Raw genomic sequence first — 1,028,988 nt, 5'->3', positions numbered from 1 at the left:
AGTCTAGCGGCTGGGCTTCCTCACTCTGCGGCGATTGTTCTGCCTCAGCTATTTGAAATTTCGTCTGGAAACAGTTCCAAGTCCGCTTCGAAAACATGACTCTGCCTGATATTGAGGGAGAAGCCGACAGTATCCTTCCTGGTAAATTATTATTCTATGCTACCGAGGCGGCCCCAAAAAAGGATCGAAAATCATTAGGTGTGATTGGTCGGATTTGTTGGCGGAGTGTCGATTAGTGTTAATGATTGATGAGGCAGCACCGGACAGAACGTCCCAGACAGGTTCGAACCTGAAATAAAAATCGCTACAACTTTTAATGTGCCCTGTTAAACTCCCTTATTCCGTTTCTCTCTCTCTCTCTCCCCTTCTTCCTTTCAAATCTGATGCGATTTTGCGAAAAACACGTAATTTTCACGCTGACAAACCTGGCTTCTTTATTTTCGAGACGCCTGGGCCCCCATTACTAAACCCATTACAGCGTCCTTCCACACTGCCTAAACTGCTAAGGAAAACGCCGTATGAACCTTTCGGCGTTGCCAAATTTCCTGCCAAACCCCCCCCCCCCCCCCTCCGTGCTTGGGGCCCGGACCTTAAAACTGGTACCAGGGCCCGAGATGGGATGTGGCGGACCTGCCTCCTGACGTAAGGGCGTATCTCGATTTCCTCATGAGCCCCAGAAAGCAGCATTCATGTGTAAAACAGGGTTCGCGTTGAGAATGAGATACGCCCTTACGTCAGAGGAGCGGCGAAATATGGAGCTGATCGATCATTACTCACATCGGTTGGCAATTTCAGAGCTGCACTTCGACTTCGTGACACGCTGCGGCGAAATCCATGACGAATCGACTACATCACAGCTAACGGAAAAGTTTAATAATCACTTCAATTTTATTTCTAATCCTGAATCCGATTGCATTGGTTTCATTATCCGCGGTCGGGCGACGACGGCAGTGATGCTAGCGGCATGAATGTCAAGCCACGGGGGCGGCCACTGGCGGCAGATAGTGCTAAAAAAATCAGCAATTTTCAACTCCATGGAGAATAGAGTACCTGTATATGGGGGAGTATTGTCATCTCAATCCTTTGACTACAGAAAAAGTGTGCCGTTCTTTGATTGGTCAGCTATTATGGAGCCCCATAGTTGGCCCAATGTAAACAAACCCCAGCCCCTCCGCTCCTAGTTTGGCCCAATTGAACAAACAAGAAGGCGAGAAAGTTCTACGAAGTTCTAGACGTGATTTTGGATGTGATAAGACTTTTTTAAGATCAACTTATGAATTTACTTCGGATCGACCTTTAATGGTTATTTTTGCCGATAGTTAACTTTTGAGTGTGATCAGCATTCATTTCTCAGCCGATAATACGTATTCCTCTGGGCTGGGTTTACTTACATTGGGCCAACTTTGGAGCTCCATGATAACCTACAACTGATGAACCAATCAGAGAGCGGCACAAAGATGACAATACTTCCTTCTGAATTGACTTCGGATCGACCTTAACAGGTTATGTTTGCCGAAAATTAACTTTTGAGTGTGATTAGCATTCATTCCTCAGCCGATAATACGTATTCCTCTGGGCTGGATTTACTTACATTGGGCCAACTTTGGAGCTCCATGATAACCTACAACCGATGAACCAATCAGAGAGCGGCACAAGGATGGCAATACTCTCCCGTATACAGGTACTCAACTTTGGAGCTCCATGATAACCTAAAACCGATGAACCAATCAAAGAGCAGCACAACGATGGCAATTCTCTCCCGTATACAGGTACCCAACTTTGGAGCTCCATGATAACCTACAACCGATGAACCAATCAGAGGGCAGCACAAAGATGGCAATTCTCTCCCGTATACAGGTACCCAACTTTGGAGCTCCATGATAACCTACAACTGATGAACCAATCAAAGAGCGGCACAAGGATGACAATACTCTCCCGTATACAGGTACCCAACTTTGGAGCTCCATGATAACCTACAACTGATGAACCAACCAGAGAGCGGCACAAAGATGGCAATACCCTCCCGTATACAGGTACCCAACTTTGGAGCTCCATGATAACCTACAACTGATGAACCAATCAAAGAGCGGCACAAGGATGGCAATACTCTCCCGTATACAGGTACCCAACTTTGGAGCTCCATGATAACCTACAACTGATGAACCAATCAGAGAGCAGCACAAAGATGGCAATACTCGCCCGTGTACAGTAGAGTACCTATATTGAGAGAGTATGGCCACTGCGCCTCATGGAGAGGCTTAGGACCCAAAAATGGCGGTGCTTTGTTTTGGTTTTTGTGGATGGGAGGGGGGGGGGCATTGCCAACTTTTGACGGTTATCACCAGTTATCATCAACCGCACTTGCTGCCAACCTTACTACATCTAAGATACTTTTTCTCAAAAATTGCACACGATTAGCCTTAAAAATATGTTAAGAAGTCGCAATAGTGCATTTGGGTAAACTCGTTACAATAAGCGAAGAAAACTACATTTTGAGTCATTTTGCATTACATTAATTTATGGCGTCCGCCATTTTTGGATCCTTAGGGCTCCATTCAGCCTAAGATGGCTGAGCCAATCAGAGGTGGTAACACCAGTGGCCATACTCTCTATCAATATAGGCACTCTAGTGTACAGGTACTCTAATGGAAAATAACCACTTTTTATCGCGTAGCCTGGCAACGTCGGTGGCGGCCGAAGAAAAGCGAGTTGGCGCGGCGCGTCGCGTCGTCGTCGCGTCGGGACCGGCTCGGGCCGGGCGCAGGCCACGCAAGCGCGGAGAATGTCCGAGCCCGGGCAGGGTTGTCCGATGTCTGATCGGAACAAACCGGTCTGCCATAAACCAACCCGGGTTCGCGATTACGGCAGCCAGATCCCAGATGACAGATACCTTCCGTAGCGCTGCAAATCTAGGGGTTAAACTCCAGCAGGGCGTTTCAACCTTGGCGTTCTAGGCTCTCAAGTCGGAGTACAATCGTGGCGCTGAACATTTTGCATGCAGCGGAGAGCTCCGTTTCAACTGTCAAATGCTCCATCGAATCCCGCTGGAAACACTATAGCGGGGGGGGGGGGGGGTGTCCGAAACTTGGCGGAAACGGGAAAGCCTCGAGAAGGGACTTCTAAAGAGAAAGGACCCCGAACAGAAGTCTTCATAATGAGAGGGTCAGCGCCTAGCCCCCCCCCCCCCCCCCCCCTTCAGCTCCGCCCATAGGTCCATGTAATAGGCAGACCAATTTGAAAAATGAGAAGACTAAAAATTTTCAACGTCCTTGAAATGAAATTTTCAAGAAATTAGCGAGCGTTCAGTTTTGGTCGCCCGGAAACTGATTTTCCCTCTCGGGGTGAGATACATAGAGATTTCCCGAAACCGGCAATATGTGGATTAAGGGATCATTAAAAACTTCCTTGAACTTCCCCGAGTCAAAATGAAAACCATACCTTTCCGGAGAGAGAAGCTATTTGAGAAAGGGCTATGAACACGGTCCTGACATTTTGAGCCGATCTAGGATACATTTGAATACGGCTCTAAAACTCTTAGTCGATCTAGTGATCAGGGTGTCTACTAAAACAGGCTGGCCAAAAATCAGGACTTCTACAGTACTTTTTCAGTACATTATTCAGTACCTCCTCAAGAGAAAAATTCAGTACTTTTTCAATACCGTCAACTGACGAAATTCGAAAAACTTCAAAAATTTTAATTTCCCGCTCAAATTGCGACGAAAATGAAAAAAATTCCGGACTTTCTTGCAAAATTTCCGCACTTTATCAGTGCTTCTGGACCGCCATTGAAAAATCAGTACTATTTCCGGACTTTTTAGGAAATTCCGGACTTGCAGACACCCTGGATACACTCTCCTTTGAAAATGGGGCGACTCACGGTGGTGCTTGGGACTCGGTTGAATTTCCCGATGACTAGGATCTGCGGAAGAAGTGGGCTTTTACCCGGGCTCTACACCTCCTAGGCGGGAGGACTCAGCCGGGCCGCGGAGCTCCGGGGGGAACCGAGGGGGGCTCGGAGGTGACGGCGGCTGCCGGAGTCGGGAGTTCATCGACCAATGTCGTTTCACGCTGCCCCATTCCCCGGCCGGCAGAGCATCGCATCGCCGCGGCACCATCCGTCGAGACGAAGACCCAAGCCCCGCTTCCTTGCCAGTCCCGCGGTCCGCTCCGGCAACGGTATAACCGCCGCCGTCCCCCAACATCACTGCTGCCAAATTTCTCACCAGAGACAATATATCTCACAGACCCCGCACTCCTGTCTACTGCACGGAAAAAGCTACTCGAGGAAGTCAAATTTTGTGTTGATCAAGTGTTAATTTCAGTGCAGTGGCTGTTTGTTGAAAAACTAAGGCCAAAGACTCTAAAGAGGGCGCGTTAAGCTCCTAAAAGAAAAAAAAACGCTCAGGTTCGCCTAATCATGACTCATGACCGAGCAGCTGATCCATTGGTGTAACAAGCCTAAACGCGGGGACGAATACGAGGGATCGACCCTACAGGAATCCGAATTTCACCATCTTGAAGCTCCCTCCCCCGAACCCCTGAAATGGAGATGTTGCATGTGTGAGGAATTTGCGATTTGACTGTTGATTCTTATGTAAAAGTTTTCGATAAACATGATGGTGCCACTGGTTTTCTCTGAAATCAACTGCCAAGCTCAAAAAAAGCTCTCAAGTTGAGGCCAAAATGGCGGGGATATCCCACGCTATCCTGAGAGTCCACCTCTACATCAAGACAAACTCTCCATGCAAAGATAGGGAGCAAATACATTGACATGCAGGGCTGCCACTTTATTTGGGGACTCTAAAACTGAAATCACGGCAACCCTGCTAATGTATTTGCTCCCTATCTTCGCATGAAGAGTTTGTCTTGATGTAGAGGTTAACTCTCAGGATAGCGTGGGATATCCCCTCCATTACAGCCTCGACTTGAGAGCTTTTTTTGAGCTTGGGAGTTGATTTCAGAGAAAACCAGTGGCACCGTCGTGTTTTTCGCGAACTTTTACATAAGAATCAATGGTCAAATCGCAAATTCCTCACACATGCAACATCTCCATTGGGGAACAGAGTCCCCTTTTATAAAATGCTGGGTCAGTATATGGAAATGGGGGCCTGAAAGGTGTTTTCGCGGGTGATGCCGATCTGACGGTCTCGAAGTCTCCCATCACTGATAGGATACTGGACAAACCCTACGCCAAATTGAGCTCTGGGCCAAACTTTAACACGGAAAAAAGTAAGCCATGAAGCGGAGTTTGGCATCTTAGCCGCGCGTCTCAGCGCTGCTGCCTCCGGTTGTCGCACGATCCTGAAGTCCTGTGCAACCACCCACCTATACCTCCCTTTGAACCTGAAGCGCGTCCAGTTGATTCAGCACAAAAGCTGACAATTATACAGCGTAGTTGCAGCGGCCCCACTCTCCTGTCTTTTCCTAGCAATAACGGTGTACTTTGACTAAAGACAGCTGAAATAGTTTACGGTTGGAGTTTTTCAATTGTCAATTACTGAATCCATTAATCGAGTCTGCCTTTCAATTCGATTAAATAATTGGTTGTTAAAATTTCGATTACGGCTGATTTTCGAATAAAAGTTCGGTGCTGAATAATTGTTCATTACCGATTAATCGAAAATTGAAACTTTCCACTTTACAGGTCAAATCACTAAAAATTGGCACAAAACCTCTAGAAATTTCAGCTCAAAGCCCAAAAGTGTTGTTATTCAATGGAAAAACAGGATTCCAGGAGAAACTTAACTCGATTAGTTGTGCCGAAATCTACAAAATTATCGTAGAAAATTTTCAGCACACGTGCAGGACTTTTAACTTTCAATTTTAGCAAAAATGCTGATTTAACAACTTTGAAGCATGAGTGGTATACCAGGGTGCAGGTTGATATTTTTGAAATTCACCGTTTGAAAATATGCGCATTGATCAATTAATATAGATAATTCGATATAATTTGATTCGAATACTGAATTTTTGATTAGCCAGCCATTTGATTAATCGATGCATCGAATAATAAAAAAAAAAAAACTTTAATCCGAGTGGATGACACGGTTGACTCACCTTCCATTAGAAATTTTAGCACGAGCTTTCAGCTGTTTTTTCTATTTTTTTCCTTTTCATTTTTTCTTTTATTCTTTTTGGTTACGAAACGGAATCTAAATGGTGCTCGCCTATCCTTCATAAGTTATCTCAGAGATATTCATTTATATTTAGGCGTATTTAGGCAACATCATGCTGCGTTATACTGAGCCGCGCCCCTAACGTCCGCCCGGGCAACCGGCACCCACATATCCGGACCTCGTACGATCTGAATAAAAATGACAAATTGCACGCCCCAAACTGAGAAATTAACGGGCAAGTTGCTAAACTTGCCACATTTTTCCTCCTCAACACTTGTTACACGGAAAACACTCGGTAGATCATCTCCATTAGTTTTTCACTGAAAAAAATTCTCGACGTTTTTACCAAGGTCCGTTGGTACCTTTACCATCTCAATTTTTTTCCCAATTATTGGTAATTTTACCAAGACAGACTGGTAAGCTTACCTAAAAACCGGAATTTTTTACTGATTTTTGCAGGTAAGAAGACCATCTTTATTAGTAATCAATTCCCGGTAACTTTGCCATTTCATCTCGGTAATTTTACCACAGTTAATAAAAAATATTGGCGTTTTTACCAAGGTCCAGTAAAATTATCGAGAAAGTTCAATAATTTCACCGAGATTTCTCGCAAAATTACCAATTCCATAAATGGTAATTTTACCAAGAAAAAACTGGGATGAAATAGAACCCTGAATTCTTGGTAATTTTACCCTTTTCTCAGTAAATACACCGAGATTTTTTTTTTCAGTGTATATATAGGAACGCTCCATTTTCCCTTCGTCATCCTTGTCTATGGCTTTGTCTATCAATTTTAATATCCGGCCTCCAGGTTTTTTTTAGTAATGAGCTCTCGGAAAAGTACGTTTGGTTTTGATTCATCTATATCTAAAATCTATATGCGAGTATAGACCGATACGGGGAACCTCGCAAGGCGAGAACTCGATACGATTACATTTCTACCCACGCGTTCAAGTCTCCGAGTTCGATTTTCCAAGCAAAACTTTTGATTGCACCGGTGTTTTTTGGCATGATAAAACCTGTTGTTAAATTTTTGTTTCGGAAATTTTTTAAAGAATATCCTCCACAAACCGAAAATTTCGCAAGAGGAATACTATGGAAATGAGTAATACCTGGACGCGCAAAACATCGGTAAAACAAGGCCAGAACCTAATGACAACCGAACCGGCCAGAAATGATCGATCTTCGAAGTCTCGTGTTTTTAATATAATGATACTCTCGCAGCAGAGAGCTAAAAAAAATTTGCCCTCGGTTAATTTTTAGGTTTGGACTCCCTCCTTTTCGCTGGTTCATCCTATTATTGCTCCTATTATGATCCTAATTAAATAAATAACTTGGCCATTCTTTCTTTTCCGCTGCAATGTTCTTTCCCCTAAAATCTGGTGCAACCTAGGAATTTAAGTTAAAAGCTTATTTATAATATAGAATGTTCTTTACTTACATTAATGAAACGGCTTCAGCTTAACTGGAACATCCGACTGTTACTTTGTCTGAAAAAGAAAGATAATTTGCATTAGTCGACATCATGTCGTGCACTGGTAGAAAATCTGCGACTTAAAACGGTTTATCCAGTCAAAACCAAATTTTTCGCAGAATTTTGCAGGTTGCTTGGAACTTTTTGACTGACAATGCGCAAATTCCTCCGAAATTTTGAGAGAAAATTTTAAGTACAGGTGATAGTGCCCCTCTGTCCGTCTTTGCTCTGTTTTTCAGTTTGTACTGATTCCTACCTCGGTCAGTTGCATGCTCATTTTCTCGTTTTAATTTTTACATTTTTTAGCTTCTGTTCCAGTTGAGAATGGGCGCATGTAATTGGCCCGAAACGTCCTGGTTATTTTACGTCTCCTCTAGCCTTGAAAACCAGTGGCACCATCGTGTTTCTCGCGAACTTTTACAAAAGAATCAATAGTCAAATCGCAAATTCCTCACACATGCAATATCTCAACTTCAATAATTTTGAATCATTTGCTTCCAACGCCTGAAATTATTTTGGGTACTATGAAACCTAAGATGCCTCCAATTAGAAATTGCGCCTCCCTGAATCCGCACATTCCCTGGGGCACTCTAACAATAAGTGTCACGATTTTAGAGTTAGCAGGTGCTCGTGGCTGAAAACTCGTGAATTTTTTAGCCTTGGAATATTCGGGCGACTTGCAGTTGCCGATAGGTAAGTAATGGCGACAGCGCTGGAGGACGGATGGAGCAGTGAGTCACGACAGTGACATTATATCCGATGTTGCCTACTTGTGCCTCCAGCCTCTATTTTGCCGCACCAAGGAAAAACGTCGTATGAACATTTAGGCGCTGTCAAATTTCTGTTAGTAAATCACGGATTTTCGAGAAAATTTCTAAGCATTTTTTTTCACATTTTTCACATAATTTTGTTCGCAATTTCACCAGAAGTTCCTGAAAATTTAAAGGAAAAATATGCAAAGCTTTCCTCAAAAATAAACATCTTATCGAAGAAAATGTGGCAACTCTCGAATGTTCATACGGCGTTTTTCCATAGCACGGCGGCATTCGTCCCAACTCCTCCCGCGTACCAGCATCAACCTGAGGTCGCAAGTCGCAAGCACAACTCTGCCGTGCTAATATGTATAAGGAAAAACGCCGTATGAACCTTCAGACGTTGCCAAATTTCCTCTGATGAAATACGAATTTATTGGGGAAATTGTAAATATTTTTCTTCCAATTTTTCAGACTATTTTGTTCGCAATTAAATCTGAAATATCTGAAAATTTCAAGGAAAAACATGCGTAAATTTCGTCAAAAATACATGTTTTATTCGGAGAGATTTGGCAACTCTCGAATGTTCATACGGCGTTCTTCCTTAGCGCAGCAGAACTGCAACTGGATCCGTTGTTTCGCGGATGAGCTCGTCTTGCGGTGTTCCCGCGATTCCAAGTTCGACCTCTAGTCGTTCTATCGGCCGAACGGCTGCAGGAGTCGTGGCTTTGCTGTCGGGCGATTTCGTTCCCCTCTTAGTTAGCGGGCGACCGACCATCTGACGGAAATGAAAGAGCAAGAGCTTCTTTAGATGTTTCTTCAGAGTTCCCATAATTGACCGGCATTGGCCAGAAACAATCCAACCACGTAACACGTTGCCAAATTTCTTGACTTGCTTAGTTTTTCAGACAGAAAACGAAGCGATCGTCTGAAACGAAATATTTCGAGAACATTTTTTTAGAATCCGAAGAGTAAATTCCAAAGAAAGTTTCAGAGCTTTGTGTTCCTTGGCTTGTGCGGTTAAAAAACGAAACGCGAAGAGAAATTTTGCAGCGTGAAACGCGGCTGAAATGACTCTTATTAGGGTGGAATCTTAGCTTTTGTGCAACGCATTCAGGGTGCGATCGATAATTTGTACTTTTAAGTGGGGATTATTTTAGAAAACTTGAAATTTCAGTCCGTGGATCAATCACAGAATGGAATGTTCGTTCATAATGTCTTGACCTCCGAATTCCCTGACTTTCTTTAACTTATATTCAGTTTTCGAAACTCACAGGCGCCAAATGCTGATAAGAAATCGGTCGTGGCGCCTAAAAACTGAAGGCTCTCCGCCAACGTGTCCCCCTAAAAATCCCCCCCCCCCCCAAAAAAAAAGCCGAATTTTTCTGTTGGGTGATTTTTTGAAATTTTTATGCACGGCATCGGATTCTGACTTTTCACTAAATGCGCCGTGATATGTAGGCAAAAAGTCAATTTGACCCCTGAAAGATCTTCAATGACCCCTAAAAATCGAGCTTGATGGGCCACATGGCTCCTGAAACTCAAAGGTGAGTTTCGAACATTGCTTTTATTGCTTTTCCCGGACTCAAAAATGTTTTGCTTCCCTGACTACCAGACCTTAAAATGAAATTTTCACAGCCTTTATTTCTTTCTTTTTTTAAAGAAAAAAAATAATTACAGTTCCTTTCAATAAATTTTGGACAAATTTTCCCTGTTAAGAGATCAACTTATGGCGGTAGGCTTTCTGTAGCAGGTGAAAAGATGACAAGCCTTTAAAAAGACCAGAAGGGGTAAATAGTTTAAACAGTTGAAAGATCAGTGATTAGTAGATGAATTAGCAATTAATTCCTTGGCTTTTCCCGACGAATTCCCTGTTATACCCTGAATTTTCCCGGTCGCCACAAATTTCCTGACTTTCCCTCTTTTCCAGACCGCCGGCAACCCTGCCGATCCCTTTCTTCTTTTCATTCTTCATTTTTCTTTTAGAGAGAGAAAATTGTGCCACTTATTTTGCTAAGCGCGGCGCCGATGATCGACCAGGACAGTTGGACTTGAATTGGGTTCAGCACTTCGACAGAAGTATTAAGAGACCAACTCTTCACACTTACTTCAGAAATGTTTGTCTTTAATTGTGGTGCCCAAACGAGTGTTTGTACACACGTGTTTATATACGTGGTTGCTTCTCGGTCCAGTTACTCGCACTGAGAAGTAGCGGAACAGCGCGAGACTTGGCTCATGCGGGTAATCGGATTGAACTTTGTCGAAGCTCAACTCCTGGCGGCGGCCGCGCCGCTTCGGTCCGTTCCAGGTTTCAGGACTCAGAATTGCGCAAGCGGCGATTCGCCAAATACTCCAGTTTCCTTTTCAAACCTCGTTCGTCTCTCATTCCTACCTAGCGGTGCTTCGCAAGCAATGGCCGGATTGGGCCAGGATGCACCGAAAAGAAACTGAATTCTTCAGCAGTATACGGCACGATTTGAGAGAGGACTCAAAAAGAATTAGTATCAATTCAATTTTGCTCTCGAGCACCTCTCAGAGAAACCAACTAACGAGTTGGCTCCGAAAATGACTAAAAAACACAATGGACCACTAGACAAGGTACGAATTTAAACAACCTGATACATGTTTCTTAACCAGAATTTCACGTAGAACACGATTTACAACACGAAAATTACTAAAACCAACTCCTAACGAAGATATTAACGTTTTTATTTCACATTGGTTACAAGGAATTTGAACTGCCCGCTCACAAGAAACTCAAAGCTCTACATGAGTCAAATCGCGCGCTACAACGGTTTCAGCAAGCTTCTCAATCGAGCAAAGTTCATTTCCCTGAGCCAAAGCATCAAGATTGAGGTTGCCACATTTTTATATTGCAGAGACTGTCATGATAACGTTTATCGCGCGATGTGAATCACGTAGAGCATTGAGTTTTTTTGAGCGGGTGGTTTGAATTCACGCACCAAGAATCATTAAATATCTTCGTAAGGAGTTAATTTCGGTAATTTTTTTTTGTGCGCATCGTGTTCTACGTAAAATTTTACTTACGAACCACGTATCAGAATGCTGAAATTCGTACCTTGTTCAGTGGTCCATTCAAAATGTTCAGCTATGAATTCGCTGAAGGATCGCACTGAAAAAAAAGATCTCGGTGTATTTACTAAGGAAAGGATAAAATTACCAAGAATTCAGGGTTCTATTTGGTCCCAGTTTTTTCTTGGTAAAATTACCATTTATGGAATTGGTAATTTTACCTAAAAATCTCGGTAAAATTATTAAACTTTCTCGGTAATTTTACTGGACCTTGGTAAAAACGCCAATATTTTTTATCGACTGTGGTAGAATTACCGAGATAAAATGGCAAAGTTACCGGGAATTGATTACCAATAAAAGTGGTATTCTTACCTGAAAAAAACAGTAAAAATACCGGTTTTTAGGTAAGCTTACCAGACTGTCTTGGTAAAATTACCAATAGTTGGTAAAAAAAAGTGAGATGGTAAAGGTACCAACGGACCTTGGTAAAAACGCTGAGAATTTTTTTTCAGTGCGCTCCATTTTCCTTTTATCTTCTATGTCTATAGCTTCGTCTATCGATTCCAATACTCTGCCCGCACGTTTATTCAGTCATGAGCTCTCAGAAAAACACGTTTACTTTTGATTGATCTAGTCTAAAATCTATTTACAAGTAAATGACTGATACGGGGAACCACGCAAGATGAGAACTCGATACGACTACATTTCTACCCACGCGTTAAAGTCTCCGAGCTCGAATTTCCAAGAGGCTGTTCATAAAGTACGTTACGCTCTAGGGGGTGGGTAAGTCTTCATCTTTTGAAACCAAGCGTGACAGAAGTTGAAGGAAGAGTCTCAAGCTCAGCATTACGTAACAGTCTAGGTACCGGATTTTAACTTTTTTTGGTTCTCTTTCTCTTCAAAATTGATTATGGTTCCACAACCATTATTTATTCTCCTCATCATATGCATTTCCTAGGTGTGTTTTTTGCGGTGTTACTTCTCAAGTACTCTTCCCTTAAATTAAAAAATTCCCTGATTTTGTGCTGCAGACATTTATTTTTCTTATCATATTTGAATTCAACATCTTAGCTTGCCAATTTATGGAGACCATATATATACAAACGTAGGCTTATTTTGGGGGTTTATTTGTGAGAAAGGGGAAGGGGAAGTGTCGAGACGAATTTTCAGGTGTTTTTGAGGTGTCTGGACCAGCATTTCGATCGCGTTGCGAGGGGTGGCTGGGTGTCGAAAAATCGGAAAATCGCATTACACACTTTATGGACAGCCCCCAAACGAGATTATCGATTGCACTGTACACTGGAAAAAAAAGAATCTTAAATTTGCCGCCAAGAAGTATTTCTTCTTAAATTAAGAAGTTTGCTGATTAATATAAGCTACTTTTTAGCTTAACTCATGCATTATTTTTCTTATATCAAGAAAAAGTCAGCTTAAAGCAAGATAAAAAAATTCTTGCCGGCAAATTCAAGAATAATCAGGCTTGATCCAAGCTACTTTTTTTTCCAGTGTAGGTTTTCCCCCTTTTTTTCCTCACTTCTTGCTTCATCCATCAATTACATTAGTCAGTCCGCACACTCAAAGTAAGTACATGAGACATCCCGAAACTTCCTACCGCGTTTTTTTTTTCGTTCAGAGGAATTGCTGAGTGTGCGTACTTCAAATCAGGAGTGTTCTGCTACATTAGCTTAATGTTTTCCAACAGAGGGAAACCGGTGGCGTTTTGCCGACAGGCCTGATTTCTTCGCCCACATCGAACCTCCTCAACTGAGAGTCTCAAAATTAAAGGAGCGCTTTATCAATAAACTTTTTGATTGCTGGGTAGAGTGAAAAATATATTGGTCAAACAATACACATACAACCACAAAGCTACACTGGTAAAAAAAAACCTCTTGGTTCAAGAGTGCAGTTTCTTGTCGCCGGATTTAAGAGTCTGGACTCTTGTTTCAATGCGAAATCCGCTTGAATCAATGCAAAATCCGCTTGAAACAAGAGTTCAAGACTCTTAAATCCGGCGACAAGAAACTGCACTCTTAAGTCAATGCAATGCGGCATTGGTCCAAGAGGTTTTTTTTACCAGTGTACTTTTCTCTCGGTTTGCTAAAAAAAAAAGCATGCACTTGACATCTTTGTCTCCGAGTCCTTAGCCTTGTACATGTTCATGCTCAGGCTTTGACTGATGAATTTCCCGTTGCAGATTAGTCTTGGCCTCTTATTCCCGGGCAAATACGCTGGGCACGCACTTGACCGACATACGCACACAAAGGACTCGTTGGGCTACAGGAACAAACACGGCGCGAGCCACGCGACAGCCAGCGCAGCCGGAAAAAATCAGCCTCGGCGCTGTCATTATGAGAAATTGAAACGGCAAATCGAACGGTAGTATAGGAGGACGTTGCGCTTGCGCTGACCACTAACCTAATGGTCAAATCAGGCTCAGACAGATTTTTAGAATTTAGAGTATCGAAAATCTCGGGATTTTGGGATTGAGCAGATATTGGCTCTTGTTATTGATGCCCCTTTTTAATGAGATAAATGATATTTAATGAGATTAAATGATATTCGACTTCTTCGTTGGTCTCGCCTAAGACCGTTGAAATCCATCCGTTTGAAATTTCGAATTCATCTCGGGACTTGAAATCAATTTTTGAATCGATGCGATCGATGCCAGAAACTTCATCCTTTACCAGAATTTTTGTTTCGTCATTTTTTTCTGTATTTGTGTTTTGTCAATTCAAGTCTGCTGCTTTTGCAATTACCTGTGTTTTAGTGTTTCGTTTCTTCGTATATTCTTCTTGATTTCACTTACTTACTTAAAAAAAAAAAAAAAAAAAAAAAAAAAAAAAACCTCCGGTTTGGCTCCTACTTTTTCACCGATCATCGGCATCACTCAACACTGATCAATTCGTTTGATGAATGATATTCGATCGCGAAAATTCGCTTATCTACTGCGCTGATTTGTGGGCAATTTAGGCGACGGCGTTCCGGGTGGTGACCTGGTGTAGTCGGTCCCGTTGCTGCCGGGTCACGGACCCGGGACCCACCCGCGCCCGCTACCCCCCCCCCCCCCTCCTTATACTCTAGCCCACATCGCCCCTCGCCGTCGAGATCACGTCTTGGCGAGTGATGTCGCATGATCTGCATGTCCCAACGCCGACTACTCCTCTGCATAGCGCGCCAGCTCTTCTGACTCCTCCCGATTTTACCCACCCCGGGCACCGGGCGGGCGCGGCGCCCCGCTGTCTGACCCCAAACAACACTAATAACAGAACGTTCGGAGTCTAGAATGAAGAGAGCCGCCACAAAAAGGAAGAAAAAAACCGAGACGTGAGTATTGACACCCAGAGCGATGACACCTTGCTGTCTAGGAGACTTGACCATCATGCTCACTCCCTGATTTTTCTCTGATCTGCAGGAGCTTCATTTCCCGAAGAGAAGCCGAAGTTTCCTCCCACTTTCTCAGGTTTGTCTAGGAAAATCGTTGTTCAGCCGATTTTTTGGCGCACATTCAAATTTTCAAAAATCATATACTTATAGCATCGCTGACTGCGCCATCGCGGAACACTGGGAAAAAAAACAAATTGGATCTAGAGTCCAGACTCTTACAAACATCGACAAGAAAAAATACTCTTGATTCGATCAGATTTAAGCTAAAATCAAGAACTCAGCCTCTTAGTTTGAGCGGATTTCCTTTTGATTTAAGCTAAAATCTGATTGAATCTAGAGTATTTTTTCTTGTCAATGTTTTCAAGAGTCTGGACTCTACATCCAATGTGTTTTTTTTCCAGTGAAGTGCTTTTCAAAGGATCCGAAGTAACGCCACCATTGTAAACTCCCTTCTCTGCATTTAAAACTTTCCATCTGGCAGCTTTGGTGAGAATGGAGATTGGCAGATTCGTATACACATCCAACCGAGGCGGTTCACCGTTGGTGCTTCGTGTGTCCGCACTACCCAGGGCCCGGGAAAAAGCGTTTGAAACGAAGGAAGTTGAGGATTACGTCACTGCTTTGTTGAAGCGTTTCGAACGCGCTGCGTCGCTACGTGGACTTTCAGTTCCGGCCGCGGCAGTGACAGGAGTACTATTATCATACCAATTAAGCAAACACGGACGTCGAAATCGGACGGATTAACATAAGAGTAAAAGGTGTAATTGCTGGCATGGAGCTCAAGAGAGGGCCTCTACTTACCACCACTATTTTTATTTTTCAATTTAAAAAGTGAACATTCAAAACCTGATAAAAATCGCCATCAGCCATTGCTAAGATTGTGCAAGGTGTACCTTAGTGGAAAAGAACTTGACCGCCTTCGCTCGATGGATTTTTAGGGGGAAATTTTCTCTCTTATTATGTTAACGGCCAAAATCATTACTCATGAGGTTCTCATTAAATGAGAGGAATAGTTGCACAATGTTGGCAACACCTAATGGCGCTTACCAGCATTTTGAATTTCAACTCTTCGTTTACTAGTAATAAATTAACATGGTGCGAATTTTGTTTCAACCGTGATAGTTCCTGTCAATTTGGGTACTTCACCTCTCTGTATTTACTGACTTTCGCCAATCTCCTTACTTATCTCAAGATTGTCCCAGAAATAGACATTTCCAGAGGGAACAAAATGTATCGAAATTCTGTAGTGAGAGGAGTGTAAACTGAAAATCCGGTAAGCGCCATCACGTGTTCCTAGAGATAGAGTCTGATACTTATTTCTGTAAAATAACCGAATGAAGAAATGGTAATTGCTTCATGAACCTTTAAAACTAAATTTTTAAGATAAGAAGATAAATTGAGCAACAAAATATGTATACCAATATAAATTACATAAATATAGAAACTGTGCGCAGTGTGCGCATAAGATTTGTATGTTTCATACATTATTTTGAAAGAATTAGTTTGTACATTGTTCCTTTTAGAACAAACACGCCCTTACATGCAGCACTTCTCAAGTCTAAACACCGACCCCACACACAGGGAAAAAATGAAAGTGTTGGCTTAGTCGGGTCAGTGGGTCAAAAATAAAAATTAAACTCTCACGTGGGTGCATATAGAGGTTTTCAGCACATCGAAAGTGCCTACGCTGAGAATATTGTTCCGAAAATTTACAGTTAACGGCTTGACCGATCGCTCAAACAGCCATTCTTTAACGTCCGCGGGATGGAGTAAAATGTTTGGCAGGGCATCAATTATGGTGGCGAGACAATGGCTTCGAGAATAATAAGCAGCTGCACGGACGCGTTTTTACCACTCATCACGTTTTCAGCTCTCGTAGTCCTCAATAAGTCCCCCATATTCTACTTTTTAACGGCCGGGTCATCCATACGCACGAAAAAACTTCACTCCAGTACGGCACGGTTAAGTTTTCGGATATAAGGTCAGACAAGTTAAGGTGACTTGTCCCCGGTGCTGGCATGGTCGAATGGCGTGCGATATGTTGCATCAACTCAATAAAGAAGCTCGGAAGATTTTGATTTTGACTCTTCACCCAGAAACAGGGCGAAAGCACCGGCGCATACGAGCCAAAAGAATCAAATTCAGAGATATGAATGCGGGGTTCTTTTTGGGGGGAAAAATGTCGCTTTCGATACAGTGATCGACCTCAGTGCGACGTTTTTTTTCAAAGAGTCATGCCTTCATTTCTTTGGATTTTGCCAATTTTTGGGATGGAAAATGATTCATTCGGCTCATGCGCCGCGGTAATGGTCCTTTTAACATACATAAAAGTCACTCCTTCGACGCACTCTGCGACATCCAAACGCCACATGTGTGCCTGTCTTTCTGGAGGATATCGGGCAACTGACACCGCAACATCTCTTCGTCAACGCGTGCGCGTGAGAGAAGACACCAAATTTTAACTTGCGAGGTTCAACATTGACTTGTAGGGGTACTTTTTTAAGGGCTGCCCTCAAATCTTCTGATGCGGACTGGCAAGCAGGCAGGAACAATGGAAAAATTCCTTGTGGACAGGTTGATATTTACAGTCATTTTGAACTAGTTTATCTCATCCACATGGGAAAACAAACTGAAATGGCCTGGCGAAGCACTGCTGGTATTCTTGATGACTTTTTCGGTCCCAGTCTAATGGCCTGGTTACACGATCAAATCCCCGTCAAATTCCGATCAAAATGATGACCAAGATGGCGGTCGAGAGTTATATCTAGATTGATGAGTAAAATTAATTAAAACAGCGTGTTGATTGAAATAAGCAGGAAATAAGCACGGTTGTGTGGAAATCAGATGAAGGATGAGCCCCACAGCTCCATCATCTACCATCAAATTTTTGCAGGCCGCAGTTTGGTGGTAGATGGTGCGCACCAGTCACCATTTGATCGGAATTTGACGGGAATTTCGTCTTGTAACCAGGCCATAAGTACTTCTGTTCCCATTCGTGCAGAAAATCGTCGCAATTAATTAATGAGTCACCAATCTATAATCAGGTTGTGCGTCAACCATTGAACAGGGGATATGTTACTCAAGCTGAGCCAGCGGGTGCACTACTTTTTTCAAAGCTCTCCGAGTCGATGGATTTCAGATGACGTTCGATTCTCAATGCTTCACACTTGGGATCCCTTCCCTTCCCCGTGGGAATAATGGGATCCGAGTCCGTGGAATGAGCCGGAGCTTGGGACCAGGACGCTAGCCGGGATCTAGGATCTAGGTTCCGCGCAGAAGACGAAATGGACAAACTCTCATAGGAAACCACCGTTAGAAGCCTTATTGTCTGTCCTCGCCATTCCAAAGCTCCTCGCCCGCAGCTGCCGCGCCGCCGCACGAAACGTTGCCAAGTTTCCTTCGATAAAATACGAATGTTGAGGGAAAATCATGAGTAGGTATTCTTCTTTCGATGTTTCTACGAATTTAACCCGCAATAGGATTTTCGAAGGATGTCGAGGGAGATGCGAACAATATTTCCTCAAAACAAGTATTTGATCTGTACAAATTAGGCAATTTTGGAATGTTCATGCGGCGTTTTCCTTGGAATCGCAATACCCATCCGGATCAAGAGGCTAAACTCTAGTTATCTAACTCCCCCCAGAAACCAATACTCCGAGGAATTTCGCCGGAAACGCTTAACGCTAACAGTGCGAACAGTAACTAGCCACTGGATTTAAGGTAGCTATAGGGAGGCTCCGGGTTCCCCTGGAGGGGGGGGGGGGGGGGGGGTGTTTGGAAACATCCACTTTGGAAACTCCATATCACTCGACCCTTGAAATTATCTTCTTGTTGCCTGATGAGTGACATCTCAACCAATTCTTTTAGGGACAAATAAACATCTGTTCGGAAGATTTGTATGATATTGATATGCTACTACACACTACACAGAGAAAAAGTTAAATAAAGTTACTAAAGCAGAAAGGGCCCCAAAAAGTCAAGACAGTTCACCCAAGTAATCATTTTAATTGAATAGTTTGCTATTAAGGAAAAGGTTCCCACTTAAAAAAATATATAATAAGAGATTACTCCTTTCACCAGTGCTATTCATGGCATATTTTGATAAAAAAAATATCCAATGATTTGGAATGAAAATTTCATGAACTCCTTCCATTCATCCTTATTTTTCATTTTTCTGTTATACCTACCTCAACTAAGATTTTTAAAAATTTATAGAATTTTGGAATACTTCTGTATCACTTTACAACGGCCGCTTACTTATAGATTCTGCTGCACCTGCTGACACACAGGCAGACCTCCCAAAGCTGACTTCAAGGAAAAGTCCATCTCATTGCCACCTTAGTGAATGGGTTTTGCTTGACTGGGAAAAATGCATCGACCAGACCCTTAACAGAATGAATACGAGAAGTCATGCCACAACCTGGTTTTAGATTGGTGACCCATTCACTAATTGCGACAATTTTCTGCACGAATGGGAACAGAAGTACTTAGACTGCATAGAGAAAAAAAAAGAGGTGTTTGCATTTCGGGCATCTTGGAATTTTTTGATGACTTGATGACGTAGGTGGGTAGAACGACGTTTTTATACTGTCGATTTTCTTGGAAATGGTGTAATTTAAGGAAAAAAGTCATTCTATAAAAAGTGCTTGAAATTATATAATGAGTTGATTTAAGTAAAAAATCGGACATTATGGTCCGTTTTTCATATTTGGCTAAACGTCGCTGTACCCACCTGCGTCATCAAGTCATCAAAAAATTCCAAGATGCACGAAATGCAAACACCTCCTTTTTTTTCTCTATGCTTAGACTGGGAACAAAAAGGCATCAGGAATACCAGCAGTGCTTCACCAGGCCATTTCAGTTTGTTTCCCCATGTGGATGAGATAAACTGGTTCAAAAGCGTCACCTGTGCATTCCCCAGAATATAATGAGGAGGGGGCATTACCTGTGGGTAAGTATGCACCTTAAGTAATATCACAGCGCTGCTCACACCAAAACCCAGATGCTGAATCCAAAGAAAGCCTAGCTTTTCATACTAACATTGGAGCGTCAACCGCTGATAAGGAAGCTGCTTGTATACAAACTATATGCCCAGTGACGTCAACACAATGACTTCTGTGGACTGAGAGCCAGCCTCCGCTCGAACATTGTCGCTCCAAATTAACTACAGATAGATTTTGGCCAAAGTAAAGTTATTGCCACCGTTAAGAAAATTGCAATGGATTTCTGAGAGAATCCCTATCAATACCCAGAATTGGTTCATCAATAGATACACTGCAAGGTTTTCTACATCAGCGCATGTACTTCATAAGTGATACATACATATTTGAGAGGATGAGGAGAGAGATATATGTACCTGGTTCAGTATTTGCAGAGCCTTCATGACATAGCAGAGACTTATCAGCCGAGAGAATACCTCTGAAGAGGATATACTTAATTTTGAAAAGAAGAAAGACACTGAAGTACTTAGTAATTAATTGGTAAGAGATGACAGACAAAAATGCAGCTTACCAAGTTTATCTCCATGTGTTCACTGTAGGAGGAGAAATAATCCAAAATTATAACGAACAACACAGTGTAAACCTCAAGAGAGGACAACCGATACACATCACGCTAATTAGGTATGAAAGTAGACGCGATTTGAAGACTAGAGTAGCCTCAAAGACTAAATGCTGAAGGTGTGGGAGGGAAAGGAATCCTTTGATCAAAGATGCGGATTTTCTGTTATCACTGGCAAACTTTAAAGAGAATATCTGTAATGACTGCAATTACTGAAAACGCATTTAAACATCGCTGAAAGTCGAACTTTAAAACACGAACTCACGATAATAATAAAACCTACATCACAACAGAAGACACGACCAATCAAATCGCTGCAAGAACTTTTCACGGAATGCGAAGCGGCACGACCCCCGTCGCTGGACAAAGATCAGAAACTGAGCTTCTGAACTTTCTTTCAATAAACCAGTCAGCGCCACCAGCGGCCAGCAACCAGTCCGGAGTACATGAAATTCCGTCTGTTGAAATATAAAATGGAATGAACTAAGCTCTCTGATTGGCTGTTAGATGTTCATTTTGTCTACGAGGTCCAATTCCAAATTCCTGTATCATTCGGCCATTCGGGTTTGTTGACACGCCGCAAAAGTACTCTTCCCGAGGTGTATTTTCTAATTAAAGTCTAAATCCAGTTAATCGGAGGTCTCTGATGTAATCAAAGTGTTGTAAGTTCCATAAATTTCCATTCGTGTCCAGGAAAATATCTTTGATGGGTGAAGAAAATGAACATGGCTCAAAACCCTACGATCGTCCTGCGGTGAGGTCCAAAGAAACTCTCAACGCATCGCAGTCCTACAAGCAAACCTACCGGAAAGCCTGGGAAGAACTTCCAGATTTCAAAGGTGTGTATCAATTCTTTCTCTTCACTGCTCAGATATACAAGAAGCCCTGGTAACATATGTAACTGCCAACAGCCTTGGAGCTGGAGTCCCCCCATAGTCCTGCAGCGAGCAATATACTAATCCCGTTTCTAGATCATCAGATGAGCAAATATCATATTCCTGTTTTTCAGACGTTCAGATTTCTTACTGCCTACCCTGCTGATGGGGATTCACCATCCCATTTGCCAATCTTAATTAATTTCCACCCTAAGGATACACCCAAATAGAGTCCACGCCAAGTAAGTTTAGAGGTGTCGTCAGAAAAGTCGGCATTTGTTTACTTTCGATTTGTAGGCACAGGCCAGGAATTTACGCCTCTGAACCAAGCTTCATCTGCTGCTATCCACCTTAAAAATGTCTGTCTCATGATCGTATCATTTTACAACTACTTATCAGCTCTGCGCTTCTTCCGCAACTTTTATGTGGCTGTGATTTCTGTGTGACTAAAAATTTAAACTTGTCAAGTATTGAAAGCATTTAAAAACCTACTGAAGCATGTGTTCTTGCTTCTACAAGAGTCGGATGTTTTCATGTGGAGTTGTGATGCGAAAACGCCTGCAAACCGAAAGTGATCAAATGTTAACTTATCCGAGGACACCTCCACGCACTTCTAGATTTTCGACAAAAGATTGTCCGACGTCACTTTTACATGTAAAGTAAATAGTAGAAGCAAGATGGCAAATCTTCTATTTCAGTTTAAAAGTCAAAAACTTATTTTCCTTCAACTCAAGTGGTCGTTATTACTAGGAGGTATGTCCCATGCCCTCTTAGTGGCTCAATCCCCCCGTAGGTGCATTGCGGGCCCTTCATGATTTTTTCTAAGTAAAGGAGGCTCATTGTTTGTATGGCTTGCTTTGAAGACTGTGCAGCTTTATTAGTACATTTAGTTTCATCTTAAATATTTTTGCTGGTGAGGAGAAAACCAATGAAGATATTTATGTAAAGATTTCTCAATTTTTTATCATATGGTGGTAATGAAAATTTGGATGGTCTGTATCAAACTTCATATCTCAACCACTGCAGTAGGAATTGTGAAAGCTCTTAGAAAGTTTTTTAGGAAATGAAAAGAACAGGACTTGCAAAATATTTTTTAAAAAAAATACAGAAGTTCTAAACAAAAATTGGCTTAGATAGAAGTAGGAAAGTGTTTGGGAGAGGGACTGATGAAATGATGCTAATAAATGGAAGGAATACTCAGGAGGAAAGAGTATAGAAGGTTAGAGGCCGGACTCGACAGAGAAGAACTAAATCACAAGTTTGCTGGGAGCCAGAAATCGGGTACGTTGCCAGCGAGCTCCTCTGTTTCTATTTTCTAGCATTGAGTCGAGCCTCTAATCTTCGGTAGGTACTCTCTGCTCAAGAAGTAGAGACTGATATAAGGAACCAAAGTTGCGAAGATTGTAAAAACAGTGACTATGCGAAAAATAAGACTAAAAATTTTAAAAGAGCTTTTGGGAGTGTGTAGGGCTTAGCTAATTACGGAAATGAAAAGGATAGGAATTGAAGAAGAGTTTCAAAATTACCTGACAAAGAACCCTATGGATGTAAATCTACTTGTTGCCTGTCAAAAGCTTATCTTTATAAATAAATTCCTTTCCTTTATATCCTTGGAAGTCTAAAGCTGGCCATTCTAAGAAAATCATAAGATTTACACAGGGAGTTACCAGGAATTTAATGAGATCCTCTTGTATTAGTGGTTGATTTTGCAATCTGTATGATAATTTTATTATGAATCCAAAACTTCAATACAGGTATAAGTATAATGACAAACTAAAATTAAGTCGTATTTTTCCTCTTTTTTTCATTTTTAATGGACAACAACAGCTAATCTTTTTTTAATTTAAACCATGTTACCTTTTCTACAAGTCAGTTAATGTATGTTATCTGAGATAAATCTATGGCCCCTTTGAAAAAACAATTTTTAATTGAATATTGCTTATGTGGAGCCTCCCTTTCATTTTCTCAGGGGAGGGGGGGTTAAATTTTAACATTTTTTGAATAACTATTAGTAGGCTGAAGAGAAAAACATTATCTCTGTATGTTTAAGTTTAATCAAGCTGTCTATCCTTATCAAGGAAGATAAATGATATTTTTCCACTTGCGTCATATGACGATGTTACTTATCTGTATCTTTGTTCTTGTTTTGCAATTTTTATTCATTCCGGGTCACTCTTAATCTGGAACCTAGTTAATTGAAGTCTCCTCACTGTACACAATCTTTCTTCAAATTTTTGCCTTTTGAAAGTGAGTGATTGATTTTCAAATTATTGAGAAGTGTGATAAGTCTTCATTCATTTATTTGTCTGGTTTTCACATTTTATTGTAATGAGTTACTATTGTTCCCATTTTTATTTTCTGGTCCAACAACAATGATATTTTTTAAGGACTGCTGCCAAGCACCACAGTCAGTATTTTCAGGGAGATTCCAAGAATCATTTCATAAACTTATTATTGAATTTTAATTTGACCCTAGCAATCAGGAATCAAGCATTGAATCAAGACATTTTTCAAGGCAAAAATCAAGCAAAAAATTAAGTCTTCAGGAAGCTAGGCCTTTAAGTCTAAAATGCTTTATGCCCAAAAATGTTCTATATTTTGCAACAAATCAGGAACAGCTTTTCAAGGCAAACAGGCAGGATACTCTGGACAAAAGTTTAAAGATCTTGTAAGTACAAGTAGTCAAGTCACAAACAAGGTTATAAAATTGAACTTGAAAGACTCTTTTTTTCTGAAAATGTCATGCTTTCTGCAAAAAAAAAAAAAAAACCCTGTTTTTCTCTGTTGTTATTCTGGTGTGTACATGTTATTAAGAACTCAATGATATAAATAGAAGATTGACATTGTCAGCTTCTAGAGAATAAGTTCCCCGTGAAAAGGGAATTTACCTTTTTGCCTTCTACCGCAGAATTCCTAAGTCTAGAATAATCTATATTCTCAAATAGTTTAAATTTTTTTATCTAGGTAAAATGAGATTCCTCGGTCTTTGAAATTATATTTATTTTATATGTTGCATATTATGGTATTTTTTCTAGGGTGGTTATCTGCGGATCCTGAAGGCAACAAATCTCGAGCTTACTGTAAAGTGTGCAATAAGACACTTCATGCCCATCGAATTAGTTTACTGAAGCACACTGTTTCCTTGAAGCATACAAGAGCTTTCCAGTCTTATGCAACATCATCCAGCAGCATTGAGATCTCTTACCCTGTTGATGTGAGTTTTTTATCTTACTCATTGATTTACTTAAAATTCAGACATTCATTTACAAAACTCGTAATCTGACCAGCCAAAAAAGTCAGTACGTAAGGCAAAAAAAATCTCAGAATATGAATGGTGAATTTTGTTTGAGGTAACAAAAATTAAAAGCCTTGGTGTTTTTTTCACGTTCCCTCTCTTTCATCCCTGTGATTTCACATTTTTGACACAAAACTGTCGAATATAATTTCCATTGCAGAATTGCATGGTGACTCAATTGAAGCTGCTACATGATTCAACTTTGAAGGTCATACATAATGAGTTATTTTGCTGTTCTTTCCATTCAACTTTCTATAATTTACTTATAAGGCTTTATTTATCACTAATATGATGTGATACTCTCACCCTCTGAAACCAGCATTTCACAACATCTTAAACATGATAAATCAATGACTATTATAGATGAAAACAAAACAGTTCTCACTGCCTTTCTTTGGAAAACTGAATATGGGGTTAAAGCACTAACAACTAACCAAGTTGAAAAACTAAAACATGAGAAAGAACTAAAAAACCACTGAAAGTCGATTACATGGGTCAGTAGCTTAGTCATCTTTTGTTTGCTTGAATCGACTTGAAATTATTTTAACATATAATTTTTTTTTTTTTTGCAGCATCTTCGGAAAGCGGCAGAATCTGCTCAAATTCTCGAATATCAGACGGTTAGTGAAGGAGATTTCAACGAGTCCTCTCACAGTAATTTGAACGAAACTCTAGAAGGGGAATGTTCCAGTAATCAAAACATTACTGACACAGATGCCATAACAATCCAAATCATGGACCCTTTGCAACAGAACCCCCTTGAAGCCCATAATTCACAAGAAGAAACTGCTCTGAACAGAAATGAAGTAAGCTTTTGGGTTATTAGTTTACTTTTGCCTCTGTCATTGTTCAATAGGTGTTTCCTACATCACACAATACAAATATTCCTTGCATTTACAGTGTAAACCATGAAAGTGGCCTATTGCGGCAACATAGTGCATAGTAGCCAAAAAGATAATATTTCTTTTCAGTAACATACAAAATATATTGAATTAAAACCAGGCTTGACAACTATGAATTTCTTATCTTAAATCAGATTACACCATTCGTGATTTACATATTATCAACAAAAATGACGTGTCTCCTCAATGGGCATTTTCCTTTTTTGGTGGACTTCTAAATTTTTATAGAATAAATCCCTGACAAGTGTGAGCTGCTCTGTCCGCTCTTTTGGTACAACCCTTTTTTCTGTGGTTATTTTTCTGTCAGTTCATTATCAGTAAAATGGTCATCACCTGTCTTCACGTCATTGCTGCACGTCATGCTACTGCTGATGTATTGAAACCAAAATTGGTGAATATTACTCTATCTTGATCTTACTTCTTCAGCCAATCTTGTTTTTTTAAAAGTTTATTTGACCCTACAAGTATCCTTGAAAGCTCCTCCTCTTGGAATTGAAAGAAAGTTCAGAATATCAAGTGGTGATTTAGTCATTTACTCTAATCTCTCAAAAATTCATTATAATCTAATTTTCGCGGTGTCCAAAAGCATCATACAGAAGGGTACGCTTCAAAAGTATGCCCCCAGTTAAAAATGTATGTCTTTTCAAATGTTTTTTCTTCAAATTTAGCACTGCTCATTCTAAGACCTTTCTAAAGAAAAATACTTCCACTGCAATGAATTTTATCAATATTTTGATTTTCGACGATACAATTCCTGTTTTAGAATGTGAAGAATATGATACCTTTCATTGTAAATAGCTCTAAAGTGGAGGCCCATGTATAGGGAAAGTGGATAATGTATATGAGGACTTAAATGTAACAATGGGCCTGTCGTAAACTTTTACCAGAGCAAGACTAAGAGTCGTTTCCTAAAAATAATGCCTTAAAAATCACGATGAGCGCATCAGCAATGTCTAAAATGTACTCATAACTTCACAATCTGCGCAAGAAATGCATTTTTTTTAGCTTCCCTCTTCTAAAACAATACTTCGGCACAGGTGAACATTTTGTCAAAAGAGTCCCTCCATATTCGGCAATATTCATCATGGCCGACGCTTCTGCAGTTCCGCGTGTAATTCAAGGAGAGTTAAGGTCAATCAAGGAGGGCGAGGAAAATGTGAATGTAAACACGCCGATTGTTACCAGGTCTTATCCTGGTCAGGTGTTATCTCATCCCATTACACGTGTTTTGGCGGATTGAAGTCGACCATGATGAATATTGCCAACAATGGAGGGACTCCTCTAACAAAATGTTCACCTGTGCCATAGTATTGTTTTTGAAGCGGGAAGCTCCAAAAACTGCAAATTTAATACGCAGATTGTAAAGTTATGAGTACATTTCAGACATTGCCGATGCACCCATTGTGATTTTTGAGGCATTATCTATAGGGAACAACTCTTATTTTTGCTCTAGCAAAAGTTTGCAACAGGCCCATATCGGTCGCTGACATCCGCCATTTTTAGGAAAAACAGTTTTTTCGAATCCTGGAGTCCTCAAGAATGTCTGTGCAAAGTTTTAGACTTCCAGCGCAATTTTTGGGCAAAATATGAACTGAAAACCGTGTTATTTGTAAAAACAGCGGATATGAGAATCCACTGTTTTCCCCGGCTGGTGCGGCAAGACATCATGGAGATTCAAACGCACTTGGGATAACTACCCGCACACCGGCCATGGGCTGCAGCTGACACTCAAATGATACGTATCTATCGGGACAGTCTCGGCAGAACTGTTGATTTTTTAACTGATTTTGTAATTTTTTTCCTATTTTTGTTGTAGAAGTTACAAATGGTTTAGTTTTTTGTTCAATTTTATCAAATGACTCAGCCTTGACTTACTTTGGGTTCATTTCAATCCTTTAACCAGCCTTACCCTTCCTGAAGACTTTGATGCATGAAAAAATGTTCTCAGTAAAAGTAGTGGATGTCACATTTTTTTCAAATCGCGGTTACTCCCTCAATTTTCACTTACATAAATTGTAAAACGCATGTTTTTTACAGGAAGAGTTGCCCTTCATGAAAAGCCTTATAAGAATCCTCTCAGTTCTATGGGCGGCAAATTGCAAAGCTTCGAAAACTTCAAACGCGATTTTCTCACAATGTGAAAACTCGACACCCACTATTGTTACATATAAGCCCTCATATGTCAATAGCTTCAGTCTAAAAATGCACCTTGGTGTTTCTAACCAATTTTTTTAATGATATTATTTTAGATGGCAGTAGATGTGTCTCAGACTCCCGCTATCACCAACACAGTCTCTTTGCAGAAATCCCCCATCACAACACACGTCCTGGATTTATCAAGAGGCCTACCCGTCAGTAACCTATCAGTTTCTTTGTATCAATTGGTCGATGGCAGGTGGACCCATATCAGCGATGAGTATGTCCTTTTCTATTGCTTCTAGCCATGAACAGATAATATTGCGAAAATATTCAATAGTTAAAATACAAATAAAAATTTTCTGAATTTGATGACATCAAACTTCGATTTGCTACAATATTTGATGCCAATTTTGATTCGAACCATTCAAGTATTATGATGATTCAAAGCAAACCAAAAAAACCATAACTTAAAATGATCCATTATAAATCTGATTCAATTTTTAATTAATTTTGAGAAGGTTAAAAGTAATCGATACACCTGAAGAAAATTAAACATTGGACCAGGTATCAATTTCTTTCATTCTTTTCGAAATTGATCAAAAAATTTAATCAGATTTATAATCAACCATGTTGAGTCAATGGTGCTTTGCCTTGAATCATCGTCAGACTTGAATCAATATCCAGGGTCATCTCAAAATTGGCATCAATTTTTTTGCGCATCAAATTGTAGTTCAAATTTTGATTTAACAAAGGAAAATAATATTTTCAGATGAATGACTTACTTTATTACTTTTAGCTGGCTGACAAAAAAAGCTGTACAAAAAATTTATCTCATGATTGAGATTAAAAACCAAAAAATTGGAAAGTAGGGATTGTTAGTGCGGGCAAAAAGCTGATACAACCATCACATAGACTAAAATTAGCCATTTTGTCACAACTTCGTAAGTAATAAATTCCTATCAGAACTTTCTTCTCTAAAGTTTTTTCTCCCTCTTTTTCAATTATTACAGTGTAACAAATGGTGATGGACGTGCTAATAGTCTCCTTTTAAAACCAAAGGAACTGAAACCTGGACGATACAAATTACACTTTGATACAGAGAGGTATTACGCGATACGAAATATCAACCCTCTGTATCCATTCATTGAGGTAAGTGTCAATTTATTCCTATCTTCTTGAGGGTTGAATTGTTCTCAAACAGGACCAGGAGAGCTTTATGACTTGGAATTTTGGATTTTCTTGTGGTCAACTATGCAGAGGTATAGAAAACACGATATATTGATCCATGGATAGCAGCAGATGCTAAACTTTTCAGTTTGAGAGAATATCCAATGAGTGATACATACATATGAGTCGCTTTTATAGCGCTCTTTGGCGCTTTACGATGCCTAATCGCCACTAAGGTCGGTCTTCCCACAGGTCATCAGGGAGTTGACACTCCCTCATCTCACTCAACACCCCCTGTCGCCAACCTCTCACTGGGCGTCCTCTACGTCTCCTCCCAGGAGGAACCCAATCAAGCATCTTTTTTGGCAGCCTCTCTTCAGTCATCCTATTGACATGACCATACCAAACAAGTTGTTTGGTCATGACGTCGAACACGATGTTAAATGGAATCCTCTGGGATCAGCGGATTTCCAAAGATAACAAGAGGAGGATATACAACGCTGTATTCAAAAGTATATTAACATACGGATGTGAAGTTTGGCAGCTGAAGAAACGGACACAGGATATGCTAAGAGCAACGGAGATGGATTTCTGGAAAAGGTCGGCAGGAATTTCTAGGAGAGATCGGGTCCATAATGATAGAGTGCGTCAGATAATGGAAGTCCAATGAGTGATACAATGAGTAATTTAAGAAATGGAAGCTGACATTTTTGGGGGCTTTTGCTGAAAATTTTGACGAAATTAAGAAATTTTGGTAAAAATTTTGAGCACACCTTCTATTACCTGGGATTATCAGGGGTGCAAAAAATGTTCTTTAGCCGAACTTTTCACGCAATCTCAGATTTTTTCTGTATCCCTTTCCCAAAAATTTCCTCTTCGTCCCAAATTTCTCAAGGCGACAATTTTTTTTTCCTATCCCAAAGATTTTTTTTGGTGTTGTTTTGGCCAAAAATAGCTTCTTTTTCCCAAAGGATTTCTCACGGATCATGTGATCCATGAATTGCATGATTAGACAGATTTTGCAACCCTGGGGAGTACTATCTTATAGGGATTCAATATAACTGTTGACTCAAAGTAGTATATCATGGCTAAAGGCACACTGCCTCTCCTCCTTTCAGAATTTGTATTTCATTGTATGATAAGTCAATTTTTATTTTTTAATGAAGATAAAGGTTAAATTTTTCGTACCTCTTGATTTTGAAAGAATCCATTCAACATTAGGCTAGTAACCTTGGCTGTCAAGGTGAAGATACCCTTTTTTAGATAATATTTAGGGAGGAAGACTTAAGAACTAAAAAATTTGGATTCTCTTGTGAGCTGACACCATATTCAACTTTCTGAAGAACCAAGTCTATTAAGGGTGTACTTTCAATCGGTTGCTATGCAGTATAATTTCTTTTCAGTTATATATTTATATTTTTTTAAAAATTTTTTTCCCTTTGAAATTTGGTTTCCCAACATTTTATATTGTATACAGTTATTTTTGAGGAACCATTATCAATCGAATACCTGTCTGTTTCAGATAACTTTCGATGTCCGATCACCACAAGGGCACTATCATATTCCCCTCTTGATGACTGGTTATGGTTATACAACTTACCGGGGGAGCTAAAAGAAGCCTTCTTCTCGTTATTTTGTTTCTTTCTCATCCTTTTCATCAACAGGATAATTTAAACTAATACTGTTGAGCGATCCAACTAGCTGAAAAAACTGAGTTTTCCACTCTCAGCTTATAGTAAATAATGTAAGCCTGTGTGTAATGTAATGTTAAGAAAACCTGTGAGTGCGCATTCAGAAATTCAAAAGGACGTTTCATACACTGTCGCCCTCTTTAGTCTCGCAAGTAATCATTTTTTTGCACTCATCTAACATTTAAACAATTTAATGGTGTTTTTTTGGTTTCCCATTTTTCTATTTTTATCTTTTCTAGTTAGATTTTAAGTGAGTTGGGAGGTAACTCCTTGGAATCTTGAGTATTCTTTCTGAAAGTTAGGAAATTTTATACATGGTTGTTTTTAATGAAGTTTTGAATGAAAGGTAACTGTAGACAACGTCCTCTTACTTTTCCCCTCCTCCTATTTTTCTTTATAATAGTGATGACAAACTCATTTTTAAGTCAATGATCTCTAGAATATGTTGAAAAAATTATTACATTGATCTTGTCTAGTAATTTCTTGCCTGACAGTGCCTGGTACCTGAAACTGTAAGGCCCATCCCTTCCTACCACCACTGTAAAAAAGTACTTGGTCAGTAACTGCGGGCACTTGATAGAGTGGTCCACAAAAGAAGTTGGGCACTTTCGCTAATTTTTGACCCCTCCCTCCCCCCATGTCAAGTTTTTTCTCCCTCTACTTCCCGCATTTAAAAGGGTTCGTAAAATAGCTCTACACCCGCCTCCCCCTTGAGCACCTGACGTCACTTATTGTAAGCCCCTATTTTGTTGAAGGACCTTCAGTTGACCTTCAATTCACTCTGCTAGTTTGTACTCCTTTACTTGTTTGATTTTTAAGGAGAATTTTACACTTTTTCAATTAAGTTTAAGGGTGGGGGGGGGGGTTGTTAAGCAACTCAGTGTAAAAGTAGATGGAATTTCAACCGTGTCAAAAGCTGAATTTCTTTGTAATGATCTCCTATTGACTAGTTCTAAAAAGACAATCAATGGCTCTGATTGGTGCTGGCACAGGAACCCAGAGCAGAAGCCTGTAATTTCTGAAAGGAAGTAAAAAGAAGATAAACAAAAAATTGATCTGTTTTCCATTGGTTCACTCATTCAATGTCTTTTCCTCCTTTATGAACAGGCTTGAAAAGAAGCACTGTCCACAGGGAAATCAAATTCTTTATAAAGAAAAAGGAGCTCAAATAGGAAGTGCCAGTTGAAAAAGTAATCAATCACCCATATTTTTGCTGTGCAAGGAGTGATCCCAAATGATGATCCACCGTATTAGACTAGTTTTTTCCATTCTTAATTTAAGTTTCCTTTCTGTGAATCGTGACTTGTCAGAATCGCTGTTTTGGTCAGAGAAATTCATCAGGGGAAATATAATAACCTAGATCATGTACTTCTCAAACTTTGTTTATTCTATTCCTCTCTTCAAACTTCAAATAAAGCAAAATACTGCTCTAATGTTTTGTTTATTCTTTCCATTTTTATTTTGATATAAGTCTAGTCCACAAAGTGGCATGTGGAGCAACATGTAAAAATTATACACCATTTGGAAGCACAGTAAAGACCTCAATTTGTAAGAGATTGAGAGACTGACAAATCGATCCATTAAATTGCAGAATCTATCCATTCATCTTAGCTGAACGTCTTCGACAGGATCGAAAGATCCATCCGATAAATCGAGGTCTTACTGTAAGAAGGTATAAATAAGTGACCCTGGCTTTGCAAGAATGTTTATAAATTATTTCTATAAAATGGTAACTGTTTTCCTGCTGTCATTTACTGACTCAAAGTAATGACTGACAGAATGAAAAGTGTTTACAACATTTAACACGTTTGCGACCGACTGGTAAATATTAGTCTAAAGAATGGTTGATCTGTGTCACGACAAGTTATGATCTCACCACTCCACAAATATCTCGAACATCAAAATCTGAATTTTTAGGAAGTAAAATTCTTTGTGATGTCCGATAAAGGGTAAAAACTAAAGTTTCTAGCTTTTCCACCTTTTACTGTCTAAGAAATTTTCTGAAGAACAGTACGACTAGAACAATACATGGTCATAGTCCAGAACTCAGGGGCAGGAATGAAAGGAAAGGGGTGAACAGCCTTTATGATAGTAATATTCACAAAATACCCAAGCAAATTGCCAGGGTCACAAGCTCAACCCTCTCATTGATCAAGAAATCAATAATAAAATTGTGAGCAAAGTCCTCAATGATAACGGGAAATTTTTATTTAGTTAAGTCCTTGAGAGAACCTAAAACGAAAACCTCAGACGTCTCCACGTAATTTATATTGAGCGCCAAAGGATAGCTTGTTTGCCAAAATGTAAGAAAGCCCATGAGTTGTTATGTTAAAAAAGAGACTTTTAGTATTAGCATGGCAACGTTAATTATTAAGTTTGGCTTTCTTTGTCTCTTTTCCGTTGAGCGTTGAGTTCCTGCTTACGTCATCAGCAGTTATTCACTGTGGTAGCAATGAAGAACAAACACTGCGTTGACCTGCGATGAACATCGATGAGCTCATCAGAAAATTCTGTTGACTGTGGTTATGCACCTGATGTCCATAAGATAATCAGCTGATCAAAACATTAGAACCAAGGGTGTTTTTCTCCAACCACATCGCAATTACATCGTTATCGTCACAACGTACAACTAGTTGAGAAAGAAGTGCAGGCAAGTTAGGCCAAGTAATTCGCGTGCTGTCCGAAATTTTGCCGATTAATTTCTACAAAGTACTCGTGATTTTGTGACTCATTTTTCTATTGATCACTTAGCATCTGAAGTTTAGTTTACCGTGAAATTTCGATCCACTCGGCATTGAGCATCTAGATGAGGAAACTTCCCACTAGCTGAGTCTTCCAGTTTATCAGGAATCACTCTTGTCTTCAGCATCGGCCAAAAAGTCATAACACAGCACAATGATTTACACTTGCAAGTGCCTGAACGTCGAGATTCACGCAAAATGCGTCAAGCTGGAGTCAGTTTATGAACTGTTTCCAGATTTGATTCTGGAGAAAAACGACCCGTTCTTCAAAGAGGTATATGTTCGCTCAATTTTTTACTATTGTATTTTAGCTCCGGTTGTCTATATGTCCATACAGCTCTTGCTAATGCTCCTGATTAATACTTCCAGGGATCAGCATTCTTTGTAGCGCTTCATGTTGTGCTCCCAATCATGAGCGAACATCAACGTTTGATCGGCCAAGTTTATGGATTGCCTCCCCTTCCCTCACCATATCCGCTTTAATAGGAGTAAGGGACCGAGTCTTTCTGATGATGCGTATTCTCTTCGAATGCTTGATATATTTTGTTTTTCCTTCTGCTAGTTGGAGCCTACTCTTCCTTTGTTCTCTTACCTAACTATTCCTTAGTATGCTGTCAGCATTATTATTCTGTATTCGGAGGTTATCTACTACAATGTTCAATGGGCAATTTTAAGGCCGTCAAAATTATGTTGTCTCGCCCATCTTACACTCAAGGGAGGGTCTCTGAAGGATCTCAATCCAATAAGTACTTACCTACCTGCTTTCTAATGCAACTTCACTGTTCAGGAACGTATTCTCTACCAATATTTTGAAGTTGATGATAGTTTTTCCATCCACCCACAACTCCTTCAAAATTTTTTTGCCTGATCAATATATTGATTTTAAGTTAGCCTTCTTCACCCAAGTTGAGGTCCTCATGCTCCTCATGATGTAAGACGCAAGACACAAGAGTGTAAACCCTGTAACTTATTGTTTCGATCAGTTCCCGGTATCAAAATTTTCATGTCTACATTGGTTCAAAGCATTTTAGAGGTGGAAAAGTCCAATCTCTGAGGAAAAGATCTCTTTTCAATCTTGAGGTAGGTAGTAGGAATTGATCATGAATTATGGTCAAAAGTGAGGCAAGTCCCCTAGAAGTTGATTACTTGGAAAGGCTTGAAAATTTCTACATTGCAAGTGGGGAACTGATTTGTAATAGTCAAAACTTCTCATTTTTTGTGTGAAACTTTCCGTAAGATGAATCCAGAACTGTAACTTGTACAGTCCATCAACCTCATTTTGATATATGAGGACTTATCTGTAGCAATAGCGGATGTGAAAAATTACCTTTTCGAAACACATTAAAAAAACTGTTATGGCATCGAGAAAATTTTGAGAAAATACTTGAGATGTGATCTTCCAGATCTGTAAATTATGCCAGAGCCAAACATATTAAATTTTTGTGTGAACAAAACAGTTTTTTAAGCGTGTTTCGAAAAGGTAATTTTTCACATCCGCTATTGTTACTGATAAGTCCTCATATTATTAATCATGAGTTATCTGGATTTGTTTAAAAAGATTAGACCAACAGAAAGTAGATCCTTATCCCAGGAGTGCATAATTATATTTTGGAATTGATGAGTCCAAAAATGAAGTCTAAAGTATGGCTAACAAAATTACTTCGGCTGTAAGTATTTTTGACTCCATGATTGAGCTAATTAACTCCAAGATATATCTTATACTTTTGAGACACGGATCCACTTCATGCTGATTGGAGTTTTTGAAATCAACCTGCGAGTAAAGCTCAGAATAATCATTTATCAAAATTGCGTCGAAAAAAACAAACATTTTGCAAGTCTGGACTCACCATAATTTCTGCTCAACTGATAATGAATGTCATTGAAAGTGTAGCAAATATTAGACCTAAATTTCATCTGCAAATGGATAAAGAAATGGATTTTTCTGTCTTGTTTCCAGGATCTTGTAGGAATTCAATTTGAGAAAGTCAATGTTCAACAATGCAATTTGGTCTCAACAAGGGAATGCGGGTCTTGGATTCTGAATTACTGTATTAATTGCTCAACGAATACCCATGCTGTATCTCTGGAAAAGAACACTGTAATCCTACTTGTTCACAAAAGTCTCATGGTAAGTCCTAGGACTCAGCTCCATCCTTCTTTCTCTCCAGGCATTCTTGCTCCATGAAATCTTTTCTTGGCTTCAATGATAAGTTTTTAGAATGTCATCCATTTAAATACTTTGCATTATTACTGAGAAAAATTTAAAAAAAAAAAATTATTTCACTTGTAGGTATGAGGAGGTATTGGTATCAAAGAAGAGGCTGAAACTGAACTTTAATACTTATCATTTTCGGGGTGGTTGCTTTATTCTTTTTTAAATTCACTTTGTGACAGTACCTAAAGAATGAAAGTACCTGGGTATGTACTTCTTTTTACAATTCATTTTTCATGCAATCAAATTTGCCGAAGTTCTTTTGCCGAATTTCAAGAAGATAAAGATTTTGTTGTGCCAACAGACTTCGTGGCATCACATGGAGAATTGACAGGGATGCACCCTCTTTTTGTGCTTGTTCAATTACTCTCTGGTTGCAATATTGTAAATGAGGGGCTTGGAAGACAAGACGCATGAGTACAGTTTTTGAAAATATTGAGATATTAATGCTTTCAACTAAACCTAGTCTGAAAATATACTCACTAAAAAATTTATGACTAGGTACAATCCAATTTTTAAGTATAAAAAAGTGAGTTTGACCTGTCTTTCTGTCATATGGCTCCATGTAATTTTGAAACTTTAAACACGCGCTTCTCGAAGTAGCAAAAACTGCACGAATGTGCCTTGTTCTCCAATCCTGTCAAATGTACCTCCTCTCTTAAAAACATGAAAATAACTGGTCTGTGTGCCAAACCTATAGTTTCAAGAGAACACATTTAATTTACACACAAGAAACATTTAACAACATTACATTTTACATTTACATTTTACATTTAACATTTACACACAAGAAACATTTAATTTAACTGTAGAGTTCTGAATATCAATAAATCGCCAAGCACCAACATTTTCTAAGTCTCTCTCCTAAGAAAATTAATTAAAATGTTCTTGTAAACACAAAAGAAGCACTCTTGCTTGAGGTTTTAGTTACCAAAAACTGTGACTATTCAAGTCATGCATAAATTGTTTGTCCTTTCTTGGTTTTCAGCGCGATCCATCAGAAGTCTCTCTCTTAAGGTTATCTGAAAACTTCTCTCCGGTCTTCAATATTATTGTTGATCCTGTGAGTGATACTTTGTCTCCCATTCCTGCCAAACTCTCTGGTGAGTCATGCTTGATTTCTACCGCCGAAATTTCTATTCATGCCGGTACCTACAATGCTGACATTTATTTACTTTCCCCTTGAAAGCAACAAGGCTATCAATGTTATCAATAGATGCCACACCTGTGAAAAATTGAGTATGAAACATGAAAGTCCTTTAGGTGACAAAATTCATAGAAGTCCTTAACTCAATGAAAAAATCACAAGTTCGGCACATAAAATTAAGGGCTTCAGCCAGAATGTGTGAGTGCTTTCACAGTGCTAGACATCTCAACAGAATTTTTTTTTTAAATACTGCTCATAGTCAATTATTATATTTGACAAATCAATAATGGTACTGTGGATTATTTTAGGCTACATTCGTGGCAAGCTAAAGTGCCTTTTGATTTTTACTTTGAAGAGCTACACTTCATTCTATTGTTTTGTTTACAAGTGTGGAAAATCCTTTGCTGCTGCAACCGTTCTTTATGAATAATGTTCCTGAAGATTTTTTGAGCTTATTGCTGGTCAATGCTCGTTATAAATCAGTCTGTGTCCTAACTTGTTATAGTATTCAATACAATGAGAAAGATAAGTCATTTTTTCCCAAATTCTTTGTGTTAATACGACTTTCTTGCACAGATCTGTTCGATTAATCTGTGCCCACCGACCAAAGTTTCACAATCTGATGATGGTTTCACCTATCAACTAAAATTAATTTCCCACAAAAAATAATTAATGCATTGTTTCTTTTGTTCATGAACAGTTTCAAAATCACTGCAACCGGCTCTAGCTACACTCCACCGTCAGTTGGAAAACTACATTCAGCAAAAAACAGTAGAAACAGAACAAACAATTCAAAAATTCAAGGAAGAACAGTACTTGAAACTGGATAATATGAAAACTCTAGCTCTTCAAAACCACCAAGCTCTAATGAGGTATGCTGCAAGGAATTTTGAGAGCCTGCAGAGACAAAACTTGCGACACAACTAAATTGAAAACTCCATCCTCTGAAGAATTATTCTAGATATGTAGCATTGATTTGACCTATCAGTTAAGCACTTGCTAGTTCTTTCTGTAAATAGGCTGCCGAAGCAACTCAATTCTTCCTAGTCTGGAAAATTTCAAGATAAAAATTAATTTTTTTAGGAAATAAATATGCAAAAATTTGCTGGTCAAACAATAAAATAAGAACATATCAAATTGCTGTGTGACAGCTAAGCCTTGGAATTTGAGGATTTCTCGGTTAACTTCACTGAAGTTTTCACAGAATTTTAGACTTGTTCCTAAATGGTTCTGGAATAGAGGACCGTTTGCTTGGTCATCCCTGTGCACATCTAAGGATAGAGTTCTGATCTTGGCTGCATCTTAAAGTAAATGAAGCAATATCTGGAAAATCGTAGCTGAGTTATTTTTGAAGGACTTATAAAATAGGTGAACAAATTAAAAAACATCCAATATTGAAACAATTCCTTCTGAAAAAACATGCCTTGCACCAAGTTTGAGTGCCTTTGACTCCCCTGTTCATGATTATTTAGTGCTTGGAAAAGTTCTTCAGAAGTAATTCAATGATGCAAATCAATTTATTTTCTGTACATCTTCTCTTGAGACGGATTAAGTTGAAAGCTTTATCTTCAAGTGTTCAAATGTTAAACGCAGCAAAAGTCACTTTTGAAAATAGCCTTTCATCAAAATTTAAGACTGTTTCATTGATAGCGTGCTTCATGATTTATGACAAGCTTTCAGGTGTGACATGTTTCCATGTCTTAATATGCATCTAAATTAATACATTTTTTTTGTTTCTCTTTTAGGGTACTAGTGGAATCAAACTCATCATCAAATAGTTCCTTTGAATTGAGTACAGAAGACTGGCAACCTTTAAATCCTGCACCTAGTAAAGTGGAGAAGCCTCAGGTAAAGTTTTTTAACTATCAATAACATTCTTATTCTTAATTGCTGATGCCTCCTGGCATCCAGGACCTGTGCCAACTTTTAAATGCTGATTGGAAGTTCAGAGCGCATTCAAAGCGAATGCTTTTAGAATTTCTAGAACCATCCTGAGTGTAGCTAGTGGCTGTGGCTTGCCCTGCCCAATCCTTGGCCATATCGTATCTAAGCTTATACAAGAAGAAAGCTTATTTACTTACTTTTCACAGATAAATCATGGCTGAAAATCTTCAGTGTCACTTGAAAAATATTCTATGCATTCATAGTTGCCTATTTAAATCAAGAAATTGAGCTCAGTCGAAAAAACAGATTTTTCCTAATTTTTTAAATACCTCCCATCAGCTTACTCTTTCGATTACCAAAACCCACAGCTGTGCGTCATGACATAAGGGTAACATGTTTTTGAAAGGCTGGATGGAACTCCATTTCAAAGTGCCTCTGCACTTCTAGAGTTTTTTTTTTCTATGTTCCTGTCCTTTGAAAATGTTTAAAAAAATACAATGAACTTTCTAAATACCTCCAAGTTTTAGGAACTGAATGGAAAATCAAATTAATGCAACAAATCCATTAGATTCACAAATCTAGAACCGATGTATTACATAGTTGTTGTTTCAAAAATTCAAAGTGGAGACCTCATTGATGAGTGATAAATTTCTGTTCGATTTCTTTCAGGTCCTGAAACAAAGTTCGTCCATTCAAACTCCCAGTAAATCGGAGATGAATTTCTCACCAATTAAAGGGAGTCAGCCAATGGCTATGGCTAGACCGAGAGTATTGTCAAACTGTGTTGCTGCGTCGCTTGACTCAGAAGGACTTTTCACGCTGGAAGGGATGGAAGACGAGAACACAAACATCGAGCAGCCAGTTGCCTCTGAAGATGAGCTGAGCGATACTGACGGTATGTCTCTTTCACTCTAGGTTTTCATTTATATGACTGTTTATAGAAAAAGGAACTTCAGTTCATAGCTGTAAATGATCCAGGAGAGTGATTTTGGTCAGGTTGAGTCTAAAACTCATTTTTTATGGAAAACTCTCTAGTGCCCCAAAAAATGAGTCGCAAGTATTTTAGCTTATTATTTTTCTTTAGAGGTTGTAAAACTGCATTATTAACAGTTAAAAACTTCAAGCAGCCTTTTTTTGATCAGTTTTTTTTTTTCTAAAAAGAATTAATTCTTTTTTTTCCTGAAGGAGCTTAAAACTGTCTTAAATTTCTCTGCTATACCATGCCAATTTTAAGGAAATAATTTTTTCTTTCAAATGTTCCAGATTCAGGTAGCCATGATGAAGGCATCCATATTCCCCGCCGAAGACTGTCCTCCTTTGCAAAGTCAATGCCAGTCAACGTTCCAGTTTTTGATTTTGAAGGGCATGATGACCGCAAGAAACTTAATCGACCTAAAGTTAGTATTTCCTTTCTGCCAATCATTTATTTTTTCTGTTTCTTAAGCTCTGGTTTTTTACACTCCAGCCTTTTCATGGTAACAAGGTCTAAAATGTTGATACAAAATGGCGCATTTAATCAAATCTGAAATACCTATTACAACAGTGATAAGAAAATCATGACAATGATGAGTACTATTCAGAGGGCAAAACGAGCTGTTTTAAATCAGTCTTTACATCTCAAAAAAGTTGTTCCCTATTCAAAAAATTTTCATGTCTATTATATGTAAATTCTCAATCCAAGTAAACCAGCGAATTTCTATGATGATCTCTAGTTATCATGCGGGAGAAGAATTCATGCGTAGGTAGTGACTGCAGCACAGGAAGCTGCACGAATGTAAATCATTTTTGGGTGTTCAACTCTCCTAGGAGGATCATGTTAAGAATTACCCTTTGCCAACTTGAGAACCTTCATCCAACTGTAAGGTCAGAGCACTGGGGTGGCCGAAACCTCCAGATCAAAAGCTTTATTTATTCAGCAGATTTTTTCATCAACAAGACAAAATATAATGATTAGAAAATTAAAATATGGTACTGCCATGGGTGCAGAAAGTTCTAAGCTTACCTTCATTTTCAACCAAAATTCATGATCCCGTCTCATTATAGACGGAAAAAATACCCCTTTTGCCCCAAAAATAGGATTTTTTCAATGCCTAAATGTTATATTTTGCACTAAGTTATCTCATTTTACCCCGTTTTCCCCTTTCTGGTTAGTGCTCCCCATTTTACGCGACTGGCACAAAACTAAGCTGGTTGCATGGTTGGGGAATTTCTGCACCTCTGTCAAATATTGTGTTCCCAAAAGCGTAGTAACTATTTTCAACTAATCCTCAAAAAATTGTTTTTTTTTACAGTCACCAGCCAAGCCTGCTGAGATAGCTGCCAGCATGAAAGCGCTCGCTAAAAGTGTTCATGGTGACACCGTTTTCGGAGATCTCCCACGCCCCAGGTTCAGCTCTCAGTTATGATAACCTTCATTTGCCCTAATCCGCATCTGTACCTCTGTCCGCTGTATCAACTTCTCGACCATTTGCCTGTCTCACCCTAAGCTTCTACGTAATTTGTCAGTTAATTTGTGCAAGGTTAAGAAATCATTATGTATTTTATGCACAAACCCTCTCCGATAAAAAAAAAAGACCGTGAATTTGTATTTTAGATGGTAGTCAAAGAATGCTGGGCCTCAGTCAATTTTTTAAAAGTCCCAGGTTGAATGATGTGTTGACTTTTTTTTTCCTTTTTTCTGAAAGGAAGACTAGTGACAAAGCAAATGAGATAATTTCACCTGAGAGGATCGTATCTCTATCTAAGTTATTCAAATTGTACCTGTGTTTTAAATATTTCTAATATCCATAGTCTCCCTTAACTTTCTCAGTCTGTGTTGAGAAAGCCTCTAGACTAAGGTGAATCAGTTAAATCCTCTGCTCTAAAAAGTCGCAGTAAAAAACCTTTGTTGGCAACATTGTACATTTTCATATCCATGTATTCTGTGGTGTAAAGAACTATGTAAAAATGAATTTAAACAAAATTTAAACGAAAAAGAAAACTTAATGAAGCATGCAAATACTATGTATGTATTTCTTTTTTATTCAATTAATTTATACATAGTTCTTTTCATCTGAAGTATGTCCATGTAATGACGTTGAAAGCATTATCGATGATGGAATAGGAAAACAACTTGTGCATTTGTGATGTTTCAGAATAATCAGTCATATTATATTTTTATCAGAGATTGAACAAGGTCACACTTTACAATTTCTTGTGTTCTTACTTATCAATCAGCCTCAAAGAAATTAAAAATTAGGTCTGTAGAAATCTACAGCACTTCAGGTAAAGGTGCAAATTTTTCTAGTTTTGCCTTTGGAATGGTTAAAAAAAAAAATTGCAGATTTGTCTCATATTTTAGTTTCTGAATGAGCATTTGAGGATTTTGAAGTAAACCCTTCCTTTCATTTGTAATTGGTGGTTATTTTTAACAGGACAGGTCACTCTTAATCAGTGATAATTTTCTTTCCTTGTGTGTATTTGAGGAGGGCTCTTCAAAGTATGTGCACTACATTCTCAACTTTTCAATTATCAGATTTCCTACATAAGATAAGAGAGGAAAGCGTTTGAAAACTTACAATGAGTCTTGATAAGCTAATGTTTCAGAATCTCAAGAGGCCTAATTTTGAATAATTCATAAAGATTTCTCAATTCTGTTTTCCGCTCTGTGAGTCGGAAAGAGAGCTCCGTATACCCTCGAAAATCTCAGCTTTTGAATGATTTTGTCATTGTAGACCAACAAATGGTGCAAGGAGACTCTCCTGGAAATGTTTTAAAGTCACCTTTTCTCCTTCTCCTTCTTACTCATCTTGATAGGTGGTTGCATTTGCTAACAGTGAATCAGTGCCAAGCAATTTTTCTAGCTAAAAATACATATTTGCATAATGCATAATTTTTCATAAACTGAGCTTCATTTTCAAGTTCTCTTTTTTCAATCAAGGTACAATGCAAGCATGAAACAAGGATCTCTTCGGCTATTTGAGACAAGACTATCTGCTGGTTATCAATCAAAATACTGATAACATACCCGCACAGGCCTGTAGATCTCTTTATGGCTGAAGTCAGCGTAAATGATAGTTCTATACCGAAGTTTTCCTCAGATGCCTCTGTAAATCGCCCAATTTTTTGCGACTCCTCGTGTAAAATAAATTATAAAACTCCAAAATGATTAAAAATCTGAACTGCCAAGACTTCTCATATATGTCCAATAAAATTTACAAGTTATCAATTAACTGTAAACCATTGTGTGCGTTTTTCCAGCATTTCGAGGCTGAACGAATTCATTTGTTGTGAGGAGTCATAGCAGATTTGACAATGCGTAGCAGAGCTCTAATTTTTAGGATTTTTCAGTCTCTTATCAATGAATAGCAGAAAGGCTGTTTTGACTGCAAATCAACTAATTTATTATTTTCATACGCTTCGTAATGCTTTCTGAGATAAATAGCAAAACATCATTAGTACCCCCTCCCCCCCTCATAAAACGTACAGTTGGTACTACTTTTGTATCCTTCTTGCACATTTTCTATGCCCATTTTTAGTCCATGCCAACCACCAGCCAATGTCCCTCCATTTTCTTCCGTTCAAAGATAAACTGTTTTTTTGCCAGTCTCTCTCTGTAGAATGTATGCGTGAATGTATGCTTTTTCTAATCCTACTATCCCCCTTTTACCTAAAAGATTAAGGATGTTTCCTCCTGCATTTACCGAACGCCAAATTCCTCCTTTTTTCCCCAATATCCTCGAATCGATGAGCCTGTGCAACGCTTTCATGCATTTTTTTCTTCAATTGTATCCGTACAATGGCCCCTGTATCTAGAAAATATTTACGTTGAAATATTAATAAGTTTAGGGCCTCATTGGTATTGTCTCAATAACTAAAGAATAAGTGAGAAAAACAAACATGATGTCCCTTGAAGGAAAGTAATGTTTTTCACTGAAGATATTATCTTTTATCTTGTCTGATATCTTTAATCATATGGCTATTATTTGCTGCTATTTTTCGACATCAGCTGTTAATGGTGAATTGACATACTCCATCCATGGATCATACATCTCTTGGATGTATATCTATTTGATTGTCGTGTAGAATCTTCTTATTGCCCTCCTATTTTTCGTGCAAGTAGCGAGAATACTGTTGAGTTGACTGAGCCTTTACCTGTCAGATTTTCAGACCTTCAATCTCCAGCAAGAAACTCATAAGTACACTTTGGCTTGAGTGATAATATAACTTCTATCGCTCTGAAAAATAAATGCCATCAGAATCAAACATTCGATGACACATCCAGGAAATCTACTTGTTATCTTGCATAAAATGCTCCTAATTTTATGAAAGTTTCTTCCTCTATTTCTTCTCAAATTGGAACGTAGACGACTTTTGGAGTTTCTAATTTTTTTTTTCTTCAATGAAATTTCATCTAAATGGCCCATGAATTTTAATGAAATACTTTGGTTGGCAGGAGTCTTGAGTAAACAAATATATACATCCTTAGGGGCGATGACGAGTCTTTATACTAAGTGGACCTTGAAGCACAAAAATCTTTATCATCCTAATTTGAATTATGATATAATACTCGAATATAGACAAAACAACGGTTTTGCGTTTAACGTACTGAAATTTGGTATAATCCTGTGACATTCACCTATGTAAACCATGTCTCCAATTTTGTACCTGAAAAATTAACAATTAGACATTTTACATGCATGCACCACAAAATTGCTTCCTTGAGTCTTCGGTAAATCAATGATAATTTATTTATTTTTTTAAGTTGAATTGCCTGTGTTCGCTTTAGTACATTTTTCAAAATTAAATTCATAGTAGTTTTGGTAAACGAACTTGACTGTGGAAAAATGTTAAGTGATATTGATGAATGTCAGTCAAAGTGAGCAAATTTAAGTGGGTTATGTGGGAAAAAACTGTCAAAAGAATGTTTTTTTTAATGTTTGATCATTAATTAAGGGGCATTCATTGATTTTGTGTTGTCGTCACTTTCATTCTGCTGTATGAAAGGCTGCCTCTTTTATTAAAATAAAAAAAAATCATCCGATTTCTTGTGTAATCATTTCCTCTACCATTAAATCTTAAATTTTTACTTTTTCTGGACCAGAGAATTGAATAGAACTTTTTGGGAAAATGATCTCGATCTACTTGGTTTGAAGAGAATGCTGTATGGAGAATATTACATTTTAAGTTCCTTTTTTAATTTGTTTTAATTTCATTGACTTTAATTACATGCATATCTACCTACATACTTGCGTCACTTAGGCTCAAACGTCCTCAGTTAAGTGACTTACAGTCAATTTATTTGAATTTCTCTCGTAAATTATGACATGTACTGCTCCAAGCAGACTGTCCATCATCACTCCTTAGGTATCAAGCATCGTATCTAATCAAACAAACTGGTGAGATATAAAGGAAAGTCTTCGCATGACAAATGTATATGTTGCTCTCTTAATTCTTTTTTCATTATCTCCTTTTAATCTTGATGCATCAATGGTGAGCACAAATCATTTTGAAAATGGGACTGTTTAAATAAAAAAAGTAAAAAAGTTGTAGTGCACAACATTAATCTGATTCAATTCTAAGACATGTCAAGGCTATATTTTGTGCTGCTAATTGCTTGTTCGCTAACCTGATGAATCTTTTCCAACATTTCATTCATAACTGATTATCGCTGTATTATTTTTATGGTCTCGTTTTTATAATAAAAGTGAATTTTCTATTTGTTTCTATTCTGTTTTTCTCATTTGCGTTTCAAAGAAATTCTGTACTTTTCATCCAGAAAATAACTCTCTTATGTAAACAAATTCATTTTAATTTGTTTCATTGGACGGATAATATATGTAACAAGTCAGAGATAGACAAGCTTGATTGCATTGCGAAGTTTCACCTTGGAAATCCATTTTTTATTTATCAACAGGGGCATATTCATGTAGCAAATTTCAGGGAATTTCAGTGAGACTATAGAGAATATTCACAAAAAAAAAGTTTTTAACAAAATTTGCGACTGTTATTGAGTAAATAAATTAATAGCCCCATGAAACTTTGCAAAGCTACAATTACGCCCCTTTGGCTACAATGGTCATCCAAAAAATAAGATCATACACTTTATACAGGAGCTAAAAATGATAAATCACAATTGTAAGAAGATCCTGACTATATATTTAGAAATCTCCAGCCAGCACAATTTGGATTAGGAGCGAAAAAATTGTGCAGAAAACTACTACCCAACACCAATATACATTTCGCAGCTGCTTAATCATGGTCCTTGCTGTCTTTGTGTGAGGAATCAGTAATGAGGAAGGATTTTCCTGATTTTTGCAAAAGAGAAGAATTTAAACAAAAATCTAAAGTGCTCGATCATGATTAACTGGTCAAAGTATCAGTGATAAGAGTCATCAAATACTGTTGCAGATTGTAGATTTCACATTGTCATTTGTTTTTTGGCTGTGGAAAATGAAAATAGCGCTACGTTTGTAATAATTTACTCCCAGTTTCAGTCCAGAGTCAGACGATATTTATTGACAGACTTATGACACAAGTTTTGACGACCTGCGAATCGATAGTCTTATATGCACTGACATGAAAAATGGTCGTCAGCCACATTGTAGTGTGTACCATTACGTCGTAGAAAACCGTTGTCTGTGTCAGTGCAGATTAACGCAGTCAAAACTTGTGTCACAAGTTTGTCACTAAATATCATCTTGCTTTTGGACTGTGTTTGAATTTTTAAAAATGTATCAATGCATTAATCTCTTTGCGAGAGGACATAAAAGCATGCACAGGACGAATATTGGTTTGGGTCTCTTAATCATTCTAGAAGAGAAGATTAAACGGGAAATGCTATTTGATGATTATTTTAAGAAAACTGACAGTATGTAATTGACAAGATGCATGAACTTTTGCCATGAAATCTAAAATTTGACAATCAAACGCTTCATAAATTTTTAAATAAGTGCTCATGATTAGTTTCAAGAGAGAGTGTCTGCAATAGGGTTACTCGTTTGATGGACAGAGCTTTGGGGGAGGGGGAGGGGTTCCTGCCTAAAAAAAACAAGAGTTCCTTGATAACTACTGGTCCAAATTTAAAAAACTTGGCTCTTAGAAAAGCTCTATACATACAAAATCAGGAACTTGTAACATATTGGATTTATCCTTTTAAGTTTCTGAGATGTAAACGACAAAACTTACTTTTAGGATGACTCTCAGTTAAAAGAGGAAAACTGAAGAAAAAAAGAAGATAACTTTCACTGGGAATGTATATAATTGCAACTTCCTTCAAAAAAAAGGAGAGAATTGAGATTCTTCTTAGCACAAACTATGGACTAGCTACAACAAAAACAAATACTTGTCATATTTTGAGACACCGAAAGCACGCTTTGTTAAAAATGAGCCGCTGGCTGGTTGAACCAAAGACTCATCCAGAACATACTAAGAGTTAAGCTACACTTGGAAGTTAAAAAATATTTCAGACTAACCGTTGTAACTTAACGATAAAGTAACTTAAGTAAAATAAATTATTAGACTGTGAGCGACAGAGTAAAACTAGACAATACAGTTGCTTTGTAGACGGTTGAGAGCTTGTTCGTCCAGATTTTGTTGTGGTCTGAGACTGTTGGATTCAATGTCCGAGTCGGAACTTATACCATTTGCAGTTCTCTGGAAATAATAAAACAAAAAAAGAAATTGAAATTGAACTGGAGATGAAGAAACTCTAATTACGATAGTTCATATGAAAGACCTTTAAATGGATGCGAGTTGTTTAAGAGAACGAATAAGGACCTTTATTTCACACTCCTAAAAGAAACAACATATTTGCCATAGGGTTTCTTATGCAGGTGGGTGCTCTTGTAACTGAATCAAAGATAGTGGTTTCTTATTGTAAAATGCAGTTCTGTCCATTTTTGGGCTATAATAGGGCTCAAAGGCCCATTTTAATTCCGCAATAGTGAACCTTTCCAGCATCTTGAGGTTTAGAATACCTTTCGCTTGAAACTACATTTTTGAAACAGCAAACTTCAAACATTATAACTGCAAGTTGCTTCCAGATTTCAAAGTGCTAAAATGTTGATAAATTACTCCTCCAAATAGAGTAGGTATCAATGCCTCAACTCTAAACTTTCCTGCACTAAAATCTCTTTCCCCTGAGACAGCCATAGTTTGATATAATAAAAATGAAACTCAACACAGTTTTTCTGGGGATCTAATGGGGCTGCAACAATTATTAATAGAAAAAAAGAACAGTTGTCCCTTGATTAAGATTGCTCAAAAACAGGATGAATAAGAAGAGTCACGAGTCATGAGTTTACACGTATACTCACAATTTAGAAAGTACATTTATCCTTATTGAGCTTTGAAATGAATTTAGTACAGGTGAGGAGCAAACCAGAGGGATACCATTTTTAAAAAATAAAACTCAATGAATGAATGAATGGAGATTACATTAATGTTGGCATGGGACTCAAAATGGGTGCCATCGTATGAAACCTTTCTCCCAATAAAAATGAAAAACTGAGAAACTTTCCCTTTTTTAATGCAATTTAAAAAGGAGAAAAGTAGACGGATAAGATCCTCATCTGCAAAGAAAAAAAAGATGCAGAACGAAGAGGGAAGGAATTGAGGAATACCTTTTGAGGTTGTGAGTCAGAAGAGATTGACATTTTATCGGCATTTTCATCATCTATTGCACAGCGAGTGATTGAAGAGAAGGAAGACCTATGATGCCGCCTGATTCTGGAACCGGGTCCTATGGGTCTTCGTCCTGAGCTGTAAAATAACACATTAAAAATTATAAATTAAGCATTAAACCAAATAGATGTCAATCAACCAGTGGGATTGACCGTCGATCACCAAGTGAAAATTTATGTCATCCGACCATTCCAATTATCTCTAGAATAACCATTCCATTGTCTCAAATTACCTGCTATGCGACCAGTTGATCAACAACTGTTTTGACTGGTTAATCAACCAAGGATTGGACTGGCTCATCCATAGCTCTTCCACTAATCAATCGACAAGAAATTCCACCGGTCCATTGACAATTCGAATCATGTGTCCCTCAACCAGTAAACTCATCTGTCGATGGACCGGAGGTATTAACTATGGATTGACCAGATACATCATAAGTTTGCGACCACAATCGAAGGGGGATTTTTCATGCAATCAGATTGCAAAGGGAGTCATTGGCGTGCTGCAACAAAAGAAATTAGCGCTGAATGCGCAGACGTTTTTAAGTATGCATTGATATTTACTCATTTTCGTTTATTTTCATATTAGTAGGGGCTTGGGGGGTCGAAGCCCCCCCCCCCCCAAAAAAAAATCAACGCGAAGTGCCGGTTTTTTATATCGGGTTGTCACATGGATAACTTCAAATTTCAATCAATTGTAACAAGTGAGTAGAATTATCGCTGCACAAATTAAAAGACTCGCTTTTGATTGCAGCAGTCTGGAGTAGTACCAGATTGCAAGGCATAAGTTTTTCATTTTATGCAACATCAGTTTCAAAAGTTTCATTGTTCATACAACTCCATCCATCGATATTCATTGACTGTGGTTTCAGTGACTTTCAAAGTTGAGAGTTCAAATTGAAAAAACTTCAATACCTTTTTCGCCTGAGAATATAAACTAGATGATTTGAGTTTGAGTCATCCTCGTCTCGCCCAGAGCTGTCTTCCGGGTGGTGGGATGAGTTAACGTTTAAAATTTCAGTCACTTTCCGCCCAAGGCTTTCTAGATGATCATCATCATCGTCACTCGGCCTGTCAGCCCACTTTCGTCCCGTCACCTGGCAAGCAAAATAAACATATTTTGATTATCAAAACACAATATATTTCAGACACACTGAGTCAAATATAGAATATAACCGCCTGAAAAAATTGGGAGGAAATAGTCATAGATTACTTTTCACAGTTACAATTTCCTTTTTATGAGGAGACTGATCTAGCTGAGGTAAAAGTTTTCACACCACAATTTTAAAGAAAGTGACTAAACACAGGAAAAGGGACACATCCCAAGTGAACATCCAACTACTTCAAATTTTTAAATTGTTGGGGAGAAAAATACAGTCTTGTAACTCAAGGTTGTTTGGTTCAATTTAGAGTTGATAAAGATCATGAAGTTGCATATTAACGTGACAATTTAGAGCATGATGAAACATACCAGTCTTAATTTTTATGACTTTTTCGCAAAATTATTTGTTTTGGATTGCTACCTTCTAACAGTCCTAGTTCTGGTTTGGTTGGACTTTTCTTCTACCGTGATCTGGGCATTAAATTAGACAGAGTAAAAAAAGGGGGCATTTTTTTGTGGACAGAGGGTCGCAACATCTGATTCTAGCGAAGGGTTGAAATGTAAAAACCCCCACAGCCCCTCATTTTCAATTCAATAAAATCATTCACCATTTATTGGTCTTTAAAAAAACAGGCGAAGCGTTACCTGATTCATAAAAATAGTGTTTCCATTGAGACTGTCCGTTGGACTCCCCATGTGAATAGGCGACGGAGATGTTGTCCGGCTTATGCCCCTTGCGATAGGAATCTGACAAAGATCCAGCGATTCTGTTTGAGTCTCTGTGCTTACCCTAGTATTATTGCAGATCCAGTTATCAACCTGTCAAAAATGGCCACTTTTTAATCAAGATGATACTCAGTAAGTTCTTATTATTTTTACATTTTTGGCAGAAAATTCACATTTACTTATCCCAACTATCCAACCAGTTTTGGTCAGCCAATTTCCACACTCTTGCTAATAATTACGAATTAACTGAACTACATTGGTTAGAAAAAAGGCAAATTGTTGAAGAGACAGAAGGTCTGTGAGGTAGTTAGTGGTGAGCATTATTTTGAATAATGAATTCTTTCGATGAATTTTGCCTACCACTGATGAACAAGCAGAATGCTGATTCAAAAAAAAGAATGTATTCTTTTCTGCTTAGTGATTTTTCTTACCTCAGTTTCTGGACAAAGCGTTAGGAACATATATTTGGAAGGGTTGGTTGCTCGTGTCTTAGGTTTACTTCTACGAGGCTGAGTTGGAGAGGTTCCAACAACAGACTCAGGTTTTGAGATTCGATTCAACTGAGTATATAACGGCACTTTCACAGGTGACAGCATTTTGTCATTCAGCTTCATCTGCAATCAAGATTGCAGGTTACTGACAGGAAAGCCATGCATAGATTTTGTGCTTGTGTTAAAAGTCAAATTCAACATGAACTGTTCAAAAACTTTTAGGAGAGGAAAAAAGATAATTTTTTTAAAAACGCTGCATCTTGGAAACTAAAGAGGAATGCCCCGTAATGATAATTGATTGGATCTACTGTTCAGGGCATTCAAAATTTTAAAATGAAATTCAGGGAGCAAACAGATATCTTTCTCTCAGTTTTTAAACAGCAACTTTCTATTGTAGGATTGGAATTTTCTTTGGGACAGAACAAAAAAAAAGACCTTTCTCAGCATAAACTTAAAATCTTTCAAAACTTTAATTCCTAAACTTTTGGCGGTTAACACTCGAAATGGATATGTTTCCGAAAATATCTATTGTTAAATACTTCAATGATGAAAGCTCATAATGAATGCAACTATGAAAGTTTATGAGTTCAATTTGACAATCCTCATGGAGGTATTAAAGGCGGTTTCATAAATCTGGTTTGTAAATATATTACAGAAAATATTACAGGTCTTGAAACTTGTCATAGAGGCTGAGCACTTAAAAACTCAACGTTTTAAAATTTATTAGTTGGCATAAAATATTTTTCATGTGGTAAAATCTGTTCCTGCAGAGCAAGATGAAGATCTCAAGAAGCTTGGGAACTAAATGAATGGTAAGGTACACCACCAGGTAACCAAGCTATTCAAAATAAATGCATATCATTCACCAAGGGTATCGGAATATTTCCCATTTCATACTTCTCACCATGCCTGCCTGTTCTTTATATGAAAAATGGCTGGCACTTCTGCATTCGACATGGGATGAACAATTGAAAAATTTAATTATTCTTGGGATATTTGCTGAATAGAAGTTAGAAGTTTTATAAGTTAAGACTTGGTAGAATGCTTAGATTAGCATAAAATAATTTGGCATTGAAAACAATTGGCATGAAAATAAAAATAGAAAATTACCTGACTTGTGTAGTTTGTATTGAAATGAGGGTAGTCTGGAGAAGATGGCGTAGAAGATTCAGACTTTCGGTGCTTAGGATACCTATCGCTATGCCTTGACACCGGTTTGAAACAACGTTTCTTATTCATTTTAGCTAGCTGCTTTTCACGTCTATAACAATAAAAGAATCTTGCTCAGAACAGAATTACAATGATTACAATGATTACAGATGGAATACAGAGAATTTTACGGTTAAAACTTTTCATTTTCTAAAATGCTGTATACACGTCATAACCTGTTAATACTTTTTCCTGGTTTAGAGAAAACTGGGAATCAAGGAGGGTGATTGATTTATTTAAATGTGATGAGAGTGTGAAATGGCCATCATAAATGTTGGGCGATTTGGGACTTCATTACTACACGGCAGACTGTTGGAGCCATCTAAAATGTAAATCTAAAATGTAAATAAAAAGAAAATTCGATTGATCACACAAGTTATCACTCCTCATATATGAGGGCGTAACTTGATTTCTGCCAGGGCCTTAGAAATCATAGAGCTATGTGGAAAACAAGGCTTACATGGAAATTGAGATACACCCTTAAGTCACAGGAGTGACGAAGTAAGCTAGCTTACATATCTTTGAATTGGATAATGACTCTCCAAATCATGCTTAAAATATCTGGTCTGTTTCACCTGCGGGCTGATCATTGAAATTGATGGACAAAACTATAGACAAAGATGAAGAGAAAATAAAGCAATCCTTTTGATGGAAGCCGGTGGTTGCGATGGAAAAAGAAGGTAAGTGATGGCTTATCTTACAGCAACTTACGACAGACCCTACAGTTAGTCCATCATTTTCCTTCTTAGTCGATAATAACCACCCTTCTCAAAAAATAGGATCGTTTTATTTTCCCTTTGTTTTCCTTATTCATCGCTTTGTCTATCAATTCCAATAATCAGCCTGAAGAAAAACCTTTCATCATTTCCCTAGGATTAGGGTTTTTGGCTTCCTATTATTTTAAAAATACTATTCAATACACTATGGTGATGATCTCAATTCCGGCTGGACTTAGAAAGAGATAGAATTCAAGAAATCAAAGTTGGATCTTTATTTGAACCATATCTAGGCATACAGGTGGTTAAGCTAAAAACCACAACTCTTTTGAGAGACTTTCTCTCATGCTGTGCTGCTTCAACAAGAGGAGAAAGAGAGGAGGAAGAAGATTTTATACAGATTTCTTACTTGGCTACTTCTTTCTCCCGTTGCTCAATTTGGAACTTAGCCGCACGAACTTCCAGGTAGAGATCATGAACTTTTTCCAGCTTGTGCTCATAAAGTTCTCTAATGTCTTGAGTATGTTTCAGTTCGTCATTGATTTTCTTCGCATTTGCTTCCTCAAATTTTGGAACGCTGCTGCCGTTGGTTTGCATTTGCTGCATATGAGATTGCACTTCCTCCTTCCATTTGACCTGTTGACAAACGTCACTTGGTAGAATGGAGCTTAATTTTATTTTAAGTAAATTTATACAATTAAATATGATTTGTTTTTAAGACCAGCTGTCCAAGATTGCTGCACCAGCTGCTCGGCCAGGGATCAAACCTGGGACCTCCTGATTATGGAGTGCTACAACCACTACACCACAAGAGGCCGACTGTAATACCTATACATTGTAACTGAAAAAATTGTGAAATGATGCTTGATGGTTAAAGACGTCCAAAAGGATGATACCAACAGCTGCTTAACAGATCAAAATTCCTAACTTCCCTGACCAAGCTTTGTTGATATTGATACTAGGAGCGGTAGCGACCCTGTTGATATTACAGATGGCTGCTCAATAGATTCTAAATCATCTGCGGCAAAAAACATGGCGGATGACTTCATCCATCACAGTAGTGCACACTATGGTTTCTTCCACCTTGGTATTATCCGTGTTTTAAATCCAGCAACCAAGGCAAATGTGTGTATCACTTATTGAGGAATCCAAGGTGGGTGAGAAAAGGCATTTGGATACTTAATAATGATTATTTTTTACTGATCTTTGATCACAGAGTCAACATGTTAATAAAATATACCTGAGCTTTAAAGTACTTTTCTGGCGACGTTTGAAGAACCTCTGCTCCTGCAATATTGAGATGCAGGAGGATGTGTTTGAAGGAGGGTCGGTTCCGTGGCTTGGCACTCCAGCACTGTTTGACAAGGAGCCGGAAGCCCTCAGGACAGGACGACGGTATCGGAAGGTGTAAAGAGCTGCTACCAACACCCCAGATTATTGCCGATGAGTCAACATCTTTGTATGGCTTCTCACAGAGCAACATTTCCCAAAGAACAACACCATACGACCTGAAAACCGAAGTAGAGTTAGGGAGTCAGTCTCAATTGCCCATAATTTACTATTTTCTTTTATGGGGAATTTTGCTTTGGCAAAACGGACCAATTACCCTGGTGAATGGAGTGAGTGCAGGGCAAAACATTTGCCGAGTACCATGGAGAAAAGGAGGGCAAAATGAAATTTTCAAGATTTTGAGAAAAAGTTGTTTTGAAAAAAATCCTGTCCCATGGTATTTATGCACACCAAACTAATACCAAGAAAAATAAAACACTCCAACAACATAGACTAACATCAAATATTGGAAAAAGACTCCATCTGTCCGTCACCAGTGACCTACTTGATGAAATAGATGAGTTCCTGTAAAAGTTTGTGGTGGTAAAAATAGTTAGATACATTCCAATTCTCGTATAATTTCACACAATTCTCAGTCTAGGTTTAGAAAGACAAATAACTTACCAGATATCAACTTTTTCAGAACATGGTTCGTTGCGAATAATTTCTGGAGCCATCCATGCAACAGTGCCGGTAAATGTCATTTTTGTACTGATGTCATTCCACTCGCGGCTGGTGCCAAAATCACTAATCTTCACAACTTCTCCCTGACCAATGAGAACACTATAAACAAAAACAAAAGATTCATGATACCTACTCAGAAAATTCCAAACTCATCAATGTTAAAAAACCAAAAGCATGCAGAAGCAGATTAAAGTACTGCTTGGAGAGGAATAAAATCAGATGATCCTATGCGATGAAAATTAACAATATAATTAATGTAAAGAAACAAACAAAAGAGAAACCAGAAAATTTGCGCATGGGAAAGAGACATGCAAATGTTCATTCAAAACCTTTGCAAAAACTTGATAAAAAAGTTAAGAATTGTTTCTTAATTTACAGTCTATTTATTTTTCTCAGTAGTTGTCTCTAAATAACATGATGCCCTTTCAAACAAGAGGGAATCATTGAAATACTCTGTATCTAACTTAAAACATGACTTCTGAGCGATGTCAACTTGTGTGAAACAGCTTAACAGACCCCGTGTTCAAGATGGAGTGCAAAATTGGTTAACATACTTACTGCGGTGATTAGAGAAAAAGAATAATAGATCCTTACTTGGGACTTTTCAGGTCCCGATGTATGATTTTGTTTGAGTGCAGGTAGTGCATGCCACTAGCGATCTGCTTCGCCCATGAGACCAGCCGCCGAGGTGGTACTTCTTCCCCATTCCTCAAAAGACTGTGAAGTGGACCAAATGGACAGAACTCCATGATAATACAATAGCACGGAGCTTGTGTACAAACACCTCTGAAAATAAAAAAAAATACAACACTGAATTGCCTATCAAGGGAACTAACTTGGATTCTTCCATTTTCAAAATAACCTGTTGGAAGTTTCATATTACGGAGATTTCAGTTGACAGAAACAGCTTGCTCAGTATTTGTGATGGGCCTGTTGTAAACTTCAGCCAAAGCAAAAAGAATAGATAATTCTTGTGGAAAATGACTGAAAAATCATGATGAGGACATCAGGAAAGCCTGAAAGACACTTCAAACTGCACAATCTGCGTAAGTAATAGCACTATTTTTTAAAAAATAGGTCCTGCTTTCTAATATTCGGTAACGTTTAAACATAATAGGAATGGTATACTGTCACACATTGTTACTGATTGTTAAAATATGTACATCTGAAAACATTCCATTTTGACTACCAGCACTCACTGGCTCTCTCTCTTTTCCAGCATCACTGAACCAATGGAGCCTGACAAGTGTCCTATTAAGAATTTTTTTTAAAATAGATATAAGACCTGTTGCTTCAAGAGTGAAAATGCGTAAGGCTTTCAACAAAAAAATTTTACATTGACCTTGAAAACAGGGTAAAATAATCCTGGAGCAAGTTCATTGTTTGGCAGGTGTTGCAAGCAATTACTTAGTAAAGACTGAAAGCAACTCAGCGGATACTTGCATATTAAAACTGTGAAAGCAGTACTTACTTAAACTTAATTATATTTTGATGATTCAGCTTCTTCAAATGCCTAATGTCAGTTTCTTTTTGTTCTTTAACTTTTTTAACAGCTACAATTTCATTTTTCAGTTTCCCACTGAAAACAGCACCTTGTGCCCCAGATCCAAGCCATTGCAGATCACTAATGGTTTCGAAAGCAATCTCCCAATCATCTGAAACAAAATCAGTTTAACTGATGGTTCATACTCTCTCAGTCGGTGATCACAAGAATACGAGTGATCCTTTCCTACAGGTTTGTGTAACATTCTGCAGCGTTTCCTCTTAAATTCAATATAATAGAAAGAAAAAGGTATTAGAAAAATTCAGTAAAACTTCTTCTTGTTTAAAGACATTCAGAGGGATGGTTACAAGTTTAATGACAATTAAAAGGAAAAGAAAAGAAGCAAATGCACAAAAACTTGATACTATTACAAAGTTAATCATTGTATTATCTGACATTACCCTGTAAATTTATTGCAATTTGTTTAGTTTTAAATCATGTGGGTAGATACAAGAAAATACTTGTAGTAGTTACAATACATTTAAATAAATAAAAAAAAAAAAAAAAAAAAAAAAAAAAAAAAAAAACCAAGTTAAGAAAACAGGCAAACCCCCAACAGGCAAAAATCTAGCCAGCTAGATAACTGCACCGTCGATTTTTCCTGCCATTCGTTTGAAAATGACGATAAATTCGCATTTCCCAGGGAAAAAATTAAATTTCGCTCCTCACTGAAATATTAGAAATCAGGCCTTCATATCAAGAAAAAGCTGGATCCCAAGTTTTCATAATTCAGACAAAAACTATTTGAGGGGTATTGCCTAAAGTTCAATACTCACAAGTCTCTTTCTGTTACTCGAGAAACAATTGTGCAAAATCTCTCTTCGCCCCCTTCTTTTTCACAGTTTTGACATGAATAAACGATGTCAAGGCCACAAACATTGCGAAGAAACAATTGTATATTCATGATAATTCTTAAAAAGACTGTACACAGGATATCAAATGGTAAAATGTAAGTGATACTCGTCTTGCACCAGTCTTATCCATAGTAAAAGATGTAATACTGTACCCTGGAGTGTTGCTTTCATTTCATTGGTCGTCACTTTGCCAATGATGGTCCACACAGGACGCAAACAACCCAGTAGACCATCAATCCAACCCATTTCATTGGTCACAGTGTTTCTAGGATCATGTTCTACTTGAAGAATCGGGCCTACTGGCAGCTCCTCATCCACAGAGGAGTCCGTCGAGTCCAGCGGTGGTTTTGATATTGAATCAAGACTCATTTTCTCGACATCATCTTCAAGACATAGCACTCTGAAATGTAATCGGATTTTAATTTAAGTCACATATTTCAACACAAAATGTTTGAATCTATTTATAATTTTCAGGAAAAGGGTTTTGCGTGCAAAAAACCTTGTAAGTCTATCATTCATATCCTTGTCAAGAGGAGTGTTTTATGTTTTCTTGGGCACAAATTATTTCACGGAATAGACTAATTCAGTGCCTGCACCATTCTTGCAATATTTGACACAGTTGATTTGTGATGGTTTGAACCAAAACACATAACATCACATAAAACACAGCCTCATGTCAAAACTTTGTGCGAGTTGCTTATGTTAATTCATAAGTATTTTGTCATCAGTAAGTCAAAAATCAATTAAATCTCAATGGCATGAATTGATTTATGATTCAGAGGGACACAAATCTTTGCTGTAGCTTTCATATAGACATTCAGTTTCATTTTCATCTTTCAAAATTTAAAAATTATAGTATTAGTGCAACATCATGCCGCAAAGGAATGATTCTTTTTTTAAGAAACCCTAAAAATACACAGTAACAAAATCGTTACACCATCCCATAGAGGATTACAGACTCACTGAAGAAGCACGAGAAATTTCAATTGCAAGAAACACCTGCACGTATTTTACCACTATGAATACAACAAGATTACATTAGGGACACTTTGGAAAATATTCTCTAGGTATTGTTAATTTATAAAGCCTAGGTGTCTTACCGATTGGGAATTGCATCTGGCATTTGGGCCAAGTCAACGCTTTCCAATGAGACTTTCGGGTCAACAACTGCTGGATGCATTTTCGGATTCTATGAGTTTTCTGGGTCCATTCGGCAAATCATCAACCTTCCTGAGGGCATCTGATGATATAACAATGGTTATGCGATATTTAGCTTGACAATCTTAAAATTCTGAAATCATTGACTGATTGGATAAATGCTTTGTTCTGGTGACAGGTGAGGTATTCAATGATTTACAATGGCAAAAAGTACTATTTAGGCTTTGGTCCATGAAATTTCATCATTGTAAAAGGAACAGCCGGACTGTGCTGTTTCAATTTGGATTACTAGACATTAAGACTGGATAGCGACAACGCCAAAATAAAATTACGCACTTGAAGACTGCGACAAAGGCTTTGTCATCTTGATTTTTGCATTTACTTTCAGTGCAAGTCAGACATTAGAGCATCTTCTGTCGTAGTTCAAAAGTGCATGAACTTATTTGACGTAGACTCTGACAGTTGTGCGATGACATGATGTAGGAAACAGCTCTCTGTCCCCTACAAATCTTAGATTCTGCATGACATTAGACAATGAAAACCCACTTCCAGAAGGGGGGGGGGGGCGGAATACAGGTAATCCAACAAGAAAACTTCTTGTGTGACGCGGTAAACAACAGGATGACCTTGGAGTGGCAGAAAGATAATGTCATGTGTTGATAACTAATTCTAGCTAAAAGCCGAGAGTATAACATAAGTTTTTAATGCACTAGAGAGGTAGACCTGCCATCGGGAAGGTAATTTCCTGCAATGGTTGTTTGGATTATTTCATTAAATTAAACAGAATGCTCAAAAAAATAATATTGAGGTTAGGTTATGTTTGATGCATTGAGAGTTGGAGAAGGGTGGCTTATTGAATGAAAACCCAAAGAGACTAGAAAACGCTTACATGATGTGAAGAATTGAACCCCAAATTGATGAGATAAATGGGAGGATGAGCGTGTCACTAGCAAAATCACAATCGGTCGATCATTACTAACGGTAGCGGGCTGAAGACGTCAAACACAGAAGACACAGAACTTCATAGAACACTTTTGTCTCTATCTCTAACACAGTGACTGGATGACATTTACAACTTTAGAGAACTACAACTCCACGAGACTCACGAGACCAGAGAGCATAAATCAAATTTAAATGAAATCAGACGCGAAAACAAGCAATGACGCCACCCACAAGCCAAGACGAAAGCACAACAAGAAGCCAATAAAATCCATATGGAGAACCCACACCACTGTGCGCCAAGAAAAAGCTCTGCAGCTTATGCGCCGAATGACGTCATGAAAGTTCGCTGCGATGACGTAATTATTACTTTGTTTACTTTTTATCCCGCGCCGCGCACCGCTGAAATTCTACAGGTTATGAACTTGTTTACTTTCCTTATCTCCAAAAGATTGCATTTTTCACTTTTCTTTTATTGAGAACAAGAAGGACAGTGATCCTCATGGTGCACCTTTTTCATACAGACTCGTATTTATTTGTGTAAATTTTGAGTGTGTTTCATTTCGATGTTCAATCATGCTCATCTCTTGTACTATCTGCAGTGACTTGTTCACAGGGAATGACTCCGAGTCAATATGCTGTACTCCGTGTGGTCATATGTTCCATTACATTTGTCTCATGAATTGGTTTGAAAGGTAAAATAATATTTTAAAAATTAACTTCCTTTTTAATGGGAATTTCTACCTGAAACTGAACCTATCTGCCCGAAGATGTCAGAAAAATCTGCCTTAAGATTTTCACTCTCGAGGTCCCTGTGATAACTCTTGTCGTATGGTGTTAGCTCATTTTATCCACTTAGGGCATGCAAGCCAGCAGGCCGATTATTGAAAGCTTAAAGCAGCCTGATAAGACATGGGATAGCGTTTATATCGCATGGTTAAGATAAGGCTATGTCTTGTCATATCGTATCGACATAGTTTCAGTAATCAGGCCGCAGCTTGCATCCACTGACTTGTGACTGAGTGTCTCATACATCTTTGGTTACTCTCTTCAAAGTAGGTGATGTAGATACAGATGTCCTTTGCAAACCCTCATCATCACACTGTAGGCACTCAAAGAGCTTGCCCTATATGATCAGAGAGAAATTAAGTTTTACGTACGCAGTGGTTCCAACTGAACAAATATGTTGATTTCTTACGAAATTAAAAGTAGAGCCAATTTATAATTAGAAAAATAATAGTTTAGAGCTTTCCTATTCACTATAGAATTTCAAAGGCTGATTTCTCTGCAAATCAAAATTGTCGAAGGCAACCTAAAAAGAAAGAGGAAGAAAAACTGTTTCATTTGCCTGTTCAACTGGGTGATTTTTTCATTGCTACACTCAATTTTTTTCCTTGACTAATGTTACACTTTCATTGATTGAAGTAACCATCATGATATCTCTGGTGTCATCAAAAAAATAGTGTAACAAAGGAACAACATGCTAATCAAGGAGACAATTTTTAGCCAGTTTCTAAGTAAATCCACTGAATCCACAAGAAGGGCAATGCAGCTCCCTACATTTTTTCTTCTATCATCAAAGAGAGGGCGGAAACCTTGTCTTGATCGGGTAAGCAATCTCAGTGACAAACAAACTTGCACGTCATCCGGTAGAACTGGGGAAAGATAAGAAGAGACAAAAATCACATCAGTCTGGATGCATCAATCATCACTTGGCCCATCGGTTAGCATGTAAATATCTGTTAAATGGTGCAATTTTTGGATGTGACATTTGTCTCTTCTTTTCTTTCCCCAGTTCTAGGTAAATAAAATATCTCAAGGCGCTAATCAAGCTCATTCTATGAAAACTTTCCGATTTATACTGACTCTAAACCTCGAAAACAAAATACATTATTTCTCTGTCTCAATTTAGAATGAAAGATATATTCTTGTAGAAACCATTAATTAATTTATCCTTAAAATATCTTTGTTGTTTCTTAGGGTGAAAAGTTGTCCGCAATGTCGACAAAGAGCCTCTGAAAACAATATTGTTCGCATGTTCCTCAGCCTTGGGACGAGTGGTGGAGATGATGAAGAGGCACCAGAAAAACTGAAAAATAGATTGGATAACCTCACATACCAAATTAGACTGAAGGATTTGGATATTAAAAACTTGAAGGAAGAAAATGAAAAATTTAAGTCTCAGAACAAAAATCTGCTGTAAGTGCCCCTTCCTCCTGGTCTATTACTTGACTGAACTAAAATATGTCAGTTTACAAGTTTTTAAAAAGACTCCAGCAGAGATGAGACATCATCTCTGATGATGATGATCAGATCTCTGATCAGATGATCTGATGATCTCTGATCTCATGATCTGATCTCTAATCAGATGATGTCTCATCTCTGCTAAACTGGATCTCTTCTTTAATAAACTGCTTCTTTACTATTAAAGTTCATCATTGTAATTATAAAATCAGGATGCAGCCTCTTTTTCCCATGTTGATTTTTTTCTCTCATCTAAGCACTGTTTGTCTGTCAGAATGCAATCCTGAAATTTTTTAAATGTTTTGGAAAGAAAAAAAATTTTATTCTCGAAGGTGTCCATTGCATTAATAGATGTTAGTTTTTTTTACCTTTATGTGTGCGTTTGCGTTCACGTAAAATAAAACTACCAATATGTAGAATGAATACAAGTGTCCACTAATTTTTCTTGTAAACAACTTAAATACTTTCTTTCAATGTTCTCTCCAATTTTTTTTTAAAAACCACTGTAGGGCATTGTAATTCCAAAATCTGAGCGAAAGGTCCATTTTATTAACTGTACATTACTTAAGTATCCAACATGTCTAACATGTGTAAGAAGTTCTAACATGTCTGGCTCTTGCAGCACATATTCCATGCACCGCAGTAGAGTGGAATCAGTGTGGATTTGGTTTGAATGTTCGTTTTCAATTTTGACTCAGTGGCATAGAATTCTTATGTAAGCATTTATTCTAAATCTATATTGAATTGACATGGCTGTGTCTGAATTGGATACGCAACGGTCATCGGTGTTGATTGGGGCTTGTAGACAGTCTGTATCAAATTTGAAGTAAATGTCGGCTGATATAACTAGGCTGGTGTGCAAAGGACTGTACTCCTTGACAGCTGAAGTGGGAGTTCGAATTCGGCATAAAATGCACAAATAGACTCATGAGCAGACTGCATCAAGGCTCTCGCTACCTGGCGGCCGGTGTTTACCCACTGTTGCAGGTGCTTATATAGTGTCAATTCCTGCATTTTATTAAAAATTTGACCAGCTAACTTGGCTGTTGGGAAGTATAAAAAGGCCATGGATAAAGGCTTCATCCTCTATACAAACATTGTGAAGTGTCAAACTTCATTTTTCTCCAAACCAACGGTCATGATCTGCTGAGGAAACCCTTCAGCTTACTCCCTCAATTTTTTATGGCATGGGTCGAAAATCCTATCCCTGTCAACAAGCCTAGAGGATCATATGACCAAATTCATAGTTTTGTAGTTCATGGCAAGGTCCCATTATTTTAACAATTGAAAATGAAAGGTGCATTTCCAAATGGATTCAATGATGATTCCATTCCATTTGTGCTCCTTGTATAGTTTTAAAAAGTATATTTCTTCCGCAAGATGAGATTATTCTCTGCCCCTGTGCCTCAACACCCATTCACTGACTCTATCATTTATTTTTCAGAGCTCATGTTAAAGAGGTTGAAGATCAAATTCGCTTGAATAATACTGTCGTCAAGTCGATGCAGGACCAAGTAAAGCTAATGAAGGCAGAGTGCAAAGAGCTATCATTGAAAAGGCTTGAAGTAGAAGAATATAAGAAAAAAATTGAGTCTTTGAAGAAGTAAGTTGCAATTTTTTTTTTTGTTCATCTTAAATTAGTGACATTGAATGCTTCCATAAATAATCATTCTGCAGATTGATACTGTTCCAAGTGATTGTGATCCTACTTAATGGGGAAAATAATTGCCCTTTTTGTTGAAAAGAAGAGATTTTTAAATAGCTGTGTATCATATGCTGATAATTTCCAAATACAGTCACACAATCGTAACAAAAATTACAGAATCGGTTTTTCAAAAGGTGGCCATTTTTTAGACTGCAAGGCAACCTTTAAAATGAGCTGGCAGTTTCAGGATGAGTAGACAGTAAGATTCAAAAAGTACTAACTTTAAAAATTGCAAATTTTCCCATTTGTTTCATTTTTGATTTATCCTAATAAGCACTAAAAAGTGCCGCTTTAGCCAAAGCCCTGTTTCTTGTCATAGATTTAAATTTAAAAAATTTCTCTCTTTAATGGGCCTGTTGCAAACTTTTGCTAGAGCAGAATGAAAAGTTGTTTCCTACAGATAATGCCTCAAAAATCACGATGAGCGCATCGGCAAAGTCTGAAATGCACTCATAACTTCACAATCTGCGTAAGAAATTTGCGTTATTTTGAGCTTCCCGCTTCAAAAACGATACTACTGCACAGGTGAACATTTTGTTAGAGGAGTCGCTCCATCGTCGGCAATATTCATCATGGCCGATGCTTGCGCAGTTCCTCGCGTAATTCGAGGAGAGTTCAAGGTCAATTAAGGCGGGCGAGGAAAATATGAACGTAAACACGCCGATTGTTATATGGTTTAATCCTGTTCAAGTGTTATCTCGTCCCATCACACGTGTTTTGGCGGACTGGCGTCGGCCATGATGAGTATTGTCGCCAATGGAACGACTCCTCTAACAAAATGTTCACCTGTACCGTAGTATCGTTTTCGAAGCGGGAAGCTCAAAAAACCGCAAATTTCTTACGCAGATTGTGAAGTTATGAGTGCATTTCAGACTTTGCCGATGCGCTCATCGTGATTTTTGAGGCATTATCTGTAGGAAACAACTCTTAGTTTTGCTCTAGCAAAAGTTTGCAACAGGCCCATTATGACTCTTTCACTTTTTTCCCTCTTCTCTTTCCTTAGAGCAAATTCAAGTGCTACTATTTTATAATGCTTTACCTCTTTTATACAGCGTCCAGAGACTGCTTGATGGATCACAGGAAGAATGTGAGGAAGTCTTGAAAGAAAACAAACTAAACCATAATCACCTGGTTAGATCTCTGAATCTGTTCAAACGGTAACTTTCTCGATCTTCTAAGCATAGTTTTATCCTCAGCAAAAGATGATATTTTGAGGTTTTGATATCAAAGCAGGGTTTTCAACCATTTGTAGGATGGAAGATTTTATTTTACTGAAGATAAAATCATAGGGGCGTCCAATAACATTTTAACATTGCCAAGTTTCACTCGATAAATTATTTATTCACCCTAGAGTGATTGCAAAGTTTTGTTCTTAATTTTTTGTGAATTTTCTCACAATCAAACGGAAATTCCTCAAATTTTCCATTTTGAAAAACGCACCCCTCCTTTTTGAAAGAGTTATAAAATTAATGCCACTAAGTACGTCTCACTGTATTTTTAGTTTCATTAACTTCAATACGCCTATAATTAGATCTCTGATTTTGGGTGGACAGATGGGGGGAAAATAATTTTATATTAACAAAATTGTTGGGGTATTCGACTACAGTTATTGTTTCTTACATTTTTTAAGGGTGCAGAGATAACAGTGGAATAACAGGGTGGCAAGCAAACTAATTTGATCTGCATTTCGTCTTTTCCAACAGAGTACGTCTGTTTATCATAAGAATTTAAATGAAATTCAGTTGTATGAGTAGTAGGTTTGGTCTAATTATTTCCAAGAATCCCTACACAATAGTATATAAAAAATATTAAAATTAAAACAGTCTTTTGGAAGGCCTTGAGCAGTTAGAACGACTTTCCCTCCACATTTTTACAGTTTTGACTGGTTTATTTAATACTATCCAAATTTCAAACGTCATTGTCTACAATTATTAGTAAAGTCAAAAAAAGTAAATTGAGGCTATGATTTCAACAAAAAAACCAGCTCTTAAATTCAACCGAAAGATCAAGAAAGTAGATTTGAATTTTTGATAATGCAAGTTTTTCAGCGTGAATTAATTATTTTTCCTTTCTTTCTTTCTTCAGGGAATCAGTAGATCTGAGGAAAAAACTAACATCTTTGAAAGAAGACAGAGCATCCAGAGAGAAAAAATTAAATGAGCTAGTTTCAAAGCTTGCGGTTATGAAAAGTGATTATCGTAATACTTTAGCCATAAAAACGTAAGTATGCTTTCTAAGCTTCAGGTTAAAGATTTCCATCCATATCCAATGATGATTAGATAATAGATCAATGATAGATTAGATAATGATAGATAAATATCCATATCTAACGATGTTGTTATTTATGTTCATTTCACTTTTTACTTCAAACATAAGTCTTTTACCCAATTTAAGTATTTCAAAACCACTTCCTCTTCTTTCAACAATTAAGGCATGGCCTTGTTTATTAAGCTCTAATACCAAATACAAGAAATAAACAAGACCATTTGTTAAATTAAATAATGAAAAGCAGCATCCCAGATGAATCAATCATTTACAAGAGAGGGTAGCGAGCTTTATGCCCATCTCTTAGCAAGGGTGCAGAAAGTTCAAAGGCAGTCAGTCCTCTCCCTCTCTTTTAATCCAAATTTATGATGGGTTTCCTCTAAATACTGTTTTAAAAAAAGCTCAGCTATGCCAGAGAAAAGAAACACTGCAAAAACAAGAACATTGAAAAAGTCTGACAGAATGACTGGAATTTTGAAAGTTTCTGCATCCTTATAGCAGTCCAGGTAATCTTGTCTCTTGGGGTTGTCCAGTCATTCAAAGTTTTTCCATTCTCTTCTTATCCATCGGTCATCCTGCATACTGTCTAGTGGGCTGGGTTCCATAGCTTCATAGCATGATCTACTCAAAATGTGGGAAGGTTAAAAATCTTAAATTTTTGCATTGGCACCGGTCGGACAGTAGTTTTAAGTAACACGAGAACAGAAAGTATGTGAAAATATTGAAGCAAGAATTTGATGTTGTAAAACATATAAAACTCTGATTTCAAGGTAATTAAATAGTATCATTATTGTTTCAGTTAAATGAGATCAAAACTGAGCTTTACAAAATTCCTCCCTTACAAAGTTTTTTCAGAAAGTTAATTGCCTTGAACAGGATCGTGAAACCCCTTGAACTTCCTTAAAAAGTTCTTTGTTTATTCCTCAAAGCGTGAGTGATTACCGTTTATGTCTGTGCAAGGACTTTTAGTATGTGTGTTTCTATTTCTCCATCAAAATTTCCTGGTAAAATAAATATCGGTGAAGAATTTGCAGGAAAGTCACTGTCTCTGGGTGAGAGTTTTCCGTTTGGATTCTATAGCGCTCCGCTGAAACGTCCATAATCCGTTTTGATACTAATTTACTTATGAAGAGCTGTTATATAAGTTTGAAGAAGAAAAAAATTCCACTCCGGCATTTTGGGAAGGATGTGCAAATTTCTGTGCTATGCAACAACGACCGCAATTTATGCAAAATCTGAATCTAAGAAGATGTGGTTACAACTTCAGTTGCTTACGGTTGGCATGGGCGTAGCTAGGGGGGTCCTGGGGGGAGGGGGCCTGGCCCCCCCCCCGAAATCTCGTGCCCCCCCCCAGAAATCTCGTGCCCCCCCCCCCAGAAAAACGGGATCCTTCATTCCTCACCCTCCCCGCGCTCTCTTCACCACGAGAAGTGGTCCCATAGCCCCCCCCCCCCCCCCCCCAGAGAAATTTCCCAGCTACGCCCCTGACGGTTGGTTACTATCTGATTCGACCAGTCAAGGACCCAGACAGTAATAGTTAGGAGCAAAATGAAGAATGAACAGTTGAAATTTTTCCCTCTTTTTTAAGAAATTTATTTGTTTATTAGGACTTCCTTGTTCTTATTCTTTTCACTCTTTTCATGAAAACTTGTATTCTCCACCCTCAGACAAAAAAAAAATTGTTTACTTTATGACTAGTGCTTTTATTTTTTCAGGAGATTAGAAGAAGACTTAGAGCATGCTGAAAAGGAGTTAGTGAAGTGGAAAAACAACTGTTTGACTCTTCAAAAAACCAACGAATCTTTAACAAATGCTAATAGTCCAAAAAGTAATCTACGAAAGCGGATGATCTTCGAAAGCCCTGCTCCAGCTAATCTCATCGGTCGTAATTTAGATTCTGATTCTCCGGTAAGAATCTTGAATATAAAATTTTATTTATTCAAGTCCTGTTTAAGAGGTTCAATTTTGAAAGCAATTTCAAGCACTCCTGATCCGTTATTGCATGGGATCTACTTTCCTTGTCTCTGAAAAAGGGGAAAGAAAAATGTTGACTATTACCTCAATCTCAGATTTTTTTCTCATTTAAGCTATCACTGATATTTCTCAAAGGAAATGTGACAGTTCTTTCCTTTGTCTGTATTCAATCTGTTTAAAATATGTAAGCTTTTGATTATGGAAAGTTTAAGAAAGCGCTTGAAAATCTATGAAGAAAAGATCTATCTTTGATAATCCATCCTCAAAATTGGAACTGATTCCCAATTTTGCAATTTTCTGATAACGATTATATTACTTTTTTCTCTCATCACTAGCCAAGAGAAATGCTTTATACTGTTGTATAATGTTCCTATTCTCTCTGCTCTTTCAAATACTCTGTCAGAATTTTGCATGGTTATGAATATCAATTGCTCGACTTTGTGTGTATGAACTTGTCCAACAAATTTCGGATTAAAAGAATTTGTTTGCTAAAAATTTTTGAGTATTTTCTAAAAAAAAGGTACTCCTCAAAAATCTTGGAAAACTCATCAAAATTCTGTGAATGTATGGTTGAAAATCCTTGAATATTGTTTAAGCGACACGAGTCCTAGATTATTCAAACTCAGATAATTTTAACTTCTACTTGAAGTTTTTGGAAATAACCAGCTCACTTAAACTTCCTGGCAAAGTGGATCCAGTTTTTACTGAACATCAGAAACATATTTTTAGGAAAACTGGTGTGATATTTGAATGTTTACTCTTTGCCAATAAAAATTCACCTGAAAATTATCGATTCAAAAATATCTAATAACTTAGTTCATATTTTTGTTTTGTTTTTCCAGTTTAATGTCACAACATATGATATAACCACTCCCTCCCCAGTCGAAGCCCCAAAAGTTAGACCCTTCATGAGCAAATTGGCTGGCGAAGGTGCTTCCTCCTGCTCCTCGTCTCTGTTGCAAGCTTCAACGAGCAGTTCATCTACCAGCTCATCCAGTAGCATAAAATCTCCACGTAGTACATCTAGCATTAATACGGTCTTGAGTGATAATAGTAGTAATCGAAGCTTTGGGCGAGCAAACCGTTTCACAGCAGACCCATGGAAAAATATTGGAATAATTCAAGGATGCACAGCTGGACCGGATAAAGTTTACGATGGGCTTGGCGGTCACTCAAAAGTAGACCTTTTCCCGCAACCGAAGTTGGGTCCTTTAGTAAAGAAAAAGAAAGTTTCAAATTTGAAAGTGCAGTGCAAAAAACAAAAAGTGGACAAAGATCTACCCAAAATTAGCTCATTCCTAAAAACATATGACTTGACTGGTGAAAGCGATGATGAAGTGTTGTAAGAAGTTCAGCTTGTAAGTTCTTTGAATACATTGACAAGGAAATTTCAGCGGTAAAGTAATCTTTTCAAAATTAATTATATTCCTATGTTGGGATGGTTTTTCAGAAACTCTAGCTCAATGTAAATTTTGAAGCATTTAGATGATGCAGTACCCAAGAATTTCAAGTCATCTAATCAGGCTAAAGTCTATCAAATTTATCAACTGGTAAAAAATGTCCCTTCAAGTTTGTCCTTTGGACGTGTATCAGTTCTATTTTTATTTCGATTTTCAAAACTACTCTTTGAGAGTTTAGAATTTTTATTAGGGACCCAAAGGTGTTACAGGAGAAGATCACTACACCAAACCTAGTGTCAAACTTTTTGAATTAACTACATATTACTTCAGATACACCATTTTTATGAGGATATTTTTATGTCCTGCTCCGCTATTGCTCTTGTTATTGGTAATTGTCAGTCAACTGCCCAATATTTGGGCTTGTTGAAATGCCTTTATGCAATCAAACCGTCTATTCTAATATCATAAGTCATCAAGGATTTACATTGGCTTATTGATTTTCCTCAACTTTAAAGAAAAGAAAACAACTGCTTTCAAGATACTCTCTCTTAAAGCTAGGTGGATTTATGAGGCTAAGATTTGATTTCAATGTTGCCTTAAGCGAGGAACTGCTGAACCATCTCACAAATACAAAATCCTAGTTTTTTCTACCTATGGTCGTTTTAAGATAGCTGCCATGGTTGTGTTTTATTTATAGCTGGCTTAACATACCTTATTATTCTGTTGATTGAATTTAATTTGGGTTGTGTTAATCTCTCTCAAACCCTCAATTGTTAAAGATCGTGCAGATTCTACTCAACAGACACTCAACTTCTCAGCCATCTTTCAATGTGTCGTTTGTGAATTTGTGCCATGGCCTAGTGTGAATGATAGTGTAGAAGAATAAGTAATAATGCCAAAGCTGTGTGTATTGGTAACTTTATCAGGTTTTAAAATTCACGGTGGTAGTGATCACTTTACTTTGTCCATCTTTAAGTATCGATGATTACACAATGATTATTTCAAGCTATGCGAGTAAATATTCAAGCCTATGCAATGTATGAAATATTATCAAGTACATGCAAACATATTAGTAAGTTAAAGAACACCTAATCTGTAAATTACAATTAAACTGAAGTGTACTCAATAAAATATTTTCTATGCAGCTTTCTGCACTTAAATACAACAACGCATCAGAATTAACAAAATATAATGAGCACTAACAATGCAACACTAAAGCTGTGCAACTCTTTGAGTCAAATCTTAGCCTGTCCTGTGTATTGTTTCGGTCGTTAAACTATTGTATTAGAGAACGACAGACGGCTCTTTATAGTTTTTTTTTGCAACAATTAAAAGTAATAAATTTAGAACTATGCAAGAAGTTCTCCTACATCTTCATGCCTTATTTTAATGTTTGTAGTAGGAAGACTATGCTGTGATATTATTCGTAAGTTTCCAACTGATTTTTTTCTATTTAAACAAATATAAAAAAATAAAACAGTCCTGATCCTACGCTTTTCTATGCTATAGCTGCATTACCATAGACCCTTTAGACTAAATCAAACAGGTAGGAATCAATTCACATTTTGGTCACAAATGATTCAGGAGTAGTTTTGAACTCATAGACTTTCGGAGTTTTCATAGTAGGTACCTTTTGCATTGGAGTTCTTGCCCTGTTACAAGTAATGAACAATTAATATACCTTTGGCATCCCAGAAAACGATTGCCATTATTTTGCGCCCTGACACTCTTCCGTCAACCGCCTTTGATTTTTTGGGTCTGGATAAATAGAGACCAATCGTGGAAGGAGGTGAGCGCAAAAAAAAGTTAAATATAACAACACAATGATCAAATTTCAAAAACTTTAAAGCGATAGAAAACTGTGAGTATGACCAATAAAATTATTTTTTTGATTTTGCTCTCTCTATTATAGTTATTGAGTCGTAAAATGAGGAAATGTAATTTTTGGAATACCCTCGTATTTTAAACAATGAAATCTCGTTAATGTGAGTTCCTTGTTTCAGTGAAGATAAAGAGTAAAAGTAAGAGTTTTTAGTAAGTAAATAGACTTCTACTGAAAAATCACTGTCCTTCCCCTAAGCTCAGATCACTGAGGCATTACCCAGTGCATGGTAGTGATAACAAAAAAGGTTCTTCATCTCCTGTTTTTTTGTTCTTTTTTTGCATGTTTTAATTTTTGTCCTGCTCAATTTGGGAAATTATTTTTGTACCTGTATTGATTTTTACGAAGAATGTAGTAAATAGTAATGTTACGTAAAAAAGCTCTTTCGCTCTTTATTACTTGTACTTAATTCTAAAATGAACGTTGGTCGTTTTCAATAACTACTGAAAAGGAAAATGTATAATTGTATTCGCTCTTTTTTAATTCAGTCATAAAATGGAAGATGTTAATTTCGAAAAATTTGCACCAATGTAAATTGGGGTGAAACTGCAATACTACCTAGCTGGACTGCGGTGTTTCAAAATCTGCTCTCTTTTCATTTTATAGAAAGAAAAAAAACCAACACAGTTGCTTGAAATTTTCACAGAATATACTTCCCATGAATATATAGTCCAGGAAGTTTTCAAGATATGACGTTGAGTCAGTAATTTTTTATTCAGAAAATAAATCATGACAGGATCCCTGCAGCATCGCAAACTGAGACTCTCGTTCTTGCAGTTTCACCATTGATATGATACCAGATGATACCCACTGGTGGTATTTTTTAAAATCAGCTGTACTTATTAAAATCGTACATATTTATATAGCCCGTGTAAAATTTTTCGTTAGTGCAGAAACTGTGGGTCACGGAAGCCTCAAAATGCGTCTAAATAGATTACAAATTTCAAAAATTGTCAGGATCTTTTTGAATGCATCTATGCATTTTTTGCTGAGTGTTCAAAAAGGAAACATATTTATTTTATGCTAAAAGAAAAAAAAAAGCGTAATTTTTATGCAGAAACTGATGGAAAATCTGTGTCACGGAAGTCTCGAAATACGTCCAAATCGAGTTAAAATTTCAAAAATTTTCAGGATCTTTTTGAATGCATACTTGCATTTTTTGCTGAAAGCTCAAAAAGGAAACATAATTTTTCTGCAGACATTGATGGAAAATCTGTGTCACGGAAGCCTCAAAATGCGTCTAAATAGATTACATATTTCAAAAATTTTTGGACCCCCCCCCCGGACCCCCCTCCACACTGAGGGGTATTCCATACCTCCAGACCCCCCGGTAGTAGAGGGACCACACAAGCCTCCCCCCCCCCCCCAAACAAAATCCTGGCTACGCGCCTGATGTACCTATCCACTTAAATTTGTACTTTTCAACTACGAATATTAATGAATCATAAACTATGCTTGTCAAGTTGTTGCAAAAGAAAAATTTGTGATATTAAATTCATTTCCATGTGAATATGAGCCATTCAACTTTTTGTCAGAAGGACATAATTTTGATGCAGTACATACTTCTTAATATAAATTGAAACTGACACGGTATTTACATTAAGATGATGAATAGATAGGTTGGAATAGATAAATCAGGAAGATATTTTAGTCAATGACCTTTAAAAATTATATAAAACATAATCGCAGATTTTTGACGGTGCGATAGAAGTGCGCATTTTTTGAAACTTATTTGGAAGGAAACTCAAAACGCGCTCTGTTAGTTTGCTGGAGAGTTTACTCTAGTGTATTGCAGGATTGCATACCTTGCAGGATGTGATGTGTTCTTTTTCTTTCGTGGTCTGCTGTCTAGCTGCATCAGCATCTCAGTCCGTGTTCGTCCCGTCGTGACTCGTAAGTCGTGACCTTGAAGATTATTGATTACAGTGGTTTTGTTTATTTTTCAGGCTCACCTTCTCACCCTTCCTCCTTCCCTCCCTCCGCGGCATCCATTCATTTCACTTTTTCACCGGGAGAGAGATCGAAAGTGGTATTTCATTTCATATTTCTTACAAATTAGTGTTAGTTTTTCAGTGAAAATTCCATGCCTTTTTCGTTACTGCACTCTAAATCTCGTCTGCAATTTTTTAATTTTAAATCCCCTCTTGTAGCTCTTTGTTTTTCATAATGCAATCAGTGTGAGTAAGCTTTTTTTACGTATTTAAATTTAGTGTCTTTGTATTTTAAGATCATGCCTGTGACTAATCTAAGGATATGTATTATTCGTCTCCGTCTGCTTGCTGTTCTTTTGGAGATTGATCTGAAGATTTGAAAATTGGATCTTCATACTCAGCTAGAAATTGATGCCTTCTTTGGCCAAGAGACCTGTGAGGGGTTTTTTTATTCCGAGAAAAATGCGTTTGAAAGTTGGAAGTACTGCAACTTAGAAAGTACCCGTTACTTTTTCAAGAAGTTCGAAGGAACTTCCTGAGGGACATTCTGAGATTGCTGAAACTTAATATTAGTTTCCCTTCATTTTTTCCTACCAAGTTGTTAAGTTGAAATAAATTCCGCAAGGAGGCCGTATCACCCAAGATTGAGTTAGTTTTACTCTTTTTGTTTCAGGGGGGTTGTCCTCAATGAGGACGAACTGAAATATTTTCTCACTATGTATTTAACTTGAAATAAAACAAATTGTAGGCAATGAATATGGCCAGGCGTTGCCTACGAGAATGGAGAGGCCGTAACTAGTCAGTTCTGTGACGTCAAGCTAGTAGATATTTACCGAAAACAACAAGCATCTCCGGGTCATCAGTGCATCGATGAGTGAGGCAGTCGCTGCGTGGACCAATCAGAGTCGCTCTCGATCGGCCGAAGTTGCGCGAGCGGCCCGTTTGAATCTGAGTGGAGTAACGATTTTCGGTATTACGCATTCATTTCCTCGATATTCAGACAATGTCACAAATGAACTAGTTAGTTTTCTAAAGTGAAATTTCATCTTCTTTCTAAACGGTTCTTATGAAATTTTGCATCAGATCAACCCTGAAAGAGATATCGGCGAGAAATCATCGCGCGGCAAGCGTTCTCCCATAAGAACGCGTGTTAAACCGCGGCCGAGTTTCATCTACTAGTGTGACGTCACAGAATCGTAGTTACGGCCTCTCCATTCTCGTAGGCAACGGGCCAGGTAGTAATCTGCCAGGATTTTTTTGTGTTCATTTGTAAGGAGGATGTCTCCTTTCACAGGTTAACGTTATGTATCGTTTCCCATGGAGAAAGCTAAAGATGTCATTTGAGGCAGAAAAACTGACTCAATATATTTTAGTTACTACCACATCTATTTATCTTTCAACCGCCTGGTTTTCTGACAGTCAAAATTCCTTCTTTTTGGCAGCATGGACAGAGTCAGCGACGGAGATAGGGCGATTTATCAGTCGATGATGCATCAACACATGGCTGCTCAGCAGGTTGCTGCAATGCACCAGCACAAAATTAAATTGGACAACCCGTACGTTCCTCCAATCAAAGTGCCGCAGATTCCAATTTCACAAAACGGCATGGAGAATTCATATGCCAAAAATCCGGTCGATCAAGGTTCATACCAGCTTCTACCAGATGATGGTCTTGGTTTTGATGATGGTGTACGCATGCTTCGATCAATAGGAACATGGTAAGCTCTAGAGTTAGGATTCATACCCAAGCACACAGATTTAATTATTTGCTTTGTAACTAAGGTGCTGCTTCACTAGAAGTTGATTTACATCAAGATATAAAATAAATTTTGCTCTAATACCAGTTTTATTTCCAATTTGTAGCAAGTTTTTAAGGAATCAGTCTAGGAGCATGTCTGAGACATGTATTTTCAAAAAATCTCTTGCTAATATAAAATTGAAGCTGAAACATGAGGAATTGACAGAACCGTACAAAATATCATGTCAATGGTAAATTTTTATTCTCAATCACCTATAGTTGAATCAAGGAATGAGAACCTAAAATGTTCAAGTTTTAGTGATTACTTTAACAAATTGCTTTTCATTTCTGCACTATTTTTATATTTTTATTTTTTTCCAAATGTTAGCTTTTAATTGAATCGGCTCATGCAAAAACCGCTAATGTCCATTTTTTTCAAGTTTGAGATTTTTGGGTTAAAATACCCTCAGAGATTAGACACACTCATTAATGTGGTGAAAATATTTGTGCCTTAGGTTTGAGTCCCTTTTCAGGAGGGGCCGCGGTCTGAATCATGCGAAAACCGCTAATGTCCATCTTTCGTTATATGCCTTATAACATTGTGCAACAGATCAAAATGAAAAAATGTCTCCTGGATGACATAATGTGATCCTTATGCATTTTGAAGTGCTGAATCCGAAAATGACCTCCATTTTTTCAATCCCCCCCCCCCCCCCCCCAGTTTTGCGGGAAAGCCTATTTTACGCGGAAAAATTGGCATTTTTGGTGTTTTTCCGACTGTTAACCCTTGCAGAGTCTAGGTAAAATGTTTCTCATTTTCGTCGGACATTTTTAAAATGTATTTTGAATACACTTTGAGTCTGGAAAAGCTTTTACGATACACAAGTTTAGGCTTGAAAAAATCGGCGTTGCCGGAAATCTGGAGGCTGTTAGAAAGAAACCAAGATCATATTCAAATTCAACAGCTCAAAATACATCAGTTTCATACTACCATGGGTCCAGGAAAATTTATAAAAATAAAATGCATGCACAACAAATACACGTCGAATTTGTTCATCTTCCTGAGAAAAAGTTGCTTTTCCGGAAAACCGAGAGGTGAATGGAAAAATTAAGGTCATTTCTGAACTCATCAGATGCAAAGACATCGGTGAAATTGTATCTCATACCTGAGAAAAATTTTACCTAGATTCTGCAGTCGATAACAGCCGGAAAAACACTAATAATGCCCATTTTTCCGGGTTAAATCGGCTTTTCCGGATAATTGGAGGGTGATAGAAAAAAATGGAGGTCATATTCGGATTCAGCGCCTCAAAATACCTTCTGATAACCTTACCCAGGAGGCACACTTAAGCATATGCGTTTGCAATGTTTTAGAACCATCGCACAAATCATGCGAAAACCGCTAATGTCCAGTTTATTGCTGGTAGTTTCGTGGTGAATATGATATGATAAAATAAGATATTTCATTTATCATCTCAGCAGTTGAGGAAATCGACTCATCATACATATGAAGCCCGATCTAAATGAAGTTGTTAAGAACCAAAATGTTGACATTGTTGAATTCACTTGAAGTACATCCCAAGTCTCAAAAACAAAATCTGCCTATCTTTAAATTTTCAACTATCCAAACCTGATTTGAGGAATTGAGTACTACTTAGTTGTGTACTGTTAATCAACACATATTATAAAAGAACAGCCTCTCGCAGACCTATCATTCTGCAGAATCTGCTGCAACCTGAATGCAAATATCAAATTTTTCATTCTGGTAACATTCTCTTATCATTTCTGGATATGTCCTACAGGGGCACTGATTTTACAAACCACCCCAATCCATCTTTTATGGATCAGATGAATGGTTTTAACAACATTGAGGCAGAGCGTAAAGTGCCAGACAATCAGATGCCAATCATGAACAATTCAGGACCACCGCCTAGCAAATTGAAGACGAAGGGAGAGAACAACAATAAGTCCTTCACTTGCACTGAATGTGGGAAAGGCCTTGCAAGGAAAGATAAACTCGTAAGTTCTCTTCTTTGATTTCAAAACAAAACCTCCGGGCCTAAATTCATTAAAATGTAATTTAAAAATTATTTGTAAAAATTTCTACGTATGTGAATTACATCTTGCAAGCTGCATGAGAATTTCAGTTTTTGTATACTTTTCTTGAGCTGACTCAATTGAAGTAAAAAAACTAGTGGAAAGTACTCATAATACGTTGTGCTAGAAGTTTTTCCTCTTATGTGCCCAAATCTTCATTGTGATATCCTTAACATTTTCCATCAAAGAAAAATGTACATATATTGTTGAACATATAAGTTGTAAAAGTTGACAAGGGTATGTAGCTCATCTCTAAGTTTCATTGGAAATTGACAATTGAGCAACATGAGAAAATGTCATGTTAGGTGAATATGGGCAAGACTGGGATCGACTCGTATGTCAGGAAAAAGGGATCTTCGGAATAATTAAGGCCCTCCAGCTGTTGAGCATCTGACAATTCGAGGTGACGTAAGGGGTCTTGGAAACGATTTTATGGCTCGACGTACGTCAACATTGTGAAGTGAAAAATGGATTCTATGACTAGTTTGCAGCTTTTGGAGCTTGATTGCTTAGCTATGAGCGATGGCAGAATAGTGAAACAGACGTGGAATCATCTAAAAGGAGGAAAGCACCCAGGAAAGATGAGATCTCAAAGAAAGATGGGAGATGTTAAAAGATGGCAAGGAATTGTATGATAGAGAAGAGCAGAAGATGTATAAAATTTTAGAGGAAGGTAGAGAAAAAAGGAGCATTACGATAGACAGAGAGAGACAAGCCAGAGGACTTGGGGTAGTTAGACTATCTAAATCTGAGACTTTCACCCTGCTAATGGTTTGCAAGGGCTTCGATTGATTTAAAAAATGCCTTGCAATTCTGGCAAAGGTTACTAAATATAACACCTTTAAGTTTAAAGAAATACTCCCCTCATCCGTGATAGCCTTGATTTGGTTGTCAGTAAGCTTTGATGTTGAAAGAAAGAGTGAAGGTTCTCATAATCTACTCACTTTTGTTAAGGTGATTCATATGCGTATTCACACGGGTGAGAAGCCGTATGTCTGTGAAGTTTGCAAAAAAGCATTTGCACGAAGGGACAAACTTGTCATCCACATGAACAAGCTGAAACATATAACGCCGAGCAACCTGGCTCCACTGGGAAAGCGACTAGCAAGTACGAGCCCTGCGACAGCAGACAAAGCGGTCAACGTCACTGAGAAAAAATTAGACGCCATCTACAATCCAACTACTCCTCATCCACAACCCACCTCAACACAAGTGACACAAGTAAGAATGAACTAGTAACTACATTAATTCAGATTTTTTAGTTTGATTTTTTGCTCTTTTTGCGAGTAGAAAAATATTACTTTGTCCTTGATTATGCCTAAGTTCTGAGGAATCAATAAGCACAGGGTATTTTTGAAATCTTTTGAAGTGTCAGCAAAGAAGGGCATGAGCTGGACCAAAAGGATAAGTTGAAAAGAACTCAGAGAATGTTCTGAAATTATATCTCCTTATTCTCAGAGAATGCGTGAACAAATAAACAGCGCACGGAATACGGAGAGATTTAGCGCTGGGTAAATTTTGATATGATGTTGCTGATTGTGAGCCCCCTGAACACAATAAGCTTTTGAAATCGAACTTTCTGTGCGCCAATCCCTAGAAGCATGCTGAAAAGTGAATACGACCTTCTTACATGCAGTATCTGGTAGATATGTTGCAACTTCTTATTGTTGATCAAGGCTTGCTTTTATTTTCTTGCAGACTGGCAAGATAGGATAAACATCACAAGAATCAAATTCCTCCGTTTGATAATAGTGAGGGGCGTAATGTTCACATAGCTGCACAGTTCCACATTTCAATCAGAAATCGCTGTTAAAAAGGCTAAAAAATTCACTTTTCAGCCCTGCTTTTGGCAGATTGGCATATAGTATGATTGGCTCTAAAAGCTCATCATGCTCAAGAGGATGTGAGAAACACATAAAATAATATTGAAAGGCTGGCTCTCAATTTCTTGGTACTCTTTGAATAGTCCTTTGCATGCAAGTTGCAGAGTTTTTAGGAATCAAGTGGGATGAGGAGCATACCTGTATCTGCCGGAACTGTTAGAGGTGTCATCCACTGCTTTCTACGTCTTGCGAGCTTATCTAATACATTAATGTACACTTTTCAAAATGAATAAATATGTTTAATGAACACCTGTAAATATGCCTTATGTTCTGTATACATTCAATCATTCTTGAAAAGTCGTAAAAGTAGCGCTTGACAGGACCTAAATATTCTTCAATTTTTCCCAGATCTTTTAACCGATATCTATAGTTATATGTGACTTTAATCTCCAACAGTTGAGTAACAGACCTCTTCATTGTTGTTTTAGCCTTTGAGTTGGTGTTGCGATGTTTGCGGAAAAGCACTATCATCGCGCGACGAGTGGGCTGTCCATGTTTGTTCACATCAAACTCAAAAATTACCACCAGAAAACCACTACTGTATTGTTTGCCATCAGTCATATGCTGATCGTACGCAATTTATGTTCCATCTCCGAGCACATTTCAAACAGCGGGAGATGACAGGTCTGTCTACCTAATACACTTTTGACCAGTTTAACACAAATCAACCATCAAGGAAAGGGAAATATTGGTCATCAATCCTGAAATTGGGAGTCAAGCTTCATCTTTAAAACATTAATGTGTTGGCCTAATGACATAATTTATGGAGAATTTTTGAAGATGTTGATAGTTCTCCAATTTCCTATGATGTCAAAATTATTTTTACCTTCAAGACCAATTTTTGTTACCAAGTTGCATATCAATAGTGAAATTTAACACACAAAAACGCTTGCACCGTGAGGAGATGCAAAAGTTTTTTGTGTCAAAGGGCGTCCATAAATTATGGAACTTCCAGGAGAAGGGCAAGGGCTCTGCTATCGTTATGCAATGTGACAGGGTTTGATATGGTGTTTGTTAGAGCATCCTTTTTTTCATTTTTTCATGCTTCATTCACAGTAACCTTTATCTATTTGACCGATTTAAAATATACGTTATGTAACTTAATACGCGTAGTGTAAACATTACACAAATTTTAAAGAGAGTTTTTAACGCAGGATAAAAAGGAACCCAGGGTTGAGTGGGTGTCCTATAATCCCAAGTATATTCCTAACTTCATTATTGATTTTAATGTTCAATAATTCTTTTACTTTGAAAATGGTAAACATTAACAATTCAATTGAGCTGAACGAAGTTGAACCTATACTTTTTCACCTTTTGAAGGATGCCTCCACAAAATATTTAAAATTTTCTCAAGATTTTTAAAAATCTAACCAGAAATTTCCTATTCCTTAGATGAAAGTCTTTTCATACCTACCCTAATGAACATTTTTTCGCCAAGAATTCTTCATCTCTCATGTCATTCAAAACATAACCCTTCTGAATGGTAATCATATATTTTATGTAATTTACTCTTTCATACGAATTTCATATCACTTGTTGATCATTGCAAATTTTGCCGTAGTTGCTCAAACTTCAGGGAGTAGTTATTAACACAACGTTTTTCCGCTTATTTTCCAAGCTTTTTCCGCGTAATGTGTTTTTCAGAAGATGAAGAATCGTAATTACTTGGAATAGATTTTTTTCTGTCCGGAATCCTAGTTGCTCGATGGATTCACGTGACCCCATGATTTTTTTTGATAGTGGGTTTTTTTATCTCTATTGAGTTTCCATGTCCGAAGGTCTACAAGTAGAAGTCATATCACTCATTTTATTGATTTAATTTTAATTAAAACTTAATTAGTCACTATGATTTTTCAGAGCCACGGACAATTATTCAGCTATCCGCAACTCCTAACAGTATGAATGAGCGAGCATCTAATCTAGCCTTAAATCTAATTAAAGGCAATATCTACTGATAAATTGATCTCAGGTGTAACCTTTTTTTCTGAAGGTTAAGTTTCTCTAAAATTTGTTTCCTATTGCAGATTCTGAGACTGATTTTTAATCAAATTCTTAAGGAATGTTAAAGAAGACTGTATTTACTAATCTAAGCCAACAGAAATTCTTGTACTGTGTGGTAATCAAGAGACGTGTATTTGTGTGTCCATATCTTTACCTCACATACCCAACAGCGCTGACTGTGAATCAAAGAAAATATAAAGGGCGCATCACCAAATTTTTTATTATCTTTTAACTAGCTTCTCTACAAGTAAGATTTTCTGCCCTGGAGTTTCATTGTTGTGGAACAACAGTTCAATGTATTGTAGCAATTTGATGCAAAATCTTGAAACTTTAAGCCAGACAGCTTGAAGGGTAAAGTCACAACCCTTTGGCTCTCAATAAAATTTTAAAAAAATATTCACAAGATCTATCCACAAAGATAGTATTCTATTTGATCTAACAGTGCAATACTCTTTTCCTAATCAAATCCTGCATTTATTTCTTTTTTTGACTTATTTTATTTTTGTGTCAATGTTTCTCCAAACTTATGAACAGGGGCAATGTTTTTTATTTTTTTTTTCAAAATCAAAGTTATCTTCAAATTTTATCAGATCAATGCTACATATTTTATGCCAGTTTGACCACAATCAGCACAATCATATCTCAAGACAAATCACATTAATGGTTCAAAACCCAACCTCACTATTATAGGTTGCGGTAAGTTAATTGCTGTCTTCCAGTCAAAGTTTAAGAAATATAAACATCTTGTATACGTTCCAAATAATTTTTTAGGACACTAAAACAGGAAAAGAATTAAGTTATTTGCCTTATCATGCATTTTTTAATTTATCATTGATGAGGCTTAAACTTTTTTACTTTTTTTTATTACTTTTGAAAGGACTACACACACAATACCAAGAAATTCGACTCAGGTTCTTGGAGATTTTTTTATATGGCGCTCCCTATGATCTTTTGAATAAAATAAGCTTATAAAATCGAAATTTCTCGATGCCAGTTTTGAGAATATTGTTTCTGAAAAGAACGTTCTTCAGCACTTCCACAGGCGTAATCAAGTTGGAAAATGTAAGTGAAATAGGAGTGGGCCTAGAAGTGCATTTTGTGCTGGCCTGGGAGATAAGACTCAGTTCAAAACCAGAGGCTTTGCATCCTCAACTCAGCAAAAGTGTCATTTCTCACCATGATAGCAGGTGTTAAATTGCCAAAAAGTGCACTTTTCAGATTCAATTTTCTTGAGATTGGCACTTAGACAGTTTGACAAACCTTAAGAGATCGTAAGGAATGTCAGATAAAACACTTTTGAAACATAGCAAGCACTGCATTTCTTGATATTGTGCGTGTAGCTCTTAAATACAAATTGCAATATTTACTTTTCTTACTTTACTCTAATTAAAAATTTTCATGTTTTATTTTTCAAAATGTATTACAATGGTCCAGGTTATTGTTTAAACCATTCATTGATTTTCACTCTTATAACTTAGAAAACTTCTTTACAGTTGCAAAAATCTCAGGTGAATCATCAGTAGCACAGAAAAAAAGTCTTATTTTAGGACGATAGTCATTTTGATGAATAGAAAACACATTCTCGTTTGTGTGTATCATCTACTCTGTAGGAGACTTTAGTTGTGAATAAAGATTCAAATCGGTACAATATTTGTATGCAGTATCATGTAGTACAAACTGTTACAAATTCTTTTTAACTATTTTTTTACACCATTTCTAATTTGTAGGTAGGGAAGTATTCTCAGGAAAGTAACTCAAAATTTTTGTACATAGGTCATTTTTCTCATATATTTTTTATTTCAGTGGCCCATCTTTCCCTTCTGGTTAATTTTTTATTTATTTCTTTAAAATTCATAACTTTGCCAATGATGTTCCCTTATGTAGAAATTTCTCCAGGCAGAGCTTGATAGGAAGGTGCTTCAATAATTTTACACCCTTAGCAGATCAGAATGTATTCAATTTTGCAAACTTATGTGTTTGTTGTGCAATGTGTTTTATTGTAACAATATGAAAAGTATTATGAGAAGTAGTGAAGAATAATTTTTTAAGTGATTTTACAGAGTTGCAATTCCTCATCTGCAACTTCTTAAAAGAAATTATTCTTGATAGCGGAATGAAGCATCCATCCAACATTTTTTATTGTAGATTTCATGATTTTAAATGTTTGAAACTTTGACAGTTGACAAATACCTTACTTTAAGTGTGAGAGGAATATTCAATATGGTAGTGGTTTCTCCGCCTTACCATGTGAATTGTGTAAGGGGAAAAAATACACTGGTTTTTTTTCATTTTCCTTTCTTCATAATTTTTTACAATTACCTTTCACCAGAATATTAGTTTTAAAATTAAACAAAAATTACCAGACTGATGAATTAACATTATCATTGCTCATGTAGCCTGTTTTATGTGCTAATGTATGCACGAATGAGTCCTTATGTATATGTATGATGTAAAATTGTATCCTGAGGATGTAAATATTTATTTCTGGGAATAACTGTTCTCATCGGATCACTTAGCCGTAACTTTGATAAGCATCTAATGGAAGAAGACTTATCTTGCCATCAAGAATTCAAAATGGAAAATCTTCTTTCCTAAAAATACTTGTTATCTTAGATGAATCACACTATATCGATTTTTCGTACAGTCAACTCTGCTTGATTGGGACACTGGTTAATTGGAACACATGGTTGGCATTTGCATAGGTGAGAGGTTAAACACTAAGAAGTGGCCCGAATTGTATATTTGTATAGGAAAAGTAAGAAAGGAAGAAAATAAGGCAAAAAAAATTTCATGGTGAAAAAATTAGCGCAGACATGGCTAGGGCTGATCAATGGAAAACAGAGACACTTCCTAGCATTTTAGAGAGGCATTGTGCTGCTTACATTTACAATGCTGATGAATTTGAATCGTTGTATAGGGCGACTTCAGATGGCTCTCTTTGTTTCAAATCTGAAATTTTTGGTGGCGCAAAGAAGGCCATGTACAGAATTTCTGTGCTGACATGTATAAATATGGCTGGCACCAACAGAGGAGAGTATTTTTATACTGATGGTGCGGAGCTGGGACAAGACCAGTGTTGTTTTCTGTAATTTTCTCCAATTTGACCATTTCCTCGCTTTTTGCGATGTCTCCAGGATAACTTACGTTTAACGGGACATCTGCATTGCCAGGAAGAATGTTTCCCAACTAAGGGGTGTTGCCAGTACTTTTTTTAATTTTTTTTTTCGCGGTAGATTTTAATATTTTTCCAAAAGATAAAATTTTGAAAACTTGACTTGTAGCTTTGCTAAGTTAAGGTCTATTTGCTCATGGTTCATCACTAGAAGATTCTTAAATATTATGTTGTAACACCAATGTAATCATGATTTATTAGGCATAATACTAAAATCTTTGGAGTAATTATGATGAAGCTGTGAAACAACGTGTTCACTAAGTGTTCCGATGAGTGAAATAAAGTTTCGACTCTGGATGTTCTTCCAGCAATTTTTTATGAAATCATTTTTAAATCTTTTGTATTTTAGTTTTATGTATCAAGTTAGTTAATCTATCCGTGATATCTGCAATTGAAGACAGTGAAAAAGGAGGAATCATGAGAATGTATCAATAGTTCATATTAATTATTTACCTTTAAATATTTTTTTGGGGGTAATTTTTGTAATTCTATCTTTGTAATTTTTTTCTTTGTCATGCAGCTTTTAAAACAATCATTGCAAACATTTTTTCTAGTCTAAGAGACTTCTAAATTCTGACAACCCGCAATTTTTTTGTTCGGAATTTTTGAGATAAGAGTGAAAGTGTTTGGTTTGCTTAAATCATCTAATAAGATCATTTTCACCCAAATCTGCTCTTCCAGAAACATTTCGAGTAATTTTCAAGGATCAAAGTCAAACGCTGTTCATTTTTCTAAAGCCCTGATTTATTAAAAGAGACAAATGATCATGCCTATTCATTTTAATTAGTTCATCATGAAATCATAAGCGTTATTAGTTTTTCATAAACTTTAGTTTGAAGGCCACTTTGTTTTTTCAGAAATCTACCTCTAGCCTTTGTTTCAAGGTCATCTGGTGGAGATTACGTATCGCTATTGCGGTGTCTCGAAATTTCTGCTCCTAATTTATATTTTCAAAGAGAAAGAAACCAACTCTATAGCATCAAATTCATACAGAATAATTATGCTACCAGAGAAATTTTTAAAAAAATAAAGTCGAACAGTTTTCCAAAAAAAAATGAAGACTGGAATTTTGCATTTCGACCATCAATATACACCTACAAGAAGCCAATCTCCGTTAGATGCCTTGTATAGATCTACTTCTTTTCCGATAGTTTACCCATTTGTCTCAATGATACTGTGACCAAACTCTTCAGCTCTTTTGACACAAGCAGTTTAGATTGTTCTGATGGTTCAGAGAGAGTTATTGGCATCCAATTTGCCATCAGTTTGCAAGAAGGGTTTCCTCTCATTGCATGAAATCCACCAGCTGCAATTTTAGAACTTGGTTTATTGCAGTTGCCCCTTGAATCAACCAAAGGTAGAAGGTTTTCTCATGGTTAGGGTGAATTGAACAAATCAGCAATAGCTCTGATTTCCAATTGGTCGAGTAGTAGAATCTCTAGCAGTAATATCAATCACTCCGACTTGTGACCTCAAAAAACATCTGCAGTTGTCAGTCTGAACAGTGTGTGTCAGGTCAGGAGTAATTTACTCTAAAATCACAATTGAGTGCAATATTCCAGGAGGATTTCTCTTGCTTTTTTTTGTTTTCCACCTTAATTACATGTATTTTTTTTTTTTTTACCTCGTGGTTTGAACTGTTATTTATGCCCCCTTTATCTGTAGTTGACTTTTTGTTCATTTTTTATTCAGAAGAGGTGCATTCACTCCTCAGAGAGGTAATTTTGTATTTCATTCATAAATATTGTTCATGTTTTGTTCTTTGTTCTTTTTTTATTTTACTTTTCATTATCTAACTTCATCCATAAGAAATGCAGGCAGTTATTCCTAAGGAAAGCACTATCCTACTCAACATTTTACTCAATCAAGATTTCAACTTCCAGTTTCCAGTCTTGTTGGTTCAGTAGAAGCGCTAAATAATCCTCTCCGGTAATTTCCTTTTTTTTTTCAACAACAAAAACCAATTATTGAAAATGTTTAGTCCTATAGATTTACCAGTGATAAGTTAGCATTGAAGGACAGTAAAACATCAGTGAAAATATGAACCTCTACTTTTATTATTAGCGCTGTTGAAACTATTTTGCACTGAAAAAAACATTTTTTCCTGTTATAAAATGCCTCCTTGTTTTTCTCGGCTTTATAAGTGTACCCAGGTGTCACTGTTTTACCCAATGCTGTTGCTATTCTTGTCGCAGAACACAAATGAATGTATTTTCCAAAAGTAATATTTACTGTACCGCATTAGTAAATTATGGACTAAGTCATTTTGTAATGAACCCTCTCTTCTATACACATTGTAAGAAACATACAAGGTTAGGTTGGCACCCGGTAAACTGTTTTTACTGGCTTTCGTCTTTACCACCACACCAGTTTACAAATTTTCAACAATTTTAAAAAGCCATAGATACATTAGTCTCGAACATGAAAAAGTCTTCATTAAGTGAAGTATTAAAAATCATAAAATAGTCTAAATTAACTGAAATTGCCACTTGTCACTCGAGCCATTCATGCAGAGTTCATTTAAACTATTTTATGATGGAAGTTAAACGCATTAAAATATGTTCTTTGTGCAACTGTTTCTTCCTGAAAATTTCAGAACACTTTGACTAAGCCTTTTTAAGTTTTTAAACCTATGCCAAATGAGTGTCCAATATCCCTGGTACTAGATACAAAACCCAACTGCATTGGGTGTTAGAATTTAAAAGACCAAAGAATTTGAGAGTTTCTACGCTTTATTCTTTCATCTGAATCCAATATTTCTTTCCTTACTTTTGGGAAGACATTAATTCATGTGTCAATCATCATTTTTGTATGTTTCTTAATCAACAATACCCTCTGTATCATTTGTATCCCAAAAGTGCGCATCCCTTGTGTATTTAATTCTTTAATCATGTAATTGTTATAAATCTTGTATCTAATTCTTGTACTCGCAAAACAAATTGCAGAATCTCAATATAAATAGTAAGAACATAGACCTTTTGTCTTCTTTAATTAATCAAACTCATCGCATCTTCAGCTGCAGTATTGTGGAACTAGGCGGTCTCTCCGTGGTTGCTACTCTGCCTAACCTCTGGCAAGCTCTCCGCACTTTGATGAGAGCCTCTGCAGCAATACTAGATCTCAATTCAAAATACTGAAGGCAGCTTGTTCATCTACAGATTATTATGTGCTAATAGCCAACAAACCATGAAGATTAGGACGAGAGGTCTCTAGATTAGACCAACTATGACAAAAAATGAAACTTCTGGAAGTCAGCGAATTAACAGGGATGATAATGATTAATGGCATTAGCTCTCAGAAAGCACTAATTATCCAAGAAATTCTCAAGTAGTCAAGGAAAATTGAGAATAAGGAGAAGATGTCAAGAGGAGAAGGAAAAAATTGAATTCTTGAATCAGTAGGTACTTTAGCATGTATGTGCGATGCAAGAAGAAAATTTACCAAGACTTAGTCAATAAATTGACCGATTAAGCACAATTGAGGTGCTTGGAGGGCAGAAAAAATAAGTAGATGTAGTATTTTTCTATTTCAAGAAATGCGTTTTTAACGTTTCAAAATTACGTGGAGCCTTTGGTATGGCGTAAAGATAAAGTTCAAACTCACTTTTTTGACGTTCTGAAAATTGGATTTTAGAGAGAAATTTTTCTCAGAATATGTTTTCAGACTAGTTTCAGTTTAAATTATTAATATTTCAATTTTTTCAAAAACTGCACTCATCCCACGTGGGATGAATGCTTGTCTAAACTCCTCAATTTTGACAATGGTGGCCATGCAGGGTTTCCTGAGTTGATATCCGAAGATTTAAATATTAATTTCGTAGGCTGCAGTTGGCCTTTTTTGCCACATGGGATTTTTCTTTTTGTCTTTTTAACGGAGTTAAGGCTCTTCAAAGTTCTTTGAAGAAGTACAATTTCTAAATCACAACACAGCTATCAATCAAATGATAAGAAATTAAGTCGGTGAAGGTAATTTTATGTCTTCTACCCATTATTTATTTCTTCAAGGATAACTAATCAAAGTGTTTCCTTGCAATTTTAAGTCACATTTTCAGGATGAGGGAAGAAAATCATAGAAAAATGGGCTAGTTGCTAGTTAATCATAAAAAAAAACAAGTCGGTCATTTTGAGTTCACGAATGACGTTTCCAATGCTCATGCTGGGCATTGGATGTTCTCCCAGTAAAGTGTAAAGTCTCCAAATACGTACTTCACTTCAAATTAATTTTTTTAAATTATAAGGGTTCGAAAAAATGAATGATCATTTAGGTATTCCTTTGTAACCACCACAGTCCTTTTCTTTGATTATTGTCCCAGTTTGATTTTTGTTGCCATCTTGAAGTTTTGTGACGTCAGGCGGGTACCACTTTTGCCAGGCGACTACCGAATCCGAATCTGTAGCGCGCATTTCAAATCTTCGCCTGCTCTCAACAAGATTAGAACAAGATGAGGACGAGAAGCATTGTTTGATAAGTGAGATGACGATGAGATATAAATTAGATATAAATGATCCGTCACATTCCTACCTAGAAATGTGCCTGTTCCAGCTGAATTTAGTTTTTTATTTCTGAATGATGAAAGAATCTCAAAGGATCGAAATATGACTAATTACTAGCTCTGTAGCTTGCAAGATAACGCCCTTACCTGAGTTATGAATTTTTCCAGTATCGTTGAAATATAAGTAGAGTACCTAGTAGCGGCACCCAGTGTCACAGTATGTCATACCTATTTGATGTACCTAGGTAATTCTCATCCAAATAAGAGAAGAATAAATATTTACCTTCATTAACACCAAGTAGACGAAAGTTCCACTGTGAACTTAGTTGGCCAATAAAAATGCAAACAATGAAGCAATTATTTTTATTTCCTGACTCCAAATGGTAAGAATTATGGTAAGAACTCTAAGGCATAGTAAAAACTGTATTTATCATTCCTTAATAAATACAAGGTTGACTGTTTGCATGGAAATGATAGTACATTAGTTGGCGGCTTATCTATTATTCTAAACTTTAGATTAAGTTGATGAAGGTAGCAGGTTGTTGTCAGCAAGAGCTGTTGATATGAGTATGTAGTTTAGAATGGTCAATTTTTAATTCTGCCAGAGGAGCATCATTAGTATTTAATACAAAACTCTCAGGGGTCTCTGGATACTATGCCACCTCTTATCAAGAATGTTTATGCTAATTTTGTTGCTATGTGGTGATGGGAGAGATAATTTCAAGATTATTTTGGTAAAAGTCGGACAAATATGAGGATGCCAAGTTTATAAGAAAATCTCACAAACCAAAGTGAACATTGTTTCATGCCTCTGCAATTTTCAGCTTCGGGCTAGGTTCTCGCAAGAAGGTCAGCACAACGCGCTGATCAAACTTTTGTGGAATTTCTTGTTAATTTTAGAATGTGTGCCAAAGTCACAGTAAGTATTCCACAAAAATTGCAAATCTGAAAAATCTAGAAAAATAACAAGTACCTCTCAGCCTCCGCGCTATTCGCACCCCTGCTAATAAATGTTGGAGAATAGAGAACACTTTACCCTCAAAACATTACTCGCACTGATTTTAAACTAATATGTAATTATATGTGTACGATGGTGGATCTGAGCTGTACTTACTTACCAAACTTTGTTGAGCGAAGTTGTTACTTAGGGGAAATTCATTAACTGCTGCCAAGGATTCACAAACACTGACCTTGATAAATATTTCCGACATATACTTGAGATACAGTCAGATGTTTGGAATTCTGGACATTCAGTTATTGTTCACATACAAAAGAAATTGACTAACAAATACAACCGTTTTATATTTACATAACTGCTCAACAGAACATACCGACAGTTGTGATTAGTTTCTCGACAGCACTCTGATAGCGGTAGGATAGCTAAAGGATCCCTACCCTGCGGCAAAAATGGAGTTGATTGAAATTTTGATTCACATGGTGCTAATGCTGTCAAGACTCAAGACAAAATTACACTCCACGCACAGTCAAAGAGTATTTTGATAAGTAAGATTATCCATTAAGGAAGTTGCACAAATCAAAATCAAACCGAAGGACACGGACAAACCAAGGAGCCAGCCATAGCCAGCTCAGAAACTCGGCAATTCAGTTTCTCTCACTGCAAAAGGTGGAACCATCCAAAGTACCATCAATGTTAAGTTGAAGGGGTGAATTACTTATTTAAAGAGTGCTAAGTCATTTTGGGACTTTTTCGAAGAGATTTAAAGGAAAAAATTGGAAAATGCTCAACTATAAAATGAACGTAAACAATCCGCCATTGTATCAAAGCTGACGCACAAATGAAACAAGCGCTAAACACAAGGGTAAAAAGTACATACGTAAATTGATTTTGTTTTATAAGGAAAATGGTGAAAAAGTTAGGAAATTCATATTGGAAATTGAAGCTTTAAGATATAAAGAACTTCAGATAATTAATACAGTTTATTTAGAAACGGAGTTAAAGAAGGCAAAGTTAAGGAAACTCAGAAGGAACAGGGTATTTTGGAGGAAAGGGTTGGTATGTCTAGAATTGAATCGACGTATCGACGTATCGAACAGCGACTATCGGTAGTCTCGAAAAACCCCTGTAAAATACGCACTAACACGATAAGCGGTTACATCAGATCTTATGGGAGCGCACTCACACATACAAAAAATCGCTTTTTCAAGCGATTTTTTACAAGAGAACAGAGGAGAATCTCACTAGCGATCGAGATTTTTCGAGATTTTACATTGATTAAATAGGCCAGACCGAAAGGAAAGTTCTCTCCAGTTGATCACTGGGAGAACAAAAAATGATCAGAGACTTTCAACATCGCAATATGAGACCTGCATTTTTCAACTTCAACCATAAAAATTAAAATTGCAAGTTTTTCATGATTTGCTTAACGCTGCCACTGACTGCTGGAATTTTCGTCGAAATTTCCAGAGGTAATTTTTCATCCCCTCCCCCGCTCCTTCCCAGAATGTTAGATTACCATTACCCACAGAATATGCTGCAAGAAATTAGCCCTTAGGCTGAACTCAAATCTTAAGGCGCATGTTTTCAAAGGAGCAGGCATTGTTTTTATCGATGCTTCCTAAACCCTTCCATAAATTCTGTAATATATCGTTGATACTTTTTTTTTTTTGCCAATTTTATAAAGGCAATAATTACTTCATTTCCTTACCTACAACAACCGTAGATTCAAATTGTTGTTTTCACCCGCCGATACTCTTCAGACCAATCATGGAGTAGAGGGTTCATGCTCACTTCTGATTGGCCCGCTCCGTTTTCTATTGGACAGTTACAGGTAGAGAACTGATAAGAAAAAAAACCGCCTGAAGATGTCTTTACTGTAAATGTTTACAAAATATGCGTCAAATTAAGGTTATAAACCCTTGAAAACTGTAGTTTGTCCAGCCCGAATGGCTTAATTATACATATGTGGAAAAATGTTCCATTACCTTAGTGCCTTTTTTTACTCCCTGAAAGATTTTCTTGGTAAGTAGTTTCTTTTAATCAATTAATCCTCGGAACATACATTAGTTGCTTGATCCTAGAATTGAGTAACGCAAACTACAACAGCTGTTCTGACGAACTAATTCTTATTTTTTAATTTAGCGCAGGACTGAGCAAGTTAAAACTCCTAATTATAACAGATCGTGCATTCATTGTTGTATATTTGCGCAATAAGCTCTCAAGGTGTCAGCTTATTGTAACAGTTCAAGTTCATGTTTTCAATCGTTTACCATAGCTCGCTCATCATATGTTGAGACTAAAGTCAATCTCAGATAACTTCGGAATCAGCACCACTCAACAGCTTCATACGTGCAATCAGATAGCATCATTGGTGAACGCTGACATAAAAAGAGTTGAATTTTGTCTCAAGATCTGACGTACGATCAGTTAGTGCTATACCTTAAAATTTTGACAGCTGTTTGTTTGATATCTAAAGATGCAATTGAAAGCTTTGACCGATGATCCTCTAAACAAAAATTGGACCAGTACCCTCCACAGTAAAAGTTTTTTGTTTGTGTTGTTTAAGTAATTGATTCACTAATTCAACACCTCCTAGCTGATTTTTTTGGAAATTGCCAGTGCATAGATGTAAAGATCCGATGCTTCTCACTAGTAAATGTGCGTGGCAATAGTCAACCAAATCTCCTCGTTGTAATTCAGATTTATTCAGATGAGAATTAGGAAACAATAAAATCTATACCAAAATGACCTGTTTCCCTGAACTGTTACCTTGGCTGGTGGAGAGGAACAGAAAAAATAACTAGAGGCTCTCCTGCTCACTTTTAAAGAATTTGGAATCTTTAATCCCATGCGATCAACCAATTTTCGCTTTACTACTCAAATAATTTCACTTTGTTGCAGTGGAATATGTAGATATCGACTATTCTCTATGGTTAACCTGGGTCTTGACGCCTATAATAATCACTTTCCTTCTACCAGCCGTTATTATCTTGCTCCTCTACATGTCAGCCATCATATTTTTCATCTATAAATGGCACAGGTAAGAGAATTTCAGGTAGACAAAAATGGAAAGAATTTTCACACTCATCCCTGGTAGCAGTGGCTGTTGAAAAAAGTTGTAAAAAACTCGTACATTTTAAGAGATCTCTTAAAATTTACTTTAAAACCACTTGAAAATTACGTAAAAAAACTCTTGAAATATTTGTATTAGGAAACCCTTTTTGGGGCTTTTTTTACATAAATTTGGAGAAAAATTTTAAGTAAATTTTTTACGTAAATTTTAAGTAAAATTTACGCATTTCTTTTTTAACTTCCTGCGGGCAAAAATGAGGAAAAAAAGTGGTGAGCAAAAAAGTATAAAAGGGACAGTTGCAGCCCCTAAAAATATAGTGTATTGATTTTTATGTAAATTTTACGTTTTCTTTTAATTAAAGTAACACTATTTTTTAACTTAAAAGAATTCCCCACCAGGGTTTCCTAAAACGAGTATTTGAAGAGTTTTTTTTCCTTAAAATTTACAAACGCTTAAAATTTACAAGTTTTTTACATTTTTTGGACAACTTTTTGTAGAACTTTTTAAGAGCCATTGCTACTAGGAATATGGATATAATACTTACAAGAAAATAAAACAGGGGCACAACAAATTTTGTAGGAGTTTTCAGGGGTTTTGAGCTTTTGATTTACTTCCGATAATTTCTAAATCTTAATTTTACGACTCATATCCTGTAGAAAATGTTCCTCATCACTGAGAAATTAATGTCAAAGCTGTCACTAGGAACTAGGAAACTTCCTAAGCCCCTCAAGAAACAAGGACACTTTTCAAATCTATTTAAAGGTCTTCATTTTTCCCAGGACAGAACTTTTTCTCCTTGCACACTGAAAGCATGCCAAAATATATTTATTGATTTTCACCGAGCGATTTTGGTCAAGGCATGTTTACTAGAATAAAAGATAACGTTAGCACTGTCCTATCCAGAGGACCAGGGACATCGTAATTTGCAGACCACATCATTGAGACTGGGCACAGTTTCAATGAGAGTTTTGCCACACTGGAAAAGAAGTTTAAAAAGGACATAAAGCTCTATGTGCCAGAGCAGAATGAGTTGATGAAAACATCGAAGAATTAGCTCCTGAACTCGCAACTCAAGCAATGAGTCGCTCTCGTAATAGTTCCCTTCTTTCTACTATTACATGGTTTAAGATCAACAGCGGCCATCACAGAGAAGCTACATTTTGCAATTTGGACCTACAAATTCCCGCCCAGTTTTAAAACAGCGTATGTACCATTAGTTTCCCTATGCACATAAGTGTTTTTTCAGATGAGCCAGAATTTATAGGTCCAAATTGCAAAATGCAGTCCAATTAAGCCTACCCCTGCTCTGACTCTTTCATATGTGGAGTCATTTTTTCTTATGAATGTTATTTCTCTTATCAGCATGCAGTCTCCATCCGAATGAAAGGCTCACTTTCATGTTTCTCTCTATTGGAATGCATTTCTGTAAACATTTCCCATTTGAATTTTCTCCTACCCTGTTTCAGAGAGCGGTTAAAAGATGCTTATGATGATAACTTTTTTCATGGTGCTATCAAGACTGTTGCAGCTGTCTGGGATGCCCACGGTTGGCTGTGGCACGGTGAGAATCCACTGTTTTTTTTTTAGATCGTAGAAAAATTAATATTTACATCTTTCAAAGAGGGAAAAAACATTAGTACTCAATAATTTTTGTTTAAATACATGAAAACTTTCATTCTCATAGCATTTGTCCCATCCAAGCATTAATCCATTTCAATCGGAAGGAAATATATTTTGCATTATCATGATTACTAACTGTTTATTAGCTAAGCAAAATGGCACCACCAAAAGCTGGAATGTATCCTGTTGAGCCTAACCAATCTGCACAGGTCGTTCTTTGACTAAATCTTGGTCGGGCAAAAGTGCAAGAAATAGGTCCAAAATAATCACTGTTGCGGTAGTATTTCAAATGCTTTGTACAAATCATTGTCTCAATGTATCAAATTTTATGGCAGTATTCCCTCCACCATAAAACCACCATTTAATCATGTTTTCAATTTAATCAATAGCAACTTTTTCACCAAGTGGGTACAAAGCCAAAAATAGGCATCTTCTAAAAATGCAATTTTATCATATTGAATAGCAATTGATCACAACTTATTCTGATAATAAGGGTGAAGTGCAGTCGAAAAAATTGCAATAATCCGCTGATAGAATCATAATTGATTCTGACCACTGCTATTTGTGTCAGGAATCTTTTTTTTTTTTTTTTTATTTTTCAGAATATGATACAACCACCTTTTAGAAAGTGTCAATTATCTTCTTTTTATAAATATAATAACCTACAAATTGACTAACGTCTAATTTTCATTTTTATAACCCATTCATGCACAACACCCAGACTACATGCAAACGTCTTAAAACTATGTGAGTAAGGTAAGAAAAAATAAATTGAGAAGCGATAAAAATAGGAATCCTTAGTAACTTATTTATTAACTTATCAACATCCAAATAATAATTAAATTTTGTTTTATTATTCACAGGTTGGGAAGTTGTCGGCGAAGAGAATATCCCGAAAGATTCCGGAGCCTTGCTCATCTACTACCATGGTGCTCTTCCGATTGATGTGTATTATTTACTTGCTAGAACGTACCTCAACCAAAACCGACTAATTCACACAGTTGGGGATAGATTTTTATTTAAAATTCCAGGTTAATTTATACTGTTATCATTTTTCTAAGCAAATCAGTAACTTACATAGAGAATGAAAGAGAGATCAAACCCAGGAGAAAACACTTTTTGCAAGATATTTTGTTCTCTGACTATGATTGATACCATAGCAGGTGTCAAAAACTTCAAATTATTTTTGCTAAATTTGTGTTTTCCAAGAGCCTTTCAACTTCATTATCAAAACTGCAATTTTTATAAACCGAGGATGAGTTGGTTAGGTACTATCCAGAATGCAGTAAGATTTATAAAAAGAGGTTCTAAGTTTTGTTTTCTTTCGCAGCAAGAAGTATGTCAAGAAAGGAGGAGAGTCTTAATGGTTCTAAAGTAAAATTTGTAAGTTGTTATTGTATGGATATCATGATTTTTGAATTTCGTTATTTTACAACTTTCTTTGTTCCATGCCATGTCCTTTTTTTTACTAACTGATGAATATCAACTATCAAAACCAAATCTTTAATAATCCATCACCTGAAAAATACACCGCCTCATTGCGTTTGTAGAATTCTCACAGCAAATCTTTCAACAGCAGTTAAGAAGCATTTTCGCCTCTGGGAACTGGCAAGCAATAGTGGGTGAATCATTTGATTGCCTCCACAGAAAATGTTGCTAAATTTCTTCATAAAAAGACAGTTCAGTCATTCGTTTTTTACCACAAAGTGCATCACTACGAGGGTCATCCAAAAAATAAGGTTCCCCATCTTGTATCTTTCGAACGAAAAGAGAAAAATCAAATCGGTAAATAGACACATATTAGGCATACTCTAAGCTTTAAAACAAGCTCAAGTTTTTGAAAATCGGTAAAAGGGTTTGCGTGGAAACTTAATTTTACTGAGACAACCTCCTGTCGCTGCGTGCCCACCCTGGAGTCAGGATACGCGGAGAGTCGATTATTTCAGACCCGGGCATTCGCCTCTAAACATCATGTCAAGAAGGAAGTAAAAAGTTTTCATTAGGTAGGTCTTAACTTACTTTTTGACGTAGTCTCCACATCTTTTTTGACATTTCTGGTATCATTACAGCAGCTTCTTGATGCCGTCCGCTTAAAAGCTCTCGCCTTGGTTTCGAAGTCAGTCATTGACAACGATCTTTCCCTCCAAATCAGTTGCTTTGCGTCGGAAAATTTTCCCCCAATCCTCCATACTTGCTTAATTAGCCTCACGTAACTTTCATCTGTTCCTGAGAGGAAAAACTTCCATGATGAAAAGCGATTGCCAACCGATTCAGGGGTACAGATCGCTGTCAATGACTGGTTTCGGAGCCAAGGCAAGAGCTTTTACACAGACGGCATAAAGAAGCTGCTGTAATGATACCAGAAATGTCAAAAAAGATGTGGAGACTACGTCAAAAAGTAAGTTAAGACCTACCTAATGAAAACTTTTTAATTCCTTTTTGAAATGATGTTTAGAGGAGCATGCCCGAGTCTGAATTAATCGACTCTTCGCACATCCTGACCCTGGAGGTGGGCACGCGGCGACAGGAGGTTGTCTCAGTAAAAGTAGGTTTTCTCGCAAACCCCTAAACCGATTTTCAAAAACTTGAGCTTGTTTTAAAGCTTAGAGTATGCCTAATATGTGTCTATTTATCGATTGGATTTATCTCTTTTCGTTCGGAAGATACAAGATAGGGAACCTTACTTTTTGGATGACCCTCGTATCAGTATCTTTTACTCACTGAAAATATTATCCATGCAGAATATGTTATCGAACAAACACAACTTTCAAAATAGGAGGTTTAGAATGGTCCAGGCAACTTTAGTTTACAGCCTATATCACTGTTGTCGAAAAAAATCGATTTTTTTTCCCAAGGATATTTATAGAATTATGTTTTTATTTAAGGCTGGAAGATATTGACAGAGGTTCTGAAAATCATACCTGGAACAGTGCAGTCCTGCTCGGCTGTTCTGAAGGAAAATAACATGCTAGCCATTTCACCAGGCGGAGTTTACGAAGCTCAATTTGGCGATTGTTACTACCATTTAATGTGGAAAAAAAGGCTTGGCTTCGCCAAAGTGGCAATAGATGCTAAAACTGTGAGTTTTCAACCCACTTGGAGTTCTTCTTCACATTGTGTGATTTCTTTTGTTCATTTATTTTTTTCAAAAAGTCCTGAAGAGCATTGAACTTTTACTCTATCCATGTTGGTCAGTTTTTCCTCTTACCCATGGCTCTTTTACACATGAACCATTGGATCTAATTCTCCAATTATATTACATTTTTGTGATATGGTGTATTTATCATCCATACCAGTTAAATGTCAACTGAGGAAGCTAACTATTCAAATTCTTGTATACTGAATGAACCACTGAGATGAAAATTTGAGTCAAGGCTGGAGTACCCTCCATGAGGAAGTTTGAAAGTAAATCATGAAGAGAGAGAGGGAAAAAAAACCTTTTTGGTTGTTCCCTCAGAAGTTAAGGTAAATATTCTTGATTGTATGCAGTTTGCTTCTTTTCAGTGTCATGATGAGCACCTGTTTTTTTACAGGTTAAACCCCCACAGGCTTTTTTTTGAACCATTGGAAATCCTTAGTTCAAGTTTTACAGCTGATTTTTACAGGGGTTTTTTTTTTCGGATGAATGGCTCTGTTTTGGGTTTGAGTGTGATAGAATTGCTTTGATAATCGCACTCAAGTGTTTAAATGCAAGCACAAGTAAGCTGACCCCAAAATATAATTCAAGTTCAAAGAGTTAATTTCAAGGAGTGAAATAAATCAAAAATTTGAAATTGTAACCAATTTTTCTTCAGGGAAAAATCAAAGCTCGTCTTGACATCGTAGACAAGCAAATAGCAATAGATATTGAATTTTCATCTACTTTTGAGCGGCAAACCAAAAAATCATTTCATTTGCGTTATCATCAAAAACTGCATACAGCAAAGTAAGCATACCTTCACCTTAATCCTCAGGAACCAAATTTATCAATTTTACAAGTCTTCTTTGTTTATAAAAAGAGACATTATCTCTTTCGTTTTAGGAAAGGAAACATTTTTTTACAACTCACCAAGTAAGGAAGTATGTTACTTGTAGGTGCTGCAATGAAGCTTCTTGTAAATGAGAATCTTCTGTTGTTCTCCTCTGTCTAGTTTTATTTTGATCGAAAGATTTCATTTTTTGTGATTTCTTTTGTCAATCAGTCAAGCAACGAGTCAGTGTTGACTTTTATTAGTTGATTACGTCATGTATTGTAAAATATTATAATGTCGATTCAGTAAAAATAATTAACTCTAGAGAAGCAAGTAAAAAATATTTCACTTATTTTTTTTCTTTCTCTCTGTATAATATGTCACAGGACATTGCTCAGTCCAACATTTTGTATCAGAAAAGTATTGCACTGTTATAATTTTGTTTATTTTTACGGAGGATTCAGGCTCTCGATCTGTTCTGATAAAGAGGAATTTATTAAATAAAATTCTGGTCTCTCCTGGTGTAATTTTCCAGGTTTGCACAATTGAAAATTTCTTATTCTAACCTGTTGCATAACTTTATTTTCAGCCTGTCATTCCATTTTTTACTGAAAACATTCGAGAAGCATTCCGATGTCTTGGTATTGGTAGACGCTTACTGCTGCGACTCTACCTAGCCACAAAAATACCATTAGTTCCTATCTATGGAGGCTTCCCAGTCAAATTACGGACATACATTGGTAAACCCATCATTTTCGAAGATGGAGTCACCCCAGAAGAGGTCCAAATTAAGGTACTTTGGATATCACTTCTCTTCATTTTGATACTGTTTCCATTTAACGTTAACTGTATACAAGGCGCGGCTGAAAAGTAACGCCTTCAAGCTCATAACTTGAGAACAACTAAAGATTTCGACAAAAACTAAAGATATTCTGAAAGTAGACGTAATTACCTTTCTGATGGTTTATCAGTTTGCAAAACGGAACAATTTTTGATGCTACAGCGTTTGCTAAATTTCTAACATGTTCTCTCACCATGTTCAAGGAAGATATTGCGGGTGACGGATAACTCTGTCAAACCTTACAGGTGCAGCAGATATTGAAATAACTGAAAATATTACTGTAGGTAAATTTTAGAAGACATTACAACTTTTAAAATCCTGTCTGCCTAAAGTTTGTTTGCAAAATTGAACAATTTTTGACGTTACAGTGTTTGCAAAACTTTGAATGTGTTCTATCATGATGTCGAAGGAAAATTTGAGGAATGGAAATTTATAACTAACTCTGCCTTACTAAAATTGGACGAATTTGAAAAAAACAAAGAAGCAAAAAAAAAAGAACAGTGTATTAGAGAGGATCACAGAGTATCAAAAATATTATTTTTCGATATCATCTTCATTAACTTCAGCGCAATTCTACTAACATTCAACGAGTTGTGGAATCCTGTCAAGAAAAAAAATGAATGTGGTTGGTTTTGAATCCTTTTTACGACTGCAGTTTTAACTTTGGCGTCTGATGAGAATGAAGTGTCTTTGAGGTCTCATTTCAGGTTCAGAAAGACCCAAAAATCTTGTACTGCCAAGTCAGGACTGTATGAAGGATGAGGAATGGTCTCCAAGTCCAAGCGTTCTATGTTGGCAGAAGTTTGACCTTAAGGAACACAATGTGTTAAGATTGCCACTTTCCCCCATATATTGCTTAATTTTCTCATAAGCAACTTCTCCACTCTCAGTTGTATGTGCTGATATTCACAATGACATTCTTGTTTTAGGTTGCCGCTGCAATCGAAGAGCTAATCCAAAAACATCAGAGAGTTCCTGGCTCGATTACGCGAGCCCTCTTTGATCGCTTTTATACAAATCCCAAAGATAAGAAAACCTAGTTCTGGTCATGAGGATGATGAATCCAAGTTCGAGTCCACACTCTTACATGTTTGTATTCCATGTTGCATACAAATAATTTCCAGTAAGTTCTTAACTATGTGATATTTTTACTTCAGTGCAAACTTTGAACTGTATCTCTGAGGCCATGGCTTGCTTGATGACAAAATAGACAAAAAAGTTAATGAGAAAATTTGCTCAAAGAGAGAGGAAGTTTTGAGCTCTCTTCCATTTTCAAGAGTATCATGCTTTCAAACCAGTATTAGTGAAATTCAGAAAAATACCATTCTTTTTTCGCTCTAACAAACCTTGAAGTAAATCAGAGGGAAACGTATTCAAAATTTAAAAAATACCAACTTGTCTAGTGACTTTAGGATATGTTGCTGGTTTGTTTGACTCTCTGATTTTTGATGTTTGAAAAATCAAATCAGCATGCGCAAACAGCCTCTTGTTTCTATGTAAGATTTCATTAAAATTTGATCAAAATTTCAAATCTCAATCAATATTATCACTTTGATGCTGTTAAAATCAAAGATTTGTTAAAAGTTTGGAATGCTTACATGGAACAGCTCTTTTTCACCTTTTTTAAAAATGTAGTAATTTTATTTTTACAATGATATAAAAACTATAGATTGGCTAATCCTATGCTCTGTGAACAGTGAGCTTTGTACCCTAGGAGCAAAAGTTAGGTTGAGACAAAGATAATCTTTATTTCCTTGGATTCCATTATTTTCATGCGACTCTCCTGAATTCGGACTCGCATCAAATTTAAAAGAAACCATTTGAAAATCTGTGTCCATGTCTAAAATTTAGTTACGCTTCAAGTGGGTTTATTTTGAGAATTTCAACAATGAATTCTTCATTATTCAAAAACTTCCTTAAGAGCTCATGCTATTTTTAGGTTTGGTGGTTAGGACGAGAACAGCTCGCACCCCTGCCTGCATATTGAAAGTCAGCTCCATATCGGGTACATTTTAACAGGCCCCCATAAACCTATAGTCTTTATATCGTTGATCTAAAAATGATACACGAAAGAAGCACTTTAATTCAAGTGCAGTTAAGGGAATCTTGCATGTTTGTGGTGAGAAAAGTTTTAATTTTAACAAATATGCATGAAGTGTATCTAAGTCATAAATTCTATGATCCTTTGACGGAAAAATAAACATATTTGAAGTGTCAAAAAGGTATTCCTTTCCGAATTTCTGCCATAAAGTATGTCAATTTTAGGAGGATATTCGACTCTCTGTCTTTTTAGCTGAGACACTGTACGAACGGCGCACACGCGTTTTCCTCACCCTTGAGAGGGGAATTGAATGGTTCCAAATTGCAGGCAAAGTTATAACTCACTCCATCTCTGAATCTTAATCCGCTTTGTGCGTTCTCTCTTGACCCCGCGAAGCTGTGCTGTATCGGTAGCGAATTCTCGTGGCGAAAACGTGCATGCGCCGCTCTTGAGGTGTCACAGCTACAAAAGCCTAGGGCAGCGTTCCTGAGTATCTTCCTATTATGGAAAGAGTCTATGAAGGATTTTTAGAAACGAATACCTCTCTGATAGAGGTATATTGTGACAGAATGTCCTGATTATCCTCACCTTGTTTGATAGAAACTACTTAACCAGCAAGGTTAAGCAAGGTTCAGTTTGATGTTTACCAGCATTTTTCGAGCTGAAAGGTTTGTAAAATACTCATCCAAACACTCGCATCAGTATATCAAATTTGAATTTATTTACTTCGAGGTCCCTTCTTCTTATGGACATATTATGATCCTTTTCATATTTTTTGTCACAGCAAGACTTGGTCTTCAGCATAGGATGCCTTCTTTATTTTAAGTTAAACATTTTTTCGAATTTTTAATCTTGACTTAAGGTCTAAAGACTGTCTCCAAAAAGAATCCTCACAATATCAAAAGTTTGTCTTTGTAATTTAAGCCCCCCCCCCCTCCCCATAAGCTCGTTTGATCTTTTTACTTTTATCTCATGAAAGAATGTCCCAAGGACAAAAATTATCATAACACATCTGTTAAGATCATATGAATACTTAATTATCGTATCTCAAGTTTTTGTTTTATGTTAAATTGTTTCCTCTTTTTACTCTATCTCAAGTTGAATTTTTCCTCTTTTTCCTTCTCTGTCCTGTGTTAAGTTTATTCATTTTTTAAGTCTAGCTATACATTTTTCTACGGTTTTTATTGGTGTTTTTAAATGCAGTGTAGTTCAATTTTCATTCGGTCATTGTTTAATTTTCTTTTTGTCTTGAGGGATAGTGCATTCTGGATTAAGGTTTAATAATGAAAATTTAGGCATAATTGTAGCTAGACGTTATACTAAGGTAGCAAACTGTTCATGTTCAATCTAAATGAATCGCTCTTTTGAAGGATTCATTTCTATCTGAAATTCGTATTTAATTTTTTTAAAGGGGGCTGAGTTTTAAATTTTAAGACATGGTTGAATGTAGATCAATGAGTAGCCTAATTTTGAAGCGTTGAACCCCCAAAAGTCCGCCTTATTTAAAGTCTTCGCAATGCGACTTTTTAGACAAAGTGATCAAGGTACACTTTACCACAGGTATGGACAAACGGGGTGCCGAAGTGGCAGCGCTGAGAAAATGGGCGATCGAGTGACGTATGAAGTCGTACCGTCCATTTGCCGCGCAGGTTTTCGCAGTCGTACTCTCGATGCTGTCAAATCTACGCGTTTTGACGACTTTCTAAAATTCCATTTGTCCATACCTGTAGTTGAGTGTACCTTGCAAAGTGATCCCTTTTTATGTATCCAATATTTTCATTCCTTTTAAACTCAGCATTATATTGTTAGGTCGCATAATATTGAACAGTATTTTAGAAGCGTTAGTTTTCACACAAAAAATTGTTCGCGCATCTCATCAGAATTATTTGTGCAATACTTATTAGAGAAAATGCGATTATTAGGGCTCATCTTTTCCCCTCCCAATACTTACCACTCCAAAATCCTCAGTTCCAAAGGACTAGAGGAAATAGTCTACTTACATTTGTGAGAGGCTGAACTACTTTAGGTCTAGAGGGTTCTCTCCTGAGTCAACTAAAGTGCTTATTGCTAGTGGCTGTATATAAGTAATTCTGCCGCAAAGTCCATTGACAAGATTTTTCCATCCAGTTTTTTTTTTTGAGTTATCAACTGGCCTCCCAAATTTTGGTCAGAAAATGTATCTGCCATGGTTTTTCTCACTGTCAGCAAGATGGTGTTACTTTCGTTATTTTACCTTGAATGAACCAGGCATATTGTGCATTATTCTTCTGAAATGATTCCATGGAACGGAATTTTTTGGGTCCCGGCCCTTGATTTTCACTCAAAGTCAGTTCCAACCAATGCATTCTAGACTGTTCGAATTTTCTGTTTTGACTCTAACACATTTTAATGCATGTTCTTGAGTCACACAGACGAGAAAATATGGAAATTTTTAGATGGAAGGCCCAAGATTCAATGGTTTATTGTTTTTAATCACTGATCAGGTACACACATTCCGCGTAGGTACCGTTTAATTTTTCTTGCATGAGAGCGGAGTTACTGAGCAGTCTTCAATCATTGTTAATATTTCTCCTTAGATGTGCGCATTAGACAGCGTGCTAGTTGCGGGCTGTCCCGTTCGCTTGACCAGTCTCAGTTTTATTTTGAAAACTGTTCTAAGAGTGAATGGAGTGCATTGTATTATTAGTGGTTCCAAATAGACCCTAAACGTATCCATAGCTGCTTTCTGGTTAAATGTAATTAGGTTTGCGCCAAACAGCACAACTCCAAAGGAAAATTGTGCTCAAATGAGTTTTTCCATTAGTGGTGAGAGAATCTGTGTAATGCAGAGATATGACATCACCTTATGATTGCAAACTGTGTCGAAAAATATTATACCACGTGAAAGTCATATTTTGACCTCTAGAATCAAATTGTGAAGTTTTGGCCATTAATCCTGTATCGATATCCACTGAAATCCAAATAATCTTTACAAGTATGGCTTCTTTACTTGAGACCATCCGAAACTTTCTAGATTTCTCCTCTTCAATTATCTGTAAGTGGTCAAAGGTGATATTATGGAAGTGGGAATGTAAATTTTTTAATTTAGTCAATACACAACATTACATATTTACTGTCCATATTTTGAACACAATCTAGGAGTACGTTTTGTCTAATTTCAGAATCACTGTTAGCCTGATCGATTATCAAAAACTTTGTCTCCTTGAATTTTATATATATATCTCAACTATCAATTTTTCTTCTTTATAGGAAACCAAGCAAATAATAACCCCTTTGCTTTTAAGTTTGATACTTTCAAGCAGTGGGTCTGTTTGACACAAAAATACAGCCAGCTAAGATTAAATTAATAAAATCTAACAAAAATCAATTCCTTAATGATTCCTTTCCCTTTTCCTTTTCCTTTATTGTGATCTGCCCGCTCCATTCTACGCATTTTCAAATTCACTGCTCCTGCAGGGACTTTTTTCAGGCACTGGCAATGGGGTTTGCCCAGAGAGAAATATAAGAAATTCTAACCAAGTCAAAGAAAAACCTCACAAACTGTTTTTTCACACATACTTCGTGAATGATGTAAATTGTTTTGGGTTCTAATTTTCTTTTGGTTTCTCAATTGGAGCAGTAAATTTGGAAATGGGAAAAACAGACTGCTCAATTTGTGCATTTCCAAGTGAATATTTAATATTTCTGATGTTCTCGATACGATTTTCAGTTGATTTTCCAAGAAAAGTCCTCTCAGTTGGTTGTATCTCTTGTGTGTGACAGCAGACAAATTATTGAAATTGATAGACTAAATGATAGACAAAGAAGACGAAGAGGAAATAGAGCGATCCCACAGGTTGAAACTGGTGGTTGTTATAGGCTCAGAGAGAAAACGATAAGCTAACTATATGGTTCCTAGTGGATTAATGTGACTTAGTCCGTTTCTTACTTTCGTTGGCCATTGAAATCACCCGCTTTCACCAACAGGACCGCTCCACAATCTATTTGGGTTCTTATTAGTCTATCGATTTCAATAAGTAGCCTGCAGACACATATTGAATAATTCGTAACAAAACAGTATTTTTTTTTCTTAAATTGAAGGATATTGTTTGATTTTTATAAAGTATTCGAAAACACTGAAAGTATTATGTCATAGTCTACAGTATTCCGCAGGAAAAAATAAAACTTCAAGGTTTTGTCAACAATTTTTATTTTTAAAATCTAACGGTAACAAATGAATTGAACAATCTTCAACAATAATCAAGAGCAACTTCATTTTTGTTAATTACATCTTAATGTGTCCTAGTATCAGAAAATAATTATCACACGTGAATTAGCAAATTTATGCAATAGGAGCCTATCTGCATAGAATTCCCACTGCAGATATATGCACCTAATTTACATTGATTATATCCAATGAAACGTCGGATATCAGAGCCTTTCTTGAGCATTTGATACACAACAAAGGCAGGAAACACACATATTGTCACCTGGACTTGAGCCGAAACTTTCTTAGCTTCAGGCTGATTGGGGGCCACCCACAAATTTTGTGACGTTAGATTTAGTTTTTGACCCCACCCACTGTTACGCTTCATAATGATTGGAAACACACACCCACCTCTCTGAACAGCAAATAATCAATGGCTGGCCCTTTAGACTCATCAGGGGAGTATTCATTAACAGATTAGATTCAGCCCTTTACATACTGCAAACCTCAGTTACAACAATAGCTGCTACATCCTTTGATTATTCATGCTGGCAACAATGATGGCCACATCCAAAATTTTGGATTCATCTATGGAAGGGAGCTCTAAAGTGAACTAATGCAAATGGTCTTCGTCAATCATCGAACCTTGGGGTTGTCCATCTGTATTTTTTTCAAGGATTGAAACCCTCTCTGTTGGGTCTAAAGAGTGAACCAAATCTATTTGCGAAAGTGTAACTTTTCAATTATTTTATTTTAGAAACAACTTTAAGAGTTTCGAGGAGTTCTTTCTGGAACTTCGCTGCTGGCACACCAATCAAAAGCTCTTCGAACAAATGGACTAAATTTTGCGATAGGGAACTATTTCTGGTTTATTTTAGAAACAACTTATGTGCCATTGGTTTCCTTATGCAGATAGGTGTTTTTGTGGAAAATTCAGAAGTTGGTACTTCTTCTTGCAAAATGTAGTCCAAATTTAATTGAGTCTTTCACAAAATGGGTCTGATTTTAATATTTAAGAATAGCTTACCCTGTAAGCCTAGACTTTTTCTGTCTGCCCCAAAGAAGACGAATATCTGTAGAATATTTGCTCGATTGTAAACTGTGTTAAAATATTTTGTACTTCAGTGAGATAACAAATATAAGTAATTATGATAAAATCATAATTTTGCTTTATTTTTTTACCTCCTCAAAATGATACCTTTGATAGAAATTAGATTTTACCTCTCTTTTCTTACATTCTGTCCAAGAGAGATGAAGCTATGTGATTTGGTTAGTTTTTTGTCAGCTAAAATGTACAGATTGTATGGACCAACATTAAAAATCAAATTGTCATTTTGTCAAATTCAATATTCAAGCCGCAAATGCATAGCTACAAGTAACACCTACTTCATAACAGTAACTTATCATAAACAGAAACTTGATATGATTAAAAACTTTACAGCACATCTTCTTTGATTTTAGTACAACCAAAAGCAAATTTTCATTCGTGCCCCCCCCCCCCCAAAAAAAAACCCTCTTTTGTATCTAATCAGTGCATTGTATTACAGGGCCCTTGTATTACCTGCAGCCCTCAAGTTTTACCTACATCAGCCTCTGAAAAAATTAAGCTTTTTGTCCATACTTTTAGGTATTTTCCTCCCATGTGACAAAAATTGAGAACTTGCTCTTCAAAATTAATACATTTTCTAGAGAATTTTTGCAGTAAATTTTTTGGGGCAAATGTCTTCAAAAGTATTTAGAGAAAAAAACTTTTGAGATTAGCATGAAAAATCCATACTTTTGAACAATTCCTGACTCATCTCAAAAAGTTTAATTGTTTCTAAGTTTACTTGACTGTATAAGTTCTTGCGGCCATCTAGCGTTTTTATTTATGACAAATTCAAAAATCTCTTTTGTGAGTGTAAATGTACAAACTTGGCACTCCTGAGGATGATAAAATCAAAGAATACATTTACTAAACATGGTCAGTCTCACAGAACAGAAAAATGATAATTATATTTTGCACTGCCATATTTAGCTACTGCAAGCAGAGAATGCTCTGGATATTCCAATTAGAAAAAATAAAAATTTGTGCTAACCAAATCTGGGGCCTCAAGCAGATGAGGCTTTCCGCATTTTAATGATACTTGAGATGAAGAATTCACCAGCTTTGTAAGAACTGCGAACAAGGGGTCCACTAGCAGTGTAGAGGAAACCCATTTCATTGCCAACCTCTTCCCAGTGCTTGAATCTTTCAGGTCTTACGTACTCGTTGACCTTCAAATGCCTTTGGGTTGGCTGCAAGTATTGGCCTAAGGTTACACAGTCCACTCCTGCAGTCCGCAGATCTGATAAAACAATGCAAAGAAACAATCATTAGATAATTCCTTGACCGGCTTTTCTGAGAGTCTCGCTCACGTTATTCTCTGCCAAGAGGCTCTTGGATTTTCTTACCGTTGGACCAACAGGCCCAAAGACACAAAAATGAACATTTGTATCTAAAGGAACAAGGAAAAAGTAAAGCTGTCGTAGCGCTGTGTGCTCAGGTGTAAACAAACCATTTTTTCTCCCAAAGCCTTTAACCACTCGTTAAATGCCAAATAAAATGGCTACATTAAAATTTTAATTTTATTGTGAATCAAAAATTGAACAAATACATACACAAAACACAGCCTGAAAATCATACCTTGGGATTCTCTCTTCCAAGAATCTTGAGAACAATTGCATCTGATTTTTAATGAAACGCGAATTTCAATATCTTAATCCATTCTGGAGATATTATGGTGTAAAGGCTCTGACTTTGTCCCCTCCTCCCAGTGTCAAAAAGAAGGGCTCAGAGATGAGTAATTGATGGTTAAGGTCTGAAGGAAATCCAGAGGGGAAATAAATAAAAAATGTTGTTTTTGCAATAGACTCCTGTTTTGAATCATGCTGACACCAGTTCCAATGAACCAGCACCACTCCTTCCTCATAATTCGGAGGGTTTTGGGAAATGAAAAAGTGAAAAGTTTTATGCAATATCAAACTTATTGTACTATTGTGCAATAAGTGAATTGGCGGTTATGCTGGCGGTTTGAACCACCAGCAATTGACAGCGCAAACATTTTCTCCAGAAAAGACACCAAAATATATTTTGCCTGATATTCAAAAAATTTCTAGAGACTAAGAAACAATTAATTGCATTCCTACCTTCCATTGTTTGCCTAACTTGTTCATCTGTCTCTCCAAGACCGAGCATAATTGATGATTTGGTGACTAGATCCGGGTTTAGCTCTTTAGCTAGCTTTAGAACATCCATCGTTTGCCTATAGTTAGCTCTGCGATCTCGAACAAATGGTGTGAGAGATTCCACCGTCTCAACATTGTGAGCGAAAACATCCAGTCCTGACTCGGCAATTGTCTTCACGCAATCTGCATCACCACGAAAATCCGGTACCAGACACTCAACTAGAATACTACTTTTCCTGCATTAAGAAAAAAAGTTATTGAAAATCAGAACAGTCAGGTTGAGACTAGAATGATATGAATTTACTTTTGAATACAAGAAAAGAAATAGTAAGCAATAAAATAAAAGAGAAGTGATTTTAAAAAAAGACTTCTGAATATACCTAAAACATTTAAAGCTTAACTTTGAGCACTACCATAGCATCAACAAAACCGATCGACTTTAATAACCAAGAACAACAACGTTGGTGCTAAACTGATAAGAATTTCTTTTTGGACAGAGGTAAAGTAACAGTACCTGAGCAAAAAAATAATGATTATGAGATTATAAAATAAGCCTTCTGAACGTCCCTGAAGCAGGTGAAACTTAAATTTGCGCACCACCAAACCAATAAAATTTAATAACCACTAATTGGAATTACAAAAGAAATATCTGCCAGAATTTTCTTCTATCTAAATAAAGTCATAGTCTTTATGTCAGCCATGATGTCCAAGTCACTTTAATGCCAACTAAGAGATTATTGATTATTTTCAAAAATAATAACTTTTTTCAAATACTGGTATTGGTAACAATGACATTTTGGATGTTTTTTTGAAGACCTTAAAACAATTCTAATTGAAGAAATCGTTGAAGAACATGTTAAAAATTTGTAAGAAAACACGTATTGAACAAGGAGAAGCCCTTTAGAATAGTGTACTGAACTTACTGTCTCTTGATTTCTTTCACAGTCTCTGCAAAATGTTTGGAGCCTCCATCCGGCAAATCTTGAAAAAAAAAAAAAAAACAATATTTGATTAAAATACATTTGAAGTTTAAGAGACAGGCACTAAAGGTTTGCATGCAAGTATGGCAATGTTAGCTACTGGATTTACATTGGAAATGATGGTCAGTCATTAATATTAATGCTCAATTGGTCTGGTGCAAACTTTTGCTTTAACGAAGAAAAGAGTGGCTTTCGTTCCAACATCACGATGAGTGCATTGGGAAAGTCTGGAAATCATTCCTAACTTCACAGTTAGCATGCAGCATTTGCACATTTTGGAGTCTCCTGCTTCAAAAAGTACACTAGGTACAGCAAATGATTTTATACAGAAGAGTCATTCCAGTTTCACAAAACCAGGTGAATTTAAAATGGTTGCTGTTATGTGTTGCAATTTTTCCATTTAAAAACACATAAAACCGCAAACTACTTAAATCCGATATCTCCTGCTGCTTTTCACATTACGTTTAATACATAGAAGTATTTGAGTTGTTTGTATTTTTTACTTAAGGGATTTTGTCACTTGACTGCAGCCATTTTTAGCTTCGTGTGGTGTTTAATTATTTCCAATTATTAAATCATATTGATTTCATAGAAAAAATCAAATTGGTCCACAGTGATTTACTTATTATTTTTTTTTTCAAAAATCACTACTCTATTTACAAGTCTGGGAAGCACATCTTTTAGTGTTAAATATCTATCAAATGTAGTAATTAAATTTTTATGGCCAAAAAGTAGATTCAAGCAGAATAATCCTCTGAAATAAGCATACGAACCATCTCTATCAACTGATGTGAGGACAACATAGTCCAGCCCCCATTTTACGATAGCAGTGGCTGTATTGACTGGCTCGTTGGGGTCCGGTGGAGGTGGAGCTCGCGCTGTTTTCACACTACAAAATCTGCAACCTCTTGTACATGTGTCACCTAGCAACTGAAAATTGGATTAAGAGCATATAAAAGGCACTTACTTGAGTTTCATCACAATAATTTTTACAAGTTTTGTGACTCCCAAAATTTTTCTACCTTTTTATTTAACAAAAAGGTTTTCTTTTTTCTCCCTTACTATTCACCATAAAAGCTTGATAATTGATTGTTCTTTTCCCATCTCAACACAAGGCATTGTTTAAAGCAGCACAGCTCCACTTTCATTCATCAATGCAAGTATGAATGTGTAAGTATGTGTGTGCAAGTATCAGTGAAAGTATGAATGTATATACGAGTGAGCACCAACGGTGCGAACCAAATCAGAACCTGGAACCTTGAAACTCTTCATTCCAATTGGACTCAGGACTGGAACCCAGATCATGACTTCATCAGAATTGGAATTATTAGAAATAGAATTTCTAGATGTAGAACTGGGTTCCAAATAGGTTCTACATGATGCAGAAATTTTTTTAAAAATAAAATTGCTCTCCACTTCTAGCTGTTTGAAACAGTCAGTTACCAACAGGTTTAAAATCTACAGGAATTTGTTTGCATGAACGGAATCTTGCAATTCGGAAGAAAAACGAAATGAGTAGGGAAAAAGAATGGAATTTATCAAAGCCTAGTTCCCAAGTGGAAACTGTGGGCCAAGACCACAGTCTGGGTGTACATATGAAGAGCTGTGTTGGCACGAGTCATTTTTTATTCGCAGTAGGGTCTGAGCATCGAGTTACACCATATGATTAAATTTACATCAATGCATCCTTTGAATACCTGCATGGACTCTTTTCAAAGAAGCTCAATGGAAATATTGATAATGAAACTGTGGAAGTGCTTATCTCCGTTTGCAGCATTGTAGACTTCTAGTCTTATTTATTTTCTACCTACATGGAAAATCTTCCATTATCATTTTTTTTAAAACTTCGATGATTTTTCTCCCCTACGAAAAGAATATTAAATGCAAATTTTGGGCCATAATGTTGGTTTGGTCTCCTTTTAAAAAATAAAATAGGAGAAGAGATTTAAATACTGCAACCAAGACTTGCATTTTTTCAGTTCCACCATCGATATGTCCCGATTGCTACATTTTAACAGGAGAATTATTAAGTGAAAGCAAGTAGATACCATGATTGTGGCGGTGGCTGTGCCATGACTACCACCACCCCAGCATTCTCCAATGTTGGGACAGCGTGCCTCCTCACAAACTGTGTGCAGATTCAAATTTCTTAGCTCATCCCTGATTCGAGTAAAATTCTGACCACTCGGCACTTTAGTTTTGAACCAAGGTGGAAGTCGCAGTCGTTCAGTCTCTCCTTTCTCTCTGCGCAGCTTCCCATCATATTGTGACCAATCTTGTGGCTCCTTGTCTTCGACTGACCCTTTGATGAAATGTCCTAAGTCTGGACCATTAGCTATTTTTTCTCGTAGCTTCTCGGGAAGAGACGACTTGCTACGCAAACTCTGAAAAATAAATAAGATGTTTAGATACAAACGACAAAAAATGGAGAAAGTCCTTAAAATAATACACGAATAGCTCAACTGAAAACCATGTAACTTGCTTGAAACCAACGCTGACTTCTTGTCATAATTTTGTTTTGTTTAAATCCCTGGGTGTTAGACATCAGGCATCTTCGTTTTGTTCTGTAGTGCAGTTCACTTACCCTCTCAGCCAGATCACAGGGTAATGCATTCTTCTTTTGGAATCTGGCATGTTAAGAAAATGGCCTTAGGTATTAATGATTGTCAAGTAGGTCTCCCCTGCTTCAACTCCAACTTGGCCTGGCTCTCTAGAGCAAAACTTACTGGAGCTTTGATCCTCCACTTATACACATCACTTGTTCTCAGTGATCCCAAGCGCGCGGATTTTTCCGTACCGCACAGACATTCCCTATACCAACACGGACCGCGTAAGGACAAAATCCTCATGGGAAAACGCTTCCCTATCTTAAAATGTCCGTACACGTAACGTCACAGAACGACGCAGCAGCCAATAAAAGCACAGAGGGCGCCAGAGCGTATGGATCTTGCACACGGAGCACCCGGGAACACTGCTTGTTCTCAGTAAGCCTTGAGGTGCTTGTGCTTGAGATATCAATGCCGCAAAGAGGCCACTCTGATGCACAGAATTTTTGACCAGTTTCTTAACATGCCAGAACTCTCCATCAAGGATGAGGCCATGATAGGTATGCGTTTCTCAAGGCTGTTCAATCATGTGAGGACATTCTCAAGTTCTGATGAAATAGGCGTAATGACATAACCCTGAAACTGAACAGTAAGGGAATACTACGGAGAAACCTTGCTTTGTTAGGTACAACTAGTGAGTCAAGACAGCAGAAAGGTTTTTACTCTGCTGATACCTGTCGTCCCAAGATTGCCTTGTTAAAAATATGCTTGCTACATGAATTGGGTGTGTGTCAATCCTAAAATTTTGAGGAAACTACATAAGAATGATGAAACAAGCAAAATTTTGACACATTCTGTCTCATTAAAAAACAAGAATGCGATTGACTCAAGGTAGTAGCTGACCAATTCGGGTGATTAGATGGTCATGAGGCAACTAAGCGTTTAGGTAGGCAAGTGAAGAAGACTAAAGGGAGAATTTCTTACCTCTAATTTAGAGCCACTGACCAAAAGTGGAGCGCGACATTCATTCGTAACTCGTGATAACATGATTGTTTGATAAAAAGGACCTTCGCTGAATTGGAAACTACAGAATATGAGAAGCAGTGCAGTGGTTACTCACTTCATATAAAATCTAGGGAAAAATTAAATCACCTACTAGAAGTCAGTAAGAGAGAGAGGGAAAAAAACACGTTTCTATAAGATTTGACATTTGTTATCATTCACACGTATCACCAACTTCACTCACAACGAGTTCTTTCTGGCATCAAGCGAGCATCAAGCAAGACGGGGGATGATAGATTGTGACGTAGCACTTGTAATATGACGTCATCAGTATCACCAGAGCTCTGTTGTAAGACTTTCAAATAATTTTTTCAAAATATGTTTTTGTCAGTTTTTATTACACAACAGTTGTAACAACTTGGCAACATTCATAGAAACCAATCTACTCGAGCGCTAGGCGGGAAGCTGTCAGCCAATCACGGTGCTCAAAATCCAGTCTCGCCTCGGCCTCCTTGCGTGCGGGATTCCATGGAGCCTGCTCGTCAGTGAGTTCTTTGTGCGTAATATGGCGGATGGTGTTTGCAAAATGCCCGAGAAAAAGTCAGACTTAGCTTGCAAAACGGACAAAAGTGACCGCAGTTCTAACGACAATGAAGATTCCGAATCATCCGAGGAACAGCCGCTCGATGTTGGAGAACATTATCTCGTTCGCAGGTCCAACGAATCTTGGCGTAAGTGTTTTCTCTCATGACGCAATACGATGTCTCGGTTTCCATTATGGCAACCGGCTTCTAGGCCGGGAAATCAATTCCCGTCAGTCTAGCCCTCTTGACGGCATTTCCCGTATCACACCATTGACATCATTCCTAGTTTTTAAGTCGGTATGGCTTGCTTTATCTGCTAGACTAGGGGCGCCGACTGTTAGATCATTTTTCTGAATTTTAGTTGCCCAGCACATGGTTGTATCTGTAGTGGAGGGGGGAGTGTACTGTAGTACTACTCCCATGCCCCTCCTTTCATACCCTTTATGCTGCATTAGCTACATACTCACCTCAATGATCTCATGTGCAGTTTTCCTGGCCCCCCCGCTGAAAGTTGAATTTGTTATTTTTCTTTTCATTGATCCGATGCTTAATCAGTACAATTTTTCTAAGAGTTGATAACATCTTAAAAAAGTTGTTCAAATCATGTACTAAACTTTTTTTTATCCATCAGCATGTTCATACTTACTGATGTTGCATTGACTGGCAAATTTTAAAGAGCGCCAAAAAACTTAACATGTAGTTACAATTAGGTAAAAATTAACAAAATGACAAATTGACAAAAAAGCTTATTCTTAAGAAAATGTCACAATTTTAAGTAGAAGCTACTGCTATCAAATTGTTTTTTCTCTCCGTTTTCTTAAATTTTGTTGAAATCCCATCATGATACTACTTTTTTTCTCTTTCAGATCCAGCAGAAATAATCCAGACAAGGTACAACGATGCTGAAGGCCACTATGAATATTATGTCCATTATGAAGGTTTCAACAGGCGATTGGATGAGTGGGTTCCACGAGGAAGGTAAATATTTAATAGCAGTATTAGTAGTAGTAGTTATTATTATTCATAAAGGACACAGATACAAGAGACAGAAGAAAATCACTGGGTGGCCAGTTTTAAGCATACGTTTGTGTGGCGGGCCCTGTTTTACAAAAAAAGAAAATATCAGTAAGTACTTTTACATTATAAAATTTTACACAACTTCGCAACTGCGTATCAAAACTTTTCTTCATAATAAATTTCAAAGGTTTCATTATTACATATTTTAAAGAACCCAGCACAGTCCTTATGGGAAATGGCTCTCTACAATCTGATGAAACTTGGATATGTTGCTCAGCCAGTCATTCTGATCAAAAGTTCTCATGGGCCAAAAGAGATCCCACGAGCGGTTTTTGAGATATCCGCCGTTTTATGTGCGTAAATCAAGGTTTCGCTGGCCGGACCATTGTGCGGTGCTTCTTTTGCCCTTCCCTTCAAGTCCACTCCGGCCGCTCTCCGCCTCCCCGCTACCCATACCCGAGGCTCGGACTCCGACGCTCACAGTGATAAGACCACCCGGTTCGGCTGCGATGAGCAAAGGCCCATGAGCGTCGGAGTCCAAGCCTCGGGTATGGGTAGCGGGGAGGCGGAGAGTGGCCGGAGTGGACTGGGAGGGAAGGGCACAAAAATCACCGCTGAATTGTCCGGCCAGCGAAACCTCAATTTACGCACTTAAAACAGCGAATATCTCAAAAACCGCTCGTAGGATCTCTTTCGGCCCATGAGAACTTTTGATCAGAAGACTAGCTGAGCAACATATCCAAGTTTCATTAGATCATAGAGAGAGTCATTTCCCACAAGGACTGTGTGGGGTTCTTTCAGAAGAAAAAATGTACAAAATGAAAAAAAAAGACAAAGGAAGATGAGAGAGAAAGAGATAAGGTAGGAGAGTTTTTTATTATTATTTATTTTTTGTTTCCTTTTTTAAAGAGATAAATTATATTAACATTTTGTTATTTACTCGCACATATGTGTGTGCAAAAGTCTGCATTTTTTTATTTCTGCTAATTCTTGGGCGCAGTAATCATGACCGGATTTACATTATTTACAACTTGGCTGTCAATCTTTTTCTGGCCCCTATCTGTTGCTGCTGGGGAGTTCAAGTTGTTTGTAAACCACGTAACCTTGTGTCATTCAATCTTTCCAATAGAAATGTTGAATACATGCCGGTACATTGTGTCACCTTAGGATTCAAGTATTTTCAGACAAAAGAAAGGCAATGTTGTTACTTAGAATGATGTTAAAAATATAATTTTCCTGGGATCATTTGTTTTTTCTAAAAGGGTATACCGAAAGGTCAGCCTATACCATTCCCAAGAGACCTGGTTTTGATTCCTCCTTTTTCCTTCATTTTTCAGGATAATGAGCTCACGGTTTGACATGTCGGAGCAGAACTGGAAAAACAGCGATAAAAACTCAGTTGATCTGCTAGATCAATGCGACAGAAAAATAACAAGAAACCAAAAGCGAAGGCATGATGAAATTAACCATGTTCAAAAGGTATGGGGACTTTTCCAGTATTTTAAAACTTACATAGTTCTGTTTATTTTACTAGTTTGTAGCCCCCTTAATTTTACCCCAGCTGAAAAGGCACTATTTTATATTTATTTAGTTAGGATACCTTAAATAATTCAAATGCATCGCTCACAAGACAAATTCAAATCAAAATGCCTCAAATGGCCCTGAGGCCATTGTAAACAAGTTCGTGCTGGCTAAATTACCTTAATAGGTAAGTCAATCTCAAAAAAAGCCCACAAAAAATTATAAAGGTAGAACACTTGTTAATTATTGATTGCCTAATATTTCAGCATTTGCTTCGTGAGGAGTTTAAGTCACTCAGATTTTTTTCGGTTTTTTTCATAATTCAGCTTAAAGTTTTGGACCTATAATGCAATTGACTCTCTTAAAAGTTGATTTTAAATCAATGTTATGGTGCAAATCGTATTCTATGCAAACCTGTAATGAGAAATTTTGCAACCAGTGGTCAAAACCCACCAGCACCATCGTGCCAAATGCTCCTAAAAAATCAGCTTATCGTCACTATACTACAGATTTTGCGCCGTAACATTTAGGCATAAATTCAGTGTGGCTCCCAAAGGGTCTTTAATAGCCCTTAGAAATTGAGCTAAGTGGTCTAAATAAATCCAAAAACTTAAATGTGAGGTTGGGAACTCTAATACAACTGAAAGCTGGACATACTCCCTGCTACGTAGTATGCTCTTGCACATATTGACGGTGTAAGTCGGCAATCACATAACTCGGTTTGTGAAGACACAGACTTCCTGTCATACTTTAATTTTTAAACAGAACACTACTCAATGGCAGTTCTTTAAAACTGCCATGATTTTTCTTCCCTGTGCGAAGAAAATAATTTTACATAAACTTCAAGGAATGATGTCGATTTGTTCTCCTTTAAAAAAATAACATAGAGGCGGAGATTTTCAGACACCGCAAACAAGTTATGTGATTGCCGACTTACACCGTCGATATGTTCTAGTAGGCAAAGAAATTATGTCTAGAAATAGTGAAATGTGACAGCTGTGAAGTGTGAACTTCTATTTCTAGAAATCAGTGCCAAGCACCTGTTCACGCTCCCTTTCAGTTGCATCCATAATGAATACTCACTTCATGTTTAGCTCCGTAGGAGACCTTCAAATATCATTCCTACAGTCTGACAGCGCCATGTAAATATACAAATATATGTCATATTGTAATTTGTCCGCGGAAATATTCCGTACAGAAGGCTGATAACTGTAACCAGTTCGGCCAACCATTCACAATCATATAAGAAATCGTAACTCCAGACATTTTAAATTCAAACCCCATATAGAGGTCCACTATTAACCCTTAGGAGATCAAAGCAATTGTTAGAACAAGTTAAACTTGAAGCCTTTGAGCCAATCCCTGGTGTGGCTAGGACTTGGGATATTTGTGGCCACTGATGCGATCTTTTTGGTTTTGAAAGTTATCAGTTCCCACTGCTCTATATTTGCCATAAAATCTTGGCGGGAAAAATGGTGAACATTCAAGAAGGAACATGGAGTTAAATTCCCCAATATCGTTTAATCTTAAGCAGTATAATTTGTCACTCCTCAGTTTCAGTCAACAATCCTAAAGAACACTCAAATGCCTGTCAGTATTACTAAAGTACTTCTTTGCTTTCCAGACGTACGCTGAAATGGATCCTACAACTGCTGCCTTAGAAAAAGAGCATGAAGCTATTACAAAAGTGAAGTACATTGATAGGATCCAAATTGGTCGTTATGAAATAGACACCTGGTATTTTAGTCCCTACCCTGACGATTATGGCAAACAGTCCAAATTATGGATTTGTGAATTCTGCTTAAGATACATGCGCTTAGAGAAAACATATAGGTACCATATGGTAAGTTTATTGGTTTTCATCAATATCTCAATGAAAATTTCTGTCATAGAAAAAGAAGAAAATAAAGCATTTTGGGTTTGAGGTTTCAATTTTTTCTCTTAACTTTATTTTGCACTTTTTAATACTGCTGATATTACAAATAAAAATGAAGAGGAAAAGAGCAGTAAACGATAGCGAAGGTAATCTTATTCTGGACTTATTCTGGACTTACAGAACTAGTTGCTCCTGCCTAATTGCAAAGTGCTCAAAATTTAATTCTCAGCATTAATTTAGTGTTTTCATTTGAATAAAATTTTTGATTACAATTCACATCAGAAAAAAGCAAAAGACTATTATCATTTTTCCACTAATCTCAAACTGACGTATGGTTGCACAAAATGCTCTATCTTGTTAATCTGTGCAACAAGAGAGAGCAGTTGGGAGTTTAGCCGGCGATCCGAATTAAGTGTTTCTAAAATCACTGCCTCCTCCAGCAAATAATCTAATATTGTTTTCCCTTTGCCTACAGAGTGAATGCATCTATCGACAGCCACCCGGAAAGGAAATCTATCGCAAAGGAACTTTGTCAATCTACGAAGTTGATGGCAGTGTAGAGAAAACGTACTGTCAAAATCTATGTCTCCTGGCCAAATTGTTTCTAGATCATAAAACTCTTTACTTTGATGTAGAGCCATTTCTGTTCTACATCTTGTGTGTAGTCGATAAACATGGAGCACATCTTGTTGGTTATTTTTCAAAGGTAAACTCTTGTTGTACTAGCTTTTATAGCGCTATTGGGCGAATTAGATTTTTATCTTTTTGAATCTAAAAGGAATCATCTATGTTCACTTTTAAGTTATCTGAAATATCATCATCTCAAATTGGAAAGTCACGTGTAAGATAACTATAAGTAAGTCAGCAAACTGACTTGTTCGAGTGCATCGATTTTTTGTCTTCAGTGCTTCTAGTAGTGCCCAAAGAGGACCTCCACCAAATTGCAAGCAAAAAGTCATATACAGGGTGTCCTAAAACACCTTTACTGGACTTTTTTCTCGGTTGTTTTACGTCGTATGAAGTCAGGGATTGCAAGATTAAAAAGAAAATCGACCCCAAAGAATCAAAATCTCCTACTCCAAAATCCCCAGCCGCCCGTGTGGCTTAAAGGTTGGTACGTGATCCTAAAAGTCAAGGCTCCTGATGGAATTGCGATTCAACTACATTACGTAGAATTGAAAAGTATGAAACATTTCACATTATATTAACTCCTATGAATCCTAAATTGCCCCACCCAAGGCCCAAGAAAAATTAGGGAATCCCAATCTAGGAAAATCAGGGGAGCTCTGAGACCATGAATTTTGGTTTCTTGGTGTCAGTTACTGGGGATACCCTTTTTTTCTCCAGAATCTACATCAATATTGAGGCCGAAGACCAATTTTTGGAGGGAGCACCACTCCCCTCTTCAGAGAGTTACTTTGGGGCGTCAAGCGAGTTAATTAGAACTCTTTGGGGTCAATTAAGATTTAAATTTGTTGTGCAATTTGGAAAAGAACCCTGATTGTTAACATGGAACCCCCCTGTTTACCCCCCAAGAACAGGAGGGAGGCCTTGGGACCATGAAACTTGGATTTCTTTGGGTCCATTACCTGTGGTGCCCTCTCTTGCCGAAGAAGATATGTCAATTTTGCGACCAAAGAATAATTGTTGAGTAGGTTATATATGGGCCTAGGATGGGCCAATTTTGGATTCCTAGGAGTTTTTTGTACTTTTCAATTCAAATGCAATTTAATAGCAATTTGATTGGAAACCCCCATTCTTAGGATCGTGACCTTTACCCCCAAGGGGGACTGAGAGGGGTTACAGGATTATGAAATTTGGATTCCTTGGGGTCTATTCCTTATTCAGCCCAGCGGTCCTTGACTTTGTACGACTTATACCAACCGAGAAAGAAGCCTGGTATGAGTGCTCTAGGACTCCCTGCATGTTCTTCATAAATGGATGCATTTATGCTGAAAGGAACCAGGTTGCTCGCAAACCCCAAAGACAGAGATCGTTAAGCATTAATACGTCCAAACAGAAGTTCCTGACCTTAACATCAGCCTTAACCTTTGGCAACAAACCTATTTTCAATAAAACACCACAAACATTGTCGTTTTCTGTGAACTGGCAAAGAGGCAGGCAGTGAGGTAAGGAATGCAGAATAGTCTGGCAGGAATGCGAGAAAGGGGAAAAAGCCCTGAACTCGTTAAGGTGTTGATAAAATTTGTTATCAAGAACAATATTCATCAAGATCCATGGAAAAGTTTGCATTATGAGTCCATTCTTGTGGATGATTTGAACAATTCAATTCTGGCATAAGTTCCAATTATTGAGGTGAACCTCTGGAATTATGTAAATGTTCATGGAAAGTATTTTGACAGTGTGTATACATTTGTTAGAATGTTCCGCTTCCCTAAAGAGTTAAAGCTGTAACAGAATTTGTTTGTTATTTTGAAGTTTTCAGTGCCAAGAAACATCCAAGATGTTCATTTTTTTGGTTTGGTTTTCAGGAAAAAGAGTCACCAGACTGCAATAACGTAGCATGTATTCTGACTTTGCCACCATTCCAACGTCAAGGCTACGGGAAGCTATTAATATCCTTTAGTTATGAACTTAGTAAGATGGAAGAATTAGTTGGAAGTCCAGAGAAGCCTCTGTCGGATCTTGGGAAGCTCTCCTACCGTTCGTATTGGTCATACGTCCTATTAGAAATTCTGCGACATTTCCGCGGTTCTTTATCCATCAAAGACTTAAGGTAACTTATAGCACTAAACTTCAATTTCTAGAATTTGTTAAAAAGTGCACGTATTCATGTTGTTTTTGGAAGTAACTTTTTTTTTTATTTATTTCTTCAAATCATTACTCAATAAGCGAACAAGAACAACAGAATTCTCAAAACCAAGAAAATTGTGAATTATAAGAGCCATGTCTGAGAATAAATATATCGATGACAAAGTTCTGCTTCGTTGGAAAGTGTTTTGACTACTTCCTTTAATTTTTTATTTGATCAAGTAAAATTCAAAAAGTTGTGGAAAAATGCATGTATTTTGAATGCCCTGTAATAAACGTAACATGCACCAAGTATGCTACACTGTAATAACAGAGTACTCTTTGAACAAGGTTCCCTATGAGGCTATATCTGTATGAACTGCGGATATCAAACATCCGCCATTTTTGGGGATAATGGTTTTTTTAGAATCTGCTAACCTTTAAGAGTGTCAGTGCCAAGTTTCTGACTTCTGGCATAATTTTTCATCAGATATGAATAAAAACCCGTGTTATATCTAAAAACAGCGGATGTCAGAATTCATTGAAATACTGAATATTGAGCTATATAATTCTCTGAAGCTAATTAATTTCCCCAAGGATTGTGAGAACCTAGAATTTAACCTTAGAATTTAAGAGACTTTGCAATGGATTTTCCTCAAAAGTTACCATCAAGGCTCAAACCTCACTTTGAAAAGAGAAAAATTGACAATTTTATTTTAATTTGGGACAAATGTAGAAAGATTCAACATTAAAAACCGGAGTTTAAGGTTTGGTGCTGCTCACTATGATTCTCTTCATGTTGTTTCAGCGAATTGACAAGCATCGCCCAAACAGATATCATCTCAACATTGCAGTCAATGAACATGGTGAAATACTGGAAGGGTCAGCATGTCATCTGCGTCACATCCAAATTGGTAGAAGAGCATATCAAATCAGCGCAGTATAAAAGGCCAAAACTTATTGTAGACCCGACAGCTCTCAAGTGGATCCCGAGGAAACGAGAAAGTAAGACAGGAAAAAAGTAAGAGGATAGCGGAAGAAATCTCCCACTTGCAGAGTGCGTGTTGAATTAGGATGTTGTATTCACTTCTTCCTTAAATGCTGTTCGTAATAGGGTTGTTTAATGGCCAACAGTAGGTGCCAGGCTTGAGCTATCCTGGCAATTCCAGTAGTGAAGCTCTGTTTCTCAGACCGAGTTGGAGCATTCTTATTTTCAGGCATAATCTGAGTACTATTGGTCTTACAAGACATTTGACCTTCTCCAAAGAAGTTAGTTTGATAGTAATTGTCAATTTATGCTCAGTTTTGATATTGCTGTGCTTTTATTTTTTTTCTGTGGGCAAAAAAAAACGCTGAATTTTTGAGAACTGCTGTGAAAAGACGAACAAGAACCCTAATAAAAGGTTATATAAGTAAATATCCTTTCAGAGGAAATAAGTATCCACATACATTGGTGGATATTGTTTGCATTCATTGTGAATTAGAGGATTCCTTAGTTGCTAATTATGTATAGTTTTGGGTTGCTCTCGTCAAAATGAACTTCATACATACGTTTTGCAAGTCAGAAAACATCTAGAAGTCCCTTAAACGAATAGGTTAAATTTTCAAGTGTTGTGAAGCAAAGTGTGTTTGAGAAGTTCCTGTTCACTAATGTTTATACTTGTTTTCTATTAGGTTCTCTAAAAATTAAGATACTCTGAGCAAAGCCTTTATTAAAGGCTTTTTAGTGACTGAGACCTCTCGTAATGAATCTACAACCTGCATAAACATCCGCAGAAATTCTGGGTTTACATTTCCCTTGCTGTAAAAATTAGATTGAAATCAAGCTGAAGCAAATCTGGAGCTTTAGTAACTCATGATCAAATGTATCCCAGTGAAGCAAAATTATAACAGAGGTGTCTTCAAAATCATGTCTCGCAACTAGTAAAGTTATATTGTATCAAGATTCTAGCAATTTACTAGTTAAACCTTGAATCAGTAGGAATTAAATGAGATCACTGGAATGGAGAATTTGCACGCTAAAGTTTCTTTGCTACTTCTGAAAGTGCTTAGAGAGCTGATTCCGCAGTATTTTTCCATAATTTTTTCTGATATGGGAAATAGTATAAAAATAGATTTTAAAAGTTAGAAAATGTATCGCTTAGTGATGTCATCTGGCAGCATTTTCTATTTAAACGCATGTATATTAGTAGATTAGATCATTTTATCATACCTCCTCCAATAATCGTTCAATTTATGAACCAAGGGTATCCTCGTGTTCTGCTCACTCGGTAGCATTCTTTTAAACACGGAATTCATCAAATTTCAGACACCTGCAAATTCTCCATTGAAGACATTTCTGGTCTCAGAATAATTTCAATCGTGTATCCCCTTTATTTTCATCTGATTTCTACCCATACAGAAGTTGAACTAAGAATCCCAGCAAAATAATCAAGACGTCGGGTTGTCGTTTTTAATTGATGATTGACGAATCGATATTTTGGTAGAAACGCACCTGAGAGAATCTGTTTGATTTTTCAAGTTTGTTTGGAAATTCCAATTAGTTTTTGACCCGAAGTTTCAAGCTCATCAAATCTAAGAAAGTTCAGCAAAGTTTCGGCCAAAATTATAAATAAATGATAACTTGTATTTTCCTCTGAAATTTGTTTATTTATTTAATTAAAATAATCTGAAAAAGTTTTCCTCATCGTTTTTTTCTTTTTATCATACCTAAAGTTATGAGGCATCCAAGGGTACTTTGATCATCCTAGATTTCCAATGGAACAAACATGTAAAATTTCTAACTAGTATTGTCTGTGCGGAATTTTTGAAGTGTTTTTTTCCATGTCTTTTTTGCAGTTTTTACACCCCAACAAATTTCTTCATCTTAAGTAGCATTTCAGTATTTTTAAAAACCTGTTTCCTTTGCCATCTGTGACGTATCTAGATGCTCGCATATGTTGTCACTCGGGAGCGTCATACTGTGGTTTCATGTTTTTTCTTTTTTTTTGTGCAGAATAATCCTTCGCTTTCATTGGCTGTGTATACCACCATTTTATTTTATCAGTAAGAAAATTAGAAAACTTAATTTTTGAAGTAACTTCATCTGTATCTCCTAGGAGAGCATTAAATCATTAAGTTTAGTTCTAAGTCATTGGCTTCTTTCAAGAGATTGATCATGTACGTCCGTAGGCCTGACGTTCCGTTACTTTTATCCGAAGGTCTCTAAAATTTCATTGCAGTTCAGAGGTGCATTTGCAGTTTTAATTAAATGTGTGTCAAAAAAGTCGATCCTATCTCAAATAATTTATTTTTTCATGTATTTATTTTTTTATCAACAGTTTAAATTTATATTTTTGTCTCTATTGGCTGGTGATGTAGTCATCCCGGCTTAAAACATTGTGAGGAGCATCTTATGATATTTTTTACTAAACCGATGTAAACGTTTTCCATTCTTCTATGAATGTTTTTTCTCAGTTAAAATTGTTTAGATTCAATAAAGAGTTAGTTTTGACTAGTCATTGTATGCGTTCTATCTTGCCCGAACCATCCCCCCTTCTCTGCCTTCGAGCCAGTTAATAATTTTGAATTAAACTTCGATGCTTGCCCACTTTGCGCATTGTTAATGACTTCAAACTTTGACATTCATGCATTGGTGCTGGATGAGAGGGAATAAAAAGACAAAAGTTTGTGAACAATCGCTTTATTTGTTCTTGTTTAAAATTATCATTACATCAAATAAATACTGCTTGCTTCGTAAATAAAAACGTGAATTCGAGAAGAGCCTTTTTGGAAAGAATTTTCCACTAACGGGAGGTGTCTATGAGGTGCAGGAAAGAAGAGAAAACAAAAGCTTATCAGAGAACATCATGATAGCTTTGGAAATATCATTTCCAGCTTCGTAATTACTGCATGATAAAAAGGAAGCATGAGGAGAAGGTACCCAGAAACAGGGTCCAATCCTTGCAGATAAAAGTAGTTAAATTGAAGACGAACAACCAAAATTGCGATGTGACCCTACTTTCAACGGCTTTTAAGCTTCATTACCAGGAAAAATTTTGGCAACAAACCAAATTGTCAAGTGAGGGAAGCTGCATATATCCAATCTTAGTTGAAGTAACCATACAATAAGTTGGCCGAGTTTCAGAGTGAGACAGAAGATCTGCCATCTTGAATCTTGCTTTGAGTTTTGATGCAAGAAGAAAGAAAGTATATCTTTTGGTGCCGTTTGAAAGACGGTCAACTTGGCGTAGATGAAAAGACTTTATCTTAAGTATTGTCACCAAAACAAACCGATCATTCATCCCCAGATTTTAAATTTTACATACTTTCGTATCCGTAAAACTGTCTCCATTTGAATTTGATTACTAGGCACAACGAATAAAAAGCATTCTCAATACTGAGGGACCAGATTGCAAAATCACACTGATGTAATAAGTAAGAAATTAAGGAAATATCCAGCAAACAACCTACAAAACAAATACTTGAGGCAGCGAAAACCGTGAAGTAAATAATCTTAAAAGACTGCTGTTTCCACAAGTAGCAGCCTTTCCGCCAGTTATAGACCTATTAATTTCTTATAGAGGATCTAGAGCTTCCTCATATGCGCTCATTGTTTTTCGCTGGTGCATATGTTTTCAGCATACGTGCAGTGCCAAGGACGTTTACGATCCACTCCCCTTGTCATTTGTTGATGTTCCAAAACTCATGCATTCAGTGGACTAAAAATACAGCAACTTACAAACAAGAAACTCTTCCGCAAGTTAGGAAGCGCTGCAAAACACAATTGTCTTAGATATAAAAATAAATGTTCCTGACACTTATTCTGAACCATCTACTGCCAACTTCTCCAAATTAAATCATATGCAGGTGAGAGAAAAAACTGGATGTTTCAAAATCCCTTTTCAGTGAGGTCCCGAACATAAATAAAAATTAACCTCTTTCTTCTTCTGGAGATCTCCCCCCCCCCCCCCAAACAACTTGCTATTTCCACTAACATGACAGTTGCTAAAATTCGAGCAGTTCTTAATAGTTTATTGTCGATGGAAGATGCAGATGAGATGGTAGACAACTGTAAAGGATGACTTGAGCTGTCCACGTCTTTCTTGGAAGAAATGCCAAACACTAAAATGGCTCAATTTTGATAGAAAATTGAATGTACAAATTATTAAAAAACTTAAGAAGAAAAACTGAGATCATTTCAAGAGAAGCTTTAAAATTAACAGAGATAGATCTTGAAATGTAGCTTAAATTAATATTTACAGTTGTCTCCAAGTAGAGTAAAATACATTAATCTTATTCTTAGTGTCTACAAGGATAAAACAGGGTTATAATAGTAAATCAACCAAAAAGATCACAGGGCTGAAGATTTAAAACGCGATAAAAGATCTATCGAAAATAATAGCTGATGACTGGAGGCTGTTTCACCGGGCTTAAAAGCTTGACGTTTGGTCCTTCCTGAAAAATAATAGATGAATTAATATTAAGTTAGAATGATGGAAAAGATACTCGAGAAAGGGATTGGTTTTTGGTCCGGAGAAGGAACTTCAGCATGCTTGCAACTCTGGTTCTTTCCACAGTCTTGAATCATGTAAGCTTTATGGAGAAAATTAAGCACGCTTAGAGCATCGTAAGAATTTTCACTTCCCCCCCCCCCCTTTTTGAAAGGTTTATTTCTCCAAACGGAAAATCGGAAAATAAAGAGAAAAAATAATCCAATTTTGGTCCACCGTTCAAACATAGTGTTAAAACCCACTTGAATGCTGATCCTCTCGAACAGTCGAGACAAGCACTTCAACTTTTAAAAATTAAAAATCTGTTTTGAGTTTGAGGCTGAGCAACTATTACAGATACTCCATAACTGTGGAAAGTTGAATAATTTATCCTTTAATTCTGAACTATTATCGTTATTGTTCTCTTGAGTAATATTACTAGCCTTGTAAGTATCTCATGGTGAAGAGGTGGATGGTTCAAATTTTCAGGTTAAAAAACCATTGCACCATTTGCTGTAGTGGTATATTAATGTTCAAGTAACAAAATCTGTAAAATTAACGATTCCCTGATAGATCATCTGATCCCCCAGCCTCCTTGTTTCACTGATATGAAGGTTCAAAATATTTTATAGGTTTCTTTTGCTTTACATGCTTTTTACTTTCGTGTAATACACTTAAGAATACAAGACAGAGCAGAAATGCGCATTTTCATGAAGCATTGTAAATCATAATCTCTTTATGAAATTTTTGAAAACTTCTACAATGGACTCAGTATGCTATAAAACCCATATAAACAGTAAAATCTTAATTTTGAAAAGAAAAGAAAAGAATATGATACCAGATTCAAATTTTGAACTTCTTTTTTTTTTTTTAAAAAAAATCAAATTCCTGAATAATTATTGCGGGTGATACATGCAGCCCCTCGTTAAAATATAATCGTTAAAATATCATGGAATTTAACTCTTTTCAGCTAAATGAAATTTCATTACCAATTTCATTCCACATGACTGGACAGAGGCCAGCATTAAAGCCATCAGTGGCGTGGCGTGACTTTATCCGATAGGTGTTCGGTAGGAGTGTCAACCACCTAAGGGGGGGTCAGGGGGGGTTTACCCCCCCCCCCTCCATGAAAGGGGGGTCCGGGGGACCTCCCCCGGAAAATTTTTTAAAAAATGAAGCCGCAAGAACACAATTTTCATCCTTTCTGGTGGAACACAATTTTCATCCTTTTTGGTGAAAATTGTGGCAATAAATTGACGTTTTATTTTATTTTTTTTTTCACTGATCGTTTTCCTGTAATTTATTTATTTTAGTGAATTTTAGTTTCCCCCAAATTTATAGTTGTAATTTTGGTGAGAGAGTTCTTTCACCTCGACGGTGCTCATCTCCTGCATAGGAAACTTAAAAACGCGCCGAAAAACGACACAGAAAAAAGCCGAGCACTTCTCGAATACGACAGTATTAGAACTTTCCCGCTTGTTTTTTTTTTGTTTTTTTCCCCTTTTTTTGTTTTTGTTTTCATTTTTGTTTTATTTTTTAAATTTTTTTATAGCTTTTTTTATTTTTTTAAGGAATATTTGATTTATTTTTTGATTAAATGAATGAAAAAAAATTGTTGAAAAAGTTTTTATTATAATTAAAATTTTCAAAAAGTATTTATTATTTATTCAGTATTCTTCTGAAACCATAATTCCAGCTTCTTGAAAGGGGAGAAGATCACGTTGAATTGCACAACACGCACCTGCGAGAATAAGTGGGTGGGAGATGGAATGTGGAACTGAGAGATGCGGCCCGCGCGCTGCCCGCAAGCGAAGAGGAGAAGCGTAGGACGAATTGGCAGAGGGGAAATTCGGCCGTTCGCAGGGACCTGCGGACCACTGGTAAAGGAAACAGCTGGACTGATGAGCGACTCTCGTCTCTCGTTCTCTCCCTGTTCCCTTTTCTCTCTGCTATGTTCACTTCGCGAGCGCGGTCCGCACTTGTCGGCCGAACTCAATGCTCCCGCTCCGCTCTGTCCTCCGCGCCGGTGCCTCCCGCTCTCTCGTCTACCGACCCTTCTTCATCATTGCACCGAGGTTCTCTCTTCTCACCGAAGTGGGCAGCTCGCCCCGCCCGTTCCCCTCTCACTCTCATCCAGGATCGGAGGCCCCTCGCGGACCCCGCGTCTCAGGATTCTTTCTCTCCGCCACGCCGCATATCGCCGTCGGAAGAAAATCTCCCGATAATTATTTGCGGTCTACTATTCTGTATTGTTTCCCACATTGTTAGCCATAATTTATCAATTGTCTCAAAATATTTTAGGGTGTTCGGCGAACACTGCGAACCTATGGACGCCACGCCACTGAAAGCCATTCATATGGTGGAACTGGGGAAAAGACATAAAAGAAAAACGTCACAACAACCTAAATGCATCATTCAGTTGATTCATTGGTAACCTGACGAATTTATTAATGGTGCCAGTTTCCGATATGACATATGCTCTTTTTCTCTCTCTGTTCTACAAACTTTAAAGTTTTACCCGCCACAATAATATGGTGCCAAAATTACTTGTGTCACAAGGGATTTTCCCAACGTCTCTTTGCTATTTCTGCTATATTGAACCCTCTACATTTTTCTTCCTTGTAGGGAACTCTATGATACAATCCAGATATTTTCCCCTTCATTCCTGATCTTTTACACTCTCCCTCATGATAGGCACCCTTAATCAGGTTGAAATGAAATGAAATGAAAATTGGCCATCACTCACCACATCTCACACGCAGTTTGTTGCTGTCTTATTCTGTAACAGGAGATTAACTTTGTTCAAGGCATAGTCAAGGCTCTTATGAAGATCTGGTGTGCAGCCGAATTCAGCGACTGTGGTGAAACGGAAGGTTCTGAAATTCTGTTTGGCATCGATGTACGTCACGGCTCCCATCAGTGGACACAAGATCAATTTTGTGTGATCCATGAAGTTGATCTGAAAGCAAAGACACAAAATCTTAGACATTTCTTCCCGACTGAAAAATAACTCTCGACTAAGTGATCACAGAGATTTGGAATTAGAATTTTCTCACTATTCCCGGACTTATTTTATTTTAAGGAAATTATCTTTAAGTATTTTCAAGGAAAGTTGCAATTACATTATATGACAAACACAAATCTACTATTTTTCTTAGACAAAATTTTTTCCTGACTTTCTGTAGCTTTCTCACGTTTTGCAAAGTGCCACAACAGTGACGAATCTTTGTAAAAAATTCCTGAGCATTTAACACAATCTTTCTCGTGGTTTATTCCTGAAGGCAACCTTTTCTCACCGTATCTTGACTCCGAGTTGGCGATTTTTGCCTCTCTTTGAATGTGGATTTTTTTATTACGTGAGTGATGTTTACCTGTAAGGTTCCGTTAGTGAGCTGCATGACAACAGCACTGGTCGTTCTGTGCCACTGGTGCAGATGCGGGATACGACTAAGCTGGTCGGCTTCCTGTAACTGAAGCCCTGCTCCTCCCTTCACCAGATGCTCGCTCATGTAGCGATTAAAGTAAGACAACAATTTCATTTTCTTGTCTAATGTTGGAGGCGTTTTGTTCATTGTGTAATACTGTTCAGACCCATCTCTTTCTATATAATGCACATCTCTGCCAAATAAAAGATAAAATTACTTTCATACTTGGGAACCCCAAAAAAAAGATCAATAGAGTCGAATTCCTTGAAATTTTCAACTCATTCTAACGGGGCATTTTTGAGAGTCAGAAATTGTTCAGTTTTTAGTTAAAAATGAATTTCCTATGTAAATTGAGAAGAAAAATATTTTGGTCCATTTCGAGAGTTATCAACAGACCAAGAAATATCTTCCGCAAAAAATTATATTATGTCATTATGCACAAAGAGAGGAGTTATACAACTCTTAGTGCTTGGCAACATTGAGACCCTTGATCGATTACCACCACCGAAATTTTTTCCAGCTGTCTTTACAGACTTTAAGTCTTTACTCAAAAAAAAGGGGGGGGGGGGAATTTCAAAATTTTAGATTCAAGTTACTGGCCCATTAGTAAAATAGAGGAATTACAAGAACTTGTAGACATTTTTAGGAGCCTTAAAAATGAAGAATTCTTCATTTGGTTCCTTTACTTTTTTCTACCTGTACAAGGAGGAAAATTTTTGATGTGATCAAAAGAAGACCCATCTTGCAAACAGCCAAAAGTGAAATCACCAAATGATACCAAATTTAAGGACTTTTGGAAGCACTCTGACAATGTCTGAACCGTTATGGATTTTTAAGACAAGAACTTAAAATATAAGAGAGGGAGATAAAAAAATTAAGCTTCATTAGTATGTCATTCATCCAGCTGTCAAGTAAAAGAACGTTCTATATTATCCTATTTTCATAAAGCTTCAAAATTTACGTGCACACAAGAAAGGCAAAACCCACATTTAATTTCTTTCAAAAAATGTTTGCACTTTCTCTTGTAACAGTCAACAGAGAGAAAAAGGACTTACATTCCATTGGCTAAGAGGATTAATTTAGTACTATCATTGAAAACAACGCCAACGCCTTCGTCACAAAGCTGATAACCAAACCCATATTTATCCGAGTAGTCGACCCATTTGCTGATCCATACAAGGGGCTGTGCTGCTGGATCAGATAGGTCCTCTGAAAGGAAAAAAATAAATGAGTTCATAGACAAACATAAGGGATCCAAATAAAATGGTGCTAATAATGTGAATCAAAACTATTATTGCTATTCCAGCTACCCCAATTCTGATTTTTTATCATAATCAGGTACATGTATTCAGAAAACTATCAGGCTGTTCTTAAAAAAATTCTCAGACAGAAAAATGTGGGGGAAGAACAAATGTTGAAATTACAGGATCATGGAAAACCAGGAGAGATTAGCAAGGGCATTTTAGAGAATTCCAGAGGTTGTCACGAATTAATAATTTATTAAGTTATGAAGCAGGTTATCATTCCTAATTTTTAACCATTTCTTCTGTTTGTTTGAAAACAAATAAAATATTTATTAAAAAAAATGGAGGGGGGAGGGGGGGGGGCGTGTGTGTGTCTGTTTGAATCATTGAAAAAAAAAAAATATTGCAATAAAAATGAGGCTCCCATAATGAAAGCTGATCGAGTGACATCAAAGAGAAGTTTACCTAAATTGGAAGGAATGGTAGCAGGTCGCTTTCTTAGCGTATCTTTAAGTTGACTATACAATTTTGTGAGGTTCTCAGTACACTGGGCAGTGGTTGTAGTCGGACTTGATAGTGGGAACCCGTTCTCTCCGATATTGTTTCCGTAAGGTTTAGCCGTAGCTCCAGGAACTGGCTTGGTGCTGACTTTGTTGATAGGACTATTTTCCAATTCTCCTGAAAGCAAAGCAATTCACTTAAAAGACATTACTGATTTGCGCAGAATACTTCCTAGCGCCTTGTTCACTTCATGAAAAAAAGGCTACCATTCTTCACTTCGATAATCCAAAGCCACTGTCTTGGTTTTTAAATGATTGTTGTCTATTTAAAGCAGGGCTAGAGTATGTATAGAATTATCCTAAACCTAGCTGCAGGACGACTAAATTAAAACCAAATTTGTCCGCAAAATAAATACCCTTATTTAATAGGACTTAAAGTAGATTTATCCATTTGTTTGTTGGTTACATATAATTATAAAGACTTATGTAGACAAATACATGGTGTTGTATCATTCTGAAAATTGAGACTTCAACGTTTCTTGTTTTGAAAAGTATTTCTAATACTACAGTTGAACCTCGGGTATCTGATGCTCAGTTGTACGGTGCTTCAGTTATTTGGCGCTTCAGTTGTCCGGCAGACATTTTGGTGATTATAGAGGACATTTTTTTCAATCCTCAGGTCAGATTCTTCAAGCATATTAATATTTTTAAGTATTTCATGGATTTCTTATCAAACAGTGTTTCCAGAAACTGGCACAGGTCCCTGCAGCATCGTTCATCAACAAGGTTCAACTGTGATACCGAAATTAGTTTAAAATCAATAAATGCAGTCAATGCTACGATTTCTTTCAAGAGAGGTTAGTTTTCTGTGGCTGGGAAAATAAGTTCAATGGCTCAGAGCGTTGTGGCCACAACACCGATTTAAAAATTAAATCATAAATCAGTCATGCTATGTGCTCCTAACTGCAGTCTTTCCTTGCCAGTATGTGAATTCCCAACAACTTCATGGGAGACCAAAAAACAACTTCTTTCATCAAATTGATATGAATTTTCTTTCAATTTGTAGTATACTATGATTTATTCAATATTGAACTTAAATGGCAACATCAAGCAATTCCGTTGCACCAAGAGAAATAGATTAAGGTTGAGTCAGGTCAGGGGCTAGAATTCATCAATCCTAGCTTTTACAAAAAAAGTGATGCTCCTTCAGCAACATTCTTAAAATGTATCAGCCTAATTTCAAATGCTAGACATGTTTCAGTTGAATATTCTCAGCAAAAAAATGCTGTAAGATAAAAATGACTTGTGACCTAAATTGAGGAGTTCAATGATTTTGAAAATGTTACGCAAGCTGACTTGATTAAGAGCACATACACATAAAAATTGAGACGTCAAAACTTACCGTTGACTTCAAGGAGAGGTTTCCTCTGAGCAACCTTGTTGTTACGTATCTGCAAGGCGTCAAATCTAGGTGCCATTGAGAGGCATGAGACTGGAAGCTGAGGAGGCAAGTATCCTGGAGGAAAAAATTAAAAATCAGTTAAAGTGCAAATATTAAGGGATACTGGTTTGGTTATCACTTTAATCCCTTCATGCTTACTATAAGCTATTCTTAAGGCTGATTAAGGGCTGTTAAAGTTAAGTGTCAGTTAAAAATCAGTTTCAGCACCAGCTGGTCTTTGTTAAGGTAGGACCAACAAACTAAGACAAACGGAGCAAGAATTAAGGAGGGGAGGTTTGAAATAAAGTTTGTCAGTGTATTAATCCGAAATTTCATAGATTTGTTGCACAAAATATGAAGAACAAAAGTAGATGAAAAGTCGTCGAGATTCCACACAATAATGCAATTCAAGTGTTGAGAAAAGGAACACTCGATGAAAGGGATTTCAAAATGGTCACTTGAAACTGAAAGATGTGAGAGGACCACATTCTTCATTCCATTTGGCCATTCTTTCATTGGAAAGTTATTCCTCTCTTCACTATTCTGATGGTGTGTGAAACTCAGAGCATTAAATTCCAAACCAGACTGTACCTCAGTTTGATTGTGTCAACAGCACTAATTTTTTTTTCTAGATTTTAAGTTTCAAAATTTATGAAATTACCAGTCTTCTTTCAAAAATTCTCTTGATTTTTCCAGGATTTTCCTGAAATAAGATACCTTCCACCAAACCTGTTGAAAGATAAAACAAAGAAAAGGGTTACCTTTGGTCATGAAGTCCATATTCATCAAGGCTCTGACGGTGGGCCTCCTTTTGGGGTCCGAGTGGAGCATGCTATGGATCATCTTCGTTGCTTTATCATCCAGGGTTGATGGAATCTTGTAATCTCCGCGCTTAATGCGAGCATACGTCTCCCTCAATGACTCAGTCTCAAATGGAGGCTTGCCTACCAACAATGTGTACCTAAACATACAGAGAAAATTTTTCAACACTTCAGGTAAAACTAAAGAGGTTTCTTCTTGTGGAAGAACTGAATGTCCTCTAGAAAGCTAATTTTGTGCAGGACTGAAGCAGACGACAAAAACGAAAAATTAATGGCTTTTTGAGGACTTACACTGGAAGATATAAGGACTAATCGAGACTTTTTGGCAAGTTTTCTGAAAAAATTTAAAGACTTTGGTAACAAAAATTGCTCTGCCAAAAGTCCACGTGGTAAGTTATACTCAAGCAGTACCTTCAAATTCACTGGAGTTAGCGTACATACAGTGAAGAACCGGATTTTTTTCAGGTTCAAATTACTTAATACTGCGCAAAAAAGAGGAACATTGTCAAGTTGAAGACATTTCCATTACAGCTTACCCTGAGGGAGGAACATGCAATGCGGCTAAACGCAATTCTCAGGAATCAGTGTTGAAATTCTAAAATTCAAGGACCGACAATTGATTTCATTAGTTTTCCTACGAATCAAGTACAGAACAGCATCGATTGTCCATGTCTTGATTATCCTGCTCAACTTTTTCACGATTGAAATGTTGCATTGCCAGACACGACACAGTGTAAACCGGATTTTAGAGCAAAAATCGAAGCTATGCCTGTGTTTTTAAAAAACATTTTTCCGTAAATGACTATGTTTGACAAATACCTACGCTAGAAACTTGACCAAACTCATACTTTTTGGTCACAAACAGAGCCTGAAATGACATTTTTTCAAAATGGTTTCGATTATCCTTCATTTTCGTTTTCTGGCACAGATCTCTGCCACATTACATCGGATAATCAATGCTATACTTCATTGTTGAGAACTCGAGAATCAGGAGAAAAATGAAGGATGTTCAGAGTATTTTCTTGATAACACAAACCTTCTTCAGGGATTTTTTTCTGGCAAAACAGAGGTGACATTTCCTACGATGATAATTTCAAGCGAGTATTCAAGACATGCCTGATACCATATGATATAGAACTCACCTTGAATCATTATTCTATGGATCTTTTAAGAATAAAAATACTATCAGAAAAATATGAGGAATTTCAAGTACTTACATGATGCATCCGATTGACCAAACATCAACTTCGAAACTATGTCCTGTCTTAGTAATGATTTCTGGAGCGATGTAGTTGGGCGTACCGCACACTGTCCTAAAATACCAAGATGCAAAGACATTAGAAATGGGAATACTACTGTCATAAAACTGGTTTTGGCTTAAGTTAGCGCAGAATCAATAAATATTGATGAATATCGAATCAGCCATCTTCAAATATCTAATTTCTCTTTTTTGGAGTATTTTTTTTTGGGGGGACACAATGTTCAATGTTGCAGGTTCTGGATTACTAATAGTTTCTAAGTATGATAATCAATTTGGCTGCCGATACCGGAACTGAGATGTGTAGTTGGGTGCAATGGAAAAAGTTGAAGAAAACTTTGTGAAAAAGGAGATAGATTATTTTTTAGATGGTTCATAAAATTCTTGAGGTCTGGTTTAGCTTTTAAATTGCGAATTTTTCGTTACATAGTTTGCTCTTTAAGTAAAGTTATAAAACAAACCCTAGTGAAGTAGCTCATAAAACTTAAGGTACTTATAAAAGAAGAAACATGGCAGCATGTGTGGAATATGAGTTTTTTTGTGTCAAATTAATAACCTCATGAGAGAGCAATAACATAATTCTTGGAGCAACAGACTTTTTTGGAAATCTGATGAATTTATTTTTTGTACTCCTGCATTATCGTCTGTTATGATTATTGTTGCTGAACACTAATAGTATTTTACGTCCAATCCTATATTTTTTTGTAGGGAGAGTATCAGCCTATACTTAAAATAGTTTCAATTTAGCTAAATAGTTAAAAAAATAAAAAAAAGCTCATTCAGGAAACTTTTAACAAGTTAGTATTTGGTACTATTAAAATTAATGCTTGAAATTTTATAAAAATGACAAAAAGATTGTTGATAAAAAGAGATTTTGAACCTTCTAAGTTATCTTGGATAAGTACTTTGGTTTAAAAAAGCCTGAAGAAGGTTTAGTTAAAAATCAACTTTTAAGCGAGAAGAGGTACTTTTGGAAAATTTTTAACTAATTGTAAGATTATTTATTTGTTTTCTGACAAATTTTCCAATTCCAGGTGAACTTCCGGCAGGAATTTTTTTTTATAGATTTGTGACAAAATCTGGAGTGTCTTTTAAACAACTTTATAAAAGTTTATAAGTTGGACACTTTCAGAAACAAGACTTTGGCTGATAGTAATACAGTCCACTTATAAGTGAGAGTTTTACTTCCTTAAAACAAAACTATATCCAGCAGAACTTGCATGAGTAAATAAAGATAAAAAAAATGATGTATAGGGTGACTGACATGTCTCATGCAATGTCTTTGAAATAGGCTGCATGGGCAATTACACGGAGAGAAAAGACAATCGACTCTCCCTCCACCCTTCCCCGAGGGCCCACAGTGGGACAGGAATAAAATAAGCTGATGAAAATTGATTTTCATGACTTGCAGACAGGAATGCAAGCCCCAAACTGGGTGAATGGGGCATAGAGAAGGTGCACCCAGCTTTGCTAATAGGGGGTTATTGATTACATTATGGCATGCTAGGGCTAGGGCTCACAATGGGAGTTATATCCTAACTTCTGGAAATTTACAACTGTAGTTGTAAGTAACCAGTGCTTGCCACTTGGAACAATGGAGGCTCAAAAAGAAATGGGCAAATGAAGTTTTAGCTGCCCCAAGATAATAAGAGTCATTTAGCCAGCAAGCCTGATGAACCTCTAGACAGGGTAAGAAATCAAGGACTACAGCATACGTTTTCACTTAAGATATCGAACATTTTCAAAATTAATTCATAAGTGGGAAATAAACGAGAGTTGTTTACATTATAGACAGAAAATTATAAATTCCTGCTTCCAAAAATACCATAATTATTGTAGACGTACTTAGGTATTGAAATCAACCTATGCCTCAGGTAAATAAATAGAGCTTCTTTCATAGTATGTCCTGCCTCTTTTCACACGAGTATCTTTCATTATGTGAAAAGAAAGAAAAAAAGAAGGAAAAAAAAAAGTTAAAATACCTACACACAAATTCTTCCATTGTAAAATATACCAAAATCACTTCAGTGCTCGCTTTGGCTCGAGTAAACTCCAGTTTTTCTATTAATGGGAAGTGTGGATTAACTTTGACAAAAATCCTTATTTTCTAACTTATGAATTGAATTTGGAAAGTTCTAATGCTTTGATACAGTAATGTGTATTGTGGTTCTTACTTTATCCTATGTGTTTGCTGATTTTTGAAAGAGCTATTGCGACTTTTGATAAGGCAGCAAAAAATACTGCAAGTAAAGAGGCTACAGAAATCGGGGCTTCATCAGTTTTTTAAGAACCACATCTAATCAACACCCTTGATTTCAGGCACTGAAGCCTGATTTTTCGACGCATTTTCGACAGGGAACACTGCTGGCAAGTAAGGATTTGAGGTGTGAAAAAGAAGTATCTTTGCCATTAACAAATTTTCAGTTTTTCAACATTCATGCATTACTATTATATTGATCTCAAAATAATATTCAAGTCACATAGATGATGAAATTTGATACTTTTCCCTGAAAAATTCCTAAAGTCTTTTCTTTCTTTTCTTGAAAACTTTCCTTGAGAAGTTGAGGAAGGTTTCCCAAAAATGGATCACAATGGTAATAAAGTAGCTACTTACATTTTCCTCTGCCCTTCGAATTCTATCTTCGTTGCCAGTCCGAAGTCTCCGATTTTAACTTCCACATTTTCGTTCAGGAACAGATTACCAAGCTTGAGATCTCTATGAATGATGCCGTTGTTGTGGAGGTACGACACGCCATCTAGTATTTGTTTCATATAGTAACGAGTCTCAGGTTCTGTTAGTATCTGTCGTCGCCTGTAAAAATAAGCAGAGGATTTGAAAAATGCAGTTCCATAAAAGAAGCAAGAAGTTAAGGTCAAGAACACTTTTACAGAAGATTACCAAAAAATAGAGGGTTCCGCACTTTTTCAGTGCTTCCGGACTGCCCTTATAAAATCAGAACTATTTTCGGACTTTCCAGACTTGTAGACACCCTGCTTAATTTTGAGAGCTTGAAGGTGGGTAAGACAAGATCTGCTTTTTAGTATAGGCCTACAAGAAGGGGCACTAAAATGATTTGAAATAAATTTTTCCAATCTTTTCAATAATACAAGACTCTGGAATTTCATGTTTAAGCTCCAATTATTCATCCTTATGCTTTCAAGCTTGGAGCTCTCTCTAATAGTTCACACTCAGCTTTATTGTGAAACTGAATCAGATTCAAGTAAGAGCACCATTTCAGAGGCGATTTTTAAGGGGCGTTATCTTACTTGTACAGTTCCATCATTGATCTTCTGCGGCACAATTCAAGGACAATGTAGACGAAATGCTTGTCTTCGAAGAAACCATGGAATCCAACTACATGTTTGTGGTTGAGAGTTTTGTGGATGCTTATTTCTTGCGACATTTTCTCCCTGTGATTGCTTTTGACCAGTAGCTGCTTCGAGACAATTTTACCAGCGTAGATTTTTCCATTTGTAATCTTTTTAATCTCATAGCACTTTGCAAAACCACCCTACCAACAAAAAAAGAGTAAATGATTAGCTCAAGAGAACAAGCAAAAAATAAATAAATAAATAAAAATGAATACGAGCAGGAAATAAATTATTAACAAGAGGAAATTCACAATAATTGAAGGGTGCAGAATATTAAAGAACGTTTCATGGTACCTACTACAGGAATGTGAATGCTAGCAAATAGTGATTGTCGTATATTTTTGGTGCTGCATGATGCCAATGTCCCTGATAATTACAATATCTCGAATAAACCATTTTACCATATTGGAGAAAACTGATTCAGCTTTTGGTAAGTAAAATCCATGCATCCCAAGGTCAGATTTTATTTCTTACAAGAGTGGCTGATTAATATAATACTTTAAAAACGGGTTTTCGGAATATGCAATCAACTAGGACAACCAGGACTGGGCATCGAAACTTATAAAGCGCTGGGGGAAAGCTTTTTCCGTAGCACTCAACATAAATGCTGCAGCAAAATTCATGGTTTTCTCTGAACACTAACTGAAGATATGAAATTCAAAATTGTAGAATCTGCTACCTGTTACTGACCCTAAAAAGTACCTATATCTTGGACCGATGCAGGCTGATTTGATACTTCGTAGTTAGGTGGAATCAGTTTCAGGTAAGTTAACCTTTTCTATCGACTTGTGCAGATGCTATGGCTGTTGTCTCCCCACGCAGATGAAAAAGGAAAACGCACCTGAAACAGGGGCTACGAGGACAGTCTTCTACTATTATTTAAAGCTTGGGTTTCCGTGAAGAACGAGAAAACTTGTTTTCAATAAAGTCAAAAAATTAAATGGGTGCCGAGTAGTTGTAAGATGAGAATTGTGATGTATGACTTTTTAGGATTATTTTCTGGGTGCCGAGTAGTTGTATGATGAAAATTGTGATGGACAACTTTTTAGGATTATTTTTTAGTAACACCTGAGGACGAGAAAGAAAATCACAAAGAAAGATTTCAAAGCTAATCATCAAAAAAGATGCTTACTGTTCACTTTGGATAATAACTTAAGATACACTGCTCGTGCTGCTTAAGGTTTTTTCTCTTGGCAAGTATTCGTGTAACATTAATCTGACATAATCTATCTATGTATTGAAGAAAGCATGCGTTAGGGCTCCAATTAGCAGCGCTAAGATAGTCAGATCCACTGAAACTGCGAAATAAACAGCACATGACCGAAATGTAGAGTGCTCATTGGTTGGAATGGGGATAGCCACTTTGCCGCCGAATTTTCAATGGACAGCGTTGAGTCTTGTAAGCGCGTATGGAGTTTGGTTGCTTCAACGAATGAAGGCGTAAGGGACAGCGGCTTGAATGCGTCGTACCGTTGGAAAGTTTTATTTGGCAATTTGTTCATTTACTCAAGTACGGTTGCCAATTATCTTTAAGATTTGGCAAAATTTTCCAGAATTTTTTTGCGCAATACATCTGTTCAAAAATACAAAAATTATCTGTCAAGTAATACATTAAATAATACGTCGTAACTTGTAATGCAATGCAATGAGGCCTTCTCGAGCGATTTACTCAGCTTCGTCACCCAAGTCTGGTAAAATAAAGTTACCAAAACTCATCGTTTCCCAGACGAAGGAGGTTCCATACCGAGGATGCAAAATTGACTCAAACGGTTAGCAGTTTCTTTTACAAGAATATTATGCTGTTTTCGTCGAAAATTTTTCGATTTATGCTCGAGATCAGAAACAAAAATTGCCGAAATTTTCAGTTAGAAATGCCCAAAATTCTATACAACGTGGATACAATACAAGATACAATAGAGGGAAATACGACAAAGACATCCAGTTGATGTGCTCACTATTTTATTGGCTGTATATCAACGCAAGGCCAGGTTACCAGGTGATCGAAATATTGGATGGAAAACCTTACATGGATACCTACAAAAAAATGCTGGAGCTTCATTTGTCGATGATGAAATCCAAGACTTGTGCCCCCCCCCCCCCTACCCAAAAAAGGTAACATGTTGATTTTTAAATGAGCCCCCAGGTACATTGAGACACTGCCGTTTCGCAGCGTACCTACATATGAGCGAACGGTATTCCTTTGAGAAACGATCTCGTTCAGATGGGTGAATACTGCCCTGCTGAAGAAAAACGCCGTATTAACCCTCAGGCGTTGCCAAATTTCTTTAGATATAACGCGAATTTCCTGGTAACCTTATGCATATTTTCCTCCTAATTTTTCAGATAATTTTGTTCGCAATCTCACCTGAAGATTCTGAAAATTTAAAGGAAAAATATTCACAACTTTCCTCGAAAATAACAATTTTTTCGAAGGAAATTTGGCAACTCTCGGATGTTCATACGGCGTTCTTCCTAAGCACGGCAGGATAGGATGTAATGATTAGACAGCATAGGCACGATGCTTTCTTCTGATTTCGTTGCGTGATTTCCATTCATTTTGTTTCCACTGCATCGTTCAGGTTCAGGCGTTCACACGCGGAAGACAGAAAAATTGTGTCACTGCTAGCAAGGACGCTCCCTTTCCTCCGAGAGCCCCTTGTCGCGCGAAGGGAAAAAAACGCTATAAAAACAATTCGACGCTGCCGAATTCTCCCCGAAAAAAAGATGTATTTTTTTACCCAGAAAATGGATATTTTCCCTCGAGATTGCCGGATACTTTGGACACAGAGAATGGCTACAGTTGTTCGTTTTCGGGGGCTCACTATGTTGCATTTACAATCGTGTTTATCGTGAAATCCTCGAAATACAGGCAAGTCGTTCAGCATTATGGTGGCGTTCCAAACGGTGCAAATTGTAGAAATGTTATCAGAGTTAATTTGCGGGATGGACATCCGCGATGCCTGAGTGGAAATGTTTTTGGTGAAAATTTGCACCACTTGACAACGCTGCCGTAAAGCGACACGGCAATGGAACTCCAAGGATTACACGATAAACAAAATCATAAATACGATCAGTACAGGGGTCGATAACATTAGCGGTGATCCATGGCACCGAATGCTTCCACAATGTACACACTTTCCACAGAAAAAGTGGCATGATTATTTCTGGGGGGGGGGGGGGGAGGAGGAGGGGGGACGGCTGTGAAAGGCTTTCCTGTTACAGATTTTGAATTTGAAGCGGCAATTGTAACTTTTGCATTTTACACAAAATTTTCGAAAAGTGTGGAAACAGTGACGGTAAAACTGTAGTGGAGTTTCAGGTTTTTTTTCCTTCTTTTTTTTCTTCTTTTTTTTTTAATAATTTGAAGCAACAATCGAGATTTTCGCATCACCCAGAAGAAAAAATAAAATTCGAGGGCTTTTCACAAAAACTGCGATCCTAGGATCTGAGATATAATCGACCCCTGAGTGCAATGTAGAAAACCTTCCCTCCAGAACTAACACGAACACCCGCAGCTAAACCATACGTTGAGCTCAAGAGAACCAGAGCGCCTGCAATTATTTGTACGCAACACAGACGTCCCGAGATCACGAATAGTTGCGTCCAGACCTGGCCATTTTAAAAGCCGGATCGAATCGCCCTCAACTTTTTCCGGTTGTAATAACAAAATGTGTGAATCATTGCATTCGTACATTGCTGTTGCACAAAGATAAGCGGGGTTGAGTATATAATCAAATAAAAAAAAAAATAAATAAAAAATAAGTGAACTAGAAATAAAAAAAAAAAATAATATATTGTATAAATAAAATGAATACTATTTGTGCGGTATTTACTTACGCGCCTGATCTGCCTTCTTACCAGAAAATACAAATTTTACCTCCTACTGATTCTTCTCGTTTAATTTACTTAGTGATATGACAAAATCGAATCCTATCAATTATTTGCCATCCTCCTACTGTTGCAGCGTTGCCAAATAGTACTATTTACAGACTTTCCGGAAATTCTGGATTTGTAGACACCATAGGATTTTTCGACCCCCCCCCCCCCTCCACTTAAGCGTCACGTATTTTACGAACCACCCCTGACAGATTTATGAGAAAACAGCGTTGAAGCAGCAAGGTGGTGAGGAATTCCCGAATGACAGCTTCGCCCACAATCTACCGCCGAACTTATCTCACTTCCTCCCAACTTCATCAAAGTTTCGCGAAGCTCCGTTAATTATTAGGACTTGTCAGCGACTTAACTCACACGAGAGGGGGCGGGGGGAAAAAGTTTCATAGCCGCTCTAACGGTGTGTTGCTCGTCTTCGGATCAAAACTATTCTAGCCGAGCATGGTATAAAACAACAGTTCAAATGCGAAAAGGATAAATACCCTGAAATAACTCGGTCAGGGCGTCTACCAAAACAGGCTGGCCAAAAAGCAGCACTTTCACGGTACTTTCTCAGTGCATTCCCAAAAAATTCAGTACCACATCAACAGAAAGTACCTTCATTTGACGAAATTCGAAAAATTTCAAAAATTTGAATTGCTCGCTCAAATTGCGACAAAAATTTCGGACCGCCCTTGAAAAATCAGTACTATTTCCAGAAAAAACCCTGTCGGTCCCGCTGTATCAGTTTATGTTACGGTAAGAAGATACTTCTCACTAAGTACCGCATCCCCCCTTCGGTATTTCAGCGCTTAAGTACACACGAATGCAGATGGAGCTCTTGCATGTGTCAGGAATTTGAGATTTTATTGCGAACTCCTATGTAAAATTTCGCGAGAAACACGATGGTGCAGCTTGTTTTCTCTGAAATCAACTCCAAAGCTCAAAAAATGCCCTCAAAGTTGAGGCTGTAATGAAGGGGATACCGTGTGTTACTTTTCACCTCTATATTCAGACAAACTCTCCATGCAAAAGAAAGGGAGCAAAGGGTGAAATGAAAAATATGAAATACGAAAATTTCCGTGATGCTACACGCACTAAAAAACACCAAAAAGCAAATACCAGTTGCCTTTCATTTCATTTCGAAAATTATTTTCCGTATTTTTCGGAAATTTCATGAAATTTCAAGATTTACGTAGTCATGAAAAATTGCAACCCTGAATACAGGCAGGGTTGCCATGTTGTCGGTTTTGGAGTCTCCAAGCAAAGTGACAACCCTGTTAATGTATTTGCTCCCTAGAGTTTGTCTTGGCGTGGAGGGGGACCATCAGGGTTGCGTGGGATACTGCCTCCGTTACGCCCTCTACTTTCAGAGCTTTTTTTGAGCTTTGGAGTTGATTCCAGAGAAAACTTGTGGCACCATCGTGTCTCGCGCGAAATTTTGCGTTAGAGTGAGTAATTCAATTGCAAATCCTACACACATGCAAGAGCTCCATTGCTCACAACCGCGCGGTCGTGACCGCATTAAGAATGTGCCCTAAAAATTGAGAGGCTGAGTTATTTTTGTACGAAGATTTTCGGATTTTCAACTCTTTTAGGATGCTATCTGAAAAATTGAAAGCTACCTTAGGGCCATGCACAAAGTGCGTAACGCTCTAGGCCAAGGGGGGGTGGGGGTGGTTTGCGCCATTTCGTTTTTGCGTGTGAAGGGTAGGTACCTAAGTACGCAGAGCAAAGATACAAAATTTGAATAGACATTCCATCATTAAATTTCGTGAAAGTTTTCGTAACTTCTGCAATGGGCTCAGTGTGCCATGAAACGCACAGAAATGGTGGGTGCTTAAATTCTTAATTTTGAAAAAAAATATCATTGGTCAAATTTCGAAATTTCAACTTCTATGAAATTTTTAATACTTATTTACACAATGGAAAAATGACCAACACGAATTAATAAAAAAAAATCATCATGCAAACATGTCTTTAATGTTGATCAAATTCCAGATAACACCTAGATAGGTAGATTAATTTTTTTCTTTCCCATGCAGATACAGACTGCCCAATGATGCAGTTTTACAGTGGGTGCTCACTAAATCAGAGTTACTGCCACAGTAATAAACACAAGTTATGGTCAAAAGAAGCAACCATAAGAGTGGAACCTATGCATTCAATGTAGGGAAAAAATAATGAATGCACAATGCAAGATGCTCAGAAAATTGGTTCCAGCCAAATTTTACAGGACCCACAGAAAAGGCGTTGTTACTCATGCGATAGGAAAATTAAAAATAATACTAATTTTTCTTTAATAAAAAATAGGAAGGAATTTTTAGGGTATTTTACTCTCTTCCAAGTGTGACTGATAATACCAGAACTTCTGTTTTCTAGATACCTATACGGCCTTGTCTCCACGAGCCGTTTCACGAGATTTGTCCCAGGGAAAAATCCCACTTACGAAGTTGGGAAAAATATTGAGTTAATCAATATTTTTCCCAGTACCAAGTATGGTACTTGTACCCCTAGGACCCACTGAGAGAAGAAGAAGAAGTGAAAACGAATTGTGCGATATTTTGTTCATTACTACATTGTTAATGTTTGTTTAGTTAAAATAATGTGTCTAATTGTCAATTGAGTGCACTTATTATTTTAATCCCGGTTAAACACTCGACTTTAACCAATTTATCTTCCTGCGAAAACTAGTCGCAGGACTGTATGAGCCCCGTCCCGTGGAGACGGTAACTGGGAAAAATCCCAGAAGTTTCATTCCTGCGATTCGAACTTGGGACAAATCCCATGAAAACGTCCCGTGGAGACAAGGCCTACCTTACACTACTTCCTCAAAAATTGTTCAAAAATTAACCCTGAGTTGAATGGAAAGAAGCAAGAAAAGTGTATAAATGTAGCAGCAACAGCCGAAGTTTAATGGTTTTGTGAGGTGAGAAATCCTCATCGGTAACGCCAAAAAAGACCTGTTGAATGCTGTCAGTTCTCATCAATTATATCCACTCCAACTTTCACACATCACCTCAAGGTACTTGTACTTAATGAGACTTTCTACGGGTGAAACTTATAAATTAAGAATTTAAATAATTTGACAGTCATAGTTGGTAAGTACAACTGCTACCTAACAGACGTGAGGTAACATATGTGTTCAAATATCACTCATCACGTCACGTATACCGTATACCAGGGCATCAGACTGAAAGGTGCTGTTGGGTAGTGAAAATTGGGAGGGCACAAATTTTAAAAATTTGAATGCTTGGAAATAAAAACAGGAAAGCTCCTCTGAATTAAAAGCACCTAGGTTGACAGGGAGAAGAAATTCAAGAGATGCTCCGAATAGGCACAACCAAATACATTCTGACTTCTGCTCAATACAATATCGATTCAATTTAGAAATAAACTAATGAGATATGAAAAAGCATAAAGTACAAAAATTCACAGGGACCATGATCAAAAGAAAGTTTCCGTAGAAGGAAGCATGCAAGGAAGTTTAGGCACATTCATCAACAAGCCAACTGTCATTTTGGCTGCTTTGTAAACAACCCTCTTACGCCACCTAAACTCGAATCTTGTGAAAATAGAGAAAGTTCACTAAAAGCTTAGAAAACTGATAATAATAAGGAACTGTACCTTGCCGAAATATCGTCCTTTCACGTAAGTTGTTTTGGTGCCTTCGTCTACAATGGTATCCGGTATGGGGTGATCTGGTTCTTTGTTGTTCGACATTTTATCAGCCTTTAAACTACGAGAGGGAAATTAAATTGACTATCACACACTCCGCGACCAGGACGAATCGAACTTGAACTGCAGAAGTAATCAATTCGTGGAGCACATTTGGGGTATAATGAAATTAAGAAAAGGAAAAGGAATCGCGAGGGCGGCAAAAGCATCCACACACTCGTTCTCGTTCTTGTTTTCGGCTGATAAACGGGTATAGGAGGTTCTAACGGCTTAGGAGTCCGTTAAAATTCAAATTCCTGCGCTGACCAATCACGGCAGTGCTTTTTGTTGCACTGAGGTTGTAGTTTCGGTTACGGTCGCTTGTCAGCGCTAGTTGCGCTTGCGTGTTTACCTTTCACACTGTTGCCTAATTCAAGTATTATGATCATGATTTTATACTTTATAGCGGAAACGGAAATAGAGATTATTAGACAAAGCGCATAATAAATCAGTTTTTGCAATTTCGAGAACTGCGTGTTTCTGAAAGTTCAAACTGGCTTTGTGATGCTTAAAAATTAGAATTTGGGAGCGAATTTTGCACAGAATATGCATTAAGACTAAGTTTTACTTGACATCATTAATACCTCATTTTTTTCTAAAACGGCACTTATGCGCCTTGTCCTCCAAGCCCCTCACTTTAATACTATAGATCGTATTCGATACATCAAACGGCTGAGATTGTATCGATATCGATTGGTTCAAAACATAAACATAGCCTCAAAAGTAAATTCAGAAATCTGAGAGAACGGGTCTTTTGTAACAGATTTTTTATTCTTTTGCGTACCAAATGCCAATTTTAAGTGAAATTGTTAGGAATTTTCTCATTTTCAGCTTTTCCAACTTAAATCCTTACAGTTTGGTTTGAGGTTATGTGCTATTGTTTTGAACCAAACGATACATCGAACCGTTATCGAATACGGTCCATAGAGTACAATAGAGTCGCAAAGTACTGGATCGCCGATGAAGTCACTTTTCGAGGCTGTTTTGTCCAGTTCTCCGGTGACTAGTGTGCGGCGACTAGCGATGACGCATACGCAGAGACTCGCGCTCAGCGCTCCCCACTCCCGACAGTCCCGAGTCGGCTCCGTTCGTCGGCTAGACACACACTGAACCAGCTAAAATAAGTAGGCCGGTAATAAGTCTGAAATTGAGTCCATATATGAATATTATCTCGGAGTAACATACATTAATGGATTCATTATGGCTTTGAATATCTATTTCAAGCAAAATTTGCACAAATTAATACCGATGGAATTAAAAAAAGTCGAAAAAACACAAGCAGTCGCTGATTTCTCCATAAGCCACCGTGTAAAAAAATGCCGGTTGGTTCACACTTGGTATAAGTCAGAAATTAAATTCCTATATGAATTTTATCCAGGAGTAATATACATCAATGGATTCATTATGACTTTGACTATCTAATTATAGCAAAATTTGCACAAATTAATATCGATGAAATTAAAAAATGTCGAAAAAACACGGACAGTCGTTGCTTTTCCCGTAAGCCGCCGTGATAAGAAATGCCGGTTGGTTCACACTTGGTATAAGTCAGAAATTAAATCCCAATATGAATATTATCCAGGAGTAATATACATCAATGGATTCATTATGGCTTTGACTACCTTTAAATAGCAAAATTTGCAAAAATTAATGCTGATTGAATTATGAAATACCTAAAAAACACAAGCAGTTCTTGATTTCTCCATAAGCCGCCGTGTTACAAAATGCCGTTGGGTTCGCAAATGGTTCACTATTTTCGGAGCACACGCGGCTCGGAAACGCCTGTTCATGGATTGGCTTCATCGCCGCTCCAGTACTTTGCGACTCTATTGTACTCTATGATACGGTCTATAAGCTGCTGTGCTCAAGAAAAATACCGCTGGAGACTACAGATGTTGCCAAATTTCCCTTGACCTGTCACAAATTCTTAGGAAAATTTGTAAATATTTTCTCATCCGATTTTTAGGGAATTTTGCTCGTGATGTTACCGAAAGTGTTTCAAATTTCCAGGAAAAATATTCCAAAATTTCTTTAGAAATAAATATTTACTGGGAGGAATTTTGGCGGACTTGAATGTTCATACCTACGGCGTTTTTTAATCTTCTTTCCAGGTAGTAGGAAGGTCGGTCTCAGAAAAATCAGGGAATTGCGCGAGCAGCATTTGAGTAGAGGTCCTGTTTGAGGGTTAGAGAAAATTAGAGAGGCAGCAAAAAAGTCAGGGAATTGGAAAATGAGTACACTTCTAAGTATATTTTTATTTTACGATCCGTCTAAATGCGAGAAAAAAGAAAACCCTTTGGCACCATCAGCAAAAGCCGTGTAAACATTTCTAGTACTTAGGTACCTAATCCGCGATGGACCCCAAATATATCTTTTCGTAACTCACAAAACCACGGAGAGAAACCGCAAATAATCGTAATTAACTTTTTAGGCTCGCCAAAAAACAACTCACACAAGTGCTCGAAATAGCGGAAAACCATCAAGTACAAAGGATAATCCCACTGCTAGGTGTATAAATAAGTTAGGGATGGAACTTAAAAAGGCGTAATCGTTACCAAATCTAAAGATTCGGTAAAGATCATAGATGCGTTTTATGGCGTTTAGATTCTATTGAAGATCTCGATTTTTTTCCTTTTTTTCCCTAAGAACCCTAGCCCACAGTTTCTAATAATGAGTTCTTTCCAAATTTCCTTCCGGACGAGGAAAATTCTGTGAAAAATTCGGGAAATAAAAGTGATAATGTTCTACTTCAAAAAATTAAATGGGAGTAGAGATTTTAAAATACCACGAACTTAAAGACGTTGTTTGGGACCTTCACCGTTAGAAAAATAACTAGAACAGGTGTGAATCCTTTAGAAATACACCGAACAGGTATCACTGAGATGTTTCATTGTCGAACTCTCTATAAAAAAAATCGTGAGATAACATTTTCTAACAATAAAACTGCACCTGCTTTGAGCTGAAATTATTGTTGTGCAACGTAAATAAGAGCGGTTGTATAGGTTCGCCATCGAGAATACAGGAATATTAAACGAAAAAAAAACCCCACTTTAGTTATGTAGATGTACCCATTAGAAATTGGAACTCACTTTTCAAATACATGCACTAGTCCAGTTTAAATTAATATTTCCTGTAATTCGCTGCTCTGCAATTGTTGTTTCCAAAATGTTGTGTGTAAAGTATGACTAGCAGGCGTTTTAACCGTTTGGTGCTTTACAGCTGCTCTAGTGCTCTATACTACTTTTCTCAAAAACATTTACATGTAAACAATGGTGTGTGATCTGATTATCTTTCGCGATGTCGCAATATCGTATTGCATTTGGGTGGTTGTGATGTGATGCTTTTTATCAGAAATTGATTGTTTCTTACATTCATTTTTATATCTTCATTTCAAATCAAATTGTTTCAGTTTCTTGGACCCGCGGTTTTTTCATTGTATTTCTGTAGATGTATGAAGTGTCCCACACATAGGCGAAATATTTTGATCATGTTCGAATCTGTCCTCTGCATTTCTACTTTTTGAGAAAAAAATTTGATAACTTTATACTCTATTTTCAGTTGATTTGACATGGTGATCATCTTATAATTTCTGTATTCTATTTTATCTCTATAATCTTCTAAACATGGGAGTTGTATCAAGTACACTGAATACTTATTGTCCGAAAGTAGTGCACAATTTCTATTCCACCCTCGCCAAGAAGAGGAAAAGGAGCTACGACTGTTACGATGATGATGAAGTGGATTTAGAAGACATTTTGGACAAACCAAAAAGGTTTGTATGTGTAGTGTGCTTATGTTCGTGATATAAAAGCAAAGTTTAATGGCAGGGTTGTGCATCAGCTACCGATCAAGCATAACCTCTGTAATGCAATTTTTGGTCATCGGACACCCACCTAGAGGTCGCATCAGAAAAAAAGTAAAAAATTGTTGACGTCTATTTTGCCAGCTGGGTAGCACCATAGACGCTCTTAGTGGCACGTCACAGAAAAGCGATATACATCGATTTTTTCGCATTGGTAGCATTGATTGAGGTTATGCCAATGTAATTGTTTGGATCCAATTTGATATAATAGAGAATCCCTAAGATGACATCGCCACTAATAGTGTCTATAGTCCACTCAATCTAAGCGCTACTAGCGACTCCTGAAACTAAAGATGCAGGTGTAAGCAAGTAATTTGTCATCCTCCTTAAATTTATCTTTCAACTGTTGACAGCGTGGAAGGAATGAGTTACATTTTTTAAATGAAAATTTTTGGTCTCATTTTCAATAACCCTGCGCTTGTAAACTCACCGATAAATCTCTGCGGAAGATTGATCAGTGAGGTACCCATGTCATGCATCTTGGGGAAATTACTGAGGTAAAGTCAGCCATGAACAAGTTTTAGTAAAAATTACTTCATTGTCAACAATTGCTTCCTTTCTATTATCTTCATTCGGTTTTGATTTAGTGAAACAGTAAACATTTGATATGGTTCAACAAATGTTGAAGGAAACCTCAACAAATCAGATAAACTAAAATTTATCAAAATGACAAATGGAAATCTGTCCCAAGATTATTTGCTTTCAGTCGATGCAACCAAATGATCTGAGAAATCAGTCAAATATTTCAGTTCCAAAATAGAAATACTAAAATACGAAACCCAGAGAGTTGTTCCGTAACCCATGGAACAGATTGAGTACTTTCTTACCAACACAAAGCAGTTAACCAACAGTGCCTAAAATTTGTTTTCCTCCAAAAAAGATCATTTACCTAATTGAGCTCTTCTGCTTTGTTTTTGCAGGACAAAGTTGACAAGTACATCACAGTATATTTACAACACACTGTTCCTGGAAAGTCGGGACCATGATGTTGAGGTCGAGATGCTTGGCAAAGTATGGAAGCTTCACAAAGTCTACCTGTTGCAAGTATGTATATTTATAACCTTACATCGTATCCAATTTAGTTTAATTTGCGCAAAGAGGTCATACTGAATTCAAGCAGTCTCTATTAAGGTTTGCCATAGTCAGGAAAAACAGGGAAATATCAGGGAATTTTAAAAATTCAGGGAAAAATTGTAACTTCATCTGAATTTGCTTTCTGGAGTGAGTGATGTTTCAAACAGCAAAGTCCTCCTGAAAACTATTTCTAACTATATCTTTTTAACAATATGACACTTGATCAATTGTCAATCATCGTTCACCAAAATGTGTCAGAGAAATCAGAGAAATGTCAGGGAATTTAATTTTCTAAATTGTGTGGCAACCCTGTCTATTATGCTGCTCCGCTAATCTGACATTGTAACAGCAGTGAAGATAGCAATATTATAACGGTAAGGAAGAACATGGATCGATTGGCCAGAATCTGCTTGAAGCTCTACTTGAAGAAAGTAAACCGTAATCGGAGTTTTTTAAATGCTGCCCGTGAGATTTGCTTTTTTTGCATCTAGCCATCAATATGTCATAAATTTTCGTATAATATTTACTGAGAACCATGGTATATTATAGTCTTAATAAATACTTTTGTGATTCCCTATAGTTTTATGTCTAAGTTATAAATTACATTTCCTTGTAGTTGTGTGTTTGACTTTTTTCTGAAATTATTTAACTTTGAATTTCGACTCCAAATTATCAATTATCATGTCAATTTTCTTGTAGAATCTTGTTGTTAATCAGGTTATTGGTTCATGATTATGAGATTACTGTGTGTCTAGCAACCAGGTTACTCACAAGCTCAGGAAGAAAAGAGAATATAGGTAGAATCAAGACAAGTAATAGTTTGTCACCTAAGGCGTTTACAAAATAAATGGTTTGATTGGCTTGGTGCTCTACTTTTATTTATTTTCATTTCAGAGTCCATATTTTGCAAGTATGTTCTCCGGATCGTGGAATGAATCTGGGAAATCACAGATCAAAATTGACTTGACTGATCAAAATATCACCGAAGACGGTGAGTATCATTTCTCAGTTTTCAATAACTTATACTGTGGGTGTGGTGATCAGGAGGATTCACCTGTAAGTTCCCATAGCGCGTCAGTCGGAAGCGAAAATAAAGAGATCTTTTCCTGCTTAAAACCCACCTTTTCCAGTGATAGTGTGCTGACTCAGCTTCTTTTACCTCTGCCTGAAGCATTCAGAAGCACTGTGAATCTCTGATCATATCATCAAAATTTGACAGCTCAGAGCTTTGTTTTCTGTACAGGCAGACCCCTTGTCAAATGCCTATTTTTGAAAGATTTTTGGAAGGTTGGATTGAAGAGAGTTCTTTTGGTTGTGTAAGGGAGGGGGACAACTTTTTCTGAGTTTTACTGAGTTTCTGGTATTCTGATGTTAATCATGATGCCTTGTCTCTACTTTTGCAGCCTTAGAAATCGTGTTAGGGTCCTTATACCAAGACAGAGTAACATTGAAGCCACGCAGATGTGAAGAGATATTGGCAACTGCAGTTATGTTTCAACTGGATGAACTCATCAACAAAGTTTCTCGATTGATGATCACGAACACAAATGCATTGGTAAGTTTCAGTGGTCTTATTTCTCTCTCCTGAATGTCATTTGACACATAAACAAAAATAAAGTAATTCTCAAGACTGTGAAGTATCACCTGCCACTTGAATTAGTGAAAAAAGGGTATGACCAGATGAAGGGAGTATGTACAATGGGTGATTAAGCAGGGTGCGCAAGTAAGCACCACAATACATGTGTCCTTTCACAATTTCTTTGATTCAACTCATGAGTCAGAAAATGATGGTTTATGTCTACGTTCATTTTTACTTTTTGCTCACAAAAAAAGCAGAGTCAAATTGAACTCTAGACTAACAAGTAATGTCTCAGTATATTTTATGATAAAAGAATTTTCCTGTGCACTAACTTCTCTTGATAAGATTAAAGTTCTCTTGTATTAAAAAAGGAGGGTGTGAAACCAAGCTCTTCTTATTTCTGTAACTTATAGGTTGATTTTAATGCCTAATTTGGCCCACGTCAATTATCAATGGCTGAGTAGCAATACCGCCTAACTAAAAATTTTGGTTAAAATGAGTTAGCAACTTTGCCGCCTCCTACAGTATAAAATAGGCAAGCAGATGTGTTTAGTTCCTTCCCATTCTGGATGGGAGCGTTGTAATGATACTATTATGTACCAAAAAAATTGCAAACCTAACCTCAAAATTACAAAAATGACTGAAGTTTTTTCTTCGTCCTGTAAAATCGGTCAGTTTTCTGAGAGGCGGTCTTGTTCCCTAGCCATCATCATGCTTTTTTTGTTAGCTGGAAATTAGAATTTACTGCTACAATGCACACTACGCAAGATTAATTCTCACTTTTCAGTTAATTTTGGAAGTTTTGATGTGCTCAACATGAAATTTGGATCAGAAGATATGTGCTGTACCTAGTGTTTAATTTCTTACCCTGTCTAGTAGTCCATTTATTTGAACAATTACAGCAGTATTAGAGAGGTGATGATTCATGTAATTCCTCTCACATGCCAGCTTACCTGAAAAATATTCAAAATATAGGGCTCAAAAAACAATGCAGTTTTCCAGAACTAAATTTTTCCTTGCAGTGTTTTTCCACTCGTATGATCTTCAAAAGGGTATTTTTAAAAAAATGAAACTCAATTAACTGTTTGTGTGTTTCAGACTGTTCTATCATATTATGAAGTTGCATGCATGTATGGCATACAAGACTTGAAAGATGCAGCTTTTAGCTGGCTCTTGTTAAACCTCATCACTTACTACTCATGTAACTTTGACAGATTACAAAAAATAAGGTAATATTCTCTTTTAATAAATATAAATTAACTGAGTGAAATTAAATCAATCAATCTTTTTCAATCAAATGAGTTTGCCACCTTTTATGTAAAACTCTTTGAATGGCTTCAGCCAAAATGGCTGAAAAAAGTTTTCACAAAAGTGTATTCAGAATTTGTTTTTATATTAGACTAGTGCAAGAGCATTCCAAAAATTCAGATTTCTATGTTGGAATTGCTGTAGGCTCTTCAAGCCTTAAATCGCTGCTGAGTTCAAATTTGTGTGATGAGGTCCTCATAGTCTGATTCAGCCAAAATTCTGAACATGATTGAGCTCAAGGCGGATAAAGAATGGTGGTCGCATTTCGATTTTGGCTGCCATCTTGAAGCGATGTGACGTCAGGAGGGTACGGGTTATGCCGTGCAATCCGAGGTTGAGTCGGCCCCCCCGGCCTCGGCCAGCTCATGTACCCGATGTACCCGATACCACCCGATACCGTGTGACGTCCAGAGGGTACGAAATGCGACCACCATTCTTTATCCGCCTTGGATTGAGCTGTCTTATTTTTGGTTCTCTATCTATACTTCATTCGGTTTTTTTTCTTTTTCAGCTTGGAACTCATGATATCACTTTTGACGCATGACGATTTGTGTGTGGTCCAAACAGAATTTTCACTTTATCTACTTCTACGATCCTGGTTGTTCATGCAGATAGAGAAAGACTTAGAATTTCAAGCCAACAGTTTTGACGAAAATGCAACTGTCCATAATTTTTTTAGAACACTTCCTAACGGTCAGCACTGTCAATGTTATTACCTATTATGAATGGGAGCACATAGATCTCAGAGATTATTTATACATGAAATTGATTGACTTGCAGTAAAAGCAAGTTTTGCTCTTAAATACACTTAGTATCACAAAAAATAAAAGATCAAAACCAAAATGTAACATCTTTCGCAGTGATTTTCAATCGGCTATTTCAAAATATCAATATTTCGGGAAACTTTAGTAATAATTGATCAAAATTAATTATGAATAAAAATTGATCAAATCAAATTCAAAATTCCAAATTTGAACTCAAGTAATTTTTAATCAAATTGTTGGTCATAATTTTGAAGGAGGCATAAATGCAATGAATTTAATTTTTTAATTTATTTTCAAGTCCTAATTATTAAAAGAATTAATTTTCTTTCTTTTTGCATTCTGCTGTTCAAGTAATAATTCATCTTTAAATTCTGAAAATGAAGGAAAAAAATTAAATAAATTTAAATAGATATAATCAGGAATTAAGGCTAAAAGCCAAAGTATTCACCCTATCAGGGGTGCAAAACTTCTGCAACTGAACAACCCATCCAGTCGCGATAAAAATGCGAAGGTCATCGAAGAGGGCTTTTCATAAATGTGAAGGCACTGGAAAAAGGGGAAAAATTGTGAAGGTGCGGCTTTTAGTAAATCAAACTATTGAACATGTTATTCTTTCAGAGGGGAACTGCTAAGGGCATTACTTTTAGCAAAGGAAACTGTGAACTTTGCTTTTTATGCAAAGAGAATAGTGAAGTGTACAGTCTTGTGTGAACAGTAATGTGAAGGCTGTCTCAAAAAATGTATAGTGAAGGAAGTCTTATGTGGACAACAGTGTGAAGGCAGCCTTTAAATATTTAAAGGCTATCAAAAAAAATGAGGAGGCAAAAAAACTTATTGTACCCCTCCCTTATAGATTCATTATTTTTTGTCTCTCTCTCTCTTTCAGACGGTGTCGCCTATCTTGACACTGCAGATGGCAAGCAGTACGTAGAACTATTCAGGAGCATTCATTTGAGAGACATAGTTCTTCATTATGAGGATATTGAAATCTTGAAGGAAGATAACATTTTACCAAAGTCATGGTTCAGTTCATATTTTGAGGAACACTGGAAGGACCTCCTCAAAGTGAATCAAATTGTTGCCCGAGTACCGAGGTATATATGCACTCTAATATTTTAATATATACTATAAATTTTTGATGAAATAAATAACTTTAAAACTATGTAATAAACTTTTTAAGTAATCGAAATAGAGAAAGGATGAGTATGAAGACCTTTAGGCCCACAAGGATTATTTTGATTCTGCTTATCCCATAGAATATTGTCTACGCTCTCAACTTATGCTGTTTCTCTCTCAAAGAGCATGATGCAAAAACAACCTCTTTTGCCACCCCTCTTGAAGTTCTCCAAATTTTATCATTGATTATTCCTACTCGAGCCGTTCCTTTCCTAAATTTTCAGATTTAAAACAAATTCGCAAAGGGGGGCGTTAGGGAAAAGGCTGAAAGTCAAAACCTTTGAACTCATTATCCTCTGAATGATATCAGATATTGAGGTACGATTCTCATCAAAAATAGTCTAAAATTACGAATTTCTAGGTTTTTGTGGTGAAAATCGAAAGGTATTATCTTCAGGTTGTGTTCGGTGCATTTCTTCAATTTTTGAAGTGAGGAAATTTTTTTTTTTGAAGAATCTTAATCACCAAGATATTAATTATTGATCTGAATCAAAACTAATTTTTTTAAATTAGTAATCTTATTTTGAATCTATTGAGTGGTTATTGACTCTGAGGAAAAGTTTGGCAATGATGAAGAAGCGAAGTTAACAAAACTTGAACCCAGAGGATGTTGAATTGTTTTCATTTGGTTTTTGCTTTTTATCAATTTTGACTCTTTGTAACTGCTGAACTGTCTGTTTCCTTAGAATCCATGACCATGGACCATCCATTCAATGAGGAATAAAGCAGCCACTTTAAAAAACTGGTTTTAGTTTAGATCTATAATTAAGATTTTTGTATTTTAGATGTTGAAACAAAATATCTTTATTCCGAAAACTGGATAAATGTACAGGACCCAATCTGAATACAAAACCTCAGTATTTTTACTTCAAGAACCTTAAGAAGCGCTATTGTAGGTAATATTTAGTGAAAAATGTACTCTATATCTTGTTTTGCTCAGAAGACACCCAGTTGTACAGGTTCTAACTTTCATCCCTTCCCCTAAATTTTTTATGATTCAAAAATTTGGAACAAGAAGGGATCAAGTATGAGTAATCAATCAAAACAATTTTGAGGTCATCCTAGGGGTGTTCAAACGAATTCTTGCCGGAACACTATCAACATCGTCTCTTATTGAAACTGGCGGCAGTACCGACAGTGGCGATGATATTGACAACAGCTGGCCTTATCGGAGTTTTAAGAGCTAGCGTTCAATGCATTGTTGCCCCGTTCAGGTTTATCAGATTGCCTGGCGCGGCGGCGTGTAAAATAGATGTACAAATGGCAACAGCTTATTTTCGCCAGCTCCGAAAACTCTGATCGCTATCGGCAAGAGCGCTCTTATAGTAACTTTTTCTAAACGGAACTGTTTCGGTAGCTTACCGACTACCGATAGAACAGCCCTAGGTCATCCAAAGGAGTGTCAAAAAATGTTGTTTATGCATCATGCTTTTTTTCATGCTCCTCAATCTTTCAAACTTAATAATTCTATTTTTGTTAATTTTATCATTTGCTCCAGAGCCCCAGACGTTCCTGAAGAGGAGTTCAACACAACTTGCTTACGCTATGGTCGAGTCTTCACTTACACAAAGTGTTGTTCTTGGAAGTGGAATAACTTTGACCATGGTCTCCATTTACTGTGGACAGTCAGTCAAGATGGCATCGCAGTTGGGCGAAGCTATGCTTTCGATAACTACATGCCATACAGAACTGGTTACCTAAACACGTTCCTGTTTTATAAGTAAGCATTTTAATTTATTCTCAATCTGTATTCTGTGGTCTTTGGCTGTGTTTTTTGTGGGCAAGTGAATCACATTAATTAATCTTACAATTCTTACTTCATTTTGAAGGTAAACCGCTTTTCATCTATGATTCTCAATCTGAGGCAATCTTCCAAAGAGGAAAGAAGAGGAGCAATTTATCAATTGGCTAGATGGTCACTCCAATCTTTATTAATAGAAAGAGGTTGCCTGTGATTGGTGGCGGAGTCTTGCCACTTCCAGCAACCAGTAAGGGCCAAAATTTCCAGTCCCCAAGAAAAACATTTTAAAATTATACCCCTTGAAGTAATTTGAGAATATCGACGGTGAAAGTCGGCAATCACATAACTCGGTTTGCGACGTCGCAGACTTCCTGTCATACTTTATTTTTTAAATGGAAAACTATTCAACGGCAATTCTTTAAAACTGTCATGATTTTTCTTCTCAATGCGAAGAAAATTCTGCAAAAACTTCAAGAAATAATATCAATTTGTTCTCCTTTAAAAAAATGACGTAGAGGCGGAGATTTTCAGACACCGCAAACGAGTTATGTGATTGCCGACTTTCACCGTCGATATGTATGTTACAATGGAAAACTTCAGATGCATTCTCGAGAGTTTTTTAAAGAAAATGGTTTGTATTTAAGGCCACTTTTTTCTCACAAGAACGGGGAAATTCTCTATTAGAAATTCTCAAAATTGTGGGAGGTGGTAAGAAACAGCCATCAATCTTATTTTTTGTTTGACGGATTTTTAGGAACAAAGTATCTTGATATCCTAAGCAAGAGTACTATTGATTTCTCAAAAAAATTCTTGAATTTGGATTTTTGAAGTTTTTGCACTGTGCTAGTGAATCTTACATGATTATTGATTATTTGTTGTATTTAGGTATCTTACTCTAAATAATATTCAAGTAATATTCAAAATATTTGTTTTTCAGGGTGTCAGCGTATATTGTTAACCAGCATCGTCAGCTGGTGAGACAGGTGTCCTCTGGGTATGAGAAAATCAATCTCTATTCGCATATGAAGCTTCTGGAATTTCCTAAAGCGTTCCTCAAACTGAACTCCACACTAGTCATAAGTGTCAAAGTGCTCATCAAACCTAGCGAACCAAACAACTAACACAATGTTCCCTTAAATTAAGGCATTTACAAGCCCCAGATCAGCCACCATTACAGTGGTGTATTTCACCAATGAGGCGAGTCGTGTCATGGCTAACTTCAAGTATTAAGAGTGTTTTCTTTTGCTGTGATCGTAAGAGGACATCCCTTGACTAACATTTTTTTCTCATTTTATTCATTCATGTTGCTTTCATGTGATATTAGAAGGGTTGAAATATTACATGAAATGGTGGAATTTTTGTGAAACATTTCTGGAAATGTATGAAATACAATGAAAAAGATGTACTTTTTGGATTGCAGATTGTGTCCCAGTGCTAAAAATATTCGGAAGTCTGCTAGAATTGCTCTGTAACTTTTTTTTCGTTTTTTAATGTTTCACACACTAAGGGAAATGAAATTCCAAGAAGTAAGGTGTTTCTAAATCTAGTTGCGCACCCAACTCCTGAGATGGATACTTCCCATTTTTCAAAAGTCTCACAGTCACATGAAATTTCATACAATGTTTCACAAAAGTTTTCAATTCACATTTCTGTCTTCTATTTCATGCCATTTAATATTTATGCCCAATCAGCTACTTCATCACTCTGTTACTGTATTAGCCTCTCAAATAAGTTCTTGTGTAATTCAAAGTCCTGAAGTAATTCTTCCTGAGGTCTGCATGTGGTTAAAAAAGCCTTCAGTGCATCAATAGGTGGTATGAAACATCTGCAAAGCAATCATTATGCAGATTCTGGATAGTAATAACCTATCTAGTATTGGAGGTCACACCTAGATGTAAAGGTACTCTACTTTTACGCAATGAATGTAAATTAATGGATGCATCAAGCGCCCATACCAAGAAGAAGTGAAATTTTCCACCAAAAAAAATCTATTTTGAACAGTCGTAACAGCAATTTTAGCTTTTTACAACAGTAGTAAGGGTATGTTCTGATTTTCATTGGAACTTTGTATACATTTGTTGTTTTGGGAAAAAAATGGACCTTCCATGCTTGGACAGGGCTTCTATCAGAATATTTTTTATCTATAATTTCGCCAATTTCTGAAAGTTATTTCTGTTGAGGTGAATTTTTTATCCTCCTATCAGCCATTTGATACAGCCAAGCAATAGGAATCTCTCTACACAAGTATATTTATCAATATTGAGCATCCAACATGTTAGAAGTTTTCTATTATTATAAAATTACTCGTAAGTTTAGAAAAAACTATAACTCAGTTAATTGAAATTTACCAAGGTTTATTAGCGTGTCAACCTAAGTTTTTTTTTTTCTTTTTACAGTACTGCAGGTTATAAAATTGATTTAAAGTAAGCAGATGTTTCTTTAAATAGAAAGAGAGTTCAGATTTTAGTCAGAAAATCTTTTGAATTAATTGACAATTCCAAAAGTAGAAGTTTTTTGTATCCCCAAAAATTTTTCCAGGATATTTTTAATTTATTTAACGATTGGCATGTAGACATATTTTTTTAATTAATATGAATTACAGTTACAAACATTTGATTTGAATATTGTGAGAGGAAATATCAAGCCGGCTAAAAGGGTTTTTTATCCCAATCTGCTGTTCGCCAATAACAGTCTCGTTCAGATTGCCAATGGCTGAAAGTCATGCAGAAGGGCTCTGATTTACTTATTTTCATCATTATAGGTTATGCTTATTTGATTTGCGGACAGCTGCAACCAGCAATATTTGGGCTTAAGGGAGTTTTCTGTAAACTTCCTCTACTTTTGTGGACTCCAAAACTAGGTTGAGGGTGAGAGAGCACAAAATCTTAAGGGTACTGCCTTTGAAACAAGGCTGTCTTTCCTTTGTCTTCCTTTTGATTTTTCAAATAAATCTTTGTTGTTTCTGTCTACCTTCATTTCCAAAGAAAAAAAAAGAAATATGTTCCCCAAACGGAATACCAAGACAAGTCGATTTGTAAATTATTCAAGTGATGTTTGATTGAATTATGTTATGTCTTTCAGATTCCTCTTCCTTTAGTTTTTTTTTGAGTTTTCAGTTTGATTTTTATCTGTATGAAAAAACCCCCGTCATGTTGATTAGCTCTTGACTTCAGAGAAATAATTGTGACACGTTCTTTTTTCCTAGAAACGAGTGACTTTAGACTGGATAAACGTGGGAAACTTTGTTATTAATTTTTTAGTCCTCTTAAATAAATGTATTTTTTCAATATTTTTTTGAAAGAGTTTGTGTTGGATGCCTCAGCCAAAATACAAACCCCAAACCCAAAAACCCCCCTGGGTGTCCCAAAAACCTTGGGCCTCTACCTACGAAGACAAAGCCTTGATGACCTTTTCAGCGTCTGTTCACAGCCGAGAGAGAGACTTGGTGACAAGACTTTCAGGACACCCTAAGCATATCTAAGAGAGGAAGTCTTCACCCACTTCCGAGAGCTGCTAGGAAAAAAGTTTGTGTCATAATTTGCCAGTGGTTTACGCTTGTATGACTCAAAATGAGTAGACTAAAAGCTCCAATCCTGTTCTTCTATTTCTTTGTTTATTTTCGCATTTATATTAACTTAATATTTTCTGTTTGCGTATTTTCAACAAATGTGTGCCTGTTATTCTTATGCTTTGAAAAGCTTTTGGAACCGCAACTAAAAACCCAAATAAGCCAAGTTCGTGTAACTATGGTGTCGTTGCCTCGACCGGGCCGTGCTGTGTTGCCAATTGTTGGAGGATAGGTTACTTGCCCGGTGGTGGCTACCGCCACTCATGATGTTGGACATAGTCTGAACCAAACTCAAAATTCGGGAAAAATTGTGTGCAATAGTTGAAAATCAGACTTAGGAGATCAGAGCCAATTAAATTGTTTCTTCAATTTCAGTAAAAAATACTCAATTGAAATATGGGTTAAAATCTGAAGGACTTTCGGCCCCTATTTGATCTTCTCTTTTCAATCAATGTACAATGCATTTGGTTATGCTCATACAAATGGTTTGAGCACAGGAATCTTGGAGACCATTAGTTTCTTGACATTCGTATTTTCTAAAAAATCAGGAAATTTTCTCATTCAGATAAAAAATTGTGTTTTGCAAAAACTTTTCCTCCAAGGGATCTCCCATTTGGTGCACCACCAATTGAACCAGCCAGGAGAGTAACTACGGACGCATTTTAAGTCTAGTGTTATTGTAGCCTCGGGTCTTTGCGATTTTTCTTCTACATAAGAGAGTGTCTGTTTTATCAGAAAATACATGCACATTAGCCAAGAAACTAACTGCCTGTATTTTTTTTTAATTTATTGTCCATTCTCAAAATAACATTATACTTACGACACCTTGGTGTTTCCATTATTTCCTTGATATTGTTTAGATAAATAATAAACAAAATAGATTTGTTTCCATTTTGTTAGTTTAAGAGGTCTTCCAAACTACACATTGTTATCATTGCAAAGTGCCATGAAGGAATGAGATATCTTCGTCCTATGAACACAATATTTTCCAATATTTATAATTTTCTGTCAAACTTTACGCTCTAGCAGAGGTAATGCTGCACTATATATTATCATATTTTCATTCGCTCCTTCTCTTCCTTTTAACGGCTCCATAATTTTTCCTCGTATTAGGAAGTAATCTAATTGTTATTCAAATTATTTATGTGTAATTATTTCATCGTAAATTTACTTTAATGTCTGAACGTTGTATTATTTTTCCAACTCTCAATTTTTTATCACTCTATAGTAAGTTTGCACCTTTATATTATTATCTTTCTGTAAGTAGCTATTCATAATTTAGAGTTTAAATTTGTTATTTTTGAATTTAATTTTTATTGAAATGTATATGATGCATTGTTATAACTTTGAATCGAGGCGTTGATACTTTCCCTCTTTGAATAAAGCGGACTTCATTGAAAAAAAGCTCAATTTAATTGTTCATTCTACCTTTCTTTGCCTAAGAGACAGAACTATGTAGTGAGTAAAATATTATAAAAGGTACAGTGCAGTGGTTACAATAAAGTGAAATTCAGAATAAAACATTTGCTGGAACAGAGGAAATAAAAGTCTTGTTAAGTTCATTGGTAACATTGATAAAATTTTAATTTTATTCGGAGACATTGGAAAACAAAACTTAATCCCTAAATGAAATTTGACTGGAACACCTTCACAGAATCACTGATAGTATGTTTCTTCAGTGATGAAACACTTCACGACATTTAAAAGCTTGTGAAAGCATCTCCATAATCCATAGTTCAAAAAAAAACCTACAATTGTGGATCACATATCACAACACAACTAGATTTCTAATGGCACTGAAAGGAGGACTTAAAATAAATAAGAGTAGAAAAACTTGAAAAGAGAAAAATAAAGTGAAGAGCTAATCTAAGATTGAGTATTTTGTTCCAACCGATAATTAGAAAATAATTTTGTTTAATTGTTTCAAGAGCAACAACTAATCCGTCAATAATGAAGAATGGAAAATCATCCGTCTCAAAATTTGTTTTGACCATAGTGGAAAGGAACTGGTATAAACTCGGAGTTTCCATTTTGTTTAATCCAGAACAGAAAATTACCAAGAAACTTTATACAGTAATAGAAGTGGAGTAGTGTGATACAATTGTAACAGAAAGGATGACCTCCATAGGAATTTTCAATTTTCACTTCCCTCCTCAGATTTTTCAGGAAGTTTTTATAAAAAACTATGAATTTCTCCATGTGAACTTGAACTCTTGATAAAGATACTTTTTAGTAAAAAATACATGACACACACATGTTATGAATGATGTAATATTTGTTTTTTCAACAAGGAATGGATTTTTTCCTAAGAACTTAAGATTAAAAAGATATAGACGATTTTTTAGCTCATGATTCAAGCTGTAAGAGGAACTTAATTGCTGTGTTGCTTAAATCCTAAAAAAATAAGTGCTCATAGGTGAAGTCTCAAATTTAATTTCTTTGATAAAGTAATTTGTTATTTCTTTTACAGGCAACTCAGCGTTTGTAATTACAAAGAGCCTAAAAACTTAAAATGAATGAGGACTAAGAAATAAAACTACTAAAGAATAAAAATAAATCCCATTTTTGAAATGTGTGATTTAAAAAGTCTAAAACGGATGTAGAATCTGAAAGAAAATAGTGCTTTGCAAAATGATCTGGAACTTCTCCGTAGGTTCAGTTAAAAGTATGTATTCTTAAATTATTTTCTACACTATTTGCTAGCACCACAACAAACCTAGAAGTCTAGGAGTACCTACTACATAGAGCTTTGAGGGCTTATCCATATGATTCCCCTTTACTTCTCAACCCTTAGGACCAAAGCACGAACTCTCCTGTTCCCAGAAACATAAATTAAACTCACTATTTCAGGAGCAGCTAGAACTGTCTTAGAAATTTTCAACTTCTCTTTTTTTTTGTTTTCTTTCGAATTTGACCTAACTTCCTAACCACAAACAAAGTCTCACTTATTATCACAGAAAAGGACAATTTATCACAGAAAAATGGTGAGATTTTGATGAGAACAGAAAAGGTTTGGGCTCACTGGCAGAATGATGTACCTGAACTAATACAGCTTCATACCTTCTAGACCTTCTAGAACTTGTTCAGCCTCCTCTTGAAGTAGTTCCGCTTTTGCAAGTAGCAGCAACTAAAACATTTATAAAAAATGACGAACATATTATTCAAAATTTTCATTTATGACTATTTTTTTATGACATGGTTTATGGCAGCTCCTCGAAACCAAAATTAAGGACTTTTCGTGAGTTCCATCTTATAAAAATACGCTTTCTGAAGGACTTTCGAACTTTTTTTAATCAGCATCAAAATAGGACCAAATTTGGCAGAAAAGCATCACACTACATATTGACGGTGCAAGTCGGCAATCACATAACTCGTTTGCGGTGTCTGAAAATCTCCGCAACTATGTTATTTTTTTAAAGGAGAACAAATGGACATGATTCCTTGCAGTTTTTGCAGAATTTTCCTCGCACATAGAAGAAAAATCACGGCAGTTTTAAGGAATTACCGTTGAGTAGTTTTCCGTTTAAAGAATAAAGTATGACAGGAAGTCTGCGACGTCGCAAATCGAGTTATGTGATTGCCGACTTTCACCGTCGATATGAAGGTCAACTAGAAGGTCTCCAGTAGGCCTCGCATGGATTTTCTCGCTAACCGTTGATGTCAAGGAACCACCAACTGAAGGGCTTGGAGGCCAAGGTGTCTAAGTGCAGTTCCTGCTGTTTCAAAAAATTCGTGTTTGAAGCATAGAATAATAAGGCTACGCCTATAGAAAGGACACTCTCGCAGATTTCGTGACGAAGAAGAACAGGGACCTGGAGCTCTTGAGCTGGAGCTGGCGGGTATTGTTTACATTCAGAAATGAAAATGGAGGCAATAGCCAACTGTAACACTCTAACTGTAGCTGATCACATGTGATTTTATCAGTCATCTGGCCAGCATGAGCACGACGAGGCTGTGGAAATCGTTTTCGTTACATAAATTTTGATACTTAAACTCTTTTACTCCGTGGCAGTGACTTTTACACTTGCAAAACATTAGACTCTCCTTTGGCACCACTGATTACATTTGGCAACCCTGCAATTAGCTGGGCCCTACTATTACATTTGACAACCTTGCAAAGAGGTGGCGGGTTCAGAAAAGTGTAGGGCAACGAGACCTAACCAAACCTGGACACAGCAGGCGAGAGTCACAACGGCCGCTTACGCGAGTGTCCCTTCTATAGGCGTTAGCTTTATTATTCTATGGTTTGAAGTTTCAAAATTACATGAGCCTTATATGGCCGTAAGGATGTTAAAACCTACTTTTTGATGTTTTTAAATTGGATTTTAGTGGTGAATTTTTCACAGAATATACTTTCAAACTAGATTTAGTTGAGTTCATAAATATCTCAATTTATTTAAAATTTTGCATTTAGGCGCCTTGTCCTCCAAGTCCCTCAGCTGCATTGTTGAATGTTGCATCCTCTCAGCTTTTCTTTAAACTGTCACTTTTGAATATTTTTTTTCCTTTTTGCTTTGAAAGCGGGGAGAAAACCGAGTTCCGGCAACTACTGCTCGAGTGCTCACATGTGCCAGAAACGGGCGGCCAGTTCCACCCCCCGACAGCCACAATCAGCTAACAGGGGGTTCGAGAGGGCCACTTTTTAAAATTGGATCACGGAAACACTCAGGAAGATAATTTTCCTGTCCTACCGTCACCACCCTTACATTCGGGTCTGAGTACCCCAAATATGTAGTATAAAAACTCCTTGAGTTCATGCGTGTACCTGAAAGTTTGTTGCAGGGAAAATAATTCAATTCCTTTTAACTTCCTTCCTTTTAATATAACCACCATTGATATTCAAGCATTTTTGAAATCTTGGCCCGAAATTGGGAATCTGTTTGTCAAGGAACTCAGCAAGTTGGCTATTGAATCAATTCATCACAATGTTTCGCACCTCACTGTCAGTGTCCATCATCTACCCAGTGAGAGTCTACTGTAATTTTTTAAAAAAAGATTAAAGACTGGTGGATTCTTAATGAGATTTCAAAGCAGAAAAGGCTCTCGGTGTATTGCAAGTGGAGACTTGACAATAAGGTGCAAAGCTTTGTGAGGAATTGATTCAATGGTCAACCTGCCAAGTTCCTTGACGGCGAGATTCCCAAGCTCAGGCCAAGACTTTAAAAATGCTTGAATATTGATGGCAATGAAGTCGTCAAGTGAAATGAAAGGTTAAAAGTAAACTGTAATGTTTTTCCTGCAACAAACTTTCACACGTAAATATGAACTCAAGGAGGTTTCATACTTTTTCAGTGCAGTTTTGAGGTACACGAATACAGCTGAGAGAGAAATAACAGCAGCACGGGATAGCCCTGTTTCAAATTTTCTCGTGCCAAAAGTTCAAAGCCAAGAACAAATAAGTTAGTGTGAATAGAGGTAAATTCGACTTGAATCAGGCCTTGAACTTGGTCCAGTTTTGAAAGTCTCTGAATTTTTAAATTTTCCTCACTGTAAAGCCAACTTAGTGAGAAAAAGAGTTACTTCCAATATTTTCCATTATACCCTAAATCTAGCATTTGCACTAAAAAGCAAAACAAAAAAAAGCTTGAAAAATGGCAAAATTGTGTTGAACTGAGGGTTCATAGCTTTTTAAGCAAAAAAATCACTTGACAGGGTAAGAAATTTAGCACACTAGCACATGTCTGTGTACAAATTTCACAAAAAATTCGCCGAACATATCAAAAACTTCTGTTATTGATTCCAAAGGGATATGTAAATAAGCTTTCCTAAATTACATTATAAATAGTAAATTCAAAGAGCTTGATGCAAAAACGGCTTTTTTCGCCCCCCTCTGGAATTTCTTCAGACTTTGTCTATTGATTACTCATACTTGAGCGCTTCTTTTCCCAAATTTTCAGACCCCCAAAAAATTTTGGGGGGGAGCTAGGGGGGGTGGAAGTCAAAACCTGTGAACCTCGATATCTCTCGAACGAAGAAAGATATCGAGGTTCGGTTTGGACGAAAAATCGTCTAAAATTGCATACTTTAAGATTCTAAAGGTCGAAATCCCGATATCGCATTTTTAAGTCAACATATGTGCTTTTTTCCAGTTTTTAGGTCTAGATAATTTCTTTTAAACGAAAATTTTACAAAGATCTCAATTTTTTATTTGAACCAAAACCAGTTTTTTAAATTGTTCGTCTTTTTCCGCATCCAACGAGTGGTCCATTAAGCTGGGGAACCAAACGGTTCCGGAGTTATGATCGATTGAAGTTTCCGCTCAACGCGCGCCGACCGATTTTCGCGCGCAAAAAAGTCGGATTTGACTGTTATTAAATCAGATTGACTGTTCAAACTGAGCGAAATGCATTATTAGGGACTCTTGAGGGTCGCTGAGTTCAGAAATTACAGATACTTCCAAAAAATTCACGTTTTTAAAATTACAGCTCTGTAGCGCTATTTTAGAGGCCCACTGAGCGCCGACCGGCCGCTCAGTGGTCCTGTACGGAGCTGTAATTTTAAAAACGTGAATTTTTTGGAAGTATCTGTAATTTCTGAACTCAGCGACCCTCAAGAGTCCCTAATAATGCATTTCGCTCAGTTTGAACAGTCAATCTGATTTAATAACAGTCAAATCCGACTTTTTTGCGCGCGAAAATCGGTCGGCGCGCGTTGAGCGGAAACTTCAATCGATCATAACTCCGGAACCGTTTGGTTCCCCAGCTTAATGGACCACTCGTTGGATGCGGAAAAAGACGAACAATTTAAAAAACTGGTTTTGGTTCAAATAAAAAATTGAGATCTTTGTAAAATTTTCGTTTAAAAGAAATTATCTAGACCTAAAAACTGGAAAAAAGCACATATGTTGACTTAAAAATGCGATATCGGGATTTCGACCTTTAGAATCTTAAAGTATGCAATTTTAGACGATTTTTCGTCCAAACCGAACCTCGATATCTTTCTTCGTTCGAGAGATATCGAGGTTCACAGGTTTTGACTTCCACCCCCCCTAGCTCCCCCCCAAAATTTTTTGGGGGTCTGAAAATTTGGGAAAAGAAGCGCTCAAGTATGAGTAATCAATAGACAAAGTCTGAAGAAATTCCAGAGGGGGGCGAAAAAAGCCGTTTTTGCATCAAGCTCTTTCCAGTTCATGTGAGAAACATCATCAATGTAAAATAAAATGAAATCAACTTATAAAGGATGATCCAAAGGTCTCACTCCATCAGCATTAGGCATCACCCCTGTAACTTTTGAACAAAGTGAGATAACAATTTGGAATCTTGCAAGTGCCCCTCGATCAAAAGAAAAGACTTCTGGGGTATCCCAAAAAAGGGGATCCCTCTGAAAAGGGGTGAGAACCCTAGGGATTATAGGTGCGGTGTGGGACTTCTGGATCGTCCTAGGTGTTGGGCAAGTGAATTGAGCTTAAGTTCACAGAAATTTCCTTCTTCTTTTGATACAGGATGATTTTAATTTTGTCGAAAAAAAGTTAGTAAACAGGAAACTTCTTCCATCGTAAAAAGTACCAAAATATTACTTCAGTGCTCCATTTGACTGAAGTAGACCCTGGTTTTTTTGAGCAGCAAGTGTGAATCATTGTGGTTAAAAACCGCAATTTTCTAAGTTATGAGTTGAACTGAAAAATTTTCAATGAGTGCGAAAAAAAGAGTACTTTTACTTGAGTACTTGTAATGAGTACTTGTGCGTTAAATTTGTAAACTGTAACATGTATCGTGGTGCTACATTTTCTACCCTGTCTTAGAAGCCATTAAGAAACTGCCTTCCTTAGAAAAAGGAGTTGATTTTCAATTTAAACAATGAAAAGTGGATTAAAAGTATACGAAATATTCTGTGCAGCACAAGTATTTACCTTGGCTGCTGCTATTATTTGGCAAGCTACTCGCTTAGGAAGATGATCGATTGCTCTGACCATCGAGTTCACATCTGACCGGGCTATTAATTGAAGATTCTTGTAACCTGCACGCAGTAGCTGTTTTGCACGTCCCTGTGAATGCACAATGAATAAAATGAGAAAAAACAAATTTAGAACAAAATGAACTTCAAACAGAGATTTAAAGGATAATATATTTTTCGAAGGATAAACGCGGGTACGATTTAACTGTAATTTTGGCTCAGAGGTAGTTTTCCTAGGAGATAAATGCGCTTGAGTCAGAAAAGGCAAAATTCAACTACCCAGAGACTAGATTATAGAAGCGGCTGTTCTTGAAATCTTGGTAAAACGATTGAGCCCCCAGGTCTAAAAAATAAAATTAAACAAACTCTTCTTATGAGATCTTGCAATCAATGTAGTCTATCCGAAAACAATAAAAATTACAAAGTAGATCAAGCTTGATGTTTACTCGAAATGTTGAACAATTCAAACTCTATTCTTGGGTTGAAAAGTTAACATTCAAAACATTTTGAGTAATTTTTTCTGTATGTATTGCTTAACCACCGATTTCATTAATGAGAAATCGGTGGTCTGAACAAATACACCAAAAGGAATGATTTCCTTTTGTTGAGTAGTAAGAGTACTTTTATGAGCACTGGTATGAGATTTTCAACTACACTCTACGTTGGAAACAGGAATTCCGTGCTTTTTTGTTCTAGGTACAAAAACTTTTAGCTGCGCTCAAATCAAAGCGTGGCTTGGAACTTATGTACCAAAAAGTTGAGTTAAAAATTTTGTCACAAAAAAAAAAAAAAAAAAAAAAAAAAAAAAAAAAAAAAACAGGCTCAGCTAAATTCGATTTCTCTAATTAACTGAGTCACTAACAGGACTGTACAATAAATATAATCAGAATGAGAAAAAAATCAGATCATGCTATCTACAAACCAAGTACATAATTGGTAAAAAATCTGATTATGCATTAAAAATCATGGGCAATATTACGGCAGCTAAATATATTGTGCACAGTATTGAACGATACATATTGGAGAAATTATTGAAAGTTTGGGGAGACAGGTCATCAATCAAAAATTAGGGATGGCGAGAAAATTTTGTAGAAAGTAAACTCCACATGATGTGAAATTTTATTTTTGTATTTTATTTTATTTATTTGGAATTTTCTAGGAATAATTAGAAATCAAAACTGATGCAAAAATATTAGTAAGCTTTATCAACAGTTTAGAATCCTCTGATTTTGACATTTTTTTCGTAAAAATTGAAATATAGTTTCATGCTTTTACCATTAAGGTTTAAGGGGAAAAAAATTAAAAAAAACTTACAAGCTTGACAGACGGTAACTCCATGAGGGGTAATAGCTCAGCAGAGCAACAATGGACAAGTCTCTCTGACATCTCTTTCAAGAGGACAGCAATCGAACTAAACTGAGTCAGCTCCTAGAATCATGATTATTCAAACCATCACTAAAAAGTTAAATTTTAGAGTGCGTTGAATGATTCACCGTTTTCACTTTTGCATGAAGGAGTTAAAATGGACGATCTCTCGTCTCACTCTACAAGTTGGTTAACTTGAATTCAAATTACAATTTCGTCTAGAAATGATGGCTCTCGCAAATAGCAAATGACCGTTTTTAGTCGCTAAGCAGTTAAACTAGAGTGTTCGCATCTGGACATTACATCCTTAAAGATATTCAAAAATGCTGGGTGTGTAGCTGGGGTGTTTAAAGTTTGCTGAAGTTGTGGAATACATTTTCTGGGAACTTTTTTGTTGACCATGATGCTTATCAAAATTATGAATACACTTGAATCCTTCATCAATATTAAACATTCAACGATGAAACTCCTAAACCATGCATCTTGCTTACGGTGTTTTATAATCTCCGCTCCTACTTTTTTACTTCCTTACTTTATTTTTTTATGGAGAAAAAATCACCATCATTCCAAGTTTTCACAAAATTTTCTTTGCCGAGAAAAAAAAAATCACAGCAGTTTTAAAGAGTAGCTATTGAGCAGTATTCCATTTAAAAAATAAAGTACGACAGGAGGCATCCCGAGCTTACTATCAGTCATAATCAGAAATTTGGGAGTTTCATTGTTGATATTTTGCACTCAGCAGTAAAGGTGCTAAGATTTGGACCCTAACAAAATAAGTAACATCTTAGGAGTAATCCTCGAATAGAGTCAGGGTCTTAAAGGTAGAGAAGGTCAACGGGTGCCTAAATTGTACCTTTCAATACATGATTCAGTCTATAGACAGCAAGTGAATTGACGAGTTAAAAAAATTGCCTAACCTAACTACATTTTTAAGGTACACAAAATGATAATAATTACCTCACAAAAGCGAATGACACTGGAATTGAAACTGGCTGCAGAAGTTAGGAGAGAATGCACTAATCCTCTGGGAATATTGAATAAAGATCCAACTTCCCATACATTCCTGTTCATCCATAATTTATGGAGAATCAAAGTCAAGTAAAATCGATGCATTATATGTGATACGTTGTCCTGAATAAAAGAGCAGAAAAAACAAGTATTAAGGACAAAATTGTATGACTCGTCAACTCTTATGAGTGTAAAACTCCATCTTCTATTCTCTAATGATCCACCATTTTAGACTAGAGAGGCTAGCAAGCGTCTAATATTGACCTGTAGACAAAAATTAAGGACCACAATGTAATGTTTCCTTGCAAAGCTTTTATGCATAATGTGGTGGGTGCATTGAATCTGTTTAAATTTACTCATATGTGAGGGAATGCGCTAAAAACAATAAACATTCCCAAATTCAACTTATAAATAGGATTACATACAGCATTTCTCATTTACGTCAATTCAAAATTCCCGCCCTCGAATAAACCAGTCTACATACAAATCACTAAATTTTTCTAGTTTTACAATATGAAATAATTTTTCCTTAAACTGGACACGTATTTCCGAGGCAGTTACAGGATCTCACAACAACCCCAAATAAGTTTTTTTAGGAAAAAAAGAAAGAAGATGAGGTAATATTTGCGTAAAATATACTGAGGACACCAAAAACTTACGGTAGATTTTCTGCCTGACATAAACTTCATTATGCAGCCATCATCAATGCCAATAATTTTAGCAACGTTCAATTCTTCAGTATCTAGAGCCATGTACTGAGAGGAAAACCACAAAATATGATTAGTCAAAATCAATTTTCAGTTTCAGATTTCCTTCAAACTTGGCAAAAACGAAGCTAAGAGCCACCGGAACATGCCTAACAAATCAAATATAGAAAAAAAGGCCGCTGAAGCCCAAAAAAGAGAAAAGTTGTTTCTCCCTATAGTAATGCATTGGGGATACAAGGCTGTTTACGCACACCGTGCTGAACAGGTTCAATTAAGTCGCGATACATTACAACATTATAGACGAAATTTCAGGTATTTCAGGTAAGGGGTATTTTTCGAGGGATTTTTGTAAAAATTGGTGTCAGGGGGTACTTTCCGACAGAAAACTCGAGTTTTTAGTCGGATTTTCAAAATTCCAAAATCCAAGATGGCGGCAGTGGCCAAAGTGGCGAAGGTGTCTTCCCATTACTGTTATTTTGAAAGTTAATTGCCATGAGGGGCGGCTTGCGGAGCGAGTCGCAGGTTCATCAAGAAGCGAGGAACCAGGGGTCCAAGGGCACTCCCCGGCTAGGCGTCACAGCTTGCATAGCGAGCTAATCACCAGCCTAATTTCATTTATAAGTGTTCATTGAACATGAATGTTTAGAATATTTCTCTGATAAATTCATGATAATTTATGATAAGTTTAAACATCTTGAAGCTTTTTTATTAGCCTGTGAAAAAGATAAAAGTTTTATCCAGAGATTTTCTTTCTTCATCTTTACTTAGAGAAGACATGACACAAAATTAGAAAGGCAATGACATTTTTAAAAATCACTGCATTATCTTGTATTTGTTAAAATATTCAACAGATTCCTTCGAAATTTTGTCTCTTACACACTAACACTTTTAAGCCAAACAAACATAAATATATTAAAAATGAAAGATAGTCTTACCACATTGAAATAAATGTCCTTGTTAATAGGAATTTGACAGGCCATGGAATAGGGCGTGATTAAGTAAAGTCGGTGCAGATAGTTGCTCAGAGAGACACATTTCAACGCAATCTTCAAATCAGCATATAAAACTTTGGCATCATCGATTGTAATGTTAGCTGATACAAGGGAGAAAAATTTAGAAAAAATTAAACTATGAACAGACAAATAAATGGACAAAAGAACAGATTACAAAAGACTCAGATTTAACTGTGTGGACCTTATTGAACCCGATTATTAATATAAGATGACATTATCTATAAATTACCTGTTTAAAGAAACTGAGATTATGCTCAAAATAAATTCTTAAACTTGCTATCTGTTGAACTGTGAAATTTTATCGGCAAGAAAATTTCTGAATCAGCCGCATTAATTTTTTTTTTTTTTTTACAGATCAAAAATTCCGAGATCAGATGTTGTAATGGAAATTTTCTATAACAAAATACACAAAATTTGAAGAATTGTTACAAAGGACAAAAACACTATGAGTAGGACCAAAAAAAGGGATGGAATTATTCAAAGCTCAGGAGTCAACGTTACCTTTCACAGCACCTCGCCCCAGATCACTTAATTGGTAAACGCTCATGTCCCCATGCTTTTTTGTTTGGAGGGCACCAACATCAAGCAAGTCCTTGATTGATTTTTCCAAAAAACCATCAAAATCGGCATCAAGGTCATTTTGGGCGTGAAAGAGCGTGTTATTGAAAAACAATTTGATATCATCTGGTGAACTCACCAGACCAAGACCGACTGCACTTAAGATTAAAGACGGGAAGGCATTGGTCTCTTTCAGTTGACTATCACAGGAATTAATCTGAGAGTTAAGCAGAGTCATGATCTAAAAAAAGAAAAAAATCAGTAAAAGAAGTGAAAGAAACATAAATGTATTAACCTTTCACAGGAGAGTACCGAAACACTAAAAATCAGATTTTGTTGTCACTTCTTTCGGGAGTGGTACACGAAAAATTTGTTACAAAAATTGCCAAAAAATGTCATGTGGAACTAGTGCAAATATGTTTTTAAGTTTGAGGTTCAAAATAGAAGCGGCCATTTAAAATTTTGACCCACCATTTTCAGGAAGCAAGGGATAAACAGGATGAGGTCAGTAAAGAAACTAATGCCAATTTTTTAACTTCATAGCGTTTTAAAATAAGCATAAAAGAAGTCTTGGTACCTATCATGCTTGCCTGAAAAATTTCCACGATGAAATAAGGCCTCTAATCCTGCCGACGTTCACTTAGATATAAATATAAAAATTATAAAAGTAAAATTCATAATAGCACCTCAATAACAATTTTTTTTTTTTTTTTTTTTTTTTTTTTTTTTTTTTTTTTTTCATACACAGATTCCGATTTTTACTTGTTTCTATGACTTTCACCTCCTTCCAAACAAAAATTTGAGGAATCATCTTTTGCAAAGCAAAATTTAGAGTTTTTTTTCTTGTCCTGCCTTCATTGATTTAGGTGGAAAATCATTAAGTTTTTGGGGACACAATTTCAACCGACAAACAGCTTGCCTACCTTCAGAGCATCATTCTTCTGACAGAGCAAAAAACTTTCACCGTCTTCATTAAATCCAGCTCTCCCAGCTCGACCGATCATCTGCTTATACTGGCTGAGCGTGATAAATTTATTACCGACATACGGAGATCTAATGATGACCTGAAATTAGAAAGATAAAACAAACATTCATTAAAACATTCATAGCAAAATTTAGTGAGAAATCGCTAAAGAAAACTCAAATTCACTCACTGAAGATCAAAGGACAACTTATGGGACACCATGTCGTCTACCAACTCGGGTGGAAAAAGATTTCCTCACCAAGTGATCATTTCCTTATAATTTCTGGGTTTTCAGACCTGCTGACACCTTGGGCACATATTACGAAAAACATTGATTAATTCACAATATTGTAATGGACCTGGGGTGAGTCGGGTGTTGGGTTCTGGAGCCCTGAGTCTATCTGCTTTGGGGGTGCAGCGTAGCTCTATACAGGGGAAATAACCTCTAACACGACTTTGTTGGGGATCACACTTTATTCCCTCAAACACTTATGAACTTACAGAGACACGACAAACAAACAAACTTCGTGACCACAAAAATGCACTCGATACGACTAAGCAGGCAAATCTCTGAGTGCTTGGGGCATCGGACCTCGGCGAATGTACACTCTCCCAAAACGCGTAGCTAACTGCCCAGAGTCAAAGCTGAGGCCGGCCATGAGACCTCACTCGCAGCAATCCGAAACCCAAAACACTGGGTACAGAGGACACACACCATTTCCCCGGAAATTGGGTGTGATCCATTGCAATATTCTCGGGTTTTTACTTTGATTTTCATGAAAAAGAGGGTAAAACAAGTGAACTAATTTTCTTCATTGATGATGTTTCATATGACTGACTCCAATGAGATTTCGTATTATCTACAGGTTAAAAAAGATAGAACATACCCGTTTGGCCGGTAAATTGACTCCTGCTGCAAGAGTTGAGGTGCAACAAATACAGCAAATGGTGTTTGAACAAAACGCTTCTTCGAGCAGTTTTCTTTCGGCAATCGTCAAACCTAAAAATCGAAATATGCTTGATGACAATGACTTTTTCTAAATAATTGAGACTTTGATACTTTGAGTAATATCCAGTTTTTCGAATTACTTTGACTGGTGGCTTAAAAAATGTGAAAAAATTTTCAACTGCAGCGATAAAATATAACAAAATTAGGCTCTTTGTTTTTCCTCACTACACAATAGGTTTCAACTTTCAAGGGAACTTATTATTTTTTCGCTCAATCGCTACTGATATTACACTTAGTTACTTCACACAAAATCAATGAGCTGTCATTAAGGCAAAGATTATAATTTTCCGAGAGGCTTGTTGCATAGAATCACCTCAAATCCAGGAACCTCACAACTGAAGAACCTGGGCGAAAAAGCTGAGGGATTGTGCGTCAGCTAAATTTTGTTATTATTTTATTAGAGTGTCTTTACCACTTCTTAAACAAGATAAGATTTTAAAATTAAACCTTTTTATGTTCAGCAGACCGGAGCTCAGGATTGGCACATAGAGACTTGGATTTTATTAATCTCATTGTGTTCCAAAGGTTTCAAAAAATATCAAATCAAATAATAATAAAATTTGGCCTGCCCTGAATCCCTTGATTTTCCATGCACAGTTCTTTCTAATAAACAGAAATGGACGTTCTAAAAAGTCAAGTATTAAATATATTCTGATTTCTCGGTTGCATATGACTACAGATTTGTTTCTGAATCGGAAATACACATGGGAATGAAGTACTGTTTGATGAAAAAAAAAGTTTGTACCGGAATGATGATATGCAACTCCAAACGGAATTGTTTGTTTCAAGATTTTACAAATATCTCCATTTCCTTCCTCAGCTAAGGCACGGAGTAAAGCATGTCTTATGTCTTTTTTTGGCTCCTGGAAGGATCTGAAAAATATACATAGAAAATGAGGAAAAATGAAAATAAAAACCATGACAATGGTTTAGACTGGAGCAGAGAAAGAGAAAGGTAATTATAGTACAGGGATGAACAAGCTGCGCACCAAGTCAATTTTTCAATATTCTAAGGAATTACATGATATTTGAATAGTGTCTCATTTCAGTATCCAATTTCACTGCAAAACGGTGAACAGCATCTCCTTTGCTGCACGACCAACCCCTTTACTGCAGGAATGGACATCACCGTACCAATGGGCCTCTATAAATAAGAGGGTATTGAAACAGCGGACCCGGGAGGTTTTAGAGGCAACTGAGATGGACTTCTGGCGTAGATCCGCTGGTATTTCCAGAAAGGATCGCGTCAGGAATGAGAGGGTACGGGAGATCATGGATGCCAAACAGACCATCGTGCATGACATTATGACAAAACAACTCATTTGGTATGGTCATGTCCAGAGAATGGCAGGAGACAGGTTGCCGAAGAAGGTCCTTGACTGGGTTCCTCCTGGGAGAAGACGCAGAGGGCGCCCAATGAAAGGTTGGAGGGAAGGGATTGAAGCGGAAATGTTAAGGTGCGCAATCCCCCAAGATTTGTGGTTTGAAAGAGAGCAGTGGAGGTTAGGAGTCGTAGAGCGCGAGGAAGTGCTGTAAAGCGACCTTTATATATATATTGAAACAGTCTATTGGAGATCGTTCACTGTTTTTCATTGCCTCCTCCACCTCATCTAAGAGCGTAACGGAGCAAAGCTTAGCCACATTAAAGGCTATGGATGCTACATAGGAGACATTTGATACATTAAAAGAGAGCAACTGCAGTATATGGACCATTGCAATAAACAAAAAGCATATACCAATGACTTCCTCTGCACATGCCATTACTTCCTTCAGAAAAACCGTGGCGAGCACACACTGGGAACGTAGATCCGTCTCAAGATAGTGAGTGCTCCACCAGAGGCCAAAACCATTCTCTTGGGTCAAAAACAAAAATAGGGCGGCCAGTAAAAGCCCCGCGTGGATTGTTGGTACAATACTAACACATTTCCATCATAGTGATCTCAAAACTTTGACGAGCTTGCCGGCACAATTTTTAAGGCATTATTAGACTTTCCGTACCATTCTACGTGCAGGTTTTTTGCGCGAAAGAAGATTATTTTCCTGGGCTTCAATTTCTGCACCGTGGAAGTATTCTATTTTTTGTTGACAACTTTTCTTTTCCATGCGAACTATTTTCCATTTTGTTATTTCTCTTTCCATTCCGTGAATTATTACGGTTTCTGTGCAATCTATTTTTGACAAGTACAATGAGAGAGTTAATTTTTGCGTTAATTTAAACTTTTTTTTTGCATGCCGATAAATCACACCCTCTTTTTATTACTCTGACTTTTGCAAAACAATGGAAAAAATCTCTATTTCTGAACATCCAATTTGAGGAAAAAGGTTCACAGAAATTGTTCCTGCTCTTCGGAATGGCACTAGCTGAAGTTGCTGAGTCAATACACAACTAACAAAACTATCCAGATTTTTAGATTGCTTGAAACCCTTAAATTACATATGGACATTGAGGAGAAACATATCGACGGTGTAAGTCGGCAATCACATGCCTCTGTTTGTGGCGTCAAAGACTTACTGTCATACTTTATATTTTGAACGGAAAACTACTCAACAGCGATTCTTTAAAACTGCCGTGATTTTTCTTCTGTATGCAAAGAAAATTCTGCAAAAACTTCAAGGAATGATGTCAATTTGTTCTCCTTTAAAAAATAACATAGAGGCGGAGATTTTCAGACACCGCAAATGAGATATGTGATTGCGGACTTACGCCGCCGCTATGTTCCAGTTCGTGTAATTTAGTCGGAAAACTTATTTATCTAAAATTAACAAACCATAGTAAATAAAAAAATAGTATATTTCTTTCAGAAAATATGCTAAAAATGGTACTTACTCATTTAGAGTCCTACAGATAAGCAAGGCAACGTTCTCGCAATTTTTTTTCGATGCACAGAATACTAAACAAGAATAATCAGGAATGACTTCTCTCACTAGACCAGCTACAAAGTCAGGATCATTAGGCTGCAGACAAAAATTCATTGAGCTATTAAAATCAAAGGCAAAACTAAAGGCGAGCGAGAGGGCCCCCATCTCCCCCATCAGAAATCTATTTAGCCCCTCCCAGAAAATTTGATGAATTTTACTGGATAAGAGCAAGATATGTCTCTTATCCCTGAAATTGTATTCAAATCAACTTTTTGATAAGAGACGGTTAACATAACTCTTAAGAAAATTTCTAAAAAAATTTCCAGAGCCCCCTGGACCCCCTTTTGGAGACATGGAAGCTCCTTTCAGACCCCCCTTTGGGTCTGATAGAGCCCTCCAGATGCCCCTTGCTTGAGCGCCTTTTCAGTGTCCCCCAGGCTCCCCATGATGAGGTGCTCTTCTGACCTCCTCCATAAAAAGTCCTAGTTCCGCCCATGGTTTAAACAGTTTCTTTGTGGGCCTGAAATGAGAAAACATGTAACATATTTACAAAAAGTATAAGAATCTTCGAAAGGATTTGCGTGACTAGGAAAACTGTTCCAAGATTCTGCCCTCTGTTTTAAATTTAAAATATTGAATTCTTTCGGCATCATACCTCATCTATATTGTGGGTGATTTTGTTTGCTAAATAAAGGGAAGTAAAAAAAAAGAGTGGGATAAAGATAGAACATTGTACACTAGGCAAATCCCAAAGTAACTTGCTAGGAGAGTTACTTTGATGGAAAACAAAAATTCAACACTGTTAACAAGAAAATATTGCAAGACTAGAAAATATTCACCTGCAGTTTTACTTGTCGCAGAGGTGTCAACTTTTTTCCTTCTAAATCACTGGTGATTGAGTAAACTTGAGACTCACATTTAACATATTCTGTGAGTTCTACAGGCCGAAAGTTATGGGTGAAAACTTCTGCATTCAAAAAGGTTGCTAGTTGAAGCAGATTACCTATTGTTGCGCTCATTCCTACGATGTGAATCTGCACTGCATGGGACAAAAATCAGACATTGAGAATTTTATAAAACAAGACGGATGTAAGGCTATTGAGAAAGTAAAAAAAAAAAAAAAAATTAAAAGTCTATGGAAAAGGTAATAAAGAAAGGAGGGGGGATTTTAACAATAAAAAAAAAATTAAAATTCTTTCTAGATATGTCAAAACAGAGCGAGTCCTTTGAAAGGACAAAAAACTTCCCCTTTTGAAACCCATTTACTTTGACTTGCTCTCGGTACAAACATTTCATGGAGCGCATCACAAAACAAGTTTATCTTCATCGTTCAGTTTCAGCAATTCTACATTAAGGTGAATCCAGGCTTAGAACTTCGCGATTTGGCCACCACGTCGCACTGCTCCGAATAGCCGCATATATTCGCCAAGATAATAAAAACCGTATCACTTATTCAAGATTGGGGATCCAGGGGATATAGCAACATACTCGAGGAATCCTCAGTAAAAAAATCTTCTTAAAATTCCCAAAAATGAAGTCGTAACTACGGCGGAAAGTAATTTCCATTGCTGCAATGGGAGAGAGAGAGACAGAACATGAGGGATTCGGTTGCGCGCTCGGCCGCCACCTCTGAGCTGAAAGTTTCAGCCGTACTTTCTCTGTGCTTGTAATTCTAATTGCCAATATTTTTGGCTCAAAAAATCAAGCAAAAATAATCTATGTCTTGTGGATCTGCTTTTTGTAATTTGAGGAATATTATTTCAGTAATCGTCGAAGGAGAGTGAAATTCTCAGTGGCGACTGGTGGCGCTATCTCTAATCTTGAATTATTTCTAATCGAACCCTGGATTCACCTTAATGCGCTCTTTTTTGGCTTTCTTTCAAGGCTGTTTGTGCAAAAGCGGCTATCCGCTTTGGAATGGAAAGACTTGTAATACTGTGCTTATGGTAAGACAGTACTTGCAGAGAGTGGACAGTGATCTTTTTCCAGAAATAAACAAAACCCCATCTTTAATTTCATTATGATTTGACTGATAAATGACTAAATTGAAACTTATGATTCCTTCACTGTCAATATAAATTTCAACTGATTTCCTGTTGAAATTATTTTGTTTGTCCAATTTAATAAAACGAGTAAATTTTCATAAGTTCTTTCCCCTCAATGGGGGTTCTTTCCCCTGTTCTGGTATTTTCAAGTGATAAATTTAGTCCATTTCAAGAGTATTAGCTTACACTTACAATTAGCATACATAATTTTCGTCAGAGTTGCTTCAAGGATGGCTCCCCTTGGCTCACCAATCAGGTGCAGTTCATCAATAACAATGAGCCCGATTTCTTCCTCAAGTCTACCTGTTTCATATAGGTTGTTCACAAGGCCTGATGCTTTTTCGATAGTAGCAACATAAATTATCCTCTTCCGACGACGTTTAACAGGAGGAAACACGCCTTTTCCACCAGCATACTCTTCAACTACAAAATTCAGCTCAACTCCAAATGGCGATAGAGCTCGTACCTGAAAATGGAAATTTCAAATGAAAAACTTGAAACCTTGAGTTATTGATGAAATCTCAAATGAAATTTTAAATTTAGACAGTTCATCTTAATCGTGTACTTCCAATTTGCTTCCCCTTTCAAGGACACAAACAATCTTGTTGCTATTACTATTTTGAGCATTATTTTAAGAATGAATGTATGTGGTGAGGATTTGATAACTTAGCAAAGTTTCCCTCTGAATGGTACAGCGGTCAACACCTGCACCAGTTCGAATTTCATATGGGGCACAGCAAGATGCTTTCAATAAAATGCAAGCAATTAAGCAAGTAAGCTTCATGTCAGTTTAAAGGGATGAAATACCGTACAAAAATTAGCACTTTCTCGCTCATGTAGAGCTTCCTCCAAAGTTAAGGCTATATTAAAAGAGAGAGAGGACAACAATTACACAGAAATGCATCAAACTATGCTTCAGTCTATCAAACATTGGACGAGTGGGAGACACTGGCTGCATAAAAAAAAGAAAAAGAAAATTAGCCGAGCAGAAACTTATGTAGCCTTTATAGGATATTCCATTTAAATATCTCTGAGAGTTGTAGGGAAGCCAAATACCTTTTCTTGCACTATGGAAACATAGGGTAGAATGAAAATGACATTCTTTTCGTGGATGAGCATTTCCCTGAACATTAGTATTTCAGCTACCAGAGTTTTTCCACCGCTAGTAGGAAGAGCATAAATTAGATTCTTCCTTTTCTTGATGGCCTCCAAGTTCAAACATTCCTTCTGCCAAGCTGCAATGAAACAAACCATGTACATGAGCAACAAAAAAAGTACAACAGAAAAAAGAAAACGAAAAATAACCTGACATTCTGAAGACAAGGTTTACTTCAGTGAGTTACCTTAATTATTGTTTTTCAAGAGAGAAGAAAATCAGGAATTTACCCTGAGGTAAATTTTTTTGAAAGACAAATACTTCAATATATTTGCTCTCAAGATGTATTTCAGGATTCTATTTTTTCCTACCGGCAAAACTTCAGCGATTTTTTGAACAGTAAAATAATTAATTTTAAGTTCCTTCACACAATGGTGCCTTTGCTTGGCGATGATCACATACTGAAAAAATATTTTTACGGAAGGTAATTATTGTTTTGTTTCTCACTTCAGTGATGCGCTTTTTAAATTTGAAATATGAAGATAAGAATTTGCTTTTAAGTAAAAGACAGAGTTGCACTGAGGGAGAAGACCAGTGAGTCCTGGCATGAGAAAAAGACTCATGTGGAAGACCGACTTACCATAAAGATCAGGTATTCCTTTGTACTTGCTTATCAATAATTTGACTTTGTAAGGAAGACCGAAGAACTCCTCTGAAATTCTCAGGACATTACTTTTTTCTTGACGTACAGCACACTTTTCTCCGTTATTTGCTTTCAGCTGCTCTGTGATATTTTTACTAACCATCAGCTTGGAAGTTAACCCTTTGGCGTCGGAGTAGTTAAAGATTTGTTGAAGCTTTTGTCACAAGCTGCATTATTGTCTTTGGAGTCAAAAGAGACTCCAAGGCCTGAATCCCGGGATTTTAATGGAGGGGATATGGAATAATCAGCTCCTTTGGGCGTTGAAGGAGTGGTGTCCCATGAGTTTGCATCATCTTGACTTAGTACCAAAGTAATGTTATGCACATCACGCTGGTTGAAATTATTCGCACTCTCATTTAAGGCTTCGCGCAGACAGCTTGTTTCCATCCGTTCCTGGTTGTCAAGGTTTGAGATATGCAATTTTTTTGAATCTGGACAGGATGGCTGTAATTGCCTTAAGCAATACCTGCCATCAATTTCATTCTCATCAACAGTTTTTCCCTCAGGATCATATTGATCCTCTGACGTCAGGGATTTGACTAGTAATTCTTGCTTTTCATTCGTCTTTCCAAGTTTTTCATGGATCTGACGAGAACGATCAGCTAAAGCTGAGGTCTCCACTAGCAATTCAATATCTTCTGGAAAAGAACCATCAGCATTATTCCAGCTATCTGACGTTTTTTCTTTGACTAAATTATCTGGATCAAAATTCTCTAGAGCAGAATCGTCTGACATAAATTTGTCAGAGTTTTCAGTTACATTTGAGGCTGTATCAGGATTAAAATGATCCAAATCTGAATCATTAAATTGATCTAAATATTGTTGGCTAGTTGATTTTTCTAATTTAGTCGGCTTAGGAGTACTCATTGAATTAAAGCTCAATTGTTGATTAAAAACTTCACGTCCACTTATGAAAGGACTATTTGATAGTGATTCAGGATTAAAATTCTTGACCGGCGTTATTGGTGATGGTTGCTGGACAGGTGAGGTAAAGGTACCAGGGGTAGACTTTTTTGTCTCCTGCAGACTGATATTTCCAGTCCTGTGTCTAGTTACAGGACTACACCCCGGCACTAAGGGTCTGCTCTGACAGCTTGTTTCTACCCTTTCCTGGTTGTCAAGATTTGAGAAATGCAATTCTTTAGATTTTTTAAGTTTTTCGTAGGTCTGACAAGTACGGTCAGCTGAAGCTGAGGCTTCCTCTAGTAATTCAATATCTTCTGGAGAGGAACCATCAGCGTTATCCCAGCTATTTGAGTTTTTCTCTTTGATTACCTTATCTGGATCAAAATTCTCTAGAGCAGAATCATCTGACATAAATTTGACAGAGTTTTCAATTACATTTGAAGCTGTATCAGGATTAAAATTATCCAAGTCTGAATCATTTAATTGATTAAGATTTTTGTGGCTGGTTAATATATCTAATTCAGTTGATTTGGGAGGACTCATTGAATTCAAGCTCAATTTTTGATGTAAAACTTTACGCCCACTGGAGGAAGGACTACTTGATGGAGATTCAGGACTAGAATCCTTGACCAGAGTTATAGGTGATGATCGCTGGGTGGGTGAGGTAAAGGTACTGGAAGTAAGCTCTTTTGTGCCCTTCAGAGTGCTTTTGCGGGCCAGATATCCTGTCCTGTGCCTGGTAACAGGATTACATCTCAGCGATGGTGAGACATGATTAAAATGTTGGGATACCTTTAAAGGCGATGTCGATGGTCGCTCATTTTTCCCCCTTTTTTTACGAACAGGGGTTGCTTCTAGATGTTTATCATTGTACTTTCGTTTAGAGGGCTGATCATCCATATTCAAGTTATTTCATGTACTTAAAAATTAAGAGAGGCCTGTTCTTCAAAAATATTTAAAATTCAATACTTCCTTTGACGATGATTTTGGGAAACGATGATTCCACTAGGGTGTAATGAAGTATGTACTGTCTGAAGAGCTGGAGCTCACATACTATTTGCTGAGACACAAAAAGAAAACTTTACAAAATTTCGATTTTTGGATTAAATAAGTAGGTAAAACTAATGGAGCGGACGGTTTCAATTCAATAGGTAATATATATAGGTATCAGTTTTTGGTTTTTGGCATTTCAATTTAATTCGTAAACAAAACATGAACACACTCACACTGACACGACCGTTACCGTTACAGCAAACTGGCAACCACGCAACGGCGTGTTTTTGATGACGTCATATTATTTAATCTGGTAAACATAACCTCCAAATTACCATAGAATTCCTCAAAAAACAAAATTACAAAAAATTGATAAAACCAGGAATTTTAAACCACAAAATTAGATTAAAATTGTGCTACTATTCATCTAATATTATTCGTAGTCTAAATTCTGGTTTGAATACTCAGAGAAATATTCAAATGTAAACTCAGCCGATTCATGCAAGTATTTTTTCACCAACTGCAGAACAGGTAAAGTTCATTTATTCATCTTGCCCCTAAATTTCCCATGATTAATCTGTAACGATTATCTTGAACTCATGCACCTCTGCTCCTCGTTCAAATTTAATGTAAGTCTTCATAAAGTTTAGCCATCTTTACCCAACGCTCACATCATGTTTGTTAGTTCATTCAAACACACAACATGTCAACGACTGAATGATGGGAAGCAAGCCAGTAAAGATATAAGACACTTTAAGTGATTTGTCCGTAATTCTGGCAAGGTCGATCTGGCATGTGACACATTGGATTGGTTAGGTTTAAAATCTTGGCAGACATCGACTTTTTTGCCGGAAAAAGTACGATAACCCCTGGGCAAGAGTCCTTAGAAGCATTTCCAACTAAGAAATCAGTAAAATTCTGAGAGATGTAAGTAGGATACTCTTGGGGGAAAAAACCTTGCATTCTATACAGTAATTAGCCTGCGTGCATCTGCATAACACCATGGTGGTTATTTCTTGAAAAGAAAGTCCCAACACACCTTCATGTCAAAATTATAAACCATAATGATGGGTACCTCTCCTTGCAAATTCCTAAGATCATTGAACTACCATCTTGTTTTCTTTTTCACAGTGATTGATCTCCAGAATGGAAAATCAGCTGGACATTATCGACAAAAGGCTCAGAACATTGGAAAGTAAGATTTTTGACTCAGATGATGTGAAAGAAGAATTCAGCAAATCAAAGTCAATCTTACAGGTGCTCAACGATTCGCAAGAAACTCTCTCCTCTGCTCTAGCTGGTCAGTCAAAAATTCAACAGTATCTACAATCATTGGATAAACTAGATGCCGTTCTAGACCCCAATTATGAGAATAAGTTCATTGATTTGGAAGTCAAAATATCTTTAATTTTAAACAACCATGAGAATATTATAAAGTGTGCTAATTTGCTAAGTGAATTTGATAGGAAAAAAGACACAGTACTAAGTGAAAATTTGTCGAAAATTATTGCCGACCAACCAAATTTGAGTAAAGTTATAGATCAGCAAATTGTGGTGAAAGGAGCGGTAGAAAACCAAACTAAAAAAATCAGCGATTTAATGTTGAAGTACACATCATTTATGGAAAGTTTAAGCAACTATGTTTCGCTTCTTGATAAAAAGTTAACAGAGTTGGAGAACGCAAAGATTTCAGCAGAAGCAGAATGAAGGCAAATTTTGCCTATTTTTAAAAGTTTATTTAACTTTTTTTGTAAACTTGCAAAGGTCTAACAATTTTTGAGGGGATCTCAGAAAATGTGCCACTTATTTTACTGTCCATTTTGATGCATAATAAAATTTGCGAATAACTCTATAACTTTTCTCTCAAAACTGTATAATTTACGTATTTATCGTGTTGCATATATTATTTCACCAATTTATACTTTGCTAACAATCCAAAGAAGAGAGGAAAAAAGAATAAAATAATTTAATCAGACATTTGCACACACATTTTGCTTTCCCGTTAATGCACCCATGCTTTTTGGCTATTTCATTATAAGAAGCCTAGCAATAGTAACATCATTCCACCAAAACCTTTGGGGGGGGGGGGGGGGGGAGAGCAAGTGACCTGACATGACCCATAACATGATACATAAGTAAATAAATGACTAGCTTCATGAAGGCATGTGACGATAACTTAATAAAAGTTAATTAATAACTACTAATTTTATGAACATGAGTTCAATATGTAATTATAAAAATAGGTATGTAATTAGAATACCTAACAAAGATTGTTCAAAAATCAAGTTTTCAGCAATTTGATCAGTTTTCTCGTCTTTTGTCGTCTCGGTCTTCTCAAACGCTGGTAGGACGATCTCCCCCCCCCCCCCCCCCTAATGACGTCACTGCATGGCAATGGCTGAACTTGGAAAGGATGTTTTTTTATTGTTGAGTCTCAGAATTTTTCAAGGGAAACAAATCAACCTCTTCGCTTTAAACTCTTACAGGATATTCTTCAAATACCTAGAGAGGTAATAAAAAACTAAAATTTTTAATAAATTATAAGTACTGATTAGTTTTCTGATAATAATTGAACTGTTACAGAAAGTATGTAATGTCACTAAACGAGGTATGTCGTTTTCGAGTTTAGCCATTATTATCGATGTTGAAATCAGAGAACCTGCAGTTGTTTCAATTGCTGTGGCTCAGAACAGCTCTTCTTTTATTTTTTGTGAAAATTTTCTCAGAATATTTTCAAATGGACAGAGAAACAGCACGTCCAAACTAGGGATGGTGGAATATTTAGATAATCGAATATTCGATATTCAAATTATCGGCACCGAGATAATCGCATCACATTCGAATATTCTTTTGCGAAGTATTCGAAATTGCAAATTTGAATATTTGAATAATCGCATTCGAATATTCGAATAATCGCATTCGAATATTCGAATAATCGCTTTCGAATTCGATAATTGTCCATCCCTATTGTCAATCTCGTTATTAATTAAAATTTGTCCACAACTCCACACAGGAATGACTGACCGTCCCGTCTTAGTTAAAAGTGACATTTATCTCTCATGGTTCATATAAAATCAAAAATCGAAGCAATAATCGAAAATATTCGAATATTCGCTTTCGAAGTATTTGCAATCGCAAATTTGAACTCTCAAATAATCGCAATAATCGCATTCGAAAAGTTTCGAATATTCGAATAATCGCATTCAAATTCGATATTTGTCCATCCCCACTCCAAACTCATAGCAACAAACAAGATTGATGGTCCCTCAAAATAATAAAGTATGAGAAGAAGGCTGCAACCTTGGAAACCAAGATACTCATGTTTTTTTCGTTTCACCGTTAACAGACAATAGCAATAAATGCATCTCATGGAAAACTTAAAATGAATCCATGAGATTTTGTTGATTATCTTTTTGTCCGCCTCATGAGTGTTTATTTTAGTTGTGAAGGTTGTGTGATCATTTCCGAACCAAAGCCGGGTTCCTAAAGGAGTAGTGATGCGACCATGACTGATATCAGTGGCCAAACTTAGAGACCAGGTACCTTGATTGCCAAAGTTTCAAAATTTCTCCTTATTTTATTCTTTTTCTAAAGGAAACAGGCTAACTTTCTTACAAGTAATTTTCACAAAATTATTTTCAAACGGAGAAGAATAATACAATACAAGATTCCTGAAATTACTTACTTAGCTGTATAGATTTGTGTATTTCTAGAAACAGATTAAATGGATAACTTTACTGGCCGTTTTCAGAATTTTCTTTTTAAAAGTGACTTTTTACAGAAACATTGAAAGGTCATAAGTTCCTTGTCAGGGGGACTAAATTTTATCGCTAAGTTTCTCTTGACAATTTATTTATTAAAAAATGGTTGAGTTTTCTCGGAAAATTTTTGGTGAATTTTCTTTTTGATCCGACGATAATTCCCCTCATTGTTCAATGTGAAACAACCTCCGGTGAACAAGTATTGAGACAATAAGATCCCTCCTCACGCTTGTTTGTTAAAATTCCTGCAAAATTAGTCAATTCTACTCTCTTCTCAAGGGAAGTTTAGATGTATATATATATTTATAAATATTATATTTGTATATTATATTTTATTTATATTTTATTTGGTCCAAAACTTCAGTAAATTTTTACTCTTATATAGTTAGAAGCTATATTTTATAAAGGTTTTCGATTTTAAAATTATTGAATTCTAATACATTGAGAACAAAAATTCCTCGAAATGAGACCGTTAGTTCCGCAGGAGGGGGGGGGGGGGGGGTCATAAAGTGTCCCTGAACATTCTGAAACTTCAAAATGGAACTGTGTTTTTAATTTCACGTCTACTTACGTATGCGTTCCCGCTGGGAAAGCGCGCGCGCATCCAAAACAAAAGTTTTTTCCCTCGCTCGGCAACCAATGAAAAATTATTGCCGCGCGACCGCGCGACCTATCATTTTCGACGACCTTAAATCAGTATTTCGCGGGTCACCCGGCATCGCTGGGAACTAGGAAACATGATACATTGTTGCCATAGCAAGTTAAATGCAGTGTCTGTTCCTAAACAGTCTTTCATTCTCTTGAATTAACACAAGTGATACTAAACACGTCAAGAATTTAAGTTTTAGTACTTTTCAGCATTTTCCGATCACCTCAGTCGATTTTTCGACAATTTCCGCGGCGATGAGTAATCTTCTGGTGCTTGGTTTGGCATCGCCGCACGTATGTCAATGGAACGTGACCGGAGTGCGCCAGCCAATCGGAGACGCGCTAGCGTTGAAGTCACGTTGTTCAAGCGCAGAAAATTATCGCTACTAGTGTCGTGAGGTTTTGTCGAATTTTCGATCCGTTTCTTACACTTTTTTAAGTTTATTTTCGTTTTAATTACATCCCTTAACTTCTTGCTCTGAAGCGCACGACTTTGCGCTTGACAGTCTCCCATCTGACCGGCCGACGGTAAACCAGCCCGCTTTTCCTGTCTCATACTGGCCCGAGAGCTATCGGTTCAAGTATCGCCCATGCATTAATCTGTTGAATTATGACATAACTGATATGTGTAGCAGTGATAAGCTATTATGTAAAAATACATCGTTCCGACTGTCTGCACGCGCCGTAACAGACAAAGTTTCGTTTATTTGTTGCCCGACTTTTTTATCCCTTTAAACCCGGGGCTGACTAATTGTTTTCATCAGAATCTCAGAAATTGTGCAGTGACGCGAATTTTACCCTGGACTGCCCTGACAGGCCCCCCCAGGCAATCAATTGGGAAATCTTTACTCATCTCCTTCTCCTCTGGACCTCTCATCAGTATCTCCTCATAATTTCATCGGTGCTTATACTTTCCTCATGGGGTGAATCAAGTGCGAGTGTTGTTTTTTCAAAAAAAAATTTCAGCTTTTTCACCCTGTCAAAGGGACAATGACTCTCTCAGTGTTAGAAAATGTAGTGTGCTATAGGTAAAAGCGCATCATATTTGAACTATACACCAAGGCTATGCTTGATGACAATATGGGTCAGACGTCCAAACATACTATGCATTGGTTTCGCAAAGGGCTGCGATTGCACGATAATCCAAGTTTGATGGAAGGACTGATTGGAGCTTCGACTTTTCGCTGTGTCTTCATCATTGATCCCTGGTTTGCCAGTACTTCAAATGTTGGAATCAACAAGTGGAGGTAATGATAATTTTTCTCTCGATAGTTAACCTACCGCCGCATCCTTTTTTAATTTACATTGGAAGCTTCATAATAGTGAAAGCTTTTTAGAAGGGCTACTTCCCCCTACCCCCCTATTCTACAGATCTAAATATGGACGGTGGTACTACCAGGTAGCGTATGCTGATCTACTATGTTGCAGACTCCCTACTTTATTTTTCAAATAGAAAACTACAAAATGTCAATTCTTGAAAACCTCTGTGTGTTTCCTTCTCTGTGCAAAGAAAACTCTGTAAAAATTTCAAGAAATGATACTTATTTGTTCTCCTTGAAAAAATTAAAATGAAAGCGGAGATTTTTAAACTCCGCAAGCGAGACTTGCAGTCTGGTAGTTTCACGGCCAATATCCAGTATCCATACAGGTAAGAAGGACCAAAAGCAAGGATAAAGGAGAAAGAGTTCACCTCTTTCTTTTCTCCAAGGTTGAAGTTTAATCACTTGATTGAAGCAAGCAGTTTGTCTGGTATGGACATGTTTAGAGAATGGCAAATGGTTGTCCAAGCATATTTTTGAATGGACTCCTCCCGGAAGGAGTTGGTATGGATGTCGCACGAAAGGTTGGAGATCAGGAGTGGAGGAGGATATCAGAAGATGTCAATTGCCTGGTGATCTGTCGGATAGAGAATGGTGGGGATTGGGTTTCGCAGAATGCTGCGCTATCAAAGCAGGTGTTTTACATATAAGTATACTGAAGTAACATATTGCAGCCATGAGTAAATTTTACAGAAAAATTTTTATGATGTTTGCCTTTATAATTGCAGATTACTGTTACAGATAACAAATACATCTCAATGAAGTTACCTGTGCTTCACAGCTAGAATATCTACTAACTAGCAGACTGTTCCACTTCAAAACGATACCTAACTGAATTTTTAAATTGAACTTCGCAGTCAAAACTTGAAATTATGACTTTCTTAAAACAGCTTTATGCTGCTTCTAAAATCTGAAACATAGCGGCGATAGGGCACGGAAAAGTGAGGTTTCCTGTTTAGTGTCTCTAAAATAAATTCACAGCGTATTTGCCTTGAGTTTAAAAGAGACTGTCATAAAAATTTGTACTTATGCATTGCTGCTATCTGCATCTTTGAATGAGGACAAAATTAGTATTGCTAAGAAGCGCTGAAACTGTCAGGACCTCCTGCTGTTTTACAGTCTATGCAGAGAGATAAGTATTGTCTTGAAATTTTGTTGGTTTTTATGTCTTCCCTTGAAAATCAACTCTGAAACTGCAAAAATGAGAATCTCGGTTTGCAATGTGGCAGATTTTCTGTCCTAATTTATTTTTTACCTAAAATACTTCTCAACAGCATCTCTTGGTGAAGCATATTTCTGTGTATACCTAATTTCTAAACGATAGTGTTGGTTTGTTTTCTTTTGATAAAGTAAAATGGAAGTGGAGATTTTGAAACACGGCAAACAAGATTTGCGTTTTTGCAGTTTCACGGATAAAATGGAACTTTGAATATGGTTGACTAAACTTTCACGTCACTGCTCTCTCACTGAATAGATAGTGAATCATGCTCACAATAAGGACAGTGGTTGATGACTCAAACTTGCGGTGTACTTCTTATGCTGTTGGCGAGCGGTTCTTAACCTATGCTGTTACTGAATGGTTTCATTCACCACCTGGAAAAAAATTCCAAGGGGACCAGTTGTTATTCACATCAACTGTAAATTGTAAATATCCACAATATTTATGGCTTTTTAAAACTGCCACTTGCGTTGCCGGATTCTGTCATGCGTTCTTAATGAAATTAGCCTTTGGCTATTTTTTTTTATTTTATAAAGAAAGAAAAGCCCATTTCTCTCCCTATTAGGTATAGCACCACCTTCTTGTTAATGCAATGCAAATTTAATATGCATCGTAGTACCTATGAAGATGATGATGAAATTATGAAAATAACACACCTTTAATTGCAATGTCTAAACATTTCTACCCATTCTTTGTTATTTCAAGAGAGTATTACCTGACTATTTTGTACAAAACTTTTGGGGAGTTTCATCAGGGGACAAGTAAAAATAGCCCAGAACTAAGCCATCCCTATCAAGAATATGCAAAATTTGATGGGAAAGGAATCTGTAATGGTGCAAAGTGGAGCATGTTGTCTTTGTAGCTTTACCATTAAGTAACCTGCATCATATTCACCTGCCAGTCCCTATTTTATAAAATCGGAATGGCTAGGCACTATATGGTCATAAAATAGTTATCAAATATGTTAGAAATAGTTTGTTTTACACATTATCGGTTCAGTATTGGAGAGATTTTTACTCATCCTCTCAAATGCAGAATTTTGCTCATTTCCACTATTGTATTTTTGAGTTGAATGGAATTAAGATGTGGCTGATGAGCAACGAAACTGGAAGGAAAAAAGATGATCGGAATAAATTCATCCATCACTGTAGGTATATATTTCTCATCTGTATTCCCGCCCGGCAAAATTACGTTGTGGCAACGTTGCCAAAACGTTGCAATTTCGCCATTTACGTATTCGGGCAACGTTGTGGTAACGTTGCCACAACGTGTAATTTTGTCAGCTTGCATGAACGTAATTGGCAATGTGTCTGCAATGTGTTTTAGCAACATAATGGGAATGTTGCAAAAATACGTTTTAGCAACATAATGGGAATGTTGCAAAAATACGGTGAAAAAATTTCGGTGATTTATTTTAGGAGTACTCTGCATTTTTACTCCTAGAATTCAATGTGGACCGCAGAGAAGCGTTTCTTAGGCACCCGAAATTCACTCTAAGTCCGATTGTAGCCGCGCTCCGCCCGGGTTCCCAAGCGGGCTCCCATCGAAGTACTAACTACGCCCGACGTTGCTGAACTTCAGTGATCGCCCGTGTGTCGCTGCCACTCAGCTACGGACGCTCGCGTGATAGAGTTTGGTTATTTAGCATTAATAAACATCCCTAGATCTGGTTCAATGATAGAAAGCAATGATATTCTTGCATTTCTGTGCATAATTCTACAACGAAGGATACTGAACATAATATTAGGAAGATCAAGTTTTTAAAAAAAAGGAGTATGAAAAAAAATTAAAAAAGAATTGAATAAATATATTCATTTTATATAAATAAAATTATTATTATTTTAATTATTTATTCAATTATATTAGAATTATTTTTTATTATTATAATTATTTGGTATTTTTATTTTGTATTAAATTATTTTCTAATTATTTATATTTATTTTTTTTATTTTATTTTTTATTTTTAAATTATTTTTTTATTTTTTTTCATTTTATCTTCATTTGTATATTTTTATTGTTAATTTTTTTATTTTTTGAATTATCTATCAATTAATTTTTGTTTATTTTTGTATATACATATACATATTTTTGCGACATATTGTATGAGGGCGCATTCCCTTATATTGATTGGAGAAAATCATCTGTTGAGAAACAACAGAAAGGAGAACACCTGAAACAGTGGAAAAGTGTCCCCTCCGATTTGCAGCACAGCATCTGCTTGACCTCATATCTGAGTTCTACGACCAAAATTACACAGGGATTGATACCTCACATGACACTATATGCGCATTTTAAAAAACCGAAACCCAGAGGCCTTATTATGGCCGCCATTTTGAAATTTAGGCATTTTGGGGGGTGTTCCGGGGTCGGACCGTGGTAAACTTTTGGTATGTTGTTCAGGAGGACCTACTGATGACGTTTACATAGGAAAAGTTTGTTCAGCAATTTGTTCCGGGTCAAATCGTGTTTCTCCCTGACTAATAATGTTTAACAACGTTGTCACAATATATCTAAGAAATATTTATTGAAACGTTTTTTAATAATGTTCCAGAAACATTTCTAAAAACGTTTTGAAAATATTGTCTAAAATATAATGTCAGGCAACATTGCTGAAACATTGCTTAAACGTTGCTGCTTTACCTTTACAAAGCAATATCATCAAAAATGTTGCCTTGCAACGTTGCGGCAACGTACACATTGCTCCCTTGCCGGGCGGGTTAGATTTTAGAAGCTAGTTTTTCTTGAATAGTTGTTTCCTCTTTGCAGATTCTTATTGCAGTGTCTTGAAGATTTGGACTGCAGTTTAAGGAAACTCAATTCTCGGTTGTTTGTGATCCGAGGTCAGCCAGCAGATGCTCTTCCGAAACTTTTCAAAGTGAGTTTTTTAACACCTAATACCTATCTCATTGCTGTCTCAGGATAAGCTATGTAATTTTTCACTCATAAATACATATTTCGCAGCAGCAAGGGGAATCTCAGTGCCGGCAGTCACTGTTGCCTGATGAATTTGGAGAACTGCATCTCTTTTGCCTGTAAATTTTTATTACTCCATTCTTGGTGCAAAACTTTTTAGAACCCCTAAGATCAATTAGCTGAGCCACGAGGGACCACCCGCAATCTTTTTCAAGATCTTATTTCAATTTTATAAGCATCAGTGACAGAATTTTAAGGCATATCCTATTGGAACTGGTTTGTTGATTAATGTGGGAAAAATAATTTTGCCTATCAAATTGTTGGTGTTATTGTTTTTTGATAATGTTTCATTTTTTATCAGGAATGGAACATCACATGTTTGAGTTTCGAAGAAGACCCAGAACCATTTGGGAAAGTGCGGGATCAGAACATAATGGCCCTCTGCAAAGAACTAAGTATAGAAGTCATCTCTCGAGTCTCTCACACCCTCTATAAACTTGATAAGTAAGTCAATCCTTTCTAGGTTGGTCAAGTGCATTCATAGATCGCAAATTGTCCATCAAGTATCAATCAGTAAATCGATTTGGTTATTTGGTGGTAACCTACCACATTGATTACTTTGAAGTTAGTAGTCTCAGAGCACCTGAGCTAAGTTTTTTTCATGGTATTGAAACTTTTTTCAATGACTCTCAAACTCTCATCTTCCAAGCTTTAGGATGATGAAATTAGGATTGGAATTTGATTTGCATTGCAATCCCCATGTCCATGCCTCAGTTCCCTACAATAATGTATTACCAACAGTTGTGACATGGCTAATCAGTTGTTTAGACAGAGATATCTATGGTGATTTTGCCATCAGATGTGAATAGGTCCTTAAATAGAAAATAACAGAAATATACTCAATGATACTGAAGACTCACTCGTTTCCTTTCGAATAGTAAGTAAAGCATCCTCATAATTCCCCCTAAATATCTTTATTGGAATTTTCTCTTTCTCTGCCTGGGAGGGAGGCAAATTTGCTGTTTTTGCAAGGAACACTTTGCCCTTGCCACATAGCCCTGACAATAGTAAAATAACTTTATTAAGGTAACAATCAGGTGTGAAATGTATAATTTGAATGGGGAATTTTTCTTTTATTCTTTTCAACCAAATCTTAGTAAAAAATTATACCAAGTTTTCATTTTTTTTGTCATTTAAATATTTTTTTGTCTTTAGGATAATTGAAAAAAATGGCGGGAGAGCCCCATTAACATATCACCAATTCCAAACAGTCATTGCACAGCTAGATCCTCCGCAGCAGGCGGAATCACCTGTCTCTGTTCGACTCATTGCCAATGCGTTCACTCCAATTTCAGAGGATCATGATGAAACGTATGGGGTCCCAACACTTGAAGAATTAGGTAAGTCAAAAATCATACCACAAAGTCGTATCAGTTGTTGAAACAAAAATTTTCTTCGTTTTTTCGAGTAATTTTGAGCACATGTTTCAGTGATTAGTTTACAGGGTTGCCACAGTCAGTGAATACGAGGAAATCTGGAAAATGTCAGGAAATTTTAAAAAGTCTGAGAAAACATGAAAATGACGAAAATGTCAGAGAACATTGTCAAGTCACCTTTATTTCCTTTTTAGAATGGGTTTGACCTTTTGAACGACAAATTTTGCCTGAAAACTAGTTCAAATCATGTCTTTTCAAGCATCTGGCATATCCGAAATTGTCAGGGAATTTGACCAAAATGTGAGGGAGAAATCAGGGAAATGGCAGAGAATTTAATTCTCTGAATTCTGTCGCAACCCTGCAGAGGGATTGAATCACTGTGTAATCACTGAGGATGGTGAACAACTGGTCCAAGAAACGTTCGCACAGAAAGTGTCAAGTTAGCGGTCAGGTCGTTACAGCAGGGACTAATTTATTGCCATTTATGGATTTCAATCATAATCTTACCAGCGGAGGTTTCGTGGAATGGACTAAGATTATCTAACAAGTGTGTTCATGAGTTTCCTCGGATGCTGATGATTGAGCATGAGGAAGATATCTAGCTTTCTCATCTCAAATTATTGTTCATGCTTAAAATAAGAAAAATCTAAATAATAGGAGTCTCCATCTTTTTCAGTAACAGGGAATCAAATTGACTTTTTTTTGTCTCAGTACAGGGACAATTAGCGAAGAATACAGCTGTTAAATCAGTGAAGGAGTCTGATTTGAGCACTGCAAGAGTCAGAGGAAACTATTTTGTGGCGTTTGTATTATTTTTTTAGTTTTGAGTTTTGTACACAATCATGTTAACTCAGTACAATCCTAATAACCTTTGCCTCTGATTTTTTACAGGTTTCTCGACGGAAGGTCTTTTGCCTCCTGTATGGCTGGGCGGTGAGGCAGAAGCAATGACCCGCTTGAAACGGCATTTGGAGCGAAAAGCGTGGGTTGCGTCGTTTGATCGCCCAAAAATGACCCCGGAATCGTTGCAGGCTTCCCAGACTGGGCTAAGTCCATACCTCCGCTTTGGCTGCCTTTCAACGCGGCTTTTCTATTACCAGCTTAACGACTTGTACAAGAAGGTCATTGATGTAATATTTTTGTCATTTGATGATTTTTACCCATAGATTCAGCCAGGAAGGAATGATAATGTAAACTATTGCATCATGGATTAGTATAACTCTTTCCACCAATGCTATTCCATTCCGAAGCTTTTTCCCGATTTTTCCCTTGATCATTGAGGCCTGAATAGATGACTTTAATGTGCTGGCACATTTAGTGAAATAAATCTCCAAGATTCAGTCAAAGGACCATGCTTATGCCTATATTTTTACTTATTTCATATTATATTTTTTATGACCTTCAAAACTCGATAAGTTTTTGAAAAGAGATTCTCTACTCCAGAAAAATAGGTCTAAAAAGTGAATTTTTCTGCATTTTTATGTGCTGTATCTAGCGAAAATGTTGCAGCACCAATCTGGTGATGGAAGAAAGCTCTTCTTTCTGCCCTGCAGCTAGAAGATGAGACATATCAAAAGAAGTAAAATTCTCCGAAAGATATCCAAGTCAGTTACGTCAACTGCTCCTGAACAAAGGTCCTGCTGTTCGACACTCCCGTAATGCCACATCTTCCTGAGCAAGTGTTTGAAAATGAAAAAAAATTCACTTCTTAACCTTGCCTTTCTCCAAATTTTGAAGGAGATGGATTTAATTTTTAAAGCTTGCCATGTCTAGGAAATTTTTAAGGACATTATATGAAAAAATTACAAAATTTAGCCAGAGCCAAATTCCTTAGTTTCATGTGCAGAGGCCTTTAAATCGAGGAAAATAACTTTTGACGAGTTTGGCATAAACAATCAGCTTTTGTTTCAGACATGAGATGCTTCCTAGCATTTCAAAGAATAGGTTGCAATCACCTCGATTAATTTATGTGAGAATAGTAGATGTTAGGTTGTATTTTAATTCAGCTGAACGCCGCAAACATGGCAGGTCAACATTTTAAATTTGTAGTGTTTCCTTACAGCCGCTTCCTACGAATATGAAAACTCCAAAGCGTCCAAATTCCAGTTTGAGCTGACATTTTTGAGCAATTTAAATGGTTGATTTTTTAAAACATTCCTATATGCTATGAGATCAGTATCTCAATGTGAGATGCTGATCCCACTGCATAAGGGAATGTTTAAAAAATTTGATCATAAAAATTGCTCAAAAGTGTTGCATCTAATTGGAATTACGATGCAAGAAACGATCAAAAATTTCAACTTAACTGAAAGTTTGATAGTTTGAAATTTTCAATTCAAAAACTATAGTTTAGAGAAACCGTTATGTACAGCTTTATTCTACCTTATTTGGAACTCTTTTTCCTCAGTAATGTAACTTCACACCCACCAATGGTGCAATAATTAATCAAATCACCTTTTCTAGGGGTACTGTGAAATCTCCTATCAAAAACAAAAAAAAAACCAATTTCTTTATTAAAAAACCGCTATCCTCGTTAATTTGCTTCTGTAGATTTATGGGATCTCTTTTTCAAGTTGTAACGGGTAGGCTTTGGGCAAAAGGTCCATGTCATTCAGGGTGTTTTATAAATTTAATTTATATTTTAAAACTCTGACACTTTAACTAAGTATTGCATTTTTTTGCTTGACTTTTGTTACTCTAGATCAAGAAAGCGGTCCCACCATTATCCTTGCACGGTCAGTTACTATGGCGTGAATTTTTTTACTGTGCTGCAACGAATAATCCAAATTTTGACAAAATGGTCGGAAATCCGATCTGTGTACAAATACCATGGGACAAAAACGCTGAAGCTTTGGCTAAATGGGCAAATGTGAGTGTTCAAGTTTATCATTGAAGAAACTACCAAACCTATCTCTGTTTTGGACGTTATGGGTTTCCTGTATCATTTCACTTATTTGGGAAACAACTTATCATCGTTATCAAACAAAATCTTGTGTGAGATGTCTGTGTTCTCTTGTCAACATTCTCTAAAAATCTTAGAAGAAGGATGTCATACTTAATTATAAGTAAGGTTTATGGAATTTTGGTCCATTTTTGTCAACCATCCGGTGTGACCTGCCCCTTTTTTATTTGCCATCTGTGCGTATTCAACTTTTCTACAAGTATCATTAGCAGGGGGACTGAAAACTAGTGTTTGGCCTTTAGAAAATACCCTAAAAAGTGAAAATCTTAGGTGTTTGTAGGGCGATGACATTAGAAATTTGCCGGATTAGTCTTACGCTGGGGCAGCTCCTCGTTCCTTTTTACTCCACAACTAAAGAGGGAGGGTCTACCATCTTCTGTTTGATCTCCCCAGTGTTACGACAACTTAACATAGTCAAATTGAATTTTTATTGTTATGAAACCATATTATGCTGTTATGATTATTATTCCAGGCACAAACTGGGTTTCCGTGGATAGATGCCATTATGACTCAACTTAGAGAGGAAGGGTGGATTCATCATCTTGCAAGGCATGCTGTAGCTTGTTTCCTTACCCGCGGCGACTTGTGGATGTCTTGGGAAGAAGGAATGAAGGTTTGTATTGTGGGAGGCCTTTCATTTTTTCACTAAAATTGAAGCTGAATTGTTATACGAGGTCTGTTAGATTAGAAACCGGATTTTGGTCATAACTAGCCCACAATGCGTCCGAATTAGGTTTTCTTGAGCTTTCTTGATAGCTGGAAATATACTTAAGAACGCTATGTTCACAGATTTTGTTTATCCTGATCAGTGCTTATTCTGTGTCATCTTGAATACGAGTAAGTCAGGTGCGTTTTGCGATTTTTATCATGCGATCACTGATAGAGCAAAGATTCAACATTAAATTTTGTTTTAAACTCGGTATACCTTGCACCAAAACTTTTGGTATATGCTAAGTAAAGTTTACCATGATCATTGTATGAGATGTTCCCACTGTTTTGAATGGGTTAAACGATTCAAAACTGGTCAGGGGTTCGTCAAAGATGAGGAGCATGGGAATATACCCTCAACGGCAACTGACATTTGTCACGTGGAAGAAGTGCGGGCAAAAGTGCTCGAAAATGGTCGTTTTAAGCTTGTTGAACAGAGTAATATTTCTGAAGGCTCTGTACGTACAATTTTGATAGAATATGTAGACACGCATCGAGTTTCAGGTACACTTGCCCCTTGATTGCTGTCCGTTGAACGAAAATCCAACCAAACGTCAATTTCCCTTTAGCTGCTTGAACGTTCTAACAATGATCCTACATTTTTGGATAGGATAATTTTCAGTGACAACACTTTAGTGTACGGCTACGACATGGAGACGAAACTCCAATCGTCCTTGTGGGTTGAAAAATGTAATGCAAGACCGAAAAAAGAGAGACAAGTTCGGTCAAACATGAAAATCGCAAAATACCCTTGAGGTTGCCTTACTTCAAGCCACATACCAACGAAGCTAATTAGGATTTTTCAAATTTGTGAACGTAGCGTTCTTGAGTATATTTTCAGCTATCAGAAAAGCTCAAGAAAACGTAATTTGGACGCATTTTGGGCTAGTTATGACCAAAATCCGGTTTCTAATCTAACAGACCTCGTACTCTCGAACGGTTTCGATGATGTAGAACGCTGCTGTGTTACCAAAGAGAGCAGAAACGCTCAAACTTTTTAAATTGAATTTCCTTCAAAATTTGTCCAGTCTAATTTAGATGAACCTAATGATTCATCTAAAACAGGAAAATTTCTCTTATATTCTTAAAAACGAGACCTACCAGAGAGCTGTAAAGGTGCAAAAAGTCATGTTGTTTCAGACAGAAGAATAGTAAGAGGTATTATTACTCTAGGATTGATACTAATTGAGTAAAATGGTGCCCTTTTCTGCAAAATGCCAATCTTCCAATCTTAAAATTTGTTTGTTGTGTGTCCAAAACTCAACCATAAAAGCAATATAGTCATTTAAGGCAGTCATGCCAAACATGAAAATGAAAAAGGCTCCTTTTATGTAGTTGAAAATAAAAATTTTCAATCAGTAAACTGATTTTTGAGAGTTCTCCAGATGATCAGAGGCAATGGGCCTGTTGCAAACTTTTGGTAGAACAATAATAAGAGTTGTTACTCATGGAAAGTGTTTCAAAAATCACGATGAGTGAATCAACAAAGTCTGAAATGCACTCCTTTCTTCACAATTTGCATAAGAATTTTTGGGTTTTTTCGAGCTTCCCGCTTCAAAAACGATACCACGGCACAGGTGAACATTTCGTCAGAGAAGTCATTCCATCCAATCCCTGCTCACAAGGATACTACGCAATATTCAACACAGCTGACGCCAATCTGCCAAAACATGTGTGACAATGATTCTAACCACCTGATAACAATCAGCGTTTTTACATTCACATTTTTCTTGCGTTGATTGATATCCGCCTTGATTGACCTCGTGCTCTCCTCTACTTGCGAGCTTAAGCGTCGGCCATGTTGAGTAGGGATTGAATGGAACGACTCCTCTTGCAAAATGTTCACCTGTGCTGTAGTATCCTTTTTGAAGCAGGAAGCTTAAAAAAGCGCGAACTTCTTACGTAGATTGTGAAGTTAGGAGTACATTTCAGAGTTTGCCAATGCGCTCATCGTGATTTTTGAATCATTATCTACAAGGAACAACTCTTACTTTTACTCTAGCAATCGTTTCCAACAAGCCCGTTTGACGAAGAACAGAGACTTCTTTCAATAAAATTTTCCCTTTGGACGTTACCCAGCCCATTTTCTCAAAACTTCATTTTTGCTTTTACTCCTGTCCTCGGTGACATGGCATAATGGTCCCCAATTACTTGCAACCTTTTATAGAAGATAATATTTTTCTTTGTTTTTTCTTATTTCTAAATTTTGAAAAGAAGATTATAGTATTTCACAAAATAAGCAATAGACTATTTCAATGAGAATTCATCCAACTGCATTTCACATTACCTGATTCCCTCCAATGCTGTATGATTTTTACCGAAAACGGAACTATGTAATATTTAAAAACTCATTTTGAATTTGTTTCCAGATAATTTCAAAATTTGAAGGTAGAATTTTGCCTTATTTTTCATAAAAAAAAAAAATGTAGTCGGTGGAAATGAAGCAATGTTGAGCTGATTTTAGTTAAAGTTGTCCCTCCAGTAAATTTCTGCACAGATTGCAGATAAGGTCGTGGGTATTTTTATTTATTTTTTTTAATCGTCGTCATGAGCATCCATTCCCATTTTATAGAATACGCTGCTTTATTGATTTTGGACCTATTGGTGTCAGTCATTTTCAATGAAAGCACAAAAGCCAAGGTGTGGATCATAAATATGTAAAATATACTTAGTTACTTACAATTCAAAATGGTGTTGTTCACTTAGAACTCTATACATCCTCATCAGTCCCTCAAAATCATTTACCTAGCCAAATAGCCTTCCTAGTATCTGAGGCCAATGGAACTTTGATATTTGCTCACAGGTCTTTGAGGAGTTACTTCTGGACGCAGATTGGTCGGTGAACGCTGGAATGTGGATGTGGTTGTCTTGCTCATCGTTTTTCCAACAGTTTTTCCACTGCTATGACCCTGTCCGCTTCGGTCGCAAAGCTGATCCAAATGGAGATTATATTAGGTTTGTTCATAATTTTACTGATTTCATCTAGAATAATACTTACCTAAATCATAATGTCTGTCAATGGCTCTTGGAAGGTGTGAAAATCCAGTTGTTCGTTTCCCAGCGTAAAAACATCCAACAAATCAGTGAATATTGAGTGATGCCAATGCTTGGTGGATTTCAACGAGGAACAATATGGAAGTCAAAAATGAATGAGTCACTCACGATGAATGCCTCTGTCATATCATAGATGAGGAAATGAAATTCAGTAGTAAATGGGAAAGCAAAATTCATGATGTCATAAATGCGTGCATCCATGATGTCATGAACCAAAAATACTGGAATTAATTCCTGGAGCAACAGATAGTTGACACTACCAAGGGATGAGGGGGAGAAGTAAATAGCGGGTATAAAAGTAGATCAGCAGTTCTAAATACAGCAGAATTTGCATTTATAATGATTAGTTATCCTACAAAAGAGTCATAAGTGTTAGAAAACATGACGATGCAAACCGAGATAAGTGAATGGCAATTTCATTGTGGATGAATTAAGTTGAAACATTCTTTGCAGTTTGAAAACAGATGAAATATTTGAAGGCTTATACCTTGTCTGTTTCTATTTCAGGAAATATTTACCGGTTTTAAAAAATATGCCAACAAAGTATATCCATGAACCATGGATAGCTCCTGGTCCTGTACAGAAAGCAGCCAAATGTTTGATTGGAGAAGATTACCCACTACCAATGGTCAATCATGCGGTCGCTAGCAGAATAAACATTGAGCGCATGAAGCAAGTTTATCTTCAACTTAGCAAATACAAGAATTTAGGTAAATTATTAACTGACACATTTCTTACTAGAATTGTTTTGTATGTATTTCCATCAGGCCGTAAATATAGAAGAAAAACATCAGTTGGAATATCAAATTCTTTAGCAGGACTTAGTGCATCCTGAGCACTGATAGGATTGCAACATCCTGTAGGTTGTTAAATTCGCTTGCTAGCATTGATGTGAGCAATATTGAACATGGAAGCGGCAGCAACGTTGAAACAATGTTACTCATGAGACAGAGGGCATCCACTGGGGGATATCACATCAACTTTGAAGGTTAAAATTAGCGACAATAGTCTTTTTTTTTTACATTAAAGTTATTTTCTACTGTGTAGTGATGCCTTTAATGATTATTTTTGCATTGTTATCCAGCAGTATGTACAACGCTGATAGTGTTGTTCTTAACTTCTAGGGATGTCACTGTGAATATTTTTCAGACGATATTTTAACATTATTCCCTAAAAATATCGCTTTATATTGCACTGTGCAATAATGACCTACAGGAGTAAAGATGAATTCTGCTATAAGAAACCAGTTTCAACCAATAGGATTGCTCCATATGCCTGCCAACCTCTTTTTCTATCTTTTTGTCTATCAATTTCAATAATCAGCCCGCTGAACTTGTTGCTCTAATATCTCCTTTGAAGGTCAAATATTTATCTACCTTGTTTTCCATTTTTGCAGGTCAGCATTGTATGCCAATAAGCACAAAAGAGTCCACCAAGAGTATAATGAATTCAAACATTCCAATTCCGCTCATGGACTACAGCTAATTATTCGTTGTGGAGTAACAACTTGACCTTGCTGTGAACAGTTCACTCAAGACATTTTTTGCCTTGGGCAAAATCGTGACGTGCCATTTTTTTGTAAGAACAAGGTCCATGAGTCCCTATGAAGTACAAAGAAATGTCTCAACAAGTCTCTTGGATTTGTGCAAGTTGAATCCAGGGATCTTTTTTGATAGATAAAGAATCATTCAATCAGACTTCAAGTTTTTCTCAACTCATTCTCAAACGATTGGAAGTGGATATGTTGAAGGTCAAATCAGTCATTTTTTCGGTCCCTGAACTGTCGGTCGAATTTTGAAAATTTCTAATATTTTACACGTTTTTAAGTAAGGACTCTAGGTTTTTATTATTTTGAATGCAAATATTGATCAAATCACAAATTACTCTTTAATATTACTGATTAATACTTGTTCATTCTTTCACTTTTTAGGAAAAAGACATTGAAAGAAATCAGTTCAGACCAAGATTGGCTTAACGAAACAAAAACTGTCCAAGAAATGGTAAATTCAGTGCAGGAAATTATCGGCAGTTTTTATCAAAAGTTACTATCATCGAAATGTGCCTATTAAACTTCCCAGATGCTCTTTTCCCATCAAAAACTGCTTGGCAAGATTTTCGTAACTTGTCAAGGTTGTCTGGTTGTTTTACACCTTTAGGTGTCACCATAATAACAAAGCAAAAATCTGTGAAATTGGTCGCGCAAAAAGAATTGACACAGTTTCTGCTGGATTTATTGTTTTAGTATGCATTTGTATTTTATGCAGTTTTTTGTATTCTCATGCCACCTTTGCAAACTTTTTTCAAGTATGGATAAAGACAAAAAAATAAAAGAACAAATTAATTAAATTTTAGAAGAAGCATTAAAATTGTACCGTTCTTTTATTAGTTTTGTCTTTATTCATACTTAAAAAAAGGTCTGGTGGCACAATCTTCAAACTAATCCTTAACACCTCCTTATCCCTGCGGAACTTTCAATACATCTTGAGGTTCTTCTCCTTTCCTACACCCTATCCCATTTATGTCCCCTGTGCGTTTCAGCAAGACCAGCCGTTGGCTTTAAAATGTAAGCATAACGACCTATGGCTAGCATGTGCGGCGGCTGATCTCTGTATTTCTCTATTAATTTCTATCTATCCTTACTTAAAAAGAGTTTGCATAAAAAGCATGAGAAACGATGAAAAAAAGCTACACAAGACGTGAACACACCAGAGAAAATCCTCAAGGCAGAAACTTCGCCAATTATTTTTGCGTAAGCAATTCATTCATAGATATTTGTTAAAATTTTAAATTTTTCTTAAATTACGTTTTTAATGCAACAAAACAAACAAACAGTATCATTATGTCGTGTTTGATTTTGCCGAGCAGAATTTGTTGGTGAAAGCGCATATGCTAAGTTTCAACAGCATATTTCTGCAAGTGCAAATTGTAAAAAAGAACCTAAAAGGATTACCATACAAACCTCAAACTTTTTTTCTTAACTAAGGGACTGTGTCCTTGGTCCTATGCTTTGCAGTTTTTTTTAGCAATATCTGAGCTAAAATGAAATATGTGTTAGCGGACAAACCCGATTTCAGGACGAACTAGAATTTCCTAGGACGAACTAGAATTTCCTAGGACGAACTAGTTTGGCCTAGTTACCGCGGGCCCTACTAGAATTTCCTAGGCCAAACTACTTTATCCTACAGCACGTAGGCGAAACTACTAGGCCGAACTAGTTCGTCCAAACCCGTTCGGACGAACTAGTTTGGCCTAGGATTTTGAAGAAACGTTCGGCTATCAATTCTATTGCAAAAATCGGTACTTATCTATCGAATTAACTATCGATAAGAGTCTCAATCAAAACACCAGTCCACGCTGAGCAGTGATCACCAGTCCATGCTGAGCAGTGATAAGGAGCACGTTAATGTTCGCGACATTACTTTGTGTTGTTATTAATGCCGTATTCAATTTAATTACTTTCTTTCATTTATAAATTTAGTTGTTATGAATGTATAGTCGTGTCGTGCAGTGCTTTTTTACGTGCGAAGTCGTTAAAACGTGAAGTTTTCTTCCGAACAATCACATGATAGTGCCGTTAAAATTATAACTCGAGGTTTTTCCTAAAGCACCTAGGACAAACTACTCTGGCCTAGGACAAACTAGTTTATACTAAATTGCTCAGGAAAAACTAGTTTCGGCCTAGGCCAAACTACTTTATCCTAGGTGCTTAGGCCGAACGAGATTTCTTCCGGCAAACGAGTTTGTCCTAGGAAATTCTAGTTTGTCCTAAAATCGGGTTTGTCCGCTAACATATGCAAAAAAATACGATTGAAGTGCATCAAAACAGATAAAATATCATAATCGCGTGACATTTCCTAAATCTTGCTGTAATGGTAATTTCAGGACAGCATGCCCAAAATCTCTACAATTATCTTAGGAATTTATAATATAGTAAGATAAGATTTAATCAACTAATTTCTTCTAACGTCTTCTCTCAAACAAAACCAAGATAAATTTGATGGGTTGCAAGGTTTTTAAATAATAGCATTAGTCCAGATCACTCGTCCTCTGTGCACTTGAACAGAGGTACATTTTTAGGGAACTGTATTCTTAAAGTGAATGTAAACTTAGTTGGAATCCAACAAACTGGAAAAAAGCAGAGTAAAATAAATCAAGATCGTCCTGATGTTCAACAAATTTTGAGAGCTGTCAAAGGTCTGTCTGGATTCGTCCTGATGTTCAACAAATTTTGAGAGCTGTCATGGGTCTGTCTGGATCCACCTTATCTCCTACTTTTTTGCAAATGGGACAGCATGAAACCCAGAAAATGGCTCTCTAGACAAATTTTTGATTTGTGGGCTCTCAAAATCCATGCCTCTCCCTTGAAATTGTAATAGGTTCTGAACATGCAAAAGAATTGTCTATAGTAAAATGTTAAATTCCAATTCATTATGCCAGATATCAACTCTTTCTCTTACTTCCTATTTATTTGATAGTTGTTACTATTTTGGAATTTTTACACCTCTGAAACAATTAACAACGTGTCAAAAGTTGTACGTTTTATGATACCAGATTTATACTTTCATTCTCAACTTAAACCAGTGTCCTTCCTTAAGATTGTGTCATACATTGAAAAATTGCTCTCTTAAGTGCCGTTATGTTAAATTTCCTAGGAAATTTGTCAATATGTCCTGCTGTGTTCTTTGCTGTACTTGTTTACTCATCAAAATTTCACGCAGAACATGGTAGACGCATCAATAATTTACAAATCCACTTCCTAAGTGAGGAATTAGCGTTTTTTCTTCTTTGTAAATTCAAACTTCTTGCTTCCCCAAAAACCAAGTGATAACCAATTTACTGTATCAATTTCAGCAAAGCTTAAAATGGAATAATTTTCTCGAACTGCTTGACAGCTATGCAAGCATTGAGCATCATAATGTGAGGAAACTCAACACTACTTCTTTACAGAACCATAAGTTGGTTTTCTATGGCTACTCTCACGTGCGTTGATTTTGAATGTTTTTTGCCAGCAGGAAGTTTGTATAATGTTTGAGATTCAAACTAATTTCAGTGTAAACCATAAATGCCAAACTCTTATTTAAATGTTAATTCTTAAATATTTGGATACATCCAGCGTGTTGTGATAACTTTTGAAGCAGAAACATCCCTAGTAGTAGTGACTGTTGGAGGAGGTAGAAAACTCCTAAATTTCAAAGAGGAAACTCATTAAAAAAACTGTTAAAATATCTGAACAAGGAACCCCTTTTTGTGCTTTTTTACATAAATTGCAACCCTGCACTCCTGCATGTTTTTTATCACTTTATTTTAGTAACTTTTAACCAAAAAGTTAATAAAATTTTAGTATTTTAAGTTGCTTACTTTCGAATAATTGCGTTTCGCATCAATATAAGCAACTGTATATTAGACTGTAACAAAATTCCAATGCCTTTTTTTCTCATAATTTTTCTATCTTCCTATTGTAATTTTTACATAAATTTTATGTAAAGAGGAACAAAAAGGGTTTCCTATTTTATACATTTTTATAATTTTATCCTTTTTTCAAATTATACATTTTAACATTTGTTTTAGGTTTTTTTCAAAGCCCCTAAGGATTAGACAACACTTTTCAATTTCGAACTACACTTTCTAGCCTAGTTTAAAATAAACGTATGTACAATTACTTCCCCATAAACATATAAGTTTTTACTACTGAGCCAGAAATTGTAGTTCTTTACCGCAGAATGAAGTTCATTCTTCACCTTATCTTGTAGCTCAATTTGATTGGTCTTTTCTTTTTGCCTCAGATCACTGAAAATTCGACGTTTCATTTTCATGTGGGAAAGCAACTTATTTTTATCGTAATTTTACAGAAAAACCAATTTCTGCAACAACTAGCAATTCCTTTTAGACTTTCTGTAAAATTCCTGTGGAGTTCTAATGGTTTCAGATCGATAATACCTCCAGAAGGACTTTACTTCTATTAGAGATGTGCTTAATGTTTGATGAAAAAGGAAGATGTGTTTACCTATACGTAATTTTACATGTGTTGAAAGTGAGCATAAATGAAGATATCTAACAAGTACCACTTTTAACTGGCTTAAAGCTCACTTCAGTTGGCCATTCTTGAATAAGCTCAAAGTATCTGGGCGCATAAAAGCACCATTAAAAGTAGTAATGGTGGACATGGAAGTTACTCCTCCCAACTGTCTCCTTTTCCCCCAAAATCAATACGAACATCGTAATAAAATACATACATATTTTTAAAAGAAGAAAATTGCATTTTTTCCCCCACCCTTTCAGACAAACAACAAAACGCATGGTTAAAAAAATTATTCTCTCTCTTCTGCTTTTGAACCTCTACTTTCGCATTTCTCACCACTACAGTTAAGTTCAGCACACTCATCCCAAATCTCTTCTTTTTCTATTCCAACATTAATATCGATTTCAGGAAATTATGCACCGGCAGACCAGGTTCAAATACTCAGTAAAAAAAGCACCAAAATCAGCATCAATATCACAAAAATAACCATCAACTAAGGAAGGTTCAGTGAAGAAAAATTTAATCTTTCTTTACTACTTATTAATTTTCTGAGATTTGGATCACATATTAATCGTATTCACAGAACATCCTCCCCCCCCCCTTAAGTTGAGGAATTATCTCTTTGGAGGCGCCCTTCCCCCCAAAAAAAATGTTTCTTTACTTTGGATACAATAACCGTACAGTACAGTAGGTATCATATTTTGATAAGATTCTCTCATGTCAAACTCAAACTGAAACTTTTTGGTTTCCAATTTATTTACTGAAATTTTGAATTTAACATCTCTATTTTACTAAAAATCAAATTTCTAGAGAATTATTCGAAGTTCATTCATAATTTTCCTGATTGGTCGCAGCATTGTGTCTCTTTTTAATTTTTCTAAATTTTGATAATTATACGTAAAACCTTTTATTTTATTCTTATTTTGATCTAGACTAGTTTTATGGCATTAACTCACAGGATCAATCATCACTCATAGCCTCATGAACTCATCTTTTTGGAACTCATGAGTCCACCCAAGCTCATCACCTACCTGTCTGAACAGTATTTTTTTTCGTCATTTGAATAAACCACAGAATCTGTACCCCTATAACAACAGCCGTACCTAGCTCATCTGATATTTCGTACAATCTTTGTCTCGCATTTGCTGTTGTGAATAAAGCTATAGAAATATTAGTATTTGCATTTTTCTCGACGTGATAAACCTTAAATTTATGACTCATCTGTACTGTTTCTTCTATCAGATAATTAACACTTATATCTGCCAATCTAACATCTACTAATATCTCATAAACTCCTCTTACATTAGCCACATATTCCGTTTGACTCATACTTTGTTTGTCCGAATTTTTCCCACTGACTATTCAGACAGATTTCAGCCTCTTTTTTCCTAGGGTTTACCTCAATTTTATTACGTTTCAAGTCAACGGCTAATTTTTGTTCTATATTCTGTAAATATTCTTCATTTGAACCGTAATTATGAGGATTAGCTTCCGATTTTATTTTCATAAAATTCTTGACGTACTTTCTAAATAATGTATCACTTGTCTTTTCAAAATGCCAAACTTCAGGAAGGAACCCGCCTACTCCTCGTGGGAAAGTGTGCCCTGTCCGATTTCAAATTTTGTAATTGCAGTAAACTCGTCTGTGGATGCTGATCAAAAGTCATCATTGCGCCAACTTTCTTGGAAGCACCGTTTTCGCATAATCTGCCCCCCGGAGGTTTTGATTATTCCTTGAATAAAACGAGTCAGGGCGGCGGCGATTATAGTGCTGGAGTACAGTCGGCAGCCTGTGTCAAGAAGGAAATCTGGAGGCAGTTGTAACTCGGATTTCTCTAGCTTTTTCGCTTGACCATCCAAATCAGTTTCTCTCTCTCTCTCTCTCCCACTCTCCTCTTTACCTCTCACTAATTGGGGTTTTCCTCGTTTTTACCTAAAACGTTCTCAAGTTGGTGAAAGAAAAAGGGTCTCTCTGACTCTTTAGCGCTTGCTGCCTTCTTATATTCAAGGAATTAATGAAACTTCAAGGAGCAGATTGTCCGAAAACGGTGCTTTAAAAAAAGTTAGCGCAATGATGCCTTTTGATCAGCATCCGTAGACGAGTTTAATGCCTTAAAAAAAATTCAAAGGAAATCGAACAGGGCACTCTTTCCTATTAGGAGTGTGCGGGGTCCTCTCTTGAACCTTACTTATGCTGAACACGGGTCCACTTCTGCAACAGAAAATGGACCATCCGTTGTGTAAGCAGAGGGTGCCAAATTTTCCAGCCTTTTTGAATAAATTGAATTCTGCATTTAGTAAGGTCGTAGCAATAAAAGTACCACTTGCTTTTGGTTGCTGAAACAGTGTAAAGTTTGCAGTCTAACCAAGGATGACACGAAAATCAAAATGATCCTGGAGCTTGCAATCAAAGGAAGTAAATGTATTTTAACAATAATTTTGGTCTAAGCATCATTGCTACCTGTAAATTTCGATAAAAAGACACCTCCCCTATTTGAAATTGTGGTAAATGGGACCCCTTGGAAAAGGATGTACCACAGCAAAACCAGCTGTAAGCGCATGGAGGCTGATTTGCTTATTCGTTAGGAATCGATTCCTGTGGAAAACTTGATATGTTCAAATTTTGAAGATGGTCCCTTTTCGAAATTGTCAATTTAATCAAGTAGGAAGATGTTATTTGTGCCACTCTTTCCCCATTAAATGAAAAAGTTGCAAAATCTCAGCAATATCTGATTCCGCTTAGGATGTTCTGACTTTCGCCCAACTTTCCAGCTCGGTCAAGTTATTTGTCAAATGAAGTATCAAATTTTAGTTATTGGCTTATTGTGTTATCTCAGAGAATAGCCACGTCAAAATAAGTGTTAAGAGTTGGGTACCTAATTTAGATTTCCAAATTTATGACAAAAAAGAGACAGGATGAACACCAAATTATTTTAAATGGAGTTTCTCACAATAAGCCACCCAATGCAAGCATAACATAAATCCTAAAATGTTCCCATTCATCACATCTTTCATAGAATGGGACATGATAAATTCTTTTGAGAGGCTTCCATGTTTGTGACTGTTCATGGGAAATCGGACGTTTTTAAACGGCGAACTTATCAGAACTGCAAACTTCAAATCATCTAACCCCAGTTCAGTTCGACATTTTTGGATGTCTTCTGTGTTAAAAAGAATAATGAAAATTTCTATCGGCAGTGATAAACATATCTCAAACTGGCATTCAAAAGTCTTTTTACACTTAACCATCACAAATGAACATGATAGGTCTTAATACTGCTTGATTTGCTTGAGAAAGGCAAGTCAAATTTGCAATGGCACAGTGGCGTGCGGTGGGTTTAGTGACAGGGCAAGCTCTAGCGTTCGCCATCCGGCCTCCCTAGAAAATTGTTAAAATTTTACGATATTTGCTCTATTATTCGGATGAAATCTGATGGAACGTCTTGAAAAACTGTGGTTTTATTACTTTCTCTCTTACTTATGATTTCGTTTACTCAACTTGTTTCGAATGTTATTGAGCATTAGAAGACGGCTCCATGCTCTTAACTCCTAATTTTGCCACTTATTTGAGATATTGTAGTCTTTATTCTACATTATTTAGAATTTTTTGAGTTTAAAATTAGAAGTTAGAAAAATAAGTTAGAAAATTAGAATTTTCTGCATTTTAAACATGTTTGAGAATTTTCTAATTCATCACTAATTAGATCAAGTGAGCGAAATTTTATAGAATTTAAGGGCATTTGCTCCGAAGGAGCAGCTACAACCGCGACTGAAAGAGGGAGCAAGATAGCGCATCGGAGCACAGTGGGGAAAACGACCAATCTAGCCGCTCAAAAGTCGTAATTTCAAGTGTTTGGTAGAAAGCTACCAGAGGCTGCATTTCATTCTCAGATATCCACTGACACCAAATCAGTGATTAAATTCACCAGAATCTTGTTTGTTATCAAAAAATTGATGATGAACCGTGAGCGTAAACAGGTAAGACTGGAAGCCCAGATGGAAGGCGCACCAAATGCGTTCCGTACTGATGGTGTTCACGCAACAGGTTATGCAATTGATGGTTTTCCAGCATAGTAGAGCCCCTGAGAAGTAAATCAAATCATTTATTTCATTTCCTCATCATTTTTTCTCATAATTTCTATTTCTTTAACACCTGCTCTGAAAAATCTGTGTTTTTGAACTTCAGAGGATTGGAATGTATCAAATATCGGCGAATTGCAATATCAGACTTGGACTAGGTGACGCAGAATTTCATGTAGTTTCATAATCTGTAGAGATATCTTGCGGTTTTTTGCGGTTCAGAGAGATAAACGAAGATTAATGGCCCGGCGTCGAGGCGTTTTTGATGCACTAGGCGCGTTGCACATTGGTTCCAGAGCCAGATCTAGGCGGCATTAATTAGAGTATCACCTTTGTTGGCATGCAATACATGTTTTTATATGTTTTTTGGGTCGCTGATCACGAATCTGAAGTCAGTTTTACTCCATCGTTAACTAAAACATGGTAAATTTGCGAAAAATAGCAAATTCACGCTCAAATACCGGAATAATTATTTGACAATTTGGCTTGGAGCTTGAGCTATAATAAATGTGACTAATTTAATGATTAATCATCCAAAACGACCAACGATTTTACTATTCTTCATTTTTGGATGGTTATTTGAGAAGGGAGGGAGAGGGGTTGCCACGTTGAATAACTGAACGAAGTATACCTGCATGCAATTAACACGATCTGTTTTCGGAATCTACTTCCATAATTTTGAGGTATACGAAATGGCAGGATGAAAATAAAGTAAAAAGCGTCCTAATAATACTATTGGACAGGGAGAATAGGCATTGAACGTGTCGGACACTGGTCCGTTGTTTTTTTAAATTAAAGAGGTTTTAATGTATTTTTTTTTCTTCTTCTTCTTTTTTTGAAGTACCTATGAATATAATCAAGAAGAGCAAGAGTCAGTTTTCGTCCGAAATTCAAGAAATATATTCAAATTCAAAATTCATGTATATTAAAATGTAGAACAACTAAATCTCATATAAATTTGATGAATAATTAACATCATGAACACATTTAGCAATCAAAATAAGAGTCACAAAAAATTACATTGAAAGAAAAATTTCACTGGCTACGAGAGGAGGTGAATATTCTTGCGGGTAATTATCACATTTTATAGATTCAGACAATGGTATGCAAAAAAAAGTAGGTAAAAGTCGCAGCTTTTGTGATTTAGTCGCAGCTTTGTTGCATTTATATTTTTTTCTTTTATTCCTTTTCATTGTTATAATTATTGTTTAAGTTATTCTTAAATTATTCTTATTTGTTGTTTTTTGTTATTTGTTGTTTATAAAATTATTTAGTTATAATGCTATAATTTCTATCTTTTCTTTCTTTTTTCTCCATTAATTTTTCGATTCTTCTTTATTTCTTTTTTCCTCTTCTTTTCTCATGCTGTTTCAGTGTTTGATTTCATTGTCTTTTCACAATTCAAAAAGTATCTTAGTATTAAAAAAACGCCTGTATCGATGAAAATAAATGTTATTGTCTTGTAAAACTGAATAGATCTACTAATTTTTAATTTCACATTTTCACTGTACGTAACATTCAATTTTTCAGTGTACAATGCCATTAAGTGATGTTATAATTGATTAGATTGTTTTGAAAGAAGTGCAACGCAATACAGAAAATCAGATAATTAAGAAAATTCACGTAAAGTGAACCAAAAGTAGGTGTAAAAAAATGGTCCACCAAGCTCTTTGGATTGGGCCATTGTGCGGCGAAAATATAGCCCAAGGGGGGTTGACAAAATATTTTCTTGCCTCAATTTGGGTCCCCCTATCCTTTGGCTACATTTTTAACCCAAGAAACACGAATAAAAATCAAGAGCGTTGACACAGGGACTTTTGAGCGGCTAGATTGGCGTTTTTCCCCACTGTGCGGAGGCAGAAGCAGCGCGCTGCGGTGCGGTGACGGGCCAAGACATGGCCAAGAGAAGCGAGCTGCGATCGCGCAGCGAAGGGCTCGGACTCGGAACGTACCGCCCTACCCGCCCGCCATGATTCCGCCGCCGAGCAGTGGCTCTCCGCTCAGCTGATCGCAAGCGATTCTCCAGCGCATGAGTCGGCCCGTGTTCAGGCCGCGCAGCGCGCTGCGCCACCTCCATCCGCTCTCTCTACGTATTTCTGTCTCTCTCTCTTTCTGTTTTCAATGAAATTTACATACTGAACACCTTTTATAAATTATATTTGCTAAAATGTAAAAAATGCATGTAACAGGTGTAATTTTCTTCTTTCTTTTGAAATCTTTGGGCAAGCAGTGCTTGCCTTGCTTATCCGGACCGCACGCCACTGCAATGGCAATATATGAATTGATAATCAGCAAGATTACTCAATGGTACGATATATAGGACTTTCTACTGTCAAGATGAGCATTTATGAGATTCCAAGTGACAAATTCTCTGTTGAAAATCAATTAGGTTTTAATTGTTTCAATTGATTTAACAAGTCAGACAGAATAAGAAAACAAAAGACGTGGTTCATGTCAGCAACTGAAATAATCTTTACTTGGTTTCAACTTAAAAAAATAAATAAATCGGGAAAACTGAATGAATTAATAAATAATAATTTACAATAACAAAGACAATATGATAACAAATACATAAAAGTAAAATGATTACGTGATACGCTTGGCGCTTAGTACACAATTTTTCTTTCAAATTTTTTCCAAAATTCTTTATCGTTTTTCTTTTCTTGACTCAATTTTTTAACATACTTAAAATTTGTATCCATTCATCTTTAACTTTGATTACAATGAAGAAAAAAAATAAAAAAATGTAAAAACTGTAGGGTGTCTGTCCCTAATCAAACACCGATGCAATTTTCATTCCCAATACATACTTTTTTTCAACTCAATACAATCTACACAGAATAACTAACTCGCTAAATAAACTGAAAGTCCTATAACAATACCTTTAGGGTGTCCCAAAACACTTAACACTGATGCGAATTTTATCACGCATGATCATAAAAGCCAGCCCCTTAACACCGCAACTTCCTTCACCAAAGAGAACTGATTGAAAACAAAAATTTCATCATGCATTGCTTTGAGGTGGAGTAAACTGTGACACTTTCAAAGTGTGGTTCTGCAATACCACTGTACGGGCCGCTAAATCATAGGATGAGACAGTAAACTTAATGAACCTTAAATGTAAGAGCATCAAACATTTAATCAGGTACTAAACTATAACAGACATAAACACAAAACCGGTTAAGTATTTAACTAATGACATAACACTTTCATTGCCTACTGCTTCCATCTTCATATTGAAACGCTATCATTCTCTCTAGCAAACATATTTGCATGACAGATTTCTTACACAATTTTCAAAAATTGAGGTGAAACATGGATAACATCATATAAAGGAAAATCTTCAAGTTGCTTTTTATTGTAATTAGCCAATATCGTGCAATTTGCATTTCATGGAAATGATATGGTTATTTCATCAGGGTGACAAGTTTTTTTGAAATTATAAAAATTCAAAATCTGTGAGCTTGAAGGCTTAAGTTCTAATTTTTGTCCATAGTGCGGAAAATAATTAATATTACAGCCAGAGGAAAAAATTTCAAGCTTTCACAATAAAATTAAAAAGGGCACAGTTGATCGATGAATTTTTCCCTGATTGACATGCTTTTTTGCTGATTAAATGTTCCTAAAATCAAGATGAGTAAAAAGTACCTACTTCCTATTTTTTAAATTAAAACAGATCATCCAGATTGGATAACTTAGTCATATCTTTTACATAGATGATGATGAACGAAAATGGCGACTAAAATTCAGTCTTGCACCACGAGGACCAAAAAATAAGTTAACAGTTTCTGATAATATTGGGCTTGGTAAATCATGTTGTTCCAAAGAACAACATGATTTCTTACACAATAAGAATTACGCACTGAAGATGTTTCAGGAATAATACAGCGAAAAGCATGCAAAACCGGAGGAAGGTTTTTCACCTGCCATGAGGACAAGTTAGGTTAGAATGAGAACAAATTTTGATGAACTGCAAAAAGGTCACTAACTAGCATTATTTTGCAATGTGATCAAACATGGAACGAGAAGCGAAGTCAGTAGGCAAACATAAATCCATAGAGGAAGCAAATTTGAAGGGTTTTTGGGGAGGAGGATATAATATAACAAGATAAACATTTGATGCTCTGCAGAAAAAGAAGAAACAAATAAAGACTTTGAAAACTTAATATATTACATATATATAAAAACGAGTATATATATAATATATTAACGCTAGTGAGGCACGCACACATGCACTTGTCGTCACGCATTCACTAGAGAATTATATTCAGAGGTTTGAAACAGTTAGGGGTCTCCAGAATAACAAGTCGTAGACTGTATACAAATAAACAAAGTTTTCAGCAAATTGATTCGTTTATCCTTCCATCAGAATGGAAGCAATCACAATGACGCATTAAATGCGCTGTCCCGTTGCGCCGTATTTAATACGTCACGAGAGACTAAAAATATACTTTAATTTTTTAACCATGTAACAAATATTTAAAATCTTATTCCCACGCTGTTTCTCCCCCCAAAAAAAGGGATGCAAATTTCCCGATGTAGTTGCCGAGTTTTACGAACAAAAGGTCTTTTGGATGTGAATAAGCTAGCATTAAATTGTCAGGATCCTACAAGACAAAAAAACAAGGGGGAGGGGGGATGCAAGGAAATAACAAGACAGCAAATGAATTTCTGAAGACACCCATAACACGACAGTGTAACTTGTAGAAGATTTCAAAAGTTAGTAAGAACCAGCACAGCGAATCAAAACATAAGGTATAACACCATAGCAGAATCAATGGGGATGTGTCTGTGATGTGTTGTAGTGGACGGAGGGTAGGGTTACATAGAGACCTGGATTATGAGGAAAAAACGCAAAGACACGATAAGTTGTTAATAGGGTGGTTAGCACGAAAGCGGCTGTCAGAAGATCTGAAACACAGGTTGTGATGGTTTTCAACGGATATCAATGGTGGGCTTTCTAAAATTTGTATCAAAAATTTTGATTTGATATTTTTTAGGGTTCTTAAAGTTATCAAAGGGAACGAATTTAAAGGCATGACACACTGCATGAATTTAACAAGTTCTGGAAGTAAAAACCATGAACGAACTAAAAAAATAGAAAAATAATAAAAACAAAAGAAACTATAAAAAAGGAAAAATAGAAACTGTCAGCGAGTGCAGATGATACAATAAAGAGTTGAGATCTTGAATTTGTACAGCTTTCCAGAATTACCTTCAAACATCATCCGTATGTGATGATTTATTTTGATTCGCAGTTTTAATTTAAGCAAAGCTTTAGATTTGTTTATTCCAATAGAGGGTGAAATCTCCCCTCGCACTGAAATCGATAATATGAGAGTGAATTTTCGGGCATAGCTGTCTACTTTCTTTTCAGAGAAACTTTGAATGCTGAGAGTAGACACTGGCAAAGGAATTGATATTTTCACAATATCCAGCAGTTTTTTAATTGGATTCAAAGTGAGGAAAAATTACGGACACTCTGTGCCTACTTAATTTTGACACTTGCTGGATTTTTAAAAAGGTGAGTTAGAAACTACGTTTTGGTTGCATGGGTTCCAAAAGCAAGGAAGTTTACAAAACTAAATTGCATATGAAGCTTTCCTTCAAGGTTCAGTTTTTTTTTTTTTAAATTAACTGGCAGGTTTGATGGAAAAAATATGTACCTATATAATCTTCACCTGAGGAAAAAGTCCATTGTAACACTTTATCAATTTTCTCATGACATTTGTAGTTTCCAAAAAAATAAGGTAGACCCACTCAAAGTGGTCTGAAAACCAAGCTGACCCACACAAAGTGTTCTGAAAATTAAGTGGACTCCTTCAGAGTAGATCTCCAACAACAGCAACGAATTCAAGCAAAATTTTGAAAAACTTGAATATTCAAACGGCAGATTATTGGCAGTCATTTTTGATGCAAGCCCTAGCTTTTAAAGAGAATAGTTGAATACTGGTAAAAGGAAAGCTTACAGATGGACTAAAATGATTTGAGAGTGAAGAGTAAAATAGACGAATCGCACGATAGAAAAAGAGAGAAAAACTAAATTAAACAAATTACAGCAAAGGACTGCGCAAGGAACTTGTTCAGGTCACTGCGACCATTTGATAATGGCCCAATGAGTATGAGTGAATTGAAAGGCAATTTCGCTGCTTGGCAGTTATCCTTACATAAGAATGTCAACTAGCGAGGGAAGCAAGTTTTTTCGTATGGTAGTCAAGGGATCAACACCAATCCTTCATTGTAATTTGCGAGCAAAAACAAAATTTTCTTGCGTTGAGGTTCAACATAAAACGAGCGAGATCAAAGGCTCAAGGGTAGTTAATGGTTTTTGGTGAAAGGTTGGCTCGTTCAAAATGCTCGGAGTCGAGTTGATTCCCATGAAAGGGACAAAAAATAGTTCCACAAGAATTTAAATTAAATCTAAAATCAATATCACAATAGAGAAAAAAAAGAGACTTAGTTACATAGAAAATAAAGAGCAGTTAAAACGAACAAAAATCAAAATAAAACAAGGAAACTGTGAACGTTCATGCTTTAAAATCTTGCCTTTTCCAAACAGCGCTTTCGTCCCCGACTTACTTCCTAACGTCGACAGCTTAGTAACTTAGCAACAACAGAAGCTAGGAGTGGGAATCTAACAAAAGATTTGGGATAGGAGAAAATTATAGGTACTTTCCAGAAAGCCGAAAAAACACCAGATACCGCATTTCCATTCCACCTAATGGAACGACCCGACTTTGAAAGTAAATGCGGGAAATTTTTTCAAGTTTCCTGATGAAGATTTAATGCACGTAGAATAGGATGAAATGCGGTGTCAGCTGCTCGATAATGTATGCAGAAATTGTAACGTGGAGGAAAACAGAAATAACATCTTAGTTCGTTACCAATATCAACAAACGATAAAATATGAACTTATTAATTATCAATGTTAAATACCTACCCATAACCCAACGACAAACAAAAAATATACTATTTATTACTTAAAACATGACTATAACCATTGGCTTCCGTCAATTTAATTGAGAGAAGAGTAAATAAGTAATATCTTTCGGATAAACCATTACGTACGTCTTCGATACAGACATCTTTGGGGGCTCTGAAACTTGTGCCTCATAACAGGGAGACCAGCAACTTGCGTTTTGATCACTGGTTTCCAGAATAATGCTGATGAAATCCAACTTTATCACAACAGCGCTGATTTAGAAAACTAATGGAAAATAGAGACCTGCCAAAAACATCACATTAGCTTTAACTAATGTCAAGTTTCCTTACTGGGATAATTTTGAAAAAATAAATACAAAATAGCCTCACAGAAATTGTCTTCAAGGAATAAGAACGGGGTGCAACATGCAAATCATAAAAGTATTTTGGCTTCAGACTCGTAACGAAATTTGATAAATCAATGTACAGCCTCTCCACCATGAAACGATTTAATTGCGGCCGATTTCGTCAGATTGCAAACTTTCACGGAACTACTACTTTTGAGTTAGAAAGTTTATAATCCGCAAATATTAGCTACAGAGATTAGCAACAGAGCTATTACGGACTTGCAATACAAAGAAAACGAACAGAATTTGAAACTTCTTCCTCCTAGAAATACTGAGTTACTCCACAATGAACCTGTTATCATATAAACTGAAAGGCATTCGGATTTGGCCATTTCTGAAACTTAAAGACCCTGAAACTCAAATTTTTTCTGCAATTTGAAAAAAGTTAATATGAACAATACATTGAGAAAAAAATTTAATGTGTACTGTAAAAAACTGAGAATTGAAAAAAAATTATAAAAACAAAGAAAATGAAAGAATAACGCTGATAATATTGTAATTGACAGAAACAGATTTTTTTGGGCATGCTACGGTCTAGCAAAAAAAATCCGATTTAAAGTGTCGATTCGCATAGAAAAGACCTAAAGAGAGAGAACTCAAAAAGTTCTTCGTAAAAATTACTCGAGTTGACATTTTATGTCAACTAGCAAGAGACTACAACAGATAATTCGAGCTTAGATTTGATCTATCGTTGAGTACGTAATGATTTATAATTTAAAAATATTTAACTCAGGTGGGCAGTGATTTCATTCAGACAAGGGTTGTCCAGAGCAAAGACTATTCTCCACACAAAGGTTGCCAAGGAAACTACTTCTGAAAGCATTATCCAGTAAGAGCAGAAAAATGCGGCAGTTATGTCAGTCAGGTAGAACAGATTCCTATACGGATCTCCCACGTTTACAACGAGCTGATCAAATCTGCTGAAACTGCAAGTTAGATGCTTGAATCTTTCTGCCGACAGTAGATCAGTCTGGCTTAGACGGCAAATTATTGAGGAAAGCTGTAGTTATGACCATTATTTGAAGGTTTTTGTGCAAGTTTTTGATGAATTCACTAATTAAAATACTCGACAGATAGTGCCGTAAATGAAACCACTACAGCAAGACCTCAAATTTAATCCAGTGAGGGAGAGCAATTTACACAGCCGAGTAGGTAAATGCATTTAATAATAAATTAGGGTATCGAGCAGTTTTTAATCAATGTTGGTTTGAAAAGGATATGCGCCTTAATAAGGGAACCTTTCAATTGCCTTGAAAATTGATCCTTCACAAAAATAAACTCAGCTCTGATGCTCAACACCTCTTTCATTAAATGCACTTTCACAAAAACACAGCAGCAAACAATTCATAAAGTAGCGATCTTTACAAGAATTCTCCCGAGTCATAGATTTTGGTAAAGATTTGGTCAAAGAAATAAGAATAGGACTAAGTTTGGGATAGCCCTCTAAGTGAGGAAGCAAAAGTGACTTGTGTGGTGCATTGGTTTCCAAGAATTTTGCTGACATGCTAGACTATTAGTACTCTACGTATAGATCGCTTTATAATTCATCAGCAACATATATAGGTAAAGAATTTGGATTGGTATTGTCTTTTAAGAATGAACTAAGACACGAGTTTTGGGACAGAAGATTTTGGTGAAATGACTGGGACTCTGATTCTTTACTCTCGTTCTTCTGATGGTTAGCTAAGGCCTTCCGCGGAACATAACACGCAACAACACCAGTCGAAGGGAGAGAAGAATTAGTCTGGTTCTGTGGCACACATGATACAACCCTTGCATGGTCTACAAATAATTTCACTTGGTTCGAGGAGAGAGGAAGAGAAGAAGGAAACTATATAATATATACATTTCATGTATATCTTTCTATAACTACATACTTAACGTACATGCGTAAAAGCCTTTTGAGTGAAACTAAGGTCACAGTTGATATAAAAAGATTGAAATACTGAGAAACCAACAGACCCAGCCTTGTCGGCGAAAAATAATTGATTAGTGGAGTTCAGACCTTGCTGACATCGAGTGATACTACTGAAAGATGATAGGAGACAGATTGCTAGCTTAAACACGGACCAAGATTTTAGAGCATAGGCATTAAAAATAATTATGAATCTGTGTTTTGTGTTTTTGCTCAAGTTTTGGTTTAATGAAGGCCCTAAAAGTTTTCTCTTTGGACCATGTAAATTCTTGTGTTTCGCTGAAAGCACATTTGTTACAGGCTGTAACTAAGTGACAAAAGAAAAACAAATAAAATGATCTAAACTTTTTTCTGGCCTGGTGCGTAAAATCTGGGTAGAATCAGCGCAACTTTTACAGTCAGTCAAGGTGACTGGGGTGGTTCAAATGGGTTAAATAAATCCATGAGTTGGGTCTGTTAGTTTAGAAATACTGTTGGCTACAATAATGAATCGCACATTCTGATGACCTGATTTTATGGCTTCAAAATTTTGTGACACGGTAGCAGCAATTACGCAAGCACGAAGAACAAGCAGCATCTATTAGTTATTACATATTGTGCACATGGTGCACAGCCGAATTTACGAGGGTTAAACGTACTATTCTTTACATTCATAATTTATTATTTATAATTGAAAACTCCCAGAATATAGTTCGTTCATGCACGCAAGTCCAGCATTTACAACTTAAATAAATATGTCTGCATAGTACCATATACAAGAACATATACGTATGCATAAACAAATATAAATATTAAGGTATATACATAGTAATTATGTATATAAGGTAACTAATGGATATTAGATACAGTTTTTCATTGTCGAGTTGGCGGTTTCAAGGATCGTAATTGATTGGAATTTTTTTGTCTATTTTTTTCAATTTTTTTCTCAGTTTTGGGGGGGTTTATGGAGGGATTTTCATTCTAATCTTTTGTAAATAAATCATTTCTGGATCCCGTTGCCACTGTTTAACGGATTTTGAAATTCACTCTTTACTTGTCCTTCCTTACATTAATCAAACTTTTAATAGAAAAAAAAAGAAAAAAAAAGAATTGATTAGTTATCTAATAGTAACGTGGTCACTTGCTTGTACTGGTTTCATCTTGTGATGCGTTCCCTCCCGATGACTTATCCGCGCCGTCTTTGATTTTATTACAATAGTCAGCGAAGATATCTCGAAAGCGGTACCATGATTTCTCTGGAATAGTTATGGCGGTTCGGAAATTTGTTTTTACCTGAAACACATAGAATGAAGACTAAATAATAAATAATTGTAGAGATTTTTAGTTCTTCACAGCGGTAGTTCAGAGGATTCACTCAAAGGATGATATGTGTTCTAAGTAAGTATTGCCATCTTCCTCAAGAGAGAGATCCCAGTGCCACCAAATAACTCAAGACTGAGATATGAGTACCACTGTGCGTAGAGGCGTTTTGAAGAAAAACCTTTGGAACAAAAAAGGCTCACAAATTTTCAATCCAAGTTATGATCGTTTAAATTTTGCTATTCAAAAAACGTTTTCTTTCTATTTATGACTTGAACTAAAGCTCTATTTATCCATTCTCCATATTTTATCATCTGAGAATTTTTTCATTGAGCATGAATTATTTTTAGGATTGAGAATACAGTTGAATATATAACATTCAAAGAAGGAAGAACTCGCGTTTTTCACTATCTGACTCGAACTTCAGGAGATTTGAATACTCTCAATTCAAAATTATATTTTCAACTTTTTAGACCTGTGAGCTCTTCACTGAATATAAATTGTGCGGCAAGTGACATACCTCCGAGATACGCATGTAGACGCCTCGTTTGTTTTGACCAATGTCAAAGTAAAAGTTCTTGGAATCAACCCGCATGTGTTTTCCCTCGGGTAAATCGCCTTTGAAGCCTCCATCTTCCGTTCCAAACTCTTCCAGGAGGTCTGTTAGTGCATCTCTGAATTCTATCATTCCTTGTGCCGGTATTGCAATCTGCGATCTAGGCCCGCCTCTTGACATTGTTTGTGATACCTAAAAACATAGAAAAAAACCTTTATGATTCTTCCTGTGACTCATGATAAATCCTGGAAGAAGGGGGAGGGGCCACCTAGGGTGAGCTGAAGTCAGAGAATCATTATTGTGGCCATGAAACTGAATGCTTAATTGTTACCACTACGAAGAGGAATACTTAAAAACACAAAGTCACATAAATTGTTGAACCCGGCTGGAGCCACAAGAGTTGTCGATGAGCCTTGTGCACCAAGTACTAGAAAATTCTCAAACTTAAAATTAGTGTATTTTTGATAAATTAATATTTAAAATTTCTAAGACTCCAGAAAATTTCTCTTTGTGTTTTGTAATGCTGTTTCCGAGATGTTAAGGCTATGGAAAATGCAGTGCTGAAATCACGATTACAAGTCCAGTAGCTAGGATGCGGCAACAAAGCCCATCAACAACTGGTCATTGAGAGTAATTTAATTGAAAGCCAAATGGGAAAAGGTAAACTCGCTTAAACCACAGTGCGGCATGACCATTTACCAGGCCAGGAAAATAAAAAATTCCATCAATGACCAGCTCCTGACTGGCATTGTTGCTGAATTCATGCATGAAACATCCGCTAGGCTTCGAGATGAAAATCGACCTAAACTTTGACCATTCTCCAGACATAATTGCCTGGCCTTCGTCTTTGATATCTTGTATCTTGGGGTAGCATGATGTCTCAAATGTGTTGTCAAGTAATTTATAAAATTACTCGGCAGTTTTTGACGACAAATAGGCCCTGGGCACTGGTTTGAGAGATGAATTCATAAGAGGTAAAATGGCCATTAATTCCCATAGGCAGCCCATATTTTTTGAAAATCAAATTTTCATAACTTGATCATTTTTTTATCAAATGTCGTTTTATTGATGTCAATGAATAGAAGTTGACTTAATCTTTCATATGAGACAAGGATCAAGTTTGGGACTATTGAGGTTTTTTAAGCATCAGTCTCACTTCAGTCACTACTTTTTGGACAACATTTGGACTGTCCTTCACTCATGACTTGGTATGATGAAGAGGGGAAAACAACTGTAAACGCAACTTCCTTAACACGTGATCAGTTTTTGGCAAAACTGAGTATCTAAGTTAAGATTTCTGAAGCTACTTCATCGCATGATTGTCATACAAAATTTAGAATTTTACATTGCAATCCTTTAACACTGAAAAAAAAAAGCCGAGAATTTAGAGCTACAACAAGCTCACGGGCAGTTTTGGATTCAACTTCAGTAAAGGACTGAAGAAAAACGAAAAAAAAATTCACACAGGCATAACTACATTGGATGGACACTTACTACACTTACTCTTAGGAATCTACCACGTTGATTTTCCTTCAGGTCAAGATAGTATCGGCGGTTTTCTTTCACCATCACTTCCGACTTCAACTTTCCATCATCTGGCACTGTGTCAGGATTAGGTGGACCTAGAATCACACGAAAATTGAAAAATTAGGCCGTTAAAACATTTCTGCTTCAGTATTTCAAATAAAAATATAACATCTAATGCACTTTGCTTTGGGGCTGATTAATATAATAAGAAACACAGCTTCGATTGATGAATTACAGTGGCGACGAGTTTTTTAGAAGCCAGAAGCCTAATAATGAAAAGAGAAAACCGAAATTAAAAAAACTCAAATTCACAAAATAAATTAACCTAAACCCCAATGTATCATTGGACTCTGCGATCATTTCCTCAAGGCTGAAATTCTAACTGTTGTTTCTTCATTTACATCTTTTTCGGTTTGATTTCTTAACAAGGGAAGATTTTCTACCATAAACAAGGAAACAAGAGTCAGAATTTCAACCTTGAGGAAGGGATCGCAGCATCCTTGAATGTGTTGGCTTTCTTTGTTATTTCACTTTAAGAGTTGGGGGCGAGAGAGCAGAAAACAGAGAGTAGTAAGTTATTAATTGTTTTTACTACATCATACATATATACTAGATACATTTTCACCACAAACACGTCATATAGTATTACATCAGCATGGAAATGAAGGTTTAAGTTACACAAGTCAGCACTTAAAAATCTTTAAATACAAAGAAAATAAATGTATGATGAATTCAAGTTTCACATATTCTTCTTGAAAGAAGGGCAATCAATACGGAAAGAAGTTCCGTCCACCTCCTCTCAGCCTTCTATTTTTCTAAAAAAAACCGAATTCATACACCCTCGCTCCAATTGTCTCTTCCTGAGTATCGCTAGTCATTCACGACAACATGCCAAAATCATTGTACCTCCATGCAGACAAAAGAGGCTTAAAATAATGGCTTAAAGAGTTCTTAAATTTTTCAGGCAAATATTAGAACAAAAATTATAGGCATGAAACAAACTTTTGAAACACAGGAACTATAATAATGTTTAGATAGTTACCCAGAGAAGCGTAGTAGTCACTGAATAGATTCAAGTGGTCGCGAAATTCAGCAGCTATAGATAAAGCAAGAAATACTTGACTTCTTCTACCATCAGGTCCAATCTAAAAGATAAAAGAAAAGAGAAAATTATTAAATTCAGATTTAAGGGATGAACGCATGAACTGACAATGAGTGTAAAATTTTCATGTGATTTACCAAGGTCTTCCGGAGAGTGAGATTTGACTGGGATCCATAGAGACAATACAAACAACTGATACAAAAAATTGCAAATTCACTATTATCAGCTTTCTTACTACAGTTTCCTAAAATTTCTTCATTCGATGATTCCTCGATTTTCCCTGACTCCAAAATTTCCAAATTCCCCGACTGCTCTTGACTTTCCACATAATTTTTTTCACCAGTGTTTTTAACTTCTTCTAGCAATTTATTTTTATTTTTGGTAACGCGCTGATGTGCCCACACTTAACTCTCCTCAACCGAGCTGCAGCGCTTAACCAAAAATAAAAGAAAAATGGCTGGAAACATTTAAAAATATTGGTAAACAATACATATACAGCCATGTGTACTCGACTGTGAGAACAATATATCTTGTAATGAGTGTAAAAATAAAAATGGTCTTTGCTGTATTTTACATGAGATTCACTCTTCCATGAGTCACTATAATCTCACCATAGAAAAGCTAAATTTTACAAACCCTGAATTGCCTTTCATACTGCCGTCATAGCGAAGAGAGCTGTAAGTGCATGCTGGGATTAACCTCGTTATACATGAAAGCATGTGTTAACCATGGCTCATACGGAAATGCACTTACTGCTCTCTTCGCTATCACGGCAGCCAGTGGCGTGGCGTGAATTGCGATGTATCGATTGTTATGCCATTTAAACCTAGGGTAAAGAATCGATTATTAAAGTGTTCGCTGCAAACACCCTATTTATCGATCTTTTTCCATAGGTTTAAATGGCATAACAATCGATATATCGCAATTCACGCCACGCCACTGACAGCAGCATAGTATAGTTTTGGAGATAGGGTAACCCATAACAAACGTGGGCGCTCACATAGCAAAAAATGAACCATCCACTTGTCCTATTCGTTGGAAATCATGAGTATTTAAATAGGCAGGGCCGTTGTTGTTGGTCGGCTTTTCCTTAAATTTTAATCATTTTTTTTTTTACAGTTTTATTGATTTTGTCAGCATTTTGGTGCTTTCATCTTTTGATTTTCAAAGTTTTAGCGAATTATATTCGTAGGTTTTCGGGTAATTTACCTTAAAAATCCCTCTAATGCAACGTTCCGTTTATGAACATATTTTCGCGCGTTTTAAATCGCGTGACCGGTCAATAAAATGGACTATTCACCTCCAATTGTTTCTTACATGGTGATCCCATAACACATTCCATGGACGATCAATTATTTGACTGGTCGATCGCTTCTCTGTGTCGTTTAAGGATGTGATCACCCACTCTTATTCTAGAGTACCCTAGATTATAATAATTTGCAACTACAAAAAATAAGAATACTTCAAACGAAAATTCGCTGAGAACGGCAAATTTGGAGGTGAGCGTTATTGATCAATACTTGATCGTGAACATTCGTTTAGAGGCTCTTCAAATCATGGAAAAGGATCTACTTCTGATACAAATTAAAAATGAACTTACTTCGGCTATTTTGATAAATTTTCCTCTCATATTTTGTTTCACGTCTAGATAGAATCTTTTAGATTGAATATGAAGCATTTTTGATGCCAACTCCTGCTCTGATTGCGGCTGTTGCTGGCCTGAAACAAGACAAAAGAAGAGAACGAATGAAAAAGACAAATCATCACAGCTATTGAACTGATAACACAAAATTGCAAAGAAATACTTCAATTCAAGGAATTGCATCGTTTCTCTTAAGTTTTCCCCGTTATTGAAATTTCTAGAACCTCCCGCCCCCATACAAATTTTGGCCCCTTTATGCACCCCTAAAAATGATTGAAAATGACGCCTCCATGTGCACGTGGATTTCTGAAATTTTTTGATTCCTCGTGAAAACTCAGGGTTTTTCTCAATTTCCTCTTGACCATCTGAGGAAAATCAATATTTCTTAAAAAAACTTAGAAAAAAGAGAAAATTTTTTTTCGTATATTATTTCGTTTTTGAAATTTCCTTTCTAGTCTGCCAAATTTATGAATAACAATCCCTTGCAGCGGAAAGAGAGCTATCCCCACTTTAGGACATTGGTCCCCTGATTTTTCTGGATGTTTACTGTTTCCCGATAATGATAGCGTTTTCCAGGTTCTTGACATCATGGCTCAGAGTGATATTTGGATTTTTTCAACGGAAAAACTAGATTCGAATAATTTCGACACCTGTTTTTGTCCCAATCCCCGAGTTACTAGAATTTGAAGGTTATCGAGAAAATGAGCCAGGTGGTAGGCTAGTTTTGGCGGATTTTGAGGGCTCTCAACATTTCGAGGCCCCCGTCGGGATATTTTTGGAAATTTCCGCGTCCACGCCGACGTCAACGTCCACCCTCCCAAGTCCAAACGGCTAGAAATTAAAGGCGGTACCGGCGTCTATGGGAACCCCGAAAAATCCCCCGTTATTTCGGGCCCGCCGCACCACGCCGCGCCGCGCCGCTGCGCGGCCCTGGATTCAAGGTTGCCCAGAAACACCCCCTCCCCGCCCCGGCTGAAAGCGCGTATCTACACGGGGTCTGCGGCGGAGTTAGGCGGTTCTGGCCGAGTGCGGCCTGAGGGTCAACGACCCGGGGTCGGACTCGGATACCAGCGGATCGATACGAGAGGCAGGGCGGGGAGGCTCCGAGCCCGACCCGGGTTAACTTCGCCTTCGGATTGGGGTGCCGCAACCCGCGCAACGCGCATAAAGTCCCCTTCAAATCCGACCTCCGCAACCCGCCGGGCGCCGGGACACGTGGACTGCAGCAGCCCTCGTCGCCGGATTCCACGTCTTACAAAGCTGATCTACGTATGGTTCAACGTGGATCGATTGTTGAATCTTTATCGGACGACATTGATAGATAAATATCATTTCTACACTAGAAAAAAAAAACACATTGGATCTAGAGTCCAGACTCTTGAAAACATTGACAATAAAAAAATACTCTTGATTCAATCAGATTTTTGCTTGGATCAAAAGGAAATCCGCTCAAATTAAGAGGCTTGGTTCTTGATTTAAGCAAAAATCCGATTGAATCAAGAGTATATTTTCTTGTCGATGTTTTTAAGAGTCTGGACTCTAGATACAGTGTGTTTTTTTCCGGTGTACGGTAAAGGTTTGTCGATCAAAGTTATTCGATACCGATTAAATTGATCGTTCATCACTATTAAGTCGTGAGAATCGACCGTACGAACGATCGAATGTTGCCAAATTTCCTATACTAAAATACGAATTTTCTGGGAAACTTGCAAATACATTATTTCCAAGAATTTTATTCGCGAATTAATTTGAAATTTTTGAGAAAAAGTATTCATAGAGTTGGTGAAAAACAAATACTGTATCGGGAGATATTTCGCAACATTCGAATGTTCATGATGATGACAAAGGTCATTCAAGAATGTCAAACCAAATCAGAGTTAAGTTAGTTTTAAGTTGGCAGTTCGAAACAAACTTTTCGGGAAAAAGTTATTTCAAATTCTTGGCTGCCATGCCCAGGGTGCGAAATTACCGAACTATATTCAAACTTTATGACGCCCTTGAATATAATACAAATCAACTGATTCGCTCACACTTTATTATGTGGGACACTACGGAAATGAACTACATTTTGAAATAGGGAGCTACTGTTTCTGACTTATCCATGAAACCATCTATACCTGCATAGGATTACTAATACACATGTTTATTCTCGAAAGAGACCCAAGCAACATTAACAGTAACACATCGACGGTGAAACTACCAAACCACATATCTCGTTTGCGGTGTTTAAAAATCTACGCTCACATTTTATTTTTTTGAAGTAGAACAAATCAATATCATTCCTTGAAATTTTCACGGAATTTTCTCCGCACAAAGAGGAAAAATCACAGAAATTTTCAAGACTGGATGTTAAGTAGTTTTTCATTTAAAAAATAAAGTATGACAGGAAGTCTGCGACGTCGCAAACCGAGATACGTGGTTTGGTAGTTTCACCGTCGACATGGACTTTAGAGAACGATTAATGGATTCTCTTGAAAATTGCATAGTATTCGCTTTCCGCCACGATGAAAATGCTTGTGTGTCAAATGAACCGGGGCAACGTTGATTAGGTATCGACAAACACTTCCCAACTGTGATTAATAATAATTATTAAAGAAAAGGAGTGCAAAACCTCGTAAACAGCGTCAGGTGTTGCACGGTGTTTCTCACAGAAAAAGAGCGTAGATGCCTTCCCTACATGGACTTAACTTCGGAAAATTGTCTTTAGATTTTGGTTTCATTTTCATGAGCAGAATAATTGTTATTCTAATTGTAAGACCACTGGATTACTACTAGTTTTAACTGAAATGGTTGTACACTCTTGTAGCAAGACCTGGTGGTGCTTACCAGGTTTTGAATTGAAACCGTCTGAAAAAAGACGCCTTCATTCAAAAAATCCGTTCATTTTTGAGCCCTAGGCAGCCTAGATGGGGTCTTGTGTCCATACTACTGCTAGGAGGGTGCACGGAGAAAAAAACTTCGTGAGTTGGGACCCGAAGTTCAGGTCATAGGGATCTCTAAAGTTTTCAGATTGAGCATCTGAACACTTAAGGTCCAGCTGCTGAGGTTTGGATCACACATCTGAAACCTCAGTTCTTACATCTGAAGTGCTTCGGTTTTCACATCCGAAAAACTTCGGTTCTCACATCCGAAAAACTTCAGTTCTTACATCTGAAGTAGATGTAGGAACTGAAGTTTCAGATGTGTGATCCGAACTTCGACAGCTAGACCTTAAGTGTTCAGATGCTCAATCTAAAAACTTCAGAGATCCATATGACCTGAACTTCGGGTCCCACGCACGAGGTTTTTTTCTCCGTGTGCAAGGGCGATTTTACAAGTTCGCAACACTGTTTAAGTCTATTAAAAATATCGATCATCAAGAATCGATTGTTTTACATACATTCAAATGAGTGTTGCCAACTTACAAGAATCGCCGCCGGGAGGGTGAGGAGTGAGTTTTGGAGTGTTACCTGGTTGCCTGGGGAGCCCCCGGATCCAGGAATAAATGTCCATCCTGGGTCTTCCGCGACCGCGTCCACCCATGAGCATGTCGATTACCGTCGACTATCGTCGCTTATCGTCAATTTCCGTCGATCGCCGGAATTTTCGCGCCCCGCGCCGCCGAGGGGGGCCTCTCAACTTCAAATCCGCGATCCGCCCTGAGTTCCCAGAACTTCGGTGCAACGGCTACCGAGCTTTCGGATCAAACACATGAAAAGTCAAGGGTCCAGTCCATGAAACTGCTGGGTGACATTTGGACCGCGTTTAACAGAAAGGAACCAAGCCACATCAGCTATTGCCAATTTCAACCGGGCAATTTAATTTTTTACGAGAAAACGTTTGTGCGGATCCCTTTGAAAATGTTAAGGAATTTGCTTCGTAGTATGGAGTAAATTCACTGAAATTTGCACGAAAACCGCACAACTGTTTTCATGTAAAACATTGAATTAGCCGATTAAATTTGGCAATAGCTGATGTGGCTTGGTTCCTTTCTGTTTAACGCGGTCCATTTTTTCCGACAAAAATCCAAATGAGACTGTTTTCGGCTTCTCAACGAGGCGCTTCATGATAGACACACCGAGTCCAAGGCAAAAACACGAGGATCGGCTCGCTATGAACCGCTTATGAATCGTGAGAAACGGACACCTTCCGCGATAAAGTGTAAAACATCTTCGCCTTTGGTGTTCGATTGTCTCAAAATGTAGAAAATATACTTGACAGGTTCATGCATTGGCCCCTTAAAACAGACCCCGCACTAGGGGCCTTTCGTTAGTAGGGGCCATCTTATCCAAATGGGTAACGACCAAATTTCTCACGGCTAACTTTCTTAGAAATGCAATGAATGTAATTGAAACAAGCTCAATGATTCCGTTCGAACTGTGACATTAAAATTACGTTATAGAATAGCGATGGATACATCGATTTCATTAACGTTGGTGACATCGTGGGAGGTGACGTCAATGTTATTGTTTAGAAGCGTATTTTCGTTGATGATCGGTAGAACGGTTTCATATTTTGTTTTGACGCGATCATAATTTTTCGGAAAACCACCAGGACTCACCAGACAGATAGAGGGCGAAATTCTTACACTCGTTTGAGCCAAAATATCATCTCACAAAAAGTAGGGTTCAGAGATGACCTGATGAAGACGATGGCATCCGACCAGCATTAATTTCGAAAGTCTAACCTCATCGCGGCATTTTGGCTCGACCGATCATCATCGAGAATACGCTTTGGATCCCATTGGCTACAATAAGGAACCCCTACACATGACGTCACCCCCAAGAGCATCTGTATTGGAGCGATGCGGCGATGCGCGGAACTAAAAACCGGTGGAAGCCGGGGGAGGGGGCGACCGGGGGGTTCTGGAAAACGACCCGTCCCTGTGTTGGACGACCTAGTTTGCACTTGCTCGTCGCCGCATCCCCCGTCTTCGAACGCACAAACCGGGTGAGGCGGAGGGGAAGGGAGGCGCGCGAAACTTGCACCCTCCTTCGCGGTCGGCACTACAGCTGCAACCGCTACCGCCGCCGCGCCGCACAGTGGATCGAGTCCAATAGAGAGGTCGGACATAAAATTTTTGACTAGAACTGCAAATTTTTATGTGAATTTCGTCACATTGTAAATTTTAAGGGGTGGTTCTGGAAGAATATTTTACGAAAAAGTCAATGAAACCACTTTTCGAACCTCAAACTTTTGTTTCAACGGAGTCATAAGCGTTCAAAGTTTCCAATCTTTGTCCGACCTCTCCTATGGACTCGATCCACTGTGCGCCGTCGTTCAAACGGACATTCGCCCAAGTCCGCCGTCTTCGATGCGATCGGTGAACTTGATTCTCAACTCCGGCCCTCGGCTCGGCTCTTGGTTTGTGCGGGGAGAAGGACATTTTTTATTTCTACCCTTTGCGACCGAGACTCGGAATCAACTCAGGGTCCCATAAAGGCCTGAATGAGAACCTTTAAAATTGCGGCGACTTCAGATGAGAGAGGGTTGACGCTCGTCAACTGCTCCACACGTTGCCAGGCCTTCCCACCGTGGAGGTCCGGGAAGATTTTTTTTCGAACGATGCGCACAAAATTGGCTTTAAGACACGTTCAAGATGATACAAGGAGGTATAACCTCATTTTCTAACATTTTCAACCAACGTTGCAACTTCGGTCATTCTGTAGGATCTTATGAGCTCCATAGAGCCTGAGGTGGTCGAGCACATCACTAAACCATCCCTTCCTGCACAGAGAAAAAAAGATTGTGCTTGGAACCTTAATGGAGATGTTGCATGTGTGAGGAATTTGCGATTTGACTGTTGATTCTTCTGTAAAAGTTCGCGAGAAACACGATGGTGCCACTGGTTTTCTCTGAAATCAACTCCCAAGCTCAAAAAAAGCTCTCAAGTTGAGGCCAAAATGGAGGGGATACGCTATCCTGAGAGTCCACCTTTACATCAAGACCAACTCTCCATGCAAAGGTAGAGAGCAAATACATTGACGGGGCTGCCACTTTATTTGAGGACTTTAAAACTGAGAACACAGCAACCCTGCTAATGTATTTGCTCCCTATCTAAGCATGGAGAGTTCGTCTTGATGTAGAGTTGGACTCTCAGAATAGCGTGGGATATCCCCTCCATTTTGGCCTTAACTTGAGAGCTTTTTTTGAGCTTGGGAGTTTATTTCAGAAAAAAACCAGTGGCGCCATCGTGTTTCTCGCGAACATTTACAAAAGAATCAACAGTCAAATCGCAAATTCCTCACACATGCAACATCTCCATTCAGGTCATATGGATCTCTGAAGTTCGAGGTTCACCTGCCGAAGTTCGGGTTGCGCATCTGAAGTACTTCGGTTGACTCCCTAAAAGTTCCGACCGAAGAACCGAAGTACTTCAGATAAGTGACCTGAACTTTGACAGCTGAAAATCAAGTTTTTAGATGCACCGTCCCAAAACTTCCGAGATCCACATGACCTGAACTTCAGGTTCTGTGCATGAAGTTTTTTCCCCCAGTGAGAACGGTGCTCGAGGGTCATTCTCTTGTTGTGACGAGGGTTGTAGGAGCTTCAAAAGGACGAGAGCCTTCAGACTGGCGCTCCCGGTCCGTAGCATAGACGCTATTAGTGCCGCGTCACAGAAAAGCGATATACATCGATTTTTTCGCATCGGTAGCATTGAAAGAGGTTATGCCAATGTTATTGTTTGGATCCAATTCGATATAATAGATCGTATTCGATACATCAAACGGGTGAGATTGTATCGATATCGATTGGTTCAAAACATAAACATAGCCTCAAAAGTAAATTCAGAAATCTGAGAGAACGGATCTTTTGAAACAGATTTTTTATTCTTTTGAGTACCAAATGTCAAAGCAAAGTGAAATTGTCAGGAAATTTCGCATTTTCAGCTTTTCCAATTAAAATCCTTACAGTTTGGTTTGAGGTTATGTTCTATTGCTTTGGACCAAACGATACATCGAACCGTTATCGAATACGGTCTATGGAGAATCCCTATAATGACGTCGCCACTAATAGCGTCCATAGACCCACCGATTCCACCTTTGAGAACAGACGACACAACGCGGCAACAGCGGAACAGGGCACGATGGCCTCACGACCCAGTTTATCAGCTGTTCGCTGTCATTGATCAATGTCTCTGAATGAACACCGAGAAAAAACCGGTAAAATTACCAATTTCCCCGTAGGATACTCGGTAATTCAATCACACCTTTGCCAGTACTGCTACCAGAATTTCTCACTCATTCCACCGCTTACCAACGATTTCGCGGAGTCGTAATGATAATTTTATCGCACTCGTGAAAAACATGTCGGTAAAATTACCGAAAATGCTCTTTAATCAGTGACTTCGGTAAATTTTGGTCGATGTCGCGTTCGATGAGTCGGTAAAATATTGGAAACACGGAATATTTGGAATATTGGAAATCTCATCGATTGATAACTACAAGAATTTCCGGTACTACTATTGTGTTCGTAGTAAAAGTAAAATTCTAGGAATGTATAAAATTAATAATAAATCCCGTTTATCTACAACTGCATGGGAATTTCCGGTAATTTAATTCTGTTCGTTATAAAATATCGGTAAAATTCCTGAGAACACGACGAAAGTGTCCGAAAATTCAGATTATTTAATGACCTTGAACATTTTTCGTGATTGTATCGCGTTTGTAGAGTCTGCAAAATTATTAAAAATACGATCAAATTGCTAGAAAATCTCCTTCGCCATTACCTAATGATACTTTCCGGTATTTCTGTAGTGTTTGCTATGTAATAGAGTCCGCAAAATTACTGAAAACACAATAAAATTACCGATAAATTCCAGTAATCGACGAGTTCCGGCAATTTTTGTCAATTCCCGGCTTGCTTCCGGTAGTTCAGAGCTTACAACAGATCCTTCCTTCCTTACCACTACCACTGCGTGTACTAACGCACCGTAAAATAGAAACAGTCAACCCCCCCCCCCCCCCCCAAAAAAAATGCGTGGTTTTCATGGTAATGAGTACTACCGTGCTGAGGAAGAACGCCGTATGAGCCTTCAGACGTTGCCAAGTTTCCCCCGATAAAAACCGAATTTACTGGGAAAATTCTGAATATTATTTTCCAAAATTTTCAGACAATTTTGTGCGAAATTTAATCAAAAATATGCATGAATGTTGTTAAAAACACATTTTTTATCAAGGGAAATTCGGCAACTCTCGGAAGTTCATACGGCGTTCTCCCTTAGCACGGCAGAGTGCGACAACGATGCCTAAGCCGCAACCCCTGTGGCGCCCTCTGGAGGCCCGACTCGGAGCTAATCGGGGTGAGAAGTTCAAAAACTGAGGCCGGTCGCGGCCCTGAAATAAGGCCGTTTCGAAACCGTACAAAGGGAAGATTAGACTTAATACGAGACGATCGCTATAAAATGTCCTCTTTGAGTGGTCACAAGAGTTCGTTCCATACCTTCTCGAGACGAATGAGGAGGTTCAATGACCACTCACTCCTGGCCGCAGGGATGTCTTTCCGCAGCCCCTCTCGTGCCCTGACCCGATGGGCTAACTCCCATTCCGGATGAGCCTTCTTGTCTATACAATTCCGTGTGATTCCGTGGTTCACGTGAAAATAAAGTTACGCCCTCATACGCTGGAGGAGCAACATTTTCCCCGCCGACGAGCGTATTCGTACGGCTATGTATTCAAGGCTTCTACTTGGCACGTGCAAAACTCTCGTGGAATATCTACCAACTTCAATATACAAAAAAACTTCTTACATTTCGAAATGATTCTCGAGGGGGCGAAAAATCCACGACTCTTAAAATTCGCCGTCAGGGTGTCTACTAAAACGGCTGGCCAAAAATCAGTACTTTCACGGTACATTCCCAAGATTTTCAGTATCTCCTCAACGGTGAAAATTCAGAACTTTTTCAGTACCTCCAAATGACGAAATTCGAAAAATTTCAAAACTTTGAATTTCTCGCGCTGATTGCGACAAAAATGACAAAAAATTAACACAATTCCGGACCTCCTTGTGGAATTTCCGCACTTTTTCAGTACTTCCGGACCGCCCTTAAAAAATCCGTACTGTTTCCGGACTTGTAGACACCCTGACCGTCTAACTGCACGTAATGAAAAATAACGGGCGATCATTCTCAACAAAGATTTGTTTCAATTGAAGCGACCGTCAAATCCTCCGAGATGGAGACATTTTTTGGATTTTCAAGCCTTTGGATGGCGTTCATTCGCATAACATCGACTGAGATTCCAAAACAACGTATCTTATTTGGTATATTTTTAAATTTTCGCGCACCTCCGATTTTTTGGAAGGAAAACAGAGTAACCAGATGCCTGGATTTTCTCAGTCTTTTCTTTGCGATTGTATGGTCAAGTAATGAGCGAAACGTTGCACGTTTTATAAGGCACCTGGATTTATTAGCTGATAATGTTGTACAGGGATACGCTTTTAGATTCTGAGACATTCTACAGTTTGTGTCACTGTACGCTCGATGCAGTGTTCAGAACACTCGGTAGCGTCTATCTAATCAAAGGGAAACAATGGAAACATTGCAGAAAAGGGGAGAGGGCTAGGTGGGTCTCATACAAATGATGAGCATAGAGGTAAACCTATGACGTGCGAGTAACGTTCCTTGCCTTGCTGAAGTTTTTGATGCATCAAGGACTACCCTGAAAAAAAGTTACGGGCTGTATAGACATACCGTCCGTTCGGGGCTCGGAGGACGAAAGTTCCGGATGTTGGAGCCGTAGCTTCATCTGCTCCGGGTGCTACGCCCGGTACTTTCGGCCTCCGAGCCCCGAACGCGGACGGTATGTCTACATAGCCCGTAAGTACGGCTTTCACGGCCAGGGTTTGATTTTTCAGTGTATCAATTGCACATGGTCACAGCTTCAAATTTCAAAAATATTCAGAGTTGTAATTTCAAAAAAATATTCAAGTACGATCAAGTACTTTTCAAGGTGTCACAAAGTTTACTTAAAATGAAAAATTATTAGCAAAACGAGAGGTTTGGAAATCGATTCCTTGAGAAGCTGTAGGGATATTGATGGTTAACATTTTAATTAGGGTTAAAAGCTGTTAATGCCTTGCTTACGTGTTCCTTCCCAACTTCCCTTTCCGCGATAGCTTTCTGCGTGAAATTCTTAGTAGAAAATGTATAATAAGGTACTTTATATCTTGTCAAGCGGCTCATTAGTTCCGTAAAGATAACATAAAAATATCTTCGGCTTTGCGCTTCTCAAAACTCGGTATCGAAACTCCGGGACGGGGCCGTGGAGATGGCGATAAAAAAAAAAAAAAAAAAAAAAAAAAAAAAAAAAAAAAAAAAAAAAAAAAAAAAAAAAAAATAAATCAATAAATTCTCGGTAACTAAAAGTTGCACGAGGAAAAAAGTCCGGTAATGAACAAGAAAACCAAATCTTCTATTAGAGACGTTACTAAAAATGTTCTACTAAATCAGACATTTTTTAGGAAAACCTGCTGGCATGTCATACAACTTGACGTAATTCCTCTATGACTCTGAGAATGCTACCTTAACATTTATGCATCCATGATACTTGTTGGAAAAATAGAAATGAGAGGAGGGGCACCGTTCCTTTCTAGAGATTGTGGGCTATGAAATTTCTCTCGTCAAGTAAAATGTGATTGGAAATTGTAATGCACCGCTTTCGAGATAAATATTTTCCTCATTTCGCCGGCGCGATTCAGGACACTTTACTTTTTGGTGTATCTTTATTTAAATTATGGTATTCAATTTACTGTAGTTACTGTTTTTCGACAGTTATAACTTCCCTTTGTATGCTCAAGTTAAGTTTAAAAAAAAAAAAAAAAAAAAAAAAAAAAAAAAAAAAAAACCGTTAACTGATTATTACTTAAGATCCACCGAAAAAACTGAATTGTGCAATCGGTCATAATCTGGATCACATGATTTATCTCCGTCGGCTGATCGGCCGACAGCGAGTGCCGATTATCCAAAGTTCGCGTGGCTGACATATTGCCGGCCTCAAGTGCGTGAGCTGATCTCCATTGGACATGACCCCTTCATATCCTCGGATACTCAAACAGCAAGACACGTGACCAATCCTGACCTTCTGACGCCGAGTCCAAACTAAACATCGCGCCTTCTTTTAAAGTAGACGCAACCTGCAAAGCACGTTTCCTCTCTATCAATCAACATTATCCGCAAACGGCGTGTACCGTGCAAGATGAACCGATGAGGCTCACTCTTGGAAAAATACTCGACCCAACAAAAAAAAACAGGGTGACTCGGCAGAAAACAAGGGTAATGTACCTGGTCCTCCGCCAACATACTGCGGAAAATCGGCGCGGAAAACTCTACTCTGATACATATTTCAACGCTCGCGGAGGCGGTCCACCGAAGAGAGGGGGGGGGGGGGGGACGGCTCGAGAGGAGGCGGGAGGCGGGATGCTGGATCACGAAAGCCACGACATCCGAAAAAACCGCGTAATGGCCGAATTCGAGAGAAAAAAAAGGCGGCGGCGCGACGGGAACCTCGACTGGAGACTTAACGGTAGAGTAAAGGAAGGCACATGTTGCGGCGGCGGGGGTGGGGTTATCGTCGCATGTGGGAGCGGGGGCGGGGACGCGGGAAGAGACTCGAAATCCTTTCCATCCGTCGGCGTTGGCGTTTCCGGTTGCGTCCGAGTCCGGCTGGCCAGTGCGCGTCACCTCGGCCCGGAGCACACCTCGAGCGCCTTGCGTCCGACCGATGCCGCGCTCGATGCAGCACTGAGTTGCCGGTTGCATAGCCCCAACCGAGCCGGGGCCGGGCCGGCAAATTGATTTTGTGACCTAGCGCCGGAGCCGGGGAGATGCGCCGAGCCACGCCGACGCCGCGCCGACCCCATGCCAGTCCGGCTTCCGCGCTCACGTGTCGCCGACGTCGACCCCGAGGCGTCCACCGACAACGGCCCAGGGGTCGCCGAGGTCAAGAGCCCCCTTACCACTGACTCCTCATCTTAAAACTCGAAATTGCATATTTTCCCCGACGATTCTGCCGATTCCTGGAGGTCGCCCGCAAAGATAACGCCAACGAACTGAACTGCCGTGCTAAGGAAAAACGCCGTTTGAACATTTGAGAGTTGCCAAATTTCCTTAGATAAAATGTTTATTTTTGAGGAAAGTTATGAATAATTTTCCTTTAAATTTTCAGAAGTTTACCAGGAAATTCGCGTTTTATCAAAGGAAATTTGGCAACGCCTGAAGGTTCATACGGTGTTTTTCCTTAGCACGGCGGTAAACGTCTAGAATTGGCGCCAGATAGGGAGCCTGCGTAACGCGCATGGGCCGGTTTTGATGGCTGGAGGGGAGTGGAAACCCAAGTATACCTACCCTCAATCTCCATTTCTGCCGCGTCTTGCCCATGAGGATTACATGCGAAAATTTCCACTTTTGTGAATTTTAACAATTTTGAAGTGCGCTTTCGAAGTTCCTATTTTTTGAGTAAAACAGACCTTGTGAGATGCAATTATGCGATTAAACCGAACTAAGTTTCAATTCCATTGCATGAACAGCGCCGGCGTTTTTTCACAAGTCAAAATTTTACATATTTTCCAATGTATTTCATAAAATTTCCTGACCTCATGAAATTCTCAAACAATTCCCAGTTTTTAGACATGTAGACACCTTGCGTTAGTTAATATTTTGATCGGGGGGGGGGGGGGGGGGAGGGTATTCAAGACTGCCTGACGAACCTCTGGAAAGGAGAATTTGTGGGAGGGGGAGAGTGAGGACATGTCATGGCAGGCGCAGGGATCAACAAATCGAAAAGTGTGCCGGACGTCATTTCTAAGCGGCCCCTGAGGCACTTACCGAAGGGGATTCTCGCGCTACCTCACAGCTGCCTTACGCAAAGGGTGGGGTCAAGCTTTACGCAAAACAGGGTGTCTAGAATTTCTTAATTTTGAAAAATCCTGATATTTTCCTGATTTTTCCTGATTTTTCCTGCTATTTTATAAAAAAATCCTGATTTTTTCATTTTGAAAATTCCTGATTTTTCTCGACTCCTGGCACGGTAGGCAAAAAGCAGTAAGACTTTCTCCGCTGAGGAGATTCGCGTAAGAAAAATTCCTGATAAAACGTCTGATTTTTCCGATTTTCCTGATATTTTCCTGATAGGCCAAAATTCCTGATATTTTCCGGTTTTTCCTGATGCTAAACACCCTGGCAAAAGCTTCCAATTACCCTACTTAAAGATGATTCATTTAAAAGAGGTAAAAAAAGAATCGCATGAAGGGCGGAAACGTCTAAAAATATTTGTAAAAAAAGTACGGAGAGCCTTCGAGGGGCACGGATCCGCTGATAGCTGGGCGTCGAACCGCGTAGGGATCAAGGGCCGACTGGGCCCCTCGTCACTCACCGCATTTTCTGAAAAGAGCACAAGGAGTGCGGTCGCGAATCGTGTCCTAGCTCTAATCGGCTCGGACTGTTTGAGGCGTCGCTACGAGATACGCCTTGCTCAGCGCAGCGGCATCGGATTTGCATAGCAACTAGAAGGAAGGCGCTCGGGTTTCGATCGGGCCGAGAGCGACCGCCTTTAAAAATGCAAGCTTAATCCAACACCTCTATCACCGAGCTAGGGAAGAACGCCGCATAAACCTTCAGGCGTTGCCAAATTTCCTTTGGTAACTCACGAATTTTCGGGGAAACTTGTGAATATTTTTTCTCCAATTTTCCAGATAATTTTGTTCGCCATTTCCTCTAAAGTTCCTGAAAATTTCAAGGAAAAATATTCATAGCTTTCCTCAAAAATAAACATTTTATCGAAGGACATTTGGCAACTCTCGAATGTTCATACGACACTTTTCCTTACTATGCACGGCTATCACCGTGCTACCCTCGCACAGGCTCATCAGAGGAACCACGCGTGGTAAAGGGAGTTTATACGGGACAGCCCCACTTCAACTTACTCCACGCCCCCACACAACCCATCACGACATGCTGCTAAAATTCGGCATCGGAATCAGCGATTAGTTCAATACTTACAATGGCGAGGCGTGAATGATCGATTATCGATATTTCTCCGTTTAAAGCTACGGTGAAGAATCGATTATTGAGGTGTTCGTTGCGAACACCCTGTATATCGATCCTTTTCAATAGGTTTAAATGACAGATCAATCGGTGTATCGCAGAGCACGCCACGTCACTGAATACTTATGCGCGTAAAAACGGCTGCCTTTGAAATTAAAGCGAAAAGATAAATAAATTGGATTACAAGCGCGCACGGAAATCAAAAAATAATGTTTGAATATTTTTACTCGGTAATACTCCCGTGAAAATTCAAAAGCGTTGAGCATAGATATGACTATAATACCCCTAAATTGTTCGGATAATAAGCAGCTTTCATGTTGGCTTTCGGTCCCAAAAATTAAATAAAAGCGATAAAGCCATGCAGAAAAAAAAAAACAACAAAAATTAACAATTTAAGGCCGACCGAGAAATATTAGAAAGTATCTATTATTTAATTTCTCAGGATTTTTGTAGAGCTGAGTCAAATCTGACTCACCACACGAAATAACGTGTTGAACATGCCCGAGTTTTATGATTCTGATCGGTCACAGAGCTCGGGAACCGATCGTAACAGAGACAGGTTGGGTTAAGTTAGGTCACGCAACTAAACTAACTCAGCGGCAACGCGGGAAGTATCACTCGAATTGAAGGCGCCCCAATGCTGAATTTGTTCACACTATTTCTACAACTTTGATCAACAGAACATTTAAGGTCCTTCATCTCGCTCAGAGCACTATAGGCAGTCATGCTGCGAAAAAAACAGCTTCTAGATAATTATATGTTGCCAAATTTCTTCTGATAAAATACAGATTTTCCGAAAAAACAAGTACATGGACAAGAGGAGTCGTGTTTTGTTATGTTTAAGGGTCCTGTTTTGCAAATAGACCCATGCATTCTGGGGTGCATGTGGAAATCAAGATAAGGGTTTATATGCAAAACAGGGCCCAAGTGGAAATCGAGATAGGTCCTTGCGTTCGAGGGACGATTCGATTCAAATTGACGGCATTTTCCGATATTTGTTATAAATCCTCCTCCTTTCTACCAACCATTTAACAGGGTGCCGTGCCTAGCATCAGGATTTTCCCGATTTTATCAGGATTTGAGGTCAATTAGGATTTAATTCTGAATTCATCAGGATTTGAGGAAAAATCGGTCGTAAAATCAGGATTTGAGAAAAGAGATTTCCAGAGTTCTGCTTTTGCATACGCTTATCGTCAGAGGCACGAGGATTTGGCCAGACCTAGAGTCCCTTTATACTGAGAGTCAAGACAATTCGGCTCATGGATGTCACAAACGGGAATAAAGATTACAGAAATTGAACGTTTTTCGTAATCTTTGATCGGCCCATTCTCAAATGCCTTTCTCCGTTCCTCCTCTCATTCCGTTTGTTCCTTGCCGAACCCGTAATTCCCTGGTCCATTCTAGAATATAATCTTTGCAATTGGTGAAAATGTAATCTTTATTCCCGTTTGTGACACTGTGGAGGCCTAAAATACGGGAACCAATCAGAAATGGATTCAAATTGTCTTGACTCTCAGTATAAAGGGACTCTAGCCAGACCTTGCGGCCGAACGAACACCCTGCAAAGGGAACATTGCGAAGGCGGCGGACGATGAAACATGCACTCACACAACGACACACGCTCGGGCGGCTCGGCTCGGGGTAATATGCATGCAGCGACCAGGTAACCCCCAACTTTCCCCCTGCCCCTTTCCCCGCACGGAGGGCGGACTCCTCGGCTATCGACCATGCGCCCGCGAAACTGGGTTACCCGTCGCGATCCTCCTGCACTTCCGCAGTCTCCCCTCCCCCCTCCCTTCGCCCCCGGGGGGAGGCAGGCCTAGAGCCCTACTTGCCACCGGAATCGGAAACGCTCATCGGTCATCGGACATTAAAGCCTGCCCATGTTAAGAACTTAATTAACAAGAGGATTATCGTCCCGCCAGCGGCTCCCACCGCCGCGCCGCCAAAGGCTTTTCTCGCGAGTTGACAACATCGTCCCTTTAAACGGATTTGGAACTATCGATATCAATCGATTATTAATGATGGGCCTAGGTGGAGGAAATACACCGAATGCCGAGCCCGCCGGGAAGAGGAACAGCGCCCTGTCAGCATTCCCATGCTCGGTGGGCATTCTTGCGCGTTGGCAAAACTGTTTTTCCTCCGTTTCATTCCATTATGAAACATCGCTTCTCCACGTAAAATCCACTCGATGCCTCCGTGGAAATGTTTTTGATGGAAAATTTGCACGATTTGGCAACGCTGCCGTGGTGCAAACCGGCTCATTCGAACTCCGATGATTTCAGGGTAAAAAGACTATGCATAAATGTTACAGGTGGAAAACTATCGAGAACTAACGATAAACACGCAGCCATACGTTGTGCTTGGGAAAATCAGAGCGCCTGCAACGCCCGTGTATCACGGAGAAAAAAACTTTGTGCATGGGACCCAAAGTTGAGGTCGAGCTGCCGAAGTTTTGGTCAGACATCGAGGCACTTCGGTATGTACCGGAGTACTTCAGATGTGTGACCCGAACCCTTCGGTATATATCGAAGTACTTCAGATGTCTGACCCGAACTTCGGTAGCTCGACCTCAAGTTTTTCGATATATGATCCGAAAACTTCAGAGATCCATATGACCTCAACTTCGAGTCTGGAAAGTCGAGAAGTTTTTTTATCCTGTGCAACACGAACATCAGTGGCGTGGCGTGAATGATCGATTATCGATATCTCGCCATTTGAAGCTATGGTAAAGAATTAGGATCACATACGGAGAAAAAACCTCGTGCGTGGGACCCGAAGTTTAAGTCATATGGATCTCTGAAGTTTTCAGATTGAGCATCTGAACACTTTAGGTCTAGCTATCGAGGTTCGGATCACACATCTGAAACTTCAGCTCTTACATCTGAAGTACTTCAGATGTGAGGACCGAATTACTTCGGGTGTGAGAACCGAAATTTTTCGGATGTGAAAACCGAAGTACTTCAGATGTAAGAACTGAAGTTTCAGATGTGTGATCCAAACCTAAGCAGCTGGACCTTAAGTATTCGGATGCTCAATCCGAAAACTTCAGAGATCTATATGACCTAAACATAGGGTCCCACGCACAAGTTTTTTTCTCCGTGTAAAAGAGGGGTTATCTTCAGTTTTCTGAATTCGAAGAAATCTCCCATATGTCCATCATCTTGAAAATGCAAGTTAAAACTTTGACACCCCTGAGTAGGTTCTGAGAACTCTGCGACTTCTTTGCCAGACGAGTTCGCTGGCTACTAATTTTAGAACGGCATAGACTCTTATTTATTGGCGCGTGGCGGCGGGCGAGAAAAAGAAGAAACTCTTCACTTTTCCCTGATTTCTGGAAGTTTTTCGAGGTTGCATACACGTAGTTCAGGAGCAAAAAATCCGAGGGCGCTGAGGACGAAGGGAGGCTTTGAGCGGACCGTGGACTCGCCGACGAGTTGCGAGTGTGTCCGCGGACGTGTTGCGCGGCCGTGGATTGGTCAGTTTTCGTCGGGGTTGGGGGTCGGCGACCTCTCGAGGATGCGACAACAAAAATAGGTGTCGCCAAGGCGAAGGTAAACAGATGATTGATTGACGAGAGCCCGTGCGAGGGGGTCCGCGGTCGCCGTGAAAAATCCCCCGCCCTCCCCTCGAGGGTCGCTCCTTCTCTCTCTGTGGCCAGACATGAGAATCGACCGGTGCCCGAACGTCATCAGGCCACTTACAAAAGAAACATCCTGGATTTTCGCTTTCCAGGTCCCGCCTTCACGGCAGTGGCGTGCACTGGAAAAAAAAAAATACATTGGATCTCGAGTCCAGACTCTTGAAAACATTGACAGGAAAAAATACTCTTGATTCAATCAGATTTAAGCTTAAATCAAAAGGAAATCCGCTCAAATTAAGAGGCTTGGTTCTTGATTTAAGCAAAAATCCGATTGAATCAAGAGTATTTTTTCTTGTCGATGTTTTTAAGAGTCTGGACTCTAGATCCAATGTGTTTTTTTTTTCCAGTGTGGCGTGTTTTTCGATAAATCGATTGATCTGCCCGTTTAAACGTACGGGAAAGGACCGATAACAGTGTTCGAAACTCATGGGCGCTAACGCGCCAAATGCGCCTAAGAAATCGGTCATGGCGCTTAAAACATGAAGGCTCTGCGCCAACGTGGCCCCTAAAAATCCCCCGCCCCTCCCTAGAAAAAAAATCCTAATTTTTCTGTTCAGAGATTTTTCGACATTTCTCCCAAGGTTACAGCTGCTTGTTCTGTAACTAAAACATCTTGCGTCGAACTTTTTCACTGAATGCGCCGTGATGTAGACAAAAAGTCGATTTGGCCCCTAAAAAAATTTTCCATAGCCCCTAAAAATCGAGCTTGATGAGCCACATGGCTCCTGAAACTAAACTATGAATTTCGAACACTGATCGATAAATAGGGTACACCTTAATAATAGATTCTTTTTCATAGTTTCAAGTGAGAAAATGTCGAAAATCGATTGTTCACACCTCGCCACTGCTCCAAGGGTGGGGCTGTCGCATTGAAAATCATGACTTTAATTTAAACAAATAAATGAACCAATTCCTGATCACTCTCTCAGGATCGATAGGCATCGAAATTGAAGGGACGGAATGGGTCGATTCCGCTAATCGTGTGATCATTTTTTGACTGCTGAAACTTACACAGAGTGTTTCAAGGGTTACGTTAAGAAGGACGAACAAACGTACTTTTCTTCTTCTTTCTTTTTTTTGTGCTCTTACAGGCTTGATTCTTCTAAGAATTGGCATTTTTTAAAAAAAAATTGAAAGTAATTTTCAGATTCTGTAGTAAAAAGTTTAAGGGACGGGAGACGTCAAAATTCGTTCATCCTTCGTTTTACACCCGAAACTACCGCATAAGATTAACATGCTGCTGACTAGCGGATTTTTTACAATGAGGGCAGTTCAACTGGAAAAACTTCGCAAACGGGAGAAGTGAGTGAAATCCCTACAGATATAGAAGGGCGATGCTCGTATAATTTTTGCTGTTCAATCCAAGGATGAAATTGGCTTTTTCCTATCATGCATTCGTTTTCCGGAAAATCGAATTTCGCCGGAAATGTCCATGCACGAGGGAAATTCGAATTTTCCAAAAACGCCTACTGATGGGATGGAATTCCTCCGAGCTCCCGTGCCGAAGATTACATCGAAATTAACTCGTAAAAGTGTAACGCAGTCCAAAATTTGCAAAGCTCCATTTGTTTGATTTCGAACAGTGACAAGGCAGCAAAAAATTTACGAGTTTCCTACATGCCTCCCATAAGGTGTGATGACGTCGAGAAACCTTACGCTAAAACCCCGGAAATGTCCATGTGCGTGGAAAATTCTAATTTTTCGAAAACGCCTAGTGATGTGATGGAATTTCTCCGAGCTCCCGTGCCAAAGAATACATCGAAACTAACTAAGTCACCCCTAAAAGTGTAACGCGGTCCAAAATTTGCAAAGCTCTATTTGATTTCGAACAGCGACAAGGCAACAAAACATTTACGAGTTTCCTACATGCCTCCCATAAGGTGTGATGACGTCGAGAAACCTTACGCTACAACCTCATGGGCATCCCTGAAGCGCGCGTGAGAATCGGGTGAAAAACAAGCGCAACTGGCACCCCCGGTGACCGCCGAAAACTTTCGTCATCCCCGAGCCCGCGCCCGTCCCATCCCTAGCAGTAGGGGATCCCTGCCTGGCGCCCCATCCGCCGCGCCGCGTCGCGTCGGAGCGGCAAGAGTAATGATTGCCAGACAAAATGCAAAATTGAGCAAGAGCGAATAATACAGGCCTCCGGAGGCCCGAGGAGGATGGGGGAGGGGGGGGGGGGTGCGAAAAACGCGACGCTGCGCCGCGCCACGCGCGCCGCCGTGGCATAGATCGTGTTAACCCCCGCCACGCTGTGCTTCGGGAACCTGTCCCCCGCGACTCCGCGCTTCAATTCCAATCCAACCAGGATAATATCTTCTGACGCCTCTCCTCTTCTGAGACAAAAAAATAATTGTAGAATAAAAGGGGTTACAGATTTTTTCGTAGTTAAGGAAACATGTTGATCCCCCCCCCCTAAAAAAAAAAAGTTTCAGGAAAGCTGAGAAAGGAAGAGGGGAGGAGGAAAAGAAAGAAAAGAGGCTAAATTTCTTAAGAATTGCCGATGAGGCTGACCAAAGAAATGAGGACGGGAGGAACTTTATGTTACCGAAGGGATATAAAATAGCTTCCTGTGCCAGAAGGCCGCGAGGGGCAGGGGCCTCCCCCGGAAAATTTCGAAAAATTGACTGCGTTCTAGATGCATTTTGACGCCACCCTGCCGTAAACGAACATCAAATAAGGAGACCATAGATATGGTGTTTTCTGCAAATTTTGAATAAAATCGAACAGATAGATTCTGAAATATAGCTGTAGACGGATTTGGGGGACGCCTGACGGACAGACACACATTTTACCAAGTACGGTTATTTTGACTCCTGGGACCTTAAAACGTCCAGAAATTATGCAATTTCAACACCCCCCCCCCCCCTTGCAGGATGACAATACTTCCTCTACCCTAGGGGAGCGAGAAAGTAAAAATTTGTGGGTTTCGTACTGCATTAAACTGTACTCCTCCTTTCTTCTCGTTTTGCATTGTGTAGCATGGCAATTTTGAGTTGTATTGTAGGTCCAAATCGGGGGCTAGATTATACTACCAGTTCCGAAATTTGTGAAGAGGAAAAAGGATAAAATTTCAAATAATAGGGGGCCAAAACCACCCCCACTTAGTAGCCCCGCCGATGCATCTCTGCGAGTTAACTACTTATGGACGTCTCGGGCTCCGCTCATCGGGCCCGCAGGCGCGAACTCTGGATACGGGGAGGCCGGACCACTGTGCGGAGGGGACGGCAAGAGGGACCAGAAATGGTGCAACGTTCGACGCGATGAGGGAGGTCGATACCCAGACCCGCTAGGGAGGCCGCGTTGCCGCGTCGAGCGCCCCGCGCCCCTCCCGAACGTTCGACCTCGCGTCGCCCCCGCCCCGTCGGGCACCGCGGCGCGCCCGCCACTTGCGGCCCACCAGCCAGCTGGTGTGACGTCAAAACAGCTGTTGGTTCCGCTGCCCGCCACCAGGGCGCGCCCCGGTCGCCCGCGCCCCGATCCCGGAATCCGCTAAATTCCGCTCGCGCTCGCAGACCCTATTCCAAGAACCCGATCCCGGAAACCCGTGATTTTATCGTGCGGGGCGGGGGGGGGGGGGGGGGCACTAGGAGGCGGCGAGGAATTTTTGCGGATGGGGCACCCCAGTCTCAATATGGAAACGCTGAGATCCCACTTAGGAGTGAGATCATTAATAAAAGCTCCAGAATCTTTGAAGGACTACCGTAGATGTCTAAGTGGTCACCGCATAAGTATCTACGGGGGATTCTAGGTGGCGGTAGCCACCCCGACCCAATCCTAAAAAACTCCCCCTAAAAATTTGACAACCTAAAAAAAAAATATTTCCTACGAGAATTCGGTTATAAGCAATTACGGTGGTTGGACTGGATATAGAGGTGAACTCTCTCATAACGCCGGAAAGTACCCCCCCCCCCCCTTCACCCGAAAAAAGAAGGGAAGGAAGGACGAAACAAGGGACGGAGTAGAGAGGATGAAAGGACGCTTGTATTTGGTGATTGTTCATGCTGAAATGAACTCAAGCTGCATAATAGATTCTTTAAAATTTCGAAAATTTTCTTGGATAAGCCCCCCGGGCCCTCCATCCGCCCCTTCCCCTCGCGAAATTTTCTATAGGACCGAGTCCTTAAAACGCAAAGCCTTAAAGGGGCGCAGGAGCTCCACGTTTGACAGTTACAATACGCCCCAATTTTAACCGTGACTTCGAATGATCGTTATAGGTATTTCACACGGGATTAGGATATTAACGGGTCCAAACTGAAGAGAAAAGAACTTGAAACAAAGCTGTAATTTGCCGCGCATGCATTCATTCCCGCGCTCATTCGCAGCCTCTCTTTCTGCTCGATGTATCGACTGGTTGAGCGGCGCGGTGGGGAACGGAATGACTAGTGTCGCGGATTCTGGGAATCGGTGACTTAAGCGGTCATGACGTCAGACGTCACGCTGCTCCGGCCGCTCGAGGCATCCGCCGCGTCATCCACGCCCCCCCCCCCCCCCCCCCCCCCACCACCCGCTGTCATGACGTATGAGTGACCCCCGGAATCACATAATTCACCGGTGCGCGGCAAAAGATAATAAAAAAAATGCAATAGTGTATTTCCTTCGGAAAATACACTAAAAGTGTCTAAAAATGCTCTAGGGTGTCTAAAAACTGCGCGGAAAAAACTTCTGGCTTTTCTCCGAAATCCCTAACGGTACAGAGTTTTCTACACCTGTAGAAAGTAGGCACCATGAGCCCGATGCAGATGGGGAGGGGGGAAAACAAAAATTAAATTAGGCAAACGACTAAAATTAGTGGTTCCCACAGAGAGTTCAAACTAAAAAAGAAAAAATTGTAAATGTAGAAAAAAAGAACGCAAAATCAAAAATAAAATAAACATAGATAAATATAAATAGAAAAACAAAAACGAATAAAATTCAATAAACTAACTTGCAGTAGCCGGATTGTAGAAACTTTAACTGGCTATGTCGGCACGATGAGACAAGACACAGCCCTATCTGCGCCGTGTAAAATATCGATTTTCGATTCTTGTCATGCCGACATAAATTTCAACAATCAGGCTGCAGAAATACTACACGCATACTTAGGACACCCAGTAACTACGTCCTTTTTACTTAAAAAGATATTCCGCCGAGTTATTGCGGCGAATACAAAAAAGGAAGAAGGGAGGGGAAAAAATTGAGTAGAAATACATATTATTACTGGTATGATATGAATGGAGTTTTCAGTTTTCTTTTGGGATAATGTTAACACATTGGATTTGCAACGGAAAAATCAAGTGAAATGACGGTAAAAGAGTCAACGGTGTTAATGACGGTGCTGAGCAAGAAGAAGTGTTGTAAATGTCCTGGTATCGAGCGATGCGAGGCTATGGGGAATTCCCCGCATCACCGCGGAGAGTCCACTTTCCCATGGTTTAGTGACCCGACGCGACGCCCAACATGCCCCCCCCCCCCCCCTTCTTCCTCGACCACCCCGAAAAAAATTAACGACTAACTAATCGGTTGTTGCAGCCGTGATGCAACGGGAAAATCCGACACATCACCGACTCAACAACTTTACGCGGAAACGTAAGTAACACGATAAATAAGTCAGGACGATTGAAGAAAAAAAAATCCCTCCTTATGGTAGGCGATAAAAAAGAAGAAGAAAAGCTATTAGAGTGAATTTAAAAGGGTGAAAATTGATAGAGGCAAGTTGGATTCTTTTACCACAATCCACGAAAAGACCAGGGGGTTTCATCCTGACACTTATACTCAACTTGTGCGAATTAAGTAATAGAAAAACGATATGAATACTCGATTAAGACAATGCCGATTTTTCCACCGAGAGAAAGTGCGGATATTGCGGAATCCTTCATTATCACATGCACAATTGCACACGCCGTTATCCTCCGGGACTGATCGTGAGTCATTCTGATGTGTTAACATGGGATCGACAGAGAAACGAAATCACGAATTTGGCGGATCTGAATCATCAGCCTGCAAGTTTTCCGATCGAGCTGAAAGTCGTTGGGTCCAAACGAGATGTGTCGCGTGAAGGATGCAACAAGAAGAAAGGAAAATCTTGTGCGTGCTTACTTCGTACAGCACTACGATATCAAGATAAAAGGTTTTCTCTTAATTCTGATAGGTCTTGTTCACCTACTTAATAGCATGGGATTTCGATTGGGCCGACACGTATATTTTAGTAGTTCAAAAAACAACTGTGTGTGACGACTCGAGATGCGGCGAGCTTCTGCAATAAAACATTCTTGAATTTGAGAAGGACTGCGATTTGGACAAATTCCGAGCACTGATGAGGCCTCCGGAAATTGAGAAGAACGGAGTTAAAAAGGGATTTTTTTTTAAAGAGCTGAAAAACTTGTGAAATTTTATAGATAAATATTTCTTGAATTTCGAGCTTCCGAAAATTGTGAAAATGGAACACCGACACAGGATTTTTTCTTCTTTTTCTACTTTTTAAGAATAACTTTAAAGTATGTTGACTGAGTGCTGGGTATATAATAACTGAGTTTAAAAAAGGGAATTTTTTAAAATAAAGCTCGAGAACTTTTGGGCACTGACTTTTTTTTTATTTTTTTTTAACAAAAGCAAAATCCTGGGAATATGTTGAGAAAAGCATAGGAACACTGTTTATGGGACACACAAATTTAATGAAAAATGGATAATGTCACATGTTTTGCCCCCTTGTAGCATTTTTCGAATTTTTCAAATTACTATTTGAAAAATTAACACTTTCCCGATCTAGTTGTACATTAGATGAATAATACGAGTTCAGGTACCTATGATTCTTAACAAAGTAGGAGGGCTGGCATGAAAAGAGAGGAATTAATCACGTGACATGGAGCGTGCAATGTACATGGACTGAACTTTCAAAATAATAAAAATTCCTAACTTGACCCTTATGTTTGTGAAAAAAATGTTGGTTAATTAGGGAATCGGTGACTATACAAAAACCGCGTGAACCCTACAAAAAACGTGTAAACCCTTGATTGATTGTAGGGAAACACGGATAAACGTCCCTGACTTCTCGCAGTTTTAGTTATGAATGAACTCTTCTTCCAGTTTTCCAGAATTTTGAAACACTGAATTTCTACGGGGATTTCTTCTTAGGATTCTCAGCAAAATAGAAAGCAAAGCAATATCGGCATCTGTGAAGTTGGTTCTGAGTGTTTCAGTAACCTTAAATTCATATTTCAAGATTGTAAAGAGTTAAAAATAGGTCTTAGCTTACCCTCGAGCACTCGTTTGAACTTTCATGGTTTACTCAGTGTGAAAGAGATGCCCCATTGTCGCAAGAGCAAAATTAGAGCCTCGAATGCTTCTAGGGCAGAAGTTCCGGGATACTGGAGTTCCCAGAACTGGATACTTTTTGACATTGAAAAGAGAATTAAATGAATTCTGTTTTGAACTGTAGTTGAAAACCTATCTTGATATGTTTCGGACTGGATTGCAACGTGATTTTTAGCCCCACGTCACAATACAGATCAACCCCTGCGAGCGCTCTGCGCTCTAGAAGAGACGATTCGCGGCACCAATAGAAACAAAATGGAGTCATAATTTGAAAATCAGATGACACCGAACCTATGTCTACAGGCCTACCAAAAGCTATAGTACCTTAGAAATCGGTCCAGTAGAGATATCTGAATATGGCAATGGCACGAACTCGAGATTTGGGGAGTCTGCTCTGAGAGCTGCCAAAGGTCATGATGGGAAAAATCCCACGCCCTTCAAGGGTAATGCACGGATTTTTGATTAGTAAAAAGAAGAGGAAGAAAACAGAAAACCGCGAGCATAAGTAAACTTTGCAAGGCTATAACAATAGAATCATCTAAAATTATTTCCGATCAAATCGTGCCCCAATATTTTTTTAGTAGACCGGACCTGCAAAGGATGCCCCAGGGTTAACGTGAGAAAAAATGAGGGGCAATTCTGGTGGTCAAAATGTCACTTTTAGGCTCTTAGAACATAAACCCCTCCAAGCTAAATGAGTTGCGAGACGTTTCGATTGAAAGACAGAAAAAGAGAAACAAAACTTGTGAAAGGACGTGCAAGATACTGAATTTTCAAAATGTTTACGGGTCTTCGGACCTCTCTCGGCAGGTTGGGGGAATCGAGAGGCCCCGCAGACCCCCTCATTTCGATTTCCCAAAGTCCGCCAACAAGTGGCCCCCAAGGAAAGAGTTTTTGGAAAAAAAGTTGGACCACGAAAACGTCTTTTTTTCGCCCAAAGAATCGGTTCCTTCAATATTCGTACATGATCCTGGGACACCCTGTATTACACTAGGGAATTAAATCGAGAACGCGCGATCCCTAGAATATTGACTCAGAATTCGAGCTACTCTGAGGGCTGATGTTTGACGAAAGGAAAACCAATTATTCTAAGACCAAAAAAGAGGAAAAAGAAACGCTACCTGGAGGAAACCAAATACCGCCGATTCTGCTGAGATCATTGATTGAAGGGGTGAGATCTTCGGACAGGGACACGCTCGGGCCCTCCGAGTGGGAACAGGACACGCGGAACTCCGGTGCGTGGGCCGCGGGCGCCCTCTCGCGGGAATATTCATCGTGATCGAAATCTTCGTGGCCGGCCTCCATTTTCAGGAACGTCAACACCATGCCTTGCTCCTGGCGCCAACTGTCTCAATAACCGCGGTCGATCACAAATCACAGCACTTGGTCGTTACAAGCTCAACTTCAGGAAAGTTCTACGGGACCAGGAATTAACACTCTTCAACGGTGAATACTAGAAATGCTCCCAACGTGGAGCGAATTTACCATGTTTTACCCTATTATTTCCCCACTTTTCGAGACATATTGACGGGGGGGGGGGGGGGGGGGGGTGCTAAAAAACGATTTTTCAACTTTCAGTATAACAAGAAACCCGACAACGAATGCTTGGGTAAATCTCGCCGCACGAAGGTATGTCACGAATCAATAATAATGGGAGGGTCCTTCAGGCACAGTTAAATTTCTAAGATACTAAAAAGTAAACAAAAAAAGAGGGTAAAGATGAAAAGGGTCGGAAAACTCCCGAAATTAAAATAATGTTTTTTCTTGCAGCTTGATGAAAAGTCTTGAGAGAAAAAAAAAAAAAACCACGGACTCTTTTCTTGATTCCGAATAACCTTTCCACCCCCTCGATCTTATATTTCACCCGTAGTAAAGAGAGTGACAGGAAATGCGAAAAAAGAAGACCGAGTCAATAATTAAAAATATAAGAAACGAAAACAAATCGGAGGCGAGGGAAACGAGGTTATGGGCGAAAATCCGGCGTGGTCGCGAACGCGATGCTCGGGCGCACGTGACGAACACGTGAGGACACGCGTGGAGCGACGGAACGGCAGCACGACTCGGTGTGACCACGACGAAGGCGTCGGATGGATTGACTCCGAAACCGGAGGAATTCCACGACTGATTTTACCGGTCGCCCGGACGGTGAATCGTATCCTCGGAATGCGTATCGCAGACCGACCGGCCCCCTCCGCCTGACATCATCACTCACGGCGACGTACTCGTCCATTCATGCCGTATCTCCGAGGGGGCGGAGTCCCGGCAGATAGCGAGTGACGTCACGCCTCGCGCCGAATTCGGACTCGTCTTGCGGACTCGGAGGTGCTCCATTTTCGAGGGTTTTCGCACTCGAGACTCCTTCGCGGATTTCCGCACTCCAACGGGACCGGAAGTGAGGCATACCACTTGCTCTTCACGACGAGTGGCGAGATCGCTGACCTGGAGCAGCTTCTTTCGTTATCGTCGAATCTTCACCGAGTTACCGTAATTTAGAGTCCCTTGATACTGAGAGTAAAGACAATGCGAATCCATTTCTGATTGGCCCCCGTATTTTAGGCCTTCATTGTGTCACAAACGGGAATAAAGATTACATTTTCATCAATATCAAAGATTAACAACTGGAATGGACCGGGGAATTGGGGGTACGTCAAGGAACAAATGGAATGAGAGAGAGAGAACGGAGATAGAAATTCGGGAACGGATTGATCAAAGATTACAAAAAACGTCCCATTTGTGTAATCTTTATTCCCGTTTGTGACATCCATAAGCTCTCTTGCCTCAACTCTCCTTATAAAGGGACTCTACCGTAATTTCTTCATTTCTTTTGCTTTCCTCCGACCCTAACATTTCCGAATTCCCTCACTTTCCCTGTCCTTCGATAAAAACCCCACTTACCTACATTTTTTTTTTTTTTTGAATTCCGTTGACTTTTACTAGTATACGGTCAAAATCTGTTTACCTAGAGAGCTTCCCAGAAATTGTTTAGCTGTTCAAGCTTCCATTTGATTCACTCCCCCAACCCTGCGCTTTCTTTTGAGTATGACTTAACCCCTCCCAGAGGACGACTACGACGATTTCCTTCGAATAACGACAGCTCGGGAGACAACGGCCAGACGGTGAGTGACTCACGGTTCACTTCTCGGAACTCCAGCGCCGGCCGGGGTCGGGGCGGGTGAGCAATCCGCGACGCGTGGCGCGGAGGAGGGGGCCCGGGCCCATTCATAAAATTCGCATAACAAACGCGCGTATTTAGCAAGGTCGAGCCGCGAGCAGCTACGCCATTGCACATTTAATTAGTGGGCTATAGTTGGTTCGGAATTTCGGACGCCCTTGCCAAACGGGGCCCAGGAGCGACGATGGGCCCGCGCATCGAAATCTCCGTCGAAATTATGAAATGATCTCGTCCTTGAGGTTTTCGCGGGGGAGAACTGAACGTGACAACGTGACAAGACATGACGTGGCGCCGGAGATCCATAACATCCTCCGACATGAGGACGCTCGTACGGTGCCCCCTCCCCCTTCCCTTCTTATTGTTCTTTTATATTTTTTATTCGAAGTAAGTTCGAGAAAAAGATGAGTTTTCGCTAATTGAATGGTGGATTTAAAACACAAATATCCGGCCTTGCAGCGGAGACACGTCGTAACTAAGTTCCCTCTGAATTTTCGGACGCGCTAGCTAGTATTGCGAATGAAATCCTAACAGTTTCATAGGAAAACAATGTACGGGAGAGAGGCCCGTCAGACTAGTTCATAGAGTACATTGAGACGTACTGTAAACGGGAGAGCTGGTGCCATGTTCTGGTCGACAAGTTCCGAGCCCGGTGTGCGCTGAGCTTCGGTCACTTTTTCGATCCATCGGTTCTACACTAGACAGCGAAAAGTTTAAAATAACGACAGTTGAACGATTGGGTAGTAGAAATCTGGTTTAATTTTCAATTCTGATAAGAATTTGTAGGTAGAAAAAAAGAAAATGGGAGAAAAAAAACAAACAAAAATCAATATTAGGTACCTAACTTCTCGCATTTTAAAAGGAAACTCCAGACTTTTGTAAGGTTTTAAATCCATTTCTTCTCCCGACGATCCCGGGTTCGTCAGACTGTTGGAAACCCTGAAGCGAGATGGTCCAAAGCGAAGATAGCGGAAATTCCGATTTTTGAGACAGATTTCCTGATGAGTTCTCTAATTTGTGAGGGTAATTTCTGTCCTCTGATAGTTTCCGTTTTTTGAGGGTTCTAAAAACCGAGAGCGAAAAGATTTGGATGGGAGGGGGGGGGGGGATAACTTCTTGAGTGGAAATTTAAAATCTGAAGAGATTCATCGGATGTTGGCTAATGAGATCGTGCGACTCTTCCTCTAAGTCACTGAGAATTCAATAGCCTGAGATTAACAATCTGTTCGTGACGATTCGACCAAAATTCGATTCACAGCAAGTTATTTTCACGGAACCACAAAATTCTACGGCATGGTGTATTTTGAGAGCGGTCCCTTCACTGGAAAAAAAAAACACATTGGATCTAGAGTCCAGACTCTTAAAAACATCGACAAGAAAAAATTCTCTTGATTCAATCAGATTTAAGCTTAAACCAAGAACCTAGCCTCTTAATTTGAGCGGATTTCCTTTTGATTTAAGCTTAAATCTGATTGAATCAAGAGTCCTTTTTCTTGTTAATGTTTTCAAGAGCCTGGACTCTAGATCCAATGTGTTTTTTTTTTTTTTTTTCCAGTGTAGTAACAGGCAACACCTGGTGGTGCTGAGCACATTTTGAGTTTCCTGAGGTGAAATTCTTGCGATTTTCACGGGGCTTGTGAAAGAACTTTCGCTCCCGAACACCGTGCGGGGAGGGGGGCGGGGGCTCTCGCGGGAATCCACAATCCGCTCGCATTCTGGCACGGATGAGTCATGGGGCGCCCCGTGCCCTCACCAGAACGGGGCCTGGGACAGTGGGGAGGGGGTACAGCTAGCTGCGGTCACGGCCCGACGCCCCCGGTGACGTCACTCAGCGCACCGACCGCCACCGGCCCAGTGACTCACCCCAACTCCCGCTCCGGAAATCGCGCACGCACCGCGTACTGCGCACAGTGGGCTCTGGGCTGTTTCAAGTGTGTGCGAGGTGAATACCGCCATGCCTTTGCTGCTCTCTGGTTGGTTCCCCGTTTGCGGGTCTTTCATTGAGCTGAAAGGGCTCAATTTAAACGAACCCAACCTGAGGTAATCCATATTTAAATTTAGGAATGAATAACACAGGGTGTCTAGTATTTTTTAATTTTGAAAAATCCTGATATTTTCCCGATATTGTATGAAAAATTCCTGAGTTTTTCATTTTGAAAATTCCTGATATTTTCCTGATTTTTCTCGACTCCTGGCACGGTAGGCAAAAAGCAGTAAGACTTCCTCCGCCGAGGAGATTCGCGTAAGAAAAATTCCTGATAAAACGTCCGATTCTTCCGATTTTCCTGATTTTTTCCTGATCGGCCAAAATTCCTGATATTTTCCGATTTTTCCTGATGCGAGACACCCTGTAACACTACAGAAAAAGCGTAGTTCCCGACAAACATATCCAGGGTGTCTACTTAAACAGGCTGGCCAAACATCAGTTCTTTTACAGTGCTTTTTCAGCACATTCCCGAGAAATTCAGTACGTCCTCCACAGAAAAATTCAGTTCTTTTTCAGTACCTCCATTTCACGAAATTCGAAAAATTTCAAAAATTTGAATTTCTCGCTCAAATTGGGATAAAAAAAATGGAAAAAAATCCGGACCTTCTTGCGGAATTCCGCACTTTTTCAGTACTTCCGGACCGTCCTTAAGAAATCAGTGCTATTTTCGCACCTTCCTTAAATTCCGGACCTGTAAACACCCTGATATCCACCAAAGTTGGTACTGTGCTCATTTCGGATCATTTACATGTAAAATTACTCATCACGTCTAAAACAATGTCACCATCTTCTTGGTTTATATTCTGTGCTCGGGGCTCCGCGAAACCCTAAAACTCTCACACCAATCAGCAAATGGCACAGTTGAGGTATATGTAGATAGTTCTTCACAAATGATGATTACGGACAACACTGTCCAGCGATTTGCAATCTTCGACGCAAAAGAAAACTCCGAACTGTCTAAAAACGAAATCATCATAAGATACATCCAAGATGGGGATTCATAAATTCTTTCAGGAACTCACCCTGTGAACGGGTCGAAAACTTGGATTTCCTCCCCTCTCCACTTCATTAGCTCACTGAGTTCATCAGACGAAAAAAGTGGGAAATTGCCGAAATTACAAATGGCTAGATACGATCAGGAATGAAAAAATAGTCAAGCAAAGAAGGCATTCCGTGGGCAGCTCTTGGTTCATACAGCATAAAAAATCAGGCACTGTTTGAAAAATTTTCAAGCACTTTGCAAATTTTTTTTCATAATTTCTTCCTGGATGCACAGTTTTCTCCCTGTATCGTGATTATGGACTATGAGGATTTCATATAGGTTTCTTTTTCTTCTGCTTCCTTTTAGGTATCATTCAAGGCCGGATTTAGGGGGTGGCCATATGGGCCGCGGCCCATGGCGGCAAATTTAGGGGGCGGCAAATTTTGCACTTTCTTAAATGTGGGTATAAAAAAATCGGATAAAGAAAAAAATTTGCAAACGAGAAAAGGCGACAAAAACTCTCATTTCCTGAGAGTATAGTAATTTCCAATTTTGTCGTCTTTCGATGATATAAGAGACAGCACCTTTGAGTAGTCGAGTTAAGAGAGAAACCAAACACACAATTTGGCCTGAAATGGCGCGGTGCAGAGAGCAATGATGACGAGAACTTGAGATGAAAACGAGAAGCCCTCGGCGCGGCGGTTGACATGAAATACATATTAGCGCCTACAAGACTGCATGAATACTCCCTGCATTACGTCAAATACAGTGCGGCCAGCAGCGGTCGACGCGAAACGCATAGCACCTACAAGACTGCATGAATACTTCACGCATTACGTCAAATACAGTGCGGCCAGCAGCGCAGCGGTCGACGCGAAACGCATAGCGCCTACAAGACTGCATGAATACCTCACGCATTGCGTCAAACACACTGCGTTCAGCAGCGGTCGGCGAGAAACGCATAGCGCCTGCTAGACTGTGGGAATACTTCACGCATTGCGCAAAAACACAGTTCGGTCAGCGCGGTGCGGCGGAAGTTAAAATTATTAAACCATATTTATGTTTGTTCTTTCATAATTTTTTCGTTAATTTTTATTAAACCTAACTTTCGCGCAAAGTTCCATGAACTTTTGCTAGTAGTGTTGACAGGGCTTTTGCAAAAAGTGTGTGCAACACGAGTAAACACGTCTTACGCACCCCTCCCCCAACGGCACGTTCACTTGATGGTTTTTATTGATGTTTCAAAACGAATGAGAAGGGGGCGGCAAAATACAGGCGGCCTATGGACGGCAAATAGATAATCCGGCCCTGGTAAGTATCATTATTAACTCTCCATGCAGAATGAGCATTTACTTATCACTGACAATTACTTATTGAAGGGTAAAATTCAAGTTTTCAAGCAATATCCAAAAAATCCAGAAAAAAAATCCGAGAAAATCCAAGTTTTCAACCCCTTCATATATTCAGGGTGAGTTCCTGAAAGAATCCATGAAACACAATTGAGGAAGTATCTCATGATGATTTCGTTAACACTCTCAATGCCTCAAGAAAAAAATTCAGAATCTGGCAATCTTTAAGGTTGAAATAACCATGCAGCTACAAAGAATTTTATATTGAAGCGAGAACCCCCTCTAATGAAAGCTACACTAAAATATTCCTACTGTTTTATTTCTTCTACCTTTTGTGCAGAAAACTTATGAAAAATCTGTACCTACTAGGCAACCTTGCCAAGCTGAGAAAAATTTGTTTGACAGGTTACCAAATTAGAATAGTTTTGAAGTGTGTCGATAATATCACAAAGCACTAAAAGAGTCAAATGAGTTTTGTCTTTTACAGCTGGATACCAATTTCTGACACTTTGAAACAACCCATATACCACTACAAGTTATATTAGTTGAGAAGAATAAGGTTGTGACTGGAAAAAAAATTAAATATACAAGAGACTCACCATCATGGCTGCCGCCATCTTGACCATACTTGTCTGAAAAAATAAATAAATAAATAAATAGGTAAATAAGTAAATGAATAAAATCTAGATCAATGAAGCTATTAATTGTCCTTAAGAACTGGTTGCCATTAGTGAGATCAGATGGGAAAAGTAGACATTATGATGAAAAAGGTTATAAAGGCAAAAAAATAAAACTTAATCAAGCACAAGGAAAAAAAACCGACATATCAAGCCAATTTGTCAACTTAAAAACTTAAAGAATAACACAGAACTGTAAACTGTGTGTCTTCTTCAACCAGAATTGATAAATCTAAAATTGCAGTGCGCCGCAATTGGTTTTCGTTCAACTTCTTTCGTTTTATATGGGTAACTATCCATAAGTGCTATCCATTCATTTGGTATGTTTTGTCTGGGTGAGATGGTTTAAAAAAGTCATAAGTATCTTGTTAACAATAATTGAACAAGGTTACATACAGGATCAAATTGAATTTTTGAACGATTAAAATTTTAGACCATTCTTACCTGACAAGTACCACACAAAATAATTCTGACAGAGGCCATAATCACACATGCTTTATGTTTGTTTGCCTACTTTATCATCAGAGTTTTCATAAGAGAAATTAATTACCACTTCTTGTCACATACACTAGAAAGAGTCTATTTTTAAAACAAAAATATTTGCAGGGAAACTCCTCTGGTAAGAATTTTTGAAAAATTTACAATTTCACATTTGGCGACAATGGATTTTACAACATAAGGTGATACTTGAGAAGCCAACAGTTAAATCAGAGAAGCAAAAAGCCCAATTACCTACCCATGGAAATTTCATCGGGCTTTGATCAATGTCTGATAAATGTAGCAAAAACATTAAAAAAATATTTGTGACTGGACCAATTACATACTGTAATATCAGTTGTTTCTGTGTCATGAAAAATGAAAAAGACAACTAGGTAGATAAGATTAATCAATTGCCTAAATTGCCTTGTCCTATTAGAGTGAGCCAAAACAATGCTTATGAAACAGATGGGCAGTTGGAACCTAAATCTGGAAAGGAGACAGCTTTTCAACTTGCTGTTAGTCATTTATGGAAACTCTGTCTAGACGGAGGCGATGAATGAAATAAATCTTTGAAGACAGGAGGTGGAATTTAGAATAATTAGAAAGGAGAGGAGGGGGGGGGCCGAAAGTTCTCTTCAGGAGAAATTTAGACACCCTTAATTTTCTTTTCCTTCCACGGTAAGATAACACCCTTTTCTCTTTTTATTTTTGGGGTTCCGAGGGGAAGAAATTGCAAGAGGGTACAGATTCAATTGACATGAATCGATCGAAAAATGATAATGTGAATCAATTGACAAATTATTAAAAAACCAATGTCAATTCAATTGACATGAATCGATCAAAAAACCAAAATGTGAACCGATTGACAACCGTGAATTGAACAACAAATCTGTGAGTCGAATGACAAATATGTAGGTGGATTGAATTGGTGTCAATGGAATCATGTTGATCGGTTCACGTTTTTGTTTTTTGATCGATTCATGTCAATCGAATCGACACTGACTTTTTTAAATTAACTGGCCATCGATTCATGTCAATGGAATCGACGGTGGGTTTTTTAAATTAATTGTTCATCAAATCGGTGTCGATCGATTTGTGTTTTCACTTTGAGATCGATTCATGTTTTCACTTTTCGATTGATTCGTGTCAATCAAATCAATACCCTCCGAAATTGCATTATCATTCTCAGATTAGCACCCATTGAAAGAATATTAATATCTTCCTGTCAAGTATTTTCACCAAATGTTTACAATAGGTGCAAGGTGCAAACTTACTTCAGAATCAAACGCCAACTTCATTGCAGATTTTTCAAGAAAATCCCCCCCCCTCCCACACATATTTTCTCAAAAAATCATTGACAGTGTTGACATTAGATGCTGGAATAAAGAACTGTGTGTACAGGGCACCACTGTAAAAATATCGCCTCTATGTAAAGATCACTCTGATGGAAAGAATGAGGTGTGCTGAATCAAAGGACCACTTAAGAAGGTGGGTGGACATGGTAAACCTCTAATTCATGGGTGTATCTGCCCCCACCCCCCTCAAAATCCCGGGGGAATGTTTGCCAACAATAGCTCTTTGCGAAAATTCCAAGCATTTCGAGCTGAAAATACTTCCTTAGAACAGAGAAATTTATGTGCAGAAATCAATGAAAAATTTCTATTGCGGAGGCCTCAAAGTGTGTCAAAATAATTTTGAAATTTCAAAAATTTTTGAGCCCCCTTCGGGCTCAGAGATAAGCTGTTTTTCTTCCTCATAAAGACCATCCCACACAGATCAATCACTACACATCTATTTGAAATTCACTCCTTTGCCTGGCTCTCATTCAACTGCACTTAAGTAGTATCATCTAGCATTGGCTTCTCCTGAAAGAAATGCATTGCATTTAAGTTCATGACCACCAATTTGTAGTAGGATTTCCAAACTCGTCGGCAGGAATGACTGACCCGTGTGAATCGGCTTTATTGCATACACAATGCACTATTTTCAATTAGTTCCACATCCTGAACCAAGCTCAATGTGGAAATAATTATTATAAAATTTGTTGATGTATTCTTCTGCATAAACCATGTCTCTCTATCTAGAACTGGGGAAAGAAAAGAAGAGACAAATGTCACACCCAAAAATTGCACCATTCAACAAATATTTGCATGCTAACCAATGGGCCAACTGATGATTGACGCATCCAGACTGATGTGACTTTTGTCTCTCCTTTTCTTTCCCCAGTTCTATCAGACATGAAACCCTGATTACCATTAAACTTCATTTCATCACTTTGGGCTGAAAGGTGCTTACATACACTTTTCTGACAGTATGAAGTGGGAAAGAAACTTGTTTTTCATGTCATGAAACATGCAGTCAGAAATAAATATGTAAATAAGTTACTACATGTATACTAAGAACGGCAGATCTCCTGCCAAACACTGATTGGCATTTACTTATAAAGCATGACATTCTAACGATAATTAAAGGAAAGAATGCTATCACTGGTGGGATAGGTGCGCAAAGTTTAAAAGAGGCAGAAGATATTTCTTTTAAACCGAGTTTCAGTTGCTCCTACAGTTAATCAAGGAAAACCACAAACAATAAAGCCGCTCCTTCCCTGTCGAATCTGGGAAATTGAAGTTCCTAGAATTCCCTCTCCTTAATAATTGGGTCCTTAAGTACTATGTTTCATAGGTTGATGAGAAGATTACGTCTAATGGTAAATTCAAACGTATTACTAATAATTAAAAGATCCTTATAAGCAACAGGAAAATAATATGCATAATAAAACATTCCTTTCGGATTAATACTCAACAAAGATTCCAGATGGTTGGTTTTGACTCATCATTGGACCATTTATGGCAATGAGAAGAGCATGTAAGTTAAAGAGTGAAGTTTGTTGAAGAAATCAGTCAGGGAAAATTTAAGAAAACAAATTGATGAGAGGCAGATTCGGCCACGGGGTATTCAGATCAGGGGGCCACAACATGAAAATGTTGAAGGCTGAAATAAGAGTGGTTCTCAAACACAGAGGGAATGAATGTTCCTGCACAGAGGCTCAAATCTTAAGATATGTTGAGATGCTAGGCACATTGACATTCACCTACTATCGAGGAATATTGGGAGTCAAGGAATTGAAATTGACAAAATCAATGGCCTGGATTCCAAGAGCAGCACCATTGAATCAATACTCACTTCACAGGGGCACCTTGAAAGGAACCTCGACAGATTATGGAAAGCCAAAGTGGCTTGGGGAAAAAGGCAGAAAAGTTCTTTTTCTAACCTTAACAACCGTAAAGAAACGTAAGTAGAATTGAGTCGTGATCCCTTAAATATGTTTGATGGGTACTGGTATCTAGGTGGAAAGGGACAATGTCATCTACTTGAAGAGAATACTACATTGCAAGGAGAATATTTTTGAGATAGCACTGACATAAGTAGAATGACTACCAACAGGCTAAAGAAAAGGATGAGCTAATGGGTCCAGAGGAAAAAAGGGCGCGTAAGGGCTGTGAATAGGATTCACAATTAAGCACAAAGATGTCTCAAATCTTTTTATCGAGGAACATAAAGTGGGTAGTAAATGCGTGTGAAAACTTCAGGCTATTATGAACAAACAAAACAAAGTATGTTGAATTTCTTCTTTGTTAATCCGTCAAGTAATCCAAAAATAGCCTGAACAGTCTAAAGCAAAATCTGAAGAATAGGGGTTAGGGAGGAGGATGCTCAAATTCGTGAAATGATAAGGAAATGAAGGACGAATCTACAAAGTGATAAGATGTGAAACTAAATGGAGATGAGAGTAAACATCAAATTAAAATTTTAGTTTTGAAAGGTGCAGAGTTCGCCATTTTGGATTTAGAATATGGAAAAAGAGGGGGTCAAAGAGTGCCAATGTAGCGATTAATACGGAGGAAAAGTTCTCCAAATGGATTTGCATCTTATTCACTAGAGAAATGAACATTTTGGTGAACTTACTTTGACCCTGAGGTGCTTCATCTCCGCTCTCTCGGTCCGACATATCCTAAACCAACTCAAAGATTTAACCCTAATTTTTCACCAAAATTGATACTGAACAACCGGAAATTCAGACTGCAAATGACAGAAAAAGTAGCTCCACAACCGAACACAGATTCGCCAAAGACGGACGCACTTCTCTCAAATCTCAGAATGAACTTGACGATTAAGGAACTGGTAAAGGTTTAGGGTTTTCAAAGTATCCCTGAAAAACCGCAAACCCTAATTACAGCTTGAAAAGGTACAGTGACGTAATACGAACGAATGTATTCCTGAGCGACGCTCGCTCAAAATGGTATACCTAGCATAGATTGCTTTCTTGATCTAGAGGCGCCACTACTATAATGGTCGGAAAGGGCAGGACTGCTCTGACGCGCGCCGTGCTACACTGCAACCGAGCTGTCTTTGTAGGTCAACCTATCCCACATAAATTAAAATAATGTAGTTAGCTCAATCAATCTGGCATGTTTTTACTATGGTGGAAAATTTTTATCTGCGTTCCTCTCTGGATTTCTCTTCTCTTCCCAGATTTTACCTCTCACTTTGGCGTTTCTCCTCTTCTGGGTTTTATTTTCCACCTCCGATTTTCGGCATCCGATTCAGGCTTTCACTTATTACTTCCGGATTTCACTTCTCATTTCCGATTTTCACTTCCTCTATCCGGTTTTTATTTTCCATTTCCGCTTTTAACTTTCCATTTGCGCTTTTCCCCTCTCATTCCCGGTTTTTGCTTTTCACTCGCGGCTTTCCCTTCAACCTCGAATTCGAACTTTCTATTTCCGGTCCACCTTCGACTTTTACTGCCGATTCTCACCACTTTGTACCTGGTTTTCACTCCCTTTAGCCTGTTTTTACTTTCCACTTTTGATTATCAACTTTTTTTTTCAGGTCACTTTTAACTTCCGGTTTTCTTTTCCTTTCCCGGTTTTTATTAATAACTTCCACCATTTGTATCTGCTCTTCAACTTCCGGTTTTCACTTCCTGTTACTGGTTCTCACCTTCAATTTCCGGTTTTCACTGCCCTTTGCTAGTTTTCACTTCCGTTTTTAAGTTTTCACTTTCCATTGCCAGTTTTCTCTTCCGCTATGAGGTTTAACTTCCCATTTAGGGTTTCTCCCAACCATTTCCAGTTTCCACTTCCCAATACCGATTTTCACTAGTTTTTACCTCCCTTCTCCGGTTTTCACCTCCTCCGTTTTCACCTCCTTCTCCGATTTTCACCTCCCTTCTCCGGTTTTCAATTCCGACTCATGCCGCAATGAGACGCTGAATTTGGCAGCTGAATGTGGCAGTCATCAGTCAGCGCTCAGCAGCTGAAATTTCACTAATTCGAGTTATTATCATCCAAATGTGTATCCAGGCCCGCCACAAGGGGGGGGGGGATACTGGGTCACTGGTACCGGGGCCCGGGCCCCGGAGGGGGCCCGTGTTACCCGTGAAAAACCACTATGAATTCACATGCAACCCTTGTTTCGTAAGAAAAAGTGAAAAATTTACCCTAAAAATTTCGCAAAAGGTGAATAGATTTTCAGAAACACGCTGGGGCACTATAGAATTCTTCTTGAATTTTCAAAGAAGTATACTTCTTGGAAAATTTCTGTCTATTTTCAAGAATTTCAGTACAGAGGGATATTTTTAGTAAATGCGTTTCATTTCCTTCCGTCGTCAGATGCTAAGAGTCTCCAGTTTGGGCATCCTCGACTTCAATGGCTCATGGCTCAACTCTCTTGTCATAGACAAACGAAGGGCGAGTCCAGGGGGGCCTGGCCCTCATAGAACTGAAATTAGCATCATATGCCCCCCCCCCCACCAAAAAAAATAAAAATTTTCCAGATGTTTTGAATGCAACAATTCGCAAGTAATTTGTGCTGAAAGTATTAAAAAAAAAAAAAAAAAAAAAAAAAAAAAAAAAAAAAAAAAAAAAACATAATTATTCCGCAGAAATTGATGGAAAAATTCTTTGTGGAAGCTTCAAAATGCGTCCAATTAGTCGTATAAATTCTAAAATTTCTCGGGAGATGCCCCTAGAACACCCCCCCCCCCCTTGCTTGGAGCCCGGACCTTAACCCTAAGCCAGGGCTCGAGATGGGATGTGGCGAGCCTGCATGAAGGCTATTTCCATTTAAATCTTCCGTCGCATTTCTAAGGCGCAATGATACAACTATTTTAACTCTCCGGAATGCGTGAGGTATCACGCCGCATTTGAAGGCGTTTTAAAATCAGCCAAGTTCCGTAGTCGGAATAATCGTTTTGCATAGTTCAAATTCTTTTGTTTTATTCCGTGCCACTTGTTTATTTTTAATCCTCGTAGAAAAACCATCCATTTGTAGATTCAATTCTAGCTGAAGCGCATTTCAGCTATGCATTCACCACTGCAAAAATTTCAGAGGAAATCGACAAGCCCAGCGTGCATGGTGGCTATCTCCATTTAAATCTTCCGTCACATTCTTACGGCGCAATGATACAACTATTTGAACTCTCCGGAATGCAAGAGGTATCACGCCGCATTCGAAGGCGTTTTCAAATCAGCCAAGTTCCGATACCCCTATTATCGTTTTGCATAGTTCATATTCTTTTCTTACATTCCATACCACTTGTTTATTTTTAATCCTCGTAGAGAAATCACCCATTTGCTAAATACAATTCTAGCTGGAGCGCACTTCAGCTATGCATTCACCACTGCAAAAATGTCAAAGGAAAGCGACACGCCCAGCGTGCATGGAAGCTATTTCCATTTAAATCTTCCGTCACATTCTCACGGCGCAACGATACAACTATTTGAACTCTCCGGAACGCGTGAGGTATCACGCCGCATTTGAAGGCGTTTTCCAATCAGCCAAGTTCCGATATCTGAATAATCGTTTTGCATAGCTCATAGTATTATGTTTTCATTTCTAACCACTTTTTTATTTATAATCCTCGTAGAAAAACCACCCATTTGCTATGTACAATTCTAGCTGTAGCGCACTTCAGCTTTGCATTCACCACTGCAAAAATGTCAAAGGAAATCGACAAACCCAGCGTGCATGAGGGCAGGCCCGCCACAAGGCGGGGATACTGGGTCCCTGGTACCGGGGCCCGGGCCCCGGAGGGCGCTCGTTTTACCCGTGAAAAACCACTATGAATTCACATGCATCATCCCTTGTTTCGTAAGAAAAAGTGAAAAATTTACCCTAAAAATTTCACAAAAGGTTAATAGATTTTCAGAAACACGCTGGGGCACTGTAGAATTTTTCTTAAATTTTCAAAGAAGTATAATTCTTGGAAAAGTTCTATCCATTTACAAGATTTTCAGTACAGGGGGATATTTTTAGTAACTGCGTTTCATTTTCTTCCGTCGTCAGATGCTAAGAGTCTCCAGTCTGGGCATCCTCGACTTCAATGGCTCATGGCTCAACTCCCTTGCCATAGACAAACGAAAGGGAAGTCCAGGGGGGCTGGCCCTCATAGAACTGAAAATAGTATCCCCCCCCCCCTCTCAAAAAAAAAATAAAAATTTTCCAGATGTTTTGAATGCAACAATTCGCAAGTATTTTGTGCTGAAAGTAGAAAAAAAACATAATTATTCCGCAGAAATTGATGGAAAAATTCTATATGGAAGCTTCACAATGCGTCCGATTAGTCGTATAAATTCTAAAATTTCTCGGGGGATGCCCCTCGGACCCCCTCCCCTCCGTGCTTGGGGCCCGGACCTTAAAACTGGTACCAGGGCCCGAGATGGGACGTGGCGGGCCTGTGTGTATCAAATCTATTGGAGTAGTTCAGAAAAATCCGACATTATCCGATGGTCGCTGAGAATCGTTGCTGAGTTTTGCGCGTCACGCACAAAATTCAGGCATCGGGCCGATGACTTCCACATTCAAGCCACATTCTAGCCCCGAGAGTGCCAGGGCGGACGAAGCTCAAATATTGCTAAAGTGAAGGTGCATCATACTTTGTAACTTCAAAAACACGAATGTTTAAATTATTTTGTTTTATGCGCCGTTTGACTGTAATTATAGTTTAAAATCGGGGGGGGGGGGGGGGGGAGTAGTTCCGATCGGCTATGCCAAAACAAGTACCCAGAGCCAGAGTCGGAGCCCAGATTGCATTAGTAGCAATTAAATTACATAGTTCAAATATAGCGATTCCACTGCATGCAGTGTATGTTGCCTAGCTCCTATTTGAAGGGGCCCCATATATTGAAACTTATTGCAACACAATTGAGATAAGTTGCTATTTTTCATTGCATTGCATATTGCCTAACGTTCTGACGCAAGAGGCTCATTTTGTTGATTGTTAAAAATCGGCATAAATCGACTAAATAATGTGAAAATATTGCAATTAAATGGTAAAAAAAAATTACAATTTCAATATCTTCGTTGCACTGTGCTACTTGGGTCTCCGTGTTTCTACCGTATTTCGTAATTGCCAACATTATTTTGCTAAATACGTTAAGGGACTCAAAAAGTAAGTATCCCATTCTTCACATTTTCACCAAGATTTACGCTTGCATTGTCAACTTGAAGCAAGTTAGGCAACTTGTTTCACTCTCCTGAAAAATCGTGTTTTCGGCGATAAGCACGTGTTTATGGTCCATCACTCATACCGAATATTTTGCCACGGATAACACCCAATGAGCAGGGCCGGATTTAGAAAGTAGCCACATGGACCGCGGCCCATGGCGGCAAATTTTGCAATTTTTTATAATACAGGTATATAAAAAAATCTGATTCAGAAAAAGAGAAAAGGGGACAAAATCTCTCATCTCCTGAGAGTGTGGTAATTTCTAATTTTGCCGTCTCTCGGTGATACAAGAAATAGAACGAAAAAAAACACTAAGAGGTGGCCCGAACTGTATGTAAGAAGGTGGAGAAATGGTGCTGGGTTCACACCATTTCGCGGGGAAAACAAAGCCAAGAAGTTCCAAGAATTATAATTAGAGTCAAAATTAAATTTGTTGTACTCTAATGTGCACCAGTACGAAACTGAGGGGGGGGGGGGGGGGGGTTTGTTCAGCTCAGACAGTTTCCATTGGAATATTAAGTTGGAGCGCTGATCTGCTGATGAGGTCTAAAAAGGCCCAAACCGGTATAGATCTCTCGGCGTGACTCGGGGAGAGTTTTCAGCTCAGGCAGTTTGCATAGGAATATTACGTTGCAGTGCTGATCTGCTGATGAGGTCTAAAAATGCCCAAACCGGTATAGATCTCTCGGCATGACTCCAACTTAATATTCCAATGCAAACTGCCTGAGCTGAACACTCTCCCCCCTCAGTTTCGTACTGGTGCTCATTAGAATTCAAAAAATTTAATTTTGACTCTAATTATAATTCTTGCAACTTCTTGGCTTTGTTTTCCCCGCGAAATGTTGTGGACCTAGCACCATTTCTCCACCTTGTTACAAGAGACAGAACCTTTAATTAGTCGAGTTAAGAGAGAAACCAAGCACGGAATTTGGTCTGGAGCGGCGGTCAGCATGTAACACATATTAGCGCCTACAAGACTCCATGAATACTTCACGCATTGCGTCAAATACAGTGCGGTCAACAGCCGTCGGCGGGAAACGCATAGCGCCTACAAGACTGCATGAATACTTCACGCATTGCGTCAAATACAGTGCGGTCAACAGCCGTCGGCGGGAAACGCATAGCGCCTACAAGACTGCATGAATACTTCACGCATTGCGTCAAATACAGTGCGGTCAACAGCCGTCGGCGGGAAACGCATAACGCCTACAAGACTGCATGAATACTCTCTGCATTACGTCAAATACAGTGCGGTCAACAGCCGTCGGCGGGAAACGCATAGCGCCTACAAGACTGCATGAATACTTCACGCATTGCGTCAAACACAGTGCGGTCAGCAGCGGTCGACGTGAAACGCATAGGGCCTCTAAGATTGTTGGAATAGTTCATGCATTGTGCCAAACACAGTGCGGTCAGCGCTTCGCGGCGGCGGGAGTTAAAATGATTAAATCACATTTATGTTTGTTCTTTCATAATTGTTTCGTTCATTTCTTATAAATGGAAGGCCTTGTTCACATAGAGATAAGTTTATGGAACTTAACTTTCGCGCAAAGTTTCGTGAAATTTTGCTAGTGTTGACACGGCTTTCAAAAAAAATGTGCCCAACACGAGTAAACGTGTCTTATGCTCCCCCCCCCCCTCCGGCACGATCACTTGATGGTTTTTATTGATGTTTCAAAACGAATGAGAAGGGAGCGGCAAAATACGTGCGGCCAATGGGCGGCAAGTAGGTAAATCCGGCCCTGCCAATGAAGTCTTTTCAAACTGGAGTAGAGTTGGGACATTTAGACGTTTCCCATTAAGAAATACTTGTCAACGCATGACTCTTTGATACCTTGACGGTTGACTCTTCAAAATCTGACGAGTTACTTAAGTAAGTAAGGTATCAATCTTGAGTTTAGTTCATAGAAGGTGTTTTAAAAGTAACCCCTCCCCCCCCCCAGATTCTAAAAATGTTTGACACTCACACTAAACGCAAAATTAACTGCAATTTATGCAAAATACAAAGCTGACAATGTTTCTTGAATTTTTGTTCAAAGAGGGTTGGGAAACGCCAATATCCCCCTCCTTGGATCCATCTGGAAATTGAAATGTTGTTTCCTACCACAAAACACGCCGTTTTTTTCGATGGCATGTTCAAAAAAAAAAAAAAATTTAGCGATTAAAGGTTTTTCCGCATTGATTGTTACAAGTTTTTAAATGTCATTGCTACTGGATCTTTCAAAATTTTTAGAGCAAGGTCTTCTTGACTTTTGTTCCTTCTATAGAGTACGGGGAAATTGAAATAACTAGAAATCAAGAGTAAATTGTGGGTATTTTTCTTTTAATTTTTTCAAAAAGATTAAATCTTATTCATACATAATTAAGATAACGTAAGACATTTCTTCATTTATAAATTCATATTAAATACTTAAATAAATTATACAAAATCTTATTCACAGAAAATATTAAAATCATAGAGGAAATCAAATAATACTTGGAGACCAAAAGAGACTACGTTTGCGTTAAAAAATACAAAGTTCTACACTTAGAGACAGACTTTTTTATCTTTATGTTAAGTGTTGAATTATCATTGTTTGAACACTCATTTCGATTTTTCTGAGAAGGGGACCGAGATTAATTTTTACTCACTAGCAAGCAAGAAAGAAAGGACTGAAAGGACGAGAAGGCTTGTGAAGGCCCTTTTTAGAAGGGTCCAAAATCGAGAGATCAGACTCAGTTTAAAAAGAAAAGAGCGGGAAAAGAACATGATTGGAGGGATGGAGAAGGGTTTTGGGATTAAATTTCATGGCCTAATCATTGGATTTGTGCTTTATATGATCCAAATTTTACTATCTGAAGCACAGAGGATTTGGGAAGTTTCTGTTACAGATTTGAAAGTAGCCTCAGAGGGCTTTTTTATGGGCTCCAGGAAATTATGATGAATCTCTTCAAAGATGACTCCTTTCATTTTAGAAACCCAAACTTTTAAGGATTTTTCGAGGTAGTAACTGATTTTGACCCCTTGAGATTCTAGATAATTTGTTAAGAACAAAAAAAAGGAGAAAAACTACTAAAGGAGGAAAACTTAACATCACAATATGTATTGTATTGATGAGTTTTCATAATGCACTGTTCTTCCTTATCAGAGGATATACTATCTTTTTCATTTTTTTGATTTCGCAAATTGATGAAATGAGCCTTTCCATTTGGAGTGATTGATATGATCAGTGTGAATCAGAGTGATTGTAAATATTAGAAAAGATAAAGAGTTGGATAATATTACAACTTGGGAAAAGAGAAACACGCTTGGTATTTTCTTGTTTGCATGCTAAGTTTAGTATAAAAGTAGTCCGGTCCTGGGGTGGAGAGAGTACAAACTTCAGTACAACAGTAGAACAAACGTACACCTAGAAAATGAGAAATTTAACTTTCACAGTGTATCTATGAATCTAATCCTCAAAACTACTCGAAGGGCACGTGTGAATCAAAAACTTTAGTTAGCTAAAATAAAACTTTTAAAACATTTAAAAGACGAAACCACGATTTGTTTTTTTCACAGGTGTTTTTGTTTGTCGTAAAAAAATAAACAGCGCTTGGGTGTCACATTACTTTCACTTCAAAAACTAATGACTTTTTTTCTAAAGCGAAGAATCATTTCTAACACAAGCAAGTTAAATTGCCTCGCACATATAATGATTACAGAGATTAGTACTTTAGTCACCGTAAAAGTGTTTCACGATGAATGGTGTTCCTCCACTTGGGATCATATAAAACAAGAGAAAAAGGCTTTTACATTCTAACGATTGTTTAAATACGCGCTTTGTCACTCAATAACACTTAGTGCAAAATCTTTAGGCCTCAAACTTGGGCTACAAGGCGTACACATTATAAAGATAGCCTTTTTCAATGAAGGATTGGAAATACATAGAGTTAAACGAGACAGAAAGGTGCTTACTTTGCAGATCAGCTTTACCTTTAAAAGAAGAAAGAAATACTCCCCAAGTATCACTAGGAACTTTCCCTATCTGACAAAACAGTCATCTTTAAGCGGAATATTAAGTTTACAAAATTTAAAACATATGGTGTTTATCGATTTTTCCATCGCTAGTAATCTATTGAAAATGTAAAAAAGAAAAAAAAATTGGTCGAATCTACCAAGCCTCTGTCCCAATTTATTAAATTCATACCACCAATTCTTGACAAAATGGAACAAAACTGGTGTCATTATAATGAGATCTTACTGAATTATGATGAAATTTGATATAAATGACCGAAATCTTCCATTCTCTCTACAAAGAATTAATGGCTTCAGTGGAAGAAAATTTCTGAGGGAGGAATTCTAAAGATCCTTTGAGGTTTACTTACGGGCTGAGGTTTATTATTTAGACAAGCAATAAGATATTTTCTCTGTGATTCCGTAACATAAAGAGCTTCCATTGCATATGTCTCCTTAAAAAGTATAATAAATTAACAAATGATTGGCTTGTTCGAATACACTTGAGAAGAAATAAGACTTACAAATAAAAAAAGAAAAACCACCGTTCAGCTATAATTTACTCAAGTTAACAAATTTCAGATCATGAGTTATCTGCCGCTATTTGAGCGGATGTTCCTTTCAGCCTTCAATTGCAGAACAAGAAGCATTAGATCAAATTATTTTTCCGTACAATTGATGAAAGGCTATTAATCTCAATAATGAGAGCGAATGAATTGCTGGGTGGTTGAAAACGAAAGAGGATTCAAAACTCAGATGATTTAAACTTTCATTGAAAAAGGCAGATGAAATTGAACTGCATTTGAATACATAATTACCCGAGGCAAAAATCCTTCGAGTGTAGTACTTTAAAAGGTGCAAACGAGAACACGAGAACAATCAAAGATAACTTTGGTACAGAGTAATTAATTTTTCTTTTGGTGCAACAGTATATTATTCTAGTTACATACATTGTAAAACTGAACAGGATAGATTAGTTAAGACGGGAAACTATTTAAGTACAAAGAAACTTGAACAACATTCAACTTCTGTTAACAGAATAATAGAGTTGTGGGAGGAATAGTTTCGAATCATAAATTCATATTCATACAGGAATAAAAGGAATAATGATTAAATATGAGAGTTATGTTTTTTGGAACGATTCAATTTTGCATTGAAATCCTTTTATACTGGAAGAAATTGTGCAATATAAGATGAGAGCTTGACTTGGAAAAAGAGGATTCTTTATCAGGAATAGCTTAATTGAAAATAAATGCAGACAGAAGAGAGTTCATTTCCCTTTTACTGAATTTCGCTCTTATCATGCTTCCATGTTATACATTGCAAAAAGAAAAAAAGATAACTTTTCTTTTATTTGACGTCCAAGTGAAAATAAAAAACAGGAGCTCATTCATTAAACATAATTGAAACAAAATGTGAGAGCAGGTTCTAGGCACAATCAAATGTAGCCTTCCTTTGAATAAGCTGTCTGTTAAAAGGAAAAAAAAACTCCTGACAACTTCGATCAAAGATCATACATTGGTTTTAATGATTTTAAAAATTGTATCTTCCTGTTTGGATATTTGATGAGGAGAGTAACTGCTATTGTTCTGCGCGATTCTCTCAAATTCCATTTCAGATTTCTGTCAAAAAATTCAAAAGAATGGAACAATTCAGGAGTTACATCATTTGATGATTCTATCTAACCAGATTCTCTCAAATTCCATTTCAGATTTCTGTCAAAAAATTCAAAAGAATGGAACAATTCAGGAGTTACATCATTTGATGATTCTATCTAACCAAACAGCTTGAATATATTTTATTCATTGTACTGTGTTTATCAAAAGAGATTAAAGTCAACTTCAATTAATCAAACAATACGACCACTAAATCAGATGCTACTCAGTTTTCCTTAACCAGAGAATAGTCAAGACATTGAAATGTAACAGTGCTGATGCATGTTCTTCAACATCAGCTATCATATAATTTTGAAAAAACAGTCAATGATAACAAAGACAACTTTCTTGAGGTGAAAATACGAAAAGTTTTGTTTGTATGGCTTTTAACTTGAGATTTGTGCTGTAAAAGTAAATTTCAGTACTCGCAGCCCCGCTATATAAGGGACATGAATCAGATTTCATTCAATGATTTTCCAAAATAAATTTTGAAAACTTGTGACACCTAATTAATCATAGTAAAAATTCAATAAAGTCACTCCGTAAGATTAAAAATAGAAGTGCGATTAGAAAAAAGCAGGCCACAGTTGTTGGACTTGACAGAACAATTATTCAACTCAAAACTGAAAAATAAGGATTCTGTTCACCTTTCGGTGAAGTCCTGCAACATTTGAGGTTCCTGCCAGAAACATCCAGAAACAGATGTGTTGTAGCTTGAGGAGAGCGAGAAAGACGATTATGTTACATACAAACATAGAATTGATGGAAACTATACTTTCAGGTTAAAATTATCTCATTTTTACACAATAATAGAAACATGACTAGATGTAAAATTGGGTCGGTTTGCTTAAAATATCAGTTTTTAGGGACAAGAAAGAAAATTAATTTTGAGTCTGACAAAGAGGGCAAGAGGCAGGTGTTAAAACGAAGTTGCCTTCTTTGTCTAGTCTGACAAAATTAATATATGCAAGAGATTCAGCTCCAAGGCACCCAAGGATGAAGCCAAATTCAGCCTTAAATTACTGAGTCAAAAAATTGGAGAGTTCAAATTCTTGGAGATATAGCATTTCATGAGCCACAAAAGATCTAATACTCAAACATTCTCATCGCAAATTCCCCCAACTTTTGCGCTCCACCTGCGGGGCGATTATTGAAATTTCTTGTTTGTCGGGACGACATAGATGACATAGGTTAAAAGGCGGAGCGTGATTGGTCGGCTATGTCTTATCGCTGCTTTATCGTGCCTTTGTCAGGTGGAATGATCGACATACTGTCAGAAACTTAAGAGGTGCCGTTAGCTTGTCGATCATTCCACCTGACAAAGGCACGATAAAGCAGCGATAAGACATAGCCGACCAATCACGCTCCGCCTTTTAACCTATGTCATCTATGTCGTCCCGACAAACAAGAAATTTCAATAATCGCCCCGCTGAAAAGTAAGACGTTTAATAATTATTTGTAGACCTTCACCCTCCTAAGGATTTAAAGCATTCAACTGACTATGTCTGGAAACGCTGCCTTGTTGTACAATTTCTTTAATTTCTCCCCTTCTCCAGATGTTGCAGCAATATTGCAGAGTCATGTTATAGTGATATAGGGGGCGGTGAATATATGAAATTAGGAATTGGAAATGAGAGATTTGATTGAGTACTAATCATCTGAGGGCAGGTGGCATGGAGGAATTTGATGAAAATCGACCTGAAACTCGTTGTCTAATTTCCTCTCAGGTTAGGTTTTTTTAATCCCAAACTGAATGATATAGTGCCTTGAAACTCTCTATGAATTTTCGCTAGATTGTAAAGGAAATTCTCACAAAATTTCAAGGCAGAATATTGTTAGTTTTTCCATATAGAGTAACATGAAAAAATATTAGGCAATGTACAATGAAGTTAGGTTAACTCTGGATAATACAGTCCAAATAAACCGTCTTATTCCACTGGATGGACATTAATATCAACTGCTTGTATTAAATCCATGAATTAATCTTAGATCTTCAATTGTACCCTTTTTCTTTTTTTTTTATAAAACTTTAAAATTGAAAAGGAAGCTGGAAATCAGGCCTCATCTAATTGCAAATTTAATTATTGATTTGGCTTCCTGGTTGCAAAGAATCATTAGAAAACTGATTAAATTAAGATTTTAAGAGATCAGGATTCATGAGTCAAACAAAAACTTTAGGCCTCTTCGAGAGCTGTTGTGAGATTTCTATGCCTTGGGTTCCAGGCTTGAACTCTCATCCAAATGCAACAAATTATTAGAGCTTTTGCACCCACCTAGGTTACTAGTTTTGATTGTAAGAGAAATTACCGAGGAAAAATAATGATAACCTTAAAATATGTAGCAATGAATTCAATTTTGAAATTACTAATACATGATTTTAGGGCAACAACTGAAATCAAAGTGTTGCTTGAGAAAGTCCGTTAACTTGAGAGCTCTCAACAGTAAAAAGACAATCCTAAGGTGACACTAAAACATAGTTACTGTGCATGCTTGGTATTGGGAATACCCTAGGGCTTGGCTGTGTTTTCTTTCTTTTATTTTTTCTCTTTCTGAGGGATTTTCAATGAATGTTGAGAATTAAAGTAATTTTCAATTTTGAAAATACAACTACAGGAAAGATCAGGGAGGGTACAAAAGCTCTGTGCATAATAGAGGATCAACCAAAATCTTAAGCAAAAACAAGCCAAGGAAATTCCAACAAAAATCCAAATAAAATTATAAAGAGAAAACAAAATAATTAAATTTATAAACAACTCAGAGTTAACAATAAATCAATAGAACTATGATACAAGGTTTTTAAAATAATTTGAATTCAATAACATTTCGAAGGAAAATACAGGGTCGGTCAATGTACACTTCCAGTAAAGCAAAACACAGGGAGAAAAATGAGGTTTACATGCTGCACAGTATACAAAAATGATAAGTAAAAACTAGACAGTGAAAAAAGTAACACGAGAGGATTAACTAGTCTCTTAGTAAAAATGAACAAATAGTTTCATTAGGTTTTAATTAAGTTAATTCTTTTTAGTTCTTAGCATAAGTTTGGTTAATGATTCAAATTAAAGATAAAAATTGTCAACTTTCACATCTTATTCGCTAAGAATACTAGGTTTGAGTCTTCATGGCAAGTTTTCAGAGGCATGCTGAAGTTAAGCTGTCGTTGAAAGAAAAGAAAAGAGCTTGAGCAAATGCAGCGCGCATACTTTCGGCGAGATTGAGATCAGTTCAGATGAAATCAGTGAAAAGTGGGAACTGGGATTGAGTGTCCCTTGAAGAGAAACAAAATGAGGTAATGTTGAGAAGGATCATAAGAGATTTTTCAAGATGAACTCTTATGATGATCGATTAAATTAATTAAGTACATTGAATTCATTAATCAATTAATTGGACTACATTTTGCAGTTTGGAACCATAACTTCTAGCTCATTTTTAACAACACTTATGCCCATAGGAAAACTAATGACACATACGTTGTTTCTAAACTGAACCAGAAATTATAGTTCCTAATTGCAAAATGTGATCCAATTTATCAAAAGTACTTCGAGGAGTTCAGCTATCCTCAAAATCTTTTATGAGTCATTCATATTCTTAGTTGATCATGTTTGGAATAAATGATCTTGAAACTAGGAGAGAAATTAGGAATGGTTGCCGGCGGAAAACATTGAAAAGATTCTGAGCATTGTGAGCATTGCTCTTGAGTTTGGTTAAAACATTTTTTTTCCATCAATGGATTACAACATGTGGAGACTCTCAGAAATTCGTGAAAATATGTTTACTACATGTCTATTGAGGGCCTGTATTTTTCATTATACTTAAAGCTGCTACGCTTTCAGACGAAACCTTGAAAACTTTGGAAACACGATAATCGCCCAACAGCAAAGTTAAAGGCAAAACTCAGCAAATGAATAAAGTGCATGAAACTTCTTGTTGCATACTCATGTTTCATCTTCATATAGTTCCACTAAGAGGCTGATGCAGAAGGCATTCCAGGGTGATATCTAGTAATAATACACCTGGCAATACAGAGGAGGTAAAAAATTATACAGAATTTGGGAATGAATGCAACTGAAATTTTTGAGTTGCACGCTCCACATAAATAAAAAATAGAGAGAAATACCCAAGAGGAAAGAGTTACATTAAAAAAATATTTACAAAGATAAAGAAATGTACAAGGATTGGATGTGTCAGAAAAGTCGCACATCAAGTTACTAAAAGTAGTCTCGAATACACGGTATTACTTGAATCACAATACAAGTTAACGTCCAAAGGAATAAAAAAATTGGAACAAGGTACTCTAGCCTTCAGTAAATCGATCAACCACATAGTAGCAGAGTAAAGTGGCCTCAGCTCTTTGAAAACGACAATAATAGATAATTGAAAAATCCATTTTAACGGCAATTCGTTAACTGATTGATTGAAAGGCGTGAAAAAGTCCCTGGCACAATTTGCTCTGCCAGAAAATTGAAGCAATTTTAATACTTTCATTTCATCGATTCGACCAATACTCATGGCACTTATTACTTAGCTGCACAGTTGAATTAATTTAATGTTTTGGAGATGAAATTGAAAACAGAGCTTTCCCTGAATACGCGCTGTACAGACAACTTCCAAATTGCACAAAGAGAAAACCGGTAAATAATTTGATAACTCATGTTTGTATCAGCACAAAAACACTCTTCAGACTCTTGGAAATGGCACTAAAAGATTTAAAATTATAAATAATTAACTTTGTGAATTAAGAGCACTTTTCCTCTCAAGCGAACAGCTGAAACTTAACCAGAGACACTTAGCAAATCAGTTTTACTTTTTGTAACAAATTTGATATGCAGGAACAATAAAAAAGGTCCTGAAAATTCAAAGCTTTCACACAGATTTCTCTAAAGTTAGTAAAATATTATCTTAATTCCTGAAACATCAAGTCAAGAGCTCAAAGAGGAACAGCGTAAACAAAGAATAAATGGTTTGGAAATTTCCTACATCAGACATTAAGAAGAGACAGTTTCTCATCTCCAATCATAATTTTGTCGGGCTATGCTCCGGAGAGAGGCCAGCTCTCCTACAAATCTGGTCTTTGTGAACACGATAAACTTAAACAATATCAAGAAACAAGTTTGAAAAACAATGATCTTAACTTAAAACCTCTTACAGCAATACATAACAACAACGCGGATGGGCAGAGGAGAGATAAAGACATCCGCAGTAAAATGATGTATAATAAATGTAGTCATGAGTGAGTTGTTTTATACATACAAACGTACCTAGATACAACTACAACAAAATCACAGTTGCATTTTCATAATATGAATAAATACAGAAATTCATGAAACCGTTCTTCGTTCCCTTGCAAATTCATAGTTATTCTATTCTCCCAATTTACTACTAAAATACTCAGAGACCAATAAGTAATATTAGGCCCAAAACCGTTTTTAGGTTCCTAAGACTATCCATTTCAGTCAAATATTTTACATTTTTGTTTACAGTTTGATTTTGAATTAGCATGGGTGGAATTAAAAATTTTCCGCGCAAAGGGTGGACCAGGCTTCTACAAATACTGCCTCCCAAAAGGAAAAAAATCTCTTTAAACTTAGATTTGGAAGAGCACCACTAACTTCTGGGGGAGGACAGCCTCCTTCCTTTTGCCCAGTGTGACATAAATATTTGAAAAAAGGTTTTCAGTTTTTTATACCTAATTTCAGTAGCCACAAGTTGGATGTGTACTTCTGTTTTCTGAAAAGAACAGCAAAAGGGCACTACAGGCAGGAATTAGTGGTCTACAGTGCGAGTGGTTAATTCACCGATGAATTTCTGTTTTCATCCAGACATATGTGTACATAAATGTAAATAAATATGGTTATATTACATATGGTTACATTAGATAACAGAACAGGTGGCTGAAAGGGGGAAAGAGAGCATCTGCAGCGAAAAAATGTACAATAAATAGATGTAAATGAATTATATAATTGAAATAGTCTTGAAACTAGTCGAAAGGATAGACCTAAAACAAGTAAGTGTCTTTAAACGTCAATGAAAATGAGCCATGATCTCATATTATTTGTGTGCTGATGGAGCGAATGAGAATGAAGGCGAATTTGCTGAGCGGTGGAAGTGGACGTTTTGCCACTTGTTATCACGTTTGTGCCAGACCCTCGTTTCCTCGCACTGCTGACTGTGCGCTGTCCCTTGCCTGGAAAAGAATGAGATAGATTTTTGTCTTTTAGTAACAGGGCTAATGCACATGTTTTGTTGTTTTCCGTTGGGAAAAGCATTTATAAAATAAGGTGCCATACTTTGTTGGTTTTCCATTCATTACACTACCTTCTGACCTGTTATAAAATAATAGTTTCCATCAGGTTACAAACAAAAAGACGAAATTTCAATACTTCAAACCACAATTCCTATCGATCAATGTAGTGCTAGCGCTTCTTGTTGGTTGCGTATATAACTACTTTCCTTGAATTAGTTCCATGGACGACCTGCAGATAGCAGCTCTGACACATAATAGTGCAATGAAAACTTTCTATAAAAACTGTTGGCCACTGTGATCTTTTTGGCCTGGCGTAACCATCAGTTCACGGGCTATCATGACCACAGCGTACACAGCTGTGGATGCATTGATCAAATTTGGGCCAAGAAAATGCAATTTAAAGTCACAAGAAATTCAACTCAATTATAATAAATTAAAAAATTATTAATAATTAAATAATTAAATAATTATTTTAATAAATTAAAAAATATTGCACCATCGATTATGAAGTCTAATTTAAAACTGTTTACGGAGTAAACTAAGAATGTCTAATTCTCAAGTATGTGTTGATTTCGAAAGTATGCAATATGTTCTGCATTAAATTTTCATGAGAAAACGTGAGCTCTAGTGCCTAATTTCTTACTCTGCTTAGCGGTTCATTCTAAGTTAAAAGTAAAAAAAATTACTAACTTGGAAGACTTTGTGTAAGCTTTGAAAGCAAAAAATTGATTATTCAGAATTCACTAGCAATCGCTTGTCTGGCACTGCCTTTAAAAATCCACTCAACTTGGCTTTTTTGCAATTTTTAAAGGAAAAATTCGGGAAGTTGGAGGCAAATTGAACCTTTTTCAAACTTCTGGAGCTGTCAGGAAAAATCTGACTTAAACTGGATTTTTGGGACCTGCGGGCTGATAATTTAAACTGATCAATGAAGAAGACAAAGGGCAAAAAGAGCGCTCCTATTGGATGAGACAGGTGGTTGTAATGGACAAAGGGAGTATGAAATAGACTAACTAATGGTGACCCTTGAGAGACCCTTTACTTAGTCCATCATTCTCCTCCTTAATACATAACGACCACATTTCAACTAATAAGATTCCTCAATATTTCCTCTGTCTTCTTTGTCTATCACTTTTTTCATCAATTTCAATGATCAACTGCTGTAGAGTAAACACCTTACCATTGAAAATGTAAGCAGGGCATATTTACAATATTCAAATTTAAAGTACTTTTTTCTGTATTTTATCAACGGACCAGAAAAACAAAAGAAGCTAGCGAGGGAACTTACTTGTCCATGTACTGAGTAAGTCTTACATAGGCGATACAAGCTGCATCCTCACCCAACATATGTACATTTGGATTTAGAATAGTAGTGTTGATTGCCTTACAGTTTTTTCCTACAACTGAAACAAATAATAATGAGAGAATGACGATGGAAAACGTGTAAAAATGCACTCCTGTAAACTGCATGAGAGGAAAAGGAATAGAAAAATGCAGGTATCATTCATTCCCCTATCAATTTCACTTAGAATGCAATGGTTATAATTTCATAAGTCTGGGATTCAACTTGATAATTAAATATTAGTGACATCACAAACATGTTGTCAAATTTTATTAAAGTTCAGGAGGCCCATCCTTTTTAAATGTGTGAGGCTTGAAGTTTCTTGAACAATTTGAAGGCACTCTTACAATGTTGAGAAAAAAAACTGTGGCTACTTCTTGGTTAAGGAAATAATAGATAAGAAATTTTAACATTCATGGTAAAGATACAAATTTCTCCAATATGAGGATTGATTTTTCATAAATATACGATATACCAACATGAAATGTATTGAAAGGCAGGTAAACTTTCGAAACTGAAAACGGGGTACATTACTAGGAAAACTCAATTATCATTAGATTCCCATGACAAAAGCAGTAGCATGAAATGCAGTTGAGAGAGAGGTATACCTGAGGGGAACACTTGATTGACTTACCGTTTTCAAAGTAAAATTTATGGAATTCCATTCCCTCCACTAAATTACCTAATGCTTCAGGCTCAAAAGCTGTCAAATGAGGGTCACATATTTTTCTGAAATCATAACAGAAATAACCGGTTAAGAAAATTTAAACTCAAAGGATACAAAATAATTTGGAGGGGAAATGTCAGTAAACTTTGTTTAATATAAGGTTTTAATTTGAAGTGGAGGATAAAATAAGGATTATATTACAAATATGAGTTTATTCCAGAATCGCTAAAGATCATGTCATCTATAAGAACTAATACCTCTCAAACAGATTATCAGATGGAGAAAATAATTTCAATTAAATTTCAAATTAGTTTCTTAAAATGATTAATTGTCTCTCCTCTCTGTATTCAAACCTTGTTTTTTGACGTGGAAAAGACCCATGAAGAAACGCTTAAATTTAAGCTCCTGCTTTGATCGAGTGAGCAGGCCATTTGGGACATTGCATTATGTTTTTAATCAATCATTTTAACTCCAATTTTTTTAATGAACTTGAAAAATCTGCTATTTTAATGATAGGACTACATTCTGAAATAAAGGACCACTATTTTCGGCTAATTTTAGACACAACGTACGTGCCCTAAACAAATAAGTGTTTCAATGGATTTGCAGAAAATAGTAGTCCCTCAGTGCAAAATGAAGTCCAAAGTTAGTTCTGTGCACGGTGGGCTGTTACAAATACACGACAAAATTTCAGGCAGATCCAGGATCATAGCGTCACGGCTGGCTGAGCTTACGGAGACAGACTCCTGGGATTTTTTGAAAAAAAAGTTGCAGATACTTACGTATAGGCCTCATAGTCCCCTGTATTGATAGCTTCGATTAGTTGTTCGGTCATTTTAATAATTTCCTGCTTGCGTGCTGAAACAAGCAAGTAAAGAACAAGTGAGATTTTTTTTTATGGAACAGACTTTATGCCTTTTTTTTCTCGACTAGATGACCATTGAAAAGGCGTCGTAATTGAAACCATTATTTCAGAGTTTGGTTAAAATTTTAACAATTTTCTACTGGAAGATAGATAAGCATAGGAAGATGTTAGAGGACGTTAAACTCATTATGAGACTTAAAATTTTTCCATAATCCCAAAAAGACCAAACTTAGGGTAAGTGCATATTATTTGCTTTCACTATACTACCTGCATCTTCATATTCTGCATTACATATCCTTGTTTTGATCGTATTTTTGAATAAGATGTTGTTATTATATTGTCATGATGTTGTATGGATTTTTACTAATTTGTCTGTTAGCCTTTATACATTTTCTGTCTTATTGTGTTATATCATCTGCTGTGTAAATCTGGATTTAGTTTTGGTGGCAAAAGAAATGCACAGAAAGTTTTCTTTTGTTTGAAAAGTTCTCTTGAGACTTTCCCCAAGAATTTCCGCTCTTCAATTTTATGGAGAACCAAAATTTGCAGATTCTTTCAATTGCTCAAGAGTTTTATGAATATGATGGATTTCAAACGTGTGAAAGTGGAAATCCAATTAGGTTTTCAAATAAGTCTGAGTTCCTAAAAATTGTCCAAGACAGCTAAAGTTGCCTACTCTGTCCGCACTTGGAGCTGGTGCAGTGCAGATACGTGATCAATTTTGAATGGTTTGATGACCTACTTTTTTACATGGGGACTAACTTGGAATGTATCACCTGCTGCATGAAATGCACGTCATGTCTTCTTTGGGCCATCTACTTAAACTTACTTAGATCTCAATATAGCATGCCTCCATTCACTGAGAAATGTAAGTGCATCTCTCAGTAGAGAGTACAAATTTGAATTTAACAGGAAATATGTGCCTGTCCTGAAATATTTAGAGGTTAAATACTAATAATACACAGAGTAAGTATTTACTTTTCTCGTCAAGACAAAAGAAATAATGGTGCAAAAAATTTGCTTCGGCAAATACGTAGCACACGTGAAAAAATGTACATAAAATTTTAATTTTTAAGATCCTTCTACCCCTCTCTCGAAAAAAAAAAAATGTGGTCTGGATTGCAAATCAGACACAATTTTTTTGACTTTTTGAATAGTGTCAAGATTGCTTTGTATTATGCCTCTTTGAAGTGTAAAGTAACCTAAAGAGAACGCATTAATATCAATTCTGGGATCTCCACAACTTGATGAGATTGCTAAAGCTGAGGTGACAGCACAGATTCGCAAAACTGAACCTGGTGAGTGAGGAATGGAGACTTAAAGAAATTGTTACTTTTTACATGGCTTAACACCTGACATATTTACATGACTGAGTCGACAATAGCAGTAAAACACAGGACAGAACACTCACACCACACACCTAGTTGGTAAAACCATGCAGTCTATTTCAGCCGCACTGGAATCACCAGACAATTAGCAAATTAGGTAAAAGCGAAATTCGCCAAAAAGCATGCAAAGTAAAGTGTTTGCAGTTTGATTGAGTCTCATAATGGTGCTATTACTCTGCTGAGAAGGCAGCCTGGGATTCAGTTCATTGGTATTTTTTTGGCTGCATGCTTAGCTAACTCCAAGAATTAATTAGCTAGCATAAAAACCTCAATTCATTTTAAGAATGTGTACACATCACTGTGCAAAAAGAAACAGAGGGTAATTCTGCCAGTTTAGAAAGCAGGAAATCTGCCGAAGTTAAGTTTTTCAGTTTCGAGGTGAAAGTAAAAAATACCATAAAAACTTGTAAGATTAACAAGAAAATTTTCTAAAAAAAAAATGGTTTAGGTAGTATTACAAAATACGGAAAGACAAAAACTTGAAAAAATTAATTTCAATGTATTCCATCATACTTCTGAGCTTCTGCTCACCTTGGAAGACTTTACTCGTTTTTAAATGGATGTTTTCACTACAGCTTCAGTTCCAAAGGAAGATAAAAAAAATCAAATCAGTACAGTTTGTGCGAGATGTAAGTACTAATACTCTTTAAGTATGGTGAGAACAGAATAAAAGGTCCGCAGAAACGATTATTTTATTCCATTCTTTTTTAAATCCTTCGGAAATTTTTTCACTACCCAACTGAGGGTGTACTGAATTCACTTTTACACCTGGTCTTGGCGCACCAAATGCCTGCTGAAAAGAGATGTGATTAAATTAGCGGAGGCAGGGAGAACTTACCAGAACCATAAGAATTATTTGACGATAACTGGGAGAGGGTCTTGTTGGAACATAGTACTCTCAGCTCTATAATACAAAAACCCAACAAAGTGTCAGATAATCGATTAGACATCACAAATTGGTGAGCGACTGCCTTTCAGTAAAGAAACCACTTCATAAAGTGGAAGGGTAAAATAAACTTGATTGATAAATGAGTGACGATTTGATAAAACAAGATTTAGGTAGTGTTGAGAGAGAGAGAGAGCACACTGAAATTTTGGCCCTAATCCTGAAATGGTAGTTCGAAGGACCGATTTAAGAACTTTTATCATCCAACCATTATTTTATATTGTGAAGCATTTCAATGTCCGTTAATTAAGAGTGAAATGATTCAAACTGAGATGGCAAAGGTGCCAGAAGTCCACAGGAGGGATGATATGGTGAGTAAAGAGTGACGAGGTGAATGATGAATGAATTGAAAGAAGAAGGATTAATGCCAAGAGAGGATTTAATGGGTGATGATTCTATTAGGCAAAATTTTCCTGGAAAAATGAAAAATCTTAGGAATTGTCCTCCGCATTTATCGATAAGCGCGCCGATTGAATAAAAAAGAGAGAAAAAAAAGTTTAAAATATTGTATGTTCTAAAATATCCCAAAGTACGCTGCTGCACCCTATAGTAGGTACAATCTCCAAACCTCGAAATGCATTTTCCGATTTTGGTGAAGGAAAAAGAGCCTCCTTCAAAAAATGGAGTGTCAGAAAAAAGAACACCTGAGATACCTGTGTCAATATTTTACAGGTAAACTAAAAATAAAGGGGTGTAGTTGGGTCGAAGACTGAAGTGGATAAAGAAACAACTCGAATGGATTCCTATCCTACTTTCTTTACAAATGCACTTTCAAAGCTCTGCTTGATGTACCTATGCTCTAGCTGTCAGGAGTTGGAAAAAAAATCTGAAAAATTAGAAGGATTCTTACCATCCATATCTGATGAATCTGCTCTCAGCCTTTGATAACTGATTTCCGTTTCTTCTACATGCACAAACAACAAACGCATGAGCAAAACATTTACATGCAAAACTTATATTCCTATGGAAAATACTGACACTTATATTATTATCAATGAGGTTATCATTCAAAGAAAAGCAAGATAAAGATAAGAAAAAAGAGTCAACATCATAAAATTAGATTTGAGCCATTTCAAGATGAAGTTAATCCTAAACGAACAAAAACTTGGCTTGAATTCAAACTCAGCACTTCGAAAAAAGCCGAGTCTTTCTAAAGCTTTGAACTCCAAGTTGTAAAATAGGGACTATTTCTAATAAAAAACCTTGCGAAAGGTACATAATATTTACAAATTAGAAAACTCTTTTTGCATGCGTTTTAAAGTAGAGAATAAGTAACAGAATTTCACACATTTATGTAGGTACTTACTCTTTCCCCCTTACGTTTAATTCTTAATAATTTTATCTTGAGATAAAAGTTAGAATTTGGAATTAGAGCTCAAAAAATAATTTTGAGTCTAATTTTAATTTTTGGAGTTTCTTGGCTTTGTTTTCCCCGCGAAATGGTGTGGACCCAGCACCATTTCTCTACCTTGTTACATGCAGTTCGGGGCACTTTTTAGTGTTCTTTTTTTATTTGGTTTTATTTCCATCCATAAAAATTTTCGATATAAAATATACTTTATATATACTCTTTTTTCTATTTATTTATTTTTTTATTTTAAATGAAAATATTACTTCCTTATAAAAACATTTACAAGTTTAAAACGTGGCATTATTGTCTGGCATCTCTGTAAACGCCGCGCCGCGGCGGGCGGCTGGCCAGCACAAAACGCGCATTGGCGCCTACAAACCTAGAGGGATACTTCAAGCGTTGCGCAATGCGTGAAGTATCCCTGTAGGTTTGTTGGCGCCAGAGCGGGCGCCTTTCGCGCCAGCGGCAGCACGCCGCTCCGCTCAGTAATAGGCTCTAATTTTTAAACTCGCGGAGTCAGCGTATTTTTATCATCGTTTTCCTCATTGTGTGATTTTTTCTGGAACTTTATCTGGACTTCCGCAAACCTCCCCTTCGTTTTACTTTTATGTGACCAGAAATGGATGGATTGGCATAAAATTACCTCTGAAAACTTACTTTCACGTCATTGGGCGAATAACTGTTATTGCAATTTGAAAATTCAGTTTTTTCACTAAGCCTTGGGATAATATTCATAGTCGTTCCTTGAACGTTAAGGCCCCCTTATCCGATGTAACTTTTAAGACTCACGGAGGCCTTACGGGTTGAGGAACGACTATGAATAATATACGGTACTTAAGGGAAGTTATCTCTTCCTTTAAAATGGCTTAAAGGGGAAAATGATGTGGGGCAAAAAAAGTTTCATTCTCAACAAAACCTAGACAAAACCCATTTTGATTGAAACTTTCAGTACATGAGTAGGTACTTCACACCCCTGATACATTGAAACACCTATTATGGAGGTATGCAACTTATGGGTTGAGTCACTTTCCTCAAAAAGGATCGATGTATCTCTGCAACAGGAGTCAGAGTTTGTTCTACACCCAAGTAGCAGTGGTCACGATAAATAGCGATTTTATCGGTTGATTATCGCGATTATATCAGTGGCAATTTATCGCAATATTATCGAATAAAAAATTGCGATTTATGTCGATTAAATCGCTATGCATCGCAATTTTTTGTTCAATAAAATCGCGATCAATTTTCGTCGATAAAATCGAGTTTAAATCGCCATATCGTCACCTTCCAGGCAAAGTATCACAAGCGCCATGCGACGTTTAAAAATTTCCGCCGCCATTTTATTTTTTTACAGAGAAATTGTTCAACGAAGCTGTCCGAAAATTTCACTGAATTTTCTTTGCGCTGCCGATAAAATTTAGTGAAATTTCCGAACAGATTCAACCAACAATTTCTCAGTAAAGAAATAAAATGGCGGCGGAAATTTTTAAACGTCGCATGTCGCTTGTGATACTTTGCCTGGAAGGTGACGATATATCGCGATTTTTGTTGCGACAATATCGCGATAAATTGCCGGGCGATAAAATCGCGATTTTATTGCAACAAGATCGAGGATAATCGCTCAGATGTTGATGATCTTAGCGATTTTATCGCCGACAAAATCGCAACAAATCGCGATTTTTCCGTTGAAAAAAGCTACTTGGGCAGTTCCCCTCTGCAACCTAGATTTTAGGAATCAATTGAAGGACTATTAGAGCTCGTTACACATGTGGCTAAACTTGAAAGGGACAAATTTTACCTGACTTATTGGAGACAGCACGGTGGCTAAAATGAGGCTTTGGCGGCTCATGCTGTTTAGTGGCACAATTACCGGGTTGCGGCGAGCAGCAAGTAGCGCTGGAGGGTTGTGGTGAGTAACTAGTGGCACTAGTAGGTTGAGGCGAGTAGCTTGTAGTACTAGTTGCTTGCGGTGAGTGGCTAGTGGTAGAGGCATGCGGAGAGTTGATCGACGTGCTGTAGTTAGGGTGAACCACCGTTGCTGAGTACCAGTCAAGGCGACTTGAAAAACCATCTACCATGCAAAGTAGTAAACATGCAGATTGGATAAAAATCAACACTTATCACGACACACAGCACATGCATTTAAAATCAAAAACAATGATCCCTTCTTTTAAGTCTCCCACCTGCAGTGGAATTTTCTGGATTCTCCAAGTATATCCGGACTGGGAAAATAAATGCTCTTGAGGGTCTCTCAGATGATTTTTGACTGATTTGGACTTGACAATCAACGTAAGAAGAGTTATAAATCAGATTAAAATTATAAAGGAATTTTTACTCTGTGCAATCGAGCAGTAAAATTCGGAGCCTAAATAATGTCACATCCATTTTTGGACATGAGTACCTATCGAAAACTAAAAGCAAAAATCAGAAAATGAAAATATATGAATTTTGTTCGGCTTTTGTAAAGCTCCTTTCTATTAAATTGAATGGCTGTACAGCAAAAATACAGAACTGAATCCTCTCCTTTCTTTCGCCTCTCATTGAGATTTGTCAAAAAATTAATCAAAAAATAAATCACTGTTAGTGTTCTTTCTTAGCATGCATAAAATTTAAGGTAAAGTGAAAGAAAGAAATCAAGAAGGATGGGCCTGTTGCAAGGTGCGGGGATTTGCAAATTGATGCCTGATTCCTATGGCAAATTTCACGAAAAGAACGATGGCGCTACTAAACAAACTTGAAATGACCTCTCAAACTCAAAAAAAGCTGTTTTTGGAACCGACCCATTCGAAACGGCCACTTTTACACGGTAACGGATCCGCCATACTTGTGACGTAACATCGCGCGACAGACCTGGTCTTTTCATTACTTACAATGTATTTTCCCATTAGGAATTGGCAGCCGCTTTTCAAATGCAAATATCGAGTCAACAAAACGCGATATAACAGTGTTTTTAGAGTAGTTTGCCCAAAACACACAAGGTAGGTACATTTTTAGAATAGTCCTTGGCAATATTGCGAGCAGATCTAAAAGTAAAATAACATTGTAACTCAGCAATGTTGCTGCTCATTCGGCAATGTTGTAGCAATGGTGTTGGTATCGGAAAATTAGATCTTATTGAGTGACCAGAAAATACGCAAAACGATGCATGCGATGACATATCTAGAAAAAATGATGTGCTAGTAGTAAATAATCGTTCACTGGATTGCTATTGCACACATTCCATGGTATACCGATGTCATGTTACACGATTATGATAGGTTATTGGTGTTAGAGGTTGGCCAAAAAAATGTTAGTCCATACGAAATAAAAGGTAAAATTCATGCATACCTCATAGAAAGAATAATGTATATCGTTGAAAATTTAAAAAAGGAGCAAAGAAAAGTTTAAGTGTGACGAGAGGAAAAAGTACAAACGAAACTTCCTAGTCAGTCTGAATGCTTTTAAATTAAAACGTCTCGATTTAAATTAAAGAACCAGCCGACTCCAATATGAATTCTTGGGGGGAGATGCACACACCACGCATAACTGATCCGAATCTACCTTTGAGACTGCGAGACACTGCAGGCTTAGGTTTTCGGGATACTTTCAACTTTGGTTGTTTGACAGCAGTTTTCTTGGTTGGTTTAGGCTTGTTCAGTTGACCAGAAACTTCTAAGTCACCATCACCATCAGTTTTGATTGTTTGTCTCAGCATGACAGAGTCCTTGAGAACTATCTCTTTTATCTCCGTGCCATCTACTTTGCTTACAAGTGAATTGGAAATGCCTAACTGCAGATTTCCACCAGATTTCCTTCTCGGCTGGAAAACTTGAGATTCATGAACAGTGCTTATGGTGGCACTCTCGTCATTTTTATTGCTCACAGGTATGGGAACATGAGACTCGCTAGCTGTGACCGAGCTTGGTTCGGTAGCATGGTTGATTGTTGGTTCCGAAACACAAGGTCCATCAGGCACTTCCAGCTTTGTCTTCCCATTAGACTCGCTTGTTTCGGAAGAAGGGGGTTCAGCAGAAATGTCCAACTTTGGCTCTTCCTCGTTTGGTTTGTTTGTTAGTTTGGACACAACGGCAAGAAAAGTGTCAAGAAATTGTTCAAAACTGTTTTCAGCCGGTGGTTTTAGCAACCTGTGCGGATTTTCGCCCACTAAAATGAAATAGTCCAAACTTCAGAGTAAATTCAGAGAAGGCCCTCTGTTAAATGATAAGGAATTGTGAAAGGGTAGCACGAGGCACAATCAGAGTATGCATCGAGATTGAGTAGATATTTCAAGAATGGATACTTCAGAGGCGGTGCATGAAGATAAAAAAATCGGATGGAACGCATCCTAACTTTCTATTAGATTTGAATGACAAATTCTTCGACAGAAGAAAAAGAATCACTCTGTGCTATATTTAAAATTATTTGGAAAAAAGCTTGTTTGTCAAAAGAATCGAAATCTACTTATTTGAACTTAACTAAAATACCCGCTCTTTTGATTTCACGGCATTCATCAAACACTTGGCACTAAAACATTTTGTCTTCTCGAATTTTGAAATTTCTTTCCCACGGGGTCTATACTAATGAAAATTAAGCTGAAATTTCATGAACTAAATTTTCTTGTTTTTCTTCGATTTCAAATGGAATGAGTTGGGTCTTTAGAGGCTTGTGCGTGAACAGGTTCAAATAAGCAATATGAATTATAAATAAACTCCATGGATATTGAAGACAATGTTGAAAAATTGGAGATTGCTGAAGATTTTAGTTGCAATAGGGTAGCTTTAATGATTAATTTAGCTACAAAACATAATTCTCTTTATTGCAAAAGAAATTTAATGATTTGAGAAGCTCAGAAAAATTTAGTGACCCTTAAGCAGTCTGAACGTTGCGATATTGAGTCATAACTAGACATTTCATTTTTAAGTATACTTTGCTGAAAGGAGGAACAAGTCTGGAGGAATGAATCTTGTCAGAGATAATGGAAAAATTTCCTCGCCTTGATCATTTGCCTTCGTTTTCAATTATTGCAAGTTTGGATTGAATAAAGGAAGAAATAATCCAAAAATGTAAAGTAATAATTTCCGATAACTTTTCAAAGTTTTAAGGATTCAGTGGGGAGTTATCCAAGAGAAAAAGATATGCAAAAGATAGGCGAATTTTATTTACTCATAGGATAATTAGCTGAAAAAATGCCAAAGGAATTTGAATCTATGAAAAATATGCACTACGGCTGATCTAAAAAAATCCGTTTGTCCACCGCTTAAGAGCCTCTTTTTTTAAGTAGAGAAAAAAGAGAAATATTTACAAGATAGGTAGATAAGAAGAGAGGGAATTAATAATCGTTGCCAGCAAAATCGTCAAACCCAGGTCAAATCACAGTCTGTACAGAAAAAGAGAAAAGCTACACGCAACATAAGATAGACCACAGGAAGAAGTCAGGGCTTTTTAATTTTCAATGGGCTAACTTAAATAGTTCTTATCACGAATAATTTGAGAAAGTCAAGGTAATAATTCTAATGAATCTAATGAATTTCCTCAGCGTCTACCGGAAACACCTACTTGGTTTACAAATTCAGATTCGAGGAATGGATGGAGAATGTTAAAGGAATGAGCTGGAATACACAGAATCTTTCAAAAATTTTGCAGGAACATGATTAAATGAGATATGCAGAAAAATTGGTTATTTTTACCGTTGAAACTATTTTCTTTTGTCCTGCAAATCCTGTACATTCGTGCTAAAATCTTGATTGGGAGTTGGGTTCTGACTCCAAATTATGCTTACCTTTTTCACATGGAATTTTGAAATATTTCAAGAAGAGCTGTAATCTGCACTTTGCGAACAGACTCATTATATTCTTCTGTTTTCGTCATGAAGAGTAAATTGCTAAATTACCATTGAGACACTAGATAAGATTATATTGAAACGAAAGTTTTAGGTAAATAAGCCCATCGAAAAACTAACTACTGACATGCAAGTTAATAACGTCAAGAGGTTCGTAAATTAAGATTGATAATACTTACCCCTACAAGGTGCAAATAACCACATGGACGGATAGGCTATGATTAGGAATTAATACCCCTCCCCTCCCCCCCAAGACCTCAGAATCAAAAAATATTTCCCTATTGAAATTGTCCCGAAAGAAATTATCACAGGAGCTATAACCGACAGATGGTACACGGCGAGCATTTTTGTTACTCTTCCTTACCAATTGATACTCCATTCGATCAATGTTGAGTGCGAAAATTTAGTGGTTCCTCTCAGAAAATAAAATACAAGCAGTGGACAGACGCCAGTTAGGGCAAGAGCAGGACAAGCGCGAGTCATACCTCTCTTGGACTTAGAGAAAGAAGTAAGTGGAATCGACAAGCATCAATTTATCGATTAGAATCGATGATATTTGGTTAATTTTTAGGTATACTACTGCACTTGGATATATTTGAACTTTTCCAAGTCCTATCCAACCATATTTTGACCTGAAAACGGTACATTTTGAGATAAATCATCAGAAGTAAACAAACATCGATTTAAGGAGGAACTTTTGCGGCAAGCCAGGTGTCGTTTTTAAATCGTCATTTCACTTTTAATCTCTGCGATATCTCCAACAAAAATCTTCAAGGAAGCTTCATCCGAAAGCAAAAGATTTTATACAATCATTGGTCTCATTGTAGTAAGCATATCGAATTAAATAAGAATTGAGCTTGTAGGTGCAACACCTGAAACGAACCTGTAATCTCCGCTTATCTGGCGCGACTTCAAAGCTGAGAATCACAAAAGGAACTAAATTCAAGCCACGATTAGAATTATGGCGCAGCGAACGTAGAACATGATGAACGAAGTAAGAGATGCCTCATTCAAAACCGTGTTAATTGCACCCAGCGTTTGCACAACTGGTGCTGAAAGGTGCATTACGGCTCGGCTATCGTTTTGAGTAAAGACATAAGCCCATGGACACCAGTGGCGTGGCGTGCTTTGCGATGTATCGATTGATATGCCATTTAAACCTATAGAAATAGATCGATAAACAGGGTGTTCGCAACGAACACCTTAATAATCGATTCTTTACAATAACTTCAAATGGGGAAGTATCGATAATCGATTGTTCACGCCACGCCACTGATGGACACAGCACAGCAATCACTGCATCGAGCACAAACGCCACATCATGATGCGAGCGTAATGAACGGAAAACCACAGTAATAATACTGCATCACAGCCACAACATGCTAGAATAGTAGAGAAAATGCACGGCGTTCGTGAGATAACTAAACGAGCACGAGTGCTTTTAAAATTGCTGTTCGCTGTAATTGAAGGCGCTACTTACACGAACGACAACTCATCGGGATTGTGCTCGAGGTAGACGAGGAAGTAATGCAAAAGTGCGCGGTGTCTGCGAGACAACACTGCTCCGGTGCGCGTGCATGATTGTATCGCCGTCTACCGCATTTGAAGGAGTGACATACGCGGATGACAGCTGGTTGTGCTCGAGCTCGAAGTATGCGAGTAACTGAAGAGAGCACAGCGTGCGCGAGATAACTATTCGAGCACGCGTGTTGGTCACATTGCTGTCTTCGAAAATTGAAGGCGCAACATACACGGAAGATTTCTTATGGTCTGTGAGCTCACTACGCCAGCAGACGCGATGCGGGAAGTGACAGCAAATCGACGGTGTAAGTCGGAAATCATATATTTCGGGTTGCGACGAACATAGTGTCACCGCTAGTGCAAAACGTATATTAGCGCCTGCAAGAGTGCGGGAATACTTCACGCACTGCGCCAAACACAGTGCGATCGCTGGTCGGTGCGGAAGCATGTTAGCGCCTACAAGACTGCAGGAATACTTCGCGCATTGCGCTAAACACAGGGCGGTCGCTGGCCGCCGTGAAACGCATATCAACGGTTTAAGTCGGCAATCACATAACTCGGTTTGCGACGTCGCAGACTTCCTGTCATACTTTATTTTTTAAACAAAAAACTACTCAACGGCAATTCTGTAAAACTGCCGTGATTTTTCTTCTCTCTGCGAAGAAAATTCTGCATAAACTTCAAGGAATGGTGTCAGTTTGTTCTCCTTTAAAAAATGACAAGGAGACGGAATTTTCTGACACCGCAAACGAGACATGTGATTGCGGACGTACGCCGTCGAAATGTAAAAATATACGTGACCCGAATATTAAGCGAACTTTCTTCTCGAAATTTCGATTTTCTTAGGTGAAGCGAGGACAAAATTTGATTAATTTGGAAACGAGCATGAAAACACTTTAGATGGTGGACTTGAGGGTTTGTTAGTAGAGGGGGGATGAGGGAGCGAAACCGGTTGAAAACCAAAACGAAAACGGAACTGCACACGGAAGAGAAGTTTGTACCTTGATAACCTTGGACACCTTGCAAGAGGGCGGCACCCAAGTTGAGCCCCGTTTTCGAGGAGGAAGGCGACCCGAAAACTGCTACCGGAGCTTTCGTCGTCAACGCGGGAGACGGGGGAGGCGTGCTACCCGTCAAACCTACAAAATTTAGCACAATATTTACATACACCCATCTGTGAGCACCACTCAAAAATGATATGAAAAAAAAAGAAACAATACAAAGGGGGATTGGAAAAAAAGTGGAGGAATAGAGAAAGAAAGACGAAGAGAGAAAAGAAAAAAGAACGAAAAAGGGGGAAAGAAAGAGAGACAACAAAAACAGAAAAAAGAGCAACAGTAATAAGTAGAGTCCACGCCGAATAAGTTTGCGCACAGACTACGACAGGAGATCGTCTGGCGTCACTTTTGTATGGAAAGTAAATGGAAGAATCAATAATGGCGGATTTTCAGTCGCAATATAAAAGTGCATAAACTTATTCGGCGTGGATTACAGTAATAGTAGAAATGGTAGCAGCAGGAGTCGTAGTCGTCGTAGTAGTAGTGGTAGTAGTGGTAGTCGTAGTAGTAGTAGTAGTAGTAGTAGTAGTAGTAGTAGTAGTAGTAGTAGTAGTAGTAGTGGTAGTAGCAGTGGAAGCAGTGGCAGCAGTAGTAGTAGTAGTAGTAATAGTAAGAGTAGTATTTGTATAAGCAGTGGTAGTAGTGGTCAAAGTGATATGCGTTTATCTCAAGGCGCTCCTTCAGCAACTATGGCTGATAAAAGAAAGAAAAAAGTGAAGTGAAGAGAAGATAGTGGTAAAAATAGTAATAGCAGTAATAATAGTAGACAAAAGAGAGAAAATAAGAAAGAAAAAATAAGAGAGAAGGAGAAAATGGAGGAGAAACCCCCTGGGGGAAAAAATGAAGAATTCAAGAGAGGTGTCTCCTACTTTTTCTCATTCGAAAATTACATGTGTGCTAAACTTCAGGTCTGCGGCAATGTGTAAAATGAAGTCCTTTGAGGTTGAAACTCGCTTTATCAAGTCTGAGGTCTTTAGGTAGTGTGAGTGGGCTATGTTTCACGAAACGAGACAACAAGTTCTGTTTCACTCATTGAAGCACCTGTCTGCATTGAGAAAATAATGAGGTATACGCTGTTTCTGAAATAAGCCGGAAACAGTGGTTACTTATCTACTTCAAAATGTACTTAGTTCAAACGTTTCCCCCATTCTTCTCAGAGACAATCGAATCTACACTGATCGATTCTCCGAGAATTACGGTTACATCAACAATTGAATGGGCCTGTTGCAAACTTCAGCTTGAGCAAAAAGAAAAGTTGTTTATTTTTATAGGTAACGGCTCAAAAATCACGACGAGCGCATCGATGAAGTCTGAGGTGCACTCTTAACTTCACAATCTGCGTATGAAATATATGTTTTTTAAGCCAACCCTAAAAGGGCGCACATTTTTTACGTAGATTGTGAGGTTAGGAGTGTATTTTAGACTTTCACAATGCGCACATCGTGATTTTTGAGCCATTATCTATAAAACATTCCTCTTATTTTGCTTTAGTTGAAGTTGCAACAGACCCATTGGTCACGAATCTCGGTTTGCGGCGATGTTTACCTCCTATCACGCATCATTTTTTAATTGGAAAACTAATCGACGTCATTTTTTTTGAGATCCGTGATATTGTCGCAATAATTATCGTAATGTGCAAGTTGATGGAAGAAACTGACCCATACGCCCAAGTAGCAGTGATCGCGATAAATAGCGATTTTATCGGTTGGTTGACGCGATTATATCGGTGGCAATAAATCGAGATATTATCGCATTCAAAATTGCGATGTATGGCGATTAACTCGCTACACATCGCAATGTTTGGTTCGATAAAATCGTGATCAATTTTTGTCTATAAAATCGAGATTAGATCGCCATTTACCGCGATTTTTATTTCGAAAATATCGCGATAAATTGTCGGACGATAAAAGCGCGATTTTATCGCGATGAGATCGAGGATAATCGCTCAGATGTTGATGGTCCTGGCGATTTTATTGCCGATAAAATCGCAATATATAGCGATTTTTCCGTTTAGAAATGCTACTTGGGACCGTATGTAACAGCATTATTGTTGAAAGAAATGACATTGAATTTGTGAGGTATCATTGAAAAATATCGAAGACTACCATAACGGACGTTGCTCATTGATTCAAGGTGTACCCTGGTAAAAATTGGCAGTAGAATCTGTGTTCCAAAATACCATAGACCTACAGCCGGCTGTAAAATTTCCAATAGCTTCCATTGCCGGCAACACAATTTCTTATAGCCTTTTATAGCCGATGGCGATTAAGAAACGGCCTGGCGATAAAGTGTACGCTAAACGTTACTAATTACGGATGCAAGGACTTAGTAACTTTTTGGACTACCGCTTTCTTTTTGGGCCGTAGTACCTCGATTTATTTTGCGAGGAAAGCTCCGTACTTTTGAAGGATGCCGATGCCTGCCATTCCTAATATGTTGGAGCGCCTTCAATTTCGTATGATACTGTGCAATACTCTGGTGTGAAATAGTTGCTTCAAGCGCCGTGGTACGCAGTACGCTGCGGCGCGGCGCGGCGGGCGGGCAGCCAGCGCGAAACGCGCATTGGCGCCTAGAAACCTAACAGGGATACTTCACGCATTGCGCAATGCGTGAAGTATCCCTGTTAGGTTCGTAGGCGCCAATGCGCCGCCGCTCCGCTTTGTGTTAGGCTCTAATATTTAATCTCGTGGAGTCAGCGTTTTTCAACTCATGACTTTGAAATGTTTGCACACTCTGTATGGATTATTCTCATTTTAATTGATGAAAAAAAATATGTAGTAAAGGAAAATATATTGTGCGTTTTGTAAATATTAAGGTGATTCCGTACAAACTTAAGGATTTACAAAGCACACGAATTTCTACACAATTTCTCATAGCCTTTTATAGCCAATGGCGAAAAAGCAATAGCGAGGCGATAAAGTGTAAAGCCCGGCGATAGGAACTATAGCCCGGCTGTATACTTTTTTATCGCTTCGTGTAGCCCGGCCGTAAGATTTTTCCCACTTCCTACAGCCAGCTATATGATTTTCTATCGCCTTCTTCAGTCGGCTATAAGAATTCCTATGGTATTTTGAAACGTAGCTCCTATCGCCAATTTTTACCAGGGTAAGAGAGAGACATCATAAAGCTATATCTTTCTCTTACACATTGAGTAAATGGACAACGCCCGTTATCGTAGTTTCCTATATAAATTTTCAACGAATCCTCCAGATTTTATGTTCCTCTTCTCAGTATTCATGCTGCTACACGTCATGGATCAATTTCTTTCATTGATTTGAACAATACGATGATGATTGCTTCTTGTAGGGCGACAGATCTTGTTGCATAGTGCAACGTAGTGGCAGATTTCGTAGAATCAGCTCAATTTAAAAGACCGAGGTCAATCAGATAACGGTTAGGATCCTTTTACCGGCAAATATCTTGGCTTTGTATTGGCTTTTTGCACTGGGAAAAAAACACATTGGATCTAGAGTCCAGACTCTTAAAAACATCGACAAGAAAAAGTACTCTTGATTCAATCAGAATCTAGCTTAAATAAGCGGATTTCGTCATGATTCAAGCAAAAATCCGATTGAATCAAGAGTATTTTTTCTTGTCAATGTTTTCAAGAGTCTGGATTCTAGATTCAATATGTTTTTTTTTCCCCAGTGTGTATTGACAAGCGAGAGATCTCTTACTGGCTGTTCGAGCGGGCTGTCTGCTGGTACACGGTAGAATAACGCATGACGTCATCGTTGCCGGACTTGACGCGAACTTCTTGACCGAGCGCAGCAGGCAAAGGAGGACCAGAAGGATCAGCAACAACAGCAAACAGAGGAAAATGGGCACCAGAGCTATATTGAAAGCCAGCTCGCACGGGAGTCGATTCACTATTAAAGCTTTGCCTGATTATTCTTCATCATCGTACCGAATCATCGCACGATAACGCAAGTTTCCCACGGATTGAACGACACAATCTTCACGATGAAAATACTGTTTTCCAACGAAAGTGTCGAAAAAACAGATCACACTGCGTCGTGCGAGGCCATCGCAAGGCCAGGCCAACCAAAGACCGACTTTTAAATCGCACAGAGGAATAAAGGGCAAAAGAACATAGATGAGACGTTGATTGACATGTCTTCCCAGTGCCTTGAACAGAGACAATGGACCACTTGGCAAGGCACGAATTTCAGCATTCTGATACATGTTTCTTAACAAAAATTTCACGTAAAACACGATGCGCACAACGAAAATGACCGAAATCAACTCCTTTACGAAGATATTTAATGATTCTTGATGCGTAAATTCAAACCACCCGCTCATGAAAACTCAATACTCTACGTGATTCACATCGTGCGCTAAACGTTATCATGACAGTATCTACGATTTAAAAATCTGGCAACCTCAATTTTGACGCTTTGGCTCAGCTATAGCAAATTGCTTATAGTTTGAACATCACATGGTAAGAAATGAACATTGCTCGATTGAGAAGCTTGCTGAAACCGTTGTAGTGTGCGATTTGACTCACGTAGCGCTTTGAGTTTCTTGTGAGCGGGTAGTTCAAATTCCTCGTAACCAATGTGAAATAAAAACGTTGATATTTTCGTTAGAAGTTAGTTTCAGTAATATTCGTTGCGCTAATCGTGTTTTACGTGAAATTCTGGTTAAGAGACATGTATCAAATTGCTTAAATTCGTACCTTGTCTAGTGGTCCATTATTACAAAGATTCCACACTCCCAATTGAAGCAAGGATATCGGATGGTTGAGCTCGGATATCAACAGTATTTTTCGCCCAGTGGCAATTGATCAGAAACTCCTTGACTCCTTGAGCATATTACTGGCCTCATGGTGTCAGTGCCGGATCAAACAGTTTGCGAAGCAAATTTGTCAAACTGGGTCTAGATCAATTCAGTTTAGACGTCATTCTTCGATTTAAAGAGAGTCAGTTGCGCTTCTGACAGATGAGAGCTGAATCTTACACTAATAGCCCGAAAAATGATGAATCTCTCTAAACGTCGAATCACCTGCGAAACGGCAAAAACACGTATTTTGGTTGCGGTATATTTCAGAATTATAGAGTTCACCTTATTTCTGCGCGAGAAATTTCAATACTGAGAAAATTAAAAAATTCCGAAAGCACGGGACTTCAAAAACGCACGTGTTGAAGACCACACGGGGCACTAGCGCTGGAAATTTGAACGGACCGCCGCGACACCCCTTCAAGGCTGCCAGATTTCCAAAATGAAATTCTCTCTTGTGCCATTCTTCAGGGGTACTGACGCCCAAGTTGGCAATAAGAGCCGAAAAGTATACTAGCTAACTCTAAAAATACCACGGCTCCGCAATGCCAAAGCGGGGGAAAAAAGCTCAATTTTCTTCGGGAACAGTGCTATGTTGAGAAGAAACACCTTTCGAATTTTCGGACGTTGCTAAATTTTCCGGATTATGATATTAATTTTTATGCAAAGTAACGAATAATTTTCCTTGAAATTTTCAGGTACATTGGATTTAATTGCGAGCAATATTTTCTGATAAATTCAGCAAAAAAGGCTCAAAACTTTACAAGAAAACACTAGTTTCATCGGGAGAAATTTAGTGAGGTCCGAATGCACAGATGTCGTTATTCCTTAGCTTGGAAGAGAGGATCACTAGCGGAGGGAGAGGTGAGGTGATGCGTTGAGTGACGCTCCTAAATAGATCGGATTCAACTGAAAGGAAGCTGCTCACATGCTAAAAAAAGGTGAATTGTTCCCAGCCCAACACGAAAACAGGTTTTCAGAGCGTGTTTAATGGGTCAGTTGCGCTAGTCATTGAAATTCACAGAAAGTGTTCAACATTTTCGGTTACATCAGTTAAAGGCCGGAAACACTATCCGATTGCGCGCGAAAGTATACAGCGCCAAGTTAATTTTCGACGAAAGTATTCAGCATTTCCGATTACATCAGCTGATCGTCGAAAACGCTTCAATCTGACCGCGCGACATAGTTATAGCGTCAAATGGATGTATACCGGAAGTATTCAGTATTTCCGGTAACATCAGCTGATCACCGGAAACACTCTCTGATTGCGCGCCAAAGATACAGCATCAAATGAGATTTAACCTGACGTGTTCTGTACTTCGGTTTAAGATGTAGAGGAAAAAAAGAGGAGGGGATAAGAAAACAACTGCAAAAATTTATATTTTATCGATTGCCGTGTTTCAAAATCTCCGATCCTATTTTAGTTTTTAAAAGGTGACCAAACCAACGCCATGGCTTGCATATTTCACACAGTAATCTTCACGCATAGTAGAAAAATCACCGAAGTTTTTCGAAAATATCGTTCAGTAGTTTTAAATTTGGAAAATAAAGTAAGACAGAAAGTCGGCAATGCCGTAAACCGAGATACGCGTTTCTGCAATTTCACCGCCGAAAAGTTCCATTGAATTCCTTGTACAGATAGGTGCTTTCATGAATGAGCCAGAAATAGTTGTTCCTTATTGCAAAATGTGGCCGAAATGACCTGGATCCGTTTCTCGAGAAATGCATGGCCTACGATGATTGGGGGTTCCATTGAGTGTGTTCCGGGAGCCAGAATAAAACACCAATTACCCCTATAAATCATGCCCCCCTCCCCCTTCTCCTCTGCAGGGGCTTCTTTCTGTGTGTAAAAATAGAGGCGCGGGCGGGGAAAGGGGTGGGGAAACAGATGAACACATTTCCCGGAGGAAACGATGCGGAGCACAAAGAAAGTTGGAGCTCATGATAATGGCGCGGCGCGATTAAGGAGCGCTGGGCTGCCGCGCCCGCGCTAGGCAAAAACGCCATATGGGAGTTCCAACGTTGCGAAGTTTCCCATAATAAAATTCAGATTTTCTAGAAAACTTGCAGACGTTTTTCTTCCGATTTTTCAGGGAATTTTTTCAGCGTTCTGATCTTAAGTACCAGAAAATTTCGAGGAAAATTATTCGTAACTTTTCTCAAAAATAGGCATTTTATCAGTGGAAATTTGGCAACATTCAATTCTTGAAACGACGCTCTTCCTAAGCGAGACAATGCTGTGCCTATGCTGCCGTGCTGGAGAATAACCTTTACAAGCATCCGGAAGTTGCCAAATTTCTACAGATAAAAATTTAAGTTTCTTTGAATTCTTCGCATAATTTTGTCCACAATTTAATGTAGAGCGTCGGAAAATTTCCGAGAAAAATTCTCTCTTGTCACAGGAAAATAATTTTTAGAGGAAAATTTAATTCTTCACAATGTTTTTCCTTGGCAAGGCAGTGTGGCGCGCGCGACCGAAAGCGGAGGGCTCGTCTTAAATTTCAGATGAGCACTGCTGTGTGTAATGATGCCATTAGTGATGAAATCACTCGAACTCGGGATGATTAAAAATTCGAACTTTCATTTTGAAAAACGATAATTGGAATAAATCTAACTACATTACACATGGCCTCATTTCTTTTCAAGTTCTATTTCTTTTCAGCATAGCTCCTTGAAACTTTCTGTGAATATCCCTCGGATTAAAGAGAACAAGCTTGTAAAATATCATAAAATTTTGCTTTATCTCTTTTTAAGAGAATAAAAAATGAGAAGAAATTAGGGAGTATTTTATGCGATTAGGTTGATTTGGGTCGATGCCGTCAAATTCTTCTTCTAAAAACAGAGTAACAAATGTTACAGAGTTTCAAAAATAGAAATTCAATGCCAATAATTTGCAATTAAGACTACCTATATTAGTGAGGTGAATCCATAATATTTGCAAGATTCTGAGTTAATCGTTTGGTAACATCTAATTATGAAAGTAAATGGTAAACTGTATGATTGCCAATGCAGCCAATACGTTTTCTTGAGTGTCCAATTAAAAGTTGGTACCTATAACATCCATGATCCGTACAGATTTGATCAGTAAACATTTATTCGAATGAGCTCAGATTGAGCTGTGACAAGAAATGTTTGATGAATGTTGTAACTTACTATTTTAAAATTTACAATAACAGATATGGATGGATAACACTGAATAATCATTACATGAATCTTTGACAGATTATATTTTGAAGATGTTGAAACTTCAACATGACAACATGAGAAAAAGACGTCTGAAGATAGTAAAAAGAGAGGGATAGTGCAAGGATCAGACTTGCAGATAAATATATTTACAAGGGAGGGGAGCCTGCAATAAAACAAAGAAGCGTTGGCTTTAAAAAAGCAACGAATTTAAGACGTGAATGCCGCAGGGTTGGGCAACGTGAGAGGATGATATCGGACATAATGCATGAACATTTGTTTCTTGCGAATATATGTGGTATACAAATGCAGAAAACGAGGGAAAAAATGAAATGATCTAGATCGCATAATGCATGAAAATGGAAAAAACAGAGGGAAAACAAATGCATGCTTGAAATGTTTTCAAAACGCTAAAAAATGGACAAAGGTGGATGATACAAGACATTAAAAATGTCTAAAAAGTGATAGAAAAAATGGATATGAAAAAATAAAGACAAGAAAAAAAGAGAGACAATCTTTGGTTGAAATGAAATATCTTTTGAAGATTCGAAACGGCTCTGAAATTTTATAGGTTCAGGACCTAAATTGCACTGGACAACGAATAGAAAAGGCTCCAGGATACCAAAAAGTGTGTTGTTGAGGTTCTCTTTACTGACATAAGTAAGTTCGCTCTTTTTTTAGTTCCTGATTGAGGAAAAATGTATTTAGTTGTTAAAGTTTTAGTTGTGAGCAAAGGTAGTTTATAAGATTTTTGAGTTTAATTTAACGTTAATCTGCTGAATATGCATAAATAGCCATCGTGAAATAATTATTGCTTCAAGAAAAATTGTTATTCATTTTATTGGAAGAGAAGGTGAAACATTTTCATTAAAAATTAATTATTGAGGCGGGATAATTTATTTTTGAGTTTTTAACCATGCCCTCTATGAGAGAGTCATGGGTGAATCTTACCTACATTCAACTTGCAAAATGATGTTGGTCAATTTTTGGCTGCTTTAAATGACTGGGATTTGATAATTTTGTAATGGAATACTAGATTAGACAGGGCTCACATAGAATCATTATGAGACACATTTTTTCATCATGATTTCACTTAAAACACATTGAACATGATGGGAATTTTTTAAATCAATTTGTGCTTGAGAAATTAGCGTTGATATTCAAATAATTTGCATTAAAATAAGACAATTCAAATTTTCTGTGCTCCAATCTGTGCTTGATGTCAACTATCATAGATTAAATTTACTTTTGCAGTTTTAAATGTATATTAAATGGTTTATTGAGAGCTTGGAACAAAATTCCGATAAAAATTCTTGACTAAAATGAGCTCTCTTGATCTTGAAAATACGCTGACATCTTTGAAGCCTTGCTGATAAGGCAAACAACCAAAGATGAGTATAATGTAGTCATTAAAATGAACAGAACTTTTTTAAGGTATTTACACTATTGCATTTTCCCACAGTATCAGGATCCGGCCATGAGACTTTGTAAAGAGCACCTATCTCATTAATAACTAATTCCCTTTGTATCCAACTATTCCTCCCCAGAATAAAAGCAGTTACTTGTATTAGGTACCTAACTAAAGTTGTGGTACCTACAATTCAAAGAACTTTCAATCATCACTTAGATAAGTAGAGTACCTAGTCATTACATGAAAAGACTTGTAGCTTGAGAAAGATTAATGGTTTTCACACTGGCATCAATATACTCAATAAATTGCAAGATTCTCATCAGGTGCTTTGCTATGAATTTTTCAGCACTTAATCCTAAATTTTATGCTGATGATACTAAGGGGCTTAACTGAAAGTGTTTGACAGGAATTTGAGGTTTTGATCCAAGCAGGAAAGGAACTGATATCTGATCCTTGGAAGTAAGCAGGTAAGGAAAGTTATGTTAGTCAGCGCACCCTGGTTACTGGCAAGTGACTTAAAAGGATGATAAGAAGCGCCACAGAAAAATGAAGAGACTAATAGTCATATCATGGTGATAAAAAGAGGAGGCATGAATTGAAGAGAGATTTAGGAGCAAATTCAGTTGAAATTGGGGGGAAAATACTTTTTTCTTTAAAAAAAAAAACAGAGCCCTTTTTAAAGAGCTTTCGCGAGATTCTCTACTTAAAGGCAGTCACTCAAAGTAAAAAGTTAAGCATATTGAAAACTTAAAGTTGATTTAAGTTTAAATACCTGATGAAAAAGACTAAACGAAAGATGAAGGTCTGATTGACATGGGATGTTAATTGCTGAATATCAGTGATTGAGAATATTCTGTTCTTAAATTTAATTAGATCTCTTAAAAGTTCCTTCATTGAGAAGGTCCTTCTACAGTCTCAATAATCAATACAGTAATGGCATTGGGCGACAGTGCAAACAATAGTTGAACTTATAAGATGGATACTGAGAATTTTTGTCGCAAGAAAAAAATTTAAACATTCATTTTGATATATTTCAGAGTAAAATCAGATGACGGGATACCTTCTACTATTCAACAGTCGTTGCTTATTTATCAATAAAAAGGGGCATTAAAATAAACCTCAAAATAGGATTTTTTTTATTTTTACATATGGATTACTGATTAATGGCTAGCATCCTAGTGGATTTAGTGGTAGGTCTAGCTCATCACAAAAACGAAGTCGATATTGGTGGCAGCTTATGATCAGAGTTTTATCTCAGTGCTTGACTAATGATTGAATATCAGTACTATATTGATATAATATGCATCTGACCGTAACCGACAAAAGGTTGGGGCAATTGTGTCCTTAATGTTTAGCAAAACATGGATCCATCAATCTTGAAGAATCTTTCAGCTGTAACTTCCCATAAGAGCCATGCACAGTCCCCTAAATTTAAATGAAATTATTGGAACTAAGAATTGATGGTTTGATTTCACAGATTGAAAAAAATTGATAGGTATTTCTTTTTTGAGTTGTTTTAGCTTGGATACATCATTTTTGAAACAGACTTTTTGAAAATTGACAGTTGATGTATGTTCCTGGGTCAGATGATTGTATTTTTCAATTTTCACCAAACAATAAATATGAGAGGAGTTGGTGTCTGTGACCATTCACAGGAAAAGAGATCTTCGTGCAAGGAGAGCAATATTTCTTGAAAACCATTTCTGTTTTAGATTGAAAACTCAGACTGCAGAGTTTTTTATCAAAAATTTTGTCTAGTATCCTAGAAAATAGGTAGCCAAGGTTTTAGTTACACCAATAAACTTCAAGGATAACAATATAGCATATAAAATGACGTTCTTTGGACTGAAAAATTTGTTTGGTTTAAAATTGTTTCTCATAAAGTCATCAAACTTCATAAATTGTTCAGCTACTATTGGTTTTAAGTCACTTGGCTCTCGAATATTCAATAGGAATCGAGTAATTCTGATCATAAGTAGAGGTTATGAGGTGAGAGAGGTCATGTTTGGATCAAATCCAATAAAATTGATGGTATCAAACTGGATCAAATCAAAGACATAAGCTCTTTAAATGATACTGCTGAGAATAAATGGACACTTGAGGAATATCCTACATCCAATGTGCAGTATGATCAGTAGCGCCTACTGACATTAGGGTCTCCTTTCCTGTAGATTATCACATGTTGTCGTTTCCCTGATGAAAGGAACAAAACTCCGTTCCAAGGTTGCTAAATTGACTAAAAAATTCAATTTTTTCCAAGAATATGACTATACAGTTTTTCCCCCAAAATTTTGCTGATTTTTGCATGCAATCGGGGGAACAATTGGCGAAATTTTCAGTTAGAAATTCCCAACAGTTGCCTTGTGAGGGTTCAATTTTCAAAATAAAATTTTGCAACGTTGAAATCTGGTTAGGTTGTTCCTTTGAGGAACAACAATTTAAGAGACGCTTGTTAGAGATTTTAATCTTTGTTTTTCTCTGGTAGGAATTCACCGTTTAAGATCCTTTTATCATCTACGAAGATGCTACTAAAATCTGAAATTTATCAAAATGAATGGAGGAATTTGGGACTGGGTAATTTGTGCATACGCACAGAGATATAGTCAAAACTCACAGGATAATAATCGATAAATCCAGAGGAAATTACCTTCAGGTTCTTTAGCAATCACTGTCGAACTACGGTCCACACCACCCTTTTTGTCTTCTGCTCAGACAAAATTACAACGGTTAACAAGAGAAAAGGCCCAAGTGGAATCATTATTTTTTAAAACTAGGAAAAAAATCACACAATAAGAAAGACGGTGATAAAAAGGCATGAGGGAGGACAGAGTTGCCATTTTTAACCTGATTTTAGAGTTTCTTACAGTGTACTGGAGCACATCTGCGGCTAACTTGAAAATGATGTGCCTCAATTTGCTACGTTGCAGACTACCAGTCATAGTTTACCTATTAGCTTGAAAATTAATGAAAATAATTTCTTGAAAATATACGCAACTTTCCTCCTCTGTTTGTAGATTGTTCTTTTAAAATTCCAAGCAATTAAGGTAGCTGATTACTCCCCAGAAAATTAAAATAACAGAGCAAATTTTCAAACAACAGAATTGAGATGCATCATTTTCGAGATTAGTCATTAGTACTGTGAGCACTCTAACAGCATAATGCAGAGCTAAACTTCTGATGGATGCTAACTTTGGACTATCTGTTTACCAAAATGTTAGATGTAAGCAGCAAACATAAAAAAATAAAATAAAATGAAAACATTGCAAAAATTTGCTAAACTTTCTTTGTCACAAAGAAAATTGAACGACAAATAAGAATACCGGAAATATTGATGGTTTAATGTAAGTTTTTTCTAAAAAAATTTTGAATGGGATTTTAGATTTTTTTTTATGTTTTATCACCCTCGAGGTAACTTCATTTCAATTTTTTCCATATAGGTTCAGCAAAGTAACAGCAATCAGATCAATGAGTTAATTTTAGAACAGTCAAAAGTGGTTCCGCAAAGGTTACCTTCACTGTACTTAATTTTGCCCCAAATCCACTCAAAGTTTACCCTAGAGAGGAAGCATAAGAAATATTATTCTATGGCTGATAAAAATATTCTTTGAAAGATTTTTTCCAAATTTGATGAGAGATACATCTGCACTTCATCGTTTGATAAAAGGATCGTCCAAAGATAAATACACCAAAAGAAACCTGAGCGCTCAAAGTAACTCTAAAATTACTCTCAATTTCCAAACTCATCACAAGCTGAGTAACTTTGCATTAGGATGAGACAATTGAGATGCAGATTCAAAGAAACTATATCCATCCAAGAAGACATTTCTACCACCTCTGAGGAGTATTTTAGAAATATCGAATTAATTGTTAGTCCCTAATCTATCCAGAAGCATTAAAAACTTTTTGCAAGCTTGTGAAAAATTAATTTGAAAAATATCAGATTTCCTTCCTCTTTAAACATTGGAAAATAACGGCTACCTTAATTGTGATCAGGTTCTAACTAAGAAGTCTATGGAGGAGCTTCTAATGATGAAAATAAAGATCACTTTTTAACAAATTAGTCTAATCTGAAAATGCTGCATGGAGAGGTTATCTCTGTTTAAAAAAAATTAATAAATAAATGAATAAATATAAATTCTCAGCAGAATTCAAACTTAGTGCAGCGATTATTTAAGTTCTGCATAAGCTGCAATTCAGTCCCCCCTCCAAGTAGCTTACGTAACTGTGATATATTCGGCATCGTTTAAAATTTAAGGTGTGTTGAAAGGCCTATCTATAAATTTAGGTTTAATTAAGGTTATGGTGAACCTACTCAGTGATAAAAATATGCAAGGAGAACATAGTCTGTCCCAGAAATTTTAAAAAGCTGGAATGTCTCAAGTGAAAAACAGCGGGTTCGTTGAGATTTTGACCAGATAAGGCTGTTATTTTGAAATGGCAACAGATGGGAGCTTTGGCTGGACAGTAAGAAATTTAGTGCAATGGGGTGCCTGATAAAATAGGAGGTTGCGACATGAACTTTCTTAGTTATAATCGGCCCATGTTAAGCATGAGGAGGCTGAAAGGTTGAACCTCTAAAGGGAGCATAAAAATGGTCTCTTAGATAGAGAAACCTCTCAACGATTTTAAACTTTCGAGGTCTAAATTTTGTTGATCACTAAGGACAGGACTTGTCTAAACCTGAAAATCTGTCTGTATCCCATTTCTACAGTACATCAAATTTTTTCGACAGGATATATCAAAGAGGTTCTTGGGACATACTAAATTAATTAGATTCAAAGTTAAATAAACAGTCCGAACACAAATAAGAGGAAGTGATCATTTTATGAATAAAATAATGGTAAGCAAACTTAGGGATATAAGCGCTTTAGATGCTTGAAAGGAGGGAATTGCTTGGAGAGAAAAAAGTGTTACTACTTTGGAATTTTGTCATGAGCCAACTGTGAAAACACATTATGATGGGTCTCTATTACCTCTGTGCATGCTGTGGGAAAATTAATCAGCCTCTAAGTAGTGATTAAAAATGCCCCACGCAATTTGGGAAAAGTAATTTGATGCGTCAAGAGCCACTAAAAATTACAATGCAGAGGAGAGAAAATTCAGTTGAAATCCGAGTGAATGGCTTCATACCATGATGGCCAAATTCCATGCAATATCCATTGGACATTAGCTGATTTAGCACTTAGCCATTCTGATAACAATGGTAAAAATATTTAGAAATTGAGTTCTAATTTTGGTTGCGATTGATGCAAATCCAAAAATTGCCATAAAAAAAAAGAAGACTGAGAAAAACTAAACAAAAGTCACTAAACGATTGAATAAAGCATATTTAAAAAAAGACACATGGAATAATTCAACTAACATGACACAAGTGCAAATTGTTGGCTGCTAAAATCGGACATGGCAGGTTTTCATTTCTCATTATTTACATGGAAATTTTCTCATGGGGAGAGTGAAAATATGTTTCAGAAACGAGGAATATTTACAAAGCAGAGGAGAGAGGTTCATGAGAGAAAAAGGAGCATAACATATTTACAGAGTTAGAAAGTCTTGTATTACCGAAAACCAAACAATGAAACTACATTTTTATGGTGGATGCAAATTCACCAATATTCCACAGAAATAGAAAGGTCGTACAGCTCTACTTGTGGGAGTAATAAATAATTATTCACTTGACTGGAAAGATCTATTCCTTACATATAAAAAAAAGATTGACAAGTGTAAACTTATCTTGGGATTGTTCAAGTAAAAGAGCACGGCACTGGAATCACTAAGTTCCTAGGGGGGGAAGGGGGAGGGATAGAATCTCGAAGTTGACTAACTTTATTAAGTTAATGCAAATCACACTGTAAAGTAAGTACTATTGTAGAGCATATTTGAGGACTCTCAGCTGTGAATTACCGAAATGATTATATTTAAGGTGACACACAAGTGAAAAACGAGTTGAATAATGCAACATATTGAGGTACCTAAATCTTGAGTTTGGGGTCATTGTTTTAGGACAATAGCATTGAAAAATGAATTTCAGTGAACTATGACGGTAGTACTTGATTATCTGGGGAATAAAATAATATGAAGAGGGTAGTTTTATGCTCGGCAAAAATGTTTGACCACGAAAGTAATTGTTACACTTTGATCAGATGTTTTCCAGCAAGAGGCTACTATGTGCTTCAGTTTTCAAAAAAAAAATTTCTGACAACTCTGCCAGTCTCTAGGCGTTAGTCTTATAGTGAATATTTCAATTTGGACACTGCACCGACCTGACTTAAAAATTTGCAAATCGTTATTTTATATTTATCATTGACTAATTTAAAAGCCTAATTTCAAGCACGCTGCCTGACAGCTAAGATGATGCAATCCCTAAAACGTTTAATCCGGCGCTTTCTCACAGCAAGATTGTAGCTGGGGAGGATACGAAGCCTCCTCGCTAGAACTTTTCCTTAGGTGATTCCTTCTTCGTAGGTGAGGAATAAGGTTCAGAATATTTAAAAATAATTTAATTCACGAAAGAATGTCTATCAGATGGAACAGTAACTGAACAAAGACAGCACGAATTCTTGGGTAATTTACATACTAAATTTCTTTCATGGTTTTTAGAAAACCAAAAATGGTTACATGCAGCTTAATTTTAAATTCAAAACTCGGTGGGCAGTATATAAAGTGTGCCTTCAGGTGGAGGGTGTGAGTAATGACTTACCTTTTAAGTCATCGTCCTCTAACGTTGTACTGCTATCAGTTGATTCTTTGACTTGAGATCCGTCCCCTTTCTTAGTGATAATGCTTCGGCCTGAGGAGAAACAAGCGAAGGGATATCAGTTTGCGATTACAAGAAAAGGATGAGTGGTGCAAGAGAAATTAGAACCACACCATTTAAACTTGATCACTCCACAGAGGAGCAGAAGTCACCACTTTAATCCTCAAAAAGGTTTCAAGGATGCGTTAAAGCTGCTGTCGAAGTTTATGAGCAATGCATCCAGGGTTAAAGTGGATCTGTAGTACCTACTCATGAGAACAATTCAGCGATCGATCGATTGATCAAAAATATCTGGATTTCAAAGGACATTTTTCAGAGAATCTCTGACGGTCACATCATATTGTTGTAGTCATATTTACAATTTGAGTGGAAAATACTTTGAAATAACTTTTGTGGTTTGTTCCTGGTGAGAATTGCAAACTGTTAGCTTTAACAATTTGCCGTTTTCATTCAAGACTTAGGATACAATTTTGGAGTTACTTCTAATTATTTCTTGATCAAATTGAATTGATGGAAACCTGATGCACCACAGCATGATGGGACTATCAGGGATTTTCGAAAAAATTACTTAAAATCCAGAAATTGTCGATTGATTTATCTACAATCGAATCATTATGCTTCAAAAAGCATACAACCCTTGGTACAAGAAACGTTGGTATGCTCTTGACAATGTCTTTGGCTGAAACGCAGCTTTTAGTCCCCGTTACCAGAACAATGGCGCAAGATTTAAATTTCAAAAACTTTGCAGTCTTGGCCGAAAACAAATATGACCGTCTGCTGTTGATCAAAATGAACAAATTCAGAGCAAGCAAATTTGTTAGGAAAAAAAATGCATTTGCTTTTGGTGAGGTGGCTGCTTTTTCATTTGTTGAAATTCAAGTCTCGCGTGGCAGCTTTGATAGCGGGGACAAAAAGCTGCGTTTCAGGCAAAGGGGTCGGCAAGAGCATACCTCCGTTTCAGTTACCTTGCAAACAACCACTTTCAGTGAGATGATTTTTGGTGTCGATTCTTCAGGTCAAGATACAAATTATTCGCTACATTATTATTATACAATTCTTATTATTATAGAGTTTGATGCCCGGTTCAAAACATTTTGAAAAAAAGTTGGCATGAGAAAACCAAGCAGGAGGAGAAGAAATCCGCGATCCATATGACAGAGATGAATTGAAAACTGATGGTGGATCAGTTATACATATAGTTTCTGGCCTCTCTTTGCCTTCCTACGTTGGAACATTATCAACTGCTAACCTTTGAGATGCCATGGAAAATTGCTGAAGGTGGTCGTATATTGTCACAATACTTCTCGTGAGACATCTGACGACTTATATGTAACAATGGCGGATGTGAAAAATTACCTTTTCGAAACACATTAAAAAAACTGTTTTGGCATCGAGAAAATTTTGAGAAAATACTTGAGATGTGATCTTCGAGATCTGTACATTATGCCAGAGCCAAACATATTAAATTTTTGTGTGAAGAAAACAGTTTTTTAAGCGTGTTTCGAAAAGGTAATTTTTTACATACGCCATTGTTACATATAAGGCCTCATCTCTAGATATATCTAGTTTGTACTTTTGATGAATGGGAAAACTGAATTCTAATAGAGCTCAAGGTTGTCAACCCCTTCACCAGGCAATGATATTGCCAGGAATGTTATTCAATAATAAATCACCTATTTATGTGCCAAAATTTTAGAGGCACACTATAAGGGAATATTGCAAAAATTCTCATAGGAAATAATTCTGCTCAGTCACTGAGAAAGTATCGAGACAACAGAATCCCCTCCTCATGGCTTGGGTTAGAAAGTAATTTACAAACAAATAGGGCATCTGTAAAGGAATATTTTTTTAGGCAACTGTTCAAATTAAAAAAAAAATATTTGAAATATATTTTTTAGATATTTCTGGCATTTAATCTAATCCCTGAAAATATTTGAAACAGCTTTATTTCCAAAACATTGAGAGAAAGCAAAAACATGAGAGTGAAACAGATTCTATTCATGGTGCAAAAACAGTGTTAAAGGTAATGATCAAGATCTACCAAGTTCACCGTTCATTAGAGTTTCATTAAAATTTTCATTCCAAGCATGAAGCAAGAGTAAAAGCGGCGGAACAAATGTGCTTTGTACGTTCAGAATTGAAGAAATTTTCAAAAAAGGATTAAATCCTAAAACAGGCCCACACTTAAAATGCATGTGAGGTAGTGCATTAAAGTAACAACTGTGTATACGAACAGAAATTTCTTGAACTGGGTTGCATTTATTTGGAGGCAGAAGCCAGACTTTGATTTGTAGAGCACCACAGAAAAAAAACTTTAACTTCTCGAGGAAGCAAAAATGAATAAATGGGTCGAAATACAACTTTGGCATTAAATACTTATAGTTTAAAATTTATAGGACAATATGTAGGCATAATATCGGCTCATATTATCATAAAGGGTGTAAAAATAATTATTTTGTGACAAGATGATGGTGGTGGAATAAAACGTTAGCCACACCCTTTCCCCTCAAAATAGTTCATTTTTTTAAAGCTCTAGATCAGTCCTAACATGTACTTTTTTAATTACATTTTTTTATTTTCAGTTCAGTTTTTTTTCCTGTTTTTTTTTTTTTCAATTACATCTAAGAGCTCTGTAACAATTTTGCTAATTTCCTCAAGTAACTGACAAAAATCAGCAAATCATTCTTGGACTTCCTTAACGGTTTTTCAAACTGTCCATTAAAAAAAAGCTTGCAATTAAAACTTCAGAAACGTGAGAATTGAGTTGAATGTTCATTAATTTTTAAGTTAGCACTGCAAGAAAATATGATTAAAAACTCAAAAAATTTTTTTGGATTAAATCCTATTTGCCTATCAAAGACCACAAATGTATTCAAAAGTATTTGTATGAATTAAAATAGATCTCTAAAGAACACAGGTAGTTGTCTTTAATAAGTTTAAAACATTAGGTTTGCCCAACCTAAAGCTTTATGAGGTTAAACACACCTTGAAAACATTAGGTCTCTGAAAAATTTTAGCATAAAAAGCCTGAAAGATTTTGCCTTGATAAAATATTCTTTAGGAATATGAATTTTTAACAGAAATGATGTTAATTAAAAAAAAATAAATAAATTAATCAATGAAATATAATGATGTTAATTAAAAAAAAATAAATAAATTAATCAATGAAATATAAAACCAACAAATCCTATCAGTTCCCTTTCCTACGTTTCACATAACCTCATGCAGAAGATTTTGCAAATCAATTTTAAATCATCAAATGGTTTTTGTAGAAATTTTCAGGAGTAAAACGTTCTGCTAGAGAAAACTCCTGTGATTGAGAGCAATGATATCATTAATATCCCAGAATGGTTTATAAAAGAAGAAGAAGAAGAAGAAGAGAAAATTGGAAAAATTTCCCCTTCATCAATATTCTATAAAAAATTTAGAAGCTCATGACATCCCTTGAATTGTTGGGAAAAAATGTCAGTTAGCATGATTGTAAAAGTTGGCTCCAATCCTTTTCACACCTTAAATTTATGAAAAAATTGGAGAGAGAATTTCTCTGATTTGTATTCAAAACTGATAGAATTAGTTCTTTACAGTACATTGCATGGATAAAATTCACTTGTATGAAAAAGAAGTAGTTTTAAAAATAACCATAAAGAGTATCTGGTTCAGAATGGCCAAGCTAATAATTTTCTGACTACATCAAAATTTTGACTCGTCAGGTTTTCAATGCAAAAGCATATTTCTGAGATTTGTAACTAAAATCAGTGGTTAAAATAGATCAACTTAAAAATTTGCAAGTAAATTTGAAAAGATGTGAAGTGGAGAGGGCGCAAAAAAAAAAAACTATAAAAATACAAAAAATAAAAATTGTCAAGCAAAAGCTTAAAGCACAGAACAGGTTAGAGGCTGTTTGTTAGGTGATTTACATGTAAATTATGTTAGTCTCAAGGTTTGAAATTTCTTTTAAGGGAAATGTTTTGCATTTTCGAAAAGGGGGTGGAACAGCTGAAGATACCGAACGCATCAGAAATTACGACAATTTGTAAAATCTGTAAATTAGTTAACAAACAGAAGTGGAAAAGTTTGTGTAATGATGAGGTACTTAACTTGCGGTTAAATTAAAAAATCAATCACACAAAAAGGACTCAACTTCTCCAGTAAAATTTTCTGAGAACGCACCATTAATGGGTTAACTTTTGAAAACTTTCCTCGCGAAAGAAAACTAATTGTTGAACGATTCATGATTGAATTCTTGGAGGGATTTCAAAGCATTCAAAATTCTAAAATAACTGTAACTATGAGAGGACAAAAAATGACCGACTTCCAATTAAAATAAAAATAAAAAACGGCAACAATGATGCTATGACGGATAGTGTTTTAAAAACAATGTTCGGATGACTTTCAATCACTGGTACTTAGATCCAAAAGTTTCGTACATTGAAACTAAGTAATGCTCCAAACAAAAGGAATTGAACGAATGTCTTTCATTCTATGCCCAAATCTTGTTAGTGGCGGTTGTCTACAAATTGAGTCGACATAACTTCCAAACTAGGTTAAAATTGGCGTAAATACTGTTTCACAAAAATGATGTTTGCGAGTTGATTTTTATTTACAGATAGTGTATAATGCCAAAAACCATCAAAAGTTTAAAATATTAAACAACAGGAACCTCCAATTCCCATTGAAAAAAAGCAATCTCCGAGCAACTGGACAAATTTTTCAGGGGAGTGATTTCAGCTGAGTCCCGTAAAAAAATGAGGATTTGAATTTTTGACAGGAAATACTCTCTAGTATTCCAAATGATATGCAAACGGATTAATTAGTTTTAGTGCTAACAGGAGACGAGCAGTTGCAATTAAATTGGACAAATTTTAAGCTTTGTTTAAGCGGCTTAAAATTTATGGTGGCATATTCTTAGCATTAAATTGGCAATTTCAGATAGTCATAATCCCTTTCAGTTAGACATTTTTGAGAATTATATGAGCCAAAACTGTCGTAAACTTTACAGCAATGGTACCAAAATCTCAATTTTGAGTTCATCATTTGCATTGCGTTTCCTTTTTCCTACGACGGTTAAATTTAGTGAAGGTACACAAACGGCCGCAGATTGCAAACAATTCCCGGCCAACAGAATTTAGGCACTGCAAACAAGAAACAAGAGCTCCACGCAGAGGGTAGATGTTAATTGGAAGCTGAACACGCGTTAATCACCAATGCGCAAACAAAACTCAAAAACAAAAAACACTGACCAGTCGTCGACGCTTACCACATTCTGATTAGAGGATGGATAGAGTTGGTCAAGTGAACAGCACCACAAAATTTGCGAGAAAACAGGGTAAAAAAAGAGAGAAACAGCACAAAATTAATAAAATGTAAAATGAACTGTTTTTCTGACTGGCAGACTAATCTCACTTCCATAGTACACTTCAAACCTTGTAGACATTTTAGGTAAAATCTTGAACTTAAACACTTCTAAACGTTAGGACTGCATGTTTCCTCGGCTACGTGTGTGAAACATCATGATACTAAAAATGGACACACACACCTCAAGAACAAAAAAGAGTGAATTTTTATGCATTGAAAATTACTGGGAGATGTTCCATACTTTTTGTGTGATTGATAATTCTTTTAAAATTGAGAAAAACAAATTTTTCAAAGTGAAAGAAAACAGCTCAATCTTGAAAAAATCCCTTGAATTACAATGATTGGTTGGGCTCACTAAGCACAAATTTAAGGAGTTAAGATCTTCATCAGCAGAAACTGAAAGCCACCTACACAAATGACTGAAAAATCGCAAATAAATGAGCATGCAATAACTAATTAATGATTATTGTGAGAGCAATACTGAAAAAAATCCTCTATTCAATTCATCTTTATTACTCTCAAAAGAATTATTTGAACAGAAGGAGGATTTCTCGTAGTATAAGGACAAAGGAAGGCTGAAAAAACAATGTCCAAAATTTGTTTTGGGGAACCGGTGATTTTTCTCTGCACATCAAAAAAAAAAAAAAAAAAAAAAAAAAAACCCAATCAATTTTCTTGACTGTTTGACAAATGATGTACAAAGCAATAATCAGGATTCTTAAGCTGTCAGAAATGTCATTTCATTTCATTTTAGTCATTTCATCTACGTTCAAAAATAAATTCAAACTTGTGCGTGCAATGCTTGGTTTGCAGTGCTAACCATAAATAGAAAAAGAAAAAAAAGTATCTGTAGAGAGAATTGGCATCAAAAAAGAGAAAACAAACTTTACAAAAAAAGATTCACTGAAATGTGAATGCCATTTTGCAATCCACCAGCAACGCTAAACTTTAGCTTTCACGGAACACGAATAGGTGCACAGCATCTCTCGTATTTCAAACGCTTTCATAATCAAAAAGAAAAGTTCTAAAAATACAAAGAAAATGATAGTAGTACCTCAAGAGCCTCAACGACAGAGCTCAATTTAATGGAAACAGAGCAGGCCTTAAAAAATCAAGGGGATCAAATATGTTAGTCACTAGATAATGGTGGTCCCCAAAATGGTAAATCTTGGTAATGGTGGTAAATCTTTAAATCTTTGCATGAATTATTAAAAAACCATGGTTTGGATGAAGCAAATTAGTCACTTAAGTTAACTACGTTTCAATGGTTTAAGCTATAAGTTTATTATAGAATTTTCAAATCTGTCTCAGTCCAGCTTCGTGAAATCCACACTGATCACTGATTTATGGAATTAAAGAGAATGAAATTATGATTTGGACGATGCAGATAATGATGGTATTGTCAGTTCCTTAAAAAGAACGATATCTCTGTAAATGCTGAGGTCAAATAAGTTGCCAGCAGTTTAAACTCGACTTTTAGGAGTCATTGGACTAAGTCTTCTGTGCCAAGTAATGGCTCTATTTTGACGCACTTGGAATCTTTCACAATGAACGATTGGAAACTGAAGTAGGTGATGATGCTAGTTCCAATGCTGGAAGTAGAAACTTCGCACTAGGATGGATCTATTCATATTTCACTGATCTTAATGTTGCAACCATCAAAAGAAAATTTTGTAATCAACACAACCGACCAATTTACAGGAAAATTGATATTTTGAGCTACATATTAGGAGGAGCCCATGGTAAATTTAATTTTCCCTACTTTCTGCGACTTTAGAACAAGTTAGTTGTTTGTTTAATCATTTTTAGAAAAGAGCTTTCACCTGTCAAGTCGAAAATTTTGCTACTTATCTCAAAGAGAGCATGGTTGGTTTCTTAACTTTTAACACCCACAATAATGTTCCTTGGCAAATTTTAAAAAGAATACTGATGTTAAAGTAAAAATATTTTGTTTTTTTATCGTCCGGATGTATAAAAAACGATTTTGATGCATTGTCTAATTGAAAGAGAGAAATGGGATTCAGATGGATTAGGAGAATAAACAATTGCAGTAGATGTAGGTATGAATACTTTTTGCAAAGGAGAAGTGGAAGTGTCAAGTGCGAAAGGGCAGGAAGTGAGGTTAAAAAGGAAATTGGGACAAGAGAAATACTGGTGAGTACTCCAATTTTGTTACTAACATGGGTAATGATTGAGGCATTTACACAGGTAATTCACAAAAATTGATTTTTAAAATTACAGGGATAATTTAAGAGGTGGAAATGAAAAACGTGGAAAATATATGGAACCGCTTGTAAAAGCAGTTTGTTGTGCCTTTAAAAGTCTACAAAAATGAAATGTGAGATAGAGGTAATAAAATGCATATTCCTCTTTTAATACTTCACTTTCAAAACCTATTTTACAACAAGGTGACACTGCTTAAATTAGAAATATTCTAATTAAAATTCTTAGAACTTTGTAGTTGATGACTTCTCATAAATTTTCAGTGGGAAGGAAAGGGTTGAAAACGTGTCGCTTTTATGGCAGGGGCTATTAAAAGCTAAAAAGGCCACTAAACTATTTTCAGGGATATATTTAAATTTAGGGTAGAAAACTAAAAATGAAAGAAAAGAAAAATTAGCACACGGCTGAATCCCAAACACAAATTCTTGCAATTAGATGCAGTTACTTTTCCTGATCATGAAAGGCAGTAACCAATCTGCAAGAAAAATTGGTGACTTAAGTCGAAGATAGAGCTCCGTTTTCTACTACTTCATGTTCAATGATTGTACCAAATCAAATTTGAATTCAACGAGAATGAGAAAAATTAAACAGACTGTTGCCAACAAGATAATACAATATTTAAGTTTTTCACAAAATTTAAACCACCTCAACTACACTTCCGTTGAAGGGAATTTTGTTTTGCTGTAACGCAGAATTATGTTACCTCTCATGTCCGACCGTTTGAATTCTCTTGATTTACCTGTGATTTTTAAAAAATGACAAACCTGATTTTGCTGTTGATAAAAAATGTGACTCGGTCTGTCAGTCTTTCAGGATTTCACTATCTATACCTGGACATGCCTTCCTATTTAGTTGTCAATAAAAAATTGCCGACAAAAATGTTTTTAGGTTTGAATACTATGTGATGGATATGGTAAAAGTGTAGGGTAAAAGGCAGGTTTTGAGCCAAACTTCAAGATGCTCTCAAGATGGGGTTTCAATTATGGAATTAAGAGAGAAAAACAGAGGAAAGAAATTGATGAAAATAAATAATTCCAGAGTAAAGAATACAACATCGGTTTTTTCCATTAGTTTCGATGATGGTTGATTATTACTAAGAGTTTAGGGAACAAAAACCATTTCATTTTGTACAGCAAGAAGACTAAAAATTGTTGTAATCACAAAAAAATAATTGGAGGGAAGTTTTACATTTTATGGTAGAATACAGACATTCATCATAACCTGCACTGCATACAGTTGTATTAAAATTGCACTGCAGAGATCAAAGCTGAAAAATGTAATTTCAATGTTTGATTGTTCGGTCTAGATATATGATGGTTTTTTGGACACAAAGCAGCATGTGAACATCTCAACCTGGATCCTGGTATAAATAACCCATTAACAACAAGCAATTGTTACATCCAAAATTACACTTAATTTTGCCTTAAGAAATCACTTTTTCTGGTCCAGGGTGTCCAAAAATGCTCGATTGCCGAAAAATGCAATCCTAGGATCGTAGGAAAAAGTAGGTAGATCTGGGGTCAGGAGGAAATTTTTAAGAGTGATGACCTTTGTATTTTTGTCTCCTCTTAATACCTTGAAAAGTGAGACAAATCGCTTACTTCACAGTGGAAGGAGGCATTCTTGGACAATGAGCATGAGGTAAAAATGCAAGATTGCAGCAAACAGTACGCTTCTTGGAACTTTCTGTACCCTAGTTTGTGGCTCAATCATTAAAGCACAGGCAGAACCTATCTGCACAGGCAAACTAGAGGCAAAGATTTTGTTTAAAACACATGCCAGAAATAAAGCTTCTTTATTGCAAAATTAAAATAATTAGTTCTCATTACTATTATTTAGTAATTACAAAGGAAGTAACTTGGATCCAACTAATTTCAATGAGTATTTCAAGGATGTCGCACTGGCCTGTTGAATATGGTCAAAACCTGAGCATACAGAGTGAGTCTAATATAGTGCTGAGACTAAAGAACCCTGTATCATGACTGCAGTGTTTCAAAATTACCATTCTTGCTTTAGTTTTTGCAAAAGAAAACTCATAGATATTTTTGAACGATATTTAGAGAGAATATTTTTAAAATAGGTAAAAGCACACTGAAGTCAGATTACAGTCATATTATAAAAATGGTCAAAATTAACAGGCAATAGACAGATTTAGTGGCTACCTACATCACTTAAATGATATTCTACACATTGATTTTTTGTGGTTCCAGTAAGAAAGAGAGAGAGAAAAAAAAAACATAAAACACAACGCTAACCGTCTAAAATATAAAGCTATGTCTATATTCTATGTCAAATATTTATGGTGTTAGTTAATTACTAGTCAGCTCTTGAAAGATTATAAATGAAGAGCCCCGCACAGATCTTATGGGAAATGGCTCTATCTACAATCTGATGAAACTTAGATATGTGGCTCAGCTAGTCATTCTGATCAAAAGTTCTCATGGGCCGAAAGAGATCCCACAAGGGGTTTTTGAGATATTCGCCATTTTATGTGCGTAAATTGAGGTTTCGCTGGCCGGACTATTGTGCGGTGCTTCTTGTGCCCTTCCCATCCAGTCAACTTCGGCTACTCTCCACTTTCCCGCCACTCATACCCGGGGCTTGGACTCCGACACTCATGAGGCTTTGCTCCGTCGCCAAACCGGGTGGTCTTATCACAGTGAGCGTCAGAGTCCGAGCCTCGGATATGGGTGGAGGGGAAGCGGAGAGAGGATGGAGTGGACTGGAAGGGAAGGGCACAAGAAGCAACGCACAATAGTCCAGCCAGCAAAACCTCAATTTACGCACATAAAATGACGAATATCTCGAAAACCGCTCGTGGAATCTCTTTCAGCCCATGAGAACTTTTGATCAAAATGACTAGCTGAGCAACATATCCAAGTTTTATCAGATTTTAGAGAGAGCCATTTCTCATAAGGTCTGTGCAGGGTTCTTTATGGTTTTTATTGATCAAACATTTTGATATCTAGAAGAACTTGGACATATTTGCTCACCCTGGCTTAAATACAATGATCTTAAGTTTCAATTTACACTGGAACCATCAAATAGCATTGTATCCCGAAGGATGTAGTCACTAAATTAGTCTATAGGAGAGTGAGTCAAGGCTAGATAACACTGGTGCCTTCATTTTCAGGTTTTCCTGATCATTCAGTTCAGACAATGCCTCTGACTGAGGCTCTAAGCATGTGTGCAATAGTGGAGGTTCGTTGCTGGATGGTAAATTTGACCATTTTCAAAGTGCCCTGATTCTCTAGCTTAAGTGTGCACGGCTAAAATGAATGCTGCTGGTTTTCCTTCATTTAAATATTTGTTGGGAAAGTTCCCACTACACGAATGCAGATACGAGTTTTCTTACTTCACCATCGATTGGTACTGTGGCTTCTAGCCAGGTATACTTCCACCCCCCCCCCCCTCAAAAAAAAGAAACACAGTGGAAGGAAAGGAAGAAAGAGAGCTATTCACAGAAAGACAAGAATTGAGAAAGGAAGGTCAGAAGAATGATGAGTGTGTCAAAACTAAAGTTTTTACAGTGTACACCAACAGACTGGGGTTTGTACAAGGGGCCATTGTTGAAACCAAGAGAGATCGCTACGACTACGGGTAAAAAATAACATTGACTGGTTCGGAAAACACAAGATCCGAGAACACGTCACAACCACAATTATCAAACACAGTGTACTACTAAAATATTTCCTCAAGATTTTCTTTTTCAGAGAAAGTTCAACTATCTTATTTTGTAAATATTCAAATTGCTACGAGCTTCACCAGCTTATTTCCCACAGGGTTCAGAATTTGTAAAAACCAACGATCTCAAGGTTTCTCAGCTCACAGGGTACATAAGGACAAAGGAGAAATATATATTTTTATTGTGACTCCTTAAAACTCTTGCTAATAATAAACTGTATATAATGCCCCTTTAAAGAACTCTTAGAGAAGGAAAAAAAATCTAAGAAAGTGTTGAGGTGAAAATTGGATGGGATTTTTTATTCATAAGAATGAACGGTGATGGAGGAGTTATTTTACAGAGAGAATAAAGATGTATGCCTCTCGATTTTACCCCCTGATGAATGCATTACATACAATTTACAGTTATTGCAACACTATGGATCTGTGTGCCCTTTCAGCCCTGAGCATCTCATTTAAAAGATATTAAGCATGGTGATATGAAAGGGCTGAGCTAAAATTATTGATGCCACCAGTAGCAATGGTGAGGTCATTTGATAATGTTAGAACTTCATTTCATCGCCTAAGAGTGAAGAAAATTATTTGAAATGCTGAATCATTAGAGAAAGGGGAGACCTAAATATGACGTTTAGAGAAGTTGCTTGAAACAGTTAAGAGAAACTTCTTTGTAAGAATGAATGATAAAATGAAAAATGTTCAGAAACTTGAAAATACTGATTTTTTGTATGGACTAATGATCATTGTGAGTGCGTTTATTTGGTTACTTCCAGTTTTGGGGGAAAAAAGGAAAAACAAATTTTATCAAATTAAAGGAATTTACACACTGATTCTAGCTTTAAAAATGACAAAATGATGGAACTAGGTATTCCTTGCTGAACTGGGAAAAATATTCACTAATGTTAAAAAATTTAAGGGGATGCTGTCAGCGTGAGAAAACAATGAATGAGCACCGATAGGGGAGGGAAGGTGGGAACAAGGATTCTAATTTTTACATTTTTGATGCATCAAAGTCAGTTTTGTTATGAAGTTTAAAGAGCCAAGCTCCTACGCCTAAAATATACAAGTACCTTAATTTCAGTTCTTTTATTCAATACAATTAATGAGCAAATAGACATGACTTTCTTCATTTTTGCCTCAGCTATTAGTTTAAAATAATAATACATTACGAGGCTCTCCAAGTCCCATTTTCGAATCCCTTACCTATATTAATAATGTGTATTTAAATTCATTTTAGCTCCTTTACGATTTACATTTAAGATAACCATTTATAGCAGCTACTCCCATGGAAATAAATAGAAAAAAGATTCCTACTTTTTTGTGTGGGCACGAAAGTTTTACTTGATTGATTCAACTAATGAAGCAACGATGTTTGATGTTGAACTTTTGTTTGTTTCCCAAATTGGCTAGTTTCCACAACATCGTTACGGACATGCAGTAATTACGGGGAATGTAATTTACACAGAGTTGAGGTATCGATGTGAGATGAGGCTCCTGAGGTACTTACCATGAACATCATACTTACTGGAGAAGTTCCGCGTTGCCAGCATTGTCGTCAAAATTGCACCCTGGAAAAGGGACACCCGTTAGTATGATTTTCTGGTTAATGTCACATGGAGGAAAAAGTATAGTTTTTTCCTATATTTCAGGTATTTTTCCTGTTCTTGACTCAGAACAACCTCAGTAGTAGCCTAGTAGTAGTAGTAGTTTTAGTAGTAGCCTACTAAAAGTCTTTAAAAATTTCCTTAGAAATACTGAAAAAGGAATCCTTTCATTTTATTTAAACACAGGAATTATGTAAAATTTATGGAAATAGAGAGAGCGAAGTCAGCATCAAAATTTTACTCCATTCTCAGAGACATTCATTACAATAAGAAAGATGAAGTAATAGTTCAAGAAATGAAACAGATTAAACTAAAAGAGAGCGCCAAAATTTTGTTACAGTTCACTTCAATAAACTGGTGGAAATTTGTAAAAATTGAACAAAGGTGGTTCCAGGGGTATCTGGACATGTTTTTTGTCATTCATTTAAAGATTACTTATTAATAAAAAGTATGAGTTTTTCAAAGCTATTTTTAGTAGTCACTGCTTTTAGAATGAGGTAACCTGCGGCAAATGTAAGCACTCTCATGGCTGGGCACAAAGAGGGTTGTTCTCAATTAAACAAATTTACATGATTTCTATAAGGCAACATTATATGGCCAATTTCAAGTCCAAATTTCATTGGATTTTGTTGATGTTTAAATGTATTAATCCCAATTTCACGAGGTAACCTGTCTTTTAAGACTTACATGCACCAAATGAGCAGAAAGGCAATTGAATATGTCACGTATTGACAGATTGCACATTTGCTTTAATATTTAATTTCAGTTGAAATTTCTTTTGATCAATGTGACCTGCAGCGGATGAACACTCGGCTACCCTGCAAAATAAAATCAACATCTGAGGAAGTAGATTGTAAATAGTAACCACAATACTTACTTTAAGTTTACGCCTAGCATTGAATTTCTTCAAGCAATCCACAGTCTCTTGTCTATGAACAACGGAGGCCACTCGTTCTCTTTGCTGTAAACAGAGAAAAAACAAAAGCAATTAGAATAGAAAAATAACATTAAGAATGTGAAGTATATAGATAATCTTTCAGAAGCATCACTGTCCGTACCTAAATGAAGCTCAATAGAATACATGGGCACCACTAGCTAATCAAACCCTGAATTTAGAACTAACTGCCTCTGTTCCTCATGGATTTAATAGGTAAACAGACGATGTTAAATTTGAGATAATGTGGGCAATTACTTGATAAAAATATGATGGTATAGTGCTACTGAGACATTGTGAACGATTTAGAAATATACTGATTTAAATGAGTAGGTATTCAATCAATGTTGAAAATAATAACCAACTGATTTCATCCACCTTTGCTTAAACTATCTTCCTCCTAACGAGAACAGAATAGCTATACCTATTAATTTGGTGAAAGCATGTAAATTGAAACTGAAAGACTATCAACTATGGGCCAATTAAGGAAAGTTTAAAGCAGCCCGGTGAGACATCGAATTGCAATACATTGCATGGTTATGTCTTGTCGTGTCAGGCCGACATAGTCTCAGTAATCGGGTTGCAGGTCAGCTTTCTCGTCTCATATGAAGTATATATGGACGAAAGTCCAACTTACAAATGTGGCCTGACAACGATGCCAATTTGGTAATAATTTCAATCTAACTAATTTTAGCATTAGCAGAGTATAGTACAGACTTGAGGGTAAGAAAAACAGAGCACAGATGATTAATGACAAGAAGACGTCAAAAGACTTTGAAGGAGGATGATCCACTAAACGCATCAACTCGAGAGTAATTCAGGGCCAAGAGATAATGTAAATGGTTAACTGATTTTTAAGGATGGATTCAATCCTGGTAGTAATAGCGAATAAGTTGAATGAAATATTTTAACTGAAGTTGTGAGGATTTTGAGTACCTTGACGTGCAGAGGAACTGATGGACCAAAGTTTGTCACTGAACAACGGTCACCACTGACAGTGATGGATAATAAATATAGGCACTAAGGTGACTTACATATAATATTATTTATCTCGAGACAGAAAAGAACGGATTATATTCATGATAAGCCTTCGATCGAAATACTCCAGAGCCAGGTATCTGTTATTTTTTCTATCACATATTTTAACTTTTAGGTTAGAAGTTCAACGCGGAATCGACGAATCAGCGCGCATCACGCTGGCGCCAAAATTCTTTGAGCGCGCATTCAAAATATGGCGGGAAGATTTGAAATGACGGGGAAGTCTCGGAGGTGCGACAGTGGAGCACAGAATAGGAATCCCCGGCCACCGCGCACCGCCTTCCTCCCCAATTTGTTTTGGATACATCAGTCGTTCCGATGGGCATTGCGTGCTAGAACTTGGTGAGCCCCTGGTATTTGGATCGCAGAATTCATTTTTAACCTTAATTTTGATAATTTATCGACACAAAAACAAATTTTTGGATTTTTTTTTTCAAACTTTCTGTTGGAACATCCAAAGAAAAATTACTCAACGGTAGAGATAACTCGTTCTGATTGGCATTTCTTGTTGAAACTTAATGACCATGGTATTTTGATCGAAGAATTCATTCTTGATCTTATTGTTGTAAATATAATGGGCGCACATGCAACATTTTAGGTTTTTTCGAATTTTCGGTAAAAATGTATACAGAAAAGTAGAAAGATTTTACTCGTTCTGGTTGGTATTTCGTACTGAAACTTAGATACCCGTGGTATTTTGATCTTAGAATTCGTTTTTGACCTCACTTCAGTCCATCAGTCAGTTTAAATCGGTCCATCTAGTATTTTGAGTCGCGATAACTGAATTATTTTTTAAATCGATGAAAGAAAAGGATAAAAACGAAAATTGAAAATCCGTTCGGACAAGGTAGCACGTAGAAAATTCTTGTGAGTGAAAAAACTACGTTTTTAATTGGAAAACTTACACAAATCCAAGGATGTTTGAGTGCTTCTAAGGCAGTGATTCGCTTTGCGGGATTGACTGTTAGCATTTGATTGATGAGGTTTTTTGCTTCTGGTGTTACGGTGTCCCACTCTGGCGAAGGATACTGCAACAAATCAGCTCAATTTGAACTAACAATATTACTTAGGCGGATAAAGAAATCGCGATAAAAAATATATTGCATCGTATAATAATGCTTATCGGGCATAGGTCCAGGGTAATCCTAATGGCCCGAGAGAAAACGATCGCAAGAAATTGAGATTCTATTGGCTTCCTCGATCATTGCAATTTTATCTAAAGCTATTAATTGCAAAATTCCTTTGACCCCTTTCCCCTGCCCCTTTCCTTCATAATGCGCCCAATCTGATTTGGATGAACTCACCGGCTTAGCTAAAGCAGCAAAATTTGTTCGACCTGTATAAAAATCTGCCGTGAGAGCACAAAAATTGACACTGTTTCGGGCAAAACAGCAGTAAAGGCTATTATTCTACCGGAAAGCTGTACTTATTGAGTAGAATGGTGCCCTTTTTGCCAGCTGGATTTGGAATTGGATTTTCATACTCACGTCGTAGGCTCCATTTTTTATTTGAGAGTACAGCCGGTGCTGATCCTCGTCCCAAAATGGCGGGTAACCAACTAATAAAATATACAGAATAACACCTGCAAACAAACCAAAAGCACCCAAGTTAATTATCGAGAGACTCATTTCCCGAAATAAAGTCGATAAAGTTCATTGTTCGTCAGGTTCGTCTTATGCGTCATAGGTAAAATCATTCAGATAAAATTTGAACGTAAAGGGTTTGATGCTGCAAATTACGCGGAAAAAGGATATGATAATTTCAACTTTATTCCTGGGTGATGTTGGCGCCAGCCAGGAGTGCGGTGGAGTCAGCTCGGATGAGGTTCATTTAGCCAAATTTTTGGCTGACTCGACCATACATCTGGCTGATGTAACCCCTAGTAGCAGAACATTTTTTTGTTTTTCTAAAAAAAAGTATTAAAAAAAAACATATCTGTTATCTAAATGGTAGTTTTATATAAAAAAACGTGTAACGCTTATCGTAGTGCAGTCGATTTCAGATACGAGTATTAGTGAACAGTTCCCTCCAGTCGATTCAAAATTTCAATGCATGGCTGGGTTTGAGGTTTTCCCTGTCTAAAAGTCCGTTACAACTTTCACGTGGATGCTGAGAGCTTTAGGAGGCTTGAAGAGAGACCGTATTTTCGGCGTTAAAGCAATTTGCGCCGGTTAGTCGGGCTCGCGGGAGTAACAGTTTAGCGATTTCTTTCCACTTCAAAGAGCTCCAGAGAGGAGTGCTTTGTGCTGCTAAAATGAAAGCCACTCTGCAGTTCATGATACACTTACGAGGAAGCAACCTCTGGAAGAAGTAATTTTAAGAAAGCGCGATTCCGTACGAAGCATGGATGGAGCCGCTAAACATATTTGTAAACATGTGCACCTTAAGCGTGTTCGTTCGGGTATTTTTATGACACACCGAACGGTGGAAAGATCAGAATCTTTCAGAGGCAGAAGACGGAAAATAAGTTGAAGGGAAATAGGAAACTGATGAGAAAAAGGAGAGAAAGCGGAAGCGAGAGAGGGAGAGGTAGAGAGAGAATCAGGGATTGAAAGAAAGAGAAGATAAGATAGAGAAGGAGGATGAGAAAGGGGAGAATGAAGAGGAAGGTGGAGAAATAGAGGACGGGGAGGAGAGAGATGAGCAGGAGACTAGAGAGAAAAAAGGGAAAGCAGGAGAGATACGGAAAGAGGGATGACAGAGGAATAAAACAGGAGAGAGGGAGAGAAAGTGGGAGAGGAAAATGAATATAAGAACAGGAAGAATGATAATCATAGGTATAAGAAGAACTATAAAAATAGGATACGCAAGAGGAAGAAAGATAATATTAAAAGGACGGAAGAAGCTACAGTTTTTTGGAAAATGCTTCACGCTAAGGGAAAACTGATAGGAAATTATTTCTAAAACAATATGGCAAAAAGTTTGCACAGTCGTAAACGACATTTCGCGTTTTTCTAGTTTCATCATCGATATGCGTGAAACACTGGATTATGTGAGTGCATAAACCGCGAAGTATACCTACAATTCTTTGAATAATTATCAAAATTTTCGAGGGTAAAAAATGCTTCGCAATTCTGGCTGGAGTATTCAAAAGTTTTGATGGATAAAATTTACGAATTTTCAAGAAAAAATTTAAGGAAAATAAATTTTACGCCATCAGAATGCTCGTATGGTGTTTTTACGTGGTGAGAAATTCAAGATTTTGGCACCCGATGCTTCAATTTTCGCCCACTGTTGGACGGCATGCTGTAAATGTAGCAGATGCTTTACGATCAAATTATGACGGCAGACAGCAAAAGGGAAGGAGCTCCGTTATGGGTTAGAATTATGAAAATTCCTGGGTTAATGAGACGTACATTTTTACTGCCACCTAAGTACCGAGCATCGCACAGCGCCCGGGAAACATTGTCTGTTCCTCAAATCGCGTCTGCAGTCCTTCTACCGGGGAATCTTTCCCCCATAAACTCAGCTCAATTTCTCGAAAAACGAGGGGGAGGGGCATTTAGAAAAGAATGAAATAATTTACACGAGAATTTTTTTCAAAATTTCTCGTAGCACTTTGAGAAGAGAGCAAATATAATTTGGAGACCCCACTCTGCAGCTTTCTCGTCTAATGTGTAAAATTTAATCTCACAATGGGTCAGTTGCGCCGTTCACAGAGATTGTTAGTGCGGAGTCCGTGAAATATTTTATCTCTCTCCGAAAGGTTAACACTTTCAGGAAGGATTACAGATGGGGGAAAAACCTTGATCATTGTGATCTGGTTTCTTTTTATTAAAGACTTTCGTTACTTTATTCTACATGGAGGATTGGAAAAAATTAACTTACCACATGCCCAAATATCGACGGGTTTGCCATAAGGTTCCTTTTTTAGAACTTCTGGTGAGAGGTAACCAGGAGTTCCGGCAAAACCTGCGAACAGAGATTAAATTCATTACGCTGAATTCGGTGACTTTTCGCTGTATTTACTACGAATGGAATAAAGCAAACGTGACAAAATTAGCCCTTTTTAACCTAATCGAGGGGTATTATTTTTGATCAAATGGGAGACCCAAATCTGATGGAAAATTCCAAGTAAGACGAACAAGCAAAGAAACTACCAACGAGGTTCATCCAAAAAGTGAGGATTTCTGAGTTATTCATATCGTCCCCTTTCAAGAAAAAATCAGAAGGAATCTCAGTATTTAACAGATGTGGCGTCACAAGGGACGAATAAGTTCCCAATTTTAAGGCAAAAGTGCACGAGACGAACATTAACGAAAAATCTAGTTCGGGAGGCATGGAAATGGAATTGAATTGCGTGACAATTGTGCTACAGGTTGACAAGTTTCCTTTGATTTCAAATTGTCTTACTTCAACTGAAGCCGCAAGGTTTTGGGGCAAGAATTCTCTGACTTTCCAAGGTTTTTGCAGGTTTTACTGATTTTTTAGGGAATCGTCACCTTGTACGACGTAGAAACTTACTGAGTACAACGGTTTTTAATTTAGATCAATTTCTGTCTGCCTTCGATCGAAATCAGAATATATAAAATAGGATCGTAAGCAGTTCCTTACCCGCGATCACATCACTAGGTACCTTCAAAAGGGCCATAATCTCCGATAATTTTCCTGCGGTTTCAAATGAATAAGCGGTCCTTCGTGTTAAGTCTCAATAAATAAGAAAATATGACTTACCGAACCATGCTATTTGATCGCCCGTCACTTCGATTGCCAAACCGAAGTCAGCTAATTTGACAGCGGCGCCCTTGGCTTTACTGGCTAATAGAAGATTTTCAGGCTGGAACAAAAGAAGCAAAGAGTTTTATTTCCACTTACTCAGTTACTCTCGAGCACAGTGCTTGGAATGCTTGATTTTCTTAGCTCCCTTTGACTAAGACATAAGCTCTATTTGTCCAGCTATTATCGTATCAGGCAAAGGAATAAAATGGATACACTGGAAAAAAAAACCGCTTGGATCTAGAGTCCAGACTCTTGAAAACAATGACAAAAAAATTCTCTTGATTCTATCGAATGTTTGCTTAAATTAAGAACCTAGCCTCTTAAACTATAGCGGATTTCCTTTTGATTCAAGTAAAAACCCGATTGAATCAAGAGTAATTTTTCTTGTCATTGTTTTCAAGAGTCTGGACGCTAGATCAAAGCGGTTTTTTTCCAGTGTAGAAATTGATAACATTGATAAAAACTGATGATAATTCTCGCTTATCCTAACGATAAATCGTCAGAAATTATGACATGAGCCTATTCATTCATTTTCTGGGGATGAGAGGTAGCCTGTGTCCATCTCTTGGGTGGTCGTGATTTTTTCGGTCCCTGCTACTCCTAATTTCCGGGAAAAATTCCCTGATGAAGTCCCAGGGTTTCCTCTTATTCTCTCCTGATTCCCTTTGGAAAAACTAACATTCCTCCACGGCTTAGAATAAAATACGTACCGATTTTATGGTAAATTTTCATCGTACGGAATATTTTGACTTGGAAGTCGATATGAAACAACTTTTTCCCACTCCCTTCGACCAACAACACTAAACTTTAATTCCGAGAGCGCTAAATTCACTTAGACATTTTTCAAGGAAAGAGCCCTCCGCTGATGGCGTAATCGTTAGCGGCCCTTTTAATTCGCTGCCCGGTCCAGGCTTTGGTCGGCCTCAGCGTTCAGATAGGCGGCTTGGATCGCATTATTTCAACATCGTTAGGAGAAGTTAGTCTTTAATGAGGTCTTTGTACCTCTCCGATGCTGCGGAAAAACGACGCATGAACCCGCAGATGTGGCCAAATTTCTGCTCGTAAAAACCAAACTCTCTCTCTACTTCATGTTTATATTCTTTAAAAGTTCACACAGAACTTTTTTCATAGTTTCATGCGGCCTGTTTGAGAATTCCAAAGAAAAATATACAAAAATGCCCTCCAAAATAAGTATGGCAACCTCCACTTGCTCATAAGTCGTTTTTCCTTAGGACGACTCGAAAGGACTTAATTCTTTCGCCTATTCCCAGTCCTTCCCATCAACTTATAAGCCGTTTGAGCTGGGAAGTTGAGAACTTTTTATTTTGTTTCCAAGTTCCCGGATAGAGTGTTTTCCTCTGGATTTTTTATTTCCCGGCACGTAAGCACTAATTTCCGAGAGACAGTGCAGTCTAGGGCTCCGTTTGCTCGGCGAGAAAGAAGATTAGGACTTCCTTATTATGGCTCATGATGAAAAATCACCGCCGTGTTGCAATACGCAATTTAGAGGATTTACGATACGTGAATATTTATTTACAGAGGCATAATCGATAATAATCGATCTATACCTTCAAACTGAGAAAAATTGGATTGATTCAAGCGAAGAAAATCGAGTTTTACGTCTCGTTGAGGAAAATCATGGATACGTCGAGGTAAGTAGCGAATCCTGGTGCGGAGTAGAATTTTCCTTGTGTTGACGCGAAACTCCCTTGTCAAAACGAGATTTGGTCGTTGTCTCAATCAGAAATATTTCTACATGATACGGAGACATACGTTGCGGCAAAAAAAAAAAGTTTTTAAAACTATCCATCATTAACTTCCTAACCTTATACCCTCCTTAACCTTGTATAGTTGGTGGTACTATGATGAAACAACTATTTTCCTGGACGCCATGCCAAGAGGATCCGTTGACATATCATGAATTGATTAAAAGAAGAAAGAGCGCCTTCAGTTTTTCGGGTATGCAATACAGACATCCACTACGCACGAATAGTTGCATCGCCAGAAGAGTGACCTCTTCTGTATCCATTTCGCGTTTATTTATATCGCGTTTTTGCTAAAATTTTACCGTAATACTTAGCTAAATTTCGGCACATACGACGAGGAAAACACCGTAGAAACTGTCGTCTCAAAGTCAAATAACGGATAACTTTAAATATATAGCAACGTTCCAAAGGAAGATATGCATTCCTGTAGTTTCACGGTTATCGTTATGCTTTCTTGAGTTTCAGATAGTTATTCTGTTCATTCCAGATGAAAAAGTTCAGGAAAGGTTTCGAGTGCTTACCTTTAGATCCCTATGAACAACTCCAGTTTGGTGGCAGTGGTTGACACTTTCAAGAATTTGTTGTATACAATGCGAGGCGTCAGCTTCGCTATAAAATTCTCTAGCGACGATGTCTTCGAACAGTTCCCCGCCGGTCACTCTGAAACATGCGGAAAAAACCCACGTATTCAACATTGGAAAGTAATGACTTATAATGCAGAGGAAGGAAAAAACCAAAAAGGGGTTGCACACGTTATGAAGGCAGATGTTGCTGTTGAGTATGTTGATGTACGTTAGAGAGCAGCACTTGTTGTAGTCAGAATTGTAATGGCGTCAGACGTTCGTGTCCTGAAATCTGCCCCGGTTTAATTTACGAAATAAAGAAGAATTAAGTACTAAATCTGTTGTTCAATGTATTATCTTAACAGTTGTTTCATATTCTATCATAAGCTTTGAGTTTTAAACAAATGGATCACTGGACAAGGTATACGAATTTCAGCATTCTGATACAGGTTTCGTAACTAAAATTTCACGTAAAACACGATGCTCCCAACAAAAATTACCGCACTTAACTCCTTACGAAGATATTTAATGATTCTTGATACGTGAATTCAAACCACTCGCTCATAAAAACTCAATGCTTTACGTGATTCACATCGCGCGCTAAACGTTATCATGACAGTCTCTGCGATATAAAAATCTGGCAACCTCAATCTTGACGCTTTGGCTCAGCTATAGCAAATTGCTAATAGTTTGAACAACACATGGTGGGAAATGAACATTGCTCGATTGAGAAACTTGGATTCGTCTATTTAAACACGCAAAACAATCGAAACAGGCTGCCTCACTTGGAATCGATCATTTACGTAGGATCCATCCATCGAGGAGAAACAGTGCAAAGCTTCGCCACTTAAACGCATGTAAAATAATCGAAATATACAGAACAAGTTGCCTCACCTATAATCGATTATTTACAGTGGATTTAAATGGGGGGGGGGGGGGAGAGTTGCTCCAACCTGAGAGAATCTTCATAAAACAAAACCGGTGGCACCGTCGTGTTTCTGGCAAAAAACATAAGGGCGGTTGAATGGTAAATCCCTCGCTCTACAGGAACTCCATTCAGTCCTGAGAACACAAAAGGGACTTCAAGTCGCGCTCCTAATTCCTAATAATCACCTCGGGGCCCGGACTAAATTACAGGAGAACTTACCCCCGCACCCACCCCCTCCCCCTCCGCATCCATCTATTCGCTTAGTCTGCGAGGCTGCGCTACGGACTGCGGAGGCAGAGACAAATGTATGCTTGGCGTTGCGGATTGGTTAGCTAAAGTTTACGTATATTCACGTCTCAAGGCACTTCGACGGTGTGAGCCGGCAATCACATAACTCGGTTTGCGACGTCGCAGACTTCCTGTCATACTTTACCTTTTAAACAGAAAACCACTCATGAAAAAAACTCGTAAAATTACTCAAAATTAATTTTACCCGGTCATCCTTCAAACTTATTATCTCTCCTCTGTTTCTGCAGTTTCTTTCAAATCTAATGCTGTATCATCGTTTCCAATCTCGCCGAACATAGTGTCACCGCTAGTGCAAAACGCACATTAGCGCCTACAAGAGTGCGGGAATACTTCACGCATTGCGCCAAACACAGTGCGATCGCTGGTCGGTGCGGAATCATGTTAGCGCCTACAAGAGTGCGGGAATACTTCACGCATTGCGCTAAACGTAGGGCGGTCGCTGGCCGCCGTGAAACGCATATCAACGGTTTAAGTCGGCGATCACATAACTCGGTTTGCGACGTCGCAGACTTCCTGTCATACTTTGCTTTTTAAACGGAAAACTACTCAACGGCAATTCTTCAAAACTGCCGTGCTTTCTCTTCTCTGTGCGAAGAAAATTCTGCAAAAACTTCAAGGAATGATGTCAATTTGTTGTGTTTTAAAAAAAAGGCGGAGATTTTCAGAACCCGCAAACGAGATGTGTGATTACCGACTTGCACCGTCGATTTACGGCTTAGTCATGAGTTAGGCAAAATAATGCATGGTAGGAAATCGGGTATTCCTCATCATAATTTTTCCACAGTGGGTGGGGGGGGGAGGGTTGGGCATTCCCGGATCTCCGGATTCCCAAAATTCCCTGATTCCCGGGGCCGAGACTGGAACCGGTTCCAAAATTCCGCTGGGTTCGTAACCCTGTTGAGCGGCAACTTGGGGGACCAGGGTCGATACGAACAGAACTAATTTTCCCGGTCGAAAGGAGTAGACACAAGGGGTTGATGGGGTGGGGAAGGACGGGGGTCGCGGAGCCATCTCATTTTTTAAGTGTCTCCCATAAAACAAATCTGCGAGGCGCAACATAAATCCTAATTCACTTAGTTGCCATGCAGCGCCACCGGCGGCGCCGCACAGAGGAGCGAGTAAATGGGAGAAGGCGGACAAAATAACGAAAATGCAAAAGCTTACATCTTCCTCAATACGAATAAGCATAGACGTGTAATATTGGTATCGTTGGTTTTTCCTGAAAATTCCTTCCAGAATCACCCCCCTATAATGGAGATGTTGCATGTGTGAGGAATCTGGAATTGGCGATTTGACTGTTGATTCTTATGTAAAAGTTCGCGAGAAACACGTGGCGCTACTGGCTTTCTTTGAAATCAGCTCCCAAGCTCGAAAAGCTCTCAAGTTCAGGCCAAAATGGAGGAGATATCCTGCGCTATCCTGAGGGTCCACCTCTACATCAAGACAAACTCTCCATGCAAAGATAGGAAGCACATACATTGACAGGGCTGCCACTTTATTTGAGGACTCCAAAACTGAAAACACGGCAACCCTGCTAATGTATTTGCTCCCTATCTTCGCAAGGAGAGTTTGTCTTGATGTAGAGGTGGACTCTCAGGATAGCGTGGGATGTCCCCTCCATTTAAGCCTCATCTTGAGAGTTTTTTTTTGAGCTTGGGAGTTGATTTCAGAGAAAACCAGCAGTGGCACTATCGTGTTTCTCGGGAACTTTTACATAAGAATCAACAGTCAAATCGCAAATTCCTCACACATGCAATACCTCCATTAGTAATCTGACAAAATAAACATCTAAGTTTCCGGTTTAAGCCAAAAATATTATGCCCGACCTCTCTTCCACTGTGCGCCGTGCGATATTGTAGCGCTACCCGGGAGTAGCAACCGCCGACTCTCTCGAATAAATTTTGCATTGCATGTCGCTAGCTAATTGATAACTTTCTTCGCGTCCTCGTCCCGATGTTGCCGATCTTCAAATGAGCTCTTGCCAAAGATTTGCGATTTAATTACCGTACCCCACGTAAAATTTAGCAAGACATGCGATAGTGCCACTAGTTTTTTTCTGACACGAACTTCCAAGCTTAGAAAGTTGCGGCCTTGAGGCGGGGGATCTCTTACGTTATGAGAGAGTTCACCTCCATATCAAGTCAAAGTCCCCGTGGACAGATAGGTAACAAATGCGTTGTCAGGGTTGTCATACCTGCAACCTTCACTCCTCACGCATAAACTCGCACGTCGTCCTCCTCACGAAAGAACGTAAACGTCGTCCTCCTCACGAAAGAACGTAAACGTCGTCCTCCTCACGAAAGAACGTAAACGTCGTCCTCCTCACGAAAGAACGTAAACGTCGTCCTCCTCACGAAAGAACGTAAACGTCGTCCTCCTCACGAAAGAACGTAACTGCATTAAAGAGTTGCCGAAGTTCATCTTGCAAGGTGCCTTTTCACCAGGAGAATCTTGGGCATTTTTGAGTGAAAATTTTTCTTCTGATCTCGTGCAAAAGTTAGGAAAATTTTGGACGAAAATTCTACGTGTATATTCTTGTAACAAATTGATTTTTCAAATTTAATTTTGCAATTTTGGAATTAAGCTACGTTCTTTCATCCTGAAAACGAAAAAGTAACGACCCTATTTACATGTTCGCTTTCTTATCAGTGTATGGAAAATCTGGTGGGGGAATGGTGGTGGACTCTATCAAAACGCGGAGGATCTCAACTTGGATACCTCTTCTGTTCTCGGGACTTCGTTTCAGAGAAAACCAGCAGCACCATCTTATTTCTAGCGAAATTTTGCGTTGGAGAAGTACTGGTATCGCAAATCTCCGTGACATGCAAGAGTTCCAATACAGCTCCTTCGAGAGCAAGAGCTCAAAGTTCAACCGAGTGAAATACTCCTCGGGGCTAAGAAAAAACGTCGGGTGGCATACCAGATTTTCCCCAATGTCCGCCGATAAAAAAACCGAAAACGCTTAAAAATGTATGCACATTTTTCTTGAATTTTATTCCTAATTTAATCTGAAGTATCTAAAAATCCAAAAGACAAATATTCAAAACGTTTTGAGGGTGCATATGTTTATCAACAAAATTCGGCAACGTCCAAATGTTGATATGACGCACACTGGAAATGCCACAAGGAGAAGTCTGACATGGAACCAGCGAATGTCAATGATTACTTCGACGCATGTTAACTTTTATGGAGTGTTTCTGCCGGTAAATTTTGTTAGGAAACCAATAAAACCACATAAAGTGCCTTGATTCCACATAATTGATGCCACATAAAGTGCCTTTGATTCGAGAGAATTCTGTACGTACATGCCCGTAATTCAGAAGCGTGAGCCTTACGGGAGCCGCATTGAAGCCGTGACGCAACAATGCTCGCTCAACGGTCGTGCGTGTTGTGGGACGGAAAAAGTCAAGGCGCTATGGCTTCGCTCACACTTGCGGTACGCCGCGCCGCACAGTGGATCGGGTCATTTAGAGGAGTCGGACAAGAAATTTTTGACTAGAACTGCAAATTTTGATGTTTATTTCGTCACATTTTAAATTGCAAGGGGTGCTCACAGAAGAAAATTTCACGACGAAACCAATTAAACCCACTTTTAGAACGTTCAAGTTTTGTATGAACGGAGTTATAAGCGTTTACAATTTCCAAATTTTGTCCGACTCCTCCTATTGATTCGATCCACCGTGCGCCGGTCACGATAAAGCCACACGCCGCCACGGGGTTCGACGCGCAACGATGCCGCACTTCCGAGTTGGTACTTCAACATCCTAAGACCGGCCAGCGAGTTAAGAGCCGTGAAAAAGCCACGTTTGGTCAAATCTTGAGGCAACTTTCGGGTGTTCAGGGTACTGCCGGGAAAAGGATTTTTTACGGAAACTTGACAGCGCCACGCCGCCGCGGAGTCGGAGAAAAGAGACGTCTCCGAAAAGTACAGGCATTACTCAGGGCGGGCGCGAGCACCCCATTTGCCCTTTCGGCACGTACGCCGCCGCCGCACCATAGTACAATGATCCTTTGGTAGAGACTAGACATATAATTTTTGACTGAATCAGCAAATTTTCATATTAATCGTCAAATTATAAGTATTAAAAGGGGGTTATCGTGAAGACAATTTTACGAGAAACCGATGAGGCCATTTTTAAAACTTTTACGTTTTCTGTCAACGAGGATATAAGTTTTTAAAGTTTTCACATGATGTCCGGTCTCTCTCGCTCCATTGTGCGCCGTCCCGCTGAACTTAGCCAAGAGTTGGCGACTTGACGCTCTCGCTGATTTCAGCCCGGGACATGGGATGTGCGAATCAAAACGCTGCCAAACTTCCAACTCGCACGTTCCCTGAATAAAATTAAATTGCTGGAGGACTTTCATCAAATAGCTTAACCAGTCGTCCGACATCCGAAAAGAAGGCAACGGGCCTGTTGCCCACGGCAGAAATAGCCAACTAAGTGAAATTTCAGCGTGAGTAGAATCGCACTACAATCACTTCGAGGCAAATCAGGAAGGTTAAAAGTATGCTGTTCCATTCACAATGATTATTTGCGTAGTTCGTACGACGCATTTACAAATTTATAGGGCTGGCCCTTTTATCCTCATCGCCATTAATCAAGTTTGCCTGGGGCAAGAGATATCGATGGCCGAAGTATGGATCCACGTAGTCGTTACAGACTTCCTGTCATACATGATTTTTTCTTTGGACAACTATAGTCAACCCGATTTTTCAAAAACTTCCTTGATTTGTCCTCTCTGGTAGCAGACTGTTCCACATTTTCAAGGTATAAAGTTTGCTTGTTTCTTTTCGGGAGCGCAAATTTTGGAAAATCACAATGGACTTCGCACTTTGGCCATCGACACGCAAGAGAATCTAACGTAAGTTAACAAACAACATCATCTTTTGTCATCACTCATATGATACACGTACGACGTTAATCGTTTTGAAGCATTTACTGCAGCATTTTTTCTTCGTGGGAGGGCGAAAAGTTTACTACGTAAGTTGTCCGTATCATTGTGTGCAAGAGACCTAGTCTTATGCCCGCCCTATAAAAAGAAAAAAAAGGAAAAGAAACAAAAAAAGTGATGAGAGATTTGAATCTTTGCAAAGGGCGACGAATGATAATTTGTGCGATAATTTCTCCGCCGATAAGTGACATGAGGACTCCGAATTCGAGGACGCGAGGTAAGAAGATAACATTTGAGCCAATCGCGCTAGAAGTACCACTTAACGAGAACTATTGTATTTGGCGACGGATTACAGGATGTTTTATCGAAAAAATAAAAAAAAAATTGGTAATGTCTACCCTTATGAGGGAGAGAGTCCGAAGGCCACTTTTTCAGATTGAAATTTAACATTTTATCCATTTCGCAATTTCAAAAGTTTGGGTAAGATTCCTCCATTTAAATGGAAAAAAGGGCTCACATTTGTTGATTGAGTGATAGATCCCCTACAAGATCCACTAACTCTAAGGTTAAGTGTACTATCTTCGAGAAAAATTGTTAAAATTAATCTCTATAGTTGCTCTTCAGATTCCTCACATACTGTGCGTAGCTGAAACAATTTTTTTGGCTAAGCATTCATATTGTAATGCAATATCACAAGTAGTTTACAACGTCGCAAACTAACGGACGCATTTTCGTAGGTTCACATCATATTCATAATGAAAAGAAAACGAGGAAAAACAAAAGTACCACTCGAAAAAGTTGCTGGATCATAGCTTTGAAAATGATCTATTTCCTAATCTCGGTGCGGAGCGTCTTCATCTGTGAGAATACTATACGCTCCATCTCGGAGTTAGTTTAGTTGCTTAACCCAACAAAACCCAACTTAGATTTTGGTGAACACTTTTTATCTTGGCACAATGATAAAAAATAAGCGCATTCAAAGAACTTAAATGGGTTTTTGTTACGATGTGTTACATTTTTATCTACTTTTCATAAGAATAATAATTTAGAAATTTAAGCACAGAAACAAACCGCGCCGTGTCAAAATCGAACCGAAAAAAAACACGTTTTGAATGCTATACCTATTCCTCTTCAAGACTTCTATAAGCAGTTGTGCTGTTAAAAGTGATTTCCGACGATAAACCGTGGAATCAAACAAAGGTATCTGCAAAAATGTCATTTAAAAACCGTTCTATCTGCATGCACCAATTCAGAGTTTTTCTTTTTTACGCCAAGTTATTGGTTCGGTTATTTAGAACTGTCTGAAATCCAGCTTTGATTTAAGCTTAATCCATCATTGAGAAGGTTTCTTTCGTTACTCAAAAGACCGAATTGAGATAATTTTTAGCTCCCGAGTTGAAATCTCAACGTGGCAACAGAAACTGACTCGTCTGAGCATATTTTAACTGGCTGCTTTCATCCGCTTTCTTCCGCCGTCGACATAGTAGCTGACAGAGAGGACAGATATAAATGGGCAGTGGCGCCATCATTTTTTGACGCTCAAATTCAACCCGCGGGTATTATATTGTGCATACCTCCGAGACTTCTTAGCAGATACAGTGCATGTATAATAGAGTCTACGCAATAGCAACTCGGAGGAAAAAGACAGCGGGATTTGAAATTTTCTCTGGGGCAGCAACATTCATCCTCGCCTCATGATAACTACTGCCGTGCTAAGAAAAAACGCCGTATGAGCCTTCAGACGTTGCCAAATCACTAATTTTTTAGAAAATTGTTGAATATTTTTCTACCCATTTGTCAGACAATTTTGTCTGTAATTTGATCTAAAACTTTTCAGAGTTTCAAGGAAAAATACATTATTCATAATTTTCCTCCAAAATGGACATTTTAGCGAAGAAAATTTGGCAACTCTCGAATGTTCAAACGGCGTTATTCCTTGGCACGGAAGACTAGGCGAGTCGTGTGTTTACGAGTGAACAAATGGACTAAAGTAGAATTCAAGCACAGTGATATATACTCCCTTCTTAAAATTTTATTGGAAATACGTAAAACGAGTAGAGAATGAAAAATTAGCCTAAATAATAAAACAAAAAGCAAATACAGTAAATGGATGGATAACCAAGTCTGAAAATACAACAAAATGCATGGGACATAAAAAAAGAAAACGGCTCGATTACTGAAACTTTGCCGGCAGGAGAAGACAAGACAAAGTCCTATCTGAACCATGCAATATTTGGATTGAATTTTGCAAAAAGGAACCAGGAGCATCACAATATTGCTAAGATTGTGCAGCCCCTTTTGTCTTGGAAGGAATACCTGATTATATCTAAACAGTTTCTATTTAACTCGCTAAAAACTGTAAGTTTAGGACAAAATTTACCGCGTAAATTTCATATTTTTTCAGGATATAAATCGTTATATTGCAATGGGTGAAGTTGCACAATCTTAGCAACATTGCAATGCTCCTAGTTTCTTTTTGCAAAATGCAATCCATTTGGTATTTCAATGTCTTATCGGGCTGCTTTATTTCTTCTACGAGTATAATCGGCCCGCGGGATGAAATGCATCAGTGGTGAGGCATGAATGTTCGATTATCGATATTCCTCCATTTGAAGCTATGGAAAAAATCGATTAATAAGGTGTTGGCTGCGAACATCCTATTAATCGATCTTTTCCCATAGGTTTACATGGCAGATCAATGGATACATCGCAAAACACGCTACGCTACTGAAATAGATGCATGGATGAGACAGGGTAAGTAGTATGCAGTGAGGAGACAGGGTAAGTAGTTCAAAAATAGTACTTACAAATCGAATACTAAGAAATGACAATTTTCTTCTTGTATACTATCGTGTAAACGAACTGAAACAGACAAGAAAACAATCATAATGTTAATTACGTAAGAAAACAGTATCCACAGGTTAAAAATTTAGTTTTGCGATTACCACACGATGAAAAAAGCCGAATGTATAGTTTGGCACAGCATATCTCTTCGAAACACCGCACGTACAACCGTTCTGAAACATGCCTTCAACTTCAAGCGGATTTTCGCCATCAAATATGACATTTACTTTGGCATCATATTCACCGTCGCTCATTTAAACCCCACGTTAAATTCCTAGAATATTCATTAGAGTTTCATACTCTCAGTAAACGCGGACCTGTACCTTAAGAGACTGGTCTCGGAGCGGAAAAAGAAGAAATTTCTTGTTGTCGTGATCGATTGTTTGATGAATATAAAAATTTTGCTGGAAGACTTAACATTCCCTGACGAATTCCGATCTGTCTAGGTCCTGAACGTCATAAAACAATATTTCGACGGCGTAAGTCCGCGATCACATATCTCGTTCGCGGTGACTGAAAATCTCCGCCGTTATGTTATTTTTCTAAAGGAGAACAAATTGACGTCATTCCTTGAAGTTTTTGCAGAATTTTCTTCGCACAGAGAAGAGAAATCACGGCAGTTTTGAAGAATTGCCGTTGAGTAGTTTTCCGTTTAAAAAGTAAAGTATGACAGGAAGTCTGCGACGTCGCAAACCGAGTTGTGTGATTGCCGACTTACGTTGATATGCGGATCAAGGCGGCCAGCGACCGCCCTGCGTTTAGCACAATGCGTGAAGTATTCCCACAGTCTTGTAGGCGCTAACATGCTTCCGCACCGACCAGCGATCACACTGTGTTTGGCGCATTGCGTGAAGTATTCCTGCACTCTTGTAGGCGCTAATATGCGTTTTGCAATAGCGGTGACACTATGTTTGGCGAGATTAGAAACGATGACACATCATTAGATTTGAAAGAAATTGTAAAAACAGAGGAGAGATAATAAGTTTGAAGGATGGCTGGGTAAAATTAATGTTGAGTAATTTTCCGAGTTTTTTTCATGAGTGGTTTTCCGTTTAAAAAGTAAAGTGTGACAGGAGGGCTGCGACGTCGCAAACCGAGTTAAGTGATTGCCGACTTACGCCGTCGGTTTGTTGCCGACGTTAAGTCACGTTATTGCAATTAATAGAAAAAGCGATGGATAAAGGAGACAAAGGGGAAATGAAGCGGTCCTTTTGGTTCAAACTGATGGGCTTCATCGACTTAGAGGAGAAATGATGGAAAAACTGTAGGGACTCTCATCGGTAGTCGTTTAGTCCATTACTAACCTCCTTTGTCTATTGCAACTACCCACTCCCACCAACAGGACTGCTCAATTTTCTTTTGTCCTCTTTGTCTATAGCTGTATCTATCAAATTCAATAATCAGCCTGCTGAGCTCTAAAAAAGTCCTCGCTAGGCGGGCAACACGCTTAACGCGGGAAAGTAGGAGCGCATCATTGTTGCTGGGCAAGATATTAAATTACTGAGGGAAAGGAAGGGGGAGATACTGCAGCGAGAAAACCAGGGGGGTGGGGAGACCGGGGAGGACGATGTGCATATCGAATACGACAAAGGGTGCGCCACGGCCCCCTCCACTTCACCCCCTCCGTCTCCTAGCGCCGCACTGCCAGGACAGCAATCAAAGTTGCCACTTGTTGCCACGAAATTTCCCAAGAAATATATGTTGTTTTTCATTATGCCGCGGAGAAAATAAGGAAACCCCATAGAAATCACCATTAAAACGAGGAGTTACTGATGACCGGTAGTGCCTGGCAATTTTACCAGTTTTCACCCTTAGTTTACCGTATATGGTAAAAAAGAGGGTAACATTACCGGAGAGCAATGAAATGACGTGCAATCCCCGTGGTGACTTCTCTGAATGCTTGGTAATTTTTTTAAACTTTAACAAGTCTTGTTACCAGCTTTTTTTTCATCGGTAATTTGGCTGTACATGGTAAAAAGAAAAAAAAAAACGAATAAAATAGTCAGAGAACGGTAAAATTACCCAGAAATCCCCGTGGTATACCAACCTTGATGACTTTATCATGTTTTCTCAGAGCAAGCGTTGAGATTTTAATACTTTTTTCCCTGAGTCACAAATTAAAACTTTGTGGCGCTGAATGTTTTTTGTAACACCAGCTCACCCTCGAAGTTGCAGGCCCCCCTCCCTTCACTCAAATTTAAAACGGTAAATTGATTTTAACGTTATAGCAACGTTTATGGCTGAACAGCATGAAAAGTAGTATCCAAGAAATTTTTTTTCCCCGCTCTGGTTTCCTCCAAAAAAAGATTCGCGCCGTTCGGTTCAGTGGCATGGCGTGCTTAGCGACGAATCGATTGATCTAATATCATTTAACTTATTGAAAATGGACCATTAGACAACGTACGAATTTAAGTAATCCAATACTAGTTTCTTAACCAGAATTTCACGTAGAACACGATTCACAAAACGAAAATCACTGAAACCAACTCCTAACGAAGATATTAACGTTTTTATTTCACATTGGTTAAGAGGAATTTGAACTGCCCGCTGACAAGGAACTCAAAGCTCTACGTGAGTCAAATCGAGCACAACAACGGTTTCAGCAAGCTTCTCAAACGAGCAATGTTCATTTCCCACCGTGTGTTGTTCAAACTATAAGTAATTTGCTATAGCTGGGCCAAAGCGTCAAGATTGAGGTTGCCAGATTTTTACATCGCAGAGACTGTCATGATAACGTTTAGCGCGCGATGTGAATCACGTAGAGTATTGAGTTTTCATGAGCGGGTGGTTTGAATTCACGCATCAAGAATCATTAAATATCTTCGTAAGGAGTCAATTTCGGTAATTTTTATTGTGCGCATCGTGCTCTACGTAAAATTTTGGCTGAGAAACATGTATCAGAATGCTGAATTTCATACCCTGTCTAGTGGTCCATTATCGATTTATCAAGGTGTTCGCAATCAACACCTTGAAAATCAATTTTTTACAATAGCTTCAAATGGGAAAATATCGATAGACGAGTTCATTCTTGTAACAACGAAGAGATTTAAGTTGGACAATAATCCGAGAATTTCATAACCTCAACATTCTTTTCCGAGACTGCATTTTTGGAACTGGAACCTGAGGGGGCTTCCTGGCGTGAAATTTTCGTGGAAGGCTTCTCTGGTATGTATGATTCCAGGGTGTCTACTAAAACAGGCTGGTCAAAAATCAATACTGTTACAGTACTTTTCCAGTCCATTCCAATAAATTCAGTACCTCCTCATAAGAGAAATTCAGGACTTTTTAGTGCCTCCAATAGACGAAATTCGAAAATTTTCAAAAATTTGAATTTCTCGTTCGAATTGCGACAAAAATGACACCAATTCCGGACCTTCTTGCGAAATTCCGCACTTTTTCAGTACTCACTGGAAAAAAAACACATTGGATCTAGAGTCCAGACTCTTCAAAAAATCGACAAGAAAAAACACTCTTGATTCAATCAGATTTAAGCTTAAATCAAGAACCAAGCCTCTTAATTTGAACGGATTTCCTTTTGATTTCAGCTTAAATCTGATTGAATTAAGAGTTCTTTTTCTTGTCAATGTTTTAAAGAGTCTGGACTGTAGATCCAATGTGTTCTTTTATCCAGTGCTTCCGGACCGCCCTTAAAAAATCAGTACTATATCCGGACTTTCCGGACTTGCAGACACCCTGTATTCGATTTTTAGTTCTGGTTGACTTTAGGAGCCCTTCTCCCGCCGACGATGATCCATCCATTCAGCGGAGAAAAGTCTAAAGGATTCCATGAGATACTGCAACAGCGATGGGGATGAGATATGCCTACGGACCTGCGGCCTAGTTACCGGGGCCCGTGACGTTACAACGCCCCAGCTTCCCGAGCGACGATGCCGTGCTCCCATCGCAAACTACCCTCCCATGCGCCATCCTGTGGAAAATCAGGCTTTTCATAGCCAACTGACAGCGCCGCTCATCGACTAGGCTCTAATGAATTGGGCTCTGAAATACTCATTGAACGGTGGCAAATGCTCATCGAATCCACGGTTATTTCATCGTGGGTACAGACAGCACTGTCATCCCGTTTCCATGCGATTACTTAGTTTATTTATGCGTAAAAATTAGACGTCATTATCGGTAGAGATTCATCCCCGAATGGAGTTTTTGAAAGCAGCTTACTCACTGCGGCACTAAAATATACCGTGATTTGTTTTTCAAAATATAAAGCCCTTCTGTTAAATTACGATCAATTGGACTACATATTGCGATGAGGAACTAATATTTCTGGTTCATTTTAGAGACAACTTCAGAGGCATTAGTTTTTATAGGTGCTTTTATAGATGACACAGAGGTAGCAGTACCTAATTGCAAAATAATGTCTAGATAATGCTCCATAATACACTCATTCGGCGCAAACTACCCTTATGTTGCCCAAAAAATTTTGCCTTAACTGGAATTTGTCTGTCATAATTGAGTGCGTTAGATCAAGCAGGTGAAAAATGACATCATATTCGATGTCATGATCGAACAGCTGAGCTATTATGGTCATATTAACAGAATGATAGAAAAAAAGTTGCCAAAAAACACCTGGTTTGGGTTCCCCCTGGGAGGAGACGAAATGGAAACCACTCGAAGGAATGCGATGCCTGAGGGTTTTACGAGATGTGAGAGAGTTCCGACCCTTTTAGGGCCTTTCAAATTGTGGCTTTTAGGCGTCGTAGAGCGTCAGGAAGCGCTGTGAAACCCGCTTTTAGGGATATTTTATGTAGCTAGAGAATACCATTACAAAAACTGAAAATTTATGGAATCAAAACTTACATAAATGCAGGGCCGGATTAAGGGGGTGGCCACATGTGCCGCGGCCCACGGCGGCACATCTAGGGGGCGGCAAATTTTACAATTTTTTTAAATGTAGTTGTACAAAAAAATCGGATTTAGAAAAAAAAAAATTACAAACGAGAAAAGGCTACAAAATCTCTCATTTCCTGAAAGTATAGTAATTTCTAATTTTGTCGTCTTTCAGTGATACAAGAGGCAGCACTTTTAATTAGCCGAGTTAAGAGAGAAACCAAACACACAATTTGGCCTGGAACGGCGCGACTCAGGGAGAAATGATGACGAGGACTTGAGATGAAAAGGAGAAGCCCTCGGCGCGGCAATCGGCATGTAACACATATTAGCGCCTACAAGACTGCACGAATACTTCACGCATTGCATCAAACACAGTGCGGTTATTGTGGTCAGCGTGAAACGCATAGCGCCTACAAGACTGCGTGAATACTTCACGCATTGCGCCAAACACGGTGCGGTCGGCGCGGCGCGGCGGCGGAAGTTAAAATCATTAAACAAAATTTTGTGTTTGTTCTTTTATAATTTTTTCGTTTATTTCTTATGAATGGAAGGCCTTGTCTATTTGAGATAGGTTTACGAAACTTGACTTTCGCGCAAAGTTCCGTGATCTTTTGCTAGCAGTGTTGACAGGGCTTTCCCAAAAAATGTGTTCAACACGAGTAAACGCGTCTTATGCACCCCTCCCCCGCTGGCACGTTCACTTGATGGTTTTTATTCATGTTTCAAAACGAATGAGGGGGGGATGGCAAAATACAGGCGGCCCATGGGCGGCAAGTAGGAAAATCCGACCCTGCATAAATGATAGTTTAATTTTTTTTTATTTTTCTCTGATCTTTTTTTTATTAATTTGGCTGCACGTGGCGATGCGGGATGAGTTTCCTTGGATCGCGGGCTATTTGTAGAAAACTGAACCCATTTACGCTAGACCGGCAGACCGGGTCAAGATACCGGAGAACCCGTGTCGGGCAACTTATCGACTCATTAATAACTGTCGAGCGATAAAAAGTTTCGCGACGGTTCCAGCCCTACGCTGCAACTGCGACTGCATTACAGCGCACTCAATCCGCGTTGTCGCACAGTCATGCAGATCAGGGACAAAAAGGACAGACTAGCAGAAAGGGCTTAAGTTTTTTTTTTTTTAAATTTTTGTATACATTAAAACAAGGGGTCTGTTCAATATGAAACTTCTTTTTCATTTATCCTGAAACAATTTTTATTTAAACTTTTAATTTACCTTGCAGGAGTTTTGATTGTTCATTTCTGACCATGAAAGTTATGACAAGCTTATTAGGAAACTGTAAAAAGTCACTCACATTTATGATTAACCAAAACGTTTCGGACTGCCGCGCGGGTTCATTTTCAGTAGCGCGACTGATCTGCTCTTGGATTTCAAGTAGGAACAGGTAAGTTGCGCCACCGAAGATGGGCCGCCAGCCTGAAACGCGTCGGGATTTTTAAAATTTTACATGCAAGTGAATTTTTAAAGTTTTTTGAATAAATTTCAACGGTTATTTTTTAATGAATTCGCCAAACGATGACTGATGAATGATAGGTTAGGACTGCTGAATCAATGTCTCAACTCTTTCGGCGAACCTAAGCGCTGACTTTCAAAATTACTTTATGCACTAAAAGGAAGGATAGCTATGCAGGGTCTCTAAAATATACTTGTCTCCGCCCTCGGTTCTTCTAATTGTTGGTTATGAGTTGAAAACCTGTGCGTCGGCGGAAGATCGCGCTTCTAGAGGCTCCACGGAGGAGGGGTGAAGAGGTACTAGGGAAAAAAGTTGGGAGCAATTAATTGAATTTCATGTGCAGGGAAAGCAGGGAGGTCGCGAGGGGGTAGAGATGAGGAAAAAGTTGTCATAAATAACTAATAACGAAGTATTCAAAATGTATTGCGCCGAAGGGGGTTGTGGGCGGGGCCGGGGAGGTTCCCAGGTTGCAGGGTTCGGATCAGTGATGCCAGGCGTACGGATTTATCCGTGCCGCGCGGACATTCCCTATACCGACACGGACCGCGTACGGACAAAAACCTTATGGGAAAAACGCTTCCCTATCTTAAAATATCCGTACGCGTGACGTCACAGAATGACGCTCAGCCAATAGCAGCACGGAGAGCGGTAGAGCGTACGGATCTCGCACACGGAGCACCCGGGAACACTGGTTCGGATGAACTCCCCAGTAGTTTCGAGCTCCCGTGACACGGCGTGGCGCCACGCTCCGTTGTCTTTTGCTCAACTGCTCCTTGTTTTTCTTTTATTGCAGTTTACTTTTCTCTCTAATTGCAGGCAGTTAAAGTTTGACCCTGCTTGGTCTGACGGACTCGGGTCTTTAAAGCCCGAACAAGAAAAATGAGGGAAGGAGATGAGGGGAGGGAAAGAGAGGAATAAAGAGGAAGAAAAGGAAAAAAATTAAATTCTTCTTCCTATTCATTCTCGCTTTTATCCTTTCCTTTAGTATTTTCCTACTTCGAGCCCCTACACTGAAAAAAAATTCTCAGCGTTTTTACCAAGGTCCGCTGGTACCTTTACCATCTCACTCTTTTTACCAAGACAGGCTGGTAAGCTTACCTAAAAACCAGTATTTTTACTGTTTTTTTCAGGTAAGAATACCACTTTTATTGGTAATCAATTCCCGGTAACTTTGCCATTTCATCTCGGTAATTCTACCACAATCGATAAAAAATATTGGCGTTTTTACCAAGGTCCAGTAAAATTACCGAGAAAGCTCAATAATTTTACCGAGATTTCTCGGTAAAATTACCAATTCCATAAATGGTAATTTTACCAAGAAAAAACTGGGATCAAATAGAACCCTGAATTCTTGGTAATTATACCCTTTTCTTAGTAAATACACCGAGATTTTTTTTTTCAGTGTATTGCAGATAAGAATTCTAAATATAATTTTGTCTCGAAATGAAGTTCTTTGAACCGCATACCTCCAAACACCGCCATAGTCCATGTTTGTTTTGACACCTGTAATCGTTCTTTCGCCCAAAATGATAGTGGAACACTCATCTGTGCTCTGTACCGGTAGTTCAATTTTGAGGTTAGCCGGCCAGGTTGGTCTAGTGGTCAGCGCGTCTGACTCTAGGCCAATAGGTCCCGGGTTCGAATCCCGGTGGTGGCGACAAATTTTCATGGAACTGACGAGTGGATCTGCAGAAACAGATTCCACTCGGCCTTAATCCGTGTAAATTTGAAAGCCTGGAGCATGGATGTGCCTAAATCCCATGATGTCTAAGGACAATAAATACTGTCTATCGATGGCTGTAGGTTCCAACGGAATATAAGCCACTAAACCAGCAAAAAAAAAAAAAAAAAAAAAAAATTTGAGGTTTTGTTTACTAGGAACTAGGATCCGTTTTCTCATGGACGGGTCCATGGTTCATACAAAGATTATTTTACATGCGGTTCAGTGGGCGACACCCGGTTCTGTCAATTTGCGAGAATCGCCCTGCTGAAAACGATCATATTGGTTCCATGTTGAGGTCATAATGTTACCGACACGGTGCCAGCAAAGTGCAATGTTCGCGAGTAAAACACGGTACCAACGAGGTACGAACTTGGTCTCAACTTTGTTCCATGTTGGTACCATGGTGGTCACCGTTGGTCAATTCGACCAAGTTGGCACCACGTTGACACCAAGTTGAAGTTAACATGATACTATTATATTACTCACCAACATATCGAGGGTGTATAACTCCCGAACCACTTATCTCAGTTTGCGACGGTACAGACTCCCCGTCATACTTCATTTTTTAAATGGAAAATTACTCGACGTCAATTCTTCAAAACTTCCGACATTTTTCTTGCGCTGCGCGGAAAAAATTCTAATGCCGCAATCAGACGCTGAATTTAGCACCTGAATGTGGAAGTCAACAGTCATCGCCCAACGGCTGAAATTTAGCTAAGTCGAGTTATTTTCATCCAGATGTGTATCAAATCTACTCGAATAGTTCAGACAAATTCAAAATTGGTCCGATGGTTGCTGAGAATCGTTGCTGAATTTTGCGCGTCACGCGCAAAATTCGGCATCGGGCCGATGACTTCCACATTCAAGCCACATTCACTCATTCAGCTCCCACATTCAGCGTGTGATTGCGGTGTAAGAAAACTTCCAGGAATAATGTTGATTTTTCCCCCTTTAAACAAATGAATTGGGTGCGGCAAATTCCAACACCGTGGTTATCCAACATACGTGGTTTGAGAGTTTCATTGTGGATATTCGTTTTCAGCAAGGCGCCGGCGATCCACTGCGGTGCTTTTTTTGCGAGCTCATCGTTCACATTCGAATGGGATTAAACGGAACATGGCGAATAAAACTCGAGTGGTTCGTGTTCCGAGTCTCGTGAAAAAGAGGAAAAACAAATTCCTCCACTTTCCCGGGCTCCTAATGTAGTCCGCGGAACAAATCCACTGGGAAGAAAAAGGACGTGGCGTGAAGGGAGAGGATTAAGAGATAAAGGGAGGAAATGAAAAAGTTAGCAGGCATCTTGCGTCTCTCTCAGCTTCCCCGCGGGCAGAAGTAATGAATAAACACCAAGACCATAAATTACATTTTCACAATCATACCGCGAACGGCGAGCGGCGCTTACGTAATGGCGGCAGGCTAACAAATTGACTCGCCCCTACGCTCTGCGCCCTGTGCCGATGAAGTCACTAACCGAACCCATACTCCCGCTCCTCGCAAAAAAGCGAGGAAAATTAACTTCACACCACCGTCTCGCTCCAGCCTGGATCACACATCTCTGTGTACAGGGTTCGCATGTAGCATATTCCTTTTTTAGCGTAAATCCGTCTTTAGGGGTGGCAATATAATCATTAGCTTTTTACAAGTTTTCAATCCTCTTGAAGATATGCTCAGTTTTCTAAATGAGATTATAGCTTTTGCGACATTTACCAATGCAGGCTTCTGCATATATGAAAGCAGACATCATGACGTGCAAACGGTATCTGAAATCGTCCTGTTTGCTCAGGGCTCAGGGGTGCAGGGTTGCAATTTTTAATGAAAAATAAAATCTTAAAATTTTAAGTTAAATAAACTCTTAAAAAATCATGTTAAATAAAATCTTAAAATTTCATGTTGAATATTTCATAAAATTTCAAAAACATATGAAACACATTGAAAAATATTTGTCGAAATTAAATATGAAAGGCGACTGGTTTTTGCTTTTTGGTTGCATATACCCAGTTTCTAAAAAAATATATCATATTTTTCACAACTTAGTGAAATTTTATGAAATATACCACGGAAATTTTCAATATTTCATATTTTCCACTTCACTCGTGTAACCCTGTCACCTCCGCAAACATTCGACGCTCATCTCTTATTATTTGCTGAAAGGATTTGACACAGCCTAAATCCAACCTCTTTGTGGCTAAATTAGAACGAAACTCTTTCAGATAACAGGAGAGCTCTTTTTGAAAAATCCCAACGTAGATATTAGCTACATTTTGCGATAAGGAACTACCTACTATTTTTGGGTCACCAACAAACGCATCTATATGCATAGAGAATCTAATGGCATATTCTCGTGCGTTGCTTTTACAATGAGCCAGAAATATAATGCCCTTTTTCAAAATGTAATCCATACATCCCTATTGTTCAGTTCCATCCAATTTGGATTTTTGCATTAAAGTGATTCGTCTCAAGCTCAAAGGACGTGGTCGAACTGGCATGCGATTTATCGCATCGATTAGGTCAAAAATATCGGCAGATGTTGAATTTTTAGCAAAAACAAGGACGGTGGAGCCTAAAGAATCATGCTATATCCAAAAATCGGCAAAATTCAGAGAAATGAAAGCAGAATAGTGTTAGGAAAAAACCTCGCATTCGATACCGAAATCAATTGCTGAATCGAATGCGAGGTTTTTTTCCAAACACTACGCAGCTTTCATTTTTCTGAATTTTGCCAATTTTTGGGTTAAGAACACTGAAAAAAATATGCCGGTAGATTTTACCATCTCTGACACAGTGATACGAATATGGTAATAAACACCAGACTCTATGGTGGCATTTACCATACTATGGTAAGAATCACCAGAGTTCTGGCGAATACTACTATAATTCTGGTTATTTCCACTAAATAGTATCACTGTGTAAAAAATCAAGTAGACTCATAGTAAATGTCACCATACTTTTTTTTCAGTGAATGATTCTTTAGGCTCATGCGCAGGGGTTATCGTCCTTTGCTTTGCTAAAAATTCAAAATCTGCCGAGATATTAGACCTAAAAGATGCGATATATCGCATGCCAGTTCGACCACTTCTTTTGAGCTTGATGAATCACCTAGGTCCAGTTAAACGGGCCGGATACGACCAAGTAGCTCCAAAGATCAAATCGAGCCATCAAATCTTCATTGTTAGGTGTTGTGATTGGCTTATTCGATGACTTGGACCAATCATAGCACTTGAATTTGACCTATTGGTGTAACGGTTTGATCGTGTGACATTGGCAGCTAATGTAAATTTACGGTTTTTGCTTCATTGGATACAATCGCGTATAACTGCAACGGAAATCGAACGAAGATGCGCGGTTTGGTGGTGTGTAGTGCTTTGTGATGTATTGATTGATATGCCATTTTAACCTATGGAAAACGATCGATTATCAGGGTGTTCGCGACGAACATCTTACTCAATTTTCTACCGTAGGTTTAAATGGGGAATACCTATAGCCGATGTTTCACGCTTCGCCATTGCGAGGTTTCAGCACGATTGTTGCCAGATGGTGCTGAAAAATCAGCATATTTTCCCATGCAACCCCAAGTATGATATCCACATTTTATCATGCAATCTGGCAACATTGCCGAACGGTTCTCTACCCACGATGCAAGCTTCAATGAAGACGGAGCCAAGCTGGCGCAGGCTTCAGAAATGGATTACATTTTGCAATTGCGAACTAATATTTCTGGCTCATTTCAAAAACAACACATACGCCATTTATTCCCCTATGCGGGTAGGTGCTTTTGCGGATGAGCCAAAGACGGCAGTTCATTATTGCAAAATGTAGTCCAAATGACTTGCGAGCAAATCACCGGGCGATTGAAATGGCGGTCGTCAAACGAACCGGCTCTTTCAAGGGTCGAATTAAGCGCTATTCACCATTTCACCGATCGACCCGCCCGGAGACGAGGTTTCGTCACGCTTGGCTCAAACGGGGGGCATGGGGAGGCGCGGGGGGAGGGGCTCATAGGTGTATGCAGCGCCTGCAAGCGAGAAGCATGCAAACCGCTTACCGCACTTCACGCGGCCCCGCCCCGGCCACGGTGGAGCTTCGCGATCTATCGATATTTCTCCATTTACAGCTGTGGTAAATAATCGATTATTAAGATGCGAACACCCCGCTTATCGATAATTTTCCACATGTTTAAATGACCGATCAATCGATATATCGCAAAGCACGTCACGACTGATTTCGTGGCTACTTCATTCGATCTACCTTCGTTAAGATTTGTCACTCTTAAAGAACGCGGCAGATAGGTCAGTATTATAAGCGACAGTTTGTTCTGAGTGGAACTATCAAATATACCTAGTACGGAAAGACACAGTTGCGGAAACAGTCTGTTTTGACAATCTATTGTCTCGATTAGTCGAAATTCAAAGAGAGGGGAATAGTTAGGCAGCGCAGGGCACGTTACCTCATCAAAAATTCATGGAGAGGAAAATCTGATGGTTTAAAAATTCGGAATCACTTGATAGGTGAGAAATCAGATTTTTTAGTAAGCACCAACAATAAGATTGGTAAACTCTTTACTGCTTTTCCGAAAAAAAAAAAACAAAAATGAATGTAGGTCTTGTAAATAAACAATGATGATTGACAAATTGCTAAAATGTTTTTGGAGATGACTATTCCGTTTTCAGTAGTACAATTAAGTTCCAACTAACTTACAAATTTAGCTTACTATACTCTTGAAGTTTTACATGAACAAAGTTACGACGAACACAGGAGTAAATTTGACATGTGAGGAAACTTGAAAATAACAATCGGGAATTGCAAAGAACTATGGAATAACGGTGTTATCATTATAAAATCCAAGTTCATATCCGTATAAAACGCTGGAGGCCGAAAAATTCTAAAAAAATGAAATTATTACATTTCATTTAAACCACCGTGGATCTCCGTTGATTGTATGTTCCTACATTTAATTAAACTCCCTACCTTCTACTGAGAGAGGAATAAATGAAATTCCGAATGAAACTGTTAAGGATCGTCCTGTTTATATTCTTCTTATCGGATTTTTGTTGTAAGAACCGGAATTCCTGTCGTCTCGGCGGAATTATACTTGGCGTAAAAAGAATTAGAATAAGTTAACGATCCGGTTATTTTAAAACAAAATCCGATGGGAAAAATAATGACAGGACGTTCCCATAGATGCTCAGCGGGCTGATTATCGGAATTGATAGATAAAAAGATAGACAAGGAAGACAGAGAGAAAATAGAGCGATCCCATTGGTGGAAGTGGGTGGTTGCGATGGACAAAGGAGGCAAGTAATAGACCGACGACAACCCACGAGAGACCTTTCAACAGCCTGATTGTTGAAATGTTGCGTTTGTCGACCTGCTGTGGCAAGATTAACGAGAACAGAGTCATGTGATTGGCCGGTGTTTTGAGCCTTGCATCTTGTCGTGCCGATAAAGGATTGATTTGAGTAGGATGGGATTTGAAACGATGGATATCAGCAATTTTAGAGGTATCTTTAGCTTCTCGTTGATTGCACCTTTTATCAGCACGACAAGCCGCACTACTCGGAGCACCGACCAATCACGAAACTCCATTTTCCTTAATATTATCTTAGCCGGTCGACAAACACAAAAATTAAACAATCAGGCATTAGTTGGTTCATCATTTCCCCCTTAGTCTATAACAACCACCCGTTTTAACAGAAAGGATCGCTCCATTTCCTCCATGTCTTCTTTGTCTATCAATTTCAACACTGAAAAAAGGAATATGCTGTTCTAGCATCAAGGATGTCAAAAATGTGTCTGATGATCTCAAGATGCTGCCTTTACTGCCTACACACTTATCTTTACATCCTGTGAATGCAATTTAGTTGCGTGGGCAATCAAGGTAGCATCTTCGGATCGCCAGGCACATTTTTGACATCCTGGGTGCTGAAACAGCATGCCATTTTTTCCTGTGAATAATCAGCCTGCTAGAGGGCTTTTCTCTTGGTTGCTACTATAATGTAGATCATTCGTAGAAGGTAGCTATTTGGTCGACCTGACCTGCGAGCGACCTGCCAGTGAGCCACGCATAATAAATAAAATTTGGCAGCCGCATATTCACATAGACCATGAGGCTCTCGTAGTTGTTGCCAATAATCATGGCAAGGTCAGGATACTCGGAGATGTGGTGGGAGAGGTTCCTCACCATCCGGATGAGATCTCCGAGGGAATTTCCATTATACCTGCGGTGCCCGGCCATGCGCGCCACAAGCCCGGTGTCGAGCAGGGCGGTCCAGTCGCCGGTGAACGCCTGCGCACGGTACGTCTCGAAATTGAATCCTCTTGGGGCGCTGTTGCTCAGGACCTGGATGAACTGCACGCATTTCTCCGGGTCCCAGAACGCCGGGTGGACGAGGATGTCCGCGGCGGAGGGTCGGGCATCCGGGTTGCGGGAGACCATGGCGGCGAGGAGGATGCGCTGCGTGCCGTTCTGGATGGCGTTGAGGTTTCCCAGCCCGCGGGCGACGGGGCCGCCGTTGTTGAGCACGAAGTAGAAAACGTGTCCCAGGGAATAAATATCCGCTTTGGCGGTTCTCCGTTCGCCCGGCTCGAGGAGTTCGGGGGCCGCGTAGGACAGCGACCCAACGGTGGAGGAACTCGTGAAAGATTCAGTGTCCTCCAATATTTTCGTGATCGCGTAATCGGTGATTTTGATCAAGATCAACTCCTCCGTGACTGTGACGAATAATATGTTGCTCGGTTTGAGGTTCCGATGGACCATTCTGAGGCTGTGAAGGTATGAGACGCCTTCCGTGATCTGCAGGCATACTTTGTTCGGGGGGAGGGCCTCGCGATACCTGGGCAAACATGAGAAATGCCATGAAATTCATTCCCATGACAATTTCGGAATATCACAATATTGTATTAAAAATAGGGAGACTTCATACAATTTTACGAAATATTTCGAATCGTTCTCAAGAGACGTTAAATTACATTAAACATGTGATAGCTCAATTTGGACACTTGTCATGACTTGCTGATTATAAATTCAGGGCTGCCACAGAATTTTAGACAGTTAAATTCCCTGACATTTCCTGATTTCCCTGACACATTTTGGTTAATTCCCTGCCAATTGAACGAATGCCAGATTGTCAAAAAGACATAGTTAGAAATAGTACTCAGGCAAAATTTGTTGTTCGAAACGTCAAACCCCTTCAAGAAAGCAAAAAAGGTGCGACTTAACGATTTTTCCCTGACATTTTCTTCATTTTCCCTGACATATTCTGCATTTTCCCTAACATTTACGTCATTTTCCCTGACATTTTCCCGGCTTTCCCGGTATTCCCTGACTGTGGCAATCCTGTAAAATACATAGTATGTATTACGAATCAATAGGATCTCTCAATTTTCCGTTTATCTTCAATTCTATCGTTTTGTCTATCAATTTCGATAATGAGCCTGCTGGGTACCTGGGGGATAACACGTAGTCGTTGAGACTCCCAGCGGCCAGCTCGAGCGCCAGGTAGATGTAGTTCGTGTCCTGGTGGTGCTCGTAATAGCGGATAACGTTGGGGTGAGCGTCGTTCTCTTCTAGGATCTGTATCTCGTGTTGGGCGAGTTCCACGTTGGTTAGGGGCATCCGTTTCACTGCGATTGGGCGAATGCCCCGGAGCCCGCGCATGATGCAGGTGCCGTCCCGCCCGGAGCTGATCACCTGGCTCAGGTCCCACGTGAACGGAGGCGTCCCCGCCTTCCCGCCGGCCATTTCGCCTGCTCCCGGAGCAGTGGGCGCGCACTCGCAGGGTTGGCCCCGCCCCGGGACCCCAGCCACCTCACGGGGGGCTCACGCACCCGGAGGGCGCCTCGAGGGCTCCTTCTGAGGGGGAAAACGGCAATTTAGGGACCAAGCAGCAAAGGTGAATCAAAGCGCTGGGTGCAGGAAAGGCATTTCTTGGTTTTTTTTTTTTATTTTTTTTATTAGTATTAAGTGACCTTTCACAAGAAAATATACACTTTGTCTCTAAATTTCAATAAGGTAGAAAATACAAACGACCGAGTAGTTTGTAACTTATCTAAATATGTGAGTGTTAAAAAGTATTAAAATTAATGGTTCAAACCAAGGGGCTGGCCAGTTCCCACGGTATCACAAAATCTCCGCCAACGTTTCATCCATTAAGATTAAGGCAAATCGACGGTGTAAGCCGGCAATCGCATAACTCGGTTTGCAACGTCGCAGACTTTCTGTCATACTCTACTTTTTAAACGGAAAACCACTCATAAAAAAAACTCGGAAAATTACTCAACATTCATTTTACCCGGTTATCCTTCAAACTTATTATCTCTCCTCTGTTTCCATAATTTCTTTCAAATCTAATGTTGTATCATCGTTTCGAATCTCGCCAAACATAGTGTCAACCCTAGTTCAAAACGCATATTAGCGCCTACAAGAGTGCGGGAATACTTCACGCATTGCACCAAACAGTGCGATCGCCGGTCGGTGCGGAAGCATGTTAGCGCCTACATGAGTGCGGAAGCATGTTAGCGCCTACAAGAGTGCGGAAGCATGTTAGCGCCTACAAGAGTGCGGGAATACTACACGCATTGCGCTAAAAACAAGGCGGTCGCTGGCCGCCGTGAAACGCATATCAACGGTTTAAGTCGGCAATCACATAACTCGGTGTGCGACGTCGCAGACATCCTGTCATACTTTACTTTTTAAACGGAAAACTACTCAACGGCAATTCTTCAAAACAGCCGTGATTTCTCTTCTCTCTGCGAAGAAAATTCTGCATAAACTTCAAGGAATGGTGCCAATTTGTTCTCCTTTAAAACAGAAACATAGAGGCAGAGATTTTCAGACACCGCAAACGAGATATAAGATTGCCGACTTACACCGTCGAAATGTAATTCTTTGTTACTTCTATTTTTCATGATTTTACAATGCTGGAGAACGTAAAATTTTAGAAAATTCACCTGATAGTTTCCGCTTCAAAACAAAAATTATCGATGGTGATTCTAAAACATCGCAATCGAGAAATGCCCTTTCTGCACCCGACGCCACAATTTTCAAAATCGATTTATTAAAGAGCCTCTAAAGTCGTAAATAAAATCCTTGTGTTTTTGGAGATGCCTGCAATATATTCTGTACCAAACTGAAGACACTGAATTGGGCTCAACCCACCATGCTTCACTAATGGCGCATGAAAAGCACTTAAAGCTTTATACACGGTAGGTACAATTTTCATGCATATCAAGCATGCTATTTAGTAGATCCCGTTCAATTGAAGAGGTCACATCAGAAGGGATCAAATTAAAAATTGTGAACTTATCAACTAAGAAGCAAAATTGCAGATGCATCCTAGTAGACGAATACCTAAAATATGACATTCGAGTAACTCCACTAAATTATAAAGAGTAACTCCACTAAATTATAAAGAGTTACTGGCTTCAAGTGGTGCATAAAAATGTCACGAAAGTTGCCTTCTCTCAATGTATGGCAGTGTCCTATTCCTTAAGGGAGTTTCCATCACCAATGTATCAATATATTTGTCCTACGAAGATCACGTCAAAGTGACACACACAATAATGTAGCCTAGAATAAAAGACTAAGAATATAACGTAGAGTTGCGAGTTGAATAATTACAAGGGAAACATCACTTACGATTTGAGCACGGAAGTGCTGGAGAAAAACTGACGGAGTAATGATTCATTTCTTGCTGTGGTGGCATTTTTTAAGTTATTGTTCTTTCACTGGAATTTGGACAAAATTTAGAATTTAGAGATGTTGTGATCAGAGAATAACCTCTAATGGAACTTGAAAATAAATATTTGGTAGCTATGGTGACGAGACATTTGATGAGATTAAAACTGACATGGAATGATAATTAATGTACATAAAAAAGGGAGGTAATCTATCTAATATTTATATTAATGATATAGTCTGTTAAATCTGTTAAAGTCTGGTTGAGAACTGGCGCTCGATCAACTTCTAAACTTAATGTGAAGGTGACAATTAAAGACAATATTTCGGGATGACAAAATTCTGGATGAGAAAACTCGGTCTTAACTTTACGCGGGCGGAAGATTCGTCCACACCGATTGAACTCACAGCTGATAATCTTTTCAAAGTTTTAAGTGTATTTTCCAGGTACAGATAATTTAAAAAGTGCGTTGAGCCCCTCCATTAATCAAGTAGCGTGCTTTATGGTAGATTTCCGCATCCCCTCTCTTCTTGTAGAGAATCTATCATTTGTCACACTCACTCTAAAAATCATCATCATATTTAGATCATCATTATTCGTCTTGATTCTACAACCTTTATTTAGCTTAGCAATTATTTTATGTTCTACGCTATCTTTTAAGGGATGAAGGCCATGAGAAATCTACTTAAGCAAACCCACCTTTTTTTTAGATTCTACAACCTTTATTTAGCGTTAGATTAGCAATTATTTTATGTTCTATGCTATCAAATTTTCAGGGACGAAGGCCGAGACAAATTTACTTAAGCAGAACCACCTTTTTTTAGATTCTACAACCTTTATTTAGCATTAGATTAGCAATTATTTTATGTTCTACGCTATCGAATTTTCAGGGATGAAGGCCGAGAGGAATCTACTTAAGTAGACCCACTCATCAGAGCCAAGGACATTTTGAACCACCATCGGGCATCTACTGACTTGAGTCAGGGCTGTCGTTCTAATGACCAGGTTAGCCAGAGGCGAATCCAGAAATTTGGCAACATCTGATTTCCTCCATTTAAACTTATGTTAAATAATCGATTCTTGTACGTGCATCTAGCCCCTTCAAGAATCGATACATTCCAATAGGTTTAAATGGAGGAAAGACAATGTTGCCAATTCGCTGGATCCGCTTATGAGACTAGCAGACCACTCAAAAAAAGGTATGACTCTGAGACCCATAAAAAATGGCTCGGAGATCCATAATTTCTAACCAAAGTGACTTACCGTCTACAGTATGGCTTTCTGAGCCATACTTTATTGGTCGTGAACCTATAAGAATGGTTCCACGAACTATATTTTATGGCTCCATGATCCTTAACTCGGCCGGTAAGTCACTCTTCCCATACTTGTTTTTTGAGTGACTGATTTTCGTCTCAAGCGTTACACTCATTAAGCTTGATTTCATAATTTGGAGTAAAATAATATTAATGTTTCTTCACCTCAAGAAGGACGCGGTGGAGGGCACTCGAAGGGACCGGGCGTGGAAGGGTACTCGTAGAAGTGGGCGAGGTTCTCCAGCGAGAGTGTACCTTTGGCGGTGAGCCAGGCGTAGTAGATTAGGTTAGGGATGTTTTCGTCGATGTATTGTACGAGTCGTTCGTTGGAGCTGCAAGCGTGGGGAATGAGATCTCTGATGCCCGCCCGGTGCGTCACCAAATTCCGCACAAACCGCAAAAGGTGCCTCATCGAACACCCGTCGTACGGTTTCGGTGTCCGACTTGACATTCGATTCACCAATGTCGGGCACAGTAGATCCTTCCAGTCGCCCTGCCATACCTGCTCGTTGTACACCTCCAAATCAAATCAAATCAAGCGGGTCAGATCCTTAGTGGACGTACATAAATCTCTCAGCGTATCAGCTTCGTAAGTTATGCCCCCCCCCCCCCCCCCCACCCGGAAGGCTTTAGCACTCAATACCGAAGTATTTGTTGCTCCAATGAAGCTTCAGAACGGTCACCATTGCATCAAAATTTGGAGATAACGTTGCCAAAAAGGCTTTGATGGCATTTGAGCTGAGGACATCTGAACCTCTCGGTAATGAATACTGGGGACTCTAAGGGAACCGCGGATCACCAAGTTTGGAGGATTTGCTGTATAATTGATTACTTTTGATTAATCTTCTCTGTTTGAGTATGCTATTTTTTGTCAAACAGACGGACACCTTATAACGAATGAAAACATGGCGGTACAGTTCCCCTCATTCCCAGTACTATTTAATGTTTTCTTCAGGGAGTATAACCAGCGTAAATGTGTCTATCGCTTCTAATTAATCAACGATTGACGAGATTTGGCATTTAACACCGTGATGAATGGCATCATACACCGTGCTTTTCGGCGAACGGTATCCTTGTTGATATATTGAATTTAGAAATCGGCATTTGATTAGATGACATGATTCCAAAAAAAAGTCTTTATTTATTTCTTAATATTGTTTTCTCAACAGCATGCAGATGATCAATTGGCCATCATGATGATGTTTTACTATTGCTGAGATGACGTTAAGGTGAATAATTTTGACATCAGCTTGAACGAGTCTGACGTTAGACTGACGTTATCGTGGTATCAGACTTGGTTAGTACGATGTGAGAGCGCTCAATAGAGGTCAGGTCAGCGGGCTGATTATTGAAAATTATGGAAATAGCTATGTTCAAAGAAGACACAGTGAGTAAAGAACGATCTTATTGGTTAAAACGGATGGTTCTGATAGACCAAGGGGGAAAATGATGGACTAAATGCAGGGTATCTTGTCGGTTCCCAGTAGTTAGTCTATTACTTACCTCCTTTGTCCAATTGAAACCACCCGCTTCCATTTAGAGGATCGCCTCATTTTCCATGTGTCTTTTATGTCTATCGCTTTGTCAATCAATTTAAATAATCAGCCCTGCTTATTTACGATAAACTGCTTCACGAAAAAAAGTCAACCCGATCAGGCTGACGTCAAGGCCTAGATACACACGGCAATTAATCGCCGCAAGTGAAAGACGGAAGCCAATGGAGAGCCTTGATTTCGATACATCGACGACAATGGATCGAAATTAAGACTCTCCATTGGCTTCGGTCTTTCACTCGCGGCGACTAATCGTCCAGTGTACCTAGGCCTTTAGACTGATTTACTATCGGACGAATGCAGGACGATCCCACCGATGCTACGAATTACCTCGAAATTAAAATCAGGCGGCGCGAGATTGAAGACCTCCTGGAGGAAAGACAGAACCTTTTCAGGGGGCCAGAAGGCGGGCTGGACTAGGATCTCAGCGCAGGTTGGCCGGTTTTCGGGCATCAGGTCCAGCATTTCCCTCAACAAAAGCCTCTGAGCCCCGTTGAGGACGTCGCTTAGATTCGCCAGGATCATGTCCCTGGTCACTGCGCCCCTGTCCCTGGGGCGCCCGAAGGTAAGGACGGTGAAAAATACGAGCCCCAAGGAGTATATATCCGTTTTGAGGGTTTTGCGGTCTGGGCGACCGCGCATTTCGGGCGCCGCCCACGAGATGGACCCCACCGTGCAGGAGCTCGTGAACGATTCGCGATCCTCCAACGTCTTGGAAATGGCGTAGTCCGCTATTTTCATCAGCATTTCGTCCTCCCGGATGAGCAGGAAAAGTATGTTCGAGGGTTTTAAGTTCCGATGTACGATGTTCAGATCGTGGAGGTGCTTCAGACCCCGAGTGATCTGCGCGCATACCTGATGATAATTTTGATTAATGATACTTATGATTTACGAGAGATTTACCAAACCGATTTCACTGCGAATGGCTATTCATTCTTAGTCAGGTCGATTCGGGTCTTTTAAGAAGACGAGAAAGAGAAGGAAGAAAAAGGAGAAACAGTTGATGAAGAAGAGAAAGAAGAAGAGGAGTAAAAAGGAAGAAAGAGGAAGATGAAAGGAATCATTTTTCTCTTTCCTCTCTCCTCTCCTTCTGTTTCGCTACCTTTTAAGAACTTTAACTATGACACAGGAGGATTTTTTAAAAATTTTTAGGGAGCCGTTTTGGTGCTACGTAAGCCACCCAAAGAGGAGCTTTTCTTGTGGGGTCTTACGAGAAGGAAGGAGAAAATCAAGCGTGATCTACGCACACCTATTGATTAAAAAAACATAATGTTTTTAATGTACATTAATGTTTTTTTTAACTATTGTTCAGGCTTTCTCCACTGTTTCCTGGAAAATGGGGAGGGAAAGATCGGGCCAATCATCAGATTCGTAACAAAAGATAGAAATGTTGGCCAAAATTCCTTACGTGATACTTAAATGGTTCCTCACATACACGATATACATAATTTACGCTTTGTCACTCTTCAAAGATAGGTGTAACGGCCCAGTCAATCTTGCGTTTTTTGGGAAAATCGATATACAAAATATTTCTTCGCGGGAAAATGTTGAAACAAGCCACCAGAACAAGATAAACAAAAGTTTCCCAGAATCGGCTGTCCGCTAAAGGCCGCCGTCTTGAAAACAGGCAGGCTGGGGACCAATATACGCTGCCGGCGACCGGTTTTTCGCTTAAACCTTAGAAACAAAACTCTTCAGTGCAATTCCTTACTTAAAAAAACAACGCTAACTCAATACGTCAAAATTTTCATTCGATGTAACTTAAGTCTCTTTTACACGAGCGAACATTTACCTGTATTAGCTTCGGCTACTTGTTTTCATTTAATTTTCGATGGACTCTTTATTCGAATATTTTTGCCTACACTCTGCATGAGTCGTTTCATTATTTTACCCAGCCATCCTTCAAAATTATTATCTCTCCTCTGTTTCTACAGTTTCTTTAAAATCTAACGCTGTATCATCGTTTCTAATCTCGCCAAACATAGTGTCACTGCCGGTGCAAAACGCTTATTAGCGCCTACAAGAGTGCAGGAATACTTCACGCATTGCGCCAAACACAGAGCGATCGCTGGTCGGAGCGGAAGCATATTAGCGCCTACAAGACTGTAAGAATACTTCGCGCATTGCGCTAAACACAGGGCAGTCGCTGCGCTGGCCGCCGTGAAACGCATACGAGCAATTAAACGAAAACTACCTATACTGTAAACTTGTAATGTGTTCTTCTGATGGCCGATTGCAGCATGTTCCCGCAAAGACACTCCTAGATATTGATTTTCCTAGATTGCCTTTTTTTTAGAGCTAAGTATAATTTCACCAATTAACGTAATAAATATTTCTTTTTTTATAGAATGGGCCCTTAGCCAATGTCTGAGTCAGAAAAAAGGCACATGTGTCCTCTTCAAATTTTGCGTGGAAAACAATTTACATGACAGGAAGTTTGGAAATTAACTACTGAACGAAAGTTATACAAGCATTTTTAATGTAGATCAAATGGACCGCGTTTAACAGAAAAGAATCAAGCCGCATCAGCTATTGCCAAATTTAACTGGGCAATTTAATTTTATACGAGAGAACGTTTGTGTGAATTCCTCTGAAAATTTTAAGGAATTTGCCTCGTACTATGGAGACAATTAACTGAGTGTTTATGAAATCGTCCATTATGATTAGTAACACCATTTGAAACATGATTAATGTAAGAAGAGATTAGCCAAGGTGTTAATTAACTGAGATTTCCACAAAAATCCGAAAGACCGTTTTCATGTAAAAAATTAAAACGCCCCCTTGAATTTGGCAATAGCCTATGTGGCTTGGATCCTTTCTGTTTAACGCGGTCCAAATGGAAGTTAGATCATAGAAATGACTCGCACTTATTTTTCCCGTTTGACTATTGTTAATTGTAAACATTTACATCTCGTTTGGGAGTAGAGTTCTAGACTTTCCGTCGTTCTTCGTTGTCCTCACGACATTTTGAAGAAGCATGCAACCAACAGTGCTATAATTCATATACCTCATCTAGACTACCTACATAGGGAAAGTATGGACATGTCGGAAATTTTGAGGTTAGGTGATGCAGCTCTTAGGGCCCAAAAGGGTAGGCAATCTATGAATTCAAATTATCCAGAGTGATTTATTATTACAATTTTAAGGAAATTTCGTTGGTGAAGCACGTATTTAACTTGGTTTTGGCACAAACTTACTCATTTTTGCGGAAGAATGCTTACTCATGAATTTTCTTGTCCATTTTCGTTTGATATTGAAGTCTAAAGATTGACAGTGACATTTTTCGTTTTCAAAGGTTACCTACCCTTATGGGCCCTACAAGCTACATATTTCGCGTTGTCCATACTCTCCCTCTAGTTTTGGTATCACAAAATCTCCGCCAACGTTTCATCCATTAAGATTAAGGCAAATGTAATTTTTTGTTACTTCTACTGAATATTCTTCATGATTTTACAATGCTGAGAACGTAAAATTTCAAAAATTCGCCCAAAAGTTTCCGCTTCAAAACATAAATTATCAATGGGGATTCTAAAACATCGGAACCGAGAAATGCCCTTTCTGCACCCAACTTTCAAAATCGCTTTATTACTCTACTATACTCTTCCTATATAGGTACTCTAACCTCGTCTACAAGGCAGTTGGATATTTGTTATTACCTCTCTGGGGGCGAGGACGTTCATATACTGCGGCGAGTCGCAGTACTCACTAAGGTTCCCGGTGGCGAGTTCCAGTGCCAGGTAGACGAAGAGAACGTTCCGACGATGGCCGAAGTATCGGAGGATGTTTGGATGGGCATCGTGAACCTCGAGGAGGCGGATCTCCCTCTCGGCCAGGGTCACGCGGTCGACGGACATCCTCTTAACGGCGATGTCTCGCCCGCCCAAATGACCCCGGAGGATCACGTTCCCCGAGGCACCCTCCGCGATCACGCTGTCCTCTAGGTACGTGAACGACAAAGACATTACTCATGTATCCGACGCCCTTCTGCTGAGAGATTCCTCCATGGGCCAAGCGTCGCTCCAAGGATATCGCTCCGGTACGTTCCGGATATTTCTATTTGTACAACAACGAACTGATTATACAAATTGATAGACAGAGCGATGGAGCAAAAAAGGAAAGAAAAAACTGAGTGATTCTTTTGGTTGGAACGAATTGGAGTCTTTATTCTCCGTGATTTCTCATGGAATTCTACTGCTTTCAGGCTGTTATCAAATTCATAACGGACTTCAAAAACTAGACTACTAACTAGACTATCAAAAACCTGTGTCAAACTATGTAAAAGCTGCGCATGATTCAGGTGAGTTCACGATGGGAATTTTAACGTCAAACCATATTGTGAAAATTCCCATAGCAGCCTACATTATTTTTTGATAGAGGTTGAGCCGAGGATAGCTCAGCTCCACCCTCGCCCCGGTCGCCATTTAAACTATCACTAGCTCCGTGTTGGGTACGCTCACGTATGGGCCATAACCAAACTATATTCTTATTACACTTGAAATCGAAGATTCTACTGAAATATAGAATGAGGTTAAATGCTGTTGCCGAGTTACCTGCCTACTCAATATAACTGACTGCTGACGAGCTATGAAATGAAGTGGAACAAAGGTGCATTGATTATCTTCAGCCAAAAATGACGTGGTGAACAATTTTGAAACCGATAAAAGCATGGGTTGTTATCCATCTCGCGAGGCATTTTTTTGAGTTTGGGATTAACTAAAATTTTAAAAAAATATGACTTGAAATTTTAAGACGCTAAAATAAAGTAATCTACGAGAGGACTGAAAACCTCAGTAACCGGGACAACGTTTTGAATAAACTGCATTTTTTCACGCCTTGCTATTAGGAGCGTTAATTTTTTCTTTCTCACTGGATTATTGGATTTTTCGTCAAGAACAAACATCCATTTATAGACTCTGTCTAATGTCATTAGACTTTAAAGGATGTAGACAGATTTATCCTTTTCCAATTTTTAGAGATTAATACCTAGTGGAATTGCTGTTTCTGCGAAGAAAGTAAAGTTACATTCTTGCTTACTTTTTCTGCTTAGCTTGGGAAGTGGAAATGCGAGGGTGCTCTAACGAGTTGCCTATTAGTTTACTAAAATCCTAATCCGAATATTTAAATATTTTTAAATTATTGAGGGAAGAGGGTATGATGATGTATCCAACCGATCAACTATCTTATTCCAAATCCACGATTAGGAAGCTCAAACGGTCACAATTACTTTGCATAACAGAAGAGATTGAAAATAAAAAAAAGTTGCAACACGAAAATGTTATAGACTTATTTACAGAAAAGACTTAAAGATTGAAGAATAGCGAAATCGGGGAAAATTTGCCGTCTCCTCACGGTATGATAACAACCTCTTTTCATTAATGCCTACAAAGTAAATAACTTTGCCAGTAAACATTCACTTTGAATGCAAGGCACTTGATGGCGATTAAATCGAGTGCAAACGACGCTAAAATAAATGTAATAGTAAGAACTATTGATTTGATTTACACAATCTGATAACGGTGTAGAAAATTTACTTTTCAATTTTTCAAAGAGAGCCATTATTTCATTACAAAATTATAGAAACTTGAAATGGCTGGGTTGAAGTGGTGCGATTATTCGAAATCAAAGAAAGCGTGATTTAAATTTACAATTTTAAAATTCAGCGATAATAAGAGGAAGCGGAAAAAATGGACAGAAGAGGACAAAAGTAAAAAAAAAGAGCGGATTATACTAAGAAAACCTTGAAAACTTGAAACAATACAAATATTATAGAAGTTTCAGTCAAAAGTAAGTCAGCGCGGTCTACACGCTCTAAATCGCCTTCAAATAGCAGGGTAGGCAATTTCGCGACCGCAGAGTTAAAATAGTTGTATCTGAATGTTAGATGCCACTTTAACACGATCGAATCACACTTTACTGCATTAGCCATTTTGCCTTATATTCAACTTTTTAAACTAAGATAGAGTTGAATAATCCTCATACTATTATGCTCAGCTTTCATCTTCTTTTTCTCTTTTTTTTTTGTATTCCTCTCCATCAGATTTCTAAAGCATCTTTATGAGACACATGTAGAAGTCCAATGCGACGGTGTCTAATGTAGGTGTCAATTGCAATCTTTTAGACTATGGTTGAAGACGTTTTCGAAAAAAATTGTTAAAAAGAAATACGTCTTATGATGCATAAGGTAACAGACAGCCTGTATCTCACAAACCGATTAAGATATATTGATGGAGGCCTCTCAACTCTGACCACGTATTTCACAGTCGTCTATAAATATCGAAATGATTTAAACGCACTCAGACTGAACCCTCCCCAATTTTCACTCGCTCGCGTTCCACAACCCCTACCAAAACTTCGGTCAAATGTTGACTGCAGAGTAGCCGCATCTCATAGACACGTGTAAATCGATGTACACGAAACGTGCGCATCTTCAAACGCGAAAAACAGCGTTCCCCCTGCTCTTCAAAACACGGTGAAAATAAAGCAATACTTGTTTAGAAAAAAGACACGCCAGGTTTCGAACGGACCCTGAGATGTGGACGAACGCTACATTTCTAGGGTTCATCGAAGAACGGACTTGCGTCCTTTTGAAACAGGCCGGGCGAAAATGTCACACGGAGACGAATCATTTTAAAATCAACACGCGAGGGTCCGCCGGGTCACTTTGGATGGGTAAAAATTTAATTAACTCGGAGTGGAGAATCATTGCCGGATCTCCACGAAAATCACCGGCCTAATTTCGACGGAATCTGAAGGATCCGTTGTTTTAATGTAAGTACTGCTGGCAACTGCGTCCTGCCGAATTTCGATTAATTTTAAAAGGCCACGCGTGACGATGCAAAACACTGCCATGCTACGGAAGAACGCCGCATGAGCCTCCAAACGTTGCCAAATTTCCTCGACCTCTGCGTGTAACTTCAATACAACAATACAGCAAGAAAGATAGCGATGTGGGGTCTCTGAAATGTTAAATCTCTGAGCACATTTGACCCATTTTTACTTGTTTATGCGTTGATTTCGGAAACTGCCGACACACTCGCCGTGTTCGTCGTGAAATGTTGATGAGCTCTGTGGTGCTTTAACTCTTACCCTGTTTAATGGTCCATTAAAGGCACTTTTCATGGAACCATGAAAAACCGCCGCAGACAGTTGCCAAATGGTGCTTGTTCACAATTTATCAGAATACGGATGACGGGGAAATATTTCAAGAATGACTTCCGACAACCGTGTTCAAACCGGCCTAAAAACGGTCGGAAAGGGTCGTATCGTCTCCCTTCGTTAATTATTATCGTCAGGGCGCCCGAAAATTACTGCCGCGCGATTCGGAACCGCCAATCTCTACATAATTTTACGAGACTCGACGGCTGCGCTGCAAAGGCTAAAGTTCACATTCGATTACGCCTTTTGACCTGCGGTCGCCTTCCTAGTTACGCAGTGGAACGTCCGTCGAGCTGAGATTAAGTTCAGTCAGCTTTTTAAAAGCTCAATTTTTGGTACGCGTAAGTGTTCCTTTTCAGCATTAATATTCATCAAATGAGCCTTTAAACACATAAAACAACCATCCATGGGAAAAGGGACGATATAGTTCGCGAGGGCAAAATGTTTAGTAATGCAATTTTCGTTCAATTCGGTCGAAAAATCGGAGTTTTGAAATTTTGAGGTGTCTGAAGAATAAGTAATGAGCAGGTTTAGTTCATTCAGCAAGGTTGTCAGGTTGTGAGAAAAATAAATCTAGTAATTTTCCTTTAGGGTAAATATGGAAATGTATCAAATTTTCAACACACTCCGGCAACAACTATTTAATAAAGTGACAACGAGGGCCTTTAAACACACTGAAATCAGGAAATTTTACACCCTCGATACGGCAGATTCGACTTTAAAATGGCTTTTTCTTGAAACCTCATATGTTAGACTGAAGGATTCAATCTTCCATCCGGTTGAAATCGACTTTTCTTGGTGAGTGTTCGTAGAACTTTCTTGGCTCTGCTTTTAGTGATGCAATTTTGAGTTCTCTTGAACTAGGCACAGTTCTTTTCTCCTGGATAATTACAGTTATAGTATTGCGTGGCGTGTTTATTTTTGGGTTTATTTCTTACATCGTAATAAATGAAATGTGTAAATAAGCGAATCAGGGTTAAGGGATTATTGTTAGGTTACGGTTGAAGGATATCACGTACATGATGATTTTACAGTTTCATCGATGATATGAGAGAGATTCACGTCGATATCAAAAAATAAAAAAATCCCTGAGTGTAAATGATCGGCAACACAGGGGTGCTAATATCAACTTTGTTTACAGGTCCGAGCGCGAATCGAAATGCAGGACAGTCGGAGTCCATTACTCGCAACCTGACCACCGACCACTGCTATGCCCGATCCAGAGCAAATATTTGCCCTCTGCCCCCACGATATTCCCCCTTCCCCCCATAGCTCCCCTAACATGCAACCGCGTATCTGTATGAAAGAAACATCCGTACATGCGCGTTTTTTGACAGGCACGACAGCATATCATGCACAATAATCATCTCTTTGCACGAAGCGTGTCATTCCGTCCTCCACCCCCTCAAAGCATGACTTTACATCCTACTTCACCGGCTGATCAAGTACAGATTGATGAACTACCGAGATTCACCGAAGAGATATGTGTCACTTGCGCTTGTCCTAAGTTAGTTGAAATATGTATTGACTATTCACAGGAGGACTACGCTGTATAGATTGTTCTTTGATAGACTTGGTATTTTTGCAAATAAGTTCGTATAAACGGTGTACGAATGAGTATTACTCTCTTTCTAGGCACCCCTTGGCGCCGGATTAATGGTCGTTCTCTGACCAGCTCTTGTCCCTAAGGAGGCCTCGTATAGTTTTCATTGCCATTAAGAGAACTTTTTAAGGGTGCGTGAACGTACCATCATAAAAGGACCTTTCTTCCTGAGTGAAATGCAGCAGTAAGACTCAAGAAGTAGATCCTTCCTAGGAATTGCAATAATTTATTTTTGCAAAAATATCAAAATTTTAAAGGTAAAATTCCACGGGTATTGTTGACTCTAAAGTAGGTCGTACTTGCTATAAGATTTGTCAAAATTTTAAGATTTTTCCTTTTGCATTTTGTATTGTTGGCGAAAAATGAGCGATCCGTTTCTGAAGCTATACCACTGAATTTTATTTGAAATTCGCGAGGATTGCCATGTTTGTGATTATGTTTCTTTCCTTATCATAATGGTGCGGCTTTAAAAGAAAGAGGTGTCCAACATTCCGATCCTCTGTCAGAACCCAATTTTAAGGAAAGCAATCCTGGAATGGTTTATTGGGCGCATTTTTAAGTAAGAAAGTAAAATATATCGAGTTGAGATCTTGACTTGAAAATTCCACTTTTGGAAATCCATATTTGACGAAGTCGGACTGGGCTTGAAACACAAACTTTCCTTCAGCCACCAAGGATAGAGAGGGTAGTGATTTTGCGCTGGATATCTCCCTAAACCACTCTCAATCACAATATATGTCATTAGAGGTCTCTTTAAAAGAAAGATGCATTTAATACATAGGTACCTTTAAAGTTTCATGGAGAAAAGGGGGGACTTTTTTTAATATATTCAAAAACTTTTGAAGGTGTCACGAATCCTGTTTCGGTGGGCGAGAGTGTTGTTTCGGGAGCCTGCAGCGCGCGGGCAGAAGTTGGGTTGGGAGAGTGACGGCCGATTAAAATACAGTTTGTCATTTAAATGGGCCTTCTCGGGACCGCTCACTTTGGCGTCGGCTCTCGTCTTCCTCACCGAGTGAGTAATGGCCGACGTCATCATCCCCCGAGAGAAACTCCTCGCCCGACATCCACCACTCGACACTCCCCGATCACCATCGTCCGTCCTGTCCTCTCCTCTTACTCAACAGAGCGCTCTTTTCAGAAATTAAGCTCCCACAAGATACGCAACCATACTGCCGTGATAAGGAAAAACGCGGTATGAACATTCGAGAGTTGCCGAATTTCTGTTAATAAAATGTTTATTTTTGAGTAAAGTTACGAATATTTTTCCAAGAACTTCAGATAAAATTGCGAACAAAATTACCTGAAAAATTGAAAGAAAAATATTTACAAAAATTTTCCCGAAAATGCTTGATTTATCAACGGAAATTTGGCAACGCCTGAAGGCTCATGCGGCATTTTTTCTTATCACGGCAGCATACTAGCGTTCGAGAAGAAAGTATCGTTCGATAGAGTGCGTATAGGATGATTATTACTATGTTTCACTGATTGGTTCGCCAGTTTTAAGAAAGGAGAGATTGTAAAAAAGTCACATCAACCTAAATGCACCAATCATCAGCCGGTCCAGTGATCAATAAATTTCTGTTGACTGGTGATTTGTCCAATCCTCTTTCCCCCAGGTCCAAAGCCCGACATTGACAAACCCGGTCAAATCTGCATTTCAGATATAAACCGATGGCGGGTGCTAATTTCCATTTTTACCGAAAAATACAATTGTGATATATTCAGTGCGATCTCCGATGTGAAGTTCGTAGAAAACGAGTAATACAAATGAAAAGGCAAATAAAATGACGCATTAGGATATTTTCAGGGACGAAACGTAAATGATCGACTATTGATACGTTCCCATTTGAGGCTATGATGGAGATTAGATTATTGAGGTATTCGTTTGAACACCCTGTTGATAGATTCTTTTTCATAGATATAAATGACGGATCATAATCGATTCATCGTAAAGCACACCACACCATTGGGAATTATACAAGTAACTTACAAAATCAAAAGATTAAGCATTGAGCACCACGCAGTGTAGTTGATTCTCATGAGTAACTTACCTGAAACAGACAAAGAGGAACATTCATGAGTCAGACGTTACGTTATAAACTTAAGAAATATCTACACCAATAAGTCGTTGCAGTTTGGAAAGCCGTTTGTACAATCGAATGTTTTCTGTGTCATATACTTAATTTTGAATTCTTCTGAAAATATTCATAACGTCCATAATCTGTTGAAATTCCAAAAATTACAAAGGCTATCGATAAAATGCATGTACAGGGATAAATCTCAAAACAGTCGAGAAATCCAACGACACGTCTTAAGAGAAAAGAATTGCTTATCTGCAAATTGGGATTGAGGATCGATTTTGCATTAAATGGTCAGAGAAAAATAGAAACACACAAAATCAAGTTTATAAAACAGTCGGCCTTTGTCTATAGGCGAAAGAAAATTTTGGGAAGCTTTCAAGGTTCACCCAAAACGAAGTGAGTAATTGAGAATGAAAATAGTGAGAGTTGATAATAATTAGTTCATTTAAGTGATACAAATTCAATTTCCTTGAGAGATTTTGCGTCCACTGAAAATATGTGTGGATATCCCCCTTCTTCAAACGAATCACTAAAAATGGCACGTCACAGAAAATAAATAGAAAACTGAAGATAGTTTCGTTTCGACACCAAACAGCGGAGAAAGAACGAAGCGCCTTCAACTGGCGCACGGCGTTGAATGCAACTATTCGTGTTTGAGGGATGTGCGCGTTGCATACTCGAATCTTTGAAGGTTTTTCAGTGCTACACATTTTTTCGATGGGTGCGAGCGTAAACGGCCGTGTCATCTTGACGTTCGGTCGAGGACGAGGGCGCGCGTTACCTTGAAACCATCTTCGTGTCGAATAAAACATACGTTATTTCAGTTTCATACCTTGAATATACGATTTTGTTACCCGTGAGAAAAGGGTAAAAAAATGAATCCCCCACAAAATGCATGTGCCGGTTGAAAGGTACTTTCGGTTTTGTTTTCAGATTTTGGAGGATGCTTTAATTTCGGCGCGGACATTCCTTGTGAGTTGTTCTCGAGACAGAAATGTCGATTTTTCCAAAATAATCCACCTAATAGTTCGAGTTAGAAAGAAATACATCGATCGTAGTACCATAATGACAAAATAATAGTTACCAGATAAGGTCCCTCTTCCTTTTCCCTATTTTTCTTCCCCTTCCTTTTTCCTAGTTTTCTTCCTCTTCCTTTTTTCTATTTTTCTTCCTCTTCCTTTTCTCTATTTTTCTTCCTCTTCCTGTTTCCTTCTTCGTTTTCTTTCTTTCGTATTTTTCTTCGGTATCTGTTCCAAGTCTATTGGAGTAGGGTTTGCTTTCTTCAAGTTTTGATCTTAGTTCTATAAATGACTTCCTTTCGCGAGTCTTGCCTCGGACGGCGCAAATGGAGCGAGGGAGCGTGTCGATTTACTTCATAAAATAAATCGGATGTATTAAAATCAAAAGGAACTATATCCATTGTTACACGAGTCCTATCATGCATGCAATCCCATGGATCTCGGGGCTAATGCCGGAGAGGCTATGGGTCCTTTTGATTTAAAGACGTCTAAGTATGCGGCGCAAAGGTCGATTCCCCCTCTGCCGAAGAACAAGGCATTAAGTAAATAAATAAATTAGCCTCTAGTTACCCGGATACCCGCAGCACGGAGGAAAACACGGGTAAAAATAACAAAACGCCCTTTTTGTAGATAAGTCCTTATTAAATGCTAATTTCAACTCGAAACTTTCCTGGAGCTTAAATATTCGGAAGCATATGAAACGGCGCGCACCTGCCTGCAAAATTATTCACGAGATACAAAATCAACTTGAAAGCTTTCGGATCTCATCTCCAATTCCACCTCTCGAATTTACACGGGAGAGGGACATTTCCGGGGATTCTTCGAGGGGGAAAAAGAAGAATTGATCGGTGAAACTTCGACGAAAACTCTACGATTAAAATAATGTATGCAAATGATCAAGTGCTGATTAGGTTTGCTTTTTGAAATTCCGTTGGTGATCCACATAATGACTGAGTACATTTAGAACAATATTCTTCATCGAACGGTATAGAAAACGAGCTAAATTAAAGTGACTAAGTCAATTGTCAGACTTCCTGGCAATCACACCCAAAATTCACGAGTTTGATGGCGAGAGGTTTACTTTTATGGGACCTGATTTACTTTTCAGGCAACTTCCCCGATTTTGAGTCAAAGTTCGTGACTTCGAGACAAAGAAATGTGAATAAATAGTTAATTATAATTCCTTAATTTTGAATACGTCGCAGGCAATGAGTAAACTCAGGCATTTTGTTGAATGCCTGGGTAAAAAATCAAATGTCCTCCCTCAAATTGGAATTCTGATCCTCCCGCACTTTTTGTGCGTTTTAAAACTCATGTCGTTTCTGTAAAGAGCCAGAAATGGTTGTCCCTCATTGTAAAATTTAGTTTAGTCTCTAGTTAACAATCGTATGGGATGCGCCTTCAATTTGATCGCAGCAATTTAACCAGCACCGGCGTTCGAATAGTTATCTCGCGAACGCCGTGCACTTTTCATCGTTCACCGTAGTTTATTCACGATTTTTAGAGTATGCCGACAACTCAGCCACCGCTTTGGCGGCTCCTTATCACAGACAATTGCATCCCTTCAGAGCACACCGTTGCCAAATTATACGAAAATCCTCCGCTTCCTTCCAACAAAGTTAAAAGTTTAGTCAAATCTTGAAATTCTGTTGCCTGTCTCCTGACTTAACGGACACCAAACCTGACTACTTACGCCCAAATCTCCTGACATTATCACCTTTTTCACCGGCTTTATTGAAAAACATACTGACTGTGTATGCCAAAAATTTCAACTCAGTTACAATAATCAGACATTACCTAACAACTTGCAAGTCAGACTCCTGCGACGAAGTTCCTATGAAGAAAATTCCCTGATTTTTCCCTCAGTGGCATGGCGTGAATTGCAATACATCGATTGTTATGAAGCTATAATAAAGAATCGATTATTAATGTGTTCTCTACGAACACCCTATTTATCGATCCTTTTCCATAGGTTTAAATGGCATAACAATCGATATAAATAGCAAAGCAAGCCACGCCACTTAGGGAAAAATCAGGGAATTTTCTTCTTAGGAACTTCGTCGGAGGAGTTTGACTTGCAAGCTGTTAGGTAATGTCTGATTATTGTAACTGAGTTGAAATTTTGGGCATACATTGTCAGAATGTTTTTCAATGAAGCCGGGGAAAAAGGTAATAATGTCAGGAGATTTGGGCGTAAGTGGTCACCGTTTTCCCTATTTCTCGGTTTTCCATGATTCCTTGACTTTCCCGGGGTTATCTCCGACCCTTGCAACCCGGACGAAAAACGGGCGCATCCCATTCGCCTTGGCAACGCCTAGGCGGCGCAAGACACTGGGGCCGGAATCGGAGCCCACGATTGCTGAGTCGAATTAAAAATCCCTTTTTCCCGGGAGTCGAACGCCGGGTTTCTCGCAATCTGACAGCTCGGGATGAGGAGGAATGGCTGCGGCCGTGGTTGAAAGAAAGCAAATAATTCCGAATGTTTTACCTCCCGCCGCGCGCGGAATTGAGCTTTGTCGCAGCAGCCCCCTGCCCCCCCCCCCCCCGGCACCACCATCCGCGCCCCGCCGTTCGATAAATCTCAGCAGCTTTGAGCTTGAATAAAAAGCTCTCCTGGAAGACTCCTCGTAAGCACTCCAGCTCAATCGCTCGAGAGTTCTCCCACCCTGGTTGCCGGGTCTGCCGATGACTCGAGTTCCGAGTGCCTGGTTCCCTTCGAAGATAATCGCACTATGAATTGAGCCAGATCAGCAAAAATGAACCGAGTTCATCGACGCGTTTGTAAGTGGAACAAATGAACCACATTTTCCAAATATGAATTAGTATTTCAGGCTCAGTTCAGATACAACAAATCTGATGGCCAAAATGTGAAACCTCGTATCTCCGTCTGCGATGTTGCGGAATTCCTGCCATGCTTTATTTTTCCTTTGGAAGACTAGTCGATGTTATTTCTTGAAAACTTCCTTGATTTCCCTTCTCTACTGGCAGAGCATTCCGTATAAATTTCAAGTTATAACGTTCGGTTGTCTCTCTTCGAAAAAGTAGTAAAGAAGCAGAAATTTTGAAACACCGCATCGGAGATAAGTGGTTTTGCACTTTAACAATCGCTATAGGCTGGCGCTCTTGATGTTTCTCCGCGTACAGATGTTTCTTCTTCTTCTTGACCCCCCTCTGTGTCTTCTCTTTTTTTCTTCTTCCAATTGTTATCTTTCTTCGTTTTCGTATTGATCTTCTTCCTCCTCGTCTTCGTCTTCTTCTCCTTTTTCTCGTTGTCTCCTGCTTTTTTTCTCCCGCTTCTTTTTCTTCTTTCGTCCTCTTTTATTCCTCTTTCTACCTTTTCTTGTTCTTCCTTCTCTTCTCCGACTTCAATTTCCCAGTGCAGGTAGGTGTTTTTATGGATTGGCTTCTTGTTGCAAATTATGGTCCAAATTTGCAAAGGTAAGTCAAATAGTCGTTTTGGAAAAAAAAAACCAACAAGTTTTTTTCCGTTGAATCAAAAAGCTGATGTACCTAGATTTTTTATAGGTCCTGAGATCGGTCACCCGATTCGCAGTAATGTCGGTAAACTCGTCATTGGATCATTGAAGCAATGATGGACCACTAGACAAGGTACGAATTTAAGCATTCTGATACATGTTTCTTAACCAGAATTTCACGTAGAACACGCTTCGCTAAACGAAAATCACCGAAATCAACTCCTGACAAAGATAATAACGTTTTTATTTTACATTGGTTACGAGGAATTTGAACTGCCCGCTCATAAGAAACTCAATGCTCAACATGTGTCAAATCGTGCACTACAACGGTTTCAACAAGCTTCTCAATCGAGTAATGTTCATTTCCCACCATGTGTTGTTCAAACTATAAACTACTTGCTATAGCTGAGCCAAAGCGTCAAGATTAAGGTTGCCAGATTTTTATATCGCAGAGACTGTCATGATATCGATTAGCGCGCGATGTGAGTCACGTAGAGCCTTGAGTTTTCATGAGCGGGTGGTTTGAATTCACGTATCAAGGATCATTAAATATCTACGTAAGGAGTTGATTTCGGTAATTTTCGTTGTGAGCACCGTGTTTTACGTGAAATTTTAGATACGAAACATGTATCAGAATGCTGAAATTCGTGCCTTGTCTACTGGTCCATCACTGTTTTTTTTTTCGCTCATCTCTTCTCTCTCTCTCTCTCCCCTTCTTTTTTTTTCAAGTTTTCCATTCAGGGTCCCCGCATGGCGGCAACACGCTTTACAGAGGTCTTTCTGAAATTGTACATGGTTAAAGATATACTTTAATTGCTTTTTTCTCCCCAACGTGTCAGCGACCTCCCTTCGACCCCTGTGTCCCTACGCGGTTCCAAAAGCGCTTCTTAGTGATTTGTTTCGACAGGACGACAAGCGAGGACGCCGACGCTGTTCTATCCTGCTGAGTTTGTCGTTACTGCGACGTTAGGGCGTATCTGGTTCTCTACGTAAACCCTGCTGTCCCCATAACGTTATGCTTTCCAGGGCTCACATGGAAGAATACGGCGACGAGTTGTACCCCATCTTCCCTCGTAACTGCTGGGCTCACTCCAGTCACGGAGAATAAATTCGTTTATTGTTGTAAAACTTCTCCTAGCCTGAGGGTTAAAAATGTGACCAAAAACAAATCTGCCACCGTGTTAAGAAAAAATAAAAAAAACATCGTATGAACATTCGAATACTGCCAAATTTCTGGCGATGTAAGCCAAATTTGGTTCAAACTTTATGTCCCTTTCTATTTATGTTTCTATTTTGTAAATTCTTTGCTAGAGTTAGTTCCACAGTTTTTGGAAGTTTTATAGGATTAAATAATGGTGTCATTCAAAAAATCATAGGTTTAAAATCCAGGATTACCATCTGCTGATTTATTTATAGGATAAGGATTAGGTTAAATTTGTTTCTTCTTTATTTTATAGGTAACATAGTTATACTCTGGTGATTAGTTAGTGTATTATCTCAATATGGTATTTTCTATATCAATCAATTTAAGTTCAATTCTATAAACTTTAATAAAAAAATTAAAATTTTCATTTATGGTTCAATAATTTCTAGGTTTTTTGTTGACTTTAAAAAAAAAGAGAGAAAAAAATAATCTGTGACTAGAACAACTGACTCGTTATTCGACCAATCTGAACTAAACTTGCTCTCTTTTGAAATTTGCCTCCACGTGCGCCGAGGTTCTGTTTTCCATGGACGGTCGTAGATGTCCTTACGCCACTCAGAGGGGCGAGTTAATCGGAAAAGTTGGACATGATGTAGACACTTTTCATGCTTATCATCGTTATCACAAAACATAGAGGTTTAAAAGTGGTTCCAATGGCTTCCTCGTAATAATTTTATCGATAAAGCGCCTGCCTTGTATATTAAGCCGAAATAAACATCAAAATTTTCAAGTGTAGTTGCATATCCAACCTCTCCGACCATCTCGTTCCTTTGTGCGCCGAGCTACTTCTGTGACCATTCCGTCTGCCTTGCATGTCGCGTCCCTCCTGATTGAAGGATAAATTATTCAAACGATTGCAAACGGCGAGGTTGTCGGATTGTGCGGTCGGAACGGAGCTCTCGCCGACCGCCTGCAGTTCTGCATGGGAAATACGGGCATTATTCGGGCATCTGGCGAGAAGTCGAGAAGTGAGCGGGGACCGAACTCTCTGGAGACTTGAGACGTCAGCGTGCGTATTCCTTCCCCTTAACCTGAAAACTCGAGTACTTAAAAATGACCCGCTTCCTCTTCTCAGGCTCAATGAATATTTCACTCGTTTTTTTTCAGGTTGCTCCGTCGTAATCGAATAGTCCGCTTGTGCGTGCCGCAGAATCGTGTTTTACTCAGAGATGAGCATTATTAAACGGAGAAAAAAACTTCATGCATGGGACCCGAAGTTGAGGTCATCTGGATCCTGAAGTTTTCGGATCACGCATTCAAAAACTTGAGGTCCAACTGCCGAAGTTCGAGTCAGACATACGAATTACATCGGTATGTACCTAGGTACTTCAGATGTCTGACCCGAACTTCGGCAGCTAGACCTCAAGTTTTCGGATGCGAGATCCGAAAACTTCAGGATCCGTATGACCTCGACTTCGGGTCCCATGCACGAAGTTTTTTTCTCCGTGTAAGAAACCCGAAAATGTTTCACTCTCAATTAACGCATCAGTGAGTTGATTGTTGAAATTGATAGTCAAAGCTATAGAGAAAGAAGACAAAATAGATAAGGAGAGGTCCTATTAGTGAAAGCGGGTGGTTGCGATAGACAAAGAAGGTAGATAATAGACTAACTAACGGCAACCCACGAGAGGCTCTACATAGTTAGTCCATCATTTTCTCCCTTTGTGTAGGAACCAAACATTTCAACCTATAGAATCGCTCCTATATGTATTTTTTGTCTACAGCTTTGTCTATCAATTTCAGCTATCAGCCTTGACTTTGCCTTAACGTTGACGTTGCCTTGACTTTGGAAATCATGTTTTGGCGATAAAGGATTATCTAATTATCAGGTTCATGACTGCTTTCGAGTTGAAATATTCAGGAGTAAGACATACCTCTGAATGTCAGATTAAATGATGACTGCTAAAGATGCGACCCGCACTACGTATGTATTTTACTCTGCTTGGTATTAACACACAATGGTCTGCACTAAACCCATTAAATTTTATGAAATTAATTCAAAGTCAAGTTAATCGATGTCATGTTTCTATGTTCAATATTAACAGAGGTATCGACTATCGAAGAATATCGTGATCTTCTCATCAAACCTCGAGCTAGGTGAGAACGTTGAATTTTATCCCTAAAATAGAGTCTGATGAGGAATAAAACAAACGTATTTTCCTTGACTCAATTTTGATGTGACTTAGTTCCTATCTGTAAAAATCGGTCCAAGTTTCTCTTGAAATGTTCGTGTCCCGGACGAATGCACGCATTATTCCGCACAAATGGAACCAATCACCGGGGAATGTTGCACAAAAAATTTGTTTCCGTTCCGCATTTCCGGTATTTCAGATTACCGCTCGCTAAAAAAAAAAAAAAACCGGGGGCCCGGCTTTCGCTTCAATCCGATTGTATTTCAGATTTAAAGTCCGGGCTCGCATCGTCCAGGCTTCATCGAACTTGGTCCCGGAAGTAAGTCGAGCCATATTTCGGCGACTTTATGCGTTTTTTGTTCTCTTTTCGCGTCTCGATTCTCTCGGAACTCTCCTCGCGCCTCTTATCATCCAGCCCCCCTCCCCCCTGCCCGATGACAACGGGGTCCTGCTCCCCGCGCTGCGATTTGATTAAGACTAAGTGCGGCAGCCCCCCTTTCCGCGTCATCCTAATCCCTGCCCTCTGACCTGCGGCACGATTTGCCCCCTCGAAGAGAGACTTTAAATCCGGTTTATTTTTCATCCGCTATTTTCGTTTTTATCCTGTCAAAGCGCGGAAACTGGGCCATCCTCGTAAAAAGCGTCTTCGGGGCTTCTCGGAGTTTCCGACTGTTTCTAGCCACCGCTCCCGCCCGCCGCGCGCTTCGCGGAGGGAATCGTAACGGACGGAAGTTACACAGGGTATTAACAACTTGTCCGGAAAAAGATTTCAGGATTTCCCGGACTTTTCAGTCCGGACATTGTGCTGTGTCAGCTGAGACGTTGATTATTACCCCCTAAATATGTCGGACGAGGATGCATCCACTGGAAATCGGAATCGGAAGAAAAAGGGAAAAGTATAGGAAAAGAAAGATCAGGAAAGAGTTAAAGCGGAAGAGGAAAAATAAGGAGAGGAAAACGGCAACGAGGAAGAAAAGAAGGGTGAACAAGTTGGATTTTGCAATCGCTAGCGATAGCAATATTCGTCATGGGAACGTTAGCTTCTGGGATATGAAAATGTTAAGGTACAGTTCGTTTGTAGTATCTTCTGAATTGAAGGGGCTATGTAATTTTGTGTTGACATCTCTTTTTTAACATTTTTAATTATTTTCTTTGCATACAAGAAAGCTGTTATGTACCAATTATTTATTTTCGTTGGATTATTTATGGTTTTCGGAAGTTACCGCATTTAAGTTTCAGGTTCGCTTATTCGGCGTAAAGTATACACGGAAAAAAACGAGTTAGAGTTGAGGACTAGTTTCTGCCCTTCAACACTACCGCGCGGTGCCTGATTTCGCAGTCGTAAGCCAAGGTAGTGCTGAAGCCTACCTCGCGCTTGCGTTCCACGCTAGATGACCCGTGACGTTCAGAAACAGATCTGGCAGCGCGTAGGCACAGAAACAGAAGGCTCCAAGGATAGATCCGGCAGGGCTGAAGCCTACTTGATGCAAAGTTGCCAAAATGTGCGAAAAAATCTGATTACACCCGTAGAGCATAATTTCATCGCGCACAATATAGTTTTTTCAATTATTTTTATTTTTTTTTTAATTTTTTATTTTTTAAAATTTTTCTTGCAGTTTATTTGGCTTTTCTTCCTGTTTTTTTTTGTTGCTCAGGAAGCCATAGCTAGCTATAGACACGAGTTTTTACAAAGAAATTATTTGATTGTCAACGGGCATCAGGGGGACTTTTAGAACATTCATGCTCCATAGCTCCGGCTTTCAAATTTTCAGGGATTAAGGTCGAGTAGAATCTGTTTCTGCAGATTCACTCGTCAGTTCGGTGAAAATTTGTCGCCACCACCGGGATTCGAACCCGGGATCTATGGGTCTAGAGTCAGACACGCTAACCACTAGGCCGTCCTGGCCAGCTTGCTTATGTCAAGGAAAATCGGAGTTTTCGGGTGTTGATTCTTTTCTCATAGTATTAAACTATTACTTTAAATAAAGCGCCGGACTGGGCAACGCGACGCGGGGCAGCCATGTTTTCTTTCCTCGTCCGAGGCGAATACGATGACGATAGTCGAGCAGTCCACGGCGCATACGCATCCCGGACATTCTAGCCTTCCGCAAGAGAAATTCTACTTGTGGAGACAAGCTTGCCGTGTGTGTTGCAGTCAAGCGGCGGGTAGGCGCTACGAACAGCGACAGGTAGCGTTGACGAATACATGTTCTGTTCCTCAGGACTACCAACCCTAAAACTACCCATAGGTAGTGCCGAACCCTACCCTGATTTTTTTCCGTGTACAAAAGGTGTCCCAAAAGCACCGGGACTTGTTCTGTAACTTCAAAAGTAAGATGGATACAGACATGATCTTGATTTCATTTTAAAGATCAACTCAATACCTATCGATTAAAACCAAGATCAGCTCAATCGGATAAAAATTGACCAAGTTATGGCACTTTGAAATCAGCGAGGAAAGTTTACGCCTACGGTTTTTAAGGAAGATTCTTCATCGCCGTAAATCGAAAAGTCGGCCTATAAAGTGATGCTTATTGTGTTTTTTTCATTTTCGAGGTGTCATTTATCAACATTTTGTACCACCAAACACAACAGTTGACAGTACGTATTATTGCAAAGTGCTAAAGGAGTTGAGAATGCACATTTCCCGGAAACGGTCGGACTTGAAAGCTTCGTGGATACTCCATCAAGACAAGCGCGGCCTCACACATCGAGCTTAACACGTGAATTTATGAGTAAAAATGGAGTTGAAACAATCCCTCATCCCCCTTACAGCCCTGACTTGGCTCCATGTGATTTTTGGATGTTTCCTACACTTAAAAAGGAGCTTCGTGGACGAAGATTCGAATCGAAGACCGAAATCCAGAATGCAATTCAAAACTTTTTCAACGCCATCCCAGAGGAAGAATTCAGGAAAACAATGTTGGATAAGTGGCAAGAGCGCATGAAAAAGTGCAACCGGTTTGATGGACGGTACTTTGAAAAGCAAAAGGAAGTTATGGAAGATTCGGAGGAAAGTGGATACGAATATTAACTTTTTGAATCCTGGTAAGCGAAAAATCTTCCTAAAAACCGTAGGGGTAAACTTTCCTCACTAATTTCAAATTGTCATAACTCGGTCAATTTTTATCCGATTGAGCTGATCTTGGTTTTAATCGATAGGTATTGAGTTGATCTTTAAAATGAGACCAAAATCATGTCTGTATCTATCTTACTTTTGAAGTTACAGAACCAGTCCCGGTACTTTTGGGACACCCTACGTATGATATTTTTACTCTACACATATGCCTGAATACGCATCATAAGGGACCTATGTGCTTCCTAAGTTGCCAAGTATTAATTATTGTTTGATGATTGGTCTAAAACATTCAATACAACCAGTAAAAATTAACTGTCCCCTGCGAGATTCGAACCCCCGCTCGCACAAAAAGTGACATTTACCCGACGTCAGAATGGTGTCTCTGCTGACTGAGCCATCTCGCCGTATGAGAGCGATGGGAGAAAATAGCACAGTTAAGTGATCTCGGACGCTGAGCGGGGCTTCACAAAAGACGACCTTGAGATTTCGGCAGTTCGGCCACTGGCGTCATAAGAGACATCGGATTAAAGCGCATTACTCTGTGAGACATTGTTTGCCTATGCTGTCATATGTCACAAGGTTCATCTCAGTATGGATTTGCGATCGCGGCAGTAAGCTGAGGCAATATTTCTGTATTCATGGATTAAATCCATCAATCGAGTTCTGATTTTGGCTCATATATCCGTAACGGGTCCTCCAGAGCAATTTTCCACCTTGTACGATGGTTATTATTTCTTTATATCTATTTTTCAAATTTGAGGTGGGATAATGGCGGCTTCTCAAGAACACCGAGGTAGGCGATCTTTTGCACCAACGAACAGAAAACTGATGGCGAAAAATAACCAATCAGAACCTCCCAAAAAAAAGAATTTGCCTAAAAACGGAACTTCGTGGTTCTGCGCAGATTTACCAGTCAGACACGACATCTTAAGGTGGAAAAAAACTCGCTGAAAGCGAATTTTAGCAATCAACACAACTTGACGTAGAGACATGATTGGCTAAAAAATACAACGGTTTTTGATACATCGGAAAATCAACCAAAAATCGGAGACTGGGCGAAACGCTCAAGGTCGCAGAGGTATAGGGAATCCCATAGCGAAAGCAACGGAACGATTCTAATATCATGGGGAACTCCGTTCCCATGACAAAAAGAGGTAGAAGGTGAAGTAACGGATCATGAGAAGATGAAAAGAGCAGGATGAGGAAAAGAAAATAGGAAAACTTCTTCTCTCTCTTCTTTTCGTTCTCCGCTTCTTCGTCTCCTTATTATTTACCGACAAAAACGACTTCATAGACGAGGACTTGTGTTTGTTGGACTTTGGTTGATACGTTGCTCAGCAGTCAACAGGAAGAAAAGAAGACTGTTCCTACGTATGAAGAAACGTCAAAGTCAGAAAAGTGGACGAAAATTGGAAGTAATAGTGATGGAGGGTCTCTAAAATTCTCGGATTTTTATTTTTTTTAAAATTCGATATTGACGTCCAAAGTGCAAAATTACATATCTAAAATACTAAGTTTCAAAATGTCCGCTCGTATTTTATTTTTCTGAGAGAAAAAGAGTCAGCCTCAAGAAAATACGTAGACTAGTTTTCCCAAGGAAATCTAAAGTATGACAGGAGGTGTGCAACGTTGCAAACGGATATACGTGGTTTTGAACTTTGGTCATCGATATGGACATTCTCTAGGGGAGGTCGAAAGCGTTATCGTTGGGAATGGTTTTTCAAGTTGAGAGCACGGGCTCATATTTTCGTGTGATGAAACTTACGCTGAGTTGGGAGTAGAACTCAAGAACGCTACCCGAAGTGGATTTCCGAGGAAAGGGCGTCACTGACATCGGTCACGTCTGAAAACCACTCCGATCTCAAGAAAACTTTTTAAAGATGTTTCGCCTGTGCTGTCCATGGAATATAGAGAATTACTTCTGCAATCCTCTTAGCCCAGTCTTTTTCAATTTACTGGCATACCAAGAGAGCTTTTCCTAGCTATACTGAGCTTGAATGGGGTATTAGACATGCTAGGAAAAGAATAATCACGATAGGTGTTTTCTGAAGAAAACTTTCTGGCAGATCACTGTCGGAAAGATAACACAGTTCATTCGGTTGTCGGTTATCATTACCTGGTTCACATCCAGTATTGATTTAAGGTTAGTGACTCCCTACATTTTCATTTCTTGGGATAGTTCCGTCCAGGGATCCATTGGACCGATTCCCGAAAGTCGCCGTCCATCGGTAAATAATTTCATTTTAGATGAGCCAGCTGTTTTCAAATTTTCAAATTAAGATCCAGATTTTCAACTGTCTCAAATCTTTATCTGGATATTCCGGTTCCGTGATCGGTTTCACTGTCGGTTCTGATGTTTTTTTTTCTTTAGTTTAAAAAAGTTTCAAAAGTCACAGAGGAGGATTTTTCAAATAAAAAAAAATTACATTTTTATTCCCTCCCTCATCGTATTATAGAATCCGCGAATTCAGTCTGTTTTTCTCGCTCATTTTGTAGGTACTTTTTCTGGCTCGCAAGTTGCAACTTTGCGTTGGGAACAACTTGTTCCTGATCAGCCAATGCGGTTTGCATTCAGCCGTAGGTTTTTTTCGGTTTTTTGGTTCCGGTCGAAGCCTTCCTCCGGGTCCCAGGTTCCAGTTCGGTTCGATTCGGCAAACATCTTGGACCACCGAATGCATAAAAGGTCTCGGAGCGGGAAGAGGAAAAATATCCGGTTGTTTGACACCGTTCTCTAAGTGAATCCTTTCCTTCTCCGGATGTTTTTCGTTCCCCAACGAATTTCGGTGATTTCCGACTTTTCCAGGCCCTCGACCCGAAGCTTGAGCCGAAAACTTTGGCGTGTCACGAGGGCTGAAACTTTTTTCTTCTTCACGACACCAATGGGAGATGGATTGCATATACGAGTTACATAACTCTCGATGGAGATAGCGGGACTCTGATGTTCGAGGGGAGCTTTACATGTTGGACTCGTCGGGAAGTCGTCGCTCCTGAGGACGTACCTCAACTTTCCCTCGAGCCCTGGTCTTCGTAAACCCCTACGCTCTCTGGGGCTCAGAGATACACCTTTACGTCAACGGAGCGATAGAGCAACGTTGGGAGGTTGAGTTGGCCCCTGATGAAGGATTAGTCGGAGGAAGTTCCCGCAGTTGAAGTCGGGGTGATCCATAGAGTACAATAGAGTCGCAAAGTACTGGATCGCCGATGAAGTCACTTTTCGAGGCTGTTTTGTCCAGTTCTCCGGAGACTAGTGTGCGGCGACTAGCGATGACGCATACGCAGAGACTCGCGCTCAGCGCTCCCCACTCCCGACAGTCCCGACTCGGCTCCGTTCGTCGGCTAGACACACACTGAACCAGCTAAAATAAGTAGGCCGGTAATAAGTCTGAAATTGAGTCCATATATGAATATTATCTCGGAGTAACATACATTAATGGATTCATTATGGCTTTGAATATCTATTTCAAGCAAAATTTGCACAAATTAATACCGATGGAATTAAAAAAAGTCGAAAAAAACACAAGCAGTCGCTGATTTCTCCATAAGCCACCGTGTAAAAAAATGCCGGTTGGTTCACACTTGGTATAAGTCAGAAATTAAATTCCTATATGAATTTTATCCAGGAGTAATATACATCAATGGATTCATTATGACTTTGACTATCTAATTATAGCAAAATTTGCACAAATTAATATCGATGAAATTAAAAAATGTCGAAAAAACACGGACAGTCGTTGCTTTTCCCGTAAGCCGCCGTGATAAGAAATGCCGGTTGGTTCACACTTGGTATAAGTCAGAAATTAAATCCCAATATGAATATTATCCAGGAGTAATATACATCAATGGATTCATTATGGCTTTGACTACCTTTAAATAGCAAAATTTGCAAAAATTAATGCTGATTGAATTATGAAATACCTAAAAAACACAAGCAGTTCTTGATTTCTCCATAAGCCGCCGTGTTACAAAATGCCGTTGGGTTCGCAAATGGTTCACTATTTTCGGAGCACACGCGGCTCGGAAACGCCTGTTCATGGATTGGCTTCATCGCCGCTCCAGTACTTTGCGACTCTATTGTACTCTATGGGGTGATCAAGGCTCGAGAACAAAGAGTGTATCAGCTGCAACGTCTCGACCGGGTTCTTTATCTGGGTCCCCCTCACCCCCCTTGTCCCCCAACCAGCCCCCATCGATGCCGCTTCGGGCCCCGTCATCCCTCTTACGATGGTCCGGCTAGAACGTTGCCAAACTTTCTCCGATTTGGTGTTCGTTTTCGAGGGATGGCGCAGCGCCGAGCGGACCGTATGGAGGAACGATATATCCCTCGGCTTTTTGAAAAACGAAAAAAATGAAATCTAGGTAATTTTAGGTACAACAAAACTTCGGCGTTTCCATTCTATGTAGAGACTTTCTAAAGAAGATAATCAGGCAGTGACTCAATGTACAAATGGAGATGTTGCATGTGTGAGGAATTTGCGATTTGACTGTTGATTTTTATGTAAAAGTTCGCGAGAAACACGATGGTGCCACTGATTTTCTCTGAAATCAACTCCCAAGCTCAAAAAAGCTCTCAAGTTGAGGCAAGAATGGAGGGGATATCCCACGCCATCTTGAGAGTCCACCTCTGCATTAAGACAAACTCTCCATGCAAAGATAGGGAGCAAATACATTGACAAGGCTGCCACCTTATTTGGGGACTCCAAAACTGAAATCACGGCAACCCTGTCAATGTATTTGCTCCCTATCTTCGCATGGAGAGTTTGTCTTGATGTAGAGGTGGACTCTCAGGATAGCGTGGGATATCCCCTCCATTTCGGCCTCAACTTGAGAGCTATTTTTGAGCTTGGGAGTTGATTTCAGAGCAAACCAGTGGCACCATCGTGTTTCTCGCGAACTTTTACTCAAGAATCAATTGTCAAATCGCAAATCCCTCACACATGCAACATCTCCATTATACAGTCTATTTTTTTTTCGGATGACCAAGAGGGAAATTATGGGAATAAATCCGGCATGGCGGGAATGTTGATGCAGCGTTGTTGGTTAGGATGGATGCGGTGCGACGCGGCGCCGCCCGCGATAAATCCTCCCTCCCTCCTTTGCGGCCCTCCACCCCCCCCCTCACCCCCGGGCGACGCGACGCGGGCGGCCCAGATAATGTAACTCATTTTTAATGACGTCATTCCGTATTCTTCCGGGAAAACCTCCGCCGGGATAGCTTTTACGACTCCTACTTCCCCGCGAGTTGTCGCGTTCCCGGCTTCCGACGACCCCCTCTCCCCTCCTCCCCCCCCCCCGGGATGGAAAACACACGAAGAAAAAAACACGTAGGTAAACTCACCGGTCGGTTCATCCGCGGTCGTAAATGTTTGTGCGCCGCGATGCTCCCGCGCTAAATTCACCGTAATTTACGAAAATTTTACTGCTGGTAGTTCTTGCTCGACTCTGGTTCTTTCGGTTTCGGCGCGTTATGCAAATTGAGCCGAGGGTTGGGGAGTTCGAGGTGATTTACGAAAATTGAAGTTTTATCTCGCGCGGCGCTTCCGATGATATTAACATATTACCGGGTATCAAGCACCTCGAAAGAAAAGGAAGTAATAAAACCGGTGTTTACGATTAGTCGATTTGAGCGATTTTCATTCGATTGCGTTTCCCGCCGTTTTATTGGTTACGATAATATGAGAAAAATGTCGTTCGATTAAGCAAAAGGGTAAGAAAAACAGAATTTATGATAAGTTTACTGAGGCTGGTTGTTATTCCTCCTTTGGTTTTAACACATTATGTAAATGGAATTGAGAGAGATGTTGGTGAAGTCAGCGTGTTTCAGGAAATTTTATTTTAAATTTTATCACACAGCGTTTTTGATGGTTTTAACGATATTAAGTAAGGGTCCTTGAGAAAAGGTCAAATTTAATTAAAATTTACGATGAGTGTAAACGAAGCTGGATTTAGTTCCATCGCGCATCCCTTGATTTTTTATTGTTTATTATGTTAATACAAGGGACATCGGTGAATTGAAAGTAATTTACTTAAATCGAAGCTAAATATTATGCTGCAGTAAGTACGTACTAAAGGCAGAAAACTCTAGATTTGCGAGGAAAAACATTTAGGCAAGTTTTAACAAGACTGTCGTTTCATTTCCTCTTGAAAAGTAAATTGAGAGGTAATATGGTCAATTTTGTGTGCTTAATACATGCAAAGTTCATCGAGACTCGTTTTCATGGAGGAAAGACTCCTATAATGTAATTTCAACAAAAATTGAGAGAGAAGTTGATCAATTTAACACTAACAACGATGATTTTCGCTAAGCTGATTTTTATAAAATCCTCTCTCCTGTAATTTTACCACGAGAAAACAGATTGAATAGACTTTAAACTATGGGTCTGATTTCGTGCCGTCAGCTCTACAAAGGCAGACGGCAAAAAACGCAGTATAAATTGCAGAAAAAGCGTATGGATCTGAAAATGAAGGGCTCGACTGGAGCATGCAACTATTTTAACTCTTGGGTAGCCAATTTGCCTACCCGGCCATTTGAAGGCGTTTCGTAATTCCGGGCGCGCGGGCCTGCTGACTACACTACTTGCGAGATAAAGAGCGTTCACCGTTCACCGTCGATTCACCGTTTATGACCTCATTAAACATATCTCGTCTGATAATTCAATTTCAGTCGAATTTAATGAATCTTTCAAATATTTGTGTCTCTATGGTTCGCACTATTCCCAATCAAATGCTATACACTCAAACATGTTTTCATTTCAAATGATGCTATCTACTTTTATAGTACTTTTTGCAACTATGAAAATTGCATTGGTCATTAGTCACTTTCGCGAAGGATAATGATATTCACTTTCGTGCCATGGTCAGCAGTTGTGAATTATTTCCCATCTACTTTTAATAGAATGATTGAAAATTCTATAAAAAGGGATTCAGCAGTAAATGATAATAAAATTAATCAATAAAATATGAAATAAACTATGTACAAATCGCCCATCATTCTAATTTAATTTGACAAATTAATGTTGTCTTTTATCTACATCTACTGTCAACTTAATAAATCTATATATTTAATATCCTAAGGCCTTTTTTGGCCTCCAACAGTTTGTGCTAATTCGATCTCGGAAACTACTGGACCGATTTTCCTCGGATTTGTTTTAAATGAAAGCTCTTAGGCTGTAGACGTGCCAACATCCCTTGGTTTTTCGATTTGCGCGACCGACGTTGCAAAATTTACCTCGATTTGATAACGACATATTTGCATTTTTGACGCTGGACAGTTTGTGCTAATTCGATCTCGGAAACTACTGGACCGATTTTCCTCGGATTTGTTTTAAATGAAAGCTCTTACGCTGTAGACGTGCCAACATCCTTTGGTTTTTCGATTTCCGCGACCGACGTTGCAAAATTTACCTTGATTTGATAACGACATATTTGCATTTTTGACGCTGGACAGTTTGTGCTAATTCGATCTCGGAAACTACTGGACCGATTTTCCTCGGATTTGTTTTAAATTAAAGCTCTTAGGCTGTAGACGTGCCAACATCCCTTGGTTTTTCGATTTGCGCGACCGACGTTGCAAAATTTACCTCGATTTGATAACGACATATTAGCGTTTTTGCCGCTGGACAGTTTGTGCTAATTCGATCTCGGAAACTACTGGACCGATTTTCCTCGGATTTGTTTTAAATGAAAGCTCATAGGGTCTAGATGTGCCAAGACCCCTTCGTTTTTCGATTTGCGCGACCGAAGTTGCAAAATTTACCTCGATTTGATAACGACATATTTGCGTTTTTGACGCTGGACGAGTCATATGGTTGGGGGACCTCCCACCCTCTGATTTTCCGTTTCCCTCTCCACGTAAACCCATCCCTACCTGCTCACAACACGTGTCACCCTTCTACCCTAGCATGGGTCCTACGGCAGTTTCACTCATGTCGGGGGTCGGCTCATGTCTTCTTCCAAGAGAATTGGTGATTTATCTTCACCCTTTCGCACCGTTACATTTTCAAAAAGTGTTCTGATTTTCTTTTCCAGGAGTGTTATTTATTTTTCAAGGTTGTTTCTTTTTCTAAAAGTAGGTAATTTTTAGTTTCCTATTCTTTGTTTTTGAATTTATCATTTTGCCTCCAGGAAGTCCTCTAAGCACTGGTAGTAGCAAAATTTGGCTCGCGAAGCGAGCCAACAGTTACTCGCGGAGCGAGTAACTGGGGGTCCAGGGGGCTTGCCCCCGGCTAGCGGCGCAAGCGAGCGTAGCGAGCTGAAGCAGCTAGTTTAATTAATTCTTCTAATTAACTTATCTAAGATTACTTTCCAGTAATTTTAATTTGTTTCAACTTGTCTTAACTTATTTAAGAATGACGACCGATTTGTACATAGTTTATTTCATATCTAATTGAATAATTTTATTCTCCTTTGCTTCTAAATCCTTTTTAGGCGATCTTTTTTTATGTGTTTTTGGCTGAAGAAGTCCATCTAGCACCCTTGGATGATGTCATTGAGCACCTCTTGAAGACGTCATCGAAGTTTTCTTGTATTATAGACTAATTTCACTATTTCTTCTGTTTTGCCCCATTTTTTAACTTTTCTCCCTACCATTTCACATAGTAAGACTTTTTGCTTGACTTTATCGCAGTTCACGAAAGAAATATATGAGATCGCGGATGTTCTGTCGAAAAGCAGGGGGATTTCGTCCATAAAGGAACTTTACGAGAAATTAGGATCCATTGTAGTCAGTGTTCGAAACTCACGGGTGCAAACGCGCCAAATGCGCCTAAAAAATGAAGGCTCTGCGCCAACGTGGCCCCTAAAAACTGCCCCCTCAAAATCTGAATTTTCATAGGAAGTCACATAAAGAAAGTAAACAAATCTATTTGAATTAAAAAACTCAGAATATTCAGCACTACAAGTGAAAAATTTTTCTATTCTTCACGATTTCATTCTTAGTGCTTTTGTCTTCCCCAAGTTACAGCTACTTACTGGTTCTGTACCGAAAACATCTCGCGTCTAACTTTCCACTAAATGCGCCGTAGTATATAGGCAAAGAGTTAATTAGGCCCCTAAAAAATCTTCAATGGCGCCTAAAAATCGGGCTTTATGCGCCACATGGCTCCTAAAATTCAAAGGTGAGTTTCGAACACTGATAAAGTTGTACTAGATACGCGTTTCAACAAAACTTCTTAGGCAGATAAATCTCTTCAGCTTAAGCGTAACCTCGACTAATCAGTACACTCAAACCTGTCACGCTGTCTCCTCAGCGAGGAAACAAGTTGGGAACCTATTTGGGAGAACATTAATGAAAGCCGCCACAAAACCTCAACGTGCGCGATGTGTGCGTGTAGGCGAGTTCCGTTTTCCACCTTCCGACTCATCGGTGAGTTAGCGATGATGTCTTGACGACGCTTCCAGGACGCGCCAACTCCTCAGCAACACGGAGATGGAGAACCCTCGCAGAAACGCTGGTTGCCGATGAGTCGCGGCAAATCCGGATTTTCCACGAACATGGATCCAACTTGAGCATGTAGCCGCGCGCTTTTATTGCCTGCCTGGATTTCCAAAAATCTATCACAAAGGAGCAACCTGATTGGATTGCATTTTGCAGAAAGGAGCCACGAGCATTCAAATGTCGCTAAAATCGTGCAGCTTTTTCACCTCTTGCAAATGTAAACTGATGTAAACAAATTTTATCTTTACTCCCAATAAACCATAAATTCAAGACAAAAATTACCTTTGTAAATTTAATTTTTTGCATGATTTCAGTAGTTTAATTGCAAAGAATGTATGTTGAACAATCTAAGCAACATTAGAATAAACTTGGGTTTTTTTTTTTTTTTTTTTTTTTTTTTTTTTTTTTTTTTTTTTTGCGAAATTCGATTCAATTCATCCTTGCCCTAAAATGCATTGTTGAGAATTCTGAGTCCGCATTTTATAGCCTAACTACACAAGACATTGCCTAATTTTCTCTACCTTTTTATTATTCAAAAGGAAAACTAAGTACCAAAGGACTTGAAATATTGAGAGTGTATACTTCATAATCTAGGGGTGGATTCACAGCAAGTTTAAAGGAGCTGCGCTGTTCCATTCGCCGTTAAAAAACAAAGCATAAAAGAAAATTACACGGTAAGGGATGCTGTCGGACTGATTTTAGTTAAACCTGCCCAAATAATGATTTTAAAATTGTCCGATCCGGCTGGGACATAACCTAAAATTATGTGATTCGGCGCGCGTATTTAGCTGTTTCCGAAAATCCAGATTTCCCTGAATTTTAAACTATTCTGCTCTTTCTGTTTGAATTTTCCAAGCTGTCAATTGTCCCCGCTGCAGAAACCGCCTGGTATGCTATAAAAATATAGGTACATTTAAAAAAGAGGATTTCATCGATTCTTGAAGATATAGACGACAACTTGAAAACAGGGGGCAAAATGTAAATTCGTATGATACGGGAGTCAATCGGATCCGATTGCAAAAAAAAAAAAAATCGCTCAACGTCGATAATCGAAAATGATGATATCGTTGACAACATATGTGTTACGTGACTGCATCGTTTCCGTAGAAATTTCTCTGCGTGCCTAAAATGTTTTGATGCAGTTAAAAATAACTTCAAAAATGTGTTTCGATAAATGTCATTTCCGAAGGTACGAAGCGGAACAGGGCGCTCAGAGCCGAGCTTGTCAACGTTGTTTTCCGGAAGGGACCCCTCGTGGGGGGTAAAGGGGGGGGAGGGAAGGGCAGAGGCTACCCCCGGTGAGGATTAATCTACCTGAACCGGGAGCAGGGACAGGGAGAAAGCGGGAAAAAGGATTAAAAGCTAAACATACGGACCCTTCAGAATACGCTGCATATGGTTTTACGATCTAAACAGTGACGCGGCGTGACACGTAAAAAACGGAGTAGCTGATAATGGAAAAAGGAGAAGCTACCGTTGTCACGGAGACGGCTCAGCACGTCAAGCTGTTGTTGACAAGTTGACCGTGGTGTGCGTCATGAAATTTGTCAGACGAATAGATGCTATTGGTGGTGACGTCACCAATAGGTTAACCAGAAAGAGATGTAAGAAAATAATCTTATTTTCATTTGTGAACCACCGCCTAGCGCTATCTGCTGGAAAATTTAGAATGCTAAGTTCCTCCCCACCCGTTTTGATATGCCAGTGATCATAATTGGGAGGCGTCTTGTCCAAAGTCAACTGAATACATATTCTGTATATTGTTGTTAACACACCAATAAAATAAAATAAAATAAAAAGTAAAAAAAAAAAAAACTAACGAATAGCCAAAGTGCGAAACCACGCATCTCCGTCTGCTGACTTCCTGTCATTCTTCATTTTACTTTGGGAAACTAGTCAACGTAATTCCTTGAAAACCTTCTCGATTTTCCGTCGCTGATGGCAGGATATTCTGCTTGAATTCAAGCAATAAAGTTGGCGTATTTCTCATTGAAAAAATAAAATAGCGAAAATTTTGAAAGGCGGGAATGCGAATACGTGGTTTTGCACTTTGGCCATCGATGAATTCTTCTCATGTGAGATTTTTGTCGTTTTCAAGCATTGTTTTCTCTCCTCGTGTAGAAAAAAAGGCAATAACAAATGCTTTAGAGCGACTGAAATCAAACACGTAATACAGCGAAGGCCCTTCGCAATATTATTTTTGCACGTAGGATAAAGTTAGAAGGTTTCATAGATTTATAACTGAGCAAGCCTGATTACTAATGACGGGGATGAAAATGCTCACGGATGCAGAAAATTTGACAAAATGGTGCACGGACTCCGCACATTGAGCGTTTCAAGAGTGAATTTCAGACTTTCTTGACGTATCCTTTTCGTGATTTTTCAGCATTTTCACACTTAAATAATCAATTCATTAATGTAAGTCCTTTTTTTAAACCAGGCCCATTGCACTTGCTTTGAAAAATTAAACTTCTTTGCAACATGTTTCTCTTCTTGAAATGAGAGAGGAAACAAAACTTAAAAAGATCAAATTTCCAAAAGAACCCTCCCCCATTTATCTTAACTTGACGTTCCCTCGGATGTCAATATGGGACTAAGTTTTGTAATAAAGAGTCACCATTCATGGCCTCCTCATAAAACAGAGTGTCTAGTATTTTTTAATTTTGAAAAAATCCTGATATTTTCCTGATTTTTCTCGACTCCTGGCACGGTAGGCAAAAAGAAGTAAGACTTTCTCCGTTAAGGAGATTCGCGTAAGAAAAATTCCTGATAAAACGTCCGATTTTTCCGATTATCCTGATATTTTCCTGATCGGCCAAAATCATGGTATTTTCCGGTTTTCCCTGATGCTAGACACCCTGTAAAAGCACCTACCTGCGTTGAAATGAATATATGTTGTTTCTGAAATGAACCAGTTAAAGGGCCCCTGTCGGCAAAATGTAACCCAGCTGACAACTCCGCATTGGCGACAGCTTCGTGAACCGAGTTGGACCTATGAGGTCTAGAGGGGGGGGGGGGGGGGGGTCGCGGAGCCCAATTAGAGACAGGGCAGTAAAAACATCCCCGAAATAAAGCAGGGTTCCTCCGGAGGAATCATCTTCCAGGGGTGTTTCCGGGTCGTTCGGTGCGGAGGCCCATCCCCACCGGTACCCCCCTCCTCCCCGCGGTGGGCCTCGTAAAACGCCCGACCCCGAAATGCCTCCGAGATTACTTGCGAACCGCCCCATACGAATTAGGCCGCTTTACTGCCGCCCTAAGCAAGAACGCCGTATATTGCGCTTCATTGTTGCCGGCATTTTCTTCGAAAAACGTGAATTATTGAGGAAAAACTGTGGATATTTTAACTTGAAATTATTAGATGTGCTGAATTAGAGTGCAAGTAAAATCATCTTGCAGATTATTCGCACAATATTCGCAAGTTCTCCAGAAATTTCGAATTCAATGATAATTTTAAAAAAACGCAACAGCGGAAGGTCCGTACGACGTATCTCCATAGCGCGGTGGTTTCGCGCTGCCATTCTGGCCAGAATCACGACGTCGTAACTTCGTAACCGGGGAGGTTATGACCCCGGTGATCCGCGGTGGAAGCAATTTGCGAAATCCCGACCCGAAATGGTAAAATATTGATATTTTTACAACATTTTTAACAGATGTGATAGTCCACGTGAAATGGACCCAGATTAGAAAAAAACCCTAGTCAAATCACAAAAGAATGTTCCATTTTCAATGTTCATGCGAGAACATTTTGAGACCAAAAACGCTTAAAAATTTCAAATCCAACCGCGTTGGGTTGGTTCCAAGTTTACGGTTTAATAAATGTAGTTTAAAAAGGCAATGGATTTTTCCTAAGTCTCGGTTTTTGCTGTGAAAAAAAAAAATAAAAAAATTAGCAAAAATCTTGTTGTGTCCTCTCTTTCCGTCAAAATTAATGGTAAAGCGAGTCCGCGCTAAGCATTGAACTTCCATAAGGATCGTTTGATACACCTCTCTGGTAGCTATAAGATCATCAGAACTGGGAGGTTGAAAACAGCGCAGGGAGCCACCACTACCGCAACGTATCGCCGCCGCAGTAATGACGCATAATAACTCACCGTCGAATCGATCTCGAACCATTCTGCTTCGGGCACCCTGCCTAAAATTTCACCTACCGTCAATTTTGCTCCGCGGGAAAAATCACGAGAATGTTCCACTGATTGGCAACGTCGATGCGTCAAGTATAGGGAATTAGAATAAATCAACAAACTGGTAGAGTGGCGGGGGGGCCTTTTAAATTTCCGAACGTGTAGTGTGTGGCACAGGTGGTCCATCACTTTTTAAGTTAGGATTCAGCGTCCGCCTATCCCGTGGAACATTCTACAGCAAGTCGATTGTTAAATCGTTATCGAATGACCTTGATCGATATATAGCATTTATAAGATAGGGAGTCATTGACCAAACTCATTCGATAACCATTCGAGTGTTGAGTCGTTATGATAACGATTCAACAATCAAGGCGCTGGCTGCTAAATTTTTTACAATGTTGAGCCAAATCGGAAGCCCTCTTACAGGCCAGCGGGCGATTATTGAAATTTACAGACAAAGCTATAGACAAAGAAGACGAAAGGATATGGAGGGATCTCATTGGTGGAAGCGGGTGGTTGCAATGGACAAAGGAGGTAGGTATAGACTAACTAACGGTAACTGACAAGAGATCCGACAATTAGTCCATCATTTTCCCTCTTAGTCTAAAGGAACCACCCATTTTAACCAATGTAATCGCACCATACTCCCTATGTCTTCTGTGTCTATAGCTTTGTCTATCAATTTCAATAATCGGCTCGCAGTTGGAGAAATTTTGTGTTTACCGACTGGACAAGGATGAGGTGGAACGGAGTTATGCAATTGGTCGGCTGTGTCAGACGTTTTCCTTTTAGGTCTATGACAGATTTGATCGACGTCAAGCTAAATGCACTCATACTGCCAAAAATTCGTTGCTGAATCTACCCAATGAGCACATGAGCAGAGAGGAAGTCGACCAATCACATGACTTCATTCAGGGACGGACCGGCTGAAAATGTTCCGGGGAACGAGCCCCCTCTAATAGTGGAATTGGGGGCTCCTTCTAGATGAGGGGTCTGAGGGTCCTCTTCCAGAAAAATGTTTCAAGAAAGATGGTCAAGATCTATCAAGTTTTGATAAAAAATGATCAGGTGACGACGATTTGATCAAACTTTGACGATTTGATCAATTCCATCTGGCCCCCATGAACAGTGATAAAGTGTGATCTCAAGCTTTGATCAAAGTGATAAAATAGTGGCATTGACCGTACTCTTGCATGAACGGTTTGCTTGGGGGTAGTTGGACTAAATTTTGCAATTTGGACCTATAGATTCTAACCGGTTTAAAAACAACGTATGTGTCATTAGTTTCCCTATGCACATAAGTTTTTTCCAGAATAGGCAGAATTTATAGTTCCAAATTGCAAAATACAGCCCAGTTGTCGAGTGGGGACTGAGAGGGATAGTAATCTTGGTGCAGAATTACTTTCTAGAGGTACTCATGGTTGAAAAAAAATGAAAAACAAAAAAAATAAAAAATACAATTACGATGATTGCTCTTCTTCAGAATAATTCAAATATGCCAGAGAGTTACAGATTTTCTGTTTCCCATTCGATTCAGAGAAGACTGCTGCCGACAAAACGACCAACAAATCAAGCTAGTCCTTATTTCGGATTGACACGCTAAACCACGCTCACAATATCCCTTTTAGCGGCGTGACTGCAATTATTCATGAAACCCTAATTAAAAGGAAAAGGAAACACTGCGATCCCCCGGCAAAAAAACTCCCGTTTGATTCGATGCGAAAAACACGGCGAAATCAAACAGTCCCACTGCAGATGCCGCACACTGGAACGCGCACTGAAAAACATCGGACATAAAATTTCTAGGAAAAAACTACCCATTTTGATGTTTATTCCATCACATTAGAAAACATAAGGGGTGAAAATTTTACGTGACAATCACTTTGAAAATTCTAGGCTTCATATTATCGAGGATATCGGCTTTTAAATTTCTCAAATAATGTTCGACCTCTCCAACTGACTCGTCCCATGTGCACCGCATCAAATCTCTTAAATCCCCGTTTTACCCCGCGCGCGATAACAGTAGGTAGCGGGGGAGGAGGGGGAGGGGGTGGGTGGAGGCTGCGAGGGGTTCTAATCCGGGCAGTGACGAGGCTTAGGTACCAATCACCCGCGACTACAAACCGGGTTGACTTGCAGCGTAACGCGAGTCAGAACAGCGCAACTACATAGCGCCTTACGGTGCGGATATGTGGTTTTGTGGGAACAGGCGTGACCGCGCGGAGATAATTGGCTGCCCATGCCGGAATTTGAGGGCCTCGTACTCGTAATGGAGGTTTTAATGCGGATGGTCCGGGCTTCGGGTTTCGCCCCGTAAATTCAAGGGTCCGGCGGAAAAGCCCTCGTCGATCCGATGCGAATGTGAGTTGTTTCCAGGGGCGGATCCGGGGGGGGGGCGATGACGGATCGCCCCCTGGAGCCAAAAAAAGAGGAGGGAAAGAAAGGGAAAAAAGAGAAGGAAAAGAAGGAAAGGAAAAAAGAGAAGAAAAAGAAAGGAAAGGAAAAAAGAGAAGAAAAAGAAGGGAAAGAAGGAGCCTGGTAGGAATGATAACCGTTTTGCAATTTTTTGCGGAAAAAAGTGGGAATACCTATAAAAATATCCGTCTTAATATTAGGAACTTCCAAGGTTAAAAATGGGCTAAAATTCAATCAGCAAGTGTTTAAATTCTCAAAATTTTCCGGGGGAGAACCCCCGAACCCCCCTTCTACTGAAGAGTGTCCCCCAGACCCCCCAGTCACGTGCCTGAAAATTCGCCCCCCCCCCCCTGAACAATATGCTGGATTGCTGGATCCGCCCCTGGTTGTTTCTTGCTCTTCCGATGCCTCGACATGGGAAAAATCGTGTCGTTCCTAAACGTAACGTAACGTTGCGTGAACGTTATACAAAAATTCCGTCCCAAGATGAGATAATATAGAGCGAACTTTCGCGATCGAATATCATTCATCCGATGAATTGATAAATGCTGAGTGATGCCGATGATTGGTGAAAGCAGGAGCCAATCAGGGTTCGGATTTTTTTTATTTTAAATGAAATTAAGAAGAAAATAGAGTAATGCGAAACACTAAAACGCGGCAAATTGCAAACACAGCAGACTTGCAACTGCAAAATGGTGAACTTTAAAATTTGTACTTAAATAAAATTTACTGGACTTTGCCCCTCCTACAAACGACGTGAATCCGTAAGGATTGGCTTTTGGAATAAGCTGAGACTTCAAACCTACTCATATCAAAAGTAATACATAAATAATTAATTACACGGATAATATAAAATTAACATAAGAAAGACTTACCAATATTTGGGTGCTGTAGCTTCCGACATATGCGAGCTTCTCGTTCTAATTTTTGAAAGTCTGAAAAACAAAAGAGATAGGAAATTAGCACAGCAATAAACAAGTGCACTGCAAGTACAATAGATAAAAGAAAACTTCTTTTCTAAAGCACGGGCTTAGAGTCACAAATTAGTATGATGAAAAAAAAATTAGAAAGGTAACTTACCGTGACAAAAACCTACGTAAATTCTAAAAATGCGCTTATTTGTTAACATTGAACGAGGATGCTAAATGATAACAAAAGGTTAAGTTGGGTTTGGTTGGGTTAAGCAACTAAACTAACTCCAAGACGGAGCGTGTGGTATTCTGTCAATTGAAGGCGCGCTGCACCGACACCAGGAGAAGAATCATTTTCAACGCCATGGTCCAACTTTCAAAAGCGGTTTTTTTATTTTTGCTCAAGTTTCTTTCAATGTGAGTCCTACAAAAGTGCATTTGTTAGTTTGCGACGTTGCAAATTCTCGTGATAGTGCATTACAATACAAAAATTATCAATAAAAATAATTGTTTTGGCCAGGCACAGTAAGATCACCGGATGAGCAACTGTAGAAATTAATATTTGCCATTTTTCTCCCATAAAGTACGCTTAATTTCAGAGTAGCGGATCTTATAGGGAATCTAGCATTCAATAAACAAATGCGAGACCTTTTATTTCCATTTAAATGAATGCACACCGAACCTATGAAATTGCGAGAATAGAGAAAATGTTGAATTTCAATCTGGAAAGTTGGTTGACAGATTAGCTCACTCAGAGGAGCCGAGTGTAACAACTTTTTTTACTATTTTTTTTTTTAAATTTTCGTCCAGTAGAAAACAATTAATCCATCGCAAAATAGAATAATTTTCGTTAAGAGGCACTTTCAGACCGGATCAAATATTATTTTCGTATCACTCTCCTCGCGACCTCATATTCGCGTATACTCATGTCACACGTCGAAAATGAAATCACCGCGCAATTATTTTGCAACGTTGCAAATCTTCCATTACATTTTTTTCCTAAAGAGGGCATGACCATCATTTGTGTCACAGCTTTCTTTTTTGAAAGAGAGCGTCATGTTTGCACTAAGCTCTGACAATGTCGCTCAATACCGTCGCACTTTTGAAAAGATAAAATACGAATGGTTATTTGCAACAATCGCAATCGAGATAATTCGCAAATCAGACGAGACGCAATCAAGGAATCCCACCATGTATCAATAGCTCTGAACTATATTACACCTAGAGCTCTTCCTTCCAAAACTCTCGACGAAGACATGTATTGTTTGCTCGATTCCATCAAAATGAACTAAATTTTGCAATAATTAGGAACTACTAATTCTGACTCGTCTGTACATAAAAACATCCATCCACATAATGAAACTATTGACACGTATGATGTTTCTACAGTGAGCCAAAAATGGTAGAGCTTTACTGCAAAATGCAGTCCAATAAATAGACGTCTCTCTTTTATCGATACAGCCCATTGAATCCGCAGACACCCAGCACTATCGACGACTACGTGTCGGGATCTGGATAAACGCCCCGTTTTCCGGCGCCTCAGAATTGCGGCGGGAACAAAAGACGCGCATTGCAATGTTACAGAAAAACGTCGTATAAACATTCGAATGTTGTCAAATATACAAAACAATTGAATATATATATTTTATTAAGTTATGGATATTTTTCTTAGAGATTTTCAGCTCCTTTAAAATACATTTCGATAAACATTCGTAAAAAAAATGGTAGGAAAATATTCACGCGTCTCCGAGAAAATATTGATTTTATGAAAGGGAACGTGGCAACGTTCGAAGGTTTATACGGGGTTTTCCCTCAGCGAGGGTGGTATAGAACTTCCGACTTTGTACTCACGAAGCAACGCGAATGCACGGTGTCGTAATAACTTTTACGTCGAGCTGAGTTTCCCATTAACATCCGTTCGTACTGACCGTTAGCTGCCCGGGCGACTTTTAGAGCCTCATTCCGACGACCCCAAGGCCGTTATCGTATCGTAAAATGATTAGATTTTTACACCACTGCAGCCAGGCCTCGGCGCCGCTTCGACCTAAAACCACAACCACCGGAAAGAGGATCCTCGAGGTTAGCGTGAACTAGAGTCCCTTTATACTGAGAGTGAAGACAATGTGAATCCATTTCTGATTGGCTCCCGTATTTTAGGCCTCCACGGTGTCACATACGGGAATAAAGATTACATTTTTACCGATTGCAAAGATTATAATCTCAGATGGATCGAGGAATTACGGGTTCGATAAGGAACAAACGGAATAAGAGAGGTAACGGAGAAAGGAATTTGAGAATGGGTCGATCAAAGATTACGAAAAACGTTCAATTTGTGTAATCTTTATTCCCGTTTGTGACTCCATGAGGGGATGTTGTCTTGACTCTCAGTATAAGTGACTCTAGCGTGAACTCGCGTCCGCGCACTCCTTAATTTCGATGCGTATGCAATTTGAGTCACAGAGAGACCGAAATTTTGTATCGCATCCTTTACAGTATTGAAGGGGCTTTTGGAAATGTAACAAACCACGGAGAAATCAAGGAAAAAAGGTAGGAAGACCTTGGATTCCCGCTAATCGTTAACTTTTTAGTGGAATTCGACTTTTCACGGAGTAAGTGCCGGCAACGGAACGAAAATTCCCGGGGAAGTTTTAAAGAACTTTCTCAGAAAACTTTCATGGGGACTCTCCCGACATACCCTCAAATTACGAGTGAGAACAGTATGGACATACACAAATGTAAGTTCTTCCACCAAAATTTCCGATAGGTGTCAGCCGAGAATTCTCTAAAATGTTTTCGCAGTCTCCATTTCTCATTAAATTAAAAGTGTGACCTTGTAGATGTATACACGTGTATGTGTTCTTTATATGACTGTTGCCCGGGCGATAAAACTCAACCGGGAATTCCCGGATTGAATTCCCAGCATTTCTAGTTTTCCCTTCTATCAGAGCCTCTACGCATTGGTCCACGTATGGGAAAGCAGCTTTATCAAAATTTGCCGAGGAATAAATTTTAGCTGGAAATTTCCGGGAACGTTATGGTTGCTACCCAAATTATGAGCGTGCACTGCGCATGTATGAGAGTATGAGTGTATTTCTTCATCAAACATTTCCCGGAACTTTGACTTCAACTAGTATTTCCAGGAACGTTTTAGAAGCTCCTCAAATTATGAGCGTCGGTTGTTTATAAGTGCAGGCCTGTGTTCGCGCCCCAATCTAAGTACTCCAGGAGAAAGGTTTCGGCCGAGAAACTCCAAAAAAGTTCCCACGTAGGCTAGGCTCGAAATGGGGGAATTTGCACTGCGACTTGTCGGCGGAGGGGGTTACCTCAACGGTGTTCCGGGCCCTGGTTCATTTAACGAAGATAAAATCGAAGTCAGAGTGCAGTCAAAGGAGAGGCGGGTCCATAAAACTTTCTCCGGAGAATTGGAGCAAATAAAAATGGATGGAAATTGAGAGGAGATGCGAATAGAGGAGAAAAGAGTGGATTACTCCTGGCCTAGCCGGCCTGGCTCCTCCGGCCCGGTGGAGGCGGTCGCGGCATTGCAATAAACCCAGCACTGAGCTCGCATCCGCGCCCTTCCTCCTCCATTGTTGCAACACAATTCCCCCTCCATTGTTGCAGCACAATTCCCTATTTGAACCCACATTAAATATCCTTATTTTAACGCCAAACGTGGCAACCTTCGTGCACCCATCGTATCGTATCGCTCCGCTTTCGCCTGATTCGACCCAAAATTCCTGCGTCCAATTATGCAACATCTACTCCAAAGCTTTAAAAAAGAAAAAGAAAATTAATACTCAGCTCATCTCGGTTTCCCAGACGAAAAATCAAAATTTCTTGGGATTTCTCTGCCAATGCCAAGTTTTCCAAATAATCCAGCAGCAGAGCCGGACAACCGTGCACGTTTGTTTTTAAAATTGATAGACAAGGCGATAGACTAAGGAGATAGCGAAAATAAAGTGATCCTATTACTTGAAACGGGTGGTTCTTTTACACAGATGATGGGCTGACCATGGTGTCTCAGGGAAATTGCTTTTAGTTGATGTATGACTTACATTCTGTGTCCATTGCAACCACCCGCTTCCACCAATAGGGTTGTTGTGTTTTCAATTAGCTTTCTTTTTCTATCACCTTGTCTCCCAATTTCAATAATCAGATCGCTAACTTTTAGTTGGAACCGAAACCCTCCAATGGACCGCTGGGCTTGCAATGGGCCTGTTGCAAACTTTTGCTAGAGCAAAAATAAGAGTTGTTTCCTATAGATAATGTCTCAAAAATCACGATGAGCGCATCGGCAAAGTCTGAAATGCACTCATAACTTCACAATCTGCGTAAGAAATTTGCGTTTTTTTGAGCTTCCCGCTTCAAAAACGATACTACGGCACAGGTGAACATTTTGTTAGAAGAGTCGCTCCATCGTCGGCAATATTCATCATGGCCGACGCTTGCGCAGTTCCGCGCGTAATTCGAGGAGAGTTCAAGGTCAATCAAGGCGGGTGAGGAAAATATGAACGTAAACACGCCGATTGTTATCTGGTCTAATCCTGTTCAGGTGTTAGCTCGTCCCATCACAGGTGTTTTGGCGGATTGTCGTCGGCCATGATGAGTGTTGCCGACGATGGAACGACTCCTCTAACAAAATGTTCACCTGTGCCGTAGTATCGTTTGTGAAGCGGGAAGCTCAAAAAACCGCAAATTTCTTACGCAGATTGTGAAGTTATGGGTGCATTTTAGACTTTGCCAATGCGCTCATCGTGATTTTTGAGGCATTATCTATAAGAAACAACTCTTATTTTTGCTCTAGCAAAAGTTTGCAACAGGCCCATTAGTGCAAAATTAAGCACCACAACGCACGTTTTTGCTATATTTTACGTAAAATTAAAATTTCCTAAATTAACCAGATGTCTTAAAATTTTGGAGCTTTTAACCAGGTCTCATTTTGCGACGAAGGGCGAAAGCGTCGTAGTTTCCCATAAAGATTAAAACTTTAGTAAACAAGCTACTGTCTCCGTCAGGATATGAGAGGCGACCTCATCCTTGCCGTTTGCAGAAAGGGTTACCGCAAGGCTCGTCGCTCAAATCAGGACTTGAGTTTCATCCTGGGCCGAAATTTTAAGCCACTCCTTGAAACTTCCGTCACTTGGAAACTCTTCCAACTTGCTTCAAGCGCTGGGATTTTAATGCACATTAGCAACTCTCTGGGAGTATCTCAGTCAGAGCGGTTTCAGGTGCGTCTTGAAATCACGGCCTGCGTTTTATGTACGACGAGATACGTAGCCTTGTTTGATAGACTCGGATCTTTTGGACCTGGGTTCTTTTTTGTTTCTCCTACTTCTTCCTGTGTTTTTTTGTTCCTCTTCAAGTTTCTCTCCAATCATCATTCGGGAAAAAGTAGCGCCGCACAGTGGATCGAGTCATTAGGAGAGGTCGGACAAAATTTGGAAACTTTGAACGCTTATAACTCCGATTTTACCAAACTTTGAGGATCTAAAAGTGGTCCCATTGGTTTCTTCGTGAACTTTTCTTGTGTCAGCATCCTTTGAAATTCAAAATGCGACAAAATTAACATCAAAAGTGCAGTTTTAGTCAAAAATTTCATGTCCGATCTCTCTAATTGCATCGATCCACGGTGCGCCGACCTCCGAATTCATTGCCTTCGTCGATTTAATTGCTCATATCATTGGCGCGGGGGTCTCTAAAATTTTGCCTGTTCCGGACGCGCGGACGGAGGGACCCGGCGAGCGACGGAACCTAATTTCCCGATCTAAAACTTCGGGGCAAGTGAGTGCTTTAAACTCGGGGGCAATTCCTTCATGGAGCACCACGCCATTGCTAATGCAACCCGACCTCCACAAAGGAACTTTCGTAACACCCCCTCCACAACCCCATCCACTTCCACGCACGTTCAACGTCGAAAATCCTCAAGTTTTTCGGCTAAAACCGCGCCTCCGCGTCGAGTTCCCGGTGGAGTTACGACGTTGTAGCTTAGGAGCGCGGTCCTCTTCACATTTGCATGCACCCGGTTACCCTTCCACCCCTCCCCTCACAGGTCCCGAATGCCATGCCAAGACGTTCAATCGTTCGTGCCTTTTCATCGCACGTGACGATGACGCGCTGAAAAAAGGAGAGGGGAAAACCGCGCGCGTCTCAATTTGCGTATCCGCGAATTCTATTACTCGTCATATTTTACGAGCGGAAACGACTAAAATTTGCAAATAGAAACTTCTATTTCTCGTCCGTCTGCGGAAGCACCTATCTGCATAGAGATGCTAATGATATAAACGTCATTTTTAAAAAGAGCTGGGTGTAGTAGCTCCTTGATGCAAACTGAATCAGTGGGAACGAAAACACACCGACTCGGTAACCTGAAAATGCTCAATTTTCATTGAAGACAGTCAATTTTTACAGAGATCATTGAAGTTAGCGCATTTTTTCCAACTTGCATCTGTAAAGTATCCTTGAGTACTTGTCTTTCGGCACTAAAAATAGTTTTCTCAGACTAACATCTTCACCTTCCGTGCAGTTTTGTGCCTGTCTCGATTAATTTCATTTTTTCGAGTTGGTGTGTTTCCGTTCATGGCCGGATTTACCTACTTGCCGCCCATGGGCCGCCTGTATTTTGTCGCCCTGCTCTTCTCATTCATTTTGAAACATCAATAAAAACCATCAAGTGAACGTGTCGGAGAAAGAAGGGTGCATAAGACGCGTTCACTCGTGTTGGACACATTTTTTGCGTAAGCCCTGTCAACACTACTAGAAAAAGTTCACGGAACTTCGCGCGAAAGTTCAGTTCCGTAAACCTATCTCTGTGGGGACAAGGCCTTTCATTTGTAAGAATTGAACTAAAAAATTAAGAAAGAACAAACATATATGTGGTTTAATAATTTTAACTTCCGCCGCCGTGCCGCGCTGACCACGCACGTGTGTTTGGCGCCATGCGTGAAGTATTCATGTAGTCTTGTAGGCACTGTGCGTTTCACGCCGCGCCGACCGCTGTTGACCGTACTGTGTTTGACGTAATGCGTGAAGTATTCATTCAGTCTCGTAGGCGCTAATATGTGTTACATGCCGACCGCCGCGTCGAGGGCTTCTCCTTTTCATCTCAAGTCCTCATCATCATTTCTCTTTTGCGCCGCGCTGCTCCAGGTCAAATTACGTGTTTGGTTTCTCTCTTAACTCAACTAATTAAAGGTGCGCAGTCTTTTGTATCACCGAAATACGACAAAATTAGAAATTAATGAACTCTCAGGAAATGAGAGATCTTGTCATCTTTTCTTGTTTGTACTTTTTTTCTGAATCCGATTTTTTTGTACCTGCATTTAAAAAAATTGCAAAATTTGCCGCCCCCTAGTTTTGCCGCCATGGGCCGCGGCCCTGGTGGCCACCCCCTTAATCCGGCCCTGTTTCCGTTCTCACTGATTCAACTATGGTCCAGTTTTTTTGTACTCGGATGGGGTGAGTGAGTAAACGGACCGTCGTACCTACATTTGGACATCATTTTCCAACGAGGAACTGCTATTCCTGGCTTATCTGCAAGAGATTCTATCTACATAGGAAAACTGATAACGCATACGCTGTTTTTAAACTGAAAATGAGCCAAAACTAGTGGTTCTACATGGCAAAATGCAGGGGCGACAAAAAATTACGGAGAAAATTAGGGCTCTGAATCTCATGAGACTGCAACTTGGGGCAGCTTCCTGTAATATGAAACTCGGAGCTAACTCGATAAACTCCGCACTTCACCCTGACCGAGGTCAATTCGACCCCGATCAGGGGTTACATCACTCGAATTAATCAACCCCTAAGCTTACACAGGAAATGACACTATTTTCGTGTTTGCGCTGGTGGTGCAGGTGCATCACTGCATCATGCACTCCGAAGAATGGAGAGGGTAGGGAGGGGGAGTGGGGTACGCGCTGTTGGGGGATGAGTGGGGGCGAAGGGTGCAGGACTTGGGGTTGCGGGGGCGGATGGAAGAGAGGAGAGGGGAAGGAAGGGAGAGATAAATGTCACTGCAGTGCCGGCGTCTCGCAATCGTGATCCGAGCTGAACACCTGGGTACTTGCATCCGGCAGCCGCCATTGCCGACGTACAAATAGATAACTATGAGCCTACCGACAATACTGCCGTCCTCAGAAAGAACACCTTATGTTCGTTCAAACGTTGCCGAATGTCTCCCGATAAAACACTCAATTTTTAGTTGAGTTATGATTGGGGGGAAAAGGTCACACGATTTCTCTTCAAAATAGGACGTAGAAAATGTTACACAGGGCCGTGCTAAGCAAGAACGCCGTAAATCCATCAAAATTTTCCCGCGGTTTTCGGAACTTAACACTTAATAAAAAAAAAACCGTTTTACCTTTGCACCTTTTTTCAGGTTCAGTTCTTGATAGTACTTGCAAAGAAATTCTGTAAAAACATTGTCCCAAGGTACACAGGTTTTTCTGATATGATACATTGTTTCTAAAAAATGTAAAATGGCGTTTACGGCGTTTTTGCGTTGCACGGCAGGAAGGTTGGAAATCAACTTCTACATGAACTATTGGGAAGTATTTTAACTTGGATCAAATGGGAGTTAAATTATACGAATGACGTTTCGCGTATTTTTTGCTAATCAACCAGCGTTCATTTGGTGCATGTATGTGTATGTATATCTTGTTTAGGAGCTATCAATAAGTTCTAGACTCCCCCGTTTGTGATTCGTTTTTTTTTCCTCGTGAAATTTCGAAAAAAGGGCCCATAATGCCATTCCTCATAATACGACAAGGGGCCCACGTTGTGAATTAACTTCTGTAAAAGAGGTCGAAGAAAAATGTGCATGTTGCAAGCGAACAGTTAGATCAAGTATTCTGTCAAATGCGTAGGGCAAGAAGTGAGATAATCTGACTTGGATTAACATTTTGGTTCTTTTGATGATTTTAGACAAAAAAAGTATATGATTACGTAAGAAAGAATTCACTGGAAAAATTTGTGTACCATACGGTTTCTTTGACGATTATCAGCCGTTAAGCGAATAAAAATTGCGAAATTTTCCGAATGTCTTAAAATACAAAAATTAAACTTGTCAGCAGAAGTATTTGGAGATCACTTTGAAGATCGTTCGTTGATTTGATCAATTCTTACTCTTAAACTTTTAAAACTTGAGAAACAGTCATTAAAAATGCAAACTAAATTTCATTAACAGTCGAAGTTAAACTATTTGCCAAGGTATTTGCTAAAAGTTCTGATTTTATGATTTGCCTGCAACACACTGACAATGTAAAAAAATGCTGTATTTTTCATCAGAAAATTGGCAACGTCTGGATGTTCATGCGGCGTTTTTCCTCGGAACAGCAAAATAAGATGGGGATGAGACTGCCAACTTTTTTCCAGGCCGCTTTTTCAAAGAGCGGATTTGATTCGAGCGCTTGCATTTTCATACGACTTCAAAGAAATATTTAGTGTACATTCACCCTCTCTGCAGTTAATATTTTTATTCGTCATACACAGGATTTTCACTGAGTATGTTTTGAGTCTGCACGTTCGCCGCATTTTCCATCCTTGAGATTTTAACGACGTATTCGTCGAGTGAGGGCTCGGATATTATTCTGTAGTTAGAAAATATTCTACCTACAGACTACCTATAGTCCATTTATAGACTGAGTTAAGACAACGCGGCTCATGGATGTCACATAAATGGGAATAAAAATTACAAAAATTGGACGTTTTTTGTAATCTTTGATCAACCCATTTAGGTTGATCGCCAATATCGCCAAGATCGTGTGTCTATTTTTACCAGCAAACATAAACTGGATTACATTTTGCGATAAGGAACCACTATTTCTGGCTCCTCCATAAAAACACCTTTCTGCACAGGGAAACCAATGGCACAAATGTTGTTTCTGAGATGAGCCAGAAATAGTGCTTCCTTATTGCAAAATGTGGTCCAACTGATCATCTAAACAAATTTTATCTTTATTCCTAATAAACTATAATTTCAAGACGAAAATTACCTACGTCAATTTCGTTTTTTGCGTGATTTCAGTGATTTTATTTCAGAGCAGGTAAGTAACACAATCCTAGCGACATTGGATCCCTAGTAAAAATTGGCGATAAGAGCTGCATTTCAAAATACCATAGGAATTCTTATAGCCGGTTAAAGAAGGCTACAGACAATCATATAGCTGGCTGTAGAGTGAGAAGAAAATCATACGGCCGGGCTATACGAAGCGATAAAAAATTATGCAGCCGGGCTATAGTTCCTATAGCCGGGCTTTACACTTTATCGCCTGGATGTTGCTTTTTCGTCATCGATTATAAAAGGCTATAAGAAATTGTATAGAAATTCGTGTGCTTTGGAAATCATTAAGTTTGATACGGAGCCACCTAAATATTTACAAAACACACGTTATATTTTCCTTTAATACATATTTTTCTTCATCAATTAAAACGAGAATAATCCATACAGGATGTGCGAACATTTCAAAATCATGAGTTGAATAACGCTGACTCCGCCAGATTAAATATTAGAGCCTAACACAAAGCGGAGCGAGTAGCTTGTCCTCCTCCTTAAGTAGAATATATTTCACTAATAACAAGTTAAAATATCGCTATTTTTATAGGCGGTATTCTTGCTTAAAAGTACCCTCCTCAATACCGTAAAAATAATAATATAGCTAGACTTTTAACTAGCTATTTCAGCGTATTTCAGGGAAACCTTTGTATAGCAGTGTTAACTGATCCCTGAAGATTCATTATCAAGAAAAATTGGCTGCTCCAAAGTGCCCTTTTGGGAATAAAGCTTAAATGATTTTGAAAAAGTGAAGTTCATAAAATGGTGGCTCGAGAGAATTCGAATTTCACAGGTCTGTGGCGAATAAACACCGGGCATTTGATAGGTGATCTGTATGTAATTTTTAGTGCTGAGTCCGAAAATGACGTTGGTTTTTCTCCAACATCCACCGATTTTCCGGAAAATTGAGATTTTCCACTTAAAATGGACTTTTCGGGAAATGTGATTTTCCGGAAAACTGGTGCATGGTAAAGAGAAACCAAGGTCATTTTCGAATCCAGGAGACAAAAATACATGAGAAAACATGCCTTGCGTGGTTAAAAAAATGTCCACGTTGTTTCAGATAACGGGGTTTTCCTCTCATATGTCCTAATCGACGCATATGATACTGATCCGTTAGTTTTGCGTCTGAAAAGACGGGAAAATTATATCAAGTTGGTGTCTAATGGAGCATTTTTCATCTACTACTTGATGCTAAAGTCAAAAATGGCCTAAATTCTTTTCTATCTTCTAACTATTTCCCAAAAACTCGCGTTTTTTGACATCGGATTTTTTTTTTTTATGTTTAATTTCTTCGGAAAATTAGAAGTTAATAGAGAAAATTGAGGTAATTTGAGCTTCAGCAGCAATCATTAAGCCGAAGAAGCTCCATTAGATACCTAAGTATAAATAAAGGCAGTGTACAATGGTGACTCGCGGGGCCCTTAATTAGGAAGGCTCGGATAATACATGATTTGTGTTGATTGATGTGTATTTGATTGCGACGCACTGGCGCCTACAAACCTAACAGGGATACTTCACGCATTGCGCAACGCGTGAAGTATCCCTGTTAGGTTTGTAGGCGCCAATGCGCGTTTTGCGCTGGTTGCCCGCCTGCCACACCGCAGCGTGCCACGGCGCTTGAAGCAACTATTTCACACCAGAGGTATTGTACAGTATCATACGAAACTGAAGGCGCTCTAATATATTAGGAATGGCAGGCATCCATCAAAAGTACGGAGCTTTCCTCGCAAAATAAATCAAGATACTACGGCCCAAAAAGAGAGCAGTGGTTCAAAAACTCACTAAGTCCTAGCATCCGTAATTAGTGACGTTCAGCATACACTTTATCGCCTGGCTGTGAGTTGCTTAATCGCCATCGGCTATAAAAGCCTAAAAGAAATTGTGTAGCCGGCTATAGAAGCTATTGAAAATCTTACAGCCGGCCGTAGGTCTATGGTATTTTGGAACACAGATTCTACTGCCAATTTTTGCCAGGGATTGCTCTTGGTTTCTTTTTGCAAGGCGCAGTCCACTGCAAGGTAAAAGAGTTGCAAAATCTTAGGGACATTGGAATGCTCTTGGTTCCTTTTCGCAAAATGCAATCCCAATACATGGATTACATTTTGCAATAAGGAATCACTATCTCCGGCTCTTCCATAAAAGCACCTTTCTGCATGGGGAAACCAATTTTTTTTCTAAAATGAGCCGGAAATAGTGGTTCCTCGTTGCAAAATGCGGCCATATTGTCTCTGGTCCAGATACGAAGGAAGATGCAACGACTGGATGGTGACGGCTCGAGATCCAACGGCGTTCGGTCATCGTCATCTTGGGAGCCGGCGCGAGTGGCGAGCTGTCAACGGAGTCAAGGTTGGGGTTGAACAGCCTCTTCGCCCCGCCCCGCCCCGCCAACTCGCGCTTCCAATGACCTGACCCACCGCTACCACCTGCCGCCCCCTCTCCCGCGCGGCCCCCCTCCCCGCCCCCCATCATCCGGCCGGCACTATTGATTTTTGGCGGGAAACGTCGCGCCGCGAGCCGCATGCTGCGGACAACCCTTTCCGCGCCGTTGTCGTTGCGGCCCCGACCCCAGAGGAATCCAACTTTACGACGAGCTAAAACAAACTTCAAGTTTAGAGTGCCTTCCACGCCGAAAAATGTAATTCGATGGAAGCAGGGAGTCCCTTCAGAGAAAGAGATAAGGTGTATCTTCGGCGACTCGTCCTGCCGAATTTTCTCCCGCAGGAGGCGCCAACGTTGTGTTCTGGTTTAAGTCCTCACGCGGTTAAATTCCGTGCAGTTTACTATGAATCCTTCACTTAATGTCAAAGATAGGAAACTTGTATGAGAAAAGTATGAAAATTGCGAGATCCGTCTCTAATAGATGTAGCTATTTCAGTCACATAGTGCAATGCAAGGTCCAAAAATGGTAGTGTAAACGTATGTGGGTTGAAATGACTAAACATTTGGTTTCATTCGCTTGCAGTGCCGGACACTTTGACGAATAAATAACGAAGTAACCACGGTTAATTCAACTGAAAACCCATTTTTTGCGTAACATATTAAAAACAATCCTTTTTTGCTCAGATCTTCTATATAAGGTTTAACTTTAACGGCTCATAGCTTTTGCCATTTTTGGATATTAAAGTAGACTTTGTAGAGGCCAGGGCTCGTGGTCGATGTATTAGGTACTGTATTTAAAAACTAGAGAAATTATGGTTTTATCTAAAATTTACTCCTGGGCTTAAAAAGTTCTTGAAATTAAGGCCGCAATAGAGGAGTAAACCTGCTTCACGAGAGAAAAGCTCATCTCTACTTTCAGTTAAACCCTTCATGGAGAGATAGAGCTGAACACGTTTAGTGGGTTTATCATGACTATGGGCTGAAATTTACGTTTCTACGTCCCTGAAGCCATTCTGCAGTCCTGTATTCCTGCCTATAGCCAATTGGTCAGCTTCATGAAGAATATAGCTGAATAAGAGGATAGAACTCTTCCCGCTGCATGCTAGCACTCCATTTTGAATCACCCTGTAGCAATGTCTCAGCGCCCACAACGATAAAACCCTGTCAGATTAGCTTTTAAACGGTTCGAATATGTTCGACATTATCTGGGTGTAAACTCGCGCTAAAGTAAGCTTAACTGTTTCGACAAATAATTGGATGATGGTCTGTAAAAATGTCGTTGCTAACGATGGAATACCGTATTCATCACTGTTTAGCACTATATTAGAGGCGAATTATAGTCGTTAAATTCATGAAATGGCAAGTTTCCAACTAGGATGTTGTCCATGTTTGTTTGCCTCGGGTGGGTACTTGTTGTCCGCTTTAATTTTCCCCATTTCGGAAACATCCAAGTCATGTTGATACTTCCTCTTGTAATTTCTATTACTTCGTGAATGCGACAGTAAATGGTCCCAAATGATACAGAATAGGAATGTTGCACAAACAGCTGCAGACATATAAGTAATTTGATTTCAAATTTGAGGATAACGAAAAAACTAAAGTCAAACTATGAATCAGATTTTTCTATAGATGCAGGGTTGGACCTCTGACACTGAGCCGCGGAGCGATCAAAGAAAGCTCTTGGTTCAACCCTTAGATGCCCCAAAAATCGGTGCCCCACGGGTTGTATGAGGCCGCTGTATACATAAAAGCTTCAGATGTAGGTCTAAAAATACATGGTAAAAACAAAATCAGACGTTAAATTGAACAACAAGAAAATTGTCGAATGTCAGGGATTTTTTTTTAAACGAAAAAAAATTCATGAAATTGAACAAAATAAAAATTGATTGTCGACATAAACGAATATAGAGGAGACGTATTTGGACCTTGTTTTATAAATTTTCTCTCGAATCAGAGCAACACCTCATTATTGGCAGCACAGAGCGGAGCAGTACGAAATCACGCCTCGCGCCATCGCGCCTTCAATTTCGCAGACGCAACACGGACATCCATCAAGTACGAATAGTTGTATCTCTGCGCCGTCAACAACTCGCGTGAAGGTGCCTGTGGCTCTCATTGCTGAATTGAGAAAAGTTAAGGTAACGTACGCTCAAAATATGCGAATTCATATTAATGATCATTTTGAAAAAAAACAAAAACATGTCTGCAGGTTTATTACGCGCCCTAAAGGGTCACGTCTAAAAATTGGAATTTTGACGGGTGTTTTTTTTTTGACGACCCCAAGGTGGGGTAAATTGGCAATACCATCTCTTCTGGAAGATTTACATAAAGCAAATGAGGAGGAGGGGGTGGGTGAAAAAGGGTCAGAGTGGTACCAAAAAAATAAAAATTTCACAAAAAGAATTCCTTACCTTCAAAAACATACAAATAACATAGATAATTCTTCAAAAATATCAGAATCAATGTATATAAATACGGGTTATGTATTTAAATACGCCACCATGCCTTGATTTAAGTGCGAAAAACGCCACTAGGGGCCGTTCCTAAAATACGTGACGCACCTGGAAGAGAGGAAGGGTCGCGGAGAGCGTTACGCCAATTCGTTTTTACGTGTTAAAGAGTAGGACCCGACGTTACACAAGCGTTACAAAAGGGAGGAGAATGGGTCGAAAAATCTGATATTCAGCGTTACGAATTTTTAGTTTCATTCTGATCTCTGAAATAATCTCTCCCTCTAACAGCAACTAAAAGTGCCCGGTGGAAAACAACGGAAGGATCCGAGAAATATTTCCATTTAATAGTTGATGAACTCGGAGCGCAAGAAAGCAGATCCGTCTTCTAAGAACGCCCCATTTTTCAAAACATAACTTTACCCCGTGCAACAGTTATGTCGCTGGTTCTTGTTTAACTGCACCCGAACCTCGCGCAGCAGCCCGAGCACTGTGGCGGGGGGGGGGGGGAGGAAGGAAGAGACGGGGGAGAGGCGACCCCCATGAATAAATAAACGAATCAATTAGGCACCGAAACGAGAAAAACTCCCCCGAACCCGAAACTCTCGTCAGACGCGGAACACGACCCGACCGGTGTCTGGAATGGGGAAAAATTTCATCAAACAAGACGTGCGTCATCTGGAGGGGTACGTTTCATACCTGACGTTGCCAATTTTAACGGGAAATCCTTCATTTCCCGGCTCCGACTAGAGTCCCTTTATACTGAGAGTGAAGACCCCCCATGGAGTCACAAACGGGAATAAAGATTACAGAAATTGGACGTTTTTCGTAATCTTTGATCGGCCTATTCTCAAATTCCTTTCTCCGTTCCTCCTCTCATTCCGTTTGTTCCTTGCCGAACCCGTAATTCCCTGGTCCATTCCAGATTATAATCTTTGCAATCGGTGAAAATGTAATCTTTATTCCCGTTTGTGATACTGTGAAGGCCTAAAATACGGGAACCAATTAGAAATGGATTCACATTTGTCTTGACTCTCAGTATAAAGGGACTCTAACTCCAACTACACTGCCTTGTAACCGGAAAAAACAGAACGGTGTTAACGGCATCGCAGGGAAGATTTTCCTGACTTTTCCAGGAATTCCTTTGCCAAAATGATCAAAATTCCCTGACTTTCTAGTTTTTACATCGACAGTAAATTAACACGCGTAAAACTTAGAGTCCTTTATAGAAGGACTTAAGACAACGCGGCTCATGGATGTCACAAAGTGGAATAAAGATTACACAAATTGAACGTTTTTCGTAATCTTTGATCAACTCATCCCCGAATTCCCAGCTCCGTTCCTTCTCTCATTCCGTTTGTTTCTTACCAAGCCCCTAAGTCCGCGGTCTGTTCCAATTTATAGTCTTCGTAATTGGTGACAATGTAATTTTTATTCCCGTTTGTGACACTCTGGAGGTCTAAAATAAGGGAACCAATCAGAAATGGATTCGTATTGTCTTTACTCTCAGCATAAAGGGACTCTAGTAAAACTGACAATAAAATGGTTGTATAGCATTAATTTCTTTGCAAAAAACAGCATTTTTCCTTTGAGTACCCCGGAATAATGCCCATACTTTTACTGCTCTGACATCTGACACGACGTTCATTTGTGATTTACTGCTTTTTCATTGACAATTTTGCAGGTTAGCAACATTGTTTTTCATGAATTTAAATCCATTAAAAACATCTCTTTCAGGTGAGTTAAGCAGTCACGCTGCCTCACCAAGAATCGATTGATCGATATAAATGGAGGAAAACCCTTGTTTCCAGATTTCAAGAATCGCCACTACTCAAAGATTTTTAGGTGAGTAAAAGTAAAACGAATTTTGCGCACACTAAAATTTTTAAAATATAAAAATCTGTCATGATTATTTGGATGACGACGGATCACAAAGAAAATATGTCCGATTACGCAGAGAGGAACGAGCTCAGAGATCTTCAGGGTTGGTATTCACGTAGCAAGTCTGTGAGTTTCTATATTCTTTGAATGCGTACGTTTGGAAATATTTCAAAGATGACTTTAAGAAAAAGGAAAAAGTGAGGGAATATTCCAAGAATTGGTCGAGTGAACAAGGGAGGGTCCGGGAATATTTCAAGGAAACATGGAAAGGTCAACGAATTTTAATAAACGCTGGAGGAAATCCCGTGAGAGGTTCGGAAATATTTTGAACATTCGGGGGAAAAGGGGGAGTGTTCCGAAAATAGAAAAAACTCTTGGTCACTTCTCATCGAGTTTTAGATGAAACTCAGAGGATGCGGAATGCAGCGAGGCTTTGGTCGCAGAAGGTAGTAATAAGGAACTTTCCAAAAATTGATCCGGAAACAGTAAAAGATATGACATTTCTTAAGCTTCGATGGATACGGTGCATGATCTTGATCAAACCAAGGACTGAGAGTCAAGACAACACCCCCTCATGGAGTCACAAACGGGAATAAGATTACAGAAATTGAACGTTTTTTGTATCTTTTGATCGGCCCATTCTCAAATTCCTTTCTCCGTTCCTTCTCCCATTCCGTTTGTTCCTTGCCGAACCCGTAATTCCCTGGTCCAGATTATAATCTTTGCAATCGGTGAGCATGTAATCTTCATTCCCGTTTGTGATACTGTGAAGGCCTAAAATACCGGAACCAATCAGAAATGGATTCATATTGTCTTGACTCTCAGTATAAAGGGACTCTAACTGAGCGAGGATGTCCTATTTCGCGGCATTAGTCCGGCAACGTGGCAGAGTTGGGGGGGGGGGGGGTTAGTTCGGGGCCGGAGCCGGAGCAACAGTTCCCGGCAAGCGACGCGAAGGGAGGGGGAGGGGATAGAAAGATGCGGGGGCGGGGCGTTCCCGTGGCAATCGGAAGAGGTATTTGATTAAATCAAGATTTGATGGTGAGACCCCGTGACCCAATTTTCCGGGGAGTCCAAGTTACATACATTTCTAATAACCCCGCCACCAACCACACCGAGCAGGTTCATCCACCAACAATGGCCGTTGTTCGTTGTTGTCGGTGGGCGACTTCGCTGCAACCCCCCCCCCCCCCCTCCCTCCGCATCGATCCTCCTGCGCCGCCGCCTCATAAAGGAACGAAAACAGTAGTGGTTAGAGTGGAAATTATGATGTTTATTTCGTCACATAATGAATTTTAAGGAGTGATTCTTACAGGAAATATTACTTGAAAGTCAAAGAAGCCGCTGTTAAACTTTTACGTTCTGTAATAATGAAGATAAAATCTTTTTGAAATTTCCAGATCATGTTCGACATCTTCCGTTGATTCGCTCCACTGTACGCCGTCGGCGAGTAACGTTTAATGGGCCCACCACCTAAAACAACGATCTTGTTTTACTCAGCAAGGTAGAGTCCGGAAAATGAAATTTTCAAACCGTAGCTCGCCCGATAAGATCAGAGCGAAAAATTTTACTTGTCACATGAAAATTTTCCTGGTTTCTTCGTTTAATCAGAGAAAGAAATAAATGAAATTTTCGGTTGATAATACCCTTACGTTTCGTGGTAAATACATAATATTTGAGTTGTTTTGCGAAGGCAAAAAGTAACTATGCTCTTTCGCCTGAAAAACGACAAATAATCCACGATATCCATGAAAGTCCGAGAAATCATTTGGGTCCATTAGATGTTTCCAAATTTATATCCAGTGACGTTTTCAGCGAGTTGACGACACTGTCAATACTCCATTTAAACCCATTGAATGTATGGATTTTTTTGTGTCCCTATATATGGGAAAATGCAGTGTTGCCAACTCGCTAGAATCGCTACTGATTGAGTGTGACCTTTCATGGGAAAAAGGACTTCTCGCAAAGGAGGTACTGTTTTCAGTAAATCAATTTTTGTCGAATTGAGACGAAAAGTAAGATTTTCGGATTTCGCTGGAAAACTCTTTACAGTGTCTTGTGGTCCAGTTACACCATCAAATTGAGCCATCAAATTGAGCCATCAAATTGAAGCTCTGATTGGTGGAAAAAGACCTGAGGTGAGGATGCGACCAACGAGAGGCCCAATTTGATGGCTCAATTGATCATGTAATTGGACCTCTGAAGAACAAGATGGGAGCGGTTTACTTCGTCTCAGCGTCAACAGAGGGCGTAACAAAGAAGAAGCAAGAGTCATCGGCGATCGATGTGTTCTCTTTTGAAACTATGGTGAAGAATCGACAATTAATGTGTTTGTTGACACAACACCCTGATAATCTATCGTTTACCGTAGGTTTACGTGGCAGATAAATCGATCCATCGCAAAGCACGCCACAGGACTGCATGAACTTTGCATCATAATCCGGCAATTTTGTACTCTAAACGTGACGGATTAGAAGTTTAAATAGCTTTTCCTCGAAGCTACGCAGCACTGCAAACTTCCGTAGCTCCGATTTGGTATGATATTTTTGGACTTTTTGGTGCGAACAGTTCCATCGGTTTTCTCGTGAAATTTCCTCGCAGAAACACCTCTTGAAATTGAATTTGTGACAAAATAAACTTAAAAATTTATTTTAGCCCAAAATTTTATGTCGGACCTTTCCTACAAGCTAGTTCCACCGTGCGACGCCGGAGGCGGGCGTCCCGACGCTCCGAGGGTTCCGCGGCGTCGATAACAGGACCCCGGCTCGACGCCGCTAATCGGCGCTCCAATCTCGTTTTTGCGGCACGTCACTGTGGCACGATCGCGAGGATCGTTGCCGGATGGTGCTGAAAATTCGGCGCAATTCCACGTGAAATTTTCACATTTAATTGCACGACCTGACAACTTGGACGGCGAGTCCGTGCCCGCAAACGCGGAACCGCTCAACTCCGAGGCGGGTCCGCGGAAGATGCGCGGTTTTGCACTCGGCGCGGCAGAACTGGTGAGGTTTCCCCTCACCGGGAAAAGCCCCACCGCGCGGAGAAAAGCGTGTCCGAATACCCCCTCCTCTCACAATTTCCCCTCCCCCTCCTCACACCCTCCCGCGATTCGCCCGCAACGTGAGCGCAATAAAAGAACACGATCGTAATCGAAGCTCGGTCCTGTTTCAACAGGGGAGGGGGCAAGGGGGGAGGGGGGGGGCAACGGCAACGATTACCGAGAAAACAATGCTTGAAAGATAATGAGGAAAATTCGGCAATTTTCTCGAAGAGTGATCATCGTTGTTTGCAAAAGATAACAGGCAGTTCCGACGCAAAAGCACGCTCGTATCAGTGTCTATTGAGCCGAGGGGAAATTGATTTTGAAAATGGACAGAAAATAATGTTTATTCGATTGTAAAGTTGGATGATATCCAAGGCGCTAAGATAACATTTTAGGGTACGTCCGCCATCTTGGATTTTCGAATTTTAAACTTTTGAGTACAAATTTGAGTTTCCTGTGAAAAAGAAACACCACCAGCGAGCAGTTTCGTAACAATTGGATAAACAAGCGCAGAGATAGAACTTTTTTTCAACACCCAGTTCCTTCCGATTTCATTCATAGTGCCGGCGCGATTTTTAATTAAGTCCCACATAACTACCTCACTAAATATGAACTTTTTAGAAGTTTTAGCAGTCCGATAAAGGTTTTAAAGTAATGAAGTGAAAGCAACATTTTGAACACCGCAATCGAGATAATTTTCTTCGTGGTATCATCGTTACTTTACACAGGTATAAAGAAGCCTGATGATGGCCACTGGAAGGTCCGGCTACAAGTGCTTCCCGGGAGATCCTGGGCCAAAACTGGATTTCTGGTAGTATCTACCATCAGTCCAGTGAATTATTTTGGAATATAGTAACCAGCACTGGACTGCAGGTGATGGTTACTACATTATTTGGGGATCAGATAGTGCCGGATACTCTTGGAACTTTTTTCCCTGTTTACATAAAGTGTTCTCAGACATCATTGTTGAAAGAGTTTATGTTATTGCTATTCTATTGATCCAACTTGATACAACGGACAGTTCCCAAGTTGAAGCCATGCTTTTAACGTCCGTGCCAACTATGAAACTGAAAGATAAGGAAAACGGGAAGAAATAGGCACTGTTTTCCGAACGGATACAATAAACACGAATAGTTTAATGGTTGTTCCAGCTACAAAAATAAGGTGGCAGCATCCAACAGAGTTCGCTCGATTAAGATGAGTAAGTATGAAGAGCTCTCCCTCCCCCCGCCCTCCGTGTGAGTAACTCCAATGGCTCCCTTACCCTCCTCTGTGCCTCGCGCAAATAGTCTCCCTTTAAAGAATGGCGAACCTTATATAACTGCGAAACCATTACAAGGTTGCCTGATCATATCGTAGTTTTGAGTTAAGTTCGATGATTTGCCAAAAATTGTAGTTCCGCCTTTTCATCGCACAGCACCGGAGCTGTATCAAAGGCCAGTGGCCTAATTGGCCCTTTCATCATTGAAAACGTTAACCGCAAATGCGCTGAAATGAATGGAGAGCACTTTAAAGTTTCGTTGTTTTGAGAAAATGTTAAGTACGAATTTCAAGATAAATGATGTACTCTGCATGAGCCGTTTCATTATTTTACCCAGCCATCCTTCAAACATATTTCTCTACTCTGTTTCTACAGTTTCTTTCAAATCTAATGCAATCGTTTCTAATCTCGCCAAACATAGTGTCACCGCTGGTGCAAAACGCATATGCGCCTACAAGAGTGCGGGAATACTTCACGCATTGCGCCGAACACAGTGCGATCGCTGGTCGGTGCGGAGGCATAATTAGCGCCTACAAGACTGTAGGAATACTTCAAGCATTGCGCTAAACACAGTGCGGTCGCTGGCCGCCGTGAAACGCATATCAACGGTGTAAGTCGGCAATCGCATCACTCGATTTGCGACGTCGCAGACTTCCTGTCATACTTCCTTTTTTAAACGGAAAACTACTCAACGACAATTCTTTGAAACTGCCGTGATTTTCCTTATCTGTGCGAAGAAAATTCTGCATAAAATTCAAGGAATGATGACAATTTGCTCTCCTTTAAAACAATAGCATAGAGGAGGAGATTTTCAGATAGTTATGAAGAGGCAACATTTTAACAACATTGTAATGGCGCTGGTCCTTTTTAGCTAAATGCGATCCAAATCATTGACTCACAAAATTATAAGACCACGCGGCACACAGGACAGGGATGTTACAGCTAATAAGATTTTACTTGCAAGAAGTGAAAAAAATCGTTTCATCGACACGAAGATTTTTTTATGCACCACGAAAAACTGTCAAGAAAAATATTTTCTTCAATCCAGTAAATTACATTTTTCCGCACATTGTGGCAAGCGCCCCCTCCTCCCGAGAGCGAAACCGTTTCCGATGATATTTCTGAAAGTTCTTGGAAACTCTTACGGAAATTTCACAACTTTAATTCGGTGGTCGGGCCGAAAGTGGCGATGACGGGTTCCCAGTGCTTTTCCTCGCGAGGATCGTGGTGGGGTTATCGCCAAATTGCCCGTAAGCGAAGGCCAACTCCTCACGCACAGTATTTCCTTTTCCCACGGAGCCAACACGGGCTGGGCAGCTTTCAAGAAGTTTCTTCATTTACTTCGAGTGCCGGTCGTCGAGTTGTCGGATGAGACACGCCACACTCACATTATCGTCTCGCCGAAACTCGGAGGACAATTACAATTGGGTGCTCCTTCACTTCAGCAGCTATGCAACTTGAACTACGTGGACGTTTAAATAGTTGTATTATGAGTGTTGCATGTCTTATTATGCTGCAAACCGACCATGATTTAACAACTCGTCGTTTCCTAAAAGGCCTGGATACACCCTCAAATTTCCATCAATTTCCGATCAAATGGTGACTGGTGCGCACCATCTACGTACCATAAAATTTTTGCGGCCTTCGATAATTTGACCGCCATTTTTGTCATCATTTTGATCGGGAATTGACGGAAATGTGAGCGTGTATCCAGGCCTAAATGAAAGGGCGTAACTATGTTTCAATGGTGCCAAATTCTACCTCACAAATTGCATATTTCCTAGGAGACTCTTGTGCATATCTGACTGAAAATTTTACCTATTTTCCTTCTGATTTCGAGCGAAAATCGGAAAAGTTTTGGACCAAAATTGCACAGGTATATTCTTGTAAAAAAATGTAATTGTTTGAGTCAATTTTGCAACCTCGGAACCAGGTTAAGTATCTTCCTCCGGGAAACGACGAACTGTACAAGTGTATCGTCATTATGATGTAAGATTATATTGATGTTACATTGAATGATGTCGTGACTTTCATGTATAATTGTATCGGTTTCTCGTAGCTTACTGCTAACAGCACAGCGTCACTAAAACAACAAAATTTGCCGCACTTGAAAAATACGAGGGTTGTAAGTGCGGAGACACATCCGTCATTTCCGCCAAGACATTGGTAAGTCCACATTTATCCTGCGAGAGAGTGGCAGTTGAAGCTATCCTCAGCGGAATGATATTATTCTGCTGACGTACAATGTAAAATGTGATTTTTCTTTGCTGAGATTGCAAATATGACTGTTTTGCTTGACATGAAAAAAATGAGTCATTTTGTTGTAGTCGATGGTAAAATTTGTCGATTTCTCAGCATTCGAATGAAGTATTTTGGATGATTATTGAACGTTTTACAAATGTGTCTACTCCGCAAATTATTATTTAAGCCCGTTTACTTATTAGTGCGTATTTACTTTGCTTTTAACAACCCCATCGTCCTGTTTTGGGGGGGTTTAATACACTCCTCACTTTATCCTTGACATTCCTTGCCTACTTTTCCATACTCTTTCTTACTTACCTTCATGGCATTTCTAAAGCAGAGGAGGACATTATTTTGAAAATGGAATGTGAAAATGATAGAAGAATGAACCAGATTGAACCAAAACACGAGGAAGTGGAGATTAAGTGGACTGTTTTGAGAAATTGCATACCTTCAAGGCTATTTTTGAAATTCGTCAAGAAAATCTCGAACAATCTGAAACGAAATTACGGCGAATTTTGCCGAATTTCGGCTCTTTGAACCGCAACTCTCAGGTCCAGCTGCGGAGCTTTTCAAGGTGCGACTGACGGCGGGCAGATTCGCATCTTTTCATGGACAATACGTACATTTTCCGTACTTTCGAACCAACCTTTCAAAAGCCGCATACTTTATTAGAACATTCATACTTTCCTTGTACACTGTCGTGATAGCGAAGAGAACAGTAAGTGCACTCTGGGATGAACCCCGAGACACAAAAAAGCATGTGCTAACCATGACTCATGCAGAAATGCACTTACTGCTCTCTTCGCTACCACGGCAGTACAGGAGACACCCTATTTACGACTAACGGCGGACATACTTTTCAAAATGGAGATGTTGCATGTGTGAGGGATTTGCGAATTGACCATTGATTCTTATGTAAAAGTTTGCAAGAAACACGATGGAGCAACTGGTTTTTTCTGAAATCATCTCCCAAGCTCAAAAAAAGCTCTCAAGTTGAGGCCAAAATGGAGGGGATATCCCACCCTACCCTGAGCGTCCATCTCTACATCAAAACAAACTCTCCATGCAAAGATAGGGAGCAAATACATTAGCAGGGTTGCCGTGTTTTCAGTTTTGGAGTCCCCAAATAAAGTGGCAGCCCTGTCAATGTATTTGCTCCCTATCTTTGCATGGAGAGTTTGTTTTAATGTAGAGGTGGACTCTCAGAGTAGGGTGGGATATCCCCTCCATTTTAGCCTCAACTTGTGAGCTTTTTTTGAGCTTGGGAGATGATTTCAGAGAAAACCAGTGGCACCGTCGTGTTTCTCGCGAACTTTTACACAAGAATCGATGGTCAAATCGCAAATCCCTCACACATGCAATATCTCCATTCTTTACTCGAACTGTACGGACTTACTGATCTTCTGAGTAACACGGGAGAACGGGCGAATGCAACTCCATTTGGCATCCCCGTAGCGAGAGCACCGCGGCTGCATCTTTAATTAATATTTATGCTCCCCGTTTTTCATAGCCTTTTAGAAGGTTCTCCGTCGGGGCTTGGGCCAGGACGCGTAAATAATTTCGCTTGACATCTCCGCTTTTTCACGACGCGGCGGGCGGGGGAGGAGGGACCGCATTTTCCGCGACGGAGTGCCGCGGGGTTGCGGAAACGGCTCGACCGTGTACTTGGCATCAAAGGGAGCCCGGAGTCGGCCAAAGGGACTTACAACTTTACTCCGCCTCGGTCCTCCCTAATGGAGAGTTAAGACGACTCCGGGCTGGGCCGGAGCGTAACCCGAGTTCATTCTCACGTGCACCGTCGCGTCGGCCCCAAGCGGCTGTCCTAAGGAAAAACCCCGTATAAACCTGAACACCTTGCCAACTTTCTTCCGACGAAATACGCGATTAGAGAAAATATATTTTGAAGACCTCGCGCTGCTATCCAAACACTGGAAAAAAAACACATCGGATCAGGAGTCTAGACTCTTGAAAACATTGACAAGAAAAAGGACTCTTGATTCAATCAGATTTAAGCTTAAATCAAAAGGAAATCCGCTCAAATTAAGAGGCTTGGTTCTTGACTTAAGCTTAAATCTGATTGAATCAAGAGTATTTTTTCTTGCCGATGTTTTTAAGATTCTGGACTCTAGATCCAATGTGTTTTTTCCCCGCAGTGAATGATTTTGACTGATTACCAATGAGATGAGCGAGTGGTCGAGCGATCCTGACTTACACTGAAAAAAAATACGGGGTATATAGACATACCGTCCGTTCCGGGCTCAGAGGCCGAAACTTCCGGGTGCTAGAGCCGTAGCTTCGACTGCTCCGGGTGCTACGCCCGGAACGAAGACAGTGTGTCTATACAACCCGTAAGTACGGCTTCCACGGCCAGAGTTTTTTTTTCAGTGTAGTTTGCAAAAACTCGTCTGGCAGTGTGCTCAGTCCAACAATTGTGCGTCATCACTGGGCGAATTTTACTTGATTTTATGCTCAACAAGTTGCTCATCAATCATCATTAGGCCAAAAATAGCGTTGACGCCCGAACTTAACTTTCGCCTCACTCGATTACATTGCTTAGATTGTTATTGCGGTATCTCTGTGATAGATTTTTTCCGTGCGCAATGAAAATGAGTGTTTTTCTTTCTCCCAATTTTTCGGAAAATTTTCCCCGTCATAAGCGACGAGGTGTATTTTAGAGTCGCCGCACTGACAATCTGAGCACTATAATTTGGAGAGGCAAAAGTTAAATTCAGTGGTCGACGCTCAATGCTTTTTGATAGCAACTAGTTGAACAAAAAACGTCATAAATTCGCCTGATCATGACTGATGAATGTCGCGGTGAGCACTAGAGCAGCAAGGTTAGTTTTTGAAAATTAGGTTGAGCAAATTGCTAAACCACTTTCTCAATTCCTTAGTCCATGTAGCATCAGGCGAATCTAAGCGTCGCGCCGACCTCCGAAAATAACATTCACACCATGGGGAAGAAAGCTATGTAGGACCTCCTAAATACTCGTTCATTATCTCTACTCGCGATCTAATCTTAAATTACTAGAAATTTAGATGAAAAATGTTCATGACTTCACTCAGGAATAATTATTATACTGGACGAAATTTGGCAACATGCGAATTCTCATATAGCTTTTTTCTTGGCATGACAGAGCTGCTTTCGCCGAGCGACTTCTATCAGGATCTGAAAAGATTTTGTCTTGCGGCTGTGGAGTTCCAGGTAGCGTCGAGGAGTGCGGGGGAGACGGAAAAGTCAAAGGATGATGAGCTGCTGAACAGAATCAGGGACAGAACATTATAAACGCAATGTAATAGCATTGAGGGCCATATTCGTAGACGTTCTTTTATCAGATCTTTCCCTAAGGGATACCCCATTAGGTTTCACGCGTGACTACGGGCCGCACTCGCAGTTTTTCTTGACAAGCTACTTTTCTTTGGAGGTCCTACCGTGATTAAAGGAGGTTTAGGGAGATCCGCAACATAGCATCATTAAAAAGACTTTAAAAAAGTCTCGAGTAAAATGCAAGAGAATAACTTCCAAAGTAGATCATTTTGTAAGGGGCAACAAGGATTTGCTACGGCAAAAAATAAAAAAAATTAGGGACAACAGATATTATTGACAGTATGTTGGAGTTTTTTTAGCCAAAATGAAGTTGAATTCAGCATAATTCACTGTCGTAAGACCCGTGCGTCCACCGCAATCAGTTTGTGATATATTATTGCTTTGGCAAACTTTGAAGTATATAGCGAAGCATTGCGAGCTAACGCCTTGCGCCATAGCGCCTTCAATTTTGCAGACGCAACACGGGCATTCATCAAGCACGAATAGTTGTATCTCTGCGCCGTCGTCAACGCAAGTCCTTTCCCTTGCTCTATGTTCATATTGTGTTGGTTCCGTTCGTCTTATTCGAGGGTATGGATACGCGCTTACGGACATTTAAATTTTCGAATCTGCACAACTTATGTTCTGAATTTTGAATTTTTGTTAGTGACAAATCTTTGTTGCCCCTTGCAGTGATCTATTTTCGAAATCACGTTCTCGCATTTTCCTCGCAAATCGTCAAAAATGTCATGTTGAGGATTTCCCTAGAACTCCCTTAATTGCAAGGAAAGAGCTAGCTGTTTAAGGAACGACTATATGAATATTGTACTGAGGAAGGTTTGAGGACGACTTCAACAGACCATGGAAATAAGAATCCTCAAGACCTACTGGTATTAAAATTCAAAATATAGCTTTGAAAGCAAATCCTTGCAAGGGATTAGAATGATTGTCGGTAAAAGAAATAAGATATATCTAAGTGGAAATGGCCAATTTTGCAAATTAGATGGTAGCTCTGTGCTTGCCTTAAAGTTTGTCGCAATCATAAACTTTTCCTTCATTCAAACTACCCTTGCAATGAGGAGCTATATTATTTTTGGCTCGTTCTATAAACGAGGTAAGTACCATTCGTTCCACTGTGCAGAAAGTTGAAATCAGACATTACTGAGTACGAAGGACAGGAGTTAAACGTTTTATACTCCTGCCTTTCTAAAAAAAGAAGATTGATTACTTCGGCCCCCCACGGCAAGCAAAGTCATTTTTTGCCCCTCTTGCGTGTATTTATTTCGAGGAAATCTGGAAATGGCGCGGGAGACGGAACCAAGACATAATGTCGTCTCGAAGGGCGCAGTCGTCGAGACATTTTGTCTCGAGCGCTAAATGGACGTCTTCGGGAGACGCGGAGCGAAAAATCAAAGGAGACGGGGGCACGTCGCCGAACGCGTGACGTCATCGCCGAAAAGCGAGTCGAGTGGCGGAAAAGTCGTCTCGCGAGCACCGACCGTGCAAATATGCAACACGCAACGACGGGATGCGTTGCGCCTTGCATAATTCACCCGTCTTTCCGCGCTCCAACTCCGCCGGGCCGCCGTCGGCATGTCGGCGCCCTCGCCCGCAAGAACCGCGCAAGTCCCACCGGGAACTGCTTCCGGATATGCGACTTTCGTCCGTCGGGCCGCAATTCGCGAGGGATCCGTTTTCTGCACGCCTGCACCAGAGAGCGCTCCACTCGCCCCATCAATTTAGATGAGCAGCAGCGTTGTAAAATTACACTAAACTTATTTTTCTTAACCCGAGTTGGACAGACTCGGGTTTGGAAACTCGAAATCTGTCTTTCGAATGGAAAACGAGGAGGAGGTGGGAGAAGAAGAAGTAGAATAGAAAGGTACACAATAAGGAAGGAGAAGGAACAAAATAAGGAGAGAAGGAGAAAAGCAGGAGGAAAGAGATGAACGAACATATTCTTTCCCTTTCTCTTTTTCTCCTTCCTTATTCCTAAAATCTCTACTTTCTCCTCTCCCTTCTCTCCTTCTTCCATGTTCTTTTTATTCTCCTTTTCCTGCTTCTGCTTTCTTTGTTTCCATTTTTGATATGTCCTCAGGATACGATGCATGCTAGAACACATGTTTCAGACCCACGTTGAGTTCGCGACGGCTTGGCAACTAAACTAACTCCGGGACAAAGCGTTGGGTATCACGAGAAATTGAAGGCGCTTTAGACAGCTGTGAAAACTCTGGTCGGCTAGGCAACTAAACTAACTCCAGGACAAAGCGTTGGGTATCATGAGAAATTGAAGGCGCTGTAGACCGCTGTGAAAACTCTAGTCGGCTAGGCAACTAAACTAACTCCAGGACAAAGCGTTATGTATCACGAGAAATAGAAGGCGCTTTCGACCTATGTGAAAACTCTATTTAGTCAGATCTCACGGGGAAATGCGGGGGAGTTCTCGGAAGTTTGGCAAGGCGGAGGCCCTCTTGGATGGCAAAGAGAGATGTTGTTTCGAACTCAGAGTGACGTTGGAGAGTTACGTTGAGTTATTGTGCGCGACGGGCGACGGGTCTTGGTGGAAATTTTAGGGTCCGTCGAAAATGACAGTCGCTGCGATCAATAATGGATCCCGCGTGTGAGGCGTCCGGTTTTCAAAGTGAATAAGTTCCTTCTTAAGTTGCTGGGTGGCTGCCTCGCGGTTCATCTCCAAATGGGCTCCCTCCACTCGTGATCCGAAATATTTTCTTACATATTTGATTGAGTGTTTCGGGAGGATTCTGCTCAATGGAATGATCGCTCGCCCAGCGAGGCGATGTTGTGCGCCACCAGTTCTCTGTCACGCCAGAAAACAAATTGTGTTTCTGATTCTCAATGGCGTGAAATTCTCTCTATTAAATTTCCTGTGGATAAAAATTAAGTGTCTAGTGCATTTTTATAAAGTGCGAATAAGGATCCGATCGACGTAGAAACAATTTGATTCCGAGTAAGGTGGGCGCTATTTCCTTTCCCGTATATTCTTCGCGAATCGAACTATCTACTTATCTTTTCCAATTTTCCAGTCTCGTTGATTTCAATCTATTTTCGTCTTTGATTAGTTGAAGGGCGCACCGGACATCGGCATCACTTGGACTGCGTTTCGCAGAAGGGAATCAAGTCACATCAGCTACTGCCAAAGACTGGACAGTTGAATTTCTTACAAGAGAGTATTTGTGCGGATTCCTTTGAAAATTTTAAGGAATTCGTATTATGTAGAAATTTACTGAAATTCTCACACAAATCTGCACAACCGTTTTCATGTAAAAAAATCAAATTTCCCAATTCAATTTGGCAATAGCTGATGTGGCGTGGTTCCTTTCTGCTTAACGCGGTCCACTTAACATTCACCAATTGAACGCATTTATGCTGAATGGAAGTATGTGCACATTGAAAGATGGGGATTGGGATTGAAGATTAAGAAACAATGTAAAAGTGGATATAGTTCCTTTTGAGAAAATGGAAAAGCGGAATTCGACATTAAATCAAAGGGAACCGAGTGCTAACTCGTGAGCCGTGGGCATGTGACAAGATCCTTGTAGACAGGGCTCATGAGCTAAAGACTGACGACCTAGGCGTCGTCGCGCCCGTCGTTCGGCATCGAGCCCAGAGACAAGAGACCCTCCACTAGTATCTTGGCCAAGGTGGAAGCTTTTACTTCCGGGACTTCAGCATTCTACTGTTGACTTACCTACATGGTTGATGTTCAACAACGTGTTGGCAGTTTCGTTTTGCAAACAAGCCGAAAATGGCCGACGTTTGGGAAAGTTTTTTGGCTCATAACGTCATCCGAAGCTCATCATCGACCATGTAGGTAAGTCAACAGCCGAAAATAGGGTGATGACTGTTGCTCCCTAATAATTGTCCATAAGGAATTGTTGAAACCCCGAAAGTAAAAACTTCCACCTGTCGTTAGGAGGCCAGTGGAGGGTCTCTTGTCTCTGATCGAGCCCGATCGACACCGCTGACGTCACTGGCGCTTTTAAATTCACATTCATTCTTAAGGCCCGAGCACTAACGAGCACTCCCCATCTTTCCACTTGCACATAGTTCCATTCAGCATAAATACGTCCAATTGAGAAACGGCATCATATTCGATCGCGGAAAGTCTTCGAGCCTCGCGCCGTGAAGCGAAGAAACAGCGGGAAACAGGCAACGTCCTCCGTGGCACTTGCAGTTAGTTCTCGGGCGCCGTATCACCGGAGCACACACAACACACAACACACAACACGCCTCACATTCGAGCATTTTTCATCGGAGCGTGCATGCCACCGGATCGTTTCACCGCCCTGCACGCCTTCTCCTTTTCACCTGGGCAATTTGTTTGCTCTTTAAACACCATCAACTCCTCCCTCCTCCCGCCCCGACCCCCGCTTTCGGCGCCCCTTTTGACGGACCGGAGCATTTTCCAAACGGGGGTTTCACGTTCTCACCCAGTTGCGCGACAGGTTGCACCGTCTCACCTGAAAAGCGATACGCCGTATTTTATCCGTCCAAACGAAAGGAAAAAGCCGTACATGAGAGCGAATTCTCACTATTGAAAGTCATTCGTTTTTTCGTCACACTCGTCCTTTGTGCCCTTATCCACTCCCCGCAGTTCATTTTATTCAATTTGTTTGTTGGTCTCATCAAAAAATACTAAGTCCACAGATTGAAGATTTCGATACTTCTTCCAGAGATGAATGCAATAATTGAATAGTGTGCCAAGTCGCCGACATTGTATACCGTCAATTTAAATCGACTCTATAAATAATCGATTCCAGGCGGAACAGTATATACTTCGCTAAAATATGGGCCATTTTACATACATTTCGATGGACGAAACCCAATACATTAAATTTGTAAGAAAGTTGCTTCAATGCTAGAATATTTCTACGGAACTTACGCCCTTGTTACAATACATCACTTAACACTTGAAAAGCTCATGATAAAAATTCTGTGAGTGATTTGAGAATAATGGTATACGTTTATCTCCACTTTCAATGAGACGTTCAATTCGTAAACGGCTCGCTGAAAAAAATCGTAAATACAACGGCATTCCAATGGCTTTTAAGCTCCTCTCCGAACGATTCATTCAATTCGTGAACGCTGACTTTTATGCTTTTTACTAATTTCTCCGGAAGACTTCTACTCCCACCCTCGAAAACTCCCCCAAGTTTCGGTAAAGACGTCGGCGCTCACGAAAAACCACTCAACCACCAAAGAAAACAAACCTACAAATGGGATTTGCTCCGCACGAGAGGGACGGCTGTCTCCCAAGTTCCATGAATAACGGATTGATTCCTCCCCCATCCGGAGCAATTGCTCAACTTCCCGACGAAAGGAACTCAATTACCCTCCCCTCAGACTCCGACCCCCGCCGCACCTCGGCGCAACAAATGAATAAACGGTGGATGAAAAAAATAAATACAAATAACACAGCGCCGGGCTAAGTGGCTCCGCAATAGTTTCGTTGCGAGCTTTTATTGGAAACGGAAGACTGTTCCGGCTCGATAATTATAAAAAAAAGGGAAGAAAGAGCCCTCAAGACCTGGGGCGCCGCGACGGGGCGGAGGGGAGGGGGATCATATATTATTAATGAAGCTTTCAAACACATGGAGGGGCCGCCGTCGCAGCCACCACTGCGGTCGTCGGACCGGAAATAAGCTTGATGGATGGTCGTGAGGAGTTGACCGAACTACTCAAGTTTTTTCTTCGCCCGGAAACAGACACCAAAAAAAGTTTCTACCGCCGCGGTATCCCTCCAGTTCGGACCCTGCAAGATGATTGTCTCGCGCGGAAGAAGAGTCGGGTAGTGCCTACTGCGGGCTCATGGTGGAAATTGATAGACAAAGCTATGGACTAGAGTACCTATATAGGGAGAGTATGGACATGTCGGAAATTTCAAGGTTAGGTGATGGAGCTCTTAGGGCCAAAATGGCTATAGGCAATCTATGAATTCAAATCATCCAGAGTGATTAATTATTACGATTGTTAGGAACTGTCGTTGGTAAAGCGCTTATTTGACTCAGTTTTTGCATAAATTTAGTTAATTTTGCGGAAGAACGCTTATTTATGAACATTCTTGTCAATTTTGGTCTGATATTGGAGTATTAAGATTGGCGGTGATATTTTTCGTTTTCAAAGAATACCTACCCTTTTGGGCCATAAGAGCTACATAAATCGAGTTGTCCATACTCTCCCTATACAGGCACTCTACTATGGAAAAAGAAAACAAACGAGATATGGAGGGATCCTATTGATGGATGCGTGGGTGGTTGTAATGATCGAAGAAAGTAGGTACATATAATAGACTAACTAATAGCCAACCATCACACACCTTATGATTAGTCCATCTTTGTCTCCCTCAGTATATAAGAATCATCCATTTCAACCAATAGTATCGCTCCATACTCCCTATGCTCTCTTCGTCTGTTGCTTTGCCTATCAATTTCAACAATCAGCCCGCTGAACGGTCCGGCTAGAGTATTTGGAACCGCCCGAACGTTTTTGAATAAAAATACAAAATTGCAGGTGAAAATTCTGTAACGTTTGACTGTAATTTCGTCTTTGATCATCATTGATCCTTTTACATAGGTTAAAATGGCAGATCAATCGATTTATAGCAAAGAACGCCACGCCACTGTAACGAATTGACGTCACCCACCTCGATACTCTCTGCCTCGATGTATTAGTTATCTACTTGGAGGTAGCACAAAAAAATTTCAAAGCGTCTGAGAACGAAGCAAACAGACTTAGTCGGTTCATCAAGCAGTTTAATATGCTCGTTTTTTAGCACAATAAAATTAATAAGGGGCTCCGTTTTGCGCGCAAGAAAACTAGTAGAGTCCGGTGTATGGATTGTTTGCTTGCTGTCCTCCCGAAAATATCGTGGATTCAGGGGTGGTGGGACAGTGGGGGGCTGGAGGAGACAACCTGTAGAATCGGGTAGGGGAGCCTTGGGGCCTTGTCAACGAGGGATGAGGGTGGGTTTTCCACGGCGTGACCTACTTAGCTCAACCTCGTTTTTTCGTGCCCCACCGCAGGACGGCGGCGGGTCGTAAAAGTCAACTCCAGCGACGCCCCCTTACCCCCCCCCCCTCACCCCGCTCTCACCGTTCTCCCTACCCCTTGGAAACTGCGGCACGTACCTCCCTCCCGCTTCCCAGCCACTCCCTTCATGCGGCATTACTGAGTTCATTCACGCGGTGGGGGCCTTAACGCAGTGGCAGTGTGCAGTTGTGCACGTATGTCGCTCTGTCGCTCTTGTCGAATTAAAGTGGGGGCGGGGGGTGAGGGAGGTTGCCCCCGGGCTACTATGCGGCTCAACCCCCAAAAGTCGCTCGGCAGCTTGTCACCTGGCGTATTACCATATTCATAATATTTGAAAATTCGAAAACAACGGGCTTGCCTAGAGATCTCGAGATGACCGTTTTCCGTTTCGAACGGTAATTCGATCTTCTTGATCCAAACGCCGTTTTATTGCTCGACTGAAAATGTTTCCCATTGAAGTTAAAGGGCTTCCTTCCAGTTCGAAGGCTGCTTCTTTTCCGGCCTGACGGGGTTTTTAACTTTTTACCGGTTACGTAAATCGGGATCTGCTTGAAATTGGAGCCTGAATCACACACGACGATCATAAGCGACCGTCCGTGAGTAAAGGAACCTCAGCGCACGGAGACAAATATTTCAAGGTAGGGATTTTCGGCGAGACAGGTTGTAGAGTCGAACTATTTTTTGCGAGGAGGGACCATTATTTTTGACTCGCCTATAAAAGCACCTAATCACATAGAGAACTAATCACATAGATGTTTGTAAATGGAGCCAGATACAGAAGTTCTTCTTTGCAAAATATATTGCAATCAAAGTTTGTGTTCTTAACGGAAAATACCCTCTGGTATCTCTATATGAGAATTGGTTGGAAACAGTATATTTTATTTTTATGCAGAAAGAAGGCATTGAGTGAAATTATAATCCGATAAAATTGAACAATTTGGTACTCTAAACCATTAAGCTTCTTTTATTCCATTAATATCAAGTCAAAAATTTCAAGGGGGTCAATTATTATTTTCTCAACATCGCGTTGTGTGAAATGTAAACTTTGAACAGGCATATCTCCGCATTATTTTTAAATTTCTATGAAATTCTCTGTGCTTAACTATCTGTACAATATTTCTCTGAGCAGGAGTGCCAATAATTTAATTTTGAGTCTTTCAGTACTTCTATCCTTTTTTGGTGGATGGTCACGCAATACCGAGTTCTTTTGAAAAAATTGGAATTAATGCGTTGCGGTAGTTAAGGAATTGCCATGGTTGAAACTTGAAGATCTTAAAAGTCAAAGAGTAATAAAAGGTGCCTAAACGCTAACTTTACATGGTAAATTCAACGGATGCACCGGGAACAGTGATGACGTCGTATCCTCCATGATAGTGCGTAACTTGGTTATTCAACATTGGTATAATCAACAATGCACGTAAAGGAGCGAGCGCGAATACATGCATCCGACATAAATAAATCAAAGTACATAGAATACAGTAATCATAAACTACCGCTTAAAATGATGTCATTCGGAACGTTTTCCAAAGAGCGATGGCTATGGTGAAAGTTGAAATTCACGTATCTTGATTGGAACGTTTCAAAATCTTTTTTCCCTTACATGTTTAATAATTTATACATTTATTTATTTTTAAATGCTGAATTTTACAGAGACTGAAAAAAAAAGAAAATCAATTAAACTCCCTTAGAATAATGTTTATTCCTTTGGGAAAATAAAATGTTACAGGGTAACATAAGGGCTACGCCATAAATCGAGAAAAGCGTTTTCCGACTTCTACTATCGATGTATGTCCGTGATTATTGAACGTAGAAGCTCGGCGTTGAGTTCGATTCTGAATAATTTCGCCGGGTTGTGAGTTCCAACCATGAAAAGACGATTCCGTGTAGAGTGATAACGACGTTCGATGTAAACAAATGCGGGAATCGGGAGCGCCTCCTCCTACATCGCGAGGAAACGAGAGCCGCTGACAACGGCGTCCGCATGCGACTATTCGTGCTCTGCGGATGTCCGCGTTGCATACACACTAACTTGAAGGCGTTTTATGCCGGTGACGATTTTTGCAAGTAGTCAGCGCTATATTTGTTGACTTTGAGGGGCAAATCCCAGATGGAAATCAGGGGTTTCCTCTCACTTTCTTTCAGATTCGATGAGGCAAAACTTCTCTCCAGAATGTGTAACGAATTAAATGACTTTTGCAGAGCTAAGTTAAGATCCAAAATAGCGGATCTTCTGTCGGAGTCTTGAAGTACGTAAACTTAGTTATCGTCGTCGGATCTAATTATCCATTTCTGAGCCATATACCATTTTAAATATTATTGTCACCTCTTTATACATTGATATTTAAGTGCAGTGCTAATAAACCAGTGCTTAAATATTATAGAATTAAAATATTGAAATATCGTTCTTGGTTTATGGACATCGGATTGGATCGATTTAAAAGCGGAATTCCTAACTTTTGTGCAGCTCGACAAGCGGCTTGAGACTGCGTCGATGCGTGATTGAATGCGTGCCAAGCTACCGGCTCCCACGCTCCCACCCACACCCCCTCCCCATCCCACGCTGACGACCGGAATCGATAAGGAGGTGCCGGTGCCTCCCATGCACGCATTGCAAACCAAACTCCAAAACCAATACATTTTAATGCCCAAGTTCCTTCCGAGATTCGATATCCGAGCACGTCTCTTGAAAAGTGTAAGGCTGCGCAGGAAAAAAAACCACATTGGATCTAGAGTCCAGACTCTTGAAAACATTGACAAGAAAAGATACTCTTGATTCAATCGGATTTTTGCTTGAATCAAAACGAAATCCGCATAAATTAAGAGGCTTGGTTCTTGATTTAAGCTAGATTCTGATTGAATCAAAAGTACTTTTTCTTGTCGATGTTTTTAAGAGCCTGGTGGTTGTCCTCTAGATCCAATGTGTTTTTTTTTCGAGTGTGTCTCTGAGGGAGCCTCCACCTAATGAACCACACATAGAGGAACCAGGCACAGCGGCTTTTGAACACGCACAAAACGTCGATCAAATTTGAAATTTTTTCCTTTTGAAAGTTACCACCATTTTCGAGGCTCCTTATTTTCTCAAAATGTTCTTGTGCTTGCGCGAGGATGTAGAATACGGATACAGCACCTTTAAAAGCTCCAAGGAAAAATAAACCTATCGTGCCATCTGTCATTTCTATAAAGGGTCTTGATTCCTGCTGTGTTTTGAGGTTTTTTTTCAAAGTCTCTGTTGTCCGTGGTTATGTAATTCTATCAAAGATATTCCTAAGATAAACATTTTCCAGCAGGTGGTGCCTTGGGAATTAGTAGTTTGACCGAGACTAATTTTTGTTCTGCTACTTTGCTACTTGCATTTATTATGAGCTCTTAAAGGTATATTCTTGAAAGCTGACAATTCGTAATAGTCTTGACGATACTGGAAACTCCTTATAGAAAAGGTACCTAAGTACGTATTGTGTTTTCATCAATCATAATGAAATACCTCGTTTCTTTGGCTATGATCATGTAATTTTTAAAGCTAGTACAGTGAATTTAATCCCATTTCCATGAACAGCATTCATAAATTACGTAACTATCTACCGGCGGGGTTATTACCCTGCGTTACGCTGCGTTACAATAGGGGGAGGAGGAGCCAGTGCCAGTGCCATCGTTGTGTAACCCTTTTCTAAACTTTAAACTCGCACGTTAAGGCGAACGACAGGTTTAAAAGTTAATTTTCTTCACAATATATGTCTCTAGATGGGGCTTTAAGAAAAATATTGATAGTCCAATTTTTCCAGAATATCACGAGATTCGATTTAACCACGAACCATATCAATTATGATTCTTTCTATGGCTAAAGTAATGTATACTTTCAGCATGCAACAAGTAGAGAAATGGTGCTGGGTCCACACCTTTTCGCGGGGAAAACAAGGCCAAGAAGCCATTTCTCCACCTTGTTATATACAGTCCGGGCCACTTCTTAGTGTTTTGTTTCACTTTTAACATGCTGCACCACTGATTACGCGGAGAGATAAAATGAAATGGAGTCACTCACCTCTCGGAGTAAGTTTCTTTGTGTTAATAATTTTTGCTGCAAATTCTAGTCCGGTTGCTTTTTGCACACATCGCCGCACGACTGAAAAAGCACCCCTGAAACATCACAAAAGTAAGAAAATTAGTTTCCTATCTCTCTCTTTAAGAGCAAGTTATTGTTCTAAATGTACAGTAGCCGCAAAAACATATAAATAATGCATAGGATAGAAACAGGACAACCACAGGTTCATGCTGTAAGCAGAAGTTGATGAAAGGTATACATATAATGAACAACTCTAATAGAGGTTTAGGTTGACGGGCGGGCAAATCAACCCCCAAACCAAGAATAAAAAATGGTTTCTTTCTTACGTCCGTGAAGGAAAAACTTTCCAATGGTAATTCGTCTCTTACAATTTTTTCTTCTTTTTCACCTAATTTATGATGCCATCTCATTCGTCATGTTTTAGGAGTCATGAAAATCAAGTCCGTCTGACTAGGGCTAATCACTAGTATCATGCTAATGGAGACGACGGCAAGCTGATAGTATGGAATTTTGTTGCCTCGGGTCGGCACTCGAGTCGAAGGTTTCTCGTCGGGGTAGGAAGCGAGTCACGCTAACCGAATCGCTCCACCAATCACCACAGGTGGGACCGGTGACTGGTGGAGTGGTAGGAGTCGCCCAAAAAAACAAACACACTCAAGAAAATCAAGCGCAATTCCTCGGGGAATGGGAATGGGAATTGCCACGGCTGAAAGGAAAAACGCTGTTGGTTTCGGACCTGATACGTATCGCTAATTTCAGGATTATTGCCGGTCGTTAGGTGCTGACCTACATGCCATACTGCCGTGCTAGGGAAGAACGCCGTATGAACGTTCGAGAGTTGCCGAATTTCCCTTGGTAAACAATGTATTTTTGACAACATTTGTGCATATTTTTCCTCGAGATTTTCAGATAGTTCAGGTTAAATTGCGTGCATAATAGTCTCAAAAATTGGAGGAAAAATATTCACAATTTCCCCAATAAATTCGTATCTTGTCAGAGGCAATTTGGCAACGCCTGAATGTTTATACGGTGTTTTTCCTTAGCACGGCAGCATAGAATAATACCCTCATCTCATTGCACAACACTTGCTCCATCGGTAGCGCGTTTTAACTTCCAAAGGACCAAACGTTGCCGTCTTTAGTTAACAAAGGTGATTCGACGGACGCCATTTTTTGTGTCAAAGCGACGGAGTACACGGAGGAATAGATCTCAGACATTTTTAAAATGCCCATCATAATTCCATGCAATTTCACCTTTAAAAGTCTGTTCACTCGGCTGTATCTCTCGCGTGCAACAGGCAACAGACCCAGTGGATCGCATTTAGCAAAACGGAACCAGAGCGGATTACAGTGTTTTCAAAATCGTGCGAATTCTTTTTTCTTTTAAAAAATACTGAATATATGTACAGTATTAAAATTCACACAATTATTCCCTTTTAAAATTACCAATTTTTTGGTGGGATGCCAAAACTATTTTCTATTTTGGGAGATTTTTTAGATAATTGTGAAGAAGCAACATTTTAACAACACTGTAATTGAGCTGGTTCCTTTTTGCTAAATGCGATCCCTTTGTTGATGAGAAAGGTCTCTCGGTGTTTTACAACGTGCCCTGTCTGAAGGTCCATTCCATTCAGTCTAATGTTCAAATAAATTGAAATCCAAAATCTTGTTCCTCCTCTCTTCGGTGCCACTGCGAAAAAGACGAATTTCCCCTGAAAAACTGCAACGCCAACCTGAGAAAGGTTGAGGCCGGTGACGCCAAATCACGCGCCAAACCTTTAACAATTTCACTTTGAAAAACGTACGTTTAATATATTAATTAGAGACGAAACGGCAACGCTGTGTGAGAGCGAGTGGAGAGGGCTGCGCTCCTCGGGGAAATTACCTCTCCTGTTATTATTTTATAATATTGCCCCGAGTTCCGCCACAATTTTTCGCCCGGCCGGCCGCGGCCGCGGCTGATGCCCCACGTGAAATTTGCATAACCGTGCGCTGGAAGGGGCAACAGGAGGGCAGGAGGAGGGGTCTTCCTATTTAGGGTATTAAAAAGGAGGCTCCGTGTATTCACTGTCTTATCTGATGTGAGCGCCCGCGCCAGTTTGATCCCCCCCCCCCCTCCGTGCGCGTCCCTCCCAGGGTAGGTGGTGGCTCCTCATAAAAGGTAGGCGCAACAAAATCAGAATGTCGAAGCTTTGTTGAATTGCCGAAGCAATCAATTATTTCACACAATTCAGACAGGGTTACCACAGAATGAAGAAAATGAAATTCCCTGACATTTCCCTGATTTTCCTGCTACATTTTGGTAAAATTTCTTTAGAATTGAATATATACCAGATGGTTAAAAAGACATAATTTCAAATGTTTCTCACGCAAAATCTATTGTTTTAAACGCCAAACCTAGTCTAGAAAGCAAATAAAGGTGACAAATAAATTTATAATTAAAATTAATAAATTAAATGTCCAAAAATATGATCCATCCCTTTGATGATCAAGGTGATTTCTTGTAACTTTCTGCTCTCATAAATTAATGTTGAAAGAAGATGTAAAAATCGAGAGATTATATGTGTAAACTGATTATATATGCTCACTGTTGGGGTACGAATTCTTAAAATTAAATTTTCAACACAAAGGATGGTTTTACAAAATAATTTTTGCGTGTTTGAATAATATAGGCCGTCACATAAAGTCCTATAATCAAGTCTTACGACATAGTAGACTTTCCGAGAAGGGTTTGAAAATGAACAAACTCAAACTGCGAAATAAGAAGTGCATTTCAGACTTTGTCAATGGTGCTTGCCGTCGTTTTCGTTATTTTAAATCTATATTGGTTGCACAAAATTTGGAAGGGCTTCATTAGCCAACTCAATTTGATTCCGTTTGAACCTTTGATTTCGAGGTACAAAGAACAAATGAGGAAAAGACGAGACAATGGTTCGCCTCGTGACTGGCTGACGCCAAATCGTGCGCCTTCATGAGCGAAGCGAGGATCCTCAATCGAATACCACTTATTTCACGCGCGTGTAATGCTGGGTGGCGTGTCAGCGTAATTGAAGGCGACTTGAAAAAGTGGGTTACACTCGTAACGAGGAACTTATTACACAACGGCTCAAGGGAGACATGCCACCGATATTTTTCGATTCTTCCCCTCTAGTCCTTCCCTAGCATTCTCCTTCCTCCGAACCGCTACTGTATTTTTCTTCTTTTCTTTCCCGTTGAATTTTAGTCTGAGAGATTTGAGTCTTAGGACTCATGATAAATGTCAAATGAGGACGCCTTAAAAATCAGAAGGAGGGGAGGGAGAAGAGGAAAGGGGAGAAAAAGAAGAAAAAAGAAGAGAGAAAAGGGAGAAAAGGGAAAGAAAAAAATGAGGAAGAGAGGAAAGAGGCAGAAAAATAGAAAATTTAAGAAAATGAAAATAGCAAGAAAAGGAAAAAAAGGAACGAGAGAAAGAAAAACTTGGTGAGAGGAAGAACGGACAGCAGGTCATTTATGTCCTTTTTGACAAAATCGCCCCACCAGTGGGTCGCAGCCTTTTTTGGGGGAGGGGCCTCCCTTGTTCTCTAATCATTTCCTTCCTATCTTTTTCTTTCTCTTTCTCCTTCTTCCTCCTCCATATCTTCCATTTCTATTTCTTCTTCTTCCTCTACGGGTTGTAAGGACCGAGTCCACGAGACAAGTTTCAAGACAGTCGTTGTAAGTTACCTTGGCAGGTAAGATACGTGATTGGCAAAGTTATAGAACCAACAAGAGTCCCCCATTTCGATTACTCGACTTGGATTTATCGAGGAAAAGTCAGACTATTGGCTCATACTTTGCTAAACACGCGTTTTACTCGCACTCGCAGGTGTATAAGGCCCTTGAAGCGAATCGATACTCGCTCGCCGCTCAGTCCACCTTTCCGGCTCTGTCCCCGGTCCCTGTCCCGACACGAGCTCATCTTCTCATCCTATGTTGCCGCTCCGCAGAAACCGCCCCTCGATTTAGCTCCGAGAACAACAATCGATGTTTATGGAGACAGGCTGCTTTACTGAGGTCAATTTTGACCGGACCAGGATGCATCACCTTGGTTCGATTAATTAGCGCGAAAGACGCAATGGCTACCATCATAAAATGCAGTTCTTCCAATAAAAACAGGTATAAAAGAGACTCCCCCGCAAATCAATAAACTTCGTCCATAAACTGGATTGCATTTTGCAAAAAGGAACCACTAGCATTGCAATGATGCTAAGATTGTGCAACTTAATCCTTTGCAATAAAATTGCGGAAATTGTGAAAAACTATGAAATTTAGATGGTAATTTTTGTCTTAAATTTACAGTTTTTAGCGAGTAAAATAGAAACTATTAAGGGATAATCGAGTTTTTCCTCCAAGACAAAAGAAGTTGCACAATCTTAGCAACATTGCAATGCTAGTGGTTCCTTTTTGCAAAATGCAATCCAACTGTCAGTAAGTGCATGCCTTTATTTTCATACAGGCGCGCTATGGTGCCCATGGACAGAAGTTCTAAAACTGTCCCCATTTGATCGTCATCGGCGGAAGCAGACATTTTTTGTGGGGGGCACAGGACGAGATCTCACAGGTTGTGGCTCGCGGGGCACTTTCCCATATTCAATGGGGGTCTGGAGGCTTTTTGAGGAAAATTTTGAAGATGGAAACTCTAAATGAGCTATTTTTAGCGGCTCTATATAGCCGACGAATCCATTAAAATAAAAGTTCAAAGATGTCAGACATGTACCACTGAAAAAAGAACGAAGGGCCAAGGAGAGAAGACAGGCCCCCCACAACCCCACACCCTCCAAGACTACATTTTCTCTCAGGTCATCGCTGTGGAGGGGATCGTAATCGTTGAGGGATTTCCTAAAAGATAGTACTTATCTTTTTTCACCGACTGATATTCTGCTATGCTAAGGAAAAACGCCGTATGAGCCTTCAGACGTTGCCAAGTTTCCTTCAATAAAAACCGAAATTATTGAGAGAATAGAAAATATTATTTTCCGAAAATTTCAGATAATTTTGTCCGCAATTTAAGCTAACATATCTGAAAATTTCAAAGAAAAATGTGCATGAATGTCGTCAAAACTACATGTTTTATCCGAGGACATTTGGCAACTCTCGAGTGTTCATACGGCGTTTTTCCTTAGCACGGTAGTATTCGTGAAAGACTTTTTACGGACGCTCCTTTGTGAAAAACAGTGAATGTCTCAGAGACATTTGGCTGGAATGATGAAATCTACTCCTCGCCTCCGCTTTGGGCAGTACGTGTTATTTTCAGGCTGGTGTGCTTTCGATTCTTAACCTATTCAAGGTCCACACTCCACATGTTCGTTTCTCAGGATCTTAGGGGCCAAAGGTACTTCCGTTGTTGCGGCCTTTTTCGCTCGCAAAGGTGATTACACTGCGCCACTATGAGTTTTCCTTCTTACCATCGTTCTGCCTAATGTGCCGGCTTCCACCGTGCAGGAACATTTACTAACCCAACAATGACGTTATTTGCACCATCACATGAAACTAGAATATTTCCGGGGAAAATGGAGTTTTCGCACGAGGCGAGGATTTTCCATTCGACGTTTTTACATTAAAAGAAGTCACCTCCATTGTGACAATGTGGCATAGGTCTTGTCATGCATGTTTCCTAATGGACCTCAGGGTTTAGGCCACAGCGAAGATAGTTCTCTTGATTTAAGTACGTCCCAATTTTGATCATCAACCATTTAGCACACTGAGAGGCAATACGCTGGATAACCTTTTAGATGCCCAAGACTTTCTTTTATACGGAAACTTCTAAGTTGGATCGAATTGACCCATATTTAAATAAATTAATTTTGATAGTTTTTGAAGTAGTATCTATGTTATTACTATGTTTTCGAAGGTAAGAATAACTCTTTTTGAAATTTTTACCTTTTTGGAAACATACTTTTTGATCCACCCTATTCATCCGCCATATATAACGCCAACGCTTCTAGAGGGCTCTATTCAGGTCATTTTAACCCGGCTTGGTATTTCTAGGGGTAGTCGACGAAAAAATTCCCTAACACGATACAACTCTCGCCAAAATACCAATTTTAAGACGTGCACCCTTTAGGGCGCTTAAAAAACCTCTTAACACTTTTCTTCTTTCCTTTTTTTTCAAAATAATAATTGATTTGGACACATCATTGCATATTTTGAGCAAACTTAACCTTAACACTCCTCAAATTCAGAAATAAGAGACACCTCACCACGCGTTGATGACGACAAGAGTTACAATCATTCATGTTTGATGGATGTCCATGTTACATTGGAAAATTGAAGGCGCGATGGTGTGAGGCGTGAACTGACGATGCTCCGCTCAATGCTGTCAGTGAGGTGTCACTTGTATTCGCGAGAAAAGTTTAAAAAACGAGGTCCGATTATATCTCTTCTATCTTCAACTGTGTCGCACGAGTGAGCCCTCGAAGAACCAGTACAAATAAGACAAACGGACAACACAATATTGAAACAGAGCGAGGGAAAGGACGCGCGTGGAAGACGGCGCAGAGATACAACTATTCGTGCTTGATGGATGTCCGTGTTGCGTCCGCTAAATTGAAGGCGCTATGACGCAAGGCGAGAACTTGCAATGCTTCGCTCTATGCAGCCAATGAGGTGTCACTTGGATTCGGGCGAGGAGTTAAAAAAAGAGGACTGTGCTCATGTAGCCCTCGAAGCACCACTAAAAATAAGACAAACGGAGACGCAGCTAGTCGCTTTTATGGATGAGTAAGAATGAGGCGCTCACTATTGCAAAGATTAGGCTAATTACTGCTGAGATAATTAGTAATTTTTTCATCATCTTTATTGACATAACTCTTGGAATTTCATGAAATTTCAAACTAAACAGGCACCAATATAAAGTCGGCCACCCTCCCGTTTCTGCCCTAATTAAAATTGCTCGAAAACGAGGATTGAGTGAAATTACGGCTCTCTCTTTCCGATGTTGGAAAAATAACACAAACCGCGCCTCTCCCACCTCCGCGAGGGGGAGACAGAATATTACACGAGCGAATTTATCGAATTAATTACGGGGCCGCCCTCTCCTCCCCATCCCCCACTGCTTCCCCCTGTTTTAGCGGGGCGAGGCCTAATTGATACAAATTCTCGGAGGCGCGGAGCTGAATTTTAAATGATGTTTATTTTTTAGTGGCAGTTCGGGGGTCATGAAGTTAATACCGCCGCGCTAACGGAAAAACGCCGTATAAACATTCGAATGTTGCCAAATTTCCACCAATAAAACCTGTATTTTTGACGGAAGTTTTGAATGTCTCCCTTTGAAATTTTCACATACCTCAGATTAAATTCCGATTAGATTTCCCCCAAAAAATCGGTAGAAAAATGTTCACAAGTTTTCCGCAAACCTAACATTTTATGACGGGAAATTTGGCAACGTTCCAGAGTTCATACGTCGTTTCTCCGAACAACGAGGAGGCGCGAGTCCTCGAATTTTTTCCCTCGGCTAATGATGCACATCATAACCTCGTTTACGTGAGAGCCCGCCCTTTTCGCCCTCCGAGGAGGAGGGGGGCGTGAAGAAGCGCGCAACTGCCGCGGGAGACCCGTTGCACTTGGGTGGTTTCGACCGGGCTCCCGAGAACCCCGCCTTTTTACGCTCGTCGTCGTCACGTTGCCCCCGAGCACGAAGCTCCAGAGCAACCCTCGATCTGTTGCGTGAGGGCGGGGTTGCCGCTTCCACGAAATATCCGTTTTTTCTTTTTTTAACAACGTTGCTAAGTTATTTCTTGTCCACGTGTTCGTTAGAATAGAGCTGAATTCTTGTGGGATCTTCAAGCGGTATACGTGAGGCATTTTGACTGAATTTTCAACACTCCCCCCCTCCCCTTTGGAAGGAACCCGCAAGACAGCCTAAACTTTTTCATTCAAATTACGTAAGACTGGTTACTCCCCTCCCCCACACTGGAAAAAAAACACATTGGATCTAGAGTCCAGACTCTTAAAAACATCGACAAGAAAAAATACTCTTGATTCAATCGGATTTAAGCTTGAATCAAGAACCAAGCCTCTTAATTTGAGCGGATTTTCTTTAGATTTAAGCATAAATCTGATTGAATCAAGAGTCCTTTTTCTTGTCAATGTTTTCAAGAGTCTGGACTCTAGATCCAATGTGTTTTTTTTTTTCCAGTGCAATTATTAAAACAAAAATTAAGTTGAAAGTCTCTGAAAAATAGGTGGTACAATGTTTTGTGGTGCAAACTATGATTTTCTTCTTAAAAAAGGGGGGACCTTACGTAAGATATAGCTCCTCCCTCCCCTCTCCCTCGTTAGATCCTATTAGGTAAGTCGCTTACATAATACTTGAACGGCCACTGATGGTGAGGAAGAATTATACGGGAGGAAAAAAAAGATCGACAAAAAGGGTAAAAACTGAATTTCATCGAAATTTCAGTCATCGAATGCAGAACGTGTTCAACTCGTAACTGAAGTTTAGAATCTAATGCGTGAGAAATTATTATTGTTCGCGGTTTCCGTTAGAATTAGCGAATCCGAACTTCCCGCTTAAGGTAAAGATCAGAACCAACGTAGGTAAAATCAGCAATTGTAAACAAACGTATCACTCCACAAACAACAAATCATGAATTAATAATCTTCTATACTAATAAAGCAGACTTCACGTTGATTGACTCACTCACTGACTCACGTATCAGCGGATCTCGTGAACGGGAGGCCGTGTGACCCTGAGATTCCGCACTGGGATCCCTCTCTACCCCGAGGCGCCGGATAAGGGAGGATTTCGCGATCCGCCCGCCGGTTCGCGGGATATCGCGGTCCGCGCGGGTCGATTTTCCCGTAAGGACAACGGGTGCGAGAGAGAGTGCGAGCGAGATGGAGCGATTTCCGCGGCTCGCGCTCGAAGACAGCTGATAAATTTTACGTGTGTTCTTCTGGTGCGCGCAACGGGTGCGAGGAAGATGGAAGGAGTTCGGCGTCCAACGAGTGCGAGGAAGATGGAACGAGTTCTGCGTCGCGCTGTTGGAAACGCCGCGCCATGATTTTTGCGAGCTCCGACTCGTGCCTCCGTTGCCGGGCTACCCTCTCAGAGATGTGAAAATCTGGAAAATCTGTCTATTCATTGGCATGCGAGGAAGATGGAAGGAGTTCGGCGTCCAACGAGTGCGAGGAAGATGGAACGAGTTCTGCGTCGCGCTGTTGGAAACGCCGCGCCATGATTTTTGCGAGCTCCGACTCGTGCCTCCGTTGCCGGGCTACCCTCTCAGAGATGTGAAAATCTGGAAAATCTGTCTATTCATTGGCATAGAATAAAGAGACTGACGTAGTCTTTTTATTCTATGGCATTGGTCTCCTCTGCGCACATTGCCGCTTGCTAGATTGAAGGCGTTCTATACTGTGCTGACGGCTCGGTCACACTGCGCCTGTAGTCGCGGTGCTGACAGCAGGGACGGACTGGCCGGGGTGGCGATGGGGCGATCGCCCCACTTTCATCGATTGCTTTCGAGATTGCTGAGAATTAAACGAAACCGCTGGTTAAATCCCGTAATTTTCGCGGCTGAAACTCACCAGCTAACTTCAATTAAACATTGAACTGACAAAAGTATCAAATCTTTATGAAAATAACCAACTTTTGATTGGGTATTTTTGATTATTACAATTATCATATGAGCTTACTGAAGAACAGACCAAAATAGCAGCATACTACTAATTTCTACTTTTTTATCAAACCAGTGTGTCTCGCCAATTTTGAAATAGTAGATGATAATTCAGAAACACAATTAGTAACTGATCACTAATCACAGTGATTGCTGATGGTGGGGTTTTCCTGTGCGTAGCACGGGTTTCCTGCTAGTAATAATAAAAAAAAACCTTCGTATACAGAGAGACATCGTATTTGTAATCTTGTCACAGGAAATTCAGCACGCTAGAAAAAGATTCCATGGCAAAAAAAATACTTGAATTTAGTTATAGGGCAGTCTAAAAGTGAAAAACTTTGAAGTTTGAACTGGCTAACACTGGACTCGTTGATTTCTCACTATTGAGTTGATTTCAGACAGTATCCATATTCGATAGTGTGATCTAATCTACGTGGATTTTGTATGTTTGAACGATTTTATAAAACAAACCTCTCAACTTATTTGAACCAGATTTTCTTCCTAACTGAAATTTTACCTTGGATTAGTTGGGATTTGGGTTTTTCGGTCAAAAGAACTGTCTATAAAATGACTTCAAGCGCACTTTTCCGATGTTTTGACCCTTCCTCCCTCCATTCGAGGCACATTTTCCTCTTCTTACCCCTCTAGAAAGAGGCTTGCCAAGCACTCCTAAATCCTTCTCACCCTTCTACCGTGCCTGACGTTGTTGATGGACGGAACATAAGGTCCCTTTCTCTTCTGGCGTTCACATTTTTACTTTACACATTTTTTTAAAGAAGAAAAAAGTATTCGGTGCAGATACGTTTCCGAGCTTCAAGTCCATCTGGCAATGCTGACTAGAAGCTCGTGACATAAGAGGGGGTTGCTTTCACCTGGGAAGTAAGAGGAGGAGCGGGTATTTTTCACTTAAAAATGATGACAGGAAGCTCTCGGGTTTCCTCCATGGCTTCGCCTGTGATCTCTCATCTTGATGAGGCGATACCCGAAGATCCACCATCCACCAGCTCAACAGCGTGTGCCTCGCTACAACCGTATTTTATTCGCGCGATTCGATATTCTCAACCCAGGGCTTTGTCACAGAGACAATGGATTTTACGGTTCAAGATAGCTTTTCAAAACCAAAATCGAGGGCTTTCAAGGACTGTTCAAGGAGTTCCAATTAAGAAAATCGAGAATCTTTCCTTCCAAAAATTGTTCAAGTTTTTTCGAGGATTCTGATATTGTTATAATTACAATACATATAATTTTGTGGCCTGGTTACGCGATCAAATTCTCGTCAAATTCCGATCAAAATGATGACCAAGATGGCGGTCGAGAGTTATCTAGATTGATGAGTAAAATTAATTAAAACAGCGTGTTGATTGAAATAAGCATGAAATAAGCACGGTTGTGAGGAAATCAGATGAAGGATGAGCCTCACAGCTCCATCATCTACCATCAAATTTTTGCAGGCCGCAGAAATTTGATGGTAGATGGTGCGCACCAGTAACCATTTGATCGGAATTTGACGGGAATTTGATCGTGTAACCAGGCCATAATTATCGTCTTGCATTTTATTGGTTGAATTCATACTAGGGACTATGTTAACTTTGGTTCTTGCTATTAGCATGTTTGAACTTTTAAGGACTTCCGAAAGATTTTTGAAGGCCGCTGAGAGTGCATTAGGAGATAAAAGTTCTCGCCTCGTATATTTATATTCTTTAGTAATAAGTAAAGAGGCGAGTAAATGTAACACGCATTATTCGACCTTCCCGCAGTTTTCACAGGGGAAAAACAGGAAAAACCCTGATTTATACAGTGTCGCTTATTATGCCGGGGAGGTTTACCGTGCCTTGATAAATACGACTCATAAACCACAAGACAGGGTAAGAATTTTAGCGCTACGATTCATGTCTCCTCGTCAAAAATGCACGAATAAAACGGTGAACACATTGAAAAAGTTATATTCAGAGCCAATTTTTTTTTTCTTTCTTTCTTTATGAAATACAGGGTGATCCGGGGTTAAACGGCCAGAGTGCAGGAACGTGTTCTATGGGTCAAAATAAGACTTTTTGGTTGTATGAAGTTTTTTCCAAAAATGCCCCAAGTCGGAGCTACGCCCCCCCCCCCCCCAACAAAAAATCGGAAAGTAAATAGTTTTTCCTGAATTTGGGCAACGGTTGTGAACCAAATATCATGAAAAGTTGTATTCTCCTGTAATTTCATGCCCTGAATTCATAAATACTCTATAAAAAATGGAAATCTCAATTTAAAGAGGGGGTTTGGGGGTATTTCGGCTCCTGCAGTCTGGCCGTTCAACCCTGGATCACCCTGTATATAAAACCTGTTGAAATTTCATGTGAAATTTAAAGGGCGATCGTGGGAGTCGAAGTAACCTAAAAGGAGCTCTTCTTGAGCGAATACTAAAAATAAAGCTCGCTCCTGGTTGGCGGAGCACCGCGACGATGGTCGGTGGCGTAACGCTGTTGGTCTGTTTGTTCGGCTAATTGATGTTTGTGTTGTTGTTGACAGGGACTCCGAATCTGAGCCGGAGCCACTAAAGTGCCGATCATAAGTTAATTGATTCCATTGTTCCGCGCCCGCGCCGCGCCGCGACGGACCCGCAACCCGCATCGCACAGCTGAGAACAATGCCAACGCCGGAATAAATCCCCGCAACGCTGCGGACCTAAAACCGCCTAACCCACATTAACACTAAGCGCAGCTCCGCCATTTTTGCTTGCCACAATGCCAGAGCTATTGTCTTGAATCACCATTATATAGAAGATTTCCCACCGACGTGAAACCAAAAACGGAGAGCTTACGAAATTGGATGGCAGTAACCGAACCGGTTATATCTACATTGGGGCTTTTCCAAAAGAACCTAACTGTTTAGCAGATGAGTTGATTAGTCGTTTAGTAGTTAGGTCTAGGGTGATTAATATTAATGAGATTTATAATTAAATGTCAATCAAATTGAATAGAAACCATAATAGCGTCTATTGTTTCATTTCCTACCGTGTGTGGCCGACCATTAGTTCAACTAAAAAGTCACAATTGGACGTATTTCTGTCAAACGGACCTAAGCGCCATAGGGGGAGGAAGGTAGAGGGGGGCTTTGATTGGCGGCGGAACCGGGCGTCGGGCTCATTCGTTCCTATACTCGCAATGCTTTTCCATGGCGCTTAGTTCCATTTGACAGAACGCGCTATCCGGTATCCTATATTCCTCAAAAGGAACTCAAATTGGCGCTTAGTTCCGTTTGACAGAAATACGTCCAATTCACAGTAGTGTGAGGCGAGATATCGCCCTTTGAAAAGTCAGGTTTTTGACGTCATCCACCGCGGCAGTAACACCGTTGGTTTCTTCCTCTTTTGTTCGATCAGTGATGCAGAGGGTGCAACGCGAAACTTCAACAACGTTAACCGAGACGAAATTCAAGAAACAGATGGATACGCACTTTAAAGATCTTCTTATCATGAGATAACGCACTCGCCGCGAAAAGATCAGGCGGTCAGTCAGTTCACCTCAGTTTGTTTACGTTTAACGTCGTTTAAGTTTCGCGTTGCCCCTCTATATCACTGATCGAACAAAAGAAGAAGAAACCAAGGGTGTCACTGCCGCGGTGGATGACGTCAAAAACCCGACTTTTCAATGGGCGATACCTCACTTAATGTTGAACGTGGGAAGTTGCAGTTTGGACGGATCTTATTATTTCTAGCTGAGCTACAAGAATTAAGCATCAACACACGATTCTGTGACCAGCGCAACTAACCCATTTCCGATCAACTAAAATATTTGTACCTGGGGCGGCAACCGGGGGCTCAGAGCGCTGCGTTGCGGGTTGCTGATCGATAGGCGCTTGGCTCAAAGTTCGCGGGCAGCGACAGCAACAATGTGTGTTCGAATTGACAGGTCTGGAAATGGATTTTATCCGGACGCCACCCTTCTTCCTTCTACTATCGGGTGCAGACCCGCTATCCCTCTCCCACCACATCCGTGTACCTTTGTCCTGGCTTTCCTTTCATTCGCCCCATCTTTGACCGCCATTGCTGCCCTACCCGTCTATCATGCATCCTGTATCCTATCAGTCTAAGCCTATGCGATTTAGAATCAATGGAGAATTCGCACGAGAATGATCGTTTCCTATGCGGAGAAAAAAACTTCGTGCATGGGACCCGAAGTTGAGGTCATATAGATCTCCGAAGTTTTCTGATCACGCATACGAAAACTGCAGATCGAGCTGCCGAAGTTCGGGTCAGACATCGAGGCACTTCGGTACGTACCGGAGTACTTCAGATGTGTGATCCGAACTCTTCGGTATATATCTAAGTACTTCAGATGTCTGACCCGAACTTCAGCAGCTGGACCTCAAGTTTTAAGGTACGTGATCCGAAAACTTCAGGTCCTACGCACGAAGTTTTTTTCTCCATGTATTCTGCCGTGCTAAGGAAGAACGCCGCATGAACATTCAAGAAAAGCTAAATTTCCCTTGACAAAATATGTATTTTGACAACATTCGTACATACTTTTCCTTGAAATTTTCGGATATTTTAGATTAAATTGCATGAAAAATTGTCCGAAAACTTTTGGAAATAATACTCGCAATTTTCCCAGTAAATCCGGGTTTTATCGGAGGAAACTTGGCAACGCCTGAAGGCTCATACGGCGTTCTTCCTTGGCACGGCAGTATTGAACTTGTTAATAAACAGACTGATGAATAGTCCGCAGTATTTTTAAAATCTCTTATTGACACGGGAAATTGGAAGCAATCAGATTTAATAGTGAGAAAATTTACAACTTTGTAATATATTACATTATAGTAAATTGGCATTTCGTGCCGAAACACGCACATTTTAGTTGATGACATCGTCCTGGTATAACTCCTACAATAATTGTTAAACTTATATACCGAGGATGTGTTAATGCTCGACCTTCCTGGAAGTTTCCTTCCATCCATAAAATACATCAGCGTTTAGGGACCTACAAATAATAGATTGCAAAGATTTTACGCGTTAATGGGTTGAATAGCCTTTTTTTTCGTTACAGTATATTTTTCCAAAATTCCTTAGTCCACGGGACTTCAGCAGCTTTGAGCCCACCTTAAAGTTTGACAAACTTAATCCTTCAAGATTGTGGCAACGTTTATGAATTAAATTACATCTGAATTACTGATTGCAGATGCTCCTGGCAAATACAGTTGATGTTGTACTGGAGTTGTAGCCATTTGAATAATCGAATTTTACAGATGTTGATTCTAGGGTCAACAATTATAATTTAAAGGTTGGACTTATTATTTTGATTATTAAAAACCGATCATTGAGTCTCTCCCGCTAAAAATGTCTAAATTTTTCAAAAATAATGCCACTTGTCTCAAGAGGATCTCATTTAAAAAAGTTCAACAAGTGGACAAATTTATTTTTTTCTTACAAAAAAGAACAACTAACTAACACTCTCTTTGAAACAACCGAGATAATTTTAGAACAATCGGACACATTCAACAGAAGTTCTGTTTAATTTAAATAGGGCTTTGTGTCGGAGTTTTGATTTTGATTGATTGAGAGTTTATTAATTTGTTTTGAAAATTTAGAAATTTCAAAAATCAGAGGTTGTAAGACCTAAGCTTTTCTTACAATTAAATTTAGTATGTTCCCTTCATTCATTCAATAACTCATTGCTTTTGGTTGATTCGATTGATTTTCTTTGATTTATTAAAAGGATGAGGCTATTCGTCGGTACCGTACCGATGAATAAATGGCTATTCGTCGGTACCGTACCGATGAATAAATGGCTGTTCGTCGGTACCGTACCGATGAATAAATGGCTATTCGTCGGTACCGCATCGGCGACATTAATTAATAAAAATGTGTTGTCAAGCCTTGGTCCGAATGGACAAGCAAACGCCATCTATGGTGCTCTGTTGTAATTACACGGAGATACTAAGTGCCGATAAACCGTGTAGCCCTGAGGCACCTTATCAGAAAACGTACCTTGACCGCTTCGAATCAACAGTTGAATCGAAAAATGAAATCATGAATAAATTTAAGAGCTTAATGTTCTCGCGATCAAAAGCAGAATATTCTTTTCAGAATAGCTATTTATTCATCGGTACGGTACCGACGAATAGCTATTTATTCATCGGTACGGTACCGACGAATAGCTATTTATTCATCGGTACGGTACCGACGAATAGCTATTTATTCATCGGTACGGTACCGACGAATAGTCATTTATCCGTCGGTACCGTACCGACGAATAGCCACTTCGTTATTAAATTGGTCAAAACCCGATGAAGAAAATTTCAATTCAAATATAAAGAAATTTTCACTGAATGTTTCCCACGAGGGAATTTATTTTAAATCAACTGGAATTCCTAGTAAACAAACTGACAATTTCAACGAATTTTGAGAGAAATTTCAATGGAACGTCTCCAGAGATACCATTTGCAAGATGCGAGATCATCACACATGATAATTAACAATTATAGAAACCAACCTTCGAATTTCGCGAATCAGAAATGCACGAACACGGAGATAAAGGGCAAGAACATTGACGATGGTCTGAATACAACTATTCGAGCTTGAGGGATGTCCGTGTTGCACATTAGAAAAATGAAGGCGTTTTAAAATGGCTTGCGCTCGCTTCCAAACCGAAACGCACGGCATGTTGAGACGCTATAAGTTGAGTTGTTACGGGCTAAAAAGCAAAGCTCGTTTTGAACGTCTTCTTTGTCACGTTGTCTTAAGCGTGGATGTACCACTAGCTCTCCAGTAAAATCCTACCTGGCTAAAACCCTAGACTGACGGGCTTATATCGTAAGATTCCTCACAAAATGACTGATAAAGACGCTTCAGAATTCGGAGGAAGGAGAGGAAGGAAGAAGAAAGGAAGAGTAGGAGGGAGAAAAAGAAGAGGAAGTAGGACACTAAGAAAGTGAAAAGAATATGAAGAAGGAGAAGAAGCATTAAACAAAGAGGAGAAAGAATGAGAAAAGGAGGATGATGAGGAATAGGAAAAAAATAAAAGGAAGAGAGCAAAAGAAAAGATTTACTTTTTTCTGTCTTTTTCTTCCACTTTTTCTTCATCTTGATCTTTTCCCCCTCTTTACTTTATCTTTCCTCCGCCTTCTCTTCATATTCTACCTGATGTCATTCTCAAGTATCCTTTTCTTCTTTCCTTCCTTCCTTTTTTCCCTTGTCTTTTCTTCTTCTCGTGTCTTCCTCTTTTTATTATCAATGGATTTACTAGCTGTCGAATCTTTCTTCGAATAACATGTAGCTACCAGTCCTACACCATTGCACATATAGGTCTCTTTTCAAAACTCTCGGTAGATATGACTGGTTTGTTCAACACTGTCCTATTCTGTCGTCCTTAGGAAAAACGCCGTATGAACCTTCAGGCGTTGTCATACTTCCTTTAATAACCTACGAATTTATCGGGAAAATTCTGAATTCCCTCTCTCCATTTTTCAGACGATTTTGCTCCCAATTTAATCTACAAGATCTGAAAATCGTATGGAAAAATACGCATAACTTTCTTCAAAAATACATGTTTTATTCGGGGAAATTTGGCAACTCTCGAATGTTCATACGGCGTTTTTCCTCAGCACGGCAGTAATTTGGACCTGCCTCGTGATCCGCGAGACCCTCGTCGATGAAGCGCATAATTTGTATTGGGGCAATTAGAAGTTTGGACAGCGCAGGACATTTGAAGGTCCGATATCGAAATTTCTCGACCGTTCCCTGTCTTTCGAGCGTGCATGGAATTGACTAACTTCTGCGAGCTTCTGGTTCTTGTTGAACTTGTCTACCTGTTTCCTTCGAGCTCGACAGTTTCCCATCGGTCCATTTTCCGCTCCCTTTGTCCTAACTTCCATTCTCTGTCACCTCTTCCAGGTCCCCGATCGGCGGCGTCGCGACGCTGCTTTTCCGACGTCGCGACACTGTGCTGCTCGCCCGGCGGAACAAGAACCACTCAATCGTGCCGGCAATGAAAATTTTACGAGTCCTCCGAGGAGTTTCAATTTACGATCACCCTCCCCCACCCCCGGCCCTTCACCACTTCCCCTCCCCCGCTATTAAGATCCTCGTTACCTTCCTAGGCCGGCACTAAAACGTCGTCTTTTATAACGAGGTCCTATTGTGCCTGCTTCGGATAGCGCGAGACTTTAAAAATTTCCCACGCTCGGCTCCGAGCTGCGCGTTTTGAAAACCCTCCGCCGGGGGGCTTTAACTGCAAGGCCCCCGGCTCCTCAGCGCTCCTCAAGGGATTAGGCTCGGGGGGGGGGGGAGGCTTCGGTGGGGTAGAAAGGGGCGGAATAAAAAATGCATCTACCTACTCATAAATGAAAAAAACACTAGGAAGTGGCCCGAACTGTATGTAACAAGGTGGAGAAATGGTGCTGGATCCACACCATTTCGCGGGGGAAACAAAGCCAAGAAATTCAAAAAATTACAATTAGAGTCAAAATTAAATTATTTTAACTCTAATGCGTACCAGTGCGAAACTGTCATGTGTCAACCGTCAACGTGTACGTAGAGTTCTTTTTATAAGGCACACCAAAATTTTCGTTTCCAGGAACCAGAGTTTTCAATGTTGGAAACCAAACTGCGGCTCATATAATTGAATCTTTCAGGAAAAAATACAAGTCACAGAAGTGTTCTAGAAACTTAATTGCTCACTCGAACTGGAGTTCAGTGTCTTTGACTGAAAACTTGCGGCTGCCTGGGTTGGAAATTTTGGTGAGCCATATGAATGGATTTTTCCTTTCAACCGTTTTAATGGGGAGATTGCCTAGTCTTACACTCTCGTTATCGAGGATTGTGCATGGCCTATTTTTTGGAACAATACACTCGTTGCATACATCAACTTAGTATGCAATCTTTAAAATATGCGTCGGTGCATTAGTCAACGAGAGATTTCGGCGTTTACAGGAATATATATGACGATTAAAAAGTTCTGTGGCCTCGACTTGATGTGAAAAGTATGTGCGTCAACAAAATTTAATAAATATAAATATATTCTAGAACAACGAAGTTGAAGAGAATTCAAGGCAGCTTTTGAATCTTTATTCCTTTGTTTTACGACAACCTCGCTACATGGATGGCTTTTAAATTTTGAGATGCCCTGAAACTCATGATTTTCTGCGGCAAGTCAAGAAAATTTAAAGACGCGTAATGCTTAAATAGACTATTTGCAATTAAGTTAAATTAACAGTGACTAAGATGCGCCTTACTTGAATGTACGAAGAGAATTTAATGCGGACTCCTTTACTTAAAAAACCCACGTATAAAATAATAAAATCAAAAAAAGATAATATGACACGTTGCCTTATTTCCTTCCAAATGTTACATCTTTTCAGAAGAAATCTAAGAATCATCCACTTTTGAAATTTAAATCAACTTTGAGTAAGCTCTCAATAATGCAAGGATAATGAGTTAGCTCAGAAATGTTTACTTTATTCCCTTAATGAGAAATTATTGAAAAATCTTCCCTCATTTTCAACGATGCAAAAGTTAAAAATTACTGAGTCGGCTCATTCATCGAAAAGCTTAGAGGCATCACACTGCTCAGTTATTCCTTGCGGAAAATATCATATAAAAGAAATTTAGACAACGTGAAATGCAGATATGCTGAATCTGTTGAAATCAATCCAAATAACGCGAGAGGATCGGTTTCGCAATAAAACCGATCGAGGCCTCGCTTTCCTTTCTGTTTGCTTCTTTCCGCTGTTTTTATTTGCCGCATGAAAATGGGAGTGTAAAAATCCCGAAACAACCCGGTTTATTTTGTTTGTGTTAGACCCTTTCCCCCGGATTAAGTTGTTTTTTTATTATGTTTGAGAGTAAATAACTCTGAAATTACATGCAGCCCGAGTAAATACGAAGGAACGAAAGATGAAATGATTTGCGATATTTGCTCGGGCCGTGGTTTCAGGGTTATTTCAAACAATTTCATGTTCAGATTTTCTATTAGGCCCTCATCAGACGATCAAATGGATCGAGTTTAACATGAAGGAACGAAGTCCCATACATCAGATCGAACCCTCAGGAATGGCGCTCCCAGGTTTTTATTCCTCTGTGCAAGTCTTCATAGTGCAGATAAAGTTCTACGCCTAATTTCACAATCTAAATATTTTTCCTCGACTTTCAATTTTGGTACAGGGCATGGTTATACACAAAGAAAATTTTATTTCTCGATCGGACACAGATTTTGTATCGGGAGTATACCATAATTACATTTTATTTTGTGTCGGATCTTCTGCGTACGGTACCATACGTTCACCGTTGGCATCATTCCGCGGCCCAATCAGAGCGCGGTCATCAAAAACCGGGATCAAAGCGCCCTTGGGCGCTTGTCTTATGACGGTATTCCACTCGACTGCCTTGCAACGCAAAAACGCCATTTTGCATTTTTTGGAAACAATATATCATAGCAGAAAAACTTTTGTATATCTTGGGACAATGTTTTTACAGAATTCTTTCTCAAAAACTATCAAGAATTTAACATGAAAAATTGAGGTACATAGGTAAAGCAGTTTTTATTTTATAAAGTTTTAAGTTCCAAAAACGCGAGAAAATGTTGATGGATTTACGGCGTTTTTGCCTAGCAGTCGATGTCTCAGTAGTAACGTCAAAGGCAAGAGACTATTCGGGCCGGGTTGAACGAGTTTTTAGAGGGTCTTTAAAAAATGTTGTCTCCGAGTCCCATTTTGCCTGCCTTTTATACCTATTAATGGGGTTGAGGGAAGGGGGCGTTGTCGGCGCCGGCGGTGCATACAAGCTCGGCGGCCATTGTACATGTACAGGGACGGGAGCTTCGCGAGGCGCGCTTCCTTTTTAATCCATTTATTCCTCTCGAAAATACGCTCGAGCTCCGGTCATCGAATTAGCGCGGCGAAAAGAGTTTCGTGCCGTATCAACGCCGGAGGCGGGGCGGGGGCCACGGATGTCCGAGTGACTGTCATTAAAAGGTTGCTCGAATGAAAATGTTGAAATTACACGACAATTACAGTTTATTACGATCCACCGAGTGTCTTTACTGTCCACACAGAACTTTATTCCTGTCTCGTCGGGGACGCCGTTTCTTTCGCGCACGGTGGAGTTCAGGTTCGGGTGGAGGTCGCGAGAAACCTGCTGTGCAAACAATTGGCACGTACAGAAATGAATGATTGAAAGAAATTTATAACTGTTCCCGCACACGGGGAGAGGTTCCTTAATCCAAAAAAAAAAAAACTCAAAACTGAGAAATTAATACCTGACTAAAAAAGGAGACAGCGTTGCCACAGAATTTGGAAAAGTAAATTCTCTGACATTTCCCTGATTTCCCTGACACATTTTGGTGAAATTCCCTGACGATTGAGCAAACGCCAGATTGTTGAAAAGACATACTTAGAAATATTTTTTTGGGCTAAATATATTGTTCAAAACGTCAAACCCACTCGAGAATGCAAATTAAGGTGATTTGACGATTTTTCTTCAACTTTTTCGTAATTTTCCCTGACATTTCCAGGTTTTCCCTGACTTTTCTCGGCTTTCCGCACACGGTACGCACGCACAGGAAGGAAACGCATTTATGAGATGAGATTCCGATGAATTACGTCTTTCCTCTGCCGATTATTGTTACCTTTCGATACCTGGTGACAAGACTAGGATTAAATTCTTGAATTCTTCACTTCCAGATCTTCCAGAATATGGTGTGAAATTTCCAATGTAACTTACCTGAAACATAGAAAGGAGAGAAAAGTTAGAAAAATGTATCGAATAAACTGTGAACCACGTAAATAGGACTCAAAAATGATTCAACAATTTATTTAGTCAAAATGAGGTATTTGACAAATGTCAAGGCAAACATTCAAGATATACCTGATTTCACTTTTGACATACCGACGAATACAATTATACATCTCGTAGCGTATTTTCTGCGAAATTTTAAGGAGAAATTTTTCATATACACATTCACACTATTTATTACACATGCTAATTCTGATCTGGCAATTAGCACGAAATGGCAGAGTGGGCCTCCCGTGATGGGTAAATGGGCATCGATAATTTCGCTCAAAACAAAGTGCAACAAAAACAATAAAGGGAGCTTATTTTCCGAACAAATTTTATTACGACAGACAAGACACCTCAAGGTAGAGCGGAGGTGGGACGGACCAAGATTAAAAGCTTGTTCAAAGACGAAAAAAAAAACTTTGTGCCCGGAACCGAGCGCGATTGCCGCGCCGCATCCGGCCGTCGCCGAGTTCCGACGGGGACGACTGGGAGGCAGCGCAACCTGGCGGCGCGGCGGCAAAATTATGCACATAAATTTAAGCGGCCCGTAGGGAAGACGCGTCAAAAAATCGTGATAAATTGAGCTATTTTTCAATTCACTGCGCCGACACACGGACGCCAAATCGAGCCTGGGCAGACGATGTTTCGCCCCGAAAGTGCGAAAAACTTCCCTTCCGCCGAAAACCGGGGACGATGGACTGTTGATCGAATTAATATGAACGCATCTCCACGCACAAATTACTACTCTCTGCAGTTCCATACCGGGAAAAAACCTAAATAAAATTACACTTTCTTTCCGGTTAAGTTCTTGGTCATCGTTTTCATATAATTCACTGTATAGGTTCAGTTACACGATCAAATTGAGCCATCAAACTGAAGCTCTGATTGGTGGAAAAAGACCTGACGTGAGGATGCGGCCAATGAGAGGCCCAATTTGATGGCTCAATTTGATCGTGTAACTGGACCTTACCCCCGGTGACTTTACCAAATTTTACTCGGTATCACGTGATGTCATCATGCTCGGAGGAAAAAAATGGGTAAATTTAACAGAGAATACAGTCAAATGACTGTGCATCCCTAGTAAAATGTATTTAATTCACTAATATTATAGGAGAGGAGGGCGAGGAGGGGTTTCTCAGAACCTAAAAAAACGTTACGTCTAGTTTTGTGACGATTTCAACGTCTACAACAGTCTACAAATCATGATGTTATACATACCGTAATAATAAACAAAAAAATGGATATACAAAACTAAAATATAAAAACGCAACCCGAGACGTTTTGGATTGCATATCTCCTTTTTCAATCAGCCAAAAAAGAAGCAGGTGGTTTTTAGCTTTTTTCAACTTTTTATTTTTTATTTGGCCGATTGAAAAAGGAGCTATGCAATTCGCAGCTCCGAAACGCCTCGAGTTGTTTTTTATATTTTAGCCTTGTTCATCCATTTTGTTTTGTTTATTACCTGGATTCGGGCTACAAAAATTCTCAACATACCATACCGTAGTATGTAGAATAGACCTTTAATGAGGAAAAAATGTCAGCGTTGAGGAAATCCAGAGTGGGCCCGAATACGGCTCTCATTGACTCCTCGATGGACGATCAAATTTTACATTCACGCGATGTGGATTTTTCTTAAATCTCTTACAACGCACTGCGCTGCTTTCTTGAGAGCAAAGTTTTGCTCCGAGTCTAATAAATTTCCGACGGTTACCGTCTCTGAATGGTAAAAACAAACCCCCGATCTTACATAAAGGCTAACGATCTTCCGAGTTGCCCTTTAACATTTTCTTAAGTCAACAACTGCCGAGAAAATTAATTAGGGGGCATTTCGTGGAAGAGCTCGGAGTAATACTTCCGTGAGAAAACAAACTGGTTGTAGACAATCAAACTGGGGAGCCGAGGGACTTGGCATCCGTGACGTCACGACGTCGCCCCTCTGGCGTAGGGGAGTATCTGGATCGCCACGTGAGCCCTGCTTTACCTACAAATCCATGATTTCTGGGGACCATGCAGAAATCGAGATGCGTCGCTTGAGCCAGGGAAGCGACTACAAGTTTCTTGGAATCGGGGTCCCTTCATGAAATCCCCGCTGCGGGCTGTTTCGAACGTGATCAACTGGACGTATTTATGCTATAAGGACTTTGTACGAAGGGATTCAATCAAACGGAGTTATGTACGCGGGCTTTGCGTGGGACATAGGTCATTTTGCTTCAATTAATTTGCACATAGTTCCTTTATGCTTACCTCCAACTCCGACTCGAGTTCCGGCAGGACACGAGGTTTCTACGCGATGATTCGCGATTATGATAAAGGATTTCAGGCGTCCATTTTTTATATTAAAATGAGACTGTAAGGGAAATGAAGGGGGTGGAGGGTGAAAACAGCGGGTTTTTCTTCCAGAACTACTCACCGACGCGCGACGGCGCGGCGCGGCGCAACGGTTAGCGCCTTCCTTTTACCTGAGAAACATTGTAATGATTACCATAGAGAAAAAAAAGGAGGTGTTTGCATCTTGAAGTTTGTTTACTCTGTGACGTAGGTTGGTACAACCTGGCCAGCGAAATCCGAAATTCGAAGTATGAAAAACGGACCATAAAGTCCGATTTTTTTGCTTAAATCAACTCATGATATAATTTCAAGCACTTTTTGTAGAATGACTTTTTTCCATAAATTACACCATTTCCAAGAAAATCGATGATAAACTCGTTGTACCGACCTACGTCATCCAAGATGCCCGAAATGCAAACACCTTTTTTTTCTCTATGAATGATTACAACAAATATCACAGTTTCCTATCCTTGCTAGAGTACCTTTATAGACAGAGTATGGCCATTTCTGTTCCAGTTTTTCATTGGTCGCGTGAAAATAGGCTGACACGATGTTCTTAGGGCCGTAAATAAACAAACAAGATGGCTGTTATCAGCAAGCAAGATTGAGGTTATGCACATCTTACATCCTCCTGTGATAAAGGTGAAAGGCGATTTAACAATGTTTTCATGTGTTTTTCGTGTGTTATTCGTAGACATGCTAGTTTAAATTGTTACTGCCGCATAATTGAATTTTTTGTCAAATTTAGCTTCTTATCGATGTTACGGTGAGCCGCCATTTTGTTTGTTTATTTACGGCCCTAAGAGCATCATGAAGCCTAAAAACTCGTTGACCAATCAAAAAGCGGAACAGTTTTCCTGTAGTAAAAAGATACGAATGGCCATACTCTGTCTATAAAGGTACTCTAATCCTTGCCAGTTTCTTCTTTTGCTCATAGGAAAGTACTTGGAACTCATTTCGTCAAAGGCACGATTAATTATAGTGGGTGAAATTTTAGTAGTATTTCTGATTAACGTATGCAAAAAATTCACTATTTTTGGCTGATTTTGAAACCACATATGTGTTATTAGTTCTACCCTACGCATGATACATGTTTTTGGGAGTGAGTAAGGAAGGGTAGTTCCGTAATGCAAAATGCAGTTTAATTCAACAACATTTCACAATGGGGAACTACAGCTGTTTTGGCTCATCCATAAGAGCAGCTCTGGTAGGTGCCCTTACTACGGGGAAACGAATGGCACACTCGGTCTTTCTAAAATGAGCCAGAGGAAATAGTTCCTTATTATTACAAAATGTAGTCCGATTGATTCACTAGGCGCTGACATAGGATAGCATGGGTTGCGGTCGCCATCGATCCACCAGAGGTCGGAGATCAACAATGCAGCCCTTTTGGTGTCCGCGCGCTCAGCATGCAGAATTCGCGCTACGTGCTGAATATTGCACGAATATGCATAGAGACGACATGCATTTTCGTCGCTCAGCTGAGGTAGAAGCGTAACTCCTTTTACGCATGAGCCATGGAAAGTGTCAAATTATACGGATTATAGAGCTCATCTCAGAGTATAGATACGACCTTCTTTAGATAGGACCTCGCAATACCGCCCCGGAGCTGGAGAGCCATTAGCTTGGTCCCGAACGCTGCGCCGCACAATGGTTCGAGTCACTCAAAGAGGTCGGATATGATATTTGTGACTATAAAATTTCGAATTTTGATGTAAATTTCGTCTCAGATTCAATTTCATGGGGTATTTTTGAAAGGGAATCTCACAAAAAAAAAAAAACCCAATTGAACCACTCTTAAACTTTTTTTTGCCTCATATTTATAAGCTTTGACAGTTTCCAGATTTTGTTCGACCTCTCCTATTGACTTAGTCCACCGTGCGCCGGGCGAAAAGGCGGAATGTGAAACCGCAGCTGAGGACATAATAATAATAAAAAAAAAGTGGGAAATTGGATCGAAAAATGTGCGTGACGCGAATACCATTCGGGCATAACACGAGTTTTCGCGAACGGGGAAGGGAGGGTGTACGAGCGCTACATTTTCGTCGTGGAGCGTTGTTCGTTTAAAAAGTATTATTTATTTAAAAAGTAATGCGCATTCAAAGCGAGTCGTGTCCTTTACGACAGAATGGGGAAAATCAAAACGCTTCTGCGGTTTTTCACTTCGCTGTTGGAGTCTTAAATTATCACGTACTTAATTGCTGCAGTTTGGGAGTGTCATGGGAGATTTTCTGAACGAGAGAGAGGGCGGATGCGAAAAGAAAAAGTGTGAAAATCGGAAGTATGGCCTCTCAGATGGAAATGGTACGTATTTTTGCTCGAAAGAGCCTTTTTTGCTGGTAAAACTGACCGAGAAAAAGTTTCAGCGAAGCACTACTGTATGAAATTAATCCCTCAAGATTTTGGATCATTACTGAGGCCGTATCATACGACACAGATCGTATTTGGTGTGCAAAGTCGTGCATCTCCTCATAATTTAGACGTTCAAATGGACCGCGTTAAGCAGAAAGAAACCAAGCTACATCAGCCATTGCGAAATTTAACTGGGCAATTTCATTTTTTACAAGAGCACGTTGTTGCGGATTCTTCTAAAAATTGTAAGGAATTTGCTAGAAAATTCACTGAAATTTGCACAAAAATCAGCACAACCGTTTTCATGTAAAAAATTAAATTGCCCAGTTAAATTTGGCGATAGCTAATGTGGCTTGGTTCCTTTCTGCTTAACGCGGTCCAATTTTGACCTATTAATGCACGGTCTGACTGCACTTCACGGAACCTGATTTCCTCTCAAGGACTAAAAATAGCTGATTTTTCAGCACGATCTGGCAAAAATGGAGTGAGACGCGCTATCTATATAGTAAACCAACACTGAAAATCTATTAAGCTTGCAGCCTGATTGTTGAAACTTTAACTGGCTTTGTCAGCATAAGTTAAGAAGAGACATATCCCTATCTGCACAATGGAATATCTCGATTATCGACTCATGTCGTGCCGACATAAATTTCAACAACAGCGTGTCTAGTATTTTTTAATTTTGAAAAATCCTGATATTTTCCTGATATTTTATAAAAAAGTCCTGATTTTTTCATTTTGAAAATTCCTGATAGTTTCCTGATTTTTCTTTGAGAAATTATCGGAAACAGACGGCGCGACGACTCCTGGCACGGTAGGCAAAAAGCAGTAAGACTTCTCCGCTGAGGAGATTCACGTAAGACAAATTCCTGATAAAACGTCCGATTTTTCCAATTTTCATGTTATTTTTCGGATTTTTTCCTGGTCGGCCAAAACTTCCTGATATTTTCCGGTTTTTCCTTATGCTAGACGCCCTGAACAATCAGGCTGCTGACTGACTTTTCTTTTACCACAAATTAAAACTCGTGAAAAAAGTCCTTGGAGTGAGAAGGATCAGTAATCACTGAAAAAGACCGGAGTTACGAGGGGGAGGGAAGAAGGGGTTCCATCCACCGTATAACAGTGGCCAATAAATTAGAAAAAAAATACCCCCCCCCCCCAAAAAAAAAAAAAAAAATTACTGAAAAATACACGTTGGAGTCGGTGGGAAAAGGCGGCGGGAGGCGGGGGCGGGTGTCCGTCGGTAAAGCGACAGTTACAAAACGACATGGTGCTCCGACTGCTCCGGTTTGCGAAATAAATATCAATCAATCAAAATCGTGGGTGGCGCGGAATACCTAATAAAGCTCATCGGCCAGCTATCGCTCCCAGCGCCGAGCAAGGGAGGAGGGGAAACAGGGAGCTGGGGGGGGGGGGGGAACGGGGTCAGGTGCGCGTTGGCTGAGTCCAACCAAGGGAAACCATCCGCGTCCAGTATTGTTCAAATGCTACTCGCCATGCAGAGAAGCTTAAAAGGATCACATTTTTCCTCATTTTACGTAGAGCATAATGAAAAACACTGTCTTTGATACTGTATGCGGCAGTTCATACCGACGTATTTGTGCTAGAAGGAACCATTTCACGTAAACCCTACGCGCCTAGTTCCTTTCAGCACAAATACGTCCATCTTTCAGGCAAAAACATTATGTTTCCCTACGATAATTTGATAATGTTATAAAATACATTGGAAAAAAAACACATTGGATCTAGAGTCCAGACTCTTAAAAACATCCACAAGAAAAAATACTCTTGATTCAATCGGATTTAAGTTTAAATCAAGAGCCCAGCCTCTTAAATTGAGCGGATTTCATTTTGATTTAAACTTAAATCTGATTGAATCAAGAGTATTTTTTCTTGTCAATGTTTTCAAGAGTCTGGACTGTAGATCCAATGTGTTTTTTTCCAGTGTAACACTATTACGCTAAAAATAACCCTACAACGCTGTCAAATAACGCTATAATGCTATAATATAACGCTATAAAGGTTATTTTTACGCTCATTTCTTAGGTGTTTTTCATACATAATTCTATACATATTTTCTACAGGCATCAGGTCTTACCTCTTTAGGCTCTAATTTAACCGTCGATTGCTTTACATTTGGACGTATTTATGCTAAAAGAGACGATGTTGCACGCAAACCCTATATGCACATCTGAGGCGGATTTATGTACCTACTTGCCGCCCATGGGCCGCCTCCTTCTCATTCGTTTTGAAACATCGATACAAACCATCAAGTGAACGTGCCGGAGGAGGAGGGGTGCATAAGACGCGTTTACTCGTGTTGGGCGCATTTTTTGTGAAAGCCCTGTCAACACTAGCAAAAGTTCACGGAACTTTGCGCGAAAGTCAAATTCCGCAAACCTATCTCTGTGTGGACAAGGCCTTTCATTTATAAGAAATGAACGAAAAAATTATGAGAGAATAAACATGAATGTGGTTTAATAATTTTTTCCGCCACCGCGCCTACCGCACTGTGTTTGGCGCAATGCGTGAAATATTCCTACAATCTTGCATGCGCTATGCGTTTCACGTCGACCGCTGCTGAACGCACTGTGTTTGACGCAATGCGTGAAGTATTCATGCAGTCTTGTAGGCGCTATGCGTTTCCCGTCGAGGGCTGTTGACCGCACTACGTTTGACGCAATGCGTGAAGTATACATGCAGTCTTAAAAAAACCCTGTCAAGTTGAGGCCAAAATGGAGGGGATATCCCTCGCTATTCTGAGAGTCCACGTCTACATCAAGACAAACTCTCCATGCAAAGATAGGGAACAAATACATTGAAAGGGCTGCCACTTTATTTGGGGACTCTAAAACTGAAAACACGGCAACCCTGCTAATGTATTTGCTCCCTATCTTTGCATGGAGAGTTAGTCTTGATGCAGATGTGGACTCTCGGGATAGCGTGGGATATCCCCACCATTCTGGCCTCAACTTGAGAGCTTTTTTTGAGCTTGGGAAATGATTTCAGAGAAAACCAGTGCTCGCGAACTTTTACATAAAATCGATAGTCAAATCGCAAATTCCTCACACACGCAACATCTCCATTGAATGATCGATTATTGTCGAAACAGCTGGCCCTTCCAAAGACGATTCTTGACCATGGGTTGAAATGGATAGGGGGAAATATCCCTAACACGCGAATGTAAACACTCGGCTATGTAAGTTGCTCGTGAAATTTCACTTTCCGTCTAGGAGTGCGACTAGCGTGACGCGTGAATGCGACGTGGCGGCGTTGCCAATTTGAGTGGCGGATCGGACGCCACCGGAGATCCGGACGCATCCGCGGCGCCATTTTGACGGGAAATTCCGGGCAATTTCCCGCCGGGTGCCATGGATCGGAGGCGGAAAATGGCAACGGGGGGTGTAATCCATCGGAGGCGAGCGGGCTAGGTGTCGCTGTCGCTGCGGCGCGGCGCGGAGAGGGCGCGCGGCGAGAGCGGCGACCAGGAATAGATCGCGCGTGCCGGGCTGACGCGACGCCTCAATCGGCCTCAACTAAGTTACTGGGCCAAACTAAATCCGTAGTCCTAGCCCCTCTCCGCCGAATCGCCGCGCCGTGTGTGTCAACCACCGGCCAACACTTCCTAGTCTGTGTCGTTCGGTCTGTCCTATTGTGTTTCGCTTTCACTTCCCCAGCCCCCCCTCTCCTCCCCCCACATTTTCCACATTTCACCCTCCCCTTTCTTTCCTCTGTTTTCTCCTCTCTCCTTCCTCCACCCCCTCTCCCCTTTCTCTCTCTTTCCCTCTTTCCCTAAATGCTTGGTTTTGATCGAGTCCATTTGTGGAGTTACGACAAATTGAATCCGAACGCTCCCGTGCTGAAGAAGAATTCCTTCTGATCCTTCAGACGTTGCAAAATGATCTTGGATGCAATGAGAATTTTTTGGCTTTGCGAGAATATTTCTTTGAAACTTTCAGGGAATTTCATTCGCAAGTTAGTTCTGTACCTGGAAGTTTTACAAAAAAATGGACCTACCTAAGAGGTGTGTGAAAAAACGGCCAAAAATGCCTCAAGGCATTTTCGAATTTTGATCACTTGGGGTGATACAGTAGCTTCCCAGACGCCCAAAACCGGTCGCCGTTTTGCTTAGAAGCGCCGGGTTGCGACGTTGCCATTTTTTAAAGTGGAAACCTTTAAAAATTCATATCTCCGCCGCATCTCAACCGATTTCAATGAACTTTTTTTTAAAATGTTCCTCTTAAATAGAGCTTTCTAGTGGTATATAGTTTTCTGGGGTTTACTTGGCTTTAAGTGGCACTTACGCGGTTTTAGCACTTCTTGATAGACACAAAAATGTAGTTTTTATTTTACCACGATCGTGGAATCGACGGAATCTAAACAAAAACCAGTCTAAATGAAAGTTCAGATTCTCACCTTTCTAACGAGCACAAGATCATCCCGGGGAAACGTTTAGTTTCCGAGATATGACCGCTCAAAGTTGGTCACATGCGCTTTTGCGCAATGTGAATGCGCCTTATCACTAAGTCATTCGCGAACTGGGGGTCCCTTATGTTCAATTTACGTTGAAATAATTACACAGAGCAGTAAGGTGTACAACACGAGCCGTATTTTCACCTTCGGCTGCTGATGTGCGACGTTGCCATTTTTTTAAGTGAAAACTCTTAAAAATGCATAACTCCGCTGCATTTCAACCGATTTCAATGAACTTTTTTTTAAAATGTTCCTCTTAAATAGAGCTCTCTAACGGTATTTAGGTCTCTGGATTTTATTGACTTCAAGGCGGCACTTAGGTCGTTTATATGGTTCTTTGCAGAGATTTTTCATATAGAAAATAGTGTTGCTATTTTTTATTTTTTATTTTTTTTTTATTTTTTTTTTCCGCGGGTTGTGGGAGGGTTTGAAATGGCAAAATTTAAAAGAAAGAACTTTGAAAAAAGGGATTCTTTTAATCACTATTCTTACGTGTACAAATATTGAAAGCGACGCTCTCATTGTACAAGGGAAGTTGGTGTTGTTAATTTACCAAGATTTTTGCATTATACTTTAAGCGATGGTGATCTTCCGATCTAGTTTGAATGTTAAAAAAAATCGGGGGAAATACAGACCCCCTTCCGAAAAAAAAAGAAAAAAAAAATAGCAACTCAATTATTTATATGAAAAATCTCTGCAAAAAACCATATAAACGACCTAAGTGCCGCCCTGAAGTCAATAAAATCCAGAGACCTAAATACCGTTAGAGAGCTCTATTTAAGAGGAACATTTTAAAAAAAAGTTCATTGAAATCGGTTGAAATGCAGCGGAGTTATGCATTTTTAAGAGTTTTCACTTAAAAAAATGGCAACGTCGCACATCAGCAGCCGAAGGTGAAAATACGGCTCGTGTTGTACACCTTACTGCTCTGTGTAATTATTTCAACGTAAATTGAACATAAGGGACCCCCAGTTCGCGAATGACTTAGTGATAAGGCGCATTCACATTGCGCAAAAGCGCATGTGACCAACTTTGAGCGGTCATATCTCGGAAACTAAACGTTTCCCCGGGATGATCTTGTGCTCGTTAGAAAGGTGAGAATCTGAACTTTCATTTAGACTGGTTTTTGTTTAGATTCCGTCGATTCCACGATCGTGGTAAAATAAAAACTACATTTTTGTGTCTATCAAGAAGTGCTAAAACCGCGTAAGTGCCACTTAAAGCCAAGTAAACCCCAGAAAACTATATACCACTAGAAAGCTCTATTTAAGAGGAACATTTTAAAAAAAAGTTCATTGAAATCGGTTGAGATGCGGCGGAGATATGAATTTTTAAAGGTTTCCACTTTAAAAAATGGCAACGTCGCAACCCGGCGCTTCTAAGCAAAACGGCGACCGGTTTTGGGCGTCTGGGAAGCTACTGTATCACCCCAAGTGATCAAAATTCGAAAATGCCTTGAGGCATTTTTGGCCGTTTTTTCACACACCTCTTTGAAACAGGAAGAACTGTCTCCAATGTTACCTGGGTCCTGAATACCAGCACAAAAATACACGCATATGAAGGCCCAAGGAAAAATAGAGATCGTTCCCTTTGATTTCGAAACGTGGAAGTATTCGTAACTTTCTTATATATAAATCTGTGGTAGCGGAAGTTGGCGCTCCGAGTTAGTGTAGCATGTCAAAGGCGACGAACGCTAAACGAATTTCTGTACAACGCCTGAATGCAACAATTCGGGCTCCACGGATGGCGTGTTGCATATACACAGAACTAAAGGCGTTTTGACTCTTAAAGCACTCAAACACTTGACAATTCAGCGGGCAGTACTGCAAGAGTTCAAGAAAACAGAGCACCTTCAATACTCAACGAAGACAACTCTTAGACACGAAAAGTTACAATCAGGCAAATGATGTGAATATCTTTTGTGCTTCAGATGTGATATCGCGATGTGCCGAGCATCACTTAAAACCGCTATCTAAATTGTAACTAACCGCATCTAAAACATGTCTTTGTGGTGTAGAAAAGAAATTGAAGGCGTTCTGTCTTATTGTACCCTCGCAGCGTTGCTCGCCGCGCCGCGGGTGAACTGTGAAGTGTTGAATACCTTGAGATTCAAAACGCCTTCACTTCCGTTTGTATGCAACACGAACGTCCGTATGGAGCCCAAATAGTTGCATCCAAGCGTTATAATGAAATTCGCTAAGTTTTGGTCGCATGCGACATGTTATACCAACTTAGGCCGCTTTGCTTGTTTCTCGCAAACCTTAACTAAATTCCAGCGCTGCCTACAGTACCGACTCAGTAAACCATTACTTATTTGTGTTGCGACATCGTCCATTTTCGAAAAATGCACTGTTTGGATTTGTTTCTCTTCTGACAAATACTTTTAACGCTTCCGCACAAACGACGAATGCGGTAGAGTAATTTCACGGACACTTTGGGAATAATTGTTTTTGAGCAGAAATCTCAACATCTTCCTTGACTTAGGCATTCGAGCTTTTGGGTTATGCACTTTCCACTTTTGAAGTTAGTACTTTTTTAAATTTGCGCTTTAGAGTACAACCCAGTGTATCAATCCCAAGCAATCCTATCCTGATTTTCAAAAACTCGCTTAGCAAAGTGCTCATGTCGAAATCCACCGATCATCTACAGGTGAATTACATTTCATTTTTTGCTCAGCAAGTTCCTTTTCAATTATCATTAGGCGCGGAGTAGCGTTGACCTGAGTTCAACTTCTGCCTCACCCGATTACAATGATGAGATTGTCTAATTGTCTCTATTTGTCGGGGTTTCTGAAATAAAGCATCTCTGGGGATTTCCCGTCAAACCTACTTACTTACCGTACCGTCCCTTTACTTCTCCCAGTTTTCCAGAATATGGTCACCCTATGGAGACCCTTTATACTGAGAGTCAAGACAATGTGAATTCATTTCTGATTGGTTCCCGTATTTTAGGTCTTCACAGTGCCACAAACGGGAATAAAGATTACATTTTCACCGATTGCAAAGATTATAATCTGGAATGGACCAGGGAATTACGGGTTCGCGGCAAGGAACAAACGGAATGAGAGAAGGAAGAAGAGCAAGGAATTTGAGAATGGGCTGATCAAAGATGACAAAAAGCGTTCGATTTGTGTAATCTTTATTCCCGTTTGAGACTCCATGAGAGGGTGTTGTCTTGACTCTCAGTATAAAGAAACTGTAGGTCAACCTGCTCCAAAATACGCTTTTCATTGAAGGGAAATCTGGCATCGACCGGATGTTCAAAGAGCATTTTTCCTCTACTCTACAGAGTAAACAGCGCATTTTAATCTTGCAGGATGGGGGGTTTGGCGGAAGACCCTGGCGGATAAGGAGGGATTATGGGATTGACGTGCGTGAATTCACCTTGAATGGCGCGGCGTCGCCGTGAGCGGAAGCAAATCCCTCGGCGGAAGGGACGCGGGTGACGAAGGAGTAATTAGCCGCCGGGAAGGGAGGAGCGTGCGTCGGGGCCGGGGACGGAACTTGGGTCAATAGCCGGAAAACGGTGAGCGCTCCGGCTTGGCTGTGGACAGATGACCGGTGAGCGGCCTCGGACGGGGACGCCCTGGGGATCCCGCCGGTGACGCGGAAGCCGCCCGCCGCCAAGCTAAGCGCCGCGCGGATGATTGATCCGCCGGCTTCTTGTCAGAAAACTTCGCGTCCGGATCCCCAACCCAGACGAGGTATTTTACGCATCCCTAAACTAGGATATCCATGAGGGGTGTCTCGACTAGATGCTGACAATTTTTAATCGACTCGTCGTCTTCAAGACTCAGCTCTCAAAGACCGCAACTTTCATCTTCCGACAGAGACAAGAGACCCTCCACTGGCCTCTTGGCTATTGTGGTGGAAGCTTTTACTTTCGGGACATCAATATTAAACTGTTGACTTACCTACATGGTTGATGTTTAACAACGTGTTGGCAGTTTCGTTTTGCAAACAAGCCAAAACAAGCCGTAGTTTGGGAAACTTGTTTGGCTCATGACGTCACCCGAAGCTCATTGTCCACCATGTAGGTAGGTCAACAGCCGAAAAAAGAGTGATGACTATTGCTCCCTTATAATTGTCCATAAGTGAGTGTCATTCCCCGAAAGTAAAAGCTTCCACCTGCCGCCAAGAGGCCAGTGGAGGGTCTCTTGTCTATGTCTTCCGAATAGATTTTGTTTTCTTTCCTTTTCTTTTGTCACTACTTCAACCAGCTCACGAGGGCAGGCAAAACTTAGGCCCACTCTAAGGCGAAAAATAGAATTTCCCTCCGAAACGGTGAAAAAAAGAGGAAACAGAAAAGTATGCAACATGGCGTTTCATACACGTGTTCACAGGCCTAAAAGATCGATACGCACATCAAAAAATCAGTTTACACGGCGGACACCAGTATCATCGGCCGGCAGATTTTGATCGCTAATGAGCGCGGGTCCAGATGCGATATTCAAATTTCGGGGTTTAACCCCCGGCGAATCTCCGCTCGATCTCTCCATTCATCATCCGGAGCCCATTTTTTTGACAGCCCCATCGCCGGTTGCCTGCCTCCCCGTCCCCCTCCCCCCGATCAACGCATCCGACAGCGGAATCGTCTTTTTCAGTCCCGTCCTTTGCGTATAAATCAAAGGCGGACAATAGTTGCGATGGCGGAGCGTGAAAAAGGGCGTAGTCGGGGCGGAGGGGGGGGGGGGGAGGCTGCAGCGTGAACGAAAACTGGAAAAACAAAAGTGGCGCCATGAGGGAAAGCCGTTCGTGAGCGGGCAGGCGGACAGATATGATGCCGAGCTTTCAGGAGATCGAATCTCTCATTTTGATTGATTTACTTTTTTAAATTGATGCTCTGAGATGGGAACCGTTTATTGTGAGGGATGCAAGCATAGTATTTCTAAAATCCCTTGCGATACCGTCAGGATTTGTGGATGTTCTATATTAGTGCTATCAATGGCCATAGGCGGATCCAGCAAATCGGCAACACTGTTTTTCTCCATTTAAACCTATGGAAATTTATCGATTCTTGGAGGGGCCAGGTGCCCCGACAAGAATCGATTAATTAACATAGGTTTAAATGGAGAAAACCCGGTGTTGCCAAATTGCTAAATCTGCATCTGTCAATAGCATATATCGACGGTGAAACTACCAAACCACGTATATCGTTTGCAGTGTTTTTAAACATATCCGCTCCCATCATATTTGTTTGATGGAGCTCAAATCGATATCATTCCTTGAAATTTTCACATAGTTTTTTTCAGACGGGGAAGAAAAATCGCGGAAGTTTTCAAGAATAGAGTTGAGTAATTTTTCATTTAAAAAAGGAAGTATGGCAGGAAGTCTGCAACGTCTCAAACCGAGGTACGTGGTATGGTGGTCAAGGCCGGACATACCTACTTGCCGCTCCCTTCTCATCCGTTTTGAATAATCAAAAAAAAAAAAACAATAGAAAAAAAAAACCATCAAACGAACGTGTCAGCGGGGGAGGGATACAAAAGACGCGTTTTTGGATACATTTTTTAAGAAAGCCCTGTCAACACTACCAGCAAAAGTTCACAGAATTTTGCGCGAAAGTTAAGTTTCGTAAACCTATCTCTGTGCGGACAAGGCCTTCAATTCGTATGAAATGAACGAAAAAATTATGAAAGAACAAACATAAATGTAGTTTAATTATTTTAATTTCCGCCGCCGCGCCGCCCAGACCGCACCGTGTTTGGCGCAATGCGTGAAGTATTCACGCAGTCTTGCAGGCGCTATTCGTTTCACGCTGACCGCACTATGTTTGGCGCAATGCGTAAAGTATTTATACAGTCTTGTAGGCGCTCTCCGTTTCACGCTGACCGCAATGACCTCACTGTGTTTGATGCAATGCGTGAAGGATTCGCACAGTCTTGTAGGCGCTAATATGTGTTACACGCCGACCGCCGCGCCGAGGGCTTCTCCTTTTCATTTAAGTCCTTGCCATCATTCCTCTTTAAGTCGCGCCGTTCCAGGCCAAATTGCGAGTTTGGTTTCTCTCTTAACTCGACTAATTAAAGGTGCTGTCTCTTGTATCACTGAAAGACAACACAATTAGAAATTACTATACTCTCAGGAAATGAGAGATTTTGTCTCATTTTCTCGTTTGTAATATTTTTCTAAATCCGATTTTTTTTTGTACACCTACATTTAAAAAAAAATTGCAAAATTTGCCCATGTGGCCACCCCCTTAATCAGGCCCTGTGGTGGTTTCACCGTCGATATGTTATTTCTAAAATGAGCTATAAATGGTGGCTCCTTGACCGAAAATACAGTCCTTAAGGTATTTCACTTAGTTCGTTTGTACATGGTGCCTTCAATCATTTACGTTGTCATGTGCTTCAAAGCGCGATAGTTCTACTTTCAGATAGAAGTTAAAGAATAAACTATTTGTTCTGTGTTTCAATTTCGGTGTTATTTCATTCCCAGTGCAAACTGAAAGAACATTTTTGATCGTATGGGCTGAACGTTCGGCGTCAATAACTCTGAGACCATTCGTTGTGTCGATGTGAAGTTTCGGTTCGTAGGACTGACTATTCAACTCGTGTGACTGAACTTACTTTATAACTTCTGATCGACCTCTTGAGTGGAATGTTCGGTTTGAAGAATCAGAAGCTCAGTTTGATCCATACGGAACATCATACGTTTGGCTCATGCGATCAAGAACAATATATTTTAGAGATCCTACACTAATAATGTAAGCAACGTAATCAAGTTAGGCTGAAGTTGGAGTCGGAGGTCGACGCCATTAATTCGGTTGATGATGAGGAACTTGTTGAGTAAAAATTCAAATAAAACTCGGCTAATGATGAGCGTCGGGATCAGCACTTTGCACGGAGAAAAAAACTTCGTGCGTGGGACCCGAAGTTTAGATCATATGGATCTCTGAAGGTTTCGGATTGAGCATCTGAACACTTTAGGTCCAACTGCTGAGGTTTGGATCACACATCTGAAACTTCAGTTCTTACATCTAAAGTACTTCGGTTTTCACATCCGAAGAACTTCGGTTCTCACATCCAAAAAACTTCGGTTCTCACATCTGAAGTACTTCAGATATAAGAACTGAAGTTTCAGATGTGTGATCCGAACCTCGACAACTAGACCTTAAGTGTTCAGATGCTCAATCCGGAAACTTCAGAGATCCATATGACCTAAACTTCGGGTCCCACGCACGAAGTTTTCTTCTCCGTGTGCTAGGCGAATTTTTGCAAATAAACTTAGGATTGCGGAACCATGTTACTTTTGCCCTTCGGTCAGGAGTCATCATTTAGCGAATCAGAGCGTTGACTTTCAAAAGTAATTTTAGCACTAATATCAGAAACAAAGCAATGCGAGGGCCCTAAAATATATTATTTCTGGGTTCGATCGAATTGTTTTGATTCAATGTAGGTTAACCGTAAATGGCGGAAACGCAGTGTTGTCAATTTGAGAGAATCGCGGCTGGAACTTTTCTGAAAACACCGTTCAGCCGAAAAACTGACAATGTGGAATGTGGACGAGGCCGAAGGAACGACAATTAGCACGCAAGGGGATTAAAGACGCACAATGGAGAGGCTAGAGCGGAGAGTCGTCGAGTAATAAAATGGGGGATTAACGAGGAAATTCTACGTCAACATGGAGAGGGGGTTGAAAGAGGGGGGCTGAGGTGCAGATACGGTGGCGGGACCGTGCAGAAAAGCAATTTTTGAGAGAGACCATTTCTCTGCCCTATCTTCTATTTATTTAAAAACAAGAAGCAATTTCTCGTGAGAGAGAGATCTGGAGATCTACTGATACGATTCTCTCGAAATCCTGTGTTTAAAAGAAGGAGCAATTTCCTGTTCTTCTTGCAGACCACTAAATTGGAGGGAAAATATTTTAAAGAAATACAAACTGATTGCGGTAGACGGACAGAGTTTCCCAACTTTTTATGGTTGGGTAAATTTTCTAGACTTTTCAAGATTTTTACTGAACTGTTCAAGACTTTTTCGCTCTGTAAAAACCGGAATTTAACGTTTTGAATATCATACCAGACCTGTTTGTCAGTAATGTAATTTTGGTTCTTAGAAAATACGGTTCTCTATTAAAATTTCGTTTCCGTAGTGCTGTTTTTGGAAGAGTAAGTGACGAAACTTCAGAGTCCAAATGGGCGATCACTAATAATTGAGAATTAGCGAATACAGAAGATGAAAACAAGCTACGATCTTGGCAATTACATCAAAATTACATCAGGACCATGTGCGTTCACTCTAATAAGACTCAATTTCCAATTATTTCGTCTGCAGTAATTTTGATATGTTTTCAAAATAGATAAACAATCATTAGACACTATGATGCATACAAGCACTATAATTTTAGGTTCATATACTTCCCAGAGTATAGCTGCGTTAATAGTCTATTACACTGCGTGATCAATGAATTCAAAAATCCATGTTTGATTTGGGGAAAAAACTGAGATTAAATCGAATTTAATCCGTCGGTGACGACAATTTCGGCTAGAAATACGCGCTGCGTTGTAGTAGAATTACCCATGGTATCAAGGCAGTAGCGCATAGCGGTTGAAATTATAGCTTTCTGGCCGGCTAATCACCGGGCATATTCAGTTTAAAGGTTGCCTCCATAATGAAGACTGATTTATGGGTGATTAAAGCAAGCTGACTGTGAATAGAAAATGATCAGCCCACTGGTATTATTTTATCTGGTTTGTATTCTAATGAGCGCGACCAAGTACAACTACAATGCAGCTATGAGGCCAGATTTTTAATGACACTTGTGCTCTTTTTGCTATTCTCAGCTAGGCGGTTTCTTAATGTGCGATCATCTAAAAAAAAGGGACTTGTTTACCGAAAATTTCAATTTTTACCCGACTTGTTTCGGTTCGTTACAAAACTGAACGAAGAGCTCGTAGCTTAGAACTGAAAAAGAGAGGCTAAAATAATGCCGTTGTAGGTCTGTGTAACGTTAAAGGTGCCAATTTATCCATTGTGAAACACGTGTTCTGAAAAAAACATATTAAGGGTAAATACACATTTCCTATTTTCTGTTTTATTTTCAGATGAGTGACTCATACTCTTTATGTATTTTATCTTTCAGTTCCTTATGTTTTGGAGTATGGGCCAGTTTGGGGAGACATGCAAACTCACGATGCTTGGTGCACAAGATATTTTCTCCGTAGGTTGGATCTCTGCAGAATCTTTTCAAAAGACTCGAAGATATTTCAAATCACAGGCTGGAAACTTACCTGGAAACAGAAAATGTACGAATTGATTAGATAAAGCAACCCAAATATGAGAGATGTTGAGTTGAAAGCTTCGTATGTGGTTATAATGCAAATCATTGAGGAAAAGACGGCATGCAGTGACTGGATGCGGAAAAGCCACATTTCAGTGTTGATTTACACTGAGGTAGGTATAAAAAGGAGTAGTTGAACAAGGTAATCAAGAGCGCCTTTAATTGTTCGAATATGCAACACGGACATCCTAAGAACACGAATAGTTGCATCTGGGTGTTATCACTCGCGCCGCGTCTCATAGATGCACTTAGTGTCATGCCACAGAGAAGCAATATCGATTTATTCTCATAGATATCATTGGGGTAGGTTATGCCTTCGTTATTTTTAAAGACATTTATTTTAGGGTCACTGCACTAACAATCTAGGCAATAATGTAATCGAGTAAGGCAGAAGCTCGGAATTTATTTTTCGCGTAATTATGGTTGATGAGCAACTTGTTGAGCAAAAACTCAAATAAAATTCGCCAAATGATGACTGAGGAGAGTCGGGGTAAGCAATTTTTTGAGCGAGTTTTTCCAAATTAAGCTGTGATTGCTAAATCGATTGTTCAACTGTTTGGTAATGAGTCGTCATCGGGCAAATCTGAGCGTTGACCTCTCAAGGTCTCGATACACGATCAAATTCCCAAACCAATTATCATCAAAGTGTCGGGAGTTATCAGTATTAAAATCATTGATTTGCTTAATTTTAAAATGAAAACTTGGCAGAAATGTTTCCTGTGGCAGGAAATGATGAATGGTGGCACTCCATTCTGATCAAAATTTGACGGCCCGAAGAGGACTGATGCATGGTAACCATCTGTCATCAAAAAATCTACTTTGATCAGAATTGGTTCAGAATTTGATCGTGTATCCAGACCTTCGGAGTAACTTCTACACTTTCAGGGAGATATACACGGAGAAAAAAACTTCGTGCGTGGGACCCGAAGTTTAGGTCATGTGGATCTCTGAAGTTTTCGGATTGAGCATCTGAACACTTTAGGTCCAGCTGCTGAGGTTTGGATCACACACCTGAAACTTCAGTTCTTAAATCTGAAGTACTTCGGTTCTCACATCCGAAAAACTCCGGTTCTCACATCTGAAGTACTTCAGATGTAAGAACTGAAGTTTCAGATAGGTGATCCGAACCTCGACAACTAGACCTCAAGTGTGCAGATGCTCAATCCGAAAACTTCAGAGATCCATATGACTTAAACTTCGGGTCCCACGCACGAAGTTTTTTTCTCCGTGTAGGGAAAATGTATGATCTCAGATGACGCCCATATGTTTCCTTCTGAAGTCCAGGACAAACGAATTGTCATGTTCTCTTCATAAAAATAGGGATCCAAATTATACACCAAGCAAGCGAAAGAATAACGAGAGAAAAATGTTTCCAACATTTATGGGGGCCGAAGATTCAGGCTTGCGCCCACAAAACGCGAAGAGCAGCGAGCGGGGGATGGAGGGGGGGATGCGGGGTGCGAGAGCGGGGAGGAACAAAATCGAGACAACTTCACCGAGTCAAGTCCGCTGTGTGGAAAATCAATATCCTCAGAGGCTGAGCCGAGCCGAGCCGCTGAAGCCGGAGCGAGCGGCGAGACCGAGAGGTTTCCATGACGACGCCTGTAAACAACTTGTTAATTCACAACCAGTTCGTCGCTGCTCCTCCCCCCCCCCCCCCCCCGCCCTCCCGGCCATGGTTTCAGCTTTGAGCTTTGAGCTTTGCGCGGATGAGCCCCGGATTAATCAGACTCCTTCGCCGGCCCCGCCATTCCTTCGTTGGGAAAGGTGAGTCCAGGTTGCCGAATTTCCTGGGAAATCCGGGTTTTTAATCCTAGATTGATAGAGACCCTTATCTTTGTCCTCCAGATAGAGGGATAAAGACAAAGAGAAGATAACGGAGAAAACGAGGGGGATGAAGAGAAAAAGTAATTGGAGAATACGAGGAAGAAAAATAGACTATTCTTTCTCTTTTCCTTATATATCCTTTTCATCAGATTCAGCATTTTCGATTCTTCCCTAGGTATTTTTCTTTTTATTTCGTATTCTTTCATTCATTCTTCCTCTTTTTGAATCCTTTTTAAAATTTTTATTTTCTCATTCTGCTGTGTTACCAAAGAGAGCCGAAACATTTAAAGTTCCGGAATCGAGTTTCTTCCAAAATTCTCCGACGGTTCTTTTCAGTAAAACGGCAGATTTCTCTTTTCCTCCTCTTTCGACTTGCTATTCCTCTTCCTCTTCTTCTCTTTCAACTTGCTGTTTCTCCTTTCCTTCTTTTCTTGTTACTTGTCTTCCTCTCATTCTTACACTTCTCCCCTATTTTCATCTTTGTCTTTTTTTCCATTTCTCATTTCTTCTTCCTTTTCTTTTTCTCATTCTCCCTATACTTTCTCTTCTTCTCCTTTTTTTCCAGTTCGATCTCTAAAGTTTCCTTGTTAGACACATGCTACAAGTTGTAAAAACCGAGTACGTTAGACTGATGTTAAGGTTTCGGAGTTTTCGCTAAGAGTGGATTCGGAGAGATTTGACGACGAGGTTCGGGAACCTGATAGTCTGAACAGGATTTTTCCCTCGTAGAATGATTATTGGCTTTCGGATTTGCCCGAGCCCTTATTCCTTGTTCTTTCTGGCACGTGTGCGGCCCTTCAGAAGGATTTAGTATCTTCCGAAACCTTTCCGGATAAGGCCCAAGTCCATTAGCCACTTTTTTCTAATTCTGACAAACAAGCAGAAAAGTTTCGTGAGGGGCTACTAAATGTCTTAAAGTCTTGCACGGGCCGCATTTTCTTGCAAGCTTTGTTGACACATGGAAACGGTTAAGCGGATTTCTATGCAAGTATCAGTGAATTTTTTTCACAGAGCAAGGCAAATTCCTGAAAAGTTTCAAAGAAATTCTCACAAAGGTGAGTGTAAAAAATTTAATTGCCCAGTTTAATTTGGCGATAGCTGATGTGGCTTGGTTTCTTTCTGCTAAACGCGTTCCATTTGGATTGAAGTTAATTGCAATAAGGAACCACTATCTCTGGCTGTTCCATAAACGCACTTATCTGCGTGAGGATGTTGTTCCTAAAATGAGCCGGAAATAGTGGTTCCTTATTGCATAATGTAATCCATTTGATCTATGTTATAAATACTTCTTGATACATACATATAAGTCGCTTTACAGCGAATACTTCTTGATAATCTCCTAATTCGAGAGTTGTTTTCCGAACTCCCCATCCAACATTTCGAAGTGGTGTGGACCATTTTCTGTGTGATTTTGAAGAGAAAACATGTGGCATTTAATTATGGTCCAGACCTTGTCTAGTGGCTTCTTGATCAATAAAATAATGCGCTTGCAACGTCAATTTTTTGAAATCTCCGACAACTCGCGTTATCCCGGAGCCTGAGGTGGCCGCACCAACGAGAAATAGATCTCCGAACGTGGAGGATCTGCCTACAAAGGTACTTCCGTTTGGTGACAGGCGTTCTGCCGTGCTAAAGAAAAACGCCGTATGAACATTCGGGAGTTGTCAAATTCCCCTTGATAAAACCTGTACTTTTGACAAAAATCATGCATATTTTTCCTTGAAATTTTCAGATATTTTAGATTAAATTGTGTACAAAATTGTCTGAAAATTTGAGAAAATAATATTAAAAATTTTCCCAGTAACTTCGGTTTTTATCAGAGGAAACTGGGCAACGTCTGAAGGCTCATACGGCGTTTTTTCTCAGCACGGAAGCGTTGCGCCCGGTGCGCTGCCTTGACAGTGAAGAGAGCAGCAAGTGCATCCCTGTATGAGCCATGACTAGCACATGATTTTATGTGTCTCGAGGTTCAACCCAGCATGCACTTACTGCTGTCTCCGCTATCAAGGCAGTGCTGTGAGCGCAGAGAACGGAGTGAATCCATGCGGAAGAGATGCGCTGCGACGGATGGAGATGGAGACCCGGGGCGAAATCTGCATTGACGCACGGGCCAGGCACGGACACGACCTCATCCGACGAGCGGACACCGAGCCGCGCCGGAGGCTAATCCCGATTCCAGGTGCAGGATGCAGGATTCCAGATGAGTGCAAGTGCAGCGTCGCCCATCTTCTTCCAGGCGGGCTCGTGTGGAGCCCAGTCTATCAGGCCCACCACGACTGCCTCCGAGGTTCCCCGCAAGGGCCCTAATGTCGGACACCCTTGTCACATCTAGCAAATTCCTCCGACTAAAATCAGGGTTGCCACCAAATCTAGAAAATGAAATTCCCCGATGTTTCCCTGATTTCCCTGACGTATTTCGGTGAAATCCCCCAACAAAATTGAAGTTATGCCAGATGGTCAAAAAGACATTATTGGAAATGGTTTTTTTGGCAAAATTTGTTTTTAGAAACTTCAAATCCAATCTAGAAAGCAAATTAAGGTCAATTTTTCCCTGACATTTCCCTGAATTTTTAAAATTCCCTGACAATTCCCGGTTTTCCCGGAAACCCTGATAAACGGAGCATTTTGATCGGGTCCTGGAAGGGTTGAATTCTGATGGTCAACGCTACTGTTCAGGGACCGGAAAAAACGGGTCGCCCTTAATTTTCCGCACATACAACACGGGCATCTTAAGGGCAAGGATAGTTTTATTTGGGCATAGAGAGAGAAAAAGGAGGTGGTCGCATTCGGGCATCTTGGATTCTGTCGGAATGTAGGTCGATAGTGACGGTTTTTATTACAGATTTCCTTGGAAATGGTGACGTTCATAGAAAATAGTCGATCTATATAAAGTGCTTGAAATTATATTTAGAGTAGGTCTCAGCCAAAAAAACGGGCGTCGTGGTCTGTAGCTCATACTTCGAATTTTGCTGAAATATCGACGCAATCTTGCACCGGCCTACGTCACGGGGTAAACAATCCTTAAGATACAACCACCTTCTTTCTTCCCCTATGACATCTAGGCGTGATCACTCTCACCGCGTAAAACCGTCTCTTCAGCATGAAGTTTGGTGGCGTCGGTAGGGCGTCCTGTTCACCTCATCGCGTCGCATCGTCGCATCCAGGCCTCGGCTATAAAAGCTGAAACGCTGAAATTCCCGGTTTATTTGTGTGACAGCTGAGTACGGGCACGCCGTGTAACTTTCACTGAAGCGTTTAATTAAAACAAACCCGCATAGTTCTTGTAATGTCTACATTCTGCGGCGGAGCGATGTGCGCACAAGGGCACAGGTGAGCCTTTAAAAGGAGCGCCCAACGCAACGCTGCATCTTCGCCCTCGCCCTCACCGGCAAGTAGGAGTCTTCACGAAGGATTGTCTCGTCGTGTATTTTAAATGGAACCGACCACTTTCGTCAGCGCAAAACGAGACTGCCGAGGAAAGCTATTTCCTAAATAATTAGATCTCATTTAGCAGCAGGAAACCATCACGCGAGTACAGAGTTTCCAAAATCGTACACTACACGGAGAAAAAAACTTGGTGCGTGGGACCCGAAGTTAAGGTCATATGAATCTCTGAAGTTTTCTGATCACGCATCCGAAAACTTGAGGTCGAGCTGCCGAAGTCCGGGTTAGACATCTGAAGCACTTCGGTATGTACCGGAGTACTTCAGATGTGTGACCCGAACCCTTCGGTATATATCGAAGTGCTTAGAAGTATGGTCCGAACTTCGGCAGCTGGATCTCAAGTTTTTAGATACGTGATCCGAAAACTTCAGAGATCCATATGACCTCAACTTCGGGTCCTACGCACGAAGTTTTTTTCGCCGTACACCGGTTATCTCCTTGGTCCTTGGAAAACATTGATTGTATGGACAGCAATACACTTTATACACGATGGTCTTGTTTAAAATTAAAAAAAAGAAAAAAATTGGCAGAGGGGCAACAACTATTTGCTATTTTTTAGGCATTTTCTTTTAGATATTGATGGAAATGCACAGTTTTTACACATCGTCATCGCGTTCATTCTCTTTCGTGGCGTGCGATCGATTTTTCATTCCTCGGTGAGCCCCTCAGTTTTCCGGTTTAGCTCCTAGAACCGCAATCCGAATTTAAGTTGAACGATCGATATTTATTGAAACAGGCCGCCCCGAAACTTAATAATTAATTAAAGCAGAGGAAAAACAGCGCTACCAAATTGCGCGAACGTCCACCTCCCCCCTCCTTCCCTGGATTCCGCCACTGGTCATCGTCAAACAAACGCTGAACAGCGGGTAAGAGCGATGGAACGGACGGGGAAGGAAATAAATTGTTTAAAGATAGGCTCTTCGAGGCGGTTAATGTCAGAGTTTAAAAATAGCCACGACCGACTGCACGCAAATTCAAATGCCTGTTACAGAGACGCTACTCAGAGAATGCGCCGGCGCTTCCGCGATGGATCGATACCTCGACATTCGCGCCGCCTTCTACGGGGAAAATATCGATTAAGGATCGACGTGGTCGATAGAGGCAATCACAACGCACAAGAGTACGAGGTATGGTCGATTCCGAGACGCGGATATAAATAGCGGGTGTAGTACCTAATTGTCGCTCGGTGGGGTGAGAGAGGGGAGAGAGGAGGGAGAAAGAGAGTGAGAGGACGAAGGGTGGGTGGCACTCCGGAGGGGGAAGAGGGAAAAAGACCAGCGACTCAGAAAATATTTTGATTTGTGGTTGGAGTTGCACCTACGACAACCATCATCAGCTCATGATGCCCTGTTCCCCTCGTACCGTGTTCTGTAAAAGTGGGCGTTTTACGATTTCATCAAGAGTGAGCGAATTCGTATGCAGATGTTGAACAGATTTTCGACATCAAATGCAGGAAAATTTTCGCGATCTAGTGGACGCATTTGATCGCAAACGTAAAAGTCTCATTATGGAATAGGGAGTTTTGAAAAGCGACAAGTGTTAGATGGCTCAGGACTGAAATTGTTAGTTAAGGACACGTATACTAAGGCGAAGTGTGAATCATCGACTATCAATGTTTTGCAAGTTGAATCGATGGTCAAAAATCGATTGAGGTGCTATTTGCGACCACCCCGATAGCCGATAACCGACCCCTTTCCGTGACTTTAAAATACTTTAAATGACAGATCAACCATTCATTGCCAAATAGTAGGCTCGAATTGAAATGTAGGGCACGCACAAATCTCCCAAAGCTTCTTCACTTAAAAACCAGATGCAATTATGGGATTCAAACTCTTTTGCAGTTAGACTTCTTCGCATAGTTTGCATACTTAATGTACCATTCCCGATTGAAGCAGTATTACGTGGAACAAAAGTTAGTGTATCTGCATGGGAACTTTGAGGAATTCTTCTATCTGCTCCAGAGTGAGTCACGTTTTTTGGTCGCTTAATTTGAGAAAAAACTCCGGCCGTGGAAGCCGTACACGCGGGCTACATAGACATACTGTCTGCGTTCCGGGCTCAAAGGCAAAAATTCCGGGTGTAGCACCCGGAGCAATCGAAGCTACGGCTTCAGCATCTGGAACTTTCGGCCTCTGAGCCCGGAACGGACGGTATGTCTATATACCCCTTTAACTTTTTTTTTAATCCATATTTATGGTAATTCTACATAACTCGAGTTCATAAGTTGGCTGCTCATTCAGGCATGACCTGACCAGAGACAAGAGACCCTCCACTGGCCTTTTGGCGACAGGTGGAAGCCATGAGCCAAACAAGTTTCCCAAACTTCGGCAAAAACGAAACTGCCAACACGTTGTCAACTATCAACCAAGTAGGTAGGTCAACAGATGAATGTTGAAGTCCCGAAAGTAAAAGCTGCCACCATTCCCAAGATAGTAGAGGAGAGTCTCTTGTCTCTGGACCTAACCTAACCTAACCTCGAAAATTACCAAAATGATCATTACTGTCCCATTCAAGCACTCTACGATATTCAGTTTTCCTTGCCCTGTCGGCGAATTCCGAATAGACCGTATTCGATAACGGTTCGATGTATCGTTTAGTTCAAAACAATAGAACATAACCTCAAATCAAACTGTAAGGATTTTAGTTGGAAAAGCTGAAAATGAGAAATTTCCTGACAATTTCACTTTGCATTGACATTTGGTACTCAAAAGAATAAAAAATCTGTTACAAGAGACCCGTTCTCTCAGATTTCTAAATTGACTTTTGACGCTATGTTTATGTTTTGAACCAATCGATATCGATACAATCTCACCCATTTGATGTATCGAATTCCGAATGGGAGTTTGGGAAATGGGTTTCGATTCGGCAACGGTGCACGAGAGCGTCGCGACGCGGAGGTTTGGAACGAGACGCCGCGGCGCGGACCCGAAGCCGGGCTCAGCCACGTATTTCGAATAGAAAAAGGAGAAAAAAATTGCGAAACAAACGCAATGACGTAACCCAACTCCGATGCCACCGTCGCATCGCATCGCATCGCGGGGCTCCCCACTAGCTGCGCCGCGCCGAGTTGAGCTGAGCGGAGCGCATCAGCCAACTGCCCTCACGCTAGCTCCACTGCAACCAAACAGCCACATGCAACTCCATTCCGACCGCATTTTGTTGCCAAATTCAAGAAGTTCACTTATGGATAGCTCAAAGATATTCTGGAAACCCTACCTCTGGAAAGCTATATGGACCGCCGTTAGCAGAGAGAAACGAAGCCATATTAGCTATTGCCAAATGGAATACATTTTGCAATTTGGAATTATAAATTTTGGCCCGGTTTGAAAAAAACGTAAGTGCCATTAGTTTCCGTACGCACATAAGTGTTTTTTAGATGAGCCAGAATTTATAGTTCCAAATTGCAGTCCAAATTTAACTGGGCAATTTAATTTTTTACAAGAGAACGTTGGAGTGGAATCATTTGAGCTTTTTGAAGAATTTGGTTTGCACTATGCAGAAAATTTACTGAAATTTGCACAAAATTCCGCACGACCGTTTTCTGGTAAAAAATTAAAGAGCCCAATACCATTTGGCTGTATTAGATGTGGTTCGGTTCCTTTCCGCTTAACGCGGTCCAAAAAGTCGTAGGCGAAACGTCAAATCAGGCATTTTATCAAACACGTAGGCACATCGTCAAATTTTGCTTAAATGGCTTACAAAGTTTTTGAACCTTTCCAAAGAAAATATTAGTCTTTTCCAGGACTTTGAAAGAAAAAATTGACAAGAACGCAAATTTTTCTTAAAATCAACTGATTGAATTTTTTTACAATCCGTTACATTTTCAAATAAACAGAGATTTCTGAAAAATGACGCAATTTTGAAGTAAACGTTTCCTCCGAGCCGAAAAGTCTGGAATGCATCGCGATGTATACGAAGATTATATGTGGATAATTTTCTCTAAAAAAATCAGGAAAAATCTCAGTTTTCCAATCAAAGATGGAATATTTTATTGACTCTCTGCCTAGGAATTTGGAAAAATATCTTATTTGGCTTGTAGTCGGAAAAAAAAGCATGCTTTTGGTTTTATTTTAAGTGTTAGGAAGGTGATATTCAATGCGGACCCACTGTCTCGCGAATTGCTCCAGAGACTCATTGTTCCAATTTGCCATCTACAGAGGCTAGAGGACAAGGGGCAAAATTTTAAAGTAGATAAATGTATTAAAACCGATCAAAGTTGACAAATATAGTCCTCATACAAGATCGACTCCAAGCGCAGAATGCAGGTTGAGATTTCAGCCTCGTAACCCGACAAACCGACGCTTCATCTCAAATCGTCGAGGAAACGATCCGACCGGAAAGCCGAATTCGGAATTGAATCTACGAATTTCGCACTCGGCGCAGTCACCGAAACAGCGGGAGGGGGCGGGGGGGGACCACTGGGGTACGGGGGGGTCTAAACAAACTCGGAGGTGTGGGCCCCCTCCGCTCGGGGCCGCGTTGACAGTGCGGCGCGCGAAGCACGAACGAAAGTGAACGAGAGGCAGCTGCTGCACAGCTGACGGGAGGCGCAGCGTCGCGACGCCTCGGCCGCCGTCGCGCCGCAATGACGCAATCCGCACGTGAGCCTTGGGCCCGGGCGAATGCGAGTGTCGGTGACGCTGTCTCAGTAAACAAATCACTCGGACGGAGCAACGTGCACTGCATTCCAGCCAGAGACAATATGTTTCAGAGACCCGGTGTTTCTATCTTCCCGTCAGTAAGAAAAATAAGGGTGTGGGGTTTCGTTGAGGGATGCCCCAGAGACCTTGACCTTAGACACTGAGGCCGATACTGACACTGGCAAGATACACCGTGTATCTTGGTAGTCGGGCAAGTGACCTTACATGACCCCTGACAAGATACATAAATAAAGAAATGAGTAAATGGAAATCTTGACGAGGGCATAAGACATTCACTTATCGAAAGTTAATTTGATACCTGTTAATTTTTTTGTCGCGAGTTATATAATTAGATATAAAAATAGGTATGTAATTAAAATATCTGATAAGATCTATCAAGTTTTCTCGTTTTTTACCCACGCCTTTTAAAACGCCCCCCCCCCCCCCTCATCACTGACGCCACTCGAGACAGCTTGCCTCGATAGATTTCGATTACTTTACGATTTAAACTGATGAAACTTGGTGCTACCAACTGGCGAGAAACTCTACAGTGACCGAAGAACAGGGCCGCATCATCGGCGCAGCGCCAGAATTTGTGGGTGGCCGAGAGTGCAGTGATACCAATTCACGGGAGATACGAGATTTACCATGATGAATCGTCGAAAAACAGGGCAATTTTAGACGCTGGCAACATTGTATAGGTGGCAACTTTACGACCGCGAATAAGTCTGAATCCGCGGAAAAGCGCAAAGTGTAACGACCGACACTGAAGGCGATTCAAAGCACAGTGCAGTGCTTCGCCGGTCATTGTTGCCAGATAGTGCTTAAGAATCAGAATTCCCCCAAAACCCAGGCGGAATATTCAGATTCCATCGCACGACCTGGTAACCTTGTGGCGATTCTCGCAATTTGTCCATTTGAACGTAAGATAGTCGATATTATAATTTTGTGGCAGAAGCCTCACTCAAAATTGATTATTTATAATGCAACTAAATGAAGGATATCAATGGCCAAAATGGGAAATCGCACATCTCCGTTTGCAACGTCGCAGACTCGCTTTTATTACTTTATTATTGCTTCAGGAAACCTGTCTACGTAATTTCTTGAGACCTTCTTTGATTTTCCTTCTCTGTTAGCGGGATATCCTTCATGAATTTCAAGCTATGAAGTTGAGTTGAATCTCTTCGGAAAATAGAGTAGGAACCGAAATTTTGAAATACCACAATTTAGATACATTTTTTCGCACTTTGTCCAATATATATACAGCGTTGCAAATATGCGAAAATAAATACTGGGCCTCTAGGAGAGCGTTCGGGGGTTAGTCACGCAGCGGCCAGGGGGGAGGGCCCCCTCGTTTATTTCCCGTTTGTACCGAGCATAGAGTACATAGAGTCGTAATGTAAATGGGAGAGCTGGCGCCATGTTCTGCTCGACGAGTTCCGAGCCCGGTGCGCGCCGAGTTCGGGCCACTTTTTCGATACATGTTCGATCCAAAATGGCGGAGTGGAATGCGTGGTGTTTCCTTTCTTCTTTGTTTACATCCGATGGCCGGGTACCCGTGTATCGCAAACAATCGATTATGTATCGAAAAAGTGACCCGGCGTCACACAGGAGTCTCGGAATTCGGGACCTGGAAAATGCTTAAAAGTGGCGCCAGCTCACCCACTTACATCACGACTCTATGTACTCTGTGGTACCGAGGCGTCCTTATTTCAAGCGCGCCAGTTCCCTTGCGCGGCGAGGGCACCTTACAAAATTGAGTGCGAACCAAGTGTTTGTTATTTGCTGCCCGGACATTGATTAATGTCCGGGGCAACATGGGAACATTATCACACCTCCTGCTCTTTGCTCTCCCTTTACTAGATTTATTTCTTCGTTCTATTGTCGATACCGTGCCTGTGGCTTTTAACTTCACCGTTCAGGGTTTTGCCTTCGTGACCTTTGGGTTTCCAAACAGGGGGCCGTCCCAAAAGTACGTGACGTTAATTGTGCGCTTCTTCGGGGCACCCTATCAACCCCATATCGGCGGTGAAAGTACCAGACCACGTATCTCGGTTTGGGGCGTTGCAGACTTCCAGTCATTCTCTATTTTTTAAACAGGAGACTTTCAACGTCAGTTCTTGAAAACTTACGGGATTTTTCCTCTTCGTGCGGGGAAAACTCTGTGAAAATTTCAAGGAATGATATTGGTTTGGTTTCCGTCAAAAAAATAAAATGTGAGGGGGGATTTTTTGACACCGCAAACGAGATACGTGGTCTAGTAGTTTCACCATCGATATGTCATACCGCTCTCTAACGCTGTGCCGTCCTAATCTCTACGAAAAAAAAAGTACGTGACGGCGAACAAGCCCCGATTCATGGTAAGAAAATTTCACTGATACCAGTTAAGGCACTGTACTTAGCATTATGTGTTGCCGACTTTCGTGCTTCAGGTTTTTCGTGCCGTATTCTTTTAAATTTGAGTTCTTTTTTTTAAAAAATCGATTTTAGATCATTATTAAATGTGTCAGGGGAAAAGTATCGCTGTCGAATAGAAAAAAAGCGTGAGGGTTTTCGCGAAAACCCCCATTTATTTTTGAGCAGGAATTAATCAACACGACGCCAAACGAGGAATACTTTTAAAAAAAAGCTGGATAATTCGATTTCCTCGAACTGTGCTATATGGATAAATCGAACTGCTTCACGCAAATCCGTTACCGAACTTTTTGCTGTGCTCTGCCGTGATAAGTAAAAGCGCTGCATGGGCATTCGAACGTTGCCAAATTTCCTGTCTAAGAGTAGTAATTTTTTTAGGAAAAATATGAAAATTTTCTTTTGCGATGTTCATGATTTTTAGGTCATAAATCACGCACTGGAATAAGAAAAAAAAATTAAATAAAAATAAAAAACATTGGATCTAGAGTCCAGACTCTTGAAAACATTGACAAGAAAAAATTCTCTTGATTCAATCGGATTTTTGCTTGAATCAAAAACGAAATCCGCTTAAATTAAGAGACTTGGTTCTTGATTTAAACTAGATTCTGATTGAATCAAGAGTACTTTTTCTTGTCGATGTTTTTGAGAGTCAGGACTCTAGATACAATGTGTTTTTTTTTTTTTTTTTTTTTTTTTCAGTGCGAATGAAATCCTTTGAAAAATCGGAAGAGAAATATTTACAAAATTTCCTTAAAATTCGTTATTTTTCAAAGACAACTTGGCAACGCCTGCTGGCTTATATGGCGTTCTTCCTCAGCACGGCAGATCACAACAGAATCCACGTCAGCTGAAAAGGGGCGCGAAACCCCCATCGAAGGTGAGCTTGCGCGGCCGTCGAAGGGCCGACCCCCGGGTACTGTAGAAGGGGAGGAGTTTGGGGTGGGGGGGGGTTGCCCTTTCTATCGGCGATAATAAAGGCATCCAAAGGCCCCGGACAAGCGCGTCCAAGCCGTGGAACGGCGCATTGTTGGACTTAATTGGACGCGGGTCAGGTGAGTCGCCGACACGGGGGGTGTTTCCGACAAAAGATCCTAACTCCACATCCACGCAAGCCGTGAGAGCACGGGATTACACGGACGGCGAGGCTTATCTGGGAGTCCAGTTAAGCTCTTTTGCAATGTTTTGCGGTCTTTGTGGTCGGTGAATCTTTGTATCGGCACGAGCCGAGCCGGAGTCGGCTTAACGTATGCAAATGGCGCGTGTAATGATGTAATAATCCGGTGTCGGCTGTCCGCTATCCGCCGGGGTCCAGGCGCGTGGGATCCTCGTGGAAGCGGTGACCGGTAGCCACGATCGAGCGTCCCGCCTTCTACTTATTGTCATCTTTAATACGGCTCTTTAAATCTTCATTTCCATGCTTGTAGTCGAGACAGTGGCATGGCGGAATACTGCCGTGCTAAAGAAAATCGCCGTATGAACCTCCACACGGAGAAAAAGACTTCGTGCGTGGGACCCGAAGTTGAGGTCATATGGATCTCTGAAGTTTTCGGATCACGTATCTAAAAACTTGAGGTCCAGCTGCCGAAGTTCGGGTTAGACACTTCGACAACAACAGACGCTAACACTTCGCTAACAAAAACAACAGTGTTGTTTTTGTTGTAAGGAAGCCTTTCTTACCGATCCCGAAAAATCAAACCTGAGACGAATTTCGCTTCATGACCACTTCGTGCGCGACCGATGAGAATGAATCGATACACATCGGTTTTGCGTCGCGTCGCTCTAGCGTCTCCAGCTGGGATGCGGCGCGGCGCACAACGGAACGAGTCAATGGCGGCAGTCGGACAAAATTTGGAAACTTTAAAAGCTCACAACTCCATTATAACGAAACGTGGAGGTCTTAAAAGTGGTCTCATTGGTTTCCTCGTAAAATTTACCTTCAAAAGCACCCCTCATACATTAAAATTTGAAGAAATAAACATCTAAAATTGCAGATTTCAGTAGCAAATTTTTGTCCGACCGCTCCTATTGATTCGATCCACTGTGCGTCGCGTCGGAGCGTCATTGTCCACTTGATGGAGTTCCGCGTGGAGATGACACGACGACGACGGCGACGACGCGACGAGGCGAGTCGGGCGCGCGGGTCATTTGTCGGGAATTCGGTTCGTCAAATCCTCGGAAGGGATGCGGCGAGGCAAGAGCGAACAATTCCGCGATCCCTTTCAACGCTTAATTCGGGCGCGGAGCTCTCAGAGAAATTGGACTCCCGCACCCACCCCCGAAACCCTCAATTCCAGCTGGACCGGGGGGGAAGGGGGGAGGGTTGACTGCGTTATCACTCCCATTCACCGGATAAGTCGTCCAGATGATTTCCTCGCCGCGGTCCTGGTTTCTAATTTGTCCGCCGTTGCCGCTCTCCACTCGGCCGTGCTAGGGGAAAACGCCGTATGGGCCTTCCGGCGTTGCCAAATTTCCCCTGGCAAATCACTAATTTTCAGGAAAATTTTTGAATATTTGTCTACGAATTTCTCGGATAATTTGGTTTGTAATTTGATCTAAAACGTCTGAAAATCTCAAGGAAAAATGTACTTAATTTTCCTCAAAAATAAACATTTTATCGAAGGAAATTTGGCAACTCTCGAATGTTCATACGTCGTTCTTTTGTAGCACGGCAGCACTCGTAGTGATATCACGACAGAAGGGTCAATATCATTCAGGTATTTCCAATTTTCGGGTAAAATCCAAGGAAGATAGTGATTCATTCAAAAATCGAGCTATAAGCCAAAGTAAAGCTGATTTTTTAATCAATTACTATGTTCTATACAGGTTAACCGGCCAAAGCGGCAATTAAATGTAGTGCAAGGAGGCTTGACACCCTGGTGATATGCCGTATTTTTGGGGAGAAGACGAACCACATTCCATAGGAGGGAAGAGGAGCCACCGTAAAAATCCACGGTAAGAATGTAGAGCTTTCCGATAATTGATTATTCAAACTGTGGATGATCCAAAGTTCGGTGATCGATTAACGATCTAATCGAAAATTAATCGCTTCATCGATGGTTCGATTGATTGAGTAAATATTTTGGAGAAGGTAAATTTTCAAAATAACAACCTGTGTCTGGTCCTAGGATGCCCGCCAGGATTTTCACATGTAAATCATTATCATTTTGTGTAAGCTGGATATTAGAATCCAAAATCATGTGTCCTGAACATTTTTGAAGATAATGAAGCAATTTCGGCAAGACCATTTACGTATTTTCTCCTGAAATCCTGTTTTTATCCATAAAATAACAGCTTTTCTGGCCTTTGAGCTGATGATTCTGGAGAATTTGTACCGATTTTTAAAAAAATTGACCTGGAAGCCGGGAAGTTTTTAATTTTTATAGTCGGTAGTAATTATTCGATTAAACATTGATCGAAATTGTAACAAGCTATTAATCAATCGAATTGAAAGAAATTCGAATAATCAATTAATTAATTTCTGATCGCGTAACTCTACAAGAATTTTTAAAACATCCACTGGAAAGCCTCTGAGCGCGACAAGTTGCCGTCAAGCATAAGTTTGAAGTCGAAAGTTACATGGGCTTCGAGCATGACTCACCGCGGCGCACAGTGGATCGAGTCAATAGGGGAGGTCGGACATAATTTAGAAACTTTAAACGCTCATAACTCCGTTTATACATAACTGTGAGGTTCTAAAAGTGGTTCCATTGGTTTCCCCGTGAAATTTTCTCCTGGAAGCACCCCTTAAAGTTTAAAATGTGATGAAATAAAAGTCATAATTTGCAATTTTAGTAGCAAATTTCATGTCCGACCTATCTAATTGACTCGATCCACTGTGCGGCGGAGGCGCAGCATGACGATAATTAGACGGTCCAATCGTCAATCAACAATCGTCCGATTATCCGGTTGATGCGCTTCACTCCATGAGTGACTCCTCGCACATGCAAACAAACATCACCTTGAGTGCGCAGATAAGGCATCTAAGTATACAAACGTCTCCACTCCACAAAAGTCAATTTTTTCACACTTTTTCAAATACGCACTTCATATTAACTGCTGGAAACCTACATCCGCACTGTAAAAGGCCGAATTTCGTGTTCAGCAAAAGAATAGACGCTCCTTGTGGCTTGTGGCAGATCTAGAGGGTTGGTAATGGTGTTTAATTATTTTCACTTATTTTTCATTTTTGCAGGCCAAGTCAACAACGAAAAATCGTGCGCATGAAGTGCTACTCTAATAAGACATTGAAGACCATTGAAATAAATAAAATTAACATTTGTCACTTCAATACAAATTTCCAAGCTATCTTGCACGTTTTTAGAAAAACCTTCCTTAGAATTACGTTAAGGGCTTGCTCTGGCATCCCAAGAATATACCATTTCCAAACAACACTTTTTTTTTTAATGGGTATGAAAATATAGGAGCTGCAACTCCAAGTTTACATGCAAGACAAAAGCCCTCCTATGCTGTGTTTCGTGGTAACTATTAACCACTTAAAGGTCTGAATGATACAAAGTTGGGTAAGGTGTACTTCTGGGTATTTCTAAAATCAGTGGTGCAGGAGCGTCATTTTTTCCTTCCGAATAAACTTTCATCGGTCTAACTGAACATTGGAAAACGGAATTATATGAAAGTCTGAGGCAGTTCAAATAGTTGTAGAGTCACTTTGATTTGCAAAATAAGGAAAACGCAATTTAAAAAAGGCCCCTGACAGATGGTTGAAAGCGAGTGAGGATGTATAGGCACACTAACGTAGTGGAAGAGAGCGGAAAGCTTATGGAAAAAAAAAATCTCATGACTCGAAAACAAATGTGCCGCTTCCACGAACCTTTTGGATACTTATGGGTACATTTGACGGAAAGGAAATCGCACAGATTGAATGTACCAATCCAAAAAAATGTACCAACGCCGCTGTGAAGCCGAAATAAATTTCCGAAAAACGGTTAAATAGGACGGCAATAGGTGTTCATCAATATCATATCTGTGCTGAATGTGTGATATCTCTCTCTCATACTTGCCCTTCAACTTTCGCCCCCTAATAATGTCTTGTCCAATTCTTTTTCCTACCTTTCCATCTCTCAATATGCTGATTTACGGATGAAATAGACTGATTTGATGACTACATCATTCTTGCTATATTCGAAATATTGATTTGCAATATAGTTGCGATATATTGCATAATTGATTTGCGATGGCTAAAACAAAACAAACCTCAAGTCTAAATTCGGTGTGAGTAAATTGTGTTGTCTCTTCATAATTTTGTCGGTGACGAGTCATAAATTAATTACTCATTGAAAGCGAGAAAGATTGCAAGAAATACCTGAACGCGCTTTACCACCATGGTGCGAATACAACAAGGTTATGCCTCTTTTACATTTGATCGAGCGAAACTAAGATATAAAACTATGACGTGGCTACTACATCATTCTCATCCGCTCTCTTCCTTACCTCTTTGTACTTTATTATCTTAAGTTTCATCTTTCCTCTCGTCCGTTATTCTTCTCATCCTATTCTCACTCTCCTTCTCGATATGCTCCGCAATTTTCCGATGCAGTCCATTCTTGAGTCACAAAATAGGCACAAGCTGCTCCCACTTATGTATCTCTTCGGATGAGCCACCCTTTGAATGGACGGATAATGTCGGAAGGGATTTTTCACAATGCACCCCATTAAATGGAGGAGAGAAAGGTGGGCGGATTATTCAGGGGCTCCCATTCGTCGGGGTGAGACTCTCCAAGGGATCGGGGAAATCACGAAGGGACGGACGAGAGGAGCTGGAAACGGAGCTTCGAAAGTTCAAAGGATGCGAGAGCGACGTCAATTTGTGCCGGGACCCGAGTGTGACGTCACAGAGAACCATTTGAGGCTCCTTGAACCGTTCCGAGTTATTTAGCAGCCCGGCGACGACTTCAAAGGGCTCCGCAGGGACAAACGGCTCTTCAGCACTACTCCTGATCGTCTCCTCTTACGCCTCGGTCTCGGGCCCTGGACAGGGCGGACCTCGCTCAGGGTTGCGTAACCTTAAACCTTGATACGAAAGGTATTAGTCCTTATTAAAAAAAAGGAGAGAGATAAACCCGATCTATCCTGTATATCTCTGTGGATCCGAGTTTAACCCTATTGATTTCTGCTCATTTTGAATTATCCGGATTCGTTCCTATGTGTCAAAGATGATCAAAATGTGCCCCCGTTGATGGACCGAAGCTTTTGGCCAAACAGCTAGTTAGAATGGTCATTTGTGCGGGCTGACGGAAAGAGGCTACCCGAAAAGATGCAAGATTCAGTAGCGGGGCGTGAATGATCGAGTATCGATTTCCCGATTTGAAGCTATGGTGAAGAATTTATTTCGGTGTTCGTTGCAAACACCCTGTTTATCGATCATTTTCCATAGGTTCAACTGGCAGATCAATCTATATATCGCAAGGCACGCTACACCACTGGCCACTTGATTAGGTATACCTCTTAGTCGAAGCCGAAGTATCACAAGCGCCATGCGACAGTGACAAATTTCCGCCGCCATTTCGTTTTTTTACAGAGAAATTGTTGGTTGAATCTGATTGAAAGTTTTACTGAATTTCATCGGCAGCATAAAGAAAATTTAGTGCAATTTTCGGACAGCTCTCTTGGACAATTTCTCTGTAAAAAAATGAAATGGCAGTGGAAATTTTTAAACGTCGCTTGGCGCTTGTGATACTTTGACCGGAAGGTGACGAAGTATCGCAGTGGCTCCTCTCTCATTTAAACTTTCAATATTCCTCTGTCCTTGAGAATTTCTCATGGAAATGCCAACATAAACTTTCAAATCAAATATCTTGAGACTCTTTCGACAAGTTTTCGAACAATTATTTCCTAGATCAATCATAGCATAAAAATCATTAAATGGGTTTACTCCACAAGTTTCTCGAAAGTTTTCAGCAGAATCATTTTTCTTGCGAGAGGAACTCGCACAACGAACTTTTTTACGATTATTTCTTAATTACAGAGATAATGATTCACGAATGTTTAATTAATTATTCGTAAGTTTATGTAGCCAGGGGTTGCACTTCATTACGCTCCCTCCACCTCAGGGCCCTTTTATGTGAGGAAATAAACCGACATTAAGCTACGGTCTCAAAGACAGTTTGCGACGAAAAAGTTGGCCGCGCGACACCTCGTCGTACGAGTAAGCCGCTCAGGTAACTGAGCGTCGCGGAATGTCTGTGAGGCCGTGGCTCTACAAAGAAGGGTATGAATGCAAAGTTGTTAACAGTTCCCGGGGTGGGGGGAATTTCCCGGGAGAGGGGGCAAAAACTCCGCAATGCGAACATAACGCACACTAGTACAGCCACGAGCAGCGCCTAACGAGGTATGCAACCCGATGCACGCGGGAGGATGGCGGGCGGAGGGTGTGATGCAGCAACAGGGGAGGGAGGGGGTTGACTTACACCCTTCACGGCGGCGCAAGGCCCCTCCTGCGGCAGGGCTGGTGCGCTGGGACTCGAAAATATGAAAAGTGAGATTGAATAGACGCCCCTCGCGAAAAAGAAGCAGTTACGGATTTACGGGAGAGTCGAACAGCCTGCTACATTACAGGTGACCCACTTTCCAGCAACACATCGGCGGAAAGTTTAAAAGAGGGGCTGTTTCTAGGACAGCGCTTTAATGAAGTGCAGCCTTCAGCGCCCGGCGAGGTTACAGGAAGTAGTAAAATAAAAAATGCACCCCTTGTAATGAAGTAACTTTACAGGTTAGTACTGTTTTTGCAAATGTTCGTGAGGAATTGCGCGCACAGTGAGTATGTTGGAAAAAACAGATGATAATAAAAAATCCCAGGATCTTACTTTGAGAAACAAATTCCATCCAATTTTTGTTTGTTTATATTTTCTGTTTTAAAATATAATATTTTCCCACCGGGACAATCACCATAGAGTTAGAGAACCACGCCTTTTGACTTCACTTCTTGGGAAACATGCTGGGTTCCCCGTCTAAGTAATTTATCTGGCTGGCTTCGCTATGATATAAACCTGACCACACAAAACTAATTTTGCTGTCAAGTGGAATTGTTGACGACAGTGTGAATAGATCGGCCGTTCTCTAGGCTGAGCCCTCTCGTATATGTGTACCCAGTTCAGTTAGGTTAAATACATACGTACATCTTGTTCCTTAAAACAAATATAAACAAGCAGAAAAATCCAACATGAATATGTTGGAAAAGCGTGCCGAATAACTAAAATGTTGGACACATACCTACTATTTTCACGTCTTTGTTATTTGCATCAATTGGTACTTTTTGCTAAATTTGGGAGAAAATATTGATTCATGAACGTTGAATGTAAATTGATTTTAAAGATTCCGTCCAAATATCTTGATTTTAAGCTGATATGCGGCATTTCGCACGACCGTGATTTGGGCGAACTGCCGTGCATCGAAATCGCGTTGAGTTAATCTCTTTGGATTTCGAACTGTAACTTCTCTCCTATTCGGCCGATTTTTACAAATGAGGTCTCTTTTCATTTGAACTTTAACGAAAAGTAAGGAAAAACTCGCTAAATAGACGGAAAACAATTTTTGTGAAAATTTGGTGGATCCTGGCGTCACGGTGAATGGTTAATCGGGCGTGGAAGATAATAGGTTCGACGAGGCGACCCTCTCCTCGCCGTCTTTTATTGCCTTGCTCGAAACCTGACACCCAAAGCTATATCGGGAGATAACTGCAGTGGTTTGAGTGGATTTCTGCAGGGGCCACGGTTAGTACATGGTATAAAGAGTCACGAGGCTCATCACAGATTGCACTTGCAGTGCAAGACGCTCATTGGCTAAACAGTTTTGGCGGGAAAGAAGGTTCTAGAGTTGAGTCCTCCGAGCGTAAGAAAGCTTCTATGAGGTTTTTGTCATATGAAATAATACGGTTTTGACAGGAAAATGTTCTCAAGGGTTCCCAATTAGCAGTTCATTCGGTTTTTTGGTAAGAGACCATCGCAGGGCTTGACAGTATAATGGTTCAAAGACAAGAAAACGGGTCCGAGGAAAAAAATATTTGGACGGCCTGTTGAATAGCATTGGTTGATCGGTGTGCTGTACTATGGTACATCCGAGTGATTTCAAAAAGCGAGCCCTACTGGCACGCTTAATACTTTCTAGATGTGAACAGTAAGAGATATGTTGGATAATAATTTGATAGTACTGCATTTTCGTTATCGATTAAAAAAATCGCGTTTTGAGTTCACCTCTCGAGTAGGCCTATGATTGACCTGCTGCCACGAGGATGCCCCTAAATTGTACCTGGACAAATATTATGCTACTATTACTAGGGTCGGTATTATCAATACAATCGGATTGCGCAAATTTTCAGGGCAAAAGGAATGTTTTTGACCATGTCCAAATGCCCCAGCGGGGCAATTATTGAAATTGATGGACAAAGCTATAGACAAAGAAGACATAGGGAGTGAGGCGCTATCCTATTGGTTGAAACGGGTGGTTCTTGTAGACTAGGGGAGAAAATGATGGACTAACTAGCTATCAGGTCTCTCGTGGGGTGTCGTTAGTTTGTCTATCACTTACCTCCTTTGTCCATTGCAACCACGCGCTTCCACCAATAAGATCTTTCCATATCTCTTTTGTCTTATTTGTCTATCAATTTCAATAATCGGCCTGCAGGCTCCGTGAAAAGGCCTCGACAGACGTGGCACCCAGGTTTGAGTGCTTACATGTGTAATTACCCGCAAGCCGGTGCCCCCTCCCTCTCCTCCCCCGTCCGGCCGAATGGGGTCAAATGTTTATTCGTTTCATTGATTTTCCCCGTTAAAAGACCATTAAACTCCGTGCGGCGAACAAGAGACCGCTCGGCGTGGCGTGGCGTGGTGCGGTGGCGGCACCGGCGCGGCGCGGCGTGGCAGTATCACTACAACGAGATGCGACGCCGCGACGCCACCGACGCTGGCCCCCGAGGAAAATGAAATCTATGCTAGACCCACCGCGGACGCACCCAGAGAAAATCTGAGAAATGCTATCGAACTACGCACAAGTTGGATTCGGAGGTCAACGCTATTTGCTGTCTGATGATCGAAGAGCAACACTTAAAGAGCAAGGGACGAGGAAACGTAGAGCGCCTTCAATTGTTCGTATATGTAACACGGGCATCCTAAGGACACGAATAGTTGCATGCAGAAGATGTCACTCGCACCGCGTCTCATAGATGCAATTAGTGTCATGCCCCAGAAAAGCGATATAGCTTCATTCTCGTTGATAGCATCGGGGTAGGTTATGACATTATTATTTTAAGAGACAATATATTTTAGGGGCCCTACACTAACAATCTAAATAATGTAATGGAGTTAAGTATGTTCAGTTCAACGATATTTTTTGCGTAATGATGGTTGACGAGCTATAATTATTCAGCAAAAATCAAATACAATTCGCCGAATGATAACTGATGAATGACGGGGTGAGCGCTTCGCTTGGCGAGTTTTTGAAAATTAGGTTGGGCTTGCTAAACCAATGGTCTTTCCTTTGAATTTCTCGCTCAAATTGCGACAAAAATGACAAAAAGTGAGTAAAATTCCGGACCTACTAGTGGAATATCCGCAATTTTTCAGTACTTCCAGACCGTCCTTAAAAAAGCAGTACTATTTCCGGACTTTCCGGAAATTCCGGTCTTGTAGACATCCTGCTGACTGGAAAATTTTCCGCATTCCGACAATCAGCTTCCCATCAATAACGCGAGAAACATTGGAATGGTTTCATAAAACTGGGAAACTGAATGATTTATGCTTTAAAATGTACATATCTTTTGAGACGGCCCTCAACAAAAGCTTGTTATCCTTCTGCTTTTTGCTACGGTTGTGCTGAGGGGTTCTTCTGCGTGTTTTCTTCCCTTTTCAAAGAAGACAAATAAGCCCAAACAAAACCCGAAATTTTAACACGCTGCAGTAACAAAAGGGCGCGATCAATTATTAATAAGTTCCTTTACGCAGCCCTGCTCGTACTTTATTTACCCTTTCACACCCCCCTTTAATCGCAGTCGCCACTTAACAACGTAGTCGAAATTTCCCTGCACTCTTATTCACTCAACACGCCTTAATTCATTGTATTGTGGATGATGTCAATCATCGTATTTTCTGAGAAGGGGAGCGATATCTTTATTGAAATTGGGCGTACAGCCTTGTCTCTCCGATGGATGTCATTATCATTTTCTAAATTTTGAATTCCACCATCAAGACACGATTTTGAACCATTCGTATTTCAAAAAAGCTTTCGAATGAGTTCAGAATTGAATTTTTGACTTACGTATCTCCTTTCAGAGTCAAGGCTTTTAGATGCTTACGCATCATCGTCAGGACTGTTCATAGTTTAAACAAATAACAATAATTTTCTTAAATTCAACCGAATAACGCAAAAAAACAACGCAGTTTAGCTTGAATATACGTAAGGGGAGTTTTGGCACATTCGTTATTTCTAAGATAAGCCAGGAATAGCAATTCCTTACTGCAAAATGCAGTCCATTTCTAGAACACAGCGCTGTGGTTTTATGACCGAATTTTTTCCTCCGCGCGTGTTAACGATACGGCTATATGCAGGGGAAAAAACACCTTAAACACATTCAATTGTCCCCAAATTCTTATAAAATGCACATTTTATAGGAAACTTCAAATAGTTTCAATTAAGTAAAATACTAAAAAACGTATACCAAAGCCCATACTTCTTCGAAGGGAATCTAATGTTCGTGTGATGGACTTTCTCAGCACGGAGCGTTTCTACACGTGTATTGCAAAAAGCATTACTAGTCATTTTTGCCTAAGTTCGGCATCATAAACGTCGAGAGTCTACGCTGCCACAGAAAAAATGCAAAGCGTAAAGTAACAGCTGGAAAACTTTTTTCTTTTTTTATTTTTTAAAAAAAAAACAGGAAAGAAAATTCTCGCGAGGTTGGAATCTATTGCAAATGTTATCCTTATCTATATATGCTAATAGCATTCTGCTGTGCGAGAATGCGGTTGCACGAAATGGTGTGAGTGCGCATACAAATGGAACATGCCACATGCCACTGACCCACGGCAAGACCGTGCTGTGTGGTGTTGAAAGCGGGGCTTTAGGATTATTCCCTTCGTCGTGTTTCAATTTGTTCACGAAAATCAGAAAGTACTTGCCTTTAACATTTTTTAAAGAACAGTTTTTAAGAGCAGCACGACTTTATTCTTTGTTAAACGCAACATTCTGCTTTGAAATGTTGTGTGTATTGAGTGTGAGAATTCCTCATAATGTAGGATAAATTCGGAAAGAGTTTCAAGATGTTATACACGGAAAAAACAACTTAGCCCTAACACTTGAGGTAAAATAGCGCCAACGAAAGGCAGTAGTGAGTGGAGCTGAGCCCTATACAGCATGTAGGACTGGACTCTAAAGCTGCAGTACCTACGGCCGTGCAAAGGAAAAACACAGCACGAACCTTCAGGCGTTACCAAACTGTCCTTTGATGAAACAGGAATTTCCTGGTAAACTTATAAATATTTTTCTACCGGTTTTTAAGATAATTTTGTTTGCAACTTCACCCTAAGTTATTGCAAATTTCAAAGGAAAATGTTCATAACTTTCATAAAAAACAAACATTTTATCGAAGGCATTTGGCAACTCTTGAATTTTCACACGGCGTTCCTCCTTGGCACGGCAGTGATAGGCTCAGCACTATTGCCTTCAGGTGGCGGTATTTTAGGTGTCCGAAGCGTTCGAGATCAGCGCTAAGTTTGGTTTTCCGTGTACTTCTTGATTTTTTTGCACAAAAATAAAACATGAGCGGGAATTGGGTAACATGAGATGCAACGGCTCTGATTGAATCCGTTCGATTTATACCACTGATTTTCTTTGATTTTGATCTATAGTTTCAGTTATTGATTGTGCTATAAACGAAGAGAGAATTTCGGCACACACAAATGCTATGGATGACATCATGATGGTACAGAGGTCCTAATAATACGGCGATAAAATTATCACGAGTGTCACTGAATGTCGCAAATTTTCGCAACATGTTTAATTCTTGGCAAAAAAACAAACAACACGAGCGGCGCATGCGCGGCCGCACAGTGGTCCTAACATTGAATCTAAAAGAAGGATAATATCATTGTAGCTTTATTGTCGACCTGTCCATCAGATTTTCGTGAGGTAAACTGTTTCCATTTTCCTGTTTATTTTCGCGTGGTTACGCATTCATCACTGCGTTCCATTCCAAGATCGTCGAGAGGAGAATCATAGTGTTTTGAAGCCTTGGATAACTTAACACGCAACATTTTCAATTAGTGGATTTGAATTTTTTCTTCAGAAAATATAGTTTCGATTACATTTGAAGAAAAAAAAGTCAATAGGAAGAGAAAGACAAACTGGAGGCTGATTCGACGAGCACAAATTTGTCCGCGAGGACGTAAAGTACTAGAAATTTTAAGTGAATTCTCGTTTAAAAGGGAGACAAATATCCGCGAATTTCAACATTTTCTGAATTTCACTTGCTCTTCACGAAAGTTGGGTGTACGTGCAAAATGATTTTTTCTTAACTCATCCGCAGAAATGACAGTTCTTCTTCTTCTAAGACTCGAAGTTTTAAAAAAGGCATTGCAGCTGCCTTATCATCGAGGGGAGCAAATATTTTTACGATAATTGTTAAATTATCTTGAAGTAGGTGCGACCCTTGGTAAAAATTGGCGATAAGAGCTGCGTTTCAAAATACCATAGGAATTCTTATAGCCGGCTAAAGAAGGCTACAGAAAATCATATAGCTGGCTGTAGAATGCGGAGAAAATCATACGGCCGGGCTATACGAAGCGATAAAAAATTATGCAGCCGGGCTATAGTTCCTATCGCCGGGCTTTACACTTTATCGCCTGGCTGTTGCTTTTTCGCCATCGATTATAAAAGGCTGTAAGAAATTGTGCAGAAATTCGTGTGCTTTCGAAATCATTAAGTTTGATACGGAACCACCTTAATATTTACAAAACTTACGTTATATTTTCCTTTAATACAAATTTTTTTTCATTAATTACAACGAGAATAATCCATACAGGATGTGCAAACATTCCAAAATCATGAGTTGAATAACGCTGACTCCGCCAGATTAAATATTAGAGCCTAACACAAAACAAAGTGGCGACGTACTGGCGCCTACAAACCTAACAGGGATACTTCACGCATTGCGCAACGCGTGAAGTATTCCTGTTAGGTTTGTAGGCGCCAATCCGCGTTTCGCGCTGGCTGCCTCGCCCGCCGCGCCGCGCCGCAGCGTACCACGGCGCTTGAAGTAACTATTTCACACCAGAGGTATTGCACAGTATCATACGGAATTGAAGGTGCTCCAACCTTGGCAGGTTGGAATGGCAGGCATCCATTAAGAGTACGGAGCTTTCCTCGCAAAATAAATCAAGATACTACGGCCCAAAAAGAGAGCAGTGGTCCAAAAACCCACTAAGTCCTAGCATCCGTAATTAGTGACGTTTAGCATACACTTTATCACCTGGCTGTGAGTTGCTTAATCGCCATCGGCTATAAAAGGCTATAAGAAATTGTGTAGACGGCTATAGAAGCTATTGGAAATCTTACAGCCGGCCGTGGGTCTATGGTATTTTGGAACACAGATTCTACTGCCAATTTTTACCAGGGACACTTGGAAAAACTCGAAAGATGCCATGAGATTGGCCGATTGGCCCAACGAAGTGTCATATTGGAAATGAAGATCACTTACATAGGGTTAAGGGGAAGGGTTGCAGTCTTTAGTCTCCACTTCTGCTTCCCCAAAAAAGTGATATTGAAATTTCGCTTAGAATCGGGTTTCGAGTCTATACACCCCAGCATTGGGTTTCCTTAATCGAAGTGATGGCTTGAAATTCGTCGTTTTCTACACGAAAGAGCGTAACTTCATTCCAATGTTGCGAATTGACTGTAAAAAAAATCTATTTTCGTCAAGAAAATTACAGCGGTTTCGACCCAATATTTGGCTGATTATTGCGTGTTATCAAAAGGAAAATCACTGAAAAGCTCGGTTAAAAATGCATTAACTATTTCCTCGTAAAAATAAAAGTTACGAATGGAAAGTTATAGCAATATTGAAAAGGAGTTACGTTCTTTTGTCTAGGAAACGACGAAGTGAGCGATTTTTTTAGAAAATGGCCACCGTAAGTTGAGTTGTGAGCCAGAGTGGCGCCGCGCCGTCGATCAGCTGATTTACTTAAAGGCCCATTACAGGCCTCGTCTCTTGCGCCCAGCGGGACCGTAACCGCTCTACTGCACTCTTGCCAAATTCCCCAAAATTAGTCACGTAATTTAAAGTAAACGAACACTAGGTGTGCTGTTGGACTAAACCCGTAAAGCAGGACCGTTTGAAAATGGAATCACCTGTTGCCCAATTACAATTTTTTTTTTTTTTTAGCGAAAAGTCTCTTGAAATTTTAAAAGAAATCGCAATATCTTGGCTGGAAGAAAAGACTTCAAGGTTCCGAGTGAAATTCCCTGACTATTCCTAGTGTTGATCGAAATCCCTTGACTTTTTCAGGGTCCCCTGACTTCTCAAAAACGTGATTTTCGTCTTTCACGTTGTGTCGTCCTTTTTGGTTCTAAGAGCTACAGATATCCAGTTGTCCATACTCTCCCTATAAAGGTACTCTAGTTGAAAGTGAAACCAGAATTTCGATCGCTCGACGTCGAACTATCGAAATCCTCCTTGCCTATTGGTGTTTCACTTTCAAGAGGCGCTTGCACCTCGCGGGTATATCGGGCCTTTAGATTATGAGAGCCGAGCCTTTTAAATATACTGCCACCGGGCCTTTCGCCCAACTAGGAGGCACACGCGACAACGCAACGGTGTGCCTTGATTATAATTCAGACTCCTGCGCAGTGGGCCGTCTGTCTCCGCGATGTCTAGCAAAAAAACTACACACGTCCAAGCTCGCGCACGCAGCCTTGCTAATGTTTCAGCGTGCGCTCTCCTATGCTGCCGTGCTAAGGAGGAACGCCGTATGAGCCTTCAGGCGTTGCCAAGTTTAATTCGATAAAAACCTAATTTACTGGGAAAATTTTGAATATTTTTTTCCAACATTTTCAGACAATTTTGTACGCAATTTACTCTAAAATATCTGAAAATTTTAAAGAAAAATGTGCATAAATTTCTTCAAAAATACATGTTTTATCGAAGGAAATTTGGCAACTCTCGGATGTTCATACGGCGTTCTTCCTTAGCACGGCAGTATGGCTCTTGGGTTTTGTCGGCGGACAAATCCTCGCTCTCTGTCGACTAGAGTACCTGTATAGCGAGAGTATGGACAGATGTGAAACTCCGAAAATCCATCAGGCCTTCACCGATGCTTCTGCGAATAAAGTTAGGGCCCAGAAATGCAGCCAACCTATGAATTTCAATTATCCAGAACGATTTACTAATACTATTGTTACGAACCGTCGTTTATTAAGCACGTGTTTGACTCAGTTTTTGCATAAATTTACTCAATTTCGCGGAAGAACGCTCATTTCTGTACATTCTTTGCCATCATGGTTAGAATAGTTAGAATTGGAATCTGCAGACTGGCAGTGAAATTTTGTGCGTTAGAAGTTGGTTAGAAGGGTGGCTGCACTTTTGGGCCCTAAGCCCTCCATGAAGCGATCTGTCCATACTCTCGCTATACAGGTACTCTATGTCGACCGGAGGCGGCGCCACAGTGCCACAACCACAGCCACAGCCGGCGCTGAGAGGATAGGGCTCCGTTTGGCACCAGCTCACTCCGCTCAAGTAGAATTGCCCTTTTCGGAGCAGTCGCACTTCTTATGGTGCAGTCTAATATTTCACAGCTCCATCCTCGTCACTCATAAACGGTTAAAAACGGCACGGATCCTCGCTCCACTCGCGTCAACTACGCCCGAGATGCAAAATCAACAGACTTGAGCAGAAAGGAACCGAGTCTATTTAGCTGTAACCAAATTCCCTAGAGAATGTAGTTTCTTTACTTGGGAATGGTCGTGCAGATTGTTTTTACAATTTTAAGAAAATTTTTGATGTGGCATAGAGATAATTTCCTGAAATTTGCAAAAGAATTCGCAAATGAATTTTGTCAAACCGTCCTCACATTAAAATATAATCTGTCTGATAAAATGTAGCACAACTGAATTGCTTTGATTCATGTCTGCAGATGCAGTTGAATTTATGTGACTTAGAAAAAAAAATTTTCTCAAAGAAAATTTTACAAAAAAACAAAAATTAACCTCGGAAACCCAATTTTCAAAAAATGTAAAAAGGAGAGACTGTTTTAAGATACTTCAACGAGATAAAACAGCTACACTTAGGAGGGTCTACATTATACGCAGTGGAGAAATTTGAAAATTTGGGATAAAAAATGAGAGCTTATTCGATCCTATCCCGACGCCTCAATAAAACATCGAATCTGAACAAAATATTGATTTCTTTTGATGATATGCTATCAGAGCAAATGAAGGACCTGACGTGTGCTCTCGAACATGAAACATTCAAGAAGGTATCGGAGAATATCGGTCATTGTTTGGTTCTTAATGGGTTTGTGGAGGAGAAAAAGTGCGGAGTAAGGTCGATGTTGATAGGCCGTGATGGTGATAGTTGTCAGTTGAGCTTGGAGAACAACTCAATAGAGGTGGAGGATGAAAGTGGTAACGAGTTTTGAAAGGTCAGAGTCAGACGTTGGCTCCGAATCCATTCATTTCGCCGAGCTGCAACGAGAGGTTCCGCCTACCGTCGCGTCGTAGCTGCTAAATCAGCGATGTTACGCAAGCAGGCAAATTGGGGCTACTCTGCGCGCTGCAGAAAAAGCGCATTTCAGAGAAAAAACCCACCGCGCGAACCAATCAATCACGGATAAAATAAGTTGCATTTTGCCTGTCGCTCCAAGTTTTTAGAGACGCGCTCTGCTCGCAAATTTTAATTCCATCCTAGGAATAAGTATAGTACTTGAGGTTCGCGATGACAGAATGATTATTTTCTTGGGTTTTCAGTCTAGATAGCGTTGTGTTTTTCGAAATGTTTGCTTGATTGCTTTGAACTCAATGAGAAATAAATGTACAAGTTAAGTTGCGAAAATTGCATTTTGCGGAAAATACCTATCTACTGGAGGATATACAAAACCTCCTGAGTAGCTCTGGTGCTAAGCGAAGCCGTCAGTGACTTTTTAGCGGACGCTGTTTCAGCCTTGGCTTCTCTAGCTCTCTAATTCTACCATTCACTCTTGTAATATAATAAAGGGTAAATTATCCGAAGGATCTTTGAAGCTTTGGAGTGTGTTTAGGATGAATAATGGAGAATGAAGAATTAGAAACATCATGGATATCGAACAAATCCTGGAGTATGAAGATATTGTCAGATTGACAATAGCTCAAAAAATCCAATGGTTCGAACATGGCAAAAGCATGGACGATATCAGAACGCGTAAGATTTTACGACTAAAAAGTATAGTTGCAATGTCAAGAGAGAGACCACAATTTAGAAGGGCCCAAAGTGTAAGAAAGATAGAAAAACGATGAGTGTACGAAATGGAGAGAGATGCGATTAGAGATATGATTGATTGGCAAGAAGTTACATTAAGGGCCACAGCAGCGGGTGATGGTTAAAATTGATAGATAAAGCTACAGACAAAGAGGACACAAGGGGGGTATGGAGGGATCCTACTGGTGGAAGCGGGTATGGTTGCAATGGATAAAGGAGGTAGGTAATAGACTAATCAACGGCAAACCACGAGAGACCCTATAAATCCCCTTAGTCTATAAGAACCACCCATTTCAACCAATAGGATCGCTCCGTACTCCCTGTGTCCTCTTTGTCTATTTGCCCTATCTATCAATTTCAACAATCAGCCCGCAGAACTGTCATTTAAAAAGAAGAAGAGGAGGAAAAAAGGAAGAATATAAAGGTAAAAGGTTGTACTTAGAAAAGACCCACAAAAATTACCTACCAATTTTTCCTATGATGTGCATAGAACTTGGAACTACCGAGCTTCAGGAGGAACGAAAATCAAGAAATGTGTGGTATGAAACCGATCAATTTTCCTCTCTCCGCTATGAGGTCATTGGCCAAAATGGTATCGGAGCCGTATAGTCCAGTCAATCTGGCCCAAAAAAGGGGTCTACTTTGCGAAAATCTGAGGAGAAAAAAGTAAGACGGATTCTTATGTAATTTGGGTCGCTGAATCCGAATCTGATGTTTGCCAACAAAAATTTTGACCGGAAATGGCCGCCATCTTGAAAAAATGGCGGAAAATCACGTTTTTTCCCCAAAATCCCCCAAAATCTCACTTATTTTGGGGTTTTCGACAAAATAAGTTATCTTCACTTTTAAAGTACGTAAAATTTCCTATCAAACGGCTTTTAGATTTTTGAAATCGAACAATTAGGGTAAAAGTTATGGGCGATCGCGTTAGGGGTGGTTTTAGGGGTTGATGAATTTTTCACCAAAATTGCTGCGTAAAAACGCTGTAACGCCGTTGGAAGTGAAACAAAAATTCCGAAAATGGTTTGCATATGTCCCCCTGGGTACCAGTGACTCTCCGCCATGAAGAAATCCCCCACCCCCGCCCCTCCCCCCGCGCCCCTCATTCAATGTGCACTTTTTTCAATTAAATCACACCAATTACAGATGCCGAAAATGTATGCAAAACCCTCATGGATCACTTGGTTTTCCAACTCCCATCACCCCCCTTAATCCCGTTATGACCCCCCTCACCTACCCCTCCCCCGTCAACCCCCTCCCCGCCCCTCCATCCCTCCACCCCAAACCCTTATTAGCCATATAAGAGCCACCGAACCGATTCTGAAAGCAAGATTTTTTTTTTTTTATTTTTGTTTTTTTTACAGGCGGCGAAAATCTTTTAAAGACTTCATCTTAGGCAGCTAGGAACTCAAGATGGATGTGTGGGATTTCCACCCACTAAAAACCCCTCCGCTTTGAGTGAGCAAATTGAAAAAAAAGAGCACCGAATGAATGTTGTCTTGAATAGCTGTTTCTCTGTAACATTTTCCATAAATCCGCTCCAACCCGGTAAATTCGGTATTATACTGACTGCTGAAATTACAGAGTGAGAAATCGCGTTGCCTTTTTTTTGGCACTTCGGTTTGCTCTCAACTTTTTTGTTATTTAGAATGATAGTATGAAGTAGGAGCTTCAGAGAATTTGGAATGTCTGATTCTGCGTTCTTAAAAAAATCATGAGATGCAGGATAGTTGTCTGTGTCGTAACCCTTCGTTCTGATATCCTCGAGAATCATTTTTGCAGCAGTTTCCACGATACGTAGCCTTTCAGCGTTTTTATTGCTTAAAACCTGATTTTACCAAGCTTCGTTGAGAATCTTATCACCAAAAACGGGAAAAGATATCACTCATTGGTTTGATTTGGTTATTTTTTTAAGAACGGGGAATCAGACATTCCTGAGTCTCTGAAGCTCCTACTTGATACTATTATTCTAAATAACAAAAAAGTTAAGAGTAAACCGAAGTTCCAAAAAAAAGTCAACGCGATTTCTCACTCTGCAATTTCAGCAGTCAGACCTCGGTCATATAATTCGCCCATCCAAATCGGAGTTTCATTGTATGTGTGCTAAAAATTCAGATCGAAAAAACTGATTGGTGTATTGAATCTCTCGCCTACGTTGCACCGTACCATGAAATTTTGAAATTTGAAACCGCTGCTATTCTGCATGGACCTGTAAAAATCAATTTCGACGCTTTCTTTCAGTTCATATTCGATAATGCGGATTTAAATTGTCAAGACGCTTGATGGAATGAACACCTTCCATGCTATGGGCGGCGTAAGGTGTATCACACCACAATCATCAGTTTACCCTGATTAAGTAATACCTCGTAATTTATCTCAAAATCCGCCGGTAAAATAGCTCGGGCCTCTGGAGTAACACCCGTTGAAATTTTTGAAAAGAAACGCTACGATGGAATGAAAGACGTCAAAATTCTTGATTTGCAGACTGTTAATAAATTGCCTGATCGTTATGAGATCTTAACGCTGGATTTTTTGTGGATTTATGGACATTTGATTAAAATACCGAATTTACCGAGTCTGAGCGGATTTATGGAAAATGTCATAGAGAAAAAGCTATCCCTGGTAAAAATTATCAATAGGAGCTGCGTTATTCAAAATACCTTAGGAATTCTTATAGCTGGATATAGAAGACGATAGAAAATTATTTAACTGGCTGTAGAGAGCGAAGAATTTCACACAGCCGGGCTACACGAAGCGATAAAAAATTATACAGCCGGGCTACACGAAGCGATAAAAAAATATAAAGCCGGGCTATGGTTCCTATCGCCAGGCTATACAGTATATAGCCTTGCTGTAGCTTTTTTGCCACGGTCTATAAAAGGCTATAAGAAATTGCATAGTCAGCCACAGAAGCTATAGGAAAACCGACAGCCGTCTGTAGGTCTATAGTATTTTGGAACACAGATCCTACTGCCAATTTTTACCAGGGATTCAAGACAACATTCATTCGGTGCTCTTTTTTTTCAATTCGCTCACTCAAAGCGGAGGGGTTTTTAGTGGGTGGAAATCCCACACATCCATCTTGAGTTCCTAGCTGCCTAAGATGAAGTCTTTAAAAGATTTTCGCCGCCTGTAAAAAAAACAAAAATAAAAAAAAAAAATCTTGCTTTCAGAATCGGTTCGGTGGCTCTTATATGGCTAATAAGGGTTTGGGGTGGAGGGATGGAGGGGCGGGGAGGGGGTTGACGGGGGAGGGGTAGGTGAGGGGGGTCATAACGGGATTAAGGGGGGTGATGGGAGTTGGAAAACCAAGTGATCCATGAGGGTTTTGCATACATTTTCGGCATCTGTAATTGGTGTGATTTAATTGAAAAAAGTGCACATTGAATGAGGGGCGCGGGGGGAGGGGCGGGGGTGGGGGATTTCTTCATGGCGGAGAGTCACTGGTACCCAGGGGGACATATGCAAACCATTTTCGGAATTTTTGTTTCACTTCCAACGGCGTTACAGCGTTTTTACGCAGCAATTTTGGTGAAAAATTCATCAACCCCTAAAACCACCCCTAACGCGATCGCCCATAACTTTTACCCTAATTGTTCGATTTCAAAAATCTAAAAGCCGTTTGATAGGAAATTTTACGTACTTTAAAAGTGAAGATAACTTATTTTGTCGAAAACCCCAAAATAAGTGAGATTTTGGGGGATTTTGGGGAAAAAAACGTGATTTTCCGCCATTTTTTCAAGATGGCGGCCATTTCCGGTCAAAATTTTTGTTGGCAAACATCAGATTCGGATTCAGCGACCCAAATTACATAGGAATCCGTCTTACTTTTTTCTCCTCAGATTTTCGCAAAATAAAATGCCAGATTGACTGGACTAGTAAGAGAAGAAACCCCGCGAATTGAGGACTAAATTTTTCCGGAGACTTTTCGTTCCTCGGTGCCGTGCGGAGCTTCCCAGTTTTTCCAAGTTCTAAACAACATAACCTTAGCTAGCTGAAACTAAATTGACCTCATTTCACACGATGGCTGGGAGTTTTTCATCGGACGGACGCTGAATGCGGGGAGGACCCTGCAGGAGACGCGTAGACTATGCTCAAGCGGTCAAGCCGCTCTTTCACAGATAGAGCGCGACGCAAAATTGGCCACTCGACCAAGTGCCAAGATTTTAAACCCATCTGTTGCCGCTGATAGGACTATTCATGTCGTCAACGTCAGCACTAACACCTCGTCTGGTATGGACTCGGCTGCAAGTCTGGCGAAGAAGAGGAGAGAGAGGAAGATCATGAGAGGAGAGCGACGAATAAACGGAAACGGATGAAAAAAAGAAAAAGGAGGAGGAAAAATACATTCTTTATTCTGTTTTTCTCCCTCTTCTCCGTCTTCTTCCTCTGCCTCCACCTCTTTAAATGTGTCTTCTTTCTCCTCTTTTATTTGGTTTTTGGCTCTTCTTCTTTTTCTTTCTCTTACTCCTCCTTGCCTCGACCTGTTTTCTCTCCCCCTTGTCTCCTTATTTCTCTTTTCCTCTTATTCTCCCTGGAACTCTGGAGTCCCTTTCTACTGGGAGTAAAGGCAATACGAATCCAAATCTGATTGGTTCCTGTATTTTACGCCTTCACGGTGTCACAAATGGGAATACAGGTTACATTTTCACCAATTGCAAATATTATAAACTAGAATGGACCGGGACATTGGGGGTACGGCACGGTACAAATGGAATGAGAGTGGGAACAGAGATAGGAATTCGAGAATGGGTTGATTAAAGATTAGAAAAATCGTCCAATTTCTGTATTCTTCATTCCGTTTTTGACATCCATGAGCCGCGTTGTCTTAACTCTCTCTTTAAAGGGACCCTGGTTAAAATGACTGGAAAGGGCGCGGTGAAGTTGGTGTCGCGGGCTGGCTGTGGGAGCGTGGCTTTGCGCGGCGACGGTGACGGCGACTTGCTCGGACGCTCGACAAAGGTCAGTGCTCTCGACTCGGGGCTCGGGATCTTTTTAAGTTGATGTTGACAAGTGTCCCGCGGTTCCCGATCCCCGGTCCCCCGGTCCCCGATCCCGGTCCCTCACTCCGCGGCCACGGTAACACTATCGCTGAAAATTGTTTTCCTCTTCGGAGTCTTCCGCGCCCATGCCACGCCGCTCCGTGGCACTCTGCCCAACTTCCCCGCCCCACCCCACCCCGCCCCGCCCGCCGAGCGAACTTTCAGACTCATGCGCCACGCCGCCTCGCATATCACCTCTCCTGCGTACTGCCGTGCTAAGGAAGAACGCCGTATGAACATTCCAGAGTTGCCAAATTTCCTTCGATAAAATGTTCATTTTTGAGGAAAGTTATGAAGATTTTTCCTTGAAATTTTCAGAAACTTTAGGTAAAATTGCGAGCAAAATTATCTGAAAAATTGGAAGGAAAATATTCATAAGTTTTCCAGGGAATTCGTCCATTATCGAAGGAAATTTGGCAACACCTGTAGGTTCATACGGCGTTTTTCCTTAGCACGGCAGCGTACCCTTGCCCATTTTACCAAAGAAGCCCTCACACGAATCGAGAACTTCATAATATTAGCATTTTTAAATTATAAAAAAGTCAACTTTGCAACAGAGTGTTGCCGAGACGAGCTTTAAACTCATGTTTCACTTTTCATTGGAGGATTGGCTCATCATGAGGTTTCGTTTAGGCTAATTTAAAAGAAGGCCCTGAAGTTCCAAGAGAAAGAACACTTTTTCGACAATTTTTCATGATTCAGCAGTGTTCTGCGTGGAATTTTGGGGAAGGTCACATACGCCATGCACCTTGCAAATTACAACACAGCAAAACAGGGTGAATGTGAACCGCTCGATGAACCGAAATGCCATCGGATGCTATGGGACATTGTTGCCGATCTGCGATGAGTTTCCTCGGATCCACGATTAAACGGAAATGTCAAGCGCGCGGAGTTCCGTGTCGCCGCTGACAACGAACGCCCATGCGGAACACCTAAGCAGCATAGTTTACATTCCTCGAGAAAATGAAGCGCCAACACTCAAAGGGAGCTCGGAGGACGCTGGAATGCGCCGAAAATTAAAAATAGGACGAAAACTTGGGCCCGGCGAACCCGAAATTCCTCTCCCATCATGCCTGGCCCCGTCCATCGTTACCCCTTACCTCGTCCTTCCTTGGGGAAACGTCAAATTTCCATTCAATCATTTTCTCTTTAAAGCCACCGCTCTCCGATTTTTTGATTGTCCGGATTTTCACTATATTGAAAAAAAACTAGGGGAGCGAGAAAGTAAAAATGTGAAGAGAGGTGAATTCGTCGTCTCCCGGACGGTGAGACCTAACTCAATCCCATAGTTTCCAAATTGACTCAAACAAGTAATTTGTTTACACAAATACACCTGTCCAAGTTTTATCCAAAATTTGTCTGGTTTTTGCATGAGATCCGAGGAAAAATCAGTGAAATTTTCGATTAGAAATGCCCAAGATTCTCTTAGTTAATAAACGATTGGCAAGGGGAAATTTGGCAATATTGAAATAGAGTTAAGTTCTTTCGTGTGGGAAACAATTAACGATTCCACAATTCAAAGAATTTCCAGGAATACTGTTACTTCGTGCTTAAAACGTTGGCAGACTTTGAAAGACGAAGTGTAAGTCCTTAAATATCCAAGCATTAAGGTTTGGGTAACTTAAAAACTTGTTGACTCGACTCTCATCATTCACTTTTTTGCGGAGAAATACATGAAAATAAACGCACGCTTCCCGAGGGAATTTTGTACGTCCGAAAAACAGAGGAGTGGAAAGATCTCAAAAACCGGAATTTAGCTCTGTCGATACGGTTTTTAAAAACTTAAAAATATTTTGACTGTTTTTTCCGGGTCAATTTCGATCAAGTACTTCTAGATACAGTCGAATCTTAATATCCTTTCACTGTGATTGGTTCGGAGATCGGAGTATTCAGAGCGATATAGTGAGGAATGAAAAGAACCCCGAGCAGCTAGCGACATGTTCGTAAAACAACGCCTGAGCGGCCTGAGTGCAACTATTCGTGCTCTATGGATGTCCGGGTTGCATTCACGAAAAATTGAAGGAGTTTCCACTTTTATGGCCCTCCCAGCAAAACAAACCCCGTGCCGTGATTCTGTGAAAAGGATAAAAAACGGAGCATAATTGAGACGTTTCAATGTACTTAGGGTTCTCATAATTTTTTCATTTTTCAATTCTTGTCTATCTTTGACTTTTCGCTTTTCCCTGACACTAAAATTCCCAAATTCTCGGACTCAACTTTTGCTACAATTCGGACGAAACCACCTCTGCATGTAGTTGAGGTGGATTACATTAAATTTATGTAAAAGTAAATGGAGCGAGTGAAGTAAAAAGTTTCATAAATAATAATTGAGAATTGAATTAAAAATTAATATGTTAAGTTATGGAAAATGGCACTTAGAAGTTGTTCGGACTCTCTCGAATGGCACTCTGCTGCTGGAGCTATCGAGTCGACGCATGTTCGCGAAATTCCCAGACTTTTGCAGGTTTTTCAGATGGCTAAAAACCCTGAATGTTGTTTGTAGGTAGCATTTTGTCCGTTCCCGCGCATTCTAGCTTAAAATCAACTTTCCGGGACAACTTTCACAGAGAAACGCACACGTCAATCACTCATACTTCGATGAGCAACCGGGAAAACTTTCCACGGATTTCAGCTCGTATTCGCAGCGTTTCACTTTCCTGGAAAACTTTGATCCATTGGAGCACGGGGTAGTCACATAAGATGTCTACTGATATTCTAACAAAAAATGAAAGACTGTTTTCTGACCAAAATTGAAAAGCACGGACTTTCTAAGAAAAAGTAGACGGAGCAAAATTAGATAATTTTTAAAGATTTTCTTGCCTGAGTTGGCCTGAGGACATTTTTGCTGCCCTCATAAAAACTTCAAAAATATGTAGTTCTCCTCATATGCATGAAGCTGGAAATTTCCAAAACCATCGTTTTTAGCGCTTTTCAAGTCCTTCCAGACCAGGAACCAGGAATGCAGAAACTTCTGTACCACGGGACCGACCAGTCCCGGTCCACAACCGTGAAATGGGGGAACCCATGTGAGGACGAGAAAAATGTAGTCACCCTGTGAAAACGGTTTCTATTTTTTGTTTTTTACGAGGTGGGGAACAACACGTTTAAGGCACTGTTTTAAGGGAGCAAAACTGTTGACGTGTCGACGGCGTTACTTCATGTGTCGGGAAAAATTCTACGAAAACTTGAAATGGGGGAACCTATACGTAAATTTTGAAGGAGCCCTTGGAAGTATCTGAGCCCCTGTTCCGGACTATTTCTGGACTTACCATACGTATCGAACCAGTAACCGCACCATCGTCACATTCAAATCGGCAGTCCGATTTGTTTGAAACCTTTGCATTCGTTTACCAAAGCAGGGACAAAATTAGGATTGTCTCCCACGCGTGGCGCTTGGCTGGGTTCGGATTTAGGAGCCCGAGGCTAATTTTCGCGAGGATCGGGCGCAACAGATAAAATCGGTGTAAACAAACGGAAGATGAAACCGCGGGCGGGAGCCATTGAGCGTGGCCGAGCAAAGCGGAGCGCGTGTCGGCATTAGTGTTTACATCCTCCTCGGATTTTATGCCCGACGCCGCGCCGGCGTCGCGGTGCCGTGTCGCAGATTCCGATGGATCGATTCATTTACCATTGAAAACCTATGGAAAAGAATCGATTATTAGGGTATTGGTAATGAACACGTTTAACCATACTGCCATGCTAGGGAAGAACGCCGTATGAACATTCGAGAGTTGCCAAATTTCCTTCGATGAAACGTTCATTATTGAGGACATTTATGAATATTTTTCTTTGAAATTTCCAGGAACTTTAGTTGAAATTGCGAGCAAAATTATCAAGAAGATTAGAAGAAAAATATTCCTAAGTTTAGCAGGAAATTAGTGTTTTATCAAAGAAAATTTGGCAACGCATGAAGGATCATACGGCGTTCTTCCTTAGCACGGCAGCATAGCTTGAAATGGGAAAATATCAATAGTCGATGATTCACGCTTTACTTGTACCGAGATTTGAAATGGTTCGATTCGTCTACTATCAAAACCCATGGAAAAAAATCGATTATCGGGGTTTTTGCAATGAACATTCTTAACCATAGCTTTAAATGGGAAATTATCGCTGGCCAATGATTCACGCATCATTAATGAGTGCCGAGATTTGCGATGGATCGATTCATTTACTATTAAAACTCATGGAAAAGAATCGATTATCGGGGTTTGTGCGCATCCACGCTTCGCAAATACGTGCCGATATCTGAGATTGATCGATTGATAAGCTATTTAAAATTATGGAAAACGATCGATTATCATGGTATTCGCAGCAAATACTTTGATAAAAATTCTGTACCATAGCTTTAAATTGAAGAGTATCTGTTGATGATCCACGTCTCGCCACTGACCTCTATTTCCAATCGCTGATGGCCGGGACCCCAACAGACTCTTAAGCCCAATTCGCACGCTCTGACCATGTCAAGACAGCTTGTCGTTAATGGTCGGTGCTTCCACCAATGGCAAATAGGAGGGCCTCCCATGGTATTAGTGCCACCGTTTCTGGCTCGTGTCAAAACTGTCAAAACGCCACTTTTGTACACTCTCTTCGGACTGTATGGTCGTTGTTTCAGTAATTTTTCGTGGTTCCGACGATCCGAGCTTTCCGATAGCCGATGTCTCATCGCAAGTGGTCGGATAATTCGTCGTTCCTCATGTAAAGGAACGCAACTCCATTCCAAGGTTGCCAGACTGACTCAAACAATTCAATTTTTTAACACGAAAATACAGGCGCAATTTTTGACCAAAATTTTCCTGAGTTTCACATAAGATCGCAGAGAAAAATCGGTGAACTTTTCAACTTAAAGTTGGCCTGATTTGGCGTGGAATGACCCAACGAAAGTAACAAGAATTTTAGTCCTGGCCGGTGACCTGACCAATTGTGAGCGTTTTCCGGCGTTGCGGTGGTGGCGTCGTCGTCGCCTCGGTGGGATTTCTTATCAACTACTGGATGACTGCAGGGGCATGGCATGGCGCTTATCTGCTTGGCGCGGAAGAGGCGCAGACAGAGAGACTGAGAGGAGCCAGCTGCGCGCCGCGCCGGTCGCGTCGCCCGGTGTCACCGGGATGAATAATTAAGCCGCGCGCCGCGCGTTCCCTCCTCCCGGTCTCAGGTTCGGGATCGCGCGAAAATCCACGAAAATTTGGGTCGCAACCACAACAAACCTCGAGTTTCGCGACCCCGCTCCGGCTCGGCAGTAGCAGTCCCATCACACTTCAAACGCCCCGAGAACAATGCCACCGGAGTTGTCGCTCTCCACAGAATTCCTCTATTTTACGCCTCCGTCCATCAACCCATGAATTTCCGCCCTATGGAGCTCCTGTATGCTACAGGGATTTGCAATTGAATCAGTGAGAACAAAAACACACCAACTCGGTTACTCGAAAGTGCTTAGTTTCCATTAAAGAAAGTAATTTACATAAAGGGCATTGAAGTTAGCGCGTCTGTTCCAACATGGACCTTTGAAGTGTCCATAAGTACTTGTCTTTTGGTAGCAAATATATGTTTCTGAAACGAGCTTCTTCACTTACTGTGCAGTTTTGTGTTTGTCTTGATTATTTTCATTTTTCCGAATTGGTGTGTTTTCGTTCTTCCGGCCAAAGTATCACAAGCGCAATGCGACATTTAAAAATCACCGCCGTCATTTTATATTTTAACAGATACTTTTTTGGTTGAATCTTCTTAAAAATTTCACTAAATTTTCTTGCGATTTCCAGGGCCGGCAAAGTTGTGATACATTTAAATAATGAATTTCTTGGAAAAATGACAGTGTCGAGGTAAAAATCAGTGATCACAAAAGGCAACGCTGAAGTTAAGTTACGGTGTAACAGGAACAAGCGAAGTGCCCTTCGCTGATGTTGAATGCGACGAACAGTATACAAACACACGAACTCCTGGATACAACTATTCGGGCCCCTTAGGTGTCCGTGTTGCATACGCACGTGAGTGAAGGCGTTTTGACTTCAGACAGTAACCGCCTCACCAGCGACGCTTAGTAGAGCGAATCAATGAGAGGAGTTAAACATGCCGGCATACGCCTGAATGCAACTATTCGCGCCTAAGAGATATCTTTGTAATACAGACGAAGAATGGAGATGTTGCATGTTATCAGGTAAAAGTTCGCGAGAAACACGATGGTGCCACTGGTTTCCTCTGAAATCAACTCCCAAGCTCCAAAAAAGCTCTTAAGTTGAGGTCAAAATGGAGGGGATATCCCACGCTATCCTGAGAGTCTACGTCTACATCAAGACAAGCTCTCCATGCGAAGATAGGGAGCACATACATTAGCAGGGTTGCCGTGTTTTTAGTTTTGGAGTACCCAAATAAAGTGACAGCCCTGTCAATGTATTTGCTCCCTGCTTTCTTTGCATGGAGAGTTTGTCTTGATGTAGATGTGGACTCTCAGGATAGCGTGGGATATCCCCTTCATTTTGGCCTCATTTTGAGAACTTTTTTTGAGCTTGAGAGTTGATTTCAGAGAGAACCAGTGGCACCATTGTGTTTCTCGCGAACTTTTACAAAAGAATCAATAGTCATATCGGAAATTCCTCACACATGCAACATTTCCATTAAAAGCGCATTGCCATTTTGGATCCTCGCAGCGAAGACCGCCGTTGGCGTTGCGCCGCGGTTTTAATGGTGAGCGCCTGGTCAGTCAAAACGCCTTCCTTTCGATGCATATGCAACACGGACACCTAAGATCCCGAATGGTTGCACCTAGGAGTTAAGATGAAATTTGTATGGTGTTCGCAGCATTCGATACTAGCCAAGGGCGCTTCACCTGTTTCGCTTACACCCTAGCTTAATTTCAGCGTTGCCTATATAGTACCGATGACGTAAATTATTAGTAATTTTTATCTCCTAGGAATGAAGGGAAACTGGACAATTGCGACACTGGGTTGAAATCGTGCCTATTTATTATAGACAGAGGACTTTCTTTTACCGAGGTGTGAAACAAAATCTGTACAAAATGAATATGTGCTTATTGATTTTTGTTTAGGACCATATATACATGGGGTTTGCGCCCCTTGCACCCTCTGAGCGACTAAAAAGGCAATTCTGGGTGGATATTCGAGCTAGCTCCTTAACAAATTCATCAATTTTTTCAGGCATAGTGCTGTGCAATTGAAAAACCGGTGTGGCTATCAGGAGAGAGAGCTTTGAGGGTTCAATAATGGGGAGTTGAAAATTCGCTCTTAAGACGGCCCTGTTTTCTTGTAGAGAGAAATTGAGAAGTTAATGATGTGCTAGATATGGGGCTCAAAGTGTGGGATTGGCGCTTCTTGTACCCGAACTTTCAAACGAATTCTTCAGTTTCTGCCTCGGCATAGTTCTGTCACTGTTGGATACTGAAACCACTTTGTCTATATCGATCAGTTGTCGGTTTCCCGACATCTTGAAGATTCAAAATATGCAAGAGTAACGCCTGAATAGCATCCCATGAGGAGGATGCGATGTTACGAGGAATAGTTTCGAGTAAACTTGCTTCACGCAGAGTTCACTTGGTTGTAGCCCTTTGAGTATTTGAATGTGTAAGAGTACTCCGCTAAGGTACTCAGAATGAAGGTTATGCGCCGCTTGCAACCTCTGAAGGGATTCGTTCGAAAATTCGGAGGAATCCCGTAGCTTTTTTCGGTGCGATGCCGCAAAATATAGGATACAGCATGGCTGTGAGTGAATGATACTGCAAGGATTCTTATACTGGAAAAGTGATGCGTCAAAAGCACTTTACGGTGTGTATTCAATGTAGAGAGGAATCGTTGCGAGTAAATGCATATCGTGTCAACTTCTACTTTGGACTTTTGCTGTAGAATAAAAATAATACACAAGGAGTACATGCAGGTGTAAGGGAGTGCAACTGAGGTTCAGAGTAAGGGGTTATAGCGCCACTTGCACCCTCTAGGAGATAGACGCGGAACTTCCCGAACATATTTTCAAATTAATATCTCGATATTTTTCATAATATAGCGTACTTGAACTGGAAAACCAGCACGTGGATGGGAAAATAACACTTCGAGGGCTCAAAATATGTGAGAATAATGCGTCAATAGGACACTATGGGATAGGTGGAGGCCATATCGAGAAGAGTGATTGCGAACAAACTGGGCTGGCTTAGAATTTGCAATTGGTGGCGGGATGGATGTTGTTGGACAGGGATTAGGTAGGGTGTGGGAGTGGTGTTTTGAGCCGAAAAAACCAAACAAGTTGGAAGCGTCCTCGTCGTCGGCGGCCGGGCCGTCGAAACTAGGTTATGCTCGGGAGCTGGCTAGGTTGGCGGCGGGCGCGCTGGTGGCATGCGTTGCGTGCGGAGAGAAACAAGGTACTCACTTTCCCAATTCTTCTCGGAGGTCGTAATTATCACTAAAGCGGGTGCATGCTGCAGGCGCAGCCATCGCGAAGCCGAAGTCACGGGCACGGGCACCGAAGAGCACACCGACGAGACACAGCACAGCGCGGCGCGGCACGGACTGGGCACGACTGACGGCCGGGGCCGGGATCAATACGGACGGCGGCGACGCTGGCGCCCCCCGCGGCCCCGGCCCCCAACCCGAGAGATCGACCCGCTCGCGGTCGAACGTCCCCGCTCGCTCGCTCGCTCGCGCGCTCCCGCTCCGGTCGGCTATCGATCTCGCTCCCGCACCGGCCCGCTCCCAGCGTGAAGCGACTGAGGTTGGGAACGCGCATCGCGCACGCGGTCCCGCAAAGCGAGATAAGGCCGCCTTCACGCTGCGCTTAAGCGCCGAGAGAGCGCGTCACCGGTCATCAAGTCTCACCTGCGTACAGGTGTCTCCAGAGTTAAGAAATTTCATGAGGTAATTTCAAGAAATTTCATGAGGTAATTTCAAGAAATTTCATGAGGAAATTTCAAGAAATTTTATGGGGAATAAAGAAATTTTATGAAATTTAAGAAATTTCAATCGATGAAAAATCTTTTAGCAACTCTGGGTGTCTCCAATCCTACAAGAAGAAGTTCTCCCTTGAAACTTCGCGATATGTATCAATAGCTTCTAAGAATTTCATAAATAAGAGCCCGAAATTTCAATTTTTCAATGTATGTTTAACTGACATTCCACGAGAAAGTGTCAATAAAGCTGTATTTTTACTCTTCATGACATTTTCGGTCTCAGTTACTAATTATTGAAATTGGCACTATAAAAATTGGAGGCGTCGCCGCTTTACAAAGACTAGACTGAGAGTTGACTGTAGCGCCTTGATGCAACTATTCGTGTTCCACGGATGTGTGTGTTGCGTATTCAAAGATTGAAGGCACTTTCGCTTTCCTCTTTTCGGCAGACATACATGGGACTCTTCAGTTGTAGCACTCTAATAACACGGTGCTATGTAAAGGGGGGTGGCACCAGTTAGCGAGATGAGGCCAGAGAATCTAAGGCCAATTATTGAATCGGTCATTCGTAAAGAGACTTAGGCGGCAGAGATGAAAACACGAGAAAAACCATTAGAAACTGTCTGAATCATTTAGTTATGATTATGAATTGTAGATTACAAAATAATGTGATTGTGTAATTAAATCGTCGCTTTAATGTTTCAAAGCTCTGAAATTCAGAACGGGTCGATTAAGTTTTTTGACTGTTATTCTCGTAATACAATTTCTGACGCTTAGCTTACCTAAGTCTATTTTAGAATGACCTGTTGAAATTGGTGATTGGCTGCATTTACGAATACGACACCGATTGTGAGTTGGTTGTGGCGCCTTGATGCAACTATTCGTGTTCCACGGATATGCGTGTTGCATGTTCAAAATTGAAGGCACTCTCGCTTTTCTCGCTTCAGCAATGCTTGGGAGTTGTCATCAGCTGTAAAACCCGAATAACAGAGTGCCTAAATAGAGAAACTAAATCTTAATCATTTTACTACTTTAAAAAAAGTGCCGCTTTCTAAGTGGTCGACGAATTTCAGGCTTTCCTAGGTTTTCTGATGTCCACCTTTTGGATCAATATCTGAACACATTTTTAAGGATATTTTCGCCGAAAATCGTCTTTTTTCCGTGTTAGTTCCATTCATCTCTCCTTTGATAAAACAGCAGATATCCATTGATCGGCTGTATTTACTCAAATACAGTTTTTTTTTTTTTTTTTTTTTTTTTTTTTTTTTTTTAAATTTGCTTAGTCCGCGGACTGTGCCATTATGCCAACGCGCAATGGTGCTTAACATGTACGACGATTCCATTTCTTCAATTTTCCGTCCTTGTCTGGAACTCTGGACCCTTGCACGTCTCTGAGATCAGAGTCGAATTTACCTACTTGCCGCTCATGGGCCGCCTGTATTTTGCCGCCCCCTTCTCATTCGTTTTGAAACATCGATAAAAACCATCAAGTAAACGTTCCGGAGGGGAAGGGATGCATACGACGCGTTAACTCGTGTTGGGCACATTTTCTGAGAAAGCCCTGTCAACACTATTAGCGAAAGTTAAGTTCCGTAAACCTATCTCTGTGTGGTCACGGCCTTCCATTTGTACGAAATGAACGAAAAAATTATGGAAGAACAAACATAAATGTGGATTTTAACTTCCTTCGCCGCGCCGGCGCCGCGCCGCGCAGACCGCACTGTGATTGACGCAATGCGTGAAGTATTCATGCAGTCTTGTAGGCGCTATGCGTTTCATGCCGACCGCCGCGCCGCGCCGTTCAAGTTTATATTGCGTGTTTGGTTTCTCTCTTAACTCGACTAATTAAAGGTGTTGTCTCTTGTATCACCGAAAGACGACAAAATTAGAAATTACTATACTTTTACTCTCAGGTAATGAGAGATTTTGTCGCCTTTTCTCGTTTGTAATTTTTTTTGGAGCTTTGGAGCTTTACAATTTTGGAAAAATATTCTCCAAGATTTAAGGAATTACAGCCGAATCCAGGCTGTTCTTCACAAAAAGACCCTCAAGAGAGAGCCTCCTTGGACCTGCCTCTTCATTTGAGTTTGATTGCATTATTTCTACTCATTTAGCAGCCTGCAGTGTCTATTAAAAAAATTTCAATATACATACTGAATTTCAACGAAATTTCATTCTTCATTTGATAGGACTTTACATCTCTACATGAAATAAGTAATTCACTAATAATTTGAATGATATGTTGCTCCCTATGGGAATCCTTTCTCCTGCAAAAAACGACAGTTACAAGAGTGAGCCATTCAAAACCATGAAAGAAAAAATCCATTTTTTTTTTAAAAAAAGATGTAATTTATTAAAAAAATATATTGCACATACATTTATAGATAGAATAAGTTCGTTTTTTGTCATGAAATTGGGACCGAATAAATCTAGCATCAGACAAGGGTCAAATTTGTTTGATGATCGAGAAATTAACAAACAAACAAAACACATTTATAAAACAAGAAATGATACATTTTCTGTGATTTTCAAAAGAGGAAGAGAAAAGATCAATCTATGCTATAAAGAACTAGGCATAGGGCTGCATAGGGTTAGTGTGCAGAATAGTTTCTATTAGCACAAGTACGTCCAATCAACTTCAAAAAGATTGACTAAAGAACTAGAATAATACTGAGCTTTTAAATGCAAAATTTTTTAGAGTAATTTTCTTCCTTACTTTCGATATACGTAAATGCAAGAAGAGCACTTTCTAGTGCAAGTTGATGCCCTACTTAAAATTTGGTAAATTTCAGACAAAAAGGGTCTTAAATTAGGGTGAAAAACTAACCTTGCCCATTTTATGGTGTATTATTGGACATAATTCCATTTGAAAAGAACATCTATGATGAAGCTACTTTCAAAGAGACTTATACCTTTGGTGTACACAATTTGAATTGTGACAAAGAAAAATATTCTAGTGTTAGAACCTGATTTTTTCCTTCAAAGGCAAGTTTTTGCACTCCTTGTAAAATTTTAAAATTCAATACAACATAAAAAACGAGTCATAAGGTCAAAAATATTTGAAGAAGAATGTGTACACATATAAGTTTTTTGTTTTTTTTTATTTTACTTCAGGACAGAGTTTGTTGAAAAGTTAAAATGTAAAGTTTATGAAAAATCTGACCGAATAATCTGTAAGTCAGTTTATTGGATTTTAACTGTTACATTTAAGTTAACATATCACATAAGGATTCAACAATTCAAATTAATGTGTACAAAAATGACTCCTGATACTTCAAGAGGGGTAGAGCCCGTTTCGAATTACTTTTCCCTATCCTGCGCATACAGCAAAAGAGGAAAAGTAATCTAAAACAGGCTCTATAGAGGTTAAAAATATTGCTGCAGACTTGAAGTCATTTTACTTTGATCGAATAAATTGAGGAACAACAATGAGTCTAAAAGATAATATCTGAATTTTAAATTGACGATCAATACATTTCCTCATCCTGAGAATTCATTTCAAGAGAACAAAGTAGATAGGAACAAAAAGTCAGATGCATGTTCAACATTCAAATTTAGAGCAAAACGGACGGGTGACGAGACATACTTCGATTCATCTCATTTCCGGCTTGATATGAGAATTTCTACTTGAAAAAGTACCTTTGAGTGTGAAGGCAAATTATTTAGGGATAGAATTATTGTCAAGTTCAATCGAAAAATCTAAATTTGAGTTTTCAGTGAAGAAAACTCTGCGGTGTTTACTAAAGTGTATAAGAATATTAGTTGTGGGGTTCATTTTTGCCCCGATAGGACGCACAAAGGGGTATTTTAATCTGACGATTTGGAGTCTAACCTGTCTCGCTGCCTTTCCAGAAAATTTGAGTTTTATCAAAGGAAAGACAATGCTGAATTCTCATGAGGTGTTATTCCTTAGTACAGTTATAAAAATGGTAGATCCAAACATTCAATAGCTCCCTTTCTGCAGTGGGTTTTTAAACAGCAATCTTTTAACCTTCATAAATTTAGATTGACTCAATACATTTGGGTGCTTTTCATCACAAAATATGAAAACAATTTTTAAAGAAGAGTACCAAGAACCAAATTTCAATTTCTGTTTCACAGACATTTAAGAAAGACCAATCTTGAAAATTCTTTACTTAAAATGATGAAGTAAAAATAGTATTGTTATCAGACTCTTTGAATGGTGTGAAGTTTTGAAGAAATTTGACATTGGTCCCATAATATCAGGCTACACCAATGGTGTTGAAGGTATTTTACTCGACAGTGACAGATTTGGCAAGGTTTCTTGGGTGATCGATATTGCAGCCTCGGAGCATGGCCAAATGATAGGACAACAGTTGCATTGGGATGACAGTCAAGATACCCTGAAAAAAATTAAAATCATTGAACTCATTAGCGAAGATACTTGCTGACAGATAAATGTGTGTGCAATGCGGTGGTTGCAGGTCCTAAATTATTGCTTTGAATATGAATTAACAGACCATCAAGCTTCATTTACATTCATTATTGAGAGTGACCATGAATTGCTGTGAGTCTTTCCAATTTTTTTTATTCATTTGTCTGATTCTGGTAGCAATAATAACCAATTTAGACTTACTAAAGCTACTGAAATGTACAAATTAAGAGCATTTTTTTAGATTCTTTACAAGGTGTGTACATAAAATTACGTAAAAAAGCATGAAAAAACACCAAAATTTTGTTTAATCCTAAAAATAATTTATATTGATGCGAAACGTGAAGGAAGATACAATACATTTAACAAATAACACTCAAAATCTACTTGACATTATGACTAAGATTCACCACAAGGAAGTGATAAAAGACTTCAGCAACTTCAAAGGGGCATTGTGATAAGTAAAAAAAAAAATAATTAAAAAAGTCCGTACTTGAACAGTTTTTAGAGGTTTTCACTTTAAATATTACAAATTTTTAGTTTTCCTTCTCATTTTCTGACACTCAATGCGATTAGTGGATAGTTTCCTGGTTACTTCCTACTAAAGGTAATAATTTATTGTTGAGAGAATCAACTGCTTGTGAACACTGATAGAGACTAAGTCTTAGAATTCAAGTTTATCTTTCAAAAAGCCTTGGAGCTTTAACAAAAAACAAGAAGAAATATCCAACATGAATATGTTGGAAAAGCGTCCCGAATAACCGAAATATTGGACACATACCTACTATTTTCACGTCTTAGCTATTTGTATCAATTGGTACTTTCTACTGAATTTGGGAGAAAATATTGATTTGTGAACGTTGAATGTAAAATTAATTTTAAAGATTCCATCCAATTATCTTGATTTTAAGCTAATATGCGGCATTTACGCACGACCGCAATTTGGGCGAACTTCCATGCATCGAAATTGCGTTAGGTTAATCTCTTTGGATTTTCAACTGTAACTTCTCTCCTATTAGGCCGATTTTTACAGATGACGTCTCTTTTTATTTGTATTTTAACGGAGAATAAGGAAACACTCGCTAAGTAGATGGAAAAAATTTTTGTGAAAATTTAGTGGATCCTCGGTGAATGGTTAATCGGGCGGTAAAGATAAGGTTCGACAGCGAGGTGACCCTCACCTTGCCGTCTTTTATTGCCTTGCTCAAAACCGGACACCCAAAGCAATATCGGGAGATAACTACAGTGGCCACAGTTTGCACATGGTACAATGAGTCACGAGGCTCATCACAGATTGAACTTACAGCGCAAGACGCTCATTGGCTAAAAAGTTTTGGCGGGAAAGAAGCTTCTAGAGTTGAGTCCTCCGAGCTTAGAAAAGCTTATATAAGGTTTCTGTCAAATGAAATAATACCGTTTTGACAGGAAAATGTTTTCAAGGGTTTCCAATTAGCAGTTCATTCCGTTTTTACGGTAAAAGACTATCAGGGCTTGACAGTATAACGGCTCAAAGACAAAAAGACAGTTCCAAGGAGAAAAATATTTGGACGGCCCGTTGAACAGCATTGGTTGATGGGTGTGCTGTACTATGGTACATCCGAGTGATTTCAAAAAGTGAGCCCTACTGGCACATTTAAAAATACAGGGGAATAATTGAGTGACCAGACATATTTGGCACCGCTGCAAATGATGACAGTAACATTGAAAAAATAACAAACCTGAAGACAGTCAACTGTGTGTGGGACTTCGATGTATTCCCAAGCCATGCTTTGCGTTTCAGTGTCACCCTTCTCACAAATTATGATTGGCTTTCCCTGGCGGGCACAGACTTGCTCAATAGCATTCATGCATTTCTGAAATTTAGACACAAATTCATTTCATATACATTCAGAATAAAAAACAAACTTTTCAAAAATGTTTGAATGTTAAAAATAATGAGTCACTATTTAAAACAAGAATAAAAAAGCATTAAAGAATCAAAACGGTAAGGTGAAACATTATCTAGTTATTTATTTACTCATTTTTTTTTTATAACTACGCCCCCTGAAATTCCTCCAAAAATGTGCTTGATTTTATTTTGAGCCTTGTCTCCTTAGTCAATTTAGAGGCTACAAACTTCATTATTTTCTTGATCTGCACGCTAATATCATCTTTTCATAGCACGTCAGAGTAAATTTCCTAAAATTTCCCAATTTTTTACGACTAAACCTCACATTTGTACATTCAATTTAAGTATGCACTTGGCATCTATTTTTTTCAGATAAAAATTCAACATTATAATTCTTGATGATGGCCTATTTAGGATCCACCTTATGAGATAACTCTAAAAAATGTCTACGCTATCATAAACCTTTATCAAGTGACCAACTGACTTTAGTGAAACTTCAAAAAAGTTTTAGCCTGACACTTAATTTTCTTGAGCTAATATCTCGTGTTCATGACATTTCGCCCTAAACAGGACAGCATGAAGACGTGAAGCTTCTGATTATTTTGGTCTTAAAATGAACTTTGAGGTTGCTCTCTTTGATCATATGAGGTTATAAGAATACTTACGGTAAAGATAGGATCTCTCGTGACGACCATTATGATTGGCATGGAGTCATCAATCAATGCTAGGGGTCCATGCTTTAATTCTCCTGCTAGAATGGCTTCACTGTGCATGTAGGTTAATTCTTTCACTTTCTGTGATTGCATAAAACAAAAAAACTTAGTTAGAATTCATTTATGTTCTTTTGGCAATTGAGTAATTTTTCAGAAAAATGGCTTATGGTGAGGAATTTAGTTTTGAGGAAAATTCAGTTCCTCCAGCTGCTGACTTTATACCACCATAACTGTAGTTGGTTTGATATTTCATTTTCATCTCAAATAAAAATATTCTTTAAACTCCCATTAGAGCAAAACTGATGACTTAATTTTTAGTTCTTATAGTACTAAGATTCCTATTCTTAAGAATAGTAATATGTATTTTTTAAAAGTAGCTTCATCAGTTGAATGACCAGTTTCAAAAATAGCTCAAATCAGGATTCCTTTACATTAATTTTTTTTTTCAAGAATACATTCTTTGGATCTTCGATTTAGCTTTATTTTGGCTGCCAAATTCCTTGTTTCCGACCGCCACTTGGGCTTTATCACCAGACCAATTATTTTTTGCAGATGAGTATGCTTTGAGAATCGCTGACTTAATTTTTTCCATTCCTTCCGAAATGTTTGAATCTAAGTGAGAAACTTTTAGAAACAAGACAATCCATTAAAGAGAAACATAAGGCATACTTTTATAAAATTAGTTGACATCATCTGATATCCACAAAGTATGCATCTAATAATTCTTCATTTAGACTTACAAGCCTTTCTTCCATTTATATTATCATATAAAAAAGTGTAACCTTGATTGTAAAAAATTGTAAGCCTTTGATTTAACTTAAAATTGAAAGAAATTCAGAACATTTGGGGGCAAAATAACGGTGACAATACAATTCTAATTTTAAAAGAAACATAAGCGTGTTTAGCTATTAGAAGTGTACAACTTCTGGCACAGTATTATTAGGACCACTTAACTTTTGTACCAGAAAATGAAATTTTGGTGCCTAAAAATAAAACCCAACGGTCAAATTTAGTGGTTTAAACTTAACACACGATCAATTGTTAAAGGTGGAATGTTATTACTCTTGCCTCTTGTTATAAAGTATCAATCACTTGGCAATTACACTCATGAAAAATTAACAATGAGAACAGAAAAGTGAATTTGCTGACCATTCATTCCAGGAAATGCACTAGATATTATTCCTCGAAGATTTTAATAATGCGAGGCGGAAAAACTTGAAAAAATACAAACTTACCAATGCTCCTTCTAAACAAGTAGAGAAATTGTAGCCTCTACCCATGAGGAGTAGGGATTTCTGTTCATAAAGCGATTCGGCAAGTGTTTTGACTTTGTTGTCCAGTGCTAACACTTCTCTGATCTGTTCATCTAAATGTTCTAGTCCAGAGATAATCTACAAATTAGAGAAAAATAATTCTATGAAGAAAATAATTTGAATATGTACTCAGGACAAATGAAGACTTCTTTCAACCTTTTAATTAACTCTTTGGTTTACTCCAGAAAACTGCCAAACATTGGCAGATCCAGCAAATTGGCAACATTGTTTTTCTCCATTTAAACCTATGGATATGTATGGATTCTTAGAGGGGCCAGGTGCTCCCTCAAGAATCGATTATTTAGCATAGGTTTAAATGGAGGAAATCCGATTTTGTCAAATCGCTGAATCCGCCTCAGCTGTCAAATCTGGAATTTTGCATTATTCTCTTCAGTAAATAACTCTTCTTCGTGATTCTTTTCAAAATATTAAAAATTCGGAAGAAATTTTTACATTCCTTTTGGGTGCTTCTGGGTACCAGATGCGCCCTTTCCAGCCGTTCGGGTCTCCGGATGTAACATGTACTATAGTACATAATCTTTTGCCTTGTGGGTAATGATGCCATTCTGGTACACGCTGTAAAATTTGGATTTTGTTCTTCTCTGGTACTTGTAAAAATTTTCGTGAAATGTTTTGCTTTTAACCTAAGATCCGTGCACTGACGTATTACCTAGTTAAATTATTTTAGGGTCTCGTTATGCTTAAATGCTTATATCCGAGGCAGTACTTTCAGATTGAACTTGAAAAAATTAAGAACAGTCACGTGACCTCTTCATTTTAGTGACGTATTACTGTGCTATTTTGTGATTGGTTCATTTTCTTGGCGCAGCATCGTCAAACGTCAGCTGTTTGCTGCTTTGGGCTGAAGGTTTAAGGTTAAGTCAGAGAGTATAGAAGGTTAGAGGCCCGACTTGATGCTAGGTAATTGAAACAGAGGCGCTCGCAGTACGCTCCCTGGCATCGTACGCAACTACTATTTTCTATTGTTTTCCAGTGACTAGTGGCGGCGGCATATTGCTGCCGGACCACCTCCACGTAGGCAATTTTTTACACTTCGTCCGTCCGCAACTCTCGCTTGGCCGTGTCAGCTGTTTTATAGTTTTGTTTTTCCAGTTCCCTTTTTGGATCTCTTTTTTTAGTTCAGCTCTGTCTGCAACCTCGTAAGATATAGGTGTATGAAAACGTCCCTTGCAGTGTTAAAGAAGCGCCCTCGAACGCTTTGGCGTTGGAATTGCTTGTTTTAAATTGAATAGATTTTAAAAGTCGAAAGATTGTGTAGCCTCACTTCTATGACCATTTTATCCAATAAAATTGAAAATTCCATGTTTCAAGATTCGAGTTCCGATCAAAAATCAAAATGGATAATAGCACTCAAATATTCTAGATTTTAAAATATTACTCCTTTTTTCACCCATTGAAAAGTCCAAAATTAGAAAAAACGTTGAACTTACCTCTTCTCGCCTTTTTTGCATTGAGATCCGGTCGTCAGACATGACAAGAGCAAACATAACCAATGAGATGAACTGGGAAGTATAAGCTTTTGTGGAAGCAACACCGATCTCTGGGCCAGCGTTGATGTGGATTCCACAATGTGACTCACGACAGATTGATGACCCGACTGTGTTTGTCACACCTACAATTAGGGCCCCTCGCTGCTTACAGTAACGCAGTGCCATTAGAGAATCGGCAGTTTCACCTGAAAAATTTGAAAGTTAGGTAAATACATTATAACTTGTTTGATGGGAAAATAATTAGAAGAAAGGACATTTTAAAGACGGCAAAAATTTCTTTTCCTGATTTTAGGATCACTTTTAAAGTTACTGATCCGTGCATGTTTCAGCTGAAATAATTAATATGTCAATGGATTAAAAGTTGAAGGATATTCCAAGACCATACAAAGCTGTTTTAACCCTCAGCAGTCGAATTTTTTTTAGAAAATTTAAAAAATTCCAGAATATTGAACTTTTTTAGAAGATTTTCGCGTGCTAATTAAGTGAAAAATGAGTAAAAAGAATGTTGAAATACCAGATTGTGAGATGAAGAAACAGACATCGTCTCTGAAGACGGGAGTATTTCTGTCTAGAAAATCGGAGGCTGGTTCGACCATGACTGGCAATTCCGTTAATTCCTCCAGCAACTGTCTGCATGCTACAGCACTGTGATACGATGTACCGCAACCAATGAGCATCAGCCTGCGGCATCGTCTAATTTCGGGAATGTATTCCTGAGTACAAAATAGACAATTATAGGTACCATTGTTGAATTATAAGTTCACAAGGACTCTGCCTTTCATAAAGGTATTGGTTACAGTCCATAGGAAAAGAGACTTTAGTTTGGATCAGCAAATTTTTTTGAAGCCACATTGAAAATTGGGAATAGAGTATTCAACAGAACATACAAAGTATCATTTCTCAATTTGCGGTATTTTTTAATGAAATTTTATTATGTGTGGAATAAATTGACATGAATTTGCCTGATTTTTGTTATACTTGTGAAAAAAGACTAAAACTACCAAATGGAAAAAACTGGACAACCTTGATTCAGATGATGTCTGAAACTTTTGAAATTAGTCAAGAGAGTAGACATTTTTCGTTAAGAAGATGTTGAGTTAAAAATCTTGCGTCTTTCATAAAAAGCGATGAAAATACTTCCTCTATACACAAGAGAAGCGAGAAAGTAAAGGAGAAAAAAAAGTAATCAGTGTAGTAAATTCGAAAGCAAGGTCTGCGACACTTACCTTAATTCCACCCAATACAACTATTTTGTCTCTAAAATTAAGTCTTCCTCTCATTGTGTTCACTACAGATTCTGGCTGTTCAAAGATTTCTTTTTGCATGAATGAACTGTAGTTACCTACGGCATGGGGGAAAAACAAAGTTACATTAAAGTTAAATGTTGATATTTTCCGATTGCTGATAAATGATGGAGTCCTCTGTTGGTGTTAACTGAGGATGTTCAATATTCATGTTATTTAATGATGATTAGAGTACATTCTCTTAGGGCTGAGAAGTAAGACATACAGACTCAACGCTTCCTACAGAAGAACTTAAGTTGAGCCATTCTTAAGGGTTATATCCTTTCAGTGTCATAAAATAGTGACTTGTACTACATTTTATATTATTGGACTCCAATGTAGGTACCTTTAAAGTAAATAAATATTAAAGACAGAGTAGATAATTGATGGAAAATTGTGTCTTAAATAAACCTTGTGATGAACGTTGTTCAGCTTCCATACAAAATTGATTGCCCAAAATTTGTTTTTCACTCGTAATTCATTGTATGCATCAGAGAAATCTGAAATCTAGCAATATTTCTGTGTAACCCTACATTAAGAGCTTAAAATCCAAAACTCTCTAAAATTTAATGAGTTAGACTACTTGAGATTTCAAGCCGCGATTTTTTCATGTGAATAGAGCAGCTCATGAAAATCTTAAAAATCATATGATACAAAGAAGAGCGCACTTGATGCACAACAAACTCACCTTTCATGATTTGTTGAATTTCCATCTTAATTGTGGTAATTTCTCTTGTAAGTGAGTCATCCACTGATCGTCGCAACCGGTGAATGACAAGAAGACCTTCTTTCACAGCTGCTACATCATCATCCTGCGATGAAAAAAAAGAACATACATTTTTTAGGAGGAAAAACTCATTCTATCTTATAAATTCTTACAAAAAAATTGAAAAATTCGTTTTTACCTGTAAGCATACTGTGCAAAACAAAGTATCAAGCCATAATTTGATTTGTAAATAATTTGATAATAATATTTCATAATTTGATATAAATGTTAAGGGAGAATTCTTTTGAAGAGTGACAACAGCCAGTACTTGTAAACTTAAAAGCAGTTTTCTCGAATTCCCTAGTATTCGTACTCAACCTGTAAAATGCTGTTTAAGGGTCAGTTTTTTAAAATAATTTTAGATGATTTTTACCCTAAATGATGCAGAACTAACCCCTCTCAGCTATTGTATAATTGGACTGTGTTAAGCAGAAACGAACCTTGTCACATCAGCCATTGCCGATTTTCATTGAACAATTTCTTTTTTTACAAGAGAAAGGTTGTACAGATTCTTAATCTAAAAATTTAAGGGAATTTGCTTCACATCACGGAGGAAATCCCCTGTGATTTTAAAAAAAATCTGCACTGCCGTTTTCTGGTAAAATAATATAGTACTGAATTAAATTTGATGATGACTGATAGGCGCATGGTTCCTTTTTGCTTAATGCGATCAAATTATCTCATGTTTTTCTTTCTAACCTAAAGGTACACTCTGCCTGATTTCTTTAAATGTTTAAGCTTAAAAATATGAGGTGGTGCTCTTCATTTTGCAATATTGGTATGCTGTTGATATGCTTAAAAAATTTGAAAGACTGCATGCAGAGAAAACTATAACTATCTGTTCGTTTCTTTAGTTGCCAAATGACAGTGTGAATTGAAAGTAGAAGCACAAAACCAGAGGGTATCTAATACACTTCAGCCAACTGAAAGTCAAAAAAATTCTTTTTCACATTTTTAACCAACAATTCCTACATATTGATGGTGAAAGTGCCAAAAGACACATCTTGGTTTGTGAAACTCCAAATCTCCAGTTAAATTTTACTTTGCAAAAGAAGGCCTGAACATCAGTTTCGCACATAAGTTTATTTGACATTCCTTAGCTTTTTAAAAAATATTCTCTGAAAATTTAGTGACTAAGTCTAGCAATCATCTCTTGAAAAAATAAGATATGTCAAGAAATTTCCAAACATTGCCATCAAGATCGGTGGTATAATGGTTTCACCATTGATGTTCTTTTAGGATAAAAGCTCATTGTTGGTAAATCTGCATCAGAAATAAATAAATTACCTGGCTGAGTAAGATATTTTTGCACTGTTAGAGTAGACTCACCTCAAGGAAGATGACTCTGTTAGTATGTTCGATCACAGCACTAGCGTCTGAGGCAAAGAAGTATTCCACTTCTTTATCTTCATACGGCCTGAATTCAGCCGTTGATTCTGTTCTAGGGATGAGTGGAATGTCATTGCGTCCATGCGGTCTATGATCTGCATGAAAAGAACAAAGCACTTTAGTTGCGCTGTTAGAAAAAACGACGAATTTCATAAAGAGTCTTACCAATATCAACTCATCAAGCCGCAATGATGATGAAGGTGATACAACAATTGGTTAGCTTTGAAAAATAGAATTTTCAAAGGCATGATTCTACCTTAACATCTTTTGATATCATTTTTGGTCTCTCAATTTTTGGAAACTAGCAGAAAGAAATTTGGAACATGGACCAGAATCAGAAGAGTTAAGAGCCATCGAAAAGCTTTCTTCCTTAATTTGAGATTGCTACTTTATGCAGGGCGTACAGCATTTAGTTCATCAATAGTTCATTGAAATGGCATATGGGCCAATAGGGGACCAAAGGGTTACAGTTCATCATTTTTTAAGTATGAGATGGAAGAACGGACTTTAAAAATTTCAGTAGTGAAAAACTAAAAATTATGCTACAAATGTGGCAAATATCACAAAAAGCACAGACTGAGGATTTAAGATTTCAGAAATGGAAAAAAAAAAACTAAAGGCAATCTACGGACTATTAAATGAGACATTTCATGAAAAAATGACTTGGAAAGTGAAGAGAAACAAGTTAGCTAAATAAATCAAGAATCAGAAATAGGAGTAAACATGTTCATTTGGAAGAATTTGGAAACATGTATCAGAATTTTGACGGGACAAGATAGTTTATTTTTAAAATACTATTGAAATAGGAATTTTATTCAATAGGTTTTTGAGTTTTCTGCAAAGAGTTGCTTTTACAGTGCAGAGATTAGAGAGAAATGATTGTGAATACTTGTGCAATAGAAAAAAGCGAGAACCCTTTACCATCAAACTACCACCAAAAATACACAGCATTAGGCTACATACCGGAGAGTATCAAGAAAGACAACAGATTACAAAGTGAGCGCAACATAAAAATGTATCCATTTTAAGAAAAAGACACGAGATCACACACCTTCTATTATGGCAATGGCTAGTACATCAAAAGATAGAGCTATTTACATTGAAATAACATGTATCAGCTGATTTCAGGGAAGAAGTACAAGAATATGATGTAGAGAATATGTATGAGAATTATACAATGCATGCATGTTCGTTCTTTGAAAAACTGTAGACATATCAATGAAATTTGAAAGAAGACGATGACACAAGAGGAGTAAAGAGGATTGGACTTGGAAGAAAAAGGCAATCTGCCAAATCTTTTGATATCACTCATTTTCAGAAGTTATGACAGAGGGGTTTATAGACTTTACTTGATCCTACCATAAATTTAATTTATATGATAACATCTCAGTTACAAGCTAAAGAATTCGCAATAAAAAAATCTTTTGAAGAAGTTTCTCGACGACGCATTGATAAAAAGTGCTTGTGCTGTTTGTTCCATCAATCATCAATCATGTTTAAGTTTGTTGGTTCCTATCAAAGAGAGAACAAAATCTGTCGAAACATGAAGTTCATTCAAAGTAAGATTTAGGAAAAGAAGTTATAATGAAGGATTAATGAGAAAAAGGCATCGAAGATTACAAATACCTTGACCAGTTAAGAAACCGAAACCATTTGAATTTGGACAGGACCCGTGCAAAGCCATTGTTGAAGAGGAAACAAAGTAAAAGAAAAGGAAAAGTACCTGAGTGGCTGTGAGAATCTGCATCTTTTATTTCAGGTCAATTAGAGGGGAGAAACAGGAAAAACAAAACAAACAAAATGAGTAAGACGAATGCAAATAAAATGGGGCATAACAAGGCTAGGGATAAAACGGGCCATTCTTTAATGAAGATCAGAAAATCCGTCTAACAAGAAGGAAGACAATAAATTAAAAATAGAGAGTTTCAAGATCTTGGAGAAGGCTAGAGTTTCGAAAGACGTCGAAATCTTAATTTTCCCCTCAGTGTGTTCCATTCATTGCTCATGAGTAATTTAAAAAAATGCATGCTGATGCAATAAAATCAGTCACAGATAAAAAAGGATTATGGGCCAGTTAAAAATATCATTGGCTTGAAAAAATAATAATGAAATGAAAGTAAAAATTTAAAAGATAAGGTGTCTTTCTGAGGAATAAATCTGCAGCTCAGGGAACGAAAGAATAGGTACCAAAAATTTGGCTGGAAGAGACATGCCTGCTTTTAAATGGTCTTTCAAAATGCAAAATTGGGAATATATTCTTGCAGAAAATTTTTCATAACATTAAGGGGATTTGAAGACAGACTAGAATTTTGAATGGCCAGTTTTACTCATTAGCAGACGTTCACTAGACATTGCTCTGGTTCTTGAAAAGGAGTTTTTTTCAAGGATTAAAAAAGTGTCGAGGTTATCAGAAATTATTTAGTGGGAAAGAGATAGAAGTATAAAGTCGTCTAATAAATTTTCCTAAAAAATTTTAAAGAGAAAATAGGAAGTTATTCTAAAAATTATTTTCAGATGGATGCATTGCAGGGATTTCAAAATGTTCTGCCTGAATTTTTTGAGATAGTGTTAAATAACATCTCAAACACATATAGAATAATGGTTACTGTTGTGAAGTATAGAATTATTTACTCAGAACACCAACAAGAGAGGATTCAATTCTCCCCATAATTATCAATTTTCTGAAAGATAATTTTATTCTATTTGCGATCACTCATACTCAAAAAAAGGTCTAATAGTTGCTTCTAGTTGGTAATTGGCGCACAGACATTGCTCAACTAGTAGATATACAAACAAGATAATTCTTTGGGAGTCATGCAAATAAAATCAGGTGACTTTTTCACTATAATATGGGGATTACACAACACACAGAGAAGCATTAACACAATCTTGAAACAATAGAGGATAGGTACAAAAAACACATAGATATTGAGCTATCCATCAAGATTTCTTTCTACAAAACACACATACACACACATCTACACAAACAGCTGAAAAACAATTTAAAAAACCTTGCTGAAAACAAAAACTTAAAAAAAGCAGTCAATATTTCAACAACCAAGCATAATATAAATACCTTTACTGTAAAGAATAGGAATGTGGTCTGTTGCTAAGTGCCTTTTGGTTTTGATGCCGACCAAGAGTGGACTACCCCGACGAGTTGCGACACATTCTCCTGGGTAATGTTTACTCTTGAAACAAAGAGCAAAAGCTCCTTCCTGAAAATTCAAGGGAAAATTTACAGTACATTCTGTTTAGCTCTAATGATGCGTAATTTTCAGTCCGTACAAACATGCAATACTAGTTCAAAAATATCAAAATTAACATTCGGTGGATGCAAATTTAGGAACTTGTAAAATAAACGATATTCAACACAATCAGAGTAAAACTAGAGTAAAAATAATTGAAAAACCGAGAGAATAAAGAATTTTTGTGCTCAGGCTCATATCAAAATTATGAAAACTCCTGTTAACATTGTTGTTGAATTGCCATGCTTTGAAGCTGCCTCCTAGGCTATTAGTTTCCATCTACGGTGATAGTATAAGATGTAGATGTCTTATCTTATCATTCAAAGGATGTACTTAACAGATTGATCGATGGAAAGGGAGATTCTTCAGATGTGAATTTTTGCTACAAATGTTTGTCTCCTTAGTCCCAAAACTCTTAATGCAACAGTTTTCCTAAGCTCCAAAAACTCCGATGTTTAAATAAGATGTTTTCTTACTGCTACAACCTATTTTTTAGATAGGTACACTGGTATTGTCTTATCACTATTTATGTATGTCAAGTTATCTTTGGAACTAGGACTTAAAGGTATCATTGATTTTATCATCTTACATAGATCTTGATTGCCTGGATGGACATTTTTGTTGTTTAACAGTTCAAATGAACTGTTTGGCGACTAACCAAGAACCCATTGGGCAATTCTACTCAATCTTTGATCAAGAATGTAAGGTGATAACTGTATCATAATTCTCATGATACTTACAAGTTGCTGGACGACTTGTTCAACCAATTCTCTGAATGAGTAATTTGGATGTTGTTTGTACATATGGAACACTAATTTTGCAATGGCTTCTGTGTCTGTGTCACTTTCAAACTCGTAACCTTTGCTGATGAGGAAAGCTTTGATATCTTTGAAGTTGGTAATAATTCCATTGTGGATGACGCAGAATGCCTGGTCACTGTCCGATCGCTGTGGGTGAGCATTGACAGCACTGGGCACTCCATGGGTAGCCCAGCGTGTGTGGGCAATTCCAACATGATATTCTGTGGTTGCGTCTACATCTAAAACTTCTTCTTCTGCAAATAAGAAACAAAGAGTTTAAGTTTAAATAAACTGAGTAGGTCCTGCAAAATCTTTCAATATTTCTTGAGAAGGCAGTGAGTTGGCCTATTTTCAACATCTATAGGCCACATGATTTTCGTGTAATCACTATGGATGTGCATTTACTTGTTCCTATATCTAGGAATCCAAAGTATCATCAACTTTATCACCTCACATAGATGTTAATTGCCGGAACAAACATTTTAGTTGTTCAAAGAGTTAAAGCAAGTAAAAATTGACCTCACTTGTAGTTTTAAAGGTTTCAAAGAGCAGAAAGAATACTGTATACTAAACACAATTTTTTAATTTGTGAACAATAATAGCCTTTGATGCATTTCTCCATAAAGTGATATTTTTGCATCTCTCATCCTAAACTTCATCCACTAGAGTGCCGACATGTGAGGCTACTTTAGTTTTGGCCATTTTATTCTCAAAGGAAACACTTTTTTATTTTTTGGAACGAAGGGCATTTCCTCTTAAATAGAGCAGAAAATTTATGTGAATGGAAAATATATAAGAGACGACAGCCAAATCATATTCTTCTTCTTTTTCTAACTTCTGACTAGGGCCGTGACACTGTTTGCCTAGTCTCTAAATTAGTAAAATATGATGGCGATGAGAGAGATCACTTAATACTCCGGGGATGAAAGGCAGCTCTGTGCCCATCTCTTGGTATTCGTTGGTCATGATTTCATCAGAACTTTATATTGCTTTGTTAAATGTTTGTGACTGCTTACTTGATTTGATTTCATCTTCTAGGGCTTGTACTTTGCCACTTTTCTTGATGATGGAGACATCCTTTCCATTTGGTGTGTCAATGGCCAGACCTGTGAATGCAAAATACACATAAATGTATTATTTTACAGAAGATAATTAAAAAATTACGCTTCCTCCATTAGAGCGCATTTAATATTGCTACATATTTGAAGAAAAAGCTGCACTTTTAATGATAGGAATACGTGAACTATTCTTGGCTTGAAGGCTAAGGTTAAAAGACAATATTCTATAATTAGATAAAATTGAAGTATTTCACTCTTAAAATTTAACATGTCAGTTCTTTTCATGTTTTTTGTGCAATCTACTTAGCAAAATATTGATTGATAGCGTTCATTCTAGTGTCATACACACAGTATTGGAGTGCTGAATTTCGTTTTCCCTCTTTTCAAAGGATAAAAACTGATGAGTGATTATGAAATTACTCACCAGCTGAGTCATAGCCACGGTATTCAAGCCTCTTCAATCCATTCACAAGCAGTTCGAGAATCTCACGTCTAGTTTTGGGTGTCAAGTAATTCAGGTAAGCAAAAATTCCTGTTAAAAAACAAAACAAAGACGAAAAAATTAGTGGAATAAGTTTTTTAAATAGGTAAAATCATTTTTACATAAAATTAGAATTAATAGAAAGTAGCTTCGGAGGTTTTGGAAGCAGGAGTGAGCGTGCTAGGCCAGGATAACTCTCTAACGCTGATGCCCGGTGTATATTTTATTTTTTTAGAGGAAAACTAATGCATTTCGTTTTTCTTCAAAATAAAATGCAACAGCCATTAATAATCTGGCATGAGATCGAGGCATGTTCTCGTAGGATTTGCACGTTTTCATGAGACATTTCTGATAAACCTAACAAAAAACCATAAAATATCTCAGGAGGAACCCCTTCACTTTGAAAATATGCTGGCAAAACCCAGAGGTATAAGGGCACATTCCAAAAAGGATAATGTACCTAAGTGTTTTTTTAAACAATATTTTGAAAACATTAACAAAATCCTGTTACGCATACAACATTCCGAAAATTTTTTAACAGTATTACAGTTCTTTTTGGGCGAGAAAACCAATGCCCTAATTCAGGGTGTCTACTAAAATAGGCTGGCCAAAAATCAGTACTATTACGGTACTTTTTCAGGACGTTCCCAAGAAATTCAGTACCGCCTCAACAGAAAAATTCAGTACTTTTTCGATACCATCAACTAACGAAATTCGAAAATTTTCAAAAATTTGAAATTCCCGCTCAAATTGCGACAAAAATGAAAAAAATTCCTGACTTTCTGGCAAAATTTCCGCACTTTTTCGGACCGCCGTTGAAAAATCGGTACTATTTCCGGACTTACCGGAGATTCCGGACTTGTTGACACCCTAATAAAGCACTTTTCAGTCTCACGGTGATAGTATTGCTCCAAATATTTTGAAATAAATTCGGTGGACTCAGTGGGCTATTGCCTCGAATATGCGAGAGAGCGTTGCGGCGCGTGGATCATGACGTTACGTGTGACGTCAGGCTAGCGCGTGAGCGTCAAACAATGGAAATGCCACTGGATGCAGGATTGCAGGATCAGTTTGCTTGCGATGCAAGTTAATTAAAATTGTTCCCCTCCCTCACCCTCCTTTCCGCGACTACAAATTGCGTGGCGCGCGGCGCGACGCACGGGTAGGTATTCGAAAGGATCAAGGCGGCACGGTATGACGTCACGTGCCACGCTCTGGATCAACGTCCCGACGCGATGCGACGCTGCGCCGACGCCCGACTCCATTCAGATCAGTCTCCTTTCTCTTTGGTTTTTTACTCTGTAAACTGGGCACGAAGATCTCTGGCATCAAAGCCGAGATGCAAAATTTCATCATCATATAAAATGATATTCCACGATGAAATTTTGGAAGGAAACAATTCCCACGCACGATGGAATGATTTCAGAAGTTTAGAAATCTTGCGATAAAAAAAAAAATTTCACCATAAAGAAGGCATACATTTCCTAGAAATAAATAGTAAAAACTCAATTTGAGATTTTGAAAAATACAAAACTTATTGAGTCACGATTTTGACTTGACGTCACGACCATGCTATGATTATTTCTGTAATTTGGTCGGAATTTCGTAAATATTCTAAGATTATAACAGAGTCTTCCTTGATGTTCCTTCCACCACAGAAACGAGAATAATCGATATCCTTCAATTGAGCCAGGAATAAAGTCTAGGAGACAATCTGATGACTCTTGATCAATTTATTTTTAGATTTTTATAGGCGTCACGGAACAGAATGAAAAGAGACAATGATAGTGGAAATTTATTCTCCTATCACAGGACACGGTGGTTCGGCTCGCGGATTTTGGGGCGCGCCTGCCATGTGAACCAGTCCAAGTTAAAAGCACACGAGTCCATTTTCAGTTGACCTTTAAGCTCCATTAGAATGCCTATATCTTATAGCTAATCAACTAATAGACAGGTTCGGATGAAAATCCACCGATTCACGTGCTGAGAGACATCTTTGGTCACGACCACTCTCAGAATATTTAAATTCTACCTCCACAAAATGTATTTCGCAAACCTCTGCCTCTAATAGGCTTGTTTACCTTTCTTTGCTATAACTGCACTGGGGCCACGGTGAGTTTAAAAATAAATCTCTGATAAAATTGGAATAATGAGGCCTCGATGCCACCCCTTTTATCAGCCTCGGTAAAACGAATTTTGACTGCAGGGAGACTCAGTGGGTTAGTTTTCCCACAGATTTAATCCAAGATTTTGAAGTTTTTTCGGAGGATTTGGGTGAATCGAATAATTACCTGAAGCTTGCGTGCTTGCGAGGGCCGAAAAGTTTACCATGATGTAAGATACCTCTCCACGTTCAAATTGGAAGAATGGGCTCAATGGAGAGGCGTGATTCATTAATTATCGATATTTTCCCACTTGAAACTAGGGTAAAAAATCGATTTGGAGGGTGTTGGTTGCGAAAGCCCTAAAAATCGATCCTTTCCTATAGGTTTCAGAGAGAAATCAATCAATTCATCCCCACTGGAAGGGGTCGTCGATAATTTAAACTTGTATCGCTGACTCCAATGCTAGCTGCCCTCCTAGAGACGAGCTCAATGTCAAAGATGATGAAGAAAAGACTTTCAGGGAAAGTCGACTTTAACCTTAGCTGGCCACATGGCGTCTAATTGACCGGAATCATGTTCATTCCTGAGGGTCACTTTTTACACGGGTATATTTCAATTTTTTTTACAATTTTGGCGTGATATTGGCCCTCTAAACGCTTGAAGTAAGAATTAAATATAAAACAACATACAATGTAACACCCCATTTCCCTCTACATACTGTGTTCTTTCTTGGCGGGGCAGAAAGAGAGGGCTGGAGACGGGGGCGGATCCAGCAATTTGGCAACACCGGATTCCCTCCATTTAAACCTATGTTAAATAATCGATTATTGTCGGAGCACCTGGCCCCTTCAAGAATCGATACATTTCCATAGGTTTATATGGAGAAAAAACAATGTTGCCAATTTGCTGGATCCGCAAATGCTGGAAAGGCAACGATGCGCCTCTTTGGATAGAGCTGAAATCGATAAAGCTTCCAGCATTTTTCCTGATTACTATCGAGTGGTCTAAGGAAAACGTGGAGAGGAGGAAAAAGGACAAACCCTACCGCCATTGACGGGTTAGTATGAGTAGAGGCTGAAGAAGTGAAGAGGGCCGAAAAAGAGTGAAAAACGGCAAATCTGAAGTAACTGGACTAATTATCGTCAATTTGATGATTCACAAGGTAGATGGGATTCAGTTCTGTGAAAACGAAGGCGTCAGGATTGTAAGAGTGGTAAGAGTCTTGACGTCAAAAATTTAGGATCAATATTATTCCGCGGCTGAGAAATTATCTTCAAGATAGCGTGTGCCGCGGTTGTTTGTAGCTAGACGTCGTGGGTAAGTTTCCACTTCGTAGCATGATTCGAAGAACTTTTTGAGGATGCCTCACGGAATTTGGCGACGGTGTCGCGCCGCGCCGATTGCCATGTAACTATAAATAGAAAAAGGAAAAAGTGGTGCGGGGATTTGCGGTTTATAACTGATTCCAATGGCAAATTTTACCAAAAGAACGATGGCACTATTAAAAATCTTGAAATCACCTCCCAAATTGAAAAAAGAACCGATCCATTCATAACGGTCACTTTTACGCGAGAACAGATTTGGTACACTCGTGACGTCACAGTGCATGACAAACCTGGTCTCTTCATCGTTTAAAATGCATTTCTCCATAAGGATTTGGCAGCCGCTTGATGGAGAAACCAGGTTTGTCATGTATACAATTTTGAGGTGTATTTGAGTTGATTGTTTGGAGATTTTCGGTTATCAAAAAACTCCGGGAAAATTCCTGCGACATCAGGATCCTTAATTCTTCCAATGTAAGCAATTAAAACAAATTGTGCGACAGGTTATGATATCTGCCGTGAAACGCAAAAACGCCGTAAACGCCATTGTCAATTTTTTTGGAAACAATGTATCATAGCAGAAAAACTTCTCTATCAATGGGGACAATGGGAATTCTTTCACAAATACTATCGAGAACTTAACCTGAAAATTTGAGGTGCATGGGTAAAACAGTTATATTTTAGACAGTGTTAAGTTCCGAAAAACGCGAGAAAATCTTGATGGATTTACGGCGTTCTTGCTTAGCACGGCTGATATTGCTCCGAGAGGGTGATTTTTTCAAAAATCAATTCGGAGCGCAATTTTTTCCACCCGAGAATCTTTAAAGTTTTCATATTTAATAAAAACGATTGTTTTCCCTGAGTAGTGGTGCATGTAATATTAGCGAGATGGTATCGGCGCGAGCATATGGGAGCCGAATCTGGGATGATAAACCTGTTGCCGGTTGCGTGAAATACGGGCGGGGTCGCGTGGCGTGGGCTGTCGTGTTTTCTTCGCTTCGGCTTATTCACCTTATGCTAATTTCTTCCTCACATGGTCCGTGCCCACCTCGCTTGCAACTGCGAACCCGATGCGTTATTGCTCTTTCAACGGTCCCACCCGTCTCGATCGCAATTTCCGTTGCCATTAAGTCGCAGTAACTCCAAATGGGCGCATTTAAAAGAAAAAAAGTAGACCTACATCGGGAATTTGGAAAAAGACGTATGTAGAATGGTTTGGGACTTCTCGCATATGGACTACAATGTGCCATAAGGTGCTAGTATTGTTGGCTCTGTGTAGAAAGGACATATTGTGCCATTAGTTTCCCTGTACAGGGTGTCTACAAAAACACGCTGGCCAAAAAGCAGTACTTTTTCAGTGCTTTTTCAGTACATTCCCCAGAAATTCAGTACCTCCTCAACGGAAAAGTTCAGTACTTTTTCAGTACCTCCATTTGACGAAATTCGGAAAATTTCAAAAATTTGAAGTTCTCTCTCCAATTGCAACAAAAGTGAAAAATTCCGGACTTTCTAGCGAAATTTCCGCACTTTTTCAGTACCTCCGGACCGCCCTTAAAAAATCAGTACTATTTCCGAATTTTCCGGAAATTCCGGACTTGTAGACACCCTGCTATACGAACAGATGCTTTTATTGACGAGCCAGATGTTAAGCGGTTTTTATTGCAAAATGTGATCCATGTGATAAGGACGGACACAAAATTGGAGGGCTCATCAACGACGGTGATAGGGATGAAAAATTGGAAAAACCACCTGAGGCTCAACCTATCCTGTAGATTGATTCCAATCGCGGGACGAAATTACAACTTGAAGCAACACAAGATGCCATTTACCAGATGACCTCTGGATCGATAGGCAAGGATGGCGATTAGGTGTCGCAGAGCGCCTGGGCGCGCTGTAAAGCGACTCGAATGTACGTATGTAGCAACATTATACAAAACAAGTCCATTGACATAGTAATTTCGGGGAAAACTCTGTAACTGAGGCCCATTTTCTCTTAGACGGTCACAAACAGGAGAAAAACTAAAATACCTTACGATTTTTTGTATGTACGGATGGAAGCATTGGAGGCTGTTCGGATTTGTATAGGCTAATCTTTCAAGATAAAAGCGGTTTCACAATGAGGCGGCCTCCATTCATAGCACATAGTATGAGTTAAAGCACTACGCAAGTTGCGCAGCGCAACATGTTCCTTCTTCAATTTCACGAGGAAAACGAATGACACAACGGGAATTATGGAAATCAACACCTACACGAGATACGAGTGTTAAAAATTGTCGGCCTCCTGTGGTGTAATAATTGTAGCGCTTTCTCTATGATCGGGAGGTCCCGAGTTCGATTTCCGGCCAGGTGACCCGAGTTTGATGGTCATAAACAACCCTTGGATACCCGAGGCTAGCTTGATTAGGGACTGAGGGGGGACGGGACTTGAGGGACTGTCAGCGCTCCTCGGGGATACTTGAAATGGGGGGGGGGGGGGGGCAAAAATGAATATTGGTCGGATGGCAAAAGCTCAAACATTGTAATTTGTGAAATCTAACTGTCATTCTATAAGTGTTAAAAGTAGTTAATGATACCTCGCTCAGGAGTTGACTTCCGAACTGCCTGCATGCTGTGTGAATAGTTTTCTATGTAAGATTTTCAAAAAGACAGCAAGTGGTTTTGTTTTTTATTTCCCACCTTCTCCAGTGATCCATTACGCGTGGTATTTTATGCTGAATGCAACCAAGTAAAAATGAAATGAATTAAAAAGATCATTTTCAAACATGCTTGGCGCAAGTTCCTTTTATTAAAAAAAGTCCAATTTTAGTAGCATCGCAATAACCTCAATTCCTTCTCGCAAAATCCAGTTGGTATAATCTGGCCGGATGATGCAAAGCATTGAACACGGTGTCGCATTCCGATAAAAATGAACTATTTCCATGCATGGTGAGCTGGGACCTGAGCCCGATGAGCATACACCCATGACAGGGTCCATGTCACAAGTGAGATAGTCCCTTTTGATTGAAATACGTTCGTGGGTCTGGTCTCCTGAAAATCCCTTTGACGAGCGAGGATGACGGTTTGGCTTCTCGAAGACGCAGCAGTGATTAGAGCCGCGAGGAAAACCGGTCCACGAGTATCGCATCGGCCGCACTTTAAATAGATGCGACTCAACGTAAATAGACGCTAGATCTGCCACGCTAAGAAAGAACGCCGTAAGTACATTCGAGAGTTGCCAAATTTCCTTTCGATAACAACGACGACATTCACGCATATTTTTCCTTGAAACTTTCAGATATTTTCGATTCAATTGCGTGCAAAATTTCTGAAAATTTTAAAAACAAATATTTACGATTTTCCTAATAAATCCGGTTTCTATCGAGGGAAACTTGGCAACGTCTGAGGGCTCATACGGCGTTCTTACTTAGCACAGCAGATGCCCATGCGCTACTCGAAAGCCACCGGGCACGACATCCCAGAGAAACCGCGATAGCTTTCACCCAAATTACTTCAAATCGTTTGTTTAGCTCCGGGTAAATTGATTCCGAGCTCAAAATCTTCCGACTTGTCGCCAGGAGCAAAGAGCTTGAAAAAGGCCGTACACGTTGTAGGAGCCCCGAATCACTTGCGCGCTTTGCGGCATGAGCCGTGTTCGAATGCCTCTTGAATCTGCGTGAATAGCAAAATTCGTTAGCGCCCTCCGCAGCGCCGGGAGCCCTTCAAGGAGATTTTCTGCTGCGATAGACGTTCTTTGCGGAATTTTCCGGATCTGAGATGGTCCCAAAAGACGTTTAGACGGCGCGGCGTCCATCTTAATACAGAAAGCGCTACCAAAACCTAGAGTACCTATATGTATTGAGAGAGTATGGCCACTGGTGTTACCACCTCTGATTGGCTCAGCCATCTTAGGCTGAATGGAGCCCTTGGGACCCAAAAATGGCGGACGCCATAAATTGATGTAATGCAAAATGACTCAAAATGTAGTTTTCTTTGCTTATCGTAACGAGAAATTTACCCACATGCACTATTGCGACTTCTTTACATATTTTTAAGGCTAATCGTGTGCAATTTTTGAGAAAATTATCTTAGATGTAGTTAGGTTGGCAGCAAGTGCGGTTGGTGAAAACCGTCAAAAGTTGGCAATGACCCCCCCCCCCTCCCATCCACAAAAACCAAAACAAAGCACCGCCATTTTTGGGTCCTAAGCCTCTCCATGGAGCCCAGTGGTCATACTCTCTCAATATAGGTACTCTACCAAAACCCATGGTTTGATCGAGTTAATATTGTATCTTATACCCTCTGTGCATACAGAATTGCCTGAAACACTTGCTTTCACACTATGTATTTGCATTTTAATGCATATTTTACGAGTAAATTAACATTTTTAAGGTATCCAGAACTTCTTCACCTTCTTTTTTCCCCGCAAAATCGGAATTTTTTTTGGGAAATTTCTGAACTGCAACGGAACTCTTCCCAGAGCATACAGATATCAACTACAAGAGTCCTGTTTTGATACGAAATCCTCTCTGTTCTGATAAAACCATTTTCAAGACGCTTGCTAGGCTGAGGTGAGGGAGGAGAGTTCGAAGTCCGTAATTGGGAAATTATCGTAAGTGGAGTCCCGTCCATAAAAGGGTTGATTAAGGTTCTTTTTTTATGTCTTAATAATACTGTGGTTTTCTCGTCCGAGATTTCGCTGGCTGCGAAGCGGATCTTTATGGCGCGCAGCGCCCCAGAGGTTGGGCCGCGTAGTGGCCAGGGGGCGGATCCCCTAGTTTGTTAACGTACGTGGGGTTTTCTGCGGATCGGGAAAAGACGGACTTGGTGAGGACTTTCTCTGGTGTTGACGCGCGGTGGCGAAGCTGAACTGTTGTTCAAGGACTTCAAGGCAATCAGGAATCGGTCGAGAGAAAATCCAAGCGGGAAAGAGCCGGGCACCGAGGGAGGGTCACTGGTCAGCACCGTCGCTGATCAGCCCCCGCCCCAGGTCACTCGACGTCGACAGAATCCTCCGACGCGACGCGACCATCAAAACATTCTGCGGCGATGCTGCCAATTTTTACACCTCAGCCCGGAGGAGAGAAAGAAAGCACAAGCGAGAGAGACCGTCAACAGCTTGCGAGATTCTTCGTATTTACAGAGTCGGTCTGGTTCGAAAATCCCTGGGGTGCTAATAAGTTTTCGGGGCTCCTTCCTTTAGGGTGGGGCCCCGGGCCCCTTCTATCTAACAAAAAGTCCTCCTATACATGGGTTTTTCTAATTTTGGGGCCCCTACAAGAAACCTGCCGGGGCCCTCTGAGCTACCCGTCAGAATTTCTGGAGTGCTAAAGCACTCTGGCACCCCTGACCAGACCGCCCCTGTGTATTTAAGGTATGGTTTTCTCGACAGTCGTTTGGCCTTTATCCAATTGAAACGAAAGCGCGAGAGACGCTTCGTGCTTCTTCTTTATGCCCCATGGTCAATAACTCGATTTTAAGTGTTTGTGGCCTATAAAGTCCTTTTTTCAGTCGCTGGACACGAATGAAATCTTACGTCCTGCGTGAACCTAAAATTGAATTAAATCGCACTTGACATTCATTTCTGAAGACTTTCGAGAGCTCTAAAACCGAATATTCGGCCCGATTCGACAAAAAAGACTCTTGTGGAAATTTCGCCTCCTTCGGCAAAGGTCCCTTCCTCTGTGAACGCTCTCAGAAAACGGGGGGGGGGGGGGTTTCCAAAAGGGAACAAGTCCACTTTTTAGATGAGCCCCATATCGCCAGTTTTTTGGCAGCCAAAGGCTCATTCGCAAAATGGAACTGTTCCCTGTTAGAAACATCCCGTTGAAATGAGGAAATACCAGCACATCTTTTCCACTTGGATCGAGTATTGATTCGACAACAGTGCGTTGGAGCAGGTCCAAAGAAGCTAACGCCTTCCACCAAGGTCATTGTCTCTTGTTCCTCCGTGGACCTCATGAACATCGATTATGAGGACGGTCAATAACACATCTCTCCGATCACACGTCATCGATTAAATCCAGATGCAGTAATGATTTTAGCTTCCGGGATGTAAATACAGCGCAATTAACAACACCACCTTGCCTAACATCAAAAGTATTTTCTCACAGACGTTTATAGCGTTTCGCATTTCATCGCAACATTTTTGAGTGCTGTCTTCGGAAAATCCAGGTTGAAGCAAGATGAGGCGCTCTAAAAGTCCAGGCGCCAAAAAACGCTCCGTTATTAAGTCGGGAAGAATAAGATTGATTATTGATTATTGCTCCTTTGAAATAATTACTCTGTCAAATTTCAATTTTAAGCTGAACTGGACGCATTTCTGTCAAACGGAACTATGTGCATTATGACGTGAGCCCTACTAAGCATATAATCTTATGAGATTCAGGGCTCATGCCTTGATGCACATAGTTCCGTTTGATAGAAACACGTGTCCAACTTTAGATGCTATGCACTAGAAGATGGGAATTATTCAGAAGCAGGAGCCCAACCTTATATTGACAGGAAAAAACCATTGGGAATCGAAATTTTTTCTCGGCATTCGTTACTTGCTATACAGCCTGCGATACATGTCACTGAAATCAAGATCTTGGTATAAATTATGCAAAATTATTTTTCTAACTTTTTCAGATCGTCTGTAAATATGATCCGCCTCCCACTATGTCTATAGATTACGTAACATATAGATCACCTGCCCTGCCCTTTTAAATAAAAAATCGGGAAAACTAAAATTGTAAGTCGACGCATTTTTACCCGTTGTTTAACTTTTTCACCTCTCCTCGTATACGAGTGGATCCAACAGTCCCGCGACACCTCTGTAACCCCTAGGGCTCTTGCGTCTTTTCAGGGTACTTAGTTAATGTAAAATTTTGGGGGGGTTCCAAAAGTCGTTTCCTTTGGTCTAGGAGCACTTACAAAATCTCAAGTCTCTATCTCAAAAGTTACACTGGCATGCTAAGAAAGAACGCCATATGAGCCTTCAAACGTTGCCAAATTTCCTCTGACGAGTTACAAATTTTAGAGGAATTTTAGAGAATTTTTCTCCAAAATTTTCAAGGAAGTGTTCGTACCCTGCACTGGAAAAAAAACACATTGGATCTAGAGTCCAGACTTTTGAAAACATCGACAAGAAAAAGTACTCTTCATTCAATTAGAATCTAGCTTAAATCAAGAACCAAGCCTCTTAATTTAAGCGGATTTCGTTTTGATTCAAGCAAAAATCCGATTGAATCAAGAGTATTTTTTCTTGTCAATGTTTTCAAGAGTCTGGACTCTGGATCCAATGTGTTTTTTTCCCAGTGTGATCTAAAAAGTCTGAAAATTTCGTCAGTAAAAATTAAATAAAGACAGGAAGTTTGCAGCGTCGCAAAAGGAGATATGCGGTTTTGCACTTCGGCAATCGATACACGGCCTTTTGTCGTAAGTGCAGTATGTCACTCGCGCTCGCCGCTATCATACGAAGCGCCGCGCCGGCCTCTTGTCTTCTCTGACTCAGCGTTTACCAAGAAGAGGAGCTGATAAGAGCCACAGCTAAAAGCTCTCTAACTCCATTAAATATAGAACCTTTGTCCTTCGAAAAATGTTACACATACACATGCCATACAGATGGAGGAAGGGGTAAGTGAAACATTCCGCCTCTTTTGAGGGCCGGCAATATCGGAGCAAGTGTACTTTTTTTTTAAAAAAAGGAACCATTATTTATTACTCATTGTAGAAACGACGTACGTAGGTGCAACTAGTTACAATTCGTCGCTTACCTGACATAAGGGCGTAAGTGCATTCGGTAATGAACCCTGTCGTCCATACAATTCAATGCTTTTCCGGGCTCATCTCAATGTGTAGTTACGCCCTTATGTCAGCTAAGCGACGAATTATGCAAAAAGGTGCTTCATCGAATGAGCCAGAAATAGTAGTTCCTCATCGCCAGAGTCTTTACGTCGACGAAAAAAACGGCCTTGCGGCCAGAAAAAACTCAAAATTGAGTAGTTCGTGCGGCAAAGCTCGTATAATAATATTTCACTGAACAAGTTTTACAAGCATTTTGCCAGGCAACAATGTAATACATTGAAATAATGTATTTCTCGGAGAATTGACAGTATTTCGAGGGCGCGGGTGAAGTGGTGAGTGCTTGGACAGTCAAAACGCCTTCATGGCCGTGCGTATGCAACACGGACATCCACGGAGCCCGAATAGTTGCATCCAGGAGTTAAAATGAGTATTTGTCGCATTCAAAACTAACTGAGGGTGCTTTGCACGCTTCTCGTGCATCGGAACCGAATTCAAGCGTTGTCTACTGTGCCGATGAAGTAAACTATTACTGAATTTAATCGTGACATTTTCAATTTTAGGAATAATGCTTTGATTGTTTAAATATTTAACAACGTTGTCGTCCTGAAATGTGGGCTGAAGTGTCTCTCTTCTCTGATCTAAGAACGACGAATACGGCTAGGTCGGTTCATTGTTACTTCGGGAAAAATTTGAGCGCGTACCTCAACATATTTGAATTTTTTCCCATTAAGAGTTAGAAATTAGTCCAGTCAGAAATGTAAATCAACCTACGGTTAGTTCAGAGCCCGGTTCGACAGGATCCAAAGCTTACGGAAAATAAGTCTTACGTTACTGATTGCTTCAGAATCATCGAATCGGAGTATCAGAGGACTTAGTTCATAAAAAAAACGAATCAATGGTCAGTTTTTCAGAGGAAGCCGGCCTGAAGTTCTCGCGTAAAATCTTCAAAGTCGCCACCATTTTTCTGAATCCTACTGGTCTTCAGGGGGAGCAGTGTCCATAAACTTTGGTGCCTGCTGAAGACTGCTGAGGACCAGGTCCAAACAAATTGAAACAAAGAGTTAAGTCCAGGCTGTATGCTATGGAAAAACGCCGTTTGGTCATTTCAGCGTTGCAAACTTTCTCAAGTTAAATATTTATAATTCAGAAAGATTTTAAATAATTTTCCATTGATTTTTCAGATATATTGGATAAAATTGCGAATAAAATTCCATAAAAATTTTGAACGAAAATACTTTCAAGTTTCGCAGAAAACTCGAGTTTTATCAGAAGAAATTTGACACCGTACAAGGGTCGATACGACTTTCTGCCATAACACGGCGGCGTCGGGGCTGCCTGGAGATGATGAACAAAACAAGTTGGTTTTCAGGTGCCGGGGGGCGCCGCTTTCTCCAGCCTCCAGTGGACAGGACCGAGCCAAATGAGTCTATCAACGTGTCAAGCATGAGCCTCACTAATAACATATCCCCTCACGCCCCAGATCTCACGGTGAGGTGCAGATGGACCCCTTCAGCTCAACAGGTATTATGCTGTGCTCCAGTTAGTTTTATTTCTTCATAATAACCGCGTCATGGCGCGGCGGCGCAGTTTTTACGTAACAGCACACCGTCAAAACACGACTATTTTTACACCTGGCTACACCCGTGGCGTGTGGGTCTTTTGTGCCCCCCCCCCCCCCCCCCCCCCCCACCATCTTACTCCTGCGTTTTTTTTAATCGGCGGATTTTAGGACTGTAGGTGAACTACATTCTACGGCTGCGACGACGCCTGCGCACGGTCATCGATTCTGGGTTTTAGGACACCGGCACCGCGCCGATCACCTTGGACAGAATGCACGACCAGGAAAGGGCACTTACCTTTCGAAAAAATTGGGGATTGAGGTAGCGATATTAGAATTATTGGCTCCGAGAGAATGTTAGACCTCAGATGCAGTAAATACTGCGTGGCGCCTTTGAATAACCAAGTAAGATAGGGAGCAAATACATTAGCAGGGTTGCCGTGTTTTCAGTTTTGGAGTCCCAAAATAAAGTGGCAGCCCTGATAATGTATTTGTTCTCATTCTTTGCATGGAGAGTTTGTCTTGATGTAGAGGTGAACTCTCAGGGTAGGGTGGGATATCCCCTCCATTTTGGCCTCAACTTGAGAGCTTTTTTTGAGCTTGGGAGTTGATTTCAGAGAAAACCAGTGGCACCATCGTGTTTCTCACGAACTTAAACGAACGAAAACTGAACTGACCTCAGAGCAAATTGCACTGACCTCAATGGAAAATTCACTGACCTAACACTTGCCATTTTTACCACGGTATACATTTAGCAATACAGCCGTGCTAAGGAAGAAAACCGTATCCCTCAGACGTTGTCAAGTTTCCTCCGATAAGAACAGAATTTACTGGGAAAATTGTGAATATTATTTCCAAAAATTTTCAGACAATTTTGTACGCAATTCAATCTAAAAAATCTGAAAATTTCAAGGAAAAATATATGCATGAATGTTGTCAAAAATACTTGCCCATCAGGGGAAATTTGGCAACTCTCGAATGTTCATACGGCGTTCTTCCTCAGCACGACAGAATACTGCGGAGTATACTTGAGCATAGTTCTTCGAATTCGAAGCCATGGCCATAATTTTTAGAACACAATTTTTCCCCGTATTTTGGCTAAAATATCCTGGGAAAGATTATACATGCATGTGCCTTCAATTCGATATAATACTTCGACAAAGATGGACACTCTCAGCGGTTGAGTGAAGACTTTACGCGGTTTTTCGAATGAGCTCCTCAATTATTATACAGGTAAAGCACATCACGAAAATAGGGTATTATTCTTCATCAAAAGTTCCAAGAAATTTTTTGGATTGGTTCTGTTTTTTCATGTTTCGAGTGATGAGCAATGTTTGCTGGTGGAAAAATCGCGGATAACATGCTGGTAGCTGTTTTTTTTTTCTTTTTCTGTAGAGATAATTTTTTTTTATGTTTTTTTGCTCCTCTGATTTCGAAATGAACATACAAGTTGACGTAATGAACACACTGAAATACTTAATATTTAAAAAAAAGCGTTGGAAAACTTTGAAATAAAAAAAGAAAAACTACGTCATTTCCTCGAGTCAGTAAAAAATGTAGTTGTATGGCGTAAAATATGACCACGGATAACTTGAAAATATCGAATTATTTCCATATTTCTTCTAGCTTACTCTATGAGCACGTTTATAAAAGGAAAAAACACGAGATTTAAAGTTACATGATCAAAAATAAGAGAAAGATCTCATTCAAATGCGAAACAATGTATTTACCTGCAGTTTTTGGCACATGGTTCGAATTATGTTTTGTGGTTTAAAGAAGAGTATGGGAAAAATAAATTGGAAATTCCTAGGCACTCCTACAAAGTTGATAATTGCCCTAAAACTGAAGGTATCATTAACCGTGCGAAATTGAAAATCGTTCAAGAAATTCAAGATTATGAACTCTCGAAAAAAGGGTCACTGAGTAATTTTCGTTTTTCAATTAAGAAATGACTGATCCTTGAACATCCGGCATTAATACTCTTAAATGCACGAGTAGTTTTTAGCACGTTGATTTTAAGTTTTATCACAGAATCCGAAAATTAAAACTCATTCTTCATGTTAAGTAGGTATTGTAGAGTATCTTTAGAATGAGATGATGTAAGTATTGTGAAAAATTAACCCTTTGAAATTTAAGTCTATAGAAAGAAACTGAAAATCTATCGGTTTATAATAAGCAGAATTTCAAAGATTCACAAGGTTTAAATGCTTATGAGCATTGCAAAATGAGCATTTTAATACTTTAACACTTTAATGCTTCTTGATGGTGTCCAACATTCAATTAAGGCAAAAAATTTTAGGAGGGAATAATTAATCCCAACCACTCAACTTCATGCTTTCTCATCTGACATTCGGAGGAAATATGGTTCTCAGCAAGAAGCTGTACTTAAACTTTGCCAACGCATTTGAGGGGAGAAAGAACTTTGACTTTTCAGACTGGGTGGCTTAATTTTGTTTCCTCTCATAGGTAAGTAATGTAGTTGAATACATGAAAAACTAATAAATTTTTACTGTTACTGGGTATTCAATTTTTAAATGAGGAAACTACTTAGACAACTTTTGAAATATCTCATTATTTTGCTTCATTATTTTCACTCTTACTTTAGTAAAAACTGGATAGATGATATTCTTGAACAAATTCCTTACAAAGTAATCATAGACGATTGAGGAGAAATGACGCGAAATTTTATGAATGAGGAACGGGCCTCTAGACAAGGTATAGGTTAAAAACACCTTGCAGCATGTTTTCTTTTCGAAATTTTTCACTAGGAAAACAAGTCACACAGCAGAAAGTCTTGAGATCAACTCTTATACAAGTTGTCAGTACTTCAAATTTTCATTGATTAAAACGGCAAAGATACGAATGATGTCACTAGTTTATTCTGATTTCCATAGGATATGAGTTAAAAAGACCAGTGACTGTTTCCTTCAGGAATTAATATTAAAATTTCCCATTAAGGGAATTATTTTCTAGATATGTGGGGATTTAGAAGAGAAATCATGTGACGTTTCCTTGATCCCCATTGTTAAGACTTATTTTGGTGTCCCATTGTTGGTAATTTTGCATTGGAAAATCAAAATCCCAGGCAGCGAGAGGATTGCAGTGTTAACGATATACCTGTTATTATAGATTCAAAGTCAGAATAAAATCGATTCTCAGATATTTTTAAAAAATTGAACGATGCATAAGTTATGGTATCAATATACGCCAAAGTTTCCATTTATCCATAGAGAAGCCATCATAACTGGCAATGAATGAATACCCAAATAAGAGTTACTGAAGTGGAAATCTGCCGATTCCAAGCTGTATTACTTATTCATGTAGTATCACCAGCAAAATTTCTGCCTGAAATTTTAAGTTTCAATAAGTCATAATCATTAAAAGAGGGATTAAGTAGAACGCTAAACCATTTAATGATCGCGATTCTCTGATGACGAAACACGATCAGGTTTGCATTCACATGCACTCTCTGGTGAAAAGCATCTACTTCAGTGCGTAGACCTTGTTATCCCTCAGAATATGCATGTGTGTAACGTATGATAAGAGATATCAGTCCTAAAAACAAGGTTTGAATGGAGAAGTTTTCGTATAACAGCTGCACTATTTGAGGTTAGGATTTTGATAACAGCCCCAGACATTGATCCAAATAAGTTTGAAATAATTCAACTGAACTCACCACACATGATGAAAAACTTGACACGTTGATTAACCACAGCAGAAGGCACTAAAGTACCCACTGAAATACGACCACGACACAACTGAAAGCGGCATTCGGAATCTCACGTTTATAAACAGCAAAAAGACAACAATCCTCACCACGTTGATAAGAGCGCCAGCTGGGCACGGCGCATGCGCGCCAATGCGCGCGCTGTCGGAGTTTCCGTCATGGAGCGAAGTTTCAAATTTGCGGCGCGAAGATTTGAATTTGCGGGCTTTTTTGATTCGCCCGTCGAAGTGTGCTTTGGCTTCGGACAGGCCGTGATGAAAGTAAAGTACCTCGACATCCTCAAAGTTAATGCTCATTTGTTATTCACGTTAAAGCAACATTAAAGCTGATGATATTTTCTCCAATCTCTCATCATATTTCTAAAATTTTCTCAGAAAATTGTTGTTTGCCTTATGTAAGGCGTTATTGGGATAGTACTAACCGCAGAAAACTTTTTTTCGCCGTTATTTTCTTCTCCTTGTTTTAATACTGGGGATCTTCATAATCTGCTAACACACTTTTTTCTTCTTATTTTTTAATCCTATTTGTGGGTAAAGGGTTGAACAATGTTTCAACTGTGTACACATGAGCCATGGACAACTAGTTGTTTTAACAAGCACTTCAATTGGACTACATTTTGCAATTAAGAACTATAAATTCCGGCCCAACACAACGTATGTGCCATTAGTTTCCCTATGCACATACGTGTTTTTTCAGAGAAGCCAGAATTTATAGGTCCAAATTGCAAAATGCAGTCCAATTTATGTAAAATTCCTGAAAATCGGTGCATGTATTAAGCGTGTGAGTAAGTAAAAAAGATATTCACACGGGACTAAATTTTGCATCAATATTGATTTCAATTTATGATACAAACTGGAAACGCGATTACAAGTCTTCACAATTTATCCGTACCTACATACCTTGAGGGGGAGCTCTATTCTGCCGTGCTAAGGAAAAATGCCGTATGAACATTCGAGAGTTAATGCCAAATTTCCTCCAATAAAATGTTTGAATTTGACAAGAGTTGTGAATATTTTCTCTTGAGATTTTCAGATACTTTGAAGCTGGCTACGAACGAAATTCTCTAAAAATTGGAGGAAAAATCTTCACAAATTTCCCTGTGAATTCATATGTTATCCAAGGAATTTTGGCAACGCCTGAAGGCCCATACGGTGTTTTTCCTTGGGACGTCAGTAGTAGTGAAGTCTTTATCAATAACCTTCAATGTCTCTGAACTAAGAATTTATAGACACAAATAACAGCAACAGCACTAGTTGAAGGAGAAAGAAAATCTCGGAAATCTCGATTGCGAATTGAATCACATAGAGAAAAGATGAATACTTAAATAAGAATGTGTCATTCTATACTGTTATCAAGAATTAGTTTCTTTACAATCTCTGCTCCTACTTAAAGCATTTTCTCTTTCGTATCCCTGCATAGTCCTTAAAGTCAAATGGTCCATTAACAGGAAAGGCCCTCTGTAAAAGTTCTGATCCGTCTGATCTACATCAGGCCATGGTATATTATTAAGGGTGATAGTAAGATTTATTATCGATCGATAAAATGCATTAAGTTTTATTACACTATCGTCATCTTTTTATAGCCCTAAAGTATGCTAGTTCATCAGGCATATTTTAATTTCTGTTTTTTCGCAACTCTCTAATAATACGCTTGGGGTCTGGTTGTCTTGAACGTTGGACGTAACCAATAATTCCGCACTCTTGTGTAGGAGCTATAAGTTGCACGTAGAGACCGCCTTCAAATAATGGGATCGGCAACTTTCAAGTCATTTCGCCTCGCTGGTTCACTCGCTCTGGTTTAGTCATTTATAACGTGTTATTTTTTAATTTATGTAAGCGGCACTTTCACAAATTTTAGAATTGCTTGAAGGAGGATTTTTCTTCAATATTCTGATGATTTTCAAATTTTTTGACAGTGTACTCCTCTCGAGAGAATTAGTATTTTGGTGGAGTTGAAAAAGGATGAAATCATGTTCTTTATATATTTTCATTTACCTCTCCAATTGTATTTTTGCATCGTTTATTAATTGTTTGTTTCTATTATAATTTTTGTTTCTATTTTCATCCGTAGGACAACTGTACAGTTCGTTTGGACGCGTCGTTCGTCCTAATCAACTTAACTGCATTTTGAATGGGCATCTAAGCAAAGTATGATGTAAAACACAACGTAAAATGTTAACGAAGGGAACGACAAGTGAAAGGGTGGCGACAGAGGGTTTTAAATGAAATGAGGGAGTGCCAACTCTCTGAAGGGTTGTGAGAGAACAGGGTACTGTGGGGGTGAGGCGTCGCAGAGCACAAGAGAACGCTGTGAAAGCGGCTAAAATATGTACAAAGTTTGTCAAAATTTAAATTTTTCTTATATATAAGATAACTGATTTGCATGAATTGCAATAAACGGAACACGTTCCAGCATTTCTGGAGCCATAACTCAAAGCATCACCGAAGTAGTCAAAATCCGTTTCATTTTTAAAAAAATTATCTATGCAAATTCATGAATTCGGGGAAAAAAAATCATACCGATGCATATATGTGTATGATAATATTATGCGATGGAAGAAAAGTCAATAGCAAGATTCTTAGGTTTTCTTTACTATATTCAAACATAACATTTGTGAAAATAACAGCATATCGACGGTGAAACTACCAAACCACGTATCTCGTTTGCGGTGTTTAAAACTCTACGCTCACATTTTATTTTTTTGAAGTAGACCAAATCAATTTCATCCCTTGAAAGTTTCACAGAATTTTCTCCGCACGAAGAGGAAAAATCACAGAAATTTTCAAGACTAGGCGTTAAGTAGTTTTTCATTTAAAAAATAAAGTATGACAGGAAGTCTGCGACGTCGCAAACCGAGATACGTGGTTTGGTAGTTTCACCGTCGATATATGGTATATACAAAATTTGCTTTGCAAAAATTACAACCGATGATAGCATGTATACATAATTAGACAATGACTTCTGATTGACAAATTATAAGATACATCTTGAGGAATTATCTAATGTTCGGTGTCTAGTTTGAGCGCGTTAGCATTCATGATCACAAAAATATATCATAGTATTTACAAGATTGCAATTATATTATCAAGTATCAAGTTTACAGTTTCTAGTTTCATCTGAGTCTCTTTTTTACTGTAAGGTCGTGGCCACACTGCATTTGTATCAATATTTTAATTTTGTTTATATTCCTTCCATTATTGCCAATTTTATTGATTACACCATTTTTCTGCAGAAATTTTGCAAAGACTTTGTCAATTTGCTGCAATATATTTATCATCTCATTTTTTGTTCGCTGGGCTTTGACAACATGTTAAGTAAGTATTTTTCCAGGAAATATCAAACTCAGTGAGTTTATTAGATAGAAACGCTGTATGTATCTGTAACCTCGATCCGTATGAAGGGCACTCTTTCCTCTCAGAAAGTTAACTTCAACCCAGAATTCCCGTAATTCGTAAAATCCCTTAAGACTCGGAGTTAATATTGCGGCAGAGATTTAACGAAATGAAATTTACAGTGAAACGTGACGCCTGTAATTTGTATTTAAAACTTACTCAAAGCACCATGGAACTCCAAGAAGTAGTAAAGATTTGATATTGAAATTCTGAAAAAGGAGTAAAATCATTATGAGTCGAACAGTTTCCTGGGTTTACTCTGTCGAATTACAGGTAATTTGTTCCGGGTTGCGAGCTCAGCACTTGAAAACTCCAAAAACTTTGATAAACCTTTCTCAGTAAAGAGAATTAAATTTTCCAGCTCTGTGGAGCGCTAACATTGCTCTATGACTGGTCATGCCATAACGAAACAGTGGAATGTACAGGGCGAAACCCCGAAGTTAGCGTTTTGAGGGGAGAAGTTTGGGAGGGTTAGCGTTTTGGTTTCTCAGAGTACTACGTTAAGTTACAGGTACATACAAAGTTGCCTCTTTTGTAACTTAATTAATACAACCAGATATAGGTATTATGCGAAGCAGATATCCCAACCCTTTACTAGACGGCAGCAATGAATTAGTTTCATAAGGTTTAGTGCGCCGGTTTCCGTTTGATTATTGAAGCATCGAAGTTGTGTTTATTTATGTGTGATCACGACGGAAAACTGGATACTTGAATATTTTAGTGCACTTCTTAATTGAGTGACTTGCCTCGAAAACTTCGTAAACGTTTCAAAACTTTCTTGTGTAGTTTCACTACAGTAAAAAGAAAATAACAAAGATATTCTCCGATGATTTTGCATAAAAGTTTTTGAGGAACAGAATATTCAATTGAGGAGCGTTTCTCAAAAACTATTGGGCGATATTCCTTTAAATAAAACTTTAAAAAGAAAATTTGAAACATCCCAAAAGAGTTGGACGGTTTTCGGAAGCAAGCCATTCATTTTTTTCCGGTATGTACTTCAAACCAGGGGCGTAGCCAAAAGGAGAAAAATCTAAGGGATTAGGAGCCCTTGGCTAAATATTTTTCACTAAAAAAGTTTTCAACGATATTTTGAAAGTTTTTACAACTTGACAAGTTTTTTTTTTTCTTTTTTTTTTAAATATATTTCGCTTTTTCCTGACTTTTCAATGCCTCTGAGTGTTAGAATATTTAAGGGCATCATAAAATCGACTGATACAAGTATTCTAACCTTAGAGTAGCTCAAATTGCATAACCACTGAAATAATGGAGTTTTCAGTTTCCTGGACTTTTCAAGGGTGTAGAGTATGAAAGTCGAGGGCAAAACTATGAAATAACGTGCCTCGGTTGCAGCGTTTCCAAATTTCCGATCATAATTATTTATTTTTTTCTTCTTAAAGGATACTTACATAAAGCCGCTTTTATGGCGCAGCCTCGCGCTCTGCGACGTCCAATCGACATTATCCCCTATCCTCCCAGAGATCATCAGGAAATTGGCACCTTCTGATCTCCTCCTCCACCCTTGGATACCTTTAAAGGATACTCTCTTTACTCTCTTAAAGGATACCTTTTCAAATGTTTGTGCATAATTTACAAAGCATATTCTTGGTTAAGCGAAGAGAAATCATACGAATTTTTGCGCATTTTCATTCTTTTAAGGAGGAATTGTGACACGAAAGTGGAAATGTTGCAAACCAAGATACTAAGTTTCCTTTTACTGTCGAAACGATTCTCGAAAATTGTTGTTAAAAATTACGAAAATCAAGTACTTAGGGGCAAAAGCTACTCTACTTGACAGTATGAATGCTCCACAGTCATGTAGTGAGAGAATTTTTATACTTATTTTTTCTTTTTTTATTAAAATGGGCTTATTTGGTCTTATTTTAATTAATTATTCACAATCCAAGAGAAAGAGGAATTCGTTCAAATAATTGAGGTTTCGCATTACCGAGAGCTTAAATAAAAGAAAATTTAATGAAACAAATTTGATTGAAGGAGTGAGTTTATGTAAAAGTGAAATTATGAATATTAAAACAAATGCTAAAAAATTCACAGATTAACTATAAAACAACAGTAAAAAAACTCAATTTAAAAAAATACGTACAAATCGTTGTCTCTGATCCCAAACCGGTATTTTCGCTGTACTGAAAAATTTTCATTTTTGCCCTATGACATATTTTGCCTGAATTCACCGCAAAAATTGATTTCAAAAGTGTGTGAGGAAAAATCAAAATTTAGGATAATATGTTAAAATTCATCTGTGAAACCCTCTTACTTTTCAGTTTTCTCAAGAACTTGTCACATTTCTTTACCTTTGGTCACCCCTTGAAAATGTATTAACCCACATTAAACCTTTTCAAGTAAATTTTTGGCTTCGCCAAAGTCTTCGACTAGAAATGAAAGATTTTTTGTTTCATGAAGTAATTTTTTTTTAATTTTAAAATTTAGGATCAACTCAAGTGACAGTGAAACGCCGAAAAAGGAAAAAAGTTAAGTTACTATAAGTTTAATTATTTTGAATCAAACTCTCGGGCCCCGAGTTATCTTTTCCAGGTTGAATACTCATGATGCAGCCTCGAAAAATTTCTTGAGTTGCCGGGAAAATATCATGGAAAATTGAGAAGCTTGGAGGATAAGGCGCATTAGTGGAGTTTTTGAAAAAATTGAGGTTTTAATTATTTCAAGTATTAGTATAGTCTTAATGCATATTCTGTGAAAAAGTCGCTTCTAAATTCCAATATTTAAGTACACTGGGAAAAAAAACACATTGGATCTAGAGTCCAGACTCTTAAAAACATCGACAAGAAAAAGTACTCTTGATTCAATCAGAATCTAGCTTAAATCGAGAACCAAGCCTCTTAATTTAAGCGGTTTTCTTTTTGATTCAAGCAAAAATCCGATTGAATCAAGAGTATTTTTTCTTGTCAATGTTTTCAAGAGTCTAGACTAATGATCCAATGTGTTTTTTTTTTCCAGTGTATCAAAAAGTCAGATTGAACTTTCTTTCCGTCACAAGGATCCATGTAATTTCGAAACTTCAAAAACGTATTTCCCGAAGTAGCAAAAACTGCTTTTATGCGCCCTGTCCTCCAAGTCCCTCAAATAGTTTGATAAAACTTATACGGATAGAATTTGATTTTAGATCTGATGGCTCAGACAGTGGTTCTGAGGCTGGGTTTGTCCAACCTGCTGAGCGCGAGGCCGGCCATGTAGGCCTCCAGCTCGTCTTCGAGGGCGCCTCGCTCGATGTCCTTCAAACTACTATTACTCACATCATTGCTCGTGTAGACCCCCCGGGTGGCGCCGTCCCCCGTCCGTTTGGCAGGGTCCTGCTTCTGGTAAACCATCTCCATCCGGGATCCGGGCCCGGGGTCCACGCAGTCCGTCTGCCCGCAGCTCCGGCAGCAAGGGTAGAGCCGGTGGCGGGGTCTCCGAGGCGCCGCCGGTGGGGGTGGAGTATGGGGGTCCCGGATGAGGAGGAGGTGCGGGGGCCGCGGGGGGTGCGCCCGTTTCACCGACGACCAATCATCGTGCGAGTCTACCACCACGTAGCTGGTCTCCGAGGTCTGCGTGTTGCGGGTTGCGTCCTCGCCGATCTCCGGCGCCAGGCCAGGCTTCTCCTTCCTTAGAGAAAGCTGGGAGTAGGGCCGCTGCCTTTGGACGCAGCAACTGGAGAGAGTGCCCTGCCGGAGCAACATAGAAAAGTCTGTTTATGTTATTAAGAGCCAATCTGGCACCAGGCAAGTGAAAATGGACCACCAGCGGGCCGTTATACTGATAGACAATGTGAATAGACGATAGGCCGTATAGCAAAAAGGAGACAAAAGAGATATGGAGAGATTCTATTGTGCGATGCAAGGGTGTATGCAATGGACAAAGAATGGTAGGTAATCGACTAAGGAACGGCAACCGACGAGAGACCGGACAGTTAGTCTATCGTTTCCGATCACTTTGTTACGAAAACCACCATTTCAACCATAGGATCGCTTCATATCCCTAGTGACTCCTGTGTCTGTAGCTTTGTCTATCAATTTCAATAATCAGGTCCGCAGATAAGGTGCTTTAAGCACTCTGATATACATATAACCTTTTCAAAAGTCCATGTAAAGCACGATTTGCGCAACGAAAATAATGGAACACTTAATCCCACGCCATGATAATAAGGTCTTATTTAGAATTGGTTACGAAAAATTAGAATCTCCCGCTCTCAAAAAAAACTGGTGTCTATATGTCGCAGGCAATCAGCAATCGCCGGGAATATGCAATAAGCTCCGTACCTACTTGTCAATTCGTCAAATTGCAACTACAATGACATCGATATAGTAAAGGTTTCTTTAGCGAAGAAATTCAAGGCACGACATCAGCTTGGAACGCCTTCAAATCCAGTGATACTATCCGCTTTGCTAAGGAGTTAGTTTAGTTGCTTAACCAAACCAAACCCAACGCAGATTATTGATTACATTTCACGAACTCGCGAGTGTGCTAGCTGGTACCATGGATTCAAGAAGAAGGGAATAACGTATGTTTGAATTCAAAGCAAAATAATCACTACTCCCTATCTCGTTTTTACTATTTTCACTTTAAATTGTTTTAATATGCTGATTCAACACGAATAGATTGCAATTTGCCGGCGATTGCTAATTGCCTGCGACACCATAATACTAGTACTAGTGAATCAAATCGCGCACTAACGGTTTTCGCAGGCTTCTCAATCGAGCAGTGTTCTTCTCCACCCTGTATTGTTTAAATCACGTGTAAACAACGTACATCAGCTGAGCCAAAAGGCTGAGATTAAGATTGTCATACTTTTATACAAAGGTATCGGTATAATTGCAGCGGTTAGTGTGCGATTTAATTCAAGTGGATTATTGTTTTCCTGTGAGTGGGTAGTTTGAATTTTTGCATGGAAAAACGTTAATATCTTTAGGAGTTACTTTCAGTAATTTCTTTTTGTACAAATCTTGTACGTGAATTTCTAATGAGAAAACATGTATCATAATGCTCAAATACACTCCAATTCTGGTAGTCCATTGAGTGAATCGAATAGAAAGAGATTCAGAGATAAGGGTCATGATATTTGAAAAAAAAGGAAAGAAAAAAAGCAGATGAAGAAGACAAATAAAATCTGGGTCACCGTGGGCATGGGTGCGTGGATCATCATTAGGCATAAAAATAACCTGGATCAGCATCAGCTGACCCTTAAAAGTAAAAGGATACTCCTTTTTCCGATACCACGCAAGAATGCGCGTTGGGGCCAATCGCGCAGAGGCTCCGCTGAAAGATACTTAGCGAGAGAACCCTCAAACCCTACTTTGGGATCTCTGCCCTCTTAAGCTTTCCTCAAAAATGAGTCCGCTGGGAAAATCACGAATTTGATCGCATATCCTCGCTTAGACCGGTAGAAATTTTCATATAACTCGGTTAGGTGATTCATACAGAGAAGCGCTTACTCCTTTGAACAGAATACTCTCAAATTAAAGGTAAAAGACTCATTGATTTAAAATGAATCAGTGAGAATTGATGGACTGATCAATACTGCCGTGCTAAGGAAAAACGCAGCTAAGGAACGAATATTCGAGAGTTGCCGAATTTCCTTCGATAAAATGTTCATTTTTGAGGAAAGTTATAAATATTTCTCCGAGGAAATTTTCAAGAACTTTAGGTGAAATTAATTGCGAACAAAATTATCTGAAGAATTTGAAGAGAAATATTTAAAAATTCTCCCGAAAATTCGTGATTTACCAACGGAAATTTGGCAACGCCTGAAGGTTCATACGGCGTTTTTTCTTAGCACGGCAGAATATGTCTTTTCCAGTTCATACAGATTACGTGATCTTAGGATACTGTCAAAAAAATTGAGGGTAACCAGAGGTATTCATTTCTTCAATATTAACCGGAAATGACTACCCGATTAGCCCATTTCCGCCAATAATCAACGGTTCACTATATTGATCGTCACGTCTTTTCCGATTTATATTGACGAATGCATCGACGGTATGACCCTGGGCAAAAAGTATTTTTTCGCGCATCATTGATCAAGCGAATTCGCGCGACATTACTTGGATCCACACTAGCGATAACTCGGGGTTAAAAGGGGGGGGGGAGGTTGAGTAGGTAGGGACATCGGAATATGGGAATGAAGGCAAACCGGATATCATCCTTCCGGTCGTCCAAAAGAGCCTACCCCTGACACCTGTCCGATCCCCCTTCCACCATCCCCTGCCGATTCCAAAAGCCGTGACGGCCAATTAAATGATACGCTGAATTCGGGGTGAAATGGAGACACGTTGGCGGGGGGTGGGGGGTGGGGTATGGATCAATCAGACAGTAGCAGGGTTGCCGTATTTTGTTCAACAAATGTGGATATTTCGCGAGAAAACCCAACGCGAGAACGAGGGTGCAGAGCGCAGGAAGGGTCCGTTTAAATTTGTGGACGAACCCTGAATATGAAAGGAACGCGGAATAGATCGGCGGCTCATTCAAAAATGAAATTGGATTCCTCTCCCGTGATTCGGTCCAATTGTTTGTCCTCAAACGCCCGCCACCACAGCTTCCAGCGTCAAAAAGAGGAGGAGTGCCTGGGCCGGGTGATCAACGGAATTAATGGGGTACGTGAAGCTGTATGCCTGCCAAGAGTGGGGAGGCGGCGGACCCGGGGGACAGTGGCGTGGCGTGAATTGCGATGTATCGATTGTTATGCTATTTAAACCTATGGTAAAGAATCGATTATTAAGGTGTTCGCTGCGAACACCCTGTTCATCGATCCTTTTCCATACGTTTAAATGACAGATCAATCGATATACCGCAAAGCACGCCACGCCACTGCCGGGGGATGCGGGGCGGGGGGATCCGAGGGATGCTGGAGGGGGGAGGGGGGAGTGGCGTTCAGCGTTCTTGCAAAATACGTTTTTAAAAGAAAGCCACACCCTCTTGTGTACAAATTCATACGAAGAGGAACAATATACATAATGAATTAAATAAAAAAGTAACTTCTATGATACGCGGAAATCCCACGTAATGCGGCTCTTTTTGATTTATTTGTATACATAGTTCCTTTCATCATAACCTTGTCTGTTCCGAGAGTCACTTTCGTAAGAAAATGGATCATATTTCCTGAAAGCTTAAAATTGATGTTATTCCCACAAGATCATTGGGGATTTTTTACACATACATTGCAGCATAAAGCGCCTAAAAATGTCAGACTAGACTGTAATCATAGTCGTTTTTGAACCCTGATGTTCCAGTTACATAGCTTCGGAAAAGAGGGATGTGAAATAATTTCCTGATATGCTCGAAACATGAAGTCGCCGTCTTTAAATGTGATTTTACGCTAATTATGAACCTAACCTTTTGCAACTTATCTTTCAGCAAAATGGAGAGATTTTTCATTAAAATCTCAAAAACGGATTTTTCGAGGTACACATAAATTATTTCACTTAAAACGTATCCCTCGAAATATCAAAAGCTGCACTTTGTACAACTCATTCTCCAAGCCTCTTAATTACAGTTATAGCGTCTTCCGTCAAATTTATCTTTCACTTCTCTTTGGTTGGAATAAAAACAATTAGAGACCACGATGAAGAAAATGGAAAAGTTAATCATGAGCCAAGACCAAGAAGACTTTCTTCTTTCTGCATTACTGTAAATTAGATTTTTATTCAACTTCGACTGAATATAAAATCCAGCTATTCATTTCCACACCAAGAACTTTTTGATTCCAATTAGGAATCTAAATTAACAATCTCATCAAATTGTGTCAAAAGCGTTTCTTATCGTTGCATTGATGAAGAATAATATATAATTATTACTAGGGCACAAGAATAGGGCAGAATCGCACTACTGATTAGTCTGGGGCCTGGGGTCATCCGTCCGCCTAAACGTGCCACCAATTTTAAATTCTGACCATGTGGTCAGTGAACAAGTGAGTTCATCCAAAGTTTCGAACTGCGCAGAAAATGGTGGGCGATGAAGAATATTTTGTGTGACGTCTTAAGATATCTCTCGGGGAAATGCAGCGCAACAAACTTGCGTATCTTTGAATTCTCCTTCAAAGCATCGCTTAGGCACTACGTCTGACATTAATGTATGTTGAAACAAGAATCATCTCAGGCTGGTCTGGATAGTACAACTCTAGACTTTGTTGAGAGCTCGCGAAACAATTTGTTGATGTTCGCCCTTTGGCCTGTATGTGTGACTTTTTTGAAAATTTCACGTCTTTAAGTGCCTTTAAAGCTCGCAATCATTTATTTATTTATTTATTTTTTAAAGGGAACCAAGCCACAAAGACGAAAAAGGTTTGAATATTCATAACTACAAAGTGGCTCTTAACTAGTATTTTTACCGACTGGACATTTTTTGCGACATTAAATTTAACTGCGGTTAAGAGATAGAGCCAAGAAAAAACCAGAAGGAGACAAGAATAGGAAAAGAGACAATAAGGAGGATGACAAGCCAAAAGAATAAAGAGGAGAAGAAGATTAAGAAGAAGAGCAGGAACAACTTATACAAAATAGAGAAGTAAAGTGAAAGGGAAGAAGAGATAAGAAGAATACGAAAAAAACTAAAAACAAATAGTTTTAGCACAAAAGTTGTAGAAAATTGTTGTTTAAGGCTAATTCATAAAATCACCTTTCCACATGAAGAAACAAACAAACAAACAACAAGTTGGATTTTGCAATCGCTAGCGATAGCAATATTCGTCATGGGAACGTTAGCTTCTGGGATATGAAAATGTTAAGGTACAGTTCGTTTGTAGTATCTTCTGAATTGAGGGGGCTATGTAATTTTGTGTTGACATCTCTTTTTTAACATTTTAAATTATTTTCTTTGCATACAAGAAAGCTGTTATGTACCAATTATTTATTTTCGTTGGATTATTTATGGTTTTCGGAAGTTACCGCATTTAAGTTTCAGGTTCGCTTATTCGGCGTAAAGTATACAAAAGGTGTCCCAAAAGCACCGGGACTTGTTCTGTAACTTCGAAAGTAAGATGGATACAGACATGATCTTGATTTCATTTTAAAGATCAACTCAATACCTATCGATTAAAACCAAGATCAGCTCAATCGGATAAAAATTGACCAAGTTATGGCACTTTGAAATCAGCGAGGAAAGTTTACGCCTACGGTTTTTAAGGAAGATTCTTCATCGCCGTAAATCGAAAAGTCGGCCTATAAAGTGATGCTTATTGTGTTTTTTTCATTTTCGAGGTGTCATTTATCAACATTTTGTACCACCAAACACAACAGTTGACAGTGCGTATTATTGCAAAGTGCTAAAGGAGTTGAGAATGCACATTTCCCGGAAACGGTCGGACTTGAAAGCTTCGTGGATACTCCATCAAGACAAGCGCGGCCTCACACATCGAGCTTAACACGTGAATTTATGAGTAAAAATGGAGTTGAAACAATCCCTCATCCCCCTTACAGCCCTGACTTGGCTCCATGTGATTTTTGGATGTTTCCTACACTTAAAAAGGAGCTTCGTGGACGAAGATTCGAATCGAAGACCGAAATCCAGAATGCAATTCAAAACTTTTTCAACGCCATCCCAGAGGAAGAATTCAGGAAAACAATGTTGGATAAGTGGCAAGAGCGCATGAAAAAGTGCATCCGGTTTGATGGACGGTACTTTGAAAAGCAAAAGGAAGTTATGGAAGATTCGGAGGAAAGTGGATACGAATATTAACTTTTTGAATCCTGGTAAGCGAAAAATCTTCCTAAAAACCGTAGGGGTAAACTTTCCTCACTAATTTCAAATTGTCATAACTCGGTCAATTTTTATCCGATTGAGCTGATCTTGGTTTTAATCGATAGGTATTGAGTTGATCTTTAAAATGAGACCAAAATCATGTCTGTATCTATCTTACTTTTGAAGTTACAGAACCAGTCCCGGTACTTTTGGGACACCCTACGTATGATATTTTTACTCTACACATATGCCTGAATACGCATCATAAGGGACCTATGTGCTTCCTAAGTTGCCAAGTATTAATTATTGTTTGATGATTGGTCTAAAACATTCAATACAACCAGTAAAAATTAACTGTCCCCTGCGAGATTCGAACCCCCGCTCGCACAAAAAGTGACATTTACCCGACGTCAGAATGGTGTCTCTGCTGACTGAGCCATCTCGCCGTATGAGAGCGATGGGAGAAAATAGCACAGTTAAGTGATCTCGGACGCTGAGCGGGGCTTCACAAAAGACGACCTTGAGATTTCGGCAGTTCGGCCACTGGCGTCATAAGAGACATCGGATTAAAGCGCATTACTCTGTGAGACATTGTTTACCTATGCTGTCATATGTCACAAGGTTCATCTCAGTATGGATTTGCGATCGCGGCAGTAAGCTGAGGCAATATTTCTGTATTCATGGATTAAATCCATCAATCGAGTTCTGATTTTGGCTCATATATCCGTAACGGGTCCTCCAGAGCAATTTTCCACCTTGTACGATGGTTATTATTTCTTTATATCTATGTTTAAAATTTGAGGTGGGATAATGGCGGCTTCTCAAGAACACCGAGGTAGGCGATCTTTTGCACCAACGAACAGAAAACTGATGGCGAAAAATAACCAATCAGAACCTCCCAAAAAAAAGAATTTGCCTAAAAACGGAACTTCGTGGTTCTGCGCAGATTTACCAGAGTAGAATCAAATAAGTTTTGCTCTTGGAGCCATCGTTTTTTGAAAAAGTGACTTTAGTTATTTTAAAACTTCAGCATGTTTTCTGAAGTCCTCATACTCTTGGAAAGTCGATTTTAATAGTGGTCAATCTTCGTTTTCAACAGAAATTTTTTTTGGCCTCTTTTATCACTGGAAGTTAAATTTTTTGTCCGTACCGTAGACCAACTAAACAGGCTTGTTTTCCTATCAATACGTGCGATAATAATACCGTTTTAAGTTTTTTTGCACTCCTAGAGCTATATTCTTGTAGAAGAATAAAACAAAATATCCTTCAAAGTTTTTACTTTCAAAATTTAGCCCCCAAATTGCTCTAAAGTCCGATTTCTAGAATTTTGCGCCATCATTTTTCTCCTAAAAAAGCCAGGAAATGTAATTAAACGCTTAATTTTAATTAATTTCTATAGAACTAACTTAGAAGATGTGGTAGACAACTTTTTTAAAGAATTTCTACAGGTTTGCTCTTTTTAAAGCTACAAATTGTACAATTTTTTACTGGTCTACGGTACAGGACAATAACGTTACGGTACGGACAAACGGGCTACTATAAGGAAAGAGGCATTCGTAAATATTACCGTATGGAAGGGCCGAATTATAAAGAACTGAAATTCATTGGGGAATAAACTGCTAAGTTATAGCATAGCTTATAAGTGCCACTTTTATAAATAATTACACCCAGGTAGCAAGGTCTGCTATAAAATAATTTTTATTATATCTTCGAAATAACAGTTTTATTGCTATTAAATGAGAGTTTTAATTCCTATTAATATATTATAAAAAAACAATTTATATCGGTTGAAAAGATCGATTAAAGTACTCCCCAGTTACAACAGTTTCAGGCGCTATATTCCTATTTTATGAAGTTAAAAATACATACATACATAAAGTCGCGATTATAGCGCCGCCTCGCGCTCTGCGACGCCCAATCGCCATTGCCCCCTATCCTCCCAGAGATCATCAGGCAATTGGCACCTTCTGATCTCCTCCTCCACCCCTTGTCGCCAACCTTTCACAGGACGTCCACGCCGTCGCCTTCCGGGAGGAACCCAATCGAAGACCTGCTTGGGCAACCGATCATCTGCCATCCTTCGCACATGTCCATACCAGACCAACTGCTTGGACCTGATATCGTGCACGATGTCCTTTTCCACACCCATTATCTCGCGTACCCTTTCATTGCGGATACGCTCTCTTCTCGATATCCCAGCAGACCTTCGCCAAAAGTCCATCTCGGTTGCCCTAAGCATGTCTTCAGTTCTTTTCTTAAGTTGCCAGACCTCACTCCCGTAAGTTACGATACTCTTCACGATGACGTTGTAAATTTTCCTTTTGGTCTCCTTGGAGATACTCTGGTCCCAGAGAACCCCATTTAGCATCGCGATAGCTTTCCTGCCTTGCACATTCCGATCTTTAATGGCCCGATCCAAATTTCCGTCCTTAGTTAACCAAACTCCGAGATATTTATACTCTTCACAGTCCAGGATCTTCCGGCCATCCTCCAGTTCAATGCTTTGCTGATCACCACCGATAACCAACTTCTCCGTCTTAACCACATTTACTTCCATTCCCCACTTTCGGTATACTTCCACTAGCTTCCGCGTCATGTAATTCGCATCTTCTTCGTCCTGAGCTATTACCACCTGATCATCAGCAAAGCACAGAGTATAAAGGGTGCCATCTTCACGTAGCGGGACGCCCATTCCCGAACAGCATCTTTTCCATTCCTTTAAAACTTCTTCCAGGTACACTTTAAATAAGGTTGGCGACAAACAACACCCTTGTTTCAGTCCTTTAGTAATTAAAAACCCCAACGATAACTCCCCATGCGATTTAACCCTAGAGAAAGCCCCACCATAAAATTCCTTAATAGCACTAATTAGTCCCCCACTAAAACCCCTTTTGTTCAAGGCTTCCCAAAGTTTCATCAATGGCACACTATCGTAAGCTTTCTGGAGATCCACAAACACTAGATGTAATTCCTGGCCAACTCCCTTCTTTTTCTCTATGACGTGGATGATGGTAAATAAGTGATCAATCGTTGACCGACCGGCTCTGAAACCTGCTTGCTCTTCCGCTTCATGTTCTTTCCACTCCTCTTCAATTTTTGCTTTCAAGATTTTGCCATACACTTTGCTCAGGGTACCTGCAACCGACAGTCCTCTATAGTTATCACACTCATCTTTTCTACCCTTCTTCTTGTATATAGGTGACACCCAAGACTCTTTCCATTCTGTCGGTACCTTTCCACCGTCCAAGCAATCTTGCATCAGGTATCTCAACCGTTGAAACAGCTTGCAGGTTCCACACTTGATCAACTCAGCAGGGATATTTCCCGGACCTGGAGCTTTATCGTTCTTCAGCTCTCGTACGGCCTTTACCACGTCCTCCATATGGATCTCCAAGTTATGATTATCGTTAGTATACTCCAAGCTTACGCCTCCATCTTGAAATTCAGGTCGCCTTTCTGTCAGTAAATTTTTAAAATACCCCTCCAGTTTATCAATGGATATCGGAGATATTAAGTCACGCTTCATGTCCCTTCGCAGCCCTTTCAGCAACTTCCAGCTCTCAGTGCTTTTCCTTCCTCCTATGTACGTGTCTATTTTGTTACAGCTCCTCTCCCAAGATTCGTTCTTTTTCTTGGTTATGAGCCTTCGTACCTGCGTCTGAGCTTTTTTATACGCCTCTTTGTCTTCTGTTTTTTTAGAGGAAAGGAACTGATGATATTTTTTCCGTTTCTCCTGAATCTCCTTCTCAATTTCTTCGTCCCACCAGTAAGGTTTTTCGCTAACTTTCCTATCATCAGCGACACCAAGAGCTTCCATTGCTGCCGAGTGAATGCAATCCTTCAGGAACTGATACTGCTGTTCGGTATCACCGTCCCTTGATTCGCCCAACTTCTCATCCAAGCGCTTTCCATATAAAGCCCTTACACTTGGATGCTGCAAGCTGTCAATGTTATAGTTTACAAGCTTGACACGATCTTTTTGTTGGTGAACTTCTTCCTGTGCTTGCCTGGTCTCCTGGCTCCCTTTCACTGGGAAAGCTATTTTCGCCCCGAGGAAATAATGATCACTGCCGCAGGAAAGACCTCTCCACACTCTAACTTGCTGAATCTTCATTCCCGTGTCTTGTCTGACAACCACATAATCAATGATTGATTTCAATCCGCGAGTAGACTGAACCCAAGTAAATTTGTGGATATCCTTGTGTTGGTAGAACCCATTGAGCACCTTCATGTCCCTTTGCTCACATACGTCAATGATACGGGCTCCGTTATCATTTAGTGCCGCCTCTCCGAAAGGGCCGACGATCTTACTTTTAATTTGACGTCCTATTCTACCATTGAGATCTCCCAACACAATGATTTCCCTCCTGGATCCAATCTTACCAATTTCCTCGTTCAATTCTTCGAAAAATTGGTCCTTCACTGCGACAGTGGAATCATCGTTGACTCCATACACTCCCAAAATGGTGATTTTATGGCCAAACACTGTCATATTCATCTTTATCATTCGGGGGTTAACAGCTTCCCATGTAGTGATGCACTTCCGTAGGCTCTTGCGAATAAGAATTGCAACACCCTGTTGAGCTCGCTGATCTTTTTCCACGCCACTATAAAACAAATCGTATTCCTTTACACTTACAGAGCCTTGTCCTTTCTTCTTCGTTTCTGTTAATACCGTGACATCAAATCCGCGACTCCCTATCTCCGATACCACTTCCGTCATTTTCGTAGAAATTCCTTGTACGTTCCATGTTCCAAAAACCATCATCCGTTTACGTAATTTTTTCCGATAAATCCGTTTATTTCCATTTGTACCGAGGCAATTGTTATTGGGTCTTTTAACAGTATTCCTTTTTCCGAGTATCGGGGAGTTAGCCCGATGACTCAACCCCCAACCTGGAGGACCGGGGTTTGATTTCGGAGTTTCCTCTCCTAGACAGGTTGCTTCCACTACAGCTGAGAGCCCTGTCTGCCCTTCCAATGGGTGGTTCATACGCCTTGAAGCCGGTGACCATCTCCACTACCCCATGAGGCAGGGGTTACCAGCTGGGGTCCGCAGGATTGCTAAACCTGTGACATCAGTCCCCCATACGGGAAGTTAAAAATAACAGTTTAAAATAATTTAATGACATAAATCAACAATGATTAAAGTAGTGAAAAACAAATTTCATTTGGAAAATTTACTGGTGTAAAGCGACACTTGTCTTAAAATAAAAATAAAAAATTTAAATGTTGAATACGAGTTTTGAATTATTCTTGTAAAGTATTAAAAAAAACTTAAAATATCCATAGAAAAACTAATTTCTAATAATAGAACGACTCGTAAAATTGTAGTTTTATTGAAAATTAACAGTGTCAATATATGAAATTTTATTCGTTTTTAATATTTTGTTAAACTGTTATTTTTTGGTTTTAAAAGATCAATTATAGAACTCCCCAGTTTCAGGCCTCATATTTCTATTTTGAACACCGATGACGGTGAGCACCGATACTTCCTCTAAGGAGGAGCAACAAAGACTATGCAGCAGGGATGTGACTACACTCGACACACCACACTACAATCAACGCTATAGATAGGCCCATGCCCTGTCTAGGCACAGTTAACCACAGGGGGGTCATCAAAAATGTGAGAAGAAAATCCACTCATATGCACCGAACAAAGCAAACATAGAAGCCGTCGATAAAAAAACGTATGTCGTAGAATATAAATAATATATTTTATGTTTTCACTACACACAAAGGTTAGACAGGCACCATAAACGACCCATCCAAAAACAAAATAAATCGGAGCTCTCTATCGGAAATAAAAGGAAACACCCCGATTACAATAAAACAATCGGAAATTAAAATCGGTATTTAAAAAAATAATGTAATACTAATTTATATTTCACAACTGTTTAAAATAAAATGTTTTGCAGAAAAACTGCAATAAATCAGATATTTAAACTGTCATTTTATCACTATCACTTGTATCTTTTTATCGATTTAAATTATATTTTCCTTGTTAGTGATAAATAGTTATCAAAGTTTTTTATAAGGATTCTTTTTCGACAAAAATTAAAGCTACACCGGTTTTCAGGAAACAATGATTTAAAAATAGTTTCTCACCAATATTGTTTAATAAATAATGTAATAATAATTAATATTTCATGGTTATTTATAAGAATGTGTTTTGCAAAAATATGGCAACAAATGAGATATTTAAATTTGTTTTTTATTGTCTTTTTTTTATCTTTTTATTGATTTAGATTAAATTTTTCTCATTAGTACAGTATAATACTTTATGTTTTGTAAAATAGCTTTTTTAAAACAAAATGGTCTACTTCTGTGTTTTATGAAATCAACTTTAAAAAAAAATAAATTAGAATAATTTTTTTAACTTTTTTTAGTTATTAAAATGTTAATCTACTTTCCTTTCTTTAAAAAAGTTTTGTTAAGTAAGTGATTTTGATTGAGAATTTTAAACCGTCGTTTTATTTCAAATCTAAGTATGTTTTTATTGCAATAATAGTTTCCTTTTCGATCGGTGTATAACACTAGTTAAATTTGTGTTATATTTTCAGAAAACATGACTAAATTATAAATTTTCCACTGGTATTTTTTAAGTATGTAAGAAAAATTTTTCAGTGATTATAGTCGCAAAGGACTTCTCTTTTCCGTTGGTTTTTCAACTGTTGTACTAGAGCAAATTTTTCGATGAAAAAGTGCACAAAAGTAACAGTGTAAAAACTGTTGTGAAATTGCAATTTTGAACTGTTACTATTGCTACCTGGGCAGGCAATAAAGGTAAAAAGAGAAGGTAAATCAGTTTTTCAAAAATAATGAACTGCTTTTATTTTAAAGTAAACGCATTAAATAATTAGGGACAAATCTTAGAAGCTGAGTTCTTAAAACAAGCTTGACAACGTTAGAACGTTTTAGGTGCACTTTTACAAAATAAGAAAGAAAACAAAAAGGTAAATTTATCGAAAATGTGGTCACAAATCACCTTAAATAAATATTTAAAGGACAATAAGAAAAAAATAAGTTAGATATTAACGAATAAATATTAAACGAATAAATTGCTATGAACTTCAGACGAAAAAGAGGACTCAAAGTTCTAAAAGAAAAAATGAAAAAAATAAAAAGATGGCGATCCTTATGCAATCATCGAAAAAAAGCCTCCTTCTTCTAAGTCGCGTCGTACTAAATAAAAATACGTCTCTCTTTTTTTTTTAAATTCCAAATTTTGGTGACAGATAAAATAAAGTAAAGTGGGATGATCTATCAAACAGCGCACCGATTTTTGGATGACTTTCGCATTTTGTCCGTACTTACCGTAGACCCGGCCGCATCGCGCGTCAGCTACGGGCTACGGTACGGACGGCTACGGTGCGGACAAATCGTGTGATTATTGGCAACGGTGCTCGGGCATATTCACGCATGTGGTTGAAATTCTGGATTTGAGGTTAAGATATCAGAGCGTATCAAAAAATACCAAAATTCGAGAGTTTGAAGTGATTTATGCATTAAAAAGGTAGGTATACGGTAAGAACATCCCAGATGGTCGTTAAACCTAGGAACTCATAAAAAACGGTCAAAATTTACTGTTTCATTGCGGTTTTTTTCCTCTGCTCGACATCAGAGTGTGATAGTTACGATAACGCAAAAAAAGTAAACAAAGTTCATAAGTGCTGCACTCTAACGGACGAAATGATGCTGAAAAAATGGGGCTACGGTACAGGACGCGAATTCCGCAGACAAGGCTGCTTGACGCAAAGACGGTCAATATTTTCACTTATTTGGATGAATATAACTGAAAATAATAAGTTAGGTACAAGTTGAGTGTGAATTTACAGCAGAAGTGGAAGTATTTTGATGCAAGATGATGGTTATGAAGCGTTAAAGTTGCGCACTTGAGTCGCAGACAGGCTACGGTACAGGACATTTCAGCTGTTTAGGGCCAAAATTCTGATATTAAATGGCAAAAACTGCCTGAAACGATGTTGGGACCTGATTAAGCGTAAAATTTTGAACAAATTCAAAAAAAAAAAGGTCAGATTTTTCCATTTTGAAGGGCTAAAAAGTCGGGAGACATGGTAGAGCAAAACTTATTTGATTCTACTCACCAGTCAGACACGACATCTTGAGGTGGAAAAAAACTCGCTGAAAGCGAATTTTAGCAATCAACACAACTTGCCGTAGAGACATGATTGGCTAAAAAATGCAACGGTTTTTGATACATCGGAAAATCAACCAAAAATCGGAGACTGGGCGAAACGCTCAAGGTCGCAGAGGTATAGGGAATCCCATAGCGAAAGCAACGGAACGATTCTAATATCATGGGGAACTCCGTTCCCATGACAAAAAAAACTCCCTTCTACGTATAGATTTTTTTTGTGGCAAGGATGACAAAAAATGCAGCAGATGAGAAATCAGGAACTGGCATCAACCTCACTTCAATGCCGCTGCCATTTTTTGGCCGTAAGCAGTCTTCATAGGGCCCAAGGACCCCAAGGTGACCATCCTCCCTCAAAAAGGGACTCAACACGCGCTCTGGGAGAGTGACGGCAAGAGCATCTGTGCACTGGCAACTTCCTTGCAAGTTCCCCGGTGCTCCCTGTTCCTTCACAACTGCGCCTTCATTACCCAAAGCCGCCGCGATTAAAACTCGGCGAGGGCACCGAAACTTAGTGAACAATGAAGAGATTAGTATGAGACGAGCGACCGGTGAGAATATGGGTCGGTGGTGCGGTCAGTCAGCTTGTCCAGCGTGGGCGGGCAGCATGGACCGAGTAGAGTTATTTGATAAGCGATTGATGAATCGATTAATTGATTAATCGAATGTCTTTCGATTCGGGTAACCGTTCAATAAATTATTCACTATGTGTTAAACAAAAATTAAAGACTTTCTAGTTTCCAGGTCAAATTTTTAGAAATCAGCACAGTACTTTTGAGAATGCCAGTTCAAACTCCAAATATGCTGTTTTTTTTTTTTTTTTTTTTTTTTTTTTTTTTTTTTTTATATATGGCAAAACAGGATTAAAGGTGGAATTAATATGGCGATAGTTGAGCCTAAATTTGCTAAGTATTTATCGCACAGGTAATGTTCAGCGCATATGATTTCTGATTCTGATATTCAGCACAATAACGCTGATTTACACCTGGGAACCCTGGCGTGCATTCTAGGGCACAGGCGGTTATTTTGAAAATTGACCGTTACAAAATATGCACATCAATCGATGAATTTTAATTCGATTCTATTATTGGTAGATTATTATTTTCGATTTTTCAGAATTCGATTAATCGCTATATCGACTAATTGAAACACCCTACAAGTACAAGTACAAGTACAAGTACAAGTTGTTATTTTGAAAATCGACCGTTTCAAAACATGCACACCAATCGATTAATATTAATTCGATTCTATTATTGATATAGATTATTGAATTTTCGATTTTTCAGTATTCGATTAATCGATATATTGGCTAATCGAAACACCCTAGGCCAGACGAGAAGTTATTTCAATCTTCGGCGAAGCCGGAACCGAGACGAGGACCGAAAGCGTGGATGGCGGGCTGCTGACAGGTGTGTTGCATTAATTGGATTGAAGGCGTTGCGCGCGGCGCCCGTAATTGGGTCAAAGTCACGCAAACGCCGTGATTACATCGAGAGTGCCTCCCCTTCCTACCCCGTTCATTTTCCCCTATTAGGTCCCCTCCTCAGCACAAAGCTTTTTTAACGAGCTGCGTTTTGTGATTGTTGTTGAACGGCGAGATATTAAAGTAATGGAGCGGAGGAGATGGAGCGGCCTTTGATGTTTTTCAGCGATGAAACGAGGGGCACAAGTGCACGTAGCGTTGCCACGATGTAATGTTGCCGAATTTTAATTACCACTGTGGTCTTACTGTGTTAGTACAGATTGGAGTGGACGCATGGGTCTATCATCATCGGGAATTTTGAAAAAAGACGTATGTGGAATTTTTCAGAGCTGCTGACATGTGTTAAATAGACCCCGCATACGCGATTGGAAAAAGGGAGGAAGATGCTACCCACCCAACACGAAAATGTTTTAAAAATATTGCAGCAACATTGTCATTATACTTTCGAAAATATTACTGCAATACTGTCACAATATTGTCATACATTTTAAAAATGTTGTCAAAAATGTTTTTAAAATTTCGAACAAGTATTTAAACGGTGTTTTTTTAACAATATTGCGACAATATTGTCACGGAACATTGCGAAACTATTGCAGCAATATTTCGTGTTGGGCGGGTAGAGGGTAATCACTACAAGAAGCACTTGCAAAAATCACTCGAGGCTCAATTGGACGTAATTCTGCCAAACGAAACCATGTGCATTGTGACGTGAGCCGTCTTATGCATACAGGGTTATCCAAAAGTCACTGACCACCCCTGTAACTTTTTTCCAAATTGAGATAGAAGTTTGAAACTTTGGGAATGTTCCTCGGTCTAAAGTAGCAACTTTTTGGTCCCCCCAAAATTTTGGGGGGCGGCCCCCCTTAAGGGGGGCGGGGGCTAACTTTTTTTTTTCAAATGGCAACCCCCCCTTTGTGATACCTCATTCGAAAGATAATAAAAAAAGAAAATTTTTGGCGCAAACCGCAGGTCAAAATGTTCATTTTTGACAAAATGGCGGCCGGTCAAAGTTCAAAATGGCGGAAATTTGGCATCTCCGTTGTTTATTGACGGATTGGTGTGAAACTCGGAATTCTAGGGTTTTTTGAGATGAGAAAAACGATTCTGGCATTGGTTTTCCAGAAAAGTCAGTCTTTTGCAAAATGGCGGCGGTCAAAATGGCGGCCTAGAGCGGGAAGTGGATATTTAGGCTGCATATCGTTGGATTTGCATGAAACTTGGTATCCGGGGGTATTTCGGCACGAGAAGAACGAATCTTTCATTGGATATCTGAAATTTTGACAAATTCCAAAATGGCGGCGGAAAAAATGCGGGAAATCAGTTTTACGGCTGTTTACCGATGGATTAGCATGAAATTATTTGATATTTCAAGAATCTAATGAAAGATTCCTTTTAATTCAGCCAAAAACCGCCAGGATATCGAATTTCATGCAAATCCATCGGTAAACAGCCGTAAAACTGATTTCCCGCATTTTTTCCGCCGCCATTTTGGAATTTGTCAAAATTTCAGATATCCAATGAAAGATTCGTTCTTCTCGTGCCGAAATACCCCCGGATACCAAGTTTCATGCAAATCCAACGATATGCAGCCTAAATATCCACTTCCCGCTCTAGGCCGCCATTTTGACCGCCGCCATTTTGCAAAAGACTGACTTTTCTGGAAAACCAATGCCAGAATCGTTTTTCTCATCTCAAAAAACCCTAGAATTCCGAGTTTCACACCAATCCGTCAATAAACAACGGAGATGCCAAATTTCCGCCATTTTGAACTTTGACCGGCCGCCATTTTGTCAAAAATGAACATTTTGACCTGCGGTTTGCGCCAAAAATTTTCTTTTTTTATTATCTTTCGAATGAGGTATCACAAAGGGGGGGGTTGCCATTTGAAAAAAAAAAGTTAGCCCCCGCCCCCCTTAAGGGGGGCCGCCCCCCAAAATTTTGGGGGGACCAAAAAGTTGCTACTTTAGACCGAGGAACATTCCCAAAGTTTCAAACTTCTATCTCAATTTGGAAAAAAGTTACAGGGGTGGTCAGTGACTTTTGGATAACCCTGTATATTCTGCTGGGTCTCAGGGCTCATGACTAAATGCACATAGTTCCGTTTGGCAGAAATACGTCCAATTGAAAGCTAGAGGCAGCTCGGGGTTTTAACTCTCCTGCAGATTCGTCCGCGAAATAAGATTCCCATGGAGAGGCATCACAAAGAACTGAGGGGCTTGGAGGACAAGGTGCATAAGTGCAGTTTTTACTATTTCGAGAAATACGTGTTTGAAGTTTCGAAATTACATGGATCCTTATGGCGGAAAGAAGGCTCAAACTGACTTTTTGATGTTTAAAAATTAGAATTTGGGAGCGAATTTTTCACATGAATATGCAGTAAGACTAGTTACACCTGAAATCGTTAATATCTCAATTTTTTCAAAAACTGCACTTATGCGCCTTGTTCTATAAGCCCCTCAACTGTACGAGAACTTGGGGAAACCCATTCTGCAGTAACAGAATAATTCGCGAAATTGATAGACAAAGCTATTTTGCAAAAAAGATTGACTTACACCCTGTAGGGGAATCGGCCGATTCACATTATGATATCATGCTGATCGACTCCACCAAGGTTGCATTGGAGATACCCATTTTTGGAATTCGGCGATGGATATGTGACGATGCCTGAGGAATGGAAAAATTGAAATTTGACGGCAGCTATGTGAGTATCGGGCGAGGATCAAGAATATCTCGGTTGCGACCCCCGGTTAACCCGGTCGGGGGGCTGTAGGGGTTGAGAGGGGGCTGGGGTGAGGGGTCTAAAATAGAAATAGCCTTCAATCAACCCCCGTGTTTGATCAATTGGCTGTCGACGCGAGCCAACTCGAACTCGGACCTGGGTCGACATTTGTTTTTGATCCCTTCGCCGCGCGCCGCGTCCATAAAACTCGAATTTGTAACTTCCAGACCCACCGCCGTGGTTGCCAAATCGTTAATTCTCAGAGCAGGCTTCTTGGGCCGAAAGATTGCTGGCAGAAGTCACGTGAGCAGCAAGAAAAAAGCTTCTTTGGTCATTCTAACTGTCGCAATTTTAGCAACTTCTTCAAATTAAAACAAGAAGTCGAGATATCTCTGACTATATTGATTAACATATTATACTCAATCTGTCGCAAGCAATCAGGAATCGCCGTTAAATAGTTAGTTAGTTAGTATATTTTGAGACATTCAGCGTCACAGACTATTAACGTCTTTACAGAGAATTTTGAAAGTGGGAGTATATACGAAAATTTAGATTTTTAAATTAAGAGAGGTGAAGAGTTTCAGAATTTTGCAATCTATTTGTGTTGAATAAATATATGTATTAATTTAAATGTATAGAAAACAAGATAGGAAGTATGACAATCATGTCTGGAATTCAGACAGACTTGTTTTCTTCCTGAATGCTCGGTACCAGCTAGCACACTCACGAGTGTGTAGGTATGGTGATATCAGTGACCCCAGTTGGGTTTCGTTCAGATAGGCAACTAAACTAACTGTCTGGCGGCGAAGCGGAGAGTATCAACAAGATTTGAAGGCGCTCTAGGCCGTGGATGAGTTTTTGAACTTCTTCACTGATGAGACTTTACATCATTGTGGTTCGCCCCAACTATCTATGTCTCAAACTGGAGGAGCACTAAATATTTAGATTGATTCTCACTGTAACTTTCGTCGGGAGTAGTGATGACACAGTCACACACATAACTTCTGCAACTGACTCGGTGAGTTGGTTGCTAAGCCCCGCAAGCTTAGACATCACTCTCAATGAGACCCCCTCTCAGCAAGTTTGACTTGCACCTCGTTAAATCTGTTTATAACCGGCTAAGAGATTTCCATGTTCCGCATGTCAGGTTGCCGACAGCCACGGAAGCCCCTTCTCCGTGTGAATATTAATTTCAGATCTCGGAAATGTAGTTTTGAAACTACCACCAGATACTATCTTCTCATTCTGCGGTGAAATATCAACTGCAGCTCTATCACATCACTGGAATATGTTAATTAGTAGCCCACCTTGCATTAACAATAAATCCGCAGGGATTCGTTGGCCAATCATCGGAAATTGCAAGGGAGGGTTTTATTGATAGTGTAATCGGACGCAAGAGCGGTGCAGTTTCAATGATCGATTCACTGGATTGCAGCCGTCTGCGGGCCGATTATTGAAATTGATAGACAACGCCATAGGCAAAGAAGACAAAAGGTATATGGAGAGATCCTATTGGTGGAAGCGAGTGGTTGCAATGGACAAAGAGGGTAAGTAATAGATTAAGTAACGGCAACTTACGAGGGGCCCGATCGTTGGTCCATCATTTTCTCCCTTAGTCTATGAGAACGACCCATTTCAACCGATATGGGATAGCTTCATACTCCCTATGTCTTCTTGTCTATAGCTTTGTCTATCAATTTCAATAATCGGCCCGCTGGTCTTACGTTGATTTTGTGAGAATACTACGTGTGTGTGTGTACACTACGATCGTTGTGCATAGGCTTTGCGCGGTACATAGTTCCTTTTGCATGATTAAATTCATTTGCACATAGTTCCTGTAAATAAGAATTACGTTCGAATGTGGTGGCTAATCCAGCGGGTTAATTATTAAAATTGATAGACAACGCTATAGGCAAAGAAGGCAGCAGAAAAATGGAGCAACCCTATTGGTTAGTAGCAGACTGATCTGGTTAGGAATAACCCTTCCTTAGATTTTAAAGAGGCCATGATGGCCGCAATGATGATTGAATTGTGGAAGATTCGTTGCTGTAATTGTTCAAATTCTCTGTGCAGATGTAGGGCTGAATATATGAGCAGAATTTTCATACTTTAGGTCTGAAAGTTACTCAATTTCTCAACTAATTATTCGGCTCATTCTTTCTCAGGAGCCTACAGGTACCAGTAAACTGTAAGTATAAGAGATGTTACCCTGGTGAAAATTGGCGATACGAGCTGCGTTTCAAAATACCATAGGAGTTCTTATAACCGACTAAAGAAGGCTATTGAAAATCATATAGCTGGCTGTAGAAAGCGGAGCAAATCAAATAGCCGGGCTATACGAAGCTATAAAAAAGTATACAGTCGGGCTATAGTTCCTATCGCCGGGCTTTACACTTTATCGCCATTGGCTATAAAAGGATGTAAGAAATTGTGTAGAAATTCGTGTGCTTTGGAAATCATTAAGTTTGATACGGAACTACCTTAATATTTACAAAACACACATTAAATTTTCCTTTAAAACATATTTTTTTTTCATCAATTAAAATGAGATGGCCCATACAGAGTGTGCAAACATTTCAAAATCATGAGTTGAAAAACGCTGACTCCGCGCGATTAAATATTAGAGCCTAACACAAAGCGGAGCGGCGACGCAATGGCGCCTACAAACCTAACAGGGATACTTCACGCATTGCGCGGCGACGCACTGGCGCCTACAAACCTAACAGGGATACTTCACGCATTGCGCAATGCGTGAAGTATCCCTGTTAGGTTTGTAGGCGTCAATGCGCGTTTCGCGCTCTCTGCCCGCCCGCCGCGCCGCAGCGTGCCACGGCGTCTGAAGCAACTATTTCACACCAGAGGTATTGCACAGTATCATAAGAAATTGAAGGTACTCCAATATATTAAGAATGACAGGCATCCTTCAAAAGTACGGAGCTTTCCTCGCAAAATAAATCAAGATACTACGGCACAAAAAGAGAGCAGTAGTCCAAAAACAAACTAAGTCCTAGTATCCGTATTTAGTAACGTTTAGCATAAACTTTATCGTCTGTCTGTTGCTTAATCGCCATCGGCTATAAAAGGCTATAAGAAATTGTACAGCCGGCTGCAGAAATTATTGGAAATCTTACAGCCGGCTTTAAGTCTATAGTATTTTGAAACACACATTCTACTGCCAATTTTTACCAGGGTAGAGAATATTGGCGCATCTGCCCTCTAAGCTTTGTACGTTCTCGGGGATTGGGGCCGAAAGGAATCTGTCCAGCAGACCCACTCGTCAATTCCATGAAAATTTCCCGCCCGCCACCACAGGCTCCGCACCCGGGACTTATTGATCTAGAGTTGGATACGCCGACCAGTAGGCCAACCTAGGCAAAATTATTCACTTGATACTCTGAGGCTTAACAAAGGGCGGGAGTCCTTGCAGATGGTTTGGCTCAATTTCTGGGTAGATAATTGCAAAAGGGTTTCATTGCATTGCAACGTTGCAAAGTTTCACCTAGTAATTAATTGATTTACTTACTTCAGAATAGTTACGAATATTCTTTCGAAATTTTTTGTGGATTTTTTTAAGATTTGATCCTTTGAAATTTTAAACAACTTTCGATGCGATAATTTAGACATCGTAATCTTCCTCTTGTATAGAAGTTAGAAAGTATTGAGCTCTTACACATTAGATGACGACGCGGGAGTCTTCGAAATGGAATATTTGTCACTAAGAACTATCAAAAAATGAATGAAATCAAAAGGAACCACGTACGTTGTGCATAGGGTCGCATGGTACATAGTTCCTTTTGCATGATTAAATTCATTTGCACATAGTTCCTATTAACATAAATCCATCCGAACGGGACGGCTGATCCAGCAGACTAATTATTGAAATTGATAGATAAAGCTATAGACAAAGAAGACAGTGGAAAAATGGAGCGGTCCTATTGGTTGTAACGGGTGGTTGTATAGATTAAGGGGAAAAAAGTATGGAATGGTGGGTCTCTTATGAGTTGCCCTTCGTTAGCCTATATCACTTACCTCCTTTCTACATTTCAACCACTCGCTTCCACCGATAGGATCGCTCCATTTTCCCTTTAATTGTATTTTTCGTTCATCGCTTTGTCTATTAGTTACAATTTTCAGCCCTCAGGTTGTTGCATGAGCAGATCCAGATACTTCAAATGAGGAGAGAAGGCAAGGGGGGGGGGGGTCCGAGGGGCCCCCCAGATAATTTTCAAAATGTTAAAGCATCCATTAGACAGTTTGTGTCAATTTAGCCATGAATGATTACCAAATCTAAGAGTCCTCTCATCTTCCTTATTCCGTTCCTTCCTTTTATCTTTTCCCCTTTTCCTTCCTCATATTTTCGGGCAAATAGGGGGTGCGTAAGCCCCCTACCCCCTTTTCCTTGGATACGCCTATGGGTTGGTGACATTATGATACTGGGCTCGAGGTGAATAGAATTGCATTTTGCAAAAAGGAACCAGGAGCATTGCAATTTTGCTAAGATTCTCCTACTTCTTTCGTCTTAAAAGAAAAACCTGATCATCTGTGAATGATTTCTGTTCCATACCTTATAAACTATAAATTTAAGACAAAAATTACCATGTAAATTTCATATTTTTGCATATAGTACTAGTTTTGCAAAGGATGAAGTTGCGCAATCTTAGCTACATTGCAATGCTATGTTGGTTCCTTTTTGCAAAATGCAATCCAATAGTGGAAATGCGTGGTTATTACCTTGAAGGCCTCGCGGAACTTGTTGGACATGATGTGGTAGAGGATGGGGTTGATGGTGGTGGAGATGTAGTAGAAGACGCCGGAGACGTAGGTGAGGACGGCGTAGGCGAGGTGGGAGTAGCGCGACGAGGACTCCCCCGTGAACACGTACGTCGCGAAGAGCCGCTGCGCGTGGAACGGCGCCCAGCAGATGAAGAACGCCACCACCACCGCAACTGCAACCATCGGCAAACGCACCTCGTCATTCAAAAATAGAGGAAAAACAAGAGATGGCAATAAACATAGATTAATAGTCAAATCAGGACATTGGCATCAAGGTATAGGTAAGTGGAAAACAAAGGGTATGTGAAAGCAGCCCGAAACGGAAACGATAAACGAAAACACAGGAAAAAGCGGAAACAAGGCTAAAAATACACAATAAAAGGCAGGACGTTTCGGTACCTTACGGCACCATTATCAACTGCAACAAGAATTAAAAATATTATTATATTTATTATTATTATTTATAATTATTATTATTTTTAATTATTATTTTATTATTATTATTATATTTTTAATTCTTGTTGCAGTTGATAATGGTGCCGTAAGGTACCGAAACGTCCTGCCTTTTATTGGGTATAGGTAAGTAAAACGGAGGTAGGTATGCTTTGCCCTACCCTTTTGGCCAGAACTCGGCTCTCGGCTACCGCCGCATAGTGGAGCGAGTCAATCAGAGAAGTCGGACATGAAATTTTTAACGAAAACTGCAAATTTTGATGTTTAATTTGTCACATTTTAAATTTTAAGGGGTGATTCCAAGAGAATTTCACGAGAAAACCGATGGAATAACTTTTAAAACCTCAAAGTTTTGTATGAACGAAGTTATGAGCTTTTAAAATTTCCAAATTTTGTCCGACCTCTCTCATTGACTTGATTCACTTTGCGCCGCTACACAGAGAAAATTTTCAACACAAAAGTTTGGTTAATACAAGGAGTAAAACACGAAATAACCCTAGCCATCTTTTGACAATTTCAAGAGAAAATGCCAGCTGGTTTCCTTGAAGAAATTTAATAAAAACACGAGTGGTGAATGCTAACGTCGCAATCGGAGGAATGCATTTGCCCATAGTCTCTCCTTTGCTTTCTGCGCTGAATTCACCGCAAACTGTACCAAAATCAACGTTAAATGTGTAACTCTTGGTGTTTCACTTCCTATTTTAACCAAAAGTAACACAAGAACACAAATCGACGGTGAAACTACCAGATCACGTATCTCGTTTGCGGTGTTTAAAAATCGCCGCTCCCATTTTATTTTTTTGAAGGAGAACAAATCAATACCATTTCTTGAAATTTTCACGGAGTTTTCGTCACATAGAGAGGAAAAAACACGGAAGTTTTCAAGAATTGAAGTTGAATAGTGTTCCATTTAAAAATAAAGTATGACAGGAAGTCTACAACGTCGCAAACCGAGATACGTGGTTTGGTAGTTTCACCGTCGAAATATTTTTATCCGTGGAGAACGTAGCGCGAAATTTAAATTTCACCAACTTTGCACTCTTGGCCGAAAACATAAGTATGACAGTCTGCTCACATACCAATCTGTAAAACTGATTCGATAGTTTTGCGCCTGAAAAGCCGAGAAAATTATTTTTAATAGATGGCGGATCGAGCAACCTCAAACTATTTATCATTGCTAAAACTGATCATGATTTCAGTTTTTCCGGTCGTTGCCAATTTGGCTAAAAATTGGACATTCCGAAAACGTGTCTTATTCCGCGATTTCTTGTATCAGTGTAAGGGATATCTCGATTTTCGGCGAAATTATGTGTAATGAAAAAAAGGAAGGTCTGTTTTGGACTCAACGGTGTAAAATACATGGAAATCGCTTCTCATATATCTAGGGGTTTTTTTTTTTGGGGGGGGGGGGGGCACACATTATGGAATCAGCTGAAATTAATATTTTAAAACTTGCAGGATACAACGGTTTGAATAATTTCGTATGTGTATGCCCAGTTTTGGCTGGGCGTTAGGCTTTGTTTACCTGCGTGACGTTGGTGGTTACAAATCCCTAACTCGCCACCGCCTCTTGTAGTTTCTCCACAGAGGATTAGTCAAAGAACGGAATAAGCAGCCGGGAAAGCCCTGCGATTATGAGGATTAGCCGACAGAAGGGGTGCCATGACGCGCTCCCGGAAATGGACCATGGGCTCAAGCGAGAATTATAGCGTCACATTCCAGTTTTCTTCGTCTCTCTTTATCTGAGACTCCCGTTGCGTGTAATTGTAACATGGGCATTAATTTAAAAAAAAAAAAAAAAAAAAAAAAAAAAAAAAAAAAAAAAAAATATGTACAGCGTGAAAATCCAGCCTTGACAGCACTATTAATATTTTCGGCGATATTTCTAGGTCATGATGTCAGTAAAAACCGATTTTTTATTTTTTATTTTTTGTGAGGGAATTTGATTTAAATATAACGATAGAAGAAACAACTTAATCGGCCCGAAACACTGACGTAGAAACAACTTAAATCGGGACTAATGCCGCAAATAATAAAATACAGTATCGTGGCGTGAATTGCGGTATATCGATTGTTATGCCATTTAAACCTATGGTAAATAATCGACTATCAAGGTGTTCGCTGCGAACATCCTGTTTATCGATCCTTTCCCATAGGTTTAAATGGCATAACAATCGATATATCGCAAAGCACGCCACGCGCCACTGAATAAAAAGAACACATAAAATAAAATAAAAAGCCCGGGCTGTTTCGCAGGGATCTAGATGGAGCTGGAACACCTGAGTAATCTCTGTTTCGATGTGCTTTGTTTCAAGTTGCACTTGCTCGTTTATTCTGGTTGCACTATCAGTCTCACAATAACAGCAGTGAGGCTCATAGTTTCCTTCTTTCTAATTTTCTTTTTTCTTTGTTTTTGCCGGTTGAAAATGTGGGTGTGATCCGCGCGAAATGTCCCAGGCCTTTTATTTTATTTCATGTGTTCTTTTTATTATTTGCGGCCTTAGTCCCGATTTAAGTGGTTTCTTTACATACGACGTAACTGCTACAAGTATTTCCTTGTATCTACTTACTTGGTTTAAAACTAAACGAATTGCATTAAATTTACAGGGTAACGTCAGATAATACGATGATTACCGAAAAATCGAAGGCCCAAGTCCCAAAGCCGAAAGCAATATCACCTTAAAGGCGGGGGAAGAAATAATTACCGGAGAGGCGGGTCAATTAAAGTAATGATTCCGTCCGTGACGAAGAAAGTTTTGACGGAAATGCACTGAGCTGGATAGATTAAATCAAATTCGACTGCAGAGTTGCCAAGATTTCACCGGAAATGCACATTATAACACGTAAGGATTTATGGGGTGGATGGTGTAGTATCTACTATGTCAATGTTGCTGTGGCGTTGCGCTAATTATTTCCGTCCTCTCCAGCTCCTGCGCTCGGCCGTTGCCAAGATGCGATGACGTCAAGGTTACACCCGTCCGGGAAAAGTCTTTAGGGTTGAGAGCTGTAATTACAGGCTAAATTTGCCCATGCTCCAGATTTGGAAGTCGTAATGTAGGACCCTTGAGGCCAGAGCGTGGACTGTATGTTTACACATCCCATAATAAACCTGTAACTCTCGATTGTATGTCTTTACGCAAAACAAGTATTACTGAAGCAGTTTCCCTCTGTAAATACACTTTCTTTGCATGATAACGTCCAGTTACTATTCTTGGCCAAGTCGTCAGCCCCAAAGCTCCTCGATCCACCAGTAATGATTCAATGTGGCAAAACTGGATTCTGTCCATTTGAACGCATGAAAAACAATCAAAATATATTGAGGAAGGGTGTTTCACCTAAATCCGATTATCCATAAATGTATTGAAGTGGAAAAAAAGAGTTGCCACCCTTCAAGAATCGCTCCTGGAAAATACAAAACCACGTGTTTTCGTTTGTCCACTAAAACAGTGCGATTAAGTTGCAAGACCCTGCGATTTCGCCGCCGATAATCATTCAAACATGGCAGTTGGCATGTCTGCATACTCGTCATTTTGAAGGCGATCGTGATACGTTCTGTATCGCATGAGATTTTGTTGGGAAAAGGTAAACATGACTCGTATTATGCTCTAATCCTCAGTCCGGGTGCGGTAGTCCATTGGCAACATTTTTAATGAGCATAATGCCGAGACTTCCGAATGCAAGCGACTAACAGTGGAACGATCCTCTAAGAGATGCTGGACATACATTTTTTTTTACTAAAAACCGCGTAATTGACGCCTATTTTGCCACATAATACATTTTGAGGGGTGCCTCTAGAGAATTGTACGAGAAATCCAATGAAACCACCTATAAACATCTACATTTCGTGTCAGCAATGATGAAACCTTTCCAAGTTTCCACATCACGTTCGAGTTCATCTCGTTTCACTGTGCGGCGTCACTGAGTAATTACTGCGACTTCATAGACACCATATTAAACCCCTCTTCAATTCAAAAGTGGTATAAGCTTAGAGGATGGGAGTCGCATAATTTTTTTTGCACTAGTTCAGACTTCTTTGAGTTGCAGAAGAAGCATGTAGAGTAAATAACGAAGCACATATGTGTGAAGTTGAAGATGGCTTAAATAAACCAAGTTTGCCGACGCGAACACATCAAAAGAGTGAGTTGCACGGAGAGCCTAAAACTTAAAGTTAGAAGCCGTGCACATGGGGAAGGTAAAAGGGTTGCGGTTGCGGGCATTTCAACATTGCCGACTCTTATGAAAAGCGCGCTAGAGCGTCTGCGAGCAATTTCCGGCCTCTCAAATGAACTTATTTCTGCCAAACGGAACTAAGTGCATTGTGATTTGAGCCCTGTTATGCATATATTCTTACGGGTCTCAAGGCTCATGTCTTAATGCACATAGTTCCGTTTGGCAGAATTCCGTCCAAATATGAGAATGTCAGCGCGCCGCCCCGAGCCTGAGAACTCGCGACAGAGTGCAAGTGCACGCGCGATTGTGGTTCGAGAGGATCTCATTTACAGGCTTTGAGCAAGTGTGTCACCCAACGCTTCCTTTTCAATTCTTCTTTTCCACACTTCCGACGAAACTTGTTGCCGCTTCCGTTTTCGTATTACAGAGCATTCAAACTGCCTCGTCAAATGGACTCTATTTGGACAGAGTTCATCAGAACGGAGCATACACTGGAAAAAAACACATTGGATCTAGAGTCCAGACTCTTGAAAACATTGACAAGAAAAAATACTCTTGATTCAATCGGATTTTTGCTTGAATCAAAACGAAATCCGCTTAAATTGGACGGATTTCTATCAAACGGAACTATGTGTATTAAGACATGAGCCCTGCGACCCATAAGAATATGTACATAACAGGGCTCACGTAATAATGCACATAGTTTCGTTTGATAGAAATACGTTCAATTAAGAGGCTTGGTTCTTGATTTTAGCTAGATTCTGATTGAATCAAGAGTACTTTTTCTTGTCGATGTTTTTAAGAGTCTGGACTCTAGATCCAATGTGTTTTTTTTCCAGTGTACCCATATTTTCGCAAAAATTGAGTTTAGAATGTTTTTGAGTTCCACTAGTCGCACAACTTGTACATATTCCCCTGCCAAAAACTCAAAGTCGAGAAAAAAAATTCGTCTGTTTGAAGAGGGGTTAAAGTTCATTTTCTACATTGAGCCTTATGGAGAGACTTATACTTCAAACCTCTTTTTCTCAGTTTCAACTTTATGTGGGTTGGTTCCTTTCTATTGAACTCGATCCGTTTTACACGGAACTAGAGTCCCTCTATACTGAGAGTAAAGACAATTTGAATCCATTTCTGATTGGTTCCCATGTTTTAGGCCTTCACAGTGTCACAAACGGGAATAAAGATTACGTATGCACCAATTGCAAATATTATAAACTGGAATGGACCGGGAAAGGGGGGCCTCGGCAAGGAACAAATGGAATGAGAGTGGGAACGGAGATACAGGAATTCGAGAATGGGTTGATCAAAGATTACAAAAAACGTCCGATTCGTGTAATCTTTATTCCCGTTTATGACATCCATAAGCCGCGTTGTCTCAACTCTCTCTCTAGGGACTCTACACGGAACTGGAATTTTTCGATTCGTTAATGCGATTCATCTTTTCAGTATTCTTAACAGGGCCGGATTTAGGGGATGGCCACATGGGCCGCGGCCCATGGCGGAAAATTTGGGGGGCGGCAAATTTTGCAATTTTTTATATGTAGGTATCAAAAAAAGAGAGAAAAAACTCGGATTCAGAAAATAAATTACAAACGAGGAAAGGCGACAAAATCTCTCATCCCCTGAGAGTAAAAGTATAGTAATTTCTAATTTTGTCGTCTTTCGGTGATACAAGAGACAAAACCTTTAAGTAGTCGAGTTAAGAGAGAAACCAAACACGCAATTTGTCCTAGAACGGCGCGGCGCAGAGAGCAATGATGACGAGGACTTGAGATGAAAAGGAGAAGCCCTCGGCGCGGCGATCGGCATGTAACACATATTAGCGCCTACAAGACTGCACGAATACTTCACGCATTGCGTCAAACACAGTGTGGTCAGCAGCGGTCGGCATGAAGCGCACAGCGCCTACAAGACCGCATGAATACTTCAAGCATTGCGTCAAACACAGTGCGGTCAGCAGCGGTTGGCGTGAAGCGCACAGCGCCTACAAGACCGCATGAATACTTCAAGCATTGCGTCAAACAGTGCGGTCATCAGCGGTCGGCGAGAAGCGCATTGCGTCAAACACAGTGCGTTCGGAAGCGGTCGGTGTGAAACGCACAGCGCCTATTTGACTGTAGGAATGCTTCACGCATTGCGTCAAACACAGGGCGGTCAGTTTGTTCTTTCATAAATTTTTCGTTCATTTCTTATAAATGGAAGGTCTTGTTCACATAGAGAGGGGTTCACGGAACTTAACTTTCGCGCAAAGTTCCGTGAACTTCTGCTAGTAATGTTGACAGGACTTCGCAAAAACTGTTTCCACACGAGTGAACGCGTCTTATGCACCCCTCCCCGCTGCACGTTCACCTGATGGTTTTTATTGATGTTTCAAAACGAATGAGAAGGGGGCGGCAAAATACAGGCAACCCATGGGCGGCAAGTAGGTGAATTCGGCCCTGACTCTTAACAAAAATTTTATTAGTATAATTTCAGCGCCTTTACTTAACCAAGACAGAACAAAAAAACCAACAAAATAAAACCCCAAACTAAAAGAGAAAACAAAATGAGCAGAACAAGAGGAAACATAAGGAATCAATCCCAAAGTATTGATAAGCAAAATAAAATGGCCAATCGTCCAAAAATAAGTTTAGTTGTCCCAAAAATCAATTCATATGTCTTAAAAAGAATTCTAAATGTACCAAAAAAGGATGCTGGTTTCTTTACGAAAATATTCCGAAAGTCTCGGAAAGAATTCCATCCTGAATTGTGTATTGAAAAACGTTCTAGCAAGTTCCTTTTACACATGATGATCCGTCGTTGGTTCTTGGAAAGCGTTAATTCAGCACGACCTCTGAGAATTTCTACAAATCAGTCACATTTCAACCGAGTGAGGTGAGCTCGTCTTGTCTTCTTCAAAAGCTAATGAATTACGCCGAAACCTCTCGCAAAAGCGCATTCTAATGGCTAGTTAGGTTATAAAAGGTAGGTTACACCTCATTTCGTCGATTCCTGAGCGAAGGATCGTAACTCTATCACAAGATTGCAAAATTGACTCAAGCAATTCAATGTTTTACGAGATCATACCTGTAAAATTTTTGTCCACAATTTTTATCATTTTTTAACGAGATAAGATGAAAAATCAGAGAAATTTTCAGTCAGAAATACCCAAGATTTTCCTCGAAAAAATGCAATTTGCGAGGAGAAATTCGGCAACATTGAAATGTCGTTACGTTCTTTTGTGAGGGGCACGACGATTTGTTTCGGACCAGTCTTTGTATGTTGGTAATGAATAAAACGCTGCTGAAGTTTCACGAATATACAGGATTTGGGGAAACGTTCAGGGTTCGTTACCACCTTCAGCACCGGTGTCTCACTTGTTTTATGCATGAAGGAAGTTCAATATGTCTTCTGAATAATTCAAAGGCCAGGCGCAAGCGCATGACGAAGTGGGAAAATGTCACGGACTCAAATGTCAAACGGTCTCAAGCCACTAAAATAACCGTAGATAAGCCGTTCGGTATTCATGGTAACTTTCTTTGTAGGTGTGTTCTCGCCCAAAAAAAAGAAAAAAAAGATAAAAAAATCATTTCGGCCCGGTAAGTCGTTGTGGACTTAGTTTACTTTTCGTGAAAAACACGGACAAACAATATTTCAACTTATCTTGTTTTCAGCAACAGAGCGGCTTTTCGGTGCCTGACAACGATGTGGAAAATCACATATTGACCCACCCAAAACACTGAAGTTTTGGAAAAACCACCGTGGCACGCAGAGTCTCTTCATGTTATTTGCTGAAATTGCATTAGCGAATCGATCGTTGATACGTTTGTGGCGGTTAGAGCCCGCATTAGAATTAAATAGTCCATGCAGGAACAGAATTTTATAAATTTACATCTGCACACAATTTCAGTATAGTAATATCACCATTAAAGAGATTTTAGCTGAACGAGAAAAAGTGCCAAATAATGAAATTCTAAGGATCTGGACATTTTTAGGGACATGCATCCTCTCCACAAATTTTTATGTTAAATGAGAGATGGGATAGAGGAATAATATTTGGACTTATTTATGCTAAAAAAAAAACCATGTTGCACGTAAATCTTGTGCACGTAGTTCCTTTTAGCATAATACGTCCATTTATGTGAAATTTCCCAACGTCTCCAAGAAAACAGCAATAATTACACATTACCCTGCAAGAGAGCAGCACATGATAATTAACCGTCAGATCTGTTTGTTATTATTTTTATGCTTATAATCACGCAAGCAAACAGAGGCTGCGCCGTATACTGCTGTCTTACATAACATAAGATCAATAAATTCTTTATTTTTAAAGTTAAAACGAGACTTCGATGATTTCCAATCATCTGGAAGACTCCCAAGAGTCTAAGAATAGCGAAGAAAAAAAGGCAAGAAGAAAAAAATCAATCAAGGTTCGGCGCAATCTGCCCACATGATCGCTAGTTCGTCGACTTTCGAAGGAAGTGCAAATAATTTGCATCAATTAAAATGGCGCTAAAAGTCAACATTTTGCAAAACTCTCAGATATTTTGGGAAATGGCGTGCCAGCTAAAAAGTTTTTGAATTCTTTCTGATGTAAGTGGACGGATTGACGCCGCAACAAACCAACTTCTATGGCTGATTTATGGCGCAAAAAAACAAATGTATTTACGATTTTCTGATGCACATTGCACATAGACTATATACAGATGATCCAGTAGAAGTAGTTTCTTTTCTAGTAGACAGTAGACTATCCTATACTGCCCTTCACTTCTACAAGCTGTAATCGGCACCAACTTATCTCCTGCGTTTGAAAATCTCCGAAGTCGTCAATTTTACGTGCAGTTATTCACTTGGGATTTTGAAAAAACTGGGGAATAAAAACGGACGGGATTTTTGTGCGGGATATTTTGCGCACGGTGGCATAATGACGCATGAAACACTAGCCATGGAATTTTGTGGCGCAGAATTTTTGTCGTAAAATTTTGATGGGAGGCCCCAGTGAGCAAACAGAAACTCCTCATGATACAAAGACGGCAAAAATTATGCATGCATTGAAGCAGCGTTTAAGTTCCTCGATGAGCGGCATTTCCAGCAGTATTGACCGTCGAGTCCAGATCCAGGGAAGGATACATTGTGGTGATTAATGAGCACTTCATTTGTCTCTTTATTTATTTAAAAAATAATTATGCGCCTATTTCAGGGTCTTTTATACGTGGAGATTTGGAGAGTTTCCTATGCTGTTGTGCCATACTGGTTGCGTTGGAAATGCCACAATGGGTGAGTTGCCCTGGTCTCAGAATCGTGTTTTAATGCCTGATTTTTGAAAATTACCTAAAAATATTTATATCTGCCCTAACAATAACTCTCCACGTTCAAAGTTGACCGAGAAATTCCGCTTTTAAAAATTAGGTTTATAACGTCATCTACTGTCGTATGACACCCCTCCCACCTTGGTTTTATAAATCAGTGAGACACATCTGCACTTGTTACTCAATGTGAAACTTGGACGAAAGCAATGCGAGACTCTCACCATGAGAGAAACCAAGGATGTCACTACTGTGGTGGATAATGTCATGAACCGAATTTTGCAAAGCGCGATATCTCGGGTAATATTGAACGTATCTTATTATTTTTAGCCAATCTTCCAAAATCAAGCATCAAAACACGATTCTATAATCAGCGAAACTGAACCATTGAGGTGAACTATTGCATTAATATGGGTCGTTTGAACTTGAGTCCTGAAGTCTTTTAAAAAGGGTCAAAAATCGTCGATAATACAAATAAAAGGCTTGAGCGGCATGACAAGTTCAACGAAGCCTGTAGGGCAGATCATCTGATTCATACCACTCGAGGTCACCCAGGAGGCGGAATCAGCTAACTAGATAATCTAACCTAGACATAATGAAGTCTAACTGAACAGACTGTTCATCACTTTTCCGCTCGTGACTACCTGCCTTTTTTCTTCCTTCAACGGCATAGTGCAGTTCATGTATGATGTTCCTCACCTCTGTACTTTGCTCTCCTTTTTCTATCCTTAAGATCACTAGCGTGCGTTAAATACCATGTGGTTTTGTGTTAAAAGTGTTCAGCCCGATGCTGAAGCTGGGCCCGAAATGATTCTATTTGCTTCAATGTATGTACTTTTAATATGAATTATTTACAATAATTTTTGCCATCAAGTTCTTGAATATTCGCATGAAAATAATATTCATGAATCTAGTTATCATCTCAATACCTAACAAAGTATACGCCTGAATCCAGTGTGCGTCCGATTCGACCAGCGTGTAAAATTTTCAATTTGACTTATGCTTCTTTTTGGGCGACTGTTCCTCATTGTTAAGTTAAATTAACTTCTTTTTTTAAACATTGTATTTTACTTTCTACCATGATTATGGAAACAAAATTTTTAAAAAAATTGTATGATTTTTTTCTTTTTTTTGTTAGTAATGAGAGAAAAGATTTGTTTGTTTCAGTCCTAGAAATAAACTTACTTTGCTAATTTTTTCCTTGCATCAAGAATGTCAACCTACTTTCTTGGAAATGTGCAATGTATATAATTATCAAAGCACCATGAAAGACTTTTTACAATACTTAATTTTTCACTATCAAGAGAAAAATCACAAAATATAAGATTCGTTCAAATTTCTTTGCGATTGGCCGGATTACCTATTCGAAGGCTGTAGTGAGAATTGAGGGCGTGTAAGCAAAAGCTTTTTCGGGAAGAAGCCGTCTCTTCTAAAAATCAATTCAAGCCTTTTATGACCATGAACTCAAATGAATGAACGGATACCTGCACTGATTTTCGCCCGGTAACCGTCAAGGCCATTAAATTCCGTGCATTAGAACACGGATTTATTGTGCACTGTGTCTTATACTTTTGCATATTTGCCAATTTTTAACTGAATAGTTATCTTTTTAGCATTAAAAATGTAAAAGTCGTAATCCTTAGACGGAGACCTTTACAGAATGAGGAAAAATAATCATGATTTGGTCTGGAAAATTGTCCAAGAGGCACGGTAAAGTTGTGCGAGGGGAGCACACCCCCCACCTACGCCGCCCCCCCCCCCCCCCGTGCGACCTGATGAGGGTGTGTGAGGGGATGGGAGGCGAGCGGTTTTCGATTACCCCCGCGGTCACTCTGAGCCAGTGGCGTGGCGTGAATTGCGATATTTCGATTGTTATGTCATTTAAACCCATAGAAAAGGATCGATAAACAGGGTGTTCGCAGCGAACACCTTCATAATCGATTCTTTACCACAGGTTTAAATGGCAAAACAATCGCTACATCGCAATTCACGCCACGCCACTGCTCTGAGCCAAAGTACATTATCGCCAATTAAATGGCTGATTTGAAGAAGTTCGTAGCCGCCAAAAGTCGAGTTTCAAGGAAACATGAAAAAAATGATTTCCTTGACAATTCTTCATGTTTCTGTTTGGAAAAATTAGCCAATGCTCTACTAGGGATCACGATCACACAACTGGGGCCATAAAAATTGGGCAAGAAATAAAAACAATTTTTTTTTGGTGGATAGGCCTTTCTTTCTAATAACCAGACAATGCTGCCATTTTTAGCGGTATTAATGACAATCAAGTGGGTTGCGTGAAAATTGAGTGTACACAAACATAGAAAACATAGTATGTCCTTGCTCATGGTTTTTAGCACGAGGGGGTACCTTGCGCAGGAAGGGGTGGCTCGAAAATTATGAACCCTTTTTCCACCAAAGAAGATCTTTAAATATTAAAAAAGACGTTTACACGGCAATTTTGGTAAGAATCACTCGGTAGCAAGATGCGTCCACCCTTACGACACAGTATTTCGTCGAAAACTCAATCTCTGACCATTTTGCGGTTACGCCCGTCTTCAAATAAACCGTTCGGTTAAGTTGGTTAAAGTTTGGTATCGGTTAAAGTATGGTATCTGTTTGCAGATTTTTTATCTCCACGAGACATACACACACAAAAAAAGTTTGATCGAGAAATGCAGAGAATTTTCTAGAATGTGTCAACACTGGTGAGGCCGCTAGACCTGCTTCAACTTGAACTTGATCCACTGATTTCATTAAAAGAATCCGCGAATCCGAATCCTAGCATCCCGGGTTCGACCCGATCCGATCCGTCCGGTGACCTTTGCGACGCAAGCGCGAGAACCTTGGGTCCACGATTTCAGATTCAAACGACTCGAGTGTAGCGCCATCGCCGGGAAAACTTACAACCGCTCGGGATTCCGACAATAAACAAACACGAGTCCCAGGTAAAAATGCAAAGTTGGGCATGCTGAATCCGAAAGTATCTCGAAAAATCTGCATTGCCGAGTTGGGCGGGAAACCCCCGTTTCAGCATGATTCAGAGTCGTATTTCGTGCGATAAGCGGCAACGCGGCGACTACTTAAAATCCGCAACCTCACTTATTTGCAACACACCCACGTGGGGAAAAGCTAGTAGATTGGTCAGTTTCTTCTTTCGCTTCGCTGGAGGATCTCGGGCGGTGGAGAAGTGATTAAGTGGAAAATCGGCGATAAAATTTGTTTATTACCAAACCTACCACCAGTCTTTTGAAGCAAGTGTTGACGATCGGAAACAGTTCGAACATTTTTTGTGCTCGTTACTTATTTCTGGGGAACATTGTGCTCGGTTTGCGTAAGGGTGAATCGACTGCCTTTCATTTCAATTTTTCTTCTTTTTTACAAAAGTTTGCTCTCATAAGTTTTACTTGAAGTTCATAAAAATTTATTTCATACTCACAAATCTGAAATAGTTAAAAACTTCAACAGAAAAAAGAAGGACAAGGAATTTCAAAGGATTTTCAAATTTCAAGGAATTCAAGGACAAGGACATTTCTATCTCCAGTGTTTCACCTTACTTTTCTTAAATAAGTAAATGGACATAGTGTATTTTAAAGTTGTACTCTTTATCACGACTGCTATTCGTGTGCCCAGCTCATAATCACACGCTGAAAACTGTTTGCTACCTACGCTTCTGAAATTAAGTGACACATTTCTTTCACATTACATTACTTTTCTGTGCGTTTTTTCTCGGCAAAAAAGTAAAACGGAGTATCAGCAGTTGTTTTAAAATGGCTCAATAGACTTACATAACACTCACTGTGTCCTCACGCTGGAAGATGAAAACTTATTGGTTTTGAAATTATTTTAGCTTTAACCGCGCGCTTTTGTGATTAAGATGAAACTAAGGCTATTCGTTCGCATTATGTTGTTTGTGGTTCTATTCCTGATGACAATCTCCAAGCATGGAAGCCTCCAGGCGGAAAAGCTCAAATGGGACGCTAAAGCTTTCCTGAACACCGTAAGTTTCAAATGACTGGAATTTTCAGGGAATTTCCTGCATGCATGAGGAACACTCATTCTCAAATAAATTTTAACTGATTTTTCGTAAAATACAAACATGTACAAAGTCTCATATCAATTATAATGAAAAAAAGAACTGCAAAGATATGTTTTCTCGACTTAACATATTGGTGTGAGTTTCCAACAACGAACACGACGCATGCATCGCTGTGGAGGTCAGAAAAGTGGAAACGCCTTCAATTATTTGTGTATGCAACGCAGACATCCTCGGAGCACGAATATTTGTATCAAGGTGCCATTATACGTCAGTCGGCCTCTTATGGTGTAGTGATTTTAGCGCTGGCTCTAGGATCGGGAGGTCCGGGATTCGATTCCCGGCCAGGCGACCCGAGTTTGATGGTCTCAAACAATGGTTGCCTAGGACTGGTTGTAGGGACGGAGGGGGGACGGGACTAAAAGTGCAAGGATTAGCCCTTGTGGTCTATTTAAAGTAGTAAAAAAAAAAAAAAATACCCATGTCGTTCAAGGTTGAGTATCCCAGTTCCCAAGTAGATTTTCCGGAGCGATCTTCTGACTGATGAAGCCAGACTTTCAAGTTGACGGATGGGTGTTAGATATACGAGTGATATCAATGAAGATGAGTGGAGTGGATCAGAATTGTTTGAGCAGAGCCCCCCTCTGCTTTTGCGGGAACTCCATTCCACGATGTATCAATCAGTGGAAATACCCACAAAGCGGCAACAATGTGTTTTGTTCATTTGAATGCACGCGAATCAATCGATAATTATCGAAACAGACCATTCCATGTGGAATAGATTTCTCAAAATGGACTTAAAGAGAAGAAGAGTAGTGTTATCAAATCACAAAAGCTGTCATTTGTTTGAAAGTTCAGCTTGCAGAAGTTTTGCATTTGGCTGAGTTTTGGATGCTGGACGCCTTTAGGGGTAGACTTCACGGAAAAGCGATGCATTCGTTTTGCTATCATGAGGAAAGTTATGTCTTTCCTATTGTCTGCATCGAATTTGATAAAATTGCGAATTTTGAGGATGACGTCACAGAAAATGGCGTCTGTATCAATTGACTCAATGGTTATACGTTATTTAATACGAACTTTTGCAAGTAAACAGAAACATAGCGTGATTTCCAAAGTTCACGTTTGCGCTTCACTCGCGATTACATTGCTAACAGCCGGTCTCCAAAATATATTGTCTTCGTTTGTAACTAACGAATATCGGAGGAACAGTTGGACGTATTTCTAGCAAATAGATTTATGTGCAGGTGAGGAATATGGGGTATGCTCGCGAGTCCTCTGGCCCTAAGAGTGAATGAGAAGAATAAAGCGCCAGTGACGTCAACGGAAATGGACGCGGCTCCTCGTATTGCGCTTTAACTCATGAGCCCTGTCCACAACGCTCTCGTGCCGTGCTCGCGGCTCATATATCCCGCTTTTAGTTGGCACACAGTCCTGTTTGCTGAATTTAAAATCCCGCTTTTCCAATTCTTCAAAAGGAATCACGCCCACTGACCACATTGTTTCTTATGCAGCTTTCTAGAGCATACCCCATATTTTTCACCTGTACATAGTTCTGTTTGATAAAAATACGTCCAGCTTAGCCACTAAATTGGTGTATCACGTAGACCGGAGGGGTAAACACTAAATAGTTTGTCGCTATGTTGACGAAAAGAAGAAAATTCTCTTTCATGTAAGCCCTGTCCTCTGTATAATAACTCCATGCCTTTCAGGGCTGATGTGAAAATGGAGTTATGCTTTCCTTATTTGGACTGCATTTTGCAATTTGGAACTATAAATTCCGGCCCGGTTTAAAAACAACGTAAGTGCCATTAGTTTCCCTATGCACATACGTGTTTTTTCAGATGTGCCAGAATTTATAGCTCCAAATTGCAAACTGCAGTCCATTTGTAGTATAGACCTAAGCGTGAGCTCCTTTTGAAATGTTTTGCTTTTAAGCATAACAATCTCGCACGAACGTATTACCTGGTTAAAGTATTTTAGGGCCTCCTTATGCTTTAAATACTTATATCCGAGGCAGTACTTTCAGATCGATTTGAAAATATTACGAACAGTCACGTGATCTCTTCATTTTAGTGACGTATTACTGTGCTACTTTGTGATTGGTTCATTTTATTGGCGCAGCATCGACACGTCAGCTGTTTGCGGCATTGAGCGGAAGGTTTAAGGTTATGTCATGGACCATGAGAATAAATAAGGACCCCCAACTCCAGTTAGCGGAGACATTAGCGCTGCCTATATTTTCATCCATGGCCGATGTCACCGCCGGCCGGCCGGTCGCCGGTCCCTCTCTTCCCCGCGACCCGCGCTTCCCCTCCCCCTGGCTGAACTCCTCTTCACGCGGCCCCGCTCCCCCGCGACCTGCGCGCCCTACCTCGCGGCGTCGCGACGCCGCTGTCCGCTAGATCGCGTTGATTTTATTTTGTGCAGGAGGAGCTTATCAAGTACTGGGGCTACGAAGGCGAGACGCACTACGTCACGACTGAAGATGGCTATATTTTAAGCGTTCATCGTATTGCCAACAAAACATCCAAGTACCCACCGGTGTTCTTGCAACATGGACTCTTGACAGCCTCCGATTTATGGGTCATACGGGGACCTAAGGAGGACCTGGGTAAGCGCCTATTTCATAATGAGTCTTTTCGAGTTTGGATATCAAATTTCTATGGGTTGAATTAAAAACTCTAACCTCTATTTGGTAGTTTTAAATTTCTGTGTGTCCTTTATTAGTTCAGGGGAAAACTGATTATAATAGCCAAGATGAGATTTCAGGTAAAAATCGGGGAGGGGGGCGATAGAGATATCTGTGAAAGGGCTTTGATGTGGTATTTCAACAAATTTTATACGCGAATAACACGACTCTGAAAGCAATTTAGAGCTTAAGAGCGAGAAAATGTGAAAGTACAAGGAACACAGTTAAATATTTGAGACAATACTGCAGAGACAAGTCTACACATCGACATCGATTAAAAATAATTTACGTGCATGAAAAAATATTTCTTTCGAAACAAAGAAATTTTTCTTTTTGTAAAAAAAACAGCTACAAAATAATGTTTAAATATTTTTTTTAAAAAAAGTAAAACCACTCGTATCGTTTTAAATCTGTGCTCTATTGTAATCAGTTTCTGTTTATGATCGGACTTGTTTTTTTCCCTTAATTTAAGAAAATGAGGAATTTTGTCGATGTATTCCCCTAAAATACTCCCTTTTCTAGAGGGAGAGGCCTTTAAATTAAATGTTTACACGAAGAAAAAAACTTATTTCCGAGTTTTATATTCCTCGCACTTTATCACGTTTGGACGGTGTATTTTCGAAAAGGATTCTACGCGGACTTGAAATAAAAAAGAAAAAGGATTCAATTCCATTCCGACGATCTGAGAAATTTTCCTCATTCTATTTCTGCCCAACAACGTGTACATATCCGTATTTAGATCCAAAATATGGCGCATAAAAAGTCTTTAAAAAGGTGTGTGGTCATTTGCATTTTGAACACCTCCCATAACGGTCTAGATTCGGGGAAAATGTGGTGTCTGTAGCTGACGCCGCGCCAGTGAGACGATGAGAAGCTTCAAAAATTGCAAATTACATCACCGACAGTAACGAATTATAACGTGGTTTCCTGTTACCACTGAAGTTATGAAAATTTGACCACGACCCCTCATAGCTTCAAGCTACAAATACGGGCTTTGGTGGTTGATGGACATAAATGTTTGGAGTGAGATCTGCCCTCATATGAACCTCTATTTTTTTCACATGCATTTAAATTTGTAAAAAGGAGGAAAATATGTCATATAAACATGTCAGAATTTCATAAAAAGATTTAGACCCGCGCAACTTGTATCTTGTTAATAAATAACCTCCTTTTTTTTTAAATTTATGACACGCACAGTGAATTGAGATTATGCTGTACCCTCAAACTTTTCCTTTTATTTACCCCATACCTGAGGTTCCCTCAGTTTTACAACCCATATCAACCAAGATAATCTCCCCAACTAGAAGGAAATTCCTCCAATTCAATGAACTAAATTTCAGTTTTATATGACCCACCAAAGTCTAAGATTTATAGTCAATCGAATTTATAGGTTCAGTCTTATTGAGCCATGTTTGGCTCAGATAACCAAAATCATCGGAAGAAAATAAGAATTTTATTTCAGAGTCATTTTAGTTGCAAAATACTTTGATTCTGAACCAAAATTCTAGGAGTGAAAAGATAAATTGTCTAAACCAAAAACTCTACGGGGCTATATGAAGCGATTTTAGCTGAACGAAAGTTTTTTTCCTGTAAAAAAAAATAAATTGCAGCGACTTGTACCTGTAAATTCTCCAGAAGTAAAATCTGATGAATCGGTGGAATTATTAATTAAATGCAATATTTAATGTAAAACGACCAATGATGTAGAAGAAGCCCAGGCAGCTTTACTCAAAATTTAACATTATTTTCTTCTTTCTCTGTGCAGCATTTATGTTAGCTGACCTTGGATATGACGTATGGATGAGCAATGCCAGAGGGACCACGTACTCTAAAAATCACACCACTTTGTCTCCGAAACAACCCAAATTTTGGGAGCACAGGTGAGAAATCTCTAAATATTTCACTCATTAATTGCATCTTTTGCACCTTAAGAATCTCAGATGACCGATGTAAGACAATCACGGGTCAATATCCCGTGGTATTTTGGAAATTTGACAACAAGACTTTGACTTATTTCCTGACTGTGGTTGCCATAATTTGCTCTCCTTTAACTTGCTTCTTTTTCGTGTCTACAGCACTCAAATCCGGGCGGGCACACATTAGCATTTTTTGACAGACCTGTTCTATACCTGTTAAAGTTTATAACATTTAACTGAATCTAATTTGATAAATTACCAACTCCAGTCTAGAGGTGCTAACGAAGTGTATACATTTTCATAAAGTTTTTACTTCATACTTGTACATTGTTTCCAATCCCCCACGTTTTCTTAAATTTAAGTGCATTTCCCTCCATTTTGGCTAGGTTTGGTATTATCTTTTTCCAGTTATAACACGATTCTTCTCCACGAAAATAGAGCTCTTAACGTCAAAATTCTCAAAATAAGGCATTTTATTTCCTGCATGCTAAGACTAGTATTTTTCATACATCGTAGCATCATAAACGCTTAAAAATGTCGTACAAAACGTGAAATAGAGGACGTGATACCTCACTTTCAATCCCTGCACGTGATTTGAAGAAAAAGTTTTTTCAAAGTTTTTATTTGACATACAATCATAGGATTCAAAATTGCCTGATTATGGTGCAATATGAGGTCATTGCCTAGAATAAATATGAACAAAACGGCAGACAACCTACTCCCCAGAATACTGCATGCGTACCACGGGTAGCTCAAACTTAGGTTTTAACGTAACGTCTTAATTTTAGAAGCACCTCAATCCTTCTCAACTTCAACTTACCCAAAAAAATTCGCTGTCTTGCAATTTGTCTCCAAAATCCAAGTTATTTCATTCCAAGGCTGTGTATTTATTTATTTCTCAAAGCATTAGATATGCTCTTGTTTTGAAATTATTTGATGAAGTCACGTATGATAATAATTTTCTGTGATTTATAATATGGTTGCAGTTACCATGAGATGGGGAAGTACGACCTGCCGGCGGTGATCGACCACGTTTTGAACGAGACGGGAAGACCGCAGCTTTTCTACATTGGTCACTCCATGGGCACTCTCATGTTCTACGTGATGGCCGCCTCCAGACCAGAGTACAACTCCAAGATTATCGTCAGCTTCAGCCTGGCCCCGATATGCTTCATGTCTCACCTCGTGGCCAAACCCTTCGCTAAAATGATCGCCGACAGTACTCCAGCGTGGGGCGTAAGTTCACAAGTCATAAATTATCACTTTCAGTCAGGGACAAATACACTCATGAGAAAAAGTATTATTGCACGTCACTAGAATTATACAGGGTCATTCAAAAGTCGCGCACCACTGGCCATGAGGGGAGTGGCCATTTGAAATTTTTGAGTTGCCCCCCACCCTCCTCCCCCGAGGGGATCAAAAACTGGAAAGTACCTAAAAAAGTTTCCCCTCGATATGAAGAAACACGTCTTAAACCGCAAATCGATATCATAATTAGAACTACAGTTATGGCCAGTGATGCGGGACTTTTGAATGACCCTGTATCTCTGTTTCGAAGCAAGATTTTCCTGCTTGACTCATCTAAAATTGGATTGATTTTTTGGACATAAGCGCAAGTCGATCTCGCCGTCTTTTAATTTCTTGAAGACCTCGATTCTTTTAAATACACGGACAACTAAAAGGGAACAAATAAAGGGAATATATGGCAGATAATGAGCACCTCTCGTCCGACAATAGACTAAGATCAGTTTTTCTATAAATATCTGTGTAATTCATCTATGATACAGCAAACCAGACCGTCGGAATTTTGAAACCTTCTTATAGGCTTATCATACACTTTGGCTGAAAATCATATTCGATAATTCAACTTAGTTCATTCACACAAAATTCAGATCTTAATCAGATCTAATTCGATTTTAATTTGTGTAACCAGAATTCAGATTTTATTTCGAAAACAGATATTTCTGGTCGATTGAGTTATTATCACGATTGTCTTGGCTACAATTGAGAGGTTTGGAAGACAGGACACATAAGTGAAGTTTTTGCCATTTCAAGAATTACCCGTTTAAAATTTTAAAATGAGAGCCATCTGGCGGAGAGAAAGTTCAAATTCACTCTTTCATGCTTAAAAATTAGATTTTAGTGGTAAATTTTCCACTGAAAATACTTTGAAACTAATTCATGGCCGGATTTACCTACTTGCCGCCCATGGGCCGCTAGTAATTTGCCGCCCACTTCTCATTCGTTTTGAAACATCAATGAAAACCATCAAATGAACGTGCCAGCGGGGGAGGGGTGCATAAGACGCGTTTACTGGTGTTGAACACATTTTTTGGTAAAGCCCTGTCAACACTACTAGCAAAAGTTCACGGAACTTTGCGCGAAGTGGACAAGGCCTTCCATTCATAAGAAATGAACGAAAAAATTATGAAAGTTATTAAAGAACAAACATAAATTTGGATTAATGATTTTCACTTCCGCCGCCGCGCCTCGCAGACCGCACTGTGTTTGACGCGATGCGTGAAGTATTCACGCAGTCTTGTAGGCGCTATGCGTCTCACGCTGATCGCACTGTGTTTGCCGCAATGCGTGAGGTATTCATGCATTCTTGTAGGCGCTATCCGTTTCACGCTGTCCGCAATGACCGCTTTGTGTTTGATGCAATGCGTGAAGTATTCGTGCAGTCTTGTAGGCGCTAATATGTGTTACATGCCGATCGCCGCGCTGAGGGCTTCTCCTTTTCATCTCAAGTCCTCGTCATCATTTCTCTCTAGTTAAGTTGCGCCGTTCCAGGCCAAATTGCGTGTTTGGTTTCTCTCTTAACTCGACTAATTAAGGGTGCTGTCTCTTGTATCACTGAAAGATGACAAAAGTAGAAATTACTATACTCTCATAAAATTAGAGATTTTGTCACCTTTTCTCGTTTGTAATTTATTTTTCTAAATCCGAATTTTTTTTATACCTACATTTAAAAAAATTGCAAAATTTGCCGCCCCCTGTAGATTTGCCGCCATGGGCCGCGGCTCATGTGGCCACCCCCTTAATCTAGCCCTGGACTAATTTTAGTTGGAACTATTAAAATCTCAATAAAATACAAAAAAAGTGAGCAATAAAATAGCGAAAAAAATGTGAAAAATAATTTATGAGAGTAACGATTTTTCTCCTAACTTTTTGAAAAATGATTCCCGGGTTGGTAGATACTTCCTTGCGGATTTTCTTCCCCATCCCGAATGGACGTAAAACGGTCAGTTTATACCCCCATCCCCTTCAGAAAATACCCTGTTAATGACTGTGAATAATCAATTACCAAAACATCCAGCTAACGTATTCAGTAATAAATTGAATTCTAGGCATTCGCAATGAATCTTCACGCGGGCAATAAATTTTCATAATCCGCGATGTCATTTTGCAAATCTTGTGATAGAAAGCAAAAATCTTCCCGAAATTTACTAATAATGATAGATGACACGACAGTCTCATCCTGCATCACCGAATCAGCGCCGGGTCATTGAATTCACTGGGTGTGTTTTGAGCATTATTCCGCCAAGCACCCTATTTTTTTCTTATTTCAATAATCCACATCCAGGCTCCTATATAGAGCATAATACCATCCTCATTATTAAACATGCAGCAATAATACCGTGCCTCAAAGGCAGAATATTGAAAATTCCAAAGAATCTTGAAGGTATTTATTTCTCATGATAATTGCGTCCTTATTTGAGACAGGATATTGAAAATAATATTCTCCGGCCGGGCCTCGGATATTTTGCAGGCGTGAGAACCAGTTTTTCAGATCTAATTGGCTATTTTTTCGAAAAAAATTATCGGGTGAAATTTATTTTTGAGCTCCTAGCGAATAGAAACTCAAAGCAGGTTTGATATTCTGCAGGCTTTTTCTTCGGATGGCGTAATTTGGCCGATGTGTGAATAATTCATATTCAGTTTTTCCGATTCGTCCACAGCGCATTGCTGCCAAAACAATGTAACTCTCATTGAAAAGATATTCAAATGGGCGGTTTTTGTTGCATATACAACGGAGTCAGTTCTGCAGATCGACGACGTTGATCGATTAATAGCATTGCTGAGATATGGAGTAATCGATCGAGATCGTTCGATAATAATTCAACAATCGGCGCTGGCCTACTATGCGCGAGAACATTCCTTTATCCGATTGTCCGACGCATAATTTACTGCTAATAACACGCGTAGCCCCTATGCCTCAGCGGCGACAAGATGATTTTGTTCGGAAGAAAGTAATCGAAATGCATTATTCAGAATTTTGTTTTTCATAAAAAGCGATAATATTTTGGCTGCTGAAAAATTGCCTGATTTTTTGCGCTCAATAAAGTGAATACTTCAGTTCGAAAACAACTTAACTCTGAGAAAAGAAAACAAACTAAACTGATCGTAGTTTTTAATTTTTTGAAAATATTTTTGCAGCTTGGTTTAATCTTCCTTAGATGGACAAGGATGAAAAAGACTAAAACGCACGAAATAACTTGAATCAGGGCTAAATATTAAAAGCTTGATGATTTAAAGGCTTGGACGTTTTCTATCAACCATATCATCAACTGAAAGCAAAGGCTAACCAGCAATATGACATACCTACACTCCTTCATTTTCCTTTTTTGCCTTTGAAATACGAGATCGGAAAATCTATTAAGACAATTCTTAACTTGAACCAAATACACTGATGTTAATCTCATGGGAGATCGTACAATTATCTTGATATTTTTTTTAGGAAGTGAAACATAACATAGAAAAATTACCGTTGACACCAAAAACAATTTTCATGCTGCAAAACGAAATTTCTTCAATCGTCGGAGTTGAATTTGAAACGGGACAATTCATCCTATTTTGACTGAGTAGCACTAAAGTTGACCTGGCTGCACATGAGCGTAATGTTTCACCAATACCGCCATCTGAACTCCAAGTTTAAACACCATCAAAAACTCATAGAAATAGGTACTCTCTTAAAACCTTGGATAAAAATGGGCTTATTTTCCGTTAATGCTTTCCTAACACCCATGCTTGCATTGAGAGAGGCCATGTTGTTGTTCAGATCAAATTTGATACATATTTGATATATATACCTATGTCTTCAGAAAACCCTTACAATTGCAATCAAGTCCGAATCAGGTCACAGACTGATGAAGACTCATATGTCAAAGGTAGATATAGAATGTTCCATGGAAACAGATTTGGTTTCATAAACTTCAATACGCCAACGTGTTATAATTTTTTAGTTTCACGTCCATGCTGTGTTGTCAATACGTACAATTTTAGAAATAGTTACACTGTAATCTTCGAAATGTAACATCAAATCTGGAGCGCATAGCTGTCAAGTAGTGATTTAAATGTGAAAATTAAAATTTTCAGTTTGCTCTAGTCTTTTTCTCACAAGAAAAGATAAACTGAAAGTAAATTAATTAGACGATCTTGTGACTTTTTTGCAGTCGTTAATTGGTAACACGGGCTTCCTGGAGGTTTTTCCGAGAAACCGGAAAATGAGTGAGGCTTTTTACAAATTGATGAAGGACCCGGAGAGGCACGATATCCTTTGGCTGGCTCTGTTCAACCTGGTCGGCACGGACTGGACGCTCCTTGATCAGGTTTGTTCATTTATTAACCGCTTTTCATATTTACAGATCCGTGGAAAACACGACGGTGCTGAACGTCCTCGATGATGCCCTAAGTGACGAGAACCTCTTCCGTCGAACGCGACGTGGATGATAGCTCCTGAAATCTGGATACAACTATTCGTGCTCTGAGGATGTCCGTGTTGCATACACAAAAATGGAAGGCGCTCTGCCTTTCCCCGCCGGAACAGAACTGGGCGTAATGCGTCACGGCGCGCGCGCCAGAGCTTTATCAGATGTACTTTGAGATTTTCGCGAATTTTGATATTACTAATTTTCGCAGCTTTAAAAGAGATGGTGCTGAAATAATGTTCATGTAACAAATATTTGACACGGAGAAGTTAACACCTTTAATTAGATTTTCCTTCGTTATTCCTTCTTTTTCTGGAATATTATTTTACATTGTGTTCGTTGAAACCCTCGTGAAATAAATCGGCCGATTCAAGGAAAGTTGACAAAAAGTCAATTTGTGTTCGTCAGAGTAGTGTTTAAAGTGACACGTGGCCACTTTTGACAAACTTCTTTCATTATACTATGGATTCATAAGCAGCTTTTTTATGAGTATGCAACATTTGTAGAAAATTGCGTACTAAGGTTGTTTTTGTTGTATCAAACAACATTGCATTTTTGGAATTTTCACGAAAACTCCACACGGATGGTGTAAGTCCGTTTAAAAATAAGTTTTCCGAAATAACTTATTTTTCGATTTTCGAACATGGCGCATTCGGTTTAAACATGAACTGATTAAAAAAATGTACAGGAAATAAAGGATTTACAAAGTTTATTTTTTGTTTCTTGTAAATTTCAGGCCGAGATGCCAACAGTCCTCAGTCACCTCCCAAGCGGTACATCTTTTCAAACCATACAAGCTCTTTCACAGCAACTATACCACCCAGGTAACACCAAATTCATGCTCAATTTCGAAAGTTGTTATGAACGGAGATTAAAAATCTAGGTAGAAAACTGTGGTCATCAAAAATATAATTATTATCTGAGCAGTATCAACATTATTCTCTCGCCAAAATCTATACCGCAGATAAATTAAATGTAATTATTCTGGTCACAAGATTCCTGGATATCACAATACTTATGATGCATAATACATAGTCTGTTGCAAAATCAAATCAAATTAAGAAACGAAAATTAAGAAAGCAGTCTGTGATTTCTAGTCGATCAATGTACCATCTTTTTTTCAGAGTTGAAAACTTAGAATGGGATACCGTTCTTCCGTATGTTTTACTTTTTATCTCGGCAAATCTCTCAAATGGAAATGTTTATTTAGGAGTATTCTCAATGTCCAATCTGTGAAAAATTTTACCGTAAAATTCCCAGATATGTATTTTGTTCCTCCTTCAATTTTTCCTTGTTATTTATTTATTTATTTATTTTTATTTTTTATTTATTTATTTTTTTAAAAAACAATCATATTAGAATGTTTTATCATCGTCTTCGGGAGAGTGACATGAGGCCGCAAAGGCTAAATTTTCAGTGGAGTTAATGTTGTCGAGTATTATCAAAACATCGGATATTGAGATTTCGACAGCAACTATTTCTGGTGTCGTTAATAAGATAAGAAACGATCGGTTTCGTTCATTTTTTGGACTAATATAGAAGGCGTGAAGCTGTAGTATAATCTGGCATTCTCGTGCCATGGAGAAATGAATCAAAATTATTATTTCCTTACAAAACTGCGTCGTTTGAGACGCAATATTCAGGCTAGTATAGCACCGGTTTGATTTTGAAATTTTAGGAGTTTTCTGCACGTAAAGTCTCTTTAAACGCTTCTTCATATTATGTTATCACCCACTCAATTTTGAGTATTTGTAGACTAACGTCCTGTCTCCTGTGGACGGTGACTTTACCAAATCTCATTGAATCATCAGATTGAACATAACCGATGTGTTTGATTTTCACCAGACGAATTTCGAGCCTACGACTACGGACCGAAGGAAAACTTGATTAAATACGGTACCGAGGAAGTGCCACACTACAACCTCAGTGCCATAACCTGCAAAATGTCACTTCACTACGCATACAATGATTTCCTTTCACATCCCAAGGTAAGTTTCACAGGCTCTTATGGGTAGATTCCTAAGGGTGAGGCGAGGTCGATATTTCTCAGCGGCAAAAACTATGTGAAAATGCTCCCATTAGGGTTCCAAGACATTTCGTCAACGATTTTTTGTCCGCGCACCTGTTTTGTCCAGTAGTTTACGTCCACGCGTAAAATAAGCAACAATGACTTGATCCAAGCGTTATATTTTAGTCCGAATGTAAAATCATATTGATACCATCGAAATTAGAAAATTGAGAGAGAAGGAGGTGTTGTTATGGTGATTGGTGACTCATTTTTTAAATGAAATATTACTTTCTCCTTTTGATTCATCTTTTCAAATTGTCATTGGTGAACGTTTGGTTTTATTTCAATCCTTAAAATTTTCGATATGAAGTAAACCTTATATACACTTTTTTTTTAAAGAAAATATTACTTTATTTTTAAAAACATTTACATTTTTAAAACGTGGCAAGTCCCTTCTAAGAGATGGCATCGATATTAATATCATCAAGCCGTAATGGTGTTAAAAGAAGCTGTACAAAAATGAATAAAAGAGGGGAAAAAACCAAGAAGCTCGCAATCATTGGTATTCTTACACCGTCCTTTTACAGTCAAATACGTCCAATTTTAAGAGTTTGGTTACGAGTGCACCACGCTGCAGCACAGTAAAAGTACAAAAATATAAAAGAAAAAATTAAAGTGCTTTGTAAGTCATTGGACACGGAACCCCCTGAATATTTACAAAACACACATTATATTTTTCTTTACATATTTTTATCCAGCAATTTAAATGAGAATAATCCACGCAGAGTGTGCAAACATTTCAAAATCACGAGTTGAAAAATGCTGCCTCCGCGAGTTTAAATTTTAGAGCCGAACACAGAGCGAAGCTGCCTACAAACCTAAGTGGATACTTCACGCATTGCGCAATGCTTGAAGTATCCACTTAGGTTTGTAGGCGTCAATGCACGATGCGCGTTGACCGCCCTCCCGCCGCGCCGAGCCGCAGAGTGCCACGGCGCCTCAAGCAACTATTTCACAACAGAGGTGTTGCACAGTATCATACGAAATTGAAGGCGCTCCAACAAATTAAGGATGACAGGCATCCTTTAAGAGTATGGAGTTTCCCTCGCAAAATACATCAAGATACTCCGGCACAAAAAGAGAGCGGTTGTCCAAAAACTCAGTAAGTATTTACTGACGTTTAGCATAATTTTTGAATGTCATTAGAGAAAAAAGTAACTCAATCTAAGCAGAAACATGCTTGAGTATGCAGTCAAGAGGATTTTATTTTAAATCAAGAAGAAAGTAGCTGAATGATAACGGGTTTCTGTTTGATGTAAGTGACTTTTCTTTTTACGTAAGCATCTTTTATTCTTTAAACAAGCATTATTTTCTTTATTGATTCATGAGGAAATTCTCTTGGCGGTAGATTCGAGCTTATTTCTGCTTGAATCAAGTCACTTTTTCCCTCAATGAAGGTCAAATTCATTCTAAACGTTATTGAATACAGAATCTAGGACTTACATGTATTCACATGTGGACTTAATAACTTTGGATCTCAATTGGTAAAAGGATCAAAACTCCCCTGCCGAAAAAAACGCGTGGACGTAAATTACTGGAAAATGTAGGTGCGTTGACAAGAAATCGTTGTCGAAATGTTCCGTAACCCCCATTAGTCAAATAGCGAAACAAGACTATCATCCTTTTCGACCTGCTTAACACAGATTTGATTTTGGTTTTACCTGATCGATAAACAGGGTGTTTGCAGTGGACACCTAAGTAATTAATTCTTTACCATACGTTTAAATGGCATAACAATCGATACATCGCAATTCACGCCACGCCACTGCGGTAAATCATGTTTTTGTTACCTGTTAACGGACGGGGACCGATGTTACGAAAGCATTACAAGGGCAGGAGAAGGGGAGAAGGGGGTTCGAAAAATTAGAAATTTAGCATAACGTATACTATGAACGGCCCATTTTACAAGTTCAAAATCTGTATTTATTTTTTAATGGAATGTGAAAATTCATTTTAACAGGACGTAAAAAGGCTAGCGTCCATGCTTCCTGATGTCCGGATGGTGCCGGTAAAGTACAAACAGTTCAACCACGTCGACTTTGTTTGGGGCAAAAACTGTCGGAAAATGTTCGGGGAGGACATAATACAGACGATACAGTATTATTCGACCCCAGAATCCAAAAAGAGGCCATCTCGAGCGCCCAAGAGACCATCAAGAACGCCTAAGAGACCATCGAGCACGCTTAAGAGGCCGCCTCGCGTGCAGAAAGCAAAAGCACCGAGCTGATTGAACGAGTTTGTTTATTTTTTATTTATTTAAGATATGTTTTAAATTAAGATTCTTGGTTCCTTATTGTAAATATGTATTTAGATCATCAGATCTCTAAAATGTACAGTAAAGAATAAAAAAGTCAAGCTGCATACTTCGAAAAAGCTGTTTAGCTGTTCTTCCATTGAAAATTTTAACCATGTTTAGCATTAATTACTGTTTTAATTGGAAAACCTGTCTACGGGATTCCGCGCACAGGCTTTCCAATTAAGTTTTTGTGACTAAGGTGAGTTCCTTTGAACTCGTATAATTAGAAATGAATGTTTACATGGTAGGAGCTAGAAAGTGAGAGATGGCGGCTGGGATTCCCCTTCCTCGCTAAATGTTGAAAACAAAAGAAATGAGGTTCTATTGCGTAAGGGGCACAGCCCTCTTCCCTCCATGAAACATTCTCTCTTGAGAAACATTTCTTGTTAGGTTGTACGAAATGCAGAAACAGAATAGGAGTTGGATGTCTGAGGACCGTTTTTCTAACCGTACGTACTAAGTGAGGTTATTGTATATTATGCAAGGTGTTCCCACCGCTGACATTGCCCAAGATTGATAAATACTTTAATTTTACCCTAAATTTACGCCTCTGAAAGATATAAATACAAAAAAATTTGCGAAAACAAATCAAAGGCAAAGTTTTTCCGAAAGGGGCTGGCCGGCTAGGTGATAGCGTGGTTCAGAGAACTATGAATGTAATTTTTCTAAAGAATATTTTCCCGAGGAAAAGTGGCTTTGCTGCAAAATATCGCAATTAATCCTCAAGAGGGATGAGGGGGTGGGGTGGGGATTTTCTTACCCTTCTTTCGCTGTGGGCCAGCCAATATTTCACGTGGAACGATATAATTTTCTTCCAGCAAGGAATGTATGCAAAAGAAAGTCAAGTATCAGTCGACGCTCCAAGTTTCTCAGAATTTGCATATACTGCACGAAATATTTTCCCTCGTATGGGGGCCTGTAGGGTAGGGCCCTAGCGAAGTTTGCTCTATCCTGTTCGCAAAATTCCTCTTTGCAAATCAAAACTAAGTTGGAATTCCTGCAGGCGATACGACGCACCTATGCGATCAAAAGTTTTGAAAATCCAAGCATCACGGCGAGCAAATATTTACGATTTGTAATACTTTAGGACCCTGTTTTGTTAGGCTAAACGTTTTCCTGCCTTCGGCTGATAAGTGGCTCGTAAGAAATGTATAACTGTACAGGGTGATTCACGATTCAATAAGAATGTTTCAGGAGTCGATTATTTTTGCCAATATTAAACCCTTTTTTTACAATTAACCATTTTTCTTGAAACTTTATGATTTTAGAATGGACTGCTAGACAGAGGGAGAATTCAGTAACTATAGGGCATGTTGCCCGGTAATAATTTTACGCAGAATACTTAGAAAATGTCCAAACCTTCTTCCGGGTTTCCTAGATAAAAAATGGGTGGACCCTTGAACATTTTGCGATTCATTAAGACGATTAATTTAATCGATCTCGAGGAAGCTGTAGTTTTGAGGGTGATCGACAGTTAGAAAAATACTGCATAGCAAACAAGTCTTGTTTACGAGAAAGTGACTTCCCTTGCATTTAAATTTGAATCACATCGCAAAGCCATAATCTCTCCAAGCTGAGGGAAATGAAAGCACGAATACTCTTGAAAGTGAATCCTTTCCATGGAACTGTGGAGGTTGAAGTCGCGATTCAAAATATGCGCGAGGGACCTACGTGTAGCACTAGAGGTCTCGATAAAAAAATGTCCAATTCACGCGTATCTCATGCCATAAATTCGAGAAACGGACTTATCTCGAGAATGAAATAAAGGCCGACGCTCAATGCATACGATTGCGTGATAAAAAGAATTTTGGTGTCGTTTCCCGGACGAATACTTCAGGCCAGCATTTCAGAGATTTTATGCTATGACGGTTTCAGTCTCATGCATGATTTGTGTGCAGTGCTCCTAAGATTTTGTAACTTTCTGAACATTATTTAACAACAAATAAATACGTAATATTTAGAATTCGTAAAGGGCTTTGGCATTTTCTACTCTTGAAAATTATTCGCTTTAATTTTTAGGCAGTTATAGTAATTACTTTTCCATCATAGAAATTACGGAGGTCAAAAAAGGACAGATTCACTCGCAAAAACTGTAACCAAACACCATTTAGAAATAATAACCAAAATTAACGTAAAACTGCATACAATATTTCAAACATTTTTTACTTTTAAATCTGTTGAAATGATGGACTCAAATCGTAGAACTCTAAACATATATCGAACGGAAGGTCATTGTAAACAGGAAGAAGGATAAGATAAAACATTAAAGGGGATGAACAAGAAGAAGGAGCAGGCAGGTAGAAGATAAAGAAGCTGGTAGGAGGAAGATCTCGGGAGAGGAGGATGAATAAGGGAAGTAGAGAGAAGAACATTTGTGCTGTGCTTTCTCTATCTAGATAGGTGCTTTCATGGGTAAGCCAGAAAAAGAAGTGCCCTTTTATCATATGCAGTCCAATTATAGAAAGCATCTGTCTAAAAGACGACATTGGATTCGATTAGGGTTTCGTGCCTTTAAGAATAGCTCTATCATAATACCGGCCATTTACATAAATAGAAGCATGGTCAGGATGAGCTCGACTTACGAACGCGGTAGTCGAACTTTGCATAATTTACAACCGCTGTGGTTCATGTACCGCATAAGCGCTCAAAAGTTCAATATGGGAAAATCACGAATATGCTCACATGAAGAGTGAATCAGGTTACGTTAGTGGGAACAATAAGGCTCAGTTTCATACGATCTCGATATCCACCAGCAAAGATTCCTGGTTCCGGTACGCCAACGTGTGCCGGAGCAGCTTTGAGCAAATCAGGAATGCAAATTCTCCCAAACCGCAAACCCGCGTCAGGCCGTAAAAGCCTCCCGACTTCCGCAGTGAAGCGCAGCGAGGTAAATGAATTATAGTTCAAATAACTGATAAATTCCACTGTTTGATGCAAATAATGCTGCGCGCGATTGACGGAATATCAACAAAGTTCCGTCGCCACCAAACTTCGCCGTGCAATATTGCATTTTTCACGCGGTGTTGCGAATGTTTCTTTGTAATAAACATGACGAGACAGGATAAGACACTAAGGAGATCAATCCCGGAATTCCCCGACTTCAGATCGTCACTTTCCGGCCAAAACATCACAAGCGCCATGCGACGTTTAAAAATTTCCGCCGACAATTAGGCTACATTTTGCAATTTGGAACTGTAAATTCTAGCCCGGTTTAAAAACAACGTATGTGCAATTACTTTCCCTATGCACGTAAGTGTTTTTCCAGAAGAGCCAGAAATTATAGTTCTAAATTGCAAAATGAAGTCCAATTTATTTTCTTACAGAGACACATTTCCACGAAGCTGTTCGAAAACTGCACGGAACTTTCTTTATGCTGCCGATAAAATTCAATGACATTTTCGAGCAGATTGAACCAACATTTTCTCTGTAAAACATTAAATGGCGGCGGAAATTTTCGAACGTCGCATGGCGCTCGTGATACTTTGGCCGAAAGGTGACGAGAAGTGTTCAAACTGGAGTGCGTTATGACACAATGATTACCCTAGAAATCCTCGCAAATTTTGACTTTCAAGCGAGAAAAACACGACAGTCCCTGCGTATGAAACCAAGCAAGCATATTCAATGAAAGCAATGGCTAAATTTAAAAAATTATGAGAAGATTTTTTGATGAGAAACTAACTTATTTGATAGAGGGTTCGATTCCTGTAACTATTGTATAGAGAATAGTGACTGAAAAGTCGGACTTAGAAACAGGCCGAGAGAGGAGTTTGAGATGACGAGAGATAACACGTTTTTGAGCTAAGGGGATCCAACGGAAGAAAATGCTTGGATACTGTCAAACATTTTCAGCGCCCTGAATGTGCAATATACATATGAAATGTTCACAGCACACTACTAGAATACGGAGGGAGTAAGAAAGGAATTCGGCAATGCAGATGATCGACGGAAGCGAATTGTGTACGGTGATTGTTCAATCATTTCAGCTACCCTCATCCAACTTGTTTGCCTTACTTAGTTGAGTGTCCAATTCAGAGGCTCAAAGCTTACAGAATATGTAATACATCGATTCGTTGCTCCGAGTTCGATATTGCCATAGGGAGGATTCTCGAGAATTATCATGGTCTCATCATCAGCGCTCTCTAGTGCAGAGATAGCCTCAGTTACTGTAGTAATTGAAGGCCTTTGCGAAGTTATGCGAACAAACATTATCACTGCACCGAGTGGCTTGTTGACATGCATTCTGCCGACTAGAGTGCCTTATTTTGGGCTGAGTGAGTATGCAACCCACATCAAATAATCGCAAATTTGGCGAGGAACCGCAGTTTAACGCATGACTCTGTCTTTCCAGAATTGATACTAATTTTGTCATTTCTATACTGCCGTCTAAAGCATAAACTCTGTAAATCCATTCTAAATGTTTTCTATTTTTTTCGAGATGCTTGAAGTTTAATTACAAGAAAACGACAAAAATTCATAATTTTTTGAAGATTGTTCGTGACGCACCGTTGAAAATTCAAATTAAGGAATTAGAGCACTCTGGTGATCAAGTTTTTATGTAACAGAGCAGTATATGTGTGGATGATGATGACCAAATCTGGGATGGATTTGAGGTGTTTTCGCTTTGGATGGTAGTATTAATGTTTCTTAACATTTTGCGTCTATTCCATCTGTGTATTTCTCAAATTCATAACTTTCCGCTCTCTAACTTTCAAACTCTCCTTAAGGTTTAGTTTTTCAGTTTTTGAACTAATGATACAAATTCAACCCCTGTAAGTTGTGTTACAGTTAATATTTTTTAAATTTTTTTAAAAGAGCCTTTTTCGTCATTTCCCAAACGAAGGAGCGTATCTCCACCCCTCGGTTGCACAATATTGGACGTATTTCTGTCAAACGGAACTATGTGCATTAAGACATGAGCCCTGAGACCCATAAGAATATATGCATAATAGAGCTCACGTCATAGTGCACATAGTTCCGTTTGACAGAAATACGTCCAATTAATCCAAATAATCACCTTTTTTAAAGGAATTTGACTGTGCACCTTCTGTGAAAAATTTCTCTGGTTTCAGTGTGTAATCAGAAAAAATGCAAATTTAAGTTAGATTCTCCCTCTTTCATGGTGAAAATACACTTGGCAAATGAAAATTTCGCAACGTTGAAATTTAGTCACGATCTTTCGTATGAGAAGAGGCCGTGCTAAGGAAAAACACCGTATGAGCATTTGAGAGTTGCCAAATTTCCTTCGATAAAATGTTTATTTTTGCGGAAGGTTATGAATATCTTTCCTTGAAACTTTCAGGAACTTCAAGTAAAATTGCGAACAAAATCATCTGAAAAATTGGAAAGAAAATATTCATAAGTTCACCAGGAGATTCGTGTTTTATCAAAGGAAATTTGGCAACGCCTGAAGGTTCATACGGCGTTCTTCCATAGCACGGCAGGGTACCTGACTAGATCCAAAAGGAAAGGAGGGATAAGAAGTGAGAGTTGAAGGAAAACTACTGACCGAGCATCTTGAGGACCCTCTGGGAGGCCTGCTGCTTGCAGCTTCCAGGTCTCCGGCGGAGGTCGTTAGCCTCGCTGGAGTTGGCCGAGGAGGCGGCGTTGCGGCGCATGGAGGCGGAGCGGCGGAGGCGGAGCCCGATCAAGGCGTAGAGGACGGAGATGAGCGTCATTGGGAAGAAGAAGAAGACGAAGGTGGAGAACTCGAAAGAGTGCTCGAAGAGGATCATCTTCACTTGGCAGGCGGTCATCTCCTCGCCCGGCTCCGCGGAGAGCGTTGAGTGCGTCGGGTCTTGCTCCACGATCCCGAACTGCAGCGCCTGAAACACATATACACGGTTTAGTAAACATGTCCATATTCATTTGTGGATCCAGCAACTTGGCAACACCGGATTTCCTCCATTTAAACCTATGGATATGTATCGATTCTTAAAGGGGCCAGGTGCTCCGACAAGAATCAATTGTTTAGCGTAGGTATGAATGGAGGAAATCTGGAGTTGCCAAATTGCTGGATCCGCCTCTGAGATGATACTACTCTGTGTTACTTTTTGTGTCGGATCAAGACAAAGGGCTTGGTTGCACAACAAAATTTTGTGTTAAATTTATCCAAACCGTAGGTTACCCTGAGACATCGGATCATGAGGAAAGTGTTCTGGGGCCGAATTTCGTCGGTTCGAGGTGCAACATCCATCGGTGAGTCTAAATCGCACCACCGGCCAATCAGAAGCCAGACTTGAGTTTAGTTGAGACTCGTCCTGAGTAGGTATATTTAAGGACCAACGAAATTCGGCCCCTGCCGAACTTCATGTTTCCTTGTTGTCCTTCAATTCTCAAGGGTCGAGCGCAGATGTGGTCCAGATTCAACACAAAAATCTGGTCGCTTTGACACAGGGAAAACTAACACACAAAAAAGAAACCAATAGCTTGTGTTTGTGTTACTTCGTGTTTTACTTCCCATCTCAAGTATTATTAGACGCATTTAATTAAAACCAATTAACTCTGTAAATTGTAACCCCGCTCAACGCTATTTTTTTTTGCAAAATCAATTTGAAAAAGCGTACTAATTTGACTGTATCTCTTGTGTGAAATAGATCTATTGTTGCAGCCTCATTCGTGAGTCGCCAGAAAATAGGGGAGGAAAGGGGTTGAAAAGGATGGGGGTTCGAAGGGAATCAGACGAGACAATTCTGGGTCCTGCAGTGCAATTGACAATGACATCCTGCAAGCTGAAACGAAGCGTTAAGTGGATTTGCTTCGGTTTCCTTGTTTACCACGAATCATTCATGAGTTCCTAACTCTCGTCTCCTGCAACTGGCGGAAGTTGCGTAGGTCAAGACAATGAGAACCAGTGGCGAGACAAGGTAATAATCGACTATCGATATTTTCTCATTGAAAGCTATCGTAAAGAATCGATTAAAACAAAAATCATGATGATCGATTCTTTTCTATAGGTTTAAATGACCGATCAATCGATTCATCGCAAAACACGCCACGCCACTGACGAGAACTCAACCTGGAAATCCGTTCATCGTCGATTTTGATGTTCCGACGAAGCCAATTTATCAATGGCTTCTCACCAGTAATCCTCTTTGATTCAACCGATACTGTAAGTTCTTAATTTAATACATGAGCTGCAGGATTGAATTTAGTAGAGAGTCACATCAAGATTGAGACAAGAGGTTTGAAGTCTGGAGGGTTGTCCGTTAACGACGTCAACTATCTCGATGGGGGAGGGGGAGATTTTGCGGGCTCTGACACGTATCTGAAGATGTGGGAGGGGGTAGTCGCGAAATCTGACGTCAGGCTAAAATCGGAGTGAAGTACTCATATTTAAGCAAATTCCGATCGAAAATGGCAATGAATTTTCGTGAGTAACGGGGGTGGAGGAGTTAAACCGAACCTGACGTTAATGTTCAAGGGAGGAACTTTTTGATGATAATGGTAAAAATAATTATACAAAAATGACAAATTTTTAATTAAAGGGGAAGTTACCGGACACAATGACAATTAGTTACTAATACATATATTACAGTTACTGATATTAACATTCTACTTTTAAAAAACGCTGGTATTACTCTCATTGAATCGGTTTTTGTTAGTCGGGTGTAAGTCCAAAAACTCATTAACCTCAAGGCCTAGATACACACGGCGCTTAATCGCCACAAGTGAAGGACGAAAGCCAATGGAGAGCCTTGATTTTGATAAATCGACGTCAATGGATCGAAATCAAGGCTCTCCATTGGCTTTCGTCCCTCTCTCGCGGCGATTAATAGCCGTGTGTATCTTATCTAGGCCTTTAGCGTCCTGCGTGATCAGCGAAAGACAAGGCTCATGATTTTTTGGGTTTACGCCCGTCTAACAGAAACCGATTCAATTTAGGATGCTATCTTTTTTTTTTTTTTATTAAGGCCGGTTTTTTGCCGGTTACTTGGCAGTGGAAGGCTTACTTGAGGTATGGCGAAGACGAGGGAAACGGCCCAAATGCATAGGATGAGCTTGACTGCTCTTGAGAGTTTTGAGAGGGTGCGAGCGAAGAATGGGTGGCAGATGGCCACGTATCGCTCCACCGTGAAAGCCGTGATCGTCAGCACCGACGCGTTTGTCGACGTCTCTGCCGCAAGTCCGCGCAGCTTGCAGAAAGCTTCCCCGAAAATGTACGGATATCTGCAACAAAACCCACATTTTCTCGTAGAGTCGTTAAAAAAAAAAATACATGCGAAAAATATACTAAAAATGGTTAAAAACTGCTATAAGTAAAATAAAAGAAGCATGAGAAAGAACGTTTTAGGCCAATTATATGCCGCTTCTCAACTAGAACCAAAAGCGCAAGTCAATATCTGTATCCTTCCGCGAGATGTTGATAAGTACCTATAGTTTTCGCCCATTCTGTATAAAAAGAGAGCCTTTCTCGGAGTAGCGACGATTCGTGAGACAATGTGAGTGTTAACGTCTGGGTGCAACTATTCGAACTCTTAGGATGTCCGTGTTGCATGTACGAAAAATTGAAGGCGCTTTACATTTCCTTGTCCCTACCGTGATATCCGGGGCGAAGCGCGTAGAGCCGAACGGATAAATCGATAGTGAAACTACTAGACCTAGTATTTTTCGAAATCTGATTGTTAAAATTGAGAGGCAAAGCTATAGACAGAGATGACATAATGAGTATGGCGCGATCCGATGGTTAATTTGGTTGGTTCCTATAGGCTAAGGGGGTAAATTATGGACGAAGGGTGTCTCGTGAGTTGCCGTTCGTTAGTCTATACCTCCTTTGTCTATTGCAACCATCCGCTGTCACCGATAGGATCCCTCCGTATCCTTTTTGCCTTTTTTGTCTGTAGCTTTGTCTTTCAATTTCAACAATAAACCCGCAGTTCTAGCATTTTTTTAGTTGTAGCCAGGCTTCAAGGCTAAACAACACAGTGCGCGGTGTGCAATTTGAAGTTAAGTCTCGCGTTCCACGCAACGGAAAATAAAGTGTTCAATGCTTCCGAGACCCGCTCGAAGGGTTTGTGGGAGTTCGCTTGCCATGAAAGAAAAGGAGGGGGAAGGGGGAAGGTGGGCAAATTGTTTGGGCGCCGTTACGGTGGTACATCTCTATACCCGTGAGGTTTGCTTTCGCCATGCTTCGAGTTATTAATCGTCTCAGCGTCTGGATTTGATATTTCCGACGCATTTCTTATCAACAATAACCACTGAATCTTGTTTTGGCGTCATAACTTCGCCGAGGATTCTCCCGAAGTGATTAATTTTTCCTCGTCGCGGTGCCCGTTTTGTGCACGAGAAGAGTTCGCGATGTCATTCACGATTCGGTTCGCGGATTGATTTTTCTAGGAATTTAATGGATATGACTTGAGGTATTATCACGAAGGGAGTTGCAAGAAGTTTAATGAATGCCGTTTTGGTGTTATAGCTAGCCCTTAGATATTTTTTACGTCTTATCCTTATGACATTAATTAGGTTTGAGCAAAGAGCGCAACACTTTTCACCGATATAATAAGGTAAAATTGACAGTAGTTGGTAGAATTTTACATTGATTTTTTTATACGTTGATTATTACATTTATGGGAACTTTTTTTATTTGGAACCTTATTCCCAACGAAATTCGACATTTCGATGTGTTTTGTTGTACTCAGTTTTATTTTTATTCTTTCTTTATTATTTTTCATGGGAAAGGAAATTTACTTGAACGCGGACAGGTTTATGAGATATAGTTCCTCTTTACTCAATGAAAGAAGGCGAGTGAAATTAGAGAGGGAGCTAAAATCTGGCAGTTGGTTCCATTTTTTCCAAAATTGAAATTCAATTCAGTAATTTTAATCTAATCTGCGGATAACTCTAATGGACGAAAAATACGGCGCATTCATTCACTATTTCCGCTTACAGCCGTCGTGCGTGATGCATGTAGTCGCTCTTACAATTGAAGACGTTTTGGCTACCTTTTCTGTCTTGCAGATGGATCTGCAGACCGATATAAATCAAATTTCCTTCCGTCTTTTGCATGCGCTGGGTGCAGAGTGGGCATTTCTTGGTTGCGGTGTCTCAGAATCTCCGCTGACATTTCATCCGTCATAATTAAAGTAAATTGTATACATTCTTTGAAACTCTTACGGAATTTCCCCCATGATTTTACAATGCTGATAGTGAAATTTCGCAGAAAATGTACTGTAATACATATAAATCATTAGTAAAAATTTTGAGACACCAAGAAATGATTTTTCTGCACCCTTCGCCTCAATTTAACCCATGCAAAACTCGGTTGGTTATATTTCTACACGGGAAAGAAAAAGTCATGGGCTATATAGACATACCGTCCGTTCCGGGCTCAGAAGCCAAAATTCCAGGTGCTGAAGTCATAGTTTCGATTGCTCCGGGTGCTACGCCCGAAATTTTCAGCCTCTGAGCCCGGAACGCGGACATTACGTTTATGCAGCCCGAAAGTACGGCTTCCACGGTCGGCGTTTTTTTTTCAGTGTAGCGTGCGTTAAACCTGTTAAAAGACTGTTTAAAGGATGATGATCTTCGGACTTACTTCGACCAGACCATGTAGATCTCCTGCGGGAGGCCGGAGACCAGGAGGAGGAGATCGGAGATGGCGAGGGAGAAGAGGTAGAAGTTGGTGGCGTTGTGCATGCTCTTGTTGCGGGCGATGACGCAGCAGGTGATGACATTGCCGACGGTGCCCGTGATGAGGATCACCCCGTAGATGATGGTGATGGGCACGACGATGTAGAGGGAGTCCCGGCGGGGGTACACCGAGCCCACCCCCGCCCCCACCTCCCCTCCGACGACGCCGACCCCGACTTCGGTCCCGTTCGTCCTCGGCTCAAGCGCGTCCATCCCGCCCCGACCGGGCGCCCAATCACAACCTCACATCCTGCCAACAGGTCCCGTTCAATTTATAAATTAAATACATATTTTAGAAGTAAGGATGAAAAGAAACACAAAATATGGGTACACGGAGAAAAAAACTTCGTGCGTGGGACCCGAAGTTTGGGTCATATATGGATCTCTGAAGTTTTCGGATTGAGCATCTGAACACTTTAGGTCTAGCTGTCGAGGTTCGGATCACACATCTGAAACTTCAGTTCTTACATCTGAAGTGCTTCAGATGTGAGAACCGAAGTTTTTCGGATGTGAAAACCGAAGTACTTCAGATGTAAAAACTGGAGTTTCAGATGTGTGATCCGAACCTCCAAAATCCAGATGGACCTGAAGTGTTCAGATGCTCAATCCGAAAACTTCAGAGATCCATATGACCTAAACTTCGGGTCCCACGCACGAGGTTTTTTTCTCCGTGTAACCAAGGCTGAAAATACATAATTTAAAGGCCGCGAGGGTCCTAGTATCATTGATTTTGTAGACACACCATAGATTATGAAAACACATTTGGACGTATTTCTATCAAACGGAACCAAGCGCCATAGGGGGTGGAAGGAAGAGGGGGGCTTCGATTGGCGGGTGTTGCGGAACGCGCTGCTCGTTCCGTCTTAGATTCGCAATGCTTTTCCATGGCGCTTAGTTCCGTTTGACAGAACGCGCTATCCGGGATTCTAAAATCCTCAAAAGGAACTCAAATTGGCGCTTAATTCTATTTAACAGAAATACGTCCATTTAATATTCGGTTAAGTGAAGGTAATGTACACTCGGATTGCATTTTTCATAAAGAAACCAGGAGCATTGCAATGTTGCTAAGATTGTGCAACTTCTTTTGACTTGGAAGAAAAACCTGATTATCCATTATCAGTTTCTATTTTATTCGCTGAAAACTGTAAATTTAAGACAAAAATTACTATGTAAATTTCATATTTTTTCACGATTTCATCAACTTTATTGCGAAGGACGAAGTCGCACAATCTTAGTATCATTGCAATCATTTTGGTTCTTTTTGCAAAATGCAATCTACTTAACGTTCCTTTTTTCAAAAATTCAAAGAAAAGAGACACCTCAACGCGCGTTGATAACATCAAGAGGAAGCCGAGGATATTCAACCAATCAGACGTTGCGAAAGAGAGCGGGAAAATATTCAAAACGCTGACCAGGGATGGCCGCCGAAATATTGACACTTCTTACAGCGAAACACGTATATAAAAACATAATTTTGCTGTGCTCGCAATGTTAAGGAAACCAGCCGTTATTAGGGAAAGAACGCGGGTTAAATACGGCGTGGCGCGGCGCAGAGATACAACTTTTCGAGCTCGATGGATGTCCGTGTTGCATTTGCAAAATTGTAGGCGCTTTGGCGCGAGGCGCGAGCTCGCGATGCTCCGTTATTTGCTGAAAACGAGATGTCGCTCGGATTCCGCAGAATTACTAAACACCAAGGCCCGATTATGTCTCTTCTATCTTTGGCTGTGTTTCTCACGAGCCCTTGAAGTACCACTCCAAATAACTCAAACACGGCATAAAAATAAAGCAATCAGGGAAAGGGAGCGAGCTGATGACGGCGCAGAGATACAACTATTCGTGCTTGATGGATGTCCGTGTTGCATCTGCAAAATTGAAGGCGCGATGGTGCGAGGCGTAATATCGCAATACTTCGCTCTGAACCATGAATGAGGTTTCGTTCAGATTCGGGTAAAAAGTTTTTCTCCTTTTTTTTTCGAAGAGAATGTTTTTTGTTTTTTTTTCTCGCGTGCAGTTCTCTTCTTGAGCACAGCCGCAATGGAAAAAAAGACACATTGGATCTAGAGTCCAGACTCTTAAAAACATCGACAAGAAAGAAATAATCTTGATTCAATCGGATTTTTGCTTAAATCAAGAACCAAGCCTCTTAATTTGAGCGGGTTTTCTTTTGATTTAAGCAAAAATCTGATTGAATCAAGAGTATTTTTCTTGTTAATGTTTTCAAGAGTCTTGACTCTGGATCCGATGTGTTTTTTTTCCAGTGCGTGTAACACTAATTTTTTTACATATTCTTTGGAGCCTCTTGATCACGATTCACCACTTAGACGGAGACGGGCCGGAACCGGACCAGATGTTCCCGGGAACGCCGTATTATTTTAATGCGGCTTCGGGCTTCCTGAGACCCGAAAGTTTTGACAAGGCGGCGGCGGTGGAGGGTATATGATAATATCTTGAGGCGTCAAAGTCCCTGGTGCGAACGGGCCCTCTGAGACTCAGCATAATATCTCCTCTTTATGGAACCGCACTATTAGCCGAACTTCAGCGGCACATGTTGTAGCCACAGGGGTATTTTTATCCCTTTCTATGCCGAAAACTAACAGCGTTACCCACTGGAAAGGCTGAAATGGAGTCCTTGTTTACTGCGGGGATTTTGGATTTTATTTGAAATTTCATTATCTTACCTTCCGTAAAATTTAGCAAGAAACACGATAAAGCCACTGGTTTTCTCTAAAATTCACTTTCAAGCTCTAAGAAAGCTCTCACAGTCAAGACTGCAATGTAAAAGCATTCCGACCTTATATTCGAGAGTCCACCAACTACCGAAGGATGACGATGCTCGTATAATTTTTCCACTGATCAGATTTGGGAAAGATAAATGAACAGAATTCTATAGAAAATGAAAAAGCGGATGTTTTAGTTACTGAGAATAAGCAAACACGGCATGAAAACAGAGCTAGAGAAATAAAGCGCGTTGACGACGGCGCAGAGATACAACTATTCGTGCTTGATGGATATCCGCGTTGCGTCTGCAAAATAAAAGGCGCGATAGCCCGAGGCGTAAACTCGCAATGCTTCGCTCTACGAGTGAGTTGTCGTTCCGATTCGGGGCAAAAGTTTTTCTCCTTTTCCTTCTTTCTCCTTTTTCCTTCGAAAAGTATGCTTTTTTTTCTCTTGCACAGATCAGAGTTGCATCATGTAACTCTGACCGTAATACCGCATTATGTAGTATTTTCATTTTTTAGGTAAACATGTAAATCTTGTCTGATTTTTTTGCATATGAAGGCACGCAAGAATTCCGTTTGGTTTTTTACTGAAAATTTTCTGTGAATCACGGTAAACGAAAGCTTTGCTGAAAGTGGCCGGGGCGATTTGTGTTTCCGATGCCGCCGAGAGCAGGATAAAGGCAACAAAATAAACATCACTGACCAAACATACTGGATAAAAGAGTGATTTTCTGCCTTTCGCGTTGTTATTTCACGGCGGAGGACTTTAATGAGTGGGAACTCAGCTTCCCCTATTCTCTCAACAAATGAACACCATCCAAAAAATCCATGAACCTCGATGATGATGTGTTTCTATGGAGTTCAGGGTCCATCGTAAATTGTACATGGAATTCCTCTAATATTGCTGTCAAAGCGGGGTTATATCCTTTGCTACCACAGCTTTTTGAGAGCTGATACGAATTTTTTCGATCGAATATATGATTCCCTTCCGTATCATATCCGATGGTTGTGCATTTTTTTTTTTATCGTATTTCATTTATTCGTTGCTCTCATCGGAAATTTGTAAAAGTGACCAATTGAAAACCCCCAAGCCTTGGACAGGCGTTCAAAGTTGACTTTGAAATTTTACTTTGAACGTGTGTCCTACCTTTATACCTCCTCCTGTGGCTTTGAATTTACTCGTTGAATTATTATAATCGGTGGCAACGAACTTCGTCAAAATTTGGCATCAGAATGGAGCGACTCGAGCAAAGTCCTCTCTCCACATCTGCACCTCCTTGGAGCAGCTTGAGATGGACGGCGGAACAAGTTGTAGCGTTTGGGAAACTCGGCGCGCTCCAATCCCGCCCACACGCACGCTTTCTCTACGGAGTAAAGCCACGCTTTGGTACTTCATCCGGACACCAATGTTCATTATCCTATGTGCCTCATCTCGATCTCTACCCTTTCGGCTGATCAATTTGGTTTCAATCATGTGATTAATCAAAAAAACCCACACCGATAGGGAAAAATATTCCGAGATTTTTTTCTCTTCTTTTTTTTTCAAAATAATAATGCAGTCATTTATTAAAATTTGATGTATTTTAGGTGCTGGAAGGGCACTTCTTGGTTGCGGTAAGATATTGCACGCTTCTACTTTGCTCTCTCGCATTTCCAGGGAGGGGCCTGGTAGGTTTCTTGGGGGGAGGGGGGGGGCAGGTTCCTCCAGCCCCCATAGTTTCACCCTAGTTCGCTAGCTATTAATATTTTGGTTGAACACTCATATTCTCTGAAATTAAATACTTGATTTGAATTTGTTTTGACTCAATGCCGCAATCATACGCTGAATGTGGGAGTTGAATGTGGAGGTCATCGGCCCGATGCCTGAATTTTGGGCGTGACGCGCAAAATTCAGCAACGATTCTCAGCGACCATCGGATAATGTCGGATTTGTCTGAATTATTCGAATAGATTTGATACACATCTGGATGAAAATAACTAGAATTGCGAAATTTCAGCGTTGGGCGATGACTGTTGACTGCCGCATTCAGCTGCCAAATTCAGCATTATGATTGCGGCATAAGGCCCCTGTTCCCTTGGACGGTCACATTTGTCGAGTGCACTCAGCATGTATACCGCCAAAGCTGGAGAACAACCTTAATCATTACAAAATAAATCGCGCAGGGTTCCCGCGAGGAAAAATAGTGTTTAAGGAAAGATCACTAGAGCGCGGCCCGTAAGGTTCGGCAAGACACAACTCGCTAATTTACCTGGAAACAAGTTAAAGCGTTAACATATTGACTCTCTTGTGGTGTCCCTTCGCTGTTGAATTCACCAGGGCCTCCTGAACACATGCAGCTTACTGCTCTTTTGTCTTTAGTAGTTGTAAGGCACCCAAAGAATCTAAACCGTTTCCAAGTTCTTTGATCTTGTAACCTGGTTCATTGTTTATGCACAGGAACACCAGATCGCAGCACTGAGAGACACATTTTACGCTTTGTTTAGAATTTCAAGCAGGTCTCCGCTGGACAAACCGGACTTTGATGTTCCAAATTAGCCCAAAGCTGAAGCGTCCTTTTGACCATTATTCAAATGAGCAACACTTGGATTCTGTCTTTATTCACTGCATCAATAATTAGGGCTTTTTACCGCAGAGAATACACTGCGACTCGAAGCTTCGGGTACTTCTCGGAACTTATAATAATTTGATTCTCGCCTCTCCATTCACGTTCAATGAGATCCGCTATGATTTAATTCCACGTGTAGATGCAACCGGCATTGATGTATGTTTGTCGCTGATTCCGGGTCCAAGGGAGGAGGGATTTTCTTTTTAAATTTCAGTGCCGGATCATATTTATGTTGATATTGCAGTTGTGCTGGTGCCATTTTTTGTTGAATATACTATGTGCTTGAGTTTTAACACTCTTTACTTTCGTGGTTTTTTTAAAACGTATGTTTATCTTCTTTGTTTACCTCCGGTCATAAGATATTCGCGTAATCTGTATAGATAATTTTTTGAAAATCCTCGGATCAGGTCTGGCACCAGGAACGATCTACTTGGATACTTGCGTGCGGGAAATCAACTTAAATCTGTACTGAGAAAAATTTCCCGTTAAAACAACATGAATTCCTGTCAAATAGGCTGTACCACAAAATTTCGTCAAGACGACAGAAAATCTCCCCGTCTCAAACTATATTCCGTTCATTTCAAAGAGAAATCAGGTCGCTTTAAAAAGATATTTGGTTAATTCAATATCTGTCGTGGTATATTAAACAAAACCATTTTTCTTGGTATGTCAACTTGTTGGAGGACTGACTGACAGTGCAATCGACTGTTTAGATGACTACATTAGACTAAATTTTGGAGTAAGAACTTTTTAAAATCGTAATGTTGCTAAGATTGAAGTCTTGTATTTCAAATGCATGAACTGAGAACATACCAATTCACGCAATGCACAAGACTATTTTATCATTTAATCAAAATTAATTTGGTTCACAAACAGAAACTGTTCTTTGTGATTTAATCTTGCGAAATAGAAGAGAATGCACCATCTCGTCTGATTTGCAGGACTAGAAGTACGTTTCTACGAGTCTGCTTGTAATTAAGGGTTTCATATTGCCAAATGGACCGAGCTTTTCAGAAAGGAACCAACCCATATTTTCGACAAAATTGAGTTAAGATTGTTTTTGAGCTCCACTAGTCATATATTTTTTCCTGCCAAAAACTTGAAGCCAAAAAAAAAATTAGTCCGTGAAGAGAGAGGTTTTCTTTAGTTTTTATATTTAGTTTACAAGTTTAGTTTCTATATTGAATCTTATATGGAAGAATCAAACTCCGAACCTCCTTTTTTCAGCTGCAACTTTAAGTGGGTTGCCTCCTATCTGATAAAATCGGTCAAAAAGCAATCCAATTGATTGTTCACTGGCGTTGATTATTTCCGCGAAAAAAAGGGTGATTCGATCACTTAAAAATATCCTCATAGTGATTCAGATAATTCACTCGACTTTTAGCCAATCTACGAAATGATCAAGATAGAAACCGGTTATTGAATTAGGGACCATCCGTCGGAACGGTCGAAACGAAATTCCGCAAAGGTTGGCAGACAGTCCAAAAATTCGCTGCGCAACAACCACTCATGCTCCTATAGAAACCCTGTGCTTTTGCGTGGTTTGTTCCGAGTCTGGGGTGGGACCCGAGAGAGCTCGACGAGACCTTTGCGCCTGGAGATTCCGCTGGATGAGCAAATAAGTAGAAGGGAGCAAAAACAAAGCCGAATAAACAAACGAAGTTACGAGGGAATTTAATGAGCAACACGTAACACGTTCGCCAAGAAAATCATCCGGCCCGGAAACTGTGGACGAGTCCGCGCGCAGCGCACTCTTTCCCATTTCACCTCCGAACCTGGCCAAAACTCCAAGAGCAGCTCTGCCGTGCTAAGGAAAAACGCCGTATGAACCTTCAGGCGTTGCCAAATTTCCTTTTGATAAAACACGAATTTCCTGGTCAACTTATGAATATCTTACTGTCAACTTCTCAGACAATTTCGCTTGTGATTTGATCTGAAATGTCTGAAAATTTTAAGGGAAAATATCCACAATTTTCCTCAAAAATGAACATTTTACCGTGGGAAATTTGGCAACTCTCGAATGTTCATACGGCGTTCTTCCTTAGCACGGCAGAGCTACCGTTACGGGCCGTCCATAAATTAAGTCATCCATTTTTTGCAATATTTTCACTCCCCCCCTCACCGTATCCAGCCGTCGTCCACTGCTTGATCCCTCCCTAAAAATTACGTCATCTTTAGCACATCCTCCCCCCCCCTTTTTTGGAGGAAAACGTAGAAAATCGATAATAATCAGTAAATACAGTCAGCAGCGGTAAGAACACGATTAATGTCTTTTATTGAGTATTAAATATATGTTGTTGTCTTTTAAAAAGGAAAAGGATTAAGGGCATGATTTATTATTAGCTAAAAAAAAAAACAACGCAAACTTCATTGCTTTGAGAAAAATTGGCATTATTTATTGAAAAAAATCGTAAAAATTAAGTAAAAATAAAATTCACATTCTCAACATAAATATTGTAATTTGCTAAAGATTAATTTGATCTCAGTTCTGAATTTTTCATGGTAATTTGAAAAGTGCCATGCTTCGAAAGAGAAAGGAAATTTCTGTGTAACACAATTCTAGTAACAGCCGAAAGTGAAAATTAATTCCTCAGAGAAGCAGAAAGGTTTGGGTTGATTGATAGGTTGAAAGCTTTGCAACGCATTCAATGCATACTGCGTGTTGATTTTATAATCCAACTCTGATGGAGGTATTTTAATTCCGATACTTTATTAGTTTAATCAAATAAAAACTTAATTAGGGGGAAAGGCTGCAAAGAAACAACAAAAGATAATCAAAAACCCGGAACGTTTCAAAGTATTAATAATTTCATTTTCAACCGGAAAAATAAAAATGAGCCGTCGATTTGCTGTTATTGCGATACCGAGACTGATTACAATGTAAATAGACTCGTCAGAGTGCAGCAAAATATTAATTTATTAGTTTAGTGGTCAATCGAAAAGTTTAGGCCGGTTTTCCAGGTCTTTCACACTGTGCGATGCTCAACCTCATCTTCGATCTCAATTGGGAAGCAAACGTGACTCTATTTCTACTTGAGCTAGAAAAGTATGAAAGTATATGGACGAGAAGGATCATCTGTAACTGCAATTACGCGGTTACGTTAGTTATGAGCCGATCTGTTGGCAGCTTTTCATTTCGTTTGGCTCCCTTTACTCTGGTTCTAGCGGGGCAAGCGCTGGCGCACAGCGGAGCAATCCAATAGGAGAAGTCTAACGATACTTAGAGACTTCAAAAGCATATATCTACGTTAATTTGGATCATAGACGTTTAATATTCGCTCCATTGGTTTTCTCGTGAAGTTTTCCTCGTTGACCGACCCCTTAAAATTTTAATTGTGTCAAAATAAGCATTAGACTGTGCAGGGCCGGATTAAGGGGGTGGTCACATGGGCCGCGGCCCATGGCGGCAAATCTAAGGGGCGGCAAAAATTTGCAATTTTTTAAAGTTTAGGTATGAAAAAAAAAATTCGGATTATAAAAGTCGGATTATAAAGTATTAGTCGGATTTATAAAAACAAAATTACAAACGAAAAAAGGCGACAAAATCTCTCATTTCCTGAGAGTGTAGTAATTTCTAATTTTGTCGTCTCTTAGTGATACAAGAGACAGCACCCTCAATAAGTCGAGTTACGACAGAAACCAAACACGCAATTTGGCCTAGAACGGCGCGACTTAGAGAAAAATGATAACGAGGGCTTGAGATGAAAAGGAGAAGCCCTCGGCGCGGCGATCGGCATGTAACACATATTAGCGCCTACAAGACTGCACGAATACTTCACGCATTGCGCCAAACACAGTGCGGCCAGCGTGCAACGCATAGCGCCTACAAGACTGCGTGAATACTTCACGCATTGCATCCAACACGGTGCGGTCTGAGCGGCGCGGTGGCGGAAGTTAAAATCATTAAACCACATTAATGTTTGTTCTTTCATAATTTTTTCGTTCATTTCTTACAAATGGAAGGCCTTGACCACACAGAGATAGGTTTACGGAACTTAACTTTCGCACAAAGTTTCGTGAACTTTTGCTAGTAGTGTTGACAGGGCTTTCCCAAAAAATGTGTTCAACACGAGTAAATGCGTCTTATGCACCCCTCCCTCGCTGGCACGTTCATTTGATGGTTTTTATCGAGTTTCAAAACAAATGAGAAGGGGGCGGCAAAATATATGCGGCCCATGGGCGGCAAGTAGGTAAATCCGGCCCTGAGACTATGCAGCTTTTTGTCCAAAGTTTCCGGTCCCATTTCTCTGACTGGCTCGTTTTACTGTGCGGCGTCCTAATTCGCGCTTGGCCACGTCGAAGCTCAAACTGCAACATTGGGACAGTCATTGTTGCTAGATAGTGCTGAAAAATCAGCACTTTTCCCCATCTAAATCCATGTAAAATATCCACAATGTGTCGCACAACCTGATAACCTTGTCCGCGGTGGAAATCTGCGCCGTCAAATTGTTCCGCGAAAACGACCGCATGACCGGTTGCAGCCTTTAATTAAATGCACTTTGGATGCGTGCCTTTGGACGGAGATGATCCCATTTACATCTTACTGATTCGGGGAAAGGAGGCTTTTCATCGCGGGAATTCCGTCAAGTCCTATTCGCCTAACAAGCTGTAGAGTAAAATTCATTAAGACGAGAGGGGATCTTGCGATCTACCGAATGATGGGTTCGCCGCACATGCACATAAGAGATGCAGCCAACCGAAAGGAAAGCTGACAAATATAATCATCGATGAAATCAGAGAGATTCATTCTTCTAAGTTAGTCCGTGGCTTCTTCAGGAATAATTTACTATCGATCGATTAATCGATAATTACAGGATATTGAGACCTTTATTTTTTTTCTTAAACAATTCCTATAAGTCACATCTTGATGCAGCGTGCTACGTATAAACGATTCCATCGAAAAGTACTCCCCAAGTAAATACCGAGAGTGATTTTGTTTATCGATTTGAGATTGATGTGAGTTTTAGAGATTATAAATCATGGTTGAAATCCAAAATGAGTTGAAGTGGTAGCGATATAAGTAGCTGAAAATTGAGGATCTTGTCGTACCTTAAAGCTTGCACATTGCGATGACTAAAAGTAACATGCAATGACATAAAGTAATTATAAAGTACAGATAAGGGGAGGAATGGAAAAATGTTACAGCTGTTAAAACATTATTCATAACTGGAGGTCATCTTAATCTTATTGACGATGATCTGCCGTCAGTGAGACCAAACATACGCTTAAAGTCCCATCTCATTGCGAAATCATTTTATGATCAATGACAATGAATATATGACAATTTCAATAATGCACGAAGAGGATTTGAATCCGCAAATAAGTTTCACCCCCCCCCCCCCCAATGAGAGTATTTTGTGAAAAAAAAAAGTTAAATGAAACAAGATCAGTGCCGTTTAGTGACGAGTTAATGCATATCAACCATCTGCATATATTTTTTCCATCGTGCAGTCAGATTTTGCACTGAAGAGTACTCAATATATGTCGAGTTGACTCTATCACTATCCTGAATTGCATCACCAGACCAACTTGGCTTTGAGAGCTTCTTGTTGCCTTGAAGACTAGATTTGAGACAAAACCAGTGGCTGTCGGAAAGTCTTTGATGCGAAGTCCCCGAAGGGCTTTATCTCTGGTACCGGTGGAGCATAAAATAGAATCAAGAGTTGCTCGTTCGAAGAAAATCATATCAATCGAGAAAAACCATTCTCTCACGGCCGTAATTTCTCTTCCCTCTCCTTTTCCTCCTTCAGGACGTACGTCAAGTCATTTCTCGCACGTGCTGCGCTTATTTGTCACCTTCACGTTCACCACAAATCCCAATATTTCTACCCGGGAAGGAGGTTTAGAAGACTAATTCCAAGATAGCCCAAGCTATCCGCCCAACGGTACATTAAAAATAAATGAATAAAAATTGTTCCGTGGTATAAAAAATCGTTATCGTTACTTATCTTATTGGCCTCCTTTTTTGCAACCTTCCGTCTTAAAAGTGGAGAGGATATTTACGACGACTTCTATTTCATTCACGTAACGGAATCGATTTTTATTTAATTATTTTTCTCTCCTTTGAATTTACTCCTCTTACAAATTTAGCATGATGCTGATCTAATTTCATTCAGATGAATTCGGAGTGAGAAACTGATGAAACAGCTACAAAAGAAAAACTTTTTCCAAGAATGTACATGGTCTCTCTCTGTAAATATGAGAATGTTTTAAGAACCCTCCACCTCCATTCCAAAATATTTTTTATTATCATTATTAAACTTCTTTTTTAATTCCTTACTTGTTCTGTGTTCTGAGTTATACTTATATGCTAGATTACATATTATTAATCGTATCTATCCACTCATAACACTTGAAAGTAAAGACTATCGAAAACAAAAAAAAGTTTGCCCGACATTACCTCTGGCATCGGTATTTCATCAAGTTGTAAGAGACTGTTTAGTATGTACTGATTTTGATACTTGAGTAGTTTTTTACGTATTACGAAACACGTACAAGTGGAAATTTTGAACAATAGAATCTAAACATTTTTTAACAATTTCGTCATAAATGCATTGAGGAGCAAGAATGGAGACTGTTCGGTGGGAGGGAAAAGTGCCGATAGACAGGGGAAGAAACATTTTGCTTTTGCATTTTACAAAAGGAGGAATATTTTCAATTGAAATTAAGTCAGTGCTACGGAAATTATGACTTGATATTTTTACCGTGTGAACATGGGAATGGTGAAGAAACCTCTGGGAACTCAAGCCATGATGTAGATTCATAGCGCCATCTAAAGGATAAAGAATATACTGATATTTTCAGAGGTACCTAATTAATAATGTTCGTGTTTATGGTTACTTTGGGTTACTTGCAGTTACTTTTTTCTTGTCAGATCAGCCAAAAAGACTTGGTTAATCGACCAAAGTTATAGTTGAATTGATTGAAACCGTCGGATATTCTAGGATATCTGGGCATGAAGACAACATCATAACTGAACTAATGTACTTTTGTTTCTCTTGGTGTCATTCAGAGATTGCGACTTAGTGAGTGGCTAAGGCATTCGACCAATGAGATCCAGGTTTGATCATGGCGGCTCGTGCCTGCTTTTAACGAGGTTGAAAACTTTCAACCCTTAAATATGGTTAATATAACCAAAAGAAAAACTAGACCAAAAAGTATCAACCGCACGCTTAGGTTACTATGTGTTGTACTTTCCATATTGATAAAATGTCGGTTATGTTCTCTTACTGTGTATGTTCCCTTAGTGAAAAGTGCCAGTCGGATGCAGTTATGAATTCTGATGCTGGGTCATCGTCCTCTTTCTGCTGAAACTCATTTCATCGAGTCTCAGCATTTAATTCCCTCAAAAACTTTATTTTTTCAGATGTGGCACCACTTCTCTTTTCACAATGTGTTTATGTTCAATTTTCCCCGAGGTTCCGTTCGATCTCAACTGCTTCCGGAGAGGAAGGAGGGGGGTGAGGGGGGTGTGAAAGTGCGCAAGGACATGGGAGGGAGGAGTGGGGCGCGAATAAATGCCAAGGAAGAAGCCGCGACAATGGAGGTGGTAAAAAGGTTTCACATTTAATGAAGCTGACAATTCAGGTGAATGTTTCGGAAAGAGTCGTTTACAGCCCGGGGCTGCGGTCGAACCGAATTGCAAATTAGCAATTCCTGGCCGCTTTGAAGAACTCTTGAGTAATTTTTGAGAACATTTCATTAAGAGCATTTTCTGAAGCTATTGTTGCATATTTTAATCTCTCGTTTAGGCTGACAATGGACCACTCGACAGTGCAAAGAAACAACGTAAAAAACATGTTTTCTCAATAAAAGTTCACGCAGGACCCGCGGCTTTCTTTGGAGACTTCCAGATTCAATTCGTGAATAAGATATTAACGTTTATTGTTCGCACTGAAACTCGTCAACTCAAGCATCCCTCTCTAAATCAAAATCGACGGAGATGAAATCAGTCGTCGGTAAAGAACTTTAAAGGTGAACCGAAGAAGTCAGTCTTTTTTTACGTCAAGCAGTCCAGGTAAAGGTCATCGGCTCATTAAAATAGAGTCTCCCTCGAGATAAAACCGTATACAACTCAATACACCACACCTACCACCCACTAAGTTTCTGGAAGTTTCAATTCTTTTTTCTAGGAACTGGAACTGGGTAGACATTATTAACACGTAACGGTGACTTCTGAGACGGACGATACATTTGCGGGCGCAGTTCGTTGCCGTTTTTCAAAATGGCTCGCTTCCTGAAAAGCTCCCGACGCGGATTTCCGGGGAAAATTTCAATGAAGCGCAGTTCGATTAAAAATAACCTTTTCCGGGCTGAGAGATATTATCTCACCGCGGGAGCACACAATATCGAATCGATATCCTATAAGCCCGCCCTCTCTCACGCTGTTACCGCTATCGTGAGTCTCAACCCCTATTTTTGTCAGCTCGGCTCATATTTTCGCGAGGCTTGCGGTTTCCACGCGACTGAAGGAACTTCATGAAACCACAAGTGTTATACTGCTTCTAACTGAGAGTTTAATTGAAAAAAAACCTGTTTTGAACTTCATGCCTGCTGAAGACTGAGAGCTCCGAGAACAGAAATTAATTGTTACGGTTAAACATGATTGGGAAAGTCTGTTCCACATGAAAATTTTCTTGGGGTAAATAGCTCGGAAATGTAATGAGTGCATCAAAAAAGACTAAAACTTACTCTTTGATACAAAATTTCAACGTTCTGATCTTTAACAACGAAGAAAAACACGCCCGCGGGAGAGGAAAATGTGTAAGTGTAATGTGGTGAGAACCACGAGAATTTTGCATTGAGGAGTGGAATTTGAAGTATTCTGACGTGCTCATCGTGACTTTTAGACGGTCTCACTATTCTAAAGTCTTTTCATGTATATATGTACATCTTGTATTTGTCTTCTGCATCCCACTGCATCCCACCGTAAACGTCCGTATTACCAAATTTCCGCCATTTTCCTGATGAAAAAGGATTGATAAGCATAAAACTGCATTTATCCCGTCTAATCTAAGTTCATCCTAATTCGTTTTCCAAGAAAATTTTTCATCAAACTAGAGAAGATTAAATTAACGTCATTTTATTTCGCCTTCAATTTCAGTGTAGGCAAGGAGCTTCCGCGTGGTCGAATAGCGGCATCGTCGTGAAATGGCACGCTCACTCAGGCAAAACAAGCGCCCATGTGGTCGAATAGTGGTACATCATCCCGGAAACAATATCGGCTTAATGCTCCCCATTATTAAATTAATAATTTTCTGTGAAGCATCTAGACACGGCAGTAAAAATCCGCATCCCAACGGTACCAAGCATCGGTGCGGAGAAGTTGCGTGCATTTCGAAATTCATGGCACGAGTATCAGGAGAGCAGAAGAGAGTGGCAGGTAAACTGGTGGCAGGTGGTGGTTCTTGGTGGACGCTGATTGGACAATGTCGCGGATCCTCTCGACCTCTCGACCTATAGGCATGGCCCAAGTGAATATACATTTATTCTCTAATTATTTATTCTGTATCTATTATTTATCTATTCTCCAAATACTTATTTTCTTGCTCCATGCTGCAGGGAACGCCAATTAAGAGCCAGATACATAAATTTTCGAAGGATGTAACATCCAATCGGATACGGATACTGTTGTGGAGCAGCAAGTCGCGTCGCGTCTGTGATCGAGCATTGACTCTGATTGGACATAGTAATCCATGAGTGATTCGCATGACTCTTCTAGTTGAACTGAGGAGTGAGGATGGGTAATGTATCAGGAAAATGGATTAGAGATTTCGTTCATGGTGCAGCTTTCTGCATTCAATTTTCCTTCGTTTAAGAGGGTAGGCAATATGCGCTCTCAAGAGTTTGAATAGTGGTATCAGAATATCTGGTTCTCTCAAAAATGAGCATTGAGATCTCAAAAATGTTAATTAAAACTAGTCTTAGAATACATTCTGTGCGAAATTCACCGCTAAAATCCAATTGTCTAGCGTCAAAGAGTTAGTGTGCTTTTTTACTGGCCACAAGGCTCCATATATAATTTTAAAACTTCAAACTTGTACATTTCAAAGAAGCAAAAACTGCACTTATACGCCTAGTTCTCCAAGCCCTTCATTCATACTCAAAATAATGTCGTTCCAATGAAAGAAGATCTTAGATTTCTATAATGGACAACGTTATTTGCCACGAGGCAAGATTTTCATGGAGCATACGTTAATACTTTTAGAGATTTCTATAAATTCCTTCCCTGGTTTGCAATAAAATAGACTGTATTCACAGACCTTGGACGGGGCTTACGCTTACAGTTGGGTTAAACCACTACCAGCGAATGCTCTGCTTTTCTACCAACACTCATGCGGAAATACAAAATGCATAGATGAATTTAGATGAACAGCCCGTCCCACTTCACGCTGAGGGTTTCAAAGGCGAGTACGTACTTTTATGCTACCCTCTGTAGTGCGGTCAAAGGGATGGTAACCCGAATGTTCGCAAAAAAAAGAAGAAAAAAAGCGCAGACAAAAACGCACTGCCGAACGTACTGCTTTGAAAATAATATGAATGAAAACTGGTTACTCGCTCCGTGGGAATAAGATTGGTAGCATTGGCAAACGATTCTAATCAACGTCCGAATAAACAAACGGAGCTTGTTAACCCAGTGCATTTTTTTCAGAAAAAAGTCAGTGGGTGGAGGATGAAATTTTGACCTTCTGAAGTTTCCGGAGATCAAGGTTAGTTGATATGAATCGCAATAGAACCGAAACCGTAATTGGACGGCTTTCGTTAGAAAAAATCTAACTTCAAATGAAGTTGCCTTATTTTTATTTTTCTTAAACAAAAAACAAACTCACGAATAAACACGATGCCTTGAAAATTCCCCGTATCATTTTTGGTGTGCGATTGTGCAATTAACCCCCTTGGCCTATCTTTGGCCGGTGCGATAGTGTCAGCCAGAGGAAAATATGGTTGGTTCAATGGCATTCCTGGCTGACTCAACCATATTTCTAGATGACGCAAGTACACTTCTGACTGGTGCCAAAATCAGCCAGGAATATTTTTGAAACTGTCGTACTTCTTTTTGTGAAACTCGTGCAAAAAGTCGAATTTTTTTAAACAAAATGCAGTAGAACGTGCATGTGTATCCCAGCGGAGTAAAAATGATCTTGAGAGTTTCTTCAACATCTCTGAGACACTTTTGAAAAAAATTGTCAACACAAGTTTGATATATTTCAGCGAAATTGCTTCCAAGATGTGTCTAAAACGTTTCAGTTAAACCGTTTCCAAAATATCTTCTTCCGCCCCTGAGGCTATTAACGGGGGGGGGGGGGGGGGGTGACTATCGAGGAATGAAACTTCAAAGGTACTTTTTTCGTTCCAAGTCGACGCCACTCAATACCCTTTCGCTAGAAACCGCTCGGACAAACCGAGATTGTCTCTCTCTGTATGGCAACTAACGTTTAATGCATTTGCGATGATCACGTAGTGACCCCCTGTCCGCGCCATCCCTTGAGACAAGACTTGATTCACTCGCGGTCGCGAACGTTGTCGAATTTCGTTGCGGGTCGTGATAATACTGCCGTGCTAAGGAAAAACGCCGTATGAACATTCGAGAGTTGCCAAATTTCTTTCGATAAAATGTTGATTTTTGAGGAAACTTACGGCTATTTTTCCTTGAAATTTTCAGGAAATTTAGTTAAAATTGGGAACAAAATTATCTGAAAAATTGGAAGAAAAATCTTTTTAGATTTACCAGAAAATTCTTGTTTTATTAAGGAAATTTGGCAACGCCTGAAGGCTCATACGGCGTTTTTCCTTAGCACGGCAGAATAGTAGAGGACCTTCTGAGTGTTCGATATATTTCCACTTGGCGGCAGCACCCGTCTCGGGTTTCATCTCACGCGCAAGGGTCGCCCGAGTGCAATTTCCACCGTATCCTCCGGGTCTCAGGGCCTCTGCGTTTGCTTGTCACAGTTAAGTGTCAAGGGCAACACCCACCCCCGCCTCCTCCCGCCGCATCCCTCGGTCACTTACCGTTGATGAATTAGTCAAGTCTCTTTTTTCACCACCCACATACGGCGGTCTTCGGATGAACTTGAGCTGGATTCCGGAATAACTTCTGAGGAGTTGCGTTTCATATCCATATCTAAACTTAGAAATCAAGATCTTGTGACGTTTTTAACGTCTAGTCTCGTTTTAATTCATTTTTTATTTTAAAACGAGCCAAGCGGAAGTATCACTCAGTAAAATCTTAGGTGGAGGAAGGAAGGGCAAAATTTTTCGGAGTAGAAAAAAATCAGCTTGGGGGTGGGGAAAAATATGGGCAGAACTTAAAAAGAAATATCTCTATGAATACCCCTTAGAATGATCAAAATTGTGTCAATTTAAGTCCAACTTTCAAATGAGGGGAAGGGGGATGGGAAGGATTCACCCCCCTCCCCTCCTACCTTTTCCATTTCAACGCAATCAACGAATCAACGCAATTTTCTAGAGACAAATTTGTACACAAAGAAGAAAAATCACCGAGGTTTTCAAGAATCGATATCGAACAATTTTTTTGTTTATAAAACCAAGTATGGTAGGATGTCTGCAACACTGCACATTGAGGTACGCGTTTCTGCAGTTTCACCGTTGGGAAGCTGTATCGATCGTTTATTAATCATAAACTACCGCACTAATGTCTTTTTCAACACTTCCGCTCTATGAAGAGTTCAACTTCACACTGATGAATGTTTCGTGTCGAAAAAGGACACATTCTGAACTTTTCCTTTGCGAGAAAACTGGCGGAAACAGTTAAAGCCTAGCACTTGACTGGCGCATGTAGTTAGAGTCCCTGCTAGAAAGTCATGCAACAGAAAGCTCCTCCAAAACTGAGAGCAATTCTGAGAACTGTTGCTGTATCGGTAGCATCGACGGTGACAGGGTGCCACGCGCCACCCTGCCTCAATTAACCGGAGCCAAATTATTACTGCGTCCCTTTTTGTGAGTCCTAATTGGTCGCAAGCGACAAGGAAGTAATGGAAGCAACAAATTACCGTCAAATTGTGAGTTCCCGAAAAATGAAGGAGCGATCCCTTTTATTCGATGGAAAATGAGACTTTCAAAACGGGGCGTGAAAATGGTTTTACGTTAGCGGGATTTTTTTTGAGCGGGATGAGGAAACGGGTTGGCGCCGCGCCTGTGCTCGAAAGTTTACCCTTTTTCTAGGCAAATTTCAGAAATGATTCAAATTTTGTTTCGAAAAGTCCTTAATTTTTCAAACAACTTTCCCCCACTCCCATGAAGATTTTTTAGAAACGGTGCTCTTGATGGAATATTCATGGAGATCATATTCGGATGAAAAGTTTTTTTTTTTTTTTGTAAAAACGTCGTATGCGAAGAAGTTGCCACTCAAATCGTGCGACTATGTGCTCAATTTGCAACTGAGCAATACCAAGTTCCAGTTAAAATACAAAGGCTGTCCTGCATGAGATATGTTGTGCTCTAAAATAGCTGAGACTTGCGCTGAAAATGTTGAATTACGGCAGCTATAGAGCTGATCTTAGCTGTACAATTTGATCAGAACGGCTTATTTTCTAGCGATTAACACTAAGTTCGTTTTATCTGCTCAAAGATTGACAAAGTTAAGACGCACTGAAAAACCAAGAAGTCCCAATGCAGCCTCACCGAAAGGTGCACTGGTCAATAAATTGTTTGTACTAAATTATTTTTAGTTGCTCATACTCTTATTTCATAGATCAGATACGAAATTAGGAGATCTCCTCATCCACTATATCTAATTTTCAAAACAATGTTTCTTTGCAATATTTTTGAAAAGGAAAACTTATATATTTCACGGAAAAATGCTGGTGTCTTAAAATGGTATCATCCGGTCCGGAGGTCCCTATAAATTTTTGTTCGTTATAAAATTAATGTTCCAGAGTAACAGGTTGCACAAGACGGAGAGGATCTTTGAAGTTTCAACGTCTCTAACCATTCATCTCGAATCCAGCCTTGTCGGTTCTCACCTTTAAACATATTCACTACACAAAAAGTCTGTGTGAGAAACCAGGAAATACCCTCACAAAGCGGGATCATGGCATCAAAGTGTCAGCATCTCTGATTTTATTGGACCACCGGCTACCGCTATCTCATCGCAATCAGGGCAGGAAATTCAGCGAAAGAAATGAGGTCGTTCCTTTTGCTTGTGCGAAACATTCTGTTCAGAGATACACTCCAAACGCCCGCTACCTTGTTTTCCTTTTTTCAGCGCAATAACTTTGTACGTAGGGCTGTTTCCAAGCTTTAGATGTTACTTCATTATGGAGGTTCCGGGACTTTGGATAATTGTTATCCGTTAGGGAGCGCCTCACTCCTTTCTACTCACAATTTCCCCCGATGCGTCCCTCCCTCAGTCTAGCTCCTCGACAAAAGAATTCAGCTTTTGTGAGACCAAAATTGCTGATATTTCCCCATTCTAGGAGTTTAACCACACGTCTCTCTTTCCGCAAATCAAAAGAGTAAAAGCTCTTGTTCGAATCAAACCCGGTTTTTTTTCCATGTGTGTGTTCGACGATTTACTCTAGGTTTTCAGCCTGAATTTTGATGGGACGATTGTCATCGTGAAAACCCGGGGTACGAGCATTCATACTGCAACGCCAGAACACGTTCCCAACGCAAAATCCCACGTTCCACAATCCCACGTTCAGCATTCATGCTGAACGTGGGATTTTTTTAGTTATTCCCCACTAACAGCGAGTCCTAAATTACCTTTGTAGAGGGAAAATGGATACTAGGTCCGTTGGAAACCTTTACGAACCAGAAAAATGGCGGCGACAATGGATGAGAGGGACGGTTGACGGTGGCTGCTAAGAATTTGCAGTACGTAACTCCAAAAAGAAATTTTATCCCGACCAAAAAAATGAAATGAACTAAACATCCACGACTAATTCTTAAGGAAATAGAGTTTTCCATGATAAAAAAATAAAATAAAAGATCCTATTCAAAAGAAATAACCATAGAGCTAATAGTGACTAGATCAATTAACATAATGACGATTTAAGGTGATTGGATGGACGGCATATTTTTGTCAGAACGACGTGCGATATATCGCATCAATTGGTTCCATTTTTTCAGCTACTCGTCATTTTTCTCGAATTTTGAGATCGCAATTCTGTTGTCAGGAGACTAAAGCACGCATTTACCAATTTTAACAAAGAATTCAACGTAATAAAGGCGTGGTTTTTTTAGAGAGAAAATATCGCATTCTAGTGCAGTTTCGATATCAGTATCGAATGCGATGTTTTCTCTCTGAAAAAACCACACCTTTATTACGTTGGATTTGTTTGTAAAAATTGGTAAGTGAGTGCTTTTGTCTCCTGACAACAGAGTTGCGATCTCAAAATTCGAGAAAACTGACGAGTAGCTGAAAAAATGGAACCAATTGATGCAATATATCGCACGTGTTCTGACACAAAATATTGCGTCCATCGAATCACCTTAAGGCTCCTTTCCTGTGTACAGTCATGTATGAAGATCATTGAAGATGCATTTTTGTCGACGGGTTTTTCCTTTCCCCCACGTGTCAATAGCTAAGTGACCTTGACTTGATTTTCCCCTTGACTTCCTTTCCATTCTGCAACTGCTACCCGCATCACTTCATACCATTGAGGCACTCGCTTTCCGCTCATGACAGTGACGGATCTGCCTTGCGTCTCAGTGTTTGTTTTTTTCTCGTGCCATATTTAAAAAACTTGCAACTAGATTTGAACGGCTTGAGACGGGAAATACAATACATGCGTGGAAACCATCTTTCGAAAGTTCTACCTCTGCTTGACACAAAAGCTTTGGTTGCAAGACTAATAAATTCGTCGATGCGTATTTGACAACAGTCTTATACCAATAGTTTGATTAGTGCGCTGCGCATGCGCCATATTTATTGAGTATGCACTCTAATCAAACTATGCGGATTCTCAACAAGTCCCTAAAAACATCAGACTCGCGAGTAACAGGTGTGTATTGCAAAAAGGACTGCTTCAAACCTTGAATAAACCCTGCCCTGGTAAAAATTGGCAGTAGAATCTGTGTTCCAAAATACCATAGACCTAAAGCCGGCTGTAAAATTTTCAAAAGCTTCTGTAGCCGGCTGTACAATTTCTTATAGCCTTTTATAGCCGATGGCGATTAAGCAACAGTCAGACGATAAAGTTTATGCCAAACGTTACTAAATACGGATACTAGGGCGTAGTGAGTTTTTGGACTACCGCTCTCTTTTTGTGCCGAAGTATCTTGATTTATTTTGCGAGGAAAGCTCCGTACTTTTGATGGATTCCTGCCATTCCCAATATATTAGAGCGCCTTCAGTTTCGTATGATACTGTGCAATACCTCTGGTGTGAAATAGTTGCTTCAAGCGCCGTGGCACGGCACGCTGCGGTGCGGCAGGCGGGCAGCCAGCGCGAAACGCGCATTGGCGCCTACAAACCTAACAGGGATACTTCACGCATTGCGCAATGCGTGAAGTATCCCTGTTAGGTTTGTAAGCGCCAATGCGTCGCCGCTCCGCTTTGTGTTATTAGGCTCTAATATTTAATCTCGCGGAGTCATCGTTTTTCAACTCATTATTTGAAATGTTTGCACACTCTGTATGGACCATCTGATTTTAATTGATGAAAAAACAATATGTTTTAAAGGAAAATATAATGTGTGTTTTGTAAATATTAAGGTAGTTCCGTATTAAACTTAATGATTTCCAAAGCACACGAATTTCTAAACAATTTCTTATAGCCTTTTATAGCCAATGGCGATAAAGTGTAAAGCTCGGCGATAGGAACTATAGCCCGACTGTATACTTTTTTATATCTTCGTATAGCCCGGCCATATGATTTGCTCCGCTTTCTACAGCCAGCTGTATGATTTTCAATAGCCTTCTTTAGTCGGCTATAAGAACTCCTATGGTATTTTGAAACGCAGCTCGTATCGCCACTTTTTACCAGGGTGAACTAATGTTTTCTTTTTTTGTTTCCGATGAATTATTTTCTTGGTAACACGTACTGGAAAATAGATCGGTAAATCGAAATTTGATGTATCCAGTGTCGATAGTGAGTCGCTTTTGTCAGGTAAGAAGAAAGAGTCTAGCTCGTAGCCTTCTTATCAGAAAGCGAGTGTGGCAACACTACGGCCTGGAAAGAAGGGATTTTGGATGAAGTTCACACGGAGCGAGTCTCGCACGGTATTAAAAAGTAATTCTTCAGCGAGTCGACCCTTGATCCTGAAACACGACTGTAAAATTCAATGCATTTACAGGAATTTGAGGTTGCTCTTAAGAGGGGACCGAAAGTTTTTTTTGTTTGTGGGGGCTCAGCGTTGAAGGTACACTAGAGAGAAGGAGGCTGTTGAAATCCAGATTGAACGAGTGAACTAACACGAGGTGTAATTAAGTTCCCGCCGCAATCTACGGCGAAAGAAAGAGCCAACGGCTCGCTCGGCGCTTTTGCAGAAGGCACCTCTTAAGGGCTTACACGATTCTAAGAAATACCTCACGGGAAGCTTTTTATAATTATGAGTACCTACCCGTTAATTGCGTTGGAATGTCATTGGGGAAGAGCTTTTTGAACCCTCTCTGACGTTGCAAGGTCTGAGCATTACATACTTTTGCTTTGCACAACAAAATCTGAAATCAGTAGATTCGTCGAAGAATGCCCACAGTTGTTAGGGATTAATTTTATAAGTCCCCTTCTCCGATGGAAAACGTTAAAACTTGGATAGAAGCCGGAAAATTTCAATGAACCAAAAATGTTGCTGGTCGATTTAGTGACTAGTATGTAAGTGGGTACGCACAGGTTCAAACATTTCATTATCACAGCATTTTTATAGGGTAGTCCTGAGATTTTGAAGAAATCTGGATTGAATAGTTGTCGCACAAGTTGCAACTGTGCGACATGATATTTAATCTGGCCGTCTGTTCCCTATTTTTCCAACTGCAACATGCACAAAAGGGGGAAAACACATAAATAAAATCAGGTTTAGGGTGCTTTGTAACCTCCCTCTACCGTCGGGCTCGCTAAAGTCCACCGTGCTTGGAAATGTGCTCTCATTATTTTTTTAATGTCTCTGACTAGGTGTCATTTAAATAAAGTGATATTATCAGAGAGTTTCGCGAAATAACGCACATGACAGTGCTGCAGTGAATAATTTGTTTTTTTTTTATACTTTTTTCAAGTCGCTGTGTTTCTACAGTTGGCATCCGAGCAATTTAAATATTTAAAATTTAAAAAATACTAACATTAAACGTACGAAAACATTAATAAGTATACCTGAAGGACACGAATCTCGCGATCCTTCGACCGTGAGTCATCATCGTTACTTCAAAGAAGAGGAATAATGAATGACGTTGAACAAACCGGTAACATCTGCATTTGGGTTCTTGGAAAAAATTCTATGGACGCTATTAGTGTTACGTCACAGAAAAGCAATACATATCGGTCTATTCTCATTGGTAGCATGGAGAGAGGTTATACCACTGCTATTGTTTGGATCAAACCGATATAACGGAGAATCCCTATGGTGACGTCACCATTAATATCGTCTGAGTGCAATAGTGAAGGACTAGAACAAAGCCTCTAGTGAAAAATGCTCGGGCTGCAACTTATGAACTCATAACTCATCATTTAAAGAAATCCCTCTTATTGCGATATTCATAAAAAAAATACTCATCGTAAACTGCATATCGACGGCGTAAGTCCGCAATCACATATCTAGTTTGCGGTGTCTGAAAATCTCCGACTCTATGTTATTTTTAAGAAGAGAACAAATTGACATCATTCCTTGAAGTTTTTGTAGAATTTTTTCCGCACAGAGAAGAAAAATCACGGCAGTTTCAAAGAATTGCCGTTAAGTAGTTTTCCGTTTAAAAATAAAGTATGACAGGAAGTCTGCGACGTCGCACACCGAATTATGTGATTGCCGACTTAAACCGTTGATATGCGTTTCACGGCGGCAAGCGACCGCCCTGTGTTTAGCGCAATGCGTGAAGTATTCCTACAGTCTTGTAGGCGCAAACATGCTTCCGCACCGACCAGCAATCACACTGTGTTTGGCGCAATGCGTGAAGTATTCCCGCACTCTTGTAGGCGCTAATATGCGTTTTGCACCAGCGGTGACACTATGTTTGGCGAGATTAGAAACGATGATACAGCATTAGATTTGTAAGAAACTGTAGAAACAGAGGAGAGATAATAAGTTTGAAGGCTGGCTGGGTAAAATTAATCTTCACTGGTAAAAAAAACCTCTTGGTTCAAGAGTGCAGTTTCTTGTCGCCGGATTTAAGAGTCTGGACTCTTGTTTCAATGCACAATCCGCTTGATTCAATGCAAAATCCGCTTGAAACAAGAGTTCAAGACTCTTAAATCCGGCGACAAGAAACTGCATTCTTAAGTCAATGCAATGCGGCATTGGTCCAAGAGGTTTTTTTTTACCAGTGTTGAGTAATTTTCCGAGTTTTTTTCATGAGTGGTTTTCCGTTTAAAAAGTAAAGTATGACAGGAAGTCTGCGACGTCGCAAACCGAGTTATGTGATTACCGACTTACACCGTCGATATGCTGTGATAACGTGGTCTCGAAAATCCATCTACAGGGGTGGCGCTTCTTGATCGGGCAAAATTCCTCACTCGAATCGCTCAAGGTTCACCTTAAATATAGTGCATTTCCAAGGAAAAGCCTTTCCAGTGGGGGAAAACCTGCAATCGTTGGAATTCATGGAAAGCGTTCCTAACTGTCGCTCGCTCCGATAAGAGTTTCCGACACATTCGAGTATGTATGATACTCATATCAGTGCTCTGCAGTGCCTCTTCCATGAATGAGAGGGGAGCTTTTATTATCCCGCGAACTGGAGGTGCTTGAGAGCGCTTACTTTTAAGCGGATCTGGAACGAAGTAAGTTATTACGAGGATGAAATGCTGGAAACTGCTCAGTCCTCAAATCTCGGTATTCCCTGTATTTTCACAATTGCCATTATTGTCATTTCCGATATTACTCTCCAGGATGAGTTTTAATTATTGTATCTATAAAAAAAATAGTCTTTAATAGTTAAGCTTTAAAGCTCAGAGCCATTGAGTTAAACGCGTCCCCTACTACAGACAAATAATCGATGGCAAATGGAGGTAAATACTTATTTTGATTTGCAACGTTGCGGAATTTCTTGCAAAATTTGGACTGCATTTTGCAATTTGGGACTATAAATTCTGGCCCTTCTGGAAAAACACTTATGTGCATAGGAAAACTATATAATGGCACATACGTTGTTCTTAAACCAAGCTAGAATTTATAGTTCCAAATTGCAAAATGTAGTCCATTTAATCTTCTCAAAGAAGAATCAATGAAAAAAATCTCTGGGAATAACTAATAATGTAACTTCAGCTTACTTTGAATATTTCATGAAAATCTCAACAATTATTCTCGTGTCTTAATTCATCGAACCATTACCTTATAGACTTTAGGCGAAAAAGAATTCTGAATTCTCACATGATCGAAGACGAAAGGTGAACTTAAAGAGAGCACAAGCTGCGTTTGCAATACGGAAGACTTCTGAGGACTGTATTAAGCTTGGGAATTGACGAACGAAAAAAATAAACGTGCTCATTCAAATAAAAAATACCGAACATATTGGGAGAACACGTCTCGAAAATTAGCCTTGTATTTTTCTAATTACATTCAAGGAAAACGCACAGGTCAGAAATAATACATACTTGGCATTCTTTTGAAAAAGTAAATAAAAAATCACAAGCAGGGGCGTAGCTAGGAAATTTTTCTAGGGGGGGCCATGGGACCACTTCTCGTGGTGAAGAGAGCGAGGGGGGGGTGAGGAATGGAGGATCCCGTTTTTCTAGGGGGGGCCACGAGATTTCTGGGGGGCCAGCCCCCCCCCAGGACCCCCCTAGCTACGGCCATGACCACAAGCCAAGTCGCGATCGTAGGTACGCATATTCCCGACTCCAACCATCGAAATAGCAGCTATCTCGTGTGCATGGTGTAAAATCAATGACTTCTGTTCAGTCTGGGTCAAATAGGCAACTAAACTAACTGCGTGGCAAAGCGGAGAGCATCCCCGAAAAATGAAGGCGTGTGCGTGGTGTAAAATCAATGACTTCTGTTAGGTCTGGGTCAAATAGGCAACTAAACTAACTGCGTGGCGAAGCGGAGAGCATCCCCGAAAAATGAAGGCGCCCCGAGGCTGGTCCCATTACCGGGATACCGGGAGAGGATACCTTTTTGTTTCCTGGGCAGGGAGCCGATGTTCTCGGAGCGCGTTGATGCATCGGCATATCCCCACAGCCGGCGGGGATTGTCCCTTATTCACCATCTTCGTGGAACCGACCGAGGTGGGCTTATTTTCTCACCTGGAGATAACATGTGTCATCTGCCCTCCCCTCCCTCCCCCTAACAACACGATCCCTGCTAACAAGTGTTGCGTGTAGGCCCGATGAATTCGATTAGTGGATCAGCGGCGCAGTTCGTGCCTCCTCTGAGAAAAAAGACGTAACTTCATCTCGAAATGAGCCCTACCATCCGTATAACATCATGCTTCTCAGGGTTCATTCGTTAAAGGGATTAGAGGTTACTCGGGTAGCGAGCGACGATTTCAAGCCGACCGAAAAATCCGCCCCGGGAGCCCCCGTTGCTAGAGTTGCAGTCACGCGCTAACGCGTTTGTTTCTCGGAAACGACGAGGCCTGAAAATGACAACCTCCCGGCCGAAAATATTTCGGATTTCGCGCTATCACGTCACGCGAATAGAGCGGCAGAGATGAGTTTGCTGACGTGGTGACGACTCTCGAAAGTTGGTAAACCCTTGTTTTTGTCTCGTTGAAATTCATTGTAAAAAATCGATTTTAGGCGAGGCAACATATTTCGATATATAACGATTATTTTAAGTGAGTTTATGGATTAAACCCATAATGTGCTAACTTACGATAATCGCCTCTGTATGTGAGCGATCTAGTTTGCACAATCTTGCTCGTACCGCCGCTTTACATTTAATAACACGCATGTTTGTGACGGGATTGCATTGTTGATGTTTAAACAAAGTGAGCCAAGACCCAAAAATTTAATTTTTGCGCAAAAAAACTGTCATGCTCACATTAAATACAATAAACAAACATCAATTCCCCTTCATGGAATGCTTTTTATTGACTGGTTTCGGTAATTCGATTATTGAGGGGTTTTTCTCTTTTGTTACTGAGCATTTTTGTTTTTTGCTCACTTTTTTATGAAGTATCGTGTCATTTTTACAATATGGGGATCCACTTTGACCCGACGGAAAATTGCCCGTGTAAACACACGTAATTTTGAACGATCTTGCCGAACGGATAGTCCCTTTTTGGCGATGCGAGCACCCGCTTTGATTCTAGGTTACCCTGGTCCATACATCAAAAGTTACAAAAGGCCAAACCATGACTGAATGAAGCGTTCTATCCAACTGCGTCGCAGGGACGAAACTGTTTGAAAGAACCATTACTCCGGTGTGAACCCGGGAGGCATCTGGACGCCAGTGTCGTCCTCCCCATCAATCATGCACCCGCGAAACGTTGACGTGCCCAATATCCCTGTATAAAAGCAATTATCCCACGCAGAATCTCGATCGGATTCCCCGAAAATAATCGGCTCGAAATTGGTAATTATCCAGGAGCCTCCCGACCGCGACCGAGCCTCACCGCACGCTCTCAGCCGGGACGGCAAATGTGGTCGAACGGCGTTCGGCAAAAAATGGACCCATCATTGATAATCAATACATCGGACATCGATACATCGATTATAGATACAACTTTTTATAGAGCAGCCCAAGACGATTGTATAAAAGTAGAAAAACTAGGGGGGGGGGCAGGGAAAAAGGGTAAAGTATACAATGGACCACTAGACAAAACATTTTGTCCCTTATTCCCAAACTGGGGCTAAAATTGGTCAGTAGTTATTCCAATCTTTATTATCATTATCATTATTTGGACCAAGTCTAAAAGTAACGCACTAAGGCGCATTGTAGAAGAGACATTGTCTCTAATGGAACTTATTTTAATTTTGTAGGTGAGCAGAACATGGTAGTTGGTTACTTATCGCAAAATAGGTCAATATATAATTATGCTGTGAATGAGCGATTTGACATCTATTGATTTTGCTTATCCGCCAGTAGAGTGTTTGAGGTAACTAATTTTAACGTAAACAGATAGCAATTCTCCCATTCATGCGTGTATTTCAAGCAGTGTAAATACGCCCAACTCATAGTGACTGCATTTGATGATGTAACAGGAGCAATAGCAGAACTTCATTTTGAGGTAGGTAAATATAATCAATAAAAACAAGTGTCTCCATTGGGAAATGATAATGCACAAATTACACATACCGAAAATTTGCCTCATTTGTCTTTCAAAATTTTGGCCATGTTACAACCAGTTTTCTTTTAAATTCTGCCGTGTACATAGGGAAACTAATTTCACACAATATGAGCCGGAAATAATAGCCCCTCGTTACAAAATGTAGTCAAATTTTCGGGAAAAGGCAACACTGCACTTCATCCATTTAAACGCATGTTACACAATCGATACATATCGATGGAGACTTCTGTGCCCATAATTGATTCTTTATAATGGATTTAAATTGAGGAAAAACTGTGTTGCCAGGTTGCAGTGATACCAACTAAAATGAATCGTATCTCGCAATAATTTCATATTTATCCTGTCTGATGGTTTTACTCTGATGGAGAACATGGGTTTCTATAAATGTTACGCTCAACGTAGATGGACCACTGCTGTGCTACGCTAAATCCCTGTTACCAAGATGGAATAATGTGGCTAATGACCCACACGCACACATGCACACCCTGACACGTAAAATATGTCGGCCTGTCGACCTCGTCGACTGACCCACTGCTCGCCATAAGCATCGAGTTGATGAGCGGTGTAACTTGATCGCCGGGTAGTATAACGATTCAGGAGCACGCTCAAGGCCCCTTCATTCTTCGCAGATTAGGATGGAGCGCTATTTTTGCTCGAAGTGTATGTAAAACCGCCCGCGGGAAAATGAATCTTAGTCCACCTAAACTCAAAATTGAGTTATTTATATAAGAGCACAGAGGAGCATGTGTCTTGTGAAAATTTTGGAGCATAAACATAAAAATATTTCCAAAAGAAACCGGTTGTGGTGCGCTAAAGGTAGCAGTTCAAAAACTTATCATCGAGAGATGCTTGAAATTCTGATCTGTTTCGTTCAGAGTACGATATTGTAGAATTATAATGTAATTTTACGCATTTTACAGCCGCAAAAAAGCTCGGAACTCCTTACCAAATTTACAGGATACGAGAGGGCTTTCTCTGTAAAAATCTCGGCTAAAGAAATATTTTTCTCCTAAATATTTTGAGAAGGTCCCATATCTTGTGGACGATTAGTTATCATAATGTTTTTGTCTTAATTTCCTTAAGTCATTTTCAATTTTTATTTTTGATTTTTATAATTATAAAATATATAAATATATATTACAAAAAATTTCGGCTTGTTGATTTCTCTATTTTCTCATGATTCCTCTTTTCTTGCGCTAAAGTTAAAATGGATAGAGGCTGTAATGATCCAAAAATAAATTCCTTTTTCCGTTACAGTGATAACTTTTAATTCGTGGAAGATACATAGGGATGAAAAATATAAAGCTAGCTCTCTTGTAAGCGTAGCGGTGAATTCAATCCATCAGCAAACTCAGCAACTTCGAGGTCAAGCACGCGCCTTTGCTTTGCCTTAACCTTCTTAGAATAAGATTGGGTAGTCATATTAGTTGGAAAGTGAGAATACTTTGTGAGGGCTCGAGGAGATGGTTAGCAATCGCAGCCAACATTGCCTTTTTTCTGATATTTTCAAAATTTCCAGAACCCCATCATAAGGTATGATTACAGATATTCGTTGGATTACACTTTTCCGAGCATAGTTTTAATAGTTTCATCCTTGCACTCCGTTATGAAGCAAAAAGAGCCTGGCTCCTACCCCCTCCCCCTCCAAAAAAAGAAAAGAAAACATCCACAATTAGGGCTCTTACTTCACAAAGACTTAAAATTGAGTCATGATATCAGAGTTTAGACGAGTGTCCTATGAATATTATAGGACTTAAAACGACCAAAAATGTCAAACCAAACCATAATTATGGCAGATTGAAGTTTTCAGTGCCAATAGCAGATAGTTTCGAAGGGGAAAATTCCAAAATTTCACAATCTGCCATTTCGGGGCAAAATTGATGAAACTTCAATCACAACATTAACAAAACTGAACAGCTCACAAGTTATATTTTAGGCCACCTGAGAGTTTTCAATTAAAATATTTAAATCCAATGTTTTGACGCGACCCAACAATGAACCTTTCTCTAAAAATGTCATGTTCTTTAGACTCAGAGACATTACATTTTCGAGACCCCGCAATAACAATCGAATCAATTTATTCTGGTGAGGTAAAATGCAAGTTATAAGGTTAACGCTTCTTTTCTCCTATGATGCTAATTGATGGGTAACAATTGTTGAGCATATCAGCGAGTCTCCCGATAGCCTATATCACACTTTCAAAGTTAGCCATCAAAATATCAAGGTCAGGTGTTGTGATTGGCTTATTCGATGACTTGAACCAATCACAGCACTTGACCTGGATATTTTGATGGAGTATTTTGATAGTGTGACACAGGCTAATGAGGGCTGAGAAACGTGGGAGTGAACACTTTACAATGCGATTTTTCGTGAATAAGGTAAGGATTGCTAAACCAGTTGCTAGACCCTTTGAAGACGAGTCATGATTAGGCGAATCTCAGCGTTGACCTCTGGAAGTAACTTTTACACACTGGAAAAAAAAAAACGCATTGGATCTAGAGTCCAGACTCTTGAAAACATTGACAAGAAAAAATACTTTTGATTCAATCGGATTTTTGCTTGAATCAAAACGAAATCGGCTCAAATTAAGAGGCTTGGTTCTTGATTTAAGCTAGATTCTAATTGAATCAAGAGTACTTTTTCTTGTCGATGTTTTTAAGAGTCTGGACTCTAGATCCAACGTGTTTTTTTCCACTGTACTTTAACAAGTTATGAGCATGGGATCTCGAATAAGGTTACAGGGACGATTCGGCAGCTGGGTGTGTGGTTCGGCGGATTCCATCGGGCAGGGATCGCGTGGTGAATGAGCTGTGGCCGGCAGGGATGCGTGACTGTTGAATCGAGCCGAGAAGGGATGAAAGGGGATTTGTTTACCGACAGACCCCGGCCGCGTCCCTCGCCCCCGTATTCAAACTGCATATCTCCCCGGGGGCCCGACACGTAACTGACCAACGTTAAAAATAAATCCGCTCCCTTCCGGCCCCTTCCGGCCCACGTGCCGGGATTCGGGTCCTCAACTTTTTTCGCCTCAAAGGGATCTTCGGCGTCGGCGGTTCCGAGCTTTGATTCCGAGGGACTCCCGAACTTTTGATGTGTGCTCGGCTCGATTCCGATTCCATGGTCGAACGTAGCGACCGCGCCTCTGGCCCTGGCTTAGTCCTTAGACCTCAGGGACTCAGAATCACAAGAATACTGCTCACGAGCAACCCAATCGTTGGTTGTGCCACCAAGTCAATACTGTCGTGCTGAGGAAAAACGCCGTATGATCCTCCAGGAGTTGCCAAATTTCCTCTGGCAAATCACTAATTTTCGGGAAAATTTTTGAATATTTTCCTGCCGATTTCTTACATAATTTTGTTTGCAATTTGATCTGAAGTGTTTGAAAATTTCAATGAAAAATATGCACAATTTTCTTCCAAAATAAAAATTTTATCGTAGGAAATTTGGCAACTCTCGAATGTTTATACGGCGTTTTTCCTTAGCACGGGAGGATAGGACTCAGCTTTCCAGAGCCGTATCAAGTTTAAGCCGAGGAATTGAGCTTTGAAGTTTCAGCCTTCCTTTAGACTCAATGTTAGAGGAAATTTGAATTCCAATGCTCAAATTCAAAATATTTTTTTTTTAACTATGAAATTTTGAAATGTAAGAAGATACTGCTGGAATTAACCTCCCAAAACCTGGAGATTTCACAGTTTTGTGATGCTTCAGTTCTGAGGCCATTTCGCCCTGTTGCATTAATACTTTTTACACCCCATAAAATTGCAAACTAATAATAACAATACTCCTCCCTCTGCAGCATAGATGAGAACATTACGTAGACTGCGATAGGATTGCGCGAATGCCCCCTTTTTTACCTTTTTGGAGATGCATAGGGTTGCGCAAATTTTTCTGGTACTGAAAACTCACATGTTTGAGCGAATATTCAATATTCAACAAGGAAATGTTAATCTGGCAATCTTGGTAGTTTGGGGTAAATTACTACATCGCGGAAGACTGTTCATTCCCTCCTCACTTATGGGTACGTCTCTCGGCGATGGATAGCCCTCGCAGCACGAATGGACCAGAGAGTTTTCATAGACATTTAAAAAGTGAACGAGGGGCCTGTGGCCGCCACGCAGCCACCAACCACTGAAGGAAACTACACGTAAAAACTCGTAAAACAACCATGTTCAAGTTCTTTAAGAAATGTATAGATTATTTTATTATATTTTACCTTTAAATATTATGGTATAAACTGGAGCAGAAAGTCAAGAATTATGAAGCGCAGTCTTACAGCATTACTACAGTCTAGTAGGCGCTAATATGCTTTTCACGCCAACTGATCGTCTACACTGCGTTTGGCGCAATGCGAGAAGTATTCACGCAGCCTTGTAGGCGCTAATATGGGCCGCCGCCGACCGCACCGTTTAGAGCAATGCGTGAAGTATTCCGTAAGTCCTGCAGGCGCTAATATACATTTAACGCTTGCCGCACTGTGTTTGGCGCGATTATTCGAAGTCGCGTTCGAATAATCACGGCATCGAATAATAGAGCTTAAGAGGCCTGTGTTTTGTTTCGACGTCTTACGAGCATTCCAACGTTGCCTCGTTTCTCCCGATTAAATATTTTTTTCCCGAGAAAAATTAGGAAAGTTCTTTATACCTACGACCATCATTCAATCTTTTCACTTATCACCAGAAGGTAAGACATCGATAATTTGTCAACAAACTATCCCGAACTAGCGTTAACATAAAAATGCATTTATTTTCCAATTGTTTCCTGTTTTGCAAAACTTCTACTTTAAATTAACTTCATTTTAAATACGCGCGTTCCTGTAGCATTTGTTAAGGTTTCTATTCACCCAATCCTTGTGCCTTTTTCGCGCAATCCTCATATATTTTCTTGGATCTTTCGCGCAATCCTGGATTACCGATTACATAGACATTTCAAAAAAGATATCAATCAATTATTGCACCAGTGCAGCACTGCCGCCCGGCAGCTTGTATCAAAAGTTGGAATGACAACAAGTTGCTTCGCCACTGTGCCTCCAAAATTACTACATAAATGATGTAAAGTAAATGAAGGATGTATTTGTAGACCTATATTTAAAGCTCATGAGTACCGACCCCATTAATCTCGAGGACCACGTATTTTTAGAGAGCCTCGGATAAATTTGACTCGGCCGGGGCATTTAAAGGTCATAAGACTTTACACTCGTCATACCGAAGCGATTCTAAAGGATGCCGAATATTGTCGGCTCTTTCACATCTTTGCAGCATCCTGCATCCATAGATGAGTCCAAACCGCACCATCGGCCTATCATAAGTGTTAAGCAGAACTTAAGTGCAGACAAGACTCATCCTAGGCATATTTAATCAAAGGAGTCCCCAGAGGAACAAAGTGAGAAAAAGACTTACTATTAAAATTAAACCAACCCAACGGAGTAAAAGATATTCAAAAGGGAGTATTCACGGGTCTTGTACGTTGGGAGGACCAACATAATTCAGCATCTGATATACATCCAGATAAATAGATTTTTTCGCAGAAAAGCAACAGATGTTTACCCATCGACCGTTTCAAAGATGCAACAGAATAAGAACTTATGGCATGCAACGCTGAACGCTGCTGAACGAGGAAAACAATCGCATCACGCGACGCTTGACGAAGTCAAAATTACATTTACGACACCGAGATCGTTTCTCGCCTCACTTGTCGTAAAGGTGCGCGTAAATTGGGTTTTCTATCATTGCGCGAGTTTCAATTTTCCAATCTTACGAACTGTTTCGTGGGAAGGAGTAATGGGTGTCTTTGAACTGAACTTTATTTCACTCTACTTTCTTTCTGAGACATTCTCATATTTTATGCAAAGGTTACGAGTCTCGCGTTTGTCTACTGAGCTCAGATAACCCGAGATTTTGGTTTTAGGTACGGTAATAGTAGCCATATATACAGTAAAGTTAATTAAGTAATTTTTACTCGAGTAAAATTGTACGAAAATCAAGTTAATTACATTGGAAATGTCTAAATTTACTAATTTTTGAGCGTCGCTCATTTTTAAGTGCCACGTCAAAGAGGCAATTTTTCTAGTCCCTGGCAATCAAGTTTAGCATGGAGTGATATTGAAAGAAAAAACATAACCTGAATAAATAAATAAAAGAACAAACAAACACACAATCTTGCAAACCGTTTTTTTTATATTGATTTAAAATATTATCAAACGTTCTTCTTTTTCTTTGTTTTTCAAAAACGAATGATTTAGATGTCTCTGAATATGCATTGCTGTTTCACCTTTAATTTTGAAGCAAGCAAACACCATGCTCTGGGCATCAGTAGTTATCTATTAAGGGAGTTGTGTTTTTTTTTTTTGTCTACAAAACTTGCCCGGTAAGATGTATGTATGTCCACCTTCATTCAAAAATTTTGAAGCTAGCTTTTTTTTCTATTCTGGCCTCCTTGATTAATGGTGAATACATGTAATATACTAACGATTCAAATTTGTTTCTTTTTTTAAAAAAAAAATAAAAAGAAACCGGTAAAAGCAAAAGAACGACCCCTTGAACGACATAATCGGCTCTTGGGCAGATTAAGCTGATGCATTTCCCTCTATTTTGTCGTGCTAAGAAAAAACGCCGTAAGAACATTCGAGAGTTGCCAAATTGCCTTCGATAAAATGTTTATTTTTGAGGCAAGTTATGAATATTTTTCCTTGACATTTTCAGGATCTTTAGGTGAAATTGGGAACAAAATTATATGAAAAATTGGAAGAAAAATGTTCTTAGGTTTATCAGGGAATTCGTGATTTATCTGAGGATATTTGGCAACGCCTGAAGGTTTATACGGCGCGGCGTTTTTCCTTAGCACAGCAGCAGCATTCTACATGCGCTGAAACTATCCGGATACACCTCTGTGACACGTGCAATTGACGAAAATCTCTTCAAGGGGAGAAAAAACATTTTAACGAGAAGCGAACTTCCGTTTTTCGACGAAACCCAACAAGTTTAATTGGACCGGACCCAAATCAAACCCCCGTGACTTTGATGGACAACCAATTACCGAATATGGCCCGACTTACGCGATTGAGGCACAGTGTCAGCGTTTAACGGAATGAAGGGATCAAAATGTTCCACTTACTTATTGGAGTCCTTCCGGGAATGCTCGGCTCGACGATCGGGATGCGGAATATCCTGTCCAGGAAACGGGGTGTGGGATAGTCGGAATATCCTCTCCGCGAATCGGGATATGGTTCGGCCCCCGGCGAATCACTTTCCGATTCACTGGATGCACAATTGCAGTTAACGTTCGCCGTCTGAAATTCCACCTGCGGAACCAACTTAACTGCGACGGAAAGTTCAGCCTCGAGGTAACGGAATACAATTTGTCGCTTTTTTTCACTCGTAAGCTTCTCCGCAGGCAACTTCACCTTTTTGAAACTTTGGATGAATGAACTGGTGCAGGGATACTGTTCTGGAGTTTCGGAATATCAGCGAACGTGTACGATACCCTGACAATCCATTCCTTTGAAAAATAAATAATGTTTCTAATTTTATTAACTCGTTAATTTTTAGTCACTTCGTGCAACCTATCACTTCTCGACATTTTCTGAGAAAACTTATGAAGGCCTTTCACGATAATAGGAATCGAACGATGTAGGCGTGTTTAAACATAGCTCTTAATTAATCTACTTCCCCCGCGAATATTTTCAGTTTAATACTTCCATCATAGTGACTTCTAACTATTTTCGTGGAATTCTCGTCAGAAGCAAAATTAATTTTCTTGTAATGAGGCAGGATAGAAGATCAGCACCGCAGGACATATTTCTCGATCCTTCGTTCACGCGGTGTAAGATTGAAGCATCAACAATTTCTGTATGCAAGTCATTCATATTATAAATTATAATTAAAACGTTATAAGTTATAATTATATATTATAAATTATATTATTATCATTCAAATATTTCACATGCGAGAATTCAAACTTCAAGCTTACCAGAAAACCAAAAGCTGATTTAATCGCGCTTTAAACTGCGATTTCAATACTCTATACGGTGAATAATGGTCTCTGTATAAGTTTAATTATTTTTCATATATTTAAGAGCATCTTTCGTCAGAATAGGGGTACTAAATCAGTCAGATCCACATGTCACCACGATAGTCATTATTCATTAGATAAGTTCGTTTTTGATGACCGGCTTAGGTTACGTCGAATTTGATGTTTCCATCAAGAACGGGAAGTTTTGATTCACCGTTTCCGATGTGAACTATGAATTTTATTCGTCGTTCTTCAACATTTTGGTATGAGTCATTCTAACAATCTGCAACTGGAATTTTTGCAGAATTTGGAGGTATTTTAAATTTTTCATCTTGAAAAACGACGAATTTCCTACTCATATGATATTAGATTTCTCTGACATTACTACTCTACCGTGTTTTACTTGTTCTGCGTGGAATCGTAATGAGAGAACCAAATTCACGGTGTTTACTCCCACCGTCTAGTTGTCCATTACTAGCTCATTATTTACTGTCAGTCCTGTCAGAAGAAGGGGGGGGGGGGTTGCTCCGCCTTCATGCGTGGTTGTTAAGGGGTGCATTTTATGGGGAGAGTAATGGAAAAGGTGAACAATATCTCTAACCGGGGGTTGAAAATTCCTCTTTTGTTTTCTAGAGATATTTTGGTCACTTTTAAGTTTTAGTAAATAAACCTCCGGAGATTTTTGAAGCTTTTACCCCCCCCCCTCCCCATCCTTTTTCCCCCAGAAAATTGTGGCTCCTTTCGTCTGCTTCTGCTGCCTCTAAGATTGGCTTAACTGGTATCCCTGCATTTGTCCATCATCGGTTCTTTTGACGAGATAGGTTAAAATTTCTAAAACAACAGCCCGTGACAATGGTGATATCAAAAACATAGGAGAAAAAACGGGAAACAAGGCTAAAAATTACACACAAAAAGCCCGAGACGTTTTGAGCCGAGACGTCTCTGGTTTTTTTTATGTGTAATTTTTAGCCTTGTTTCCCGTTTTTTCTTCTATGTTTTTGATATTTCTTTTCACGATTATGCCATTTTGCCTCTTCAAATTTTTTCATTTGCTAAGTTTTTTAGTAAAATCCTGATTTTGATTTTTGACTCGCCGCTAACAGTTCTTATGTCAGACATTTTGCTAAAGATCAAAACGAAACGTTTTTGAAACTGACTTGTTTTTTGGTGTTTCTTAGTTATGTAGATAGCGCTTGAGAAAAATAATAATTTACATCCTGTAAGAATAAGCAATGAGCACTCCTTCGCAAAAAAGAAAGTGCTGCACTACAAACATTTAATAATTCGCAGAAGGAAGATGAGCCCTTTGATATGTAACTTCCGCAACGTTCATGTTTAATCGGCGGAGACTGAGATTAAATTTCTTTCTTTTCTTCTTTTCTCCCTTTGGAGGAAAATTAAAGTAAGTCCTCTCTTTCATCTCCTCTCTCTAAATTTCTCTAAGAAAACTAACATCTCCTCTAGGAGTTCATTCAGTAATGCATTCGATCTTCATCTATTTTTTTTTATTATTATCATTATTTTTTTATTCCCATTGAAGTTTGCAAATATTTTTTAAAACCTAGTTATAACGTGAAGAATATTCTTTCAGGCACTATTTTAAATGATACGCTGAATTACATTCTAATTTATCTCAATCTGGAGTGCAAATAAAGAAGAGAGAAATACTTGGAAACATAGTAGCATGGAAGCCAAACTGTATACTTCTTGGATAACAACCCTATGATTTTATCCTCTATTTTCATTTACATGCAAAAGGCAGAAAATGGGTCAAGTTCGGTAATTATCAAAACCATACGATTCTAAAAAGTAAACTATAGCGTGAACTTAAATTATTGAATAAATGATTTTAAAAAAAGAAGGTCCTTGTCATTTTTAGAGAAACAAATCGATCTTTGAGATGAATGATTTTCCTGCTTGTCGTTATGTTATAGATATCTCAATTTTCAAGATAATTTGAGTGATTTTTTGTCGACGCCTTATTTTCCGAATTATTTCGTGGTTGAGTCTTCCGACTAAGAACTAATAAATGGTTCGACCTCTTGTAAGCTTTTGTAATGATGTTTCTATTGAAGGCCAGCAAGAATTTAACCATTCCCACATTTTTTTTGATAATGTTTGCTTTTTCTGATTTTCGCTTTTTTCGAAGTCTATTTCTCATGTGGCGTCAGATATAGTCCTCAAAATAATCTTGCTTGGCGAGGTATATTTTGACCCAAAAATTGATTCTCTCTATTATGAGGAAATAGAAGTAAGTTTTTTTACGAGTGATCACAACCAAGATCGTACAATTATTTTTCCCCCAAGTCTTTGACAAACATTCGTTAAGTTAATCAATGAATGCCTGATCAATTGTTCTACACCGTTGACTAGACTGCAAAATGTATGATACTTTTAGTAAACCCCCGATTGATTTTAAAACAAGTTAATAAAAGTAAGGAAAAGAAAAAATTGTCATTGAAGACAGATACCTTCCACAATTTCTTTAATTTTTCTATTCTTATCTAAAATGATGGGGGCTAATCAGCTAAACGTGTTCTGCACGACGTCAACTTAACGTGTCGAAATGATCAATCCACTCATCACTTGTTCTCAAACAATTAAACACCTTTAAGATGAATTCCTCTTTTCTGGTTTTAAAATATCAGAATATCCGTAAAGCATATCTACTTATTGATGAGACGGCATAAAATATCAATCATTGCTGACCTTTTAATCTATCTATCACACTACATGTTTTTAAAAGAGGAACAACTAGTATAACCTTGTTTCCAAGATGTGCAACAAAATTTATCTTGTAAAAATAACCCAATGATGAGTTTCTATTACTAAACAAAAAAAAGCAAAACAAAAAAAAAACTGAATAAAATGAGAAAATTATCCTAGTAATTTCCCTCCTCCTTTGATGTCTTTAAGGAGTTTTACAATCTTTGCAACTGCTATTAATCTATTTTTGGAGAACGGAATGCAACTATCTGAATCGGTTACTTCCGCAACACATCCTTCAACGTCATGGAAATGAAAAATTAGCGAAAAAACCAGAACGGTGCAAGAATATTAGCGTTGTAAAGCTCATAGAGGAGATGGTCTCTGCTCCTTTCTCTTCAAGATGCCTTAGTTTCTGTCAAGGAAACGAGGCAAAAATTTTGCCTCTAAATTTTGTGAGCATATTCCTCTGAATCCAAACCGGAGATCCACAATCAGCGCAACTACATCAGACGTCGTTTAATTTTTTCTCATTTCTTTTTTCAAGAAATCTGAGCAAACCTCTGACCTGAAATTTTGCAAGCAAATCCTTCATAATAGAGGGGAATCCACTGAAACTTTCTGGGCGTTATGATGTTTACCTGTCTTTTCAAAACAATGAATAAAAATAAAGCACAGAGTAGATCGGCGGGCTGATTATTGAAATCTACAGGCAAAAAGCACAAAAAGAAACTTGACCTATCCTATTGGTGGAAGCGAGTGATTGCAATAGACAAAAGGAGGTAAGTAATAAACTAACGAAACCATGAGAAATCCTATATTTAGACCCTCGTCTTCTTCCTTGGTCCATAACAATGCCAATAGGATAGCTCAATTTTTCTATCCTCATCATCGTTTATAGCTATGTCTATCAATTTCAATACTCAGCCCCCATGCAACATGAAATATGTAAAAGGGCGGATTCTATTTAGATCGGTCAAATTATATGGGGGGGGGGGTGGAATTTTTTTCAATCTTGAGTAGCATGCAAATCCGTATTTGAAAATTCACCGAAAATTCTGTACTATTTCTGGTCCATCTTCATACCGTGCGAAATAGTTCTACGAAAGTGAAATTACGACACGGTGCGGCGGCGAGTTCACGACATTGCAACGGGCGGCGCGTGGCTAACGGGCGGAAACGACGAACTGGGACTCAAGTTCCGGCGGCATTCAACACGTGAACAAGCCGAGCGCGTGGCAACGGAGAAGTACCAGAAGTGGGATAAGAACCGATCTCCAACCAGAGGGAAACTGAGCGAACTCAACGCCTGCCGACCGCGCTGATACCTTCCGTCCAACATGCGCACCACCATCCTCGTCTCCGTTCGCTGATGAATCGGATACATCCCAGTTTGCTCGCTCAACGACATTTCTGCACGCCCCGCGAACAGGGCTGCAAAATTAAAATCCACAAAATTTTTATTCTCTGAGAGAGTTTCATAAATTTTTTTGAAGCTTCGAGGGCTGAGCCTGCAGCCCGCATCAAGTAACCAAGAGTTCAACAGGGAACTTTGAAGTATGACACAACCTAGTTTTTCCCCCTAATATTCTAGTGATTTAAAAATTCAGTTCCTACTATTTCTAGGCGACATCCTAAATATACTAAAAATATTGTATCAATAATATAATTATTTTATTACCGTCGTTCTGAACTTTCATTTGATAGATTTCATGAAAAAGGTTGTCTAAAAATTACGTAACGCTCTATAAGCAGAATAGTTCACGAATATTTTGGAACAATAAATGGTCAAAAGTCGAACCATACTGATGGCGGTTTATTCTTTGTATTTCAAAAACGCAATTTGCAAAAAAAAATGGTTTCAAATTCTAATCTAACATGTTTTGAATACGACACTGCTCAGTTTGAATACAACTGGATCCATCCCAATTCCACAGAAACTAAGTAAATCGCTTGGACACGGCGAGGTTTTCCCTTGAAATATCATTTTTTTTTTAATCAAACTCTTAGATTAAGTTTCACTAAAAATATTGCCCTACTGTTTTAAGGTCTTCCTCTGCCTTTGACAATCTCACATAAGTTTCTCAGCCCTGAGACGCTTTCTCCCGCGGAAAGGGGTCCGTATGAAGGGGGAAAGAAGCGAAACTAGAATCTCCTGATGTTTACAAAAGTAAAGGCTCGCCACTTATCGTCTCGCCCACATCGTGACGGAGGCTCGGAAAATTTCAACGCAGCAATGCCGAGCTCCGTCTGGCCCACGCACCATGTTGAGCTGACTTTTGGACATTGCGAAACTGTTGCCTTTGTGATGCCCTCAAATTAACCCCACGCCCTGTTGTCTGACCTAACCTCCTTCTGACCACATGTGGCTCCTTAATTGGGAAGAAACAAACTCTTCCAAAACAGCCGCTGACAAATTGATTTCCGAAATTCTAATTTACCCCTAGAGACAGCTGTTGGCGTTTTCTTCCTGAAAATTTAGATTAAGCACATTCCGTTACCTTCCGGCCAAAGTATTACAAGCGTCAATGGAGCACCAATTTTCCGAAGACAAATGTAAAACGGAAAAAGATAAACACGACATATGTAAACACATAAGAGACTTGAAATTTTGGAGACATGTTCGGATTGAATTTTATCATTTCATTTGGATAAAATTTGATGAGAAAAGTCATTTAAGTGTCAATTTTGGCGCTTGTGATAACCATTCTTATAATTCTTTGGCGCTTATGATAGCCAGTGTCTCAAAGACAATAGGTGTTTTTCGATAAAATGTGCATTATAATATTTGACATATATGAACATCGTATGACGAACTCATACGATATTCCAAGCTGCCAACAATGGCGTTTGTGATACTTGGGCCGGAAGATGACGAATTGTCACGAAGGGGTGTGATCAGGTTCGTCAAAAGGCATCTTTTGCGTGGCAATATTTATCCACTTCTGGATTGGTGAAGTACGTTGTCTACAGTGCATGATGCATCGAGATAAAAAAAATCAAGTGATAAAAGGAGGTTCAGAAAAAGAGGAAAAAGAGGAAAAAGAGGAAAAAGAGGAAAAAGAGGAAATAGAGGAAATAGAGGAAATAGAGGAAGAAGAGAAAGAGGAGGAGATAGAAGAGGAAGAAGAAGAAGAAGGAGAAGAAGAGAAAGAAAAAGAAAAAAACAGAAAAAAGAAACAGAAGAGGAAAAAGAAAAAGAAGAGGAAGAAGAAGAAAAATAAAAGAAGAAGAATTAGAAGAAGAAGAAGAAGAAGAAGAAGAAGAAGAAGAAGAATTAGAAGAAGAAGAAGAAAATAAAAAGAAGAAAAAAATAAAAAGAAAAGGAAGGAAAAGAAAAGGAAGAAGAAGAAGAAAAAGAAGAAAAAGAAAAAGAAGAAGAAGAAGAAAAAGAAAAAGAAGAAGAAGAAAAAGAAAAGGAAGAAGAACAAGAAAAAGAATAAGAAAAGAAGAAGAAAAAGGAGAAGGGGAGAGGAGGAAGGTGCAGGGAGCACATTTGAGAATCCCTCTAAAATTAAATAAATAATAAAAAAGAAAAAGAGGAAGAGATAGAGGAAAGAGGAAAAATAAAAAATAAGAGAAATGTAAGGACGGTCGGCGCCTTCCGAGTGCCCCTCGCGGCGGACCTAAGTTGGTCCAATCTCCGTTTCATGAAATTTCGAGAAATAACTGAGGGAACTTTCCGGTGTTTCTCGTGTTCCTCTCACCCCACGCCACCCTTACCGTGGGTGGTTGCGATGAGTTGTGGCAACAGAGAGAGCCATAAGTCGTTGACTCCCCGTTTAATTATTTTGCCCGGCGCGCGGCGCGTCACGGCTCACTTGGTGGGCTTTGATGGGGTTGATTGGAATGGAAACATAACTGACCCCCTGCAACTCGCACCGCGTCACCTATCCGCTGCGCCTGGATTGTTGAGCGCTTATCGAATGACCATGATCAATAAATAGCGGTGCTGAGAGGGGATATGTCGATCGAGGTCATTCGATAACGATTCGATAATCGAACTGCTGGTCGACCTTCGACCATGAAAGCAGGAATTGAATTGGAGCACCCCTAGAGTGAAACATCGTCTCAAAGCGGTGAAGAAAATTCTGGAGAATTCAGATTTTGAAATGAAACGGAGTCACCCATCACCTACAAACTAAATACAACATGTCGCAAGGCAAAGTAGGATAAGTAGAGAGATCAGTTTTAAAATCGCCTCATTTCTATGCGAATTTCCGATGATGTAATACTCTCTAGAATGATGAACATTGCTGACCGTCACAAACTCTGTTACAATGCTCTCAATGGGCCTGTTGCATGCAAGAGATACAGCCGCGCGAATAGACGTTTTAGAGGTTAAATGACACGAAAATTACGATGGTCACATTAAAAAAGTCTGAAATACACTCCTTACTGCGCAATTTGCGTTGTTAGGAACGCGCTTTTTTAAATTTCCCGCGTCTGGGGGCAGTTTTCTAATCACCGGAAACGAGCAAACGGCGGGCTCGGTGATTTCCGGAAGATATCGAGTCGTTGTTGTTGTTGTTATTTTTTCCTTCAGTTTGTTTACAAACCCAACATGATCTCCTATAGTGGTCCATATACGCTTTATGCGGTATCAAATCGATCAACTTTTAAATATCCAACGCAATCCTTCTCCATTTCATTTCACGATGTCAAGAGCTCTGAATTTAGGTTATGTTGTCAGTTTTAGTTGACCGGAAATAGCCGCGAGTTGTCGTTAATTGTTTCCATTAGAAAACTGCCCCCAGACGCGAAATTTGAAAAAGCGCGTTCCTAACAACACAAATTGCGCAGTAAGGAGTGTATTTCAGACTTTTTTAATGTGACCATCGTAATTTTAATGTCATTTAACCTCTAAAAAGTCTATTCGCACGGCTGTATCTCTTGCATGCAACAGGCCCATTCCAGAAATTGGTATTTGCGTAGATTACGAACATATGAAGGGGTTGTTCTGAAAACCCCTTTTCCTGCCCATTTTTGGATTTTGATCAAAGCTCGAATTTTAACAGAACTAAATGTCAAAATTTACGTGAATATTTTTGGTTTTCCGCGAAATTATTCTGTAAAAAATTGGTATTTTCTTCTCTTGTTGACCCTCTTTTTGACCTAGAAGCACCCCAAAGTTCCAACTCCACTAAACAAAAAAGTCATCGAGGTGATATGGGATTTATGGATCGCCCTTTATGTACTAAAAACTTGGATGAACTCACGGAACTAAATGTCAAAACTTTCGCATGTTTCACGCGTAAAATTAGTAAGGGTAACCCAGTTTGATCAATGACAGGAACATGGCCCACCGTTTCATTGAATGGGAGAGAAGGGTCGGTAAAAGGAGCAAAGGGACCAAAAGGTTCCACTCTCAGGTTTCCAGGCTCAAACGGGGATCCACCCACTTTATTTCGGGACGAAATAATCTCTGCCCCGTGTCCCTGTGCCCCAAATTCACGCACGTCCCTTCCTCGTTTCGTCTCATTATTATAAATGCAAATCAACCGTCGTCCCTCTGTTTTTGAGGAAATTTCCGGACTGAGAAATACACGGAAAAAATAAAATTGCTGATTTAACAATTGTGTAGGTAAAAAAGGTGTCCGACATGTTTCAATGTAGATTTTACAATTAAAAAATGCTAATTTAACCACCCCCATGGTTCAATTGAGGACACCGCACCAAGAACAGCCTATAACTGGAAACTGCGTTTTGAGAAAAACGCATTTAAAGTTTTGTTTTTGATGTACTGCGCAGACTTTTCTATGCAGGTACCCTGTTTTAGTGTATTTGGGTGACCTAACCCTTCTATTGAAGGATGCCGGGTAGATTTTGCGATCCATTTTGGGTTTATACTCTCAGTCATATACAGTCATTTTGGTGGCAATATGAAGTATGAATCATTTTAATCACGCATGATTAACGCAAAATGAAAGAATATCGATAGTGAGTAAAGGAAGGGGTAACTAGCACCTTATAGGCCCGTTTATAGGTCGTTCTTGCACCCATCGATCCAGAGGCCAGACTTAACTCGGAAAAAAAAGGTTTTTCGACCTCGAGCCGTTACCTATCTATATTCTATCGCTACCACAGCATAGTCCAGGGTACGTAGAATCCGAAAAGCAGATGGGCGTAATAACGACCTATACGCCTATAGGCTGTTCTAGGTGCGGTGTCCTCAATTGTAATCTTCCGTCATATTCTTACGGCGCAATGATATAACTATTTGAACTCTCCGGAATGCGTGAGGTATCACGCCGCATTTGAAGGCGTTTTCAAAGGAGCCAAGTTCCGATACCCGGATTATCGTTCTGCAAAGTTCTTATTATTATGTTTTATTTCCCACCATTTGTTTGTTTTCAATCCTCCTATAAAAACTACTCATTTGCTGAATAAACTTCTGGCTGGAGCGCATTTTAGCTATGCATTCACGACTACTAAAATGTCAAAGGAAATCGACAAGACTATGGCGTGTATGAAGGCTATTTCAATTGTAATCTGCCGTCGCATTTCTAAGGCGCAATGATACAACTATTTGAACTCTCCGGAATGCGTGAGGTATCACGCCGCATTTGAAGGCGTTTTCAAAACAGCCAAGTTTTGATATCAGGTTTGTAGTTTCGCAAAAAATTGGAGCACAAAATCAATAGAATGACTGATTTTACGAGCTAATGCAACTCAATAAATTTGTGTTTTATTTGACGGAAGCGTTAGAAAACAGTTCGGTCAGAAATTTAAATCAACCTACTGTCCATCATATAGTTCATATTCTTTTGTTTTGTTCCGTACCACTTGTTTATTTTTAATCCTCGTATAAAAACCACCCATTACCTAAATACAATTCTAGCTGGAGCGCACTTCAGCTATGTATTCACCACTGCAAAAATGTCAAAGGAAATCGACAAGCCCAGCGTGTTATTGAAGGATGCCGGGTAGATTTTGCGATACATTTTGGGTTTATACTCTCATATATTTAATTTAAAAAAGCGATTTATAGGCCATTATTACGCCCAACAGTCATTTTGGTGGCAATATGAAGTATAAATCATTTTAATCACGCATGATTAACGCAAAATGAAAGAATATCGATAGTGAGTAAAGGAAGGGGTAACTAGCACCTTATATAGGCCCGTTTATAGGTCGTTCTTGCACCCATCGATCCAGAGGCCTGACTTAACTCGGAAAAAAAAGGTTTTTCGACTTCGAGCCGTTACCTATCTATATTCTATCGCTACCACAGCATAGTCCAGGGTACGTAGAATCCGAAAAGCAGATGGGCGTAATAACGACCTATACGCCTATAGGCTGTTCTTGGTGCGGTGTCCTCAATTAGCTTTCTACTATTGTAAAGTGTACATCTGAAGCATGTCGGACATATTTTGTTACAATTTAATTGTAAAATCAGCAATCAATTTTCTTCTGTGTATTGTTTTCTTTTTCCTTTCCCCAACGCGAGGATCAATATTTTTGCATGGTAGCGATCAGCGCCCTCTCAACTGAATAAAAGGCTCGTTATAGGTCTGTTTTTTATAGGGAAATTCGTGTCGATTTTACCTCTGATGTAGCATAAATCTTGATGTAATGAAATTTTAATTTGAACCATTAAGATCCAGAATAAAGATAGATCACTAAATTATGAAGTATCTTGACAAATGCCCGGACAGTTTGTCAAATTTTGAAATTTTAAAACTGTCCCGCATGTTTTTGACACAAAACTCTCAATGCGATTATATTTTGAGAGGTAACTTCGTTCAAAGCGAGAGTGTTATAGAATTTATACCCTTCAAATTTTTTTGGAGACATTTAAGAGGGGCAAATAGAAAAACAAATTGTCGTAATATATTGTAAAATTTCGACATGAGCGTTAATTATAGCTCTAAGAATGATTGAAATGGTCTCAGAATGGTGTTCAATTTGACTGTAAATACTCATTTAAGTTTTTAAAGCCGAAATTAAACAAACATTTTCAATTTCCACCTGGGTGAGAAAATTTCCGCACCGTCCGGCTGAAGTATCGTAAGATCCATTTTTGCTTGGACACTATGTTGCCAAAGCTCTTAAACTTGTCCAATTTTTATGAAAAAAGTAATTTATAGAAACACTTGAAAATTTGTAATATTTTTTGTGTCATCAAGATTAATCCCTGAGATTTTCATGAGGGTATGTATGAGTCTTATGCCGGAATCATACGCTGAATTTGGCAGCTGGATAAGGGAGTAAACGGTCATCGCTTAACAGCTGGAATTTCATAAATTCGAGTGATTTTCATCTAGATTTGTATCAAATCCATTCGAATAGCTCAGACAAACTGATAACTGCTGAGCTTGAATTCTCATCGGTGCCCTGAATTTTGCACGTCAAGCGCAAAATTCAGGCATCGGCCCTGTAACCTATCGGTGACCTATTCACATTCAAGCCACATTTAGCTCCCATATTCAGCGTGTGATTCCGGCTTTTGATAAACAATGGACCACTAGACAAGGTACGAATTTCAGCATTCTGATACATGTTTCTTCGCCAAAATTTCACGTAGAACACAATGCATACGATTAAAATTGCCGAAATTAACTCCTTACGAAGATATTTAATAATTCCTGATACGTGAATTCAAACTACTTGCTCATGAAAACTCAATGCTTCACGTAATTCACATCCCGCGCTAAACGTTATCATGACAGTCTCTGCGGTTTAAAAATCTGGCAACCTCAATCTTGACGCTTCGGCTCAGCTATAGCAAATTGCTAATAGTTTGAACAACACATGGTGGGAAATGAACATTGCTCGATTGAATGGCTTGCTGAAACCGTTGTAGTGCACGATTTGACTCATGTAGAGCTTTGAGTTTCTTGTGAGCGGGCAGTTCAAATTTCTTGTAACCAATGTGAAATAAAAATATTAATATCTCGGTTAGGAGTTGGTTTCAGTAATTTTCGTTGCGCGAATCGTGTTCTACGTGAAATTCTGGTTGAGAAACATGTATTAGAATGCTTAGATTCGTACCTTGTCTAGTGATCCATTAAGAAAATATTATGGTGCTTGTGATACTTCATCTGGAAGGTGCCGAATTGCCCAGTTGCTTAGGTAGCTCACAAAATGCTTGCTCTGACTGACGGCGGCTTGTGGCATTGGGTGAAGGAATGAAAGAAGAATGTTGAGAGGATCACTCGTGTATTTGCGGGACATCGTATGAATAGGGTAGATCTTTGGGTACAACTTGGAAGACTCTGCTGAGCCCTTGATACTGGTGCAGGGCCCCGATGACGGGTTTGCTGTAGCCTTGGTGTTTGATCCTGTACTTCCCAAACGGCGCGTCCTCAGGCACCGTCCACTTGATCACCACCGCACTAGTACCCAGTAGCAGTGATTGCCGCTTCCACGTGATGCTACGCAAAATGGGGAGGAATTACAAACCTGAAGCTTATTACAACTATATTTTTCATCAATGCGGATCAAAAAAGAACCTGACGCTGAGCCCACGGGGAAAAAGAGCATAAGGTTGTTGGCTGATATAAACATTAATTTAATAATAATAATTATGGCCATTGTAATTTTGGTAGTACTTTAATAACTTAGGTGACTAACCCAAATGCTGCGGCACTACCGCAATTACTTGGAGAAGTCCATATCATCCAACAAATTGGTGTGTATAGTACTACAATTTTAGGGGATAACCTCTAAGACTTTTCATCCGTGACCTAGTAAAATAGCGCCAACCACAGGTATTAGGGCTCAGCACTACTACCTGTAGTTGGCGCTATTTTATCTATAGAGTGTTAGAGCTCAGCGCTAAGTTCTTTTCTCCTTGGCGGTTTACGACGTCACAGAAATTTCATTCTACTTTGAAAAACCAATTAAGATCATTTCTCGAACCTCGGTGATTATTCCTCTTAACGAGAAGAATATTCTGTGATCATTTCAGACCAGGGCGCTGGTTCAGTCTCCCTATATTATTAAAGAAGAAAAAAAAAAAAAAAAGGAGATTTTGAAATGCTGCAACCGTTATGCAGACATGCGTTTTTACAGTTTCACAGTCGACATTGTTTTCATTAAAATTTCACGTGCGATACGACTTCTAAATCGAATATTATTGAAAGTAACTCCTGACCAAGATATTGTCATTTACAGATGCATGAATTCAAACTGTCCACTCATTAAAAAATCCACTTCCTCTTGATTTAAATCGCGCACTGAATGCTACTATAAAGGTCTCTATGATATGAAAATATACCCAACCTAACCTCAATCTCGGCGCTTCAGCTCAGCTGTTGCACGTTGTTTACACTTGAACAACACAAGGCGCGTTATCGCCTCTTCCAGGAGAAAACCCAATCCAAAACTTGTTGGAGTAGCTTTATCTCAGAATTTCTTCCCCGTTTGGCTCTCCATAGCAAGAGAAATCTCGTGATAAAATATCTGTCCTAAAAAAAAAGTGGACTACTTACATGGTCTCCCAGTTGGCGTCGGTGGCGACGACCTCCCACTTGTTCCCGTTAATCGGAAGGTGCTCGACGAGGAGGAAGCTGGAGCCGCGCATCATGTTGTTGCGCAAGTGCCCCGAGACCTTGGAAAAAACCAAACAAAAAACCTGAGCCAAAGCTCTAACAAAAGTAAATAGGCATACACTTCGTCGCCGAGTCGCACAGTGGAACCATGCCATGGAAAGATGTCCAACATTATGTGGAAGCTTTCAAAGTACCCTCATAGGGAGTCGAGTGCTATGTCGACGTTGAAACTGCAACATACGTACATCTCGGTTGCGGTGTTTTAAAATCTCCGCGCATACTTTACTTTTATACAAGGAGACCCAACCAAAATTATGGCTTGAAATTTTCATAGACAATTCATCACACAGCGAGTAAAAATCATTGAAGTTTTCAAGAAATGAGGTTTGGTAGTTTTCTGCGTAGAAAATAAAGTACGTCAGGAAGTCTGCAACGCCGCAAACCGAGGTAAGAATTTCTGCAATTTCACCATCGATGTGTCAGCAATTTGCGATTCAAGTAAAATTTAGCGAGAAACACAACTAAGTAGGTATAATTGGACTGCGTTAAACAGAATGGAACCAAGCCACATCATCCATTGCCAAATTTAATTCAGCAATTTAAATTTTTACATGAAAACGAGTTTGCGGATTTTCGTACAAATTTCAGTGAATTTTTTCCATAGTACAAAGCAAATTCCTTAAAATTTGCCAAGGAAGCCGCACTATCGTTCTCTCGTAAAAAATTAAATTGCCCAGTTAAATGTGGCAATAGCTGATGTGGCTTGGTTCCTCTCTGTTAAACGCGGTCTAATTGTGCTACTGATATTCTCTGAAACAAACTCCAAAACTAGAAAAAAAAAAAAAAACTCTCAAATGCTGACTCAAAAGTTCCAAAGCTGACATTCATCAAATTTCTGTTAGCTGTTGATCAACCTACAGGAAGGATGTTGAGCGTTAATTGACGTAAAGAGGGAAACAAGTTTAACAAATTCCGGGTTGTTCGTACAACTATTGCTCGACTTCTTGTTAAACATCCATCGTTAACATTTGAATGTTTGAGTCCCGCAAGTAAAAGCTTCCACCATTGCCCGGTACCAATGAAGGGTATCTCCTCGTCACGGGCAATACGATTACAAAAAGGCTTAAGAGTGGTTGTACCTGTCCTATCGTGAAGTTTCTAATACGATTACAAAAAGGCTTAAGAGTGGTTGTACCTGTCCTATCGTGAAGTTTCTTTCAAGAAACATCACTTTTTTAGAGTGACGAAATGAACGTGAAAATTCGTAGTTTGAGTAAACATTCTGATGTCCGACCTCTTTCAATTGCTGGATCCGCTGTGCGTCTTGGTGCGCGTGGCGGATAAAAGCTCCATCAAGAACTGAAAGGGCTCAAAGGACCCGTTTCCGGGGTTTTCAAAACTTTCGCCGAGCGAGCGCGAGGCGCGCTCCCGCCCGTCGTCAAACGAAAACAATTGAGCTCCTTGCTTCAAAACGAATTTGTGAATGTTTATTCTTTTCCACGCTGCCGAATTTTTGTTTATGGGTTTGTCAACTCTGTGCTTTTCGTGGCTGTTGTTCAGGAACACACTTGAAAATGACTTTTTTTTTTTTTTTTTTTTTTTTTTTTTTTTTTTTTTTTTTGAGCAACTGTACAAGAAACCCCGCGATTAAACGACCTGAATGAAAATAAGAATTTGTTTAAGTCAAACAAGGCTTTTTTTTTCCTAAGTTTTTTTTTTTAAAAAAAAATCGCAATCGCTATATCCCCATCCGAAGCAATGAAATAGCTATTTTTTATTCAGATCGAATTATAATATAATCAATTTTTGAAAATTTCATTTTTTTTTTTTTTTTTTTTTTTTGTCAAGCGAGATTTATTCAATAAGTACATATATTTACAAGATAGTGAAAATATCTTATTACTAGTTTGCTGTTTGCTTGGCGATAAGTAGGTATAAATTATATCTATTCGTAACTTAGTATGTATGATAGTGAGATACGTAATGTGAAGATAGTGAATAAGATAAGTAAGATGAAAAGTAATATTAGCATAGAATAAAGTCAAGAATTAACTTCGCGAGACACGCCGGAATTACCATCTGGTATATCTTCGGCTGGGGGTGGGGGTTGGGGGTTGAGTGGAGGTTGGTTTTGATAGAGAGGGGATTTTGTTGTTAAGATGTCTTTTGTGTACTTTTGAATTGAGTTCCAGTTTGCGGGACATTTTAGAATGGTTATTTGAAAGTTTGAGGGAGTAAGAGTAGTGTCAAGTTCTAAATCTAAAAGGCGTTTCTTGTTAATAAATCTAGAGCATGAAAAGAAAGTGTGTTCCGGCGTGTCTCGCTCAGTGATACAAAATTTACAATTTTCGGAATCTGTTTTCTTAAACCTAAACAAGTATGCACCAAAAACACCATGTCCCGTGAAGAGTTGCGTCAGCCAAAAGTCAGGATATCCGTAGTTCCGCCTAAGCCATGATTCTGGGTCCGGGATCAGCTGCTTGCACCAGGAATCCCCCGGGTTGTCCCTCCAACGGTCACACCACTCACTTAAGATTTCGTCATGGATCTCCTCAAAATTCTCGGTTTTCAAGGATCTCCTAAACTTCTCCTCTATAAGTAGGTCCGTCGGAGGGAGACCGGTCAAGATATCAAGACAGTTGGCTGACGCAGTCCTATAGGCCATGCACAATGCTCTCTTAAGGGGCCGTAGAGTCTTAGTGATCTCTTTAAGATTATATTTCAAAGTTAAGGCAGGTGAATCTCCCCAGGCCGCGATTCCGTAGAAGATTACAGAAAAGACGGCCTGAAAAATCATCAGTCTACGTCTATACTGCGAGCCGAAGCAGTTAGGAACGATGGAACGAAGGGCATTGATAGTCTTTTTCGCTTTACAGCAAACCGCCCGGATGTGCTGGGACATCCTCAAGCCCTTGTCTAAATAGAAACCAAGGTGCCTGAGGGATGTCCCAACACTAACCGGTACGTCGTCGACCACAATCTCCACATCCTTCAATCTCCTGGGAGCCTCGATCAAGAGGGCTTCAGTCTTTGTGGGTTCCAAGGTAAGATCTCTTTCGTTAAGTTTCGTTTTAGCCAGTTTGGTAACTCTATCTGTTTCTAGTTGAAGGTAATCTGGTGAACATGAGATAACAAATAGCAGATCATCAGCGTATGCAATAATCTTGGAGGGATGGATGTCTAGGTCAACAATTTCGTCATATATGAGATTCCACAGGAGGGGTCCCAATATCGAACCCTGGGCAGCACCGGATGTTAATCTAATAAGATTTCCGTCGGATATAAGATATCTATCCGTTAGGTAGTTTTGGATAATTGCAAGGATATAAGGGGGTGCAAATTGCTTGACTAGGCATTCAATAACATCTCGCCAGCGTAAACTATTAAAGGCGTTTTTAACATCCACCCCTATGAGGCACAGGGTTCTTCTGTGTCTCCAAGGGAGGAGTCTGTTCTCGTCATAGATTTTTCTTAGAGCACGGAGAGCATCCAGGGTCGACCTCCCCCTGCGGAACCCATATTGATTGTCAGAGACTTTAACAAAGGCAAGCATACGGTCATATAAAATGTATTCTAAAAGTTTGGAAAAGCAGTTGAGCATACAAATCGGTCTGTAGCGTACATCAGCGGAAGGTGAATTTGAGTTTTTTGCAATTAGTGCCAGTCTTGCAATTTTCCAGTTATCTGGGAATACTGATGAGGTTAGGAGGGTATTAAACATTTGTGTGACATGGTTAATATTGGAAGATACGAAGGTTTTGACAATTATCGGATCGATATGGTCCGGGCCTGGCGCTTTCTTAGGTTTAAGTCGGTTAAGGGCGTTTAATAATTCGCCTGTCGTAATTAAGGGGATGTCATCCTTAATCACTTCAGGTTTGTCCCAAGTCGTAATTGGGTGGGAGGGAAAAAGGTCAGATATCAGTCTTCTATTCTCTTGCAATGATAATGTATGTGTATCGTGTCTTTTATTATTTTTAAAACGATACATAACCGACTTGTACGCTCTACCGTATGGGTCTTTTTCTAGATCATTAACCCAAGTTTTCCATGTCTTTCTCTTAGAACTAGTGATTTCAGCTGCTAGTAGGGAACGAGCTTCTTTAAGTTTTGTCTTTAAAATACTGGTAGGTCTGTGTTGACTGTTAAAAAACGAAATTTTCCTGTGGAGTTTAAAGACTGATTTACGTAGGGCTTTGATATTCTCGTTCCACCAGTATTTAGCAGGTTTTTTCTTTACACTGTCTTTTCTTGTAAAATGTGAATCACAGAGATCCGTAAGGATTCACTCACAATCTAATGGTGTCAAATCCTCAGTGAAAATTTCATTTAAATCCCTCTCTCGCTCTACGAGCTGCACATACCGCACAATAAAGTATATGTATTCCCACTGTGTCCCGGTAATCACGTCTAATGGCAGTCATTCTTTTCGATGAATCGATTGATCTGCCCTTTAAACCTACGGAAAAGGGTCGATTGTGAGGGTGTTCACAACGAATAACTTACTAATCGATTCTTTATCCTACAAGTGGAAACATATCGATTGTCGGCTATTCACGCCTCCCCACTGATCACATCTGAATCCGCAAAACCATGGAAATCATCAGAACAGAGAGTGTGTGAGAATTGGGAGTATAAAATTCTGCAGAATATATCCCAAAAGAAATTCTCTTGCAAACGTGGCATTTTGTCCATTAACTGATCCAAATGCGAACGAAAAAGTTTGCACCACCGTCTCACCGTATGCGGAACTCAGCAGGGAGACAAAGAAACGGAAGTGGCGAATTTTCGCGGATAACAATCAGACCACCGAAACTTGAGACTAATAAAAACTTGCGTTATCAAATTTGACCTGCATCGGAGCCCGCAAAATTTTACAGCTCCTTTATTCGTCCCGGAAACCTCATTCTCGGGCGCTTGAAAACTCGGAAGTAGATGAGAGCCACGAAGCGCCCCCCTCCTCACCCTCCCCCTTCTTAACCCCCCTTCTTTCCCCCTCAATTATTCTGAACCCTCAGGATTTACTTACATCGCACTCTACGTAAACTTATTGTGTCAAGCTGACGAGATCGCATTCATTATTCGGATAAAAGTATCGGCTGTCGATAAGTATCGGTGGATTTCCGTTGAAATATATATTTTTCGATTTATCGAAATAATCGATACGTTTCTCAATAGGAAGTGACGTCACGTTTGGATCAATCATTGCACATGTAATCCAATAAAAGAGTGGATGCGTCTGAGCGCGGTTTTTATTCTCAGCCAAGGCGCACGAAAAATGCATGGCAAGTGGTTCATTGTTGTTTCGCTAAAGTAGTCGTAATTTTTCTCGAAGATATCCGCTTACGCTTGTTATGCTGCATTTTGAAGTACAGGGTACAAAAAAAGTGTTTTTAAATTTTGCTTAAACGCTTGTCCCTATTATTTTACAAAAGTATCCCTCAGATTGATATCCTGGAAATACATTTATAACAAGAGCGATTAATGAGCTCATAAATTTTTTTAAAATTATTCCTGGAGTCAGATTTTTGGAGTCAGACAACTTTTAAAATTATTATTATTTCTCTCCTTAGTTAAAATTGCAAATTCTGCCCTGGATTTACTCAGACCGTTTCTTTTACCGGAGTGAAAAGATAGGCGAAAATTGTCAAATTCGCCCATGAGCTTTTATAATTTATACTTTAGGGATAGTATGGCAAAGTCTCTGAAATATATTTTCTGTGCATCATACTCACGAACGTAGTATTGACAGTTTCGCCTCTGGTGACGTTCAGTGGTGGATGTTGTAAACAAGCTCCGAAGTCTTGGTCGTAGGGTGGAGCATCGTATAAAACAGGTGGTGTGAGAACAATTAATTTGTTTAGAAACTCAGGAGGAACTGGGCCCCGCTCTGGGTCCATTTTCTGAAAGGAAAATCCACCATGCCAACGTCATTCTGCTGTATTCGATGATGAAAGGTAGATAGTTTGAGTCATTATTCAATCAGAATTTTAGTCATATATTTAAAAACGAAAAACGGGTTACCAGTCTAAAGTACATGGAAAGGATAAAATTATCTCTCTGTTAATAATATTTAAACTCGAAGTAAGAGCCACAGGGGCTTACTGCTTACTTAGATTAAGGTGTTTCAAAGTTTCACCCGACGATATATTCTTTTGTTCATTAACGGGTATACTTGCCCTACCTATCAACAATTAAGATCCAAAATTTTCCCTCCACTTTCTGCTCTCAATACCATACAGTAGACTCTGGATTATCCGGATTAATTGGTGCCGGACCCGATCCGGATGAAAAAGAAAGCCGGATAATAATAGTAAACACAAACACCACCAACCAACACCACAGTTTTCTTATTATGTATACATCATGTACATACCAACACGAATTTAAAAGGTTAACGCCAAACTGAAGGACTCAATGGTGATTGTGAATGGTACCCGACAACGATAAATTACAGTACAACTATTAAAGCGCACAATGCGTGAAGTATTCATGCAGTCTTGTAGCCGCTAATGTGCGTTTTAGGCTAACTAACCGACTGCACTGCGTTTGGCGTAATGCGAGAAGTATTTATGCAATCTAGTAGGCGCTAATGCGTTCCACGCCGACCTCACTGTTTGGCGCAATGAGTGAAGTATTCCTTCAGCCTTGCAGGCGCCAATATGTCTTGCGACCGCTTCTCCGCGGATCCGCTTACTTATCGGAATGCGTACGTAGTTACATGGTTGCAAACTCGCTCCGGATAATCCAGAGTCCGGATAATACGAAGCCGGATAATCCAGAGTCTACTGTACTTTCAAAGTTTTTTCATAAAATCCCTCTCTTTTTCAAACGAATTAATCTCCAAATTTAGTGCATTCTTTCTTTGTTCTATCTTTTAATTTCGTGTACTACCCTTTTGTGACCCCTAATTTTTAAATTTTTTAAATTCTGTACTACACTATTTTGATCTCTCCTCTAAGGTGCTAATGGCTCAAATGTTAAAAGCACGCCAAATAAACGTATCTACCAACCAACAATTCTTTACAATTAATATATCAGGGAATGTCTATCAAATATTTCATGAGAGAATTTTTTACCGTTCCTGATCATTAAGTCACAGTTAAATGGAATTTTGCAGTTTTGCAGTGCAATATTAGCAGATTGGGCCCCTAGGCTCCCAGAATCAGGTCCCAGTCGGCTCATTTTCATCTAAAAACGGTGCATTTTTTTGTAACGTGAAATCGAGTGAATAATAGATGACCAGTATTGTATTACCCGAAGAATATGATCAGCCAGGTCCTCGTACTGCCTGATGTAGAGTGGTAGTGTTTCTGGGCCATAAATTGTTGACGCACCTTCATAACGCTGCACCTGTTTCCATAAAACAGCATAAGTTAGATCGCGCTTAACCGAATAGACTCTAGTGACATCAAGATCAAACAGAAAAAAAGGAATAATATTTAATTTGAAAAATAGAATGAAATTGTGAATCAACCACTGTACTAATTGCGAGGGGCGTTGGTTCATTTGAAAGGTGTTGTTCTCAATGCTTCGGGAAAACTATAAATTATTTTCTGGGGTTCGTCCCCGATTTTTAAATCCCTAAAAACTCATAAATTGGATGAGGGGAAGTGGGGGTTTTTTGTTTTTCGGAAAAGTTTTGTTGCTACGCATCTTACTTTACTGTTTGCTGTCTTTTTATCAGCTGTTTTCATTCAACAATCATCATTAAGTGAGGTTACTTCCAACACTCAACTGCCATCAACTTACATTTTTCTTTTCCCGCGTTTTTTTTTTTTTTTTTTTTTTTTTTTTTTTTTTTTACGGTTTTTCATGATTGGTTCCATATTTTTCCTATTGCCAATTTTTCCTCATTAAGGCAATAACCTCCAAGTTTTTTTTCTCATTTCCGATCAGAACTTTTCACGCTGTTTCTTTTCAATGTGTATAAATATGTTTATTATTAATTTCCATTTTCATTTCATCCTTTTTCTTCTGATTTATTTTTTTTAATTTAAAAATTGAACTTTTCAGTTATGATTTTGTTAAAATAATAATAATTTTTACTAATTTTAATTTTAAATTTAACAGTTGTTATGAGTGAAATTTTCAATGACCGAGGCGGTCGTCCTCCAAAACGTGGTCGCGTTTTCCAGAATTCTTCGCATGTTCGTTTAGTGAAGCAAGAACTTAACTCTGTTATTAATATAGAAAATCAAAGTTTCATTTCTTCATTTCGGAAGTATAAAATTGATGATCAGAACTTTGATGAAAATTTTGTTACCAAATTTTCAGTCGGTTCAATGAATATAATTTGTCATCATTGTGATGCTCGCCATTTTCAGGGTGACATGTCCAATGGTCATTTTAATAACTGCTGCCAAAATGGCTTAATTTCTTTAACGAGTATTCGGACAAATACCGATTTGAAATCATTATTTTTATATTCTTCAAATTTCATAAAGCATATCAGAAATTATAATAGTGCTGTTGCTTTTGCCTCTTTCTCTGTAAATCGAATTGATATTCCGGGTGATGGACCTTATTGCTTTAAATTTCAAGGATCCATATATATGTAAGTTTATTTAATATTTACCGTTACGTAACGTACTTTTTTCAGTTTCTCAGTCCGTCCCTCCCTCCTTCCCACCCCTTAACGCATCCGGAATGCAGCTGCATTCCGGATGCATTTAAAAAATAAAAAAAGATCTTCTTTAAAATTAGTTTGAAAACAAATGTAAAACCTAAAAAATAATTTTGTATGAAGATTAAAACAAAATTTTAGTTTAAAGTTTACTAAATAAAATTACAATTTTTGAAAACATTTGTTATATTTATTCTCTCAAAGAAATAATTAGACCCGATTCAAAGACAAAACAGAAAATTAAATGAAAATAAATAAAAAAAAAAAAAAAATGTGAAAGTGAAAAGTGTACAGGAAAAATAAGGGGCTGCGAAGCAGCCCCATAAGCCCCTAGTATCCTTTAAACTTGTATTCTTCCAAAATCTTCAATTTTAGATAAAAAACCAACGAACATTTTTACAATCAATTATTTTTTTCTCCGCCTTGAATTTTACACAGGAGAAAATGCGCGACTAGCTTAGTTCATACCCACTCCGAACATCTTCTCCTTTTTTCAAGGTAAGACTAGGTTTCTCTCTGATGGTTTCATTCCAGTTTTCGTCGAGCCATGCTATGTCGGCTCATCTATGTATTTTAAACCTATATTTGCCAAGTAGTTAGGAAAGTTTTCACCAGTGAAAATGTAAAGTGGTAAGAATAGGTTCAAAAATTGAGGGTTGTCGAATTTTATATTGGGACGTCAATTAATTTGTTAATGTAGGTAACTGATGACTGATTCTTGATTACTTTTTAGCTTTGTGGATATCCCTGGATCACAAAATCTCAAAAGAGACTAAAATTTACTTTGAGAAAAATTTAGATCAATAGAAATTCCAATTAATAAATTCCTTTCGAGAATCCTCGTAGAATCGACAGAAAATCTTCAAGTTGAAAACATTGTTTTTTCTATATATAACTCATTTAGAAAAAAGAAAATAGATTTTCTTTGATTTGATATATCGATTGTTTCATAAACGTTTAAATTGGCGAGGCTCACTGTTGCAAAATCTCAAGACTCTCCACTGTTCGCAGAGAATGTTCGCGTTGTTGATACAAAATAAAGCGTTTTGATTTCTATTGACGTCACAGCGAGGGACTTAACTTTCTATATTCCCAACGACGAATCGTTCTTTCATAAAAAAAAAATCCGAAAACTCTCCCTTCTTTACGACACTTCATTTTTTTTTATTCTCTTTTCAAGGCTCAAGAGTGTTGCTCAATCTTCGTGATATTGTAAAGAACCACGTTTCCTCCTGATTAAATGACCGATGGAAAGACTTCTTTCCGATGTTCAGCTAGCTCGGCCTTTTCTAAGCTGCAGGTCTAAGGAAAAAAGAGGATGAGAGGAAACTCGTTGAATCAAGATTGAACCTTTTAAAGATAAACGGGGGAAAAAACATGGAAAACAAAACGCCCGTGCAGAAAAACGAAGACAAATAAACAGAATTCTCCATTTTCCTTGAGGCCTGCCTTTTTTGTAACAAAATAATTAATTAATTAATTAATTGAAAAAATAAGGATGAGTCATGCTCGATTTGACTTCGAGTTTAGGGGGTGCACTCGTCTTTTACCCGGTGAACGATTCGAAATACTCCGTTTGCTTTTTGCCTTTTTTATCTGCCTCGGAAACTTTAAGTGGCTGCTGCAATGACTTACGATCTGAAGCACACTTAAGAACAGTTCTCAGTTCTGTGATTCCGCGTTGTTTGTCTTGAAGGAGGAAAGATCAGTTGAGAATAAAATTCTGAAGTCGATAACTCCGTAAAGGTAAGTATACTCGTTCCTCTTCTTCCTTCCTTTTTTTCTTCTTCTTCTGTTTTTCTTTCTTTTTTCCTAATTCCTCTTTTTCTTTCTTTTTCTTCTTTCTCGTTTTCCTTTTTCTTTTTTCTTTTATTCTTCTTTCTCTCTTTCTCCTTTTATTTTATTCTTCTTTCTCTCTTTTTCTTTTTTTCTTTCCTTTTTTTTCTTTTTTCTTTTTTCTTCTTTCTTTGTTTTCTTTTCTCTTTTTTGTCATGGGAACGGAGTTCCCCATGATATTACAATCGTTCCGTTGCTTTCGCTATGGGATTCCCTATACCTCTGCGACCTTGAGCGTTTCGCCCAGTCTCCGATTTTTGGTTGATTTTCCGATGTATCAAAAACCGTTGTATTTTTTAGCCAATCATGTCTCTACGTCAAGTTGTGTTGATTTCTAAAATTCGCTTTCAGCGAGTCTTTTGTTCTCCCAGTGATCAACTGGAGAGAACTTTCCTTTCACTCTGGGCTATTTAATCAATGTAAAATCTCGAAAAATCTCGATCGCTAGTGAGATTCTCCTCTGTTCTCTTGTAAAAAATCGCTTGAAAAAGCGATTTTTTGTATGTGTGAGTGCGCTCCCATAAGATCTGATGTAACCGCTTATTGTATTAGTGTGTATTTTACAGGGGTTTTTTGAGACTACCGATAGTCGCTGTTCGATACGTCGATACGTCGATTCAATTCTAAACCTACCAACCCTTTCCTACAAAATACCCTGTTCCTTCTGAGTTTCCTTAACTTTGCCTTCTTTAACTCCGTTTCTAAATAAACTGTATTAATTATCTGAAGTTCTTTATATCTTAAAGCTTCAATTTCCAATATGAATTTCCTAACTTTTTCACCATTCTCCTTATAAAACAAAATCAATTTACGTATGTACTTTTTACCCTTGTGTTTAGCGCTTGTTTCATTTGTGCGTCAGCTTTGATACAATGGCGGATTGTTTACGTTCATTTTATAGTTGAGCATTTTCCAATTTTTTCCTTTAAATCTCTTCGAAAAAGTCCCAAAATGACTTAGCACTCTTTAAATAAGTAATTCACCCCTTCAACTTAACATTGATGGTACTTTGGATGGTTCCACCTTTTGCAGTGAGAGAAACTGAATTGCCGAGTTTCTGAGCTGGCTATGGCTGGCTCCTTGGTTTGTCCGTGTCCTTCGGTTTGATTTGTGATTTGTGCAACTTCCTTAATGGATAATCTTACTTATCAAAATACTCTTTGACTGTGCGTGGAGTGTAATTTTGTCTTGAGTCTTGACAGCATTAGCACCATGTGAATCAAAATTTCAATCAACTCCATTTTTGCCGCAGGGTAGGGATCCTTTAGCTATCCTACCGCTATCAGAGTGCTGTCGAGAAACTAATCACAACTGTCGGTATGTTCTGTTGAGCAGTTATGTAAATATAAAACGGTTGTATTTGTTAGTCAATTTCTTTTGTATGTGAACAATAACTGAATGTCCAGAATTCCAAACATCTGACTGTATCTCAAGTATATGTCGGAAATATTTATCAAGGTCAGAGTTTGTGAATCCTTGGCAGCAGTTAATGAATTTCCCCTAAGTAACAACTTCGCTCAACAAAGTTTGGTAAGTAAGTATACAGCTCAGATCCACCATCGTACACATATAATTACATATTAGTTTAAACTCAGTGCGAGTAATGTTTTGAGGGTAAAGTGTTCTCTATTCTCCAACATTTATTAGCAGGGGTGCGAATTGCGCGGAGGCTGAGAGGTACTTGTTATTTTTCTAGATTTTTCAGATTTGCAATTTTTGTGGAATACTTACTGTGACTTTGGCACACATTCTAAAATTAACAAGAAATTCCACAAAAGTTTGATCAGCGCGTTGTGCTGACCTTCTTGCGAGAACCTAGCCCGAAGCTGAAAATTGCAGAGGCATGAAACAATGTTCACTTTGGTTTGTGAGATTTTCTTATAAACTTGGCATCCTCATATTTGTCCGACTTTTACCAAAATAATCTTGAAATTATCTCTCCCATCACCACATAGCAACAAAATTAGCATAAACATTCTTGATAAGAGGTGGCATAGTATCCAGAGACCCCTGAGAGTTTTGTATTAAATACTAATGATGCTCCTCTGGCAGAATTAAAAATTGACCATTCTAAACTACATACTCATATCAACAGCTCTTGCTGACAACAACCTGCTACCTTCATCAACTTAATCTGAAGTTTAGAATAATAGATAAGCCGCCAACTAATGTACTATCATTTCCATGCAAACAGTCAACCTTGTATTTATTGAGGAATGATAAATACAGTTTTTACTATGCCTTAGAGTTCTTACCATAATTCTTACCATTTGGAGTCAGGAAATAAAAATAATTGCTTCATTGTTTGCATTTTTATTGGCCAACTAAGTTCACAGTGGAACTTTCGTCTACTTGGTGTTAATGAAGGTAAATATTTATTCTTCTCTTATTTGGATGAGAATTACCTAGGTACATCAAATAGGTATGACATACTGTGACACTGGGTGCCGCTACTAGGTACTCTACTTATATTTCAACGATACTGGAAAAATTCATAACTCAGGTAAGGGCGTTATCTTGCAAGCTACAGAGCTAGTAATTAGTCATATTTCGATCCTTTGAGATTCTTTCATCATTCAGAAATAAAAAACTAAATTCAGCTGGAACAGGCACATTTCTAGGAAGGAATGTGACGGATCATTTATATTTAATTTATATCTCATCGTCATCTCATTTATCAAACAATGCTTCTCGTCCTCATCTTGTTCTAATCTTGTTGAGAGCAGGCGAAGATTTGAAATGCGCGCTACAGATTCGGTAGTCGCCTGGCAAAAGTGGTACCCGCCTGACGTCACAAAACTTCAAGATGGCAACAAAAATCAAACTGGGACAATAATCAAAGAAAAGGACTGTGGTGGTTACAAAGGAATACCTAAATGATCATTCATTTTTTCGAACCCTTATAATTTAAAAAAATTAATTTGAAGTGAAGTACGTATTTGGAGACTTTACACTTTACTGGGAGAACATCCAATGCCCAGCATGAGCATTGGAAACGTCATTCGTGAACTCAAAATGACCGACTTGTTTCCACCTCGAGATGTCGTTTCTGACTGGTAAATCTGCGCAGAACCACGAAGTTCCGTTTTTAGGCAAATTCTTTTTTTTGGGAGGTTCCGATTGGTTATTTTTCGCCATCAGTTTTCTGTTCGTTGGTGCAAAAGATCGCCTACCTCGTTGCTCTTGAGAAGCCGCCATTATCCCACCTCAAATTTTAAACATAGATATAAAGAAATAATAACCATCGTACAAGGTGGAAAATTGCTCTGGAGGACCCGTTACGGATATATGAGCCAAAATCAGAACTCGATTGATGGATTTAATCCATGAATACAGAAATATTGCCCCAGTTTACTGCCGCGATAGCAAATGCATGTTGAGATGAACCTTGAGACACATGGGGGCATAGGCAAACAATGTCTCACAGAGAAAGGCGCTTACTCCGTCTTGACATATCACATCAGTGGACAAAGTCTCAAGGACTTCTTTTGTGAAGCCCCGCTCAGCGTCCGAGATCACTTAACTGTTTTCTTTTTTCCCGCTGCTCCGCGCGATGAGATGGCTCAGATGACTACGGCACCATTCTCAAACGGGTATTAACGCCCTCTTTTGTGCGAGCGGGGGTTCGAATCTCGTAGGGAACACTTAATTTTTACTGGTTGTATTGAATGTTTTAGACCAATCATCTAACAATAATTAATACTTGGCAACTTAGGAAGCACATAGGTCCCTTATGATGCGTATTCGGGCATATGTGTAGAGTAAACATATCATACGTAGGGTGTCCCAAAAGTACCGGGACTGGTTCTGTAACTTCAAAAGTATGATAGATACAGACATGATTTTGGTCTTATTTTAAAGATCAACTCAATACCTATCGATTAAAACCAAGATCAGCTCAATCGGATAAAAATTTACCGAGTTATGGCAATTTGAAATCAGTGAGGAAAGTTTACCCCTACGGTTTTTAGGAAGATTTTTCCCTTACCAGAATTCAAAAAGTTAATATTCGTATCCACTTTCCTCCGAATCTTCCATAACTTCCTTTTGCCTTTCAAAGTACCGTCCATCAAACCGGATGCACTTTTTCATGCGCTCTTGCCACTTATCCAACATTGTTTTCCTGAATTCTTCCTCTGGGATGGAGTTGAAGAAGTTTTGAATTGCATTCTGGATTTCGGTCTTCGATACGAATCTTCGTCCGCGAAGCTCCTTTTTAAGCGTAGAAAACATCCAAAAATCACATGGAGCCAAGTCAGGGCTGTAAGGGGGATGAGGGATTGTTTCAACTCCATTTTTACTTATAAATTCACGTGTTAAGCTCGATGTGTGAGGCCGCGCATTGTCTTGATGGAGTATCCACGAAGCTTTCAAGTCCGACCGTTTCCGGGAAATGTGCATTCTCAACTCCTTTAGTACTTTGCAATAATACGCACTGTCAACTGTTGTGTTTGATGGTACAAAATGTTGATTTTTTTTTTTTATTTGCACAAAATATAATATGTACAGGATGGTTTTTAGATGTTGTAAAAAACTTAAATTTAACTTATAAGATAAACTTATACTATGTTACGAATATTTGTTTTAGCTAAGTAACTAGGAATATATTAAAACAAATTAATATATGATATACACCCTCTTTGTAGTGAGGAGAAAAATGAAAACAATTTTGCTTTAGAGTAAAAATGTCTTTTTGATTTAACCTGGACGGTGGGAGACCGAGATCGGTCAAAGACCCAAGAACCCCTGATTGCGTTCGAAAAGCGCAAGGAGGCTCATTGATTTAAAAGATGGAAAATTTTGAGAACCCCTGGATTCCCAGCTCGTGGCGTTTACGACGTTTTAATCTTCGGATGCATCGGTCTTTTTCGAGAAGTGCGAGCGCTTCAGGATTGGGGTGCCAATGCAACCTATTTTCATAAGAGTTATACATTTTTGTTATGTAGTACTCTACAGAGTCAATTTTGAGATCAGCGCGAATATCCACGTTTCTCTCATACCATCTGGCTTTTGAAATGCTTCGTAAAATTTTCATTTGGATGATTTCTATATTTTTAATGTTAGATTTGGATGCGCAGCCCCACAACTGGCATCCATAACTCCAAACCGGTCTCAACATTGTCTTGTAGAGGAGCACTTTGGTTTCTAAGGGTAACTTGGATTTGCGGCCTATCAGCCACTGCATATCGTGAAATTTAAGTCTTAATTGTTCGACTTTTTTCTTTATGTGTGCACCCCATTTGAGCCTGGAATCCAGATGGAGGCCTAAATAACGGGCGACTGTGTCGCGAGGAATTTCAGAATTTCCTAAATGAAGAGGAATGTGAACAAAAGGTCTGTCGGTGAACACAATTTCTACCGACTTAGACGCATTTAGTTTTGTTTTATCTTTGTTAGTCCATTTATTAATCCTATTTAGGTGGGATTGAGCATTAAAACGAGCCTCCCTGTAACTTTTCGACGCTGCTAGCACGAGCGTATCATCGGCATAAACTCCCAATTCCCCCCCCCCCCTCCCAGACTGACAAAATGTTGATAAATGACACCTCGAAAATCAAAAAACACAATAAGCATCACTTTACAGGCCGATTTTTCGATTCACGGCGATGAAGAATCTTCCTTAAAAACCGTAGGGTAAACTTTCCTCACTGATTTCAAATTGCCATTACTCGGTCAATTTTTATCCGATTGAGCTGATCTTGGTTTTAATCGATAGGTATTGAGTTGATCTTTAAAATGAAACCAAAATCATGTCTGTATCTATCATACTTTCGAAGTTACAGAACAAGTCCCGGTGCTTTTGGGACACCTTATGTATACTTTACGTCGAAAAAGCGAACCTGAAACTTAAATGCGTTAACTTCCGAAAACCATATATAATCCAACGAAAATAAATAATTGGTACATAACAGCTTTCTTGTATGCAAAGAAAATAATTAAAAATGTTAAAAAAGAGATGTCAACACAAAATTACATAGCCCCTTCAATTCAGAAGATACTACAAACGAACTGTACCTTAACATTTTCATATCCCAGAAGCTAACGTTCCCATGACGAATATTGCTATCGCTAGCGATTGCAAAATCCAACTTGTCTTCTTCTTTTTATAAACGAGATTTTGATATCAGAGGAGTTGTAAACATAAATGCATACAAATATTTAGTTTACTTATATAAAAGTTTGGTTATTGGTATTAACGTATTTAAAAAAATCCGTGACTCTCTTCGGCGCAAGACCAGCCGTCAGTTTTTTGGCTGATTTTCCGAGAGAAAGTGAGGAATATGTTTCGACAAATGAGTTCAAATAATCCGGAGTTCGGATAATAATCCGACGTTTAATTATATTAAATGTTTTTGGAAACGCGCGTGAACTCCGAAAATTTTTAGTGTAAATTAGAAACTTTTTAACGAGAATTTTTACAGGTAGTGGGCAATTACGAGTACGACACGGATAGAAGTTCGATGGTGATTAAATATCATAGCTGAACTGCAAATTTCGTTACGCTTTGCAATCGCATGATTAAAAGTTTATCGCTCAACTTGCATCAAGTTTAAAGACTCGAATGGATGGCAGTCTCCTGCACCGACACAAATATACTACCAACGGAGGCAATCATGCGTGAAAGGCAACACTTCCAGAATAGCGCTGGTTGTTATAAAAGGAAGAAAAGTTACATTTTTTTAGGAATCGCGGAGAAAATGAAGTACTAAGAACACAGCATAACTCCAACGTGCTTGAAAGAATTGTAATACAAAATTTAAGAGGTGCCTCACCGAGTGCGAGAGTTCTTTTCATCAGTCGGAGAAGCCAGCTACCCGGCTAACGAATTTTTTATGATAATACTACGCGGCTTAATAATCGCTGTGCAACGGCGAGCAACTCAGAGCGCCTTCGTTACCTCGTGTATGCAACACGGACATCCATAGAACACGAATAATTGCATTCAGGAGTTATTATCTATTTTGAGGTCATCGCTCACAAGAAGATGCTACCAGGACGCAGTTGACCCACATCAGTTAAAAAAAATTTCATCTCCCTTGTTTCTTCTTGTTTTAATTATTCCCAAAACAATATTTTAAAACTTTTTCCCTGCATTTTAAAGATTATAGTTGTAAAGTTTCAAAATACAGTTTCTTTCGGTTTTTTGGTGAACACGATTTAAAGCATTAGAAGAATTAGGACAAAAACTGATGTAAGTCATTGACTGTTGATCTAAGCATTGAAAGCAAACCTGCCAGCTTTTTTTTCCCGTTCGCAGATAAAACGATTATTTCTATTTGACATATCCGTTATGTTAAAAAGAACTACGCACCATTGTAGCAAATCGAAATGGAATACTATAGGCACGTAAATCTAGATTCTTCTTTATTTATTTAGTGTGTGCATAGTTCTTTTTAGCACAAATGCGTCCATTTATCGTTAGCGTATCGGAAGTTTCGAATGACTTTGATCGATAAATTCCTAGTTCAGCAATGCAATTCATAGATAAAGGTCATCCGAAAACGATTCTATAATAGACCCACACCATAGCACATACGTCTTTCTTTTAAAAACTCTCCGTGTGGATGCAGGCATAACCCATTATCTAATTAACTTGGCCATTATTCTCTGTTCCCGCTAGAAAATTTATATTCGCCAAGTGCTAAACAAAATCTGAGATTGGGGAGTAGTTTGGAGGGAAACATGTGTGGAAACACTCGCCACTTCCGGACCTTGATTTTTCGTCATTGGCCTTATGGGCCGTCCCTAAATTATGTAACGCATTTTTTCGGCAGTTTTGACTCCCCCCTCCCTTGTAACGCTCTCGTGACGTAGCCTCCTATCCTTTAACATGTAAAAAAATGGCGTAGGGCTCTTCCGATCCCCCCCCCTCCTCCCCTAGAACGGTACGTGACGGGGCGGCTCCATACTATTTGGCGAATGTCGCGTGGCGCAGAGGAGTCGCTTTTACTGTAGGGATGGTCAAATATTTAGATAATCGAATATCCGATATTCGAATTATCGGCATCGAGATAATCGCATCACATTCAAATATTCGCATCCGAAGTATTCGAAATCGCAAATTCGAATACTCGAATAATCGCATTCGAATTCGATACCCGTCCATCCCTATCGTCAATCTCGTGACCGTCTTAGTTAAAAGTGTCATTTATCTCTCACGGTTCATAAAAAATCAAAAATCGAGGCAATAATCGAAAATATTCGAATTTCCGCTTCCGAAGTATTCGCAATCGCAAGATTCGAATTCTCAAATAATCGCATTCGAAAAGTTTCGAATATTCGCATTCGAATTCGATATTCGTCCATCCCTAGCTTTTAGTTTCGTACCTCGTATTCCTCGGGCGTGGTGATGTAGTCGCTGTACTCGTTGCAAAGGCCGGCGATGATAACGTGGGTGTCATCGGCGAGGCCGAGGCGATTGCGGAGGGCGGTTCTGAGGCGGCGGCCGGCCATCGTCGTGAACTCCCCCGGCACGCAGGCCACCGCCAGCTGCCCAATCGTCGCCAGGTGCGTCGGCACGATCTCCGGTTGCCATTGGAAAGGGAAGTTCATCTGGAGCACAGAATACACAACAAAGAACATCAGCGACTCGCCGAACATCTCAAAACACCGCAGGGACAGCGGGTTGATACGGGAGCGTTCATAAATGACATAACGCAATTTTTCGGCATTTTTGACATCCCTCCTCATTGTAACCCTGGTAAAAATTGGCGATAAGAGCTGCGTTTCAAAATACCATAGGAATTCTCATAGCCGGCTAAAGAAGGCTACAGAAAATCATATATCTGGCTGTAGAATGCGAAGAAAATCATACGGCTGGGCTATACGAAGCGATAAAAAATTATGCAGCCGGGCTGTAGCTCCTATCGCCGGGCTTTACACTTTATCGCCGGGCTTTACACTTTATCGCCTGGCTGTTGCTTTTTCGCCATCGATTTTAAAAGGCTATAAGAAATTGTATAGAAATTCGTGTGCTTTGTAAATCCTTAAGTTTGTACGGAATCACCTTATTATTTACAAAACACACATTATATTTTCCTTAAATACATATTTTTTTTCATCAATTAAAATGAGAATAACCCATACAGGATGTGCAATTTCAAACTCATGAGTTGAATAACGGTGACTCCGCCACATTAAATATTGGAGCCTAACACAAAGCGGAGCGGCGCGGCGACGCACTGGCGCCTACAAACCCAACAGGGATACTTCACGCATTGCGCAACGCGTGAAGTATCCCTGTTAGGTTTGTAGGCGCCAATGCGCGTTTCGCGCTGGCTGCCCGCCTGCCGCGCCGCAGCGTGCCACGCCAAGGCGCTTAAAGCAACTATTTCACACCAGAGGTATTGCACAGTATCATACGAAACTGAAAGCGCTCTAATATATTAGGACTAGCAGGCATCCATCAAAAATACGGAGCTTTCCTTGCAAAATAAATGAAGATACTACGGTCCGAAAAGAGAGCAGTAGTCCAAAAACTCACTAGGTCCTAGCATCCGTAATTGGACCGCGTTAAACAGAAAGGAACCAAGCCACATCAGCTATTGCCAAATTTGATCGGGCAATTTAATTTTTTACATGAAAATGGTTGTGCGTATTTTGGTGCAAATTCCGGTGAATTTTCTCCATAATTCAAAGCAAATTCCTTAAAATTTTGAAAGGAAATTGCGCAGATGACCTCTCGTTAAAAATGAAATCTCTCTGTTAAATTTTGGCAATAGCTGATGTGGCTTGGTTCCTTTCTGTTTAACGCGGTCCAATTAGTAACGTTTAGCATACACTTTATCGCCTACCTGTTGCTTGGTCGCCATCGGCTACAAAAGGCTATAAGAAATTGTGTAGCCGGCTATAGAAGCTATTGGAAATCTTACAGCCGACTGTAGGTCTATGGTATTTTGGAACACAGATTCTACTGCCAATTTTTACCAGGGAACGCTTTCGTGACGTAGGGCTCTATCGTTTGTCACGTAAAACAAAATGGAGTAACGCTCTTCTCAGCCTCTCTAGCTCCACCCCCACCTCCCAACCACATTGAGCGTGTCGTAATGTATTAATGGCCCCATATTGAAATTGATAGACAAAGAAGAAGGAGACAAAGAGAAAAATGGAAGGATCCAATTCAATGAAACGGGTGTTTGTTATAGAGTAGGGGGAGAAATGATGGACTGACTGCAGAGTCCTTTGTGAGTTGCCGTTGTTTACTTCATTATTTCGTCGCCTGTCTGACAGATGGGCGTAAGTACACTTTGTATTGAACCCTGTCTTTCATACAATTCAATGCTTTTCCGGGCTCATCTCAATGTGTAGTTACGCCCATATGTCAGCCACGCAACGACTTGTCCCGAATGTTCATTGCAGCACACAGAAATTGACTTTTAAGTAGTTTCCGCTTAAGATTTGAGTGGTATTTGGGTGTTAAAAATTGGTTTTAAGGATTTTACCACTTTCTCTGTATTATTCCGAGGCAAAAAATGGTTTCATACCTCGCCTGTGGATAACAAGATTGGTTTTCCTCCATGGCAGGAAACACTCTCTGCTGAAGCGTTGGGCAGTATCCTGGAAACAGAGTTCCAGAGTGGATTGTCCGGACTTTTGGTTCCTTGCTTGAACGCAAAAAGACCAGGCCCATCGGTTGTCCCTGCAGCAAAACTATGGCCCATAGCTGGCTTGCAACCGTGCACCTGGGCAACAGACAAAAATTTCCTTTGATCGCACACGGTGACATGGCACAGAAAAAAGAGCACGGGGTTGTTAGATGATATGACCATTTCTAATGAATTGTGGTAGTACCCCAATAAATTAGGTTACGAACCCAAGTTTTGCGGTACTATCACAATTCATTGGAGATGTACATATCATCCAACAAACTAGGGTAGTACCAAAATTTTAGGGGATAACCCCCACCACTTAACTATGTATGTATAATCTCTTGTTATCTATTGAATAAACAATTTTTCTTGACCAAAAAAAAAAAAAAAAAAAAAAAAAAACCACCACTTTTGCTCCAAGGGCGTTCCTAGGTTCGATGAATTGTAAACTAAGACAGACTAAGATTCGAAAAGAAATGGGAACATGTATGGTTTGCGAGACCGTTTCGATTTTTATAAAAAAAAGTAGATTTACAACTTTAACAGCAGCATTTGAAACCAAGAAAAACTGCCCCTAAACATGGATCTGAGATACAAGTTGGCGTAGCCGCTTGAACCGAGAGCCCGGGGCTTGAAAGCTAGAGATTCATTGAAACACCAACAGTTTTATTTAAAACGTCAAACATCACCAATTTTTAATGAGGAAGGCAAACCTTGGCTCTTAATAAGGAGACGTCTCGATACTCGACGCAGACGTTATGAATGGACCAGTGGCGTGGCGTGCTTTGCGATATATCGATTGTTATGCCATTTAAATCTATGGAAAGGATCGATTAACAGGGTGTTCGCAGCGAACACCTTAATAATCGATTCTTTACTACAGCTTCAAATGGAGAAATATCGATAATCGATCCTTCACGCCACGCCACTGGAATGGACTACGGACGAGAGCACCGACAACGCTTTTGGTTATAATGACATCACGTCCATGTTCAAGTATCTTTCTTCCATATTTCCTTGAAGGTTTAGAGTCTTTTCAAAATGTAAATTAAACCGGTCTCTCGAATTTCACATTTTCCTCCTTATATTCAGAATTTCAGCTATCCTCCGTCTGCAATCGCTATTCCAGCAAAAATAACGAGTATGCAAACGCCACTCGATTCCTTGCATGTAAGCGCTGTACAGGGTAACATACGTGTCTAAAATTATTTGGAACATAGAAATATAAGAGAAAATAAGGAGTCGATATTTTTTGTTTATACCTGTCGGATCTGGCCAGTATTTGGATCTTGATATATTGCCTCCCGCTTAGCCATGTTCACAAATTGATGAACCATCCGGACGGGTCCTTTGACCTCCCATGAGTTAGGATCATTCCAAAGAGACTGCAATCGGGTTAAAAAAAAAAAAAAAAAAAAAAAAAAAAAAAAAAAAAAAAAAGTGTTTTTGGTTAAAAACAAATGACCTATGGAATTTAATTGAAGTCCCCTAGATTTTAAAGACATCACTTCTACAGATACAGGGTGAGGTCGGGTAGGATTATTTAGGTAAGAGCAGTGTTTACTTGGGTTCTAACGGTGCCACTTTTTTTGGCAGACACTTACACCTCATTTGATCGGATTGAGGAACACAAGTTTAATTTCAGCTGAACATGTTCTGATTTAAATAAGAGAACACACAAAACTCGTAATAATAACTATACGTATACGACAGTAATTATGACAAGCCCTATGGATATACGTCCTTTTACTTGATTCCATCTTAACTGCATTTTGCGATAAGGATTTATTTCTGACTCTTTCATAAAATCAGCCATTTGCATCGGAAACAACTTACAGCACAGACTCTGTTTCTAAAATGAGCCAGCAATTATACTTCTAAATTCTAATTTTTCTAATTTTTCATTTTTAATTTTTCTAATTTTTCAATAAGGCACTGTAAAATGTAGTCTATCTAATGGAACACTAGACAAAGAAAGGAAGTTAGGAAACTGAGCACCACAGATTTGCTCTGTTGGTAAAACACTCAACACACTTTAGCAAGAAGGAAGCAGCGCAATTACAGTATTTTCAAAATCGTGCAACTTCTTCTTTTCTTCTAAAAAAACTTTTACATGTACGGTATTCAAATTTACACAATTATTTTTCCTTAATATATAACAATTTTTTGGTGGGAAGCAAACCCTATTAGCTATTCTGGGAGACATTTTAGATAATTATAAAGAAGCAACATTTATTCAAACACTGTAATTACGCTGGGTTCCTTTTTGCCAAATGCGATCCATGTATAAGTGGTTGTATTGACGGTGTGTAATCTCAAATCCTGTCTGGTGGTCCATTGGCTCATCGCAGGTACAGGATCTGGTTAGGTTGGCTCTGCCGTGCTAAGGAAGAACGCCGTATGAGCCTTCAGACGTTGCCAAGTTTTCTTCGATAAAGACTGAATTTACTGGAAAAATCCCGAATATTTTTCCTCCAATTTTTCCGATAATTTTGTTCACAATTGAATCTAAAATATCTGAACATTTCAAGGAAAAATATGCAAAACTCTCTTTAAAAATACATGTTTTATGCGGGGAAATTTGGCAACGCTCGAAGGTTCATACGGCGTTCTTCCTTAGCACGGCAGAGCTGTGACGGTGTGTAACTCACTATAGCGGTGGCGAGGATCCGTTGAGCGATGATTTTTGTGCTCTGGAACATGTCCTCACCGGGTCCGAGGGCGACGCACATGTCATGTTCGTCCGGGCAGGAGCTCGTTAGCATGTCGCAGGGCTCCCCGGTTTTCAGGCAGACCGGCGATCGTAGGTTCGGCGACACGTCCCCCAAGTTGCTCGAGGCGAACGCTGCAACAAAAGGGCCCTACGCCATTCAAATTCACAACAACTAAACAGCAATGATCAACAACGTAATCAGCCAAAGCACATAATGAACCACTAGACAAGGTAAGAATTTAAGCAATCTGATACATGTTTCTCAACCAGAATTTCACGTCGAACACGATTCGTACAACGAAAATTACTGACACCAACTCCTAACAAAGATATTAACGTTTTTATTTCACATTGGTTACGAGGAATTTGAACTGCCCGCTCACAAGAAACTCAAAGCTCTACGCGAGTCAAATCGCGCACTACAACGGTTTCAGCAAGCTTCTCAATCGAGCAATGTTCATTTCCCACCATGTGTTGTTCAAACTATTAGCAATTTGCTATAGCTGAGCCGAAGCGTCAAGATTGAGGTTGCCAGATTTTTAAACCGCAGAGACTGTCATGATAACGTTTAGCGCGCGATGTGAATTACGTGAAGCATTGAGTTTTCATGAGCAAGTAGTTTGAATTCACGTATCAGGAATTATTAAATATCTTCGTAAGGAGTTAATTTCGGCAATTTTAATCGTATGCATTGTGTTCTACGTGAAATTTTAGTGACGAAACATGCATCAGAATGCTGAAATTCGTACCTTGTCTAGTGGTCCATCAAATAACAACTTAATTTTGGGGAAAGCTCCAACAAAACAGAGGATAAATAATGGGGAAAAAAAACCCGGACAACAATGTTGGAATCAACGGAAATGTTGCTTCAGCTCGCGTCGTTGTTTTCAAGAAAATAAAACCCAACTATAGATACTTGCTAATTTCTAAAATATGTTAGTGTTTGACTCTAGTCTGATACTTTTCAACAAAGTCGTTTAAATTGATCACAAGTTAAATTGGTGATCGAATTTCGATCGTGTTAAGCAGAAAGGAACCAAGCCACGTCAGCTATATGCAGTTGTACATACATGCATTTCCTTCCAGCATGATTGAACACTTTTCTCTAGGATTATGACCATCATACGGACTACATTTGGCGATAATTAGGAATTACAATACTCTTACTGTTTCCGGTTCATTCATGAAACCACCTATTTGCTAAGGGACACTAATGATACTCAGGGCCGGATTAAGGGGGTGGCCACATGGGCCGCGGCCCATTGCGGTAAAATTAGGGGGCGGCACATTTTGCAATTTTTTTAAATGCAGGTACAAAAAATCGGATTCAGAAAAAAAATACAAACAAGAAAAGGTGACAAAATCTCTCATTTCCTGAGAGTTCATTAATTTCTAATTTTGTCGTATTTCGGTGATACAAAAGACTGCGCACCTTTAATTAGTTGAGTTAAGAGAGAAACCAAACAAGTAATTTGGCCTGGAGCAGCGCGGCGCAAAGAGAAATGATGACGAGGACTTGAGATGAAAAGGAGAAGCCCTCGACGCGCGGCGGTCGGCATGTAACACATATTAGCGCCTACGAGACTGCATGAATACTTCACGCATTGCGTCAAGCACAGTACGGTCAACAGAGGTCGACGCGAAGTTCCGTGAACTTTTGCTAGTAATGTGTCCAACACCAGTGAACGCGCCTTACGTACCCTTCTCCCTCCGGCACGTTCACTTGGTGGTTTTTATTGATGTTTCAAAATGAATGAGAAGAGGGCGGCAAAATACAGGTGGCCCATGGGCGGCAAGCAGGTAAATCCAGCCATGGTGATACTTAGTTGTTCCCAACATAAAGCCGTGATGCAACAAGTAGCACAAAGTCTGTAAGTTGGTCCATCGGTCGAATATACCGAGAATGACGCGATCACTAGATCTGTCTCTATCGTAGCACGCACGCATACGGAAATGAGCCAGTATCGTTTCCGATTCAGCTCTCACCGGTATTTCGCACCTCTACCCTACAACCCCCCCCCCTTCCCCCGGGCTAGTAATTCCCTATGACTAAGTGATTCCCAAGGGACTGTTGTCGTTGGCGCTTGGTGTGCCACGGGAGGTCACTCATCACCGGCACCAGTCCGGTCCGGTACCTGAAGCTTTGAACTTGCCCTTGGGTCGCTTGGCCAGCTTTATGACGTGTTTGCGTGACTGCTTCCATCTCCCATCTCCCTCCCCCATTCCCGGCTCGGCCCGGCCAATATCGTCCCGCGATCTCAATCAAATGACCGGCTTTCTATTTCCATCCGAATCCTCCATCTCATCCTACCTCCGAGTGTTATCCCATATCTCATCTTAAGCTCACAATCATAGGAAGTCATATCTCTATAGACTTTGTTGGGCGAGTTTCTGGAAACTAGGTTAGGATTGCAAAACTATTTGCTCAACTTTTTCGTCATTAGTCATCATTCGGCGAATCTGAGTGTTGACTTTTTTTGAAAGAATGTTTTATATTATAGGGAAGGTAGCAGTGCAGAGACTCTGAGATACATTTTCTCTGACTCTGCCGTGCTAAGAAAAAACGCTGTGTGAAAATTTGATAGTTGCCAAATTTCACCGGATAAAACATGTTTTTTCAGGAAAGTTTTGTGTAATTTTCCTGAAAATTTCGGATATGAATTGAATTGTGAACAACATTGTCTGAATAAATTGAAGTAAAACATTCCCAATTTGTAGAGTGAATTTGTTTTTTATTGAAAGAGATATGGCAACGTCTGAAGGCTCATACGGCGTTCTTCCTTCGGACGACAGAGTTACCTACAACCCCCTCCTATCCAAAGTCGCCACCTCTATTTTGCTTCCTCGGTACTTTCACTGGACCCCGTGTTCGTACTACTCTGTTTTTCGGATGTTGGATCATTTGGACTACATTTTGCGATTAGGAGCTACAATTAACCCTTTGTTGCATGAGCTAATCGTTGATTTTGGACGGAAAATCTACATTGTACAGTATTTTTTCGACAATAGAGTCAGTTGGAATCGATCTTTGTAGTTTCTTTTAAAGTTAGAAGATCAATAATGCTCCTAAAAAAATATTTTTTGCTTTGATTCAATTTAAGACTCCAGAATTGAAATAAAGCTGAAAACCATTTGTTGCTTTCATGCAACGCTATGCAATAAAGGGTTAATAGCCCATCAGCAAAAACACACATATGTATAGGGAAAATGATGGTGCACACGTCGTTTCTAAACTGAGCCAGATATTGTAGTTCCAAATTGCAAAATGCAATCCATTTGTTCCTCATTAAAGATAATTTTTTTGAAGATATTACTTTGCCGATAGGACGTCCCGGATTCATCTGCTGTTCGAAGAGGACCGAGGCGAGACCGACGTTGTCGCTGGAGATGAGGGTGTTGGTGTTGTTCATGCTGGTTGGGTGCACCGGGAACCAGTTAAGCACGCCCATCGGTTGACCCGTTTCCGCCACGAATTTCAACTGGATCAGCCTTTTATCCACGTTGTACTCGAATCTGCGCAAGCAAAAGTAGTTCCATGTAATTTATGGGACTTCCATGACCAGAGGCATGCAAAATCAACAATTCCCCTTGAATATGTCTGTTAACTCTCTTTACTCGTTCAAAAAATATTCACATAAAAAAATTTCAAGGAGATATTATTGATAGTTTTCTTTAAAAAAATGAAAAAAATTGGTGCCAATGTTTTGACTGCATCCATTTGATTAAGCCCGTTTCACACGATCAACATAGAGCTCTCAAAGTGACGTCACGTGACCCCACGTGACGTCACTTTGGGAGCTCTACTTTGATCGTATGATACGGGCTTTAGATAATTAGCATAATCCTTAAAATTATTAAATAAATATCCTGTTTGTAGCATCTCTCGATAAAATTGAAGCTATTGAAATTAATGACTTGAATGTACCTGGCTTTTTCGCTCTCTGGGTTGTTGTCATAAGCGGACGGACTCCTGTTCGTATTGGCGTCAAAAACTTCTCCTGTCGAGAAAAGTATAGTTCCTTTCCGCATGTTACTCCTCGCCCGGGTTATGCTCTGAAAATAAAATACGTCTCAGGAATATGCGGTTTATAGTGCGTAGTGCACCGAGTTACGGGGGTCATTTAAAACATAAGTTTACCTTTCTTATCTTTTGAATAAATATGTGCGATAAAATCGACAAAAATTTTCCCTCGCCAATAAATTTTAAAATTTCAAAAACAAAAAAAAAATATTAAAAATTTCCAAAAACACGCTCATTTTTAAAAGAAATCAAACACTTATAACATTGAGGCCTCGGGGGCACATTTGGCAACGTTTGAATGCAGATTCGGTTTTTTTCCTCTTAGCAAGGTAGGATAAAATAAATGGGTTACCGTAACGATGCCGGAGACAAGGGCGTCATACGTCTCAGGGACGAAGCCCATGGTGCTGATGTCGAACATGAAATGCATGAGGAACCCGCCTGGCGCCGAGTGGGTATGCGTCCCGCTTATCATCAGGTTCCTCTCCGAGAACTCCTCGCCGAATTTTTCCCTCAGCCGCTTCAGCACCTGACGGACAGAAGGTTGCGTGATGGTTAGTTACAGTATCCAAAGGCCGTATTTGGACTATATTTCAATAGAGAACCAATGTTTCAATACATTTTAGAAAGAACGTTTGTTCTATCAATGCTCCCATGCAGCCAAGCGTAGAGGACCTATATAGGGAGAGTATGGACGTGTCGAAAATTTTGAGGTCAGGCGATGGAGTTCCTAGACCCCAAAAGGGTAGGTAATCTATGAATTCAAATTATCCAGAGTGATTTATAATCACAATTGTTGGGAACTGTTGTTGGTAAAGCACGTATTTGACTTGGTTTTTGCATAAACTTACTCATTTTTGCAGAAGAATGCTTACTTATGGATATTCTTGTCTATTTTCGTTTGATATTGGAGTCTAAAGTTTTACACTGACATTTTTCGTTTTCAAAGGTTACCTCCCCTTTGGGCTCTAAGAGCTACATATTTCGAGTTGTCCATACCCTCCCAATATGAGTACTCTAGCCAAGCGCATCGTTTTAATCTTCATCTTCCTCTTTTGCCCCTCCCTCTTCCTCGCTTTGCCCTCAATTAGTCTAAAAAGACAATACAAGACAAAATTCCAACTTGAAAACATTTATATTTGTTTCATCTCACAAATCCTGAAACAACAAATAAAAAATTTGATGATGTTAATATAAATGAACACCTCACCGACCAATAACTTTTTTCAAGGTTTCCAGGATGTGAGCTCATGCAGGCATTACTTTTAAATCTTATAGGGAGAATCGATTCCAAAAACGCAAAATAACATATGAAAATTGAACTGTACTTCTGTGATGCAACAACTAAAACTGAATGACTTAATATGAGAAGACAATACTCTATGATTGAAGTTGTTATGAAGTAGAACTGAAGTCGGTAGATACCTTCATTCGGACTCCGTGTGCGCCCATTCCCACGTCCACACTCACGAAAACGAGTTTCTCATAGGAGTCATCTATGATGAAAGCTCGTGCAAATTGTCGCAAATGCAATCCCTCACCCCTCTGCCTGAGGTTTGCGTAGCCCATCTGCAACATAAAGAAAATCAACCTTATGTGTCAACGTTTATCTAAACCTGTTTTTTTTTTTTTTTTTTTTTTTTTTCCTCTTAGTCTTACATCACCTGAGCAATCTTCATATATCCTCCTCTGTTTACACTTAATGTTCATCGGAAGACAACCAATCAAAACAAGGGAGAAAATTAACTTCAAGACCACAATTTCCCAGGATTCCTACGGATATACAGCTATATTGCAAGCTCATCCTAAAGTGTCTTCACTCGTGGATTACTCTACCCCATATTGGGTCTGGGTACCTTCCTAATAGACGCGGTTCAAATCACTAAAAAATTATTAATTTCATTCGAAAAGAAGTACCCATCTTTATTTACTAATGAAGACAACTGCAGGAAAGAGCCAAGAGCGTCACTAATTTGAGAAAGTACAATTAAGAAAACAAAATTATGCGACATTTTACAGTGTTTTTCCAACATTTTTTAATCATTCATTTTTTAGGATTGCATGAGGAAAGAGAAATAATGACATTTTCCCTGAACCCAATACCATAATGTATTTATGTAGGGCCAATCAACGGAGGAACGAATCAGTTCAGTGGTTTCTACCCATAAGTTCTCAAACTTATGAGTCTGAACTATAGCGAAACGCCAGAAAAAACTTCGACCCTTCATTTGAGAAGTTATGCAATTTCAGTCCCTCAGAAATTGAAAGACTTGCATCTCGTTCTTAGCGTTCCACCGCAAAATTCGATGAAGGGAGAACGTTGTCAATGCGAGGAGTCCTCGCAAGAAAGTGAAGCATACGCGCGCATGCAGTGGGAATAAAACATGCATTTTCCCTCGATCGCAGTGCGAGAGGTGGCACAGTGGAACGAGTTAATAGGAGAGGTCGGACATGAAATTTTCGGCCAAAATTTCAAATTTGGATGTTTATTTTGTCACAAAATCTATTTTAAGAGGTATTTCTGAAAAGAAATTTCACTATAAAACCAGTGGAACCACTCTTAAACTTTTCTATTTCATATTTTTAAAAATATAAGCTTTCAAAGTTTCCAGACTTTGTGCGACCTCTCTGACTCGGTCCACTGTGCGTGGGTCCAATTTTCATTAGCGATGGAGCATCGCGAACGGGCGAGCCATTCGTGCGAGCGTCTTGTCTCGCTTGTCTATGAAACTTTTTCTTATAAAATATTCATCGCTCTGATATTGTTTGTCCGGGTTCGATTTCAATTTCATCGCATCGCTCAGGATTTGATTGATATTGCGTCGACGCCCGCTCACTGCAAGAATTCCGCGATAAAGCCATTCAGCTCTCAACCCCTTCCCTTGGTGAAAGAGAAGTACACTACCACGGAAAGATTATTAAAATTGATAGACACAGTGATAGACAAAGTAAGCAAAGAAAAAATGAAGCAATCCTATCGGTGAATGAACGAAGAAGGTGAGTAATAGACTAGCCACCGGCTACCCATAAGAGACCCCATAGAAAGTCCATTAATTTCCCCCAGTCCAAGACAATCACCCGTTTTAACCAATAGGATTGTTCCATTATCCTTTTGTCTTTATGATGGAGTTTTTTAGCCATCGTGCGTAAAAGGTTCAGCTTAAAGCTGATATCTCATTACATGACTTTATGTCTATAAATCCAATAATCAGCTCACTCTGGGATCAATATAGTCAACCCTCCGGGTGGGGGAAAATTGTCGAGAATTTAGACGAGCATCATCATTAGAACTTTTTGCTCTTAGATGTGCTACAATCTCATATCATCAATTCCTAAGGCTCTGATGTGTTTTCTTAAACCTGGGATATCCTTAAGGAGAATCATTTTCTGATGCAGAGCGTTCAGTATCACAAACATTTTTCGAGCGTAGTCGACTTAACAGTGAAAGATAAATAATATCGACTAAATGGCGAGTGATAGGTTCCCTCTTTGAGTAATCGTGTGAAAAGTATCCGAGAAATGCTTTCAGAGACGGAGAGGGACCATCGTCGAGAAATTGTATCATGCACGAACACGTATACAAGAGCAGTGTAAACTTACGAATGGGATTCCAACCGCTGGACCAGTCACATCCCCTATCCCCACTCCAATCTTGTAAGCCGCCTCGCAGAAAGCTACAAAGCTAGCCAATATCAAACAGACTTGTCGCAATACACTCGGCATTTCTGAAAAGAGAAGGAGAATTTATTCAAGGATTTGCGTTGGGTCTCCGAATCGGATTTGTAGGAGGATCCTAGGCGAAAAGCACAATGGAAAGTCAAAGTTTGAATGAGCTATTGTGGAGGTCCCTCGACCGCTGATGGATTGTAACAGATAATATGTCAAATAACGGCTACCGTTGGATCAAGATCAAAATAATCGCATACCAATGACAAAACTTTCAAAAAAAGGCCACAAAGTTTGAGGTAATAATATTCTGTTCTCATGTTCATGATGAGATTGAGGTAACTTTGACTCTATTTTACAGTGCAAGCAGGTCTCTTTCTTCCGTGGCCGAGAGACAAGGTGATCCTTTTGTTTTATCCAGCTCTATCTCATCTGTAGGTACATGCCGGAATCAAACGCTGAATTTGGCAGCTGAATATGAGAGTCGACAGTCATCGCTCAACAGCTGGAATTTCGTAAATTTGAGTTACTTTCATCTAGATTTGTAACAAATTCATTCGAATAGTTCGTACGAACTGGTAACTGCTGAGCTTCGATCCTCGTCGGTGCCCTGAATTTTGAGCGTGACGCGCAAAATCCAGGGCGTCGGACTGATGACTTTCACATTCAAGCCACATTCAGCTCCCATATTCAGCGTGTGATTCCGGCTACAGGAACAGTTTGACTAAATAAGTGTACTTTCTCCTGAGATTTAGGTACCCCTCTATTACGGTCTCAACTTAAGATATTTCTTCTTCTTTTTCTTTTTTCTTCTTCTTCTTCTTCTTCTTCTTCTTCTTCTTTTCCCTCTGAGGTTGGGAGTTAATTTCGGGGAAAACCAGTGGCACCATCATGTTTCTGTCTACACTTAAAGACTACGGTTGAAAATATTCTCCTTACATCGGTGCTTTGAAGAAACCCAGCCCCCCTATTTTCCCGACGATAAATTAGTTACTGATTACAGCATTAATTAAAATGTTGCCTTTGTTCTAGCTATGTTTCTAATTGTCAATTTGATCTCTAAATCGATTTTATTGCTTGTTGCTACAAACATGGCAATACTCTCCTTTCGAAGCTACTCCGAAAGCATGGAGCGGGAAGGTGAATTGAGAACACGTTTTAACTACGAATCCTAGCCCATAGCTTCGTCAAGGGGGAAGGGGGGGGGGAGTATCGCGTGCACCGACAAGTGAGGAGTTTGAACACTCGAAAATCCAATTAGAACCCGATCGCTTTGTCCCTTTAGCTAGATCCGGGAGCAAATTCATCGGTCAATAGACACGTAAGTCAAACGCTTATCCTATGGGGAATACTGCCTCGTTGTCCAACTTGCATCACTGTGATGCTGTCCTCGGGGCAGGGGATTTGAGCGCTGCATCGATACAGTGGTCCTTAATCCTGTCGTTATGCTATGCCCGCACGAGGGAGGGTCAACACATTCCTCAAAAACCTCTCTCGAGTGGCGCTCTCACCCTGAAAATTAATAGGGAACAGAATGGGCCACCTGACAAAGGTTCGAAAATAGAAGCAAATGTCAAAGTTGGCAGCAATGGGATATCCCACTGTTGAAAACTAGAGTCCCTTTATACCCAGAGTTACGACAACTCACTTTTGGTTGGGCCAGGGTTGGGCTGAAAGTGGCCTAAAAAAAAATCCAATTCTGATTGGTTCTCGCTCGTGGAGGCCGAAACGAGTGCACCAAGATGGCGGTACCTCGTATGTGAACAAGAATAATGAAAATATTACCTAATTGTGGTTTATCAAGAGTAAATTGTTATTTCCATCGGTCCAAAATGAAAATAGATTAAGAAATTATTCACAAACCAATCTCATTTTCTTTTTAACTGATCAATTTATTGATGTTGTTGTTTTTGTGTGACAGACATCGCAGGATTCCTGATCCTTATCCCTCAATATCGTTCGTTTGGGTGCACTCGTTTTGGCCTCCATGGCCAGCCAAGGCCGGCTGTCAGTCAGCTGATAATCGAGTTGTCGTAACTCTGGGTATAAAGGGACTCTATTGAAAACGATTAAAAACTATTTATTCGTCCATTTAAATGAAGGTAAACAATCGATTCTAGGTAAAGCATGCTGCCGACAAATATATTTAAATGGAGAATAAATAGCTTTGCCGACTTTTGAGAATCGCAACTGTTAGAAACCATGCATGACGATAAAAATTCGAAAAAGAAGTTTTTGTGTTTAAGGAAAACTCTTTTCACTATAGAATTGAATGTGCCTATAAAAAAGGAATAATATTTTAAAGTCAACTTATGCATGGATCTTCTACGGAGTAGTGGTCCATGGAATGGGCACGAAAGATGTAAGTAGAGGATCGAAATTTCTCTTCACATTTCCAGATATATCAAAATACATTCTCCGTGTGGAAATATCGGACGCATTTGAATGAAAATGAACAATACCCATTGTGGCATGACACCTGTTATGAATGAATTCTAATACATCTCAGAGCTCAGGACAGAATGCATATAATTCCTTTTTATTTTAATACGCACAACTTCTATTCCGAGATTTGAGTCTTATTTTTTGCCTAGAAGTGGATGATATTGAACTGCGTTTGATGATTATGATGCTAGTTCTATTTCCCTATTAAACTCCATATAAGTGACCATTGATAAATAAAATAAAACTTACAATAAATCTCTCTTTTTTTAGGGGAGACAATGTTTCCTCGTCGTTTTATGCAGATATCGCTACTGGTCCCTTAGCTAGGGTTGAAGTCGTTTCGATCTGAGGAACGGCGCGACATTCCTCTCTCAATCCCACCCTTATTTGACTTTAAAATATCTAAATTTTCAAGATCCGACTGTATTTAAATCATATTCAGCGGAGCCTTGATCTTTTTGCCACAGATTAAAGTCTGCTCTGCAAAATATTAACTTAAATTCTCAGTGCCCCATTATAAATAATTTAAAAGCAGGAACGAAATTCAACTCTCAAAGCGCGCATTCTAATTAGCGATGTTGCAGTCCTTTTACCATCATTTCCTATAGTGTGAGTGCGTGACCGCTCTCAAAACCAGAAACGATTAAAGGGAATCTACAACCCCGTTTTGCCCCATTTTCGATTTTTTTTCCCAGCTCATATGAGATACGCAATTTAGTTTCGTTATGCAAATGAGTGCTTATGTAGATGAGTCAGAAATAGTGGTTCTTTATTGAAAAATGTAGCACAATTCAAAACCATTTTGGAATAATCGACTCTAATTGAATCAGCGATATATCGATTGAATCAGATGCTCTTTACGGACAAAGCCCAGGGTTGCTAAATCATGAGACCCGCTGGTGACCTTAATGTAGAAACACTAATATTAAATAGCAGGTACCGATGCTTCAGATTCTCTGATAGATTATCCTAAGAAAGGAAACCGTATGGTGCATCTCCAGAGATTTAAAAAAATCTATGTCGGAAAAAAATCTAGATCTATGTCTAAAGTCGGAAATCGCTTATTCTAGATTGTAACGTTGTAATCGTAGGTCTCAACTGATGCGTTCTATTTCCTCAAAGGGAAAATAACGGACAATTTTTATCGGCATTTTCTGTGTTTTTTTTTCACTCTCTCTAAAAAATCGCGCAGAATTGCAAAGAAACTTTTTGGTTAGTATTCTCTGAGGAAAATCAAAAATAATCGGAGATTTATTAACCTTTGCAATTTACATACGCATTTTTCACATTTAACGCTATTGAAATTTAGTAATTTTGGATATTATTAAGTGATTCTTCAGAGCCGCGTCGCGTCGAGCCAATACAACGCCGATCACCAGATTCACCACCAATATGGACTACATTTCTGCCGTGCTAAGGAAGAACGCCGTATGAACATTCGAGAGTTGCCAAATTTCTCCGAATAATTTAATTTATTTTTGAAGAAAGTTATGCATATTTTTCCTTGACATTTTCAGACTTTTTAGATCAAACTACGAACAAAGTCTTCTTAAAAATTGGAGAAAAAATATTCCCAAATTTTCCTGAAAACTTGTGATTTGTCGCAGGAAATTCGGCAACGCCTGAAGGCGCATACGGCGTTCTTCCGTAGCACGGTAAATTTTGTAATGAAGCTTCATACGATTTTTGCTCGTCCACAAAAGCACGTATATACAGTTAAAAATTTCCGCGTCTATGGTACTTTTGGTTTCTTTTCTTTTATTCAGGTCAGCCAAAGCAATTTGGTCGCTCGACACAATGTTTAGTTGCATCAACCAAACCCTGAGTTACTCTGAAGCACACTTAAGAGGTGCCCGTAACTTGTCATGAGTTCCACCCGACACAGGCACGTCAAAGCAGCGATGAGAAATAGCCGACCAATCACGCTACGCCTTTTAATGTAACTTATGTCAACTATGTCTACCCGACAAACGGAATAACACAAAATTTCAACGATCAGGTTGCAGGAGCAGACATTTTGAAACACCGCAGCCGCTTCACACGGTAAGGAATTTCACTGTTGAAAAGGACATGCTCGCAGCTCGACAGAGGCACCTTGAGAAATTTGGTGCTCGATGCATTCGGAATGTGAGCTCAACGGATAATGAGTTAATCATTATTCGTACAGAGAGACACTGTGTGGCCGGCCCCACCGTTCGGACCGTGACCAGTGACCACTCTCGAGGTGAAGGTCAACAAGATCAGAACGGATTCTCTCATGAGCCTCTTGATTCTGTATTGTCCGAAAACGTTACAGATTCCCCCTTTATGAACAAAATTTGTTCTACACCAATTGCCTAGTTTGCATGTTGAAAACAGGAGCTAACAATTGACACAGTTGTGAGTGTACCCCTGTACCCCGGTAAAAATTGGCAATAGGAGCTGCGTTTCAAAGTACCATAGGAATTCTCATGGGCTGCTATTGAAGGTGATAGAAAATTATACAGCTGGCTGTATAGAAAGCGAAGAAAATCACACAGCTGGGCTATACGAAGCGATAAAAAATTATACAGCCGGGCTATAGTTCCTGTCGCTGGGCTATAGTTCCTATCACCAATCGAAAACACAGGAAAAAGCGGAAACAAGGCTAAAAATACACAATATAAAGGCAGGACGTTTCGGTGCCGTAAGGTACCGAAACGTCCTGCCTTTATATTGTGTATTTTTAGCCTTGTTTCCGCTTTTTCCTGTGTTTTCGATTGTCGTTTCCGTTTCGGGCTGCTTTTACATACCCTTTGTTTTCCACTGTTCCTATCACCGGGCTATGCATTTTATCGCCATCGGTTATAAGAGGCTTTAAGAAATTGTATAGCCGGCTATAAAAGCTACAGAAAATCTTACCGCCGGGTGTAGGTCTATAATACCTCTGGTGTGAAATAGTTGCTTCAGACGCCGTGGCACGCTGCGGCGCGGCGGGCGGGCAGAGAGCGCGAAACGCGCATTAGCGCCTTCAAACCTAACAGGGATACTTCACGCATTGCGCAATGCATGAAGTATCCCTGTTGGGTTTGTAGGCGCCAGTGCGTCGCCGCTCCGCTTTGTGTTAGGCTCTAATATTTAATCTTGCGGAGTCAGCGTTTTTCAACTCATGAAATGTTTGCACACTCTGTATGGATAATTCTCATTTTAATTGATGAAAAAAAATACGTTTTAAAGGAAAATATAATGTGTGTTTTGTAAATATTAAGGTAGTTCCGTATCAAACTTAATGATTTCCAAAGTACACGAATTTCTACACAATTTCTTATAGCCTTTTATAGCCAATGGCGATAAAGTGCAAAGCCCGGCGATAGGAACTATGGTCCGACTGTATACTTTTTTATAGCTTCGTATAGCCCGGCTATATGATTTGCTTCGCTTTCTACAGCCAGCTATATGATTTTCAATAGCCTCTTTAGTCGGCATAGTTGGCTATAAGAACTCCTTTGGTATTTTGAAACGCAGCTCCTATCGCCAATTTTTACCAGGGGAGATACCTGAAAGACCGTCGCCTAGATCAGTTACTAGAACTACCTATGTTTGCTTGACAAACAAATGACTGTCCTCCAGTAGCCAATGAGAAAGTAATTCCAGATTTGTTTGAGCTCGAAAAAAGAGCTCCTAGTCGCCAAAAAGCTATCTACTTGTTTCTGTTCGTTATTTGATCGTAAACAATTTCAAAGGAACTTACCGAACCACGTCTTCAGTCTTCTCAGTTATCCAGTCTTGCAGCGTAAAAAATGTTCTCGCATTATAGTAATACAAAGCTTCAGCTCCTGTTGCACTCAAGCGCACTGGACAAAATCCACTTTTAACCTCGAGCTTGACCTAAACGGGATTTCAATTGTGTTGTAGTAGCAGGCACAATTTTTTCATTTAAATCTATTCACTTCACCGTTAAATCTGTGAAAAGCACGTTAGCTCTTAATTTTTACTTATATTCATGCGTAGTTATCGTGTCTTCTGTAAGACCATAATTTGATTTAGATGCAACTAACTCAGTTGGCAGGCCCTTGTCATTGCAATTAAACGTAAACGCATGACTACCTAATTTAGAACTGATGGCTCAATGACATGGTTTCTTTTTCATAATCGAGAAAACTTCAACAGGTAATAAAGCAATTTCAAATAAATATTATATACTGGAGAAAGATAATCATGTAGGAGAAAATTCTGCTCCAAGTATTTATCGTATATAATTGTCTGATTTGTAATGACGAAAAATACCCCCAAAACATTTTGATTGAAGCCAATGTTTTTGTGGGAGCCCTCACAGAACACTTGAGACACGCAAGCAAGTCTGTAAGCTCAAAAGTTTTTTTAACTTTGAGATTGTGATGGTATCGACTCAGAGAAAATTTTAAATAAAAAAAAACCATGGTCAAATAATAAGCCAAGCTAGTCGAGAGTGTGAGCTTGAAAAAACCCATGCCTTGATTTAGATGTTACAAATTTCCTTTTCATTTTGTGTTCATATCGGGAATCGCTCCAAGTTTCTCCAAAATATTGTATAACTTTCATTAAATAATAGTTCAGAATATTCAGGCAAGGCTATCATTTTTCTCTCAAAATAAGGTGAGACGAAATTTCGAATACTCAATATTGACACAATTGTTAGTCTAGGATCATAAAAACAGAGAAAGAGAGAATTTTACGACAATTTTGTCTACAAATTATACTGAGCCTGGGCCGTTCTTCCACTAAAGTTTGCAACTTTAATCAGCTTCCACTGATTTTTACCATGAAAATAGCGTATTGTACAGTCCTTTTAGAAAATCGCTGAATTAGGTTTTTTAAAATGAATTTTACACGTTGTTTGCAATCCCCTTCCAGTGAACAGTCCTCTCATGTACCTTTCATGAAAATATGAAATTATTGTAATTTTTTTTCAATATCCTAAAAATAGTCTGCCTCGCAGTTTTGTATAAACACTGTTAAATATGATTCCTTATCCTTATCCCCTTCCTTTCTTTATGAGACAATATGCACGTCAAATGTAAATTTTAGTGAAAACAAGGAATAAAATGAAGGGCTTTATTATATTTACATGCTGCTTTGTAAGTATGTGAATAGAGAATATTAATATTATTGTTTTCTTGATTTAATGATTTATTAAATATATACCTGACAAGAAAGTAAACAATTCCAAATTACAAAAATCAATAGGTTTCTCGCCGATAAATAAGAACTGTCGAATTTTTTGTGTTTTTTTTATTTCATTCACAGCTTAAACCGCACCACCTTCCTAATTTTGCTTGAAAAACTCGAACTTATGAGTTTTAATATGAAGTTGAAAAATAAATGACTAAATGGGCACTAGTCCGCGGAAAACAACTAGCTATCGTTGAAGAATTTTCACGAGGTGCAACATAACCTCAAACCAAAAACGTCAGAGCAGTGTTGAAAGGAAGGCTTGGTGTCCGAAATGAACAGACCGCACGCGTCGCGACGTCCGGACGTTCGATGGCGCAAGCGACGGCACTGATCTGTGACGGCCGTGCCGGCGTCGCGTCGGCCGATCAGGAGACTGGTTGTCTCCGCCAGGGGCCTGGCTTTGCCTTCAAAATGACGTTGTCATACGGGAGAGATCATAAAGTAAATAAAATACCCGCGTCGCACATACTAATGACAACGTCATCCTACAGCTCGATTAGTCCTGCATGAACAAAAAGCTGGCTCGAAATCTGCCATCGCATGAAGAGATACATGGATAGGATGAAGATGATTCTATAGCAATGGATAATTCGATTCGATAGGTCGAATCGTTATCTCGTTACGCCTACCGTGAGTGAAATTAAATTCCTGTCGACGCCTGCACGCGGGAAAAAGAGTTCTCGCCCCCGACTGCAACGGTGCATATCACCACTCATGTTTTATTTTCAATTAATTTATAAAAAAAAAAAAAAAAAAAAAAAAAGCTACACACAGTTTTTTTTTAGAAGTTAATGATTTAAAATAAAATCACAAAAAATTTCGACGCGATATTTTCGTTCGTTCTGTTTTCTTTTTATTAAACCAAGATTAATTTAAGCGAATCAAGTTTCAGCAGGGTTGCATCGTTTAAACATCGTCCGAGTTTCTGAATCGTTGCAATTAAGATAGATATTTACCCTTTACTTGAGGTAAAAACCAGCCAGGGACCGTCAATAGAATTGACGCTTGGTCCTAGATTTGCGGCGATTTTAGCGTGGCACAAGCCAGGGAAGGGAGCGCGGTCGAGTGTCGAGTCATCTTCACAGTGTGACGCGCCTTCAATCCAGTTAGCGTCAATGTGCCTATTGGCCCATACCCGTAGTCGAATCGTTATCGCAAATAAACGCATTGCGTTTGATGCAATGCAAGAAGTATTCACGCAGTCTTGGAGGCGCCAATATGCGCTCGACGCCGACCGCACCATTTGGCGCAATGCGTGAAGTATTCTTACAGCCTTGCAGGCGCTGATATTAGTTTGACACCGACCGCACCGTGTTTGGCGCGATCATTCGCGATAAGATAATCGCGGCATCGAACAATGGGGTTTAAAAGGCCCTTATTGTGTTTTGACGTCGTATGAACAATCCAATGTTGCCTCGTTTCTCTCGATAAAATATTTTTTCTGAGAAAAGTTAGGAAAGTTCTCTATGTTTGCTTTTTTAGATTGAATGGACCATTAAACAAGGTACGAATTTAAGCACTCTGATACATGATTCTTCACAAAAATTTCACGTAGAATACGATTCGCACAACGAAAACTATTGAAATCAACTTCTAGCTGAGATATTAACGTTTTTTTGTCCATTGGTTCCGGGAATTTCGAATTGCCCGGACACAGGAAAAACAAACCTCTACGTTCCTGGCATAGGACTTGTATTTTGTACCAAGGATTTCGGTTCTCTGAACTATAGTTCGGTTTTTATAACCGAATGTGCGTAGTATACCTACGATATTCTTCGAACTAATTCTATGATGCAACAACCCTATAGCAATTTGGAAAGTAATAGATTTTTTTCTCCCAATAATGGGTTGAACTTCTTGAAGTTCATGAAACACTGTTTGTAGCATAAATTGTAGCACCAAAAAACATTTATTCAGTCCATAAGTGTTTCCAACATCGAGCTTCGCTATTCTGGAAGTCACAAAAATGTCACCTTTCATTTTATTGCATTGATAATTACTTCCAAAACTGCGGAAATATTTGAAATGAAATCGCGCTGAAAACGATGAATCTTGTTATAACGCGATGAAAAAATTATTCCCAGAGACTTTAAATTCCACACGGCCGCCGTCCACTTACCTATTCTTTGAGCAGATTATGCAAATCACTAAAATATAAATCCTTCGGTTTTTTTTGGATAGGATTACCACCTTGACTCAGAAGAGCAACCCAGAATCATCCTTTCTTTGAAATTAATGATAAACGATTACTGATAAATGATGTATGATGATAAACTTGAAAATTAATGAATAGTCAAAGAGCGGATGGTTCAATATCGATCATCTTTATCGATAACTGTTTGATACCTACATCCAATCTAATGGTCAAAAAAAGCTGCGCCTTAACAAAAAATCAATCCATAATGCTCCCTTTGAACCTAGCTCAAAATATTGCACTAAAATTACCCAAATGAACCGCACAGTCAAGAATATTGCAACGCAAAGCACACATAAAAATTAACCTTTATTTTATTAGCATTATAAAGTTTTTAAATTTACAAAATTTATCTAAACCTGATCACATATATCAAACAAAATAAACACTAAATGAGATGAGATGGGGAATCTATGCTGGTACATATAAAAGATAACTGTATGTTTCTGCGAAGGTAACTCTCGTTTCTGACATTGCATAATGTAAAAGTCCATGCAATTGATTTTGCAACCGAATTCAGCACACCATAGTACTATTAATCTCCACAATACTCCAACCGTTAATCCCAGTCGAAGCGCTACAAGTTGAACTCCGAAAGGAGAGTGACTGAACTGACTAGATAGGTACTTAGTCCCACTTTTAATCAAACGAATCAGCATCGAGGGGCTTGGAGGACAAGGTGCAAATTCACTTTTTGATGTTTAAAAATTGGACTTTACTGATTAATTTTTTATAGAATATATTTTAGGACTAATTTTAGTTGAAATAGTCAAAAATACGATTTCAGAAACTGCGCTTCAGCGCCTTGTCCTCCAAGTCCCTCAATTCTAATCAAAAAACGTACAAATATCATGTAAGTATCTCTTGCTCTGATAAAGAAGCTGCTTTACCATTAGACAAAGTTAACATGGTACTAAACCCTTCTTTTTTTTATCACGCTTCATCAAAAAAAGGGTCACTTCCCCCATTGACATGTTTTCTCACCCCATTGCACGAGTGCTAGAAGTTGATCTCCGGAAAGAGCTCAGCCGGGTTAAGCGGGTTGTTCCAGAACTCCTCCTCGACGGCAATATTCTCTGCGTCGCTGCGGAGCTCTTCGTCGTTCTCGAACCTTCCGCCAGGGGCGCCACCGTCGACGCGCAGCTCGACCTCCTCCAGTGGTTCTTCCTTGGGCCTTATCTTGGCGCGTTTGGCCACCGGCGCCGAGACGGGAGTGTGCACATTGGGGAGGTTGCGACGAACGTACTTTCGCTTCTTCCGCTTTTCCTTTTCGGGAGGTGGTGAGCGGGGCTTCCGCGGGGCCCGGAGGGTCTTCTGGCGGCGGAAGGAGGTCCAGCTGTGGGCGTCGTCGCAAGACTGGAAGAGGGCGTTGACGGCCTCTTGGTCCTCGATGGCCGCCCTTGCTTTGAAGATGGAGGCGCGCATTGAGTTCCGGCTCGGGTCCGCACCCCCGCCCCCGGGGAGGCCCTTGATCCCGTCTAGCTGAGGGTTCACCATCAGACTTGACTCGCGCAGCCCGAATCGACCCAGCACCTGCACGAAAAGAGAGAAGTCGTCACTGTTGCGATCAGAGGCAATATTGGTATTTAACTACCATGCTGAGGAAGAACGCCGTGTGAACATTCGAGAGTTACCAAATTTCCGTCAGTAAAATGTTTATTTTGGAAGGAGGTTATGAATATTTTTCCTTGAAATTTTCAGGACCTTCAGATGAAATTGTGAACAAAATTATCTGAAAAACTAAAGCGAAAATATCCATAAGTTTTCCAGAAAAGTCGTGTTTTATATAAGGAAATTCGGCAACGCCTAAAGGTTCATTCGGCGTTCTTCCTTAGCACGGCAGTGTAAACCGTCAGACTTGGCCAAATTTTATCGGCTAAAATAAGAATTTTCAGGAAAACCTGTGAATATATTTCCTTCGATTTTCCAGAGCATTTTATTCGCGGTTAGATATGCATTATCTCAGAATTTCAAGAGAAAATATTCAGAGCTCTTCTGAAAAATAAGCAATTTTTGGCTCGATTGGGTTCTTCCTGAGAGAAGGCGGAGAGGGCGCCCAATGAGAGGTTGAAAGGAGGGAATTTAAGCAGAAATGTTAAGGTGCTCAATCCCCCAAGGGTTGTGGATCGACAGAAGGACAGTGGAGGTTAGGTGTCGTAGAGCGCCAAAAAGTGATATAGGTTGGTTGGTAGATACGTTTATTTGGTGCTTTTAACAATTTAGCCATTAACACCTTAGAGGAGAGGTCAAAATATGGTTGGTTGGTAAATACATTTATTGGTGCTTTAACATTGAAGCCATTAACACCGTAGATGAGGAGAGATCGTCAAAAAAACATGCGATCTATAAGTATGTATGTATGTATGTATGTATGTATGTATGTATGTATGGTTGGTTGGTAAATACATTTATTTGGTGCTTTAACATTGAAGCCATTAACACCGTAGATGAGGAGAGATCGTCAAAAAAACATAATTTAAATATTTAAGAAGTAGGAGTCACAAAAAGGGTAGTAGAAAATTAAAATTTAGGACAAGGAAAGAATGCATTAAATTTGGAGATGGACAAGGAAAGAATACATTAAATTTGGAGATTAATTCGTTTAAAAAAGGGAGGGATTTCATGAAAATACTTTGAAAGGATGGTATGGAGGTCAGAAAGTGGAGGGAAAATTTTGGATCTTAATTGTTGATATGTGGGGCAAGTTATTAAAACATGTTTAACTGAGAGAGGGACATTTATGTATGTATGTATGTATGTATGTATGTATGCATGCATGTATGTATGTATGTATGTATGTATGTATGTAAATTTGGCAACTCTCTAATGTACATACGACATTTTTACTTAGGACGGCAGTATAGAGATCCCGCACTAACAATCTGAGCAATTTAACCAAGTGAAGTCAAAGTTAATTTCGAAGGTCATATAACAATACAAGTAAAGGAGGGGGGCAGGAAATAGGAATATCCAAAGAAATCGAATGAAAAAAAAATGATTTTGCATTACCGTTTTCATCAGAAGAGTTCAGAAAGTTGCGACTCAACTTTTTATGCACATACTAATTATCATCGCAATAAAACAATTCCCTCAAAATTCTCCTATACGTCCCCTGAAGAGGGGAGTAAATAAAAGTACACCAAAATGTTTGAGTTAAAGAATACACCTGCATCGGACTGACGGGTGGAAAACTTGTTGGAAAAAGTTTTGAAAATCGCCTGATTGATCGAAAACGGAGGGAGTCTAATCATAAGAATGCTCACTTAAACTTTCTCGAGCAGTTCCTGAAACTTCACGAGTTTCAGTTAATATGGAGCCGTTTGCTTCAGTTCTCGGAGAAACTCTCTTTGCCCTTTGTGCAAGTCAATAGACTTGATTTATCAAATTAAGAAGGAAGCCTGAACTTGCCGAAAGCTATGAGCATGTACCAATATTGCTTTGAAACTATTAGTACAACAAAGGGGAAATTCTTTTTCAAGCTCTCTGAATGATCTGCGTCCAATTTAAGTTGAAACTCTCTTAAGAAGAGCCACATACCTTTTCTTTCAAAAGACAATGGATTTTTCACGGGAAAAGGGTACATTTGAAATTTAGAAACGGAGTAATGGTTGAAACTACAGTGAGTTTTGTTTGGAATGTATGACGCAATCAGGTTTACTATTTCTGGTCCAACCTTTAAGTCACTTATCTATGAAGAGAAAGTAAGGATATATAGATATACGTTGTGCCTAAAATAAATCAGAAATGGAGTGCCCTTTTTGCGTTATGCGGTTCATTGCATAAAGTTTCTAACACATAAAAACCAAAAGAAAAAAATCTGTATTAAGAAATGGCAATCCTTGAGGGATCCCTTAGTTAGTCCCTCATTTTCTTCCTTAGTTTATAACAACGACCCCCATTCAACCAATAGGATCGCTGCATTTTCCCTTTGTCCTTTATGTCTAGAGCTTCGTCAATTTTAATTCAATTTCAATTTCGTTTGTCAATTTTAATAATCAGCCCGCTTATAAAGTTACTCTTTACCTGGGAAATGTAGAAATGCTTTTCTGGCTCGGATAGGGTGTCCCACGCGGCTGATACGCTGGCTTTGAGTTTAGTCTTGGACGCGTCAGGACAAAGCCACTGATACAGAGTTCTCGTTCGTTTACTGAACAGTGACTTGGCTGCTTTCAAAACTTCCTCTTGCTTACTACTCGCCAATCCTAAGCCCATCGTCCCAACCTGTAAATACACAAAATGGAAATTATTTTTCAACTTGAAATTACTCCCTCCTCCAGCATAGTGGTTATTGAAATTAATAGACAAAGCGATAGACGAAGATGACCAGAGAAATAATGACCCCTATTGGTGGGAGCAGGCGGTTGCAGTGGTCAAAGAAGCTACGCACTAGACGAAGTAACAGCAACGTTCGAGAGACCCTATAGTTAGTCCATCATTTCCCCTCTTCGTCCATAAGAATCACCCTCTCTACCAATAGGATCGCTCTATTTTCCTTTCATCTTATTATTCTATCGCTCCGTCTGTCAATTTCAATAATCAGCTCTTATCACCGTTATTTAATGATCAATTGCATTGATTTCACCAGAATCTATCAAACTGCATTCCATCTATACCTCTTTTTTCTGTTTTAACGGCACTTTATACCAATAGGACCCTGGTAAAAATTAGCAGTAGAATCTGTGTTCCAAAATACCATAGACCTACAGCCGGCTGTAAGATTTCTAATAGCTTCTATAGCCGGCAACACAATTTCTTATAGCCTTTTATAGCCGATGGTGACTAAGCAACAGCCTGGAGACTGGAGATAAAGTGTATATGCTAAACGTTACAAATTACGGACGCTAGGACTTAGTGAGTTTTTGGACTACCGTTCTCTTTTTGGGCCGTAGTATCTTGATTTATTTTGCTAGGAAAGCTCCGTACTTTTAAAGGATGCCTGCCATTCCTAATAGGTTGGAGCACCTTCAATTCCGTATATACTGTGCAATACCTCTGGTGTGAAAGAGTTACTTCAAGCGCCGTGGTACGCTGCGGCGGGCGAGGCAGCTAGCGCGAAACGCGGATTGGCGCCTACAAACCTAACAGGGATACTTCACGCATTGCGCAATGCGTGAAGTATCCCTGTTAGGTTTGTAGGCGCCAGTGCGCTGCCGCTCCGCTCTGTGTTAGGCTCTAATATTTTAATCTCGTGGAGTCAGCGTTTTTCAACTCATGACTTTGAAATGTTTGCACACTCTTAATGGATTATTTTCATTTTAATTGATGAAAAAAAATTTAAAGTAAGGGAAAATATAATGTGCGTTTTATAATAAATATTAGGATGATTCCGTACAAACTTAAGGATTTACGAAGCACACGGATTTGTACACAATTTCCTATAGCATTTTATAGCCGATGGCGAGAAAGCAATTACAGACAGGCGATAAAGTGTAGAGCCCGGCGATAGGAACTATAGCCCGGCTGTATAATTTTTTATCGCTTCGTGTAGCCCAGCCGTATGATTTTTTCCACTTTCTACAGCCAGCTATATGATTTTCTATCGCCTTCTTCAGTCGGCTATAAGAACTCCCATGGTATTTTAAAACGCAGCTCCTATCGCCAATTTTTACCAAGGGAATTATGTCCATAGGGTTTGCTTGAAAAATTAAACTTCCCAAAGCAACTTTCACACTCTACTATAGATGACCATCTTGCAATAGCTTAATCTGAAGATCTGGATACAGAAATAGATCCTTTAAGTCTTGATGTTACTGAGGGGCTTCTCCGGTATATCGATATGGAGCTCTTGGGTAAGTTAGGAATTGGCAATTTAAGTAACACTGATTCCTGCGTAAAATTTCGCGAAAAACGCGATGGTGCCTCTGGTTTTCTCTGAGATCAATTCCACAGCTCTAAAATGCTCTCAAAGTTGAGGTCGTATTGGAGGGAATACCCCTCGCGACCTTGAGAGTCCACCTCTACATCAATACAAACTCTCTGTGCAAAGACAGGGAGCAAATACATTAACAGGGTTGCAACTTTGTTTGGGATCTTCAAAACTGAAAACATGACAACCCTGATAATGTATTTGCTCCCTATCTTCGCAGGAAGTGTTTGTCTTGATGTAGAGGTGGACTTTCAGGATAGCAAGGGATATATCCCCTCCAATACGGCCTCAACTTTGAGAGCCTTTTTTGAGCTATGGAGTTGGTTTCAGAGAAAAACAGTGGCACCATCGCGTTTCTCGCGAAATTGTACACAGAGCCCGATAATTTTATCCCAAATTCCTAACACACACTGGAAAAAAAACACATTGGATCTAGAGCCCAGACTCTTAAAAACATCACCAAGAAAAAATTCTCTTGATTCAATCAGATTTAAGCTTGAATCAAGAACCAAGCCTCTTAATTTGAGCGGAATTCCTTTTGATTTAAGCTTAAATCTGATTGAATCAAGAGTCCTTTTTCTTGTCAATGTTTTCAAGAGTCTGGACTCTAAATCCAATGTGTTTTTTTACCAGTGCATGATGGAGCTCCATTGATCCAAAGGATATTATTTATTTCAATGCTACCAATGATAGTCAGAGAGCCAGACGACTTTGAGTGACAAACTCGGGATACATGTTTTGACCCCCTAAATCGATAGCCTTGCATGCACTGAAACGGAAAATTTTTGTCTGCCGCCCTCTAGCCTGTGCCATCACCCTCATCTAGGCCCTCAAAGTGGTCCAAAAAACACCATCTGGTGACAAACTCCTGACGCTCGGCAGACAAGTCTATTATTAAAGATCATACCCAGGGTGACTAGAAAAACTTTGTCTGCCGCCTTCTAGCCTGTGCCATCACCCTCATCTAGGCCCTCAAAGTGGTCCAAAAAACACCATCTGGTGACAAACTCCTGACGCTCAGCAGACAAGTCTATTATTAAAGATCATACCCAGGGTGACTAGAAAAACTTTGTCTGCCGCCCTCTAGCCTGTGCCATCACCCTCATCTAGGCCCTCAAAGTGGTCCAAAAAACACCATCTGGTGACAAACTCCTGACGCTCGGCAGACAAGTCTATTATTAAAGATCATACCCAGGGTGACTAGAAAAACTTTGTCTGCCGCCTTCTAGCCTGTGCCATCACCCTCATCTAGGCCCTCAAAGTGGTCCAAAAAACACCATCTGGTGACAAACTCCTGACGCTCAGCAGACAAGTCTATTATTAAAGATCATACCCAGGGTGACTAGAAAAACTTTGTCTGCCGCCTTCTAGCCTGTGCCATCACCCTCATCTAGGCCCTCAAAGTGGTCCAAAAAACACCATCTGGTGACAAACTCCTGACGCCTAGTGTGGTTGCAGATGTACTCCTGTGAGCAGCTTGTGTAATAAAGTTTGAATGATACATCATTCTCTTCGTTTTTTCGTGTAGAATCCGATTTTCGATGTTGTCAAGTCCAAAAATGATGCTGGTGCCCCCAATTCAAGATGGCGCCCAAAATGGCCGCCCCGGGGGTCAAAATTCCAAAATTTGAGAATATTGTCGAGTTTGGTATCCATTTATATGTAATTTTGGTCGTAGAATTCATATCTGGTGTCAAAAAATAATTTCAACCCCTTAGGGTCCGTCAAATCCAAGATGGCGGCCAAAATTTCAACTTTAATGATAATTACCCAAGATGCACCTTTCACTGTCGAATGACGTGTCTTCATTTATGTTAATTAGGTCAGAAAACCTACAAGGGAGGTCTACAATGCCACTGCACCCTATGGAGGGCCAGGGTTCACCCCCTCCTACCCCCAATATGGCCGCCGCGGAGGGCATAAATAGTGACATTCTCTCAGAACGTCATAGTAGGTGTCCATTCCTATGTAATTTGAGGCGTAAATTCCAAATTTCAAGTCATAAATCGCAAATGTGAGACTTGCAATGGCTTATACCCTATATGGGGCCAGGGGAACCCCCTCAACCCCCTCTTCTTTCTAATATGGCTGCCATGGGGGGCATAAGTAGTGAAATTCTCTCAGGACGTCATGTGAGGTGTCGATTCATAACATTGGGACCATATACGTTTTCAGATCCCAGAAATCGTCCAGAATTAAGAAAACACATAACTTCCAAGGGAAATTATGAACTTGATTTATCGACTTTTTTCACCCTGAAATGTCCGCTATTCCAATATTCGCCCACATAGGAACAGTGAAATTCTCTCAAAGCGGCATAGTAGGTGTCGATTTGTTTTTAATCTGAGGCGTGGATTTCGAATCACAAGTCAAAACATGTAAATATCCCATAGTGACGAAAATACTTATATATGGCAACCGCTTTGGCCTACATTTTGGACTAAAAATGCTGCTTGGGTTCATTTTTGTCGAAAGAGCTGGAAATGAATTGGTGATTTTAATGGTAATTGACAAATTTCACGCGTATTCTTTTTCTATGTACGCAAAGGACTCAGATGGGCGTCTGTTTTTTTCATTTTTAAAAATTCCCAAAAAAATATAATTTTTTTGCCGACGAAGTATGTATCTGCATTCAGAGTTCCTATGTTATTGTTTATGAACGCACTCAGTTTAATTGCAATTAAAACAACTGGATAATTGAGTGCTTTTTGTAGCGCAGGGTTTCGTCTCCTAGTAGAAGCGACACCTACAGTTTCCTGCGTTATCTGCAACAAAACGCACGCTCCTGCTAGAAGAAAATCGATTACAAAAAGAACCATCTATTATCCAGTTATCTAATAATGAAAGAACCAGAAACCAATATGAATCCTCTGTGTACATTTGAAAAAGAACACCGGTGAAATATGTCAATCACCATTAAATTATCCGATTCATTTCCAGCTCTTTCGACATAACTGAACCCAACCCAAGATGCATTCTTTATTCCAAGATGAAGGCCAGAGCGATTGCCATGCTTAAGTGTTTTTGTCACTTTGAGATATTGACGATTTCTGACTTAAAATTCGGAATCTACGCCTCAACTTACATGAGAATCGACACCTCACATGCCGCTTTGAGAGAATTTCACTGCAACTATGTCCCCCCGGCGGCCGTTTTGAAGAGGGTACGGGGCTGCTCCTGGCCCCGCGTAGGGTGAAATGGCCTCAACTTACATGAGAATCGACACCTCACATGCCGCTTTGAGAGAATTTCACTGCAACTATGTCCCCCCGGCGGCCGTTTTGAAGAGGGTACGGGGTTGCTCCTGGCCCCCCGTAGGGGTAATGGCATTCCAGACCTCTAATTTGCGATTTCCGACTTGGAATTCCGAATCTACACCTCTATTTACATTAGAATCGACACCTCACATGCCGCTTTGAGAGAATTTCACTGCAACTATGCCCCCCCCCGGCGACCGTTTTGAAGAGGGTAGGGGGCTGCTCCTGGCCCCGCGTAGGGTGAAATGGCATTCCAGACCTCTAATTTGCGATTTTCAACTTGGAATTCGGAATATAAGCCTCTACTTACATAAGAATCGACACCTCACATGACGTCCTGAGAGAATTTCACTACTTATGCCCCCCATGGCAGCCATATTAGAAAGAAGAGGGGGTTGAGGGGGTTCCCCTGGCCCCATATAGGGTATAAGCCATTGCAAGTCTCACATTTGCGATTTATGACTTGAAATTTGGAATTTACGCCTCAAATTACATAGGAATGGACACCTACTATGACGTTCTGAGAGAATGTCACTATTTATGCCCTCCGCGGCGGCCATATTGGGGGTAGGAGGGGGTGAACCCTGGCCCTCCATAGGGTGCAGTGGCATTGTAGACCTCCCTTGTAGGTTTTCTGACCTAATTAACATAAATGAAGACACGTCATTCGACAGTGAAAGGTGCATCTTGGGTAATTATCATTAAAGTTGAAATTTTGGCCGCCATCTTGGATTTGACGGACCCTAAGGGGTTGAAATTATTTTTTGACACCAGATATGAATTCTACGACCAAAATTACATATAAATGGATACCAAACTCGACAATATTCTCAAATTTTGGAATTTTGACCCCCGGGGCGGCCATTTTGGGCGCCATCTTGAATTGGGGGCACCAGCATCATTTTTGGACTTGACAACATCGAAAATCGGATTCTACACGAAAAAACGAAGAGAATGATGTATCATTCAAACTTTATTACACAAGCTGCTCACAGGAGTACATCTGCAACCACACTAGGCGTCAGGAGTTTGTCACCAGATGGTGTTTTTTGGACCACTTTGAGGGCCTAGATGAGGGTGATGGCACAGGCTAGAAGGCGGCAGACAAAGTTTTTCTAGTCACCCTGGGTATGATCTTTAATAATAGACTTGTCTGCTGAGCGTCAGGAGTTTGTCACCAGATGGTGTTTTTTGGACCACTTTGAGGGCCTAGATGAGGGTGATGGCACAGGCTAGAAGGCGGCAGACAAAGTTTTTCTAGTCACCCTGGGTATGATCTTTAATAATAGACTTGTCTGCCGAGCGTCAGGAGTTTGTCACCAGATGGTGTTTTTTGGACCACTTTGAGGGCCTAGATGAGGGTGATGGCACAGGCTAGAGGGCGGCAGACAAAAATTTTCCGTTTCAGTGCATGCAAGGCTATCGATTTAGGGGGTCAAAACATGTATCCCGAGTTTGTCACTCAAAGTCGTCTGGCTCTCGGACTATGAGAATAAATCGATACTCGTCGCTTTCCTGTGACGCGCCACTAGGCGTCCATGGCTTACCGTCTCAGAAATTTTTATGGGACGGTTGCTACGGAAGGGAGCTTCGGAAGATGAAGAGGATGAGGTTGACGGTGTATCTCTCTGTTCGACGACACCTAGCGCCTCTTGAAAAGAGCTCAGCGAGCAATCATCGTCGCGGGTTCGATCCACTTTGATTTTCACAATCTGATTCTCTCTGTCCATAGCAGTGTCCTCTAAGGTGGCCTGTAAACAAAACATTTACATAAAGTGCCTCACGATTAAAGATGCAAAATGGAGTGGAATCTCATAAAAATTCACATGAGATTTTATTTTGCTGAAAAGTGAAATTTCATCGTACATGAAATTTTCACGATTTTTCAGGGGCTGCGTATGTAACCCTCAACAATTATCCGCAAATGTGTGAAAAAAAACCTCGAAATTTGACTGGTGACATTTTTCTCCTTTTTTTTTCGAAATTAAATATTACTGTTTCTGTATATGTGTTTAATAGTATATCGACGGTGAAAGTCGGCAATCACATAACTCGGTTTGCGACGTCGCAGACTTCCTGTCATACTTTATTTTTTAAATGGAAAACTACTCAACTGCAATTCTTTAAAACTGTCATGATTTTTCTTCTCAATGCGAATAAATTTCTGCAAAAACTTCAAGAAATAATATCAATTTGTTCTCCTTTATAAAAATGACGTAGAGACGGAGATTTTCAGACACCGCAAACGAGTTATGTGATTGCCGACTTTCACCGTCGATATGGAGTCTACAGCAGAAGTTTAACAAAATTCGTTAAATTTCAAAATATTCTACAAAATTTCATATTATATAAGTTTCATGAAATTTTGCATCTTAGCTCCCGATATTTTCGGAGCAAGAACTTATTCAAGCGTAGTTTCACTACGTAGATCAAATGGAGGTCTGTATGCTGAAAGTAACTATCTGAAAAAATCAAAATAACCATGTACATAATGTACAACAAAGTTCCTTCGATTTAATTCACGTTAGCACAAATACTTTCAAATATTAGAATAATAAATCAAGACCAGCCTAACTATATGTATTAGAAAATGCTTAATTTATTCTAATGTTTTATTATTCTTTCAGAAAAGTAGGCAACATTCTGACTTCGGAGGGGCCAAGTTTAACAGAAGCGCACCGAACCGGTTCAAATTTGAAGTGAGGAATAGAGATTGGAAGTTGTATTCCTCCATAAGACTCTGTATGTACGTATTTATGCTAAAAAAAAAACTATGTTTCATGTAAACTATGCACATAACTTCAACAAATTGCCACAGGAGCGTTGTGAGAGTTCATAGAGTCAACTTACCGGTGCGTCTAAATTGAAGAACTCGGACTTTATGAAGGGGGGCGAGGGGTAGCGGGGAGGATCCCTGGGTTTCTGGCGGACTCGGAATGGGGCGAACTCTGGCTCCCTGGGGCTGAACTGGAGCCCTTGAGTGGGCATGTTGTGCGGGTTGCCGACCATCTCGGGCGCGTACACATGGATCGGGTGAGCCGGGATCGGCTTGCAGTCGCAGTTGAAGTACGGGGCGTAGTTGTAGTCATGGGGGCGCACTCCTGTCCCTGCTCCTTGCAAATAGTCCCGCTGGAACGTCACGTTCTCCAGGGACGGCTCCGGGCCCGGTGAAGGGATGAACGGCGTGTACCATTCCCGAGAAATCGAGGCGTCAAGCGGCTCTCCGTTCGGGTACAACTGGAAAAAAATATGCACCGGAAAAAATAAATACCTATGAAAATAAAGCCTGTCATAAAATCCAGTCGGGGAGGATGGCAACGCTTTGGATCGGTCGATTTGGATCGGTTATAGGAAATGACTGGACTGCATTTTGCAATTAGGAACTAAAAATTCCGGCCTGGTTTAAAAACAACGTATGTGCCATTAGTTTCCCTATGCGCATACATGTTTTATCAGATGAGCCAGAATTTATAGCTCCAAATTGCAAAATGTAGTCCAATGTATCTCACCCAAAACAGTGAGGAACTCAACATCGAAATTTGCGGTTTCAGTAAAAAAATTCAAGTCCAATCTCTCTGAAAGGCTAGTTTCATTGTGCGGCGGGCTTTACCGCGAGAATCCAAAATGGTAGAGGGCCCTCAATTCTTAATTTATACCTCACAAATATCTAGGCACGATTCATTGCTCTACATATCAAGTTCAGCAAATCGCGACATCAAAACGAAAGCACAGAAGATACTCACACCCTACGCCTGTATGAAACTATTCTGTGCCTATGAGATATCTTTGGAGCCCAAACGTACAAACGAGGGGCGTTTTGCCACTTTAGATCCTCGCAGTAAAACTCGCTGTTGGCGTTGGCGCTATACCGAAGCGGGTGAAGCGGTGAGTGCGTTGACAGTCAAAACGCCTTCACTGACGCGTGTATGCAACACGGACATCCATAGAGCCCGAATAGTTGCATGTTGCATTTGCATGAAGGAGTTGAAATGAAATGCATACAATGTTCGTCACATTAGACAGTCATCAAGGGCACTTTGCTTCTTTCTCGCACACCGTAACGTAATTTCAGCATTTCTATAGTGTTGCGTATTGTGCCGATGAAGTTAATTATCACAGATTTTGATGTAGACATTGTCAATATTCGGAAGAATGCCTCGAATGTTTAGACGCCTAACAACCTTACCGTCCTAAAATGAGTGCTGCGGTCCCCACTTCTTCTGATCTAAGAACGACGGATGCAGCAAAGTCGTTTCATGGTCACTTCAGGAAAAATTCTAACGCGCATCTCAACATTTGAATTTTTTTCGCTGAAGAGTTAGAAAAAAGTCCAGTCAGAAATACAAATCAACCTATGGGTAATTCGGAGCCCGGTAAGGGGGAACCTAAAGCTTGCGGAAAATATGTCCTGTGTTACTGATTGCTTCAGATAATCGAATCAGAGAACCAATGGATCGAGTTAATAATAAACGAATCGACGATGAAGTATTTAAAGGACGTCGGCAAAATCTCGCATAAAATCCTAGGTAAGGCTTTGAAAAAAATCGAGTCAATTTTTTTTTCTCATGATGACAGTTTGCAAATGCAGATTGTACTTCGATGGCTGTATTCAAAGAATAAGTATGTAGGTCTGTCGCAAAGTATTGAAATCTCAGCCCAAGTTTCATTTTTACTATAATATAACTAACAAAAATGTCTCATTTGAATTATCTGTGAATATTTTTGAAGTATCAAGGAAAATATACGGAGCATTTAAAGAAACCTATTAGCTAGGTTTTATTTTGTCAATTTAAAAAAATAAAAAAATAAAAATACGAATGGAGATTTGCAACGCCCAAATCTGCAAGAAAATTTATCTTTTTTTATTTTATCCATCGATGTTTTGCTTCCCTCGGCGGCGATTTACAGCTGACTACATAATCTCGGTTCAATTCTTTCAACACAGTCTTAAGATCTGAGCGCCCCGTAAAAAGCTCCTTGATTTCGCACCTGGATGAAGTGGACTTACAGGAATCATACCTGGCCGTCTCCTATGAACCTAAAATTTGAGTACTTAGATTTCTTCTTCATCTTCTTCTCCTCCGCCTTCTTCCTCTTAAAACCAGAGAAGTGTTACTTTTCAATGGTAATTTATTTAATTTATTTTTAGAAAAGGATAAAAATAAGATTAGAGGAAAGTGGTCACGGGCACTCTCCTCTCATCGAAAGGTCCGCTTGGCTCCTGTCAGCAAACCTCCTTCAGACACTGAACATGAACGTCATTAAACCGAAACGACCTACTACAGATTGAATAAATCGCGTAGGCGCCAACGCTGCGCGATCGACTATCCACCGTTCTTCGTTAAAACTTTCCATTTAAAAAAGGTACGCAGTAGCTACCTGCGGGCTAGAAAAATGGGTAAATGAGGTTAAGGCACGCACTTACCGAACTATCCAGGATGTGAAGGCTCTGCATCTGAAAGCACCACTTTAAAACAAATTTTCAAAGGAAAAGAACCGTCAGTAAAGACGCTTAACGAATAGAAACCAGACACTCAGACTCATACTGTAACGACATTAGGCGAAAAAGATGCGACTGAGCCCACTGGATTAGTCACCATGCGCGAGATGTCAGCTTCTCTGGAACAGCTGATCAGCGCGTAAACATACGATCGGTCGAATTCGGCTCCTTTCTCCTCTCATATTTTTCTCTTTTTCTGAATTTTTTTTTTCTCTCTCTCTCTTCTCTCTTTGTAGTTGAAAATATATCTCGTCAGCCCGCTGCCGCCGGCAAAATTCACCAGTCCGACTTTTCGATCGCCACAGTGGATCCGTTTGCAGTTTTAGCCGCGATTTTTTCGAGAACACGATTCCTCCGATTTTTGAGGCACTCGGCCCGTTTTCACCGCACTGAATGGTGATCATTTTCGCAAAATTCACCAGGAGCACTTGGGAGCGTCCTCAAAATTGAATCGCAGTCGCGTTACTGAACACACATTTCCTTGGAGATCCACGGGTCTGTCGCGTTGTCGGGTGACCGGAGACCGCGTTGTTATAACTTCAACGCAATGTAATTGTCGCCTTTCCTTCTCTGGCTAGTCCGAATTTCGACGCGTTCTTAAACGGCCCATGGACACCAAGAATGGGTAGGGGTCGATTGCCACCTCTTGTTCTTGTGCGGTATTATGAACGTATATATTCTAGAAGAAACTGCATATGTGCAAAACAATAAAATTAAAAGTATTGATTTAGTGCGAGAAAACCCAATGCACACAGTTCCTTTTGATTCAATTCATTATCACATAGTCTCTATGAGCATAAATACGTCCTTCTGATGTACGCTTTGGGAGGTTAATACTCCAATCCATTTAACACATCGATTTTAGGTGAGCGAGCTACATCATTAGAATCGATTATTTGGACTGCATTTTGCAATTTGGAACTACAAATTCTGGCTCTTCTGGAAAAACACTTATATGCATAGGGAAACTAGTGGCACATACGTTGTTTTTAAACCGGGCTAGAAATTATAGTTCTAAATTGCAAAATGTAGTCCATTTTACATACATTCAAATGGAGAAAAAACAGTGTTACCAACTCGCAATATTCGCCACTGTCGTAACGTACTTGCGAGGATGGAGGAGGGGTTCGGAATACGGGTTACGGTGTATTCAGGTCGATTGTTAAATGGTTTTCAAATGACCTTGATCGATCTATGGACTATATTTTGCGATGAGGAACTGCTATTTCTGGCTTATTTTAGAAACAACGTAGGTGCCACTCGTTTCCTTACGCAGATATAGGTGATTTTACAGTTTAGCCATAAACAGAAGTTCCCGATTGCAAAATGTGATCCAAATTATGTAGTATTGCTACGATATAGGGATTTATCGATCAAAGTAATTCGATAACGATTCAACGATGGATCCGCTGGACGGATTTCTACAAAATGAGCAGAAGCGGATCCAGCAATTTTGCAACACCGGGTTTCCTCCATTTAAATTTATGTTAAATAATCGATTCTTGTCGGAGCCCCTGGCCCCTCCAAGAATCGATACATTTCCATAGGTTTAAATCGAGAAAAGCAATGTTGCCAATTTGCAAGATCCGCCGATGGAAATGAGCCTACCTACATTTGATCTTAAACAGATAAATATAAGCAACACCGAAACTTGAAATTTGGTGAATGTTAATCTATTCATAATCTAAGGTACATCCAAAAACTGTCAAGTAAAAATCCCCTAATACGACAGGAGCCATTCATGAAATACGTAACGCTAAATTTTGGATGTTCCAAGACCCCCTCTCCACCGTGACGCTTTCGAGCCATTCAATCTCCATATCCTTAAACACGCATGAACAAACTGGCGTAAGCTCTCCTTAACTCCCCTCTGCTAGAGCGCTGCGTATTTTATGAAATGTCTCACATCGAAATATAACCTACGGATGAAAAAATACAGAAGAGAAAGAGGAAGGATGATGAGGAAATAAACACACAAGGAGGAGTGAAAACGAGCACATTTATACGCACTTAGGTCTCAAATGTTTAAAAATTAAAAAATACAATAGCTATTATAACAGAATCATGTGAAAATCAGGGGTCCTCCAATACTTCGGATGAGAGTGTTGACGGCCTTACTCCACTTTGTACATATTTAATAAATGCTGTATTTACAATGACAAAAAAATTAAAGCAGACTGTGGTGAAACATGATTATTACGCGCTAAAATATAGTCCTGAAAGACTGATAACCTTTGGTAAGCTTAGGTTATTGCCGGTTCGAAAACTGCCTCGATTTTTTAGTAAAATCAGTCACCATATGTTATTACGTCACTTTAAGTATACAGAAACTTACATAGAAGCATCCCTACATGGAAGACTTATTCTCTGCTTAATGATCACATTGTTGTAAAATAAACTAAACAAAATTACTGCTATCAGGTAAACCTACAAAATCTCTAATATCTTAAAATTGTAGGTTTATTTTCTTAAAGTAATTTTACATTGTGCCAGTGTCCCTTATCTGACAGTTATAAAAAATTTAAAGGTATCATTCATTCTTCGCTTCATCGCACAGAATTAATCACATAAACTTCAATTTCCATCCAGGTAATGTGAATTAATATCCTAATATTAGAAAATGCGACCATAGAAAAATATGATCCAGAGGCTTAAAAATGATTTTACTTCAAGGTAATGTTTGTACTTTACAATTTTAAGTTGTAATTGGTTCAAATCGTTCTTTGTAATAAAACACTGTTGGTTCCTAAATGACGTCGAAGAGGAAGGGCAAGGGAACGTCAGCATTTTTCACCCAACAAAATAAATGCATACCTCAATTTCTTCTTGAAGAGAGAGAGAGAGAGACTTCAGACTTCTCTAAGAGACTTCAGTATTTCGCAAAACATTTTATTTTATCAATTGAATCTTTCATTTCATCCGTAAATTTCTACGAATCATCTCATCGTCAAATGAGAATAATATATGATGGTGTGCACAAGCTGACTTATTCCCATGTATTCCTCTTGGAAAAATATTTTCTCCTCAAAGAAACACTTTTTCGTTTGATGTATTACAGGGTAAAAATTCAAAAAAATTGAACGATTTTTACCTACATTCAACCATAACATATTTGCTCTTGATTGTACGAGATCTTAACCTCTTCAAATGTGGCCACTTTAAATGGTAGGCAGAACCGGGTGCGTGTGTTTGGGTAACTGGGCTACCAAATTTACAAGGTTCTGATAAATTTGATGACACCTGAAACAGATAAAATTTTGTTTAAAAGAAAATCCAATAATATTGAGTTATTTCAATTTTTGAAGAACCGCGTATCCCAATAAAGACCAGTAATGGTAGAAAAGCGCGTTTTTAGACATGTGCTCATCGGCTTATTGTTTGACACAATTTGTGTCCGTTTAATGACTCGGTAAGCTCAATCTTTAAGGAGAGTGCGAAAGTGAATATAAGCACTAATTGTAAGACTCAAATCCAGAATCAAGGTGATCTAATCTCGTCATAACGATTGATGCTATTTTCTGTGCCTGAAACATAAATTCTCATTCGGAGAGGAAAATTTCATTACGAGCACCATCTCATTTCCCCTCCTCGAAATAACCTATGCGAAGAGACCGACTAACATCGGCCAAAAACAGGGTATCTTTTTTTGGAGGGAAAATTGTGTTTCTAGTGAATGTCGTATTGTAACAGATCGGTTGTCGACTTGGTTTCGATATCAATCGACTCTTATCCTTAACAATGCTACAAATCGATTGAGGTCATTCGATAACGATTCAAGAATGGATCGTATTCGATAGTGGTTCGATGTATCGATTGTTTCAAAATAACAGAGCATCACCCCAAAAACAAATTTTAGAATCTAAGTTAGAAAAGCTGAAAGAGAAGAATTTCCCAGCAATTTCACTTTTAATTGCCATGCAGCACTAACAAGAACCAAAAATCAATCACGAAAATCCGTTCCCACTGATAGCTCGATTTGACTTTCGAGGCTAAGTTTACATGCTGAACCAATCGATATCGATACTATCTCAGCGATAGCGCGCCTGTTCGATGAATCGAATACGATCCATGGATTCGCATGCAGCCAGTACTGCCGTGCTAAGGATGAACGCCGTATGAGCCTTCAGACGTTGCCATATTTCCTTCAATAGAAACCAAATTTATTAAGAAAATTGTGAATATTTTTTTTCAATTTTTTCGGACAATTTTGTTCGCAATTTTATCTAAAACGTCTGAAAATTTCAATGAAAAATACGCATAATTTTCTTCAAAAATACATGTTTTATCCGGGGCAATTTGGCAACTTGCGAATGTTCATACGGTGTTTTTCCTTAGCACGGCAGAGTTCCGTATAGAAAACGGGTAGAGGCCCAAGCGCCCCAAGGCTCCTTTAGATTGGCGAACTAACGCATAGCGTTTAGCGCAGTCGAAAACCATCTTGCCCTCTCGGTCAGCGCGGGCGGTGAGGGTGGGAAGGTGAGGCAGGGGGTTGTTTGTCCGAACTTCACGCCCGGTTCAGGGAAGTTGAAAAGCATTTAATTAAACAGTGAATTAAAAGTCGATATCACTCGTCTGATTCAATCGCCCGATAGTTTCGATTGCTTTTGCTTCAAGCCTATCCTGAGGGCTCGAGTGAAGTTTTCGCGAACCGATGTTGCCTCTTCCGACTCGATTCGAATGCAACCAAATTTACAGGACATCTATGGAGAGGGTATGAGCACCAGTGGCGTGGCGTGCTTTGCGATATATCGATTGATCTACCATTTAAACCTATGGAAAATGATCGATTATTAGGGTGTTCGCAGCAAACACCCTAATAATCGATTCTTTACCACGGCTCAAATGGGGGAGTATCGACAATCGATCATTCACGCCTCACCACTGATGAGCACTGGAGGATGATAATGCATTTCATTTTTGATTGGTTCAGCCATCTTAGGCCTCGTGGTTCTTTCTTCAATTGTTGATCCAATTTGTTGTCTTCTATAAATAAATGTCTTGTCCGCGGAAATTTAGCAACGTAAGAATTTAACCGTTCCTTTGCGTAAGAATCCAGCAATTTTTGCGAGTTGACAACACTGTTTTTTCTCCATTTAAATGTAAGTAAAACAGTCGATTTTAGGTGAGAAGGAACGGATATATTTAATGGGTGTAATTAGAGTGCTTACGGTGTTGCCGAGTTGCGTTATTCTTCGATTTCTCAGACCCTCTCGTAAATAACCCAAGTGTATTTGCGTTCAAGTATCGGAAGGGTCCTAAGAGAAAAGTTAACTAGGGTGTTTCGCGCGTTGGAACAAGAGGTGGAAAATGAGATTTTATTTAGATTTCTGACGACTAAAAAAAATTCCATATTCGTTGATAGAATTTCGAGGGGCTGAGTATGAAACTCGCAACAAATAACCGAGAATTCGATGAAGATCTTTAAATTTATTTTTTGCGTATTATGGCTTTCTGAAGACTAATAAAAATATTAACGATGTTGCTTTGCATACATTTTCATAAAATTTTGCATCTCTGGTTGGTGTTGCGTTGAAGTTTCTCCCCTGGAAAATTCGAATATGATAAGCCCAACTTTGACCCCGAAACAACGAGGAAACAAGAACCTTTAGCATTAACTCCAAAGCGCCGAAACAAAGATGCGAAGAGCCTCTTATAATCGGATAAGTGTCGGCACTGTCGGCGTTGTTCCCTCCGCAAGTATTTATCGGGAAGCGTGTCTCATCTGCAAATACGTGGCCTCAGAAATTCCATTGCTTCTTAGGGATGAACCTCTTGGAGCAGAAAATCGCAAAATAGGAGGCGTTTATATCGGTCTCCCGTGGACCTTGATTGAGATTAGATTTCAGAAGTTTTCCAACTGTTTCAGTCTTCAAACTTTACGTAACTTCGTAAATCCTGAGCATTTTGACCGATCAGTGCGCAGGGACGTAACGTGAGAGTTCATCAATCTTTTTCTCTTGGGGGGGGGGGGGGAGATTTCATCAAATTTCTAAGCATTTTGGTGGTTTATTATTGTTGTAAATTGCTATATTGATCTTCTGTACATAGAGATTACGATACTTTGAGAATGCAACGCTCGAATAATATCACCGCTTACAAATTTTCAGGTAATTTTTCGTCCTTTGAACCAAATCAATACTTTTCGATACCTAGGTGCTAAATAAGTCCGAAACTGCCCACCCACATTACCCTGAAGATGGAGTCTAGTACGCAGAACGCCCCAATCTTGAGAATATTCATGATCAGATCATGAAAATGACGTCGTTGTTAATTGTAAACAATTTTATCCTGCTAGGAGTTGATTTCCTGTTGTGTAATTAGTTTTCCTCGTAAAAATTTTTGAAGAAAACATATTGCGACCTGCGTGGATTTTTAACTCGTTCTGTTTATACCGACCCGTTCCCCATTCATAAATACCATCTATATCGATATGGTGCCCGGATTGGCCTCGAACGGCAAGGGATGAACCAAGCCTCGGGGGACTAAACTGCCGTGCTAAGGAAAAACGCCGTATGAGCCTCCAGGCGCTGCCATATTTCCTTTAGTAAATCACGAATTTTCGGTAAAATTTGTAAATATTTTTCTTCCAATTTTTCAGATAATCTTGTTTGCAATTACACCTTAAGTTCCTGAAAATTTCAAGGAAAAATATCCATAGCTTTCCTCAAAAATAAACATTTTACACGGAGAAAAAACTTCGTGCGTGGGACCCGAAGTTGAAGTCATATCGATCTCTGAAGTTTTCGGATCACGTATCTAAAAACAATAGGTCCGGCTGCCGAAGTTCGGGTCAGAATCTGAAGTACTTTGATATATACCGAAGGGTTTTGGTCACACATCTGAAGTACTCCGGTACATACCGAAGTGCCTCGATGTCTGACCCGAACTTCGGCAGCTCGACTTCAAGTTTTCGGATGCGTGATCAGAAAACTTCAGAGATCCATATGACCTCAACTTCGGGTCTTATGCACGAAGTTTTTTTCTCCGTGTAGCGGGAGAAATTTGGCAACTCTCGAATATTCATACGGCGTTCTTCCTTAGCACGGCAGTAAAAGCGGCAGCATAGTTCATTAAGAAAACTATTCTTGTAAGTCCGTTGAGACCCTGAAAAATGCAATCATCTCCCCATTGACGAACATACCGTCGAGACTGCGTCTTTCCGTCCTTTCACTTTCCTCGGGCGCCGGGAAAGGTAACTCTGAAAAGGCGCAGAAAAAGTTTCCTCGGCCTGGAATTGATTACTTAATTTCCTGCTCGAGCGCTGATGAGCTCGGTGGCCTTTAATCCGCAGCTTATTTCGTTCACGGTTCGAAACTCATCATCGTGACGTCATTCATCGCGGTAAAGAGGGAAAGTCCAAATAACGCGAAAACCCGAAATATCCGATAATTTCCTCGCGCACGGCACGTCTTTCTCAGTTTCTGCAGAAAACTGTCTGAACAGACACTCCTACAGCTTTTATACTATTTATCAATTACTTTTTCAGCCGATGGGATTTAAACTCCCACAGTTGGAGTGCAGCGTGATGATAACATGTACGCTACTTATACTGCCGTGCTGGGGGAAAACGCCTTAGAAGCCTTTGGACGTTGTCCATTGGCGGATCCAGCAATTTGGCAACACCGGATTTCCTCCATTTAAACCTATGGAAAAGTATCGATTCTTAAAGGGGACAGGTGCTCCGACGAGAATCGACTATTTAGCATAGGTTTAAATGGAGAAAATCCGTTGTTGTCAAATTGCTGGATCCGTCTCTGACGTTGCCAGATTTCCTTCAAAAAACCCCGAATTTACTGGAAGAATTTTGAATATTTTTCTTCGAATTTTTCTGAAATTTTGTTCGCAATTCGATCTAAAATATCTCAAAATTTCAAGGAAAAATATGAATAACTTTTCTAGAAAATACGTCTTTTATACGGGAAAATGTGACAACTCTCGAATCTTTATACGGCATTTTTCCGTTTACAGCAGTTTAGCTCGTTCACACCTTTCAATTTAGAGTCATTCCTTACGGTCATAATTTAGATTGGAAGCCGGGCCTTCGGTTGAGAGTCTGTATTCTCCCAGTTCCAATTCACAGGTAAATAATTTGTGATAAACACAGTTGGAAAAAAAAGCGACGGGCGGAAAAGGGAAGGCAACCCTGCATTGCGCGTGAGTGCCAGAAGGAAGGGTTGAGGGTGGAGCGTGAGCTCTCAGGCGTTATGCTACACGCATTACTCATATGATTTTTCATTACAGAGTAAGATGATCTAACCTGTCATTCGTGGCGACGTTTAGCATGTTGGTGAAGAATGCTGGCGATAGATTGTTGTAGAATGCATAGTTATGAAACAAAATCGCGTTGACTAGTGCGAAGCTGAGTTGGGACATCGGGAGTTTGGACCGTGCAAATGATGAATTTTTCCCGTACATCTGAAAATGACAATGATTCACGCATTTCAAATTTCATACCATGCTTAAGATATGTTCAAGTAAAGGAAATCGCGATAAAGACCCCTCTCTATACTATCTATCTATCTAGCTATCTATCTATCTATCTATCTATCTATCTATCTATCTATCTATCTATCTATCTATCTATCTATCTATCTATCTATCTATCTATCTATCTATCTATCTATCTATCTATCTATGTATCTATCTATCTATCTATATATCTATCTATCTATCTATCTATCTATCTATCTATCTATCTATTTATCTATCTATCTATCCACTGTATCCAAAGCGTGACATTCAGTGGCGTGGTGTGCTTTTCGATCTATCGATATTTCCCTATTCGAAGCTGTGGTAAATAATCGATTATTAAGGTGTTCGCTGCGAACACCCTGTTTATCGATCCTTCTCCCTAGGTTTAAATAGCACAACAAACGATATATCGCAATTCACGCTACGCCACTGGTGACATTGATGGCCCGGAAAGAGTTTTAAAACTAAATCCACCGCAAATTAACTGATCCAAATTATGAAGAAAATGTATTCACTGATTATTACACTACATTTGAAGTTAAAAACTTAAACTCACCACGTCTTGAAGATGAATCAATGTAAATGGGTCCTTCTTTTAACCAATCAAGCGAAATTATGACGATATGACGTCTAAAATATAGTGGTTCCCCATTAAAAATTGGACTTTATTTTGCATTGAGGAACTAGTGTTTCTAAATCATTCATTAAAGAACCTGTTGACCAATGGTACGTATGTTGTTTCTAAAATAAGCTAGAAATTCCAGTTCCTTATTGCAAAATATAATCCGATTATTATAATGCATGAATATGTTCCTTTAAGTTATCCGCTGATATAAGTTTCAAAGACAAACTGAGATACGTTGAAAAAAGTGCACTCACAAATATCAAATTAGCCAAGATAGCTGCTAAAATAGAGGGGGCAGGCAGTACACAAAACGCTAATCCAGCGACTGTGCCGCAAGGCAGAGCAAGTATAGCAGAGTCCGCTTTTTGATTTTGGCACAAGAAACAGCTTAACCCCTGCAAATGGACGGAAGGAAAACTCATTTGAGAAGAGCAACGTAGACATTTGATACAGTCAGAATCACATTGTGAAGAAGTCGCGTACATTTAGAGACAAATAATCGTTCATCGGAAGTAACATTTATGAAACATGAACACAGAAAAAAATCTATTTTAATCAATAGGAGCTGCCATCGACCACTTCCTGCAAGCAAACTCCGGTTGTTTAAAAAATAATTCCATTTATTTCGGGAAAAAATAAAAAATTTACATGGATTCAAAGGCAATTGCTATCAAAATGACAGAATTCTTTTTACAACTATAAGTCTCTTCTAAGAGTTAGTCAATGACGTTTCTTTTTAATTCGATTCAAGTATTATTTTTTCTCGATGAACCTCAATTTCAATTCTATGCATGAGCATGTCAAGTGAACATTTTGAGAAAATGTTTTCACTTTATAAAAAGGGAATACAGCGTAGTCTCCGTCTGTAACGACTATCGTTAAAACGAGAACCTCTCAATAGCCAGGGCATTGGTCGGCCCCTTGAATTTCCTATTTTAAATACATGTACCCCCCCCCCCCCCGACGTTACGGGAGTGGTAACGAGTCAACTCGCTGTGTAGCGAGCGTTCATCGACCTGGCTTATTGGTCAAAGCGCAGATTTATACCTAGGACTGTGCCTTTTCGAGCGTAAACAATAACCACATCCTTTTGTTTACGAGTTTACAGCGGCTGACAAATCAGTGCACGTTAACGAGAGATGCGGGCACGATATGGAAATGATCACTTGTAATCATCACTCGGCTTGTAAATAATCACTTTATATGCAGTAATCCATATAGAGTGTGCAAAAACTCAATGGTGATACCAAATTGAAAAACGGCGATTCCGCGAGTTCAACTAATTGCGCCCAACACACAGTGCGGTCGGCTTGGAACGCGTATTAGCGCACACAGAACTGTAGGAATACTTCACGCATTACGCATTCACGACGGTGCGCAGTGCGCATACTTTAATTGGATTGCGTTTTGCAATTTGGACCTGTAAATTCTGGCTCATCTGAAAAAACACTTGTGTGCATAGGAAAGCTAATGGCACATCGACGGTGAAACTACCAAACCACGTATCTCGGTTTTTCGACGTCGCAGACTTCCTGTCATACTTTATTTTTTAAATGAAAAACTACTTAACATCCAGTCTTGAAAATTTCTGTGATTTTTCCTCTTTAGGCGGAGAAAATTCCGTGAAAATTTCAAGGAATGATATTGATTTGGTCTACTTCAAAAAAATAAAATGTGAGCGTAGATTTTTAAACACCGCAAACGAGATACGTGGTTTGGTAGTTTCACCGTCGACATACGTTGTTTTTAAACCGGGCCGGAATTCATAGGTCCAAATTGCAAAATGCAGTCCAATTGTTGAAAACTCGTAATTTCTCGGTGTCGAACCTACCTCGGTGTACCATTTTGCACCCCTATTTGTCTATTCGGTCATGGATGTCGTAGTTTCTGATCGCCTATCGTTATAAGGAGAACCTCCCTGTGGCGAGGAAATTGGCCGACCCCCCAAGTTTTTGGTATGGAGAGAGATTACTGTACACAATTTCGTTGTATTTTTTTCTTGGTTTTCCATGATTTTTTCCTTGTCTTACGAATAATATTCCGTAAAAATACCGCGATAAATTCACGTACTTTTAAACACCATGCTGATGAATCATAGCCTCACCTTGTATAAAGCAACGTAAAGTCCTGCAAACAAACCGTAAGATATCGTCTTCTTGTTGAGGAGGTAACTTATGATTAATCTCGGTTTCTTTACGATTAGTCCCAGGCGTGGCACAGATGTTTTTAGAAATCCAAAAACATACCCTAGGCCCAAAAATTTGATAGCACTCTGTGAACACGCAAGGAAGATACAAAAAAACAATTAAAAAATATAAATAACGTGATATAAAGTCACTCTGCCAGAACTTATACAGTATATTCTTCTTTGGATGCAACCAACTATCGGAAGTTGAATCATTGTTTCTGAAAGCACTGAATTTTGTTCACTCAAATGTACACGATCCCTTGTTATAAAACTTATGCTCTCAGAATGTCATTTCGTTTTCGTTTGTTCGCTTTTTTTATCTATAACTCATTATATCTCGGTGTTTTCTGTGCTAAATAGTGCATTCGAAGAAACTCGTATTCATTAGCGGATTCAGCAATTTGGCAGCTTTGACTTTTCTCCATTTAAACCTATGGGAAAGTATCGATTCTTGGAGGGGCCAGGTGCTCCGACAAGAATCGATTATTTAGCATAGGTTTAGATGGAGGCAATCCGGTGTTGCCAAATTGCTGGATCCGTCTCTGCTCGTATTGAGCCAAAGCATTGCGAATAAGAATGTATCACTCCTTATAAGAACTCTATTACTTTATTCCATTGTACTAACGCATTTTGGCTCTCGACGCAATTTTTAGGAATTTAAAAATCACGGACCTGTTGAAAAAACGCAACAGTTTTATAAAAACACGTAGTTATGCGAAAATGCGAGACTGCGCGAATACCAAGTGTGTCATCGAAATGTCTCCAAATCTGTGGTATTTCATCTAAAAAAAATCTGCGGTGTGAGTATGTCAACTGAAGGTGGTGTACACCAAAATGTGACAAACTCGAAAGTAATAAAATTCTTTACTGTCATTACGAATGTAGCTTTTTTCTACACGATACTTTGGATCAAAACCAAACCTCACTGAAGTCAATTTTTGCTGTTAAACACGGAGCCTCTTGAATCTGACGACATGCAGAATCAACCGTACAGTCTGGTGGTTTTCTCATCCCGCAGATCAACAGAAATGGTAAGGTGTATGATTGAAATGGTTCCAATAGTTACAATAGTTACTATAGTTACAATAGTTACATGTGGTTACATACTTTGCGGATTTCCTCAATGCATGGCCCTTCGTGTGGACAGAAAGGACCGAGCGGCGATTTTACGCTATCTCCTTTATTGTTGTTGTAGTTATAGTTATTGTTGGTAGTGCTGCTGCTGTTATTGTTTTGAATGTCCTGTTGATTCCGCACAGACGGAGGTGAAAAAAACCTGCGGACGCATGGTAACTTGTTAATAAGAAAAGACGACACGCAAGATCAATTAATCAGTCAATTTTCAAACTTGTTTTCATCTTGATCGGCGTAATAAAGCAAGTTTATCAGTAAAAACAGTGTATTCACAAACAATAAAGAGCAGTAAAATGAGACGTCAAATTGAAACTATAATATGAGATCAGTATGATATAGAGAAATGACACTAATCACGTCTACTGATAATGTACATACCAGATGTTAAATTTCAAATCCGTCCCTACGTAACAGATATTACTGATCCTAAATTATTTCACACGGTCTTTTTTTCAGAGCTCTAAATGGACGGAGTTAAACAGAAAGGAACCAAGCCACATCGAGATCGAGAGAAAAAGAGGTTTAAAGTTTGGCTTCTGCATAAGACTCAATGTGAAAGATAAACCTCAAGTTCAATTTCTGCAAAATTTGCTCCAACAAAAACTTTGAATTTTTGGCGATAGATAGAAGAGCAGTGGTTGAGTTCAAAACCACTCATAACTCAATTTTTTCCAAAATGTGGGTTGGTTCCTTTCTGCTTAACTCAGTCCAAATGTAGATATTATGCTCTTTGCTAATTCTATCCATAATATCAACTCTGGCCGCCCATCGTCTCTGAAGTACCTCTATAGTTAGAATACCTACACTGGTCGATTCATTTCTAATTGGTTCGATCATCCTAGACTCTATGAAGCTCCTTAGAACCAAAAAATTAGCCGCTGCCGTCGCAAACTGATAATTGAAAAGTGTAGAAAATAAGACTTTATTTTTTTGTCATATCTTGGATATATAACGGAGCTAGGCTCCTACTCAGCTTTGAAACCGACTTTGTGAAGTGGAAAAAGTCTATTCGATCTATTCTCCTAGTATGCCGCAAGTTTGGCAACAAGTGCTGCAGGTGTTGAGCGTGAAGAATTTGGCAACAATGCCCCCCCTCCATTCCTGAGTCGCCTCCATTTTATTGGTTCCTAGGAGCTTCCTTAGTGTCCAAGTTCTTCTATAAAGGTATTCTAAGTAATCGTCTCCGGCGGGTCGATTTTTGAATCGTTATCGAATAACCTTGATCGATATGTAGCGTTGTGAAGATAGGGAGTCATCAACCAAACTCATTCGATAACGATTCAACAATCGACCCGCAGTAGTTTAAACGAGAGTAACTTACCAGTAAAATGTGGGTGTTCGACCTTGTAACTTTAACCTCCTGATTTCATACATAACCAGACCGTTGGCTAACATGAATAACGCTGTGCCACTTACTGCATTCACTCTCCAAATTTGCAGGTACTCTAAATGGTTAAATGTTGTTTCCACGAGCTGAAACATAACGTAAAATTATAAAATCATAAAAGTAACGTCGTGTAACGCATAAAAAGTAAGGCGTAAAGCGCTTGGAAGGTTTGGACTGCGAAGTGATCAGGGGGCGCAGCCCCTCAGCACAACTAGAGGTTTACTAGGGACATAGATTAGGTTAACATATTGTAAGGGAAAACGAAGTGCACAATGGTTGAGTCGGAAAATGCATACTTTCGTTGTAACATTTAAAAATATCCGATTGTGCTCTGATTGTTGTTTTAAGATAGTAAATTCGAAAGTAGGCAAATGCATAGAAAAACAAATCAAAGTATCTAAGCAATTTTTTGGTTGATTTTTAGATTCAAGACATCATTATGACCCGCTTATCATCTGCTATCAGTAGTATGTTGTAGAGTAGGCACTAAATAAGGCTTTAGCGGTTTACATACACTTCAATTGCTCAAGTGTGTCGTAAGTTGCCGTAACACCGTTTGAAGGAGTTTCTCTTACATTGAGAACAAGACGATCGAGGAAATAGGCGGACAAGTCATCGGATGATACTGAAGCACTGTTGAAATTCGCGGTTTTTCCCCTTTAAATCTTTAAATCATTTAACTCCCCTTTTAGGACCTCGCATAATTCGGTAAGGAACTCACCATGTTCAACCAAGTATACAGAATGAATTCGATCCGCTGCTTGGATTCGAATGATATTCCCAGTCCTCCAATAAAAGCTGGTACGCTTACAGTTGTGTAGTAGTTGAAGGGCATCCAACGCCTGGAAATCAAGGAAAAACTGTGTAAATCATAGTTAAGGATAAAAAATCCAGTTTTAGATATCGAAATAAGAAAAATATAATTGACAAAAATGATTGGGTCTAAAATTTTGTTAGAGATTGACTAGTACTAGTAGTGCTATTTCAATGAAGAGTTGATACATTAAATTTTGATCAAATTCATATTAGGTATTCTCAACATATCATATATCTTTACTAATTTAGCTTATCTCAGAGGATTGTCTGTTTTCTCCTAATCGGGCAAAAAGTTGCATTTCTTTTAAACGAAGAATAAAACTAGGAATAAAAGAATAAGAGAAAAACGAAGAATAAGAGTCTTCGTTAGTAAAAAAGAAAAAAAACTAGCCACGTGGCCAAATTATTCGATAACTCTCCATGATGGGTCAGTCGCGTTAGTCACAGAGGTTTTTTTGGTGGTTTAAAGATGATTTAACATTGATTAGCCAAAAAATAATGGAATCCGTTCAAACGCCAAGTTATCACGTCTTTTATTACGAAGATATTGCTCTTCGAAAAACACGGCGCAGGATGTCCTCCACCGTGTTTAGTGGCGTAGCGTGTCTTGCAATATATCGATTGATCTGCCATTTAAACCTGTGGAAAAGGATCGATAAACATGGTGCTTGCAACGAACACCTTAATGATCGATTTTTTACCATAGCTTCAAATGGGGAAATATCGAGAATCTATCATTTATACCTCGTCCCTGGTTTTTCGATGAGCGACATCTCCGTTGATATTGGACTAAGGAACTTGGCGTTTGAACAGATCATATTAATTTTGCCAATCTGTAAACATAAATCATCGAAAAACGATTCTATAACCAGCGTGACTGGCCCATTTAGGAGGTGGACTACAAGTACTTGTACCAGTTTTTCAACTATACCTGAAGATGCAGTTTGATGCAAGGAACGTGGTTGCTATCCATAGGGCAGCTACGCCTGTTCGCAAATAACTTTTGACGATGAAGATAATCTCCTCCTTCGTTAGTTCTTTTTCTCTCGTCAATTTTAGAAGGACGTCGAGCTGAAATGACCAAAATTGAAAAAAAAAAAAAAAAAAAAAAACAAGATTAATTTTTCTTGAGCCTTTCTTGGGAAAGGCAACTCTGCCCCACCCCTCTTGCTTTTTGCGTGCTTGGATAAGTGGTCTATTCTAAATGTTATTAGTTCCCAGCCAAATTTCTCAGCGGACTGATTATTGAAATATTAATAGACAAAGCGATGGATAAGAAAGACAGATCAAATTGCCGATATTTATCCTAATGTTTCACCATCGATGTACATGAAGGAAATCACTAGGTCAAGCATTCTTGTGAGAAGGGAGTCGCCCTCCCTCCGAGGATCTCCGTCCTTCCTTCCTGTTTTCCCTGAGGGAGAGCTGAAGGAGTTTGACACGAGGGTCCGTGTGCGGTTCACACGCGCTCAATTCGGGAAGCACCCTTGGTTGCCAGATCATGTTAAAAATTACTATTTTTACTTGCATGTAACAACATACAATATTCATGTTTTATCACTAAATCTGGCAATCATCTGGCGATCCGGGGGCGCCACGTTTCCACGAAAGGAAAGAAGCACGAAACTCCAACGCAAACTCTATACAGAGATGAGTGGTTTTGGCGAGCACGGTTGCGTGGACGTGACGTCATTAGGCGCAAATCCCGGGATCCTGTGACGTGACGTCGGGATAATGCCCCGCCCGACACTTTTGTGCGTTTGTCACGGGGTTTATTGGATCTCCGGCCCCGGCCCTGGAAGGAAAAACAGCGTATGGAAACACAAGTGTTGCCAAATTTCTACCGATAAAAGGGGAATTCTCTCTAGAGGCTCTGTACAATTTTTTTTTCATTTTTCCAGGAATCTTATTCACGATGTAATCTAAAAAATTTGAAAATATCAAAATGAAATACTCATAACATTCTTCAAAATTAAATGTTTTCTCCAGAAAAACATAGCAACGCTCGAATGTTCATACGACTTTTTTCTGAGCACGGAGGGGCTGGCGGCCGGCGGGTCGTCGAAAGTCCGCTGTGAGGTAATTCTCTCCTCCCGGTTTCTTTCCAGAGTAATTCGGGCCTGTTGCAGGTCTAAAAAACGGAAGAATTATGCGCCATGGAGTCTCATAGAGGAAAAAAAAAGAAGTTTGCATCTTGAGGTTTGTTTACCCTATGACGTAGGTCGGTACAACCTGGCCAGCGAAATCCGGAATTCGAAGTATGAAAAACGGACCGTAACGTTCCATTTTTTTTGCTCGTATAATATCAAGCACTTTTTATAGAATGACTTTTTTCCATAAATTACACCATTTTCAAGAAAATCGATGATAAACGTCCTGTGCCAACCTACGTCATCAAAAAAATTCCAAGATGCCCGAAATGCAAACACCTCCTTTTTTTCTCTATGGTGGAGTCCCAAACTTCACCCGGGTCGGGAACGACGAAAACTCCTACGAGCGCGCTGTGGTATTCGCCAACTTGAGCAGAAAACGACCGACATTTCAACACAAAAGTTGAGGAGCCTTGTTGCGTTGAACCGAGCCCGAGATGCGATTTGAACGCAAGTCGCTCGTCAATGAGCTGTTTTATGAGCGTGGTATCGTAAAGTCGTGGGTTTATGTCGGCGCCGGCGTGCTGCCGATATAGTGAAGCCGGTAAATCGGTCGCTCAATTGGCGCTCTTTCATCGAGAGCATGATCTTTTGAGTTTTGCCACTCTACCAAATCTAAACAAACTGAGAGGCGCTGAGACCAATGGCGACTTTTCAACCGAAGGAGGGCGAAATTTCCGAGGGGTGGAAGAGGAGACTTTAAAAAAAAACCTCCTAAAATGCCCCGAGAGCACTTCTTTCCGAACGTTCTTAGGTGTTCAGAGTTGGTTTTTAGATATTATTAACATTAATGCTGCCTAAAAATGAACTGTAAGTCAAAATGGGTGATAGTCAAAATGAGTGATAGTTAAAATGAGTGATAGTCAAAAATCATCGAATTGTTAACTTTCAGGATTAGGATGCTGAAAAAAAAAAAATTAGACGGAGAGTGTACCCAATAAAATAATTTCAACAGACACCTGTTATCTTCACCTTCATTCATATTTTTATCTTTAAATTTTCTCTCTATCGAGTGGTTTCCTTTCTATAAGGAAAGGATATTATACGAAAAGAAAAATAATGATTGACTAAGGTGAATAACCAAAAAGAAAAAAGAAAACGAAAATTGGGGGGGGGGGGGGGGGTAGGACAGAGGATTCGCCTTACCGCAGTCTTACCTAATGCGCTAATGACTTCATTTACACACGCATCACACAACTTGTATTTTATTGAGGTCTCAGAGTGGTCATAAAATTCGGAATCCATTCTTGTAAAAAGTAGAGAAGTAGTATCATCGTAGTAAAAATGTTCCTATAATTTCTAGCTAATACTTGCATGATGTCACGAAAGTGTGCATGCATGTGTTCACACTATGTTTTGATTTTTTTTCTGATAAAAAAGGAAAAAGAAAACAATTTAAACTATGAGCGTTCTTTCAAGGAAAATTGAATGACGTGGTTTTCAACGCTCATTACTGAAACCATAATTTACGTAACCTTATAGTTTTTGTTTGAACGCAACTTTTTGCGCTTTTGGTCTGAAATTATGTGCAATCCTGAACAGTATACGTAGTTTCACAAGACGCAACGGCGATACATAGTTTACCGTACGCTCGGAAAATGTAGTTCCAGCTCCATTCATCAAATACACTCAAAATATGCAGACTGGTTCAAGCCCTTAGGTCGCCCCGTATCGTTTGTTTTGACTGAAAAATCATACCGCAAAGTTGTCAGATTATTTTGGAAAATCATAAGTTTCCATCTTTTTTATTGAATCAATGATAGTTGCTAAGAGGTCTTATATTATCGAGGAGAAATCAAAATCGAGAATTGAGTTGATTATTGCCATGATATTCGGGATTGCTGGTTCACAAAGCGATCCCGTTAGATGGAATATAAATAATTTTTTGGCTGATCTTTTTTTTTTTTTTTTGCTTAATCTCTAATTTTGTCTACATGTCTGTACTTCGGCAATAAATCCTTAATCTGTTTTGGAGTAATTCTATCAGTTTTTATTTTGAAGGTTACTCTCAATATGCCACACTAGAATGAAGATAAATTGAGGGTAAAAGAAAATAAAAAGAGCTTCTGGTGTTTTTATTGTTTTTTAAAAACTGTAGAAAGATAGCAATTTGGACTGAAAAATCAAAATCGCATGAAAATCATTTTTAAACCTGAGTTCACTTGGATCGAATCTTCCATCCATTCATTAGCCTTATTTATCTTTAGTATTGTCCTTGGTAATAAAATAAGTCAAATATGTTTAAAAATTAAGGCAGATACGTGTTTCACCTTGGCACACCCTCTTAGGTTTGACGTAAATATCAAAAATAAAAAATATATATAAACGGAAGAAGATTTAGGTATATAAAAAAAGATAAAAATTACATCCAGGCTCAAGCAGGCAGTTGAGAATTAAATACGATACTTGAATTTTTGTATGCACGTCTCGGCAACAATGTCTGCCCTCCTCCACTGAAAATTGTTGCACGCTTATGATAAGTTGAATGAATCGAACTTTGTTTATGACATCTCGAAGGTTGAGTATAAGTTGTAATACCGATACGGGACCTCAATATCTTCCTGTCCATTTCTATACGAATCTAATTCCGCGGATATATAACAAGCTTCCCTCTTGACCTCAATTAATGAATTAAAAAGGTGAATAGTTGAAGTGGTTCCATTGTGGTGATAACATGACATTTTCCTATGTCATAATTTTCATTTTAATTTACGTTTATGCGTTAGCGCTCTCTGCGCTGTCGCGCCGCGCCATAGCGGGCGAGGGCGATCAGCGTGACACGCGCATTGGCGCCTACAAACCTAACAGGGATACTTCACGCATTGCGCAATGCGTGAAGTATCCTGTTAGGTTTGTAGGAGCCAGTGCGCGTGCCGCTCCGCTCTACGTATGGCTCGAATATTTAAACTCGCGGAGTCAACGTTTCTCAATTCATTATTTTGAAATGTTGGCACACTCTGCATGGATTATTCTCATTTAAATTGATGGGAAAAGATATGTATAAAAGGAAAATATGATGTCTGTTTTATAAATAGTAAGGTAGTTTCGTATCAAACTTCATGATCTCCTAAGAACGTTAATTTTTTCTTTTATATTTTGTGCTTTTACTGTGCTACAGCGTGGTGTACGCGCGACCAAACTCTCACAATTGGACTTACATATATTTGACTCTAAAAGATCGATGTAGAAGTGGGTTAAAACCAGTATTGCGTGCTTCTTGGTTTTCCCCGCCCGTTTTATTCATTTTTATATAGTATTCCTTTCAACACATACTACGACTAATTAAGAGTAATATCGATGCCATCGCTTAGCAAAGGTTTTACAAATATTTGCCAGATTTTAAAAATTTAAATGTTTTTAAAATGAAGTAATATTTTCATCAAAAAGAAGAAGAAGAAAGAGAAAAAGGATAAAAAAGGTATATTTTGTGTCGAAAATTTTAAGGATAGAAATAAAACCAAATATTCACCGACGAAAATTTGAAAAGATGAATCAAAAGAAGAAAGTAACATTTCATTTAAAAACTAAGTTACCATAACAACACTTCCTCCTCTCTCAATTTTCTCATTTCGATATTGTCAATACAATTTTACATACGGACTACATTATTAGGCTTGGATCAAGTCACTACTGCTTATCTTACGCGTAGACGTAAACTGCTGGACAAAACAGGTGCGCGGACAAAAAGTCGTTGACGGAATGTCCTGAAACTTATGCAATACGTGGAGACCGCACAGTCGCATCCAGGCATTATGATGAAATCCGTTTGATGTTAATTATTTGTCCTAATGAAAGCCGCCTAGCTTGTTGCACTTATACCGTAACTTAATTTCAGCCTCGCTTGTTATGCAAATGAAGTAAACCATGACTTTTATCAATTTTTCGAAAAATGCATTGATCGTTTAAATATATTACAACGTTGCCGGTCTTCGAAGGCCACCAGGAAAAATCACGGTCGATCGGTTTGTCTATATGTAAGTGCATTGGATCTAGAGCCCAGACTCTTGAAAACATTAACAAGAAAAAATACTCTTGATTCAATCGGATTTTTGATTGAATCAAAACGAAATCCGCTTATATTAAAGGGCTTGGTTCTTGATTTAAGCTAGATTCTGATTGAATCAAGAGTACTTTTTCTTGTCAATGTTTTTAAGAGTCTGGACTCTAGATCCAATGTGTTTTTTTTCCAGTGCTCCTTTTGAAAATAATAAGTGGGAGTATGGAAATAGAGTGGGGCTCGGAAATACTTACGAGATAGAGGCCGAGCATGAACTTGTTGAAGCCGATGGCGGTGGAGGCGAAGATCATGCGAGCCGCGGGGGCGCAGTGAGGGTGCCACGGGTGCATGACGTCAGCGCAAGTGCGCCCGGCCATCGCCGCCTCGAACTCCAGCTTGCTGATTACCGTCATTCTTTCCCTCCGCCTATAAAAGAAATGAGTCAAGGAATCAAGGATCAACAACAATTCAATTAATCAATCAACGAAAACTCGAAAAATCTACTTCATCATATTTGCGTTCAAAGCCAGATTTTGGATGTTTGGGTCCATAGTTAGGCGCAGTCTACGCACCCTTATAGTGCATGCACCCAGAGAATGGGGGTCAGTGGTGAAGTCACCCACTAGAAGTGGATTCAGTGGCCAGGAGAGTTCCTTCGAAAAAATCTAAAATATCAACCCTTTTAAACTGAATGGAGATGTTGCATATGTGTGAGGAATTTGCGATTTGACTGTTGATTCTTATGTGAAAGTTCGCGAGAAACACGATGGTGCCACTGGTTTTCTCTGAAATCATCTTCCAAGCTCAAGAACAAGTCTCAAATTGAGGCCAAAATGGAGGGTATATCCCACGCTATCCTGAGAGTCCACTTCTACATCAAAACAAACTCCATGCAAAGATAGGGAGCAAATACAGTGACAGGGTTGCCGTGTTTTCAGTTTTAGAGTCCCCAAATAAAGTGGCAGCCCTGCTAATGTATTTGTTCCCTATCTTAGCACGGAGAGTTCGTCTTGATGTAGAGGTGGACTCTCAGGATGGCGTGGGATATCCCCTCCAGTTCGGCCTCAACTTGAGAGCTTTTTTTGAGCTTGGGAGTTAATTTCAGAGAAAACCAGTGGCACCATCGTAGTTCTTGCGAACTTTTACATAAGAATCAATAGTCAAATCGCAAATTCCTCACACATGCAATATCTCCATTCAAGAAGTTTTTTGGCACAAACTAAGAGAGCTAAGAAAAGGAAAGGGCCCCTTGCCCCTTTTTGTCTTTCCTTCATGATTTGCTCATATCACCGTCTAACAAAACCTTCTTTCAGCGTGGCTATTTTTCTGAGACTCGTGAAAATGCCTCTCTCCATTGGGTCAAGTCATTACACATGAGTACATACATATAAGCTTGGATTATCACACGTCATTCTGAGGTCATTGGACGTGGTCGGGATCATATCTTTTGTCTGAGTAACCATAAAATGGAAGGTGCTTGCAATTCTCTTTACCGTTTATTAGCGGGTGAAGCCGAGCATAATACTTTTTTATCATCACCAAACTTTTAATGATGTCCATCTTTTATTCCTAGGAAAAGTGCCGCGAGCGGCGAGGGAGGGCGGTTTTTTTGCGTCATCCCCGCGCCTCCTCTTCCTAGTTTATATCAAACTCGGAGAAGTCGGAGTTGCATTTTCTGGATTATTGCACCCGAGTCTTAACAACGGAAAATTGTCGATGCGGAGCAGAAAATTCAAACAATTATGAGGATTAGCAATTAAAAATATAAAAAGTGGTTAATGAGTAGCATAAAAAGTAACTGCAGAAAATTACACTACCAAGATTTATTTTGCTTCTGAAACGATTATCGCTGTCTCTAGGCTGTCTCATCATTTCAGGACAAGTGTCCTGAAATGATGCGCAAGTTAGTGTCATTGTTTAAGTTTTCCACAAAATTCTTGGTGTGGAGTGGTTCTGATTTTCAGTAGTTTCGATTAGTAAATTGTCTTCTCCGTTGCGAGTATACTTTTGTAACAGGATGGTAGAGTAGGACTGGGCCTACACTATTTTGCGGAGAAATCAAGGCCGAACATTCTTAAAAATTGCACTAGATTCAAAAATTTGAACTCAAATAATTTTTAGTGAAATACCGAGGGGAGGGGGGGTGTTCAGCTCTGGCAAATGCTCAATCGAGTGGCGTTGATCCCTCTTCTCCCCCATACCTTGGAATCGGTATTGATGCATCTTGTTCGACACCCATACTCAATACTCGTTAGAGCACTAGCAATACTAGCATCCCTAAACGTTGTGCTTCGACAATCAGATAAGCAACCCTCGACATCAACGCTATCAAGTGAAACCATGCGTGCACACAGCCCTGTATATTCCAATCCAACGGTCACTGTTCCCTGACTCTTCCTGTCTCCTACACAAAATGAATGACCCCGGTAATCTTCGGACGTTCGTTGATCTTTGCAACAACTGCGATCATTTTTAAGCCGGCTTTCGCCTCATTTCCGGTTGCCGAATTTCCACTGACAATGAAAAATATCTATGAATTGTTCGTGTCATTGATGTGGTCATAAACTTAGGTGGACTAATGCGATTTGGTCAAATGCCACGCCGAAGCTCTTGAGGAATACTTCATTGGTAAGAGGCAAATTTCCGAATTTGAATTTTATTGACAGTTCAAACAGGTGTAAACCGCAAACGAAAGTTTCTTCTGGTCTCCTTAAAAAAATTATAATTATTCAAATTGGACACCTCGTTTCCTTGATTAAAAAGCATTACTTGTCCTACTATTACCTCCATACTTCATTTCCATACTACATTTTCCCAGTACTTCTGATCAACGCATCATCAATAATTCGCGGATGAATCTGTGACGCGAACGCAATGACTCTTACTAAATTACCGCGCATGGCACACACTAATTTTTAATAGATTTAATAGCTCCTTAGGATAACATTGTATCCAACAAGATTTGAAGCGTGCGTATAGATGTATCTGCCCACTTAATTACATCGAATCTAAATTTATGCATTTTGCTATTTGCTAGCGCTGGACGGCTCTGTGCACAACACGCGCTAATCGTGAGAATGCTTTAATGAAGATCATTGTCATGTATCCTCCCTCATTAAGTGTCTGATTAACGTGTCACATTGTAAATTCGCACAATATGTATCTTTATTCAGTTTCTGTTTTTTCTCTTCCTGTAGGCTCAAAGATTTGCATTATTGTAAAAATTGCTTCTTTTGTCTTTGATAATTTTTTTATTCATATATATTTATTGCCCTTCTTATAATTGATAAAATACTTAATTGAGAGGTATTTTATGATTTTTTCCCTCAAATCCTTCAGTCACTCTGAATAAATTTTCGAAATAATTTTTCTGACAATGGACCTGTTGCAAACTTTTGCTAGAGCAAAAATAAGAGTTGCTTCTTGTAGATAATGCCTCAAAAATCACGATGAGCGCATCGGCAAAGTCTGAAATGCACTCATAACTTCACAATCTGCGAAAGAAATTTGCATTTTTTTAAGCTTCCCGCTTCAAAAACGATACTACGGCACAGGTGAACATTTTGTTATAGGAGTCGCTCCATCGTCGGCGATATTCATCATGGCCGACGCTTGCGCGCAGTTCCGCGCGTAATTCGAGGAGAGTTCAAGGTCAATCAATTCGGGCGTGGAAAATATGAACGTTAACACACCGATTGTTATCTGGTCTAATCCAGTTCAGATGTTATCTCGTCCCATCAAACGTGTTTTGGCGGATTGGCGTCGGCCATGATGATTATTGCCGACGATGGAACGACTCCTCTTACAAAATGTTCACCTGTGCCGTAGTATCGTTTTTGAAGCGGGAAGCTCAAAAAACCGCAAATTTCTTACGCAGACTGTGAAGTTATGAGTGCATTCCAGACTTTGCTGATGCGCTCATCGTGATTTTCGAGGCATTATCTATAAGAAACAACTCTTATTTTTGCTCTAGCAAAAGTTTGCAACAGGCCCATTTCAATAAAAAATTGTATACGCTCGACATCCCCCCTCCTCCGGGATTCACATTTTATAGGCCTCCATAATTTTTATTTTCTACATCATACGTTTATGTGGCGTCCTTCCTTAGCCCGGCAAAAACCAAGTCATTTTTAGCAATTCAGGAACAACATGCACAATGTTAGCAGTACCTAATGGTGCTTAGAACTTTTTCATTTCTTTGTTTTAAACTCTTCCTTCAAAACGTGTGGATGCTACTTTTGTCATGGGAACGGAGTTCCCCATGATATTACAATCGTTCCGTTGCTATCGCTATGGGATTCCCTATGCCTCTGCGACCTTGAGCGTTTCGCCCAGTCTTCGATTTTTGGTTGATTTTCCGATGTATCAAAAACCGTTGTATTTTTTAGCCAATCATGTCTCTACGTCAAGTTGTGTTGATTTCTAAAATTCGCTTTCAGCGAGTTTTTTTCCACCTTGAGATGTCGTGTCTGACTGGTAAATCTGCGCAGAACCACGAAGTTCCGATTTTGGGCAAATTCTTTTTTTTGGGAGGTTCTGATTGGTTATTTTTCGCCATCAGTTTTCTGTTCGTTGGTGCAAAAGATCGCCTACCTCGGTGCTCTTGAGAAGCCGCCATTATCCCACCTCAAATTTTAAACATAGATATAAAGAAATAATAACCATCGTACAAGGTGGAAAATTGCTCTGGAGGACCCTTAAATCAAAAAGACATTTTTACTCTAAAGCAAAATTGTTTTCATTTTTCTCCTCACTACAAAGAGGGTGTATATCATATATTAATTTGTTTTAATATATTCCTAGTTACTTAGCTAAAACAAATATTCGTAACATAGTATAAGTTTATCTTATAAGTTAAATTTAAGTTTTTTACAACATCTAAAAACCATCCTGTACATATTATATTTTGTGCAAATAAAAAAAAAAAAAAAAATCAACATTTTGTACCATCAAACACAACAGTTGACAGTGCGTATTATTGCAAAGTACTAAAGGAGTTGAGAATGCACATTTCCCGGAAACGGTCGGACTTGAAAGCTTCGTGGATACTCCATCAAGACAATGCGCGGCCTCACACATCGAGCTTAACACGTGAATTTATGAGTAAAAATGGAGTTGAAACAATCCCTCATTCCCCTTATAGCCCTGACTTGGCTCCATGTGAATTTTGGATGTTTCCTACGCTTAAAAAGGAGCTTCGCGGACGAAGATTCGTATCGAAGACCCAAATCCAGAATGCAATTCAAAACTTCTTCAACTCCATCCCAGAGGAAGAATTCAGGAAAACAATGTTGGATAAGTGGCAAGAGCGCATGAAAAAGTGCATCCGGTTTGATGGACGGTACTTTGAAAAGCAAAAGGAAGTTATGGAAGATTCGGAGGAAAGTGGATACCTACGAATATTAACTTTTTGAATCCTGGTAAGCGAAAAATCTTCCTTAAAAACCGTAGGCGTAAACTTTCCTCGCTGATTTCAAATTGCCATAACTCGGTCAATTTTTATCCGATTGAGCTGATCTTGGTTTTAATCGATAGGTATTGAGTTGATCTTTAAAATGAGATCAAGATCATGTCTGTATCTATCTTACTTTCGAAGTTACAGAACAAGTCCCGGTGCTTTTGGGACACCTTATGTATACTTTACGCCGAAAAAGCGAACCTGAAACTTAAATGCGTTAACTTCCGAAAACCATATATAATCCAACGAAAATAATAATTGGTACATAACAGCTTTCTTGTATGCAAAGAAAATAATTAAAAATGTTAAAAAAGAGATGTCAACACAAAATTACATAGCCCCTTCAATTCAGAAGATACTACAAACGAACTGTACCTTAACATTTTCATATCCCAGGAGCTAACGTTCCCATGACGAATATTGCTATCGCTAGCGATTGCAAAATCCAACTTGTTTAACATTCAAAATTGATTTGGGAAAAATCAGAAATTTTATCCGTCTAGTTTCTTTTGAAACCGTGGAAATACTTGATTCATTAGTCAAATTATTTTATCTCCATCACAATGGATACAGACTGCCGCTAAGTTCCGGAAAGGAACAAAAGAATCGAGATCACATGTCCATCATAAAATGCGGTAAAGATGTATTCACGCTCTCAACGGAAACTCTCAAGGCACGGCTCCACAGACACGGCTCGACGCGAAGTCGATTGCGCGGCAAATTTGAGCGACCGGGTGCAATTATTTTAAATTTTTCCTTTGCCACAGACATTGGCGACGTGAATCGCCTTTTCATTGTAAGTGGCACCTGACAGGTATAAAATCATTGCATCCAGTCGAGAAGTTGATTTGCAGATCAACTTCGCGTCGCGCATACTCGCTCTGTGAAACCGTGGCTCCATGCATACTGCAAGCTCCCAATGAAAAAGCCTTGATTTTCGCTCACTTCATCAATTGAGGATCACTAAATTGGCCCATTATACAAGAACTGGAAGACTTGCGGTAAAGCAGAGAGCCGATAAATGTAGCTTAGAACTATTCAGGATAATGCGTCCATCACCGATAATTTTCTTTTTATAATGCATGAGTTTACGTAATTTTCGAACAGGTAATGTGGATTCATAAAGTGGCTGTGAGAAACAGAAAGCACTGACCCATACAGATTTCCTCCATGATTGTATCTTCATCAACCATTTATATCCTAGTACAAGATTCGGATTTGTTAGACTTGAGAGTTTGAGACTTGATATGTGTCTTGAATAAACGTTAGCAATATGGATGGATGACCATTGGTCATATTTATACTTGGGGAGTTTTGAAATCAACACATAATTATATGCAATATAGCTTCTCATAATATGTTGGGTGGAAATTCTTTTTCCTCTTCACCCTCTCATCGTCTCCTTTTTCTTCTTCTTCTCCTTCTTCTTTTCCTCCGTCTGATTTCTAATGCGTCCCACATACACGCACGATATGATTCCTAAGCTATTCTGCCTATGTGTTTTTTTCAAAATTCCCTTTTTAAGTGTGCCCCTAGTACTTGATTCCGTCCAATTAAAGCAAGCCTTAGGTCTAAGAAATCTGAGTCTATCAAATTATATAGGATTATGTAATATCTCTAATGTTTTGTCTCTTGCATTGTAAGCCTCCGCGAGAAAAGAAACCTAAATAAAAGAGGGCAAATATTACGGTTCAACTGCTTCCGGTTGTGCGACAAAATCAGGATTTCAATTATCCTCGATTTTTTCCCTCGTCGAAAAAATAATAGTTCCTTCTGAGTTGATTTTGTTAGCGTTAAGTGACTTTGTCAACAAAAGTCGCTCGGTTGCATCTGAATGTGATAATTTTGAGTATTGAGCATTCGAGATAAAGAAAGTTCGGGGATAAAGATTGGAATGACGACGATTATCAAAAGAAAAATGTGTAAAGTACCAAATAGCAAGTCCGTTGACCTTGTCTGCTGTTTTATAAGGTAAGTGAATCGGGCAGATTTGTTTATAAATAATGGCGCAAATTTGACCTTACTCAATTTTCACTGGATCGGCACAGCCTCGTTGATTTCGAACCAGTACTTCGTCATGCTGAGGAGGCACGTCATATCTTCGCTCCACTGACGTAAGGGCGTACCTCGATTTCTGCATGAACCCCAGAAAGCATGAACCTATATGTAAAACAGGGCTCTTGTGGAAATCGAGATTACGCCCTTACGTCAGAGGAGCGACGATATGGACATTCAAAAGTCCACTTTCCTCAATATTTATTTATCAGAATAGTGATGAATATTATATCTTGAAAGTTGTACTTGCGTCAGCCTGAATAATTGAGAAGCCTGGAGAACAAAGCGCATAAGTGTAGGTTTTGAAAAAATTGAGATCATAATGATTTCAAGGAAAACATAATTTTAATGCATATTTTGAGAAAAATTCGGTCCCAAATTTCAATTTTTAAGCGTCAAAAAGCCAGTTTGAACTTCTTTCCGTCAAAAGGATCCATGTAATTTCGAAACTTCAAACTCGTATAATAGCAAAACCTGCACTCATGCGCCTCGTGTCCTCCAAGCCCTTGAATTGTGAACCTTTATGATGAATTAATCGGCAAAATTCACAAGTTCTTCGAAAATCCTTTTATCATTACGAATAATTCGCAAAATTCAAATTCTCTAATGCGTTTTTTCGGAGGAGGGTAATATACTACGATCCACAGCAGAAGGAACCTCGCTCTACGCAAGATTTTGTATACTTTCACTGCAAATATGGACGAATTTCACCGACATCAATCTAACTATATTATACGTAGTTAATGTCTTTTCATATTTTTTCCTCTTTTTTTTGACAGAAGACTAAACGAGACATTCAGGCTTTCACTTTTGTGAGAGTATTCCATATGGGCTACGAGAAATTCACTGAAAGGGTTCACGGTATGTTCTCTGGATCCCTGTTCCTAAAATGATACTTGAAACAAAAAAAGAAAAAAGACCTGATTCATTATTATACTTAATTTTGTTTACTTGAGTGCCTAGTGGTGTACACTAGTACAATGCCTATGGGGAAAAATGAATAAACGTTACCTTTGATTTAACGCCAACAGAAAATTCAATTTTATGATTCGTCTTTTTCTGCAATTTCCGCAGGTTCTCCTCAGCAAACTGTACGATGTTCCTGTAGTTGCGAAGTTCCGAGCGGTAGCGTTCGTTGACACAAATTGCGTAGAATCATTTCACCGACGAATCACTCATCAGAATAAGATTGAGCCCGCCAAAAGGAGTGAATACGTTTCACCAGTCACACATGAAATTTTTCGGCCGGCACAGAAAAATCACGCATCATGACCGCGACGTTTTAAAATTGTCGTTCACTTTCTATTTCGCACAATGAGAATCGATCAATTCAGTCACTTAAAATATTCCAAAAAATTACGCAGACGAATGACGAACTTCCTTAAACTGCGGGGTGCAGATCTATACATGGGAGAAAAATTGTGGAATAGAGGATCATTTTTAGCTCTGATATGGTATTTCCGCTACAGCCGAGAATGAAGTCTGTATATACTACACTCAACAGGTGGCTTGAAACAATCGGTAGCTTTCGATTAGCATGGTAAATATCGTAACCCACGCTTAAGCCTTAAACATGTTTACTAAAACTCCTTTACGCATCGTAATCTTCCGGCCAAAGTATCACAAGCGCCATGCGATGTTTCGAAATGTCCCCCACCATTTTATTTTTTTACAGAGAAAATTTTCAACGAAGCTGTCCGAAAATTTCACTGAATTTTCTTTGTGATGCCGATAAAATTCAGTGAAATTTTCCAACAAATTCAACCAACAATTCCTCTGTAAAAAAAAAAAAAAAAATGGCGGGGAAAATTTTGAAAAGTTGCATGGCGCTTGTGTTGGCCGGAATGTGACGTTATACATATGTATATTCTCTTCATAACGGCTTGTTCCACACGCGCGCGGGCCACAATCTGCGATAAAGAACTACTATTTCCTGTTTTTTTTTTTTTTAAGAAATAACGTATTTGGCATTAGTTTTTCAATGTAAATAGGTACGTTTAAAGATGAGCTATAGAAATAGTGCTTTAATTACAGAAAGTGGTATCCACATGAACAGCATTCCACGTAAGTGATCGGCTTTTCCGGGAATAAAGTGAGCTGCTCATCAACGTTAGTTCCAGGTTCCAGTTCTCATTTATTTTTAGGTCAACATTTCATAATATTTTTGCTGTCCGCTCTCAAAACTTTCAATAAGGAAACTGATTTTGATCAAAAAAATTATCTATTTATTCAGATTTATTTTCATTATATTATGTGTTTGTTGTTTCTCCTTTGTGAAGTGGACAAAAACGCCAGTTTAAAGCGCTACGAATTAGGTAACTAGGTGATCTGATGGTTCCTTTACGATTGCTTGAGAGTGGAATTTAATTGCTTTACACTTAATGATTTTTACTGTCTCTTTTGGGGAATTCTGCCAACCAATTAATGAGTGCATCTCCTGTTCCTTGAACATTTGGCTCGCTTTCGCTAAACTTTGCCCGCATGTGTTCTCGCCTCCCTCCTAATGATAAAGTTAATTCGCGCGTATGTAAAAAAAAAATAATTAAACCACTGCGAACGTTTAATACATTGTGTGCCTCATTTGAAATGTGCCTACATTGAAGAAAAAAACCATTCTATTCTTCTCATAGAATTTTTGTGCCGAGCTAAGTCACTTTTGTTTTGCACTGTATGCATTTTGAAAATAAACAAGCACCTGCATTAAAGAGAGTGTGCTTGTCGTGTTCAAGTCAGATTCTTTTTTTTTACATTGATATAAATTTTCTTTTAGGTCGACAGAAACTCCTGCTACAATATGCTATGGCAGTAATTTCTCGTTCGAATAACAGGGAATCTCCTGGTTTCAAACAGAATTCCCGCCGTTACTTGGAAGAGATGTCCTATCGTTTTGAATAGATTTCCGATTGGTTCAACAAGAATTCCTGTCGCGGCATATTCAACAGCGGGTTGATTGTTGAAATTTATAGATAAAGCTATAGTAAAAGGGGCAATGTTACAATGCCACCGGTTGAAACGAGTGGGTCATTTGGACTAAAGGGGAAATGTGGGACTATCTGCAAGAGCCCTCGTGGGTTGCAGTTAGTTAGTCTTATTTGCCAATCGCAACCACCCACTTCCACCAATAGGATCGCTCCGTTTTCCCTTTATCTTTTTTTATCGCTTCGTCTATGAATTTCAATAATCAGCCCGTAAGAGCGTCTTTTTCGGTGTTAAAAGTTTGCTTTTTATGCAACTGAAATAAGATAGTGCGCGGAAAAATTGCAATTTTGGTCATAAATTTAATCTTGTTTCGTAACTTTTCGCACTTAATACTTTTGAAAATAACACTCCGCGTACAATTTAGTATCTCTAGTGTCTTAGGATTTACTCATTTTCTGGGTTCGAAAATAAAAACTATTGCGCATTTGAATTCGCGCATTTCACGGTAGCCTTAGTTTATTTCCGCCACTTACTTAACTCATGCGTCTAAAAAATTCATCATGAAGATTGTAAATTATATTTTGTTTGTGTTACCGTTAGTTTTGTTCCGTAATTTTGTGGACCCTACAAGTTAGAGAGCAAGTTCTACCGTTTAAAAATTGTGCTTTTCGTGTAATCGTCACTTCGGTTCCGTAACCTCGCGCACTTCACGCGTTCGAAAGAAAAAAACCACACTTGAGCCGCAACGATGACAAGCGAACAAGATCGACTGATGGGCGCACTGATTAGAGAGACTGATTCAAAATCAAAAACTGTCGCGTAAGCGAGGACCAGAAGCGACGCTGGGCACGGAAACAAAACAATCGGTTCGTCTCAATGTTGACTGTTTTTCGCGGGCGCGGAAACGGGGATCAGCTGAGCGCGGGAGACAGGCCGCCGATCGACTCACTGACTCAACAGTTTTCCCTGCATGAATTAAGAGCCCGGCTCTTAACATACGAATTAATGACGTGCCGGCAATTAAAGGCTCCGTGCGGCGCGGCGCGGGCACCGAACTCGCGCCTCGTTACGCTGATCTGAAGGATAGAGCCGAAGTCTTCGCGAATCCGTGACTCCTCGATGGAGGGGGTAGACTTTTTTTGGCCAAAGTTCGTGTTTTGCGTGGGTACTAGAGACAGACGTTAGACAAACGGACTGGAAACCCGTGTTCCCGAAGAGAGTCGTAAGGCTTAAATTTTCGAAATCGATTTTCCCTTAAAATTCGTCTAATTTAAGTTAAATTAAAGCACTGATTTAACTAAAACAGCAAAATTCGGCTACAGATACATATGCGTCACTCCTGTAGCGCAGAGGCGCAAGGGCAGAGTTACACAATTCTCAGCCAAACTTCGGTCTCCAAAAGATATAGTCTCTTTCAAACCGTTTTCCCAGAGAGGTGAAACCGGGGGAGGCAGACTCCCTTCTACCCAGGCCCGCCACATCCCATCTCGGGCCCTGGTACCAGTTTTCTGGCCCGGGACCCTAGCACAGAGGGGGGTTCGGGGGGACTCCCCCGGGAAATTTTTGAAATTTTAAATCTATTTGGACGCATTTTGAAGCTCTTATGATGGAGATTTTCCATCAATTTCTGCAGAATAATTACTCCTTTTTTTTTACTTTCAGCGCCAAATACTTTCGAATTGTTGCATTCAAAACATCTATAAATGTTTTTTTGAGGGGGGCAGATGATAATTTTCAATTCTAGGCTAAGCCGGGCCCCCCTTGACTCCCCTTTTGTAAATCTATGGCAAGGGAGTTGAGACATTGAAGTTGAGGATGCCCAGACAGGAGCCTCTTAGCATCCGTCAACGGAAGAAAATGAAACGCAGTTGCTAAAAATATCATTCTACATATACTCAAAATCTTGAAAATAGATAGAAATCTCTAAAAAAGTAAGAAAAATTTTACAGTGCCCTAGCGTGTTTTTGAAACTTTATTCACCTTTTGCGGAATTTCTAGAGTAATTTTCCACTTTTCCTCACGAGACAAGGGTTACACATGAATTCGTAGTGGTTTGTCACCTGCGTCACGGGCCCCTCCAGGGCCCGGGCCCCGGTACCAAGGACCCAGTATCCCCCCCTTGTGGCGGGCCTGCTTCTACCTCACCTTCCACTCAACCAGAGTTCAGAATTTTTCTCCACATGCATGTGGCTGTAATGTACATAAGGGTGACAACAACAGACGTTCAAAAGACAACTTTGTTAAAACTTACTCTTATTTTGGAAAAATAAATAATAATTTAACAATTAACAGTTAGATATAAACAAACATCATAAATGCAGTTCGACTTTTTTTAGAGCTCATGATTGACTACCCTGCAATAAACTGATAGTGATTACGATATTCGATATAATATCGAACCCTTGGTTCAGGTGTAAACAAACACAGAACCTTTTTCTGATTCGCGTCCTTTGCAGAATGGTGGTAAAATGCGTCAAAGTGTTTTTTGCAATCGTAAGTTCTCGTATTTAATGGGTCTTTAATTGATTTATGGCCAGTTAATGACTACATTTTAATAAATTAACACAAGTAAATCATGAAGAATTCGCACATGAGGTTTTGTTAGTTTGTTTTGGTTTGAACCAAGAGTTCGATATTATAGCGAATGACGTAGTCACTAAATCAGTCTATAGAGGGCAAGCAAGCCCACTGCACTGCAGCAGTAGTAGTCTGCTTGAGGGCTACAATGATTTGTGATCAGGAAGTTCTGAGCAGTCCCTTCAAAGCAAGACTGCGTCCGAACCCAGGAGCAAATAACCATTTAAAATCAAGCTCCATAACAAAACATTAAAGAACCTAGTTTTTTTTACAAACTTTGAGCTTTGATGAGTTATCAGTTAATCTGTGCTTTGGAAAGCGGAAAAATGAAATTGGGGGTGTTAGTACGCGGGTGAGCGTTGGGCCAGTATGCAATTTTTCAATTACGAAACTAGCATCTTTATGGGCCCTTAAATATGAATTTTACGTAATAATGTGGCAATGCAAACACACTAAAATTAAAATTGTCTCCTTATGCATTGTATTGAGTGGAAACTCTCTCAAAAGCTACATTGATGCAGCAATTTGTATTGGGCCTATGGTTCTAACTCTTTTTTTTAAATTTATGGATCAACTTAAAATAAGTTAATATTAGAATTTGAAAAGGTAACAGAATGAAGAAGTTACTTTTTACACTCCTGATTCATCGAGGGCAAAAATGTTTACAATTATATTCTTATTTACAGTTTCATATTTTCAATCGTTCACTTTTAAAAAAAAGAAACAAATCACATTCACCCAACATTTTCAGAGAAACGATGAATATACAAACTGGTAACGATGAAAATTGAAAGACAAAATTCGTTCCCAACATGCGGGTTTCACTATGACCATTATGTTCGAAACTTATAGAAAAAGTTGATCTGTTCACAGAAAGTTGCAAGTCCTTTCAAGTTTCAATTTTTTTACCATACACATATTGCATGTGGACGATACAATTGCAAACTTCAATTCAACCGAACTGAACACTTAATAGGGACATACGTGCAAGCTTTAAGGTAATGTTTTTAACCGATAATTATTTAGCAAGGAACATTACGAGCAATATTGACCGAGTTATATGTGACAGGTTGTCGTTAACCCCTTGATACATATGTTTCAAGCGTAAATTTTAAGGGTACATATCTCTATTTTTCCAATGAAAATAGGAAATTTGACTTCAATTTGAACGGTTCAGATGTGCGTCTGTTTAATTCAGACACAATGTATATGATACAGAGATTTTCTCAAAGTCAAAAAAATCTACCCGTTTTTCAAGCGTTTTACAACGCATTACTTTGTTTATTGCTCTTGCCTTTTCCCTCTAATCGCATAATTCACCCGCTCTTTTTTGTAGATTTATTCTTTCTCCTAAGTGTTAAGTCCGCAGAGTTGAGGTTGCAGTTTTTCTTTGCCCTAAATATTTAATCAACCTCTTCGACGGTGGGACCTTTGCCCCCTTGTTGGTGAAGTTTGGTCATGACTGGAGCGCAATCCTTTTGCAGGTCCTTTAGTTTTTCTTCGTACTCCTCCTTCTCTGCCAATGAGTTTGTGTCCAACCAGGTAAGCACTGCCGAACATTTGTCCAACACAGCTTTCTTGTCTGTCTCCGATAGTTTGCTACCTGCAAAACAATAGCACATACAACCAAATTTAACCTCGATTTTTTAAAAAGAAATAAATTCAAGTGAAGAGAAGTGATTTTAACAAAAACGGAGAAAGAACAGTACCTAACATTGATTTTAGAAATCGGACGGACTCAATTATCATTTAGACTATGAATACACTTATTTAAACGATTTCAAATTTTGTTTTACAATACCTTTCTTAGATGTGCGCACCCCCCCCCCCTCCCCCACTAAGTCCTACGCAGATTAAAAATTAGAGAAACTTTGGTGGGGGACAGTCACAAGACAATTTTATAAAAAATGATACAAATCGCGAACTCACTTGCGCCATGTTACTTTAGTTGGGACGCGTTTCGGGGTCGAGATGGCCCCATCATCAGCCGGCTGCGAACTGCTTATTAGGTGCGAAATTAAACTTTCATTATGTGCTTAAATTTTAATATGTGGGCGATGAAGCCTGAATTGGTGGCTGAAAATTCACCATCCTGCTAATTTCAAACCGTTCCACTAACCGCCCATCCAGCGAGCCGATTGTTGGTCGATATCGAATGTTCGAATGAACTTGATCGATGAATGGATTACATTTTGCAATATATGAAACCACCATTTCTGGCTCTCCCAAACAAGCACATATATGCATCGGGAAACTAATGATTTGTATGTTGTTTCTAAAATGGGCCAGAAATAGTGGTTCCTTATTGCAAAATGTAATCCAAATAGTACTGCTAAAAGTGGGATTTATCGATGAAGGTCATTTGATAACGATTCAACAGTCAGTCCGTAGCTCCCATTTTCGGCGCGTAAAGTGGGCTATATGAGAAGTACTAGTGCAAAGTCTCTAAGATATATTTTCTCTGTTCATGACTTAGCAAAATACATTTTTTTTCTAATCAGTAACAGTCTAACATCCCTGCTTTGCGAATAAAAATTTCGTCGAAAACTCATGATGGAACGCCAGACAGCTCGTCGTGGCATCCCTACATGTGCAAAGAAACCAAAAAGCCTTCAGTCTCACAGATATGCAACACGCACATTGATGGAGCACGAATAGTTGGATTCAGGAAATTTACACAAACATAGGATGTAATGAATATAAAATTGACTATGGTGCATTGTCTAAACGATTCTTCCGCGTGTAAATTGTATGTGCATGGAGAAAATCAGATTTATTGCAATAAAGAAATCAGTTGTCTTGCCAATATCTAGGTGGGCTGAGAGTTAAACTCATTGGAACACGGACAAAAGTTAAAGAACCGCGTGAATTTTAGTTGTGAAAACGAGTGTTATCCTGATGTAATGAAATTTCTCTCGATGTTACGACAAAATGAATTTCATCGGGACAAATTACACCTAGCGCCATGAGTCTTTACTTTGACGCATTGATTATAAATTCTTCTCAGCTTAACGAGGAATTGTGGGGGATATTGATGGACACACGGAGAAAAAAACTTCGTGCGTGAGACCCGAAGTGGAGAACATATGGATCTCTGAAGTTTTCGGATCGCACGTATGTAAAAACTTGAGGTCCAGCTGCCGAAGTTCGGGTCAGACATCTGAAGTACTTCGGTATATACCGAAGGGCCCTTGTAAAAATTGACAGTAGAATCTGTGTTCCAAAATACCATAGACCTACAGCTGACTGTAAGATTTCCAATAGCTTCTATAGCCGGCAACACAATTTCTTATAGCCTTTTACAGCCGATGGCGATTAAGCAACAGCCTGACGATAAAGTGTATGCTAAACGTTACCAAGTACGGATGCTAGGACTTAGTGAGTTTTTGGATTACCGCTCTCTTTTCGGGCCGTAGTATCTTGATTTATTTTGCGAGGAAAGCTCCGTAATTTTGAGGGATGCCTGCCATTCCTAATATATTGAAGCGCCTTCAATTCCGAACGATACTGTGCAATACCTCTGGTGTAGAATAGTTGCTTCAAGCGCCGTGGTACGCTGCGGCGCGGCGCGGCGGGCGGGCATAGCGCCTACAAACCTAACAGGGATACTTCACGCATTGCGCAATGCGTGAAGTATCCCTGTTAGGTTTGTAGGCGCCAGTGCGCCGCCGCTCCGCTTTGTGTTAGGCTCTAATATTTAATCTCGTGGAGTCAGCGTTGTTCAACTCATGACTTTGAAATGTTTGCACACTCTGTATGGATTATTCTCATTTTAATTGATGAAAACAAATATGTAGTAAAGGAAAATATAATGTGCGTTTTGTAAATAATAAGGTGATTCCGTACAAACTTAAGGATTTACAAAGCACACGAATTTCTACACAATTTCTTATAGCCTTTTATAGCTGATGGCGAAAAAGCAACAGCCAGGCGATAAAGTGTAAAGCCCGGCGACAGGAACTATAGCCCGGCTGTTTAATTTTTTATCGCTTCGTGTAGCCCGGCCGTATGATGTGTTCCACTTTCTACAGCCAGCTATATGATTTTCTATCGCCTTCTTCAGTCGGCTATAAGAACTCCTATGGTATTTTAAAACGCAGCTCCTATCGCCAATTTTTACCAGGGGGTTCGGGTCACACATCTGAAGTACTGGTACATACCGAAGTGCCCCCCTTGAGAGCGTCAACTCTTAGGGCACCAACCAAGGATCAGCAACAAGGTGGAGAAATGCGGTGCTGGTTCCACACTATCTTCCATTCCACACCAGGGAAAGCAAAGCCAAGAAGTTCCAAAAATTATAATTGTTAGATCTCTCGGCGTGACTCCAACATAATATTCCAATGCAAACTGCCTGAGCTGAACACTCTCCCCCCCCCCCTCCCCATCTCAGTTTCGTACCGGTACACATTAGAGTACAACAAATTCTAACGAGTTCGACTCTAATTGTAATTTTTGAAAATTCTTGGCTTTGTTTTCCCTGCGAAATGGCGTGGACCCGGCGCCATTTCTCCACCTTGTGACATACACTTCGGGCCACATCTTCGTGGTTTTTTTTCCAAGGATCAGCTTGGGGCCCTAAAAATTGTGAATCTAGCCCTCCTTTTTTGAGTGGGACGGTTCCAGGTGTGACTTACCCGCCTCCTCGACGGCCTGTTTGACGTTGAAGGTGTATCCCTCGAGCTGGTTGCGGGCGGTGACGCGCTCCTTCTGCTTCTCGTCCTCGTGCTTGTACTTCTCGGCATCGGCGAGCATCTTCTCGATGTCCTCCTTGGAGAGGCGCCCCTTGTCGTTTTTGATGGTGATCCGCTCCATTTTCCCGCTGCTGTTGTCCTTCGCAGAGACGTTTAAGATCCCGTTGGCGTCCAGGTCGAACGTCACTTCGATCTTGGGCACACCTCGTGGCGCCGGCGGGATCCCTGACAGGTTGAACGTCCCCAGGAGGTTGTTGTCGCGGGTCATTGACCGCTCGCCCTCGAACACCTAAACCAGAGGTAATATTCATCGATCAATGTTAAACACATTTCTAGAGAGAATGGAGATGTTGCATGTGTGAGGAATTTGCGATTTAACCGTTGATTCTTACGTAAAAGTTTGCGACAAACACGATAGTCCCACCGATTTTCTCTGAAATTAACTTCAAGCTCAAAAAAAACTCTCATAAGTTGAGGCCAAAATGGAGGGGATATTCCACGCTATCCTGAGAGTCCACTTCTACATCAAGACAAACTCTCCATGCAAAGATAGGGAGCAAATACATTAGCAGGGTTGCCGTGTTTTCAGTTTTAGAGTCCTCAAATAAAGTGGCAGCCCTGTCAATGTATTTGCTCCCTATCTTTGCATGAGAGTTTGTCTTGATGTAGAGGTGGACTCTCAGGATAGCGTGGGATATCCCCCCCATTTTGGCCTCAACTGAGAGCTTTTTTTGAGCTTGGGAGTTGATTTCAGAAAAAACCAGTGACACCATCGTATTTCTCGCAAACTTTTACACGCAATCAACAGTCAAATTGCAAATTCCTCACACATGCAACATCTCCATTAAGAACAACTTATCGGCCAAAAAACACGCCAAAATAACAACTTAAACCGGGGAGAGGCTGCTGTGAAATACCAAAGATCAATTACGAAAATTGAGTAAATTGTGGCCGAATCTATGAAAGGGGACTTCATCTCCTGGGAAATAATTTTGCTGAACTTCTTTTAAATGTTTCAACAAGAAAAAACACTGGGAATGTGCATTTCTGACTTTGAATGCCAAAAAAAATTGATGGAGGCATACATCCTAAAAGTCCAAGCATAAAATTTTAGGCGCTAAGGTTATAGAACATTTCGTCAACGATTGTTTGTCCGCGCACTTGTTTTTTCCAGTAATTTACGTCCACGCGTTTTTTCGGCACGGAGTTTTTGGTCTACGTGCCAGTTGAGATCCAAAGTTAATTGGTCCACATGTAAGTACAAACGACAATTGCTCACGACGTTTTTGGATGAAAATGTATAATGTCTTGGAAGAATGAGAGTTTGCTTGTTTTTTGTTTTTTTTTTGGTTGTTTGATCCAACGGAGAAAAATATATAATTGAGATTTTTGTTAAAAATGAGGGAGCGTCAATTCCATTAGACAAAATTCACCAAAACTCTCTACACCTCTTTGGTACAACAGGACTTAATTATCTTTCAAGCAATTCCCACCTTGTTATACGTGAACCGGATGAACCTCTTGATTTGCCTCAGCTAAAGGCTCTTAGATTTTTCCTGTGTACGATAAGTATTTTGATTTATTTTGCGAGGAATGATCTGAACATTTAAAGGATGCCTGTCTTTCTTAATACATTCAATTTCGTATAATACTGTGCAACACCTCTGTTTTGAAATAGTTGCTTCAGGCGCCTGCGCCGCACGGCGGGCGGGCGGTAAGCGCGTAACGCGCATTAGCGCCTACAAACCTAAGTGGATACTTCAAGCATTGTGCAATGCGTGAAGTATCCACTTAGGTTTGTAGGCGCTAGTGAGCCTCTCACGCTGGCAGCACGCCGCTCCGCTCTCTTAGGCTCTAATATTTATACTCGCATATTCAGCGTTTTTCAACTGATGATTTTGAAATGTTTGCACACTCTGCATTGATTATTTTCATTTAAATTGATGAAAAAAAAAACCTTTTCCTGTGAACGATCAGATTCATGAGCGTAGCTATAGGATCGTTTTGTGAGGAGCTACCGCGCTAAGGGCATCTTACCTTTCACTGGAAAAAAAGAAACACATTGGATCTAGAGTCCAGACTCTTAAAAACATCGACAAGAAAAAGTACTCTTGATTCAATCAGAATCTAGCTTAAATCAAGAATCAAGCCTCTTAATTTAAGCGGATTTTGTTTTGATTCAAGCAAAAATCCGATTTCTTGTCAATGTTTTCAAGAGTCTGGACTCTAGATCCAATGTATTTTTTTTTTTTTTTCCAATGTTCACGAGGATCTACGGATATCGAGCGGCTACACGCTACATGCGTTCGTAACTTTTCGGGGGGGGGGGGGGGGGGGCAGCCTTCCGGGAGGGGGGGAGGCATCAAGATCCCCTCAACAACGGCTATATGGTCACATTTGTGATCTGGCAAGCCAAGAGTGATTACTTTCCTCTCCAAGTTGGTCCGGTGTTGAGCTTTGCCGGTGGGTATCTCCCTTCCGACCGACGACAACGCATCAATTAAAAGAGCTTCACACCGTGTGAAACCTGGGCTTAATTGACCCTCCAATCGCGCGTTCTAGAACCGCGTATCACTTTGATAGGACTTGGCTGGACTCGAGTGGTTTCGGTTCCGATCTCGGGTTCCCGATCCCACCAGCACGGTACCATTCGTTCATCAAAGATCTTGATTCAATCGCGCACAGTGGTCAAATAAGAGTTCGCAAAAAGATGAGAATAATTCGATAATCCCTTTGAAAGGTCGGCTCATTATTAGAGTTTTAAGAAAACATTTTTACAAAAAAAAAAAAAAAAAAAAAAAAAAAAGATAACGATGGAAAATTATTGAGAATTGATAGAATATCGACGATGAAAATCATACAACACGCATCTCGGTTTGCAGATTTTTTGCCACATTTTTCTTTATTATTTAAAGAAAAAATCCATTCTGGAAACTCCTACTGATTTTACCTCATATTTTCTAGAAATAGGAGACTTTCAGACGGTAACAGTAGCGTGGCGTGCTTTGCGATATATAGATTGATCTGTCATTTAAACCTATGGAAAAGGATCGATAAACAGGATGTTCGCAACAAACATTTTAATAATCGATTCTTTACAATAGCTTTAAATGAGTGAATACCGATAATCGATCTTTCACGCCTCGCCACTAAAAAATAATAATAATAAAAAAACATTAGCCGAAATTTTGAATCATCACGATAGACCTACGTTCGGGCCTCGGACAATCGATATGAAAGACGTCATTATCTTCAGCTAGCGATCGTCTTCATTGTTATAATAAATACGGTTATCAGACGTTCTAATGGCTCAGCAAACTGATTACATTTTATCGAAAAGTTTAGTTCTTTGCAATCAAGAATATTGAATGTTGGTTTAAAGAGGATATTTTATTCAGTTTTGATTCCTGCTGCTACTAGAGTAACTTGATAGACAGAGTATGGCCATTCATATCTTTTAACTGCAGGAAAACTGAGCCGCTTTTTGATTGGTCAACGCGTTTTTAGATTTCATGATGCTCTGCTTACGGTCGTAAATGAACGAACAAGATGGCGACTCGCCGTAACATTGGTAAGAAGCTAGAATTTGACAAAAATTTCAATTATACGGCAGTAACAATTGAAACTAGCATATCTAAGAATAACACATGAAAACACTGTTGAATCGCCTTTCGCCTTTATCACATTAGTATGTAAGATGTGCATAACCTCGAATTTGCTTGCTGATAACAGCTAACAGCCATTTTGTTTGTTTATTTACGGCCGTAAGAACATCGTGTCAGCCTATTTTCTCGCGACCAATGAGAAACCGGCACAGAAATGGCCATACTCTGTCCATAAAGGTACTCTAGCTGCTACTTGTGCGACGGGTTCTGGCGAGACGCTTAAAAAACTCTCCTCGATTTGTAAAAGGACATCCCGAGTTCCAACGGCTACTGCCCAGCATTCCGGTGTTTCTCAACGTCAGTCACCAGATTGATGGATTTATTAGCCGAACGCGCGGTTGGCACGATCAAACAACAATCGGTCAAGAGAGACTTAATCAAGATCGTGATCAGGTTAGATCAAATCGATTACTTTCAAATAAAGACAGATTCAGAGGCTGCTTCGTTCGATATATCGCCGTCAGATGGTTCAAAAGTGGACAAAAAATTAAAATCGGTTGCTTTTTCGATGAATGTTACATCGAAATTGATCGAATTCTAGAGATAGAATTATATACCTTGTTTAGAGGTTGATTTTAAGGTGATTCGACGGTTGCCATGTTTTGTGTCAGAGCGACGTGCGATATATCGCATCAATTCGTCTCATAATTTCGGCTACTTGTCATTTTTTTCGAATTTTGAGATCGCACTTCTCTTGTCACGAGACTAAAGAATTCATGTACCAAATTTGACAGAGAAATTCAACGTATTAAAGGCAGGGTTTTTTCAGAGGAAAAATATCGCATTCGAGTGGAGTTTCGATATCCATAAAAAACCCCCGCTTTTATATTTCGTTGAATTTCTTTGTCAAATTTGGCACATGAATTCTTTGATATCATGACAACAGAAGTGCGTTCTCAGAATTTGAAAAAAATGACAAGTAGCTGAAATTATGGAACGAATCGATGCGATATATCACACGTCGCTCTGACACAAAAAACGGCAACCGTCGAATCACCTTAAATCTTCCCATTTTGTGATCAAGTCTCATTTTGCGATGAAATGAATCGATTCTCTGCACGCCGCCAGGTTTCCCGACAAGAATCGATTATTCAACACAGGCTTAATCGGAGGGCAAACAATTTTTCCAACTGCCGCTTCTGCCTGTTACCATTAATGAATTGTCCACGTGGCATTATCAGAACTTGTTGGACTGTATCGATATAAAGGCTATTTACTAATAATCAAGTTTCTCCGCGCTAAACTTGGGACCGTAAAACGACGATCCTTCAGTAGCAAGGTCGTGTGACGTCACAGCCTTAAAATCGGCGAAATCGGGCCGACGATGAGGACCGCGATTGGCGAGCCTTTGAGATCCGTTGCCTTTTCAGAAGCGAGCCGCTCGCAATGTCGCGGTGATGTCATTGCCTATTGCCGGCTCCGATTGAAATTAATACAAGCTATTTGTATGCGCGGGCGACGCCGCCACCTGCCCTGACACAACCCCCCCCCCCTCATCCCGATGCTCGCCCCGCCCCTCCCCTGGTGACAAAATTAATTAAGAAAACTCCGTTTTGGTCTCTAGACTGCTTCGGAAATCACCGCAGGTACCACAACATTGTTGTACAACGAGTATCGATCTATACTGCCGTACTAAGGAAAAACGCCGTATGTACCTTCAGGCGTTGCCAAATTTCCGTTGATAAATCACGAATTTTCTGGTAAACTCATGAATACTTTCCTTCCAATTTTTCAGATAATTTTGGTTGAAATTTCACCTGAAGTTCATGAAAATTTCAAGGAACAATATTCACAATGTTCCGCAAAAATAAACGTTTTATCGAAGGAAATTTGGCAACTCTCGAATGTTCATACGGCGTTCTTCCTTAGCATGGCAGTATACGCAGCGGTGTTTAATGTCATGATATTTACAGCTTTTGAGGCGGTGATCAAGTCCTCTTTCAGTACACGTTGAAAAAGGAATTTCAAAAGAAGAGCGATAGATGCAGGGAACAAACTTCCAATAGAGCCCCGGTCATCCGTGGTCGTCTAGAACACTGGTATATTGTCTTCTTGGTTGAAAAAGCAAGGTGGTCAAACGAATGACAGTTCAGACGGTCAAAGGCTCCCTCAAAGGTAAAACTTATCATCGTCTCGCTCAAGTTTCCTGCATTTACTTATTATTCTACTATTTGCGAAACACATGCAGTAGCTTTTCAGTCCGCGGTTCTTAAGGTCGGATTGTTGGCGGTTTCTGATCATCCGTGGAACCTCCGGTCCCAATTATCGCGGATAATCGAGGTTTCGCTGTACTAATCACATTGCAAACTTGCAACTTGACGTATGACTATTCTGCCATATTCAATTAGCAATTGTTGATAAAAAAAAGTTTAAAAAAAAGAACAAAGGCACCTCTTTCTCTTAGGCTGCAAACATTCAACGATCCCAACAATCAGTTCAAATAATCGCCTGAACGTGAATCTATTGGGTCCGTTATATTCTACGAGGAGACAAAGCCGCAAAAAGTCCAAATATTATAGTCAAATTCACACATTTTTACTCTAAAATGCATCAATCTACAAGATTCTGAGATTGAATTACCCACGTAGCACAGTACAACGAAAATATTGAAATTAAAATGCAATTTGATTCCAATAAAATTGTGACTTTTTTACCATTAAATTGCACTATTTTTACATCATTTAGTCAATTAATGCCGGTTTTAAACAATGAACAAAATGAGCTCCGTATATCAGAAAGATAGGCAATATGCAATGCAATGAAAACTTGCAACTTATTTCAATTTGATTGCAACAAGTTTCGATAAATGGGTCCCCTTCAAATAGGAGCTAGGCAACATACACAGCTCAAATGGAAACTCAATGGAATGGCAATATGTTTACTATGTAATGGCTACTTACTGCAATCTATGCTACTAGGGTATTAAGATTTTAGGACACTCGCAAACAATTTATCCCCCGCAACTCGCTCGGAAACTTGCTTTTCAAGGGAAAATTGACTCATGAAATACACAGTTTACAGCAACGTGAGGTATTTCTCTTTGCGTCAACATTATCTCAGCAAGAGCCCAAAAATATTCATCAAATTAATATCTTATTTCAAGAACAGGATCTCAATGAAATTAGCCGATTTCCTTTACCGCAGGGATTCTGAAACTACCCACTTCAATATTTAATCGACTTACGAGCGTTATGCACTTCCGAGTGCAAAGGAGATTGAATCGAAGACCAACATCACTCTGCAAAGATGTTTCGTTAAAATTAATGAAACCCAATAACGATTCGGTGAAACTAGAGATCCGTCTCAATCGCAAGGTTTTAAAATTTCTCATAATATCATACTTTTTCAGGATATTAGGTGATGAATCAGCATGGATTCAAAATCGGTAGTGTCATTTTGGTCGACCGGCTGGACCCGCTTCTGTAATGTGGCGGTAGTGAAGTAGGCATGAATACTCCATGTGGATCGTATTTTACAGAAAGGAAACAAAAGCATTCCAATGTTGATAGGATTGTGCAACTTACATTCTTTGCAATGTAATTGCTGAAATCATGCAAAAAATTGAATTTACAAAGGTAATTTTCTTCTTGAATTCCCAGTTTATTGGGAGTAAAGATGAAACTAATGTACATAGATGATCAGTTTATATTAGCAAAATAAAAAAATTTGCACAATCTTGGCGACATTGGAATGCTCTATTGCTCTTGGTTCCATTTTTGCAAAATGAATCCAAGTGCGGTCATTCTTTCCCGAAATAGAAACTCTAGGGTCGCGTAGCGGCCTGATTATTGAAACTACCAGACAAAACGATTGACAAAGAAAAAAAGAGGAAGGGAACTAGAAATAAGAGAACTAAGAAATAAAGTAACTAAAGGCAACCCACGGGAGGTCCTTAAGCTGATCCGAATCATTTTTTCGCTTAGTCTACGACAACCACTCATTTTAACCAAGGAAATCGCTCCACTTTCCGGCCGTCTTCATTGGTCATTGCCTTGTCTATCAATGTCAATAATCAGCCTGTAGTGAGGAAGGGGGGACTTCTGCATAATATAGGAGCCCACAGCTTGATGCTAGAGTCCATTGGGGCGTCCCAAGGGACTCTACTTGAAGCAAGAGATACCTTGCTCTGAGGATGGTTTTGTACCTGAATGGTGACGGCGGGCTGGTTGTCCGAATATGTGGTGAAGGTCTGGGTCTGTTTGCAAGGGATGCGGGCGTTCCTCTCGACGATCTTGGTCATGACGCCACCGGCAGTCTCGATCCCTAGGGATAGGGGCGTGACGTCAACGAGGAGGACGTCCTGGATTTCCGCACTCTGGTCTCCGCTCAGGATGGCCGCCTGCACCGCCGCTCCGTAGGCCACTGCCTCGTCCGGGTTGATCGAAAGGTTCAACGACTTCCCGCAGAAGAAGTCCTAGAAAAACAGCAACAAACCATTTCAGAGAAAGCACCTATCTATCTTCAAACAAAGTTTAGCATTCTGCCGTGCTAAGGAAGAACGCCGTATGAACATTCGAATGTTGCCAAATTTTCTTCGATAAAATGTTTATTTTCGAGGGGAGCTATAAATATTTTTCCTTGAAATTTTCAGGAGCTACGAGCAAAATTGTGAACAAAATTATCTGAAAAATTAGAAGGAAAATACTCATAAGTTTACTAAGAAATTCGTGTTTTAATAAAGGAAATTTGGCAACGCCTGAAGGTTCATACGGCGTTCTTTCTTAGCACGGCAGCATTGAGGGACATTTTCAAAAATCTGCTTTCCGAACTGTAAACTGACATAACTCCGGTTTGGTTTGACACCTTTGGCGGTTTTTTGGGTCAAAATGTACGTTTAATTAAGTTCTCATAGCAGTAGTACCGCCCTCTCATAGACCACACTTTAATAGAATTGAAATCATTTTAGCACAAAAACGCTCAAATATGGCCGGTGCGTAGCTACAGTTTTTTTTCAATGTTCATTCCGAACGGCATTTAAAGAGCAATAAAAGCGAAATAAAATTGGATCAAGCGTGCAAAAATAGGAACAGTTGTTGGTCGAGGGGAGGTACATTTCGTCAAAAATAATTCACGGGTGAATTATGTGTCGCATGACGCGACGACCATCTCGATATCCCGACCTACTGCCCGATTCCGAGAATAAACCAATTCTCTCGACGAGATTCGAACCCATGGCCTCGGTTAAATTATTCGGGCAAGCAGCTAACTTTCCTTGAAGTCGGTCTGTCGTTTTGCAAATGTGGCATCACTAACAGGCTTTGATGAACGGCTCTTGAGAGAGGCAACAAATTATCGAGTATAAATAGACGTAAAATAATTCTCTCTACAAATTCTCTCCCTCTCCGCCGTATTTCAGAAAAAACACCCGAATAGTGTTGCAAATAAGTCGTACCTACATCGAACATGTTGGGAAAAAAAGAGAGAAAAAATTTATATGCAAGAATTTATCGACTACTCTAAAGGTTCACAATGACTGGACTTCATTAAATCACTGTGGGGGAAGATTGAATTCCTGGATTCTACATTTTGTGTTACAATGCAACTGTACCTCATTCCCCAAAAACCATTTTCACAGGCTTCGAGGAATTTTGAAACATTAAATCGCCATATTATACCCTCATACACTGAGTCATCCATTCCATTATTATGGCTAACAAATCGTCCTTTCCGGAGGTAAAACCGTAACTCCATTCTGGAGTTGCAAAAATTTTACTTACAATTCAAATTTTTTCGGGAATATAACCGTGCATTTTTATCCAAAATTGTGCATATTTCTGCTTGTAATCAGAGAAATGATCTATTAAATTTTCGATCTGAAATCCCCAAAAGTCTCCTGGTAAAAATACAACTTGCGCCTCGACATTATGCAGCGCTGAAATTCAGTTATTTCGTGCGAAACGTCCAATTGGACGGAGTGCTTGTTTTGCGTGACATGGTGCGTTTTAATTCGCTTTGATTTGCATTGCTTTTGACTGATATTCAGATAATTATTTAGAAAATAATGGATTTAATCTCTCGAAATATCCCCTCTCTCGAAATGTGGGCAGTAAGCCTCTACTTCCTGCTCGGCTAAAGCCCTTTGACAAGTGATGCTCGAGATCATTTATCGTAGTTTCTCTGACATAAAAACGTATCTCTGTTTGGACTTGAGCCCTGGGAACCATTGATACATACGGTCAACAGATATCATCTCAAAACGCAGTTAAGCCCTTTGTCAGAGGAGGTGCGATATTTCCAGCAACGAGAAGAGAGATTAAAGAGAAAATAAATTAAATGCTCAGTTCAACGTTTTGCGTTTTGTTTGTATCCCTATAACAGTTTCACGAAACAAGAGCCGCTAACGGTGAGTCTCAACGTATTTTTCCCCATCCGGATTCATTTTAAATTGATACGGATTTAATATCAGACTCCAATCACAACGTTTTGTATAGGTATGTTTATGGATGAAAGATAGGGGAAAAGAAGCTTTAATAGATTGACAAACATTTTCTATCTGTTTAAAAACATTCGTTGTAAGTTATCAGCAAGCAAATAAAGAAAAACCGTAAACGAGTTACGCGTATTTGCAGTTTTACCGTCGATATGAAGTCGACTTACGAATCTCTCTTGTGAATCTTTTTTATTTTATTTATTTATTTATTTATTTATTTATTTATTTATTTTATTGCATATCGACTTCTGAACATAGAAATATGATACATTGTTATAACTTATTTATAAAGAGCTTTTCTCGACTAAAAATATTTACAGTTGTAGAGTCTTTTTTCTCTTGTAAATCGCTGCAAAATTTTATGGAGCCGCGCAACGCCAAATGGAGTGCGAGCGTGTTTGTTTTTGGGGAAGGGGGATTTTGGCGATCACGATTTGCTTCCTTATTCGGACGAACAGGAGCAGCCGAATCAGGTGAGGATCGGAAATTGAACTCCGGAGACCTCTGGACGTATCTAATGCTTAAATGAACTATGCAAAAATGAATTAAATGAAAAAGGAACGATGGACGTATCATTTGCGGGATTCATAGTTCCTTTATAATTTGGTTCCTTTGAACGTAGGTTCTTTTAGACATAAATGCGTACTCATGATCTGGACGCAGAGCACGGCTCGATTGCGTGACTGTCATTCCACCGATGAAGGGGATACTAGTGTGCTGCGAAAAAACGTCGTTTGAACTCGCAAATGTTGCCAACCCCCGATTAAATAATTACTTTGGGAAAAATCAGAGAAAAAACCCTCCATTGCTACCTTGGCAATGGTGGAAGCTTTACTTTCGGGACTCCAACATGCAACTGATGACCTATACATACTAGGTGGATGTTAAACAACGTGTTTTGGGTATTTCGTTTCGCAAGCATACCGAAGTTTGACAAACTTGTTTGGCTCATTACGTCAAATGAGGCTCATCATCCACCTAGTTGATATGATGTCTGCTGCTCCCTTATAATTTGTCCATGAGGAAGTGTTGGGTCCCCAAAAGTTAAAGTTTCCATTTGTCGCCAAGAGGCCGGTGGAAGGTCTCTTGTTCTGGACAACTGTTAAACATATTTATTTTTCGCATACAGATACATAACTATACTTTTTATACGAGAAATTGCACGTAAATTTGAATGCGAGACAGCAAAAATGGCATTTACTATTCTAACATCTCAATTCACGATTTGAATTGTTTGTGTTGATTATTAATTCTTTTTCAATTTTGTTTGATTTTTTTAATGGATTTATTTCGTACTTGATGAGAGGAGATTTGGCAAGGACTCTACGTTGATACGGCGTTTCTGCTTAGTGTTAGTATGGCAGGATCTGGATCGGACGTGCGAGCCCAGTCCACTGGCTCGTTGATCTTGCGCGCCACCTGCTCAAGCACTCAAGCAGAGTCACGCGTCGTGCGTCACCGCACGGTGGAACGAAAGCAGCTCGACAAGAATTTTTTGAAAAAATTGTAAATTTTCATATTGATTTTGTCACAATTCAAATTTTAAGGGGTGTCTCTACGAGGCAATTTTACAGAAAACCAATGGAACCAATTGTAAACCTCCGCATTTCATACTAACAAAGATATAAGCTTTTAAAGTTTCCACAATTTGTCTGATCTCTTACATTAACTCGCTCTACTGTGCGCAGTGGCACGAAGTAGACATACACGTTAGTGTCAGATGCCTCACCTCGGCTAACCTGGTGGTCCAACTGGATGAAAAAACGCTCTTCCCGGAGCAACTCCAAAACTGAAATATTTTGAGAGTAAAATACATACTGATTTTTCGTAAACGAACATCATCGAGCGCTACAAAACTACCAGATTTTGCATATGATCAAGGCAAAGGATGATACCTTTCCTCGAGGATGCCTATATGGCTCACAATATGATTATAAGAGGTTTATGAAGATCCTCAAAATACTCCACAAATCTCGAGGGAACTTCAACAATATAACTTCGGAAATAGACCCCTTTATAGGATTTCAGTGATTTTCCGCTGTAAAAAAATTAAAATTTGAAATTTGATCCGAAAATTGCAAAAAAAAAAAATAATTTTTTTTTTGCAATTTTTGGAAGTGTTAAAGTAGGTTTCTACCTGCCTTGAAAATTTTCCAAAATGTATAATTTCTATCTTATATATCCTAAGGCCTTTTTTGGCCTCATACAGTTTGTGCTAATTCGATCTCGGAAACTACTGGACCGATTTTGCTCGGATTTGTTTTAAATGAAAGCTCTTAGGCTGCAGACGTGCCAACTTTCCTTAGTTTTTCGATTTGCGAGACCGACGTTGCAAAATTTACCTCGATTTGGTAACGACATGCTTGCGTTTTTGACGTTGGACAGTTTGTGCTAATTCGATCTCGGAAACTACTGGACCGATTTTGCTCGGATTTGTTTTAAATGAAAGCTCTTAGGCTGTAGACGTGCCAACTTTCCTTAGTTTTTCGATTTGCGAGACCGACGTTGCAAAATTTACCTCGATTTGGTAACGACATGCTTGCGTTTTTGACGTTGGACAGTTTGTGCTAATTCGATCTCGGAAACTACTGGACCGATTTTGCTCGGATTTGTTTTAAATGAAAGCTCTTAGGCTGTAGACGTGCCAACATTCCTTAGTTTTTCGATTTGCACGACCGACGTTGCAAAATTTACCTCGATTTGATAACGACATGCTTGCGTTTTTGACGTTGGACAGTTTGTGCTAATTCGATCTCGGAAACTACTGGACCGATTTTGCTCGGATTTGTTTTGAATGAAAGCTTTTAGGCTGTAGACGTGCCAACATTCCTTAGTTTTTCAATTTGCGCGACCGACGTTGCAAAATTTACCTCGATTTGATAACGAAATATTTTCGTCTTTGCCGCTGGACGAGTCATAAGGTTGGGGGACCTCCCACCCTCTGATTTTCCGTTTCCCTCTCCACGTAAACCCATCCCTACCTGCCGTTAGTACGTGTCACCCTTCTGCTCTGGCATGGGTCCTTTGTCAGTATCACTCCCTTTCTTATGCCGTCTGACTCGGAACACCTACTACGCATTTCCTCCGTCGAATTGCTCATACCTAATCATTTTTCGGTTTGTCCAGGTTTCTCAGTAGTGCGTCTAGAGTTTTGCTTTCATGATTTTATCATTATAATTTTTTTTTTTACATGAAAATTACTTAATTTTGATGTGTATTTTTCAGAAGATAATTTTCCTTTTTACGGCAGCACAGGTTTTATTAATAATTAACTTTTTTACAGCAGCTCATGTGTTCTTCCAAGAGAATCGGTGATTAATGTTCACCCTTTCGCACCGTTAAATTTTCACAAAGTGTTTTGATTTTCTTTTCAAGGAGTGTTTTTTATTTTTCAAAGATGTTTCTTTTTCTAGAAGTAGGTGGTTATCATTATTAGTTTCTTATTCTTTGTTTTTGAATTTATCATTTTTTATCATTTAAAATTTTCCTGTAAGTCCTCTAATTACTCGTAGTAGCAAAATTTGGCTCGCTTCGCGAGCCAACATTCACTCGCGGGGCGAGTGACTGGGGGTCCAGGGGGCGAAGCCACCGGCTAGCGGCGCAAGCGAGCGTAGCGAGCTGAAGCAGCTAGTTTCTATCTTATTTTTGTACTTTTCGCGGTGGCAAATTGTGGTTATCCCTTCCCGTGAAGTATAGGGTACTAGAAACCTATCAAAAGCTCAAAAATGAATAAAATTCTCTTCATTGAAGTTTCGTGTTTTGCCTGTGCTAAAAATTGAGACTCTACCGCACATTTAAAGTATATCAATCTAGAATAATCCAGATAATCCTGGGATTTTTTTTTCCATTCAATCTCCAGTCACGGATTGACCATCTCCCCGGTCACCTTCTCAGGAAGAAATTGCGTGTGGGCAGAGGTCATTTATTTCGCGACTTGACAAGATCTTTATCCATTGATAATAAAACAGACAATGGACCTCGCCCGAACATCTGCGAAAAATGTTGGGGCAACAAAGGTTACCACTGCGACTTAAACAGATGCCGGGCAGAAATGACATCATGCAATTCGCGTGTAATTTTGCACAAGCAGGGGCACAGAGGTCACGAGTCTGAATTTCGTTACACGATGTTAAATCTTTAAAAAAAAAATAAAAAAAAGAATATAAAAAAGTAGGTCATTGGCTATAATATCATGAAAGATTTCACAGTTACTCGTGATCTTACAATGCAAAAATGTAGGTTTCTTTTCCTTTTTCTTTCTCTCCACTTCAACTTCTTGTCTTTTTTTCTTTTTTCCCCTTTTTTCTTTTTTTCTTGTTATTAAGAAAAGCTCTGGTTTTCTTCTGTTGAAAAGGAACTTGTTACCCCTTTTTCGTTTTCATTCTCGTCTTTATTTTTTTCCTTTTCCTTTTTATGCTTTTTCCAAATTCAATTTTTTATTTTCATTCTATCATCCGAACACCAAACTGTGCTTGATGATAATGAGACTATTTTATCAACAAAAACTGTAAACAGTTGTAAGTGAAGAAGGCTCACAAAATATTTTTTTTGGCAGGGTGCAAAGCTGTATACCTGCATGCATAATGATTACGTGACAGGGGACGGAGCGAGAGGGGGTCTAAAATGCCAAATTTTCTGCGTGAATTCACGTGGACTTTGCTTACAGTGATCTTTTTTACTCATTTTGAGGCTATCATCAGTTTGCGGAACAATGGAACTGGTGGAAGAAAAGAAAGTCTCTCTCTCTCTCTATTTTCATAGAAGAAAAGTGGGTTAAAATTTGTTGCAAGCAAGAAGTGACAGATGCTGATCGATATTTAGGTATAAAAGTCAGACAAAACAAAAAGAGGTTGTGAATCTTTATTAAAATGAACGGAGTTCATTTCCATGTTGCATTGTTTCCACAATACGTGTCTCCGTCAAAGAATCTATGATTTTTAAAAAGTTAATATCTTTTTTTTTAAAATCAAAAATTATATGGGAGGTAATACATATCAAATAATAAATTTTATCGAGAAATATTTTTGGATTAAGATTCTTATTGAAGCACATTTGGACTGAGTTAAGCAGAAAGGAACCAACCCACGTCTTGGAAAAAATTGAGTTATGAGTGGTTTTGAACTCAACCACTGCTCTACTATCTATCGCCAAAAATTCAAAGTTTTTGTTGGAGCAAATATTGCAGAAATTGAACTTAAAGTTTATCTTTTACATTGAGTCTTATGCAGGAGCTAAACTTTAAACCCCTTTTTCTCGGTTCGATCCCGATGTGGCTTGGTTCCTTTCTGTTTAACTCCGTCCATTTAATAAGTAAAGTGTTTGCATAGTAGGAAGTGAAAATTTCAGAGGTGAATACGATTCGGCAGAACAGCTCCCGGATTTTAACTAAACCATTGGTTTTTCTTGCTGGTTTTGCGGTCAGAAAAAGATAACATTGAATTTCATTGAGAATAGTGTCAAAATTTAATAAACAACTATAAAGATTTTTGTCAAATTCTGACCCTTCCGGTTCGTTTCTGATCAGTAATTCATGAACATTCACTATCATAAGACAGAAATTGGCAACAATTTATCAGCAAAGCTACGGCGGGACGGTTTAATTTGGATAAGTTTTGCGCATAATTGAAACGCAAAACAATGAGTTATGCAGAGCTTGCAGTTTTGAATCTCGCGAAAGATAAACAAACGAACCTCTGCGAACCTCCCTTTTTCGCATGAAGAGACATTCATGCAAATGTTTTATTCTCTCTTGCGGCTGGAATTTTTCGACTCAACGACCGTTCGGTTATTTTCTGGGTGAATGAATGACTGCGCGCTTATTTCGGTCGAAATTTGACGTTTTCATAAGTCCTCGAACTTTTCACCCGCTTTTTGAATCGTTAATTGTGTCGGTTTCGCAACACTACACAGTTCCGGATGTTTAATTACAATTTTGTCAAATTACTTTGCATAACACGAAGTGAATAATTAGTTTTGATTCTGTGGGTTTCGTCAGCAAAGGAATTTCTCATGAATGTGGTAAGATTCTGAGATAAAGTTCCTAAATGATGTCCCGCACGTTGCATAGCTCTCATTTTGAAGGAACCTTTTTATATTTTCGGGTGATTAATTTTGCTTTGGACGGGGAGACGATTTTTAAACTTCTCCATCCTGTTACCATTGGTTTTTAAGATTATTCGAAACTCTAAATAAAATAAAGAACTTTGGGAATTACCGGTTCACTCCACTTTTTTTTTTTTTTTTTTTTTTTTTTTTTTTTTTTTTTTTTTACCTATGTCAATGTGAATTGCGGGCTACCTCTAACTGTCAATTTTTGTGTTTTCCTATTTTCTTTGCAAATTTTTTTACAAAACATGCAAAATTGCGAATAGCAGTATTATGGCCATTCAAGATGCGTTTCATGTTTTTTCCCTTGCATGGGTTAGAAATTGGATTTCTTTTTCATTTTTTCCCCATTCTTTTTTTTTCTTTTCTTTTGTCGTGGAGAGTTTGAGTAATCATAGGTTTAAACCCACTATCTTGAGTACCAACGAAGAATTCTCTATGATACTTTACAATTTTCATATTAAAAATTTAGAGGCCTATGTGAGATGCAATATATGATGCGTTGCCTACGTTCGGGAACTACCTACATTACGTTTAAGTAGATCCAATTGGTGAATGTGTCAAACTGCTACACACAATCAATCATCAAGGCTTCTAAGCCACTCATTTTGCCCATCTGGGTAATTGAAGGGGAACCACACAAAATTAGGGTTGGCAGTAAGATATGTGCTGCACATTAGTCTTTAACAAACAAAGTTACGGGCTATACAGACTTATCGAGCTATGTAGACATACCGTCCACGTTCCGGGCTCAAGAGCCAAAAGTTCCGGGTGCTGGAGCCGTAGCTTTGAGTGCTCCAGGTGCTACGCCCGGAACTTTCGGCTTCCGAGCCAGAACATGGACGGTATGTCTAAGTAGCCCGTAAGTAGAGCTTCCACGGCCGGAGTTTTTACTTTCTCGCTCCCTCGTGGGTGGAGAAAGTATTGTCATCGTTTTTCGGTATGACTGACCTGGAGCATCTTCTGGACCTTGGGTATGCGGGTGGAGCCGCCAACAAGAACGACGTCGTGGATGGATCCCTTGTCCATCTTGGCGTCGGTAAGGGCCCGCTCGACGGGGGCCAGAGTGTTGCGGAAGAGGTCCATGCAGAGCTCCTCGAAGCGGGCGCGGGTGATCTTGGCGTAGAAGTCCACCCCCTCGTGCAGCGCGTCGATCTCCAGGGAGGCCTCCGTCGACGACGAGAGCGTCCTCTTGGCCCGCTCGCACGCCGTCCGCAGCCGCCGCAGAGCCCGCGCGTTCCCTCGCAGGTCCTTCTTGTACTTCCGCTTGAATTCCTCAGAGAAGTGCGTCACTAGCCGGTTGTCGAAGTCCTCGCCACCTGAAATCCAAGAGACTCTCAAGCACAGGATCTTCAGAACCACAAGGATACGGAATCCTCCTGGAGTGCATTTATAGGGATAGTAAGTGGAAATATGGACATCTCTAGTTCCACCCATGGACGGCACAATAGGGATCTTGAATCCTACATAGTCATTGACTATACAGAAAGGATAAATGTAAATCTAACGTGTCCAACATGAAATACTATGAAATATACGTGTTCAAAAATAGCAGCCAAAGAGAGAATGAAGAATTTGCACGTGTCTGAAATTTTATGAATTTCGTGTCTAAGTGAAAACTACTGAGTGAGCTGAACACAAGCATACCCTTGGTTCATAAATTGAACAATTATTGGAGGAGATATGGACCGCGTTTAATAGAAAGGAACCAAGCCACATCAGCTATTGCCAATTTTATCAGGGCACTTTAATTTTTTACAAGAAAACGTTTGTGCGGATCCCTTTGAAAATGTTGAGGAATTTGCTTCGTACTATAGAGAAAATTCACTGAAATTTACACGAAATTCCGCACAAATGTTTTCATGTAAAAAATTAAATTAGCCAATTAAAGGCAATAGCTGATGTGGCTTGGTTCCTTTCTGTTAAACGCGGTCCATGTGACAAAATGATCTAATCTGATAAAATGCGTGAGTTCATATGGGAAATGCCGTCAGATGACGTCACTAGGAGGTGCATTCCTCACATTTAAATCCATTCTCCTACTTTTTCCCTTATCAGAAAAAAGTCATGAAAAATACTGGGAGATCAGCTCTTCAAGCGCTCTCAGCTGCAGTAGTAAACAATTTGTGTGCCAATCTCCATTCCTGGGATTGAGACCTACCCAAGTGAGTGTCACCGGCGGTGGACTTGACCTCGAAGAGGGAGCCCTCGTCGATGGAGAGGATGGAGACGTCGAAGGTGCCGCCGCCGAGGTCGAAGATGAGGACGTTCCTCTCGCCCTTGAGGTTCTTGTCGAGGCCGTAGGCGAGGGCGGCGGCCGTTGGCTCATTGATGATCCGGAGGACATTCATTCCGGCGATGGCCCCGGCGTCCTTGGTCGCCTGCCGCTGCGAGTCGTTGAAGTAGGCCGGCACCGTGATCACAGCTTCCGACACCTTCCCCCCGAGGTATACTTCCGCCACCTCCTTCATCTTCGTGAGCACCATCGAACTGATCTCCTCCGGCGCGAAGATCTTCTGCTCTCCCTTGAACTCCACCTGAGACAGTTCAACAGATAACTTCATAAATGGACCATAAGACAGGGTACAAAATGAAGCACCACAATATAGTTTCCTTATCGAGATTTTGCGTAAAGTCTCGATAAGGAAACTATATTGTGGTGAACGGAAGAGGTAAGAGGAAAGAACTGATCTCCTCCGAGGCGAGGCTCTTCTGCTTTCCCTTAAACTCCACCTGAGACAGTCCAACAAAAAACTTCATAAATGGACCACAAGACAGGGTGCGGAATGAAGCACCACTATATACAGGGTTATTCGAAAGTCACGCACCACTGGCCATGGGGGGGGGGGGGGGGGTTGGCCATTTGAAATTTTTGAGTTGCCCGCGGCCCCACTCCCAAAAACTGGAAAGTACCTAAAAAAGTTTCCCCCTCGATATGAGTAAAAACGTCTTAAACTGCAAGTCGATATCGTAATTAGAACTAAAGTTATGGCCAGTGGTGCTTGATTTTTGAATAACCCTGTAGTTTCCTTATCGAGATTTTACGTAGAACACGATGGCCGCACTACAACTTCCCAAATTCAACTTGTAAGTTATGATATGACGGTTTTTATCGACGTTAATTCGCACTTTTTCGTACCGTTTTTGGTATAAATCGGTTCATCCCTTGATTCAGAAATGTCGAGGTCGGTAGGGGATGATACTTCAAAACACACGTTTTGTTCAGGTCTTCAAAACAATCTGTATTCACTCACCCTCTAAAACCAACCCATCCTTTTAAAATTTAAGACAAAGATGGGGGTGATTTTTCGAAATCGTCCGATCTTAGTCGCTAATAACTTAATAGGCTCACCTCGTTTAGTCTTTTGAAATAGCCTCTTTGCACCCACTTTCTAAAGCCACCCCTTCTTCTAAAAATTTTAAGTCCAAAAGAGAGTTGATTTTTCGACTCATTGGGCTCATTACATACACCTACATAATTTCACTGCATTGCTTTAGTCGAAATCAACCTTTCCGTCTACACTTCGGCTGGAAAGCGATTTTTAATTTTTTTTGTTGATAAGTTTAGAGGTGATTTATTGTATCTGAAGAAGAAAGAATAATGGTGAAACATTGCTCCAAGTATTTACCTGACGTGTCAAGTTGTTTTGTGATGGCTGCTTTGACCCACGCTAATTATAGTTTTTTGACCAGATCCGCAAGAGGGTTCTGGTCAAAACCTAACTATTTTCAATATGAGCCCACGAATAGTTGGCAACACGATTATATTCCGAGAAACAACGTCTCAGTCAGAGTTATCGTGAGCAACTAACAGCGCGCCGGCAAGCAGCGCAGCGTTTCCAGCGCCTTCGACATCGAAGAGATACTTCACACATTACACCATTAGGCATATCGTCGATTTCTTCCCTGGCGGATATACAGCGTGTTTTAGGGTATAAATGGTAAATTCACCACCTCGCAAAGGCGGGCACGTTCAACTAACCTGTCTAAATGACAGATGGCAATACCTCAACACTGAAAATTCTCTTTTTGACGAACGGGAAGTTTGATTTTTCTATTAATAATGTGATCAATCAAAGTTAATTTCTCACTTGCAAGTTAGTTTTGGAAGTTTTCGATGTGTTTAGCGGACTTTGCGTGAAATTTTGATACTATTTCTGGTTCTCTATAAAAAGAGCATGTAGACAGGGAAACTGTAGTGTAGAATTGCGTAAATCAATGGGGTGTTTGAAAATCTTCGCTCCTATATCGAAAATCACTGAAGTTTTGCAGACCCTGAATAAACGTTTACGGTCTTCGCAGGTTTGGGCATTTTGACCAATCAAGTTACAAGTGTGGATGGAGGGGGGGGGGGGCAGGCGGGAGCGGAGCCTGGTGCACTTTAAGACCGGGCCTGGCGAGGGGCTATCAAATCACCAAAATAATTTTTACCTATACAAGGTGGCAGTGCTCCTGGGGCTGAAAACACAACAACTTTAAAAAAAAAAAAAAAAAAAAAAAAAGCTGACCAGAGAACTCGGGACCATTCCAAGACTGGAAACTTGCCACCATGGTCAGAATAATCGAATTAATAGAGCACGGTAAACAAACAGGAAGTAAGTCACATCAACATTAACATTAAACAATTGTGAAAACGAACCTGAATTTTTGGTTTTCCTGAATCACTAATGACTTTGAAGGGCCAGTGTTTAATATCATCTTGAATTTTGGGGTCATCAAAGCGTCTTCCGATGAGTCGTTTTGCATCAAAAACCGTGTTCTTAGGGTTCATCGCCACCTGAAATAATAATTGAACTCATGAATACGACTGTAATAGGTAATTACATGAGAATGAGAAACCCACATGTTCTGATAGAAAAATTCAGAGTATTCGTAATTCTAACGATAACATGTGTCTACATAAATTTCAATTTCAAATGGATAAACTATGAGAGCAATATATTAGTGCGTTGGAAAAAATAGTGAAAAGTAGAGTTATTAGCAAGGCACATTCAAATAATTTCTAATTAGACCATGTGCATAAAAACTTTAACTAATGAATGAGATATAAGACTGCGATTTCCAGATTTGATAATCACTAACAAGTTAATTATTTTAATACATCGCTCCCGCCACGCCATGTTCCTCAGAGAAGGCAATATAGGCATAGTCGTGTAGTGTGCCAGTGACATGGCAAGGCCTGAGAGGTAGTAAGTAGGCCACTATACTTGTCTAGCGTTTGTGCGTATTGCATCCTCTCAGATTGAAGGAAAAATTCTATCGAAAGCACGAGGACGCGGCCGCAGCTACACCTAAAGGGTAATTTTCGCCAGTTTTAAACATTGAATGAAGACATGTGTGCCAGAAGAGCTTGATTTCATTGCAACATTTCTTTTCAGAACTTATTCATTCATTCAGAAACGGTTGGAATTTTTTTTTGTAATGCGACAAAAATGCCCTGAAACTGTCGATATGAGACGCATACTCGTTACTGACTTCAACATAAAGTTTGAGACGGAATTCTGAAAAGTTGCAATGGAAGTGAGCTTTCTGGCTCTCATCTCTTCAATGAAGCACTTAAAATAATTTCGCTCGGTTATCATCATTGCGAAAAAGAAAGAGTTAATCCTCGAGAAGATTTTTTTTATTTCATGTGAAGGTAGATACGGTGTGGTGGACATTTGCATATTTTCAACTCTTAAAAGAAAATTGCATTGTTTTTGTCTCATTCATCGAGTAGTGGTTTTCGGACATTGCGTAAATTATGTTGGTTACAATACGATCTGTTTATGACTTTTTCATTAAGACTTGTAAAGATAATGCTAGCGGCTCTGTTATGGGATGTTCCAGTGTCCTTTTAGACTGCAATGTTGCTTACATCCCACGCAGTTATCACTTTCATTGAAGTTTTGCTCATCTGAAATTTTACGAGGGGCTTAGGACCATTTCGCGTGTTCGCTGCCCCGTTTTTAGCGACGCCCTCTGACCTCAGAATCGCTGACTTGTTGCACCGATGCCGCTTTGCCACAGTAAATCTTTAACACATGGTTTGGGAAGATAACCGTAACAACTTTTCAATACTTTTTTGCTTTTTGGCTCAAAAACAACCTGAGGTAGCATACCGTATACCGTATACCGTTATTACTCACATGTGTACCTTAGTCAATTGTCATTTCACGTGATGATCTATTTTAAACAATTGTACAATTTAAATTTTATAAAATATTATACATTTACCCTCCTTGAATACTACATAAATGTAAAAACTCAAATCCTTTTTATGAAATTCATATTTCTATACGGATTTTTTTTATGAGAGTCAGTATAAAACGTTTACTTCAGGGGTTAAATAATTTTTAGTTGACACAACTGTCCACTCCATAACAACATATATTCTTTCTTAAAATGGCTCAAACGAAAGAATATCGTAGTCTTACTTCTTTCTGAAGAATCGACCCTGAAGCTTTCCGTCATTCGTTTGGGGACACCGTGTACGGCCAAATCTGCATATTATTTTAATTGCCGCATCATCCACTCATTAGATAAGTATGTGTATAATATTTTCACCCGAAAGAACTTTTTATAGCTTGAATAGCCCCAAAATTTCGATTTACCGGTCTTTAAGCCGTCTCAGTTATTAATCGTGCAAAATCTTCAATGTAAGCGTGGGCTCACAAATTACCTGAGACTTACGTCCTCCTCTCGCAAATGTCAGTAAGTTCCCAATTCAAGCGCACCATACTTACAATAAGTATTGAATATTTGACAACCTGGTCAAGTATTCGATCGCTTCATTGATTTTTGCCCACCGATAACAATGAGGGGTTTTCGAGACACGGTTATTAATTTCTCGTGATTTATGACTTTATTAAGGTGCATCCTCGGAGTTCGGTTTCCGACCTCGTCGACAGAGGGCGTTGCGTCCTACGATGCACTCCGCCCATTCGTTTCCATGCTACTGTTGCATCATTGTAGATCCCGGCACATTCGAAGCCTGGGACCCCGGGACGCAAGTTCCTGCTAGTGCGAAGAAGTGTAATCTACTTTGTGATCGAACTGCACTGAGGAATTATATTTAAATTAAACGAAACTTGGATTGAAAATGTTCCGTAAGAATCCCTTCCGCATCTCCTAACGGACACAAAGTAAGTAGTGGTCTCAGGAAAAGGAATCGTGACTCTTACAATGGAACTGTTTCGGTGTTCCATTTTTTTAAAAAAAAAAAAAAAAAAAAAAAAAAAAATTCATTGAACGGATCCAGTCGAAATCAAACTAACAACATTAGAAATCGTCTAATTTTGCTCTGATGTTATATTTTTCAAACAGAAGAGTAATGCCGCAATCATCACACGCTGAATGTGGGAGCTGAATGTGGCTTGAATGTGGAAGTCATCGGCCCGATACCTGAATTTTATGCGTGACGCGCAAAATTCAGCAACGATTCTCAGCAACCATCGGACTAATGTTGAATTTGTCTGAACTATTCGAGTAGATTTGATACACATCTGGATAAAAATAACTCGAATTTGCTATATTTCAGCCGTTGGGCGATGACTGTTGACTTCCACATTCAGCTGCTAAATTCAGCGTGTGATTGCGGCATTAGTAAAATTGAAACTTGAAATTTTCCGAGTCTCCAATTAAACTAGAGCTTAAAGGACTGTTAACTAAAGCTTTAGAATTTGAATAGAATTTTTTCTCGATGTTGCCGCGCGGGGTTGGTGAAATCGGCGAGAGATCGAACGTCGTATCTCGCTTCGATGCTTCGATGCTTCGAGCTCCAGATCTGTGCGGATCAAAATGAAATACAGAATTTCTCGAGAGCGAGATGATTTCGGTGACTCCATAAGCTATTCTGGGACCTGCTAGTCATTCGGCTCACAGTCGCCCACAGCCGCCTCCTCCTGCCGCCCCTCTGCCCCTTTCCTCCACCCCCTTCATCACCTTCGGAAGGGGAGGGGGCCGGGGGGGCTTGACTCGCAAACTTGGTAATTGTTTCGGCCGAAACGTACGTTGACCTAACCGTGGAAATCGTCCGAATTCGCGGTCCGCAGTGGAGTAAGTCATTGGGAGAATTTAAAGCAGAATATTAAACGCCATAAAGGAAATGAATGCACGATTTTAATTTGGTACAATATTGGTGTGGTATAGTTCTGACTCAATATTGATTTCATATTTTCAAAATATTCATCACGTATTTTTATGACAAGTACTGTCACAGTATTTCCAGACAAAATATTGACACAGTGTTTATACTAAAAAGAAAATGGGTGCACGATTTTTACTAATCATACTATTAATAATACAATATATACATAAATGTTAAAACAATATTGTTTAAATATTTGTCCCATATTTCTGCCTTAACTGGGAGACGTAATAAGAAAAATTTAAAAGCTTATATCTTCGTTAATAGAGAACAACAATTGGACGTATTTCTATCAAACGGAACTATGTGCATTAAGACATGAGCCCAGAGACCCATGCGAATACATCATGCATAACAGGGCTTACGTCATAATGCACATAGTTCCGTTTGATAGAAATACGTCCAAACTAAAAGCGGTTCCATTGATTTTCTCGTGAAATTTCCTTTAAGCAGCAGATCTTCAAATTTAAAATTTGAGGGGAAAAATGTTCAGAATTAGTTAAAAATCTCATCCGTACTCTGCTAATAGCTCTTTCCATTGTGCGGCGTGCGGTTGCGGATCCGGCCGCTGAAACATGCCCATGGGCCGATAAACAATCTCTTCGTTATCACGTTTTACTATACGTGTCAAAATTTTCAAAATAAAGCTGTGATTTACGCCTTGGTGGATTATTTAAAGCCAAGAATGTATAACAGTCACTTCAGAACCATTTTGATTGCGATTCAATCCTAGGATTCGACTATTAGAGGCCGTTCTTAAAAATCGTAACGCTTTAAAGAGGAGGGGGTTTGAGCCTGCGTTATGGTTATCGGTGCGTCATTACGTCGCTCCTCTGACGTAAGGGCGTATCTCTATTTTCACGTGGGCCCTGAAAAGCATGGGGTTATATAAAGAACAGGGCTCACGTAGAAATTGAGATACACCCTTACGTCAGAGAAGCGACGATAAGTGGGAGGGGGCGTTCAGGACTGCGCCACGTAACGCTAGAAACAGCGAGTAGCGTTTATTTGCCGAAATTTGCCACAGCGACGTGACATTCATTGAAGCTATATCGGACAGCGATGTGCATTGAATGACAAAAATTTTAAAGTGGATCTAATTGTTAGCCTCGTCTTAGGTGACTACCCAGGAAACTGTTGTTCCCACACGGAAAAAAAAGATTTACTGAATTTAAGTAAACGCGTCTACTTGGATTTTTTACTTATTTCAAAACGGGTTTGACTTGGAAGAAACCAACGGTTTTCTTCATGTAAGACAACATGATTCGCTTGAGACAAGCGAATCGTGTTTTCTTAAATAAAATAAACGTTGTTTTAAAATAAGCCAACTTTTGCTTGAATGAAGAAACCAGTTTCTTTAAAATTAGTAAACGGGGTGAACGCCTTCTGAGTCCGGCCGTTGCCTCTTTTTAAGTCAACAGCATGCTTGGTAGAAGAAAATACGTTGTGTCGAAAGAAGAAACCGGTTTCCTCAAAATTAGTAAACGGGGCTAACTCCTTTCGAGGCGACCGGATGCAATTAGCAATACGCCCGTTGATTTTTTACAATTCAACAGTTTGCTTGGTACAGTGAAACACGTTGCGTTTAAAGAAGAAACCGGTTTCCTCAAAATTAGTAAACGGGGCGAACGCCCTCAGCGGGGGAGGATGCAATAAGCCAGACGCTGTTGCCTTCTTTTAACCCAACAGCTTGCTTGGTAGAAGAAAACACGTTCTGTCGAAAGAAGAAAACGGTTTCCTCAGAATTAGTAAACGGGGCGAACGCCCTCAGCGGGGGAGGATGCAATAAGCCAGACGCTGTTGCCTTCTTTTAACCTAACAGCTTGCTTGGTAGAAGAAAACACGTTGTGTCGAAAGAAGAAAACGGTTTCCTTAGAATTAGTAAACGGGGCGAACGCCCTCAGCGGGGAGGATGCAATAAGCCGGACGCTGTTGCCTTTTAATAACCCAACAGCTTGTTTGATGAAAGAAAACACGGTACGTCAGAAGAAGAAACCAGTTACCTTAAAAGTAGTAAACGGTGTGAGTCCCTTCCGCGGGGAACGGATGCGGCATGGGACAAGTGCGGTTGCCTACTTTCAATATAACATTTTGCTTCGAAGAAGAAACCAGTTTCCTTAAAATTAGTAAACCGGATGGTGACGCCTCCTATGAGAATGATACATGCAATTGCTGCCAGATGCCGTTAGCATCTGCTTAAACCAACACCATTTATGACGGAATAAAAGGAGACGGAAGTTAAAAAATCAAGATGCCCATTATATTTGTCTACAAAATAATTGTTCTTTAGGAGAAATTCATTTAATGTGTCCTTTGAGAAATCACTCATATGCTCGGCGTCGACAAAAAATTAAATAAAGAAAGAAGTAAAGAAGGAGAGGAAGAGGAAATATTTGCGTTGTTTTAAATAGATCGGCACTGTGTATTTGAAGTTTTAATTTTTATTTTTAAATGAAGGGGGCCTCATAAAGAGGACTTAAATACTTAAGTAGATTGAAGCGGGAGTTTTTTGCATTGCCTCAATTCAGTTTCATCGGACAATGTATTTCCTCACACTAAAAAATCGCAATTTTTTTTACTTATTTTCTTCCTTACTTTTCCTGTCCCGATGAATGAAAGATCCCTCGCAGATAGAATTAAAAAGGGTCAAATAAAATGCATGCTTATGCTAAGGGCCGAGGAAGAAATTAAAAAATGTGGAGAGAATCATACTTTTTCAGCATGTCACCCACCAAGTTGACAGATGAAGATAATCGAATAACTCTGCTGCTACGTAGTGTTTACACTGTTCAATATCGATTTTCCGGGTCCCTTTGATTCATGAACGCAACAATGGAGTGGATCGAAAACAAAATACAGTTTTTTCTGTATTTTCGAAAGGAATTTGCGAGTGCAAAATTGTTGATATTTAAAACTTTGATTCATTTGTGTCCGGGGAAATTTTGGGTCGAAGGGCCTGTCGGGACCGATCTTTCCGCCCCCCCCCCCCCCCTACCTCCACAGTTTTGTACGGATACTCATAAGAGCTCAACATTTTTTACCGTAATTGAAGCATTTGACCCTTTTTACCTTGTTTCCCTGCAAAATAGGGTGGATCCAGCACTTCTTTACCACCTTCCTATCAACTTTAGAGAGTGTAACGAAAATGAAGTGCAGCTATACAATAAAATATTAGAACGTCACGCGTGTGATTATGTAAACTGAGTAAAATATAAGAGTAATCGAAGATTGAACTTTTTTTATGAATAAATTGTGACTGTCCACGGAAAAAGATGCCTTAATACAGAAAATCTCAAAGCTTATTTTTCAAATCTTATTTTTTAAAGTAAGGAATTAGAACTATTAATGTTTCTTTTATAGTGCTCACATTCATCCTTTTCCGCCCGATGTGAATTAATTAGAACTATTGAATAGAACTATTAATATTCTAAATGAAATAGAAAAGTCTAATAAATGGTCCAGAATAGTCTTGAATATTATAATCGAATTGAATAGAACTAGTAATATTTAAAAAATGTAACAATCTCAGTCATCAAAAATAAAAAGTTATTGTGTTACAAACATTTTCGAAGAGTTTCATTCTTTATTCTCATTTTTTTAAAGTCAGCGATTCTTCAAGAAAAAATGAAGAGAGAAAATTTTAAAAAAGGCGCATTGCTTTAAATTCTTTTTAAATAGATTAAAAATTAATATAAGATGGGAAAGAAACAAAAATAAACGTAAAAAAAAGTGACAACAGTAACACGCGTATTTCTTTTTTGCTCCAAATTCATCTTTTCGGGTTCAAAAAATCTTAACCCATTAGGTCTCACGCATATTCACTATCACAATAATGGTGAGAGCCTAAGTCAATGACTTATATAGTGTAAATTCGGCCGACGTAGACATAAGCCCCGATGGCTAAGTAGGTAGGGTGTTAGGTTCGTAAACTGTAGGTCCCAGGTTCAAATCCGATAGGTAGGCCAAAATTTGCAAGTCGGTACTTGCCATGTCGAGACTTCGATACTTGCAGATATACAATTGAAAATTTTTTCATCAAAAATTCGATAAATTAAACCATTTTTTGCTATTATTGATCAATAATAATACATATGATATGGGTGCAGTGTGCATACCTGCAGTGACTATTTACTAAATTTAAAACAACAATTGGCTAGAAATAAGTAAACACGCCTGAGAGTTAGGCAACATCCATTCATGCCGGGCGTCCCCGTTTACTAATTCTAAGACAACAGTTGGTTTCAATACAATAAACGCGCATTCCCGTCCAACACGCCGTTTACTAATTTTAAACAAACCATTAACTTGAAGCCAGTAAATGCACGTGGGAGTTACGCAAATGTTTCCTATTTCTAAGTAAACAGTTTACCTAGATCAATACGACGGATACTCACTTCAAACCAACGATAATTTCTTAAATTTAGGAAATATTTTCACGGCATGGAATGTTTCCTTTTTTTAAGTAAACGCTTTCTTCTTTTAAGGGGACGTGGAGCGTTGGATTGAGAAAACGCTATTTCTTGATCCAAGGTAACTCCGTTGTCTTAGTTCAAACCTCCGTTTCTTGTCGATACTTTTTAAGTATCCAGTTTACTTGGTCTAAGACGGCTCCGCCTTGTATATAGGAAACATTTTTTTCAGTGCAGCATGTTCGTTGTTGTAAAGACGTGCAAAGGAGAAACATCGTATGATCCTTGGAACGTCGCCTTTCGTTCGACATAATACGAACTTGCTGGGAATCAGAGGAATTTATTCGGAATTTAATCAAATCGTCGGAAATTTCAAGGTAGAATATTTGCTACTAGGTATCCTGAAAAATAAATATTTTCACGGTAGAAATCAGTGGCGTGGCGTGAATGATCGATTATCGATATTTCCCCATTTGAAGGTATAGTGAAGAATCGATTAATAGGTGATCGTTGCGAACATCCTGTATATCGATCTTTTTCCATGGGTTTAAATGGCAGATCAATCGATATATCGCAAAGCACGCCACACCACTGGTAGAAATGTGGCAACTTCCGAATTTTCATACGGCGTTTTTTCTCAGCATTGCAGTGTAGGTATGCTTCTACTGAACTCAATTTAGCCTATTGACGCCAATATCGAGTCATTTTTTCCCGATAGAGCTTTAAACTTTCCACGTCATGTCCAACGTCAGTCGTTGACTCGCTTCACTGGGCGGCGGCGCGCGACGTGGAAGGGGAAAAAACACCAGCAGAATTCGATCAAAAGTTAGACGATTGCTCTTTCCGCTGAGCCAATCAAACAAACAAACAAGTAGCCATTCAATTCGTTGCACCTTCGGCGTAGCTGGATTTTATTCCGCTTGGTGTTGAATTCGTTATGTATTTATTCGTTTATCGATTTCGTTAATTTCAATTCATTTCACTTAGTTATATATATTTTTATTGAATCAATGCTGGCTACAGTGAGTGTTTTTATAGGGGGAGGGGTTCGGGTTGCAAAATTTTTTAGTTGGTTGAATCACCCGAGAAAATAGCAATTAAATATTGCACTAATGAATACGTATCCCGATGCTAAAAAAAGGAAGAATACGTAAGGTGTTGTTTTGAAATTTCTATTCTTTTCCAATATATTTTGAGGAAACTAATTAATTTTTGCATAATATTATTGTTACATTTTAAAAGTCAGCAACAATCCAGTCCCGTCCAAAGTCATTGCCATTTTCCTGAGTCCTGAAGCAGAGATTTTCTAAGATCGGAGACCGTCGTCAGTCGTCATGCACGCTTTCCATAGAGAGCTCCACGAAGGAAAAAAAACCTCGCATTCAATACAGCTATCGATTTCTGCATCGAATGCGAGGTTTTTTTCAAAACACTATTCTGCTTTCATTCCTCTAAATTTTGCCGATTTTTGGATTTAGAACGATCCTTTAGGCTTATGCGCAGGGGCTATCGATCTTTTTTTTTGCCGAGAATTCAGACCAAATCGATGCGCTATATCGCATGCCAGTTCGACCACATCACTTGAGCTTGAAGAATCACCTAAAAAATCGGCTCCATCCCGAAATAAAAACTCGCATCGAAAGCGAGTTGCAAGCAGCGATGCAGATTGCATTTCTCTCTCAGTCGACGGAGCGGATTCTCGATTCCGCCTTTCCTAGATCGGCAGGCATGAAAGAGCCCATAAGCGTGGCCTTTTAAGGCGATGCTTTTACCGCACCCCAGCAAAAGCCCCCTGTTTTCGCGTCAACAATCCCTCCGCTTCCCTCCCCCCGATGCTAATTAACGGATTTATTAGTCATTCTATTCCCGGCCGCATCCAATTTCCTCTCTGTCATTCCGCTTCTGTTCGTCGCTTTCGAGCAGTTGTCTTATTGTCAGAAACATCACTCTCCTTGATTTCAGTGCTTTGCGATTAAAGTTGAGTGAATTGGAAAATGTTGCAATTATGTTCGCTATTTGTTGTCGATGCGAATGGATTTATTTACCTGATGCGATCCTGCAATGTTGTCAATTGGAGGTAAATCAGATAACTCTATACCCATACATTGCCCATCGGTCAACCTATCTCGATAGATCGACACATGGCTGGGATGAGGCTCTTGCAGAGCTCTCGTCAGGGATTTACGATTTAAGTGCAACTTTAATGTAAATGGTAAAATTTCGCAAGAAACACGATTAAGCCCCTGGTTTCCGGGAACACGAAACTCTCAAATTCAAAAAAATCTCTAAATGTTGAGGTCGTAATGGAGGGGACGCCTCACGCTACACTGATTGTGAGAGTCCCTTAAACCTGTACATCCAGTTAACCTATCCATGCGCAGATAGGCAGTAATTACATTAGCAGGGTTGCCACGTTATTCAGCGACTCCAAGACTGGAGCCACGCCAACCCAGCTAATATATTTGCTTCCTATATCTGCGCATGGAGAGTTTGACTAGATGTAGAGGGCGCCTCTTACAATCAGTGTAGCGTGAAAGATCTCCTCCATTAAGGCCTGGATACACGCTCAAATTTCCGTCAATTTCCGATCAAAATGATGACAAAAATGGCGGTCGAGAGTTATCTAAAATTGTTATCTAAAATTAACTAAAACAGCGTGTTGATTGGAGTAAACATGAAATAAGCACGGTTGTGTGTAAATCAGATGACGGATGAGATCCACAGTTTCATCATCTACCATCAAATTTTTGCAGGCCGCAAAAAATTGATGGTAGATGGTGCGCACCAGTCACCATTTGATCGGAAATTGATGGAAATTTGAGCGTGTATCCATGCCCTTGCGGCTTCGACTTTGAGAGCTTTTCTTGAGCTTGAGAGTTCGTTTCAGAGAAAACCAGTGCCACCATCGTGTTACTAGCAAAATTTCACATGACACGGAAAAAAATTGGGTAGTCGACACAACCAGCGGCTAGTTAAAACTGCGCCAGCTACCGTGCGGTAGTTACGATAACTACCGCGGTGGAGGTCACAACTAGCCCGGTAGTTACATCGTTGTTGAAAAAACTACCGGGTTAGTTGTGAGTTGTGACCTCCACCGCGGTGGTTATCGTAACTACCGCACGGTAGCTGGCGCATTTTTAACTAGCCGCTGGTTGTGTCGACTACCCTATTTTTTCCGTTAAGAGAAAGTTCTTAAAGCGCAAATCCACGATGCTTCCAACAGCTCCACTTACCGCCCTAGGGGCCCTCTCTATATTTTTTCTTAAAGAAAGAATCCTCAATAGTACTCCCTTGGACATATTTTCAACATTTTGTTTCATTTAAAAACAATTCCAAACATTTTGCTCCGACCGAGAATTAATTCAGTTAGAAGGAGACAGACGGGCGGTTGTCATTGGGCTCAAGCAGATGCGAGAACGGAATAATGGCAAACGGCCAGTAATTACTCTTATCGGCTGGCTCCCTTGATTATGAAAATTCGGGTCAAACTCTCCGACGCAACATACATTTTCCGAGAGTGGAGATCACGATCAACGTGACACATGTTTCGGAACAGGATTGGTCGCGTGCGGAGGAAGGACTCATGTCAGTGGCGAGGCGTGAGTGATCGATTATCGATATTTCTCCATTTGAAGCTATGGTAAAGACTCGATTATTAAGGTGTTCATTGCGAACACCCTGTATACAGATCCTTTCCTTTTGGCAAATCAATCGATACATCGCAAAACACGCCACAAAAATCAAACACACAAAGACACTGGACGCTGTAGTGTATAAGCCATTCGACATCGTCGAATTTCCCTTAATAAAATTCACATTTATTTGAAAACTCGTTGATATTTTCCATCTAATTATTCGAAGAAATCCTCGTGCCTTTTAAGCTGAAGTTCCAGAGTATTTCAAGGGAATATTCATAACTGTTCCTCCTTGAATAGATATTTTATCACGGAAAATTTGGAAAAAATCGAATGTATATGTCGCAGGCAATTAGCAATCGCCGGCAATTTGCAAGCGGTTCACACGTTGTTTCCATAAATCGCAATTATGCGCATCGGCATAATGCAATTTTTAGGGCTTATGATCTTCAAAAGTATGAGCTCGGCTTGAAGCGCCTTCATTTTTTGTGATACTCAACGCTTTGTCATGAAGTTAGTTTAGTTGCCTGTCCGATCTCAACCCAACTAATGTCACAGAGTTCACTCCACGTTCCTCTGAGTGTGCATATTCCTGCCATATTTTTAAGAATGGAAAAGTGTCCATTCACATAATTGGCAACATAATCAGCACTCTAATCTTGTTCTTTTTTTTTTGAATTTTATGATTTTCTATATTTATCCACCACTAGCTTGTAAATTGCCGGCGATTGCTAATTGCCTGCGACATATACACGGCGCACGGCACTATCCTTCAATGTAAAGGAAAAACGGAGAATGAACATTCAAAAGTTGCCAAATTTCTCCCAACAAAATGTATTGATTTCATGTTCGGTTATGAATATTTTGCCATGAAGTTTTCAGATACTTGTGATTAAATCGCAAATAAAAATTTCTGAAAAATTGGGAAAAATTATTAAAATGTTTCCCTGCAAATTCGTATTTTATCTAATGAAATTCGGCAACATCCCGATGCTCATACTGCGTTCTTCCTAAACACAGCAGTATTGGCCTTGACGCGTTTGCCGGGACGACATCCCGTTCGATGGGTCCCACAGAAACGACACGTTTTTTTCGTGTGCGACGCTTCCGCTTTCTGGTGATAGAATTTCGTTCACGATCATGAATTTCTATTTTCTCTGAGAGCTGAATTTCACCGCATTTGTGTCACATCAGCCCTGTTACCTAGGAGCTACGAAAGGAGGGACGAAATCCTTCGAGGTGGGCGAAGTTACGTCATCAAGCACCCCCCCCCCCCTCCGGGCCGAAAAATTGAAAACAGTGTGCCTCGTGTGAGAGAAAGTAAAAGTCTATGATTGAGTTTTAAAATGAGCGCAGAAAAACTAGAGCTAGTATATTTAATGGGCCTACTTTTATATACTTATACACTATTATATAATTTTATATTTTATCACGCTTAAAATGTAGGAAATGTAATTGGGTGAGGTGAAAGTTGAATATTCGGAAGTGAATGTTATTTTTCGGGTAACCACTACTGATTAGCAACTTGTTAAGCGTAAAATTCGCCAAATAATGACTGGTGAATGTTTAAGCAAGAAAAAAAACACTAAGAAACGTGGTCCTAACAGTACGTAACAAGATGGAAAAATAGTGCTGGGTCCACACCATTTAAGTGGGGAAAAAGGCCAAAAGGTTCAAAAATTCCGATTAGAGTCGAATGAATTGAATGTTTACGTGAGCTTTCAGATAGGCGAATTTTTGCACATTAGATTTTGATTGCAAAACGCATTGCTATACTTTGGTTATCAGTCATCAGTAGGCAAATCTAAGCGTTGTCTTCCAAAAGTAATTTTCACACATTAGGAAAGATACCAGTGCGGGGTCCAGGGCCGGATTAAGGGGGTGGCCACATGGGCCGCGGCCCATTACGGCAAAATTAGGGGGCAGCAAATTTTGCAATTTTTTTAAATGCAGGCACAAAAAAATCGGATTCAGAAAAAAATTACAAACAAGAAAAGGTGACAAAATCTCTCAATTCCTGAGAGTTCATTAATTTCTAATTTTGTCGTATTTCGGTGATACAAAAGACTGCGCACCTTTAATAAGTTGAGTTAAGAGAGAAACCAAACACGTAATTTTGCCTGGAGCGGCGCGGCGCAAAGAGAAATGATGACGAGGACTTGAGATGAAAAGGAGAAGCCCTCGACGCGGCGCGGCGGTCGGCATGTAACACATATTAGCGCCTACGAGACTGCCTGAATACTTCGCGCATTGCGTCAAACACAGTACGGTCAACAGCGGTCGGCGCGGCGTGAAACACACAGTGCCTACAAGACTACATGAATACTTCACGCTTTGCGCCTAACACAGTGTGGTCAGCGCGGCACGGCGGCGGCGGAAGTTAAAATTATTAAACCACATTTATGTTTGTTCTTTTTTAATATTTTAGTTCATTTCTTACAAATGAAAGGCCTCGTCCCCACAGAGATAGGTTTACGGAACCGAACTTTCGCGCGAAGTTCCGTGAACTTTTACTAATAGTGTTGACAGGGCCTACGCAAAAAATGTGTCCAACACGAGTGAACTTTTCTCAAAAATAAACATTTTATCGGAGGCAATTTGGCAACTCTTGAATGTTCGTATACGGCGTTCTTCCTTAGCACGGCAGTGTAGTTTCGCCGTCAATATTGCCTTTGATAAAATCCACCCGTTTTGTGGCGGTTCCAAGAACACCGAGCAAGTGTTTCTCTCGTACAAAAAGGGCGTCTCAAATTGGGTAATCATTGATGCGAACTTTCAACACTACTGGTCAACGTAAAAAGCATGGATTATCCTCTTTCAAGCTCCTCTCAATCTCCTTTTTAAACCGTGCAAAAACCATCAATACGCCAAAAGGAACTATTTACCCTTCCGCAGAATTAATACATTTATCTGATAGGAACGAAACGGATATTTGAAAGGAATGCTTTTCTCCCGGTTGCAACATGCTAAGCAGAGGCTATGTTTGCAAGCCGGCAGCACGGCTTATTTAACTTTCCCCTAAAATATTTATTTTTGAGAAAAAGTATTGATATTTTTATTATAATTTTCAGATATTCTATGAACAATTGTGAGTGAATTATCTTTTGTGATTGTTGAGAAAAAAATTTACAAGTTTTCCAGTAAATCCACTTTTTGTCAAAATAAATTTGCCAACTTCCGAATATTCATGTGCCTTCGTTCCCCAGCGAAAAAATATGACCCTATATTTTCACTCTGTTATTTTTTTTTCTCGAGCCAGTATGGCTTAATAAATTGAATCTCTGGGTTGAGAGGGCTTTTTTTTATTTATACAGTAGTTTGTTTACTCGTACACTATTTTATTATTTCTTCACGAAATAACCACTTTTATTGTTTTTCCATTTTTTTCTTTTTTTCAGAATTGGATTTTGTGTGATATGACTGAAAAAATACATGCAGCAATATGCGCGGAAGGCGAAGGCCGCTTTTTCCATTGGAAATGCCGCGAGTCGATTAATCGTTATCGAGCGACCTCGATCGATAGACCCTATCTCATCAATATTAAGTATCGATTAAGGTCATTCGATAATAACAATTCAAAAATCGACCCGCTGAATCAACAGTCGACGGAATTGCCGTATTCCATCATAAATCAATCCACCATCTCGCGTTTGCTTCTTCCGAAATTATCATATTTCGCGCCATTCGGCAACACCGGGGGCGGGACACATGAATGAATAACCTGTTGCCTGTAGTATACTATGTAGCAAGGTTGCCGAATTGTAAAGGAGTAAATGCTATACGTATTGATAAACGCAAAAAAGGTATTATTTTCAGCTCGGGATGGCAACTGTGCCTCGCGACGGGTGACGTCGTCGCCCGATGTTCGGGACTCCCGATATGGCGCTAATCGAACTGCGACCCTGACGACTCCGCGACCCCGCGTTCCCTCGCCCTTGCAATAACCTCGTAAGTCAGATTCAAAAACTATGGTTGTACGTTGTTTTTACGGGGAGCGACTGCCTTACCGCACCACGCGCGCTGTGGCTCGCTTGAAATCCAACTGACAAGCTTACATGCATGGGAGCCAACCATCTGACACTATTTCCTTGTTTTTATCGGGTTCAAGTTTTTGAACATCATACATTTTTTTTTGGTATCCTGATTGATCGAGCAGCAAACCACCGGAAGCTGGCTTCGTTCACACTCTGTAAAAAATTAAAATAACATTGTACGATTTGATAAAAAGAACATTTTGTCAAATCAGCGGCGTGGCGTGCTTTGCGATTTATCGATTGATCTATCATTTAAACTTTTATAAAAGGATCGATATACAGGGCGTTTCGCAACGAACACCCTAATAATCGATTCTTCACCACAGCTTCAAATGGGGAAATATCGATAATCGATCAACCACGCTCCGCCACTGGTCAAATAGCAATGTATGGAGTTCGTTGTCGTAAGAACATGTTGCATATCAAGTTCGTCAAACTAGGTTTTATGCGCTAAATTGTTTAAATTTTGAATCAAATAAAAAACCTAGTTTGACGAACATGTTATGTGTAACATGTTCTCACGGCAGGGGACTCTATTTTGACAAGATGTTCTTCTCATCAAATCTTCCAATGTTATTTTAATTTTTTACCGGGTGCAAACGATGTTAGCTTCCAGTTGGTTTACTGCTCGACCAATCAGGATACCAAAAAAAAATTGCTGATGATCAAAAACTCGAACTCGATAAAAACAAGGAAATAGTGTCAGATGGTTGGTTCCCATACGCCAGAAGCACGAAGCGTTCGGAAGGATTAGACCGCGAAGCGATCAGCCGCCTCATCGGGTTCTGAAATGGCCGAAGGATCTTTTTGACTGGACTTTTCCTTGAGGCCTAGATACGCACGGCGATTAATCGACGAAATTACGACGAATCGAAATCGATTCAACGAAATTCGACGAATTAAAGACGAAAGCCAATGGTTGTAAGACATTTCGTCAACGATTTTTTGTCCGCGCGCCTGTATTTCCAGTAGTTTACGTCCACGCGTTTTTGCGGCAAGGGAGTTTTGGTCCACCTACCAATTCAGACCCAAAGTTAACTGGTCCACATGTAAATACAAATGACAATTGGTTGGTTGGAACACAATGTTCATGGATGGAAATGTATTATGATTTGGGAGAATGAGGGTTTGCTTGTTTCTTTTTGTTTGTTCGGTCCGACGGAGAAAAATATATAATTGAGAATATTGGTGAAAATGGGAGGGCATCAATTTCATGAGAGAAAATTAACTAAAACTCTCTACACCTCTTTGATGCAACAGGACTTAATTATCTCTCAAGAAAATCCTATCTTGGTACCGGATAAAGTTTTTGATTTGCCTCAGCCAAAGGCTCTTAGATTTTTCATGTGTAGGTACGATAACTTCGCGACGGCGCCTGCGTGCCGCGGTATTTCGAGCAACTATTCCACCACGGAAGTGTTTTACAGTAGCATACGAGATTGACAGCACCTTACAAACGTATCAAGATAGATGGCATATTTCAAAAACACGAAAATCGATTGCAAATTAAATGGAGTAACGACGACAAAAAGAGAGCGGTAGTCGAAAAACTTACTTAGTCCTAGTATCTGTTTTCAATAACATTTAGCGTGATTTTTGAACTTCCTTAGAGGAAAAAGTGACTTGATTCAAGCAGGAACACACTTAAAACCGCCGAGATGATTTCCTTTTGAATCTTTAAAGAAAATAATGTTTGTTGCAAGAAGAAAAGATGCCTATTTACAACGAAAAGTCACTTAATCAAGCAGAACCTCGCATTCATTCAGCTATTTTATTCTCAATTCAAAATAAAATCTTCTTGACGGCATACTCAAGAATGTTTCTGCCTAAATCGAGTCCCTTTGTTCTCTGATGAAATTCACAAATTATGCTAAACCTCAATACGGATGCTAGAACTTAGTGAGTTTTTGGACTGCCGCTCTCTTTTGTGCCGTGGTATCTTGATTTATTTTTCGAGCCCCGTACTTTTAAAGAATGCCTGTCGTTCTTAATATGTTGGAGAGCCTTCAATTTCGGATGATACCATGCACCACCTCTGTTGCAAAATAGTTGCTTGAAGCGCCGAGCCTCGGCGGGCGAGGGCGACCAGCAAATTGGCTCCTACAAACCTAACAGGGATACTCCACGCATTGCGCAATGCGTGAAGTATCCCTGTTAGGTTTGAAGGCGCTGGTGCGCGGCCTGGCAGCATGCCGCGTCGCCGCTTCGCTCTGCGTTTGGCTCGAATATTTAAACTGGCGGAGTCAGCGTTTTTCAACTCAGGATTTTGAAATGTGGAATTTTGGAACTCAGGATTTTGAAAAATGGGCTAAAATGTAGCACTTGGACCAAGTCACTGTTTCTTATTTAACGCGTGGATGTAAACTACCGGACCAAACGGGCGCACGGACAAAAAATCGTTGACGGAATGTCCTGAAACCTGAGCCTTGATTTTGATATATCGACTTCAATGAATCGAAATCAAGGCTCTCCATTGGCTTTCGTCTTTCACTCGCGGCAATTAATCGCCGTTTGTATCTAGGCCTTTAACACCACCGCTAGAACAAATATGTTGAGATATACACACCACGCTCGAAAAAATTTTCTTGATGTATCTATGAAACGACCCTGCCAATTTCATCGTTATTAGGTCAGGAAGTGCGGGGTCGCAGTCTATATTTTAGAAGGGGGATTTCTTTTAAGTTGCGTCACACGTAATTAATCGAAGCATTTTTCGAAACATTGACAGTGTTACGGAAGAAAAACAGTACTAGTTTACTTTATCGGTGGAATGAGCGACTGTTCACCCTCAGCAAGTATCGCATTCAACAAATACCGAGCGAATATTACGATAATGCCTGGATGCAACTATTCGAGCTTCAGGGATGTCCGTGTTGCATACGCACGAAATAGAAGGCGTTTGAGTCTCCCAGCACTCACCATTCCACCCACGGCGCACAGTAGATCGAGTCAATGGGGAGGTCGAACAAAATTTGGACACTTTAAAAGCTTATAACTCCGTTCATACACAATTTCGATGTTTTCAAGTGGTTTCATTTGTTTCCTCGTTAAGTACGGAGCTTGATTTGTAAAATCTTCCGGACGGACACTCCTCCGTCAATTTTTCAAATTCCGTTTCTGCGGTTACACTGCACGCTTCGATAAGGCAGAAAATGCGGCACAGGATGACGTCTGGGAATTTGAGCTTTTTAAAGGTGGAGCAGGCGGCAATGGAGCGAGGCTGGCTGTTGGCTGCGCGAGTGCGCGCGTCGCCAAATCCAAATAAAGTCAAATCCTCTCCACTCCAACCTGAGCCCGCGTCCACTCTCTAGGAGCAAAACAGTCCGAAGCCGAAGATGTTTGATGTTTTAACCCCTCCCCCCCTCCACCCCTGTCCCCGGTCCACCTGGTTGTCGCCGTTGTCGCAAGTCACATTGACATTTTCATTCAACCGCCGCCGCGCCGCACTGTGGATCGAGTCTGTAAGAGAGGACGGACAAAATTTCGGAAACTATCAACGCTTATAACTCCGTTCCTACAAAATTTTGAGGTCTTAAAAGTGGTTTCATTGGTTTCCTCATCAAATTTCCTTCCAGAGCCCCCTATTGAAATTTAAAATGTGATGTGTCAAATTAAACATCGAAATTTGTAGTTTTAGTCAAAAATTTCATGTTCGACTTCTCTAATTGACTCGATCCAATGTGCGCCGCACGGTGGAACGAGCCATTATGCGAGGACGGTCACAAAATTTTTGATTTCAACTGCGAATTGTTACTTTTATTCCGTTGCATTTCTAATTTTAAGGGGTGCATCTCCAAGAAAATCATACGAGAAAACCAATGATCCCACTTTAAATTTTCTCCATTTTTTATCAATGGAGGTATAATGTTTTGAAGTTTCCACATCGTGTCCAATTTTTCCCAATGGCTCATTCCACTGTGTAATGCGCCCTGTTGCCATTCAGCACTGAAGAGATTAGAGCCGGTGGCTCATCGGAGCTTCATTCCATTACAATGTTTCAAAGTTTCACCGGACAACTCATATTTTTATTCACACGCGGATGTATGTTTCAGATCTAGAATTTCAGGAAAATTTTGCTGAACCGCAAAGGAAATTCACGCAGAATTTTAAAAATGATACGAGGGGGCTATATCGATGTCTTCGTCGCCCTCTTTGAATGATTTTTGACAAGAAGATTTTGAGATAGGAATTTTGGCTGCATGACAGACTGACCGACGGACAGCATCCGAAAACGCTTAGAGGTACGGACATTTCAATTATTTCTTCCTTTATTATTATTTTTAAATGAGAATGGTTTGATGACGTCAATGAAGATCAGCTCTTATGTTAGAAGCAGCAGCGTTTCTTGACTTAAAAATAAAATGCTGAAATCAATACGAATTGGGTAAATGGAAAGTACACACACTCTCATTTCGCCGTCAATTTCAGATGCAGGCCAGAAAGATCCTTCGAGCTACAATGGTTGTCTTTTCAAGGATGTGTGTATTGCATTTTTTTCGAATGCTGCCTGATGCGCAATAAACCATGTCACACTTTATAAAAATCAAAATAATGCTTGCTCTCCTCTCTCATTCAAGGCTGTACACTGCAAAGAAATAATATGAAATCAATAAGTCACCCCGGATTCTTTTTGAGAGCGGTACTTCCGTGGTGCACACGCAGAAGAGGTTTTTAGATAGAAGAGCCTTTTAAACAACCCGCTCACCCACTGTTACGCGTTATCAAATAGACTCAATTTCGCATCAAGATACCACTACTCTTAACTTATTTCAGGAACAAGATGTGTGCACTGTGCAATTAGTTCCCCTATATGTAGACAAATGTTTTTATGAATAATTGAGTAATAGTAGTTCCTTATTACAAAATGTAGTCCAATCGACAATGATTCGATGTTGGCAATGCTAGCTAGCATGCATCCCACTAGTTTCCACTAGCATCCGCTCATCTATCAATCGACGATGTGCTTGCATTCAATGCATTCATATATTTATCTATTTATTTATTTATCCTATCGTTTGTCAGCCTCTTTATCATTGCGCCAAATGACCCCGAGGTCACTTATTTGCCAGGAATTAGGTTTGCTAAAGTGCGCGCTGGCGTCACACTTAAATCAGGAGCTGAGCCAAACGATAAATCCCGCCAATTACGACAAAACTGTGCGATTCAGGAGCACTCTCTCCAACCGAACTTAAAGAGCTAGGTTATTATTCGTATAGCACAATGACGGTTGAAAGATATTTTTGAAATATTCTGGAAATAAAATAAATGCTTCACAGATGTCTCTGTAAAATTTGGAAAAACAAAAGTACGTATTTTGAAAACGACTTTGAAACGTCTAAGGAGATTTACGGCGCCATATGTACGTTTTTAATATGTTTTATTGTAATTTTGTGATTAATTCAAAACCGTTTTTATAAATAATAGTATTACGAATTCATAGTGTTAATGCGTCTTTTGTATTCTTCGTAAAATTTTGATAAGGAAACGTACATTGCGGTTCACAATTATACGTTCCCTTTCTGGTGGTCCATTGTGCGACAAGGAGAAGAATTTAGACTCGTTTGACGTGCTCATGGTGATTTCCGTGTGATTTTACGTCTAATTACATTCATTTACGTAAACCTCTTCTTTGCAACAGACGCGTTGGCGTGACGCACAATTTTTAGCAAATTGCAATAATTCCTTGAGTTAGAGCCAATCTTTTTATGCGCATCTTATCTCTGGCCTCTAAAAACGCCTGGATACAACTATACGTGCTTCATGGATGTACGTGTTGCATAGCTGTGAGCTTGAAGGCGATTAGGTTTCTGTACCACTATCAGTTCAGCGTCACGCGTTTCCAGCAAAATGCTATACTATTCGCTGAGTAAGGGTGGTAAAACTACGTTCAAAACAGGACAAATTGCATTTTGCAACTTTGTACAACACAGAAAGTATTTGATTTTGAATGAGTTAGAGTTATATTTCCTCATCACAATGGCAAAAAATAATTTAATTCGGCTGAGAAATGATAGTTAGGGGGTGCGTTTCTTCAGTTGATTCTTCTCTGCATATTCGAAAAAAGAGTTGTTTATATTCAATCCATTGAGGGGCCCAGAAGATTATTTGGTTCCCTCGTGATTTTTTCAGATTGAATCTTATATTATGAAATTAGGAGCCAAATGCAAATCGATATATGGACTACATTTTGCAGTAAGGAACCACTATCTCTAGCTCTCCCATAAAAGCACATATCTGCAAGCGCTGAAGCGTGCATCATTAGCAATCGATATTTTCCTTTTTCAAGTTATAGTTAAGAATCGATTCTCTAGGTATTGGTTTGCGAAAACCTCAATGATCGATCCTTCTTCATGGGTTTAAATATAACAGTTTCACCGATTCATTGCAAAAACGTCAGATGGATTAGAAGTAAAATTCACTACCGTCGCTACCGTATTTATTATTCAGGATCTTTTATTCGTGAATAGGCAGAATAGACTCATCCTCAAAGCAGTGGTTTAGCCATTGAATGAACGCCCAGACAACACACTGGGTGAAAAGGCGGTTAAGTGGAGCTCATGTATGGAGTGCAAATACGCAGTTGAATCGGGTGCCTATTTTTCCCCCATGCCGTACGGGGAACCGGCCACGGAAAGCGAGAGGTATCTCAAACTGTTTTGGAAGCAGCCCGTCATGCACGAAAGGGGAAAAAACCTCAATTACGACACTCAATCTTCTATACTCATGTGGTCGTCAAAAGTTTCCTGAATCGGTACTCAAAGCTTTCGGTTTAAAGAAAAAGAAAAAACATATTTTACTCGGATAACATAGAGCTTCAATAAACATACAAAATAGGAGTTTCAGGATGGCCCCCTATAAGTTTGATAGTGGCGATTCTTGATAGTTGGCAACTCTGCTTTTCTTCCACTGAAATGTATTTAAAACGATTGATCCGTGGTAATGCAGCTTGCTTTACGTATAATCGATATTTTCAATGGATTTAAATGAGGGGAAAACGGTCTTACCAACTTTCAAGAATCGCCACTGATCTCTGGCCGTGCTTGAACCAAAATGCTGTTTGTGCGATCAATAATGTGAGTTATTTGAATCGAATTCCAATTTTTCCGACTAAAAAGCTCGGTTTCTGGACCGAAAATTATGGCGCGCGGGCCGAATGAGCCGAAGTTTTTCCCTACGTGTGTGACTGACTGATGATTTTTCCCCTGTCTCGCGAATCCATCGCGGAAACCAAAAACACACCTGGATGTTACGGGGCTACGTTTACAAGCGCTGACATCGCAAATTCCCGACCGCAAGCGACCAGTGGCGTGGCGTGCTTTGCGATATATCGATTGGTCTGCCATTTAAACATGGGATAAGGATCGATAAACAGGGTGTTCGCAACGAACACCTCAATAATCGATTCTATACCACAGTCTCAAATGGGAAAATGTCGATAATCGATCATTCACGCCACGCCACTGCAAACGTCAGGACGACGACGCGACGAGGCGTATAAACGCCGGGCGTCCTGATGCTGTTTCAAAACTGCGACGCGCGGGTCCATAGCGTCGCGACGCGTCGTGCCGTGGCGAGTCTGCAGTTCGATTTGGGCCACGATTAACAAGTGGGCGCCTCCCCCTTCCCCCCCTCCCGCAACCCTCCCCCCCTCCGTAGACTCCCTCACGCGGGCACCACCAACGCATCTCGCGAACTTCACCGAAAAGCCGGCCGGCCAGCCGCACTCTGGCGCCAAATTTAACTCAGATTTTATCCCCGTAAACGGGAAATGTTTCTAAAATGAATCAGTGTGAACGAAAACTCACCAACTCGGTAACTCAAAAATTCTCAATTTTCATTAAAGAGAGTCAGTTTTCATATAGGTCATTAAAGTTAACGCATCTGTTCCAACTGGACCTTTAAAGTGTCCCTAAGTACTTGTCTTTTGGCACCAAAAATATTTTTCTTGTGCTATCTCCTTCAACTACTGTACAGTTTTATGTGTGTTTTGATTATTTTCATTTTTTTGAATTGGTGTGTTTTCGTTCTCACTGATTCAAATGAGTTTAAAATAACGTAAGGTCACAGTAGTGCTAAATTCAACAGTATTTTTCATCATTTTTACTCTTTTTTTTATTCATTGTCAATTTAGTATGATTGACAATAGTTAAACATGTTGAAAGTGATAAAGTTTTGAAGTATTTTTCTCAAACATTTGCCTATAAGTATTTTTGAAAATAATGTCGAGAGTCGAAAAGTTTGTAAAAATGTTTGAAAAATGTTTGCGCGATAATTTTGTCGTTAAAATGTTTGAAAATAATTTTAAACATACGTTCTTAATTTACTGTATTTTAAACCATTTTTGAAAATCTTAACGACTTTCGATAGAAAATATCAAGATAGACTTTGCGTGCTTCACAGTTCTTTAAATCTTTAATTCTTTAAATCTCTTAAACACAGCTCCATCTGGCATGAATAGTTTAACTAGCGTTATGCATGTGTGCTGAACAGTTCAAAATGCCAGCTTAGCTTAAAGGTAAAGTTCTTTTCAGTCAATTGGGGGATGAAGTATTCTCAGTGTGATATGCGATGAAATAATATTCACAAAGTTCTAAATAAGTTTTGTAGGTATTAGAAGATACTTAACTTAAACTATTCGTCAAACGTCATGATTGTTTTCAATGGCCGAGTTGAGCTAAATATGTAGATTTTGGGGTTTTTCCAGAACGGGAAGTTTAAAGTCACTGATTCGAAGCTACACTAATTATTAATTTGAGCAATTTATGTTCAGTATGATGCACGTCTTCTGCGAGAATTTTTGATCGGAAAAAATGTCCTGAGTCTTCAGTTCTCAACCTGTCTGACAAAATTTAATTAAGTGAATACTTGGAAATTTTCTATTTTTGTCCCTTTAAAAATATGAGGAGTTGATGAAGCTTATAGTGTATGGATTTAAAACTCTGATACGGAAGACTTAAATTAAAAATTGTTGACTCCGGCTACCCCTGCCCCTGGGAGGCTCGAGGCTTTAAAAGTCGTAAATCCCTAGCGATAGCGAAGGCCCGCCCTATGAGTGCAGTCGACCTGCGAGCGTTCCTGGCGTCCTGCTCCGGAAAACACCCTGCTTACGACTCAGCCGAGTGCCACGACCGTAGCACGATTGAATTACGCGCCTTTGCCTCGACAACGCACAGTGGATCTCACATTAGAAGAGTTCGGACGAAAAGTTTTTTTCACTAAACCTCAACATTTTCAGATTCATTTCGTTAATTTTCAGGGGTGTGTCGTTGAAATAATATTGAATTTAATCACTCTTAAACCTCCAGGTTTTGTATTTTAACGAAGATAGGTATAAGCTTTTAAAGTTTTCTCATCGTATCCGATCCCTCCCGTGACTCGCTCTACTGTACGGCGGCAAGGGTATTGCGCCTCTGAACTCAACTCGTACTCGTAAAAGTAACTCTTGCCTCTATCGACGCTTGTAATTGTGTTCTTTTCCAGATGATACGTTTCAGGAATACTTGAACGGCTCCCTTCAAAATATTACCAACCTACATCGCAACATTTCTGCTTTTCTGTTTCCATTTTAACTGTCGCGATGGCAGTGCACAAAATTGCTAGATTATAGTGTAACTTTACGCCATCTATATCAGAATCGCAGGATAAGGTCGGCAATAGTGGTTTTCACCCATTTAAACCCATGGGTAAAACTCGATTCTTGTCGAGCACCTGGCCCCTTCGAGAATCGATTTATTCCTACAGGTTTAAGTGGAGAGAAAGCAATCTTGCTAAGATTCTATGTTTTAATGAAAATTTTGCTTCCGTGGATCGTCTTTTTCCCCGTTAAAAGTTACAGTATTAACTTTTAGAAATTCGGCATTTTTCCGTGATGTTATTCAGATTTCGAGATCACTCTGGTTTTTCGGGGTTTTGCTCCGCAATTTCCGGAAACAGGGATTGCTCGATTTGACGGGCGAGGGTCAAGAGGGTCACGAGGTTAAAGCAGGAAAAACGTCAAATCGAATCTCGACCATTTGTTTCCTCGAAAATTGATCTGCGCTCCCCCCCCCCCCTTCCCAGTCTGGTTCCTCTCAGTTTTCCACTCACGCGGAATCCGAGCGGAGAAGAGAGAAATTAACCCGACAAAACGTTTTCGCCTTGCTAATCTGTCATTTCCGTTTTCTTATTATCTTCATTCTTAATAGTGTCATTTTTCTCGCCAGCTCGTTTTTTCGGCTTCAATTTGTTCTCTTTTGAAATGGATGCCATAGTTTTTTTGGCAGAACCGTGTACGCCAACGTGACAACAGTTTTAATCGAATTACATAAATTCAAAATATCATTTGGATTCAAAAGAGTAAGTATAACTATCTCAATTTGGTGAACATACGATGATTTTAGCTGAGATATTAGTGGTCAACTAATAATCGTATCCCTTTTTTTACATGATGCTCGAAGGGCTCGGAGGACAAGACGCATTACTGCATTTTTTGAAAGACATGAGGTATTAATGATTTCAATGAAAGCTATTCTTAGAATATATTCATTTAAACAACTTTAGTTGTACGTGCGATGATTACCTATTACATTATATTTTTTTACAAAGATTTCTATCATGAATGTCATGCATGCAAAGTTATAAAAATGTAATGTACCCATGGGAAGAAGAAAAATCCAATTTCCGAGCACCAAAAAGTGAGTTGGAACTTCCTCTCCGCCATGCGGTCGGTGTAAATTTGAACTTTTAAAAACGTATATCTCTTGAAATAGCAAAAACTGCAGTTATGCGATTTGTACTCCGAGCTCCTCATTTAAACAACTGTAGTTGTGCGAGCGATGATTACGTATTACATTATATTGTTTGACTAAGATGTCTATCATGAATGTCATGCATGCAAAGTTATGAAAATGGAACTATGGAAAGAAGGAAATCTCATTCTATTGAAGTTTTTTTTTTTTTTAAAAAAAAATTGTCGGATTTCTATATAAAATTAAAGTGGCATTTGCGAATTTATCTCATGTGAATGGGTCTTGCCACAGCACTTATTATTCTTACTGAACGCCTTAAAATGTTGTGCAAATGGAATTGAAAGTTCATTTGACTTTTCCTTATTCACTATCAAAATGCTAATACCTCTTCCCTTTCCGAGGGTCTCTGTGGGATCTCACGGGGTCTCAATTCACGGTATGCACATATCATGCAAAAATAGTTTTTTTCATTTTTTAAGAATTTACAGAACTATTCCAGCAATATCGGCAACAGTGCGGACGCAAACGACAAATTTGGTTTACGAGACGCAAACCGATCTTCTTGGGTAGCTCAGAGTTTTAAGAATTGAATTTTTGAGATTCCGGACTGTGAATTTTACGCATCATACCTTAAAGGGGTAATTTATACGAGGCATTTGATATTGAACCAAATAGGCACCATGAATGAAAGGTCGGACCTTGCCGCGCGTCCGGGTAAAGTTTAACCTCATTTAAGTCCAGGTGGAGAAGGCTAAAAAACCTAGTTAAATACCCCAAGTAAAGTACTCAGTTCAAAATAATGCTACTTTTTACAAGATTGTAACCCTAGTAATAGTTTCTCTTCCACTGTCAAGCTTACATTCTTTTTAAAAAAAAAGAAAGAAAGAAAAAACACTATTAGCACAAATAAATGAACACGACTGCAACAAGTACCTCAATATCGGGCCTTAAAATATTTTTGTGCATCCTTGATTACACTCTCGGAGGGATACCATCACGAACATATTGAACAGTCTCTAAGTATATGTTCCGGGATAGGAATATTGATATCCACATTTCAAACACTCCAATCTTGTTATACCTAGATGATAGATTTTGAAGTGTTTTTTCCTTTATTAACGAATAGTAATAAAGCTCTGAGTATTTACGAAGCATATTTGCCTTGTATACGTGCCTAAATTACGCTTAATTACTTTTTAAAGTATTTAAGTATTCATTAAGGCTAAAACGAACTCATTTCATAATCTATTCCTGGAATAACATATGAATGCGATCGAGTTGTAGTAAAACACATTTACGCGAGTTACAACTTCATGATTTTGTGCATGGGAGAAACATGGCCCAAATTATATGTGACAAGGTGGTAAAATAGCACTGGATCTACACTATCTAGGGGGGGGGGGAGGCCAGAAAGTTCAAAAAGTTCAATTAGAGTCCAGGAATTTTGAGATCTAATGAGTATCACGACAAGACGGGGGGGGGGGGGGGGGTTCGGCTCAGGAATTTTCATTTTAATTGGTTGGGTTGTACCTTAAACATAGCAAATTAGAATTTTAGGTAGTTTTGTCTCGCAATTATATTTTTTTCTACATCGGAAGATTCATACCAGCTGCATGGTTCCGGTTTGCTTTAAAATTTTTGCGTGGACATTTTTCGTTTCAGAATTTTTGTAGATGAAGCCGATCGATCAAATCTGGATATAGTAGCTAACTTTTAAGTTTTTCGGGGCCCATGACCCTCCTTTAACAGACGGTGACATTTGCAGAGGGAAAATCCGAAATATGGGGAAGATATTCAATCAGCTGTTGCTTACTGCAACTATTTTTCTCAGTCAACTAGAATTCAGTGGCCTTTTGAGAAAAACGACGGATACATTCCAGACTTTATAATTGGACCAAAAGAAGAGTTATTCCTCAAGATATTGGCTCAAACACTACGTTGAAAGCGCTGAGATCTGAAATTCTCTCCGAAAATATGTATTTGAAATACCTTTTAAAAAATATACACCTGGAAAGACACAACAGGAACTCCGTGAATCGAAGACATGTAGGTGTAGGTTCTTTTACAATGATGGAACCAAGCATAATGCCGCAACACCCACTGGAAAAAAGTGACTATATATTCTTGAATTTGCCGCTAAGAAAGAAACTCGCTTAAATCTGGCAGGGAAGATGTTGTATCAAAAAGGAAGTCATTCGCACCATGCAGAAACTGCTGAATGGAGAATTTGCATGCAAATTTTTTATTGCTTCCTCTGAAAGCGCTTAAAGAGCTGATTTCACAGTATTTTTTATAATTTTTTCTGATATGGGAATGGGAAATAGTATAAAAATCGATTTAAAAGTGAGAAAATGCACTGCCTAGTGACGTCATATGGCGGCATTTCCCATTTAATCACACGTATTTTAGCAGATTAGAGCATTTTGTCAGATCTTCTCCACAATTGTTCAATTCATGAACCAAGGGTATCCCTGTGTTCAGTTCACTCAGTAACTTCCACTTGAACACGAAATTCATCAAATTTTAGACACCTGCAAATTCTCCATTGTACTAATTTTATTCTTGATTCGAGAGGAAATCTTGACGGCAAATTCAAGTCATTTTCCTCCAGTGTTCGATGTCGCTGAGCAGGTCCGAATATCCACCCCGTTAAAAGTTGTTGAGGGTGTCTGACCTGGCTTTTGGCGGCATCCCCGATGAGTCGCTCGGTGTCGTTGAAGGCGACGTAGCTGGGGGTGGTGCGGTTGCCCTGATCGTTGGCGATGATCTCCACTTTGCCATGCTGCCAGACCCCGACGCAGGAGTACGTCGTCCCCAGATCGATTCCCACTGCCGGCACTTGCTTCCCCATCCTGAGTATCGGTTATTGATTATCGATTATTGGAATTCGCGGATAAGACGCCACGCACAGAACGGGATTCGCGATTCGCGCCGACTTGGAGCAGCGACTGAGGCGCCGTCCGAGCCCGCCAACCGCAGCACGCTCCAGCCGACCGCCGCGCCGACGACCGAGTGGGAGCGACTATTTCAGGCTTACTCCCACTCTCATGTTCTAGCCAGAAACAGCAGATGTCCGTCGGGTTTCCTATGGAAAGTAAGCGGTTTTATCCAGTCTGAAGGGCTTTGATTCGATCGGCCATCATACGCAAAGTAGCGGATATGCGTTTGGTTTTTTATTCTAGCTGAGCGGTTTTATCCGGCCCGAGGGACCATGTGCGTCTTGTAGGCGAAAACAGCTTTTGTTCGTTTGGTTATCAGTTAGAGTTGAGCGGGGTCTGTGACATCATGTTTGCCTTTTGCCGTCCTGGGTTAAAGAGGGCGTAAAGAGAATGAAGAAATGGGAAAGAAGTAGAAAAGTGGTATCATCGTGAAATCGTACTCTAACTAAAAAAAAAAACACTCTAAAAACAATTTTTTACCAAACGAGTAATGAATGAGCACATTTCCCTGGTAAAAATTGGCAGTAGAATCTGGGTTCCAAAATACCAAAGACCTACAGCCGGCTGCAAGATTTCCAATAGCTTCTATAGCCGGCTACACAATTTCTTATAGCCTTTTATAGCCGATGGCGACTAAGCAATAGCTAGGCGATAAAGTGTATGCTAAACGTTACTATTTACGGATGCTAGGACTTGGTGAGTTTTTGGACTACCGCTCTCTTTTCGGGCCGTAGTATCTTGATTTATTTTGCGAGGAAAGCTCCGTAATTTTAAAGGATGCCTGCCATTCCTAATATATTGGAGCGCCTTCAATTCCGTACGATACTGTGCAATACCTCTGGTGTGGAATAGTTGCTTCAAGCGCCGTGGTACGCTGCGGCGCGGCTCGGCGGGCGGGCAGCGCCTACAAACCTAACAGGGATACTTCACGCATTGCGCAATGCGTGAAGTATCCCTGTTAGGTTTGTAGGCGCCAGTGCGCCGCCGCTCCGCTTTGTGCTAGGCTCTCTTATTTAATCTCGTGGAGTCGGCGTTTTTCAACTCATGACTTTGAAATGTTTGCACACCCTGTATGGATTATTCTCATTTTAATTGATGAAAAAAAACATGTAGTAAAGGAATTTATAATGTGCGTTTTGTAAATATTAAGGTGATTCCGTACAAACCTAAGGATTTACAAAGCACAAGAATTTCTACACAATTCCTTATAGCCTTTTATAGCCAATGGCGAAAAAGCAACAGCCAGGCGATAAAGTGTAAAGCCCGGCGATAGGAACTATAGCCCGGCTGTATACTTTTTTATAGCTTCGTGTGGCCCGGCCGTATGATTTTTTCCACTTTCTACAGCCAGCTATATGATTTTCTATCGCCTTCTTCAGTCGGCTATAAGAACTCCTATGGTATTTTGAAACGCAGCTCCTATCGCCAATTTTTACCAGGGTTACGCCATGTCAGTTTGCCTTTAATTTTGATCGTAGGCAACACGAGCTCTCCACGTGGACGAATGGTGATATCATGGTAAAATGGCACTCTCATCCTGGACACGCACAGAAAAGAGCTTTTTTACCAAACGGGAAGAGTTTAGTTTGGCGCCATGTCAGTCTGCCTTCAATTTTTAGTATTGGCAACACGAGCATCCATATCATGTCGCTATTGTTGTATGAAGGTTCAGTTCGAATACGGTTCCAGCGCATTTACCGTTTTATCGATCAACAGTCAGTAAAGTGAGTCCTTCTCTTACGACATTTTCCACTAAACTGTTACTTTTTTATCTCCCTTCCAAACAGAAAATGACACAAGAAAGGAGAAGGGGGGGGGAAGAAAAAAAAGGAGGAATAAAAAGGAGGGTAAGGAAAAAGATGAGAGGAAGAAGAGGAAAAAATAAACAGAAGAAGGAAAGAGAAAGAGAAAGAAGAAAAGAGGGAAAATGGCATAAAAAAGAGAAGGAATTGAAGAAAAAGAAGACGTAGAAAAAGAGGAGGAGAAAGAGAAAATCAGAAGAGTTATAATAAGAGGAGAAAGAACGAAGAGGAAAAAGATGGAGAAAATAGAAATAGGAAGAAAATATAAGAAGCTAAAGAAAAAGAAAGAAAGGAGAGGAAATGAGAAAGAGGCGGAATAGGGGTAAGAAAGGTGAAGAAAAAAGAAAAGAAAAGCAGTGAAGAGAATGAAGGGGAAGAATAGAAAGAAAAGAGGAAACGAGAAAGAAAAAAACGCAGTGACGAGAAAAAACAGAGGTTAAGAGAAAGAGGATGGAGAAAAGAGAGAGAAAAAGCGAGAGGGAAGGAGAGTAGTGCCATCATCGTGAAATTGCATCTTACTCGGAACACATTTAAGAAATAACAATGGGCCTGTTGCAAACTTTTGCTAGAGCAATAATAAGAGTTGTTTCTTGTAGATAATGCCTCAAAAATCACGATGAGCGCATCGGCAAAGTCTGAAACGCACTCATAACTTCACAATCTGCGTAAGAAATTTGCGTTTTTTTAAGCTTCCCGCTTTCAAAAACGATACTACGGCATAGGTGAACATTTTGTTAGAGGAGTCGCTCCATCGTCGGCGATATTCATCATGGCCGACGCTTGCACGCAGTTCCGCGCGTAATTCAAGGAGAGTTCAAGGTCAATCAATTCGGGCGTGGAAAATATGAACGTTAACACACCGATTGTTATCTGGTCTAATCCAGTTCAGGTGTTATCTCGTCCCATCAAACGTGTTTTGGCGGATTGGCGTCGCTATGATGATTATTGCCGACGATGGAACGACTCCTCTTACAAAATGTTCACACTGTGCCGTAGTATCGTTTTTGAAGCGGGAAGCTCAAAAAACCGCAAATTTCTTACGCAGATTGTGAAGTTAGGAGTGCATTTCAGAGTTTGCCGATGCGCTCATCGTGATTTTTGAGGCATTATCTATAAGAGACAACTCTTAGTTTTGCTCTAGCAAAAGTTTGCAACAGGCCCATTTATCTAACAGGAAAAGGTTACATTAACGCCATGTGAGTTCGCCTTTAATTTCAGTGTCGGCAGCACGAGCTTCCTCGTGGTCGAATAGTGTTATCGTCGCGAAAAAAGTAACTTTCTTCCAAACGGGAAGAGGTTACTATGAGAGCGGAAGTCAAGTCATCGGTATCGCGGTACGGTACCCATCGGCTCAATACGAGAACCCCTTCTGTGGAGGTCCCCTAAGGTGATTTTAGTTCCAGAATAAACCACACCTCGTCACTATGTTAAATCCAACTAAAAAAACCAGCAATTGTTTTGATACTACAACGACTTTATGAAATTGTAAGACTCATGCAGGCTGCAGCAACATCTAAAACCGAAAATAAGCTTTGCATGTTCAATAATTTACTGAGTAATCTTTTTATTTTTATTGGAGCGTAAATATACCACCGAAGATCTGATGCTAGTTTCCCTGCTAAAACCACGGACATTCGTCAAGTCTACGAATCCATAAAGTCTACGACCAAAGTTTCATCCATATTCTACAGATTTCTATGCATTCATAAGGCCATCGATTCCGTAAAGGGTGCTACGGGTTTTATTTGACAAATGAAAATCTCGTTGAAATATATTTCAATGACATTCGAGCTAATGTAGGCGTTTCACAGAACTTCGCTTACAATTGTTAGACGCATAAATGTCGAAATGAGTTACTTTTGGCATTTGCGTTGAAAACTAGATGTATTTCCGGATACAAATAATTGGTCTTTTGACAGTTCCTATGCTGTATCATTTCGTGAATATGAAGCTTTTAATATTGGATTTTAGAGGGAACTAACTGCATGTAGGTCGTCACGTCGCGTCGCGTCGCGTCGCCTGGAATGGTTCGCGCCTGTTCGCGCTACAGTTAGGGCTGTCTCTAGTGTTGCGTCCTTTCAATTTGTAGGCGCCTCTTACGCCTGCTCCTATTAAAAGTCACAAATTATCGATTAAACTCCGCTCCGGGTTTGGTTCTTGAATTCTTCTTTAAGATTGGTACATACTTGATCCAAACAGCTCTAATTTCATTTATTTTTACAGCTACTTTTCACATTTTTGTTGTAACTGCTGGTACAGCTAAGAATATTGCACGAAGTTTTGCTTTTTCTTCATTAAAATAATCATCATTTTCTTTCAATGTCCTGTAATTGTAGAACATTTTGCAACAAGGGACCGTCGCTTCTAGCTCATTTTAAAAGTAATGTATGTGCAATTAGTATCTTTTGTAGATAGGTGCTTTTATAACTTGGCAAGAAAAATGACTGTTCAATAGTGGAGGGAATAACTTCGGCCATACCATTATTATTTTCGTCAATGTAAACCGGAAATTACGAAATGGCCAGTCCATTAATATATACATTTAATGAGTGGTTGAATATCGATGAACATTAACAGATCCTGATGTCATTTCCGGTTTATACCAACGAAATCATTGCGATAATTCGTATGACCAATGCTTGCAACCTCCTTTCAACGTCATAATCAACAGTTCAGAAGTTGCCACGGTAACCAACCTGCGTTGCAATTATCAATTTATTCTCGTTTCAGCAGAAACAACCACATTGTTTGAGTTCTCGGTGTTCCATTTCTGTTTCCTCATTATTTTCAAGAACAAGAACAAGAAAATTTGCTGGCGATGATATTGCACTGTATCTGTAAGTTTTATTATTGCATTTTTGAAGAACTTAAATCCTCCAAGGTATTTGGTGGTTTGTTTGGAAAAAAGTTCCACTCAAAAAATTTTTCCACAATTTTTTTCTATTTCTTCTTCTTTCTCCTCTTTTTTGTTTGTGTGAAAAACTATTTTTTTTATAGGTAGAACTTTGATTTAGTTTTAATTGTTTCCCGAGATAATGTCTGTAACTGACCTTCAGCCGATTGCTTGACAAAAGTGACCTCTTAAACATAAAATTACTTATCGCGGTTTTTTATCACAGTTTTTCGATTGCTCTGGAAAATTTTCACTTTTCAAGTTTGGATCCTATCCCCGGGACGAGACATTCACTTCCACTTGGAGGGCCACATGAAGACGTATCTGACCGATCACTAGCGGAAGTAATTTTTACTCTATAGGGAAGAAAGCAGCACAAGGGGTTCTAAAATATATTGTCTTTCATATCACTTGCTGCTTCGTCATCGGTGCCTTTCATGCATTGTAAAACTTCGGAAGTACGCATATTATAGAAAAGCACAATTTATTCAGATACGCATAAGTATATCCATTCACGGGAAAATGAGCCTCAGTTCACAAAAACTGAATGACAAGTTATTACTAGAGCAGAGAAAATAATGTTTTGCGGACATAGAGGGGCGAAAGTGCAGTTTGCAGTTCAAAAAACGTAGTTTTGAGACAAAAGTCGTTAAAAATCTCATCTGTCAGATCACGGCACGCTGTATTAAAAATTTACTATTAAAATTATAAAGGATGATCGTCATTGAGAATTGTCGAAGAATCAAAAAATAAATAATGATAAGTGAATGAAGAAACACTTAATTTCGCAATAATTAAATTCCATAACCATAAAAGTAGAATCAACCCCCTCTTCCTGTAGTCAGGTCTGTTAAGTAAGAAGCTATAATCTGCCAGTCAAAACTGAAGCTGACTTAATCACTTTGGAAAGTATTACCATTGGATGAATGGAACCGTAAATACCTACCGATCGTAAGTTTCTTTTTCGTCATTTTTGGCGAAAATTCAGTCCTCGAAACAAATGGATACAATCCTATGAGAAAATGGTAAAGGGCGGCAAGAGGCACTCAAATCGCATGTTGGTCCGGCTGCATACCTTCTTTGTTTCAGGCGCATCTACTGGATGGGCATATTCATTGCATTTTCTCAAGTCATGCTCGTTACTTAGATCATGATCATGGAGACCCACGGCCTCAATGTTGATTTTAAACTTGGAGCCATGTTCAGCTAGTATTTTATTGGCCTGAAAAGCAAGCCCTTCACTCACTCAATTTTTCTTTTTCTCAATTTTTCCTCATTCAAAGTTTTTTTTTCGAAGAAAACAAAAAATAAATTGATGCATTTTTTAAAATCAGATTTTAACTAATTCTAAACTTTAAAGTGGATTTTTTGGAGAATTACTTAAACATCCGTCTCAAAGAGTTCACCACGTGCACTGATGAGTTGTTGTCATCCAAGTCGGATATTTGGGGTAGAAGTCTTTCGGGCTGCTTGACAAACTCCTTTTAAAGAGGGTAGGAAAGGGAGAGGGGCTCTGACAAGTGAGTAAAACAATCTGAAAAAATGCCCGACGTCTTTGTAGATAGCTCTTACAGAGAATCGCGACGAAGAAATCAATGGCTTATGTAAACAAGTTTTTATATTATAGAAACAAGTTACCTTTGATTTGAAAAAAAAATGGTTTCTTAATATTTGTTTGTAAACTAATGTTTGTCCACTTTAAATGAAATTGCATTAAATTAAAAAAAATAACTTTGGCATCTGATGACAAAGTTCATTTGCTGTGAATTAAAAACAGTAAAAAAAAAAAAAAAAAAAAAAAAAAAAAAAAAAAAAAAAATTAATAATTTGAATTGCAACAGGAATTGTTTCACTCCATAGACCATTAATTATTTCACTTTAAAAAAATGTTTGCTAAGAAAGTAATTTTACGCACCAAAATAACTATTTTCAATTTTCTTTTTTTTTAAATTTGAAAAAATTGAAAGATGTTTCTCTACAATTTTTCCAGTACTTGCGTTTGGCTTGTTGCAGAGTCGCGGATGGCGAAGAAGGAGAAAGCGAAGAAGAAGGAGGCGAAGGCGCCAAAGGAAGGAGGGAACGGGGGCGACAAGGGGGCGAAGAAAGCGAAAAAGGGACCGGCAAAAGCGACGCGGAAAAGCGAGGGAAAATCCAAGGCTCGGTGCAACGTTGATATCTTCAACGAACACGCCATGGAAAACGCCTACTACACCTGCCACAACGTTCAGGACCTCCTCAAGTGCCGCGGATTTCCCTGGCCCGACCTCCAGAAGAAGAAAAAGAAGGGCAAAAAGGGAAAATAGGCACTTTCCCATGGTTAATCATTTTCGTTGACGCACCCATAGTGGTCCATTGTGGTACTAATATCTCCATTTTTTGTTTTGATCCTTAGGTGTTAAGACCCCTCTCATATGCGGCCACATCTAGGACTCCGTTAGAAAATCCTCTACCGTTGAGCCCCCCCCCCCCCCTTCTTCATCACTTGGGAATTTTCTAGTCATGTCATGACATGGATATTTGTTGCATTTTTGATGCATTGAACGCAACGTAACTGAGGTGGAAGTCCAAAAACCGTGTCTAGATTGCGATTGTTAAAAAGCACGACCGGTGGGCCTTATGAGTGCGGTGTCCTCCCCCATTTAGAAATTTACTTTACCCTACTTTGGAAATGTGAGGGGTTCAGTGATTGGGCCCAGTGGGAACGGCTCAAACTTGTTCCTGAGCAGAGTCAATTTTTCGAATTTATCTCGAAGAGAGCCCCCGGACCCTTGGAGCTGGAGGAGATCCGCTGATCCCAATTTGTAGGGTGTCTTTTAATGTCCCCTGTCCCCTAGACCCCCCTTGATGAGATGCCCCTCTGGCTCCCTCCACAATTTCATAGTTCCGCCCGTGTTAGTTTCTCTGTTAAAAAAAAATGAAAAAAAAAGTAATTTGGAAGACCTGCAACGTTACGATCTGACGAACGTTGTTTTGAATTATACTTCTTAAGACTTAGTTGCGGGAAAGTGCAATATTTCTGGGTGATATAATTTTATTTTTCATGCCAAATAATTTTTTTTATTTACTTTTCCCATTCAAAATAAGTTTGTTTGTAATCCTGATAAAACGAGCTTCGAAAAGTAAAATGACGTTATCCTTTTGCACATAGCTTAAAAGCGTGCACGTTGTTAAAATAAATTTTACTTCAATTAACATTTCTTCTTTTTCTTTCCCCCTTTCTCCCTCTCCTCCCTCTCCTCCCCCTCCTTTTTTAAACAAAACTTCCAGGGAAAAAATTATTAGATTAAGCAGGCACCTACCTTTCCTTGAAATGAAGGAGCAAGTTGCGACTGTTCCGTTTCGAAATATTTATCCACAGTTTTTAAGACATCTACATAGAACTTTATGAGAACTTCACTACAGGAGATCCGAGAACGAGTGAATTAGGGAACAGGGCCGGATTAAGGGGGTGGCCACATGGGCCGCGGCCCATGGCGGCAAATCGAAGGGGCGGCAAAAGTTTGCAATTTTTTAAAGTGTAGGAATAAAAGAAAATCGGATTTATAAAAACAAAATTACAAACGAGAAAAGGCGACAAAATCTCTCATTTTCTGAGAGTATAGTAATTTCTAATTTTGTCGTCTCTTAGTGATACAAGAGACAGCACCTTCAATAAGTCGAGTTAAGAGTGACCAAACACGCAATTTGGCCTGGAACGGCCTGACTTAAAGAGAAATGATAACGAGGACTTGAGATGAAAAGGAGAAGCCCTCGGCGCGATGCGGCGATCGGCATGTAACACATATTGACGCCTACAAGACTGCACGAATACTTCACGCGTTACGTCCAACACAGTGCGTTCAGCAGCGGTCGGCGTGAAACGCATAGCGCCTACAAGACTGTCGGAATACTTCACGCATTGCGCCAAACACGGTGCGGTCCGCGCGGCGCGGCGGCGGAAGTTAAAATCATAATTTTTTCGTTCATTTCTTATGAAACGAGGGCCTTGTCCACACTGAGATAGGTTTACGGAATTTAACTTTCGCGCAAAGTTCCGTGAACTTTTGCTAGTAGTGTTGACAGGGCTTTCATAAAAAATGTGTTCAACACGAGTAAATGCGTCTTATTCACCCCTCCCCCACTGACACGTTCATTTGATGGTTTTCATCGAGTTTCAAAACGAATGAGAAGGGGGCGGCAAAATACAGGCAGCCCCATGGGCGGCAAGTAGGTGAATCCGGCCATGTTCGGGAAAATAAGATAATGTAGTGGAGGAAATATTTATCATGTAGAAAAATAAACTACGGAAAACCGGTGGAAATAAGAACTAAGAAGTGACATTAAGGAAGATGAGAGTGGATCCGCATTCCTATGAAATAATTGTTAGAAAGTTTATGATAAGCTCCGAAAAAAATATGTGCGTCCTTTTCGCAAAGACAAATGTTTATAAACTTTTTTTAAAAGGCAAAGGCTAACTCAACAAAATAGTAAGTAGGCCAACGGGCCAACTAGTCACAAATTGTAAGTAAATGGCGCGGTTTTGTTTTTCCTTCATTTTAGGAGGTAGGCAAAAGGTCCATTGGGGCCACAATAGTGGTCCGCGCTCACAACAAGGCGATGGATAAAAATGCATTTAATTAACGATCTAGAGGCCGAAGAGGCCCCCTCTCTTTCTAATTACTATAAGCTTAAAAAGTCTAAAGAGGCCTGCGTGAATTATCAATATGAACAAGTATTAATTAGAACAAGTATTAAATAGAAAAGTAAAGCACTTAATGAGACTCTCCGCTCCCCCCCCCCCTCCCCGCCCAGACAACCGTGCGCATTTTTAACCGCGTTTAATACACAACAAAATAAGCAGCCTTGGGCATGCTTCGTGCACTTTCGGTCGAAGAAGCTGTATATATCTGTCATCAATCTGTTGTCACCACAAATATTTTTTGTCAATAAATCGGAATTTGGGCACGAAGTCAATTGAAAAACACTGGTTAATTATAAAGTTGGATAGATAATAGTCAAAGTTCTGGCATTGGAAAGTGTCAAACCTATGGTTGTGTCCTTCAGGATGGTAGACCTTCAGAGCTTTATTTTACAAGATCTCATGCATTCATGGTGAACATTTCTGAGCACATTTTGGAATGCTGTATTAATTCAATCTTAGGTGCATTCCTCGCATTCTTTATGAGAGGGATTTGACTCAAGCTGTGTCAACTCTCGCAGTCGAACTATTTCACTTATAACTCACGTAAAAATTACATCGAACGGCAAAGACCAATTTAAATCCTACAAAATTCAATTTCAAATGAGTTCATATCGAAAATTTTAACGAAAGAGTTTTACAAGAGCTCGATATTTTGCGCGATGAAGTACGGTGTTTTGACTCCAAGGGTTTATCATCACTACATCGGAATGTGGCTCTGTAAGATGGCGGCCTATGGCTTGCCAAATTAGTTCTGATAAAAGTTTTCTTTGTGATGATCATTAATTATCCAATATTTTCGGTGTCGCAGTGAAAACTAACGAGCTTTAGTGTTATTCTCTGTTTTGTGCTTTGTGTCAAGTTTCGGAACCCACAGGATACGTCGTTTTCACGTTCGGAAAGTCACGGAGCCCTCCGTTGCTAATGGTAATTTCTATTATGGCTTCCTATCTTCAATATGTTTTTTATATTCACTCGTATTTCGCTCCGTCACCAACAGAAACTTGATCGTTCATCCGAATCTTGAACTGTTTTAACGTCAATTTTGTGCGTTAATTCTGCTCTCAGGGCGCCGTGTTTTATTTTTCCATGATGAAGTATTTTTGTTTCTTCATGGGCATCTCTCCCATGTAACCACTGAATTGTAGCCTAACTTACTTTTCATGCTGTGGCAAGAATTGTCATAGTTTTCGATTTCATTACCGGACACTACCTTTGGCACGTCCTATTATTTAATCAGAATTGTTGTGCAAAGTCTTTGGCCAGCCACTGTAGGATCTCTTGCTCTTTTCGACCAGAATTTCTGCACTCTCCGGCACGATGCAGGTAGGCCAAATGGTCTGGAGATCTGTTTCTTTCCGACAACTTTTGTTATCATTCTGTGTCCTCAAGAGACTTGTTCGAATATTTTCTCTCCCCTATTATTGGTAAATTCTATAGACCTAACCTGGTCTTTCTTGTCCACTTTGATCCTTAAACGGATGTTACTCTCATGAGGGTTTTCTAATCGCGCCACTCCAGCGAGAATGTTTAGGTAATTGCAAGGCCATTTTATGAAAGAAATTCTGTAGGGTTTAGTCGCACTTTTTATTTTGGTTAGTTCCTTACATATTTTGACTTGAGGGGAGTTTTTAGGTGCTGCATTTCTTAATTATTTCTACAAATGTACACGAAAATACCAAAATATCCTGTTGGACTGAAATGACGTTATCACCCAGAACTTTTGATAATTTCCATGAGTCTCTCAAGTAAGTTCGTGGATCTCTCTGAATGTTTCCATGTGTCACCTCAGTTTAAATAGAAGTGTCCGTCTACTTGTAGCGAAGAATTCATAATCCTCCTAGATTTGTCGCTGTCCTCCTGTGCAGTTCATCAGCACCATATTTCTACACTTCTTCTCAGCTATGCCGTTGGGCCTGAAGTCAGATTACCAAGTCAGTTACTTGTTAAGGGCTCCAGAGAGTAAGAAATGTCTTTGTACAACCCTCCTCCTTCCTGTGAATTGAGTTCTCCGATTGTTTTTCTGCGCTAGCAATTTCTTTAAGAATGATATTATTGTTAGTATGTGAGTGCATACTTTGCTTGACAATGGTGATTATCATCACGATTTGTATTGACATTGATTAGTTTAAAGTTCCTTCATTTTCGGACCATGTGTGTTTCATTTTGGTATCTATCGTAAATCCCTCCTCTCTTATCATTCTCAATTACTCACCGAAATTTTTAAAAAATAGCACTGTAAGAATCACTAAATGAAGTTCAACAGACCCTCATTAGGGCTTTTTTTTATCGCGGATCAGGGTGGATCGGAGCGGAACGCTCTGGATTGGAATCCTGAGCGATCCGGACCGATCCAAGTGTTCCAAGTGATAAAAAATCCAAACTTGGAATTTGGTTCGATTTGTTATTGTTTTGATTCTTTGGGGACGGCAACTTCCTCGCATTAGGTTAGGATCACAGTGGATCAGAGCTCGCCCCACCTCGGAAGAGCGATCCAGCGTTCCACCCTGATCCACCTGGAACGCTTGGATCACGCTGAGGAACGGAATAAAAAAATACCGATGTTCACCGCGATCCACTGCGATCCGCATAAAAAAAAGCCCTATTAAAGAAGTTAATAGTAGTGGTAGAAATCTCAATTCCAGTAACTGATATTCATTACTTAGTAATCACATGGCTAGACTTAAATTCATTCATTTGCATGAAAATAATAATTAAAATGTTAGTTCTCCTTAAATATCAAGTTTCTCTAGTGAAGTGTGCCCTTATATTGATCTGTTTAGTGCAGTCTTAGATCTTGGCAAGGAACCAGTTGGGTGTGCATATCTGTATTCGTAAAGACATCTATTTGTTTCAATGTTGCGTTTCTGAACTCCTCTGATAGATTTGTCCATAAGAATCAAAACCATTCAGTGCAGCCATGTCTGATAATCTTATTGTTCGTGCGTTTCTGTTAGGATAATCTATGCAAGTGTATTGTCAAAGTAAGTTCCCAGCGACTGTTTTAAAATGAAATTACTTGATGCAAAACGGTTGGTGTTATTGCAAAATTTTGACTTCGTTTGAACCTCGTTTGTTTTACCTTTACTCGAGTAGTTAGACTAGAATGCTCATCACTTTTCTCCAAAGCTCGCTGATCTCCAGAAGTTGATAGGACTGTTGAGTTGTGATTAGTTCTCAAAGAAATTAAATGGTATCGGACAAGTTTATTTTACTAATCACCATTTACTTTCACCATTATTTAAAATCACCAGTGCCAGTGATCACTTGAGGAGTAAGGTGTCCAATCAGTGAACGGAAGTGCGCAAGTGTGTATGGATCGCATTTAGCAAAAAGGGATGAGCACGGTTACAGTGTTGTAAAAATGATGCTTCTCCATAATTATCTAGAAAATCTTCCAGAATAGCACATAGTTTTTGCTTCCCATCAAAAAATTGTCAATTTTAAAGGAAAATAAGTGTGTAAATTTTAATACTATACACATATTAAGTATTTTTAAAAGAAAATAAGAAGTTGCATGATTTTAAAAACACTGTAATTGCCCTGGTTCCTCTCTGCCAAATGTGATGTATATTACATTGTTTGGTGTACCCACCGACCTCACTGTTCACTAAAAGAAAGACCATTGGCGGTTAGTAGTCTGTAAGTAAATGCACTTCAATTTAGCTGGTGTGCATGCTGGGCCTGGTTTTTATGTTTTTTAAAAGCTAGTGCGAACAGAATTAAACGTTACAATACATTAGTAATTCACCATACCTTGCATTCTCATGAAAGAGGTATGTATAACTTCAAATCGAAGGTACAGAATGTTCTTTGCCTTTACCTACGCTTTATAAGGCACAGTGGTTAACTCACCATTTTTTAACCAAGTATTCTGATATGTACTAAGTATGTAGGTTTTGAAATACCTGGAAAAGTGAATTGTAGTCATCATCAGCACTCATCATACCCATGTAACTTTTTTTAAGAAGGGAATTGCATTCTGTCATTGTGTCATTCTGAAGAAATTCACGCAGCTGAAATCTTTTTTTAGAATGTCCTTCTTCATTAAGTTGCTCTGTGCTCATTGTCAGTGAACGTCCTAAGTAGTAGTGATGTCATGATAGCATTGTCTCCTCCAACTAAACTCCTTACAGTTCCAAGCAATGTTTACCTGTCGCCCTTGCTCTCAAGTATTGGTACGGCCCACTCCACCTCGTAATTTTATGGAATCAGCAGGATTTCTCAAATGTTTTGGCAGATATATTTAAACTGCTTGAGCAGTATCAATTAAAATATCCAAAAAATATATTCTAATGATTAGAATTGGATTTTGTGGGAAGCTAGCTCTACATAGGGGTCAAGTGAAAGCAAGTGAGACAGATAGCCCCCCAAAGGAACCTAAGATCACTCTGTTATCACTTTAACTACCTACCATCAACATAGACATCAGCGGCATCTGTTAAAGTTCATAACGCATCTGACTACTCTAGTCCGCAAAATAAAGTGAGATAACTTAACTGACTAACAAACCAGCACCAACTGACAGTTATGCTTGTGCTTGCTGCATCGATGCTGTCTCCAGGGTTTTAGGCTGTTATCCAATTATTACAAATTGGCTATTTCTGGAAGGACAATAGCGTCATTGGGATACCAGCGCATTTATTTCATTCTCAAAATAAGCCAATCCTGCACACAAAAGCTCCATGGATTTGTTGTTATTATATTTGCACCTCATTTTTGCTCAAGTGCTCCTATGCCCACACACTTATTCAGGTCTCTCTTTGTTTCAGATCTGGTGTTGTTTCTGCTTGCATGGATCAAATTTAGCAATGATCATATTTGGATGTAAAGTGACAGCATGTTCGGATCATTTCCTTTGAGTGTCTCCTTGCTGTGAAAATGTGCGTCAGTGTTGATGATGGAATCGTCCAAGGCAGAATAATATTAGAGTGTGAATTTGCTCAATTTTCCTAGTTTCTGCCTTGAAAAGTGCGTCCGTTGCCCTCTGGATATGCCTTATTGAAGCCTTATTAGCTTTAGTGTTTCGTTTTTCCGTCGTGTCAAATTTTTGTGACCATGATTTAATTCTATTTCGAGATTTTCACCCGTTCTTAGTGTCTTTTTCACATTTTTCGTGCAGTTTCGCAATGTTCCAATCATAAAATCGGTTCCAAATCAATTTTGGAAATCTTTTCGACGGTTTTATTTTTTTTATCGTCAATCGCTTTTTCGAATGTCTTAAATCTAATGATCGGGGGAATTCAGTTTTATACATGACGAGACCCCCCGACGGGTGAAGTTTTATGTTGCCAGCCCATTCCAATGATATTCACCCTGCTAGTGCAGCAAGTGCTTCGCGGTGTTTCATTGTTTGAGTGTGAATGTGGAGGGGGGAGGGGGGAGAAGATGTCCTAGTATGGGCCAGGAGCCTGGTGTCACTATGAACCCCGCATCTTCGGGCAAGTCCTCGACCCGATCGTCGGGCTACCATCAGAAAGCGCTCGCTGCCATACGAAACTCCCTCCTGCCATTTGCAAACATCGGATGCGAGTCAGGAAACGTTGGGTCGAGTGCTGCAAGTACTATATCTACCCTCTCGACAACCAGTGGCGTGAGTTCAGCTTCAGGACATAGCTCCACGTCCAACGGTGTAGACAAGGAACTCAACGCTCTCCGGCAGGCACTTGCACAGTTGATCGCCATGGGGTACTCTGAGGTAAGCAGTCCATCATTTTACATGACTAAAATTTTCTCTTGTAACCTAGCAATTACTATAGAGTGTATGAAGGACTCAGCGCTGAAAAAGAAGGAATTGAGCTGCGGCTAAATTTTGTTATTGTTCGATTTGATGTTCTTTACAATCCCCCAAGGACGATCGCTCACACTCTCCTAAAAATCAAAGAAAATAATTTTTTTTCGTTGATAATTAAATTGTATTAATGTTTGTGAACAGGAATGAAATAGAATCTTAAAACAAATTTCTCTAAACAATCACTCTGCTAGGATTATCGGATGAATTTCTTCATGGTAGGTATCCAAAGAGGGGACCCGCCAAACTTGCTAGTCCATCAGCACGAGAGATGCAAAATTCCATGAACTTTGATTCAATAAAATACCAACAAGGAGTATATTTAATTTGAGGAAACTGCATAATTTTCATGAAGTAAATTCTCTTAAACCGTCAGATTATAGTGTAAATTACGTGGGTGTAATGTGTCCATTCTCTCAGTCCCCTCTCGAATTTTTTGCACTTTGTTACGGGCTCCTCCATCACCCTCCAAAAATTCCACAAAATTCCATGAAATTTCTTTGGCCAATAAAAATTCCTTAGGCATCTCAGCGCCGCTGAACTGTGATATAAACCAGTATCATTTAGGGTACATTTTTCATCAAGGAACTAATTCTGGCTTATCAAATGACCCATCTGCGGAGGGAAAGCAAGGACATTACATTGTTTAAAAAATGAGCCAGGAACAGAAGTTTTTTAAGCTATGCTGTCCAATACTCGCAAGTTAGCAACACCGTTTCTTCTCGATTTAAATCCATCGCAAATGATCGATCCCGGCCGATGTAGTCCGCTTCGATAGATATCGATTGTCTTTCACGATTTTTTTTCGCCACCCAGCGAGAATCGCCGCACAGCATGCATAAAAAAGGACGTCGCATTTTGGGAATCTCAGATTCTGTCGATGACGTAGGTCGGTACGGACGGTTTTCATCATCGATTTCCTCGGAAATGGTGTCGTTCATGGAAAAAAGTCTCTCTGTAGGAAGTGTTGGAAATAATAACGGAACTTAGCGCTATTCGCGAGTCAGGAACCGATAGCGCGATGCTTGAAGTATGCGCACAGTTTTGCAGGAGCTGAAAAGAGCTTATTGTTAGTCTCTCTTCCGCTGTCTCAGAGACTTTAACGCAGATTAGAAAAGTTGGACGGGGAGAAACGCGCGATACAATTATTTCGACTTCCAAGTAGGTGGAATTGCATACTTTTCCGCGAAATGAAGGAGAACGTAAACTCTGTTTGGCTGACCCGGAGACTTTAACGCAGAGTAGAAAAGTTGGATGGGAGAAAACACCTCTATTCTTAAGAAATGACCGCGAACGCGCTAATTTTTGGTAAAAAATACTACGAACGCGCAATGGCTGAATCCCTGGTTACTTGAAACCGCGCAGGCCAAAGAATTTTCTGCTCCCCTGCCATTAGGTTTCTTTTCAAAATTCCGTGAAGAAACACCCCCTAAAATTTATTATGTGACTAAATAATATTGAAAATTTGCAGTTGCGCGTAGATGGCTAATTTATGCCCCATCTATTCTGCCGTGCTGCTAAGGGAGAACGCCGTATGAACATTAGAGAGTTGCTAAATTTCCTTTGATAAAACATGTATTTATGACGACATTCATGCATATTTATCCTTGATATTTTCAAGTATTTTAGATTAAATTGCATGTAAAATCGTCTGAAAATTCTGGAAAAAAATATTCACAATTTTCCTTCTAAAGTTGGTTTCTATCGAAGGAAACTTGACAACGTACGGTGTTTGTACATAGCACGACAGTATTCCAACTGCTCGCCGCAGCTTCCTCTGTGCGCCATCACGAAAACGACTTCATTTCCGTCGGCCGATTTGGCAACAGCCGAATGTCCGGCGTGGCCGCGGATGACCACCGCACGGCGCGCTGCCGGAGAAAGTTACTCGCGGGTCGCGGGGGAGCGCAGTGGTGGCGGCGGCAGGAAAGAATTGGACCTCACCAACGAGGAAGTATCTGAATCCGTCCGCGATCGCTTTTTATTGTTGGAGAGGAGTAACCCCCCCCCCCTTTCAGCCCTGCCCCCCGCACCCCACGGTCTGTCGCCTTCCGTGGACACCGGGAACAGTTGACTTTACTCACCCGCAGTCGGAGATGCGCTAGCGCCGCACAGACTCCATCCTCACTCAGAGGCTACGTCATTTAATGTAAAGGGTAGTTATGTTCTAGTAATGTAATATAAGAGTGTCAGGATACGTAGAAACATTAAAAATATAGCCAATCGGTGGATGCAACTTAGAACTGGGGAAAGAAAAAAAGAGACAAATGTCACATCCAATATATTGCACCATTCAACAGATATTTACATGCTAACGAATGGGCCAACTGATGATGATGCATCCAGACTGATGTGACTTTTGTCTCTTCTTTTCTTTCCCCAGTTCTAATTAATTTCGGTGTGGGGTTGGGTTGCATCGCCAAATTTGAAGGCAAATAGTAGCGATTTCGTCTCCAAACGGTCGGTGAGCCCACCTGACTCGCTGTATTCCTCACCATCCTAATTCCACGATTGGGAGGATTTGTAGTTTAGGGATGAAAACTATGCCGCTTTGCGAATGAAAAAACGCCCTATGAAGCTGCGGCTGTTGCCAAATTTCCATTAATAAAACACTGAACTTTTAAAACTGCAACTTTTGAATATTTTCTACCCCCTTTTCAGAGTAGTTCGTTCGCTACATGCCAAAACTGTCAAAAAAAAAGTATATATATATTCTTAACTTTCCTTGAAAATACGTTCTATTTCAAGAGAAATTTAGCAATATTCGAATGTTCATGCGGCAATTTTCCTTTGTCAGTTGCACTGAAGATGTGAGTTGGACTCACGAAGCGCGTCCACATTCAAAACAAATTTCGTGCAAATGAGTTAAGTCAAAGTTTTCCTCTATTTATCTAAACATTTATTTTACGGTGATATAAACTCCTACTCGAGCAACAACAGAACTCGGAGAATTTTTCTTGCAACTTTTTCCCAGCTTGAGTGTCCGATTGTGAGAATTTCTGACCTTGGAATCCAAATCTGACCTCGTCGGTATCTGATCGGAGGGGCTGCGTAGATGCTAAATTCCATCCGATTTAGGGAAAACCTCCCCAACGAGACTGGATTAGAGGCCAGAGACAGAGCGGAGCCAACCCGATGACAATGACACTGGATCGCGCCTTGCTCTGAATGCGCCGCACAGTGGAGTGAGTCACAAGGAGAGATCGAATAAGACATTTTTTACGAATTTTTTTAGATTTAATGTCTACTTCGTTGCAATTCAAATTTTAACGAGTGCTTTTTGAAGGAAATAGTATACGGAAACCAATTAAGCCCCCTTCAAACCCCTACGCTTAATACTAACAAAAATGAAAGCTTCTGAAGTACTGCCGTGCTGAGGAAGAACTCCGTATGAACATTCGAGAGTTGTCAAATTTCCTTCAATGAAATGTTTATTTTTAAGGCAAGTTATGAATATTTTTCCTTGAAATTTTCAGGAACTTTAGGTGAAATTGCGAACAAAATTTTATGAAAAATTGGGGGAAAATGTCATATGTTTACCAGAAAATTTGTGTTTTATCAAAGGAAACTTGGCAACGCCTAAAGGTTTATACGGCGTTCTTCCATAGGAAGACAGAGTAGGTATCCGCATCGTGCCTGCCTTTCTTCTTAATGCACTCCACTGTGCGCCACGGCGGGGCGAAAATAATGCGATAGCTCTGAAACGGAGGGGTGGGCGCTAATATTGTGTAACTGTCCCGTGGTCGGGGGAGGGAGTGGGTTGTGCGTCAACAGGTGGAGGAATGACCCACATCCGAATTCTCTCCCACCCCCACCCCGCGCGCCGCTCGAGGAATGCGGCCCGCGTCAGTTGTCAAATCTCGCAGCTTGACCCAAGATCGCGCTCAGAAATGCAACATGAAATTTTTCCACCGAGAAAGTTGCATGAAATTAAACGGAATTTTCAGAGGCTGAGTATTTTAGCAGCTACAAATAACCGATAGCTGGAGTAGAGGCTTTCAAGGGAGGCCAGTTGGATTACGTCTTGCAAAAAGGAACCAAGAGCATTACAACGTTGCTAGGATTGTGCTGCTTACAATTTTTACAGTAAAATCACTGAAATCACTCAATAGATTAAATTTACAACGGTAATTTTCGTCTTGAATTTCTAGTTCTTTGGGAGTAAAGATGAAATTTGTTTAGATGATAAGCATATATTTGCAAGGTAAAAAAAGTTGCACAATCTTAGTGACATTGGAATGATCTTAGTTCCTTTTTGCAAAATGCAATTCAGTTATGACACCCCACCACAGTGGAATGTCCGGAATTGTTTGCTTCGTGCCACGGTTTTTAGTGTATTTTTTTTTTAAGGAAATACACTATTTTTTTTTTTAAAAAACAGCCTGGAAAATATGGTATCCGTTGCGATGATGATTCCTAGTGCAGTATTTTCCCGCTAGATCGTGATTGTGAAGCCAGGCGATCTTCAGGCTATCAATGAGCTTTGAATTTCGTGACTACGTCATTTTTCTAGCGACAATTTTCGAATTTCGTCACTTAAAGGTGCCGAAAAAGTACCGAATTTTTCTGCTTATGCGGTACTGAATTGTTGGGAAAGGTTCTGAAAAAGTTCTGTGGTAGTACTTAATTTTTGTCTACAGTTGCAGCAGACACTTTATTTATGTGACACTAAAATCCCGATATGAAAATTTGGTAGTTTTGAAAGCGCCTTCAATGTGGTGTGATACATCCCGCATTCCGGAGAGTACGAATAGTTGTATCATTGCGCCGTAGCAATGCGATGGAAGATTAATCTGAAGTAGCGCTGGCCTTGTCGCGTCTTTCTTTGCCGCTATTGCAGTTTTGACCGCATAGTTCAAGTTTGCTCAAGCTAGGATTGTATTCAGTAAATTGATCATTTTCATAAAGGAATTAAAAGTAAATCAAACTCTAAGAAACAGAAGTATAATAGTAACAGGAACCAACAATCAACTGTAAGGTACTGAAAAAGTACTGATTTTTTCTGGTTCTATGACACTGAATTTTTTGGACAGGCACTGAAAAAGTGCCGTGAAAGTATTTACTTTTTGCTTGTCAGTTTTAGTAGACACCTTATTTATGAGACACAAAAATCCTGATATGGAAAATCGGTAGTTTTGAAAACGCCTTCTATGTAGCGTGATACCTCACGCATTCCGGAGAGTACGAATAGTTGTATCGTTGCGCCTTAGCAATGCGATGGAAGATTAATACTGAAGTAGCGCTGGCCTTGTCTGTTTTCCTTTTCTGCTATTGCAGTTTTGCATTTGAATTTTTACTGAATTCTTCTGCTTATAAGGTACTGATTTTTTTTTTTTGGGGGGGGGGGGGAGTACTCAAAACGTACCAAACTTTTGCCAGCCAGTTTTAGCAGACAACCTGCAGCACCGTATCACCTGAAACATTTTAAAATTCGTGTTAAATATTTTTAGCGGTTCAGCTCTGTCCACAATCAAACTGACTCATTTTGGTTCAGGATTTTATGCTCTGAATACTATCCGGAAAAAAAGGCTCAATTTTTTTTTTTAAGTCGCAGTGCAATTAATATTTTCAGTTATAACTGTTATCATTGTCGATACAAAAAGTATGGGGATGTTGGTCATTATGGTCGGGAAAACCTGGACTAGTGAGGACATTTCTTTCTGCCAGCCAAGTTTGTAGACACCCTACAGTAGATTTCCATTATATCTCTTTGACATTCCTTAGTTTATTTTGGCCTTATAAAGTTGCTACGAATCTCGTTTTGAGGAGGAGACAGAGAATCGGGAATGAGAGAATTATTACGCCCCCTGATTTTGGTGATGCCGTGATGATCAAACCGAGGCAGAATTCGGCGTTCGAGTCTGCCTCCCGCTTGGAGGATTCCTGTCTTGTGTGGGCTGGAATTTTTGGACGTTGCGTCGAGTCGCATCGGGCTGTATAACAACCGGTTGCGTCTGGCGGTCCGCGGTCGGCGCTGGTCCATAGTTCACGCATTCCTCGATGCAATCCTGGAACGAGGAGAGGTCAGATTGAGTACTCGATAGCGAGCGTAACCGCGGCTGCATACACCCTATTACTGCCGTGCTAGGGAAGAACGCCGTATGAGCCTTCAGGAGTTGCCAAGTTTCATTCGATAAAAACCGAATTTACTGGGAAAATTTTGAATATTTTTTTCCAAAATTTTCAGACAATTTTGTGCGCAATTTACTCTAAAATATTTGAAAATTTCAAAGAAAAATGTGCATAAATTTCGTCAAAAATACATGTTTTATCGAAGGAAATATGGCAACTCTCGAATGTTCATACGGCGTTCTTCCTTAGCACGGCAGATTACTCTACCGTGCCAAAGAAAAACGCCGCAAGAGCCTTCAGGCCAGGGTGTCTGCAAGTCCGGAATTTCCGGAAAATCTGGAAATAGTACTGATTTTTTAAGGGCGGTCCGGAAGTACTGAAAAAGTCCGGAAATTCCGCGAGAAGGTATGGAATTTGTCGGCATTTTTGTCGCAATTCGAGCGCGAGATTTAAATTTTTGAAATTTTTCGACTTTCGTCTAATGAAGGTACTGGAAAGTACTGACTTTTCTTTGTTGAAGAGGTACTGAATTTCTTGGGAGTGTACCGAAAAAGTACTTTAATAGTACTGATTTTTGACCTGCCTGTTTTAGTAGACACCCTGCAGGCGTTGCCAAATTGCCCTAGACAAATTGCTAGTTTTCAGGAAAATTTTTGAATGTTTATCTTCTAATTTCTCAGATAATTTTGTTCGTAATTTGTTCTAAAGTGTCTGTACATTTCAAGGAAAAATAATTATTACTTTCCTAAAAAATGAACACTTAATCGGAGGAAATAATTCGGCAACCCTCGAATGTTCATACAGCGTTATTCCTTAGCACGGCAGTACTAAACCCAGGACTGAATTCATGAATTTTGTTACCTGGTCGGAGATCAAGTTTGGCTACCAGTATTGTGAGGCAGGCTTGAGGGACACCCTTAAGTCCTATGGAAAATTTCGTAGTTCGTAGTTTCTCCAAAAAAAATAACGTAATTACATTTTGACGTTGCAAAATGTCTACCCATTTAAAGTATTTTTACCGGATACATGCTCTGCTAAGCCTTTCCAACTGAAAAATCCACCGATTTTTCCTCCGATTACTTGCAAAAATCAGCTAAATTTTGGACTGCAACTGCTTAGGCATTTTTCGTGGAAAGATGAATCGTGTGAGTTGAGTCTCTTTTAGAACCATGAAATTAAGTTTCGTGCCTTTGTGTATGGACTGATTATTAATATTTTTAAACAAAATTGAGTTACGTGCCTTTGTCTATGAACTGATTATTAAAATTGATAGACACAATTATAGACAGAGAAGATAAAGGGAAAGTGAAGCGATCGTATTGTTGGAAGCGAGAGGTTGCAAAGGGCAAAGGAGGTAAGTGAAACACTGACTAATGGTAACCTACGAGATGCCGTATAGTCCATCATTTCTCCCTTAGTCTATAACAACCACCCATTTCAACCAATATGATCGCTCCGTCATCTCTCTATCTTCTTTGTCTATCAATTTCAATAATCAGTCCGTTGGGGAAGGACGAATTCCGGCGGGGCGTTATCAACGCGTACCGTCGGCGCGGCCGCTCGATCGTGGAATAGGAGTGACAACTCAATTAGCACCGTCGATGTTTGATGTTTTGTAATAACCGCCACGGATTTTCACCCGCTCCCTGGTTTTTCGTCTTGGCGCGACGCCCCCCTCCCCCCTTTCGACCCCTAATTCGGGTCAAAGTCGTCGGCGCTCACCCGGGCAGTGACCTTCGGCCGGAACCAATCATAGAATCCAATGTCGTGATGGCGAATTTCAGCAATTTCGCACTGTTCTGTGGTCGTTGATGGAATGTAGCCGCCAGAAAAGCCGACCGGGTTGGCCTTATCTAATGCCAATGCGTCTGGCTAAGTCAATACGCCCCGGCTTCGAATCCTGCTAGGGCAATATATTTCCTCGAAACTGACGTATGGATCTACAGGAACTTCATCCCTTAAAATTTGAAAGTCTTGATCATAGGTGTGTGCAAACCCTCTGACCCCTTGCCCTTTCAAAGCTGCTACATTCTTCAGGGATGAAAAACCTCAAATTCCCCACTGAAATGAAGAAGAAGAAGATAAAAAAAATATCTAAACGCGAAATTGTGACTTGGAGTACTTACTCATGCAGAGAAAATAGGGAGTATTCGTTCCCATTTTGACCCCTAGGATCCAAAAAATTGACCGAGGCTCTAGCTCTAGCTATGGCTTACCAACATTGACGGTTATCACCTGCTTTACTGCTTCTTTTCAAAACCATATAAAGGAAGCAATTTTATTTTGTTCTCAAAAGTCGATTTTGAAGATAATCACTTTTAACTGTGAGACACCCATATTGTGATCCGCGCAAGTGCTCTGTGCAGAGTTGGTGACCATAAGGCAACGCATTGAAAAATTCTCTAGTTAATAAACGTAAGGGTTTCTCAGGTTTTTAAGGCCTCGAAAGTCCAGGAATTTCGTGAATTTGCCCAACTTCACTAATGTAAAACATTTTTACGAAAAATAAAACATTTTATGGGGGGAAATCTGACAAACTAAAAATATTTATTCGGCGTTTTACTCAGCACGGAAGTGTAATTCAGGTTGAAAAAAAGCGGGAGGAAGGCGAGAGGGACGGTCACGGCTCAGGTTTTGTTCTCGGCGTTTTATGGTCCTCCAGGCCGGATGATTTAATTAATTTAATCGTCGCTTATCGAGCGTCAAACGCCGCTCAAATCCTCGTTCAGCATCGTTAAAGGCCCGGAGACCTGTCGGCCGAAATGCCGCATTTTACTCGGTCGCCACCGCCGCGCCGCACAGTGGATCGCGTCACTTGGAGAAGTCAGACAAAATATGGAAACTTTAAACGCTTATAACTCCGTTTATACCCAACTTTGAGGTTTTAAAAGTGATTCCATTTGTTTTGTCGTAAAATTTTCTTGTCAAATCATCCCTTGATTTGTAAAATGTAACGAAAGAAACCTAAAAATTTGCAGTTTTAGTCAAAAATTTCATGTGCGACCTCTTCAGTCGACTCGATCCACTGTGCGCCACAACGCGCCGGTGACCCCAACCGGGGACTGGGACCGAGCCTGTACTAATGAGCTCTGGCCGCGGCCGTTGTCGTAAAATTCTGAAAAATTCCCCCGGGTGGTGCTCAATCGACCTAAGTCTAAGTGCCGCTCTGCCCACCTAATTTTCTAACGGCACTAGTACATTCTCACCTAAAATTCCTCTCAAAAAATTTCTAAAATTATGCCATAAAATATTATTAAAATCAAATTGTCAGGTTGCTATCGTGCGAAATTTGACCATGAAGAATTATCAGGTGTCGGAGATTTGATGAATTGCATTTACCCATGGGTATTATTGATTAAGAAAGGGATTAAGAAGAACAATATCCTCTGTCACGAAATAGAACAATGGAGAATTAGCACACAAAAATTTTATTGCTTCATCTAAAAGTGCCTTATGAGCTGAGTTCGCAGTATTTTTCACAATTTTTTTTTCTGACATGAAAAATTGGAGAAAAATTGATTTATAAATGAGAAAATTTGCCGCCTTGTGACGTCATTTGGCGGCATTTCCCATTTAAACACATGTACTTTAGCAGAATCGGTTATTTTGACATATCTCTTCTAATAATTGCTCAATTTATGAATCAAGGGTATCTTCGTGCTTAGTTCATTCAGTAGATTCCACTTTAACACGAAATTCATCAAATTTTAGACCCTTGCAAAGTCTCCATTATTGAAAAAGTTGTGACAGAACAATCTTATCTGCTTTAATACCCATGTTAAAATGGGAAATGGCGTCGTGTGACGTCACTAGGCAGTACATTTTCTCAATTTTGAATCTATTTGTCTCCATTTTCACACATCTCTGTGACAAATACTTACTGTGAACTCAGATCATCAAGCACTTCTGTATGACGCAATACAATTTTCTTGTGCAAATTCTCCAGTATTGAATCGTTACCCGAGTATTTAATTTTCAATTTTTTTTTTTTTTAAGTTACCGAGGTACCCTTTTAAGATACGTACTTTCTGTCGAGAATATTGCCATCGCGTGTAAATCAGCAATATTTCAGCAATAGTTTAAATTATTATATATAATGCCAAAATGTCCTTGATGACAATATTTTAGCGAAAATTTGTAGCATATTTTTTTTTTTGAAAAATCATAAAGTACATCACAGTATCATTAAAAAAATATTTTAAAACTGTTTTCACAAGCTTTCTAACCACATCATGGACAATCGTGTAAAACTGATGCAATGTTCATGTTTAAATAACAACAGTATAATTTAGTAACAATTGAAATAAATATCGTCAACGATAGCTATTCTTAGAGAAATGCAAATACTTTTTTCATTTTCAGCTCAAAATATTTTCATGCTTTATTTCAAAATACTTATTTCTTTTTCATTTTCGGAATATTATTAAAATGTTTGAACAGGTTTTTTATCTCGAAAATATCACAAAAATATTTTGGAAATATTTCCATTTTCTATTTTAGGAATTTTGCGCAAAAATCTTGTCAAAGCATTTTCTTAAATGCTTGTACAGACGTATTTTGTGTGAAATATTGCTGATATTTTGTTCTAACGGGAAGCTTGTACGTGAGCATTATGTAATTTTCAAGTTCCCATTTTCCGCACTACAACTTGAAAAATTTGGCAACTTTAAATGCCATTGAACCTCTTGTGAGACTAAACGGGTTGCATGTGATACCACGGCACTTAAGGTAAATATTTTTATCGCTTTTTACGGTAGCGCGAAATGAAAATATCCGAGTGTTAAACTCGTATTTAATGAGTCATTTCGCTCGCACTTACGGCTTCTGCCGTTTTTGCATATTTGACCGAATATATTTGCTCGTTTTAATGTCTAAGCTTAGAAGAGTTGTCTCGAAGAAAAATTTCAGTGACCGGAATTTTCGGACAAAAATTGAGGTGTCTTTAGGAAACATTAATTTTCTTCTTTTGTCACTCGAAAAATTGCTCCACTGTCGAACGGCTTGACATGCGTCGGTGAATTCAGAAGTTTAACTGCCGCATGCCATCCAACCGCTTAAAAATTGTTGTGGAAGAGTCTAATTAACAGAGGGCGAATCAGACTATTGTATAACACAAGCCCCCGTTTTACCTTGCATGGGATCCCCGTGTAGAAAATAAGGAGGCATTTCTCAAGTCAAAAGATCCACTGTCCCCGTAAATACACGAGCGAAGGTATTGGACCATCAAATGGATATCATTCTGCAAAAAGGAACCAAGAAAAATCCAACGTGCCAGGATTGTGCAACTTACATTTTTTGCAAAAAATTAAATTTACCAAGGTAATTTTGTCTTGAATTCGTAGTTTATTGGGAGTAAAGATAAAACTTGTTTAGATGGTCAGTTAATATTGGCAAGGTAAAAACAGTTGTACAATTTTAGCGACATTGGAATGCTCTTGGTTTCTTTTTGCAAAATGCAATCCAAATAACCGTCTAGATGGCATCATTGATGTACACCCCATTTTATTTCTGAAAATAAACAAAAATTAGCCTGCCTCTCGTTTCAGCCGTAGGTCGACTCTTAGGGAAACAATTAAAGGGAACCGCAATGTTATCACCGGGAATAAGTGTGCCGCCATTTAATTAATGGCATCATACTCTACTTAATGCACGCGGTTTTTTTGACGTTATAACTGAATGTGAAGTTCCACGTAAGTCGCAAGTTTTTGGCATCCCTTTATGACTGAACGGCAAACACGGCATGAATCATTTTCACATCGATTCATTAAGAAAACTAATTAAGATGTTGTGTTTACACGATATTTTTGCAAATCCTAATGCTCACAAGAATTTGATTTAGATGTCTTATCCGGCAAAATTTAAAAAAAAAAAAAAAAAAAATTCTGCCTAAGTACATGCAGGAAAATAATTGTTTTCATCTTTTTTAATTCCCTTTTCGAGCCCTGGAGCGATGTGTACCTGGGGGTTGGGCCGCGTAGTTGCCACAGGACGTGACTCCCTAATATCTTAATATGAATTCTATGATCTTTTCTTTTCTTATCAGTCTCCATTTTTTTTAGGTATCGTTCTTCACCGAACTCTCCTCTAAATCATGCAATTGAATGAAGTTCTCAACAAGCCCAGTTGCTGACTTGGGCAAACTTACCGTCGGTGATACATGTCACCAAAAGCGCTCCTCCTTTAAGTAATTCATAAAGAAAACAATGATGACTCCGGTTAATTTTGAGCCTGGGATGGAAACACTATCCCTTGGCCTGTTGTAGACCTCGAAGATAGAAAAATACTTTAAAGGACGATGTGGCAACGCCAACATTCGCAACGACGGCTCCCGGCCGGCAAATTAGCAATCTGGCCGACTCGAATGTCGCTCTCTGACCCTCTGAAGGACGGCAAGGGTCCCCCTCTCCCCCCTCCCGGCGGCCTCCCCCTCGAGGAGGTGCCGTCGGGGAGTGGAATTTGCGGGGGTCGAGGCACTCCAGAATCCCCTTTGTTTCTCCAGGAATATGGTTAAACGATACTTCGACTGTGAAGAACTCCTCGGTTCAGGGCGGAGACTGATTGCTGATTGCTGACTGCTTGACTGATTAGGAATTTTGGGCAAAGATGGGCAAGCATTGCTACGCTCACTGCCCTCTGAAGTATTGGATTAATTTTATTTTATTTTTTTTAATTAGTTGGAACGAGAAAATGTCCTATAGGGTTGCCACAGTTGGGGAAAACCAGAAAATGCCAGGGAATTTAAAAAGTCAGGGAAAATTACGAAAATGTTAGGGAAAATTTGTTAAATCATCTTCATTTGCTCTCTAGAATGGGTTTGAGGTTTCGAACAACTAGCTTTGCCAAAAAACTATGAGAATTTCATTTTCTAAATTCTGTAGCAACCCTGGTCCTAGTTTCCGTGTCACTAACACCCTTACACGGGCGAAACCTATTCCGTAACGGGGTGGTAGTACGAAACGGGCGGGAGTTGAAATCCCCGGATTCAGGGTTATGCCGGGTCAGGGGGTGGGTGAAGGGGGTTGGACTGTAATATTTCCGCAGAAATTCGCCAATTTTTCTCATGGTCACCAAAAACAAACAAGAAAAAACACCCTTAGGTGACTGAGCCAATCACAAATGAAGCTCTCATGCTTATCGTCTACAATAGCTTGTGTCACACTATCAAAAACAGCCATCAAAATATCATGGTCAGGGGTTGTGATTGGCTGATTCAATGACTTGGACCAGTCACAGCACTTGACCTTGACATTTTGATGGGAGTATTATGATAGTGTGACACAGACTTATCACCCTTTAAAGATGGATCCGCAGTTTTGGCGCTATGCATTCGGGGTATGATCGATATATTTCAACTTTCAACCATCAAACCATTATCAAACGACCTCGATCGATTGATAACATGGCGAAGATAGGGACCCACCGATCAAGGTCGTCCGATAACGATCCAACCATCCGGGTTCCTCTTCGATTGTTTCGCACGCGTTCAAACGGGGTATGATCGATATATTTCAACTTTCAACCATTATCAAACGACCTTGATCGATTGACAACATGTCGAAGATAGGGACCCACCGATCAAGGTCGTCCGATAACGATCCAACCATCCGGGTCCCTCTTCGATTGTTTCGCACGCGTTCAAACGGGGTATGATCGATATATTTCAACTTTCAACCATTATCAAACGACCTTGATCGATTGACAACATGTCGAAGATAGGGACCCACCGATCAAGGTCGTCCGATAACGATCCAACCATCCGGGTCCCTCTTCGATTGTTTCGCACGCGTTCAAACGGGCGGAGGCCAGCGTTGGCGACTCGGAAGAATCGGCACCGGTTTCGAGGCGGCGGCGGCGGCGGCGGCGGCGGCGGGAGCGCGCTCGGATAGCGACGAGAAGGAGCCCCCCGCGGCGGGGGGGGGCGGGGGGGAGGAATCGCATTCCTGAAATTACTCCCGAGTACGAACGGTGGACCCGGGGCCCCGTCCCCTCCCAACGTCCGTATGATGGAAAACCTGAAATAATAGCTCCCATCCGAGGACCAAGACCGAGATCCGAGGCAGACACCCGCCACCCGGCCCGAGACTTAGCGCCCGCGCCCGCTCCTGGGACCCCCGACGTTGCCGCTCCTCCGGAGGAACTCTTGATTTTCCCCCGCGCATTGTGTTGGCGCTGGAAGAAGTGGCAGCACTGTAGGGAGCCTCCGGTGAACAGGCCGAAGAGGTCGCGAAAAGTCGAGTCGAACTCGGAATAGACAGATCTAGTGACTACGCAGGGTGCCTAGTATCAGGAGTTTCCCGATTCTATCAGGATTTCAGGTCAATCAGGGTTTTATCCCGATTTCATCAGGATTGAGGAAAAATCAGTCGTGAAGTCAGGATTTGAGAAAAGTCGGCCGTCCCATTGGGTTTTTGTATGCTTTTACATACGCTCATGCAGCATTTTTCATTTTTTCCGCAAAAAATCAGGATTTGATCAGGATTTGGAAAAATTATGGAAACAGGATTTAGCAGTCAAAAATCAGGAAAATTAAGGATTTTATCAGGATTTCCCAAAATAAGAAAAAACTAGACACCCTGCTACGTCGTCAGATATAATATCGAATTCCTAGTTCAAACCCAGAACAAACTAACATAACCTCATGTGCGAATTCTTCATGAGTTAATTGTGCTAATTTATTAAATTTTAGTAACTGACCGGTCATAAATCAACTAAAGACTCATTTATTACGATAACTTTCGATTGTACGAAACACTTGGACGTGTTTTACCACCATGGTGCAAAGGGCGTGAATGAGCGCGAAATGGCGCGAATCAGAAACAAATGTTCTGTATTTGTTTACATTTAAACCAAGGGTTCGATATTGTATCGAATGACGTAGCCACTAAATCAGTCTATACTATAGACAAGAAGTATCCCAAAAAGCGGCGGCTCGATTATTGAATCTTTGTCAATACGACAAGACAAGCCATATCCCTATCTTAACCATGCAATGTATCCTCGTGCTGCTTTGAACTTTTAATAATAGGCCCGCAGCCCCATTTTTCGGGAACCGAGAACAACGTGACAAGATGGAAAGACTTGAAATGTCAGAGATAGGAATTTGGGAATGGGTTGATCAAAGATTACCAAAAACGTCCGATTTGTGTAATCTTTATTCCCTTGACTTCCACAACTTGACTGTGACTTTATGACTTCCACAAGCCGCGTTGTCTCAACTCTCTCTATGAAGGGGGTCTAGGTGGAACTAAGTCTCATTCTACGATACTTTCTTGACGGACTAGGATCCGCCGTTTCTCCTTCTACTCTGCTCTGAATGTGAGTCACAATTGTAAGGCACACACCGTGGTCGAATGCCATGCTGGCTATACACATCACACATCATCTATTGTCTGGCAGGCGCGCATGCATTCCCGACCCGCCGCTTTCGATTTCTGTTATTCTGTTCCGCATTCCAACCGGAGACAAAATATTTTAGAAACCCCGCGCCGTCTACCGCTTCCTCCCACCCCACCTTCCCCGCCGCCGCCGCCGTCCGAGAAACATAAACGTTTCTTTCGGGGATTCCACGCTCCTCGAACGCGGTAAAATTCACCTGCGTGGCATGATACTCATCGTGATGCTCATCGCTGATGAGCATCGCGTTGAGCGTTCGCCGAATCAGTTCGTCAAACCGGGCTGTATTCGACGAGCGAAAACCAAATTTTATTACACGACTCGGGTCCTCGCTACAGGTCCTGTCTCATCAATCATTAACCTAGATTCAGCCGTCAACTTGATGAAATTTCTGATTCATCGATGGTACGGGAGGATTTTAGATCCATCTCGCGCGATGTGTCTCCAAAATGATCCATCGGGAATATTAAACGTTGCGATTTGAAGTAATTAAAGCTGGGGCTTGGAACTCAAGTTAACATGAAACCTAGGAACTTGTGTAAGGAAACTAGATCTGAATCTCGAAAGTGCCTCAAGATGGGATGGTACTCAAAAGTGCAAACCCCAGAAGGAAAGTGTTAAGACTCACCCGGGTAGGTAGCTTCGAGGTTTGTACTTTTGGACATTTGCGTTCTTGGAATTTTACCTCAAAATGGAAAGCTATAGGAGAGAACGTTCCTCTAATTCTCTCAAATCTCATCATCCAATTTTTCGACCACCCTCAACTGAACTCGCTCTTCTGAACAGTTCGTTCTCGTGGACTGGACTCCGATCCCTTTTTTGACGGGTAATTGCACTGATTGACTCAAGGCGATTCAGCCCAATTTCGTAGATATCGATTGCGATTGTTGTAAAGTTATTTAAATAATCGAACAGTTATAATCGCGGCCTTTGGATTTCCTTTGAATGAAACTCAGCATTTGAACGGATCTGATTTTTTCTCTCTAGGTATTTTTGAATTCTCACTAGAGGCTGAATAAGATCCCAACCGCGCTAAATCAATGGTTAGGCCTCACCACCTCTCGATTGATCCCCACAACGCATCAATCTACCCCCTCAATACTCATCGTTCGTTGTAGTGTACCCACAATCAGCTCTCTTGATTCCAACCATCCAACCCACACCACCCAACACCTCGTTCGAGAAAGCAAATACAGACAAGGAAACGAGCGAAGAGTCCCAAACGGCGTAAGTGCTCAGTCTCCGCGGGTCGTAGCCTCTGAGGTTTCTCTGGGTCATCGTGGCTCGTGAATTTCCGGCACTTGCGCGGTTTTGAAACCGAGTGCATCGGTCACTGAGTGGCTGGCGAACGACTTCACGATTATGCTGACGCCACCATGATAACAGCATTTGATGAAAGACTCAAATGCTAATACAACCCGTGTAAAATGCGTTGCAGATGGGACTTAGGTTGTTATTCTACGTTAGGCCTCGTTTGTCGACGCTTTTGTTCCTTATCACTCGGCGTTGACCGCGTTATCATGGGAGTTGCTCGCTGTTTTTCGAGATGAGCTCGTTTGTCTTGGTGACGGCTCTCTGATATCTCGAGATTGTGCTTCTAGGAAGCACACTTTTTGTATTTCTTCATTTTTTTTAAAAATTTCATCTTGTTCTTCGATTGTAGTTTTGAAGTAGATTTAGGTTTTTCGCGAGCGGAAAAAGTGATTAAATGTAAACAAAAATCGTCTTTCTCTCACTTACGGCAAGGTGTATACACGTCTGGAATTTCCGGAAAGTCCGGAAATAGCACTGATTTTTTTAATGGCGGTCCGGAAGTACTGAAAAAGTGCGGAAATTCCGCCAGAAGGTTCGGAATTTTTGTCATTTTTGTCGCAATTTGAGCGAGAAATTCACATTTTTGAAATTTTTCGAATTTCGTCAATTTGAAGGGACTGAAGAAATACTGAATTTCTCTGTTGAGGAGGTACTGAATTTCTTAGGAATGTATTGTACCGATTTTTGGCCTGCCTGTTTTAGTAGACACCCTGTATGAGTTGAATTTGACAATATTCAAAGCAACTATTGTTCCTAACGCACATCGGCGAGCATGAAATATGTCTATTCGGTGGTGCCTTTAATTTTTAATAGCGATTTATTGCGAAAATCCCATGAAAACCCGTTGTTGCGTCGACAGGGGCAGGCGTAGGAGCTGCGGAGAGATGTAACTTTACGGGGAGGGAGAGATGTGACGGAAGATATTTGGCGAGGCGGCAAGGATCAGGGGAGCCGGCCCGGTGGCGCCAGAGAGAGGGGGGGGGGGCGTGGGGTTTAGGGGGGCGGGAAGGTGGTAATTTATACCAAGGAAGAGAAAGATGCGTTTCGGACGGGTAGGCATCGGCATCGCCTGCAAAATGGGTCAAGGTCAAGGAACTGGATGACTCCGCTCCCACTGTTGCCACGTCTCTCTTTACGGTCTTTCTTGCCTTCTTGCTAACACAAACGTATTTTTTTTTTTTTTTAATGATGATCTGTTTTTCGCAGTTTTTTGAGCAAGTTGATGCCGCGGCGAGCTTGAGCGGTGGGTTTTTGGGATTTTTTTCATCGTTTATTTTTCTCCCCTTCCGCCTTGCCCCCATACAGTACTTAGCGTGGCGTGCTTTGCAATATATCGATTGATTAGCAATTTAAACCAATGGAAAAGTATCGATAAAGAGGGTGTTCGCAGCGAACACCTTAATAATCGATTATTTACCACAGCTTCAAATGGGTAAATATCGATAGATCGAAAAGCACGCCACGCCACTGCCCCCATACCTCTCCTTTCCTCCTGAGACTAATTTTTACTTGTAACTTCTCTAGTAGGGTAGCCACAGTCCTCAAAAAGGGAGGGGGGGGGGGAAATGACACATAAATAAATCATGGAAAATTTTCGGGTTTACGGAAGTGGTAATTTTTTGTGCCGTGTCTAACAACTACAGTTTTTCCCTCTTCCTAGATCGGGCAAATTGAAGTTTTTCGCTCCGTCTCGTCTTGAAAGTCTGAAAATTTCGTGAAATTAATCAAGAAAAACCTGGAAAAGTCAAAGAATTCCTATTATTAATTTCTGTCGCCACTCTAGTCTAAATTTTATCGATTATTTAATCAATTTCGTCCAATTTTCAAAAGAAAAACTGAATCAAAACGTGTGAAATTATGATTCAAAATTTTTGGAATTTCATTACTCTAATATATATTCTAGGCGCGAGATATAACATACTCGGCTCCTGCAAATCATTCCGGAAACCATGTGAAGACGTCATACCTTATCGGAATGACGTCTATTCGATGCCGTGACGTCCTTAAGAGTTAAAGAGCGACCGTTTGACGTAGCAGTCCCGGATGCATCGTCTGCTCTCGACGCTGGCGTTATTAGTCTATCGAACGCCGACATACGTCAGTCTTACGTCATGGCGTCTCACAATTAGTAGTTGAAATCATTTCGAGTGTTCGGAAGTCGGCTTATCGGTCGTCGGCAACGCACCGCCGCCGCAGCGCGGCACCGTCTTCGTCTCAGATGGAAATATATATTTACGATTTTCATGACGTCAAATGACGCTGTGAAACATTCAGCTTTACTCGACCGTCTTTTACCGTATTCTGCCGAAAATGACCTTGGTTTTTTGCTAGCGCTTTCGTAAAATCTAGTTTTTTTTTAATAAGAAGGGGAAGTCGGAGCTGCAACGTTTGTTTAAAAAATAAATAAATAATCACATTTTTTAAAAATAACTGGTGGGTGCTGGTAAAGAATCAATGTGATTTCCGGCTTTTAGGGCATAAAGTCGGTGGAAAACGTGGCTGATATCTAAAGGTATCACCCAGAGATATCATAAGTCCTATGTTGTCACTGTTTTTCCACCTTCTATTTTATTATTTTATTATTATTTTTTTTTTTTTTTTTTTTTTTTTACAGATCGTATTTTGAGTGACACCATCGCAATTACTTTTTCTCTCCTCCTTTGTTTTACCTCCAAAAGGGGTCTTCTTTCAATAAACTTGACTTATGGTGGGATCCAAATGGAGAACCAATGTACAAGGCAGGTTGCTTACCTGCAGCAAAAAAAAATACTTGGCAATGATTAGAAGAGAGGATGCTCTAGAAGCATTAGGACTTCTAGACATTTAGCTCTCTCACATCGACTTGATCTCTCTAACTCGAAGCCTTAGAAAAATTTAAATTATAAAATTGTTGTTGCTGTTTTGTTTGTTCAGTTTCTCTGATACTTAATCTATCGTACCTTCTGTTTGCAGGATGCGTCACTTCGTGCCTTAAAAATCACAGGGAATCGGTTTGAGGCGGCATTGGATATGCTAGCCAAACAGCAGTATGCGGAACCTGTCAATGGACTTACGAAAATCCCATCGCCAGGTATGCCCCAGTTTCTTAATCTAGTATAAATATCTAGCTCTTAGTTCAGTATAAACATATCGTGAATTACACGTTCGAACCACTAAATTGCAGAGCTATGCTCCAAAGAGTGGCCTTTGGCGAACATGTTTTTTCCGTGAGCATTTCCGACCACCCTGGACCAGTCTTTACCTGTCATTGGCACTGGCGACTGTGTGCAAGCAACAAGAACAGACGTTTGGCTGCTTTTACTTCCTCCTTGTTTCATTTTTGGCACGGTCAGAATCAACAAGGACGATCGACATAGCGACGTACAAAATAATCCGAAAAAGAGTGGCTTATTCATGGATTCTCTGCAGATTCTGTGTCTCTCTAGGTAGCATTAGTAATCAAGGTAGCATTTTGTGCCCGCATTGTTGCAAGTATTAGGTGAGCCTGGTGCCAATCGTTCAGCCTCTGAAATTCCTTTGCCTCTCGTAAGTTCTCAGTTTGTAAAGATTATGAAAAAGGAAACGAGTGAAAGTGTGAGGACGCCTCTGTGCCAAGCTTACTCAGCGTTTACTAATCTTACCAGGAGGAATTAGTGATTATATCAAGGTCAAAAAAGTAATCTCTCGTGTCAAGAAAGAGCTTACCAGTAGATCATGTTTTCCTTGTTTTTTTTCTCGGGTGATGCTTTGCAGGGATGCAGAAATTTTTTCGGCCCACGCAGTATTGAGCATGCAGGGATTCAACCCACGCACTATAACAACGCGTGTTTCCAGCAATTTTCACCAGAAAGTAGCGCGTTCGCAGTAGGTGATTTTCACCAAAAAATAGCGCGTTCGCAGTACTTTTCAAAACAGTTGAAGCGATTGCATTAATTTCATCAAAACTCAACGCAATCCCAGTAAATTTTTCAAATATTCTACGCTTTCGCAGACATTTTTCCAAGCATTCAACACTTAAACAATAATTTTCTCGAGCAGAATTCAACACTTACACAAGCATTTTCCAAAAAAAATCGACGCTTTCGCCCTAGCGTACGTAAAAATCAGTGAGTTAAGCGTTCTCCAGACTAAAACCGATTATTTTTTATTTGTGTCATTGCACGTTCGATGCATGTAACCAAACTTCCTTTGTCCGTTCTTTTAACGTGATAAGTTCGGTTATACGAACCGAACGATCAGTTACACGAACTGTAAGTCGGGTTACACGGATCGAATAGTTGAGATGATACAGAACACCATGTTCTCCTTGATTTTGTGGGTATGCAATGTCACCTTATTGAAAGTCGAAATAATTGTATCACGCGTTTCGCACCATCAAACTTTTCTACTCTGCGTTGAAGTCTCCTAATCAGCGGGAAAGGGGCCAAGCTCTTTTTAATTGTTGTGGATGTGCGAGCAAGTTTCGATGCTTCATAATTGTGATCGGATCTGAAAGAAGAGACTTCAACTTCCGGAAGAAAATTTCTCCCGAAACTTCGAACATTGCTTGAACAACGATCGCGGGTAGCGCCTGCAAACCCGTAGGAATACTTCAAGCATCGCGCTCTCGGTCCCCGACTCGCGAATCGCGCTGTTCCGTGACGCATTCACTGTTTGCAAATGCGTAGGGCAGCGCGCGTTCATAACTTCGAAAGGTGTATGCAAAATTGAAGCATATTTCGATCAGAACATTATAATTTTTTATCTTCCATTATTCAAGGTCGAACCTAACGCAATTTTCCCATTGCCTATGCGCAGAGCGCGAGGGACCGATGGATCGTTGGTTCGTGATCATTCTGCATCCCTGCCTAACTGTAGCCTTTTTAAACCTCTACGTTTTGAGTTTCGTTATTTTAATTCCAATGAGGGAAACTAATCTTGTCTTTTGATTGATTGCAGGAATCTGTGGCCTGAACAGCAAATTGATCCGGAAGCCGAGCCTAGAGCGAGAACTCAACTTGCACAGGGGTAGTCCTGCCCTGGACAGCGGGGCTGGGAGTAGTCGCTCAGATAGTCCACGGCAAACTGTCGAGCTAGTTCCTCACGCACAGTTAACGCGGCAGTACTCGCCAAACAGTTTCACAGAGCCGCCACCGCCTCCTCCTCCCCGAAGTAGCTCAACACCTCCACCACCACCCCCACCTCATGCTCCATACCCAGCGGTCGTCCCAACTAATATGCAACAGCTCCTCAAACGAATCTCTCCTGCTCCCGCACTTCCGTCAAGGCCCCCGGCGCCAACGCCAGTACCGAGTTGTCCCCAGCCCCCTCAACGGGGGACTAGTCCTGTTTCTGGGCGGCAACCCATGATAGTGCAGAATGGGCCCCAGGTCCAGCAACAGCTATCGCAACAAATCCAAGCCCTTAGTCTGTATCAAAACAACAGTGCCTCAAGTACACCCACAACGGAGCCTCCCCCTCCCTATCCGTTGGTTCCTCCTTCGCCTGTCGCACCTCCTCCACCCTCCTACTCAGCCTCCATACAGAGCCGACAGAGCCCGACTCAGTCACAACAAGATTACCGCAAATCCCCGTCATCAGGCATTTACTCAGGTCCGACATCAGCTGGTTCACCTAGTCCTATCACCGTTCCAGTTGGTCCGATCACCCCCACTTCCGTTGCGAGGCCCACCCCGCTGCAGGCGTGGGGCGCGAGGCAAGCCAAAACTCAACCACCAATCATCATGCAGTCTGTCAAAAGTACACAAGTGCAGAAACCAGTGCTGCAAACTGCCATTGCACCCACCTCGCCTCCGGCTGCCACCCCTGTTCAACCTCCTCCCCCATCGTATGCATCATCCATTCAACAGAAGCAGCAGAAAGCTGTAACGCAACCGCAGCAAGCCACTGTCTCTCCAACTGTACCTACGACGGAACCCCCAAGCTATGCTAGCACAATGCAAGCACTGGCAGCTCAGCGCGGTATCGTTGAAAACGGCACTGCGACCGTTCCAACGGTTGCAACGGACACACCAAGAACGTCACCATCCACACACCACCCTGTTCTGCAGCGGAAGTTCTCACCGGCAGAATCTAGATCGGAAAGTCCATCCTCTTCTGAGTCCTCGCGGACACCACCTCTGCCGCCCACCGCATCCTCATCCGTAACGGCAGTCCAGAACGGAGACAGGCGCTGCAAAGTCAACCATCATCAATCGCCTATCCCAGAAAGAAAGCAGATCAGCAAAGAGAAAGAGGAGGAGAGACGCGACTGCAAGGTTAGAAATTACTCGCCGCAAGCATTCAAATTCTTCATGGAGCAGCATGTTGAAAATGTAATCAAGTCTCACAAGCAGCGGCTATTCAGGAGGTTACAATTAGAAACGGAAATGGCCAAGATAGGCCTGAGCAATGAGGCGCAGTGTCAGATGCGGAAGATGTTAAGTCAGAAAGAATCTAATTATATTAGACTGAAAAGAGCAAAGATGGACAAGTCCATGTTCACCAAAATCAAACACATTGGGGTTGGGGCATTTGGCGAGGTCACATTAGTTAGGAAGATAGACACTAATCATTTGTACGCAATGAAGACTCTGAGGAAGGCGGATGTGTTGAAGAGAAATCAAGTTGCGCATGTTAAAGCAGAGCGTGATATTTTAGCGGAGGCTGACAATGAGTGGGTTGTCAAATTGTATTATTCGTTTCAGGTATGTCCTGTTTTACTCTCAGTTTTTAGATTAACATTTAATTCAATTTCAGTAATTGCCTTAAAAGTTGCTCTAAATTTTACTTTACTTCTCCGTAAAAGAACACGGCTTATTTCCTGTGAATTTCTTCCATTCAAAGCAAACATGCTTGAGCTTAATCACAGTTTTTTCATCTTTCTCGGTGTCAGTTCCGAAAATTGAAAATCATTCCAATCCCATAAATTTAAAAGATAAATATTTGTTGGTTTTCTTGTAACAGAACAGATAAAAATGAAAAAATCTGATATAAAGTCACAGCATTCTCGCCCTGCATGACAAATCTAGGGCCATTGTCAAAACTGACTGCTTTTGACGAGGTACTTCTTGTCATGTTGCTGCAGCCCTGACTTATCCACAGCACCTATCCACAGAGGGAAACCAATAGCACTCATTTTCTTTCTACAAGGAGCCAGAAGTAGTAGTTCTTTATTGTAAAATAAAGCCCAACTGATGATTCTCAGTTTGATGTTCTATTCACATAAGTTTTAAAATTTCTACTACTAATATTCATCCATGAAAGAACTTTTTTTTTTTTACTTTGAACGTGTCCTTTCACATTTCTTGCATTTATCAACTCTATGTGTTCTTTGTTTTCTAGGATAAGGAGAATCTTTATTTTGTTATGGACTACATCCCTGGTGGTGATCTTATGTCGTTATTAATTAAATTAGGCATATTTGAAGAGCCTTTAGCTAGGTAAGAAACCGGAATTTATTTTAATACTAGTCCTAGGAGCAGTTTTTAAAGTACAAAACTCTTAAAATTAATTTTATCACTCCTCTTTTCCCCCTTTGAATGCATCTGTAACACAGGTCTGCACCACCCTAGAAAATTAAGTAAGATTTTCTTCAACTTCTATTCTCTTCCCTCAAATTAACGTTTTGTAATGAATTTTGGATGAAAAATTGCCAGCCCATGCTGAATCTGTAGCTTCTTTTACAATCGAAGCATCCTGATTTTTGGGGGAACTGAAGTATAAAAATGTGATTGTTTCTCTGGAAATTAATTGGATGTACATTAAGTCTATTGTTGAGGCAAAGTGAGTAGCAGTTGCATCTTGTTGTAGAATTTGTTCGTATTTCAGTGTTGGGTGCGCTGGGTGTAAGTGCGTCGAAGCTACTGTCGTTCACTAACTTGGTGTTATCTGTTGCAGGTTTTATATTGCAGAATTGACTTGTGCTGTAGAAAGTGTACATAAAATGGGGTTTATTCATCGTGATATCAAACCTGACAATATTCTAATCGATCGTGATGGACATATAAAATTGACAGATTTCGGATTGTGTACAGGATTTCGTTGGACTCATAATTCCAAGTATTACCAAAGCAATGGTAAGTAAATCAGTTATTTTTTTGTTATTTATTAGTTTTTTGTTTGTTTATTTTATGAAGACTGTCCCATAAAATTGAAAGCTAATGTGTTCTGAGAAAAGGAATGAAGATATGTGAAAAAGACTTGTAGGACCTATTGCTCATTTTATTAGCTTTCTGACAAGGTTTTGTTGAGCGTATTTGGTTAAAAAAAAAAAGTTTTGTATTTGAAGGTCGTGCAAAAAGTAAACCCTTCAGAATTTTCGAGTCATTTTTCATTCTTCCAACTCTATTCCATGAGGAAACAGCAACGTTTGGAATGAAGTTCGCATCAAGAAATATTTATTAACTTCTACACCACCAAATGACCACAATAATCTCGACTCAACCGTAATGAAGATCATCAGCACCACTAGCTGCGATCAGATTATTTACACATTCCTCTCCCATAGCTATTATAAAATAGGTTAGTTATCCCTGTGTTAATTAATTTTATTTTCTTCTTGAAGGAGAACACGGACGGCAGGACTCTCTAGAACCAAATGAAGACTGGGAATGTCGATGTCATCAGCTGAAACCGCTGGAAAGGCGAAGACGAATAGAGCATCAAAGATGTCTAGCACACTCGCTAGTGGGCACACCGAATTATATAGCGCCTGAAGTCCTCCTTAGGACTGGTTACACTCAACTCTGTGACTGGTGGAGTGTAGGCGTCATTTTGTATGAGATGTTAGTAGGCTCGCCGCCATTTTTAGCAGGCACTCCAGCAGAGACACAGTATAAGGTAAGTTTTCCTGATCCTGAACATCTTGCCACACATTGCCTAAGATTGGAGATACAGATTGTTGGTTACAGTTGTCTAAATATTACCGGAGCAGCCAGTTGTAATGTGGGAGAAAACATATGAGTTTACATGTCAAACTGGATGTGTAATTTAGGCCTAATATTTAAATGGTGCATGTTGATCTGCAATATCAAGATACAGGTTTTGTAACTTTCATCAGCAATGTATTCAGCCTGAGCTGTCAGATGTTCTCTGTCCTGTGATTTCAAATATTTTATGTCTCCAGGAAGTAATAAACATTTCCAGGTTCCTCAGAAAATTTGGGAAGTAGCCCTATCCTCATGAGCGCTTTTGGCTCTTCAAAGCTGTGACAGGCAAAATGTTCATTTTGGCTACCTGGTTAGTCTGAATGCTTATTTTTGTCCTTCTATTAGCGGCAGCACAGGGAAATAGTAAAGAATTTAGAATTCAAAAATATTTTGAACCCTGAATCCCTCCAATGATTTTAGATTCAGAGACTCTACTTTCTTATATTTGGCTCTTCTTCTTTTTTAAACACTTTTCTCTGTCTCTTTATCTTATTTTCCCTCATTTTTCAGTATTTTACATGAAGGATGTGTAATTCTTGCAGGTAATCAACTGGGAAAGCACACTGATGATACCAGCAGCAGCTAATGTTTCGCCAGAAGGTACAGATCTAATCCTGAAGCTATGTACATCGGCTGAAAGGAGGCTTGGTAAGGATGCGAAAGAAGTGAAGGCGCACCCGTTCTTCTCATCCGTTGACTTTGAGAAAGGCGTGAGGCGTTTAACTCCCCCGCATATCCCACGGATACAGTACTCCACCGACACGTCCAATTTCGATCCTGTGGACCCAGAGCGGCTCCGTAATTCAGAATCATCTGACTCTGGCAAGTCGGACGAACTCACGGATAGTGGAAAGCCATTCCACGGGTTCTTTGAATTCACGTTCAGGCGGTTCTTTGACGATGGCGGTGGTGCGCCGTATCCAAATAAAATTAGTCTTGATGATAATGATAATCAAGGTGCTGTCTATGTTTGATAATGACTGTTCGGAGCTTAAAGCTGAGTTTTTCTGCACCGCAGTTTTGCCGCAAGGAGCAGAAAGTATCCAAGTCTAATCTCGAATGTTGACTTTGTTGCTTTTAGTCTGTTTGGCAACACTGCGCAGGATGCAGAGCCTAATCTGATAGGATGACAATTCATGAGTTTCTCGACTAAGTCATGAACTTTGTGGACTCTCGACCTTGGGAAGATTCTGAATCTACTACATAGAAATAAAGTGCATAGGCAATGATAATATTCAAGTAGTCATTCTCACAAGCAATTTTTATTTGCTTGTCGCAATCCAAATGCTATTCAAGATGTATTTTCTTTAAATATTTTGCAGTTTTTACACATTGTCTCTGCATTGCGGACAGAAATAAAAAGTAAGCATATCAGATTTTGTTGCTCGTTTGATATCCATGTTTATTTCCAGCAATTTAAGTGATAAAATATTTGATTATTTTAACATTTTTTATCAATGCCATCTGGTATATGTTTAAATATTTGTACATGGAATTTGGCAGGCACAAAATCAGCAAGTGTCACAATTAGATTTTATCAATGATGTGTTTTTGTCAAATAATCCTTCAATCTGAGTATTGAAATAACGAGTTTGTCTGATCGATGAGACTGGAATATGATGAAGATTGGCCATGTTGATTGGACGATGAGCGACCACATCCTGTACCCTGTATTGGGTCAAAAAATCAACTAGCCAACAGCACCTCCTGCTGGCTGATAACCAGTTGAGTATTTGGCCTGTTTTAAGATAGCAATGGGGTTGCCCAATGTCTGATTGTTGACAACACAGCCAACATCTCCAACTAGTGACAAAGCTAATCTGGTCTCATCCACCACACAAACCCACAATTTCAATAATCAACCTGCCGTTCTTCCTAAACAATGTGCAACTTGTTTCCCTAAATTGATGTGAAAAAATCCTCACAATTGCAAATGTTAGCATTCACACCATCACAATTCCATCTTATTTACATAGTAGAATCTTGCTCCACTTGACGAATGTGGGCTGTGGGTCTTGGAATCTTATCCTGCTTAGCATTTCCCAAAATTTTAAGTCTCCATCAAGCTCTGCATCCTTAATCAGTGGCTTTATGTCAGTGTTTTGTCGTTAATGTTGCTTCTGGTGGTTCTGGTTCGCGTCCTTTTAGAAAGGGCCGGCAGAGCTGCTGCGAGTGGTATATAGTCAGGGAGAAATACAAAAATAAAAGGGTTTGACCCGGAACAAATCGCGCAACAAACTTTTCCTATGTAAATGTCATCAGTAGGTTCTCCTGAACCACATCCTAAAATTTTACCATGGTCCGACCCCGGAACACCCCCCAAAATGCCTGAAACTCAAAATGGTGGCCGTAATGAGACCGCATGGGATTTCGGTATTTTAAAATGTTCCTATAGTGTCATGTGGGGTATCATTTTCTATGTAATTCTGGTCGCAGATTTCCAATATGAAGTCAAAAAATTACATAGGAAATGATACCCCACATGACACTATAGGAGCATTTTAAAATACCGCAATCCCATATGGTCTTATTATGGCCGCCATTTTGAGTTTTAGGCATTTTGGGGGGTGCTCCGGGGTCGGACCATGGTAAACTTTTTAGGATGTTGTTCAGGAGGACGTACTGATGACTTTACGTCAGTAAAGTTTGTTATGCAATTTGTTCCGAGTCAAACCGTATTTCTCCCCGACTAATACCCCCTTTTCTTTTCTGTGATTTTCAGCTTCTTGGAAGCAAATAAGTGAATATTTTACGGCCATGCCAAGTTATATTTGGCTTTCATTCGTGTACAGTTTATCTGTATTTTTCAGAGTTTATTTTATTTATTTGTTCATTACTGTTTGTGTTTATTTATCTTCTTCTTCTATTTTTCTCCTATCATTTTTCAAACGGTGGGGAAATAGCAATGTTAAATTGAAAAATTTGCCTACCGTGTCTTTTCGGTGTTTGCCAATTTTATCAAACACAAATCCACAAGCTACTACGCGGTTTTCTGTTAATTACGTCTCATGCCCAGGCAGTTGTATTGTCTGACTACTACTTTTAATCAAACACAGTTGCTATATGATGAAATAATAGTTTGGACATTATTGTCCTAAAATTTTCAAAATTTTTCCTCCTGTTTCATGAATTTCAGGGTATAAATCTGTACCTTAACTTTTATAATTGACAACAATTCAAAGTGCCGGCTTTATGTTAATCAGATACCCATGAAGTGAGGAAGGAATATTTTTAGAAATTTCATTGATTTCTCTTCACACTTCAAGGTTATTTTATTTACCCTAAGGGCCGCCAAATGAAATGTTAACAACCATCCTTGAACAGAGCAATGTGTTTTATCTTCCCATAATAAACGGAATTAATTGTAGTGGCCTTTTAAAAAAAACTTATTCTGGGCAAATTAATCAAGAAAACTGCCATCTTAATTATCCAAGTCAAATCACTGTAGAATTCTCACCCTCTTTACAGCTCACTCATTTTTCTATTAATAATAACCTCGCGAGTCATGTGTCTCACGCATGTAAATTTTTCTGATGAGTCTGACCATTCTCATTGGAAGATCATCCTTTTTTTCGCATTATCCCCAAAGAATCTCTCCATAGATCTAGCAAATTATTTTTTACTGTACTCTTTATTTTTCATCCATTTTTGCAACCTAATAGTGCCTTAACTTACTGAAATTTGTAACTATTTTACTCAATATCAATATTGCCAACGCAAGTCTCAAGAATTCTTGGCTTCTTTTCTATACTGTTGTGTATTTATTTAGTCTACGATATTCTGTTCTGCTGACCGATTGTCTTCTTTGGCGCTCCAGTAGCGTTTGATATGAAGTCCTTACAATCTTTTGTTCTTGTTTTGTGCCTTTCGATTTTAACTAAGCTGAAGACTGCACTTTCTATCCCCTTTGATACCATTTTATGTTAAAATTCAGCTATCCTACTAATAAAAAGTTAAATTCAAATTTTTGGAGCTTTATGACAGCAGACCACAAACTAGTAAACCTTGTGCCTTGAATTTTGAGCGTTATTTTATTTTGACGTAGCATACTCGTCATCATTGCAAATATAGAATCAATAACTTTGGTGTACTTGGGTTTCATTATAAAGCCCATTTGTTTTAAATGTAATAATTTTTGACATTTACAATTCAGGACCAATTTCCCATATCCGAAACTGTACATCTATTTAATGCTTTTTGATTGATGATTTTTAAATCTACTTTTATAAATTATTTAAAAATTTAATATTTTATTATAGAAATCGGTAATAACTTTGTAACTTCTGACAACTCATGTATCCAATTGGTAAGAAATCTTGTCTGAATGCAGTTTTATCACAAATGAAATGTAGCTTTTTATGAGCTTGAATTTGATTGAGCAATCGAATATGATGGTCTACAGGCTGAGGGGCCGGAGTTCATGGAAGCCAAATTTTCAGAGGACAATGCTTTTCAAGTTAGCGAAAATTGAATACTGAGTTTTGAGCCGGAAACACTCCAGTATCGTTAAAAATAATTACCATTCTGTTTAAAATTCCCTTCTGTATCCATTGAAGGCCATGAGTTTCTTTAAAGGCATCATTTTTTAGTTCCAAAGGCAGCCTAAAATTTTAAATAGTGTTTTCCTAAAACCACATTCATTGAACTGTAAACCTCAAACCATCATACCCCTCGATCTTTTCAACTTATTAATGTGACTTGTGTCAAAGTGAGACATATTTTGTCCGGAAGCATCACTCAGAACAGTTTCTGAAGAAAGCAGTAATCGTATTTTGTTGGAAGTTGTTTTGTGCTGTGGGAGCTGGGCTTAATTTTGATTGCAAAAGGGAAATCCTGATGTAACAATTTCTGTGCAACAACTGCAGTGTGCCCCGGGGGACATATTTCTGTTTTTTCCCAAAAAATGGCGAAAAACACTGTTTTTTATTGCATCCTTAAATGTTGCCCTCTCATAAGCTGTTCAAAATCAAAAGAAAAGAGAAGAGGGAAAAGGAAGAAAGAAAACAGCAACACTTCTTTGTTTCCAACTAAATACCTAATTATTTGAATGTCATTCCTCAAAGCAGTGGTGCCGTTGTTATCTTGAGTCTTTTTGCCCCGACATCCGTTCGCCTGTGGACCATCACAAAACCTGATTGAATCAGTTATATCTATGCTGTAAGCATGTTTCATAGCTCCCTGAAAACTCTGCACTCGTCTAATAAACATCTAATTTAAAGTGGCATAAGTGATAAATAAAAACAATCAATATTGAGGGTTTATTGAGGATTATTTAATTTGTTAATTGTGTCTGTATAGTCTCCCAGCGGGAGCTGTAAGTTTATCTTCCAAATCATTTTTATAAAAGTGTTGCTCTAGGCTGTTGAAAATTCAAAGTCAACCACTTTTTTCTGGGAGTTGTTCTCCTCTTCTTTTTGTGAAAAGTTTTTCCAATAATTTTTTACCGTTTGCTTGATTTTTGGTCTGAAACTTAAATTCAAACTTTATCATATAAACTTAGGAATATGTCAACTTTTTGTAAATCCAAGCAATTCTAAAATGGTGAAGATTTTATTCCGTACTATTTTTTGAAGACGTATAAAAACAGATGCATGTTTTTACCTTCACTACTGCCGAAAATGAAACTTTCAAATTTTAGTCATTTAGATAGTCGGAAGTTTCTCGTTGTTTTCTCTTTCAAAGATAAATTATAATTATTTTTTTCCTAGGATTCTTTATATCATTGTTTTCTTTAAGTGTAAAATATTTCTGCAACATATGTTTTAATCATTCACACCAAGTAGGCTAAAAAAACTGATATTGCCAGTTTTTGAATGAGTTTTCCCCATCGGTTTTTGCCCTGCTTCCCATAACCCATCAACACAGAAAATCATAATTTATGAGCGTATTTTTGTGAATTTATCAGATTTTTCAAGCAGAAACTACTGTTGTGTCAATATTCATCTGTTTTTTTGACAGACGTTGCAAAGCTTATCGACAAAGTAGGACAATATCATCTGCGAGCATTCTGTATGTTGCGCAAGGAGGCAGAAAATTTTTGAATGAAGCTATCACCTTCAATCATATTTCCAATGGGCCAAAAAGGATATATTTACATCGGCTAAATTGGTAGTGTTACTGTATGTAAATCCTTTGTTACAGTCACATGCACTTAAAAATTGCGTCTCTAGGATCGACCCTTTTTGTTACACTACCATCAGTTCGGCCCTGATTTTCTTCCTCTTGCTTTGCTTTCTTTGCACCTTCTGCCAAAAGTATCTTCTCTTCCCTTCTTCCCCTCGTAATTTTTTAGCCTAATTTATAAGAATTGCTAATATTGTATTGTAATTCTGTGGCGAGCATTCAGAGGTACTAATCCATTGGAATTTTCTTCGTTTGTTGTGTGAACTGGAAAGAAATGAAAAGATATCGGTTCATCTTGTATTGATGCTGTTGAGTAACTACTAAGTAGAGTAGAAGAAAATTTTAAAAGAAGCACAAACTTTGAGTCTGAATTATCAAAAACTCTTTCGTGTGCATCTATATTTCGTGAAAAGAAAACTTTTCTTAAGTGGTTGATCAGCGAAGCATGATCGTGTCATCTGATCATTACAATATTTTTTCAATCAAAAATATTTGTACCCCTGTCAATTTGTTGAAGTTTCACTGCTTCCAAGTTCAAAGGGTAGCAGATGTTATTCAAGGTTGAGGAAGAACAGTTGAACATTTATTTTTTCTTATCTAAATGCGAATTATATGATAGAAGATTTAGCCTGCTTGATTAATGAAAGAATAGTGGTTTGAATCGCAATTCGAAGCTGGCGACTGAATCGTTCAATGACAGTTAAGTATGACATCATGGACATCTCCAACTGCTCGCCACGGAACTATGCTGAAGCCAAATTAATTTTAAGTTAGTTGATTAGTGTATTTGTTTAACAATTATTTTATTTAACTTTTTTTTATCTGCAGACTACGGCATTTAAAAATGTCCATCACATTTAGATATCACTATTGGAGGCAGTTCCCAAGTCGAAATTCTTTTCTGCTTCTACTTCAAACTTTTCAAAAGTGGTCATTTTTTGTAATTTTTCCCAAAGCTGTCTTTTATTGCTAGCCTGGCTCTCAACGGTGTTTAAATTTTTCAGTCTCTTAATAGTTCAATCTTTTAAAGCATCATTGTAACTCAGTCAAGATTTTCTCGAAAGATAAGAGGATTATCACTCTTGTGATTTGTTGATGCAACTGCCTGAAACCAAAAATTAAATATTTTCATCTCTTCATTCTTTATCCTCTTTACTCGATCGAAGGTTCTCATTTTTTCTTTTCTCTCTTCCTTTCTTTTCTTCCTTATCTTTTCATCTGTCAATATTCTCTCATTACATTCTAGAAATAACCGCAACTACTACAAGATTAGTTCTACATTTGCTGTTTCGCATTAAGCTCTGCAAAGCAAGACTTCTGAATCTGAACATTTGCTGTTTCGCATTAAGCTCTGCAAAGCAAGACTTCTGAATCTGAACATTTGCTGTTTAAACTTAACAACTTTTTCTTTTGATTCTTAATTTACGCTACCATTTTAACAATTCTTATCTTTATCTCAAGCTCCATATAGAACTGAAATTTTTGTTCGTTGAGGGACTTGTTTATCATTTAATCGAAGTTCATTGTTTAAGTTGATTTTAGAGCATTAGAAGCCAAGTAAAATTGAAAAATTAGAAGATTGTCAGGAGCTTTTACTTTGATTCACCCTGAGGTTTGATTGTGGTCTCATCGGTCTTGAATGTATCCCAGCAGTGGGATCAAACATCTCTGCATTTGAGTCTTGTGAAGGAAATGAGGCAACACTGCCATGCTAAGGAAAACGCCACGCTGTCTGAACCTTTGGACATTTCCAAATTTTCTATGATAAAATTCGAATTTTCTGAATAACTTTGAAGTATATTTGTTCTAATTTTTCAGAAAATTTGGTTTGCATTTTAATCGCAAGTACCTGACAATTTGAAGGAATAATAATCATATTCTTTCTCAGAAATGATCATTTTATTGAGGAAAGTTTGGCAGCTTTTAAAGATTTATACGGAGTATTTCCTTAGCATGGCAGATTAGTCCTTCTTTGTGAGTTTTAAAAGTTATGTGCAGTGAAAAACCTGAAAACCAAAGGAATTAAATGAGGATTTGCCTTTTGCATTTAAGAAAGGAATTTAATGCAGTATCAAATTCAATATATTTTACCAACAAATCCTGCTCTTTTTTTTTCTTTCTTTCTTTTTTTTTTTGGGTGCAAATTGTAAGCAATTCTTTGAATTCATAAGCAAGTAGTAATGACATTTTTGCATTAAACTGAAAATTCATCGCAGTTTTTCTTGCAACTCCTGGGATACATTTAAGGCCAGCTCATCTGCAATAGGATCCCGAAATGAATTGCATGAAATTTCAGATGCTCCTGTATTACCCTCTTGATCGGGCTTCTAATAATTACAAATTGATTTTGAATTTAGCAACACAGTTTCGAAAAGTTGGCTCTCATTCATAGCTGAGATTTGCATGAAATAGAATATTCATCAATATAGCAGAACAATCGTTCTTCTTTTTGGCGCTCTGTTTTCCTAATTTACATTTGATTGATAGTTTAATGCTATTGTAGTCTTTATTTTGTTGTGTTTTGCCTTGTTGTCGTTTTTGTTGTTTTCCTTATCCATCGTCTGTATACAAAATTAGGGGTCCCGTGTTTTCTAAGCAGCCGATTCCTTTCATTTCTTTCTTGTTAATGCAATGACACCGGTATTTAGCTCTCTGCTGCGATCAGCCACAGTGACGGGATCTCACTGTTGGCTTATAAAAGTTTGAAAAATATCCTTCTTCTCCCCCTCCTCTATTGTGAAAGTGAATTGTCTGCCTAGTGCCTTGTGAAACCGTGCTTTTTAAAAGATGGTTTAAAATCGACTGATAATTTAGCTTTGTTCTCTAGTAATAGTACTTGTTTGCAACACGCAGCGCGTGTTTTGATGCTTGTTTATTTCCTTCTATCGTGAGCAGCAGCTTGCAAAAGCCAGGTTGATGTATTGAGTGATGTTCCATCATCTGTTAAATCAGTCTCGTTGTAAACTCTGACTACCTATCCCACGATTTTTAACATGAATTTTTGAAAGATCCTATGTTTTTTATAAGGAGCAGCAGTTATCTGACTCTTTATTTTTTTTAAAATAGGTGCAATTTTCGATTCTCTTCGAAAGTGTTAAAACAAGAATTGACTGTACTTGACCGGGCATTTGCCATAGTTTTCAGTGGTCATCGTTAATTTTTAGCTTCTGTCAGATTTGTCTCTTAGTTTCTCTTTTGGCCTCATTTGCTCTTTGCAGATTAATTGTCGTCACTCTCTGATTACGGAACATCACTCATTAGATTCATCTGTTGTTTTCTCTCTAATTGTGAACCGTTTTATAATGGCTCCAGTTTTTTATTCTAGCTCAAATATTGGATCGTCCAGCCTTTTTTCTCTGTTTCTCACAGAGGTTCTTATTGCCACTTGTTGATTCTTTATTTCTCATCCTTTTTTCCCCCTCCCACTTCCGGTTGCAAGAAAAAAAACCCTTTCTTGTATGAAGCCGGTATTAGAACCTCTGTAAATAAACGCTTTTGCCTGTTTTGAAAGATAGTTCTGTTTATCACTGTTTTAACTTATTTTTGAGACTAATAAAACCTGTACATTTTCTGATATTACTAATTAATAATATCGTTATGACAAGTATATATTTTGTGTTCATGATGCATATTTTACAAAGTGTAAATAAATGTGTAGGTAGTTGATTTATTTTTTTCACTTGTACACTCTTATCAGTATAAAAAATTTAAGAAAACTGAAAAAAAGGGGGAAAAATGGTAATATTTAATGAAAAAGTAAATGAATGAAAAATGAGATTTTTTATGTAAAGATGAAGACGTTTTTATTTTTTACTTAAATTCTCTATCGCGTTATAATGGCTGTGAAAAATGTATTGCAGTTATCGTGTTTCAAATATCGTTTAACAAGCCTTCGTCTATGTTAGCTGACAACAGATTTGTGTAATATATTTGTCAAACTTGTAAGATTAGTTCATCAAATATTCTTGTTTACTATTACTCAAGCGCTGTAGTGAATTATGTTCTAAGTTTTAATTTTAGAAATGGTGATAAAATTATTACTAATCCTCTGTATAAACTAAAGAAGTTATAGTAAATGAAAGTATAAAATTATCTCCTTTGTTCTTTCTTAAGAATAGTGCCTTTTAACTAGTCCATTATCAAACACCATTCCTGCCAAAAAAAAATTTGTGACCAGGGAAAAGGGACCTTATTGCAGGGAGAACATTTTCTTTAATGTTGCGAATACGTACCAGGTAAAAAAATCTGGAAATTATGATGCAACTTTTACCCTAAAATCTTGAAAATTGAAGAAGAAGAAATTACTCCTGCGAAGTTCTAAGACAAAAATTCTACAGCTGTAGAAAAACGTGGTTCAAGCGCTTCTACAAAGTTAGGGAGAATATCTTTTTGGAAGATAAAATCGGTACCAGGTAAAAAAATCTGGAAATTATGATGCAACTTTTACCCTAAAATCTTGAAAATTGAAGAAGAAGAAATTACTCCTGCGAAGTTCGAAGACAAAAATTCTACAGCTGTAGAAAAACGTGGTTCAAGCGCTTCTACAAAGTTAGGGAGAATTTCTGTTTGGAAGATAAAATCCCTTTTGACCGATTTAGTCAGATTTTAACTTAACTTATGCATCACACAGTTTAAACATTTCTTAAAAGTGGCAGTCCCATTTATCAAACTCATCAAAGTTGTTACAATCGTGACTGTCAGGTTGTCAAACTTGGAATGGCAAGCAAAGAATGGGCTCTTTTGAGCTCATGTACTTTATTGGCAATGAGACTCTCAGTTGATTGAACTGGCTGTTTTTTGCGTTTGAGTGAGTAAGAAAATTGCAGAAGTAACCCAAGAAGCATTTTGTAACTTAACTGTTTCATTAAATTTCAATAATATTGTAACAAATTTTTTGAAATATTCTTGTTATTTTCGCTCAACATTTGGCACAATTCTTTTTGTAATTGAGAAAATGTCATTGCGAAAACATTAAAAGCTTTCAGGGCCTCAAAGATTGAAATATTTTTGGAAAGAGGGTTAGTTGAAAAAGCATCAAACATTTTGTAATCGAATTTTAATCCCAATTTTTGAAGGGTTTGGCTGGAAAAAGTGAAGAAGGGGATGGAAGATATACCAACAACCCCAAGTATTTTTCCTTTTATATAATAAAAAAATAGATGTAATTCTTCATGGTCTGAGAACAAAAAACCAATGAAAGATTTTGCTGTTTCATTACCAATGTTCCTACACAATAAATAATTCATTCAATGTTTGCAGCAGAAAGTGTGTATCTACATCATCCAAAAAAAAACTGAGATGAATCCCAGCAAAGGCCCTCTTAATTTTTTGCCATTATCATTAGGTATCTTAAAATTTTTCAATTCAGAACTACAATTTCTGGCTCCATCCAGACACAACATATGTACCATTAGTTTCCCTATGCACATGAGTGTTTTTAAGGATGAGCTAGAAATTGTAGTTCTTTATTACAAAACGTACAAAGGAAAGAGCCATCTTCAGAATGCCCTTACCCTTACTAGCTTATTTTTTAAAAGGTGTGAAAAGTGACATATGGCTCCGACGAACAAAATTGCTCCTTCCACACAATATTTTCATTGTGGAAGCATGGACTCTTATCGGAGGGCGTACGTAATCGGATAATCAAAAAATTCTTTGTACGTGGTGTATTATTACATTATTCCTGTGACGAGGGTGCATTTTTTAAGATCATCCCAGCAATTTAACTTATTGCTAGGATTGAAATTTGGCGCCTGTGCGTACTACTCGCACCAGTCGTACCCACTAGTTTCTACCTCCACCACGATTCAAAATCGGTCTTAGGTATATCAAGTTTGTCGTGGCAGACAGATCAATGGTCAAATTTCAATGAAATCTATAAAAAAAATTATTTGATCTCCTCCGGGTTAACCTTCACGCCAAAGTATAGCAAAATTATGCAAGAAATTATTCAACTCCCTACCCGGTTAGGTTAGGTTAGGCTGGTTTATTTTTTTCAGATGTTGGTCAAAGTTGCAAACCTGTGTAAACAAGGAAGAAGAAGAAGAACAAAGAGGTAATTTTTGTCCGCACGTTTCTTCAATTCTTCTCGACTTCTCGACTCGCGTAATCATCAACCCGTCTCTTTTCTACGTTGCGATTATTTTTCATCGAATTTTTGCTGAAATTTCTTTATTCTGAACGTTCCGTATGCATTTATGTAGCTGCCCGTCGTAGTAACCGATGTCCGTTCCATGTTGGCCACGAGATTGCCGATGAAGAGCACTGACTTGGCCACGAGTTAGCCGGTTTCACGTTTCCGAATTATTCAGCCCCATCATGAATAAAGATAAATTTCCGTACGCTTGTTGCAATTGCAAACAGAGTTTCAGCATAGTTCGAAGTAAGTACTTATTCTCAGTATTTTCAGACCTCGTTGCACTCCTGTCAGTTGTGGGTTCCGAGCCCTTCTTCGCTCAAATCCTGGCCACTTGTAGTCAAACTGTGGAAACATTGGTGGTGGATTAATTTATCCAGTGGAGTTTCCTCCTTACAGATGAAAACGAAAAGATGAAGAAATGGAAATCGGGGCATTGTGTTCTGTAAGTGCATGGGGTGTTGCAACGCCTACTTACCTCCCGTCTAATATCGGTATTGCGAGCATCGGTCAATAGCCGCTTCAAGAGTGAATATCACTGAAGTCTCATTTTGTCATGAGCTGTAACTAGCATTTAATGCTATTGCTTACTCAGAATTCAATATTTTTACAGCCCCTCCTTCTTGATTTTATTGGATTACCTAAATAATCTGTGCTTTTCATTTTTATCAATTCACGCTGCATTCAGGGATATACCAAACAGAATTGAATATTTTACTTTGTCATTCTGTTTCTAAGCCCAAGACTTTAGTCAGAATTTTCTGCTGTTCAAGCTGTGAGCTTTGTTCCTATATTAGTAGTCCACTGATCACAAGGGTCGTAAAATGCTTCAGGAGTGGGTTGTATTGACCTTCCTCTATCTTGATTTTTACTTGCAGCACACCCAGTGCACGTCTGTCTTTTTATGTTATTTTGATACAGAGTTTTAATTTATTAAAATGGTAATTGAATATTCAAGCAAGAGCTCAAAATTTCTTTTGCCATCATACCTCTGTGTAATAGAGCTCGGGCATTGTATGTTGAGACAAACGTCAATCTCTGATCAACTTCGAATTAGCACCACTCAACAGGTTAATACATGCTTCAGATGTTACCACTGATTAGTGTTGACTTAAACAAAACTTTGACATTTGTCTCATCATACGATGCGTAAGTTCTAGAAGTATTATCAGTTCATGATCCTGAAATGTGCTTCTCCAGCCCTAGGTTTTGTGTTTCTTGACATTATTCTTTGTGTTCAAGGTCCCCGCCCTGGATTCACCCCACGGAATCCTCTTCTTATGAAGTGTGGTCATGCTATATGCGAAGTCTGTGTTAAAAATGGTCTCAAAAACAACACTGTCATGTGCAGCAAATGCGCTACAACCACTACTGCTAGGTTAGTGTAAGCAACAGTGATCACTTGAAAAAAGATGTGTTGACTCAAAGAAAAAATTAGTTTTTGAATCTGAGGATAGCTTAGTTATTTCTTTGTATTCATCTCTAGTTTGATATGCTTCTGAAAAACCGGGAAAGCTGAAGTAGGAATGTCGTATGTTACCTGGAATGTGTAAGAGATTCAGGGAAACTCTGATTCCCAAGTTTAATTTCACTTTGAAGTGTTGAAGCCATGTAGGTGGGCAAGCTTTCTTAACAAGGAAATATAGCATAGCTCTGTACCTAAATATGCACTTGGCAGGAGAGATTGTCAATTGAATAATTGAAGTTCTGGGTGCAGAAATGTCACTTTTCAGTCGGGAAGTCCCAGAATCTTTGCTGACATGTCATCAATTAAGATAGAAGCAAATACATATAATTCTTCGAAACTATATTGAATACTTCCCATGATTTTATAATTCTCTTTACAAATATCTAAGAAAATTCACCCCCTAGTTTCCTCTCCAAATTATGAATCACCTAGGTACATACGGAGATTCTGATCCGCTGCGACCGAGAAGTGCCCTCCCAACACACAATGTGTGAATTGCTCGAATTTCATTGTCATAATCAATAGATCACCTGAAAGAGTTCAAATGCTGTATTTTTTATTTTCAAAATTTTGATCGCTTTTCGTCTTTTTCAGAGATGGTTTTAATAATGACTTCATGAGGAAAGAGTTTCCTTATTTTAAATACTTATATGGTATATGGACTTTGCGCAATTTCTATGATGACTGCAACATTAGTTTTAACATGAATCCCCAGAGGAGAGCTCCCATCTCAGAACCCAAGTTTGGTAAGTAACTCTTTGCCACTCAATGACGCTCACCCTTTTTATTTTTAAAAGCAGGCTCAATTTAAATGCCATGCTCAGAGTTGTATCCACGAGAACTTGAATATCTGAGAAAAGAGGTCTCCTGCATCGTATGCAGAACTTATTACAGAACCGACTCAAATAAATCAAAATATCATCATTGCCCCATTCAGAATACTCTTAAAGATAGAGATTTCTATCCCCCCCCCCCCCAAATGTTTTCAAGAAGGCTAGAATTTTTATATCGTACAATATTCATGAAGTATATATTCGTGAAGTATGGCCGATGAAACAGAGGACCCGGGAGGCTTTAGAGGCAACAGAGATGAACTTCTGGCGTAGATCCGCTGGTATTTCCAGAAGGAATCGCGTCAGGAATGAGACGGTACGGGAGATCATGGATGCCAAGCGGACCATCGTGCATGACATTTTGACAAAACAACTCATTTGGTATGGTCATGTCCAGAGAATGGCAGGAGACAGGTTGCCGAAGAAGGTCCTTGATTGGGTTCCTCCTGGGAGAAGACGCAGAGGGCGCCCAATGAAAGGTTGGAGGGAAGGGATTGAAGCGGAAATGTTAAGGTGCTCAATCCCCCAAGATTTGTGGTTTGAAAGAAAGCAGTGGAGGTTAGGAGTCGTAGAGCGCGAGGGAGTGCTGTAAAGCGACATATATGTATATACAATATTCATATCGCTACTGATTTTTTTTTTGTATTGTAGGAATTTATCCAAATATTATAAATGAATGGATTAGTCCACCAGGAAAAGGCAAATTGACTTTTCAAAACAGTAGTGATATGGGTAAGTTCAAGTCATGTGTGTCTTTACTCATCTTAATTTGCACAAAAAAATTCACCGTTAGCCCTATGAAATAATCAAACAATCCGTGTTAATGCAGTTTCCTTTAATTGAAAGTCATTATTTTTGGTTAGCTCAAATTTTGGTTTTATTGAATGAAATAATGGGGCATTGGTTACAACGATTACTAGTTTCGGGGAAAGTATCCAAGGTAGTTGCCAAGTTTTCACTGTCATGATAACTGTGTCAGACTATCTGTTTGAAAATCTCACTAAATTTTCTTCATATTGACTGTAAAATTTGGTGAATTTAAAAAAAAAAAAAAAAAAAAAAAAAAAAAAAAAAAAAAATTGTCCGTTGGTTTTCCTGTGAAAGTAAGGAAGCGTTGGCATAATTCAATTTTACAAGGAAAGAGGCGTAACAAGGTCTTGAGCCTCTCCAGAGTGATTTAAAGCACAACCTCAAGCATCGAAAATCTGCATTGTAACTAAAGTAACGTTAATGCTTCACTTTAAAACAAAAACTAAATATTTAGGTCAAAGATGAAAATCAACTTTTCAATTGCCTCTATCTCAACGAATTGTTCCCTCTGACACGAAGAAAACCTGCACCTCCTCAACTAGCTTTGATATTGTAAAAGATAGGTAAAGTGTCCATTTGAAAGATTTTTGCCATAAGTTTACGAATGCGTAAATACTTATACTTGAAGAAAAGCAGCTGGAATTTTTATAGTAAATTATTATGTTTTTTCTAGATTCCTGTTTTGACTGTCCTGCGCCAGCGTTTTTTAAATGTGACCAATGTGAAGTGAATTACTGCAAAAGTTGTTTTGAGAAGGTAAGTCTGTTTTTCTTCTTTTTTGTTTCAATATTAATTTTTGTTCTGATAAGACTCAGCATTGATGTTTAAATTAGGAGAGTATGTGATTAGAGCTGGTCTTTATCATTGATTCCTATCAAGTTATAATGAGAATGAGTTAACTACTCTGCAGCTGATGTAACAGTGAAACAATTCAATTTACTAAGTAAGGTTACTAGCTATGAATCTAAGAACCAGGGATTTATATCGTTAAAATAAAGAAAAAGAAACAAAAAAAATTGGTAAAGTTCCTCTGCAAAAATGGGTCTTTTTGCCCCTTTTTGGATGCTTGAGCAGGTCAAAGATTCATGGTTGAGTCAAGCTTCATTTCTATCCAATCTCTTGTGGTTTTTATAGCAAATTTAAGGAATGTAAACATTCTTAGCCCTCCCTTTTTTTTAGGTCCTCCCATTTGAAAATCCTCTTTATCCTCAATAAACTCAAAATAATCAACTCTTTTCTCCCTGTATGCACAAAGTGCTATTTTATTACAATCAATACGCCAGGCTTACTGCATTTTTGCCCAACACATCTGTTTTTACCTCAGTTTCATAGTGAATAAGCAATTTTTGTGCTGACCCATTATTTTGCTCGCCTCCCCATTTTTTTATAAGTCTGTTTCAGAGCTCTCTTATTTTTTTTGTCTGATTGTGACATGCCAGATGCATAGTCGAAAAGTCTGCAGCACTTTGAACGGATTTCAAGTTCTTGCCGCAGGGTCATTCCATAAAGAACCCACCAGCCATGCAACCACCCGCCTTGGATTTTGCTGATAAATTGTTCTCTTGATGAGACCACCAAATAATGAACTTCTGCAAAATATTAGGTACACGACTCCTGGAAGTTCGAAACGCCGGTTTCTTGAAAATGCTTAAAACTTCATGAATTCATATCTCCGTGAGTTTTTCGATTTGAGACCTAACATTTTGCAGAAGTTCATTATTTGGTGGTCTCATCAAGAAAAAATTAATCAGCAAAATCCGAATAGGGCGGTTGCATGGCTGGTAGGTTTTATATGGAATGACCCTGCGGTTATTTTTCCATAATCTTCTTTTTTTTTTCATTCTTTGCAATACTTTTTTATCATTACGTTCAGTAGTAACATTTGTGTAGTTTTAAACTTGAAGTGAAAAGTAGACTTGATGTCTTTCACTTGGTGACGGTTGGAAGAACTTACTTTATCGAGTCGTAGCACGAATGAGGTCTCTTGGATCCATTCAGTCGCTCATATTGATTACATTTTTTTGTTATATTTTTGCGTTCAATTATAGTGTTGGCATGATTTTGGCGGTTCTGCAGCTTTACTCAATTTGGCACAACTACATTGACAACTTTTTTTGTATTGTTTTGGCATTCAATTATAATGTTCGAAAATTATCAATCAAAATAATTTTCTTAATTCATCTGAAGAACTGTATGTACTAATTGTTTAGAAAGTTTCTGGCTCTCAATTCATCTGTAGTTTAATGCACTGTTTTTGAAAAAAAAAAAACTATTTTTCCTCTAACAATTTCTCTTTATGCATACCTACCTACTGCTCTTGCAATAATCACAATATCTTTGTAAAAATTTTCTTTTTTTTCTCGAAGCATTTGCCATTTTTGAAAAATCTCCTCTTTATAATTTCTTCTTTGTGTAGAAAGTTGAGAAATAAGGTTACAGGAAAAGTAATTTTTAATTTCTAAATGCACTCTTTTAAGCCTTCAAAGTTTTTTTTGAAAGTAGTCATAAGTACCTTTAGGAGTCCTTGAAAGTCCTTGATTTTACCCATTGGAAGTTATTGAAAAGTCCTTAATTTTGTTCTTGGGAAGCTGCCACAAACCATGCAATCACTAACTCTGCCACCAATCACACCATCTTTAGAGCATCCGTGTCTAAAGCAATGATTTGTTCTCAGATTCATGTCACACAGCCTCAGTATATGACACATACAAAATCTAAGGCCAAACCTAGATATCAAGTGAAAAAGTTTGCAACACCAGCCAACTCTATGTGCAAGCAGCATAACCAAGTCAAAGATTTCTATTGCAATGATCATGATGAGGCTATTTGCGCTCACTGTGCCATTTTTTCACATGGCGGACACAGAGTGGAAGCGCTTAACCAGAGGGTGAGTTCTATTTTTAGTGATGAACAACTTGTAAATTTTGCGTTTAAATTATCAAAGATGCCAAGAAACATCAAAATGTAGCAACTTAGACCAGACTCAAATCTCACTCCTAATGCAAGGAATACCGGGGGGGGGGGGGGGGGGGGGGAGGCAAAGGTTCCTAAAATGCCTGTGAAGAAAGACAATTTTGAAGTGCGTTTGTTCTCAAGGTAAATTTTTTTGTTTATTCCTTGCGTGAGAACGTACAAACATGCCCAGGTATCAATGCATGGGTTTCAGGGTTACACTTTTTCATGACTGTCCTGTAATGAGGAACTCTCTTTGTTTAGACTTCCACTGTTATTGACGCGAAAATTATGGAAAACCAACAAACGTGGCTGAAGATATGCTCTGTTATATCCTTCCTCCCTTCATTCTAGGAATGGCAATTAAATTCTTAGAGGCATAACTAAGGGTCAAAAAAAATAAAAAAAAAGTAAAAAAAAAAAAATCCCACTAAACTTGTAGTTTTGAACATCATGCAAGACTTTGAGCCTATGATGTATCCTCAAGGCTTTACTTGACGGATTTATAATCTCGGAATTCCTAAATTTTTTCCCATAAATTAGATTCTCACATGATGCTGATTTAATTAGTGTCATCACAAAACAAGATTAAAAATGGAGTATATCAAAGTTCCTGTCTCCGACCAAAGATATCCTGATTTTTAATCAAAACTTGCAACAACAAAGTTACTTTGAAGGGAAAAAATATACTGTTAGTGCAGGGATTTTTAAGGCATTTCAGTGACAATTGCTATCAGTGTTGGAAACTCATCTTTGAGTTTTAGGAGCTTTGTGGCTCATCAAGCTCGATTTTTAGGAATGAAGATTACATGAATGATTTACATTGAAGATTTTTTAAGGACCAAATTCTTTTTTTGCTCATATCACAGTGCATCCAGTGAAAAGTTAGACGCAAGATGTTTTAGTTACAGAAAAGTTACAAAACTAGTAGCTGTAACTTGGGGGAAATTTCGAAAAAAAATCAACCCTATAGAAAAATTACGGTTTTTTAGGGGGGGGGGGGGTGATTTTTTAGGGGCCACGCTGGCGCAGAGCCTTCATTTTTTAGGCGCCATGACCGATTTCTCAGGCACATTTGGCGCGTTGGCGCCTGTGAGTTTCGAACACTGATTGCTATTTCATCAAGGAAATCATTAAATCAGAGTTTGTTAAGTTTTATGTCAAGAAGAACCCTTCAACTTTCAGACATTCACTTTCAAAACACTGCAAGGACTGTCAGTAGTTCCTTTTCCTCCATTTTTTTTGTATTTTTGCAGAATGAAAAAATGATTCCGTTACTCCAAGAGTCTATGAGGAAAGCCATTGAAGTTGTTGCTAGAATCAACAGTGCACAAAAGGTATGTTAGATGTTTTTTTCATCAAGGGGAATGGGGGTATTTTTTCTTAGCTTTGATATTATATATTTTTTGATTTATAATATTTCCTCGTAGATGGTTTTGTAATGCTTTTTAACATCTAAGTAAACGGGTTTCTCAAAATTTTGGTAAAGAAGAGGACTGCACTCCTGATTTCAACCGGAATGTTTGTCTACAGGTTGTTTTAAAAATATCGGTTCATTCTAACAGCGTAAAATGTAGGAGCTGGTAGTCGCATTCTGGATTTTTATAATAAATAAATGCAATCAGTGAAGTTTAGGAACTGTATTTTTTACTGTACATTGTACATTAATTAGAAGGTAACACTTACTTTAAAACAGCTTATTACAATAATTTAAAAAATGAAAGGTTCAGTCCTTGGTAACAAAGTCAACAAACTAGTAAACGTTACTCCATTGCGTGGTAGAAAAACGAAGGGCTCCAGTTAGATATTTTTCCCCTTATCATCTTTATGGCTGGTGTCATAACATCTTATATTTGTAATTTGAATTCAATGGCATTGGACTGAAATATTCTGAAGACATCAACTCGAGGTAGTGGTGAGGTTTATGAAATTTACCAAAAATTATGAAAGTGAAACTAAGTTGAACTTTTCATGACCAAATCGGGCATCATTTTACATTGTATTGAATGTAAAGTCTGTTGTTTTTTGGTCGTCACTGGTAGGAAAGTGGGATTTTTTTTTTTAAATTTATTTTCCCCACAAATGGCACTTTTCAAACCCTCCTAGTTCTGTATTACGTGTAAATGTATGCAGCCTTAATCTTACTTTTCATATTTACATCTTTAAAATTACATTATCTCTTAAGTTACAAACAAATTCAATATAACAATGAATTTAGCACAGCCTTGTCGATTCAACGTTTCATGTTGGAAGGGCTTTTTTCACTGCATTGATGCAGTTTGTGGAACTGAGTCTTGAAGAGTGAATTTCCATTTAAGTCTGTTTAGTGTCATCTTACTCAAATCATGTCCTTCGTTTTACATTGTAGGAATTATCTATCTCTATACGCAGTTTACTCAATATTTTATCTAATGTTACTAAAACATTTAGTATTATTTGTCAGTTTTGAAATCAATTTCCTGCGAAGTATTTTAGTTCGTTGCAAAGACTCTGCCAAAATTTTCTATGAAGAAATTATCACACTAATGTAATTCCTACTACATTATTTTCACTGACCTAAAATTGAAAAATGTTAAATAATTCTGTACAGACTTTTGTTTTTAAAAAAAAAAAAACTATTTACAGGCCTTTCATTTGAGCTGCCACAGGTTTTAGAAAACAAGAACTGGAATGATCTCTCTTTTTAAAATGTGTACAAGAAATAAATACTAACAAAAACAGTGCTTTAGTAAATGAGAAAATTCTCGAAATACGAGACCAAATTTTGTGTGTGTCTAGAACAGCATACAATTTTAAAAAATATGGCAGCTCTAAAATATGTACTCCTAACACACATTTACAATGAATGACTTAACGCTACTGTACAGCTAATGACTTATTTCTTATTAGAAAGTAGAAAGTGAGCCTTGAATCCACAACATGGATTCCGAAGCTAGTCTGTAAAAATGTAAAATTCCTAAAATGAGAAAACATTGAAAAATGACAATGGTTTCACTTCCCGCCCCTCCTCCCCCCCCCCAAAAAAAAAATTCAGATCTGTATTACCCCCCCCCCCCATAGCACTTATTTTCCCTTTATTCTTTTCCCATCCTATGAAACATTGAATGTTTTCCGTCAAATGCTCAAATTTTGATTTTTTATCCAACCTCACAAAAATTGCAGCACTGGATAATGTGATCTAGTACACTAAGGTATCTTTTTCTGTAGTCAATCACGTTTCATAGATTCTCTTTGATTGCACGGTACAACCGTTCAGTATGGCAAGGAGTGTAATTGTCAAAGTCTTGGCACTGATAATTTTGTGTGTTTGGTTTTAATGGCAATAATGGCATAGAGCATTCTGGAAGGTTAAATCATATCCGTGCTTATCATCACCTTTGTAAAGTGGCCTGCTTTTTGACTTCAGCTATTTTCAGCCTTCTGATGGTAGCTTTTTGACAGGATTTGAGACTTCAGTAATTTTTTGATCCAAGTGAGTTTTGATTTTTCATCGTCATTGATGTGTTAGAAATATCAGCCTGTTCCGGGAGGATGGGTTTCAGCCAGTCATTGAGCAGTGAAAATGATGGCCTTTTGGTACTTCAAAGGAATATTTTTCGAACAGTTGCTCAAAGAGTAGTTAAATTTTCATACCCTCCACTAACCATCATAAAATTACTTCAGGTAACCTTTTCAAATTTTGCAGTGCAAAGAGCAATCAAAGACTTCCATCAATATTTCATCAATACTCAGTCAGTTTTAAAATTTAAGAAGCCCTTGCATTTGCTCCATGAGTTTCTCGTCCAAGTGCAGTTTCAAACTGTTTCAGTGATGTAGAAATTGAATTTTATCTATGAGATAAATTCACTGTTCACAAAAGAAATTTTTTTATCAATCACGGTTTGAGCTGCTTTGATCATGTAAAGGTAACTCGTTATTTTCATACACTCCTGAGCTACGGTAATCAAGTCTGAGATCAGTCGTTTAACTTCAGAAGTCCTGCATTTGTCAGTTTGGCCTGTGAATTTTGAAACTAAGATTATCCTCAAATTTGTAGCAATGATGTTGGTAAGACGTTTAGATAACCACTTACCATTCTTATGACGTATTTACATTGCAGCAACCCAATAACATCAACGGTATTTAATGGTTTTAACTCATCAATGAACGAAAAGCTTTTATGTAGCCCAATTTTCATGACTCTAAGGTACAGAAGTTTATTCTATTCATTTATCGTCTTTGAATTTCATGTACATGATGTTTCAATAGCATGTGGAGGTGGACTGTCTAGCAAGCCTTTCTCTCATTCTCAGTTTCAAAATTCGCAGACCAAACCTGCATTAGCAGGCTTTCATTTGATTTGTATACTTTTCTTGGTGAGGAAGTCTTCTAACGTGACTTGCTTATTGACATCTATCACCTGCGGCGGTTCCTTCTCCTTTTGTGCATTCTCGTGCATGGCAGTCTGGTTCTTTGCCTTCTCCTTCCGCTTCTTCTCAGCCTCTTGGAACTTGAGATGGATGTAGTTGTCAGCCTCTGGGCCAGAATAATCCTCGGGGAAGCTAGGTTTCATTGGAAGAATGTATTTGTAAAGTCGCTCATTCAGAACGTAAAGTTGGGCTGTTGCATCGCATCGAACGTTGAACCACCAGTCGCACGTTAAAGCTTGCTGACTGAAAAGCGTGCCATTTGGGCAGAGGAAGGAAGCTTGACCACCGTTCAAATCACAGTAGTGCCATACCTGTAATGAAAGGCAATGAAGAGCATTAAATCATTAGGGCATATTCGAAAAATAGTTGAGAATTTATATAGACTGTGCAGAAAAGGCATTTGAAAAATTGCAAATCGCAGTTTATCTTGAGTGAACTGTTTTTCTTACACATTTTCTATCTTTAGTTTAATGCTACCTTGTCCAAGATTGCGGCATGTAACTGAAGGCAAGGTAACTGAATTTGGCCGTTCAGCAGAAATACGTCCATTTATGAGTCAATTTTGAAAGTTTTTGACCTCATCGTGCCTTGCGTAGTATTTCGTTGTGAAAAGCCGTGCTGTAATACTAAATTTCCTACCTTGTCTTGAGGTGAGCCTGAAAAGGAAAAGAAACTGACCTGACAGTTAGTATCGGGATCCCCGAAGAAGCCCTTGTACCTCTGCGTCTTGCAGCTGAACTTGGTGTGGGGTACGATGGATAGGGCCGGGTAGTCGACGCCCGCTTTCCCGGGTGTGCCCCCCTCATCGTCGTCGGGCAACCCGGCGGGTCCCGCGGGGAGACTTTCCTTCTCCTCCTCGAGGCTCTGCAGCGAGTTGTCGTCCGGGTCTTTCTCCAGGTAGCTGTAGATGGCCTTCATGCTCACCGGCAATCGCGGCTGGTACAGCGCGTTCGCCCGCTGCAGCGTCTGCAGGATCTGCGCCAGCCCCTGCACGCCACCGTTCTTCGGGGCTTTGGGCAGTCCCTGGTAGGTAGGCAACCCCTCGTGCTTCGGCGCCTGGTAGGTAGGCAGCTCTTCGTGCTTCGGCGCTTCGTAGGTAGGCAGCTCCTCGTCCTTCGGTGCCTGGTAGGTAGGCAAAACCTGAAATAATCAAATATTACTTTATCTGTGATGATGTGAACACTGGAAAAAAAACACATTGGATCTGGAGTCCAGACTCTTAAAAATGTCGACAAGAAAAAATACTCTTGATTCAATCAGATTTAAGCTTAAATCAAGAACCCAGCCTCTTAATTTGAGCGGATTTCTTTTTGATTTAAGCTTAAATCTGATTGAATCAAGAGTATTTTTTCTTGTCAATGTTTTCAAGAGTCTGGACTCTAGATCCAATGTGTTTTCTTTTCCAGTGAATGTGTCCGAATGAAGTCAACAAGTGTTCAAAAAAAAAAACGACAGTGATATCAGAAAAAAGGTAACACAAATCAATGTATCTTCAACTCATACAATTTCTGCTGATCTTCTATTTCCTACAGAATACTAACCCGAATCCCTTAACCTACATAACGCTTTATCCTCTTAAACCTATTATAATTGAAAAAATCACCCTCCTATTATTCTCAGCTCCCATCCAAGGCTGTAGTATCTCTCAGATAAAACGCCTCAAAACCATATATCGACGGTGTAAGTCGGCAATCACATAACTCGATTTGCGGCGTCGCAGACTTCCTGTCATACTTCATTTTTTAAACGGAAAACTACTCAACGACAATCCTTTAAACCTGCCTTGATTTTTCCTCTCTGTTCGAAGAAAATTCTGCAAAAACTTCAAGGAATGTTGTCGATTTGTTCTCCTTCAAAAAAATAAGTAACATAGAAGCGGAGATTTTCAGACCCAGCAAACGAGGTATGTGATTGCCGACTTACACTGTGTATATGTATACAAAAAAAAAGAAAAGAAAAAAAAGAAAAAAAAAGAGGACAATGATTCTTTAATGATGCTAATTTATGGAAGTGCTGGATGATAAGCTTTACTCGAGCTACTTGAAAGGCAATGAATCAATTAAGAGTGATTTGGCACTCACCTCATGCTTTGGCGTTTGATAGGTAGGCAGCTCCTCGTGCTTGGGTGCTTGGTAGGTAGGCAACACGTTGTGCTTGGGCGCCTGGTAGGTAGGCAAGGCGTTTAGCAGTTTGTGTTGCGAGTAGTATTCGGCGGTGAGCTTGTCGACGTCGGGTTTCTGGATCTCGGGCTCCGCGTAGTCAGAAAGGGTGGCATCCCGCTGAGGCGCGTACGTCGGCGCGTAGGTTGGCGCATAGGTGGGCACGTATTTTAGGACGTATTTAACGTCTGGCCGTTGGGATTGGTTGTATTGTTTGATTTGCTGCCTCTGGGGCGCCTCAGAGTTGTCGAACTGAGGTCGGTTCAGGGTCTTGAAATGAGTAACTGAGAAGACCTGCAAGCATAGAGGTATAAGGGACTAAAACGTATCGAACAAGTTTTTGAAATTTTACAGGGTGTCTAGCATCAGGATTTTCCCGATTCTATCAGGATTTGAGGTCAATCAGGATTTATTCCCGAATTAATCAGGAATTGGGAAAAAATCGGTCGTAAAATCAGGATTTGAGAAAAGTCGGCCGTCCGATCGGATTTTTTTATCGAGCTACCGCCGTGAAGTTACATTCGCCTCTTTTTCTCCGCAAAAAATCAGGTTTTGATCAAGATTTGGAAAAATTATGAAATCAGGATTTAGCGGTCAAAAGTCAGGAAAAATCAGGATTTCATTAAGATTTCTCAAAATGAAAAAACAAACTAGACACCTTGTTTTAGATATTTTAGTGAATGCTCTACACTTGAGTGTCCAACAATTCTAGCATTCCGCTGCCATTACTATTACTTAAGTAAAATGATCCACAGTAGGACCCTGGTTCCCGATTATCCGCGGCGGTAATCTGAAGAAACCATGAGTGGTTGTCAGAGCTTTTGAGTCGGAGTATTTGCGGGCGACTGCTTTTTCCATACGTTTTACCTACATTTTTTTCACCCAAGGAAGCAAAATGGCATTCCTATGAACGACCGCGGATAGCCAAGGTTCTAAACTGTATATGCATGGGGTTTGCGTGGCTCGCATATCCTCCTATGAATACCTTTCATTTGAGGAAATAAACAGTTGTCAAAAATGGATCGCCACTGATCCCTCGATTCCCAATTATCTGATAGCACCGATGGTCAGAAATAAAGGAATGAATCACCGGGAGAAAAAAACACATTGGATCTAGAGTCCAGACTCTTGAAAACATTGACAAGAAAAAAATACTCTTGATTCAATCGGATTTTTGCTTGAATCCAAACGAAATCCGCTTAAATTAAGAGGCTTGGTTCTTGATTTAAGCTAGATTCTGATTGAATCAAGAGCACTTTTTCTTGTCGATGTTTTTAAGAGTGTCTAGATCCAATGTGTTTTTTTTTTTTTTTTTTTTTTTTTTTTTTTTTTTCCAGTGATAGGTACCTTGGGGTTCTGTTTGAAGAGTTGGTACTGCTCGAGAGGGAGACCAGTGTAGGGGTTGTGGAAGAGCTGGAGGGACTTGAGGTTGTTGCGCTCTTTGGTGATGGGCTTGGCGGTCTTGTAGACGGGGGGCTCGTAGCTCTGCGGGAACTCCTGGAGCTGCTGCGACGCCACGAGGTACGGGAGCCGGCGGAAGAGCTGCTCCTGGAGGACGGGCTGCGGCAGGAAGTAGTACTGGGCCCCGGTCGAGGCCAGGTAGTTCTGGACGAGGTGGTTCTCGAGCTTGTTGGGCGCGTCCGGGGCCGTCGCTGGGGTGTAGGCGTAGGGCGCCGCCGTCGAGGGCGTCTGCCCCGTCAGGTAGAACATCATGTAAGGGATGAGCCGCTTCTGACGCTCGTTCGGACGCTTGGAGGTGTCTTGCACTTTGATCTCCAAGCTGAGAGTCATAAGACCTGCAACAGAGGGAAGCGCGCACGGTCAGGCGAGTGGAATGAAACACAGCGAGTCGTGATGGAGGTGAATCAGCAGGGGCGCAATTTTAGGAGATTTTGCGATACTGCTGTGCTAAGGAAAAACGCCGTATGAACATTCGAGAGTTGCCAAATTTACCCCCAATAAAACATGCACTGGAAGAAAAAATACATTGGATCTAGAGTCCAGACTCTTGAAAACATTGACAAGAAAAAATACTCTTGATTCAATCGGATTTTTGCTTGAATCAAAACGAAATCCGCTTAAATTAAGAGGCTTGGTTCTTGATTTAAGCAAAAATCCGATTGAATCAAGAGTATTTTCTCTTGTCGATGTTTTTAAGAGTCTGGACTCTAGATCAAATGTGTTTTTTTTTTCCAGTGTGTATTTTTGAGCAAATTTAAGCATATGTTTCCTTGGAATTTTTAGACATTTTAGATTAAATCGTGAAAAAAAATTGACTGAAAATTTTGAGGAAAATTAAGTACAATTTTCTCAGTGAATTCGGTTCTTCTTGAAGGAAAGGCAACGCCTGAAGGCTCGTGCGGCGTTCTTCCTTAGCACAGCAGTATAGCTCCAATCTGAGACTTTTTTCCCAAGCGGACATGGGATCCACAGTTAACACCTCGAAAGCTACGGTTTCCAAAGTTCAGAAAACTGTCAGTGATTTTTATCCAAATTCTACATAGAGATAATTTCAGGTCTTCCATCTTGCAATAGGATTCCTAGAATCTCCAATTAGAATCTCTCTATCTGCAGGGCCCTAAAATACTTTCAATTAAGCCTCTTACGAATTTCTCAAACCCTTTCTTTATCACCTCGTAAATCACGCTGACCTCTGACGAAGAACAGATTAAGGGAAAGAACTTTAGTTACAGCTGCGAGATTTGAGCGGAGTGTTTAACTCGTTGTTACACTGTCACTGACGGACATGACTCAGGAACGTGGCCCCAGCACCTTTGGAAATTTTGTCGAACATATGCAGATTGCAGGCCTCCGAATGCTGATCGAATAGGCGGGCAATAGATTGTGTCAAGTGGTTGTCAATAGCGTGGCGTACTTTGCGATGTATCGATTGATCTGCCATTTAAACCTGTGGTAAAGGATCGCTAGAAGGGTGCTGCAACGAGCATCTTTGTAATCGAGTCTTTACCATAGCTTTAAATGGGAGAAATATCGATAATAATCGATCACTCACGCCTCACCACTGGTGGTTGTGGTTCACATCACAATTTCCTAACGCAGATCTAACGACCCGATAGTCCCAACAACCAGCTCCAGAGCTTCGCGGTTGTCAATGCTGGACCCTTGCTGGCTTTACATCGGGAGACTTGACCGCAAGGATAAGAAAATCGAACAGATCTAACGTAAATAAAAAATGTCCGCTCTTTTCCCCATCAATGAATTGTCCGCCAAGCAAAAATTGAGGGATTTTCTCGATAAATTGAAGAAATATTTTCATTTATTATAGGTATTCAGGCACACTTTACATCATACACAGGGTGTTTAAAAAGTCGCACCTCAGCCAACATAACTGTCCCCAGCCGAAATACTTGTCGACTTGTAGTTTTCAGCTCTTTTCTGTGCATCAATATCTAAACGCCCAAAGGAGCACTCCTTATTGCTGCTGCGTATACACGTTGTTCATACCTTCGTAATGTATGAAACCTGATGAATATTGTAGAAATCTGGCAACGCTGCACAGTAAAAAAGACAGCTAGCGATGTGTTGACTGCGGACTACGGAACGTTCGCACCCGGCTATCGTACGGCCGCTGATTTGTTTCTCATTGTCAAGCAATAAGAGTGCCGCAGCCCGTAATTATTTATAATTATTTAAAAACGCCGCACTGGTAGCTGAACCCAGCGTTGTCAAACCGTCCACCAATATCTTGAATCAAATGTATATGTATGTTTCCTTGGTGAAGATTAGAAGCCCAAAACTTGATAGGCGCCACTAAACGTTGATAAAATTGAGTATTGTGTTTCTCACTAAAATAAAGGAACCGAAATGCACTTAACTATTAAGAGACAGACTTCTTTTTCTCAGGCCATCGGCTACCATTTAAATGGAAGCTATTGTGGCTTAGTTTTAGAAGCACCTGACGGCGTTTACCAGATTTTGAGTTTTCATTAGAAAATAGAATTGTGAATCATTTTAAAACTGGAGTCAAGCCTTCCAAGGTGCTTTCAGATCTCCCAAGAGGGGGAGGGGGTGTGTTTTGGAGTATATTGATCTCGATTTGGCCATGTACATATTTTCTTCTTCCTTATTTCTTTAGGGGAAAAAAAAACAATTGAATGGGTTTTTTCAAAGAGGTCTTGGCCGCCAAATTTTCAGAAATTCAGTTTTTGCCGGAATACTATTTTTTGAGAGTGAACGCATCTTACTATCAAGCGATTTCACAAACATTTCTCGCCACACGTATTTCCTTTAACATCCGCACGCTTCAGTGGAAAAATGACGTAAGTTTCGAGCCACCTCTCCCAGCAACGGGTGCTTTGTTATCATAAATACCATGAGCAAGGGCTTAAAACAGGATTTTTAATCTTGTCATGGAACATAATTATATGCTATTTGACTATCACTACCGCCAAAAATGGCAACATTTAGCGGTTTTGTAGGAGAAGAGTATATACCCAAAACTTTAAGAAAGACGCCGAATATCTAGTTTGAATTAGAATGAACTGTGAAAAAAACGAGTGGGGAAACATGACAACGCTGGAATCGGCCTCTCGCGCTTCTGTTGATGTTCAGGCCTGAGCTAATCGAGCCCGGATTTAGTAATAAATAAACAGTGATTATCCCGCCCGGGTCCCGGGTGATAACTGGTCAGCGAAAGGTGCCGAGTGAACTCTTCACCTCTTTCCGAAGTCGAAGATGCCCTGTTAGGTGAATCTAAGTAATCCAGGGACGAGATCCACCACGTTGTTATGTTACACAGTCTGTTTCTTACTGTCTTCGAGTAGCTGTATTAATTGTAATCTATGGAATTATGTAATGCTACGTGTAGCAGTTAGTAGGAGTGCTGAGTGATTAGACATTACTTTTGTGATGATTTACTGCAATTTTATGTCGAAAACTACACGGACAAAAAGAGGTAGGGGTTAAGTCACAACTTGGACCCTGTATTTCTTGGAATTTTCTAATTTATTGTGGTAGTATGTCAATAAATTACCTATGTTACTATCCTTAATGTCGCGGTACTACCAAAATTAATTGGAAATGCCCATATCATCTAACAAATTGGGGTAGTACCACAATTGTGCCGCAATTACAGCACGTACGCGCCTCGATAAGTAAAAATTCCGTCTCTTCTCAAAGTTTTGCGACCCAGATAAATACAAATGTCATGTCTTTCTTGATCCACGAGCTCTGAAAAGCCTGAAAAATACGCGACTTCCTCTAAGACGGAGAAAAGAACTTCGTGCATGGGACCCGAAGTTGAGGTCATATGGATCTCTAAAGTTTTCTGATCACGCATCCGAAAACTTGAGGTCGTGCTGCCGAAGTTCGGGTTAGACATCGAGGCACTTCGGTGTGTACCGGAGTGCTTCAGATGTGTGATCCGAACCCTTCGGTATACCTATATCGAAGTACTTCAGATGTCTGACCCGAAATTCGGCAGCTGCACCTCAAGTTTTTAGATACGTGATCCGATAACTTCAGAGATCCATTTGACCTCAACTTCGGGTCCCACGCGCATGAATTTTTTTTCTCCGCGTACTTTCCCCCCTGTAATTTCGTCGCTATCCTCTTCAGAGGTACGATTTTTCCGGACCCTCTGGTCTGAACAGGGTGGTCGCGGTCCGGAAAATCGAGTGCCGTCGAAATCAGGCCCCTGGAAAGAGGATAGGCTCGAATCTTGGTTCGAACTTCGAAGCTCCGAAGATGAAAAACAATGCTAGACCTCCTTTGGTCATCTGAGCCGCTCATTACTAAAGAAACGGGGATCCTAGACGAGTAGACGTCTCTTGCGCAGTCGGAGATAAGCTCGGCTCTGAGCCGTCTTGGCCGCGTTTCTAAAGCAAGTTCCGGTAAACGTAACTAATTGCACGCACACACTCAAAGACCCGGCCTGCGCACAGGCGAGCGAGTCTCTAGAGGAGGTCGGACATGACTAAAATTGCAAATTTTCATGTTTTTCTCGTTGCAATTGGACGCATTTCTGTCAAAAGGAACTATGTGCATTATGACGTGAGCCTTGCTGTTCATAAATCCTTATGAGTCTCAGGGCTCATGTCTCGATGCTTTTAGTTCTGCTTGACAGAAATACGTCCAATTTTAACTCGAAGAAATGCCTCTTGTAGGAAATTTTACGATTAAAGCTATGGAACCACTTTTGAACCTTAACGTTTCATATTAATACAGATTTAAGCGTTTAAAGTTTCTGCATTATGTCCCACCGCTCCAATAGACTTACTTTTCAGCTGGCTGATTGTTGATATTGATAGACAAAGCTATAGACAAAGGAGGCAAAGGGAAAATACAGCGATCACATTTATTGAAAGGGATGGTTGTAATAGATTAAGGCGGAAATTGATAAACTATACTGTCGTGCCAAGGAAGGACGTCGTATGAACCGTCAGGCGTCGTCAAATTTCCTTTGACTGACTAAGAATTTTCAGGAAATTTTTTAAATATTTTCATTTCAATTTTCCAGAGAATTTTGCTCATGATTTGATCAAGAAGGTTTAAACATTTCAAGGAATATTATCAATAACTAACTCCCTTCAAAAATTAATATTTTCTGAGAGGAAAGTTTGCACCGTTCGATTTTCGAATGCTTACTCGGCGATTTTCCTTAGCACGGCGGTGTAGGGAAGAGCTCTCGCCGGTTGCCGTTAGTCAATCTTACGAGTCATCTCCTTTGTTCATTACAACCACCCGTTTCAATCAATAGCATCGTTGCATTTTTCCTTTAGCTTATTATGTGTCTATCAATATCAATAATGAGCCCTGTGTGCGGCGCGCGCGCGTGAGGGATTACGTCTGCGTGCGAGGGCGCGCGCGTCCGCGGTTGTAGAACTCTTCCGCGAGCTGCATCTCAAGAGCATTTTCATTGTTTTCGGTCGTCATCCTAGCGCCGGCGCCGCGGGCTCCGGGCCTGGGAGCTTCCGCCGCCGAATCCGCTCGCCTCGAAGAAAGACGCAACTCCCGACGGGAAACCCGGGTGATTGTGTGCTTCTAGCGGAGTGCAGTTGAATATGGGGCTCGGTTTCAGAATGGAGGCGCTAGCTCGGAGATTTTGGGTTCGGTCGAGTTTATGGTCCACACTGAGAAAAAAGTCGGTTAATTTGGAACACTTATATTTGGCCCATATTTTGCAATGAGGCACCACTATTTTTAGCTCATTTTTAAAACAACATATATGCCACCCAGGGTGTCTACAAGTCCGGAATTTCCGGAAAGTTCGGAAATAGTACTGATTTTTTAAGGGCGGTCCGGAAGTACTGAAAAAGTGCGGAAATTCCGTTCGAAGGTCCGGAATTTTTCATTTTTGTCGCAATTTGAGCGAGAAAATCAAAATTTTGAAATTTTCCGAATTTCGACAAAATGTGACGGAAATGGAGGTACTGAAAAGGTACTGAACTTTTCTGTTAAGTAGGTACTGAAATTCTTGGGAATGTTCTGAAAAATAGTACTGTATAAGTACTGATTTTTGGCTAGCCTGTTTTAGTAAACACCCTGAGCAAGTACCCCTTAAAAGCCCCTAAATTTTACATCATCTCGTTATTATTTCAATAATGACTATCCGGATTTATACTTTTTTATAATCTTTGGTCAAGGAGAATGAATCGTCTAATAGCATCATTCCCTTATTTATCTTAAGTAATAATAATATCTTTATAGGGTGAGGAGTCTTTCTTTAAGGCGCGACTATGAATTTCCTCGGTCGGTGGCTGCCGGCATCATTAGTCATCGACGTAACAATTTCACGGATCCAATGGAATTTAGGGCTCATCAATGACCCAACGACCTCCACTTAAGCCACCCGAGCGCTTCACTTTCAGCCGTGAGGCCTCGGGCTTAATCCACGGCGCACAGTGGATTGAGTCATTTAGTGAAGTCCGACATGAAATTTTTGACTAAAACTGCAAATATTGATGTTTATTTCGTCACATTTTAAAGTCCAATGGGTGCTTTTATGAGAAAATTTTACGAGAAACCTGTGGAACCACTTTTGGAACCTCAAAATTTTGCATAAACTCAGTTATAAGCTTTTAACAGGGTGTCTACAAGTCCGGAATTTCCAGAAAGTTCGGAAATAATACTGATTTTTTAAGGGCGGTCTGGAAGTACTGAAAAAGCGCGGAATTTCCGTTAGAAGGTCCAGAATTTTCCATTTTTGTCGCAATTTGAGAAAGAAATTCAAATTTTTATAATTTTTCGAATTTTGTCTAATGGAGGTACTGAAAAAAACACTGCATTTTTCCGTTGAGGAGGTACTGAATTTCTCGGGAATGCACTGAAAAAGTACTGTAGAAGTACTGGTTTTTGGCCAGCCTGTTTTAGTAGACACCCTGTTTTAAAGTTTCCAAATTTTGTCCGACCTCTCCTATTGACTCGATCCTCTGTGCGGCGTGTTCTCTCTAACTCATCAGGCTTAAACAGCATCATCAGCCAATTTATTTGAAGGGGATTCCTTAACTCATCGCGAGGAATTCTTGTGCCCTCGATCCTCGATCACCGAACGGATAGTTGCTGTTGCGATAGTCGGCGGTGGTTTATAATTGGAGAACAAACAGAAGCCAGAGCTTACCTCGGAGGCCTCGGACCGCGCGCGGAGGGTCCCGTTGACATTTCATTGCAATTCGACAGTCATTTGGATTATGTAAAAAAAAGAAGGTTAAACGAAAGAAATTAATCAGCTATTATATTCGGGCCGAGGAGCAGCAGCGGCGGCGGCGCAACTCGACCTATTCTGAACCTCTGCCCCCCGAACAGAATTCGAGTGTGCGCGGTCTAATAAGGGCGCACAGTGGAACGGATAGAAGACTACACTAATAGACATATTTGTGTTCTTCTCTTACACTGGAAAAAAAACACATTGAATCTAGAGTCCAGACTCTTGAAAACACCGACAAGAAAAAATACTCTTGATTCAATCAGATTTAAGCTTAAATCAAAAGGAAATCCGCTCAAATCAAGAGGCTTGCTTCTTGATTTAAGCTTAAATCTGATTGAATCAAGAGTATTTTTTCTTGTCGATGTTTTTAAGAGTCTGGACCCTAGATCCAATGTGTTTTTTTTTTTCCAAAGTACTTTTGGTTTACATAAGAAGTGAAACACAAACCAACATAAATTTCGTGTTGATTTTTATACAATTAGCGTTGAATTCAGCGCGAAAAACAATGGAGGGAGGGACTAGGAGAGTGCATTCCTCCGATCGCGACGTTCGTGTTCACCACTCGTTTTTATTAAATTTCTTCAAGAAAACTAGCTTGCCTCTTCTCTTGAAACTGTCAACCGAAGGCTAGGGTTATGTTTTGTTTTACCTCCCTAACCAAACTTTTCTGTCGAAATTTCTCTGGGTGTAAGTTTAACAGGATTGATTCGAGTCGCGTCAAGTTTGAACCGAAAAAACGGGTCGTATGTATTATCAATTCATGGTCTTGCTTTTCACAGCTCCTTCCCTAAGGAGGCCCTGTTTGGTTTACATTATGTGATCGAGGGAGTTTCAACGAGATACCCAACATAACGTCACGAAAATGAAAATTCTTGGAAACCTTGTGTAAGTGTCAGCTATGTAACTTCGGAAATGATTCCTTGCAAGGGATGAACATGATTTCCCACCACAAAAAGTACTAAGTACGAAGGAAAGCACAACGCGAGTTTTGTAAACTTCGCTCGATAGAGTTCGCACCTACTTTAAAGTTTTTTGAAAGCATGAAATTTGTTTTTCCTTATTTTGAACTTTTCGCAGTGGCAAATAATTGTAATCCCTTGCGGATATCCATTTCTGAAGTTATATTAGCGGATTTCACTCAAGTTCTGAAAAATATCCTTTTCACGACGCTATTTTCGCAATCAGAGATACGTCAATACGTAGTTTCGCACTTTGGCAATCGATATGTGTCATTAGTTCCTCTATGTGGATTGTCACTTTGATGTTTGAGTCAGAAATTGTGATTCCTCATCGGAAAATATAGTTCATCTAGGCTGACAGTTGTGCGGTGGGCAATGGACGTCCCGTCAAATTGTTTCGGCCGCGTCGCGTCTGTCAAAATGATTAATCCTGCGCCCGTACTAATCGACTAATACCCTAGTAGGCAACTTAAAGAAGACTAATATTCGCCGTCTGCCTAATTCGAACGTTACCGAAGCAACTAAAGCAGAAGACAGGGTCCAGTGAAAATATGTTCGGCCGAGGGCAGAGAAACATTTGGACTGCATTTTGCAATTTGGAACTACGAGGGGCGTTCAATAAGTAAGTATCCCCCCTCTCTAAAATCCATAAGAATGGACCAATTTTAAAAAACTTGGGCTCAAAATCTTCCTTAGGATATTTTGAGTTCAACAAAACAAACCGCAACAAAATCGGACTATGTGCGGCCGAACGCGAGCCGTTTGAACGCGCCGAGGTGCTCGACGCTCCCGCCGAATCTGCGAGGATTTGAAGTCCGCTACAGGAGAAGAGCTTCTCTGCCAAAGCCTCAGTCCTTCATCACTGACGAAAAATCAAAGAAATTTTTGTAGAATAAGGGGCTTACCTCACTTCTCCACATAACCAGCTCGATCCAAGCAAGTCTGATACTGAGACTAAGTCTAAGAGAACAGCTTTTGGATGCCTCGTGCGTGGAAGTCTTTCAGCTGACCGCGGATGAAAGAGTGGACAGCTTGTTTGACCTCTTCCACTGATTCAAAATTAACTCCTCCAAGTTCAGATTTCAGGAACGGGAATAAATGGTGGTCTGGTTTGCCATTTATCATCGTATCTGAAATCTGAACTCGGAGGAGTTGATTTTGAATCAGTGGAAGAGGTCAAACAAGCCGTCCATCTTTCATCCGCGGTCAGCTGAAAGACTTCCACGCACGAGGCATCCAAAAGCTGTTCTCTTAGTCTTAGTCTTAGTATCAGACTTGCTTGGATCGAGCTGGTTATGTGGAGAAGTGAGGTAAGCCCCTTATTCTACACAAATTTCTTTGATTTTTCGTCAGTGATGAAGGACTGAGGCTTTGCAGAGAAGCTCTTCTCCTGTAGCGGACTTCAAATCCTCGCAGATTCGGCGGGAGCGTCGAGCACCTCGGCGCGTTCAAACGGCTCGCGTTCGGCCGCACATAGTCCGATTTTGTTGCGGTTTGTTTTGTTGAACTCAAAATATCCTAAGAAAGATTTGAGCCCAAGTTTTTTAAAATTGGTCCATTCTTATGGATTTTAGAGAGGGAGGATACTTACGTATTGAACGCCCCTCGTATAAATTATGGCTCTTCTGGAAAAACACTTATGTGCATAGGGAAACTAATGGCACATACGTTGTTTTTAAACCGGGATAGAATTTATAGTTCCAAATTGCGAAATGTAGTCCATTTTTCTAGACTTACGCCTTTACCGCGCCAGCAGTGCAGAAAGGTCAGTTTCGGACAGTGCTTTTAATCTCAGCCAATGATGACTTCTGGTGACGCGTCGAACAGTGGTGAATTTACAGGTGTCTGAAGTTTGATTCAATTCATGTTTAAGTGGAAACTACTGAGAGAACTGAACACGAGGATCCCTTTGGTTCAAAAATCCAACGATTTTTGGAGGTGATATGACAACATGATCTAATCGGCTAAAATACATGTCGTCACCTTCCGAGAGAATTATCACCAGCGCCACGCGACGTTTCAAAATTTCCTGCGCCACTTTATTTTTAACAGAGAAATTGTTGGTTGAATCTGTTCGAAGATGTCACTGAATTTTATCGGCAGCACAAAGAAAATCCAATGAAATTTTCGGATAGCTTCGTTGAACAATTTTTCTGCAAAAAAAAAATGGCGGCGGAAATTTTGAAACGTCGCATGGCGCTCTTGATACTTTGCCCGGAAGGTGACGAACTATTGGAGGTGTTATGCCAGGGTGTCTAGCATCAGGATTATCCCGATTTTCCCGATTCCATCAGGATTTGAGGTCAATCAGGATTTAATCCCGATTTCATCAGGATCTGAGGAAAAATCGGTCGTAAATCAGGATTTGAGAAAAGTCGGCCGCGTCCGATCGGATTTTTTCTTGCTTTCGCATACGCTTATGCAGAAATTTTAATTTTTCTCCGCAAAAAATCAGGATTTGGAAAAATTATGAAATCAGGATTCAGCAGTCAGAAATCAGGAAAAATAAGGATTTCCCAAAATGGAAAAAACTAGACACCCTGTATGACTAAATGATGTAATCTGCTGAAATGTACGTGTTCAAATGAGAAATGCCGCCAGTTGACGTCACTAGACGGTGCATTTTTTCACTTTTAAATCTTCTTTCATACTATTTCCCATCTCAGGCGGCAACGCGGGTTTTTCGCGTTGTGCGACCGCGCCAGTGTGAGAACTTCGGCTCTCCGTGCGAACGAACGTTACGTTATGAAACGCGTGGATAGCGCATGGGTTGTCGGGCATGGAACACCGCGGCGCTCAGAAAATGTCTACTTCGACCGCGGGCACAGCAAGTGTAAAATCGAGCGTTTGACCCATGGGAAGCACTAATAACATGTCTGCAATGTTCTGTCTTTAGTGTGTACAGCTTGAATACATTATTTTCCTCCGACGACTCTGGCTGGAGCGACATCTGCTCTCATAAGCGCCTTCGTTTCCGTCTAGATACTTCCCGCATGACGAGACCGCGGTTGTCGGAGTCGAAGAGCAGATCTATTCTTTGTTGCGGGACTTGTTGGCTATCATTCTGTGTCCTCAAAAGAAAAATCTATTGTGAGAGCGAACAAAAAAAAGCACGGTTTGTGTAAGCTGTGCTATTTTTTGATAACTAATTAGTTTTTCCTCAGAAGTATACCTAAAAATCTAATGCTTGTTTTTCTTTTTTTCCAGGTAAGAAATATTCCATCTCTTCATTTAGAAATGCTTCAATCAATACACCGATTGGTAAGCCAATAGCATGATCTTTAAAAATTTATTTCAAATAGTTGTCGGAACTTTCACAAATACTGTAGGGGCTTTTAACAACAATTTCTTGTTCAGTTTGCAAAACATTTCCGTCATAAAAATCTATCATCACATCGTAAACAGATGAAGAAAATACGACACATTTTCTGGGGGGAAAACTCACCCAGTAAGTCTTGACTCTCCTGTTTTGAAAACCCGGACTCCAAGCCTTTACTTTTTATTCAAAGCTTGGAACATGAATGTACACTACTAGAGTTTTCCTATCCATCAGCCAGACACATTTTCTGCAGGATTTGTGAAAATAGTTCTAGTTTGACATAGCCCTGCGTAGGAATTGTAGTTCTCGAATTACCAAGGTCGTTACCATCTCATCAAAGTAACTTAAATCTTGATCCGAATTATCTTTACGAGACTTGCTATCATGAGTGCTGCCCTTATCATTCTGTATAAATTCTGCATACACCTGCGACGAGTTATTAGTTACAAACCCTGCAGTGTCGAAACTTTCACGTGCTATCTCGCAGCAATTTTTCTAGACCCCTTGAATGAATGGAATGAGGTCCGTGATCTGTTGGACTTACCTGAAACAAATAGAAAAGAGAGAAAATTAGACAAAATAGTCATGAGAATTTTTCTTAAAACACCACAGCGTAATTCATGGCTACATGTCAGGAAGTGAGAGACTACATCAAGGAAAACTGGAAATAGTCGGGAGTAATTTTCTAGAGCAATTTCAGCCCATCTTGATAAGGCGGCCAAGGCTTAGCAAAGAGCTGGGAGCTCTCGAATTTTGACTTTTTCGGGGTTCGTCTTTTTAAATGCATGTAGATAAATTTATATTTTTCGTAAAGCACACAGCTTATCTCAGAATCAATCATTCAAAATGGCTTCATCTGGGGGAAAATCATTTTGCCAAATTAGAATAATCGCCATTGCGCCACATGCGCCGTAACGGTGGCACCGGACAGCGCCTCTGTATTCGGCTGTTCCTATAAAGGAAGCTTTCAAGAGTAGTTATTATATGGCGGCGAATACCGGACATAGGCAGAATTTGACCTTGAAAAGTTCATTGACCCCTAGCGTAAAATTGACCTTGTAGTATTCATTCATAAAGTTCATTCATACATTAATGCATAAATTAATTCATAACAGTCACATTACTGTCATACATTTTTTAATGAAGATTTTGAAAGTTCGATGAACTTTAACGAAAAAGTTGAGTTTGAATACTACAATGAAAACGAAGTTAGAGATAATCGAGAGAGAGCCGTGCAAGCGGTAATGTTATTCCGATGGAAGACCTGTATGTCTAGACAACATCTCCAAATATGAAAGTTACCTGGAAATGATGCGCGAGAGATCCGTTGCATCGGCAGGGGTGCAATTTCAAAGAGCGGGAGGGGATTGGGATGTACAAGTCGGTAATGAACAAAGGGTACATGTTTCCACCATGAAAAATGTTCGGGGTTTTCGGAAAGAGGATTTGATGTTTCGCAAAAAAAAAAGAACTATTTTACATACGTAGAGTTAAGTGATGTAATGTTTGACGGTAAACGAAGTTAGAGATAATCGGAAGAGACAGGGAGAGAAAATTCGTAGATGAGACATATGTCTAGTCGTCAAGACCAAATATGGAAGGTAGCTAGATCGCAGAGAGATCCGTTGCTTCGGCAGGTGGGTAATATCAAAAGAGCGGGAGACGTATGCACAAGTCGGCTATGAACAAAGGGTACATGTTTCCACCATGAAAAATGTTCGGGGTTTTCGGAAAGAGGATTTGATGTTTCTCAAAAAACAAAAGAACTATTTTACATACAGAGAGAAAAGTGATGTAATGTTTTGTCGGTAAACGAAGTTAGAGTTATTCGGAAGACACAGGGAGAGAAAATCCGTAGATGAGACATATGTCTAGTCGTCAAGACCAAATATGGAAGGTAGCTAGATCGCAGAGAGATCCGTTGCTTCGGCAGGGGGTAATATCAAAGAGCGGGAGAGGTTGGAATGTACAGGGTGTCAACATGAAAAAAAATCCTTTTTGGTGTATAGCTTTCGGAAAGAGACTTTGATGTTAGGGGATTTAAAATTTGACAGGAAGAAAAAGAGGATGCGTTGGTAATTAAATATAGGGGAGAGAGAATTAAATGGTGGAAATCCAAGTGCGGTTCGATTGAAGATGACTGAACAATGCAAAAAGAACTAATGTATTGGATAGACTAAGTAGTGACTCGAGTTTGTAGACATGCAATGCACGTGACATAGAATAGAGAATAGCATTTGCGGTTAAGTCGGAGTAGCGAAACCCAACCATTTGACGGATAATTTATCGTCCTGTTTTTTAATGACCAGCTCGATGAGGAAGTAAGCAATACCTAAGTAATACAGAAATTGTCAAAAGGAACCAGAGGAAAAAGAGCAAAGGCCCTTCACGTGATTCGGGTAAAACGTCAGAGGTGGCGCCACCAGCGACCGACACCACCTCCCCTAGATATCATCCCCTAAATCGGGGACGACAATTTTTATGATGAAAATCGATAGCGCTTGCAAAAACTCGAATTCTCATGTGAGGTGCGGGTGCCCCCTCACCCTAGCATCATCCTCAAATCGAGTTGAAAATTTTCAAGACGCCAATCGATACCGCATGTGAAAACTCGAATTTTGGTCAATAGTGCGTCCACCCCCTCCCCTGCACACCATCCCCAAAATCGGGGACGACAACTTTTATGATGCAAATCGATACCGCTAGCAAAAACTCGAATTCTCATGTGAGGTGCGGGCACCCCCTCACCCTAGTATCATGTCTCAAATCGAGGTCGAATATTTTCATGATGCCAATCGATAGAGCATGTGAAAACTCCAATTTTGGTTCAAAGGGCGGGTACCCCCTCACCCTAGCATCATCCCTCAAATCGAGGTCGAAAATTTTCATGATGTCGATCGAAAGCACATGTGAAAACTCGAATTTTGGTCAAAAGTGCGGATACCCCCTCCCCTGCACATCATCCCCAAAATCGGGGACGACAATTTTTATGATGCAAATCGATAGCGCTAGCAAAAACTCGAATTCTCATGTGAGGTGGGGGTATACCCCTCACCCTAGCATCATCCCTCAAATCGAGGTAAAAAATTTTCATGATGCTAATCGATAGCGCATATGAAAACTCGAATTTTGGTCCAAAGTGCGGGTACCCCCCTCACCCTACTATCATCCCTCAAATCGAGGTAAAAAATTTTCTTGATGCTAATCGATAGCGCATGTGAAAACTCGAATTTTGGTCCAAAGTGCGGGTACCCCCTCACCCTAGCATCATCCTTCAAATCGAGGTAAAAAATTTTCATGATGCTAATCGATAGCGCATGTGAAAACTCGAATTTTGGTCCAAAGTGCGGGTACCCCCTCACCCTAGCATCATCCCTCAAATCGATGTCGAAAATTTTCATGATGTCGATCGAAAGCACATGTGAAAACTCGAATTTTGGTCAAAAGTGCGGATACCCCCTCCCCTGCACATCATCCCCAAAATCGGTGACCACAATCTTCATGATGAAAATCGATAGCGCTTGCAAAAACTCGAATTTTCATTTGAGGTGCGGGCACTGCTCACCCTAGCATCATCCCTCAAATCGAGGTTGATAATTTTCAAGATGCCAATCGATAGCGCATGTGAAAACTCGAATTGTGGTCAATAGTGCAGTAACCCCCTCCCCTGCACAGCAGCTCCAAAACACGGTGTTGAACATTTAGTATAGTGTAATAATTAGGAGGCGACGTGACGCCGTAAGTGTCATCCTTAAGGGATAGTTAACTGTCGAATTTTCTGAAGAAATGTCGGCGCGGAACTTAGATAACAGTGGTGGAAATCATCAGCAGAGTCAATTGTATGCTCGATGTTGCCACATATACATTCAAACTTTCATCTTTGTGTATGAGTTTTACGTATGCAATCCAAGACATTCAAACTTCCATCTTTGCGTATGAGTTTTACGTATGCAATCCAAGTGGTTCATGAAGGAAATCGCATTTACACACACGATAGGCACGCGACATAGACGTGTTTGCAGCATCATGCATACAATTGGACAATAGTAAGAGTCAAGAGTAAACTAGCAAACCCCATTTATTCAAGCAGGAATAAAAAATTGCGAATACACATAGGATATGCATGCGTCTTAGGTAAAAGTCGAATTTTCTCGAAACGAAACTGCTTGTCAAAATTCGGTCTGTGCACATTTCCAATCTTCGATAGGGTGAACCAATTCCATCACTCCAGGGCAGATTGGGAGGAGTGGAGTTTGAAGGTGGCGCGGGACGTGCATATCTGCGGAAGATATCATCAGCAGAGCCGGTTGAATGGTCGAAGTTGCTACATATACATTCAAACTTCTATCTTCGCGTATGAGAGTTATGTATGCAATCTAAGTAAGTTAGTTAATGTATTTTTCAGACATTCAGCGTCACGGGCTATAAACGTCTTTACAGAGAATTTTGAAAATGGGTGTATATACGAAAATATAGATTTTTAAATTAAGAGAGGCGAAGAGTTTCAGAATTTTGGTAGTGACATTGGGTTCATCGCGTGTAAGAGGATTTGTATTGGACTAAACGTTCATCGCACAGGACGTCAGGGAGGAAAACATCATGAACCGAAAATGCGACGTCAAGTGAGACAGAGGGAGGAAGTTTTAACCACCGCCAAAAGCTAGTCCACGAGCGGGGGAAGAAAGATAAGTACTAACAAAAAATATTTGCACCATACCGAAACTGTAATCAATGAGGTCCATGAGGAAAACCGCGTAAACAAATAAGGTAAAAATCAAGTATGATAAACATCCAATAGCGTAACGAATACGTAAAAAAACAATTACAGTAAGGAAACACAAGAAAAGTAGCATTTTTTGTAGCAAAGGACCTCCACGTGAATGAGTAAAACGTCTGAGGTTGTCCAACTAGCGACCTCTGAGAAGTTAAAGTTGTTACGCGGAGCCTAATTTGTCACATCGTCCTATCTATTCCATTCCAAAACTTCGCAATGTCCTGATGCCACTTTTACACACAAATCCACGCTTCCTACGGCTCATGGAGGATCGATATATGGTCTTACGGCTGAGGGCCAACGATATTTTTTCAAATCCAAAATTTCACGTAAATTATGAATTTCGCAATGAAAGTGACCCCACTTTTACACATAAATCCACGCTTCCTACGACCCATGGGGGATCGATATACGCCCTTCCGTCATTGCAGCGACGATATTTCCAAATGCAAAATTTCACGTAAAACATGATTTATGCAATGAAGTGAGCCCACTTTTAAACATAAATGGATGCTTTCTACGACTCATGGGATCGACATACACCCTTCCCGTCATTGCAGCGACGATATTTTTCAAATGCAAAATTTCACATTAACACGGATGAAATGAGCCCAGTTTTACACAAAAACCATGCTTCCTACGGCTCATGGATGATTCGATATACGCTCTTACGTCGGGGAGAATCGATATTTTTCAAATGCAAAATTTTCACGTAAAACCCGATTTTTGCAATTAAGTGAGCCCAGTTCTACACAAAAATTCATGCTTGTTACCACTCAGGGGGGGTCCATATGCGGTCCTACGTCGGAGGAGTGACGATATTTTTCAAATGCACAATTTCGAGAAAAACATGATTTTCGCAATGAAGTGAACCCTCTTTTAAACGTAAATCCATTCTTTCTAAGGGTCATGTAGTAATCGATATACACCCTTACATCGGAGGATCGACAATGTTTCTAAAATGCAAAATTCCACGTAAAACATGATTCACGCAATTAAGTGAGCCCAGTTTTACACATAAATCCATGCCTCCTACGCCTCAATGAGGAACGATATAACCCCTTACGTCGGGGGAGCGACAATATTTTTCAAATGCAAAAATTTCACGTAAAACATGATACTCGCGTTGAAATGAGCACACCTTTACACAAAACTCCATGCTTCCTACGACTCTTGGGGAATCCACATACGTTCTTACGTCGGGTGACCGTCCATGTTTATCAAATGCAAATTTTCACGTAAAACATGATTTTCGCAATGAATTGAGCACACTTTTACACAGAAATCCATGCTTATGACGGCTCATGGGGATCCATACATTCTCTTACGTCGGAAGAGCGACGATATATTTCATATGCAAAATTTCACGTGAAACATGATTTTTGCAATGAAGTGAGCCCAGTTTTACACACAAATCCATACTTTCTACGCCTCATGGCTGATCGATATACGCCCTAACGTCGGAGGAGCGACAATATTTTCAAAGCCAAAATTTCACCTAAAAACATGATTTTTGCAATAAAATGACCCCAGTTTTACATAATATTCCATACTCTCTACGCCTCATGGGGGATCTATATACACCCTGACGTCGGAGGAGTGACGATATTTTTTCAAATGCAAAATTTCAGATAAAACATGATTTGCACAATGGAGTGAGACCAGGTTTACACATAAATCCATGCTTCCTACGGCTCATGGGGGATCCATGTACGCCCTTACGTCGGAGGAGCAAACGATGTTTTTCAAATGCAACATTTCACGTAAAATATGATTTTCGCAATGAATTGAGCCCACTTTTACACGTAAATCCATACTTTCTACGGCTCATGAGAATTCGATATACGCTCTTTCAATACTGGAGCGACGATATTTTTCAATTGCAAAATTGTACGTAAAACATGATTATCACAATGAAGTGAACCCTGTATTACACATAAATCCATGCTTTCCACTGCTCAAGGGTTCGATATACGCCCTTACGATTGACGTGCGACGATATTTTTTCAAATGCAAATTTTCACGTAAAACATGATTCTCGCGGTGAAATGAGACCAGTTTTACATGTAAATCCATTCTTTCCTATGGTCATGTAGTAATCGGCGTCCTTACGTCGGAGGAGCATCGATATTCTTCAAATGCAAAATTTAACGTAAAACATGATTTTCACAATGCATTGACTCTACATTTACACATAAATCCATGCTTCCTACGTTTCATGGGGATCGATATTGGCCTTCCGACATTGCAGCGACGATATTTCTCATGGGCAAGATTTCACGTGAAACAAGATTTTTTTTCCGTTGAAGAGACCCCATTTTTAACACATAAATCCATGCTTTCTACGACTCATGGAGGATTCTATACACGCTCTTTCAATATTGCTCGAGCGACGATATTTTTCAAATGCAACATTTCACGTAAAACTTGATTAACACAATGAAGTGAACCCAGTATTATACACATAATCCATACTTTCCACTGCTCAAGGGGTTTCAATGTACACCCTTACGTTTGAGGGGCGACGATATTTTTTCAAATGCAACATTTTACGTAAAATATTATTTTTGCGATGAAATGATCCCAGTTTTTCACACAAATCAATGCTTTCTACGACTCATGGAGGATTCGATATACGCTCTTTCAATACTGGAGCGACGATATTTTTCAATTGCAAAATTTCACGTACAACATGATTATCGCAATGAAATGAACCCAGTATTACACATAAATCCATGCTTTCCACAGCTCAAGGGTCGATATACGACCTAACTTTTGTCGGCGACGATATTTTTCGAATGCAAATTTTCACGTAAAACATGATTTTGGCGATGAAATGAGCCCAGTTTTACATGTAAATCCATTCTTTCTACGGCTCATGTATTGATCGATATACGCCCTTACGTCGAGAGGAGCATCGATATTTTTCAAATGGAAAATTTCACGTAAACCATGATTTTCACAATGAATTGAGCCTACATTTACACATGAATTTATGTTCCCTACGTTTCATGGGGGATCGATATACGCCCTCCCGTCGTTGCAGCGACGATATTTTTATAGACAAAATTTCACGTGTAACGGATTTTCGCAATGAAGTGAGCCCAGTTTAACACATAAATCCATGCTTCCTACGTCTCATGGGGGATCGATTTACGTCCTTACGTCAGAGGAGCGACGATGTTTTTAGACCCAATTTTTCACGTAAAAACATGATATTCGCGATGAAATGAGCACTCTTTTACACATAGATCCATGCTCCCTACGGTTCATGGGGATTCAAAATACGTCCTTACGTCTGAGGGGCGACGATATTTTTTCAAATGCAAAATTTCACGTAAAATATGATTTTCGCGGTGAAATGAGCGCAGTTTTACACGTAAATCCATTCTTTCTATGGGACATGTAGTAATCGATATACACCCTTACGTCGCACGAGAAACGATTTTTTCAAATGCAAAATTTCACGTAAAGCATGATTTTTGCAATGAATTGAGTCACACACACAAATCCTACACATCCGTACATTTACGCATACATCCATGCTTCCTACGGCTCATGGGGATCGATATACGCCCTTCCGTCATAGCAGCAACGATATTTTTCAAACACAAAATTTCACATGAATCACGATTTTTTTGCAATGAAATGAGCCCAGTTTAACACATCCGTGCTTCCTACGGCTCTTAGTGGATCGATGTACACCCATTACGTCGGAGGAGCGACGATGTTCTCAAATGCAAAATGTCACGTAAAACATGATATTCGCGATGAAATGGGCTATTAGCATAAAGCATGATTTTTGCAATGAAATGAGTCACACACACAAATCCTACACATCCGTACATTTACGCATACATCCATGCTTCCTACGGCTCATGGGGATCGATATACGCCCTTCCGTCATAGCAGCAACGATATTTTTCAAACACAAAATTTCACATGAATCACGATTTTTTGCAATGAAAATGAGCCCAGTTTAAACACATCCGTGCTTCCTACGGCTCTTAGTGGATCGATGTACACCCATTACGTCGGAGGAGCGACGATGTTCTCAAATGCAAAATGTCACGTAAAACATGATATTCGCGATGAAATGAGCACACTTTTACACATAAATCCATGCTTCCTACGGCTCATGGGGATTCAATATACGCCCTTACGTCTGAGGGGTGACTATATTTTTTCTAATGCAAAATTTCACACGTAAAAACATGATTTTCGCTATAAAATGAGCACACTTTTACACATAAATCCATGCTTTCAACGCCTGTTGGTGGATTCGATATACCCTCTTTCAATATTGGAGCGACGATATTTTTCAAATGATTTCACGTAAAACATGATTATCAAAATGAAGTGAACCCAGTATTACACATAAATCCATGCATCCACCGCTCAAGGGGTTCGATATACGCCCTTACTTCTGAGGGACGACGATATTTTTTCAAAGGCAAAACTTCACGTAAAACATGATTGTCCCGATGAAATGACCATACTTTTACCCATACACCCATTCTTTCTATGACTCATATTTTGTACTAAATACATATAGCACCCCTCTATTTTGGGTCCTAGAAGGCTGATCCATCGATATTTTCACACCCCTGTCAAACTGGGCGAAAGGATAACTTACTGGGCGGGTATGTCTCTCCCACACCCACCTACGTGGAAAGAGTGAGTCTGATGGAGTGTCGTAGCGAATTGCCTTGACCACTACACCACTGTGTGCATATGCTAAAAGTAATAATCGGAAAAAAGACTACAACAGACCACCAAAGTAGCCATATCGCTGGATAAATGCGGATTATAATGGTATCTTTCTTCATTAGGGATATCGGAGATCGGCTATCGCGTAGCGATAACCAATCTCCGATACAGCGGGGCCCCACTTTATCTTATTCGGTTGGGTAGACCGACATTTTGCCTCACGGTCTCATATTTTACGTCCTCCCTTGGCTCATATTTTGATTAAATTTAAAAATAGCGTTCTATTTTGGTCCTAATGGGACACCAACCGCATTGGAACTGTTTTTTGATGACGTCAGTAAGCGCAAAATGGGACATCAAACGCATTGGAGCTGATTTTTGACGACGTCACAAGCGCATTGATGGTGTATTTTGATGACGTCACTTGGGCGTCATACCACTACTTAGTAAGGACAAAATGGGACATCAAGCGCATTGGTTCCATGTTTGACCTTGAAAATGTCAACATAGGTCCGAGAACCCTCCTACTCCCCATCCTACCCCCAACCCTACCCCTAACCTCTAGGTTAGGGGGTAGGGTTGGGGAGTAGGAGGGTTCTCGGACCTATGTTGACATTTTCAAGGTCAAACATGGAACCAATGCGCTTGATGTCCCATTTTGTCCTTACGAAGTAGTGGTGTGACGCCCAAGTGACGTCATCAAAATACACCATCAATGCGCTTGTGACGTCGTCAAAAAACAGCTCCAATGCGTTTGATGTCCCATTTTGCGCTTACTGACGTCATCAAAAAACAGTTCCAATGCGGTTGATGTCCCATTAGGACCCAAAATAGAACGCTATTTTTAAATTTAATCAAAATATGAGCCAAGGGAGGACGTAAAATATGAGACCGTGAGGCAAAATGTCGGTCTACCCAACCGAATAAGATAAAGGGGGGCCCCACTGTATCGGAGATTGGTTATCGCTACGCGATAGCCGATCTCCGATATCCCTAATGAAGAAAGATACCATTATAATCCGCATTTTTCCAGCGATATGCCTACTTTGGTGGTCTGTTGTAGTCTTTTTTCCGAATATTACTTTTAGCATATGCACACAGTGGTGTAGTGGTCAAGGCAATTCGCTACGACACTCCATCAGACTCACTCTTCCACGTAGGTGGGTGTGGGAGAGACATACCCGCCCAGTAAGTTATCCTTTCACCCAGTTTGACAGGGGTGTGAAAATATCGATGGATCAGCCTTCTAGGACCCTAAATAGACGGGTGCTATTTGTAAATTTAGTACAAAATATGAGCCATAGAAAGAATGGGTGTATGGGTAAAAGTATGGTCATTTCATCGGGACAATCATGTTTTACGTGAAGTTTTGCCTTTGAAAAATATCGTCGTCCCTCAAAAGTAAGGGCGTATATCGAACCCCTTGAGCGGTGGATGCATGGATTTATGTGGAATACTGGGTTCACTTCATTTTGATAATCATGTTTTACGTGAAATTCATTTGAAAAATATCGTCGCTCCAATATTGAAAGAGCGTATATCGAATCCACCAACAGGCGTTGAAAGCATGGATTTATGTGTAAAAGTGTGCTCATTTTATAGCGAAAATCATGTTTTTACGTGAAATTTTGCATTAGAAAAAATATAGTCACCCCTCAGACGTAAGGGCGTATATTGAATCCCCATGAGCCGTAGGAAGCATGGATTTATGTGTAAAAGTGTGCTCATTTCATCGCGAATATCATGTTTTACGTGACATTTTGCATTTGAGAACATCGTCGCTCCTCCGACGTAATGGGTGTACATCGATCCACGAAGAGCCGTAGGAAGCACGGATGTGTAAAACTGGGCTCATTTCATTACAAAAAATCGTGATTCATGTGAAATTTTTGTGTTTGAAAAATATCGTTGCTGCTATGACGGAAGGGCGTATATCGATCCCCATGAGCCGTAGGAAGCATGGATGTATGCGTAAATGTACGGATGTGTAGGATTTGTGTGTGTGACTCAATTCATTGCAAAAATCATGCTTTATGCTAATAGCCCATTTCATCGCGAATATCATGTTTTACGTGACATTTTGCATTTGAGAACATCGTCGCTCCTCCGACGTAATGGGTGTACATCGATCCACGAAGAGCCGTAGGAAGCACGGATGTGTAAAACTGGGCTCATTTCATTACAAAAAATCGTGATTCATGTGAAATTTTGTGTTTGAAAAATATCGTTGCTGCTATGACGGAAGGGCGTATATCGATCCCATGAGCCGTAGGAAGCATGGATGTATGTGTAAATGCACGGATGTGTAGGATTTGTGTGTGTGACTCAATTCATTGCAAAAATCATGCTTACGTGAAATTTTGCATTTGAAAAAATCGTTGCTCGTGCGACGTAAGGGTGTAAATCGATTACTACATGTCCCATAGAAAGAATGGATTTACGTGTAAAACTGCGCTCATTTCACCGCGAAAATCATATTTTACGTGAAATTTTGCATCTGAAAAAATATCGTCGCCCCTCAGACGTAAGGGCGTATTTTGAATCCCCATGAACCGTAGGGAGCATGGATATATGTGTAAAAGAGTGCTCATTTCATCGCGAATATCATGTTTTTACGTGAAAAATTGGGTCTAAAAAACATCGTCGCTCCTCTGACGTAAGGACGTAAATCGATCCCCCATGAGACGTAGGAAGCATGGATTTATGTGTTAAACTGGGCTCACTTCATTGCGAAAATCGCGTTTCACGTGAAATTTTGTCTATAAAAATATCGTCGCTGCAATGACGGGAGGGCGTATATCGATCCCCCATGAAACGTGGGGAACATGAATTCATGTGTAAATGTAGGCTCAATTCATTGTGAAAATCATGGTTTACGTGAAATTTTCCATTTGAAAAATATCGATGCTCCTCCGACGTAAGGGCGTATATCGATCAATACATGAGCCATAGAAAGAATGGATTTACATGTAAAACTGGGCTCATTTCATCGCCAAAATCATGTTTTACGTGAAAATTTGCATTCGAAAAATATCGTCGCCGACAAAAGTTAGGTCGTATATCGAACCCTTGAGCTGTGGAAAGCATGGATTTATGTGTAATACTGGGTTCATTTCATTGCGATAATCATGTTGTACGTGAAATTTTGCAATTGAAAAATATCGTCGCTCCAGTATTGAAAGAGCGTATATCGAATCCTCCATGAGTCGTAGAAAGCATTGATTTGTGTGAAAAACTGGGGTCATTTCATCGCAAAAATAATATTTTACGTGAAATGTTGCATTTGAAAAATATCGTCGCCCCTCAAACGTAAGGGTGTACATTGAAACCCCTTGAGCAGTGGAAAGCATGGATTATGTGTATAATACTGGGTTCACTTCATTGTGTTAATCAAGTTTTACGTGAAATGTTGCATTTGAAAAATATCGTCGCTCGAGCAATATTGAAAGAGCGTGTATAGAATCCTCCATGAGTCGTAGAAAGCATGGATTTATGTGTTAAAATGGGGTCTCTTCAACGGAAAAATCTTGTTTCACGTGAAATCTTGCCCATGAGAAATATCGTCGCTGCAATGTCGGAAGGCCATATATCGATCCCCCATGAAACGTAGGAAGCATGGATTTATGTGTAAATGTAGAGGCAATGCATTGTAAAATCATGTTTTAAGTTAAATTTTGCATTTGAAGAATATCGATGCTCTTCTGACGTAAGGACGTACATCGATTACTACATTACCCATAGGAAGAATGGATTTACATGTAAAACTGGTCTCATTTCACCGCGAAAATCATGTTTTACGTGAAAATTTGCATTTGAAAAATATCGTCGCACGTCAATCGTAAGGGCGTATATCGAACCCTTGAGCAGTGGAAAGCATGGATTTATGTGTAATACAGGGTTCACTTCATTGTGATAATCATGTTTTACGTACAATTTTGCAATTGAAAAATATCGTCGCTCCAGTATTGAAAGAGCGTATATCGAATTCTCCATGAGCCGTAGAAAGTATGGATTTACGTGTAAAAGTGGGCTCAATTCATTGCGAAAATCATATTTTACGTGAAATGTTGCATTTGAAAAACATCGTTTGCTCCTCCGACGTAAGGGCGTACATGGATCCCCCATGAGCCGTGGGAAGCATGGATTTATGTGTAAACCTGGTCTCACTCCATTGCGAAAATCATGTTTTATCTGAAATTTTGCATTTGAAAAAATATCGTCACTCCTCCGACGTCAGGGTGTATATAGATCCCCCATGAGGCGTAGAGAGTATGGAATATTATGTAAAACTGGGGTCATTTTATTGCAAAAATCATGTTTTTAGGTGAAATTTTGGCTTTGAAAAATATTGTCGCTCCTCCGACGTTAGGGCGTATATCGATCAGCCATGAGGCGTAGAAAGTATGGATTTGTGTGTAAAACTGGGCTCACTTCATTGCAAAAATCATGTTTCACGTGAAATTTTGCATATGAAATATATCGTCGCTCTTCCGACGTAAGAGAATGTATGGATCCCCCATGAGCCGTCATAAGCATGGATTTCTGTGTAAAAGTGTGCTCAATTCATTGCGAAAATCATGTTTTACGTGAAAATTTGCATTTGATAAACATGGACGGTCACCCGACGTAAGAACGTATGTGGATTCCCCAAGAGTCGTAGGAAGCATGGAGTTTTGTGTAAAGGTGTGCTCATTTCAACGCGAGTATCATGTTTTACGTGAAATTTTTGCATTTGAAAAATATTGTCGCTCCCCCGACGTAAGGGGTTATATCGTTCCTCATTGAGGCGTAGGAGGCATGGATTTATGTGTAAAACTGGGCTCACTTAATTGCGTGAATCATGTTTTACGTGGAATTTTGCATTTTAGAAACATTGTCGATCCTCCGATGTAAGGGTGTATATCGATTACTACATGACCCTTAGAAAGAATGGATTTACGTTTAAAAGAGGGTTCACTTCATTGCGAAAATCATGTTTTTCTCGAAATTGTGCATTTGAAAAATATCGTCACTCCTCCGACGTAGGACCGCATATGGACCCCCCCTGAGTGGTAACAAGCATGAATTTTTGTGTAGAACTGGGCTCACTTAATTGCAAAAATCGGGTTTTACGTGAAATTTTGCATTTGAAAAATATCGATTCTCCCCCGACGTAAGAGCGTATATCGAATCATCCATGAGCCGTAGGAAGCATGGTTTTTGTGTAAAACTGGGCTCATTTCATCCGTGTTAATGTGAAATTTTGCATTTGAAAAATATCGTCGCTGCAATGACGGGAAGGGTGTATGTCGATCCCATGAGTCGTAGAAAGCATCCATTTATGTTTAAAAGTGGGCTCACTTCATTGCATAAATCATGTTTTACGTGAAATTTTGCATTTGGAAATATCGTCGCTGCAATGACGGAAGGGCGTATATCGATCCCCCATGGGTCGTAGGAAGCGTGGATTTATGTGTAAAAGTGGGGTCACTTTCATTGCGAAATTCATAATTTACGTGAAATTTTGGATTTGAAAAAATATCGTTGGCCCTCAGCCGTAAGACCATATATCGATCCTCCATGAGCCGTAGGAAGCGTGGATTTGTGTGTAAAAGTGGCATCAGGACATTGCGAAGTTTTGGAATGGAATAGATAGGACGATGTGACAAATTAGGCTCCGCGTAACAACTTTAACTTCTCAGAGGTCGCTAGTTGGACAACCTCAGACGTTTTACTCATTCACGTGGAGGTCCTTTGCTACAAAAAATGCTACTTTTCTTGTGTTTCCTTACTGTAATTGTTTTTTTACGTATTCGTTACGCTATTGGATGTTTATCATACTTGATTTTTACCTTATTTGTTTACGCGGTTTTCCTCATGGACCTCATTGATTACAGTTTCGGTATGGTGCAAATATTTTTTGTTAGTACTTATCTTTCTTCCCCGCTCGTGGACTAGCTTTTGGCGGTGGTTAAAACTTCCTCCCTCTGTCCCACTTGACGTCGCATTTTCGGTTCACGATGTTTTCCTCCCCTGACCTCCTGTGCGATGAACGTTTAGTCCAATACAAATCATCTTACACGCGATGAACCCAATGTCACTACCAAAATTCTGAAACTCTTCGCCTCTCTTAATTTAAAAATCTATATTTTCGTATATACACCCATTTTCAAAATTTTCTGTAAAGACGTTTATAGCCCGTGACGCTGAATGTCTGAAAAATACATTAACTAACTTACTTAGATTGCATACATAACTCTCATACGCGAAGATAGAAGTTTGAATGTATATGTAGCAACTTCGACCATTCAACCGGCTCTGCTGATGATATCTTCCGCAGATATGCACGTCCCGCGCCACCTTCAAACTCCACTCCTCCCAATCTGCCCTGGAGTGATGGAATTGGTTCACCCTATCGAAGATTGGAAATGTGCACAGACCGAATTTTGACAAGCAGTTTCGTTTCGAGAAAATTCGACTTTTACCTAAGACGCATGCATATCCTATGTGTATTCGCAATTTTTTATTCCTGCTTGAATAAATGGGGTTTGCTAGTTTACTCTTGACTCTTACTATTGTCCAATTGTATGCATGATGCTGCAAACACGTCTATGTCGCGTGCCTATCGTGTGTGTAAATGCGATTTCCTTCATGAACCACTTGGATTGCATACGTAAAACTCATACGCAAAGATGGAAGTTTGAATGTCTTGGATTGCATACGTAAAACTCATACACAAAGATGAAAGTTTGAATGTATATGTGGCAACATCGAGCATACAATTGACTCTGCTGATGATTTCCACCACTGTTATCTAAGTTCCGCGCCGACATTTCTTCAGAAAATTCGACAGTTAACTATCCCTTAAGGATGACACTTACGGCGTCACGTCGCCTCCTAATTATTACACTATACTAAATGTTCAACACCGTGTTTTGGAGCTGCTGTGCAGGGGAGGGGGTTACTGCACTATTGACCACAATTCGAGTTTTCACATGCGCTATCGATTGGCATCTTGAAAATTATCAACCTCGATTTGAGGGATGATGCTAGGGTGAGGCAGTGCCCGCACCTCAAATGAAAATTCGAGTTTTTGCAAGCGCTATCGATTTTCATCATGAAGATTGTGGTCACCGATTTTGGGGATGATGTGCAGGGGAGGGGGTATCCGCACTTTTGACCAAAATTCGAGTTTTCACATGTGCTTTCGATCGACATCATGAAAATTTTCGACATCGATTTGAGGGATGATGCTAGGGTGAGGGGGTACCCGCACTTTGGACCAAAATTCGAGTTTTCACATGCGCTATCGATTAGCATCATGAAAATTTTTTACCTCGATTTGAAGGATGATGCTAGGGTGAGGGGGTACCCGCACTTTGGACCAAAATTCGAGTTTTCACATGCGCTATCGATTAGCATCAAGAAAATTTTTTACCTCGATTTGAGGGATGATAGTAGGGTGAGGGGGTACCCGCACTTTGGACCAAAATTCGAGTTTTCATATGCGCTATCGATTAGCATCATGAAAATTTTTTACCTCGATTTGAGGGATGATGCTAGGGTGAGGGGGTACCCCCACCTCACATGAGAATTCGAGTTTTTGCTAGCGCTATCGATTTGCATCATAAAAATTGTCGTCCCCGATTTTGGGGATGATGTGCAGGGGAGGGGGTATCCGCACTTTTGACCAAAATTCGAGTTTTCACATGTGCTTTCGATCGACATCATGAAAATTTTCGACCTCGATTTGAGGGATGATGCTAGGGTGAGGGGGTACCCGCCCTTTGAACCAAAATTGGAGTTTTCACATGCTCTATCGATTGGCATCATGAAAATATTCGACCTCGATTTGAGACATGATACTAGGGTGAGGGGGTGCCCGCACCTCACATGAGAATTCGAGTTTTTGCTAGCGGTATCGATTTGCATCATAAAAGTTGTCGTCCCCGATTTTGGGGATGGTGTGCAGGGGAGGGGGTGGACGCACTATTGACCAAAATTCGAGTTTTCACATGCGGTATCGATTGGCGTCTTGAAAATTTTCAACCTCGATTTGAGGGATGATGCTAGGGTGAGGGGGCACCCGCACCTCACATGAGAATTCGAGTTTTTGCAAGCGCTATCGATTTTCATCATAAAAATTGTCGTCCCCGATTTAGGGATGATGTCTAGGGGAGGTGGTGTCGGTCGCTGGTGGCGCCACCTCTGACGTTTTACTCGAATCACGTGAAGGGCCTTTGCTCTTTTTCCTCTGGTTCCTTTCGACAATTTCTGTATTACTTAGGTATTGCTTACTTCCTCATCGAGCTGGTCATTAAAAAACAGGACGATAAATTATCCGTCAAATGGTTGGGTTTCGCTACTCCGACTTAACCGCAAATGCTATTCTCTATTCTATGTCACGTGCATTGCATGTCTACAAACTCGAGTCACTACTTAGTCTATCCAATACATTAGTTCTTTTTGCATTGTTCAGTCATCTTCAATCGAACCGCACTTGGATTTCCACCATTTAATTCTCTCTCCCCTATATTTAATTACCAACGCATCCTCTTTTTCTTCCTGTCAAATTTTAAATCCCCTAACATCAAAGTCTCTTTCCGAAAGCTATACACCAAAAAGGATTTTTTTTCATGTTGACACCCTGTACATTCCAACCTCTCCCGCTCTTTGATATTACCCCCTGCCGAAGCAACGGATCTCTCTGCGATCTAGCTACCTTCCATATTTGGTCTTGACGACTAGACATATGTCTCATCTACGGATTTTCTCTCCCTGTGTCTTCCGAATAACTCTAACTTCGTTTACCGACAAAACATTACATCACTTTTCTCTCTGTATGTAAAATAGTTCTTTTGTTTTTTGAGAAACATCAAATCCTCTTTCCGAAAACCCGAACATTTTTCATGGTGGAAACATGTACCCTTTGTTCATAGCCGACTTGTGCATACGTCTCCCGCTCTTTTGATATTACCCACCTGCCGAAGCAACGGATCTCTCTGCGATCTAGCTACCTTCCATATTTGGTCTTGACGACTAGACATATGTCTCATCTACGAATTTTCTCTCCCTGTCTCTTCCGATTATCTCTAACTTCGTTTACCGTCAAACATTACATCACTTAACTCTACGTATGTAAAATAGTTCTTTTTTTTTTGCGAAACATCAAATCCTCTTTCCGAAAACCCCGAACATTTTTCATGGTGGAAACATGTACCCTTTGTTCATTACCGACTTGTACATCCCAATCCCCTCCCGCTCTTTGAAATTGCACCCCTGCCGATGCAACGGATCTCTCGCGCATCATTTCCAGGTAACTTTCATATTTGGAGATGTTGTCTAGACATACAGGTCTTCCATCGGAATAACATTACCGCTTGCACGGCTCTCTCTCGATTATCTCTAACTTCGTTTTCATTGTAGTATTCAAACTCAACTTTTTCGTTAAAGTTCATCGAACTTTCAAAATCTTCATTAAAAAATGTATGACAGTAATGTGACTGTTATGAATTAATTTATGCATTAATGTATGAATGAACTTTATGAATGAATACTACAAGGTCAATTTTACGCTAGGGGTCAATGAACTTTTCAAGGTCAAATTCTGCCTATGTCCGGTATTCGCCGCCATATAATAACTACTTTCAAGATCCCGGGAACTCATCAGTCGTAAATGGAATGTTTTTTCGGGGAGCCTCTCGGAATGTGCATCTGGTGGCGCGTGCGCGGGACTTCCGGTGCCGGGAAGATTCCTCGGGAGCACGAATCACGAATAATAGACGATGTCGAGGGAAATGGGCGTCGATTAATGGTGCCCGAAAACGGCGCTGTTACGCTGTTTTATTACGACGCGCATCTTTCACCGGCCGTTAGCTCGCGCCGCGCGGTCATGACTCGCGGGAGGACGGGACGGGACGGCCACTGTGCACGCTGCGCCTGCGCCGGAAGAAGTTATTAATCGTTCACTAATTGAGCCTTCACCGCCCGCGCCGCTCACGACCCAGGAGCACGCGAAAACGCTCCTGCGCTAATCTTCATCAAGAGTCCTCGCGATTCGAGATGAATCGGATTCACGGCTCCAGCGAGGTTCGGGATAAAACCGGGAGCAGGGTGTCTACAGGTCTGGAATTTCCGGAAAGTCCGAAAATCGTATTGATTTTTTAAGGGTGGTCCGGAAGCACTGAGAAAGTGCGGATTTCCGCAAGAAGGTTCGGAATTTTTTGGTTACCTTTTTCCCAATTTGAGCGAGAAATTCGAATTTTTCAAATTTCGTGAAATGGAGGTACTGAAAAAGCACTGAACTTTTCTGTAGAGGAAGTACTGAATTTCTCGGGAATGTACCAAAAAAGTATTACAAAAGTACTGATTTTTGGTCAGCCTCACTGGAAAAAAAAAACGCATTGGATCTAGAGTCCAGACTCTTGAAAACATTGACAAGAAAAAGGACTCTTGATTCAATCAGATTTAAGCTTAAATCAAAATGGAATCCGCTCAAATTAAGAGGCTTGGTTCTTGATTTAAGCTTAAATCTGATCGAATCAAGAGTATTTTTTCTTGTCGATGTTTTTAAGAGTCTGGACTCTAGATTCCAATGTGTTTTTTTTTTTTCCAGTGCTGTTTAAGTAGACACCCTGAGGAACTACTTAAATTCATTAATTAACAAAAAAATCCAAAGAAAATCAGGAAATTGCACTGTTAAAAATTAAGGAGTGAGATTCGGTACCGGAGGTCTACACACTGCCCTGAAACCCCCGAGTGATATAAATGCGAAGTAAAATTAGCACCATAAAAGTGTATGATTCCCCCCAAAAATAGTAAAATCCTTTCCGTAAGCGTGTAAGTCACTCTTGAATGAGAACAGATTCTGCCTCGCATTCATATCGCGCAAGGTTTTTGGGCGCTATATTGACTCCGGCACAGAATTTCACTCCAAAATTTTTAACAGTGTGGTCCTCAGAAGAAGAGTATGGCAAATTTCACCGGAAGTGGGTAAATCCTATTATGAGTTACTTACATTGGTTTTTAAATGAGGCAGAAATGAACCGCGTTTAGTAGAAAGGAACCAAGCCACATCAGCTTTTGTCAAATGTAATCGGGCAAATTAATGTCTTTCGTAACAACAGTTGTGCTGATTTCTGTGTTTTCATTGAAATTTCTGCACGACACGCAGCAAATTCCTTGAAAGTTTCGAAGGAATCCGCACAAGCGATCTCTCTTAAAAAAATAAATTGCCCAGTTAAATGTGGCAACAGCTGATGTGACTTGGTTCCTTACTGCTAAACGCGGTCCGAATAACAATAGTTCCCTACTGCAGGGCCGGATTAAGGGGGTGGCCACATGGGCCGCGGCCCATGGCGGCAAAATGTAGAAAGCGGCAAATTTTGTCATCTTTTTGAATGTAGGTATCAAAAAAAGAGAGAGAGAAATCGGATTCAGAAAATAAATTACAAACCAGAAAAGGCGACAAAATCTCTCATTTTCTGAGAGTAAAAGTATAGTAATTTCTATTTTTGTCGTATTTCGGTGATACAAGAGACAACACCTTTAATTAGTCGAGTTAAGAGAGATACCAAACACGCAATTTGTCCTGGAACGGAGCGGTGCGGCGGTCGCGTCCGCATGAAACGCATAGCGCCTACAAGACTGCATGAATACTTCACGCATTGCGTCAAACACACTGCGGTCAGCGGCAGTCGGCCTGAAACGCATAGCGCCTCCAAGACTACATGAATACTTCACGCATTGCCCAACACAGTGCGGTGCAGCGGCGGAAGTTAAAATTATTAACCGCATCATTTATGTTTGTTCTCTCGTAATTTTTTCGTTCGTTTTTTATAAATGGAAGGCCTTGTTCAAACAGGGGATGGATTTACGGAACTGAACTTTTGTCAGTGTTGTCAGGGCTTTCACAAAAAATGTGCCAAACACGAGTAAACGCGTCTCATACACCCCTCCTCCACCGGCATGTTCACTTGATGGTTTTTATAGATCGTATTCGACAAATCACACAGGTGAGTTTATATTGATATGGATTGGTTCAATATGTAACCACAGCCTCAAAAGTCAATTTAGAAATCTAAGGTAACGGGTCTTATGTGATCGAATTTTCATTCTCTCGAGTACCAAATGGCAATGAAAAGTGAAATTGTTAGGAATTTTATCATTTTCAGCTTTTCCGAATTAAATCCTACAATTTTTGTTTGAGGTTATTTTCTATTGTTTTGAACCAAACGATACATCAAACCACTGTCGAATACGATCTATTGATGTTTCAAAACGAATGAGAAGGGGTGGAACAATACAGGCGGCCCATTAGCGGCAAGTAGGTAAATCCGGCCCTGCCCTACTGCGTAATTTAGTCCAATTGGAAGTATCTGCGGATACCCAGTTTTCCACAGTTTTGAAATTGAGTCATTTTACAGAAATGATGAAAAGTGTACTTTCACTGTGTGTTGACAAACTTTGAATCGGGTACCTCGCCGGCGAGAATTAAGTCCAGCAGGCCGATTATGAACGATCGAATTCAGACGGAAATTCTGATCGATTTGGGGACGCTATCGATTTAGAAAAGCATTGCGCTTATGGGCCGGTCAAATCGATAGGACACAAATCGATGCAAAAATGCAGAAATACGGCCCTAAATCGATCAGAATCCCGAAATCGATGGAAATCCAAATCGATGGGTCCGGACCCATCGATTTGGATTTCCATCGATTTCGTGAAAAACCGAGTTTTCCATCGATTTGGGTCACGCTTCACGGGATAGTTTTAAAGATGGCGAATCTCGTGCTAGTCATTGAGAACTACGAAGATGTTGTAAATGAAGAGATAGAGGAGCGAATACGAATTGAGGAGAGAAGAATATTGAGGATATTACCGTGATAAAATTTAAAATTCATAATTAAATTGCCGTGATAAAATTTAAAAATTTCTAAAATGGAGCATACAAAATATGTAAAATTGTGAATGAAGTTAAATAAGTTAAGAAATAATTTTAAAACAACATATACCTACTTCCATCTAACGATAAATTGTCTATGAGCCCCATAAGAACAGAGAAGATTTCTCCATGACAGCAGTTTGAACTTTGGCCTGCTCACTATCCAATAAAGAATTTTAAATTCTGATTTCAACTACTTACACTTAAGAATTAATTAATTTGCCACTTATTTTTTCGCAAGACTATGAAGGAAGTTTGCACAAATATTATAGGGGAAAGAAGAACCCCGAAGAGTATAATATGAGAAGGATTTTAGCTTCATTGAGGCTGGCTCTACTGAAACAATGGGCTGTTGAGTAGAAAGCAACACGGAGATTTTTCATGATTTGCTTTTAAGAGGGGAAAAATATGATGGGAAATGTTCTTGATTTCAACCGCCTCAGCTCTAACATGTAAAAATACATACCCAGCAAGACTGCGGTATCTAGGGAAATGAATCTGAGAGAATAAGAACTTTACACAAAGAAACAGGAAAAGGCGCATGAAAATTTGTAACTGAAACACCGACTTAGATATTTTAATTGGGATGAAAGTGCAGGTATACAAAGAAAAATTTGCATGCAGCATAAAACTGAATGGAAGAGTAAAGATTATTTTGACACCACTATTAAGATTTAAAATATGAGATCTCTTGAAGACAGAATTGTTAAACCTAGCAAACAGTGCTGAAATGAGATGTATCATTTGAAAATTGAGTTCACTGTGCATGGATGGTTATGGAGATGTCCAAGGTTCAAAATAAAAATTGTATGAAACGTATAAAACTACAGCTAGATAGGTACTTACAGAAAATTTTGTTGCTCTTTGCGACATTCTAGTAGATTCAAGTGATGAAAAGGGAGTTGATGAAACTTGGTGGAATTAATGGCTGTTTACAATCAAGTTATAGTCTCCGCAAATCCTTAAAATGTACGATAGAACAAGCGGAAGCCATAATTCTGAGTGACACAGCTATTTAGAATTGGTGAAGTCCATGGTGACTTGCTGCTCTGGCTAGCAAGTGTTTTAAAACATTTTGAGTTGAACACATAACTGAGAACAACTGAGGATAAACTGACCGCTTGCTGCTGTGAGATTGGACTAGTTGAGCTTGTTAAAAGCTGATTATCCTGGACTTTAGTAACTATCAGGACTCTCAGAGCCCCCTCATGATTGCACAGTTATTATTGCTTGATAAATCAATCCATAAAGGGGCAGCATATCAAGATAAATAAACCTCTGGTTAGGCATGCAGTCATGTAGATATTTCTCTATAAGGCTCTCCTATGGGTTCATTGTCAATCATCACTCGGGCCCATCATGGAAACTCTTAGGGACAAAGATGAAAATCAATGACGATTCATTTAATCAGTAAGGAATGGTAAAACTTTCTTCTCAAATAGTTTATGGTATTTTAATACTACATGTGTTTTTGCACTGTTGGACCAATACGCTAGTACTGGTTAGCTACGCTAACCTAATCGCAACCAATGATCCGATGAATTACAGTTGTGATGTTATGCGCAACCAGAGGATTTTGGAAGTGAATTCCTTAAATGGAGAAGTGATATTATAAAATCTTTGACACATGGTACCTGAGGATGTGAGATATAATTACTAATGAAATCACAGATGATAAATGATTTGGAAGCTACCCGAAGAAGGTTATCATAAGTGGCGATGTCTATGATGATCACTCAGTATCCGGCACGAACTAGTTTTCGAAAATTAGAGCACGCACTTGCTAGGGATTACACTACAAATTACGGATGAAATATTAATGACTAAATGTGAATAAGGACCTCGTGTATCACCATTGAATAGCTTTGATCGGTATTCAGAGAGCGAACCAACATCTCGTAGATCCGTCACACACACCACTTTGCGGTTTGCTAACCATTTCTCCAAAGGATAGAATGTGATCCAAATTGACTGCCTTATAATGGAAGTATTGTAATGATCTAATTAGTTCGATAATATCTTCAAAAAGTAAAATAACTGACAAGAAAACACTCATTCACCAAGAGACTAAGAGAGAATGCAGGGATGAGCAGTACATAAACAAACCTTTCCGAATCAACCGTTCATCGCGCGCGCTTTCAAATATTTTGAATATTACCGCGAATATTTAATTTGACGGACTACAAATCATCTTTTGTACACTTTTCATTGTAATTCTTTCTTCATTTTCTTGATTCTTTTCTTATTTATTGGATCTGTTGTCCAAAAAACGGCGCTTCCACTTGGAAGCCATTTTTTTTTTTTGGAAATCGATCGGAAATCGATCGAAAATCGATAGGCCTTAAAATCTGTCAGAAGCTCCTCAAATCGATCAGAATTCGATCGTTCATAATCGGCTTGCAGATACGAAAGACGGAACGATTTAAATCAATCGAATCGAAGTGAGCCTTTCTTTAACTGGCTCGCCACTACTACTGGTTTCGAGCGGTCTCTGGGTATCTAATCTGCATTTTTACAAGCGACAGCGCGGTTTAATGACATCAAATGCCGATCTACTTCCTATGAGTTCGGTAATCGGCCCGTTCTGATCAGCATACGCGGCGCCGAGAGGGCCCAAGTCGGCCGGGTGACGCAAAAAAAAGTGGAGTATGGCCACTGTCCAGCGAACCATCGCCTTTTTCTCAACTCAGTCGCCCGGTAATCCGATTATTCGTTTATCCTCCACAGCATACGTTGTTTGAGGGGGCAATCACAATTACCGCGAAGCCGATAAGCTAGCATTTCGTCACTAGCCTCGGCAACAAGTGAAGTCTGGTATTTACTCTGTACTTGAAATCAAACGACAATTTTGAATTTTTTTCTGATTTTCGATGAGAGTACGGAAACTCGGAATTTAGCAGAGATCGGAACATTGCTATAAAAGCAGAGCATTGACTAGGAAATGAGTCTCCAAAAACTGGACATTTCTTTTTTATCCACTTCAATACAATATGTTTTTGTCTTTTTTTTTTTATTTGGCCGTCTACATTGACTCAGGACTGTAGAATATTCGGAGAGATAGAGAAAACCTTCAATTCTATAGAGACATCTCGTTTTTCCCTTGTAGAATCAAGGAAAAATCTAAGAAAATCAATTTGTATCGAAAATTTTGAGAAAATCGGAGGATGAGAAAATTAAATAATTTTTAGTACCATTCTTAAGATCATGAGGCCTGCGAAATTATATTTTTACGTTCATGTCGTCGTCCTATTTCTTGAAATGATGTATATTTTGGGCACAGACAATTTTTTGAATGACTATGTGCTGGATAGTATCTGATCAAGACAAGAAGTTACAAATTACATTGTCCGAGTTAATTACTTAATTTCACTCACTCCTCGCCATTCTATCATCAAAAAATGGTTTTGTCTCATACGTGACTGACCAAGACTTAAAGTCACATGGAAAGCTTTCCTCTACTATCCGCCAGGTGAGAAAACTTATGAACCAGACAAGGTTTCCGAGGATTGAACGGATGCACTGCAGGAAATTGCACGGCCTAAAGACGTTCACCTCGAAAGACCCAAGTTCCCCTGCTGTAACTTGAGTCCAATTCTTGAAATGATGGATATTTTGGGCAAAGACAATTTTTTGAATGACTATGTGCTAGATAGTATCTGATCAAGACAAGAAGTTACAAGTGACATCGTGTGAGTTAGACTCAATTGCCATCCACTTCCTCGCCATTCTATCATCAAAAAATGGTATTGTAACAAACGCAACTGACGTAGACTAAAAGCCACTTGAAAAAGATTTCCTCTACTTCTACTATCTACCAGGTGAGAAAACTTACGAACCAGACAAGGTTTCCGAGGATTGAACGAACACGCTGCAGGAAATTGCACGGCCCAAAGAACAAGACGTTTACCTCGAAAGACCCAAGTTCCCCTGAGACACTGTAAAATCCCTCTGTAACTTGAGTCCAATTCTTGAAATGATGGATATTTTGGGGAAAGACAATTTTTTTGAATGACTATGTGCTAGATAGTATCTGATCAAGACAAGTAGTTACAAGTGACATCGTGTGAGTTAGTACTCAATTGCCATCCACTTCCTCGCCATTCTATCATCAAAAATGGTATTGTAACAAACGCAACTGACGTAGACTAAAGCCACTTGAAAAAGATTTCAGGCCAAAGAACAAGACGTTTACCTCGAAAGACCCAAGTTCCCCTGAAACACTGTAAAATCCCTCTGTAACTTGACAATGAGTCCACTTCTTGAAATGATGGATATTTTGGGCACAGACAATTTTTTGTATGACTATGTGCTGGATAGTATCTGATCAAGACAAGTAGTCACAAACATGTCCGAGTTAGTACTTAATTACCATGCACTTCCTCACCATTCTATCATCAAAAAATGGTTTTGTAACAAACGCAACTGACGTATAGACTAAAAGCCACTTGAAAAGCTTTCCTCTACTATCTACCAGGTTAGAAAACTCACGAACGAAACAAGTAAAATCTCTCTTCAACTTGAGATTTTGATATTTCTAAGGCCATGAATAGATTCGTCGCCAAAAATCATGGAGAATGGCCATTTTTTATGAGCTTTAGTCTATAACTGTCGGCAAAATGCAGGCAAATATATTTTCTAATGATTGGAGGAAAGGAAGGCGCAGCTCCGACCGGGGGGTTCCTTGGGGGAACTTAATGTAGGGGGAAAAAAGTATTTTTTGAACCGTGAAACTCATTCCTGCAGTCAGTTTACCGCGGACCCTTTACATAGGCGTAGCTAGTCATTTTGATGGGGGGGGGAGGGGGGTCTGGGGTATGGAATATCCTTCAGCTCAACGGGGGGTCCGGGGGGCCTCCCCCGGAAAATTTTTGAAACTGTAACTCTATTTGAGCGCATCTCGAGGCACTTGTGGCGCTAATCTTCCTTCAATTTCTGCCTAAAAATCACCCAGTATTATGCATTTTAAGGTTAAGATACTTTGAAATTGTTGCATTCATCCTCTCACGGCCACGGCGACAGAGACTCACCGTTGAAGAAGGTGTTTTTGCACCATCCAGAATTTCTGGGGGGGGGGCAGATGATACTATTTCCTATTCTAGGGGGCCAGGCCCTCCCCTGCCCCCCTCCTTCCTACGCCTCTGACCCTTTAGACACCCCGGTCTAAATTGTTACAATGACTTTCAGCGCATCGTTGCGGCCGAACCGGGAACTAACCTGCCGTAGTACCACATCAAGCCGTCTTCAGTGCGCGTATCGCTTCGTATCTGAAATCCCACCGTTGTCTCTTCTCTTTCCTTGGGCCGAGAGCCCTCGCCACCGATCTGAGAGCCATCTCGAGGCGAATAAAATGGAAAAGTTACGACAGGTGATGCCCGACGCTAAATTCAAATCGTGGCCGGTCGGTGAGGCGGGCTCCAGGTGCGCTCCCGCGCCACCGTTTTACGGCCGCGAGGATGAGTTAAAGCTCCTGATTTTATTGCAGAATGACGCAATCTCAGCATCGTCGCCTCCGAAATATTCCCATCGAACTAATATTTAGAGCCTAGGTACGATTGGAGCCAGATTGCCACTCGCGACTAGGGATCATGAATTTCGGAGGAAGTTAAATGTCGGGAATGGGAGCGGTAACAGGGTGTCTACTGAAGCAGAATTTCGGAAAAGGTCTAGAGTCCAGACTCTTGAAAACATTGACAAGAAAAAATCTCTTGATTCAATCGGATTTTTGCTGAATCAAAACGAAATCCGTTAAATTAAGAGGCTTGGTTCTTGATTTAAGCTAGATTCTGATTGAATCAAGAGTCACTTATTCTGTCGATGTTTTTCAGAGTCTGACTTAGATCCAATGTGTTTTGTTCCTGTGCACAGTCCAGAATTTCCGGTAAGTCCGGATTTTTAAGGCGGTGCGGAAGTACTGAAAAGTGCGGATATTCCGCAAGAAGATTCGGAATTTTTGTCATTTTTGTCGCAATTTGAAGCGAGAAATTCAAATTTTTCAAATTCCGTCAAATGGAGGTTCTAGATTTTTCTGTTGAAGAGGTACGGAATTTCTTGGAATTGTACTGAAAAAGTACTGTAAAAGTACTGATTTTTGGCCAGCCTGTTTTAGTAGACACCCTGGGTAAAGTTCCAGAGATCATCCCCGAAATTTCAAGTCTCCATCTTAGGTTTCTTCAATAGTTACGAGAATACCTTACGGCCTTTGTATAACTTTACACTGCTCACTGCTCTTCCTTTGTGCTTTCATCAGCGCAGTCTCGTTGTTAAGTAACTTAACATTCCGCACTCGAGAAACGTTTTGCGTGATCGGTGCGGAGTTTTTTTCGCAGCCAAACGTCACCTTCTTTGTGCTTGAATTTTTATACGCATCGAGAGAGGAGAAGAGTGAAAGCAGGATGAAATTCCGCTGTATCCCACTTACGAATTTTATGGTCTATAGTTTGTCCAGCAGTGTACACAGTCTGAACAGCTTATCATGTCTCTTCTGAATTATATCTGTTAGTAAATGCCATGGAGCTTCGGCTGCAAATTATATCGTTCAGTTGCAGAATTCAATGCTTAAATGAGCGACGGTTCAAGCTATAACGTTTCGGTTGTGTCGCGAGTTTATTTCAGCCGAAGGAGCAGAGATCTAGTTTTAGAGTGCGAACAACGCCCATCGTCCATCGAGTGGGAAACAAAAAATTTTCGAGCTTACTTTTCATTTTTTGTTTCTTCCTCTCCTTCTTCAATTACCCCTCTTGTCCTCTTAAGTATGGCATGAGTTAGGATTTACAATTCGTCCAAGAATCAATGCAGACTGACCAAAGCAGTCGGTGGTCGCAGAAAGAGGCAGCTAAAAATAAGCGGCTGCAAGGTCGGGTTATATTTTCAATGTTGTTTAGAAAAATCCTTGAATTTTTTTTTTATGCGAGTTTTCACTAACAAAGAAAGCATGATAATTCTTGAATTTCCAACCGAGAGTTTTTTTTATCTTGATTTAAGCTGAATTTTCCCAGGAAATGTATCAATACTCGTATATGTCAGAGAATAATGGCAAGAACTTAGATTTTCCAAACATTCTTAAAGATTTTTGAAAGTTTTTTTGCACATCTTTGAAAATTCTTGAATTTAGTTATGAAACGCTGCCATGAACCTTAGTATAGATTACTTCACACTTTAAGCCCTCGTAGACTTCGGTCTGTCATATCGTGACCAAATATTTATGAGATTTCGAATTATTTGCAAAAGTACCAAGACAAAAGAAGACATTGTTACTACAAAAGCGATCCTGATGACCCCTCTTCACAATGTGTTCATGCCTTACATCTAAAAACCAGTGAATTACGTTTTGACTTTTTCGCATTATCAGTTTTCCTTGAAATGATGGATATTTTGGGCACAGACAATTTATTGAATGACCTTGTGCTGGATAGTATCTGATCGAGACAAATAGTTCCCAATGGCGACGCTTAAGTCAGTACCGCACATCTATTTTAAATTTAATCATACTTAGGTTGTTCTGCAAGAAACGCAAACTGCATAGGAGTTTGCCCCATCACGCCAAGAATTTTTTTTTCTAGTACCCATCATCATCATCAAAGCTCATTTGTGAGGCGCTGCGTGAAAAACCTTTGTGTAAAAACTGGAAAAACCGGGCAGTTCCGAACTGCAGTGAGAACTTGGATTGATATTTTTTCGAAAATTACACTTTTTCGTGATCATCTTTTATTTCTCATCCGATACTACGATTTCCTCTCAATGGGTCAGGTGCGCTGGTCAAAGAATCGTGTTTTGATGCTTGAATCTTGTAGGTCAGCTATAAATAATAAGCTCTGTCCGAACAGCAACTTTCTACGTCCAATATTAACCGAGATATCGCTCTTCGAAAAGTCGGGTTTTTGACGTCATCAACTCTGGTAATGACACCATTGGTTTCTACCGCCTCGCTTTCATTAGTCGGTGTGACGCATATTTGCACTGGTTGTTCAACGTTAAACTCGGATGAAAGCAAGGTGGAATAAACCAAGGGTGACACTACCGCGGTGGATGACGTCAAACACCCGACTTTTCAAAGGGCGATATCTCGGTTAATCGTAAAAATTTGCTGTTTGGACGGATCTTATTATTTTTAGCAGATCTACAGGCATTAAGCATCAAAACACGATTCTGTGACCAGCGCAACTGACCCATTGGGGTAGTGTACATTGGTCCGCAACGTCCTTCGGGAAGTCTTGAACTGATGAACCAATTAGAGAGCCGCACAGACATGTCAATACTCTCTCTGAATGGGTACTCTGTTTTAGACACCTCGTGAAAATTCGGAAAATTATATTTTTTAGGCCACATTAAGTGATCGTGTGCACGTTTAACCTCTTTAAAATTTAGGTAACTCTTAACTCGGACAGACCGTTACACAACATTACCTTACAATTTGCATGTGCTTGGAGAGGAAACGAGTGGCTGGCGAAATGAATTTGACGCGTGGCACCCGCAGATAAAATCTCCCACATTAGCGCGAAAACAAATCGACAATTGCTCGGGAGTGACACTTGGACTCACATTCACACATTTTATCTGATTGTTGGGCTACCCATGCGCCGTTTGCGCGCTTCGTTGTCGTTCGTTAAAGTAGCGCTTCGCACACGCCGCCGCCGGTAGGAGGAAACACTGACGAAATGTGTTCCTGTCAAAACCGAACCACCATGAGATTACTCCATAATGCTTTTTTGCAGAGACCACACAGGAGCCAATCGGTGGGTTTTAGGATGGCGTTGTTCTAGTCTAGTGAGGATCATCAAGTGTCGAATTTTGTCGGTAAAGATGCGCAAGTCAAGTATACATGTCGCTGACAGGCAGGAATCACAGGCAATTTGCAAGCGGTACGCGTGTTAACTTGTCTAATCGCAAAAACTCGCATCGACATCGTGAAATAACTTCGGAAGCACGACGTCAGTTTGGAGCGCCTTCTAATCCGGGTGATACCTTCCGCGTTACAAGGCAGTTAGTTTAGTTGCCTACCCGAACTAAATCCAACAAAGTCACTGATTTCATTGCACGCTTTCACGAGTGTGCCAGCTTGCACCCTGCATTCAAGAAAAGAATCGTTGTTCGGATTTCAGTCACATTAATCAGTATTTTCTATCTTGTCTCTCTACTTCTAAATTTTGACCCTTTTTTATTCATCATCAATAAATTGCAATTGCCGTCAATTGCTAATTGCCTGCCACATATATGAGTGACACTGTTCGTTTCATAACCAGACACCATGGACTTATAATAAGCTCAAACAAGAAGTAATCAATTTTGAATGGCAAGGCAGGACAATGCTTTATTGTGACAATTCGTGAATTTTTTATCCCCTCGCACGGTGGATTGAGTCAATAGGAGAGGTCGGACAAATTTGGAAACGTTAAACGCTTTTAACTCCGTTTATACAAAACTTTGAGGTTCTAAAAGTGGTTCCATTGGTTTCCTCGTAAAATTCTTCTAGTATCACCCCTTGAACTTCAAAATGTGACGAAATAAACATTAAAATTCGCAGTTTTTGTCAAAAATTTCATGACCGACCTCTCTAATTGAACCGACCTCTGTGCCTCTGTTGAATTTGAGAGGTCAGAAATGCAGTTTTAGAGGTGAACCAAGCCATTTTTCTCTGCTCACTCTACTTACGTCAAGCTCACTTAACGATGCCGTAATTACACCGTATTCATCATTGAACAAGCCATCCCAAGTGAAACTCCGTTTTTTATCCGACCGAGTTGGCCCGTCGGCCGTCTCGAGCAAGCTCTGCCGAGTCCAGTCACTTTGGCACCTCTCGTGAGAAACTCCAATTTTTTTCTCACACTCCTCTTTACTTGACCTTCGTCTAGTTACGTTCTTCTGCCGTTGTCTCGTGCTACAGATTCCGCTCTATCCACAGCATGGCGAAACAAGGCCAAGGACACGCGCGTTATTGCAAGCACTCCTTCGGTTGAAGCAAGTTACATATCCTCCGAATCGTCAAACGGATTATTTTATCGTCGCTTTTCTCCATTCATGTAGCTAGGAGTAATGCCTCAAGTTTATAACGTAAAAATTATTATGGGGCTCGTGTGATCTTCCCTTCGATAGAATTGAAGCAATTTCTTAGATTTTTAACGTTGCAACGGGCCTGTTGCAATTTTCAGCTAGAAGAAAAAGAATTGTTATTTCTTAAAGAAAATGGCTGAAAAATTACAGTGAGTCTGAAATACACTCTTATAATCTCACAAAGTGCGTAAGAAATGTGCGTTTTTTTATAATTCCCGCTTCAAAAACGACACGACGGCAAAGGTGAACGTATCGTAACAGGAGTCGTAACCACAAAAAACCCACCTAAAAAATATCACCTTTCGAAAATTGATCGTTGCTACTCTTCTCGTTAAAATTGCAGACTTCCGAAGGTGGTTCGGAACAAATGCCAAGGTTTGCCGCCAATTCCATCAGAGATCGAGAGCAGTATAAGCTCCAAACAGAGATAAAGCCTTGCGAAGACAGACGCCGCACTGTCATCTTTCATGAAATGTAAAAGTCTTTGCAAGTTAACCTTCAAGTTCGCTAAATGATGACCCATGACCAAAGTTTTGGGCACTCCGTTTCGCAAGTAAGATCCGATTTTATAAACTTGCTGAGAAAACTGCCCGATACGGTAGACTGCACTCATCAGTCATCATTAGGCCAATGAAATGCTCAACAAATCGTCAATCAATCATCATTAGCCGAAAAAAAAATTGTTGAAATGGGGCATTCTAAGAGCAGAGACCGCTCAAAAAAAACCACGAGACCGTTAATCGGCTCGGCACCAGTGAATCCGATCGACATACAGATGTCTTTTAGGGAAAAAGAACTATCTTCATCGTGACCTAGGCCCTGAGAGCGATGAGAATACGTTCAATGTAGGGCCTCTGTCACAACGGAGATAGTTCCATTTGACTTGGACTCGTCGATATATTTTTGGGTCATGATTCATTCAAGTGGGAATCGGTCCGATGCGATTGGCTGCTCGTCATGCGGTTTTGGCGTGACGCAACGCGGGTGCATCTGGTGCGGTGTGAATGGGATTGCTCCACGGGCGATGCGATGGGGGCTTTTCGGAGGAGCCGTAAAAAGTGTCCGAGATGATTATCGTGGACGGATTAATTTTTATGCAGCCGCCGCCGCCGCCGAGCACGAAAAGGAGATCGCCCTGCTGTGTCCCACGCTTGATTCCGATTCCCTCGGTCACTAAGCCAATCTCTTTTTGCTTCTGCTGCTCCTGACCCGGAGACCAATGATCGACGTTGCCGGTCGTGGATGGATCGACGCTTCGTTCATCCTCTGAGGTCACGTCTGTTGGTTCAATCAAGTCGTATATCTGTACATATTTGAACTTCTGCAAAAAAGGGGACCGTTGACCTTAGATTGGCCACAGTATTCGTGGTTACCTAGACGCATGGTGAAGAAAGTCTTGGAGACTTAAACGCACGGTGAAGATAGTCTTTGAGACTTAATTCGTGGAGACTTAGACGCACAGTGAGGAAAGTCTTTGAGACTTTGACCCTTTCCCCTTTCCTTGTCCCGGATCAGATTTCCCGTTGATTCAACGCGATATTTCCTGGTTTGAAAAAGTCAAGTTTTTCATGTTTTATGCATCGAAGTTTCACTTTTAAAGGTTGCACTCTTCTTCCAATAACCCGTCCGATTGTCAATGTAAAAAGTCAAGTAATTTTTGTTATTTTGTTAGGGAATTTTTTCCCCGTCAAGACTGTAGTCGCCCCGAAGCTCCTGTCGGTGGAAGTTTTTGAGCCGGTCGAAGAAATCTCGTATCCCGTGTTTCAGCTTCCCCTCGAGATGGTCCATAGGCAATTCGTGAAAGATTACAACACTGTTTTTCCTCAATCCAAATGTATGTGAAACAATCGATTCTCGCGCGGTGAGGCAACTTGCCTCACCTATAATCGATATTTTCAATGTATTTAAATTGTGTGAAAACAGTGTTGCCACCGCGCAAAATCGCCATTATGCGGGCCGATTATTGAAGTTGATAGACAAAGCTATTGACAAAGAAGACAAAAGGGGTATGGAGGGATCCTATTGGTGGAAGCGGGTGGTTGCAATGGACAAAGGCAGGTAATAAACTAACTAAAGACAACCCACGAGAAACCCGACAGTTAGTCCATCATTTTCTCCCTTAGTCTATGGGAACCACACATTTCAACCAACAGGATCGCTCTATACTCCCTGTGTCCTTTTTGTCCATCGCTTTGTCTATCAATTTCAATAATCAACCCGCTGGGGTGGTCGTGGGTAGCTACGAGAGGGAATTACGATCTCGGCTCGATGTTACGGGTGTGACGTTGCTGCTGGCCGGGTGGCACACATCGCATCGCATCGGCCGCGCTGGTAGCGGTTATTACGCGGTTCTCGGCGTCCCGCGTAAACGGTGTCTCCCGGCCGGCCGCGGCTCCGTGACCGACAAGGACGGTCGTTGCCTACCGCCGCACAGCGGGCTCATTGTTGAAATTGATAGACAAAGCGATAGACATAAGGAGTATGGAGCGACCCTATTGGTTGAAATGGGTGGTTCTCATAGACGCAGGGTGTAAATGATGTAATTATCGGGTCTCTCGTGGGTTGCCGTAAGTTAGTTTATTACCTACGTCCTTTGTCCATTGCAACAGCACTGAAAAAAAAAAAAAAACATTTGCAAGAAAAAATACTCTTGATTCAATCAGATTTAAGTTTAAATCAAAAGGAAATCCGCTCAAATTAAGAGGCTTGGCTCTTGTTTTAAGCAAAAATCCGATTGAATCAAGAGTACTTTTTCTTGTCGATGTTTTTAAGAGTCTGGACTCTAGATCCAATGTCCAATGTCCATGTTTTTTTCCAGTGAACCTGCTTCCACCGATAGAATCCCTTCATATCCTTTTTGTCTTCTTTGTCCATCGCTTTGTCTATCAATTTCAACACCCAGCCCGCCGTTGTGCGAACCATTGAAAGAAGTTCATCGTGAAATTTCCTACTTAAACTGGAGATTTTGATGGTAATTTTCTAGGATTCATCCAGGAAGCCAATGAACCCGCTTTAAATTTTTCTGTTCTGCATTTACGAGGGTGAAAGCTTTACAAGTTTTCTGATTTTGTCCAACCTCCCCGATGGCGCGTTCCATTGTGCGCCGTCCGCGGTTGCCCGCTCGCCCCGCGCCACTGCATGCCGATGAACTGCATAAGTGCATACCCGACGCTTGCGGTTTTTCTCCAGATTCCAGTTCCTCCGATAACATCCTGTCACGAGGGATTCCACGCGCTCAACTTATGTAAAAGGAAATCGCATGCATTACAAAGAAACTCGGTGCCGGTTAAATTTGTTTTTCTTTTTCTTAATGAGACGATCTCAACAACTCCCCGAGCTCGAAGAACTGAATACCAACCTAAGAAAAGTAGAAACGAAACGTGAATTTTTCAGCACCTTTCACTCGCAATGCCTTACTTCAAATTTTCGAAAATTCCCCTGCAACCCTACTTTTCTCGAAATGCATGTATAAAAAGTAAAATATGTAAATCTTACGGTGCTCTGATGGGCTTGAAAATATCATATATAAATATAACGAAAATCAGCGCGGATTTCCTCTCTAAAGGGTGTATTCATTCTCTTTACGCTGGATTCACGATGCTATTACTCCTCTCACTGTTTCTGTTCAAATGCACTCCCAAGCTCGCCGAAATGATTCAAAATTTGCAACATACTGACCACTTACTCCGGAAAATGAAGATTGGTTGCAGGGACTAAATCACAGTTCATATTGAACTTTGAACTTTTTCGGTGTGATATAACCGGATTCATTGATCATAAGAACCGAATTTCGGTAAGTTAAATCGGAGTATGGTTTTTGTGACCGAAAATCTCAGTTATCTGAACCGGAAAACTTCGTTGTTCAGTATGAACCGAACTTTTTCTCACCGTTTAGTTTGGGAACCGTATAAATCGGGGTATCTTTATTTTTTTTTTGGCTCTCGCAATATTTTTACCGTGATACCGCTGAGCTCATTACGATCACCACGCGTCCCTACCCCCGCGTGCCCAACACCTGAGGGTCGATGGTCGAATCGTTATCTAATCCTTGATCGATAAATCCCTATCTTAGCAATTCTATTTATCGATCCAGGTCGTCCGATTACGACTCGACAATCGATCTATCGACGATTTTAGGAGGAGCGAAGACCGCATAACGACACCTGATTCGGGGTCACTCTCAAAACTCCCGATCGGGCCGGCCCGGTCACGTTTAATTACCGCCGCGGCAAAAACAACGACGGTTTCGATGGAAAACCGCGCAAGTGCACTGGGTTCCCATCGCAGATGTGCGGTTCCTCCGCGCCGCGGGAAAAAGGCGCGGTCATTTGGATTAGCGGAGCAAGGCCGCGAGGTTCCGTCGCTGATCTGGTTACGTTCCATCGATGCTTTCTTCGCCGCGATCCGGTCGTTATCGGTTTTTAGATCGATTCTTGATTCATTGATCGATTATCGATACATCGGAAACACGGGATGGTCAAATGAGTGCAAGGACCGCCAAAACTTGGAAACACGGGGAGCATGGATTAGTTTACATTCTCGACGAGGGCGTGTCGTGTTTGGGTCTACGCTAACGCAAGGTTGTTCGCAAAAATCTGATCGTGAGTAAGAACGATCTGACATATTTAGTACTATCCCTGCACGTTCCCAGCGAAAATATGGAGGTCATTATTTCTAAAGGTCAAATGCAGTAAGTACAAAGTAACGAAAAAGCCGGCTCAAAATTTTCTGCACTGGAAAAAAAACCAAAAAAAAAAACACGTTGGATCTAGAGTCCATACTCTTGAAAACATTGACAGAGATATACTCTTGATTCAATCGGATTTTTGCTTGAATCAAACGAATCTGCTTAAATTAAGAGCTTGTTCCTTGATTTAAGCTAATTCTAATTGAATCAAGAGAACTTTTCTTGTTGATGTTTTAAGAGTCTGGACTCTAGATCCAATGTGTTTTTTTTTTCAGTGTGGTGCATAACATTGCGGTTTCACAGTGTTCAGAATGTTCGTTTTTCTTATTTTTTTAAAATTCCCTGATTTCCTGGATTTCCAAGGAGAAATTCCCCGATGAACCGCGCGGTTTCATCTTCTCCTCCTCCGCAGATGTTCTTTGTCACAGTAGACTTTTTCATTTTAGAGGCGAGTTCGAAACAAAATATTGCCATTTGCCTTTAGCACCTCCCTGTCAAATCCCGCCATTTTTAACGGATTTTTCGGATAGATACTGATATTTTTAGGATTTTTTAAGCTTTAAACAGTGTGACATAGTGTGGAAGACCTGAAAACCCGGGAAATGCCGGAATGCACCAGAGAGCAAAAATTATATCTGAGAAAATTAGGTACTTCAATCAAAGCATTCGTGCACAAATTGCAAATTACCTTTTTCCGCTCCGAGTTCTTTTTATTTTTAAATTATAGAGTCCACGTTGACTCCACTCCGAATGCAAAGTTATAGAAAACTAATTTTATAACGTTTCTTCGCTGGAAAAAAGGCGCTTGGATCTAGAATCCAGACTCTTAAAAACAATGACAAGAAAAAATACTCTCGATTCAATCGGACTTCTTGCTTGAATCTAAAGGAAATCCGCCTAGTTCAATAAGCTCGGCTCCTCGATTCAAGGAAAAATCGTATAGAATCAAGAGTATTTTTTCTTATCGATGTTATTAAGAGTCCGGACTTTAGATCCGAGCGACTTTTTTTCCCCAGTGTTTTTGACTTCCAGCGAAAAAATGTGTCTCTTTACCCCTAGAGAATCGTAAAGATAACGTGTGAAAACCCGGGATTTTCATCACGAAAGTTTCCCTGGCTATCAAGTGAAATTGGGGAGTTGCGGGGGAAAAAGGCTGGTGGGGGGGAGGGTCTAAAGTCCATTCATTGTGAGAAGTTATGCGTTCATCCTTATTTGCCACTCCTGCGAAGCGTTAAAATTGTGTTGTGGGAGCATCCATTGTCGCGGACACGTTCCGAGTGATATTAATCTGTCGTTTTATGGTCTGCTTATTTGTCGATGGCCTGCTTCTGCCCGTAAATCCGCATTAAACCAGATGGAAAAAACCGAAGTAAGTGGCGTGGGCCGTGTGTACTTGGAAACGTTGCGTCAACCTAAGCTTCTTGATACTGTAAAAGTGCAGCCACACCACACCGAAGCCGAATAGTAATAGATACGAGATTTGAACGCGCGCTGGATGGGTTGTTAATTAATTGATATTTTTCCGACGTTGCCGCGTTACTTTATTTTATGGGGAAGGAGCAGTGCACGGATCCGAATCACGATCACGAATAAAACTCTGAGAAATCGGAAGAAAAATATTTAGATAGGAGCGCGTCGATAAGGGCCCTTTTTGGCCCCACCCTGAATTTCCTCAACTTTGCAATTTTTTGCGCTTTCAAGGTCCATATTTTACAGTAACAGAATGCACCGTAATTTGGTCATTTTCGGTCTTTTGTCAGGTCGAGTAATGGCCTTAATATAGGTCCAAAAGCCCATTTTGTGGATTTTTCGGCATTCGACCTCCTACCCCGCATTTTTTGCCCTAATCTACATTCAGACTCACGTTTAAGCCAGTAAAATAGACCCGAAAGAGACCTTAAATGACCAAAACTCTGATGAATTCCATGAACTGTAACAGCCCTTCAATGCGCAAAAAATCGTAGAGTTGAGGAAGGGCCTATGTCGATACTCTCCCTTTCCCGAAAATTTGTGATTTGTTCAAGGAAATTTGGCAACGGCTGAAGGCTCATACGACGTTTTCCCTTGGCATGGCACAGTGTCACAGATCGAGTCAATGAGAGAATTGGACAATATTTGGAAACTTTGAAAGCTCCGTTATAACTCCGTAATCCTGATAACTCCGTTTAAACAAAAGTTCGAGGTTTTAAAAGTGGCTCCATTGGTTTCCTCGTAAAATTTTCGATTAGAAGCACCCTTTATAATCTGGGTGTCTACAAGTACGGAAATAGTACTGATTTTATAAGGGCGGTCGGGAAGTACTAAAAAAGTGTGGAAATTCTGCAAAAAGGTCCGGAATTTTTTTAATTTTTTGTCATTTTTATCGCAATTTCAAATTTTTGAAATTTTTCGAATTTTGTCAAATGGAGGTACTGAAAAAAGACGGAATTTTTCTGTTGGAGCAGGTACTGAATTTCTTGAGAATGCACTGAAAAAGTACTGCAAAAGTACTTATTTTTTACCAGCCTATTTTAGTAGACAGTGATAATTTAAAATGTGACGAATTTAACATCAAAATTTGCAGGTTTAGTCAAAAATTTCACATGTGACCAGGGCTGGATTAAGGTGGTGGCCACATGGGCCGCGACCCATGACGGCAAATCTAAAGGGGGCGGTAAATTTTGCAATTTTTTTAAATTTAGGTATAAAAAAATTCGGATTTAGAAAAAAAAATTACAAACGAGAAAAGGCGACAGAATCTCTAATTTTCTGAGATTACAGTAATTTCTACTTTTGTTGTCTTTCAGTGATCAAGGGACAGCACCTTTAATTAGTCGAGTTAAGAGTGAAAATAAACACGCAATTTGGCCTGGAACGGCGGCGCGACTTACTCAGAGAGAAATGATGACGAGGACTTGAGATGAAAAGGAGAAGCCCTCGGCGCGCCGATCGGCATGTAACTTATATTAGCGCCTACAAGACCTCACGAATTCTTCACGCATCGCATCAAACACAGTGCGGTCATTCCAGACAGCATGAAACGGATAGCGCCTACAAGAATGCATGAATACATCACGCATTGCGGCAAACACAGTGCGATCAGCGTGAGACGCATAGCGCCTACAAGACTGCGTGAATACTTCATGCATTGCGTCAAACTCAGTGCGGTCTGCGAGGCGCGGCGGCGAAAGTGAAAATCATTAATCCACATTCATATTTGTTCTTTCCTAATTTTTTCGTTCATTTCTTATGAATGGAAGGCCGTGTCCACACAGAGATAGGTTTACGAAACTTAACTTTCGCGCAAAGTTCCGTGAACTTTTGCTAGTAGTGTCGACAGGGCTTTCCCAAAAAATGTGTTCAACACCAGTAAACGCGTCTTATGCACCCCTCCCCAGCTGGCACGTTCATTTGATGGTTTTCATTGATGTTTCAAAACGAATGAGAAGGGGGCGGCAAAATACTAGCCGCAAGTAAGTAAATCCGGCCCTGGATGTGACCTCTCTGATTGATTGGATCCACTGTGCGGCATGGGATTAGGGTATGAGGAAGGGTCCGCGGAATGCGATGCGTGCGGTGCGTGTCAGGTGTGTAAATTGAGAGATCCGATGGATGCGAGGCGATCGGGGCCATTCTGCGGTCGGCGCCCGCGATGCGATATCGGATTCGATTGTCGCCGATCGAACGCCGGTGATGCAACCCGCAACGCCACGCTCGTCCATCCTGACGAAACGCGGGAGCTCTGCCCCGAATCAATTAGCCGTGGAATCCTGACGCCGCGCCACCGCGATTTCGGGGGCTCATCGCCCGAATTGGATCGGATTCTGCACCAGAATTTATTATCCCGCCACGGACGTTGCCGGATTTACTTTCACGTCAAATTACTCCTGGATATGGGAAAAAAGTACAAACTGGAAAAAAAACACATTGGATCTAGAGTCCAGACTCTTAAATACATCGACAAGAAAAAATACTCTTGATTCAATCGGATTTTTGCTCCGTTTGAGTGTAAGAACTGAAGTCCATTTAGGTTAGGATTACCAACGGAAGCGACAACCGGGCCCGAGTGGGCCTCACCACCGGCTCCAAACTCCCAGGAACACCCGACAGATGGAAGTGCCGAGATTTAGGGCAGATCTAATCTGTCCCGACAGCTACACAACGCTCTGATGCTTGGATTAATTTAAGTGAATCTTCTTAAACTCGCGGGAACGCGCCCGGCGCGGCGTCAGGAGTCCGGCCGCCTGCTTCAATTACGAAAAACAAATCTTGAACACCCGTTGTAAGTAGGTGGTCGGGGCTGAGAAACTTAAAGCCGACATGGGAACCATTTCGGGTCAATTAAAAAGGTTCACGTAATAGTAAATGAAGTAGATCATGAAGTAAAATAGTTTGAAACTAAAGGAAATTTCTTTATTTTAGTATCTTTGCAAAGTGAAAAATTCTTAAAAAGTCAGGGAAAATCTGCAGAGTGTCTACAAGTCCGGAATTTCCGGAAAGTTCGGAAATAGTACGAATTTTTGAAGGGCGGTCCGGAAGTACTGAGAAAGTGCGGAAATTCCGCAAGAAGGTCCGGAACTCGTTTAATTTTTTGCCATTTTTGTCGCAATTTCAAATTTTTGAAATTTTTCGAATTTCGTCAAACGGAGGTACTGAAAAAGTACCGAATTTTTCTGTTGGCGGAGGTGCTGAATTTCTTGAGAATGTACCGAAAAAGAACTGTAAAAGCACTTATTTTTGACCAGCCTGTTTCAGTAGACACCCTGCTCTGAAAAAGAACAGAACTTTTAACGAACCCTTGATTGACAGGAAATTTTGCTGTGGAACCTTTAAAGCGCATTTCTCAATTTCAGGAGATCGCGCTGAAAATGTTTGTTGTGGAAAAGATTTTTACGAAAATCGAATCCCAAACCTACTTTTAAAAGTCAAGGAATTTCATATTCATAAACCCCGGAAAGTCAACGAATCTCGATATCCAAGAAACTCTATATCATCCTGTTTCCATAAAAGAATTCCTTTTCAAAACAACTGGATACTTCCTTCATAGTCAAACCAATGTGAACTTTACAAGGCATCCTTGTCTTCGTACATCTGTTTAATGCTCTCGATGGGAAATCCGGTCCTGGTTCTGTCCATTTCGCCGCACAGCTTCGTGAGAAACTCGCAAATGACAGTGAATCTTCGGACACACGAAAGTGAAGTTTCCGCCGTCTCGGTCCGCTGTCCCCAACAAAAACGCCCTATGAACTCTCAAACGTTGTCGCATCTCTCTCGATAAAGGAAGAAATTTATGGCAAACTATTAATTATTTCATAGATTGTTATTAGCAAATTCATGTAGTGTAACTGAATAAACAGAAAAGACAAAAAGAAAATGAAGCGATCCTTTTGGTATGTAGACTATTTCAATGGACAAAGGAGGTAAACAATAGAAGAACTATAACGCAACCCATAAGAGACCCTTCATGTTTGTCCATCATTCTCCAGGGTGTCTACAAGTCCGAAAAGCCCGGAAATAGTACTGGTTTTTTAAGGGCGATCCGGAAGTACCAGAAAAGTGCGGAAATTCCGCTAAGAGGTCCGGATTTTTTTCATCTTTGTCATTTTTGTCGCTATTTTAGCGAGAAATTGAAATTTTTCGAATTTTGTCATTTGGAGGTACTGAAGAAGTACTGAATTTTTCTGTTGAGGAGGTACTGAATTTCTTGAGAATGTACTGAAAAAGTACTAAAGAAGTACTGATTTCTGATGAATCTGTTTTCGTAGACACCCTGTTCTCCCCCTTAGTCTATAACAACCACCCGATTCCACCACTGTAAAGATCGCTCCACTCTACCTTTGCCTTCTTCGTCTATAAATTTCAGTAATCAGTCCGCTGGCCCGGCTAGGTTGATTCTGGTTGAGTACGGACTTACACTCTATCTAAATTTCCTGTCGTAATGTTGCTCCGTTCTCTGATAAGAAAATAAATAAACAAACAACAACGTTTTATTTATAATCAACTGTTATATTTTTTCCAAATCTCCCAATGTACGTAGGTCGCTATTGCGTTAATGCGCTCATTTGGCAACATCGGACGCTCATACGGCGTCTTCAATCGAGTCGACCGCTAATTATTTGAAGAAAAGCGCCGAGTCGCGGATCCGCGCACCTGCTCCACACTCCTGATACGAAACCGCGTAACGTGAACGAAAACTCCTGCGGAGATACGTTGTTTTCGGTTTTCGGGGAATCCGAGACGAGGATGAGGTAACGCGATCGAAAGGAGGAAGCGGCGGCGGACGCCAGACGTCGCGACGCCGAGGGCCGTAAATCGTGGCACGCGTCCCCCCTCCGCCCCCCTCCTTTCGGCGCCGGCTCCGAATTTTAGCATCTTCATTTACCGCTGACCCCTGCCCTAGCCACGGGTCGAGTGTTTATCGCGGCCGCCGGCTTCTGTTGCGGCTCCAGTTGCCCTTTGTAACGCAGTTTGACCCCGGGTGAGTGGTTTGTTGGTGAAACGACGTAAGTAGAGACGTAATATTTTAGACGTCTCTTGCTAATCACTGCTCGTAGTGTTAATGCATGGTGTTTGATGTTCCGGATCGGGATAGTTTTACGATTGTTCATTGCCAGAATTTCAAATGGTGTCATTTGGGTGAAATGTTCGAGTCTGTCGTCTGAAGTACCGGTAATTAGCGGAACTCTTAAGGGGACGGAAAATTAAAGGGGATTTTTCGGGAAATTGCCGGTGTTTAAATCCAGAAATTTCTTCTCTTTCCGATCCGAAACCATATCATTTTTTTAAATTAGGTGGTCCACATCGAGCTATCTTCAAAGGAGTAGATAGGAAAATGAAAAGATCGGTAATTTCTTACTCAGTTTCTGAATCTAGTTTCTAAAATCTAGTTTGTACGAAAGAATCAGGAGAGAAATGAGGGAAAAAAACTCAGGTTTTAAGAGGGAATGGGTTCCTGTAAATCAAGAAAATAACCAGAGTATGAAAAATTCAAGAACGCCAAACACAAAGTATCGTAAAAGGCGATGAGCTTTTCGCATGTGATCATAATGATCAGATTCTAACCCCAAATTTCTTCATTTTTAATTTTTTTCAATTTTAAGAGATCTAACTTTTCCACGCTCTGCAACCTTCAGAACACAATAAATTCCGAAATCCTTTAAAACTTGGATTCCTGAAATGTGCTCTCTCTCCTAAAGAAGCTGTATTGGTTTTACTTAGGTATTTGTTGTTTTCCTCACTTGAAAAACCTTTTTGATAATATCTATTCATATAATTAAGTATGCTAAGTGTGTACGCGAGAGTTAGGCAAAGAAACCAAGTGCCTCGTCGCCTCTAAATGATAATGATGAAGAAAATGTATCAATCTGTTTTGAACGTCTGCAGAAACAACCTCTTAAGAAGCGTTGTCCCTTCGGGAATAGCGTATACACGGGCATCAGCCGACAAACCTCGCAATGTATTGTACAATCCAACACATTGAAGTTTGTCGGACAAGTTTTTGTCGTCGAGTGAGAAGTTGTAAAACATTTGCGATCGCCTACTAGGGAAAGAGAAGGTACGTCCATCGAGGACGAAATCCGCTGGGAGCCATTAAAGCGCTATAATTACCCCGCGACAGTTGCAAAAACCCCATTTTTTTTTCATCGGAATAAAATAACGGGACCTACCAACGATAAAGTTCAAAACGAAACTGCTGCGCGGAATCCGACGTCCTTTCGATTGCCCCACTGCACTCGGCTCGCCGCGCTTTACCTCCAAATTGCGTCGATAAATTCGCGGAGTGTATTGAATGAGACATGGGTGTGTAGATCAAGTAATTTAACTCATGGTGTTTACCGTCAGTAATAATTAGAACCGGAAAAATGAAGAAATTGAATGTCATCAGGAAAATCGGTCACAGTCATCACTGGAAAAAAAAGTCGCTTGGGTCTAGAGTCCAGACTTTTAAAACATAGACAAGAAAAAATACTCTTGATTATCTTTTCTTGTCAAAGTCTGAACTCTAGATCTAAGCAACTCTCTATTCCAGTGCAGAAAATTCTGAGCGCGTCAAGCATTTTCCAACTACATGCAGTTAGCACATGCAGAAGTGAAACATTCGATTCAATTTATTAAATATGTTGGTTCGTAAAATGAACTTCGAAAATCGATGGACTGCGTAACCTACACTGGAAAAAAAACACATTGGATCTAGAGTCCAGACTCTTAAAAACATCGACAAGAAAAAGTACTCTTGATTCAATCAGAATCTAGCTTTAATCAAGAACCAAGCCTCTTAATTTAAGTGGATTTCGTTTTGATTCAAGCACAAATCCGATTGAATCAAGAGCATTTTTTCTTGTCAATGTTTTCAAGAGTCTGAACTCTAGATCCAATGTGTTTTTTTTTTTCCAGTGTATTTCAAAAGTGACTTTAAATATGTTTTTCAGGGTGTGTCTCGTTCGAAGAATTCCATCCAAATTTTCGCGGTCTCCTGAAAAAAATATATTTTATTGCTGATTTTGCTACACTTCAATGACATGGCGTCGCGACGCGCACATTACGCGATCGACATCCTAATAAAAAGCTGAACGTTTTCGAACGGTTTCCACACATACTCCCGCGTCTTATTCGGCTTGGATCGTCAGATTCCACCGTGACGCGCGCAGAATAAATTTCAAAGCTCGCGCAAGAAGCTACGGTCTGCGGTTTGGCAACGCCGCGATCGCTTTGCACTGATTTCAGCGCGATCAAGTTCACAGTGACAAATTCGAAATTCGCCCCCAGGTTCTCTGAATACCGTGACGTGTCTTTGAACTGCGTTTTCCAGAATGCCTGTAGGTTTGGGAACCCCCCCCCCCCCCCAAAAAAAAAAAAAAAAATGTTTTTTTTAGTAAGTTCGGAAGTCGAGAATAATAGATCGTATTCGATACATCAAACAGGTGAGATTGTATCGATATCGATTGGTTCAAAACATAAACATAGCCTCAAAAACCAATTTAGAAATCGGAGGGAACAGGTCTTTTGTAACAAATGTTATATTTTTTTGAGCACCAAATGCCAATGCAAAGTGAAATTGTTAGAAATTTTCTCATTTTCAGCTTTTCCAACTTAAATCCTAATAGTTTGGTTTGAGGTTATGTTCTATTGTTTTGAACCAAACGATACATCGAACCATTATCGAATACGGTCTATTCCGATTTGCCATGGAGGTCCTGAAATTATTTTCAAAAGTCGCACCATAGTGGCTCACAATCAGTTCAACCATTTAGTCCAAGGTAAATGATGGACAACAACTGCCTTTCAGCAGAATTGAAGATAATGTATAGTAAATAATTGACAATGAATGAACAATTAAAGAAAGTTTCTCAGAAATGTATTATCAAGAAAGAATTCAGAGCCCACTCTTTTGAGTAAAATATTTCGCGCATTGTCCGCGCCCTCATGAACCGCGCCTTCAATTTCGTGCTTTAACTAAGCATGCCACTATTTCGACTCGGGGAATGGTTCGTGGCCTACCAGACAAAATTGAAGGCGCGCATTGCGTTTTGCTTGCATGCGTGGTCCATCCTCTGTGGAAGCCACTTTATTGTCATCACTTCTATACCACAAACCAACTGGAATGTCTTATTAGTTGCACGTTCAGTTGTACTAAAAAATGAAGGCGCACTTGACTGGGTTGATACTCGTTGAAGAGTCAATGTAATGAGCACTGCGACAGAAATGCTTGAATCGCATTCTAAGAAGACTTTTGACTGGAGAGAGAGATTACAGTCATGATAATCAAAGGACTTTCCTCGTGTGTTGTAAGTTGTAACCCACCCGAATAGAAGTAAGGCAATCTTTGGGATGGTTGTAGTAGGTTGGCGTGCTTTGCTATATAACCATTTATCTGCCATTTAACAATAAAGAAAAAGGTCGATAAACAGGGTGCTCACAGCGAGCACCTTAAGAATCGATTCTTTACCATAGCTTCAAATGGGGAAATATCGACAATCGATCATTCACGCCGCGCCCTGGATGGTAATCAGTGTGTGTGGTTCGCGATCACTGCTCGCAAATAGCGTACACCGTACAGCTTGCGGGAAGTCTTAGATTAATAATTGGATCAATCATCTCTGCGGCGCTCTAATTTGATTTACTGCGTTAGGGTCAACGCGAGGCCGGTGCCGGCCGCGCCGGTGGGTCTCTCAAACAGCGATAGGTGATGGGCATTAACTTGTCAAAGAGTCAATTCTCTAGTTGTGAGTAATTACCTGAGTGAGATTGTGGAAGGAACAATCAAGCCGTTCATTTTCGAATGATTCCGAGCACCGAGCCTCGTTTTTCATCATGTTTCTTATTTTTCTGAATAAAATGGTTTATAAATGTCAGATTTTACCACGATCGAGCCCACGATGACGTTCTCCACAGATATTGAGTTTTAATAACCCGGAAATTGGTAGCATTTTTTTTTTATTTTGAAAATATTGAGATATTGATGTCTTCGAATAAACTACATTTTAATCGTGAAAAATGTCACAACTACTATCCTCTCAATATCTGTTTCAACTTCTTAGGTTGTAGGACCTGATCATAGAGTACACAGAGAACTCTATGGACCTGATGGAGTCGTTCGACTTTGAACTTGTTCTCCTTTTCTCTTGTTCTTCTTTTTTTCTTATTTTTTAAATTTTTTTTTCCAGTTTCTCATATTTTTCACGTTGGTCTTTTAAAAAATAAACAGTCAATTGCGTGAAAAGCCCAAAAAAACCTAAAAATAATTATAATAATAAAGGGGGGCACGCCTCCTACCCCTATGATCCGCTTATGCTTTAAGGAGCATTGGCGCGTTTGAATACCAATTTTTTTATTTCATAAATCAATTTACAAGAAATAAATTAGTAAGTTTCACAGACATGGGTAAATTACGTATTACATCCTTAATAGTCTTAGTACAGTTGCTGGAGCATTCCTATCGCAACTACTTTGAATCTGACGGAGGCAGCTGTCAGCCTAGTTACCCGCTTAAAGGATCGGGCGCGGGGCGTTGGGTGACGGGAATGGTCAAATGGAACTGGTTTCAGGCATCGCTCAACGAGACGGACGCGGACGCGGCCTGCCCGGAGGCCCCGCGGACAGACGCGCCGAGACAGTGATGAAGGTTTCAGCCAAGGCATCAATACAGTCATGAACAAGGGCTTCCTCGTGAGACTAGGGAGAACATCGAGTCTAGGGCCTCGAAAACCCGGGAAACAACGGGATTTAGAAAGACCTCGCACCGACAATCGAGCAACGTAATCGGGTGATGAAAAAGTTAAGCTTGGACGTCCACGCTATTTTTCACCTAATGATGGTCGATGAGCTACTGGTTGAGCAAGAAATCAAATAAATTTTGCCTAATGATGTATGATGAATGTCGGGGTGAGCACTTTGCTAGGCGAGTTTTTGGAAATTAGGTGTAAGATCGGTTTTTCAGTTGATCAACTCTTTGGTCTTGAGTCATCCTCAGGCGATATTATCAAATAAATCTCGCCTCGAAGTATATAGAGCTCTCGTTCGTCCGCGTGAGGCAGCGGAAAGGCGTAAATGATCGATTTTCTATTTTTCCCGCTTTGGAATTATGGTAAAAAATCGGTTGTTAAAGTGTTCGTCGCGAAAACCCTGTTTATCGATACTGATCCTCAGGTTCCAAGGGCAGATCAATCGATAAATCGCAAAGCTCGCCACGCCATGCAACGTTGTCACATTGCAATCAGATTTCTAGCATTGATTAATTCGCTTTGAAGAGCACCTACTTGCGCAAACGACTCCCGACTTCCACCACCCCAAAAGCGCAAAAGGAAAATTTGCGCTTTTGAAAACTTACCCATCGGTGTGATGCCTCTTCCAATCACACCATGCGTGGCGTCCGGGGCCCCGGCGCTGTGACCGTTCATTTCATTGCCGATTCGAGGTTATCGAAGCGCCCCCCCCCCCCCCCCGGTCCTAATCCTGGGTGCGAAGTAAGTTGGACCGATGAAGCGTGCCCCCCCCCCCCCCCATCGAGGAGGAAAAGAGGATTATTTTCGTCTCTCGTCGCCTCCCCGCCCCGCTCCCGTGTGGAATTGGAGCGAACGCGGGGTTATGAAACGTGTTGACACACCGTTGACACGACATGATACACGGTGGCTCACGCGAGGTGGCGAGGTGTGGGCCCAGAGAAGCAAGGTGTCCTTTCGGGGCGGGGCTCCGGAAATCGTTTCGCGTTGATGTTGATGACCGCCGCAGGGGATTTCGGCCGCTAATCGCCCTCTGAAATTCAATTTCAACGTAAGTTCGCGAGTGGTCAGTAGATCGGTAGGCGTGTTGGCGTATGCGTCTGCGGGCTGATTAATGAAATTGGTAGGCAATGAATATAAAGAGAAAATAAAGCAACCCTATTGGTTGAAACGAGTGGTTGTTATAAACTAAGATGGAAAATGATAATCACGATAAAGCGCGATACTCAACACTCAGCGCTCTCTTCATATGACAACGCCTTGATGCAACTATTCGTGCTTTACGGATGTCCGTGTTGTATACACAAGCAATTGAGGGCGTTTTCACTTTCCCGGTCCGTGTACGTGGTTTTCTGTCGAGGACTGTACGGTCTTAACAGAGTGCCTCGATCGCGAATTTCACGTTAAATTAATGGCAAACATTTTTCATTTCTATTTCTATACCCTTATAATATGACTCCATGAAAAGTCGGGGAATTCTGGTCATTCTAGTCAGAGAAAAGCTTCAACAGCCTGGGAACTTTTTTTCTGCCTTGCTAGTCAGCAGATACCCTGCAAAATCCTAAATAATGTATCTTATGGATACATGATTAATTGGTATTGAACACGGTTAGTTGGCGCGAGTACACATGTACGCGCATTCTCATAAATAATGGATTATCGAAATGCGATCGGATCGATCCCGTGGGCCCTCGGCGTGGGGCCTTGGTGAGAGGTCGCCAGAATCGTCGATAGGTTGGTTGGCCGATCTCCGATCACGTATCATAGCCGCGCTGATTAGCGGACCCGCCTCAAGATCCATATGAAACGGATCACTAACCGCAGATCAAATTATACGGGCTTGACTTACGCAAATCAACTTCGAAAGTTTGAGTAAATGCATTTTCTGTGTACGCAGCCTACCGTTGCCCCCACTTCGGGGACCTTTGGGGGGCTTTTTTCTTCGAGGAACGGGTACTAACGCAACCCACCATTGCACTAAGTTGTGGATCATAGAGCTATTCGTGCAAAGGCGTACGTTTAACAATTGAAGAGTGGAAGTTCAGAACTTTGGTAAGCGTAATTTTGTGCGACTGTTTCTCTCGTTTAATGGAAATCCGAAGGTCTAAGAGTAACAGGTGTGTTGAGTTTAAAAGAAACACATCAACTTGCATCAGGTTCGAACCGAAAAGAAGAATTTTCAAAACTACCCCTAAATCCTTGTATTCCAAAATGCGATTTTTGCTTAACTCAGTCCAGTTCTTGTCATGAAAATGTGACTAAAATCACAAGAAAAACCCTCGTTAAAAAGTCATAAAAGCGTAAGACATCTGTGACCGGGTCTGTGAAAAGGGGTCTTATCTTCCGAAAATTCAAATTTGAGTTTTTGGCACCACTGCACAGGGCAACGAAATCTTCACATTTTGGCGCATATTTTGACCCGTAAAGCTCAAAAACTGAGGGAGATATGATGTCCTAAAGTTCCAAGACTGACACTTCCTAAGTTCTAGGTTTTTTCAGAGGGAACTGACGAATGGATCTGCAGTAACAGATTCTACTCTGCCTTAATCCCTGATAATTTGGAAGCCTAGAGCATGGACGCACCAATCCCGCGATGATGTCTACGGACGACTGTAGGTTCCGACTCGACACATAGGCCAATGAATCTCTCCCCCCCCCCCCCCCCCCCCCTCCAAATTGAAGGACTCTAACATTCACACAGAAAAAGAACCACATCCGGTTAGAAAGAAAAGAAATTGGTCGTAACTGGTTTTAAAGGTCTCGAGTTCCCGCTGAGAACTCAAATTCATCAAAGAACTCTTTTTTTTTTTCGAAATTTGGCTCTCACGGAAAGTTTTCCCTTGGGAGATAAAGTCCCTTTTCGCAGATCCGGTCACATTTTAAAATCCTAGGAAACTCATTACCCTGCAAGAAACTGTTCCCAGAGCATTCAACGAGCCTGGTCTGCTTCCATTACATTTTCCTCGTCGTATGGCCTTCAATTGTAGGGATCCGTCGCTGTTCGCGTTCGGTGCAGGGACGCATGCCACATGCATGTATGGTCATGCGCGGAGCAAGTGCAACATTACCGGTGGATGGTGAATTGGTAGCCTGTCAGTTTCATTATCGCTCCAGTTGTCGACTCAATGAACTCGTTTGGGCTCCATTCTACCGCCCCGCTTCCCTGTCGCTCCAGTGATAAATTGACGTGCGATCGATCTCTGACGGCCCAACTTCGTCGCTGCCATATTCAAACGGCCATCCAATTCTGCGCTCATGATTCAATCGATTGGAAGAGATGAATATATGAAATGAACACTGTTAAACGTCGATGTCTCTACCTCAAAGAGGCACGCCGAATGCCGTGGAATCATAACCAGCGGATTTTTCCAAAATCAATAACCGGAACCTCTCGGTATTCATAATAACAAGTCTCGTGACTTCGTCGTCTTCAGTATAGTTTTACTGTGTTTTTGATGCGGGATGCAGGATAATATAATTCTGGGAATATGCACCGAACAATTGTTGTATTCAAATGAAACGGAACTTCCGCCGAATATCCCTGACAGCAGAACTTCAGTTTTTTTTTTTTTTTTGAGGGAAAATTCAGAATTGTCGGATTAAATTAAGAATTAAAATAATAATAATAATAATTAAATTAAAATAAATTAACACAAATTCAGAAAGGTCCAATGTAAAAGAAATAATTTTGTCGTAAGTATTAAGTAAGGTTCGAAAGTTCAAAAGAATTTTATAAATATGGCAAGATTGCCCACAGATGGCAAAAAGAATAAGAGAGAAATGAAATAGAAAAGAGAAAAATACATCTCAGGCTCAAAAAATGAAAAATGAGCCATTTTCTGTGCATCATCTTTCCCGTGTTCGCATTCAGGGCTCATTTGCCCATCATTAAATGTCTGCACGCGCATGCAAGAAAAGTGAGAGCACATCGTAAAATGATAATTTTCACATTCTTGCGTCTAAAAATGACGATTGTTCAGTCCGAAACATACAACATTGAACACATACGTTTTTTACACGAGCAGGACTTGCTTTTGGACTACATTTTGCAATTTGGAACTATAAATTTTAGCCCGGTTTAAAAACAACGTATGTGCCATTAGTTTCCCTTTGCACACGAAGTGATTTTCCAGAAGAGCCAGAATATATAGTTCCAAATTGCAAAATGGCAGTCCATTTGTCAGTCATCAAGTCATCAACACGTGTTCCCCGGAGACTTTAACGCAGGAGTAGTAGAAAAGTAAGAGCGCGCCTTTTTTCAGTTGTTGCACCGATCGTTAGCTCGATGTTGCAACTCTGCCGAGCTACTTGCAATCAGCAACCGCAGTAACAACACAAGCTTTAACTCCGCTTGCAGCACATGCTGTCAAACTTGACATCCCAGTGTGAATGAAGGCCTCACCGTCTAAATACTGCACCCGAGAGTGCATTAGGATTAGTCTTCTAACGACAATGATACAAGCTTAATAGTTTAAGCTTCCGACTCAGGATCAAAGTCTGCGGTTTATTTATTCTGCCAGTGCACGTTTCTCGATGAACGTAATGCAATTTTAAAGAATTTAACGAACAAATTAAACTTGTTAGAACGAACCCTGATTTGCTCCTGTTTTGACCGCACGTTTCGACCGTCGAAATTCTGAATACTACTACGACTTCAAGATAGCTCGGAGGATAACTAAGTTTGAGAATGGCGTTGGGTTCTGGGCGGTGGTATCCACCAGTAAACGAAAAAAAATCATGGATATGTCTTAAAATGAGTGCCAGTAACTGGGAATTTCTACTTTATCGATAGACATCGGTGATATAAAGTCACGCTTCATGTTCCTACGCAGGCTCCGTTCTCCCATCTTTGCGAGATCGTATTTTTAATTTACTAGCTCACGTTGAAACCGTCCCAAACTATCATAAATATGGATATTAAATGTTGGTTTTTCTTAATTTTAGAATCAGTTCTTGAAGAAAACGATAGTAGATTCCGGGATTTCATAAAAAAAAAAAAAAAAAAAAAAAAAATCCCTAATCATGAGGAAAGTATCAGGGAACGAAACACAATTCAAGAATGGGCCACTAGACAAGATTTGAACTTGAAATAAACGTCACATATTTTTTCTTCAAAATCTCGCTTAAAGAATTATTCACACGATGAGAATTGCGGAAACTAACTCTTGAACGAGATACCAATGACGTCATTTGAATTTTTTCCATGTAACCAATGTTAATTGCTCAAAAACTTAATATCTTGTTTAGAAGTCAATTTACAGACTTTCCGTTGAGTGATTTGTTTTCCTGGTGAAATTTTAAAGAGATAACTCGCGCGTCCCGTAGTACTTTAATTCATAGCCCATCCAGTGGCCCATTCTAGACACCTTGCCTTAAAGAGGTTTCGCAAGGTCCGGAAACTTAGTTTCCGGCGGGATTTATCTCCGGACGACGAGTATGGGTTATCGAACGCCTTGTTTTAATAGGGATTTATTCGCGTTTGGATGACGTCACAAATGCTGTGAGGTTGGCGATCGGTGTCGGAAATCGGATTACGCGTTGAGGCGTTGATGCGTAGTCGCGGAATCGTAGCAAACAGGATTAGCGAATTGACCGGATCATCGGATCGCCAATAATGGCGGGAATCCTCGACACGAGGAAGGATCCGATCCACCTCACCGATCGATGGATCAACGTTGCCTTTTCTAACAAAAATAATGTGTGCCAATTCAAAATGGAAATCGAATCAATTGGCATTATGACAGACTTCAAATGATTTTTCTTCAAAATCTTACCTAGAAAACGATTGACTGCACAAAAAGCTCCGGAATCAACTCCTAAACGTATCATCAACACGTTACATACAATTCGTGAGGAAGTTACTTTACACCAATGATGTTACCCATTTATTCGTACTTTAACCACACTGGGGGAAAAAACACATTGGATCTAGAGTCCATACTCTTGAAAATATTGAGAGGAAAAATTACTCTTGATTCAATCGCAGAGTTAAGCTTGAATCAAAAGGAAATCCGCTCAAATTAAGAGGCTTGGTTCTTGATTTAAGAAAAAATCCGATTGAATCAAGAGTATTTTTTCTTGTCGATGTTTTTAAGAGTCCGGACTCTAGATCCAATATGTTTTTTTTCCAGTGCATTTAAGCATTGTGAATAATTTAAACACTTATTTCTTGTTCACAAGTCAATTTCAAGGCTCGTCGTCTGGCAGATTTGGGTTAAAAACAGGGAAATTCTTCCTTTTCTGCTCCGGGGTTAATTGTTTAATTCTATAGGCTTTTTTACACGTGGTGTCCGTCCTTAACTAAGCTTTGAAATTTCGTCCCTATAAAATAGAAAAAAATGCATTGTTTTGTAAGTTTTTGGACTGTGGGGAGAAATCAAGGTGTTTTGAAGCAAATCGGAGGGAAAACAATAGGGAATCGCGGATTTTGATGTACGAAATTCTCGATAGTAAACAAAGATTTATCTGGGATCGATAAAGAATAACAAGGCCTCTGAATAACATGGCTTCATTGACATCCACATTTTCGACGCAAGTAGAATTTATAAGCACTGCCGCCCGAAAGATATTTAGTAATCCCGCAGTTTGACATCATCGCAACATCTGCGGAATATGGAAGCACAGAATTTAAAGCTATTAAGAAATTGGTTTCAGAGTGGCGTGCCGACACAAATTTCACGGCAGCTTAAATTGATGTTCAAATCATTACATCCTTTCATTAGAATTCTCCGGGAAGCCCAGTGGATGGTTGCTTTGATTCTTCTGCACTTTAACAGCTGATGTTTTTCTTTTAAGAAACAAATTCTTCTTGTTAACAACGTTCTTAAGAATAAATAGAATCCTACCGCACTGTATGGTGCTAAGTATCTAAACCGAAACGACATTATTATGTATCACATACCTATGCTCAAATTTAAGAAGATAAGATTAAAATTAAATTTAAGAAGATTTTTAATCAAGATAAGTGAGCGAGAATATAACATTACTAGCTTTAGCAATGCCAAGCATCAAAATGATTTCATCACAGTCATTATGCATTGCATCTCAAGAGATTCCAGTACCGTACATGTTACATCACTGTCGCCGTGTATTTGTCTAGAAATGTACTCGGTCTGAGCCTTTTTCTGAGACATTCCCGCGTGAAAAAACTTTCAGAGATTTTCAACTCGCAGCGTGTAATTAGCACCTTCGCTCTGTGATCCCAACACGGAGCTCACTCTGGAGGCTTCGAAATATTTTCAGTAACGCGTCAACTCCATTGTTGTTAAATCTCGTGAAAACTCGAATCATTTAATTTTGTTGCATTCATGGAACAATGAAATTTACAACTTCTCATCAGGCATTCTACCAAATTGAGCTAAAATCATTTAATACATTTTTTACAACATTAAAAGTTGAAATCCAACACAAGTTAAGTTCTTGATAACCATGCAAAGAATAGGCCAACCATGTTAGAAGAACGAACCATGTAGAACCATGTAAGAAGATCAGATTCAAAATTATGATTAACGACACAAGTGATACGAAATATAATTAGTCGATTGAATTTTTTTTTTTTTTTTTTTTTTTTTTTTTTTTTTTTTGAAGATTGAGTACGTAACGATCCACGTGAAAGTAGAGGAACTTGACTTCGTTCGCTGGAGGAAAAACTAATGTTTTTTAAGCCATTGATCACTAGAAAAAGTTACTTGATTCGGACAGAAATATTCTTGAATTTACCGCCGGAATTCCTTCTTAATCCAGAAGAGAGATGCTTGTAATTAAGAAGAAAGCCGCTTGTATCAAGCAGAAAGCTGCTTTACTCGAGCGCTTTAATTCTTACTCCGGAGAAAATCTTGACGGCAAATTCAAGAATTTTTCTGCTGAATACAAATCTCTTGTTTTTCAGCCATGTGTTTAGGGGCGGATTGCATTCTCGGTCCCCGAAAATGAATATTGTATTTTTCAAATATTTACAGCCGTTTGAAACTTCCTAAGTTTCAAACTTGAAATATTTTAGAAACCATACTGGCCGGCTCCGTGAAAATCCCGAGTGGGTATTATTACAAGAAAACAAGATTAATATTAGCCGCTTTGTCTGTTAACGAGGGTTTGCCCAAGGCGGTCGACTTGCATTCCAGCACGAGCCAATTAATTCCTATCACAGCTCCGGCGCCCCCGGGAGACAAGCATCTGCTGAAATATTGTGGCAAATGCGCAACGGCCCCTCGTATTGCCGTTTACAGCCCGCTCTGCTTGCATATTTCAGCAAATGAGGAATTCGCGAGGTGCTCTCAACCGCGACTTGCCAGTTCTAGGAGAAAAATGAGCTTGGAGAGCCGGCAGGGTTTATTAACAGGGTGACAAGTTCTGGAATTGACTTTTTAGTCATTGAAATCTGAGGGAGTCAGTTAACTTTTCCCAACCCTGCATAAATCATCAGGAATTTTGCTGCGGAAGCATGCAATTCTCTCATCGGGCCGAAACACGTAATTATTTTCACCTGCACCCACGCCTGTGGATCTGGCATATCTTCCCCAAGTGTGACCGGCCACGAGAACTGGCGCATCAGTCAATTTTATTTATTTATTGTCTTAATGTATGAATTGAGGGGGCTCTGCGCTTGAAAATAAAGGGTTGGATTTTAACCCCGCCGGTTGTTTCAGCAGCGATTGAGATACAATATAAACAGAACCATTTTAGATCCAATCATATAACCAAGTTCGTATCGTATACCATCCTCATTTTACATATTTGCAAGTTGTGATTAAACTAATCCGATCCGTATCATTCGTGATACGATCTGAAACCGTTCTGATAGATTCTAAGTCAGTGCTGCGGGCTGAGTATTGAAATTGGTGGACAAAGCGGTAGACAAAGAAGATAAGGAGTATGGAGCGACCATATTGGTTGAAACGGATGGTTCTCAGAGACGAAGGGGGAAATGATGGACTAACCGTAGGGTCTCTTGTCTTTTTCCGTTAGTCAGTTTTACTCCTTACCTCCTTTGTACGTTTCAACCACCCGCCTCCACCTGTATACTGAAAAGAAAGATTGGTAGAATTTACCAGTCCTTCACGCTGTATTTCACACAGCGTCAATTCAGAGTCAATTCTGCCCGAAGAAAGGTAAACGTTACTATATACTGGTACGGGTAACCATTCCTCTGGCAGAATCGACTTGAAGATTGGTAGAATAACCATACCTTCACGCTTTGTGAAATACAGCGTGAAGGAATGGCAAATTCAACCAATCTTTTTTTTCGGTGCAGGATCGCATCATTTTCTCTCTGTCTCTTATGTCTACCGCTTTGTCTATCAGTTTCAATAATCAGCCCGCCGAGCTAATCGTACGTGACACCGCATGAGACTTCCTATTAAAAGTAACTCTATGAGGGACGACTATGAATAGGGTATTATCCAGTGGCGTGGCGTGAATGATCGATTATCGATATCTCGCCATTTGAAGCTATGGTAAAGAATCGATTACTTAGGTGTTCGCTGCGAACACCCTGATAATCGATCTTTTTTCATAGGTTTGAGTGGGGTATCAATCGATTTATCGAAAAGCAAGGATATCAAATTTGGACCCCAAATTCACGACTCACGAGGAGCATCACGAGAGCTACGACGACGCGACGGATCTTTCTCCAGGGTGCCTAAGCTGGCAGCGGCAGCTACCGCGGTGGATGGCTAATGATTGGGCTCCCGGCCTGGGAGAACTATCCTTGGGGTTGGCCTATTCTTAATTGATAAAGCATATTCAAGCGGCGGCATAATGGCACCGTAATTACGGTCAGTTTATCGCGAGGACGGACAACTTACTCGGGTCCATGCGCATGCGCACAAGTGAGTGCGGATTGAGCAAGGCACCGCGGCGCCGGCGCTTCCAACCACTCTACTTATTGCCATTCAAATGAAAAGAGTCCACTTGAGAATGAATAAACAAGATTTAATTAAATATTAATTCCATGCATATTGTTGTTGCGCAGCTATAAGGAAACGTTGTGGGAGAATCATATCATCTCGATGGTTTGAGTCAAAGAGCAGTGTATTTAAAATTTTTCAAAATATCCGAGTATGCTTTAGGTGCTTTTTAAAGAGAACCAACCGAAGCTCTCCCTTGATTCTTTCTCGTTTTCTAATTTGGTTCAAAACTTTAATTATGTTTCAAAGTAACTTTCGAATGAAGAAAACGTAGAACAGCAGGAGGGTGGTCTGAAAAATAAAAAATAGTGTCCCACGCAACCAACGGGCGGTCAGGATGTCTATAGGTCAAGCAAATTTTCAGGTAATTTCCAAGGAATTTCACCATTTTTGCTGGCCGATACTGGAAATTGATGGACAAAGCAACGGACGTAGGAGACAAAGGGGATATGAAACGCTCCTATTGGTCGAAACGGTTGTTGTTGTTGTTATTATTATGACTGCGGGGGAATTCGATAGTCTAGGGTATTTTGTGTTTCCGTTAGCTGGTCTATTACTTACCCCCTTCGTCCATTGCAACCACTCGCTTCCTCTAACAAGATTGTTCCATTTTCTCTCCAGGTTAGTCTTCTTGATCATATCTTTGTCTGTCAATCTCAGTTGGACTCATTGTCAGTTCAATCAGTTTACTTATTTAACTTGAAACAGTTGTGCCATCGACTTGAGCAAAAAGTGACAGGGATGAGCTCGGTGTGTCATTTATGGAATTGGTTGATTTTTCCTACTCAGCGTTTAAGTCTCTGAGTTTACTTACTTATCTTGAAACAGTTATCAGTTGTGCCTTTGACATCAATAATACCGGTTTATTCTAGTTTCTGTTCCTCGTTTCTGTTCGGTCAACAACCCTATTTTTTCAGTAATCAATCCGCAGGTCAGGGAAATCACGAAAAAGTACTGTAAAAGTACCAATTTTTGGCCAGACTGTTTTAGTAGACACCCTGTGCCTGTAAAACTGACTCTCAGCCCGCCTCTTCAACCGTGAAAAGTGAACTGCATTTAATATGAGCAATTGTAGTACTGGGTCAGGAGTCACCGAAAATCAACCGTCTTCATAAACCGTTCATCATCCGAAACGAGTTTAACGCCGCTTTCATTATGTAACATAACTAACGTCTTTATCTGGAACATGGCGTGCTCCGCTTCTTATCCGAGCATCTCTCGAGCGGTGCGATGTGTAAAATGCCCCTAAAAAAAAAATCTCTTCAAAGCGCTCCGTCCACCATAGTTCGATCCGCATCTTTTTTCGAATCTCATTTTTACCTCTTTCTGTCCGCGAAAGGAAACAAAGCCGCGCATCGTTGATCGTTTGAGATGTCTCTTCCGCCGACTTTCGACCAGATGGCGGGCGGAACGACGCACAGTGGACCGAGTCAATTGGGGAGCTCGGACAAAATTTGGAAACTTTAAACGCTTATAACTCCGTTTATTCAAAATTTTGAGGTTCTAAAAGTGGTTCCATTGGTTTTCTCGTGAAATTTTATTCTTGAAGCACCCCTTGAAATGTAAACTGTGACGAAATGAACTCCAAAATTTGCAGTTTTAGTCAAAAATTTCATGTCCGACCTCTTTAATTAACTCGATCCACTGTGCGACGGTGAATCAACTTCGGTGGCTTCGTGTGTATCTTAAGTGACCAAAAAAGATAACCTAAAAAATCGTTCCGCGGAGGGAACGGAGCTTTTTGGCCGTGATCAGTGGCGTGGCGTGCTTTGCGATTTATCGATGTTTTGATCTGCCACTTAAACCTATCGGAAGGGATCGATTATTATGGTGTTCGCTGCGAACATCCTAACAATCGATTCTTAAACACAGCTTCAAATTGGAAAATATCAATAATCGATCATTCACGCCTCACCACTGCTCATGATAAAGTCAGTTCAAAGTCAGGGAAGACTATAAATTATAGTCAGAAGTCAGTGGAAGAAGAAAGAAGCTGAGAAAAAGTAAGGAAATTTTGGGCGGGAGAGTCAGGGATTTTCTCGTTATTCTTGATTTTAAAAAAAAAAAATTGTAAACATGAGAGAAAAGCCGGCAAATTTTATGCCAAGTAATTGGGCTTTTTGTCGGTAATAGGAAATCATGAGAAAGTCAAGATTTAAAATCTCACCACTTTTACTTGTTACCCTGTGTCCGAGTTCGTTTTGCCCTCTTGTAGTCATTGATTCACTGACAAAATTCTAGATGACACAAGAAAAAATTATTTTGTAAGGTTTCTAATTAGTAGTTTCTAGAGCGGCTGCAGTCAGAAAAAACCCAGAAACCCCTGAAAAGTCGGTGTAAAAAATGTGTCAGCAAAAACCGGGAAAAGCCAGGGGAAAAGAATAAAAAGACCCAAATGACGGAAAGAAATAGCGTCCCTGAAGGTGGCGAATTTTCGCGTGTCTAATCTCTCAGCCCCCGGCCTGTATCGTAGCCGAATTACGGTATCCTAAAATTGAAATTCGTCATCCGCATTGCCTCAAAAATTACGTAAACCCATCAAAATTGGTCAGGGAATTCATAGTGGAAAAGTCCGGGAAATCAATTTTTCAGTTTTTGTAGTCACTTCAAGCTTCCTCCTCTAATTAATTGATGCCACGGCAACTAAAAACAATGTTATCTAATGAAGTTCCGAAAACGGATAGCGACAAATAGTTGCGGTGAGCAAATAACCGTAAATCGACCGATCACTAGGAATCGCTCTTAGAGACCCTAGCCATCTCTCTTATTAGCATCGCACGAATTTCGTAGTGCGGGTCAGTGGCGTGGCGTGAATTGCGATGTATCGATTGTTTCACCATTTAAACCTATGGTAAAGAATCGATTATCTGTTTATCGATTCTTATCCATTGGTTTATATGGCATAACAATCGATATATCGCAAAGCACGCCACGCCACTGGTGCGGGTGCGGTCACCCGGAGAAAGGTGGTTATTCCTCACAAGTGAACAGAAGACGGATTCGGCTTCCGCGACGTTTTAAAAATTCAGCATCCATAATTAATTAGATGCTCCGCGATAACTGGCATAATTGGCCGCCAGACGTCCTTGTAACCCACTTTCTTACTCCGCAGATGAGAGCATCGCCGCCCGTAAGTCGATGAGTATTTTCTTATAGAGGATTTTCTTCGAGCGGTTGAAGTTACAGGCGATATTGCTGATTTGCGACTTTTATTCATTACACTATGCCTATTTTTGATGCTGTTCAATTTGTATTTTATCGAAAACCATATTTAAAAGTAAAAGTGTAGTCGAAAGCATTTTATCAATGAAGGTGAGTGCAAGAAAGTTCCTATAGGCACACGAGAAAGCCGTGAAGGAAAGGTCATTTTTGCACTAAACATCTGATTTACATTCAGTCCAAAGAATGATTTTTTTTATTCAACCTCTATGTGATAAACCCATGATATTTACGTAACTAAACATAGATACATGTATTAAGTAGATCAACTTATCTTATTTAGCTTTGAACGTCCGCGTTAAAACCTATAAAATGGGATTTTTTTCGATAATCATTTACTTTCACTGATCTTTCATTTTTTTGTGGGTTGCTAGCGACTGGAAAAGCGCAGCGAATACGATCTGATTGGAGCGGGGAATAAAAAATTGCAAGCAAAGGAGAAAACGCAGTAAACACCAGGGAAATTCTTTGGCAATGACAGAGTTCCTTGCAAACACAGTATACAGGAAAACCTCAGGGAATTTAAAATTCGACATATACGAAAGGGCATCCAAAAAGTAAGCTCTGTTATTTTATATCTTCTAAAGCACAGGAGATGTTAATTGTTAAAAGGTGCGTTTAACTCAACCTTTTGCTTTTATTATCAACTTGGAAGATTTTTGTAATAGATCAAAGAGATTGCGAGAAAATTAAATTTTACCGTTGACACCGTCGTCGGTTTGCCGCGAACGCATCTTTAGATGCACTATCTTACGAATCTCTCCGAAGTCTCCTCGTTTCTTCCTCGAGAGCGCAGTTTGCCGGAAGCAAACGAGTGGAATTTATTTTAATCCTCGCACTCTCAGCTTCAATGCAATTTTATTGGATTGACATTTTTGATCGATCGAGTCCTTAGTGAGAAATGATGGTTTTTTTTTGGTTTGTTTTTTTGCATAAATTGGCATCTGCAGTACTTGTCCGCCTCGTCGCGCTCCTAAACGCGAGGAATTCTGATGCATTAATCCCCTAACGTCAACTTTTTGAAGGATACGAAAAATGTACCAATTAGCATATTCCACTTTGATTTTTGGATGGCTGTTAGGCTGTTATGATAATCTATCCGACAGATGAGTGCAATTTGACTGTCTGTGCAATCTGACATCGCGTTTAACGGTTGATCAAAAATATCAAAGCAATGCACCAAATTGAAGCTGAGAATGTGAAGATCATAAACATTTCAATGCCTCCTCTTTTAGATCAAGTCGCTTTTAAGGTACTAATTCATGAAATCCGTTGCGATCCGTTACTGCACTGCTTGCAGGTGCTTCCGCGTTGACAGTAGGTGGTCTCAATAAAACAGAGTTTTCTCGTAAACCTGTTGACCGATTTTTCAATTTTTGTATCGTTTTGAAATTAATAGTATGCTAAATTCACAGTTTTTTACAGATTTGATTTATCTTCTATGGCCACTGAACGGTGGATCTTGATCAAGGAACTTGCATCCACATCTTGAAAATGGATTTCAAATTTTCCTTGCACGCAGAAAATACTAACGGCTAATGTTACCCCAAGTTGTCGGAAGAGGGTCCAAAGTTGACCAAAATTTGACGTCCAGAAAATCGCTTGTCAAAGTTATAAATAAAATTAAACTGCGTGGAAAAATGTGACGAAATAATTTTTGTGCAAGAAGGTAAAGACTTGCGGCTCCTTGCTCCTTATTTTGTGACCGAAAATAATCCTCGTGTTTGATTGCTTTCAATTCCACTCTAAAGGTTCATGTTCGATTGACCTTGTGGTAGAAATACTTTCTGTAATTTTGACTATCGTACTTTTGATTTCAGTAATTTTATCTCTGAAATTCCCTTAGTTTTTATATACCTAAAATCACCGTGAGATAAGTGATGTCAGCGTTCTTTCACTTTCTTTCCTCGTGAATTTCATCTTCTTTCCCCAAGAGGAATGCAAGTTGAAGCATTGCGGCTGAAAGTCAAGTCGAAAAAGTCCTAGTGCTTGTGCAAGCACCAAAGAATCTCTTACCTCATTGCTAGACCGGTATATTTTTTGATTAATGGCGCCAAGAGAAAAGAGATCATGTTTTTAGCCGTATGTTGGAGGTAATGGGCCTGTTGCAAACTTTTGCTAGAGCAAAACTAAGAGTTGTTTCCTACAGATAATGCCTCAAAAATCACGATGAGCGCATCGGCAAAGTCTGAAATGCACTCATAACTTCACAATCTGCGTAAGAAATTTGCGGTTTTTTGAGCTTCCCGCTTCGAAAACGATACTACGGTACAGGTGAACATTTTGTTAGAGGAGTCGTTCCATTGGCGACAATACTCATCATGGCCGACGCCAGTCCGCCAAAACACGTGTGATGGGACGAGATAACACCTGAACAGGATTAAACCATATAACAATCGGCGTGTTTACGTTCATATTTTCCTCGCCCGCCTTAATTGACCTTGAACTCTCCTCGAATTACGCGAGGAACTGCGCAAGCGTCGGCCATGATGAATATTGCCGACGATGGAGCGACTCCTCTAACAAAATGTTCACCTGTGCAGTAGTATCGTTTTTGAAGCGGGAAGCTCAAAAAACCGCAAATTTCTTACGCAGATTGTGAAGTTATGAGTGCATTTCAGACTTTGCCGATGCGCTCATCGTGATTTTTGAGGCATTATCTATAGGAAACAACTCTTCATTCTGCTCTAGCAAAAGTTTGCAACAGGCCCATTTACTTGGTCTCCACGAACGCCTCCGCAACCACCAACGGATTCTTTTTCCTCCCGTCTGAGAGGTGGTTGCGTTTCTTGACCGGTAGAGGGAAGAGAAAACGTAATATTTTTCGAATGCCTCGCTCGCCAGCCGTGAAAGCTAGCGCCTCTGAATTAAATGAATCGATCGAGATAAATAAATTGCTAATCGGGAACGTAAAATATTTGCTTTATTAAAGCTGGAGTGAAGCAGTCGCTCCGTTTCCTGGGAGGACTTTCTATCGGTGTTTATCCTCGACCAGTTACGATTGCGCTCAAAATCGATGTCGCCAGTTTTCATTCCAATCAACGGAAATTGACCCATTGCACATTGAAACAACGTATATGTTTTGAAGTTTTTCTCAGATTGTGCAACGGCTCATAAATGTTTTTCTATCAACCAGTCGTACATCGGTATTGAAACTGTAAAAATGCGTATCTCGATTTGTGGCCTTGCAGATTTTCTGCCATACACTTTATTTTCCACGTGGAAAACTTTTAAACGTCATTTCTTGACAACTTCGGTGTTTTTCAGTCTTCATGTGAAGAGCATTCTGTGAAAATTTCAAGCCATTATGTTGGTTGGGTGTTTTTTAAGAAAGTGAAGTAGGAGCGGAGATTTTTTTACGCATTTTTCCAGTTTCACCGTCGATACCTACATTGCCTTTTAAGAAAGAGCTTATCGATCATATCGACGGTGGCTGCAAAAACGCGTATCTAGTTTATGGTGGTGTACAATCTCTGCTCCTATTCAAAGGAGAACTAACTGACAATGTTGCTTGATATGCACAAGTTATTCTTAACACAGAGAAGAAGGAGCATGGTAGTTTTCAAGAAATGACGTTGAGATTTTTCTGTTTAGAAAATAAATTTTAACAGGAAGTCTGACGATTGATTTTAAATTTGATGGCTCAAAAGACAAAAAGGGTGACAGTGCCGAGGAAACGTCTCAACTTATGGAAGTAGTATTTTTGATCGAAATTGCCGATTCGTGGACTACAAGATGATAACCTCGTCCTGTCACCGATAATTTTACTTTTAAAAACCGACAAAATTATTTTACGCTAACACCTGCATTTAAAACTCAACCAACAGTGATCCCTGCCTGGAATGACTGTTTGCATTTCAAAGGTAAATACCAGTCTCAGAGCATCTCTCGTCGATAAAAGGACGGAGAGGCCAAGGCCAAGTCATGGTAAATTTTATTTAAATAATCGGTCGGTGACAGTGATCTTTAATGTCAGATGGAGGTGCAAATGGATTAATAAATGCCATATGCCCTTGTGAAAAAGTGCATATTCCGGTTATAATATTCGATGCTCATACATTTTGTTATTTTCTCTGTTGCAGGTAGGAATAAATTCAACTCCTAATCGGTGCTCTCGTAAGTACTGACAATGTCCTGGGTATTTTCAACTCATAATCTTTGAAGTATGATTGATTTTTAAACTCGTAGGATTAGAACTTTTTTGTTTTGTTTTGTTTTTGTACTTCTTTAAATAAGTAACTAGAATGATGACTGAGAAAAGAGTATTGAGAAGGAACTTTTTCAATTCCAAAGCGATGCAGCTCTCGCAGTAACGACGCCTTTAATAAATATTCCAATCCTCAACCATGAATCCCCCCTCCCCTTCCGGTTCTTAACTACTTTATTTTTATTTTAAAAAAAGTAAATCTTGAATGGAGAATTGCGACATCGAATTCGAGGTTCTGTTCGTGCACAGTGGACTGTGTATCAAAGAGAAAAGAAGAGAAACTTGATACCCTCCGTTTATAATCATTGCAGCTGCAGAAGGAATCTACGTGACTTAGCGGTGCTGGCGCGGCGAGCGCCTTCAATTCCGTCCGACACCTCCCGCATTGCCGCAAAGCTGATTTAGTTGCGTGACCCAATGTAACCTAACTTGAGTCTTCAGTGGCAGCTCTACGGCCACGCCTTTGTAACAGATTTCAATCGGATCGGGACAATTGATTGAAGTGGAACAATACGAGAAGTAAACAATCCTCTAAAAACCGAACTCATCCGGCTGCATTTCTGAAACCTTTTTCTATTTTCAATTAAGAGAGAGCATTTTACGTCTTCAAGCTCATATCGACCCAATATTACCCATTACAGCCGCGGCTGTGGCTCCATCTTATCGATAGCGAGTGTTGCAAATTGCGTTTCTGCTCCAACTTTTCGATAGCTATTGTTGCGCATGCGCATTGCATTTCTGCTCCAACTTTAACTTATCGATAGTTAATGTTGCGAATTGCGTTCCTCCATCGTGAAGTCGTTGAATCGTAAATTTTTTTTTCTTCTTCTCAATTTTTTTAAAGAGAAGGTAATTCAAAACATCCTCTTGGCAGAGGTGTATCTGCGATCACTATATCAGTGAAAAATCACTTCCATTTTCAAATTGCAAGCATGCAGAAGTCGTTGTCATTTTCCAACAGCCCCTGTTTTTTTAATTTTCGCACATAGTAACCGGCGCATTAGGACCGGCGAAACCCATGATTTATCAGGGAATGAAAAATCCTAGGGAAAATCAGGAAAAAATCAAGGATTCTCTTCCAGGAACCGGGAATCAGTTCATCTATCGTTATGAGACCATTTCTTTTTCTAAGTATGGACATTTTAACTACCTGTTTTTATTTAGGTTTATGAGTTTGCACCTAAACCGCCATTATTGACCTCTTGAATGACGTATTTGAATCTTCTAATCAATCAACATTTTGAAACGCAAAATCGTCCCTCAGAGGAATGGAAGGGCAGGGTGTCCACAAGTCCGGAATTTTCGGAAAGTCCAGAAATTGTACTGATTTCTTAAGGGCGGTCCGGAAGTACTGAAAAAGTGCGGAAATTCCGCGAGAAGGTCCGGAATGTTTGTTATTTTTGTCGCAATTCGAGCGACAAATTCAAATTTTTGAAATTTATCGAATTTCGTCAAATGAAGGTACTGAAAAAGTACTGAATTTGTCTGTTAGGGAGGTACTGAATTTCTGCGGAATGTATTGAAAAAGGACTGTAAAAGTACTGATTTTCGGCCTGCCTGTTTTAGTAGACACAGGTACATTTTAAAAATACCCATAGCGGATCCCTTGTATCCCCAAAAAAGTTTTAAAAAAAACATTGCTCCTTGCTCCTCGATTAAAGCCACCCCCTTCCGTTAAAATGAGAATAGTTTTGACGGGGACTTACAAGACATCCAGAGGAGTAGGACGGCTATCCGATCGCGTCCCATGGCAACGGGACTCGGTGAATCCCGGAAACGGCACTTAACACTTGGCACTTGTAATCCTGGCACTTGTCGTGGCACTTGCTCTGGCACTGGGTCCACTCGCGCACGTGTCGGGATTCTCGCGGAAGGGTTTTCTCTTACGGTCGGGCGGCGTCTCGCAACTCGGCGACTCGGGCAACTGATGCACCGTTGCGTCCGCGCCCGCGGTCGGCTCCCCGTTAGCCCCAGCCCCCTCCCCCCTGAAGCCCCCCTGTGACCCCCTCTCTTTCCGGCTACTCAAAACAACTTTTGCTTTCCGTTCGGATGCGCTTCCTGCCCGCCACCGACGCACACTGTAACGAAACATAGGATTGCCCGGTCATGGACTTCCTCCGCAACTTCTTTCCGCTATATCCTTCGATCTTTATGAAATTTCAGGTCAGAATCATGCGTTCCCGAAGTATTTTCATCGCAGAATCCGATTTTGACCTTAGTTTTGCCGATTTTCAAACGGAAATGCATGTTTTCGGGTGTTTTTATGAAGTATTGCTCAGGATTGTAGGAACCAAGGTGTTTTCGTAGATTTTCTCTCCAGTTTCTCTCAACTGTTTCACTCCCTTTTCCAAAATTTCAAGTTAAATTTCACATAATCTGAAGTATTTTTATCGTAGAATTCGATTTTGACCATAGTTCTATCGATTCATCGACGCCAACATTACATCACATCAACATTAAGGAAGAAGTATCGGGTACAATAAAATTATGCTTTAATATATCTGATTATTGTGCAGTTATTTCAAAGTGGAATAATTAGAACGTATTGAAACAATAGGAAATTAAAGTAAACCGTCAGTTCATGAAAAAACTCTATACTTATTCAGTATACGGTTCGCTATTAGAACACAGTTGACAGAAAAAATCGGTTGGAAGGCCTATGTAATCATCTTATTCGCTGTCGTCCGTTCCGCCATCGTCCATCGATTCCTCTACTTCCTCTACCTCTCTTCAAGAGGGTCCTCTTCGAAGTTGATGTCACTGCATGTCATTATTGCTATGATGAAGGACTAGAAGTGCAGTGGCCTCATGATTTTTAAGATTTTGCGATTAAGATTTTTGCGTTTTTATTGTTGTTATCAACCATATACAACTGTTTAATGTAAAACTGATTATTTGATGCATTTCCTCTTATCCCCTCGATTGTTTTGGATACCAGATTCAGGTGGCATAACAGTCATCAATAAATGGTCTAGTAACAGTTAGGATAAAGTCCCCTCGTCGATCAATTTACCTCTAATCCTACGATGGGAAATCCGTATTGGCCAGTTACGCTCTACGTCGCGTCTTAAGCGGATGGAATGCAACCATATTTGCTGATGTTTAACACTACTATGCGTAGTCATTATTATGTTCACAATATTACTTAAATGAAACTGCTACGCCTTACTTCGCAGGGTCTAATAATTAGATTAAGCGCATTTAGCAACCTGCGATATTTGCTTTCGAGAGAGGCAAATACCTCTAAGCTGACACCGGGGGGAGGGGGGGGGGGTTATAATTTAGGTATCTTGGGCAGAGGAATGCTGGTCTTAAAACCATACAAAATATATGAACAATTGTACATTTTCCAATTTTTTAGGAGGGACGTCCCTACGTACGCTATTGCAGGATGCCTTGTGCCGTCTGCAAAATTCAATAAATTTCGCGAATGTGCAGCTATCTGCAAGCAAATATGGCTGATTATCATTCTCAAAAGATTACTGGAGCACGCCATATGCTTACTTTTTTGGCAAAATGCGGCACAATTTTTAAAAGCTTGCTTAAAGTTCAATTTTCATCTTTCTGAAGCGGGTAACTTTAGAGATACGTGGTAGCCTTCAGCGTCGAGATAATTTCAAATGTGGCCAGTGAAAAATGTTCCGTAGAGTCTTAAAAATAAGTTTCAAGCATCAAAATTTACATGGGTTAATCTCACAACAAAATATAAGGGTCGAATTGAGTTTGACGGAGAGAGACCCGCTCGTGCCGTCTGGCCTTTTCAGACGAAAATCAAAGAATCTCACGAATCTGCGCCTATCTGCAGCCAAATATGGCTGATTATCATTCTCGAAGGATTACTTGAGCACGCTATATGCTTACTTTTTCGGCGAAATGCGGCGAATTTTTTGAAAGCTTGCTTAAAGTTCAATTTTCATCTTTTTGAAGTAGGTAACTTTAGAGTTACGTGGCAGCCTTCAGATTTGACATAATTTCAATTATTACCAGTGAAAAATGTTCCTTAGAGTCTCAACAATAAGTTCCAGGTATCAAAATTTACATGCAATAACGTCACAACAAAATATAAGGGTCGAAAAGATTTTGACGAAGTGTGACAATTTCAGGAACAGCGGAATCTGCCACATTTGAGGAGCTCTAGGAAAAAATTGGAGGAAAAAAATTGAAAATACATGCTAGATTCGTATAGTATGAACCCTTAGGAACACTTCATGCCCACTCCGGATCCAAAATTAGAGACACCCCCATGTCCGACCTTTTACCCATTTCGTCACAGTGTGCGACGCCCCGCGTACTCGCCACGGCGCGCAGGTGTCAACCGCGTCGCGAGTCGTGACGTCACGGGGTAAAACCAATACCCCCTGGATGACCATACCTACAGATTCGGAACTCATCTGTGAGTGTGTTTGTGCATCAGGTTGTGCATTTTTACACAGGACCTTATGGGACGAGGTGAACAAGTGAAATTAAGTGTACCATCAGAGGACTGGTGCCCTCAAGTGATCTTATCTTGGAAATGTAACATTCGTGGAACATAAGTTCCAAAAATTTGCCACTGAATCACTTTCTGGCAGAAAATTCGAAACATTCAAGTTGATAACTACATCCCCCTCCCCTCCTCTCCATTCTCTTGACGGATGCAGTCCCTGTGTAGTGTGTACTTCCACTATTACATTTTTTTTCCCAACCAGAAACAGATTCAGCCGCCGAAGTTTCATGCATTCAAGGCCTTAATACTTGAAGTATAAGGGAAAAAATTCTTGCCCCGTCAAATTTGACTCGAAGGAGTCAAAAATAGCTTTTTTCAGGTTTTCCTCATAAGACCCGTGTAAAACGTTACAACCAGATGTATCTTAACCTCAAAACGAATCTTTAGGTATAGTCATCTAGGGGGTATTTGGTATAACAGAGGCTATATATTTTAGAGATCCTGCTCTAACAATTTAAGAAATTTAGTGGAGAAAGGCAAAAGTTAAGTTCAGTAGTCGACGTTACGTTGCGCCCAATGAAGGTGACTTGATCAGCCAAAAATTAAATAAATTTCATCTAATGATGACTCGAAAGCACTTTGCCACGTAAGTTTTTTGCAAATTACGTAAGATCGCTGAAACAATTGTTCAACTCTTTGGTGCGATACTCAGAGGTACTTTCGGGACTATAACATCTAACCGTCGACGTATCAACTTGGTATATATTTTAAAACGTGTTGAGAGTCGTTCTGCAAACAAACCAAGGTTTGGTAAACTGGTCGAGCTCACTGTGTCACCCGAAATTCACCTTTCACCCAGGAGGAAGGATGTCTGTTGTTGTCTTACTATTCGGAGGTGTTGAGTCCCCGAAAGCAAAAGTTTTCACCTGTCGCCGAGATAAGAAAAAGTCTTGTACTTAAAGAAAAAGGTCTTGTAAAGGTCTTGTCTCTTTGATCATGAGTCATTACTGACACGCAAGAGAGTTTTCCTTCGACATCTCAAATCCAATGTTTCGACCCAACCGGACACAAAACACTATACTGAAAATTTTATTGCCTTCGTGGACTAAGGATCCTTTCCGTGGACGCCCACGAATAGTTATTTATATTTTAGATACAAGGAAACCAGCACTCATTCTTAGTTTTTCTCCCCTTTTGATGTCAGGGCGTGGTTGTTTCAGTCCATCGTTAGGTTCTTATTTTCCAGCATTGCCCTTTTCGGCCCATTTTTTTCCGACCCATTCTTAAAGCAAAGCGTGGAACTGTTTGTTCCACAAGATCAACGTTGAGTGTTTCTCCATCAACAAGGTATGAGAATCATTCCGATGCAGGGCGTACCAAGAAAGGATTCGGAAGATAATTTTCTCTATTCGCATTCATGTATTTTTATCTTGCAAAGTTTTAGGTAACATGGTGGTCGGTGGCAAGGCCCAATTTTTCCAGGGTCATCGACAATCTGGAATTTTTTAATACCTGAAGAAATTTGGCTCATTAAACGGAATTCTGAAGTATACATATAATTAAACTGTAAATTTTAAATACTTTCGGAAGGTAGCAGGAAAAAAAACTTATTGCTTTCTCCTCCTGACGTATGTCGGTGTGCATATGTTGGGAAAATCTAGAAAATAGTGGAGAGTGGAAGGAAATAATTGGATGCAAAAAAGTGTCAAAGCTAGGAAACGGTGCGAAAATTCTTCTTGCTCAATATTTGTGTATCTTGAGATTTTTCATGGCCCGGGGAACAAAAATTTTAAAATATCAAAAATAATTTTAAGAGAACTTACAGATCAGTTTTTCATTATCGGTAACTTTTTTCGCGTTTTTTTTCTGTCTTTTTGCTTTTTTTTTCTTTTCTTCCTCTGCTTAGTTGTTAAACTTTGATCGACAAATGTTGAGGAATTTTTGTGCATATCTGGTCTTAGGAAATTAGAAAATGTCAGCGAATTTTTTTTAATGAATCCGTAGATATTCCGAGTAATTATCCCCAAGCTCTTATGACAAATCAGTCAGAGATTTGTAAGCAATTGCAATTCTTTCATTAATGCTTCTTCAGCCCTCCTCTTTTCCTTCGCTCGTATAAACGGAAAGATAATATAAAACGAGTTAAGATATTTAACCCTCCCACCCCCCTCCCCGTCCAAAAGTATATTATTTTTTGCCGTGGTGTATATATTTCGGTGGCAAAGTCCTGCACACGGAAAAAAAGTTTGGTAGCATTCTATCATACTCAGGTTTAAAACACGGCACAACCAGACAGTATGGTAACTTCCACCAAAATTATTGTCACAATAAGGAAAAATCTTGTCACTTTCACGATAATTTTGATGAAAGGTACCATACTCTCTGGTTGTGCCATTTATTAACCAGAATATGGTAAATGCCACCTAATTTTTTCCGTGTATGCTTGCATTTTCCCTCTGTTTCTGTTCTTTCCATTTCAAATATCCTCTTTGCATAATCTACCTTGATTAAGTAATTTCAACGTAATTTTCCTCAACGTACGTGCGTACCAAATCACCCGAAGGAATCGGCGACCGAATCCGAGCCTCCCTTTTAAAATGTAACTTCCTCCTCGTTCAGAGGCTCCGACGATCCCACAAACCGCCGGCCCCTCGACCTCCGACCAGCGAGGACGATGCGCTGTCAGAGGTCAGCCAAGCGATGATAGTGCGTTGAGTGGCGGATCCGTAACTAACGCACGTCATAATGACAGAGTCGGTGATATCCTGCTTGACCCGCTGACTCGGACTCGGGCGCTAGTTAATCGGACCGTTGAGTCGTTGTGTGCTGTGTTGGCTATCGCTGTAAGTGGCCAGTTAGCGCGTAAGCGTGAGACATCGTCGTCGGATGACGTAACGTCGCGTCGTGGCCGGGGGGGGGGGGGGGATTCGGGGTCATCGGTAGCGTTCGCCTTGATGAGCCACGGTTGGTGATATTGTCCGCGGGAGGAGAAGAAAGTGACCAGAGACCATCATTCTGGAGACCCCGCACTAACAATCTAAGGAATGTTACGGAGTGAGGTTAAACCTAAGTTCTGAAGTCAATGCTATTTTTATTTCAATGATAATGCGTTAGTCACTTGTTGATAATATCAGGATCGCCAACGGTCGGAAAAAGCAGGGAAAGTGAGGGAATTTGCGACCACCGGGAAAAGTCGGGGAATGTCAGGGAATTCGTGGAAAAAGTCTGGGAATTTCTGACTCGGATAGCAATCACTAAAACATACCACTAATCTCTGTCGGTTCATTTTTAAGGCTTGTCATTATATCAACCAGCTACTGAATGCCTTTTTCCTTAATATGGTCTCCAAACCAAGTAATTCCGTCCTTTTAACAAAAGTTAGCGGGGGGGGGGGGGGGGCAATTTGTTCGGAGTTTAGGAAAAAGAAGGGAATTAGAACATTTTGGAGTGAGGGAAAAACAAAGGTGACGCAAGGGTCTTTTCCCGTCGACGGTCACAAATGTTCGCGTATTTTCCATAGAAAGGTCATCAGTCCGAAGAAAAACGCAGCCAATAATTTGGATTTGAGATTGAGCAATGAGTTGCTAAAGTCTCAATTTCTGCGGGCGAAAGTAACATCGAAATTCCGGTGTAGAAAGTGCTATGACTATGAATCTCCGATCGGTGCATATTTAGTCATTGATTAAAGCCAAAGTCGGGAACTCAGAGGTATCTGTGAGACATCGTGAGGGATCGCATACATGCTCCGAGAAAACAATAGGCACCAGAAATAGGCCTCTCGAGCGATAAAAATGTCAAAACTGTCGCAGCTTCGGCCGGCAACTTTCCATTCTCTTCTGTTTTGTTTCGATGTAACTGAAAGTCCATATTCTGAACGATCGTTGAATATTGATCAACCGAGGCGAAGCCAAGCTTCGGTTTTGATGCAAAAGAGCAGCACAGACGATTCCCTTGCATTTGGTCATCCGCGCTTCTGGAAAAAAAATGATTCAAGAACAGGGTGGCACTTGGTCAGTTGCGGTGGTCACAGAATCGTGTTATGATGCTTGATTCTTGTAGATTAGCGAAGTATAATTGGATCGGGCCAAACAGCAAATTTCTACGTTCAATAATAACCGAGATATCGCGCTTTGAAAAATTCTGTTTATGACGTCATCCACCGCGGGAGTGACACTCCAGTTTCTTGCACCTTGCTTTCATTCAAGTCTCACGTTGAGTAACCAATGCATAATGAGTGTCTCACTGACTACTGAAACCAATATGGAAGGAACCAAGAGTGTCACTTCCGCGGCGGATAACATCATAAACATAAGTTTTCAAAGCGCGATATCTTGGTTAATAGTAAACTTAGAAAGTTACTGTTTCGGACAAATCCTATCAGTTTTCGCAAATCTACAAGAATCAAGCATTAAAACACAATTCCAGGAAAGCGAAACTGACAAATTGCACTCAATCAAATCAAATCAAAGCTCTCCAACTTTTCTGAATAGTGATGCCCGACTAATGTCGTCAAAATTCCCTGGCTTTTCCTGAACTCGAATCTTGCCGGGAAAATAAACCATCTAAAAATACTTTGGACGAGTCACGGCCGCCTAAGTTCGTCCTAACCCGGAAAAAGTAATAACTCTCTGGGGAAAGAAAAAAAAAAAAAAAAAAAAAAAAATAATTTGGATATAGAGTCCAGACTCTTAAAAACATCGACAAGAAAAAGTACTCTTGATTCAATCAGAATCTAGCTCAAATCAAGAACCAAGCTTCTTAATTTGAGCGGATTTCCTTCTGATTAAAGCAAAAATCCGATTGAATCAAGAGTATTTTTTCTTGTCAATGTTTTCAAGAGTCTGGACTCTAGATCCAATGTCTTTTTTTATCCAGTGTAATAACTTGATGTAAGCAGAAGTTCACTGGGTCGATTTTTTTCCTCACAATATCCCAAGATGACAGCCGACAACGCAGCCTCGCTGAAAAGCGTTGACGTCTCAATCCGGCGGGGCGCGCGTGCGCAAATCCGTCGGACGAAAACACGAAGCCGGCGCGGGGTGACGCGACGTGGACGTGGACGTATTCAAACGGAGGAGAGGCAGATGAGAGAAATCCGGAAGAGCGGATTAAAAAATGAGCGTCGGAAGCCGGGATAAACAAGCGAGCGGTCGGAGTCGGGCCGGCAAGAGAGCCAATTTTAAATAAAAATTGCACGGGAAGCGCGGCCGGGCGTCGGACGACATTCGCGGGCAGACCAGTTTGACCGCACTTAAAAACGGGGTCTGTAGTAACGAGCCGAGCACTTAACGCTCTATGAAAGTGAGTGTCACATCGTTGACCTAGGCTCCGACTCGCTTGCCCGCATTCGGATTGAGGCATCGCCCGCTAATTGACCTAACTCGCTTCCAACTCAACAAGAAACTAATGTTCATCAGGGGCGGTCTTGCCAGGGGTGCTAGGGTGCTTCATCACCCCAGAAATTCTGGAGGGTGGCTCAGAGGGCCGCGGTGGGTCTCCTGCAGGGGCTCCAAAAACTTGGAAAACCCACATAACTAGAAGGAGGACTTTAAGTCAGTAAGGCCCCACCCGAAAGGAAGGGGCCTCGAAAATGTATCAGCACCCCAAGAATTTCCGAGCCAGTCCGACGCTGGTGTTCGTCAAGCACGAAAATACAATTTATTCGAGGGTGTCTACCGTCAGGAAAAATCAGAAAATATCAAGAAATTTGATGTTATTAGGGACACATCGGGGAAATCAATCATGGATCAGGAAATTCTGAGAGCCTCCAGCAGTTTTCGAGTATTTTTCTACTTTTGATTCATTTAATTTAATATGTTGATTTTTTAAAGTTAGACCGGTGTCAATATAGTCGCGCATAAAATCAGGAAATCTTGTCTAAAATATCGGGAAAAATCTAAAATTAAATTTTAGTAGACGCACCTTGTATTTTCTGTCCGTCAAAAATCCCCCTCAGTTCTCTATTATAATATTAAAAGCGAATAGAAACTAGGCGGCGTGAAATGCAGTTAAGTTGTTTCTGAATTAGAGCCAACCATTTTTACTTCAGCTTCGAATCGAACCGAATTTCGATGAAGTCGTCGCCGTGAAAGGTTTCGGCGCGGCCGGCGGGCGGGTGGCTGGACCATCGAGAGTCACGACTCCACGATCCCGATTCTGGATTCGTGGGGGAGGGGGGGGGGGGGGGGCTTTCCACGGTGCGCCTTAACCTTGGCTCCCGGGACCCCCGCACACGCCCACGCCTGGCGGTATCTGCCGCCGGGATCCGACTCTGGGCACGGGGCACGCGGCCCCCCTTGTTATTAGCGCCCGTCATTAGCCCCGCAATCAGGCGCCTACCGATATTGTGTCCACAATCAGTCGCGACCCGCTCCGATCTCCCGGCGGCGATCATTTCCAGTCTCCAGGTCTGATCAACTGGGTTCGCGGCTCCTAGCTGCTCTTGCAACTTCTTCGCGAATCTACATACATATGGAGCGAGTTCATCAGAAAGAAACCAACTCACATTAAGTTGAAACTGAGAAAAAGAGGTTTGGAGTTTTATTCGTGCATAAGGCTCAATGTAAAAAATAAACTTTAATCCCTATTTTTACAAACAAATTTCTGTTTTTTGCCTTTCAGTTTTTGGTAGGAGGAAATATACGGCTAGTGGAACTCAAAAACATTATTATCACATTTTTTTTCGAAAATTTGGGTTGGTTCCTTTCTGATAAACTCGGTCTATATAGTATTCCACGAGTGGGTCAATATTTTCTTCTGTAATAGAATCGTGCTGTGTTATATGAATCTAACCATGCGAAAAAAAATTTGATCCCTCCAAACATTCATTTCTTTAATTTGGTGCGGTCTGATTCGACAAAACATTAGAAAATCTGAACCCCAATTTCTTCAGAGGAATTCTTTAGTTAGGTGTTAGTTGTATCCTTTCGTTAAAGTCTCTTGAGATCTCTGCGAGCAGAATGCACATTCACTGAAAAAAAAAAAAAAAAATTGAGGTATTATTTTGACTTGAGGCGTCGAGTCTTGTCTACAAAATCAGTTTTTTTTTGTTTTTTTGTTTTTTGTTGTTTTTTTTTTAGTTATAAAAGCGTCGTTTTGGTATCGTTTAGTTAAAGTTAAAGAACGATAGCAAAACAACGTTTCTTTAACCTAAGAAAACTGAATTTAAGTTAAATCTGCACGGATTTTACCTGAAAGAAAAGATAAGAAAGGAGAAAAAAAGAAAAAAATTGTCTGCAAGAAACGACAGTTAAAGTCCAAATAATATCTCAATAGAAATTTTCTTCAGTGTGGTGGCAGGCTAGTAGTGTGAACACTAAAATACTAGAGTATACCCTCCTCGAGAGAGGTTGGGTTTGTTGCGCTGGTTATGATACATTCGAATAGAGGAAAAGCACTGTCATCAACTTGCGGGAACGTCACTGGTTGTAGTTCGAGAACTTGGTCAACGACACGACCTACGGCGGCCCTTTCGCCTTCCTTTTCACGGTGTCCACCGGCGGCGCCGCCCAGTGACCTGGTCCTAGTCCTTTCATTAATAAAATTACTCGACCCGGTGCATGCGGAGTGCGAGTGGGGCTTAATTAGCCGGGCTTGAAATTCTCTCTTTTCTCGCCCCATTTTCGTCGGCCGCGACTGAGAAAGAAGCCCGAATGGGGCCAACGAATGGCGCCGTGATGGCAGATGAGAACCACTGGAGGACTTTTCCAGTAAAATGGTGTATGGCGAAATTGGTAGTTTTGAGGGAAAACGCTGGGGGAAAAAAACACATTGGATCTTGAGTCCAGTCTCTTAAAAACATCGACAAGAAAAAGCACTCTTGATTCAATCAGAATCTAGCTTAAATCAAGAACCAAGCCTCTTAATTCAAGCGGATTTCGTTTTGATTCAAGCAAAAATCCGATTGAATCAAGAGTATTTTTTCTTGTCAATGTTTTCAAGAGTCTGGACTCTAGATCCAATGTGTTTTTTTTTCCAGTGAACTCATTTTCAATATCTCTTTTTCAATATTACAAAGTGTATACTTTCTGAAATAGTTGAATTGTCCCCAAACTTTAAGGTTATTTTGGCGCACATAACCTATCAAAAGAAGTGTGAAAACTTGCTGATGTCTACGGTTGTTCTACTGTGTAGCTTTTACAAGAACACGGTTTACGCCCTTCTACCAGTAAACGGGTATCTTGTACTGAGAATGTGTTTCTTATTATTCCCCTTTGATTTTTAACGTCAAAGGTCAGTAAATCGGGTTCAAATTTTCATCACGTATAATACACAAAAACTTGGGTCAGTTTCCAAAAACTGAATTAGGCAGGCTTATCGACGAACTTTCATCCGTCGATAACCGCACAAATCACGGAAATCAGCACAGTGTAACGGTAGAAGGAACTGTGACAAAAATTGCAAGTATATCCAAGACTTGTTGTTTGTCAGAGCTTTGTTCTCTTCCTCAACTCGTCAATCGACTGCTCATCAATTCTTTCATAAGTTCATCTGAAAAAATAAAAAATTAAAAAAAATTCAGGGCATGAACGCGGACACTCGAAGTATTAAAGAGGTTCCTATATCTATTGAATAATATCACACTCGATTAAATCGGTGAAAGCTGAGTTTTTTCGAACAAAACGAACGGCGCAAAACGGCAATTATGTCGTTAGAATAACTCCATATTATTCTCGCGGCATCTCTCCTTTATTTAAACTGTTTATCTGACTTAACCTAGACTCATTGCGTTTTAGCTCTTTCCCGTTTTTTCTGACATCTCATGTGATTCGTCAACTCACCATTATGTCAAGTAGCTCGGAGCTCGTAAAATAAGGTATGCACAACTCTCGAGATGAATACCTAATACCATTCACTGTGTAGCTTTAAATATCCTGTTTCCGCACTTTTTCGGGGCACAGTATTTGTCTCTTTCGTTCGGAACCCGCTATACAAGCTTTCGTGAGGTCAGGGAGTTTTGCCCAATCCTGAAAAATCAGGGAGCTTTGATGCGGAAGCTTGAAATTCCTCTCCCACGGCCGAGACATTCAATCTTTGTCGTGCTCTATCGACAAAAAGTTGAACTACCGTCTTTATGCTATTGAGTTTTGCATGATTAACTCCTCGATTTTAAAAGACTTCCCGCCAAAGTTTTGTACAAAATATTTTCATGATTAATGCAGCCCGAAGTACAACGAAAAGTCACAAAAACCAGACAAGGAATATTGAAGTCCGGGGCTCTGACCTAGGAATGCTTTTATTTTTCAAAATGTCAGTTGCGAAATGAGCCAAGTTTTACGTCGTAGGAGAGGACCCCAGAGGTAATGCATTGATAATTCGCAAATTTTTTTTGAAGGGGGGGGGGGGTCGTGGAATCCCTTTCAAGGGTTTATTTGCAAAATTGCAACGTCGAATTTTATTCCAAATTCATTTAAAGTATATCCTTTGTGTTTTTTTAAAGAATCTCCATAAACTTCTTCCCCTAATCCCAATGCAATTCATCCGGGGCCTCCTAAGGAAAGGAGCTGTCTAAGGAGCTACCATGAATACGTTCCCAAGACTAACGTAAAAGTTATGGGCATTTTAGCACTAACGCCGGCCGGGCCGTTCCGTCGAAAGCCCTTTTAATTGACGGGAGCATTGGGCTCGGGAGAATTACAAAATTGAATCTAATCTTGTTGTTGTCTCGTTGTCGGGCGATTTACACCGGCGTCGTTGTCATTTATGAGGCATTAATTGCTCCCCGGAGGGGGGGGGGGGGGTTGCTTAAATCAGGTTCCCATTGAGAAACGCTCCCCGCGAAGCTCTGATTTACTCTAAATAGGTTCCGTAGCTTTGCCCGTCGCGTCCGCGTCTGACAGGTGACAAGTGCTCCAATCCGACGTTGCCAATACCGGATTAAAAACCATTAGATTTTTCATTACTTAAAAATTGTTCTTAGTCCTCGAGAGATCCGTTAAAAAAATTTAATCATCAATTAAAAAGCTCTCATGAAGTCCGCCAAAGTCGTATATTATGGTTTCGGAACTTAGGTTAACCCACGAACCTTGCTTTCTCCGTCTGAATGACATGTTGGTTGATGTACTCGTTTTCCCATTCAAAATTGAATTTTTTTGTAGAGATATTCTTGGCTTTTTGCGATTTTGCCCGCAGCATTTGTACATTTTTGACAAGATATTTTCAAATCCCTCGCATCCCTGGTAAAAATTGGCGATAGGAGCTGCGTTTCAAAATACCATAGGAGTTCTTTTAGCCGACTAAAGATGGCTATTGAAAATCATATAGCTGACTGTAGAAAGCGGAGCAAATCATATAGCCGGGCTATACGAAGCCATATAAAAGTATACAGTCGGGCTATAGTTCCTATCGCCGGGCTTTATCGCCATTGACTATAAAAGGCTATGAGTAATTGTGTAGAAATTCGTGTGCTTTGGAAATCATTAAGTTTGATACGGAACTACCTTAATATTTACTTCCTTTAAACCACATTTTTTTTTCATCAATTAAAATGAGAATAGTCCATACAGAGTGAGCAAACATTTCAAAATCATGAGTTGAGAAACGCTGACTCCTTGAGATTAAATATTAGAGCCTCACAAAGCGGAGCGGCGACGCACTGGCGCCTACAAACCTAACAGGGATACTTCACGCATTGCGCAACGCGTGAAGTATCCCTGTTAGGTTTGTAGGCGCCAATGCGCGTTTTGAGCTCTCTGCCCGCCCGCCGCGCCGCAGCGTGCCACGGCGTCTGAAGCAACTATTCCCTACCAATACCTACCCTACCCCAGCAACCTATAGAGGTATTGCACAGTATAATTCAATTTCATAAGAAATTGAAGGCGCTCCAACATATTAAGAATGACAAGCATCCTTCAAAAGTACGGAGCTTTCCTCGCAAAATAAAGCAAGATACTACGGCGCAAAGAGAGCTGTAGTCCAAAAACTAACTAACAATAAGTTCTAGTATCCGTAATTAGTAACGTTTAGCATAAACTTTATCATCTGGCTGTTGCTTAATCGCCATCGGCTATAAAAGGCTATGAGAAATTGTACAGCCGGCTACAGAAGCTATTGGAAATCTTACAGCCGGCTTTAGGTCTATAGTATTTTGGAACACACATTCTACTGCCAATTTTTACCAGGGATGTGCTCCGTGGAAAATATTGAAACTTTGTCTGGGTGGTACCAGAATATTTCCAAAATATTTTCCTGGTTTATTTAACGTATTTTGAGAGGAACAATTAAGGAAAACATTCCGAATTTATTTTGAAAACTTTCCCGTTTCAGTTTACAGAACTTCTCTCAAAAATATAAATTATTTTCGAAATACTCTCTCAGCAATAATTTGTGTGAAATGCTAGTATTCTGAAAATATTTTCAAATCGTTTACATTTTTATTCCTGGAGAGTATCAGAACCTTGTCGGAATGTTGTCAGAAAAATTTACAAATATTTTATTGGTAGTTTTGAAAATAATTGGAAATTATTTATAAAGAAATACTTCTGTGGAAATATTCTAAAAATATCTTTAAAACGGTTCCCTATTTAATTTTAAAAATATCATGCAATTATGCCGTTACAATTTTCTACTAATATTCTGAGAGTATTCAGTTCCGACGGCTTTTGTTTTCACCGAAATCCGGCAAGGCGCGACGTAAGTGAATGCGATGCAGCGTCGCAACCGTAGGTGCTCTTAGTAGTTGAAATTTTTTCCCTTGACCAGTTTATCCTCCGACTTTTTGCTCGAGATCTCTCTTCTCGTTTGACTCCTTCCAAAAAAAAGGGCAAGAAGAAAAAGAACAAAAAACTCGAGAGTTGTCGTTGACTCGTACATCGACCCCTTAAGCTTACGTGCATCTCTGTTCCTCCGTAATCGCACCCGTTATTACTCAGCCGGCGCACAGCGAAACGAGTCAGCGGGAGAAGTCTGACACAATGACGAAACTTTAAAAGCTTATATCGTCGTTTAATACAAAATTTAGAATTTTTAAAAGTAACGCCATTCGATCTTCTTTTTAAATTTTCTTCAACAAGCACCTATTTAAATTCAAAACGCTACGGAATTAAAATCATAATGTGCAGTTTTTGTCGCAAATTTTGTGACCAACCTCTTACCAAGATTTGTTCCACTGTTCGACATCTCTCACCCGCCCTCCCTGTCGTCCTTTGAATTTAAAACAACGTAACTCTAATGGGAACTCTATGGAGATTGGGGTTTTTGCTCCGAGCTACCAATTACGCGCTCAAGTGCGTCCAATTGTGCTTTTATCGTTTCGGCTGGTTTTGTTTTGCAAACAGTAGTGTTCGATCGCTCCGCCGCTCTATTTTATCGCTCATTCAATTGGTAATTAATTTCGCTCCCTCGTATAATATGTAGGTAGTTGTTATGACCGTTTTAGGAGGCGGTAAACGGCACTTGATTTCTGTGCTGGTATCGAGACCTCTCTCCGATTTTCAAGGGCTTTTCGTGTGTTGGATTTTGTACAGAGGCACGGCCCTGATATTTTCCCCGTAGTGTTAAAGTTCCGTTCGAAAATCAACGCTCAAAGCCTAATGATGACTGGTGACAAAAGAGTTGAGCAATTCGTTTAGGAAATTTAACCTAATTTGCGGAAAAATTTTCCTAGCATAATGCCCACCTCGATTTATCAGCAATCATCAGGCGAATTTTATTCGATTTATTGCTCAGCGGTTCATCAATCACCAATAGGTAGAAAATAGTGTTAACCTCCGAACTTATGTTTCGACTTCCAGTCCCAAGTTTCTATTTCTATGATTTTTAGTGCCGAGTTCTCTAAATACATCGTCTCTGATCAGAAATACATAGCGCTGATACGCCTGAACCTCAGACCACTAGACAAGATACGAGTTCTAGCATTCTAATTTCTACTGCCTCTTCAAAATTTCACGCACAACATGATTTGCAAATTGAAAATTACTGTAATCAACCTCAAACCATGATATTAACCTTTTGTTCAGCTTTATCGTGATAATGGAAAAATTTGAATTTCCCGCTCCTAAGAAAAACCAGGGTTTACGCAAGTTACATTGAGCACTAAAATGGTTTTGGCGGGCCTCTTAATCGAGCAGGGCTCTTTCCCCACCTTGTGTCGTTCATAGTGGAAACAACGTATATCAGCTGAGCCGAAGCGCCTAGATTGAGACTGCCATATTCATATCGCAAATGCTGTCACGAAAACAGTAAGTGTGCGATTTAACTCAGGTAGATGATGCTGATTTTTATGAGCGGGAAGTTTGAATTTAAACGTTGAAAGACCTTAATATCTTGGTATGAAGTTGATTTCGATCATTTTCGTTGGACAACTCGTGTTCTACGTGAAATCTTGATGAGTAAACACATACCAGAATTCGGAATGCTTTAATCCGTACATTGTCTAGTAGTCCTTTGGAGAACAGGTTGCGGAGAGCATTATGTCCATTTCTCCATCATGTCGTCTATCGACGAGCTCACTCAACAGCACCGTCCAAACTTGACCTGACTGATCCTTTTAAAGTGACAGGCGACGGCAACGGGTATGTTGACGCAAATATCTCGATGGACGGTGCATCGCCGCCGCTCAACAAATCAAAGCCGCTGTCCCCGAATTTAGAATCGGCTGGATAACCCGCCTCGCTCGGACGATCCACGCCCAGAAGCTAGCTCCTCAAAAATCGATTATTTGAATGATATCTCGGGATCGAACGCGATTAGTCATTTCCAGAATCGATATTTGTAGCCCGCATTCTAGATATCGATAATCCGTTAAGGTGAGACGTCGTTTTAGTCGAATTTCGATAGTCGGAACGTACCCTGAGGCAGAGGAAAGTCGGACTCACTCATTGAGTCTAGGACCCGGTAATATCGGCAAGGCAGGATTCGTCGGGGTATGAAAATTCTCCGAGAAAATTAGGGAATGCCCTTGGGAAGCGATATTTAACACCAGGAATTTCTTCTCATTTCACCCGATCCTTTAATATTGGTTCACTTTTGTGGTGTATACGTTGACTCGGCGCTTCTAAATCACTCAGAAAATTACAGAAAAGAAAAGAAAATCAATGAACTTGCTTTAAATGTCGAAGGTAGAATGTCGTAGCTCTCTAAAAATCGACCAAAAAGTGAGAAATCCCGGATCCAGAAAAATTAGGATTTCAAGAATTTAGAAACTCAAGGACGGAGCGCTGTGTTCATTTCGATCGACTGCGGGAAGATCATCTCAATGCGTACTTCATACGCTGCGAAACGTCTTTTTGGTCGAATTTCGATACTCGATGCTCTAATCGATGTTTTCTAGGGTTGCCTATGATGGGCGCGTTTGTTTCATCAGCGAACAAGCTATAATCGGGGTCCTGTCATCGGCCTGTCCAGTGTCCCGATCGGACGAAAGAACCTGTTACTCCGTTGAGTCACACCCGGTGCAGCTACTTGTGAATCAGATGTGTCCGGATTTAAGTGGTCGCTGTTGAGTGTTGATTATGATGTGCCAATCCGCACCAGAAGATGCAGAGCTGTACCGATTAGTGATGTTCTCCTTTGTTTCTTGAGAACCGCACGCCGCGTGTCGACCTCTGAAGTAATCGGCTAGCGTTGAAACGGCCCGCCTCCTCTCTTCTCAACGGTCCTTTCCAGTCATCGAGATAATTGCACCTAAAATTTGTATGGAATGTGCAAAAGTTTTAGATGAAAATTAAAATTTTATCGAGATGTCGTCCACGCAAATTTCGATCTATTAATAACATTGCAATAGCCTCTGCAAGAAGGGGAAGTGAAATCAAGAGCAGAAATACAGTAATTAATACTGGCCAAACAAATAATCTTAGATATTCAAAGTTTATACCAAGAATCCGCATATTAAAAATAGTAACAATAAAATTAACTGAACCTAAAATTGAAGACACACCCGCAATAAGGCATTTTTGGCGCTCGTGACATTTTTGCCGGAAGGTGACGAATAAGCTCAGCTTCGTGGTCGTCAGTCATCCAGGGTGTCTTACAAGTCCGGAATTTCCGGAAAGTCCGGGAATAGTACTGATTTTTTAAGGACGGGCCGGAAGTACTGGAAAAGTGCTGAAATTTCACAGAAGGTCCGGAATTTTTTCATTTTTTGTCATTTTTGTTGTAACTTTGGCGAGAAATTTAAATTTTTGAAATTTTTCGATTTTCGTCAATTGGAGGTAGGTACTGAAAAAGTACTGAATTTTCCTGTGGAGGAGGTACTGTAAATCTTGGGAATGTACTGAAAAAGCACTGTAAAAGTACTGATTTTTGGCCAGCTTGTTTTAGTAGACGACCGCTGGTCATCATCAGGCGAATCTGAGCAATGAGTTCCGGGTGCAAATTTTACACTACACTGGAAAAAGAAACACTTTAGATCTAGAGTCTAGACTCTTAAAAACACCGACAAGAAAAAATTCTCTTGATTCAATTAGAATCTAGCTTAAATCAATAACCAAGCCTCTTAATTTGAGCGGATTTCCTTTTGATTTAAGCTTAAATCTGATTGAATCAAGAGTCATTTTTCTTGTCAATGTTTTCAAGAGTCCGGACTCTAGATCCAATGTGGTTTTTTTCCAGCGTACACTGTACAGGAAAGCTAGGAGCCCGAGGTCTCAGAAATGCATGCATATTGTCTCTAGTTCAGCATCGAAAACTGAAATTCGATACTTTTGATCCCAAACCGGTTATTTTACTGTACCGAATACTTCGCGTTACCACGTTCAGGCGCATATTGCCTGACTCCATCACATTTGTCCTTGAACGGAATCAATAGGGTACTATCATAGAATTAGCTCCAGAGTCAAATAAATTCGCAAGGAGTCGAGACTCCTTTATTGATGATCGTTGGGAGGATTGATGGATGTCCGGTCACAATCGTGGATCCTGGTTTCCTTTTGCGTGCACTTCGGCCGACCGCCACGCTTCGTGCCGGAGTCGGTGCGGGCCTCGCTGTCGTTTCCGGAGAAAACAGCGGATCTACGTGGAGTCCACGATTGGACTTGGGCGCTTTTCGGTTTCGCAGGGCGGTGGCGTGATGAGGCCGGCCAAGGGCAGCCAAGTGGCGCAACGGCGAGGGTGTGCATTACTGTTTTCGCAGCGGAGAAAGGGAAACCGACGCCGGCCGTGGCGCCGCGACGCCGAGCCGCGGATCGAAAGAAAAACAAAAGGTGCGCCGCACCGCCTCGGCCAAGGTCACCGTTTTCGGTCCCTTTGCGCGGGTAAACACCGCCTGGCTCACTGGAAAAAAACATATTGGATGTAGAGTCCATATTACTAAAAACTTCGACAAGAAAAAGTACTCTTGATTCAATCAGAATCTAGCTTAAATCAAGAAAGAAGCCTCCTAATTTAAGCGGATTTCGTTTTGATTCAAGCAAAAATCCGATTTAATCAAGAGTATTTTTTCTTGTTAATGTTTTCAAGAGTCTGGACTCTAGATCTAATGTGTTTTTTTTCCCAGTGCTGTCGAGTTGATGTTGACTGTCGAATCGCTTTACGAACGCAGTCGAGAATCAATTTAATAGTGTAGCCGAGTAATTGTCTCGCGAAATGAGAATCAATTATCAATGAGGCTGTTCAGTTTAATTTTTATATATGCAAAGGAGGAAGGAAATTTAGTTCACAGGAATTTAACGCGCATCGCCGAGGAAACCAAGTTGGCATCGGAAAATATCCGTGCCGCCGCGATCTCTCTCCCGACTGCGCGACCCATCTACCGCGATGAATGGTCTGTCGGCGTCGGTGCAGTTGTCATAATTTTATTGCTGCACGGAGCATGAATAGCTGCAGAGGCACCGCCCGGTCGAAAGAACGTGGGATATTTTCGAACGCCATCTTGGACCTTTCGGTGAGAAATGGGTGTCAAAGCACGCAACATTAATTTCTTTTTTTGCGGGTTAATATTGTTCGGGAAAAAACAAGAAAATTCTTGTTATCTGAGTGCTCAATTCTTCTAAACTACGTTGTTCCCTACTTTTCAAAAATTAAAATTACTGAATTAGGCACTTGTGGGACACTATACCTTTCACACAGGTCAGCAATGTGATCGAATCGAGAGGTAGGATCCGAAAATTTCAAGTCGATCGAAAGTTATAAGTACCTAGTCAGTCACCATAGACCGCTCGACAGCCCCAAAACTGTTCAGAGACATTGTCCCTCCCCCCAACTAAAATTGCGTGACCATGAGACCAATGTTTCTGACTCATCTTTCTATCAGCACGTTCTCGTTCTAGCTCCTATTTTATTAGCTCCCCTTTAATCCTCTTACCTTGCAGTGGGATTCCATTTCGGATTGGCGGATTAGTGCGCAGTCACGGAGGGTAAACAATCGCCCAACTGGGTCAGAGTTGGGGTTTTTGAGTTGTGGGCTTGAGCTCTGTGTGCCTTGCGATCGGCACTTGGCACGCGATTTTTTCGACGGGCCGGCACGTTCCGAGCTCGGGATTAAAATATCGCCACTAAAATTGTGATATTATTTGCATTTGTATTCTGTCGAAATCCGAGTATGAAATGGTCATGGATCAAAAGGATCAGATCACGCGAATCTTGGGCACTCTAAGCCGAAGCAGAATTGAAGGATTGTGAGACAAACGGAGAGAAACAAAGTATTATTTTCCATGAAAAGCAATCCAGCTTTCAGTGATTTTGATCCTAGTATTATATTTTAAAGCAAACATGGAGAATTTCCACGCATAAAACTGTGTTACTGTGTTACTGGAAGTGTGTACTGAGCTGATTACGCAGTATTTTATTTAAGAAAAATCCTGATACGGAACATTTATATGAAAATAGATTCAAAAGTAAAAACATGTGCCGCCTTGTGACGTCATCAGGCGGCATTCTCCATCGAAACACTTGTATACTGTAGCAGATTAGGTAATTTTATAATATTACCTCAAATAAATGTTTAACTTAGGAAATGAGGTCATAGCCCCAGAAATCCCGAAATTAAGACATTAATCAGTTGCCCGGAGAAGTGTTTTACAAGTATTTCGACGAAGGATACGCCCCTAAATGCCAAATCAAACCGGCGCGATGACGGCTTGAAATTGTGTGTCTGGAATAAGCAGTTTCGAGAAGAAAGGCTTTTTAAGTTTTAATCTGCCGAAAAACTGACGGATTGGCGTCTTCTGCTTCACGCCCTCTTTCTGCACACAAAAATGTACACATCTTGTTTTCAACATTTGGTTTTGAAGGCATTGCATTTTAATTTTAGTCCGATAGCGCTCAGCAAACCAGCCATCGAGTCTCACGGATGAATAAAACTTCGAACTTCTTTTTCTCGGTTCAAAGATTCGTCTCCGTCAAAATCGGTTTATGTTCTCCTCCCAAGTAGAGACAATATCTGTATCTGATCTCGAAATTAAATTCGTTTATTGTTTTATAGCGTGATTTTTATTGTTTCCCGAGGGCATAAAGGTTGCCCTCCGAAAATAATTCTCACGTTTCGGTAGTGAACTACTGCCGCGAGAGGTGCGGGGTCTCGAAGACGTTTGGACCGCGTTAAGCAGAAAGGAACCACGCCACATCAGTCATTGCCAAATTCGACTAGGCAATCTAATTTTTTACACGAAAACGGTTGTGTGAATTTGTGTGCAAATTTCAGTGGATTTTCTGCCTAGTTAGGAGCAAATTCCTTAAAACTTTCAAAGGAATCCGCACGAACGTTCACTTGTGAAAAATTAAATTTCCCACTTAAAATTAGAAATAACTGATGTGACTTGGTTCCTTTCTGCTAAACCATGGTGTCTAGAACGGGAAAAACCGGGACTCATCAGGGAATGAAAATTTACATTGAAAATCAGGGAAAAATCAGGGAATCTGCTCCAGAAACCGGGAATTTCTTCTTCTACTGCTTAGGATTATTTCGATTTCAAATTTGGTGGCCTAATCTGTCCGAGCGCTATTGTCAACTACTTGAATCACACATTTGAAGCTTCAAATCATCGAAAGAATGGAGAAGCTTTCATTGACCAGATAACATGAACATCAGGAACACTACCGGAATTAAAATTTGAATGTGCTCCAAAGAAATGGCTGAAAGATTAATTACAATCTATACTCATGTATGGAACTCTGGGTAGTTATATTCCCCCCCCCCCCAGAAAATCCAGGAGAAGTGGGAGAAAACTTCGGTTTTCATCAGGGAATGAGCTCTAGAAAATCAGGGAAAAATTAGGGAATGAGCCTGATCAAAAATTCTAGACACCATGTGCTAAACGCGGTCCATTTTGTGTCCAGCGTGGGTGTCCTTTATCCGACCCAGTGTCCACGTCCACGAGCGATTACGCTTCGGAAATATTCACACACCGCTCCTTCCTGGTTCCTCCGGAGCAAGTGCTCTTTCACGAGGGACTTTTCGGTCGGATAGTTTCGGTCGCCTCATTAGAGACCTCCCCCGTCGGAAAGTCGTAACTGCACTCGGAGATGAACCCTGGCTTTCGTATAACTGTGTGCTTTCTCCGGCTCATTTTGCGATGGAGTTAGGGCTTTTTGCGAGAAGAGCGGCGATTAGAGCGTTGTGAACGACGTCCGAGCGCATTCGCACGATCCCCGTGTAAACGCGGGCCGTTCACCGTTCACCGCGAATTTAATGAACGCAAATTCGGGGCTACGTAACCGCCGAGCAGGCGCATCGATCATCGCTGCGACGCGACGTAATGAACGAAAACTAATTATCCGTTCGTTTAGCTCCGAGGAAGGGGCCAGTGCCGATGAATCACTCGACAGAGTAAAAATTGAACTTCTTTAAGATGAGTTTTCTTTTCTACTTGTCACGCAGAACACACGTTCAAAGTATAAAACGTCAAGTTGAAAAGGGCATAAATGCAAGAAATTCGCTCGATCTAAACATGCTGGCGCAAGAAATGTGATATTTTGAAAAATCTGTACTGTGGATGAAGGGTTTCAATTGTCAAGCTGGAGACTTAAACGCAAGGATAGAAAGAAAAGAGAGCTACCAAATACCTGATGTAAGTGAAAACTTAGGTTTAAGTAAAAACTTCCAAAATTGACTCATCAGTGAAAATCGAATCTAGTTCAGCTGGAAGGAACCAAATTTTTAAAGAAAATAAGGGGTCTGCTTGTTAAATCCCGTTTCAAAATGTTGAAGGTACATTAACTGCAAGAACTTTTGTTTATTCATCTCTGACCAGGTAGTGTGAAGAAAACAGAAAAGAATCGAATGCACAGTTAGTTGTTCATCAGGTATATTTTGGTGGCTCTCTTTTCTTTCTATCCTTGCGTTTGAGTCTCCAGCTTGACAATTGAAGACTCTCGTCCACAGTACAGATTTTTCAAAATATCACACCTCTTGCGCCAACATGTTCAGATCGAGCGAATTTCTTGCATTTACGACCTTTTCCTTTTCCATCACGTTACTTACCGATAAACAGGATAATCTTCCTCCTTCCCCCCAATTTTCGATGTTCCCAATCCTGTCTTTCCTTCGCTCTACCAGGTGCTGAAGAAATGTCCAGCCATTTACCGCTCTGAGATTACTTCGTAACAGATCCGCTATACTCCCGAAAAACTGGCCTGCGCGGTTTCAAAATTGAAACGTTCCGTCTAAAGAAGTTCCTTACGACGATGAACATCGCTGGAAAAAAACACATCGGAGCTAGAGTCCAGACTCTCAAAAACATCAACAAATAAAAATAATCTTGATTCAATCGGATTTTTGCTTAAATCAAGAACCAAGCCTCTTAATTCGAGCGGATTTTCTTTTGATTTAAGCTTAAATCTGATTGAATCAAGAGTATTTTTTCTTGTCAATGTTTTCAAGAGTCTGAACTCTAGATCCAATGTGTTTTTTTTTTCCAGTGATGGTAATCCTGCCAACCCTCTTTCCTGAGCTCTTTTCCTCCAGAAAGTCGGTCTTCTCTTGCTGAGTAGAGCCCATGTTGTCCCCGTGTCCAACCAAGGATTGAAATTCGTTCATCGGGTTCAGGTGAACACCGGAAGCAAGAGAACCCCAAACCGGGGCACGAAGTCCGAATCATAACCTGAGAAAACCCGCGGCTCGTAATTATTACGAGCGCCCTCGTAACATCCGCGCATACGTCGTCGCTCCTCCGCCGTAATGATGTATTCCGATTTCCACGTGAGCCCTGTTTCACACAAGAATCCATCCTTTCCGCGGTTCATGTCGAAATAGAGTTGCGCCCTTGCGTCTACGGAGCGACGACGTGTCGGCCGCGCTCGGGTTCTCACAAATCTCGGAGGTGTCGCAGGGAGACACCTCCGAGGGAAACCCTTGTTCTTCCAACTCTTTATTATTCCTCCGGGTCCACTTGTTTTGCATGGCTTAACGCTTCATTTCGCTTCCGTGCCCCCCTCTCCTCCGCGATGGGTGTATGTTGCGGAGCGTTCGCAAAATTAACAAGCCCCACAGTGTTTTAATGCTCTCAAACGAGATTGAGGTTGCACAACGCGCGCTGAAATGAATCAGGTCGGTCGCTGGATTTTTTCTTCCGTTTTTGCTGTGCGCCGATGAATGGGGACAAACGGGCGGGTATAGCCTTCTGCAGGATATTCGGAGAGGATCCTACCATGGTACTGAAGAGTGTTCTGGTGCCCTCTTTAGGGTAGTAAGTTCTTGAAAAGGAAATCTGGGCATGTCACGGAAATTCATTCAGCCCACCGAAACATGTTTCTTATACCGGTCAGGGTTAAATATCATGCTACTTCCCCTCAAATTTTCTCTACTCTTGTGGAAGGAGGGGGGCTTGGAAAATCTGCCTCATGAAAAGTTGGTTGTAATTCGTTACTTAATCAAAGTCCTGTATTAATCAGGGATAGGTTATGGTCCAGCTATACAAGGTGGGGAAAACGGTCATCTCTCATCATTTCAGTTAAATCATATTTATCTGAAGTTTTGCATACATTTGACGTTCACCTGGAGTTGTGTCCATTGTTTCCCCTTTCAACTTCACTAGGCATCTCACGGAAGAACTTTAAGTCATTTTCTAAAGCAAATTTATGAATTTTTCCCCCAAAAAACGTAGATCGATCGTTGACTGTAAATATAGTAGAAACGTCTTTGGTCCGCAAAACTTGGGAAATCAGGGAATTTTTTCTTGCAAGTTTTCAGTTCCCCTGGAAGACGCTGGCGGTGTATGACGTCACGTTAGGATTCCGACTTACACCAATGCAGTTCACCGGGCGTTGCACGTGTAATTGGGTCCGCGGGCCCCCGGAGCGAAAGTGGAGCTTAGCGGAGCGGCCATGGCGGGCGATCGCTCCAGATTTCCACCTGTAATTTTAAAGGCGGAAGAAGCGCGAATTTAATCCGTTGCGGCGTCCCGGACCTCGAGCCGAGGCGAGCGGGAAAAAAGGAACAAGTGCTTAACATTTTCTGCCCCAACACTTAAAACGCTCCATCGCCTCACAGTGGGTCGAGTCAGTGGGAGAGGTCGAACATGATTTAATAACTTTAAAAGCGTATATGTCGAAGGCAATCAGTCAAATTTTGACTGTTTACCGCGCGGGTTTTCAATATTTTAGGAAGAAAAACCCTTCAAATCCGCGAACTCTCCTTGCTCGTTCCTTTTTGCTTGCCTTTAGTACATTTAAATTTTAAAATTTTAAAAATTCTATATTTTATGAAGTGGTGAAAATTTTATGAGAAATGTACATTCGGGATCTTAAAATCTTTAAAATACTATTGTATGCTGCATATTTCTACAGAGAATTCTTTCTTACAGAAGCAACGAATTATTTTTTATATAATTTAAGTGGGAATATGAGACTAATCGTCCAGGCGTTTGACAAAATGCCTAATTTGACTGTTTGCCTTCGACATATATATTCACTGATATGAAATGTTGGTGTTTTACAAGTAGTTTTATTGGTTTCCTAGTAAAATTTTCTGAAGAAAACACCCCTTATAATTAAAATTATGACGAGTTTAACGTAAAATTTTACAATTTTTGTGGAGAATTTCATGTCCGCCTTCCTCCAAAGACTCGTTCCACTGTGCGCCTCTTCGCGCGTCGCCGAGGAAATTGCTCGCGCCGCGCCGACCACTCATCAACGGCATCGTTACGTTGTCGTTCGTCATCGGTCATCGGTGAGCAGACGGGTGCGCTATGATTTGTGCCGTCAGGAATGGGGCCCAATGAAAATAAGGAAAGGAACATGGGCGAGCAAGGCGGGTTGTAAGTGAATAAAAGGATTTATCTATAACTCAGTGTTGCCGTCCAGAAACAAAATGCTTCAAGCGGCAGATACGCCTGCGAGTTACCTTTTTTTGACATTATGTCCTGTCACCACAAGCGCTTGTTGAAACTGGAACGCCAATAGGAAACCAGGATTTCGATCGCTCGACGTCGAACTGTTATCGAAATCCTCCTTGCCTATTGGTCTTTCAATTTCAACAAGCGCTTGTAACTCGCAGGTGTATCTGAGCTTTTACAGACCCCGCCCTACCAATCCAAGCATTGTAATCGAGTGAAGCACAAGTCTAATTCGGGAGTCAACGCTATTTTTTAACAGGTTTATGAACAATCTGTTGAGAAAGAAATGAAATATCATCCCAATAATGATGACTGATGGACGTTGGGAAAAATTGGGAACTTCTTAAATGCTAACAACTCTGTAAAGTCCTGGATAGACGATCAAATTTCCGAACCAATTCCGATCAAAGTAGCATCAAAGTGTCGGGAGTCATCAGTCTTAAACTCATTAATTTGCTTCATTTTAAAATGAAAACTTGGCAGAAATGTGTCTTGTGGCAGGAAATGATGAATGGTGGCACTCCGTTCTGATCTTACTTTGAACAAAAAAGTGCGGCCCGTCAAAATTTGATGGTAGATGGTGACCACCAGTCATCAGCATGTCTACTTTGATCGGAATTGGTTCGGAATTTGATAGTCTATCCAGGGCTTTAAAGTCTTTACTTTTTTCGGGAAAATCCACTTCTTTTTTTCTTTTTTTTTTTTTTTCGTAGAATTCTCATAGCTACATAGACTCCTCGAATTAGTCTCAGGAATTCGCCTCCTAAAATTTGACAAGAATAGGAAAACATAAAAAAATGAGATAAATCCAAAATTTTCGAAACCAGGCTTGAAGTACTTGAAAATCCCAGAATCGACCAATCGTCGGTCGTTGGACCTTGGAGGCGTCAAATCCTGAGTCCAATTCCTCTCGCACACTTGAAATGGAAGCGACGGGCCACTCGGGCGATTTCGAAAATGGCAGGTTCCGAGCAAAAATAATCGATGGATTACTATTCTCAGTTGAATGGGACACTCACGCCTGTCTGCGGGTGGAGTTTTTTTCGCAAAAGCGTAGAGTAGTCGCGGCTTAAGGTCCGTGTGTGCGTGGGCAGGGCGGGCACTTGTCGCGCCTTACAGGCAAACATGGTATTATGCAAATCCGGGGTCGAAGATCACCGCTCCCCGCACTGATGGACCCCGACGCTATAGCCGTTTCCGTTCCTGTCGCTTTCCGACACGCAATCGGGGTTTTTTTTTTGGGGGGGGGGGGACCTGAAATCATTGATCCCCCAAATAACGATCTCACAGCATTCTAAACCTATTAAGACGATTCATTAAAGGGACAAAATCAACCTAAATTCGTTTCACATTCCTACTTTTCCCTCATGCTTTATTTTTCCAACGGAGAACTAACAGGGTGTCTAGCATCAGGATTTTTCAATTTTCCCGATTCTATCAGGATTTAATCCCGATTTCATCAGGATATGAGGAAAAAGCGGTCTTAAAATCAGGATTTGAGAAAAATCGGTGGTCCGATCGAATTTTTTTTATTGGGCTATTTTTGCGGAGTTACATTCGCCTTGCGTGAAGTGATGACGCCAATTTTTCTCCGTAAAACATCAGGATTTGATCAGGATCTGGAAAAATTATGAAATCAGGATTTAGCAGGCAAAAATCAGGAAAAATCAGGATTTCCCAAGATGTATGAGACCAGACATACTGACTAAACTTCTTCTCGCCTTAAACCATCTAGAATTTTATCTTAGACTATAAGATCTCAAGTTCCAGTTTTGCTTAGTTTCCTGCCGAAAAGTTAAAACATGAGAGAAAATTAAGCAGCGTTTGATGTAGTTAGGCCAATTCCGGTTAAAAGCTCTTCAAAATCAGATTTTATGGAAAAATTCTTCTAAAATTTTGAGACGAAGTTAAAATATTCTTCGTAAATGTGGAGGTGCGTCTCAAAGCCGTCACCTTGAGAACTTGGGACCCCCTCTGGAAAGACTTTCAACAGCTCTGTCTATTATAACTATCGGGGAGATCATAAACGACCCGTGTTGCCGCTGGAATCACGACACATTTCGAAACGATTTTTTGCGGCCGACCCGGGCTTATCCGCGGCGGATAAGTCCTTTTTTGCGGGGCTAAGTGATTTACGCACACACGCTAAAAGCGTCGGGCACTTTACATTGTCGGTCTCGGTTTAGAGGGGCGCAGCGCGCGCAGTTCCGTTGCAACGCAGCGCCGACGCTCATAATTCCATAGGCCCCGGCTTGCTGCGACTCTTGCAACAGGCCGCTAAGTTGACAAGTCGCCAAATTTTTTCTCGAGGAAAGTTTGTTAACTGTTGAAAGAAAGAAATGTCACTTTAAAGTCGCTGGTTTTTTATCGTGTGTAGTAAGTGATGATGAGGCAATGTTACTTCAATTGTGGTTTCTTTACTTTCCTCCGATAGGTCAACTGCAAGCGTTACGTACTTTGTTTTGATCGTTAATACTCGTAGATCAGTAAAAACTGATGTCATTAATCTTAACGTCGTTCACCGCGAACGCTCAGCGCCCGACTGCAACGCAATTTTTTCCCTCGATAAATCAACCTGTTTCTTGCCGATTCTTTAAAATACTTGGGTTTTGAAGTGTGAAAGAACTACCCTTGATCATCTGTCGGTGAATACGAAGCTTCCCCGAAAAGCCCGAGGAAAAAGTGATATAAGTTTGTGAACTCGTTGTGTTTTTGCTAATCGCAACTCCAAATGGACGTATTTCTGCCAAACGGAACTATCAGCATTATGAAGTGAGCCCTGTTATGCATGTATTCTTATGGGTATCAGGGCTTATGTCTTAATGCACATAATTCCGTTCAATAGAAAGACGTCCAAATCGTCCACCGAGCATGGCCGAAAGCAGATCGATATGTAAAGTCGAATAATGCAACCCTCAGATTTTGACGTTGGAAACGTCCGCTTATGTTTTTATGCCAAAGGATGAACCAATCTGAAGTTTTTCCAAACATTTTCTTCAAATTTTCTTCACGCCCTCGAAAAAAATTCGTAGAAAAATTTACGGAGAAAACCCCGTTCATTTTCCTTTTTTTACAGACATGAAAAGACAATTAATGGAACCAAATTGAAACTTAAACGTTGCAATGAAGATAAGTAAGCATGGGTCATTCCTGACAAAACGGGGGAAGTATTTGCAAAGTAGGAAAAAAATCACCAGCAAGTTTTGGATTTTCAACCGAGGCTTTAGCATAAGAAAGGTTTGGGGCTCTTAGATTTTTTTTCGACCTATAGGCCGTAAATGTAACATAACTTTAATGTGAATGGAATACATTTTAAGGAATGGTCGGAATTATTTCACTGTTCGTTTTACTTTCTCGCTGCCCTTGCGGGTAGTTTTTATTTTTTTTACTGACGACACTTCGTTCACTGATCAACATGTATGCCTGCTTTTAATATCCATCGATTGATGCTGTCGTTATCTAAATGAGTATTGCTATTGATGAACATTCACCGTAGCCTTGTTTTTGCATTTCAGTCCAGTCATTTTAGTAGTGACCAAAAAAATCAGCGCGTAATCAAAACAAGGAGCTCAACTTTCACCCTCCCCCTCCCCTTCCTCGTGATGTGGAAGGATGGAGGCCAAGACGAAGGACCGAAGGCGAAAAACAAGAGGAGTAATAACCCGAAAATTAGTGGCCATAAATTACTAATGAATCCTCGCAAATCAAGCGACGATACATTCGTTTCAAGCGTTGAGCGCTCCCTCCAACGGGTCTTAAAAACCGGAGAGAAGAAGAAGGAACGCCGGTGTCAAATCCATTCCAGTAATGAAATCGCCGCTTACTCCGGTCACTGAAACCGACTCCGAAGTTGCCGCTCCGATGTCATGTTCATTTCGAGTATCTACTTCGCAAAAAAAAAAAGAATAAAAAAGTTCTGCCTTGTTAATGGATTGCACGGTGCTAAATATCGATCAATTTTTTCGGCTAGTCACACCAATTTTCTGATGAAACATATTGATGCTTGTGTGCTTAAGGTTTTTTTTTTTTTTTTTTTTTTTTTTTTTTTTTTTTTTTTTTTTTTTTGGACGAGTTTACGAGCTTTGTATCGAAAAAAAGGTGAAATTTCGCTCAGATGGATACTGTTTATTTGTCTAACACATGATTTTTCTCATTTTTTGATCCGATCAATTTCGATTTCGGTTTTCGCAGCAACCGAAAAAGTTGAATTCACTCATTCCTGTTTAAACTACAAACGCTGCTGTCGCCCGAACAAGTTGATTTGAGAGGTTTTCGACTCATTCAATGTCCTTTTCGTGAAATTCAATAATTGAATCTTGTGTGTAGTGTAATTTTGGGCTGAACTAAGAATTTCTTTGTGTGAAGGGCTGAAAGGGCACCTCATCAATGGGTTCTGGGGCACATCAGAGTTTCCATCGTAGGGGGCTCGAAGAGACTTCCTCAGATCGAAATGAAGGTCTTAAGGGCCTCTCCACAAAATTCTCAGAAAATTTTGTCTTCTAGCCGAGTCATTGAACTTAAATATAGTTTCATAGATTGGAAGTGAGTCATGGACTTCATCAGCAAAATCCCCTCATTTATAGCGGAGGGAGGTAACCAGATGTTTAGGGGGGGGGGGCTTCCCCTCCCCCCAACTTCTCCCTTGATCGTTATTCTTAATTTCTCACTCATCGTCAGTCGAGCGGTCTGTATTGAAAATACTACGAACTTTACTCGATGGATTTGTTGGGATCCATCTGCCCCGCGGTGGGTATCCGGTTGTTTATCCACACTGAAAAAAAAGGGTTTGGATTTTTGCCGGAATATCGGTGTACAACACCAACTCCGGATAGCTGATATGGCCCCAGCTAGTTATTTTGGATAGTAGGCAAACCCGATTTTGGTATCTACGCTGACTCGGAAGTTTAGCTAATATCTAAACTAGTTGGGCATAAATCTAAACCTGGTTTGGATCGCTAAATTGAAGCATCGGCAGCAAATTTTGGGGTTTGTAGCCAGGGGACAGTTGAAAAGAGCCCCCCAAAATGGATTATTTACGGAAATAATGTCTAAAACCGCGAAAAATATGGTCCACGAGACTTTTAGAGGCATATTTCTCGATATTTACGTGCAGAATTTTTTTGGCCTATGTCGGGATTAGAACCTGGGACCTACCTAACCGAAGACGAGGATCCTACCTACTGAGCCATGCCGAGAACTTAATGATCGGGGACGAAAAACCCGCATTTAGCTTCCAATTGCTAGGACAACCAGGATATCTTGACCAATTTACAAAGCTTTTGTTCGATTTTTATTTTAATGCATTATTTTACTTCATTTTATTTTTTCACTTCATTATATTATTTTACGTCATTTGTTTTACTTCATTTTGTGTTTTTGGTTGATTTTCTTTAGACTTCAGGTATTTTATGTATTTACTTTATTTATTTATTGACTTTATTTTATTAATTTACTTTATTTTATTTATTTACTTAATATTATTAATTTACTTTATTTTATGAATTTACTTTATTTTATTTTTTACTTCATGGTATTTTTTTACTTTATTTATTTTTTTTTTTAGGTAGGTGCTTCGTTTTATTTTTTTTCATTCAACAGGGATGAAAGTAATTGTTCCTCAAATTTTGTTATAATCAGCATTTCCTTACTCTCTCTAAAATAGGAAAAAATGATGTGAAGGTCTTAAATAAAAAAGATTAGCTTACAAGGGGGAAAGTGGATAGAATGCCTAGTCAAATTCTAAACACGCATTATTCCCTTATTATGCAGTTCCAAAAGGTCATACCAGAAAAAATCTTTTGCTCAGTTTCAAGGTATTTTTTGGTAAATGATAACAATCCTGGCACGGAATAAGAACCCAGTGTATGTAGACAGCATAAAAATAATATCACTGAAATTATTGATTTTCGTTATGAATTCATTTAACAGGTACTTGTAAATTTAAATTGAATGTAGGACAAGCATCCATCAATTTTTTTATCATCAATCGATCAAAAAGGTACACTACCCACCCATTACAAATCTGATACCTAAACTCAAATCATTAAAATACAAGAAATCAGAGGATAACAGGGCTCTGGCTTTTCATCACCACATAATTCTCTGGAAATTAAAATTTTGGACATGCTAATGATGTAGCATTAAATGGATCGGTTCTTCTCCAGACTTCCAATCCTCTACTCTTGACTCCTGAATAATGGGCACAGAAAAACACAGCTTATAGGAAGACAAACCTGGAGTCATAACCGGTTCCATGAAAATGAAACATACTATTAATATTGTAACTGAAAATGGGGCTAGATATGTAAAGTTGCTAGTAGGTGTATATGTACTTAAGTACTTACGAACTTCTCCTCCGTGCTAATCATTGTTGTTCAGTTATCTGCAAAGTAAGTTCTGCAGGTTGGAAGTGTGGGTACATTGAAGGATATTCTGCTAACTGTCAAATTATAGTTCCGCAATTTAATTGCAGTAAAGAGCTAGAAACTATAATGTTGAACTAAGCAGGTTTGATGGATCGATATTCTAGAGAAGATGGAGAAATGAGTTGAAATAAAATGATTTCAGGGCAGCCTTTGAAAGAATTCCTCCAGAACTAATCTCTGGTTGAGTCATATGAAGTGGTAAAACTTTGAACCTCTTTGCCTGAATTTGATTTTGATGCGACTTGGTACCTTCCTACAAAATACAGTCCATTTCATGGATATATTGGATACGCAGTGACTGTTATGAAAAACCAAGGCGGATAAAGAATGAAAATATATTTTGAGGTTAGCTTTAATGAAAAATAAACAATTGTGTTCTGGCGCTGAGCGGAGATGTAAATTGATTTCTAAGTTGTTATACGAAGTTAAAAATATTTCAGATGAGTTACCTGAGAAAAAATTGTCACCTTAAAATCTATGTGCCGCTGAAAGAAACCAAAATATTGAGCTTTGATACATACATGAGGTCCTGATTCTAATTACGAGCGACTCATAGATAGGTACACACTGTTACTATCCCATGTATTAAAACAATAACACCGATATCGAGCGATCAAATGATGATTTGGATAATGCTGATGTTTCTTGATTTAACAAACTGATGATAAGAATCACTGTCAGACTAAAGTCCTCCGGTTTCATCGCGAATTCTTGTCACGCAGCACGCCGCTCGAACGAACAGATTAGTTAAACATCTACACTCTTGAACGAAGGAATACTGCCTTACTTGAAAGATTAAAGATCAGCAATAATGCTTTCAGATGTGTTTAGTTTAATGATTAAAGAATTAGTAACATAATACCTTGACTCACCCACCGGGATGGTGTTATTGTTATCAGTTCCTGTTGACATCAACAGCACTGACTGACTGAGAGTTAAGTTCTACTGCATTCAGAGAGCGCCACTGATTCCGAGAATGAGCGGTGAATTTGAAATAGCACAGCACTTGAGATAATCAATTTTTATTACTTTTAATTCGTTAACCGACTCGATACGACCGACTCGCGACGCCATTAGCATTTCAACTGAGACTGAAAAAGTAACGGACTTTTTTAAACGCACGTGATTCGTCACTGCACCTGCCTAAACAGTTTGTGACGGTATATGGCCAGTTTGGATTATAGCCGAACTAGTTCAGCTACTACCTAGAAGTGGTTTAGATACAACATAAACTTTTAGGTTTGTGATGAATCTAAAATAGGGTTTAGATAGCACATAAACTTGGTTATGCTAGGAGCTCAAAGGTTTTGTTTCCTACTTCAAACAGTTTGCCTATTAGCCTAATCGCCGCTGAACTGACCAGTTCGGCTAAAATCTGACCCTTTTTTTTTTCAGTGCAAATCTGGCCAGGTGTTGCATAACAATGGCCGCTTGGTTCCGGCCGCAGCGTGGCGGCGGCGGCGCAAAAAGCGACGCGAGGTGGAAAAGAGGAAGACGACGAAGCGATACCCGCGGGAAGATGGCGAGTATTGTATGGCCGCGCTGCCCGGCTCAGCATTACACAAAGTTGAAAACCATTAAAAGAGCAATTACCAGCATTTTGAGCCGCCGGAACTAACGTTCGACTTTCACTGTTTTCGGCCACCGCGCCGTACCAGGCCTCAGAGCTTCGGACTCGAGGCCTCCATACCGTCGCTCGGGACTATTAAATGGGAAATTCATCGTTGTCTCATGAATATGTTCACGGGCAAAATTAATTCTTGTCTTAATCAATTCTTCGCCTGAAAAAGGATCGCAGCTCACAAATATCCAAATTTGAGCGATCCTACTGGACAATACTGCCGTGATAGCGAATAGAGCCATAAGTGCAAAATTTTCGAAATCGAGTTTTCTTCAAAAATCGTCTAAACTCTTTTAGATGATATTACTGAGACAGCTAAAACAGCAAAATTCATCCTAATTTAATGAAAACAAGACGTATGAGAAAGCCGTAAGTGCACAAAAAATGACATAGTTTTTTTTCAAGATAGCCGTAGGTGCATGAGAGCCAATGAAAACAGTGCTTTCCAGTGAAGTGCCGCCCTCTTCTGCCAATTTCCAACCTGCAAATGTGTTTTTTGTGCGTCCAAAACGCAACCACGAAAGCATGCAGAAGATGGCACTTACGGCTGTCTTTCCTAACAATAACCTAGCATGAAAATGAAAAATACCCTTTTTATGTAATGGAAATAAAATCAGTCGCTGTTTAATCATCCATACGATTTCTAAGAGTCTTCCGGACGATTAGTCGCAATTTGACAAAGAACGGAGGCTTCTTTCAATAAAATGTTCTTGTCAGAAGCTTCTGAGCCCGTTTTCTCAAAATTTCATTTTTGCACTTACTGCTCTCCTCGCTATCACGGCAGAATAATATTGCGCCTAGAACGGAAAATAATACGATAGAGCACCGATACAGCAAGGGTTTTGGTAGGTCGGTTGGAAAACACGGAAAATGTATGGATTTTCCTCGAGAAGATGCGGGTTTACAGGATTTCCGGCATGAACTCTAAAAGTTAACATTAAGAGTATGAAATTTCTCTAATACTTCATTATATCATGTTGCTCCAAAATCTCAGTTCACTGTGTTTCGATTTATTCCGCTGAACGCTCCTGCGATTACACTTCCCCAAATCCCGATTTCTGGGCTTTAACTTTGAAGTAAACTACATTTAACAACACTGTAATTATACAATTTTAATTTGGCATATTCATGGTGTACAATTACTGACTTAAAAGCCAAGGTTACGCCCTCCATTGACACGAAAAACTTTAGGGGCTTTAGGGGCTTGCAATATATATTTTCTAGGGCACTAAAAAGTGTTGTTCTATGAGAAGTCAAAGCCCGAATGTATACTGAGCCTCTGAATATATCGCCTCCGTGGGCTGAAGCCCTTTTTCAAGCAAACTTCACATTTAAGTCATAATTTCACCTTTTGGTCATAATTTTTAGTGTGAAGTGCCACTATTGAGAACCACCCCTGGAGGTGCTGAGCTGATATTTGACCTCTAAAATTATACACCCGAACTCGGCATTCCGTCGACGTGACGCCCCATAGCCCGTAGTATAACATCAACTCAGCGCTTGCTCCACACGTTCCGTTTCGATTTCAGGCGAACTTTACGAGCGGGGCTGTTGATTTTTAAGGTTGGTGTTTAAGTGGACGGGGGCTGAAGAGCATTGAAACGCCCTGCTACGGAGTCCCGCTGACTGTAATTAAGCCGTCATTAAGGCGCACATTGGGGCAAGTCAATGCGAAAAGTTGGATATGATGTAGAAACTTTACAGTGGCGAGACGTGAATGATCGATTATCGATATTTCCCCATTTGAAGCGATGGCTAAGAGTCGGTCATTACAGTGTTGTTGCCAACACCCTGCTCATCGATTCTTTTTCATAGGTCTAAGTGGCAGATCAATCGATGTATCTCAAAGCACGCCATGCCACTGAAACTTTAGGTAAAAGCGTTTATGTTGGTTGATACGAAACGAGGTAGTCTAAAAATGGGTTCGGTTGGTTCACTGGAAAAAAAAAACTCATTGGATCTAGAGTCAAGACTTTTAAAAACATCGACAAGAAAAAATACTCATGATTCAATCAGATTTAAGCTTAAATCAAGAACCAAGCCTCTTAATTTGAGCGGATTTCCTTTTGACTTAAGCTTAAATCTGATTGAATCAAGAGTCTTTTTCTTGTCAATGTTTTCAAGAGTCTGGACTCTAGATCCAATGTGTTTTTTTCCCTGTGTTTTCTCGTAAAAGTGTCTTCGGAAAGCACCTCCTAAATTTGAATATGCGATGGAAGAAAACATCTAACTTTACGGTTCCAATTCATAGTGTCATGTCTGGCGTCTCCTGAAAATCCGTTCCACTGTGAGATGGTGGGCGCGCGCTCCTCGGACGCTCTTATAATTATCGCTGTTGAGCCGTTTGCGTTTTTCACAATCAGTGGCGAAGCGTGAATAATCGGCTATCGATACTTACCATTTGAAGCCATGGTAAAGAATCGATTGGTAAGGCGTTTGTCGCTAACACTCTGAGAATCGATTTTTTTACTTCGGTGTAAACGGCGAATAGATCGATTTATCGAATTGTTTACTCTGTCGCAATGTCGCACTGTTCACGATCCGCCTTTTTTAACGAGGTGTTAAAGTTCGTCGCCTTGGGTGGCCCCGTTTCGGTTTCCAGCCGCGAAAAGCCACCGTAAGGGAGAACGTCGTATCAGAGTTTAAAGCTTGCCGAATCTCTTCCGATAAAATGTAATATTTTTCGTAGAAGTTGTAGATTTTTTCTCGAAATTTTCAGATGAGATAAAATTAATATATTGTATCGTCGAGGACCCGAAAACGTTGGGGCTCATCAGGAAACCAAGAGTGTGCTGGAAGATTAGGAAATCCTTGCAAAGAATCGAGACTAGATTCCCTTTTCACTGACTTAGGTTAACTGAATTACACGAAAGAAAAAATATCAATTTTTTTTTTCTTCACTTCGGAATAAATCTTATTTCCCCGAAGAAAATGAAATGGACGTATTTCTATCAAATGGAACTAAGCGCCAATTTGAGTTCCTTTTGAGGAATGTAGAATCCCGGATAGCGCGTTCTGTCAAACGGACCTAAGCGCCATGGAAAAGCATCGCGAGTATAGGACGGAATAAGCCGGACGCCCGATTCCGCCGCCAATCCAAGCCCCCCTCTACCTTCCTCTCCCTATGGCGCTTAGGTCCGTTTGATAGAAATACGTCCAAATGATACCCCGGATTTCCACGTACGAGAGATTTTCTATCTGAAATAAAAAGAACTAAAAGAGAGCATTATTAATTGTAACAAAAATATTAAATTTAGAAAACCATTCTTTGGAAAGCTCGTCGACAAATATTCTTAAAAAATAAATATATTCCAGTGTACAGGAAATTTCAATTGCGTGTAAATTTTATCCATGCTCCTTATGTTCCTCCTTTTATTTTCACTCTTTTGCCACATATACACGAATTAGTCATGGAGTTTTGGAGTTGACGTCGAATTTTGAAGATCATGTTAGGATTTATTCTGTGGAAGTTTTTCGGGGTATTTATATTCCATCTGGAGAAATAACGCCGCGTCCGAATGTCTACATTATGTTTTTTTTTAGCATGGCATATTATATAGCTGCGAATGGTGAATATGTGGCTATTTTTTTACGCTCCGACGCGACGGTACTTGAACGCTGAGAAAAGCCTCAAGAGCTCGTCGGGCTGGAGAGAAAGAGTTTTTTCCAACTCCCAGCCTTGAATTGCGGACCGCCCTAGACTTCACCTTTGTCAGGAATTGGTTCAGGGTCGACGAAATTTTCACTCTCGACGCCGCAATCATTCACGATTGAGTAATGAAGTGTTGGAAAGTGAGTTTTATTGCGGAGTCTTTATTCAACCTCCAAAATAACTTTAACTCTTACACAAACCCTGAAAAAAGTCAGGAGAAAAGCCTGAAAAATATTTTGGTTTTTTTTTGGAAATCTGACAAATTCTCGTGAAAATGTTCAGGTTCCTCAAAGAGTATGGGCATTTTTCCGAAGAGGCTTAAACGCAGAATAAGAGTAAGCCCTTTAAAATCATTAGGCAGCAAAATTGTAATGTTTAATTTTTTGAAAATGAAATTTCAGATGAAATGTTAGAAGCTTTTAAGCTAGGGACGGTCTAAAACTGCCCTCCCTGACATTTACCCAAATCCTAAACCCGCCTCTCATCTTGTGATTGATATAGTTCAATCTTTTTTTCTCTCCTGCCTTTTTACTGAATTTTGAAGTTTTGGCTTCCGTATTAATTTTCAAAAGATTTTGAAACTCTTTCGATTGTAGTAGGTTTCATTTTTTTTTTGATAATTTCAAAATCGCATTATTTATACTTTGACTTTCCTTTGTTTCAGGTAAGAACTTTCGATTTTCAACTTCTAACTTTTAAACTAGCCTTATGGTAAGTCGTCACATGACGCTGTTTTTAATATGAACATCTCATAGAATCCCTGCGTGTATTTACACCAATGCAAAATAACACATCCAGCGATAAGGATAAATCCATCAGTTATTTTATTTTGTTTTGTTTTTTTTCTCCCCCCTATATGAATGATTAATTGTAACGTTCGATAATTTTTTTTTTCAATTTCTTCTTTCTTGGAGAAACTAAACATGTTTTGTGGATGTTAACTGTCCTACTTTTACCACTGGATTTGCACCTTCATTCCAACCGTAAATTACACCATAGGCTGTTTTTCTGAGCCTTGAAGTTATGTTTTTAAGCAGCGCCCTCCAATGACACACAAAATGCAAAACATCCTCTTGATTTTTACAGCATTGTGCAACTTTTGGGTGTAATGTCAAGAAACTCAAAACGCTTTAAGTGCTGAATTTCAATACTAAAATTCTTGATACTGCGAATTACAGATCATGCCTTTGAAGGAACACGAACTAGTTTCATGGCAATACAAAACTGTATATCTTGTCAATATCCCAACGAAAGTCGTCTGTGTTTTTTTGGAAATCAAAACTCCGTCCAACGAAAGTTCATTCTCTATCTCTTCCCCCTCCGTCATCTTCCCTCCCTGACACTTTTTCTACGCAAATGCTATCCGGTCGGGACCCGAGGCAACCAGTTCAACTTCCTATTCTTTTTTTCTACAGATCTAGATGTAGATGATTCGTAAAATAATTAGTTAAACTGACCGCTCTTTGATCCAGATTCCTCCGATCCGTCTCGCCTCTATTGATGCTTTTTATGATGCTTGAATTTTTTATTTCACGTGCCTCAGCCGGACCTTTAAACGAAGCTATTAGATTTCGGCCCATCCGACCAGTCTATTTTAAAGTTTAGAACCGTTGGCACGATCGAACTTGATACACACCGAGCGTCTGGATACACCAACGTAAAATAACGCATACTTTGCCCATTTGCAAACATTGTCGGCCGAGCGTAAAAATAATCGGTGCAGCTTTCGATTCATTATCTTATGAAGGAAACTTCCGTAAGTTATCTTATCATTTTTTTAAGTCTCACCAATATTTTTATGTCTAAACTATCGATTGAATTCCGGTCAAATTCGATTTTGCATGTTCTACATTTTTTAAAAGATCGAGATCCCGATTCCAAAAACTTTAAGGTCGCTCAATCAATTTGTACGGCATTTCGGCTGATTCTTTGACCCCCGCCTCCCGTGTAAGGACCTGCAATAAAACCTTTCACCTCCTTCACTCCCTTCTAAGTACGTAAGATCTGTCTGACCCTCTCCACCCCTTTTGTAGAAATGAACCGAGAAAACCTTAAAAATAGAACACTAGTAATCATGTTTATCAAAAAGTAATATTTTTTTGAAGTGAGACTGGGCCTACGTAAGATTTGACTTAACCCCCCCCCCCCTTCTACCCTTCATAAGATCCCTTAAGGCAAACTCAGGCACCCGCCCTCCTATTTAGCAGCCTACGTATTACTTAAACGGCCTCTTAGTAATGTCAAGAATCACAAAGTATGCACCTGAAAAAGATATATTTCACAAAATAAACTGTGAGAAGGAATGTGCAGCATCAAAAAACAAAATCCGTGTTTTTCGACTTTTAACGTCGATACAGGTGTTGATAAATCGGGTGTGGTCGTGGAAGTGATGGCGTCATACTATCTATATCACCGATCCCTAATGAAACATTGACCTAACGCAACGCTTCACACCCCACACCCACACACTTTCTCTCATCGAAGGACTTTTCCCTCCCACGCTGTTTTAATTCGTTTTGAGAATGCCCACCCATTTCAGCTCCAGCATAAACGAACTAAGCTACATGCTGTATCATTGTGGAAGGTGTGAGTACTTCTAGATATGCGAAAAATGTTGAATTTGGACCTCTGCTTCGGTGACTATTACAATTAGTCCAGACTCAAAAACTTTCAAGTTGCTTCAATATTTGGTGATAAGTGAGGTTGCGATCAGGGTCCTTAGCGGGCTGATTATTGAAATTAATAGGCAAATTCTATAGACACAGAGGCGACTCGAGATGAAGGCCCGAACCATCATTGCTCAGGTAAACGCACGGTTTCAGTTTTATTATAGGGTTGCACAAAATTGGGGTCTCAACTTAAAAATCACAATTCCATCATAAAATTGACCCTTGGCACGGGTATCGATGGATGAAATTACCCCAAATTTAGGCAAACATGTTTTATGTTGACCAAGTGAAACTGATTGCCCTGCCGCACAATAGATCGAGTCAACGGGAGAGGTCGGAAAAAATCTGGAAACTTTAAAAGCTCCTAACTCTGTTCATACAGAACTTTGAGGTTCTAAAAGTTGGTTTCCTCATGAAATTTTCCTCCAGGAGCACCCCTCAAAGTTTAAAATTAGACGAAATAAAAGTAGAAATTTGCAATTTTAGTAAAATAATTCATGCCCGACCTCTCTAATTGACTCGATCCACTGTGCGCCGCCCGGGGACAGTGACATTTTCAAATTCAATTTTTTTACGCACCCCATTGGGCTCCTGTCCTCACACACAATGGTTACGAATATGAAAAACGAACTGTCTGCTATGTAAATATCAGAGAAATCGAAATTTCAATGAACGCAGACATAATGTTCGAAATCAGTTAACGATAATAATTCATGTAGAATTTATTCCGGCTCATAACACCTGCACGGTCGACCTGGGCCGCGTCGTTGGGCGAGTTATTGGAGTGAGACGAATGACCGATTCATCTGGAAGAGCCCGCTGCGGAAAAAAGTCCCGTCGCCGGAGATTTATTACGGCGACTTTTTACGGGCTCGCATTTTTCGCTTTTGAAACGGCTAACGAGACGTGTAACCCGGCTCAAAACACACCGGCGAGCCCCAGCCTTTTTTTACTCGTCGTCCTCGGTCGTGAGCTGTAAAACAGCTTCATTTCAGCGCCGTGTCCACGTCTCCGCTGCCAATTTTACTGCATTTGCATCTTGAATTTTTCTCACGAAAATGCCTTTCGTCACCGACGGAGGCGCGACAGTTCGTTAAATTAGCTGCGCAAAGGTCGGAGACCGTTGATGTAATTCTGAGAGTCTGTTGCACACAAGGCATACATCTAATGGAGAATTTGCACGCAAATTTTTTATTACTTAATCTGGAAGTGCTTGAAAAGCTGATTTCGCAGTATTTTGTAAAAACAAATTTCTGAATGGGAAATTGTGAAAGTGAGAAAATGCATCGCCTAGTGACGTCATCTGGCGGCATTTCTCATGTATACACATGAATTTTAGCAGATGAGATCATTTTATCATACCTCCTTCAATAATTGTTCAATTTATGAACGCAAATGGTATCATTGTAATCAGTTCACTCAATGGTTTCCCTTTTGAACATGGAATTCATCGAATTCCAGACACCTGATAATTTTCCATTCAAAGTGAAGAGAGTTTTATCGCACCGAACGGAAAGGTCACCAATATTGAATCGTCGATTCGTCGAGTGCCAAAAATACGCCACATTTCCCTATTTCTGAGACTATGTTACCGACCCTTTGTAATGAAGCTCAACTCCTCAAATTGCCACTCTCTGACTGAATATTGACTCTAGGTTGTAAGTACGTCCTCTCTATTGAAACTGGAAACTTTAATTTTAAATGAAAGAACAGTCTCAAAAGCTGTTACCAACTTTATCACGTATGATTTCAATCGGTTTTTTATCGTTTCAATTGCAGATAAACAATTAAAATCAAACGTGAGGAACTTGGACAATACATTCGCAATATGCACACCTACAATAGTTTGTCAATTTAGGTCAAAGGCTCTTACATTTCTACCTCCACGAACTGGTTATCGGCACAGGAGTAAAAAGTGCCTGCCTGCACGCACATGCGGGGAAAAATGCTAAATACAACCGAAGCAAATTGAGCGCAGAGTAGTAGATTTTTAATCTTTTTGGTATTCTAATCGCATTTTAGTGCGATTAAATCTCCGTATAGTCTACGCTGATTAAAAAAGTTTGTTAGAGATACGGAACTTCGGTTCGTACACTGGAAAAAAAAAGACATTGGATCCAGAGTCCAGACTCTTGAAAACATCGACAAGAAAAAATACCCTTGATTCAATCAGATTTAAACTTAAATCAAAAGGAAATCCGCTCAAATTAAGAGGCTTGGCTCTTGATTTAACCATAAATCCGATTGAATCAAGAGTATTTTTTCTTGTCGATGTTTTTCAGAGTCTGGACTCTAGATCCAATGTGTTTTTTTTCCAGTGTATGAAATACTGAAGTTTTCGAACATTTGAACCGAAACTCGGTCTCTGTTTTCGAAATCTTCGGTTACCTGAAACGGAAAACTTCGAGGTGCAATATGAACCGAACTTTTTTCGCCGTGTTCTTGATATGTTGCATACTCAATGCACAATAGTGACCCGTTGGCTAGGGGGTTCAATTCCACGATAGTCCGAGATCGTGAAACTAGGAACTGTCGGCGATTGATCGTCGATAAAAAAAACCAGTCACCCACCGGACTGGCGGTCGCTAAACGCTCGAGCATATGATTTAATCCCCATGATTTCTCTTAGAACACTTCGTTGTCCGCAAAAGCACTGCCAACCACGCGATCTCCACCAGAAAGCCATCTTCACCGATGCAAATTACGATGCGCAGCTGGGCTGGTCGCTGACCACGAGTTGCGAGTCGAAGTCATTGAGTTGTGCCTCTCTTAATTTAAACCTGATTTTAAAGCCTTTTTTCTCGACATGGATTCAATTGCAGTAAACAACTAAAAAAAGTGCATTGTTTTTTGCTATTTTACACTAAAAAAAAACCACATTGGATCTAGAATCCAGACTCTTGAAAACATTGACAAGAAAAAGGACTCTTGATTCAATCAGATTTAAGCTTAAATCAGAAGGAAATCCGCTCAAATTAAGAGGCTTGGTTCTTGATTCAAGCTTAAATCTGATCGAGTCAAGAGTCCTTTTTCTTGTCAATATTTTCAAGAGTCTGGACTCTAAATCCAATGTGTTTTTTTGTGTGTCCAGTGTAAAGCAAAACAGGGGGAAATCTAATACCACCATTGATATCCGATGCTAGCTCTTAATTGAGTCGGGTTATTGTGCGTGAAAAGTAAAATTTGCCTCGTTGGAAGTTCTTTGAGTGTTTCAAATTGTATAGGAGGGCCCTAAAAGACCCCTATGAGCCCCTGTTCTTTGATAAGGACCCAGGCTCTGCGATATTTAAGTGCTAACCCTGTCACGTGGCCCATTCTCCAGAGAAGCTACCGTGACGCCTAGCGTCATTCTTAATGACGTCATTTTGGAGCCTGGTAACGGTGAGCGAACTTTCTTCGGTGTGCTCGCGACAGGAACGGAGACTGGGCAAGTTCAACTCGGGAACCTATCCAAGCCAAACAACCTTCTCATTACCCACGTAAATGATTAATACTCACCGTGGCCGCACCGAATCCGAGCCAACTTTGCCCCCCCCCCCTTCCCCTGTTCCCCCGCCTCCACCCCCTTTCACCGGTTGCAGGACCCTTCTTGGGCTTCCGGAACGAGCGGAATGGCACCGGTCGTAGAGTCGCGCGCACGTTCACGTTCAACCACCTCAAGTTCACGAGACCGGCCGCGACCGTCGGCCGCCTCCAGCGTTGCCGATTTGACACTAAAAAAAGTGAGTTACTGAAAGAAACTTAGAGTTACTGATGAAAGTTGCGTATAGAAATGCGAGTTTACTTTTCATTATTTTTAGTCTCAAAAAATGGCCTAGCACAGTAAATAGCCACAGCTCAATGAAGTTTTTCATAGCACGAGTTAACCCGCTGAGTTGGCAAATTTTAAGACCAAAGTAGAGTACATACCTATAGACGTAAGGAGAGTGTGGACATGCCGGAACAATGACCTTTAGGGCCCAAAAGAACAGCCAACCTTATAACACAAAAAATGTCACTGCCAATCATCAGATTCGTGAATCAAACCAAAATGGCCAAGAATGTTTAAAGATGAGCTTTCTTCGGCAAAAATGAGAAAATTCATGCAAAAACGAAGTCAAATGCGCGTGCTGTACAAACGATGGGTCATAAAAATTGTAGTAATGAATCACTCAGGGTAACTTAAATTTATACTGCATCTTCTTCTTCTTCTTCTTCTTCAGAATTCAGGCGGCCCTTTTGGGCCCTTAAAGCTCCATGATCCAACCTCATAATGACCGACTTGTCCGTACTCTCCCTGTACATAGCAGGTACTCTAGACGAAAGAAGACAACATAGGACAGTAATACTCGGTCCGGTTTCACTCTCTAGCTGCTGAGCGGCGACCGGCGAGCGGGCGCTGCGTATAGTGGCACTACGGGGACCGCCCCCGCCACCACGAGAGGCGAGCTCTGTCGTCGGATTGCAGGACAAGATTCCTCCCGGACGAGCGGAGATGCTGAGAACGGACACAAATAAGCGGGACTTCGACAACGGCGGTGGCCGGACCCGGACCGGAACCGCCGGTACCCGAGTCCGAACAGCGCCCGGAAAAGTTCCCTTTCCGGCATTTGAACACGTCGCCCCCACTCGCGCTCGCTCGTAGGGCAGTGTCTTGCCCGCCCGCGGCACTCATGCGGGGCAGGCCACGACAGCCTCTCTCCGGTTGTTGCTGATCTCGTCTCCATCCCGTCAGTGGATATCTTACATACAATTTCTAGGGGCCGATTGTAAGACCTCAGCGGCCCGATTATTGAAATTGATAGACAAAGCCATAGACAAAGAAGACAAAAGGGGTACGGAGGGATCCTACTGGTGGAAGCGGGTGGTTGCAATGGACAAGGGAGGTAGGTAATAGACTAACTAACGGCAACCCACGAGAGACCCGATAGTTAGTCCATCATTTTCTCCCTCAGTCTATAGGACTCACCCATTTTAACCAATAGGATAGCTCCAAACTCCCTAAGTCCCTATGTCTTCTTTGTCTATCACTTTGTCTTATCAATCTCAATAATCAGCCCGCAGGTCAGGTGCTTGTCAAAGTGGTAGCTGACCAGACCTTTACCAGGGGTAGGTGTGTATGACTCGCGGTTTTCCTCAGGTCAAGTCCCGGTCAGCCTTTGTTCTTTCTCGCAAACCAGTAGTTTTTTTTTTTTTTTTTTTTTTTTTTTTTTTTTTATTCTACAAAAGAGTTTACAAAGAGTATACAAAATGAAAATTACATGCGAAAATGACAATAAATTGGCAGGGATATTAAGACAAATTTAAGATTCTACAGCAGAAAAAACATGAGGACATTAAGACAGCAGATCAGGCCCAAAAGAGTGTGATAAAATAGAAGACTTTAAATGAAGACAGCCAATGATTAGAGAGATGTAAACCAGTAGTTAGACTGATTAGCAGATTGACTGCTGGTCAGAGTCTGACCACTGGTTTGGTGACCAGAGGTTGACTAGAGATCTTACAAACGGCCCTAAGTCAAATTCATCCACTTAGTAGATAGGCTCTTTTAAGTGGATCAAATGAGAAAATGAGATACGTTCCGTTTTCATACACTTCTGAAAACCTGAAATTTGTTCAGAATTTCTCGGTTTCCTCAAAGAGCTGAAAGGATTTCTAGCGACTCGTCCTTCGAAAAATGTTCGCAATACGTGAGAGACTTGAACGCAGGGCAAAAAAAAAGGCGTTTTGTTAAAATCCTCATCAAATATGGTAGCTTCATTTTTAAGAGTGAGTAAATGTCCAATACAGTTTTATAACTTGCCATCGATTGGGACTTCTATGGTTTTTGCATTAACCGATTTTTGCACATCATCATTTTAATTTGTGGATGAGTTTCTACTATGTTCCTTACCCTCCTTCACTCAGAAGTCAGAGAGAGCTTATCAAAAAAGTGACGCTTTTTGGGGAGCTCCGAAGATTTCCTTAAAATGTAGGCGTAACGGAACCTCAATCGTTAAGGTTTCGTTTATCCTTCCGAGGAAGTTTTACTTCACCTTTAAAGCTCGTTTTTGCAATAAAGCGAAGCAAAGTTTACAGTTTTTACCATCGAAAACCGCTCATGTTTTGAAGTTCCTCGGTTTAAAAAACAACTTCAGATATTTTCTTAAGCACATTATAATCACTTGATGATGTGACTCCTAAAATATAAAGGGGTCAACTAAAATGTTCTTTAACCGAGGAACATCAAATTATTGCCATTCTCTAGTGGTTAAAAATTGAAACTTGAAAAGAAACAACGCTGTAATGCCAAAATAAGGCCAAATAAGATTTAAACTCAAGCTATTGGATTCACTCATCATTAGGTAACGTTTATGGTATATTCAAACGGAATCTCTTGTTTGGCGTGCTCTTCCGCATTCGTTTTCCTTGGGAAAAATGGTAGGATTTTTCAACAGTTAAAAATGCGAAAAGTATCCAAGTAATGAATTTGTTTGCTGAAGTCCCAGTTTTTGGTATGGTATCGGATTCCCCAGCACCTGTTTTTTTTTTTTTTTTTTTTTTTTTTTTTTTTTTTTTTTTTTTTTTTTTTGGCATGTAAGCAAGAAATTGCATCAGCATGCACTTAGCGGCCTAATGAGCGTTACGATTGAAGTACTCCGCGCCGAGCCGAGAGGACCAGCTTTTTCGGTTTATTCGAGAAACGACACGATCGTCATCGATTCCCCCATACAAATACATGCTTTTACGAACATGCCAATGTACACAGGATCTCTTTCGGCATAACCGAGTCCATTTTATAAGTCAACGGGGCGGTCAAAGAGCCGAATAAACGGTGACGCCATGATGGACGCTTCTGTTATCTCACGCGACATCTGCGAGCTTTTTCGAGCCGTGGCGAAACCGGCCCCGACCGGAGCGCAATTTTTCGCGAAGACGAGACCATATGTCTCTCGCTAATTTCAACTGTATCAGTGCTCCGGACCGGGCGCGGTTTTGAAATGCGGTCCAATTGGCGACCAGGAAAGGCCCAACGCGAAGCCATTACGGAGACGAAGGTGTCCGACCGATTTATCAACTTGTTAGTTCGGAGTCCCTCTGTGTTTTGAGTGTTGCCGGGATGGAGTTGTCGTGGATGAGCAGTGAGCACCTTCTTGCGAGGAAAGGTCTCCGGTTGCCAAAGTTCGACTGTATAGTTTTTGCAGGGTGTCTACAAGTTCGGAATTTCCGGAAAGTCCGGAAATAGTACTGCTTTTGAGAGCGCGGTCAGGAAGCACTGAAAATGTGCGGAAATTCCGCTTGTAGGTCCGGAATTTTTCATTTTTGTCGCAATTTAAGAGAGAACTTCAAATTTTTGACATTTTTCTAATTTTGTGATAAATGGAGGTACTCAAAAAGTACTGAATTTTTCCGTTGAGGAGGTACTGAATTTCTCGGGAATCTATACTGATAAAGTACTGTAAAAGTACTGATTTTTTGGCAGCTTGTTTTAGTAGACACCCTGCTTTGCCGGAAATTTCCGGCTCTTTTTAGGTACACTGTGTCGATGCAAAGGAAGAACACCACCGCGCCGAAGTGTATTCGGAGAAAGTGAACCGAGTTAGGTGTCTTTATAGCGACGGAAAATGGATTGAAGTTTCGTTTTCGGTAAGTCGCGGATTTTGCTTGTTCGTCAGGAAAAAATATGGTGCTACTCGGGTGAGCTTCACAATTTTCTCCTCGGCTCGAATTTTTTTTTTAAAAAAAACTTCAGTCGGTCCCCTCCTGCGAAATACTGCCTAACTACGGGCTGAATTTTGAAATTGACCGACAAAGCGATAGAGAATGAGAGAATGGAGCGACTTAATTGGGTGAAGCCGGTGGTTGTCAAAGACACAGGGGGAAAATGATAGACCCATCATAGGCGATGGGTTGCTGTTAGTTAGTCTATATTATTTTCCTCCGTTTTTCAATGAAACCATCCGCCTCCACCAACAGGATCCCTTTATATATTCCCTTCGTATTTCCTATCTATTGCTTTGTCTATCAATTTGAACAATCAGCTCACTGATTAGCTCAGCAACTTTGTTGCAGTTCTGAGGATCTAAATATCAATGGGGACTGCCATTTCTGACCTCTATCAGAAATAACATTTGGGCCATCAGTCTTTTTATGCAGATAGTTGATTTTGTGGATAAACCATAAATAGTGGTTCCTTATTGCAAGATGCATTCCAATTATGCGTATACATTTGCTGCTCACCTTGTAACGCGTAAATTTTACCGGAAAGCCGGCAATAGCTTGAAGGACCAACCTTTATTCGGTTCATTACTCATTGTTAGCATCTCAACTGACCGTTTCAGATGTGTCTCATGCAGTGATGTATTGCAGTTTTTCTGCGAATGTTGCGCACTTTTAATAACGGGTCTCGTCTCACGCTGCGTCTACCGTTTTGAAGTCAGTACTTCAAAACGGCAGTGAAGAATCTTGTTAGCCCATCCTTTCTCTGTCCTCACGAATGTTCACTTTCGTTTTTCAAAACTCGACTTTAAAGCTTTATGGAAGAACAAAACTTCCAACCTCATTTTTCCGGTTCCAAGATAAGGTCTGGTGCTTTTCTGTTTAACTTGGTGCAAATGGGCTTCATTTTGCAATCGCATCAATGAACGAACAGCATTGTAATGCTGCTAATACTGTGTAACTTCTCGCAAAAAGAAAGACTTTTGCAGCCCTAATCAGTTTGTATGCGTGCATTTGAAGAAAAAAGTTATTGGTAAGGTAATTATATAGTGAATTTGACTCATTGATCTGATCGCAACTAATTCATTGTAGACGAAAGAGTTGCTCAACCATAGCAAACATCGCAATGCTAGTAGTATCTTGTTGCAAAATTGAGTCCGAATGTTCGGTTCGGTATACTCATATCTCCAGCCCCGCCTCATTGCATTAGGAAGAATTTCTCTCTTTTTTCAAGGGAGTGGGAGGGGTAGCATATGGATTTCTGACCGAGAATTCCAAGTTGTGAGCCCCGGTATGGCGAGAACCCCATAATTCTTAATCTATATGCATCTTTTTTTCCGCGGCCGTTCTGCATTCAGCGTGGGCGATCGGACTCGCCTGCCTACTCGGGCGAATTATCACTTGCGTTTCAAGAATCCAAGATTGATGTCTGTTTTTCTGCCATCGCAAATTCGGTGCCATTTTTTGCGCAGCGGTCTCTCGGCGCTCCCGCCAGGGTGCCGCGTCGGGGAAGAGACGCCGATCACTATCTGGGGTCAGTAGGTCGGTCAATCGAAATGAGGCACAGCTCGAAACGATTTTGTAATTCACTGGTCATCTTAAAACAAATGTTTAGCCTAATACTTTTCGAAGCACCTCCCATCTAGAATGCGCTGGTTTTTTTTTATTTCCAGCGAATCGCAAGTTAATACTAACCATACGGGTCGAACCAGAATCAGCCTCACCGTAGTTATCGTTGCCTAATATCCCAACAAGTTCCATTTTCCAGGGTGTCTAGCAGTCAGGATTTTCCCGATTCTATCAGGATTAAGTCAATCAGGATTTTATTCATGGATAGGACTGAGAAAATCGGTCGTTAAATTCAGGACTTGAGAACAGTCGGCCGTCTGATCGATTTTTTTTTTTTCGAGCTATTTTGTAAAGTTAAAGTTACTCCGCCAAAAATCAGGATTTGATCAGGATTTGGAAAAATTATGAAATCAGGATTTAGCAGTCAAAAATCAGGAAAAATCAGGATTTCATCAGGACTTCCCCAAATGAACAAAAACTAGACACCCTGTTTTCTTAGTGAAGAAAAAATAAACCAATATTATTACGAAATTAATAACGCCTTCCCGTTTCCTGTGATATTGCGCGTAAGGAATGTACCCACATAATTTTAGGGCGAAATGTCGCTCGGTATTTTTGTACAAATAAGAAAAATTTAAACATTAGAGGAAATTAGGCAGCTGGCTGATCCTGATGTCTGGTTATTGTCGTCCTATTTTAAATAACATCTGGACCGCATTTCTCCGAAATAAACTTCTTGCACTGCGATGTCGAAAAAATGTTCTCCGCCTTTGTTCACGGTAACTAACTGAAAACAGATTAACGAGTGCTTCCAGTGCGTATGTCCTACGTCACGTATTCAATATTTACATTTTTACGTAAAGATGGGCTCGTCCAAATGTTCTGGTTTTTCCAGGAAGACATAAGAAGTCGTTTAATTTTAGGGAGCATTGCAATGCCAGCAGTTCCTGGCCGCAAAAAGGAGTCTTTTTTATCCCTATGCGGCCTGCGCCCTCGCTTTTTTCTCCAGAAAATGATTATTCCGATCCAAATACAGACATAGCCGCTGTGTCAATTATTCCGCCCTGAGTTGGTCTATTTGAAGCTTCGACCCATTCCCTCGCCTCTCTTTAACTTTTGGATCCGATCACTTCATTCCTAAGTCGACCACGGCAAAAAAAAGCTTACGTTTCGGTGATTGACACGAGTGTTGCTAATGTCCAGCGCGTGCCGTATCGGGAGATCTAAATTGTCGTTGGTCAACACTCAACGATCAACAAAGCCGCACCGTTGCCAGCATAATTGACGCCCCGTGTTCAAGGTTGGGGCCGCATCGTAAAACTTTCCTCGTCCCCAATCATGGTCTCAATGCAGTTTTAGCATGAGGCCAAAGCTCCGCGCTGCAACGGCGACGCCCCTTCCCAATGTTGGAAAATAAATTAAAATTCGTACAAATATTATCGTTCTATAAGCAACAGTTGTTTTATCTACCCCCTTATTCTTTGAGATTGTAACTTTGCCCCTTCCCAGTGTTGGAAAATAAATTAAAATTCGTACAAAAATTATTGTTTTATAAGCGACAGTTGTTTTATCTACTCCCTTATTCTTTGAGATCTTAACTTGATTCGTAATATAACGTTCATTCTTCAGCCCCCCCCCCTCCATTTCTAATTACTTATAGGGGTTTGTGTACCTCAATCATTGGCAAAAAATCGATGAAACTCAACAAATTCCTAATTTTTCATCATAGGAATAATTTATATTTTGCAATTTTCAACTTCACTGAACTCCTCAAAATAATTCTATTTTTAAGTTGACTAGGTCGCAAAACTGACCAAGGACGAGACCAATTAATTGGATCCTATACAATTTATTTTGAATTAATTAAAAACGCAAACTTTACGGAGTTTCATTCCCACTTTCTAAGTTGCATTTTTAAACTTTCAAGACCCGATTAGTGAGGAAACGAGGGAAATTCATAATTCTCCTTCATTTCTGTGGCGATACAATTTCAGCCACATGGGAGTTAAAAAAGTTGTATCATGCTTTTAGATCCTAGTGTCCTACCGTTGTGCATGTGCGGATTCATCTACTCACTACAATCTGTGGTTTTGCAATATTATATCCAAATGAAATATAGGTAAATCACTTGCCATTGGCTCTCGACCTAACGCCCAAACTAGACAACAGCGCGGGAACAAAGGAGCCGTCGCCTGAGTTATTACCAGGTGCATATCATTTCGTCGATCGCATCATCGTAATTATTATTGCAGTGACACCTGCTCGGCTGGTAATTCTAGTATCGCTCCTTGATTGTTGCCCATGTAGCCGGCCGCAGCGGCGTTGCGCTCGTAAAGACGCCCGCTTGTTGCCCCCCCCCCCCCCCCCCATTTGCAGCGCAATCAGGCGGGCTATAATCCCCGATCGTCGATATACGAACGAGTGGATTCTCAAAAGCAACATGTCCATTTTTTAGATGAGTCCTGAGCTACGGAAGGATACTAGGGATCTAGGGCTCAATTTAGAAGTGGACATGTTCGGTTTTAGGAACAAGTTATTCAACCGGGCCGGGTCGAAAGGGCCTCGTCATGAAATTCAAATTCGCAAGCCCGAACGCACCACCGTAAAACGCCTAAACTTGATGGCTGGCAGTTGTAGATAGGTGATTTTGGCCGGTAGGGTAACATACGGTTGTCGTGCGGGGTTGCAAGTAAACATCACTCCCACGCGGCTCCTGGCGTGTGGCAACCGGAGGCAAAAAGAGACCCTTCACCACCGTCGAAACCTCCTCAAAATCTTGGTTTTTTTCACCCAACCTTACAAAATTCACCGTGCTGCGTATCGTCGGGAAAAGTTATTGTAAGTAGCATTCCCAAGCTGTACGTCCCTGTACTGTAGGGAAAAGTCTAGAGTTGTGAGAGTAAACGGCTTTGGAAAAAATTCTTCAACCCCTCACCCCACCCCCAGGCTTTTCGAAACGAATAATCAACACTATCGATCATTTCATCTAATCCACAGTCACTCAGCATATCCCTGTCACCCACGAGCAGTGGCGAAGCATGAATGATAGATTTGATTATCGATCCCTCTCCATAGGTTTAAATGGAAGATCAATCGATGTATCGTAAAACACAACACGCCGCGCCACTGTTCATGCAGGGTGTCTATCGTCGGAATTTTCCCGATTCTATCAAGATTCGAGGGCAATCAGGATTTAATTCCGATTTCATCAGAATTTGAGGAAAAGTCGGTCGTAAAATCAGGATTTGAGAAAAGTTGGCCGCCCGACCGGATTTTTTTTTTTTTTTTTTTTTTTTTTTTTTTTCCGAGCTATTTTTGTGAAGTTGCATTCGCCAAAATTCAATTTTACAAAAATCAGGATTTGGAAAAATTATGAAATCAGGATTTTGCAGTCGAAAATCACGAAAAATCGGGATTTCCCAAAATGAAAAATAAACTGGACACCCTGTCACGAGATCTATCGATACGTGAAAACCTCTCATAATATAACTGGACAGCTAAAAAAATTTAAAAGAAAAAAAACCTGCGTAAGAATTTAGAAATGTTGATGTAAAAGGCTGCAATTGTCTGCATTTCCCAAGCTCTTCGAACATTATTTATCATGCCGCATTTTTCTAATCCCTGCCTGGAGGTCGTTGTCCATTGTCTTGACCCCTTTCGGTCCGCACCGGTTTCGTCACACTCCCTTGCTCCTCCCGAGAGTGCGTTAAAATCGTGCGACGAGATTCCACGGGGTCGCACACAGCGTCACTCCTTTGACGTAAGGACGCAACTTCATTTTCTCGTGAACGTTCGAAATCTTGAGTTTATACCTAGAATCGAGCTCAACTTAGGAAGTGTATACGCTCTTTCTCCAAAGGAACGACGACAAGAGCCTTCGCGACCTTGGACGTCACGGTGTCCGTCCCTTTTGAGCTGGCCCTCGAGATCGTGAGCCGTGTGACGTCAGAGGCCACGGTTCCACGGGCATCGCGTCAAACGGAATCGGTCGCATGCAATCAACCGCGCGGTAGAAGCAGGGATGAGTTTTACGGGACCCTAAACTCCCGTAAGAGCCAATGTAAAAATCCGTGAGTATTTATTAGTGCTGCATGCGACCTCGCGTAGGACCCTCACAACTAGCCCTTATTATTTGTTGAACACTGGGGGAAAAAACACATTGGATCTAGAGTCCAGACTCTTGAAAACATTGACAAGAAAAAGGACTCTTGAGTCAAGCAGATTTAAGCTTAAATCAAAAGGAAATCCGCTCTAATTAAGAGACTTGGTTCTTGATTTAAGCTGAAATCTGATTGAATCAAGAGTATTTTTTCTCGTCGATGTTTTTAAGAGTCTGGACTCTAGATCCAATGTGTTTTTTTTTTCCAGTGAACTTCACGAAAGATCAATAGGATCTCATTTATCTACCAGAAATCGAAGTTTTCGAGCGGCGGGTCTTTTCTGCCGAAAGGGGTCGGAAAACGTCAGGAATATTTTTTTATTTATCGATAATGAAATTCACTCTAATCCCCTAGCCAGGGACCTCACCATAGACGACCCGGTAAGGAGGCTAAAGAGGATCAAGCCTCGCGACTTGGCCTTTGGCGTCTAACTTAAAAAAAAAAAAAAAAAAAAAAAAAAAAAATAACCATTTCTCATGTAATTACAACAAAGTAGATCTCTCATAATCTAGTTATTAGAGCTGCAACTGCCGACATGGAAAACGCATGAAAGCAATTGTAACTCACTTTTTACTTAATTAAGGTTCTTTATCATGCTCATTTATTTTTATTATTTTGATTTCTTTATTTTCTTTTAATCTATGTAACAGTTAAGAAGTATGAGTGTAGTCTGGATTTCATGTGAGTATGGGTTATGGAAGTTAAAGCTAAAAACAAAAATTAGACGTAGTCAATTTCTAAGTTACCTTATTTGTAAAAAAAGTTAATTTACACCTAGTAGGTGGTTGTAACATGTACTTGAAGAATAAAAAAAAAAAAAAAAAAAAAAAAAAAATTTATCGATAACACAGCCGCCTTCATTACGGGTTTTGCTTCAATTACTGGCCCAACTTCACTTTTGGAGAGGGCGACGGATGGATCGAAGGGGAGGGTCCTTTCAGTGAACGAGGATTTTGCGAAGTTGTGCTAAGCCGTAGCGCCTACAAGACTGGGGAAATACTTCACGCATTGCGCTTAACGCAGTGCAGTCAGTCAGTCGGCACGCGGCGAATATTAGCGCCTACAAGACTGGAGGAATACTTCACGCATTGCGCGTGTACCACCGCGCTTCAATCGTTGAATATTCGTAATTTCTCGGTGTCAGACCTACCGCCCACTGTGTACACAATATTCAACCAGTTTACACCGCGAGCCTGCAATTTTAGGATCGAAGGATCGTGGAAATTTTTTCTCCTGTTTTCTGTTAACTTTTCCATCATTTATTACCCCATTTTGCATATTGTCTCCCGGTTTCCCAACCTTTGAATTAGAATTATCCAGGTTGATTCATCATTACAGTTGTTACAACTCGTCGTTGATGCTCGTGTTTGACTCAGTTTTTGCATTCCTTCTCTAATTTTTGCGGAAGAACGCTCTTTTACGAACATACTCTATCTCTTTCTATTAGGATGCTGTCCATTTGAAATCTTCGATCACGCGCGGCTATAACTCGTCGTCGTGTTCTGCCCGTGTAAGCGCGGCTTGACGTGGCTCGGTGGCGCAGGCGCGTGGCGGGTGTCGTGGCCGCTGCCAACTCCTAATTGCTCACCGCCTAATCGCCTAATCCGATTCGCATCTCCAATTCTCCGCTCGACAGCAGGAATCGGGATTTGCACGAGCGCTAGCCTAATTCCGCTATTGTTGCCGCCGTGTAACTTGCGAGCTTCCAAGTCGGACTTTTAGCCAGCCTCGTCGTGAACAGAGTTTGGTGAGAGCGATTTGAAGAAAAAATTGTGCATTTGCCTCCGAAAATCAATATTCGCAAGCGGGGAGCCCTGTAATGTATCGTATGTTTCATTGGGAAAAAAACATATTGGATCTAGAGTCCAGACTCTTGAAAACATCGACAAGAAAAAGGGCTCTTGATTCAATCAGATTTAAGCTTAAATCAAAAGGAAATCCGCTCAAATTAAGAGGCTTGGCTCTTGATTTAAGCTTAAATCTGACTGAATCAAGAGTATTTTTTTTTTGTCGATGTTTTTAAGAGTCTGGACTCTAGATCCAATGTGTTTTTTTTTTCCAGTGTAATGAAACCCATGCATAATCGCAGCAACACCAGGTGGCGCTTACTAGTTTTTGAATTCCGCGTGTACTTCTCTCCGGGCCGTTGCGTCGGAACGATCAATTAGCCCCGAAAATGTCGGTTCGGTCGATTGTTTTCGGGTAATCTCAGGGGGATCCCCGGGCCGACTTCCTCGTGGCTTGCGTCACAATTGATTTCCACGCATTAGTTCCCGCGGAAGCTTCAAGTCGGAGCTTGCAATTATACCCGGCATGGGGACGGGGTCACCGGACCATCACTCGCTCGCCTTCGCGTTTCGCTGGATTTTATAGTGTAGGGAACACGCTCAGAACGTCGTATCGTGTCTACGGCAACGAATATTCTCGCCGAGGGATTCTCGCACTGGAAAAAAAAACCACATTTGATCTAGAGTCCAGACTCTTAAAAACATCGACAAGAAAAAATACTCTTGATTCAATCAGATTTAAGCTTAAATCAAGAACCAAGCCTCTTAATTTGAGCGGATTTCCTTTTGATTTAAGCTTAAATCTGATTGAATCAAGAGTATTTTTCTTGTCAATGTTTTCAAGAGTCTGGACTCTAGATCCAATGTGTTTTTTTTTTTCCAGTGCACTGTCCGCAGCGCTCACCAGAATACATCGCCCTACACTGCCGTGCTAAAGAAGAACGCCGTATGAGCCTTCAGACGTTGCCAAGTTTCTGTCGATAAAAACCGAATTTACTTTAAAAATTGTGAATATTTTCCCCAAAATTTGCAGACAGTTTGGTACGAGATTTAATGTAAAATATCTGAAAATTTCAAAGAAAAATGTGCATGAATGCCATAAAAAATACACGTTTTTCCAAGGGAAAATTGGCAACTCTTAGGCGTTCTTCCTTAGTTCGGCAGTACAGAACTCGTCCCTGGCCAGTCAGTGAAGGCATGAGACTCAAACGCACGTTTAGGAAAGGAAGAGCACGGTAGTACACCTTTTTTCCTTTGATACACTGTTAAAAAAAATTAGCTCAGAGCACGACCTATATAAGGAAGTCGCTCGGAAGTCACTCATCGCTCAGGGCCAATTTCCACGGAGTTGAAAATCTCCGACGTAAGTACGGAAATGCTGAGCTAAAGTAACTCAGGCATAAGGACGGGCTGCGTCGCTGGCGACTGCCCTCCCCTTACCCCTGGCATCCGTCTCATACCCCGATCCGTTCCCCCCTCTCCTCCCCTCCCTCTCCTCCCCTCCCTCTCCTCCCCTCCCTCTCCTCCCTCCTCTCCTCCCTCCCTCCTCCCTCCCTCTTCTGCCTTTCCCTTCCACCTGTAACTGCAATGTATGTTCTTTTTTTTTTTGAAAAGATGTGAAGTTGTACTGCAAATCAAATCATGTTTGAGGAACTTTCGGGCCAATATCCCACAAATTCGGAGCCAAAGTGTTTTTTGAGTTGCAAACACGCTACGGAAAATCAATATTTGTCATAGCTGAACAGCTGTCTCCAGTAATTTCGAAAACGCTTTTAGACAAAGAAAAGTTTTGTAGATATTAAGTATTTTGTGAACATAAATTCAGTGTAAGCTTAAAAAACAAATATACACGATAACAGAATTCTAACTTTACTGGACGCCACGCCATACCCGTATAATCAGGCTTTGATGCCCAAAAGTATCATACGAGCTAAAAAGAATAAATGACAATTTCGTAGAATTATACTGCAAAATTTTATTCAATACACCTGAGGTTTTTCGGCATACAGTGCCATCTCCAGACGCATAACGAACCTTCACCAAGGAAACTACAGATACTTGACAAGGAAGTACAACTAAAAGCAAATAATACATTAATGGGAGCAACATGATGGTTTTAAATAGGGAATAATCTAAATAAACTACCATGCACATGCAAATCAACAAGCGATAAGGAATGAAGCGATAAAAGAGAAAGAGATACAATTTTGCAGTATAATGGTACGAAATATGTATTTTTCCTCTTAAACCTAGTTTCATAAAACTGCTGCCCTTACCGGCGTTTTCAAAATTCCTGGAGGTAGGCTATTCTACTAGGACGAATTTTTATTTTCCGTCGTGTTAGGAACTCAGCGAACACTTTGGTATGGGATCCATGGGGTATTATCCTGGAAAGCCTTCAAACAATATTTAATTTGCTGTACACCTTCACGAGTCGCAACTAATCACTGTTCACGCAAAAGCCACTGGCTGGAGACTGACGCCGTCGCAGTCGTGAATTCCAGAATGAGATTGTAACGGCCAATGCGCGTTGATGATGCGCAGAAAATTATAGCTCTGTTTCTTCTTAAGTATCAAAAATCTGAGTGGAAAGTATCTGTCCCGAGCATATAGCTGTCTTTCCTGGAGCTATCCTGCCTGGAGCATCGAGTGACAAAATTTTGCGGTGAGTTAGATAGCTCGCTCTGGCATGGGAAGCTCCTTGTAGCATGCTACAAGGAGCTTCCCATGCCAGAGCGAGCTATCTAACTCACCGCAAAATTTTGTCACTCGATGCTCCAGGCAGGATAGCTCCACAATATTTCACTCAGGCCACTCAGGCCAGAATAATTTTTAACAGTGTAAACTGCAGAGTGCGCTGTCGTTAGCCATTCCACTTCTCGACGGGCCCCGGTCTCGTGGGCCCGAGAAACTAATTTTCACGGTGCAAGATCAGGCTCCCAGATTGGCGGGGCATTGAATGGCGAATTAGCCAGCAAGTAGCCACGACTCGAACGAAACCCAACTCGCGTCCGAACAAGATCCCTCCGTCTGGGATGAATACTCCATTTTCATGGCCCACGTCTCGGCTCTCTTTCGTTGGACGGTGCATGTGCAAATATGCAACGAGACTTATCGCCGAGATAGCCATCGCCACCGACCACCGACGGCTGTCACTGCGCATGCGCGCACCCGAGCCGAAGCCGAAGCCACGCTGGCGACAAGACAATGAAACTTGACACTGGATCCCTGGTCCTTGTCCAGCGCCAACCGCAAAACCGCCCGATTCGAGTTTGCCAAACCTGCGACTCCAGATCCGAGATACCTTTGCGAAATGGAGCAAGGATTTTCGAGAGGGGTTTTATCTCGAACCGATCGGCACGGTTCCAGATCCCGAGCCCTCTCAGGAACTTAATAGACACTTTTTGAATAGCTCGATGCGACGAAATTTTTCGTTTTTATTTTTCCAGAATTCGAACTTTTATACATCGTCACCTTCCGGCCGAAGTATAGCAGGCGCCATGCGACGTTCAAATATTTCCGCCTTTTTTTTTTTTTTTTTTTTTTTTTTTTTTTTTTTTTTTTTACAGAAATATTGTTTAACGAAGCGATCGGAAAAAATCACTGGATCTTCTTTGTGCTGCCAATAAAATTCAGGGAATTTTTCTAACAGAATCAACTATAATTTCTCTGTAAAAAATAAAATGGCGGCGAAAATTTTGAAACTTCACATGGAGCTTGTGATACTTTGGCCGAAAGGTGACGGTAAGGTGTCTAGAGTTCTTGTAACAGCGTATCTCCCCTCTTATTTCCGTGATTTTTGAACGCGAATCCGGATAAAAATGTGAGATTTTCTCTCAATTTCTCACAAATTCTTTGAGAAAAAATTCGATTTTCCCTTAAATTCCCCTTCAATCCAAGTAAACTTGTCGCTCTGTTCTGTTATGCTGCATTTTACTGCCGTGCTGAGGAAAAACGCCAGGAAGACATTCCATTGTTGCCAATTATCCTCCGATAATTTTTTCTTCTTTTTTTTCTTCTTTTTTTTTGACGAATGCTATAAATATTTTTAATATATTTGAAATAAGAATCTCGCACCTGGTAGTGTCATTCTCACAACTGTCAAGAAAATTTGCATAACAGCATAAGATAATTTTCTTTCTTGTTAACGCTAGCAACTCACTTGAAAAAAAAAAAAAAAAAAAAAACACATTGGATCTAGAGTCCAGACTCTTAAAAACATCGACAAGAAAAATACTCTTGATTCAATCAGACTTAAGCTTAAATCAAGAACCAAGCCTCTTAATTTAAGAGGATTTCCTTTTGATGTAAGCTTAAATCTGATTGAATCAAGAGTCCTTTCTCTTGTCAATGTTTTCAAGAGTCTGGACTCTAGATCCAATGTGTTTTTTTTTTTTTTTTTCCAGTGCTCGATCGTTCCAACGCTCACCGAAGCAAAAGCGTGCGTAGCGCTTCGCCCCCAAAACGGGAGCCAGGGAA

At 39.7% G+C, this 1,028,988-nt stretch overlaps 26 protein-coding genes, 1 long non-coding RNA gene and 1 other non-coding gene across 64 annotated transcripts in view; 13 read left to right on the top strand and 15 right to left on the bottom strand.

The window, feature by feature from the left end:
• Cad87A (cadherin 87A) overlaps positions 1-20,705 on the bottom strand; it is an 81,177-nt gene extending 60,472 nt beyond the window's left edge. For both annotated transcript variants that reach the window (XM_072298225.1, XM_072298226.1), the window contains exons 1-2: positions 20,271-20,705; positions 7,558-7,606 (exon numbers count right to left, since the gene is read on the bottom strand). The gene's annotated coding sequence lies outside the window, so the exon portion shown is untranslated. The remainder of the gene's footprint in view (positions 1-7,557; positions 7,607-20,270) is intronic.
• A 168-nt stretch (positions 20,706-20,873) lies between these two features.
• LOC109043911 (uncharacterized) lies at positions 20,874-31,820 on the top strand. Its single transcript, XM_019061273.2, has 6 exons — positions 20,874-21,157; positions 24,229-24,407; positions 25,061-25,294; positions 27,640-27,806; positions 28,540-28,678; positions 30,219-31,820. Exons 1-6 carry the CDS (start codon positions 21,025-21,027, stop codon positions 30,306-30,308), a joined length of 942 nt encoding a protein of 313 aa, XP_018916818.2. The 5' UTR covers positions 20,874-21,024; the 3' UTR covers positions 30,309-31,820.
• Positions 31,821-32,968: 1,148 nt separating this feature from the next.
• PRAS40 (Proline-rich Akt substrate 40 kDa) lies at positions 32,969-45,076 on the top strand. Its single transcript, XM_019061162.2, has 8 exons — positions 32,969-33,402; positions 35,086-35,256; positions 36,329-36,443; positions 37,188-37,359; positions 38,233-38,335; positions 39,041-39,266; positions 39,635-39,768; positions 40,663-45,076. Exons 1-8 carry the CDS (start codon positions 33,283-33,285, stop codon positions 40,774-40,776), a joined length of 1,155 nt encoding a protein of 384 aa, XP_018916707.1. The 5' UTR covers positions 32,969-33,282; the 3' UTR covers positions 40,777-45,076.
• A 1,515-nt stretch (positions 45,077-46,591) lies between these two features.
• wnd (Mitogen-activated protein kinase kinase kinase 13 wallenda) lies at positions 46,592-59,045 on the bottom strand. 2 transcript variants are annotated; one of them, XM_019061160.2, is made up of 14 exons: positions 58,735-59,045; positions 57,788-57,927; positions 56,840-57,087; positions 55,762-55,945; positions 54,885-55,076; positions 54,231-54,389; positions 53,518-53,785; positions 52,687-52,913; positions 51,463-51,613; positions 50,293-50,475; positions 49,781-49,954; positions 48,949-49,130; positions 47,974-48,112; positions 46,592-47,005 (listed from the first exon to the last, which is right to left on the bottom strand). In XM_019061160.2, exons 2-14 carry the CDS (start codon positions 57,865-57,867, stop codon positions 46,892-46,894), a joined length of 2,301 nt encoding a protein of 766 aa, XP_018916705.2. In that variant the 5' UTR covers positions 57,868-57,927; positions 58,735-59,045; the 3' UTR covers positions 46,592-46,891. The 2 variants fall into 2 exon arrangements, with proteins under 2 accessions (XP_018916705.2, XP_072154329.1); XM_072298228.1 differs by having other exon boundaries at positions 57,788-57,917.
• A 142-nt stretch (positions 59,046-59,187) lies between these two features.
• On the top strand, positions 59,188-69,864 carry LOC109043841 (E3 ubiquitin-protein ligase TRAIP). Its single transcript, XM_019061159.2, has 7 exons — positions 59,188-59,479; positions 60,765-60,983; positions 62,473-62,631; positions 63,786-63,890; positions 64,819-64,953; positions 66,714-66,906; positions 67,815-69,864. The coding sequence occupies exons 1-7, from the start codon at positions 59,361-59,363 to the stop codon at positions 68,316-68,318; spliced, it is 1,434 nt and encodes a 477-aa protein (XP_018916704.2). The 5' UTR covers positions 59,188-59,360; the 3' UTR covers positions 68,319-69,864.
• A 2,310-nt stretch (positions 69,865-72,174) lies between these two features.
• LOC109043839 (uncharacterized) lies at positions 72,175-80,995 on the top strand. 2 transcript variants are annotated; one of them, XM_072298229.1, is made up of 6 exons: positions 72,175-72,431; positions 73,628-73,903; positions 75,726-75,942; positions 76,975-77,241; positions 78,332-78,527; positions 79,761-80,995. In XM_072298229.1, exons 1-6 carry the CDS (start codon positions 72,421-72,423, stop codon positions 79,856-79,858), a joined length of 1,065 nt encoding a protein of 354 aa, XP_072154330.1. In that variant the 5' UTR covers positions 72,175-72,420; the 3' UTR covers positions 79,859-80,995. The 2 variants fall into 2 exon arrangements, with proteins under 2 accessions (XP_072154330.1, XP_072154331.1); XM_072298230.1 differs by having other exon boundaries at positions 72,178-72,431; positions 79,928-80,995.
• A 9,377-nt stretch (positions 80,996-90,372) lies between these two features.
• On the top strand, positions 90,373-105,400 carry LOC109043840 (DGAT1/2-independent enzyme synthesizing storage lipids). The gene is made up of 7 exons (XM_019061158.2): positions 90,373-90,548; positions 91,428-91,566; positions 93,066-93,160; positions 94,083-94,250; positions 96,105-96,298; positions 97,759-97,962; positions 98,940-105,400. Exons 1-7 carry the CDS (start codon positions 90,500-90,502, stop codon positions 99,048-99,050), a joined length of 960 nt encoding a protein of 319 aa, XP_018916703.2. The 5' UTR covers positions 90,373-90,499; the 3' UTR covers positions 99,051-105,400.
• Positions 104,224-112,242, bottom strand: Las (lipoyl synthase, mitochondrial). The gene is made up of 6 exons (XM_019061156.2): positions 111,955-112,242; positions 110,473-110,808; positions 109,198-109,354; positions 108,368-108,425; positions 107,406-107,680; positions 104,224-106,564 (listed from the first exon to the last, which is right to left on the bottom strand). The coding sequence occupies exons 1-6, from the start codon at positions 112,015-112,017 to the stop codon at positions 106,329-106,331; spliced, it is 1,125 nt and encodes a 374-aa protein (XP_018916701.1). The 5' UTR covers positions 112,018-112,242; the 3' UTR covers positions 104,224-106,328.
• A 231-nt stretch (positions 112,243-112,473) lies between these two features.
• Positions 112,474-123,221, top strand: mof (males absent on the first). The gene is made up of 7 exons (XM_019061223.2): positions 112,474-112,703; positions 113,423-113,534; positions 114,911-115,052; positions 116,719-116,937; positions 117,446-117,676; positions 119,463-119,707; positions 120,530-123,221. The coding sequence occupies exons 1-7, from the start codon at positions 112,538-112,540 to the stop codon at positions 120,744-120,746; spliced, it is 1,332 nt and encodes a 443-aa protein (XP_018916768.1). The 5' UTR covers positions 112,474-112,537; the 3' UTR covers positions 120,747-123,221.
• Positions 123,222-123,387: 166 nt separating this feature from the next.
• polo (Serine/threonine-protein kinase polo) lies at positions 123,388-145,050 on the bottom strand. Of its 2 annotated transcripts, none has more exons than XM_019061221.2 (11): positions 144,751-145,050; positions 137,149-137,393; positions 136,496-136,693; positions 133,841-133,936; positions 132,564-132,763; positions 131,764-131,877; positions 130,327-130,539; positions 129,673-129,826; positions 128,564-128,810; positions 127,939-128,151; positions 123,388-125,157 (listed from the first exon to the last, which is right to left on the bottom strand). In XM_019061221.2, exons 1-10 carry the CDS (start codon positions 144,844-144,846, stop codon positions 127,945-127,947), a joined length of 1,770 nt encoding a protein of 589 aa, XP_018916766.1. In that variant the 5' UTR covers positions 144,847-145,050; the 3' UTR covers positions 123,388-125,157; positions 127,939-127,944. The 2 variants fall into 2 exon arrangements, with proteins under 2 accessions (XP_018916766.1, XP_018916767.1); XM_019061222.2 differs by having other exon boundaries at positions 130,327-130,536.
• A 3,082-nt stretch (positions 145,051-148,132) lies between these two features.
• Positions 148,133-157,614, top strand: gcl (germ cell-less). The gene is made up of 9 exons (XM_019061169.2): positions 148,133-148,612; positions 149,623-149,746; positions 150,671-150,767; positions 151,180-151,331; positions 152,454-152,584; positions 153,175-153,356; positions 154,314-154,521; positions 156,102-156,323; positions 157,282-157,614. Exons 1-9 carry the CDS (start codon positions 148,464-148,466, stop codon positions 157,463-157,465), a joined length of 1,449 nt encoding a protein of 482 aa, XP_018916714.2. The 5' UTR covers positions 148,133-148,463; the 3' UTR covers positions 157,466-157,614.
• Positions 157,615-161,478: 3,864 nt separating this feature from the next.
• mus301 (mutagen-sensitive 301) lies at positions 161,479-181,235 on the bottom strand. Its single transcript, XM_019061168.2, has 15 exons — positions 181,070-181,235; positions 180,390-180,568; positions 179,526-179,799; positions 178,128-178,327; positions 177,257-177,384; positions 175,175-175,302; positions 174,308-174,420; positions 173,380-173,520; positions 172,400-172,697; positions 171,821-171,978; positions 170,838-170,933; positions 170,128-170,301; positions 169,120-169,233; positions 167,762-167,896; positions 161,479-163,039 (listed from the first exon to the last, which is right to left on the bottom strand). The coding sequence occupies exons 1-15, from the start codon at positions 181,233-181,235 to the stop codon at positions 162,956-162,958; spliced, it is 2,388 nt and encodes a 795-aa protein (XP_018916713.2). The 3' UTR covers positions 161,479-162,955.
• A 2,135-nt stretch (positions 181,236-183,370) lies between these two features.
• LOC109043846 (uncharacterized) lies at positions 183,371-185,006 on the top strand. 2 transcript variants are annotated; one of them, XM_019061166.2, is made up of 2 exons: positions 183,371-183,562; positions 184,163-185,006. In XM_019061166.2, the coding sequence occupies exon 2, from the start codon at positions 184,178-184,180 to the stop codon at positions 184,736-184,738; it is 561 nt and encodes a 186-aa protein (XP_018916711.2). In that variant the 5' UTR covers positions 183,371-183,562; positions 184,163-184,177; the 3' UTR covers positions 184,739-185,006. The 2 variants fall into 2 exon arrangements, with proteins under 2 accessions (XP_018916711.2, XP_018916712.2); XM_019061167.2 differs by having other exon boundaries at positions 183,553-183,660.
• Positions 185,007-187,533: 2,527 nt separating this feature from the next.
• Positions 187,534-208,244, top strand: LOC109043845 (cryptochrome-1). 2 transcript variants are annotated; one of them, XM_072298223.1, is made up of 11 exons: positions 187,534-188,687; positions 190,234-190,403; positions 192,745-192,853; positions 193,253-193,395; positions 194,107-194,291; positions 195,219-195,448; positions 197,029-197,196; positions 197,762-197,902; positions 200,801-200,952; positions 201,559-201,761; positions 202,448-208,244. In XM_072298223.1, exons 2-11 carry the CDS (start codon positions 190,336-190,338, stop codon positions 202,534-202,536), a joined length of 1,488 nt encoding a protein of 495 aa, XP_072154324.1. In that variant the 5' UTR covers positions 187,534-188,687; positions 190,234-190,335; the 3' UTR covers positions 202,537-208,244. The 2 variants fall into 2 exon arrangements, with proteins under 2 accessions (XP_072154324.1, XP_018916709.1); XM_019061164.2 differs by lacking the exon at positions 190,234-190,403 and having other exon boundaries at positions 187,550-188,687.
• Positions 208,245-213,598: 5,354 nt separating this feature from the next.
• Pur-alpha (Purine-rich binding protein-alpha) lies at positions 213,599-264,410 on the bottom strand. 4 transcript variants are annotated; one of them, XM_019061199.2, is made up of 7 exons: positions 264,083-264,410; positions 259,562-259,594; positions 226,478-226,596; positions 224,818-224,920; positions 223,743-223,870; positions 222,213-222,440; positions 213,599-221,665 (listed from the first exon to the last, which is right to left on the bottom strand). In XM_019061199.2, exons 1-7 carry the CDS (start codon positions 264,123-264,125, stop codon positions 221,510-221,512), a joined length of 810 nt encoding a protein of 269 aa, XP_018916744.1. In that variant the 5' UTR covers positions 264,126-264,410; the 3' UTR covers positions 213,599-221,509. The 4 variants fall into 4 exon arrangements, with proteins under 4 accessions (XP_018916744.1, XP_072154325.1, XP_018916742.2 ...); XM_072298224.1 differs by lacking the exon at positions 264,083-264,410 and adding an exon at positions 260,084-260,189; XM_019061197.2 differs by lacking the exons at positions 259,562-259,594; positions 264,083-264,410 and adding an exon at positions 252,597-252,930.
• Positions 264,411-270,934: 6,524 nt separating this feature from the next.
• On the bottom strand, positions 270,935-523,679 carry CaMKII (Calcium/calmodulin-dependent protein kinase II). 12 transcript variants are annotated; one of them, XM_072298212.1, is made up of 18 exons: positions 523,388-523,679; positions 439,358-439,452; positions 401,617-401,676; positions 342,404-342,458; positions 333,425-333,563; positions 331,093-331,195; positions 330,247-330,330; positions 327,906-328,000; positions 327,324-327,446; positions 325,324-325,407; positions 324,350-324,410; positions 311,527-311,616; positions 307,477-307,533; positions 295,400-295,537; positions 283,295-283,370; positions 282,480-282,574; positions 281,792-281,906; positions 270,935-280,443 (listed from the first exon to the last, which is right to left on the bottom strand). In XM_072298212.1, the coding sequence occupies exons 1-18, from the start codon at positions 523,450-523,452 to the stop codon at positions 280,308-280,310; spliced, it is 1,671 nt and encodes a 556-aa protein (XP_072154313.1). In that variant the 5' UTR covers positions 523,453-523,679; the 3' UTR covers positions 270,935-280,307. The 12 variants fall into 12 exon arrangements, with proteins under 12 accessions (XP_072154313.1, XP_072154311.1, XP_072154312.1 ...); XM_072298210.1 differs by lacking the exons at positions 295,400-295,537; positions 307,477-307,533 and adding exons at positions 286,562-286,615; positions 288,858-289,130; XM_072298211.1 differs by lacking the exons at positions 295,400-295,537; positions 307,477-307,533 and adding exons at positions 286,562-286,615; positions 288,858-289,130 and having other exon boundaries at positions 324,368-324,410; positions 523,388-523,671.
• On the bottom strand, positions 355,023-367,837 carry LOC109043857 (uncharacterized). Of its 5 annotated transcripts, XR_011899534.1 has the most exons (6): positions 367,574-367,837; positions 366,680-367,076; positions 363,354-363,878; positions 361,636-361,987; positions 360,118-360,206; positions 358,217-358,332 (listed from the first exon to the last, which is right to left on the bottom strand). XR_011899534.1 is itself a non-coding variant. In XM_072298208.1 (5 exons), the coding sequence occupies exons 2-4, from the start codon at positions 366,983-366,985 to the stop codon at positions 361,637-361,639; spliced, it is 1,167 nt and encodes a 388-aa protein (XP_072154309.1). In that variant the 5' UTR covers positions 366,986-367,076; positions 367,574-367,837; the 3' UTR covers positions 358,199-358,332; position 361,636. The 5 variants fall into 5 exon arrangements, 4 of the variants coding, with proteins under 4 accessions (XP_018916732.2, XP_018916731.2, XP_072154309.1 ...); XM_072298208.1 differs by lacking the exon at positions 360,118-360,206 and having other exon boundaries at positions 358,199-358,332; positions 361,636-361,972; XM_019061183.2 differs by lacking the exon at positions 360,118-360,206 and having other exon boundaries at positions 358,199-358,332; positions 367,574-367,836.
• A 2,187-nt stretch (positions 523,680-525,866) lies between the features above and the next one.
• Positions 525,867-559,330, bottom strand: LOC109043918 (glutamine--fructose-6-phosphate aminotransferase [isomerizing] 2). Of its 2 annotated transcripts, XM_019061281.2 has the most exons (15): positions 559,173-559,330; positions 542,691-542,798; positions 542,225-542,314; positions 541,149-541,462; positions 540,237-540,378; positions 538,884-538,907; positions 537,101-537,255; positions 535,694-535,817; positions 534,949-535,064; positions 534,237-534,435; positions 533,663-533,907; positions 532,134-532,289; positions 530,851-530,979; positions 530,016-530,150; positions 525,867-528,268 (listed from the first exon to the last, which is right to left on the bottom strand). In XM_019061281.2, the coding sequence occupies exons 1-15, from the start codon at positions 559,177-559,179 to the stop codon at positions 528,158-528,160; spliced, it is 2,055 nt and encodes a 684-aa protein (XP_018916826.1). In that variant the 5' UTR covers positions 559,180-559,330; the 3' UTR covers positions 525,867-528,157. The 2 variants fall into 2 exon arrangements, with proteins under 2 accessions (XP_018916826.1, XP_072154302.1); XM_072298201.1 differs by lacking the exon at positions 538,884-538,907 and having other exon boundaries at positions 559,173-559,329.
• On the top strand, positions 554,638-563,748 carry LOC109043919 (uncharacterized). The gene is made up of 2 exons (XR_011899533.1): positions 554,638-555,459; positions 561,294-563,748. It is a non-coding gene; the product is annotated as an uncharacterized lncRNA (long non-coding RNA).
• On the bottom strand, positions 561,698-669,379 carry LOC109043939 (pyrokinin-1 receptor). 6 transcript variants are annotated; one of them, XM_072298203.1, is made up of 7 exons: positions 669,112-669,379; positions 664,455-664,842; positions 628,588-628,932; positions 626,006-626,222; positions 623,563-623,878; positions 589,394-589,608; positions 561,698-566,295 (listed from the first exon to the last, which is right to left on the bottom strand). In XM_072298203.1, exons 3-7 carry the CDS (start codon positions 628,893-628,895, stop codon positions 565,765-565,767), a joined length of 1,587 nt encoding a protein of 528 aa, XP_072154304.1. In that variant the 5' UTR covers positions 628,896-628,932; positions 664,455-664,842; positions 669,112-669,379; the 3' UTR covers positions 561,698-565,764. The 6 variants fall into 6 exon arrangements, with proteins under 6 accessions (XP_072154304.1, XP_072154303.1, XP_018916857.2 ...); XM_072298202.1 differs by having other exon boundaries at positions 664,459-664,926; positions 669,112-669,378; XM_019061312.2 differs by having other exon boundaries at positions 664,459-664,842; positions 669,112-669,378.
• Positions 599,936-618,123, top strand: LOC109043940 (lipase 1). Of its 2 annotated transcripts, XM_072298207.1 has the most exons (9): positions 599,936-600,170; positions 603,191-603,340; positions 605,804-605,987; positions 607,831-607,945; positions 608,968-609,217; positions 613,438-613,593; positions 614,429-614,516; positions 615,538-615,680; positions 617,721-618,123. In XM_072298207.1, exons 2-9 carry the CDS (start codon positions 603,218-603,220, stop codon positions 617,985-617,987), a joined length of 1,326 nt encoding a protein of 441 aa, XP_072154308.1. In that variant the 5' UTR covers positions 599,936-600,170; positions 603,191-603,217; the 3' UTR covers positions 617,988-618,123. The 2 variants fall into 2 exon arrangements, with proteins under 2 accessions (XP_072154308.1, XP_018916859.2); XM_019061314.2 differs by lacking the exon at positions 599,936-600,170 and having other exon boundaries at positions 601,288-603,340.
• A 7,827-nt stretch (positions 669,380-677,206) lies between the features above and the next one.
• CDase (neutral ceramidase) lies at positions 677,207-718,287 on the bottom strand. The gene is made up of 15 exons (XM_072298209.1): positions 717,596-718,287; positions 716,163-716,299; positions 709,943-710,067; positions 707,768-707,911; positions 706,695-706,871; positions 706,247-706,374; positions 705,636-705,834; positions 702,260-702,469; positions 700,871-700,993; positions 699,504-699,701; positions 697,348-697,572; positions 685,815-685,910; positions 684,293-684,460; positions 678,498-678,616; positions 677,207-677,438 (listed from the first exon to the last, which is right to left on the bottom strand). The coding sequence occupies exons 3-15, from the start codon at positions 710,063-710,065 to the stop codon at positions 677,216-677,218; spliced, it is 2,133 nt and encodes a 710-aa protein (XP_072154310.1). The 5' UTR covers positions 710,066-710,067; positions 716,163-716,299; positions 717,596-718,287; the 3' UTR covers positions 677,207-677,215.
• A 1,822-nt stretch (positions 718,288-720,109) lies between these two features.
• On the bottom strand, positions 720,110-735,729 carry LOC109043951 (uncharacterized). The gene is made up of 5 exons (XM_019061333.2): positions 734,368-735,729; positions 731,793-732,179; positions 730,490-730,693; positions 723,843-724,040; positions 720,110-721,352 (listed from the first exon to the last, which is right to left on the bottom strand). Exons 1-5 carry the CDS (start codon positions 734,395-734,397, stop codon positions 720,819-720,821), a joined length of 1,353 nt encoding a protein of 450 aa, XP_018916878.2. The 5' UTR covers positions 734,398-735,729; the 3' UTR covers positions 720,110-720,818.
• Positions 735,730-736,424: 695 nt separating this feature from the next.
• Positions 736,425-766,606, bottom strand: LOC109043910 (transmembrane protein 135). 3 transcript variants are annotated; one of them, XM_072298200.1, is made up of 11 exons: positions 766,238-766,606; positions 763,736-764,232; positions 755,466-755,637; positions 749,996-750,135; positions 748,970-749,090; positions 748,183-748,334; positions 746,835-747,003; positions 745,644-745,811; positions 743,794-743,934; positions 742,700-742,857; positions 736,425-737,682 (listed from the first exon to the last, which is right to left on the bottom strand). In XM_072298200.1, exons 3-11 carry the CDS (start codon positions 755,622-755,624, stop codon positions 737,601-737,603), a joined length of 1,290 nt encoding a protein of 429 aa, XP_072154301.1. In that variant the 5' UTR covers positions 755,625-755,637; positions 763,736-764,232; positions 766,238-766,606; the 3' UTR covers positions 736,425-737,600. The 3 variants fall into 3 exon arrangements, with proteins under 3 accessions (XP_072154301.1, XP_072154300.1, XP_018916817.2); XM_072298199.1 differs by having other exon boundaries at positions 763,736-764,125; XM_019061272.2 differs by having other exon boundaries at positions 763,736-764,125; positions 766,293-766,606.
• Positions 766,607-767,893: 1,287 nt separating this feature from the next.
• On the bottom strand, positions 767,894-823,044 carry LOC109043908 (heat shock protein 68). The gene is made up of 7 exons (XM_019061270.2): positions 822,719-823,044; positions 793,751-793,888; positions 791,273-791,648; positions 790,063-790,430; positions 780,721-780,990; positions 772,855-773,200; positions 767,894-769,823 (listed from the first exon to the last, which is right to left on the bottom strand). The coding sequence occupies exons 1-7, from the start codon at positions 822,893-822,895 to the stop codon at positions 769,624-769,626; spliced, it is 1,875 nt and encodes a 624-aa protein (XP_018916815.1). The 5' UTR covers positions 822,896-823,044; the 3' UTR covers positions 767,894-769,623.
• LOC109043909 (uncharacterized) lies at positions 794,091-829,704 on the top strand. Of its 3 annotated transcripts, XR_011899531.1 has the most exons (4): positions 794,091-794,409; positions 813,370-813,558; positions 827,516-827,622; positions 829,692-829,704. It is a non-coding gene; the product is annotated as an uncharacterized protein (transcript). The 3 variants fall into 3 exon arrangements; XR_011899529.1 differs by lacking the exons at positions 827,516-827,622; positions 829,692-829,704 and adding an exon at positions 819,520-819,654; XR_011899530.1 differs by lacking the exons at positions 827,516-827,622; positions 829,692-829,704 and adding an exon at positions 813,746-814,102.
• A 3,170-nt stretch (positions 829,705-832,874) lies between these two features.
• wts (serine/threonine-protein kinase warts) lies at positions 832,875-874,029 on the top strand. Of its 2 annotated transcripts, none has more exons than XM_019061224.2 (8): positions 832,875-833,283; positions 837,129-838,054; positions 857,879-857,996; positions 859,844-861,591; positions 862,229-862,326; positions 862,784-862,962; positions 863,451-863,725; positions 864,357-874,029. In XM_019061224.2, exons 2-8 carry the CDS (start codon positions 837,755-837,757, stop codon positions 864,786-864,788), a joined length of 3,150 nt encoding a protein of 1,049 aa, XP_018916769.1. In that variant the 5' UTR covers positions 832,875-833,283; positions 837,129-837,754; the 3' UTR covers positions 864,789-874,029. The 2 variants fall into 2 exon arrangements, with proteins under 2 accessions (XP_018916769.1, XP_072154299.1); XM_072298198.1 differs by lacking the exon at positions 832,875-833,283 and adding an exon at positions 833,325-833,682.
• Positions 874,030-883,761: 9,732 nt separating this feature from the next.
• On the bottom strand, positions 883,762-969,299 carry LOC109043864 (uncharacterized). Its single transcript, XM_019061204.2, has 5 exons — positions 969,023-969,299; positions 890,052-890,500; positions 888,627-888,998; positions 887,224-887,685; positions 883,762-886,856 (listed from the first exon to the last, which is right to left on the bottom strand). Exons 1-5 carry the CDS (start codon positions 969,063-969,065, stop codon positions 886,467-886,469), a joined length of 1,716 nt encoding a protein of 571 aa, XP_018916749.2. The 5' UTR covers positions 969,066-969,299; the 3' UTR covers positions 883,762-886,466.
• Between the last annotated feature and the right edge of the window lie 59,689 nt (positions 969,300-1,028,988).

The sequence above is a fragment of the Bemisia tabaci genome, chromosome 3, assembly GCF_918797505.1.
Source record: "Bemisia tabaci chromosome 3, PGI_BMITA_v3".
Taxonomy (NCBI): domain Eukaryota; kingdom Metazoa; phylum Arthropoda; class Insecta; order Hemiptera; family Aleyrodidae; genus Bemisia; species Bemisia tabaci.
This window is presented reverse-complemented; position numbering and strand designations above follow the sequence as displayed.

Bases quoted from the DNA above. Each gene is read 5' to 3' on its own strand.
- LOC109043911 (XM_019061273.2), top strand. From the start codon at position 21,025: ATGGGTGAAGAAAATGAACATGGCTCAAAACCCTACGATCGTCCTGCG. The intron at 21,158-24,228 runs GTGTGTATCAAT...TATTTTTTCTAG, and splicing joins AGAACTTCCAGATTTCAAAG to GGTGGTTATCTGCGGATCCT. The intron at 25,295-27,639 runs GTAAGCTTTTGG...ATATTATTTTAG, and splicing joins CTGCTCTGAACAGAAATGAA to ATGGCAGTAGATGTGTCTCA.
- PRAS40 (XM_019061162.2), top strand. From the start codon at position 33,283: ATGATTTACACTTGCAAGTGCCTGAACGTCGAGATTCACGCAAAATGC. The intron at 35,257-36,328 runs GTAAGTCCTAGG...CTTGGTTTTCAG, and splicing joins TTGTTCACAAAAGTCTCATG to CGCGATCCATCAGAAGTCTC. The intron at 39,267-39,634 runs GTATGTCTCTTT...CAAATGTTCCAG, and splicing joins TGAGCTGAGCGATACTGACG to ATTCAGGTAGCCATGATGAA.
- wnd (XM_019061160.2), bottom strand. From the start codon at position 57,867: ATGCATCCAGCAGTTGTTGACCCGAAAGTCTCATTGGAAAGCGTTGAC. The intron at 50,476-51,462 runs GTAATTTTCTAT...TCTTGATTGCAG, and splicing joins ATACAAACTACACAAGTCAG to ATGAAGCTGAATGACAAAAT. The intron at 49,955-50,292 runs GTAAGAAAAATC...CATTTTTGACAG, and splicing joins CGCTTTGTCCAGAAACTGAG to GTTGATAACTGGATCTGCAA.
- LOC109043841 (XM_019061159.2), top strand. From the start codon at position 59,361: ATGCTCATCTCTTGTACTATCTGCAGTGACTTGTTCACAGGGAATGAC. The intron at 60,984-62,472 runs GTAAGTGCCCCT...TTTATTTTTCAG, and splicing joins TCTCAGAACAAAAATCTGCT to AGCTCATGTTAAAGAGGTTG. The intron at 63,891-64,818 runs GTAACTTTCTCG...TTCTTTCTTCAG, and splicing joins TCTCTGAATCTGTTCAAACG to GGAATCAGTAGATCTGAGGA.
- LOC109043839 (XM_072298229.1), top strand. The intron at 73,904-75,725 runs GTAAGCTCTAGA...TATGTCCTACAG, and splicing joins CTTCGATCAATAGGAACATG to GGGCACTGATTTTACAAACC. The intron at 75,943-76,974 runs GTAAGTTCTCTT...ACTTTTGTTAAG, and splicing joins TTGCAAGGAAAGATAAACTC to GTGATTCATATGCGTATTCA.
- LOC109043840 (XM_019061158.2), top strand. From the start codon at position 90,500: ATGTTCCATTACCTTAGTGCCTTTTTTTACTCCCTGAAAGATTTTCTT. The intron at 93,161-94,082 runs GTGAGAATCCAC...TATTATTCACAG, and splicing joins CCACGGTTGGCTGTGGCACG to GTTGGGAAGTTGTCGGCGAA. The intron at 97,963-98,939 runs GTACTTTGGATA...TTCTTGTTTTAG, and splicing joins CAGAAGAGGTCCAAATTAAG to GTTGCCGCTGCAATCGAAGA.
- Las (XM_019061156.2), bottom strand. From the start codon at position 112,017: ATGTTATCACGAGTTACGAATGAATGTCGCGCTCCACTTTTGGTCAGT. The intron at 110,809-111,954 runs GTAAGAAATTCT...TTTATTTTTCAG, and splicing joins TCAGTGGCTCTAAATTAGAG to AGTTTGCGTAGCAAGTCGTC. The intron at 109,355-110,472 runs GTATCTACTTGC...TCCAATTTTCAG, and splicing joins CAGCCACCGCCACAATCATG to TTGCTAGGTGACACATGTAC.
- mof (XM_019061223.2), top strand. From the start codon at position 112,538: ATGGCGGATGGTGTTTGCAAAATGCCCGAGAAAAAGTCAGACTTAGCT. The intron at 115,053-116,718 runs GTATGGGGACTT...TTTGCTTTCCAG, and splicing joins AAATTAACCATGTTCAAAAG to ACGTACGCTGAAATGGATCC. The intron at 117,677-119,462 runs GTAAACTCTTGT...TTTGGTTTTCAG, and splicing joins TTGTTGGTTATTTTTCAAAG to GAAAAAGAGTCACCAGACTG.
- polo (XM_019061221.2), bottom strand. From the start codon at position 144,846: ATGTCGAACAACAAAGAACCAGATCACCCCATACCGGATACCATTGTA. The intron at 130,540-131,763 runs GTAAGTTTTGAC...CTTTGCTTTCAG, and splicing joins ACCTCTCCTTGAAGTCAACG to GAGAATTGGAAAATAGTCCT. The intron at 129,827-130,326 runs GTAAACTTCTCT...TTTTCCTTTCAG, and splicing joins TACCATTCCTTCCAATTTAG to AGGACCTATCTGATCCAGCA.
- gcl (XM_019061169.2), top strand. From the start codon at position 148,464: ATGGGAGTTGTATCAAGTACACTGAATACTTATTGTCCGAAAGTAGTG. The intron at 149,747-150,670 runs GTATGTATATTT...TTTTCATTTCAG, and splicing joins ACAAAGTCTACCTGTTGCAA to AGTCCATATTTTGCAAGTAT. The intron at 152,585-153,174 runs GTAATATTCTCT...TTTCTTTTTCAG, and splicing joins GACAGATTACAAAAAATAAG to CTTGGAACTCATGATATCAC.
- mus301 (XM_019061168.2), bottom strand. From the start codon at position 181,235: ATGGTTAGTAAAAATATCACAGAGCAGCTGAAAGCAAATAACGGAGAA. The intron at 169,234-170,127 runs GTAATTATTATC...TCATGATTCTAG, and splicing joins GTGTCATTCGCTTTTGTGAG to GAGCTGACTCAGTTTAGTTC. The intron at 167,897-169,119 runs GTAAGTTTTTTT...GTGCATTCACAG, and splicing joins AGTTACCGTCTGTCAAGCTT to GGACGTGCAAAACAGCTACT.
- LOC109043846 (XM_019061166.2), top strand. From the start codon at position 184,178: ATGGAAAATCAGCTGGACATTATCGACAAAAGGCTCAGAACATTGGAA.
- LOC109043845 (XM_019061164.2), top strand. From the start codon at position 188,506: ATGCTTGATGACAATATGGGTCAGACGTCCAAACATACTATGCATTGG. The intron at 193,396-194,106 runs GTAAGTCAATCC...TTTTGTCTTTAG, and splicing joins ACCCTCTATAAACTTGATAA to GATAATTGAAAAAAATGGCG. The intron at 194,292-195,218 runs GTAAGTCAAAAA...GATTTTTTACAG, and splicing joins CCCAACACTTGAAGAATTAG to GTTTCTCGACGGAAGGTCTT.
- Pur-alpha (XM_019061197.2), bottom strand. From the start codon at position 252,801: ATGGTGTTGACGTTCCTGAAAATGGAGGCCGGCCACGAAGATTTCGAT. The intron at 226,597-252,596 runs GTAGCGTTTCTT...GTCTTGTTTCAG, and splicing joins CGGTATTTGGTTTCCTCCAG to GCCAGCAACAGCCGCAATCA. The intron at 221,666-222,212 runs GTATGTCACTTG...TATGTGTTTCAG, and splicing joins TCTACATGCGTATCTCGGAG to GTAAAAACAAATTTCCGAAC.
- LOC109043857 (XM_019061183.2), bottom strand. From the start codon at position 366,985: ATGTCTTTGTCGTTCACGTACCTAGAGGACAGCGTGATCGCGGAGGGT. The intron at 363,879-366,679 runs GTAATAACAAAT...AATTATCATCAG, and splicing joins ACGTCCTCGCCCCCAGAGAG to GTATGCGCGCAGATCACTCG. The intron at 361,988-363,353 runs GTAATTCGTAGC...TTTGATTTGGAG, and splicing joins CGCCTGATTTTAATTTCGAG to GTGTACAACGAGCAGGTATG.
- CaMKII (XM_072298210.1), bottom strand. From the start codon at position 523,452: ATGGCTGCGCCTGCAGCATGCACCCGCTTTAGTGATAATTACGACCTC. The intron at 331,196-333,424 runs GTAAGCACTCGA...CTTTTGTTCCAG, and splicing joins TTGTTCATAGGGATCTAAAG to CCTGAAAATCTTCTATTAGC. The intron at 325,408-327,323 runs GTAAGTTTTCCA...CTCTGTTTACAG, and splicing joins TCAAACATCCTTGGATTTGT to CAAAGAGAACGAGTGGCCTC.
- LOC109043918 (XM_019061281.2), bottom strand. The intron at 542,315-542,690 runs GTGAGTAATTTC...TTGCATTCACAG, and splicing joins CCGTGGCTATGACTCAGCTG to GTCTGGCCATTGACACACCA. The intron at 538,908-540,236 runs GTATTTATATTA...CTGAAATAAAAG, and splicing joins TCCTATTCTTTACAGTAAAG to ATGCAGATTCTCACAGCCAC.
- LOC109043940 (XM_072298207.1), top strand. From the start codon at position 603,218: ATGAAACTAAGGCTATTCGTTCGCATTATGTTGTTTGTGGTTCTATTC. The intron at 607,946-608,967 runs GTGAGAAATCTC...ATATGGTTGCAG, and splicing joins CCCAAATTTTGGGAGCACAG to TTACCATGAGATGGGGAAGT. The intron at 615,681-617,720 runs GTAAGTTTCACA...TCATTTTAACAG, and splicing joins ATTTCCTTTCACATCCCAAG to GACGTAAAAAGGCTAGCGTC.
- LOC109043939 (XM_072298203.1), bottom strand. From the start codon at position 628,895: ATGGACGCGCTTGAGCCGAGGACGAACGGGACCGAAGTCGGGGTCGGC. The intron at 589,609-623,562 runs GTCAGTAGTTTT...CGATGGTTGCAG, and splicing joins GAGGGTCCTCAAGATGCTCG to TTGCGGTGGTGGTGGCGTTC. The intron at 566,296-589,393 runs GTAATAACCACG...TTGCTCCGGCAG, and splicing joins AGTTCCGCGAGGCCTTCAAG to GGCACTCTCTCCAGTTGCTG.
- CDase (XM_072298209.1), bottom strand. From the start codon at position 710,065: ATGCCGAGTGTATTGCGACAAGTCTGTTTGATATTGGCTAGCTTTGTA. The intron at 700,994-702,259 runs GTGAGTTACACA...ACCCGATTGCAG, and splicing joins GGATCCTCGCCACCGCTATA to TCTCTTTGGAATGATCCTAA. The intron at 684,461-685,814 runs GTAATACAATAC...TTTTCCTTTCAG, and splicing joins TGGCTGATCATATTCTTCGG to AAAATGGACCCAGAGCGGGG.
- LOC109043951 (XM_019061333.2), bottom strand. From the start codon at position 734,397: ATGCAGAGCCTTCACATCCTGGATAGTTCG. The intron at 730,694-731,792 runs GTAAGTTGACTC...TTTTGTTTACAG, and splicing joins TCTTCAATTTAGACGCACCG to GCCACCTTAGAGGACACTGC. The intron at 724,041-730,489 runs GTAAGCCATGGA...GTGTATTTACAG, and splicing joins CCATAAAAATTTCTGAGACG to GTTGGGACGATGGGCTTAGG.
- LOC109043910 (XM_072298200.1), bottom strand. From the start codon at position 755,624: ATGACGGTAATCAGCAAGCTGGAGTTCGAGGCGGCGATGGCCGGGCGC. The intron at 743,935-745,643 runs GTGAGGCTATGA...GTCCATTTGCAG, and splicing joins TTTACGTTGCTTTATACAAG to GGGTTAAGCTGTTTCTTGTG. The intron at 737,683-742,699 runs GTTAGATCATCT...TATCTGTTTCAG, and splicing joins AACGTCGCCACGAATGACAG to GTGTCATCAAATTTATCAGA.
- LOC109043908 (XM_019061270.2), bottom strand. From the start codon at position 822,895: ATGGGGAAGCAAGTGCCGGCAGTGGGAATCGATCTGGGGACGACGTAC. The intron at 790,431-791,272 runs GTAGGTCTCAAT...CTTGGATTTCAG, and splicing joins CGCCGGTGACACTCACTTGG to GTGGCGAGGACTTCGACAAC. The intron at 769,824-772,854 runs GTAAGTCACACC...ATTGTTTTGCAG, and splicing joins ACAGGCCGTCGAGGAGGCGG to GTAGCAAACTATCGGAGACA.
- wts (XM_019061224.2), top strand. From the start codon at position 837,755: ATGGGCCAGGAGCCTGGTGTCACTATGAACCCCGCATCTTCGGGCAAG. The intron at 861,592-862,228 runs GTATGTCCTGTT...TTTGTTTTCTAG, and splicing joins AATTGTATTATTCGTTTCAG to GATAAGGAGAATCTTTATTT. The intron at 862,327-862,783 runs GTAAGAAACCGG...TATCTGTTGCAG, and splicing joins TTTGAAGAGCCTTTAGCTAG to GTTTTATATTGCAGAATTGA.
- LOC109043864 (XM_019061204.2), bottom strand. From the start codon at position 969,065: ATGGGACGCGATCGGATAGCCGTCCTACTCCTCTGGATGTCTT. The intron at 890,501-969,022 runs GTAAGTCCCCGT...CCTCTGTTGCAG, and splicing joins CCTACTCCTCTGGATGTCTT to GTCTTATGACTCTCAGCTTG. The intron at 887,686-888,626 runs GTGAGTGCCAAA...TGATTATTTCAG, and splicing joins ATCAAACGCCAAAGCATGAG to GTTTTGCCTACCTACCAGGC.